Below are 1,153,433 nucleotides of genomic sequence, written 5' to 3'. Positions count from 1 at the left end.
CAGTTTTATTATTTATGGAAATTTTGCCAAGAATTTTATTAAATTTTTTTAAAATAATTGAATTTTAAAGAAGAATTTTGTTTTTTTATAAAAATACTTGAGTTTTTGACGAAATCTTTTTTTTTTAATTTTGAGAATAATTGAATTTTTGCGAAGAATTTTATTACTTTTTAAAATATTTGAATTTTCAAAATTCAATTATTTCTAAAAATGCATGCTTCAACGCTTTCAATATTCAATTATCTAAAATTTCAACTAAAATTAATTTTTAAATCAATTTTTATTAAAAAAATTCTACAAGAATTCAATTATTTAAATACAAAATTGAATAATTGACTGTTTCTCAAAATTAGATTCCCATAAAGAATTTTTTTTTTGACAAATAATTTTAAATAATTGAATTCTTGTGACGAATTTTAATAAATTTTTTATAAATAATTTCATAATTTAAGGAATTTTATTAAAATTGAATTAAAAATAATTGAAATTCTGCCAAGAATTTTATTCAAATTTTCTAAAAATAATTGAATTTGAAAAAAGAATTTTGTTTTTTATATAAATACTTGAGTTTTTGACGAGAATTTTTTAAATAATTTTGAGCATAATTATTGAATTTCTCCGAAGAGTTTTATTATTTTTGAAAATAATTGAATTTTCAAAATTCAATTATTTCTAAAAAAGTAAAAAATTCACGCTTTAATGCTTTTAATATTCAATTATCTAAAATTTTGACTGAAATTCATTTTTAAATTAAGTTTTATTAAAAAAATTCTATTAGAATTTAATTATTTAAATACAAAAATGAATAATTTATTGAATAATTGACTGTTTCTCAAAATTTTTAAATAATTATAAAAATTTTTAAATAATTGAATTCTCGCGACAAATTTTAATAAATTTTTTAGAAATTTTTCTATAGAATTTGATCATAAATTTTTTTAAATAATTGAATTTTTTGGAAAATTTTTGGAAAATTGTAGTAGATAGTAAAAAACATTGAATTGAGAAAATTTTTGAAAATAATTGAAATTTCGACAAGAATTTTATTAAAATTTTTTAAAATAATTAAATTTCGATAAAGAATTTTATCATTCATAAAGATAATTGACATTTTGATGAGAATTTAAAAAAAATTGTTGAACATAATTAAATTTCTGAGAAGAATTTTATTACTTTTGAAAATAATTTAATTTTTGCAATAATTTGTAACTTCTCCAAAAATAAATTTTGTTTACTGTTTATAACTAAAATCCTTCTATGAATCTATTATTTTAAGTAATTAATTAAATATAAATTAAAAAATTTAACTATAATTTTAGAAGAATTTGCATTATATTAAAATTTTCCAAAAATCTAAGCTCTTTACGATTTCTAATATTAAATTGATTGAAAATTGAAATTTTATAAAATTTTTAAAGTTCATCCATTTATGAAAATTGTAAACTCAACTCTCTTAAAATTGAATTAATTTCGAAATATTTAAGTAAAATTATTCATTAGATAATTTATTTATTTTATGATAGTTGTTCAAGATTTAAGTTATTTAAAAAAATTATTGTTAGAAATTGAAAAATTAAAGGTTCTGTATTAGAATTCGTGGTAATTTTATAGTTTGCAAGTCAAACAAAAAAGACACAAAAATTCAGAATTTTCTCATGAATTCTAAAAATTTTAAATTCCTTCCATTAGTTTTAATAAAAATCCCATTTTTCCTGATCCATGGCAACAATGTTCTGTAATAATATAATACAAGATGAATTTAAATCTAATATCTATAGTGCAATAATCAGTAGCATATGTTATTAAACCAACAGTATTTGTATTTGTATTGCGACAAACAAATATATCAATGATTCAATAGCATTTTTTTCAGTACACTGTAAACTTAACAGTATCAAATCGCAACGAATTGATAACAAAAATGCGGATCAAATAAAAAATTAATCCTAATTTTTGACATCAATTTGATCCACTTTAGTATCGATTTGATAATTTCAAGAAAACTGTGTGTATGTATGAGTATAATTGCACATCAATCATACTCAGTACATGCAATTAATAATTGTTGATTAATAAACGAACTGTCAAAAAAAAAAAAAACTCCAACTCATGAAATAGTGAAAAGAGTAGAGAAAAGCTGAAAGCAGTGAAAAAGCCGCATATTGATTCGTACAGTGGAATTTGTTCGATTGAAATAGAGAATGCTGATGAAACGTTCGTGAATTATTTATAGGATCATAAAGAGCAAAAGGCAATGAAGCATTTGCAAGAAGAGACTCCGCACCTGATGAACAGTAAACCGAAGTCTGGTTTAATCTCAAGGCAAAGTTCCCAACTTAAACCACCAGTAGTAGTAACAGAAGGAGAGGGACAACGCCCAAGAGACTTGAAATGAAACTCACATCAGTTTCGTCTCCAAGAGAGAGAGAGAGAGAGAACTCTTGGCGAATGGCGAAACTTGGGCCAAGGAAAATAGTTGTGCTCGCATTAGCCAGCGGGTAAAGTACGTACTTATATACTTAGGCACACATTGGACGCTTACATTTACGCAGACCACAATGCTGGACGCGAGCGCGTCCCAGTAGTCCAGTAAATCTCAACAGAGACAAAGTTCCGAAAATTTACGTCTAGTCGTCGTAGTCGTAGTCGTAGTCGTCGCGTGTACAAAGCGTTGAGAGCGTTGAGAGCCAGTCCCGGAAGAGGACATAAGGGAGTGGTGAGGATAGTGGACTCCCATAAGAGACGCATTAATCCCCGTTAAGTTGGAGCTAAAATAAGTGTCTACTATAGTAGGACATGTCGCCACCTGCCAGCTGTAACTAAAATGGAGCACAAAAGGAGAAGTTTCGATCATTTTAAAAAGGGAGATTCAGAAATGTTCAGAAAAGAAAATGGTTACCTCGTATAATCCTTGCGAAAATTAAACTACTTTTATCCAGCTTACAGCGGTACGGGGCGCGTCTAGTTAAAGTTAGATTACTCTTACCTACTTCACACTAAGTAGATTGCTGCAACATTTACCTGAGAGCTTCATTTTTTTATAGTTATCTAGATGGTTACACAAACTACTGTTGCTGGCTATTAATCTTCAAAGACCGTTTGAATTAAGCTTAAGCGCGCAACTTGAACATTTTTAAACGCCAATCCGTTGACTTAACGGCCTTATTAACTTTCCACTTATACCTTTTTTTTTCACTTCGTAAATTGCCCAACAATATTTCAGCTAAGAAAACTTTACCTTTTATATTATCCGAAAAATTAATATCAACAAAAAAGAAATTTATCACGTACTATCTTATTTGTACCATATTATTCATTTCAAAAATATAAAAAATTAAAATTAAATACAAAGTTGTGTCAAAAATCTTATTCTTTTCCCTGATTTTCAGACAAAATTTCGACTCTCTCCCTGACTCTAGAAAATATTCTGATTCACTCTACAATGCTCTCTAAATTTTAATTAGTAAAAATGTTTATTAATTTGAATTAGTGACTGACTTTTTGCTTTTGAATTAGTAAATTTGACTAATTAATAATCATTTCTTCTAATTTATTAGTAAAATTTACTAATTCAAAAGCAAAAAGTCAGTCACTAATTCAAATTAGTAAAAAATTTTACTAATTCGAATTTAGAGAGTGCGCAAACAATATATTTGAATCAAACATATTTATTTTTGTTATACAGTTAACTAAAAATTATTTTTAAATTAAACATAATAATTTTGATTCAATACATAATAAGTTTAATTCAATAAAAATAACGTTTAATTTAATTATAAAATATGTTTAATCCAAACATACTTTTTTTTTTGGTTGGCTACCTATTATTTGTACCTTCTCCAAAATTCAATTAATATCTAAAACATTAACTGAAATTAATTTTTAAATAAAGTTTTATTAGAAAATTCTACGAGAATTCAATTATTTAAATACAATTAAGTAAATAATTTATTGAATAATTGAATGTTTCTTAAAATTGAATTATTTCGACGAAATTTAATAAAAATTTGTACATTTTTCGAAAAATTCAATGAAAATTGTATTAAAAATAATTAAAATTCTACAATGAGTTTCATTATTTATGAAAATAATTGAATTCTTAAAAAGAATTTTATTAAACTAATTTTCGAATTTAATTTTTAAAAAATTATCATTTATAAAAATAAGTAAATGTTTACGTAGAATTTTATCAAAATTATTTTTAAGTAGGTAATTGAATTCACTGGTAAATTTTTTGAAAATAATTGAATTTCGAAGAATTTTATTACTTTTATCAATATAATTGAATTTTTAAAATTCAATTATTTCCAAAAATTCATGTTGAATTCTTTTAATATTCAATTATCTAAAATTTTAACTAAAATTAATTTTTAAATCAATTTTTAGTAAAAAAAAATTCAACGAGAATTCAATTATTTAAATACAAAAATAAATCATTTATCGAAAAATTGAATGTTTCATAAAATTGAATTCTTCTAGAAAATAATTGAATTCTTTCGACGGATTTTAATAGAATTTTTAAGAATAATTACATTTTTCGAAGAATTCAATTAAAATTGTATTAAAAATAATTGAAGTTCTCTATTAAGTTTTATTATTTATGAAAATAATTGAATTATTGCGAAGAAATTTATAAAAAATTTATAAATAAATTGAATTCCTCTGAATTTTTTATTATTTATGAAAATAATGAAATGTTTGCGTAGAATTTAATCAAAATTTCTTTTAAAAAATTCAATTTTTTTGGAAAATTTAATTAAAATCATAGATATTCAAAATCATGTAATTGAGGAAAATTTTTGAAAATAAATGAAATTTTGCCAAGAATTTTATTAAAATTTTTGAAAATAAATGAAATTTTGCCAAGAATTTTATTAAAATGTTTGAAAATAATTGAATTTTCAAAAAAAATTTTATTATTTATAAAGATAATTAACATTTTGACAAGAATTTAAAAAAATTTTTGAACATAATTGAATTTCTGCGAAATTTTTATTATTTATGAAAATAATTAAATGTTTGCGTAGAATTTTATATTTTTTTTTTAAATAATTGAATTTCTAAAAAAATTTTATAACATTTGAAAATAATTGAATTCCTAAGAATAATTTTATTATTTAATAATAAGTTTTTAGTAATAATTCAATTACTGTAAAATTTGCATTGTTTTATAGAAAATAATTGAATGATCGTGTAGAATTTTATCCAAATTTTTTTTCAAGTAATTGAATTCTTATGAAAAATTTTATTAAAATATTAAGATATGGAAAATCATCGAATTAAGAAAAATTTTTGAAAATAATTAAAATTCAGCGAAGAAGTTTATTAAAATTTTTGAAAATAATTGAATTTCGGCGAAGAATTTTGCTATTTATGAAGATAATTGAAATCTTGACGAGAATTTAAAAAAAAAATTTTAAGTATAACTGAATTTTTGCGAAGAATTATATGAATTTTAAAAATAATTTAATTCTTCTGATGAATATTGTTATTTATGAAAATAATTGAATTTTTTAATAAAGTGTATTAAAAGTCCTGAAAATACCTATAATTGAAACCTTGACGATAATTTTTTTTTCACAAATTTTTAAAAACCATTGAATTTTTGCGAAGAATTTTATTACTTCTAAAAATATTTGAATTCTTAGTAATTAATATTATTGTTTATGAAAATAATTGAATTTCAAATTATGATTTTTACTAAAATTCCTGAAAATAATTGAATTTCGGCGAAGAAATTTGCTATTTATAAAAAGAATCGAAATCTTGACGAGAATTTAAAAAAAAATTTTGAAAAATAATTGAATATCTGCGAAGAATTTTATACTTTTGATGGAAATAATTGCATTTTGTAATGAATTGTATTAAAAATCCTGAAAATAATTGAATTTCTTGGAAGAATTTTCATATTTATCAAGATACTTAATTGAATTCTTTCCAAGAATTGCGTTAAAATTCTTCAAATAGTTATTTGATAGTTCTTGAAGAATTAAGTTATTTAAAAAGAAATTATTGCCAGAATAATTAAAAAAGTTATTTAAAAAGAAATTATTGTCAGAATTAGAGAAAATTGAATTCTTTGCAATTTCATAGTTTATGCAGCAAACAAAAATACACCAAAATTCAGAATTTTTCGATGAATTCTAAATATTAAATATTTTTCCATTACTTTCATTAAAATTCCCTGACTTTTTCCTGACCTGTGGCAACCCTGCAATAATATTAAAAACTTTCTTTTTCTAAATAAGGAAGTATCAGATACCCCTTTCGATAAAATGTGAAGCTTATACGTTAAATCTTTACCACGGCACGTAAAGAGTTAAGAATTTATATTATGTTATAAAAAAGAATAGTCTTACAGTTCACAGCTCCCCTAAAAAACGCAAATGAGCCCTATAAAAAATCTTTAAAAAAGAGAGACTTGAAATTTTAAGTATCAAGATCCTTTTAATTCATCATAACAATAAGCTGCGCACCCTCTTATAAAAAAGAAAAACCATCATTTTACACGCAAATAAAATTTTCATACAATACCCCGCACTTTTCTCACTTGCTGGACATTGTGAATAAATGACTGATTTTTTTTCCAGGAAGCTTTTAAAAGTTTCCCAAAAAAAAAAGCAGAATTTTACAAAAGAGGATTATACATCGTATGTACTTACAAAAGTTACTGATATACATATACGATAGCAGGAGAGCAGGATTTTTGCTCGTCATGAAATACATTTTAAAAGACTGTTTTCCTAGCAGTTTTCCTCCCAAGATAACACAGTGTTTATATCGGATAAAAACACCCAATGGTATATAACAGTGAATTTCCTGGTGGATTACCGGGAATTTTAAATTTTCGTTCGTACAGTGAAGCAAACGTGCCCGTTGCTATACCATTAAAACGAAATAAATCTTTTTACGACGCCGAATACAGCGTTCCATTGTAGATAGATGTTCCGTTCCATTAAACTCGAATAGGTTCCTATTCGAATTCACCAGTCTTATGGAATTTCGTGTATTAGAGGAAAAACAAAGTCTCACGACCTGTGTCGATAGCTTTCTCAATATCCGCCCTAGTCAATTTCAAATTATCACTAACCCACTTCTTCCATTTCAAAATAAATGGACCAATTTCATTCCTTAGAGATTTTCAGATTTCTCGTCTCTTTCCTTTTTTTTTTTTTTTAATTTAATCTGAGAGTAGATTACATGCAGTAGTAATGGTGATATGTTTCTGGAACATTATTGCAAATTGGTTATCCAGACTGAAAATACTTTGTTGCTACAAACAAACTTAGTTTGTGGCACCTCTTTTAAGGTGGCATCAGCAGTTGTAAAATGAAAAGAAGAGTAAAAAGTTAATAAACCAAACAATTATAGAAAACATTTCTTTAATTTGATATCATAGCGACAAATGTTCTAAAAAAAAGTAAATTTTTATTAATCAGAAAAAGTCTTCTTTTTCTTATTTTCAATCATAAAAGTCTATTTCATTATTCACATTCTATTATATTAACAGTTAACACAATCTTATCAGCTTGATATAGTTTGCCTCGAGGCACATTGTACAGCAAATCGTTAACTTTGAATACAATGTCCCTCTAAATTTAGACAATAACATTCCTTCCATTCACACACTGCCTATGACATGTGGATGAAAATTGCCTAAATATTTACATATGAAGGGAATCTTACATCTTTGAACTTATTAGTTTCTCACAACCATTGTGCCTCAGAGAGCAATTTGATTACAAAATAAGAAATAATATTAAACTCTATACTATAATTCCCCTTCGCGAATGCTAACAAACGTTTTAGCACGTACACGTTGAATATAACTAATCTTAACAATAACCTGTTATCCTAAACTGCAAACTATAATAAACTAACTTAAGTGCAAAAATAAATTACCAAAATATTTAAATACTCCAGAAATTTATCATCGGTAACATAAAAGAATGTAACGAAAAAAATATTCTTGATCGAAGTGGATTCCTCTTATTTTTATGCATATTTTCCTCTAGAATATATAGATTGAAAAACGTTTTTTGTTTAACAAAAAAAGGGTACTAATAAATATCATAGTCTAGTGTACGAATTTAAAAAAAATTTAGATATTTGTGTCAATTTGTATTCGAAAAATTCACACAATATTGCTTTTAATATTCAATTATAATCTAAAATTTTAACTCATATTAATTTTTAAATCAATTTTGATTAGGAAATTCTACTAGAATTCAATTATTTAAATACAAAAACAAATAATTGTATGTTTCTTAAAATTTAATTCTCATAAAGAATTAATTCAATACATTTTTAAATAACTGAATTCTTTTGACGAATATTTAATAAAATTTTTAAGAATAATTACATTTTTCCAGGAATTTGATTAAAATTATATTAAAAATAATTTAAATTCTGCGATGAAATTTATTATTTCTTATTTGTGAAAATAATTGAATCCCTAAGAAGAATTATTATTATTTTCAATAATAATAATTAAAAATAATAATAATTTTTTATTATTATTATTTTTAAATATTATATTATTAATAATAATAATTAATAATTCAATTATCCTGATAACCAACAAAATTCTCCGCATAAAATCAATTATTTTAAGGATTTTTAATGAAATTCTTTTCCAAAATTCAATTATTTTGAAAAATATCAAAATTCTTCTCAAGAATTCAATTATTGTCAAAAAATTTAATTAAATTCTTGGCAAAATTTCAATTATTTAAACAAAATTTAATAAAATACTTGGAAAGAATTCAATTATGTCTATAAATTTTAATGAATATCTCGTCAAGAATTCAATTATTTTTATAAATAGAAAAATTTTTCGCCAAAAATTCAATTATTTTCAAAAGTTTTTCGCAATTCAATGTTTTTAAATATTTACTATTTTCATAAAATTTATCAACAAATTTAATTATAAAAAAACTTGTTGATACAATTCTACGAAAAGATTCAATTATTTTCATAAATAATAAAATTTCATTCACGAATTTAATTATTTTCATCATATAATTTCAAATATTTTTAATACAATTTTAAATAAATTCCTTGAAAAATGCAATTATTATTATTACAAATTTTATTAAAACTTGAGGAAAGAATTCAATTTTAAGAAACATTCAATTATTTAATAAAACAATAAAATTCGTTGCAATAATTCAAATATTTTTATAAATAACATTTAATTCGCCGCAGAAAATCAATTATTTTCAAAAAATTTTAAATAATTTTGCAAAAGAATTCAAATAGCTTGATAAGCAATAAAATTGCACAAATTCTTCCCATAAAATCAATTATTCTAAGGAATTTTAATAAAATTCTTTTCCAAAATTCAATTATTTTGATAAATATCAATATTCATCGCAAGAATTTAATTCTTCTGAAAATTAATAAAATACTTTGCAGAAATTAAATTATTTTCAAAATTTTTTGAAAATTCTCGTCAAGAATTGAATTATCTTTATAAATAGATAGGGAAAATCTTCTCAAGAATTAAATTATTGTCAAAAATTTTAATAAAATTCTTTTTATGAATTCAATTATTTTCAAAAATTATTATTTAAATTCTTCTTAGGAATTCAATTAATTTTAAAAAATTTAATAAAATTCTTCAAAAAGTTTTTAATTATTTTCAAAAATTGTTATAAAATTCTTTAATATAATAAATTTCATTAAAATTTTAATTAAATTCCTGAAAAGAAATTAAATATTTTCAATAGTTGTTAATACAATTCTTCGTAAAAATTAAATTTTAAGAAACATTCAATATTATTTATTTTTGTATTTAAATAATTGATTTCTCGTAAAATTAAATTATTGTTTTTCGTACTTTTGACTAACAATTCTGAAGAATTAATTGTTTTGAAAAAGTTTAATTGAATAATAATTGATGTTATTGATTTAAAGTAGAATTTTAGTTAAAAATTCTAGAAAATGTTAATTGAATTGAAATGATAGAAATAATTTTGAAGAAATTTTAGTAACAATTTATTCTTATAATAAAAAACTAATGATTTTGTCAGTCGGTCATCTTTAATTATTATAAAACATAAAGAAATGGAAATGCATTTCTTTATGCATTATAATAATATTCTTATGAGTTGTTCAGTTTGAAATTTTTGAAAATCTTAATTCCAATGAAAAAAAAGTTATTATTAAATATTTATTTTAAATAAAACTATTGATGTTCTCGAATAATTTTACTTTTGAAGAAATTTGTAAATAAATGTAATACAAAATTATTTTGAGTATCTAATAATTTTGAGAGTGAATCAGAATATTCTTTAGGATGAGGGAAAAAGTTAAAGTTGTGCTTGGAAATCAGGGAACAGTGAAGGAAAAATAAAATAAAATTTTTGTAGCAACCCTGTATAAATAAATTATATTTTTATCTTTATTTAACCAATTTTTATGGTCCCCTAAAAAGTCCCCTATTTCCCCTAAAATACTTTTTAGGGGCACTGTGAAGCCTGTTGAGGTCGCTAATTACGAATCTGACATCATGCACATTTCAAAAATTGAAAATGACTGTTCTATAAGGTGGATGAGTATTTTAAAAATTGACAAAACATGTTTAAAACTCCCTATACTCTGGGGTTTTTGGGTGCATTAAAGAGTTAAAGAAAACCTAAAACGAGATCCAAAGGAAGGACAATAAAGAAGAATGAAGTAAAAATTTTCTCCTCCTGCATAAATCTCGACAGTTTTTAAAGAGAGTAGCAAAGATCCCTTAAATCCAACACTATTTATGTTGTATGCCTCGAAGTCTAGAAGGAAAATTGTGGTTTAATGAATCTAAGGGAAGGGTATGAGTAGGAAAAGACATTAGTCTCCTGACATAAAACAACAGTAGGTACTCCATTTTAGTGCTCAGAGGTATAAACAAACGAGAATAAACAAGGTAGCAAACGTTATAATGCAGAATGGAGTTGGGGAAATAGAGACGTACAAGCAAGTTCGTTCAAGTTAGCATATGCGTCTGCTCTCCCTGTTCTAGTCCTAGATTCCAAAGTACATACAAAGATATAACGTTTCTACATCACACAAGCAATTCAAGTGCCTTAGTTCTGATACCAGTACAGTGACAATTTTCCTCTTAGTAACTTTGCAATTCCCCTAGCTTTTCTCTCATCAACCCTCTCTTTCTCTCTCAGCCTCCCTTAATATATACCAGCTCACAGACTTTTCTTTTTCAACTCAGACAGTATTAGTTTTTGCGGTACAGTGGCGAATGTGAAAGGGGAAAAAACCACCGAGTAAAGAAGTGGGCTGAATCGTGTCGACATTGCAGACAAATGAGGTAGAACTTTTTCTTGTACCGAACCAAAAAAAAAAACCCAACTCAACAAGCCTCGAAAAAAACTCCCTTTTCAATCACTAAAAACAGAATCGAATATTGTTATAACAATATCAAAAGTTTATCTAAACAAATCGTGTTATATCCGTAACGAATTTTGAATTCGAAGAAATTTAGTATCATTCCAGTCAAGCAGGGCTCAAACCAGTGAAAGTATTAAAAATACTGACATTATGGACCAAAAAAACATTTGTAAATAATTGAATTCCTGTGAAATTTTTATTATTTATGAAAATAATAAAAGGTTTGCGTAGAAATTTATCAAAAATTTCTTAAGTAATTGAATTCTTTTGGAAAATTTTATTAAAAAAATAAATATTGAAAATCATTTAATTGAGGAAAATTTTTGAAAATAATTGAAATTTAGCCAAGAATTGTATTAAAATTTTTGTAAATAATTGAATTTCTGCGAAGAATTTTATTACTTTTGAAAATAATTTAATTTCTGCAATCATTTGTAATTTTTTTTAAATTCTCCAAATGGACCTTTAAAGGATTTACGGATCTAGTTCGAGCTCTGCAGTCAAGTAATCAAATAAAGAAAAATAAACATTCGGGAATTGAAAAACTTCCACTGTCTAATTTAAACCAAACTTCTGATAATATTAACAATATTAATTTATTTCCCGGGGGGGAGGGATAAAAAATTGATTAATTTATGAGCCGAAAGATGAGATAGTCAGCCATGAATTATGCAACAAAATCAGGAATTGTATACGGATGAATTCACAACAGATTATCGGAAATTGAAAACTAATTTAAATTGGGTGTCGATCGATAGAAAATTGCCGTTACGGAATACCAAGAAAAACTTGTTCAGATATGAATTATTGGAATATTTCCATGCAACCACTGCACCTCAAAATCACAAGAATTTCAAACATATACAAACATTATGTATCCATTTGAACATAAAATAGAACATTTTTAGATTGCAAAAAAGGAATGAAATAGAAAATTGCATAAGATTTTTTTGTTAGGTATAAAATAACTTAATGTATAATTAATTGAATTGTGGAAAACGCCCTTGGAATAAATAATAAAATGAGAAAACGAAAAGGAAACGTTAGTGAAATGCAAGAAAGATTTTAATTATTACTATATAACACTTTGGCGACAGACGGTAACTCGAAAGCTAACAGCGGTCGTGCTCGGCGAAACGAAATAACCTACATCTGTGCCTTTTCCTTGTCTTCTTACTTCCTGCACGACCATTTGCCGGACCTTCCAAAACTTTGTTACCTTAACTCGTCAAGAAAAATGAGTTTACAGTAAACTGACTTTGCTCTCTAATTTTTAAATTTTATTTTTTGCCTCTCTCTCTCTCTCTCTCGTCCCTTGTTTCATATGTCTTCAGTAAAGAAGAAAGAAGCAAAAATCAATAGAAGTAGAACCTGTAGAAGAAGAAAAATTGCTATTCCTCCCTTTTTGTCGAATAAGATTTTCTGTGTCAATCGTTGCAATACGAACAATTATATATATAAGAAGATATTGAAGTGAAAATCCACAAATATATGCATGACCTTCCAACCTTACAAATCTGAAGTCAGATTTCAAAAATTCAAAATGTCGGAACCAATATGGCGGACAAATTTTTTAAAACTCAATGGATTTCCTTTAAACTTGTCACTCGAAGGCTTTAGGAGTCGCTGATTACGAATCTAATATCAAATTTTTAAAATTCAAAATAACCTCCAATTTTCTAACAATTCCAAAAGAATTGATAATCATCAAAACTTCTCTTATTACAATTTTTCTAGTAAAAAGCTCAAGTTAAAGATAAAATTCCCCAAGAATGTATCTGTAAAATTGAAACTATGCGAAACTGGAACGAAATTCGAGAAATGTAAATTGATCCAACGGATTGCATAAAGTGAATGTAATGCGGCTTTTCGAATCGAAAGTCAGAGAGAAAGAGAAGAGAAAGAGAGAAAAAGAGAAGGAATAAAAGAGAGAAAGCAATATTGGCCCTCGAGGTAATTATTCGACCAAAGTGTATACCTACTTGGTTCGTTGCCCCTTTCTCCTCTCTCTTTTGCTTTATCGTCTCAACGTCCAACCCCGGCTTTCACGAGAATGGTGTGAACCAGTGTGAACCAACCACCAATGACACCAACGCAACGCACAGCCCAAGGCAGTATCACAAGGGTGATACGAGAAACTTTTAAAATTACCTACCTTCCCAAGCGGCAGATAATATAACCTATTAAGGTTAGAAGGCAAAGCCTAAACTCAACTGGGAGTACAGGTAATTACCCTCTAGTGACGATAAAAAAAAACCCAAACAAAAAGTTAATTCAAATTTCCCTCGTTCCTAATAACTAATTCACTATCCACAGCACCCGGAAAGTACGATGCTATATTATTAATCGAAATTCATCAAAAAACCGAAGAAGAAAACTTTATCCGAAAGAAGATTAGAAAACTCAACTTTCACTAATTTTTACTATCCTTCATCAAATTTCCATCACACAATAAGGAGGGCTCGAAGCAGTGAAATTATTTGAATGTTTTCAGGATCAATCTTTTTTACTTAACACTAAATTAATAGTTCTTGGGGATTTTAATATTCCTCATTTTGTTGAATACTTAAAAAAATCTAACTCTACTGAATTTTACCATCGCAACATTAAGTCAGAATCACTTTTAAGTTTCGCTCGTACTTTTAACTTAGCACAATATAATAATGTCAAAAACAATTTTGGACAGATACTTGATTTTATTTTTTCTCCAATTGCTTTAAACATTACTTGAGCTATTTTTCCCATGGTCAATCCTGACAATTATCATCCACCCCTTTCTTTTTCTTTTCATGTGGTATCAAGCTCAAGTATGTTGTCTTTTCCTTCTAATAGTTTAAATTTTAGACGAGGAAACTATGAATCTCTTTATTTAGAATTTCTTTCATTTAATCAAAATGACATTTTTATTGAGACAAATATAGAGTCTCAATCACTGCGGCTTACTCAAATTTTCAAGGACTTAATACATAAACATGTCCCTATTTTCGATCCAAATTCAAAAACTCGTAAGAGACAATATCCTCCATGGTTCACAGGGGATATTATAAGTGATATAAAATTAAAACGGACTTTGTTAAGACGTTATCGTCAAAATCATTGTGACTATTTAAAATTGCAGTTACATTCTTTTAGTTTAAATTTAAAAAGTAAAATTCACACAGCTTTCATTAAGCATCAAACAACCCTTGAGAATCAAATATTCTCAAATCCTAAGCAATTTTGGAAACAAATAAAAAATAACAAACATAAATCTCGTATACCCGAGATAATGAAATTAAATGATAAAAATCTCAATGGTTTTCAAGAAGTTGTTGATGGTTTTGTTGATCTTTTTTCCTCTGTGTACCATTTGGATCTTGTTTCATGGTGGTGTAGCAAAAAGATCTACAGTTACAAATCTTATATCAATTACGCAATTTATTAATGACTCTTTTGAAAATAACAATCAAGTTGACGTTATCTACACTGACTTTTCTAAGGCGTTTGACAAAGTTGACCATTCTATTTTATTTGACAAATTATCTCGTCTGGAAATCCCTTCTAACTTAATCAAAACTCTAAAATCTTATTTAACTAATAGAACAAATTTCGTAAGTTGTGAGGGATTTTCATCTAAGCCGTTTCTCTCAACGTCGGGCGTGCCACAAGGGTCTGTTTTAGGTACAGTTTTATTTACAATTTATATTAATGATGTTGTGGACACTCTCGATGTTGGGAAATTGTTGTTTGTTGATGACTTTAAAGTCTTTGCTAGGATTTGTTCATTAAGTGATGTTGAACTTTTGCAAAAAAATCTTGACACTTTGTCAGATTGGTGCACATGCAATAAGATTTTAGTTAATCCACTTAAATGTTGTGTTATATCTTATTTTAAATCAAATTTATCACCAATAATTTCTGACTACACAATTCAAGGGACGACAATACCTCGCAAACAATCAATTCGAGACCTTGGGGTAATTTTCTCACATAATTTAAATTTTAATGATCATATTTTGAATGTTTACAGCTCTGCATCTAGGGCCTTAAGCAATCTTTTTAGAAACACTCGCAATTTCAAGAATATTAAAGTTTTGAATATTTTATTCAACCTTTTTGTTAGAAGTAAAATTGAATATGCTTGGCTCGTTTGGGAACCACATTTTAAAAAAGATTTGCTTCTCTTAGAAAAAATTCAAAAACGTTTTCTTAAATATTGTACTTTACTTAAAACTAATAATTATCCTCCTCAAGGCTCTGATTATCCTTTACTTTGTAAAGAACATAATGTTCTTACACTTGACCAACGTAGTAGTATCACTAAGTTCAAGTTTATAACTAATCTTATAAATAACTCTATTGACTGTCCAGAATTGTTATCTTTTTTAAACTTTAAAATTCCGAGATTTAATAGTAGACACTATCAACCTTTTCTTAATGTTCTACCTTCTTCGTATACAAGTTTTCATGCGCCTATGTATAATGTCACAGAGACTATTAACTTTTTTTATAGAAACTCTTCAATTGATATAAATATCTTCACATCTGCGATTTCAGTAATTGTTAATCAACTAACATGTTTACATTCGGACACACCATAATTTTACTGTATCTCAAACTTCGTACTTTTAAAAACTTTATTTTTGTTTCATTATTCAACATTATAATTGTGTTTTATAATTAATAGTTTATTATTTTGTTTGTATTGCCCATTAATGATCCTTGTGATTGAGGGCTTAGACTTAAATAAATAAATAAATACAGACTTTACGGACCAAAAATTAAAAATTACGGACCATTTACGGACCAACTGACAAAAATAGAATCAGGCCGAATCAAATAAGAGAACATTTTACTTAAAAATAAAATTCAATTTTTTATAATAGTTGATAATAATTATTAATAAAAATAATTTACAATAATTAAAATCATTATCAATTCAATTATTATTTTTAAGAATTTTTATATCTAAAATTCTTCTTTATATCGATTATATATATTTTTAATAATTTTCGAAAAAGTTCTTTGACAATTTTCAAATTCATTTCTTTACAATATTCAATTAAAATTCAATTCCCATAAAAAATCGTTGTCAACAAATTTTCAAATAATTGAATTCTATCAGAGAGAAACTGAGAGTACGCACGTAATGCAAATCGCTCTTTCCTTTGAAAGTCTGCCCCCTCGCGGCCAAAAGTCCCAAGCTTAGGTGGTTGGCTATATATATTGCCTAAATCGGTGTGCTTGCACACATATGTAAAACGCAATGGCTAAGCCGAAGTATAATCGGAAGCACTCGTGATCGCTCGGAAAATGCAAGGAACGCGAGGAATAGAACTACTCCGTGAATAGAACTGAACTAATCTGATAATAGGCCGAGAAATGATTTTGAGTCCCCAAAGTAAATCGCAATGCAGGACAGCGAAATGTCTGCTTCCTTCTCTTATTCATTCTTACTATTGTGATTTAAAAATTATTACACATTAATTACTATAAGTGATAAATTTAATAAATGAAATAACAATAAAAATTAATTTTTAAGAAATTTAATTTATAAATATTGAAATTAATTCAAGTAAAAATAAAAGGTACCTAAATTAAATTTAATAAAATTAATTACATTTTTTTTAAATTAATAATTAGTATAAACGTACCTAATAATTTTAAATAAAATTTAATTTTATTAAATTTGTATAGTTCATGTTGAATTAATTTCCAGGTATACGTAAAATTATTCAGGAAAGAAAATATCATTTTGGATGCCAATTTAATTATTAACTCTACGCCGTTAAACACTAAATAATTCTACACAAATAAATATCTATAGTTTTCAGAAAATCTATGACATTAAATTCTTTACACTATTACATTTTTTTCAATTTGAATTTCTCTTTAAATTAATTTTAGAAAATTAATCTCTACACACGAAAGTTTTACAAAAAATAAATTCTACACAATATAATTAAATATACTTAATTTAACTTAATTCTTAATTTTATATTATATATTTACTTTATTAAATTTATGGGGTAGAATTAATTTCTTAATATAATATTTTAATTTAATATTACTTATTTAAAAATGTTTGTGTAATTTGTAGTTTTTTTGTAATTTTAATTGTAATTTGTTTTTTGTAATTGTGTAATTTAATGTTAATAATTAAATTAAAGCATCCAAACTTATATTTTTTCTAATTTAGAATTTTACGGTGTGGAATATTGCGAAGAATTAAGCATATTTAATTAAATTAAATGTTTTCTAATACGAATAAGTGTACTCTAGCTATTTTTGAATTAGTAAAAATGTTTACTACTTTGAATCAGTGACTGATGACTTTTCGCATTTTAATTTGTAAATTTACTTTTTTAAATCAGGGTGGTTTCATAAGTATCAATTTTTCTGACAATTTACTGACTTTAAAATTGCTTTTCCTGACAAAATTCATTTTACAGGAAAATATGAATGTTTACGGAAAAACGAGTAAAATTTATGAATTTTAATAATTTCTAAAAATTACAATTATAACCCATCCTGAATTCAATTATTTTCTACAATTTTCAACTAAACTTTATCTCTGAATCAATTAATTTAAATAATTTTTCAAAAGTTCTTCTAGAATTTAATTATTTAAATACAAAAATCTTAATTTTTTATAATAATAAATTGTAACTCTCCATAGTTTTTTCTTAAAAATTACAGAGAAATTCTTACAATTAATTTTTTAAAAATATATTAAAATAATTTTTTTACATTGTTTGAAGCTTTTTGATAATTCAATTATTTTGAAAATTTGCAATTAAAATTCTTTAAAAGTTGATTTTCAAAAATTATAACAAAATACTTTAAAAAAATTAATTATTTTCAATAAAATTGTACAAAATTTCAATTATTATTCAAAAAGATTTTTCTTATAGATAAATTTGAAAAATTTAATTATCTTAAAAAATAATTCAAAAACATTTTTTGAAAGATTTGTTTATAGTTATTTTTCGCATTATAAAAATCAAAATAAATTGTACTTTTTTTAACTAAAAATTCTGATATTTTGTTGCAATGTTTGGAAGAAAAGTCGAAAAATTTGAAATTTTTGGTAAGTTTAGAAAAGTCTCAACTTTCTTTGACAAAAAATTGTTTCCTGACATTTCCCTGACATTACTGACATGTGGCCACCCTGTAAATCTAAAATCTTTGAAATAATTGTTTTATTTTTTCGGTTTTGTAAAAAAAATATTTTTCGATGCTCAACATAGACACTAACTTTAGACACTTTAGTAATTCAATTTGTAAAACTTTACTTTAATTTTATTTTTACTAATAAATAGTAATTTCTACTAATTTATTAGTAAAATGGACCAATTCAAAAGTAAAAAAGTCAGTCACTGATTTAAATTAGTAAATATTTTTACTAATTCGTATTTACTTTGTTCTTGTTTAATTTTGTTTTTTCCCTGATTTCCAAATAGAATTTTGACTTTTTCACATTTATTTGAGAATATTTTCAATTCCAAACTTTTATTTGAAACATTAATAATTTACAAAAATTATAAATATAAAACCTTCTAAAACTCAATTATTTATAAAAATTGCAATTGCAACTCTTCGAAAATTCAATCATTTTTCGACTTTTTAAGTAAAATTATTCCCTGAAAAATTTATAAATAATTTTATTATGAAAGTTTTTTAATTCAAGATTTAAATTATTTAAAATAAATTGCAATTATTGTCAAAAATGGAAAAAGTTCAAAGTTCTGTATGAAAATTAGTAATGATTTCAAAATTTAGAAAGTGAATTATAAGAAAAATTCCTAAACGTATTAATATTATCAAAGATTAATTTGCGGACACCGGAAAAACCAGAATTTTTTTCTCAATTTTGTAAATTTAATATTAATTTCTCCAGTACTTTTCATAAATTTCCCGAATTTTTCCCTAATTTATGCAATAGTAAGAGTTTATCACTCAGTATAAAAATACTGATGAATGTTAAGAATTAAAAATATTGTTGCAATATTTATTTGCTCTATATTTGAATTCCTTTTTTTAGAAGAATTTGTTCCTATAAATATGTAAATATATCAAAATAAATAGCCTTAATTAAAATTTTATACGCTCAAATCCCTAAAATAAAATTTTTGTGTAAATACAAAATTTTATAAGCATAAAAACCACAAAAAACTTTGCATAAACAATGTGTACAAATGTCAAAACATTGTCATAACCTCTTTTTAGTTCTATTCCTCGCGTTCACGTTCCTTGCATTTTACGAGTGATCACGAGTGCTTCCGATTATACTTCGGCTTAGCCATTGCGTTTTACATATGTGTGCAAGCACACCGATTTAGGCAATATATATAGCCAACCACCTAAGCTTGGGACTTTTGGCCGCGAGGGGGCAGACTTTCAAAGGAAAGAGCGATTTGCATTACGTGCGTACTCTCAGTTTCTCTCTGATTCTATCAACGAATTTTAATGAAATTTTTAAGAATAATTACATTTTTCGAGAAATTCGATTAAAATTATTGTAGGATTAAAAATAAATAAAATAATTGAAATTCTGCATTGAATTTTATTATTTATGAAAATAATTGAATTCTTGCGAAGAATTTTATTAAAATTTTCAAAAATAATTAAATTCTTGTGAAAAATTAACAGGAATTCAATTATTTTTAAAAAATAACAAAATTCTTAGCAGATCTTCAATTACATTCAGAAATTTTAATAAAATTTTTCTAAAGAATTTAAATATTTTCGTAAAATAATAAAAATCTTTGTAGAGATTCAATTATTTTCGCACAAGTCTTAATAAAATTCTTCGCAGGAATTTAATTATTTTCAAAAATATCAGAATTTTAACAAAAATTCAATCATTTTAAAAAGTTTTGATAAAACTTTTTTTGGTAGAAATTCAATTATTTTTAAAACAATTTTAAAAAAATGTCTCAATAAAATTCAAGTATTTTTCAAATTTTAATGAAATTCTTTGAAAGAATTCAATTTATTATAATCTAAGATTTTAACTGAAATCTATTTTTAAATCAATGTTTATGAGAAAATTCTACCAGAATTCAATTATTTAAATACAAATGAAATGCAAATAAATAATTTATTGAATAATTGAATGTTTATTGGAATTCAATTCCATTAAAAATTTTATCAACAAATTTTTAAATAATTAAATTCTTTGGACGAATTTTAATAAAATTTTCAAGAATTTTTTCGAGGAATTCGATAAAAATTCTATTGAAAATAATTATTTACGAAAATAATTGAATCCATGTAAAAATTTTATTATTTATGAAAATAGTTGAATGATTGCGAAGAAATTTTAAAAAAAAATTTTGTTATTAATGGAATTCTTGTGAAATTTTTATTATTTTTTGAAAGAAAAATTAAAAGTTTTTGTAGAAATTTTATTAAATTTTTTTTTAAATAATGAAATTCTTTTGGTAAATTTTATGAAAATAGTAGATATTGAACAGTATTTAATTTTTGCGAAGAATATTATTACTGTTGGAAATAATTGAAATTTTGCAATGGATTTTATTAAAATTTTTGAAAATAATTGAATTTTGTCGAAGAATTTTGTTATTTATTTATAAAGATAATTGAAATGTTGACAATGTTTTTTTTAGATTTTTTGTAAATAATTGAATTTCTGAATTTTAATATTTCTAAAGATAATAATTGAAATTTTGACAAGAATTGAAAAAAAATTTTGCAATCATTCGTAATTTCTGTAAAATTCTCAAAATTATATCGTACAATTTGGGAACTTTTCATCCTTTTTGAATAAAATTACGGACCTACTTCGAGCCCTGAATAAATAATAAATTAATACCAAAATTCTCGATTATAAACGATTATGTATTTCAAAATAATTCTCAATAACAAAATTATATTCCACTCATTGAAAAAGGAATTAAAAATTTATTACAATAGAACCAAGGAAAAATTGTCACCAGAAGCGGATTTTTATCGAAAAAGACGAGGAGAAGAAGAGAGGCAACCAAGAAAAAAAAGGGGGAAGGAAATATTTTCACACCCTCTCGAACTATATTCCGAAAATCGCGAATATCAGATGGAGAATAGAATTCAAGTTGTCGAATGGAAAACACGCTTCCTCGTATGTGGAATTTTTCTTTTATATATACATATATTGAACAGACGACTAGATCGTGCCTTGCCAACTAAGATGTGAGCTAAATATAAATATTTTACTTCTCATAAAAGAAAACACATATCCTGTATCCATCTAACAGAAAATATAAGGAGAAAATTCTTTTTCTATTCGCGATATTATTCTTTTTGATGACTATATCAAATTATCACAAAAACAAGTATAAAGTATTTCACTTTTCCCACTTTTCCTTTTTTTTCAAAAAAAATTAAACTGCATTATTATCGACTGAAGATAATAAATTATCGACCATCAGTAAATTTAGTATTTATTTCCCTAAGAAGTAACCGAGAAGAAAAGTCGCTTTAAAAATTACGCGATACCATCCGTTAAAATACAATAGAAAAAAAAATATAAACCGGTTTTAAAAGTTCAAAATGGCGGATCCATTATGGCGAACGTAAAAGTGGAAATTAATCGGATTCGATTAAAATTCGTTACTCGGAGGTTTTTGACAGACTTCGCACTCGATAATTAATTTTAAAAATGTAGCAAAAAGTAGCTTTCAAACTAAAAAAAAATAGTAAAAAAGTTGATATCGAAAAATTAAACTTGACGACCAAAAAAACTCGTTTTAGACACTTCACGACACTGACAAGAATTCCATTCCATATTTTTTATATTTCAGACTTTTTCCCAATTTTCATCAAAAATAGTTACTTCTTTCTTATCCTGCTAACAAATTGAATTCCTGCAACGAATTTTTATTATTCATCAAAGAATTTAAATATTTATAAAAATTATTTCATTCTTGCGACGAATTTTATAAAAAAAAAATTTAAATAATTGATTTCTTTCGAACAATTTTATTAAAATATTTGAAAATAATTGAATTCCTGCAAAAAATTCTAATATTTTTGTAAATAATTGAATTCTTCCAAAGAATTTTTTAAAAAATATTTTTTTAAATAATTGATTTTTTCGAGGAATCGAAACTAAATTTTTAAGAATAATAACATTTCTTGAGGAATTCCAGTAAAATTGTAAGATTAAAAATAATTGAAATTCTACTATGAATCTTATTTTTTCTGAAAATAATTGAATTTGCTAAGAATTTTATTAAAATTTTCACAAATAATTGAATTTTTGTAAAAAATTTTGTTAATTTTATAAATAATTGAATTCTTTATAGGAATTTTATAAACATTGTTTTAAATAATTAATTTTTTCGAAATATAATAAATATTATGAAAATGTTTATTTTAAATAATTGAATTCTTGTGGAAAACTTTATTTGTGGAAATAATTGAATTTTTCAATTAATTTATTTAATAAAATAGTATTAAAAATAATTGAAATTTTTTTATTGAGTTTTATTATTTATGAAAATAATTAAATTCGTGCTTAGAATTTTACCAAACATTTTTTTAAATAATTGAATTTTCATGAAAAATATTATTAGTGAAAGTAATTGAATTATTGTGAAGAATTGTATAAAAATTTTGTTAAATAATTGATTTTTTTGAAATTTTTTTTGAAAATTCTATTCTAAATTAATTGAATTCTCGTGGAAATTTTATTATTTATGAAAATAATTGAATTTTGGATAAATTTTATCAATTTTTTTTAAATAATTGAATTCTTTTCCGAAATTTGATGAAAATACTAGATATTGAAAATAATTGAATTTCGAATATTTTTTTAAAGCAATTTAATCGTTTTAAAGAATTTGATTATAATTTTTGAGAATAGTTTTTTGATTTCTATTATTAGAGAATTTAAAGTAGTGGAAATTCTCAAAAAAAAAAAAAAAAAAAACAGAAATAATTGCTTTTTGTGGCTGAAATCTAAAAAACGTAGCCAAATAGTAGCATAACGTAAAAAAAAGTAGTAAATAGTAGGTTTTAGTAGATGAGATAGCAAAGCCTGTTTCTCCGGTCATTGATTACGAATTTGTTGTCAGTGTTTCAAAATTCAAAATGGCGGATGCAATATGGCGAAGGATATATTTTAATTTTCCACTAAATTGTCATCTAGAGGTTTTTGAAATGTCTATAGTTCCTTGCAATTGTCTATGTCACATATACAGGTATATAATTGAATTTAAAGAATGGTGATGACTAAAATTAAAATTTTTCGAAAGAAAATAAAATAATTTGCAGCTTTTTTTTTTATCTGACAATGTAAATAGCAAGTAAATTAAACTTTGACTCATTCCACTGGATCTTGTTCTTGTGTGCATGATAATACAAGAACGTACGTTCTCTTTAAAGGCAAGAACACGTAAAACAAGTCAAGGTGCAGTCGAGCGATATCTGCGAGTAAGAAACCATTTCTACTTCGCGCCTTGTAATAGCAAGCAGAGATAGGAACGTTGACGTTGACGCATTATTACATTATTCATTAGTCGATAAAAGCTAGAATAATTCACTCTCAAACACCGCTAAAATTCCCTTTAATTATCTTTCAAATTAAATTATGTGACAATTCACTTTATTATGCATTTAAGCTTGCAATAAATAATACACATTGTTGCCTAACCACAATAATCCATTTAAATTTAATCAGAACCAAAATTTTCACTTTATTCCCCTAATTTTTGGTGCATTTCATTCTGAAATTCGGGTAATTGTTTCGAACTTATTCTTTTCAACAGGTTAAACTGAGAAAAAAACTATTCGTTCAATAGCGCCAATGCTATTGAATTCAATTTTTTTGAAACAATAATTTCTGTGATTTCTTCATGTTTTATAATAATTAAAGATGACCGAGTGATAAAATCATTATTTTATATTATAAGAATATTGTTACTGTAACTTCCTCAAAATTATTTTCATCATTTCAATTCAATTATTATTTTCTACAAATTTTAACTAAAATTCTACTTTAAATCAATTATTTTTAATAATTCTTGAAAAAGTTCTTTCAGAATTTTCAAATCCATTTGTTTACAATTCAATTTTACGAAATTTCGATTATTCCGAAATTCTGCAATTAAATATATATTAGAAAAATAAAACTTCAATTAATTTCAACAAAAATGCATTTATTTAACTTTTACAAAAAGTTTACATAATTTTGCAGAATCGTTAGTTAAAAGTATGAAAAACTCAGATTTTCAAAGATTATAATTTGAAACCTTTTTAAAATTCAATTATTTTTATAAATACATATTATAATGCTTTAATATTCTATTATTGTCTAAAACTTTAACTGAAATCATGAATAATTTATTAAATAATTGAATTTTTCTTAAAACTAAATTCTCATAAAGAATTGTAGGTATCAATAAATTTTTAAATAATTCAATTCTTTTGACGAATTGTAATAAAATTTTTAAGAATAAAAATAAAGAAATACTTTTAAATAAAGAAATAAAAAAATAAATTACTTAATTACATCTTTGCAGGAACTGGATTAAAATTGTATTAAAAATAATTGAAATTTAGCGATGAGTTTTAATTGTTTATGAAAATAATTGAATTCCTAAAAACAATTTTATTATTTATGAAAATAATTGAATCCTGGTAAAAAATTTGATTATTCATAAAAGTAATTGAATTACTGCAAAGACATTTTAAAAAAATTGTAAATAATTGAATTCCTGTAAATTTTTTTTTAAATAATTGAATTCTTTTGGAAACTTTTATTAAAATAGTTGATATTAAAAATTATTTAATTGAGGGAAATTTTTGAAAATAATTGAATTCCGGAAAAGTCTTTTATTATTTATAAATAAATAATTAAAATTTAGACAAGAAATTAAAAAAAATTTTTGAAAATAATTGAATTTCAGAGAAGAATTTTAATATTTATAAAGATAATTGACATTTTGACTTGAATTTTTTTGAAATTCTTGAACATAGTTGAATTTCTGCAATGAATTTTATTACTTTTGAAAATAGTTGAATTCCTGTAAAATTTTTATCATTTATAAAAATAATTAAATATTTGCGTTGAATTTTAATAAAATTTTTGAAAATAATTGAAATTTTGACAAAAATGTTATTAAAATTTTTGAAAGTAGGTTGGAATCTTACCAAAAATGTTATTAAAAGTTTTCAAAATAATTTAAAATTTGCTACAAGTTATATTAAAATTTTTAAAAATGATTGAATTCTTGTTATAACTCCTATACTTATGAAAATAATTGAATTTTGCAATAAATTTCATTTAAATTCCTGAAAATAATTGAATTTTGCTATTTATTTATAAAGATAATTGAAATATTGACAATTATTTTTAGATTTTTTGAAAATAATTGAATTTCTATGAAGTTTTTATTATTTATGAAAATAATTGACATTTTGACTTAAATTTTTTTGAAATTCTTGAACATAGTTGAATTTCTGCGAAAAATTTTATTACTTTTGAAAATAATTGAATTCCTGTAAAATTTTTGTCATTTATAAAAATAATTAAATGTTTGCGTTAAATTTTAATAAAATTTTTGAAAATAATTGAAATTTTGATAAAAATGTTATTAAAATTTTTGAAAGTAGGTTGTAATCTTACAAAAAATTTTACTAAAAATTTTCAAAATAATTTAAAATTTGCCATAAATTATATTAAAATTTTTTGAAAATAATTGAATTTTTGTGAAGAATTTTATTAATTTTGAAAATAATTGTATTCTTAGTAATTAATATTATTATTTATGAAAATAATTGAATTTCAAAATGATTTTTACTAAAATTCCTGAAAATAATTGAATTTCTGCGAAGAATTTTATTACTTTTGAAAATAATTGAATTCTTGTCAAATTTTTATCATTTATAAAAATAATTAAATGTTTGCGTTGAATTTTAATAAAATTTTTGAAAATAATTGAAATTTTGATAAAAATTTTATTAAAATTTTTGAAAGTAGATTGAAATCTTATCACAAATTTTATTTAAAGTTTTCAAAATAATTTAATTTCGGAGAAGAATTTTATTATTCACAAAGATAATTGACATTTTGACTAGAATTTTTATTAACATAATTAAATATTTCTGTGAAGAATTTTATTATTTTTGAACATAATTGAATTCCTGTTAAGAATTTTATTACTTTTGAAAATAATTGAATTCCTGTGAAATTTTTATTACTTATGAAAATAAATGTTTGCGTGGAATTTTAATAAAATTTTTTTAAATAATTGAATTATTTTGGAAATTTTTTGAAAATAATTGAATTCCGGAGAAGAATTTTATTATTTATAATAAAGTTAATTTAAATTTTGATAAAAAATTTTTTTAACTAATTAACTAATTTCAGAAGAATTTAAATTATTACAGGTTTAAAAAAATTAATGTTCTTTAAAATTTCTAATGAACATTTAATTAAAATTGAAATTTAAAAGATTTAAAATTGAAGTCTTTTGAAGACACTAAAATCCAGAATTTTTGTATGAATTCTAAAAATTTAATTTTTTCCATTCCTATTAGTAAAAATAACTATAAATATAACATTGATTCAATAGCATTGTTTTCTCAGTGTAATTAATTTTAAGGCATAAAATTATCAAAAAAATTAATAAACACAAAACTTTTGTTTTAATTATTAAGATTCTTCTTTTAAAAAAAAGGAACTTGATCATATTCCATGAATGGAAGTGCGGGCATAGAATTTTGCAAATGAGGGAAAAACTGATAAAATTGGTATTACTTTTCGCAATTATGGAAACACTTCTTTGATTATTCAGAGGAAGAATCTTCATTCCTTTGAGCGTCTGTTTATAAAGGAGTTTCTGAACTCTACTCTGAGCATTCTAAGCAATTTACCTCTTTTCAGTTACATCCCTTACAGACTTTCTGGGTTTCGAACTTTCCATGAACTCTTTTACTCTAGATCTCATCTTAAGGAAAAGTCTGGTAAGAGGAAAGAGGTCGTTAAGCTAACAAATCAGAAAAGGAAACCAGAAATCTAACCTAACCAAAACAAATTTTACCTTCAAAAAAAAAGAAAAAAAGAAAGAAGAAGGCACCGCAGAAAAAAAGCATCGGAGGAAAAAAAAGGAAGAGTCAAATTAAAGTTAAAGTTGAAAAATTTAAAAGAACATTCTCGTGAGCATTTCGTGCTGTGCGCAGGTAAACTCGAAACGACGGCGATGGAAATTTTATACACTGTGCGTTGAAATTCGTTAACGTCAATTTATATTAAACCAAGACTCTAGTAATATTCTTCAGTTAAAATAAATATTCATACGTTGTAATAATTCAGAGTAGTTGTGTTTTGAGATTCATTTGGGATTTTCAGAAATGAGATATTCTTTTTTTAAGAAGCCGAAGCGAGATAAAAAGTTATATTCCGCGTGGTTTTAATTCCCAAGATGAATTAAAATTTTCATTTTCAAGTTTAACGTTCACAGTGCCCTGAAATTTGTTTCCAAGAGGTTGGCACGTTTATTAACTTCAACTTGTACAACACAAGCCATTATGCATTTTTAATAAGTTTCTTTCGCAAAAATTTAGAAATATTATTATACTTTTTTAATTTCATTTCAATTTTAATGTAGAAGCGAGTTTGGACGCTCTTAATTTATTAATAATGCATTTTCATTAATGAAACAGATAACAAGAAGTATCTAAGTGTTGTTACTGTTTTCTTGATATCAATTTAATTAAAATCAGACATTTTAAAATTCAATTTCAGGAATGTCACTAAAATTTAATTTTGTTTTTCCCTAATTTCCAGACAAAATTTTGACGTATTCTCTGACCCTAAAGAATTTTTGGCGATTCACTTTAAAAATTATTTAATTCCTAAATAAATATTTAATCAGTACTATTTTTCCATGCGAACTAAGATTTTCAAAATTTCTAATTATAATAATTAAAAATGACCAAGTGATAAAATTATTATTTTATATTATAAAAATATTGTTTCTGCAACTTTTTCGAAATTATTTTCATCATTTCCATTCAATTATTATTTTCTACAATTTTTAATTAAAATTATTCTCTAAATCAATTATTATTAATAATTTTTGAAAAAGTTCTTTCAGAATTTGCAAATCCATTCGTTTACAACTGAAATTTTCGAAATTTCGATTATTCGGAAACTCTTCAATTAAATATATATATATTAGAAAATAAAAACTCGAAATACAAATAATTTAAAAACATTTCGATTAAGCTTTTTGAAAAAAATTAGTTCCATAGAATTTTTAATTAAAAGTATGAAAAATTCAAATTTTCAAAGATTTTAATTTGAAACCTTTCCAAAATTTAATTATTTCTAAAAATTGCAATTATTAGTAATTTCTCCAAAATTCAATTACTATCTAAAAGTATTTTTATTATTATCTATTAATTATTATCTATTAACTGAAATTAATTTTTAAATCAATTTTTATTAAAAAATTCTAGAAAAATTTAATTATTATTTAAATACAAAATAATTTTATAAACAAATTTTAAAATAATTACATTTTTCGAGGAATTTGATTAAAATTGTATTAAAATTAGTTGCAATTTAGAGATGAGTTTTAGTATTTATGAAAATAATGGAATTTTTTGTTCAGAAATTTATAAAAAAGTTTTAAATAATTGAATTGTTATAGAATTTTTATTATTTATGGAAATAATTAAATGTTTGCGAAGCATTTTTGCAAAAAAAATTTTAAATGATTGAATTCTTTTCGAATATTTTTGAAAATAATTGAAATTTTGACAAGAACTTTATAATTTATTAAAATAATTGAATTTTGGAGAAGAATTTTAATATTTATAAAAATAAAAATATTTGACATTTTGACTAGAATTTTTTTGTAATTTTTTAACATAATTAAATTTCTGCGAAGAATTTTATTCATTTTGAAAATAATTCAATTCCTGTAGAATTTCTATCACTTATGAATTTTATTTAAAATTTTAAAAATAATTGAAATTTTTCAAAATAGATTAAAATCTTGACAAAAATTTTATTAAAAGTTTTAAAAATAATTGAATTTCAGAGAAGAATTTTATTAATTATAAAGATAATTGACATTTTTACTAGAATTTTTTTATCATAATTAAATTTCTGTGAAGAATTTCATTACTTATGAAAATAATTGAATTCCTGTAAAATTTTTATTATTTATGAAAATAATTTACTGTTTACGTGGAATTTTAATAAGACTTTTGAAAATAATTGAAATTTTAACAATTTTGAAAATATATAAAATTTTGCAATGAATTTTTCAAAATTTTTGAAATAATTGAATTTAATTGAATTTTATTACTTTTGAAAATAATTGAATTCTTTTGATAAATATTATTATTTATCAAAATAATTGACTTCCTCCAAATGATTTTATTATTTATGAAAAGAATTTTAAAATTTAAGAAAATAATTGAAATACTGCGAAGAATTTAATGCCAAATTTTTAAAACATTTGATTTTCTCAAAAAAATGTATGCAAATTCTATTTTAAATAATTAAATGTTCATGTAAAATATTATCAAAATTTTTTTTTTAATAATTGAATTCTTTTGGGAAATTTTATTGAAACAGTAGAATATTGAAAATCATTGAAATAAGAAAAATTTTTGAAAATAATTGAATTTTTGCCATGAATTTTATTAAAATTTTTGAAAATAATTGAAATTCTGCGAAGAATTTTATTAATTTTGAAAATAATTGTATTCTTATGACTAATATTGTTCTTTATGAAAATAATTGAATTTTACAATAAATTTTATAAAAATTCCTGAATATAATTGAATTTCGGCGAAGAATTTTCTTATTTATAATTTATAAAGATAATTAAAATGTTAACGAGAATTTTTAATAAAATTTTTAAAAATAATTGAATTTCTGCCAGGAAGTTTAATATTTATTAAGATAGTTGAATTCTTTTAAAGAATTGCGTTAAAATTTTTAAAATCAAAACTTAATTCAAGAGAATTGAATTTAAAATTTTTAAAATTGAAACTAAATTCAACAGAATTGAATTTAAAATTTTTTAAATTTGAAACTAAATTCAACAGAATTAAATTTAAAATTTTTAAAATTGAAACTAAATTCAACAGAATTGAATTTAAAATTTTTTAAATTGAAACTAAATTCAACAGAATTGAATTTAAAATTTTTCAAAAAAAAAATACTTCATTAAATGATTTATAAGAAATAACTTTATGGCAGTTCTTCAATAGAATTAAGTTATTTAAAATAAATTCCTTGTCAGAAATGGAAATAATTTAAGGTTTTTTTGGAATTCCTGGTAATTTTATAATAGTTTATGAGGCAAACAAAGACACAAAAATTCAGAATTTTCTTATAATTTTAAAAAATTAAATTTTTTTCAGTACCATTTCTGCAATTGCCGGAAAAAAATCTCTGACATTTTTGAAGCGCGAAACCAAGCCATAGTTGCGAAAGACCATATTACAAAATCAGATACGAATGACGGGGGGTTAATTTCAACCAGTGGGTTCGTATAAAAATAACAGTGCTATTTTATGATCGCTGCAATTTTTCGGATGCTTTTATTTAAGAATTTTTAGTACAACTCATGTACCCTGGAATTTGTTTTCAAGAGACTAGAACGTATATACTAACTTCCACTTTTACAGCTCGAGCCATTGTATTTTTTTTTAATAGTTTGACTTCTCAGAAAATATGAGTGGCAGTCAAAGAGTATCTATGAATACGACGCATGTCGTAACGCATGTACTTTAAAGAATAAGCGGCTGGTTTATTCAGTGAATAAAAATTTTCATTGACGTTATAAAAGCCATCTTGTATCATCTCATATACCGAAAGTATAAAAGGCAGTGAAAAATATTCTAAGAGTGCCATTGGTCTTTGAAAATAATACACCTTACATTTATGTACATTATTCCAAATAGTTTTCCCAAGAAAAATTATTCCTGTTTTTTAATAAAAATATTATTATAATACACTTTACTAATAATAAGAATATTATAATTAAAACTTGCCACTTTGTTACTGTAACTTCTTCAAAAATTATTTTCATTATTACGATGAAATTTACTATTCATTTCTAGAATTTTCAACTAAAATTCTTCTTCAAGTCAATTTTTTAAAATAATTTTTGAAAAAGTACTTTTTTATAAATTTTCACATTCTTTTGTTTACAATTTAATTTTATGAAATTTCCAGGGCTCGAAGCAGTGAAAGTATTTAAAAATACGGACTTTACGGACCAAAAATTAAAAATTACGGACCAACTGACAAAAATAGAATCAGTTCGAATCAAATAAGAGAATATTTTACTTAAAACTATAAATTCAATTTTTCATAACTATAAAAAATGAAGAAATCGATAACTCCGAGTCTTCGACTCGAAGTCATCGGTTTCTTCATGTTTTATAATAGTTAATAATAATTATTAATAAAAATAATTTACAATAATTAAAATCATCATCAATTCAATTATTATTTTTAAGAATTTTTGTATCTAAAATTCTTCTTTATATCGATTATATATATTTTTAATAATTTTCGAAAAAGTTCTTTGACAATTTTCAAATTCATTTCTTTACAATATTCAATTTTACGAAATTTCAATTATTCGTAAATTCTTTAATTGAATAAATATTAGAAAGTAGAAACTAAAAAAAATATTTAAAAAAATCAATTAAACTTTTTCAAAAAAATTAATTACAAAATTCAATTATTTTTTAAAATTCACGCTCTATTGCATTTAATATTCAATTATTATCTAAAATTTTAAGTGAAATTCATTTTTATAAAATGAAAATCAATATTTATTAGAATATTCTACTGGAATTCAATTATTTAAATACAAATTTAAATGTAAAAATGCAAATAAATAATTTATTGAAGAATTGAACGTTTCTTAAAATTCAATTCCCATAAAAAATCGTTATCAACAAATTTTCAAATAATTGAATTCTATCGACGAATTTTAATGAAATTTTTAAGAATAATTACATTTTTCGAGAAATTCGATTAAAGTTATTGTAGGATTAAAAATAAATAAAATAATTGAAATTCTGCATTGAATTGTATTATTTATGAAAATAATTGAATTCTTGCGAAGAATTTTATTAAAATTTTCAAAAATAATTAAATTCTTGTAAAAAATTAACAGGAATTCAATTATTTTAAAAAATTTTTATAAAATTCTTAGCATAATTAAAAAATAACAAAATTCTTAGCAGATCTTCAATTACATTCAGAAATTTTTTATAAAATTTTTCTAAAGAATTTAAATATTTTCGTAAAATAATAAAAATCTTTGTAGAGATTCAATTATTTTCGCAAAAGTCTTAATAAAATTCTTCGCAGGAATTCAATTATTTTCAAAAATATCAGAATTTTAGCAGAAATTCAAACATTTTAAAAAGTTTTGATAAACCTTTTTTTGGTAGAAATTCAATTATTTTTAAGACAATTTTGAAAAAATGTCTCAATAAAATTCAATTATTTTTAAAATTTTAATGAAATTCTTCGAAAGAATTCAATTATTATAATCTAAGATTTTAAGTGAAATCTATTTTTAAATCAATGTTAATGAGAAAATTCTACCAGAATTCAATTATTTAAATACAAATGAAATGCAAATAAATAATTTATTGAATAATTGAATGTTTATTGGAATTCAATTCCATTAAAAATTTTATCAACAAATTTTTAAATAATTAAATTCTTTGGGCGAATTTTAATAAAATTTTCAAGAATTTTTTCGAGGAATTCGATAAAAATTCTATTAAAAATAATTATTTACGAAAATAATTGAATCCCCGTAAAAGTTTTATTATTTATGAAAATAGTTGAATGATTGCGAAAAAATTTATAAAAAAAATTTGTTATTAATGAAATTCTTGTGAAATTTTTATTATTTTTTGAAAGAAAAATTAAAAGTTTTTGTAGAATTTTATTAAATTTTTTTTTTAAATAATTAAATTCTTTTGGTAAATTTTATGAAAATAGTAGATATTGAACAGTATTTAATTTTTGCGAAGAATATTATTACTGTTGAAAATAATTGAAATTTTGCAATGGATTTTATTAAAATTTTTTAAAATAATTGAATTTTGTCGAAGAATTTTGTTATTTATTTATAAAGATAATTGAAATGTTGAGAATGTTTTTTTATATTTTTTGAAAATAATTGAATTTCTGAGAAGAATTTTAATATTTCTAAAGATAATAATTGAAATTTTGACGAGAATTTAAAAAAAATTTTGAACATAATTGAATTTTTGCGAAGAATTTTATTAAGGGAGACTGGGGCGAAAAGTTTAATTGTGAAAACAGTTAAAATTCATTATCTTTCGAACGGAAATAGTTAGAGCATTGCAATTTTAATTATAGAAGGGTGTTATCACCCTAAATAAATGTCCGGAGTTATGTGACATTCTGCTAATTTTTGTGGTGTCTATATTTAAATTTTTTTTCACCCTACTTTTGAAAATTTTTTCGTAAAAGAAAATATCAACTTTTAAGTATATTTTTTGCATTTATTCTCACCTAACTATTCTAAAGCTTCTGTTAAGTAAACAAAGATTTTTTATTAACTAAATTACTTGTTTACGTATACTTTAACTTATCTACTACTTAACACCTATCAGAAAATAGTTTTAGTAGGTTAAAAAAACAAAATTTTCAAAAAAGGACAAAACATGTATTGTATGCGAAAATATCAGAAACTTTTTTATTGAAAGTTGTAGGGGACAAATTGCCCTACAATATTGATGTATAAATATTTGCATCTAAGCGGATTATATTGTCTAAAAAAAATCATTTATGCAAAATTTAACTTTTCGCCCCAGTCTCCCCTACTTTTAAAAATAATTGAATTTCTGCAATCATTTGTAATTTCTCTAAAATTCTCAAAATTATATCGTACAATTTACGAACTTTTCATCCTTTTTGAATGAAATTACGGACTCGGGGGCTTTTGGGGTCGCTGATTACGATTCTGAAGTCCAATTTTCGAAATTCAAAATGGCGGATATAATATGGCGGCCAAATTTATAAAAACTCAACGGATTCGTTTGAAACTTATTACTTGGGGGTTTTTGGAGTCGCTGATTACGATTTTGAATTCAGATTTTAAAATTTCAAAATGGCGGATCCAATATGGCGGCCGAATTTATAAAAACTCAACGGATTCACTTGAAATTTGTTACTTAGGGGTGTTTGACGTTGCTGATAACGAATCTGATTTTAATCTCAAATTAATTTTTCAATTCAATGTAAAAATGAAGTAAATGTATTTTTATTCTTCCAATGTTTGATATTTAATATATAAATATAAATATTTATAATATTTAATATATAATTTCTTTTGTTGAAAGTGAATTTAATTTAAAATAAAATTTGAAGTTTCAAAGAATCTTAGATTACAATATAAAAAGGTTTTGAGACCCGAAAAAAAGTAACAAGACGTTCTAAACGCTTTCAAGTGTAAAAAGTGACCTGGATTTAAAGTTTGCAAATAACAAAGTTTTGAAACTTAAAAGCGTAAGAGGGAAGAAATTTCGAAAGGGTTTTATTTTGAAAAGCACTTTACTTCTTCCGAGAAATGAATGTAATATGCGAAATGTGAAACAATATTCTATACGTATATGTACTTTGAATAAATTGAAAACTAAGGCATTAGTCACATCAGACTTGTGAGACACCTCTGGAGTCTGGCTGGAGAGTGTCGAAATGTTTTTGTACTGTAACAAATCGGTTTGAACTTTCTTTTTGTGAAATATTTCCTTTCATTTTGCGGTGTAAAAAAAGAAAAAAAATTAATATTCTTTTCTGCTTCTAAAATTGAGAATTATTTTTTGCTTTAAAGTAATAATGAGTAATAATAAAATTATTTGCCGTGTATAACCAAAATTAATTTGAAATCCTTTTCTACTTTTATAACGGTAAGCACTGAGTACTTATCAACTTATGAAAACAGTTGTAACCAGAAAAATAGATATTAATGCAAACTGACGTCGAAAAAGTTTTTGTCGTGTGGTAGCTCTAAAAAGTTGGTTTTCATAGAACAATCTCTGCCTCGGAAAGTGATTCTCTAGCAGTACTAACATTGAAATTCGTAGTTGGATGATGTAACTTTTTCCTGTTTCTTTTTCTTTTTATGCAAACAGTAATTCACGTTTATTAAGCAAAGCTGAAAAACTGGATAAAGTCCTGTAAAAATTTTATTTGTTCCATTAAAATTTTAATTTGCGAATAAAAATCTTTTTTGGAAAATCAAATAAAAGTAATAATAACAGGGTTGCTACGCAACCTAGAAACCTGGAAATGTCAGGGAATTTTTATCGGAATCCTGGAAAATTGTTGCTTTTTAAAATTATTATGTTTATTCTTGAAATATAATTTCACTTAGATATTTTAAAATTAATTCAATTTTAAAAGAATTGCGTTTACAATTTTCATAAGTAGATGAACGTCAAAAGATTTTGTAAAATTTCAATTTTAAATGAATTTAATTAAAAATCTTAAAGAATGTAGATTTTTGAAAAATTAATATTTCAAATTCTTCTGAAATTAGTTAAATTTTTCAATACATATTTAATTGATTATTAAAAATAATGGAATTACAGAAGAATTTTAGTTAAAAACAATAAAAGAAATTGGATTTTTTAAGCAATTGAAAATGATTGCAGAAATTCAATTATTTTCAAAAAGAAGTAAAATTTTTCTCAGAAATTCAATTATTATTTAAAATAATTTTAATGAAATTCTTAGCAAAATTTCAATTATATTCAAAAATAATAAAATTCTTTTTTTGGAATACAATTATTTTTATAAATAATTGTAATTTCAATTACTTTTAATATAAATTCAATTAATTTCAAAAGTAATATAATTCTTCGCAGAAATTCAATTATATCTCGAAGAATGAAATTATTTTTAAAAATTTTATTAAAACTTGTCAAGATAATTCAATTATTTAAAATCTTGTGTATAAAATTCTTTATGATAATTCAATTTTAAGAAGCATTTAATTATTTAATCAAATATTTATTTTTGTATTTAAATAATTAAATTCTCGTAGATTTTTCCAATAAATATTGATTTAAAAATGAATTTTAGTTGAAATTTTAGATTATAATTGAATATTGAAAGCATTATAGCGTGGATATTTAGAAATGTAATTGAATTTACAAAAGGTTTCAAATTAAAATCTTTGAAAATTTAATCTTTTCATAATTTTAATAACAATTCTGTAGAAAAGTTATTTTTTTAAAGATTAATTAAATTTTACTTGAAACTATTTTTTTGAAATTTTTATTATTTATTTACTTATTTAGAAAGCATACGGGCATAAAGCCCTTTCGTAACATTTTTCTCTGAAATTCAATTATTTTCAAAACTTTTAATAAAATTATTGGCAGAATTTCAATTATTTTTAATACAATTTTCATTAAATTTATCGAAAAATGCAATTATTCTTAAAAATTTTATTAAAATTTGTCAAGAGATTTCACTTATTTAAAAATTTGTTGATAAAAATCTTTATTGTAATTCAATTTTAAGAAACATTCAATTATTAAATAAACTATCTACTTATCTTTGTATTTAAATGTATTTAAATATTTGAATTATCGTAGAATTTTCTAATAAATATTGATTTAAAAATGAATTTAAATTTAAAATCTTTGAAAATTTGAACTTTTCATACTTTTAATTAAGAATTCTATAGGTAGAATTAATTTTTTCAAAAAGTTTAATTGAATTTTTTTTTAATTATTTGAAGTTTTTTTTCTAATATATATGTAATTGAAGAATCTTGAAAATAATTGAAATTTCGTAAAATTTTATTGTAAACAAAAGAATTTGAAAATTCTCAAAAAAGTTTTTGAAAAATTATTTTTTAAAAATTGATTTTAAGAAGAAGTAGTTAAAAATTCTAGAAATAAATAATTGAATCGAAATGATGAAAATAATTTTTGAAGAAGTTACCGTAACAATATTCTTATAATATAAAATAAGGATTTTGTCAAGTTTTAATTATTATAAAACATGAAGAAAGCGATCATTGCGAGTCGAATAGACTCGGAGTGATCGATATCTTCATGTTTTATATAAAATAATATTCTTATATTTAATTGAATTTCAAATTTTTAAATATCTTAATTTCGAAAAAAAATGATTAAATATTTATTTAAAAATGAAGTTTTTGATGTTTTCGAATAATTTAACAATTAAATAAATCCGTTAAAGTTTTGTCTGGAAATCAGAGAGTTATTTAGTTTGGAAAAATGTAAATTTAAAACTGTTACATAATTTTAAACTGTCAAGTAATAAATTTTCCACTTCGAATGCATTAACTTTGAAATTTTTTTTTTTTAACTTTACTTTGAAATTAGTAAAATTCACTCGATGGAAATAATTGATTTCACACTCTGTTGATGTTATTCAAGCTAAAATATTGGTAATTTGTATACAAAGTATTGTTTTCTTTGTGCGACGGAATTAATTGATGGTTTCGTTAATTACAGATCTCTCGTTTTTAATTGAATTTGTATTAATTCGTCAATACGGTACGCATAAAAATTTTATCGGAAAATTCAAATTTTAAGCGCTTCTTATTAACCCTCAACGTGTGCTAACTTCTCGCTACTGTTATAACGCTTTATAATGAGTTTTCCATAGTCCCCACTGTAGACGTTAAACCTGACGCTTTTTGACGATAATGGTCATTAGCGAAAGCAAATGAATTATTCATTAAATCAAAATACATAATAGTAATAAAAACGCGGACTAAGAAAAAAAATAACGAAGAAATTTTTTCTCAAGTATCATTTTCAAATAATGCTTGATGTTTCGTAAATTATCGTAAATTAAAATTTACAATTAATTTTACAATTTACAATTAATTCTTGATTATGTTAGTTACTATAACTACATTTCTCTATGGTAAATATTTTCCTCTAATATTTTTCTCTAGAATTATATTAGATTAGAAAAAGATTAGACTTACAGGCTTCACAGTGCCCCTAAAAAGTATTTTAGGGGAAATAGGGGACTAAAAATTAAAAAATAGGGGACTTTTTAGGGGACCATAAAAATTGGTTAAATAAAGATAAAAATATCTTTTATTTATACAGGGTTGCCACCAAAATTTTATTTTATTTTTCCTTGACTGTTCCCTGATTTCCAAGCACGGGTTAGATTTTCTCAAGTGGACTTTAAATTTTCAAAAGTTGAAATTTATCAGTGTAAATGTGCAAAAAGATAGTTCTATTAGAGTTACGAATAACCTGTAAATTTTATTAAAAAATATTAAATTGTTTATTTTTTATAAACAATTGAAATTTTATGCATAACATTTATAAAAAAATGCATAACTTTGACAAAAATTGACGAAACTTGATGATTCTTTTTGCAAATTAACTATGAAATTACAAACTTTATAAAAATAATGTTTACTCCATCGAAGCTCTTAATTTGTTATAAAAAATAATTATTTATTATAAACAAATTAAAAATGAAACGTGTTCTGGATAACCATATTTAATTTTATAAATAAGAACTTTAAGAGAATTTATTAAGGATTGCATATCAAAAAGAAAAAATTGTTTCAAGCAAGTATTTTATTAATTATGAATTTTTTTCTAAGCGCGCGCAAGCTCCGAGATGTGGGCTCCCGCGTCTGACGAATGTCGTGTGCCCCGCTTTGCACGCTTTAACTTGTTTATTTTGGAAGGTTTTCTTTCATAATTTTTTTCAAATTTGGTTTGTATGTTTTGAACTAAAATTCGATTGGAATACTTGTTTATAATAAAATTAGTAATATATTATTTTATTTATATTTATTTATGTAATCTATTTTAAGTTTATTGTTTAATTGTTTTCAGTTGAATATTTCTTGCTTCCAGAAAAACAAGTTTTAACTAATTTTTTTGTATTATATAATTTAAAAATATTTTTAATTTACTTGTAAACTTCCGTACCTATTAAAATTAAAAAGTAGTAATACAATATATTTTACTACTAAACAGATTAAAATTTTTATGAGTGTTTTAATGCAATCTGCTCGGTAAGCTAATGTGGTAAAATTTTGTTCAAAATTACGTGAAGGTAAAAAAAATTTTACTCAAACTGAAAGGATTTTTATAAAATTTATTTCATAAAAAAATTATATTGTAATTTATATAGTATAAAATAAATTTTTTAAAAATCCTTTCAGTTTGAGGATTTTGTAAAATTTTATTTGTAAAAAGATAATATTGTAATATAAATTTTTTAAAAGTTCGTTCAGTTTGAGTAAATTTTTTTTTTACTTTCACGTAATTTTGAACAAAATTTTACCACATTATGCTTACCGAGGAAATTGCCTTAAAACCCTCATAAAAAATTGTAGTCTGTTTAGTAGTAAAATATATTGTATTACTACTTTTTATTTTTAATAGGTACGAAAGTTTACAAGTAAATATATAAAATTATAGAATTAAGAAAAATCAGTTAAAACATGTTTTTTTCGAAGCGAGAAATATTCAAGTGAAAACAATTAAATAACAAAAAAATAGTTTTGTTTTAAGCGGATTCCTTTTTTTTAATGCATATTTTCCTCTTGAATATGGCTCAAAAATAATCCTCTTATCTTAAGAGCAAAATACTCTTCCATTAAGTGTAATATTCTTGATTCAAGAGGAATTTTCCTCTCAAAAGAAGAATATTTTTTTTCAGTGAATAAACTTAAAATAGAAATTATAAATAAATAATATAAATAAAATAATATATTACTAATTTTATTATAAACAAGTATTCCAATCGAATTTTAGTTCAAAACATACAAACCAAATTTGAAAAAAATTATGAAAGAAAACCTTCCAAAATAAACAAGTTAAAGCGTGCAAAGCGGGGCACACGACATTCGTCAGACGCGGGAGCCCACATCACGGAGCTTGCGCGCGCTTACAAAAAAATTCATAATTAATAAAATATTTGCTTGAAACAATTTTTTCTTTTTGATATGCAATTCTTAATAAATTCTCTTAAAGTTCTTATTTATAAAATTGAATATGGTTATCCAGAACACGTTTTATTTTTAATTTGTTTATGATAAATAATTATTTTTTATAACAAATTAAGAGCTTCGATGGAGTAAACATTATTTTTATAAAGTTTGTAATTTCATAGTTAATTTGCAAAAAGAATCATCAAGTTTCGTCAATTTTTGTCAAAGTTATGCAGTTTTTAAAAATGTTATGCATAAAATTTCAATTGTTTATAAAAAATAAACAATTTAATATTTTTTAATAAAATTTACAGGTTATTCGTAACTCTAATAGAACTATCTTTTTGCACATTTACACTGATAAATTTCAACTTTTGAAAATTTAAGGTCCACTTAAGAAAATCTAACCCGCACAACTTTAACTTTTTCCCTGACCCTAAAGAATATTCTGATTCATTCTCAAAATTATTAGATACTCAAAAGAATTTTGTATTAAATTTATTTACAAATTTCTTCAAAAGTAAAATTATTCGAGAACATCAATAGTTTTATTTAAAAGAAATATTTAATAATAACTTTTTTTCATTGGATTAAGATGTTCAAAAATTTCAAACTGAACAACTTATAATAATTAAAGATGACCGACTGACAAAATCATTAGTTTTTTATTATAAGAATATATTGTTACTAAAATTTCTTCAAAATTATTTGTATCATTTCAATTCAATTAACATTTTCTAGAATTTTTAACTAAAATTCTACTTTAAATCAATAACATAAATTTATTATATTAAAGAATTTTATAACAATTTTTGAAAATAATTAAAAACTTTTTGAAGAATTTTATTAAATTTTTTAAAATTAATTGAATTCCTAAGAAGAATTTAAATAATAATTTTTGAAAATAATTGAATTCATAAAAAGAATTTTATCAAAATTTTTAAAAATAATTTAATTCTTGAGAAGATTTTCCCTATCTATTTATAAAGATAATTTAATTCTTGACGAGAATTTTCAAAAAATTTGGAAAATAATTTAATTTCTGCAAAGTATTTTATTACTTTTCAAAAGAATTGAATTCTTGCGATGAATATTGATATTTATCAAAATAATTGAATTTTGGAAAAGAATTTTATTAAAATTCCTTAGAATAATTGATTTTATGGGAAGAATTTGTGGAATTTTATTGTTTATCAAGCTATTTGAATTCTTTTGCAAAATTATTTAAAATTTTTTGAAAATAATTGATTTTCTGCGACGAATAGAAATGTTATTTATGAAAATATTTGAATTATTGCAACGAATTTTATTGTTTTATTGTAGAATTGAATGTTTCTTAAAATTGAATTCTTTCGTCAAGTTTTAATAAAATTTTTAATAACAACAGCATTTTTCAATGAATTTATTTAAAATTTTATTAAAAATATTTGAAATTATGCGATGAAAATAATTGAATTCGTAAATGAAATTTTATTATTTATGAAAATAATTGAATCTTTTCGTAGAATTGTATCAACAAATTTTTGTCTATAATTAAATTTGTTGATAAATTTTATGAAAATAGTAAATATTTAAATCATTGAATTGCGAAAAACTTTTGAAAATAATTGAAATTTTGCAAAGAATTTTATTAAAATTTTTGAAAATAATTGAATTTTTGGCGAAAAATTTTTCTATTTATAAAAAAAATTGAATTCTTGACGAGATATTCATTAAAATTTATAAAAATAATTGAATTCTTTCCAAGGATTTTATTAAATTTTGTTTAAATAATTGAAATTTTGCCAAGAATTTAATTAAAATTTTTGACAATAATTGAATTCTTGAGAAAAATTTTGATATTTATCAAAATAATTGAATTTTGGAAAAGAATTTTATTAAAAATCCTTAAAATAATTGATTTTATGCGGTGAATTTTGTTGGTTATCAAGATAATTGAATTCTTTTGCAGAATTACTTAAAAATTATTGAAAAAAAATTAATTTCCTGCGACGAAAAAAATAGGGTAAATTTAGGGGAAATTTTCAAAATATGGTACACGTTTAGGGGCCAAAATTGAAAAAAGGGACTTTTAGGGAAACAGGGGACAGACTGTGAAGCCTGGACTTAGGAAAGAATGGCAAATTTTTTTTTTTGGTCAATATTTGTATCATGGGAATATTATTCATGTGAATATTTCAGTAATTAGAAATACTGGCATTTCATTACAATATTTCATCTTTGTAATTTAAATTGCACAGATTGCAAGAGCATTGTGTTGGCTCATTTGGATCAAGCTCCAAAATTTAATTTGCTCTCTCGCAGGAAAGGCATTCTGGTGGTTAAACTTCTCGACGTTTCAACGCATTCGTGACAGAGTTAAAATGCAAACTGAAATTATAGAAAGGGGTATAGTTTGGAATTTGATATAACGTGTGCAAACTCCAAGAAGTGTCAATAAATTTGATTAATGCCTTAAGGGCCTGTCCACTTGTTTGCCTTCTCTTTGAAATTCGTTTCAATTATATTATTAATTGGACACACACGATTTGAATCAGATTTCTCGGTTTTTTAGTTTAAAAAAAAATTTTTTTGGGTTGACAGTGTGTGCAGACTAGTTTTAAAAAAAATTAGATGTAGAATGTTACGTCAAAGCTGAAATCTTTTTAAATGTTCCCTGTTTTCCGCGGTTTTCATTACTTTCAAATTAACCTGATTTGGGATGAGAATAAGGTTAATGAGTCTACTAAAGGTTTAATTTAAAGAAAGAATTTGAAATATAAATATTTTTGTTCAAATAAGTAACTTTTTATTTCTAATATTCTTGTTTGTAAATTTTTTCGAGGAAAAAATTTCATTTTTCATCCTATTTTTAGTAGCGAATGCAAGCATTTGGATTGTTCTTGTTTTGTTTTTTGTTAGTTTTCATGGAACAAGCCATTTCTCGTAGGAACTAAACCAAGAGAAGTAATATGAAGCTATAGTAGGAAACTGTTTCGACGAATACGTTTATTACTATTGCAGTTAGGACTCCCTGTTCATATATACTACAATAGTTGTAATGTTCATAGCATGTGTGGTGGTAAACCTAAATGATGCCTCCAGAGAAATGCTTCTCGATTTTCTCTCGTTTCAAATTTTTGTTTTCTGATATTTTTTCTTTTTTTTTCTCATTTGTGCATCAATTTTTCAATCATCTTTCTTATTAGTCTACAATTTTTTTTTATTGCTTTTAACAATTAATTTATTTTTCTCACTTTTTGTTATACTGCACGTTTTGTAAACTACATGCAAAAAAAAAATTTTTAATTTTGTTAACTGTTTGTATTTCGTAAACTGTATGAAAAATTTGGTAAACTAGATAAATTTTTTTTACGTAAACTTTATGAAATGGATTCTTTTTTGAAGAAGAGATTTGTAAATGATTAGTAAATAAATGGATAATATTCGTTTCATGCTGAATTGGGCGATTCGAAAAGTAATTGATTATTGTTAGTCTCTGTGTGAGGTAGTGGAATTTCTTTTTTATTCGTATCACAATCTACAATGATTTGATTGTTATCTCTAATAAGTGGTAAATCAGGAAAATTGATGGAATTATTCTTTTCTATTTTCATAGTAAAGTGGAGCATTTCATTATATAAGAAAATTGAAAGATATTATATAGCCGTACGCCACACGGTCGATTTAGCCTAGCACTTAGCGCTATAATCCTCCATCAGTTTGAAAGTATTTGGAATTTTCGTCTAATATTTTTAGAGGTTATTTTTGAATTATCGTAGTCTTTAAAAGAAAAACGATTTTTTACACTTGAGAAAGCAGAAAGTTTTTATAATACCTATTTAAAGCGTACATACTGTTATGTTCTGGTTTTATTTTCTTGGTTTAAATAGGGAAATATATCCTATAAGATTTTTGAAATTAGAAATTGCGAATCCAAAGTGGCTATAATTTTTATCAAATCTCTTCTATTGCTTAACAATTATTACTTAGGGGTTTCAAAGATTGCTCGTTACGAATTTGGCAATGGATTTTTAAAATTCAAAATGGACGATTCAATATGGTCAGTGATTTAGAATTCTGATTCGTAATCAGTGACCCCAAAAATCCATCCTCTTTCTATTATTTACCCCTAGTGTTTCATAATTACAGCTGTTGACGGTAGTCCACTAATTGGGACGTTTGGTTTAGTGCTGTGATTCTTAATGATGAATCTAATTATAATAAACTGTTTTTCCGAAATGGGTCATAAGATTAATAACCAACCAACCCATTAATAGAAAGAAAGATGAGTATCTATTTTCTTCTTATTAGTTAAGGCAAAACTAAATAAATTAAAAAAATCTTTAATCCTTTCAAATAGAACTAACTCGAGTTAGTTCTATTTAAAACTTTTGCTATATGTAGGTATGTTATGTGTTTATTGATTTCCACTTGTGGGTTTCGATTTCTGTAAATCTGTTTTAATCTACTTGATTAAAAGCGATGCTTTCAATAAACCTTTGTGTCAGTAAATATTTAATCCTCCAGTGATTTTGAAGTAATTAGTGTTTACCTAGATTATAGTGTGTTTAACCCCTTAACAGTCCATGGCCCATATATGGCCACGAAAAGTCGTGCCACCTTTGCGTCTGTGGACATATATGGCCATCTCAAAAAAAAATACTAAACATGATTTGATTTTAGTAGCGAAGTACATACTACTATTTTTGGGGTCGCTGAATCCGAATCTGAAGTCAGATTTAAAAAATTCAAAATGGCGGACCCAAAATGTCGACTTTAAAAAATAAAAAAATTTCAAATTCGCTTTAAACACGTTACTCGGGGGTTTTCGGAGTCTCTGATTACAAATATGATGTCAGATTTTCAAAATTCAAAATGGCGGATCCAATATGGCGGATAATTTCAAGATTGATGCGATTCCATTAAAATTCGTTTTTATCCCACATGCACAAAAACGGCGCTTTCTGATAGCAGCCGACAGGGAGGAAAGTCATTCATTTCTTCGACCGTATGAAAATGGCGGCCGTGTTCTCCCAAGGGCAAGAAAATTAGCTGTTCACATGCATTTTTCTTGCCCAAGGGAGAAATCGGCCGCCATTTTCATACAAATCGAACAAGTGAATGACTTTTATTCCCTGTCGTCTGCTATCTGAAATCGCCGCTTTTGTGCATTAGGAATAAAAAATATCGTAAGTAACACGAGAATAAAGGCAGCCAATTTCTTTACAATGATTTTTGTGACACGAGTGGAGGTCGAGGGGCGCCTACGGCGCCCTCGACCTCCACTCGTGTCACAAAAATCACCGTAAAGAAATGGCTGCCTTTCTCCTCTTGTTGCTTAATATACTATTCTCGGGGGTTTTTGGGGTCGCTGAATTTGAATTTGATGTTCGTTTTACAAAATTCAAAATGTCGGATCCAATATGGCGGATAATTTCAAAATTTATGCGTTTCGATCACAGAAAAAACTTGGTGTAATTTTTGTTGCGTGTGAAATTAGCCAATGTTAAACGACATAGAACGTGGCGCCGCCTACGAGGGTAAAATTTGTTGCGTGTTATTTTAACACCAAATTCGGTGTTAAAACAACACCCAGTTTTCCCTGTGATCGAAATTCGGTTCCCGGGGTTTTTTGGGGTCGCTGAATTCGAATTTGATGTTCGTTTTTCTAAATGCTAAATTGTGGAATCAATATGTCGATCAAATTTTTTGAATGTTGACAAATTTGTCTAAAATGTTTACTCAGGGGTTTTTGAGGCAACTTTATATTTTTTTCGCATCAATCTTGGAATCATCCGCCATATTGGATCCGCCGTTTTGAATTTTCAAAATCTGACATCATATTTGTAATCAGAGACCCCGAAAACCCCCGAGTAACGAGTTTTAAGCGAATCTGAAAAAAAAATTTTTTTTGAAGTCGACATTTTGGGTCCGCCATTTTGAATTTTTTAAATCTGACTTCAGATTTGGATTCAGCGACCTCGAAAATCCTCGAGAAATGAATTTCCCTTAAAACGCTTTAATTTTAAAATTATCCACCATATTTGGTCGCCATATTGGATCCGCCATTTTGAATTTTCAAAAACTAACCTCAAATTCGAATTCAGCGACCCCAAAAACCTTATATATGATGAAATCATATTTTTTTGTAAACTTTTTTTTCGGACCGTTTTTGGACCACAAGCGATTTTTAACTGGACTGCGAAGGGGTTAATGATGATGAGCGCTGCTTTGTCAGCCTATTCTTGGTTATTGTCACTTTTGGTGATTGTACTACATTTCTTCGCATTTTTCCCTTTTCAAGAGTTAAGTGCATGAAAAAATAAAAATTTTATATCTTTTTTTCATTAGTGAAACATACACTGAACAAGCTCTTGTCAAAATTGGCTTATATATGGTCGCAATCTTTTCCAAATTTCGGAGAAAACTCGTGTGTCATAGGAATTGAAGCTTGATTGCTTCTATCTTCAAAGCGCATTACATACAAAAATATAAATTTATTTTTTCCTCCTAACCTAAACGGGAAAAAAATTTAGATGCAATAAATTGAAGCAGCTTTTATGTATACAAAAAAGAAATGTTTTCTTCTTAATTCGATCGATTGGATCTGTTTAAGGTTTAAGCTTCACAAAAATAAAAATGGGAAATAATTTAACACGATATCGAATAATTGCTTTACATTTTTCCTTTTAATTTCACTACTTTCACCGCTTTTATTCGACTCATCCATTCTTTTTTGTGGTAGGAGGAGGGGTGGTGCTTTTTTGTTTCTTTTTTTTTACTGCAAGCCGTTTGAACGTTCTCTACATGCGGTTTCCAATTCATTCTTATACCGGTAGTTTCACCATCCACCTTTTCTCTTTAGAACGCTTTCACATGTTACTAAAACAAATACGTTGAATCAAGCAAACTAAAACCAACGTAATTACTTGCAGCTGAAGATTTAACACACATGCCTTACTTCGACTATAGAGAGAGAGAGAGTGAGACTTGATTTAGATTCTTTTACAAATTTCCATGAATGCCACTTGCTAATGAATTTGCTGTTTTCTGATATAACTATTTTGAAAAAGTAAACAGTTGGTTTAAAAATAAATGTGAAACCGTAATAATATGTTTCAATCGTTATATAAGTTGTATTTTTGATAAAAAAATTTATAGCCTCAATCATGGCAGGCAGATTGCAAATGAATAATTAAAACCAATAGACAAAAAATAGTCGCGCCAACAAAATATCCCTAAAGAAAAATCTGATATTTTTTATTTACCAAAAATGGAAAATTTGAAACACAAGATACATTTTGCAGTTGTGATTTCTGATGATGAAACAGGTACATCGATTAACTATGATGACGTATGTAATTAGAGTAAATGTTATTGGTTATAGACTGAATGTTAGTCGTCTGAAAGCTTGTGATCGAATTTTCGTCAGATCTTTGAATAACACAAAAGACATTCTATTATTTGATTACCTGTCCATTAGAACTAATTACCCGAGGGTGATAATTAATGACAGAACTATGATTCTACAAGACCTTAAATAGAAAAGCAATTTATGCTTCCACATTACTTTAGCTTTAATTAACCTACTCCTGAAGTAAATAAATCTACCTACACTAAATTTCAATCTCAGTATAAATTCAAAAGAACAAACTATTTGTTGCAGTTTAAAGCCTCTAAATACAGAAAGCATCAAACAATTCAATATATGTTTAATGTTTTTAAACAATTATATGTTTAATCTAATAATTGAAATTAAGTACATGTAATTTAACAAATTTAATTTATTTGATAAAGCAATTTTCTATAGCAGAGACGGAATTATTTATTTAACAGAACGAACAAAGCTACTCACACAATGTCGTTAAGAGCCAAAGCGGCAATATTACCCCCTTGTGGAAAAACTCTTCATTAATGCACTTGAAATGCCACTACTTTTGTTTACAGACTCTGTATCAAATTCTAAAAGTCAATTTGAAGATGCTGATTACTTAAAGCAAGTTGATGTATTTATTTGGGACGAAACTCCAATAGCACCACACTATGCTTTAGAATTAATTAACAGAATGCTGAGTGATTTCATGAACGTTCATTTACCATTTTGGAGAAAAGTAATCCTAGCGAGACTAGACAATTATTACCTGTAAAAATTTAATCTACCGGAAGTGAAATGTACAATTTCTTAATTAAATTCAGGAATGCTGAAAACATCTTTTCCTGGCATCCGTTGTCGAAAAATTTACAAATTGAAACATTTAAATAACAAATAGGAAATGCGCAATTTTTTATTTTCTGTAGATGGTAGAATTCCGAATGATGATTATAATTTGGTAACAGCAAAGAAGTGATTATTAGATTTTATTTCTAATAAGTCCTTAGAGTCGGGAAACAAGATTTAAAATCCGGGAAGTAACCGTTTTGTAGAAAACTAATTTTATGAATATTGATTTTTAAGTAACTGGGCGATAAGAAATGTAACTTCCTTAAGCAGTAGCGTTTCAATATTGTTAACACTTTTCTGTGGTGGTCAAAATAATTTGCAACCTCAAAATGATTTTCAAAGTTAAAACTGACGCTACTTCTCAAAATCGGAAGATAGGGGTAACATTGCATTAATTAAAAACTGAAATATCATTGAAGATGTTTACAATGAAACAAGAAGAAAGTTCTTTTGCAATATCTAGTAACAAATGCTTCGGATGAATTTAAACCCAGAGGAGGCTTTTTAATCAGCCTTGGCTTTGCCCTGAAAGCAATTTTACTCAAACAGGATATTAAAGCAATCTATCGATAATAATTCCAGTAACGATCTAAGCTAACAATAAGAAGGAGAGTTTCCAGGTCTCGTAGTCTTCAGTAGTGAGTACACGAACAATCCAAAGGAGCTATTGGCTTCTTGGATAACTCCCGATTGGGACGGTTACTTTCGTTGAGTCTGCACCAAGGGGAATATCGACCCTGTCAGCAAATATGTTTTATGGCAGAAGGCATCCTGCCGATGCAGAGCAGTGTATGTGAGACGAAGCGAGATGGGATGAATCCCCCTTCTCGATGGAAGAGAGGAGTCTCCGGGAAAGCCACGAAATACGTATATAGCACCCACGAGCGAGCCAAGGTGCAAGGTGGATAAATCTGGAGGATGGGTTAGGTATTGGATTTGTAATAGAGGCCATATATGGGCTATAGGCACACACCGACTCATCTATAGATATACATATACATATAAACCCACCACCCAATTCTCTCCTATCGAAATCGTTCGCCATTTTCAAGACAGGATAAGAAGGTTCTGATGGCCGGCGTAAAGTCTCCACTGCCATGCGAACGAATGCATTATTTTCACGACAGAGCAGAATCTTCTTTCTCCAAAGCTTCCCTCCTTCTCGGCCATCCCAACCATTCCCTTTTTTCCAATCGGTTACCCCGCATATTCCCCTCAATGAAAACGCATTTCTCACAACTCGCTATTATATCTTTACGAAAAATTAATCGCTTTTTAACATTTTCCTCCCTCTTCATAATCCTCTTTTATAACTTCATACCGGGATACAAAAAGTAATGACCACTTTTTCTTCAAATTCCAGCTTTCTATAAAAAATCGAAAACACAAAATTGATAATCTTTTTTATGGGCAGTGACAGAAAACTAATCCTAATGAGGGACATAAAAACTTGTGAATCATGGTTGTTTTTTGGTCAAAGAAGATTTAACAATTTTTTACAATCTAACATCTTGAATTCTTGTTCTCAAACTATCTGACAAATTGTAAATTACGTCCTTCCTTAATGGCACATCTGCGGTTCATATTCTCGAGTACGGTCATCATAACCATAACGGTTACAAAACCTCAAACTGTCAAGTAATAAAATGATCAATTCAAATGAATTATAATTCCGAAATTTAGGAGAAATCGTAAAACGTCACATCTAATGGTTACCTAATTCCAAACTGTCAAATGATTTAAATCAAATTGAAACTCCCAAAATTTGTAAATGTAGAAACTATCCCCTTTCGCCTCGTCGAAAAATCAAACGCTCTATTTTATGTTCCAAAAAGAAAAAAATTCAAAATTGTATTCTAATTAAAGTCGTAGTCGGAATTCCGTCAATACGGAGTAAAACTTTTTGTTTTTATATCCTCATTTATTTGTTTGTTCATCCTACATTGTAAAAAATTTAATCTATCAGGAAAGAACAAACTATCGCCTTCAAATGCTCTCTACGAGAGCCGTTAAGTACAGGTTATTTAAAACAATAGAAAACATTCAATCAACATTGATTTATCCCATAGTGGAAAAAAGTGAAGAGTAAATATTCCAGCCCGAAGAATAAAGAATAAAAACAGAGTACTTATTGTACTTACTGCTAAGGGAAACAAAGAAATTGGTACTTGGAAATAAGTAATAATGTTCTTCATCCTTTATAGTAAAAAAACATCAGTAGAGATCTGAATTCCATTCTTCAATGAAAAATATTTTCCTTTATGAATGTCAGTTTATAAAATCCTACAAAAAAAAACAAATATCACTATTTAGAATTTGTTATATTTTCAATTTCGATGCAAATACCCGAAGCTACTTTCAATTTGATTGATTTACTTTAGTGAAAACTTGTAACCCTTCTAAAGTAACCCTAGAGACTCTCTCTCTCTCTCTCTCTCACTCAGACTTGTGCATACAAACAAACTGTAATTACTTTCATGGTACTTTGAATTCAAGACGAAGAATTTAGCGCATACTACGACAGCTGTAGAAGATAAAGAAACAGAATGTGATTATTGTAAACGATCAACTCCTCTCTTCAGGTCAAGGAAGTAATTAAGAAAGTTGGGCAATGCACTACTGTCTACTCATTTTCATAATCACCGCAAAAATGGTATAAATTAACAGTTAACGTAAATCAAAGATGTTTTCAAGCGAAGCTCGAAAATGGGAGGTCGGTTATTTTACATCTAGCATGAGATATACTACCAGAACCATCGCACCGTATCGCGGGATGGTAACAGTTGGTAAGCAGAGCGAATCTTCTAGTAATCCAAGTTCTCACATTCCTTTTAATTTGCTTTCCTCCGCCGAAAAACAAACCGCCCAAACTAACCTTGTTATTGCCATTTTTGCTCTTTTACAACAATTTTGATATATTGCAATGTCTTCCGTGTCTCTACAAAGATATATTTTCAAAGGTACTATATAAGTAATTTAATTAAAGTTCAAATTTCAAACCGTATACTATATTCCCTTGGGTAGTTATTACTTGAGAATTTTTAAACTGTCTCCTAAAAAAGCGCATGAGGATGTTATTTATGAAACTGAGATATATAAAATGTGTTTTTCGGAAATAAAAATATTTGCTACAATTCGCTAGAGTTAATCTCATTGGAATCTGAAATCAGATATCAAAAAGTTAAAATGGAGATTCATTTTTCGAAGATGTTTCATTAAATTAACGAGGCGTTTCCTTACATGAACCTTAGTCTAAAAGCTAGCGACAGTTTTGGTCAAGGCTCATAATTGGAAGATCCCTTCTTCACTCCTCTTTGCAAAAATGTAAGTCTGGCAGCACACATGACCAGCGTTTCCACATATGAAACAATTTAAAATGCAAAAAATTTATTTTACACTTCTAAGGAACAGACTCATAATTAGAACTCAAATGTCGATAAATCGGTTGTAAGAAGAGGCTTTCTATAATTCTGTACCACCTACTGAATTGATTTTAACATAAAGTCAAATCCAATAAAACAAGAGTATAATAAATAAAAACCTAAAATTCTTTCTAGGTCAGCTTTAATCAAATCCCGACACCAGATTTGCAAAACTAAATTATTCAAGAGTGTCAGAAAGACGAATATATAACAATTGATCACCTGTCAAAGCAACGCGTGCAGTCATTTTAATTATAGCAGACGTTGTTGGGTGCTGTACATCGACACGCGGAATTCTTTTTTTATACTAATTACCGATGCTAGACAACGAATGATCTACAGTACTTGATAGAATTCCCGTGTAAATTAATTTTAGTTAAAAGAAGACTCATTGAGAAGAGAGGCGCGCACCGTTAAGTGATACATTTTCGCAACACGTTACAGCCATTATTCATTCATATTCCAGTGTCACTTGCAAAAACATTACGTGCATCAAAAATTTATTATTACTGTAGTGATTTAAATAAAACCTGTGCCAGTTTTTGCAGTAATTATTATACTTTTAGGTATGGCCAGAATTTAAAGTGGAAATTGATTTTTTTCACAAATAAAATGCAGTTACAACCAGATTAAATAGAAGTTTTTAAAATATGTTGTATAAAACAAATAATTACTAAACAATTACAGACGTGCCAGGCATTGTCAAAATTGCCGCAATTCTAAAAATTGATCAAAGGACATACTGATTATAGCTCACGCTGGGTATTTAGAACCCTATGGTTCACCCTATGGTTCGAGTCTAGATTAAAAAGTGTCGGTAAATGTCGGTGCAGGAATCTGCAAATAGAACCGGCCGTGCTTATTTACTTCTCCAGTAAGGTGTAAAATTAATATTGAAGTACCTAACCGTTCTCTAAAGATGGCCTAATTTCTTTTTCAATTTCAAACAAAGTACCCAGGCGATCAAATTAAAATTATATATCACCTGTCGTTTACCAAAAAAACTCCCGAATTCTCAGTTTTCTCGAAATTCGTGAATTTAAATATTTGTGTGGTACGGGTACCAAAGCAGCGGATCATATATTAATTGTCGTAAAATAAATAACGGACTACAAAAAAGTACATTTTATAAAAGATGGTATAGTCGCAAACAAAAGAAGAATCACTTTAATCAGCAATTTAAATTCCCAGGGAAATTTGAAAGTTGAAACAGATAACAGAATGTTGAATCAAGATCGAATGATATTTTAGTTATTGGCTCCGGGGCAATCACGAATGCACGTGAGTGCACAAGAGATCGAGTAATTTTGATTTTTACATTCCCACCCCGGGTTCTATGGTATTAGTCTATGGAGTGCAAAAAACTATATTCACGAAAAATTCATTGGAGGAAAACGCGCGCGCAAAACGACAATAAGAGAAAAGTGTAAAGTTGCACGAGATAGAAAAGCATTGCGCTATGCGAGACACGTAAATGTTGTTTATCGTAGAAAACGTTTTCCCTAGTCATCCTTGGAAGCTCGAGTCCGAATTGTTTCAAAAGGAAATGGGGAAGTTCACGCGCGCCCTGAGTGTGTCTCGAAAATAGGGAGTTCTCGGGTGGGGTTCTTCTATACTTGCCTGAGATGGAGAAACTCCTCACGCAAAAGGCAACCAAGAGCCCCCAACGCAAGGGGGTACGCGCGTTTGCGTTGTCTCGTAGATAGTAGACACCTAAACTGCATCTTTCGATTATGCGCAACACGTATTCTCAAATACAATTCAGCGACATTCGTGTACTGCTCTTGGATAGTATTCGAGTCTACGTCCGCGTGTAACTAGATTAATTAAGACTCCTACAAATGAGGAGATACCTTCCTAACAAAGGTGCATTAGCGCTAATCACGAATGCAGAGTTGGGTTTTGTTGTGAACACACAGAAACTCAAAAAATATATATATATATACATATACGACTACATATATATGTAGATACCAGATTCATTAGCATTTAGAAAATTCGTTGCCGCTTTCATCAAAGGCGACAGCAATATAGAAGCGATATTCAATTTCACGGAAGAAAGAAATTAATTGGATTCTCCAACAACGTTAATATATAAATAATCCAATACGATTTTAATGTCATTATTAATCCAATCATAGAGATGATTTAATTTATCATTCCAACAACCACAAACATTTTTTAAATTAAGGGAATATACGATTTTATTTATTTTCGACAAAAAAATCCATCAATCAGGCCCGAGATAAACTATCAAATTAATTAAAGTTTATTTACCACTCATTTTTCACGTCATCGCGACGTATTTTTTAAAATATTTTGTGAAGTTAAAATCTAAATCCTTATCTTTTTGTAATCAACGCAATATTTATCAGAAGTCTTTGTCTGAATAGCAGATGCCAAATATGATCATCTATTAATCTGTATTTTGTCATTTTTCTATTGGTTCCCTACCTACATGAAATACAAATTCTATTACATTGACCTGAAGTAGATAACATTGGGTGGTATGACGTAAGTTCCCTTTGCAAAAGGAAACTATAAAAGGTGACACCCTTACCGAATTAGTCACTCCAGGAAAGGCCTTCAGTTCGTCTAGAAGTCACCACCGAATCAACTTCGTGTCAGTCCAGGAATCGCCATCAAGTTAAATAGTTGTGTACTGTCATCAAGTTTGTTCTTCGACTACAGTCCAGAAAATCTCTTGAAGTACCAAGTGCCTTCAAGGAGATAATTTCTACTGCGAGGCACATTACTATTTTTCTAAGGACTGCATTACCTCGACACCAATGTCAAATCAATAATTCGGTCACTCCTAGGCTGAGGAATGTTTTATCTAATTTACATCGACACCTAAACTCCGGACCTTTCACTTTTGCCGACCCAAAAACATTTTTTATTTATTTTACTTTATTTAGAAGTTAACAGGCCGAAAAAAAGCTTTTAAATACAAATGAATACAATGAATAAAGAAATATGTTCGCAGACACTAGTTTTGTAATATTAGTGCTCGTCATTTAGTAATAAATTTTGTGCTCAAAGCTTCAAAGAAATCAATAGATGATACAGAATTAGCCTCACGAGATACTCTACTAACATAAGAATTAAAACCATAATTTGTCCTATGAATGCGTTCATAAAAAAGAAGAGTATTGCGAGTGCGCTTTATCGGAACATAAAAACAAAATTTTGACAATAACGCCGGACATTTTATTGAGCCATGTATCAATCTATATAAAAAATATACTGATTTGTATACAAATCAGTATACACTAATACAGATTCAATTTTCGGTAGGTTTAACTTTAATCGCAACTCATGATAATCATGATTAAACTGCTCATGAAATATACCCAACCTTCTGGCAGCAAAACGTAAAAATCTATTTTGGATCTATTTTGAGTGAAATCTACTGCATTGTCTGTTTCCGTTAGGAGGTATCGCTTGTTGGGTCTACGATTCTAAGAATAATTCTAAAAGGTAAGCATAACTAATACTTTTAAATTTTGTCCCCATTTCAATTGTCGATTGTTTCCACAAACTTCTAATTTTGATCCAGTGTCCCTGAAGACATGTGGATCTACTTTTTTTCTCTCATTCTAATTGTAAAGGATTCAAATAAAAACTTTAATTTCGTGAAATCTAAATTTGAATGATTTTGCGCATGATCAATTGTCAGCGTACGTCACATGATCAGGGATCCTTTCCTAGTCTCTTTTAGGCGCAGTTCCGTAGGGAAAAGGAAGAAGGGTTCCTCCAAAATTTACGAAGGGAAAACAAGGAAACTAATTGATAATTAGGAAACCTACCCAAGTTAATCAGCTAGATCGACACTTACATGCGGATCTCCAAGAAGTCGTGACGCAATTTGACGAGTGTCATTATCGAGATGTTTTGATTAATTTTGTAGTTTTTGTTAATTAATTCAAATTTTAGTTTTTATTAATAAATTGTTTTGTTAACTTTGTGTTTTAATGAGTTTTCAGTCATTAAGAACCGGAGGAGAGTAGAGTAATATTGGTAACGTCTCAACGGTCTTGTTTGAAAAGTTCATTTGGTTGTTCGTTGTTCAGTGGACCGTTTTGCATAACGGAATCGGTTTGTCAGAATTCCCCGATAAGATTGTGGATATTTGAGAAAATCGGTAGTTGCGAGTAATTGCGAAATTCTTGGACGGAATTTAATGCAACTTCATTAACTAATTTACAATCTGTTGATAATCTACTGAAAATCAATCAATAGATGTAATGACAAGTTAATAAAGAAGATAACTATTTATTGACTTGACAAGATACTTATAAAATCTATATCTGTATGCCTATAATATATCCAGCCATAAGTCGAAACTAAAACCTACATCTGATTATAATTAATTTCCCTAGTCTGTCCCCTTAGTTCAAAGCCGTGCTAAAGTCTGACACGCATAAACCTATAAACCCCGCATCATTTTCCGCGAAATCCCCCAAATGGTTAGTAGATTTAAAAAAACAAATACCCAAAATAAAAATTGCATCTTTCAATTTAGCAAACGCCGTTCAAAACCCACCGTCTATGTTATAAATAAATTCTCATTTATAAAATAAACTAACTGAAATATTAATGAAGAAACAGAATGTAAATAAATTTATTCATATTATGAATAATGCATCTTTCAGTGCTTTTTTTTGCAAGATAACTGGCAAAGAGAGACAATCTGAAAGGCAGGGAATAAAAGCGAGTTGAGCTTAAACCACAGTAAAAAATGGTTACTCTGGATTAAGAGGATTTGGCGTAGCCGTTATCAGGCAGAACGTTTTCTGTTGGGGGAGAGAAAAAGAAGATCGAGGCGATGCTAAAAGAAGGAAAGAAAACTGGGTTGTGTTCGGTTACGTAACTCCACAAAAGCATAAATCATTGAAGAGGTGTGAGGTGGATGAGAGAGGGATGAAGAGAGGGGGGGGAGTGTTTTGAGAGTAGAAAGTGGAGGTTTAACCAATATATCAGTTTCAGACAGTTCAAGAATAAAATAAACAACCCCGTCCCTTCTCTTTTAGCCCTTCTCACCAACTTTCTGCGTATATCCTATGCATGTTTGTATTCTAGCAACGCAATATTTCACCAAATCCGATTCCGCCCACCACTTGCCAAACTTCTCAACTGTCCAACTGTCGACGTATCACTAACTGTGAATGAATTTTCAAATTATACATTCACCATCTCCAGTTGCTTATTCAACAAAATTAAATGAAAAATCAATTTAATCATTGACTTTTATTTGCACGACCTATTCTTTAATTTATAGAAATTTATTGAATTTAATTATTGGCTTTCATTCGCACGACCTAATTTTTAGTGTGTTAATTTTATTAAAATTTTTGTTTTAATTATTGTTTTATTGAAGCGAATATTTCGTGTGAATCAGATGAATTCCCGTATACTCTGATCAGAGGGAGGGAGCATTTGGCATAATATAAAGGCAATTCGATTGATTATCAAGTCGAACGCAAAGCGGCTTTTGTTAAATTTAAGTTAAATTGTTTGTTAAATGGCTGAACCGTTTTTGGTGCTCGAAAAGAATAATTCTTTTTTTCAACTCTTCGCAAAACTTGATTCCCAACCAGCTATAAAATACTGGATTTAAAGCATAAAGCTTAAGAGAAACACAAAAAACAATAACAGGCTTCACAGTGCCCCTAAAAAGTATTTTAGGGAAAATAGGGGACTAAAAATTTAAAAATAGGGGACTTTTTAGGGGACCATAAAAATTGGTCAAATAAAGATAAAAATATAATTTATTTATACAGGGTTGCCACAAAAATTTTATTTTATTTTTCCCTGACTTTTCCCCGATTTCCAAGCACAACTTTAACTTTTTCCCTGATCCTAAAGAATATTCTGATTCACTCTCAAAATTATTAGATACTCAAAATAATTTTGTATTAAATTTATTTACAAATTTCTTAAAAGTAAAATTATTCTAGAACATCAATAGTTTTATTTAAAATAAATATTTAATAATAACTTTTCTTTTCATTGGAATTAAGATGTTCAAAAATTTCAAACTGAACAACTCATAAGAATATTATTATAAAATATAAAGAAATGGATCATTTCTTTATGTTTTATAATAATTAAAGATGACCGACTGACAAAATCATTAGTTTTTTATTATAAGAATATATTGTTACTAAAATTTCTTCAAAATTATTTGTATCATTTCAATTCAATTAACATTTTCTAGAAATTTTAACTAAAATTCTACTTTAAATCAATAACATCAATTATTATTCAATTAAACTTTTTCAAAAAAATTCATTCTTCAGAATTGTTAGTTAAAAGTACGAAAAACAATAATTTAATTTTACGAGAAATCAATTATTTAAATACAAAAATAAATAATATTCAATGATTCTTAAAATTTAATTTTTACGAAGAATTGTATTAACAACTTTTGAAAATATTTAATTTCTTTTGAGGAATTTAATTAAAATTTTAATGAAATTTATTATATTAAAGAATTTTATAACAATTTTTGAAAATAATTAAAAACTTTTTGAAGAATTTTATTTAATTTTTTAAAATTAATTGAATTCCTAAGAAGAATTTAAATAATAATTTTTGAAAATAATTGAATTCATAAAAAGAATTTTATTAAAATTTTTGACAATAATTTAATTCTTGAAAAGAATTTCCCTATCTATTTATAAAGAAAATTCAATTCTTGACGAGAATTTTCAAAAAAATTTGAAAATAATTTAATTTCTGCAAAGTATTTTATTACTTTTCAAAAGAACTGAATTCTTGCGATGGATATTGATATTTATCAAAATAATTGAATTTTGGAAAAGAATTTTATTAAAATTCCTTAGAATAATTGATTTTATGGGAAGAATTTGTGCAATTTTATTGTTTATCAAGCTATTTGAATTCTTTTGCAAAATTATTTAAAATTTTTTGAAAATATTTGATTTTCTGCGGCGAATTAAATGTTATTTATGAAAATATTTGAATTATTATTACAACGAATTTTATTATTTTATTGAATAATTGAATGTTCCTTAAAATTGAATTCTTTCCTTAAATTTTAATAAAATTTTTAATAATATTTGCATTTTTTCATGGAATTTATTTAAAATTGTATTAAAAATATTTGAAATTCTGCGATGATTCAATTAAAAATAATTGAATTCGTAAATGAAATTTTATTATTTATGAAAATAATTGAATCTTTTCGTAGAATTGTATCAACAAATTTTTGTCTATAATTAAATTTGTTGATAAATTTTATGAAAATAGTAAATATTTAAAAACATTGAATTGCGAAAAACTTTTGAAAATAATTGAAATTTTGCAAAGAATTTTATTAAAATTTTTGAAAATAATTGAATTTTTGGCGAAAATTTTTATATTTATAAAAATAATTGAATTCTTGACGAGATATTCATTAAAATTTATAAAAATAATTGAATTCTTTCCAAGTATTTTATTAAATTTTGTTTAAATAATTGAAATTTTGCCAAGAATTTAATTAAATTTTCTGACAATAATTGAATTCTTGAGAAGAATTTTGATATTTATCAAAATAATTGAATTTTGGAAAAGAATTTCATTAAAAATCCTTAGAATAATTGATTTTATGCGGAGAATTTTGTTGGTTATCAAGATAATTGAATTCTTTTGCAGAATTACTTAAAAATTATTGAAAAGAAATTAATTTCCTGCGACGAAAAAAATAGGGGAAATTTAGGGTAAATTTTCAAAATAGGGTACGTTTAGGGGCCAAAATTGAAAAAGGGGACTTTTAGGGAAATAGAGGACAGACTGTGAAGCCTGCAATAACTAAGGTTTTGTTCGTCATATTGAATTCTTAAATTCTGACTTTTGATTTGTAATCAAGAACCTAAAAAACCTGCCAAGCAACATTTTTGACTTAATTCGAGTGATTTTTTAAGAACGGAACATCCGCAAAAGCTTTCTTCATTTATCATTATGTTGTAACTTTGAGTCACTGTAGCTAAAAAACAGTACATTATTTTGAATTTTGGCATTAACATTTTTTGTTCATGAGGTCTTAAACTACAAAACAACCGAGTTTCAGAAGTTTTGACGGCGATAAATTAGAATTTCTGGATGTGGAAATACTTGGAAAAGTAACCTGTAATAAATTAAGAAGTTTAAAAGTAATAAAAGAGACTAACCTGTAGACTAGGATGACAGCCCAATTCAAGAAGAGTCCTCACAACACCAACGTGGCCCCGATTAACCGCGATATGAAGAGCTGTTTGTCGTCTTTTGTTTCGAACATTGAGATCTGCTCCAGCACCGGCAAGAAGAGCCATCACACCGGGCTCATCGCCAAAAGCAGCGTGATGAACCGCTCTATCGCCGTCTTTGTCCTGCAATCAGATTAAAACTTTTAAGTGTGACTGCCAACTATAATGTTCCATATCTTTCTAAAACAAAAAATCCTCCACTTTTGTCATTAACTTCTTATCTTTTAGAATTGTTATTCTTTTTAATCACAAACTTTATTATGAATATTACCCACTATTATTAACTTTTTTGTAAAAGAGTATAATGTTAGCTTGTATCAACTTTTTTTCCGATATCAAAATTTCTTTTACAAAAAAACACCGAAACAAATTATAGGACAGTACTAATTGATCAGTAAATCCCTTAATTGCCGAGGGTCAGTAATGTTATGTCATATCGTTAGTCTTTAGGATCTTATTAGGTCCTAATAATTAGATCATCATGGAAATGGCAAAATTCAGCGCCTCTACCACCAACATAACTAAATTTTACCAGTTATTCCTAACCAATAGTACGTATAATCTCCGAATGCTACATAATGTAGCATTCGGGATGGGCAGAATTAGATTAGAAATGATTTGGCTAATATTTGTTATTCACAGACCCTGCAAGAGACTTATGCTCTCCGAAGTCTTGGAACAAAGACTTTAGATCCACAAAGATTTTAGGCCATCGGATTTCGGCTAATGGAAAGTTAATATAACGCTTAGTTCACAGTATAGACTAGAACACTTCCTAGAGCAACGCAAGCTTAATCCAAAGTACCAGTTTGACTTTCAGAAGAACAGATCAGCATAATCAGCATAATGAAACGTAATCTAAAGAAAATATATTTCAACTCTAAATGCAGACATTAACAAGGGATTCACTATGTTAATCATGGAATGGTAAGGTCCATAACGTCGTAGGTGCAGACAGTGCATTGTACAGCGGCCCTCGAGGCCATCAAAGAAATCTAAAGCTCCATTAAGTTTTTGTAGAACAGAGCTACAAGAATTCTGCAATTTTTTTTTTAGAAATTTACCAATTTTGTTAAAAAAAAATTAATGGAATATCGAATTCGGACAATATTGAAAAAATTCACAAATCCAGACATACTTCGCGCATACATATGCTTTCTGCAACTAACTTCAAGTCACGTCTGTCAGCTTTGAAATACCTATTTTTTATCCAATGATGATTGACTCTGTTTGCTCACAATTAAAAAATAGAACATAGAAAAGTAGTAGAAAAGTAGCTAACAAAAAATTAAACTTGACGACCAAAAAAACTCGTTTTAAATACTTCACAAAACTGACAAAAATTCTAATTTTCAGCAAAAATATTTACTTCTTTCCTATCCTGGTGATAAATTGAATTCCTGCAATGAATTTTATTGCTCATGAAAGAATTTAAATACTTATTAAAATAATTTAATTCTTGCGAAGAATTTTATAAAAATTTTTAAATAATTGAATTCCTGAGAAATTTTTATTTTTGATAAAAAGAATTGAATTCTTACAAAGATTTTTACAAAAAATTTTTTAAATACTTGAATTCTGTTTGAAAATTTTATGAAAATGGTAGATATTAAAAATCATTGAATTTCGAAAAGTTTTTAAAAATAATTAAATTTCACAAAGAATTCTATTGAAATGTTTGAGAATAATTGAATTTCTGTGCGGCATTTTAATACAATTTTTTAAAAGTAATTGAATTCCTAAAAAGCATTTTATTATTCAGAAAATAATTGAATTTTTGCGAACGATTTTATTTGAATTTTTTAAAATAATTGAATTTCCATGCAGAAATTTATTACTTTTAAAAATAATTGAATTCTTGTGATGAATGTTGTTATTTATGAAAATAATTGAATTTTACAAAGAATTTTATTAAAATACCTCAAAATAAATGAATTTTCGGAAATAATTTTGTAATTTATCGACATAATTCAATTCTTTCGAATAATTTTATTAAAATATTTGAAAATAATTGAATTCCTGTGAAAAAATTTAAATGTTTTTGTAATTCATTGAATTCTTCCAAAGAATTATAAAAAAAAATTTTATAAAATAATAAATTTTTTTGAGGAATTGAAATAAAATTTTTAAGAATAATTACATTTTTTGAGCAATTCCTGTAAAATTATATTTAAAATAATTAAAATCCTGCGATAAATTTTATTATTTATGAAAATAATTGAATAGTTGCTAAGAATTTTATTAAAATTATCAATTTTTTACAAAGATTTTTACAAAATTTTTTTTAAATAATTGAATTCTATTTTGAAGTTTTATGAAAATACTAGATAATGAAAATCATTGAATTGCGAAATGTTTTTAAAAATAATTAAATTTTACAAAGAATTCTTTAAAAATTTTTGACAATAATTAAATGTCTGTGTGGCATTTTATTAAAAAATTTTGAAAATAATTGAATTCCTAAAAAGTTTTTTATTATTTATGAAAATAATTGAATTTCCAAGAAAAAATTTATTACTTTTAAAAATAATTAAAAAATTTTGTTATTTTTGAAAATAATTGAATTCTTCATAAGAATTTTATAAAAATTGTTTTAAAATTTAAATAAATAATTTTTCGATGAGTTTTATTATTTTTGACAATAATTGAATTCTTGCTTAGAATTTTATCAACAATTTTTTTAAAAAATTGAATTTCCATGGAAAATGTTATTATTAGTGAAAGTATTTGAATTATTGTGAAGAATTGTATAAAAGTTTTGTTAAATAATTGATTTTTCCGAAATTTTTTCTGAAAATGCTATTCTAAATTAATTGAATTCCTGTGGAAATTTTATTATTTATGAAGATATTTGAATTTTATCAATTTTTTTTTAAATAATTGAATTCTTTTGCGAAATTTCATGAAAATAGTAGATATTGAAATTAATTGAATAAGCAAATTTCCAAATTCAAAATGGCGAACGCAATATGGCGGATTGAAAAAGATCCCGTCACATATCAACACCAAATTTCACTTTTCAACCCAGAGACTATTTTAGCTAATCTTCGTCCCTCTTAATTTATTAATGACACCATAACCTACAGTCTACACGCAATTATACCTGAGGGGTTAACATCTAATATCCACTAATGACATTGTCTGCAAATTTCTCCCTAGTGATGAAATTTCAATTAAAATTGACTGAAGCTTCACTCGGGGTTTCCGACCAGGAATAGAAAAGAAACGACACAATTCAAAATTAATGGACAGAAATTGCGAACGATCAACAGTCAGTATAAATGGAAGACTTTTTGGGGGTTATGTTTTCAACTGGACAGGGAGAATTAGAATAAAACCCCTTGGTCCAATAGGGGAAGATCTTGACTCCACTACAATAGGTCCATTAAGACCGCAACAACGACTTTTTACCCTTCGCTGTAATTTGATTCCCGGTCTTTACAACCAGTTTGCCTTGGGTAACGTTCTTGTTGATTCTTTACGCTTTACATAGAGTCGACATAGCCATAAGATTGGCAATAAGTGAATGGCTGAATTTGCCAAGGAGTATAATACGCGAGAAAAAACACTGACTACACCTAAATTGGATATTCAGGGTGTTTACTATTTTAGTTCAACAATATTCAACAAGTTTCTTTCAACTTTTTGAAAATAATGTTTTTTTAAATAATTTTAATTAAAAATTTGGAAAATAATTGAATTAAATAAAGAATTTTTTCAATTTTTTAAAATAATCTTGTCTGTTCATAATTATAATTGAAAATTTGATTATTACTTTTGAAAATAATTAAATTGTTTTTTAGAATTTTATGAAAATTTATGAAAATAATTGAATTCTTAAGAAGCATTTTTTTTTAAAATAATATTCAAAAGAATTTAGTAAATCAGAAGAATTTTGCTATTTATGGAAATAATTGAATTCTTGAGAAAAATTTTTTTACAGTTTCTAGAAATAATTGAATTCTTTCGAGGATTTTGAATATATTGCGAAGAAATTTTTAAAAATAAAATTTTAATTACGGTGACTAACTTCCATTCTTTAAAAGAAGTTAATTATTTTTAATAGAATATAAATAAATTTCAATTATTTCAAAAATTTTCAATTAATTCAGTTTCTAAAAAGAATATTTAAGCAATTTAAAAATTAATCAATTTTTTCAAGAATCTTTTATTACAAATTTCGGAAATCATTGATTTTTTCAGAATTTTAAAAATAAGACTAGAAAAGTTGATTTTTAAAAAAATTTCTTTTTACTTATTTATAAAAATAATTGAATTTTAAAAAATAATTATGACAAATTTAAAGAATTAGTTTTTTAAAATTAAAGTAATGTAATTTTTCGAAAATAATTCATTTTAAAAAAAGAATATTTGAGCAATTTAATAATTACTTAAATTTTGCTTCAAGAATTTTTATTAAAAATTTTGAAAATGATTAATTTCCTTAAAATTTAAATAATTCTAAAATTTGTAATGTAATTATTTTTTGTTGACAGGTAAATTTTCGGATACATAGTTGAAAATATTAAAAATAATTGAATTTTAAAAAATTATAATGAAAAAAATTGTAATTATACTTTTTAAATAAATAATTTAACAAATCTTTTGAAGACAAATTTTCATTAATTGTCATTTTCAAATTTTCATTTGAAAATTTTTTGTTGAAATTTTTTGAAATTTCTATTATTTTCAAAATTTGCAATTGAAATTCTTCAAAATTTAATTTTCAAAATTTTTAATGAAATACTCAAGAAAATCAATTATTTTCAATTAAATTTTACAAAATTTCAATTATTCAAAATCTTTTTATTTGTATATTTCGAAAATTTAAATAGAAAAGTGATTCAAAAATAATTTTTGAAAAATTTGTTTATAGTTATTTTTCGCTCTATAAAAATCAAAATAAGTTACATTTAATACTAAAAAATATGATATTTTGTTGCAATATTTGGAAAGAAAATTCGAAAAAGTCGCAATTTTTAAAAATAAGTAGAAAAAATCCCAATTTTCTAAATCAGGGTTGCCACAAAAATTTAATTTTGTTTTTCCCTGACTTTTCCCTGATTTCCAGACAAAATTTTCACTTTTTCCCTGACCCTGAAGAATATTTTGATTCACTACAAAAAATATTAGATACTCAAAAAAATGTTCTATTACATTTATTTACAAATTTCTTTAATTGTAAAATTATTCGAAAACATTAATAACTTCTTTTTTAAATAAATATTAAATCATTTTTTTTATTTTTCTATAGGAATTAAGATTTTGAAATTCAATTTTCAGAATTATATGAAAAAATAATTGAATTTTCGCAACAAATTTAATTAAAATTTTTTTAAAGAATTGAATTCCTATGAAAAAATTTATTTGTGAAAATAATTGAATTCTGGAAAAGAATATTATTATTTATGAAAATAATTAATTTCTTCTGAAGAATTTTATTCAAATTTTTTAAAATAATTGAATTTCTCAGAATTTTTTAAAACTTTTTGAAAATAATTAAATTCCATCGAGAAAAATTTCATTAAAGAATTGAAAATAATTGAAACCTGAAGAAGAATTTAAAAAAATTTGTTTTTAAATAATTTAATTCCTTTAAAAATGTTTATTTTTGAAAGGAAATTGAATTCCTAGGAAGAATTTTATTAAAATAATCTTAAATAATTGATTTACTTCGAAGATTTTTACAAACATTTTTGACAATAATTGAATTCCTAGGAAGAATGTTATATTTTACGAAAATAATTGTATTCTATGATCAATTTTGTTATAATTTTTCAAATTTACAAAGCATTTTATCAAAATTTTTTTAAATAATTGAATTCTCGAGAAAAATTTTATTATCTATGAAACTGATTGATTTCTTGCGAAGTACTTTATTCCAATTTTTTAAATAATTGAATTCTTATGAAGAATTGTATTAAAAATAATTGAATTGTATAGGTAAATTTTATTAACTAAATCTTGTAAAGAATTTTGTCAACATTTTTTTAAATAATAGAATTTTTAAAAGAATTTTATTTTTAAATTTTTCGAAATAATTGAATTTCTCAGAACTATTTTTTTTTCAATTCTCTGAATATATTTGAATTATTTTGAGAAACTTCATTAAAAAGTTAAAATTAACGGAATTGGTTCGAAGAAATTTATAAAAAAAAATTGGTAAGTAATTGAATTTCTGTGAAACTTTTATTAAAATTTTGTTTGAGTAATTGAATTCTTTGGAAAATTATATTAAAATAGTAGATATTAAAAATAATTGAAATGAGGAAAATTTTTAGCAATAATTTAAATTCTGCGAAGAATTTTATTCAATTTTTTGAAAATAATTGAATTTCGAGGAAGAATTTTATTATTTATAAAGATAATTGAAATTTTGACGAGAATTTAAAAAAAATTTTGAACATAATTGAATTTATGCGAAGAAGTTTATAGCTTTTGAAAATAATTGAATTTCACTGACTTTTCCCTGAATTTCCTGACCTGTGGCAACCCTGTAAATTGCCCTGACAAAAAATTTTTCTCCTGACATTTCCCTGACTTTACTGACAAACCCAAATTTTGTTTTACTGACATTACTGACTTTACTGACATGTGGCCACCCTGGTTAATAACACTCTCAGGTAAAAGGGACTTTACATAGCAATAAAGCGACAGAGATAACAAAAAAAGTAGATAAAAAAATAAATTCGATGTAACAATGTAAAAAAATGTGATAAAATTGCAAGAACAAAAGCACTTACTTCAATTTCGACATCGGCTTTGTAGCGAAGTAGAATTTTAATCACTTCTAAATGACCATTTTGACTTGCAGCTTGCAGTGCCGTATGACCAGCAAATACACCATTAACATCAGCCTCTGGTCGTTTTAGGCACTCTTCACACTTTGTCGCATCGCCATTCGCTGCTGTTTTCACCAGCTCTTCATTTACATCTCCAGAAACGTGCGTTTCGAACAATTTTTTTAATAAGGCAGATAAACGTTCTGAAATTCAAATTTTGTTTCAATTATTTAAAATTATTATTATCAATTAAATACTATCAAAAATACACTACTACGTTTTGATTATGAAAATAATAAAAACAATTTTAAAAGTAAACAAACCTCCACTACTGTTTCCTGGTACACTACCATCGCTACTCGCGACTTTAGTCACAGCTTGAGGATTATAAGTCCAAGCTGTGCTACAAACATCAACTTTGAGATCGCCATCGTGATAAATTTGTTGTACTCTTCCAATTTTGCCAAGAGTCTGAAAAAGGAAAAATCGTCAAAATTAATAAATATGCGAAACACTGTAAAAAAGGATTTTCGAAACGAATGAATTACAGATTATGTTTAGTTTGTAATAGATATCAATCTATTACAAACATAATTTGTAATTCGTTCGCTTCGAAACATAGATTAGAGATTTATTAATCATTTTTAATTTGTATTTTATAAGAAAAAATCATTGTGTATATTAAAAAAGTTAATCCTTAACTAAGTAAATATTTAATTAACATTATTTTCCACTTCAGCAAAATAAATTTTCAGGTTTGCCACAAAAATTTGATTTTATTTTTCCCTGACTTTTCCCTGATTTCCAGACAAAATTTTGACTCTCTCCGCAACTCTAAAGAATATTCTGCTTCATTCTAAACATTATTAGATACTTAAAAGATGTTCTATTACATTTATTTACGAATTTCTTTAATTATAAAATTATTCAAAAACATAAATAGTTTTATTCAAAATAAAATATTATTTTATAAAATTATATATGAGAATATTGTCATTGCAACTTCTTCAAAATTAATTTCATCATTTGAAATAAATTATTATTTTCTAGAATTTTAAACTAAAATTCTTCTAAAATCTCGTCTAAAATCAATTATTTTTAGTAATTTTGGAAAAAGTTCTTTGAAAAATTTTCAAATCCATTTGTTTACAATTCAATTTTATAAAATTTCGATTATTCGAAAATTCTTCAATTAAATATATTTTAGAAAATAAAAAATTAAAAACGTCAAAAAATTTAAAAAGAATTGGAATTAAAATTTTTCAAAAAAAAAATTAGTTCTTACAGAATTGTTAATTAAAAGAATAAAAAATGCAGATTTTCAAATATATTAAGTTAAAACCTTTTCAAAATTCAATTCATTCTAAAAATTCAAGCTGTAATGCTTTTAATATTCAATTATTATCTAAAATTTTATCTAAAATTCATATTTAAAAATAAGTTTTTATTAGAAAATTCTACGAGAAAAAATAATTGTGTTGTTAAAAAGAATTATACTCTTTATGAAAATAATTCAATTTTTATAAAAAATTTTATCAATAAAATTTTTAAATAATTGATTTCTTTTGATAAATTTGAATACAATTTTTCAGAATAAATTCTTGTTTTGAGAAGGGCGATTAAAATTGTATTTAAAATAATTGAAATTCTGTGATGAGTTTTATTGTTGATGAAAAAAATTGAATTCCTATAAAGAATTTTATTATTTATTAAAATAATTGAATTATTGCTAAGAAATTTATGAAAAAATTTGTAAATAATTAAATTCCTGTAAAATTTTTATGATTTACATGTAAAAATAATTAAATGTTTGCGTAGAATTTTTTTTACATTTTTTTTAAACATATTGAATTCTTTTGAAAAATGTTATTAAAAATAATGGATATTAAAAATCATTGAATTCAGGAAAATTTGTGAAAACAATGGAAATTTTGACATGAATTTTATTAAAATTTATGAAAATAATTTAATTTCGGAGAAAAATTTTAATATTTATAAATAAAATTGAAATTTCGATGAAATTGTTTTTTAATTTTTGAGAAAAATTTTATTACTTTTGAACAAAATTCAATTTCTGCAAAGAGTTTTATTACTTTTGAAAATAATTGATTTTTTGCAATTTTTTGTAACTTCTCTACAATTTAATTTTTTTAATTCAAAGATTTCAATTTAAAAATTTTTCAAAATTCTATTATTTCTAAAAAATTCATGATATAATGCTTTTAATATTCAATTATTATCTCAAATTTTAACTGAAATTTATGTTTAATTCAATATTTATTAAAAAATTCTACGAAAATTCAATTATTTAAATACAAAAATAAATAATTCATGTATTGAATACTTGAATTTTTCTTAAAATTGAATTCTCACAAAGAATTTTCTCAAAACAAATTTTTAAATAATTGAATTCTTTCGACGAATTTTAATAGAATTTTTGAAAATAATTGAACTTTTGCCAAGAATTTTATTAAAATTTTTTAACATAATTGATTTTTGGAGAAGAATTTTATTATTTGTATTTGTAAAGATAATTGAAATTTATCTTCTTCAAAATTGCCAGTTAAAAATATAGAAAATTCAAATTATCAAATATTTTAATTTGAAACCTTTTCAAAATTATTAAATTATTTAAATACAAAAATAAATAATTTATTGAATAATTAAATGTTTTTTGAAACTTAATTCTTATAAAGAATTTATCAAAAAAATTTTAAATAATTGAATCCTTTTGTCGAATTTTAATCAAATTTTTAGTAGAATAATTACATTTTTCGAGGAATTTGATTAAAATTATATTAAAAATAATCTGAATTACTGCAATGAGTTTTATAATTTATTAAAATAATTGAATTCGTAAAGAAAATGTTATTATTTATGAAAATAATTGAATCCTTGTAAAAAATTTTATCATTTATGAAAATAATTTAATTATTGCCAAGAAATTTATTTTAAACAAAAGGGTAAATAATTGAATTCCTGTGAAATTTTTATTATTTATGCAAATAATTAACTGTTTGCGTAGAATTTTATGAAAATTTATTATAAATAATTGAATTCTTTGGAGAATTTTATTAAAACAGTAGATATTGAAAATCATTAAATTGAGGAAAATTTTTGAAAATATTTGAATTTTGGAAGAGAATTTTATTATTTATAAAGATAATTGAAATTTCTCCAAGAATTTTATTAAAATTCTTGTAAATAATTGAATTTTAGCGAAGAATTTTATTGCTTTTGAAAATTATTTAATTTACGAAATCATTTGTAACTTATCCAAAATTTAATTCTTTTTAGAGTTTTTAACTAAAATTCTTATACATATAAATCCATTATTTTTAATAATTAGTTAAGTATATATTAGAAAATTGAACTAATTTCAGAAGAATTTGAAATTTGAATTATTAAAATTTCGCAAAAATCTATGTTCTTTACAATTTCTAATTACAATTTGTAATTTCATTACAAATTGAAAATTTTCTAAAATTTAAAATTAAAACCTTTTCATCTATTTATGAAAATTGTAAACGCAACTAACTCTTTTAAAATTCAATTAATTTTTGAAATATTTAAGAAAAATTATTCATTAAATAATTTCTAAGTAATAATGTTTTCTTAATTCTTCAAGAATTATGTTACTATTTAAAAAGAAATTATTGTCAGAAATAGAACAAATTGAAGGCTTTGTATTAGAATTCGTGGTAATTTCATAGTTTATGATGCAAAGAAAAAAGAAACCAAAATTCATAATTTTCTTATGAATTCTAAAAATTAAATTTTTTCCAGTACTTTCAATAAAAATCCCTCACTTTTCCCTCAATATTCTGACCTGTGAAAACCCTTCTAATTATAAACCCATTTTAATTCTCCAACTTTTTGGAATTCGAACAAAAATCCTATTTATTCTCCTTTATTGAAAAAATCCCACCAGCCCCCCCTCATTAAAATATAATTATTGACAAAAGAATACAATTTTCATAGACTTACTGGAGCCATTGCCTCCGCCCATTCACCATGACCACGCTGTAGCAATTTAATTTTCTCTATATCATTGCAGATTTGAACTAAATCGCCAACAGCGAAAGTTTGATTATCGGTATTGGAACTGGTTACAGGCACTGGTATTTGAACTTTGGTTAACACGGCAGGATTAAACGTCCATCGATTACCACTAGGGTATGAAACAACAATATCATGATCCTCATCAATACCAACAACAGTCCCAGTGGTACCTAGGCACTCAAACATTCCATCTGTCCAACCGCCATGTCCGTGTTGCAGTGATTGAACAATTTCTAATTCTAAATCAACATTTACCTATGGACAAAAAATCCAATTTAAAAAAAACATTCTCCAATTCCAATAATTGCGTTTTTTATTTTAAAAAAAAAAAAAATTATTCGACACACTTCTCATGAGATTAAAGTTTAAATTTCAAAAAATTTTCTGCTTTTTCCAATATTTTTTTTATAAATAGTGATTAATGTGTTTGATCGTTTTTATAAAAATATTTATATAAAATATTTGTGAGTAAAATAAATCTATTAAATAGCAACAAATGTTGATGTTAAAGTAATACGAATAATAAATTTTTTTTGCTATAATTCAAAATTTTTAACGTCAGTTCTCTTTTACTTTATTTATTCGTTCTCTGATCGTGACAGAAAAATATAATCTACAAGTAGAAAATTTTACATATGAATTTAAATTTTAATTTAACGAAAAGAATTTTCATTTTTACAATTTTATTTCTTTTCGTTTTTAACAGAAACTGTCCGTCAACTTTTGCGCGAATTTTTATCATGGATTTTTTATATTCCAATTCAAAATTTTTAAATATAAACTTTTAATATTTACCTCTGGATGATAATTTCAAATATGCGATATAACATTTTAATGTCAAGAAACAAAATCAGAACAAAAGTTAAACTCTATAAATAAATAAATAAATAAGAGTTGCCTTTGAATAAAAATTTTCCATCAATAAAAAAAACATGAATTAAAATAAAAGAACGTTCTGTACGGAAAATTGTAATTTTTATTAAAATGTAACGTTTATTTAAAATAAAAAGTAAATAATTTACGCTTCGACTGGAACGAATTTCAAATTTTGTTTCCTTAACAAGTTTTAAACGTTCAAATAAAGGAAATATTTTTCAACAAAAATATTTTCTTAAATTACTGATTGTAATATAAATTAAAAACATTAATTTAAGATTTAGAAACTGTGATTAATTTTTTTATACAATACCCATAATTTTTGTAATACAATTATACTTTAGAAAAATTAATAAATTTCGATAATTTGAACGTTTTAGGCCTCTGATCGACTTTAACAATAAAAAAAGTCGCTTTAGTCGATTAAAAATAGAAAAAAAGTCGAAAAAGTCATTTATTTAATTTTGTGTTGTCACAAAAATTTTGTTTTGTATTTCTCTGATTCTTCACTGATTTCTGAATTCAATTAATCAAAACTTGTATAAATTTAATAAATAAATATTTCAATACTTCTTATTTCTTTTTTCACAGGAAATAAAATTTAGAAAATTTCAACTTCTGAAATTTAATAATTTCTAAAAATTAAAACTATAACCTTTTTAAAAATTCATTTTTTTTCTACAATTTTTAACTAAACTTCATCTCCAAATCAATTTTTAATAATTTTCCGAAAGTTCTTCGAGAATTCAATTATTTCAATACAAAAATTCATTTTTTTTATAATAATTGAAACCGACCATTTTTCTTTTTAAAGATATTAAGGTAGAATATTTTCAAAATCTTTAACAAAGAAATTCGTAAAATTAACTTTTTTTTAAAAATATTTCTAAATAATTTTTGAAAGACAATAGTTTTAAAATTACATAGAATTAAAAAATGTACAAAAACTTGAAATTTGGTACAATCTTTTAAAAAATAATTTAAATTAAGTAAAATCTTTGAGAACAAAGTAATTGAAATTTGATAATATATTTTTAAAATAATTAAGTTTTTAAAAAACAAAAAAATAATCAAATTTTAATTATAAATTTTAAATAATTTCTCAAAAACTCTAAAATAGTAAATTTTTAAAAATTTTAATTTACTTTGTTTAAAGGTAATTGAATCTTAAAAAATTATGATTAAACAATTCTAAGAATTAGCTTTTTATAAATATTGTGATGTAATTTTTCGAAAATAATTGAAGAATTTTTGTATAATTTAAAAAAAATAATTTCTTGAAGAATTTTAATTAAAAATTTTTAATATGATTATTTTTTCCAATTCTAAAAAATATTAATGTTATTATTTTGTGTACGTATTTGAATTTTCGGAAATATTGAAAATATTGAATAACGAAAATATTGAAAATAATTTTACTATTTTAATATTATTTTTAGAACCAAATTTTCATTAATTTTCATTTTCATTGTACAATTTTTTTATTTATTGGAAAATTTAATTGAAAACAAATCATTTTTCAAGTATTTTATTACAATTTTTGAAAATTAATTTTTAAAGAATTTTAATTGAAAATTTTGTAGATTTTATATACTTGAATTTTATACACTTGAAGATTATTCAGTAAAATTTTTGAGCATTCAAGTATTTACAAAATTTTCAATTAAAATTCTTTAGAAATTAATTTTCTAAAATTGTAATAAAATACTTGAAAAATGATTTGTTTTCAATTCGCAATTTTTTAAAATAAGTCGATAAAAGTCGCATTATTTGAAAATAGTCGAAAAAAGTCGAAAAAGTCATAATATCCGAGGACTGACGTTCAGAACTTAAAGAATAAACTTTATGTACGAAATAAATAAATAAATAAATACTAACTTGATCACCAATCTGCAAACCATGAGGACCCGTTCGTCCTGGACCTTGTTCTCCCAATAAAGGTAAATGATCCCTATATACAGTTTGTCCCTTTGCATCGCTTACGACTTTCAAGTCAGCCTATTTTTTTCAAAGAACATATGAAATTGTTATTTTCGTCTTTTCTTTAAATTTAAAAAAAATTACATTTAAATACCACGTACCATTCCTTCGAAGCCAACGCGATATAAATTTTTTGCACCATTGTCCCAAATTACATAGGCTGCTGAACGTGGACTGGCAGCAGACCAATCTTGAACTTCATTTACTTTACCGCGACGACCGTTTCCACCGTCCTGATCTTCCCATTGCCAGTCAACTCCCCTCACTACTCGAGCACTAGGAAATATCCCTCGAATGGCAATCTAAAAACAAATTTTATATTTTAATCCCAACAATTTACCTTTTCTTGAAAATTAAATTTTTTTCATGTTAAATTTCCATATTTGTTATTGATAATATTATTAAGCAAGCTGGGAACAAAAATTGTAATTTTTATTTATATTCCTATAAGTTTTATTAGATAAACAAAAGTTTACAATGATTGAGAAAAAAAAAATATTTTTCATGCTAAAAACATTAAAATGTTTATACAAATTTTTCTTTTGTTTAAAGAAGAAAAAGAAAAATTTGTAAAAACATGAAAAAACTAGCGCCAGCGCGCGGAACGTAGTATTCCATTTCTTATTATTTTCTAAATTAAAAAATTTTTTATTTTCAAGAATAAACATTAATTTTTGGATTATTACAGATTCAAAATTTAAAGAATTCACTTATTAAGTACATAATATTAAATCTTCTTGTTTATTATTTTAATTTTAAATTTTAATTAAATTTTTCCCAAGAATTTCAATATTCTCATAAATAATAAAATTTTTTAAAACAATTCAATTATTTATAATAAAATTTTTAAAGAATTTCTCGAAAGAATACAATTATTTTTAAAAATATTAATTAAATTCGATTATTTGCAAGAATTTTAATATAAATTCAATTATTTTCAACAATTTTAATGAAATTCTTTTTAAAAAATCATTATTTTCAAAAATTTTCATAAAATTCCTTCAAAAAATCCATTATTTTCAAAAATTCAGATAAAATTCTTGGAAACAATTCAATTACTTTTATAAAAAAAATTCTTCGCAAGAATTCAATTATTTTTATAAATAAGAAAATTCTTTGCAAGAATTAAAATATTTTCATAAATAATAAAATGTTTCGGAGGAATTCAATTATTTACAATATAATTTTAATAAAATTTCTCGAAAGAATACAATTATTTTTAAAAATATTATTTCAATTCAATTATTTTCAATAATTCTGATATACAATTCTTCGAATCAATTCAATTATTTTTATAAATTGTCAATTTCTTGGCAAGAATTCAATTAGTTTTGTAAATAATAAAATTCTTTTGAGAAATTAAATTATTTTAAATACAATTTTAATAAAATTTCTAGGTAAAAAATTCAAATATGATCAAGATAATTTCAATAAAATTTCTCTAACAGGTTTAATTATTTTTACAAATTGGAATGAAATTTTTCTAAACAATTCAATTGTTCTCAAAACTTTTTTAATAAAATTCTCTGTAAATTTCAATTATTTTCAAAATTTTCAATTAAAATTACTTTAAAAAATTTTAAGTTATATTATAAAGAATGTTATTATTTTATAAAAAATTACATTATTTTTACGAAATTTAATGAAATTCTTCAAAAAAAATTAAATTGTTTACAAAAACTCTAATATTTTATTTTATTAAAACTTTTTTAAATAATATTGAATTCCTGCGAAAAAATTTATTATTTCTACAAATAATTGAATTTTTGCAAAATTTAAAAAAATAAGTAAATTTTTGAGAAGAATAATTTTATAAAAATTGTATTCAAAATAATTGAATTCCAGTAGAAAATTTACTATTTATTGGTATTATTGAATTTTTTCGAAGAATTTAAAAAAAATGTTTAAAAATAATTTAATTTTTCCTGGAATTCAATTAAGATTGTATTTAAAATAATTGAATTCCAGCGAAAATTTCATTATTTTTATGAAAATAATTGAATTCTTGAATTGAATTTTATTAAAAGTTTTTTAAATAATTGAACTCCTGTGAAAATTTAATTATTTTTTTAAATAATTGAATTTTTTCGGATAAGTTTTACAAGATTTTTAAAAATAATTGAAATTTTTGAAGATATTAATTAAAATTGTATTGAAAATATGTGAAATCCTGATATGAATTTTATTATTTATATAAAAAATAATTGAATTTTGTACAAAGATTTTTATTATTTTTAAACTGACTAAAGAATTGTATTACAATTATTAAAAATAATTGAATTCTTTATAAAATTCAATTATTTTCAAATTTTTTTATAAATACTTTCCAAGAATGCAATTATTTCCAATTCAATTTTAATTAGATTTATCAAAAGAATTAAATTATTTTCAAAATTTTTGATAAATACTTGCAAGAATTCAATGAATTTCAGTAAATTAAATATTACTATTTAGATATTTTTCTCCCTTATGAGGAAGCTTTGTATTTCAAATTATAGAGAAAAAAAGTACAAAACTTTTATAAAAAAAATTAGAGTAGAAAAAAAAATTCTTCTAAATCGTTAATATTTCAAACGTTTTGAACTTTTCAACGTATAAAGAGAAAATATTAGATAAAAACGAAAGAAATATTTTACTATTATTTACCTTTTTACTCTTTCTTCGAGGTTCCAAAAGAACCCGTTCACTACCAGGAGTTGCGATTCGATAAAATCTATGCCTCAAATGATGTTTATCGCCATGATAGCAAATTGAACATAAATCATAATTTCCACATTCTGCACATTTCCAACGAATGCCAAAAATTGGCTGCTGACGACACGTGTCGCACATGGTGCCATCATGCTTCACACCAGTTGGAGCTGAGTCTAAAATTCTCAAATCATAAGCTCCCGAACAGCGATAATTTGCCGCTGTTCCATTGTCCCAAACTACGACAACTTCTTCTGGAGATTCAAAATTTCGCACTGTTCCCACATGGCCTTCGCCGCCATCCTAAGAAAAAAAAGAGCATCAAAATGTCAGAACATGTCAGAAAAAAGCTATAAAACACCAAAATGTATTTTTTTCGCCAATTTTTCCAATTTTCTGCATTTTTGTACACAAATTTTTTCAAAAACGAAAAATAAAAAAAACAATATTGAAAAGAAAATAAACTACAAAGAAATTATTGAAAACTATTTAAAATAAATGAAATAATGCAAAAATATACGTCAAATGATGTACAGCGAAAATTAAGGTTATAATTAGACGCTAGGTGTAAACAACTGATCATATCATTATTTTTAAAGTCAGAAACAAAAAATAGACATGCGATAAGGAATATTAACAATCTACAAAAAAAACAATTGAAAATAAACTAAAAAAAAATGCCAAACAATAAATTCTCATATCTATTTTCGCCTCATATTTCTCCAAACAACAACTATTTCTCAACACAATCAAGTGAAAAACAATACCAATTATTATTAAAATCAATCAAAATAGTTGTCATTCGAAAAAGAGGGACTAGTAATAAAGAAAAATATCATAAAACATTGTCTCATTTTTAAATAGATAACCTAAATGTTAACCTGTTTTCCCCATTTCCATTCTGGTCCTCGAATAACACGAGCACCAACACCTTCCATCATAAAACGCGTCGCACGAGTCCCGGTACTCGCACTCGCCTCCATTATTTAATGACAAAATTACCGCACACTATTAATATTAATGAAAAAAAAACCCGAAAACGCGAAAACTTTTAACCACACACATCCGCTTAAAAAAACACCGCCATATCGAACTAATGTCAAAATCATATAAAACTTTGACAAGGTTAGTTTTTCTCAAACACTACCGAATAATAACACCGAAAAACGAAAATAACGTTATAAAAATGGAAAACTATTATTACAATATCTAAATTATATTAATATTTGCATGTCATTAATAAATTGAACCTGTAAAGATTAAAAAAAACAAACATTTTCAATCATTCCGTAGAGCGTTTTTTCAGCGATAAACATGTGATAATCAACAATGGCGGACAAAATGGCGACTCGCGTCCATTCGGATGTGTTCGGAAATGTACGAAGTTTTACGAACGTGGCCGAAGCGAAATACGAACATAATCCTATTATATGGCGGTAAATTTAAATGTCATTTTGTGTTATTTGGAAAACTTGTCTTCTTTTTTTGAAAGAAAATCTGAAAAAATTTTATTAAAATATATAAATTATGATTAACTAAACGATTTTTATTCACAATTGGAATTTTTTTATTTTATTTTAGTCTCAAAGCTCAGTAAATATTTTTAAAAATTAAATTAATATTTAATTTTCATATTATGTAAATTGAAACCTATTTGTTAATTTAATTCAATAAATTAAAATTATTTTTGTTTTACTTTAAAAATTAAATTTTTATTATTAATTTTAATTTTTCAAATTCAAATTATATTTTTTATTATAATTTTGTTAATAAAAATTTTATTCTTTAGTATAATTTTGTTAATTCAAAGTTAATTCTTTAGTTGATTTTTAAAATTAAGATTTTATTTCTTAGTTAAATTTTCAAATAAAGATTTTAAAAGTTTTAGTTGATTTTAAAAATTAGAATTTCATTTTTTACTTTAATATCGTAATTAATTTTTTTTTTTGTTTAATTTTCTAAATTATACTCCTATTTTTCAGTTTCATTTCATAAACTATAATTTCATTTTAAAGTCAAATTTTACTACATACTTAAGATTTTAATTTTTAGTTTAATTTTGAAAATAAGATTTTAGTTTAATTTTTTTTAAATGTTATAAAAATATTTAATTGACTATTAGTCCGAAAGGATCATTTTTTTATTTATTATGTTATTATTCGCACTTAAAAGACACAAGTGAATATGAAAAAAATATAATTGCTGTAAAACAAAAACATTTATTTTAATTTTAAATGCAAAAGCGGTTTGTAAAATAATTTTAGATAAATTGTAAACGAAATTATTTTTATAAGAAATATTTGCTAATATTGAATTTAAAAAAAACGATTATTAACGAATTAACTATTTTATTTACACATTGTAACAAAGAGTAATTTTTTTTATTGGTGTTTCGATGTTAACAAATTAGAATTATTTTTAAAATTCATATCATCCGCAAATGAAGATATAAAAAAGTTGATTTAAAAAGTTTTAAAACAAAGATATATCTTTGATGAATAAAATCAAGAAACTGTGCATTAATTAATGTATTAATATATATTTTAAAAAGTAAAAATAAATATTGTTTTGAAGACGTTAAAATTGAGCTCTACAAATCTAAAATATTACGCTGAATTTAAATTTTCTATTAATCTAGTATTACACGGGAACAGTTAACACAATCTTTTCTTTTCTTTCTTTTTTTTTTGTTTTTTTTTTGTTTTTTTAAGGCAAATAGAAAAAAATGGATTTGCATTATTTAATGAAGTTGGAAGCAGCGGTATCAAGACGATCCGAATTCACTCATCCATTTTTCATATTTCTCCAAGTCTTCCTGCGAAACACTTTTATTGCAACGCTCCACCGCTTCGTCAAAGTCCTCCGCAGACACTGGCAAGTCCAATTCTTCCTTTGGCAACTGTCTTATTTGATCGGGTCTCAGACCCGCTATTTTCTTTCGCATCGACATCATAGACGCGTCTCTGAAAAATTTCAAATTTTTAGTTCGTTTCAAATATTTTATAATGTAATTTTTCTACAAGTATTATCAAATAATTACGAATCATTTGTTTTGTATTTTCCTGATTTTACCCTTTCACTGGTTTCTAGATTCAATTATTCGAAACTTGAATAGTTTTATTCAATAAATATTTAAATACTTCATATTGTTATTTTCGGAAATAAGTAATTAAAATATTAAAAATAATTGAATTTTAAAAAATTATAATTAAAAAAATTCTAAGAATTGATTTTTTCAAAGATAATTTTAATATAATTTTTAGAAGCTAATTTTCATTTTTAAATTTACACTTGAAGATTTTTCATTAAAAATTTTGAAAATAATTCAATTATTTTCAAAATTTGCAATTAAAATTCTTCAAAAGTTGAATTTAAAAAAATATAATAAAATATACTTGAAAAGAATAAATTATTTTTAATTAAATTTTATAAAATTTCAATTATTCAAAAAAATTTAGTTACAGTTATATTAGGAAAATTTAATTATCGAAAAAAATTATTCAAAAATAATTTTTTCACACTATGTATAAAAATTGAAAGAAGTTGCATTGTATACTTAAAAAATGCCGTATTTTGTTGCAATATATGAAAGAAAAGTCGAAAATGTCGCATTTTTTAAAAAATATTCTTAAAAATTCGAAAAAGTCATAATATCCGAAGTAAATGAGTGTAAACAATAAAATAAGAAGTATTAGAAAATAAATACGAATAGTAAATAAATGTAAATAATAGTACAATAAATATAATAAAATAAATTTGAATATTAAATAAAAAATGATAAATAAATGCAAACAATAATATGATGAATATAATCAAACTAATACAAACCTGCAAACATTTGTAATATCAGCTCCTGAATAGCCTTCGAGTTTCCTCGCGATTTCTTTAAGATTTACGGAAACGTCCACTTTCACTTCACGAAGATTAATTTTTAAAAGAGATTCTCTTCCTTCATCTAAGAACAAGACAAACAGTTACAGAAATTTAGTGAACAATTAATTAAAGAAAGATTAAAAAAGCAATTAGTAAATTATTAAATTAAAATTTAATTAAATATTAAATAAGTAAATAAAATATTAATTAGATGAATAAATATTAATTAAGTAAATAAATATATATTAATTAATAATTTTTACACGCTTCGGAATTAAAAATAACGTACCATTAGGTAATGGAATATATATTCGTTTCTCTAAACGTCTCCTAAGTGCCTCATCAATATCCCAGGGAAAATTTGTAGCTGCAAGGACCATAACCACTTTGCTTGGATCCTCACTAAAGAGAAAAATTTTCAAAAAATTATTTTATGCAAAATGTAGCGATTCACTCGGCGAGAAAAAAAATTTTAAAATAGGGAAATAACAGGGTGTCTACTGAAAATATGACTTAAAATTCCAGGATATTTTCAGGACATTCCAGCACATTCAGGCAAAAGTCAGGGATTTTTATTTAATTTTTAAAATTTATAGGAAAATTCTGAATTTTGGTGTCTTTTTTGTTTGCTGCATAAACTATGAAATTGCCAAGAATTCTAATACAAATCCTTCAATTTTGTCTATTTTTGACAATAATTTCTTTTTAAATAAATTTTAAATAACTTCGCATAAATTCAATTATGTTCAAAAATTTTTAAAAATTCTCGTCCAAATTTCAATTATCTTTATAAATAATAAAATTCTTCTCCGAAATTCAATTATTTTCGAAAAATTTAAATAAAATTCTTTTAATAATTCTATTATTTAAAAAAATGTTGACAAAATTCTTTACAAGATTTAGTTCATTAAATTGCAATTTGAATAAAATTTTCCTATACAATTCAATTGTTTTCAATACATTTCTTTAAATCAAATGACAAATTAAAATTATTTTTTGATGGATCAAAAAAATTATTTTTTTAAATTTTAGTAAAATTTTTAAATTATTGAATATTGAAAAGCAAAATATGGAAAATTCAAGGACAAAAGTTCAAAATCCAGGACATTTAAGGACATTTTTTCAAATTCCAGGACATTTCCAGGAATTCCAGGACTTCAAGGACCAGTAGACACCCTGGAAAAGCATTTCTAAAAACATATATTTACCTATTTGAACTAATACCATCCATTTGAACGAGTAGTTCAGACTTGACACGTCTCGAAGCTTCATGTTCCGATTCTGAACCTCGTCGAGAACACAAGGAGTCTATTTCATCGATGAAAATTGTACTCGGAGCGTAAAATCTGGCCTGTGAGAAAGAAATGGAAAATTATTTACATTTTGTTTATATTATATTAAATTATATACTTCTTCAGTCACTTACCATTTCGAACAATAGTCGCACCAGTTTTTCGGATTCGCCCCTGTATTTTGATGTCAAAGTGGAAGACGAAACGTTAAAGAATGTTGTTCCACATTCCGTTGCAACGGCTTTAGCTAACATTGTTTTTCCCGTACCAGGAGGGCCGACCATTAAAACCCCTTTCCAAGGCCTTCTGATTCCCTGGATAAAAATAAATTCATTAACATTTAATTAACGAAAATTAATTAGTTTCAAATAATCGATAATTTTCAATAATTTATGATTTAAATTTTAAATTTAAGGAGCAACTATTTTTTTTTAATTTTAAATAAAATTCAAAATACTTTCTCAATATGACGAAAATGTTTATAGAGGAATTATTTTTGAAATTATAATGTAAATTGAGAAAATAAAAGATTTAATTCTGTACTTTGAAAAAGTCTGGCATCCACATGGGAAGCACGACAGCTTCTTCTAACAGTCTTTTGGCTTCATGAAGATCGGCGATATCATCCCAGTGAATATTTGGATTTTTTTGAACAATATCTCTTTCTGTGAAAAAAGAAGTTATTAAATTTATTATTTTATTTATATCAGAATTTATTAAATTTCAAATTACTTCCAATTTAAATTGTTAGGTACATTTCTAATCGTTTAAAACTCACCTAATACATCTACAAGATCTTTATCCATTCCAGATGGTTCGAATTTCCTTTCTTCAACTTCTTCTGCTTTTTCAGTTTCCGTTTTATCCTAAAAGAAAAAAAACGTAAAATACGAGACTCAAAAAAAGATTATTACAAATAAAATACTTCAAAATGCTTGTAAAATGTTCAAAGTGAATAAAAATGATACTTATTCGTATTGAGCAGAAGAAAATACCTTATTGGAATCATCTTTTTTGACTGGCTTTTTGTCATCCTTTTTACCGGCAGTTTTTGCATCAGTCTTTTTTCCTGAATTAATTGCTGGTTTACGTAAACCTGAACGATTCTGCTGAAGTTTTGATTGATTCTTCTGAGGTTTGAAGTTCCTAGAATATAAATTTTTAGAAATCAATAAAACAATACCAATTCAAATCATTCTTTATATTTTTAATAATTTCAACTTTCAGAAGATTTGAAATTGTAATTTTAAATCATTTTAATTCTTGTGGAAAGATAAATAACGATAAGTAGATATTTAAAATAATTTAACAAATTCAATAAGAATTTAATTTAGAAATTCTGAAAAAGTTTGATTTGGAAAAATTCTAATTACAATTTGTTCGAGGTATTTGGATTCCCGAGAATAATTAAAAAACATTTTTTAACAATTGGAAATTTTGTCAAATTTTATTGAAATAAATTTTATATTTTAAAAAAATGTATTGAGATTTTTTAGAATAGTCTTGTTTTTTAAAGAAAAATATTCAAAAATTGGAACAATTATTTGAAAATAATTAAATTTTAATTGTCAAAGACTAGAAAGTAAAAACATTTGCAAAAATGACTAATTTCAAGAGTGGAGAGAATTAATTTATTAATACGACGAAGTAAATACGATGATTATTAAATTAAAATAAAATAAATTAAAATAATTTAAATTACAATTAGGGATTTTTGGTAATCATAACAATTAGATTAATAAAAAAAGAAAACATTTGGACTAGTGGTTTTAATAAATTTCGAGGTGAAAATAATTCTCTTCAAGAAATGAGGACAAATTCTGAACGTTCAGAACTTTAGAGACTATTCAGGGACAATACAAGATGATTTTTAAATATTTTGAAATTTTAAATTAATTCTTTAAAAATAAATGAATTTTTTTTATAAAAAGAAGTTTTTGGGTATTTTATACAATTCCGTAAATGTAACAAATAAATAATAGATAATAATTAATACTTTTGTTCTGCTGGTGTTAAAGGTGGCCAGACATCAGGATCCCGAGGAATATTCGATTGGCTCCAGGCACTTGAACTTCCTCCAGACCAGTAAGCAGGATCGCGAGTTGGCTCCTCATATGACAAACAAGAAGTTGCTGCAAAGATAAATTTCAAAATAAATTAGTTGAAAAACAGTTCAAACAAATAATAATTTGAAAACAATAATTTAATTAATTAAAAAAAAATTCTGTCTGTTTGGACAAAAATTCATTTCTTATTTATTTATAATCCATAAATTTTCCAGTTGCCGCAAAGAAATCAATTAATTTTCAAACTTGAACGTTTTAAACAAATTTTTTATTTTTTCAATTTGAGTAAAAATTTTAGCTTTAAACACAAAAATAAAATACAAGGTGGAATCTTTTAGCTCATTTTTGCTTAAGAATAAATATACTATTGTTTTAAAATAATTTATGATCCTTTTGAACGTTCAAATGAATAAAATATTTTTTATAAAAATTATTTCCAGAAATTACTGAATCAAAAAAAGCTACTAACTTAAATTTCACATTCAGAATCATGATAATTTATTTTTTTTACTCGTGACGCAAAATTATTCAGTGTTGCCACAGAAATTTAATTTTGTCTTTCCCTGACTTTTCATTGATTTCCATACAAAATATTGACTTTTACCCTGACCCTAAAGAATATTCTGATTCACTCTAAAAATGAACGAAGTTGAAGTACATTTAAGTATATTTAATTGTAAAATAATTATTATCAAAACATAAATATAAATCCTTTTTTTCTAAATATTTTTTTGTCAATATTGCTGCGTAATTTTTAATTAATTTACTTAGTGAACAATTTTTTTTCGTTGATCAACGTTGTGGACTTCAACTTGGTAAAAATGACTAGAAACTCAAAAAAATGTTCTATTACATTAATTTACGATATTCTTTAATTGTAAAATTATTCGAAAGCATTAATAATTTATTTTTTAAATAAACATTTCGTCATCATTATTTTTTCATAGGAACTAAGATTTTCAAAAGTTTCAAATTCAAACCTTTTTGAAATTCAACAACTTAAAAAAAATTGATATAAAACATGAAGAAATCGATCACTCCGAGTCTTTGACTCGGAGCAATCGATATTTATGTTTTATAATAATTAAAAGATGACCGAGTGATAAAATCATTATTTTATATTATAAGAATATTGTTACTGTAACTTCTTCAAAATTATTTTCATCATTTAAATTCAATTATTCTTTTATAGAATTTTTAATTAAAATTTTTGAAAAAGTTCTTTGAGAAATTTCAAATCTATTTTACCAAACTTCGATTATTTAGAAATTCTTAACAAATAAATATGTATTAGAAAAAAAAACTTTAAATAAATTCACAAAATATTCATTTAAACTTTTAAAAAAAAAATAATTCTATAGAATTAATACTTAAAAGTATGAAAAATTCAGATTTTTAAGGATTTTATTTTAAAACCATTTCAAAATTCAATTACATATTTCTAAAAATTCACGCTATAATGCTTTTAATATTCAATTATATTATCTAAAATTTTAATAATAATAAATAATTGAATCAAAATCAATTTTTATTAGAAAATTCTACCAGAATTCAATTATTTAAATAGAAAAATAAATAATTTATTGAATAATTGAATATTTCTCAAAATTAAATTCTTATAAAAATGAACAAAATTTTTAAAAAATTTAATTCTTTCAAACGAATTTTATAATAACATTTTTCGAGGAATTCGATTAAAATTGTACTAAAAACAATTTAAATTTTACGATGAGTTTTATTTTTTATGAAAATAATTGAATTATTGCGAAGAAATTTCTTAAAAGTTTGTAAATAATTGAATTCCTGTCAAATTTGTATTATTTATAAAAATAATTAAATGTTTGAGTAGAATTTTATTAAAATAGTAGATATTAAAAATCATTAAATTGAGGAAAATTTTTAAAAATATTTGAAAGTCAAGAGTTTTATTAAAATCTTTGAAAATAATTGAATCTCTAAGAAGAATTTTGTTATTTATAAAGATAATTGGAATTTTGACGAGAATTTGTTATACAATTTTGTAACATAATTGAAATTTTGATAAGAAGTTTATTAAAATTTTTGAAAATAATTTTATTAGAATTTATAAAGATAATTGAAATTTCCATGAAATTTTTTTTAAATTTTTGAACATAATTGAATTTTTGCGAAAAACTTTCTTACTTTTAAACATAATTGAATTTCTGCAAAGAGTTTTAATACTTTTGAAAATAATTGAATTTTTGCAATTATTTGTAACTTCTCTAAAATTAAATTTTTTTATATGCAAAGATTTTAATTTAAAACTTTTTCAAAATTCTATTATTTCTAAAAATTCATGATATGATGCTTTTAATATTCAATTATTATCTCAAATTTTAACTGAAATTTATGTTTCTATCAATATTTATTAGAAAATTCTACGAGAATTCAATTATTTAAATGCAAAAACAAATAATTTGTGTGTTGAATACTTGAATGTTTCTTAAAATTTTTTAAAAATTTTTAAATTATCATAAAGAATTTTCTTAACAAATTTTCAAATAATTGAATTCTTTCGACGAATTTAAATAAAATTTTTAAGAATAATAATACTTTTCGACAAATTTGATTAAAATTGTATTAAAAATAATCGGAATTACTGCAATGAGTTTTATTATTTATAAACATACAATTATTATCAAATCCTTGTAAAAAATATTATTTATGGAAATAATTTAATTATTGCTTATTTATTGCCAAAAAATATATAAAAAAATGGTAAATAATTGAATTCCTGTGAAATTTTTATTATTTATGCAAATAATTAACTTTTTGAGTAGAATATAATGAAAATTTATTTTAAATAATTGAATTCTTTTGAAAATTTCATTAAAATAGTAGATATTGAAAATCATTGAATTGAGGAGAATTTTTGAATTTTGGAGAAGAATTTTATGATTTATAAAAATAATTGAAATTTCGATGAGGAATTTTTTTTTAATTTTTGAACATAACTGAATTTCTGCAAAGAATTTTATTACTTTTAAAAATAATTGAATTTTTGCAATCATTTGTAACTTCTCCAAAATTCAATTTTTTTTAGTGTTTTTAACTAAAATTCTTATATAAATCCATTATTTTTAATAATTAGTTAAATATATTATATTAAAAAATGTAACTAATTTCAGAAGATTAATAATTCAGAAGATTTTGAATTATTAAAATTTTTCAAAAATGTAAGTTCTTTAAAATTTCTAATTTTATAAATTCATTGAAAATTGAAATTTTATAAATTTTCAAATTAAAACATTTTGAATTTCAGCTATTTATGAAAATTTTGAACGAAACTCTTTTAAAATTCAATCAATTTTAAATCATTTAAGTAAAATTATTCATTAAATAATTTATAAGTAATGATTTTATGATAGTTTCTTAAGAATTAATTTATTTAAAAAGAAATTATTGTCAGAAATATAGAAAAAAAATTTAATTTGAAGAAATAAATAAATTTTGTTCATTTGAACGTTCAGAACTTAGGAACATAATAATTTGGTTCTAATAATTTTATAAGACTAAATTTTTAATGTAAATGAAATAGTTTTTAATTATTCAGAGGAAAACTTTGCTCCTTTTCTGTTATTTTATCAATCTTGAAAAAAATAGAATTATTTTCAATATTAAAATATACAAACGATCTATTTACCCAGCAAACGTTCCGTTTGAGAATCAACTTTAAAAAGTTGCAAGGTATTCGAAGTTGCTTTAACTTTTTCAAATTCCTGTACAATTTGTTGTTGAACTTGTTGCCACTTTGCTTTTCGTGTTACATCCACAATACTGGCAAGTAGCCTGTGAATTTGTTGAACAACTCCTTGATAATAAACACCAGATGTATCGTAATTACCAGTCAGAGCCATTTCTCTCGCTAATTTTGTATTTTCACAAATTTCATTTATTGACACAGCCATTATCTACAATAAAAGGACACTTTTTATAAAAAAAAACTAGAATATTATTTATCTACAATAAAAAAAAACACTTTTTTGTTAAAAGAAAGAAATTTTGTATAAAGAATATAACGAATATAACCGAAAATCTTATAATGAAAAAATTTTTCTTAGACACATAATCAAAGAATGAAGATTGCAAAATGAAGAATAATTAAGAAAGAAACGAGTGATTTCATTGAAACATGTAAACTGTAATGTTGAAGTAGAATTACACATATACGAAATCGAGAATTCATTAAAATCAAGGTTATGTCTCTCAGAAAGGAGAAGATCGTATCGTATGAGTGTTGCTTTCACCTTCGAATTCAAACTGGATACAAAAATCGATCTCACTTAGTCACTACTTTAGTCTTTCATGAAAAAATTATAAAAAATTAATCTTAACATTTCAAAAAATTGAAAAGTTTACATTTATGAAAGTGACAGGTATACATATATCTGATAAGCAAACAAGCAAATCGTGAGAGACGATATATGTATACACATATAACATATGTACATATGACAACATATACATATATACACGTATGCAAGAATCTAGAGACTTTATTTTATTACTAGACAAACGAAATTACTAGACTTTTCAAAAACAAATTCTAATTTTCAGATCAGAAAGGACGAAAAAATCAATAGATTACCAATTTTTTCTCTCCTCGTTTATCTTTATAAATCTTTAAAAAATTGAATATTTATGAGAGAAAAGAAAATTATTTGTTATTCCATTTTATAGTTCAATTTTCAATGTTTAGCGTTTCTTTTAGTGAGAAACTGCGCATGTTCAAAAAAGTTGTCTGCTAGTACTGATAGATATCTGACATTTCAGAAGTAGCAAGATTTACTCCAGATTTACTCTATTTTGTATACAACAAAAAAACTTCTCAGAGAAAGAGAGAATTAGTATTTTTTTCCATTTTTCTATAAATTTTCGTGAGTCTAAAATTGTAAATCGAAGAAAGTGACAAATATAAATGAAAAAAATGATAAACTGATTACAAAAAAAGTCCTTCTTGTCAACGAAATCATATTGTTTTAATTGCATTTCTATCAACTTTGGAGGTTAAATTTTACTGTGATCACAATGACTTTCAACTTTCAGTTTGGTTTTAATATGTTCCCAGACAATCCTCGACCTTTTAATACTCAATATAAATGTTTTTCCGTGTCCATGTTACCTGGAAACGAAAGACAAGATGTAGAACGAGGTGGAAAAAGTGAGTATTCGAATAAACAATGGCCTTTGTCTCCAATTCATAATACATATACAATACGATTCATTCGATTCATTTCATCAGTTCCATATTTTCATTATTATTACTATTGTTATTATTTGATTACGAATAATATTATTATTTTGAGAATAAAATCATTTTTTTATCTTTATAATAGAATAATATTTCTATTTTGATAATAGAATAATTAATTATAATGATAATAATTGCAATAATATTGACATAAATAATGATGATAATATTGGAATTTTTTCTCCTATCGATAAAAAATAAAAAATTACGAAAATTTGTTTGAATTTAAACATAAAATTAAAATAATAATAATATAAAAATATTTTTGAATAAACTAATTCTCTAAATTTCTTCATTCTAATTTTTTAAAATTCAATTATTTTCAATATAAAATTCTCCAAAAATTAATTAATTTTTATTTATTTAGTATATAAACGGGCTTACATTATTGCTTTTAAATTATACAAAAATTCTTTTTAGAAATTCAATTATTTTCAAAAAATTACAATACAATTTTTATAAAAAAATTAATTCTTCTAATTGTTTTATTATAATTTTTTAAGATTCAATTACCTTTGAACAAAGTAAATTAAAATTTTTTTTAAATTTACTTTTTTCAACTTATTAAAATTTTGGAGAAATCATTTTTAATTAAAATTCTTCACAAATTTGATTATTTTTTTATATTTTTAAAAAACTTTTTACAAGATTTTATCAAATTTCAATTATTTTTTAAAGATTTTACCAAATTTCAATTATTTTTTAAAAGATTTGAACAAATTTTAATTTTTAGGAACATTTTTTTTAATTGTATGTAATTGTAAAAATATTGTCTTTCAAAAATTATTTAGAAATATTCTTAAAAATTTAATTTTAAGAATTTCTTTATTAAAATTTTTGAAAATATTCTTCCTTAATTTCTTTAAAAACAGAAATTAACCGTTTCAATTATTATAAAAAATTGAATTTTTGTATTGAAATAATTGAATTATCGAAGAACTTTCGGAAAATTATTAAAAATTAATGATTCCAATAATATTGTCAAATAATGATAATAATATTGTAATTTTTGCTGTATTCGATAAAAAATAGAAAATTACGAAAATAATAATAATATTAAAATATTTTTGAATAAACTAATTCTCAGAATTTTTTCATTCTAATTTTTTAAAATTCAATTATTTTCAATATAAAAATTAATTAGTTTTTCTTTTAAATTATAAAAAAATTCCTTTTAAAAATTCAATTATTTGCGAAAAAATTACAAAATTACAATTTTTTTAAATAACTAATTCTTCGAATTGTTTTATCATAATTTTGTAAGATTCAATCATCTTCGAACAAAGTAAATTAAAATTTTTTTAAATTTACTGTTTTAAAATTATTAAAATTTTGGAAAAATCATTTTTAATTAAAATTCCTCAAAAATTTGATTACTTTTTTAAAATATTTTTTTAAAAACTCAATTATTTTGAAAATATTTTACCAAATTTCAATTATTTTTCAAAGATTTTACCAGATTTCAATTATTTTTTAAAAGATTTGAACGAATTTCAATTTTTTGGACATTTTTTAATTGTATATAATCGTAAAAATATTGTCTTTCAAAAATTGCATACTGAGAAATATTTTTAAAAAATTAATTTTAAGAATTTCTTTACTAAAATTTTTGAAAATATTCTACCTTATGTTTAAAAAGAGAAATGGACAGTTTCAATTATTATAAAAAATTGAATTTTTGTATTGAAATAATTGAATTCTCGAAGAACTTTCGGAAAATTATTAAAAATTAATAATTCCATAATATTGTCAAATAATGATGATAATATTGGAATTTTTTGTCTATTCGATAAAAAATAGAAAATTACGAAAATTTGTTTAAATTCAAACTCAAAATTAAACTGAATTGTTTCCTTTTTTTCAAGGTCTGAAAAAACGGGTTTTATTTTATTCAAATGTATTGTATTTCTTTTTACGTCATAAATATTTAATTACAAATTGTTTTTCTACAGTTATAATGCCACCTTCAGCTCTGGACACATTGACAAGACTGAATATCGTCTATCCAATGCTTTTTAAACTAACAAATAAGAAAACCAACAGAATTACACACTGTGGAGTTTTAGAGTTTGTTGCCGACGAGGGAAAAGTTTATCTACCATATTGGGTATTATGAGAAACAATTTTTTCAAATTTCAATGAAAAAAAATAAAAATACATTTTCAGGGATTACAGACTGTCACCTTTTTTTTCAATTCTGTCACGTATTTCACACTTATTTTTATAATTTTACTTTTTTTATATATTTTCTATTTTTAATCATAAGTTGAATTTTTAAAAATTTATATTTTGTAATTTTAGTTGTAATTTTTATTTTAACAATCTGTGATTTTAACTTCATTCATTGATTAAATTTTTCCTTGACTCTTTATTTAATTCGTCACAATTTTTAATCATTAGAATTACAATTCCATTATTTTTTAAATTAATCTCAAATTCTGTTTTAAATTTTAAACGATTTAAAATTATAATTTTAATTCATCTCAAAGTTAAATTCAATTCAAACTTTTATTTATATATTTTTTTATCTATTTAAATTTTAGGAAAAAATGGCCTCGAATAGTATTTGACTTTTTCGACTTATTTTCAGAAAAATGCGACTTTTTTTTAAAATATTGTAACAAAATAACATTTTTTTGGTATAAAATGCAACTTATTTCGATTTTTCTAGCATATTTATTATTGTCGAGTAATTTTTTTTAATAAATTAAATTTACAAGTTATATGATTAAAAAGTTTTTCAATAATTAAAATATTGTAAAATTTTTTTGAGAATAATTGATTTTTTTAAGTATTTCATTAAAAATTTTGAAAATCAAATTTTGAAGAATTTCAATTGCAAATTTTGAAAATAATTGAAATTTCAATAAAAAATCTTCAAATGATAATTTGAAAATGAAATTTAATGAAAATTATCTGTTAAAGATTTGTTAAAATATTTATTTAAAAAGTAATTACAATTTTTTTCATTATAATATATAATTTTTTAAAATTGAATTATTTTTATAAACAAGTATAAGAAAATTTTAAAAAAAATCTACTTATCTAATCTTATTATTAAAATTCTGAAAAATCAATTACTTTCAAAATTTGTAATAAAAGATTCGTGAAAAAATTGATGAATTTTTAAATTGCTTAAATACTCGTTTTAGAAACTGAATTTTTTTGGAAAAGTTACATTACAATATTTTTAAAAAACTAATTCTTTGAACTTTTTATCATTATTTTTTAAAATTTAATTATTTTTATAAAAAATATAAGAAAATGTTTTAGAAAATCCACTTTTTTTCGTCTTATTATTAAAATTTCGGAGATACAATTTATTTTCATGATTGTATTTAAATTTATTCTAGAACTTAACTATTTTTAAACATTTTCTTAAATTTCTTTTAAAAAATCCAATTGTGTTAAAAAAATTGACTAAATTTTAATTATTTTGAATTTTTTTGAATTATAGATGTAATTGAAAAATTTTTTATTTGTCAAAAATTATTTGAAAATATTTTTAAAAATCTAATTTTAAGAATTTTTTTAATATAATTTTTTTAAAATCAATTATTTTGAATATTTTTGTTTACGTATATTTTCAATAATTTACTCGAATAACTTATAAAGAAAAACATAATGAAGAGTATAAACAACGAACTTTTACAATAATTTTTTTTTGTAAATAAATTTCGTTTTAGATGTTTAGAACTTTAGGGACGTAACTTGCTGTCCTTACTTCAAAAATATTCTAAATTTCAATTTGTCAAAATTTTATTTATTCCTAATTTTTATTTATAAAAAATTGTCAGTCCTATCAATAAATTTTAAACTTTTTATTCTTCAATTATGAAAAAAAAATTAAATCAGTCGAAATCTCAATAAATACAAATTTCTTACTTAACTTTACTTCATGATATTATTTTAGTCACCTATTTTTATAAAATAATTCACCTTTTCTTCTATTCTAAAGAAAAAAGGTACTGTGATCCCTGAATTTTTTTATAATTATATTTATTTAATAATAAGTCAAAAACGAAGACATTCAGATAAAGATTCTTTAATGTTTGAATGTCTTCGTTTTTATCTTATTATTAAAACCACACGGACGTTAAAGACTTTATTATATATTTTTATAATTCTTACCTTTTTAACCTTCTTACCTTTTATATTCTAGATGATGCACAATTTATTTTTGGACGAAGGTGAAATAATAAACGTGGAATTTGTTTCTCTACCTGTGGCGACATACGCTCGCTTTCAACCACAATCCGAAGACTTTCTAGATATTTCAAATCCAAAAGCTGTTCTTGAAAATGGACTGAGAAGTTTTGCTTGTCTAACAACTGGTGATATTGTTGCAATAAAATACAATCAGCGAATATATGAAATGTGCGTTCTAGAGACAAAACCAGGACCGGCTGTTAGTATTATCGAGTGTGACATGAATGTTGAATTTGCACCACCAGTTGGCTACAAGGAGCCAACAAAGCCTGTTGCAAAGGGAGAACACGATGTTAATCCCGATGATCTTATGCCTGAGCCTTTAGGTTTCGTTGCATTTAAGGGTCAAGGAAATAGACTCGATGGAAAGAAGAAGAAGAAAGAGGATTCAAGTCCTGCCGAGCAAACGAATGTTAAATCGACTTACGTTCGTGGTATTCCCGATTACGATTATCAAATAGGAACGCTCAAATTTCTGCGAAATTCCAAACCAATCAATAACAAAGAGGTATTCTTCAATTTACTGAATTTTTTATTTTAGTCTTTTAGTTTCAATTCATTTATTTATGTCCACAAGTTCTGAACGTTCGATTGAATGAAAATTTTTGCGAAATCTGTCTGCAATAAAAAGCAAGAACAAAATAAAGAACTAAATTTAAATTTAAAATTAAATAAATAAATAAAGCACTTAGAACCATATTCTTTTTACATTTGACACAGTATTATTGTAATAAAATTTAAATTTGAAGAAGAAATAAATTTCCTTCATTTAAACGTTTAGAACTTTAGGGAATGTTTTCATTAAATTAATAACTAAAGTTAATAAAAATTATATATAAAAGAGATTTAAGACAAATAGCAGTAAAAGTTCAAACGAATAATATCAGGGTTGCTACTAGAAAAATGTAATTTTGTTTTTCCCTGTCTTTTCCCTGATCTCCAGTCAAAATTTTGACTTTTTTCCAGACACTAAATAATATTCTGATTCAGTCTAAAAATTATTAGATACTCAAAAAAATATTCTATAACATTTATTTACGAATTTCTATCATTGTAAAATTATTCGAAAACATCAATAGTTTTATTTAAAATAATTATTTTTCCACAGGAATTAAGATTTTCAAAAATTTCAAATTCAAACCTTTTTTAAATTTAACAACTTATAAGAATATTGTTACTTTAACTTCTTCAAAATTATTTTCATCATTTCAATTCACTTACTATTTTCTGGAATTTTTAACTAAAATTCTTCTTTAAATCAATTATTTTTTAATAATTTTTGAAAAAGTTCTTTGAGAACCATTTATTTACAATCCATTTGTTTACAATTCAATTTTACGAAATTTCGATTATTCGCAAATTCTTCACTTAAATATATATTAAAAAATAAAAGCTTTAAATAATTTCAAAAAAAATTCCAATTGCAATTTTTCCAAAAAAATAGATTTTCAAAGTTATTTTCATCATTTCAATTCAATTATTATTTTTTACAAATTTTAACTAAAATTTTTCTTTAAATCAATTATTTTTAATAATTCTTGAAAAAGTTCTTTTTGATAATTTTCAAATCCATTCGTTTATAATTCAATTTTACAAAATTTCAATTATTCGGAAATTCTTCAATTAAATATAAATTTATATTAAAAAATAAGAGCTTGAAATAACTTCAGAAAAAAATAAATTAAACTTTTCAATATTCAATTAAAATCTAAAATGTTAACTGAAATTAATTTTTAAATCAATTTTTACGAGAAAATTCTACTAGAATTCAATTCTTTAAATGCAAAAACAAATCAAAATCAAATCTTCTAGAAAAATTAATTTTTTAAAAAACGTTTTTATCTAAATTTCATCTATAAATCCAATGTTCTTAATAATTTTTGAAAAAGTTCTTTGAGAATTTTCAAATTCATTTGTTTACAATTTACAAAATTTCAATTATTTGGAAATTCTTCAATCAAATATTATTAGAAAATAAAAATTAAAAAAAATAATTTCAAGTAAAATTCAATTAAACTTTTAAAAAAATTAATTCTTCTACCGAATAATTGTTAGTTAAAAGTATGAAAAATTCAGATTTTCAAAGATTATAATTTAAAACCTTTTCAAAATTGAAAATTGAATGTTTCTTAAAATTGAATTCCCATAAGGAATTTTATCAACAAATATTCAAGTAATAGATTTCTTTCGACGAATTTTAATAAAATTTTTAATTACGATTTTCGAGAAATTCGATTAAAATTTTATTGAAGATAATTGAAATTCTGAGATGAGTTTTATTATTTTTGAAAATAATTGAATTATTGTGAAGGAATTTATAAAAAATTTGTAAATTAATTGAATTTCTGTGAAATTTTTATTATTTGTGAAAAGAATTAAATTTTTTGGTAGAATTTTATTAAAAATTATTATTTAAATAATTGAATTCTTTTTGAAATTTTTTATTAAAATAATATTAAAATAGATATTGAAAATCATTGAATTGAGGGAAATTTTTGAAAATAATTGAAATTTTGTCAAGAATTTTATTTTAATTTTAAAAAAGGAAATTATTGTCAGAAATAGAAAAAATTGAAGGTTTCGTATTACAATTCGTGGTAATTTTATGGTTTATGAGTTAAAGAAAGAAGATACAAAAATTCAGAATTTTCTTATGAATTCTAAAAACGTAATTTTTTCAGTACTTTTTAAAAAAATTCCTGCCATTTCCCTGAATCCCCTGACTTATGTGATCTATGGCAATCCTGAACTTCAACTTTTTTGTATTTCAAATATAAAATAGTTCACAAAGTAAAAATCTGTAACAATAAAAATGGGTTGAAAGGATTTCATATTTTAATAGTTTTTAATTATTTTTTTGCTATTAAAATATATGAAAATACTTTTTAACTTCTTCTTTTATTTCTCTAAAGTTTTGAACGTTAAAATAAACGAAAATTTTTTTTCTGATTAAATATTTTCCAAAATTATTATATTAAAATTGAAAAATAGTGTAAATTAAACTTTACTTAGTTACAAAAATTAATTTTTTTAAGGAACAAAATAATTTTTTTAATAATAAGATACAAATTGAAAAAGAGTAAAAGAAAGTTCATTAACGTTCAAAACCTTAGAGACAAATTTTTTATCATGAAAATTTTCAAAATTAAATTAATATAAAATCTCTATTTGCATGAAAATTTTTTAATCGTAGAAAATTATATTTTAATACCGATTTTACTAGATTTAAATTCATGTTTGGAAAAATTTCATATTTTTTTGCATTTAAAAGTTGAAAATATATTTTTTTCTATAATTTCAATATTTTTTGCAGACTAAAGACCCGAATGAGTTTAAAGCCTTTGCAGGCGAAGGAAACCTTTTAAAAAGGTCAAAGAAGAGATAAGATACTATTGTGATTTTCAATTTAAATAAATTTTAGATATTTTGTCTAGTTGTAAGGCTCGATTAATTAAATCTACTTTATAATTTGAAAATTGAGTCTATTTTTTACGCAAATCCTATCACTCCTTTTTTTAATAATCTTCAATTTCCTACCTGCAATAATCGTTGTATTCCGGATGTTCGTCCGCAGTTTGAAATTAGTTGTTTTGTTCGCTTTTTTTCCAAGTTTTTGATAATATAAATAAATGTTATAAATAAATAAATACATTTTTCTTCTTAAAAGATTAGGTGTTTATTATTCTGAAATAGAGAAATTTTATTTTTTATTAAGAAAATCTGGAATTTATTTATTTTAATGCCTTGTTCTATGAAGAATTAAAAAAATTTATTTTATAAATATTTTAAATATTTAATTATTATTACTTTTTACATGAATTAAGATTTTTAAAAATTTCAAATTCAAATCTTTTTGAAATTAATCAACTTTAAAAATATTGTTATAAAACAGGAAGAAATCGGTAACTCCGAGTCTTCGACTCGGAGTAATCGATGTCTTCCTGTTTTTATAATAATTAAAGAGGATCGAGTGTTAAAATCATGATTTTATATTATAAGAAAATATTGTTACTGTAACTTCTTAAAAATTATTTTCATATTCTATTATTTTATCTAAAATTATATATAATAATCGTCGTGATTCCAGATTTACGGATCTCTGTCCACACTTGAAGTTAGTTATAGTTATTCTTTTGTTTTTTATACGTTTTGATAGAAAATAGAAATATACATATACATATACATAATTATAATAATCGTAAGTTTCCTTTCCGTTAGCAAATTATCTGCATTCATTTGTTTGTTTGGAAAATTTAATTTTGTGGGTTAAGTATTGGCATTTTTTATATATTTTTTAATGTCAAACTTTTTAATGTGGAAAATACTTAACTTATTAAATTGTCTCGACTCTTTGGTAAAAAATCTAAGATTATCGGAAATTATCAAAAATTCAAAAATCCGAATTTCTTAAAATTTAACATTCTTTTCTCTCTTTTATGGGATTTAGCTTCATTATTTTTGTGCTTTTGGAAAATACTTTACTTATTTAATACTCTCGACTCTTTGGTAAAAAATCTAAAATTATCAAAAATTCGAAAAAATTCAAAAATCCGATTTTCTTAAAATTCAAAATTTTTTCCTCTCTTTTATAGAATTTAGCTTCATTATTTTTGTGCTTTTGGAAAATACTTTACTTATTAAATTGTCTCGACTCTTTATTAAAAAATCTAAAATTAATGAAAATTATCAAAAATTCAAAAATCCGAATTTCTTAAAATTCAACATTTTTTCCTTTCTTTTATAGAATTTAGCTTCATTATTTTTGTGCTTTTGGAAAATACTATACTTACTTAATATTCTCGACTCTTTGGTAAAAAACCTAAAATTATAAAAAATTCGAAAAAATTCAAAAATCCGATTTTCTTAAAATTCAACATTTTTTCCTCTCTTTTATAGGATTTAGCTTCATTATTTTTGTGCTTTTGGAAAATACTTTACTTATTAAATTGTCTCGACTCTTTATTAAAAAATCTAAAATTAATGAAAATTATCAAAAATTCAAAAATCCGAATTTCTTAAAATTCAACATTTTTTCCTTTCTTTTATAGAATTAAGCTTCATTATTTTTGTGCTTTTGGAAAATACTATACTTACTTAATACTCTCGACTCTTTGGTAAAAAATCTAAAATTATCAAAAATTCGAAAAAATTCAAAAATCCGATTTTCTTAAAATTCAACATTTTTTCTTCTCTTTTATGGAATTTAGCTTCATTATTTTTGTGCTTTTAGAAAATACTTTACTTATTTAATAGTCTCGACTCTTTGGTAAAAAATCTAAAATTATCAAAAATTCGAAAAAATTCAAAAATCTGATTTTCTTAAAATTCAACATTTTTTCCTCTCTGTTATAGAATTTAGCTTCATTATTTTTGTGCTTTTGGAAAATATTTTACTTATTTAATAGTCTCGACTCTTTGGTAAAAAATCTAAAATTATCAAAAATTCGAAAAAATTCAAAAATCCGATTTTCTTAAAATTCAACATTTTTTCCTCTCTTTTATGGGATTTAGCTTCATTATTTTTGTGCTTTTAGAAAATACTTTACTTATTTAATAGTCTCGACTCTTTGGTAAAAAATCTAAAATTATCAAAAATTCGAAAAAATTCAAAAATCTGATTTTCTTAAAATTCAACATTTTTTCCTCTCTGTTATAGAATTTAGCTTCATTATTTTTGTGCTTTTGGAAAATACTTTACTTATTTAATAGTCTCGACTCTCTGGTAAAAAATCTAAAATTATCAAAAATTCGAAAAAATTCAAAAATCCGATTTTCTTAAAATTCAACATTTTTTCCTCTCTTTTATAGGATTTAGCTTCATTATTTTTGTGCTTTTGGAAAATACTTTACTTATTAAATTGTCTCGACTCTTTATTAAAAAATCTAAAATTAATGAAAATTATCAAAAATTCAAAAATCCGAATTTCTTAAAATTCAACATTTTTTCCTCTCTTTTATAGAATTTAGCTTCATTATTTTTGTGCTTTTGGAAAATACTTTACTTATTTAATAGTCTCGACTCTTTGGTAAAAAATCTAAAATTATCAAAAATTCGAAAAAATTCAAAAATCCGATTTTCTTAAAATTCAACATTTTTTCCTCTCTGTTATAGAATTTAGCTTCATTATTTTTGTGCTTTTGGAAAATACTTTACTTATTTAATAGTCTCGACTCTCTGGTAAAAAATCTAAAATTATCAAAAATTCGAAAAAATTCAAAAATCCGATTTTCTTAAAATTCAACATTTTTTCCTCTCTTTTATAGGATTTAGCTTCATTATTTTTGTGCTTTTGGAAAATACTTTACTTATTAAATTGTCTCGACTCTTCGGTAAAAAATCTAAAATTATCAAAAATTCGAAAAAATTCAAAAATCCGATTTTCTTAAAATTCAATATTTTTTCCTCTCTTTTATAGGATTTAGCTTCATTATTTTTGTGCTTTTGGAAAATACTTTACTTATTAAATTGTCTCGACTCTTTATTAAAAAATCTAAAATTAATGAAAATTATCAAAAATTCAAAAATCCGAATTTCTTAAAATTCAACATTTTTTCTTCTCTTTTATGGGATTTAGCTTCATTATTTTTGTGCTTTTGGAAAATACTTTACTTATTTAATACTCTCGACTCTTTGGTAAAAAATCTAAAATTATCAAAAATTCGAAAAAATTCAAAAATCCGATTTTCTTAAAATTTAACATTTTTTCTTCTCTTTTATGGGATTTAGCTTCATTATTTTTGTGCTTTTAGAAAATACTTTACTTATTTAATAGTCTCGACTCTTTGGTAAAAAATCTAAAATTATCAAAAATTCGAAAAAATTCAAAAATCTGATTTCCTAAAATTCAACATTTTTTCCTCTCTTTTATAAGATTTAGCTTCATTATTTTTGTGCTTTTGGAAAATACTTTACTTATTTAATAGTCTCGACTCTTTGGTAAAAAATCTAAAATTAATGAAAATTATCAAAAATTCAAAAATCCGAATTTCTTAAAATTCAACATTTTTTCCTCTCTTTTATAGAATTTAGCTTCATTATTTTTGTGCTTTTGGAAAATACTTTACTTATTTAATAGTCTCGACTCTTTAGTAAAAAATCTAAAATTATCAAAAATTCGACAAAATTCAAAAATCCGATTTTCTTAAAATTCAACATTTTTTCCTCTCTTTTATAGGATTTAGCTTCATTATTTTTGTGCTTTTGGAAAATACTTTACTTATTAAATTGTCTCGACTCTTTGGTAAAAAATCTAAAATTATCAAAAATTCGAAAAAATTCAAAAATCCGATATTCTTAAAATTCAACATTTTTTCCTCTCTTTTATAGGATTTAGCTTCATTATTTTCGTGCTTTTGGAAAATACTTTACTTATTAAATTGTCTCGACTCTTTGGTAAAAAATTTAAAATTATCAAAAATTCGAAAAAATTCAAAAATCCGATTTTCTTAAAATTCAATATTTTTTCCTCTCTTTTATAGGATTTAGCTTCATTATTTTTGTGCTTTTGGAAAATACTTTACTTATTAAATTGTCTCGACTCTTTATTAAAAAACCTAAAATTATAAAAAATTCGAAAAAATTCAAAAATCCGATTTTTTTAAAATTCAACATTTTTTCCTCTCTGTTATAGAATTTAGCTTCATTATTTTTGTGCTTTTGGAAAATACTTTACTTATTTAATAGTCTCGACTCTTTGGTAAAAAATCTAAAATTATCAAAAATTCGAAAAAATTCAAAAATCCGATTTTCTTTAAATTCAACATTTTTTCCTCTCTTTTATAGGATTTAGCTTCATTATTTTTGTGCTTTTGGAAAATACTTTACTTATTAAATTGTCTCGACTCTTTATTAAAAAATCTAAAATTAATGAAAATTATCAAAAATTCAAAAATCCGAATTTCTTAAAATTCAACATTTTTTCCTCTCTTTTATAGAATTTAGCTTCATTATTTTTGTGCTTTTGGAAAATACTTTACTTATTTAATAGTCTCGACTCTTTAGTAAAAAATCTAAAATTATCAAAAATTCGACAAAATTCAAAAATCTGATTTTCTTAAAATTCAACATTTTTTCCTCTCTGTTATAGAATTTAGCTTCATTATTTTTGTGCTTTTGGAAAATACTTTACTTATTTAATAGTCTCGACTCTTCGGTAAAAAATCTAAAATTATCAAAAATTCGAAAAAATTCAAAAATCCGATTTTCTTAAAATTCAACATTTTTTCCTCTCTTTTATAGGATTTAGCTTCATTATTTTTGTGCTTTTAATAAATACTTTACTTATTAAATTGTCTCGACTCTTTGGAAAAAAATAAAAAATTATTAAAAATTATCAAAAATCCGAAAAATTGAATTTCTTAAAATTCAACATTTTTTTTCTCTTTTATACCATTTAGCTTTATTATTATTTGTATTTTTATTCAAGAGAAAAAATGGAAAACTGAAAAAATTTAGAATTTTTTAAAAATTACAGGCCTTTTCCATGATTTCCCTGATTTCCAGAAGCCTTTTAAAAATTCCATACCATTTCCATGATTTCCATGATTTCCAGATTCTGTAGGAACCCTGCTTTTGTCTGACTTTCTTCTAAATTATCGAATTCAGTGATTTCTGGGGTGAATTTGGTTAAGTCGTAAAATGATTAATTTCTATTTTAATTCGTTTTTTTTAATTTAGAAAATCTGATGTTAATTTAATTCTTTTTTCGTTATGCACGGCAAAAAATATTTAGCTGGATGAACTACAGATTTCACTTTAGTAGCGAAATTATTCAGTGCTTCAATTAATACTTTCGTTATTCTAGAGAAACTTATCGCTATTTCAAGTAAAACTTTTTTCAGTGTGTAATAATTATTATTTCTTTAAAAAGTAGGGGAGTGTAGTCAAGGTTGGATCAGGTACTGACTGTTTTCTATAACTTCTCCTGTTTACCGAATTTGACGATTTCCTCTTATATTATTGGAAAGTTCTACCAAAATGCAATGTTTTTGCTAAACATTGTAAAAAAGTTGGTGTCACTATGTGATAAAACGAAATAAGCGCCATATTATCCAACCTTGACCACCTATTCAACCTTGACTACTCTCCCCTATTTAATTTAAAATGGCTTTATAAAATAAGCAATGCAAAAGATGACCCAGATACTAATTGTAATTGTTCTAGCCATAGTTTAAGTCTAGTATTGTAAATTCTATTTAAATTGAGACCATTGAGTGAAATTATTTGAATTTTAGTTAGATAAATCTCTTTGTTAGGTTATAATAATTATTTCTTTAAAATTTTTTAAATTGTTTAAAATAAGCAGCCCCATACAACATTCCCGCGCGCTTGCGCGCGGATAGTTTGGCTAGTTTAAAATAAAATTCATCTTCAAATCAATTTTTATTAGAAAATTCTACGAGAATTCAATTATTTAAATAAAAAAGTAAATTATTTATTGAATAATTAAATGTTTCTTCAAATTTAATTCTACTAAAGAATTTTATTAACAAGTTTTTAAATAATTGAATTCCTGTGAAGAATTTTATTTGTAAAAATAAATGAATTTCGGAGAAAAATATTATTTTCTATCATTTTATTTAAATTTTATAAAAAATAATTGAAATTCTGCGATAAGTTTTGTTATTTATGAAAATAATTTAATTCTTGTAACGAGTTTTATTAAAAAATTTTTTAAAGAATTAAATTTTTATGAAGAATTTTATTTGTGAAAATAATTGAATTCCAGAGAAAAATATTATTATATTTATGAAAAATAATTAATTTCTTGTGAAGTATTTTATTCATTTTTCTTTTAAAAAATTTAAATTCTCAGAATTTTGAAAATAATTAAATTCCGTAGAGAAATTTCATTGAAAAATTAAAAATAATTGAAATTTGACGAAAAATTTTATTAAATTTTTTTCAAAAAAAATGATTTCCTGTGAAAATTTAATTTAAAAATAAAAATGAAATTAATTTTTTAATCAATTTTTATTAGAAAATTCTACGAGAGTTCAATTATTTAAATAAAAAAATAAATTATTTATTGAATAATTGAATGTTTCTTCAAATTTAATTCTTCTAAAGAATTTTATTAACAAGTTTTTAAATAATTGAATTCTTTTGACGAATTTTAATAAAAATTTTTAGAAGAGTTTCATTTTTCGAGGAATTTGATTAAAATTGTATTAAAAATAATTAAAATTATGCGATGAGTTTTATTATTTCAGAAATTAATTGAATTATTAAGAAGAAACTTATAAAAAATTTGTAAATATTTGAAGTCCTGTGAAATTTTTATTATTTATGAAAATAATGAAATGTTTGCGTAGAAATTTATCAAAATTTTTTTAAAATAATTGAATTCTTTTGAAAAATTTTATTTAAATAGTTGATATTGAAAATCATTGAATTGGGGAAAATTTTTGAAAATAATTAAATTGTGAAAAAGAGTTTTTTTATTTATAAAGATAATAATTGGGATTTTGTCGAAATTTTTTTGTAAATTTTGAACATAATTGAATTTTGTGATATGAATTTTATTACTTTTGAAAATAATTGAATTTCAGTAATCATTTGTAACTTCTTCAAAATTCAATTTTTTTATTGTTTTGAATATAAATTCTTCTATAAATCCATTATTTTTAATAAGTAATTAAATAAATATTGACAAATTTAACTAATTTTCGAAGAATTTGAATTAATAAAATTTTTCAAAAATCTAAGTTCATTAGGACAATTGGTAGGGAATCTCATTAAAATTTCTAATTAAATTCATTCAACATTGAAATTTTATAAAATTTCAAAAAATTAAAACCGTTTGAAGTTCATTTATTTATGAAAATTGAAGAAATTGATGATTTTGTATTAGAATTTATCGTAATTTTATAGTTTATAAGTTAAGCAAAAAAGACACAAAAATTCAGAATTTTCTTATGAATTCTAAAAATTTAATTTCTTTCAGTACTTTTCACAAAAATTCCTGACTTTTCTCTGAATTCCCTATGTCAGAATATATAATAGTTATAATTATAATAATATTAAATTTAAAACTTTATATTTCAATTTATATTTTATTTTATATAATTTATATTTTAATTTATAATTTATATTAATATTTATTTTATCTAAAAAATAATAGAATTTATAGAATTTATATAAAACTCGTTCATAATTTTATTTTTTAACTGACTTTTCGCTTTTGAGTTTATTAAATTTTACTATTTAATATTTATATGTTAATAAATATTTTTTAAAATCTATTTATTTATTAATAAATCTTAACTATTTCAAACTCAAAATATTAGTCATTAATTCTAATTAGTTTTATTAATTTTTATGAATCCAGAGAATTAGAAAATATGTTTTCTGCTACTATTTTTGCAAGAAAAATTTAAAAATTGTTTTATTTTCTAAAGTAAATTATTTTTAATTTTAAAAGATAACGCTTGTTAAGAAAAATGTTATAATTCTTTAACTTTAAGAATAGAATATATTTTTCTGATTTTAATTATTTTGAATCTGAAATTATTCAGACATTGAAGTAGATATTTATAAAAATAAAAAAAAATTGAAATGTGCACAATAAATTGAATTCAGCGTTCAGCACCTAACATTTGGTTTTATTTGGTGATAATAAATTCGAAAAAAAGATGATTTTCAGTCGTTTATTTGAGTGTTTTGTATAAAAAAATCGCCTACAAATAACTTAGAACTACCTTACATAGCTAATGGACTACATTCGAAATCAGGTGTGGTATAATTATACGTAAATGTAAATATCACAATTTTTTTTCTTATATAAAAGAATGTAAATTTCTTCAGTCATCTAGTGGTCCCCAAAAATACTTGCTGGGTTTTGAATGATCATGAGATACGATAAATTCACGTCCATGTTTCACGAATTCTTTCAAGTTGATTTTTCCATCGTCGTCTTGGTCAATGTGACTGAAAGCTATTACAGCGTCCTGGAAATTAAAATTTTGAAATTGAAACCTATTTTTAATTTTCATTTTTTTTACAATTTAAAATTAATAAAAAATTTTTAGAATTAATATTTTTAAATATTTAGTATTTTATAATTTAATATTTTTAAATAATTTAATATTTTATAATTAATATATTTACAATTAATATTTTTAAATATTTAGTATTTAGTATTTTTAATTTACTGCTAGTTAATTTTTTGATTTTACGAATAAATTTACTGTTGATTACTTTAGTAAGTTTAACAATTAATTTACTGATGATTAATTTATTAATAATTTATAATTTTAAATAATTAATTGTTGTTAAGTAATTTACTAATTTTAATAATTGATTCACCGCTAATTCGTTAATTTTAATAATTAATTTACAATTAATATCTTCTAAATTGCTCATGTATTATTATTCAGACAGTTATTTATTCAAATTCAAACAATGCAACGAATAACAAAAGATAATTTGTTCTTACATCATGTGAGAGTCCAAGACACTCGAAGAATAATTGATATTCTTGTACTGATATTTCGCCATTGTTGTTTCTGTCAACAGCCTAAAACAAAATGTAAATTCAATATATTTATTTCATTCATTCAATCATTTAATTATTATTTCATTCATAAAATTGATATTGTTTAATAAAATTACTATTATTTAATTAAATTACCATTCTTTAATTAGTACGATTATTTAATTAAATTCTAAATTAAATTGATATTATTGAATGAATTTACTATTAGGTATTTAATTATACTCGTATTTTTTAAAAATACTTCATGTAGAGAAACTTTCATTTTAGAAATTAAAATTGATCCGTTTAATTGTAAAAATTATAATTTTTATTTTTACAATGAATTAAAATTTTTCGAAAAATTATTTGTACTTTAAATAATGTGGCTTACTTTAAAGAGGAAAGGAAGGAAGTTGTGACATTTCTTTTTCAAAGATTCATCCTCAAGAACGTGGTGCATTCTTTCGAGGTATTGTTCCACACCAATGAGATTATAAGGACTTATTTCTCCCCACTGTTCTTCCCATATTTCCTAAAACAAAATAAATGACAATTTAATACAATTATTTTTAAAAATCATTTCAACCAATATACAAAAATAATTAAAATGGCAGACCTCGGATATTATGATTTTTTTTACTTTTTTCGACAATTTTTAAAAAATGCGACTTTTTTCGATTTATTTTTAAAAATTGCGAATTTTTCAACTTTTCTTCCAAATATTGCAAGAAAATACCACATTTTTAGTAAAAAAAAATGCATTTTATTTCGGTTTTTATAAAGTGAAAAATAACTTTAGACAAATCTTTCAATAATTATTTTTGAATAATTTTTCTAATTAAATTTTCGAAATATACAATTAAAAAACTTTTGAATAATTGAAATTTTGTAAAATTTAATTGAAAATAATTGATTTGTTTCAAGTATTTTATTACAATTTTTGAAAATCGACTTTTGAAGAATTTTATTTTCCAAGTTTTGAAAATAATTGAATTCTCAAAAATTTTAATAAAAAATCTTTAAGTGTAAATTTTAAAAATGAAAATTAGCTTCTAAAAATTATAATTAAAAATTTTAAAAAAAAGTAACTTCCTTAGAATTTTTTTATATTTTTTTCATACTTATTTATTAAAATTCAATTATTTTCAATATTTTAAATTACATATTTCCGGAAATTCAAAATCATACCAAAAATAATAAGATTAACATTTTTAGAATTATTTTTAATATTTTAGAGAAATTATTCATGTTCAAAATTTTTAATATTCTTAAAAAAATTAATTAGTTTTCTTTTTTAATTTATTAAAAAATTCTTTTCAGAAATTCAATTATTTTCGAAAAATTACATTACAATATTTTTGAAAAGATATTTCTTAGACTTGTTCTATCATAATTTTTTATGATTCAATCATCTTCGAAGAAAGTAAATTAAAATTTACATTTTTAGACTTCTTACAGACTTAATTTTCATAAAAAATATTTCCTTCTTACTTATCCTGCTAATAAATTGAATTCCTGCAACGAATTTAGTTATTCATCAAAGAATTTTAATATTTATAAAAATAATTTAATTCTTGCGACGAATTTTATAAAAAATTTTAAATAATTGACTTCTGTTGACTAATTTTATGCAAATTCTATTTTAAATAATTGAATTCCTGAGAAATTTTTATTATTTATGAAAAGAATTAAATTCTTACAAAGATTTAATAAAAAACGTTTAAACACTTGAATTCTGTTTGGAAAAGTTTATGAAAATAGTAGATATTAAAAAACATTGAACTGCAAAAAGTTTTTAAAAATAATTAAATTTTACAAAAAATTTTATTAAAATTTTTGAGAACAATTGAATATCTGTGTGGAATTTTATTATTAAATCTTTTTGAAAATAATTGAATTCCTAAAAAGCATTTATTATTTAGGAAAATAATTGAATGCTTGCGAACGATTTTATAAAAATTTTTGAAAATAATTGAATTTCAAAAAAAAATTATTACTTGTGATGAATATTGTTATTTATAAAAATAATTGAATTCCTGTGAAAAATTTTAATGTTTTTGTAAATAATTGAATTCTTCCAAAGAATTTTAAAAAACATTTTTTTAAATAATTGATTTTTTCGAGAAATTGAAATTAAATTTGTAAGAATAATTGCATTTTTTGAGCAATTCCTGTAAAATTGTATTTAAAATAATTGAAATCCTGCGAGGAATTTTATTATTTATGAAAATAATAAAATAGTTTCAAAGAATTTAATTAAAATTTTCAAAAATAATTGAATTTATGCGATGAATTTTATTATTTATGAAAATAATTGAATATTTTCAAAGAATTTCATTAAAATTTTCAAAAATAATTGAATTCCTGGGAAGAAATTTATTATTTATGAAAATAATTGAATTATTGCGAAAAATTTTATTAATATGTTTTAAAAAAATTTAATTTCTGTGAAAAATTTTGTAAATTTATGAATAATTGAATTCTTGCTTAGAATTTTATCAAACATTTTTTTAAAAAATTGAATTTCCATGAAAAATGTTATTATTAGTGAAATTAATTGAATTATTGTAAAGAATAATAATAATAATATTTTTGTTAAATAATTGATTTTCTCGAAATTTTTTTGAAAATGTTATTCTAAATTAATTGAATTCCTGTAGAAATTTTATTATTTATGAAAATAATTGAATTTTTTGATAAATTTCATCAATTTTTTTTCAAATAATTGAACTCTTTTGCGAAATTTTTTGAAAATACTAGATATTGAATACAATTTTTACTTAGAAGAAAAGTGCTAAAATATAACATGAATTTAATGCTAAAATAAAATAAATTTTTTGAATTATTTTTTTGTTTTTGCTTTCAAAAACGTTACGGATTTCACTCCCATAAGAAATGTTTTTAAAATTTACAAAGTTCATAGTCAGCAATTTTAGAAGAAAAAATATTTTTCTATTAAAATTCTTATTTAGTTGAAAAATATTTTTTATATTTTTCAATTTTTATTGTATATAAAATATATAATTTCTTGATCAATAATTACTGCTCATGAAATTGATCAGATTAGGTATTTAATTTTATAATTTAGAAAAAGAAATTTCTAAGCAAGAAATCGAATTGTTTTCCGGAGAGAAATTATTTTTTCTTCTTTCAAACGTGTTTTAGACTGACGTCCAAAAAAGAAGAAATTTTTTTCCATTTACAAGAAGTGTAAAAAATCTTCTTACATTAAGAACATGTTGGAATTCCTTTTTCTCCTCATTCGTCAAATGTCCCAGATTCGCAAATCTTTCTCCAAGCAGCATAAAGTCGTCGTAACTAATAACGCCGTCTTTATTGACATCCAAGTGACTATGAAGCGTCCTCATCTTTCTTCTCCAGAAATTTGATTCAGTCTAGAAAGAAAAAAAAATAGTTAACATAATAAAATAAAATTTTCTTTTCCAACATTCCAAAAAAAACACATACATTTATCATTGTTATTTTTCGCCATTCACAAAAATTCAAAATATTTTCAAGTCAGCGTAAACATAATATTTATCGGTTAAACAAAATGTTCTGCAATATAAATTTAGCAGCCTTGACATGAAAAGATAATTGGAACGATTATCTAAGTTCTTATATTAGTCGCACACTTTACGAGTACAGGATTTTCTTCTTTACAATATTTAAGCACTGTGAATAATAAAAAAAAGTACAAAGTGCAAAATAAAACAATATGTTGATCCAAAAATGATTTACAACAATTAATACAAGACTTATTTTCACCGGAATTTATTTCTCATGATTTATTAAATAGTCTAACTGAAAATTTAAACTTCTATAAATATTTATCAACTTTTAATTTGAGAATAAATTATTTAAATAACTGAATAAATCATTTTTCGTTCTAATTTTTATATTATAATATTTATTTACTAAAAGACACATAACGGAACATAATATATTTAAATGAACGTTTTGCCAATTTATAATTAAAATCAGACAGACAGCTTTTATTTTGATAAAATCGAATTTCATTTATCTTATCATGCAATTTATAATTTAGTTCCTGAAAAATTAAGTAAGAAGATATTTTGTATTGTTATTATTTTTATCAGAATTTTTATTATTATTTGTATTATTATTAATATTATTTTATTTTTATATAAAAAATAAAAAGAATATTTAATAAATTTAATTATTAGAATTAATTTTATTAAATTAAAAATGTTAAAATATTAAAATAAATTAAAGAAAAATAATAAAATGTTGAAATGAATTGAATTGTTTAAAATCGAATATTTAAATTGAATATTTAAAATGAATTGACAATTGTTTCGTGAAAAATTCTGAAAAATTAAAATAAAACATTAAAAATTTTACACAAGAAAAATAAGTGATAATAAACAAATTCAATTTCAATTTTTATGAAAATTAAAGTTATAAATAGAAAAAAAATTACTTGAAATAAAAATTACGATTTGAAATTTGTTAGAAAAATAAACAAATAAATTTACGAATAAAAAAAATTTAATAACTCAATAGTATTTTTAGAATTTTTTGTTTAAAAACAATTTTTAAAAAACGCTTTCAAAATAATTATGAAAAATCAAATATTTCATTCGGAATTTTTTTTTTTTATATATGAAAACATATTTTCTACAAATAATTACACATGAATTTCAAATCAAAATCTATCAAATTTTAGAAAAATAAAAATTCAACAAGGGTCAAAATATTTCTGATCAATTTTAATTTATGCCCATTTACTTCTTCGAAACAAAAATTACGATAAAAATAATTCTATGGAATATTTAAAATATTTTCATGATAAAGTTAAAAGTATTCGTGTATCTTCCCCTTCAGAAATAATTTATAAAGTTCTAAAATTTTTAATATACGTTTCCGATTTTAAATACAGTCAGTAATTTTTGAAAAAATTTTTGTCGATAAAAATAATTTTTTAATAACATTTCGATTTAAAATTCATTTATTTTCAAAATTTTTAATAAAATTCTTTCAAAACATTCAATTATTTTCAAAAATTCTTCAAAACAATTCAATTATTCTCAAAAATAATAACATTCTTTGTAAGAATTCATTTATTTTCATAAAACGTAAAATTCCTCGGAGGAATTCAATTATTTTAAAAACAATTTTAATAAAATTTCTAGAAAAAATACAATTATTTTTAAAAATATTAATTGAATTCGATTATTTTCAACAGTTTTTATAAAATTCTTAAGAAAAATTAATTATTTTAATACATTTTAATAAAATTATTCGATTACCTATACTTTCAATTATTTTCAAAATTTTTAATAAAATTCTTCCAAAAAATTTAATTATTTTCAAAAATTCTGATCAATAATTTTCAACATTTTTAATAAAAATGATTAAAAAACATTATTTTTAAAAAAATTCACATAAATTCTTCAAAACAATTTAATTATTTTCAAAAATTTTAATTAAATTTTTGCTAAGAATTAAATTTTTCCAGTACAATTTTAATAAAATTCTTTGTGGGAGAATTCGATTCTTTTCATAAATAATAAAATTTTTTGCTTGAATTCAATTATTTTCAAAATTTTTGATGAATCATTGAAATGGATTATTATTTTTAAAAATTTTAATTAAATTCTTGCCAAGAATTAAATTTTTTTTGAGTACAATTTTAATAAAATTCTTTTGGAAGAATTCGATTCTTTTCATAAAGAAATAAAATTTTTTTCTGTAATTCAATTATTTTCAAAATTTTTGATAAATTATTGAAATGGATTTTACTTTTATTTAATTAATTGTAATAATGATGAATAAATAATATTTAAATAATATTAATCTTAAATTAATTAATTAATCAAATAATATTAATAATTATTAATAATAAATCGGAATTTACTTGTTTCTCAAAAATTTGAATTTGAAAAATAACTTTTTTGTTAGAAACACAAAAGAATGAGAAAAAAAAATATTTTTTTAAATAAATTTTCTCAGAAATTGTAATTATTGTTATCGTTAATTTTTGTGGACTAATCTTGACATTGTGACCTACCCTTTCTTGTTCATCATCACTATCGCTGTCACTGTCGGATTCTTCGTCCAATGATGCTGTAGCTCTGGAATGATGAACGTTCCTCTTGCTGCTCATGTAATGTTTTGCTACAGCAAACTGAAAAATAAAGATTTAAAATATTAATTTTTGTAAATTTGATAATTTATTTTTAGTAAAAAATTTTTTTTTCTCTTTAGAAAAATTTCTCTTTCAATAAAAAAATTTTGCACTGGAAAAATAAACAATTTAATAAATTAAATGTAAATTTATTTATTAAATTATTTATTTTTCTGGATAAATTTGATTTCTCATTTCTAGTAAAAAAATTTTCTCTCTTTAGTAAAATTTCTTTTTGAGTAAAAAAAAATGTTACAGCAGAAAAATAAATAATTTAATAAACTAATACTTAATTAAATTATATTTAAATATTTATTATGAGAACTAAAGTTGTAAATAGAAAAGAAATAATTGTTTTACTTTTTTACAAACGGTACAATGAATTTAATTCAAAGAGCAGTAAATTTTTATTTTTTGGGAAATTTCTTTGCATTTTTGGAGCAATTTTTTTTCCATTTTTTAAAGATTTTTATTTTTTTCTAGGAAATTCTACTTCTTTCGGAGTAAATTTTACTAAAATAAAAAATTTAAATTCGAGAAAAATTTTTACTTCTGTAAGAAATTTAAATTCGAGTAAAATTTACTTCTGTAAAAAATTTAAATTCGAGTAAACTTTACTTCTGTAAAAAATTGAAATTCGAGTAAAATTTACTTTTGTAAAAAAAGTAAATTTCAATTTTTTCGCAATAAATTTTACTATTTTATTATAAAGAACAATTTTTTAATCTGTTGATATTGTTGAATGAAAAAAAATGAAAATACAAATATTTACATAAATTTTCAATAAATTTTTAGAAATAATAGAATATCGGACTATGAGAGTAGTAAAATTTTCTTGTGTAAATTTTTTCCGCATATTAGATTTAAATGCTCTGACTTTGTCATATTTACGATAATAAAATTGCTTCATCTAGACTTAATCAGAAGCGATTTTTTCATTTTCGTTATGTGTCAGCATTTTTTACATAATTGTGAAAGTAAGACACACAGGTAGTTCAATGCAGTGCATTCACCCGATGTACTTGTTCCCGTCGAGCTTTTGCGACTTAACATATAACATAATCTCTCAACAGGGACAGTGCGTTAGCAGCTGTGTGTTAAAAAATCGATCCCTTCAAAAATTGCAAACATTCTTTTGTCCCTCTTCCAGTAGGGACCCTCGACTAAAAAGAAAACTACGCACCATATTTTTTTTTGTTTAAATTCAATTATTCTTCTACTCTTTCAATTGCGCATTAAAATTTCATTCATTTATATTTTTTTTAATTTTTATTTCTTTCTATTTTGGGTCTAATTTTTTCTAAATTATTTTTATTGTTATTTTTTAGGGTTGACACAAAAATTTAATTTTCTTTTTCTCTAATTTTTTCCTGATTTCCAGACAAAATTTTGACTTTTTTGCCCTGACCCTGAAAAATATTCTGATTTACTCCAAAAATAATTAGATACTCAAAAGGTTCTATGTTACATTAATAATTTACGAATTCCTTTAATTGTAAATTTATTCGAAAACATCAATAACTTCTTTTTTCAATAAATATTTAATCATTATTATTTTTCTATAAAAATTAAGATTTTCAAATTCAAACAAAACCTTCAAATAATTTGAAAAATCAAATTCAATTAAATTTTTTCATAAAAATTAAATCTACAAAATTGTTAGTTAAAAAAATGAAAAATCAGTTTTCCAATTATTTTAATTTGGAACCTTTTCAAAAATACAATTTTTTCTAAAAACTCACGTTATAGGCTTTTAATACTCAATTATAATTTAAAAATTGTAAAATTCATTTTTTAATTTCAATTTTTATTAGAAAATTTTTCGAGAATTCAATTATTTAAATACAAAAATAAATAATTTATTAACTATTTGGAATATTTCTTAAAATTGAATTTTTTTGAGAATTTGATCAAAATTTTTAAAAATAATAGATTTTTATCGGTGAATTTAAAAAAAATAAAAATAAATGTAATTTTCTATGATTTTTTTACAAATTGTATGAAAAATAATTGAAATTCTGCGATAAATTTTGCTATTTAAGAAAATAATTGAATTCTTGTAACGAATTTTATTAAAATTTTTTGTTAAAGAATTGAATTCCTGTGAAGAATTTTATTTGTGAAAATAATTGAATTCCGGAGAAAAATATTATTATTTCCTCTGAAAAATTTTATTCAAATTTTTTTAAATAATTGAATTTTTCAGAATTTATTGAAAACTTTTTGAAAATAATTACATTTCAACCAGAATATTAATTAAAAAATTTGAAAATAATTGAATTCTGACGAAGAATTTGATTAAATTTTTTCAAAAAAATGATTTACTGTGAAAATATAATTTAAAAATTTTAATGAAATTAATTTTTTAATCAATATTTTTCTTAGAAAATTATTCGAGAATTCAATTATTTAAATACAAAAACAAAAATAAATCGTTTATAAACTAATTGAATATTTCTTAAAATTGAATTTTTATAAAGAATTTTATCAAAATTTTAAAAAATAATAGATTTCTTCCTATTCGGCGAATTTAAAAAAAAATTTTAAGAAAAAATGCAATTTTTCATCATTTTATTTAAAATTGTATAAAAAATTATTGAAATTCTGCGATAAGTTTTGTTCTTTATGAAAATAATTGAATTCTCGCAACGAATTTTATTAAAAATGTTGTTAAAGAATTGAATTCCTGTAAAGAATTTTATTTGTGGAAATAATTGAATTCCGGAGAAAAATATTATTATTTAGGAAATTAATTAATTTCCTGTGAAGAATTTTATTCAAATTTTTTTAAATAATTGATTTTTTCAGAATTTTTAAGAATTTTTTGAAAATAATTAAATTCCATCGAGAAATTTCATTGAAAAAATGGAAAATAATTGAAAATGTTTATTTTTGAAAAGAATTGAATTCTGGGGAAGAATTTTATTAAAATTTCTTAAATAATTGAAATGCTTCGAAAAATTTTATTTTTTACGGAAATAATTGAATTGTTTCGAAGATTGTTACTAAAATGTTTGACAATAATAATTGTTTTCCTAGGAAGAATGTTATATTTTACGAAAATAATTGTATTCTATGAACAATTTTATTATAATTTTCCAAATTTATAAAGAATTTTATTAAATTTTTTAAAAATAATTGAATTTTTGAGTTTTTTTAAATTTTGGAGTTTATTAACTTTTTATTTAAAAAAATTCAAGAAATATTTTTTTCATTTTTTATTATAGTTTTATTATATACTCTATAACATAACAATAATAATATAAAATGAAAAAAACAATTTCTCGTTTTTCCCTATTTGAATTATATAAAATATGTTTTGTCCAGAGATAAGAATTTTGCAATTCGCTCGCCACTTAACAAATAAACACAATACAAGTGTGATGATACATTATCAAATTATAAACAGCTGCATCCCACTCTATACAAAACACTCGACTAAAAATCTGCAAGGAAATAAATGTGTCACGTTATTCACCTGTAATCAACCGATAGAGTCTTCATTGGTAAACATAACACAAAACTCGAGGCCAATGAACGAAACGGTACTTAGTGCGCCTACTTTTTTTTTTTCTTTTTTTTTTCTTTTTGCAGAGAAACGCAGAAAAAAGTCAATAAAATTATTTTAAATTACTTTTAAAAGTGAAAGAAAATAAATCAACAGCACACATTTTTTTCTGAGAAAAAATATTACAAGAACAAAGAAGAATTTTCTTTTCTTTTTTACCAGCAATAACTTTAAGTTTTAAATTTGCATTTTTTATGTTTTAATAATCATTTGCATTTTTATTGTTCATTTATTTCTTTTATTAGTTAATATTTTCATTATTTGTAAATTTATTTTTTTTACATATTTACTTCCATTTTCGTTATTTGTCTGTTTAGTTCCTAATTTGTTTATTTACCTACAATTTTTTTTATTTGTTTTTTTCTGTAAAGAATAAAGCGCAAAAAAACTATTTTTATTTTTTTTCTTTACGGAAATTTGAATTCAAAATTTAAATTTACAAAATTTTAGTAGGTAATTATTTACTTTTTTATTATTTATTTTTTTACTTCTTTATTTATTTATACAAGCAAACGTTACGCGCGGAACGAGATATTCAATTTATTATTGTCATGCAAATTATATAATTTTTTATTTACAAACATGAATTTTTAAATAATTTCATAATAAAAAAATTGAAAATTCACTCATTAAGTAAAAAATTAATTATTATTGTTTACATTTTCAAGAATTTTTATATAATTCTTTGCAAGAATTCAATTATTTTTATAAATAGTAAAATTCTTCGCCAAAATTCATTTATTTTCGACAAAATTTTAATACAATTTTACGAAAGAATTCAATTATTTTCAAAAATTTTAATAAATCCTTCGAAATAATTCAATTATTTTTTTAGATAGTAAAATATTTGCAAAAATTCAATTATTTTATTATTTTTTTTATTATTTACTTTTTTCTATGATTAAAGCGCAAAAAAAACAAATTTCTTTTTTTATCAAGTTCGAAATTCGAATTTACAAAATTAAATTTCAGTATTTATTTACTTTTTTATTCAGATTTTAATTATTTGTAAATTTATTTCTATTTTTTATTTCTATTTACATTTTCGTTATTTTTTTGTTTACTTCCTAATTTATTTATTTACCTACAATTTATATTATTTACTTTTTTCTATGATTAAAGCGCAAAAAAAAAACAAATTTCTTTTTTTATCAAGTTCGGAATTCGAATTTACAAAATTTCAGTATTTATTTACTTTTTTATTTAGTTACATTTTAATTATTTATTTATTTACTTTTTTATTTGTCTAAATTTTCATTAATTGTCTATTTATTTTTTTACTCATTTATTTACACTTTGGTTATTTGTTTATTCACTTTCTAATTCAATTATTTACCTAAAATTTTTATTATTTACTTTTTTCTATGAATAAGGAACAAAAAAATCAAATTTCTTTTCTTTTACCAGAAGTTAAGTTCAAAATTGAAATTTACAAAATTTCTGTATTTATTTACTTTTTTACTAGGTTTCTATAAATAAAGCGCAAAAAAATCAAATTTTACTTTTTTATCAAGTTGAGTTCGGAATTCGAATTTATAAACTTTATTTACTTTTTGTTTATTTAGTTACATTTCTATTATTTTTGTATATTTACTTCTTTATTTATTTGTTTATATTTTCATTAGTATTTTTATTTTTTCATTATGTATTTTAGTGTTCATTTTTTTAAATTTTCGTCATTTGTTTATTTACTTCTGAATTATTTTAATTTTAATTTTATTTACCTAAATTTTTATTATTTATTTAACTTATATTCGAATAAGTTTAAAATAAGTTTAAAAATTTGAATTTTAAACTCAATTTGGTAAAAAAAATGAAATAAATTCATTTTTTTACCAAATTAAGTTTATAAAATTCGAATTTACAAAATTTAAGTATTTATTTACATTTACATTTTATTTACTATTCTATTTACAACTCGCTTTTTTAATTAGTCACATTTTTTCGTTATTTTCCGTTTCATTGCAATTTTTCTTTCCCATTTTTTTAATTAATGAAAAAATTGACTTATTAATTTTTTTCTAGTTAGCCACAATTTTTTTCTTTCTTTTTCTTGCAAATTTTTCTTAAATAATTTCGTCAAACTAAGAATTTTACGTAATATTCGAGTCTGCAAGGGGAAGTAAAAAAATTGTTTTTTTTGCCTAAATTTCTAGGAAAAGGACTTTATGGCCTTGAATTAAAAATTCGAAAGGGCCCAAGAGGGACTTGATTGATAGCACAACATTATATAACGAGCAATATCCGACACGCGAAACTCTAGACGCTCTTTGTCTTTATTTTCCCATACAAAGGGAAAATATATATATATGTATATAGAACATTCCATGCCTGCAAGTTGGCACGTACACCCTTTCTGCACTTGAAATGGCGAAGTACTTTTTGCAATATTTTATTTTTTAATCTAATCTAGAAATTAAAGTTCTTCTCAGACAAGATGTTCGAGATTTTCACAATTGATCAATTATTCCTAATCAATTTTTGTTTTTTTTTTTAAAGATAACGGTATATTTTTTTGTTATTATTATTAATGCGGACCAAAACATTTCATTGTATTCGACTTTTTAAAAACTTGATTTTTGATTTTGTCCTAATTTGAAACCAGCTCGACCGGTTGCTACAGCCACTGTTGGACTTTGTGAACTATTTATCATTTTCGCTTCGCGTTATGAAAGAAGAAGAAGTCTAGCGGAACGTTCCAGTGATTTCGATTAGTTTGCAGATAAATACAGAAACTCTTTTTTAAAATTAATTAATTTTAATTAAAATTAAAATTAATTAATTCACTCGAAAAAATAATTCAGATTTTTGGAGTCAATGACACGAGATATTTATTTTCACAAATCGAATTTAGAAAAAAGATTCGAAAATTGATACATTGACGCGTAAATTCGAAATTTAAAGGACATTCGAACCAAAAGAAAAGAAAAAATTAAATTCTGAAACTGATTTTGCATTTAATTCTTCGAAAATTGCACTTGAAAAAAATAATTGCATTTGAATACATGGAATTTACAATTGACGGGCAAAAGTTGAACTTTGAAAGTCAGACAAGCCGGACAGGAATACATATTCATTAAATGATATATAATTTTAGTGCAAAAATAAATTAGGGATGCAATTTTCTATTTATATAACATGGGATCGTTGGCCTTTTGCTATCGTAGAAACTACAGTTGTTCGCCTTGAACTTCCCACGTAACAAAAACAGAAAATTCGCACAGATACATGAAAAAGTAATTTTTACATAAAGGAAGTATTTTAATTCTTAGAAAAACAAAATTCAAATTTCAAAGAAAAAAAATCGAATTGGAAAAAATTTCCATTTTGCAAATGTTTAAAAATTTCAATTGAATTGTTAATCCTCTTTATTCGAAGGTTTTTCTGCATTTCTCGTCTGCCTTGAATTTACTTTTTTTTTTAATACGGGTTGTTCAACAATTATTACAAGGACAAAAGTTCTTTTATATATCTAGATCCTTCGATGACAAATCAGGGCATATTCAGGAAGCAACTGGAGAGTTTCTTTTATTTATTTTTGCAGAACAAAATTTATGATTCTCCTTTCAATAGAAACTATTTAAAAAAATTTTTATTTATTCTTCTCCAAAATTTGTAACTTTAACAAAATTCGAATTATTTTCTAAAGAATAAAAATTTATTTCCTTCGATTATTTTCAGGCGAAAAGAATTTATTTTCAAAAATTGCTCTTTTAAATCTTTTGAATAAAAATTTATTTTCTTTTTACTTTTAAAAGGGATTTTTTTGCAAAAAAAAAATAAATTTTGTTGCAAAAAACATATTTTTTTTTAATCTTTCAAATTAAGTTTCCGCAAATTCAAAGAATACGCTACTTGTAAATTTAAAATTGTGTTTTAAATTTTGAAAAATAGGGAAAAAACGAAAACGTAACGAAAACGGATCCAAATTAAAAAAAGCGAAAAATGTACCGATTGAAAATTGCAAAACATCAACAAAAACTAGAGTTCAAATTCAAAATAAACGAACTAAAAAATTAATTATTTTTTTAATTTAATAATTACTTGTAATTTTTGTTCTTGTTGAACATGACGCCGCTCAGCATCAATGAGGGCGTTTCCAATTGCTGGAATAGATCTTTTTTCAAAAACACCTTTCGAGACTACTGTACGTAGTCCCATTCTCAGAAGTGCTGTTGCCATTTTCTTTTCGGCTAAAATTCCAAAAAAGAAAATAATTCTTTCTTCACGATAAAAATTCACTTTTTTCTTTGCAATACGTTCGTTAAGAGCGCTCGATTCAAACTAAACATAAACACACGAAGCCGGGTCCTTTTGTATGGTGAGCGCCTCACAACAGACGCTCTTTTTAGCGCAGGCGCTTAAGGTTTCATTTCTTGTTTTCATTTCCTTTTTTTATTATTTCTCGTTTATACATACACCCCATCGAGTAACGAGCTTCTTTGCACGTGTCCATTTCTGCGGTAAATAAGTCCCCAACATTGGCGTCGAATATTTTTTAATTTTTGTTTTGAAAAAAATACGATCTTTTTTTGCTGGGTCATCAACTGCGTCATTTTTTTGAAAAAGAACCGCTTCCGAAAGTGTTCATGAACAGTTCTGAAAAAAATAATATGATTTTTAGAATAAAAGAATACTAAAGAAGAAATATGATTTTTTTTTATCATATTTTACTATTTTTTGTTATAATTTTACAATATTTAAGAAACTTTTACTACGTTTGAAGTCAATTTTACTCATTTTGATAAAATTTACTTCACAAATAATTAAAAATGATAAAAGTATTAAAAATATAAAAATTGTATAAATTATAAAAAATTAGGATAAAATTTTTAAAATGATTAATTAATGTAAATTAAGAAAATTTTTTATTTTCAAATATTAATTTCAATTTTGCAATAATTTCAAATTCAAAATTTAAAAAATTAAATTTTAAACTAATTTAGTAATTAATTATAATTATTTATTGTCTTCAAATACTTTAATGAAATTCTTCACAGGAATTCAATTATTTGCAATAAAATTTCTCAAAAGAATTGAATTATTTTGAAAAATTTTGATTAAATACTTTGATATATTTTTAACAGAAATCGGAAAAATTCAATTATTTTCAAAAAAAATTTTTAAAAAGAATTGAATTATTTTCAAAAATTTTGATTAAATTCTTTACCTATGAGAATTGAAATATTTTCAATAGAATACGAAAAAATTCAATTATTTTCAAAAACTTTAATTAAAATTCTTAGCAAAATTTCAATTATTTTCAATAAAATTTTTAAAAAGAATTGAATTATTTTGAAACATTTTGATTAAATTCTTTACCTATGAGAATTAAAATATATTCAATAGAATACGAAAAAATTTAATTATTTTCAAAAACTTTAATTAAAATTCTTAGCAAAATTTCAATTATTTTCAATAAAATTTTCTAAAAGAATTGAATTATTTTGAAAAATTTTGATTAAATTCTTTACCTATGAGAATTGAAATATTTTCAATAGAATTCGAAAAAATTTAATTATTTTCAAAAACTTTAATTAAAATTCTTAGCAAAATTTCAATTATTTTCAATAAAAATTTTTAAAAAGAATTAAATTATTTTAAAAAATTTTGATTAAATTCTTTACCTATGAGAATTAAAATATTTTCAATAGAATTCGAAAAAATTTAATTATTTTCAAAAACTTTAATAAAAATTCTTAGCAAAATTTCAATTATTTTCAATAAAAATTTTTAAAAAGAATTAAATTATTTTGAAAAATTTTGATTAAATTCTTTACTTATGAGAATTGAAATATTTTCAATAGAATACGAAAAAATTCAATTATTTTAAAAAACTTTAATTAAAATTCTTAGCAAAATTTCAATTATTTTCAATAAAATTTATAAAAAGAATTGAATTATTTTGAAACATTTTGATTAAATTCTTTACCTATGAGAATTGAAATATTTTCAATAGAATACGAAAAAATTTAATTATTTTCAAAAACTTTAATTAAAATTCTTAGCAAAATTTCAATTATTTTCAATAAAATTAATAAAAAGAAGTGAATTATTTTGAAAAATTTTGATTAAATTCTTTACCTATGAGAATTGAAATATTTTCAATAGAATTCGAAAAAATTTAATTATTTTCAAAAACTTTAATTAAAATTCTTAGCAAAATTTCAATTATTTTCAATAAAATTTTCTAAAAGAATTGAATTATTTTGAAAAATTTTGATTAAATTCTTTACCTATGAGAATTGAAATATTTTCAATAGAATTCGAAAAAATTTAATTATTTTCAAAAACTTTAATTAAAATTCCTAGCAAAATTTCAATTATTTTCAATAAAATTTTTAAAAAGAATTGAATTATTTTGAAAAATTTTGATTAAATTCTTTACCTATGAGAATTGAAATATTTTCAATAGAATTCGAAAAAATTTAATTATTTTCAAAAACTTTAATTAAAATTCTTAGCAAAATTTCAATTATTTTCAATAAAATTTTCTAAAAGAATTGAATTATTTTGAAAAATTATGATTAAATTCTTTACCTATGAGAATTGAAATATTTTCAATAGAATTCAAAAAAATTTAATTATTTTCAAAAACTTTAATTAAAATTCTTAGCAAAATTTCAATTATTTTCAATAAAAATTTTTAAAAAGAATTAAATTATTTTGAAAAATTTTGATTAAATTCTTTACCTATGAGAATTGAAATATTTTCAATAGAATTCGAAAAAAATTAATTATTTTCAAAAACTTTAATTAAAATTCTTAGCAAAATTTCAATTATTTTCAATAAAAATTTTTAAAAAGAATTAAATTATTTTGAAAAATTTTGATTAAATTCTTTACCTATGAGAATTGAAATATTTTCAATAGAATTCAAAAAAATTTAATTATTTTCAAAAACTTTAATTAAAATTCTTAGCAAAATTTCAATTATTTTCAATAAAATTTTCTAAAAAAATTGAATTATTTTGAAAAATTTTGATTAAATTCTTTACCTATGAGAATTGAAATATTTTCAATAGAATTCGAAAAAATTTAATTATTTTCAAAAACTTTAATTAAAATTCTTAGCAAAATTTCAATTATTTTCAATAAAATTTTTAAAAAGAATTGAATTATTTTGAAAAATTTTGATTAAATTTTTTACCTATGAGAATTGAAATATTTTCAATAGAATTCGAAAAAATTTAATTATTTTCAAAAACTTTAATTAAAATTCTTAGCAAAATTTCAATTATTTTCAATAAAATTTATAAAAAGAATTGAATTATTTTGAAACATTTTGATTAAATTCTTTACCTATGAGAATTGAAATATTTTCAATAGAATACGAAAAAATTCAATTATTTTCAAAAACTTTAAAATTCTTAGCAAAATTTCAATTATTTTCAATAAAATTTTTAAAAAGAATTGAATTATTTTGAAAAATTTTGATTAAATTCTTTACCTATGAGAATTGAAATATTTTCAATAGAATTCGAAAAAATTTAATTATTTTCAAAAACTTTAATTAAAATTCTTAGCAAAATTTCAATTATTTTCAATAAAATTTTCTAAAAGAATTGAATTATTTTGAAAAATTTTGATTAAATTCTTTACCTATGAGAATTGAAATATTTTCAATAGAATACGAAAAAATTCAATTATTTTCAAAAACTTTAATTAAAATTCTTAGCAAAATTTCAATTATTTTCAATAAAATTTTTAAAAAGAATTGAATTATTTTGAAAAATTTTGATTAAATTCTTTACCTATGAGAATTGAAATATTTTCAATAGAATTCGAAAAAATTTAATTATTTTCAAAAACTTTAATTAAAATTCTTAGCAAAATTTCAATTATTTTCAATAAAAATTTTTAGAAAGAATTAAATTATTTTGAAAAATTTTGATTAAATTCTTTACTTATGAGAATTGAAATATTTTCAATAGAATACGAAAAAATTCTTTTTTTTTCAAAAACTTTAATTAAAATTCTTAGCAAAATTTCAATTATTTTCAATAAAATTTTCTAAAAGAATTGAATTATTTTGAAAAATTTTGATTAAATTCTTTACCTATGAGAATTGAAATATTTTCAATAGAATTCGAAAAAATTTAATTATTTTCAAAAACTTTAATTAAAATTCTTAGCAAAATTTCAATTATTTTCAATAAAATTTTTAAAAAGAATTGAATTATTTTGAAAAATTTTGATTAAATTCTTTACCTATGAGAATTGAAATATTTTCAATAGAATTCGAAAAAATTTAATTATTTTCAAAAACTTTAATTAAAATTCTTAGCAAAATTTCAATTATTTTCAATAAAAATTTTTAGAAAGAATTAAATTATTTTGAAAAATTTTGATTAAATTCTTTACTTATGAGAATTGAAATATTTTCAATAGAATACGAAAAAATTCTTTTTTTTTCAAAAACTTTAATTAAAATTCTTAGCAAAATTTCAATTATTTTCAATAAAATTTTCTAAAAGAATTGAATTATTTTGAAAAATTTTGATTAAATTCTTTACCTATGAGAATTGAAATATTTTCAATAGAATTCGAAAAAATTTAATTATTTTCAAAAACTTTAATTAAAATTCTTAGCAAAATTTCAATTATTTTCAATAAAATTTTTAAAAAGAATTGAATTATTTTGAAAAATTTTGATTAAATTCTTTACCTATGAGAATTGAAATATTTTCAATAGAATTCGAAAAAAATTCTTAGCAAAATTTCAATTATTTTCAATAAAATTTATAAAAAGAATTGAATTATTTTGAAACATTTTGATTAAATTCTTTACCTATGAGAATTGAAATATTTTCAATAGAATACGAAAAAATTCAATTATTTTCAAAAACTTTAAAATTCTTAGCAAAATTTCAATTATTTTCAATAAAATTTTTAAAAAGAATTGAATTATTTTGAAAAATTTTGATTAAATTCTTTACCTATGAGAATTGAAATATTTTCAATAGAATTCGAAAAAATTTAATTATTTTCAAAAACTTTAATTAAAATTCTTAGCAAAATTTCAATTATTTTCAATAAAATTTTCTAAAAGAATTGAATTATTTTGAAAAATTTTGATTAAATTCTTTACCTATGAGAATTGAAATATTTTCAATAGAATACGAAAAAATTCAATTATTTTCAAAAACTTTAATTAAAATTCTTAGCAAAATTTCAATTATTTTCAATAAAATTTTTAAAAAGAATTGAATTATTTTGAAAAATTTTGATTAAATTCTTTACCTATGAGAATTGAAATATTTTCAATAGAATTCGAAAAAATTTAATTATTTTCAAAAACTTTAATTAAAATTCTTAGCAAAATTTCAATTATTTTCAATAAAAATTTTTAGAAAGAATTAAATTATTTTGAAAAATTTTGATTAAATTCTTTACTTATGAGAATTGAAATATTTTCAATAGAATACGAAAAAATTCTTTTTTTTTCAAAAACTTTAATTAAAATTCTTAGCAAAATTTCAATTATTTTCAATAAAATTTTCTAAAAGAATTGAATTATTTTGAAAAATTTTGATTAAATTCTTTACCTATGAGAATTGAAATATTTTCAATAGAATTCGAAAAAATTTAATTATTTTCAAAAACTTTAATTAAAATTCTTAGCAAAATTTCAATTATTTTCAATAAAATTTTTAAAAAGAATTGAATTATTTTGAAAAATTTTGATTAAATTCTTTACCTATGAGAATTGAAATATTTTCAATAGAATTCGAAAAAATTTAATTATTTTCAAAAACTTTAATTAAAATTCTTAGCAAAATTTCAATTATTTTCAATAAAAATTTTTAGAAAGAATTAAATTATTTTGAAAAATTTTGATTAAATTCTTTACTTATGAGAATTGAAATATTTTCAATAGAATACGAAAAAATTTAATTATTTTCAAAAACTTTAATTAAAATTCTTAGCAAAATTTCAATTATTTTCAATAAAATTTATAAAAAGAATTGAATTATTTTGAAACATTTTGATTAAATTCTTTACCTATGAGAATTGAAATATTTTCAATAGAATACGAAAAAATTCAATTATTTTCAAAAACTTTAAAATTCTTAGCAAAATTTCAATTATTTTCAATAAAATTTTTAAAAAGAATTGAATTATTTTGAAAAATTTTGATTAAATTCTTTACCTATGAGAATTGAAATATTTTCAATAGAATTCGAAAAAATTTAATTATTTTCAAAAACTTTAATTAAAATTCTTAGCAAAATTTCAATTATTTTCAATAAAATTTTCTAAAAGAATTGAATTATTTTGAAAAATTTTGATTAAATTCTTTACCTATGAGAATTGAAATATTTTCAATAGAATACGAAAAAATTCAATTATTTTCAAAAACTTTAATTAAAATTCTTAGCAAAATTTCAATTATTTTCAATAAAATTTTTAAAAAGAATTGAATTATTTTGAAAAATTTTGATTAAATTCTTTACCTATGAGAATTGAAATATTTTCAATAGAATTCGAAAAAATTTAATTATTTTCAAAAACTTTAATTAAAATTCTTAGCAAAATTTCAATTATTTTCAATAAAAATTTTTAGAAAGAATTAAATTATTTTGAAAAATTTTGATTAAATTCTTTACTTATGAGAATTGAAATATTTTCAATAGAATACGAAAAAATTCTTTTTTTTTCAAAAACTTTAATTAAAATTCTTAGCAAAATTTCAATTATTTTCAATAAAATTTTCTAAAAGAATTGAATTATTTTGAAAAATTTTGATTAAATTCTTTACCTATGAGAATTGAAATATTTTCAATAGAATTCGAAAAAATTTAATTATTTTCAAAAACTTTAATTAAAATTCTTAGCAAAATTTCAATTATTTTCAATAAAATTTTTAAAAAGAATTGAATTATTTTGAAAAATTTTGATTAAATTCTTTACCTATGAGAATTGAAATATTTTCAATAGAATTCGAAAAAATTTAATTATTTTCAAAAACTTTAATTAAAATTCTTAGCAAAATTTCAATTATTTTCAATAAAATTTTCTAAAAGAATTGAATTATTTTGAAAAATTTTGATTAAATTCTTTACCTATGAGAATTGAAATATTTTCAATAGAATACGAAAAAATTCAATTATTTTCAAAAACTTTAATTAAAATTCTTAGCAAAATTTCAATTATTTTCAATAAAATTTTTAAAAAGAATTGAATTATTTTGAAAAATTTTGATTAAATTCTTTACCTATGAGAATTGAAATATTTTCAATAGAATTCGAAAAAATTTAATTATTTTCAAAAACTTTAATTAAAATTCTTAGCAAAATTTCAATTATTTTCAATAAAAATTTTTAGAAAGAATTAAATTATTTTGAAAAATTTTGATTAAATTCTTTACTTATGAGAATTGAAATATTTTCAATAGAATTCGAAAAAATTTAATTCTTTCAAAAAACTTTAATTAAAATTCGTAGCAAAATTTCAATTATTTTCAATAAAATTTTTAAAAAGAATTGAATTATTTTGAAAAATTTTGATTAAATTCTTTACCTATGAGAATTGAAATATTTTTAATAGAATACGAAACAATTCAATTATTTACAAAAATTTTTAATTAAATTTCTTCACATAGAGATTCAATTATTTTTAATAAAATTTCTCAAAAGAATTCAACTATTTTGAAAAATTTCGATTAAATTCTTTATGAGAATTGAAATATTTTCAATATAATTTCAATTAAATTTCTCAAAAAAATTCAATTATTTTCAAAAACGTTAATTAAATTCTTCGCAAAATTTCAATTATTTTCTTAAATAATAAAATACTTCGCAGGAATTCAATTATTTTCAATACAATTTCAATAAATTTTCTCAAAAGAATTCAATTAGTTTTAAAAATTTGATAAAATTCTTCACAAAAATTCAATTATTTTTAAAAATGTTGATTAAATTCCTTAATTATGAGAATCAAAATATTTTCAATACAATTTTTATTAAATTCCTCGAAAAAATTTAATTTTAATTATTTTAATTCATTTAAAATTATTTAATTACTTCATTTGGTATTTTAATTAAATTTTAATTAAATTCTTAGCAAAATTTTAATTCTTTTCATAATTTATTAAATTTTTTGCAGGAATTTAATTAGGTATTTTGAAGAATTTTAATAAAATTCTTTGCAAAAATTCAGTTATTTTGAAAAATTTTCATTTAATTTTGTATGAGAATCAAAATATTTAATTAAATTCCTCGAAAAAATTCAATTATTTTCAAAATCTTTAATTAAATTCTTCGAAAAATTTCAATTATTTATATAATTTATAAAAATTTTCAAAGGAATTTAATTATTTTCAATACAATTTCAATAAAATTTTGCAAACGAATCGAATTGTTTTTAAAAATTTAATAAAATTCTTCGCAAAAATTCAATTATTTTAAAAAAATGTTGATTAAATTTGTTATGAGAATTAAAATATTTTCAATAAAATTTGAATTAAAGTTTTCGAAAATATTCAATTATTTTCAAAACTTTAGTTAAATTCTTAGCAAATTTTGAATTATTTTCATAATTCATAAAATTTTTCAAAGCGAATTAAATTATTTTCAAGAATTTAAAATTTTAATAAAATTCTTCGCAGAAATTTGATTATTTTAAAAAATTTCAATGCAATTCTTTATAAAGAAAAAAGTTTAATAAAATACTTTGAAAAAATTTAATTCTTTTCCTAAATCATAAAACTCTTCGGAAAAATTCAATTATTTTGAAAAATTTGGGTAAAATTCTTCATAAGAATTTTACTTTATTTTTAATACAATTTTAATAAAATCCTTACAAAGATTTTAATTATTTTCAAATAGTTAATGACACTTCTGGAAAGAAGTTAATTATTTGTAAAAATTGAAATAATTCCCCCACAGAATTAAATTATTTAAAAAAAATGTTAATTACATATAAAATTCTTCACGGAAATTCAATTATTTTGAAACATTTTGATAAAACTCTTTAGAAGAATTTAAATATTTGAAATATTTTTTTAATTAAACTTCTCGTAAGAATTAACTTATTTTTAAAAATTTCCTTATCTACATTTTTCGCAGGAAATTTAGTAATTTTGATAAATTTGAATAAATTTCTTTATTAAAATTTAATTATTTCAGATTCAAAATTATAGTTAAGAAATAAATAAGAAATAATGTAAAAGGAATATTTTTAATTGAAAACAACTTTGCTTAACTGATTTTTTAGTCCTCAAAGCATTAAATTAAAATTTCAATATTTTTAAAATTCAAAAAAAAAAAAAAAAAAAAAATTACCCAACAACTTTAAATGCAACGATTTATTAATATAGATTAATTAAATTAAGAAATAATAAATAAATATTGTAATTTTTTTCCCATGAGTTGACAGAGTTTAATTACTACTTCCGCATGCAAGTGAAGTAAATTTAATTTTGTAACTTTGACTAAGTTTGAAGAAAATTTTACTCTTTCTATTCAAATTTGCAATTTTAATTTAAAAATTGAATTTTACTATTTTCTATAAATTTAATTTAATACTTTAATTTTTATTTAATTTACTTTAAACAAAATTTAATTTAAATTTAAAAACTTAGTTTTATCCAAGTAAATCCAAGAAAATCTGATTAGATTAAAATCTATATTTTGATTATTTAAATTTACTGTTTGAATTTAAATTTAATTTACTATTTTTAGTTCAATTTAATTAAAATTAAAATTCACAGTGAAGTTCCCATCGTTTATTAGTAACAATTTTGAAGAAAAAATATTTTTTTATTCAAATTTTTGTATAAAAAATTTTTTACAATATTTCTTAATAAACAATTTGAAAAAGAAAAAGTTGTAAACAAAGAATATTTTTATTTTTGGTGTAAGAAGTATTTTTTTCTCCAAATCGTTGATCATAAACGTTGCAAATTTTACCCATAAGTGTATATTTTACAAAATAGTAAAATTAGTCAATTTTACAAAGTTAACTCTTATTATATTCGAAGTAAATTTTACTAATTTCATTAAAATTTTCTTTGGAAATAGTAAAATTTACACTTCAATGAAGTTCATGTTATTCCCAACGTTTATGACTCAACGATTTGGTGAGAAAATAATTTTTTACACAAAAATCAATAATATTTTTTGTTCAGGTACAAATTTTTCTTTTTCAAATTGTTGATCAAGAATTATTGTAAACTTCGCCCAAGTGAAAATTTTACTATTCGCAGAATTTACTACTAGTAAAGTTTATTATTAATAAAATTTACTGTTTGTAAACTTTTACTCAATTATACTTTATTATTAATTAATAATCTCTGAAGTTAATAATAATGACACGAGTTAATAATAAAATAAGTAAAATTTTCTTCGAAAACACTAAAATTTGCTCTGGAAATAGTAAAAATTGTGAAAAAAATTCAAACAATTTGAATTCAACAACAAAAGAAGTAAAAATCTCTTTGTTCAGTTTCCTCCGTGAGGCAAACAAGTTCTTTTTTTAATCATTAATTTGTAAACTTTCTGATAGACTGATTTTATCGGTCGCATTTGTCATCTTCTTGAAAAAATTAAAACTCGTTAATTTCAAGGTGAATTGACGCCCTCCGTTCATAAGAAATGTTAACATAAGCATAATATAAAAAAAAGATGGTATGCATTTTTTTTTTTTAGAGCAAGTGTCAACATCTGCGTCCTCTCTCCCTCCCTGCGGAGAAAAAAAATAATTATAATAATTATAATTATTATAACATAATTGAAAAAATTGTTCAGTATGAAAATAACAATGAAAAATTTGTGCAAAATAATTCTTATTCTTCAATATTCAGTGCAAGATAATATGTATATCCAGTGAATTCATTTATGGTATTAAGTTGCGCGACACTTTGAGTAAGCACTATCTTGCATACTGAATATTGTAAAAGGAATTATCTTGCAAAAATTTTGTTTTTAACTTCTTAATGCAATTTTATTTTCAGTGCAAGAATTATGTTACGTTAATGTTTATGTTAGCATTTTTATTAACGGCTGATGCTGAATAAAACTTTTTTTTAATTAACTCCAACTGTTAAAGTAAATCATTGATTTAATTAATTAATTATTAACTATATTATTATTTTATTTATTAATTTTATTTATTAATTACTAATTACTATTAATTAGTTATTAACTATATTATTAATTATTTTGTTAATTATATTATTAATTAAATTGTCAATTATATTATTAATTAAATTGTTAATTAAATAATTGACTAATTAAATTATTTTTTAAGGGGAGGGTACATTAATATTTTTAACTATGTATCAAAAAAATATTTAAATTTTAAATATTTCATAAAATTATTTTTAAGGTAATTTTTTGTAATGAATTCAATAATCACAAAAAATTAAATAGGTCAGAAAATATCTTGATTCCTTTTGGTTTTCAATTTTTATTTTTCCTCAAAATTTATAAATTTTAAAATTCATGCGTAATTCTGCAGAAAATATGTTTTTTGTATCCACAAAAAAATTGCTGAATAAAAAATTTGATTTTTACTATTTCAAAAAATTTTTTAAAAATTGTTTTTTGTCCACGAATGCTAAAAAATACTATTGTTATTCAATGTTTAAATTTACAATCCATTTGTTTCTTTTTCTGACTAATTTCAAATCATGAATTTGAATTTTTTTTTTATTTTTTAATATAAAAAAATTATTATTTTCTTCGAAAGAAAAAATTTTTCAAAAAAAATTCTCCTAAAGTAGTAAAAATTCATGGTTTTTAAATATTTATTTATTTATTTATTTAACAAGTATACGGAACAAGCCCTTTCGTACATACATAGTACTCTTACAATCTAAAAGTTAAAATATAATATTATTTATTTTTTATATAGAAAAAGCCATGATTTAAAATTAGTTAGAAAAAAAACAAACTAATATTCAAATATAAAAAAATGAATATAAACAATATTTTCTTAAAGATATCGAACCGATAATTTATTATTTTATTTCGCTCAATTATCTGAAAATTACGTCGTTGAAGTTCATAACGTTTATAACCAACGATTGCATGAAAAAATTATTTTTCAAGCCGAAAACAATAAAACGTTTTGTTTACAAATTTTCTCTTTTTTAAATTATTGGTAAAAAAAACTGTGAAAAAAATTTTGTTTTTTTGCAAAAGTATTAAAAATTTTAAATAGAAAACTATTTTTTCTTAGAAATCGTTGAATATAAACGTGAAATTCACTGAAATTCACCAACTTTGAAAAATAGTAAATTGTATCAAATTTTCAAATGCGTTCTTCAATTATTATTATCGAATTATTATTTTTAAAAATATTAAAAGAATTTTAATTTCTATTTTGTTAGGCAATTTTTTTGGTTCCAATTAATTCAAAAATTAATATTAAAATCTTTATAAATAATAAAATTCTTCATCCAAAATTCAATTATTTTCAAAAAATTTTTGAAAATTCTTGACAAAATTTCAATTATTTTCAAAAATTTTCTTCATTTCAATTATTTTTTATATCTACTATTTTAATAAAAATTTAACAGGAATTCAATTACTTAACAATTTCTTTTACAAATTTCTTCGCATCAATTCAATTATTTTAAATTTTTTAATGAAGTTTCTCGAAAGAATTCAAATATATAAAGAAAATTGAAAAAAATAGTCTGAGAAATTCAATTATGTATTTCGAAAAATTTAAATATAATTCTTTTAATAATTCTATTATTTGAAAAAATGTTGACAAAATTCTTTACAAAATTTAGTTCATTAAATTGCAATTTTAATAATATTTTCCTATACAATTCAATTATTGTTTTCAATACATTTTTTCTTAAGAATTCAATTATTTTCACAAATAATACATTTTTTATGGGAATTCAATTATTTAAAGGAATTTGAATAAAATTCTTCGCTTGAAATTAATTATTTTCTTTCTTGAGAATTCAATTATTTTTAAAAATTTTGATAAAATACTTTATAAATTTGAAAAATTATAATAAAATCGGTCATAGAATACAATTATTTTCGTGAAATACAACAATTTTCTACAAATACAATTATTGTCAAAAATGTTTGTAAAACTTTTCGAAACAATTCAATTATTTTCGTAAAAAATAAAATTCTTCTAAGCAATTCAATTATTTAAGAAATTTTTAATAAAATTCTTCCCAAGAATTCAATTTCTTTGAAAAATAAACATTTCTACAGGAATTCAATTATATGAAAAAATTTTTTTTTAACTCTTTGTCAGATTTTAATTATTTTCAATTTTTTAATGAAATTTAATTATTTTTAAAAAGTTTTTAAACATTCTGAAATATTCAATTATTTAAAAAAATTTGAATAAAATTCTTCAAAAGAAATTAATTATTTTCATAAATAATAATATTTTTCTCTGGAATTCAATTATTTTTACAAATAAAATTCTTCACAGGAATTCAATTCATTAAAAAGATTTTTAATAAAATTCGTTGCAAGAATTTAATTATTTTTCATAAATAACAAAACTTATCGCAGAATTCTAATTATTTTTATAAAATTTTAAATAAAATGATAGAAAATTGCATTTATTCTTACAATTTTTTTTTTAATTCGACGAAAGAATTCAATTGTTATTAAAAATTTTGATAAAATTCTTCATAAAAATTCAATTTTAAAAAACATGCAATTACTGAAAAAATATTTATTTTATTATAAAAAGAGTTAAAAATCAATATTGTAGATACCAGTTTCTTTAATCAAATGACAAATTGAAATTATTTTTTGATGGATCAAAAAAATTATTTTTTTTAAATTTGAGTAAAATTTTTAAATTATTGAATATTGAAAAGTAAAATATGGAAAATTCAAGGACAAAAGTTCGAAATCCAGGACATTTTAGAACATTTTTTCAAATTCCAGGACATTTCCAGGAATTCCAGGACTTCAAGGACGAGTAAACACCCTGATTATAAGATTCCTTGACATTTCCAGGTTTTTCAGGTTTCCAGTTTGAATTCCTCTCAAAAAATTACCTTACAAATAATTTTTGTGGAACTTTTATTTAAAACTGTCGGTGTATCCTCCCTTTAATTTGGTGAAACTTCTGAAATTATTTGAAATTAATTATTACTGTGAAAATTGCTTACCTGTTATTAAAAATATCCTGAATATACTCGAAATTTAAAAAAAATGTCAATATTTGTCGTTCTTTGTAAATACCAAGTCATCCAAGTTTCCTGTCTTCGTTTTGGTGATTGTAACAATTCGTCGTCATTTCCGTATTTTTTATTCTTTAACGTCTCCGATTTTCCGTCAAGAAAACTGTAATTCCTGTAATTCTAAAAAATTATAACCCCTCTCTGATCGCCTTGAACGTCTAACTAATTAAAAATTATTCGTTAAAAAAGCGTTATTTGTTGAAATTCTATAATAAATTTTACGAAACATTTGTATACGATTTTTTGGCAAATATTTCGTAAAGTTTATTTTATGGTTTATTGTCAAGTTCAGTATTACAATAATTTTTTATTAATATTATTATTATTATTATTTTTACTACCTATTATTATTATTTAGTATTATTATTTTATATAATAAACTTTACGAAATATTTGACAAAAAATCGTATATAAGATCAACGTAAAATACGCGTTAATTCTTTTTTGTTTTGTTTAGGCGAACCAGTTTGCTTCCATCTTAAACCTCTTACCAAATTTGAACTAAATTTGTAATTCTAATTCTTCGTGCGTAGAACAGAAAACAATAATCCAGAATTAATTTTCTATTTAAAAGTTTGTAAACATAAACCTCATCTTAAAAAAAATACCAGAACACCTTGATTAGAGGTGTTGAATACTGATTATAATGTTGAACGTCTGTTTTGTTGACTATATTCTGTAATTTGCTTTAGAAAGTCAATTGCCATTTGTTTATTAGAATTTCAAATTCTATTTATTCAACAGACTATGCAGTATATTTAAATATAAATACCTACAAGTCGATATAAATACAAAGTCTCTTTCATTATATTCGAAATAAAAATTAATCTCATCTCTTCGCAATGAGAAGAGGTCAAAAATATGACGTTGCGCGGCAATAATTTTGTAACTGTATAAATGAAGCTGTACAAGAAGGAGAGATAATAGTTCTTATCAAGCGCGTAGGTGATTTGCGTGAATAGATAAAAAAAATACAGATATGCGGAAACTATAATTATACATTAATGTTAGATGTAAACAGTCGGACAAAATGCACGTCTACCAGTCACTTTAACCAGGTCATATTATGACTGTACGTGACCAACAGCATGGCTGGAAAATCGCAAGCGTGGAAACTCGTAAACAAAATACCAAGGATCGATATGCCTACAGCGAAAACTTGAAATGCAAATTCTATAAAGAATAAAAACTTAAAAAGGACGATGTCCTCGAGATCGATTATTTCATTTTCATGGGCTTTTGCGATATTATCTCCCATCGTGATACGAGTGAAAGGGAAACAAGAATCACGTTTATTTTCATTCCTATCGCGATGAAGTAACAGGAAAGAGACTTTAAAAATCTCATTATAAATTGTAATCCTCTTTTGTCTTCAATTTTATTCAACTTTTTTCTCACTTTGGCAAAAATTTGTTATTCTTTCCAAATTATTTTAGTTCCTCGACATTTTAGTCTAAATAAATATAATTATTAAAATAAATTATAATTATTATAATAATTATTATAATTATATAATAATTATTATAATTATATAATAATTATAATAATTATTATAATAAATAAAATTAATTATTAAAAAAATTAATTTAATTATTATTATATTTAATTTTAATTTTTCTACCTAAAATTTACTATTTTTCGTATATTACAATTTTTACGTAAAATAACGACTTTTTCCTTAAGTCTTACGATAAAAAAAGTTACTTACAAATAGATAAGAAAAAATAATAATTTATATTATAACATAAAGAGAAAAATAATTTTTTTTAAATATTTATTCAGGCCCCGGATCGACTTTAAAACGCAAAAAAGTCTCTTTGTTCAATTAAAAAATTAAAAATACAAAAAAAAAATCGAAAAAGTATTTTATTTAATTCAAAAATTTGTCACAAAAATTTCATTTTGTATTTCCCTGAATTTCCCTTCTCGCACTGATTTCTAAATTCAATTATTCAAAAATTGAATAATTTTGTTAAATAAATATATTTAAATACAATATTTTTTTCCATAATAAAATTTTTTAAATTTCGATTTAAAACTTTCTAAAATAAGAAATTTATATTTACTAATTTCAAAAAATTACAATTAATTACAACCTTTCCAAAATTCAATTACTTTTTACAATTTTCAACTAAACTTCATCTCAAAATCAATTATTTTTTTTAATTTTCTGAAAGTTCTTCAAAAATTCAATTATTTAAATTTCAAACACAAAAATTCAATTTTTTGCAATAATTGCAACCGTAACTTTCTTTCAAAAGTTATTAAGGTATAATATTTTAAAAAAAAAATTATAATAAAGAAATTTTTAAAATTAATTTTAAAATTATTTTTAAATAATTTTTAAAAGGCAATAGTTTTTCTATTACATAAAATTGAAAGATTCCCAAACAATTGAAGGTAAAATCTTTTTAAAATAATTAAAAATAATTTAAATAAAAAATTTCTTAAATAATAATTGATGTCAATATCTTCTTTTAGTAAAAAAATGGAATTCTTGAAAAATATTGAAAAAACAATCAAATTTTTGAAGAATTTTAATTATATTATAAACATGAGAATAATTTTTCCGAAATTTTAATAATATAAAAAAGTAAATTTTTGAAAAATTTCAATTTACATTGTTCGCAGATAATTGAATCTTAAACAATTATGATAAAAAACAATTCTAGGAATTATATTTTAAAAAATATTGTGAAAATAATGGAATTTATTAAAAGAATTTTTGTATAATTGAACAAAAAGTCATTAATTTTTGGAATAATTTCAATTAAAAAATTTTAAATGATTGTTTTCTTCAAGATATTAAAAAAAATTCAAAAAAATTTTAATGATATTTTTTGTATGTAGTTGAATTTTCGAAATGCCAAAATTCGTAAAAAAAATTAAACAATTATATTGAAAATAAAATTGAACTCTAAAAAATTAGAATGGAATAATTCTATAAGAATTATTTTTTTAAAAAATATTTTAACAATTTTAAGAAAACATTCTCATTAAAATTTTTGAGAATTCAATTATTTTCAAAATTTGCAATTTAAATTCTTCAAAAAGTTGATTTTCAAAAATTGTAATAAAATCCTTAAAAAAATCAATTATTTTCATTTAAATTTTACAAAATTTAAATTATTCAAAAAATAATTGAATCTTAAAAAAAGAAAATAGTTCTAAGAACTAGTTTTTTAAAAATATTGTAATGTAGTTTTTAAAAAGTAATTGAATTTCTTAAAAGAATTTATTTGTAACTTAAGAAAAAACTAATTAATTTTTCGAAGAATTTTAATTAAAAATTTTGAACATGATTGTTTTATTTAAAAATTTAAATTATAATATTTAAGTTTTAAATAAAAATCATTCTAAAAATTTTAATTTCATTATTTTTTGTACCGATTTATTTGAATTTTCGCAAATATGTAGGGGAGAGTCTCCAGTTGTGAGACGGGTTTCATTTTTGACCCGTAAATTGTAAACGGGTAAACGAAATTGTTAATAAAATACACCGTTCGAAAGGTAACAGAAATACGCAACTTTTATTAAAAGAAAGTATAGTGTTTCGATGAACTCAAAAAATTTTACGATACATTTTCCGAGCACATCGCTTTTTTCAAAAAAAAAAAATGTCTCCAGTTGTGAGACACTCATTAAAAATTGCTAAAATTTAATAAGTTTGACATAAAACGTTATGTTTAGTAGAAATAATTAAATATATTAATAATATATATTATTATATACTAAATAATAATATTTATTCGCCAAAATGTGACTATCAAATAAACACAATTTATGAGCTTGAACAAGAGCATTAAAATTGATTTCTTCTGAATCAATTGACTTTTTTCCACTTGACATGCCCAAAAATACTAGAAAAAAAATCAAAACAACATTTAAATAGTATGCCTGCAAAGTCGTATTTTTTATGCTGCCCAGATGGGTGTTGACACCGTCTCACAACTGGTGATATGCTGTGTCTCACACCCAGAAATTGGCGCTATTTTGAAAAAGGAAAATTAAATTATTTTCAACCGTAGATTGGAACAATGCAATATTGCATCACAAAATATAAGGAAAACACTAAAAGAAAATGCATTACATTTACCTTTTCCAATTAATTAACTTGGAAAAAAAGTACTTTGTATTTATTGAAAAAACGCTTTTTAGTCGATTATCACACACAGTGTTGGTATTTAACAAAAACAGTTTATATATCCGCTTCGGCGTACACGAAAAAGTTGGCTCATATAAAAAGAAATGTTTTTATATAAACCAATCGGCTTTTTAATATTGCATGTTAAAAAAAATTGACTGTCTCACAACTGGAGGTGTCTCACAACTGGAGACTCTCCCCTAATTGAAAATATAGTAGACAATTGAATTTTAAAAAATTAGAATGAAAAAATTCTGTGAATTATTTTTCTCAAAAATATTCTAATTATAATTTTTAGAAGCTAATTTTTATTAATTTTCATTTTTAAATTTAAACTTGAAGATTTTTTATTACAATTTTTCAGAATTCAATTATTTTCAAAATTTGCAATTAAAATTCTTCAAAAGTTGATTTTCAAAAATTTTAATAAGTAAATTACTTGAAAAAAATCAATTATTTTCAACTAAATTTTACAAAATTTCAATTATTCAAAAAATAATTGAATCTTACAAAGATATATATATTTTTTTAAGATTCAATTATTTTTTGAATAATTGAAATTTTATAAAATTTAATTGTAAATAATTGATTTTTTCAAAGGATTTTATTACAAATTTTGAAAATCAACTTTTTGAAGAATTTTAATTAAAAATATTGAAAATAATTGTTTTCTCCAAAATATTGAAAATAGTTCTAAAAAATTTCAAAATTATTTTTTGTATGTATTTGAATTTTCAAAAATTTATTTATTTAATTGAAAATATTGAAAATCATTGAATTTTAAAAGATTAGAATAAAAATATTACAATTTTTCAGAATTCAATTATTTTCAAAATTTGCAATTAAAAATCTTCAAAACTTTTGATTCTGAAAAATTGTAATAAAAAACTTGAAAATATCAATTATTTCGAATTAAATTTTACAACATTTCAATTATTAATAATATTTTTATTGCACATTTCGAAAACTTAATTAGAAAAATGATTCGAAAATAATTTTCGAAAGATTTGTCTGTAGTTATTTTTCACATCATAAAAATCGAAACAATTGCATTTTATACGAAATATATGATATTTTGTTGCAATATTTGGAAGAAAAGTTGAAAAAGTCGTAATTTTTGAAAATAAATCGAAAAAAGTAAAAAAAATCATAATTTACGAGGCCTGTTTATTCCTCATAGTTCATTTCTTTCGACTATAAAACAAGAATATTAATTTTAATAAAAAAAAAATAAAATTTATTTTGTTATCAACACTTTGAAAAATTGAAGTGTTTCTTCTAAAAATAGGAAAAACAATTTTTTTTCTGCACGCACCACAAGACAAAAAACAGATAAATTACATAACGTTTTATTTATTATCTTATCAATATTTATAATTTACGTTTGTTTACTAAATTTTATAGTATATCCATTCTTTAAGATAAAATAATTATTAAAGTTAAAAATCAATATAAATGATAAAATCTCATAATACCAATAATAATATATCTAAAAACTGAGATTATTCGATAAATAAATGTCCCTCTCAGATAGTTATTTTTTTTTACACCGACATATTTACATTATAGAAGCCGTAAGCCTCTCATTATGCGTCTTATAACGCAATTGTATAAATATTTGCGAAAATTTGTAAAAATCAATTCATATGCTAAAAAATTGCGAGAAAAAAAAATATACAATAAAGCAATATTCATTTATGTATATTAAAGAATTGAGAAAAAAAATTGCAGCAAAAAAAATATCACTTTTTTCCAATCTAAACTTAGCTCTTTTTGTATTCTATCCGTTCAACTTTAACTTCGTCACCAACCAATTGATAAACGTATGTAACGACTGTGGAACTCTGGATATCCATTAGAACGAATGATGGAATTACTGAGCTATAGAAAAAAATATTTTTCTTCAATTATTACTGTAAAAAACTACTTATCACCTGCTATAGTCTCTGTCGAAAAAAAATTCAAGAGAAATTTTGAAGATTTTATGACTTACGTACTAATTTGTTTCGCCAAACAAAGGAAACTTTTAATACAAATGAATTTCAATTGTATTTTAAACCAAAAATTTCACTTAATGAAACTTAACTTTTTTGCAATTATTTTTTTTTTATCTATTTTTAACGTAAAGTAAAAATAAATACAATTTTATTTCTTTGTTTACAAAAGTCTATAAAATTTTTTTTTAAATGATATAAACTTCGTGATCAATGAATTTTTAACTCTCATCGAAATTCATATTGTTGGCGAATATCTATTTCTGTTCGCTTTTTTACTATTTCTGCCATTTTTTTAAGATACAAAATTATTCTATTAATTTAAAAAAATTAAAATTAAAATTAATTTTTATAAAGTGTTTTTCTATCGTTTTAAAAAATTTTTTTAAAAAATTAAAATATTTAAAAATCCAAACGATTTATTATTCAGAACCATGGCAAAAGTATTTTTAAACATCGGCGATAAATAATGATAAACATTGTTAAAGAAGTGGAATTTTAAATTAAAAATTTAAAAGAAAAAAATTAACTGTTATTTTTATTTTGTTTTTAGAAATTGAAATGTTTAAAAAGAAAATTAAAATTTCCGACAATGCAGAACCAAATAATTTTAAGCCATATAATGAATTAAAATTATGAAAAAAGTCTTAAAAATTTTTACTTTAATACTTTTTACAAGATTTTGAACTATTAATTTGTAAAATTTAAAACTTCAACTTTTTCAAAAATTGTAATTTCTTGAAAAAACAAATTCTAAAAATTTGAAAAATTAGTTTTTAATATTACAAATTTGTTCAAAAATCGTATTTTCTTGAAAAGCAATTCTAAACATTTGAAATATTAATTGCTTTTAATTTTAACTAATGAAATTTTTTCCAAAGAGAGTATAACAATATTTTATTATTTGAACAGTTTTTTTAAAAATCACATTTTCTTGAAAAACAATTTTGAAAAATTAGTTGTTTATAATTTTTCCTAATGAAATAATTTCCGAAAAATGCAACAAAATTAAAACCTTTGTTTCAAAAATTGCAATATTTATGGAAAAACAATTCTAAACAAATTCAATTACAACCGATACTCGTAAATAAATAAGTAAAAAAAACTTTGAAAAATTAGTTAATTTTATTTTAATAATACTGAGTCACCTAATAAAAATTAATTTAGCTTTCAAAATGTTTAATTTACATTTTCGATTCTTCTTACAGTCAGTAATTTTTAAAAACATTTATATTTAAATAATATTTCCTTCATTTAATGATCCTAAGGTTCTGAACGTTCAAATGATCGAAATTGATTCATTGAAATTGAGTTTTTATTACAATTATTATTTTGCCCCTCATTGTCAAGAAAATTAATTATAAAGTTTCTACATGTAAAATTTAAGTCTTCAATTTTTATTGCAATTAGTAATTTATGAAAATGTTTTTAATAAAAAATATTTCGTTCACTTGAATGTTTAGAACTTGTGGTTCGTTTCATTTAAACGTTCAGAAATATTCGAATAATTATTTAAATAGATTTATTTTTAAATATATTTACTATGTTTCCTCTTTAGAGAAATTATTTTTATTAATTTTTATCTAATTTTTACTTTAATTAAAAATTGTATTACTGTATTTTAGTAAAAATTGTTCGACCTTAAAGCGTAGCCCTGACATGGAAGCCTTTCATGGGTCATTTGAGTTTTCTAACCTTGTTGCAGATTTTAAACTGCAATTACACTTTAATTATTTAATAAATTATTTAACACTATAATTATTTAATTAACACAATTAAACTTTAATGAATAAAAATACAGTATTCTAGTTAAAAGAAAATTAATAATTGGAGCATATTTTTAAAGGAACAGACTTTTACTAGTAAGAAATTAAATTTATTCAAATTTAAATAAAATTAAAAATTGGAGCTAATAAACTAATAAAATATATTTTTGATAATTTTAGAAATTTTATTTTCTAAAGAAAAATATGAAAATAAATTTTTAAAACGAAATCATGAAAAATGTATTGAAAAACAAAGAAAATTGGCGACGGGAAGCGATTAAAATTGTTGATGAAAGAAAACATTTTAAACGAAGCACGAGCAGTAAAATTTAAAGCAATGAACATTTTTCAGTGTAATTATTTTGCATTCTGCGAGAGGTATTTCATTAGAAAAAATTAAAAATAACTCATTTTTCAAATTTTTTTTCCATATGATTACGGGTATTGATTGCAAATTAAATTTTAGAGTTGTTTTTCAAATAATTGCAATTTTTTGAAAAATTGTTTAACTTTTAATTATAAAATTTTGTTTTTCATTCTTCGGAAAATATTTCATTAGAAAATTGTTAAAAAAATTGCGACTAAGTACTACTTTTATTAGTTTTATAGATAAAACATCCACATTTTAAAAATTTATTAATTCGTTTTAAGTCGAGAATACACTTTCAAATCTATTTTTAATTTTTTATTAAAAATTGGATTAATTTTCAAAAGAAAAAAAGATTTTAGCTAAAAAATTTTATTGTTTTATTAATTACGATTAAAATGCAAAAACAACGAAACTTCCACTCAAGAGAGCAACAAATTTATTCTTTATACTCAATGAAAAATTTAAAACTTAAAAAATTTTAGTTTTAAATATAAATTTCTAAATTTAATTGATATTTTTGCTTTCCAGGAAGACTGAGACTATTTCAGGTAAACAGCTTTGAAACTGATAAAAGAGGAAAAACTTACGTATCAAGTGGATTGTAAGCTCCAGTCGCTGAGCCAGGATTAATGTAAAATTTATTTTCATGCTCATAGGCTTCGAATTTATGTGTATGGCCAGATATCAAGATATCAACATCTAATTGCCTCTGAATTAAGGCCAGAGATTCTGGATCTCCCCATGGTACTACTTGATGGCCATGTGACAATCCAATTCTGAATTGTCCAACAGTCACTACTTTTTGCTCAGGATAATTTAAATTCTATCAAAAGGAAGAAATTTTTAATTTCTAAATCTTAACGTACTTATTTTGAAATTACTTTTATAAGAACTATTTACATTTACTTATTTATTGTTTATTTTTGTATTTTACTATTTTTTACAATTTTTAATTATTTTTTATATTTATTATTTTATTATTTATTTTACTATTTAAATTAAGGTTTTTAGAGAAAGCAGTGGAAAAAACTCATAAGTGTTTTCTTTGATTTTTTAATATTTTCTCTAAATTAAAGTTTTGAGTTTTTAATACAAAACCTTCATTTTTTCTATTTCTATATTTTTCTGAAATTAGTTAATTTTTTTAATTTTATATATTTAATTAATTATCAAAACTAATGGATTTACAGAAGAATTTTAGTTAAAAACACTAAACAAATTGAATTTTAGAGTTTTTACAAATGAATGCAGAATTACAATAACATTTTCAAAAGTAATACCTAATTACTTCTTCGCAGAAAAACAATTATGTTTAAAATTTTTTTTTTAAATTCTCTTAAAAATTTTAATTTAGGTTATAAATAATAAAATTCCTCTTCGACATTCAATTATTTTCAAATATTTTAATAAAATTTTTCGCAAAATTTCAATTATTTTCAAAAATTTTAATAAAATTTTTGGCAATATTTCAATTCTTTTCAAAAATATTTTATAATTTAATTATTTTCAATATCTACTGTCTTTCAATAAAATTTTTTAAATGAATTCAATTATTAAAAAAAAATTGAATTAAATTGAATTTACAAATTTTTTATAAATTTCTTCGCAATAATTCAATTATTTTCATAAATAATAAAATTCTTTTAAGGTCATGTTATTCAGTGGTCACGTGTTCCCATAGTAAACTATATGGAGCACGTGACCACTGAATAACATGACCTTAAGGCATTCAATTACTTTCATAAATGATAAAATTCTTCACAAGAATTCAATTATTTTTTATACAATTTTAATAAACTTTCTGCAAAAGGTTCAAGTATTTGCAAAAATGTTAATAAAATTTTTTGAAAGAATAAAAGTTTACTTAAAAAATTCAATAATTTATTTAAAGAATTCAATTATTTTCAGTACAATTTTCAAAAATTGTAAAAAATTCACTTATTTTCAAAAATTGTAAAAAATTCTGGGAAGAACTCAATTATTTTCAAAAAATTTTAATAAAATTTTTAATGACAATTAGTGACAAACACGTTTTTTTTAAATATGAAAAAAATTCTTCCTAAAATTCAATTACTTTCAAAATTTCTAAACAAAATTATTAGAAAAATTCATTATTTTCAAAATACTCAAAGAAATTTTTCAAATAAATGTAATTATTTATGAAACCTCTAATAAAATTCAATAATAAAAAATAAATTCCTTGTATTCAATTCAAGCAATATTTTTTATTCCAATGATTAAATAAATACATCTAAGAAATTCAATTTTTTTCAATATTTTAATAAAATTTTGAGAAGAATTTAATTATTTTTTAAAAAATTTAATAAAATTCAAGTATTTTAATGAAATAAATATTTAATTTAATATTTAATTGCAATTATTAATAAATTATTAAGAAGCCATTTTATTTTAAAAACGTGAAAGAAATTCGTAATAAAATTCAGTTACTTTAATCTTTTAATTAAAATTATTTAAAAAGAACTCCATTAATTTAAAAAAAAAATTCAAAGCAGGTCTTTAAAACAATTCTATTATGTACTTTCATAAATAATAAATTTTTTTGCGGAAATTTAGTTATTTTAAAAATTTTTAATAAAATTTTTTGTAAGAATAAAAATTAACTTACAAAATTTTGATAAAATGTTCTATAAGAATTCAATTATTTTTAGTACAATTTTTATAAACTTTCTCTAAAGTATTCACTTATTTTCAAAAATTGTAAAAAATTCTGAGAATTCAATTATTTTCAAAAAATTTTAATAAAATACAATAATAAAATTTTTAATAACAATTAGTAACAAACACGTTTTTTGAAAAAAATATGAAAGAAATTTTCCGTAAAATTCAATTACCTTGAAAATTTCCAAATAAAATTATTATATAAAAAATTTATTATTTACAAAATACTTAAATAAATTCTTTGAATAAATTTAATTATTCATAAAACCTCTAATAAAATTTAATAATAAAATTATTAATTACGATTATGTTAATTTTTTTATACATTCGTTTCAGTCAATATTTTATATTCAAAAAATTAAATAATGCATCTAAGAAATTCAATTACTTTCAATATTTTAATAAAATTTTGGGAAGAATTTAATTATTTTTCAAACATTTTAAATATTTTTAATAAAATTAAAGTATCAAATATTTAATTGCAATTATTAACAAATTATTAACAAGCATTATTATTTTAAAAACTTGAAAGAAATTCTTCATAAAATTTAGTTAATTTAATTTTCAATTAAAATTATTGAAAAAACTCCATTATTTTCATGAATAATAAAATTTTTCGCGTGAATTCAATTATTTTCTATACAATTTTAATAAAATTTCTCGAAAGAATTCAATTCTTAAAAATTTTAATACAATTCTTCGAAAGAATTCAATTATTCTTAAAAATTTTAATAAAATACTTCTAAAGAATTGAATTATATTAAAAAATTTTGATAAATTTGATAAATAAATAATTAAATTCTAGAATTTAATAATTTTTCAATGCATTATTTTTAAAATTCAAAGCATTTAAAAAGAAAAAATTACTACAAGAAGTTAATATAGAAGACAAATTAATATCAAGAATTATTTTTTGTTTAATTAATTTAATTAATTATTTTTCAAAAATTCTTGTTATTTGATAATTAAAATTATTTAATTCAGAATTAACGATTGAAGAAAAAAATAAATTCTTTTCACGCGGAAAATAATAATTTTTTGCAAATTTTTTATGTTGATTGATCAAGAAATTGTAAAATTTTGTTATTTGTTAATTAAAATTATTTAATTCACAATTAACGATTGAAGAAAAAAATCATTTCTTTTCAAGCGGAAAACGATAATTTTTTACAAATTGTTTTAATATCGATTAAAGAAAAGTAAATGTAAAATTATTTTCATCGAACAATTATAAAAATTCGCTTGGAAAAATAAATAGAAATTGAGAACAAAGTACAAAATATTTAAAAATACGTTTTTTTTTAATTGTTTACCTCATCAAATTCACCTCTCACAACATGAACATCACTGGCCAATGTTTTTAAATAATCGTAAGATTCCTTTGTACATAAATTTCCAGTACATAAAATGTGCTGTATTCTTCCAGGAACGAGAAGTTTTTTAAATTTACTCGGTAAACTACTACATCTATGTGGAATATGTAAATCACCCAAAACTAGTACCAACTGCAATTAAATCAAAATTATTCAAAACTGTTATAAAATTCATAATAATCATTAATAATAGTTATAACAATATTTAATTTATATTGTAAATTACAATTTCAATACAGATATAGACAAAAACAGCTTTTGAAAATAAAATACAATAAAATTTGAGGTTAGATTTTAAAAGGCTTCACCACAAAAATTTATAAAAGTCTCTGTAAAAAATTTCGACAATTCACCTACCATATTTGACTAATAAAACACAACTTTAGTAACAAGAATAAAAAGTAACTATTTAAAATAATGAGTATTTTCAGTTTTAAAATGTTATAAAGACCCAAGAAAACAGCAGTAAAAATGTCAAAACTCAAACAGGAAGTGGGAGTGACAGGTGAGTGACCTAACCTTAAATGATTATTTTTTTGTCCGGAAAGTATTTCAGCCAATCAAAAATGAGTAAATTAGTTTTTCTCTGGTTTTTCTTTCTCAATTTTTCTGTTCATTCGGTTTTTGCGGCGTTTGCGGGAAAATGTCAAGAGAAATGTTTAAATAAATAAAAGTTAGTGAAATGTTAAATATACTTACTAGAAATTCTCATAGATAACAAAAGTTTATTGAGAGGACAAATAGCTTTCATCATGAAGTGCATCATTTCTGGATCAAACATAAAAAGTAAGTTTAAATTCATAATTTCTTGTTTGTATAGGTTATGTTCAACATTCCGAAATTGATGTTTATTTTTATTTCATATAAAAAAATATATCTTATTTATAATCTAACAACAATTTAATTTGTATCATAATTAGAAAGATTGAAAAGTTCTATTAACCGTAAAGTTCAAATACTAGAATTTAGTTTTAATATTTTTAAAACAGTCCACTTTCTTTAAAGAGGGTCTTTTGCATAAACAATATTGTAAATTTTCTGCTATTTTTTAATTTGAAAATCCTAAACTATTCTTGTAATTTTGGTATATTTTTTTTGGCTATTTTTACAGTATTAGCAAAAGCGATTAATGCTCTTGGGAAAATCGGAGATGAAATGTATGTACAACCACAAGAAGATTCAATTTCCTTTCGAGCAGTTAGTATGTCAAATTCTGCTTATGTGAATTTTACAATGTTTAAAAATTATTTTTCGTATTACTCTTTTGGAGATCTCAAGGACGACGATGCATTAAAATGTAAAATTTCGATGAGGGTAAGTGAAAGTTTAAAATACTGAAATTAACAATTATTTTAATGTGAAATTTAATTTAAGGATTATAATTTAGTAGTATTCATTTATAATTAAATAAAATTTAATTGGTATAAGATTAATTAATCAATTTGGTAGTTTAAATTTATCATTTAATTGGAATAACATTAATTAATCAATTTGGTTGTATAAATTTATAATTAATTATACAAACACCATCAATTCTTTCTATTTCTATATTCTTCTGAAATTAGTTAATTTTTTAAATATATATTTAATTAATTATCAAAACTAATGGATTTATAGAAGAATTTTAGTTAAAAACACTAAAAAAAAGCATTTTTGAAGTTTTTAAAAATTATTGCAGAAATTCAATTCTTTTCAAAAGAAATAAACTTCTTTATAAAAATTTAATTATGTTCAAAAATTTTTAAATATTCTGTCATCAAAATTTCAATTATTTTTATAAATAATAAAATTCTTCTCCGAAATTCAATTATTTTCATAAATAATTAAATTCTTGGCAAAGTGTCAATTATTTTCAATATCTACGACTTCAATAAAGTTTTTCAAATGAATTAAATTATTTAAAAAAAATTGATTCAATTTTACGCAAACATTGAATTATTTTTATAAATAATAAAAATTTCACAGGAATTCAATTATTTAAAAAAACAAATTTTTTATAAATTTCTTAGCAATAATTCAATTATTTTCATAAATAATAAATTTCTTAGCAATAATTCAATTTTTTTCATAAATTATAAATTCTTTTACATGGATTCAATTATTTTCATAAATAATAAAATTTTTTGCAATAATTTAATTATTTACAAATTTTTAAAAAATTTCTTCCCATTAAATCAATTATTTTAATAAATAATAAAATATTTTTTTTAAATATAGTTAAATTTACAAAAATATTCCTTAATTCGATGAATTTTAATATCTACTATTTTAAAAAAATTTTTATTAAAAACACTAAAAAATAATTGAATTTTTGAGAAGTTACAAATTATTGCAGATAATTCAATTATTACTTTCAAAAGTAATAAAATTCTTCCTATAAATTCAATTATGTTGAAGAATTTAAAAAATTTATCGTCAAAATTTTAATTATTTTTAAAAATAATAAAATTCTTCTACGAAATTCAATTATTTTCATAAATAATCAAAATTTTCCCAGGAATTCAATTATTTATTAATTTTTTTATAAATTTCTTTGCAATAATTAAATTACAAAGATTTAATTACATATTTTCATAAATAATACAATTCATCGCACAATTTCAATTATTTTTAACACAATTTTGATCAAAATCTTCGAAAAATGCAATTATTCTCTGAAAAATTCTATTTAATTTCGTCAAAAGAATTCAATTATTTAAAAATTTATTGTTAAAATTATTTATCAGAAGTCAATTTTAAGAATTAATTTTTTTAATTATTTAATGAAATATTTGTTTTTGTACTTATTTAAATAATTGAATTCACATAAAAAATTTTTTGTTAAAAATTCATTAAAAAATGAATTTTAGTTAAAAATTTTAGATAATAATTGAATATTAAAAGCATTATTGCATGAATTTTTAGAAATAATTGAATTTTGAAAAAATTTCAAATAAAAATCATTGAAAATTTGAATTTTCCATACTTTGAACTAACAATAATTAATTTCTTTGAAAAATTTTAATTGAATTTCTTTTAAAATTAGTTCAAGTTTTTATTTTCTAATATAGTATTTAATTAAAGAATTTCCGTATAATCGAAATTTTGTAAAATTGAATTGTAAATAAATGGATTTCGAAATTCTTAAAGAACTTTTTCAAAAATTACTAAAAATAATTGATTTAATAAGAAGAATTTTAGTTAAAAATTATAGAAAAAAATAATTGAATTGAAATGAAAATAATTTTGAAAAAGTTACAGTAACAATTATTCTTATAATATAAAATAATTATTTTGACTCGGTCAACTTTAATTATTATAAGTTTTGTTAAATTTGAAAAATGTTTGAATTTGTAATTTTTGAAAACTATTTTAGAAATTAAAAAAATCCTATTGAAAAATAATAATGAATAAATATTTATTTTAAATAAAACTATTGATTGAAACTATCTAAAAAGATTTTTTATAAATAATTGAGTTTTATTTGGTTTTAAATTGAAATTTTTTAAAATCTTAATTCCTATGAAACAATAATAATGATTTTATATTTAATAATGATAATAATAATTAAATTAAATTAATTAAAATTAATTAAATTTTTGTTGCAATCCTGGTAAAACAAGTGATTGCAATAAAAATTAAAATCGTAAATTTTAGAAACTTTATAATTACCTTTTTTATAAGGCAAAATTTGTGTAATGACAATTTAATTTCAGAAGAAATAAATGAATTTCGTTCATTAGAACGTTCATAACTTTCGGCTCATTAATTATATTTATAATTAATTTAATTTTTAAAATAGAGACAAATTATTTATTTTCTTATTGCTTCTTACTTTTAGAAAACTGAAGTAAAAATTTTTTTCAGTGTGCCTTAGGTGTTTTCAAAGCACCTCATCTAATGGATAAAGTTCTAGAAACTTGCCATATAAAACTGGAACCAAATGCATCGAAAATATATTTTATTTTGAAGTATAAAAACAGCATTATTAAAACCCATCGACTGCCGATACTTGATTGTGAAACTATTAAGGTGAGATATTTTATTCACCTTTAAATATACTTTCTTCTCTCATTAATAAAAAAAAATCCATATTGAATTATCAAACTAAATATCAATAAAATCAATAAACTTTGTTATTTTATTTTTTTAGGCAGCGTACAAAAAGGATGGACTTCCAAATCAATTATTAGCACAGGCGAAAGTTCTTTTGGACGTTACTCAAAATTTTCCGCAAAACTTGATTGAAATAACGTTAGAAGTCACTCCACATAAAGTTTTGATAAGAAATTACGTAGATGAATCTTCTAGTAAGTATTTTGAATGTTTATCGTTAAAAATTAATAAGTAGTTAAACAGTAGTTAATAAGTAACCTCGAATAGTATTCTTTTTTAATTTTTTCAATTATTTTTGAGAAATGCGAATTTAACGACTAATTTTCATAAAATTCGATTTCTCTTCCACATATTTTTAGTATAAAATGCAAATAATCTCGATTTACATAGTGTAACAAATTATTGCGATAAGCGAAAAAGTTACAAATTTTTCTGAATATCAGAGAAAAGTCAGATAAATAGAAAATTAAATTTTTGTGACATTTCTGGATAAAAATAAACGGGTTTTTCGCTTTTTTTTCCTTTAAATCAACTAAAACGACTTTTTTTGCTCCTTAAACTTAAAGTTAATCCGAGACATGAAATAACAATTATTTTTATTGTATCCCAATAAATTTGTATAGTTTATTGTATTCTAAAAGTGTTTTACTATTAATTCCGTTTGCAGGTTTATCGCATGGTACCCGAACGCAAATTGCTCTTGCTGTTGGAGAATTCGAACAGTACACCATAGGTTCAAATGCGAATGTGACATTTTGTTTAAAAGAATTAAGAGCAATTTTAAGTTTCGCTGAAATAGTCAATTTACCAATAAGCATTAATTTCGAGGACGCCGGAAGGTAAAATAATTTTGTTACTTTTACTTCTTTGAATTTTAAATTTCTCCTTAAAGTTTTGAACGTTGAAATAAACAAAATTTTTATATTTTTTCTTCAAATTAAATTTTTTTTACAAAAATTTTGCGTCACTATAAAAAAATTTCTTATATAAAGTTTATGAACGTAAAATTTAAGATTTAAATTTGTATTGCAATTAGTGACTTATGGAAATATTTTTAATACAAAATATTTCGTTTATTTGAACGTTCAAAACTTAAGGATAATTTTTTTAAATTAAAATTGAACACGATTCTAAATTATTTAATTTTATTTTAAACTATACTTAAATTTTAAGCTAAAGCAGGGTTGCCACAGGTCAGGGGAAGTTAGGGAATGTAAAATTTGTCAGGGGACAAATTAAATAAAATTAAACAAAAATCCTTTACAGGAGTTCAATTATTTTCAATACCATTTCAATAAAATTTCTCAAAAGAATTCAATTATTTTTATAAATAATAAAATTCTTCTACAAAATTAAATTGTTTTCAAAAATAATAAAATTCTTGTCAAAATTTCAATTATTATCAAAAATTTTCCTTAATTCAATGATTTTCAATATTCACAGTTTTAAAAAAAAAATTTCCCAAAAAATTCAATTTAAAAAAAAAAATTTAATGAAATTCTACGCAAGCATTTAATTATTTTCATTAATAATAAAAATTTCACAAGAATTCAATTATTTAAATTTTTTTTAATAAATTTCTCCGCAATAATTCAATTATTTTCATAACTAATAAAATTCATCTCCGCAATTCAATTATTTTCAAAAATTTTAATAAAATTCTTTGCAAAATTTCAATTATTTTCCAAAATTGTTTTCAATTCTGTGATTTTCAATATCAACTATTTTATTTGAATCTTTTATTGACTATTTTATATTATTTCAAAAATTTTAAAACAATTCTTTGAAAGAATTCAATTATCTTGATAAATATCAAAATTGTTCCCAGAAATTCAATTGTTTTTAGGATTTTTAATAAATTTTTTTTGCGAAATTCAATAATTTTTAAAAATAACAATATTCATCACAAGAATTAAATAATTTTTTAAATTAATAAAATTTTTCCCACAGAAATCCAATTATTTTCAAAAATTGATAAGAAAATCCTCAAGATAAAATTTTTCGCCAAAATTCAATTATTTACAAAATTTGTCTCAATTCAATGACTTTCAATAACCATTATTTTAATAAAATTTTCCAAACGAATTCTAGAATTTAAAAAATATGTTGATAAAATTCTACGCAAACATTTAATTTTAATCGAATTTCTCGAAAAATATAATTATTCTTAAAATTTTCATTAAAATTCGTCAAAAGAATTCAATTATTTAAAAATTTGTTGATAAAATTCTTGGTATAAATTCAATTTTTAGAAACAATCCACTATTCAATAAATATTTATTTTTGTATTTAAATAATTAAATTCTCGTAGATTTTTAATAGAAATTGATATTAAGAAATGAATTTTAGTTAAAATCGTAGATAATAATTGAATATTAGCTTTTTAGCGTGAATTTTGAAAAAGTTTAAAAATAAAATCTTTGAAAATCTGTATTTTTCATACTTTTAACTAACAATTCTGTAGAATTAATTTGTTTGAAAAAGTTAAATTGAATTTTTGTTGAAATTATTTCAAGTTTTTATTTTCTAATATAAATTGAAGAATTTCCGACTAATCGAGATTTCGTAAAATTCAATTGTAAACAAATGGATTTAAAAATTCTCAAAGAAGAACTTTTTCAGAAATTATTAAAAATAATTGATTTAAAGAAGAATTTTAGTCAAAATTCTATCTGGAAATTAGGGGAAAAAATTTAAATTTTTGTGGCAACACTGTAAAGTAAAATTTTATTTCCTTATTTTTTAATTAATAATATCAATATTCTTTAACGTTATTAAATAATATTTGATAACTTTTCACTTTTTTAGACCCGTAGTGTTTGTTCTAAAAAATCCATCGTTTGAAGCGAATCTTGTTCTCTCGACTCTTCATCCCGACACCGAAAGTCAGTCGATTCCAACTCCAAAAGTGAATTCATCTGTTAAAAAGAAAGCACCAGCCAAAAAAGCGCCGAGCAAAACATCAAAGTCCGTTTCGAAAGTGTCGAAAACAAAGGCAATTAATGAAAAAAATTATCAAACTTCAAAGCGCACTAGTCAAAATAAAAATACAACCGAAGAGGATATAATGTCAATGAGCTCCGTCTCGATGATGTCTGAACCAGCAATATTAAACGAAAATCACTCGAATCGATTACCACAAAGAATTCCATCATCAGCATCATCAACACCATCGCCAACCTCAAGTACAGTATTGAAGAAAACGAACAGTGCATTGCAAACCCTCTTTCCACCGGTACCAAGAAGAAAATCCAATCCTGGTGGAAGTAATCAGAGGAATGATGATGAAATTATTCCATGCTCGCCACCACGACAGCCATCGAAGAAGGCGCGTTTAATTTTCCAAAAATGCTTTAAAGCAACTTTCGACCCGAGAATGTTACCTGGCCATGATAAAGTCCTAGCCGAAGATTCTGACGAGGAGACGTGAAATTGACCTGATAAATTTAAGGTTACTTCGTTTTCAAAAAAAATAAATAGATAAATAATTATCGTTATATTTAATTAGTTTTCGATTATTTAAAAAATAATGTTGAAAGAGTATGTTAAATGTCATTATTATACAAAGTGAACCAGAAACGCTTAAGAACTCATTTCACAAACGTTAAAGTCGATTTTAAATTGTATTTGCAGATGTATATTTTCATTAAATAGTTTTGTATTGTATTTATAAAATTTTTGTAACGTTTTCTATTATTTTTTTATTAAAACGTTTAACTTAATTCAAATGAATTAATAATTAAAATTTATGGAAATCATAATTTATTTATAATTTAAAGAATAATTGATTTTAATTAATTTTTCACTTAAGAAAAGATTTCTAAAATCTATTTTTCGAAAAATCATTTTGTTAAAAGTTTGTGTTGGCAATTGATTAAATTAAATAGTAGAAATATTTCTATATTTTTATAATTTTCTATAATTTTCTAAAAATATATAATTTTTTATAAATTTCTATAATTTCTATATTTTAATTTCTAGCTGTGAAGATGAATTGGTGCCAACTCGAAACGCAAGCGAAAATAAATAATAATTTAACTTCTGTAAAGAATTTTAATAATATTATTAAAATAATTGAAATCTTGTTAAGAGTTTTATTAAAATTTTCATAATTAATTGAAATTTTTCCAGGAATTCAGTGAAAATTGTATTGAAAATATTTCAATTCTCGTAATAAATTGAATAAAATTTTTCAAAATAATTGAATTTTTGAGAAATTTTTATGAAACTTTTAAAAATAATTGGATTTTTTTGAGAAATTTAATTGAAATTGTATTAAAAATAATTGAACTTCTGTAAAGAATTTTAATAATATTATTAAAATAATTGAAATCTTGTTAAGAGTTTTATTAAAATTTTCATAATTAATTGAAATTTTTCCAGGAATTCAGTGAAAATTGTATTGAAAATATTTCAATTCTCGTAATAAATTGAATAAAATTTTTCAAAATAATTGAATTTTTGAGAAATTTTTATGAAACTTTTAAAAATAATTGGATTTTTTTGAGAAATTTAATTGAAATTGTATTAAAAATAATTGAACTTCTGTAAAGAATTTTAATAATTATTATGAAAATATTTTAATTCTCGTAACGAATTTAATAAAAATTTTCAAAGTAATTGAATTTTTTCGAGGAATTTAGTTAAAATTGTATTGAAAAAATATCAATTCTCATAAAGAATTTAATCAAAATTTTTCAAAATAATTGGATTTTGGAGAAGAATTTTACCAAATTTTTAATAATTGGAAATAATTGAATTCAATTTAAATTTTCGAAAATAACTGAATTTTTTCGAGGAACTAATTGAAATTATATTGCAACAAATTTAAATTCTCATAAAGAATTTAAACAAAATGTTTGAGAATAATTGAATTTGTCAGAACAATTTTATCAAATTTTTAAAATAATTGAATTCTTTTGAGACATTTTATTCAAATTGAACTGAAAATAATTGAACTCTTGTTAGTGATTTAATAAAAATGTTTTTAAATAATTGATTTTTTTCAAGGAATATATATTTAAAATTGTATTGAAAAAATTTCGATTCTCATGAAGAATTTAATCAAAATTTTTTTTAAATAATTGAATTCTTTGGACAAATTTTTTTGAAATTGTATTAAAAATAATTGAACTTCTGTAAAGAATTTTAATAATTATTATAAAAATAATTGAAGTCTTGTTAAGGATTTAATTAAAATTTTCGAAAATAATTGAATTCCTTTGACAAATTTTTTTGAAAGTGTATTGAAAATAATTGAATTCTGTCAATTTTAATAATTATTATAATTAATTAATAATTATATATTTTTAATTTTTATTTGAATATGAAATAATAATAATAATAATAATAATAATAATAATAACAATAATAAATAGTAGAATTTGAAAATATATTTAATTTAATTGTAATTAAAATATGAAAAAAGTAAAAAAAAATTTAGAAGAAAAATCCCGAAAGAATTAATTTAATTGTTTATACAAAATCATTTTATTTTTTTTATACCAAGGAGAAAAAGAGATAAATGTTTGGAGAAAGGCCAAATTGTTTAGAAAAACTGCGTAGAAAATTCAAATACGTTTTAGAAAATATATTCAACTTCTATCTTTATTTTGCCACACGAATAAAACATTAAAATTAATAAAATAAATTATTTTAATTAAAAAAAATTGATCAACATTTTTGAAATTAAATCCCATGAGTCACGTGACTAGCAGACGATATTTTCTCATGACGTCATATTTGTCGTCTGCTACGTGTGTTGCGTTGTAAAGTGCACACGAGGTTGTTGTTTCTTTCTTATGCTAAACACAGTAGAAATTACGAAATTGATATAAATTTGTTGCTTTATATTTTAAGAAAAACAAAATATATAATGGTACGTGTGGGGAAAGTATTTTTGCAAATTGGTTCACTAACAGGAGTGGGGTTAGGAGGATGGTTTGCGGGAAAACATTTCGAAAGATTGAATGATGAAAAAGATGACAAAAGAGTTGGTGGATTGTTTTCGAATGTAAACATAAAGAATAAACCCTGTTTGCCGATTTTCGGCACAGTATCGGCAGCTACGCCGATAGTGCCAAATAATAATCAGGCAAATATGGGTGCTAAATTATCTGTACCAGGATCAAGAGTAACTGAAGTAAGTTTTTTACAGAGATTATATTCACATAACCTTATATTCTCTATTTATATCTGTCTTTATCGTTTTTCTCGTTTTTCTTAATTTTACAATTAAGATTTTCTTCTTTTTCTTTGCACCAATTCTACTTTGTTTTCTCATTGTGGATAAAATTAGTGTTATTATACTTTATACTCCAAAAAGCATATAAACTTGTTGCTGTAATATTGATGACAACTTTGCCACAATATTGTAATGTTCCAAAAATAATAATAATATTGTTGCAATTTTAAGTACAGTAGACAGGAGTTTAGAAAATAACGAGAAAATGTATTTTTCTTTATTTTGAAGCCACTTTTTGATTTTATGAATCAAAAATGAATTTCAATGATTTAAAAATATTTACAAAAACGAAAAAATGCCCTTACGTACTAAATAGTTCTGTAAAATTACTGTTACTGTTTATTAAATAATTAAAATGATAAATTTAATAAAAACTTATGTTTTAATTTAGATTATGAAGTATGGGTTTCCTAGTCTGGATAATGTCAGATCCTTTGAGGATTACGTTCTTTCTTATGATAGACGAAACAGAGTTGCTCATTGGGTCTTTGAACACTTAACAAAGGAGAAAATACATTTAAAAAATACTGTAGACCGTTCAAAATGCGAATTCACTATTGATAAAAGTATTCATCCATTTTTCAGGTATTTTATCATTTTATTTATTTACTCTTCAATTTTCTGATGTTGAATTACTTAATTGTTATTTTTTTATTTTATTAACAGAAATCACAGACTGTCACCTTTTTACCTTCATTCACTGATTTAAAATTTTTTTTCCTGTTTTGTAAATTTTTCAAAAATTTTTAATCAAAAATTTAGTTTATAAAAATTTTTAATTTTAATTTGTTAAAACTTTCTTCGATTAAAATCTTTGTTATCTCTGAATTTAATTCTTTAGAATTTTTAATTTTTGTCAAGTTCTATTTTTGGTGATTTAAATTTGAATTTATCCTTTTAAACAATTTAAAATTAAAATAAATTCTGATTCAAACGTCAATTTACGTATTTTTTATTTCTTTTTATTTTAATAACAGTTTTGCAAAATCTGATAAACTTTTTTTTTATATTCTTAAACATGTAATTATATATTTTATGCTTAAAATTCATATTTTAGAAAAAGAAAAGTAAAAAGAATATTATCAGTTTTTGTAAATTTGCTATTTTTCGAAAATTATTTTATTAATTATTAATATTGTTATTGTTATTAGGTCAGAAAATAGTGATTACAAAGGAAGTGGTTACGATCGAGGGCATTTAGCAGCTGCTGGAAATCACAAGGTTTGCCAAAAGCATATAGAAGAAACTTTTCTTTTATCAAATATGGCTCCTCAGGTGGGCCGAGGATTTAACAGAGACTCTTGGAATCGATTAGAAAAATATGTTAGATCTTTAACGAATGTTTATAAAGATGTTTACGTATGTACTGGACCTCTGTATCTTCCAAAGTAAGTATTTTATAACTTTTTTCGACTATTTTTAAAACATGCGACATTTTCGATATATTTTCAAAAATTGCGACTATTTTTCGACTTTTCTTTCGAATATTACAACAAAATACCATATTTTTTTTAGTATAAAATGCAGGCCTCGGATATTATAACATTTCCGACTTTTTTCGACTACTTTCAAAAAATGCGACTTCTTTCAAATTATTTTCAAATATTACGACTTTTTCGACTTTTCTTCCGAATATTGCAATAATTTTTAGTATAAAATGCAACTTATTTTCGAAATTTACAATTGAAAAGATTTCAATAAATAAGTATTTAAATTTTGTAAAATTTAATTGAAAATAATTGATTTTTTTTAAAGTGTTTTATACAAATTTTTGAAAATCAACATTTGAAGAATATTAATTGCAAATTTTGAAAATAATTGAAATTGAATTCCTCGAAAGAATTTAATTTTAAAAAAAATTTTTAATATATTTCGAATAAATTCAATTATTTTTATAAATGGCAAAATTCTTCGCAAGAATTCAATTATTTTTATAAACTAGCCAAACTATCCGCGCGCAAGCGCGCGGGAATGTTGTATGGGTCTGCTTATTTTAAACAATTTAAAAAATTTTAAAGAAATAATTATTATAACCTAACAAAGAGATTTAACTAACTAAAATTCAAAAAATTTCACTCAATGGTCTCAATTTAAATAGAATTTACATTACTAGACTTAAACTATGGCTAGAACAATTACAATTAGTATCTGGGTCATCTTTTGCATTGCTTATTTTATAAAGCCATTTTAAATTAAATACTTTTTAAAGAAATAATAATTATTACACACTGAAAAAAGTTTTACTTGAAATAGCGATAAGTTTCTCTAGAATAACGAAAGTATTAATTGAAGCACTGAAAAATTTCGCTACCAAATTGAAATCTGTAGTTCATCCAGCTAAATATTTTTTGCCGTGCATAACGAAAAAAGAATTAAATTAACATCAGATTTTCTACATTAAAAAAAAAACGAATTCAAATGGAAATTAATCATTTTACAACTTAACCAAATTCACCCCAGAAATCACTGCATTCGATAATTTAGAAGAAAGTCAGACAAAAGCAGGGTTCCTACAAAATCAGGAAATCATGGAAATCATGGAAATGGTATGGAATTTTTAAAAGGCTTCTGGAAATCAGGGAAATCATGGAAAAGGCCTGTAATTTTTAAAAAATTCTAAATTTTTTCAGTTTTCCATTTTTTTTCTTGAATAAAAATTCAAATAATAATAAAGCTAAATGGTATAAAAGAGAAAAAAAATGTTGAATTTTAAAAAATTAAATTTTTCGGATTTTTGATAATTTTTAATAATTTTTTATTTTTTACCAAAGAGTCGAGACTATTAAATATGTAAAGTATTTTTTGTCCTACATGCGCGATAAACTCGACTTTCCGTGCATGCATAGCGGGCGGAAAGTAAGCTTTTGCCGCCCGACTACCAACAGCGGGCGGAAAAACTACTTTTCCGCCCGCTTACTAACAGCGGGCGGAAAACCCACTTTTCCGCCCGCCTCCATGGCCTTAGCGGGCGGGAAAATGACTTTTCCGCCCGCTGCTTTAGCAGTATTAAATAAATACTACTAATTATTATATTATCACTTTCTATTACTTCAAATCAAAACGGAGTCCATTTTTAAGTAAAATTTATCAAAAATATTTGGACTCGCCTTAGGCTTAATAAAAATGTTTCATACACATTTAATAATTAGTGCATATTCATTTTTGAATTTACGGATGCGTCTTGTTTATCGCGCATTTGGACAAAAAATATCGTGTGCAACTCGGGCGGAAATGTCAATTCTGACCTCGTACGATTGCCGCCCTCGCTTCGCTCGTGCGGCAAATTTCGAACTCGGTCAGGAATTGACAACTTTCCGCCCTTGCCACACAATATACTATTCCAAAAGCACAAAAATAATAAAGCTAAATCCCATAAAAGAGAAAAAAAAATGTTGAATTTTAAGAAAATCGGATTTTTGAATTTTTTCGAATTTTTGATAATTTTAGATTTTTTACCAAAGAGTCGAGATAATTTAATAAGTAAAGTATTTTCCAAAAGCACAAAAATAATGAAGCTAAATCCTATAAAAGAGAGGAAAAAATGTTGAATTTTAAGAAATTTGGATTTTTGAATTTTTGATAATTTTCGATAATTTCACATTTTTTACCAAAGAGTCGAGATAATTTAATAAGTAAAGTATTTTCCAAAAGCACAAAAATAATAAATCTAAATCCCATAAAAGAGAAGAAAAAATGTTGAATTTTAAGAAAATCAAATTTTTGAATTTTTTCGAATTTTTGATAATTTTAGATTTTTTACCAAAGAGTCGAGAGTATTAAATAAGTAAAGTATTTTCCAAAAGCACAAAAATAATGAAGCTGAATCCTGTAAAAGAGAGGAAAAAATGTTTAATTTTAAGAAATTCGGATTTTTGAATATTTGATAATTTTTATTAATTTTAGATTTTTTACCAAAGAGTCGAGACAATTTAATAAGTAAAGTATTTTCCAAAAGCACAAAAATAATGAAGCTAAATCCCATAAAAGAGAAGAAAAAATGTTGAATTTTAAGAAAATCGGATTTTTGAATTTTTTCGAATTTTTGATAATTTTAGATTTTTTACCAGAGAGTCGAGACTATTAAATAAGTAAAGTATTTTCCAAAAGCACAAAAATAATAAATCTAAATCCCATAAAAGAGAAGAAAAAATGTTGAATTTTAAGAAAATCAAATTTTTGAATTTTTTCGAATTTTTGATAATTTTAGATTTTTTACCAAAGAGTCGAGAGTATTAAATAAGTAAAGTATTTTCCAAAAGCACAAAAATAATGAAGCTAAATCCTATAAAAGAGAGGAAAAAATGTTGAATTTTAAGAAATTCGGATTTTTGAATTTTTGATAATTTTCGATAATTTTAGATTTTTTACCAAAGAGTCGAGACAATTTAATAAGTAAAGTTTTTTTCAAAAGCACAAAAATAATGAAGCTAAATCCTATAAAAGAGAGGAAGAAATGTTGAATTTTAAGAAATTCGGATTTTTGAATTTTTGATAATTTTAGATAATTTTAGATTTTTTACCAAAGAGTCGAGACAATTTAATAAGTAAAGTATTTTCCAAAAGCACAAAAATAATGAAGCTAAATCCTATAAAAGAGAAGAAAAAATGTTGAATTTTAAGAAAATCAAATTTTTGAATTTTTGATAATTTTCGATAATTTTAGATTTTTTACCAAAGAGTCGAGACAATTTAATAAGTAAAGTATTTTCCACATTAAAAAGTTTGACATTAAAAAATATATAAAAAATGCCAATACTTAACCCACAAAATTAAATTTTCAAAACAAACAAATGAATGCAGATAATTTGCTAACTGAAAGGAAACTTACGATTATTATAATGTATGTATATGTATATGTATATTTCTATTTTCTATCAAAACGTATAAAAAACAAAAGAATAACTATAACTAACTTCAAGTGTGGACAGAGATCCGGAAATCTGGAATCACGACGATTATTATATATAATAATAATAGAAAAATTCTTTGCAGGAATTCAATTATTTTCAAAACATATTTAATTGAATTTCTCGAAAGAATTCAAATATTTTCAAATATTTCCTAAAATTCAATTATTTCCTAAAATTTTTTATAATTTCTTCGAAAAAATTCAACTATTTCTATAAATATTAAATACTAAATATATTTCCAAAATTTACAATAAAAAAGAGTTTCAATAATTGAAATTTTTTAAAATTAAATTGAAAATAATTGATTTTTTTCAAAGTGTTTGATAAAAATTTTTGAAAATAAATTTTAAAAGAATTTTAATTGTAAATTTTGAAAATTATTGACTTCTCAAAAATTTTAATGAAAAATCTTCAAGTGTAAATGTGAAAATGGTAATTAATGAAAATTAGCTTCAAAAAAATTATATTAAAATATTTTTGAAAAAAATAATTCTTAGAATTTTTTGCATTATAATTTTATAAAATTCAATTATTTTCAATATTTTCAAATAGAAATTTCAAAAAATTCAAATACATACAAAAAATAATAACATTACAATTTTTTACAATTAATTTTAACATTTTAACAACATGTGACTTTTTTAGATTTATTAAAATTTTGTAGAAATTGCGTTTATATTAATAATTAAAATTCTTTAAAAATTCAATTATTTTTTTAATAGAATTTTCCAAATTTCAATTGTTTGGAAATTTTTCAATTCTATATAATTGAAAAACTATTATCTTTCATAAATTATTTTTAAAATATTTTTGAAAACTTAATTTTAAAAATTTATTTATTATAATTTTTTGAAAATTAATTAATAACTTAAAAAACATGGACAGTTAGAATCATTATAAAGAACTGAATTTTTGTATTTAAATAATAAATCTGTTTATATTGTGGCCTTAAGGTCACAATATAAACATATTTATTTGACAAAAATTAAGGTCCTGAAAATATTCTAAGTTCTATTTAAATAATTGAATTCTTTAAGAACTTTCGGAAAATTATTAAAAATAATTGATTTCGAGAAGAGGTTTGATTAAAAATTGTAGAAAATAATTGAATTTTAAGAGAATTAAAGTTGTAATTTTTAGAAGTAATTAAATTTCAAAAGGTTTTAAATAGAAATTTTAAAAATTTTATTCCCGTATAAAAACAAACAAGAAGTATTTAAATATTTATTTAACGAAATTATTCAAGTTTTAAATAATTAAATTTATAAATCAGTGAAAGATTAGAAGAATACAAAATAACATTTTTGTGACGACACTGAATTAAATGAACGATTTTTTCGACTTTTTTTTCTATTTTACATCGACTAAAGCGACTTTTTTTGCACTTAAAATTCGATCCGAGGCCTGAAAATGCAACTTATTTCGATTTTTCTGGTGTGGAAAATAATTATAGACAAATTTTTCAAACATTTTTTAAAAGTATTTTATTACAATTTTTAAAAATCGCCTTTTGAAGAATTTTATTTTTAAATTATTAAAATAATAGGATTCTCAAAAATTTTAATGAAAAATTTTCAAGTTTGTGAGAATGATAACGTTTACGCGCATGTCTCTCTCCCTCTTTATTAATTGTGGGGGGCTAAGTCTTGACGAAGCAAGGGGGCAGTTGCTAATCGGGTGTGCGAGCGACAAGATTAAGATTGTACCTGACAAAAATATATTTATATGGTTAATTTATTTAAAGTCTATTTTTTTGGCCATCCTTCACAAGTTTAAATTTAAAAGTGAAAATTAATGAAAATTATCTTCTAAAAGTTATATTAAAATATTTTTGGAAAAAGTAATTCTTAGAATTTTTCCATTTTAATTTCTTAAAATTCAATTATTTGCAATATTTTCAATTACATATTTTAGAAAATTCAAATAAATATAAAACATAATAACATTAAAAATTTTTTAGAATTATTTTAAATATTTTAGATACAACAATCATATTCAAAATTGTTAATTAAAATTCTTGTAAAAATTAAATAGATTTTAGATTTTTTTAAATTATACAAATATTCTTTTAAGAAATACAATTATTTTCCAAAAACTACATTACAATATTTTTTAAAAATGAATTATATTTTCTTAAGATTCAATTATTTTTTGAATAATTGAAATTTTGTAAAATTTAATTGAAAATAATTGATTTTTTTTCAAGTATTTTATTACAATTTTTAAAAATCAGCTTTTAAAGAATTTTAATTGCAAATTTTAAATATAATTGAATTCTCAAAAATTTTAATGAAAATTTTTCAAGTATCTATAAATTTGAAAATGAAAATTAATTAGTTTCTAAAAATTATATCTATTAAAATATTTTTGAAAAAAGTAATTCGTACCTAGAATTACATTCGAAGAAAGTCAATTTGAATTTTTAAAAATTTACTTTTTTCGACTTCAAAAATTTGATTATTTTTTTATAATTTTTTAAAAATTAAATTATTTTTAAAAGGTTTTACCAAATTTCAATTGTTTGGAAATTTTCCATTCCATCTAATTGAAAAATTATAAATGTTAAGGATTTCTTTATTATAATTTTTTGAAAATATTACTTTAACAACCTTTTTAAAAAAAGTATGGACAGTTAGTTACAATTATTATTAAAAATTAAATTTTTGTATTTGAATAATTGAACTTACAAAGAACTTTCGGAAAATTATTAAAAATAATTGATTTAGGGATCAAGATGAGTTGAAAATTGTAGAAAATAATTGAATGGTAGAAGGGTTATGGTTGTAATTTTTAGAAATGATTAAATTTCAGAAGGTTTTAAATTGAAATTTTTAAAATTTTATTTTTCGTGGAAAAGCAAAGGAGAAGTATTTGAATATTTATTTAACAAAATTATTCAAGTCTTGAATAATTGAATTTAGAAATCAGTGTAAGGTCAACGAAATAAAAAATTTAATTTTTGCATCTTAATATTGTATTTATTGTATTATATAATTTCACGAAATATTTATTTTTGTTTTATTAAAAATTAAAAGAATAATAAATAAATTTTTGTTGCTGAAAGTGACGTTAAGAATAATTTTTCTTCACCTTTTTTTTTTATTTGAAAAGACACATTTTCATTTATTAATTTTGAAAAAAATTTAATTTCCCTTTTTCAAAATGAAATATACGTATAAGTGTGTGATGAAATTTTTTTTTTTAAACTAGTAAACTTAATTTTTGATTTTCAGGATGGAGGCAGATGGTAAAAAATACGTTAGATACGAAGTTATTGGCAACAATCATGTTGCAGTACCGACTCACTTTTATAAAGTGGTTGTTGGAGAAACATCCGACAATAAACTTGAAATGGAAGCTTTTGTCATGCCAAATTCACCAATTGACGATAAAGCGCCACTTAAGAATTTCCAGGTAATTACCTCTTTTAATTGCAATAGCAATAAATTCACTATGTACGTGCTCATTAAAATTAAATAAAAAATAATAATTACTCCACTTAACTTAATAATTAAAAAATTACAATTTAGAATTTTTAAAAATTTTAAAATTTTGAATTTGAATTTTAAATTTTAACTTTGAATTGAAAAGAATTATAATTATTACTTCCTCATACAGGAAGTATTTTTATTAACGTATTTTAAAGCTTTGAGTGTAATTAATTAACTCAATTACCATAATTAAATTTTTTACATTATCATCACAAGAGAGTAAATCTTATAAATTGTAAATAAGAAAATAAATACTCTTTTACTCTTTTTTCTAATAATTAATAAAAATACTACTTTAATAATTATTACTAACAATTTTATTCTTTATTTTAATGAAAGAAATTCTAATAATTCTTTATTCTTATAGGTACCGCCTGAGAGTATCGAACGAGCGGCAGGTCTTCTATTTTTTGACAGACTATCACGTGAAAAACTCCACAAAGTAAATGGAAAAAATTGGAAATGAAAAACGAGTATATAGGATATAAATTTTAGGAACAAATTTTAATCAGTCTCGAAAATTTTTATTTGAAAAAAATTTCAATATCGATGCGCATCTAAAGTGCAATATCGTTGACTATGTACATAGAATGTAAACATCTAGGAAAATTTAAGTTATACACATTTTCTTTTTAATTATCTACCAATGATTATGATTATTCAGAATTTTTTCTTTTCTAAAGATCGAGAAAAAAAATTTAACATCGTCTTAATTTCGAAACTGTTTTTAGTATTTATTTATTTTAATTGAAAAATGTAAATATCTGTAAATGAACTGTTTTATATATACATATATATTTTAATTCAAACAAATTGCATATCATTTAACGCTATAAATGTTACTTAAGAGTCAGATATGTATAACGACGAAGTCTTGAATGTTAAAATATATATATTTTATCCTTCATACATTCGAGCTTTTGATGAATTTTTATTTAAGAGCAATTTTTTCTTTTTTTTTTTAATTATCTGCTTATAGTCGAATAACAATCTCAAAAATTGAGTAAATTTCTAAATGACAAGCACACAGTGCTTTTTTAAAATTAACCACACATCCACATCTCTCAGTCTTGCGAAATCGCAGATGTACAAATAGATTTACTTCACATTATTTTCTATTAAAACAATATGAAATCAAATAGTTTATAATTTCAAAATATTTTTTGTATTTTAATAAGTTATATATTTTTGATATTAAATACAGAATGGAACTAAAAAAAACAGTTACATTACATTAAAAAAAACGTGTGTAAAACACTGTAACAATCTGCAATATTTTATTTTAAAATTTCGAAAATAAATTTTTCCATTCACGAATATTTTTTTTTTTTAAGTCGATAAATCGTTTTATTCCCACGATCAAAAAATACTTTGGTCGTAACGGTAAATATTCAATATATCAAATAATAATACGTTTATCGTTAAATACTATTCTCCATATAAAATATCGTTAAAATATAGTTTTAAATTTTATAACTTATTAACTATAGTATTTACAAAATTAACAATCTGAACGACACGATGAAATTTCATATAGTTAAAAATGAGCAATCTGCTTTTAAAAATTAAACAATTCTTTTTTTTTTAATTAAATTTTACGTTAATTTACAATAACAATTTTTTTTAGAAAAATAATTATTTTTCTAACTTTGAAAATTGAAATTTTTCCTAAAATTTCTAAGCTGAGCATTTAGTTTCAATTAAAACGTGTCGTTCAATATTTTTAGATTCAATTATAATAATAAAAATTGAGCGCATGATTATATTGTAAATTCTACACTTTTAGCCCATTGTTCAGAATTTAAAATCGAATAATTTATTTCTTCATCGATTTTTATATTTTCGCTTTTAAATATTTCTTTTTTTTTACTTTTTCTATTTTTCTATTTACAGACGAATGTAATTTAAGTTTATAAAAGTTTCAAAAATACTTAAATACATTTAAATTAAAAAATTATTAAATAAATTTAAAATAAAAAAATATTTAAATACATTTAAATTAAAGAAAATATTTAAATATATTTGAATTGAAAAATTTTCTTCATTGAACTTAAAAAAATATATTTATAATAGAATTTAAAATTTTAATAATTTAAACTTAAATTTAAATAATTTGAAAATGACATTAATCTCAATTTCTCTACAATTCGAATTTTCTTTCGCAATTGTATTGATTTTTACATTTTATGTTTCCAAATTTTATCACAATTCCGAATTTCTATTAAAAATTTCTATTTCTCAGTAGTCATCATTGTTTACCCTCTTTTTTGACAAAATTTATTTTTTCAAATTCCGTATTTCTTTAGAAATTAATTTAATTCAATTAAATTGGAATAAAAAAATTCACGAAATAAAAATGATACATATTTTAAAAATTTTGTTAATTTTAATTTTGTAAAATTAAAAAATGGTAAAATTGTAAAATTTCGGAGTAAATAGTTGTACATAGTAAAATAAAAAGTAAAAAGAAAAATTACAGATAAAAATGCAAAAAAAAACAATAATTGTTGTTATTTGCTTTTTTGTTTCCTAACATTTTAAATAATTTTTTCAAAAAATATGAAAATAATAGGATTTAATTTAATTCTTGTGATGAATTTTACTACTTATAAAAATAATTGAATTGTTTTGAAAAATGTATTAAAATTTTAGAAAATAATTGAATTTTTTCGAAAAATATTAAAATTTTTTTAAAAATAATTGAATTCTTTCATGAAATGTATTATTAAAATTATATTAAAAATAGTTGAATTGCTTCAAAGGATTTATTCAAATTTTAGAAAATAATTAATTCCTTTGAAAAATTTTTTAACGAACTAAGAAAGAAAATTGAATTCTTTCGTGAAATGTTATTGAAAGTAATAGAATTTTTGCAAATATTTTACTATTTAAAAAAATAATTGTTTTAGAAAATGATTTATTTCTTTATTTTATTTCACATATAATATTATTATTGAATTATTATTAAAATTTTTGAAAATATAAACAATGATAATAATAAATTAAATATCACATTTGCTAGTACAATGAAATAAAACTAGTTAGAAAAATAGAATAAAAACCAGAAAAATACAATAAAATAAAATTGTATTAAAAAAAGAAAATAAAGTACAGAAAAAATACAATAAAAAAAAATTGTAATCAGAAAAATAAAATAAAAACCAAAAAAGTACAATACAATAAAATTGTAATTAGAAAAATAAAAAAATCTAATTGACCGAAAAGGGTCACTAAAATATGGAAACATAAAATATAGAGTTAATAAAATTCGAACAGATGTGTAAAAAAAGTAGTTTTACACAATTAAAAATTTTTGCTTTCTTTAAAAAAGAAATTATTCCATTTTGTCAAGAATCTGAACACTAAAAAGAGATGAATTCCAAAATAAACATGAGTTCTGATAAAAGAACATTCGCTTCAAGTATGAGTGTATTTATATAACTTTTCTTTTATCTCGCAGCGAATTCATCTTTTAGTTCACAATTATGCTTTGGAGATCTTGTCTTAAGACACGTGATATTTCGGAATGTGATTATTGCATTAAGTTTCATTTGCCTATAAATTATTAAAAAAAAAAATTATGAATTGAGTACATTAGGCACTAAATGGACGGGTTTTGTTTCCGCTCTAGAGCTTCAATCTAACAATAAGATAAGAACACTTTAATAGTATTTTAAGTACACTTTAAACAGTTTTCGATACGAAAACCAAACGACCAAGAGGGTCGTGAGTCTTGTTTTCCATTTTGTTTTTTGTCTTCGCAAAGAAGACTTTCATTAAAGCTCCAAAATATCCTTTCAATTTAAAAATGAATCATTGATAAAAAAGAGCCTAGTTTAAAACTTTTTTTTTTGTTTTGTAAACTTGTAACATTGCTATTAGATAGAAATGAACAAAGTTTCGTGTGTAAAATCGTGAGACGAGGACTAGAAGGGCGAGAGAAACTTTGTCAAAGTTGATCACGGCTCATACAGAAATCTCTCGTGGAATTATTGAATTTACTATCGGATTTTTTGTTTCCAATTGAAAGTAAAAGGGAGTGGGGATTTTTTTTCGTCCCTTTGTTACCACTTTTTGGAATGAAATTAAATCAATCTTTCCTCTGGTGGTGGCTTCATCACATTGTCCATTTCAACTCGAGGATTACTGAATTCCTGAGCGCTGGGACTGTAGGTTCCGCGTGTGGCACGTTTCTTTCGTGCCATCATAAAGAATGCGATCAACGAACCTGCGGCAATGAGGAATAAAACGCCGACGATTGGTCCAACGATCAGTGCAATGTCCAGCGCTTGACTTCCAAGCAGATGATCTTCGTTTGATTCCTCGTCCTGTTTAGAGACAAAAAAAAAGATTGTTTACAATATAACAGAATTTACAATATGTATTGTAGAAAAAATGTTTAAAAATAGCTTTTGATTATAAAAAAAATCTATATTAATAATAATCGTTGTGTTCCGATAATCTATTCGCAGTTAAAAGTTATTTGTTGTTTCTTTTCTTTGTTTCCTAACTTTTGAAATAATTTTCCTTTTTAAATGTTTTCAATTTTAAAATTAATGTACTGAAAATCATTGAATTCTTGCAAAGTATTTATTAATTAAAATTTTAAAATTAATTGAATTCCTAAGAAGAATTTAAATAATAATTTTTGAAAATAATTGAATTCATAAAAAGAATTTTATTAAAATTTTTGACAATAATTTAATTCTTGAAAAGAATTTCCCTATCTATTTATAAAGATAATTTAATTCTTGACGAGAATTTTCAAAAAATTTTGAAAATAATTTAATTTCTGCAAAGTATTTTATTACTTTTCAAAAGAATTAAATTCTTGCGATGAATATTGATATTTATCAAAATAATTGAATTTTGGAAAAGAATTTTATTAAAATTCCTTAGAATAATTGATTTTATGGGAAGAATTAGTGCAATTTTATTGTTTATCAAGCTATTTAAATTCTTTTGCAAAATTATTTAAAATTTTTTGAAAATAATTGATTTTCTGCGACGAATTAAATGTTATTTATGAAAATATTTGAATTATTGCAACGAATTTTATTGTTTTATTAAATAATTGAATGTTTCTTAAAATTGAATTATTTCCTCAAGTTTTAATAAAATTTGTAATACAAATTGCATTTTTCAAGGAATTTATTTAAAATTGTATTAAAAATATTTGAAATTATACGATGAAAATAATTAAATACGTAAATGAAATTTTATTATTTATGAAAATAATTGAATCTTTTCGTAGAATTGTATCAACAAGTTTTTTTATAATTAAATTTGTTGATAAATTTTATGAAAATAGTAAATATTTAAAAACATTGAATTGCGAAAAACTTTTAAAAATAATTGAAATTTTGCAAAGAATTTTATTAACATTTTTGAAAATAATTGAATTTTTGGCGAAAAATTTTTCTATTTATAAAAATAATTGAATTCTTTACGAGATATTCATTAAAATTTATAAAAATAATTGAATTCTTGACGAGATATTCATTAAAATTTATAAAAATAATTGAATTCTTTCCAAGTATTTTATTAAATTTTGTTTAAATAATTGAAATTTTGCCAAGAATTTAATTAAAATTTTTGACAATAATTGAATTCTTGAGAAAAATTTTGATATTTATCAAAATAATTGAATTTTGGAAAAGAATTTCTTTAAAAATCCTTAGAATAATTGATTTTATGCAGAGAATTTTGTTGGTTATCAAGATAATTGAATTCTTTTGCAGAATTACTTAAAAATTATTGAAAAAAAATTAATTTCCTGCGACGAGAAAAATAGGGGAAATTTTCAAAATAGGGTACGTTTAGGGGCCAAAATTGAAAAAAGGGGACTTTTAGGGAAATAGGGGACAGACTGTGAAGCCTGAAATCGTGTAATCATATTAAAATTGTTCATAGAAAATTAAATTCTTTTAAACAATTTTATTAGAGTTTTTTATAAATAATTACATTTTTTTTAATTTAATTAAATTTCGTAAAAAGAATGTCATTTATAAAAATAATTTTAATTGAAAATTTTGAAAATAATTGAATTTCTCAGAAGAATTCTATACTTTACAAAAATAATTGAATTCTTGACAAAAATTTTACAATTTACAAAAATAATTGAATTGTTTCGAAGAATTTTTTCTGAATTTTTAAAAATAATTTAATTTTTTGAAGGCATTTTTTAAAAAATTTTTAAAATAATGTTTTTTTTAACAAATTTCATCAAAATTGTTAAAAATAATTGAATTTATATTAAAATTCTTGAAAATAATCGAATTTAATTAATATTTTTAAATATAATTGTATTCTTTCAAGAAATTTTTGTAAAATTTTTGAATAATAATAAACAAAAATATTAAATAATATTATGAACTTAATAAGTTAATTCTTTAAATTTTGAATCTTTAATCGTTCAAAAATTGATGTTTATTCTTAAAAATATTAAAATTTTTAATTGACAAAATAATAGGTAATAAATGGAATACCGAATTCTTGGAAATTTCAATTATTTTAAACATTTTTAATTACATGTTCATTAAAATTGAATAATATTTTTAAAAAATAGAATTGAAATATTTTAAAAATCTAATATTATTTTTAGAAAATTATTTATTTAAATTAAATTTAATTCATTATATTACAGAAATAGGAAAAATTAAGGCATTGTTTAAAAATTCATAGAGATTGAAAAGTTTACAAAGTTGAAAAAAAATTCAAGGAAATTTCAAGTTTTTAAAATTTTTCATAAATGAATGAAATTGGAAATTACCTCTTTGCATGGTTTTGTATTGAGACAGTCTATACCGCAATATCCTTCGTTACACTGGCAGCGGAATGTTCCATTCAAATTTATACAGACGCCATTGCCACAATTTGCTCCTAATTCACATTCATTTATATCTTCTGTACAATCTACACCTTCATATCCCGTGTTCGTGCAATTACAGAGGAAACCCTTCACTTGATCAATGCAGTAACCCTCATGTTTACAGGGAACATTGCCCTGATCATCGGGTGCACAGTCGTCAATATTATTCTCACAAAACTTTCCATTGAATCCAGGATGACAGGTGCATTCCGGAGGCTGTAACACAAAATTAAAAAAAAATTTACTAATCTATTTTATTTTTGTTTTAAAAATGGAAATAACAATTATCATTCTATCCAAGTCGTAATTGTTGGTTTCGTCTTTAATTTACACATCTCGGAGGGACAAATTCTTATAATTTATTTTCTATTTTCTATTTTAATAATTAGTTTCCAATGTAATAATAATTATTTGCTTTTCGTTAAAATTGTGAAACAAAAATAACCGTATTTAGGACTTTTTATTATAAAATAAGAAATAATTTCTAGCTTTGTAAATTGTAGATAATTAATAAAATGTAATTTACAAATACTATTTGACAAAAATTGAGGTCCCTCAATCAAACATAATCGAAACTAATTATTTTATGTAAAATATATTACTTATTTTCCTAATAATTATAATTTATAATATTATAATTATTTATATTATTATTAATAAGATATTTTGAATTTTTTCAGAATTTTTTCACAAAACAATTTTCACAAAAAAACAATCAGAGTTAGTCCCCCATTTTTTCGTAGTTTTAAATTTATTTTCAATTAGATTATAATTAATAAGAATATAATATTAAAAAAATATAGGTAAGACTTGAAATAAGACGAAATTAGTAACAATAGAATAAAAAAAGTGGAATAACTTACGTCAAAGGAAGTCATGCACGTTCCGTTATTTTCGCAATTTTTAATGAGACAATAGGGAAGGCAATTTCTTCCTTCATATCCCTTCATACAGTTACAGGTGTAATTATCCCCAGTTTCTGAATTGACGACATCAAGACAAGTTGATCCATTTTTGCAAGGATTATCTTTGCACGTAATTAATTTGACAGTTTCGCAGAGATCACCAATGAATTCATTTGGACATTCACAACTGAAAGAGCCAGGAAGATTGTTGCATGTTCCTCCATTTTGACAGGGATTCTTCGTTTCACATTCGTCCACATCTTCATTACAACTGTTGACAGTAAAACAAAAAAAGTTAGAAAATGAAATTGAATTCATTTAATTAATTACGAAATTGAATTACTTATTCATTATAAATGTTCTAAATTTAACATTAATTAAATTAAATGTATACGTGTACTTTAAAATACGAAACTTAAAAAATTACGAAATTAATCAAATTTAACACAATCAAACAGGGAAAATAATTAAACATTTTTCAAATTTAAAGAAATGACAAAATTAAATAAGTGGAAAAAAATTTAAAGAAAAAGAAAAAATTAAAGAATGGGTACAAATTAAAGAAATAAAAATTTTAAAGTAAAAAATATTGAAGAATCGGTAAAAATTAAAAAAATTAAAAAATAAAGAAGTGAAAAAAATTAGAGAAACGGTAAAAATTAAAAAATCAAAAATTTGAAGCCAAAAAAAAAATTAAAAAGTAAGGAAGTTAAAAAAATTAAAGAAACGGTAAAATTTAAAGTAGTAGAAAAAATTAAAAAGACGGGAAAAAATTAAAGAAACGGTAAAAATTAAAGAAATAAAAATTTGAAAGTCGAAATAAAATTAAAAAGCAAAGAAGTGAAAAAAATGTAAGGAACGGTAAAATTTAAAGAAGAGTGAAGAATTAAAAGGACAAAAAAATTAAAGAATCGGTAAATATTAAAGAAATAAAAATTTAAAAGTCGACAAAAAATAAAAAGTAAAGAAGTGTCAATTATTAAATAAATAAAGAAATTAAAGAAGTGAAAAAATTAAAGAATCGGTAAAAATAATAAAATTTAAAAATTAAAGAAACGCTAAAAGTTAAAAAAATAAAAATTTTAAAGTCAAAAAAATTTAAGAGACGGTAAAAATTAAAAAGTAAAGAAATAGAAAAAATTCAAGAAATAAAGAAATGAAAGAAGTGAAAAAATTAAAGAAGCGGTAAAAATAAAAAAATGAAAAAATTAAAGAAGTTGAAAAAATTAAAGAAATAAAAATTTTAAAGTCAAAAAAATTCAAGAAATGGTGAAAAATTAAAAAAATTAAAAAGTAAAGAAGTAGAAAAAATTGAGAAAATAAAGAAATTAAGGAAGTGAAAAAAATTAAAGAAGCTGTAAAAATAATGAAATAAAAAAATTAAAGAAGTTGTAAAAATTAAAGAAATGTTGAGAAAATAAAGAAATTAAAGAAGTGAAAAAAATTAAAGAAGCGGTAAAAATAATAAAATGAAGAAATTAAAGAAGTTGAAAAAAATTAAAGAAACGATAAAAAGTTAAAGAAATAAAAATTTTAAAGTCGAAAAATTCAAGAGACGATAAAAATTAAAAAGTAGAGAAGTATAAAAATTTCAAGAAATAAAGAAATTAAATAAATAAAAAAAAATTTAAGAAACTGTAAAAATAATGAAATGAAAAATTCAAGAAACGGTAAAAATTAAAGAAATAAAAATTTTAAAGTCGGAAAAATTCATGAAATGGTAGAAATTAAAAAGAAGAGAAGTATAAAAAATTCAAGAAATATAGAAATTAAAGAAAAGAAAAAAATTAAAGAAGCGGTAAAAATACTGAAATGAAAAAATTCAAGAGACGGTAAAAATTAAAAAGTAAAGATGTGAAAAAAATTAAAGAAATAAAGAAATTAAATAAATGGGAAAAATGTAAGGAGCGGTAAAAATAATGAAATGGAAAATTCAAGAAACGGTAAAAATTAAAGAAATAAAAATTTTTAAGTCGGAAAAATTCAAGAAACGGTAAAAATTAAAATGTTAAAGAAGGGGAATAAATTCAAGAAATAAAGAAATTAAAGAAGTGGAAAAAATTAAAGAAATGTGAAAATTAAAGAAATAAAAATTTTAAAGTCGAAAAAATTCAAGAAATGGTGAAAAACTAAGAAAATGAAAAAGTAAAGAAGTGGAAAAAATTAAAGAAACAAAAAAAATCGAAAAATCAGTTAAAATTAAAGAAATAAAAAAATTAAAGAAGTGGAAAAAATTAAAGAAACGGAATAAATCGAAGAAGAAAACAATATTAATATAGAAGAAATTAATTGTAAATCAAGACAGAAATTATTGTTACTTGATTAAATAGTTAAACAGTTAAATTACTTAAATTTAATTCATTGAATAATGAAAAACGAAAAAATGTAATAATCTTGGAAAAAATGAAATAAAGTGACTTACTGCTGGCCCTTCCAACCCTCTTTGCAGAGACACTCGTATTTTGCAATTTTATCAAAGCAAGTGGCATTATTTTGACATTCATTGCCTTCACACTCATTGATGTCCACTGAACAATCGTCCTCAGCAAATCCTGCGGGACACTCGCATATGTAACTGTTGAATTTATCTTTACAATGACCGTCATTTTTACAATCGTTTTCGAAACAGAGACTGCATCCTATATCTTCTCGACTGTACGTTCCTGTTGAGTTATCTCTTTTAAGATATAAATATTCAATTGGCGTAAAGGTAGCATTTTGATAAACCTCCTCCATTGTGAAGAAATGCAACAGCATTTTTCCGATTCTCACTTCTCCCAAACATCCTTTGAACGGTTCACCTAAAATTTAAAAGAAAAACATGATTCAATATTGGAATTTTAATAATTTTTTATTATTATTAGTCAAATTAAAAAAACATTTTATTCTGAAATATTAACTTCGATTTTTTAATAATTCGAAATTTAAAAATCCACTTATAAAATAATTAACTATTATAATTTATTATTCAATACAATTTAATAACACCAACTAGAAAGAAACAAATTATTTAAAAATTTTTTAATAAAATTCGTTGTAGAAATTAAATTTTCAAAAATTTTGATAAAATTCTTTATAACAATTTAATTATTTCAATACATACAATTTTAAATGAATTCTTTTCATTTTTCCAAAAATTTTAATAAATCTTTGTAAAAATTTAGTTTTCGAAATTTCGTAATTATAAATGTCGGAAATAATTAAATTTTAAAAAAATTATGAAAAAATTCTAAGAATTACTTTTTTTAAAAAATTATTTTAATATAAATTTTTGAAGCTAATTTTCATTAATTTTTATTTTCAAATTTTCATTTAAAATTTTTTCCATTACAAATTTTGAGAATTTAATTACTTTCAAAATTTGCAGTTACAGTTCCTTCAAAATTTTATTTACAAAAATTCTATTAATTTTTATTTTCAAATTTTCATTTACAATTTTCTCCATTAAAATTTTTGAGAATTTAATTACTTTTAAAATTTGCAGTTACAGTGCTTCAAAATTTGATTTACAAAAATTTTATTAAAATACTTTAAAAGTTAATTATTTTCAACAAAATTTTACAAAATTTAAATTAATTTAAAGACTTTCTGAAGATATATTTCAAAAACTTAATTATATTGAAAAAATTATTCAAAAATAATTGTTGAAAAATTTAGTAAAATTTAGAAAAATTAAATTAAATAGTATAAAAACAAAACAAGTTGAATTTTTATATAATATATAATTCCTTCGAACAATTTTTTCTATTTAGGAAAATAATTGAATTCTCGTGAAGAATTATGTTAAAATTTTTGATAATTTTAATTTCATTTTTGTTAAAGAATTTTTTTGAATTTCTTTTTTAATACCTAATGGAGTTTTTTTTTAAATTTTAAAATAATTGAAGTTTATGAACAATTCTTTCAAAACGTTTTAGGAAATAATTGAATTTTTGCAGAGAATTTTTACTATTTATAAATTTAATTGAATTTTGAAGACTTTTTCAATTTATTAAAATTTTAGAAAATAATTGAATTTTTTTGAAATTTTTTATAAAGAATTAAGAAAAAAATTGAATTTTTTAGAAAATTGAATTATTTTGAAAAACTTTATAGAATGAATTAAGAGAAAAATTGAATTCTTTCGTTAAATTATTGTAAAAACAATTGAATTTTTGTAAAGAATTTTACAAATTTAAAAAAAATAAGTGGATTGTTTCGAAGGATTCTATTGAAAATTTAGAAAATAATTGTATTTGTTCGTGAAAATGTTATATTCAAATTTTATTTAAAAATAATTGAATTTTTGCAAAAAATTTTACTATTTATAACAAATAATTTTAATTCTTACAAAGAATGTTATTATTTATGAATGAATTAATAAACAAGAATAATTATTTAGTAAATTAGTTAATAATTGAATTTTTTTAAAGTTTGAGTCTGAAATTATTCAAAAATTCGTATTTAAAAATAAAAAATTTTGTAATTTGCATAATAATACCTAATAATAAATTGAACGTCACAAAATTTATTTTTAATCAATTTTTCCCAGAAAATTTTTCGAGAATTCAATTATTTAAATACAAAAATAAATCATTTATTAAGTAGGTATATATTGAATATTTCTTAAAATTGAATTTTCATGATTAATTTTATTATCATTTTTAAAAATAATATATATATTTAATAATAATATATATTTCTTTCGACAAATTTTAAAAAAACTTTTAAGAATAAATGCAGTTTTCTAACATTTTATTTAAAATTGTATAAAAAATAATTTAAATTCTGCTATAAGTTTTGTTCTTTATGAAAATACCTAATTGAATTCTTGCAACGAATTTTAATAAAAAAATTTTTTTAAAGAATTGAATTACTGTGAATAATTTTATTTGTAAAAATAATTGAATTTCGGAGAAAAATATTATTTATTAAAATAATTAATTTTTTGTGAAGAATTTGATGCAAATTTTTTTTTAATAATTTATTATCTTAGAATTTTTTAAAACTTTTTGAAAATAATTAAATTTTATCGACAAATTTCATTAAAACATTGAAAATAATTGAAATCTGACGAAGAATTTTATTAAATTTTTTCCAAATAATTGAATTTCTGTGAAAATGTTTATTTTTGAAAAGAATTGAATTCTTGGGAAGAATTTTATTAAAATTTCTTAAATAATTGAATTGCTTCGAAGAATTTTTTTTTTTTCAAAATAATTAAATTGTTTCGAAGATTTTTACAAACATTAATTGTAGTCGAAAAATATCGCTTTTTTTAAAAGAACTGGAAAAAAATTTTTACTATTCGAGACTTAAAATTGAAATCAGTAGAAATGTACTCACCAGTCATCATACTGTGCGGAGGTAATGCAGTCGTCAATCTTTGATCACCAAAATCCACCGAATTCCCATTAATTCTGTCCCTACTCTCAATATGCCTCTCAGTTCCAATCATGTCGTACGTATGCTTTTCAGACAAAGTCGTTCCAAGTCCACCGAGAGTGACAGAACCATTAACAAGTAACTCGTACCAAAGTGAAAAATTAAAGTTCTGACTCGTATGCGGCACCGAGTCATCATTCATATTATTAAGAATACTCTCAATCGAATGATTGCTCAATTTCAATACAATCGACGTCCACTTGCCGTCGGGTTCGGTTTTTCCAAAAGTGAAAATTCCCGTGTCCTCGATACTCAATTTCCAAGAAACAGTCACCATGTCCTTGAAAACAAAAATAGTGAAGTAATGATCGCCGGATGGCGAGGCCATATGCATGAGAGTACCGCCAGTATTCGATCTGTAGGAAATTTTAATCGAATCAATAACCTCGTCCAATTCACTCATTTCAAAGTCCTCTCGATTATAGACATAGCTGAAGGACGTGTTAATTCCGTCGAATGTCGCATTAGCCAGACACTCGTAACCGTCGTCTAAATTCTGACACTTTGAGCCAATGGGACAGTCTTGAAGTTGACAGAACTCCATTTCCTGGCATGTCTTGCCGGTGTAGCCGCGAGGGCATTCGCACCAGAAATCGTTCCAAGTCACGTGGCATTTACCATCGTGATAACAAGGACTGCTAATGCAGACATTATCCGATCTCACGTTCTCGAGAACTTTCGTCTGATCAATGATTACTTCGCCAAAGTCTTTCAAACGTGGACTTATTGTCGCTTTCAGTGGGAAAAATTCCACGACCATTGTTTCGACGCCATTTGATATTTGCACGTCCTGAATGATACCCTTGAAATTGACTAGCGGTTCTGGCGCTTCCATTGATCTACTTTCGACTTGACGGATATTACGCGAAAAGTGGGGAGAACCACCTAAATACAATACTGTCACGTTGAGCAAACCAATCGCATTTATTGTTTTGCGGAAATATTCGGTACCGTTGATCTTCACCTGAACAATCGTCACGTTTCGTATTACTTGAATTAGATGATTATTTCCATCGTTCAGTTTAACGCCAACGACGGTGTACGATTCGGTTCCGTTAAATTGTATCGTTACACGAAGTTCTCCGCCCTTCAGTTGAGCGGCGATGTAGGTTTTATCCTGATTCTTGAGATCGAAGGGAGTATTTTGCTCTGAACCCAGATAGAAAATGTCCCCTCTCTCTTGTCTGGTGCGAATGAACATTGAAATGTCGATGATCGATCTCACTGCTCTTCTGGCGGCGTCGTGTACTTTTACGGTCACGAAACCGTCTGTTATGTTCTCGTAGCCGAAAGTCGCCGCTGTCATGTTGTACTGACAGGCGTTTCCCAAATAAGGCCTCTCACAGGCGCATTTATAACTTCGCCAAATATCCGTGCAGTGTCCTGAATTTTGACATGGATTCGGTTCACACTGATCGGTTCTCGAACAGCCCGACTCTACGTTCTCCATTAAAACTGTTTTTGACTCTGTTCCTGAATAAACCTGGAAACAAAATATCATTTTTATTATACGATGTCAAATATGAAGATAGAAAAAATGAAGAAAATTTCGAGAAAAGTTTTTAAAAACGTCCGTCTCATGTATTTCGACTGAGGTTGTGTCTCATTTTTTATTTCTCAACTTTTTAAATAATTCTTAAAAATAATTCAATTTTTCAAAGAATTTTATTAAAATTCCTGAAAACAATTGAATTTCTGGGGAAAATTTCTATATTCAGGCCTCGGATATTATAACATTTTCGCCTTTTTTCGACTAGGGGAGACTGGGGCTAAACCGGACGGATTTGGTCTTTGACCAGAAAACTCATAGAAAAATTTTTTTTTTGCTAAAGAGTAATATACCGTTTTAAAGCTTGTTCCTTCACCTACAAATCGCACTTGTTCGTTTTTAAAAAACTACAATAGCTTAGGAGATATATTGCTTTGAAGGTGACTACCTCATAAACGAAAATCCCAAAATTGGTGGGGCTAAACCGGACACCCCATGGGGCTAAATCGGACACGGCTAATTAATTAAAGAGAGAGAGACAAATTTTCGTTTTTTTTGTAGAAAAGTCAAAACAATTCTTTGTTTATTTATTTGTAGGTAGTTATGTGCAAAGAATATAATATAAAATGTAAAATTAACTTTATTAAAGTCTGTGGTTTTTCATTCTGTCCGTTCGCAGTATGAAGTTAGTTGTTAGTTATCATTTGCGAATTATTATCATGATTTTTTTGTTTGTTTATATTTTTCGTGATGTTTTGACATTTCCGATGTTATGTTATGCGGTAGTGCGGGTGTTTTTAAAAAACGTTAAATTGTGACAAGAATTATTGTGTTTGAAAAATCGTGGAAAAATATCTGGTATCAGGCGAGAGGTTACCGTTTTCAGTGGAAAAAAAACTGTAGATTGGTAAATTCTAATTATTAATTAAAATTTTCTTCTTAATTAAATCATTTATATTATTTCATTTTATTTTGTTAAATAAAAATCTCAAAATAACTTAAAAACAAATTTTATTCGTATATCTTATTATTATTATTATTATTTTTTTTTATTTATAATTATAATTGATAATATTTATTGTATTTTGATTTATTATTATTATTGAAAATTTTATGCATTTTTAAAATCTAAAAAAACTGAAATATCGAATTGTCAATAAAAGTTGTATTATTTTCAATTTTCAACGATTATTAATTTTAATTAAAAAATTCAATTTTCCTGAATCAATAAAAAATATCGTTCTAAATTTTATTACATTGGTCGTTTTCGTAAATTACTGTTCAATAATATTAATTATTCAAAATAATTAATTTTTTAATATTTAATTTTTCAAAAATTTAATTAATCTTCAATTATTAACTTATACAGTGCAGGATCTAGAGTCTAAATTTTTTGGGAAGAGCGATCCCTTTAGTGTGTGCTTTTTTTGATTGCTATTATGAGTGATAATAGCTCCTGGTTCTTTTATGTTTAAAAAATTGTTCGAAATAATTAATTTTTCAAAAATGAAAAAAAAAAATTCAATTGTTTCAAATTTTAATTAATTTTAAAAAAATGATTTTACACAAAAAATTTATTCATTTTTAAAAATAATTGCAATTCAAAATCTATTTGAATTTAGTATTTTAATAAATTACTTTTTTATTATGTTAAAAATAAATTGTTTTTTTTAAATATTTTATTAATTTTTTACAATATTTGAATTTTAAATAATTCAAAAGTCAATTATTAATTATTCAAAAATAAATCAAACAATTTTAATTAATTCAAAAATAAATTATTCTGTTTTTAATAAAAATTTAATTATTTTAAAATCATTGAAAAATGTAATTGTTCAAAATAATAATTAATTATTCAAATATCAAAAATACAATTAATTCAAAATTAAATTATTTCATTTTAAATAAAAAATTGAAATTAATTTATTGGCACTTACGTAAAAAATAAACGTATTTCTGTGTGTGTTTGTGTGTAGAATTAACTTATAAGTGCTTTCTTTTGCAAGAATTAAACTTATCGTTATCTTCTGTTCAAATAAAATATAAAATGTTAACGTTTTTTTTAACACAATATTATAGAAAATAGATTTTCTAAAAAGAAAAAAAAATAATGAACTTAAAAAAAATACTTTAGGCACCGCCTTTCATTTCAACTATTTAAATACTATATCAAGTCTTTTAAAGACTATATAAAGTCTTCAAATCATGAAAAATACATAATAAAAAATTGAGCTGCCGGATCAAAGAAGGGCACATAACCCATTTGAATTACATTGGTTATGTGCCCTTCTTTGATCCGGCAGCTCAATTGAATTATTCCGAAATAAAATTCAAAAATCAACAAAACAATCAATTTACAATTAGGGCCATTTGGGGTAATTGTAAACAAGGGATAAATGTAAACAATAGATGTTTCAACTAAATTTACAAATTTAAAAATTAGTTTTAAAAACTTGAAAAAAATTGTTCATAAATTTAAATTACTTTAAAAATATCCAATTAAAATTATTAAAGAAACACAATTATTAAACAAAAAATAAAAAATAATTCTTCAGAAAAATTTAATTAGGGTTTCCAAAATTGATTTAATGATTTTTAGCGAAAATTGAATTATTTTCATAAATAATGACATTTTTTGAAGAAATTCAATGATTCTCAAATTTTTTGCAAGAATTTAAATGAAATTCAATATATTAATTTTAATTAAAATTAAAAATATTGAAACATAAAATTATTAAAGAAGATAGGAAACAAAAAAGTAAATTACAACTAAATCAAAGAAGATAGAAGAAGAAGAAGATATTAATATAGAGAGAAGATATAAAGATAGAAGATGTTAATTGAATAATTTTATATTTCTAAAAAAAATGTATTTTTCATTCTTTCCAGCATTTCCATTTTTTAAATTTATTTAAAACATTATAACGTCATAATAATAATTAAAATACCCTTAAAAATAATAATAATCATTTTAAAGAATTGCTATTTTAATAGAAAAAATATATTTATATATATATTAAAACATAAAATTATTAAAATATTAAACAAAAAAAAAATATAAACTGCGAACAGTAAATAAAAATTTTAATTTATTTATATAAAAAAAGAAAATGCAAAAATATATTAATTAATAGAAGATGAAATAATTTCTTTAATGGCATTTGAACCATAATGACGTCACAATTTGTTCACAGCATTTGCTAAAAAATTGTGACATCATAATGGTTCAAATTCGCTGAAAAAATAAAGTTTTAATTATTTAAAATAAAACGTTGAAAAAAAAATGCACGCGCGCTCGCGCGCGTCAGTTTTTGCTAGTATGTAATTAATATAATATAAAATGAATTACAGTTTTCAGACTTGCTTGTTTTCAGCAACTTGCTTGCTAATTCGTGTTTTAAAATAAATTCTTTATTTATTTATTAATAAAGTGGTTCTATGCAAAGAATATAATATAAAATAGGTCATTAATATCAAATAAATTATAGTATTCGCAAATTTGATTGTTTTTTATCACGACGTCCGATTTAGCCCCACACCGTCATCTAATAATTAACCTGCAATAATTTTTTTCTTCTTAACGTTTTCCATTAAACTTTTTTTCCACTAAACTCAGTACACCTTCAGCTAATAAAAAAATTTCCATATGATATATGCACTTTAATAATAACGATAAAAACCCAAAAAAATGAGAAAAAAAAATTTTTACTTTTACCTCGAAAAATGACATTTTCACACATTAACGGCAACTATTATTACAAGAAAAATGACATGTCCCTAAAACCTCATGCAATATATGCTTCACGAAATAGCGCGTTCAAAGGTTATTAACATTATTTGAAATTCCTCATGGTTTCGGAAATATTTGACGTGTCCGGTTTAGCCCCAGTCTCCCCTATTTTCAAAAAATGCGACTTTTTTCGACATTTCTTCCAAATATTGCAATAATTTTTAGTATAAAATGCAACTTATTTCGATTTTGATATATAGTGTGAAAAATAATTATAGACAAATTTTTAAAAACTATTTTTTAATAATTTCTCTAATTAAATTTTTGAAATTTACAATTGAAAAGAGTTTCAATAAATAATATTGAAATTTTGTAAAATTTAATTGAAAATAATTGATTTTTTTAAAGTGTTTTTTATAAAAATTTTTGAAAATCAACTTTTGAAGAATTATAATTGCAAATTTTGAAAATAATTGAAATATTTCGATTAAATTCAGTTATTTTCTAAAATCTTAATAAATCGTTCGAAACAATTCAATTATTTTTATAAATAATAAAATTCTTTACAAGAATTCAATTATTTTCAAATCATTTTCAATTGAATTTCTCGGAAGAATTCAAATATTTACAAAAATATTTTCATAAAATCCAATTATTTCCTAAAATTTTAATAATTTCTTCGAAACAATTCAACTATTTTTATAAATATTAATTACTAACTAATTTTCAAAATTTACTATAAAACAGAGTTTCAATAATTGAAATTTTGTCAATTTAAATTGAAAATAATTGATTTTTTCAAAGTGTTTTATAAAAATTTTTGAAAATTAACTTTTGAAGAATTATAATTGCAAATTTTGAAAATAATTGAAATATTTCGAATAAATTCAGTTATTTTCTAAAATCTTATTAAACCCTTCGAAATAATTCATCTATTTTTATAAATACTAAATAAATTTTCAAAATTTACAATAAAAAAGAGTTTCAATAATTGAAATTTTGTAAAATTTAATTGAAAATAATTGATTTTTTTCAGAGTGTTTGATAAAAATTTTTGAAAATGAACTTTAAAAGAATTTTAATTGCAAATTTTGAAAATAATAGATTTCTCAGAAATTTTAATGGAAAATCTTCAAGTGTAAATTTAAAAATAATAATTAATGAAAATTAGCTTCAAAAAAATTATATTAAAATATTTTTGAAAGAAATAATTCTTAGAATTTTTTGCATTCTAATTTTTTAAAATTCAATTATTTTCAATATTTTAAAATACAAATTTCCAAAAATTCAAATATATACCTACAAAAAATAATAATCTTATGAAAAATTCAAATTTTCAATGATTTTAATTTGAAACCTTTTAAAAATTCTATTATTTTAAATAATCCATGCTATAATGCTTTTAATATTCAATTTAACGGATTTAATAAAATTTTAAAGAATAATTAAAAGCTAGCGTAGAGTTTTTTATCGAAAATTTAAAAAAAAATTTTAATTTTTAAATAATTTTTCTTTTTAAATATTTTTAATTTTAAAACTAATATTTTGAAAATCATTGAATTCTTTCAAAGAGTTTTATCAAAAAATTTGAAAATAATTGCATTTCTTCGAAGAATTTTATTATTTATGAAAATAATTGAATTCTTGCGAAGAATTTTATTAAAATTTTTAAAAATCCTAATTAAATTCTGTTAAAGAATTTCTTTAAATTTTTTTAAAATAATGAAGTTTCTTTAATAATTTTCATTGAAAATTTGAAAGTAATTGAACATCATGAACAATTTCTTATAAGTTTTTTAAAATATCATGTTTCTTAAGAATTAAAATTAAACATTTAATTATAGAATTTTATTAAAATTTTTAGAAACATGTTAAATTCTTCTCAGAATTTTATTACAATTTTCTAAAATAATTTAAATTCATTTAAGAAATTTTATTGAAATATAGAAAATAACTAAATTTCTTCGAAGAAAAAATATTTTCTTTAATTTATTGAATATAATCGATTTTATTAAGAATTTAAATTAATAATTTTACTACTAAAATTTTATTTAAATTATTGACAGAAAATTAAACTCTTATAAACAATTTTATTAGAGTTGAACAATTAAATTCTTTTCAAGAATTTCATTAAGTTTATTGAAAATAATATAACTTTTTAAAAATGTTGATTAGAAATTTTTAAAATAAATACATTAATCAAATAATTTTTCTCACGTTTTTAAAATAATCGTATCGGTCAATAATTATAATTAAACATTTGATTATTGAAGTTTATTAAAATTGTACTGAAAATAATTTAATTTCTTCATTGCAATTTAATCCTTGCAATGAATATTACTATTTATAAAAATAATTGAATTATTTCGAAAAATTTATTAAAATTTTAGAGAATAATTGAATTTTTGCAAAGATTTTACTATTTAAAAAATAATTGCATTGTTTAGAAGGATTAATGTATTAAAATTTCAGAAAATAATTGGATTCTTTCGACAAAATTTATTAAAAATAAAAAAATTGAATTGTTACGAATGATTTATTAAAATTTTAGAAAATAATTGAATTTTTGGAAAAAATTGTACCATTTATAAAAATAATTGAATTCTTTCGGAGAATGTTATTGTTTATGAAAATAATTGAATTCTTGCGAAAAATTATATTAACATTTTTGAAAATGTTAACAATAATAATTATCTGAAACTTTAATGATAGGTAAGAGAAAGTTGATCCTTCATAAATTTAAATTTACTTTTGAAGATATATATGTAATTGAAATTGTGAATTTTAAAAAATTCTTGTGATTAGTTTTTTAAAAATATTGTAAATTGTAATGTAATTTTTCGAAAATAAAAGAGTTTTGTAATATAATTTTTTGTAAATTTAAAAAACTATATTCAATTTTTTGAAGAATTTAAATAAAAAATTTTGAAAATGATTTATTTTTCCAAAAATTTTAGTTAATACCTATTTTAAAAAATTAAATATTTTTTACAAAAGTTTAATGTAATTAGGTACTTTATGTAGATATTTATATTTTCGAAAATATGTGTTTGAAAATATTTAAAATATTTTAATTTTAAAAAATTGAATGAAGAAAAAATGCTAAAAATACTTTTTTAAAAAATATTTAATATCATTTTATATAAAACAAATGTTTATTCATTTTCATGTTCAAATTTCCATTTATTGATTTTTCACTAAAATTTTTGAGAATTCAATTACTTTCAAAATTTCAGTTAAAAAATTCTTCGAAATTTTTTTTTTTTAATTTTTATGGAATATTTTTAAAAAATCAATTAATTTTTCTGAAATTTAAAAAAATTCCAATGATTTAAAATCTTTAATTTTTAAAAATTTGAATTGGAAATAAATAAAATTCTTCTCTAAATTAATTATTTAAAAAAAATTTCCTCTCAATTCTATGATTTTCAAGGTATCTACTAATTTAATAAAATCTTCCAAAAGAAATCGATTATTTAAAAATAATTTTGATAAAATTCGACATAAACAATTAATTATTATCATAAAATAATAAAAATTTCACAGGATTTCCCTGATCAGCGGCAACTTTGTTATTGTCAAAATTCATAAAAATTTAAAAACAATTGAGATTCAAAAATAAAATATAAATACAATAAATTTTAAAAAATATTTAAAATTAAATTTTTTAAATTTGTTTTGATAAAAAATAATAATTTCCCTTTTTAGCATTTTACGGAAAAGTTAGTTGTCAAATTAAAAAAAAGGAGTTTCGAATCTTATCAAGAAAATGGAAGACTTTCTGCAGGAAAAGATTTGATTTTAGTTATTTTTCACACTATAAAAAATAAAAATTGAAATAAGTTGAATTTTATACGAAAAAATGTGGTATTTTGTTGCAATTTTTGAAAGAAAATTTTGAAAATGTCGCATTTTATCAAAATAAGTCGATAAGAGTCGCATTTTTTTAATATAATTAAACAAAAGTCGAAAATTTCATACTATCAAAAACCGTAAGCTCGATGATTTTAATCGAAATGTAATGAACTGACCAAAAACGAAAAAAAAAGAAATACAGTAGAAATAAGAACATAAAAAAATTAAGATAATTCGCTTACCCATTCGCCGTTGATGACAACGTCTTCCGTGCAACCAACAAAGAATGGCGGTCCATGCGGAAGTTTTCGTAAATTCGTAATCGTACCGCCGACAAAAGTAGTTGGAAACGAAGTATGAGATGCATTCGAACCTTCGTTCAAATTAATGGGATATATCGTTTGCTCCTCATTCGCAGAGAGCACAACGTGCGTTGCATTAATAGCGACAAAGACCTTCTGCCAATTCGAGTCATTCAAGCCACTTCCAATGAAAACTCCTTCCCATTTATTCAAAAGACTCGAGTGTAGATTCAATTTTCCATTGACAAGTTCCAACATATAGTAGGTAAGACCCTTTCCCATTGCCAAAAGACCATTGGGCAGTGTTGTTCGAAATCGGAATTGAATATCGTAACCCTCGTCGCGAGTTGTATTCACCATCACATACGATTTTCCACTCAGCGACATTTTTGTTATCTACAAAAGAAAAACCAGAATATTATTTTTAGAATTTTCATTCATTGTGAGTTAATTTCATTACGCACCTGACTCTGTCTCAAGATTTTTTAAGGAGCATTGTGCAAGGATTAAATATTCAATTCAGTGCAATTTAAATAATTTTTTTTTTGTTAAAAACTCTTGGTCAAAAATATAATTATCATTTTTTTGGGGGAAAAAAAATTCCTGTACTTTTTTTATCAGAAGTAAAAATTTCTATCCTTTTTTTGGAACACATAAAAACTCGTATATTTATCATTTTCTTTCTAGGTAAAAATTCATATAATTGGAAAAATCGCATTGACTTTGACATCCCCTTAAAGGCAAAAATTCCTACACTTATCATTTTTTAGGGATAAAAATTCATATACTTATAATTTCTAAGAAAAAAAATTCGTATACTTGTGATTTTTAGAGAAAAAAAATTCGTAAACTTGTAATTTTTAGAGATTAAAATTCGAATGCTTATAATTTTTCAGGGTTGCCATAAAAATATAATTTTTTTCCCTAACTTTCCCTGATTTCGAGAGAAAATTTTAACTTTTTCCCTGACTCTAAAAAATATACTGATTCACTCTAAAGAAATGATTATATAAAAAAATGTTCTATTGGATTCACTTATGAATTTCTTTAAATGTAAAATTGTTCAAAAACATTTTAATTCAATTATTATTTTCTAGAATTTTCAACTAAAATTCTTCTTTAAATTAACTATTTTTAATAATTTTTTAAAAAGTTCTTTAAAAATTTTCAAATCCATTTGTTTACAATTCAATTCAACGAAATTTTGATTTTTCTGAAATTCTTTAATCAGATATTTATAATTTAATGTTTCTTAAAATTGAATTTTCATAAAGAACTTTTTGAACAAATTTTTTAATTTAATTGAATTCTTTCGACGAATTTTAATAAAATTTTTAAGAAAAATTACATTTTTCGAGGAATTAGATTAAAATTGAAGTAAAAATAATTGAAAATCTTAAATGAGTTTGATTATTTATAAAAATAATTTAATTCCTAAGAATAATTTTATTATTTATGAAAATAATTAAAAACCTCAAAATAATTTTAATATTTATGAAAATAATAAAATTATTGCGAAGAATTATACCTATAAACAATTTTTAAACAATTGATTTTTTTTATAAATGTATTTAAATTCTGTTTTTCAATAATAATTGAATTCGTGTGAAATTTTTATTATTTTGTGAAAATAATTAAAGGTTTTTATAGAATTTAATTAAAAAATTTTCAAAATAATTTAATTCATTTTTAGGAAATTTTATTAAAATATTAGATATTGCAAATCATTGATTTGAGGAAAATTTAGGAAAATAATTGAAATTTTACAATGAAAATTTTGAAAATAATTAAATTCTTGTGATGAATATTGTAGTTGATGAAAATCAATTGAATTTTGCAAAGAATTTTATTAAAATTCCTTAAAATAATTAAATTTCTGGGAAAAATTTCTATATTTATCAAGATAATTGAATTTTTTTGAAGAATTGCAGTAAATTTTTTGAAATAATATCAAATATTTAATAAAAGATTCAATGAAATTCTACAGAATTGAAATTAGACTTTTTCAGTAAAATTAATTCTACAGAATTGTTAATTAACAGTAAGAAAAATTTCGATTTTCCAAGATTTTAATTTGAAACTTTTTCAAAATTTAATTATTTCAAAAATTTTAACTAAAATTCATTTTTAAGTCAATTTTTATTAGAAAATTTCATGAGAATTCAATTATTTAAATACAAAAATAAATAATTTATTGAATAATTCAAAGTTTCTTATAATTGAATTCTCGTAAAGAATTTCATTAACAAATTTTTAAATAATTGAATTCTTTTGACGAATTTTAATACAATTTGTAAAAATAATTGTGACGCGACCCCAAGAAAGGTACCTAAGAAGTAAACGAATTATAGGTTGGGTTCGAGTTAGATTTATCTTGATTAAAAGTTCATTTTTAATTATTTGAATTTGAAACCAATATTCATTAAATATTTTGAATATAATAAAGACTTGAAGATCAACAATTTTTAATTATTAATTGATTCTCTTTCTGTATTTTTACTCAAAAAATTCAAAACATAACCTCAAATTTTTTCCTTCTTAGGTACCTTTCTTCGGGTCGCGTCACAATTTTACTTTTCAAGGAATTTAATTAAAATTGTCTTAAAAATCATTGAAATTCTGCGATTAGTTTTATTATTTATGAAAATAATGAAATTGCAAAGAAATTTTATAAATAATTGAATACCTGTGAAATTTTTATTATTTATGAAAATAATTAAATGCTTGGGTAGAATGTTAACAAAATTATTTTTAAATAATTGAATTCTTTTGGGAAATTTTATTGAAATAGAAGATATTGAAAATCATTGAACTGAGGAAAATTTTTGAAAATAAGTGAATTTTATCCAATGATTTTATTACATAAAATTTTTGAACATAATTGAATTTCTGTAAATAATTTTATTACTATTTGAAAATATAAGTGAATTTTTGCAATTATTTATAACTTCTCCAAAATTTAATTTTTCTATTATTTTTAACTAAAATTCTTCTATAAATCCATTATTATTTTTAATAATTGATAAAATATGTATTAAAAAAAATTAACAAATTTCAGAAGAATTCGAATTATTAAAATTTTTCAAAAATCTAAGTTCTTTAAAATTTGTAATTAAATTCATTCAAAATTGAATTTTTATAAAATTTCAAATTGGAATCTCTTGAAGTTCATCTATTTATGAGAATTCGAAACGCAACTCTTTTAAAATTTTATTTAATTTTAAATAGCTGTATTAAATAATTTTTTTTTAAAAAAGAGACCAAAATTCAGAATTGTTTACTAATTCAAAAAATTTAATCTTTTCCGGTACTATTAATGAATAAAACTGACTTTTCTCTAATTCCCTGGACAGTTTTACTTTTTCTGAATTTTCCCTGACTTTCCTGAATCATTTTCTTTTCTAGGTAAAACTCGGTATAATTTTTTTATTATACGTAAAAATGTCTTATTTTTTTAAAGCAATTTAATTAACTTATAATTTTTTTAAGGGGAGTCAAAATTAATGCAATTTTTAAAAATTCATATACTTATAATTTCTTGGAAGAAAAATTTATATACGAATAATTTCTAGGAATAAAAATTCATACACTTGTAATTTTTAGATAAAAGAATTCGTATACTTATAATCTTGATTAACGGGAAAATTTTATATTTGGTATCCCAAATATACTTTTTCCTAACAGGAAAAAAATATTGAAATGACCAAGAGATTTTAAAGAGGATATTGAGATTGATGAGCTTTACCTTATCGCATGTCTCGCCATGATATCCATTGGGACATGTGCAATTGAATAAGTGTTCCGTTTCGTTAACCAGATAAGGCCAGCAGGTACCATTATTACGACAAGCGTTCCCCTGACAACCAGTAAGTTTGACTGAGCAATTTTTACCACCGTATTCAGGTTCACAAGTGCAAAAGTAATCGGCCCGTCCGTCGATGCAAGTTCCATTAACACAGGGCGTGTAACGTTTACATTCGTCGATATCATGCTGACAGTGATCACCCTCAAAGCCTTCATTACATTCGCAGGTGTAGCCTCCAATTCGATCAGTGCACGTCCCCTCTTGACACGGATTACTTTCGCACTCGTTGATATTTATTTCGCAATTTTTACCCGTCACACCCTGGACACAAAGGCACTCGTACCTGCAAGAAAAATGGATTATTTTTTTTTAATATAGTCAATTTAAAAATTTATTTCTTTTCATGAATCACCTGTAATATTAGGTATAATTGGGTATAATAATCGATAACAGGACAAAAAATCCAAATTCAATAAATCCAGATCGGAAAGTCTAAGAAAAAAAGTCCAAAGTACAAAAAATCCAAAATAAAAATGTTCAAAGTCAAAAAATCAAAAATAAATAAAAACGTCCAAAATAAATAATGAAACATATGAAAAAGCCACGTTTTTACTTTTACGCTATAAAATTGGGAATATTTTAAACATTTTTGATAAAATTCTTTACACAAATTCATGTATTTTGAAACATAAAAAAATTCTTCCCAAAATTTCAATTATTTTCATAAATATAAAAATTTCTAAAAGAATTTCAATTATTCTATAAAATTTTTAAAACAATTATTTCAAGAAATACAATTATTTTCAACAATTTTGATAAAATTATTTACAAAAATTCAATTTCTTTGAAACATAAAAAAATTCTTTCCAAAATTTCAATTATTTTCATAAACAAAAAAATTTTTAGGAGACTTTAAATTATTCTATAACATTTTTAAAACAATTATTTCAAGAAATACATAATTATCTCCAACAATTTTGATGAAATTCTTTACAAAAATTCAATTTCTTCAAAATTAAAAAAATTGTTCCCAAAATTTCAATTATTTTCATAAATAAAAAAATTTCTAGAAGAATTTCAATTATTCTATAAAATTTTTAAAACAATTATTTCAAGAAACACAATTATTTCCAACAATTTTGATGACATTCTTTCTATAAATTCAATTACTTTCAAAAATAATAAAATTCTTCACAAAATATCAATTATTTTCAAAATTAAAAAATTTTCTAGAAGAATTTGAAATATTCTATAAAATTTTTAAAACAATTATTTCAAAGAAATACAATTATTTTCAACAATTTTAAAGAAATTCTTTACAAAAATTCAATTATTTACAAAAATAATAAAATTCTTTAGAGAATTTCAATTGTTTTCAAAAATAAAAAAATTTCTAGAAGAATTAAAATTATTCTATAAAATTTTTAAAACAATTATTCCAAAAAATACAATTATTTCCAACAATTTTGATCAATTCTTTACAAAAATTCAATTTTTTCAAAATAAAAAAAATTCTTCCCAAAATTTCAATTATTTTCATAAACAAAAAAAATTTCTAGAAGAATTTCAATTATTTAATAAAATATTTTAAAAAAAGGACAATTTCATTCAAGGTAATCATTTATATTTTTATATCTCAATTTTTTTATTGGATTTTTAATTTCTTTTTACTTTTTGACAAGGACAAAAATCCAAAAAAATAAATTTAAAGTGAAACTTTTTTTTTCCTTCTTGGATTTCATTTACTTTGGATTTTTTAATTTAGACTTTTTGTTTTGGACTTCTTGTCCGGATACTATAATAATCATGTAATATTAATTAAGAATCTTTTTAAATTCAATAACTTTTGAGAATATTTTTATAAAACATGAAGATAGCGATTGCTCCGAGTCGAAGACTCGGAGTGATTGACTTCTTTATGTTTTATAATAATTAAAAAGGTTGAACTGATAGAATCATTATTTTATATTATAAGAATATTATTACCGTAACTTTTTTAAAATTATTTTCATCATTTCAAATCAATTATTATTTTCTACCATTTTAAATTATTTTTTATGAAAATAATTAAATTATTTCGAAGAAATTAATAAAAAATTTGTAAATAATTGAATTCCTGAGAAATTTCTATTATTTATGAAAATAATTAAATGTTTGCGTACTATTTTTGGGAATTTAAAATTGATTTGAAAATAATTGATCTTTGGAGATGAATTTTGTTATTTATAAATATAATTGGAATTTTGATGAGATTTTTTTTTTAATTTGAAAGATAATTGAATTTTATGAGAAGAATTTTATCAGTCTTAAAAAAATTGAAATTCTGCAATTATTTGTAATTTTTCCAAAATTGAATTTTTTGAGAGTTTTCAACAAAAATTTGAATTACAAATTATTAAATTCTATTATTCTTAAAATTGCTAAAATTATTAAAAGTAATTTGATTTTTTTTTAATATTTTGCTAAAATATTTCAAAATAATTAAAATGTTTCGAAAAATTTAAAAAAAAATAGTAGACATTGAAAGTAATTAAATTCATGTGAATAATTTTATTAAAATTTTCAAAAATAATTGAATTTTTTATCAAATTTTCTGTAAATTATTAAATTCTTTCGAAGAAATTTAATAAAATTTTTAATAATAATTGGATATCTCGAGGAAGATAATTAAAATTGTATTGAAAATAATTAAATTCTTTGTAAATAATTGAATTTTATGGCGGAATTTTTATCAAAATTTGTTGAATTTTATAATTAAAATTAAATAAATAAAACAAATTTAAATAAATAAAAACAACAAAATTTCTGAAAATAATTGAATTTTTCATTTATTTCGCATATTTTTCTATTAACAGTTTTAAAAATATTTGACTTCTTTTGAGGAATTTAAATACAATTATTTGAAAAATAATTGTCTCCACATAAACAAATTTTTTGAAAATTATGAAAATTAATTGGACTTCTTTTGAAAGATTTTGCTAAAATGTTTCTAAAAAAATGTAATTTCTGCGAAGAATTCCATTATTTGTGAAAATAATTTAAATTTTTGCGAATAATTTTATTAAAATTTTTGAAAAATAATTACATTTTTTCCAAGAATTTTATTAAAATTTTCTAAAATAATTGAATTCTTTTTAAAAAAATGTCATCCAATTTTTTGAAAATAATTGATTAATTTCTAAAAATGTCATAAAAGTTGCATTTAAAATAATATAGAATTTCTGTAAAAATTGTATTATTTCTTAAAATAATTGAATTTCAGAAAAGAATTTTATTATTTGTGGAATTAATTGAATAAAATGTAACATAATTTATGATTATTTTAAAGAAAATGAATATTTATTTATTGACCGAATTTTTTCATTTTATTTACGTTGTTTTGTCAAAAATGTTGAACGTCAAAGATTAAATTTTCAAGAAATAGAGAGAAAGTAGCTTTTTAGTGACACAAATATTTATAAAAAGTATACAAATTGCAACAAATTTTTTTAAGAAAAGTAGTAAATAGTAGGTTTTAGCTTTTTATTGAAAATTATTACAAATATGAAAAGGGGTGGTTTTTGAAAAAATTGAAAAATATAAATATAAATAATTTTTTTATTTATTAATTTATTATTAAATAATTTATTAGAAATAATTTAGCTTTCCAATAAAATTGATGAAAACAAAATGAAAAAGTCCGGTAATTCTCAATATTAAATTTTTTTACTCCAATATTAATTTCATTTCATATACAATTATGTAAATGTAAAAGAAATATAAGAATTGTATGTCTAATATTGAGAGCAATCAGCTGTAAACACGCAACACACTTTTAATAATAATTGTCCATGATTAAAGGCCAATAACAAAAAATCTATAAGCAATACAATATTGTGCACTTAAGGTACCCTTCGGGTTTTTCGAGTAAATTGTTGGAAATCGTATTAACAAACACTTATCATGAAAGACACTTTAGAAATTAAGAGTTAATCATTTTGAACATGAATTTAATTTAATTCAATCTAATTTCATCTAATTCAATAAAAATAATCAACTAAAAACAGTATTTTCATTTTTTGTTTGGCACTCAAGCAGTCATTTTTTGTCAGTCATAGAAAGTGGTTGTCAAGAATGAAGTTAAGTGAAATATACTTTTTTATTTGTATTTTGTGGAAGGAAATTCTTGCAGAACGTCCAACAATTAGTTTAGAAAAACCTGCAAGAACAGATTACTTCGATGGATTGGTAAATTATCTGATCAACGAATCTAAATTGTATCGAGTTATGTTTATTCTTAAAGATCAATTTGAAAATACAGATCCAATGATGAATTCGCTAATAAAAAATGTCAATCAACATTTTCCATCTTTCAGCAGCAACTACGATGAAATTTCAATTTGGTATGAAAGGTATATAAGTTCAAAAATTATTTTGTTAATTTTGAGAAAAAAAACATCGTCTTTATATGATAAAATTGCAAAAGACTCTCTTTTTACATCAAAAATCATAAGATCAAATTAAGGTTTACAATTTTTCTAAGTAATTATAATTATTTTTTACTTCTTTCCTTTGTAGAATTCGGAAAACAGAAATATTTTATTGGGAACAGCATTACAGAAGATCGAATCTATTTGTTTTCCAAGCAAACAACAATAACACAATGGATTCAATTGCAAAAATCCTTATAAATATAAATTATTGGGACCCATTTGCATTACCGAGATGTTTAATTATGAATTCTTTTAATTCAACTCATGAGTATCTTAACAGTACTTTGTATTCCTTATGGGAATGGAAATATTTGGATATAACAATCATGACGTACAATGAAAAACACCAAGTTGAACCTTCTTTGAGTTATATAAATCCTTTTACGAAAACCTTCACTACTCAGGAGATAACATCTAACACTCAATGGTTTCCGGATAAATTCAATGATCTAAAAGGTCAGGAAATTGATTTTCATTTCGAAGCTGATACTTTTGATCTAAATCGTGAACAAAAACTGTGGATGGAAAAAAGAACTATAGAAATTTTTTCTCGAGCAATGAATTGTAAACTTATACGACCAAAACAATATTTTCCAGTACATTTGACAGCCCAACTCCAATACACCGATATAGTAGTTGATAGTTATAAACTTTTACTATTGCAAGAAATTGGTACTTCTAAAGCTATAATTCCAACAATGGAAAAGATCACAGAAGACATAGTTGTTTCACCAGAATTTTTACACATGACAATAGTAACACTTTGTACGATTGTCATCATTTTGCTGGTAGCATTTTTCTTGAATTTTGATAGGACTACATGGCAATTTTTAAACATCAGTCAAATTATAATTGGAATGCCTGCAAATCAAGAACCAAATAACGGGTTAGAAAGAATTGTATTCGGTTCTTTATTGATTGCATGCACTGTTTACACAGGTTTCATCTATTCAGTCATTTTGGACATTAATCTACGGACGGCACCTGAAATTTCGACTTTGGAAGAATTAGCTGATTCGTCTTTAATACCGTTAATGTATGCGGATATTTACGTTCAAATACAAAAATATAATAACGCTTCTTATGTTGAAAAGCTATTAGCTAAAACTTTACTTTTCGAAAATATTTTTGATAATGACTCGCCGTTTGCGAAAAACTGCTTAGAAAACTTGACAAGTTTTAAAAACGTAAGCTGTATTCTTCCTGATGCTGAAAACCAAGTTAGAGCATATACATCATCAAGAGGAGAAGAGTTAAATGTTAAAATATTGCCAGAAATTGTTACCTATCATTATTTCTACTGGACAACGACTGAAAGTGGACCTTTCACAGATTGGTACACAAAAATAATCCAAGGAGCCACAGATTTTGGATTGTTTGATCTAGTTTATTCGATAAATGAAAAAATATCACCGCCTGAAAAAATATCACCGCCAGAAGAGATTAAACAGGAAAAACTGTTTTTCATAATATCTTATGTATTAGGCATCGGATACTCCATTTCAATAATCATCTTTCTATTTGAAATATTGGCGGGAAATTTTAGTAACAGAGTGTATAACTTATATGCGAGATTCAGATTAGAAAATTAAAGAAACACATTTTTTGTGACATTACAGCTAAAATTGTCATGTCAAATTTTTGACAATTAATTTTTAAATAGAGTGACTAGTGTTTTAGTAAAATTAATTACGCTAGAATTTTCACAGAACAGTAAAGTACACTACCGGTCAAAATTGAGAGACTACCCATTTTCAGATGATTGAAAAACATTTAATCCTATGCCTACGCTGACTTATCCCCACTCTAGCGCTTTTGAATGTAATTCCCATAGTCAAGATCTTTTAGAAGTCATTTGGCCAATATTTAATTTAGATATTTTTAAAAAATCGTAATTTTCAATGTTTTACAAAAATTTGAATAATTTTTAAAATAATGAACGCTTTTTAATGATCTTAGGCTTATTTTAAAGGTCATTTGTTACACTATAAGAATTACTTGTAGGCATTAATGTGTAATTTTTTTCATAAAAAATGCAAGCCGTCAAACTTGGACCAAAAATATTCAAAAAATTTGGAACAATTTTTCTGTACTAAAAACTATTCTAGAAAATATATTAAACATCATATGGTGTAGATTTTTCAAGAAAATCTAATAAAAAAAATACGTTTGAATTTTAAAAATTATTTTTCTGTTAATAAGAATGTTACAAATTATTTGAATTTTTTTGGTACAAGTTTGACGGCTTGCATTTTTTAAAGAAAAAATTACACGTTAATTAATATCTAAATAAAATATTGGCCACATGACTTCTGAAATATCTTGTTCCTTTCAAAATTTTATCATCTTTCAAAAAATAAAAAGAAAAAAATTTTACTTGCCATACATTTTATGTTTTAAAATGTTTTTCAATCACCTTAAAATGAGTGGTCTCTCAATTTTGACCGGTAGTGTAAGACAATTTTATGCAAAGTATTAAAAAAGAATCAAATTATTAAAAATTAAGAGAATGATTAGTGTGGGGACTACTTAGATTAGGAAAGGCTCACAATTACAAACGTGGCACAATGTTTGCATTTTAATTGTCGGGAATTCGGGACACATTTTTAATTGTAACTAATTGTATAAAAGGAGTGAATAATACATTATTTTTTACCTATTTTTGTATTGAATTGTTTCGAAGGTTTTATTAAAATTTTAGAAAATAATTTTGTTCTTTGTATATTCGTATGGTTATAATAATAAATGTAATAATTATTAATTATTATAATAAATGTTACTGTTCCATTTATTATTTTGCAAATTTAAAAATTTTATATTTTCAAATATAAATATTAATTTTTGAATAATTTCAGATTCAAAAATTTTTAAAATTCACCTACTATCTACATAATTAACTATTCATGTTTATTATTTTCAAAAATTTTAATAACATTTTTCGCAAGAATTAAATTATTTTCAATAATTTTAATAACATTCTTTGGAAGAATTCGATTCTTTTTATAAATAATAATATTTTTTGCGCGAATTCAATATTATTTTCAATACAATTTTAATTAAATTTTTTTGAAAGAATTCAATTATTTGAAAATAATTTTGATAAGATTCGTTTAAAATGACTTTAATTATTTTCAAATTTTTGGATAAAAACTTTGCAAAAATTTAGTAATTTTCAGTAACATTAATTTTTAAAATTCAAAACATTGAAAAAGAAAATTGAATTCTCGGGAAATTTTGTAATAAAAATTGATTAAAAATGAATTTCACTTAAAATTTTAAATTATAATTGAATATTAAAAATATTATAGCGTGAATTTTAAGAAATAATTGAATTTTGAAAAGGGTTCAAACTAAAGTCTTTGAAAATTTGAATTTTTAGTTATAATATTCTTGTGAAATAAAATAATGATTTTATTACTTTGTCATCTTAAATTTATTATAAAACGTGAGAAAATCGATCAATCCGAGTCGAAGAGTGATCGATTTCTTCATGTTTTATTGTATAATATTCTCATAAGTTATTGAAATTTGAGAATCATAATTCCTATAGAAAATTAATAATGAATAAATATTTATTTAAAAAAGAAGTTATTAATGTTCTTCTGGGTCAGGGTAAAAGTGAAAATTTTGTCTGGAAATTAGGGAAAAGTCAGGGAAAAACAAAATTAAAATTTTGTGTCAACCCAGTGCAATATTATTTCATATTACGATTAACATAATTTAAATTAACCTACTTGAACAAAAATATTTATCTTATTATAAAAAGAGTTAAAAATCAATATTGTAGATACCAGTTTCCTTAATCAAATGAAAAATTGAAATTATTTTTTGATGGATGAAAAGAATTATTTTTTTAAATTTGAGTAAAATTTTTAAATTATTGAATATTGAAAAGCAAAATATGGAAAATTCAAGGACAAAAGTTCAAGATTCAGGACATTTATGGACATTTTTTCAAATTCCAGGACATTTCCAGGAATTCCAGGACTTCAAGGACCAGTAGTAGTAATAGTAGTAGTAAATTGAAACTCACCCGCTTGCATTGGAGTAGCTGAATTCCTTTTTAAATATCTCCGGTTTATTAATGGCATCGCTCTTGTAGTACATTTCATTTGATCTTTCCAGGCAAGTGCCGTTATACTGACACGGAGAACTTTCACACTCGTTGATATCAATTTCACAACGATTACCAGTGTAGCCTTGATAACATTGGCACTTGAATGATTTGACATCATCGATACAAGAGGCGCCATTCTCGCAGGGATTTGAAATGCAATCGTCGATATTATTCTCGCAATGTTCACCCTCAAAGCCAGTATTTGCACAGTCGCAGGTATACGAATTGAGACCGTCGATACATTTTCCTTGATTCAAGCACGGCTGTGATTCGCAGTCGTCGATATTTGTCTCGCAGTTGTAGCCAGTGAATCCTACTGAACAGATGCAATTGTAGACGGCAATTCCATCGATGCAAGTGGCGCCGTTTTTACATGGATCACTCTCGCACTCGTTTATATCAATTTCACATGTTTTGCCCGTGTAACCTGGTGAACAATCACACTCGAATGTATTCACTTTATCGATGCAGGTTGCATTATTTTTGCAGGGCCCGCATAGACACTCGTCAATGTCGATGTTGCAGTAATTTCCGGAATAACCTGGTTTGCAGTAACATTCAAAACCGCCTTTTTTGTTCACGCAGATTCCATTGTTGCAGAGAGTGTTGTTCTTCTGGGCGCATTCGTCTATGTCTTCGTCACAGAATTCACCTGAAACGTAAAATATTGTTGTAAGAAATTTAATTAAATAATTTATTATAATATAAGGCAAATAAAACGAAAACAGTCCGACAAATTAATAAAAATATATTTATTCCAACTTTTCGAAATCTAAATGATTTTCTCTTCAGGGAGTCTATCCAAAAAATATATACAAAATTAAAATAATAAATAATAATTTAACAATAAATAAAATAAAAATAATTAATAATTATCTTACAAAAAATTAATAAGTAAAATAAACGAAGACTTAAATTTTATGTCTTATTTTATAAAAGATCTCGGACGTTAAAAATTATTTAACCAATTTATTATAATTATTTTTTAATTCCAATAAAGTAAATTTTCAGTATCAATAGAAAATGTAAGCCTTGGATCGATTTTAAGGCGCAAAAAAGTCGCTTTTGTCGATTAAAGCTACAAAAAAGTCGAAAAAGTCGTCACTTATTTAATTTAGTGTTGTGACAAAAAATTCATTTTGTACTTCTTTGATCTTTCATTGATTTCAAAATTCAATTATTCCAAATTCAATAAATTTTGAATAATAAATATTTAAATAACATGTTATTTATTTTTTCACAAGAATTACAATTTTTTAAATTTAAATCTAAAACCTTCTGAAACTCAATTATTTCTAAAATTTTCAATTATATTCCTTCGAAAATTTAATAATTTTTCTTGAATTTTTAACTAATTTTTTTCTCTAAATCAACTATTCTTAATGATTTTCCGAATATTCTTCGAGAATTCAATTATTTAAATACAAAAATTCAATTTTTTCTCATAATTGTAACTGTGACTGCATATACGGTTTTTTTAAAGATTTAATATGAAACCCAAAGTATTGAGAATAATTTATTTTTTAAAAATTATAATAAAACAGTTTTAAACATTAGATTTTGAAAGTATTTTAAAATATTTTTTTGGAAGATATAAAAAAATTATTATTATAAATAATTGAAAAATTAATTATCTTCCAGTTTTTCAATGTTGTATAATTGAAAAATTCCCGAATAATTGAAATTTAATAGAAACAATTTACAAATAATTAAATTTTTTATAATAATTTTTCAAAAACAATAAAAAATAATTAAGTTGTAGAAAAATTTTTATTTTAAATTGTATGATTTCATTTATAATTTCTCCATGTCAATCATGATTGATTTCTCCCAAGTTTATACATATTTTAAAAAAAGTTATTTATTTCTTTTTACATAATTCTAACTTAAAAAATTATGATAAAAAATTATAAAAATTGATTTTTAGAAATTATTGTAATTTCATTTTTCAAAAATAATTAAATTTCTTTAAGGAATTTTTGTCAATTAAAAAAACTGTGTAATCAATTTTTTTTTGAAGAATTTATATTAAAAATTTCAGAAATGATTGATTTTTCCAAAATTTTAATAATAATTCTAAAAAAAGTGGATTTTCTAATAATATTAATCTATTTTATTTGAAGACAATTCTATTTTAAATAAATTCTAAAATTTAGATTTTAAAAAATATTGTCATTTTTCGAAAATAATTAAATTTCAATTTTAAAAAACTAATAAATTTTTTTCAAGAATAAACTATAAAGAATAAACTATAATTATAAAATTTGAATGAAATTATTTTTTCGAGATTCTTGAATTTTCGGAAATATGTAATTGAAAATAATTGAATTTTAAAAATTAAAATGAAAAAAATGTTAAGAATTACTGTTTTGAAAAATATTGAAATATAGTTTTAAGAGTCAAATATTGTCATTAATTTTATCTTTCAAAATTTCCATTTGAAGATTTTTCATTATAATTTTTGAGAATTTAATTACTTTCGAAATTTGCAATTAAAATTCTTCAAATTTTCATTTTTTTAAATTTTGAAGAAATACTTTTAAAAAATCAATTGTTTTCAATAAAATTATTACAATTATTCAATTTATTTTCAAAAATTTTTAATTATTGCAATCAGTCGCAACGTGTTTAAAAACGAATTCTAAAAATAATGAGACGATATTTTTTATTTTGTCTCCAAATTTTAATTATTTGTACCTATATGGGTGATTCTCCCGAAATACTCCTTTTTGTGAGTTACAAACAGAAAAGAAAAAAAATTATTATTTATGGATTAATGCAGTCAATTATATTGAGCTTTCAAAAATCTACCACCTCTATAGCATGATCATGCTAACTTTTAGCTTTTAAAGTATATATTTTAAATTAAAATTTACAAAAAAATTAAGAGGTTAAAATTTGGCGCCGGCGTTTTTTATTATATATATTTTTCTATTTACAAAAAATTATTTAAAAATTATAATTTATTAATATTATCTATAAATTTTATAGATTTTGAAATACTTACAGTTATCAAAAATCTCTTTAAACAATTGTCAAAAATTATTTTTCATACATTTTAGGTTCACTTTTCACTGGCAGTTTGTAAACAACCGACAATCATATCAATTTTTAATTTTTATTCAAAAAAGTGAGAGGAATGACGATTTCAACATTTTTTAATTTTATTTAATTGACAAATAATTTTCCTCCAGCTTAGAATGCCCTATCATGTTTATAAAGGATAACTTTATGTGAAAAAAATTTGCGATCAATTTATATATATTAATATTGTTTTTATTAGGGGTGAGAGGAATGACGCTTTAGGTTGTGAATCTCTACTTATGTCTCAATTTTAATTTTTTTAACGCAAAATAATGACATTTTTTAAAAAGTAACTTAAGAAATTAATATTAGAGATGTTAATTTAAATATTAATCACAATAATTAATCAATATCTCTACCCACAGCAAAAATATTTGATAATATTCAACGAGTGAGAGGAATGACGCGGTACTACATGACAAATTTCATTTTCTATATTTAAAAAAACTACACTACATATTTTATTTATATTTTTGAAAATTATTCTTAAATATCATAACTTTTAGAAAAAATTAATAAAGTACCAATTTTCATGTTTTAAATAATTGTTTTACCTATTGAAAAAATGAAAAGCACTTAGATGACAGGTTAGAAAATCGATTTTGAGGTGGTAAATATTTTAAAAATGTATTAAACAATAAAATTTTACAACTTTTTCTTGCAGAACATTTAGAAAAAGTGATAAAATAGGGAAATATGACTTGGTATTTTCCCAAATGATTATAATTATTTAGAAAATCTTGATTACATGCAAAATGAGGTTTTTTGGAGAATCACCCATATAGATAATAATTGTACTCTAAAAAAGCTTTTTAATTTCCGTTTTTAAAAACATTATGGACTTCAGTCTTATCAATATTTGAGGCATAGAATCTTAAAAGGGCACACGGTCTATTTTTCGACATAATTGTTGGTTTCAAATAGTAAAATTTTTTAATTATTTAATTCTAAATTTTACAGAGCTGGGCAAAAGGGTTTTTAAAATCTATTTAAAATGTCATTTTAAATAGTTTTTTTTTTCTATTTGAAATGACATTTTAAATTGGTTTTAAAAATCATTTTGCCCAGCTCTGAAATTTTATGTATAAAAATCGATTTTTCAAATTTGATATTAAACGATTTATAAATATTACCATCAAGGGATAATAATTAAGTGTGAAATTAGAGCATGTGCTCTTTTAAGATCCGACGCCTTATTTGGAAGAAAAGTTGAAAAACTCGCATTGATTGAATAAAACAAGGCGGAAAAAGTAACTTTTCTTGAAAATAGTCCAAAAAAAGGCAAAAAAGTCACATTTTAAACAAATAAAATAAATATTTAAATCCGGCGCCTAAAACTGAATAGAAATAAATTCTATGCCTTTTTTTGAGTATTTAATTTTCTGTATTTTTAAATATTAAATACCCGTGTATCCTTCGTGACAGTTGCACTTGAAGGTCTTGTTGCCGAGATCTTCGCAACTGCCATTATTGCACGGCCTCATGTAGCAGGGATCAATCAGTTCAGTGCAGTTTGGACCGGTGTAACCTTCTCTGCATCGGCACTCGTAACCATCGACAATATCGACGCACACTCTTCCTTCTGGACAATCAACTCCCACGCAGTCGTCGGTGTTGAACTGGCAGGTCTTTCCCTCGAATCCCTTTGGACACTTGCAGACAAAGTCCCGTCTGGATCGTGGCATTAGCGTACAAGTTCCATTGTTGGTACAAGGATTCACAGCACAGGCGTCGAATTCCAATTCACAATTGTCCCCCATATAGTCCCGGGTACAATTGCAAGAATACCCGTGAACCTTATCGATGCACTGCCCTCCATTCTGACACGGTTGAGACACGCAGACATCAAAGTTTATTTGACAATTTTTACCTGCAATTTATTTACAAACATTAGTCTCATGAAATTTATTTATTTATTTATTTAAATTGAAATAAATTGAAAATTCGAGAAAAAAAGGATTGAAAACTGAAGACACTAAATTTAGGGACATAAAATTTAATTCTCAATTTGACTTCTTCTTTCTAAAGAAGAATCTCTATTTTCATCATAAACATTTTTTCTAATTTCTGCTAATGATTTAAAATCGAAATTCACTGCAAAAAAATTATATATCTGTTGTTTTAGTTTTGATTTATAATTTTATAGAAATCTGCAAAAATTAAATTTTCAAAAGCAGTAAAATTGAAAATTGTTCTTGTAAATTTAATACTTTTGGAGTAGAATTTAAAATTTATAAATTTTTGTAAATTTACGCCTGACACCAATCCACATGCACTTTTAACCTTTAACTTTTCGTATTCATGCGTTAATAGTTTACCATCTGAACCCAAAAGTAAGCTCTATTAAAAGCTATAAATCAAAGACTTTATTAAGATTTGATTTCAAATACAGACCACGGATCGACTTTAAGACGCAAAAAAATTGTTTTAATCGATCCAAAGTACAGAAAAAAGAATATTGTATTCTCATTTCTAAAAAACATTTTTACTCTTATTTCCCTTATTTCGATAATAACTTCAATTCAAAGTTTTTATAAAATTCAATTAAATTTTACAAATTTTCAACTTTATTCGCATTTTTCTTCAAAGATACGATTATTCTCAAAATATTATAATAAAATTCTTCAAAATACAAAATTTATTTCAATAAAATTACAATAAATAATGAAATCAATTAATAAATTTGAAAATTTGTAAAAATCAATTAAATTTTACAAATTCGCATTTTTCTTAAAAAAATACGATTATTTTCAAAATATTATAATAAAATTCTTCAAAATATAAAATTTATTTCAATAAAATGAAATAAATAATGAAATCAATCAATATATTTGAAAATTTATTCGCATTTTTCTTCAAAAATACGATTATTCTCTAAATATTATAATAAAATACTTCGAAATATAAAATTTATTACAATAAAATTGAATTAAATAATGAAAGCAATCAATAAATTTAAAAATTTGTAAAATTCAATTAAGTTTTAAAAAATTTTCAATTTTTTTAAATTTTTCTTCAAAAATACGATTATTCTCAAAACATTATAATAAAATTCTTCAAAATATAGAATTTATTTCAATAAAATTGAAATAAATAATAAAATCAATCAATAAATTTAAATAATATTTGTAAAATTCAATTGAATTTTGTAAATTTTCAAATTTATTCACATTTTCTTCAAAAATACGATTATTCTCAAAACATTGTAATAAAATTCTTCAAAATATTTAAAATTTATTTCAATAAAATTGAACGAAATTTACAATTTTTTGACAATTTTTGCAACTTAATTACTTTACGGAATTTAATTATCTTAAAAAAATTGGATCTAAAATTTTTAAAATATCTAATATTTTTAGAATTTCTAAATTCATTTATTCAAACCTTCAATAATTGTTCTAAATTTTTTAAAATATACAATTTCTAACCTTCTAGAACTTTATTATTATTTTTAAAAATTACAACTGTAATTTTTTTCAATATTTAATTACTAGGATTCTTAACTAAAATTGTTTGGAAGTTTAAAAATTTTCAAAAATTTTTAAGTCGAAACCTTCTGAATATTAATTATTGTCAAAAATTGCTACTGTAACTTTATCGAAAGTAAATTATATTCTAGGATTTTAAACTGAAATTCTTTTTTAAAATAATTAGGTATTTTTTAATAATTTTGAAAGAATTCTTTAAGAACTCAATTATTCAAAAAAAAAAGAAAAATTTACTTAAAATAGATATAAAATTTTAATTTTTCTTTTTGTTTACTTTCTAAAAAAAATTTTTTATTTAAATGTTTTGAATTTAAAAATTAAAGTAAAGAAAATAATTGAATGCAAGTGTAGAATTTTATTATAAAATTTGAAAATAATTAAAATTCCTTGGAAGAATTTTCTTAAAACTTTTAAAAATAATTTAAATCTTTAGAGGAAATTTATTTAATTCTATGGAAAATAATTGAAATTCTCTAAAGAATATTATTATTCATGAAAATAATTGAATTCTTGCGAAGAATTTTATTATTTATGAAAATAATTGAATTTTTGTGAAGAACTTTATTAATTGAAAGTAATTGGATTCTTTTCAAGAATTTTCTTCAATTTTTTGAAAATAATGGAGTTATTGAATTTTATTAAAATTTTTCTCAGAATTTTTTTTACAATTTTTTTAAATAATTAAATTCATTCAAGGAATTTTATTAAAATATTGAAAAGTATTGAATTAAATCTAAAAGAAAAGAATTTCTTTAATTTTTTGAATAACATTGATTTTGTTAATAACTGTAATTATTCATTTTATTGTTAAATTTTATTAAAATTATTGATAGAAAATTAAATTCTATTGATCAATTTTATTAAATTTTTCGTAAGTAGTTAAATTCTTTTGGAGAACTTCTTTGAAGTTTTTTGAAAATAATATAGTTTTACATTCTCATTTTTTAATAATTTTATTTGAAAATTTAGAAAATAATTTAATTTCTGAGAAGAATTTCATAATTTACAAAAATAATAAATCCTTGAGAATAATTTTACTCTTTATAAAAAAATTGAGTTGTTCCGAAAATATTACTAAGATATGTTGGAAAATAATTAAATTCCTTTTTTCCTTTTTAATTAAAAAAAATTCAATTCTTTTGTGAAATTTATTTAAAAATTGTATTGAAAATAATTGAATTCCTCCGAAGAATTTTACTGTTTAAAAAAGTAATTGCATTCTTCCGAAGAATATTATTATTTATAAAAATAATTGAATTCTTGAGAAGAATTTTATTAATATTCTTGACAATAATGTACAATAATAATTAATTGTGTACTTAATAAAGTGAATTCTTAGATTTTTATTGAATGTAAAATTATTCAAAAATTAAAATTTATGTTTGAAAAAAAAATTTTTGTAATAAATAATAATAAATAAAATAAATAAAGTAATAATAAATTGAACAATGCTTTTCGTGCGTGTAGCATTTGCTAGTATTGTAAAATTATTTGTTCATTCGAAACAAAAATAATTTGTCATATTATTTTTGATTCGAATGAACAAACTAATAAATGTTTTAATGGCTAATTTCAAAAAAATCCTTCCGTCCACAAAACGTTTTAAATTTCTTCCTTGAATAAATGCAGGCCTGTGTAAAAAAAATAACGTGAAAAATGTTTTGCAAAAAATTAACAAAAAAAAGCGACAGATAATAAATTTGAATTGCGATTATGTAATAGCAAAAAAAAAGCGTGTTAAAATATTTCCAGAAAGCAGGACTTTCAATGAAAAATATTTTTTTTACCGGTAAAACCGGAGAGACACTGGCAATAATAATTATTCGTCTGGTCGATGCAAATTCCTCCATTACGACAAGGATCACTGAGGCATTCGTCGATTTCAATACTGCAATCTGCTCCAGTCCAGCCAGGCTCACAATTGCAGTAATAACCACCAGGCTGTTTGGTTTTTTTCAAGGGAAAAGAAAACGAATTTTTGCCAATAAAGACAGACACAAAAAGCACAGATATATAGATGTTTATATATATTATAAAAATAAAACACAATAAACACAATAATTTCTAGACACAAAAGGGAAAAACAAACTCACATAATCGCGACACATTGTCGCTTGATTGCAAGGCATGTCACGACAAGTGACTGGTTCTTTGCATTGTGCTCCCGTCCAAAATCTCGTACACTGACAAATTGTACCGTAAACTGTTTCGATGCATGTACCTCCATTGGCACAAAACGAACACCAATTTGAGACGGAAGTTAGACAAGTAGGTCCTAAGGATTGCGAACAATACGACAAACACAAAACACACAACAATTATAATATTAACAAATTAAATCACAAAAAGCAAATTAATCCTAGACAGTACAACTGCGGGGTAAAAAAGCAGGGTTTCTCTAATTAAATTCTTATTGAAGAATTTTTTTCATTTTTTTTTAAATAATGGAGTTTCTTTAATAATTTTAATTAAAATTTTTGAAAATAATTGAATTTTATAAACAATTTCTTTCAAGTTTTTAAAATCATCGTGTTTGTTAACAATTGAAAGTAAACATTTAATTATTGAATAGTATTAAAATTTTAGAAAGTAATTAAATTCTTTTGAAAAATTTTATAACGAATTAAGAAAAAAATTTAATTTTTTTGAAATTTACTGAATTTTTTGGAAAAATGTTATTAAATTTTTTTTAAAAAATTGAATTCTTTCATGAAATTTTATTAAAATTATATTAAAAATAATTGAATTCTTGAGATGAATTTTACTATTTACAAATATATAATTAGATTTTTTCGAAAAATTTATTTAAATTTTATAAAATAAATAAATTTTCCGAAAAATATTTTTAAAAATGTTAAAAAAATGTAATTCTTTCGTGAAATAGTTTTGAGTATAATTGAATTTTTTATAAGAATTTTGATATATATTTATAAATATAATTGAATTATTCCAAGGATTTAATAAAATTTTAAAAAATAATTGAATTCGTTCGTGAAATTTTATTAAAATTTTGTTTAAAAATAATTGAATTCTTTCAAAAAATTTTACTATTTATAAAAATAATTGAATTCCTACGAAGAATGTTATTATTTATGAAAATAATTGAATTCTTGTGAAGAATTTTATTAAAATTTTTGAAATTAATTTTCATTAATTTTTAAGAAATATAAAATGTCAAGAAAATTACCAATCCGAGTGATAAATTCTACAACTATTTAATTTTTAAGAAAGTTTCTTAAAAATTCAATTATTTATTTAAAGAAAAAAAGTTCACCTAAAATATTTATGAAATTCATTTATTTACAATTCAATCTCATAAAAACAAGAATATTCAATTTTGTTATTATTACAGAAATTACGAAATTTTTCATTTTCAAATATAAACTTCAATTGTTGAATAATTTTAGAATGAAAACTTAAAAAATTCACTTTGCTAATTGAATAATTATTTTTGTTTATTATTTTCAAAATATTTTCCGCGCAAGAATTCAATTATTTTCATAACAATTTCAAATAAAATTTCACGAAAAGATTCAATTAAAAAAAAAAATTTTAGTAACATTTTTCTAAAGAATTCAATTATTTTCTAAAATTTTCATAAATTCTTGGAAACAATTCAATTATTTTATAAACAGTAAAATTCTTCGCAAGAATTCAATTGTCTTTAAAAACATTCAAGTTCTTTTCCGGAATTCAATTATTTTCAATACAATTTTAATAAAATTGAATTATAGAAATTTTTAATTATAATTATAAACAAAAACGATTATTTCAAAAAATTGAAAAAAATTCTTTGGTTAATTCAATTATATTCAATTTTTTCAATTCAACTTATTAAAAGAACAAAATTATTTTCAAGAAACTTAAAGAAATTTTTTGAAAGAATTTAATTTCCTATCAATAATTTCCGTAAAATTTAATATTAAAATTATAAATTGCAATAATTATAACAAAGTCTATTTTATTAAAAAAAGTTCAAAGCAAATCTTTAAAAGAATTTAATTAGGATCTTTAAAAATTTTAATCAAATTATTTCTAAGAATTTAATTATTTTTGTAAATATTAAAATTCTTTGAAGAAATTCATTTTTTTCAATTTTTTTTAATAAAATTCTTTTCACGAAAGAATTTAATTATTTTCGAAAATTTTTTTAAATTCTTGAAAACAATTCAATTATTTTTATAAACAAGTAAAATTCTTTGCAATTATAAACAGAAACGATTATTTTAAAATATTGAAAAAATTCTTTGTTAAATTCAAATAATTTTAAAAATTTTCAATTAAAATTATTAAAGGAACTACATTATTTTCAAGAAACTGCAAAGAAATTCTTTCAAAGAATTTAATTATTATATACAAAAACTCTAGGTAATGAAATTAGAAGAAGAAGTTTAGAAGAATTGAATTTTTTTCAATTATTTTAATAAAATTTAATATTAAAATTATAAATTACAATTATTAACAAATATCGATTATATTAAAAAAATTCAAAGAAAATCTTTGAAAGAATTTAATTAGGATCTTTAAAAATTTTAATCAAATTATTCCCAAGAATTAAATTCTTTTTGTAAACATTAAAATTCTTCGAAGGAATCCATTTTTTTTCAAATTTTTTGATAAACTTTATAAAGTTTTCTAATATTAGTGCAAAAAAATTTAGAAATTAATTTATTTTCCATAATTTTGCGTGGAATTTTTTCTATTTTAAAAGATAAACGTTTTTGATAACTTTTTAATTTTTATAATAATACATTGAAATTTTTCCAAATAATTTAATTATTATGAAGAATTTTATGAAAATAATTAAATTCTTTTGAGGAATTTAATTAACATTTCTATTAAGAATAGTTGAATTTTCGTGAAGAATTTTATGAAAATTTTGTTAAATAATTGAATTCTATTAAAAAATACTATTAAAATTCTATTGACAACAATTGAATTCCTACGAAGAATTTTCTTATATATGTATGAAAATTGCAAATTTTTTAAATTGATTTAATTAAAATTGTATTGAAAACAATTGAATTTTATTGCGAAGAATTGTATTAAATTTTTTTTTAAATAATTGATTTCTATCGAGAAATTCTATTGAAATTATATAGAAAATAATTGTCAATTCCTGCGAAGAATTTTCTTTTATATATGAAAATAATCAAATTCTTGCAAATTTTTTAGACGAATTTAATTAAAATTTTAAAGAAAATAATTGAATTTCTTTGCGAAGAATTGTATTAAAATCTTTTTAAATAATTGAATTCTATCGAGAAATTCTATTAAAATTATATTGAAAATAATATTGAATTTCTTTGCGAAGAATTGTATTAATTTTTTTGAAAATGATTCCAAATTGTTTTGAAGAATTTGATTAAAGTTGAATTTTTTAAATTTTGAATCTGAAATTATTTAAAAATTGAAATTAATATTCGAAAATTAAAAAAATTTTGTAATTTACATAATTTCATAATAAATTATGTAAATACTACGTTTCGTTGATAGTTTTTCAGGAATTAAATTATTTGAAATAAATTCAATTTCAAACCTGTAAAATTTAATTATTTTTAGAAATAGAAAGAATTTATCGCAGTTTTCTTAAAAGTATCAAATTGATACTAAAGTGGATTAAATTGATGCTAAAAATCCGGATCAACTATTTATTTGATCCACATTTTTGTTATCATTTCGTTGCAATTTAATACATTTAAGTTAACAGTGGAAAAATTAAACATAGTTGTACTGTTCAGGGTTAACCAAAGTAAAAATCCCTTTTTTATTTTTGAAAAGAAACGAAAATACTGAAAGGATAGCATTAACAAATTAAGTCACACAAAGCAAATTAGAAACCAAAATAAAAACCCCTCGTTTCATTTTTGAAAAGAGACTAAAAAGGAAAAAAAATTGTAAGAGGTTTGCAATAAATAAGCAACAATACATTTTTAAATTTCTAAGAAAGAAAAATTACTTTCACTATATGCACACGAAAAAATCCAACCACACAATATCCCAGAAAAAAAACGAAACAACAAACAAATATATTCTGAATTCAGAAGAAAACTCTTACCTTTAAAACCTGGTAGGCAAGAGCAGGTAAATCCGTCCTTAGTATTGCGGCAGGTACCCTGATTTTCACAAGGATTACTGGTGCAATAATTGAACGAACAGTTCGGTGGAGTCCCGACAAATCCCGGTTTACAGACGTTCGGTGAAAATTTGTCATTTTCACCTCCAAAACGCGCTTGAATGGCAAGTGAATGTTCACAATTACGTCCAACAAAGCCATTAGGGCAATTGCAATGATAGGAGCCAACATCGTCGACGCACACTCCACCATTTTGACAGGGACCCGAGAGACATTCATTTACATTTTGCTCGCAATTTAAGCCGTCAAATCCCACGGGACATTGACAGGTGTAACCTCCGTAATGGTCGAAGCATTTTCCTTTGTTCAGACAGGGATTATCCTCGCACTCGTCGATGTTTATCTCGCAGAGAGGCCCTCGGTATCTAATTCAACAAAAAAATTACGATTATTAGACTAAGAGAGGAGTTTCTTATCTGAATTTGTTCGGTAATTAGCTACCTAATTTTATCTGATTGGGTAATAATAGAGGTATATGAAAAGAATATTCACACCATTTTCGTTTTTGCTACTTTTTTCAGATCTCTGAAGTTGGGTTTGAAATTTTTTTCCGCTTAATTCAGAAACCAGTATATCTAAACTTGCAGCAATATTATCAACATTGCAGCTCGTAATTTCGCAACAAGCCGCAAAATTGCTTCAAAAATTGAAATGATCCACCAATAAGAAATCGGTTGCCACAAAAATTTAATTTTTTTCCTCTGATTTTTCTCTGATTTCCAGAAAAAATTTTTACTTTTTCCCTGACCATAAAGAATATTCTGAATCACTCTAGAAATGATTAGATACTCAAAAAGAAATGTTCTATTACATTTATTTACGAATTATCTTTAATTGGAAAATTATTCGAAAACATCAATCACTTCATTTTTAAAAAAAATATCTACTAATTATTACTTTTCCATAGAAATTAAGATTTTTAAAAATATCAAATTCAAAACCTTTTTGAAATTAAACAACTTATAAAAAATTGTTATAAAACATGAGAAAATCGATCACTCCGAGTCTTCGACTCGGAGTAATCAATATATCTTCATGTTTTATAATAATTAAAGATGAGCTAGTAGTAAAATCATTAATTTACATTATAAGAATATGTTACCGAACTTCTTCAAAATTATTTTAATCATTTTATATTCAATCACTATTCTCTACAATTTTGAAACTAAAATTCTTCCTTAAATAAATTATTTTTAATTATTTTTAAAAAAATTTTTTGAGAATTTTCAAGAAAGTTTACAATTTAATTTTACGAAATTTCAATTATTCGGAAATTCTTCAATTAAATATAATATATTAGATAATAAAAACTTCAAATAATTTTTAAAAAAAACTTCTATATTGAACTTTTTCAAAAAAATTAATTTTATAGAATTGTTAGTGAAAAGTATGAAAAATTCAGATTATTGAATAATTATTAAATGTTTCTTAAAATTGAATTTTCATAAAGAATTTTATCATCAAATTTCCAAATAACTAAATTCTTTTGACGAATTTGATTAAATTTCTAAGAATAATTACATTTTTAGAGAAATTCGATTTAAATTGTATGTATAGTATTCAAAATAATTGAAATTCTGTGATGAGTTTTATTATGAAAATAATTGAATTATTGCAAAGAAATTTGTAAAATATTCGTAAATAATAAATTTTTTAGAATTTAAGAAAATAATTAAATGTTTCCGTAGAATTATATCAAATTTTTTTTTTTTTTAATTATAGAATTCTTTTGGAAAATTTTATTAAAATTCTAGATATATGTGTTTAATAATTATCAATTAATCTAAGTCAGTCAAAAAAAATAATAAAAACAATAAAATTTTCGATATTAAAAATCATTGAATTGAAGAAAATTTTTGAAAATAATTGAATTTTGTCAAGAATTATATTAAAATTTTTGAAAATAATTGAATTTCGAAAAAGAATAATTCTACTATTTATAAAAATAATTGAAATATCATTGAATTAGTGAAAATTTTTAAAAATAATTGTAATTTTGCCAAGAATTTTTTGAAAATTTTTAATAATAATTGAATTTCGGAGAAAAATTATATTATTTATAAAGATAATTGAAATTTTGATGAGAATTTTTTTTTTAATTTTTGAACATAATTGAATTTATTCGTAGAATTTTATTATTTTTGAAAATTGTAATTGGATTTCTGCAATCATTTATTGTAACTTCTCGAAATTTCAATATTTTTTTTAGTGTTTTCAACTAAAATTTTTCTATAAATCCATTATCTTTAATAAATTAAACATATTAAAAAAGGTAACTGATTTTAAAAAAATTTGAATTATTAAAATTTTTCAAAAATCGAAGTTCTTTAAAATTTCTAATTAAATTCATTAAAAATTAAAATTTTCTAAAATTTCAAATTGAAACCTTTTGAAGTTCTTCTATTTACGAAAATTGTAATCGCAACTTTTTTAAAATTCAATTAATTTTGAAATATTTATGTAAAATTGTTGATATAATAATTTATAAGTAATAATTTTCTGATAGTTCTTGAAGAATTGAGTTATTTAAAAATAAATTAATTAATTATTGTGAGAAATAGAAAAAAATTGAAGGTTTTGTATTAGAATTCATGGTAATTTTATAGTTTATGAGGTAAACAAAAAAGACACCAAAATTCAGAATTTTTTTATGAATTCTAAAAATTTAATTTTTTACAGTAAACAAAATTTAAAAAAATAAAAACAAAATTCCCGGGTTATTCCAGGTTTATCTTAATTTTTTCCGGGTTTTTTTCTCAGCAATTATTAAGATAATTTAAATTTTGAGAAGAATTTAAAACAAATTTTAAATATGTATAATTAAATTTTTGCGAAGAATTTTATTACTTTTGAAAATAATGGAATTATTTTTTAGAATTTCATGGAAATTTATGAAAATAATTGAATTCTTGTGAAGAATATCTTTGAAAAATAATATTCAAAAGAATTTAGTAAATCTGCAGAATTTTGCATTTATGGAAATAATTGAATTCTTGAGAAGATTTTTTTTCAGTTTCTAGAAATAATTGAATTCTTTCGACGAATTTTAATAAAAATTTTAAGAATAATTACATTTTTCGAGGAATTCGAATAAAATTGTATTAAAAATAATTGAAATTCTGCAATGAGTTTTACTATATTTATGAAATTAATTGAATATTTATTGCGAAAAATTTTTTAAAAATAAAATTATAATTACGGTGATTAACTTCCCTCGAAAATCGATTATTTTCGAAAAATTTAAATATAATTCTTTAAGGCAGTTAATTATTTTTAATAGAATATAAAGAAATTTCAATTATTTGTTTATAAAAATTTAATTATCTCGAAACAATAGAATTGAAAAATTTCAAAAATCTCATTTTTCAGAATTTTCAAAAAAATTTTGCTAAAATTCAATTTTATTAAAAAATTTTCAGTATCTTTTTTTAAATTAACTAATAAAAATTTTAATTAATAATCTTCGCACAAAGAAACATGAATACTGAAATTTGACTCTTTATAAAATTCAATTATTTATCAATTATTAATAAAAAATACTTTGAAAATTCGATTTGTTAAAAAGTTTTTAATGAAATTCTTTAACATATTTAATTATTTTCAATTGAATCTTAAAAAATTTTTATTAATTCGATAATTTTTTTAAAATTTATTTACTTACTATATTTGAATCAGTGACTGATTTTTTACTATCAAATTAATTATTTTTAACTAATTCAAATTTAGAGAACAGTATAAATATCTATAAAAATTGAAATAAAAAGCGATTTTTTAAAAACAAACTAAAATAATAAAACTTTTTTTACTATGGTGACCTGCGTCAACCCTGTGATAAGAATCTTATATTCTTATGTATTTAGTAGCTTTTGTCTTTCACTCACTCTGTAATATCCCGCAGTTTTTAGAATTATCGTAAAATTGCTCGTTTAAGAAAAGATGTTAGTGTGCATGATATTTTGCAAAAGCAAATAAGACAAAAAAGGAAAGAAACAACTCTCTTCTTCTCTATCTCAATTATAAAACATCTCTTGTACGAATCTTTTCCTGTCTTATTCTCGTAAACAGAATTACTTACTACAAAAAGTAATTTATCGCACGATTTTGCATTTTTGAAAATAAATAATTTCCAAACTCTGAAAATAAAAATAAATACATAATATAGAAAATGAATAGAATGACTAACCCAGTCTTTTCGCATTTACAGGTGTAATTATTGATTCCATCAATACAGGTTCCGGAGTTCTTGCATGGATTCGAGTGGCATTCGTTGAAGTTGACATCGCAGTTTTTTCCAGTCCAGCCCGGTTTGCACTCACACTTGTAATCGTTGTTTGACTCAATACAGATGGCATCATTCCTGCAGGGATTGTCTTTGCACAATCGTTCTCCCATCTTCGTTTCGCAATAAGTCCCAGTGTATCCAGGTAAACAGTTGCAACTATAATCGCCTCTTTGATCCTCGAAGCAGGTGCCACCACTGTGACAAGGATTCTTCAAACACGGAGAACCTGAATGAAAATCATTTAAATGTTAATCAAATGCTTCAACTTTTTTGATACATAGTAATTATTATTGCATGTTAGTCATAAACATAAGTGAAATCAAAAGCCCAAGAGTGTTGTTGTTGTTGTTGTTGTTTTCATGCAGCCTCGTGTAACCACAGATCTTATACTTTGATATCAGTTTTATCGTGAGAAACTTTTCCCACATCAACTTTTCAATGAGTTCATTAATTGATTAATTGAAAGTCGGTTATTTAAGGAAGATGGTGACTCGAACTTGACATCGAAAGTAAAACAATTTTTAACGTTAATAAAAATATATAATAACAGGGTTGTCACAAAAAATTAATTTTCTTTTTCCCTGATTTCCAGACATAATTTTTATTTTTTCTCTGACCCTCAAGAATATTCTGCGATTCACTCTAAAAATGATTAGATACTCAAAAAATGTTCTTTTACATTTAGTTACGAATTTCTTTAATTGTAAAATTATTTTTAAAAAGACATCAATAACATCATTTTTAAATAAATGTTGAATAATTATTTTTGCATAGAAATTAAGATTTTCTAAAATTTTAAATTCAAGCATTTTTCAAATGTAACAATTTATAAGAATTATTATTAAAAAACACTCGGAGTGATCGATTTCTTCTTGTTTTTTAATAATTAAAGATGACCGAGTGATAAAATCATTATTTTATATTATAAAAATATTGTTACAGTAACATCTTCAAGATTTTTTTCATAATTTCGATTTAATTATTATTTCTAGAAATTTTAACTAAATTTCTTCATTAAATCAATTATTTTTAAAAATTTTTGAAAACGTTTCTTGAGAATTTTAAAATTAATTTGTTTACAATTCAATTTTACGTAATTTCGATTATTCCAAAATTCTTCAATTAAATATAGAGTAGAAAATAAAAGCATCAAATAATTTAAGAAGAATATGAATTAATATTTTTAAAAAAAATTAAGTCTACAGAATTATTAATTAAAAGTATGAAATATTTAAATTTTCGAAAATTTTTATTTGAAACCTTTTGGAAATTCAATCATTTCATTATTATTTTTCCATAAGAATTAAGATTTTACAAAATTTCCAATTCAAACCTTTTGAAATTTATTGAATTATAAATAAAAATTGTTACTGTAAATTCCTCAAGATTTTTTTCATAATTTCAATTCAATTATTAATTTCTAGAATTTTTTACTAAAATTCTTCTTTAAATCAATTTTATTTTTAATTATTTTTGAAAATTTTCTTTGAGAATTTTCAAATTCATTTGTTTACAATTCAATTTTACGAAATTTCAATTATTCGGAAATTCTACAATTCAATATTCTTTAGAAAAAAAACCTCAAATAATTTTAAAAAAAAATCAATAACTTTTTGTTATATATTTGAAATATTATTCACTTTTAAGAAAAAAAAGTTAAATCTACACAACTTTCAGTTCAAAGTATATGAAAAATTCAAATTTTCAAAGATTTTAACTTGAAACCTTTTCAAAATTTAATTATTTCCAAAAATTCACGCTATTTTGCTTTTAATATTCAATTATTATCTAAAATTTTAACTGAAATTCATTTTTAAATCAATTTTTATTAAAAAATTCAAACAGAATTCAATTATTTAAATACAAAAATAAATAACTTGTAGAATAACCGATTATTTATTAAAATTGAATTTTCATAAAGAATTTTATCAACAACTTGTTAAATAATTGAAACATAATTGAATAATTGAATTGTTTCGACGAATTTTAATAAAATTTTTAAGAAAAATTATTTATTTCAAGGAATTTTATTAAAATTGTATTAATAATAATTGAAATTCTGCGATGAGTTTTATTATTTATGAAAATAATTGAATTAATTATTTATTTATTTAATTATTATTTATTAATTATTTATTATTAATTATTTATTATTAATTATTTATTATTAATTATTATTTATTAATTATTATTTATTTATTATTATTTATTTAATTTTATTAATTATTTATTAATTATTTATTAATTATTTATTTTCAATTAATAATTGAATTCAATCAATTCATTTATAAAAAATTTGCGAGCGATTGTTTATGATAATAATAATAATAATGATGAAAATTGCGGCCAACTAATTTTTGTAATTAATTCTGTCATACTTTTTATTATATTTAGTACACTGTACGAATGGGCACAGCCCGTATATATATCTAAATAAATAAATAAATAAATAAATAAATAAATTATTGAGTTGAAATTTATAAAAAATTTGTAAATAATTGAAGTTCCGTGAAATTTTTATTATTTATGAAATTAATTAAATATTTACGTAGAATTTTTATTAAATTTTTGCAATTATTTGTTACTTTTCTAAAATTCTATTTTTTTATTGTTTTTCACTAAAATTCTTCTATAAATCCATTATTTTTAATAATTAATTTAATATATATTAAAAAATGTAACTAATTTCAAAAAAATTATAATGAAAATTTGTCAAAATATTTAGTTCTGCAGAATTTTTAATTAAATTTATTCAAAATTGAATTATATTTAATAAATAAATAATTAATGATTAAATATTTATTCTAAAAAATTCAACTTATTCCAAAAGAATTATAATTAAAATTTTTCAAAATATTTAGTTCTACAAAATTTTTAATTAGAAAAAGAATAAATAATTCAGATTTTCAAAGAATTTAATGTGAAACCTTTTCGAACTGAAATTCATTTAACAATCAATTTTATTAGAACATTCTAAGGGAATTTAATAATTATTTGAAAACGAAAAAAAAATAATTTATTGAATAATCCGAAGAATTTTATAAAAAAATTTTAAAAATTGATTTTTTTCGAAAAAATTTATGCAAACTCTTTTTTATTTTTAAATAATTGAATTCCTGTGAAATTTTTATTATTTATGAAAATAATTAAATGTTTGAGTAGAATTTTATGAATTTTTTTTTAAATAATTGAATTCTTTTGGAAAATTTTTGAAAGTAATTGAAGTTTTGCCAAGAATTTTATTAAAATTTTTAAAAATAATTGAATTTTGGAGAAGAATTTTATTATTTATAAAAATAATTGGAATCCCTGAAGAGAATTTAAATATTTATGAAAATATGTAATTGAATTAGTCTGAAGAATTTTATTAAAAAATTTAAATAATTGATTTTTTTTCGAAAAAATTTATGCAAATATTATTTTAAATAATTGAATTCCTATAAAATTTTTATTATTTATGAAAATAATTAAATGTTTGAGTAGAATTTTATTAATTTTTTTTTTTTAATAATTGAATTCTTTTTGAAAATTTTTGAAAATAATTAAAATATTGCCAAGAATTTTATTAAAATTTTCCTAATTATATTCGTACAATGTACGGACTTTTTATACTTTTACAAAGAAATTGCGGACTTTACGGACGTTTTTTAAAAAAAATTACTTTTATGTCACTCAAAAAAATTTACCGACCTAGTTTGAGTCCTTACATATATCCTAGCAAAAATTCATTGTTTTTAATTCATGTGAATATTTTTATAAATCGGCTTTGTTTGCAAAAGAAAAATTGTTACGTAAAATCTTAAATAAATTTAATTTTTACTGTTTTGCTTTTTTTCGCTAAACATAAAAAGTACAAAAAAGTAAAAAACAGCAAAAAAAAATCAGATACAGAAAATATACATGAATTTTTTAAACACAATAAAACATTTCAATATTACTCATTTATATTGTAATAAAATATGCACCCTTGTTTTCCTGGAAATCGATTTTACTTCAGGTTCAAGGTTCAAGTAAATAGAAAAAAAGAAAACAAAATTAAATACAAAATAAGTTGCATAAAATTACCAGTGTTGAATATTATATTAATTTTCTTGTTTACAATTTTTAAAATCTGTTTTACTCATACTCATTATTATAAACAAAATTTTGTTAGTCATTAGATTTTAGAGTTACAATAATTATAATTAGACTTATAATAATTGTAATTTTAGAAACTAAAAACTAAAAAGGCATTTTTTTCAAACTAAAAGACCTGAAAGTGAAAGAAGTTTTTAAGAAAATTACAATAATTATTATTAGTGTGCATTTCGAATAATAAGTGGTATTTTAAAAGGAGAAATTTTCAAGCGTTAATGTTCTAATTCTACGGGAGGTTTTTTTCTATTCTTAAAGGATCTACATAATTGTATGCAAAGATCTATAAAAGTGCTTTGACCAACGTAAATTTTTTTGTTCGATAAGGCAATGCACGCAAACCTCTTTACATGCACGTAGAATAGTGTACGATTGTAAGACCGAAACCCAAGGAGGGTGGATCAATTCTTGCATGAACCTATAGTACAGTAAGTTAGTATATATAGTTTTATATAGTTCAATGCATGATTGAATCGATTAATTTACTCATATATGTATGGTACACCTGCCAGTGATCGTCTGCCACAATTTCCTCAATTATTAAAAAGCGCCTATTTCTTTTTATAACAGAATATCAAAATATATTTATATTATTTTATAGTGTCTATTTAATACACTTATATGTTTAGTAAATGTATTACTATTGAACAAATATTTATAGTATTTAAGAAAGTCAATATTTTATTATCAAATTTAATTTATTTCATTTATTTATTGAACTTAGAATTAAATTTTCAAATTATTATTATTCTGATATTATATTTTTAATCTTTAAAGTATATAAAAAAACTTTAACAAATTTTGATACTAATTTCAAATTTGACATCAGATTTTCAAAATTGAAAATAATTAAACTTTCTTGTACGAGGAAATTTGAATTGAATTTAATTAAATTTCGCAAAAATTGTTCTTTGATACCCAAATTAAAAATAATCTTCATAACGAAAATTTTAATTATTCTGAAGAAATTAGAAAAGGTAAAAAAATTATTATATATTCAACTTTCTGAACAAAGAATATAAATAATATTTTTTTTGAGAATTTCCACTATTTTAAATTCGCTAATTTTCAAAAAAATTTCGAAAAAAACAATTATTCAACAAAATTTTATGTAATTTATTTTTCACTATAATTCAATTGCAAACACTAATAATAAAATTTTTCATAAAAATTCAATTTTTTTTAAAAAAATTTTTGATTAAATTCTAAGCAAGAATTTAATTATTTTCATAAATAATAAAACTCATGGAATAATTTCAATTATTTTCATTACTATTTGAAATTAATAATCGAAAAATTCAGTTATTTTCAAAAATAAAGTTTTCCACAAGAATTCAATTATTTAAACTAATAAAATTTTCATAATATTTATTATATTTTGAAAAAATTAATTATTTAACAATGTTCATAAAATTCTTATGAAGAATTCAATTACTTTCAAAAATAATAAAATTTTCCACAGAAATTCAATTCTTTTAAAACATTTTAATAAAATTTTTCGCAAGAATTCAATTATTTTCATAAATAATAAAATTCATTGCAGGATTTCAATAATGTTTAATACAATTTAACAAGAATTTCTCAAAAAATGTAATTATTCTTAAAAACTTAATTTCTATTTCTCGAAAAAATCAATTATTTAAAAAAATGTTTTTTTAAATAACATTTGGAAGGATTGAATAATTATTTTCAAAAATGTAATAAAATTATTCTAAAGGAATAAATTGTTTTAAATGCAATTTTAATTAAATTTTTTTGAAACAATTCAATTAATTTTAAAAATTTTAATTAAATTTTTTCTGAGAATTCAATTATTTACACAAATAATTTTTCGAAAGAATTCAATTATGTCGATAAATAAGACAATTACTCCCGAAAATTCAATTATTTTAAGGTATTTTAATAAAATTCTTTTCAAAATTCAATTATTTTCATAAATAATAAAATGCTTTTTAGGAATTGAACTATTTTCAAAAAAATTTAATAAAATTTCCCACAGACTTTCAATTATTGCTAAATTTTTGAATAGAATACTTTGTAAAATTTAATTATCTTTAAAAACTTTCCGCAATTTAATGATTTATTCAATTCAATTCGGTATTTACTATTTTCATAAAATTTCCAAACAGAATTTAATTATTTAAAAAATGGTTTGTAAAAATTTTCGTTTATTTAACTAAAATAAAATATATTTGGTTTAAATAATATTTTACTCTATAAGTGTAATAAAATTATTGCAAAGAAATATTTAAGAAATTTGTAAATGCGTTTGAATTTCAATGAAATTTTTGTTATTTATGAAAAAAAATTAAATGTTTGCGTAAAATGTTCTTAAAATTTTTTGTAAATATTGAATTATTTCGGAAAATTTCATTAAAATTCTAGATAATATTAAAAAGCATTGAATTGAGGAAATTTTTTGAAAATAATTGAAATTTTATCAAGAATTTTATTAAAATTTCTAAAAATAATTGAATTTTGGAAAAGATTTCTATTATTTATAAAAGAGAATTGAAATTTTTATGAGAATTTAAAAAAAAATTTCTTAATATAATTAAATTTCTGTAAAGAATTTTTTTACTTTCGAAAATTGAATTCTTCTGGAGGATTTGATTAAAATAGTAGATATTGAAAATCATTGAATAGAAGAAAATTTTTAAAGATAATTAAATTCTTCTGCAGAAATTTTATTAAAATAGTAGATACTGAAAATCATTGAATAGAAGAAAATTTTTGGAATATAATTGAAATTTTGCCAAGAATTTTTTATTAAAATTTTTGAAAATAATTGAATTTCAAAGAAGAATTTTATTATTTATAAAGAGAATTGAAATTTTGACTAGAATTTCTTTAAATTTTTTTAATATAATTGAATTTTTGCGAAGAATTTTATTACTTTTGAAAATAATTTAATTTTTGCAATTATTTGAAACTTCTCTAAAATTCAAAATTTTTTTTTCGTTTTTTTAACTAAAATTTCCCGTTAATTTCTTTATTTTTAACAATTAATTAAATATAATGTATTAAAAAATTTAACTGATTTTAGAATAATTTAAATTTTGAAAATGTTTGCAAAAATTTAAGTTTTTTAGAATTTCTAATGAAATTCATTCAAAATTGAAATTTTGTAAAATTTGAAATTAAAATGTTTTAAAGTTCATCTATTTAAGAAAAGTGTTAACGAAACTATTTTAAAATTCAATTAATTTTGAAATGTATAAATAAAATTTTGCTTATTATTCATTAAATAATTTCTAAGTTATAATTTTATGATAGTTCTTCAAGAATTAAGTTAGTTAAAAAGAAATTATATATTGTCAGAAATGGAAAAAATTGAAGGTTTTGTATTAGAATTTTAGTTTTTCTAGAAAAAACTATTAATAATAATCTTTTAATTATTTGAATGTTAATTAATTATTTTTCCTTGTTTTTGATTAGAAAAAGGTGAAAAAGGGGACAAATCAGCAAAAAAAGGTGAAAAAGGTGATAAAATTGAAATAAGGGGACAAAAGGGGAAAAGAGGACCAACTGTGATGCCAGCATACACTGAAAAACTGTTCGTACAATGTGCGGAAGTTCTGCGTAAAAAAGAAATGCACAACTCAGTTTACTTTTGGGAGAGCAGCTTTCCTTTTTGATGAAGGCTCTGGATCGAGCTCTCCAACTTTTTTCAAGCAATCACTAACCAAACGGCAACAATCACCAATTTTTCGAAAAGCTCCTCCCCCAATTTTTATTCATCTGTGAGAGTAAACATCGACTAGCGCTGCACAACAGTTTTTCACTGCAATTCTATTAGTTGCCTCAATTATTTTAGTTTGCCTCAATTACTCCATTCCCTAAGTGTAGAAAACTATGGAATTCGCCAAAGATTATCTCTTTCGCACTCACAGACTATGACTGACATGAAACTCTTCCTAACTGTATAAAAACACTCGTGTTTTTTTTTGCACACTTCGATTTTTTTTCGTGCAGTTAATTCTTTCATTGTTTTATTCATCTGGCACTTTTGAGTAATTGTGGACTTCCTTGTTCCTGGGACTGGTAGTTGTTGTTATTGTTATTATTATTATTATTATTATTATTATTATTATTAAAAAGATTTAAAGAGCATTGACCGGGTGAAAAAGGATTTCTAAAATAAAAGCATTGTCCCCATGAATAGAAAGGTCATGCGAATTGGATCGTGAAGGATCAGTCGAGATCTACCATTGTCAATTTGGCAGTTGTTGCCGGAATATCGTTTGTAACAGTGGCACTCGTAACGGTTCTGCCTCGACACGCATTTTCCGTGCCTCAAGCATGGCTCGTGTTTGCAGTTGTCCATAGTTGATATTGGGGTGGAAACTTCGTCTCCCTTTCCGGAACCACCTGAAATTTTCATAAGTACTCTCTCTATCTAGTGCGGGGTTTTCTACAATCTACTTCTAAAAAAACATCTAATTTCTAAATCCAAACTGTTATTTCTCTTTTTTTTGCTTCAAAAGAAAACTCTATAATTTAATTATTTATTCAATCTTCTTTGTTTACGTTATTACGTACTTAATAACCATTTGCAAAAATGGTTGGAAAATTGAGAAAAAAAAATACCTCGTTGAAGATAATTAGACACTCAATTAGCTAGACATGCATTCTTAATCAAGCGATAATTCTTCAAACAGAAAAATAGTTTCACCTGTATGGTTTCATTTTCACAAGTATAGAAACTCTTCTCTTGCTTTTATGGATTGTGAATTTAGAAAAATTAAAAGATTCATAAATCAGGCTTGCCACCAAAAAAATTAATTTTGTTTTTCCCTGATTTCCAGACAAAATTTTTACTTTTTCCCTGACTCGAAAGTATATTCGGCAATTCACTATCAAAATTATTAAATACTCAAAAGAATGTTTTAAAAAAAAAGTTTTCTCAAAAACACCCAAACTTTTTTAAATACTATTCCAATGTTTCTCAAAAACATAAAAAAATTTTTACCTACTATTCCAATGTTTTAAAAAAAAAAATGAAAATTTCTTTAATTGTAAAATTATTTGAAAACATCGATAACTTTTGTTTTTAAATAAATATTTAATACTTTTTATTACTCAATAAAAATTAAGATTTACAAATTTCTATTAATTTAAATTTCCATAAAATTTTTCACAAAAAAAATTTAATTATTTACAAAATTTTTAATAAAATCCTTCGCAATAATTGAATTATTATTTTCATAAATAATAAAATTTTTCATAGGATTTCAATATTATTTTTAATAAAATTTTAAATGATTTCCTCGAAAAATGTAATTATTTTCAAAAATTTGTTGCAAGAATTCAATTACATTTTACAAATAATAAAACGCTTCACAGGATTTCAATTACTTTTAATACAATTTTAAGTAAATTCTTTAAAAAATGTAATTACTTTTACAAATTTTATTAAAATTCTTCGAAAAATGCAATTATTTTTAAAAATTAAAACTGAAATTCATTTTTAAATCAATTTTTCTTAGAAAATTCTACTATAATTTAATTATTTAAATACAAAAATAAGATATTATTGAATAAATAAATGTTTTTTTAAAATTGAATTCTTATAAAGAACTTTATCAACAAATTTTAAAAATAATTGAATTTTTTCAACGAATTTTAAGAAAATTTTCAAGAATAATTACATTTTTCTAGAAATTAGATTAAAAACTTTTGAATATAATTGAATTTTTGCGAAGAATTTTCTAACTTTTCAAAATAATTGAATTCTTGTGATGAAAATCGTTATTTATAAAAATAATTGAATTATAGCAAAGAAATTTATAAAAAAATTTGTAAATATTTGAATTCTTGTGTACTTTTTATTATTTCTGAAAATAATTAATTAATGTTTGCGTAGAATTTTATAAAATTTTTTTTTAAATAATTGAATTCTTTAGAAAAATTTTATTAAAATAGTAAATATTTAAAGTCAATGAATTGAATAAAACTTTTTTATATAATTGATCGGTATCTTTATGTTTTTTAATAATTTAAATTTCAATAAAACTTTTCAAAAAAAATTAAATTATTTACAAAGATTTTAATAAAATCCTTTGCAAAAAGTGAATTGCTTTTATAAATAATAAAATTTTTCATAGGATTTCAATTATTTTTAATACAATTACTTTAAATGATTTCCTCGAAAAATGTAATTATTTTCACAAATTTTTTGAAAGAATTCAATTGCATTTCACAAATAATGAAATTCTTCGCTGAAATTCAATTATTTTCAAAATCTACCATTTTAATAAAATTTATCAAAATAATTCAATTATTGAAATAAAAATGTAATAAAATTCTTTTCAAGAATTCAATTACTTTTATTAAATTATTTTTATTCAATTATTTAAAAGAAATGTAATAAAATTCATTACAAGAATTCAATTATTTTCATAGAAATAATAATATTCTTCGTAGAAATTCAATTATTTAAAAAAAAATTTTATAAAATTTCGTTGCAAGAATTCAATTATTTTTACAAATAATAATTAAAAATAAGAATAAAAATTAAATAATAATAAAAATTCTTCACAGGATTTCAATTATTTTTAATACAATTATAAATAAATTTTTCAAAAAATATAATTATTTAAAAAATTTGTATTAAAATTCTTCGAAAGAAATCAATTATCAATTATTGTTTTAATAAAATTTTCAAGAATAATTAAATTTTTTTAAGAATTTAATTAAAATTTTATTAAAAATAATTAAAATTTTGCAACCAGTTTTATTATTCATGAAAATAATTGAATCTCTGTAAAAAATTGTATAACTTGTATTCTTCGAAAGAAGAATTCCATTAACTAAAATTAATTTTTAAATAATTTTTAATTATAAAATTCTACGAGAATTCAATTATCATTTAAATATAAAAGTAAATAATTAAATGTCTCTTAAAATTAAAAACTCTCATAAAGTACTTTATCAACAAATTTTTAAATAATTGAGTTTTTTCGACGAGTTTCAATAAAATTTTCAAGAATAATTAAATTTTTCGAGGAATTCGATTAAAATTGTATTAAAAATAATTGAAATTCTACAACGAGTTTTATTTAATCTTTGTAAAAAAATTTATTATGTATGAAAATAATTGAATATTAAAATTTTTTAAAATAATTGAATTTCGGAGAAGAATTTTATTATTTCTAAAAAATAATTGAATTTCCCAGAAGAATTTTTTTCACTTTTAATAATAATTGAATTCTTGTGATAAAAATCGTTATTTTTGAAAATAATTTAATGTTTGTTTAGAATTTTATCAAAATTTTTTTTAAATAATTGAATTCTTTTGAAAAATTCTATTAAAGTAGAAAAATTTTTGAAAATAATTAAATTTCGGCGAAGAGTTTTATTACTTTTGAAAATAATTGAAGTTCTGCAATCATTTGTAACTTGTCCAAAATTCAATTTTTTCTTTCCATTAATAAAAAACCCTGATTTTTCTGACCTGCGGCAAGTCTGTAAATTTTCGAATCTTTTTTTTTCCAAATATTGAATATTCTCCGTAAAAGTAAAAGAATTTTCTCAATTGTTTACAAAAACAAACTCGTGATTTTAATTTCAAACAGTGCTGTGACAAAAAACTAGTGCTTTTCACTCTTATATGAAAAATACAAAACAGTTTGTTGTTCTGTTCTAAAATCTAAACTGAAGAATCTGAAAAGGGTTAACTTTCGAAAAAAGAAATCTTTTCGTGACTCACATGCTGTGAAGTTGGATGGACAGGATCCGAAGAATGCGCCTGTGTTGATCGAGTCATTGAAGAGTATTCCCGGTCCCTGGAGAATGCAACCTCGAAATTTGTCTCCAACTATTAGAGAACTATTTACACTATGATCCGGAAGTGTGAGAATTGCCGAGTTGTAGGTAGCATTCGCTATTATCTGCAAAAAATACAATTTATAAATTCTTACTTCATTTATCAATTAGTATTAGACAATCAGGGAAAAAATTACATTTTGGATTTTAATTTCAAAAAATTCGAATTTATCTCTATTGAGAACTTAGAGGAAGAATTTATTTTTGTAAACAAAATTACTATCAACCGAATTCACTATAAAAATTATTAAGTAACTCAAAAAATATTCTATTACATTTATTTGCGAGTTTCTTTAAATATAAAATTTTTTGAATGAAACAATACTTTTATTGAAAATAATTATTTAATCATTATTATTTTCCCATTGGAATTAAGATTTTCAAAAAAATTTAAATTCAAAATTATTTTCATTACTTTAATTCAATTATTCTTTTCCAGAATTTTTAACTAAAATTCTTCGTTAAAGCAATTATTTTTATTAATTGTTCAAAAAGTTCTTTGAGAATTTTCAAATTCATTTGTTTACAATATTAAATATATATTAGAAAATAAAAACCCCCAAAAATAATGTAAAAAATTCAATTAAACTTTTTCAAAAAAATTAATTCTAGGTAAAAGTATAATTATCAATGATTTTAAATTAAATCTTTTCAAAATTCAGTTATTTATAAAAATTCATTCAATTCATTTATTCTAATTCTTTTAGTAATATTCAAATTATTATCTAAAATTTTAACTATATTTAATTTTTAAAATGTCAATTTTTATTAGAAGAATTTACGAGAATTCAATTATAAAAATATAATTAAATAAATAATTTACTAAATAGATAAATGTTCCTTAAAATTGAATTTTCATGAAGATTATTTTCAAAAAATTTTTAAATAATTGAATTCTTTCGACAAATTTTAATAAAGTTTTTAGAATATTTTGAGAATAATTGTATTTTTCGAGAAATTCAATTAAATAGTATTCAAAATAATTGAAATTCTTTCATGAATAATAAAATTCATGAAAGTAATTGCATTTCTAAAAAAAATTTTATAATTCATAAAAATAATTGAATCTCTGAAAAGAATTAAAATATTTATGAAAATAATTGAATTATTCCGAAGAATTTTATTAAAAAATTTTAATAATTGATTTTTTACGGAAAAATTTAGATAAATTCTATTTTAAATAATTGAATTCTTTCGAACAAATTTTAATTTATTTGACAAATTTTAATAAAGTTTTAAGAATAATTCGAGAATAATTGAAGTTTTGCCAAGAATTTTATTAAAATTTTTAAAAATAATTGAATTTTGGAGAAGAATTTTATTATTTATAAAAATAATTGGTATCCCTGAAGAGAATTTAAATATTTATGAAAATAATTGAATTAGTCTGAAGAATTTTATTAAAAAATTTAAATAATTGATTTTTTTCGTAAAAATTTAAATAAATTCTACTTTTGTTTTTCAATAATTAAACTCCTGTGAAATTTTTATTATTTATGAAAATAATTAAATGTTTACGTATAGAATTTTATCAACAATTTTTTTTTAATTAATTGTGTTCTTTTGGAAATTTTATTAAAATAACAGTTATTGCAAATCATTGAAAAGAGAATATTTTTTGGAAAAAATTGATTTTTTGCAAAGAATTTTGTTATATATAAAAATAATTGATATCTTGACGCGAAATTAAAAAAATTTTTGTGAAAATAATTGGATTTTTGAGCGAAGAATTTTATTACTTTTGAAAATAATTGAATTTTTGTGATAAATATTGTTATATTTATGAAAATAATCGAATGTTAAATAGAATTCTATTAAAATTTCTGAAAATAATTGAATTTCTGTGAAAAATTTCTATATTTATCAAGATAATTGAATTCTTTCGAAGATTTGCGTTAAAATTTTTGAAATAATATCAAATATTTAATAAAAGATTCAACGAAATTCTACAGAATTGAAATTAAAATTTTTCATAAAAATTAGTTCCACAGAATTATTAATTAAAAGTTTTAAAACATTCACATTTTCCATTGATTTGAATTTGAAATCTTTTCAAAATTCAATTATTTCTAAAAATTACTATTATTTGTAACTTCTTCTAAATTCAATTTTTTTTTAGAGTTTTTAAGTAAAATTCTTCTAGAAATCCATTATTTTCAATAATCAAATAAATTTATATTTAAAACTTTTAACAAGTTTCAAAATTTGAAATATATAATTTTTTATGAAACTAAGTTTTTTTAAAGTTTCTCATTACATTCAAGGAAAATTAAACCTTTTTAAAATTGTAAATTAAATTAATTAGAAATTAAAATTTTCTAAAATTTCAAAATTGAAATCTGCTGAAATTCATTTTATTTATGAAAATTGTAAACGCAATTTTTACAAAATTGAATTATTTTTGGAATTATTAAATAATTACATTAAATAATTATATTAAATAATAATGATTATTGTTTTAATATTATTATTCAGTAAATAATTTACAAGTAATAATTTTATGAAAATTTTTCAAGAATTTAATTATTTAAAGTAACTTATTGTCGGAAATAGAAAAAAATTTAAGGACTGTTATTAAAATTGGTAGAAATTTCAAAATTCGTAAGGCAAACAAAAAAGAAAAATAAATTTGTTCGAATCAACAATAGAAGTTAAAAATTTACTAATAAAACCAACTTCGAAATGATTTCATAGAATAAAAATGAAAGTTTTAAATAAAATTTAGTAAAATTTGTCTTTGGTAATTACATACCTGATTGTGATTGGCGGCATTAAGCGTCAAGTTGCCAAGTTTGAAGAAAATATTAACATTGTGCCAGACATTATCCAATAGTTTAGCATTTAATTTGACTTCGTATCGTTTTTGATTAACAGTCGCAACAAAGAGAAGACCCTCTGAATTGACTTTGAGACTTATCGAATCACTTTTAAACCACTGAGTGAAAAGATTTCCAGGTTCGCATGTTCGGAAACTGAGACCACTATGCCTGTGAACTGAGACGAAGGAACTCAATATCAAATATCCCGAACCATTGAAATATGCTTCCCGAGGCGGTTCCTGCGATCTCGCATCCTGGGGAATCTGCTGCGTCGACGCCCAGAGAATTGAGAAAACTGAAAACAAACAAACAAACAAATAATTATTTATTAGTATTAAAATTAAGATCAACGTTTTACAAATATTAAAATGCCTCATTTGAAGCTTTAATGCATTTGCATTAAAGTTGCAATTATTAATAGCATAAGTTACTAGATTAGAATTTAGTGAACACGCGGGAAAAAGTCGAAGGTTAACTATGAATATGACACAAAAAATTTATTTGATGTCCGCTATTTAAAAAATTCCAGAAACAAGTTTATTTACGTGTTTCTTTTCTTTTTTTTTTTGTAAAGTAGGTATGGACGCTTGGTCGACAATTTTCGAAACGCTATTAAAATGAAATAAGGGACTAAGAATATACAATAAAATTTAAGATGCAAAAGACTCTTGAAAAGGAGATACAAGTATACTACAATTTCTTGTTGAAAGGATGTATATAATTAGTCAAATGTAAATTGCAGTAGTTGCATCCTGAAGTAGTCTAATTACAAGATACTCTTATCTTACGTTTCATATGCTGTTCCAGATTGTTTCCTTTTGTTGTATATTTTCATAAAATTATACTTACGTGTCTTCTTTTGCGAGCATTATGTGAATTTTAGAATTGCAAGAAAGGAAATTAAACTTTCAGTTTTCCTATTATTTTACTTTTTACTACAGATGTGAAATAAGTTTTGCGTTTTTCAACAAAACTGCATGTTAAATAAATGCTCAACAGTTTTAAGAATTTTTAAGAATTTTAAGAAGATTTGAATCTTTTTACTTGAATATTTCCACTTGAGCATTTTTATTGTTATATTAAAAAATCAGCTAAATCATTTGGAAAAAGTAAACTTGTTTCCATTCTTGCAATATGTTTGTTTCAATTTTTGTGTGCAATCATAAATTATGAGTTGTGGGTAAAAATTTTCTTTGCTCCACTTTTTTGAGGTGACGCATTCCTCACACATTCGATATGTTTGAGCTGTTGTAAGTACGACTACAATCAGATTAATGTTCGATCGTTTTACGAACTTGCAGTCTGGAAATCGGAACACGCGTCACATCAATTTTTTCTTTATCTAATCATTTTTAACGTTTTAACGCCTAGCAAAAGAAACTTGGTTACAAAATTAATAACATCAATCATCAATTACAGAATAATGTCAATATTATTTATCACTCGCTCCAATTTTTCCTTTTGGTATACATACTTTTAAATTATTTGAATATTTGCCATTAAATGAATATATATGTCATTGTGTCGAAATTCTTTATTGCCGAATTTAGTTACTTTTCCTTTTACTATTACTATTATTTTGCTAATATTAGGTAAATATTTGGTACTGTTAACCACTTTACTATTAACTATTAATAATATTAATATTACTATTAATAATAATTAATAATATTAATATTAATTATTACTATTCATTATTACTACTCAGGGTTGCCACGCTCATTTCAAATTCCCTGACTTTTCCAGGTTTTCCAGGTTAAAATTAAAAAACGTAATTTTTCCAGGTTTTTAAAACTACATTTATATTTAACAAAATTTTTAATTAAAACCTTTTTGAAATTAAACATCTTATAAAAAATTGTTATAAAACATGAAAATATCGATAACTCCGAGTCTTCGACTCGGAGTGATCGATATCTTTATGTTTTATAATAATTATTAATTAACAATAACCGACTGATAAAATCATTATTTTATATTATAAGAATATTGTTACTGTAACTTATTCAAAATTACTTTCATCATTTTAATTCAATTATTGTTTTCTAAAATTTTTAACTAAAATTCTTCTTTAAATTAATTATTATTAATTATTATTAATAATTTTTAAAAGATTTCTTTCAACATTTTTAAATCCATTTGTTTACAATTCAATTTTACGAAATTTCATCGTATTCGGAAATTCTTCAATCAAATATTAGAAAATAAAAACTTCAAATAACTTAAAAAAAATCATTTGAACTTTATCAAAAAAATTAAATCTACACAACTTTCAGTTAAAAGTATAGAAAATTCTCCTTTTGATAATTATTAAATTAAATTATTCAAATTTAAATTCAATTAATTAATTAATTCAAACGACAATTCAATTATTTAAAATTTAAATACAAAAATAAGTAATTTATTGAATAATTGAATGTTTTTTAAAATTCAATTCTCTTAAAGAATCGTTATCAACAAATTTTTAAATAATTAAATTCTATCAACGAATTTTAATAATATTTTTAAGAATGATTACATTTTTTAAGAAATTCAATTAAAATTGTATTAAAAATAATTGAAATTCAGCAATGAGTTTTATTATTTGTGAAAATAATTGAATACCAAAGAAGAATTTTATTACTTTTGAACAATATTTAATTTTTGCGAAGAATGTTATTACTCTTAAAATTAATTGAATTTTTGCAATAATTTGTAACTTTTACAAAATTGAATTTTGTTTCGTGTTTTTAACTAAACATCTTCCATAAATTTATTATTTTCAATAATTTTTGAAAAAGTTCTTTAATATTTATAAAAATAATTGAATTTCTGTGAAAATTAATTGAATATTTTTGAAAATAATGGAATTATTGCAAAGAAATTTATAAAAAATTTGAAAATAATTGAATTGCTGTGAAATATTTGTTATTTATAAAAATAATAAAAGGTTTGTTTAGAATTTTATCAAAAATTTTTTTAAATAATTCATTTCTTTTGGAAAATTTTATTAAAATAGCCGATATTGAAAATCATTAAATGGAGGAGAAATTTTGAACAAAATTGAATTTGTTAAAAAGAATTTCATTACAATTTTTGAAAATAATTGAATTTTGGAGAAAATTTAATATTTATAAAGATAATTGAAATTTTGACGATAATTTTTTCAAACTTTTGACGATAATTAAATTTTTGCGAAGAATTTTATTACTTTGGAAATTATTGAATTCTTCAGACGAATTTTTTAATAATATTTCTTTTTAAATACCTAATTGAATTCTTTTGTCAAATTTTATTGAAATAGTAGATATTGAAAATAATTGGAATTTTGACAAGATGAATTTTATTAAAAGTAATGTAAATAATTGAATTTTGGCGAAGAATGTTATTATTCATAAAAATAATTGAAATTTTTATGAGAATTTAAAAAAAATTTTTGAATATAATTGAATTTCAGTGAAAAATTTTTTTTAATTTTGAAAATAATTGAATTCTTGTGTTGAATATTGTTATTTATGAAAATAATTTTCCAAAGAAATTAATTCCTCAGAATTGTTAGTTAAAACAATAAATAATTCAGATTTTCAAGGATTTTAATTTGAAACATTTTCAAAATTCAATTATTTCTAAAAATGCACACTTTAATGCTTTTAATATTCAATTATAATCTAAAATTTTAACTGAAATTCATTTTTAAATAAATTTTTATTAGAAAATTCTACCAGAATTCAATTATTTAAATACACAAAAAATTTAATCAATGATTTCATATTTCTTAAAAGTGAATTCTCATAAAGAATTTTATCAATAAATTTTTAAATAATTGAATTCTTTTGACGAATTTTATTAAAAATTTTAAGAATAATTAAATTTTTCCAGGAATTTGATTAAAATTGTCTTAAAAATTATTGAAGTTATGCAATGAGTTTTATTATTTATGAAAATAATTAAATTCCTAAAAAGAATTTTATTATTTACGTAAATAATTGAATCCGTGCGTAAAAATTTTATTAGGAAAATAATTGAATGATTGCGAAGACATTTATAAAAAATTTGTAAATAATTGAATTGCTGTGAAATATTTGTTATTTATAAAAATAATAAAAGGTTTGCTTAGAATTTTATCAAAAAATTGTTAAAATAATTCATTTCTTTTGGAAAATTTTATTAAAATAGCCGATATTGAAAATCAATGAATGGAGGAGAATTTTTGAAAAAAAAATTGAATTTGTTAAAAAAAAAATTTCATTAAAATTTTCGAAAATAATTGAATTTTGAAGAAAAATTTTAATATTTATAAAGATAATTGAAATTTTGACGATAATTTTTTCAAACTTTTGACCATAATTAAATTTTTGCGAAAAATTTTATTACTTTTGAAAATAATTCAATTCTTCAGACGAATATTTTAATAATATTTCTTTTTAAATACCTAATTGAATTCTTTTGTGAAATTTTATTGAAATAGTAGGTATTGAAAATATAATTGAATTTTTAAAAATTATAGAAATTAATGAAATTTCTACGAAGAATTTTATTATAAAATTATTTTGAAAATAAATTGAATTGTTAAAAAGAATTTCATTAAAATGTTTGAAAATAATTGAATTCTTTCAAGTTAATTAAAAATGTATTGACAATAATATTTAAATTCTAATAAATAAATTAAGGAAGGCTTTTTAAAATAATTGAATTTCTTTGATGAATTTTAATAAAATTTTTACGAATAATTACATTTTTCGAAGAATTCAGTTAAAATTGTATTAAAAATAATTGAAATTCTGCGATGAGTTATATTATTTATGAAAATAATTGAAAAATTGTGAAGGCAGCTTTTTTAAAATTGAATTAAGAAAATTGAATTAAAGAGAAATTAGAATTCAAGAATAAGCACAATAACTTTAGAAAACAATATTTTTCCTGGATTCCAATCAAAATTCCCTGACTTTTGCAGGTTTTTTCAAGGTTTATAAAATTCCCTGACATTCCCTGACGTTTCCAGGTTGCGTGGTAACTCTGACTACTATAACTACTGCTCTTAATAAGATGAGGACTTAACAGTCCACTTTTGACTAAAACCGTTCACATTAACATCATTTTTGTCTAAATTGCAGCCTTAAGAGGTTATAATCCAAAGTTTATAGCCGCTAATTTTAATTTGACATAATTCACAAGTTACAGAAAATTAAAATTAAAATGCGCTAATTTTTAGTTTTCCGGTAGGTATAAGCATGATTCACCATAATTTCCTATTTATTCCTTTTTTAAATGTGCAAACAAATTCCATTTCTTCGAAATACTGCATTTAAACATACCATCATCCAAGCAACGAATTCTTCATTTGTTATGAGAAGAAAAGTAGAATATTGCGTGATCTTGTTTTTTTAAAAGGTCTTCTGAATACTGAAGAAAAATATATTATTTGCTAATTTTATATATTTTTAAGACAATTTTTTAAGAATCGATAAATAGATTTCAGATATGTTTTCGGTATGTTTCTTCTCTTATTATCTGTGTTAAAAGTGACAGTGCGAGTCATTTCGAGAACTAATCTTTTTCTGTATTTATAAATTGATTAGTTTTATTTAAAATTGTGTTATGTTAAATGTTGTCGTGTTATTAAAGTGAATGTTTGAATGTTATTCTGTTAAAAATTTGCTTCTATTGCTTAAATATTTGTTTTTAAATGTTTTCTTAAATGTTTAAATGTTATTTGTTGCTTTAAATGCTGTGTGGATGTTGTGTTGTTTACAAATTTTTATGCTTATCAATATACGAAACTAAAAAGAATTGTTTGTTATATGTCGATTATTATTTTTTGCTCCACATTTGCATTAAATTCTTTCAAGTTTGCCGTTAAATAATTTTAAAATATTGTCTAAGTAATTTGTTTTTGGGAATAGTAATAAATATATCCGAAAAAGGAAGGATCTCTTTAATTATGCGCTTGATTCTTTTTAAATAATATATTATATAACGAACATCATCTATTTTTGAATGAGAGTTCTTGGTTTGTTTGTGTTTCATAAGGAAAATCCTCTCAAATAAACTGGACACCCGAAGAATATTTTTTTTCTCGACGAACATTATAATTATACAGATATAGCTGTAAGGCATTTCAGTTTTGAATTCATAAAAAATTGTTTAAGTACTGCTGTTTTACAAAAAAATGAGGTTACAAATATGTAAATTTAATATAATATTCTTTAGTGCTTTTTCCTTGTGCCGAATGAAGGCTGAAGTCCCTGAAGTCCCTGAAGTTGACGTTGCAAAACCGAAAATAATCAAACCATTTTCTCAAATGAAGCTTAACTTCTTTCCTAACTTTTAAATACAATAAATATAATAGGGTTTTGGTTATGATTAATGGAAGTTGCAGCAATTTTTGATTTTTTGCTTGTAAAATTGTACATTCTTCAAATGACTAAGTTTTTATGTGTGCAAGATATGATGTTCTGGATAGACCCAAAATGTAGCTTAACTCTTTTCCTAACTTTCAACTGAAATTAGTGCCATTTTTATCTCTAGAAACCCCAGATAATAATAATAAAAAAGTTGACAAAATAAAAAAAATGGAAAATTCCCAAATTATTTTTCCCTTTCGACTCGTTTTCTGATGTAAAGAGATAAAATTATGACTCAGTTTTGCTTATTTACTCTCTCCTATACATAGAAAATGTATAAACATTATGCATTTTGCTAGAATATATAATCGCAATCTATGAAGCAAAAGCCTAGACTCCTCACTTGATGGCAAAGAAGAACTATACTATTTTCTAAATCCGCAGTCAAAAGGAAATCGCCGGCAACGATTCGCACGGAAGCCTCGCTCAGTTATACTTTACGAGCACTGATGATACCACGCGGCTCAAAAGGCAGCTTTCGTTATTGCAACACAACTTATACGACCATGCAAAATTTGCAGGAATTCAAGCTGTGAAGAACTCAAGGAAACGATTTTATTTCTCCAGCAAAAGCCCCTTTTTTTTATATTCCCAATGAAAACGGGATGCTGGAACCGATAATTCTCCGTTTACAACCAATCATTCTTTTACACGGACAAGGGAAATCCTTTCTGCCTTATTATATAGAACTAATGCTGTTTTTTTTTTTAATTTAACAATAAAAACTGTTCATTTTTCCCTGAAGGAAATTCGTGTTTGTAGAATAAATTCTTATATATAAACTTATAAAGACTCGAAGTTAGACAGCGACAGCACATGAATTTTAAAATTTCTTTTCAAATTCGATGTAACTGTTGAATAATCCGATGACAAGTTGACAGTCATCTAAGTATAATTTGTATAAAGTACTATCAATGTATAGATGTCTGAAATTCTTTACAAGGAATAATTTAAGAACGTACCATGTCAACCGTTCCAAAATTGTCAATAGAACATCTTTGTGGACAATACACTAATTTAAGTAGGTGATAAAGCAGACTCTTGTCACAGAAAGCAAACCCTTTTTAGAAAAGGATGACATATATTTAAACTGCATCACAAGAATTAAAATTCCCTTGTAAAATACATTTTTCTTATTGTGTTAAAATATACTCGTTCTAATACAAAAATTTACTATGTAGATTATTTTATTCTTGAATTATTCTCAAAAAAAAGTTTTTAAGCAGACCTGGTTTATTGAACTTATATGTACGACCTGAATTCTTTTTTTTCTTTTCTAATTAATATGTATGACACGTGTATTTTGAAATTAGATCCCTTTAGACTTTTTACAATGACTGCTTTGAGATTTCTTATCATTTATTTGCACAAAGCGCTACCGTACAATATAACACACACAAGATTGGAGGCTTCGCAAAAGGTTTATCAGCGATCCTGCGCAACTACAGTGAATAATGTGGGCGGACAAACGTCTTTCATGTTTTATACATCACAGAGGAGGACGGAGCGAGGCAATAATACTTTTTTTTTTTATTTCAAAATATATTCCCACTCACTTTTTTCACTATTGACTATAACTATCAATAATTTAATAATCAAAATATTCTTCTTTAAACAAAGTATTCTCTTTCTGTTATGACAATAAAAAATGCTCTCTTTATTCACTCAGAGTGGCTACATGTTAGTAAAGTGCGATTAAATTGAGGGAAATGTCAGAAAAAAAAAATTTTGTCAGGGAAATTTCGAAAATTGGGATTTTTTTCCACTTATTTTTAAAAATTGCAACTTTTTCGACTTTTATTTCATAAAATACTCAAAAAAAAAAATGTTCTATTACATTTATTTACAAATTTCTTTAATTGTAAAATTATTCAAAAACATCAATAACTTCTTTTTTAAATAAATATTTAATCATTATTATTTTTCTGTAGGAATTGAAATTCTTCAAAACATTCAAATTCAAATCATTTTTAAATTCAACAAATTATAAGAATATTATTACAAAATATGAAAAAGGCCTTTTTCATATTTTGCAATAATTCAAAATACCATAAAATTTTTCAAAAAAAAATTTAATTATTTACACAAATTCTAATCAAATCCTTCGCAAGAATTCAATTATTTTTAAAAGTAGTAAAATTTCTCAAAAAAATTCAATTATTTTTAAAAAATGTAATAAAATTCGTTGCAATAATTCAATTATTTTCATAAATAATAAATCGATTATTCGGTAATTAATTTTTAAATCAATTTTTATTAGAAAATTTTAGAAGAATTATTCAATTATTTAAATTAAAAAATAAATAATTTTTGAACAATTGAATGTTTGTTAAAATTGAATTCTCATAAAGAATTTTATCAAAAATTTTTTTAATAATTGAATTCTTTTGACAAATTTTAATAAAATTTTTAAGAATACTTTCATTTTTCAAGGAATTCGATTCAAATATTGTATAAAAACTAATTAAAATCCTGCGATGAGTTTTATTATTTATAAAAATAATTCAAATTCACACAAAAATTTTATTAAAATTTTTCTAAAATAATTGAATTGCGGAAAAGAATTTTATTATTTATAAAGATACTTAAAATTTTAACAACAATTTTTTTTTTAATTTTTGAACATAATTGAATTTCTGGGAAGAATTTAATTATTCATATAAATAATTGAATTCTTGCAACGAATTTTATTCAAGTTTATATAAAAATAATTGAATTCTTATAAAGAACTTTGTTAAATTTTTTTTTTTTTTTTTAAGTTTTTATAAAAATAACTGAATTTCTGTGAAAAATTTTATTATTTATATAAATAATTGAATTCTTGCAACGAATTTTATTCAAGTCATTAAAAATAATTAAATTTCGTTAAAGAATTTTATTATTTATAAAAATAATTAAATTCTTGCGACAAATTTTATAAAATTCTTTTTAAATAATTGATATTTTTCGAAAAATTTTATGAAATTTTGTACATTAAATAATTGAATTCCTGTGGAAATTTTATTATTTTATAAAAATAATTGAATTATTTCGAAGAAATTTATTAAAAATTTTGTAAATTTTTGAATTCCTGTGAAAGTTTGCCAAGAATTTTATTAAAAGTTTTAAAAATAATTGAATTTCAAAGAATAATATTTTATTATTTATATAAATAATTGAATTTTTGTTAAGAATTTTATTCAAGTTTATAAAAATAATTGAATTCTTGAAAAGAATTTAAATATTTATGAAAATACTTAAATTCCTAAAAAGAATATTATTTATTATATGGAATAATTGAATCCCCAAAGAGAATTTAAATATTTATGAAAATAATTGAATTATTGCTAAAAATTTTAGTAATAAAATTCAAATAATTGATTTTTTAGAAAAAATTTATGCTAATTCCATTAAATAATTGAATGTTTGCATAGAATCTTATCAACATTATTTTAAATAATTAAATTCTTTTGGGAAATTTTATTAAAATAATAGTTAATGCAAATCATAGAATTTAGAAAAGTTTTATAATTGAATTTTGTCGAACAATTTTCCTATTTTTAAAGATAATTGAAATTTTGACGAGGATTTTTCAAATATTTTAAAAATTGAATTCATTCAAAGAATTCCGTTAACATTTTTGAAATAATATCAAATATTTATTAAAAGATTCAATTAAAATTGAAAAATTACCATTTTTCAAAAAAATTAGTTCAAATTTTTGAAAATCATAATTCTTGTAAAAAAATGATTAAGGATTAAATATTTATTTTCAATAATTTATGTTTTCGAATAATTAAAGTTATTGGCAATTAAAAGTATTAGAACATTTTTTTGAGAGTGAATCAGAATATTTTTTAGAGTCTGGGAAAGCGTCAAAATTTTGTCAGGGAAAAGTAAAATTAATTTTTTGTGGCAACCCTGTGTACGTATACATCTTAAATTCAAACTGATTAAAAGTTTGTCTATTTTTAAGTTAAAAACAAGATAAATTATAGCTTGAAACTAGAAGTAAATTTTCAATTAATACCTAAAATTCCAGTGAAAAATGCGGTTCTAAACGTAAACTTCTTGTAAACTAGTTTATTGTTAAAAGTGGGCTGAAAGTAAGATTTATATTTAAGTATGCGTTCAAAGTTGATTTTAAAAGATGTCTTTAGTAAAAAAAAAACATGAAAGCAATGTATAAATTTATTTTATTGCAGGCTTCTAATAACTGTTACGTGTATAGCATTGAATAAATTTCGGTATTTGGTGACTCATTTTCCAGTTTAGAGTTCATTGGTATAAAAACCGGTTTCCCACAGCAAGATATAAAATTTTAAAATTGATTACTTCACTTAATCAATCAAGTTCTGAAATTTTTACGCGCATATATTATATCTATAGGTAAAATCCCGTTTGTAATGCGACGTATATAGAAAATTTTCCCTGTCATTATAAAGATGTTTACTTTTTTCTCCATATTCTTCACTTTCGAGATTTTATTTTCCAAACTCATGCTCACGGAATATGTTAACTAAATAACTCATTGTGTTTAGGTATGTACAGTTAAAATCTAGCTCTCATTTTTTAAATATCTATTCTGCTTTGTTCTTCAAAATATAATAACAATAAAAAAGTGCTTTTCCTATATAGAATATAGAGAAATGTCCTTCGTTAAAAATGAAAGTTTTCAGCAGCTCACCGTGAAAAAAAAATTATATATATTTTTGCATTTTCATCATCCGAGTGGAACGGAAATCATTTCTCCGTGTCTCTTCTTTCCTTCAGACGAAAATTATCTCTTTTTATGACACACTAAAGAGAATGCAAATTTTACTGTTACGCTGCGGATTCGACATGTTAACGAGACCTGAATCCCGTATACGTGATTTGAGTATGAAACACGAGAAGACACGACGTCTTTTAAAACGGAAAACCGGTATTTTGTTTTGGTACATACATTTTCAATTATTTATTAGGTATTTTTTTTATACAAATGAAATGAAGTTCTTAAAGATTTGTAAGTATTTCTTCTTTCATTATTATTTGGAACAAAAAAAATTATGGTTTCAGGGCACGAACCAGTGAAAGTATTTAAAAATGCGGACTTTACGGACCAAAAATTAAAAATTACGGACCAAGACAAAAATATAACCAGTCTGAGTCAAATAAAGGAACATTTTACTTAAAACAAATTAAATTTTTCCATAACTATAAAAAATGAAGAAATGGATCACTCCGAGTCGAAGACTCAGAGTGATAAATTTCTTTATATTTTTTATAATAAATAATTAAAAATGACCGAGGGTAAAATCATTATTTTATATTATAAAAATATTATTATTCTAACTTCCTCGACATTATTTTCATCATTTCAATTCAATTATTCTTTTCTACAATTTTCAACTAAAATTCTTCTCTAAATCAAATTATTTTTAATAATAATTTTCGAAAAAATTCTTTTTAAGAATTTTCAAATCCATTCGTTTATAATTCAATTTTACAAAATTTCGATTATTCGCAAATTCTTCGCAATTAATATATTAAAAAATAAAAGCTTCAAATAACTTCAGAAAAAATTCAATTAAACTTTTTCAACAAAAAATTAATTTTAAAATTCAATTATTTCGAAAAATTCACTCTATATTGCTTTTAATTTGTTGAATAATTGTATGTTTCTTAAAATGTAATTCTCATAAAGAATTTTATGAACAAATTTTTAAATAACTGAATTCTTTTGTCGAGTTTTAAGAAACTTTTTAAGAATAATTACATTTTTTGAGGAATTCGATTAAAATTTTATTTAAAATAATTGAAATTTTGCGATGAGATTTATTATTTGCGTAAATAATTGAATCCCTAAGAAGAATTTTATTATTTTTGAATATAATTAAATTTTTGCAAAGAATTTTATTACTTTTGAAAATAATTGAATTTCGGCAATAATTAGTAACTTTTCCAAAAATTAAATTTTTTTTTCGTGTTTTTAACTGAAATTCTTCTATAAATACAATATTCTTAACAAATTTTTAAAAAGTTTTTTAAGAATTTTCAAATTTATTTGTTTACATTTAAAATTCTATTATTTATCAATTATTTGGAAATTCTTCAATAAATTATATATATTAGAAAATAGAAATTCCAAAAAAATAATTCCAAGTAAACTTCAAAACTGAAAATAAAATTTTTAAAAATTAAGTTTCTTTAATAATTTTTAATTGAAAATTTTCAAAGTACTTGAACTTTATGAAGAATTTCTTTCAAGTTTTTAAAATAATCGTATTTTTTAATAATTGACATTCAACATTTAATTATTGAATTTAAAAATTTTTGAACATACTTGAATTTTTACGAAGAATATTATTACATTTGAAAATAATTGAATTTCTGCAATAATTTGTAACTTCTTCAAAATTTAATATTTTTTTAGTGTTTTTAACTAAAACTCTTTTATAAATCCATTATTAGGTATTAATAATTTTTGAAAAAGTTTTTTGAGAATTTTCAAATTCAATTTTACAAAATTTTAATTATTCGAAAATTCTTCAATTAAATACATATTAGAAAATAAAAACTGAAAATAATTTCAAAAAAATTTCAATTAAACTTTTTCGAAAAAAAATTAATTCTACAGAATTGTTAGTTAAAAGTATGAAAAATTCAAATTTTCAAAGATTTTAATTTGTAACCATTTCAAAATTCAATTATTTACAAAATTTTAACTGAAATTCAATTTTAAATCAATTTTTGAAAATAATCGAATTTTATTAAAATTCCTGAAAATAATTGAATTTCTGTAAAAAATTTCGAAAATATTCATAAAGATAATTGAATTCTTTCGAAGAATTGCGTTAAAGTTTTTGAAATAATACCAAAAATTTAATAAAAGATTCAATTATAATCTCAAAAGAGTTGAAATTAACATTTTTCAAAAAAATTCATTGAATTGAATAAAATTTTTGAAAATAATTGAAATCATCGAAATTTTGCCAAGAATTGTATTAAAATTTTTGGAAATAATTGAATTTCGAAGAAGAATTTTATTATTTATAAAGATAATTGAAATATTAATGAGAATTTAAAAAAAATTTTCAACATAATTGAATTTTCGTGACGAAAATTATTACTCTTAAAAATAATTGAATGTCTGCAATAAATTGTAACTTCTCCAAAACTCAATATTTTTTTTAGTGTTTTTAACTAAAATTTTTTTATGAATCCATTATTTTCAATAATTTTTGAAGTTTTAATTGAAATTCATTTTTAAATCAATTTTTCATAGAAAATTCTAAGAGAATTCAATTATTTAAATACAAAATTAAATAATTTATTGAATTGAATAATTGAATTTTTCTGAAAATTGAATTCTCAGAAAAATGTCATCAATAAATTTTAAAAGAATTCAATTCTTTGGACGAATTTTAATAAAATTTTTAAGAATAATTACATTTTTCGAAGAATTCGATTAAAATTTTGTTTAAAATAATTGAAATTGTGCAATAAGTTTTATTATTTATGAAAATAATTGAATTTCTTAAAAGATTTTTATTATTTATGAAAATAATTTAATACTTGAGAAGAATTTAAAAAATTTTGAAAATAATTTTACTTAAAATAATGTTGATAAGATTCTATGCAAGATTTAATTATTTAATGGAATTAGCATAAATTTTTTCTAAAAAATCAATTATTTAAATTTTATCAATAGAATTCCTTGCAGCAATTCAATTACTTTCATAAATATTTTAATTCTCCTTGGGGTATTCAATTATTCTATAAATAATATTATAATAATATTGAACAATTGAATCCCCAAAGAGAATTAAAATATTTATGAAAGTAATTGAATTGCTGCAAGGAATTCTATTGATAAAATTTAAATAATTGAGTTTTTAGAAAAATTGTATGTTAATTCTATTTTAATTTTAAATAATTGAATTTCTGTCAAACTTTTATTATTTATAAAAATAATTGAATGTTTATCAACATTATTTTGAATAATTTAATTTTTTTGGGAAATTTTATTAAAATAGTAATACTTAATGCAAATCATTGAATTTAGAATTTTTTTTGGAAATATTTGAATTTTGTCGAAAAATTTTGCTATTTTGAAAGATAATTGAAATTTTGACGAGGATTTTTATTTCTAATTTTAACATTTAAAAAAAAAAATTCATTGAATTGAGGAAAAGTTTTGAAAATAATTGAAATCATCGAAATTTTGCCAAGAATTTGATTAATTATTGAAAATAATTGGATTTCGGTGAAGAATTTTATTATTTCTAAAGATAACCGAAATTTTGACGAGAATTCTTTTAACTTTTTGAACATAATTGAATTTCTGCGAAGAATTTAATTACCTTTTAAAATAATTGAATTTTTGCAATCATTTGTAATTTCTCTAAAATTCTCCAAATTATATCGTATACAATTTACGAACTTTTTGACATTTACGGACCTTTACGGAATTTACGGACTTTGTTCGAGCACTGCGGTTGTATTCACTTGTTTGCAAACTATATTGAGAGATTAAAAAAAAGAGACTTCAATGCCAGGATGTCTGATCAAAATAAAATTTTTTCTTCATCGATGAATATTTATTTTCGGATGAGAGAATCGAAGCGAATACATCAATTTCGTTCCAGGTTTTTTTTTTTTTTTTGATAAACGATCGCGAGTATATGTATTCATATATATAAGAGATATAAAAGAGGTACTCGTCATTTCCGGTTTGCAAAGTTTGCCTTCAACTCCTTCGATATGCTAGTCGTGCCAAATCGTGAGTTCCTCTCTTGACCGTCTTTGGCTTCCAGGAAGTCATTCTTAGTCACGTGCAGAAATAATGAAGAGAAGGATACATTAGTCACAGGTCATATAAATTTGTAAAATACCTATTAGAACATTTTTTAAATTCTTCGGTCTGCTAGGAAGAGTCGAAAAAAGTTCAAAACCCTTTTTGTAACATTTTTCTTCTGTAAAAATGACCAACTTCTTTTTTTGTTTTGATAATCTGTTTGTTTACTGAATTGTGTCTTCCATACTCTTTGTGTAATAGTTTTTATTTTAAATACCGAATCATTTATACCGAAAACTAATTAAATTAACTAATGTATGTATTTATATACGAAAACTAAATTTAGAGTTGCAAAATTACGAGGAATTAAAATCCGGTTATATCATCGAGAATATGAAGAAAATTTCTTCTTTAACATTATTTTTTCAGTGTTACTAGAAATACTAGAATAAATTAAAATTCTTAATTTTTCCTAGAAGCTTCGATGAATAATTGTAAAGATGGTACGTTTTCATTCTGAATGTTTGTATAACATATGACACCATAGTTTTGTACGTCCTTTATCTCGTAATTTATTATATTCCAAATTATAAAATTTTTGTCAAAATTTCAATTATCATTATAAATAATAAAATTCTTTTTCGAAAAAATTACCATTGAGATAACTTAACAATGTCACATGCTGTTAAAGTTTAAAAATTGTCTGGTAATAACGACTGAAAAAAATGAAGTGCATTGTCCTTTCAATTCTGAAAGATAGAATGCCGTAGTCCGCACAAACTCAGGTATACTGTTTTAAATAGAAAAAGCCTGTCTATAGTAAGTACATTATAGATACTCCACACATATACAGCTCTCACAATCAACTAATAGTTTTACGAAGCATCGAAGTCTCCCGAACTCGTTTCAAGTCGCTATAGGCATTTCTTTGATCACATACCCGCACCTATCCTCTATACTGCGGTCGACATTTCTCGAAAGGAAAATTTATCTCATTTCATTTTCTACATCAAAATTCAAAATTCAACAATTTCGGTATTCTAAAAGTCACATCTGTAATTAAAATTCACATTCTTTTCTTTTCTCTTCTCATTCGAATGTTACTTCTGAGTACAATAATCAAATAAAAATGAAAAAAAAATAAAAATAAAACACACAAAGAAATTCCGATTTAAAATTTTAGATTTCAGTTCCAGCGAATTATTAGAATTCATTATTAATTCATTATTCATCTTCATTTTAAATCGCTATTAAATTTTCTGGAATGGTCCAATGTGGTTGAAGTTTGTACCTAAAATTTTTAAAAAAATGATAATGTGACGATTTATTCTATTTTGACATCAAATTCATATTATTATTTTTGATGAATTTTAAAAAACAAATTTTTAACATGGTTGCCACGAAAATTTTATTTTATTTTTCCCTCACTTTTCCCTGATTTCCAGAAAAAATTTTCATTTTTTCCCTGACCCTAAAGAATATTCTCTCTCACTCTAAAAATTATTAGAAACAAAGAAAATTTTCTATTACATTTATTTACGAATTTCTTCAAGTGTAAAATTAATCGAAAATATCAATAACTTCTTTTTTGAATAAATATATAATCATTATTATTTTTCTGTAGGAATTGAAATTCTTCAAAACACTCAAATTCAAACCTTTTTTAAATTCAACAACTTATAAGAATATTATTGGAAAACATGAAGAAGGCGATCACTTCGAGTCGAAGACTCGGAGTGATCGTCTTCTACATGTTTTGTAATAATTTAAATTACCATAAAATTTTTCAAAAAAAAGTTAATTATTTACAAAAATCTTAAAAAAATTTTTCGCAAGAATTCAATTATTGCTACAAATAGTAAAAATTATAAAAAAAATTCAATTATTTAAAAAAAAATGTAATAAAATTCGTTGCAATAATTCAATTATTTTCATAAAAAATAATAAATCGATTATTCGGTAATTCATTTTTAAATCAATTCTTATTAGAAAATTCCAGAAGAATTCAATTATTTAAATTTAAAAATTAATAATTTTTGTACAATTGAATGTTTGTTAAAATTGAATTCTCATAAAGAATTTTATCGAAAATTTTTTAAATAATTAAATTCTCTTGACAAATTTTAATAAAATTTTTAAGAATAACTTTCATTTTTCGAGGAATTTGATTCAAATATTGTATAAAAAATAATTAAAATCCTGCGATAAGTTTTATTATTTATGAAAATAATTAAAATTTTCCCAAAAATTTTATTAAAATTATTCTCAAATATTTGAAATTCGGAGAAGAATTTTATTATTTATATAAATAATTGAATTCTTGCAAAGAATTTTATTCAAGTTTATATAAAAGTAATTGAATTTCGGTGAAAAATTTTATTATTTATAAAAATAATTACATTTTCGAAAAGAAATTAATTAATAATTTTGTAAATAATTGAATTCCTGTGAAATTTTGCTAAGAATTTTATTAAAATTTACAAAAAAAAATTGAATTTTGATGAATAATTTTTTTTTATTTATAAAGATAATTGAAATTTAGCCGAGAATTTTTTTTTATTAATTTTTGAACAGAATTGAATTTCTACGAAGAATTTTATTACTTTTAAAAATAATCTCATTCTTTTAATGAATTTTATTCAAGTTTATAAAAATAACAGAATTTCTGTGAAGAATTTTATTAGGTATTTATATAAATAATTGAATTCTTGCAACGAATTTTATTCAAGTTTATAAAAATAATTAAATTTCGGTGAAGAATTTTAGTATTTATAAAAATAATTGAATTCTTAAAAAGAACTTTGTTAAATTTTTTTAAATAAAATTGAATTCTTGCAACGAATTTTATAAAAATCTTTTTAAATAGTAAAAGATGTTATTTGTTTTATGTTAATAAAAGATGTTATCTTTTTAAATAATTGATATTTTTCGAAAAATTTTATGAAATTTTGTATTTCAAATAATTTGAATTCCTGTGAAAATTTTATTACTTATAAAAAAAATTGAATTATTTCGAAGAAATTTATTAATAATTTTGTAAATAATTGAATTCCTGTGAAATTTTGCCTAGAATTATATTAAAATTTTTAAAAATAATTTAATTTTGATGAATAATTTTATTATTTATAAAGATAATTGAAATTTTGACGAGAATTTTTTTTTTTTAATTTTTGAACATAATTGAAATTTTGCGAAGAGTTTTATTATTTATGAAAATAATTAAAATTTTCCCAAGAATTTTATTACTTGTGAAAATAATTTAATTCTTTTAACGAATTTTATTATTTATATAAATAATTGAATTCTTGCAACGAATTTTATTCAAGTTTATATGAAAATAATTGGATTTCGGTGAAGAATTTTATTATTTATAAAAATAATTGAATTCCTGTGAAATTTTGCTAATCATTGTATTAAAACTTTTTAAAATAATTGAATTTCAATGAATAATTTTATTATTTATAAAGACAATTTAAATTTTGAAGAGAATTTTTTTTTAATTTTTGAACATAATTGAGTTTCTGCGAAGAATTTTTGTAACTCTTGAAAATAATTGAATTTTTGGAATCAATTTGTAAGTTTTCCAAAAGTAAATTTTTTTTTAGTATTTTTAACTAAAATTCTTCTATAAATTTAGTATTTATGAAAATTGTAATAATTATTGATTAAATAATTTATAAATCATAATTTTATAATAGTTCTTGGAAAATTAAGTTATTTATTAATTATTTATTAAAATTCGTGGTAATTTCATAGTTTACGAGGCAAACAAAAAAAAACATCAAAATTCAGAGTTTTCTCATGAATTTTAAAAATTAAATTTTTTCCAGTACTTTTACAATAAAAATCCCTGACTTTTCCCTGATTTTCCTGACCAATTTTACTTTCCCTGACTTTTCCCTGAATTCCCTGACCTGTGGCATCCCTTTTTAAATTCATAACTTTTTTTAAACTTTTTTAATTTTTCTAAATGAAAAATGCTAAGAAAGATGAAAAATCCATAGCTAATATTGATTGTAATAATTCTTGTAATAATTTTACAGTAGAAATTTTACTTTAATTTTCAAACAGTATAAAAAATCGCTCCTCGAAAATGAAGTAGTAAAAATAATAAGAAAACAGCAAAAAAGTAAGAGAAAAAGAAGTAAAAGAAGAAAAAAAGAATAAAAAAAAGAAGAACATAAACGGAAGCAAGGGAAGCAGAAATGAAAAAAGGCAAAACTCATCGGACAAGCAAGATCCATGGGTCGATTACCTTAAAGGTTCCCTTTTGCAAAAGAGAAGGAACAATAGCGTGAAATTCACGCGGAAGCAAATCTCACTGACGTAATTGAAAATTTTAAACAATTGACAATTTTTCTCGAGGGAATAACCAAGATCCGTATAAGATTCTTATCGTCAGATTATTGTTTTTTTTCATCCTTTGTCTCTCATCTGAGTATTTTTGTAAAAAGGCAGAAATTTATTGTCAATACATCAATAGTTGTTGCGCCTAAAGTCATTTGAGAAGAAGAAAAAAAAGAAGAAGAAGAAGAAGAAGATAATTAGAATCCAAATACGAATTGCATATAGAAACACAAACACGTGTAATTTAAATGTGTTAATTTTTCCATAGCTCATCATGATAAATCCCATACTTATATAAAATTGACTCAACACTTTCAATTTCAAAAAATCATTTTTCATTGTTTCCATCAATTATCAAAGTTTACGTAACGCCTTTCTTTCATTTTTTTCCGGAGGTCTCTATCTGTGTGCGTTTCGATATAATCTACACTTCTTTACTTCATATCCGATTTACAGGCCTCGGACCGACTTTAAAGCATACAAAAAAATTAAAAATACAAAAAAAGTCGAAAAAGGCATTTATTTAATTCAGTGTTATCAAAAAAATATTTCACTGATTTCAAAATTCAATTATTCAAAATTTGAATAATTTTATGTTAAATAAATATTTAATTGTTTTTACAAAGGAAATAAAATATTTATAACATTTTAATTTAACCCATCTGAAATTAAAAATTTAATAATTTCTAAAAATTACAATTAATTACAACCATTCCAAAATTCAATTATTTTCTATAATTTTGAAATAAACTTCATCTTTAAGGCAATTATTTTTAATCATTTTCCGAAAGTTCTTCGAGAATTCAATTATTCAAATTTTAAATACAAAAATTCAATTTTTCATAATAAAAATAATTGTAATTGTAACTGTAAAAGTTATTAAAAGGTATAATATTTTCGAAAAATTAATGAATAACGAAATTCTTAAAACTAATTTTTTCAAAATATTTAAAATCAATTTTTGACAGATAATATTTTTTCAATTATATACAATTAAGAAAGAATCTGACGGACAGTAAAAACAAAAGTTTAGTCCAATGTGATAGTTTCGTAATTTCAAAGAAATTAAATTTTAAATTTGTTTTGGAAGAAATGCGAAGAATTTAATTTTGAACATTATTTAAAATTAATTGAAAGTTGCAATTGAATCAAAATTACAATTTTCTGTCAATAAGAAACATTTGTTAAATTTTTGGTTATATTATACTTAAATCATTTATTATTGACAAAAAATTATAATTTTTATTCAAATATAACTTTAAATTGTTCAAAATTTATAGACAATTAAATTCCTTACGCTTTTATCAAAATAAACTCGAAAATAAATTAAATTTTTAATTTAATTTAGAAAAGGTCAAATTAAATTTTATTTTGACCTTTTCTTTTGACATTGAAATAACTTTTGTTCCTATTGTTTGTCGGATTCTTCCTTAAAAAAATTCCGAACAATTGACATTTATTATAAAGTCTTTTAAAAAATAATTGAATTTTTCAAAAATATAAAAAAAATAAAAGAATTTGTTAAGAATTTTATAAATATGAACATAATTTCTTCCAAATCTGAATAAGTCTAAAAACATTTTCTTAAATTTTAATTTCATTTGTTCGAAGATAAATTGAATGTTAAAAAATTATGATAAAATAATTGAAAGAATGGCTTTTTTTAAAAATATTCTAATGTAATCTTTCGAAAATAACTGAATTTATTAAAAGAATTCTTGTATAATTTAAAAAAAACTAATTAATTTTTTGAAGAATTTTAATTAAGAACGTTGATCAAGATTGTTTTCTCCAAAAAATTTAAACTAATAATTAATTAATTTAAATAAATAAATAAACTTTAAAAAAATTTAATATTATTTTTACAATAGATATATTTTAATTTTCCGAAATATTCTATTTGAAAATATTGAAAATTGAATTTTAAAAGAGATTATAATAAAAAATTCTGAGAATTACTTTTTTCAAAAATATTTAAATTTTTTAATATAATTTTTAGAAGCTAATTTTTACTAATTTTCATTCTCAAATTTACACTTGAAGATTTTCCATTAAAATTTTCGAGAATTCAATTATTTGCAAAATTTGCAATGAAAATTCTTGAAAAGTTGATTTTTAAAAATTATAATAAAATACATTTAAAAAATCAATTATATTCAATTAAATTTGCCAAAAATTCAATTATTCAAAATCTTTTGAATTTCGTTAGAAAAATTATTTGAAAGAAAAGCAAAATTTGAAAGAAAAGTTGAAAAAAAGTCACAATTTTTGAAAATATGTCGAAAAAAGTCGCATTTTCTGAAAAGAGTCGAAAAAACTCAAGAAAGTCTTTTCACGAAATTTAAAAGAATCAAACCATTTTTTCAAAGATTTCGATTAAAAAAAATCACCCTAGGCGAATAAAAGAAGTGAAATTAGTGCTATTTTCATCTCTAGAAACCTTGAATAATAATTTTTGACACGCTAACTTCAAGGACTAAAATAATTAAAAATAAATAAATAAAAATTCCACAATCACTTCTCCTATTTGACATAAAATCTAATCAAACGGTTTTTTTACAATAAAATCCCGTAATAAAAAAATGAAAATAAAAGTGTACAGCAATTACGGTTCATTTGCATTATCGCAAAGAAAAAAAAAACAGTGAATAAAAAATAATAAAAGATCGGTGAAATATATTCTTAATAAGGAAAAGTTACATAAGAGTAATTAATCTAAAGTTGGAGATTTCTTGGCGATTTCCGGTTTATTGTAACAGTAAATGATTTAATCTGGGTTTCATGAATATTCACTGATTAACACCTCTTACAACTCTTTTTCCTTTGATTTATTATTATTATTGCCTATTTGTGTACGAATATGAAAATTTCATCAAAAGGTGAAAATTAACTTGTATAGAAATACAAGTTTTATAATATGTGCGGGCAAGAAAAAAATGTGTACATAAACAGAAAACAAAATTATATTTTATATTTACGAAATATATTCTCGACTATTTTCTCACGCTTTCGTTTTTTCGTCGCTTTTATTTTATGCAAATAAAAAACACTTTACTTTACATTTCTTGCAACAGGGAATTTTCATCTTATACACAATTTAAAACGAAATGAATTCGCGGAGCACGATTTTCAAAGTTTCCTCTTCTATGTAAATGCAATAAAAACCAAAAGGAACATTGAGTATTTTTGTTTAACAAGTTTCCTTAGTTTCCTTAAATCCAATGGGATTTTGTATTCTAAAGATGGAGATTTAAAAATGCCATCTAGCGTTATTTTGAACTTTTTTAGGCTTTTCCATAAACTTTGGATTTATTCCTCATTAATTCACAGCAAAAGTCAAAATATATAAAATTCGTAAATTTAGATTGAAAAGTAACTTCGAATTTTGAACTTATTAAAAAAGTGGTAAACTACAAGAGTTGAAATTGGAAAATTTGGTCATTTCTAACTTTTCGGTAACAAAGTGAGCTGGGTATTTCTGTAAAATTGTATTAAAAATAATTGAAATCCTGTGATGAATTTTATTATTTATGAAAATAATTGAAAAGTTGCTAAGAAAGTTTATTAAAATTTTCAAAAATAATTGAATTCCTGAGAACAATTTTATTATTTATGAAAATAATTGAATTATTGCCAAAAATGTTATAAAAATGTTTAAAAAGAATTGAATTTCCGTGAAAAAATTTGTTATTTTTAAAAATAATTGAATTCTTCATAAGAATTTTAGAAACATTGTTTGAAGTAATTAATTTTTCCGGAGTATATTAAATATCATGGAATTTTTATTTTAAATAATCGAATTCTTGTAAAAAATTTTATTTGTGAAAATAATTGAATTTTTCGATTAATTAATTTAAAATAGGGGAGAGTGGGGCAAACCGGACATACTAACGGTTTTTTGACTCTTGTGACTAAACGAATCAACCGATTTCATTTGTCGATGGCTTGTTTGAAAGATCATTTAATTGCGCAACTTTTTCCCAGAGCCACCTATAATTTATCTTTTATTGTTTAGTTGCTGCGTTAACTTTAAAAATGTTATTATTATTGAAAGTAATTAAATTATTGTGATAAAATGTATAAAAATTTTGTTAAATAATTGATATTTTCGACATTTTTTTTTAAAATGATGTTCTAAATTAATTATATTCCTGTGAAAATTTTATTAATTATGAAAATAATTGAATTTCGAATTTTTTAAAAATATAATTAATGCGTTTTAAAGAATTTGATTATATAATTTTTTATAATAGTTTTTTGATTTCTACATAGTATTACCGAATTTAAAGTACAGGGTGGCCACCAAAACTCGTGTGAATAAAATTCACGTCTATTTTCCGGTTTTTTCAAGGTTTCTAGGAAATTTTCAAGGTTTTTTTGTTGGTTCAAATTTTACTATAGTAATACTTAAAAAATTCAACTACTTCCACATTTTTAATTATTTTTTATTTCAAATTTCAAAAAATTCAGGGTTGCCACAAAAATTTAATTTTATTATTCCCTGACTTTTCCCTGATTTCCAGAGAGACGAAATTTTCACTTTTTCCCTGACCATAAAGAATATTCTGATTCACTCTAAAAATTATTTGATGCTTAAAAAATGTTTTATTACATTTATTTACGAATTTCTTAAATTGTAAAATTATTCGCAAACATCAATAACTAAATTTTTAAATAAGTATTTAATACAGTTTTAAATAAATTTTTCGAAAAATAAAATTATCTTTAAAAATTTTTTGCAAGAATTTAATTAGGTACATTTCACAAATAATGGAATTCTTCGCTGAAATTCAAAAATTTTCAAAATTTACATTTTTAACACAAGTTTTCAAAAGAATATAATTATTTAAAAAAATGTAATAAAATTCGATGCAGGAATTCAATTATTTTCATAAATAATAAGATTCTTTACATTATTTCAATTATTTAAAACAAATTTGAAAAAATTCATTGCAAGAATTCAATTACTTTCAGAAAATAATAAAATTCTTCACATGATTTTAATTATTTTTAATACAATTTTAAGTAAATTCTTCGAAAAATGTCACTATTTTCAAAAATTTTGTTATATTATTTATAATGCTTTTAATATTCAATTATTATCTAAAATTTTAACTAATATTCATTTTCAAATAAATTTTTATTGGTAAATTCTACAAGAATTCAATTATTTAAGGGCATTTGAACCATGATGACGTCACAGCCTTAAAACACATGCTTTGCAGAACCTATGACGTCATAATGGTTCAAATGCCCTTAAATACAAAAATAAATAATTTATTGAATAAATGAGTGTTTTTCGAAACTAAATTATCATAAAGAATTTTATCAACAAAATTTGATTTTTTTCGAGAAATTGTATTAAAATTTTCAAGAATAATTAAATTTTTCGAGAAATTCAATTAAAATTGTATTAAAAATAATTGAAATTCTATGATGAAATTTATTATTCATGAAAATAATTGAATTTTTGTAAAAAATGTTATTATTTATGAAAATAATTGAATTTCTACAATCATTTTTAACTTCTCAAAAATTCAATTTTTTTCAATTACTTAAATAAAAATCCCTGATTTTTCTCTGACTTCCCTGACCAATAATTTTACTTTTTCTGACTTTTCCATTAATTCCTTGATTTCCTGATCAAAAAATAAAATTTTGAAAATGGTCAAAAAATTTTTTTTTTAGTTTTAATAATATATAATACTAAAATTCAAGGTTTTTTTAAAAAAAAATTCACGTTCCATTCACGGTTTTTTCAAGGTTTGACAAAATTCACGTCCATTTCAAGGTTTTCAAGGTTTCAAGGTTCGATGGCCACCCTGTAAATAGTGGAAATTAAAAAAACAGAAATACGTAGGTTTTGGCTGAAATATAAAAAAAAGTATCCAAATAGTAGTATAACGTAAAAAAAGTAGTAAATAGTAGGTTTTCATAGATAGGTGCAAAACCTGTAATCATAATTTTAATCATAATCATAATAATAATCATTATAAAAGTAGTTATAATATGATTGTTCGAAGCAATAGAAATTGTTCTGTAGTTTGAAGAAATTTATTGAAATAACTTATTTAAGGAATTGCCTTTCTCGAAATATTGTTTGCCAGTCCGACAAGTTTGGAGGCTTTTAATAGAAAGGTTATATGGCATTCCTTGTAATTCGGCATCCAGAGATATATGCAATTTCCTTACACTCAATTGAAACTTGCTTTGAAGAAAATCTTGCAATCGAGTTATGCCATTCATTCGAATACTTCTTCAGCAACTTCTCACGGTGCATAATGCCCCTCGGCGACTGTGTGTGGGAAACCAGACGCTTATTTGTATTACTAGACTAATGACCATTTTAGGATATAACATCTATTTTTCTTCTCTAGGCACATACAATCTAATAAAATGGAATTAAATTTTCGTATCATATTGAGTTATATACCTGAACTAGACCGTGACCGAGAAAAGTATTGACATTGATACATATAATGTACATGTATACATATATTTATACATATAATTTTTTTTAGTTTAATTTTAATTTTAAAATTATATTAAATCAAGTTTAGGTGATAAAATAATTTAATTAATAAAATTTTTGATTGTAATAATTATAGTACACTTAAAAATTATAAAACTGAGTTGGTTTATAAAACAATATAATCTTTATTAATAAATTTAATCTCGACAGTGGTTTTTACAAATTTATGTTCAGGGGAGTTTTTTAACCTAAAACTTTTGAAACTTTTTGTTTCAAATAGTTTCCTTCCATTATAATATTTATTTAAAGAAAAATATTATAAATTCGCAGACCTCGTATAATATATTACGACTTTTTTCTACTTATTTTCAAAAATTGTAAATTTTTCGACTTTTATTCCAAATTATACCAAATTATACTAAGCAAAATAACTAGACAAATTTTTAAAAAATTATTTTTGAATAATTTTTCTAATTAAATTTTCGAAATAAAGAATTAACATTTTTTTGAATAATTCCAATTTTGTACAATTTAATTGAAAATAATTTATTTTTTTCAAGTATTTTATTACAATTTAAAAAAATTAACTTTTGAAGAATTTTAATTGCATATTTTTGAAATAATTGAATATTCATAAATGTTAGTGAAAAAATTGTAAGTGTTCCAAACAGGATTCAATTATTTAGAAAATTTTTGTAAAAATCTTCATAAGAATTCAATTCTTTTCACGAATAAGAAAAATATCTCAGGAATTCAATTATTTAAATTAGAATTTGCATAAAATTAGTCGAAAGAAATCAATTATTTAAAATTTTTTATAAAATTCTTTGCAAGAATTAAATTATTTTTATAAACATTTAAAGTCTTTCATGAATAATAAAATTCATTGCAGGAATTCAATTTTTTTTAGCAGGAAAAGAAGGAAGTAAATATTTTTGATGAAAATTAGGAAAAAGTGTCAAGATAATAAAATATAGAATAGAATTTTTGTCAGTTTTTACTACTTTTTTTTAGTTTGAAAGTTACTTTTTGCTTCTTTTTTAAAATTAATCATCATCATCGTTCTTAATACACTTTTTTGAAACTTTCTTGCACTGATTTTTATTCCTTTTTTGATATATTTTTCATTTTTGATCCAAAATCAAAAACTCTTTGACTCTTTGGCTTAAAGGATTCGTTTCCGTTTCTAATACATATTTTTGATTTCAGATCCAAAATCAAAAACTCTTGGACCCTTTGGCTACAAGGATTCGTTTCCTTTTTGGATGTATTTTTTGATTTTTGATCCAAAATCAAAAATCGATTCAATTGGCTCTAAGCTTAGTTTCAATTGCTCGAAGCTTAGACATTGAAATTAAAAATTCGTTGTAGATGAATAATAATTTATCCCACGATTTACAATCCGATTTGGATTGACTTCGTTATTAAAAGAAGTCCATATCTACGGAGACAGAGAGTGAGAACCAGAACATTATCATTACATAAAGTAATAAACAGGTTTTCACATATAGATATATTTATAAAAATAAAAAATATAGAACTGTCGCTATGCATTCCCACGCAATCGATTTGTCCTAAAAAGCATTTTTCTCTTTTAAAAATGGCACAACTCGACTCCCTCAAGGTGATATCTGCGAAGGTATCGTAATATAACTTATAACGGTGACGGATACTCGCATGGTTGACTGATCATTGTAACCTTAAGTGTTTATACCCTGTGAAGCTGTACGTATTTTTAATAATATGTTTGCGAGAGCTCCAATTTTACAGATGAGAAAAATTAAATAGTCTACAAGTTTACTACAACTTTACAGAATACTTGTATGTATCTACAACTTTACAGAATACTTGTATGTATCTGCAAGTTTACAGAATTATTTGTAGGTATCTAAGAATTACTTGCAAATATCTACAAGTACAAAAGGTGCACTATTAAAAGACTTCGGTCTATTAAAAGTGTCAAGTTTCTCAGACACAATTAACATGATGCTGATTAATGCCTGCGCATACAAAACTATATTGCATACTTGCATCCTTAAGCATCTGGTAAAGAGCATTTATTTCCTAATATACGATTGAAAAGAGGAGTGTTTTCACATTATAATAATACCTACAGAAAGTGTAAAAAGTGTACTTTCGATTATAATTGATTTAATTACTATGATAAAAGTAATAAACTAAAAGGTTAAGTACGAATTTAACATTTCTTTTATTGTTGCACACAAACTATCTACTATTTAATGAACTGAAGTGTTATCTAATACTGAAGTAGAATTAGAATTTGTAAAACTATTAAAATTGTTAAGTATTTTCAACTCTATATCTCAAACAACAGATCTAAAGATCCGAAGATACAACTAATATTTAGAAATTATTTTAAACCCTCTCTGCTATTTCCAATGACCGTTATCGACAGAAATCGTCAGATCGAACACTACGGTGGGGACTATGGAATTTACGCTCTATTGCGATAGGATTTTCAATGGCAGAGGGCTAAAAAAAACTTAAAAAGTGTTACAGGTATTATTACCTTTTAGCACACAAAAAATAGAGGAAAATTACAGAAAATTGAGAAAACTAATTTTGTCCAATTAATCAATGCAAGAGTGTGAAAGTTAACAGCTCATAACGAGGAAAGCAATGATGTGAATCTTATCTGATAGAAGTAACAATTCCGAATTGATTTGGACCAATTAAAAAGCATAAAATAAAAATTTATTTTTTATTGCATTTTATCACAATAATTTATTAAAATAATAATAAAAATATTACTAAATAAAAATAATAAAAAGAAATAAATAGGTAAAAATGATAAAAAAAATAAATAAAAATGGTTATAGTAATAAAAAATAAAAAATATATCATTATTATAAGGAAATAAAGGGAAAAAATAGGAATATTATAAAAAATAAATAATAGCATTGTACAATAATAACTCCGTTAGGGAATAGCTATCTTAAAGATAGATTAAAAGATTGCAATGAGTTCATAGAATCATCAAGAACTTGTTTTCGTTCTTTATATAGTTATACGGAAGACATTATTAAAGTATATAAAATACCACACTAATTAGTTAATTGTAAATAAATTTTCAATTCATTATTTTAACGAACAAGATTTTCTTATTTATATCCACTTCTTATTTATATATCTAATATTATGCTTTAAACGAGAGAATTCATTTATTTTTATATAATGAAAGAATTTATTAAAATTAGAATAAGTAATCTTGAATTATTCATTATCCGAAAAAAGATTTAGTTTCGAAAAATTCACTTTTTTTAAATCTTATTTGTTTAACCGAAAGGATTATTTATTTGGTACAAAGAAAAACTTTTTTCTAAATGATGTTTGTAAATACAGATGCTGTTCATCATCCGAAAAACAGACTTCGTAGTCATATACTAAAATACCTACTATTTACTACTTTTTTTACGTTATGCTACTATTTAGGTACATACTTATTTTTCAGCTACTAAAAGCTGCTAATTCTGTTTTTTTAGAATTTCCAATACTTTAAATTCGCTAATAATAGGAATCAAAAAACTATTCTTAAAAATTATAATCAAATTTTTTAAAACGATTCAATTACTTTCAAAAAATATTCGAAATTCAATTATTTTCAATATCTAGTATTTTCATAAAATTTCGCAAAAGAATTCAAATATTTAAAAAAAATTAATAACATTCATTCAAAATTCAATTATTTTCAGAAATAATAAAATTTCCACAGGAATTCAATTAATTTAGAATATACAAAAAAATTTCGAAATAATCAATTATTCTTTAACAAAATTTTCATAGAATTCTTCACATTAATTCAATTATTTTCTATAACAATAACATTTTTCATGTAAATTCAATTATTTTTTTTTAAAAATTGTTAATGAAATTATAAGCAAGAATTCAATTATTGTCATAAATAATAAAACTCATTAAAGAATTTTAATTATTTTTAATAATATTTAAAATTAATTAATAAAACACTTCAATTATTTTCACAAATAAAGTTTTCCACAAGAATTCAATTATTTAAAATAAAATTTTCACAATATTTATTATATTTTTATAATATTTTATAATATTATTTATATTTTTATATTTTTAAACAGGATTAAATTATTTAAAATTTTTTTGTAAACTTCTTTGGAAGAATTCAATTATACTCACAAAAATATTAAAATTTTTTACAGGAATTCAAATATTTTAATAAAATTGATCGAAAGAAATCAATTATTTTAAATTTAAATAGTATTTTAATTAAATTTTTTTGAAATAATTTAATTATTCTTTTGGATTTTAATAAAACTCTTGCCAACAATTTATTTATTTACATAAATAATTCTTCGACAAAATTCAATTATGTCGATAAATAACAAAATTATTCCCAAAAATTCAATTATTTTCAAAAATAAAAACATTTTTCACATAAATTCAATTCTTTTTAAACATTTTAATAAAATTTTTCACAATAATAATAACATTCATCACAAAAATTCAATTATTTTTAAAAATTCTAATAAAATCCTTCTCAAGAATTCAATGATTGTCAAAAATTTTATAAGAATTCTCTGTAAAATTTAATTATTTTCAAAAATAAGTATTAGAAATTCAATTATTTTCAATATCTAGTATTTTCATAAAATTTTGCAAAAGAATTTAATTATTTTGAAAAAAAATTATTGATAAAATTCTAAGCAAGAATTCAATTATTTCCATAAATAATAAAACTCATCGAAGAATTTTCATTAGTTTTAATACTATTTTAAAGTAATTAATCGGAAAATTCAATTATTTTCACAAATAAAGTTTTCCACAAGAATTTAAAACAATGTTTATTAAATTCTAATGAAGAATTCAATTATTTTCAAAAATAGCAAAATTAAGAATTACATATTTTTAAAAAAAAATTTAGAAAATTCATCCAAAATTCAATTATTTTCATAAATAATAGAATTCTTCTCAGAAATTCAATTATTTTTGAAAATTTTAATAAAATTCTTCTCAAGAATTCAATTATTGCCATAAATAATAACATGATTTTTAGGAATTCAATTATTTTCAAAAAATTTTTATTAAATACCACACAGACATTCAATTATTGGCAAAAATTTTAATTGAATTCTTTGTAAAATTTAAATATTTTAAAAAAGTTTTTGCAATTCAATGATTTTTAATATCTACTATTTTCATAAAATTTCTAAACATAATTCAATTATTTCAATAAATGTTTGTAAAAATCTTCGTAAGAATTCAATTCTTTTCATGAATAATAAAAATTTCTCAGGAATTCAATTATTTAAATTAGAATTTGCATAAAATTAGTGGAAAGAAATGAATTATTTAAAAATGTTTATAAAATTCTTGACAAGAATTAAATTATTTTTGTAAATATTAAAATTCTTTGATGAAACAAGTAAATATTTTTTATGAAAATTAGGAAACAGTCAGGAAAGTAAAAAATATGGAATGGAATTTTTTGTCAGTTTTGTGAAGTGTCTAAAACGAGTTTTTTTTTGTCGTCAAGTTTAATTTTTCCCTAGCTACTTTTTTTAGTTTGAAAGCTACTTTTAAAAAATTAATTATCGAGTGCGAAGTCTGGTAACTAAGCTAAACTTTTTTCTCAAAACTAATTCACAAAAATCCGAGAAAATAAAAAGAAGAACTACTTAGGTTAGAAATTCTGATAACTGACAAGCATAGTACCCACCATGCAACTCGAATCTGCTAAGAATGTCGGTACATTTAAAACATACCATTCAAAAATGTTTGTCACTCGAATTTTGACCCATCAGGACATATTTTTATCAGCAGCAAAAAATGATCAAAAGTTTTTTCTGTATATAATATATTTATGGACTTAGTCTAGTAAAAATTCCAGGTTCCTGAAGTTGGCATCGATGCTCAGCATCGAAATATATTTTTACTTATTTTTATTGATAAAATTTTAACTAATTTCACTACTTTTATTGACCTGGGAAGAAAAAACAATTTTTAAAGTACTTTTCTAACTTTACACAATGGGAAAAATCGCGTAACTTTTTTCGGTTTAGTGCAAAAAATAATTTTCGATGCTGAGCATCGATGGCAACTTTAGGGACCTAAAATTTCGCTTTCCATGAAAGAAAGAAAATTGAAGAAAAGAGAAATTTGAAGAAAATTGAAATTTGATATAGGCAGAGTAAAGAGATATAGTATGCATGTAGTTACTAATAGTTGTATAGTTTAGTGAGTTTTACGAATTTTTCGCTATAGAGACTAACGGACCCATGTTTATCGCTTCTTACGGGAGTGCATTTTAAACAGCAGTAGAATGCAGTTATACGTCATTATCGTGCTATTGCATTGCGGTACTGGTTCGATCTATCCCAGAGATTCTCCAATAGGTTCATAGAGTGACGGGAAAATGGAGGAAGCTGGAAGATGAAAATATAGCAGAGACACGTGATTTACGATCCATTGAGGGTCACCATAGTCATCGTGAGAACCACTGCTGTAATGAATTAGACCCATTCACTACGATTCTGAGTTGCATCCATGAAACCGAACCGAACCCTCTGTACAGTTTCTGTAGGTACTTTAATTCAATTGCAATGCATTTTCTCGCGCGCGGCAGTTCGATCAGAATGTGACCCTAACGTGTTTCTTTATATCTTATTAGCAATCATCTAGTACAACTTTATTGTCGATGCATCTAATTAGGTTAATTCTTGTCAAACTTGAATTTAGTCAGTCGAACTTGAATATAAATGATTTCTTTCGAATAATTTTATTACATTATTTGAAAATAATTTAATTCATCTGAAAAATCTTAATATTTTTCATAATTGAATTCTTTCAAAGAATTAAAAAAAAACATTTTTTCAAATAATTGATTTTTTTGAGGAATTGAAATTAAATTTTTAAGAATAATTACATTTCTCGAGCAATTCCTGTAAAATTGTATTAAAAATAATTGAAATCCTGTGATGAATTTTATTATTTATGAAAATATTTGAATTGTTGCTAAGAATTTTATTAAAATTTTCAAAATTAATTGAATTCTTGAAAAGCATTTTATTAAATTTTTTTGAAAATAATTGAATTCCTATAAAGAGCATTTTATTATTTATGAAAATATTTGAATTCTTGCGAACGATTTTATTAACAATTGTAAAAATAATTGAATTTACAAGAAAACATTTATTACTTAAAAAAAAATTGAATTCTTGTGATGAATATTGTTATTTACGAAAATAATTCAATTTTGCAAAGCATTTTATTAAAATGCCTCAAAATAATTGAATTTTTGGGAATAATTTTATTATTTATCTTTAATAATTGAACTCTGTCGAAGAATTATTTATGTAAATAAATAAATTGTCGGCAAGAATTTTATTAAAATATAAAAGAATAATTGAATTATTTCAAAAAAATATTTAATTAAAATTGTATTTAAAATAATTGATTTCTTTCGAACAATTTCATTAAAATATTTGAAAATAAATGAATTCCTGTGCAAAATTCTAATATTTTTGTAAATAATTGAATTCTTTCAAAGAATTTTAAAAAACCATTTTTTAAATAATTGATTTTTTGAAGGAACTGAAATTAAATTTTTAAGAATAATTACATTGTTTGAGCAATTCCTGTGAAATTAATTAATTGTATTATATAATCAATTGTATTAAAAATATAATTGAAATCCCGCGATGAATTTTATTATTTTACTATTTATTTAAATTAAAATGTTTAAAAAGAATTGAATTTTTGTGAAGAATTTTGTTATTTTTGAAAATAAATGAATTCTTACGAACGATTTTAGTAGAATATATTAATAGTGAAAATTTCCTTCCGAAAGTTTTTAATGAATTACAAAAATTTGATCCATGGAAGGTAAAAATAACATAAATAAAATAAATTTATGTCATATTTTTTGTTTATTTAAAAATATGACATAAATTTATTTTATTTATGTTATTTTTACCTTCCATGGATCAAATTTTTGTAATTCATTAAAGATTTTGGTAGAATTTTTTAAAATAATTGAATTTTCTAGAAGAATTTATTACTTTTAAAAATAATAAAATTCTTGTGATAAATATTGTTATTTATGAAAATAATTGAATTTTGCAAAGAATTTTTTTCAAATGTCTCAAAGTAATTGAATTTTTTGGGAATAATTTTGTTATTTATCTTTAATAATTGAATTCTGTCGAAGAATTATTTATGTAACTAAATAAATTGTTGGCAAGAATTTTATTACAATCTAAAAGAATAATTAAATTATTTCAAAAAAATTTAATTAAAATTCTATTTAAATTTAAAATAATTGATTTTCTTCGATCAATTATTATAAATAATTTAATCCTGTTTGGAAATTTTATAAAAATAGTAGACATTGAAAATCATTGAATAGCAAAAAATTTTTAAAAATAACTAAATTCTACAAAGAATTCTATTAAAATTTTTGACAATAATTCAATTCTTGAGAACGATTTGATTATAATTTTTTTTAAATAATTGAATTTCCAAGATGAAATTTATTACTTTTAAAAATAATTGCATTCTTGTGATGAATATTGTTATTTATGAAAATAATTGAATTTTTGAGAATAATTTGTTATTTATGAAAATAATTGAATTATTGCGAAAAATTTTATTAAAATGTTTAAAAAGAATTGAATTTTTGTGAAAAATTTCGATATTTTTGAAAATAATTGAATTCTTTATAATGATTTTATAGACATTGCTTTAAATAATTAAATTTTTCGAAATATAATAAATATTGTGAAAATTTTATTTTAAATAATTGAATTCTTGTGGAAAACTTTATTTGTGAAAATAATTGAATTTTTCTATTAATTAATGAAAAATATCAAAAATAATTAAAATTCTTTAATGAGTTTTATTATTTATGACAAAAATTGAATTCTTGCTTAGAATTTCATCAACAATTTTTTTAAAAAATTGAATTTACATGAAAAATGTTATTGTTATTGAAAATAATTGAATTATTGTGAAGAATTCTATAAAAATTTTGTTAAATAATTGATTATTTCGAAATTTTTTTGAACATGCTATTCTAAATTAATTTAATTCCTGAGGAAATTTAATTATTTATGAAAATAATTGAATTTTGGATGAATGTAATCAATTTTTTTTCAATAATTGAATTATTTTGCGTTTGAAAATAGTAGATATTGATAATAATTGAATTTCGAATATTTTTTGAAAATAATTGAATCGTTTTAAAGAATTTGATTATAATTTTTGAGAATTGTTTTTTGATTGCTAATATTAACGAATTTAAAGTAGTGTAAATTCTAAAAAAAACAGAAATAGTAACTTTTAAGTACACTTCAATTTTGAATTGAAAATGAAATCGATAAGTTAATTTTGAAGCTTTTTAGGTCTCTGAAGTTAGTGTCGATGCAAGATAAAAAAAAATTAAGCAAAGAACGTAAAAAAAGGAGATTCAGTTTAAAGAAGCGGATTTTTCTAATTAAGTATAAAACATTTGTACTATATCGTAAGCAGTTAAGAATTATGGAAACAAAATTATAATGACAATCTAAATTAGAATATGCATCACTTATTATAATATAACATTACAAATATTTACTTACGAAATGAATGCGAAATAAAGCATGTTTAACTCACCTGAAACAGAAGGAAAATAATTTATATTAGAATTATTATAAAAAAAATAAAAATGAAGATAATAATTATTAACTTATGAAATATAAGTAGGAATATGCCTTAATTTTTGAATATAAATGGAATACTAAAATCTTTAAAGACATTTAAAAATCCTTCCGTAAACTATTTACGGATATTTTTACCTATACACTTGATTTGAGATTTTCTATTTCTATAACATAACAGTTCAGTTTTCTTTCTTGCAACAGTAAACGTTAATGTTTACAAACAACGAATTTCTGAAATTTTGGGTATAGTACGAAAAAAGCGGACTTAAGTAATGTTTTATAAATGAAGAAAAGTGAATGTCTTGTTGCACTATCGAAAATACACGAAGAAAGTTTAATGTAGACTATATTCCTGTTGGTACACAGAATGTCTTTCGTAACGGTTTCTTACAGCATGGAAGTCTCACGCAGGATCATCATCGTGGATCACTGACCGTCCAAAGCCAAACACTTTGTTGGCCCGTGAATAATTGATCGCACCCTACTAAGAAGCAATTTTCCTTCAACTATATACACGAGATCAATCAGAAATACCAATTTCTCCTTTCACAACAAAGCTATTATCAGTACATAATAATGGACATTACAACCATTGTAATATTATTAGTAGAACCCGCAAATCATGCGTGAGAAACTACTCCATTTCTACAAATAAAAGTACCTACACATTTTTTAGCGTGGAAAAAAAATCAGTTCAATTCAATAATTTTTATTAGAAAATTCTACTAGAATTCAATTATTTAAATACTAAACTAAATAATACAATATTGAATAATTGACATTTTCTCAAAATTTAATTCTTATAAAGAATTTATCAATCTTTAAAAAAAATAATTGAATTTCTGACAAGAATTTTAATATTTATGAAAATAATTGAATTCTTGCGAAGAATTAAATTAATTTCTTTTTTTTAAATAATTGAATTCTCGTGAAAAATGTTATTATTTGGGAAAATAATTAAATAATTGCGAAGAAATAAAAAAAAAAATTTATCAAATTTTTTAAAAAATAATTTAATTTCTGACAAGAATTTTTTTTTTAAATAATTGAATTTAGGTGAAAAATTTTATTATTTGGGAAAATAAGTGAATAATTGTGAAGAAATAAAGAAAGAATTTATCAATTTTTTTTTAAATAATTGAATTTTTGACAAGAATTGTATTATTTGGGAAAATAATTGAATAATTGTAAAGAATTAAAAAAAGAATTTATCAATTTTTTAAAAAAATTGAATTTTATCAACAAATTTTTAAATAATTGAATTCTTTCGACGAATTTTAATAACATTTTTAAGAATAATTGAATTCATTTGAAGAATTCAATTAAAATTGTATTAAAAATAATTGAAATTCTGCGATGAGTTTCATTATTTGTGAAAATAATTGAATCCTTAAGAAGAATTTTATTATTTTTTAACAATATTTAATAAAAAATAATAAATAAAATAATTGAATAAAATAATTGAAAATAATTGAATTTCTGACGAAGTTGAAGTCCACAACGTTGATCAACGGAAAAAATGTATTTAATGCATTCAAGTATTTTTTTTAATTTAATATTTAATTGTACAATAATTATTATCAAAACATAAACATCAATCTTTTTTTTCTAAATATATTTGTGGCAATATTGCTGCGTAATCTTTAATTAATTTACTTAGTGAACAATTTTTTTTCGTTGATCAACGTTGTGGACTTCAATTTGGTAATTTCTGTAATAATTTGTAACTTTTTTAATAATTTTTGAAAAAGTTCTTTGAGAATTTTCAAATTCACTTGTTTACAATATTAAATTTTACAAAATTTCAATTATTCGTAATTTCTTCAATTAAATATATAATTATATTAAAAAATAAAAACTTGAAATAATTTTTAAAAAAATTTGGAATTAAACTTTCTCAAAAAAATTATTTCCACAGAATTGTTTGTTAAAAATATGAAAAATTCAGATTTTCAAAAATTTTAAATTTGAAACCTTTTTAAAATTCAATTATTTCTAAAAATTTATACGCCATAATTAATTAAATATAATAAACCATAATTCATAGAATAATTGATTATTTTTGTAATTGAATTGTCATAAAGAATTTTATTAAAAATTTTAAAAATACTTGAATTTATTCGAGGAATTTTGATAAAATTTTGAATAATAATTGGATATCTCGAGGAAGGCAATTAAAATTTTATCGAAAATAATTGAAATCTAACGAAGAATTTTATTACTTATAAAAATAATTGAATAACTTTGATTTTTTTAAAAATAATTAAATTCACTGCGAAAAAAATTAATGTTTGTGAAAATAATTGAATTCAAGTGAAGAATTTTATTAAAATTTTTAAAAATAATTTAATTTTTTCGCAGAATTTCTTATTGCACTTAAAAAAATTAAATTCTTTTAAAAATGAAAAATTCATATTTTCAAAGATCTTAATTTGAAACCTTTTGAAAATTCAATTATTTCTAAAAACTCACGCTCTAATGCTTTTAATATTCAATTTTGTTTTAAAATTTTAACTGAAATTTATTTATACATCAATTTTTATTAAAAAATTCGACTATAAAATCCAATTATTTTATTTAAAATTAAATACGAAAAACAATTTATTCAATAATTGCATGTTTCTTAAAAAAGAATTCTCATAAAGAATTTTATCAATAAATTTTTAATCTAATTGAATTTTGTCGACAAAGTTTAATAACATTTTTTTAAAAACTTTTAAGAAATTCTGCAATGAGTTTTATTATTTATGAAAATCATTGAATTCCTAAAAAGAATTTTATTATTTACGAAAATAATTGAATCCGTGTAAAAATTGTATTATTTATGAAAATAATTGAATGATTGCAAAGAAATTTATAAAAAAATTTGTATACAATTGAATTCTTTTGGAAAATTTAATTAAAATATAGTAGATATTAAAAATCATTGAATTGAGGAAAATTTATGAAAATAATTGAAATTTTGCCAAGAATTTTATTAAAATTTTTGAAAATAATTGAATTTCGGAGAAGACTTTTTTTATTTATAAAGATAATTGAAATTTTGACGAGAATTTTTTTAATTCTTGTACATAATTGAATTTCTACGAATGATTTTATTACTTTTGAAGTAAGGAAAGAATATAGTTTAAAAGAAAATTAAAAATCTTTAACTACGAAGCTCGTCGTGTTCAAATGCAGAAGCAAAATTTTAACAATACTCTTGGTACTGTTTGTCAACAATTGCGCTTATGACATTTAGAACGATTAAGAATTTTATTTTAACAATACTCCTATTGTTGCTTATTAATAGTTACTTTTTGGCCTTTTGGTTATAAAAACAGACAACAGTACTTATGTTATTAAAAAAAAGTTCCCAATTGTTCTAAAGTTACAGTACTACTTAAATCTGAAAGTAAAAATTAGAAGGAAAGAAAATTATACAAATGATAATGTTAAAGACTTTCGTTTCGCATGACTGCTATTGTTTTAATTGAGATTTAGAATGTGCTCAGAATGAACTTGAGTGGCTGACACTTTGACAATGAAAGTGCGTAGGATCTATTCATCTACAGACACAAATACACAGTCACCAAAACTTTCTTACACTCAAGCATGATTCATGGTAGTAAACCGCTTGCGAAATTAAACCCCTGATCGATCATGTATCTCCCGTAAAACAATATCCTTTCTGACACTCCAAGTTTTCAATTTCTCTTCCAGTTGAACTTCTTTTCATTTCCGTCCAAAAACATATTGTCTTTTTTTGTTTCAAGATGATAGTCATTAAAATACCACTTAAAACACTTTTTGCCAAAAAGATTTTTTCATATGTGCGAGTATTTCCTTAAATTCAAGCAAAGACAGGATTGCCACACTTTTGTTCATTTTAAATTCCCTGACTTTTCCAGGTTTTCCAGGTTCAAAAATGGAATTTTTCCAGGTTCAGGCTTCACAGTGCCCCTAAAAAGAATTTTAGGGGAAATAGGGGACTAAAAATTAAAAAATAGGGGACTTTTTAGGGGACCATAAAAATTGGTTAAATAAAGATAAAAATATAATTTATTTATACAGGGTTGCCACAAAAATTTTATTTTATTTTTCCTTCACTGTTCCCTGATTTCCAAGCACAACTTTAACTTTTTCCCTGATCCTAAAGAATATTCTGATTCGCTCTAAAAATTATTAGATACTCAAAATAATTTTGTATTAAATTTATTTACAAATTTCTTCAAAAGTAAAATTATTCAAAAACATCAATAGTTTTATTTAAAATAAATATTTAATAATAACTTTTTTTTCATTGAAATTAAGATGTTCAAAAATTTCAAACTGAACAACTCATAAGAATATTATTATAAAGCATAAAGAAATGGTTCCATTTCTTTATGTTTTATAATAATTAAAGATGACCGACTGACAAAGTCATTAGTTTTTTATTATAAGAATATATTGTTATTAAAATTTCTTCAAAATTATTTCTATCATTTCAATTCAATTAACATTTTCTAGAATTTTTAACTAAAATTCTACTTTAAATCAATAACATCAATTATTATTCAATTAAACTTTTTCAAAAAAAATTAATTCTTCAGAATTGTTAGTCAAAAGTACGAAAAACAATAATTTAATTTTACGAAAAATCAATTATTTAAATACAAAAATAAATAATATTGAATGATTCTTAAAATTTAATGTTTACGAAGAATTGTATTAACAACTATTGAAAATATTTAATTTCTTTTCAGGAATGTAATTAAAATTTTAATTAAATTTATTCAGGGTGTCTAGCGAATCGTCAATTTAAAATTCCCGGGTTTTTCCCGGTTTTTTCCCGGGTTCTTGAATAATTTTCCCGGATATTCACAAAGGATTTAAAAACATATTTAAATGTTTATCAATAACATTATTTACGTAATTAAATATTGTTTTTATTAAATTACAATGATTAAAGTTATACAATAATTTCTAAAAACTTGACATAGAATATCAAAATTTCACTTATAAAAATTTCTCAACTTTATAATATAATTGTCAATTCAGGGGAATTTAAGAAAAACTTTTTTTGAAAAAAAAAATTCCGCTCGGTACATACATTATACCCTTTGAAATACTTGTAAAATTTAATTAATTTCTCAAACCATGAATTGCACATTATAATGTTTACATAGAATTAAACTAGAATATTTAAGCTTTATTTTTACATAAGTTTCAAGAAAATCGGATGCGACGTGTTTTGAGATATTCAAAAAGGTTATCTTTCAAACTTAACTTTTTCATAAATTCTATTATTTAAAAAAAAAATTTCTACCATTATAAAGTTGAGAAATTTTTGTTTTAAAACCACTAATAGTAAATAAAGTTTGGCTTCAATAAATATAAGAAATAATGATTTAAAAATTGCCTTACAATGTCAATTGTTTATAAGGAGGATCGTTTTGAAATGGAATGCCCCATATTTAGTTTTAAAAAGTAAAATCTTTGCCTTTCCTATATCACAGAAGATTCTTAATTTCTTCTTATAAAATTTGTTACGTATTGTATACCTATAAATTGTTATATAAAAATAATAATAGTACAAATCCTTTAACTTTTATAATATAACGTATACTAAAGTTAGTTTTAAATAAAATTTAAGTTATTATTTTTACTACTGCTTCATACTATCAATTTACCCTTGACGATTTTGAAAAAAATTATAATTTTTTATATACATAATTCAAAAAATACCCTATAAATAGAAAATTCCCGGGTTTTTCCCGGTTTTTTGAGGTCGAACCAAATTCCCGGGTTTTTCCCGGTTTTTCCCGATTTCCCGGTTCGCTAGACACCCTGTTATTATATTAAAGAATTTTATAACAATTTTTGAAAATAATTAAAAACTTTTTGAAGAATTTTATTAAATTTTTTAAAATTAATTGATTTTATAAGAAGAATTTAAATAATAATTTTTAAAAATAATTGAATTCATAAAAAGAATTTTATTAAAATTTTTGACAATAATTTAATTCTTGAGAAGATTTTCCCAATCTATTTATAAAGATAATTTAATTCTTGACGAGAATTTTCAAAAAATTTTGAAAATAATTTAATTTCTGCAAAGTATTTTATTACTTTTCAAAAGAATTAAATTCTTGCGATGAATATTGATATTTAACAAAATAATTGAATTTTTGGAAAAGAATTTTATTAAAATTCCTTAGAATAATTGATTTTATGGGAAGAATTTGTGCAATTTTATTGTTTATCAAGCTATTTGATTTCTTTTGCAAAATTATTAAAAATTTTTCTGAAAATAATTGATTTTCTGCGGCGAATTAAAATGTTATTTATAAAAATATTTGAATTCTTACAACGAATTTTATTGTTTTATTAAATAATTGAATGTTTCTTAAAATTGAATTCTTTCCTCAAGTTTTAATAAAATTTTTAATAATAATTGCATTTTTCATGGAATTTATTTAAAATTGTATTAAAAATATTTGCAATTCTGCGATGAAAATAATTGAATTCGTAAATGAAATTTTATTATTTATGAAAATAATTAAATATTTTCGTAGAATTGTATCAACAAGTTTTTTTATAATTAAATTTGTTGATAAATTTTACGAAAATAGTAAATATTTAAAAACATTGAACTGCGAAAAACTTTTGAAAATAATCGAAATTTTGCAAAGAATTTTATTATTGAAAATAATTGAATTTTTGACGAAAAATTTTTCTATTTATAAAAATAATTGAATTCTTGACGAGATATTCATTAAAATTTATAAAAATAATTGAATTCTTTCCAAGTATTTTATTAAATTTTGTTTAAATAATTGAAATTTTGCCAAGAATTTAATTAAAATTTTTGAAAATAATTGAATTCTTGAGAAAAATTTTGATATTTATCAAAATAATTGAATTTTGGAAAAGAATTTCATTAAAAATCCTTAAAATGATTGATTTTATGCGGAGAATTTTGTTGGTTATCAAGATAATTGAATTCTTTTGCAGAATTACTTAAAAATTATTGAAAAAAAATAAATTTCCTGCGACGAAAAAAATAGGGGAAATTTAGGGGAAATTTTCAAAATAGGGTACGTTTAGGGGCCAAAATTGAAAAAGGGGAATTTTAGGGAAATAGGGACAGACTGTGAAGCCTGAAATATGTATATATGAATATATACAATATATTGTATATATTATATAAATAATATTCACTGCAACTACCGGATAATTTTCAAGAAACTACGCGGTCAACGAGCACCATTTTTTTTTTCTCCATTGTGTGTTCTATTTGTGACAGTAAACACAATTTTTTCCCCCCAAATCCCCATTAACAGAACGAAGCGACATAATATATATTCCAACTTCCCGTTTTAAAAGCGAGTTATTCTTTATTCATGAACTGGAATTTTCGTGTGCTGAAGTGTCTATATGCACATTACATGAGTCGAGTGAACCGTAACGGAAATAGTACACCAAATTCACGCTGGATGGTCTCGGTAACGTTAGAATGGTGTCGATTACACTCTGGTGTATGTCACGATTCCGTGCATAATTTTTTTTCATTTATTTCTGATATCACAAAATAATATACAGCACACAACCATCGATTCGAGAGGAGGAATTAAAAATAAAAAGATTCTGTATTTTTTATTTTTTTTTTAAATGAAATCAGTTCAATCGTGCGCTCATCATTTTGTTTATCTGCTATATATCGTTAACATGCACTCGATGGCAATTAGCGACATGTTTGACTTCTATATATCCCTCTCTCTATATATCAATTGTTCTGTGTAAAGTTATATGCTCACTTCAGCATGAAAAACCAATTATATTTCGCATCTATATATCATCTGGACTGTGCAAATTCATTATAACGTGCCAATTATTCCACCGAAAGTTTTTGCCCTTTTTTTCATTTCAAAAAGCGTATCAAGTTTCTGTATACATTAAAAATATATAAAACAAAAACTCAAACAAAAACAAAAATTATAAATTAAAAATATATGTTTTTTTTTAATTCAATAAAATCTCTTTCTAAACCAAAGAAAATTATTCGAAAACATCAATAACTTCATTTTTAAATAAATATTTAATCATTATTTTTTTTTATATAGAAATTAAAAACTTTAAATAATTAAAAAAAATCCCATGAAACTTTTTGAGAAAAATTAATTCTACAGAATTCTTAATTAAAAGTATGAAAAGTTCAATATTTCAAAGATTTTAATTTGAAATTCATTTTTAAATCAATATTTATTATAGAAAATTCAACGAGAATTCAATTATTTATAACTATAAAAATAAATATTTTATTAAACAATAATTAAATGTGTTTTAAAATTGAATTTTATCAACTAATTTTTACAAGGTTGCCACAAATATTTAATTTTATTTTTCCCTGATTTCCAGACAAAATTTTCACTTTTATCCTGATTCTAAAGAATATTCTGATTCACTCTAAAAATTATTAGATACTCAAAAAAATTTTCTCGAATTTTCTATTACATTTATTTACAAATTTCTTTAATTGTAAAATTATTCAAAAACATTAAAAACTTCTTTCTTAAATAAATATTTAATCATTATTATTTTTCTGTAGGAATTGAAATTCTTCAAAACATTCAAATTTAAACCTTTTTGAAATTCAACAACTTATAAGAATATTATTACAAAAGAAAACTTAATTATTTACAAAAATCCTAAAAAAAATAAAAATAAAATCCTAACAAAAATAAAATCCTTCCCAAGAATTCAATTATTTTTACAAGTAGTAAAATTTCTCAAAAAAATTCAATTATTTAAAAAAAATGTAAGAAAATTTGTTGCAATAATTCAATTATTTTTATAAATAATTGTAATAAAATTCGCCTCAAGAATTCAATTGTTTTCAAAAGATTTAATAAAATTTGCAACAAGAATGAATTATTTTCCCAAATAATAAAATTCTTCAGTAAAATTGAATTTTTTTCAAAAATTTACTTAAAATTGTTTATAAAAATTCAAAAATTTTCATAAAGGATAAAATTTTTCTAAAAAATTCAATTCATTTCAATAAAATTTCTTCATAGAAATAAATTTTTATCAAAAATATTTTTAGAAAATCTTGACAAGATTACAATTATTTTCATAAATAATAAAATTCTTCCTATACGAATTCATTTTTTTAAAATACAATTTTAGTAAAATAAATATCTCAAAATATTTGTATTGTTAAGAGATCAGTTATGAATAAAAAGCTGAATTGAAATAAAATAATTAATTTCTAGCGCAGGGAATTTTATTAAAAATTTTTTATTTATAAAAATAATTGAATTCTTGATAAAAATTTCATAATTCATAAAAATAATTGAATTGTTTCGAAGAATTTTATCTGAATTTTTGAAAATAATTGAATTTTTTGAAAGAATTTTATTTTAAATTTTGAAAATAATTATTTTTTGAACAGAATTTTTACTGAAAATTTTGAAAATAATTAAATTTTAAGGAGAATTTATTTCAAGTTTTTAAAAAATTGTGTTTATCATAAATTATAAAATTCTTCATTAAAATTTCAATTCTTATCATAAATTATAAAATTCTTCAGAAAAATTCAATTATTTACAAAAATTTTAATAAAATTCGCAGCAAAAATTCAATTATTTTCATAAATAATCAATCGATTATTCTGCAATTCATTTTTAAATCAATTTTTATTAGAAAATTCTAGAAGAATATTCAATTATTTAAATTTAAAAAAATAATTTATTAATTAATTTAATTTTTGTTAAAATTGAATTCTTATAAAGAATTTTATCAACAAATTTTTAAATAATTGAATTCTTTTGACAAATTTTAATAAAATTTTTAAGAATAATTACATTCTTCGAGGAGTTTGATTTAAATATTGTATAAAAAATAATTAAAATCCTGTGATAAGTTTTATTATTTATGAAAATAAAATTTAAAATTTTCTCAAGAATTTTATTAAAATTTTTCTAAAATAATTGAATTCTTGAAAAGAACTTTGTTAAATTTTTTTTTTAAATAATTGAATTCTTACGACGAATGTTATAAAAATCTTTTTAAATAATTGATATTTTTCGCAAAAATTTTATGAAATTTTGTATTTTAAGTAATAATTCCTGTGAAAATTTTATAACTTATGAAAATAATTGAATTATTTCGAAGAAATTTATTAAAAATTTTGTAAATAATTGAATTCCTGTGAAATTTTGCCAAGAATTTTATTAAACAAACTTTAATAAAATTTTTAAGAATAATTTCATTTTTCGAGATATTTGATGAAAATTGTATTAAAAATAATTGAAATTCTGACAAGAATAATTATATTAAAATTTCTGAAAATAATTGAATTTCGAAAAAAAATTTATTATTTACAAAAATAATTTAAATTTGAACGAAAATTTAAAAAAATTTAAAAATAGTTTAATGAAACAAAGGCTACAAATTAATTTAAATTTTATAAAAAGAATGATCTAAAAATAAATTTATAAATTAATAAAACAAGTATACATCCTCTGTAAATAATAAGGAAGTAATGAATTAGGCAAATTATTATATTTTGCAGAATTAGAATTGAAATATTATGCAATTTATTGGAAGCTTATAATATTAATAATTATTTAATAATAGATGTCGAAACTTCTATTTTTATATTTGAAAGAAATCGAACTATGCGTTGCGCAATAGTTGGTTGCCGGAAGCCCTAAAATTGCACTTTTCGTTGTGCCCATAACACAGCTTTGTCAGCGATACGTCTGAGTAATAAAATTAAAAGTCAGTAACTCATGCCATTTACCTTTCTATTATTTCTATCTTATTAATTTTAATTTTAAAAGATGCTTTTATTTACTAAATGATTATTATGAAAAACGTCTTTTAAAATTGCGATTTAATTATAAATTAATTTTAAGAAAAATTTCTTTTAAGTCTTTTTTAAATAATCCGGTTTATTATTAATTTGTAATTAAGGATTTTCCTTTTAAATTATATTAAAATTATTCATAGAAAATTTATTTTTTTTAAACGATTTTATTAGAGTTTTTGTACATAATTAACATTCTTTTTGAAGAAATTTATATTAAATTTCGTAAAAAATTATGTAATTTTTTAAAGTAAATTTTAAAGTAAATTTCAAATAATTGAAATTTACAAAGAATTTTGATTAAAAACTTTTGAGAAATTGAATTGTTTAGAAAAATTTTATTATACAATTCTTGCGAAGAATTTTCTTATTTATGAAAATAATTAAATTCTTGCGGAGTATTTTACAATTATAATAATAATTGAATTGTTTCGAAGAATTTTATCTGAATTTTTGAGAATAATTTAATTTTTTGAAAGAATTTTATTAAAAATTTGGAAAGTAATAAATTTAAAAAAAAAATGTCATTAAAATTGTTAAAAATAATTGAATTTATACATTGAAACTCTAGAAAATAATCGAATTTAATTAATATTTTTAAAAATAATTGTATTCTTTCGAAGAGTTTTTTTTATTTAAAAAAATAATTAAATTCCCGTGAAGAATTATGTTAAAAATTTTAATAATTCTAATTAAATTCTTTTTGAAGAATTTCTTTGAATTTTAACATTGAGTTTTAAAAAAATTTTTTTTAAATATAATTGAATTTTATGAACAATTTCTTTCAAATTTTTTAAATAATCGAGTTTGTTAATAATTGAAATTAAACATTTGATTATTGAATTTTATTAAAATTTTAAAAAATAATAATAAAATTATTATTAAAAAAAAATTTTATAACAAATTAAGAAAAAAATTGAATTCTTTAGTGAAATTTATTTGAAAATAATTGAATTTTTGCAAAGAATTTTAACATTTATAAATATAATTGAATTGTTTCGAAGAATTCATTAAGATTTTAGAAAATAATAATTGAAATCTTTTAAAAAATTTTATAACGATTTTAGAAAAAAAATGAATTTTTTCGTAAAATTTTTTTGAAAATAATTGAATTTTTACAAAGAATTTTAGGTACTGTTTATAAATATAATTGAATTGTTGCGAAGAATTTATTAAAATTTTAGAAAATAATTGAATTCTTTTGAAAAATTTTATAACGAATTAAGAAAAAAATTGAATTCTTTCTTGAAATTTTTTTGAAAATAATTGAATTTTTGCAAAGAATTTTACCATTTTAAAAAATAATTGTATTTTCGTTCGTGAAGTGTTATTAAAATTTTATTTAAAAATAATTGAATTTCTGCAAAAAAATTTACTATTTGTAAAAAATTATTTGAATTCTTACGAAGAATTTTATTATTTATGAAAGTAATTGAATACCGTTAGTATTGAAATAAAAAGTTTATTATTAATATTTTGCCAAAGTGATACTTTCAATCTTTACTAAAAACTTTTATATTATATAAAAATATTTTACTTCGCTTATATTTTAATTATTTCTGTTGTTATTCTCAACATTCATTTGCAAATATATCAATGTCAGAAGCGTTATTAAGAGAGAAAATATTATATGCATATTTATGGTGTGGCTTGTCTATAAATTTGTGTAACAAACAAGAAAATAAATTCAATAATAAAAATAAAACAAGGAAATTTAAAGTTGTCTTTATTTTCAGACAATCTTTTGCATTTTTCTTTATAATTATTATTGAAAAATAACAAACGGTAAATAGTAATTAATTAATTATAAAGAAATCACACCTTTAAGATAAAGATCACGATTAAATAAAGTTTTTATATAAATAAATACAAGAAAAACAGACAAATAATAAGAAAATTAAAAGCTACCATCACTCCTGACATTGTAAATGAGAATATTTTAATAACACATTACTGATAAAAAAAAATAATTGCCTTCAATCAGAATTTGTAAAAGTTGAGCCACTATATGTTGTTATTTTCTTTTTTCAGTATCAAACTGAAATTACTAACGTTTTTGTCGTCGCAAAAAGAGAATTTTTGTTTTAATGCCAAGAAGCAAATAATTTTTGATAACATAATCATTATTCTCGCATTGCATCCTAAATCCTTCAATTTGATCAGAACTTGAAGAAAATAATTTTCCATGTAGAAAATACAACCTTCTTTTATTTAATTTTATCCATCACGTAAACTTTGATAACTTGGCAGTTTTATTTTTTATAGTACAGAATTTTTTTCCTAGTGTAAAAATATATCCAGAACATGCAGATTTTGAACATAAATAAGTACCCAAAGTTCTAAAAAGATACACTGCACAACAATTAAGTTTTATTACACATAGTAAAGTTGCTATTAAAAGGAAAAAGATTAACGTTTAGTATGTGATAGAATTATATTGAATTTGAAACATTGTAATATCACATTTTATGCGCCTAAAACTCAACATCAAGTGTCGAACATGTAGCTCTTCCGTTTTGCAAGAGATAAAAGGCGTTTTCCTAATCGCGCCGGTGCAATAGCTTCAAAAGTTATTGCGACTCTTTTATATTATAGTTTGAAATTTTTAAGCATAAGAGACACACAGCCTTCGTTTTTCAACGATTATATCTTTCATGTGCAATAATATAATTTTATAGCGCTTCACGCTTCTTAGCGTTGTGAAAAAATGATTAATGGACACATTATATCTATGTGCATGAAGCAATGAGAAACTTTTCCTCTCTTTATTTATTTTTTTTGCTTTTGTATTTATTGCTATTTATTTTTATTGTCAAAGTCCTTTTGTGGTTTATCAAACACAATTTTGCGGTTTATGAAGAAAGTGCAAAAATAACTTTTGCTCTGATTCTTTTTTTCTTTTGTTTTCTTATCGTGTGCATTCTTGATTTTAATATGTGTAAATATAGGTTAAATTTTCTACTGTTTTCTACATAGAAGACATATTTTCTTCAAGTTCTGATCAAATTGAAGGATTTAGGATGCAATGAGAGTAATGATTATGTTTCTTATCAAAAATTATTTGCTTCTTGGCATTAAAACAAAAATTCTCTTTTTGCGACGACAAAAACGTTGGTAACTTCAGTTTGATACAAAAAAAAAGAGAATGAAAACAGTTTCTTAGGATATTAAATTCAGACTTCGCACTCGATAATTAATTTTAAAAAAGTAGCAATTAAATTTTTTCCTAATTTCCATAAAAAATATTTACTTCCTTCTTTCTTACTTCTTTTTAAATAAATTTAATTCCTAGAACGAATTTTATTATTCATCAAAGAATTTAAATATTTATAAAAATAATTTAATTCTTGCAAAGGATTTTATAAAATTTTTTAAATAATTCAATTCTTTCGACTAATTTTATGCAAATTCTAATTTAATCATTGAATTGCGAAAAGTTTTTAAAAATATTACAAAGAATTTAATTAAAACTTTTGACAATAATTGAATTCTTGCTAAAGATTTTATTAGAATTTTTTTAAATAATTGGATTTCCAAGAATATATAAATTTAAGGTCTGTGAAGCTGGCCGAACCACTTTCATAAAAATGAATTTAAATTATACCATTAATTAGTGCTCAATTAGTGCTATTTTTGTACCATATTGCCGAATTTAGTGCTCAATGTTTATTTAAAAAAAACAATGGTTCTGCTGAGTGAACGTTCCGCTGGCCGGACCATAACGAAAAACGCTTTAAAAACGCCAACAGAATATTTATAAATAGCCTATTATTTAGTGCTCAATTAGTGCTCAAAAATTAACACAATTAAAAATTTGTTTATTAATTATTTATTCAAAAAACTAACTCATTTGTCTGACTGAGCGATCCGCTGGCCGGACATAACGAAAAACACGCTAAAAACGCCAACAGAATATTTACAATTAGCCTATTATTTAGTGCTCAATTAGTGCTGAAAGATCAACACAATACAAAATTTATTTATTAATTATTTATTTAAAAAACTAACTTATTCGTCTGACTGAGCGATCCGCTGGCCGGACATAACGAAAAACACGCTAAAAACGCCAACAGAATATTTACAATTAGCCTATTATTTAGTGCTCAATTAGTGCTGAAAGATCAACACAATACAAAATTTATTTATTAATTATTTATTTAAAAAACTAACTTATTCGTCTGACTGAGCGATCCGCTGGCCGGACATAACGAAAAACACGCTAAAAACGCCAACAGAATATTTACAATTAGCCTATTATTTAGTGCTCAATTAGTGCTCAAAGATTAACAAAATAAAAAATTGTTTATTAATTATTCATTTAAAAAAAACATTTCTTCAATAGTTCTAGAGTTCCTGATAGTTTTTAGAAATAGTTCCGGCGATTAAATAGTAAAAAATAAGTTTTTCCATAATAGGGGGCCAACTTCACGCAGTCCCCCACTATTGAAAAAGTGGATTTATAATTAGAGTTTTGAGTGGTTTTAATAGGGTTCTAGAGTTCCCTACATTTTATTCGAAAAGTTCTGATAATCCGAAGTCATAAAAAAATAATTGAAAACACGAGAATTTTTCAAAAAATCTAAAATGTTACGTTACAAGAGTTCTGATTAGAGTTCCGTTAGCCCCCCATCTAGATCGATAAAAAACTCTTATAACAATTTTTTCAAAACCTAAAAACTACAAAACTACAAGACTTTCATGTTTTAAAAGAAATTTTTCTTTTCAATTGAAAGTTCTATGAGTTCTAATCAGATTTTTGTGAGCCCCCAATACTGTTCGATAAAATAACTATAATAACAATTTTCTTAAGACCCAAAAACTACTGAATTACAAGACTTTAAAGTTTAAAAAAAATTCATTTTTTTGTTAAATTTAGAGTTCTAAGAGTTTTGATGAGAGTTCTGCGAGCCCCCAATAGTGTTCGATAAAAAACCCTGAAATCAATTTTTTCAAAACCTACACCCAGAGAAAAAAGTTATTTATTTTAACTAAAAGTGTATATTTAAGAAAAATTTATTTGTTGCAAATAAATATTTTATTTAAAATAAATAAACTAATATTTATTTCAAATAAATGCACTAATTAATCTAAAATAAAGAAATATATTTGCAATTTATGAAATAGTATATTTGTAGCAAATAAAAAATATATTTGATTCAAATAAATGTTTGTTTGACTTATAAGTAGACGCCTGCGCATATTGCATTGCTATAGTAAAACAATAAGATGTTTTGCTTTTAACAGTTTAACGCGTACAATTATAAGAGGTTTATTCATCATGAATAGTTAACAAATTTAATTGATTTAAGTACAGAATTTTTCTTTTTAAGTGAAAATTTTAATTAGTACAAAGTAACAGATTTGTATGTGATTTCATTTACATTTTAGTGTCTTATTTGAGATTTTGTGAGAAAAATGTGACAGTGGACTTTTACATATGAAGTGAAAAAGTAAAGTAAAATGACTAACAATAAAAAAACCTGACTTTATTTAACAAATATTCTTATAAAAATAAACATTTATTTTAATGAATATTAAAAGTTCCATTAGTGATTGTGATTGTTAAATTTATTTGAAGGTTATAAGTGAATTTTAATATTTTAGAATGCTTACAGGATTTATTAAAATGAAAAGTGTTTTTTATTTGTTCTAAATATAAAATATATTTAAAGAAAATATAAAATTTTTTTCATTTAAATAAAAATGGATATTTAAACGAAATATATTAATTCAAATAAAAAATATTATTTGAGCTAAATAAAAGTTTAGTTGGTTCTGTGACAAATATCCTTTTTTATTTGTTTGAAATAAATTTTATTTAATTCAAATAAATCATTTCTCTAGGTGTACACGGAGAAAAAGGAATTGTTAAATCTACTAATTAATGTTAATATAGAACTAGCAAATCGATTTGTTGTTGAAACAGTTTTTTTGTTCTCCTAACAAATCAAAATTGTTGTGATAACAATTAATTTGTTTGTAGAACAAAAAAAATTGTTGCAACAACAAATCAGATTTGCTAGTTCTATATTAACAATTAATTAGTAGATTTAACAATTCCTTTTTCTCCATGTAAAAACTATTAAACTACAAGACTTTTATGTTTCAAAAGAAATTAGTTTTTTTAAATTGAAAGTTCTATGAGTTCTGATCAGAGTTTTGTGAACCCCAAATTTTCAGACAACTACCAATTGCTTGGTCAATAAGCTTTGTTTTCCATATATAATTACGCACCATTATGTATATCAACCTAAAAAGAACAATCATACACTTTTTTAAAATTTGCAATGGCATTAACAGGATTTTACCGTGCCGTATTATCTCTAACTATCCTTGCCCCTTGAGCCAATATTTCAGTTTTTTCTAAATTTTAAGGAACGAAATTCCACTCCGGAAAACACTTATGTAAATAAATATTCTAAAATTCTAATATAGAAAACAATATGATAAACATAACGTTGACATTTTAGCAAAATAGACTTTTCTCAAAAATAAACTCCTAACTTCGCAAATGGTGACAGACTTCCAATTTTTACTATCATCTTTTGGTGTTAAAATGCGAATATACCATGAATTACTCGATTTTTGAGCAAGCAAAAACTTACTATCCTTGCCCCATCCTCCCCTGTATAAAAATATAAAAGTAAAAAAATATATAAAAGTTTTAATAAACTATAAAAATTAAATTCACCAGCTAATGTCAGGGTATTTAACGACATTTGATTTTACCAAAAATTATCATACTGATGTCAGATTAACCAGTTTCAAACAAATTCAATAAATTTTAAAATATTTTCCGCCATATTGAATCAGATATTTTGAATTTTGAAAAACTGATTTCAGATTCATACACTGAGAAAACTGGAGAGTCAAATTCAGAGGTTCAAAAAGTGTATGTTTCCTTTGCTTATGAAGAGAGTTGAATAGTCCTTCTAAAATAAATTTTGAATTGATAATGGGAATCTACTTGTGTATTCTCTCCCATTATATCTGAGGGTCAAAAGTTGCGCAGAAAATGTGTACGATCTGATGCGCGCGAAATTATTTTTCTGACATTTTATGTATTTAATTTAGGGGTTAGGTTGCCATATTTATTCATTTCGCGCCGGATAAGGAAGGGATTTCTCAAGATGGTTAATTTGTCACTCTGTTATAAACTCATTTTCCCTCCAAGAGAAATGGCACGAATATCTGTCAATGGTGTATTTGAACATTTGGATTGTTATCCAATAGCTAACTCTCAAATATGAACGATTTGTCCCTCCAGATGTTTAGTCCAATACTCCAGTTTTCTCAGTGTAATCAGCGACTCTGAAAATCCCCAAGTATTCAGTTTCAAGTCAATCTGATCAATTTTTTATTTAGTTGTCCGCCATATTGGATCCGCCATTTTGAATTTTAGAAAACTAATGTCAGATTCGTTAATAGCGATCCTGAAAACCCTCAAGTAACCATTTTCAAACGAATTTGACCAATTAAAAAAATTTTCCGACATATTGGATCCGCCATTTTGAATTTTAAAAAACTAATTTCAGAATCGTAATCAGTGACCCTTAAAACCCCCGAGTAACCAGTTTCAAGCAAATTCGATGAATTTTGAAAAAATTCCGCCATCTTGGATCCGTCGTTTTGAATTTCGAAAAACTGATCTCAGATTTGTAATCAGCGACCCTAGAAACCTTAAGGTACCAAGTTTCATAAAAATCCATTAAAAATTTTTTCAACACACTTTTGTCCCGAACAGTGGAAATCTCGTTAACAGCCAAGGGGTTAATTTGTTAATAACTTTCGAAATTTTGAAGAACTCTTGTTCTTTTGGTAGAGAACTGTAGAACTCTTTATTCTCTTTCAGAATATGAGGACAAAACTCTTTTTTGCATAAATAATAGTTCTATGCAAAGTTAACACCAAGTTTTTTCATTGTCGCTTTTTTTGTCAATCATCAGAACTATTTAAATAATAATAGTTATAGAACTCGAGAACTATTGCTAAAGTGCCCAGAACTCTTGTTAAAATTTTGATTTTTTTAAAAAGTAGTGCCAACTTTACATGACTGAGTGTTTGAACTTATTCAATTATTCAAAAACAAATTCATTTCAAACCTTAAAGTCTTGTAATTCAGTAGTTTTTGGGTTTTGAGAAAATTGTTATTAGGGTTTTTTCTCGAACTCCATGGGTGGCTCACAGAACTCTGATCAGAACTACAAGAAATCTTAATTTAAAAAAAACAAATTTTTTTGAATCTTCAATGTCTTGTAGTTCAGTAGTTTTTAGGTTTTGAAAAAATTCTTATTAGGGTTTTTTATCAAACACTATTGGGGGTTAACAAAACTCTGATTAGAACTCATAGAACTTTCAATTTAAAAAAAACAAATTTCTTTAGAAACATAAAAGTCTTGTAGTTTAATAGATAGTTTTTATAGGTTTTGAAAAAATTGATTTCAGGGTTTTTTATCGAACACTATTGGGGGCTCGCAGAACTCTCATCAAAACTCTTAGAACTCTAAATTTAACAAAAAAATGAATTTTTTTTAAACTTTAAAGTCTTGTAATTCAGTAGTTTTTGGGTCTTAAGAAAATTGTTATTATAGTTATTTTATCGAACAGTATTGGGGGCTCACAAAAATCTGATTAGAACTCATAGAACTTTCAATTGAAAAGAAAAATTTCTTTTAAAACATGAAAGTCTTGTAGTTTTGTAGTTTTTAGGTTTTGAAAAAATTGTTATAAGAGTTTTTTATCGATCTAGATGGGGGGCTAACGGAACTCTAATCAGAACTCTTGTAACGTAACATTTTAGATTTTTTGAAAAATTCTCGTGTTTTCAATTATTTTTTTATGACTTCGGATTATCAGAACTTTTCGAATAAAATGTAGGGAACTCTAGAACCCTATTAAAACCACTCAAAACTCTAATTATAAATCCACTTTTTCAATAGTGGGGGACTGCGTGAAGTTGGCCCCCTATTATGGAAAAACTTATTTTTTACTATTTAATCGCCGGAACTATTTCTAAAAACTATCAGGAACTCTAGAACTATTGAAGAAATGTTTTTTTTAAATGAATAATTAATAAACAATTTTTTATTTTGTTAATCTTTGAGCACTAATTGAGCACTAAATAATAGGCTAATTGTAAATATTCTGTTGGCGTTTTTAGCGTGTTTTTCGTTATGTCCGGCCAGCGGATCGCTCAGTCAGACGAATAAGTTAGTTTTTTAAATAAATAATTAATAAATAAATTTTGTATTGTGTTGATCTTTCAGCACTAATTGAGCACTAAATAATAGGCTAATTGTAAATATTCTGTTGGCGTTTTTAGCGTGTTTTTCGTTATGTCCGGCCAGCGGATCGCTCAGTCAGACAAATGAGTTAGTTTTTTGAATAAATAATTAATAAACAAATTTTTAATTGTGTTAATTTTTGAGCACTAATTGAGCACTAAATAATAGGATAATTGTAAATATTCTGTTGGCGTTTTTAGCGTGTTTTTCGTTATGTCCGGCCAGCGGATCGCTCAGTCAGACGAATAAGTTAGTTTTTTAAATAAATAATTAATAAATAAATTTTGTATTGTGTTGATCTTTCAGCACTAATTGAGCACTAAATAATATGCTATTCATAACTATTTTGTTGGCGTTTTTAATGTGTTTTTCGTAATGGTGCGGATAGCGGTTCGCTCACTCATTTGAATAAGTTTTTCTTTTAAATAAATAATTAATAAAAAAAATTTTTTATTTTGTTAATCTGCGCGAACACTATTTGAGCACTAAATTATAGGCTAAGAAAACGAATTATAAAACGAATTTAAAACATTTTTAAGGTGTTCACTCTTTCGAAGAAATGTTTTTTATAAATAAATAATTAATAAACAATTTTTTATTGTGTTAATATTTAAGCACTAATTGAGCACTAAATTTTAGGCTATTGATAAATATTTTGTTGTTGGTTTTGACGTGTTTCTTTCGAATGGTGCGGTTGGCGAATTACTCACTCAATCGAAAAAAAATTTTTTTTTAAATAAATAATTAATTAAAAAATTTTTTATTTTGTTAATCTTTGAGCACTAATTGAGCACTAAATAATAGGCTACCGATAAATATTTTGTTGGTGTTTTTAGTGCGTTTTTCGTTATGGTCTGGCTAGCGGATTACTCACTCATTCGAAAATTTTTTTTTTTAAATAAATAATTAATAAAAAAATTTTTTATTTTGTTAATCTTTGAGCACTAATTGAGCACTAAATAATAGGCTATTTATAAATATTCTGTTGGCGTTTTTAAAGCGTTTTTCGTTATGGTCCGGCCAGCGGAACGTTCACTCAGCAGAACCATTGTTTTTTTTAAATAAACATTGAGCACTAAATTCGGCAATATGGTACAAAAATAGCACTAATTGAGCACTAATTAATGGTATAATTTAAATTCATTTTTATGAAAGTGGTTCGGCCAGCTTCACAGACCTATAAATTTATTGCTTTTAGTAATAATTGAATTTTTGTGATGAATATTGTTATTTCTGAAAATAATTGAACTTTGCAAAAGAATTTTATTACAATGTCTCAAAATTGAATTTTCGTGAATAATTTTATTATATTCGACACACGGAAAGAAAAAGTCCGTCAACCATTAATGGATTAGTATATTACTTTGAGACGGGACTCTTTTTCCGTTGATGGTTGCTTAACTTTACTTAACGATTGAAAACGAGTCATGGATTGATTAGAATGCCAGTATGTGACCAATTGTTTTAGATTTAATGCTGAATTGTTATCAATGGCTGTTTGAATGTTTACGAATCATTAGTGAAAGTTTGTGAAACGTTAGTTGACTCGTATTCTAAATCGGCGCTCTTCACTAGCGCATTGTTGCGCAGTGTACCGATGCGCATTTCTTCCGGTTTCTCTATAGTCCATGTGTTTTTGCTGTCTGCTATACATATCCCTATATACTATTATGTGTAATGTGAATATTTAACTTAACTAACAATTTGCAGTTGAATTGCGTCTAGAAATTGACCTCGATGAAAATATATTTTCTTTTATATTTCTCGCTAATTAAAAAGTAGTTATTAGTGCAAAATCATTTCTCACAAGTTGTGAAAAATTTTGTTATTTGGTATATAAGAACAGTTTGCTTCTAAACTTAAAGTGTTATAAGTGTGCGTTTCTACGTGTAGTTATTATAAGTGCGAAAATGTGTTGGAAAATGTGTTGGTCTAAAGCGTCTAAGAGTGTAAATAAAATATCGGAACTGTGCAACGAAAAAAATGTGTTCATTCTGTACCAAATAGTGTCTAAAATTAGGGATAATTCTGAAAGAAGTTGAATTTTTTGAATGCTTTTGATAGTCATAGAAAATTTAATAGACAGTTTTCTAAATTTTAGTGAACGAGTTTTATATATTGATGACAGTTTTCTAAATTTTGGCAAGCAACTCGTCACTGATTGTGACTCAAAGTATGTTATCCATTGAATGATTTTGTGTCCCGTCTCAAAGTAATATACTAGTCTATTAATGATTGACGGACTTTTTCTTTCCGTGCATAATTAAATTCTTTCGAAGAATTATTTATGGAAATAATTGAATTCTTGGAAAGAATTTTATTAAAATATTTGAAAATAATTGAATTTCTGTGAAAAATTTTAATATTTTTGTAAATAATTGAATTCTTCCAAAGAATTTAAGAAAATATTTTTTTAAATAATTGATTTTTTTGAGGAATCGAAATTAAGTTTTTAAGAATAATTACATTTTTTAGCAATTCCTGTAAAATTGTATTAAAAATAATTGAAATCCTGCTAAGAATTTTATTATTTATGAAAATAATTGAATAGTTGCTAAGAATTTTATTAAAATTTCTAAAAATAATTGAATACTTGAGAAGAATTTTATTATTTATGAAAATAATTAAATTATTGCGAAAAATTTTATTAAAATGTTTAAAAAGAATTGAAATTCTGTGAAAAATTTTGTTATTTTTGAAAATATTTAAATGTTTCGTAAGAATTTCATTAACACATTGTTTTAAATAATTAATTTTTCGAAATATAATAAATATTATGAAAATTTTATTTGAAATAATTGAATTATTGTGAAAAACTTTATTTGTGAAAATAATTCAATTTTTCTTTTAATTAATTTAAAATAATATTAAAAATTATTGAAATTTTTCGATGAGTTAAAACTCATTATAATGAAAAAAATTGAATTCTTCCATAGAATTTTATCAAAAAGTAATTGAATTTATACGAAGAATTTGATTACTTTTGAAAATAATTGAATTCTTCTGATGAATATTGTTATTTATGAAAATAATCGAATATTGTAATGAATTTTATTAAAATTTAGGAAAATAATTGAATTTTTGGGAAGAATTTTATTAAAATCTAAAAGAACAATTGAATTATTTAAAAAAATTAATTAAAATTTTATTTAAAATATAATTGAATTTTTTTTCAAAAAATTTTATTAAAATATTTGAAAATAATTGAATTCCTGTGGAAAATCCTAATATTTTTGTAAATAATTGAATTCTTACAAAGAACTAAGAAAAATATTATTTTAAATAATTGATTTTTTGAAGGAATTGAAATTAAATTTTTAAGAATAATTACATTTTTTGAGCAATTCCTGTAAAATTGTACTAAAAATAATTTAAATCCTGCTAAGAATTTTATTATTTATTAAAATAATTGAATAGTTGCAAAGAATTTTATTATTTGTGAAAATAATTGAATAGTAGCTAAGAGTTTTATAAAAATTTCCAAAAATAATTGAATTTTTCAGAAGAATTTTATTATTTATGAAAATAATTGAATTATTGCGAAAAGTTTTATTAAAATGTATAAAAAGAATTGAATTTCTGTAAAAAATGTTGTTATTTTTGAAAATAATTGAATTCTTCATAAGAATTTTAAAAACATTGTTTTAAATAATTATTTTTTTCTAAATATAATAAATATTGTGAAAATTTTATTTTAAATAATTGAATTCTTGTGGAAAACTTTATTTGTGAAAATAATTAAATTCTTGCTTAGAATTTTATCAAAAAATTTTTTAAAAAATTCAATTTCCATGAAAAATATTATTATTAGTGACAGTAATTGAATTATTGTGAAGAATTGTATGAAAATTTTGTTAAATAATTAATTATTTTGAACTTTTTTTGAAAATGCTATTCTAAATTAATTAAATCCCTGTAGAAATTTGATTATTTATGAAAATAATTGAATTTTATCAATTTTTTTCTAAATAATTGAATTGTTTTGGGAAATTTGATGAAAATACTAGATATTGAAAATAATTGAATTTTGAATATTTTTTGAAAATAATTGAATCGTTTTAAAGAATTTGATTATAATTTTTGAGAATAATTTTTTGATTTCTAGCGAATTTTTTGATTAGCGAATTTAAAGTAGTGGAAATTCCCAAAAAAACAGAAATAGTAGCTTTTAGTGGTTGAAATCTAAAAAAAGTTGCCAAATGGTAGCACAACTTGAAAAAAGTACTAAATAGTAGGTTTTAGTAGATGAATTTGCGAAGCCTGAAAATTGCAACGAATATGATACCAAAAATGTGGTTCAAATAAAAAATTGATCTAAATTTTTGTTTTTGGATAAAAAGTTAGATTTACATTCAAAATCAGTCTAAAAAGTAGAAAAAATTCAACTCTCAGCAAACTTTTTAGCTTATTATAAAATTATACCTCGTTAGCAATTATTATTATTCAGCTGTGGTTGCAAGTTACTTCAATGCGCAAATTTATTTCTAGAATAACATAAAAGAGAAGCATCACAATTAACTCCGCTAGTGTAAATACATAATTAACTTTATTTCTAAACAGTAAATTTTCCAACAACTATATTCTTTTTTCGAGGATAATCTATTTTTTTCAATCCTCAATCGCAAGAATATTTCTTCTTGATATGTTGGCCTTGATTTTTTCAGATAACCTGCACTTATAATTCAAGGCTTTTAAAACTATTACCAGCTATTGCTGGTAACTCATTAAAAGTCATCCAAGTAGTCGCATTTCAAACCTTTTTTTCCCCCCTAGGAACTTAGTTCCTTTTAAAGTGTCATCGCACTTTAACTATATCTTAAAGAAAGATTCTTGAATAGTTACAATATCCTCAACGGATTTTTCAAGTTAAAGGAAGCATTTTCAAGTTACAGCACAGGTGGAAGACTCTCGAACGCGGTGAATTAATGAGTCTCTCCTCTTCACGCTTTGGTGCGTAACTTCAGTGCCTTCGTCTATATATACACAATTTACTTTCGTGTGCGCAAATATTGCTTTATTTTGAAAGAAAAAAAATTTTTGCAAAATAGCGTCTGTATAGAGAATAGAGAGTGCTTAGAGTGAAGGATAACAAACAAGTATTATATATATGAAAAAAAGAAGCAACTCGTGTGTATATTTGAAAATGAAATTAGAGTCTCTACAGAAGGTAATGAAGAAAAATTGTTTTTGAAATGAAATAACGAAAGGAAATCGTCCTTAATTAATAATTCATTGAAATGTAAATAACATTACATAAATCTAGATTCTAGAAGTTCATTATTTTTCTTGATAATTGTTTTAAAATTCTTTTTATAATTCTCTATAATAATTAGTTATGTTAATTTATGCATAAAGAAAACAATTTTTTTCCCTCATTTTTAATATTTATAAGTATTTATTTAAATTAATTTAACAATATTTTTCTTACGTAATCAAATTCAAGGAGAAAAATGGATTTTTAGGGTTAATATCCAGAATCTGGGTTGCCACAAAAATTCAATTTTGTTTTTTCCTGATTTCCAGTAAAAATTTTGACTTTTTCCCTGGCTCTAAAAAATATTATGATTTCACTCTAAAAATTATTAGATACTCAAAAAAAATGTTCTATTACATTTATTTACGAATTTCTTTAATTGAAAAATTATTAGAAAACATCATCCATAGGAATTATGATTAATTTCAAAAATTTCAAATTCAACAACTTTATAAGAATATTATTATATAAAACATGAAGATAACCGAGTGATAAAATAAATATTTTATATTTTAAAAATATTGTTACTGTAACTTCTTCAAAATTATTTTTATCATTTCAATTCAATTATATTTACAAAAATTCAATTACTTAAATATAAAAATAAATAATTGAATTCTTTCGTTAAATTTTAATAGAATTTTTAAAAAATTATTTTCATCAATTCAATTCAAATATTTACATAAATTCCATTACTTAAATACAAAAATAAATAATGTTTTAAATAATTGAATTGTTTCGAGAAATTTTAATAGAATATTTAAAAATTAATTTCATCATTTCAATTCAAATATTTCCTTAAATTCAATTACTTAAATAAAAAAATAAATAATTTATTAAAGGTAATTGAATTCTTTTAATAATTTTCAAGAATTATTATCATCATTTCAATTCAATTATTACTTTCAAGAATTTTGAACTTAACTTCTTCTTTAAATTAATTATTATAATAATTTTTGACAAAGTTCTTTTTAAGAATTTTTAAATTCATTTTGTCAAATTCCGATTATTCGGATATTCTTCAATTAAATAGATATTTGAAAATAAAAACTTGAAATAATTTCAAAAAATTACAATTTTTAATTGGCTTCAAATCAAATCAAATTCAAATGAAGTTTTCAAAGATTTTTATTTAAATACAAAAATAAAAAATTTATTGAATAATTTAATGTTTAAATTAAATTCTTATAAAAAATTTTATCAACAAATTTTTAAATAAGTGAATTCTTTCGACGAATTTTAATAGAATTTTTAAGATTAACTGAATTTTTTTTAGAGAAATCCAATTAAAATTGTATTAAAAATAATTGAAATTCTACAATGAGTTTTGTTATTTATGAAAATAATTGAATTCCTAAAAAAGAATTCTATTACTTATAAAAACAATTGAATCCGTGAAAAGAATTTTAATATTTATAAAAATAATTAAATTATTGGGAAGAATTTTATAAAAAATTGTTGAACAATTGATTTTTTTCGACAAAATTTATGCATATTCTATTTTAAAGAATTGAATTCCTGTGACATTTTTATTACCTATTTTAAAAAATAACTGAATGTTTGTGTAGAATTTCATCAAAAATTTTTTTAAATAATCCCAGTAAACGAAAACTAATTGAAATGAATTAAAAAGAATTCACAAAGAGCTTTCGTGAATCCCGCTTTGTGACAAATACGAATTGGAGCCATGATGCAATTTTCCTGAATTCGTGAAACTGTATTGAACTTCCGAACCTTCTATCCGTACCAATTCACTGGACAAGTTTTGAGCCTTTAATTTTTTTTCAATTCGTTAGCACGAATTCAATGCATTCCTTGGCCATTTCTTTCGAATGCGAATTCGTTTGGACAAATTGGTACATATTGAATTAAATTCAATTGAATATACAAAGAGCTTGAGTGAATCCCGCTTTGTGACAAATACGAATTGGAGCCTACCAAAAATGTTAATTCGTTTCAATTCATTTGAATTAGTTTTTTTTTACTGGGATTAAATTCTTTGGGAAATTTTATTAAAATAGTAAATATTGAAAATCATTGAATTTTTGCGAAGAAATTTATAATAAAAAATTTAAAAATAATTGAATTCCCGTGAAATTTTTATTTTTGAAAATAATTAAATGTTTACGTAGAATTTTATTAAAAGTTTTAAAAATAATTAAATTTTTGTGGAAGATTTTATTAAAACAGTAGATATCAAAAATCATTAAATTGAGAAAAATTTTATAAAATAATTGAAATTTTGACAAGCACTTTATTAAATTTTTTGAAAATAATTGAATTTTAGAGAAGAATAAATTTTATTATTTATAAAGATAATTGAAATTTTGACGAGAATTTTTTTTAAATTGTTGTACATAATTGACTTTCTGCGAACTTTTTTTTACTTAAAAGATAATTGAAAGTTAGACTAAAATTTTTGAACATAATTGAAATTGAGAAGAATTTTTAAAAATAATTGAATTTTAGAGAAGAATTTTGTTATTTATAAAGATAATTGAAATTTTGACGTGAATTTTAAAAAATTTTTGAACTGTAATTGTTACGTCGTAACAATTATTATATTTTTGTCAATTGTCTTTAATGAAGTATTTTGACTACCTTCTAGTTCGGTTTTTCCGAGTAGTAAACTATGCTTGTTTATTTAGGACTATAATGGTTTAACAAATCGATGAAAAGATGTTTTTTGGAAATTCCTTAAATTGCTTTATGACGGTTGCAGGATTAAAATAACCATTCTCGACCTTATTTTATGGTTATAGCTTAAGGAATCATTACTGCTGTGTCCTTCTATAAAATTACCCTAATAAACTGTTTTCCCAAAAGGACTCTCTGTACCCCAAAAAAGGGTGTGTCAATGTTTCTCACCTCATCTGGAAGGAACCAATCACCTTAGGTTTAACTCCCACTATTTTTTGTAACAACCCCCAAAACTGAAAATTGCAATGTAAGGAAATTTGTTATTCAGACACAAATCCACCGCGAACACGAAAAGTTGTACTTGAAGTTTCGCAGCAGTTAAAATTTACTTTATCTTTTTCACTTGACTCTTTCTTTCGAAGTGTATTGAATTGATTATTAAATATATATGTTAATGTAAAATGAGTTCCTTGTGTTTCATTTTTAAATGCAAACCCGATATTTATTTTAATTGATTCTTTACAAATTATTTATGTTCCCGCTAAACATAATTTGGTCCTTCGAGCCGGATACAGTGCCAAGCGAGAAACATTTCGCGGGCGCAATAAACAGCTTTCGTAAGAAAGACATTGTGATTTTTTAAGTGTGTTCATCGTGCAAACATCAAGGTGTTCACTATTTAATTACAAAAACCATTCATCGTGAGAAAGAGTGTAAAAAGAGACAGTGTTAAACTGCACATAGATGCAAGCAATTTCATAATCATTGAAATTATACATTGGGATTATCGTGAATCAAGTCCATCGATCTTTTTAATTCTACAACATCGAAGGACTAGAAGTCAACCACTGCAGCCATCACAATCAATTCATCACGCACCATCGTCTTGAGTGAGTAAGCATTGAATCACCATACTTCCATACATTAAATCCATTTAATTTTGATTCCTGAAAATTTGCTTCTGTTTCAAAATCACATGTACAATCTATTAAAATGGCTGAACAAATATCAATTTTAACAAGAAAACGTAGTGTTCTCAAAACGCGTTTAACTAAATTAGAGAAAGTAATAAATGAATTTGAATCAGATCCTTTGGCAGAATTCGATCTTTTTGATTTTGAAGGTAGACTAGCAAAACACACACCATTGTTAGATGAAGCAGAGAATATTCACAGTGAATTAGAATTGTTAAGTACCGATGAAGACTTCTTAAAGAACTGCGATGCGGAATTCACATCCATTGAGAATCGTTATTATACAATTAATGGTCGAATCAAAAGACTTATCAAAAAACATACAATTACACAAACTACAACACGTATAGATCAAACAAGTTACCAAAGCATGCTTGAAGAATCTAATAATTCCAATCAAGGTTCATTTATTCCTCTAACAACACCATTAAATACAAATTCTAATAATGTCAACAATGAAGTCCTTGCTATACATACAGATAGTGCGAATCAGGTAAATTCCGTAAATCAAACTATGTCAAATCATACCGCAAACAGCATGGTTTTAAATTCAAATCTTCCTAAGCTTTCATTGCCAAGTTTTTCAGGCAATTTTGACACATGGTTAGGATTCAGAGACTCTTTTAATTCTATGGTACATGACAATCCACAAGTTCCGAACATTTTTAAATTTCATTATTTAAAATCATGTGTCAAAGATGAAGCAGCGGAAGTGATAGCTTCGCTCGAAGCATCTAACGAAAACTATGCAGTGGCGTGGAATTTATTAACAAAACGTTACGATAATCAAAGATTTATCATAGAAAATCATATTGACGCAATTTTTAATTTACCGTCAATATCAAAAGAATTTTCGATTCGTCTTTTATTAGACTCAATTCAAAAACATTTAAGAGCTTTACGTGCATTAAAAATAAAGATCGATGATTGGGATTTACTGATCATCAACTTGATTAAAAGAAAATTAAATAATTATAATCGCGAAAAATGGGAAGAGTGTATAGGAACAACAGATATTCCGAACTTAGATAAAATGTTTTCATTTCTGGAGCGTCGGGCTCAAATTGAAAACACAAGATCTAATTTAAATTCAATAAATGCAACGCGATCTTCGGCCAAACCGAGTTCGTCTTCTAATCACGGATCAAATTCCTCTAAATCATTCATTGCTTCACTATCTAACGATGAATCTAAAAAACAATCAGATTTCTCTCAAAAAGCACGAAATTGTCCTATTTGTAAATCTGATCATGCAATTTATGCATGTAAAAGATTTCTTCATTTATCACCTAAAGAACGACAAGGAGAAGCTAAGAAGGCTTCACTTTGTTTCAATTGTTTACGTACTGGTCACCGCATTGACGAATGTCGTTTAACTTCGTGTCGTAAATGTAAGGGACGACACAATACACTTCTTCACTTCGAAACAATGTCTGAAGAGTCTCAACAATCAAATTCTAATCAAAATTCATCTTCAAATACACTTGAAAAAGAAGTTAGTATCAATTGCCATGTTCGTAGTCCCTCACAAGTTTATTTAGCAACAGCTATCGTCGATGTTTTAGACAGTCAAGGAAGATATCAACCTTGTCGTGTCATGCTTGATGGAGGGGCTCAATCTTGTACCATAACGAGCAATTGTGTATCTCGTTTAGGTTTAAAACAAACTCCATTTGAAATTCCATTATTATCAATCGATGACATGAGCACAAATGTCAAATTTAAAACTTCCACCACAATTCGCTCTCGTTTAAATAAACAAAAATTTGACGTACAATTTTTAGTAGTTAAAAAAATTGTTGATTCAATGCCCGCAGTGCCTTTAAATAGAAATGAATTAGACATTCCAAAAAATCTTTTCTTAGCTGATCCAAAATTCAATGAACCATCTCCAATCGATATAATTATAGGAGCAGAATATACATACAATTTCTTAGGTTCTGGTAAATTGAGTATCAAGGGACATTCTGCTGTTTTACAAAACACGACACTAGGTTGGATATTAGCAGGTAGAATTTTCGACGTCAAACAAAGACACAATACAAATTCACAAGCGTCAATTTGCAACTTTTTACACAATACAAGTTTACCTCTCTTGTGGGAGCTTGATCAAGTTCAACCCACCTGTACGCGTTCCAAAGAAGAAGAAGAGTGCGAGACACATTACAAAGAAAACACATTTCGCGATGATTCGGGTTCTTACGTAGTTAAATTACCCTTTAATGAGAAGGTAAAAATGTTAGGCGAATCAAAAAGGATGGCCTTTCAAAGATTCTATTCACTTGAGAAAAGATTTGAAAGGGATCCATTGACTAAAAAATCATACTTAGAATGTGTGAACAATTATTTAGATGAGGGACACATGAAAGAAGTAACTGATAAGGCATCTTTAGATAGTGGATACTACCTTCCTCACCATGCAGTCAAAAAAGAAGGTAGTCTTACGACTGAAACTCGAGTAGTATTTGACGGTTCCACCAAAACTGATACAGACCTCTCTTTAAATGACTGTCTTAAAGTCGGTCCCACAATTCAAAATGATATTTTTTCAATATTCACGAGATTCCGTTCTCACCCAGTCGCATTGACAGCTGACATCAAACAAATGTACAGACAAGTAAAAGTACACCCTTCCGATAGTATATATCAAAGAATTTTATGGAGAAACAATCCTAATGAGCCAATTAAAATCTATGAATTAAATAGGGTAACCTTTGGCACAGCATGTGCACCTTTTCTTGCAACTCGCACTCTGCTACAATTAGCAGAAGACGAGAGGGAGTCGTTTCCAGTAGCTTCACACACTCTTAAAAGGGACTTTTATGTTGATGATCTTGTCACTGGTGCTGAATCATATGAAAAAGCACTTTCACTCAGAAATAATTTAATGGAACTGTTAAAAAAGGGCGGTTTCAATCTTAGAAAATGGGGCTCAAACGATAGTAGATTAACACGTGACTTTCCGGGCAATCCAACAATCACACACATGTCATTAGATCCATCAGACACTATAAAAACATTAGGCGTTTATTGGGATTCAAAAACTGACTCAATTACGTACACAGTTAATATTCCTAAGGTCAATGAGAAAATAACAAAACGTTCAATTTTGTCACAAGTAGCAAAATTATTTGATCCCTTAGGATTGTTAGGTCCGATTATAGTTAAAGCTAAAATTTTGATACAACTCCTGTGGAAAGCAAAACTTGAATGGGATGAACCCGTTCCTCACAAGTTACAAACTTCTTGGTTAGAATATAAAAATGAATTAGAACTCATCAATGATGTACGATTCGAGAGATTTATTGTTATTCCAAATGCAAAAGAAACACAAATCCATGGTTTTTGTGACGCAAGCACAAAGGCATATGGAGCTTGTGTGTACTTGCGCTCAACAGACGATCAGGGAAATATTCAATGCTCTCTTATAGCTGCAAAATCTCGCGTTGCGCCTTTAAAATGCGTAACATTGCCAAAATTAGAATTGTGTTCAGCTTTAGTATTGACAAAGTTGTATACATCAATCGCTCAATCGATTCCAATGTCCTTTAATAAAATATTTTTTTGGTCAGACTCGACCATTGCTCTTAATTGGATCAAGACACAGCCATACAATTTACCCACATTCGAAGCAAACAGAGTAGCAGAAATTCAAAAGGTCACTCCAGACCAATGGTTTCATGTTCCGACTGAATGCAATCCAGCAGATCTCATATCCAGAGGTCAAGGTCCAAGGGAGTTTGTACAAACAACCATTTGGCGAAATGGTCCAGTTTGGCTCTCTCAACCTCCCGAAAAATGGCCAAAATCAAGATGCATGGTTTCAGACCAAGCAAAAAAGGTGGTCACAGAACCTGTCACAACACTGACCTTGACTAACTTTGTTGAGGATCAAAGTTATGACCACTGTATAAACATCTTCTCTAAACACAGTAATTTAAAGTCGTTAAAGAGAATCTTTGCTTATTGTCTCAGATTCATTCACAACATAAAGATAAAAAATGCTTCACAAAAGGTTAAGGGTCCTTTATCAATTCAAGAACTTGATGAAGCATTGTTAGGTTTAATCAAATTAACACAAGTCAAAGAGTTTTCGGCAGAAATTAAAACTCTCTCTCAGGGTAAATCACTCGATAACAAGAGTAAATTATTAAGCTTAAACCCGTTCCTCGATAACGGACTAATTAGGGTGGGGGGTAGGCTTGAACTAGCAGATATACCATACAAAAAGAAACATCCGATTGTTTTACCGCGGAATAATTTTTTAACAAAACTCATCATTCGCGAAGAGCATGTTAACAAAAAACATGCCGGAGTTCAAGCAACCTTGTATGGCGTTCGAGAATCCTTTTGGCCTATTGACGGTCGCAATGTTACGCGACATGTATTACATCAATGCGTTAAATGTTTTCGAGCGAAACCCCGCGGAGTTGACCACATTATGGGCAATTTACCTGAAAAGCGCTTAAGTTTTGAACGATCCTTTCTCAATGTAGGTGTCGATTACTGTGGGCCTTTTTATGTAAAACAAAGGCGTCACAGAAATCGAGGCAAAGATAAGGTTCACATTGCAGTTTTTATTTGCTTCGCTACAAAAGCTGTTCACTTTGAAGTCGTTAGCGATGAAACTACAGATGCCTTTCTTGGCTGCTTGAAACGTTTTTTCTCACGCAGAGGAAAAGCAAAAACAATTCACTCTGACAATGGTCGAAATTTTGTTGGTGCTAATAATGAATTGAATAGACTTTATGAATTTGTAGAAACTGAAATTAAAAGCGATGCAGTACGACAATTCTTATTAGAAAACAAGGTTAAGTGGTTTTTTAATCCTCCCAGTTCACCTCACTTTGGCGGTTTGTGGGAGGCCTCAGTAAAATCTTTGAAATATCATTTAACTCGAACAATAGAGAACACACTGCTTACTTATGAGCAGTTAGAAACATGTGTTGTTGAAATAGAAGCAATTTTAAACTCTCGTCCTCTTACACCTATGTCCTCTGACCCAAATGATATGCTTCCCTTGACTCCCGGTCATTTCTTAATTGGTGATTCTTTGACGAGCTTTCCTCAAAGGGTTCATGAAGGAATCAACATCAATCGTCTGTCAGATTGGCAAAGGGTGGAGCAACTTAGACAACATTTCTGGTCCAGATGGTACAAGGAGTACCTAAATGAGATGCTATCTCGCAACAAATGGAAGGGGATGTCTAAGCAAGACAAAATCAAAATTGGTACAATGGTAATACTTTCAGAATCCAATGTACCTCCTATGTGCTGGAAATTGGGTCGCATCACGCAAATATTTCCTGGAAAGGATGGAGTTATTCGTGTAGTGTCAGTGCGCACCAAGTTCGGCGAATATACGCGCAGTGTCCACAAAGTGTATCCACTTCCAATCTACGAGCAAGAATGAATTGCAAAATAATGCATATTGAACTATATTGATTATATCAGTAAAAGACTATGAACTCTTTTTAATTTTGTATTCAAAATAAAATCACTCTTATTTTTTCTTATTGAACTCAATCGTTCAAAGTCGGCAGGATGTTACGTCGTAACAATTATTATATTTTTGTCAATTGTCTTTAATGAAGTATTTTGACTACCTTCTAGTTCGGTTTTTCCGAGTAGTAAACTATGCTTGTTTATTTAGGACTATAATGGTTTAACAAATCGATGAAAAGATGTTTTTTGGAAATTCCTTAAATTGCTTTATGACGGTTGCAGGATTAAAATAACCATTCTCGACCTTATTTTATGGTTATAGCTTAAGGAATCATTACTGCTGTGTCCTTCTATAAAATTACCCTAATAAACTGTTTTCCCAAAAGGACTCTCTGTACCCCAAAAAAGGGTGTGTCAATGTTTCTCACCTCATCTGGAAGGAACCAATCACCTTAGGTTTAACTCCCACTATTTTTTGTAACAACCCCCAAAACTGAAAATTGCAATGTAAGGAAATTTGTTATTCAGACACAAATCCACCGCGAACACGAAAAGTTGTACTTGAAGTTTCGCAGCAGTTAAAATTTACTTTATCTTTTTCACTTGACTCTTTCTTTCGAAGTGTATTGAATTGATTATTAAATATATATGTTAATGTAAAATGAGTTCCTTGTGTTTCATTTTTAAATGCAAACCCGATATTTATTTTAATTGATTCTTTACAAATTATTTATGTTCCCGCTAAACAGTAATTAAATTTTTCCGCGAAGAATTCTTTTACTTTTGAAAATAATTAAATTTCTGCAATCATTTGTAACTTTTCCAAAATTCAATTTTTTTAGTGCTTTTTAACCAAAATTCCTCCATAAATCCATTATTTTAATAATTAATTCAATATACAATATTAAAAAATTTAACTATAATTTCAGAATAATTTGAATTATTAAAATTTTTCGAAAATCTAAGTTCCTACTGTTAAAAAAATCAGTCACGAATTCTTAATAAACATTTTTACTAATTCAAATATAGGGAGAATAAAAGCTAATAATAATAATATAATAAATAATAACAATAATAATATTAATAATAAAGTAGGCGAAACAAAACACTTTAAATAACAGACCTAGAACATCCGAATGAAAATATAATGTAAAGCGTTTTATATTTAAATTATTCGAGAGCCGATAGAAAAGGCAACAGTGTGACATAATTATACGGAATACGAAATGAACTTTAATCTAGATCATATCAGACTTTTCAATGGCAGTGAATCTCCCGTGGAGTGGGCAGAAATGGAAGTTAGGTAACACGTGAATGGTAATTTGATTCTCGAATATGATGGGAACTTTGTTGGGTTCCTGATCAAGTGAACAATCTGTTTTACGTCTCCTCTATATATAGACAATCATTCACAAAAATTCAAATATACACCTATAATTCATCAACTAAAGTAGGGACTAAATGTCATGAAAAATTGTGACAGTTTTTTTTAATATTATAGTCAAATGTATATAAAAACTTTTACTTTTTGCAAAACCCCCAAAAAAATTAAACAATTTTGTTTCAATTCGATTTTGAGTTCAAACCGTTAAATGAAAAGATTCAGATTTCAAAGTGAGAAAATAGTAAAATTAGTGCTATTTTTATGACTAAATACAAAAAATAATTTTTGACGCTTAGCGTCGACGCCAATGTGCAAGTAAAAATTTAATTTTTCGATTTGAATTTAATTTAAAAAGCATTAAATATTATATTGAGAACGTCAAGCAGATTTAAGTAGTAATTAATCATGATTTGTAATTTTTTTTTTAAACACCATAATCCTCATCCGCGCAAAACATGAAACAGTATTTGTTCATTTTGTAATAACTTTAGCAACTGTCATTTTGCAATGCACAATATTCAACACACCGTGGATATATAATAATGGCAATGTACATATTTACTTTACATATCTCCTTCTTTTCTTTTTTCTTTCTAAAAAGAAGAAAATAACATTTAATCATTCTCACATTGTTTAAATAACAAATGCATTTTTGTCAAGAGTAATAAATTGAAAGGAAATTTGTTTAGGACCTGTATGTACTAAGAAGAAGAAGAGGCGTATATAATCAGAGAGAGGAAAAAAAGAATTTTTTTTTCCGTTCAAATTCATGGAACCGTCAGAGTTCTGGTTTTCAAATGAAAAATACGTGACAGGTGAGATCTCTCCATGGGTTTCAAAGTGCACCTGATCTTCTACCTGCGATTATAATGCTCCATAGGAGAGTGGGAAAAATTTTCTCCTAAAATACTCATGAAAAGCACCCCGAACAACAACTATTTCTCTGCGAGAGAAACGAAGGAAAAATTTATTTATTGCGTGGGAAACATTTCTAGAAATAATGGAAATTTTATTCTATTTTAATTGCAAAATTATTTAATTTGAATATATATTGTTTTATCCGTGATAAGAGAAAATAGGTGTATTATTTTTATGATAAAAGTTTATCGGAAGTTATAAAGATTTATGTTGATTCAATATTGATTTCTAGAAGTTTAATATTTTTTCAGAAAATGAAAATAATACAATTATTTTAGTAATAAAATAAAATGAAAAGTTATTAAATAAATATTTTAATTTTTAAGCTAATGACAAACTTGTATTTTTTTCAGAAGATATAAATAGAAAAAGAAAATAACAAGAATAAAAATTCACAATGTAATTAAACCACGATTACCATCGAAAATTGTTTTGCGTAAATTAGTTATAAATTGCAGTAAAGAAATTTCAAGAAAAATTTGTCAGAACCTAATGAATTTGCCTCATTATATTGCCTTATAATGACCGAATTCTCCACAATAATTAGTTCTTCAATGCTGAACATAAAAAACCTTAATTGCTCTCAAAGTTTGTTTATTTTATTTAATATTTTGTATATTCAAAAGAAAAAAATACTAATATTTCAATATTATGCAATTAATGTATGATTATTATGCATTTAGTTCGAAGGGTTATTCAAATTTGATCATTATTGGCTGCGAATGGTATTCTAAATATTCAACAAATTTTACTGACAAAACGGAGAAATGTCATTTAGAAATAATTAGAAATTCCTTAAACTAAAGTATAAGGAATTTATTAATGATGTATTTCCGCCATTATAATGGAATTGTGGGGAACTTTCTAGTTAATTTAGGTTGCAAAGTAAATCGTATTATTATCAAAAAAAGACAAAAAATAAAAAAATATAGTTTACTATAGATTTGCTTCAAAAAAAATAATTACCGATCTTTTCTAACTTTTTGCTTCATGCGAAAAATTAAGTTTTTTCTATTTTTTCAAAAAAAATACAAACTTGGTATTTATTATGTTCTAAAATTTATTTGCAAATAAACAAAAGAAAATGTCAGTAATAAACAAAGTAACAATTTTTATTGTAACTTGTCATTAATGACTAAAAAAAACTAACCTATAAAAATGTCAACAATATTATAATTTATAGTTTTATGTATTCAACTGGCGAAAGAATATTTCAGTTAATACAAACTAGCATTTTTCATATTTTGAATAAAACTAGAAAATAAAAAATTCTCAGTGTGAATTTACAGCATTTACACAATATTACAGGTATGATGGAGAACGCGCGAGTTGTCAAGAAGAATCGAGAGGGGGTCATAAAGGGGGGAGTGCTCACCTGTGACAACGTAAAGCGTCCGCATTTCTCCGGCCGGACTTCTACTGGAAATCCGTGGGAAATTTAATTAAAAAAAAAAGAACCAAAGGGAAGAAACAACTTCCTCTCACTCCACTCACTTCCAACACATTATTTGCGAACAACACCTTGTATCCAATTAAAACATTTAAAATTCACTTGGGTTTTTATTTAAAGGCGCGTTTGTACCTTTTGATTTTAAACTTCAACATCCACCCGCACTCACTGCACAAACATACCGAACTACTGTCCTGGAGAACGCTTCAGCGTGGCCCCTGGTCCCCCACCTGACCCCAGTCATCGCCATCGGTTTCCAGTGCCCCTTCCCGCGGCAAAACTCCACGCCACCAGGTGCGTATCAACCAACTTCATCTCCCTACCACCCACTGAATTCCTAACTGACTTAGTCACCTGTGATCCCTGTGATGATGATGATGATACGTAGAAAATTCCACTCTTTTAGTCATTGAAAGTCATTTCCTTTCCTCCGCGAATAGAAATATTAATTTCTAATGACACAAATTTTAACCGATACTTTCGGTTCACTGTTTAATTAATTTAAATACCATAAAATATATAAAATCAAATTACTATCAAAATTTTTTATCGAAAAAAATTAATTCTCCTAAATTGAAAAATGACTTTTTAATTTTCACCATTTTCACATAGTGAAAAAGAAAATAAAAAAAATATTGTGAAAAATTCAAAAATTCTTAGAAAAAAAAAGAAATTTCTTTAGTAAAAAAAATTAAAATTTCGTTTTTCGGGGTTAATTAATTTATAATAAATAAAAAAAAGGAAAAAAAAATACCTCAACCGTGACAATGTCATCTAAGACATTGCCGTGACCAGGATTCGAACCTGGGTTACTACGGCCACAACGTAGGGTCCTAACCACTAGACGATCACGGCTAACTGAGGACTTGTGTATTAGTTTGAAATGTTTCCTACTAACTGTATCGAGTAACACATATTTTAAAATCATCCAATTTATTCATTTTTTTCGAAAAATATCCTTTCCGGCCTAAAGTGTATTATTAATTTACCATTCGAAGTATTATAACTGCTTTCAGTAAGCTGATTATTTGATTATTGTATCACTCGGAAAGTCGGAATCTGACGTTTTTCAAACCCCTATCGCCATCTGTCGGTAAACTTGTATATGAAGAAAAAATCTACCTTACCGACCTTATTGAAAAAGTAATTTCAAATACGATTTTTATTTTCCACGTTCGCATTTACAATCCAATAAAACTTAAAATCATTAAAATATTGATAAATTGTCAAAAAATGATAGGTAGGAATAAATTATAATGTGAAAGAAAAAAAAAAGAATTTCTAAAATTTATGAAATTTATAGATTACTTTGAGGTTAGAAAATTGTTCCAGTAGGTGGCAAACGATCAATCTTTGCTTTGGAGTACTTTTACTGTAAAAGGGAAACAATTGTTACTAATGGATTTGCCGTCATGAGTTGAAGTATAACTTTAAAAGTGTTTTCAGTTGGAAAATGGACGGTCTGAAGAGGCCTGCCATTCTCTTTGAATTCAACTTCTTCTTCCTCCTCCCCTCTTCGTATTTTCCAAGTTTCCGGTTCCGCCACTGCTTTGACAAGAAAAAAACTCTGTATTTATAGATTCGTTCAATCGTTCAGTGTCTGGTGTTTATCGTTCTTTTTTTTAATAATTTTTAAATTCATCAACAAAAATAAGTGCTTGAATGTTAAACGGAGGCGTAACTCGGTGTAAAAAACATTTTCAATATCTACTACTGTGTCTTTGGTGTGGAATGAAAATGCCAGAACGCTGGTGAATCATTCTCTGATTCTGCTTTTTCGCCTTTATTCAGTTCGCAGGCCAAACAAAAGTTCGTTGATCTCGTGTGCTGTCTGCCAGGTAAGTTACAATTTTAATTTTTGTTTATACGAGTGTGTTTAGTTTTGTGATTAGATGAAAAGTGGGTTTTTTTCAATTTGTTAAATGTTCAAGTATATATACATATTGGAGCAAATTTCGATGGTATTCGATAGGTTAGGATCACCGGTTATATTCTGCGAATATACAATATAATTATATAGTATTTTACTGAAATAAAAAAAATTTAACTCTTGCATTTATTTTCCAATTGTTTTTTAAATGGTGGTATGCAGGTTAAATTAATTAACATTCAACAATCTCTTTTTAGACATAAAATCTCCAATTTCTTGCACGAAAGCAACTTTCCTTTTACGGATTTAATTATTTCTCAATTTTCATAGAACTATACTTTCTATACACGGTTCAGGTTTTTCTTTCAAATTCGGATGTTTCGAAATTTTTATTCTTTTCTCAATTTGCTGATCAGTTGTCATAAATTTTTATAAGTAATTTGTTTAGTGTATATGATATTACTATATATATAACTAGCATCATGAATTTTTATGTAAAAAGTTGAAAGGTGCATTTGATTTGCAAATTGGACTTTCAATAATAAATCAATTATAATAATTAGAACAATTAAAATAATTATAATAATACAATAATTATAATAATTATAATAATTATAATAATTATAATAATTACAAACTCCAATAAATTGAAAGTAAAAACGTGAATTTAAAATTTAGAAAATTAATGGTAATTTATATAAATGAAATTTGAAATATGTAAAATTAAAATTAACAAAATAAATATAATAAATAATAAAAATGAAGTTTATAAATAAAATAAAATTGAATAAATTTACATCGAATTTATTAATATCAATATAATATTTCAATTTTACGCATTATATAGCTTTATTTTATTACAATATTATTTATTACTTAAAAATTATTAATTCTGTATTTTAGAAATTATTTCCATTTGACGTTTAATCATTAAGTTTCATTTTCTTTTTCTTTTTTTTAATTTTTTGACAATCAGCAAATTGAGAAAAGAATAAAAATTTCGAAACATCTCAATTTAAAACGAAATTCTATTAATTATAATTTTTCATTAAAAATCAATTTGTATAAATTAATAACCAAATAATATTTATTCTACAAACAAATATTTTTAATTATAAAAAATTTCTAATTTTTAATTTTATGGTAACACTTTTTATTATAATAAAGCTCTTCGGGAATTGTAATTCGTATTAATAATTTGTATCCTAAGTGACTAATTAACAACTATTGTTTAGAGAAATCGGTTATTAATTAAAACTTCTGTCATTATTATAATAGAAAGTGTACTATTTGTTTGGAGTATTATTGTTTAAAACTGACAGTAATTGACGTTTTTATTGTTTTATTTACGCAAGCTTATATATTGTTAAATATTATAATTACTTGGTACTTAATTAATTGATTTTTTAATGACATTCGTTTAGTTTATTCAAAACATAAAACTGTTTTCTTTTTAAATTTGCTTTCGAATTAATTTTAAATCGTAGATATTTTTTAATAAGTTAAATTTATAAAATAATTATTAATTATTAATACAATAAAGAAATAAAATTAATAAAATATTTATTAAGTAATTATAATAATTACAATTACATTATATATTTATTTTGGCATTTAATTATTTTTTATAGTTTATTTATAAATTATTTATTTAATTATATAATTATAATTATGTTGTATTATAAATTATTTATTAAAAAAATAGTAATTAAAATTTTACAGTCTTTGTATTTATTCGTAACACAGTCCTGCGCGGTTGAGTATCAAGAATGGGCGGATATGAATCTTGTAAATTTTTTTACACTGAATAAAAGTTTTGACCTTGAAAATACTACAATACTTCATTTTTTTGTCAATTCAAGCTGAGATAAGCGAAAAAATTGCTACTTTAGGGAATTTTTTTTTCTTTTTTAGGGAACAATATAATTATTATTTGAAAATGCAAATGAGAGAAAAAGACGAAAAAAAGGAGATAATAAAGAAAATGAATAGATAATAAAAAATTAATAAAGCCAAAACTATCATGAATGAAGTCTGTTTTTTTGCAATTCAATAATTTTCAATATTTACTATTTTCATAAAATTTATCAACAGATTTAATTATAGAAAAAACTTATTGATACAATTCTACGAAAAGATTTAATTATTTTCATAAATAATAAAATTTCATTTACGAATTCAATTATTTTCATCGCAGAATTTCAAATATTTTTAATATAATTTTAAATAAATTCCTTGAAAAATGCAATTATTATTAAAAATTTTATTAAAACTTGAGGAAAGAATTCAATTTTAAGAAACATTCAATTATTCAATAAAGCAATAAAATTTGTTGCAATAATTCAAATATTTTTATAAATAACATTTAATTCGCCGCAGAAAATCAATTATTTTCAAAAAATTTTAAATAATTTTGCAAAAGAATTCAAATAGCTTGATAAACAACGAAATCGCAAAAGTTGTTCCCATAAAATCAATTATTCTAAGGAATTTTAATAAAATTCTTTTCCAAAATTCAATTATTTTGATAAATATCAAAATTCATCTCAAGAATTCAATTCTTTTGAAAAAGTAATAAAATACTTTGCAGAAATTAAATTATTTTCAAAACTTTTTAAAAATTCTCGTCAAGAATTAAATTATCTTTATAAATAAATAAATTACTGTCAAAAATTTTTTAAAAATTCTTCTCAACAAGTCAATTATTTTCAAAAATTTAAAAAAAATTCTTCTCATGAATTCAAATGTTTTCAAAAATTATTATTTAAATTCTTCTCAGGAATCCAATTATTTTTAAAAAAATTAATAAAATTCTTCAAAAAGTTTTCATTTATTTTCAAAAACTACTGTAATAAAATTCTTTAAAAAAAATTTCATTAAAATTTTAATTAAATTCCTTAAAAGAAATTAAATATTTTTAAAAGTTGTTAATACAATTCTTCGTAAAAATTAAATTTTGAGAAACATTCAATATTATTTATTTTTGTATTTAAATAATTGATTTCTCGTAGAATTAAATTATTATTTTTCGTACTTTTAACTAACAATTCTGTAGAATTAATTTTTTTTTGAAAAAGTTTAATTGAATAATAATTGATTATTTTCAATATCTACTATTTCAATAAAATTGGACAAAAGAATTCAATTAGGTATTTAAAAATAAAATATTATTAAAAAATTCGTCTGAAGAATTCAATTATTTTCAAAAGTAATAAAATTCTTCGCAAAAATTTAATTATGATCAAAAGTTTGAAAAAATTATAGTCAAAATTTCAATTATCTTTATAAATATTAAAATTTTTCTCCAAAATTCAATTATTTTCAAAAATTGTAATTGTCCAAAACAAATGAATAATTAAAAAAATTTTTTTGATAATATTCTAAGCAAACCTTTTATTATTTTTATAAATAACAAATATTTTACAGCAATTGAATTATTTACAAATTTTTTATAAATTTCTTTGCAATATTAATTCCATTATTTTCAAAAATATTCAATTTATTTTCACAGAGATTCAATTATTTTTATAAATATTAAAGAACTTTTTCAAAAATTATTAAAAATAATAAATGTATGGAAGATATTTAGTTAAAAACACGAAAAAAATTTAATTTTGTAAAAGTTAGAAATTATTGCAAAAATTCAATTATTTTCAAGAGTAATAATATTCTTCGCAAAAATTAAATATTGTTCAAAAATAATAAAATTCTTCTTAGGGATTCAATTATTTTCAACAAATAATAAAACTCATTGCTGAATTTCAATTATTTTTAATACAATTTTAATCGAATTTCTTGAAAAATGTAATTATTCTTAAAAATATTATTAAAATTCGTTGATAGAATTGAATTATTTGAAAATTTGTTGATAACGATTCTTTATGGGAATTGAATTTTAAGAAACATTCAATTATTCAATAAATTACTTATTTTTGTATTTAAATAATTGAATTGTCGTATAATTTTCTGATTATAATTGATTCAAATATGAATTTCAGTTAAAATTGTAGATAATTGAATTTTTCATACTTTTAACTGAAAGTTGTTGTGTAGATTTAATTTTTTTGAAAAAGTTCAATTGAATTTTTTTTTAAGTTATTTGAAGTTTTTATTTTCTAATATTTGATTGAAGAATTTCCGAATAATGGATGAAATTTCGTAAAATTGAATTGTAAACAAAAGGATTTGAAAATGTTGAAAGAAATGTTTTAAAAATTATTAATAATAGGTAATTAATAACAATTAATTTAAAGAAGAATTTTAGTTAAAAATTCCGGAAAGGAATAATTGAATTAAATTTTGAATTTTGAATAAGTTACAGTAACAATATTCTTATAATATAAAATAATGATTTTATCAGAGTTGAAGATTCGGAGTTATCGATATTTTCATGTTTTATAACAATTTTTTATAAGATATTTAATTTCAAAAAGGTTTAAATTAATAATTTTGTTAAATATAAATCTAGTTTTAAAAACCTGGAAAAATTCCGTTTTTTAACCTGGAGAACCTTGAAAAGTCAGGGAATTTGAAATGAGCAAAACCGTGGCAACCCTGTAAAACTATTGATGTTTTCGAATAATTTTACTTTTGAAGAAATTTGTAGGTAAATAAATTTAATAGAACTTTTTTTTTTGAGTATCTAATAATTTTTCGAGTGAATCAGAATATTCTTTAGGGTCAGGAAAAAAGTGAAGGTTGTGTTTGAAAATCAGGAAAAAGTCAGGGAAAAATAGAGTTAAATTTTTGTGGCAACCCTGTATAAATAAATTAATTTTTATCTTTATTTAACTAATTTTTATGGTCCCCTATTTTTAAATTTTCAGTCCCCTATTTCCCCTAAAAATACTTTTTAGGGGCACTTTGAAGCTTGTTGTCTGGAAATCAGGCAAGAAAAATTAAATTTTTGTGGCAACCTTGAAGTATAGAAAATCAGTGTGCATGTGTTTATTTTTATAATAATTTAAATCGAGAACTAATTCGAATTTTTAAAATTCAGGATGACGGAGGAGCCAATCAGACGATGTACCTCACCATCAGGAGACAGCAATCTCTCTGGAAGTGGCGAACTTCACGCATCGTCGATCGTCGCCTCCCTCGAGGAGAGATTAATGGACATCACATCTCGTCACTCGCTCAATTCACTGCGAACACCACCAACGAAAAAAGCGAAGCGCGTTCGCTTTTTTCGCAATGGCGACAAATTCTACACGGGTGTTGTGATGGCCGTGACACCGGAGAGATACAGAAGTTTTGACAGTCTGGCATCAGATTTGACGCGAGCCCTCGTCTCGAGTGTCACTCTGCCGAGTGGAGTGCGAGCAATTTACACAATGGACGGAAGAAAAGTGTCGACTGTCGGCGATCTTGAGGACGGAAAATGCTACGTGGTGTCCGGCCAGGGTGAGTTATTCAAGAAAGTCGAGTACTCGTCGTCGAAGGTGAGAAGAGGCAGTTCCCTATCTGGTTTACCGCAGTCACCGGCTGGTACCGGCAGACAAATAAGTGCAATACCTGCCTGCGTTAAGGCGAAAATTATCACCTTGATTCGGAATGGCACCAAGCCAAGGAGGGTCGTGAGACTCTTGTTGAACAAAAGGAATGCACCGAGTCTTGAGCATGTCCTCGAGGCGATCACGGACGCTGTGAAATTGGACTCGGGCGCTGTGAGAAAAGTTTATTCACTGTCGGGCCAGCAGATTAGTTCTTTGGATCAATTTTTTGATGACGAGGAGATATTCGTGGCGTATGGCACGGAAAAGGCTAGTCAAGAGGACTTCGAGCTCGATTTCGAGGAATCTAAATGCGTTCAGAGCTTTAGACGAGGCGCTTGGCCTGTTAAGAAACAAAGTGGACCAATGCCAAAAATGCCTCGCAAGTCGGGAAAGAAGTCATTGACTGCACCTCAAGTTAGGACTCCAAGTCCTGCGTCACTTATTTTGCCACAACCGCTCAGACTGCATTACACTGTTGGCCATGTTATTGGAGACGGTAACTTTGCAGTTGTACGGCAATGCGTCCATAAGTAAGTCTGATATTTTTTTTTTTTTTGCTTTTTTTCGTAGCAATGCTTTTCTGAGTCGAAAGTGTTTTCCCACGATTCAAATGACAATATCTGACAAAAAAAAAATTTCACCTAAGCAAATTTATTATATCTTTGGAATAGATCTGGTTCATCATGATTCTCAATTAAAATAATGCTCACTCAGCATACTTTTTTTATGTTCCTATAACTTTTCGAATATTCAAATGAACGATGATATTTTTTTTACTTCTTTCTGGCTTTGCACTTATCTTCGAAAACTTACTATTTACTACCTTTTTTACGATCCGCTACTATTTGGATAATTTTTTTAGATTTATGATTTTAAACAGCTACTTTTTCAGAATTTCCACTACTTTAAATTCGCTAATAGTTGAAACAAAAAAATAAATATTAATTTTCTTCAAAATAATATTAAATTCTGCAATTTTTTATTTAATTATTTTCAAAAATAATAAAATTCGTTACCGAAATTCAATTATTTTCAAAAATAATAAAATTCTTTGCTGAAATTCAATTATTTTCAATATTTATCATTTTAATAAAATTTCTCAAAAGAATTCAATTATTTAAACAAATTTTTAAAAACTTTTCCCCAAAAATGCAATTATTTTCATAGATTATAAAATTTTCATAGGAATTCAATTAGTTTAAATATAATTTTCATTAAATTTTTTAAAAGTAATCAATTATTTAAAATATTTTTAAAAGAATTCAATTATTTTTAGTGAATTCCTCGAAAGAATTTTTATTATTTCCATAAATAATAAAATTTATCGTAAGAATTCAATAATCTTTAAAAATTTTAATGAAGTTCTTGGGAAAAAATTCAATTGTTTTCAATAATAATAAAATCCTTTGATGTAATTCAATTATTTAAACAAATTTTTAAAAAAGTTTCCTAAAAAATTCTATTATTTTCATAAATAGTAAAATTTTCATAAGAATTTAATTATTTTAAATATAATTGTCATGAGATGTTTCAAAAGAACAATTATTTAAAATATTTTTGAAAGAATTCAATTATTTTAAGTGCAATTTTTATAGAATTCCTTCAACGAACTTAATTATTTCCATAAATAATAAAATTTATCTTTAATAATTCAATCATTTTTAAAAATTTTAATAAAGTTCTTGGAAAAAATTCAATTTTCAAAAATAATAAAATTCTTTGCTGAAATTCAATTATTTTCAATATTTACGATTTAAATAAAATTTCTCAAAATATAATTCAATTTTTTAACAAATTTTCCGAAAAATTCAATTATTTTCATGAATAATAAAATTGGCATAGGAAATCAATTATTTTAAATATAATTTTCATGAAATTTTTGGGAAGAAATCAATTATTTAAAATATTTTTAAAAGAATTCAATTATTTTAAGTTTAATTTTTATTAAATTCCTCGAAAGCACTTAATTATTTCCATAAATAATAAAATTTATCGCAAGAATGCAATAATTTTTTTAAATTTTAATAAAATTCTTTGGAAAAAATTCAATTATTTTCACAAATTCTTTGAAGAAATTTAATTATTTTCAATATCTACTATTTTATTAAAGTTTTTTGAAACAATTTTATTTAATAAATAGGAAAAATTTTAAGAAAATCTACCAAAAGAAATTCAATTACTATTACAATATTTTAAATATAATTGTAATTAAATTCCTCAAAAGAATTCAATTATTTTCAAAATTTTCAATAGGAAATTCTGCCAAAAAATTCAATTATTTTCAAAAATTTTAATAAACTCTTCACAAGAATTCAATAAATTATTCTCAAAAATACTAAATTTTTTCGCAGGAATTTAATTACTTTTAAAAAATAATATTCAATTATTTTTATAAATAATAAAATTCTTCGATAAATTTCAATTATTTTCGATACAATTTTAATTGTCTTCCTCGAAATATCCAATTATTATTATTATATAAAAATTTTTATTAGAATTCTTCGAATAAATTTAAGTATTTTTTAAAATTGTAATAAAATTCCTTATGATAATTCAATTATAAAAATAATCAAATATTCTATCAATTATTTATTTTTAAATTTAAATAATTTGAATTCTCGAAGAATTTTCTAATAAGGATTGATTGAAAAAGATATTGAATATTAGAAGCCATGTAAGTAGTAGAAATTTTTAGAAATAATTCAATTTCTGAAGGTTTTTTGAATTGAAAGTTTTGAAAATTTCAATTCCTGTAAAATTGTAATAATAATATTTATTTTAAACAAATGATTAATTTATTAATTGGCTAAAATAATTATTAAAGTTTTGCATAACTTAATTTTGAAATTCTGAAAAATGTGGTTTTTCAAAAATTGTAATATTGTAAATTAGTAAATAGTAAAAATTTTAACAAAAAATATGAAAAATTTTTGAATTTTAAAAAAATTTAGAATTGAAATTAGTACCAGGATTAGAAAAAAAGTTAATATTTCTTATGGAAATCAGGAAAACTTTAGGGCAATAAATTTTTAATTTCGACGAAACTTGATAAATCTAATTCCAATAACAGTGAATTTTACAGCACTTTTTATTTACTTTTCAATGACAAAAACTTTTTTAAAAATAAAATTTTTAAACCGCTCTTTCTTCAAAAATAAATCTTATTTATCAATTTTTACAAAACTACCACTTTTTCATTTTTTTCAAATCACTTTCATTGAAAAAAAAACTTTCATCAAAAAAATATAAAAAGAGAGGTTTAAAAATTTTGTTTGAAAAAAATGTTTGGTATTGAAAAGTACACAAAAAGTGCTTTAAAATTCACTCTGTAAATTTTTTGTCGAGGATATGAATTTAAATACAATAATGTCTCTAAAATATAATATTTTCTATTTGGCATAATTATCATTCGACATAAATGTTTATTATCATAATTATCATTTGACATACTTGTTATTTGTCATAAATTTCATAGTTATGAATTTTACAAATATAAATTATATATATTTATCATAAAGTTTAATTGATGCAAATAAAATATTTATAAATTTAACATAATTTGATAATTTAAAAATTATATGCAAATAATATTGCATATAATAATGCAAATAATATTAATGTTACTTCTACTGCCTACATTGAATTAAATTGAAACGTAAAGAATAAAAGAAATTACAAGAATTAAATTATTTTACAAATCACGGAATATAAATAACATTGAGCAAACAGACATGACACCAAACATCTGCTACTAAAAACGAAAATCAATAGTTCTGGATACATGTGCAAAAGTCAGAAAATGACAAAATATTTCACCCATAGAAGCGGAGTAAAATAAGAAATCGCTAAAAAAATATTTCTATTTTTACTACAATCAATATTGTGTAATTACAGAGAAAATCAAACTTTTCAAAATTTAAAAACAAGTCTTTTAAAAAAATTCCAAAATTAAGTATTCAATTTTACTACTTCTCATACGTAGATAATAGTTAAATTAAATAATTCATAATAATTAAAACTATTTCCTTAAACTCAATTATCTTTTACTGGAGTATACATTTTTTTATTTACAAAAATTTTTATTACTTAATAATAGAGAGAAAGTTAAAACAATTTAAACTCTCAAAACTTATTTTTGTTTGTTCGTATTTTTCTAACTTTCTTCTTCAGTGATTTAAAAGTTGATGTATTTTTAAATTTTTTATCACACCGTAAAATAATACCAAATAATAACAATATATCAATAAAAATAGCAATGATATTATTAATATTTTTATGGTTGAGCAATTCCACGTGAACTGATCAAATCAAAAAATTAGATGTTAAGGGACATTATTATATTCAAATTGACATAACTTCTACAAAAATTAAGTAATATAAATTTTGTATATATTCAATTTCTTGCCATTTTAAAGCACTTTTTGTTTTTACATTTCAATTCCGAAAGTCTTTTTTAAAAAAAAAATTATTTAACCTCTATTTTTTCAATAATAAACCTCATTTTTTAATTTTTACAAAAGCTATCTTTTTTTATCATTTTGAAAAGCTGAAATTTTTTCCAATAAATTATGTAAAGTTTGAAAATGGGACAACAATAAATTTTCAATAAAATAAACAAAAGTATTTTAAAAGTTAGTTTTTTTTATATTTTTCTATTTTTTTATATTTCCTATTTTTAAACTTTACATAATTGATTAGAAAAAAAATCTCAACTTTCAAATGAAAATGGTACAAAATTAAAAAATGAGGTAGTCTAATATAGAATAAAAATTCACCAGAGAAATAAAATTTCCAGAAAATAAAAATTTTTACTTGTTTTTATTTGAATCATTTTTCTTTTTAAATGTTTTGAATTTTAAAATCAATACATTGAAAATCATTGAATTTTACCAAATTTGTTTGAAAATAATTGAATTTTTTCCAGGAATTTTATTAAAGTATTGAAATTAGTTGAATTTTTTCAAAGAATTTAAAAAAATTTTTTTATATACCTAATTGATTTTGTTAATAATTGTAATTGATAATTTAGTATTAAATTTTATTAAAATTATTGATAGAAAATTAAATTCTATTGAACCATTTTATTAAAGTTTTCGTAAATATTTAAATTCTTTTGAAGAATTTCTTTAAGTTTTTTAAAAATAATAGTTTTTTTAAAAAATAATTTCCATTGAAAATTATGAAAACTTTTTAATTTTTTTTTACTTGCAACTTTTTTGAAAATTTTTTTAATTGTTGCAATTAAAAATTTGATTATTGAATTTTATGTAAATTTTTGAAAAATAATTGAATTTTTTCCAGAATTCTATTACAATTTTTGAAAACAATTGAATTCTTATTAAAACTGTTGTCTTTTGAGAATAATATTATTTTAAATACAATATTAATACAATTTCTCGAAAGAATACAATTATTTTAAAGAAGAATAATTAAATTAGATTCTTTTCAACAATTTTGATAAAATTCTATGAATGAATTCAATTATTTTTATAAATAGTAAAATTCCTCAGAGGAATTAAATTATTTTTCTAAATAATAAAATTCTTCAAAGGAATTAAATTATTTTAAATAAAATTTCTCAAAAGAATACAATTATTTTTTAAAATATTAATAAAATTCGATTATTTAATATTTTTAAACGTTTTAATAAAATTTTTACCTTGAATTCAATTATTTACCAAATTTTTAATAAAATTCTTTCAAAAAATTCAATTATTTTCAAAAATTCTGATAAAATTCTTCGAAACAATTCAATTATTTTCAAAAATAATAACATTCTTTGAAAGAATTTCAAGTATTTTTATAAATAGTAAAATTCCTCGGATAATTAATTATAAATTTTTTCAAGAATTTCTTTAAATTTCGTGAAAATAAAGTAGATTTATTTTAATAATTTTAATTGAAAATTTTGAAAATAATTGATATTTACAACGAATTTTAAGAAAAACTTTTGGGAAGAATTGAATTTTTTAGAAAAATTTGATTACAATTTATAATTTTGAAAATAATTGGATTCATGGTAAAAATTTTATTAAAACGTTTAAAAATATGAAATAATTGAATTTAAGTAATATTTTTAAAAATAATTATTGTATTCTTTCGAAAAATGTTATTAAAATTGTATTAAAAATAATTGAATTCCTTTGAACAATTTTATTATTTAGAGAAATAATTTAACTCCTCCGAGAAATTTTACTATTTATAAAAATAATTGAATTCTTTCAAAAATGTTATTATTTTTGAGATTGTTGAAAATAATTGAATGTTTTGAAAGAATTTTATTAAAATTTTGAAAATAATTGAATTCATGGTAAAAATTTTATTAAAACGTTTAAAAATATGAAATAATTGAATTTTATTAATATTTTTAAAAATAATTGTATTCTTTCGAAAAATTTTTTTAAAATTATATTGAAAATAATTGAATTCCTTTGAAGAATTTTATTATAATTAGAAAAATAATTCAATTTTTCCTAGGAATTTTACTATTTATAAAAATAATTGAATTTCTCCGAAGAATTTTATTGTTTAAGGGCATTTGAACCATGATGACGTCACAGCCTTAAAACACATGCTTTGCAGAACCTATGACGTCATAATGGTTCAAATGCCCTTAAGAAAATAATTGAATTCCTCCATAGAATTTTATCAAAATTGTTGAAAAGAATCTAATTTAATTATTCTTTTTAAAAATAATTGTATTCTATCGAGAAATTGTATTAATATTGTATTTAAAATAATTGAAGTCTTCAAAAGAATTATTTATGAGAATTATTTATGAGAATAATTAATTTATTACAAAAAATTTTAATAAAATTTTTTAAAATTATCAAGAACATTTAATTATGTACTACTTAATAAGTAAATTTTAAAAATTTTGAATCTGAAATTATTAAAAAATTGACTAAATAAGTATTTTTTGTTACACAGAGCAACAGGAGCCGAATATGCGATTAAAATAGTGGACAAATACAAATGTCAAGGGAAAGAAACAATGTTGGCGAGTGAAGTGGCAATTTTGCGACAAGTTTGTCATCCGAATATTATTAGTTTAATTGCTGAACAAGAAACAACGGATCAATTGTTTTTAGTTATGGAACTAGTGAAGGTAAAGTTGAAAACTATATTACTAAAAATTGTTTTTATCACAAATTTCTTGTTATTTGTAATTTTTGTCAGTATTTAAAATATTTAAAATATAAAGTGTAATATCTTTCTCTTCTATTTCCGGGTTAGGTAGAAAGGCTGAAGTTGTAATAAATTCTCTGTTTATTCATTCAGGGCGGAGACTTATTTGACGCCATAGCAGCGGCGACAAAATTTTCAGAAACCGAAGCGAGCATTATGATAGGACACTTGACATCAGCTCTAGCTTATTTGCACTCTCATCATATTGTGCATCGAGACGTGAAACCAGAAAATCTTTTAGTTGAAATGGATGGAAGTAGAGTCCGATGTCTGAAATTAGCTGACTTCGGACTTGCTCAAGTTGTTGTTGAACCATTATTCACAGTGTGCGGCACTCCAACTTATGTTGCTCCTGAAATTCTAGCCGAAATGGGATACGGCCTAAAGGTAATGAAAAAGATGTGAAAAATTATTTTTTTCTATATTTCCAAGCCTTGGATATTATAACATTTTCGACTTTTTTCGACTATTTTCAAAAAATGCGACTTTTTTCGACTTATTTTCAAAAATTACGACTTTTTCGACTTTTCTTTCGAACATTGCAATAATTTTTAGTATAAAATGCAACTTATTTTCGAAATTTACAATTGAAAAGAGTTTCAATAAATATTTGAAATTTTGTAAAATTTAATTAAAAATAATTGATTTTTTTAAAGTGTTTTTTAAAAATTTTTGAAAATCAACATTTAAAGAACTTTAATTGCAAATTTTGAAAATAATTGAAATTCAATTCCTCGGAAGAATTTAATTTTTAAATCAATTTTTAATATATATTTCGAATAAATTCAATTATTTTCTAAAATCTTAATAAATCCTTCGAAACAATTCAATTATTTTTATAAATGGTAAAATTCTTCGCAAGAATTCAATTATTTTTATAAATAGTAAAATTCTTTGCAGGAATTAAATTATTTTCAAAACATATTTAATGGAATTTCTCGAAAGAATTCAAATATTTCCATAAAATTCAATTATTTCCTAAAATTTTAATAATTTCTTCGAAACAATTCAACTATTTTTATAAATATTAAATACTAAATAAATTTTTAAAATTTACAATAAAAAAAGAGTTTCAATAATTGAAATTTTGTAAAATTTAATTGAAAATATTTGATTTTTTTTAAAGTGTTTTATAAAAATTTTTGAAAATCAACTTTTGTAGAATTTGAATTGCAAATTTTGAAAATAATTGAAATTGAATTCCTCGGAAGAATTTAATTTTTAAAAAAATTTAATATATTTCGAATAAATTCAATTATTTTTATAAAATAGTAAAATTCTTTGCAGAAATTCAATTATTTTCAAAATATCTTATTTTAATTTCTCGGAAGAATTCAAATATTTCTATAAAATTCAATTATTTCCTAAAGTTTTAATAATTTCTTCGAAACAATTCAACTATTTTTATAAATTACTAAATTTTCAAAATTTACAATAAAAAAAAGTTTCAATAATTGAAATTTTGTAAAATTTAATTGAAAATAATTGATTTTTTTCAAAGTGTCTGATAAAAATTTTTGAAAATAAACTTTAAAAGAATTTTAATTGGAAATTTTGGAAATAATTAAATTCTCAAAAATTTTAATGAAAAATCTTCAAGTGTAAATTTAAAAATGGTAATTAATGAAAATTAGGTACAAAAAAATTATATTAAAGTATTTTGGATAAAAATAATTCTAGGAATTTTTGCATTCTAATTTTTAAAATTCAATATTTTCAGTATTCTCAATTACATTTTTCCAAAAATTCAAATACATAAAAAAATAATAACATTTTAGAATTATTTTTAACATTTTGAAGAAAAAAATCATGTTCAAAATTTTTAATTAAAATTCTTCAAAAAATTAATTACTTTTTTTTTAAATTATACAAAAAATTTTTTTAGAATTTCAATTATTTTTTAAAAGATTTTATCAAATTTCAATATTTTTGACATTTTTTAATTGTTATAAAAAATTGAATTTTCGTATTGAATCAATTGAATTCTCGAAGAACTTTTGGAAAATTATTAAAAATTAATATAGATAATTGATTTGGAGATGAAGTTTAGTTCAAAATTGTAGAAAATAATTGAACTTTAGAAGGATTATTGTTGTAATTTATAGAAATTAATAAATTCCAGAACTTGAAATTTAAAAAAATTTATTTTTCGTGAAAAAAGAGGTAAGAAGTATTTAAATATTTATTTGGCAAAATTATTTAAGTTTTGATTAATTGAATTTATAAATCAGTGATAAATCAAGGAAATACAAAATAACATTTTTTGTGACAACACTGAAGTAAATAAACACCTTTTTCGACATTTTTTTCTATTTTTAATCGACTAAAGCGACTTTTTTGGTTCCTTAAAGTTCCTTAAAGTCGATCCGAGGCGTTCGATATTTTTAAATAAAAAATCGAATTTACTGCAAGGGAAAGAAAAAAAATATAAACCTAAATTTGATTATTATAGATTGACGTGTGGGCAGCTGGAGTTATATTATACATTCTACTCTGTGGATTTCCGCCTTTCGTCTCACCTGACAACGAGCAAGAAGAATTATTCGAAAGAATATTAAGTGGACAATACGAATTTACGTCTCCTTATTGGGACAATATTTCCGATTCGGCGAAAATGTTAATTTCAAATATGCTACAAGCACAACCCGAATTGAGATTCAGCGCTGAAGATGTTCTCGATCATCCGTGGCTTATGGTAACTTTCTTTTCTTGCTATCATAATAATAATAATAATATTTATAAAATAGAAAACCCTCTCTTATCTATTCGCATGTTCCAACTTGGTACGGAGAATGAATTAAAAAAAAGGCAAATTTTATGCGGCTGATTAATTCAAATTAAATCTCTGAGCTTTCTCTTTTCCTAGAGGAATTTTCAGAGTTATTTCTAGGGAAAGGATTCATAATAATTAGAATTTTAGTTAATCACTGAGAGAGTACTCTCTAAATGAATAATCATAGTGATTTAAATTATTCTCTAAATAGTTCATTATAGTCGGTGATGTTTCATCTTTTCTCTCAATTAATAATTAGATATAGTGATTTGAATTTTTCTTTAAAATTAATTACTGCGGTCAAGATTTCTAGTCTATTTTGATTATTATTATTACTTTATTATTATTATTATTTATTATATTATTTATTATTATCATTATTTTTATTATTATATTAGTATTATATTTATTATTAACATTATTATTTATTACTATTATTATTTATTATATCATTTATTATTATCACTATTTTTATTATTATTATATTTATTATTACGATTATTATTTTTTTAAAACATTGGTTAGATTCACAACGTTTATAATCAACGATTCAAAAGAAAAAATATTTTTCCATTACAATTTTTATATATTTTTGAATAAAAAATGTTTTTACATAATTTTTTGATCAATAATTTCAAAAAGAAAAATTCGTAAACAAAACATTTTGTTGTTTTCGTCAAGAAAAATATTTTTTTCATTAGATCATTGATTATAAACGTCTTAAATTTCACCGACGTTTTTTTAAATGTTTGCAATTTTAGAAAGCATTGTTTATGAAATTAGTTTTGTGTTTGTGTCTTCAGTATTTTTGTCACTCAATATTTTTCGAAAATTTAAAAAATAGACTAAAATTCTAAATCGTAGTAATTCTCAGTTACTGATTAAAATGCTCTTTAAATATTTTTTTTTTCTAAATTTTAAAAACTTTAGGAAAAATTTAGTAATTGTTTCAATATTTAATTTCTTTTTCAAGTGTATAGTGAATTTCCACAAATTTCTGAAATAATTGTAATTATATCATTTTTATACTTTCGTTGTTTTAAACACTCTTTAAATAGTTCTTTAGCATTGCTTTAAGTAAACTAAAAATAATGTTCTTTTTTTTTACTAAATATAAAGCTTAAGGTTGTGGGCTATTTATATTAATTATATTATCATTTTTTAGGCTTTTTTCTAAAGATAAAATTTATGTACATTTATAATAATCATTTGTCTTTAAATTCAAGGCAATCAAGGACTTTTAAAGAAAAAATTTTATTCTGTTTAGATAAAATTTTTACTTTACTATTAATTAAAAAAGAGATTAATAATTATTTTTAGCTTATTATATATAATTTTTATTTGATTTTTGATTATTTAGAAAGGAATTTTATTATGGTTTTAGCAAACTGGAGTCCCGGAATTATTAGTTCATTTTCTTGGATGCCTTTGAAATTCTTTAAAAGTTTCTTTAAATCATTGACAATGATGTAAGTTAAGGGCATTTTATTTTATTTAAATGGTTAAACGAACGATTTTAGAAGGAGAAAAAAGATGTAAAATTTATTTGATTTTATAATTCGTACAAATTTTTAATTTCATAATTTAGATTTTCGCCTCATTTTAATGAAATCATAAATAATATTTTTATTTATTTGGGTTATAAAAAGTGAATAAAGTTACTAATTATTATTAACTAGCAAATGTTACGCGTAGATCGAAATATTTAATTTAATATTATTAGTATTATTATAAAAATTATAAAACTTTTTATTTTCAAATATGAATTTTTAAATAATTTCATAATACAAATTTTTTAAATTCACTTATTAATTGCAGAATTAATTATTATTGTTTATATTTTTAAAAATAGTAATATAATTTTTTGCAAGAATTCAATTATTTTTATAAATAGTAAAATTTTTTGCTAAAATTCAATTATTTTCAACAAAATTTTTAATGAAATTTTTAAAAAAATTTCATGAAAGAATTCAATTATTTTTAATAAAATTTTACGAAAGAATTCAATTATTTTCTCAAAATTTTAAAAAATCCATCAAACAATTCAATTATTTTTATAAATAGTAAACTTCTTTTCAAAAATGGAATTATTTTGTTATAAATCTTCACGAAAGAATTCAATTCTTTTTTAAAATTTCAATAAATCCTTCGAAACAATTCAATTATTTTTTTACATAGTAAAATCTTTGCAAAAATTCAATTATTTTCAATAAAATTTCACGAAAGAATTCAATTATTTTCTCAAAATTTGAATAAATCCTTCAAAACAATTCTATTATTTTTATAAATAGAAAAGTTTTTTGCAAAAAATCAATTATTTTTTAATGAAATTATAAAAACAAATTCCTGAAAGAATTTAATTTTTTTAATAAAATTTCACGAAAGAATTGATTTATTTTCTCAAAATTTTAATAAATCCATCAAAATAATTCAATTATTTTGATAAATAATAAAGTTCTTTGCAAAAATTCAATTATTTTTTAATATAATTTTTTAAAAATTTCATGAAATAAATCAATTTTTTTTAAAACTTTCAATAAAAGTTCACGAACCAATTCAATTATTTTAAAAAATTTTAATAAATCTTTCGAAACAATTCAATTATTTTTTTACATAGTAAAATCTTTGCAAAAATTCAATTATTTATAATAAAATTTCACAAAAAAATTCAATTATTTTAAAATAATTTAAAAAAAAATTCTTGGCTAAAATTGAATTATTTCCATAAATAATAAAATTCTTTGGAGGAATTTTCAAATTCACAAATTTTTTGATAAATATTTCTGTAAAAATTCAATGATTTTAAATACGTTAATTTTAATATTGAAAATATTTTAAAGGAAAAATTATTTAAAAAGTTAAGAAACAAAAAAGCAAACAACTAACTTCAAACTGCGAACTTTATTATGGGGCGAAAAATTTTTATTATTGAAAAGAAAACTTTCTTTATGTTATTAAAATTAACGAATTTTACATCTTTCGTAATATGGTTATATGTTATATTAATTAATCAGTAAATATTATCCTAAAGTCTTGATTGTCAGCTAAAGAAAGAATCTCAAGTCCCTTTTCTTACTATGTTTCAATTTTTGAAAAATTCTCTTTTATTAATTTATTTTTCATTCTTTATTCGCATTATCCATTTTACTATTCTTTATTCATTTGTTTTCATTATAATTCATTATTCATTTTTGTTTTCATTATAATTTATTATTTATAATTATGATTTATAATTAAAATTCTTTCACTACTTAGATTTTAGAATATGTTTTGAAAATTTTTTCTTATGTTCTTTTTTTCAGAATTGTTAATGTCCTAAACAATCAAGAGCTTTTACAATTACACTATTAACTTGTGGGATTAATGAGAAATCTGTGTAGTCCTCCTTGGTATTATTTCTTTCACACTTTCTTTTCACTATTCTTTCTGGGGGAAAAAAAATATGTCAATCTAACGCTATTCTATCACACAGTTTTATTAATTCTTTGAGAAATATTAATTAATAATTTGCTTGTGAACACGCACTGAGCTTGAATCCTGATTCTTTATAATTGTATCCTTGGGTTCACGTACTGAGTTCTGGCACATGACTCAAGCAAACAGACAGAAAATTAATGTTAAAAATTGGTTGGAGATTATTTATTAATTTAGGTCACCCTGACACAGCAAGAGCTTCAGTAGTGGTTTGTCTTATCTGTAGCAAAGCTTTTCTTTTCTTTTTTTCTGCCTCTCTACACCAGCAGAGCTTTCTAGGAGGCGAACAGACGGCAGCAGCAACCAATCTCGAATCACCGCAGCAACACCGGAATCAGCAGCGTCAGCCGATAAGAGTCGCTACGTTCGAATTCGACTACAAGAAGCAGAGGCATCGCCAGACCAAGGACGAGTCGGACAATGTTCAACGAACCAGATGGACGAAAATTGAGCCCATTAAGCACAAGAGCGCGGAAATAGAACGCGAAATCGAGAACGATATTGTGTCCGCTGGACGTGATGAATGTGATTTCTCCAATGGCAATTGCAGAGACACAACGCTTCCCTTCAGCAACGATTGTCTAAAAGATCTCACTCGTTCTCTGCAGGATTTAATACTCGAAAAACAACAACAACAATCCAGTGAGGAAAAGGAAATCTCCTATCGAAAAGACTTTCCAAAACCATCGCAAAGTATCTCCTCCTCCCTAAACAGCATTCCCGAAAATCTAAATTCCCCCGAGGATCCCCCACCTTTCCTAATAACCCCCGACAAAAATTCTTCGTTATCCAAACGAAACGGAATCACCCCATCAAGTATACATTCCACTCCAAAAATGTCCATCGACAATTACCTCGATACACCAAAATCTGCCAAATCCACTGCCAATCGCGCAAGAATAACCCGAAAAAATTTATACAAACTCACCAAAACAAACGGTTTCTCCTCAATTCACTGTTCAGACAATGAAACCGAACACGAGTCAATTAGAAAATACCACCAATCAACAAAAAATAACGAAAATACTGTTTTCCCCAAACAATCCTCAGAGAAAGATAAAAATCGAAAGGAACCACCAACAACGATTCTCCCCCGACAAACGAGATCCCAAACATCAAAATCACAAATTCCGGTCCAACAACGCATCATATCATCAACATCATCATCAACAGTCAACCGCGTTCTCGAAAATTCCAAAAACGATCAAAATGAAGCTGTCAAACGACGAATAAAGGTCAATAATCATCCGGACAATTGGTCAAAGCGATACAGTTGTGCGCCACAGTATACAACAAAAAAGTCGGATTCGAACGATAATGGAAGATCAAAGTCCTCGACAAGAAAGTACAATTCGTCTGATGAATTACGTGACGATAAACAAACGGCGAATGTTCTAGCGAAAGCAAAACGTTTAAGTTTATATCATACACCACAACCGACGAGAAAGGCCTATGAGGAGACGAAACAAAAAAATATAACGGGAAAAAATTTAGTGAAGAAAAGAGAGGACGTGTCAACAACAACGAGTTGTGAGAAAAAGGAAATTAAAATTCGTAAATCTGTTGTTGAAACAACAACGGCAGCGAGTAGAAATAAAGTGAATAGACAGAGTGTTAATCGTTCAAACGCAATAAATTCAGCGAGAACAAAGTGATTTTGGAAAAAGTTTTTTTTTATTCAAGTGAAGTGAAAAAAAAAAAAAATTTTTTTTGAAGCGAGTGTGACGAACTATTTTTTTTTTTGGGAGTGATAGAGTGGGTAAAACGATAATTAATTTATTGATTTCTCGAGATGAAATTTAAAATTCACAAGGACTTTCCCATGGAAAGTTTATCATCGAGGCACGCCAAATGCATTTTTTTTAAATTGACTTGTTTTTGTATGCGTACGAAAAACGAATTAAGCCGATTGTAAGATGATAATAAGGATATTGTATCTAACTTGGGTTGTATTTGTGTAATTTCAGTTTGACTTTTACTGGGAATTTCTCTTCCAGTTTGATTTTTATTTTCTTTTGACTATTAGTGTGTCAACGTCAAAGAGTAATTTCAACTTTGAATTTCTTTTTTATATTGATTTTTATTTTATTTTTACTATTAGTAGGTCAAAGTCAAAAGTTAATTTTAACTTTGATTTTTATTTTCTTTTCACTTTTAGTAGGTCAAAGTCAAAAGTTCATTTTAACTTTTACATTCTCCTTCACTTTGACTTTTATTTTGTTTTCACTTTGTCAAAAGTTCATTTTAACATCGAAATTCTCTTCGATGTTAAATTTTGACTTTTCGACGTTTATTTTGATTTTTAGTTTTTACTTTCACTTTCATGACATTTATGATCAAGGATTGAAAGAAAATAGTATTTTTCATACCGAAAACAATAAAATATTTTGTTTACAAATTTTTTTTTTTAAATTATTGATCGAAAAACTATGCAAAACGTTTTTTATACAGAAATATATAAAAATTTAAATAGAAAAATATTTTTTTTTTAAATAAATCGTTGGTTGTAAACGTTGTGAACTTTACTAACGGTATTATTAAGTAAAAGGCATTTTTGACTTCGAATTTCCCTTTCACTTTGACATTTATTTTGAATTTTATTTTACTTTTTCTTTGCTTTCACTTTTGACAAGACAAAGTCAAAGTGAAAGTTAAAGTCGGAGACAAAGTAAAAATCAAAAGCAAAGTTAGAGTCAAATTAGAGTAAAAGTAAAAGTAAAAGGAATGTTTTTGACGTTCCTTTTACTTTGATTTTACTTTAACTTTGTTTTTGCTTTTGATCTTTATTCAAAGTTAAAGTAAAGTTAAAGTCAAAGTAAAGTCGAAGTAAAAATTGAAGTAAAAGTCAAAGACTTTTACTCAAAGTTAAAGTAAAATTAAAGTAAGTCTTTGACTTTGTCTTTGTTTTTGACTTTTACTCAAAGTTAAAGATAAAGTGAAAGTAAAATTAAAGTAAAAGTGGAAGTTAAAATTGAAGTAAAAGTCTGACTTTTTCTTTGTTTTTGACTTTTACTCAGAGTTAAAGTAAAATTGAAAGTAAAATTAAAGTAAAAGTCGAAGTCAAAGTAATTGAAGTGAAAGTCTTTGACTTTGTCTTTGCTTTTGATTTTTATTCAAAGTTAAAGTAAAGTTAAAGTCAAAGTAAAGTAGAAGTAAAAATTGAAGTAAAAGTAAAAGTCAGTCAAAGTAAAGTCGAAGTAAAAATTTAAGTAAAAGTCTTTGACTTTTACTTAAAGTTAAAGTTAAAATAAAGTTAAAGTTGAAGTAAAGTTAAAATAAAAGTGAAAGTCTAAGTCAAAGTAAAGTTAAAGTAAAGTTAGAGTTAAAATCAAAGTGAAAGTAAAAGTAAAAATCAAAGTCAAAGTAAAAATCGGAGTAAAAGTTAAAGTAAAAATCAAAGTAAAGTTAAAATAAAATTTGAAGTGAAAGTCAAAGTAAAAATCGAAGTGAAAGTCAAAGTAAAGGTAAAATAAAAGTTAAAGTCAAAGTCAAACTAAAAATCAAAGTGAAAGTCAAAGTAAAAGTGAAAATGGAAAACAAATTCAAAGTTAAAAGTCAAAATAAAATTACACAATGAAAACCCCCAGGCGCATGATTATTTACTAAATTGAATCTTTTTCTCACTTTCTAATTAGAATAAACAATTTTTGTAGCATTTTTCCCTTTTTTTCTATTTCTTTTCAAAAGTAACATAATTTGTCGAATTTAATCTTTCTGAAATTTTACTAGTCAATTTTTTTTTATTTTTTTTCGGTTACATATTTACTTATTTCCATTTTTGGTCTTTAATGAAATGAAATTATTTACAAATAATAATTGGGATTCTCTGGTATTATAAATGTAAGATTAGAAATAATGAGAATTCGAAAGAATGTACCTAATGTTTCGAAGACATTCAAATGAATAAAATTTTGTTTATTTCTTCAGTAAATTTAAAAAAAAAATTAGAGAGACAATCAAATCGAAAGTTAATTCAACTCCATATTTTTTATTTTTGAATTAAATTTTCTGTATTTTAAATTCAAATTTTAAATGCATTTTGGTAAAAAGAGTAAAGAATTAAATTTTTATCATTTACGAGAATTATTGCATTTGAATGCACCAAAATGCGTATAAAATTAAAATTTCCTTTTTTAAAAGTAGAAAATATGAAATTGAACTAATTTTTGCTCCGATTCATCTTTGAATTTTATTGTTACTGCGTGAAATTAATTGAAAAATAATTTATAAACTCTTCTAATTTTAATTTACATTTTCACTCTCAATTACAGTTTTTAATGTTTCGAAATATTTTCAAAAAATTAATTTAATTAAATGCATTTCATTAATTTAACTAATTTAATTGATTTCATTTCAATTAATTGTAAAGAAAACAAAATTCGTTCATTTGAACCTTCATAACTTAAGAATCACTTCGAAACGGTAAAAATTAAAATTAATAATTATAAAAAGAAATTATATAATGGAAATGAGTACAAATATAAAAAATACGTATTAAGTAAACTTTAGAAAAAGTAAAAAATTAAATGTAAAAAAAATTTCGAAAAGACAAAAATTAGTGGTAAATTAAGTAAAGAAAGTAAAAATAAAAATCGAAAAAATAGAAATTAGGGATTTTAAAAAGAAAATGTAAAATTGTTATTCATTTTTCATAAAATAAGGAAAATTTTAATATTTATATAAATCGAAGAAAATTCGAAAAAGATTTTGCATTTTTTTCCTTTTTTTGTTGAATTTCTAAACTTAAAGACTAGGATAGAAAATGGAAAACTAAATTATTATAAATTAATTTTAATATTATATTAGTAATATTATTTATAAGTAACAAAGAAATAATAATATAAATTTTTCCATTCCAAAACAGTATTTTTTCGTTCTTAGTAAATATAAATTTTAAGTAAGTTTCGCATTTAATTTATCTGCTTTTTAAAAAACTAAAAATGAAGCAAATGCAATCGGGGATTAAAAATTGGAAAAAAGAATTTTTTTATTATAAAAAATATGCATTTGACTACATATACATTTTGCTAAATGTTAGAAATTTTATTAAATTATATTATAAATTTATCAAACATTTGCTAAATAAAATTATAACAATTTTAAGCACTAAAAATAATTTTGAAATTGAGAAAAAGAACAAATATTTTCATCGAATAATCATGAGCCACTTTAGTAATTAATTGAATTAATTAGGCGCGTAGCGCAAAACTAGAGATTATAATAAATATTGGACGCTGGATTATTTTGTTGAGTCACGGAGGACAATGGAATAAAAAGAAAAACAAGAATAGTACAGAGTTTAAAAAAAAGAGATTGTTGTATGTTTGCTCAAAAAAAAAAAAAAAAAGAGAATTCAGAGTTAATAGAAAGAGAACATATTTTTATACAAAGTTATAGGAGCAATATTAAAAATAGAGCATTATTAAAACAGAAAAAAGAGAGAAAGAGAAAGTGAGGGAGAGACATAATCAAACTAATATGAAAAATGAAGCCTTAAGAAAGTTGAATATTGTTCAAGAAAGAATGAAAGAGAAAAAAAAGAAATACAGTCGAGTGTACAATGTAGTATATTTGAGAAATTTATTTTTGTAGAAGATTTCACTTATTGCGATTTTTATATAGAAAAAAATTTCCATTTTCCTCCGCCACTCGTATTCCGTCTCAAGATAATTTAATGCGCGCCATTTCTTGTATTTTCTAAGAGAAATACTATTAAAATTCTTAAATGTTGTAAATAAATATTAAATAACGAGACAGGTCTTAAAAATATTTCTAAGATTGTTAGACACTTTTTCGTTATAAAATCCAAAATGTAAATGAACACGTGTTTTGAATTGTAAATTAATCACAAATTGTATAAAAAAAAGTTTATTAATATCCGTTTTTAAGGATTTGTTTTTCACGTTATTACACTTTTTTTTAAAAAAGTATATATAGTATTTTTGTTACCGGCGAATAAAGAAAAATTTAAATTGAAAAAAAAAAATTGCTGCGATGTAGCGCGACCTGGACTTGGGGTGCTTTGTACCACTGGAAAATTATTGCGTAGAAAGATTAATTTGGCGATAGTTTTTCAAACAGTATTTGATTATCAGGTAAAATATCGATCCTTTTTTTAATATATTGAAAATTATCGATGTTTTTTTTTTTGCAAGTACACGGCATTATGTAGATTGTAAGTTTTAAAAAAGTGATTGACGCCAAATATTAAACTATGTATTAAGGTTCATTATGATATATTTGTATTATATTATTATTATTACTTTATTATATTTATATACAAAATTTATGTATTTTTTCCCGGTTTTTCGACATTGATCCTTATTTGGGACTTTCGATTTTTTGTCTTTCAATATTTTTTTTTTTAAATGTCTAAAAATTGTAATTAGATTTTCATTAAAAAAAAGCGTACTTATTCGAGTTTAATAGTTCTGCAACGTTTTTAAATGTAGAACAAAAATTCAAGAACGAATTGTATTCTCTATAAGATATTAAAATCGTAATTAAAAGTTAAAGTACTATTAAAATTAAAATGTGTTTTCTTTTTGTAACATTTTCCTGAATATTGTTCCTATTCTGTAAAATTATAATAACAGTTTCCTGATTTCCAGATAGAATTATGACTTTTTCCCTGACTCTAAAAAATAATATGAATTCATGGTTGACACAGGTCAGGGAAAAGTCAGGAATAGCAGAATTAGTCAGGGAGTTTTATTAAAAGTATTGGAAAAAATTAAATGTTTAGAATTTAAAAGAAAATTCTGAAATTTTGTGTCTTTTTGTTTGCCTCATAAACTATGACAATTACCAAGAATTAAAAAAAACCTTAAATTTTTTCTATTTCTGACAATAATTTATTTTAAATTACTTATATTAATTCTATTGAAGAACTAACTGCTTTAAAGTTATTACTTATAAATCATTTAATGAAGTATTTTTTTGAAAAATTTTAATTTCAATTCTATTGAAATTAGTTTCAATTTAAAAAATTTTAACGCAATTCTTTGAAAGAATTCAACTAACTTAATAAATATTAAAATTCTTTCCAAAAATTCAATTATTTCACAAAAAATTTTAAAAAACTCTTGTCAATATTTCAATTATTTTTATAAATAGCAAATTTATTCGCCGAAATTTAATTATATTCAAGAATTTTTATAAAATTCATTGTAAAATTTTAATTATTTTCAAGAATTTTCCTCAATTTAATGATTCTTATCTACCAGTTTAATTCAATTTTCCAAAAGAATTCAATTATTTAAAAATAATTTTAATAAAATTCTACGCAAACATTTAATTATTTTTATAAATAATAAATATTTCACCGGAATTCAATTATTTACAAATTTTTTATAAATTTCTTCGCAATAATTCAATTATTTTCATAAAGTTAAGAAAATTTTTTACAGGCATTAAATTATTTTCATAAATTATAAAACTCATCAACGAATTTCAATTATTTTTTTTAATACAATTTTAATCGAATTCCTCGAAAAATGTAATTATTCTTAAAAATGTTAATAAAATTCGTCGAAAAAATTCAATTATTTTAAAATTTGTTGATAAAATTCTCTAAATACCTTTAATTGTAAAATTATTCGAAATATGTAAAAATTGTTTTTAGATAAATATTTAATCATTTTTATTATTTCTTCATAGAAATTAAAATTTTCAAAAGCTTCAAATTTGAAACCATTTTAAAATTCGATAATTCATAAAAATTGCTATACTGTAATTCTCCAAAATTATTCCCGAGATTTAATTTCGATTATTTTCTAGAATTTTTAAATAAAATCCTTCATTTATTTTAAATAATTTTTGAGAAAGTTCTTGAAAAATTATATTATTCGATGTAAAAAAAAAGTTCTTCTAAAATTCTCCTAAAAAATTTGTCCCTTGTGACGTAAAACATTCTATTACTTTATTTTCTTAATTATACAAAAGTCTTAATTTTTTTCCCTTTATCATTTTATTATAAGTACTGAGAAGAAAGTTTTGGGAAAAGATAGTTTTTCTTTGTATAATGAACTTACGGAATTTGTATAAACTCTCGCAGGAAATAATGAGAGGGTTCTCGAATTCCTGTTTCTCCGCAAGTTCGTGCAAGACAGACTTTTCCCTAGAGAGAAGGGTTGTAGTTTCAGATCTCATTGGATTACGATTTTTTGCTACAAAATTTATGACCTTAAAGCTGCAGTAAACGGATTCTTTAAACGTAACTATATAGGCATTTTGTTAAATAGTAGTGTTGAGATTTAAATTTTAAATTTATGTTGATTATTTTTTGGCTTTCGTAAATTTTCTAAATAATTATTTTTTGATGACGAGAAGGGTTTTTGTATGTGAAAAATAATTTTAAACTGCAAAAAATAAAACTCACTTTCAGCTCATTTTTTAAACATTTTTAACATTAGAATAATTTTTACTTAAATTCCTGACCGGTTCGAACTTGAACTATTCGAAAATTTCGAATCAATATAGTACTTGAAATTCAATTCGAGCATTAAAAATATTTTATTTTAAGAGAATCTCAAATTAGTTAAATTTTTTAATTATACATTTAATTAATTATTAAAATAATGGATTTGTAGAAGAATTTTAGTTATAAAAATACTAAAAAGAACAATATTAATTTGGAGAAGTTACAAATGATTGCAAAAATTTAATTATTTTCAAAAGTAATAAAATTCTTCGCAGAAATTCAATTATGTTCAAAAATTTTTTTAAATTCTTGCTAAAATTTCAATTATTTATAGAAATAATAAAATTCATCTCCGAAATTCAATTATAAAAATTATAATAAAATTCTTGGCTAAATTTCAATTATGTACGTTCAAAAATTTTTTTAAATTCTCGTCAAAATTTCAATTATTTTTTAAAGAAAAAAAGTTCTCCGAAATTTAATTATTTTCAAAAATTTTAATAAAACTCTTCGCAAAATTTTAATTATTTTCAAAAATTTTTGCAAAAGAATTCAATTATTTAAAAATAATTTTGATAAAATTCTACGCAAACATTAAATAATTTTCATAAATATTAACATAAGAATTCAATTATTTACAAATTTTTTATAAATTTCTTCGCAACCTAATTCAATTATTTTCATAAAGTTCAGAAAATTTTGTACAAGGATTTAATTATTTTCATAAATAATAAAACTGATTGCAAATTTTCAATTATTTTTAATAGGTACAATATTTTAATCGAATTCGTCGAAAAATGTTATTATTCTTAAAAATTCATTAAAATTAGTCAAAAGAATTCAATTATTTAAACATTTGTTTATGAAATTTTTTTATTCGAGAATTCAAATTTTAAAAAAATTCAATTATTCAATAAATTATTTATTTTTCTGTTTAAATAATTTAATTCTCGTAGAAGTCTCTATAATAATAATTGATTCAAAAATGAATAAACTTCTTCATAGAAATTCAATTATGTTCAAGAATTAAAAAAAATCCTAGTCAAAATTTCAATTATTTTTATAAATAATAAAACTCATCTCCGAAATTCAATTATTTTCAAAAATTTTAATAAAATTCTGTACTAAATTTGAATTATGTTCAAAAATTCTTTTAAATTCTCGTTAAAATTTCAATATTATCTTTTAGGTACAAGTAAAAAAGTTCAATTATTTAAAAAAATTTAAATAAAATTTTTGGTAAAATTTCAATTATTAAAAAAATTTTCCTTAATTCAATGATTTTTAATATCTAATATTTTAATAAAATTATAATCCAGACGAATTTGCAATTATTTAAAAAAAAATGTTGATAAAATTTTACGCAAACATTTAATTATTTTCATAAACCATAAAAATTTCACAAAAATTCAATTATTTATAAATTTTTTATAAATTTCTTAGCAATAATTCCATTATTTTTATAAATAATAAATTTTTTTACAGGGATTAAATTATTTTCATAAATAAAAAATTCTTTTTAGGAATTCAATTATTTTCACAAATAATAAAACTCATCGCAGAATTTCAATTATTTTTAATACAATTTTTAACGAATTTCTCGAGAAATGTAATTATTTTTAAAAATTTTTATTAAAATTCGTCAAAAGTATTCAATAGTTTAAAAATTTGTTGATAAAATTCTTTATAAAAATTCAATTTTAAGAAACATTTCAAGACATCAATTAAAAATTCTGTATAGAACTAATTTTTTGAAAAATTTTAATTTTCAATTTTGATGATATTAGTTGAATTTTTTAATTATCTTAATTATTCAATTATCTATATAAATATCAAAATTTTTTACAGAAATTTAATTATTTTCAGGAATTTTAAAAAATTCTTTTCAAATATCAATTATTCTTATGAATAACAATATTCATGACAAGAATTCAATTATTTTTAAAAATAATAAAATCCTTCGGAAAAATTCAATTATGTGCAAAAGTTTAATAAAATTCTAGTGACAAAATTTCAATTATTTTCAAAACGTTTTCTCAATTTAATAATAATTATCTATTTTAATAAAATTTCCAAAAAGAATTAAATTATTTAAAAAATTTTTTAATAAAATTCTACACAATCATTCAATTATTCTCATAAATGATCAAAATTTCACTGGAATTCAATTAATTACTTAAATAAAATAGAATTGGCATACATTTTTTTTTCTGAAAAAATTAGTTATTTAAAATTTTTTATAAAATTCAATTATTTTCATAAATAATAAAACTCTTTTCTGAATTTCAAAAATATTTTTAATACAATTTTAAATAAATTTCTCGAAAAATGTAATTATTCTTAAACAATTTATTCAAATTCGTCAAAAGAATTCAATTATCTTGATAAATATCAAAATCGAAAAAATTTAATTATTTTTAAAAATTTGTTGATAAAATTCTTTATAATAATTCAATTTTAAGAAACATTCAATTATTCAATAAATTATTTAGTTTTATTTCAATAAATTGAATTCTAGTAGAATTTTCTAATAAAAATTGATTTAAAAATTAATTTCAGTTATAATTTTAGATTGTAATTGAATATTAAAAGCAATATAGCGTAAATTTATCAAAATAATTGAATTTCAAAATTAATTTTTTTTTGAAAAAGTTTAAATTTGGTGTTAAAATAACACTATAGTGTGTTAAATTGACACCAATTTTGCATTGGGTGTTATAGTAATACCAGAATTGTGTTAAAATAACACCATCTGAAAAATACACGCAACAAATTTAACACATTTTTTTTCTGTGTAATTATAAAAATTATTACTTAATAATTAATAAAATTTTTTTATTTATTTCTTTTAAAATAAAAATATTTTAAGAAATTTTAAATTAAGGCGCAAATTTCTGCTTCCAATCAGATGATGTTGCACATGGCTAGTGTGCGCAGAGCCTAAATTCATTTCTGGCGCAGTTCATTTTACGCCATCCTTGCGTTCATGATATGATTGAAATCCATAGAGAGAGTTGAAATCTGTTGTTATTCAGATCGTTTTCACCCTTTTTAATTTCTATTGGCATAATAATAAAAACAAACAGAGAAAAGTTGAGAATATCGTAAGTACTATATTACTACAAACGTTTGTTTTTATCACAAGTAATACATGTAGCATTCCAATGATAAAAGAGATCTTAGCTCCTAAAATTTTAGGTTATGTTTATGGTAGTTTTTGGTTTTATGAAAAATTTATTTTTTATTTAACATCAAAAACATTTTTCTTGTATATATTGCATGTAGTAAGGAATTAAACATTTATAGTTTCTTCCGACAATTAATAAACTTTAATTATTTTCACTGCAAATTTTATTTCTGTCAAAAACAACTTGAACATTTTGCGTAAAATAGAAATGAAAGGGAAAAAAAATGTACTGTCGGGTATTAGTTATTTATTCGCTGTGTTATATATTAGTCAATCGCACTTAATGTATATTCTATTTAACGAAATGAAATTTTAATGAAATATTTTTTTAAGAAACCAAAATGATGTCAAACATCGACTGCCGAGGCGTTAAACGCGGAAGCTGCTCTTGTGGCGAATGCGATGAATATGTCTTACAAGCGGGTGTTGCTTCTACAATGACTTGTGCCTATTGTGGTTGCTACCCAACAAAGCACAGAAAATTAGGTAATTTTAATGTGTTATCTATAAAATGTTTTCAGGGTCCCGATCAAAGAACCGGTTATAATTTTTTGAGACTCAAAATTCTCCCCTTCTAAATTAAAAAGAAATTTAAGACTTTTATTTCTTGTCAGCATTTCGTATTAGATAGTAAGAAAAATACGGAACAGTTCCACCAAAAATGATAATTTAATTTAATTAATTTTTAATTAATTAAAAATTTAAAAAAATTTTTTTATTTATTCATTTGACAATTTCAGGGCTCGAACCAGTGAGAGTATTTAAAAATACGGACTTTACGGGAAAATTACTAACAAAAATATAATCAGTCCGAGTCAAATAAGAGAACATAAAAAACTATAAATTAAATTTTCCATAACTATAAAACATGAAGATATCGATAACTCCGAGTCAAAGACTCGGAGTGATCGATTTCTTCATGTTTTACAATAAAAAAAAATTAAAGACGACCGAGTGATAAAATCATTATCAATTCAATTATTATTTTCAACAATTTTTAACTAAACTTCTTCTTTAAATCCATTATTTTTAATTTAATTATACGAAAATTCAATTACTAAAAGTAAAAATACAAAAATAAATAATTTATTGAACAATTAAATGTTTCTTAAAATTCAATTCCCAAGAAGAATTTTATCAACAATAAATAATTGAATTCCTGTTAAAATTTTTATTATTTATGAAAATAATTAAATGTTTGCGTAGAATTTTATCAAACATTTTTTTTAAATAATTAAATTCGTCTGAGAAAATTTTATTAAAATATTAGACATTAAAAATCATTGAAATAAAAAAATTTTTTTTAAATAATTAAAATTTTGACAATTGTATTAAAATTTTTTAAAATAATTGAACTTTTTTACTTACCTAAAAGATAATTTAAAAAAATTTTTGAACATAATTGAAATTTAGCCAAGAATTTTATTAAATTTTTTGAAAATAATTGAATTTTGGAGATGAATTTTATTACTTATTAAGATAATTGAAATTTTAACGAGAATTTTTTTAAATTCTTGAACATAATTGAATTTCTGCAAAGAAGTTTATTCATTTTTAAATCAATTATTATTATACAGAAACTTCTACGAGAATTAAATTATTTAAATAGAAAAATAAATAATTTATTGAATAATTGAATTTTTCTTAAATTTGAATTCTCGAATAAAAAATTTCATGATCAAATTTTTAAATAATTGAATTCTTTTGACGAATTTTAATAAATTTTTTTAAGAATAATTACATTTTTCGACGAATTTGATTAAAATTGTATTAAAAATAATTGAAAATTTGCAATGAATTTTATTATTTATGAAAATAATTGAATTCTTAAAAAGAATTTTATTACTTATGAAAATAATTGAATCCCTGTAAAAAATTTCCTTAACTTTATGAAAATAATTGAATTATTGCAAAGAACATTTATAAAAAATTTGTAAATAATTGAATTCCTGTGAAATTTTTATTATTTATGAAAATTATAAGATAGTTTGCGTATAGAATTTTATCAAAATTATTTTTACACAATTGGATTATTTTGGAAAATTTTTGAAAACAATTGAAATTTAGCCAAAAATTTTACTAAAATTTTTGAAAATATTTTTTGAATTTCGGAAATTAATTTTATTATTTATAAAGATGATTAAAATTTTGACTTCTCCAAAATTCAATTGTCTTTAATGTTTTTAACTAAAATTCTTCTATAAATGCATAATGCATTTCTAATAATTTTTAAAATAGTTTTTTGCGAATTTTAAAATCCACTTGCTTAAAATTCAATTATACAAAATTTAAATTATTCGTAAATGCTTTAATATTAAATATATATTAGAAGATAAAAACTTAAAATAATTAAATTTTTTATAATAATAATTGCATGTTTCTTAAAATTAAATTCATATTCAATTTTATTATTTATTGAAAAAATTGAATTTCTGTGAAGAATTTTGTTTTTTATAAATGATAATTCAATTGTTGGGAATCATTTTGTTAACATTTTTGAAAATAATTGAATTTCTGCAAAGAATTTTATTATTTATGAAAATAATTCAATTTTTTTGAAGAATTTTACTATTTATAAAAGTAATTGAGAATTTTATTAAAATGTTTGGAAATAATTTAAATAAAAAAAAAATTTTATAAAAAAAATAAAAATAAATAATTAATTAATTAATAATTAATTAATTTTTATTTTATTTTATTTTATTACAATAAATTTTATTTTTACAAAGATAATTTCATTTTTGTCAATAATTTGTTTAAAGTTTTTTGAAAATAATTGAATTTCAGATAAGAATTTTATTATTCATGAAAATAATTGAATTCCTGGAAAGAATTTTATAAAATTTTTTTGGAAATAATTCAATTTCTGTGAAGAATTTTGTTTCTTATACAGATAATTGAATTCTCAGGAAAAATTTTTAGAAATAATTGAATTTCTGCATAGAATTTTATTATGTTATGAAAATAATTGAATTCTTTTAACCTTCGCGCTATCGGCTGGCCAAGTAATTGTATATATGCTCGACTTTTATTGTATCAATCAAATCGCCATTTTAACTCACTCAACAAAATTTTATCTACTTTCGAAAAATACAAAAATAAATTTTTTTTCACATTTCTTCTTGTTTATTTATAACAATTAAAAAAGTATGTACGAGAATACTGAAAATTGACCGGGTGTTTTTTTTTGTATATTGCAAAAAAATAAAAATTAAATCATTAAACTTATACAGTAAAATTGTTTTATATTAATAAATACAATATATTTTGATGTTACAATACATTTTTTATTTGTTTAAACAAATTATTGTTGTTATTTACAAACTTTTTCCAGAATGCACCTAGAAAATTGCAGTGTTTTTCTAAATTTGCAATTTACTAAATCTTATTCGATTACAGATAAAGAATAAAAATTGAACTATTGTTTAAACAATTTTTAAACAAATTATTGTTGTTACTTACCAACTTTTTTCAGAATGCGCCTAGAAAGTTGCAGTTTTTTCCTAATTTTGCAATTTACTAAACTCTATATGACTACAGGTAAAGAATAAAAATTTGATTATTATTTAAACAATTTTTAAACAAATTGTTATTTACAATATTCTCACTGTAATTTTATAAATTAATACAGTGTTTTCAAATTTTTCAAATGTATTACACATGATCAAGTTGCGCACAGTACAACTGTGAGGTTTGTAATATTATACATGAAGAACAAATTTATTAATTTGAAATAATTTAACTTTAAATTTTTACTAATACAGGAGAACCAGTTGCAAACACTTCCACGGGATCTGAAACTTATGAAATCGAAGAGCGAGATAAAACAGGCCGCATCACAAACAAGGGCAAGTGCTATGTGTGTATCACGCAGAAGAGAAGAAGGAGTACGCGGAATATTTGCATAAAGTGCAAGAAACCTATTTGTGCAGTACACAGTATTAAACTTTACCAAACTACGTGTGAAAATTGTTAAACTAAAGTGACCTAAGTAAAAAATGAGAAATATTTATTTGTTAAAAAAACAAAATTGTTTAAATGCTCTTTAATATAAGTATAAAAAATAAAAGATATTTTTTTAACAAACTACGAAAATTTGTAAATTAGGAAAAAAATGCAACCTTGTCAGGTCATTCTGTAAAAAGTTGGTAAGTAACAACAATAATTTGTTTGAAAATTGTTTAAACAATAGTTTAATTTTTATTCTTTATCTGTAATCATATAAAAAAAAATTTAGTAAATTGCAAAATTAGGAAAAAACTGTAACTTTCTAGGAGCATTCTGTAAAAAGTTGGTAAGTAACAACAATAATTTGTTTAAAAATTGTTTAAACAATAGTTCAATTTTTATTCTTTATCTGTAATCATATAAGATTTAGTAAATTGCAAAATTAGGGAAAAACTGCAACTTTCTAGGTGTATTCTGGAAAAAATAGGGGCCGTTTAAAAAATACGTAACGCTATTTTTCGGAAATTTGGACCCCCCCCCCCTCCCCAATGTAACGCAATGTAGTATACATTAGCGCCATTTTTTCTGCTGACCGTAACAAATAGCTTGACCCCCCTCCCCCCTAAAGCGTTATGTATTTTTTGAACGGCCCCATAGGTAAATAACAACAATAATTTGTTTAAATAATTTTTTAATAATACTTATAACTCGTTTCAGTAAATGTTGCAATATTCATAAAACATTATTAAAATACAGTATTTGTATTAACACATAATTATATCCAAAGAGTTTGATGAATTTTAATCGTTTTGGGAACATTAAAATAAAATAGCGTTTGGCCAGCCGGTAGTCCGCGTATACAAAAATCTTTGGTAGCGCTAAGGTTAATTTTAAAAAAATTTTTTGAAATAATTGATTTTTTCCATAGAATTTTATTATTTATGAAAATAATTGAATTCTTTTACAGGATTTTTTAAAAAATTTTAGAAATAATAATAATTTTATTTTTAAAAGATAAATTCACGCTATATTGCTTTTAATATTCAGTTATAATCTAACATTTTAACTGAAATTCATTTTTATGAAATGAAAATCAATTTTTATTAGAAAATTCTGCAAGAATTTAATTATTTAAATGCAATTAAACATATATTGAATAATAAAAACTTGAAATAATTTCAATAAAAATCCTATTAAACTTTTAAAAAGAATTAATTCTACAGAATTGTTTGTCAAAAATATGAAAAATTAAGAATTTCAATGATTTTAATTTGAAACTTTTTCAAAATTTAATTATTTCTAAAAATCCACGTTATAATGCTTTTAATATTTAATTATAATCTAAAGTTTTAACTGAAATTCATTTTTAAAACCATTTTTATTTAGTAAATTCAACGAGAATTCAATTATTTAAATTCAAAAATAAATAATTTATTAATTCTTGAAATTAATTCTTGAAATTGTTTCTTGAAATTGAATTCTCATAAAAAATGTTATCAACAAATTTTTTAAATCATTAAATTCTTTGGACGAATTTTAATAAAATTTTTAAGAATAATTACATTTTTCGACGAATTCGATTAAAATTGCATTAAAAATAATTTAAATTATGCAATGAGTTTTATTATTTATGAAAATAATTGAATTTCTAAAAGAATTTTATTATTTATAAAAATAATTGAATCCCTGCAAAAATGTTATTATTTATGTAAATAATTGAATTATTGCGAAGAAATTTATAAAAAAATTTGTAAATAATTGAATTCCTTTAAAAAATTTTATTACATATTTATAAAAATAATTGAATGTTTGCGTAGAATTTTATTCAAATTTTTTTTAATAATGGAATTCTTTTGGAAAATTTTATTGAAATAGTAGATATTGAAAATCATTGAATTTTAGTAAACTTTTAAAAATAATTGAAATTTTGACAAGAATTTGATTAAAATTTTGTAAAATAATTGAATATCAGAGAAGAATTTTATTATTTATAAAGAGAATTGAAATTTTGACGAAAATTTTTGAACACAATTGAATTTAGTAATTATGTTACTAAGTTAGTTTGTAAGTTAGTAACTAACTTTCTAACTGGCTATTCTCCCTGGAGAAGCTAAATTCGTTGAATTTTTACAAATCGTTGACTTTGGTGTTTTATTTAAAGTAAAATTTCGTTCATAGTTAAAAATAACACCAAAATAGATTATTATAATCCTTTCTGGTGTTAATTTAATCCTAGAGGGATTAAACTGTTGCAGATTATTTTAATCCATCATGGTGTTATTCTAACACCTCTCGTTTTACTGTGAATTGAATTTCTGACAAGAATTTTATTATTTATGAAAATAATTGAATGATTTCCAAGGATTGTATTAAAATTTTTGAAAATAATTGAATTTTGGTGAAGAATTTAATTATTTCTAAAGATAATTGAAATTTTAACGAGAATTTAAAAAAAGTTTTTAAACATAATTGAATTTCTGCGAAAAATTTTATTACTTTTGAAAATAATTGAATTTCTGCAATCATTTGTAATTTCTCTAAAATTCTCCAAATTATATCGTACAATTTACGAACTTTTCGTGTTCTCTCAATCAAATTACAGACTTTACGGACCTTTTTTTCGAAGAAACTGATTTTTACGGATTTCAAGCAAAAGAGACTTTTACGGGATTTACGGATCTAGTTCGAGCCCTGAGATTTTTAGCTTGAAAAAATTATAACCGTTTCTCTGATCGGGACCTTTAATTGCAATAGAAAAATTTTAATTTCTATTTAATAAAAATAAATCGCCAATTAAAAAAGTAAACATAATTTTTAGAAGATCAGAACACTTCCAATGATAATTCTCGTTCAAATTTGGACATCTCTGCCAAAGATATTCGACAGGCGGAAGTGGAAATAATTTTTTTCGAAGATTCAAAAGAAGGAGAAGAAAGAACTAATGAAAAAAAAGATGAGAGCACAGCAGCTGATACTCAAAATGAATATCAATCAAACTCGTCAATAAAATCCGAAGAAGGTAATGTACAAGTTTACTCATCTTTTCGAAAATTTTAAAATTGATTCTTTGTAAACAATTTATTAACATGTAATTTTTTTGTTTGCTATTAATAGAATTAAATTGTTTTCTCCTTATTATAGAATATTATGAGAACGATCATTCCAGTTTTCCAGAAGAAATCCCACGTCAAATGGTAAATCAATTTAAATTATATATGTTAATTTTTAAAAGTTTACAGTGATTTTAAATTTACCCTTGGGGTGACAATTTTAAGTAAAAAAAATTGTTTAAAAGTACTTTGTTTCTTTTTTATTTGTAATATTAATTGTAAAACTAGATAAACTTTTCAAAAAAATAGAAGTGTTTTTAAATTTCGTATAAATTTATATAATTATTGTATGTCTAATATTTTATTTATAAATACCGAGTTCACGTGTTAGAAAGAAGTATTATGTTTGTAAGTGAAAATATTGTTATTTTTTATTAACAGATAAGCATTGAGGATATAATTCCTTACAATTTGAATGACGATTATCATGATGACATAATGGGAGAAGCATTCCAAAGCAGAGAAATCGAAAAGGTTAAATATTGTAGAATTGTTAGACTAATCGCTAACAAATTAATTGATGCTAGAAGAACCACTTCATGTGACATTCTACAAGCAGCAATTATCGCAAGCAATAGATTTCCGGGCCTTCAAGGAAAAAACGGAATACCTCACGTAAGTTTCGACTTTTTTTTCCAAATATTGCAACAAAATACCACATTTTTAGCATAAAATGCAATTTATTTCGATTTTTATACTGTGAAAAATAACTATAGTCAAATCTTTCAAAAATTATTTTTGAATAATTTTACTAATTAAATTTTCAAAATATACAATTCAAAAGATTTTGAATAATTGAAATTTCGTAAAATTTAATTGAAAATAAATCATTTTTTCAAGTATTTTATTACAATTTTTTTAAAATTAATTTTTAAAAAATTTTAATTGAAAATTTTGGAAATAATTGAATTCTCGAAAATTTTAATGAAGAATTTTCAAGTGTATATTTCAAAATGAAAATATAATGAAAATTAGCTTCTAAAAATTATATTAAAATATTTTTTAAAAAAGTTAATCACTGAATTTTTTTCATTCTAATTTTTTAAAAATCAATTATTTTCAATATTTTTAATTGAATATTTTTGAAAATTCTAATACAAAAAATTATATTGAATTTTTTAAAAATTATCTTCAATATGAATAGTATTTCGAAAATCTGTTTACAGTTTGAAATTAGTTGTTGTTTGCTTTTTTGTTTTATAACCTTTTTTAAAAAAATTTTTCTTTTCAAATATTTTCAATTTGAAAATTAATGTATTTGAAATCATTGAATTCTTGCAAAGAATATTATGAAAAAATTTGAAAATAATTGAATTTCTTCGAAGAATTTATAATTTACGAAAATAATTGAAAGTTTGGAAAGAATTTTATTAAAATTTTTAAAAACCCTAATTAAATTCTTTTGAAGATTTTCTTTCAATTTTGTTTAAAGACATAATGAACTTTTTTAAATAATTTTAATTGAACAATTTAAAAGTAGATAATTGAATTTTATGAAGAATTTCATTCATGTTTTTAAAATAATCGTGTTTTTTAATAATTGAAATTAAACATTTCTTTATTGAATTTTATTAAAATTTTTAGAAAATAATTAAATTCTTCTCAGAATGTTATTACAATTTTCTCAAATTATTTAATTCATTCAAGGAATTTTATTAAAACACAAAATAATTTGATTCTTTAGACAACTTTAATTAAAATTTTTTTAAAAATTGAATGGTTTCGAAGAATTATTTCAATTTTTTAAAATAATTGAATTTCTTCGAGAAATAATATTAGAAATTTTTTAAAAATTGAATTCTTTCATGAAATTTTTATTAAAAATTACCGAATTCGTATGATGAGTTTTATTATTTATAAAACATTACATAATTCAATTCTTTGATGAAATTTTATTAAAATTGTATTAAAAATGATTGAATTCGTATGATGAGTTTCATTATTTATAAAACATAATTCAATTCTTGTAAAGAATTTTTTAAAATTATTTAAAAATAATTGAATTCTTTTAAAAAAGGTTATGACAAATTAAGAAAAAAATGAAATTCTCTCGTGAAGTTTTATTGAAAATAATTGAATTTTTGCAAAGACTTTACTATTTAAAAAATAAATTTAATTGTTTCGAATTATTTATTAAAATTTTTTTAAATAATTGAATTCTTTCGTAAAATGTTATTAAAATTTTGTTGAAAATAATTGAATTTTGGAAAAAAATTTACTATATTCATAAAAATAATTGAATTCTTTCGAAGAATGTTTTTATTCGTTTTTATAACGAATTAAGAAAAAATTAAAGAAATTAATCCATTCCATTTTATTTCGAATGAAAAATCAAATATATTAGTTTAAATATTGAGATATTTAGTAAAATTATTTAAGTTTTGAAAAATTGAATTTAGAAATCAGTGAAATGTCAGGGAAATTGTAAATAAAATTTTTGTGACAACACTGAATTAAATAAACAACTTTTTTGTATTTTTAAGCTAATCTTTTTTCTATCCGAGGCCTGAACTTGAATAAATGTACATCTTTAGAATAAAAATTCATTTGATAAAACTGGGTATTAATAAATATTTTCTAAATTTATTTTCAGAGAAGATTAGAAATGCGCTTAAAAAATTTTTTTAAGAATAAGAGGAGACGAACAAAATCAGGAACTAATGTAAATGAGGGTAAAAATATGAATGAAGATTCGAGCGACTTTGAGGAGCAAACTTTAGAAATGATTTTGGAGATATTAGCTAAAGAATCCGGAAAAACTCCTATTGATGTCAGTAAAATGAAGAAGTTACTTGAAAAAACTCGAAAACAAAGAGCGCGTGAGGCCAAAGCTGAAACGGTAAAGCAAATGCTGAAAAAGTATCCAATTCTAATGGAAACTGAAATTGTGAGTAAAACAATTAAATAATAGTTTATGTTTCATAGTCGTTGATTTTTTATCTAAAAAGAAACTTTTTTTCCATAGCTTCTTTGGGAATTCGGCCAAATAGTCAACTTGTCAGAAACTTTAATGAAACAAAATTTAGTAAATGCTCTGCCAAAATTGTTAGCAATCCTTCCAAAAGATAATGACGATTCTAGTAACGGTATCAAGTTTTTGAAAAAAATTGATTGCTTCTTTGCAGCTGGGAAAAAAAAATCTACCCGGAGGAAAATCGTTGAAATCCTTAAGGTATGTAAAATAAAAATAAAGCGTACTAAAAAAATCTAACTTCTATTATAATTTGATCAGAAAAAACTTATTTATCTATATTTTTAATATCAAGTTATTTTTAATATCAAAACAGGCTTCTCGTACACTCGATTATTAATTTTAAAAAAGTAGCTTAAAGACAGAAAAAGTAGTAAAAAAGTTGCTGTCGAGAAATTAAACTTCACTCAATTTTTTTTATATAATTTTTTATATAAATACATTTTTAATTACATTCAAAAATAGAATAATTTTTCAAAATAAATAATTAAATACCTAGGATTTATTTTGTCTATAGGAATTAAAATATTTCAAATGATTTCAATGTAACACATTTTTTAAATTTAACTATCTCTAAAAATTACAAATGTAATTCTTTCAAAACTAAATCATTTTTTTCTTGAAATTTATAAATAAAACTAGCAAATGTTACGCGCGGAACGTGATATTCTAATTATTATTATGCAAAATTACAAAATTTTTTATTTTTGAATAATACAAAATCAAACTTTAAAAGATTCAATTATTAACTAATTAATAACTAATTATTATTAACTAATTATTCTCGTTTATTAATTTCAAAAATGTTAATAAAATTCTTCGCAAGAATTCAATTATTTTTATAAATAATAACGTTCTTCGTAAGAATTCAATTATTTTTATAAATAATAAAATTTTTTGCAAAAATTCAATTATTTTTAAACAAAGTTTTAATAAAATTTCACGAACGAATACAATTATTTTTTAAAATTTTAATAAATCCTTCGAAACAATTCAATTATTTTTTTAAATAGTAAAATCTTTGCAAAATTTCAATTACTTTAAAAAAAAATTTCACGAAAGAATTCAATTTTTTTCTTAATTCGTTATAAAATATTTCAAAAGTATTCAATTATTTTCTAAAACTTTATTAAATCTTTCGAAAAAATTCAATTATATTCAAAACAATTTCACGAAAAAATCTAATTGTTTTCTTACTAATTCGTTATAAAATCTTTACAAAAATTCATTTATTTTCAAAAAAATTTCACGAAAGAATTACATTTTTTTTAATTAATTAATAAAATTTTGGAGTGTATCTAAATTATTTAAAAGAATTCAATTATTTACTAAAATTTTAATAAAATTCAATAATTAAATGTTTAATTCCATTTATTACAAACACGATCATTTTAAAAGTTTGAAAGAAATTGTTCATAAAATTCAATTATTTTAAAATTTTTTTAAAGAAACTCCATTATTGAAAAAAAAATTTAAAGAAATTCATCAAAATGAATTTAATTAGAATTTTCTAAACTTCTAATAAAATTCAATAATTAAATGTTTAATTTCAATTATTAACAAACACGATCATTTTAAAAACTTGAAAAGAAATTCTTCATAAAATTCAATATTTTAAAATTTTTTAAAGAAACTCCATTATTGAAAAAAATGTTTAAGAAATTCATCAAAACGAATTTAATTAGAATTTTCAAAAAATTTAACAAAATTCTTCATGAGAATTCAATTATTTTTCGAATTTCTATTATTAACAAACACAACCATTTTAAAAACTTGAAAGAAATTGTTCATAAAATTCAATTATTTTAAAAAATTTTTTAAGGAAACTCCATTATTAAAAAAAAATTCCAAGAAACTCATCAAAACGAATTTAATTAGAATTTTCTAAAAATTTAACAATATTCTTCATGAGAATTCAATTATTTCCCTAAATAAGAAAATTCTTCGAAGGAATTCTATTATTATAAAACTTTTTAATAAAATTCTTTACAACTATTCGATATTTTTAATACATTAATTTTAAAATTGAAAATATTTAAAAATAAAAATTATTAAAAATCTTAAGTAACAAAAAAGCAAACAACAAATTTTTTTAATAATTGAATTTTTTCGAAGAATTTTATTCAAATGTTTAAGAATAATTGCTGTTTTAGCGGGATTAATTTAAAATTATATTAAAAATAATTGAAATCCTGCTATGAGTTTTATTATTTATGAAAATAATTGAATTGTTGTCGCCGAACTTTAATAAACTTTTTTGAATAATTGCATTTTTGAGAAGAATTAAAAAAAATTTTTTTTAAAGAAATGATTTCTCTCAAAAAATATTATAAAAATTATATTGAAAACAATTCAATTCTTAGGTATAAAGAATTTCATTAAAATTTTTTTAAAAATAATTCAATTTTTTTAAAGCGAGTTTTATTAAAATTTTTAAGAATAGTTCCATTTTTCGAGGAATTAATTTAAAATTGTATTAAAAATAATTGAAATCCTGCGATGAGTTTCAATATTTATAAAAATAATTGAATTCTTGCAACGTACGATTATTATTAAAATTTTAAAAAATAATTGAATTCCTGAGTAGAATTTTATAAAAATCTATTATTAAAAAATTGATTTTTTTCGAAAAATATTAGGAAAATTCTGTTTTGAATAATTGAATTCATGTAAAAATTTTTTTATTTATGAAAATAATCAGGGTGTCTAACAAGGATTGAGAAAAAAATTCCCTGACTTTTCCCTGACTTTTTTCTAATTTTATTTTTGCTTTCTTGGGCCAAAAATATGGTAACTGACATATTTAACAATAAATTAGTATCTAATGATAGAAATAAATGGTAATAAAATTTTTTGAAGCTTTGTTAGAGTAAAAAAATTTTTAATTATCAAAAAATTTTGATTTTTTTATAAATTTATAGAAAATTCCCTGACTTTGAATGAAATTCTCTGACATTCCCTGACTTTTCCCTGACCAAAAAAATTCCCTGACTTTTCCATGACTTCCCTGACCGTTAGACACCCTGATAATTGAATGTTTGCGAAGAATTTTATTAACATTTTTTTTTAAATTATTCAATTCTTTTGGAAATTTTTTTATTAAAATAGTAGAAATTAAAAATCATTGAATCACAAAAAATTTGTAAAAATAATTGAATCGTTTTAAAGAATTTTATTAAAATTTTTTGAATTTGTTTCCATTGACTTTATTAAAATTTTTTTAAATAAATTTTTTATTTTAACTGTTAACAAATTTAATGTGTAGTGTTAATTTTCAAATATGGAAAAAAGTAGTTTTTAGTGTAACGAATATAAAAAAGTATTCAAATAGTAGCAAATCGTAAAAAAAGTAGTTATTAGTAAGTTTTAGTAGATGAGTGCTAAACCTGTGAAAATTAAAATATAAAAATTATTATTTCAACTTGTGCTGAATTTAAATTTTGAATAATTTTCTTTTTAACTTTTTTTTTAGGAATCTGATAAGCAGAGTATTTCCGCTGATCCAAAAACAAGTAAAGCTCCTTACATTGTCATCTTCGAGGACAATACTGAGACTATAAGATGTTATGTCGATGATGAGCCTCTTTTTGTCGAGAAACCTACAGATATTATTCTATTACTATTAGCAACATACTGGGTTTTCAATATAGAGTTCGACAAAGATTTTCGTCACCAGTTAATATTGTTATGCGTAATTGTTTTTGGCAAACATGCGCAACGCATTCTGGGAGTACAGGGAATCGAATCCATAACCGTAAACAATATTTTAACAAAAGCTGGCTTATAAAAAGACTACTACTGTATTTTCATGCTTTTCTTACCGAATATTTTCATATTTTTTACAAGTTTAGAACTTAGAAGTTTTAACAGAAAATAAAGACAAAATCTCTTTATGTTTCATGACTTTTTTTATTTTAAGTTGACAAAGTTTTGTGTTGCTTTAAAAATATGATTTAAAAATTTTTCAAAAATATGTATCTTCTTGAATAGTGTACAATATTATGTTATTGTATAAGAGAATTGAAATTTTGTTTACCAAAAATGTGTCTTCAATATCCAGCATCATATATGTCATAATAAACAGTATTATTATTTTTTAAAAATAAAATTTGTGTAAAATGTGATTTGATGGCTAAGAGTAGATTTTCTTATATGTCCTAACCCCTCAGTTGTTAACTTTAAAAATTACATTTTATAAAATTATATTTTAAATTTTTAATTTAATTAAATCAGATTTTTTTCGGAAAACAATTTCAGGGTTCGGTTGTCACAAAAATTTAATTTTTTTCCCCCTGATTTTGAGACAAAATTTTAACTCTTTCCCTGACCTTAAAGAATAAATTCTAATTCACTCTCAAAATGATTAAATACTAATAAATTCAATTCAATTACGATTTTCTAGAAATTTTAATTAAAATTCTTCTTTAAATTAAATAATTTTTTGAAAATTTTCAAATCCATTTGTTTATTATTCAATTTTACGAAATTGCAATTATTCGGAAATTCTTTAACAAAATATATATTATTAGAAAATAAAAACTTTAAATAATTTTGAAAAAAATGCAAATAAACTTTTTTAAAAAAAATTAATTCTACAGAATTGTTAGTTAAAAAATTCAAATTTACAATCATTTTAAAAATTTAAAACCTTTTAAATTTGTATAAAACCTTTAAATTACAAACCTTTTAAAAATTCAATTATTAACTAAAATTCATTTTCAAATCAATTTTTATTAGAAACTTCTACAAGAATTCAATTATTTGAATACAAAAAAAAAAAATTATTGAATAATTCGATGTTTTTTAAAATTTAATTATAAAGAATTTTATCAACAAATTTTTAAATAATACATTATAATAATCGTAAGTTTCCTTTCCGTTAGCAAATTATCTCCATTCATTTGTTTGTTTTGAAAATTAAATTTTGTGGGTTGAGTATTGGCATTTTTTATATATTTTTTAATGTCAAACTTTTTAATGTGAAAAATACTTTACTTATTAAATTGTCTCGACTCTTTGGTAAAAAATCTAAAATTATCAAAAATTCGAAAAATTTCAAAAATCCGTTTTTCTTAAAATTCAACATTTTTTCCTCTTTTTTATGGGATTTAGCTTCATTATTTTTGTGCTTTTAGAAAATACTTTACTTATTAAATTGTCTCGACTCTTTGGCAAAAAATTTAAAATTATCGAAAATTATCAAAAATTCAAAAATCCGATTTTCTTAAAATTCAACATTTTTTCCTCTTTTTTATGGGATTTAGCTTCATTATTTTTGTGCTTTTGGAAAATACTTTACTTATTAAATTGTCTCGACTCTTTGGTAAAAAATCTAAAATTATCAAAAATTCGAAAAATTTCAAAAATCCGTTTTTCTTAAAATTCAACATTTTTTCCTCTTTTTTATGGGATTTAGCTTCATTATTTTTGTGCTTTTGGAAAATACTTTACTTATTAAATTGTCTCGACTCTTTGGTAAAAAATCTAAAATTATCAAAAATTCGAAAAATTTCAAAAATCCGTTTTTCTTAAAATTCAACATTTTTTCTTCTCTTTTATGGGATTTAGCTTCATTATTTTTGTGCTTTTGGAAAATACTTTACTTATTAAATTGTCTCGACTCTTTGGTAAAAAATCAAAAATTATTAAAAATTATCAAAAATCCGAAAAATCGAATTTCTTAAAATTCAACATTTTTTTTTCTCTTTTATGCCATTTAGCTTTATTATTATTTGAATTTCTATTCAAGAGAAAAAATGGAAAACTGAAAAATTTAGAAACTTTTAATTTCCGGCCTTTTCCAGGATTTCCATGATTTCCAGATTCTGTAGGAACCCTGCTTTTGTCTGACTTTCTTCTAAATTATCGAATTCAGGGATTTCTGGGGTGATTTTGGTTAAGTTGTAAAATGATTAATTTCTATTTGAATTCGTTTTTTTTGAATGTAGAAAATCTGATGTTAATTTAATTCTTTTTTCGTTATGCACGGCAAAAAATATTTAGCTGGATGAACTACAGATTTTACTTTAGTAGCGAAATTTTTCAGTGCTTCAATTAATACTTTCGTTATTCTAGAGAAACTTATCGCTATTTCAAGTAAAACTTTTTTCAGTGTGTAATAATTATTATTTCTTTAAAAAGTATTTAATTTAAAATGGCTTTATAAAATAAGCAATGCAAAAAATGACCCAGATACTACTTGTAATTGTTCTAGCCATAGTTTAAGTCTAGTAATGTAAATTCTATTTAAATTGAGACCATTGAGTGAAATTATTTGAATTTTAGTTAGTTAAATCTCTTTGTTAGGTTATAATAATTATTTCTTTAAAATTTTTTAAATTGTTTAAAATAAGCAGCCCTATACAACATTCCCGCGCGCTTGCGCGCGGATAGTTTGGCTAGTTAATGAAAATAATTGAATTCTTGTGAAGAATTTAAAAAAAAAATAATATTCAAAAGAATTTAGTAAATCTGAAGAATTTTGCTATTTATGGAAATAATTGAATTCTTGGGTAAGAATTTTTTTACAGTTTCTAGAAATAATTGAATTCTCTCGACGAATTTTAATGAAATTTTTAAGAATAATTACATTTTTCGAAGAATTTGATTATGAAATTATATTTAAAATAATTGAAATTCTGCAATAAGTTTTACTATTTATGAAAATAATTGAATATATTGCGAAGAAATTTTTAAAAATAAAATTATAATTACAGTGACTAACTTCCCTGGATTATTTTCGAAAAATTTAAATAAAATTCTTTAAAAGAATTTAATTATTTTTAATAGAATGTAAAGAAATTTCAATTATTTAAAAAATTTTCAATTATTTGTTTATAAAAATTCCATTATCTTGAAATAATAGAATCGAAAAATTTCGAAAATCTTATTTTTCAGAAATTTCCAAAAAAAAACTTTGCGAAAATTCAATTTTATTAAAAAACTTTCAGTATCTATTTTTAAATTAACTAATAAAAATCTGAATTATTAATCTTCGCACTAAGAAACATGAATACATTAGAATGTGACTCTTTAATAAAATTCAATTATTTATCAATTATTAAATTAAAATACTTTGAAAATTCGATTTGTTAAAAAGTTTTTAATGAAATTCTTTAACAAATTTAATTATTTTCAATTGAATTTTACAAAATTTTTATTAATTCGATAATTTTTTAAAAATTTATTTACTTACTATATTTGAATCAGTGACTGATTTTTTACTGTCAAATTAATTATTTTTAACTATATAATTCAAATTTAGAAAATAGTATAAATATCTATAAAAATTAAAATAAAAAGCGATTTTTTAAAAACAAATTAAGTAAATAAAACTTTTTTTAATTTGGTCAAAAATTCCCGATTTAGAATAAAATTCATGGCTTATTCCCGGTTTTTCCCGAATTTTCCGGTTAGTAGACACTCTGGATTTTACTATTTATAAAAATATTAAATCCCTGAAAGAAATTTAAAAATTTATGAAAATACAAAATGAATTACTGCGAAGAATTTACTGCCAAATTTTTAAACATTTGATTTTTTTTTTGAAAAAATTTATGCAAATTCTATTTTAAATAATTGAATTCATGTGAAATTTTTTATTTTTTTAGAAAATAATTTAATGTTTGTGTAGAATTTTATCAAAATTTTTGTTTAATAATTTGATTCTTTTGGAAAATTTTATTAATTTATTTTTCCTATTTATTTAAAATAATTTATTTTCTGGAAAGAATTTTGATATATTTAAATTTTTTCAAAGAATTTTGCGTTAAAACTTTTAAAATTGAAACTAATTTCAACATAATTGAAATTAAAATGTTTCAAAAAAATACTTCATTAAATAATTTATTAGTAATAACTTTATGACAGTTCAACAATGGAATTAAGTTATTTAATAAATTATTGTCGGAAGTAGAAAAAATTGAAGGTTTTTTTGAAGCAAGCAATAAAGACACAAAAATTAAGAATTTTTTTATAAATTGTAAATATTTAATTTTTTCCAGTACTTTTAATAAAAATCCCTGCGACTATCCCCTGATTTCCTTGACCAATTCTACTTTCCCTAAATTCCCTGACCTGTGGCAACTTTAAAGTAAAAAAAAGTGTAATTATTAGCAATACTATTTATAAACTAATTTTTCCAATTATTCAGGTACTCTTTGATGAATTCATATTATATTTATATGGAAAAGGGAGGATAAGAAAAAGTAATCAGTAAAATTCAATTTCACTTTTAAACTTATTGCATTCACTGAAATCGAAAGTGTCCGAGGATTAAAAATTATCCTACAGTACTTTGCAATAATTGATTTATCAAAGCAAAGTAGAATTTCATTTTACATAATTGAATAATAAAGAACCGATAATTTGTTCCATTGAGAGAAGAATAAATTATGAAAGGGACTTACCCAGTGAAACTGTCCGGAAACATCGTCACTGCAATAATTGCATTATTTGATTTTAACTTCGCTTCAAGCCACAAGTGTATTGAGCAGTGGGACTGTAAACCGGGTCCTGTATTTTCTTCTTGGATGGACGATTGTCTGCACTTGTCTGCACTTGTCTAAAGCTCGGTCCCACTCGGTCCTCGCTTGGTGGCCAAAAGGCTAAATTTCCATGTTGCTAAACCACGCACAGCAAAACTGTTTTACCGACTGAGTGTTTCGAACCTAACCTTTTACTGTGTAAAATTTTAATTTAGCGAAATGGCAATTTAGTCTTTTGGCCACCAAGCCCTCGTCCTCGGTGTTGTTTTCGCAGCGACATATCTTCTTGGTGTGTAAATTTTGAATTAAATTATACTTATCGACCGTTGATAATTTTCTTCAGGCGTCGGTAATGTAGAGTTTCATATTTATCGCAGCAAAATGGCCGCCGATGTGACAAGTGCAAAAGAGATGTTCCTGGTTGCTGATGTTTTTGGATAAATGTAATAAATCACACTCGAATATTTATATAGGAAGCAAACCGTAAATTAACAGGAAGCAAATTGACGATGGTTCCGGTGACACTCTACAGAATGGCCAGAGTTTTTCAAAGGTATTTATATCTACAATTAAAAAAAAAATCTATTGCATGCAATTTGGTGAATCGACATTGAAAATATTCACGCACATCAATTTTAGAACTTTTACTCATTATTTTTTGGAAATATATTCTTTTGCAAAGAAATACAGTAGACTTTGCGAAAATCGTGTTTTATTCAAAAACAGAAGCATTTTTAATAAAAAAGTTTGTATAGTAAAATTACACTTCATTCCGTGCGTGTTTGAATACGTTAAAAATAAATAATTTTCCAATTTTAAAACGCATGTGCTAATTTGTAATCAAATGAAATAAACTACTTTATTGAATAAAATTTAGTGAATTTTAACTTTCTAAGAAATTTTATATGTGACATCTAAAGGGGAATGCAGGCAAAGATAAATAAAAAAAGCAGAATAAGCAGCATAAAATTGTAGGTTATGTTTATCCTTTTTAATAAGTGGAGATTCCTTTTTAATTTATTAAAATAAAAAATATTTCTTATTAGGTAAATGAGAGAAAAGTAAATTAAAAGGGATTCTTTAAGGAGGAGGGGGACGAGGTGATTCTAACATAACCTCAAAAATAGAAAATGTATTTTGATGCAAATACATTTTTTACGTATATAATGAAAATTAATTTCCTAGAATTTTGAAAAATCTGATTATAAATTATTATTCAGAAGACAGAATGTTTAGACTCAAAATATTTTATTAAATATGTGATGATTTTTTAACAATTGTTTTCTTTCAGCTTATATAGACAAAAATCGAATTTTATATTCATTCTTAATGAATAACTATAATTATATAGTTATTTAGCAAAGTAACGCGCAGAACGTGTTGTTCAATTTATTTTATTATTATTATTTAAATCACAAAAAAATTTTAAAAAATCACTTATTAAGTACATAATTAATTAATATTGATTACATCTTTAAAAATTTTAATATAATTTTTTAATTATATAGAGAATTTAATTATTTCCAATATAATAGGTATAATATTCTTCAAAAGAATTGAATTATTTTTATGAATTTAGTAAAAAATTTTTCAAAAATTCAATTATTTTTAATAATTTTAAATTTTTAATAAAATTGTTCTCAAAAATTCAATTATTTCTAATAAATAATAAAATTTTTTACACGAATTCAATTATTTTCAAAAATTTCAATAAAAATGCATCGAAGCAAATCGTAATTAATTTCAAAAGTTTTAATAACATTCTTCGCAAGAATTATTATTCTTGAAATCTTTCTTTAATTCAATTTTCTTAATTCAAATTTTTTAATTCAATTTTAAAAGAGTTGCCTTTACAATTTTTCTTCGCAATAATTCAATTATTTTCATCAATAATCAAATTTTTTTTACAGCGATTCAATTATTTTCATAAATAATAAAAAACTTTATAGATTTACAATTATTTTCATAAATAATATAACTCATCACAGAATTTCAATTTTAATGGAATTTCTCGAAAAATGTTATTATTTGTAAAAATTTTATGAAAATTCATCAAAGAAATTCAAATATTTTAAAAAGCCTTCCTATAATTTATTTATTAGAATTTAAGTATTATTTTCAATACATTTTTAATTAAATTTCTTGAAAAAATTCAATTATTTTCAAAAATCTTAATGAAATTCTTTTTAACAATTCAATTTATTTTCAAAATAATTTTAATAAAATTCTTCGTAGAAATTTTATTAATTTCTATAATTTATAAAAATTCAATTATTTTCAATATCTACTAGGGTAAATGCACTAGTAGTCGGACACTTAAGGATACAATCTTAAATTATGCTTTTTTTCTTGAAATAGCAAATATCTACTGTGTTTATAAGCACATTATTAATTAAAGGAGTTCTTCATGATTAAAAATCATATAAATTTGTTACAAATAGTTGAGTATTTAATAAAATATAAACATTTTAATAAAAAATTACGAATGCTTTAGTAGTCGGACACTTTTTCCCCTTGTTTCTATAGTCGGACATCTGTCAGATATTTTGAATTTATAAAAAGAAAAAGATAATTTTTTAATTGCTATCTGCTGGAAAATTGAATTAAAGCATATTAGAAGTTATTAATATAATATTTAAACCCTATAAGTTTTAATATTTATGATTAATTGTCAACAAAACTTTGTGCCACTCATCGCGCTACTCGAAAATGGCTGTATCTATAGTCGGACACCATGATTTCTAAAACATTAAATAAAATATTTCTTGTTTAATTATTTTCGAAAATAACACTATTTTAATAAAATATAAACTTCACACATTCGTCTAGTATACTTTTTAAAGCAATTATCACAATGCATTATTATTTATTTGTCAAAAAACACGAAAGTGTCCGACTACTAGTACTGTCCGACTATACCCGCACTTACCCTATTTCAATAAAATTTCACAAAAGAATTCAATTAGGTATTTAAAAAAAAATATTATTAAAAAATTCGTCTAAATTCAATTATTTTTAAAAGATAATAAAATTCTTCGCAAAAATTTAATTATGGTCAAAAGTTTGAAAAAATTATCGTCAAAATTTCAATTATCCTTATAAATATTAAAATTTTTCTCCAAAATTCAATTATTTTCAAAAATTTTAATGAAATTCTTTTTAACAAATTCAATTTTTTTTCAAAAATTCTCCTCCATTCAATGATTTTCACTATCTACTATTTTAATAAAATTTTCCAAAAGAAATTAATTATTTAAAAATTTTTTTGATAAAATTCTAAGCAAACCTTTTATTATTTTTATAAATAACAAATATTTCACAGCAATTCAATTATTTACAAATTTTTTATAAATTTCTTTGCAATAATTCCATTATTTTCAAAAATATTCAATTTATTTTCACAGAGATTCAATTCTTTTTATAAATATGAAAGAACTTTTTCAAAAATTATTAAAAATAATAAATTTATGGAAGATGTTTAGTTAAAAACACGAAAAAAAATTCAATTTTGTAAAAGTTAGAAATTATTGGAAAAATTCAATTATTTTCAAGAGTAATAATATTCTTCGTAAAAATTAAATATTGTTCAAAAGTAATAAAATAATTATTTTCACAAATAATAAAACTCATTGCTGAATTTTAATTATTTTTAATACAATTTTAATCGAATTTCTCGAAAAATGTAATTATTCTTAAAAATTTTATTAAAATTCGTTGATAGAATTGAATTATTTGAAAATTTGTTGATAACGATTCTTTAAGGGAATTGAATTTTAAGAAACATTCAATTATTCAATAAATTACTTATTTTTGTATTTAAATAATTGAATTGTCGTAGAATTTTCCAATTATAATTGATTCAAATATGAATTTCAGTTGAAATTGTTGCAACGGATAATACCAGTCAGGTAGAAGAGAAAGGCCAAAAATTTTATTCAAATTTTTTTAAATAATAAATTGAATGTCTGAGAATTTTTTAAAACTTTTTTAAAATAACTAAATTCCATTGAGAAATTTTATTAAAAAATTGAAAATAATGTAAATCTGACGAAGAATTTTATTACTTTTTTTTTAAATAATTGAATTCCTGTAAAAAGTTGTATTTTCGAAAAGAGTTGAATTCTTGGGAAGAAAAAATTTCGAAAAAATCAATTATTTTACAAAATTTTTATACAAATATTCACAATAATTCAATTATTTTCAATAATAATAAGTAACATTTTTCATGACAATTCAATTATTTAAAAAAATGTTTGATAAAATTCTAAGCAAGAATTCAATTATTTTCCAATAATTTAACTAAATTTCTATTCAAAATTTCAATAATTTTCCAAAATTTTATGAATATCTTCGCAATTATAATTATAATTAATCAACTTCTTTGAAAAATGTTATTATCCTTAAAAACTTTATTAAAATTCTACGAAAGAATTCAATTATTTAAAAATTTGTTGATGAAATTCTTTATGAGAATTCAATTTTCAGAAACATTTAATTAGTCAATAAAATATTAAATTTTTGTTTTTAAATAATTTAATTCTCGTAGAATTTTCTAAATAAAATTGATTTAAAAATTAATTTTAGTTAAAATGTGCAAAAGAAATGTTTTAAAAATTATTAATAATAATTAATAATATTTAAATGATGAAAGTAATTTTGAATAAGTTGCAGTAACAATATTCTTATAATATAAAATAATGATTTTATCAGTCTTCGACTCGGAGTGATCGATATCTTCATGTTTTATAACAATTTTTTATAAGATGTTTATTTTAAAAAAGGGAATTTTGTTAAAGGGTCAAAATTCGTGAAGTGGGCAACTAATTTTCAGTTGGTCAATAAGTTTTCATAAAATTTATGTTTTTCTGTTTGAAATAATAAATAAAAAATAAAAGTTGAACAGTTTTGCAAAATTCGTTTTTTTGTTGTACATATTGTTAAACAAACTTTTTTGCATGAATTTAGAAAAGTTTTTTTTTTAAATAAAGTAATAGGTAAAATTTAATGATTTTTGGTATGGTTATATAAAAATAACACGATTTTTGATTAACATTTTTCATTTTAAAATTTAACGTAATTTGATAAAATTATAAACAATTTATTTAAACAAATGAAAATAAATGCAACTTCTCGATCTGTTATTTTATTTTTCAAAATTGAATATTGTTCCTTATTTAATGCCCAAGTATTGCCAAAAATAAAAATTGGTATTTTACATTTGTTCAAAAGACATAAATAATTATGTTAATAACAATAAGCATTAAAAAATCTTAAAATCTTAAAAATATTTTTTTTAGCTTCATTAATTAACAAAATTAATTAAAAAAACCTATTAAAATAATGTTTGAGTGTTTCTGATGTATGAAAAAAAGTATAACAATTTATTAAATTGTTTAAACAATTAATTGTTGTTATTTTTTTAAATCTGCACTTAGGGCTAAAAATTTCTAGTTTTTTCTCAATAATTGTGCAATTTGTCAAGAGTAAAACATCTGGTAATGATAAAAAATAAAGAATAAATTAATTAAACATTGTTTAAACAATTAATTGTTATTTTTCTCATAAAGTGTACTTGGGATTAGAAATTTCTAGTTTTTTCTGTATTGTGCATTTTCTTGTAACTACCACATTTAAGTATCAAAGAAAAGCAAAAAATTAAATATTTAAACATTGTTTAAACAATTTATTCTATTAATTTTTCAATTTACTGTACTTAAAACTATAAATTCCTAGTTTTTTCTTAATTGTAACATTTTTTATATAACTTAAACACTTAAGTGTAATAGAAAAACTAAAAATTTATTATTTAACCATTGTTTAAACAATTTATTAACATTTATTTTATTATTTTTTTAAATTTAATTTTTTTAGTTGATTGAATTTAGAAAAAACTAGATATTTCTAGCTCTAAGTACACGTTATGAGAAAAATAACAATTAATTGTTTAAACAATGTTTAATTAATTTATTTTTAATTTTTTATCATTACAAGATGTTTTACTCTTGACAAATTGCACAATTATTGAGAAAAAACTAGAAATTTCCAGCCCTAAGTGCAGATTTAAAAAATAACAATTAATTGTTTAAACAATTTAATAAATTGTTATACTTTTTTCATACATCAGAAACACTCAAACATTATTTTAATAGGTTTTTTTAATTAATGAAGCTAAAAAAAATATTTTTAAGATTTTATGATTTTTTAATGCTTATTATTATTAACATAATTATTTATTTCTTTTGAACAAATGTAAAATACCAATTTTTTCTTTTTGGTAATACTTGGGCATTAAATAAGGAACAATATTCAATTTTGAAAAATAAAATAACAGATCGAGAAGTTGCATTTATTTTCATTTGTTTAAATAAATTGTTTATAATTTTATCAAATTACGTTAAATTTTAAGGGTATGTGGAATCAGCCAACTTCAATTAATACATGTATTAATATTCCCACCGGTTTTCTAAAAAAATATTTAATAAATCTTGACAAAATATAAGAAAAATAATATTTTATTTATTGAGGCATGGATCTCTAGTCCAATTAATACAAAAATTTGCTTTTAAATATTATTTTTCATTTAATAAAAAGTTTGATATTTTTTGAGAAAAAAAGACAATCAAATACAAATTAATATTGAAAAAGATGAATAAATTTATATTTTTCTATGTTAACATTCATTTTTTTCAATGGCAATTTGTATTCGATTGTCTTTTTTTCTCGAAAATTGTCAAAAAAATGAAAGTTTGAATAGAAAAATATAAATTTATTCATTTTTTTTAATATTAATTTGTATTTGATTGTCTTTTTTTCTCAGAAAATATCAAACTTTTTATTAAATGAAAAGTAATATTTAAAAGCAAATTTTTGTATTAATTGGATTAGAGATCCATGCCTCAATAAATAAAATATTATTTTTTTTATATTTTGTCAAGATTTATTAAATATTTTTTTAGAAAACTGGTGGGAATATTAATACATGTATTAATTGAAGTTGGCTGATTCCACATACCCTTAAAATGAAAAATGTTAATCAAAAATCGTGTTATTTTTATATAACCATACCAAAAATCATTAAATTTTACCTATTACTTTATTTAAAAAAAAAAAACTTTTCTAAATTCATGCAAAAAAGTTTGTTTAACAATATGTACAACAAAAAAACGAATTTTGCAAAACTGTTCAACTTGTATTTTTTATTTATTATTTCAAACAGAAAAACATAAATTTTATGAAAACTTATTGACCAACTGAAAATTAGTTGCCCACTTCACGAATTTTGACCCTAAATATAAATGTAGTTTTAAAAACCTGGAAAAATTCCGTTTTTTAACTTGGAAAATCTGGAAAAGTCAGGGAATTTGAAATGAGCAAAAGCGTGGCAACCCTGCGACTACACTGAGAGAAGTCCGGGAACTAATACGTCCCGTGCGAGCCTTGAGTTGTACTTTTGAATGTTTTTATGTGAACCCTCGAATCGGGATGTCTCAAGCCCCGATGCGAAACGTGGAACGTCCTGAAGCGAGATTACACAGAACTTTCAGTGTTTGCCACCAGTTGTTTTCTCACATGCGAGAACAATGTTTGACTGGATCGGGGAGTCTCAGCACCCGATTCGGAACCTTCGGAACAACTCAAACACGACAAGCAGAGTAGCTCATAGCGACGTCTAGCGGGAACTATTACGTCTCGGTCTTCTCTCAGTGTATATACTTTCGATTCGCGCAGTCATCGAAATGAGGACAATTTCATTCAAGGCAACCATGGAAATTTTTATTTTTCAATTTTTTTCATCAGATTTTTAATTTTTTTGGACTTTTTGACCAGGACAAAAAATCCAGAAAATAAGTCCAAAGTGAAACTATTGTTTTTACTTTTTTATATTTCGTTTACTTTGGATTTTTTGGTTTCGACTTCTTGTCCGGATACCTTAATTTAATATTACGTAGTACTAAAGAAAGTTAATTGTTTTATAGAAATTTGTTGATTTAAAGTTTTATTTGTAAATGCTATAAATAATAATCAGTAAAAATTGTTTAAACAAATGAAAAATTTATCGTATTATTAATAAATTAGGTTACTAGGCAACATAAAACAATTATAGTACCTAAAAAATTTTCATGACTCCAAGGTTTGCTTAATATGCAAATAGAAAATCATTACAGGGTAATAAATACCTTGCCTTACGCTCGGTGTTACAGAATTAAACCTTACGCTTATGTAAGTTGAACCTTACCGGGTTAATAAATTAAAAGTTTTTTTTAGCAATTAGTATAGAAAACTACCGTAAACTGGGGCTATTAGGAACAGATTTCAACTTTAAAAGTCTTGCAACTTTTTTGTGTATTGAAATATTGCCTTAATTTTTGGTTTCTTTTCTTGATCTTGGCGAGCACATTGAAGGGTTAAATAATTGCCTTGATCAAAGCTGGAATTTTGAGCAAAAAAGACGAAAAAGACGCATTTTTTCGAAATTATAAAATGGGGCTATTATAGGAACAAGGCGGTAAAAACCATTGGAAAACGTATTTAAAGTTAAAGAAGTTATTTTTTATTGCCGGAAAGTAAACACAGAATATAAAACAAATTTAAAAACAAAACTAAAAGAGCGAATGTGTGTTTTAAACGTTGTTGGTATCATCAGTTGAGGTCGATGATGGAATCACTGGTCGTTTTTTGCGACTTGTCGGTACCAACACTCTTTTACAATTTCAAACTATCTTTGAACACTAAGAACCAAATTAGGTGATAAAAAATAAAAGAAATTACGAAAAACTTACGTTTTGACAACACACTTTAACAATTCGAAAGAAATAATTGTGTTCCTTATATACCCGCCGTTTGTGAATTTTGGTTTTTGTTTCTAAAATCCTACTGTAAATACAAAATAAACGTATTTATTACTTAGTGAACTCAATAAAGTTTCCCATTAGAAATCCTATTTATAAAAAACAATCACTTTGAGAAGTTAAAAATGAAACAACTTTCCTCAGCAATCAAATGTTTTCCACGTTTGAAACTTCACTAAAACACATTAAGTCACTTACAAGCTATAATTGTTCACAAAATAATTAATAATCACAATTATTGCATTGAAAAGTGTTGCCAGTTACCGCAGCAATAATTTTTCAAAAGCAAGTAACACAATTTATCGATAAACGGCGCCGATAGCATCAACTCCACCCGAAACAGAATTTTGTTCCTAATAGCCCCAGTTTACGGTACTAAAAATTAGTCAAAAGTTACTAATTCAATTGGTAAACAAGTCCGCACTATTTTATAAGTAGAACACTACTAATTAAGATTTAAAGAGCAAATATAACTGTCAATGAGCTTATAAAAATAATTTAAAATATGAAATTTAAGAAAGACATATCGTATGCACCCCAACGATTAGTTTTGAAAACAGGAAAGTTCTAAATACGTATAGTGTATAGGTTATATTTTTATTGTCAGAAATGTAATTCGATACTGAGTATTTGATATTGACACCGGTTTCATGGGAAGGAAGTAGTGCAAGCTATACGCACACGCGAGTCCTGCAAAGAACGGACGATTGAGTTGGTAGACTTCAGTACTAGGCTCGCGCGCGTGCCGCAAAGGTGGTTGCTGGTTCGCAGCACACCAACCATAAAAATAGTGTTTAGTTGTAAATAGTCCCCCTCCACATGACTCGCATGCAGCGTGTCTAGTGCGGTGGAGATGTTTAATATTATATCAAGTTAATCGCGACATATCATTATGTGACAAGTGTATGTGCCTCCTTTAACCATATCAAATGTTCCTCATCGGATGATAGTTTTTGGACCTCGTGGTCCCTCTTCAGGAAGTGTCACTCTTCCTGGTGAGTCAAATTTCTTTTTTATTTTTACGAAACTTTTTTTTTTTTTTTGGTTAGTGTTTACATAATGTTTACTTGTTTTGAAAGTTTGTATTCTTTCAATTGTTATTTTGCTTTTAATTGTTAAATGAAACCCTTTGAAAAGATCTTTATTTTAAGATTTTTGTCATAAATTTAAACTTGTGCTAATCTTCATCAAAAATGGAGATAAAAATTTGGCTAGTTTAGAAAACTTTAATTGATAACAAATTACAAATTTTGATAAGAAATCAAAGCTAAATTTTAGCTTCTTGCTTTTTTTTACTAATTCAAAGAGAGTAAATTAATACTTCCTTTTTGCTTTAAAACAATCAATGTTATTTGCTCTGTAATTTTTCCGTTTTTCGCAAATTTTGAATAAGTTTTTTAATTTTTCTGTAATTTTTCTTTAACAGTTCCACTTTATGTATCTAATTCTGAATTATGAAAATATCCCTTAAATTAATAAAACATGCTTTAAATCAGTCATTTTTTCACTGTGACAATCCGTTATTTTTAACTGATTCAGAAGCAAAAAGTTAGTCAATGATTGCGTCAGTTAAAACTATGATTTTTAATTGATTCAAATTTAGAGAAAAAACTAATTCAAATTAGAAACGTTTTTAAAAAAGAAAAATCAGAAAAAACTTTTTTGTTAAAAAATAATTTCTAATTTTTATGTTCGTTAGTGTTTAAAAAATTATTATTTAATAATTTTTACTTAAAAGAAAAATAGTAGAATATAACATAAATTTGCGGAACTAAAATAAAATAAAAAGTCGCATTATTTTTGAGTTTTAGTTTTTAAAAACTTTGCGGACTTCAGCCTCATAAAAAGTTAGAAAATACAAAGTCACAAGTTTTTTTAATTCATTTCCTTTTTATATTATGGGGCATTCCATTTCAAAACGAACCACCTTATAAACAATTGACATTGTAAGGCAATTTTTAAATAATTATTTCTCCTATTTATTGTAGTCAAACTTTATTTACTATTAGTGATTTTAAAAGAAAATTTTCTCAACTTTATGATGGTATAAAATTTAAAAAAAAAAAATAGAATTTATGAAAAAAATTAAGTTTGAAAGTTAACCTTTTGAATATCTCAAAACATGTCGCGTCCGATTTTCTTGAAACTTATATCAAAATGAAGCTTAAAAATTGTAGTTTTATTTTCTGTAAACATTATAATGGGCAATTCGGTTGAAATTGAGAAATTAATTAAATTTTACAAGAATTTCGAAGGTTATAATGTATATATCGAGCGGAATTTGTTTTTTTCATATTTATACACAGTTTAACCTCTGACATTTTTGTGAAATTTAATTAATTTCTTAATTTTAACTGAATTGCCCATTATAATGTTTACAGTAAATAAAACTAGAATTTTTAAGCTTCATTTTGACATAAATTACAAGAAAATCGGACGCGACATGTTTTGAGATATTCAAAAGGTTAACTTTTAAACTTAATTTTTTTCATAAATTCTATTATTTTAAAAAAAAATTTTTTTACCATCATAAAGTTGAGAAAATTTTCTTTTAAAATCCCTAATAGTAAATAAAGTTTCGCTTCAATAAATAGGAGAAATAATTATTTAAAAATTGACTTACAATGTCAATTGTTTATAAGGTGGTTCGTTTTGAAATAGAATGCCCCATATATAATATTTTTTCATATACATTCACTTTTTTCGATTATTAATCAAACTTTTTTTCAAATAAAAATATAAAAATTTTTAAGTTTTAATTTTCAAGATATTCTTTGAATATTAAATAGAAAAAAAAATTTATTCATTTATTGACGTTTTCCTTAATGTATGGGAGATATTGTCACGTGCACATCTTGGTTCTTGTATTATATAGGTATATGTAAGGGGTGTTGGTTGTTTGAATTTTGATTTGAGTCACGTATTGAGAAAATGACAAGGAAGAAGTTTCTCATTTTGTTCATTTTTTTTTTAGATAGATGAGTATCACAAGGGAGGTTTAATGATGAATTCTGAAAAAAAATCTTAAGCCTCATAATATAGGTAAAAAAAATTATTACATTTCTTTTTCTGTCATTATATCTGTTAATCCAAGAATGAAGTGATCGATTTAAAGAGAGCATGGCTCTAATTCTGATTTAGGAGTGCGATTTTATCTATCATCCACTTTTTTGTAAAGTATCAGAAAAAAATTTTCTAAAAAAAAGATTTTCGATCGACTCCCAAATTTGTTTTTAAAAATAGTTTGAAATTTGGAATCCGTGATCCCTTTTTTGGAAATACTAACCCCCCCCCCCCCTCCTCTCCCTCCACTATATTGCATTCTTTAGCGTTATTTTTTCTGATGGTTCTATTAAATAGTCAAAATTAAAAATATCCAAAATGGAGAATCCAAAATGGCGGAAGAATAAAAAAGTATATTGTTCGGATTTGCTTGAAACTCGTTTCTATATGAGATTTTTTTGAAAGCTAATTATAATTTTAGCAGATTTCGTACTCGATAATTAATTTTAAAAAAGTAGCTACCGAAAAATTAAACTTGACGACCAAAAAAAACTCGTTTTAGACCCTTCACAAAACTGACAAAAATTCCTTTACATATTTTTTATTTTCTGGACTTTTTCCTAATTTTTATCAAAAATATTTACTTCTTTCTTATCCTGCTAATAAATTGAATTCCTTCAACGAATTTTATTATTCATGAAAGACTTGAAATATTTATAAAAATAATTTAATTATTGGGAAGAATTTTATAAAAATTTTTAAATAATTGATTTCTTTCGACTAATTTTATGCAAATTCTGATTTAAATAATATTGAATTCCTGCGAAATTTTTATTTATTAATAAAAAAATTGAATTCCTACGGAGATTTTAAAAAAAAAATTTTTCAAATAATTGAATTCTGTTTGGAAATTTTATGAAAATATAGCAAAATATTGAAAATCATTTGATTGCGAAAATTTAAAAAAAAATTAAATTTGACAAAGAATTCTATTACAATTTTTAAAATAATTGAATATATGCGTGGTATTTTATTAAATTTTTTTTTTTAAATAATTGAACTCTTAAAAAGCATTTTATTATTTGTGAAAATAATTGAATTCTTGCGAACGATTTTATTAGAATTTTTTAAATAATTGAATTTCCAAGAAGAAATTTATTAGTTTTAAAAATAATTAAATTTCGAAGAAGAAATTTATTACTTTTAAAAATAATTGAATTTTTCAAAGAAGTTTATTAAAATGACTCAAAATAATTGAATTCTCGGGAGTAAATTTCTTTACCAATTGAAATAATTGAATTCCTTCGAAGAATTATTTATGTAAAGAATTGAATTCTTGGGAAGAATTTGATTAATATCTAAAAGAATAATTAAATTATTTGAAAAAATTTAATTAAAATTGTATTTAAAATAATTGATTTCTATCGAACAATTTTACTAAAATATATGAAAGTAATTGAATTCCTGTGAAAAATTTTAATATTTTTGTAAATAATGGAATTCTTCGAAAGAATTTGAAAAAAACATTTTTTTTACTTGATTTTTTCGTGGAATTGAAATTAAATTTTTAAGAATAATTACATTTTTTGAGCAATTCCTGTAAAATTGTATTAAAAATAAATATAATTGAAAACCTGCAATGAATTTAATTGCTTATCACAATAATCGAACAGAATAGTTGCTAAGAATTTTATTAAAATTTTCAAAAATAATTGAATTCCTGAGAAGAATTTTGATATTTATAAAAAGAATTGAATTATTGCAAAAAATTTCATTAAAATGTTTAAAAGAATTTAATTTCTGTAAAAAATTTTGTTATTTTTGAAAATAATTGAATTCTTTACAAGAATTTTATAAACATTGTTTTAAATAATTAATTTTTTCGAAGTATAATAAATATTATGAAAATTTTATTTTAAATAATTTAATTCTTATGGGAAACTTTATTTGCGAAAATAATTGAATTTTTCAATTAATTAATTTAAAATAGTATTAAAAATAATTGAAATTCTTCGAAGAGTTTTATTATTTATGAAAATAATTAAATTCTTGCTTAGAATTTCATTAAAAATTTTTTGAAAAAATTGAATTTTGATAAAAAATGTTATTTTTGACGAGAATTTAAAAAAAATTTTTGGAATATTATTGAATTTCTGTGAAGAATTTTATTATTTTTGAATATAATTTAATTTCTGCAATCATTTGTTACTTCTCCCAAATTCAATTTTTTTCAGTACTTTAATAAAATTTCCTGACTTTTCCCTGATTTTCCTGATCTGCGGCAATCCTGAAGTAATGTTGTTGAAAAGTATAATTGTTTATAAAAATCGTTCCTCACTTAATTTGACTTTTTTATATTTTGCTCTTGTTTCTTTTTGTATTTTCGTATATTTGCATATTAATATTGCCAAATATTGCTGCAAATATTATATAAATTTTGTTTAAATCAAATTTTGTTCAGCACTTTTAAAAAGTGAGTACTAACTTTGTCAGTGTTGACGAAAATCTGCCTGAAAAATGGGTTTAGGCTGTGAGATAGTTCTGTTTTTACTATAACAAATTTTTGGGCGAAAAATTCGTAACCAGAACTTTATTTTCTGTAGGGGAGAATGGGGTAACCCCGAACACTAAAGCTTTTTGGTTTTTAAGTTTTTTAAAAATAGGAATTAAAAAAAGTGTGTCAATATTTCAAAAATAAAAGTTAATCTGTATTAAGTATCATTTATAATAATTTATTTAAATAGTAAAAACACATTATTATATTAGAAATTAAGAGTTAAATTTTAAATCGAATTTCAAACCAATAAAATGTATATTCTTTTGTAAGGAGAAAAATAAAGAAGATAGTAAAAAAAAACTCAGCACTTTCGAAAAAAGAAATGTAGAAATAAGTCTAATTTGTCATTATTTTAGAAACAGATGTTAGATGGACATAGTAAGGGTCAATGTTTGTTTACACTCATCGACTAATAAAAGCAAACTCAACTACCCACGTTGAGAGCAGATTGCCTTCTTTTTCTTCTTTTTCTTCTCCAACTTCTCCTTTTTCTTTCAGTTCCCATTCGTGCATTTCGCATACATATTCAAATTTGCATTGGGCTGCAATGCAGTCTCCATAACACATCCTGGTTCGTCGTGTTGTAGATATCAGTTACGAAAGCATGAATGTTGCACGGGCTGATTTCCAATTGCCAAATTTGGTATCATCTGGTACCGCTTTTAAATGATAAAGATGTCTCGAGTCCGAATATTATCGAGACAAGGACACGTTACGCGATTTCGAGGCCCCCAATGCAAAAAGAAAACAAACCCACCACTCTCAAGAATCCAGATGCCGATCTTTCTTTTCAATGTAGCATAGCAGCTCTCGTCAGTGAAATTTGTCTGGGGAACGTGCTTCTATACACGAATAATAATCACATTGGCATGCGTAATCTCAAGATCATTAACTTTTTGCACATGTTCTTAACATATTTTATAGTCGCAAATCCGTTTTGATAAAAAGAAAATAAAACAGGAACCTAAAAGTTCCCTTTTTGTAATAAATTAAATTGAAACGCGTGACAAACATGATGATATTTATACGCAAAAAAAGAATTATATTTAAGATATGCGAAAATATTCAACCAAATAGAAGTTATTGAACCAAGGATATTTTTGATAAATTTCGAACTATTCACCTCACTGATGAATAATAATTACCTACTATTAAGTTTTAATGTCTCTTCCGCTTGTTTCATTTACTTAATTATTTCAACAGAGGGACATTTTCCTTGGTTACTTTCGTATATAATTAAATTCGAATGAATGACTCCAATTATATTCGAGCTGGAAATGGTCCTACTTTCATATTATTTACTTTGAATTTATACAAAATTAAATTTCTGACAAAGGATATTTGTCTTCTCTCTTGATACTCGTTACCATTTTTTACGAAAATTTAATCAAAATATATCAGTATTTTCTTTTAGTTTGTTTCTTTTTAACTTTTTGATTTCGAATGGAATCTCAAAATGAAGAAAATCAAAATGGAGAATCTTTTAGGAACTTTTCAGATAATTTTTTCAGGGAACTTTTGGTACTGCACTGTATGGATTACATTTTTAATTTTAAATTCTTATTCTAAATTACAGGCGTTTTGGCAATTTCCACTACTTTAAATTCGCTAATATAATACTAGAAATTAAAAAACTATTCTCAAAAATTATAATATTGAAAATTATTTTCAATATCTCGTATTTTCATAAAATTTCGCAAAAGAATTCAAATGTTAAAAAAAAATAATAAAATTCATCCAAAATTCAATTATTTTCATAAATAATAAAATTTTCACTGGAATTCAATTAATTTAGAATAGCAATTTCAAAAAAATTTCGAAAAAATCAATTATTTAACAAAAATTTTATACAATATTCTTCACAATAATTCAATTACTTTCACTAATAATTCAATGATCTTTATAAATCTTTATAAATCCCAGAAAAACAATTATTTTCAAAAACTTTAACAAAATTCTTGTCAAAATTTAAATTGTTTTCGAAAATTTTCTAAAAGATTTTAATTATTTAAAACAAATTTTAATAAAATTCTACTCAAACATTTATTTCAAAAATGATAACAATTTCACTAGAATTCAATTATTTACAAATTTTTTTGCAATAATTAAATTATTTTCATTAATAATACAATTTTTTACGGATATTCAATTATTTTCTTGAATAATAAAACTCACCATAGAATTTCAATTATTTTTAATACAATTTTAATCGAATTCCACTTAAAAATTTTATTAAAAATTAAAATTCATCGAAAGAATTCAATTAAATTTGTTGATAAAATTCTTTATGAGAATTCAATTTTCAGAAAACATTTAATATTATTCAATAAAATATTTAATTTTTTTTATTTAAATAATTGAAATCTGGTAGAATTTTCTAATTAAGATTGATTTAAAAATGAATTTTAGTTAAAATGTTAAATAATAATTGACTTTTAAAAGCTTTAAACAATGCATTTTTATAGAAATAATTGAATTTTAAAAAGTTTCAAATTAAAATCTTTGAAAAATGTGAATTTTTCATACTTTAAACTGACAATTCTGTAGAATTAATTATTTTTTTAAAGTTTAAAAACACTTTACTTATTTAATAGTCTCCACTCTTTGGTAAAAAATAAAAAATTATTAAAAATTCGAAAACCGAATTTCTTAAAATTCAACATTTTTTCTTCTGTTTTATGGCATTTAGCTTCATTATTTTTGGGCTCTTCAAAACTACTTTACTTATTTAATAGTCTCCATTTTTGATAAAAAATCAAAAATTTATTAAAAATTATCAAAAATTCGAAAAACCGAATTTTTAAAAATTCAACATTTTTTCTTCTGTTTTATTGGATTTAGCTTCATTATTTTTGTGCTCTTTAAAAACACTTTACTTTTTAATAGTGTCCATCCTTTGGTAAAAAATCTTAAAAATTATTAAAAATTATCAAAAATTCGAAAAACCGAATTTCTTAAAATTCAACATTTTTTCTTCTCATTTACTGCATTTAGCTTCAATATTTTTTAAATTTTAGATTTAAAATTTCTAATTTTTTCTATTTTTATGATAAAATTGAAATTAGAATTACCAAAAATACAAATAAATTTATTAATCAGAAAATATCAATACCAACTTGATGCAAGAATTAATTAATATTTAACCCTTTGAGGATCAGTGATACATTCAATTCATATGAACATTTTTTTGTTAACTCGTGCATAACTTTGTTGATTTTAAAAACTGAATATTGAAACAATATTTTTGTCTAATGCAGCAAATTTCTTATTTTACATATTGGTCTTTTAATAAAAAACTTTTATAACTTTAAATGAAAAGCTTGCTTAAAAATTAAGAATCACTATTTTTTTAAAAAAAAGTTGATATAAAAAAACGAAAAAAAATTTCAAAATCCGTCTTTTTTAAAAATTTTATTGTAGAAATGGGTTGTATTTATCTGAAAAAGTTAGCTAAGGATAGTTTTGCATTCATTTTATAAAAAATAAAAAATTTGCATTTTTTTGATTTTTCGAATTTTTTGGAAAAATGTCATAACTTTCGTTCAAGTTAAAATTTTTTAATCGGATAAGGCTATGATTTTAAGTTACTTTAATACCTAATAGACTGCCAAATTTCACTTTAATTGGTTAAAAACCGTTTTAAATTTACGCGCGAACAAAGTTTTGCATACAGACAGACAGACAGAAATTTTTTTTTTACATTTTTCGAATTCTAATGTCTTAAAACGAAAAAATATATAAAAATTTTCAAGTTCGGAGCAATGTACAGACAGAAGTCTAATTTTATTAATAATTTAATTAATATAGATTGAAAAATTTCCGAATAATCGAAATTTTGTAAAATTGAAATGTAAACAAATGGATTTAAAAATTCTCAAGGAACTTTTGCAAAAATTATTAAATAAATAATTAATAATTGAATTCTTTCGAAGAATTTTAATAAAATTTTTGAAAATAATGACATTTTTCGAAAAATTTACTTAAAATTGTATTAAAAATAATTGAAATTTTATTATGAGTTATACTATTCATGAAAGTAATTGAATATCTGTAAAGAATTTAATATTTATGAAAATAATTGAATAATTGCGAAGAAATTTATAAAATTATTGAAAATAATTGAAATTTTGAATAGAATTTAGTTAAAGTATTTGAAAAAATAGAATTTCTGTGAAAAATTCGAATGCTTTTGTAAATAATTGAATGCTTGCAACGAATTTTATTATATTTTTTTTAAATAATTGTATTCTTTTGAGAAATTTTATTAAAATAGTAGATTTCAAAAATATTTAAATTTCAGCTAAAAATGTAATTATTTGTGAAATTTAATTTGATTCTTGCAAAAATTTTTGAAACTAATTACATTTTTCGAGGAATTTATTAAAAATTCTATTAAAAATAATTGAAATTTTATGAAAAATTTTATTATTTATGAAAATAATTGAATTTTTCATTGTGAGTTGTATAATAAAATAAAATTATACAACTCATCATAATTTTTTCTATTGAATACTAAATCTTCCCTTCGTAAAACTATATTTACTAATTTTTTTTTAATGCGCAGCTTTTATTAATGATTTATGTTCAATTACTGTGGATTGGAACTTTATGACTCTTTCCGCAAAAAAAAGTGTTTCTTCCACACCTTCCTCTACCTCTTGACTCTAAGAATCAAGACGGTTATTAATTATCCGTTTAGAGCCTTCTCTCAATTTTTCTTCCCGGGTTTGTCTGCCTTAAGCAATATTTTCCCAGAAGCGTGAATCAATCCATCATGAAACGCAATATACTTTTTGACTCGATTTGCTGTCTTTTGGAAAAATATTCTTCTTCCCTGACTCTTGACATTATCTTTCACATTATCTTTAAAAAAATACTTACAAAAGAGTAAAGTGGAAATTTATTTTTTAAAAACAAATTAAATTATAAAAAAATTAAAAACTTAAGTTTTATAAATCTTATAACCTTTATAAGATTCATTTATAATTTTTAATTTGCAATTAAAGATTCGAAATAAAGGAATTCTAGATACGTTTATAGGAAAAGTACTTAAAAAGCTCGCTTAAAAGTTAAATTGGAGTTTAATTAAATTAATACAAATCGTTTGCAATTAAATTTTATGGGAATTAATGATCGTTAGTTGCGCGAGGGAATTTAACGCTTGGTATATCAGTCTTTATACTGAAAAGTATATAACCTTCTCTGTTTTTCGTTTCATCTCACTTCAATATACGTCTATTGAAACGCTTAACGCATCCGTGTTAATTTGTTAGCTCTCGACTGTTTAACTGATGTGAGTTCGGCTCTCGTGTATTTTACCAACATTTAACTGAATTCGCACCACACATTTATTTTAAAATTCCAACCTTCCTTTTTCATGAAAAATTTATTTTTGAATTGAATGGAATTCAGCAGTTGGCGAAAATTATCGTAGTTTATTTTTATAGACCGGTAGTTAGAGATTCATTGATCTTCTGTAATCAATTATACCAATAGTTCTAGTTTATGCGAGGGTGTAAAATTTTATCGTATATGCAGGCTTCGCACTTCTACTAAAACCTACTAATTACTATTTGTTTTTACGTGATGCTACTATTTGGATACTTTTTTTTAGATTTCACCCACTAAAAGCAAGTTTAAACTATTAAATGTAATGAAAATTACTATAAACCATAACGTTGTGTGGAAATATATAAAGTAATATGATAATAGTCATAATTTTTAACCTATTTCAGTAGTTAGAGCAGTTAAATTAAAAAATAAACATTCCTTAATATTTCTATTAATTTTCCCTGTGCAAAATCTTCTGATATAATCTTCCGCAGCCTTCCAACGCATCTATACTGTTCAAATCGTTTCAACAGAAGCTAAACAAGGCAAATTGGCTAAAAATAGTTTTTCTATTTTTAGAGAATTCGCCTTGTTTCAGAGATCAGTGTTTCCGATTATGATAGAAGATTATGATTATGATTATGATTACAAAATTAGGTCACATCGGATGTGTAAAGAGATGCAGGAAGAATTCTTTCTACCCCATTTCGGATGTATTTGTATATAGATGGCTTTATCGCTTTATGAGAGCCATAAAGTGCTGCTGCTTTTACCTTCGACCTACCGCAGGATTCAGATGGAAGGTAGAGACTAAGGATACAATGGAGAAAAGGGAGGCAGTTGGCCCTTGTTTATGCGTCTCATTATGTATATAACGTCGTCACTGATATCCATTTTAAGTGCGGGTAGGTCGACAAGATAAGGACAAAGGTAGAGGAAAAGACTACTATCCTCGATAAGAAATAGTCATAGCATGAAATACACACTAATACAAATAGAATACATATACATATACAAATGCACACTAATGCAAATAGAATACTTATATACAAATGCACACTAATGTTAATGGAATATACACACAAATGCACATTAATGTAAATAGAATATACACACTAATGCAAATAGAATACTTATATATTCAAATACATTAATGTATACATACACCCAAATATACCAAAATAGTAATAAAACACAGAATTCACCAAGAGACACTTACAGACTTCGCATTCAATAATTAATTTAAAAAAAGTAGCAAAAAGTAGCTTTTACAGGGTGTTTACTGGTCCTTGAAATCCTGGAATTTGAAAAAATGTCCTTAAATGTCCTGGATTTTAAACTTTTGTCCTTGAATTTTCCGTATTTTGCTTTTCAATATTCAATAATTTAAAAATTTTACTCAAATTTAAAAAAATAATTTTTTTGACCCATAAAAAAATAATTTTAATTTGTCATTTGATTAAAGAAACTGGTATCTACAATATTGATTTTTAACTCTTTTTATAATAAAATAAATATTTTTGTTCAAGTAGGTTAATTTCAATTATGTTAATCGTAATATGAAATAATATTACACAGGGTTGCCACAAAATTTTAATTTTCTTTTTCCCTGACTTTTCCCTGATTTTCAGACAAAATTTTCACTTGTCCCCTGACCCTGAAGAACATTAATAACTTCTTTTTTAAAAAAATACTTAATCATTATTATTTTTCTATAGGAATTAAGATTCTCAAATTCAATAACTAAGATGACAAAGTAATAAAATCATTATTTTATTTCATAAGAATATTGTAACTAAAAATCCAAATTTTCAAAGATTTTAATTTGAAACCCTTTTCAAAATTCAATTATTCCTAAAAATTTACGCTGTAATGTTTTTAATATTTAATTATATTTTAAAATTTTAAGTAAAATTCATTTTTTAATCAATTTTTATTAGAAAATTCTACGAGAATTCAATTATTTTTACAAGTAATAAAATTTTTCACATGAATTCAATTATTTAAAAAAAATGTTTCATAGGGTTTCAATTACTTTCAATTATTTCAATTATTTTTAATATTTTCAATGAATTCCTCGAAAAATGTCATTATTTTCAAAAGAATTTTGTTAGAATTCAATTACATTTCACAAATAATGAAATTCTTCGCTGAAATTCAAATATTTTCAAAATCGACTATTTTAATAAAATATCTCAAAAGAATTCAATTATTTAAAAAATGTAAAAAAATTCGTTGCAAGAATTCAATTTTCAAAGATTTTAATTTGAACCCTTTTCAAAATTCAATTAATTCTAAAAATTCACGATATAATGTTTTTAATATTCAATTAAAATTTAATATTTTAAGTGAAATTCATTTTTAATCAATTTTTATTGGAAAATTTACCGAGAATTCAATTATTTAAATACAAAAATAGATAATTTGTTCAGTAATTGCATGTTTTTTTAAATTGAATTTTTATGAAGAATTTTATCAAAATTTTTAATAACATTTGAATTCTTTCGGCGAATTTAAAAAAAAATTTTAAGAATAAATGCAATTTTCTATCATTTTATTTAAAATTTTGTAAAATTAATTGAAATTCAGCGATAAGTTTTGTTATTTATGAAAATAATTGAATTCTTGCAACGAATTTTATTAAGAATCTTTATAAAGAATTGAATTCCCGTAAAGAATTTTATTTGTAAAAATAATTGAATTCCAGAGAAAACTATTATTATTTATGAAAATAATTAATTTCTTGCGAAGAATTTTATTCAAATTTTTTTAAATAACTGAATTTTTCAAAATTTTTAAAAACTTTTTAAAAATAATTAAATTTTATTAAAAAATTGAAAATAATTGAAATCTGATAAAGAATTAAAAGAAATTTTTTTTTGAATAATTAAATTCCTGTGAAAATGTTTATTTTTGAAAAAAATTGAATTCTTGGGAAGAATTCTATTAAAATTTCTTAAATAATTGAATTGCTTAGAAGAATTTTATTTTTTACGAATATAATTGAATTGTTTCAAAGAGTTTTACAAATATTTTTGACAATAATTGTATTTGTAGAAAAATGTTGTATTTTACGAAAATAATTGTATTCTAAGACAGATTTTATTATAATTTTTCAAATGTATAAAGCATTTTGTCAAATTTTTTAAAAATAATTTAATTCTCAAGAAAGAAAATAATTGATTTCCAGCGAAGAATTTTATTCAAATTCCTTTAAATAATTGAATTCCCATAAAAAATGTATTATTTGTGAAAATAATTGAATTCTTAAGAAGAAATGTATTGAAAACAATTGAATTGTATAGGAAATTTTTCTTAAAATTGCAATTAAATAAACTAAATCTTGTAAAGAATTTTGTCAACATTTTTTTAAATAATAGAATTATTAAAAGAATTTTATTTAAATTTTTCGAAATAATTGAATTTCTCAGACTATTTTTTTTAATTTTCTTTACATATTTGAATTCTTTCGAGAAATTTCATTAAAAAATTAAAAATAATTGAATTGATGGGAAGAAATTTATAAAAAAAATTGGTAAGTTATTTAATTTCCTGGTAAATTTTTATTAAAATTTTGTTTAAATAATAGAATTCTTTTGGAAAATTTTATTAAAATAGTAGATATCAAAAATAATGGAAATGAGGAAAATTTTTGAAAATAATTGAAATTTTGCCAAGAATTTTATTGAAATTTTTGAATATAATTGAATTTTGAAAAAGAATTTTATTATTTATAAAAATAATTGAAATTTAGACGGATATTTTTAAAAAATTTTGAACATAATTGAATTTATGTGAAGTTATTTAAAAGTTATTTAAAAATAATCTTTGATAATTTGAATTTATAGTTACAATATTCTTTTGATAAAAAATAATTATTTTATCCCTCTGCCATCTTAAATTTATTACAAGTTATTGAATTTCAGAATATGTTTGAATTTGAAAATCTTAATTCCTATAGAAAAAAAATAATGATTAAATATTTATTTAAAGAAGAAATTATTGATGTTTTCGAATAATTTAAAACTTAAAGAAATTCGTAAATAAATGTAATAGAACATTTTTTTGAGTATCTAATAATTTTTGGAGTAAATCAGAATATTCTTCAGGGTCGGGGAAAAGTCAGGGAAAAACAAAATGAAATTTTTTGTGGTAACTCTGTAATAATTTTTGACAAAATGGCGCCTTCTAAAAGCGGAGGTATCAATTTTTGACCGAAAATTCACGACTTAAATTGTTTATAAAATAAAAAATATTTATTTTAAAAAAAAACCTTCGAAAAAAGAGATAGACGCTCCGACAATGTTTACAAACTTGAGTGTAAATTGGGGAATATTCAACGGATTGCTCTGAAATCCTAAGTGGATGTAACCCCTTAAGAAATCACGTTTATTACATTTTTGATTGTTTACTTTACTTAAATGTGTATTTGTGTAATGATATTTAGTGTGTTTTTAGGTTACAAATATTGTTTTAATTCAGCAGCTTACATATAATGTTAATTAAAATTTTCCCATATTTTCCAAAAGTTACAAGAAATATTTTTTTGAACTTTCCTACTTTCCTATTTTGAACTACTTTCCTTAACAAAAAGTAGCAGTAAGATTACGAATCGCAATAGGTTAATAATAGGGAATTATTTACGTGGCCAAAAGAAATGAAGAAAAGATTGAATAAAACTATTGAAACTCCCGTTAAAGCGGAACAGATTGAAGTTTTATGAGATCGTAAAATTAGTAATCCCGATGCTATAAATGGGAAAGATTAATTTATTCCTTGATTACGATGTCTTCGAGCTTGTTTAGCCTGTTAACAATATGTCTGTGTGTGGATTACACGATTGTTTGGACAGTTACTGTTGCTGTTAATTTATATGAGCTACATTTCAAGGTTTATGCCATGAGAACGTTATCCAAGATTTACAACGTCTCGACAAGGGTTTTCAAGCGTTAAGGGTTCACTGGAGTTTGTATATACACTGGAGAGTGGTAGTTTATCTGTTGAGTGTAGTGTGTGTATATACTGGCGCATTGAGTAGAGTGATAATGGTATCGGTCACTTCACAATGTGAATTTTAATAGGGAAAGGAAGGTCTTCAGGCACCCAGGATATCGCATGTCGCTAGAAATAAACGTAGAAAGCAGGTCGAAATACGAAAACAGAGAGAGCGAGAGAGAGAGAAGGGGTTGCTGTTAGGGATGTCTCTAATTCACTTACCGTAGAGTAGCTTAATCGATGTACTTAACTCCTTTGGTGTGAGGACCAACATAATATGGAATATAGCAGTGCATTATGGGAAATACTCATCCTATTGTTTCGTTATTCTATACTATTTCTAACATTTCATTCATATCCCTTTCATTGTAACTTTAGAACAAATTTTATTTCATTGATTTATTTAACTTTAGAAAGAAAATACAGGCTTCGCACTCATCTACTAAATACTACTATTTACAACATTTTTTAACGATTTAATACTATTTCGATACTATTTTGCTTTCTCGTGAAGGAAGTATAGTAATATTAAACTTTTTCAAGTTCGATTTTTTGACATATCTTTATGTTAATTTGACCTCAGGAGTCAATAAAATTTTAAAAAAATGTCATTCTGTATACGTGTGTCTGTTTGTCAGCATTACATTTAAAAATTTTTCATAAATATCTCAAGATTATGAATAGCTTTAGGGAAGGATTTTTTTAAATAATTGTATAGGTCTCACGTGCGGAGATGAAATGAGAGTACTTTGAGATATATTAATAAAATTTAACTATATTTTCTTTAGATTTTTAATATTGGGAAAAAACGATTTTTGACCATAACTTTAAAAAAATGTTAGGACACCTATAAATGTTTTTCCATAATTTTGTAGAGTTTTTTCAGACGCATCTTTTGAGCCCTAATTGAACATTTTTGTCCATATTAACCAGAAATATTAAACTTTTAAAAATCTAAAATTTTGGAAAATAAGACTTTTTTGAAAATTTTGTTGAAAAATTAAACTATTATAACTATCTAATAGGGTATTTAAAAAATTGGAAGAGAAGCAGGCGCAAAACGCCTACATCTAGGGTTTTGTGGCATTTAAAAAGAAAAAAAAATTTAAAAAGAAAAACTATGGATGTTTAATTAATGTACAATTAATTTCTATAAATTGATTCTCCACCAATTAACAAGTTGATTAAATCCATGGTTAAAAAAAATGGTAAAAACACACTACCATAGATAATATATTTGTGACAAATAGAGAAAAAAAAGCAGGCATTTACGAATCCTGTTTTGGTTATCATAAACCATTGTGGTTAAGACTGACTGACTGACTAACTGATTTGGGATCTATAGTGCCCCAAATTACGACGGACAGACGGACGGACGGACGCCAAAGTGAAATTATAAGGCTTTCGGCCATGGGCCACGAAACCCTAAAAATACATTGATTGACCCAAGATTTAATCACCTTTACCATATTTATAAAAAGTTATTCATATATTTCTATTATTATAATCTCTATGAGGAAGCAAAGTGTTCATGAAATGAGCACCAAAATTATAACAAAAATACACAACTTAGCAGCGGTTTTTTAAATTTGTACTATTTTAAATCTGCTAAAACAAATAAATCTGTTAAAATAAAAACACTATTCTTAAAAATTTTGATATAAATCTTCTTAGAAAAATTAAAAATTTTATTATAAAATTCTTTGAAACAATTCAATTCTTCGCTCAAATTTACATATTTTCAATATCTATACTATTTGAATAAAATTTCTCAAAAGAATTCATTTATTTTTGAAAAAAAGTAAAATCCAACGCAAAAATTCAAATAATATCATGAATAATAAAATTTTTACAAGTATTTCATTATTTAAAATACAATTTTCAAGAAAAAGTTTTCGAAATAAATGAATTATTTAAAATATTCTACTAAAATTCTTTGAAAGAAATTAATTATTTTCTAAAGTTTTGATAACATTTGTTATTAAAACAATTTGTCATTTCTTATAAGAATTCAATTATTTTCATAAAATGATTAAAAAAAATTTAATTATTTCCAAAAATTTTAATAAAATCTTTCTAAAGAATTTAATTATTTAAAAAATTCAATGAAATTCTTTGGAAGAATTCAATTATTTTCATAAATAATAAAATTCAGCACAGGTACTCAATTATTTTTAACACAATTTTAAATAGCTTATTCTAAACAACTGAATTATTCTTTGAAATTCTCATAAAATGATTCAAAAACATTCAATTAATATTTACAAAAATTAATTGCTTTCACAAGAAATAATATTTTTCACAATAATTCAATTATTTAAAAAAATTCAATAAAATTCGTTGGAAGAATTCAATTATATTTGATACAATTTTAAATTAATTCTTTGAAAAATTCAATTATTTTCACAAATAACAGTATTCATCACAAGAATTCAATTATTTTTAAAAGGAATACATTTCTTCTTGGAAATTCAATTATTTTAGCAAATTCTAATAAAATCGTTCGCAAGAATTCAATTATTTTCATGAATAATAAAATTCTTCTTAGGAATTCAATTATTTTTGAAAATTTTAAGAAAATTCTTAGCAACTATTCAATTATTTTCATAAATAATAAAATTCAGCACAGGAACTCAATTATTTTTAACACAATTTTAAATAGATTATTCTAAATAATTGAATTCTTTTTTGAAATTTTTTTAAAAATGATTTAAAAACATTCAATTATTTACAAAAATTTTAATAAAATCCTACGCAAGAATTCAATTACTTTCACAAGAGATCAAATTTTTCATTGTAATTCAATTATTTAAAAAAATTCAATGAAATCCGTTAGAAGAATTCAATTATTTGTAATACAATTTTAAACGAATTATTTTAAATAATTCAATTATTCTTCTAAATTTTCATAAAATGATTCAAAAAAATTCAATTATTTAAAAAATGCAATGAAATTGAGGTTGTAAGAATTCAATTATTTCCATAAATAATAAAATTCTTTACAGGATTTCAATTATTTTTAATACAATTTTAAATGAATTCCACGAAAAATGTAATTATTTGCAAAAGTGTTATTGAAATACTTCGAAAAAAATCAATTATTTTCAAAATTTTTGATAAAATTTCTTGTAAGTATTCAATTTTAATAAATAATCTATTATTTTATCAACTATTTATTTTTGTATTTAAATAATTGAATTCTCGTCGAACTTTCTATTAAAAATTGATTTAAAAATGAATTTCAGTTGAAATTTTAAATTATAATTGAATATTAAATGCGTTATAATATGAATTTTTAGCAATAGTTAAGTTTCAAGTACTGTGAAAAAAATTAATTTTTAAAAAAATTGTAATTAAAATTTTTTTAATATAGTTCAAATCTCGTAAAAATTACATATATATATATTTAAATTTTCATTTAATTGGAATTTTTTCTAATTTAATTGAAATAAATTTTATATTTAAAATAAATTTATTTTTTCATTTTAAAAAATTATTTTTAAATTTAATTGCATTTTGGAAGAATTCTAACTAAAAGCTTGGAAAATAATTGAATTTCATAAAAATTTAGAATTGAAATTTCAATTCTAATTTTATTTTCTTACATTTTTTACAGAAATCAGAAAAATATCAGAGAAATGGAGAACAAAATTTTTGTGTTTATTGTTAATCGACTATAATCGATTATAATTGAGTCGACAAAAAAGGCAATCGAAAAATTAAATTTGTTGAATAAAAAAGTCGTTAAAAAGTCTTAAAATTTAATTTACTGATTACTACTTTTTTAGTCTCAAAGCTACTTTTTGCTATTTTTTTAAGCTTAATTTTTCAGTACGAAGTTTGAAAATACTGTTTTTTTACTCCTAACGGAAAATTGGGGTGGTTCGGCACCCCGGATTTAAAGCTTTTCTGAAAGGTTTCTGTTTTACTGAAAGAGGTTTTGGATACTGATTTTCTTTCGTTTTTCAGTAAGAAAGTTAAAATAACAAATTAAATATCAGATTCATTTACATTTAGTTTGATAAAAACCACAGAAAGGGTAGAGAACGGTTCTATGGCCTTTGCACATTAGGTTTTTGTTTTGAATTGCAGTGATGGTTTGGTAGTGTCCAGGCATCTTCTGTAAAAATGATACAAGATCTTAATTTTTAAGTAAAATTTACAATGGTTGTTGGTAAAACCAGTGGTTTTGCACCCCAGACGACTATTAACACCACACCAATCAAAATTAAAGTAGTGAATGAGTTGTTTATTTATATTAGTTTGCAAATTCAGTAATGACAAGAGATGTAAAATGAGATGCTTACGTCACATGGTATTTATTTTAACGTCAATTACTTTTTTGACTATTTTTCAATTATAGAAATAAATTAGATATGAAATGAATATGAAAAAGTAATTTGGACATTTCCATTACACACCTCCAGTGGATGAAATTGATAAAGGAAGAAAGGAGTAAAAGAGAGAAAGTTGAGGGAAGAGATGGAATTCGTTAGGACCCTGTGTCCAGAGTGTCAAATCGAATTTCCGCCTTTTCCACCCGAGGAATCACGTCCGGCCTGGGGAATCACAGACCTTTCTAGGAGGTCAACTTTATACACTCGTTTTTTTTACTGGAGTTCCCTTTCGTTGAACAGGCAGCACCTTCTTTCTTAAAGGCTTCAAAAAGCCTCGGGTTAAATAAACTCCTTTTAGAAAGGAGTTTATTCTACTCTCTGAGAGGGCAAAGGGAGAGAAGACTTCGGAGGTAGATAAATGATGTGCTCTCCTGAACTTCTCTTGATAGAGATATTAATCTTTCTCGCAGCATCTTTCTTCAATTGTGTACGTTCGTCTCTGTCATTAGTTTCCATCTTCGTTCTTCTTTAGATTTACAATTGCTCTCGTACTCCTTCTCGATTCACCCTCCATTGACCATTGAGTTGCGAGGCATCCTTCTTTCTCATGTTTACTTGTACGCACTGTCCTCTTTCTACGTTCCCTCTGGGTAACTGTCTCACTCTGAAAAGTGGACTACCATATGTCCATGTCAGAGGGGAAGTTTGTAGCGCCCTCAGTCCTCTCGAAGTTGAAATCTTGAAAAAAATTATTATTGGTCACCATAAATTTTCTTAATTGTATTTTAGAAGGTACATTAGTTTTTGGGGATCAATTATCTTTTTTTCCTGTAAGTAAAATGTACGAGTTAATTCGTGTTCTTAAAGAATAAATTCTCTTGATCGCCTGAATTGTGAGCCTGTTATTAAATTTACTAAAAGACTGTTGATTTTACTAGATTGTCAAAAATTTTAAAAACCATATAATTTTCATACTATTCCTATGGTTGATAAACGGTCAAGACCTATATTAAAATTAGGAAAGGATTTAGAAAAATGGAAAGAAACAAATATTGTTTACAAATTTAATTGTAATAATTGTTCTGCGAGTTATATTAGCGGATGAAAGCGATAATTAAGAACACGTATTAGCGAACACAAAAATAATAAGAATAAAACAAAAACTGTAGTTGGAATACATCAAACTAAACTCAATCATGAATTTGATTGGGATAATGCTACCATTATTCTTAATCGTCTAAAACACAAACCCTATTTTCCGCAAAAGTAATAATAATTGATAATATCCTACCTTATTATTAAAACCTGAAAACACGTTTTAATTCGTCATAAATTAAAAAGGAAGACATTCTTCTACACCGTCTCAGTGTCAACTAAAATGAAATTTTTGCTGATATAAGAAAGTCAAAATGATAGAAACGAGAAAAGTCAATGTTAAGCATGAATTTATTTATTACTTAATGAAACATTAAATAATTAAATTATTTCAACCCGTAGTGAACGTCAATGCTCTAAGGAAACAAATAATTTATTTAAAGGTAGTGGATTCCTTTTACATCTTGATTATTATTTCAATCAATCGGGTCAGAGTCCGTATTTTGGAAAGGAATATGGTATTATGAATTTATTAATAGGATAATCTAATTTCAAATCAACTGAGTAGTTTAATAATTTTTAATGGCACAATTTTATTATATATTAAAAACAATCATTTATAATAATGAATCGTGTATGTGTTTTTTTATGTTTGTGTTATTTTCTCAATACTCACTTTAACTGTATTGTAGAGTCTGGAATCTTCTATTAGGATTTATTTTAGTTTTATTATTATCTTTTTTAACTTTCTTAATAATATTCTTCACAATATAAAAAAATACCATGTCAATTATTCTTTTATTATATTGCTCAATGAAATACTGAAATTATGAGTTTAATATATTAACTTGAACGTAAATTCTCTAAACAAATATTCTGGAGTCTCTTCTTGAGACTAAAGGCAATTACTGCCTACTTAGGCTACTACGGCCAATATACTTTGTTTTGCCAAGATTCACGGGTAACTGCCTTGATTTCCCTTTGTCGATTCTTTTTATTGAACGATTTTTTGGTGGGAAGGACCTGCTTATTGTGATATTAAGTTATTACTTAATGATTATCTGCTACCTTGCAGATTTGTTTGAGTGTCATCATCCAAGTTCTGTTGTTTGGATAAACCACTTTTTACATTGAAAAATATCGTAAATAAATTGTACTTACTCTTAATGAATATTTGACACAGTTTTGCATATAATAAAGTATCACAATCCTCATTTCATTATTTAGATCTTAATAAAAAATTCCTCTCTGAATGTTGTAATATGTCATCATGTGTTAAAAGCGAAAATCTGAAAAATAATTGATGAGTCTATCCCATGAAGTCGGCTTTTGATACCAATTTGTAATAATTTTATTGTTATCTCTAAAAAGCTTTAAATCGAGAAATTAATTGAATTTTGCTTTTATTTTTCTACGGTAAATTGTAGTTTTTAATTATCAGAGTCAAAGATATCAATAACCAAATTAACATGTTTTTTAAGAGCTAAAATTGTGTCATCCAGATACCTAAAATAGAACAGCGGGACACAATTATGCTTTTCTTTTAATTCTTTTAAACATTCAGTTTCCAAATCATCCATGACAATATCTGAGATTGGAGAACCCATTGGTGTGCCGTAAACTTATCTGTAGAATTTTCCATCGAACGAAAAATACGTGTTGTTAAATACAAATTTAGTAAAGTCAATAATATCAGAGAAAGAGATTTTACATTTCTGGTTTATAAGGTTAATTCGTTGATCTAAACTCTAAATGACCAATTCTTCTTCTTCTTTTCTTGTTAGTGGCCTATTGCAGAGCATATAGCCATATCTGTGAATGACCAATTCACAAGACACATTAGTAAACACAGAACTTACGTCAAGTGAGATAAAAGTATAACTATCGTCCATACTAACATTGTTTAATTTCCTTTTAAGTTCTAAACTATTGGTAATATGTGACCGAGGTAAAGTAATACAATTTTTCAAGGAATTATACAGTATTTTTGCAGAAGGGAAAATGAAATATTCATTGGAAATTGAAAGCCCGAGTAGAAAATTGAGAACAACGACTTTATTTTCTAAAATGTGTTTACAACTCGTTGGTGGTAAAGCAGATAAAAAGCCATATAAAAACTTTTGACTTGGCTGAAAGTACGGTTGATGATGAGGGGGTGGATGATGTGGTACGTGATGCAATGGGATCGTGGCAAGCAGGTGTGAGAAGGTGTGTGTGTGTGTGTGTGTGTGTATAAAAACAAATTCACAAACACACATATATATCGGAGTAAACCCACTATAAGGATATGTGGAAGTGAGTACAAATGCGGTTAGACTAGGGTATACACAAAAACATAAATATATATACACGTACACGTGTACGGGCCAGCTAACGGGAACAATATACAGTTCCATGGGGTGCTACGTTGCGCATTATAACTATGGTGGTGGGGGATTGCAGGGGGTATCGATCGATAGCATAAGGGGCCTCCAGACCTTATGGTGCCTCCGCCCTCTTGAACCCCTTTTACTTGCTTCCTCTTTCCTGTGTTCCACCACCTTAGGTATACGGAATTAATTCATGCTTTGCATCCATGGTGTTTCCGTCGCGTGCACTTTTGTCATACTGGGAATTAATCGTGATCTAAACTTTTACAAATCTGCTAAATCTTGAATAATTCTTATGCTAAACTGAACAATTTTTCGTTTAATTTATCACGATTTTTCGCCTTTTAGAGATTTTAAAATGTATTTCTCGCATATATTGTTGGATAAAAGAAACACAATGTTGGTGACATTGGCAAATTTATAATTGGCACGAAAAGTTGGTAATAAATATAAAACGTATAAACATGTTTTATTTGTTGACATCAGATTTTGAGTGTGATGATTTATTAAGCAGTATATCTTAAGAATGATGACATCATTAGGTAGAATTTAAATTGAATGAGAAATCCAGTAATGCACAGCCATCTTTCAATTGAAAAAAATAATTTTCATCTCATGAATTAAAAGATAGTGTTCCATGATGACATTGAATCAGGAAATAAGAATAGTAGTTTACATACATACAAAAAATTTTAATTCGTTGTCTATTGGTGACACTAAAGAATGTACATCCCAAAAAATAACTGGACGTTGAATATTAAATATTTAAAAATTGCTTGGAGCATATTGTCATGTATATGTGTTTGAAAATGTTTCTCTCTGCAACAATCCGATGTTAGTACGAGCAGAAATATTAATCCATTATTCCGCACCCACTTTGTGACTAATCCTCAATTACCTAACAGCAATTCAGATTTAGTTGGGTCAAGAATTTGAATCTGAAATGAGCCCGAAATAATCCGGAATCAGTTTTGTATGATATCCGCAGATAGACCACAGGAATGCGTATTTAGTCCGGTCAAACATTTGTATTCAGAGAGTTGTTTGGAATTTATTTAGCAATCAGTTCGCAATTGGTGTACAACAATCTAGATTCAGTCCTCCCATAAATCCTAAAGTGTTTACAACCAACGAAGACAGAAATTTCCCTGGTTTAACAGTTTTTTTTAGTGTTGCATTCGAAAGACACGAACGTGCAACGATTTTGTTTTTCGGTTTTGAACTAAATTTTTATAAATCAGTTTGCACTATTTTTTAACTTATTAAATTGTTGGATCCTTAATTCATGCTTTTATTAATTCAAACTAAAATCTCGCAAAGTTTGCAACAGATTTTGCAACAAATTTTTGAATCCATTAGATTGTCCAGATTTCATTGGAAAATTGTTTTTTACGAGAATAATCAATCTCTTTAACAGATGCACTATTAGTGTGCGACTGATTTCCATAGGTTGCAGTGTTTTAAGAAATGTTGATCACATTTAATGGCGTGCTGAGTGTATACTGTTCGGATATAGTGATTAAAGCGATACTTCCGGTGTCCGTTATCGAGCCGCGAAGATAGCATCGTAACTCTCAATCACTGTCAAAACTCTCTCGAACCCTCTGCACTGTATATAGTAGAATCCCTGTTCCATCTACTAAAGCAGTGTAAAAGGGCTACAACTCGTTATTAATTGCTCAAATACCCGGCAATTAAAGAACCAAATCTTTCTTAATTCCCTCGCTATTTAGCTCTTTTGTCGTTTTATTCCTGTAATTAATTTTACACCCTCTAAAACTTCCCGATACTTTTACAGTTTTAAATTCTTTCACATGTACCGAACAGTTTATTTCGAATTGGTTTAATTAAAAAAAGTCTTCTGCCGATGCGATGTTCGATTGTCACAAATATATTGAAGCCTAAAATTTGATATTTAATTATGAGATCGGTTATCAGAAATTTGATACCTACCTTCATCAAAGAGTCTATTAGTGATTGTACCTCGAAAAATATTCAAATACTTGAAATTCAATTTTTCCTTCTGTTCCCTTAAATATTAATACTAGTTCAAATTGAAAGAGAAAAGAAGAACAGTTGGGGTGTTTAAAATTTATGTGTGTTTATTTAAGAACGACGTATTTCATTCTAATGAACCAATGGGAAGCATAATGTCGATTTAGACATTTTTAGCATCGTAAATAGAATATATGTATGTGGACTCAGGACATGTTCCATGGCTAATCGACGGGACGCCATTAATCTATTTATGAGGTTATAGTACACGTGACTTGTATAGTTCAGGCGTGAGAGTATATGCCGAGTGCATTAAACGAGACCGTATATATATACTATTAACAGTCCGAGCCCGCGACCTTTATTGTAGTTGGAGGGTGGCTGAGCCTCATTAGACAACAAGGGACCCCATATATTGAACTTGAACTGCCATGGGACTGAATGAGAGTGCACACGCTGAACCGGAAACTAACCATGTTACCTCCATTTTCAAACTCTTCGGAAGCAACTCGCCGGGTGCTAACCTTTATCACAAGTGATCTCAACTACGATAGAATTTTATTAATCGCTACGGAGAAACACTTTAACCAACACACTTGCTTTTATTTAAATTGTGCTAAAAGCGAGGCTAAAAGACATCAACCAGTTTCATTTTGCTTCCCCATTGGGAACTTTGGGTATTTGCTTATTTTATTATACATTCTAGAAAGGAATTATACACTCTAAATCTTTATTTAAAAATTTAGTGATATTTAAGTTGTCTCTATTAATATCTGTGACAAAAATTTATTCTGTAATGCTGATTTCGACCCAAAACTTTTAGAAGAAACCAAAGAATTACCCTAAAAAATGAACCTTTTTGCAGATGTTCACATGGAGGATATTGAGAACTTTTGTAGTGTTAGGCCATCTTTCGAATCTTTATTTTTCTACAGATACGTTGATGATATGATCACTTGCATACCAAAAGATAAAATTGAGAGATTAGCCTTTGCTAAAATATTTAGAATTGATCTTAATTGAGAATCGTTACTAAACTTTTTGGGATAGAGAACTATTTAATATTTCTTCCTACGATAATATAAACCATTAAAATTGTTTCATACTCAGTCCGAAATCTGAATTTTCATTTTTCTCCGTGTTTAAAACTGTTTAGTATGTTTCAAGGAAAAAATAATCGGCTTAATTTAGTGATTCCCTGATGGGTAATTAGGGGATAATAAAATTGGCAATTAGGTGTGACTCCAAAAGAATAAAATACCGTGTAGTGAAATTGAAATAGGCGGATTTTGTAAAAAAAATGTACTCTTGGGGTCTTTGTAAACAACTCGAATATTCATTACACTTAAAATGGATTTTTACATTCTCATTTTTACAACGAGTAGTTTGCTTCTCGGTAACTACTTTGGTTATATGACCTATTATTCAGAAATTATGACTGCCTTTAAACCATTATTACTCATTTTTAACTGACGTATATAATGTGACTACGAGAGGTCTGCGGTGCTGAAAAATTGAGTTTCAAAGTAATTTATCTCGAGTAAATTAATCCTTGGCGAAATTTATCCATAGTAAATTTGTTTATCCAAATTTATTTATCTACAAACAAGGAAAATTACGAACAGTTGTTTTACACTTACTGTTTTTAGTTCATAATTACCAAAAACTAATTCGTTAAGTTAGCATTCGTTTTAGAATTACACTAATATGACGGTTTTCAACACTTTTAATACCTATCTTGCTCACAATTCAGGCGATCAAGAGAATTTATTCTTTAAGAACACGAATTTACTTGTACTGTTAGAAATTGCAAGACTTATAATTTTGTCAAAGATTTAGCAGAGTTTCGAACTGACGTGAACAGCAATTGTTATTTTCTAAAGTTTATTCTTGAAATCTAAGTTTACATAAATATTTCAAAATTAATTAAATTTTAAAAAAGTTGCGTTTACAATTTTCATCAGTACAGATGAATTTCAAAAGATTTTAATTTGAAATTTTGTAAAATTTCAATTTTCAATGAATTTAATTAGAAATCGTCTTAAAGAATGTAGATTTTTGAAAAATTTTAATTATTCAAATTCTTCTGAAATCAGTTAAATTTTTTAATATATATTTTTAATTGATTATTAAAAATAATGGATTTATAGAAGAATTTTAATTAAAAACACTAAAAAAATTGAATTTTGAAGCAATTACAAATGATTGCAGAAATTCAATTATTTTCAAAAGTAGTAAAATTCTTCTTAGAAATTCAATTATTTAATAAAATATTTATTTTTGTATTTAAATAATTGAATTCTTATGGATTTTTTTAAATATTAATTTAAAAATGAATTTCAGTTAAAATTTTAGATTATTATTGAATATTGAAAGGAATATAGCGTAAATTTTTAAAAATAATTGAATTTCCAGAAGGTTTCAAATTAAAATCTTTGAAAATTTGAACTTTTCATACTTTTAATAATTAATAATTCTGTAGAATTTATTTTTTGAAAATGTTGGATTTTTCTTTAATTCTTTAAGTTTTTATTTTCTAATATATATTTAATTGAAGAATGTCAGAATAATCGAAATTACGTAAAAAATTAATATTGAAAATAATTGAATATTTACGAAGAATTTTATCATTTTTGAAAAAAATTGAATTCTTGCGGAGAATTTTATCAATTTTGAAAGTAATTGAATTCTTGCGAAGAATTTTGTCAATTTAAAAAAAAAAATTAAATTATTTCGAAAAATTTTATTCAAAATTTTTGAGAATAATTGAATTTCTGCGAATAATTTTATTATCTATAAAAATAATCAAATTCTTGACAAAATTTTTAAGGAAATTTAGAATAATTAATTTTTCTCAAAAAGTTTAATGGAATTTTTTTTAATTATTTGAAGTTTTTAATTTCTAAATATATGAAGAATTTTAGAATAATCGAAATTTTAGGTAAAATTATTGAATTGTAAACAAATGGATTTAAAAATTCTCAAAAAAGAACTTTTTCAAAAATTTTATTTTTAAAAAATTGATTTAAAGAAGAATTTTAGTTTAAAATTCTAGAAATGAAGAATTTAATTGAAATGAAAATAATTTTGAAAATAATTTTGAATAATTTTAATTATTTTGTAAAATAATTTTTACATTAATATTATTTTTATAATATAAAATAATGATAGTATCAATTATTTAAAAAAAAAATTTTTCATTCTTTGTCAGATTTCAATTATTTTCAAATTTTTAATAAAATTTAATTATTTTTAAAAAGTTTTTAAAAATTTTGAAAAATTCAATTATTTAAAAAATTTGAATAATATTCTTCGCGAGAAATTAATTATTTTCATAAATAATAATATTTTTCTCTGGAATTCAATTATTTTAACAAATTCTTTACAGGAAATTCAAATTTCAATTTCTTTACAGAAATTCTTTACAGGAATTCAAATCTTTAAAAAGATTTTTATTATAATTCGTAGCAAGAATTCAATTATTTTCATAAATAACAAAACTTATCGCAGAATTTTAATTATTTTTAGAAAATTTTAAATAAAATGATAGAAAATTGCATTTACTCTTACAATTTTTTTTTAAATTCGCCGAAAGAATTCAATTGGAATTAAAAATTTTGAAAAAATTCTTCATAAAAACTGAATTTTAAAAAACATGGAATTACTGAATAAATTATTTATTTTTGTATTTAAATAATTGAATTCTCGGGAAAGTTTGAAGTTTCTAATAAAAATTGATTAAAAAATGAAGTTCACTTAAAATTTAAAATTATAATTGAATATTAAAAACATTATAGCGTGAATTTTTAGAAATAATTGAATTTTGAAAAGGGTTAAAATTAAAATCTTTGGAAATTTGAATTTTTCGTTATACAATATTCTTATGAAATGAAATAATGATTTTATTACTTTGTCATCTTAAATTTATTATAAAACATGTGGAAATCGATCATTCCGAGTCTTCGACTCGGAGTGATCGATTTCCTCATGTTTTATAATAATATTCTTATATTTTATTGAATTTAAAATTTTTGAATGAAAGAAATTCGTAAGTAAATGCAATAGAACAGGAAAGAAGTCGTTTTGTCTGGAAATCAGGGAGTTTGGTAAAATTAAAAATAAAATTTTTGGTAAAATATAAATGTAGTTTTAAAAACCTGGAAAAGTCAGGAAATTTGAAATGAGAAAAAGCGCGGCAACCCTGTGTTTGCATAGAATGCTGCATTATTTGTAACAAACAAATAAATTAAATTGTAGTAGAAAAAATATTTTGATTAAAGTAAACAACCGTGTTTAGATTCGCAAAACATTTGCAAATACTACACTCGCTATATATTCGTCGCATGTTAGCGACGTTTATGTTTAAAGCCACTGGGGACAACTAGCTATGTCGTTAATCACGACAAATTCGTTGTGATTAATTATGCTTTTCGCTCGATTAGTTTTCCTCTCTTGCATTCGAAGAGAGATGGAGAGAATGCTAGCTTTCACTCATTCTCTCTTGTCCACTTGCACGCCGCTATGCAATCAACGAGCAATTTATCGTCCACAATATCGGCAGTCATCGATTTAGTTTTTTTTAACTCAATTAACCTCTTTTACACTCTAATTTATAATTCTTTCCACTCTTTATTTTAAAATCACAATCGTTGGCACATCTGGAATTATTTTAAATTTAGATTATTTTTATGTAAATTAATAAAAGTAAAGTAAATTTTGTTTTGCAGATTGAGAATATTTTTTTATTCCTCAGAACGAAAACAGCGTTGATGAAAGTGGCAGACTTGCAAAGCATGAGGTTGGCTGAATTCAGAGTTTTCCCTTTTCCCCATTGCCGAATATGTCATTTGGTACCTGAGTCACGTACCTCTTCGTATTGACAGGCCAACCAGCCAACCACCCCCCTCTATACACCCTATACTGTCACTCTCTCCCTATTTTCCTCTCACTCGACTGCTTACTTTTACATCCACCTCTGTCTCTCCTTTCGACTCTTGTTCCAGGGTCAGCTCATCCATGGAATAGCTAAGGTTCCACAGATGAGAATTTTTTTTTCGCTTTCTTTTTCCCGTTTTCTTCCTCTTTTCGGCGCTCCCATTTTCTCAGGATCTCCTTTTTATTTCACCCCTGGGAAGATATGGAGGAATGGTGTTACACCCAGAACGAGCCTTTCATGAAAATTCAACCAAACTCATACCGATTGATTTTTCCTTGCTGATTTCTCCTTCTCGTGTTTTCCTTTCCAAACAAACCGCATACTACAATTTTGTACATAAGTTTAGGGAAAATATAACTGTGATTATTTCAACTTTTGTATTTTTCTTTTAACTTTCAGCTTATTTTAATATTTTCAGGCCTTGGATATTATGATTTTTTCGACTTTTTTCCACTATTTTCAAATAATGCGACTTTTATCGACTTATATTAAAAAATTGCGACTTTTTCGACTTTTCTTCCAAATTTTGCGACAAAATGAAAATACCATATTTTTAGTATAAAATGCTGCAACTTTTTTCGATTCTTACGCGCAGTATAAAAAATAGCTGTAGATAAATCTTTCGAAAATTATTTTTGAAAATTTTTTTTTAATCAATTTTTGCAATATACAATTAAAAAAGATTTTGAATAATTAAAATTTAGTAAAATTAATTGAAAATAAATCCTTTTTTTCAAGTATTTTATTATTAATTTTCGAAAATTAACTATTATAGAATTTTTATTGAAAATTTTGGAAATAATTGAATTTTTAAAAATTTTAATGAACAATCTTCAAGTGTAAATTTGATAAAAAATGAAAATATTAAAATAATTTTGAAAAAAGTAATTCTCTGACAAAATAATTATTTAAAATTTTTTTAAATTTACTATTTTCGAATTTTTGAGAAATTATTTATAATTAAAATTCAACAAAAATTTGATTATTTTTTAAATATTTTTTAAAAACTCAATTATTTATTTGTTTAATAATTTTTTTTTTGAAAAATTTAATTATTTTAAGGAATTTTATTCAAATTCGTTGCAAAATTCAATTATTTTCATAAATTTTATTAAAATTTTGGTCTAAATCCAATTTTCAGGAAGTTTTAAAAAATGTATTGCAAAATTCAATTATTTTCAGGAATTTTAATAAAAATTTTTGTTTAAATTCAATTTTTAGGATTTTTTTTTAATTTATTAAAAAATTCAATTATTTTCATGAATTTTAATAAAACTCATTGCAAAATTAAATTTTTTCTGGAATTTTATTAAATTCTAATTCATCTATAATTTTAATAAAAATCCTTGCAAAATTGATTTATTTTTAGAAATTTTAATAAAATTTTAATCTAAATTCAATTTTCAGAAATTTTATTAAAATTTGTTGCAAAATTCAATTATTTTCATGAATTTTAATGTCTAAATCCAATTTTCAGGAATTTTTAAAAAACTATTGCAAAATTCAATTATTTTCATGAATTTTAATAAAATTTTTTTGTAAATCCAATTTTTATGGAATTTTTAAAAAGTTTATTGCAAAATTCAATTATTTTCATGAATTTTAATAAAATTTTTGTGTAAATCCAATTTTTAGGAATTTTTAAAAAATTTATTGCAAAATTCAATTATCTTCAGGAATTTTAATAAAATTTGTGTCTAAATTCAATTTTCAGGAATTTTTAAAAAATTTATTGAAAATTTCAATTATGTTCATGAATTTTAATAAAATTTTTGTCTAAATCTAATTTTCAGGAATTTTAATAAAACTCATTGCAAAATTCAATTATTTTTATGAATTTTAATAAAATTTTTGTGTAAATCCAATTTTCAGGAATTTTAAAAAAACTATTGCAAAATTCAATTATTTTCATGAATTTTAATAAATTTTTTTGTAAATTCAATTTTTATGGAATTTTTAAAAAATTTATTGCAAAATTCAATTATTTTCAGGAAATTTAATAAAAATTTTTGTCTAAATTCAATTTTTAGGATTTTTTTTAAATTTATTAAAAAATTCAATTATTTTCATGAATTTTAATAAAACTCATTGCAAAATTAAATTTTTTCTGGAATTTTATTAAATTCTAATTCATCTATAATTTTAATAAAAATCCTTGCAAAATTGATTTATTTTCAAAAATTTTAATAAAATTTTTGTCTAAATTCAATTTTTAGGAATTTTATTAGAATTTGTTGCAAAATTCAATTATTTTCATGAATTTTAATGTCTAAATCCAATTTTCAGGAATTTTGAAAAAATGTATTGCAAAATTCAATTATTTTCATGAATTTTAATAAAATTTTTGTCGAAATCCAATTTTCAGGAATTTTTATAAAACTCATTGCAAAATTCAATTTTTTTTTGGAATTTTATTAAATTCTAATTCATCTATAATTTTAATAAAACTCTTTGCAAAATTGAATTATTTTCAGAAATTTTAATAAAATTTTTGTCTAAATTCAATTTTCAAGAATTTTATTAAAATTTGTTGCAAAATTCAATTATTTTTATGAATTTTAATGTCTAAATCCAATTTTCAGGAATTTTTAAAAAACTATTGCAAAATTCAATTATTTTCATGAATTTTAATAAAATTTTTTTGTAAATCCAATTTTTATGGAATTTTTAAAAAGTTTATTGCAAAATTCAATTATTTTCATGAATTTTAATAAAATTTTTGTGTAAATCCAATTTTTAGGAATTTTTAAAAAATTTATTGCAAAATTCAATTATCTTCAGGAATTTTAATAAAATTTGTGTCTAAATTCAATTTTCAGGAATTTTTAAAAAATTTATTGAAAATTTCAATTATGTTCATGAATTTTAATAAAATTTTTGTCTAAATCTAATTTTCAGGAATTTTAATAAAACTCATTGCAAAATTCAATTTTTTCTGAAATTTTATTAAATTCTAATTCATCTATAATTTTAATAAAAATCCTTGCAAAATTGATTTATTTTTAGAAATTTTAATAAAATTTTAATCTAAATTCAATTTTCAGAAATTTTATTAAAATTTGTTGCAAAATTCAATTATTTTCATGAATTTTAATGTCTAAATCCAATTTTCAGGAATTTTAAAAAAACTATTGCAAAATTAAATTATTTTCATGAATTTTAATAACATTTTTGTGTAAATCCAATTTTTATGGAATTTTTAAAAAATTTATTGCAAAATTCAATTATTTTTATGAATTTTAATAAAATTTTTGTGTAAATCCAATTTTCAGGAATTTTAAAAAAACTATTGCAAAATTCAATTATTTTCATGAATTTTAATAAAATTTTTTTGTAAATTCAATTTTTATGGAATTTTTAAAAAGTTTATTGCAAAATTTAATTATTTTCATGAATTTTAATAAAATTTTTGTGTAAATCCAATTTTTAGGAATTTTTAAAAAATTTATTGCAAAATTCAATTAGTTTCAGGAATTTTAATAAAATTTTTGTCTAAATTCAATTTTCAGGAATTTTTAAAAAAATTATTGAAAAGTTCAATTATGTTCATGAATTTTAATAAAACTCTTTTGCTAAATTCATTTTTTTTCTGGAATTTTATTAAAATTCTAATTCATCTATAATTTTAATAAAACTCTTTGCAAAATTCAATTATTTTCAGTAATTTTATTAAAACTTTTTCCAAATTTAATTATTTTAAGGTATTTAATTAAAATTCATTGTAAATTTTAATTATTTTTCAAAGATATTTTACTAAATTTTAAATTATTATTTAAAAAATTTTTACCAAATTTCAATTTTTTAAGGAAAATTTTTAATTATTATGTAATTGTTAAACTATTGCGTCTTTCAAAAATTATTTAGAAATATTTTGTAAAAAGTTAATTTTACGAATTTGTTTATTTAAATTTTTGAATTTATTTTACGTTAATATCTTTAAAAAGAAAAATGAACGGTTTCAAATATTATAAAAAATTCAATTTTTGTATTTAAATATAATTGAATTCTTGAAGAAATTTCGGAAAAATAAAAAAAAAATATAGGGGAACATAGTCTAGGTCGGCCACCTTTTTGACTTTTGTTTATAACTTTTTTTTAAAAATGAATTTGGACAATTGAAGTATATGGTTGGAAAGTCCTGTTTAATAGGAACATTTTTTCTGTACAAAGTAAATTGACAGGTTTAAAAATGAAAAAGTTATAAAAATTTTAAAAAAAAAAAATTTGTAGTCCAGGTTGGCCATTACAGTCAAGGTCGGCCATGTTTAAAATTCAAAGGGCATTAATCTTTAAAAAATAAAATAACATGTTTGGAGTAACGGAAAATTGATTCTTTATTGTTTACAGTTTGTAACTTAATGAAATAACAAAATAATAAAAATAAACAATATAAAAAAATAAATATAAATAAAAAAAAAATTTTGCACTAAAATATTAATAAAATTAAATAAAAATATTAATAAGATGATCAATTATATTATGAGTTATACAGAATTGCAGTTTTTGCAAATGAAGTAGCTCGTCCTCATCTTTGCGCATTTTAAACACATAGTGGCCGACCTTGACAGTAAGTAACATTACCGAATTGTTGTAACCATAAAGAAATACGTTTCGGGATTCGATTTTTTACTTTGTTTTCCTTTCAACCATGAGTCCCACAAATTTTCTGCATACTTGCCTTGACGATTCAATTTGTTTTTTATCTCTTATTAATGGTTTTTCACATTATGCACAAAACTTTTTTTGAGCTTTTTTTGTACCGACGTCACAGAAAACACAATTTTTGATTTTCCGAAAATGTAATTGAACAAAAAGTTAGGTTTCACTAAGACAAGCTTCGACAAATATGCGCGTAGGTGGCGCTAGTGAACTTGACAAAAAAATGCGAGTGGCCTACCTAGACAGTAGACCAACCTTGACTACATTCCCCTAGATAATTGATTTAGAAATGATGTTTAGTTAAAAATTGTAGAAAATAATTGAATTTTTGTAAGGGTTATAGTTTTAATTTTAAGAAATTATTAAATTTCAGAATTTGAAATTTTTTAAATTTTATTTCCTTGTGAAAAAAGAAATAAGAAGTATTTAAATATTTTATTTAGCAAAATTATACAAGTTTTGATTAATTGAATTTAGAAATCAATGAAGAATCAGGCAAATAGAAAATAAAATATTTGTGACAACACTAAATTAAATAAACGACTTTTTCGACTTTTTTTCTATTTTTAATCGACTAAAGCGACTTTTTTTGTTCGTTAAAGTCGATCAGAGGCCTGTATTTTATAGTTCATATTTTTAGTTTAACTTTAGGCTTCTGTTTTTTAAATTTTTATTTTAATTTTATGCTTTTTAGTATAACTTTTAGCTTCACTGTTACCTTGAAAGTATCAAATTGCAACGAATTGCAACAAATTGATACCAAAAAAGTGGATAAAATAAAAAATTTATCCAAATTTTTTTGCATCAATTTGATACACTCAAAGCATTCAAAGAAACTGTGTTATTTAACATTTTGGTTTAACTTTTGACTTATTTAGTTTAAGTTACATTCATATTTTTCTATTATAGTATACAAAACGTATTTTTGTTTTTTTTTGCAGGATAATTATTTCCTTTCCATGGCAGCTATGTTGTAACGATGAGCCAGCAGGCTCCTGTCCAAACCCAACGCCCTGCGAGGTATTCGCCTCAGGAAACGGTAAAGGTAAATTTTTTAATTACACACAACAAAATATATAATAACGGCTTTGGTATGATTTATGTTTATAGCGTCTACTTTTAAATAACTTTTTCACAGGACATTTTACTATCGGTTACATTTATTAATGATAGACAAGATTGCAGCAAAAATTGATTATTTTGTACATTTTTTACAGTAACTGTAAGTTAAAAATTTATATTCGTTTCCTTGATGATTATAATATAAAATAATGATTTTATCAATTTGCCATCTTTAATTATTAGAAAACATGACTTCATGTTTTAACACTTTATTACTCAAATAATTTCTGGACTTGAAATCAAACTTTATTCTTTGATAATTGGAGGAATAAGAGACAGTATCAAAGACACACAGATTTTTCTTATATTCTTGAAAAGTTTATTTATAAAATTTCCTATTTATAAGAATTGATACTTCTTTATAATAGTGTTTTTATGAAATTTGTTTTTTCTAGACATTTCCGAATTAAAAAAAAGGGTTCAATTATCTTCCTCCTCTGAGACACGAGTATAATTAGCGACACTACACTTCCTTCCCTTCGTCTATACATCTATCTGTAAATTACGTCACGATAGCAGCTACAATTTACCCCTTGTCGAGATTAATCCTGGCAGGACGTGTCTGACTGTACTCGACCTTGTATCACTTTTCACCCTATCAGGTGGATTTGTAATTTCGCGTATACCCTGCGGGACATCGCTAACATATATATAGTTACAGAGATAATACAGATAATTTCGTTAATAGATATTCTCAGTATTCGCTTGTTTGATTCTTTCGATAACTCATCTGATTAATCCTCTATGTGGAGTAAACATGGCTTTGGAGTGATTTATACAAGAAACTTTGTCAGTTCCGTATCTCCGGCCCTTCTCGATGTCACTTTGACATTTCTTCCCCTGTTGTTTAACTTTCTTGCCGTTGATCAGAACTCTCGACAATCACAATTTGGAAATTATTTATATATGTAATTCTTATAATATAATATAATAATCGAACGAATCAATCAAACAGTCGAATCGATTTAATATAATAATAATTCATAAATATGATAATTTATGCAAATTTTAAGGATTTTTTGTAAAATTTAACTTGGTTGGAAATATTTCCTCTTTAACATCAAAGCAAGCAACTTTTTAAATTAGTAAACTTGAAAGTACAATTTGTTAGTGGTTTTTCGTGGAAAAGCCGCACGTTGGCTAAGTTTTCGTCTGGAATGAATATATAATTTCTCGTTTGGAGTCTTCTCGTGGTTTGAAAAAGTCAATCTGCCGGGTACTTGTCGAATTAGGCTCATTCTCTTTTATCTCCGACAAACTGCGATTGACTTCCGGTTCCACGAGATTGCACGAGTATTTTTCCAGTAGGTTGAGCATTTTTCGCCTTTCTCTCAAATTTTTTTCCTCTTTACAGATTGAAAATGTTTTGTGAGCTTTAGCATGCAAAAAAGATATCGATCCACAAAGAAGAATGAAATCCGTATTGTTTTATTTTGCATTTCATTAGGCTAACCATAAAAGTAATTATTTAAAACAATTCACAATTTTTAGTGTGTGTAACATGTTGCTTTTTCAATTTTACTTTTTAATTTTCAATAGTTCTTTTTAATAACCGTGATGTATAAATATTTATTTTTATTTGTCTTGTAAAGATATTATTAATCTGTAAGGTTAATTTTGTGAGAAACTGTTATCACAGTTAAACGTGAGGTGTTAGAATAACACCAGAATGGATTAAAATAATCTGCAACAGTTTAATCCCTCTAGGATTAAATTAACACCAGAAAGAATTAAAATAATCTGTTTTGTTGTTATTTTTAACTATGAATGAAATTTTACTTTAAATAAAACACCAAAGTCAACGATTTGTAAAAATTCAACGAATTTAGCTTCTCTAGGGAGAATAGTAAGTTAGTAAGTTAGTTACTAACTTAGTAACATATTTACTAAATTCAATTGTCTTCAAAAATTTTTAAAAATTCTCGTCAAACTTTCAATTCTCTTCATAAGTAATAATAAAAAATAAATAAATAAATAAATAACAAAATTTCAATAAAAATTTAACAGGTATTCAATTACTTACCAATTTCTTTTATAAATTTCTTCGCATTCTGAAAAATTCAATTATTTCGAAAAATTTTAAATAAAATTCTTTTAATAATTCTATTATTTAAAAAAATGTTGACAAAATTCTTTACAAGATTTAGTTCATTAAATTGCAGGTTTAATAAAATTTTCCTATACAATTCAATTGTTTTCAATACATTTCTTCATAAGAATTCAATTATTTTCACAAATAATACATTTTTTATGGGAATTCAATTATTTAAAGGAATTTGAATAAAATTCTTCGCTCGAAATCAATTATTTTCTTTCTTAAGAATTCAATTATTTTAAAAAATTTTGATGAAATAGTTTATAAATTTGAAAAGTTATAATAAAATCGGTCACAGAATAAAATTATTTTCGTAAAATACAACATTTTTCTACAAATACAATTATTGTCAAAAATGTTTGTAAAACTCTTCGAAACAATTCAATTATTTTCGTAAAAACTAAAATTCTTCTAAGCACTTTAATTATTTAAGAAATTTTTATAAAATTCTTCCTAAGAATTCAATTATTTTCATAAATAACAAAACTTATCGCATAATTTCAATTATTTTTATAAAATTTTAAATAAAATGATAGAAAATTACATTTATTCTTACAATTTTTTATTAAATTCGTCGAAAGAATTCAATTGTTATTAAAAATTATGATAAAATTCTTCATAAAAATTCAATTATTTACAAATTTTATTATAAATTTTTTCGCAATAATTCAATTATTTTTTTTATAAATAATAACATTTTTGCAGAAATTCAATTATTATTATAAATAATAAAATTCTTTTAGGAATTCAATTATTTTCATAAATAATAAAACTCATTGCAGAATTTCAATTATTTTTAATGCAATTTTAACCGAATTCCTCGAAAAATGTAATTATTCTTAAAAATTTTATTAAAACTCGTCCAAAGAATTTAATGATTTAAAAAATTTGTTGATAACATTTTTTATGAGAATTTAATTTCAAGAAACATGAAATTAATAAATTATTTCTTTTTGTATTTAAATAATTGATTTCTTGTAGAATTTACTAAATAAAAATGGTTTTAAAAATGAATTTCAGTTAAAATTTTAGATTATAACTAAATATTAAAAGCATTATAACGTGGATTTTTAGAAATAATTATATTTTGAAAAAGTTTCAAATTAAAATCATTGAAATTCTTAATTTTTCATATTTTTGACAAACGATTCTGTAGAATTAATTCTTTTTAAAAGTTTAATAGGATTTTTATTGAAATTATTTCAAGTTCTTATTTTTCAAAATATATTTAATTAAAGAATTTCCGAATAAATGAAATTTTGTAAAATTGAATTGTAAACGAATGAATTTGAAAATTCTCAAAGATCTGTTTTAAAAATTATTAAAAATAATGGATTTATTGAAGAATTTTAGTTAAAAACACTAGAAAAAAATTTAATTTTAGAGAAGTTACAAATTATTGCAGAAATTTAATTATTTTAAGAGTAATAAAATTCTTCTTAAGGATTCAATTATTTTTACTAATAATAAAGCTCATCGCAGCGTTTCAATTATTTTTCATACAATTATAATTAAATTCCTTGAAAAAAGTAATTATGTTCATGCAAGTTTTAATAAACCACGACAAAAGAATTTAATTATTTAAAAATTTGTTACTAAAATTCTTTATGAGAATTGAATTTTGAGAAACATTCAATTATTCAATAAATTATTTACTTTTGCATTTGAATAATTAAATTCTTGCAGAATTTTCTAATAAAAATTGATTTTCATTTCATAAAAATGAATTTCAATTAAAATTTTACATTAAAACTGAATATTAAAAGCAATATAGCGTGAATTTTTAGAAATAATTGAATTTTAATTTTAATTTTTTTTTTCTAATATGCATTTAATTAAAGAATTTAGGAATAAGGGGCCGTCCATAAACTACGTCACGCCTTAGAGGGGGGGGGGGTGGAATTCATTTTTTGTGACGTTCTGTAGAAAAAATGTCGCTAAAGCATGTAAAATTTGTGACGTGGAACTTTTTCGAAAATTATTAAAAATAATTGATATAAAGTAAAATTGTAGTTAAAAATTGTTGAAAATAATAATTGAATTGGTGTTAATTTAATCTGCAACACTTTTTAATACCTCATGATTTACTGTGTTCTGAATTCCTTTTTTGTTCGCTAGATTTCAATACTTCTATTAAGGAAAAATCATCTGTATCAAAAATATTAATATCTTTTATTTTGTTTATAAAATCATAACTATTACGTATATAGGATTTCGGTTTCTCAACAGAATCATTAAGTAATTCTAATAGTTGTTTAGATAAAGAATAAGTTGGTAAACCAATTACCTAAACTTAGAAAAATCTTAAAGAATTGAGGAACATACCTGACGAATTTTACAATACACTTGCAGGAGAACGTTTCGTGTTTTATGATTTATTTGATGAGATCTTCAATATAATTTAATGTGTGGCAGGATAATTGTGTTCTCAACTCGAGAAAATATTAGAAACTTTATGAAGAGTAAAACTTGGTTTATGGACTGCACATTAAAAACAGTTTTAACGCTAGTTTTCCGAGAATGAGCTATTTGGGATTCATTCTAGAAGAAGCTGCTTACTGACGAGAGAACCAACAAATGTTTAGATGTTACTGAAAATTTGGAAAGTGAGTTTTTTTTTTACGAGAGTCATGTCTCAATAATCAAGTTCCCTTTTTGATTAATTTTCTTGACGGAACCATCTTTGAGATAGTCATACTTTATTGCTATTAATGCGACAATTAAATAATAAAATTTACGACAACTAAATAAATGAATTGTTGTTATGATCAAGAAAGACGTGCTAGAGGAAAAAGAAAAGCAGCACCTGTGCTTTAAGAACAACTTTTGAAACCAATACGATTCTGTACGTCAAAAGTTTGTACGCACAAATAATTTATTGCGAGGGCTGGCAAAATTGCTTTCAAACTATTGTTGACAAATGTCATCCTAAACTAAAGAACTTTATAAGATATGTACAAAAAGAGCAGACAGATGCTTCTAACATCAGAAATTAGATGAGATACTCCAAGCTACGTTCCCAAAAAGAACTGCTTGCATTACTTGTCCCACCAAGCAAAACATTATCTACTTTCACTGACGTCGAGGAAATATTTTTGGGGGAGTGCTTCCAGACAGGAAAAAATATCACGCGATGAGAAATATTACGTCATTTAGACACATTATGCCAAAAAATTATTTACCTCAACAAATACTATCGAAACTCAAATGATTATGAACTTCCTCTTTTCAAAATAAATAACTAACCTAAGAATGTTTTCTTTTACCTAATTTGCATATCTCTTTTCATAAAAGGATATTACGTTTTAATAATTATAAACTGTTATACCAGTTATAATAATTTATTTATAACAATAATTATTGTATTAATTCTAATAATCATTGGTATAGTACAAATGACTAATTTAAATAAACTCATTTTTTAGCATAAAATCTAGGTCTTAATTCACGTCCCAAGTCTTAAAATTATTTTCAAAACTGGTAGTCAATTAATGTAACTAAATGATTTACTTCCGAAATATAATTCATATTTTCCTCCCCAAAATGAGTTCATAAATCACGTGAAATAGCATTTGGTAAAAATTTACGCAGAAAAACGACTTTCTCTTTTGCTGGGAAACTAAAGTTTCTTCTGATTTATAAAAACAGATGTTTCGAGAGGATCTTAAAAAAAAGAGAGTGAGAGAGAGAGAGAGGGAGAGAAAGTTAAAGAGTGAAGGAGATAGTTGTACCCTATCATTGTGCCTCCTTATTATTTCTACGGTAATATCGAAAGTTTCCTGCAACTTCCATTCTGGGGTTTTCCTGATAACGGAGGAAGAAGAGGATAAGAGGAGAGATGAAGACGTGCTTCTCGGGTTAAAATGAGAGAGAGATACCCGTGACCTCTCGCAGGCTCGGCACGCACAGAGTTCCCCTCTTGAAATTACCATTTTGACGGACGCAAAGGAAAAGCGAGATAGAGAAGTTCCAAGTTTCTAGCAGGATCCTCATGTGCTGAATATATTTCCTGTTATACATGATAATTTGATACCCATAGAACCACAAACCTACTCACTACCTACAATAAATATAGTCTTATCCAATTACGAAACTTGTATCGGTGAATTTGTTTTCAAGCTTTTGGAAATATAACTAATAACCATAGATGACTTATCGTCATTCCCGATATTTAAAGTATATTTTTATTCTTAGGAACAAAAGTAAACCCATTAATATTCCAATGTAGGAGATTTTTCATTGGATTTTTTTAACGGCACATCGTTCGATCAACTTTAGAATTTGTAGTAGGAGCCAAAGCAGGGTTAGTCTCGCGTGTAGTTACAGCTGCCGTCACATAAATATCCTGAAACTCCTGAATTTCGGAAACCACCCTCTCGAAGTAACAGTCTTCGGAGTAAAGTTAGAGAAACACCGATTCTCGATATCGATTCTCAATTCTTATCGAAAGTGCGACAGAAATTGAACGACAAAAAGCTTTTGCAAAAAGGAAGGTAGGAGGGCGACTTAGGCAACAAACCGCATTAGCGAAAGTGAAAAAAATCTACCACATGTCGCTATTTTTTCCTGTATTTCTTTCTATTAGAGAATATGTCATTAAAAGGTATAATATACAAAGGCCAAGGTTTATTATATCAGGCTCAATACCAATGTCATGTTGTTAAGACGACCTCTCGTACTTTGCTTTCAACCCTTCAGTTCTTACACGACAATCAACCCTTAATTTGCGCCAAAACGTGCACCCAAATTACTGGTTTTACTCACCCTTATAAGATTGATAATTCTATTTGCTAATCGAGCTGTAACGCTATGTGTATACACACCACTCAGTTGACTCATAAAACAGCGAATGTAATTGACATGAATTGCCGCGGTCCTAAATTGGAGTAATACTAATTGCATCTGAAAATCGTTAAGCCTATAGTTTCAAGGAATCCGCGAAAGCATTGCAGGGGATTTTCTTTTAGTAAACTATAATTAATTTAATATTAAAATTTATCGTGTATGTTATGCAAGTGATTTTAAGGACGAGGACTATAGTAATAATAATTCAATGTCGCAGTGTATCTCTAGAAATTATTTTCAGTTTGCTTTTCTGATTTATAATGAATGGCAAAAGAAGCTAAATAAGGGAATTTATGGCCATGCCACGGCACTCGCTGCATAAGGCACTAAATCGGCGCTAATTAAATCTGAGGGTGAAAATCGAAATTACAGTGATGATAGAATAAAATTCCGTGTAACCTAGCAGGCACAGGGACGTCTATACGTCTGGTCCAAAAGATATCTAAAGTTATAAATGAACCCTTATCAGTTATTTAATACATTTTTTAATGAAAAGAAAGGTTTTTCCATTTCCTACCCGACAATATTAGGTTGCCTTAGAAAACGTTGGTTAGCCATTATTCATTATTGTTGAGACCTCAACAGATTTGAAGATTTTATCTTATTTTTTATGTTTATTATTACTCAGATGAATTGTAGTTTTCCTCCAAACGTGACTACTCAGAAAAAATTTGAAGATTAAGTTTTATTACTTTGCAAAAACAGTCAATTGTATTTTTAAAATCCATCTAACAACTTAATTTTTTACCACTTCAAGATCATTATAATTATTATCGTTCTATATCTAGGATTTGCAGGCTTCAAAGTGCCCCTAAAAAGTATTTTAGGGGAAATAGGGGACTGAAAATTTAAAAATAGGGGATTTTTGGGGGACCATAAAAATTGGTTAAATAAAGATAAAAATATAATTTATTTATACAGGGTTGCCACAAAAATTTTATTTTATTTTTCCTTCACTGTTTCCTGATTTCCAAGCACAACTTTAACTTTTTCCCTGACCCTAAAGAATATTCTGATTCACTCTCAAAATTATTAGATACTGAAAAAAATGTTTTATTAAATTTATTTACAAATTTCTTTAAAGGTAAAATTATTCGAAAACATCAATAGTTTTATTTAAAATAAATATTTAATAATAACTTTTTTTTCATTGGAATTAAGATGTTCAAAAATTTTAAATTCAAACCTTTTCAAATTGAATAACTCATAAGAATATTATTATAAAACATAAAGAAATGGTTAACTCCGAGTCAAAGACTCGGAGTGATCGATTTCTTTATGTTTTTATAATAATTAAAGATGACCGATTGACAAAATCATTAATTTATTATTATAAGAATATTGTTACTGTAATTTCTTCAAAATTATTTGTATCATTTCAATTCAATTAACATTTTCTAGAATTTTTAACTAAAATTCTACTTTAAATCAATAAAATCAATTATTATTCAATTAAACTTTTTCAAAAAAAATTAATTCTACAGAATTATTAATTAAAAGGGGCTGTTCATAAATTACGTAAGACATTTTTTTTTTGAAAACTTGACCCCCCCTCCCCCCTCGTAAGATATTTTACATACATTAACGCCATTTTTTCTATTGTTCGTAAGATCTTGCTGACCCCCCCCCCCTCCCTCCTAAATGTCTTACGTAATTTATGGACGACCCCTTAAAGTACGAAAAACAATAATTAAATTCTACGAAAAATCAATTATTTCAATACAAAAATAAATAATATTGAATGTTTCTTAAAATTTAATTTTTACAAAGAAAAAATTTTTTTTTTTTCTAAGAAATTTAATTAAAATTTTAATAAAGTTTATTATATTAAAGAATTTTATAACAATTTTTGAAAATAATTGAAAACTTTTTGAAATAAAATTATTTATATAAAAATTTATGCTGTAAAGCTTTTTAAAAATCAATTATTGTTTAGCATTTTAACTAAAATTTATTTTTAAATCAATTTTAATTAGAAAATTCTACGAGAATTCAATTATTTAAAAACAAAAATTAAATATTTTATTAAATAATTAAATGTTTCTGAAAATTGAATTTTCATAAAGAATTTCATCAACAAATTTTTAAATAATTGAATTTTAATAAAAAATTTTAAGAATAATTACATTTTTTAAGGAATTTGATTAAAATTGTATTAAAAATAATTGAATAATTGCGAAGAAATTTATAAAATTTTTGAAAATAATTGAAATTTTTAATAGAATTTAGTTAAAATATTTGAATTCCTGTGAAAAATTCTAATGCTTTTGTAAATAATTGAATACTTCCAAATAATGTATAATAAACATTTTTTTTAAATAATTGATTTTCTCATGGAATTGAAATAAAATTTTTAAGAATAATTATATTTTTTGAGCAATTATTGAATAGTTGCTAAAGATTATATTAAAATTTTCAAAAATAATTGACTTCCTGAGAAGAATTATTTATTAATGAAAATAATTGAATTGTTGAGAAAAATTTTATTAAAATGTTTAAAAAAATTTTGTTATTTTTGAAAATAATTGAATTCTTGCTAATGATTTTATTAGAATTTTTTTAAATAATTTTATTTTCCCAAAGTATTTCATTACTTTTCAAAAGAATTGAATTCTTGTGATGAATATTGATATTTATCAAAATAACTGAATTTTGTAAAAGAATTTTATTAAAATTCTTTGAAATAATTGATTTTATGGGGAGAATTTATGCAATTTTGATATTTGTCAAGCTAATTGAATTCTTTTGCAAAATTATTTAAAATTTTTTGAAAATAATTGATTTTCTGCGGCGAATTAAATGTTATTTATGAAAATATTTGAATTATTGCAACGAATTTTATTGTTTTATTGAATAACTGAATGTTTCTTAAAATTGAATTCTTTCCTCAATAATAAAATTTTCAATAATAATTGCATTTTTCATGGAATTTATTTAAAATTGGATTAAAAATATTTGAAATTCTGCGATGAAAATAATTGAATTCGTAAATGAAATTTTATTATTTATGAAAATAATTGAATCTTTTCGTAGAATTGTATCAACAAGTTTTTTCTATAATTAAATCTGTTGATAAATTTTATGAAAATAGTAATTATTTTAAAACATTGAATTGCGATAAACTTTTAAAAATAATTGAAATGTTGCAAAGAATTTTATTTAAATTTTTGAAAATAATTAAATTTTTGGCGAAAAATTTTGCTATTTATAAAAATAATTGAATTCTTGACGAGATATTCATTTAAACTTATAAAAATAATTGAATTCGTGCAAAGTATTTTATTAAATTTTGCCAAGAATTTAATTAAAATTTTTGAAAATAATTGAATTCTTGAGAAGAATTTTAATATTTATCAAAATAATTGAATTTTGGAAAAGAATTTCATTAAAAATCCTTAAAATAATTGATTTTATGGGGAGAATTTTGTTGGTTATTAAGATAATTGAATTCTTTTGCAGAATTACTTAAAAATTATTGAAAATAATTGATTTCCTGCGACGAAATAAATAGGGGAAATTTTCAAAATAGATTACGTTTAGGGGCCAAAATTAAAAAAAGGGGACTTTTAGGGAAAAACTTTGAAAGAATAGCTAGGTCCGTAAAGTCTGTATTTTTAAATACTTTCACTGGTTCGAGCCGTGCAATATGTCATTCCCGAAAAATGTAACAATATAAAAATGTTAGGAAGTCATACGTAACAGAAGCTTCTACTAGAGCGAAAAATAAAGCTTCATCTCTTGACTAATACAATCTCTAAAATATTCCCATTCTCCCACCATAGGTAAGTTGTCTTTAAATTCTCCATTGCTTCTGTTTATGTATATTTAGTTAGCCCATCAACGTTAGTGCGAATTGATTGCGGTTTTAAGCCGCATTAATCACTGTTTTATGTCTATTTGCTTTTGGCCTGAAATCGAGAGAATGATATAGAGAAAGAGAGGCGAAAGATAGTGACGGTAGGGATTTGGACCACGCCCCGACTATAAGGACGAGATGATACCATTGCCCTGCGAAAGTCCCTTTTTCCGACCCCCCACAGAGCTTGGAAAACCTTCCTCGCAGCATCCATAGATAATTAAAGATACAACGCCTACGCATCTCTCGCTTCCAGCGTAGATCGCGCGGGGGAGTTCAATTCTAGAACGTAGGGGAAAGCGAGACAGAGAGGAATTCTCGCACTAAATTGGCTTACGCTTGCAGAATCTTACTCCTCTTTCTCTCTCTCTCTCTCCCTTGCTCCCTCACAAATTTTCCTGCTCCCTCGGCAAATTTACCGGAAAACATGTATCCGTTCCCGAAACACACACTATAATCCCCATGATACTATACACAGAAGTGAGATCTTCAGTCCAACATCTTAGCGAGTTCCTTCAGAAATGTTTGTGCGAGGTTCCCAGTTAAACACACGATGATAATTAATTGCTAGGTTGGAATCTTTGGAAAGTTTCAGTCCCAAAATTCACGCTCCTGTGAATTAGTGGCAAATTGAATCAAACTGTTTTTGGTGTGCTTATTCAACCGAAAGAGATACTTGATTATGAATGTTTGCGCTCAAGTAGTTCAATTTAATTACATCTAAATTTCCCTTTTTCTTCACTATACTGTGAGTGAGAAAGAGATAATAGTATGGCTAGAATTTCGCCAATCTTGGATAATTTCTTTTCGGGAGAAAAATAATGGGACAGACATTAAAGTCTGAAAGCCTGAAAGGGGGAGAATATCAGACTTAATCTGCTATTTCGAAATAGCTTCGATATCTTTGAATGACTATCCCCTAGAATTGTCTGAATTCTAGCATATTGCATATAACATATATCGTATTATCTGGATTAAAACTTTTTTTTCCCCTGATGCCAGCACAATTCAGAATTTAACTCACATAATTATCTCTCAGACAATAGAAAATTTTCTTCTATATTCCGAAATATTTTTCTATGAGATTTGAAAAATATGTGATACAAATTCAACGATAAAAGTTGTGTCCTTTTATTCAGCTACCTGAATGCGTCATGAATTAAAGATAGCCTATTGGAAACAACCGATTTTCTCCCGCTATCTTTACTCTCTTCTTCCTTTTCCCCTTTTTTATTTACCGACAAAACTCCTCGTCGTTGGTGCTTCACGAGATCGGATAAGCCTCTCCTTTAAATCTTGAAGCTCTTTTTTCCTCCTTTCTCTTTCTCCTTTTTTCAGATGCGCGTATTATTCTAGTTACGGGTTTTACCTGAAGGGGAGGAAAAATGGTTGTGTGAAAGTCAAATCGCCTGAGATAAGGTTGAATTTTTCGCGCGACCGAATTTTCCGCGCCCCTGGGCTTAAAAGGGCTCTTACCACACGATAAGACCTTAATCGAAGATTAATACAACCAGGGCCATTTCATTCGAATCCGCTGTCACGCATCACGATTATATTAGTAGGGTTGTAAGCTTTTCGTGACACGATCAAATTGTCCGCCCCCTTCATTTAATGCTGTCCCGTTGTTATCGAAAAAAAAATCCCTTTTCAAGAGATTATATGATATTTATCGAAATTGCTCTGTTGAAAATAATTTACCTAAAATAAGTATAAAGTCGAGAGATTCTGAATTTTGTGTTAAGCCATTAACCTAGAGATTTTTTTATGGACCGTCCTATCAGTTTAAGGGACGGAATTTCTTTTTTATTTCAGTTCACCTATAAACAATTTTCCTGTTCAATGACTTTGATCTAATCGTTCTATAAAATTAGATTTGATTTATTGTTATCCCAATCTGACACTTTTTCAAATGATATTTGGAGAAATTTTTTTCTGTTTTGTGTGCAAATTGGTTATTTCCTTTTCAAACTTTTCACTTCATTGATAAAGGAATAATTGTTCAATATTTCTCTCTGCTAGAAAAGAGTATTTGAACTAAATAGTATAAGATCCGGTATTAGAAATTTGTTATTTCGTAATTAAATATATCATAAACACAGTAAATCGTGAGGTATTAAAAAGTGTTGCAGATTAAATTAACACCAAAAAAGATAAAAATAATCAATTTTGGTGTTATTTTTTACAATGAATGAAATTTTAGTTTATTAAATTTTTTTATAACTATAAAACATGAAGATATAGATAACTCCGAGTTCGGAGTGATTCGACTCGGAGTGATCGATTTCTTCATGTTTCATAATAATTAAAAATAACTAAGAGATAAAATCATTATTTTATATTATAAGAATATTATACTTCTTCAAAATTATTTTCATTAATTCAATTCAATTATTATTTTCAAAAAATTTTAACTTCAATTTTACTTTATATCAATTATTTTTAATAATTTTCGAAAAAGTTCTTTGTCAATTTTCAAATCCATTTGTTTACAATATTTAATTTCACGAAATTTCAAATATTCCTAAATTCTTTAAAATGCATATTAGAAAATAAAAACCTCGCAAATAATATAAAAGAAAATTCACTTAAACTTTTTCAAAAAAATTAATTTCAAAATTCAATTATTTCTAAAAATTCACGCTATATTCCTTTTAATACTCGATTATAATCTAAAATTTTAATTGAAATTCATTTTTATGAAATGAAAATCAATTTTTATTAGAAAATTCTACAAGAAATTAATTATTTAAATGCAAAAGTAAATAATTTATTGAATAATTGAATGTTTCTCAAAATTCAATTCTCATAAAGAATTTTAGTAAAAAATTTTTAAATAATTGAATTCTTTTGTCGTGGTTTATTAAAACTTGCATGAACATAATTACTTTTTTCAAGGAATTTAATTATAATTGTATGAAAAATAATTGAAACGCTGCGATGAGTTTTATTATTAGTAAAAATAATTGAATCCTTAAGAAGAATTTTATTACTCTTGAAAATGATTGAATTTCTGCAATAATTTCTAACTTCTCTAAAATTACATTTTTTTCTACTGTTTTTAACTAAAATTCTTCAATAAATCCATTATTTTCAATAATTTTTAAAAAAGTTCTTTGAGAATTTTCAAATTCATTCGTTTACAATTCAATTTTACAAAATTTTAATTTTTCGGAAATTCTGCTATTAAATATATATACATATTGAAAAATAAGAACTTGAAATAATTTCAATAAAAATCTTATTAAACTTTTAAAAAGAATTAATTCTAGAGAATTGTTTGTCAAAAATATTAAAAATTAAGAATTTCAATGATTTTAATTTGAAACTTTTTCAAAATTTAATTATTTCTAAAAATCCACGTTATAATGCTTTTAATATTTAATTATAATCTAAAAGTCTAACTGAAATTCATTTTTAAAACCATTATTATTTAGTAAATTCTACGAGAATTCAATTATTTAAATACAAAAAAAAATAATTTATTAATTTCATGTTTCTTGAAATTAAATTCTCATAAAAAATGTTATCAACAAATTTTTTAAATTATTAAATTCTTTGGACGAGTTTTAAGAAACTTTTTAAGAATAATTACATTTTTCGAGGAATTCGATTAAAATTGCATTAAAAATAATTGAAATTCTGCAATGAGTTTTATTATTTATGAAAATAATTAAATTCCTAAAAGAATTTTATTATTTATAAAAATAATTGAATTTCTGCAAAAATGTTATTATTTATAAAAAAAATAATTGAATTATTGCGAAGAAATTTATAATAAAATTTGTAAATAATTGAATTTTTATGAAGAATTTTATCATAATTTTTAATAACAATTGAATTCTTTCGACGAATTTAATAAAAAAATTGTAAGAATAAATGTAATTTTCTATCATTTTATTTAAAATTTTATAAAAATAATTGAAATTATGCGATAAGTTTTGTTATTTATGAAAATAATTGAATTCTTGGGAAGAATTTTATTAAAATTTCTTAAATAATTAAAGTGCTTAGAAGAATTTTAGTTTTTACGAAAATAATTGAATTGTTTCGAAGAGTTTTACAAAAATTTTTGACAATAATTGTATTTGTAGAAAAATGTTGTATTTTACGAAAATAATTGTATTCTATGACAGATTTTATTATAATTTTTCAAATTTATAAAGTATTTTATCAACATTCTTAAAAATAATTGAATTCTCAAGAAAGAAAATAATTGATTTCTAACGAAGAATTTTATTTTAAATTCCTTTAAATAATTGAATTCCCATAAAAAATGTATTATTTGTGAAAATAATTAAATTCTTAAGGAAGAAATGTATTGAAAACCATTGAACTGTATAGTAAAATTTTATTATAATTGCAATTTAATGAACTAAATCTTGTAAAGAATTTTGTCAACATTTTTTCAAATAATAGAATTATTAAAAGAATTTTATTTAAATTTTTCGAAATAATTGAATTTCTCAGACTATTTTTTTCAATTTTCTTTATATATTTGAATTCTTTTGAGAAACTTCATTAAAAAATTTAAAATAATTGAATTGATGCGAAGAAATTTATAAAAGAAATTGGTAAGCAATTGAATTCCTGTTAAATTTCTATTGAAATTTTGTTTAAATAATATAATTCTTTTAGAAAATTTTATTAAAATAGTAGATATTGAATATCATTCAATTTTAGAAAACTTTTGAAAATAATTGAAATGTTGACAAAAATTTGATTCAAATTTTGTAAAATAATTGAATATCAGAGAAGAATTTTATTATTTATGAAGAGAATTGAAATTTTGACGAGAATTTTTTTAAATTCTTGAAGACAATTGAATTTAGTAAATATGTTACTAAGTTAGTTAGTAAGTTAGTAACTAACTTACTAACTTACTATTCTCCCTGAAGAAGCTAAATTCGTTGAATTTTTACAAATCGTTGACTTTGGTATTTTATTTAAAGTAAAATTTCATTCATAGTTAAAAATAACACCAAAATAGATTATTTTAATCCTTTCTGGTGTTATTTTAACACCTCGCACGTTTTAATGTAGTGTTTAAAATTTTCGTCTTTCTATTGATGATGAAATAATTTCTAATACCTTTCTATTCAAGCTTTCTTAACGGGAATGAATTAAAGTTGAAAATTAACAATAAATTGTAACAAAAATAACTTAAGAAATTTTAATAGTTTCTGAACCATAAAAACAGTATATTAGAAAGTACAACAGGATCCATAGGCAATTTAATGAATTAATTTGATGTTTTTTTATTTTGACCTAACACTGGTCTAAAAAGTGTCGGTAATATGTCGGTGCAGGAATCTTTATCCAGAACTCTTCCTGTATATCTACTCTCTATAATAATAGAAAACTTTTACAATTGTTTCAAATCTGGGTTGTTAAACCACCTAAACTTTCTGTTAGAGGGTGACAAAGATTATATTTCCGTTCTAGAGTTTAAACATTCGGGGCTCCTACCTTAAATAAGATCCAATCGTGACTACGTTTCTTGACTATTTTTTATTTTGAGGAATCCTAATAAATAGTAGATTATGGAATTGAAAATCTTTGACAGAGAGACATACTGGGTTTTAATTCGCATATTATTTTCACACAATAAATCACTAAACTGTCATTCGTTTAACGAATGGTTTCGCAAAAAATGGTCTGCATGCGATCCTCGAAAAAGAACAGAATTCAGTCGAAAGAAGATAGGAAAAGGTTTTATAAAAGTGACTTATCGCAGTCGGGACGTGCGTGATGTTATGTGACATAAGAGCAAAGAAATTGAAAACAGACATCGAGGAAATGGAGATGGTTTTATATTTTTCTTCAATCATTTTCTCCCCGCTTTCTGTCATATAAAACAAAAGATGACATCTGGATAATATGAAAAAGACACTAATTAAATTCTAACATCGATTTTCTTTTTTATAACATTTAATAAAGATTTGAGGAAAAAAACACTGTTTGGTTTAAATGATGAAAAACTGTGTACTAAAGTAAACTGTATTAAAGTAAACTACGTTAAAGTAAACTATGTTATTTTTCTTGCTCTAAATTGTCTTGCTTGAAACTAAATGTCGAACTTTCCCCTATTTTAATAAATTGTCGAAAATGTATATTATGGCGAAAGTTGAAGGGGTGGTTTTGAAGTGAAAAAAGATTAAGTGCCGAGAAGCAACTCATAAACTAGAAAACGTAATTTCGTGTTGATGTTGACCGAGAAAGAGAATGAGTGCGGTGTTGAATCATCCCCTTGAAAGTTTAAAGTCAACTTTCCCTTTTCCACCACTACCACCACCACCACCACCGGAGAGAGGATTCCCATTTTGCTCTTTTTCGCCCTTGGAACTCCTCCCAATATTCCACCTGGAGTCAAGGTAATGCTCGGGGTGCAATAAACGCGTTCCATTCAGACAATACTTTCTCCGTTTGGTGAAATGCGCATGATCTAACGGCCACGTGGGAAAATCCACCCCGGCATTAGGAGATCTTCTCTCACATCGTGCAGACTGCACCGTTTCTCTTTTTCTTTCACTTCTCTTTTTCCACCAATTTTCCTTTCTCCCGGTATTTTATTGTCACGAAACTGTAGAATACTCGAGAATTATGGTGTCATTTTTATTTCTTCTATTCTCGCGGCGAAAACACAATTTTCGGTAAATACGTTTAGATACTTTATTTTCTCTTTTATAAAAAAGAAATTGATATTTATATTTGAAAATAATAGAGGAAACTTTTTATCATTAGAGAGAGAAAAATTTTTTTTTCTAAGGTAACTAGAATGGAGTGTGGAAAATATACTTGTAGAGTGGAGAGAATTTCCTGAAAGCTAAAATTAACTCGTAGTGCCAACTACGGAATCTGACACCTTGGCTCGCGAATTTCGTGAAGTTTTTTGTATTTATTTAAATTACGAATGGATTTCTCTCTCGCTTGGATATAATCTTGCTTTTCAATATTCGTGTAAAATTGATTGTTATTTTTTAGAATAAACTTATTTAAGTAGGTACTTAAAAGAAAGAGTTTAAATTTAATTCGGTTGAGTTTTGAAACGTTTAGTTTACTTAAACATTTGTTATGTAATTTTCGTAAATTTTTACAAAAATTATAAATTTTAGAAAATCCAGCAAACCATTGCCAACGGGAAAACTGGCAGGGCTCGGATTGTACGACTTTTTCGACTTCTCTAAGGAAATGTGACTTTTTTGTGAAAAAATGCGACTAATCGACTTTTTCAAAATTTCTTTTTAGTAAAATGTGACTAAAATTAAAATTTTTTTTTTTAAATTTAAAGGAAAAAGTTTGAGTGAAAAAAATGTTCTATTACATTTGTTTACAAATTTCTTTCAAATTTTTCGAAAACATCAATAACTTCTTTTTTAAATAAATATTTAATTATTATTTTTCCATAGGAGTTAAAATTTTTCAAAAGATTCAAATTCAAACCTTTTTGAAATTAAACAACTTATAAAAAATTGTTATAAAAAATGAAGAAATCGATCACTCCGAGTCTTCGACTCGGAGCAATCGATGTCTTCATGTTTTATAATAATTAAAGAGGATCGAGTGTTAAAATCATTATTTTATATTATAAGACTTTATAATATACAATTTTTAATTATTTTTTATGAAAATAATTGAATTATTGGGAAGAAATTTATAAAAAATTAGTAAGTAATTGAATTTTGCAGAAGAATTTTGATATTTACAAATATAATTGAAATTTTGAACAGATTTTTTTAAAAATGTTTAAAAGTAATTGAATTGTACACGGAGAGAAAAATCTGCCTTTTATTAGCAGAAGAATTTTAATATTTATAAACATAATTGAAATTTTGAGAAGAATTTAAAAAAAAAATTTTTGAAATTAATTTAATTTCTGACAAGAATTTTCTTACTTCTGAAGATATTTGAATTTTGCAAAGAATTTTGGAAGAACTTTTGAAAATAATTAAATTTCCATGATATGATGAATTTCATTATTTATGAAAATAATTAAAATTTTGACGAGAAATTTAAAGAAAATTTTGAAAATAATTGAATTTCTGCGAAGAATTTTATTAACTTTTGAAAATAATTGAATTTTTAGAATGAATTTTATTATTTATAAAGATAATTGAAATTTTGACAAGAATTTTATTAAAATTCTTTGCAAATAATTGAAATTTAGAGAAGAATTTTATTATTCACAAAGATAATTTAAATTTTGAACAGATTTTTTGTTAAAGTAATTGCATTTTGCAGAAGAATTTTGATATTTATAAACATAATTGAATTTTCGTACCTTTGAAGATAATTGAATTTTGCAAAGAATTTTATCAGAACTTTTGAAAATAATTAAATTTTTATGATGAATTTTATTATTTGTAAAATTTTGACGAAAAATTGAAAAAAAATTTTTAATATAATTGAATTTCAGAGAAGAATTTTATTAAAATTTTTTCTAAATAATTGAATTTCGGAGAAGAATTTTATTATTTATAAAAGTAATTGACATTTTAAAAAGAGTTTTTTAAAAAATTGTTAAAAACACCTAATTAAAATTTTGCTATGAATTTTATTAAATTTTTTTAACGTAGAGTGTTTTTAGGACCTTAAGTCATTAAAATTAAATTAAAATTAAATTAAATTAAAATTAAATTTTTTTAAATTTTATTCCGGATTTTTTGATATTAATGTATCTGTTGTCGAGAAATGTGTTTTTTTTACAATTTTGTGTTTTCTTTTTGTCGTTTTTTTCTAAGATTTCATGCGACTTTTTTCGACTTTTTCGGAAATTTTATGCGACTTTTCGTGACTTTTGTTGTAAATTTATGCGACTAAATCGACTTTTTTTGAGTCTTAAAGACGATCCGAGCCCTGAACTAGTTTAAATTTAAAAATTGTGACTTGCTCTTAATCTCGTATTTAAGCCACTTATACAAAATAATTGTAATTTACTAAATTATATTATAAATTAATTGATTTTCACAGGAATTCAATTATTTACAAACTTTTTATAAACTTCTTAGCAATAATTCAATTATTTTGCTAAGTAATAAAACATTTCACAGGGATTCAATTATTTTCATAAATAATAAAATGCTTTTTAGGAATTCAATTATTCTTATAAATACTTAAACTCATCGCAGAATTTCAATTATTATTAAAATAATTTTAATATAGAATTCACGAAAAATGTAATTATTTAAAAAAAATTTATGAAAATTCGTCAAAAAATTCAATTATTTAAAACTTTTTTGATAAAATTTCCCTCAATTCAATTATTATTATTATTATTATAAATTTTCACAAGAATTCAATTATTTACAAATTTTTTATAAACTTCTTAGCAATAATTCAATTATTTTGCTAAGTAATAAAACATTTCACAGGGATTCAATTATTTTCATAAATAATAAAATGCTTTTTAGGAATTCAATTATTCTTATGAATAATTAAACTCATTCTAGAATTTCAATTATTTTTAAAACAATTTGAATTAAATTCCTCGAAAAATGTAATTTTATTTTTATAAATTTAATTTTATTAAAATTCGTCAAAAATTCAATTATTTAAAAATTTGTTAATAAAATGCTGTATGAAAATTGAATTTTAAGAAATATTGAATTATTCAATAAATTATTTATTTTTGTATTTGAATAATTGAATTATCGCAGAATTTTCTTATAAAAATTGATTTAAAAATGAATTTTAGTTAAAATTTTATATAATAATATTGAATATTAAGAGGCTTATAACATGAATTTTTTTAAAAAATTAAATTTTAAAAAGGTTTCAAATTAAAATGTTTGAAAAATTTTAATTTCTAATACTTTTAACTATAACAATTCAGTAAAACAAATTTTTTTGAAAAAGTTTTATTGAATTTTTTAAAATAATTATTTGAAGTTTTCATTTTCTAATAATGTATATTTTATTGGTGAATTTCATAAAATTGAATTATAAACAAAATATTGGTTAAAATAATTGATTTAAAAAAGAATTTTTGTTAAAAATATTAGGAAATAATAATAATTGGATTGAAATGCTGAAATTAATTTTGTAGAAGTTATAGTAACAATGTTCTTATGATATAAAATAATGATTTTATCACTCGGTCATCGTTAATTTTATTATAAAACATGAAGAAATTGATCACTGCGAGTCGAAGACTCGGAGTTATCGATATCTTTATGTTTTATAACAACATATTCTTATAAGTTATTTAATTTTAAAAGGTTTTAATTTGAAATTTTTGAAAATCTTAATTCCTGTGGAAAAATTTTGTAAATTTTGATAGAACATTTTTTGGAGTATCTAATTGTTGCGAGTGAATTAGAATATTCTTTAGGGTCATGAAAAAAGTCAAAATATTGTGTATGCTATGTTGTACCCCAGGTGGAAAAATTAACGTTAGCTAATGTTACTAACGTTAACTAACGTTAACTAACGTTAGACTAACATTAGACTATCATTAGACTAACATTAGGCTAACAATAGATTAACGTTAGACTAACATTAGACTAACATTAGACTAACATTAGGCTAACAATAGACTAACGTTAGACTAACATTAGACTAACATTAGACTAACATTAAACTAACATTAGACTAACGTCCCAGGTGGAAAAGTTAATGTTAGTTAACGTTAGCTGATGCTGCTAACGTTAGATTAACGTGACTAACGTTAGACTAACGTTAGACTAATGTTAACTAACGTTATAATCTGACATTAGTGATCAAAAAATGTCGTTAGATTAACGTTAGCCTAACATTAGTTAACGTTAGTCTAACGTTAGTTAACGTTAGTCTAACGTTAGTTAATGTTAGTCTAACATTAGTAGCATTAGCTAACGTTAACTAACATTAACTTTTCCACCTGGGGTTAGACTAACTTTAGAATAACATTAGACTAACATTAGACCAACATTAGACTAACATTAGACTAACATTAGACTAACGTTATAATCTGATATTAGTGATCAAAAAATGTCGTTAGACTAACGTTAGCCTAATGTTAGTCTAACGTTAGTAGCATTAGCTAACGTTAACTTTTCTACCTGGGACTGTCTAGGTTCAGTAGTTAATTTCAAGTTAATAAGAATTTAGAATTGAAGGTGACAAATTCCGAAGGTGGCAGTGAGAGTTAATTTAATTTTCAGTCAACTATAGTCATTCTCAGCAGACGCTATTATTCCTTTTTCAATTAGATAAATGTAAGTCTCCGTTTTCTTCTACCCTCGCATCTTTACCTCAATTTTCTTCCTTCTCCTCCTTTTTTTGGGTAAAAAAAAACGGAAAACATACTTTAAATTTTCCAAGTAATTTAAAATTAACGCAGTGAATTTGATTGAAAGTAAAATTATATGAAATGGACGAGAAGGACGTTAAAAGTAATCGTCAGGAAGAAGCATATTTCGTATTCCCGGTGGATACCTATCTCGCGTGCAGGAGATTCCTTCGCGTGCTACTCTTAGAGAGTTAGTTCTCTGTCCTTTTCTCTGGTCTTTTCTTCTTTTCGCAAGTAGACCGCAGAAAGGTATAGTCTTTGATCGTAAGAAGGGTGCGCGCGTTCTGGACAAAACTTTTCCAACTCTTGGAATTAATGGCAAATCCATAGTGCGCGATGGGCGCGCGAAAAATCCTCAAAATATGTTCCGCACGCACTTTGGAACTTTCAAAAGCTCCATCTCTCGCACCCTCAAACACATACACCATTAAGAGGCAAAGCACCCTCGCAAGCCTGTTTCCTGGCTTTTATCAACTGAGATTCCAAGCGCTGTCGGTAACTGCAACTCTAATGATAATTATCCATTTATCAAGTAGTACTTATGTTGTACCGTATATTTTTTGATAAATGAAATTTATTTTTATTTTTATTTATTATAATTTTGGTTTGCCACAAAAAATTTGTCTAGAGATCAGGGAAAAGTCAAATGATTTTGTTTAAGAAATTTTTTTTTAATGAAATAATTTTGTTTTCACTCCTGATTTTTCCCTGATCTCGAGACAAAATTTTAGGGCTCGAACTAGGTCCGTAAATCCATAAAAGATCTGTAAATTTGCTTCCAGTACGTAAAAGTCCGTTTTTTTTAAAAACGTCCGTAAAGTCCGTAATTTGATTGAGAAAAGACGAAAAGTTCGTAAATTGTACGATATACATTGGAGAATTTTAAAGAAATTATAAATGATTGCAAAAATTCAATTATTTTCCAAAATAATCAAATTCTTCGCAGAAATTCAATTATGTTCAAAATTTTTTTAAAATTTTCTTCGAAATTTCAATTATCTTTGTAGAAGTAATTAAATTCATCTCTGAATGAAATTCAATTATTTTCAAAAATTTTCATAAAAATTCTTGTCAAGATTTAAATATTATTTTCAAAAATTTTTCTCAATTTCATAATTTTTAATATCTACTATTTTAATAAAATTTTCCGACAGAATTCAATTATTTCAAAGAATTTAATAAAATTCTACGCAAACCATTAATTATTTTCATAAAATAATAAAAATTTCACAGAAATTCAATTATGTTCAAAAACTTTAAACAAATTATTAACGAAAATGTAATTTATCTTTGTAAAAATAAAATTCATGGCAAAATTTGAATTATTTCCGAAAATTTTAAGAAAATCTTTTAAAAGACTTCAATTATTTTTATAAATAATAAAATTCTACGCAGAAATTCAATTATTTCCAATAATTGTAACAAAATTGTTTCTGAGAATTTAATTATCTTTATAAAAAACAAAATTTTTTACTGAGATTGAATTATTGACAAAAAATTTTAATAAAATTCTTTCCAGAAATTCAATTATTTTCACAAATAATGAAACTCTTAACCGAAATTCAATTATTTTTAAAAACTTTGCAATAATTAACTTCATCGCAGAAATTGAATTATTTCTAAAATTTTTAATAAAATTCTGAATTACTTTTATAAATAGTAAAATTCTTCGAAAGAATTCAATTATTTTCATAAATAATAAAAATTCTTTGCAGGAATTCAATTATTTTCAAAAATTCTAACAAAATTATTCCCAAGAATTCAATTATCATTTATAAAAAACAAAATTCTTACCAGAAATTAAATTTTTCAATAAATAATAAAATTCTTATCAAAATTCAATTATTTTTAAAATCTTTAAACAAATCATTAGCGATAATGAAATTATCTTTGTAAAAATAAAATTTTTTACAGAAATTGAATTATTTCCAAAAAATTTTTAATAAAATGCTTCCCAGAAATTCGATTATTTTCATAAATATAATGAAATTTTTATCCGAAATTCAATTATTTTCAAAAACTTTAAACAAATCATTAACAAAAATAAAATTATCTTTGTAAAAATAAACTTCATCGCAGTAATTAAATTATTTCTAAAAATTGTAATAAAATTCTCTTAAAAATTAAGATTTTAATTTAATAATAAAATTTTTCGCGAGAATTCAATTATTTTTAGAAATAGTAAAATTCGTCAAAAGAATTCAATTATTAAAAAATTTATTAATAAAATTCTTTATAAGATTTCAATTTTAAGAAACATGCAATCATTCAATAAATTGTTTTTTGTATTTAAAAAATTGTATTCTAGTAGAATTTTTAAATAAAAATTAATTTAAAAATAGATTTTAGTTAAAATTTTTTATTTTAATTGAATATTAAAAGCATTAAAGCGTAATTTTTTTTTTTTGGAAATAATTGAATTTTGAAAAGATTTCAAATTATAAAATCTTTGAAAATCTGATGTTTTCATATTTTTAACTAACAATACTGTGGAAATTATTTTTTGTGAAAGTTTAATTGCGGATTTTTTTTTGTTTTGAAATTATTTGAAGCTTTTATGTTCTAATATATATTTAATTGAAGAATTTACGAATAATTGAAATTTTGTAAAATAGAATTGCATGCAAATGAATTTTTGAAAATTTTCAAAGTACTTTTTCAAAAATTATTAAATTATTAAAATTAATTTTAATTATTTTTTATTATTAAAATTATTAAAATTAATGGATGATTTAAAAAAGAATTTTAGTTAGAAACACGAAGAAAAATTTAATTTTGGAAAAGTTACAAATTATTGCAGAAATTCAATTATTTTCAAGAGTAATAATATTCTTCGCAAAAATTAAATATTGTTAAAAAATAATAAAATTCTTTTTAAAAATTCAATTATTTTCACAAATAATAAAACTCATCGCAGAATTTCAATTATTTTTAATACAATTTTAATCCAATTTCTCGAAAAATGTATTTATTCTTAAAAATTGGTTGAAAGAATTCAATTATTTAAAAATTTGTTGATCAAATTCTTAATGGGAATTGAATTTTAAGAAACATTCATTTATTCAATAAATTATTTACTTTTGCATTTAAATAATTAAATTCTTGCAGAATTTTCTAATAAAAATTGATTTTCATTTCATAAAAATAAATTTCAATTAAAATTTTAGATAATAATTGAATATTAAAAGCAATGTAGCGTGAAATTTTAGAAATAATTGAATTTTGAAATTAATTTTTTTGAAAAAGTTTAATTAAATTTTTTTCATATTATTTTAAGTTTTTATTTGAAGAATAAAAGAATTTAAGAATTTACGAATAATTGAAATTTCGTAAAATTGAATATTGTAAAGAAATGGATTTGAAAATTGTCAAAAAACTTTTTCGAAAATTATTAAAAATAATCGATTTTAAGAAGAATTTTAGTTAAAAATTCTTGAAAATAATAATGAATCGATAAAGATTTTATCACTCTGTCATCTTAAATTATTATAAAACATGAAGAAATCAATCACTTCGAGTCGAAGACTCGGAGGGATCTATTTCTTCATGTTTTATATTTATAGTTATGAAAAATTTAATTTATAGTTTTAAGTAAAATATTCTTTTATTTGACTCTCGGACTGATTATATTTTTGTTAGTAATTGGTCCGTAAATAATAAGTAATTTTTCAATTTTGGTCCGTAAAGTCCGTATTTTTAAATACTTTCCACTGGTTCGTGCCCTGAGATTAAAGGGTTTTCCAAATTCTTTTTCAAGTAGCGGGAATACTTTTTTACTTTAATTTCTTACTCGTTGTTTTGTTTGATCATAAATGATTTAAAATTTATTGCTAATTTCATCCATCGGAAAAAGAATTAAAAATGAAGATATTCCTTCTCTTCAGTATATTAAGATGTTCACCCTCACAGAATTTATTTGTGAAGAGCAACAGTTGACTGCGGTATTTTTGGAAACGTATGATGGAGTAGTGCATTATGGACATTGAACTGTCGCCGAGACAAGGAAGTCTTCCTGGTATTTTTCTCTCGACACAAAAAAAATATGTCCATATAACCGCACGTACCCATGGGCTGACTTAATAGAAAAAAGGGGCGAGGATAAGAGTGCCGTCGATCGAGTGCCGACGCTCAACTGGTTTAATAATAGACGAGACGAGTGCGCAGTAAGTAGTTGCTGACAAGTATGATTCCCGACACGCTCAAGGGTAGACGCCAAAAAAAGACAAGCGTGAAGATCATGAAACTTTTTCACTTTACAAGCGCACAGCAAGTTCCCAATGGGTAGTATCTATAATGTTTAGTGTCAAAATTGATGGTCGATTCAGTAACAAAATGTATGGTACCGAGAATTTTATGCTAACAGTTTGCAGTAAATTTACTTTTGGGTAGTAGGGGATTTTTTTTTTGCTGGTACTTGCTGTCAAATCTTCATCGCAGATATGATGGGACTTTAAAAATTTTCATTGGAGATCTAACAGTCAGATGCGATGCTGTTAAATAAAATATATCTCGGATAAGCTAAACTCTTCAAAATGTATTTCCAGAACAAAAATAAAGCACAGCATGTAAGGGAAACTTGTTTAAAAAATATAATTCAAACTTTCTTTTATTCTTTATTGCAGTGCCACACGCAATAATAAAAAGTCCATGTCGATTACATTTTACTTTCTAAATCGACAAAAAAAACTTTAACCATCATGAGAGACAAAACTGTATGAATCATAGGTGCTAGACGCAAACTTTAGTCGTACTCTAGGGAGGTATCAATCGACCCTCCTTTTTTTTATCTCTCTCTTTCTGTCTCTCGAATCATCAAATAATAAATTTTCTTCTCTTACATTTTAACGAGACTCGAAACGAATGAAAACTTAACATGTCTTTCACTTCGCAATATGCATGTAGATTGTACAAAAAATATTTTTAAATTAATACGAAACAAATATTTTTATTAAACAAAATAACTAGAATCCCTCGTTTGTGATGAAAGAGAATTCTTTTCATGCAGGGGCTTTCTAGGTACATATCTGCCTTGGAAATAGAACATCAAAGGGTTATGCAGATTTTTCCACTTCCCTCGCGGAAACAAAAAATTGTTGAATATCAAATAAAATAACTTGGACAATTAATTTTAATTCAAAGAAAATTTGCGGGAAGCCACAGCGTCATAAAAATAAAGAAGTACTGATAATTTTTTACCAATTTTCTATACTTGTAAACTGAATGTTTTGAGTCGATAAATAGAAATCTTGGATATTGGTTTCATAAATTAAGATTTTTCGTAGACATGGTAAAATTTTAGTTTCTAGTAAATAAAAAATGTATGAACTGAATTGGATTTGAGATTATGGGTGTAATTTTCCTTTCTCTACACACGAGACAGGTTTCATTTTCTTGAATCAATAAAAGCATATATATAGAAATAAAAGCAATATTGTCCGGATGAAAGTGAGTCCTGGGTGAGGACTAAATGACGCGTACACTCGGGTGCGACTTAAGCCGATCGGAGGGTAGTAAAATGGAAGTACAAGCATGTATATGTAATATATGAGCTGGGGTAGAAGTGCGCAATGCACATTTTGGGGGGTTGCAGCTTTAATCTTCCTACGACTCGACTGTTGAGCGGCTAACCTATAACGGGATCCGAGGATTATAAGTTGTAAGCTCCACGCCACAAATCCGATTCACCGTTTCTATGCGCTACTCGTCTATGCCCGTGTTTTACTCTAATAACGCGCTTGTGGCTACCCGCTAAAGTAGATTTGGCATTATTCGGTCTCTTTTACAAAATGCCACTAGAGTTGTTAACTCATTTCACGTTTCACTTTATCCTAAATTTACACACATACAAAAACATTGTATCTGTAATATTTTAAACGTTGGTCCTACCGTTAAAGATTATTTGCTACTTCTAATACTTGTAATCTTGTTAAGATATCGATTTTAGATAAATTTTAATATTTACGTTCCACAATTATTACATTATCAGGGTGTCTACTGGACCTTGAAGTCGTGGAATTTCTGGAAATGTCCTGGAATTTGAAAAAATGTCCTGGATTTTGAACATTTTTCCTTGAATTTTCCACAGTTTGCTTTTCAATATTCAAGAATTTAAAAATTTTACTCAAATTTAAAAAAATAATTTTTTTGATCCATCAAAAAATAATTTCAATTTGTCATTTGATTAAAGAAACTGGTATCTACAATATTGATTTTTAACTTTTTTATAATAAAATAAATATTTTTGTTCAAGTAGGTTAATTTAAATTATGTTAATCGCAATATGAAATAATATTACACAGGGTTGCAACAAAATTTTAATTTTATTTTTCCCTGACTTTTCCCTGATTTCCAGATGAAATTTTCACTTTTTCCCTGACCCTGAACAACATTAATAACTTCTTTTATAAATAAATATTTAATCATTATTATTTTTCAATAGGAATTAAGATTTTCAAATTCAATAACTTATGAAAATATTACACTGAAAGAAAAATTTATTTTATTCAAATAACCGATTAATTGTCTATTATCCATTAAATATTTACTTAAATCAAATAATATAATTTATTGGAGTCAATTAAATGGTATTTGTACCAATAATTTCAGTACTTGAAGCAAATATGAACTAAACCATTTAATTGAATCTAATAAGTATTATTTGATTTAATTAAATATTTAATTGATAATAGTCAATTAATTGGTTATTTAAATCAAATAAATTTTTTTCAGTGTATAATAAAACATGAGGAAATCGATCACTCCGAGTCTTCGACTCGGAGTGATCGATTTCCTCATGTTTTATAATAAATTTAAGATGATAAAGTAATAAAATCATTATTTTATTTCATAAGAATATTGTAACTAAAAATTCAGATTTTCCAAAGATTTTAATTTTAACCCTTTTCAAAATTCAATTATTTCTAAAAATTCACGCTATAATGTTTTTAATATTCAATTATAATTTTAATTTCTAAGTCAAATTCATTTTTTAATCAATTTTTATTAGAAACTTCAAACTTTCCCGAGAATTCAATTATTTAAATACAAAAATATATAATTTTTCAGTAATTGCATGTTTTTTAAAATTGAATTTTTATGAAGAATTTTATAAAAATTTTTAATAACAATTGAATTCTTTCGGCGAATTTAAAATAAAAATTGTAAGAATTAATGCAATTTTCTATCATTTTATTGAAAATTTTATAAAAATAATTGAAATTCTGCGATAAGTTTTGTTATTTATGAAAAATAATTGAATTCTTGCAACGAATTTTATTAAAAATCTTTTTAAAGAATTGAATTCCAGTGAAGAATTATATTTGTAAAAATAATTGAATTCCAGAGAAAAATATTATTATTTATAAAAATAATTAATTTCTTGTGAAGAATTTTATTCTTTTTTTAAATAATTGAATTTTTCAGAATTTATAAAAACTTTTAAAAAATAATTAAATTTGGGAAGAATTTTATTAAAATTTCTTAAATAATTGAAATTGCTTAGAAGAATTTTATTTTTTACAAAAATAATTGAATTGTTTCGAAAAGTTTTACAAATATTTTTGACAATAATTGTATTTGTAGAAAAATGTTGTATTTCACGAAAATAATTGTATTCTATGACCGATTTTATTATAATTTTTCAAATTTATAAAGCATTTTATCAGAATTTTTGAAAATAATTGAATTCTCAAGAAAGAAAATTATTGATTTCTAGCAAAGAATTTTATTCAAATTCTTTTAAATAATTCAATTCCCATAAAAAATGTGCAATTTAATGAACTAAATGTTGTAAAGAATTTTCAACATTTTTTTAAATAATAGAATTATTAAAAGAATTTTATTTAAATTTTTCGAAATAATTGAATTTCGCAGACTATTTTTTTCAATTTTCTTTATATATTTGAATTCATTCGAGAAATTTCATTAAAAAATTAAAAATAATTGAATTGATGCGAAGAAATTGATGCATGTTTTTTAAAATTGAATTTTTATGAAGAATTGTATCAAAATTTTTAATAACAATTGAATTTTTTTGGCGAATTTAAAAAAAAGTTGTAAGAATAAATGCAATTTTCTATCATTTTATTTAAAATTTTATAAAAATAATTGAAATTCTGCGATAAGTTTTGTTATTTATGAATATAATTGAATTCTTGCAACGAATTTTATTAAAATTTTTTTTAAAGAATTGAATACTAGTGAAGAATTTTATTTGTAAAAATAATTGAATTCCAGAGAAAAATATTATTATTTATGAAAATAATTAATTTCTTGTGAAGAATTTTATTCAAATTTTTCTAAATAATTGAATTTTTCATAATTTTTAAAAATTTTTTAAAAATAATTAAATTTTATTTAAAAATTGAAAATAATTGAAATCTGACAGAGAATTAAAAAAAATTTTTTTAAATAATTGAATTCCTGTGAAAATGTTAATTTTTGAAAAAAAATTGAATTCTTGGGAAGAATTTTATTAAAATTCTTTTAAATAATTGAATTTCTTAGAAGAATTTTATTTTTTACGAAAATAATTGAATTGTTTCGAAGAGTTTTACAAACATTTTTGACAATAATTGTATTTGTAGAAGAATGTTGTATTTCACGAAAATAATTGTATTCTATGACCGATTTTATTATAATTTCTCAAATTTATAAAGCATTTTATCAGAATTTTTGAAAATAATTGAATTCTCAAGAAAGAAAATGATTGATTTCTAGCGAAGAATTTCATTCAAATTCTTTTAAATAATTCAATTCCCATAAAAAATGTGCAATTTAATGAACTAAATGTTGTAAAGAATTTTCAACATTTTTTTTAAATAATAGAATTATTAAAAGAATTTTATTTAAATTTTTCGAAATAATTGAATTTCTCAGACTATTTTTTTCAATTTTCCTTATATATTTGAATTCTTTCAAGAAACTTTATTAAAAAATTTAAAATAATTGAATTGATGCGAAGAAATTTATAAAAGAAATTGGTAAGTAATTGAAATCCTGTTAAATTTTTATTAAAATTTTGGTTGAATAATAGAATTTTTTTTGGAAATTTTATTAAAATAGTAGAATTCAAAAATAATGGAAAAAAGGGAAAATTTTTGAAAATAATTGAAATTTTGACAGGAATTTTATTAAATTTTTGGATGAGTGTTTTTAAAAATTTTTGAACATAATTGAATTTATGCGAAGTTAATTAAAAGTTATTAAAAAAGAAATTATTGTCAAAAATAGAAAAAATTGAAGGGTTTGTATTAGAATTCTTGTCAATTTCATAGTTTATAAGGCAAACAAAAAAGAAACAAAAATTCAGAATTTTCCTATAAATTCTAAAAATTTAATTTTTTCCAGCACTTTTAGTAAAAATCCTCGACTTTTCCCTGAATTCCTTGACTTCCCTGACTTGTGGCAACCCTGTTGCACATATAAATGTCCTGGAAAAATAAGAAATCTGCTCTGGAATGTCCTGAAAATGTCCTGGAATTTTAAGTTATATTTTCAGTAAATTAGTAGGCACCCTAATTATTAATAGGACAAATTGGGAGAAAAATATTATCAGTTTTTGATGCTTTTAGGAATACATCAATAAGAAAATTATATTCTTATATTATTGTCACTAATAATAAACAATAATGTTGTAAAATAATTCTACTAATAATCTTTAATTTTGGATAGCTATACTTATTCTGTATTCCAGTTTTTAAGATTACGCAGTATTTATGGTAGAGCGTGCAACGAACTTATGGGTCGTTCCAGAATGAGCCAAAACGCAACGAAGACGCGACGCGTCTCCATTTGATTAGCATTGGGACGCGTCGCGTCTTCGTTGCGTTTTAGCTCATTCTGGAACGACCCTATGGAGTAACACGTCAAGACGCGTCACACGGATCAACGCGACCGAACTCACAAAAAATTCATAGTTAATAAATTATTTCGATCTACCAACTTTTTTTTTAGATTCTTTCAGAGAATGTTTGTCTCCCTATCAGTACTTTATTTTTATAAAGTTTATTACCGAAATTGCAAACCTTGGAAAATTTGAAACCTTTCTTCTTCATACGAAATCTGTTATTTTCAGAAACTTAACAAGATTTATTATTAACTATCAAAATTCCGTTTGTCAGGTTAAGACTTTAATTGAAAGTACATTCTAAAAATTTGAATTTAGTAAAAATAATATTCGTAACGCGTAAGAAAATATAATTCCACTGAATGGAGTGTGCATGTAAACAATCCCGGTTATTAAAACAGCGAGCTTGTATGCTCTCTCGTTAGTTAATAATCAGCTGAAAGGAAAATCATTCAGCAAAAGTTGAGGGTAGATTTGAATGTCGATCCCCAGTGAAATCGGTGTCAAAATATTTTCAAACGCAAATAAGCTCACAAAATCGCCTGTAGCGTACTTGTGTATATCGTGTGCTGGTTTCAACGCAACGCTATTGTTTTTGTTGTCTGTATACGTGAAATACAGACATTTCTATTCCCATATGTGTTGAGTTTTGTATCAACACCCGTTCATTTTCGTTTCATAGGATCATTGGAAAGGGTGCGTGGTATGAGGGAAGACGCGTGTCCCAATGAAGGTTTGAAAACAGAGTATACAAAAAAGGGTCCATTCCATCCCACAGCATAACACACACACACAACGCCTAAACTGATGAGATTTTATCCAAATAGTATTCATGAGGATATACGTTTTTCTTGTTGACGGGGTGCTTTTCTTGATTCTAGACCAAGATATTGCCAGTTGGAAGTTTCTATTATATCGTTATGGGAGAATTTTCGGAAAGAGTATCATGATACGTTTAAGATCAAGTCTTTTGCATAATTTCTTCATTTTCTGCTTTCTTATTTTTTTAGATAGAAGTTTTGGAACTATTCTTTATCCTTTTTAATTAGCGATAAGAGTCGTTAAATCTTGCTTAGATAATTTTTTAGATTAAAATAAAGTTTAATGATCTTAATGATGTACTTTCAATGAAATCAATATTTACAATAGAGGTTCATTGGTCAGAGAAGTCAGGGAAAAGTCAGGGATTTTATGTAAAAGTACTGAAAAAAATCGAATTTTAAAAATTCATGAAAAAACTCTAATTTTTGATGTTTTTTTTCTTTGCCTCGTAAACTATGAAATCACCACGAATTTTAATAGAAATCCTTGAATTTTTTCTATTTCAAACAATAATTTCCTTTTTAAATAACTTAATTTTACAAGAACTATCATAAAATTATGACTTATAAATTATGTAATGAATCATTTTTACCATTTTCATAAATACTAGATTGATAAAAGAATTTTAGTTGAAAATAGTAAAAAAATTGAATTTTGGAAAAGTTACAAATAATTCCAGAAATTCAATTATTTTCAAAAGTAATAAAATTTTTCGCAGAAATTCAATTATATTCAAAAATTAAAAAAAATTCTGGTCATTTCAATTATATCTTTAAAAATAATAAAATTCTTCTGCAAAATTCAATTATGTTCAAAAATTATTTAAAAATTCTCATCAAAATTTCAATTATCTTTATAAATATAATACAATTCTTCTTCGAAATTCAATTATTTTTAAAAACTTTAATAAAATTCTTGGCAAAATTTCACAGGAATTCAATAATTTACAAGATTTATAATAAATTTCTTCGAAATAAATCAATTATTTTCATAAATAATAAAATTTTCACAGGAATTCAATTATTTAATATAAACAATTTCAAAAATTTTTTCGAAAAATATCAATTATTTAAAAAGAATTTTATAAAATTCGTCGCAGGAATTCCATTAAAATTTGTCAAAATAATTGAATTATTTGAAAAGTTGTTGATAAAATTCTTTATGAGAATTCAATTTTAACAAACATTCAATTATTCAATAAATTATTTATTTTTTAATTTAAATAATTGAATTCTTCTAGTATTTTCTAATAAAAATTGTATTAAAAATGAATTACCGAATAATCAATTTATTATTAATGAAAATAAAATAAATAAATAAATAATTGAATTATTCCAACGAATTTTATTACAATTTTTTCAAATAATTAGATTTTTTTGAGAAAATTTACTACTTTTCAAAAATAATTCAATTCTTGCGAAGGATTTTATTAGGATTTTTGTAAATAATAATTTTTTTTTTGAAAAATTTGATGGTAATTTAAATTATAACAAAACATGAAGAAAGCGATCACTTCGAGGCGAAGACTCAGAGTGATCGCCTTCTTTATGTTTTGTAATAATATTCTTATAAATTGTTGAATTTCAAAAAGGTTTGAATTTGAATGTATTGAAGAATTTGAATTTCTACGGAAAAATAATAATTATTAAATATTTATTTAAAAAAGAAATTATTGATGTTTTTGAATAATTTTACAATTAATGAAATTTGTAAATAAATGTAATAGAACATTTTTTTGGATATCTAATAATTTTTAGAGTGAATCAGAATATTTTTTAGGGTCAGGGAAAAAGTGGGAATTTTGTTTGGAAATCAGGGAAAAGTCAGGGAAAAATAGAATTAAATATTTGTGGCAACCCTGAAAAAATGTTATTCTATTTCCTTTTCTAAAAAAATTAAAATTTATATCTATTCAATTAATAACAATTTTTTTTCTAGAGTATATCAAGTGCGTGATCTTGGTATTATTTTATCTTATGACTTAACAGCATGTGATTGTTACAGAATTCAATGTTAATTTTTTCGACCACTTTTCTCTTAAAATATTAAATAAATTAAGCTAGTTTTTTGTGAATAACTCTAAAATATCATAAAGAAGGGCAGTGATGTGAAAAAGTTTTAATATTTTGAAAATTATTTATTAGAAAATAACTTTAAAATTATCAGTTCTCAAAATCACTTTTAATCAATTTCTCGTCTTTTCCGATTTCAAAGTATTTTTTTATAATTTATTTTAGAATTATTAAAACTTTTGCACATCACTGCTCTTCTTTATTATATTTTAGAGTTATTCACAAAAAACTAGCTTAATTTTCTTTCTTTTAATAAAAGTTGCGTATTTCTGTTACCTTTCAAACGGTGTATTTTATTTACAATTTCGTTTATCCGTTTACAATTTACGGGTCAAAAATAAAACCCGTCTCACAACTGGAGACTCTCCCCTAGATAATAAAATTCTTCATCAATTTCAGACCAAGGACAATTAATTAATTTAATTTTTGAGTTCAGTATTCCGAACATTCCGAATTGTGTTCATCAACAATTCAAAAATTGCTACCCTTTTTCTCCATCATATTTACTTTTAATCTTGTAGTTTCCGAAAAGAACAGCTGTGTCATTGCATTCCGAAAAGAATAAGTAGAAGGGAAAATAAATATTTACATTGCCCCAAAAGTGATCCACATTTTTACCCAGGAAATAAAAATTCTCTAACAAAACGATTTCATAAAAAAAGAAAAAAATTTATCGGATTAGTTAATTAGACGAAAAGGCGCCATACGGAAATAAAAATTCTTCAAAATAGTTTGATAAAAAAGAAATGCATTTATCGGATTAGTTAATTCGATGAAAAGGTGACATACTGTGTAGTAGGGAACATAAAATCCATTCCTCCTTTCACGTGGACAATTTCGGCAAGAGTACCTTCTAGTATAGTACAAGTCTAAGTACAGCTTTGGGGTGAATAAATATTTGATGGAATCGTAAAAAGTGTACTTAGTTCGTTCACCATGCGTTAAAATGGATAATATGTCACTGTCCGTATATCGATATGTGTGGGTATATATATGCGCGTATAGGAATTCATAAGACCGCATGGGTATGTTGCAAGTGTTACTCTTTGCAATATGGTGTGTGCGGGGAGAGAAAAATAGAGAGGAATACATAAGCATTGAGCATCGTCCGCCCCATCGCACCGAATGTAATTAGTTTTTAGCCCCGTGGCTATGATATGGGGTGGCCTAGACGCCTTACGCCTAGGGTATACCCTTCGCTTTTCCTGCGGGGATGACGATTTTCACAAACCTCGCACTCCCATGGACCCAAGCACGAGGGGTGCCGGTTTTTGCCCAAGGGTAGTTTCAGTTTACTGGGGGCACTCCTCGCAAGTGCATCTGTATTGTCTGAATGCAGGAAACCCGAAAATACGTTTATAGATCTTGTTATCTTGTTGTTCTCCGTTTCCTCTAGGATCTTGTTTTTTTGTTCTAAGTTTCCGGGGTTTTCTTGTGTTGCTGTTTTGCATATCGTTCGTTAGTGATTATTAGTTAATCATTCAGTGTTTTGTTATTGTGATGAAAAGTTTGTTTGTGTTATTAAGTGATTAGTTCTTCGATGATTTTTGAAATCTGCTTCTTCTAAATGTTTGTTTTTTTACTATTAGTTTTCACTGTTGGAATTTACTAATAGTTTTGATAAATGCTACTAAACACTAAGGATCAGCATCATATCAGTTTTCACTGTTGGAATTTGATAGTATTTTTGATAATTACTATCTAACATTAAGGAGCATCATATCTTTTGTAATTGTGGTTGTGATAATTTGTACTTCCAATTAACATATCAACATATGGATTAAGTGCAATATCGAACCCTGATTGTGATTTGTCTGCAATATTGACAGCACGTGTGTGGATGATGTGCAACAATCTTCTGATTATTAAATTTGAGGGAAATCAAATATTTTAACAAAACATTTTTAATTTATGTAAATAAATTTTTTGTAAACAAAAATTGATGAAAGAATTGAATAATGTCGAAGAGAAGAACATTTCATGTGGATTGGGACTCGCCGAGCGATGCGACCGGCACTGTGAGAAGACGGCACACGACGCCGGTGACAATATCAAAAGAATTCTTCGCGAAGAAAAGTCCGGAAACTTCTGATGGTAGAAGAAGATTGTCTGGCTCGTATAGTGGAAAAATTTCACAAATCGATAACTGTGGTTCATGTGGCTGGAAGGTAATGCAAGGTGCGCCAATTGAAGATAATGGAAGTAGTTTAAAGCGACCGCCACCTCAGGGCGCTCGTAAAAAGGATCCGTTTTACAAGCACGAGACTCTTGAAAAATTCAGAAACGAACATCCTCCTGAAGGAAGATCAGAAATAAGTGATTTAAAGAACCAACCCACCTCACCCAAGGATGTTACATTCACTAAACGGAAATCGAAAGAGTTTTCAGAAAAAGTTTCCGCTATCGAGTCACCAATTTTAGAAAAGCCATGCGAGAAATTGAAAAATAAATTACATGAAGCAACGAGTGAAACAAAAATTTCAAAGTTCGCTATAAGAAGGGAATTTGGATTGAAGTTGACAAAAAATCAACTCGAATGGAAATCGAAGACTAAAAGTTTCAGAAGGACGAAGAACTTTTTGAATAGTAGTTCCACAACGACGACAACGACTGGTGAAATATCATCCAATTCGGATAGTGGAAGATTGAGTAGCGGTATTCCAAGACCGAAAATTGTGAGGTCGACCTCGAAACCACGTGGATTGGTCAATTCAAGTTCGGAGAGTTCTGGAATTGGTTCTCCCTTGTCTCCACTTTCGCCTCAAAAGGACACCAATTTAAATGGAGAAAGTGAACTGAATGGACAAGAAATTAGGACCAGTGAGAGCAAGAGTTCCGGTTTAGGGTCTCCAGTTAGTCCCGATTCACCGCTATCTCCGGATAGTCAACAATATGCCGCTTTTTATCTGATTCAGCAACAACTGGAGAAATTGCATAATTGCCCCTGCGAGAGGAGACAAGCCCAGGTATCTTATACAATTACTGAGAGATAAAGAAACGTAACTTTTTAGAAATAAAAAAAGAATTTTAGTCGAAAAAGATACGAATCCACTAATTTTATACATTTTAGGGTTCGAATGCTTTGTTAATCAAGATTCGCGGTAGAGAATCGCTAAGTAAGTAAAAAGTAAAAACCGCGAATATATATTCTCAAAATATCGACTGTTTATAGATAAAATCCAATAACTCAAGTAAATCTTAACCGACTTTGATCAATTCTTTTTTCTTGGATAAAGAATGATAAATGAAAAAATTCTTTTAAGTTTATACAATATTTTCAAAACTTTTATAGAATTTAAGCAAAGAAAACTGAAAAATAGCGAATTTTTGACATTTAGAAAATAACCTAGAGCCTAAACTAATAAATGGGTTTGCAAGATACGCTGGAATATTATTATATGAATTAAAATCTCTATAAATATTTCAGGAAACTACAATAAAATAAGTAATTTTTGAAATATTTTAATTTAAAAAAAAAAATTGGATTTTTTTATATTTAGACAAACGTAGATACTAAAATACTTAACGGATTTGTCAAATATTCAGGAATATTATTAATTGGGTTAAAATCTCTATATATATTTTTGGAAATTTCAATAAATAAACTATTTTTCCGAAAAATCATTTTTACGAATTGTCATTCTTACGAATCGTTATTGTTCCAAAATGTCATTTTTTCTAATTGTCATTTTTACGAAATGTCACTTTTGTGAATCGCAATTTTTACGAATTGCCACTTTTGCGAAAAGTTATTTTTTCGAATTGTCATTTATGCGAACTGTCATTTTTTCGAATTGTCATTTTTGCGAAAATTGCTATAGTAAACTTGTATGCATATATAGATTTACTATAGCAATTTTCGCAAAAATGACAATTCGCAACAGTGACATTTCGTAAAAATTACAATTCGAAAAAATGACAATTCACATAAATGACAATTCGCAAAAGTGACAATTCGTAAAAATGGCGATTCGCAAAAATGATAGTTCGTAGAATTGACAATCCGAATAAAAATGTCAGTTTGCATAATTGAAAATTCGCAAAAATGACTATCCGCAAAAGTGACAATTCGTAAAAATGTCGATTCACAAAAGTGACATTTCGTAAAAATGACAATGCGAGAAAATGACAATTCGAGAAAATGACATTTCGGAATAATAACGATTCTTAAAAATGACAATTCGTAAAAATGATATTTCGCAAAAATGACTTTTCGCAAAAGTGGCAATTCGTAAAAATGTCGATTCGCAAAAGTGACATTTCGTTAAAATAACAGTTCGAATAAATGCAATTCGGTAAAATGACAGTTCGGTCAAATGACATTTTGGGAATAATCATGCGCCTCAAAACTACTAAATGGATTTGCAAGATACTCTGGAATATTATAAAGTGGGTTAAAATCTCGATATATGTATATTTCATGAAATTTCAGTACATTTCGTATTTTTTTTAAATTTTTGAGTTTTTCTCTAAAAAATTGGATTTTTTGACTTTTAGATAAACGTAGAGCCTGCAGTACTAAACAGTTACTTAAATTCCCCTAGAATATTATTAATGATGCAAAAAGTATTTCAATACCAACAATAACATCTTTGATGCAAAATGTTCCGCCAAGTAAAAGTTTTTGCAAATTTCCAAACAATTCATTAAATTAAATGTTATATTTGTTACAATTCAATACGAAAACTTTAGTTATAAATTTTACTTGGTAAACTTTTATTTTCCTAATTGTTTGGACATTTGCAAAAATTTTTACTAGGCGGAACTTTTTGCATCAAAGATGTTTTTGTTGGGTTTATCATATTTACTGCAAAATTCTCCATATTGAAAATTATAGCTACATATTTGGACCCTTATGCAAAGTGTTGAATTTTAAGATTGGATCAATATTTCAAACCTAAAAATATAATTTTCAGAAAAGAAATTTTCCATTAATAAATGTCATTATCGTTTTATTAATATTAATATTATTATTATTACTATTATTAACTATACAATTTTTTACAATAATTAAAAAATGCTCGTTTATAACATTCTCGATAAAATACTCTGCTTCGTTACATCCCGTTTATGAGAGAGTTTTCATGCCATCTGGACGGCAAGTTCTTGAGTTAAAATGGCGGGAAATTTAAATTTCAAAAAAATCGAACTAAAATTCATTCATATTCAAATTGGTCAAATATTTAAATTCGAAACTTAGCTTTCTAAATTGGTCAAATTTTACAGATGTTAATAAAAATATGGTTTCATAATATAATTTCATAATATAAATTAAATAGTAAAATATAAATTTTTACCATACAAGTAATTATAATATAAAATTTTAAAACTTAAACCTATCATATAAAACTATAATAATCATAGTAATACCTAATAATAATTTTTATTATTTTTTTTAAAATTGTTAAATTGTTTTATTAAAAACTATTATTAAAAATTGTACTTTTATTATTATAACATAAAAATACTTTTAAATATTTTAATTAATGTTGATTAATAAATTTACTATCAAATGTTATGTTTGGGTTTAAAAAATTGGAAAAAAAGGAAAAACGAACATATGAGCAGTTTTAAAGTCGAGAGAGTGCTTTCACTTGAAATTAATTATCGATTGAAAAAGTGGAATCTGTGTACATATAGAAATCGTAACACGACATGTGGTCGGAATCTCTCTCGTGGAAAAAGGCTGATCGCATGATTTTGAATTCGAATAGAAATCGTAGTTGGGAAGATTGGCATGTCTAGCGCGATCGGAAAACCCATAAATCTTGTGAGTCACATTTTAGGGTCGAAATACCCTTCACCCTCCCCCCTCGTTGCGTTGGTGCGCGCGCCCACGTGGTGCTAAGAAATTACGAGCTTCCTTGCCTTGATCATACATTTCTCTGACTGTGCTTTGCAGTGTAGGCATGCGCTCTAAACTTCTACCGGTTAAACTCTGTCATTCATAAATAGTCTTCAATCTGAAACTCTGCACGATTTTTTTTACACATGTTACTATTTTTGGCATTAATTAATTTTAGTTTTTTGGAAAAAAAATTTTGTAACTTTATTTTTAATACGCAGGACTCTCTAGAAATTTGAAAACGATATTTTTTAAAGTAGACGAAATTTTAAGCTCAAGGAATTTTATTTAAAGCACTGGAAAAAATTAAATATTTAGAATTCATAAGAAAATTTTGAATTTATGTTTCTTTTTTGTTCAATTTTTTCTATTAATTTTAAATGAATTCCATTTAAGATTTTAAAGAAGTTAGATTTTAAAAAAAATGTAATAAATTAAATTCTTCTGGAATTAGTTACATTTCATAATATTGTATATTTAATTAATTATTGAAAATAATGAATTTATAGAAGAATTTTAGTTAAAAATACTAAAAAATTGAATTTTGAAGTTAAAATGATTGCAGAAATTCAATTATCTTTATAAATTATAAAATTATTTTCAAATATTTTCCTCAAATGATTTTCAATTTTTAATATTTTAATAAAATTTTCCAAAATAATTCAATTATCTTTATAAATAATAAAAATTTTACATGAATTTAATTATTTACAAATTTTTTATAAATTTTGTCAAAATAATTCAATTATTTATATAAATAATAAAACGATTTACAGGGATTTAATTATTTTCATAAATAATAAAATTTTTGGCAAAAATTCAATAATGTTCAAAGTTTAAAAAAAAATTCTCGTCCAAATTTCAATTCATTGTCTTTAAAAATAATAAAATTCTTCTCCAAAATTCAATTATTTTCAAAAATTTTAATGAAATTCTTGACAAAATTTTAATTATTTTCAAAAATTTTCCTCAATTCATTAATGATTTTTAATATCTACTATTTTTTAATGAAATTTTCCAAAAGAATTCAATTATTTAAAATACAATAATTATGTAAAATTAATCACAAAAATTTCAATTATTTTCATAAATATTAAAAATTTCATATAGGAATTTAATTATTTACAAAAATTTTAATAAAATTCTTGACAAAATTTCAATTACATTCAAAATTTTTCCTTAATTCAATGATATTAAATATACATTTTAATAAAAATTTCCAAAAGAATTCAATTATTTAAAATACAAATATGTAAAATTAATCGCAAAAATTCAATTATTTTCATAAATAATAAAAATTTCACAGGAATTCAATTATTTACAATTTTTTTTTATAAATTTATTCACAATCATTCAATTATTTTGATAAATAATAAAAATTTTTACAAAAATTCAATTATGTTCAAAAAGTTAGAAAAATTCTTCTCAAAAATTCAATTATTTTCAAAAATTTTAATAAAATTCTTGTCAGAATTTCAATTCTTTTCAAAAATTTTCCTCAATTCAATGATTTTCAACATCTACTATTTAAATAAAATTTTCCAAAAGAATTCAATTATATTTAAAATACAATTTTTTTAAAACTATTCACAAAGATTCAATTATTTTCATAAATAATAAAAATTTCACAGGTATTCAATTATTTTCACATTTTTATAAATTTCTTTATAATAATTCAATTATTTTGATAAATAATAAAATTTTTTACAGAAGTTCAATTATTTTCATAAATTGCAGAAATTCAATTATGTTCAAAAATTTATAAAAATTTTTGTAATAAAATTTTTAATTTTCATTTTCAAATCATCAATTCAATGATTTTTAATTTTAATATCTACTATTTTAATAAAATTTTCCAAAAGAATTCCAATTATTTAAATACAATTTTTCTAAAACTATTCGCAAAGATTCAATTATTTTCATAAATAATAAACATTTCACTGTAATTGAATTATTTACAAATTTTTTATAGATTTTTTCACAATAATTTAATTATTTTAAAAAATAATAAATTTTTTTATAGGGATTCAATTATTAATAAAATTTACAGAGAAATTTAAGGCATTCAATTATTTTCATAAACAAAAAAATTCATCGCAGAGTTTCAAATATTTTTAATCCATTTTTTATGAAATTCTTCGATAAATGTATAATTATTCTTAAAAATTTTAATAAAATTCGTTAAAACAATTGAATTATTTAAAAATTTATTGTTAATATTCTTCATGATAATTCAATTTTAAGAAGCATTGAATTATTCAATAAATTATTTATTTTTGTATGTATTTAAATAATTGAATTCTCACAGAAGTTTCTAATAAAAATTGATTTAAAATTGAATTTTAGTTAAAATTTTATATACTTATTGAATTTTAAAAAGTTTAAGATATTATGAATTATTAGAAATACTTGAATTTTGACTTTTTGAGGAAGAGGTTTCAAATTAAAATTTTTGAAAATTTGAATTTTTCATACTTTTAACTAACAATTCTGTAGATTTAATTTTTTTGAAAAAGTTTAAATTAATTTTTATTTGGAAATTATTTGAAGTTTTTATTTTCTAATATATATTCAATTGAAGAATTTCCAAATAATCCGAGGAATAATTGAAATTTCGTAAGATTGAATTGCAAACAAATGGATTTGAAAATTCTAAAATAACTTTTTCTAAATGTTTAAAAAAAAATTGATTTAAAGAAGAATTTTAACTAAGAATTCTAGAAAATAATAAATTTTTGATAATTTAAAAAAGAAATCATCAATAAATAAATAAATTTTTTTAATGTCTTCAATTTAACATCGAATGAAAATTTGCCCCTTAAAAGTAACTTTGAAACTTTCACAAGAATAACAGTTTCATTTTTTTGGCGGGAAGAGAATGTACTTAGATAAATATATAGATTTTCGAAAAAATTGTACCGAACATTAACTTTTTTCTAAAGTTACTGAAACTTTAAAGTACCCTTCAATTTTAAAAGTATTTTTAAAACTTTTTTTCAATATCATTTGTATAGTATCAATATATACAGGAATCAATATTCTTCGGAAAGAAATAGAATTGGTAGATTATATTGAAAGCTCTTGAGTCAAGACTTGTAGCAAGTTCCATCAGATGGCGACTCTTATCTTGATTTTATTTCATTTGGAACTTGTAGAAACCTATCATTTTTTCCTTTCTTAGAACTTTCCTTTTCTAATTAAAGATTTTGAATTATTAAAATTTTTCAAAAATCTAAGTTTATTAAATTCATTCAAAATTGAAATTTTATAAAATTTCAAATTGAATTGAAGTTTATTTATTTATGAAAATTGTAAACGCAACTCTTTTAAAATTGAATTAATTTTGAAATATTTAAGTAAAATTATTCATTAAATAATTTTTTTATTTTATAATAGTTGTTCAAGAATTAAGTTATTTAAAAAGAAATTTTTGTCAGAAATTGAAAAAATTGAAGGTTTTCTATTAGAATTCGTGGTAATTTTATAGTTTATGAGTCAAACAAAAAAGACACAAAAATTCAGAATTTTTTTAAGAATTCTAAAAATTTAATATTTTTCAGTACAATTTCAACAAGAATTTAAAATTCTCTAAAAATAATTCAATTATTCTCAAAATATTTTTAAAAAATTTGATATAAAAATTAAATTACATTCAATGCAGTTTTTAAATATATTCTTCAAAAAATTGAAAGAATTCAATGATTTTCAAAAAAAAAAAAATAAAATTCTTGTGATGAATTCAATTATTTTGAATATCCATAATTTTAATAAAATTCTTTAAAGAAATTCCATTATTTTCGAAACAACTTTAATTGAATTGCTCGGAAATATTTCGTTATTTTAAAATATTTCTATAAAATTCTTCATAACAATTTAATTATTTCTTAAAATTTTTAAAAATTCTCGCGAAACATTTTAATTATTTTTATAAATAGTAATATCCTTTTAAACAATTTAATTATTTTTTTTCAATAGTAAAATCTTTACAAAAATCCAATGATTTTCAAGACAATTTTAATTGAATTCCTCGTATGAATTGAAATATTTTTCAATATTTCCATAAATTTCAATTATGTCCAAAAATTTTAATATATTCTTCGAAACAATTTTTATAAATAGTAAAATTCTCCGCAAGAATTCAATTATTTTCAATTCACTTTTAATAAAATTCTTCTTCATAAAATGCAAATGCTTTTGAAATTTTCAATTAAAATTATTAAAGAAACTTCATTAGTTTTAAAAAAAAAAAATTCAAAGAAATTCTTCAAAAGAATTTAATTAGGATTTTTTAAAATTTTAATAAAATTCTTTGCGAGAATTTAGTTATTTTCCTAAATAATAAAATTCTTTGAAGGAATTCTATTACTCTCTAAATCTGAATCAGCGAAATTTCATTGATTCTCAGCGATAAGTATGCCACTATTTTAAAACAGCGTATATGCGCTAATTAATCAGTGAAGTTTCACTGATTATTTAGTGAAATTTCACTAATTCACAGCGCATATACGCTAATTGAAATAGTGGCATACTTATCGCTGATTCAGATTTAGAGAGTATCATCAAATTTTTTTGATAAAATTCTTTGCAACAATTCGATGATTTTCAATATATTAATTTTAAAATTGAAAATATTTGAAAAGAAAAATTATAAAAAAGTTAATAATAATGCAATTTATTTTGCATTATTTTTGTTTATGAAATCACAATTTTTTTAACAAAATTATTATTTTGTTTTAGAAAAAGAAGAAAAATATTTGCAAAATTCCTTTTTTTTTAAATCTTATTTTAGGAACAGGATTTTCCACAGGAATTAAGAAATTCAAAAATTTCAAATTCAAACCTTTTTTAAATTAAACAACTTATAAAAGTATTGTTATAAAATATGAAGATATCGATTGCTCCGAGTCGAAGACTCGGAGTGATCGATTTCTTCATATTTTATAATAATTAAAGATTACCAAGTAATAAAATCATTATTTTATATTATTATAAGAATATTGTTACTGTAACTTCATCAAAATTATTTTCATCATTTTAATTCAATTATTATTTTCTAGAATTTTCAATTTTTTTTTATGAAAATAATTGAATTCCTTAAAAAAAATTTATTATTTATAAAAATAATAATTGAATTCCTGTGAAATATTTATTATTTATGAATATAATTAAATGTTTGCTTTGCATACAATTTTATTAAAATTTTTTTTTAATAATTAAATTTTTTTGGAAATTTTATTAAAATAGTAGATATTGAAAATAATTGAAATTAGAAAAATGCATTTTATTTTTGAAAATAATTGAAATTAGGACAAGAATTTTTTTTTACATTTAGGAAAAGTCAGGGAAAGTAAAATTGGTCAGGGAAGTCAGGGAAAAGTCAGGGATTTTTACTAAAAGTACTGGAAAAAATTGAATTTTTAAAATTCTTGAGAAAACTCTGAATTTTTTTCCTTTTTGCCTCGTAAACTATGAAATTACCTCGAATTTTAATACAAAACCTTCAATTTTTTCAATTTCTGACAATAATTTCTTTTTAAATAACTTAATTTTTCAAAAACTATCATAAAATTATGACTTATAAATTATTTTATGAATAATTTTTACCATTTTCATAAATGCTAGATTGATAGAAGAATTTCAGTTAAAAATACTAAAAAAAATTGGATTTTGGAAAAGTTACAAATAATTCCAGAAATTCAATTATTTTCAAAAGTTACAAAAATTCTTCGCGAAATTTCAATTACACGGAAAGAAAAAGTCCGTCAATCATTAATAGACTAGTATATTACTTTGAGACAGGACACAAAATCATTGAATGCATAACATACTTTGAGTCACAATCAGTGACGAGTTGCTTGCTAAAATTTAGAAAACTGTCATCAATATATAAAACTCGTTCACTAAAATTTAGAAAACTGTCTATTAAATTTTCTATGACTATCAAAAGCATTCAAAAAATTCAACTTCTTTCAGAATTATCCCTAATTTTAGACACTATTTGGTACAGAATGAACACATTTTTTTCGTTGCACAGTTCCGATATTTTATTTACACTCTTAGACGCTTTAGACCAACACATTTTCCAACACATTTTCGCACTTATAATAACTACACGTAGAAACGCACACTTATAACACTTTAAGTTTAGAAGCGAACTGTTCTTATATACCAAATAACAAAATTTTTCACAACTTGTGAGAAATGATTTTGCACTAATAACTACTTTTTAATTGGCGAGAAATATAAAAGAAAATATATTTTCATCGAGGTCAATTTCTAGACGCAATTCAACTGCAAATTATTAGTTAAGTTAAATATTCACATTACACATAATAGTATATAGGGATATGTATAGCAGACAGCAAAAACACATGGACTATAGAGAAACCGGAAGAAATGCGCATCGGTACACTGCGCAACAATGCGCTAGTGAAGAGCGCCGATTTAGAATACGAGTCAACTAACGTTTCACAAACTTTCACTAATGATTCGTAAACATTCAAACAGCCATTGATAACAATTCAGCATTAAATCTAAAACAATTGGTCACATACTGGCATTCTAATCAATCCATGACTCGTTTTCAATCGTTAAGTAAAGTTAAGTAACCATCAACGGAAAAAGAGTCCCGTCTCAAAGTAATATACTAATCCATTAATGGTTGACGGACTTTTTCTTTCCGTGTATGTTCAAAAATTAAAAAAAAAAATTCTCGTCAAAATTTCAATTATCTTTATAAATAATAAAATTCTTCATCGAAATTCAATTATTTTTAAAAATTTTAATAAAATTCTTGTCAAAATTCCACAGGAATTCAATTATTCAATATTTAATAAATTTCTTTGAAATAATTCAATTATTTTCATAAGTAATAAAATTTTCACAGGAATTCAATTATTTAAAATAGAAAATTTCATAAAATTTTTCGAAAAATATCAATTATATAAAAAGATTTTTATAAAATATTTTCATGAATTCAATTATTTTTTATAAATAATAAAATTCTTCACCGAAATTCAATTACTTTTATAAACTTGAATAAAATTCGTTGTAAGAATTCAGTTATTTATATATAAACTTGAATAAAATTCGTTGGAAGAATTAAATTATTTTCAAAATAATAAAATTCTTCGCCGAAATTGAATTATATTCAAAAATTAAAAAAGAAATATTGTCAAAATTTCAATTATCTTTATAAATAATAAAATTCTTCATCGAAATTCAATTATATTTAAGAATTTTAATAAAATTCTTGTCAAAACTTCGTAGGAATTCAATTATTCAATTTTTAATAAATTTCTTTGAAATAATTCAATTATTTTCATGAGTAATAAAATTTTTACAGGAATGCAATTAGTTAAAATACAAAATTTCATAAATTTTTTCGAAAATTATCAATTATTTAAAAATATTTGAATAAAATTCGTCGCAAGAATTTAATTATTTAAAAAAATTTAACATAGTTCTTTTTAAGAATTCAATTATTTTTATAAATAATAAAATTTTTCACCGAAATTCAATTATTTTTATAAACTTGAATAAAATTCGTTGTAAGAATTCAATTGTTTATATAAATAATAAAATTTTTCTCCGACATTCAATTATTTTATGGAAATTTTAATTATTTATTTAATTATTATTTTTATGAATTATTTTTTATACAATATTTTAATCAAATTTCTCGATAAATGTAATTATTCTTAAAAATTTTATTAAAATTTGTCAAACGAATTCAATTATTTAAAATTTTATTGATGAAGTACTTCATAAGAATTCAATTTTAACAAACATTCAATTATTCAATAAATTATTTTTTTTTAAATTTAAATAATTGAATTTTTTTAGAATTTTCTAATAAAAGGTCAAAATAAGTGAAACCGGCCACTTGAAAAATTTTTATCTCCAATTTTCAAGTTAAGTATGATTTTTAGTAGATATATGAGTACACTTTTTCCCCCTAAAATATTTTTCAAAAAAAAATTTTATTTTTGAAGTAATCAGGTATTGAAGTTTTAGGTCATTTTATTTTCATTTTATTATTACTTTGAAACAAATAAAGATAATTAAGTAATTTTTTTTTAAATTAAAGCTTAAAGTCTATACTTTAAAGATGAAATAAAGCGATTGCTAAAAAATGAAAATTTATAATTGTTATTAACAATTCTTTTAAACAATTGCAAATTGAAGAATGTTCTCAATGTTTTTGAAAGATTAAATTACGATATATTGATGCGCAAAACTATAAGGATTCATTTAAAAAAAAGAAAAATGAGTAATCTCCAATATTATAGAAATTGTGTAGATTTTTCTGCCAAAATGCAGGCCAAAATCGATTTTTAATCTTAAAAATCCGCTTGAAAGCGTGAAGTTTCTAACAAAACAAAAGAAGATCTTATTTATTCGTTTGCAATTTTATCTTTTTCCAGGAACTTGAGTCAATTTTTGCTTGCATTTTGTCAGCAAAATTTACATAATTTCTACACGGAGAAAAAAATGCTGTTGAATCAATGACATATGGGTTTGATTCATTGAATAGTGTCATAACGGGCTGCCTAACGTATATGCTGTTGTTTTGAAAGCACCGATTCTAATGATTCGATAGTATCACTTTCTTTGAAAGAAAAGCATATTTCTCAAATTGACAGTATACTATGTTAATTCGAAGGTATTCCTTTTGAATCAATAAACAAAATTTTTTAATTTAACAGTATATGCTTTTGAGTCAATGGCTATAACTTTTAAATTTAAAAGCATCATTTTTATGGTTCAAAACTTTGTACTTTTAATTTTTTTAGTTGTTGCTATCGATTGAATAACACCATACTGTTAATTCAATTCTTTTATGTGGTTAAATATATTCCAACGATAAATTGAAAAAAGGAAATTTTTGTTCACATGTTTTTTATATACTATAATTAATTCTCACACCTTTAACACAACACTTCTTATACACATCTTTTTTTCAATTTTACACACAAACATACACATTTTTATTATTTTTTTCATTTTTTCCAACGGCTAAACACACACACATACACATTCAAACACACTTATCTTTTTTAGTCAGAAAAATACGGCTATTCCCAAGCAGTCACCACCCATCCATTTAGTAACCGCGACCAACGACGCTTAACTTCCGTGATAGACGAGAACCGCCGCGCTGCAATGTAATACATCCGCTTCTCAACGTTGGGCACTTACTTTGTGGTTAAATACCGTGCTCGAGATTTTTCGCGTATATAAGGAAATTTATATAGGGAATTTATATTTAACAAGTCATTAATTAATTAAAAGAATTTAAATAATACTTTTTTATATTGGAATCTCAAAAACGACAGATTTAATAAACATATAAATATATGTGGGTTAGTATTTCAATAAATTTAGTACCTGTCAATGTCTCAAATACATAGTGTTCTTATTTTTATAGCATATGCTATAGGCAGTCCGCAATAGCACCACTCATTGAAACGAAAGCATATGCTTTCGTTTTCAGAGCGCGCTTCTTTGGAGCAAACAATTTTTCATTTGATTTAAATTTACATGCATTTTCTTCAAATTTATCTATTAGATGCTTTAAATGAATAATGTCAAAGAAGCAATAAATTATTCTGTTTCTATATATAGATGAACTATAGAAACAATTTGCACAATATCATTAATTCTACAGTACCGTACTTTTAATTTAAACAGTTTCATTTTTTCGTTTTAAGCAATATACTTTTCGATTAATAAATGTGTCATTAAATCAATGACGGGAAATTCAATAGCATGGAGCTATTTGATTCAACAGCACTTTTTTTTCAGTGTATAATATTGGAAGTTACTCATTTTTCTTTTTTTTAAATGAATCCTTATAGTTTTGCGCATTAATATATCGTAATTTAATCTTTCAAAAACATTGAGAACATTCTTCAATTTGCAATTGTTTAAAAGAATTGTTAATAACAATTATAAATTTTCATTTTTTAGCAATCGCTTTATTTCATCTTTAAAGTATAGACTTTCAGCTTTAATTTAAAAAAAAAAATTACTTAATTATCTTTATTTGTTTCAAAGTAATAATAAAGTGAAAATAAAATGACCTAAAACTTCAATACCTAATTACTTCAAAAATAAAATTTTTTTTTGAAAAATATTTTAGGGGGAAAAAGTGTACTCATATATCTACTAAAAATCATAGATAACTTGAAAATTGGAGATAAAAATTTTTCAAGTGGCCGGTTTCACTTATTTTAACCCAAAAGTTGATTTAAAAATGAATAAACAAATAATCGATTTATTATTATTTATAAAAATAATTGAATTGTTGCAACGAATTTTATTACACTTTTTTTAAATAATTGAATTTTTTGTGAAATTGTACTTCTTGTAAAAATAATTGAATTCTTGCGAAGGATTTTTTTTAGGATTTTTGTAAATAATTGACTTATTTTAAAAAATTTTATGGCAATTTAAATGATTAAAAAACATGAAGAAGACGATCACTCCGGAGTGATCGTCTTCTTCATGTTTTGTAATAATATTCTTATAAGTTGTTGAATTTCAAAAAGGTTTAAATTTGAATATTTTGAAGAATTTTAATTCCTGCAGAAAAATAATAATGATTAAATATTTATTTAAGAAAGAAGTTATTGATGTTTTTAAATAATTTTACAATTAAAGAAGTTTGTAAATAAATGTAATAGAACTTTTTTTTTGAGTATCTATAATAATTTTGAGAGTGAATCAGAATATTCTTTAGGGTCAGGGAAAAAGTGAAATTTTATTCTGGAAAGCAGGGAAAAGTCAGGGAAAAATAAAATTAAATATTTGTGGCAACCCTGTTTCAACAAAAATTTAAATTAGAAAGTTTTCAAATTCTATTATTTTTAAAATTGCTAATTTTATTAAAAAAAAGGTAGTAAGAAGTTAGCCGCGCGCTTTAACACGCGAATTGTTGCTAGTTTTTATTATTATATAATAATTTAATATATTATTATTGTAATAATAAAAATAATAATGGCAATAATAATAATAATATATTTAATTTGAATAATGATAATGATAATTATAAATTTCTGCTTGAGGTTTTAATTAAAAAGAAAAATTTGTGATTCATGTGAAGTACAAGAAAAGGCACGTGCCTGATGCGTGTGCATACGTGTAATGAAATTTAATGAAACTCAAGACATCAAACGGTAGATATTCGACCTCATATATGAGGATTATTTTTATACCGAGAAAAGCATTTACTGTATCTTTTTTTTTATTTTTTTAAATTTTTTTTTCCTTCTAAAAGCCCTCTTAGGTGAAATCTAAGCGACCAAGCAAGTCTGAGCGCACTCATTCCACGTGACTTCTCGCCCCTGTGTGCGATACTCTGTTTGTTTTTTGGCGAAAGAGCGAACGAGACAACAGTCAACTCTAATGCTTGGCGCTTTCAAATGCAGATAAAACCACCCCATTAGGAGAATCCATCTCGTTCTTTTGACTTGAAATCGCGGTCGAGTCTGGCTTTTAGCTTGCACTCAAATTGAATTTCAACCCCTTCAAGTCCCTTTCTCATTATCATTCCATATTAAGGTGAAGTAAATTTTTTCTCTTCTTTTTCTTCTTCTTTTTTTGCTTTTTGCTTAATTCCAATTTGTTTTCTTTGAGTTATTGAGTGTTTGTGTATGTGATCTTTTTGATCTAATACTGTTTTGATAAAAGTTTTCAAAAAAAAAATCGAAAAAAAATTAAAAAAAATTTTTTTTTTAATTCTTTGCAAAAATTTAATTATTTATTTATTTTTCAAAATTATAAAATGCTTTACAGAAATTCAATTATTTTTATAAATAATAAAATTCTTCTCTGTAAAATTCAATTATTTTTAATAATTGCAAAAATTCCATTATTTTCATAACTAATAAAAATCATCCGAGGATTTCAATTATTTTTAATATAATTAAAATTGTATTTTAAATAAATTCCACGAAAAATGTAATTATTCTCAAAAAATTTTATTAACATTCTTCAAATGAAATTAATTATTTAAAAAATTTTGATGTTATTTGTTTATTAGAATTTCAGAAATTTGTCAAAATTCAATTATTTTAAATAATTACTTTTTCAATAAAAATTCCCAAATGAATTCAATTATTTGAAAAAACATAATTTTATTAAAATTCGTCGCAATAATTGTTTTTATAAATTATAAAATTCTTCCGAAAAAATCAATTGTTCTTAAAAATTTAAATAATAGAATTTAAAAAAAAATTTTTAAACAATTCAAAATTTTCGAAATTTTTTCAAAGGATTCAATTATTTTCAAAAATTTTTAGAAAAGCAATTATATTTTACTATTTTAGTGAAAAATTCAATTGTTTAAAGAAAAGCTTTTATGAAATTCTTTGTAAAAATTCAATTATTTTGATAAATATTATATTATTTTCACAAGAGTTCAATTATTTAAAACACCATTTTCATAAAATTTTTCGAAAAATATCCAACATTTAAAGATATTTTTTTTAAATTCTTCGCAAATATTCAATTAATTTTATAAATTATAAAATTCTTCATAGAAATTTAATTATTTTTATAAATAATAAAATTTTTCTCTGTAATTCAATTATTTTTAATAATTTTAATAAAATAATTAAAAAAATAAAATTTTAAATAAAATTCGTCGAAAAGTGCAATTATTCTTTAAAATTTTATCAATAAATGTTTATTTATAATTTAATCATTTTTAAAATGAAAGCAATTATTTGAAAATTTTTTTAAAATTATTTTGTTTATTAGAAATTCAAAAATTTGTTGAAATTCAATTATTTTTAATATTTACTTTTTTAATAAAAATTCCCAAAAAGAATTTAATTATTTGAAAAACAAAAATTTTAATAAAATTCGTCGCAATAATTTTTTTCATAAATTATAAAATTCTTCCGAAAAATTTAATTATTTTTGAAAATTTTAATAAAATTCTTAAAATTTGAATATAATATAATATTAATCGTATTTTAGTAAAATAAGGTGTTTCTAAATTAAAAATTGTCAATTAAAGTTTAATATTTATTTAATTCTTGACAGAAATATTTCCAATATTTTAGAATTGTGCGAGAATTGTATTTCTGTTCATTTTGTTACCATAGCTACTACTTTACTATTGTATGTTAATTAATTAAAAAGACTTTTGTAATGTTTGATCGCCGCGATAAGATCAACCCCGAATTCGGCGTAACGGAAACGGGAACTAGAGAGGGCCGTTACAATATTGCTCACTTAGGGACAAACGCCAAGTTGTTCCAATTAATTAGAACTTTCGAGTTATCTGACTGAATTAGATATATAGATATGGATACCTTACAAGGTATAAATTACATTTTTCTACCATTTTTTTTGTGCTTTTTCTTTATTGCGAGAAATATTTTTATTCAAATTCATGCAAAATAGATAAATCATAATGTGAAATTTTATAAAAAATGTGATCGAACGTTTGAAATGAAATTTATTTCACGAAAAGCAAAAATTACTGAATATTTTTTTTTCAAATATAGCAAAAGTAATGATAACATCTTTTTAAAAGATTAAATTAAATTCTTTTTATTAATTAAATTTTTAAATAATTTATGTTTAGTCGCAGAATTTTATGACTTTTCTCTTTTAAAATAACAAAAATACCACAAAATTTTCGAGGAATTTGATTAAAATTGTATTAAAAATAATTGAAACTCTACGATGAGTTTTATTATCTATTAATTGAATTCCTAAAAAGAATTTTATTATTTAAGAAAATAATTAAATTATTTCGAAGAAATTTATAAAAAATTTGTAAATAATTGAAATACTATGAAATTTTTATTATATATGGAAATAATTAAATGTTTGTGTAAAATATTAAAAAAATTTTTAAATGATTTTAATTCTTTTGGATAATTTTATTAAAGTAGAAGATATTGAAAATCTTTGAATAGAAGAAAATTCTTGAACATAATTGAATTTCAGAAAATTTTTATTATTTTTAAAGAGAATTGAAATTTTTACGAGAATTAAAAAAAAATTTTGAATATATAATTGAGTTTGAAACCTATTTAAAATTCAATTATTTCTAAGAAAAATCTCCAAGTATATTTATCGAACATTTTATGAATGATTGAAAATTTTCGAGAAATTTTATTGGAAATAAAATAATAATTGAATTTATGCAAAGAATGTAAAATAGTTGAAATTCTGCAAAGATATTTATCAACATTTTTAAAAATAATTGAATTTAGATATTTTTTTAAATTGTATCGCGAAGTTATTGATTTCTTGCAAAGAATTTTGAAATAATGAAAATTACGACAAAAAATATATAAAATTTTTTTAAATAATTGAATTCTTTTCAAAAATTTTATTAAAAATAATTAAAATTCTTACTAAAAAATTTATCAAAATTTTTATGAATTTTGAATTCTTTCAATAAAATTTCTAATTAAATTCATTCAAAATTTAAATTTTTTAAAATTTTAAATAAAAACTTTTTGAAATTAATTTATTTAGGATTAAAATTGTAAATGCAACTAATAAAATTCAATTATTTTTGAAATTTTGAAGTATAATTATTCATTAAATAATTTATATTATAATTTATATAATTGAATAAATTCGACAAATTTGAATTAAAATTTTTAAAAATAATTGAAATTCAGTGATAAGTTTTATTATTTATGAAGAAAATAGTCGAATTCCTAAGAAAAATTCTATTATTTATGAAAATAATTGACTGTCTGTAAAAAATTGTATTGTTTATTAAAATAACGAATTGTTTCTAAGAAATTTAAAAAAAAAATTGTAAATAATTAATAATAATTAAATGTTTATGTAGAATTTTATTAAATTTTTTTTTAAATTATTTAATTTTTTTGAGAAATTTTATTAAATTAGTAAATATTTAAAATTTTTTGAAAATAATTAAAATTTTGCCAAGAATGTTAATAAAATTTTTGAAAGCAATCGAATTTCAGAGAAGAATTTTATTATTTATAAAGACAATTGAAATTTTGACGAAAATTAAAAAAAATTTTTGAACTTTAATATTGAATTTCTCCGAAGAATTTTATTACTTTTGAAAATAATTAAATTCCTGTAAATCGTTTTATTTATTTATTAAAATAATTCAATTATTTTGATAAAATTTAAACAAAATTTTTAAATAATTGAATTCCTGTAAAATTTTTATTATTTATGAAAATAATTGAATCTTTGCGAATAATTTTAGCAAAATTGTATTTTAAATTTTTAAATAATTGAATTCTTTTGTAAAATTTTATTGAAATAGTAGATATTGAAAATCATCGAAGGAAAATTTTTGAAAATAATTTAAAATTTGTCAAGAATAATTATTAAAATTTTTGCAAATAATTGAATTTCAGCAATCATTTTAACTTCTAAATTCAATTTTTTTAATTGTTTTTAACTAAAATTTTCCTATAAATCCATTATTTTCAATAATTATAATTAAACAAACATATATTAAAAAATTTAACTAATTTCAGAAGAAATTGAATTATTAAAATTTTCTAAAAATTTCTAATGAAATTAATTGAAAATGAATTTTATAAAATTTCAAATTAAAACCTTCTGAAGTTCATCTATTTATGAAAATTATTTTTAAAAATAAGTCTTTGTGTTCTTTTCACCCAAATAATTAACACAGTGTTTGTTAGATCACGTGATAGTGTCAATATTAATTTTTCTGACCCTTTCTTAAAAAAAAAAAATGTTTGGACAGGGTTGAAGTGTTATTAAAAAAAATCGAATCTATCAAAAGGGAGCTGGGTGTGATTGTACAAAATTATTTAAATACCCTGAATTTATTATAAAATAATTAAGAATATGCAAAAATATTTAAATATTGTGAATTATTATCGAACAGTTGAAATTTTGCGTAAATTTTTTTTTTTTTTTTTGGGTAAAAAAACTAGTCTTCCGAACATTGATTTTATTAGTGTTCTTTTTTTTCTGTTACATTTTGAGCATACGAGAATTGAAACGTTATTATAGCCGGCGGGTAACATCAGCTTCTTATCGAGGCGCGCATTTTGATAAAAGGAATCTCACAAAGTTTTTTCGTCTCCGAGGCCAAAGGGAGGTTCACTTTCATGTGGAAAAAATGATTCGCAATAATCTCAAAGCCAGTGACATGGCAATAACGCTCTCCATAAGCTACCCTCTCCGGAACACGATATTCGAAGGGATTCTCCAATTTCTATAGAGAACACGTATCTCCGTTTGTGTTACTCGACCGCTGAACACTCTTCGCTCTCCCTGACTAAAAAGGGCGCTCTATAAATGTTTTTTTTATTTTTCGTGTTTGCTACAAGTAATCGTTTTTTCACAAAAAAGACAAATATTTTTCAAAAGATTTTATTAAGCAAAGAAATTTTTATGCCAATTCATATACGTTGCGGGAAAAAAAAAGATTTTTTGTTTGCACATTCTGAAATGTAAATTTACTTATAATGTGGAAAATTTTTTATTCGCTTTTTCATATATTTGGGAAAAAATTATTGGGAAGTAGGTGAGAATTTTTTTTTATTTCTGAAAACTTGCGGTGAGTTTACATTCTGTAGAATTTTTTTAAGACATTTCTAAAGTTTCCAAGCTTGCTGCAAGTTTTCTGCAAGCTTCCAAAATTTTTTTAGTATTCATCAACTTTCTTGCAAGCTTGGAATAATTTTTTAAGCTTCACGCACTTTTTCAAGCTTGATGTAAATCTTACGAAAACTTACAACATATTTTTAAGCTTGCTGCAAGTTTTTTGCAATCTTACACTAATTTTTCAATCTTACTGCAAGATTTCTGCAAGCTTACATAAACTTTCCAAGCTTGTGTCAAGTTTCCTGCAATCTTATATCAACTTTTCAAATTTTCTGCAAGTTTATTTCAAACTTAAATAAAATTTTGAAGCTATTGCAAGTTTTCTGCAAGCTTACAGAAACTTTAAAAGTTTTTGCAGGTTTCCTTCGAGCTGAAATCAATTTTTTAAGCGTTCTGCAAGTTTACAATGACTATTCAAACTTACTACAAGTTTCTTTAAAGTTTAAACCAAATTTTTAGGCTTGCTGCAAGCTTTTTTAAAGTTTAAACTAAATTTTCAAGCTTTCTGCAAGTTTTCTGTAAGCTTACATAAACATCAATCTGAATTAAAGGTTTAAATAAAATTTTCAAGCTTCCTGTAAGTTTCTTGAAAGCTTACATTAAATTTTCAAGCTTGTTGCAGGTATCCTGCAAGCTTGCATAATTTTCCAAGCTTGTGTCAAGTTTCCTGCAATCATACTTTAACTTTTTAAACTTTCTGCAAGTTTATTTCAAACTTAAATAAAATTTTAAAGCTATTGCAAGTTTTCTGCAAGCTTACAGAAACTTTAAAAGTTTTTGCAGGTTTCCTTCAAGCTTAAATCAATTTTTCAATCTTTCTGCAAGTTTCAAATAACTATTCAAACTTACTACAAGTTTCTTTAAAGTTTAAACCAAATTTTTAGGCTTGCTGCAAGCTTTTTTAAAGTTTAAGTTAAATTTTTAAGCTTTCTGCAAGTTTTCTGCAAGCTTACATAAACTTCAATCTAATTTAAAGTCTAAATAAAATGTTCAAGGTTACCGTAAGTTTCATGCAAGCTTTCATAACTTTCCAAGCTTGTTGCTAGTATCCTGCAAGCTTGCATAATTTTCCAAGCTTGTTGCAAGTATCCTGCAAGCTTTTAAAACTTTCCATGCTTGTTGCAAGATTTCTGAAAGCTCACATAGACTTTTCAAGATTTCAGGGCTCGAACTAGGTCCGTAAATCCCGTAAAAGTCCGTAACTTTGCTTAAAGTCCGTAAAAGTCCGTTTTTTTGAAAAAAGGTCCGTAAAGTCCGTAATTCGATTGAAAAAGGTCCGTAAAGTACGTAAATTATACGATATAATTTGGATAATTTTAGAGAAATTACAAATGATTGAAGGAATTCAATTATTTTCAAAAGTAATAAAATTCTTCGCAAAAATTCAATTATGTTCAAAATTTTTTAAAAATTCTCGTCAAAATTTCAATTATCTTTAGAAATAATTAAATTCTTCTCCGAAATATCAATTATTTTCAAAAATTTTAATAAAATTCTTAGAAAAATTTCAATTATTTTCAAAATTTTTCCTCAATTCAATGATTTTTAATAAATATTATTTTAATAAAATTTTCGAAAAGAATTCAATTATTTAAAAAAAATCTACTAAAATTCTACACAAACCTTTAATTAGTTTCAAAAAATAATAAAAATTGTACAGGAATTTCATTATTTACAAATTTTTTTTATAAATTTCTTCGCAATATTCAATTATTTTCATAAATAATAAAATTTTTACAGGTATTTAATTTTTTTGGCAAATAATAAAATTCTTATTAGGAATTCAATTATTTTAATAAATAATAAAGCTAATTGCAGAATTTCAATTATTTTTAATACAATTTTAATCGAATTCCTCGAAAAATGTAATTATTCTTAAAAATTTTATTAAAATTTATCAAAGAAATTTAATTATTTTAATAACCTTTGCTACAATTTATTTATTACAATTTAAATATTATTTTTAATAAATTTTTAATTAAATTTCTTTAAAGAATAATATTATTGCATTCAGAATTTTTAATGCAATTCTTTGCGTAAATTATTAATTATCTTTATAAATAATAAAATTCTTCTCTAAAATTGAATTATTTTCAAAACATTTAATAAATTTCTTGGCAAAATTTTAATTATTTTCAAAAATTTTCCCTAATTTAATTATTTTTAATATCTACTATTTTAATAAAATTTTGCAAAAGAATTCAAATTATTTGAAAATTGATTGATACAATTCTTTAAAAGAATTCAATTTTAAGAAACATATGTAATTATTCAATAAATTGTTTTTTTTTGTATTTAAATAATGAAATTCTCGTAGAATTTTCTGATAAAAATTGATTTAAAAATAATTAAATTTTGAAAAGGTTTCAGATTCAAATCTTTGAAAATTTGAATTTTTCATATTTTTAACTAACAATTCTGTGGAATTAATTTTTTTGAGAAATTTTAATTGCGGATTTTTTTTATATTATTTGAAGTTTTTATTTTTTAATACATATTTAATTGAAGAATTTAAAAATAATTGAAATTTCGTAAGATTGAATATTGTAAAGAAATGGATTTGAAAATTGTCAAAGAACTTTTTCGAAAATTATTAAAAATAATCGATTTTAAGAAGAATTTTAGTTAAAAATTCTTGAAAATAATAATTGAATTGATAATAATTTTATCACTCTATCTTTAATTATTATAAAACATGAAGTAATCGATCGCTTCGAGTCGAAGACTCGGAGTTATCGATATCTTCATGTTTTTTAGTTATGAAAAAATCTAATTTATAGTTTTAAGTAAAATGTTCTCCTATATATTTTTGTCAGTAATTGGTCCGTAAATGGTCCGTAATTTTTCATTTTTGGTCCGTAAAGTCCGTATTTTTAAATACTTTCACTGGTTCGAGCCCTGAGATTTATACAAGTTTCTTTAAAGTTTAAAACAAAATTCTAATCTTACTGCAAGATTTCTGCAACCTTACGTAAACTTCAATCTAAATCAAAGTTTAAATTAAAAATTTGTAAAGCTTGTTGCAAGTTTCCTGTAAGCTTTCATAACTTTCAAAGCTTGTTGCAAGTGTCCTGCAAGCTTTCATAAACTTCAATCTAATTTAAAGTTTAAATTCAATTTTCAAGGTTACAGTTAATTTCATGCAAGCCTTAATAACTTCCCAAGCTTGCTGCAAGTATCCTGCAAGCTTGCATAACTTTTCAAACTTTCTACAAGTTTTTTTTAAAGTTTAAATCAAATTTTAAAATTTTCTGCAAGTTTATATGAATTTTTTAATCTTACTGCAAAATTAAACATTCTTTTCAAGCTTGTCGAAGGTTTCCTGCGAGCTTACAGAAACTTTAAAAGCTTTTTGCAAGTTTTCTTCGAGCTTAAATAGTTTTTTATAGTTGCAGTAAGTTTCCTGTAAGCTTACATCAACTTTTAAATCTTTCTGCAAGTTTCTTTATTGTTTAAAACAATTTTCCAATCATTTTGCAAGTTTCATGAAAGTTTATATAATTTCTTCAAATATTCAAATTGTCTGCAAGTTTCTTGAAAGTTTTGAACAAATTTTTAAGCTTTCTGGATATTTCTTTAAAGTTTAAATAAAATATTCAAGCTTAGTTCGACTTTGAATTAACTTTTTCAACTTGCTGCAAGTTTCCTTAAAGCTTACATAAATTTTTCAATCTTTTTGCAAGTTTTCTGCAAGGTTGCAGGTACTTTTAACGTTTTAACGCTTGTTGCATTTTTGTTCAAGCTCTCAGAAATTTTTCAATCTTGCTCTAAATCTTATGGAACCTTACAGCATATTTTCAAGCTTGCTGCAAGTTTCCTGCAAGTATAAAAATCGACATTCGGCTTTTAATTGTTTTGAATATCCTCTTTCAGAATTATTAAAAAAAAAAAATTCAATTTCGATTTAATTATAAATATTTATATTTGTTTTAACAAAAAAAAGAAGATTTTTTGTGTGTATTCTGAAATAAAAATATCTTGTTAAATCAAAATCGGTTTAGAAAAATCCAGAACATTAGAATATTGCTTGCTGCAAGCTTAAAAAATTAATTTCACTCGAAGAAAACTTACAAAAAGCTAGAAAAAATTAATGTAAGGTTGTAGGAAACATGCGACCAGCTTGAAAAGTTTATGTAAGCTTGCAAAAATCTTGCAGTGTAAGATTAAAAAGTTGATTAAAACTCAAGAAACTTACAAAACCTTTAAAACTTTGTGTAAGCTTGCAGAAAATTTGCAACAAGCTTAAAAATTGATTTTAGCTCAAAGGAAACTTGCGGAAAGCTTGAAAAGTTGATATAGACTTATAGGAAACTTGCAGAAATCTTGAAAAGTTCCTGCAAGCTTGTAGGAAACTTTTTTTAAGATTAAAAACTTTATGAAAGCTTGCAGGAAACTTGCAATAGCTTTAAAAATTTATGAAAGTTTGAAAGAAAGTTGCAAAAGGCTTGAAAAATTTATTAAAAAGTTTAAGCTTTTAGAAAAGTTGCTTCAAGCTTAAAAAGTTGATTTAAAATCGAAGGAAACTTACAAAAAGCTTTAAAAGTTTCAGTAAGCTTGCAGGAAACTTTCGACAAGCTTGAAAGGTTTATGTAAACTAACAGAAATGTTGTAGTAAGATTAAAAAATTTATTTAAGCTCCAACGAACTATTAGCAAGCTTGGAACTTTGTTTTGAACTTTAAAGAAACTTGCAGTAAGCTTAAAAACTTGAAAAAATTATTTAGACTTTCAGGAAACTTGCCGAAAGTTGAAGCTTGAATAGTTTATGTAAACTTGCAGAAATCTTGTAGTAAGATTAAAAAGTTGATTTAAGCTAAAAAAAAACTGACGAACAACTTGAGAAATTGATATAAACTATCAAGAAACTTTCAGAAAACTTGAAAATTTTATGAAAGCTTGCAGGCAACTTGCAATAACTTGCCAATTTGTATTTAAATGTGAATAAAGCTTGCAGAAAGCTTGAGAAGTTGATATAGGCTTACAGGAAACTTGCAGCAATATTGAAAAGTTCATGTAAACTTGTAGGAAACTTCTAGCAAGCTTGAAAATTTTATGAAAGCTTGCAGAAAACTTGAGAAGTTGATGTAGGCTTATAGAAAACTTGCAGCAATCTTCAAAAGTTTCTGCAAGCTTGTAGAAAACTTTTAGCAAGCTTGAAAATTTTATGAAAGCTTGCAGGAAACTTGCAAAAAGCTTTTAAAATTTATGTAAGCTTTCAGAAAAGTTGCAGCAAGCTTAAAAAGTTGATTTTAAATTGAAGGTAACTTACAAAAAGTTTAAAAAGTTCATGTAAGCTTGCAGGAAACTTTTCGGCAAACTTGAAAAATTAATGTAAGCTTCTGCATAGAAAACATGCTGCAAGCTTGATAAGTTTTCTCTAATTCAGAACATTTTTCGTATTGAAAACAGATAATTCATTCACTGCATTAATTTTCTTCTCTGCCACTCGCTTTGTGTCAAATTAGAAAAGGAGCTTTGTTAATTAGAAAGGATTAAACCGTGAAATGTAGGGGACAAAAATGCGTAAACAGATTTCGTTAATTGAAATAATGGAATCGAGAAATAATAACTAATAAAAAAAGGTAATTAATTATTTTTTCTCTTTTTTTTGTCGAAATTGGAAGAGAATTTGTCACTTTCGCGTTAGTGTCAAAAGGATAAGTCAAGAGACAGAATGTGCGGCGCATTATTATTATATTGAATTCAAGGATACGGAAAACTAAGTCGACCGCGAATGACAGTCGACGAAATGAGAAATCGAATATATAGGGTTAAAGCGTCCCTTTCCCTGAGGGCTTCGCATTGTAGGTTTATTAATTATGATGGCGAACCTCATATATAGCGCACCACTTTCATACTCTAGACGCAGACAATTCGGAAAAGGGACCGTATTGATTTGACCTTTGTGCAAAGGAGACATTTCCTTTTGTTAATTTGATAACTGATCGTTATTGTAACAGACGAGACGACCAAAAATTCCATGTTGCAGCAGACATTGTAATTAATCTAATCATCTAATGATATACATCTTGCTTTTTTTATTCCTTTTTTGCATATTTCTATTTTTACTTCCTTTTTTTTTACAAATAATTGAAAATTTAATTCAATCCTGTTAAATTATTCACGGAAAATTAATACTAAAATAAATAGGGGAGACTGGGGTAAACCCGCTCACTTTTTTTCAGATCGGCTAAAATCTAGGAAATTATTCTCTAAATCCAAGTTAATTTATATCATTTGAAAGCTTATGATTTCTACTGAAAAAATAAAAAGGAGTTTTTGATTTATCTTTTTTAGTTTTACTTAGAGAAACTTTTTAATAAACATATACCAAATTTCGAAATCACAATTTTCCAGGGTAAACCCGCTCACTTTATCTTTTCAAGACGGAACAGTTTTATTTTTTAAATATTAAAGTTATTGTTGAAATATAATACGTGGAATTATTTTATTATAAATTTTAAATTTAAAACTAAGTGAGCAGCTTTACCCCGACTTCACGTGAGCGACTTTACCCCGAGTGTATTTCTCACATTTCAGAATAAATTTAATTAAATCTTTTTAAAATAAGACAAAACTATATATGTACTTCGAAGAAGGACATCCAATAGCAACAAAAAAAATTTGCCAGATAAATTAAGACTCAAAAATAATGATCGAAAAACTTAAGAATCGAAAATACGTTTTTTTTCTGACACCTCTAAAAACATTTGATCGCCTCTGATTCTATGTTGAATTCATGAAACTAAACGAAAGTTCGTTAATATAAGTTGAATGTTAAGTACTATTCACAGTACCAATATCTCCATCTTAAGTTGAGTTTATAGCGTAAAATCGCTAGTGAGCGGGTTTACCCTGTGAGCAGGTTTACCCCAGTCTCCCCTACTATAAAATAAATACTCAAAAAAATTTTAATTATAATTTTTACTAACGAAAAATTCTAAAATTTGTACGATATAATTTTGGAGATTTTAAAAAAGTTAGAAATTATTGCAGAAATTCAATTATTTTCAAAAATAATAAAACTATTCGCGGAAATTCAATTTTGTTTAAAATTTTGTTTAAATTCTCGTCAAAGATTTTATTTTCTTTAGCAATAATTAAATTCTTCTCCGAAATTCAATTACTTTCAAAAATTTTAATAAAATTCATGGCAAAATTAAAAAAAAATTTTAATAAAATTCTACGTAAACATTTAATTATTTTCATAAACAATAAAAATTTTACAGAAATCAAATTATTTTTAAATATTTGTTATAAAATTCTTCGCAGAAATTCAATTATTTTTAATAATAACAAATTTTTTGGGTAGAAATTCAATTATTTTCAAAAATAACAAAATTTTTAGCAGAAATTCAATTATTTTCAAAAATTGTCATAAAATTCTTCGCAGAAATTCTACTACTTTTGTAAATTTATTACTTTTATAGTGATAAACAACTCCACCAAATATTTTTAAAATTTTGAAAATTACCAAAAATATGTCATTTTCAAAATTTTTGTCTTTTTTTTAAAAAAGTACTATAACTTTGGTTCTAATTAACCGATTTTGGATTTTAAAAAAAGGATTTCTTATCTTTGGTTTTAAGTATATTTTAAGTTAAAATTAATATTAAAAAAAAATTCAAAAAAAATTTTTTTTTGAAATTTTGAAAAATTAAAAATCCGTTTTTGAAAAAACATCATCTTTGATTTTTTTCAAAATTTTACTAAATGTTAGGGCAAATGTGCTTTACATGTCCTGTAAGTTTCATCTTGGGATCTCAAAGGGATTCGGAGTAAAAAAATAAAACGTAACCACAAATTACGAACATATGGGGCAAAATTCCTCAACTGCCCAGGTAAAAAAATGAATTTTCTCTAAACTTTACTAAAATGTTACTATTATTAGTAGAAGTGTAAATATAAATTTTTTTTGAATTTGATAAAATATTTTTTAAGTTATGGAGTTTCAAAATTTTGATTTTTTTGAAAATATCTTTTTTTCGATTCAATATATTTATAAGTAAAATTAATGAAATTTAAAGTATGAATAGTGATTTTTAAAGGGGTTTTCACGGGCTATAAGCTGGTGATGAAAAAAAAGTTGTTTTCTGTCAATTTTACCTTGAAATTCAAGGTATCAATGTAATTTATCCCAACAAGTCATGAAAATAAGTGTGTTGAACTGACATGGAATCCACCAAAGAACAAAATTCTTAGTAGGAATTAAATTATTTAAAAATTTTTTTTTACAAAATTTTTCAAAGAAATTAATATATTTTTAAAAATTGTAATATATTTCTTGTCAAGAATTCAATTATTATTATTAAAAATATCAAAATTCTTCCCAGAAATTCAATTATTTTCAAAACTTTGAAATAAAGTTCTTGGAAACAATTTAATCATCTTTTAGCAGGAATTAAATTATTTTAAAAAATTTTCATAAAATTCTTCAGAGAAATTCAATTATTTTCAGAAATTTTAAAAAACTTCGTTGAATTCTCGTAGAGTTTTCTATTAAAAATTGATTTAAAAATGAATTTCAGTTCAAATTTAGGATAATAATTGAATAATATTAAAAGTATTATAGCGTGAATTTTCAGCAATAATTTAATTTTGAAAAGTTTGCAAATTAAAGTTTTAGGAAAATTTGAATTTTTCATACTTTTAACCAACAATTCTGTAGAATTATTATTTTTTTTTAAAGTTTAATTGAATTTTTTTAAAATTATTTGAATTTTTTATATTTCTACAATACATTTAATTGAATAATTTCCGAATTATCGAAATTGCACGTTTTGTATTGTTAAGAAATGGATTTCAAAATTCTCAAAAAGAACTTTTTCGAAAATTATTAAATTTAGGGAAGAACTTTTGTTAAATCTGCAATTCTTCTAGAATTCAATAATTTTTTGGTTGAATTTTGTAGATAAAATTAGTATTCAAAAGTTTTATTATTTTTTAAGAAAATGATAAATTAATAATTTTTTCAAAATAAAAATTTAAATATTACAGATTTACAACAATTGAAATTTTCAAAACATTCAATTTATAAATCTTTTGATATTTAATTATTTCTATAAATCTCTACTATGACGCTTCTAATATTATATTATGATATCTAAGATTTTTACTGAAATTAATTTTTAAATCAATTTTTATCAGAAATTTTTACGAGAATTAAATTTTATTTAAATAAAAAAATAAATAATTTATTGAATATTTCTTAAAATTGCATTCTTTTGAAGAATTTTAATAAAATTTTTAATAATTGCAGTTTAAAAATGTGAAAAAGGAGTCCTTATTCTGGAAAAAATTTCAATAATATGCGCAGGTGTACATATGAGCATGGCATAAAAAATATATAAAATATTTATATTTATTACGTTTTTTTTGTTGTATACAGAGATATAACGATTTCATAAATTCTTGAAGAATGAAATGCTTTGACTTTCAAAAAATCGAAATATTGAAAAATATTATTTTATTGCAAATTAATTTTTTTTTTAGTAGCAAATATTAAATGCTGCAAATAGAAAGATGTAGAACAATATTGTTTTTAAATTTTTAAATTTGTGCTTCTCTTTATTTATTGAACATTTTTTAATTTATTTTATGCACATTTACTGCTTGAAAATTTTAACTCTATGGAAAATATATAAAAGCTGCTAATCAGAGATCCAAAAAAATCTGATGTAATAATAATAATAATAATAATAATAATGAATTAAAATATTAGGTACTAATAATAGAAAATATATTTTTCTTGCAATTCTTTATTGACAAGATTATTTATACAACAATATTTAATATTGAGGACATCGATTAGTAATAATAATTTCTGATCATTTTAATTAATAAAAACAGTTTTAAAGAGAAACAAATTCATAAAAAAGGAATAATTATTTTGGAAATTATTAAATAATGAATCTGGTTTGGAAAGTTTGCTCTTTTAAGGTAATTCTTGCTTTGTAAAATAGCTACCTTTTCTGCCAAATCTTTTTGCCTGAAATGAAAATGAATTTTTAAATTATTAATTTTTATTCAAAAAAATATTTGGCGTCTATTTTCCCTTGCGAACTTAAATTTGTCTTTTTAATATAATAGATATTCAAAATATTCGAAAATTTCAGTTTTTTTAAACTTAACTAATTTATGTCCCTGAAGTTAGCGTCGCTGCTGAGCGTTGAAAAATATTTTTTTCATGAAACCGTAAAGGATAAAACAATTTTTTAAAAAAATATAATTTAGAGAAGTTTTTAATTCTCTATAGGCAAAAATGTAAGATTGCTGATATTTTGAACTTTATCTAAAAGGGCTGAAAAATAATTTTCGATACTGATTATCGACGCTAACTTCAGAGAAATGCTAATTAAATTAAAGATTAAAGTTTTACCCTTAATTCTGCCAGATCTTCAACAGCAACACTAGAGTGTCGTCTGATTGAGGCAGCTAAATTTCTTTCTAACGAATCCTCATCCTCAGAATCCTGTTGGTAAAATGGCAAATCAGAAATAAGATGATTTACTGTTAATTAATACTTTTGTTATGTGAAATTATGAAATCATTTTTTTTCTGCTACAAGCTTGCAAATTTTGCGCTTTTTAGTTAGCAAAACTTGGGGGATAAAGTAATTCATTTATCTAACCGTATGAAATTCCAAAGAATCAGTAGAAACAGCACCACCCCAAGCACCTTGCTCGTCTTCCGCTGAGTTTGAAACATTTGGTTCAGTTCTCTAAAGAAAAAGAAAATATAACTGCAAATTACGAATCATTTTTTAAAATTGAATTTTTATGAAGAATTTCATCAAAATTTTTAATAACAATTGAATTCTTTCGGATAATTTAAAAAAAAAATTATAAGAATAAATACAATTTTCTATCATTTTATTTCAAATTTTATAAAAATAATTGAAATTCTGCGATAAGTTTTGTTATTTATAAAAATAATTGAATTCTTGCAACAAGTTTGATTAAAAATCTTTTTAAAGAATTGAATTCCTGTGAAGAATTTTATTTGTCAAAATAATTGAATTCCAGAGAAAAATATTATTATTTATGAAAATAACTAATTTCTTGTGAAGAATTTTATTCAAATTTTTTTAAATAATTGAATTTTTCAGAATTTTTAAAAACTTTTTAAAAATAATTAAATTTTATTAAAAAATTGAAAATAATTGAAATCTGACAAAGAATTAAACAAATTTTTTTTAAATAATTGCATTCCTGTGAAAATGTTTATTTTTGAAAAAAATTGAATTCTTGGGAAGAATTTTATTAAAATTTCTTAAATAATTGAATTGCTTAGAAGAATTTTATTTTTTACAAAAATAATTGAATTGTTTCGAAGAGTTTTACAGACATTTTTAACAATAATTGTATTTGTAGAAAAATGTTGTATTTTACGATAATAATTGTATTCTATGACCGATTTTATTATAATTTTTCAAATTTATAAATTATTTTATCAAAATTTTTAGAAATAATTGAATTCTCAAGAAAGAAAATAATTGATTTTTAGCGAAGAATTTGATTCAAATTCATTTAAATAATTGAATTCCCATAAGAAATGTATTATTTGTGGAAATAATTGAATTCTTAAGAAGAAATGTATTGAAAACAATTGAATTGTATAGGAAAATTTTATTAAAATTGCAATTTAATGAAATAAATCTTTTAAAGAATTTTGTTAACATTTTTTTAAATAATAGAATTATTAAAAGAATTTTATTTAAATTTTTTGAAATAATTGAATTTCTCAGACTATTTTTTTCAATTTTCTTTATATGTTTGAATTTTTTCGAGAAACTTCATTAAAAAATTTAAAATAATTGAATTGATGAGAAGAAATTTATAAAACAAATTCATAAGTAATTGAATTCCTGATAAATTTTTATTAATATTTTGTTCAAATAATAGAATTCTTTTGGAAAATTTTATTAAAATAGTAGATATGAAAAATAATTGAAATAAGGAAAATTTTTGAAAATAATTGAAATTTGGCCAAGAATTTTATTAAATTTTTTGAAAATAATTGAATTTTGGAGAAGAATTTTATTATTTATAAAGATAATTGAAATTTGGACGAGAATTTAAAAAAATTTTTGAACATAATTGAATATATGCGAAGTTATTTAAAAGTTATTTAAAAAGAAATTATTGTCAAAAATAGAAATAATTGAAGGGTTTGTATTATAATTCTTGTCAATTTCATAGTTTATAAGGCAAACAAAAAAGACACCAAAATTCAGAATTTTCCTATTTATGTAAGCGCTTCTTAAAATTAGATTATCGTTTTCTCTGTAAATGGAAATTTAAATTACTTTATCTATACTTACAGTCGTTTCATAATTTATCAATTCCTTCCAAAAACTTGATGAAATTTCCAAAAGTCTCTCAATGATCTACAATAGAAATGAAAGAAAAAAAACTATTGTCATTTAATTTTAAAATTAAAAATTTATAATGATTTATAAATTTTGAAATTAAACAAGTATCTGCCTTCGTTTTTTGGGAATTTAAAGCAAGTTCTGCCATTTGATCATCAAGCTTAAAGTCCATCAAAGTTGGTCCAAAGACTATACCAATGTTCCCAGCAGTCATTCTGTTGATCTCGTGATGTTTCACTACTTTTTGCAAATGTACTATTAAATAAGCAAGAGTATCACGAATATTTTGAGGAAGATCTGTTATTATTTCTTTCATTTTCATTTCCGATTCTTCGACGTCCTCTATATTCATGGCACTTGAAAGTTGATTGAACGTTGCTTCATCGATAAGTGAAGTTCTCAAATCACTAAAAATGGAATTTTATTGTAATTTTGTTTTTATTGTATTTTAGTGAATGCAGGGCTCGAACTAGATAGTAAAAAATTTTAGATCCCTTTACAGTACCAAAATTAAGATATTTTGATTTAAATTTTGAACTATGTATGTGATTATTTCTTTGTTCGTATAGTGTCTGTATTTTCAAATACTTTCACTGGTTCGAGCTCTGTGAATGTTATGAATAAAAATTTACCGGAAAAGTGATTTCAGATATGATGTAATTACATTTAAATTATATTCCGATATATCCGAGTCCAAAGAAAAACAATTTTGTGCCAACTTTTGTACTTCAGTTTTACTACCAGATAAGCGATATAATCCTTCTTGTTGCATTCCAGATTTTTCCACTTCTTCTACCAATTTTATTATAAGTGGATGTACCGTTAATCTATTAACGGGACGTCCATTTCTACCCTAAATGTAATCAGTTTTTGTAAATTTCGTTAAACTCACATAAGAAACCCTTGTAAAAATAGGTTGGTTATCTCAAGGCTAAAAACTAGCCTAAGACTTAACAAAACTTAACTTAAACTAAAACTTTACCTATGACTTAAGATGTCTTGAGCTTTAAGTATAAGTCTTGAGCTACTTTTAAATTTGTAGCTAAAATTTTTTGTTACATAATTCTTATTTTCATTTTCATCTTTTAAAAACTTTGCTAACTTCATTTGTATACCTAAAATTATTCAAAAACATCAATAACTTCTTTTTTAAATAAATATTTAATTATTATTACTATTTTTCCACAGAAATTAAGATTTTCAAAAATTTCAAATTCAAACCTTTTTGAAATTAAACAGCTTATAAAAGTATTATTATTATTATTATTTTATATTAAGAATATTGTTTCTGTAACTTCTTTAAAATTATTTTCATCATTTCAATTCAATTATTATTTTCTAGAGTTTTTAACTAAAATTCTTCTCTAAATCAACTGTTTTTAATAATTTTTGAAAAAGTTCATTGAGAATTTGCAAATACATTTGATTAAAATTCAATTTTACAAAAATTCGATTATTCGGAAATACTTCAATTAAATACACTGTAAAAAAAATTTTGGAAATTTTCCCAAAAAAATTTAGGAAGCAAATTTTACTAATTATTTTAAAAAATTTACTAACATAAATAAGGGAATTTTTCTAAAAAAAATTATCGAAAACTTCCTATGAATTTAGAAACATTCTCATGAAATAGCGTAGAAAAAATCCCAAAAGTTTGGAAAAATTCTCTTAAACGTTTAGGAAAATTTCCTTATATAAAAATATGGGGGAAATTTCTGAGAATTTGGAAAAATAACCATATTTGGAAAAATTTTCATGTAACTTCAAATTATTTTTAAAAAAAATTAAATTAAACTTTTTCAAAAAAATGAATTCTTCAAAATTGTCACTTAAAAGTATAGAAAATTCAAATTTTCAATGATTTTCATTTGAAACCTTTTCAAAATTATTCAATTATTTAAATACAAAAGTAAATAATTTATTCAATAATTAAATGTTTTTTAAAGTTTAATTCTTATAAAGAATTTTATTAACAAATTTTTAAATAATTGAATTCTTTTGACGAATTTTAATCAAACTTTTAAGAATAATTACATTTTTCGAAAAATTCGATTAAAATTCTACTAAAAATTATTAAAATTCTGCGATGAGCTTTATTATTTCTGAAAATAATTTAATTCATAAAATTTTTTATTTATGAAATTAATTGAATTATTGCGAAGAAATTTATAAAAAAAATTTTAATTAATGAATTTCTATGCAATTTTTACTATTTATGAAAAAATTAAATGTTTAAATACAATTTCATTAAATTTTTTTTTTAAATAATTGAATCCTTTTAGGAAATTTATTAAAATAGTTGATATTAAAAATCATTGAAATGAGAAAAATTTTTGAAAATTATTGACTTTTGGAGAAGAATTTTGTTATTTATAAAGATAATTGTGATTTTGACTAGAATTTTTCTTTAAATTTAAATTTTTGAAAAACTCCTTCATTTGGTTAATTTTTTTTTATGGTGATAGTATATACCACAAAAAAAGTTTTTTGCTGAGGATTTTTAGTAATTTTTTTTTTTTTGAAAATGAATGTCTTTTATAGCCTTTACTGGAGGCATTTGTTTATTGACCTAAAAAGAATTTAAATTGTAATTCTTGTGATAATATCGTTTTCGGGAAATTTAATTTACGGATTATTGTCTTTTAGGTTTTCGGATTTGAGTTCGCAATGTTTTTAAATGATGAAAAATGATAAATTTTAGCTACAAATTTAAATTATAATATTTATATAGTATAGTATTATATGATTTGTAATTTTTGTTTTTTGATAAAAAAAAAACAAAAAATTTTGATTTTTTTTACAAAAAAGCAAAGTATTATATAATATTTATATAGTAAAGTAAATCATAAAATAGTAATTTAGTTAAACTTACTTTTCCCCTCGAATGTGGCGTTCCAATTACTAGATCGGTGGTAAAGAAAACAAGAAATAGAAAATGTTTTAAAGAAATCATTTCTCCAAGAATTAAATAATAATATTTTCACTGATGATATATTTTAAGATGTAATATTATCTTGGAAAGATTGAGTTAAATTTCAGTTATTAAGTATTAGTACTTTTTTTTAATAAAATAGTTTACTAAAGAAAAATACTTGAAAATTTGCAGTAAAGTGCAAAAATGGTTGCTACTTGATCGTCTTTCAAAGGCGTGCGGCTTTTATAAAAAAAAAGCAATAACGTACTTATCAAATTTATTGTTAGTATACTTCTTTTCTGCATTAAAGTGATAATAATATTAGAAATTTTCTGAAAATACATGACTTTGAATTCGAAAAATTGAAAATTTTACTTTTTACTGCTTTAAAATTTTTATTAAAAAAATTGACTCTTCTGGATATTTTGCATAATTTTTATAAATATGTAATTTTTGTCCGCCATATTGGACCCGCCATTTTGTATTTCGTGAAACTGACATCGGCTTCGTAATCAATGAACTTAAAAATCCTTTAACATCAAATTTTTACAAAAATCACATTACTTTAAAAAATTTAGTCTTTTAAAGTATTAAATCAGGATAAACAAATCTTACAAAAATTATTTTTGAATCATAGTCACATTTATAATTAAAATTCTTTAAAAATTCGATTATTTTTATATATATTTTTCAAAAATTCAATTATTTTTAAAGGATTTTACAAAATTTCAATTTAAAAAACTATTATCTTTAAAAAATTATTCAAAAATATTTTTAAAAAATTAATTGTAAGAATTTTTTTAATATAATTTTTTGAAAATATTATATCTTAATAATTTAAAAAAAAGAACTTATTAAAAATTTTTTAATTTATTTCATGCACATTTTTACTGCTTTAAAATTTTGACTCGAAGAAAAATTTATTTTATATTTAAAAATACATAGCTCATAATCAGAGACCCTGAAAACTCTGATGCAATAATGCGTAAAAATATTAGGTACTAATAAAAGAAAATATATTTTTCTTACAATTCTTTATTGACAAGAATAATAATACAATATTTTATATATTGGAGACATCAATTATTAATATAAATTTTATAATAATTTTCTTACGGTAATAATTACATTTCATTCTGTATTTTATTTCCCTGAATTTTTCCTAATTATTATCAAAAATATTTTCTTTTTTCTTATCCTGATAATAACTTCAATTTAAGTTTTTGCAACATTTAATTACTTTTTCCAAACTTTAATTTAAAATTCTTAAAAAAAATTACATTTAAAAAAAAATGAATAAAATTTTATAACGTAAAATTTATTTCAATTCATAATATTTTCAATTATATTGAAAATTTAATTTTAATCATATATTTTAAATTATTTACGGGAAATTAACTATCAAAAACAATTTTAATTATAATTTTTCAAAATTAATTTTTTTCATAATTTGTAAATTTAATTATATTCAAAACTGAAATAATATTTGTTAAATATTTATTTAAATACTTATTAATTTTTCCACTTATTTTTTTCAAATATTTCAAATGATTTCATTTTGAGGCCTTTTTGAAATTTAACTATTTCTAAAAATAAAAAAATGTAATTCTTCCAAAATGCAATAACTTTTTTGGTTGAATTTTGAAATAAAATTTTGTATTCAAAACTTTTATTGTTTCTTAAGGAAATCATAAATTAATAATTTTTCAAAATAAAAATTTATATATTACAGATTGACAACAATTAAAATTTTCAAAAAATTCAATTTAAAAATCTTTTGAAATTTAATTATTTCTATAGATCTCTACTATGATGCTTCTAATATTAAATTATTATCTAAAACTCTAACTAAAATTCATTATTAAAATCATTTCTTATTAAACAGTTTTACGAGAATTAAATTATTTAATTAAAAAAATAAATAATGTATTGAATATTTGTCAAAATTAAATTCTTTCAAAGAATTTTAATAAAATCTTTTTTTTTTGAAAAATTTTCAATACTTACGCAAGTGTACATATGAGCATGGCCAGAGAGAAACTGAGAGTACGCACGTAATGCAAATCGCTCTTTCCTTTGAAAGTCTGCCCCCTCGCGGCCAAAAGTCCCAAGCTTAGGTGGTTGGCTATATATATTGCCTAAATCGGTGAGCTTGCACACATATGTAAAACGCAATGGCTAAGCCGAAGTACAATCGGAAGCACTCGTGATCGCTCGGAAAATGCAAGGAACGCGAACGCGAGGAATAGAACTAAAAAGAGGTTATGACAATGTTTTGACATTTGTACACATCATTTATGCAAAGTTTTTTGTGGTTTTTATGCTGATAAAATTTTGCATTTACACCAAAATTTGCAATAGTTTAATGTGATAGATAACAATAAATTAATTTCCAGTTTAAATCCGGCACTTTTGCCTATTTAAAATTTCTAGTTTCAGAACTATACAAATTATGATACATATACACAAAATTTCAGAAGCATTAATTCCCGAAAGACTTTTACAGTACATATTTATACACTTTTTTAAGTGAAATATATAAAAATTATTTCATCAGGAATTTGAGCGTATAACATTTTAATTAAGGCTTTTTATTTTGACATATATTTGATTAAATATTTATAGGAAAAAATTCTTCTTTAGAAAAAGAGGAATTAAAATTGGCAAATAAATATTGTGTCGTCAATAATTCTAATTATCAACATTTATCAGTATTTTTAATTTTTATACTAAGCGATTTAAATCTTTCTATTACATAAATAAGGGTAAATTCGGGAATTTTATCAAAAGCACTGGAGAAAATATTAAATTTCCAAAATTGAGAAAAAAATTCTCATTTTTGCCATGTCCAGCAATCTTTGACAATATTGAAAGCATTTAGGAATTTTTATTAATTCGCTTTCTAAATTTTGGAATCATTCCTAATTTTTATACAAAACTTTTGACTTTTTCCATTTCTGACAATAACGGAAATTTACGTTATGTTAATGTTTCAAATAAAAGTTTACAATTGGAAATATTCACAAGTCAAATAAATGTCAAAAAGTCAAAATTCTATCTGGAATACAGGAAAAATCGAACAAGAATAAACTATAAGTATACGAATTAGTAAAAATATTTACTAATTTAAATCAGTGACTAACTTTTTGCTTTTGAATTACTACATTTTAATAATAAATTAGTAAAATTTAAAAATTACTATTTATTAGTAAATTAGTAAATTAATGAAAATTAGCTTCTAGTTTTTTAAAATTCAATATTTTCAGCATTTTCTATTACATTTCCGAAAATTCAATTGCATACAAAAAATAATAACATTTCAGAATTATTTTTAACATTCTTAAGAAAAAAAATCATGTTCAAAATTTTTAATTGAAATTCATAAAAAAATTAATTAATATTTTAAATTATACACAAATCCTTTTGATAAATTCAATTATCTTCGAAAAATTACATAAAAATGTTTTTAAAAACTAATTTTTACAATTATTTTTAATAATATTTTAAGATTGAATTCAACAATGTAAATTCAAACAATGTATATAAAAATTATTTAAAAATATTTTTAAATAATTAATTGTAAGAATTTCTATGTCATTTTTTAATAACTTAAGAAAAAACTGTAGAGCGTTACAATTATTATTAAAAAAGTGAGTTTTTATTTTAATAATTGAATTTTAGAAGAACTTTTGAAAAATTATTTAAATTAATTGATTCAGAAAATAAGTTTAGTTTAAAATTGTATAAAATATTTGAATTCAGGATGGGTTATAATTGTAATTTTTATAAATTATTAGAATTCATAAATTTTACTCATTTTCCGTAAACATTCATATTTTCCTGTAAAAAGAATTTTGTCAGGGAAAATAATTTTAATGTCAGTAAATTGTCAGGGAAATTGATAAACTGAAACTTGTGACCACCCTGATTTAAAAAAATAAAATTTACAAATTAAAAAGCGAAAAGTCAGACACTGATTGAAATTAGTAAACATTTTTACTAATTCAAAAGTAGAGAGTACTTATACTAATAAATATCTATACACACATTATGATTAGAAAAAATTTAATTTAATTAAATTTGCTTAATTCTTCGCAATTAATTCCACACCGAAAAATTCTAACCTACAAAAAAAATAATTTTGGATGCTTTAATTTAATTAATTATTAACCTTAAATTAAACATTATTCAAATCTACACAAATCAATACATTTTTAAATAAATAATAATCAATTTTTAAAAAAATAAATTAAAATATTAAGAAATTAATTCCATCTCCCTAAAGTAAATGTATATAAAAAATTAAGAATTAAATTAAATTATATTTAATTATATTGTGTAGAATTTTTTTTGTAAAACTTTTGTGGGTATAGAGATAATTTTCTAAAATTAATTTGAAGAGAAATTCAAATTCAAAAAATCTATAAGTCAAAAGAATTTAATGATTTTCTGAAAACTGCATTATTTATTTGTGTAGAATTATTTAGTGTTTAACGGCGTAGACTCAATTATATAAAATTATATAAAAATTAATTCAAGATGAACTATACAAATTTAATAAAATGAAATTTTATTTAAAATCAATTTTAACAAAAATTAATTAATTTTTTCTCTTAGGTATGTTTACACTAATTATTATTTTTAAAAAAATTAATTAATTTTATTAAATTAAATTTTTATTTTTACTTGAATTAATTTTAATTAATTAATTAAATTTCTTAAAAATTAATTTTTATTCTTTTCACTTGATTTATTAATTATATTACTTATTGTGTAATAATTTTCAAATCGCAATAGTAAGATTGAATAAAAGAAGCACGCACATATTTCGCTGTCCTTCTCTTTTTCTTTCTCAGCATTGCGATATTACTTTCGGGTTTCGGGACTCAAAATCATTTTTCGGCCTATTATCAGATTAGTTCAGTTCTATTCTTCGCGTTCCTTGCATTTTACGAGCGAACACGAGTGCTTCCGATTGTACTTCGGCTTAGCCATTGCATTTTACATATGTGTGCAAGCTCACCGATTTAGGCAATATATATAGCCAACCACCTAAGCTTGGGACTTTTGGCCGCGAGGGGGCAGACTTTCAAAGGAAAGAGCGATTTGCATTACGTGCGTACTCTCAGTTTCTCTCTGGCATGGCATAAAAAATGAATAAAATATTTATTGTTATTTTATTTCTTTTTGTTGTATACAGAGATAATTACATTGATTTCGTAAATTCTTGAAGAATTAATTTATTGCTTTGACTTTCAAAAATTCGAAACATTGAAAAATGTTATTTTATTGTAAATTTATATTTTTTGTTAGCAAATATTAAATGCGGCAAATAGAAAGATGTAGAACAATATTGCTTTTAAATTTTTAAATTTGTGCTTCTCTTTATTCATTAAACATTTTTTAAATTTATTTTATGCACATTTACTGATTGAAAATTTTAACTCTATGGAAAATATATAAAAGCTGATAATCAAAGATCCAGAAAACTTTGGTGTACACGGAGAGAGAATATATATTAAATTTTGTAAAAATATTTTCAAATTGGGGAAAAAGTGCAACAAAGCGAAATTTTGATATAGAAAATACTAAACTTTAAAAAAAGTTTTGCGAAATTTACTAAAGTTATATTAGAATTTAATTAATATTCTTGATATTTGATATAATATTATACTAAATTTCACATAAATTTTTTTAAAGTTTAGTATTTTTTATATCAAAATTTCGCTTTGTCGCACTTTTTCCCCAATTTGAAAATATTTTTACAAAATTTAATATATATTCTCTCTCCGTGTAATAATGAGTTAAAATATTAGGTACTAATAATAGAAAATAGATTTTGCTTGCAATTCTTTATTGACAAGATTAATAATACAATATTTTATATATTGGGGACATCAATTATTAATATATTCTCCCATAATTTTAATCAACGAAGACAGTTTTAAAGAGAAAAACATTCACAGAAAAAACAATAATCTAATTTCAAGACGAGCCTACTTAAATAGGAGCCAAGAATATTCTCCACTTAAATTAAGTGAGAAATATTCTTACAATAAGATTGATATTCTAATTGTAAGAATATTTCTCACTTAATTTAAGTGGGGCCACTTAATTTAAATAGAGAATATTCTTGGCTCCTATTTAACTAGGTTCTTCTTAAAATTAGATTATCGTTTTTTCTGTGTTCACAAAAAACACTAATTTATTTTAGAATGTATTATATTGTATTGTTGCCTGAAATGAGAATGAATTATAAAAATTAAATTTTCCATTCAGCGTAGCCGTATGTGTCATAAACTGTAACTTAAATTTATCTTCCTAATATAATAGATAAGCATTTAAAATACTTGAAAATTTAATTATTAAGATTAATTTATTCAACAGTTTTAAAGTTTAAAATTTTACCTTCTTTTTTGACGATCTGCCTGAATCAGACAGTCTATTGATTGCTTCGTCTGTATTTAAATTTAAAAGATCTTCTGGAGCCTGTTTATAAAATAAGAAATAAGATAATTTACTTTCTGTCAACTGAAAATATTAAATAATTTTTTATGCGGCGTCTGCTTTAACTATACTTACAGTCGATTCATAATTTATGAATGCTTTCCAATAACTTGAAGGAATTCTCAAAAATATTCTAATGATCTATAATAGAAATAAAAGAAAAACTATTGTTATTGAACTTGAAATGAAAATTTTGTGATTAAGATTAATAAATTTAAAAGTATTAAAATATATCCCTGCCTTTTCTCTGTCGGTATGAACTAACAAGCTTTCTTCACCTGGATAACGCATCAGAATAAGTGAAAAAATGGAAGCAATTTTCTCCTCAGTCATTTTATTTATCTCCTGCAGTTTCACTACTTTTTTTAAATGTATAATTAAATAAGCAAGAGTATTTCGAATATCTTGAGGAAGTTTAGATAATATTTTTGAGATTTCATATTCCCATTGACTTAATTTTTGAAAGTTTAAAAGAACTTTTAATTTGCTAAACGTTGCTCTATCGATAAGTGATGGTTCCATACGCCTAAAAATGAAATTTTTCTTGTAATTTTGCTTTTAATTATAATATTAGTAAACGTTATGAATATAAAAATTGCCTTAGTTCTCTTTGGAGACATAATGTCATTACACGAACATCATATTGCGATATATCCGTTGTTGGATCAAGACAATCTGTTGGCAAATTTATCCTTTTAATTGATTTATCATCGTCAGAATATAATCCTTTTTGTTTCATTCCAGTCTCTTCCACTGCTTCTATCAATCTCTTCAAATTTGTATATTGTGTCATAGATGGTTGCTAGATGGTAATTTAATTTTTTTAATTAAATTCATTGAAAAACACATTTTTGGTTGGTAACATTTTTGAATATTTCATGAACGTTTTGTAAAGTATTTTAATTTTTTAAACTTTATTTTGAATCGGATTATAATTGCAGTAGAATGATTACTGATCATTCACTTTTTGTGGCACTTCGGAGTCAAAATGAATCATGGAATACACTAGACTGAACAGCCTTCAGATATTACCTCATTTGAAGCTGAAAATTCTTCACGAGGAGCACCACCCCAGGCACCTTCTTCTTCCCCTAAATTTGTAGATTCATTGTTCTAAACAAGAAGAAAATAACGTTATAAATTAAAATTACTTTCCACTTAATGATAATCACCAGCAAGTGATACATAAAAAAGTATTAAATATTTATTAGGTTTTAGTAAATTAGAGCGGCGTCTGCATTATCTATACTTACAGTCGATTCATAATTTATCAATGTCTTCCAATAACTTGAAGGAATTCTCAAAAATATTCTAATGATCTATAATAGAAATGAAAGAAAAACTATTGTTATTAAACTTGAAACTAAAATTTTGTGATTAGGATTAATAAATAAAAAAATTTATAAATGTATCCCTGCCTTCTCTCTGTCGGCATCAGCTAACAACCTTTCTTCACCTGCATAATGCATCAGAATAAGTGAAAAAATGGAAGCAATTTTCTTCTCAGTCATTTTGTTTACCGCGTGCAGTTTCACTACTTTTTTTAAATGTATAATTAAATAAGCAAGAGTATTTCGAATATCTTGCGGAAGTTCAGATAATATTTTTGACATTTCATTTTCCAATTCTTTTAAATTTTTTAATCTTGCAGCAACTAGTAATTTTTTAAACGTTGCTCTATCGATAAGTGATGGGTTCAAACGCCTAAAAATTAAATTTTTCGTAATTTTGCTTTTAATTGCAATATTAGTAGACGTCAGGGCTATAAAATTCACCTTAATTCTCTTTGGAGACATAATGCCATTGCACGAACATCATATTGCGATATATCTGTGTTAGAAACAAGACAATCTTTTGGCAACGTTGCCATTTCATTTGACTCATCGTCGTCAGAATATAATCCTTTTTGTTTAATTCCAATCTTTTCCACTGCTTCTATCAATCTCTTCAAATTTGTATATTTTGTCATACCTGATGGCTAAATGGTTATTCAATTTTTTAAATGAAATTTATTGAAAAACACATTTTGGGTGCTAACATTTTTGTATATTTCATGAACGTTTTGTAAAGATTTTTAATTTTTTAAACTTTGTTTTAAGTCGGATTATAATTGCAGCAGATTGATTATTACTAATTGATCAAAATGGGTCATCCGTAAAACATGTGATATTTTATGGGGTGATGAACATGTTACTTCTTAGCAATTAACTCTTAAGTAATAACTAATTAAAAATTTTAAAACTGGAAAATAAGAGATAAATTTGTTTTGAAAAAAATAGTTCCAAAGAATAGAAATGAAAAACTATTGTTATTCAATTTTGAAATTAAAAAATTATAGTTTTTAATTTTGTTATCTCTTATTAAAAATTGCTAATTGTTTCTAAGGGGTCATCTGTAAAATATGTAATTACCTCATTTGAATCCAAAGGACCAGCAGTAACCGAAGCGCCTTCTTGTTCTTCATCTGAGATTTCACTAGCGGATTCAATATCCTCAGGAGCAAGAAAATAAAACTGCAAATAAAATATAATTACAATCCACTAAAACAGATTCATTAGGAAGTGATTCTTATAACGATACCTTCGAAATATACATAAAATTTCCTTTGGATTTTCAGAGGAAATGTGAATTACTTCATTTATACTTACGACCGATTCAGGATTCTTCAATTCCTTATAAAAACTTGATGGAATTTCCAAAAGTTTCTTAATAATCTAAAATAGAAATGAAAGAAAAACTATTATAGTTTAAGTTTTAAATTAAAAATTGTAATTAAAATTTATGAATTTAAATATTAAAAAATATTTATCTGCCTTAATTTTTTTTGGATCAATGTCACGCATTCTTTGTTCATCAGGTTTAAAATGCATTAAAGATAACCTAAAGGCATTAGCAATTATCTTCGGTGTCATTCCGTTTATCTCCTGTAGTTTCACTACTTTTTTCAAATGTCTCATTAAATAAGCAAGAGTGTAACGAATTTCTTGCGGAAGGTCATATAATATTTCTTTCATTTTATCTTTTAATTCTTCCGAATTTTCAATTTCCAAGGCATCTGAGAGTTGATTGAATGTTGCTTCATCGATAAGTGATGGCTGCAAATTCCTAAAAATTAAACTTTTTTGTAATTTTGCTTTTATTCGAATATTAATAAATATCATAAATATAAATTTACCCTATTACTGCTTTGAGACAGAATGTCATTACGTGAATATCATATGGCGATATATCCTTGAATGGATTAAGAGATTCTTTGGCCAATTTTTTCATTTCAAGTACATCACCATCAATAGTGTATAATCCTCTTTCTCTCATTCCAGATTTTTCCACTTCTTGTATTACTCTTTTCATAATTACATTTACCTTTAACCGTTGCTAAATGGAATTTAATTTTTTTTAATTAAATTACTTTAAAAACATTTATTTCGGGTGCGTAAAATTATTTTATTCATTTCGTGAAAACTTTTTCAAGATTTATAGTATTTATAAACTTTCTTTTATCTCAGAAAATAAATGCAACAGAGATTGAATATTGATTGATTTTATTAATATGACTAATTACATTTCCGAATGGAGTCAATGTTTCACGTTATATTTTGAATTGTAACAAATATGAAATTTAATTTATTGATTAACATGAGCAACTAATGAAATCCAATTATAGTCTTGATAGAAATTTTCTATTTTAAATTTTGGCGTCAATAAAGAAACAGGAAGTTTTGATTCTATGTTTTCATACAATTGTTCTTTTCTTTACATAAAAAAATTTCATTTATAGTTCGAGCCCTGTGTGGTAAAGTTAAATCTCATAAAATAGTAATTTTGTTAAACTTACTTCTTTGGTAAAAGGTGGTACACCGATTACTAGATCAATGGTAAAGAAAAGTAGAAGTAAAAGATATTTTAAAGACGTCATTTTTCTGAAAATTGAATTTAATATTTTCACTGATGTTGTGTTTTAAGCTATAATGTTATGTTGAACAAATTGTGTTAAATATTAGAGTTTACTACTCAATTATATTTCAACAAAAATACTCAACAAACGCCTGCAGTGAAGTCTTTTAAAGGCATGTGCTATTAAGAAAAAAAATAATAACTTACTAATAAAAAGTTTATATTTGGTATGCATATTTATTTCTTTTCTGCATTACAGTGATAATACTATTAGAAATTTACTAAAAATTCATGACTTTGAATTCGAAAAATTGAAAATTTTACTTTTTACTGCTTTAAAATTTTGTTTAAAAAATTAAATCTTCTGGGTATTTTGTATAATTTTTATAATTAATTTTCGAAAAAATTGTTTTTTCGATTGTTTTTTTTTAATGTAATTAGGGAAAATGGGCAAATGCCCATTCGAGTTATGAATTTTCGTAGTTTTTGCTTTTAAAATTAAACCCATTCTTGAAGCCATATAATTCTAAATAATTGTATCTAATTATAATTGAAGCAAAGAAAACTGAAAAATAGCGACTTTTTGACATTTAGACAAACGTAAAGCCTTAACTACTAAATAGATTTGTAAAATACTGTGAAATATTATTAATTGCGTTAAAATATCGAGATATAACATATTTCACGAAAGTTCAATACACTTTATAATTTTTTGAAATATTAAATAAATTTTTCTGCAAAAAATTGAATTTTTTGAAAATTAATCAAACGTAGAACCTAAAATACTACACTCTAAATCTGAATCAGTAAAAATTTCACTGATTTCAATTCAGTGGCCCAGTTTTCTTTAATTCATCAGTGGGATTTCACTGAGAATCAGTAAAAACCACTGATTGTCAGTGAAATTCCACTGATGACTATTAAATAACTTTTGCTTTTAATCTTTCGAAGAAATTAACGTTTTTTATAACGTTCATAGAATCTTTTTAATTTTATTTTTTTGTGGAATTGATATTTCTTACAAGAATTAAGGAAAAAAAATATGTTTACAGATTTTAATTCGAATTTTATAATTAATTAAAATAATGAATGCCAAAGTAAGAAATTTACTACTGAAATGGAATCGAGGAAAAATTTTGTTGAAATGTTTAAAGGTACTAATATCATTTTTTTAAAAAAATTTTTTACGCATAAAGCAGTTTTTTTGTTTAATTAAAGTAAAATATTATTAATGTAATAATAAAAATAAAAGTTCATTTTCACTCGAATAGCAAATAAAAATGTAAAACATTATTTATTTCATATCGTATTTTCTAAATATTCAAATAAAAATGTTCCTTATGATTTTAACCTTATTAACTAAGTCAAAGAGTAGCGTAGCCCACGAGCAACTTGCAAGCGAATTTTGAAAAATATTATAAACTCCTTAAACTCAAATTGGCCCATCTTGGGACTCTTAGGAAAATTTTCTGTATATAATCAGATATAAATAAATAAAGAAAAAATTTAAATTAATTATATCCAAATTTTTTAAAAATTAATTTGTTTATAAAAAAAACTTTTTAAATTACTTAAAAGTTGAAAAAAACCAAAATTTTCTTTCATTGATAACTTTTTTTATAAACTCAATACTTTCAAAGTTATAAGCTACTGAAAGTAGGTCTATACTTTTAAAAATCATAAATTTTGAAAATTCATAACTCGAAAATTTGGTCAATTATACAAAAGTGAAAAAATACGTATTTAATATTTTTCTATAAAGAACGAGGAAAAAAAAATATGTTTAACCGATTTTAAAATGTCATAGAAAAATTTCACGTGGAATTCTATATAATATTCCATATAATATTTATAGTTATTTCATTTCTTTTCGTTGTATACAGAGATATAACGATTTTAAAAATTCTTCATTTTGCTTTGACTTTCAAACATTCGGAACATTGAAAAATATTATTTTATTGCAAATTTTTGTTTTTTTAGTAGCAAGCATTGAATGCGGCAAATAGAAAGATATAGAATAATATTTGTTTTTAAACTTAAAAATTCCTTCTTATCTTCATTTATTAAAAATTTTTCAAATTTATTTTATGTACACATTTACTGCTTTAAAACTTTGACTCTAAAAAAGAAGACAGAAAACCCTAGTGTAATAATGGGTTAAAATATTACTTAAAAAATATTTTTTAAGAATTGCAGAAAAAATTTCAAATTTATATAGGTGTCATCCTTCAAGTCTCATTATTAATTTGAAAAAGGAGTCTTTATTCTTAAAAAAATTTCAATATTTACGCAGGTGTACATATGAGCATGACATAAAAAAGTATATAAAATATTAATAGTTGTTGTATACAGAGATATAACAATTTCATAAATTCTTCAAGAATTAATTGTTTTGACTTTCAAAAATTCGAAACATTGAAAAGTACTACTTTATTGTAAATTTATATTTTTTTATTAGAAAATATTAAATGCGACAAATAGAAAGATATAGAACAATACTTGTTTTTAAACTCTAAAATTTGTGCTTCTCTGTATTTATTAAAAAAATTTCATTTTATTTCATGCACATTTGTTGCTTTAAAGTTTTGACTTTAAGAAAAATATATAAAGCAGATAATCAGAGACCCTGAAAACTCTGATATAATAATGCGTTAAAAATTTAAAATATTAGGAATTAATAATAGAAAATATATTTTGCTTGCAATTCTTTATTTACAATATTAATAATACAATATTTTATATTGGGATATCAATTATTAATTTATTTCCCATAATTTTAATTAACCAAGACAGTTTTAATAAGAAAAACATTTATAAAAAAGAGTAATTTATTTTATAATTTATTATATATTACTTTTTACTGAAATGAGAGTGAATTATAAAAACCCAATTTTTACACTCAACGTAGTTGTATGTGGGAATGCAAAATAAGGTTCATTAAGGTCATGAATAATCTAAAGGGCCTTAATAGTATCTAAATAAGCTTTTACAAAATTACTTTACTTGGTTGAATTATTAATTAATACAAAAAAGCGTCCTTGGCAGTCGCTCGATTTGTCTCACGGGTATCAATGTACTTGTAGATTGTAACTTAGATTTATCTACCTAATATAATAGATAGGTAATTAAAATTCTGGAAAATATAGTTATTAAGTTTAACTTATTCAACAGTTTTAAAGTTTAAAATTTTATCTCCTTTTTTGTTGATTTATCTGCAGTAGACAGTCTTTCCATGTCGTCATCTTTATTTGCTTTTAAGGAATCTTCAAAAGCCTGTTGTCAAAATAGGAAATCAGAAATAAATATAATTTACTCATACTTTAATTAGAAAATTATTTTACTTCATTAAATTACAAAGATAAAATGTGATTCAAAAATTTTATAGATGTCACAGTATTTTTAGAATGCTGATCATGGATCTTTATTTGTAAATGAGATAAAGAATCTTGCAGTAAATTCTTCTCAAAGGTAATCAGAATTACAGTAATGGTTTTTTAGCTACTACTATCCTTTGAATGATGTAAATTCACATTTTTTTGAGACGATCAAATTAAGACAAAAAACGTATCAGAATTGTTGCGATGCAACGTTTTGTTGCTATAATGGTTTTAATTTCAGAATCTTCTTGAAAAACTGTGAAATATTTTTAGATTGAACCCTAAACAGAGCTGCGTTTGTATCATTAAGGAAGTAATGTCTTGATCCGCAAGTCTAGACTACTAGGAATCAGTATAACGTTTAAATACACAATTCTTAAAATCAATTATTTACTTTAAATTTTAAAATTACTTTAACACTATGTATTTTTGAAATTTCGATTTTTCTGATGTGAGAAATTCAACAATAAAAGATCTTCATTAGTCGATCAGTTTCCTCAAGGGTATCAAAGTACTCATAGATTGTAACTTAAATGTATCTTCTTCATATAACAGATAGGTATTCAACATATTATAAATTTTTTTTTCAAGTTTAATTTTTAAAGATTGAAACTTTACCTTTGATTTTGACGATATACCTCGATTAAAAAGTCTATTGATTGCTTCATCTATATTCGAATTCAAGAGATTTTCAGGAACCTGTTCGTAAAATGAGAAATAAGATAGTTTACTTTCTGTTACGTGATATAATAATTAATAATTATGCTGATAAAATAATTTTTTATACTACAAGCACAAACGTAGGGCTTGTAGATAGCGGAAGGTAGAGAATGAAGTCATGCAATAAAGCATAAAAATGGCGACAATGTTTTCCTGATAATAAGAAGGAAACATTTTTACCATAGACACCCTTTTTGTTCACTTCTGTTACAAGAATCACTGTCTTAAGCTGTTATTGTCTAATATACATACACTCGAGATGCTATAAACTTTAGAGATCCGCTGTGAGTCGCAAGTGATTTCTTTTTGACCCTAGATTGACTCATGATGACTCCCAAGTAATTCCTGCAATCTTCCTCCATGAATTTCTTCGAATCACACTCACTCACTTCTTCTGTTACTTCGGAGTCAAAATGAGTCATATGGAATACACTAAAAAGTGAACAGCCTCTCGTTATTACCTCATTTGAAGCTGAAGATTCTTGACGAGGAGCACCACCCCAGGCACCTTCTTCTTCCCCTGAATTTGTAGATTCATTGATCTGAAGAAGAAGAAAATAAAGTTATAAATTTAAATTACTATCCACTAAATGAGAATCGCCAGCAAATTAATTAATTCTAATCTCCTTTATCTATACTTACAGTCGATTCATAATTAACTAATGACTCCCAATAACTTGATGGAATATTTAAAAGTATCAGAACAATCTAAAACAGAAATGAATGAAAAGCTATTGTTATTGAATTTCAAAAGTAAAAAATTGTTTAAAATATTTATCTACATTTATTTTTGTTGGATCTGAAACCATTTCTTCCATAGTATCATAACCAAGATGCATCAAAATCGGTCCAAAGACTGCAGCAATCACCACATCAGTCATTGTATTTATCTCATATTGTTTCACTACGCTTTGCAAATGTATCATTAAATAAGCAAGAGTATTTCGAGTATCTTGTGGAAGATCGAATAATATTTCCGACATTTTATTTTTTGATTCTTGGAAATTTTTCATTTTCATGACAGCTTGCAGTTTTAAGAAAGTTTCTTTATCTATAAGTGATGGTCTCAAATCTCTAAAAATCAAATTCTTTGAAATTTTGGTTTTATACTGTAACATTACAAAATGTTATGAATATAAATTTACCGTAAAAGTGATTTGAGATATGATGTAATTACATGAACACCATATTGCAATATTTTCATGTTTGGATCAAGACAATCTCTTGCCAACTCTAGCACATCAGCTGAATTAGCTTTGACATAATATAATCCTTCTTGTCGTAATCCAAACTTTTCCACTGCTTCTATCAATCGCTTTGTAATTGGATGTACCGTAAACTTATTGTTTCTGGCAAGGTGAGCGAATGTATCCTAATTGTTGTCAGTTTTTGTAAAATTTGTTAATTTCGCATAGAAAATAAAAAAACGCTGCTAAATGGTTCGTTAATTTTTTTTTTAACTTAAATTAATCAAATACATTTATTTTAGATATGCAACCATGCTTTTCTCAATTGTGACCATAGTCAAAATATAGAAATTTTTATACTTAAACTAGTTTTCTCGTTGGTCATGTTTTGATAGATTTTCGGACATGGTTAAAATATGAATATTTTGTTAAAATATGAATATTGTTGGGGTTTAAAATATACTTACGGTTGATTCAAAATTTATCAATGCCTTCAAGTAACTTGTTGGAATTTTTAAAAGTATCTCAATAATCTATAATAGAAATGAAAGAAAAACTATTGTTGTTCAACTTAAAATTCTGTGCTTAAGATTAATAAATTTAAAAATAGTTAAATATAACACTACCTTCTCTTTGTCGGTATCAGCTATCAACCCTTCTTCACCTTCATAATGCATTAGAATAAGTGAAAAAATTGAAGCAATTTTCTCCTCTGTCATTTCGTTTATCTCGTGCAGTTCCACTACTTTTTCCAAATGTATAATTAAATAAGCAACAATATTTAGAATATCCTGCGGAAGTTGAGATAATATTTTTAACATTTTATTTTCGGATTCTTTCAAACTTTTTAATTTTGTAGCATCTAGTAATTTTCTGTACGTTGCTTCATCGATAAGTGATGGTTCCATACCCCTAAAAATTAAACATTTTGTAATTATGCTTTTATTAGAATATTAATAAATATAAATAATAAAAACTTACCCTATTACTGTTTTGAGACAGTATGTAATTACGTAAATACTATATGTCGATATATTCGAGTTTGGATTGAGACATTCATTGACCAAATTTTGCATTTCATCTTCATCAGCATTAATAGAATATAATTCTCTGTTTTGCATTCCAGATATTTCCACTTCTTCTATTAGTCTTTTAATAATTGTATTTTCCTTTGACCGATGCTAAATGGTTATTGAATTTTCTTTTTCATTAAATTAATTGAAACACAAACAGGTGCTAACCTTCTTTTATTTATTTCATAAACATTTAATCTAATGTAAACTTTTTTTTATTTTACTTTGACTGACTTATGAATTGAATTCGATATAACTAATATTATAAAAAACAGGAAAATTAGATATCAATTTATCTTAAAAAAAGTCGTTCTAAAGGAAATGTGAATTACTTTATCTGTACCTACACTATATTATTTATTTACCTTCAAGTAACTTGATAGAGTATTTGGAATTTTTTCTTCGATCTAAAATAGAAAAAAATTAAGATTTGTAACTTTTACAACTTTTATTTAACTCGTATTTGAAATTGCTAATATTGGTCATAAGAGGTAATTTGTAAAACATGTAAATACCTTATTTGAAGCCAAAGAATCACCTTCTTTTTGTACATTTGAGTTTTCAATATTGGATTCACTATTCTAAGGAAGAAGAAAATAAGACTTTAAATTATAATAATTACTACCGACTACAACAAATTATAAAATCTGTTTTATTATTTAAAATCACTGTACTGATACCAACGAAATATCCATACAATTTTTAACGGAATCTCAAGGAAATGTAAATTACTTTATTCATACTTACAGTCAATTCATAATTTATCAATTTCTCCCAAAATATTGATGGAATTTCCAAAAGTTTCATAATGATCTACAATAGAAATGAAAGAAACTATTGTATTTTAATTTAAAAGTGAATAATTGTAATTAAAATTTATAAAATTAGATACTAAAAAAAGATTACATACCTCCTCTTTTTTGGAATTAATTTTCCGTTGTCCTTGTTCAACATGATCAAATTTCATCAATGGAGATCTAAAGGCTTTAGCAATTATCTTCGGAGTCATTCCGTTTATCTCCTGTAGTTTCACTACTTTTTTCAAATGTTTCATTAAATAAGCAAGAGTGTAACGAATTTCTTGCGGAAGGTCGGATAATATTTCTTTCATTTTATCTTTTAATTCTTCCGAATTTTCAATTTTCAAGGCATCTGAGAGTTGATTGAATGTTTCTTCATCGATAAGTGGTGGTTCCAAATTCCTAAAAATTAAACTTTTTTGTAATTTTGCTTTTATTCGAATATTAATAAATATCATAAATATAAATTTACCCTATTACTGCTTTGAGACAGAATGTCATTACGTGAATATCATATGGCGATATATTCGAGTTTGGATTGAGACATTCATTGGCCAACTTTCTCATTTCAGCTTTATCACTATCAATAGAGTATAATCCTTCTTTTTGCATTCCAGATTTTTCCACTTCCTCTATCACTCTTTTAATAATTGTATTCACCTTCGACTGTTTCTAAATGGTTATTTAATTTTCTTTTTAATTAAATTAATTCAAAAACAATCATTCTGAGTGCTAACATTCTTGTATTTATTTCATGAACGTTTTATAAAATGTTTCAGATATTACTTTTATTTGAATATCTACGCTAGATTATGTATTTACCTTCAAGTTACTTGATAGATTATTTGGAATTTTCTCTTTGCTCTACAATAGAAATGAAGGGAAAACTATTTTTATTCAATTTTAAAATTAAAACATTATGATTTTTAATTTTTTGAAGTTTTGTTCAACTCGTATTTGAAATTGCTAATATTGTCCATAAGATGTCATGTGTAAAACATGTAATTACCTTACTTGATGCCAAAGAATCACTTTCTCCTGCTTCATCTGAGTTTTCAACACTGGATTCACTATTCTAAGGAAGAAGAAAATAAAACTATAAATTATAATAAAATTAATTACAATCAAATAAAACAAATTCACTAGAAAAAAAATCCTAGTGAAATCGACAAAAGATGCATAAAATTCTCACGGAATTCCAAAGGCATGAATTACTTTATTTATACTTATAGTCGATTCATAATTTATCAATGTCTTCCAAAAACTTGATGGAATTTCCAAAAGATACTTAATGATCTACAAAAGAAGTGAAAAGAAACTATTGTTATTTAATTTTAAAACGAAAAATTGTAATTGAAATTTATAAACATAGATATTAAAAAATATTTAATAACCTCCTCTATTTTGAAATTAATTTCCCGTTGTTTTTGCCCATCTAGTTCAATTTTCATCAAAGGAAATCTGAACGCTTTAGCAATCATCTTCGGTGTCATTCCGTTTATCTCCTGTAGTTTCACTACTTTTCTCAAATGTCTCATTAAATAAGCAAGAGTGTAACGAATTTCTTGCGGAAGGTCGAATAATATTTCTTTCATTTTATCTTTCAATTCTTCCGAATTTTCAATTTCCAAGGCATGTGAAAGTTGATCGAATGTTCCTTTATCGATAAGTGGTGGTTCCAAATTCCTAAAAATTAAACTTTTTGAAATTTTACTTTTATTCGAAATTTCGAATATTAATAAATATAAATATAAATTTACCCTATCATTGTTTTGAGACAGTATGTCATTACGTGAATATCATATGGCGATATATTCGAGTTTGGATTGAGACATTCATTGGCTAACTTTCTCATTTCTGCTTTATCACCAGGAATAGAATATAATGCTATTTTTTGCATTCCAGATTGTTCCACTTCTTCTATCAATCTTTTAATAATTGTATTTATCTTTGACCGTTTCTAAATCGGATTTAATTTTTTTTATTGAAATTAATTTAGAAACATTTATTTTGGGTGCGTAACATTATCTTCATTTCGTTCATAAAGTACTACAGTAAATCATAAAATAGTAATTTGTAAACTTACTTCTTTGGTAGTAGGTGGGATACCGATTATTAGATCAATGGTGAAGAAAAGTAGAAGTAAAAGATATTTTAAAGAGGTCATTTTTCTGAAAATTGAATTCAATATTTTCACTTATGTTGTGTTTTGAGGTATAATATTATTTTTAACAAATTGGGTGAAATTTTAGAGTTTACTACTCGATCGTATTTTAACAAAAATACTAAAAAAATGCCTACAGTGGATTTAGACATGCGCTTTCACAAGAAGGAAATAACTTACTTATCAAAAATTTATGGTTGGTGTGTACACTTCTTTTCTGCATTACAGTGATAATACTATTAGAAATTTTCAGAAAATTCATGACTTTGAATTTTGAAGAATTTAATATTTTACTTTTTACTGCTTTAAAATTTGTCTTTAAAGAATTGACTCTACTGGGTATTTTGCATAATTTTTATAAATAATTGAAAAAATTGATTAAGCATGACGTTTTCACGTCATTTTTCATAAAAAACATTTCTGAGAAAAGTCTTTTACTAATTGTAAGAGTAGGTTCAATATCTAACACTTCAAATTCATCCCATTTTATAAAATGTGAAATAGAATCATTTTTGAAATTTGTTAAGTGATTACAACATTATCAATTGGAACATTAGTGAATAAAGAGGATATGTATCGAGAGACATCATCTCATAATCCTAAGGAATTTTTAAATTTGAAATTGATTCTTTAAAAGTAAATGAATTTTTTATATAAGAAGAAAGTTTTGATAAAGATTTAGCTAAAATTTCGGTGAACGTTTTTGACATAAAATAAGTAGGAGATTTTATAGTCGAAACAACTGGTCTGAGTGGACAATTTTCTTTATGAATTTTAGATAAACCATAAAATCTTGCAATATTAGTGTTGGAAGTAATTATATCTATTAGACAAATAATATTTTTCTATTGTTGTTGTAATTAATTCCCAAGTGACAAGGAGTTTGGATCGTTTTGTGAGTGAGTTGCTTCTTCATTAAGTGAGATAATCGAATGACATATTTGTTGTGAATTCGAGGGAGACTAAATCCTCTTCAACGCAAATAACAAATCTGCACGTAGAAGTGACGTGACATGAGTGCACGGAGAATTCTCATCGGTAAGTTTCCATAACGAACGCCCTATCAGCGGGTTGAGATCAAATTATAAAGTCGGATATATATATGTACACATCCACGCGTACGTGCACTCTGCAATGCTGAGTAACAGGTCCACCCTACTTCACTATTATAAGTGACATGTGCGTGTCTTAACGATGATGGATTTTATTTTTGCTTTCTCCAACTTTCAGCGCACCCTTCTTTTATTAAGAATCTATAAACTTCTCTGGGAAAAATTAGTTGTAAATCGTTTCTTTTTATTGCAATAATCAAATTTTAACTAAATCAGGGCTTTAAACAGTGGAACTAGTATTTAAAACTGTACGGATGTTACGGACGAAAAATGAAAAATTACGAACCATTTATGGACCAATTACTGACAGAAATATAACCAAATTTTGAACTTTTAACAAAATCACATGTATAGTTGAAAATTTAAATCCAAATTTCTTTTAGAACCCTTTAATACTGTAAAGGGTTCTAAAATTTCTACCGGGCAGAAGGTCTGCATAAAGGAATATTTAAAATTTCAAGAATATTTTATCAAAATCGATTTTTTCAAGCACAAAAGCTTACTTTTATACGTGAAAAAATCGATTTTGATAAAATATTAATAACAAACTTTGACAACAAAATTTTGATAAAATATCATAAAAAATAATTAAATTAATTTAGATTTTTTTCGGGAAACAGTTTCAGGGTTGTCACAAAAATTTAATTTTGTTTTTCTCTCACTTTTCCCTGATTTTTAGACAAAATTTTGACTTTTTCCTCGAGACTAAAGAATATTCTAATTCACTCCCAAAATTATTGGATACTCCAAAAAAATGTTATTTTACATTTATTTAAAAATTTGTCTAATTGATTATAATTAAATTTAAAAGCCAAATCTTTTTGAAATTCAAAAACAATATAAGAATACTATTATAAAGATGAAAAAACTTATAAACTCTGAGTTGAAGACTCGGAGTGATCAATTTCTTCATTTTTTCAAATAATTAAAGATAACCGAGTGATAAAATTATTATTTTATAATTTATATTTATAAAAAGAATTTTGTAACTGTAACTCCTTCAAAATTATTTTCATCACTTCAATTTAAATACAAAAATAAATAACTTATTCAATAATTAAATATTTCTTAAAATTGAATTCTCATAAAGTACTTTATAATAACAAATTTATAAATAATTAAATTCTTTTGACGTATTTTAATAAAATTTTCAAGAATAATTATATTTTTCAAGGAATTCGAATAAAATTGTATTAAAAATAATTTAAATTCTGCAATGAGTTTTATTATTTATAAAAATAATTGAATTCCTAAAAAGAAATTTATTATTTATGAAAATAATTGAATTGTTGTGAAGAAAATTAAAAATTTGTAAATAATTGAATTCCTGATAAAGTAACTTTTACTACTTTTGTAGTAAAAAATTTCCGTTAAAGCATTTCTGGTAATTTTTATACTACTTCTGGAGTAAATTTTGCTACGTTCGAAGTAAATATTTGTAGAAATTAGTAATATTTACTTCGAAAGTAGCAAAATTTACTCCAAAAGTAGTAAAAATTACCAGAAATGCTTTACCGGAAATTTTTTACTATAAAAGTAGTAAAAGTTACCTTATATTTTTCTCCGTGTGGCAAATTTTTATTATTTATGAAAATAATTAAATTTTTTATTAGAATTTTATTAAAAAATTTTTAAATAAATGAATTCTTTTCAAAAACTTTATTAAAATAATAGATATTGAAAACCATTCAATTAAGGAACATTTTTTTAAATAATTGAATTTTGGAGAAAGAATTTTATTTCTTTATAAAGAAAATTTAAATTTTTACGAGAATTTTATTATATTTTTGAATTATTTATATTATATATTTAGAATATTATAATTATTAAAACTTGATACTATCATTATTTTACATTATAAAAATATTATTACTGTAATTTCTTCAAAATTATTTTCATTTCAATTGAATTCTTCATTTATAGAATCTTAAACTAAAATTCTTCTTTAAATCAATTTTTTTTAATAATAATTTTTGAAAAAGTTGTTTTTTGAGAATTTTTAAATCCATTTGTTTGCAATTCAATTTTACCTAAAATTTCAATTATTCTGACATTCTTCATATATTAGAAATTAAAAACTTTAAATAATTAAAAAAAATTCCATTAAACTTTTTGAGAAAAATTAATTCTAAATTTCCTTAAAAATTTTGACAAGAATTTGATTATTTTTATAGATAATAAAATTATTCACAGGAATTCAATTATTCTCAAAAATTTTGAATAAAATTTTTTGAAATAATTCAATTATTTTTAAAATTGACAAAATTCTTCGCAAGAATTCAATTACTTTCAAAATTGATAAAATTCTCCGCAAGAATTTAATTTTTTTCAAAAGTGATAAACTTCTTCGTAAATATTAAATTATTTTCAATATGTATTAATTTTTTACGTAATTTCGATTATTCTGAAATTCTTCAATTAAATATATATTAGAAAATAAAAACTTGAAGAATTAAAAAAAAATGTAATTAAACTTTTTTAAAAAATAAATTCTTCAGATTTGTTAATTAAAAGTATGAAAAGTTCAAATTTTCAAAGATTTTAATTTGAAACCTTTTGGAAATTCAATTATTTCTAAAAATTTACTCTATATTGCTTTCAATATTCAATAATAGTCTAAAATTTAAACTGTAATTAATTTTTAAATTAATATTTACTAAAAAAAATCCATGAGAATTCAATTATTTAAATACAAAATTAAATATTTTATTAAATAATTTAATGTTTCTTGAAATTGAATTTTCATCAAAGAATTGTATCAACAAATTTTTAAATAATTGAATTCTCGTGACAAATTTTAATAAAATTTTTAAGAATAATTTTATTTTTTGGAAATTTGATGAAAATTTTAATTAAAAATAATTGAATTTCTCCAAAGAATTTTTTAAGACTTTTTGAAAATAATTTTAATTTTGACAAGAATTTTATTAAAATTTTTGAAAATAATTGAATTCCGGAGAAAAATTTTTAAAGATTATTGAAATTTTGACGAGAATTTTTGTAAATTGTTGTACACAATTAAATTTCTGCGAAGAATTATATTACTTTTGAAAATAATTGAATTCTTGAGACAAATTTTATTAAAATGGCTTTTTAAATAATTGAATTCATTTATGAAATTTTATTGAAATAGTAGACATTGAAAATAATTTAATTTTTGAAATTTTTAAAAATTTCTGTGAAGAATTTTATTAAAATTATTTTGAAAAAAAATTGAATTATTACAAAGAATTTTATTAAAATTTTTGAAAATAATTTAATTTTTTAAAGAAATTTAATTAAAACTTTATATAGAAAATAATACTTAAATTCTAATAAATAAATTGTAGCAAAAGTTTTTAAAATAATTGAATTTCTTTGATGAATTTTAATAAAATTTTTAAGAATAATTTCATTTTTCGAGGAATAATTGAAATTTTGCCATGAATTTTATTAAAATTGTTGGAAATAATTGAATTTCTAAGAAGAATTTTACTACTTTTGAAAATAATTGAATTTCTGCAATCATTTGTAATTGCTTCAAAATTCAATTTTTTTAGTGTTTTTAATTAAAATTCTTCTATAAATCCATTATTTTTAATAATCAATTAAAAATATATATTAAAAAATTTAACTGATTTCAGAAGAATTTGAATAATTAAAATTTTTCAAAAATCTCCATTCTTTAAGACAATTTCTAATTAAATTCATTGAAAATTGAAATTTTACAAAATTTAAAATTAAAATCTTTTGAAATTCATCTGTACTGATGAAAATTGTAAGCGCAACTTTTTTAAAATTTAATTAATTTTGAAATATTTATATTAAATTAGATTTCAAGAATAAACTTTAGAAAATAACAATTTTCCAGGATTTCGTTCAAAATTCCCTGACTTTTCCAGGTTTTTTCAAGGTTTATAAAATTCCCTGACATTTCCTGGTTTTCCAGGTTTCCAGGTTGCGTGGCAACCCTGCTAACACATCAATGTTAATTATAATATTGAAACAAGATAACTAATAATATTAGTAGGTAAATTTGTAAAAAACAAATTGACTGCAGAAGAAAATATTTTATTTACCATAAGTAAATACCTTGAAGTCAGAATATGATAGCTATTTAGGAGAAAATAGTGAGTTAAATTATTACTTTTATGGAATATTATTAATGAAATATTATTAATGGAATATTATTAATGAAGAATTGTTAATAGAATATTATTAATGAAACATGATTAACGAGATACTATTTGTTAGAGAAAGAATGCTAATATTAGGGAGAGAATATAATTCGATTATACATAAAATTTCTTCTTGAAAACTAATAAGTTGCCTTTGGTAAAATTGAAGTTTATAAAGAGTGACAGAATTTTGCATATATATTTCTTGAATATACGACTTTCTTTCCTCCCGGAATTGTTCGCTGTGAATACATTTGGAAAACATCATTGATATTGACGGGCAGGCGGAGGGTGAGACCCTTTGAACGTACACACACACACAAACACACAATATAACGACTACTTTTCAGTCAGTCACTCAGTTAGTTAGCATCGCTCCAACACTCAAATTCCGGGGTCATTTGGCATGCATCCGAAATCTTCTGGAGCGCTGAGCAATTCACCATAAATATGTAAATTTGCCTCGAGGTGACGGGTATAATAGTAGTAGTAGTAGGAGTAGCAGTAGCAGCATTGGTTGCTGCTTTTGAGTAGAGTATAATGTACAGGGTACTGCTTTTTCGAACGAGGGAAAGAAGGGGAGCACTATTACTCGGTTCCTTTTGGTTTGATGCTTTTCCATTGCTGGTACCACACCACTACTGGTCCACCCAAATGCTTTTATAATATTCACCCTGTGTGCCATGGCCATGGGGTGCCGACATATAACGTATATGTGTATATATAGGGACGTGATGTCGATTTTACGCCACTTGGTGCCAAAAATTCCTCGCTCTTGACCTTCATTCCTATTCCAGTTTTGCATTTTCTTCCCTTTGTTTTTTGTTTTTTCTGAAATAAAGAAACGAAAGCATCAGACTTTTCTTTTCCTCAAGGGGAATGTAAATAAGGTTTAATATTTTTTAAATTTCTCTATGCATTATGCTACTTTTTTTCTACTTTTAGAAAGTGTTTTTCAAACACAATAATATTGTATCGTTTCCCCAAAGAAAAAAACGAACAAAGAAAAGTGGAAAAGAATATTTTATTGCAAAAGAGAAAAAATTAAAAATTAAATTAAAAATTCCGTAAATATATAAAAGCCAAGGATATTTCCTTGGCTTTTATATATTTACGGAATGTTTAATTTAATTTTTAATTTTTAACATAAAGACAAGTGGTCAACGAAATCAGGAAAATGTTAGGGGATTTTATCACAAGTACAGGAAAAATATTAAATTTTTAGAAATACATACTACGAAAATTATATATTTTGATGTCGAAAAACATTTTTGAAATACTTAACAGCATATATGACTGTTAGATCTTTGATTATTTATAAAAATAATTAGATTTATTTTTAAAATAATTAAATGATATAGAATAATTATTTTAAAGTTACAAATTATAATTAAAAATTAATTAAAAAAAATAAAAAATAAAAAAAATTTTGTTGATAAATTTCTACGCAAACATTCAATTATTTTCATGAATATAATAAAAGTCGTCGAAGATTTTCAATTATTTCTAAATAAATTTTTATCAAATTCCTTGAAAAATATAATTATTCTTAAAGATTTTATTAAAATTCGTCAAAAGAATTCAATTATTTAAAATTATTTATTTCATAAATTTTTTTGATAAAATTCTACGCAAACATTCAATTTTTTTAAGAATTTAAAAAAAAAATCTTATCAAAATCCAATTACTTTCATGAATAATAATATTAATCACAAGAATTCAATTCTTTTAAAAAGTTTAATAAATAAAATTCTTTGCAAAATCTTAATTATTTTCAACAATTTTTCGTACTTCAATGATTTTCAATATTTACTATTTTTATAAAATTTGTCAAAAAAATTAATAATAAAATTTTATTTAGGAATTCAATTATTTTTATCGCAAAATTTCAAATATTTTTAATACAATTTTAAATAAATTCCTCGAAAACTTGACGAAAGAATTCAATTATTTAGAAATTTGTTAATAAAATTTATTATGAAAATTACAAATTATTGCAGAAATTCAATTATTTTCAAAAGTAGTAAAATTCTTCTTAGAAATTCAATTATTTCCAACAATTTTAATAAAATTCATTGCAAAATTTCAATTATTTTCGAAAACATTCCTCAATTCAATGATTCTTAATAAATCTACTACTTTAATAAAATTTTCCAAAAGAATTCAATTATTTAAAAAAAATTTTAAAAAAAATTTTACTCAAAAAATGAAATTATTCTTAAAAATTTTATTAAAATTCATCAAAGAAATTCAATTATTTTAAAAACCTTTGCTACAATTTATTTATTAGAATTTAAGTATTATTTTCTATATAAAGTTTTAATTAAATTTCTTAAAAAAATTAAATTATTTTCAAAAATTTCAATGAAATTCTTTGTAAATAATTCAATTTCTTTTCAAAATAATTTTAATAAAATTCTTCGCAGAAATTTTTAAAAATTTCAAAAATTTGGCAAAATTAAATTATTTTCAATGTCTACTATTTCAATAAAATTTCATAAAAGAATTCAATTATTTAAAAAGACATTTTAATAAAATTTGTCTCAAGAATTCAATTATTTTCAAAAGTAATATAATTCTTCGCAGAAATTTAATTGTGTTCAACAATTTACAAAAATTCTCGTCAAAATTTCAATAATCTTTATAAAGTTTTCTCCGGAATTCAATTATTTTCAAAAATTTTAATAAAATTCTTGGCAAAATTTAAATTATTTTAAAAAACTCTTAAAAAATTCTTTGGAGAAATTCAATTATTTTTAATTAAAATTTTCATCAAATTTCCGAAAAATGAAATTATTCGTACAGATTTTATTAAAATTTGTCAAGAGAATTCAATTATTTAAAAATTTGTTAATAAAATTCTTTATTAAAATTCAATTTCAAGAAACATTCAATTACTTAATAAAATATTTAATTTTGTATTTAAATAATTGAATTCTCATGGATTTTTTTTTGGTAAATATTAATTTAAAAAATGAATTTCAGTTAAAATTTTAGATTATTATTGAATATTGAAAGCAATATAGCGTAAATTTTTAGAAATAATTGAATTTCCAAAAGGTTTTAAATTAAAATCTTTGAAAATTTGAACTTTTCATACTTTTAATTAACAAAAGTAAAATTTATTTTTTAAAAAAGTTTAATTGAATTTTTCTTTAATTCTTCAATTTTTTATTTTCTAATATATATTTAATTGAAGAATGTCAGAATAATCGAAATTACTTAAAAAATTAATATTGAAAATAATTGAATATTTACGAAGAATTTTATCATTTTTGAAAAAAAATTGAATACTTGCGGAGAATTTGATCAATTTTGAAAGTAATTGAATTCTTGCGAAGAATTTTGTCAATTTTAAAAATAATTGAATTATTTCGAAAAATTTTATTTAAAATTTTTGAGAATAATTTGAATTTCTGCGAATAATTTTATTAACTATAAAATTAATCAAATTCTTGACAAAATTTTTAAGGAAATTTAGAATTAATTTTTCTCAAAAAGTTTAATTGAATTTTTTTTTAATTATTTGAAGTTTTTAATTTCTAATATATGAAGAATGTCAGAATAATCGAAATTTTAGGTAAAATTGAATTGTAAACAAATGGATTTTAAAATTCTCAAAAAAGTACTTTTTCAAAAATTATTTTAAAAAATTGATTTAAAGAAGAATTTTTTAGTTTAAAATTCTAGAAATGAAGAATTTAATTGAAATGAAAATAATTTTGAAGAAATTAGAGGTATAATATTTTTATAATATAAAATAATGATTGTATCAAATTTTAATGGTTATAAAACTGGAAGAAAGCGATTACTCTGAGTCGAAGACTCGGAGTGATCGATATCTTCATGTTTTATAATAATATTCTTATATGTTATTGAATTAAAAATTTTTGAAAATTGTAATTTCTGTAGAAAAATAATAATGATTACCTAAATATTCATTTTAAAACGAAGTTATTGACGTTTTTGAGTAATTTTACAATTAAAGAAATTCATACAAAATAAATGTAGTAGAACAGGAAAGAAGTCGTTTTGTCTGGAAATCAGGGAGTTTGGTAAAATTAAAAATAAAATTAAAAATTAAATTAAAATTAAAAATAAAATTTGGTAAAATATAAATGTAGTTTTAAAAACCTGGAAAAATTTCGGAAAACCTGGAAAAGTCAGGGAATTTGAAATGGGAAAAAGCGTGGTAATCCTGAATTGATATATGCCCTGCAATTAACACAATTTCCCGAAAAAAGCTAACGCTTTCTTTTTTTCTAATCTTTGATCATTTTATGCGCCGGAAGGGGTTGATTTAAAAAAAAAAAAAAACCTAAAGTGGTCTTTCTTTTGCGGTCACTAATTTGGAGGTGGGCCGAAAAAGAGTGGGGAAAAGGAAAGATCAATCGGAAAAGTGAAAAGCATGTCCTTTAATTTACTGATAAATGAAAGTGTTAAAGTGCGCGCGCGCATACTGCAGTAGCTCGACATCCTGCGGAGCAACTGTTCGCTTTGAAACGTTTTCAGTACTATCGAGGATCCTTACAAGGGTACTTGCGTTATCACCCACACGCTCCTCGATATTCGCGCCTTAAATCTCCTCTCTCCCTTAAAATCAAACATATCACGTGTTTAACATAAATCAGGGTACCGTAAACATAATCAAAAATGTGCTAAAAATTATTTTCTATAATTAAATGAAAGAAAAATAATTTTCCTAAAAATTATTTTCTACAATTAAATTAGTGTTTTATAATATTTGCAAATAAAAAAATAATAATTTTCCTAGTTCAAATTACAATAATCTGGTGCCAAATTTTAAATTGCAATATTTCGATTTTCAAACTGTACTATTTTTGTAAATATTGAATTGAAAATTATATTCGATTGCAAATTATTTCTCGGAAAATTGTACTGGACTGTAAATTATTTTTTGTGAAAATGATACTGAATTGTAAACATTATTTTTGTGAAAATTGTACTGTATTAAAAATTATTTTTGTGAAAGTTGTACTGGATTAAAAATTATTTTTGAGAAAATTGTATACTAGATTAAAAATTAGTTTTGTCAAACAACAAAATTATATTGGAGTGGAAATTATATGCTATTTTTGTGACAATTATACCGAATTAAGTGCGTGTGATATAATTGATGTGCGATCAAGTTTGCAAGTTGTTGATAAATGTTTGGTGCCAAACAAGTGGTTTCGATTTAAGACGATGAAAAGTTCTTTGGGAATTGTGAGGTTGTAATTAAAGACCTCAGCTGTGAAGAAGGGGTTCGAGAAGTAATCCCATCTTTTACTGATGTTCCTAAAGACCCAAGCGCTAATTCGAGGAAGCGTACTCGATCGACAGTTAGCTCCTTGATATCTTAACTTGATGCTATCGTTTTCATTCATATCAGCTCTTTCAATAACTATTCAATTAGGATTCAATAACTATTCAATAACTGTTCGATAACTATTTAATAACTATTTGATTATTCGATAACTATTCGATAACTATTTTACAGCTTTTTAATAACTTTTCAATAACTAATACTCAACAACTTTTTAATAACTATTCATAAACAATTAAAAAATTATTCAACAACTATTTAAAACTATTCAAAACATTTTCAACAACTATTTAAAAATTATTCAACAACTATTTAAAAACTATTCAAAAAATATTCAACAACTATGTAAAAACTATTCAAAAAATATTCAACAACTATTTAAAAACTATTTAAAAATTATTCAACAAATATTTAAAAACTATTCAACAACTATGTAAAAACTATTCAAAAAATATTCAACAACTATTTAAAAACTATTTAAAAACTATTCAACAACTATTTAAAAACTGTTCTACAACTATTTAAAAAATATTCATCAACTATTTTAAAACTATTCAAAAAATATTCAACAACTATTTAAAACTATTCAAAACATTTTCAACAACTATTTAAAAATTATTCAACAACTATTTAAAAACTATTCAAAAAATATTCAACAACTATGTAAAAACTATTCAAAAAATATTCAACAACTATTTAAAAACTATTCAACAAATATTTAAAACTATTCAAAACATTTTCAACAACTATTTAAAAATTATTCAACAACTATTTAAAAACTATTCAAAAAATATTCAACAACTATGTAAAAACTATTCAAAAAATATTCAACAACTATTTAAAAACTATTCAACAAATATTTAAAAACTATTCAACAACTATGTAAAAACTATTCAAAAAATATTCAACAACTATTTAAAAACTATTCAACAAATATTTAAAAACTATTCAACAACTATGTAAAAACTATTCAAAAAATATTCAACAACTATTTAAAAACTATTCAAAAAATATTTAACAACTATTTAAAAACTATTCAAAAACTATTTATGACTTTCTCAATTTTTTTCGACTAATTTCGATAAAATTAAACCTTTTCGACTTTTCTTCGAGATATTTCAACAAAATACTTATTTACAACGTGGAAATGAAAAACTTAAAAAACTTGAATTCTCCTTCAACTTCTCTTTACATTACATTTATAAATAATTAAAATTTTTTTTTATTTTTTAAATAACTAAATTCTAGAATAAAATTCTTAAAATTAATAATTTTTATTAATTTAAAAAATATTTAAAAAAAAAGATGCAATTTTCAAAAGTCATTGAATTTCAGAGTTTTAAAGTAAAATTTTTGAAAATTTGAATTTCTGTGAAAAAAAATTAAAAAGAAAAAAGTACAAAAATAAAAAAAAATTAATAATTTTCTCAAAAATTCTAAAAAAATTAGGTTCCTGAATTTTGAAGAGGTTACAGTAGAAAAACTATTTGAATTAATAATTATTTTTGTGAAAAGAAAAAAAAATTATTTTTTACATCAAATCTTCATTTTAGTTAAAAACAGTAAAAAAAATTGAATTTTGGAGAAGTTACAAATAATTGTGAAAATTCAATTATTTTCAAAAGTAATAAAATTCTTAGCAGAAATTCAATTATGTTAAAAAACTTTTTAAAAATTTTGTTAAAATTTCAATTATCTTTAAAAATGATAAAATTCTTTTTCAAGATTCAATTATTTTCGAAAAAATTTTAATAAAATTCTTGGCAAAATTTCAATTATTTTCCAAAAAATTTCCTCAATTGAATGATTTTCAATAACTACCTAAAATTTTCCAAAAGAATTCAATTATTGCAAAAAAAAAGTTATAATAAAATTCTAGGCAAACATTTAATTATTTTTATAAATAATAAACATTTCACAGGATTTCAATTATTTTTCAAATTTTTTATAAATTTTTTTTTGCAATAATTCAATTATTTCAATAGATAGTAAAATTTTTTACAGGAATTCAATTATTTTTTTTAAAAATAATAAATTTTTTTGTAGAAATTCAATTATTTTCATAAATAATAAAACTCATTGCAGAATTTCAATTATTTTTAATACAATTTTAATTGAATTTCACGAAAAATTGTAATAATTATTCTTTAAAATTTTATTAACTTCTGTCAAAAGAATTTAATTATTTAAAAATTTGTTCATAAAATTCTTTATGAGAATTCCATTTTTAAGAAACATTTAATTATTCAATAAATTATTTATTTATATATTGAAATAATTGAATTCTCATAGAATTTTCAAGTAAATATTGATTTAAAAATGAATTTCAGTTAAAAATTTAAAATAATAATTAAATATCAAAAGCATTATTGCGAGAATTTTTAGGAATAATCGAATTTTGAAAAATTTTGAAAAAAAACTTTAAAAATTTGTAGAATTCATTTTTTTTGAAAAAGTTCAATTGAATTTTTTTGAAAGTATTTGAAGTTTTTATATTCTAATATATATTTTATTGAAGAATTTTCGAATACTTTTAAAAGAACTTTTTCAAAAATAATGAAAAATAATTTATTTAAAGAAGAAGTTTAGAAAAAAATTCTAAAAAATTATAATTGAATTGAAACGATGAAAATAATGTTGAAGAATAATTAACCACTAACAATAATGTTGTAATTTAAAATAATTATTTTTTTACTGTGTCAATAAATTAATAGAAGTTGTTAAATTTCTAAAAGGTTTGAATTTGAAATTTTTGAAAATCTTAATTCCTATGGAAAAATAATTATGATTAAATATTTATTAAAAAATAAGTTATTGATGTTTTCGAATAATTTTATAATAATTAAAGTAATTCCGAAATAAGTGCAAAAAAAGATTTTTTCTAATCATTTCTAGAGTGAAATGCAGATTAATCTTTAGTGTTTAGAAGAAAGTCAAAATTTTGTCTGGAAATAAAAAAAAAGTCAGGGAAAAACAAAATTAAATTTTTGTGTCAAAATAATAATAAATTAATAATTAATTTTTATGACATTAGGAAAGCATATCATTATAGTATAAATTAAATTATAGTAAAAAGAACAATGTCGATAAATTCGGTCAGAACACTTTTTTAATTACCATCATCACCAACCGGACTTGACAAACAACAAAAATCTAATTCGTGAAAAAATGATCCCACAATGTCTGGTTCATCAGGACTCAAACCACCAAGTATCTTCACAAGGAGCACTGGAGCGAAACCAAAATCAAAAACATCAAAATTAACACCCCCAAGATCATTGCGATCATCACCAGTGGCACTAAAAAAGCATGAAGTTCACTTTGAATCGCCATTAATCAATGAGGCAAAAAATCATTCCGACCCATCGAGAAGATATGCATCACAAATATTGGAATGCTCGCCAAAAAAGTCGCCAAGACGTTTCTTAAATTCTGAAGAGCGACTTCAGAATAATTCACCGAAACGTGGAACGAGAAACATATCATCCATCGAGGACGAAATGGGTTTGTCACAATTGACAATATCGACAGCTGCCAATTCCGAGGACTCTGTAATGTCCTTCGTTGAATTTGAATCGTTGTACACACTCGAGAAGGAATTAATGCAATCAAAGTCCGATGTCTTATCACAACTTGATGAGAAATGCATCTTCGGCGGTTGGTTTGGTCCGGGTCGTTATAATGATTCGCCGGATTCTATTCGAAATTCGGAGGGAATTAATTTACAAGCTATTGCCGCTGATCCATTTACATCGCAGACTTCATTGGAGGGCTTTAGTTTTGCTCCCGGTTGGGCTCTCAACGCTGAGCACTTCTATCAATGGCAGCAGCGTGGAAAGACCACGCAGCAGGTAAACTAGTTTCTAAAGTTGAAATTTATGCTTGGAAATTTACCAAGTGTTTTACTAATTTGAATTTAAAAATTTGTTTTATTGTCAATTTTGTTGAAATACAGCAAAATGGGGTTATTTTTATATTTACATTTACTTTCATTGTAACAAGTTTTCGTTTTCATTTTCAAAATTTCGTTTTATTTTAAATTTAAACAAATTTTTATTCTCACTTTCATTTTCACTTTTATTTTAATTTACGAATTCACTTCTATTTCCATTCTTACTTTCACTTCTATTTTCATTTTTATTTCTATTTTCATTTTCATTTCCACTTTCATTTTCACTTTTACTTTCATTATCATTTTCATTTTCACTTTTACTTTCCTGTTCACTTCAACTTTAATTTACAAATTTACTTTCATTTCCATTCTTACTTTCACTTCTATTTTCATTTTCATTTCTATTTTCATTTTTATTTCTATTTTCATTTTCATTTTCATTTTCATTTTCATTTTCACTTTTACTTTCACTTCTATTTTAATTTTCATTTCTATTTTCATTTTCATTTTTACTTTCATTTTCACTTCTACTTTTATTTACGAATTTACTTTCATTTCCATTCTTAGTTTCACTTCTATTTTAATTTTCACTTCTACTTTCATTTTCACTTGGACTTTCATTATCATTTTCACTTTTACTTTCCTGTTCACTTTAACTTAAATTTACGAATTTACTTTCATTTCCATTCTTACTTTCACTGCTATTTTCATTTCTATTTTCATTTTCATTTCTAATTTCTTTTCCACTATTACCTTCATTATCATTATCATTTTTACTTTTATTTCCCTTTTTCTTTCACATCTACTTTAATTTACGAATTCACTTTCATTTCTATTCTTACTCTTACTTATATTTTCAATTTCTAATTTTTACTTTCATTTTCACTTATACCTTTATTATTATTTTCACTTTCATTTTCACCTTTACTTTAATTATCATTTTCATTTTCACTTTTACTTTCCTGTTCACAATAACTTTAATTTACGAATTTACTTATACTTCTATTTTCATTTCTACTTTCATTTTCACTTTTACCATCATTATCATTTTCAGTTTCATTTTCACTTTTATTTTCCTTTTACTTTCTCTTCTACTTTAATTAACGAATTTACTTTCATTTCTATTCTTACTCTTACTTCTACTTTAATTTACGAATTTACTTTTATTTCTATTCTTACTCTTACTTCTATTTTCATTTTTATTTTTACTTTCATTTTCACTTTTACTTTCACTTCTATTTTCATTTTCATTTCTACTTTAATTTTCTACTTTAATTTTCGAATTTACGCAATGTTGTATACATTAGAGCCATTTTTTCTGCTGACCGTAACTAATAGCTTTACCCCCCCCCCTCCCCCCTAAAGCGTTACGTATTTTTTGAACGGCCCCTGTTCACAATAACTTTAATTTACTTTTACTTCTATTTTCATTTCTACTTTCATTTTCACTTCTACCTTCATTATCATTTTCAGTTTCATTTTCACTTTTATTTTAATTTTATTTTTTCTTCTACTTTTAATTTACGAATTTACTTTCATTTATATTCTTACTCTTACTTCTACTTTAATTTACGAATTTACTTTTATTTCTATTCTTACTCTTACTTCTATTTTCATTTTCATTTTTACTTTCATTTTCACTTTCGTTTTCATTTTTACTTTCACTTCTATTTTCATTTTTATTTCTACTTTAATTTTCAAATTTACTTTCATTTCCATTATTAGTTTCACTTCTATTTTAATTTTAATTTCAACTTTAATTTACAAATTTACTTTCATTTTCATTCTTAGTTTCACTTCTATTTTAATTTTCATTTCTACATTCATTTTCACTTTTACTTTCCTTTTACTTTTACTTCTACTTTAATTTAAGAATTTACTTTCATTTCCATTCTTACTTTCACTTTTATTTTCATTTTCATTTTCACTTTTACTTTCATTATCATTTTCACTTTTACTTTCCTTTTACTTTTACTTCTACTTTAATTTAAGAATTTACTTTCATTTCCATTCTTACTTACACTTCTATTTTTATTTTCATTTCGACTTTAATTTTCACCTTTACTCTCATTATCATTTCCACTTTTACTTTCCTGTTCACTTCTACTTTAATAATTTACGAATTTACTTTCATTTCCATTCTTACTGTCACTTCTATATTCATTTTCATTTCTACTTTTATTTTCAGTTTTACTTTCATTTTCGTTTATTCTCCCATTTTTTGAGTGAATGTGAAAGTTACGTGAACCTGGGGTGCGTTGTTCGTCAAAATATTTTCTGTAAAATTGAAAATTAGTTTGCAAAATGAAATTAACAATCTTTTAGAAATGAAAATTCTTAGGATGAAATTGTGAGTAAAAATTTTTTCTCATAAAGTGAAAGTATTTTGAGTGAAACTGAAAGTGAAAAATTATTAATTAACAGTACAAGTAAATATTTTTCTGGTGAAAATGAAAACATTTTGGTTGAATTGAAAATTGTTTGATTCATAGTGAGAATTTTTTAAATAGACGTGAAAATTTTCTGAGGGAAAGTGAAAATTGTTTGGATGAATTTTGAAAGTGAAAATTTTTTGAGTGAAAGTGAAAGTTACGTGAAAATGAAAATATTTTACTCAAAGTGAAAGTGAAAATTATTTGAGTGAAAGTGAGAATTTTTTATAGACAAAGTGAAATTTTTTTTAATAAAACTGAAATTTTTAGTTAATGTGAGAATTTTTTAATAGATGAGATAATTTTTGGCAAGAAATTGAAATTAAGAATTTTATAATGAAAGTGATATTTTTTAGTGAAAGTAAAAATTTATGGAGTGAAAATCAAAATTTTTGTAGTGAAAGTGAGAATTTTTTTGATGAAAGTGATAATATTTTGTGTGAAAGTGAAAGGTATAATGTTTTCAGTGAAAATGAAAGTAAGAATTTTTTAGGGAATTTTGAGTGAATTTCAAAATTATTTAGTGAATGTGAGAATTTTTTTAATGAAAGTAAAAATTTTTTAAGTGAAAGTGAAAGGAACAATCTTTTTTTAGTAAAACTGAAATTAATAATTTTTTAAGGAATTTTTAGTGAAAGTGAAAGTTTTGTAGTGATATTCAAAATTATTTATTGAATAAATAATAAAATAACTTTCATTTGAATATATTTTTATTTTTAACTTTATTTCCACTTTTATAAATTTTAATTTTTTACATTCATTTTTAATTTTATTTTCATTTTCACTTTGTTAAATTTTTATTTTCACTTTCATTCACACTTTCATAGATTTTTACTCACACTTTCACTTTGGTAATTTTTTATTTTCACTTTCTATCAATGTTGTGCAATAGAATTGAAATTAAAAATGGAATTGAAATTGAAAATGAAATTCAGTGAAAGGCTGCAATATTAAAAGTGAAAATGAGTAAATGTTGGAGTGAAAGTGAAAATGAAATTAAATTTAAAATTGAAAATTAGTTAAAACTGAAAATGAAAATAAAGTGAAAATTCACTATTGACCTCTTGAATTTTGTTTCGACAATTTTAATTTTTGATTCTTTTTGAATTGTACCCTAAAAGAGAACTCTTTTTACCACAGGATAATAAATAAGATAAACGTATGAAAAGCTGTGAATGCGAAAAATTCGCACGTGTCATGAATTCCTCACGGGAATTACAAAAGTCCGAAATGACCTGTCACTCGCATTCGCTACTTTTTATCCTCACAAAGCAAAAAAAAAAAAAAAATATATATAAAAAAACCGACAAAATCGCCCCAGGTTCGAGTCTCGAATTAATTGAAAAACTGAAGCAATTTCATTCACTAGTCGTTGGCAATTTTTTTCCACCCCCTCCCCTCCCCCCTCGTTTTTTTCATACCGTTTACGATGAGAATAATTCTGCCTAGATTACCATCAATAACTTTTCGTTCTATAATAAATCCCCTCATCGAAAAAGTATATATCTAACAGAAAATATGAAATTAAAAATTGTAATTTCAAATTTTTTTCCTGTAAAGTATTATTTAAGACGTATTTTTGATATAAATACCTAATTTCTAATATTAGAAATAGATGAATAGAGAAATAATATTTGTTGAAAATTTGCTTTTAAAATTTTGTTTTGCATCCTTGAGTGATTTATGTTGGTAAGAAGAAATGACTCCCGGTTTGAGGAATCTCTGAGGCAGAAGTGAAATTGGGAGGATATCAAATATGCTGCCTGAGGGTGTGAAGATACTTTGATCAACCCTGAGAGAAGGCCATACTTCCAATTCGCCCTCTCTTCTTAGAATGTTTACTTTAAGGGATGCCATCGACTACCAGCATCTTTTCTTTGCCGAATTGCACCATCTCTCGCTCTCCTCTCGTCTTATGTATATTGCAAGCAAACGGGAATTTGAACAAAACGGAACCTCTTAAGCTTACTCAGTCGAATGAAGTGTACGCGTCTCTACATCATGCATTTCAAGTGAAATCTTTCGAAATAAATCCCGATTAAGTCCCGTTTCCATGCAGATGCAACATTTCAAAAAAAGCAACTCCTAAATTTCATGTAGAACGTATTTTTACAAATCGGTTTCAGATTTATTTTGCAACGGAATTTAAGTAAGATAATTCACCTAATCTATTTAAGATATCTATAAACTATGTCATTTGTTGACAATTGTACATTTTTCCCAACATTTAACATACTGGGGGTCGATTTTGTAAGTTCACTTTCACATCACTCTCACATTACTTTTAACTCCCTTTACTTCACTTTCACTTCACATTCACTTCACTCTCTCTTTACTTTTGATTTTCTTTACTTCACTTTCACTTCACTCTCACCTTACTTTTAACTCCCTTTACTTCACTAACACTTCACTCTCTTTTTACTTTCAATTATCTTTACTTCACTTTCACTCCACTCTCACATTACTTTTAACTCCCTTCACTTTCACTTCACTCACTTTTTACTTTTAATTTTCTTTCCTTCACTTTCACTTCACTTTCAATCCACTCTCACATTACTTTTAACTCCCTTTACTTCACTTTCACTTCACATTCACTTCACTCTCTGTACTTTTAATTTTCTTTACGCCACTTTCACTTCACATTCACTTTATGTACACTTCACTTTCACTTTATTTTTATTGAATTTAACTTTATTTACATTCCAAATTTTCTTAAAATTTTTTAAGTAAGTTAAATTCAATAAAAATGGAGTTAAAGTAAAGTAACAGAATCGCCTTTCACTATACTCTCACTTTACATTCACATTACTCTCACTTCACTTTTAATTCACTCTAACTTCACTTCACTTATACTTCACTCAAAATTCATTTTCATTCTACTCTAACTTCACTCTCACTTTACTTTTACTTCACTCTCACTTCACTCTCTCTTTACTTTTAATTTTCTTTACTTCACTTTCCCTTTACACTCACTTTACTCTCACTTTACGTTTAATTCTCTTTACTTCACTTTCAATTCACATTCACTTCATTCTCACTTCACTTTCACTTTATTTTTATTGAATTTAACTTTATTTACATTCCAAATTTTCTTAAAATTTTGAAGATAAGTCAAATTCAATAAAAATGAAATTGAAGTGAAGTTACAGATTCGCTTTCACTTTACTCTCACTATACTTTCACTTTAGTCTCACTTCACTAACACTTTACACTTATTTCACTTTTAATTCACTTTTATTTCACTTTCACTTTACTCTCACTTCACTTTTTATTCACTCTAACTTTACTTTACTCTAACTTCACTTTCACTTCACTCTCACTTTAACTTTAATTTCACTTCACTCTCACTTCTCTTTCAATTAACTTTCACTTTTCTTTGAATTTACTCTCACTTTTCTATCACTTTACTTTCACTTTACTTTTAATTCACTTTTACTTCACATTTACTTCACTTTTACTTTATTTTTATTGAATTTAACTTATCTTCACAATTTTAAAAAAATTTCTTCGCTTTTAAATTTAAAAAAAATGTGTAATGTAAATAAAGTTGAATTCAATAAAAATAAAGTGACAGTAGAATTGAAGTAAGAATGAAGTGAAAGTGAAGTGAGGGTGCAGTGAAAGTGCTTTCACTTAAAAAATTTTCATCTCCACTTTAAAAATTCTCACTTTCAATTTCGCCAAAAAAAATTTCACTTTGAATTTAAAAAATTTTTGGTGCAATTATAAGTGGAAATTTTTTTACAGAAAGTGAAATTTAAAATATTTTAAGTAAAAGTGAAAATATTTTCAGTGAAATTAAAAGTAAAAAGTTTTTGATTGAAAGTGAAAATATTTTTTGTGAAATTAAATGTCAAAATATTTTGGGTGAAATTTTGAAAGTGAAAATTTGTTGGCGAAACTGAAATTAAAACTCTTTTTGAAGAGAGGAAAAATTTTTTTTTGGATGAAATTATTAGTGAAAATTTTTTAATTGACCGTTAAAGTAAAAATGTTTTTGATGAAAGTGAAAATATTTTGGGTGAAATTGAAAATTTTATTCCTGAAAGTAAGAATTTTTTGATTTGAGGTGACAATTTTTTTTTCTTTATATTGGAAATTTTTTTTAGTGAAAGTGGAAATTTTTGCACGAAAGTGAAAATTTTTTTAATGAAATTGAAACATTGAAAATTTTTTAAATGAAAGTGATAGTTTCGTGAACGCACCCCAGAAGTAAAGAAAAATTTATTTTGTTAAAACTAAAGTGACATTGTAAATGAAAAAAGTTATTTTTAATTTTGGTGGAAGTGAGAGTTAATGTGGAAAAAAAATAATTTCAGTTTTGTTAGAATTGAAAGTAAGAGTAAAAAAGTAAAAGTGAGAGTTCAAGAGAGAAAAAATGAATTTTAGTTTTGGCGAAAGTGAAAGTGACAGTGAAAACAAGTATAAATTCTATTTTGAAGAAAGTAAAGGTGAGAGTTTAAATGACAAAAAATTAATTTTTGTGAAGGAGAAAGTGACAGTGGAACCTAACGAATTAATTTTAGTTTTTGTGAAAGTGAAAGTGATAGTGTAAATGAAAACATTTTAGAAATGATCAAAGTGAGATTATATTGAAAAAAATTAATGTTGGTTTCGATGAAAGTGACAGTGAAAGTGAATACATTAATTTTAGTTTTGGTGAAAGTGATAGTGTAAGTGGAAATTAATTTAATTTTCGTGAAAGTGAAAGTGTGAGTGTAAATAAAAAAAATTAGAAATTATGAAAGTGAAATTATATATAAAAAAAATTAAATAGTTGTGCTGAAAGTGACAAAAGTACAAAATTACGTGCGGAAAAAATTGGAAGAAAAGAAATTGAATCGAAAGTATGTAATTAATTATTACTAAATCAGATGGGGGCTGTTTTCTATTCAAAGAAAGAAAGCCATTGACAGGTGGAAGTGTCATTAATCTTTTGTGGTAACTGCCAAACATTATAAATCATTTAAGAAAAACTTGATTTATCACCTTTTTATTCTCTTTTGTACCTGAAAATAAATACTGTTAAAAAAGATAAAAATTTCTCCATTAATCATAAATTAATTTATAGAAACTTTAGACTTAGATTTTTGTCTCTAGTACACATTACAAACTTTATATATATATTATTGAACTTTACTATAATAAAAATTAGTTATAGTAGTTTTAATAAAAATTAGTTTTAGCAGTCTCAATAAGTAAACTTATTCTTTATGAACAAATTGATTCTAAACTATGGAAAACGGACTGAAAACATAAAAAAGTTGAAAGTTGAGGCAAAGTTGGTTTCTGCAACGAAATTGCGAGAAGAGAACTGGTTTCCTAAATTTATCACTCTCCTTCTTCTCGGGAGAAGTTAAAATTTCAGAATGGAGCGAATTAAGTTTTGCATTTCGTTCTTCATAAGGAAGTTTTGCAAGAAATATGTATATACAATACTTACGTGTATATATATATAAAAGGCACTATATGTATACACTGGCAAAATTCGTAGAAAGTCGAGACAAACTCGGGATGTATTTCAAATTCCGTCTGTGCGGTACCTGGCTCGAAATTGCAATAATTCTTTCGACTCACGTACCAAGCAAGTTCCGAAGGAGGCGCGCGCTAACTTACTATACGAAACCCCTAACGAGCTCTGACATTTGTTGGGGTGTATTCGAAGGGATCGTGTATGTGTCTAGTCCTTGTCGTTTCCGCTTTAACCCCGGGGGGTCTGCCGATTCTCCCTTTACCTATATACGTGATCGACTTCAAATCATGTAACTGGTGCAAGTGCTTCACATGTCAAGGGCCGTGGCGTTAATTTGTCCTTTTTTTAACGGAAAGAAATTTTCTTTCTTTCTTCGGGAGGGTCGATTCTCTGGACCTTCTCACTTTTCATCACAATGCAAACATTTATTTGTATTATTTTCATTTTGATTTAGAACTGGCGTCAAATTTTTTGCTTGATTGACAAAGAAAAGCTTATTAATTTATCCGAACTGATGTTCAGATCTATCTTCCACTTTAAATTGAAATCGAAAATTGAAATATCTTCGAAATTCCTATAGTCAAATTGGAAGACAAAGCGAAAATGAAATTGCAGACAAGTTTTCATCTTTCGACAATAAATTAGAATCGAAGGTATTTTCTTGACTTTGTCAGATATTTACTTTCGTTTTCTAAATTAAATTCCAATGTCGAAACTTTGTCGCAGAACTTTCCGTTCACTAAATTCGCAAAATAAAAAGCACACTTGAGAAATCAGTGGACCGTACATCAGCAGGTCATTGGACAAGTCGATCGTAAATTCTATTCTACAAAAGGAATTTCTGATTGACTAAAAAGAATGTGTGTGTCTTGAGTTTATTCAACAAATTTTAAATTGAGTTCGCAGCTTCCTTTTTCAAGAAACTTTTTTCTTTTTCTTCAAAGCGATATCAGTTTTTCTCTCTAATCAGATTACACATCCTGCGGATTATTAACTTTTCCTTCCTATCATCTGAAAAAAGTCAAAAGAATTCTTTTTCCAAATTCCTTTTTTAATTCCAGACAAATTTTTTTGAAATCCGAATCATGGAAAATTATATGAAAAGCAATAAATTCTGTTGCAATATAAAGGGTGTCTACTGGTCCTTGAAGTCCTGGAATTCCTGGAAGTGTCCTGGAATTTTAAAAAATGTCCTTAAATGTCCTGGATTTTGAACATTTGTCCTTGAATTTTTCATATTTTGCTTTTTAATATTCAATAATTTAAAAATTTTACTCAAATTTAAAAAAATAATTTTTTTGATTCATCAAAAAATAATTAAAAAAAAAATAATAATATAATATATATAATATATATATATATTTTTTTTTAATTTTTTTTTTATTTTTTTTATTTTATTTTTTTTTTTATTTTTTTTTTTTATTTTTTTTTTATTTATTTATTTATTTTTTATTTTATTTATTATTTTATTTTATTGAAAACAATTGAATTGTATAGGAAAATTTTATTAAAATTGCAATTTAATGAACTAAATCTTGTAATGAATTTTGTCAACATTTTTTTAAATAATAGAATTATTAAAAGAATTTTATTTAAATTTTTCGAAATAATTGAATTTCTTAGACTATTTTTTTAATTTTCTTGATATATATTTGAATTATTTCGAGAAACTTCATTAAAAAATTTAAAATAATTGAATTGATGCGAAGATATTTATAAAAGAAATTAGTAAGTAATTGAATTTCTGTAAAATTTTTATTAAAATTTTGTTTAAATAATTGAATTCTTTTGGAAAATTTTATTAAAATAGTAGATATCAAAAATAATTGAAATGATGAGAATTTTTGAAAATAATGGAAATTTTGCCAAGAATTTTATTAAATTTTTTGAAAATAATTGAATTTTGGAGAAGAATTTTATTATTTATAAAGATAATTGAAATTTGGACGAGAATTAAAAAAAAATTTTGAACATAATTGAATTTATGCGAAGTTATTTAAAAGTTATTTAAAAAGAAATGATTGTGAAAAATATAAAAAATTGAAGGGTTTGTATTAGAATTCTTGGCAATTTCATAGTTTATGCAGCAAACAAAAAAGACACCAAAATTCAGAATTTTCCTATAAATTCTAAAAATTAAATTTTTTCCAGTACTTTTAATAAAAATGCCCTGATATAGAATATTTTACGACCGTCGAGAGCAGCAAAAATATCACAAATAAAGCAGTGAAAAAAATGCTTCAAAATTCCAGAGTTGAGATGAAATAATTTAACAGGGAATAAACAAATGTTTTCCATATGATTTTGTTCCGACGAGTGACAATCGACAGAATAACAAAAGTTACCTGAATATAAAGCAATATTTGAATACAATATAAACTCTAAAAATGCAATTCACGAACGTTGAGAGCACAAAATATTTTTTTTTCCAGGATAAATTATTTTAATTCAACTGGAAAATTACGCGAATAACGGATCGAATGGTCCTTCTGGTCGAGTACCCGGAGCAATATTCCAGACCTCGCGTATTAATTTAACCCTCACAGCTGGAACAACAACATGGCGCCGAAATAATCGAGCGTATATTATATATACAATATACGATTGGTATCTGTATATATTGTCAATTTTATGTACTGCAATGCAGTCGAGAGACAGAATGAGTGACTCATCTCGCATGTGGATTCGATTAAGGATCTATTTTCCGGAATAAGATATAAAATGAAGCGTGTGCGGGCAGTGATATTCCCTTCCCAATATTCGCCTTGGGGTAGGTTCCAATCCAACCCCGAAAAGTGTTCAACGCGATATAATTCTCCGCCGACCTAAATCAGTTACTTCTCAATTGGCAATTTACAGCCAAGAGAGAAATCGCACCCTAACGCAACTTGCGGTCGTCTTTCCTTCCGCGCTTCCTTTCCTTTTACTCGAACTCAACTCTCATCCTGGCATGGCGAAGGAGATATTTTTAAATAATGAACATACGAACAGCTGTGCGCTGCAACGAAAATCAATGAAAAACCCATTGTCAGAATATTATAAAACTAATTGGGGATATATTAAAAAGGGGAAATTGGAAATTTAGAAAATTTGTGTAATAGAAAATATATTGTATCAGAGGCGCATGATTTTTGCGAAAAGTCATTTTTGCGAAATATCATTTTTACGAATTGTTATTTTTGCGAATTGTCATTTTTTCGAATTGTCATTTTTACGAAATGTCACTGTTGCGAACTGACATCTTTTCGGATTATTATTTTTGCGAAATGTCACTGCTGCGAATTGTCACTTTTGCGAATTGTCATTTTTGCGAAATGTCATTTTTGCGAATCGACATTTTTACGAATTGTCATTTTTGCGAAAATTGCTACAGTAAACTTGTATATATATAGATTTACTATAGAAATTTTCGTAAAAATGACAATTCGCAACAATGACATTTCGCAAAAATAATAATTCGAAAAAAAGGCAGTTCGCATAAATGTCAATTCGCAACAGTGACATTTCGTAAGAATGACAATTCGAAAAAATGTCAGTTCGTATAAATGACAATTCGCAAAAATGACAATTCGAAAAAATAACTTTTTGCAAAAGTGACAATTCGTAAAAATGTTGATTCACAAAAATGACATTTCGTAAAAATGACAATTCGAAAAAATGACATTTCGGAACAATAACGATTCGTAAAAATGACAATTCGTGAAAATGGTATTTCGCAAAAACGTGTATTTAACTAATTATTAAAAATAATGAATTTATAGAAGAATTTTAGTTAAAAGCAGTAAATAAATTTAATTTTAGAAAAATTGCAAATAATTGCAGAAATTCAATTGTTCAAAAGTCATAAAATAATATTCTTCTCACAAAATTCACTTGTGTTCAAAATTTTTTAAAAATTTTTGTCAAACTTCTACTTATCTTTAAAAAAAAATAGAAATTTAATTATTTTCAAAAATTTTAATAAAATTCTTGGCAAAATTTCAATTATTTTCACGAATAATACAATTTTCCAAGAAAATACAATTATTTAAAAGAATTTAAATACAATTCTTATAGCAAAAATTCAATTATTTTCTTAAATAATAAAATTCTTCTCAGCAATTCAATTATTTTCATAAATTTTAATAAAATTTTTGTCAAAAATTCAATTATTTTCACAAATAACACAATTTTTTAAGGAAATTCAATTATTTAAAAGCATTTAAGTGCAATTCTTATTAAAAATTCAATTATTTTCTTAAATAATAAAATTCTTCTTAGCAATTGAATTATTTAAAAAATTTAAATAAATTTTTTGTCAAGAATTCAATTATTTTCACAAATAATATAATTTTTCAAGGAAATTCAATTATTTATAAGAATTTTAATAAAATTATTCGCAAAAATTCAATTTTTTTGTAAATAATAATTTTGTTGCAAAAATTAAATTATTTTCAAAAATTTTAAATAAAATTCTTGGCAAATTTTCAATTATTTTCACAAATAATACAATTTTTCAAGGAAATTCAATTATTTAAAAGAATTTAAATACAATTCTTAGCAAAAATTCAATTATTTTCTTAATTAATAAAATTCTTCTTAGCAATTCAATTATTTAAAAAATTTAAATAAATTTTTTGTCAAGAATTCAATTATTTTCACAAATAATATAATTTTTCAAGGAAATTCAATTATTTAAAAGCATTTAAGTGCAATTCTTATTAAAAATTCAATTATTTTGTTAAATAATAAAATTTTTCTCAGCAATTGAATTATTTAAAAAATTTTAATAAAATTTTTGTCAAGAATTCAATTATTTTCACAAATAATATAATTTTTCAAGGAAATTCAATTATTTATAAGAAGTTTAATAAAATTATTCGCAAAAATTCAATTTTTTTGTAAATAATAAAATTTGTTGTAAAAATGTAATTATTTTCAAAAAGTTTAATAAAATTCTTGTCAAAATTTCAATTATTTTTACGAATAATACAATTTTCCAAGAAAATTCAATTATTTTCACAAATAATACAATTCTTCAAGGAAATTTAATTATTTTTAAGAATTTTAATAAAATTATTCGCAAAAATTAAATTTTTTTTTGTAAATAATAAAGTTTGTTGCAAGAATTTAATTATTTTCAAAAATTTTAATAAAATTCTATTTATTTCAAAAATTTTTCTTAATTTAATGTTTTTCAGTATCGCAGAATTTCAATTATTTTTAATACAATTTTAATAGAATTCCTGAAAAAATGTAATTATTCTTTAAAATTCGTCAAAAGAATTTAATTATTTAAAAATTTTGATGATAAAATTCTTTGTAAGAATTAAATTGTAAGAAGCATTCAATTATTCAATAAATTATTTATTTTTGCATTTAAATAATTGAATTGTTGTGGAATTTTTTAATAAAATTGATTCAATAATGAATTTCAGTTAAAATTTTAGATTATAATTGAATATAAAAATATTCTATATGCATGAATTTTTAGAAATAATTTAATTTTGAAAAGGTTTCAATTGAAAATCTTTGAAAATTGTAATTTCTCATACTATCAACTGACAATTGTTAGTTAATAATTGTTACTAACAATTGAAATTGTTTATCATGCAAATTAAAAAAAATTCTGTAGAATTAATTTTTTTGAAAAAGTTTAATTGAATTTTTGTTGAAATTATTTTAAGTTTTGATTTTCTAATGTAGGAATATTTAATTGAAGTATTCCCGAATAATCGAAATTCGTAAAATTAAGTAGTAAACAAATAGATTTAAAAATTGTCAAAGAACTTTTTCAAAAATTTATTAAAAGCAATTGATTTAGAAAAGAAGTTTAGTTAAAAATTCTAGAATATAATATTTAAATATTTATTTTAAATAAAACTATTGATGTTTTCAAATAATTTGACAATTAAAGAAATTCGTATAAATAAATGTAACAGTACATGTTTTCAGTAAAATTTTTCCCTTCATTTTCTAAAAATTCAAAAATTTTCAATTTCATTTTCAATTAAAATTTGTAATTGACAAATATAAACATTTTTTTTCTTTATTTTTAAAAAAAACTTTAAATTTTATTAAAACAATTGTAATTAAGAAATTGAAATGATGCAAATTGTTTTCTTATGAAAATTGAGAATTTTCTAGAAAAATATTAAAAAACGGGAATATCTAATGTTTCGTTTCCCAAACGAAAAGAATAAAGTGAACAATATTATTATTGAAAAATCAAAAGTATACATTAAAAAATTGATTTCAACTGATTCTCAAAATTGTTAAAAAAATTTTTCGGATCAAGCAGAAAAAGGATGAATTTACTGCGAATAAAACTTGCAATCATTTATTAAAATCTTTTTGAAAATTACTCTTTTAATATTACAAGGGAGTTTATTTCGAGAAGAATTTTTTAATTATATAAAACCATATGTCTTCATTTCTAATAAAACTTTTTTATTTTTGTTCCAGGTGAGTCTAAGTTACACATATATATATTTCATAAGGATGCTAGCATGAGGTCTGTGGAGAGAAAAAAAAAGGAGGAGGAGAGAAAAAAAGGTTACAGTTTTAAATTGAGTCTAACTTATAGTGTGTTCGTGTCAAACTTGTCTTACTTTGTTAACATCTTGAAACAAGTTCAATACTTGAAGTTTAAAACTTTAAAGTCGCTTTTACTTGGGTGAGTACTTGTTTATGTATTCTATTCTCATTAGCATTTTAGAATTTATTTACATTTACAAAATAGTAATAACTGTTTAATTTATTTTCGTATTAAATTTTCCTGAAATATGTTAAATTCATGGTGTTTTGAATTTAACGCAGCATCAGAGATAATTTGCAGCTAATTATACTCTGAAGTTTATCAAGAAGATAGAGTGAATTTTAATTAGGCATTAATTAGAAAATTGCCTGTAACTCCAGTGTGAGGGGGATATCGATAATTTTTTATAATAATTCTCAGGGAAATTTGTTGATTTCTAGTTTTATTTTCAAATGCAAATATTTACTTTAGAGAATTTTTTTTATGTAGGACACTATGTGCTATGCAAAAACCTTTCAATTTTTTCTACATTTAAACCATAGGTAAAATATGGCAAAGCATGGAAGAAAAAAGAAGATTTTTTTATATCAGGCTTCGCACTCATCTACTAAAACCTACTATTTACTACTATTTTTACGTTGTGCTACTATTTGGGTACTTTTTTTAGATTTCAGCCACAAAAAGCAATTATTTCTGTTTTTTTTAGAATTTCCACTACTTTAAATTCGCTAATACTAGAAATCAAAAAACTATTCTCAAAAATTATAATCAAATTCTTTAAAACGATTCAATTATTTTCAAAAAATATTCGAAATTCAATTATTTTCAATATCTCGTATTTTCATCAAATTTCGCCACAGAATTCAATTATTTAAAAAAAAATGATAAAATTCATCCAAAATTCAATTATTTTCATAAATATTAAAATTTCGGCAGGATTTCAATTAATTTAAAATAGTATTTTCAAAAAAATTTCGAAAAAATCAATTATTTAACAAAATTTCTATACAATTATTCACAATAATTCAATTACTTTCACAAATAATAACATTTTTCATTGAAATTCAATTTTTTAAAAAATTTTTGATAAAATTCTAAGCTAGAATTCAATTAGTTTCATAAATAATAAAACTCATCGAAGAATTTCAATTCTTTTTAATACTATTTTAAATTAATTAATCGAAAAATTCAACTATTTTCACAAATATAGTTTCCCACAAGAATTCAATTATTTAAAATCAAAATTTTTGTAATAATTATTATATTTCGAAAAAATTAATTATTTAAAATAATATTTATAAAATTCTTATGAAGAATTCAATTATTTTCAAAAATAACAACATTTTTACAGAAATTTAATTCTTTTTATACATTTTAATAAAACTTTTCGCAATAATTCAATTATTTTCATAAATATTAAAATTCTTCTCAGGAATTCAATTATTTTTAAAAATTTAAATAAAATTCTTTACAACTATTCCATTATTTTCATAAATAATAAAATTCATCTCAAGATTTCAATTATTTTTAATACAATTTTAAGGGAATTGCTCAAAAAATGTAATTAATCTTAAAAATTTAATTTCAATTTCTCGAATAAATCAATTATTTAAAAAAAAGGTTTTTTTTTTAATTTTTTGGAAAAATTCAATTATTTACAAAAATATTAAAATTTTTCACTGGAATTCAACTATTTTCAAATATTTTAATAAAATTGTTCGAAAGAAATTAATTAATTTTAAATACAATTTTAATTAAACTTTTTTGAGATACTTCAATTATTCTTTTAGATTTTAATAAAATTCTTCCCAAGAATTCCATTATGTCGATGAATAAAAAAATTAATACCAAAAATTCAATTATTTTGAGGCATTTTAATAAAATTCTCTGCAAAATCCATTTTTTAAAAAAAGGAACAAAATTTTTTACAGAAATTCAATTCTTTTTAAACATTTTAATAAAATTTATCGCAATAATTCAATTATTTTCATAAATATTCCATTCTTTTAGGAAAATTTTAATAAAATTCTTTGTAACTATTCAATTATTTTGATAAATAATAAAATTCATCACAGGATTTCAATTATTTTTAATATAATTTTAGAGTAATTGCTCAACAAATGTAATTATTCTTAAAAATTTAATTTCAATTCCTTGAAGAAATAAATTATTTATAAAAATGTTTTTTTTTAAATTCTTTGGAAGAATTCAATTATTTACAGAAATATTAGAATTTTTGCACAGAAATTCAATTATTTTTAAATATTGTAATAAAATTGTTCGAAAGAAATGAATTATTTTAAATACAATAATTATTTTAATTAAATTTCCTGGAAATAATTCAATTATTCTTTTAGATTTTAATAAAATTCTTCCCAAGAATTTAAATATTTATATGAATAATTCTTCAAAAGAATTTAATTATTAAAGATAAATAACTAAATTATTTCCGAAAATTCAATTATTTTGAGACATTTTAATAGAATTCTTTGCAAAATTCAATTATTTTCATAGATAACAATATTCATCACATGAATTCAATTATTTTTAAAAGTAATAAATTTCTTCTTGGAAATTTAATTATTTTTAAAAATTCCAATAAAATCTTTCGCAGGAATTCAATTATTTTTATAAATAATACAATACTTTTTAGGAATTCAATTATTTTCAAAAAAATTTAATAAATTATCATACTGACATGTAATTATTTTTACATATAAAATTTTCCACAAGAATTCAATTATTTAAACTAAAATTTTCATGATGTTTATTATATTTAAAGAAAATAATTATTTAAAACAATGTTTATAAAATTCATATGAAGAATTCAATTATTTTTATAAATAACAAAATTCTTCCTAAGAATTCAATTATTTACATAAATAATTTTTCGAAGAAATTCAATTATTTCGATAAATAACAAAATTATTCCCGAAAATTCAATAATTTTCATAAATAACAATATTCTTCACAAGAATTCAATTATTTTTAAAAAGTAATAAAGGGGCCGTTCAAAAAATACGTAACGCTATTTTTCGGAAATTTGGACCCCCCCCCCTCCCCCCATGTAACGCAATGTTGTATACATAAGCGCCATTTTTTCTGCTGACCGTAACAAATAGCTTGACCCCCCCCTCCCCCCTAAAGCGTTACGTATTTTTTGAACGGCCCCAAATTTCTTCTTGGGAATTCAATTATTTTCCAAAGAATTTAATAAAATACCACATAAACATTCAATTATTCCCAAAATTTTAATAAAATTCTTTGTTAAATTTAATTATTTTTAAAAACTTTTCGCAATTCAATGATTTTCAATATTCTGCTATTTTCATAAAATTTCCAAACAGAATTCAATTATTTAAAAAAATTTTTGTAAAAATCTTCGTAAGAATTCAATTCTTTTCATGAATAATAAAAATTTTTGAGGAATTTAATTATTTAAAATTTAAATTATAATTTGCATAAAATTAGTCGAAAGAAATGAATTATTTAAAAAAAATTATAAAATGCTTCTCAAGAATTAAATTATTTTTTTAAGTATTTAAATTCTTTCATGAATAATAAAATTCGTTGCAGGTCAATTGAATTTATTAGCAGGATAAGAAAGAAGTAAATATTTTTGATGAAAATTAGGAAAAAGTCAGGAAAATAAAATATATAGAATGTAATTTTTGTCAGTTTTGTGAAGTGTCTAAAACGTATTTTTTTGGTCGTCAAGTTTAATTTTCTTCTTTTTTTAATTTGGAAGAAACTTTTTGATACTTTTTAAAAATTATTTATCGAGTGAAAAGTATACAAATAATAGTTTTTTTTCTTCTCATAGTTCACCATACTTTGCCCGTAGTTTGAAATAATAATAGAAACATTTATTTTCTTCCCATGGTTCGGCATTACTTTGCCCATAATAGTTTCCCATACTTTGCACGGAGAAAAATGTAAAGTAACTTTTACCACTTTCACAGTAAAACCTAAAATGTCAGAAACTTCTGCGCAATTCTGGTAACTTCTACTATACATTCGGAGTAAATTTTGCTACGTTCAAAGTAAATTTTACTAATTTTTTACAAATATGTTCTGTAAAGGTAGTCAAATTTACTGTACACAGCAAAATTTACTCCGAAATTAGTAAAAGTTACCAGAAATTCGCAGAAGTTTCTGACAGTTTAGGTTTTCTGAAAGTATAGTAAAAGTTACTTTACATTTTTCTCCGTGTGCCGTCTTTTACCCGTACTTCTATTTCCACTCGGGCATCAGCAAATGGCGTCAGCAAAAATAAATAATAAATAAAAACATTAGATTCAAAAAGTCCCTGAAGATAAGAATTAATAATAATAAAATAAAGTTTAAAAGATATTCAAAATTTAAAAAATTTTTTTTTTGCAGAGTTGGAGGAAAGTTACCTAGACAAAAGCATTGAGCTTCAGTGAAACGCCTCCTCCAAACAGAAGCATGTAAAATTACTAAAGTACCCACACTCCGTTATCTCGAAATTCGTTTCACCTACCGAGTGAAAGTGCGAATCAATTTAAATCATAATTTTTCATAGATTATAGAGTGAGTAGTTTTTTTTCTCGTCACGTGACGTACTTGAAGATTATTATCGAGACTATGGAAGATAGTGTGTGCACGTCACAAGGCCCACACTTTGAGCCCACGCTTTATCTTAACCTGCGTACCGTCAGTTCACTTTGCGACTGAAAAAGTTACAAAGCAGGGCTGGGCCCTGTTGTGTATACAACTCTTCCATTTGTTTGTGTTCTTGTATTGTATCTACTTTTAGTCTTGTAATGGCGTGTAGGTGTAACTCATTCATAAAACATACCCACGTGGCGCCTAACTTTATGCCGACTGCTGTTGAGAGCGCCCCTCATGTATACTCTATAAAGGCATGCATAAAACAACAGAAAATATAACGCTTACATTCTTAAAACAAGCACTAAAATTCTCTTTTTTTCATTTATCCTGTGTTGGAGTAATTAATTCTCTTTGTAGCATTATTTTTTTTTTGAACTGTTCGCGGTTCTAATGTCGAGCGCACAATCCGGAGTGTAGGCGCTAATAACTGATTGTTCCATAAATTAAATCGTAAGTGTGCCTTCTAAGAATGGATCTTAAAAAATAGTTTTTAATTTTATGGTAGTTTCTGAAAAGAATACTACTAACAGCGTGGAAGTACCCCCCCCCGAAAATTCCATGGAATTTCCATGGAAATTCTGTAAATTTTTTATTTTAAAAATAATTTAACATTTCCAGGTTTGTCATGGGAAAGGAAAATCAGGGAAAAGTCAAGGATTTTCATTAAAGTACAGGAAAAAATTGAATTTACAAGAAGTTTCAAATCATTGCAAAAATTCAATTATGTTCAAAAATTTTTAAAAATGTCACGTCAAAATTTTAATTATCTTTATAAATAATAAAATTCTTCTCCAAAATTCAATGATTTTCATAAAATTTTAATAAAATTATTCGCAAAAAATTCAATTTTTTTTTTGGTAAATAAAAAAATTCGTTGCAAGGATTTAATTATTTTCAAAAATTTTAATAAAATTCTTGGCAAAATTTGAATTATTTTTACGAATAATACAATTTTCCAAGGGAATTCGATTATTATTTAAAAGAATTTAAATACAATTATTCTTAGCAAAAATTCAATTATTTCCTTAAATAATAAAATTCTTCTTAGCAATTCAATTATTTAAAAAACTTTTATCAAAAATTCAATTATTTTCACAAATAAGACAATTTTGCAAGGAAATACAATAGAATTTTAATAAATAATTATTCGCAAAAATTCAATTGTTTTGTAAATAATAATTTTGTTGCAAAAATTAAATTATTTTCAAAAATTTTAAATAAAATTCTTGGCAAATTTTCAATTATTTTTACGAATAATACAATTTTTCAAGGAAATTTAATTATTTAAAAGAATTTGTAAATACAATTCTTAGCAAAAATTCAATTATTTTCTTCTTCTCAGCAATTCAATTATTTAAAAAATTTTTGTCAAGAATTCAATTATTTTCACAAATAATACAATTTTTCAAGGAAATTCAATTATTTAAAAAAATTTTAATAAAATTATTCACAAAAATTCAATTTTTTTTGTAAATAATAAAATTTGTTGCAAGAATTTAATTATTTTCAAAAATTTTCATAAAATTCTTGGCAAAATTTCAATTATTTTTACGAATAAAACAATTTTCCAAGGAAATTCAATTATTTATAAGAATTTAAATATAATTCTTAGCAAAAATCCAAATTTTTTTTGTAAATAATAAAATTCTTCTCCAAAATTCAATTATTTAAAATATTTTAATAAAATTTTCGTCAAGAATTCAATTATTTTCACAAATAATAGAATTTTTCAATGAAATTCAATTATTTTCTTAAATAATAAAATTCTTTTCAGCATTTTAATTATTTAAATAAATAAAATGTTTGTCAAGAATTCAATTATTTTCACAAATAATACAATTTTCCAAGGAAATTTAATTATTTAAAACAATTTTTAAATACAATTCTTAGCAAAAATTCAATTATTTTCTTAAATAATAAAATTCTTCTCAGCAATTCAATTATTTAATAAAATTTTTGGCATGAATTCAATTATTTTCACAAATAATACAATTTTTTAAGGAAATTCAATTATTTAAAATATTTTTAATAAAATTATTCGCAAAAATTCAATTTTTTTTGTAAATAATAAAATTCGTTGCAAGAATTTAATTATTTTTAAAAATTGTAATAAAATTCTTGGCAAATTTTCAATTATTTTTATGAATAATACAATTTTCCAAGGAAATTCAATTATTTAAAAGAATTTAAATACAATTCTTAGCAAAATTTAAATTTTTTTGTAAATAATAAAATTCTTCTCCAAAATTCAATTATTTAAAAAATTTTAATAAAATTTTTGTCAAGAATTCAATTATTTTCACAAATAATAAAACTCATTATAGAATTTCAATTATTTTTAATACAATTTTAATCGAATTTCTCGAAAAATGAAATTATTCTTGAAGATTTTATCAAAATTCGTCGAAAAAATTAAATTATTTAAAAATTTGTTGATAAAATTCTTTATAAGGATTCAATTTTAAAAAGCATTTATTTATTCGATAAATTATTTATTTTTGTATTAAAATAATTGAATTCTCGTAGAATTGTCTACGAGGGAAAATAAAAATTGATAATAAAAATTGATTTAAAAATGAATTTCAATTAAACTTTTAGATAATAATTGAATATTAAAAGCATTAAAGTATGAATTTTGAAAATGTTTCAAATTCAAATCTTGGAAAATTTGAATTAGTTATAATTTTAACAAACAATTTTCAAAAATAAATGATTTTTTAATTATTTTTGAAAATAATTACATTTTTCGAAGAATTTACTTAAAATTGTATTAAAAATAATTCAAATCCTGTGAAGAATTTTATTATTTAGAAAAATAATTGAATTCTTGTTAAGAATTTTTATTACATTTTTTTAAAAATAATTGAATTCATTTAAGAAATTTTATTAAAATAGTAGATTTTTAAAGTATTTGAATTTCAGCGAAGAATTTCATTATTTTTTGAAATGTAATTGAATTCTTGAAAAAAAAATGAATTCTTGTAAAGAATTTTTATTACATTTTTCTTTAAATAATTGAATTTATTTAAGAAATTTTATTAAAGTAGTAGATTTTTGAAAAAAATTTGAATTTCATCGAAGAATTTCATTATTTGTGAAATGCAATTGAATTCTTGCAAAAAATGTTTGAAAATCATTAAATTTTTTGGGGAATTTATTTAAAATTGTAATTAAAAATAATTGAAATCCTATGAAAAATTTCATTATTTATGAAAATAATTTAATTCATGTGAAAAATTTTGTTAATCGTAAAAATAATTGAATTCTTGGAAAGGATTTTATTAAAAGTTTTGTAAATAGTTAAATTTTTTTTGGAAAAATTTTATTGAAATTTAAATTATTACAAAACATGAAGATATCAATAACTCCGAGTCTTCGACTCGGAGTGATCGATATCTTCATGTTTTATAATAATATTCTTATAATTTGTTGAATTTCATAAAGGTTTGTATTTGAAATTTATTGAAAATCTTAATTCCTATGGAATAATAATAATGATTAAATATTTATTTAAGAAAAAATTTATTGGTGTTTTGGAATAATTTTACAATTAAAAAAATTTGTAATTGAATGCAATAGAACAGTTTTTTGAGTATCTAATAATTTTTAGAGTGAATCATAGAATATTCTTTAGGGTCAGGGAAAAATTCAAAATTTTGTCCGAAAATCAGGAAAGAGTCAACGAAATTATTATAAGTTTTTTATTTTAATAATATTTCAACATTTGTATTATGATTATCATAATAAAAATGTTAAAATAATATTAAAATATAAAACTGGCAGAATTTTCAGGGGGTACTTCTATGGAATTTTTCGATGTGGATTACATTGTAAAAAGAAAAGTACTAATTTGGTACGAATTTTGGTACTAAATTGTAATTTTGTTCTATTTTAATACCAAAAATTAGCTTTGGTTTTAATACCAAAATTAGCTCTAATTTAGAATATTTTTTTATAGCGTACCTTAGAGGTTGTACTGTAGCTGAATGTGGCACCCAGTTATCAGCACCCACTAATTTTTAAATTGAGATTAACAATCACTCCGAGTTAAAATTAAACATAAAATTTTGATTGAAAAGTTAAGTTGGTGCAAGTTTCAGTTTCATCAAAAAAATATTTAAAGTTAAAATTTACTTTCCAAAATTAAGTGGATGCTAATAGCCAGGTATCACATTTGTGGTAGGTTGTAATTGTTTGTGTTAGGTTGCAAATACTTGTGTTAGGTTTTGAGATCTAATATTCCACAAAAAAAAGGAAGACAGTTGAAAAAGTTAGGTCCGCTCGTAAAAAGGTTGGGCTATCCTCTAAAAGTGTAAAAGTTGTACCAAGGAGTGTTGCGTTACATTTCACTTAAACAAGATTCCGAAATGTATTTCGTACTTTTATGTCTGTATACGTTCCTTGAGAAGTATATCGTCTTCGTTTGTAATCGTATTCTCCCTTTCTATCTCTTCCTTCCAGCTTTAGAGACATGTGTCCCTTACCGAATCTTTTATGGAAATGTCTTGCGCATGAGTGACGTACTTGTGACTACGAATGTTAAGGATCATGTTCGAATGTCTCCAAGTGGACATATCATTTTAAAATTTAAGTACTACTATTCATCATAATATCACATATTATTCTAGTTTCAATCCACACCTAATCACAGTTTGTACATTTTATGCAACAGTTTAAACACAAACAAACAAAACACATTTAAAAAATTTTTTAATTCAAAAAAATATCACAAGGACTGTCTGAAATGTTGTTTGGGGAATGTTTTATGAATATTACACAAAATGCGATTCCTTTTGAATTCACAATTTTCCATATGCTATTATATCCACTGTTCTCGTTGGTGCAGTGCCTAGTTCTATTTGATCCTCCGTACATTATTATGCTTCTAAATTTGCCTCAGGTTCGGAAAGTTTACTAACATAAGTTGCTTTAGGCATTCCACTCTATTCTGGACAAATTATCCATTTGGGAGTTTAATAGTAGTTAATTTAGCTGTTGGGTCTTTAGCAAAAACCTCATGGTGGCTTGATGCTCTTGTGGTACTTATTCGATTCCCTCACAAAAACTCCTCCTTTGCTATTGATTTTTTTCTACCTCTTATAGAAATTTCGAGCAGTATGTTACAACTTCCATTCCTTCCTTTATTAAAAATCTTCCTTTACTGTAAGTTTGCCTATGCCTTCTCCACCATAACACCATTTGATCCCCTTGCTAGTGTCGTTCCACCTATAAAGTGTAAAAAATATCTTTTGCAAAATTACAAAAATAATATAATAAAATAAAAATAATAAATATAGGGGAGTGTGTCCAGTTGTGAGACACTTGTAAGAAGAATAAGAATTTTAATTAAAAACATTAAAAGAAGTTGAATTTTGAAGCAATTACAAATCATTGCAGAAATTAAATTATTTTCAAAAGTATAGTAAAATTCTTCTTAGAAATTCAATTATTTACAACAATTTTAAGAAAATTCATGGCAAAATTTTAATTATTTTCAAAAACTCTTTTCTCAATTCAATGATTTTTAATGAATCTGCTACTTTAGTAAAATTTTCCAAAAGAATTCAATTATTTAAAAAAAATTTTTAAATTCTACGCAAACAATTTCATTATTTTCATAAACAATAAAACTCATCTCAGACTTAATCAATTATTTTAAATACAATTTTAATCGAATTCCGCGAAAAATGAAATTATGTTTAAAAATTTTATTAAATTCAATTATTTTAAAAACCTTTGCTACAATTTATTTATTAGAATTTAAATACTATTTTCTCTATAAAATTTTAATTAAATTTCTTAAAAAAATTAAATTATTTTCAAAAATTTTAATGATATTCTTTGTAACAATTCAATTTTTTTTTCAAATTAATTTTAATAAAATTCTTCGCAGAAAATTGTAATAATTTCAAAAATTTGGCAAAATTAAATTATTTTCAATGTCTACTATTTCAATCAAATTTCATAAAAGAATTTAATTATTTAAAAAGACATTTTAATAAAATTCGTCTCAAGAATTCAATTATTTTCAAAAGTAATATAATTTTTCGCAGAAATTTAATTGTGTTCAACAATTTACAAAAATTCTCGTCAAAATTTCAGTAATCTTTATAAATTTTTCTCCGGAATTCAATCATTTTCAAAAATTTTAATAAAATTCTTGGCAAAATTTTAATTATTTTAAAAAACTCTTCAAAAATTCTTCTGGAGAAATTCAATTATTTTTAATTAAAATTTTAATCAAATTTCCGAAAAATGAAATTATTCTTAAAAATTTTATTAAAGTTTGTCAAGAGAATTCAATTATTTAAAAATTTGTTGATAAAATTCTTTATGAAAATTCAATTTCAAGAAACATTCAATTACTTAATAAAATATTTACTTTTGTATTCAAATAATTGAATTCTTATGGATTTTTTTTTTTGGTAAATATTAATGTAAAAAATGAATTTCAGTTAAAATTTTAGATTATTATTGAATATTGAAAGCAATATAGCGTAAATTTTCATAAATAATGGAATTTCCAAAAGGTTTCAAATTAAAATTTTTGAAAATTTGAACTTTGCATACTTTTAATTTTTTAATTCTGTAGAATTCATTTTTTAAAAAAGTTTAATTGAATTTTTCTTTAATTCTTCAAGTTTTTATTTTCTAATATATATTTAATTGAAGAATGTCAGAATAATCGAAATTACTTTAAAAAATTAATATTGAAAATAATTGAATATTTACGAAGAATTTTATCATTTTTGCAAAAAATTGAATTCTTGCGGAGAATTTTATCAATTTTAAAAGTAATTGAATTCTTGCGAAGAATTTTGTCAATTTTAAAAATAATTGAATTATTTCGAAAAATTTTATTCAAAATTTTTGAGAATAATTGAATTCCTGTGAATAATTTTATTATCTATAAAAATAATCAAATTCTTGACAAAATTTTTAAGGAAATTTAAAATAATTAATTTTTCTCAAAAAGTTTAATGGAATTTTTTTTAACTATTTGAAGTTTTTAATTTCTAATATATGAAGAATGTGAGAATAAACGAAATTCACTCGGAGTGATCGATATCTTCATGTTTTATAATAATATTCTTATATGTTATTGAATTAAAAATTTTTGAAAATCTTAATTTCTATAAAAAAATTATAATGATTAAATATTCATTTTAAAACGAAGTTATTGAGGTTTTTGAGTTATTTTACAATTAAAGAAATACGTAAATAAATGTAATAGAACAGGAAAGAAGTCGTTTTGTCTGGAAATCAAGGAGTTTGGTAAAATTAAAAATAAAATTAAAAATAAAATTAAAAATAAAATTAAAATTAAACTAAAATTAATAATAAAATTTTGCTAAAATATAAATGTAGTTTTAAAAACCTGGAAAAATTTTGTTTTTTAACCTGGAAAACCTTGTAAAAGTCAGGGAATGTTGTAAATTTATTCATTTGTCAAACTTACAAATTTGTTGCAAATTTGGAATCATTTATTGTTCCGCAGGGAATTAGGTGCAAAAATCTCTTCTGTTTTTCAAAAAAAGAAAATCTCGTGAGATAGTTTTACAAATATTTTATATATGAAATATTAATGCATCAAAGTGGATCGTCGTTTATCATTCGACAAAGAGAGTCGAGAATGGAATTATTTGTGAAATATTTAGTAGAGAAGACTGATCGAATTGTTCAGTGGAGAATATAATAATTGTTATTCTTTTCATTTCATCGTAGGGCGGGACAATTGATTCAGTAGACATATATGTTATAACTCGGGAGACAGCTTTTGTCTATTCCATCAAGACAATCGATCGCAAACGAGAGATAAATATTTACGTTTATACGACCCATTATATTGAAATTTGGCTGCTTTTCAACCCGCGCACAATTTTTGTTCTCGTTTTTTTAACATGTGTTTCTACTTGTTGTCCTCAAATAATTTACATTCGAATGTTTATTAAATCCATATATGGTGGATTTTTCTAAAAGTGTTACTTTTGAACTTCAATTTATTATTATTTTTTTTTGAAATTATACACTGAGAAAAAAATGCTACTATTGAATCAATGATTTATTTGTCTGACGCAATAAACGGCATATTTAATAAATTTAAATAATGAAGATTTGAATTTCCTTATATACGAAAATAATGAAATTAACACCGCTTGTGAGAAAAGAAATTAATATTTCAAGTACAGGATTGTCACAAAAATTAAGTTTTGTTTTTCCCTAATTTCCAGACAAAATTTTAACTTTTTGCCTGACCCTAAAGAATATTCTGATTCACTCAAAAAATTATTAGATACTGAAAAAAATGTTCCATTACATTTATTTATTATTTTCCTTAATTGTAAAATTATTAAAAACACCGATAACTTCACTTTTAAATAAATATTTAATCATTATTATTTTTTACACAGGAGTTAAGATTTTCAAAAATTTCAAATGCAAACCTTCTTGAAATTCAACAATTTGTATAGATATTTTTATAAAACATGTTACTGTAATTTCTTTGAAATTATAGGGGAGGATGGGGCAAGGATAGTTAGGTAAGACCTTTTCGGATCTAGCGGCCAAACTTGATTATGTATCTGCAAATGAAAAGTAATTTTGGAAAGCCTGGTTATTTGGCTATAATTTTGCTGTACATTATTTTACTGTAGACTCAAATCCCTACGAGATACGAATGAAAAAGTAAACAAAAATTTTTAACTATCCTTGCCCCAGTACCGGGGCAAGGATAGTTAAAAGAATTCGAATGCCAAAAATGTTATAGAAAATCAGTAAATTTTTGTTTTTTTTATTTTACTGGATTTAGACTATTCAATATTGATATCCCAAGTATTAAAAATATGTATGGAACATTTTCTGAATTGCAATTATTATATTAAAATTCATCTGAACTAGAATCAGAAGTTTAACCAATTTTTTTCAGACGACCACCTATTTCTTGGTCATAAGCTTCGTTTTCCGTATATAATTACGCAACATTATGTATATCAACCTAAAAAGAACAATTAAACAGTTTTTTAAAATTTTCAATGGTATTAACATGATTTTACCGTGCCGTATTATCTCTAACTATCCTTGCCCCATGAGCCCATATTTCAGTTTATTCCAAATTTTAAGGAACGACGTGAATTAATTTGAAAATAAATGGGCGAATCCACGGAACCGTGCGATTTAAACATAAAAATATAAATATTTTTAAATTACAAGCACACTTTTTATTTTTAGATATATATGTTCGAAATTTATTCAAGAACAAAATTTTCTGTGCGTGAATCATTTTTATTTACTGCTGAAAGCATTGTAATTAAAAAAGTATATTGAAATTTTGATTGGCAAGATGTCATTTTTGAACTGAAAAAACAAATGAAGACAACTGAAATATGTTTAATAATCAATTATATTCTAGTCGATTTTTCTAAGTAGAAAGTTTTTACTACAAATGTTTTTACCTATTTTTATTTATTTCTTATAATTTACTTCAATAGGAATGATTGTTTATTTGTATATTTATTTTATATTTCTTTTACAAGTTTTAAAGTGCAAACAATAAAATTATAACTTATTTAACCATTCAAAATCTTTATTTTCATAAAATATTCTTAACATTTTACTTTTTAAAACTTTTTTAAATTGAAAATCAAAAGATTATTTGCTTACCATTGTGAAAAATATTTTCTAACCCGTATTTCTAGAAATTGACATTTCTGAATATAAACAAACATATTGACCTTCCAATAATTGAAAACTGATATATTCACACTTATGAGATCGAGTCTTTTAAAGATGAAAATTCCACAACATTTTTATATTTAATATTTTTAAAATGTTTTAATTGGAATACATATTTAGCATTTAGAATCATGAATATTTATAATAATATCTACCGTTCACACAAAGTTTCAACTGATTATTTTTTAAGCTATAAGTGTGCCATTAAAAAAAGGATAAATTTATAATCATTCACGTTTGAAGGTGTAGACATAATTATTGTTTTATTATCTTTATTTTTAAAGGCACACGGTTAAGTAAGGTCTAAATTTATTAATTTTTTCATAAGGAATAAGCTCTTTCAAAAAAATTAGAATTGCATTACCGCTGAAAGCACAAAATGAAGAAAACCTTGGACTTCCTGTTACTGAAAAATGGGAGTAACATTGCTTGAATTGCTGCCATTTAGTTTTAATAAAGGAGCACATATTTCTTTTGATATGGAATAGATTTTAAAATATTAGAAGAATTATTTACAACTTTTCTTGGACGATTTTAATTTACGCTGAAAAAGTTATACACGTTTAAGTCGAAGAGAAGCCCAAAGTAACAAATCAAATTTAATTTTTTAAGTACACAGATGACTATTTATTTTACATGAAGATTATACAAATTATGGTTTTATTTGACTATTTTGTTTTATATGTTATCTAAGAGACATTGACATTAAAAAAAATTATATAATGTTAAAAAAAATTGTTTAAATGAGGAGTAACATGAAATCACACGGTTCCGTGGATTTGCCCAAATACGATATTCGTGTTCAGCAGGAAATTCCACTCCGGAAAACATTTTACATAAAAAATATTCTGAAATTCTAATGTAGAAAACAATATGATAAACATTACGTTGACATTTTAGCAAAACAGACTTTTTTCAAAAATAATCTCCCAACTTCGCAAATGGTGACAGATTGACTTGCAATTTTTACAATCATCTTTTGGTGTTAAAACGCGAATATACTATGAATTACGCGATTTTTGAGCAAGCCGTCTAAGCATAACAGCAACTAACTATCCTTGCCCCTTAACTATCCTTGCCCCATCCTCCCCTAATAATTTAATCATATCAATTCAATTATTATTTTCTAGAATTTTTAACTAAAATTATTCTTTACATTAATTATTTTTAATAATTTTTGATAAAGTTCTTTGAAGAATTTTCAAATTCATCTGTTTATAATTCTATTTTACGAAATTTCGATTATTTGAAAATTCTTTAATTAAATAGATAATATATAATTTAGAAAATAAAAATTTCAAAACAAAATTAAATTACCTAAACTTTTTCAAAACAATTAATTCTACAGAATTGTTAGTTAAAGGTATGAAAATTTCAGAATTTCCAAAAATTTTAATTTGAAACCTTTTCAAAATTCATTTATTTCTAAAAAAGTTATGCTATAATACTTTTAATATTCAATTATTATCTAAAATTTTACATGAAAATCATTTTTAAATTAATTTTTAATAGAAAATTCTACGAAAATTCAATTATTCACATACAAAAAAAAAATGATTCATTAAATAATTGAATGTTTCTGAAAATTCAATTCTCATAAAGAATTTTATGAACAAATTTTTAAATAATTGAATTCTTTGACGAATTTTAATTAAATTTTTAAGAATAATTACATTTTTCGAGAAATTTGATTAAAATTGTATTAAAAATAATTGAAATTCAACGATGAGTTTTATTATTTATGAAAATAATTGAATTCCTAAAAAGAATTTTATTATTTATGAAAATAATTGAATTCCTATAAACATTTTATTTTTTTTTCGAAAATAATTGAATTATTGCGAAGCAATTTATAAAATATTTGTAAATAATTGAATTCCTGTGAAATTTTTAATATTTGTGAAAATAATTCTATGTTTGCGTGGAATTTTATTACAATTTTTTTTAAATGATTGAATTCTTTTGGGAAATTTTATTAAAATTTTTGAAAGTAATTGAATTTTAAAAAAGAATTTTAATTAAATTTTTGAAAATAATTGAATTTTGAAAAAGATTTTTATTAAATTTTTTGAAAATAATTGAATTTTGAAGAAGAATTTTAATATTTATAAAAATAATATTAAATGTTGACGAGAAATTTAAAAAACGTTTGAATATAATTGACTTGACACCTATTTAAAATTCAATTATTTCTAAAAATAAAATTTCAATTAAATTTGGCGAAAACATTTTACGAATAATAATTGAATTTTTTTGAGAACTAAATTGTATTGAAAATAATTGATTTCTTGATAAAAAAAATATTCTAAATTATTGAATTCTTTTGAGAAGTTTCATTGAAAATAATTGAAATTTTGCTAAGAAATTTATCACAACTTTAAGAATTATTGAATTATTTCAATACTAATTAAATTTATTAAAAATTTGTAAATGCAACTCTTATATAAAATTTAATTATTTTACAAATTTTTAAGTAAAAAATTATTCTGTAAATAATTTTTATTATAATTTTATGATTTAATTATTTCGATGAATTTGAATAAAATATTTAAGAATAATTACATTTTTCGAGGAATTCGATTAAAATATTGTATTAAAAATATTTGAAATTCCGTGATGAGTTTTATTATTTATAAAAATAATTGAATACCTGTAAAAATTTTTATCGGTTATCAAAATTATTGAATTATTCAGAAGAAATTTACAAAAAAAAATTTGTAAATAATTAATAACAATTAACCCCTTCACAGTCGAGTGAAAATAAAGTTTTTGTGCCATAAGTGTTCAAAACAATTTTTTTTTTAAAAAATCATTATATTGTCATATTTTATGTTTTTGAGGTCACTGATTCAAAATCCGTGGTCGAAAAGTCAAAATTCAAAATGGCGGCTTCAAAATATCGACCAAAAAAATTAAAAAGTTAACGAATTCGTTAATTTAAAAATTTTTTTTTGTCGCCTTTTTAAAGTTGCAATTCAAAATTTTGAATTTTTGACCACGGATTTGGAATCAGCGACCTCGAAAACCCCCGAGTAGGAATTTTAAGGCATTTTAAAAAAAATTCGTAAACTTAAAAATTTTTTTAAGCGCCATTTTGAAGCCGCCATTTTGAATTTTGAATTTTTGACAACGGATTTGGATTCAACGACCCCGAAAACCCCCGAGTAAGGATTTTTAGCCAGATTCGTTAACATTTAAATGTCTTTTTTTCCGATGGCCCTATAGAGCCCATGGACATACAGGGCACGACATTTTTATGGCTCTATAGAGCCCACTGACAGTGAAGGGGTTAAATGTTTACGTAGAATTTTAATTAAATTTTTTTCTAAATAACTGAATTATTTCGGAAAATTTTATTGAAGTAGTAGATATTAAAAATCATTAAATTGAGGAAATTTTTAAAAATAATTGAAATTTCGACTAGAATTTTATTATAATTTTTGAAAATAATTGAATTGCGGAGAAGAATTTTATTATTTATACAGATAATTGAAATTTAGACGAGAATTTAAAAAATTTTTTGAACATAATTGAATTTCTGCGAAGAATAAATCCCAGGCGCGAAAGACCAGTGCTGACGATGGGTTGAAACTTGACTGAGTCTTGAACGCCCAGCGTGGGTAACCCAGAGTTGAAGCAGTCTTTATATCATTGTCACTCAATATTGGTTCAGCATGGGACACCAATGTTCGTCCCATGCTCGATTCAAGACTCGGTCAATCTTCGTGAGTGGAGCTTCAACATCCAGTCTTTATTCAATCTTGAATCAATCTTGATAGTTTATTTATTACCGTGTGCACTTACCAATATTAGATATAAATTAGATATAAATATTTATAAATTATTTAATATTAAAATATTATTTCTGATATTTTTTAGTAATTTTTTATACTATTTAAAAATTATTATTCTTACACGGAGAAACTTTTAATACCACTAATTCTTAAAACTGGTGAGACATTTTAGTATGTTAGGTTAGATTCAAGGGAAAAACGACATAGGTTATAGAAATTGCTATTGAGACTATCAAAAACACTCATTCAGTATATATTTTACAGTTCTTCATAAGGAAACTAACGAAAATTAGTATGTTGTTTTAGAAAGAAAACAATAATTTTTGCAAAGTTGGGAAAGCCATGAATTAAAAAGAAACACAACAAATTAATTGTCTATAGATACTCATAGAGACGATAGTGATACTTGGATCTGATGGTAGATGGCATTAGTGTATGTCACTGTAACTGTAGGTAAATATATTTAACACGACGTAAGAACCTAACCTATATTATTAACGCACACACGCACACGCAAGTAAAGACACGACGATTGGTCACGGAAACCGAAAGATCGCACGATTCGTTAGAAGTACACAGCTGAATCGTCCTTATATATTAAACGAGTGGAAAAATATGTGCCTTCGAGAGAGAGCATTTTTTAAAATAACTTACTAATCAAATTATGTAAATAAGTAAAAGTCGTGAAAAAAATTATGTTATATTGAGGAACAGTTCTTGAATTTAATTTGGCATGAGGAGACATTCACGTTTATTAATAAAAGGTTTTTTCTTTCATACACGTGTGAATTTCAACTTCTTCTTCTTTAGAATTTCAACTTCGAAAACATTAGGGTTAGTTCGCGACGTCAGGTGATGGACTCGGTGATGCTCGGGTGAAATCGGTTAAGTCCGCCCGCAGTCCTTCCAAAATTGGTATGTTACGTTAGAATGTCTCTTATATATTCTATCTATATGTGTAAAAAAGGTTAGAATTACCGTATTATTTCACAAACAAAAAATGGCATCTTATTCTTTTCTAAAGAAAAATAAGACTATTTCTAATGCAGATAGTAATTTTTGTACACCGAAGGTTGCTTAATATATAACGAACTTATCATATTTTCGTATTAATGTTGAAATTATTAGCACAACGCACGAAAAATCCTCACATTCTAACGTACTTTTAGAATAAACATAACCAAATATATTTAATATTATAAGAAAAAGTTTCTCCGTGTATTATTAATTATTATTAAATAATATAATAAGTATTATTATTATTGTTATTAAGATATCAATTGGTAAATAAATATTAATATTTATTTAGTGTATAATATTTATATTAATTATATAAGATTCATATCAATAAAGTTAAATTATTATATATTATTTTTTTTTCTTGCACAGTGTCAAATTATTATTTCAAAGTTCAAGAGTTTCGTTTATCTGAAAAATTTTCAGTGAAAAAAATGTTCATTAGGTAGTAATAAATATTTATGCCTAGTAGTTTTACACTAGGTTTAACTGTTTACTGAATATTATCAAAAATATATTTTTCGTCAAACGCGCGCGACTAAACACAAATACCACCATCCCATCTACTCAATGCTTTCCCCGCCTGTGACGTCATGAGGGGAAAGCATTGAGTAGATGGGATGGTGGGAGCACGACAATCGCAACGTCGCGCTGTAAAGTCTCAAGGTTTTTTGTGTTTAGAAGGAGTTTACACCGTAAGCCTTAAATATAAGCCTCCGCGCGCATAAACGGATATGCCTCCATGAGGATATATTTGCGCCTGCGCGAACACGTGGTCAAGGCAAACTCTTTCACAACACAGCTGCAGGTAAACACTTTGCGCAGACGCAAGTATATCCTCATGGAGGCATATCCGTTTATGCTCGCGGAGGCTTATATTTAAGGCTTACGGTGTAAACTCCTTCTTAGTCGCGCGCGTTTGACGAAAAATATATTTTTGATAATATTCAGTAAACAGTTAAACCTAGTGTAAAACTACTAGGCATAAATATTTATTACTACCTAATGAACATTTTTTTCACTGAAAATTTTTCAGATAAACGAAACTCTTGAATTTGAAAATAATAATTTGACACTGTGCGAAAAAAAAATAATATATAATTTAACTTATAAAATTATCAGAAAAAATATTTTAATATTAAATAATTTATAAATATTTATATTTAATATTGTACAGTGCACACGGCAATAAAGGAACTGAATATTGTAACAAGATTGACCGAGTCTTGAATCGAGCATGGGACGAACATTGGTGTCCCATACTGAGTGACGGCACTGGCATTGATATAGTAGATTAGGCGAGAAGCCTTCCAGCCTTCTGTGGCCGAGCGGTTTAAATGCGTGCGTTGAGAACTTCCGGTATGCGTTAGGGGCGGGGTGCGTGAGTTTCGATCCCACATGCGAGCGAATATTTTTCATTCTTTGTTATAAGCGTTTATATAAAATAATAAAATTGTGTGTTGTGTTGTGAATAAAAAATGTGAATATGTTTATAAATAATGTTAAAAGTCTGTTAAAAATCAAGAAAAAAATGTAACAATTAACAGAAAAATTGTCTTTTTTTACTAAAATTATTTTTTTAAAATTACTATTCAAATGATATTTATTATTAGTAATATATTCTTATTTATATGAAAATAATATAATTATTACAAATAATAACTTATTGTCATTAAATATATATGTATATATACGCACATGAATTAAAATAATAACAATAATATTTATTATTATTATTAATAATTCATATATTCACATTATATTGAATAAACGTGAGAAACGAGTAAATTTGGGAACAGTGGAAGCAGTCTTGTTTCAGTCCTGCGTTAGGCGTCCGCAGCATTGATTGAGCATTGATGTCCAATGCTGAATCAAGGCTCGCGCTGCAGTCTGGAATCGGTGTTACATTAAAGCTTCGATCATTCCTGCTCTCGCTGATTCACTCATGCTCAATCAATGTTGACCAATGCTCGGCCAATCTTTATAAAGCCTGAACTCGGCGTCACTTCGCGCCTGGGATTCTATTACTTTTAAAAATAATTGAATTTCTGCAAAGAATTTGTAACTCCTCCAAAATTCAATTTTCTTAGTGTTTTTAACTAAAATTTTTCTATAAATTAATTATTTTTAATAAATTAATTAAATATATATTAAAAAAATTAACTAACCCTAAAGTAGGTTTAGCAAATATTCCTGTATTTCAATGTTTACTGTGAAACCAAACTGAACATTGTATAAAAGTTCAAAATTTTTTACATTTATGTATTTTTTTTTTATTTATTTATTTTTTTTTTATTTTTTTTTTTTTAAGTGAAGGTTTGTGTTAAACTTTGAAAAACAATTGACATTTAAAGAATTTCTTTAAGTTCCATGAGCTACGCAATTAAAAATCCCAAAGGTGACAGTCAAGTTAATTTCAACTTTTAGGAAACTTTCGGTGTTGTGTGGGTATCAGTCAAAATCAAAGTTGTTACGAATGAACATTTTTTCATAAAACATTTAATTAATTTTTTAATTTCTTTTTTTCTTTGACTTGACGACACTTTCGGTTTTTGAGGAATAAAAAAATAAAACATTTAATTAATTTTTTAAATTTCTTTTTTCCTTCAACTTGATGACACTTTCGGTTTTTGAGAAATAAAAAAATAAAACATTTAATTAATTTTTTAACTTTCTTTTTTCCTTTGACTTGATGACACTTTTGGATTTTCAGGAATAAAAAAATAAAACAATTTAAAAATTTTTTTTTCCTTTTGACTTGAAGACACTTTTGGATTTTCAGGAATAAAAGAAAACATAAAACATTTAATTAATTTTTCGTATTTCTTTTCTCCTTTGACATTATGACACTTTCGGATTTTCAGGCATTATAACGCTTTTTCCATGTGTCCCAATTTGGATGAAGTTAATTTCTCTAATTAACCGTAATGCGTCAAAAATGTTGAAAAAGGCATTAACAGTGATCAAAGCGTGTATGTCGTGAGAGAAAATGAGTCGTTACTTTGGGAACCCCTGTAACTGAGTTAACGTCCCCCAAGAACATGCCCAGGAGTGAGATTGCACCCTCTTCATCCCTCAGATCGAGTATATAGTGTATACGTGTCCTACAGAAAAGAGAGAGAATTTTCGTGTACCTAACCTACAACTATATACAGCAGTAGTAGTAGTACCTGCTAGTAGTGGTACTTCCACTCTCCGAGATTCGAGGAAATGCGTCTCCATGACTACCATCCAAGATATTTTTACGCGCGAAACGCGTCTTTCCTTTTTGATGAAAAGCATTTCCCTTTTCTCTCTTTTCGTACTTCCGATCTGTTTCTCCCAAAAAGAAAAGAAAGAAAAGAAAGAAAGAAAAAGGTAAAGATTCTCCATTGTCGCTTATTTCAAAGAACACGGCATGGGGTTCCTTTAATAACCTATTACGTTCAACAATTTCCTCACGGAGAAAAATTGATATTTAGGGATAATATTTCAATTTTTTTGGAACGTACAGATAGCTAGTCAATGACGGTGAATATCCTGTTTTTTTAAAGTGGTTACTTTTATTTTTTTCCTTCTAAAGCAACAACCGATGTCCAATTCTTTTAGAAAATTACGTTTTTGATTGGAAATTAGTTTTTGAGTGCAACCCCACAATTCAAAAATTATAACCCGGCGAGCGTAAGGTCGATTATGTAATTTCACTCCATTCTCACTTTGACTTAAATTTCACTTCACATTCACTCCAATTTCACTTTATCTTAAATTTTATTTTCACTCCATTTTCACTTCACTTTCACCTTCACTCCAATTGTACTTTTACTCAAATTTTACTTTCGCTCCATTGTCACTTTTACTCAAATTTTATTTTCATTACACTATCACTTCACTTTCACTTCAATTTCACTTTTACTCAATTTTTATTTTCACTCTACTTTCACTTCACTCAATATTTGTTTTTACTCCACTTTCACATCACTTTTACTCTAATTTCACTTTTACTCAATTTTTATTTTCACTCTACTTTCACTTTACTCAAATTTTATTTTCACTCCACTTCCACTTTACTTTCATTTTACCTCAATTTTTATTTTCAATCCACATTCACTTTCCCTCAAATTTTATTTTCACTCCACTTTCATTTTAACTTAAATTTTATTCTTCTTCTTTCGCTCCATTGTCACTTTTACTCAAATTTTATTTTCATTACACTTTCACATCAATTTCACTCTAATTTCACTTTTACTCAATTTTTATTTTCTTTCTACTTTCACATTACGAAAATTTTATTTTCACTCCACTTTCACTCCAATTTCACTTTTACTCAATTTTTATTTTTACTCTACTTTCACTTCACTCAATATTTGTTTTTACTCCACTTTCACATCAATTTCACTCCAATTTCACTTTTACTCAATTTTTATTTTCTCTCTACTTTCATATTACGAAAATTTTATTTTCACTCCACTTTCACTCCAATTTCACTTCACTCAATATTTGTTTTTACTCCACTTTCACATCAATTTCACTCTAATTTCACTTTTACTCAATTTTTATTTTCTCTCTACTTTCGTATTACGAAAATTTTATTTTCACTCTACTTTCACTTTACTCAAATTTTATTTTCATTACACTTTCACTTCACTTTCACTACAATTTCACTTTTACTCAATTTTTATTATCACTCTACTTTCACTTTTCCTAAAATTTTATTTCACTTCACTTTTAATCTAATTTCACTTCATACAAAATTTGTTGTTACTCCACTTTCACATCACTTTCACTCTAATTTCACTTTTACTTAATTTTTATTTTCACTTCACTTTCACTTTACTCAAATTTTATTTTCATTACACTTTCACTTCACTTTCACTCTAATTTCACTTTTACTCAATTTTTATATTCACTCTACTTTCACTTTCCCTCAAATTTTATTTCACTCCACTTTCACTCCAATTTCACTTCATTCAATATTTGTTGTTACTCCACTTTCACATCACTTTCACTCTAATTTCACTTTTACTCAATTTTTATTTTCACTCTACTTTCACATTACGAAAATTTTATTTTCACCCCACTTTCACTCCAATTTCACTTTTACTCAATTTTTATTTTCACTCTAATTTCACTTCACTCAATATTTGTTTTTACTCCACTTTCACATCAATTTCACTCTAATTTCACTTTTACTCAATTTTTATTTTCACTCTACTTTCACTTTACTCAAATTTTATTTTCATTACACTTTCACTTCACTTTCACTACAATTTCACTTTTACTCAATTTTTATTTTCCCTCTACTTTCACTTTTCTTCAAATTTTATTTCACTCCAATTTCACTTCATTCAAAATTTGTTGTTACTCCACTTTCACATCACTTTCACTCTAATTTCACTTTTACTCAATTTTTATTTTCACTCTACCTTCATATTACGAAAATTTTATTTTCACTCCACTTTCACTCCAATTTCACTTTTACTCAATTTTTATTTTCCCTCTACTTTCACTTCACTCAATATTTGTTTTTACTCCACTTTCACATCAATTTCACTCTAATTTCACTTTTACTCAATTTTTATTTTCACTCTACGTTCACTTTACTCAAATTTTATTTTCATTACACTTTCACTTCACTTTCACTACAATTTCACTTTTACTCAATTTTTATTTTCCCTCTACTTTCACTTTTCTTCAAATTTTATTTCACTCCAATTTCACTTCATTCAAAATTTGTTGTTACTCCACTTTCACATCACTTTCACTCTAATTTCACTTTTACTCAATTTTTATTTTCACTCTACTTTCACATTACGAAAATTTTATTTTCACTCCACTTTCACTCCAATTTCACTTATACTCAGTTTTTATTCTCAATCCACTTTCACTTTACTCAAATTTTATTTTTATTACACTTTCACTTCACTTTCACTCCAATTTCACTTCTACTCAATTTTTATTTTTACTCTACTTTCACTTTCCCTCAAATTTTATTTTTACTCCACATTCACTTTCCCTCAAATTTTAATTTCAATCCACTTTCATTTTTAATTAAATTTTATTTTTCTTCCACTTTCACTCAAAATTTATTTTAACTTTACTTTACTTCACTTTTACTTAAATTTTATTTTCACCCCACTTCACTTTCACTTTTACTTAAATTTTATTTTCACTCCACTTTCACTTTCACTTTTTCTCAAATTTTATTTTAACTACACTTTCACTCAACATTTATTTCCACTCCTCTTTAACTTTCATTCAAATTTTGAGTAAAATTCAACATTTCTCTATAGCAAAGGTCAAAATTTTTTTTAGTAAAAGTGAGAATTTTTTTCATATCTGTGAAAATTTGTTGAGTGAAAGTGACAACTTTTTGAGTGAAAGTGAAAATAAGAATTTTTTTATTGAAAGTCAAAATTTTTTTAATGAACGTAGCAATTTTTTTAATAAAAGCGAAAAAACTTGTCACTTTTAATAAAAAAAAAAATTTGACTACACTAAAAAAAATTGTCTCTTTCACATCAACTCAAAAAATGTTCACATTCCTTACAAAAATTTTCACCTTCACTAAAAAAATTTTGACTTCACTTATAAAATTTTTACTTTCCTTAAAAAATATTCACCTTCACCCAACTAATTTTCATTTTTACTCACAAAATTTTCACTTTCACTTTGACTACAAATATTTTCACTCAAAAAAATTCTCACTATCACTCAAAGAATGTTTTCCTTTGACTCAAATTATTTCCACTTTCACTTCAAAATTCGAAAATTTCCAAGTCAAAGTGAACATTTTTTTAAGTGACTGAATATTTTTGGGTTGAAAATTAAACAAAGTAAAAAGTAAAAAAAAGTAAAAATAATTAAAGTAAAAATATTTTTTAATGAACATACAAAATTTTAAGGAAAATTAAAAGTGAAAATTTGTTAGTGAAAGTGAAAATTACATGAACGCATCCCTGGTCAAAAAGTCTAATGAAATTAAAAATCTAATAAAAAAAATTGAGATTTAAAAACTTAAATGGTTGCCTTGAATGAAATTGTCATTTTTATGACTGTGAATCGAAAGTATGTAAACTTAACATTTTAAAATTCTGAAAATAATTAAATTAATCGAGTGTAATTTAATTGGAATTATATTGAAAAAAATTGAATTTTTGTAACGAATTTTATCAAAATTGTTAAAAATAATTGTATTTCTTGGAATAATTGTTTTAAAAGTTTTATAGAAAAATTGAAATTTTTCTATAAATTTTTTTTATTTATGAAAATATTTCAATTTTTGTGAAGAATTTTATTATTTATGAAAATAATTGAATTTTTGTGTACAATTTTATTATTTATGTAAATAATTAAAGTCCTGCGATTTTCACATTGACATTTTAAATTCCGATTTTATAGCGTAAAAAGTAAAAACTTGGCTTTTTCACATGTTTAATTATTTATTTTTGATTTTTTGGAGTTTGGCCATTTTTATTTTGGATTTTTTTAACTTTGGACTTTTTTCCATGGATTTTTCGTTCTGGATATTTTGAATTGGATTTTTTGTCCTGTAATCTAAATTAATAATCCAAATAAGAAATTTAGTTAAACTGCTTACAACTATTTTGCATAAAATTGTTTAAATAAACAATTGTTGTTATTTTTTAACATTTTTCCCATTGCACCATAAAAAAATTTTGATTTGACATTTAACATTATTATCGGTTATTATAAGTAGGTCCGAAATTGCAAAATATGACAAAAACTACATCTTTCTATGTGCAATGGGTTAGAAGTTAATATGTAACAACAATTAATTGTTTAAACAATGTTAAATAATAACTAGCAGATTTAATTTAATATTTTATTTAAGTTATTGATTTAACATTAAATAATAACAATTATAAAAGCTGACAAATTTATAGAAATTTGCTTTTCTCTATTTTGTTTTGGAAATTGTTATAAATAATCAATAATAAATTGTTTAATCAAATGAAAAGTTCATTGTAATATTAGTAAAATATATTGTTTATCCTTAGTAACCATTAGTAGTGAAATACCTTCATAATTCCAACTTTTCTTTACATTATGCAAAAAACAATAATCCGGGTGTTTTATAGTCAGCATACATGTATAAATAATATTTATAAATTAAATAAACAATAAGAAGTGTAAAAAAAATTGTTTCTTTATTCTTTTTTGGTTTTTTTACCGTATCCAGAGCAGCTATTAAAAATTAATATTAAAAAATTTTTTTTTTTTAAATTAGTTATCGAGGAATGAATATTACACAGGGTAAGTTTTATCCTACCTTAAGGTGAAGGTTAAGCTCGCCGGGTTAAGATTATTAATTTTTAGTTTTGAAGAAAGAATTTTTCAAGGTTTCTCTATATTTGACAGTTTTTGGCTATATTTCTAAAAGTTCTAAATTTCGAAATTTATTTTTCAAAACCAGTTATAAACAAAGTTTAAAAAGTTGTCCAACCCTGACTATATTCCCCTAATTAATATTCATAATTTCCGCTTTTTGGCACAGATGTCGATATTCCCTTAATTAGCCAATATTGGTCGCTAAATATGTATCTAGATAACATGTCAGTTAATAATCCTCTAATCATGCGTGTATATGAATTTATGAATCTTGATGATGTCTCTATATATCTATCCCTTGGTGTATATTTAACAGATCTATGTATGCAAAAGACGAAATGTGCTACGGTAATTTAGTTGACCCTTTTTTTTTGACTTTTTCCAAGTAAATAAAAATGCAGTAACCCTCTCACGTACTCTTGTGTAAAAAGGTTTTTTTTAAATATACATAAAAGAAAATGGTGTATATTTCCTGAGAATGTGGGGGTTGGGAAAAAGGTCAACCAACGGCAAACAGAACTGAAAAGATATTCCATTTTATCGCATTTACATCATATATGAACTCTAAAAGTTTAATGCTCACAAACACCCGAATAATGTTGTTTCTCTATTTTCATATATTCTCAAAGTTTATTATATTCACGGAATAATATTTAGGTCGCATGAGACATCTCAATTTAATTATATACTCTGCTATGGCCGGAAACTCTAAAACTGTTTACTACAAGATTTTTAATGTTTCAATTTGTACGTTCTTTCGAATTATGATAAAAAAAGTGACAATTTCGTAAATAAGGTTCAATTTGCAACTTTTTTTTAACTAAAAATGAAAATTTTACTTTCAGGCCTCGGATATTATAACATTTACGACTTTTTTTTTACTATTTTCAAAAAATGCGACTTCTTTCGACTTTTTTTTGAAAAATTACGACTTTTTCGACTTTTTTCCCAAATATTGCAATAATTTTTAGTATAAAATGAAACTTATTTCGATTTTTATATATAGTGTGAAAAATAACTATAGAAAAATCTTCAAAAATGATTTTTTAATAATTTCTCTATTTAAATTTTCGAAATTTACAATTTGAAAAGAGTTTCAATAAATATTGCAATTATTTGTAAAATTTAATTGAAAATAATTGATTTTTTAAAAAGTGTTTTTTAAAAATTTTTGAAATTCAACTTTGGTAGAATTTTAATTGCAAATTTTGAAAATAATTGAAATTTAATATAATTTAAAAAAAAAATTTATATATTTCGAATAAATTCAATTATTTTTTAAAATCTTAATAAATCCTTCGAAACAATTCAATTATTTTTATAAATGGCAAAATTATTCGCAAGAATTCAATTATTTTTATAAATAGTAAAATTCTTTGCAGGAATTCAATTATTTTCAAAACATCTTTAATTGAATTTCTCGGAAGAATTCAAATATTTTCAAATATTTCTAAACAAATTCAATTATTTCCTAAAATTTTAATAATTTTTTCGAAACAATTCAACTATTTTTATAAATATTAAATACTAAATAAATTTTTAAAACTTACAATAAAAAAAGAGTTTCAATAATTGAAATTTTGTGAAATTTAATTGAAAATATTTGATTTTTTTTAAAGTGTTTTATAAAAATTTTTGAAAATCAACTTTTGTAGAATTTGAATTGCAAATTTTGAAAATAATTGAAATTGAATTCCTCGGAAGAATTTAATTTTTAAAAAAATTTAATATATTTCGAATAAATTCAATTATTTTCTAAAATCTTAATAAATCCTTCGAAACAATTCAATTATTTCTATAAATGGCAAAATTATTCGCAAGAATTCAATTATTTTTATAAAATAGTAAAATTCTTTGCAGAAATTCAATTATTTTCAAAATATCTTATTTTAATTTCTCGGAAGAATTAAAATATTTTCAAATATTTCCATAAAATTCAATTATTTCCTAAAATTTTAATAATTTCTTCGAAACAATTCAACTATTTTTATAAATATTAAATACTAAATAAATTTTTAAAATTTACAATAAAAAAAGAGTTTTAAAAATTGAAATTTTGTAAAATTTAATTGAAAATAATTGATTTTTTTCAAAGTGTTTTGTAAAAATTTTTGAAAATCAACTTTTGACGTCTTTAATTGAATTTCTCGGAAGAATTCAAATATTTCTATAAAATTCAATTATTTCCTAAAATTTTAATAATTTTTTCGAGAAAATACAACTATTTTTATAAATATTAAATACTTAATAAATTTTTCAAATTTACAATAAAAAGAGAGTTTCAATAATTGAAATTTTGTAAAATTTAATTGAAAATAATTGATTTTTTTCAAAGTCTTTTATAAAAATTTTTGAAAATCAACTTTTGAAGATTTTTAATTGCGAATTTTGAAAATAATTGATTTCTCAAAAATTTTAATGAAAAATCTTTTAAGTGTAAATTTAAAAATGGTAATTAATGAAAATTAACTTCAAAAAAATTATATCATAATATTTTTGAAAAAAATAATTCTTAGAATTTTTTGCATTCTAATTTTGTAAAATTCAATTATTTTCAATATTTTCAACTACAAATTTCCAAAAAATTCAAATACATACAAAAAATAATAAAATTAAAATTTTTTTCAATTATTTTTAACATTTTAACAACATATGACTTTTTTAGATTTATTAAAATTTTGAAGAAATTGCGTTTATATTAATAATTAAAATTCTTTAAAAATTCAATTATTTTTGAAATATAAATTACCAAATTGCAATTGTTTGGAAATTTTTCAATTCTTTATCATTGAAACACTATTATCTTTCATAAATTATTTTTAAAATATTTTTGAAAAATTAATTTTAAGAACTTCTTTATTATAATTTTTTGAAAATTAATTAATAACTTAAAAAGCATGGACAGTTAGAATCATTATAAAGAACTAAAAACAAACAAGAAGTATTTAAATATTTATTGAACGAAATACATACATAACATAAATTGTTATTTAATAATAAGATATCTAATATTCCATTGTTAAAAATCATTTAAGTTTACTGATTTTAATTTAATTTAAAAATTACAATCCACTGGAACTTCTTTAATCGTTGACAAAATTATAAGCGGACAAAATATTTTCATTACAAATCCGCAAGTCGTCATAATAATAGAAATAATATACACGGAAAAAAATATTCTATTTATCCTACAACGCAACTTTTGTTGAATACACAAAATCAGTTTGCAGATGGTGAAAGAAATATACTGTGGATAACACAGTAATTTTTTTCCGTATATTAAAAATAATATTAATTGTAATGCTAATTGTAATAAAATAATATTAATATGAATAGTATTAGCAAAATAATATTTTTAATAAAATATTTAATAATGTTAATGTAATAAATTCAAATTAATGTTTGCAAACACAAATATCCCAAACTTGGAGTAAGTGAATATAGCAAATTTTATATTGCTAATAACAACAATTATTCATTTTCATGACGCCTATTGAGAGACCTCTCTCTCTGTCTAGCTGCTCGTTGTGCTAATTTTAATGAAAGTTCATCCATTAGACTATCCTTAGGTTCTAATTTATGAACACGACGTGCTCTATATGAAATCGGCTTCAGCTTAGTTGCTTGAATGTCAGCCAAAAGTTGGCCTCTCTGTTGAAAAAAATTAAACAAATTTAGCGTAAAAAATACGTACAACATTATTTTAAATACAAAACTATTCTTATGCACTGAGAAAAAATGCCATCGAATCAATGACAGGATTTAAATTATTTTTAATAAGATTTTTGAGTAATTACTTCGAAAAAATGTAAATGTTTTCAAAAGTTTTATTGGAATTCTTCAAAAGAAATCAATTGTCAATTATTTTTAATAATTTTTTTTGCAGAAGTTTCTTGAGAATTTTTGAATTGCCATTTATTTAAAATACTATTTTCAGAAATTTCGATTATTCGGAAATTTTTCATTTAAATATTATATTGGAAACTAAAAACTTGATATAATTTCAAGAAAAAAAAATTCTATTAAACTTTTTCAAAAAAATTAATTCTAAAGAATTGTTTGTTAAAATTATAACTAATTTAGATTTTCAAAAATTTTAATTCGAAATCTTTTCAGAATTCATGCTTTAATGCTTTTAATATTCAATTATTATTTAAAAGTTTAATTAAAATTCATTTTTAAATCAATTTTTATAAGAAAATTTCACGAGAATTCAATTATTTAAATAAAAAAAATTAATAATACATTGAATAATCCAATGTTTAGCAAAATTAAATTGTCATAAAGAATTTTATTAACAAATTTTTAAATAATTGAATTTTTTCGGCGAATATTAATAACTTCGTTCTTAAATAAATATTTAATCATTACCTATTATTATTTTTCTACAGAAATTACAATTTTCAAAAATTTTTAATTCAATAACATATAAGAATATTATTATAAAACATGAAAATATCGATCACTCCGAGTCTTCGACTCGGAGTAATCGTTTTCTTCATGTTTTATAATTATTAAAACTGGATACTACCATTATTTTATATTATAAAAATATTATTACTGTAATTTCTTCAAAATTATTTTCATTTCAATTGAATTCTTCATTTCTAGAATTTTAAACTAAAATTCTTCTTTAAATCAATTTTTTAAAATAATTTTTGAAAAAGTTCTTTTTTTGAGAATTTTTGAATCCATTTGTTTACAATTCAATTTTACCTAAAATTTCGATTATTCTGACATTCTTCATATATTAGAAATTAAAAACTTCAAATAATTAAAAAAAATTCCATTAAACTTTTTGAGAAAAATTAATTCTAAATTTCCTTAAAAATTTTGTCAAGAATTTGATTATTTTTATAGATAATAAAATTATTCACAGGAATTCAATTATTCTCAAAAATTTTGAATAAAATTTTTCGAAATAATTCAATTATTTTTAAAATTGACAAAATTCTTCGCAAGAATTCAATTACTTTCAAAATTGATAAAATTCTCCGCAAGAATTCAATTTTTTGCAAAAATGATAAAATTCTTCGTAAATATTAAATTATTTTCAATATGTATTAATTTTTTACGTAATTTCGATTATTCTGAAATTCTTCAATTAAATATATATTAGAAAATAAGAACATGAAGAATTAAAGAAAAATTCAATTAAACTTTTTTAAAAAATAAATTCTACAGAATTGTTAATTAAAAGTATGAAAAGTTCAAATTTTCAAAGATTTTAATTTGAAACCTTTTGGAAATTCAATTATTTCTAAAAATTTACGTTATATTGCTTTCAATATTCAATAATAATCTAAAATTTTAACTGAAATTCATTTTTAAATTAATATTTACTAAAAAAAATCCATGAAAATTCAATTATTTAAATACGAAAATTAATATTTTATTAAATAATTGAATGTTTCTTGAAATTGAATTCTCATAAAGAATTGTATCAACAAATTTTTAAATAATTGAATTCTCTTGACAAATTTTAATAAAATTTTTAAAAATAATTTCATTTTTCGGAAATTTGATTAAAATTTTTATTAAAAATAATTGCATTTCTCCAAAGAATTTTTTAAGAGTTTTTGAAAATAATTAAAATTTTGCCAAGAATTTTATTAAAATTTTTGAAAATAATTGAATTTCGGAGAAAAATTTATAAAGATTATTGAAATTTTGACAAGAATTTTTGTAAATTGTTGAACACAATTAAATTTCTGCGAAGAATTATATTACTTTTGAAAATAATTGAATTCTTGAGACGAATTATATTAAAATGTCTTTTTAAATAATTGAATTCTTTTATGAAATTTTATTGAAATAGTAGACATTGAAAATAATTTAATTTTGACAAATTTTTGAAATTTTTAAAATTTTCTGCGAAGAATTTTATTAAAACTTTTTTGAAAAAAAAATTAAATTGCTACAAAGAATTTCATTAAAATTTTCGAAAATAATCTAATTTTTTCAAGAAATTTAATTAAAACTTTATAGAAAATAATACTTAAATTCTAATAAATAAATTGTAGCAAAGGTTTTTAAAATAATTGAATTTCTTTGATGAATTTTAAAAAAGTTTTAAGAATAATTTCATTTTTCGAGGAATTCAATTAAAATTGTATTAAAAATAATTCAAAGTCTTCGATGAGTTTTATTATTTATAAAAATAATGAAATGTTAACGTAAAATTTTATTAAAATTTTTTTTAAATAATTGAATTCTTTTGGAGAATTTTATTAATGTAGTAGATTTATTAAAAATCATTGAATTGAGGAAATTTTTTGAAAATAATTGAAATTTTACCATGAATTTTATTAAAATTGTTGGAAATAATTGAATTTCTAAGAAGAATTTTACTACTTTTGCAAAATAATTGAATTTCTGCAATCATTTGTAATTGCTTCAAAAATCAATTTCTTTTAGTGTTTTTAATTAAAATTCTTCTATAAATCCATTTTTTTTAATAATCAATAAAAATTATATATATTAACAAAAACTAATTTCAGAAGAATTTGAATAATTAAAATTTTTCAAAAATCTACGTTCTTTAAGACGATTTCTAATTAAATTTTACAAAATTTTAAATTAAAATCTTTTGAAATTCATCTATACTGATGAAAATTGTAAACGTAACTTTTTTATAATTTATAATTAATTTTGAAATATTTATGTAAAATTAGATTTCAAGAATAAACTTTAGAAAAGAACAATTTTCCAGGATTTCGATCAAAATTCTCTGACTTTTTCAGGTTTTCCAGGTTTCTAGGTTGCGTGGCAACCCTGAATTTAAATAATAATTAATTTTTTTGAGGAATTGAAATTAAATTTTTAAGAATAATTACATTTTTTGCGCAATTCCTGTAAAATTGTATTTAAAATAATTGAAGTCCTGTGATGAATTTTATTGTCTATGAAAAAATTTTTTTTTAATAATTGAATTCATTTGCAAAATTTTTAATAAAAAAGTAGATTTTGAAAAACATTGACTTTAGGAAACTTTTTGAAATTAATTGAAATTTTGTAAAGAATTTTATTAAATTTTTTGAAAATAATTGAATTTCGGGAAAGAATTTTATTAAATTTTTTGAAAATAATTGAATTTCGGAGAAGATTATTGTTTATAAGGATAATTGAAGTTTTGAAGAGAATTTTAAAATTTTTTTTAACAAAATTGAATTTCTGCGAAGAATTTTATTAGTTTTGAAAATAATTGAATCTCTGCAATCATTTTTAACTTTTCCGAAATTCAATTTTTTTTACAACAAAACGTTTTGGTACCCGTGGAGTCAGCCTAGCTCCTTGAATTTGAGACAAAAGATGGCTCCTTGGCTGAACTCTCTGTTGACAAAAATTATACATAATTATAGAAAACATTACATATTCTTTTGAATGGAAAACTATTTTTAAGGTAATTCTCGATTTTTTAGTCCTACTTTTTGAAAATTTTGGATTTTCTAATATGTGCAGAACATTATTGTCTGACTGTTACCTTATAACCTTACCTCATCTAAAGCCGAAGAATCAGCAGAAGAAGCACCACCCCAAGCACCTTCTTTCTCTTCCTGAAAATTTAAAGCTTTTGATGAACATTTCTATAATAGGAAAAGAAGAAGAAAATAAAACTATTTTTTAAAAACTAAAATTGGAATTTTTTCACAAATTTATATTTCAATTGCCCTGTAGAAAATGTAAACATTAATTTTTGAATGATTTCAATAAATCTATTAGGGTAGACAAAAATTTAAAAATTTGAAATCCTCTTTTCAATCTCTAAACATTGGAGTACGAATTTTTCCGAATTTTTCCGTTTTCAGGTTCAATAGAGTTTTAAAAAGAGGGGATCATATAGGATCTAAATTTTAACTCGAAAATGCAATTACACATTTTATTTTAACTACAAATTCAAATTATTATTTAAGGGTGACTGCCTCCTAAGAATAAGTGAATTTCTTAAAAATTTGTACACAATAAAAATTGGAGATAAAATAGAAAAGTAAATTACAAAATGTTAATTTAGTTAAACTTACGTTTCTAATCGATGATCCTCGCATTCCGATTGCTAGATCGGTGGCAAAGAAAATTAGTAGTAAAACACATTTTAAAGAGATCATTTTTTAAAAATTTTTTGGGCAGATTACTACTGAAATATTACTTAGATATGTAAGAAAAGTAATTGAAAATTTTCAGTAATGTGAATAAGTGTTTGTTGCTCGATCGTATTTATACTCAACAAGTGCCTGCAGTGTAATCCTTAGAAGGCATGCGCTGTCATAAAAGAGAAATAATTTACTTATCAAATTTATAGACATTACATTTTTCTTTTTGCATTCCAGTGATAATACTCTTAGAAATTTTTAGAAAATACATGACTTTGAATTTGAAAAATTTTACTTTTTACTGCTTTAAAATTTTGCTTTAAAAAATTGACTCTTCTCGGTATTTTGTTTAATTTTTATAAATAATTGTTAAAACATGGTTTAAGGCTCAAAATTTATGAAGTATGCCACTAATTTTTCGATGGAGATATTTTTATATGTCTTAACATTTAGAATTTTCATGACTTTGACTTCAAAAAAATGAAAATTTAACTTTTTACTGCTTTGAAATTTTTCTTTGAAAACTTGACTCTTCTTGGAATTTTTTATAAATTTGGTAAATAATTTTTGTAAAAAATGGTATAATCATGAGATTTTTAGGTTTTAAAGTTGGATATAACAATTCGTAGGTTAACAGCAGTCGCCATTAGCTTGAGTCACTTAGGCAAAAGCTATGATTAATAGAATTAAAATTAACTTGAATTTCTACTTTATCAGAATTTTTATTTAGTTAAATTATCATTTTTCAAAATATCCAGCTAATTCATAAAAATAAAAAAAAACGATATTTTCTTTTTTCTAACAAAAAACGAAATATTAGCAATTAATTTTTAAATTAGCATTGTGTCTTATAAATTTGATCAAAAATGTACAAATATAGTATTTTTTAAGACTTACAGTAAAGCTATGTTTCATAAAAAAAATTCTAACAATTTTAAAAGAATGTCAAAAATTTTAATTATTTTCATAATTTTCCTCAATTCATTGTTTTTTATTTACTATTTTAATAAAATTTTTCAAAAAATTCAATTATTTAAAAAAAAAATTTGATAAAATTCTACACAAACATTCAATTATTTTCTAAAATATAAAAATTTCACAGTATTTCAATTAGTTGAAAATTAAACTAAAATTTATTTACATTTTTTAAAAATTGTTTGTAAAATTCTTAGCAAGAATTCGATTATTTTTAAAATGTCTTTTGTTTATAAGAAATTAATTATTTTCATTAATAATAAAATTCATCGGAAGAATACAATTATTTTTAATACTATTTTTAATAAATTATTATTCGAAATAATTAAATTATTCTTTCAAATTTTCATAAAATAATTTAAAAAAGTCAATCATTTCAAAAAATTTTAATCAAATTTTTTATTCAATTGTTCCATTCAATATAATTCAATTATTTTTACAAATAATAAAATATTTCATAGGAATTCAATTACTTTCAGGAATTTTATTAAAATTCATTGCAAAAATTCAATTATTTTGAAAAGAAATAAAATTTTCCTTTAAAGAAATTCAATTATTTTCAAAAATTTAAAAATAATTCTAGTCAAGATTTCAATTATCTTTATGAAAAGCAAAATTCTTAGCCGAAATTCAATTATAATTTTTTTTTTTAAATTGGTCAGCCATATTGGATCCGCCATTTTGAATTTTTGAGGTGAAATTCGTTTTTGGCAACCCCAAAAACCCCCGAGTAACAAGTTTCAGGCGAATCGGGTGAATTTAGAAAAAAATCGACGCCATATTGGATCGGCCATCTTAAATTTTGAATTTTTATCTAAATCTTGTTTACAGTCAGTTTTTTTCGAATTTTATTAATTTGTGAAGAAACTTGACGTGATGGCGGAAAACTGAGTTCGGATTCGAATTCAGCGACCCAAAAAACATATAATCTTTAATTTTAATAAATAATCATTTTTAAAAAAATGGTTTAAGGCTCAAAATTTCTGAAGTATGCCACTAATTTTTAGATGGAGAGTTTTTTTATATTGCATAATATTTGACCCCAAAGTTAATTTTGCAAAATTAAAAATTTTTCAATAGTTATTGTTTAAACAATTTTTACGCATTACATTATTGAAAAATTTTTTCCTACCATTTTATTTGATGAATTTTAATAAAATTTGGTATGAGTAACATACAATAATCATAATTTCGAACAAAAAATATTTGTTAGATTTTGTTTATAATTTGTTTAAAGTAGCAACAATTATTATAAACAAATAGAAATAAAATAAACTTCTCCTAATTTCGTATTTTTTCTGGTCAATTATGAATTATGATTCCCTATTTTATCACAAGTATTTCAAAAAAAAGAAAAGTTAGTACCTTGCATTAGGTCAAAAGTTATTAATATTTTTGTGACCGCGCTCGCAGCGCTCCACAGTGGGATAAAAAGATAAAATTTGGTTCAAATGAACTTTTAGATCACAAGTTTTAACCAAATTAAAAAATTAATTTTTTCCTCGCACTTAGAACTAAATTCTAAAAAAATCTGTGAAAGTCGATTTTTTAAATTTTGTTTCATAAATTTTTAATGTTAATGTAAAGTGTAAAAAATAATTTTATAAACTTTTTAATATATTTTTTCAAAATTTTTTTTCCATACTCAATATTGCATACATTTTATGTTTTTAATTTCCAATTGTTTAACAACAATTGTTTAAACAAATTAATAAAAAATTTTAAATACTTGAAAACTGTTGAAGCTAATCGACTCTATTTGAAAAAATAAGAAAATTTTGTATGTGTCATTTTTTACTCAAAGTCGTAGTTTGTTTATAAAATTGTTATAAACAAATTATGCTGGATAAAAGTTGTTTTTTCCCAAGAATAAACAAATAAATTTTAAGTAAAACTGACAATTGGATTCATAGGCAAATGGAAAAAAAGGTATACCTGTTTTTTTGTTTTTAATTTCCAATTGTTTAAACAAATTAATAAAAATTTAAAATTTTTTGAAAACTGTTAACGCCAATCGATTCTACGGGGAAAAATAAGATTGTTTTGTAATAAGTATATCTTTTTTTTCAATTTGCCTATGAATCCAATTGTCAGTTTTACTTAAAATCTATTTGTTTATGCTTAAGATGAAACACCCTTTACCAAGCATAATTTGTTTATAACAATTTTATAAACAAAATACGACTTGGAGAAAAAAATGACTCATACAAAACATTCTTATTTTTCCACGTAAAATCGATTAGCGTTAAGTTTTCAAAAAAGATTTTATTTTTATTAATTTGTTTAAACAATTGTTGTTAAACAACAAAAAAAAAAAAAAAAAAAAAACTGGTAAATCTTTTTTTTAGTTTTTTAATACAATGGCTGGTTTCTTCATGGGACTTAATGGGAATAGAATTAAAATTAACTTAAATTTCTACTTTATCAGAATTTTTTATTAATAAAAATTTTTTAAATTAAAAATTTTTTATAATTTTTTATTTTTATTTACACAAATTTTAATTTTTAAGAATTTGTTTTCTGTTTTGGTTTTTGTAACTTTTGACCATATTTTCCATCTCATCAGAAGAAAAAAAAAACGCTATTTTCTTCCTTGTAACAAAAAACGAAATATGTATTTGTGAATAAATTAACATGGTGTCTTATAGAGTTAATCAAAAACCTACAAATATAATATTTTTGAAGACATACAACAGTGGAATCTTTTGAATGCATGCGCTGTCATAAAAAAGAAATAATTTACTTATCAAAATTTTAAACATTACATTTCTTTTTTTCAATCCATTGATAATAATACTGGAAATTTTCAGAAAACACGTGTATTGAATTTGAGAAATTGAATAATATTTTACTTTTAACTGCTTTAAAATTTTTCTTTAAAAAATTAACTCTTTTCTGTACTTTTGTATAATTTTAATGAATAATAATTATTGGAAAAAATTGTTTAAACATGTCTTTTTCACGGTTTTGATGTTAGATAATAATTGTTAGGTTAGCAGCATTTCCTCATTAGCATTTATTAGACAAAAGATATTTTCAATTAAATCGAAATTAAATTAAAATTAACTTGAATTTCTACTTAACAGAATTTCTAATTACTCAAATTGCAAATCAATCAAAATTTTTTTAAAGTATAAAATTTATTTTAAAAAATTATATGACAAAAGTTATTTTGTATATATATATAAAATTGGATCAGTGAATTTTCAATTAATGTTTACTCATATTTTCTTCAAAAATAACTTAAAATAAAAAAACAAAGAAATCCAGAAATAAAACACAAACGAAAAATCAAAGTTAGCATCGAAAACCAGTGTTTAAAAATTTAAATTATAAATATTTCGTTTTAATACTGGAGAACTTCAGTGTATATTATTAATTAGGCGCAGAAAAAAATTTTTGCAATGTGATTCGTACGAAAATAAAAAGAATATTAAAAACATGTTTTATACGGATTTTTGTTGAATCTAGTAAAAGATTTGAAAAAACTTGAAATTTTCATTTCTTCAAAGTTAAAATTTTTTTTATTCTTTCCCAAGACGTGGTACCCCGATAAATTTTTATGGAAAATGACTATTTTACATTTAGAAGCTATTCAAAAAATTAAGAGAAAAAAACGTTCAGGTTTTTGAGGAAATTAGATTTTAATTTTTTAAGAAAATTCGCAGTCATTTTGTTAAATTTCAACATTTTTCAATTTAGGTAACTCATGGGTTTTAAAAGAGCATATAAGCTACAATTAAGGATAAAAAGAATGATTTCATTATAGATAAAAGGAAAAAGATAGAACCAGTAGAATCTTTTAAAAATATTTTTAAGTCATTTTCTTACAATCGTACTTTTTAGTTTAAATTCTTGAGGAATTAATTGCTTTGACTTTCAAAAGTTTGAAACATTGAAAAATATTATTTTATTGTAAAAGTATGTTTTTTAGTAGCAAGCAATAAATGCAGCAAATAGAAAGATATAGAACAATACTGGTTTTTAATCTCTAAAAATTTGTGCTGCTCTTTATTTATTAGAAAATTTTTCATTTTATTTCATGCACATTATTTACTGCTTTAAAATTTTGACTTTAAAAAAATATATATAAAGCTGATAATCAGAGACCCTGGAAACTCTGGTGTAATAATGCGTAAAAATATTATTAATAAAAGAAAATATATTTTGTTTACAATTTTTTATTGACAATATTAATTAAATGTCTCATTAATGCCAAATACCTCTACTGCTCGCAATTCGTAATCGATTAAAATTTTTATTTTTTAATAAGCATTAAATTCTAAAGAAACTTGCTAGTCGTTATAATAAGAATAATAAAATTATCGCTAATAGCTTAAATAGTAACAATATCGGCAGCCGGCCATCTTCTATGCAGAAACAGGAATTAATAAATGATCGACACAACCCTTAATTTTCTTATATTAAAAATTTCTTTATTTGCATTGACTTCTCACTACAAAACTATAAGTTCTCTATACAGTCTATACACAAAAAGAAACGAGCAAAAAAGATTATTTTAATCCTAGAATGATTTAAACATTGCATCTTATTTTAATCCATTTTGTTGTTAAAATAACACCTTAAAATCTAGTGGAAGCCAAATCGTCCTCTTCATTAGAATTAGGAGAAGTATTCTCTTTCTCTCTATCTAATAGTTTCGATAAATCTCATGATTCTTCATCCATTAGATCATCTTCAGGTTTCGATAAAACAATACGACGTGGCACCTGTGAAATCGGCTTCAGCTTAGCTCCTTGAATTTGAGACCAAAGATGGCCCCTTGGATGAACTCTCTGTTGACAAAAATTATACATAATTATAGTAAACATTACATATTCTTTTGAATGAAAAACTATATTTAAGGTAATTCAGAACGTATTATGTACCTTTGAAATCGGCTGCAGCTTAACTCCGTGAATTTGAGACCAAAGCTGGCTCTTTGAATGAACTCTCTTTTGACAAAAATTATACAAATTTGTAGTAAAAATGTAAAAGATACTCATTTATTAACCATGATTTTAGTTCTGTGAAAGCATTGTTATCATCGAAAATGTCATTCTTTTTTAAATACCAATGCTTTAAATGCATTATTCAATTCATTTGTTTTATCAAAATTTGATTACTGTTCATTTGTCAGGCATACTGACATACAATATCTTATTGATAGTTTGGAAGCATGTCATAAAAAGTTTATAAAATTTATTAATTGGAACGTCAATGGATTTTACCCTTTAGATTCGGATTATTCTGAACTATGTATATTAGATTTAAAACTCATTGTATTCGGGACAGGAATGATATTCTCCAGTTTCTTTACCTTTGAAATCGGCTTCAGCCTAGCTTCTTGAATTTGAGACCAAAGATGGCTCCTTGGATGAACTATCTGTTGACAAAAATTATAAAAATTTATAGTAAACATTACATACTCTTTTGAATGAAAAACTATTTTTAAGGTGATTCTGAATTGACAGGAAGTAATTGATGACCCTACAAACACCCATTTTGTTGATTATATGTGTATCATTACCTCATCTGAAGCAGAAGCATCAGCAGAAGCAGCACCACCCCAAGCACCTTCTTTGTCTTCCTTTGAGATTGAAACATTGGATTCAGTTTTCTAAAGAAGGAGAAAAAATATAACTGTAAATTATGAAGTACTATTACGAGATTCACCGGAAAGTGATCACCATTATTACTTACAGTCGATTCATAATTTATCAATTCCTTCCAGAAACTTGATGGAAGTTCCAAAAGTTTCTCAATGATCTACAATAGAAAGAAAAGAAAAAAAACTATTGTCATTTAATTCTAAAATTAAAAACTTAATGATTTGCAAATTTTGAAATTAAACAATTATCTGCCTTCGTTTGTTGGTTATTTAAAGCAGCGGCTGCCATTAGGTCATCATACTGAGAATTCATCAAAGTTGGTCCAAAGACTATACCAATGTTCTTAGGATTCATTCTATTTATCTCCTTCTTTTCTACTACTTTTTGCAAGTGTACCATTAAGTAAGCAAGAGTATCTCGAATATCTTGTGGAAGTTTAATTATTATATCTGTAATTTTATTTTTCAAGTCTTCCGAATTTTCCATTTTCAAGGCATCTGAGAGTTGATTGAATGTTGTTTCATCGATAAGTGATGGTCTCAAATTCCTAAAAAATTTTATTTTTCGTAATTTCTCTCTCATTACATTATAGTAAATGTTTTGTGAATAAAAATTTACCGGAAAAGTTCTTTGAGATATGATGTAATTGCAGTTACATCATATTGCGATATATCCGTGTCTAAAAATTGACAATCTTTTTCCAACTTTTGTACTTCAGTTTTACTACCAGATAAGCGATACAATCCTTCATGTTCCAGTCCAGATCTTTCCACTTCTTCTACCAATTTTTTTATAAGTGGATGTACCAATAACCTATTAATGCGACGATCAATTCTACCCTAAATGTAATCAGTTTTTGTAAATTTCTTTAAATTCACAAAGAAACCCGCGTAACAAAATGTTGACTATCTCAAGGCTCAATTAAAGCTCAAGATTTGCTTGAAGCTGAAACTTTGTCTATTACTTCCCAGTGTGCACATTTCGGAACAATTCCGGAACCGTTCTGTAACTGTTCTTTATTTTCATTAACTGTTACAGAACAGTTCCAGAACGTGCACACTGGGTTAAGATTGGCCTAACACAAGTTTTGAGCTTTAAGTTAGCCTTTAGCCTTGAGAGGGTTTTTTCCAAATAATGGAAAGAGTCAGGCAAAGTATGGGCAATGGCTAGATACAATTTTTTACTTTTCTATCAAATTTTATGTGCCCATTTTACAAAAATTTAAAGAAATTTGTTACAAAAACTTATAAATTTTTTAAAAACTAATATGATTGGCAATATCATAATTTTCAAGATTTTGACTTTACCTTAAAGAATGGAAATTGCACAAAAATTGTTTCTAGCCATTGGTACACAGTTTTCTGGAAAGTATCATTTTATTTGGCAACGTTTTGATACTGTATAATGTATCAAGTTGATACGAATATAACTATCTTTTTTAAGAATGATAGTCAATACAGTATCATTTTTTGATACGTGTATTTGTATCAATGTAATACTGTCATGGCCGGTTCGCATTAACTTGAAATTTAAGTAATCAATTTATTTAGTTTTATATACTCTTATGTATTAAAAATTGTTTTATTTTACATATTAACAGTGACAAATGTGAGAAATTATATAAAATGAGCACATTATTTAGAAAAAACTTGTATTGAAATACACTAACCTCAATTCACGTTGTTGTGACATTTCGATTAAAGGTAACTTTACAATTTCTGGAGATTTTTGGCTCAAGGTATAGGGAAATATTTAAGGGTGCGTTCATTCCGTTCTTAATAGTATGTATTTAAAATTTGATTATTACTATTGCTGATGAATTCGATGTTATTTAATATCAAATGGTAAATAATTATAATTTATGTTATATATATATAATAATAGTGGTTTTCGTTATTTGATGTTTAATAATTTTTTATATATTTAACTGTGTAGGTCGATATTTTTAGAAAAAATATCAGTATAAAAGTGACAAAATGTAGTTTCCAGTGAATATAGGGTGTTTTAAATAGAATATTTAGTGAATAAAAAAAGGAAAAATTAGAAAAACTTATTATATTTGACAAAAGTAATCATTAAAGCATTTATTTATTACATATTTAGAGCAGATTAATGTTTACTTATTGAATAATTAATGTTTAAAGTTGGAGATGTCAGTTCTACCGTGAGATGTATGCGTGTGTGTGTAAAGCGATAATAATATACTACTGATATATCGCCGCGCATTTGTCACGACAGATGGCGGGACTGACATTCGAACTGCTTTCTGTTTTATCACATTCAAAACAAGAAATAGGAAAACCAACTTTTCAAGATGAATTTTATTTAAATCAATTCTAGAAATTGATATTGAAATTAACCTTTTTTTAATTTAATTGCTTACAAAGACAATTATTAGTATATTTAATAAAATATGAAAAATAAAAACGCAGAAATAAATAAATAATTATACTAAGAAAGATAAAATAGGCAATTTTTTCCCGTTTTCTTAAAGTTATTAGAAAATCTAATTTTTCAAAATGCAATTTTTTATTTGTTAGTTGAGTTAAATATAACTGAAAATCAATTAAAATAAAATTGAAACTTCTTCTTTTTAAAGAAAACTATTTTTTTTGTGGCTTCAATAGAACAAAATGGAGAAAATATTAATATTTAAAAATATAAAATTTAGTCCCAACCCCCAAAAGATAAAATAGATGTTTAAGACCAATTAAAGTAACATTTAAACTCCTCCCTCTTAATAAAAGCTTTTTTTATTAGTTTGTTCAATAGAACAAAATGGAGAAAATATTAATATTTTAAAATATAAAATTTAGTCCCAACCCCCAAAAGATAAAATGGATGTTTAAGACCAATTAAATTAACATTTAAACTCCTCCTTCTTAATAAAAGCATTTTTTTATCAGTGGGTTCAATAGAACAAAATGGAGAAAATATTAAACTTCAAAAAATATAAAATTTAGTCTCCACCCCTCACAAAAAAATTGACTGCTATTAGCCAATAAAAAAAGATTTAAACTCCTCCTATTTTCAAAATCAACTTTTCTATTTGTTGGTTAAGTTAAACAAAATAGAGAAAAGATTAATATTTGAAAAATAAAACGTATAATTCCAACCCCCAAAAGAAAAAATAAAGTCTAGTAAACAATAAAAAATTAAATTAAAACTCCTCCTATTTTTTCGGAAAGGTTTGTGGTTAAATTTTATATTTTTAAAAAAAAAAGTTGAAAATAAAAAAAAAATAAAAAATAAAAAAGTTGAAAATAGGAGGAGTTTAAATGATAATTTAATTGGTCTTAAACATGCATTTTATCTTTTGGGGGTGGGGACTAAATTTTATATTTATAAATTTTAATATTTTCTCCATTTTGTTCTATATTGAAGCAACAAATCAAAAAAAGGTTTCTTTAAGAAGGAGGAGTTTAAGTTTTATTTTAATTGGTCTAAATCATCCATTTTTCCTTTTGGGGATTGGAATAATATGATTTATTTTTTAAATATTAATTTTTTCTCCATTTTGTTTAACTCAACCAACAAATAGAAAAATTGATTTTGAAAATGGGAGGAGTTTGTTTATAATTCTTATTGGTCTAAATCATTCATTTTTTCTTTGGGGATTGGTATTATAGATTTTACTTTTCAAATATTAATTATTTTTTCCATTTTGTTTAAGTCAACTATAACAAATAAAAAATTGCATTTTGAAAATAGGAGGAGTTTATTTTTATTGGCCAGAAGTCTTTTTTTCTTAATGGGTCAAGAATAAATGTAACTTTTTAAAAATTAAATATTCACTCCCTTTTTGTAAAGTTGAACCAACGAATAAAAAAAATTGCTTTCTTAAAGTAGGAGGAGTTAGAATCTCATTTTAATTGGTCTAAAAATTAGATTTTCTAATAACTTTAAGAAAACGGGAAAAAATTGCCTATTTTATCTTTCTTAGTATAATTATTTATTTATTTCTGCGTTTTTATTTTTCATATTTTATTAAATATACTAATAATTGTCTTTGTAAGCAATTAAATTAAAAAAAGGTTAATTTCAATATCAATTTCTAGAATTGATTTAAATAAAATTCATCTTGAAAAGTTGGTTTTCCTATTTCTTGTTTTGAATGTGATAAAACAGAAAGCAGTTCGAATGTCAGTCCCGCCATCTGTCGTGACAAATGCGCGGCGATATATCAGTAGTATATTATTATCGCTTTACACACACACGCATACATCTCACGGTAGAACTGACATCTCCAACTTTAAACATTAATTATTCAATAAGTAAACATTAATCTGCTCTAAATATGTAATAAATAAATGCTTTAATGATTACTTTTGTCAAATATAATAAGTTTTTCTAATTTTTCCTTTTTTTATTCACTAAATATTCTATTTAAAACACCCTATATTCACTGGAAACTACATTTTGTCACTTTTATACTGATATTTTTTCTAAAAATATCGACCTACACAGTTAAATATATAAAAAATTATTAAACATCAAATAACGAAAACCACTATTATTATATATATATAACATAAATTATAATTATTTACCATTTGATATTAAATAACATCGAATTCATCAGCAATAGTAATAATCAAATTTTAAATACATACTATTAAGAACGGAATGAACGCACCCTTAAATATTTCCCTATACCTTGAGCCAAAAATCTCCAGAAATTGTAAAGTTACCTTTAATCGAAATGTCACAACAACGTGAATTGAGGTTAGTGTATTTCAATACAAGTTTTTTCTAAATAATGTGCTCATTTTATATAATTTCTCACATTTGTCACTGTTAATATGTAAAATAAAACAATTTTTAATACATAAGAGTATATAAAACTAAATAAATTGATTACTTAAATTTCAAGTTAATGCGAACCGGCCATGACAGTATTACATTGATACAAATACACGTATCAAAAAATGATACTGTATTGACTATCATTCTTAAAAAAGATAGTTATATTCGTATCAACTTGATACATTATACAGTATCAAAACGTTGCCACAACTTGATCTGCAATATACTATCAATTTGATACTTTTCATAAAACTGTGTAGAATCAATATTGCTAATGAGCGAAACCAATGGTTTAAGAATAGAGACAACAAAATTTAATTTTTCATTTAATCAACTGATATAAACACAAAACCTAGGCTAAATGAAATCCTGCGCATAATTTGCGCCAATGTTGCGATTATTAGGTTCCGGAACCAGAAATTTTTTTTTACTTATACATGTTACTTCAAACGACAAATGAAGAAATTTCCAACAGTTTTTGGGTGGGACAATATAACAGGGCGCTAGATAGGCATATTGAAAATCTATTATGTTGTATAAAACGAACTCCGGAACATGAAAAATGTTAAAACTCCAGTATTTAAATTAAAATGGAAACTAATTCTAATTCCAATAATTTTGAGATCCCTGGTAAAATTTTCAGACTAATTCCGGATTAAATACGGACAGATTAGTACGGATTAGTCCGAAAATTGTACGAAAAAGGTCTGAAAATGATCCGCGCTAGTTTGATATCAATCCGAATGAAAACCTGAATCCGAAAACACTCCGGAGTAATCCTGAATGTCTACGAATTCAGTCCGTAATTAGTTCGCAACAATCCAAATTTATGACTGGTGAAGAATTCTTCTAAAATAAGAACGGAATCATCGGAAATCAATATGTAAAGAATACGGAATCAGTCCGCAACAATCCGAGCTTAATCTAGTTAAAAAAAACTTAATCCGCAAAATGTCCGGAGCAATCCGAACTCTGTAAGCAAGAAATCCAGTATTAGTCCGCAACAATTTGGAATTAAGTGTATCAAAATCCTATTCTGAAACAAGTACGGAACAATCCGAAATATGTATGCTAAGAATCCGAAAATTGTCTGCAACAATCCGGATTTAATCCAACTAAAAGGTATAATCCGAAACAAATACGAAATAATCCGAAATCTGTACACAAAGAATCCGACATTAGTCCGCTTCAATTCGGAATTAGTGTGGTAAAATGATATTCGGAAACAAATACGAAACAATCCGAAATATGTATGCTAAGAATCCGGTAATAGACGGCCACCCGAATCATATTATATTCCTGATAAAAATTTCGGACTAATCCGGATTAAATCCGGGTATATTAGTGTGGATTAGTCCGATAATTGTACGAAAATTATCCGCGTTAATCTAGCATCAATCCGAGTGAAATTGTGAATCCTAAATCAATCTGGAGTAACCTTAAATGTCTATGAATTAAGTCCGTAATCGGGCTAATTCCGGATTCACTGGTTAAACCAACCGGATTACTTCTGCATTTACTAGTCGTATATGATCTGACTAACTGCAGACTAAACCGGACTAATTACGGATTCAATAGTTATAAAAAACGGTATTGATTTCAAACTTAATTCATGGTAAAAAAAACTCCACAATAAACCGTAGTGTTGCGGACAAATTCCGGATTAATCCGAAATCGGTCCCACTTTTTATTCAGGGTATTTACTTATGGTAAATAAAATATTTAATTCTGCAGTCAATTTGTTTTTCCAAATTTACTAGTATTATTAGTTATCTTGTTTCAATATTAAAATTAACACTGATGTGCTAGTTTCTTGTCATTTCTTTTCGTGGTACTTGATAAATTCTATTATGAATTTGAACTCCCATGCGAGCGTGGTATAGTGGTTAGTGTATTCGATTTCGGTGCGATATAATGTTATATAGGTGTAGGTTCGAATCACCAAGCGTTAGAAATTTTAAGTTAATGTAAATAAAATTGCGATAGGTAAATCGAAAAAATATGTTGAATGTACCATAAAGTAATAATAATTAATATGTGTAACTTGTATAATTATTTTTCTATTAACATTAACTAAATTGTCTGGACTAATTTTTGACTGTTTCGGACTAATTCCGGATTCACTAGTTAAAATTAACTGATTAATTTCTGACTTCATCGGACCAACTCCGGTTTCACTAGTTGTTCACAAACCGTATAGAGTTCGGATTTTTCCGGATTAATTTCGGGTGACAAAAACCTGACCATAAACCGCATTGTTTCGGACAAATTTCGGATTAGTCCGAAATATGTCCGGTTTTTTAACCAGGGATGGGACAACATACGTTAGATAGGCAAAGTCAAGGTTAAAGTCAGGTTAAAACTCCAGTATGCTAATTCATATGGTGTGACGAAGTGGTTTCGTCATGATATGTTCATTATTTGCTTTCTTTCATTATTTATTTTCTTTTTATTATTATAATTTCAATTAATAATTATTTGATTTTGGATTTAGCGCGTTAGTCCTTTTGCCTTCAAGGCGCAGAAAGAAATGTAAATTCCCCTTTTTGACAAGTGTATACCGGCGTTTCGCGAAAAATGTAGCAGACGACGAAAGCACATTTTTGAGTTAGTTGGATTTTGGATGTTGAATAGAGAAGACGTATTTTAGACTAGGATTATAGATATTTTATAATTATAATTTGTGATCTCGTAGAATAGACATGGGTTGTAGGGGAGTGGAAGATTGTATTTAAAAGAGAGTTTATTTAGTTTGAATAAAAGTGTTATTTTTGAAAGTGTATTTCTGTTGTGTTTTCTTTAAAGAAGATTCATTTGTCTAAATTCCTGACTATAGCAGAAGGATAAATTGATAAGAAAATAGTCAGTAAAATTATTGGTTAAAAGTCGTGTTTCAAAAAGGTTATACTTTCCCTTCTTAACTTTTCTCAGCGGAATCTCCTTTGACATTATTTTGACTTATAGAGAAGTGTTGTTTTATTTTTTTTATCATTATTGAATTATTGTTTTTGTTAGTTTTTCAACAATTAAATTAACTGGCGTCTGACAGCCATGTTTGGTGTGAATTTTGATTTTTGACGAATAAGGGAAAATGATTTATTGAATTTTACATAACTTTTAATTTATTATTAAAAGAACCGTCATAATGGAAACTCATTCTTATTCCACTAGTTTTTAGACAGGACAACATAACAGGGCTCTAGAGAGGCGAAGTCAAAACTGCTATTTTAAATAAAACAAACTCCGAAACATCTAAAAACCATTGGAATAAGAATGAGTTTCATTTGAATTAAAATACTGGAGAATTAACATTTTTCATGTGCCGGAGTTTGTTTTATTCAAAATAACTGTCCACGACTTTGCCTATCTAGCGTATGTTGTCCCATCTAAAAATTATTGGAATTAGAATTAGTTTCCATTTTAAATATTTTATTTTAAATTTTTATATTGGAGTTTTAACATTAGTTTTTATTTTAATTAACATACTGGAGTTTTAACATTTTTCATGTTCCGGAGTTTGTTTTATTTAAAATAACAGTCTTTAAATTTGCCTATCTAGCGCCCTGTTATGTTGTCCCACCCAAAAACTTTTGGAAATTTCTTCATTTGTCATTTGAAGTAACACATTTCTGGTACTGGAACCTAATAATCGCAACATTGGCGCAAATTATGCGCATGATTTCAACTAGCCAAACCTATCAATTTTTGACCACACCATGCAAAGGATATCAAAACATGATGACCTGGAACAAAAAACCAAGAAATTTCATATGCTATATACTAGGGTCAAAATTCGTGAAGTGGGCAACTAATTTTCAGTTAGTCTAGATTTTTTCATGAAATTTATGATTTTCTGTTTAATATAATAAATAAAAAATATAAGTTGACCAGTTTTGCAAAATTCGATTTTTTGTTTTAGTTATTGTTAAATAAACTTTTTTGCATGATTTTAGAAAAGTTTTTTTTTCTAATAAGGTAATAGGTAAAATTTAATGATTTTTTGTATGATTATATAAAAATAACACGGTTTTTGATTGACATTTTTCATTTTAAACTTTAACGTAATTTGATAAAATTATAAACAATTTATTTAAACAAATGAAAATAAATTCAACTTCTCGATATGCTTGTTTATTTTTCAAAATTGAATATTGTTCCTTATTTAATGCCCAAGTATTACCAAAAAGAAAAAATTGGTATCTTACATTTGTTCAAAAGATATAATTATAATTATGTTAATAACAATAAGCATTAAAAAATCATAAAATCTTAAAAATGTTTTTTTTAGCTTTATTAATTAAGAAAATTAATCAAAAAACTTATTAAAAGAATGTTTGAGTGTTTTTGATGTATGAAAAAAGTATGACAATTTATTAAATTATTTAAACAATTAATTGTTGTTATTTTTTTTAATCTGTACTTAGGGCTAGAAATTTCTATTTTTTTCTCAATAATTGTGCAATTTGTCAAGAGTAAAACATCTGGTAATGATAAAAAATAAAAAAATAAATTAATTAAACATTGTTTAAACAATTAATTGTTATTTTTCTCATAAAGTCTACTTAGGGCCAGAGATATCTAGTTTTTTCTAAATACAAACAACTGAAAAATTAAATAAAAAAATAATAAAATAAATTTTAATAAATTGTTTAAACAATGGCTAAATAATAAATTTTTAGTTTTTCTATTATACTTAAGTGTTTAAGTTATATAAAAAATGTCACAATTAAGAAAATACTAGGAATTTATAGTTTTAAGTACAGTAAATTGAAAAATTAATAGAATAAATTGTTTAAACAATGTTTAAATATTTTAATTTTTTGTTTTTCTTTGATACTTAAATGTGGTAGTTACAAGAAAATGCACAATACAGAAAAAACTAGAAATTTCTAATCCCAAGTACAATTTATGAAAAATGTAAAAACAATTAATTGTTTAGACAATGTTCAATTAATTTCTTTTTTTATTATTAGCAGATGTTTTACTTCATGACAAATTGCACAATTGTTGTGAAAAAAGTAGAAATTTCTAGCCCTAAGTGCAGATTTAAAAAAATAACAACAATTAATTGTTTAAACAATTTAATAAATTGTTATACTTTTTTTCATACATCAGAAACACTCAAACATTATTTTAATAGGTTTTTTTAATTAATTTTGTTAATTAATGAAGCTAAAAAAAATATTTTTAAGATTTTAAGATTTTTTAATGCTTATTGTTATTAACATAATTATTTATGTCTTTTGAACAAATGTAAAATACCAATTTTTATTTTTGGCAATACTTGGGCATTAAATAAGGAACAATATTCAATTTTGAAAAATAAAGTAACAGATCGAGAAGTTGCATTTATTTTCATTTGTTTAAATAAATTGTTTATAATTTTATCAAATTACTTTTAAGTTTAAAATGAAAAATGATAATAAAAAATCGTGTTATTTTTATATTCTAATAATCATACCAAAAATCATTAAATTTTACCTATTACTTTATTAAAAAAAAAAAAACTTTTCTAAATTTATGCAAAAAAGTTTGTTTAACAATATGTACAACAAAAAATCGAATTTTGCAAAACTGTTTAACTTGTCTTTTTTATTTATTATTTCAAACAGAAAAACAAAAATTTAATGAAAAAATCTTGACCAACTGAAAATTAGTTGCCCACTTTACGAATTTTGTCCCACTATTACTTTTAGAAGTACGTATGATTTTTTTTAAATTTTTGTAGAAATGGTGCTCTTTTTGAGTAAATTCTAATTTTTTGTCAAAAAATAAGCAGTAAATTGTTTATAAAAATAAGAGTTTACATTCAATTAAAAAATCCATACGTACTTCCAAAGGTACTGGTATATGGAGCAAGGTCCCACTTTGATTTTTACATGGCTCATGGGAAAAAGGTAAGCTTTCTATTGGCATATATATATGTTATGAAATTTCTTGGTATTTTTTTCGAGGTCTTATGCTTTTCAAGAAAACAGTCAGGAGACAGAATAAATTATTATTAATTACTTTGGATCCTGCATTTTGAATTTTAAATTTAAATTCAAAATGGAAAATAATGTCTAAACTCGTAATTGATGACCCTACAAACACCCATTTTGTTGATTATATGTGTATCATTACCTCATCTGAAGCAGAAGCATCAGCAGAAGCAGCACCACCCCAAGCACCTTCTTTGTCTTCCTTTGAGATTGAAACATTGGATTCAGTTTTCTAAAGAAGGAGAAAAAATATAACTGTAAATTATGAAGTACTATTACGAGATTCACCGGAAAGTGATCACCATTATTACTTACAGTCGATTCATAATTTATCAATTCCTTCCAGAAACTTGATGGAAGTTCCAAAAGTTTCTCAATGATCTACAATAGAAAGAAAAGAAAAAAAACTATTGTCATTTAATTCTAAAATTAAAAACTTAATGATTTGCAAATTTTGAAATTAAACAATTATCTGCCTTCGTTTGTTGGTTATTTAAAGCAGCGGCTGCCATTAGGTCATCATACTGAGAATTCATCAAAGTTGGTCCAAAGACTATACCAATGTTCTTAGGATTCATTCTATTTATCTCCTTCTTTTCTACTACTTTTTGCAAGTGTACCATTAAGTAAGCAAGAGTATCTCGAATATCTTGTGGAAGTTTAATTATTATATCTGTAATTTTATTTTTCAAGTCTTCCGAATTTTCCATTTTCAAGGCATCTGAGAGTTGATTGAATGTTGTTTCATCGATAAGTGATGGTCTCAAATTCCTAAAAAATTTTATTTTTCGTAATTTCTCTCTCATTACATTATAGTAAATGTTTTGTGAATAAAAATTTACCGGAAAAGTTCTTTGAGATATGATGTAATTGCAGTTACATCATATTGCGATATATCCGTGTCTAAAAATTGACAATCTTTTTCCAACTTTTGTACTTCAGTTTTACTACCAGATAAGCGATACAATCCTTCATGTTCCAGTCCAGATCTTTCCACTTCTTCTACCAATTTTTTTATAAGTGGATGTACCAATAACCTATTAATGCGACGATCAATTCTACCCTAAATGTAATCAGTTTTTGTAAATTTCTTTAAATTCACAAAGAAACCCGCGTAACAAAATGTTGACTATCTCAAGGCTCAATTAAAGCTCAAGATTTGCTTGAAGCTGAAACTTTGTCTATTACTTTAGATTGGCCTAAAACAATGTTTGAGCGTTAAGGTAGCCTTAAAAGGCAAAGTATGACAAACCATGGGAAGAAGAATAACTATTTTTTTTGCATTTTTAAACTATGAAGAAAATTTTTGTTTCCTTTCTTCGACATTTTTTGCCCATAGTTTGAAAATATAAAAAAAATAGTTTTTCTTCATCTCATCGTTAACCACACTTTGCCCATAGTTTGAAAATATGAAAAAAATTGTTTTTTCCTTCATTTATGGTTCGTCACAATTTGCCCCTAGTTTATAAACATTGAAAAATAGTTTTGCTTCTTACCATGGTTAATACTAAAGTTTCACAAAAAAATTGAAGATAAAATAGAAAAGTGAATGATAAAATGTTAATTTGGTTAAACTTACTTCTCCGCTCGAATATCGCACTCCAATTACTAAATCAGTAGTAAAGAAAAGAAATAGTAAAATACATTTTAAAGGGGCCATTTTTTTAAATGTTGAATAGATTACTACTCAATATTATTAATATTTCCACTGATTTGATGTTGTCTTTTAAGCTATAATATTGTTTTAAACAAATTGGATTCAATCTTAGATATTTAGTATTAGCACTTTTTTCTCATTAATAAAATGGTTTATTTAATAAAAATAAAATGTAAGAAATGCAATTAAAAATTCGCAGTAATGTGAATAATTGTTTGTTACTCGATTGTATTTATACTCAACAAATGCCTGCAGTTTAATCCTTTGAAGGCATACGCTGTCATAAAAAAGAAATAATTTACTTATCAAATTTATAGACAATACATTTTTCTTTTTGCATTCCAGTGATAATATTCTTGGAAATTTTTAGAAAATACATGACTTTGAATTTGAAAAATTTTACTTTTTACTGCTTTAAAATTTTGCTTTAAAAAATTGACTCTTCTCGGTATTTTGTTTAATTTTTATAAATAATTGTTAAAACATGGTTTAAGGCTCAAAATTTATGAAGTATGCCACTAATTTTTCGATGGAGATATTTTTATATGTCATAACATTTAGAATTTTCATGACTTTGACTTCAAAAAAATGAAAATTTAACTTTTTACTGCTTTGAAATTTTTCTTTAAAAACTTGACTCTTCTTGGAATTTTTTATAAATTTGGTAAATAATTTTTGTAAAAAATGGTATAATCATGAGATTTTTAGGTTTTAAAGTTGGATATAACAATTCGTAGGTTAACAGCAGTCGCCATTAGCTTGAGTCACTTAGGCAAAAGCTATGATTAATAGAATTAAAATTAACTTGAATTTCTACTTTATCAGAATTTTTATTTAGTTAAATTATCATTTTTCAAAATATCCAGTTAATTCATAAAAATAAAAAAAAACGATATTTTCTTTTTTCTAACAAAAAACGAAATATTATCAATTAAATTAGCATTGTGTCTTATAAATTTGATCAAAAATTTACAAATATAGTGCTTTTAAAGACTTACAGTAAAGCTATGTTTCATAAAAAAACTCTAACAACTTTAAAAGAATGTCAAAAATTTTTTAAATGATTGACCTTCACTTCTGTGACAAGAATCACCGTCTTAAAGTGCAATGGACATACGCTTAAAAAAAAACTTATCAAATTATACAGTGACAGGCCTCGGATCGACTTTTGTAGTTGAAAAAAGTCGAAAAAGTCGATTTTAATATTTTGAATATTTCCAATTCAAATAACAAAACAATGTACTCTAGGAACATAGTAGGGCTTATTATTCCAATTGAATATCAAAATTTTGACATAAAAAGTTATCTAATATTTTATAAAAAATGTTAGAAAATAAAAAAACTACATACTTATGTGTTTAGAAACTTTGCAATGACAATAGTTGAACAAATAAGAACTAATACTTACAATGCCGCGATTAAAATTTCTGCTCGGGCCTTACGTTTGTTCGGAATTTAATGCAGAGTATTAGAAAAAAATTTTAATCAATTAAGAATTGTGAGCAGTATTTATCATTAATGAGACATGTAATTAATATTGTCAATAAAAAATTGTAAACAAAATATATTTTTAAATTCTAAAATTTGTGCCACTCTGTATTTATTAAAAAAAATTTTCATTTTATTTCATGCACATTTACTGCTTTAAAATTTTGAATTTAAAGAAAATATATAAAGCTGATAATCAAAGACCCAGAAAACTCTGGTGTAATAATGCGTAAAAATATTATTAATAAACAAAAATAAATATTGTTCTATACCTTTCTATTTACTGCATTTAATACTTGCAACTAAAAAATATATATGTACATTTACAATAAAAAACAATTTTGACACGTATCACAAAATTTCTGTTTAAATTGTCTTATCTTTTTCCCTTTTATCTATAATAAAATAATTCTTTTTTGTTCTTAATCGTAGCTTATATGATCTTGTAAAACTCATAAGTCAAATTAAAATATGTTGAAATTTAACAAAATGGCGGCGATTTTTCTGAAAAAATAAAAATCTAATTTTCTCAAAAACCCCAGCGTCTTTTTTTCTTTCAATTTTTTTCTGGCTTCTAAATGTAAAATGATCATATTCCATAAAAAATTATCAGGGTCCCACGTATTGGGAGAGAATAAAAAAAATTTTAATTTTTAAGAAATGGAAATTTCAAGTTTTTTCAAAGCCTTTACTAGATTCAAAAAAAATCCAAAAAGAAAACATGTTTCTCGTTTTTAATATTCTTTCTATTTTTATACGAATCACATTGCAAAAATTTTTTTCTGCGCCCAATTAATAATAATATACAATGAAGTTCTCCAATATTAAAATTAAAACGAAATTTTTATTATTTAAATTTTTAAACACTAGTTCGATGATAGCTTTGTTATTTCGTTAAAGTTTTTTTCTGGATTTCTTTGCTTTTTTATTAAATTTCCGATGAAAATATGAGAAAACATTAATTGAAAATTCACTGATCATATTTTATATACAAAATAAATTTTGTCATAATTTTTAAAAATTAATTTTATACTTTAAAAATATTTTGATTGATTTTAAATTTGAGTAAATAGAAATTCTGTCAAGTAGAAATTCAAGTTAATTTTAATTTAATTTCAATTTTAATTTAATTGGACATATCTTCTGTCTAAGTGCTAATGAGAAAATACTGCTATAACCTAACAATTATTTTCAAACACCAAAACCGTGGAAAAGACATGTTTAAAAAATTTTTTGAATGATTATTAATTAAAATTATAAAAAAATATCGAAAAGAGTTAATTTTTTAAAGAAAAATTTTAAAGCAGTTAAAAGTAAAATATTATTCAATTTCTCAAAATCAATACACGTGTTTTCTGAAAATTTCCAATATTATTATCACTGGAATGAAAAAAAGAAATGTAATGTTTAAAATTTTGATAAGTAAATTATTTCTTTTTTATGACAGCGCTTGCATTCAAAAGATTCCACTGTTGTATGTCTTCAAAAATATTATATTTGTAGGTTTTTGATTAACTCTATAAGACACCATTTTAATTTATTTACAAATATTACGTTTTTTGTTATAAAGAAGAAAATAGCGTTTTTTTATTTTGATGAGATGGAAAATATGGTCAAAAGTTCCAAAAATTAAAACAGAAAACACAAAATTTGCGAAAAATTATATATTTAGCATTCTTTTTTATTCTTTTTCTGCAATCATAAAGAATTTAGTAAATTGCAAAATTAGGGAAAAACTGAAACTTTCTAGGTGCACTCAGTAAAAAGTTAGTAAATAACATCAATAATTTGTTTAAAAATTGGTTAAATAATAATTCAATTTTTATCTACAATTTTCATGAATTAACTGGATATTTTGAAAAATGACAATATTTGATTAAATAAAAATTCTGATAAAGTAGAAATTCAGACGGGCATAAAAAGCCCTTTACAAATAAAGCTAAATAATGCAGACTAAAATTTTGTCTTTTTTAAAACAATTATTTATTAAAATTATACAAAACTCCAAGAAGAGTCAAGTTTTTGAAGAAAAATTTTAAAGTAGTAAAAAGTTAAATTTTCTATTTTTTGAAGTTAAAGTCATTAAAATTCTAAAAGTTTATAATATTATTATCACTGGAACGCAAAAAAAAAAAATGAAATGTCTATAAATTTGATAAGTAAATTTATAGCTCTGGTGAAGCTAAATTCGTCGAATTTTGACAAATCGTTGACTTGGTGTTTGATTTAAAGAAAAATTTTAGTTTTAAACAAAAATAACACTAAAATGGCTTATTTTAATCCTTTGTGGTGTCAATTTAATCCTAGAAGGATTAAATTGTTGCCGATTCAGGGTGTCTACTGAAAATATGACTTAAAATTCCAGGACATTTTCAGGACATTCCAGGACAGATTTCTTATTTTTCCAAGACATTTATATGTGTAGTTGCCACAAGTCAGGGAAAAGTCAGGGATTTTTACTAAAAGTACTGGAAAATATTAAATTTTTAGAATTTGTAGGAAAATTCTGAATTTTGGTGTCTTTTTTGTTTGCTGCATAAACTATGAAATTGCCAAGAATTCTAACACAAACCCTTCAATTTTTTCTATTTTTCACAATAATTTCTTTTTAAATAACTTCGCATAAATTCAATTATGTTCAAAATTTTTTTTAAATTCTCGTCAAAATTTCAATTATCTTTATAAATAATAAAATTTTTCTCCAAAATTCAATTATTACTTACCAATTTCTTTTAAAAATTTCTTCGCATCAATAATTCAATTATTTAAAATTTTTTAATGAAGTTTCTCGAAAAAATTCAAATATATAAAGACAATTGAAAATAATAGTCTGAGAAATTCAATTATTTCGAAAAATTTAAATCAAATTCTTTTAATAATTCTATTATTTAAAAAAATGTTGACAAAATTCTTTACAAGATTTAGTTCATTAAATTGCAATTTTAATAAAATTTTCCTATACAATTCAATTATTTTCACAAATAATACATTTTTTATGGGAATTCAATTATTTAAAAAAATTTGAATAAAATTCTTCGCTAGAAATCAATTATTTTCTTTCTTCAGAATTCAATTATTTTTAAAAATTTTGATAAAATACTTTATAAATTTGAAAAATTATAATAAAGTCGGTCGTAGAATAAAATTATTTTCGTAAAATACAACATTTTTCTACAAATACAATTATTGTCAAAAATGTTTGTAAAACTCTTCGAAACAATTCAATTATTTTCGTAAAAAATAAAGTTCTTCTAAGCAATTCAATTATTTATGAAATTTAAATAAAATTCTTTCCAAGAATTCGATTTTTTTCAAAAATAAACATTTTCACAGGAATTCAATTATTTAAAAAATTTTTTTTAAATTCTTTGTCAGATTTCAATTATTTTCAATTTTTTAATAAAATTTAATTATTTTTAAAAAGTTTTTAAAAATTCTGAAAAATTTAATTATTTAGAAAAATTTGAATAAAATTCTTCACAAGAAATTAATTATTTTCATAAATAATAATATTTTTCTCTAAAATTCAATTATTTTTACAAATAAAATTCTTCACAGGAATTCAATTCTTTAAAAAGATTTTTAATAAAATTTGTTACAAGAATTCAATTATTTTCATTAATAACAAAACTTATCGCAGAATTTCAATTATTTTTATGAAATTTTAAATAAAGTGATAGAAAATAGCATTTATTCTTACAATTTTTTTTTTAAATTCGCCGAAAGAATTCAATTGTTATTAAAAATTTTGATAAAATTCTTCATAAAAATTCAATTTTAAAAAACCATGCAGTTACTGAATAAATTATTTATTTTTGTATTTAAATAATTAAATTCTCGGGAAATTTTCTAATAAAAATTGATTAAAAATGAATTTCACTTAAAATTTTAAATTATAATTGAATATTAAAAACATTATAGCGTGAATTTTGAAAAGGATTAAAATTAAAATCTTTGAAAATTTGAATTTTTAGTTACAATATTCTTATGAAATAAAATAATGATTTTATTACTTTGTCATCTTAAATTTATTATAAAACAAGAGGAAATCGAGTCGAAGACTCGGAGTGATCGATTTCTTCATGTTTTATTATAATATTCTCATAAGTTATTGAATTTGAGAATCTTAATTCCTGAAGAAAAATAATAATGATTAAATATTTATTTAAAAAAGAAGTTATTAATGTTCCTCAGAGTCAGGGGAAAAGTGAAAATTTTGTCTGGAAATCAGGGAAAAGTCAGGGAAGAACAAAATTAAAATTTTGTGGCAACCCTGTGTAATATTATTTCATATTACGATTAACATAATTTAAATTAACCTACTTGAACAAAAATATTTATTTTTTTATAAAAAGAGTTAAAAATCAATATTGTAGATACCAGTTTCTTTAATCAAATGACAAATTGAAATTATTTTTTGATGGATCAAAAAAATTATTTTTTAAAATTTGGGTAAAATTTTTAAATTATTGAATATTGAAAAGCAAAATATGGAAAATTCAAGGACAAAAGTTCAAAATCCAGGACATTTAAGGACATTTTTTCAAATTCCAGGACATTTCCAGGACTTCAAGGACCAGTAGACACCCTGTAGATTATTTTAATCCATTCTGGTGTTATTTTAACACCTCACGATTTACCATGTACGTAAAATGATTTCTAAGAGAAGGACCGTAATAAGAAAGGAAAAAATTCGCATCCTTTCGAAAATTACCCTCTTCTTTTTCTCGGTTCTATTTTGTATATACGTACGTATTCATATCAATTTTCAGTTTTCTCTCTTGGTGGAATAATGAAATTGTCTCGAGCTCGAATTGTAACAACACCTTTTTGTAACAGGTACGTTATATTGTCGCAGGAATACAATAATAGAGAGAAAGAGAAAATTACCTTTCTAACGTGTTTCAAAAGCGGAAGTTAGAGGGAAAGGGTATAGAGGGAAAATGAGAATAAAAGGAGGAAGGGCTCGATGAGGGAGATAAGGGACAAGAGGGATGGGGGTTGTGATATAGCGTCAGAGGAAAAGAGGGACGCGTGCCTTTGTCGTCCGATTAGGAAGGGGGGCTACTTCGGTGGGCAGGCCTCCAGAAAGGGCGGCTGGAATTAAGTTTGCTTTGCCACGATATCGAAAAAGCAGCGTGCGAAGAGGAGAATCCTCCAAATCTCGTCCGAAGCTGAAAACGATGACTGACTCTTCGGATTGGGATATGCTTTGTATTTCTTCGACTTCCAACGACAAAAATCCCTTCTGACATTTATTTATATATACGTGTGTGATGTGAAGGGCGAAAAGTTGGAAAGTAATATTCCCAAAGCATTTTGTTTCTTGAAGGAAATGCACTTTTATAAATTGGAAGAAACCAGGAGTTCAATTATGTAACTTCACTTCCTTCTTTTTCAGTTTTTCTAAGGATATCAAATTGAGACAAAAAACGAAAACTATTGGCCCAATAGCACCAATGCTATTGAATTTAATTTCTTTGAAGCAATAATAATTTCTGTATTGAATGAAGAAAATATATATTAAAATATAATTCATAATTTAGAACTAAAAGCGAATTCTAATACAAAACCATCTTGTAATATATAAGATGAAAGTGAACTTATTTATCTAGTTGAGAAAAAAAGTTTATTCGGAAATTGCAGTGAAAAGTTTTTGAAAAAGTAGATATACCTAGTTATAAGTTGAAAGCCTTACTCACTCCATTCATTTCCTCTCGTCAGAAGATGTAAGCAAATATTTTCTCGACAGTCAATGACTTTAAAAGTTTCATATTTGACGTCTCTCATGTTTACCCGTATATTCATATTTCATAGCACATCATCATGCATGTGTATTTTCCCTTCGAAATAAGCTGCTATTTTAGAAATGCCCACGATGACAAACTGCAGCATCAGCTTAAATGCAGGTGCCATGTATTGCGTCAATTTCCAAACACGCACAGTATTTTCTCTCTCTCTCTCTCTCTCTCTCTCTCTCTCTCTCTCTCTCTCTCTCTCTCTCTCTCTCTCTACATCAAATACTTATCGAAATTGATTTAAGTTACTTCTGGGAAATATTGCAAACACTTTTTTTTTTTGCTTTGTGTGGAATATTTTTATTATAGAGCCAATGTTATTGCATTTAATGTTTTTGAAGCAAAGTTGGTAGTTTTAAGGAGGAATGGTATAGTAATGGAAAATGTTCAGAATTTATTGATATTTTGGAAAATGATTTACTTTTATATAATAAAATTACCCACCAAATTTCAGAGTTTTTCACTAAATAGTTTACAAGTTAAAAATTTTTTAATTCAACATTACCATCTTATGTAGAAACCACGAATTTACATGTTTATCATTAAAAATGTAATATTTACAACGTTCAGAATTTTTTGTAAAAATTGTATTTTGAAAGTCAAGATTTGAGCTTTATTAATCACGAAGGTTCTTTTTTATTCACTAAGTAGTTTAAAAGTAATTAATTAATTCCTGGAAAAAAACTAATTTTATAACAGACAGACAGAGAAAACGTGACAACACTGTACCTATGTAAATAAAACAGGGTGTCTACTGGTCCTTGAAGTCCTGGAATTTGAAAAAATGTCCTGAAATGTCCTAGATTTTGAACTTTTGTCCTTGAATTTTCCATATTTTGCTTTTCAATATTATATTTAATAATTCTAAAATTTTACTCAAATTTAAAAAAATAATTTCAATTTGTCATTTGATTAAAGAAACTGGTATCTACAATATAGATTTTTCACTCTTTTTATAATAAAATAAATATTTTTGTTCAAGTAGGTTAATTTAAATTATGTTAATCGTAATATGAAATAATATTACACAGGGTTGCCACAAAATTCTAATTTTCTTTTTCCCTGACTTTTCCCTGATTTCCAGAAAAAATTTTCATTTTTTCTCTAACCCTGAGAAACATTAATAACTTCTTTTTTAAATAAATATTTAATCATATTTTTCTATAGGAATTAAGATTCTCAAATTCAATAACTTATGAGAATATTATAATAAAACATGAAGGAATTTAAGATGACAAAGTAATAAAATCATTATTTTATTTCATAAGAATATTGTAACTAAAAATTCAAATTTTCAAAGATTTTAATTTTAACCCTTTTCAAAATTCAATTATTTCTAAAAATTCACGCTATAATGTTTTTAATATTCAATTATAATTTTAAATTTTAAGTGAAATTCATTTTTTAATCAATTTTTATTAGAAAATTTTCCAAGAATTCAATTATTTAAATACAAAAATAAATAATTTATTCAGTAATTGCATGTTTTTTAAAATTGAATTTTTATGAAGAATTTTATCAAAATTTTTAATAACAATAAATTGAATGCTTTCGGCGAATTTAAAAAAAAATTGTAAGAATAAATGCAATTTTCTATCATTTTATTTAAAATTTTTTAAAAATAATTGAAATTCTGCGATAAGTTTTGTTATTTATGAAAATAATTGAATTCTTGCAGCGAATTTTATTAAAAATCTTTTTATAGAATTGAATTCCTGTAAAGAATTTTATTTGTTAAAATATATGAATTCCAGAGAAAAATATTATTATTTATGAAAATAATTAATTTCTTGTGCAGAATTTTATTCAAATTTTTTTAAATAATTGAATTTTTCAGAATTTTTAAAAAACTTTTTAAAAATAATTAAATTTCATTAAAAAATTGAAAATAATTGAAATCTGACAAAGTAAAAAAATTTTTTTAAATAATTGAATTCCTGTGAAAATGTTTATTTTTGAAAATAATTGAATTCTTGGGAAGAATTTTATTAAAATTTCTTAAATAATTGAATTGTTTAGAAGAATTTTATTTTTTACGAAAATAATTAAATTGTTTCGAAGAGTTTTACAAACATTTTTGACAAAAATATTATATTTGTAGAAAAATGTTGTATTTTACGGAAATTATTGTTCTCTATGACTGATTTTATTATAATTTTTCAAATTTAGAAAGCATTTTATCAAAATTTTTAAAAATAAATTGAAATCTCAAAAAAGAAAATAATTGATTTCTAGCGAAGAATTTTATTCAAATTCCTTTAAATAATTTGATTCCCATAAAAAATGTATTATTTGTAAAAATAATTGAATTCTTTCGGCGAATTTAAAAAAAAATTGTAAAAATAAATGCAATTTTCTATCATTTTATTTAAAATTTTATAAAAATAATTGAAATTCTGCGATAAGTTTTGTTATTTATGAAAATAATTGAATTCTTGCAACGAATTTTATTAAAAATCTTTTTAAAGAATTGAATTCCTGTGAAGAATTTTATTTGTAAAAATAATTGAATTGCAGAGAAAAATATTATTATTTATGAAAATAATTAATTTCTTGTGAAGAATTTTATTCAAATTTTTTTAAATAATTGAATTTTTCAGATTTTTTAAAAAACTTTTTAAAAGTAATTAAATTTCATTAAAAAATTGAAAATAATTGAAATCTGACAAAGTAAAAAATTTTTTTTTAAATAATTGAATTGCTGTGAAAATGTTTATTTTTGAAAAAAATTGAATTCTTGGGAAGAATTTTATAAAAATTTCTTAAATAATTGAATTACTTAGAAGAATTTTTTATTTTTTACGAAAATAATTGAATTGTTTCGAAGAGTTTTACAAACATTTTTGACAATAATTGTATTTGTAGAAAAATGTTGTATTTCACGAAAATAATTGTATTTTATGACCGATTTTATAATAATTTTTCAAATTTATAAAGTATTTTATCAAAATTTTTAAAAATAATTGAATTCTCAAGAAAGAAAATAATTGATTTCCAGCGAAGAATTTTATTCAAATTCCTTTAAATAATTGAATTCCTATAAAAAATGTATTATTTGTGAAAATAATTGAATTCTTAAGAAGAAATGTATTGGAAACAATTGAATTGTATAGGAAAATTTTATTAAAATTGCAATTTAATGAACTAAATCTTGTAAAGAATTTTGTCAACATTTTTTTAAATAATAAAATTATTAAAAGAATTTGATTTAAATTTTTCGAAATAATTGAATTTCTGAGACTATTTTTTTCAATTTTCTTTATACATTTGAATTTTTTCGAAAAACTTCATTAAAAAATTCAAAATAATTGAATTGATGCGAAGAAATTTATAAAAGAAATTGGTAAGTAATTGAATTCCTGTTAAATTTTTATTAAAATTTTGTTTAAATAATAGAATTTTTTTAGAAAATTTTATTAAAATAGTAGATATCAAAAATAATTGAAATGAGGAAAATTTTTGAAAATAATTGAAATTTTCCCAAGACTTTTATTAAATTTTTTGAAAATAATTGAATTTTGGAGAAGAATTTTATTATTTATAAAGATAATTGAAATTTGGACGAGAATTTAAAAAAATTTTTGAACATAATTGAATTTATGCGAAGTTATTTAAAACTTATTTAAAAAGAAATTATTTGAAATAATTTGAAATTTTTGAAATTGGACATAGGTATAAAAAGGCCTTTATTACAAAAGAGAATTATGAATTATATAATATATAAATTATGTCATAAATAAATGAATATAAAATTCATAAATTTGTACTAATATTTTGTACCATATACGCGGCGAAAAAAGTATCATTTAATAATGACAAATACGTTCCATTCTTTTTCATCAATGAAAACTGGTATCAATAAAAAACTGGTATCGATTCCAACAACAATGAATTATAATTACCTACAATTTGAATTTATCAACCATCAACGGTTTATTCCCTGTGATAATGTGTTTGTTATAGTCGTTAATTGCGGTACCATATCAATAATTTGAACCATTTATAAAAAAACAAATTTATACCATACGTATAATTAAGTGGCCTCAATTGAATTTAAAGAGCCGTGATGATGACGCTAGAGAATAATCCAAGTTTTATAATTTCATCCATTAAATTCTTAATATTCCTATTAATCTTTCCAATACTTGATAGATTTAATAAATAAATATAAAAGCAAGTTATGTAGTTGTTGTTCTATAAAAAATTAGTTTCATTGCTTGTAAAAAATACGTATTTGGACATTTTTTCTTCATGGGGTAAATAGTCCATTTTGTACCGAAGAAAAAGAAATATTTCCGGAAGAATACCGAAAGTTTTTCCATGTAAATTTTCACCAACTGCTTTCAAAAGTCTTTCAGAAAGTAGTTTCGTAAATATTCCATTATCAGGGTTACCGCAGGTTAGGCAATTCAGGGTAAAATCAGGAATTTTTATTAAAGTACTAAGAAAAATTGAATTTTTGAAAAGTTACAAATGATTGCAGAAATTTCAATTATGTTAAAAAAATTTAAAAAATACTTATCAAAATTTCAATCTTTAAAAATAATCAAATACTTTTCTAAAATTCAATTATTTTCAAAAAATTTCCTCAATTCAATGATTAATGCCAACACTAAATCTTTCTTCTCACAAGCAGTGAATATTTTTCATTAACCAAAAAACTTTCCTTTCAAAAATAGAAAACCACTAAATCTGAATTTAAACCCTATTTTGACATGGAAAATTTGATACGAAGAATTGCCAGAAATCCCGGCACGTGAGAGGACAGTGCAGAAATCATTTTGTTTGGACCTCCGTCCGTATGCGGAATCCCAAAGGGCACGAGGAACCGTATATAACAAAAGGTTTGGAGGGGGATTTAAAAAAAAATACAGTATACGTCAAAGCATACAAGGGACATGAACATTCCCAACAGGTGCCATGCCGTATACTATTGATTGCTATTCCGAGCTGTTCGCATACGAGCGGCGTCATTAAGTTTTCAAAAAAGATTTTATTTTTATTAATTTGTTTAAACAATTGTTGTTAAACAACAAAAAAAAAAAAAAAAAAAACTGGTAAATCTTTTTTTTAGTTTTTTAATACAATGGCTGGTTTCTTCATGGGACTTAATGGGAATAGAATTAAAATTAACTTAAATTTCTACTTTATCAGAATTTTTTATTAATAAAAATTTTTTAAATTAAAAATTTTTTATAATTTTTTATTTTTATTTACACAAATTTTAATTTTTAAGAATTTGTTTTCTGTTTTGGTTTTTGTAACTTTTGACCATATTTTCCATCTCATCAGAAGAAAAAAAAACGCTATTTTCTTCCTTGTAACAAAAAACGAAATATGTATTTGTGAATAAATTAACATGGTGTCTTATAGAGTTAATCAAAAACCTACAAATATAATATTTTTGAAGACATACAACAGTGGAATCTTTTGAATGCATGCGCTGTCATAAAAAAGAAATAATTTACTTATCAAAATTTTAAACATTACATTTCTTTTTTTCAATCCATTGATAATAATACTGGAAATTTTCAGAAAACACGTGTATTGAATTTGAGAAATTGAATAATATTTTACTTTTAACTGCTTTAAAATTTTTCTTTAAAAAATTAACTCTTTTCTGTACTTTTGTATAATTTTAATGAATAATAATTATTGGAAAAAATTGTTTAAACATGTCTTTTTCACGGTTTTGATGTTAGATAATAATTGTTAGGTTAGCAGCATTTCCTCATTAGCATTTATTAGACAAAAGATATTTTCAATTAAATCGAAATTAAATTAAAATTAACTTGAATTTCTACTTAACAGAATTTCTAATTACTCAAATTGCAAATCAATCAAAATTTTTTTAAAGTATAAAATTTATTTTAAAAAATTATATGACAAAAGTTATTTTGTATATATATATAAAATTGGATCAGTGAATTTTCAATTAATGTTTACTCATATTTTCTTCAAAAATAACTTAAAATAAAAAAACAAAGAAATCCAGAAATAAAACACAAACGAAAAATCAAAGTTAGCATCGAAAACCAGTGTTTAAAAATTTAAATTATAAATATTTCGTTTTAATACTGGAGAACTTCAGTGTATATTATTAATTAGGCGCAGAAAAAAATTTTTGCAATGTGATTCGTACGAAAATAAAAAGAATATTAAAAACATGTTTTATACGGATTTTTGTTGAATCTAGTAAAAGATTTGAAAAAACTTGAAATTTTCATTTCTTCAAAGTTAAAATTTTTTTTATTCTTTCCCAAGACGTGGTACCCCGATAAATTTTTATGGAAAATGACTATTTTACATTTAGAAGCTATTCAAAAAATTAAGAGAAAAAAACGTTCAGGTTTTTGAGGAAATTAGATTTTAATTTTTTAAGAAAATTCGCAGTCATTTTGTTAAATTTCAACATTTTTCAATTTAGGTAACTCATGGGTTTTAAAAGAGCATATAAGCTACAATTAAGGATAAAAAGAATGATTTCATTATAGATAAAAGGAAAAAGATAGAACCAGTAGAATCTTTTAAAAATATTTTTAAGTCATTTTCTTACAATCGTACTTTTTAGTTTAAATTCTTGAGGAATTAATTGCTTTGACTTTCAAAAGTTTGAAACATTGAAAAATATTATTTTATTGTAAAAGTATGTTTTTTAGTAGCAAGCAATAAATGCAGCAAATAGAAAGATATAGAACAATACTGGTTTTTAATCTCTAAAAATTTGTGCTGCTCTTTATTTATTAGAAAATTTTTCATTTTATTTCATGCACATTATTTACTGCTTTAAAATTTTGACTTTAAAAAAATATATATAAAGCTGATAATCAGAGACCCTGGAAACTCTGGTGTAATAATGCGTAAAAATATTATTAATAAAAGAAAATATATTTTGTTTACAATTTTTTATTGACAATATTAATTAAATGTCTCATTAATGCCAAATACCTCTACTGCTCGCAATTCGTAATCGATTAAAATTTTTATTTTTTAATAAGCATTAAATTCTAAAGAAACTTGCTAGTCGTTATAATAAGAATAATAAAATTATCGCTAATAGCTTAAATAGTAACAATATCGGCAGCCGGCCATCTTCTATGCAGAAACAGGAATTAATAAATGATCGACACAACCCTTAATTTTCTTATATTAAAAATTTCTTTATTTGCATTGACTTCTCACTACAAAACTATAAGTTCTCTATACAGTCTATACACAAAAAGAAACGAGCAAAAAAGATTATTTTAATCCTAGAATGATTTAAACATTGCATCTTATTTTAATCCATTTTGTTGTTAAAATAACACCTTAAAATCTAGTGGAAGCCAAATCGTCCTCTTCATTAGAATTAGGAGAAGTATTCTCTTTCTCTCTATCTAATAGTTTCGATAAATCTCATGATTCTTCATCCATTAGATCATCTTCAGGTTTCGATAAAACAATACGACGTGGCACCTGTGAAATCGGCTTCAGCTTAGCTCCTTGAATTTGAGACCAAAGATGGCCCCTTGGATGAACTCTCTGTTGACAAAAATTATACATAATTATAGTAAACATTACATATTCTTTTGAATGAAAAACTATATTTAAGGTAATTCAGAACGTATTATGTACCTTTGAAATCGGCTGCAGCTTAACTCCGTGAATTTGAGACCAAAGCTGGCTCTTTGAATGAACTCTCTTTTGACAAAAATTATACAAATTTGTAGTAAAAATGTAAAAGATACTCATTTATTAACCATGATTTTAGTTCTGTGAAAGCATTGTTATCATCGAAAATGTCATTCTTTTTTAAATACCAATGCTTTAAATGCATTATTCAATTCATTTGTTTTATCAAAATTTGATTACTGTTCATTTGTCAGGCATACTGACATACAATATCTTATTGATAGTTTGGAAGCATGTCATAAAAAGTTTATAAAATTTATTAATTGGAACGTCAATGGATTTTACCCTTTAGATTCGGATTATTCTGAACTATGTATATTAGATTTAAAACTCATTGTATTCGGGACAGGAATGATATTCTCCAGTTTCTTTACCTTTGAAATCGGCTTCAGCCTAGCTTCTTGAATTTGAGACCAAAGATGGCTCCTTGGATGAACTATCTGTTGACAAAAATTATAAAAATTTATAGTAAACATTACATACTCTTTTGAATGAAAAACTATTTTTAAGGTGATTCTGAATTGACAGGAAGTAATTGATGACCCTACAAACACCCATTTTGTTGATTATATGTGTATCATTACCTCATCTGAAGCAGAAGCAGCACCACCCCAAGCACCTTCTTTGTCTTCCTTTGAGATTGAAACATTGGATTCAGTTTTCTAAAGAAGGAGAAAAAATATAACTGTAAATTATGAAGTACTATTACGAGATTCACCGGAAAGTGATCACCATTATTACTTACAGTCGATTCATAATTTATCAATTCCTTCCAGAAACTTGATGGAAGTTCCAAAAGTTTCTCAATGATCTACAATAGAAAGAAAAGAAAAAAAACTATTGTCATTTAATTCTAAAATTAAAAACTTAATGATTTGCAAATTTTGAAATTAAACAATTATCTGCCTTCGTTTGTTGGTTATTTAAAGCAGCGGCTGCCATTAGGTCATCATACTGAGAATTCATCAAAGTTGGTCCAAAGACTATACCAATGTTCTTAGGATTCATTCTATTTATCTCCTTCTTTTCTACTACTTTTTGCAAGTGTACCATTAAGTAAGCAAGAGTATCTCGAATATCTTGTGGAAGTTTAATTATTATATCTGTAATTTTATTTTTCAAGTCTTCCGAATTTTCCATTTTCAAGGCATCTGAGAGTTGATTGAATGTTGTTTCATCGATAAGTGATGGTCTCAAATTCCTAAAAAATTTTATTTTTCGTAATTTCTCTCTCATTACATTATAGTAAATGTTTTGTGAATAAAAATTTACCGGAAAAGTTCTTTGAGATATGATGTAATTGCAGTTACATCATATTGCGATATATCCGTGTCTAAAAATTGACAATCTTTTTCCAACTTTTGTACTTCAGTTTTACTACCAGATAAGCGATACAATCCTTCATGTTCCAGTCCAGATCTTTCCACTTCTTCTACCAATTTTTTTATAAGTGGATGTACCAATAACCTATTAATGCGACGATCAATTCTACCCTAAATGTAATCAGTTTTTGTAAATTTCTTTAAATTCACAAAGAAACCCGCGTAACAAAATGTTGACTATCTCAAGGCTCAATTAAAGCTCAAGATTTGCTTGAAGCTGAAACTTTGTCTATTACTTCCCAGTGTGCACATTTCGGAACAATTCCGGAACCGTTCTGTAACTGTTCTTTATTTTCATTAACTGTTACAGAACAGTTCCAGAACGTGCACACTGGGTTAAGATTGGCCTAACACAAGTTTTGAGCTTTAAGTTAGCCTTTAGCCTTGAGAGGGTTTTTTCCAAATAATGGAAAGAGTCAGGCAAAGTATGGGCAATGGCTAGATACAATTTTTTACTTTTCTATCAAATTTTATGTGCCCATTTTACAAAAATTTAAAGAAATTTGTTACAAAAACTTATAAATTTTTTAAAAACTAATATGATTGGCAATATCATAATTTTCAAGATTTTGACTTTACCTTAAAGAATGGAAATTGCACAAAAATTGTTTCTAGCCATTGGTACACAGTTTTCTGGAAAGTATCATTTTATTTGGCAACGTTTTGATACTGTATAATGTATCAAGTTGATACGAATATAACTATCTTTTTTAAGAATGATAGTCAATACAGTATCATTTTTTGATACGTGTATTTGTATCAATGTAATACTGTCATGGCCGGTTCGCATTAACTTGAAATTTAAGTAATCAATTTATTTAGTTTTATATACTCTTATGTATTAAAAATTGTTTTATTTTACATATTAACAGTGACAAATGTGAGAAATTATATAAAATGAGCACATTATTTAGAAAAAACTTGTATTGAAATACACTAACCTCAATTCACGTTGTTGTGACATTTCGATTAAAGGTAACTTTACAATTTCTGGAGATTTTTGGCTCAAGGTATAGGGAAATATTTAAGGGTGCGTTCATTCCGTTCTTAATAGTATGTATTTAAAATTTGATTATTACTATTGCTGATGAATTCGATGTTATTTAATATCAAATGGTAAATAATTATAATTTATGTTATATATATATAATAATAGTGGTTTTCGTTATTTGATGTTTAATAATTTTTTATATATTTAACTGTGTAGGTCGATATTTTTAGAAAAAATATCAGTATAAAAGTGACAAAATGTAGTTTCCAGTGAATATAGGGTGTTTTAAATAGAATATTTAGTGAATAAAAAAAGGAAAAATTAGAAAAACTTATTATATTTGACAAAAGTAATCATTAAAGCATTTATTTATTACATATTTAGAGCAGATTAATGTTTACTTATTGAATAATTAATGTTTAAAGTTGGAGATGTCAGTTCTACCGTGAGATGTATGCGTGTGTGTGTAAAGCGATAATAATATACTACTGATATATCGCCGCGCATTTGTCACGACAGATGGCGGGACTGACATTCGAACTGCTTTCTGTTTTATCACATTCAAAACAAGAAATAGGAAAACCAACTTTTCAAGATGAATTTTATTTAAATCAATTCTAGAAATTGATATTGAAATTAACCTTTTTTTAATTTAATTGCTTACAAAGACAATTATTAGTATATTTAATAAAATATGAAAAATAAAAACGCAGAAATAAATAAATAATTATACTAAGAAAGATAAAATAGGCAATTTTTTCCCGTTTTCTTAAAGTTATTAGAAAATCTAATTTTTCAAAATGCAATTTTTTATTTGTTAGTTGAGTTAAATATAACTGAAAATCAATTAAAATAAAATTGAAACTTCTTCTTTTTAAAGAAAACTATTTTTTTTGTGGCTTCAATAGAACAAAATGGAGAAAATATTAATATTTAAAAATATAAAATTTAGTCCCAACCCCCAAAAGATAAAATAGATGTTTAAGACCAATTAAAGTAACATTTAAACTCCTCCCTCTTAATAAAAGCTTTTTTTATTAGTTTGTTCAATAGAACAAAATGGAGAAAATATTAATATTTTAAAATATAAAATTTAGTCCCAACCCCCAAAAGATAAAATGGATGTTTAAGACCAATTAAATTAACATTTAAACTCCTCCTTCTTAATAAAAGCATTTTTTTATCAGTGGGTTCAATAGAACAAAATGGAGAAAATATTAAACTTCAAAAAATATAAAATTTAGTCTCCACCCCTCACAAAAAAATTGACTGCTATTAGCCAATAAAAAAAGATTTAAACTCCTCCTATTTTCAAAATCAACTTTTCTATTTGTTGGTTAAGTTAAACAAAATAGAGAAAAGATTAATATTTGAAAAATAAAACGTATAATTCCAACCCCCAAAAGAAAAAATAAAGTCTAGTAAACAATAAAAAATTAAATTAAAACTCCTCCTATTTTTTCGGAAAGGTTTGTGGTTAAATTTTATATTTTTAAAAAAAAAAGTTGAAAATAAAAAAAAAATAAAAAATAAAAAAGTTGAAAATAGGAGGAGTTTAAATGATAATTTAATTGGTCTTAAACATGCATTTTATCTTTTGGGGGTGGGGACTAAATTTTATATTTATAAATTTTAATATTTTCTCCATTTTGTTCTATATTGAAGCAACAAATCAAAAAAAGGTTTCTTTAAGAAGGAGGAGTTTAAGTTTTATTTTAATTGGTCTAAATCATCCATTTTTCCTTTTGGGGATTGGAATAATATGATTTATTTTTTAAATATTAATTTTTTCTCCATTTTGTTTAACTCAACCAACAAATAGAAAAATTGATTTTGAAAATGGGAGGAGTTTGTTTATAATTCTTATTGGTCTAAATCATTCATTTTTTCTTTGGGGATTGGTATTATAGATTTTACTTTTCAAATATTAATTATTTTTTCCATTTTGTTTAAGTCAACTATAACAAATAAAAAATTGCATTTTGAAAATAGGAGGAGTTTATTTTTATTGGCCAGAAGTCTTTTTTTCTTAATGGGTCAAGAATAAATGTAACTTTTTAAAAATTAAATATTCACTCCCTTTTTGTAAAGTTGAACCAACGAATAAAAAAAATTGCTTTCTTAAAGTAGGAGGAGTTAGAATCTCATTTTAATTGGTCTAAAAATTAGATTTTCTAATAACTTTAAGAAAACGGGAAAAAATTGCCTATTTTATCTTTCTTAGTATAATTATTTATTTATTTCTGCGTTTTTATTTTTCATATTTTATTAAATATACTAATAATTGTCTTTGTAAGCAATTAAATTAAAAAAAGGTTAATTTCAATATCAATTTCTAGAATTGATTTAAATAAAATTCATCTTGAAAAGTTGGTTTTCCTATTTCTTGTTTTGAATGTGATAAAACAGAAAGCAGTTCGAATGTCAGTCCCGCCATCTGTCGTGACAAATGCGCGGCGATATATCAGTAGTATATTATTATCGCTTTACACACACACGCATACATCTCACGGTAGAACTGACATCTCCAACTTTAAACATTAATTATTCAATAAGTAAACATTAATCTGCTCTAAATATGTAATAAATAAATGCTTTAATGATTACTTTTGTCAAATATAATAAGTTTTTCTAATTTTTCCTTTTTTTATTCACTAAATATTCTATTTAAAACACCCTATATTCACTGGAAACTACATTTTGTCACTTTTATACTGATATTTTTTCTAAAAATATCGACCTACACAGTTAAATATATAAAAAATTATTAAACATCAAATAACGAAAACCACTATTATTATATATATATAACATAAATTATAATTATTTACCATTTGATATTAAATAACATCGAATTCATCAGCAATAGTAATAATCAAATTTTAAATACATACTATTAAGAACGGAATGAACGCACCCTTAAATATTTCCCTATACCTTGAGCCAAAAATCTCCAGAAATTGTAAAGTTACCTTTAATCGAAATGTCACAACAACGTGAATTGAGGTTAGTGTATTTCAATACAAGTTTTTTCTAAATAATGTGCTCATTTTATATAATTTCTCACATTTGTCACTGTTAATATGTAAAATAAAACAATTTTTAATACATAAGAGTATATAAAACTAAATAAATTGATTACTTAAATTTCAAGTTAATGCGAACCGGCCATGACAGTATTACATTGATACAAATACACGTATCAAAAAATGATACTGTATTGACTATCATTCTTAAAAAAGATAGTTATATTCGTATCAACTTGATACATTATACAGTATCAAAACGTTGCCACAACTTGATCTGCAATATACTATCAATTTGATACTTTTCATAAAACTGTGTAGAATCAATATTGCTAATGAGCGAAACCAATGGTTTAAGAATAGAGACAACAAAATTTAATTTTTCATTTAATCAACTGATATAAACACAAAACCTAGGCTAAATGAAATCCTGCGCATAATTTGCGCCAATGTTGCGATTATTAGGTTCCGGAACCAGAAATTTTTTTTTACTTATACATGTTACTTCAAACGACAAATGAAGAAATTTCCAACAGTTTTTGGGTGGGACAATATAACAGGGCGCTAGATAGGCATATTGAAAATCTATTATGTTGTATAAAACGAACTCCGGAACATGAAAAATGTTAAAACTCCAGTATTTAAATTAAAATGGAAACTAATTCTAATTCCAATAATTTTGAGATCCCTGGTAAAATTTTCAGACTAATTCCGGATTAAATACGGACATATTAGTACGGATTAGTCCGAAAATTGTACGAAAAAGGTCTGAAAATGATCCGCGCTAGTTTGATATCAATCCGAATGAAAACCTGAATCCGAAAACACTCCGGAGTAATCCTGAATGTCTACGAATTCAGTCCGTAATTAGTTCGCAACAATCCAAATTTATGACTGGTGAAGAATTCTTCTAAAATAAGAACGGAATCATCGGAAATCAATATGTAAAGAATACGGAATCAGTCCGCAACAATCCGAGCTTAATCTAGTTAAAAAAAACTTAATCCGCAAAATGTCCGGAGCAATCCGAACTCTGTAAGCAAGAAATCCAGTATTAGTCCGCAACAATTTGGAATTAAGTGTATCAAAATCCTATTCTGAAACAAGTACGGAACAATCCGAAATATGTATGCTAAGAATCCGAAAATTGTCTGCAACAATCCGGATTTAATCCAACTAAAAGGTATAATCCGAAACAAATACGAAATAATCCGAAATCTGTACACAAAGAATCCGACATTAGTCCGCTTCAATTCGGAATTAGTGTGGTAAAATGATATTCGGAAACAAATACGAAACAATCCGAAATATGTATGCTAAGAATCCGGTAATAGACGGCCACCCGAATCATATTATATTCCTGATAAAAATTTCGGACTAATCCGGATTAAATCCGGGTATATTAGTGTGGATTAGTCCGATAATTGTACGAAAATTATCCGCGTTAATCTAGCATCAATCCGAGTGAAATTGTGAATCCTAAATCAATCTGGAGTAACCTTAAATGTCTATGAATTAAGTCCGTAATCGGGCTAATTCCGGATTCACTGGTTAAACCAACCGGATTACTTCTGCATTTACTAGTCGTATATGATCTGACTAACTGCAGACTAAACCGGACTAATTACGGATTCAATAGTTATAAAAAACGGTATTGATTTCAAACTTAATTCATGGTAAAAAAAACTCCACAATAAACCGTAGTGTTGCGGACAAATTCCGGATTAATCCGAAATCGGTCCCACTTTTTATTCAGGGTATTTACTTATGGTAAATAAAATATTTAATTCTGCAGTCAATTTGTTTTTCCAAATTTACTAGTATTATTAGTTATCTTGTTTCAATATTAAAATTAACACTGATGTGCTAGTTTCTTGTCATTTCTTTTCGTGGTACTTGATAAATTCTATTATGAATTTGAACTCCCATGCGAGCGTGGTATAGTGGTTAGTGTATTCGATTTCGGTGCGATATAATGTTATATAGGTGTAGGTTCGAATCACCAAGCGTTAGAAATTTTAAGTTAATGTAAATAAAATTGCGATAGGTAAATCGAAAAAATATGTTGAATGTACCATAAAGTAATAATAATTAATATGTGTAACTTGTATAATTATTTTTCTATTAACATTAACTAAATTGTCTGGACTAATTTTTGACTGTTTCGGACTAATTCCGGATTCACTAGTTAAAATTAACTGATTAATTTCTGACTTCATCGGACCAACTCCGGTTTCACTAGTTGTTCACAAACCGTATAGAGTTCGGATTTTTCCGGATTAATTTCGGGTGACAAAAACCTGACCATAAACCGCATTGTTTCGGACAAATTTCGGATTAGTCCGAAATATGTCCGGTTTTTTAACCAGGGATGGGACAACATACGTTAGATAGGCAAAGTCAAGGTTAAAGTCAGGTTAAAACTCCAGTATGCTAATTCATATGGTGTGACGAAGTGGTTTCGTCATGATATGTTCATTATTTGCTTTCTTTCATTATTTATTTTCTTTTTATTATTATAATTTCAATTAATAATTATTTGATTTTGGATTTAGCGCGTTAGTCCTTTTGCCTTCAAGGCGCAGAAAGAAATGTAAATTCCCCTTTTTGACAAGTGTATACCGGCGTTTCGCGAAAAATGTAGCAGACGACGAAAGCACATTTTTGAGTTAGTTGGATTTTGGATGTTGAATAGAGAAGACGTATTTTAGACTAGGATTATAGATATTTTATAATTATAATTTGTGATCTCGTAGAATAGACATGGGTTGTAGGGGAGTGGAAGATTGTATTTAAAAGAGAGTTTATTTAGTTTGAATAAAAGTGTTATTTTTGAAAGTGTATTTCTGTTGTGTTTTCTTTAAAGAAGATTCATTTGTCTAAATTCCTGACTATAGCAGAAGGATAAATTGATAAGAAAATAGTCAGTAAAATTATTGGTTAAAAGTCGTGTTTCAAAAAGGTTATACTTTCCCTTCTTAACTTTTCTCAGCGGAATCTCCTTTGACATTATTTTGACTTATAGAGAAGTGTTGTTTTATTTTTTTTATCATTATTGAATTATTGTTTTTGTTAGTTTTTCAACAATTAAATTAACTGGCGTCTGACAGCCATGTTTGGTGTGAATTTTGATTTTTGACGAATAAGGGAAAATGATTTATTGAATTTTACATAACTTTTAATTTATTATTAAAAGAACCGTCATAATGGAAACTCATTCTTATTCCACTAGTTTTTAGACAGGACAACATAACAGGGCTCTAGAGAGGCGAAGTCAAAACTGCTATTTTAAATAAAACAAACTCCGAAACATCTAAAAACCATTGGAATAAGAATGAGTTTCATTTGAATTAAAATACTGGAGAATTAACATTTTTCATGTGCCGGAGTTTGTTTTATTCAAAATAACTGTCCACGACTTTGCCTATCTAGCGTATGTTGTCCCATCTAAAAATTATTGGAATTAGAATTAGTTTCCATTTTAAATATTTTATTTTAAATTTTTATATTGGAGTTTTAACATTAGTTTTTATTTTAATTAACATACTGGAGTTTTAACATTTTTCATGTTCCGGAGTTTGTTTTATTTAAAATAACAGTCTTTAAATTTGCCTATCTAGCGCCCTGTTATGTTGTCCCACCCAAAAACTTTTGGAAATTTCTTCATTTGTCATTTGAAGTAACACATTTCTGGTACTGGAACCTAATAATCGCAACATTGGCGCAAATTATGCGCATGATTTCAACTAGCCAAACCTATCAATTTTTGACCACACCATGCAAAGGATATCAAAACATGATGACCTGGAACAAAAAACCAAGAAATTTCATATGCTATATACTAGGGTCAAAATTCGTGAAGTGGGCAACTAATTTTCAGTTAGTCTAGATTTTTTCATGAAATTTATGATTTTCTGTTTAATATAATAAATAAAAAATATAAGTTGACCAGTTTTGCAAAATTCGATTTTTTGTTTTAGTTATTGTTAAATAAACTTTTTTGCATGATTTTAGAAAAGTTTTTTTTTCTAATAAGGTAATAGGTAAAATTTAATGATTTTTTGTATGATTATATAAAAATAACACGGTTTTTGATTGACATTTTTCATTTTAAACTTTAACGTAATTTGATAAAATTATAAACAATTTATTTAAACAAATGAAAATAAATTCAACTTCTCGATATGCTTGTTTATTTTTCAAAATTGAATATTGTTCCTTATTTAATGCCCAAGTATTACCAAAAAGAAAAAATTGGTATCTTACATTTGTTCAAAAGATATAATTATAATTATGTTAATAACAATAAGCATTAAAAAATCATAAAATCTTAAAAATGTTTTTTTTAGCTTTATTAATTAAGAAAATTAATCAAAAAACTTATTAAAAGAATGTTTGAGTGTTTTTGATGTATGAAAAAAGTATGACAATTTATTAAATTATTTAAACAATTAATTGTTGTTATTTTTTTTAATCTGTACTTAGGGCTAGAAATTTCTATTTTTTTCTCAATAATTGTGCAATTTGTCAAGAGTAAAACATCTGGTAATGATAAAAAATAAAAAAATAAATTAATTAAACATTGTTTAAACAATTAATTGTTATTTTTCTCATAAAGTCTACTTAGGGCCAGAGATATCTAGTTTTTTCTAAATACAAACAACTGAAAAATTAAATAAAAAAATAATAAAATAAATTTTAATAAATTGTTTAAACAATGGCTAAATAATAAATTTTTAGTTTTTCTATTATACTTAAGTGTTTAAGTTATATAAAAAATGTCACAATTAAGAAAATACTAGGAATTTATAGTTTTAAGTACAGTAAATTGAAAAATTAATAGAATAAATTGTTTAAACAATGTTTAAATATTTTAATTTTTTGTTTTTCTTTGATACTTAAATGTGGTAGTTACAAGAAAATGCACAATACAGAAAAAACTAGAAATTTCTAATCCCAAGTACAATTTATGAAAAATGTAAAAACAATTAATTGTTTAGACAATGTTCAATTAATTTCTTTTTTTATTATTAGCAGATGTTTTACTTCATGACAAATTGCACAATTGTTGTGAAAAAAGTAGAAATTTCTAGCCCTAAGTGCAGATTTAAAAAAATAACAACAATTAATTGTTTAAACAATTTAATAAATTGTTATACTTTTTTTCATACATCAGAAACACTCAAACATTATTTTAATAGGTTTTTTTAATTAATTTTGTTAATTAATGAAGCTAAAAAAAATATTTTTAAGATTTTAAGATTTTTTAATGCTTATTGTTATTAACATAATTATTTATGTCTTTTGAACAAATGTAAAATACCAATTTTTATTTTTGGCAATACTTGGGCATTAAATAAGGAACAATATTCAATTTTGAAAAATAAAGTAACAGATCGAGAAGTTGCATTTATTTTCATTTGTTTAAATAAATTGTTTATAATTTTATCAAATTACTTTTAAGTTTAAAATGAAAAATGATAATAAAAAATCGTGTTATTTTTATATTCTAATAATCATACCAAAAATCATTAAATTTTACCTATTACTTTATTAAAAAAAAAAAAAACTTTTCTAAATTTATGCAAAAAAGTTTGTTTAACAATATGTACAACAAAAAATCGAATTTTGCAAAACTGTTTAACTTGTCTTTTTTATTTATTATTTCAAACAGAAAAACAAAAATTTAATGAAAAAATCTTGACCAACTGAAAATTAGTTGCCCACTTTACGAATTTTGTCCCACTATTACTTTTAGAAGTACGTATGATTTTTTTTAAATTTTTGTAGAAATGGTGCTCTTTTTGAGTAAATTCTAATTTTTTGTCAAAAAATAAGCAGTAAATTGTTTATAAAAATAAGAGTTTACATTCAATTAAAAAATCCATACGTACTTCCAAAGGTACTGGTATATGGAGCAAGGTCCCACTTTGATTTTTACATGGCTCATGGGAAAAAGGTAAGCTTTCTATTGGCATATATATATGTTATGAAATTTCTTGGTATTTTTTTCGAGGTCTTATGCTTTTCAAGAAAACAGTCAGGAGACAGAATAAATTATTATTAATTACTTTGGATCCTGCATTTTGAATTTTAAATTTAAATTCAAAATGGAAAATAATGTCTAAACTCGTAATTGATGACCCTACAAACACCCATTTTGTTGATTATATGTGTATCATTACCTCATCTGAAGCAGAAGCATCAGCAGAAGCAGCACCACCCCAAGCACCTTCTTTGTCTTCCTTTGAGATTGAAACATTGGATTCAGTTTTCTAAAGAAGGAGAAAAAATATAACTGTAAATTATGAAGTACTATTACGAGATTCACCGGAAAGTGATCACCATTATTACTTACAGTCGATTCATAATTTATCAATTCCTTCCAGAAACTTGATGGAAGTTCCAAAAGTTTCTCAATGATCTACAATAGAAAGAAAAGAAAAAAAACTATTGTCATTTAATTCTAAAATTAAAAACTTAATGATTTGCAAATTTTGAAATTAAACAATTATCTGCCTTCGTTTGTTGGTTATTTAAAGCAGCGGCTGCCATTAGGTCATCATACTGAGAATTCATCAAAGTTGGTCCAAAGACTATACCAATGTTCTTAGGATTCATTCTATTTATCTCCTTCTTTTCTACTACTTTTTGCAAGTGTACCATTAAGTAAGCAAGAGTATCTCGAATATCTTGTGGAAGTTTAATTATTATATCTGTAATTTTATTTTTCAAGTCTTCCGAATTTTCCATTTTCAAGGCATCTGAGAGTTGATTGAATGTTGTTTCATCGATAAGTGATGGTCTCAAATTCCTAAAAAATTTTATTTTTCGTAATTTCTCTCTCATTACATTATAGTAAATGTTTTGTGAATAAAAATTTACCGGAAAAGTTCTTTGAGATATGATGTAATTGCAGTTACATCATATTGCGATATATCCGTGTCTAAAAATTGACAATCTTTTTCCAACTTTTGTACTTCAGTTTTACTACCAGATAAGCGATACAATCCTTCATGTTCCAGTCCAGATCTTTCCACTTCTTCTACCAATTTTTTTATAAGTGGATGTACCAATAACCTATTAATGCGACGATCAATTCTACCCTAAATGTAATCAGTTTTTGTAAATTTCTTTAAATTCACAAAGAAACCCGCGTAACAAAATGTTGACTATCTCAAGGCTCAATTAAAGCTCAAGATTTGCTTGAAGCTGAAACTTTGTCTATTACTTTAGATTGGCCTAAAACAATGTTTGAGCGTTAAGGTAGCCTTAAAAGGCAAAGTATGACAAACCATGGGAAGAAGAATAACTATTTTTTTTGCATTTTTAAACTATGAAGAAAATTTTTGTTTCCTTTCTTCGACATTTTTTGCCCATAGTTTGAAAATATAAAAAAAATAGTTTTTCTTCATCTCATCGTTAACCACACTTTGCCCATAGTTTGAAAATATGAAAAAAATTGTTTTTTCCTTCATTTATGGTTCGTCACAATTTGCCCCTAGTTTATAAACATTGAAAAATAGTTTTGCTTCTTACCATGGTTAATACTAAAGTTTCACAAAAAAATTGAAGATAAAATAGAAAAGTGAATGATAAAATGTTAATTTGGTTAAACTTACTTCTCCGCTCGAATATCGCACTCCAATTACTAAATCAGTAGTAAAGAAAAGAAATAGTAAAATACATTTTAAAGGGGCCATTTTTTTAAATGTTGAATAGATTACTACTCAATATTATTAATATTTCCACTGATTTGATGTTGTCTTTTAAGCTATAATATTGTTTTAAACAAATTGGATTCAATCTTAGATATTTAGTATTAGCACTTTTTTCTCATTAATAAAATGGTTTATTTAATAAAAATAAAATGTAAGAAATGCAATTAAAAATTCGCAGTAATGTGAATAATTGTTTGTTACTCGATTGTATTTATACTCAACAAATGCCTGCAGTTTAATCCTTTGAAGGCATACGCTGTCATAAAAAAGAAATAATTTACTTATCAAATTTATAGACAATACATTTTTCTTTTTGCATTCCAGTGATAATATTCTTGGAAATTTTTAGAAAATACATGACTTTGAATTTGAAAAATTTTACTTTTTACTGCTTTAAAATTTTGCTTTAAAAAATTGACTCTTCTCGGTATTTTGTTTAATTTTTATAAATAATTGTTAAAACATGGTTTAAGGCTCAAAATTTATGAAGTATGCCACTAATTTTTCGATGGAGATATTTTTATATGTCATAACATTTAGAATTTTCATGACTTTGACTTCAAAAAAATGAAAATTTAACTTTTTACTGCTTTGAAATTTTTCTTTAAAAACTTGACTCTTCTTGGAATTTTTTATAAATTTGGTAAATAATTTTTGTAAAAAATGGTATAATCATGAGATTTTTAGGTTTTAAAGTTGGATATAACAATTCGTAGGTTAACAGCAGTCGCCATTAGCTTGAGTCACTTAGGCAAAAGCTATGATTAATAGAATTAAAATTAACTTGAATTTCTACTTTATCAGAATTTTTATTTAGTTAAATTATCATTTTTCAAAATATCCAGTTAATTCATAAAAATAAAAAAAAAACGATATTTTCTTTTTTCTAACAAAAAACGAAATATTATCAATTAAATTAGCATTGTGTCTTATAAATTTGATCAAAAATTTACAAATATAGTGCTTTTAAAGACTTACAGTAAAGCTATGTTTCATAAAAAAACTCTAACAACTTTAAAAGAATGTCAAAAATTTTTTAAATGATTGACCTTCACTTCTGTGACAAGAATCACCGTCTTAAAGTGCAATGGACATACGCTTAAAAAAAAACTTATCAAATTATACAGTGACAGGCCTCGGATCGACTTTTGTAGTTGAAAAAAGTCGAAAAAGTCGATTTTAATATTTTGAATATTTCCAATTCAAATAACAAAACAATGTACTCTAGGAACATAGTAGGGCTTATTATTCCAATTGAATATCAAAATTTTGACATAAAAAGTTATCTAATATTTTATAAAAAATGTTAGAAAATAAAAAAACTACATACTTATGTGTTTAGAAACTTTGCAATGACAATAGTTGAACAAATAAGAACTAATACTTACAATGCCGCGATTAAAATTTCTGCTCGGGCCTTACGTTTGTTCGGAATTTAATGCAGAGTATTAGAAAAAAATTTTAATCAATTAAGAATTGTGAGCAGTATTTATCATTAATGAGACATGTAATTAATATTGTCAATAAAAAATTGTAAACAAAATATATTTTTAAATTCTAAAATTTGTGCCACTCTGTATTTATTAAAAAAAATTTTCATTTTATTTCATGCACATTTACTGCTTTAAAATTTTGAATTTAAAGAAAATATATAAAGCTGATAATCAAAGACCCAGAAAACTCTGGTGTAATAATGCGTAAAAATATTATTAATAAACAAAAATAAATATTGTTCTATACCTTTCTATTTACTGCATTTAATACTTGCAACTAAAAAATATATATGTACATTTACAATAAAAAACAATTTTGACACGTATCACAAAATTTCTGTTTAAATTGTCTTATCTTTTTCCCTTTTATCTATAATAAAATAATTCTTTTTTGTTCTTAATCGTAGCTTATATGATCTTGTAAAACTCATAAGTCAAATTAAAATATGTTGAAATTTAACAAAATGGCGGCGATTTTTCTGAAAAAATAAAAATCTAATTTTCTCAAAAACCCCAGCGTCTTTTTTTCTTTCAATTTTTTTCTGGCTTCTAAATGTAAAATGATCATATTCCATAAAAAATTATCAGGGTCCCACGTATTGGGAGAGAATAAAAAAAATTTTAATTTTTAAGAAATGGAAATTTCAAGTTTTTTCAAAGCCTTTACTAGATTCAAAAAAAATCCAAAAAGAAAACATGTTTCTCGTTTTTAATATTCTTTCTATTTTTATACGAATCACATTGCAAAAATTTTTTTCTGCGCCCAATTAATAATAATATACAATGAAGTTCTCCAATATTAAAATTAAAACGAAATTTTTATTATTTAAATTTTTAAACACTAGTTCGATGATAGCTTTGTTATTTCGTTAAAGTTTTTTTCTGGATTTCTTTGCTTTTTTATTAAATTTCCGATGAAAATATGAGAAAACATTAATTGAAAATTCACTGATCATATTTTATATACAAAATAAATTTTGTCATAATTTTTAAAAATTAATTTTATACTTTAAAAATATTTTGATTGATTTTAAATTTGAGTAAATAGAAATTCTGTCAAGTAGAAATTCAAGTTAATTTTAATTTAATTTCAATTTTAATTTAATTGGACATATCTTCTGTCTAAGTGCTAATGAGAAAATACTGCTATAACCTAACAATTATTTTCAAACACCAAAACCGTGGAAAAGACATGTTTAAAAAATTTTTTGAATGATTATTAATTAAAATTATAAAAAAATATCGAAAAGAGTTAATTTTTTAAAGAAAAATTTTAAAGCAGTTAAAAGTAAAATATTATTCAATTTCTCAAAATCAATACACGTGTTTTCTGAAAATTTCCAATATTATTATCACTGGAATGAAAAAAAGAAATGTAATGTTTAAAATTTTGATAAGTAAATTATTTCTTTTTTATGACAGCGCTTGCATTCAAAAGATTCCACTGTTGTATGTCTTCAAAAATATTATATTTGTAGGTTTTTGATTAACTCTATAAGACACCATTTTAATTTATTTACAAATATTACGTTTTTTGTTATAAAGAAGAAAATAGCGTTTTTTTATTTTGATGAGATGGAAAATATGGTCAAAAGTTCCAAAAATTAAAACAGAAAACACAAAATTTGCGAAAAATTATATATTTAGCATTCTTTTTTATTCTTTTTCTGCAATCATAAAGAATTTAGTAAATTGCAAAATTAGGGAAAAACTGAAACTTTCTAGGTGCACTCAGTAAAAAGTTAGTAAATAACATCAATAATTTGTTTAAAAATTGGTTAAATAATAATTCAATTTTTATCTACAATTTTCATGAATTAACTGGATATTTTGAAAAATGACAATATTTGATTAAATAAAAATTCTGATAAAGTAGAAATTCAGACGGGCATAAAAAGCCCTTTACAAATAAAGCTAAATAATGCAGACTAAAATTTTGTCTTTTTTAAAACAATTATTTATTAAAATTATACAAAACTCCAAGAAGAGTCAAGTTTTTGAAGAAAAATTTTAAAGTAGTAAAAAGTTAAATTTTCTATTTTTTGAAGTTAAAGTCATTAAAATTCTAAAAGTTTATAATATTATTATCACTGGAACGCAAAAAAAAAAAATGAAATGTCTATAAATTTGATAAGTAAATTTATAGCTCTGGTGAAGCTAAATTCGTCGAATTTTGACAAATCGTTGACTTGGTGTTTGATTTAAAGAAAAATTTTAGTTTTAAACAAAAATAACACTAAAATGGCTTATTTTAATCCTTTGTGGTGTCAATTTAATCCTAGAAGGATTAAATTGTTGCCGATTCAGGGTGTCTACTGAAAATATGACTTAAAATTCCAGGACATTTTCAGGACATTCCAGGACAGATTTCTTATTTTTCCAAGACATTTATATGTGTAGTTGCCACAAGTCAGGGAAAAGTCAGGGATTTTTACTAAAAGTACTGGAAAATATTAAATTTTTAGAATTTGTAGGAAAATTCTGAATTTTGGTGTCTTTTTTGTTTGCTGCATAAACTATGAAATTGCCAAGAATTCTAACACAAACCCTTCAATTTTTTCTATTTTTCACAATAATTTCTTTTTAAATAACTTCGCATAAATTCAATTATGTTCAAAATTTTTTTTAAATTCTCGTCAAAATTTCAATTATCTTTATAAATAATAAAATTTTTCTCCAAAATTCAATTATTACTTACCAATTTCTTTTAAAAATTTCTTCGCATCAATAATTCAATTATTTAAAATTTTTTAATGAAGTTTCTCGAAAAAATTCAAATATATAAAGACAATTGAAAATAATAGTCTGAGAAATTCAATTATTTCGAAAAATTTAAATCAAATTCTTTTAATAATTCTATTATTTAAAAAAATGTTGACAAAATTCTTTACAAGATTTAGTTCATTAAATTGCAATTTTAATAAAATTTTCCTATACAATTCAATTATTTTCACAAATAATACATTTTTTATGGGAATTCAATTATTTAAAAAAATTTGAATAAAATTCTTCGCTAGAAATCAATTATTTTCTTTCTTCAGAATTCAATTATTTTTAAAAATTTTGATAAAATACTTTATAAATTTGAAAAATTATAATAAAGTCGGTCGTAGAATAAAATTATTTTCGTAAAATACAACATTTTTCTACAAATACAATTATTGTCAAAAATGTTTGTAAAACTCTTCGAAACAATTCAATTATTTTCGTAAAAAATAAAGTTCTTCTAAGCAATTCAATTATTTATGAAATTTAAATAAAATTCTTTCCAAGAATTCGATTTTTTTCAAAAATAAACATTTTCACAGGAATTCAATTATTTAAAAAATTTTTTTTAAATTCTTTGTCAGATTTCAATTATTTTCAATTTTTTAATAAAATTTAATTATTTTTAAAAAGTTTTTAAAAATTCTGAAAAATTTAATTATTTAGAAAAATTTGAATAAAATTCTTCACAAGAAATTAATTATTTTCATAAATAATAATATTTTTCTCTAAAATTCAATTATTTTTACAAATAAAATTCTTCACAGGAATTCAATTCTTTAAAAAGATTTTTAATAAAATTTGTTACAAGAATTCAATTATTTTCATTAATAACAAAACTTATCGCAGAATTTCAATTATTTTTATGAAATTTTAAATAAAGTGATAGAAAATAGCATTTATTCTTACAATTTTTTTTTTAAATTCGCCGAAAGAATTCAATTGTTATTAAAAATTTTGATAAAATTCTTCATAAAAATTCAATTTTAAAAAACCATGCAGTTACTGAATAAATTATTTATTTTTGTATTTAAATAATTAAATTCTCGGGAAATTTTCTAATAAAAATTGATTAAAAATGAATTTCACTTAAAATTTTAAATTATAATTGAATATTAAAAACATTATAGCGTGAATTTTGAAAAGGATTAAAATTAAAATCTTTGAAAATTTGAATTTTTAGTTACAATATTCTTATGAAATAAAATAATGATTTTATTACTTTGTCATCTTAAATTTATTATAAAACAAGAGGAAATCGAGTCGAAGACTCGGAGTGATCGATTTCTTCATGTTTTATTATAATATTCTCATAAGTTATTGAATTTGAGAATCTTAATTCCTGAAGAAAAATAATAATGATTAAATATTTATTTAAAAAAGAAGTTATTAATGTTCCTCAGAGTCAGGGGAAAAGTGAAAATTTTGTCTGGAAATCAGGGAAAAGTCAGGGAAGAACAAAATTAAAATTTTGTGGCAACCCTGTGTAATATTATTTCATATTACGATTAACATAATTTAAATTAACCTACTTGAACAAAAATATTTATTTTTTTATAAAAAGAGTTAAAAATCAATATTGTAGATACCAGTTTCTTTAATCAAATGACAAATTGAAATTATTTTTTGATGGATCAAAAAAATTATTTTTTAAAATTTGGGTAAAATTTTTAAATTATTGAATATTGAAAAGCAAAATATGGAAAATTCAAGGACAAAAGTTCAAAATCCAGGACATTTAAGGACATTTTTTCAAATTCCAGGACATTTCCAGGACTTCAAGGACCAGTAGACACCCTGTAGATTATTTTAATCCATTCTGGTGTTATTTTAACACCTCACGATTTACCATGTACGTAAAATGATTTCTAAGAGAAGGACCGTAATAAGAAAGGAAAAAATTCGCATCCTTTCGAAAATTACCCTCTTCTTTTTCTCGGTTCTATTTTGTATATACGTACGTATTCATATCAATTTTCAGTTTTCTCTCTTGGTGGAATAATGAAATTGTCTCGAGCTCGAATTGTAACAACACCTTTTTGTAACAGGTACGTTATATTGTCGCAGGAATACAATAATAGAGAGAAAGAGAAAATTACCTTTCTAACGTGTTTCAAAAGCGGAAGTTAGAGGGAAAGGGTATAGAGGGAAAATGAGAATAAAAGGAGGAAGGGCTCGATGAGGGAGATAAGGGACAAGAGGGATGGGGGTTGTGATATAGCGTCAGAGGAAAAGAGGGACGCGTGCCTTTGTCGTCCGATTAGGAAGGGGGGCTACTTCGGTGGGCAGGCCTCCAGAAAGGGCGGCTGGAATTAAGTTTGCTTTGCCACGATATCGAAAAAGCAGCGTGCGAAGAGGAGAATCCTCCAAATCTCGTCCGAAGCTGAAAACGATGACTGACTCTTCGGATTGGGATATGCTTTGTATTTCTTCGACTTCCAACGACAAAAATCCCTTCTGACATTTATTTATATATACGTGTGTGATGTGAAGGGCGAAAAGTTGGAAAGTAATATTCCCAAAGCATTTTGTTTCTTGAAGGAAATGCACTTTTATAAATTGGAAGAAACCAGGAGTTCAATTATGTAACTTCACTTCCTTCTTTTTCAGTTTTTCTAAGGATATCAAATTGAGACAAAAAACGAAAACTATTGGCCCAATAGCACCAATGCTATTGAATTTAATTTCTTTGAAGCAATAATAATTTCTGTATTGAATGAAGAAAATATATATTAAAATATAATTCATAATTTAGAACTAAAAGCGAATTCTAATACAAAACCATCTTGTAATATATAAGATGAAAGTGAACTTATTTATCTAGTTGAGAAAAAAAGTTTATTCGGAAATTGCAGTGAAAAGTTTTTGAAAAAGTAGATATACCTAGTTATAAGTTGAAAGCCTTACTCACTCCATTCATTTCCTCTCGTCAGAAGATGTAAGCAAATATTTTCTCGACAGTCAATGACTTTAAAAGTTTCATATTTGACGTCTCTCATGTTTACCCGTATATTCATATTTCATAGCACATCATCATGCATGTGTATTTTCCCTTCGAAATAAGCTGCTATTTTAGAAATGCCCACGATGACAAACTGCAGCATCAGCTTAAATGCAGGTGCCATGTATTGCGTCAATTTCCAAACACGCACAGTATTTTCTCTCTCTCTCTCTCTCTCTCTCTCTCTCTCTCTCTCTCTCTCTCTCTCTCTCTCTCTCTCTCTCTCTCTACATCAAATACTTATCGAAATTGATTTAAGTTACTTCTGGGAAATATTGCAAACACTTTTTTTTTTTGCTTTGTGTGGAATATTTTTATTATAGAGCCAATGTTATTGCATTTAATGTTTTTGAAGCAAAGTTGGTAGTTTTAAGGAGGAATGGTATAGTAATGGAAAATGTTCAGAATTTATTGATATTTTGGAAAATGATTTACTTTTATATAATAAAATTACCCACCAAATTTCAGAGTTTTTCACTAAATAGTTTACAAGTTAAAAATTTTTTAATTCAACATTACCATCTTATGTAGAAACCACGAATTTACATGTTTATCATTAAAAATGTAATATTTACAACGTTCAGAATTTTTTGTAAAAATTGTATTTTGAAAGTCAAGATTTGAGCTTTATTAATCACGAAGGTTCTTTTTTATTCACTAAGTAGTTTAAAAGTAATTAATTAATTCCTGGAAAAAAACTAATTTTATAACAGACAGACAGAGAAAACGTGACAACACTGTACCTATGTAAATAAAACAGGGTGTCTACTGGTCCTTGAAGTCCTGGAATTTGAAAAAATGTCCTGAAATGTCCTAGATTTTGAACTTTTGTCCTTGAATTTTCCATATTTTGCTTTTCAATATTATATTTAATAATTCTAAAATTTTACTCAAATTTAAAAAAATAATTTCAATTTGTCATTTGATTAAAGAAACTGGTATCTACAATATAGATTTTTCACTCTTTTTATAATAAAATAAATATTTTTGTTCAAGTAGGTTAATTTAAATTATGTTAATCGTAATATGAAATAATATTACACAGGGTTGCCACAAAATTCTAATTTTCTTTTTCCCTGACTTTTCCCTGATTTCCAGAAAAAATTTTCATTTTTTCTCTAACCCTGAGAAACATTAATAACTTCTTTTTTAAATAAATATTTAATCATATTTTTCTATAGGAATTAAGATTCTCAAATTCAATAACTTATGAGAATATTATAATAAAACATGAAGGAATTTAAGATGACAAAGTAATAAAATCATTATTTTATTTCATAAGAATATTGTAACTAAAAATTCAAATTTTCAAAGATTTTAATTTTAACCCTTTTCAAAATTCAATTATTTCTAAAAATTCACGCTATAATGTTTTTAATATTCAATTATAATTTTAAATTTTAAGTGAAATTCATTTTTTAATCAATTTTTATTAGAAAATTTTCCAAGAATTCAATTATTTAAATACAAAAATAAATAATTTATTCAGTAATTGCATGTTTTTTAAAATTGAATTTTTATGAAGAATTTTATCAAAATTTTTAATAACAATAAATTGAATGCTTTCGGCGAATTTAAAAAAAAATTGTAAGAATAAATGCAATTTTCTATCATTTTATTTAAAATTTTTTAAAAATAATTGAAATTCTGCGATAAGTTTTGTTATTTATGAAAATAATTGAATTCTTGCAGCGAATTTTATTAAAAATCTTTTTATAGAATTGAATTCCTGTAAAGAATTTTATTTGTTAAAATATATGAATTCCAGAGAAAAATATTATTATTTATGAAAATAATTAATTTCTTGTGCAGAATTTTATTCAAATTTTTTTAAATAATTGAATTTTTCAGAATTTTTAAAAAACTTTTTAAAAATAATTAAATTTCATTAAAAAATTGAAAATAATTGAAATCTGACAAAGTAAAAAAATTTTTTTAAATAATTGAATTCCTGTGAAAATGTTTATTTTTGAAAATAATTGAATTCTTGGGAAGAATTTTATTAAAATTTCTTAAATAATTGAATTGTTTAGAAGAATTTTATTTTTTACGAAAATAATTAAATTGTTTCGAAGAGTTTTACAAACATTTTTGACAAAAATATTATATTTGTAGAAAAATGTTGTATTTTACGGAAATTATTGTTCTCTATGACTGATTTTATTATAATTTTTCAAATTTAGAAAGCATTTTATCAAAATTTTTAAAAATAAATTGAAATCTCAAAAAAGAAAATAATTGATTTCTAGCGAAGAATTTTATTCAAATTCCTTTAAATAATTTGATTCCCATAAAAAATGTATTATTTGTAAAAATAATTGAATTCTTTCGGCGAATTTAAAAAAAAATTGTAAAAATAAATGCAATTTTCTATCATTTTATTTAAAATTTTATAAAAATAATTGAAATTCTGCGATAAGTTTTGTTATTTATGAAAATAATTGAATTCTTGCAACGAATTTTATTAAAAATCTTTTTAAAGAATTGAATTCCTGTGAAGAATTTTATTTGTAAAAATAATTGAATTGCAGAGAAAAATATTATTATTTATGAAAATAATTAATTTCTTGTGAAGAATTTTATTCAAATTTTTTTAAATAATTGAATTTTTCAGATTTTTTAAAAAACTTTTTAAAAGTAATTAAATTTCATTAAAAAATTGAAAATAATTGAAATCTGACAAAGTAAAAAATTTTTTTTTAAATAATTGAATTGCTGTGAAAATGTTTATTTTTGAAAAAAATTGAATTCTTGGGAAGAATTTTATAAAAATTTCTTAAATAATTGAATTACTTAGAAGAATTTTTTATTTTTTACGAAAATAATTGAATTGTTTCGAAGAGTTTTACAAACATTTTTGACAATAATTGTATTTGTAGAAAAATGTTGTATTTCACGAAAATAATTGTATTTTATGACCGATTTTATAATAATTTTTCAAATTTATAAAGTATTTTATCAAAATTTTTAAAAATAATTGAATTCTCAAGAAAGAAAATAATTGATTTCCAGCGAAGAATTTTATTCAAATTCCTTTAAATAATTGAATTCCTATAAAAAATGTATTATTTGTGAAAATAATTGAATTCTTAAGAAGAAATGTATTGGAAACAATTGAATTGTATAGGAAAATTTTATTAAAATTGCAATTTAATGAACTAAATCTTGTAAAGAATTTTGTCAACATTTTTTTAAATAATAAAATTATTAAAAGAATTTGATTTAAATTTTTCGAAATAATTGAATTTCTGAGACTATTTTTTTCAATTTTCTTTATACATTTGAATTTTTTCGAAAAACTTCATTAAAAAATTCAAAATAATTGAATTGATGCGAAGAAATTTATAAAAGAAATTGGTAAGTAATTGAATTCCTGTTAAATTTTTATTAAAATTTTGTTTAAATAATAGAATTTTTTTAGAAAATTTTATTAAAATAGTAGATATCAAAAATAATTGAAATGAGGAAAATTTTTGAAAATAATTGAAATTTTCCCAAGACTTTTATTAAATTTTTTGAAAATAATTGAATTTTGGAGAAGAATTTTATTATTTATAAAGATAATTGAAATTTGGACGAGAATTTAAAAAAATTTTTGAACATAATTGAATTTATGCGAAGTTATTTAAAACTTATTTAAAAAGAAATTATTTGAAATAATTTGAAATTTTTGAAATTGGACATAGGTATAAAAAGGCCTTTATTACAAAAGAGAATTATGAATTATATAATATATAAATTATGTCATAAATAAATGAATATAAAATTCATAAATTTGTACTAATATTTTGTACCATATACGCGGCGAAAAAAGTATCATTTAATAATGACAAATACGTTCCATTCTTTTTCATCAATGAAAACTGGTATCAATAAAAAACTGGTATCGATTCCAACAACAATGAATTATAATTACCTACAATTTGAATTTATCAACCATCAACGGTTTATTCCCTGTGATAATGTGTTTGTTATAGTCGTTAATTGCGGTACCATATCAATAATTTGAACCATTTATAAAAAAACAAATTTATACCATACGTATAATTAAGTGGCCTCAATTGAATTTAAAGAGCCGTGATGATGACGCTAGAGAATAATCCAAGTTTTATAATTTCATCCATTAAATTCTTAATATTCCTATTAATCTTTCCAATACTTGATAGATTTAATAAATAAATATAAAAGCAAGTTATGTAGTTGTTGTTCTATAAAAAATTAGTTTCATTGCTTGTAAAAAATACGTATTTGGACATTTTTTCTTCATGGGGTAAATAGTCCATTTTGTACCGAAGAAAAAGAAATATTTCCGGAAGAATACCGAAAGTTTTTCCATGTAAATTTTCACCAACTGCTTTCAAAAGTCTTTCAGAAAGTAGTTTCGTAAATATTCCATTATCAGGGTTACCGCAGGTTAGGCAATTCAGGGTAAAATCAGGAATTTTTATTAAAGTACTAAGAAAAATTGAATTTTTGAAAAGTTACAAATGATTGCAGAAATTTCAATTATGTTAAAAAAATTTAAAAAATACTTATCAAAATTTCAATCTTTAAAAATAATCAAATACTTTTCTAAAATTCAATTATTTTCAAAAAATTTCCTCAATTCAATGATTAATGCCAACACTAAATCTTTCTTCTCACAAGCAGTGAATATTTTTCATTAACCAAAAAACTTTCCTTTCAAAAATAGAAAACCACTAAATCTGAATTTAAACCCTATTTTGACATGGAAAATTTGATACGAAGAATTGCCAGAAATCCCGGCACGTGAGAGGACAGTGCAGAAATCATTTTGTTTGGACCTCCGTCCGTATGCGGAATCCCAAAGGGCACGAGGAACCGTATATAACAAAAGGTTTGGAGGGGGATTTAAAAAAAAATACAGTATACGTCAAAGCATACAAGGGACATGAACATTCCCAACAGGTGCCATGCCGTATACTATTGATTGCTATTCCGAGCTGTTCGCATACGAGCGGCGTCATTAATTGTAATGCCGCCCATCAGGTACACGAGCTTTAGGAAGTGAGTGCGATAATCAACTTGAAGCCGAATATCGATCAGAAACACCGTTCGGTGACGGTAACTATACACCTCAAACCACAATATATCTTTTCCCTGTTTGATACGTGAGCGCATATAAAATTATAAATGACGCCAACAATACCGCACTCAAAAACTCGTCAATTTTTCAAAAATCCTTCGCGCGGATTATGCCTATGTATATGTACTTTATAGGAAAAATCTCTAATCTGCGCTTGTGGGTACCGTATTGGAAATTTTTAACTGATTATCAAACGACGTTATTTGTGAGATAAATAAAAATAAATTCTCAATGACTGTGTGATACCTAAAAATAGCAATTTGTCAAGTACAAATAGTCGACCATCAAGTTAATTTGTGACGCGCTCCGAAGAAAAGTATCTAAGAAGCAAAAAATTGTAGGTTATGTTTATGTCTTAACACCACTTGTGAGAGACAAAATTAATTTTTCAAGTGAAAATATTTACTAGAAATAATTACGAAAAATTGCAATAAAACTTTTTGAAAAAATTAATTCCACAGAATTTTTAATTAAAAGTATGGAAAATTCAGATTTTCAGTAATTTTAATTTCAAAAAACTTTTCAAAATTCAATTATTTCTAAAAATAGCCAATAATTATAAATTCAAATTTTTCCATTCTCTTTTTCACATGATTGATTTTTTTCTTTCTGTTTTCACATTCACTTTAATAGAAAGAGAAAGAAAATCTATCAAAGTGAAAACAAAAGTGCAAATAAAATACTGCAAAGTGAAAATGTGCATGGAAAAAGAAAAAAATAAGGTTCCATAAAAGTGAAAGTGAAAATAAAATTCTATCAAAATGGAACTGAAATTAAAAGTAGGTAAAGAATGGAAATGAAAATGAAGATGAGAGTTGAAATAAAAGTGAAAATAATATTCTCGTCAAAGTAAAAAGGAAAGTGAAAGTAGAAATAAAATTTCTTAATCGACCCCCTGTTAATAACTAAAAATTTTTAATTTTTGTAAAATCTAATTATTTTCAAAATATTTATTTAAATTTTTTTTTGTATATATTTTTTAAAAAACATAATTATTTTAATAAAAATTGTGATAAAATTCTCCAAAATATAAAATTTAACAAAAATTATACAAGTGTTGCGGCAATTTTTCAATTACTCTTGAAAATTTAATTATCTTCAGAAGAATTTTAATTAGAATTTTTTTCTAAATCAATTATTCTTAATAATTTTCAGAAAATCCTTTGAGAATTGAATTATTAAAAAAAAATAAGAAAAGAAAGTTCACTTAAAATTCAATTATTTTCAATTCAATATTTTTCAAAGTTATAAATTTTTTATAAAAATTTCAATTGTTATCCTTCGTGGTTTTTTCAAAGTTTTTACGACGAAAAGTTTAATTTAAGAATAGTTTGTTTTCAATATTTTCAAAATTCACCAAAAAGTAGAAGTTTTTATAAAACAATGTAGGAAATTTTGATTGAAGAAATTTGACTGTAGTTAATTTTTCACATTTTGAAAATTAATCCTACAGTGGAACCTCATCCGAACTAATTCAGGGTTGCCACGTTTTTGCTCATTTCAAATTCCCTGAATTTTCCAGGTTTTCCAGGTTAAAAAACGGAATTTTTACAGGTTTTTAAAACTACATTTATATTTAACAAAATTTTCAATTCAAACCTTTTTCAACTTAAACATCTTATAAAAAAATTGTTATAAAACATGAAAATATCGATAACTCCGAGTGATCGATATCTTTATGTTTTATAATAAAATTCAAAATGACCGATTGATAAAATCATTATCTTATATTTTATTAAGAATATTGTTACTGTAACTTATTCAAAATTACTTTCATCATTTTAATTCAATTATTGTTTTCCAAAATTTTTAACTAAAATTCTTCTTTAAATTAATTGTTATTAATTACCTATTATTAATAATTTTTAAAACATTTCTTTCAACATTTTCAAATCCTTTTGTTTACAATTCAATTTTATTAAATTTCATCCATTATTCGGAAATTCTTCAATCAAATATTAGAAAATAAAAACTTCAAATAAATTTAAAAATATTCAATTGAACTTTTTCAAAAAAATTAAATCTACACAACTTTCAGTTAAAAGTGTGAAAAATTCAAACATTCGAAGATAGAAATTCAATTATGTACCATTTTAACTGAAATTCATATTTAAATCAATTGTAATTAGAAAATTCTACGACGATTCAATTATTTAAATACAAAAATAAGTAATTTATTGAATAATTGAATGTTTCTTAAAATTCAATTCCCATAATGAATCGTTATCAACAAATTTTCAAATAATTGAATTCTATCAAGGAATTTTAATAATATTTTTAAGAATAATTACATTTTTCGAGAAATTCGATTAAAATTGTATTAAAAATAATTGAAATTATGAGTTTTATTATTTGTGAAAATAATTGAATCCATAAAAAGAATTTTATTACTTTTAAACAACATTTAATTTTTGAGAAAAATATTATTACTCTTGAAAATAATTGAATTTTTGCAATAATTTCTAACTTTTACAAAATTAAATTTTTTTCGTGTTTTTAACTAAACATCTTCCATACATTTATTATTTTTAATAATTTTTGAAAAAGTTCTTTAATATTTATAAAAATAATTGAATCTCTGTAAAAATAAATTAAATATTTTTGAAAATAATGGAATTATTGCAAAGAAATTTATAAAAAATTTGTGAATAATTGAATTGCTGTGAAATATTAATTATTTATAAAAATAATAAAAGGTTTGCTTAGAATTTTATCAAAAAATTTTTAAAATAATTCATTTCTTTTGGAAAATTTTATTAAAATAATAGATATTGAAAATCATTGAATGGAGGAGAATTTTTGAAAAAAAATTGAATTTGTTAAAAAGAATTTTATTAAAATTTTTGCAAATAATTGAATTTTAGAGAAAATTTTTAATATTTATAAAGATAATTGAAATTTTGACGATAATTTTTTCAAACTTTTGACCATAATTAAATTTTTGCGAAGAATTTTATTACTTTTGAAAATAATTGAATTCTTCAGATGAATTTTTTAATAATATTTCTTTTTAAATACCAAATTGAATTCTTTTGTGAAATTTTATTGAAATAGTAGATATTGAAAATAATTGAATTTTTATAAATTATAGAAATTAATGGAATTTCTACGAAGAATTTTATTAAAATTATTTTGAAAATAAATTGAATTGTTAAAAAGAATTTCATTAAAATTTTTGAAAATAATTTAATTCTTTCAAGAAATTTAATTAAAAATGTATTGACAATAATACTTAAATTCTAATAAATAAATTATTGGAAGGCTTTTTAAAATAATTGAATTTCTTTGATGAATTTTAATAAAATTTTTACGAATAATTACATTTTTCGAGAAATTCCATTAAAATTGTATTAAAAATAATAATTGAAATTCTGCGATGAATTATATTATTTATGAAAATAATTGTAAATCTATAAAGTTTTTTATTATTTATGAAAATAATTGAATCTCTGTAAAAAACATTTGATTATTTACGAAAATAATTGCATTATTGCGAAGAAAAATTGTGAAGGCAACTCTTTTAAAATTGAATTAAGAAAATTCAATTAAAGAAAAATTAGATTTCAAGAATAAGCAGAATAACTTTAGAAAACAATAATTTTTTAGGATTCCAATAAAAGTTCCCTGACTTTTCCAGGTTTTTTTAAGGTTTATAAAATTCCCTGACATTTCCAGGTTTTCCAGGTTTCCAAGTTGCGTGGCAACCCTGTTAATTTCAGCAGGACCTGGTTTGGATAATCGACAATTCGGATAATAAAAGTTAAAATTATTTTCCTTTATATTTTTGAAGAAAAGATTGTTTTGATAGTATTTTGCACTGTTAAATCGCAATAATCTCTTCTTTTTGGTATTTACATGTAAATGCATTAAAAATTTAATTTTTAATGTAAATACCAAAAATAGTGGTAAATTAATCAATTTTTTTTTGTTTTTATGAGAATTTTATACCATTAAAATTGTCAAAATTTAAAGTTTGTGCTTAAGATGACAAAAAAGTTTAGGTAATAGAAGAAGTTCGGATAACAGCGGTTCGTATAATCGAGGTTCAACTGTAGTATCAAATTATTTATAGTTAACTTAAACATAATTATTTAGTTATTTGAAGCAAACATTTACACCAAAAAAATTAACAAGAAATATTCTAAAAAATAAATTGTTTATCACAACCAAACAATTTGTTCGATTAAATATCAATTTTACAATTTAAATACCAAAATGTGGTTACGCCAACCGAATTTTGTTTGTTTGTATATAACAAACTAAAGATTTTCTTCAGCGATTCTTTAGAATGAATTTGCTATCCTTATGGTTGTGAAAATCATAGTATCAGTAAGTTTTGAATCTTAAAATTGAATTAGCATAATATGTCAAAAGTTGCAAAAGGCTTTCTTGATCACATACGTCAAAGAAAGAATACATCATGCATTCAAGGGGTATAAAAGCCTTTCTAGGGGTAAAAGTGTCCCTCTCAAGTCCCTAGAGAGTAATGTGACTTAGTTTAAGGGTCACAGAAGTAAAACTGTAAAAATAGCTCAAAATTGAAAAAAAAATTTGTTTTTAAATTTTCAAAAGAATGTAAAATGTGTAGAATATTTATGATTCGTTTAATTTTGTATAATTTGAGACAATTTTGTATAATTTCAGAAAATATAGTAAAAATTTAGAAAAACTATTCTTATATAGTAAATGTATATACAATGCAAATGTGGCTAAAAGAATCAGTAGATGTATTATCATCAGCATCACTTGGAGCATCTTTTTTTTCGAGATGTTATTTTAAAGCAGTTGTATAGGTCTACGTCGTTGAATTTTAAAAAACTATTATTGCTATTTATACGAATTTTGACTGTATCTTCTCATCCGCTTCTGTTCTTCGCACTTGGTGTTATTTTTGCGCACACGAAGACGAACTTTCTTGGAAGACAGTTTAAATGACTGTTCATTTCAATTTTATTATATTTTCTTCTTCCGTTGGAAATTTTTCATTCAATATTTTTCTTTTAATATTTTATTATACCATCATCGTCGGGTCCACATTGCTTTCCGCATTATTCCATTATCTCATTGCATATTATTCTCTCCTCCCTATTCTCTTATTGTTTGCACTGAAAAATGATGTTATTGAAAGTATGATTGAGATTTAAAATTCTTATTAATTCGAAAAACGGAATAAAAAAATAGTAGAAGAAATTTTTATTTGGTATGAATTACTGAAATTTTTTTGTTAATTTTTTAAAAATTTAATATTACTATGAAAACTATAAAAATAAGTACAAATTTTAAAAATAAAACTCATAAAAATTCATACAATATTAGCACATAAAAATTGACAAAGTTTTTCCTACTTCTTCGTATTTTGAAACTCATAGAGATCTATGAAACTCATAAATCGTAACTCATAAATTAAAATTAAGTATATGTGCTAGTTAATTTTACTTTATGAGTTACCGAGTATTACAAAGTATTTCCTACTTATTCGTATTTTTAAACTCATAAATCTTTAGTAACTCATAAAATAAAATTAATTGGTATATTTACTAGTATATATACTTAATTTTACATTATGAGTTACGAAAGATTTATGAGTTTTAAAATACGAAAGAGGTAAAATAATTTAGTATATTGACTTAATTTTATTTTATGAGTTACGACAGATTTATGAGTTTCAAAATACGAAGAAGTAAGAAATACTTTGCAATACTCCGTAACTCATAAAGTAAAATTAACTAGTATAAATACTTAATTTTACTTTATGAGTTTCAAAATACGAAGAAATGGGAAATACTTTGTCAAATAATAAATTCTAAATTTTAAACTCATAAACTAATTAATAACGTTAAAAGTTATAAAATCTTATTATATCCGAATTTCCAAATACTAAAAAACTCATAAAAACTTTAAGAGTTCTCCATGAAACTCATGAACACATTATTCTGCAACGAGTAACATAGAGATTTTGTAAATTTATGACCCATAACAACTATTAAATATTTAAAATTTTTCATATCATTCTTTAAAGTTATGTAACTCATAAATTTTTATATAAACATCATGAAATAGATGTTAAGTAAATTAGAATAATTAATCATGAAGTAAAAATTGATGCCTCATACAACTAATAAATTTCATATTATTGATAAACTCATAGAAATTTATTATTTTTTTGATTATTTCTATACTTTTGAATTTTTATATTTATTTACTATTATAATAGTATTTAATTTTTTATGAATTTATGTGTGTTACTCATACTCAGTAACTCTTAAACTCCTACAAATATAATTAGTAACTCACAAAGTCTTATAAACTAATTAATAATTAATTTTTACAACTACTTAATCTCAAATACGTGAAAAACTCATAAAAATATCAGTAACTCATAAAAACTTATAACTCATAAAATTTCATGAAATGACTCATAAAATTTAGTACATTTAACATTTTTATAAGTTCTCGAAAGATAAACTTTGGAAATTGAAAACTCACTAAAGAAGAGATTTTATGAGTTTTTAAAAAATGGTTTTTCTCTATAACTTTGAAAACTCATAGAAAACTTATTAATTTATAAAATTACTAACATAACTTATGAATCTTAAATATCATACTATTCATGAATCAAATAGCTGAGAAACTTACAGAAATACTAATAACTCATAAAAACTTCTAACTCATGAAATTACATATAAAATAACTCATAAAATTTTATATATCTAAAAATTTTTATACGTTTTTAAAAAATAGATTTTGAAAATTAAAAACTCACTCTTAGAAATACTAATAACTCATAAAAACTTGTAACTTATGAAATTTCATAAAATAACTCATAAACTTTGATATATTTTAATAATGTCATAAGTTCTCGAATAATAAACTTTTGAAATTAAAAAGTCATTAAAGAAGGAGTTTTATGAGTTTTTTAAAACAAATCTATTTCATATAACATAGTAAAAACTCATTCACTGATAGAACCTCATAAATGCATAAAATTACTCATATAACTTATAAATCTTATATCATATTGTTCATGAATCAAACAACTAATAAGCTCTTAGAAATACTGTAAACTCATAAATACTCATAACTCATAAAATGTCATAAACTCTTGAAATTTTATTTATTTATAAAATTAAAGACTCTTAAATCTCACTAATAAAAATATCAGTAATTTATAAAATCTATTAAACTCTCAGAAAATGAACTCTCAGAAAACACTGGTAACTTCTAAATACTCGAAACTCATAAAATTTAATAAACTCATGAAATTGAGTATATTTATAAATTTTCATATTCTCTTAAAATTTGATAAAGTAATAAAATTAAGAACTCATAACATCTCGTTTATATTTAATTCTAAAAGCTCATTAACTCATAGAACCTCATAAATTCAAAAAAATTTACTCCTGAAATTAAATCAGTTCCAATTTATCATTTTTTACAGTTATAAATATAAACTCATAAAATTACTCATATAATTTCTAAATCTTATGAAACTGATGAATTCATAGAAATGTTCATAACTCATAAATATTTATTATCTCATATAACGGATAAATAGTGTGTAATTCGTAAACTTATTAGTTGTCTATGAGTTATAGAAGCTTAAACTCATAAGTTACCTATGAGTTATAAAACCTATAAACTCATAAGTAATCTATGATGTATAAAACTTATAAACGCATATGTTATTTATGAGTTATGAAACTCATAAGTTATCTGTGAGTTATGGAACTTATAAACTCATAAGTAATCTAGGATTTATATAACTTATAAACTCATATTATTTATGAGTTATGAAACTCATAAGTTATATAAGAGTTATGAAACGCATGAGTTGTATAAGAGTTATAAAACTCATGAGTTATCTATGAGTTATAAAACTCGTGACTTATCTATGAGTTATAAAACTCGTGAGTTATCTATGAGTTATGAAACTTATAAACTTATAAGTAATCTAGGATTTATAATACTTATAAACTCATGTTATTTATGAGTTATGAACTTCATAAGTTATATAAGAATTATGAAATTCATGAGTTATGAAACTCATAATCTCATAAGTTACCTATGAGTTATAAGACTTATGAACTCATAAGTAATCTATGATTTGAAAAACTTACAAACTCATATGTTATTTATGAGTTATGAAACTCATAAGTTTTATATATATTATGAAACTTTAAGTTATCTACGAGTTATGAAACTCATAATCTTATAAGTTTTTAGATGAGTTATAAAACTCATAAACACCTAAATTTATTTATTTTGAAAAATGAAAAATCGAAGAAAAAAAATAATAGAAAACAAGAATGATAATATTACACTTTGCTCTAATTTTGAATTTAGAAAGAGAGAAAGAGAGAGAGTGAGAGAAAGATTATTTGTCGTAATTTTCAGTAACTCCTCTCTTTCTTCTTATGCACCACGAGAATAAGAGAGCATTATAAATGTGTCGCGTAAATGAGAGATAGAACGATAGTCACGTACATCATGCGTTGGAAAGTACCTATTCGTAGGAAGACAAGAACCGCGGATTCAGTTACGTCCGGTGCGTCGAGTCGTCGAGACGCCTCACAACATATTATTCAGTGTAAAAATACAGCTGAATCGTGAAACGCATCGTCGCGTGTCAATGTTGTGTTTCTCTCACTACTTATATGATCCCAAACACAAATCAACGTCTCAATCACGAACAAGTGTCGCGAGAACAATATCAAAATTCCCATCTCGAACCCTCGATCATCTTCACATAGTGACGAGAGAGAGAGTGAGAGTGAGAGAGAGAGTGATTGTTAATATATTGGAATAATTGAATGATTGAACAAACTCGATCATTCAACTATCTTGTGTCGTGAGATCTTTTAAGGGTGAATGAAATTGCAGTTGACATTCAAAGAAATTAATTTCATTTTATGTCCATCAATAAAATTAATTTGTGTCTTCATTTAAATATTAAATATTGTTTTTTATCATTTCAAATTATTTCACTTCGAGGACAAGAATTTTTTACTAACACGAAATTAATTTATTGTAAATATTTCATTACTAAAAAAGTGGTAAAAAATAACATTTTTTTAATAACATTTTTTTAAAATTGTTTAAAAATTAATATGCCCATTAATTTTTAACTAGAATTTTAATTTTATTTATTTAATTCTTTAACGGGAGATAATTTTTTCCTCAAGAATTTGAGATTTATATTTGGATTCAATTGATTTAATATTAATAATAATAATTCATTAATATATAATAATAATAATAATCAATAATTATTATAATAATATTAATAAGTTAATATTAATAATATTGAATATTATTATTAATAAATCATTATTAATTTATTAATATAATATTAATATAATTATTGTTTACAATATTTTTTAAAAATTATTTAAAAAATAAATAAAAAAATAAATTATTAGGTAAATAAATAAATTTTTTAATAATTTTGATGAAAATATTTACTTTATCACTCGATCATTTTTAATAATCAATGGCTTTTTAATACAACTATTAATCAGCATATTAATAATTATAATTTTAATAACAATAATAAAATTTTATTATTAACTTATTATTTTTTAATAATAATAATATAATTATTATTGTTTACAACGATTTTAAATTTTATTTAACAAATAAATAAAAAAGTAAATTAATAAATAACTCAAATAAAAAAAAAACTCAAAAAAAATATTATTGTTTACAATATTTTTTTATTTTATTAAACAAATAAGTAAAAAGTAAATTAATAAATAACTCCAATTTACAATAATTTTAGTAAGAATAATGAATTTGTCCCTCAATCGTCTTTAATAATCAAATAATTTTTTTTATTTAAAAAATAATATCCATATTAATTAACAAATAATTTCGCTAAAGTTTTGAACGTTGAAATTTAATGAACGAACTTTATTTGTTTTTTTAACTACAATTTTATTATAATAATATTGTATTCACCTCGGTATTCACTTATTTAAAAATAATAAAGAAATTTTCAAAATGTTTAATTTCGTTTTTTTTTTTTTTTTAATTTTAATGTATTTAAAAGTTTATTTTTAATAATTTTAATTTAATTACTTAATTAAGCTTCAGTTCCAAAATTTTTAATTTTTCATTTATCAAAACTTCAGAAAACGTTCAAATGAACAAAATATTTTTTTCAATATTTTTATTCTGAAAAATTACTATAAAAATAAAAAAAATAAATATGTAAATAAAAATAAAAAAAATCGAAAAAGTATATTAAACAATTTGAAACTGTATTTTATTTTGTTAATAAGTATCACATTATTTATAGTAAAATTTGAATTTGGAAAAAAATTCTTTTTGAAAATTCGAAATTGGAAAGTTCAAAACTTTTGAGGCATAAATTTTTTAAAATCGATTTTGCATAAAGTGATTGAAAGAACAAACAGAAGATTAATTATGATGATTATTATTATTGTAATTACTTGTTGGAAATTAAATTTTTATATTAGGAGTTGATTTTCTACCGGTTGACCCACTTGTCCTCGAATCAATTCTATAAATCTTGTTCTCGACAAATAATAATTTATTTTCAAGAGACAAAAAGGATTGAAGATTAAATACTTTGATATCGACATCAGTTGTGATGGCATTCGTTTCAAAATTGAGAGTCGCAATCTGTAAATTTAATTCTACTTCTATATTGAAATATTGAATTGCATTTGTAGTAAACTAAATTTTGACTCGCATATAGAATTTTTATATATTTACCGAAACGAAATATTTATGAAAACGTAGACGTAGTTTTTTTTTTAGAAAAAATTTTGAGAAAAAAATTTAAAAATACAAAAATAAGGAATAAAAATTTATTCCATTGTGAATCGAATATTCCTTTTTGGAAAGAAAAGAGGAAAACATTCGTTTCTTTAGAAAATAGAAAATAAAGTAAAAATCAAATTTAAATATCATTCGTTTCATGAATACATAAAAAAAACTTATATTTATTAATGTGCAATAAATAATAATAATTTATACAAAATTATTAATAATAATTTAATGTTTTAAAACATTTTTTAATTTTAAAAATTTTTATTTTTAAAAGACAGGCGAATAAATATTTATATAATAATATTTATAATAATATTTATTTATAAATAAAAGTGTATAATATTATTTATATAAAATAGTAAATGAAAAAATAAAAGAAGTGAAAAAATAATAAATATAAATAATGAGTGATAGTGAAATAAATTTAAATAACATAAATTATATTTTTTAGGAAAGAAACAAGAAAACAAAAATAATAAATAAATTCAAACATAAAAAGAGTGACTAAAAATAAATTAAGGAGGAAAAAAGACTAAGAGAACAATGACTAATTTTAATGGGAACAAATATAGCGAACGGATCAAGAACAAGAAGTGTCGGAAGATTAAAATTTATTGACAAATATTTTTACAAGTGAAAGGAGACTTCGTGTGGCACGCGAGACTTATATTGTGGTTGTGATAAAAATCTTGCATCCCTTGTCTATATGTTATCTATAGGCAAGTCGTGATCAAGTGATGAGCGAATTTTCATTTTTTAAAACGACATTTTTTTTTTAAAAAAGTTTTCTTAATCGCAGTTTCTTTATTAAAAATAAAGAAGTGCTGACTATATGAATAAAAAAAAGTGTCAATTTTGTTTTTATTTTACCATAAAATACATTATTATAAAAAAAAAGAAATAAATAAAAGAAATAAATAAAAAAATAATGGTAAATTTTGTTATTATTTACCATAAAATACAGTGACGTGAAAATATTTGGTAAAACTGACAAAAAGAGAAAGAGAGAAAAAAAGAAAGAAGAAAAAAAAATTGGCAACAGTGACGGGTGGAATTGTTTCCTCGGATGAAGTTTGTGTTGAATTTAGATTGTTTCACTGATCCACGTGGACAGTTCGAGTCGCAACCATGGCCTGCATCAAGGCTCCAAGATCAATCAGAGGCTCTTGCGATGATATGAAGACAGATTCGACTCGTAATATTATTCAGGTATTGGAAAATTTGCATCAAATTTTCGGTACTTTTGCTCTAAAGTGGAAATAATTTTTTTTCGCAGAAAAATTCAGGTTTTTATTATTATTCAGTTAGTGAGATTTACTGATTCAATTGTTTCATATATTTCTTTAAATAAATAAATAAATTAATTAATAGTAATATTAATATTAATTAATTATTACTATTGATATTAATTAATTATTACTAATAATATTAATTAATTATTACTATTAATATTAATTAATTATTAAAAATTTAATTTCTGGAATTCATAAGAAAATTATAAATTTTGGTGTTTTTTTGTTTGCCTCATAAAATATGAAATTACCATGAATTCTAATACAAAACTTCAGTTTTTTCTATTTCTTACTTATTTTTCTTATTTTTCTTTTTTTTCTTTTTTTTCTTTTTTCTTTTTTTTCTTAGATTTAACTTCTTTTATAATTTAATTAGAAATTTTAAACAACTTAGATTTTTGATAAATTTTAATAATTCCAACTCTTCCAAAATTAGTTAAATTTTTCAATATTAGAAAAATTACAAAAAATGATTACAGAAATTCAATTATATTTTGAATAGCAATAAAATAATTCTTCTCACAAAATTCAATTATATATGTTCAACATTTTTTTTTATTCTCGTCAAAATACCAATTATCTTTATAAATAATAAAATTCTTTTCCGAAATTCAATTATTTTACCAAAAATTTTAATAAATTTCTTGGCAAAATTTCAATTATTTTCACGAGTAATACAATTTTCCAAGGCAATTCAATTATTTAAACGAATCACAAATAATACAATTTTTCAAGGGAAATAAATTATTTAAAAGAATTTTAATAAAAATCTTTGCAAAAGTTCAATTATTTTCATAAATAATAAAATTCTTCTCAGGAATTCAATTCAATTCAATTATTTTAATAAAATTTGTCAAAGTAATTCCATTATTTAAAATAAATTTAATAAAATTCTTAACGAAAATTTAATTATTCTCATAAATTATAAAAGTCTTCTCACGAATTTAATTATTTTCACAAATAATACAATTTTTCAAGGAAATTCAATTTTTTAAAAGAATTTTACTAACATTCTTTACATAAATTCAATTTTTTGTAAATTAGTAAAATTTATTGCAAGAATTTAATTATTTTCAAAAATTTTAATAAAACTCGTTTCAAAAATTCAATTATTTTAAAAAAAAATAATACAATTTTTCAAGAAAATTCTATTATTTTAAAGAATTTTAGTAGAAATCATCGTAAAAATTCAATTATGTTCATAAATAATAACATTCTTTCTTAAGAATTCAATTAATTAAAAAAGTTTTAATAAAATTCTTCGCAAAAATTCTATTCTTCACATATGAATAATAAAATTCTTCTCATGAATTCAATTATTTAAAAGAATTTTAATAAAATTGTTATTAAAAATTCAATTACTTTCATAAAAAAATTTTTTTGAAAAAATTCTTAAAAATTCAATAATTTTCAAAAATAATAAAAATTTCACAGAAATTCAATTATTAAAATTTTTTTTATGAATTTCTTTGCACTATACAACTATTTTCTTAAATAATAAAATTATTTACAGGTATTCAATTATTTTCATAAATAAAATTTTTTTTCAGGAATTCAATTATTTTCATAAATAATTTAAATTTATCGCAAAATTTCAATTCTTTATAATAAAATTTTAATAGAATTCCTGGAAATATGAAATTATTTTTTAAAATTCGTCAAAAGAATTCAATTAGTTCAAAATTTGCTGATAAAATTCTTTATAAGATTTAAATTTTAAGAACCATTCAATTATTCCATAATTTATTTACTTTTGAATTTAAATAATTGAATTCTCGAAGAATTTTCTAATAAAAACTGATTAAAAAATTAATTTTAGTTAAAATTTTAGATAGTAATTGAATATTAAAATCATTGTAGCGTGCAATTTTAGAAATAATTGAATTTTGAAAAAGTTTCATGTTAAAATATTTGGAAATTGGAATTTTTCATATATTTAACTGACAATTCTCTAGAATTAATTTTGTTGAAAAAGTTTTAATTGAATTTTTGAAAAATTATTTGAATTTGAAAATTGTCAAAGAACTTTTTCAAAAATTATTAAAAACACTTTATTTAGAAAAGAATTTCAGTTAAAAATTCTAGAAAATAATAATTGAATTGAAATGATGAAAATAATTTTTTAAAAAGTTTTAGTAACAATATTCTTATAATACCTATAAAATAATGATTTTATATCACTCGGTCGTATTTAATTATTATTATAAAACATAAAAATATGATCGATCGATTTTTCATGTTTTATAACCATTTTTTTATAATTTGTTTAATTTCAAAAAGGTTTGAATTAAAAATTTTTGAAAATCTTAATTCCTATTGAAAAAAAATAATAATAATAAAATATTTATTTAAAAAAGAAGTTATTGATGTTTTCGAATAATTTTACAATATTAAAGAAATTCGTAAATAAATGTAACAAAACAATTTTTTGAGTATTTTTTCCTTTATTTTCTAAAAATTCAAAAATTTTCAGTTTCATTTTCAATTAAATATTCTAATTGACAAATATAGTTTATAAACACTTTTTTTCTTTATTTTTAAAAAACTTTGAATTTTATTAAAACAATTATAATTAAGAATAAATAGAAATTATTTCTTTATAAAAATTGGGAATTTTCTACAAAAATAATGAGAAACGGGAATATGTAATGTTTTTTTTGTGACTTTGTGAACAATATTGTTATTGAGAAATAAAAATGAATATATAAATTATAAATTTAAACTATATTGGCATATTTCTGCTTTACGCTATAAAAAATAATAGAAATGACAGTAAATTAACCTATTGTAGAAGGTAAATAAAAAACTATAGAAATTTAAATGAAGTTTGTCATTCTATTTTCAACTATAGACTTAATACTCCCATATTTACACAGACACATTTAAAGGGGATCAAGAGTAGGGGCTATTTTTGAAAGAGACAAAAAGAGGAAGCAAACTGACTTCCTTCATAATTTTAGGTCGTCGTCGGTGTCGTCGTTGTCGTCACTACTTTCCTCCTAATTAATCTCATTTTCTTTTCTAAAAACAATTACAAACAATATTATTTCTCGAAAATAATTTTTCTTCTTCGTTTACTTCCAACTTCTTTTATTTTTTATTACTTTTTATTACCTATGTACCTATTTATTTTATTTATTATTATTTATTCATTTTTTTATTATTTATTTATTATTAATATCTATTCAGTGTTTTATTTTATAAATGATTTTTTATTTACTTTTAAAAAAATAATTAAATATCCTAATAAATAATAATCTTCAGGAATTACTGGATAATCATTTTTATTTGAAAATTCGTCACAAATTTATTTATTTATTTACAAAAATCTGTTATTAATTATAAATTATTATAAATGTAATGGAAATAAATATAATAAAATAATTTTCATTTATTTCTTTAATTAAAAATAAATTTTACAAAATATGGATTTTTATACTTATTATTATTATTAATATTCTATTATTATTTTTTGCTGTCATTCGCAAGATCATTAATTTAAATGACAAATGTTGTTAATATGTTAAAAAGTTAAAATATCTATAAAATTAGTTAAAGTGAAAATATAAATTTCAAATTTAAAAAAATCAAAAATCATAAAGAACTGAAGGAGAGAAATATTTCTATTGGAAAATAAAAATATTCTTTTCTGTGATCTTTCTATAAGAGACTTTCTATTATTGCTCGTAAATCATTTCTTTATTTTTTGTATTTCCTAGGGGAGAAAATTAAAATTTTTTTTTATATTGAAAATAAATTTTCAATATATTAGGAAGTTGTAAAAAATGAAAAATAAAAATTTTTTATTGACAGAGTGTGATAATAAATAAATTTTGATGGAAGTCGAGCAAATGGTCTCGATAGGAATGAATTTTTGGAAGCAGCAGGAGAGTTTAAAATAAATTTTAATTACTTTCAATCGAAAACCGGAAAGAGGTCTTTGAAGGTGATATTTAGAAAAGTGGTCGGACATATTGCTTCCTGTCTGATCGTTTTTGAAAGGTTCTTTAACTCCTTCTCATTCTCAAGTGAAGTGCATCGACTTTATTTTTGAGATGAATTTTCTCTGTTTGTATTGCATTAGCAGGAATACAAGCCAACGTTTGGAGAAATAAAAAATACGCGTGTAAAGTTTCAAGAAATTTATTTTCGATTTGTTTGTATTATTTATTAATATTATTTATTAATTATTATTATTTATTAATTTTTTATTAATTATTTTTTACTCTATAAATTACCATAAATTACTTAATTGTAAATCATATTTTTACATTTACAATATTTATATTTACTTATAATATTTATTTATATCTGTAATGTTTCATAACTTTTTTGAATTAATAAATTTTATTATTTTTTTAAGAATCAGTTTATGATTAACAATTATTTCTTCAAAAATAGTTTCCATTCTTTTTTTTCAACTGTTATATTATATACTTAAAATTTACATTTAATTGTTTAATCTGTGCTGCCATAAAAACTTCCTTTTGCCTATTTCTGACTTTTTGATTATTTCCAAACAGAATTTTGACATTTTTCCTGATTTCTTTAAATAAAAAAAAAAAATTCAAAAAGATTCAATTCATTATTTTTAATAGAATTTCAGAAAATTTCAATTATTTCAAACATTTTCAATTACTTTTATTTATAGTTCAATTATCTAAAACAATAGAATAATTGAAATATTTTGAAAAAAATAAATTTTTCAGAAATAAAAATAAATTTTTTTGAAACTTTAATTTCACGAATAAATTCTAAATTCTAAATTAAATTAATTAATATTATAAGAATTTTAGTTAAAATTATAAGCAAAAGGAAAAAATTGAATTTTGAAAAAGTTACAAATTAATTGCGGAAATTCAATTATTTATACAATTCTTCGCAAAATTTCAATTATGTACAAAATTTTTTAAAAATTCTCATCCTTTCAATCAGTTTTGCAAATAATAAAATTACACTCCAAAATTCAATTATTTCCAAAAATTTTAATAAAATTGTCCAAAAGAATTCAATTGTATAAAATTTTTTTTATAAAATTCAACGCAAAAATTTAATTATTTTCATAAATAATAAAATTTTTCTCAAAAATTCAATTATTTTTAAAAATTTTAATAAAATTCGTTTTAGAAATTTAATTATTTTCACGAATAATACAATTTTTCAAGAGAATTCAATTATTTAATAAATTTTAATAATATTTTTCTCTGGCATTCAATTATTTTCACGAATAATAAAATTTTTCAAAGGAATTCAATTATTTAAAAAAAAATTTAATAAATTTCTTCTCAGAAATTCAATTATTTAAAAAATTTTAATAATATTTTTGTCAAGATTTCAATTATTTTCATGAATAATACAATTTTTCAAAGGAATTCAATTATTTAAAAAAAATTTAATAAAATTCTTCGCAAAAATTCAATTATTTTCATGAATTATAAAATTCTTTTCAGGAATTCAATTATTTTCACAAATAATACAATTTTTGAAGGGAATTCAATTATTAAAAAAAATTGTAATAAAATTCTCCGCAATAATTCAATTATTTTCTTAAATAATAAAATTCTTCTCAGCAATTCAATTATTTGAAAAATTTTAATAAATTAATTTGTTTTAAAAATTCAATTATTTTCACGAATAATACAATTTTTCAAGGGTAAGCAATTATTTAAAAGAATTTTAATAAATTTCTCCAAAAATTGAATTATTTTCATAAATAATACAATTTTTTAAGAGAATTCAATTATTTTTTAAAAAATTAATCAAATTCATTACAAGAATTTAATTATTTTCATAAATAGGAAAATTGTTCTCAGGAATTTAATTATATATTTAAAATTTTTAATAAAATTCGTTACAAAAATTAAATTTTTTTCATAAATAATAAAATTCTTCTCCGAAATTTAATTATTTTCGAAAATTTTAATGAAATTCTTTGCAAAATTTTAAGTATTTTCAAAAATGTTCCTCAAATCAATGATTTTTTAATGTCTACTATTTTAATACAATTTTCCGAAAGAGTTCCATTATTTAAACTTTAATTAAATTCCACTCACAAAATTAGTTATTATAGTTTTATAAATAATAATAATTTCACAGGAATTCAAATATTTACAAATTTTTTTTGTAAATTTCTTTGCAATAATTTAATTTTTTTCATAAATAATAAAATTTGTTAACAATAACTTCAAGTAAAAAAATCGTTCTTTTCTTCTGTAGAGGGAATAAACCTTTATTGGTAAAAAATTGTTGCTTGTTACTTTAATACAAAATTCGGAAAATAAAAATTATTATTATATTATTACACTTTTTATTTTGTTTTTTTTAGTCAAAAAACCAAGCCTCACTATTTTTCAACTTCAATTTTGTTGTCAATTTTTGATTAGTTTATAAAATTGTTTATAAAACTTTTAAATAATATAAATATAAAATCCAAATTCCTTTTTTAATTTCGAAGAAAAAGAAGAAGAGACTTCATATTTTCTCTACATACCTACATGAAAGGAAAGTAATGATTAAATAATTTGTCTTTTTCGGGGTCATAAATTATTTTATCTCAGAAAAATAATCAGTCGACGCTTCAAATGTCTTAAAGAACTAAAAAGAAATCTAATTATTGTCTTACAGAATGAAATTGCATGTCTTGATAAAAGAGTATATAATATGAAATACGAGAACGTCAATGGACTCGTCAAAAGAATCTTCAGCGGATTCTTCTCTTTCATTATGACCTCAGCATTTTCTCCTTTGCACAATCCTATATTCCACTGCTTAATATGCAGAAGATCGTATTTTAAGGTCGATCGATAAGTTTACAGTTGTTTTTCAATACTTTCCAGCATAGTAGCCACTAATCAAGAAAATTACCTTTTTCTTTACGAAAAAAAAAATTCATTATGTAAATATTGAAATATAAAAATCGAGAAATAATGAAAAACGTAGAAATAGTGAAATAGAGAAATTAACTATAATAATCTTCGTATTTTCTTTCATTCTTTTATTTTTCTGTCTGTCCACAATTTGAAGTCAATTTTTATGAATGCTTTTGTTTTTTTTAAATATTGTTTGTCAAATCGAAAAAAGCAGTTATTTTTTCAGGATTTATAATAAAAAATATGATTTATATAATATTTGAAATTATAATTTCAAATTAAAATTATAAAAAAAAAAAAAAAAAAAAAAAAAAAAAAAAAAATTGAAATTATAATTTTTTCTATAGAAAACTTAAAAAAAATTATAATTAACTAATAAAAAATATACCCATTTTATGCATAATTTTTATTTCTCAATAACAATATTGTTTACAAACTCATTTTTTTCTTTTGGGAAGAAAAACATTACTCTCTAAATCTGAATATGTGAAAATTCACTTATTTGTACGTTATAAGTCGTCTTCTCGATCAATAAGTGCATATACACTTATAATAAGTGAAATTTCACTCAGAATAAGTGAAAAATTCACTTATTTATAAGTGTATATGCACTTATTGATCGAGAGGACGACTTATAACGTACAATAAGTGAAATTTCACATATTCAGATTTAGAGAGTAGATACTTTCCGTTTCTTAATATTTTTGTAAAAAATTCTCAATTTTCATAAGGAAATAATTTACATCAATTCTATTTCTTAATTTCAATTGTTTTAATAAAATTCAAAATTTTTAAAAATAAAGGAAAAAAATGTTTATAAATTATATTTGTCAATTACAAATCTTAATTGAAAATGAAATTGAAAATTTTTAGAAAATAAAGGATTACTTTTTAAGATTATTTTTTTAGAAAATAAAGGAAAGATTACTCCAAAAAATGTTTTGTTACACTTATTTACGAATTTCGTTAATTGTAGAATTATTCGAAAATATCAATAACTTCTTTTTTAACAAAATATTTAATTATTATTATTTTTCCATACGAATTAAGATTTTCAAAAGATTCAATTATTTCTAAAAATTCACACTAAAATGCTTTTAATATTCAATTGTTATCAAAAATTTTAAATAAAACTTAATTTTAAATCAATTTTTATTAGAAAATGCTAGGAGAATTGAAATTTTTTAAATACAAAAATAAATAGTTTACTCAATAATTGAATAATTTTCAAAATTGAATTATCAAAAAGAATATTATCAACAAAATTTTTAAATAATTGAATTCTTTTGACAAATTTAAAAAAAATTTTTAAGAATAATCATAATTTTTTAGGTAGTTATTGAAAATTATTGTATTGAGGAAAATTCTTGAAAATAATCGAAATTTTTTCAATGAAATTAAAAAATTTTTTAAAAATAATTAAATTCGTGAGAAGAATTTTATTATTTATGAAAATAATAGAATTTTTGTGAAGATTTTTATTAACATTCTTCATTAAATAATTAAATTTCCTTGAAAAATTGTATTATTTGTAAAAATAATTGAATTCTTTTATGATTTATGAAAATAATTGAATTTGTAAAAAGAATTTTACTATTTCTTAAAATAAAAATAAGTGAATTTTTTTGAATAATTTGATTAAAATTTGTTTAAATATTTGAATTCCTGAGAAGAAGTTTTATTATTTAGGAAAATAATTCACTTTTTTCAAAGATTTTTTTTTTTTTTTTTTTTTTTTTTTTTTTTTTTTTTTTTTTAATCACAATTCTTTTAAATGACTTGAAATCTCTTGGAAAATTGTATTATTCACATGAAAATGATCAATATTTTGCTAAGAATTTTATAAAGATCTTTGAAACTAATTGCGGATTTTGGAGAAAAATTTTTTTCTTTAGAAGGATAATAATTGAATTATTTTGACGAGAATTGTTAAAAAAAATTTTGAAAATAATTGAATTTGTGAGAAGAATTTTACTATTTATGAAATTAAGTGATTTTTCTTTTTAAATAATTTTATTAAATTTTTTTTAATTAATTGAATTCCTGAGAAGAACTTTATTATTTTTGAAAATAATTGTATTTTTTCCAAGAATTTGGATGAAAATTTAAAAAAAAAATTACAATTTTCTAGGTATTTATTGAATATTATTGTATTGAGGAAAATTCTTAAAAATAATTGAAATTTTTTTTATGAAATTAAAAAAATTTTTGAAATTAATTGAATTCGTGAGAAAAATTTTATAATTTAAGAAAATAATTGATTTTTTGATAAAAATGTTATTAAAATTTTTGAAAATAATTGAATTTGTTAAAAAAATTTTATTACATATGAAAATAATTAAATTCTTTCGAAGATTTTTATTAAAATTCTTTAAAATGACAGAATTCTCTTTTTAAATAATTGAATTTCCTTGAAAAATTGTATTATTCCTGAAAATAATTGAATTCTTGACAAACATATTAAAATTTTTTAACTAATTGAATTGCTCAGAAGAATTTTATTATTTATGAAAATAATTAAATTAATGCGAAGAATTTTATAAATTTCTATTTAAATAATTGAATTCCTTTGAAAAATTGTATTATTCGTGCAAATAATTGAATTCTTGACAAAAATATTATTAAAATTTTTTAAATAATTGAATTCTCTTGAAAAATTGTATTATTTGTGTAAATAATTTGAATTTTTTAAACAAATTTTATTAAAATTTTTAAAAATAATTGAATTTCTGAGAAAAATTTTATTATTTATTAAAATAATTGAATTTTGCAAAGAATTTTATAAAATGTATTTAAATAATTGAATTCCTTTGAAAAATTGTATTATTTCTGAATATAATTGAATTCCTGAAAGGAATTTTATTTTTTATGAAAATAATTGAATTTTTGAGAATTTTATTAAAATTCTTTTAAATAATTGCATACCCGTAGAAAATTGTATTAATCGTGAAAATAATTGATTTCTTGCAAAAAATTTTATCAACAATTTTTTTAAATAATTGAATTCCTGAGAAGAAATTTATTATTTAAGAAAATAATTAAGTTATTGTGAAGATTTTTATTAAAAAAAAATTGTATTATTTGTGAAAATAAATGGAATTCTTGCAAAGAATTTTATTAAAATTCTCTGAAATAATTGAATTCTTTTGAAAAATTGTATTATTCGTGAAAATAATTTAATTTTTAAAACGAATTTTATTAAAATTTTAGAAAATGATTAAATTTTGGAGAAGAATTTTATTATTTACAAAGAGAATTGAAATTTGGACAAGTGTTTTTTTTTTAATTTTTGAATGTAATTGAAATTTTGCTAAGAATTTTATTACTTTTGAAATTAATCGAATTTCTACAATTATTTCTAACTTCTCCTAAATTCAATTTTTTTCCTGCTTTTAACTAAAATTCTCCATTATTTTCAATAAGTAATTAAATATAATTATATATAAAATGTAACTAATTTCAGAAAAATGTGAATTATTAAAATTTTTTAAAAATTCCCTGTGTCAGAATATATGATTATTATAGTTATAATAATATTAAAACTATATTCCTATTCATATTTTATTTTCATGAAAAAAAAATTTTTACATTCTATTATTTTTAATTAATTAATTATTAATTAATTAATTATTAATTATTAATTTTATTTAAAAGTGTAAGATGTTGACCGCGCGAGAACGAGAAGTGTTGTTAGTGCCTATAGAAATATAGAAATAAAGTAATATTATGAAAAATATTTATTACAAAAAATCTTTATTGTACAGGAAAATTTGTATTCCTTGGAGAGTTGAGATTTCTCTTTAACTATAGGTATATATATTGGAAATAATACTCTTCAATGGCTAGCAAACTACTTTTCCTTCTTGAAATTGAAAATTAGTATTTTTTCTCCCAAGTAGAAAAAGAAAATAATTGTCACATCGGCTCGTATTGAAATTGGCTTTATCTATAATATTTCAATTTACCAGACTTTATTGACGTGCGTGTGTCTAATATCAAATAGTTTTGAGAGAATAGTTTATTGAGAAATGAAATTTGAGATTGCCTGTATCGATAAGAGGAAGAATGCTGTAAATTTGAAAATAACATGAATCTTGCTGTCGAGTGGATTGAGGTAGGCGCCAGTAGACACCTTAAACATGGACGAATGGAAGTTGCTGTCCAATAAGCAAGTAGCCACCCGCAACGAATTCAAAAGCCTGAATAAAGATAAGACGATAGCAACGAATTTGGTTTAAAAGGTCCATTAACCGGTCATTATCAGCGAGTGCGTCTTTTATACTTTAAAGGCCTCAGAAAAACTTCAATCTCGACAAGACTTTGTCCTCAGATGTATAAATATAAATTTATATGTACATGTGAGTGAGAGACAGTCAACTAATATCGATCTAAGCGCCACGTCATTTTTAGACAATGTCATCCTTCCCTTTTGCACTCTACTTTTCTGGACCTGTGCATCAATGCACATGCAACTCTCCCTTTCATCTTCTAAGTGCACTCCACTTTTTTTTTTTTTTTTTTTTTTTTTATGGCAATCGACCAACTCGGAAATCCAAAAAGATTTCTCAATCGTGCGTGATGTTCTTCTTCTTGAAATCCAGCAACAAAACTCTTTCCTTTTTTCAAAATTTCATTCATTTTACGGAATTAATTGAATTTGAAAATCACAAACAATTTTCACTTTCACTTAAATTAAAGAGACTTTTAATTTTACTTTTATTTCTCTGTGATAGATTTCAGGGTTTTCTCGCTTTTGCTCATTTCAAATTCCCTGACTTTTCCAGATTAAAAAAAAACAGAATTTTTCCAGGTCTTTAAAACTACATCTATATTTTACACAAATTAAATAACTCCCTAATTTTAGAAAATTTTCGATTATTCGGAAATTCTTCAAATTAAAAACTTAAAAAAAAAAAAAAAAAAAAAAAAAAAAAAAAAAATTCATTAAACATTTTGAAAAAATCAATTCATTAGAATTCTTAATTATAAGTATTAGAAAATTCTACGAGAATTCAATTATTTAAATACAAAAATAAATATATTATTAAATAATTAAATGTTTCTTAAAATTTAATTTTCAAAAAAAAATTTATCAACAAATTTTTAAATAATCAAATTCTTTAGACGAATTTTAAAAAAACTTTGAAGAATTATTACATTTTTCGAGAAATTCGATTCAAATTGTACTAAAAATAATTAAAATTCTACGATGACTTTTATTAATTATGAAAATAATAATTGAATTCTTAAAATGAATTTGATTATTTATGAAAATAATTGAATTCTTCTTGAAAAAAATTTTATTTAAATCCTTTTAAACAATTGAATTCCTTTGAAAAATTGTATTATTAATTCTTTTTCACTAATAATACAATTCTTGATAATAATTTTTATAAAATTCTTTTTAAATAATTTAATACCCTTGGAAAATTGTATTATTCATAAAAATAATTGAATTCTTGACAAAAATTTTATAATTTATGAAAATAATTGAATTTTTTAGAATTTTATTACAATTTTTTTTGAACAATTTGAATTCCCTTGAAAAATTGTAGTATTTGTAAAAATAATGGAATTCCTGCATCGAATTTTATAAGATTCTTTTTAAATAATTGAATTCCCTTAAAAAATTGTATTATTCGCAAAAATAATTGAATTCTTGACTACAATTTTATTAACATTTTTTAAATAATTGAATTGCTGAGAAGAATAATTATTTTATTTAAGAAAATAATTGAATTTTTTTGTAATTTTATTAAAATTCTTTTAAATAATTGAATTCCCTTAAAAAAATTGTATTATTTATGAAAATAATGGAATTCTTGAGTTTAATTTTAAAAAAATCGTTTTTAAATAATTTAATTCCATTGAAAAATTGTATTAATCGTGAAAATAATTGAATTCTTGAAAATAATTTAATTAAAATTCTTAGAAATAATTGAATTTCCATGAAAAATTGTATTATTTATAAAAATAATGGAATTCTCGCGACGAATTTTATGAGATTCTTTTTAAATAATTGAATTCCTTCAAAAAATTGTTTTATTCGTGAAAATAATTGAATTCTTGACAACAATTTCATTAAAAGTTTTTAAATAATTGAATTGCTGAGAAGAATTATTTTATTTAAGAAAATAATTGAATTTTTCAGAATTTTATTAAAATTCTTTTAAATAATTGAGTTCCTTTAAAAAAATGTATTATTTACGAATATAATGGAATTCTTAATAATAATTTTAAAAAATTGCTTTTAAATAATTGAATTTCATTGGCAAATTGTATTATTCGTGAAAATAATTCAATTCTTGACAAAAGTATTGTTAAAATTTTTTTAAATAATTGAATTGCTAAGAAGAATTTTATTATTTAAGAAAATAATTGAATTATTGCGAAGAATTTTATTACAATTTTTTTTAAGAATTGAATTCCCTTTAAAAATTGTTATTATATTTGTGAAAATAATTGAATTCCTGCATCGAATTTTATAGAATTCTTTTTATATAATTGAATATCCTTGATAAATTGTATTAATCGTGAAAATAATTGAATTCTCAACAAAAAGTTTATTACAATTTTTTAAATATTGATTTGCTCAGAAGAATTTTATATTATTTAAAAAAATAATTGAATTATTGCGAAGAATTTTATAAAATTCAATTTAAATAATGGATTTTTTCAAAAAATGTTATGATAATTGTGTTTTAAATACTTGACTTCCTGTAAAGATCTTTATTTATATTTTTCTTGAAAATAATTTAATTACACAGAAGAATTTTTATTATTTACGAAAATAATTGGAATTCTGCGAGAATTTTATTAAATTTTTTGAAAATAATTGAATTTCGGAGAAAATTTTTATTATTTATAAACATAATTGAAATTTTTGACGAGAATTATTGTAAATTTTTGAACGTAATGAAATATTACTTTTAAAAAAAAATTGAATTCTTGGGAAATTAAATTAAATTTCTACGCAGAATTTTATTAAAATTATTTTCAATAAAAATGGAATTGTTACAAAAAATTTCATTAAAATTTTCGAAAATAAAATTTAATTCTTTCAAGAAATTTAATTAAAAACATATTGAAAATAATAGTTAAATTCTAATAAATAAATTGTAACAAAGGTTATTAAAATAGTTGAATTTCTTTGATAAATTTTAATAAATTTTTTAAGAATAATTACATTTTTCGAGGAATTCCATTAAAATTGTAATGAAAATAATTGAAAGTCTGCGATGAGTTTTATTACCTATTTATGAAAATACTTGAATCACTATAAAAAATTATTATTATTTATAAAAATAATTTTAAAATAATTAAATTCCAGTGGAATTTTTATTATTTATGAAAATAATGGAATGTTTCCGTTAAATTTTATTAACATTTTTTTTAACTAATTGAATTCTTTTGGGAATTTTTATTAAAGTAGTAGACACTTGGGGTTCATTATTTTATTTTATTAAGTATTTTATTTCTACATTCACTTTCCTTTTCACTTTAACAGATAAAAATCTGTCAGTGACGGTAAAAATAAAAGGAAAAAAAAATTCAAAAATGGCGGACTAATTTCTTAAAGTTCACTGGATTCATTTGAAAATTATTACTTGGGGGTTTTTGGAGTCGCTGATTACGAATCTAACGTTGGTTTGTAAAAATTCAAAATGGCGGATCCAATATGGCGGTTAATTTTTTAAAGTTCGTTGAATTCACCCCAAACTTGTTACTCGGGGGTTTTTATGGTCACTGATGACAAATCCGATGTCTGTTTTCAAAAATTCGAATTTTGCGATCAACTTAAAAAAAACCATCAGTAATAGTGAAATAGTTTTTCTTTAAATTGTATAAAATTTGTATAAATTGTATAAAAATTAGAAACAATAGGACAAATTGCTTTATTGGGAAAGTTTATCAAATTTGTAATTAATTTTAAAGCATAACAGTTAAAAAAGAAATATAAGAAATGTAATATATTTGAAAAACTGTGGAATTTAAAAAATGTTTAACCTTTTTTTGTCTTTTATAAATGACGTAATATTTGAGTTATATATTTTTTTTTCTTTAATCTTTCTCTATATGAGGAAGAAAAGAAAAGTTACATCATTTATGAAACTGCAAATTGAGTGATAAGTGGCTCTTGTCTAATTTATTGGTTCTACTTTTTTGTTTAGATCTACACCGATTGGGCGAATCATTATCTGGAACGAGGCGGTTGCAAGAGGCGAGTTACAGACCTCCAGGCTGATCTCTGCGACGGAGTTCTTCTTGCCGACCTTATCGAGGCCGTCAGTAAGTCTATTTTTCACTATTTCTTATTGTAAAGTGAAATTCAAAAATAACGCAAAAGTCTAATTAAGGAAATAAAAAAAAATAACTCAAAATAAATAAAAATCAAATTCAGGAAATGAATAGAAAATAAATAAAAATTTAATTAAAAAAAAATAAAACAAATTAAAATTTAATTAAAAATACAAAAATCAAATTAAGGAGAAATATAAGAATCGAATTCTTTAAAAAAAAAACAAAAATTAAATTAAGAAAAAAAAATCAAATTCAAAATAATGAATGGGAAGTAAATAAGAATCTTTAAGAAAATAAAGTGTAAAATTTTAAATTTGAATGAAGTCTTCAATCAAATGGATTCGGACTCTATAAATTATGAAATTAGTCAAAAAGCAATTAATTCGATAAGAAATAATATTAAATTAATAATTAAAGAAATTTATTTTTTAATAAATTTTCTATTTATTTCATATAAAAACTCAATTTTTTTTTTGTAAAAAGCAAAAATATACATTTTTTTTTCTCTTTTTAAATTATGTAATTTTCTATAGGAATAAAAGTTCTTTCTCTCGTCTTCTGTCTGCGTGAAATTAAAAAAATTATATCTCAGAAATATTAACACTCCGCTTGTACTTCTATTGTGAGTTTACTTCCATTGTGAGTCAAGTCCTAACCCGGAAGAGCGAAATAAACGGTATGAAATTTCGAGACGGGTTACGTGTCACACCAACGATTATCCACTGACAGTATACATATATATTTTCATTTCAAAGTATTTCAAAGCTTTTATGGCAATGGACAGTTAAATATAAGAATAAGTAACATATTAGATTTAAAGAACCATGTTTCACATACCACACAATACAATTGCATTAAACTAAAAATAGAAAATTAAAAGTATATTAATCCCTTTCTAGGATATTTTTTTTTTGTGAGAATGAGACAAAAAAATGCGCTGCGGAAAAAGAATATAAGAAAAACCAAAAAGAATATAATATAGAATATTAACTAGATTGTATTAAATTCTTTTTATTTAGATTATTTATAATTATAAATAAAAAATAATAAAAAAAATCTCAAGAAATAAATTATTTTCATAAAGAATAAAAATTCTTCGCAGAAATTCAACTATTTTTAAAAGTTTTAATAAACTTCGTAGCAATAATTTAACAATTTTCACGAATAATACAATTTTTCAAGGAAATTCAATTATTTAAAAAACTTTACATAAAATTCTTCACAAAAATTCAATTTTTTCATAAATAATAAAAATATTATGGAAATTCATTTATTTTCACAAAAAATACAATTTTTCAAGAGAATTCAATTATTTAAAGGAATTATAATAAAGTCCTTCGCAATAATTCAATTATTTTTCAAATAATAAAATTCCTTCTCAAGAATTCAATTATTTTCAAAAATTTTTTCAAGGAAATTCAATTATTAAAAAGAATTATAATAAAATTCTGCGCAAAAATTCAATTATTTTCGTAAATAATAAAATTCTTCTGTGCAATTAAATTATTTTCAAGAATAATATAAGTAAAATCTTTACAGGAAGTCAAGTAATTAAAACATAACATTTTTCGAAAAAAATCAATTATTTAAATAGAATTTTAAAAAATTCTTCGCATTAATTCAATTATTTTCTGAAATAATAAAATTCTTCACAAGAATTCAATTATTTTCAAAAATTTTAATAAAATTCAATGCAGGATTTCCATTATTTTTACAATAACACAATTTTTCAAGGAAATTCAAGTATTTAAAAAACTTTTTATAAAATTCTTCAGGATAAGTCAATTATTTTTTTAAATAGTAAAATTTTTCTCAAGAATTCAATTATTTTCAAAAATTTTAATAAAATTCGATGCAGGAATTCCAGTATTTTTACAAATAATATAATTTTTTAAGGAAATTCCATTATTGTCACAAATAATAGAATTTTTGAAGGGAATTCAATTATTTTTACAACTAATACAATTTTTCAAGGAAATTCAATTATTTGAACAAGTTTCCATAAAATTCTTAAGAATAATTCAATTATTTTTTTAAATAGTAAAATTTGTCTCAAGAATTCAATTATTTTTAAAAATTTTAATAAAATTCGATGCATAATTTCCATTATTTTTACAAATAATATAATTTTTCAAGGGAATTGAATTATTTTCACAAATAATATACAATTTTTCAAGAAAATTCAATTATTTAAAAAAATTTTTATAAAATTCTTCAGAATAAATTAATTATTTTCTGAAATAATAAAATTCTTCTCAGGAATTCAAATATTTGAAAACTTTAATAAAATTTTTGTCAAGAATTCAATTATTTTTATGAATCATACAATTTTTCAAAAGTATTCAATTATTTAAAAAGAAATTTATAAAATTATTACCAAAAATTCCATTATTTACAAAAATAATAACATTTTTCAAGGGAATTCAATTATTTAAAAGAATTTTAATAAAATTCTCAAAAATTCAATTATTTTCATAAATAATAAAATATTTGTGAAGAATTCAATTGTTTTCACAAATAATTCAATTTTTAAAGGGAATTCAATTATTAAAAAAAATTGTAATAATATACTTTGCATTATTTTAATTATTTTCTTAAATAATAAAATTCTTCTCAGCAATTCAAGAATTTTAATTTTTTTTAGTACAATTTTAATCGAATTCCTCGAAAAATGTAATAATTCTTAAAAGATTTTTTTTAAAATTCGTCCAAAGAATTCAATTATTTAAAAATTTGTTTAAAAAAATTAATTTTGAGAATTCCATTTTGGTAACATTTAATTATTCAATAAATTATTTATTTTAGTATTTAAATATTTGAATTCTGGTAGAATTTTTTTTTTATTTTTTTTTTAATACAAATTGATTTTAAAAATGAATTTCAGTTATAATTATAATTTTAGATAATAATTTAATTAATATTTAGTTTTTAGAAATACTTGAATTTTGAAAAGGTTTAAAATTAAAATCTTTAAAAATTTAAATTTTTCATACTTTGAACTGACAATTCTGTATAGAATCAATTTTTTGAAAAAGTCTAATTGAATTTTTTTAAAAATTATTTGAAGTTTTTATTTTCTAATATTCAAATGGATTTGAAAATTCTTAAAGAACTTTTTTTAAAAATCATTAAAAAATATTAATTGATTTAAAAATGAATTTTAGTTAAAAATTCTAGAAAATAATAGTTGAATTGAAATGATGAAAATAATTTTTAAGAAGTTGCAGTAACAATATTCTTATAATATAAAATATTGATTTTATCACTCGGTCGTCATCTTTAATTATTATAATTATAAAACATGAAGTACAATATAAAATCAAGTTAAAAAAATTTGTTTATAAATCATATTTTTTTTAGAAAAAAATTTATTAGTAAAGTGATTTCATTATGAAATCGCTATTTTAGAATTAGTTTTTCTAAAAAATATTAGAAAATATTAGAAAATATAAGAAAATATTAGAAAAATATTTTTTTGAAAATATTTTTTAGAAAAAGTAATCAACTAAATACATAGAAATTGCCAATATAAAAATTTACAGAAAGAGGAAAATGGAAAAACTAAAAAGTCCAACAAAAAAAAGAAAAATAATGCGACAATTTATTTTATTTTGACTTCAAATCAATGTTATTTTTTAGCAATTGTCTTTTAAGTAACAATTTTGTTAGGTTAAGTTCAGTTAAGTAACAATAAACAAAAATAAAGTAACAAAAACAGAAAGCAAAAATTTATAAAAAATTTATGAACAAGAAAATTAGAGATAAATTTAACTTAAAAAATTTTTTGTCTCATTTTTCTTTCTCTAAAATTCTATACGGAACATAATTTTTGTTTTCAGCAAATCAAAAAGTGATCGACGTCAATCGAAAGCCAAAGAGTGCCCAGCAAATGGTGAGTTTAACAAAAAAAAAAAATTTCACAAAACTATTTTCTTTCTTTTTTCTGTCCGAATATTAAAAAAGTGCTTTTCAAGTCTTGAGACTTGAGTCTCGTTATTTAGAAATATCTTCTGAACTCTAAAGTTCCCTTGGTGGAAATTAGCGCGCGACACAGAATTCCGTGCGCTCATTATAAAAGTAAAAATTCGAAAAAAGTTTTCTAATTAGAGAAGACACTTGGAGGGAAATCATCTTCCTTACGGAGATAATACTTTTAAGACCGTTCTCCTCTTAAGTCGATTATAAATAGTAGAGTGTTTATGCGTATATATTCCTCTGGTAATTACGTATCAGATGTAAAGAGACGCGGCACGCGCTCATGCAGCTGCAACGAACAAAAAACTAACATAGATCAGTGAAAAAAAATATCTCTCTTTCTCTTTCTCCCTCTTTTTTTTCTCTCACGCGCCTTTTAAAGCTCATTGGAATTTTACGAGCCATGACTTTTTATTGCGCGACTCGAAAAAATTAGTGAAAATGGTTAGACAGACGATCCAATGGTACTTGAAGAACATTAACGTCGATGAAGGAACGTTAAAACGTAATGTAATCCTTAATAACGACCCAAAGCTCTTACGAAACGAGGAAGGATTAAATTTCAAATTCTCATTGCATTCGCACGATATGAAACGTCGAAAAGCAAAATTTAACATGTGAAAATAAATAAATTGGACTCAGGTTAAGTGCCAAATCTAGATCTATTTCTGCTCTTCTTTCTTTTTTTTCTCCTTCATCGGAAATAAAAGTGTAACATATTTTTAATACAAGAGTGAAAGAGTGTAAAAATTTTGAATTAATAATGTTTGTATCGAAAGAAAAACATATTTATTTCAAAGGTTGACAACCTCTTTGAGAATTATTTTTTGCAAAAGAGTGCAGACAGAGGTTGATTTTGCATTTTTATTTCTACTTTGACTTTCATTTTCACTTTTACGTTAAAAGACTTTATTTTCACTTTCAATTTTACTTTCATTTGGACAGATTTTTACTTTCACTTTTATAAATTTTTACTGTTGCGCTTTTGCTTTTATTTTGATATATTTTTAGCATCATTTTTACTTTGACATTTTTTATTTTCTTTTCATTTTTATTTTCACTTTCACTTTGATGGATTTTTAGTTTCATTTTCATTTTCACTTTCACTTTGATGGACTTTTAGTTTCATTTTCATTTTCATTTTCATTTTTACTTTCATTTTCATTTTCATTTTCATTTTCATTTTCATTTTCATTTTCATTTTCATTTTCATTTTCATTTTCATTTTCATTTTCATTTTCATTTTCATTTTTATTTTCATTTTCATTTTCATTTTCATTTTCATTTTCATTTTCATTTTCATTTTCATTTTCATTTTCATTTTCATTTTCATTTTCATTTTCATTTTCATTTTCATTTTCATTTTCATTTTCATTTTCATTTTCATTTTCATTTTCATTTTCATTTTCATTTTCATTTTCATTTTTACTTTTACTTTTATTTTGTTAGATTTTTAGTTTCACTTTCGCTTTTACTTTCATTTTCATTTTTTACTTACATTTTAATTTTTACATTAATTTTTAAATAAAATTATTAAACAATTAATATCCGTTGCAAAATTGTATTATTATTAACAATAATTGGATTTCTGGGAAGAATTTTATTATTTAAAAAATAATTTAATTTTTGAAAAGAATTTTATTAAAATAATTTTAAATAATAGAATTCTTTTGAAAAATTGTATTATTCTTGACAAGAACTAAATTCCTGCATCGAATTATATTAAATTTTTTTTAAAATAATTAAATTCCTGAGAAGAATTTTATTATTTATGAAAATAATTGAATTTTTGGGCAGACTTTTATTATAATTATTCTTAAATAATTGAATTCCCTCGAAAAATTGTATTATTTTTGACAATAATTGAATTCCTGCATTGAATTTGATTGAAAGTTATAAAAATAACTGAATTTTCTTGAGAAATTTTATTATTTTTAAAAATAATTGAATTCCTGCATCAAATTTCATTAAAATTTATAAAAATAATTGAAAAATTGTATTATTTTTGAAAATAATTGAATTCCTGCATCGAATTTTATTAAAATTTTTAAAAATAATTGAATTCCTGAGTAGAATTTTGTTATTTATAAAATAATAGTATTCTTGCAAAGAATTTTATTAATATTCTTTTTAATTATTAAATTCACTTGAAAAATTGCATTTTTTGTGAAAATAATTGAATTCCCGTGATATTGTTATTATTTATGAAAAAATTGAATTTTTGTGAAGAATTTTATTAAATTTTTTTTAAATAATTAAATTCCCTTGAAAAATTGTATTATTTTTGAAAATAATTGAATTCCTGCATCGAATTTTATTAAAATTTTTAAAAATAATTGAATTCCTGAGTAGAATTTTGTTATTTATAAAATAATAGTATTCTTGCAAAGAATTTTATTAATATTCTTTTTAATTATTAAATTCACTTGAAAAATTGCATTTTTTGTGAAAATAATTGAATTCCCGTGATATTGTTATTATTTATGAAAAAATTGAATTTTTGTGAAGAATTTTATTAAATTTTTTTTAAATAATTAAATTCCCTTGAAAAATTGTATTATTTTTGAAAATAATTAAATTCCTGCATCGAATTTTATTAAAATTTATAAAAATAATTGAATTTCTGTAAAGAATTTTATTATTTAAAAAATAATTGGATTTCTGAGAAGAATTTTATTATTAAAAAAATAATTGAATTGTTGCGGAGGATTTTATTAAAATCCTTTTAAATATTTGAATTCCCTTGAAAAATTGTATTTTTTGTGAAAATAATTAAATTCCCGTGATATTTTTATTATTTATGAAAAAATTGAATTCTTACGAATAACTTTATTAAATTTTTTTTAAATAACTGAATTCCTGAGAAGAATTTCATTATTTATGAATATAATTGAATTTTTCCAAAGAATATTATAAAGTATTAATTTTTGTAAAAATTTCTTATTCGTAAAAACTTCAATGAATTTTAAATTCAATTCATTCGTCAAAGGTATTTTTTTCTTTTCCAGAAAGTAAAAAAAAAATATTTAAAAAATAAAAATATAAAAAATGTAAGTTTTAAAGGAATGACATAGTAATAAATTGTTATCTACACTTACTTTATATTAATATTGGTATAAATAAAAACAGTGAAATTAGAATTTTTAAAATTTCTTAATTACCCAATAAAATAAATTTTCAACCCTGAGCATTTGCCATATGGTGTCTGAAAAACGCATATATATATTTGAAGTTTCCTTATACTTCTAATAAAAAATTTCTCTGTCGAATACTTTTTTCTTTACTATGAAATAAATTTATTCATGAATTTTAATTCTTCCTGACTTCCGCACATCAAACATGTTGGATTAAATCTACAAGAGTCGCACTTATATAATAAAGTATATAAATATATTTCACAGAATCAATAACAATATTTCGCACTTATTTTCCTTTCTTTTTCTCTATATAAAAATGATTCTATATACACAATATCTTGGTGGGAGGTTTCGGCTCTCGATTGATCTTGAATTTACCTCCGGGAAAGATGCCACGTCACATCCTGACTCCACATATCAAGAAACATAACTTTTTGACTGTTTTTCTCTATATTTGATTACCTAAAAATGCTCATTTCTTTCCAATATGTGACAAATTACCATAATATATGCATTAGAATTCAATATTGAGGGAATGTAAATTATTGAAGGATCGAATCAAATAAAGAAATTAATTCAAAAGGTGTTATGTATCGTTTAAATAATAGTTAGGAATTCAGTCCAATAATTTTTTTCTAATTACCTATATTTTATGTGTTTATAAAGTTGTAACTATTTTAGAAGCAGAAAACTTTTTAGAATCGTCGTACCCAATTCCGCGGAACTTGTAATTTTGAACAAAGTTTTTGTTATTCGCGAAAATAAAAATTTTTATTATTTGAAATTATTATTTAATCAATAATCTCTTAATTAAAGCTGATGTTTTAGTTACAAATTGACTTTACCCGCGGAATCAATAATCTCTTAATTTAAGCATGTCTAATTTATAGAGTGTTCACAAGTCCAACAAGTTTGCACATGTCCAATATATAAAAAGAGGTTTTAAAATTCAAATTATAGAGAGTGTTCACAAGTTTTACTGTTCACTGATTAATATTATTATTTTTTGTCCCCCTTTATCTTACATATAATTATTTAAAAAAAAAACTAATTCCGCGGAAACAGTCACATGGATTATAAAATGTCAAATAAGTATATATAAAAGATAAAGGGAATACATATCGGTATCTGCATCAGCGAATACCGCGAACCACTCAACAAAACTGAAACTGAATGGCAAAGCAATCACTGCTGACTGTTTCCGCGGACATATCGGTATCCACATCAACCGACTGTAGCAGTGACTTTGATTTCGGATTTTTTTCATGGAACGAATCGAACAATGAAAAAGATGAGGAGTTTGAAAATTTGGTGTTTTTAACTTCCGCGGAAAAGAAGGATTTTATAAAAAGTATATTCGCCATTGATGAAGAAAAAATATTCGAACCTTGTCCAACTGAATTATATGCGCCATCACTATTAATAAAAAAATCGTACACTGGATTCATTTAGAAATAATTATACGTGATCGCTAACGAAAATATTAATTAATGTTTATAGCATATCATTCAGCGATATTTTACATTTCTTTTACTGGTAATCCAGTATACCAGTTTTACTGGTATCCAGTGTTTTCTACCTGAAAATTGAAATTAAATTACCGGTATCGCGGAGATTTTCCAAGATTATGTCCCTGTGCGAATATTCTGTGCAGTTTATTGAGACAAAGTGTTAATTTTTTGGTCATACCTTTTTCGCGGAGCCAATTTTTTTCTAAGTCCAACCTCCGACTTTTCCCGCTGATCCAGTGTTTCCTACCTGAAAATTGAAATTAAATAACCGGTATAGCGGAGATTTCCCAAGATTATGTCACTATAATATATGTTTTTATATGTTACAAATGTAACTCTTAGAATTAGGGAGTACGTAATGTACGAAAGGGCATGTCCCGTTATGTTATTAAATAAATAAATAAGGACCTATCTTTTAAAATAGCATCATACTGTTTAGAAAATAGGTCCTTATAATTGCGCACAGTGACTCCTGACATTTTAGTTATGTTCGACTTTTTGCGCGGAGATTTCCTGTGCAGTACTGCATTTGAATCTTGCCGCCAAAAGTTGAGCGTCCATCTTAGTTTCAAAAAATTCCGCACACAGATGGCGCGCCTTTCACCGCGTCCTTACGCTAAGAGTGCATAGTCATCATTCGTTCCGCGGCCTTGATACATGGTGCATTTTTCGAAATTTTAGATACAGGTGTGTGGTCAATTTACGAAATCGCAATTTACGGAATGAAAAGACGATCGCTATTTAGCACAGAAGATCAGCAACTTCATATAAATCCTCATTTGTTTTTTAATGTTAATTTTTTTCCCGTAAATTGACAACCAACCACAGTCATCATGCCAGTCGTTCCTTATGATAAACAGTATTTCGAGAGGCATATTGAGAGTTTGTGAAACTTGTATACATTCCTAAATGGATGTCATCGTAATTTCCAACTTCATGACACCGGGGGATTGTTTGATATTACGCCGGGAAGGACTTCGCTTCGATTCATATGCCCCATCGATATTACTATTGACCCTCGGGCAATTCATTGAAGATGTTGGCGGAGTAAGAACGTTCAGAGAAGGATTTCCGAATCAACTTAATCCAACTGTATGTGGAATACATTGTTCAAGGCAGTAAGTACTCATCAGCTTATTAAGACAAAGTGTTAGTTTTTTTGGTTATATAACCTCCGACTTTTTTCGTGGATCCAGTGTTGTTTCCTACCTGAAAATTGAAATTAAATTACCGGTATCGCAGAGATTTCCCAATATTATGTCCCTGTGCGAATATTCTGTGCAGTTTATTGAGACAAAGTGTTAATTTTTTGGTTATACTTTTTTCGCGGATAAACTATAGTCTTATGTTTTTTCAGAACGTATTCAATGTTTCATTTGGATGTCAAATCAATTGGAGCAATTTGCGTGAATGCGGCTGCTGTTCTTGGGGCCTTGGTTTTCCATAAAAGCATTGAAAACCATGATATTCTTATCTACATCAGATCGTCAGTTCGCCGCAGGGGAAGAGTTCTCGTCGCGGCGTTGAATGCTCTTAATAAAATAGAAGAGAATGAGGAGACGGCGGCCATGGCAAGGCGAACTTTTCGGGAACATATGTAGGTATAATATACATTATTCCATTTGCAGTGACTCTTTCCGCGGAATACAGGAAAGTTTTTTTTCAGTACCGTCAGGTGTTCAGAAGTTTATAAGCAAAAAAAAAAGCAATGAAGAAAAGAAAATATGAGGATAGCGACGAAATATCTTCATTTGCAGAACTATCGGATGCTTTTATTAATCAATATTGTGACAAAAATATTTCATTTTCCGAAATTTACTATCTTTCTTCTTCGCCGTCCGTTTCCGCGGATAGAAAAGTGGTTAAACAGAAGCTGAAAAAATCAAGTGCGAAGGATGAATCCGCGGAAAGTTCATTGGTCGTTGAGGAATTAGAAGATACCCAAACCCAGAAGAAACATGCAAGTGCAAATAATAAATCAAGTGCGACGGATAAATTCGCGGAATCGAAAAAGGATAAGGAAAGAGACAGGACTGAAATTAAAATGAAGAAGGAGGAGGATAAGCAGAACCGTTATCATCACTCTCGAAACCAGAAACCTTCAAGTAATCAATCAAGTGCGAAGGACAAATCCGCGGAAAAGTCATCTCTCGCTGTGGAAACAGAAGAGACCCAGAAAGAACCTAGAAGTAATAATTCGAGTTCGGTAGACGAATCCGCGGAAGATATAATCCGCTTTGATACAAATTTTTAAATTTTTTAAATAATTAATCAAAATTGTTTTGCTTCCGTTGGGTGTTGTATTATGGATTTCTTCGGCGTTAAAATGATCGAATGGCCATATTTTATTTGATTGGATGGAGTAAGTCTTATTTTCTGTGAATATGGTTTTTTCAAAAAATTTTACTCTGGATTTTTTTTCACTCTTCCCTTGTATTGTAGTATACCAGGACGTTTTCCTCGAATCCGCGGAAGATATAATCCGCTTTGATATAAATTTTTAAATTTTTAAAATAATTAATCAAAATTGTTTTGCTTCCGTTGGGTGTTGTATTATGGATTTCATCGGCGTTAAAATGATCGAATGGCCATATTTTATTTGATTGGATGGAGTAAGTCTTATTTTCTGTGAATATGGTTTTTTCAAAAAATTTTACTCTGGATTTTTTTTCACTCTTCCCTTGTATTGTAGTATACCAGGACGTTTTCCGCGAATCCGCTGAAGATATAATCCGGTTTAATATAAATTTTTTAAATAATTAATCAAAATTGTTTTGCTTCCGTTGGGTGTTGTATTATGGATTTCTTCGGCGTTAAAATAATCGAATGGACATATTTTATTTGATTGGATGGAGTAAGTCTTATTTTCTGTGAATATGGGTTTTTCAAAAAAATTTACTTCGGATTTTTTTTCACTCCTTCCTTCTATTGTAATATACCAGGGCGTTTTGGTAGGTTGCTATAGACTGCTCATACAAGATCATTGGCTTTAATTTTTTTATATAGAGTTTTTCTCCTTCTGCTTCTTATTGGTGCAGGTGATTGTAACCGCGAGCGTTATCGAGGACGTGATTGTGACCGAGAGCCAGAACGTGAGCGTGATTGTGATCGAGTGCCAGAATGTGATTGTGACCGAGAGCCAGAGTGTGAGCGTGATTGAGAGCCAGAATGTGATTGTGACCGAGAGCCAGAGTGTGAGCGTGATTGTGAGCCAGAATGTGATTGTGATCGAGAGCTTGATGATGAACTTGATTCTGAATCTTGGTTTAATTCAATCATTGGTTCCCCACGCTTGGACGACGTCGTTATATATTCTTGTTTCAGAAAACGAATATAAATTCTTCTCATAGCGGCTTTGGTTCTCTGATTTATTTCGCCCATTTCATTAAGGACTTCTGTCTTTAAAGGATTTACTTCATTCGTTTTGTTTATAGACGAACGTGTTGTTAAAGTGAGTGACCCATTTCCCCCCAAATTAAACAACCACATGCTGAAGTTCCTAGCCAGTTCGTACGATATGGTTGAAATATTCTGTGAATCTCGATTTGTTTCTTCGTAAAAACTAAAACAAGTTGTTCATTTCATGACCATTTAGCTTCCTCAATATATAATATAACTTTCACTAAAAAAATTTTTACTTTAACGCAAAAATTTTTACTTTCACTAAAGAAATTTTTTACTTTAACGCAAAAAATTTTCACGTTAACTCACAAAAATGTCACCTCCACTTAAAAAATTCTTACTTTCAATGAAAACATTTTCAATTTCACCCAAAATACTTTCATTTTACATGAAAATATTTTCTCTTAGAATTATACCCCAGGAATTTTCACTTCCAAAAAATTCTTAATTTCATTTTTGCCAACAAATTTTCAATTTCACCCAAAATATTTTCATTTTCACAAAAAAAAATTTCAATTTTACTATTAATTTAAAATTTATTACTTTCAATTTCACTAAAAATACTTTCATTTTCCATGACAAAATTTTCACTTAGAATTTCACCCAAAGAATTTTTACTTCGACAAGATTGTTAATTTCATTTTTGCCAACAAATTTTCAGTTTCAATTTCACCCAAAATATTTTCATTTTCAATTTCACAAAAAATATTTTCACTTTCAATCAAAAAATTTTCAATTTCACCTAAAATATTTTCACTTTCACTCAAAAAATTTTCAAATTTGAATTTCACACAAAATATTTTCACTTTCACTCAACTTTTTAATTTAATTTCACGCAAATTATTTGCACTTTAACTAAAAATATTTTAATTTTTACTTTCTATAAAAAAATTTCACACAAAATTTGTTTTGGTATTGAAAGTGAAATGTTTTTTGAAGAAATTAAAAGTGAAACTTTTTTTAATGGAGGTCAATATTTTTTAAGTGAAATTGAAAATCTTTTGTTTAAAAATGAAAATATTTTAGATGTAATTTAAAGTAAAAGTTTTTTGGATTAAAGTGAAATTTTTTTTTTGGTGAAATTGAAAGTAAATACGTTTTTGGTTAAATCGAGTGACAATTTTTTTGGGTGAAATTAAAAGTTAAAAATTTTTGGCGTGAAAGTGAAAATTTTTTAAGTAAAAGTGAAAGTTACGTGAACGCACGTTTCAATCAAAACATTTTCAATTTCACCCAAAATATTTTCACTTTCACCAACAAAATTTTTACTTTTACTGTGAATTAAAAATTTTTCACTTTCATTTTCACCCAAATTACTTTCACTTTCTATAAACAAATTTCCACTTAGAACTTAACTCAAAGAATTTTTAATTCTAAAAGATTCTTAACTTTAATTTTGACAACAAATTTTCATTTTCAATTTCGCTTAAAATATTTTAACTTTCAATTTCACAAAAAAATATTTTCACTTTCACTCAAAAAGTTTTTTCACTTTGAATTTAATGCAAAATATTTTCACTTTAACTCCAAATATTTTAACTTTCACTTTCAGAGAAATTTTTTTTATTGAAATTGAAAGGTTCTTTGGCGAAATTGAAAGTGAGAATTTTTTTAGTGTAAATGAAAATTTTTTGTTTAAACTGTAAGATATTGTATATATAGGTGTGTGTGTGTGTGTGTATGTTATGTATTTGTGTGTGCGTGCTTAGACTTATGAGTAAGTGGGGACTGCGATTAAAAGAACGAATGATTAGACGAACAGTTCCTAATTAGACACGAAATATATCATACTCGTAATACATTAATAAATTGTTCCAATTATTTTTGTTTAAAATATAATTACGTTGCTTTGTGAATCATATTGTTTTATTTGTTGGCCCTAAAAGTACCTTACAGAATGTAAAAATATTTTAAGTGTAATTTGTTTCAAAAGTAATAAAAATCCTTTTTTTCATTCAGGAATTTTTTTCTAAATACAGAAACATATTTTCTACAAAATTACGGATTGATTTTAAAATTAGTGAATTTTTAAGAAAAATAAAAATCCAAAAGGGGTCGGAATATTTTTTCAGGGATTTTATTTTCTAATTATTGATTTCCTCTCTAAAAGTTATTATAAAAATAATTTTATGGAAGATTTTAAGAAAATAAAATAAAAACATAAGTAAAAGTGAAAATCAAAATGAAAGTCGAAACCAAAATCAAAATAAAATACTCTGTCAAAATCGAATCGAAAGTCAAAGTTAAAATTACAAACTCGCACTTAAAATTTATAAAATAGAAAGACTTTCGTAAATTAAAAATTTCCACCAGTAAAATTACTTGGAATTTCCATATAATTTAGTTTCCATTTTAAAAAATAGTAAAAAATAAAAATTCCTTTATTTTCTCCTTATCACGTTGCTATTTCACGTAAAGAAGAAATTCACACCGAAATGAGAATGATAATTTGAAAATAGTTGGTTATTTTTACAAACTATATAGAATTGTTTGCATCGCGATTGTTTGCGTCGAAAGAAAGTAAGAGAGGAAATCAAGGGTTTAAAGAAAAAAAAAAAAAAAAAAAAAAATCATGTGGTAAGTGACTTTTGCGTGCTTTCTCGGTGAGCTTTCCAATTTCATGTTGACGAGGGTGGACTAAGAAATTCACAGTCTATAATTAAACGAAAGGCGAATCACGTGTTTTGCTGTACACTGACTGAAGCGCGACACGCAACTTAGTCCCCGCGCCCGCGTTTCTGTCGCCCTGCCCTTGTGACCCAAGATTCTCTCAGTTTCCCAGCAGCAGAAAAGTTCCTTGGATTCCATCTAATGATATAGAATTTATGCAATTACCCTTTTTTCTAAACGTTCCATTTTTTATTTCTGTCCTAGAAGTAGAATGTGGAGAAACCTGGATAGAGAATATACTATTAGACCATGTTTCTCCTCTTAATTTGTCGTTTACATTTTTCTCTCTTTCTCTCTCTCTCTCTCTCTCTCTCTCTTCTTCTTTTAAAAAATAAATTTTACTTTCAGACAACTTTTGGCAAAAACCGTTTACATTAAAAACATTTTTGACTGAATCTTAGCATTAAAAGTATTATTTTAAGTCCTAAAGTTAACCATACCTCTCTAAATTTAAATTAGTAAAAATGTTTACTAATTTGAATTATTGACTTTTGCTTTTGAATTAGTAAATTTTACTAATAAATTAGTAAAAATTACTATTACTATTTATTTTTACTAATTCAAATTTAGAGAGATGGTTTTAAATTTAAAAAGTAGGAGGCTTCGTACGCGATAATTAATTTTAATAAGAAAGCAGCAAAAAGCAGTTCTAAGACTGAAAAAAGTAGTAAAAATATCCAAAAATTAAATTTGATGACTAAAAAAATTTGTTTTCTTTAGATAATACCTACCTTCAATTTTACTTTTTTGGAAAATTCAATTATCTTCCGAATTTTAATTTGGAATTCTTGAATTCAATCAAAAACTTCTTCAAAAATATCATTATATTTACAAATAATGTATAAAAGTACAGGGTGGCCGCTGGACCGGGAAACCGGGAAATGACAGTGAATTTTGATCTTGACCGGGATTTTGGAATTTTTTTTTAAAAACACACATTACTTTGTGAGAAAAAATAGAAATATTTATTTTAAGACTTAAGTATTAACTATATTTCATTAAAAAAGATTGAATGATCTTCTATAAAATCTATTTATATATTTTGTCAGAGAATTTTATAAAAAGTACTACTATAAAAATATTCAATTTCTAGAATTTATAAGAAAATTATGAATTTTGTTGTCCAACATAACAGACTTAGAAAAAGAAAATATTAAATTTAATTTTTAATTCTTTCTATTTCTAACAATAATTAAACAAAATATAATTTTAATTAAATTTGTCAAAAAAATTTCAAAGAGAAAAAATTTCACATCCTATAAAATAATGAAAAATAAATCAATTTAAAAATTTTTTTGCAATTATTATTATAACAAAACAAATAAGAATTATTAAAAATTTAAACTAATTAGAACAAAAGTGATACGAAATTTATAAAAATGAATTTTTGAATAATAAATAAAGTAAATAAAAATAAATAAAATTTCTTTTCTTAGAAAATAAATTTTAAAAAACCGTATTTTTCATTAATATGAATTAGTTTTTTTTACAATTATTCATAAGCAAATTTTTCGATTTTTTAGAATGTTAAATTAATATTACTAATATTATTATAGACTGAATTTTAAAAAATTTCAAATTGAAGTTTTAGAAAAGTTGAATTTTAAAAGATTTTAATTAAAAATTCTGAATAATTTAGTCTTTAAAAATATTTTTATTTACATTTTTCAAATTAGTTATGTTTTTAAATATGTAATATTTAATTGAAAAATTTTCAAATTATTCAAAATTTCATGAAGTTGTCTTGTAAACAAGTGGATTTTAGAAATATTTTAGTTATTTCTAGAATATAATTGAATTGAAATTTTGAAAATAATTTTTAATAAGTTGCAGTAGCAATTCTTAAAAATTATTCAAATTTAAAGGATTTGAAATTTGAATTTTTTTTTTAAATTTGAGTACCTACTATATGGAAAAATAATGGATAATAATTAAATATTTATTTCAAAAAATCTATTTAAATTCAAAATTATTTTTAGAGTAAAGTAAAATATTTTTAGGGTTTGGGAAAAAGTCAAAGTTTCGTCTAAAAATCAGGAAATTCTTTCAATCTTTCATTGAATAATTTATTTTTAGAGTTATTATTTCTGACCGGGGAAAAATAATTTATGACCGGGAATGGACCGGGAAATGACCGTGAATTTTTTTTACAAGAAAAGTGGCCACCCTGTAAGTAAAAAAACGATATTCTTTAAAATACATAAAAATTATTTTAATTGACAAAATTTGCAAATAATTGAAAATTTAATTTTATCATTTTAAATTATTTATGGAAATTTAACTATAAACAATTTTTAATTATAATTTTTCAAGACTATTTTATTTATGATTCCTAAATTAAATTACATTTATTTACTTTTTCACAGGAATTAAAATATTTTAAATAATTTCAATGTAAAATCTTTTTGAAATTTATCTATTTGTAAAAGTAACAACTGTAATAATTCTTCAAAAAATTATACATTTTTTACATGCTTTTTAAACAAAATTATTCAAAACTTTAATCATTTTGTAAAGAAATAATAGATGTAGGATAATTTTTCAAAATAAAAATTACAATACTACAGTTTCAATTTCAAAATCTTTTGAAATTTAATTATTTCTAAAAATTTCTACTATATAAAAGCTTCTAATATTAAATTATATTATCTAAAATTTCAACGGAATTTCATTTTTAAATCAATTTCTATAAAAATCTTCTATGAGAATTCAATTATTTTAATAAAAAAATTAATAATTTATTAAATTTTAATAATATTTTTTTCAGAATAATTGAATTTTTCGAGAAATTCATTAAAAATTTTATTAAAATCCTACGATAAATTTTATTATTTGTGAAAATAATTTATTTCTTGCAAATTTTGTTTTAAATTCTTAAGAATAATTGAATTTGTGAGAAGAATTTTATGATTTTTAAAAATAGTTGAATTCCTGAGAAGAATATTATTATTTATAAAAATAATTGAATTCTTGCAAAGAATTTTATTATTTATAAAAATAATTGAATTTTTGCAAAGAATTTTATTATTTTTAAAAATAATTGAATTTTTGCGAAAAATTTTATGAAAATTCTTTTAAATAATTGAATTCCCTTGAAAAAATGTATTTTTTGTCAAAATAATTGATTTCTTGCAACGAATTTTATTAAAATTCTTTTAAATAATTGAATTCCCTTAAGAAATTGTAGTTTTTTTTTGTAAAAATAATTGTTTTCTTATAACAATTTTTATTTAACTTTTAAAAAATAATTGAATTCCCTTGAAGAATTTTATTATCTATTTATAAAAATAATTGAATTTTTGCTAATAATTTTATTAAAATTCTTTTATATAATTGAATTCCTTAAAAAATTGTAATATTTGTAAAAATAATTTAATTCTCCCGAAGAATTGTATTAAAATTCTTTTGAATAATTGAATTTTCTAAAAAAAAATTGTATTCTTTGTGAAAATAATTGAATTCTTGCTGAGAATTTGGTAAAAAAAAATTTTAAGTAATTGAATCTTTGCGAATAATATGATTAAAATTTTATTTTAACTAATTTAATGCTTGTGCAAAATTTTATTAAAATAGTAATCAATAGTGAATATAATTAAATTTAGAATACTTTTTGAAAATAATTGAATTGTTTTAAAAAATTTTCTTAAAATTTTTTGAATTGTTCCTAAGAATCTTATGAAAATTTTTGAAATTGATTTTTTTTATTTCAAGTATTAGCGAATTTAAATTATTGCAAATTCTCAAAAAAAAAAAGAAAAAAGTAGTTTTTAGTCACAATTTTTCTAAGGATGTCAAATTGAGCCAAAAAAAAGAATGAACAATGTTTGAAAAGCATTCAAATAGTAGCAAATCGTAAAATAAAATTTTTTTAATCATTTTGGTTTTAAGATGTAAATGGTTTCAGAATTTGTTTTTCCTATGTTAGTTTCTGTTGTATTTGTTAAGCACAAAAAGTATTATTTCTATCTTTTGCTTTTATTTTGTGTGGAAAAGATTTTTGAAAAATCGCACAACAAACAAAAAAAAGAGACAAATTTGTTAAATTAGGAACAAATTAATGTCAACTACTCTATTTTATCCCGGCTTTATCCAAAATGATACATGCAGTTTATTTTCAGATCCCAAGTGGTCCATTGGGGTCTATTTCTATTTTGTGAGAGTTCATTTTGGTCGTTAGATGACTCAGTCTTATTAGTCAACTGCGAACAGTGGATGTTAACGACTTTCTTATATACAAAATTTACAAATTATGTTATAATTATAATTCTATTTTTTTTCTTTATTTTTAAATTTGCAACTTGTTTCATTAACATTAGGTCAAGTTGTGAGCTTGTATCTCAAATTATGTATGTTGTGTGTTAAAGCACAAAAAAGGTATTAAAGAGTTTTGATTTATTCGGAATCTATAATGGATGTTAGAAAAACTTTTGCCGCAGAGGTTATCAGAATAGTGGAATTTAGATCTACATAAATTTGAAATGATGAAAATTGAAAAGCCCATAATGCTGAATTATGTTTGTGATAAGTTTTTCCAAAGTCCACTGTATGTATATTTAAGTGAATTGAAAGAAAACTTGTTTGAATATCATCACAGTGGTTTATAATACAAAGTTATAGTGTTTACGACGAAGCATAAAAGCTGATAGTATATAAGCAATAATCGAATGCTTCTTGTGTTCTTAAATGAAACAGTTTATTGAGCGTGTTTGTAACACTGTATTTAAATGGCAATCGAATGGCTACATTTAAGGACCAAAGTACTCTTTTATAGTAGAGGCATGTTACATCTAATCGATAATACTTTCTTTCAATTCTATTACCTCTAAAACAAATTCAGTTTATATTTATTACACTTCGAAGTAACCAATCGATACTGAATTTATGATCACAAGAAGGTGAATTCCGAATTTTTATTTTACTAAACAAAATGTTAAAGTCGAATTAAATAAATATTTATTTTGGTTAAATATTTAGAATTACCTAGAAATAAGTTTTATACAACAACAATAGAGTATTTCTTAATGAAATATAAATTTTTTGTGAGTGTACTTATATTTTGAACGAATTAAACAAATTAATGCCTTCCTACGGAGCGCCTTACATATTATAAATTCATCAATTTTACTTACTTCAATTATTTTTAATATCTACTATTTTAATAAAATTTTCTAAAAAAATTCAATTATTTTAAAAAATTTCCATAAAATTCTACGCAAACATTTAAACATTTCCAAAAATAATGTAAATTTAACAGAAATTTAATTATTTTCACAAAAAATACAATTTGTCAAAGGAATTCAATTATATTAACAAAAAATACAATTTTTCCATCAGGGAATTCAATTATTTAAAAGAATTTTAATAAAATCCTTCGCAAAATTCAATTATTTTTTAAATAATAAAATTCTTCTTAGAAATTCAATTATTTTCACAAATAATACCATTATTCAAAGGAATTTATTTATTCAAAGAAAAGTTTTAATAAAATCTTTCGCAAAAATTCAATTATTTTTTAAATACTACAATTCTTCTTAAGAATTCAATTATTTTCACAAAAAATACAATTTTTCCATCAGGGAATTCAATTATTTAAAAGCATTTTAATAAAATCCTTCGCAAGAATTAAATTATTTTTTAAATAAAAAAATTCTTCTCAGGAATTCAATTATGTTAACGAAAAATACAATTTTTGCAGGGAATTCAATTATTTAAAAGAATTTTAATAAAATCCTTCGCAAATATTCAATTATTTTTTAGATAATAAAACACTGCTCAGAAATTTAATTATTTTCACAAATAATACCATTATACAAGGGAATACATTTATTTAAAAGAATTTTAATAAAATCCTTCACAAAATATTGAATTATTTTTTTTTTTTAAATTCTTCTCAGGAATTTAATTTCTTTCAAAAATAATAAAAATCGTGGCAAGAATTCAATTATTTTTATGAATAATACAATTTTTTAAGGAAATTCAAGCTTAAGAATTTAAATAAAAATCTTCCTAAAAATTGAATTATTTCCGCAAACAATGAAATTCTTTCTAAAAATTTAATTATTTACAGAAATAAAATAATTCTTCTTAAAAAATCAATTATTTTCGTAAATAATTCTATTTTTCAAAGAAATTCAATTATTTAAAAGAATTTTATTAAAAATATTCGCTAAAATTCAATTATTTTTATAAATAATAAAATTCTTCTCGGGAATTCAATTATTTTAAAAACTTTTCATAAAATTCGTTGCAAGAATTCAATTATTTCCATAAATAATATAATTTTGCAAAGGAATTCACTTATTTAAAAGAATTTTAATAAAATTCTGCTCAAAAATTCAATTATTTTCATAAATAATAAAATTCTTCGCAGGAATTCAATTATTTTCACAAAAAATACAATTTTTCCAGGGAATTCAATTATTTAAAAGAATTTTAAGAAAATTCTTCTCTGGAATTCAATTATTTTCCCAAAAAAATACAATTTTTCAAGGAAATTGAATTATTTAAAAGAATTTTAATAAAATTATTCGCAAAAATTCAATTTTTTTGTAAATAATAAAATTCGTTGCAAAAATTTAATTATTTTCAAGAATAATACAATTTTTCAAGGGAATTCAATTATTTTTGTAAAATAATAAAATTCTTCTCGGGAATTCAATTATTTTAAAAACTTTTCATAAAATTCGTTGTAAGATTTCAATTATTTCCATAAATAATACAATTTTTTAAGGAAATTCAATCATTTAAAAGAATTATTAGAAAATTTTTTGCAAAAATTAAATTATTTTCATAAATAAAATCAAATTCTTTCTATACACTGAGAAAACTGGAGAGTCAAATTTAGAGGATCAAAAAGTGTATGTTTCCTTTGCTTATGAAGAGAGTTAAATAGTCATTCTAAAATAAATTTTGAATTGATAATGGAAATCTACTTGTATATTCTCTCCCATTATATCTGAGGGTTAAAAGTTGCGCAGAAAATGTGTACGATCTGATGCGCGCGAAATTATTTTTCTGACATTTTATGTATTTAATTTAGGGGTTAGGTTGCCATATTTATTCATTTCGCGCCGGATAAGGAAGGGATTTCTCAAGATGGTTAATTTGTCCCTCTGTTATAAACTCATTTTCCCTCCAAGAGAAATGGCACGAATATCTGTCAATGGTGTATTTGAACATTTAGATTGTTATCCAATAGCTAACTCTCAAATATCAACGATTTGTCCCTCCAGATGTTTAGTCCAATACTCCAGTTTTCTCAGTGTAGGAATTGAATTTCGTAAATTTCATAAATTTCGTAAGTAATAAAACTCATCGCAGAATTTCAATTTTTTTGTTAAAGAATTTTTATCGAATTCCTCGTAAAATGTAATTATTCTTAAAAATTTCTTCAAAATTCCTCTCTGGAATTTAATTATTTAAAAAGTTGTTCAAATCCATTATGAAAATTAAATTTCACGAAAAAATCAATTATTCTTTAAATTATTTATTTTTGTATTTAAATAATTGAATTCTCGTAGAGAATTATTTTCTCATAAAAATGTATTTAAAAATTAATTTCTGTTAAAATTGTAGATAATAATTGAATATTAAAAGCATTATAAAGATGAATTTTTATTAATAATTGAATTTTTAAATGATTTTAAATTAAATTCTTTAAAAATCTGAATTTTTCATTTTCTTAACTAACAATTTTGTACAATTAATTTTTTGAAAAAGTTGATTTGAATTGTTGTGTTTATTATTTGAAGTTTTGATTTTCTAATATATATATATATATATATATATATATATATTTAATTGAAGAATTTCCGAATAATCGAAATTTCGTAAAATGAAATTGTAAACAAATGGATTTGAAAATTGCCAAAGAACTGTTTCGAAAATTATTAAAAATAATTTATTTAAGGAAGAATTTTAGTTAAATTTAGTTAAAAATTCTGGAATTTTTAAATTGACTTGAAATGATGAAAGTAATTTTGATGAAGCCATGGTAACAATATTCTTATAATATAAAATAATGATTTTATCACTCGGACATTTTTTAAATTATTATAGAAGACTCTTTTTGATACAATTTTTTTGTTACTGGATTCAGTCTGAGATCTGAAAAAAAATTGAATTAATTATTAAAAGCAATTTGAAATTATAGTAATTCTAAGTGCGTGCAATTGTCCATAAAAATTTCCGTCTCTCTCGTGTCTTTTCTTGCTGAACCCCGTTGACCTTATCTCAACACTATAACCTGCACATTGCCTTCTAATTGGAAATTTTAATTCAAAGTCAGATTCACCGATCGAAGTATTTACAATCGTTGTTGATGCTCAGTTATTTGCCGCGTTTAAGGAAAAGAAGGAATTTTCAATTTCTATACTAGAAACGTCGTAAAACAATGAATGGACTAAACTTCCGCAACCGTGCGAAATGAAATTACGAAAATGGTAATCAGAAAGCAAAAAGATGGAAAGACGAGAAATTAATTTACTTATTTCACCGTAAATAATTTGCATATACGAATTCTTAATGAAATTTATATATTATTATTAGATTGTTGTCTTGACATTTTCTGGAAAATTGCGTTAATATTGTACATGACAGATTTTTGCCCAACTTTATAAAATCTTGTCTTTTTTTTTTTTTCTTTATTTTCAAAACCAATTTCTATATTATATTTTTGTACTAAATCCTTGATGAAAAATTAAAAGGATGTAGAAGCTTTGTGATTTTGCTCTTTTTGAACCTGTATAAGTATAACTATAAGAGGATCAGGGAAATGAGATATAAACTGCTGACCGATCCTGACTGGAGAATTTCCATCCAATTTGCTGAGCTATTGTGTAGTTTTCAAACTCGTCTTCTTTTGATTCTTTCTTAGGAGAAAGAGATTTTCATGTTCATATACTTGTCATAATATTAAAAATCCAAACCGTTATTAATTTTTTTTCTCTTTATTATTCAAAGATAATTATTTATTTTTGCACTTTTTTTCAAAGGAGAAATGAAGAAAATTTATTTTTTAATATCTAACGCTATTAAAATTACAGCGATAATTACTTTTTAGGAATTTTATTTTTTTACAAAATTTTTTTCGACTTCAGTTAACAATCGAGAATTGCTTTGACTAATCCCCCCCCTCCCCTACTTAAGGAGTCACTATAAACTTTCTTTCCAACAATACAGATTTCTCAAATTAAAAAAAATTTTAAAATTTTTAAAAAAAATAAAATAAAATAAAAAATAAATGAAAATATAAAATTAGTATAGAGATAAAATCAATAATGAATAAATAAATAATGTCAATAAAAAATAAGTAAATAATGTAAAATAAAAAATAAATGAAAAAATAAAATTAATAAAGAGATAAAATCAATATAATGAATAAATAAATAAAATCAATAAAAAATAAGTAAATAATGTTAAATAAAAAATAAATACAAAAATTAAATTAATAAAGAAATAAAATAAAAAATGAATAATAAATAATAAATAATAAATAAATAAAATCAATAAAAAGCAAATAAAAAGCAAATAAATAAAAAATAAAAAGCAAGTAATGTAAAATAAAAATAAAATAATAAATAAAAATAGAATAATGAAAATTATTTCTACAATTTTCGTTGAAAGAAATAATTTATTTTATTGTATACACTTAGATACCTATTCCGAAGAAATGAAACTAATTTTAAATTATTTTTTCGGTAACTGAATAAAAAAAAAAAACTCGTGAATGGCATTTCTCTAAATTAGAAAAATATCTCGAGAAAATATCCGTATAGTATGTTTATGTCCAGTTTCACACGTATTTCTATGAAGTAAAATAGAAAAAAAAATGGCAATTCATGCATCGTCTCGATCAGGCTTACATGACTTGCAAAGTTTATACACTGGTTTAGAGGGAATTTCCTGGATAAGGTTTCTCCACTTTTAACGATTCACACATAAATAATATCAAAAAATCGCTCTTTAAATACTAGCCTCTTAGTGAAATTGCGAGGAAATTTACTAATTGGCATGGGATATTCGTATTAATAGTTTCTTCGTGTAGATTTTAAGTATGAATAATTAGATCAATAAAAAATTATTTATCGAGAGTAAAAAGAAAAAGAATTCGCTTAATTCCATAATATAGAATTCAATTATTTTCATAAATATTAAAAATCATTGCAAGAATTTCAATTGTATTTATTATTAGAAAGTTTCTAAAAACTTAGATTTTTAAAAAAATATTTTCATAAAATAATAAAATTCTTCTGAGGAATTCAATTATTTAAAATCATTTTAATAAAATTCTTTTCACAAATTAAATTATTTTCAGGAATTCAATTATTTTTGCAAAAAATTCAATTTTTCAAGGGAATTCAATTATTTAAAAGAATTTTAATAAAATTCTGCGCGAAAATTCTATTATTTTCATAAATAATAAAATTCTTCTCAGGAATTCAATTATTTTCAGAGATAACACAATTTTTCAAGGAAATTCAATTATTTAGAAGAATTTTAATAAAATTCTTGGCAAAAATTCAATTATTTTTTAAATGATAAAATTCTTCTCAGAAATCCAATTATTTTTATAAATTTTAATAAAATTCTTCTCAGGAATTCAATTATTTTCAGAGATAACACAATTTTTCAAGGAAATTCAATTATTTAAAAAAATTATAATAAAATCCATCGCAAAAATTCAATTATTTTTTAAATAATAAAATTCTTCTCAGAAATTCAATTATTTTTATAAATTTTAATAAAATTCGATGCAGGAATTCAATTATTTTCAAGAATAATACAATTTTTCAAGGGAATTCAATTATTTAAAAGAATTTTAATAAAATCCTTCGCAATGGAATCAAATTTTTTTTTAAATAATAAAATTCTTTTCGGGAATACAATTATTTTTAAACATTTTTTAATAAAATTCGATACAGAAATGTAATTATTTTCAAGAATAATACAATTTTTCAAGGGAATTCAATTATTTAAAAGGATTTTAATAAAATTCCTGATGAAAATTTAATTATTTTTATAAGTAATATAATTCTTGAAGGGAATTCAATTATTTTTACAAATTGTAGTAACATTTGTCTAAAAAATTCAATATAAAAGAATTATAGTAAAATTTATCACAAAAATTAAATTACTTTTTTAAATTAAAAAATTGTTTTTTGATTCTTAACTTTTTCCTTTAATATAATATTTTTTTTAATTTTTACCAAATAATTCAATTATTTTCATAAATAATAAAATTGTTTTTAGAAATTCAATTATTTTTATAAATAATAAAACTCAGTGGAGGATTTCAATTATTTGTAATACAATTTCAAATAAATTCTTCGAAAAATGTAATTATTCTTAAAAATTTTATTAAAATTGTTCGAATGAATTCAATTATTTAAAACAATTTTGATGTAATTTGTTTATTAGAATTTATTAATTGTTTTCAATACATTTTTAATTATAAATTTCTTGAATGAATTTAATTTTTGTTTTTAAATATTGATAAAGTTTTTCGTAACAATTCAATTATTTTAAAACATTTTGAGAAAGTTCCTTTTTCTTTATAAGAATTCAATTTTAAGAAATATTTAATTATTCAATAAATTTATTTATTTTTTTATTTATATAATTGAATTCTCGTAGAAATTTTTAATAAATATAGATTTAAAAATTAATTTAGACTACAAGTTTATATAGTAATTTATTATTATTGGATAAGCGTTATAGCGTGAATTTTTAGAAATAATTTTTCAATAGATTTTTAAATCGAAATTTTTGAAAATTTTAAGGGTTGTAAAAAGGTAATATTTAAGTTTTTATTTTAAAATAAAATGATTAAAAGTTATAAATAATGTTTTTTTTGCTAATTTCAACAAAAAAATGGTTGAATTTTGAAAGAATTACAGTTAGTAATTTTTAGAAATTCTTAAACTTCAAAAAGGCTTTTTATTAAAATTATTTAAATAAAATTATATTAATTCCGATGGAAAATTAAATAGGTATTTAAATGTTTATGTTAAAAAAATTCTTCTATTTTTGAATGCAATTTAATTTAGAAATTATGAAAAAAATGAGTCGTCAAATTTAATTTTTCGATAGCAGCATTTTTACAAAAATTGGCATTTTTTATAAAAAAAAAATTGTAGTGTTTCAAAAAATTGATGAATTTAAAAATTAAAAAAAATTTAAAATTGATGAATTCTGGTGGATTTGAAAGTTTTTGAAAGTAAAATAGGTGCACTTTAGAAAAAAATTATTTAAATTTGATTTATTTAAAAAATATAATTATTTGAAATTCGAATAGATGGTATAAGTGACTAAAATTGAAAAAATGATGCTGAGGGAAAATAACAAAAATCAACTTGAAAATAGATTTTAGTGAGGTAATCTTTATTGAAAAGTCGTTAAAATTATAGAAAGTTAGAATAACAATTTAAATGTCAAATTCATTTGATTTTAGTCTGCCATGCGACAGCAAAAGCTGAGAATGGCTTTACCTTTACACACTGGGTTTTTGTTTTGAATTATAGTGACGCTCCGGGTTTGGTACCGTCCAGGCAGTTTCTGTAAAAATGATATAAGATCTTAATTTTTAAGCAAAATCTTCAATCTATTTTAAAAAAATACTTTTTCTCAAGCAAAAACATTAGGTTTATGCTTTTTTTGATCAGTTGAATCATTTTTAGAAAAAGAATTCACTTTTTATTACCTAAACAAAAATCTGGAGTAGTTTGGCACCCCAGACGACGTTTAACACCAAACCAATCAAAATGAGTCCCAGACACACCCTTATCAATATTTATATTTTTGAGAAAGTCCCATTTTTAAATAACTGAAGAAGGTTTTCCAAATCATACCAAAATCTGTTAGTTTTAAGAGGGATGACTTTGAAACTAAATAAAAACAAAAAAATACTTTACTTTTGGTGCAGGAATCAAAACTAAAAGGTCCCTGAATTTAATTTTGTTGCGCTATTCAAAACTAAAACGAAACTAAAGTTTCGAAGCCATCTTTAATCAGAAAACAAAAATTACTTTTCCCTCGAAAAGTTATTTCCCAGTAGAAAAATTTCCAAGCACTTAAATCTATTAAAACTTTGGAATTATTGTCGCGGAATGAAATGCCAGTGCAAACTTTAACGAAATCCGAATAAAAGAATGATACCTTGAATAATAATCAAGAGTCCTCTCAATTGAATGATAAAAAGAGTAAAGTGTGGAAGGAAGGATTTTGAAGGTGATATAAAGATTTAGAGCGTGTTCTGTGAACGTGACGAAATGAGAGGATTGAGTTTTATCTTGCTTTAAGAGTTTTTTGTTTTTTCGCGTTTTGTATTCGTGTGCTTAACTCCTGTAAAGCCAAGTAAATGCCTCGAGGTGGGACCACCTGTGGTACGTCACGTTGTCCAAGAGGTGGAGTCTCCTTGACCCTCAAGTCACGGTTTGCAGATAGGTAAATAGTCCACACACGTATATGTGACTCTGCTAGAGATATTGCTAGCCTGGATTCCAAAAAGAGAACTCGAGTACGTACAGAATGTGCAACTCGAGTCGAGAAGAAAAAAAAAAGAGAGAGAGAGAGAGACTCGAGGACATCTTTTGACACAGGTCACGTAAATATGTAAAATATTCTCCTCTAATGGAGAATACTTCATGGGCTTCTATTTTAATTGAACAAATGCGGAAATGCCACTGAATGCCACTGTACTATACTGAAACGGTGCATTGTAGTTTTACGAACACTTCTCTTAATGTTTTTTAAAAATATTATTATTCACAAGGAAATTATTTTTAGTCGAGGAAAATTTGTTTACTTCATAGAACGTTAACCCTCTGCCGCAGTTGACCGTTATCGACCAAAAAGACAACAAATCCCGAAGTCAGAATATTTAGATATGAAGTTCATCCTTCTCATTTTGTATTTTTAAAGACAAGTGGCAAAAATATTTTTAATTTATCATCAAAAACGTAAAACAGACTTTCGCGTAATTAAATTCATAATATTTAATAATAACAATATTATAATAATAATATTTAATAATATTTTGCCTTATTATTAACTTGTAATGAAGGTTCAAAAGTTTGAAATGTAAATTAAAAGTTGGGTTCCGCGATATCTTTATACAGCCCTGGCGCGTCACGTTTACAGCGCACGCGCCTCCCCACCAGTGACTGGTAACTTGAGAAGGGAGGCTCCGCCCCATTCATCGAGTATAAAAGCCGAGCGCACAACTGAGAAGGGGAACTATTCACGAACGGCCTTACCGTGAGGATTCTACTCGAACTATTAATAAAAATTAAAACTATATGAATTATATTAAAATAATTAATATTTTTAGTTGAATGAAATAAATCTAATAAATAAGAATTAATTTCAATGAGTAGAGAGAAAATAAAAATTTAAATTCACGCCCGTTGAGACCGAAAAAATTATGTTTACAACAGGGTTGCCAGAAAAATTCAATTTTCTTTTTCCCTGAATTCCAGAGACAACATTTTGAGATTTCCCTGAACCTTAAAGAATATTTTGATCCACTCTAAAAGTATTGTATACTCAAAAAATGTTCTATTATATTTATTTACTAATTTCTTTAATTGTAAAATTATTCGGAAACTTCAATAGTTTTATTTAAAATAAATAATTTTAATCATTATTATTTTTCCCCATGGAATTAAGATTTTCAAAAATAATAATAAAAATTAAATATTATCAAAAATAATTATAAAAATGAAAGATTTTCAAAAAAGAAAAAGTTTAAAATCTTTTTAAAAGTTAAAGATTTTGAAAAATAATAATAAAAGTTAAAGATGAACAAGTGATAAAATCATCATTTTATTTTCTAAGAATATTGTTGCTGTAATTTCTTTAAAATTATTTTCATCATTTCAATTCAATCATTATTTTCTAAAATATTTAATTAAGACTCTTCTTTTAATTAATTATTTTTAATAATTTTTTAAAAAGTTCTTTGAGAATTTTCAAATTCATTTGTTTACAATTCGATTTTACAAAATTTAGATTGTTTAGAAATTTATCAATTAAATATATATATATGAGAAAATAAAAACTTCAAATAATTTCAAAGGAAAAATTCAATTAAACTTTTTGAAAAAAATAAATTCTTAAGAATTTTAGTTAAAAGTATGAAAAATTCTAATTTTCCAAAATTTTATTTTGAAACATTTCCAAAATTCAATTATTTTTAAAAACTCATGCTGTAATGCTTTTAAGATTCAATTATTATTTAATTTTTAACTGAAATTCATTTGTAAATCCATTTTTATTAGCAAAATTCTACGTGAATTCAATTATTTAAATGCAAAAATAAATAATTTATTGAATAATTCAATGTTTCTTAAAATTCAATTCCCATAAAGAATTTTATCAACAAATTTTTAAATAATTGAATTCTTTCGACAAATTTTAATAAAAATTTTAAGAATAATTGCATTTTTCGAGAAATTTGATTAAAATTTTATTAAAAATGATTGAAATTCTGCGATGATTTTTATCATTTACGAAAGCAATTGAATTTCACAAAAGAATTTTATTATTAAAGAAAAAAATGTAATTCCTATAAAAAATTTCAGTATTTATGAAGCTCTCTGAATTATTGCTAAGAATTTTATAAAAAATTTGTAAATAATTGAAGTTCTGTTAAATTTTTATTATCTTATTAAATTTTCTTAAAAATGTTACTAAAATTTTTCTAAATAATTGAATTCCTTTGGAAAATTTTATTAAAATAGTAGATATTAAAAATCATGAAATTGAGGAAAATTTTTGAAAATAATTGAAATTTTGTCAAGAATTTTATTAAGATTTTTGATAAAATAATTGAATTTTGGAAAAGAATTTCATTAAATTTTTTGAAAATAATTTATTTCTTTCAAGCAAATTAATTCAAAATGCCTATTGAAAATAATGATTAACTTCCAATAAACAAATTATATCAAAGTTTTTTAAAAGAATTGAATTGTTTTAAAGAATTTTAATAAAATCTTGAAGAATAATTGCATTCCTCGAGGAATTTATTTACAATTATTGTATTAAAAATAATTGAAATCTTGAGATGTGTTTTATTAGCTATGAAAATAATTGAATTTTTGGAACGAATTTTATTAAGATTTTTTAAAATAATTGAATTTTTGAAAAGAATGTTATTATTTACAAAAATAATTGAATTATTTCTTTGAAAATTTGTAGTTTTTGTGAAAATAATTAATTTATTGTGAAGAAATTTATAAAAAAAATTTGTAAATAATTGAATTTCTGTGAAATTTTTATTATTTTTGGACAAAATTAAATATTTGCGTATAAAATTTAATCTAAATTTTTTTTATAAATAGTTGAATTCCTTTGGAAAATTTGATTAAATTATGTTGTAGATTATAAAAATCATTGAATTGAGGAAAATTTTTGAAAATAATTGAATTTTTGGAACGAATTTTATTAAAATTTTTAAAATAATGGAATTCTTGAAAAGAATTTTATTACTTATAAAAGTAATTGAATTTTTCCTTTGAAAAATTGTAGTTTTTGTGAAAGAATTGAATTATTGTGAAGAAATCATTATAAAAATTTTTGTAAATAATTGAATTTCTGTGAAATTTTTATTATTTACGAAAATAATTAAATTTTTGCGTACAATTTTATTAAAATTGTTTTTAAATAATTGAATTCTTTTGGAAAATTTTGTTAAAAGATATTGAAAATCATTGAATTGAGGAAATTTTTTGAAAATTATTGATATTTTGTCAAGAATTTTATTAAAATTTTTAAAAATAATTGAATTTCGGAGATGAATTTTATTTTTTATAAAGTTCTTTAAAAATTCTAATTAAATTCATTCAAAATTTGAATTTTCTAAAATTTTAAATTGAAATCTTTCGAAGTTCATTTATTTATGAATATTGTAAACGCACCTTTTTTTAAATTAAATTAATTTTGAAATATTTAAGTAAAATTATTCATTAAATAATTTATTTATTTTCTGATAGTTGTTCAAGATTTAAGTTATTTGTAAAGAAATTATTGTCAAAAATAAAATAAATTGAAGGTTTTATATTCGAATTCGTGATAATTTCATAGTTTATGCGGCAAACAAAAAAAGACACCAAAATTCAAAAATTTCTTATGAATTCTAAAAATTTATTTTTTTCGAATACATTTAATAAAAATCCCTGATTTTCCTGACCTTTGGCAACCCTGTTATAGATATTGAGTTCTTCGTAGGTGGGACATAAATATCCTAAGGGGGTTAAAGGGTTAAAAATAATAATAAAAAATTTTACAATATTAAAATTTAAAAATATATTTTTTTTTAAATATTAAAAGTATATATATTGTTTTTAAAATTTTGAAAATATTTCAAATTACTTAAAAATATACGAGAAAAGTATATAACATTTATTTATAGAAAATAAAAAAAAATATAAGAAAAAGAAAACTATTTAACACCTTTTTCCTAACTGACAACTTTGAAAAAGAAATACGATCGAAAAATAAAGGAAGACCATTGTTTAGTGGTGGATCCTCGAGAGGTTGACGTTAGTGTTATTATTTATGCTTGTAACTGGTTCACTATGGCATGGCTTGGGGTGAACCCCACCCGTAGTCAGAAAAAGCACGTGGTTGCTCGACCACCAGGTTGTGAGTCTTGTACACAAGCAGTCATCGCACGGCTACTGATACTGTAGTCTCCCACTACTCGGGAATTTTACTCTGGAACACATTCTCTTCGGACTACCAATTGCAAAGTGGCTCACCTCTACGGCGGTTTAGTGTCTCATGAGTGGTCCCATAGTGTGGATGCTGTGGTTCATCTCCTCTGGAATTCCCTTATCGTGACTCGCGTCCACGTGTTTTACATTTAGAAAAATTTCGACAATTTTAACGACGGAAGAAGTTTTTTTTTTAAAAAAAGTGTTTCTATTTCAAGTGTCAGTGAATTTTTACTATAAAAAGGATAAAATATAAATATTTTAAAAAAAGTATTATTAAAAATATTCTGAAAGTATTTTAAAAATACTATGAAAATATAAAAGTATTTTTAAAATACTATAAAAATATTCTACAAGTATTTTAATAATACTATAAAAATATTCGAAAAGTACTTTAAAAAGTACTATAAAAATATTCTAAAACTAAAAGTATTTTTAAAATACTATAAAAATATTTTTAAAGTATTCTGAAAATACTATAAAAATATTCTAAAAGTATTCTAAAACTAAAAGTATTTTTAAAATATTATTAAAATATTCTAAAAGTATTCTAAAACTAAAATTATATTCTAAAAGTATTTTTAAAATACTATCAAAATATTTTAAAAGTATTTTTAAAATACTATAAAAATATTCTAAACGTATTTTAAAAATACTATAAAAATATTCTAAAACTAAAAGTATTTGAAAAATATTATTAAAATATTCTAAAAGTATTCTAAAACTAAAAGTATTTTAAAAATACTATAAAAATATACTAAAAGTATTTTTAAAATACTATCAAAATATTTTTAAAGTATTTTTAAAATACTATAAAAATATTCTAAACGTATTTTAAAAATACTATAAAAATATTCTAAAACTAAAAGTATTTTTAAAATATTATAAAAATATTCTAAAAGTATTCTAAAACTAAAAGTATTTAAAAAATACTTATAAAAATATTCTAAAAGTATTTTAAAAATACTATAAAAATATTCTAAAAGTATTTTTAAATTACTATAAAAATATTTTAAAAGTATTCTGAAAATACTAAAAGTATTTATTCTTTTATTCTATTTTACTTTTATTCTAAAAGTATTCTAAAACTAAAAGTATTTTAAAAATACTATAAAAATATTTTTAAAGTATTCTGAAAACACTATAAAAATATTCTAAAAGTATTTTTAAAATATTTAAATCTATAGTCTATATAAAAATATAAATTTAAAATTATTAAAAGAAAATTAATTTATTTATTTTTTATTTATCAAAATACACATTAATTTAATATTTAATTTTAAATATAGATTCACTTTATTATTATTTTTTTTATATAATTTTTATATAACAAAAATTGTTATTAATATTTTTATTTACAAAGTATTTTTAAAATCTATTTTTGTTAAAACTTTATTTAATTTACGTAAATTAGAAATTTCGTTTCATTTCAAAATCTCTTGTTCCAAAAATAGTTTTTTCCTTTTCTATAATTAATTTCTTTTCCGTTTGTCAATTATTATTTTGCTTCAAAAATAGAGTTCGACTTTTGAATGAAAATAGATTTTGTTCTATATTTGTGTACAAGGTGCAATGGTGTGTTAACTTTTTACGAGGACTTTTTTTTAGTGAAGTTTTCTTTTTTTTTCCAAAATATTTGTGTTTTTCGATGAAAGTGAAACAATATTGTGTTGCGAATATTTTGAATTACCCAAAAGGATTTACATTTATTTTCATGGATAAATAATATTGAGCTGATAATCTAGGTAATATTTGTTTTGTTATTAAAATTTCTCTATTATTAGTATATTTATGTGTTCATTAAGTATATAATGAAAATGGGACATGTGTGTATTATTGAAATATAAAAGGAAAATATTTTAATTAAGAAATTTCCGACTTAGATATATCGTTTAAAAGTTATTATACTGCTTCTTGTTTGTTTCATAATTCATTATCATAATGGAACATTATAATTTAATTATTCACTTTTATCATTCATTATAACGATCCATTTTTATTTTTATGTTATATTAAACTATGTTTAATGGTTTTTTTGTTAAAAAACAGAAAAAAAATAAATAAAAAAACAGTTTAGAATTTCTATTACTTAAATTAAATTTAAATTTTATTTAATTTTAGCAACATTTATTATTAACTAATTATTCATTTATTTATAACAGTATATAATTACATATAAATATTATTTTATTTATATTTTTAAAAAATTTTTTTTATTTACAATATGGTAAAAAGTATATTATTTTTTTTAGAAAATTAAAACTATTAAAAAATAGGGGAGCCAACTCTGCAGGGGATAGAAATATAGGGCTTATCAATTTTTTTATTTTTACTTTTTTTTATTTTAAATCGTTAAAATAATTTAATTTTACTTAAACTTTAATTAACTTTATACAAAATTTTTTTTATTCTTTAATTAATAATTATCCGTGTATTCTTGAATAAATAAATTACAATTTTTTATTTTCACTATAAAAAAAAAAGAAAATTTTATTTTTAAATAATATTATTAATAAAAATATAGATTTTTGTTTTTAATAAATATTATTAATATTATTAATAAAAACATAGATTTTCGGTTTTAATGAATATAATAATTATTTTCAATTCATACGATTAATAAAAATTTATATTTTTATTAACTGAATAAATAATTTTAAGTTTAACATCCGTTTGTTAATTTATTTTATTTAACAATTTAAATAAATAAATTACAATTTTTGTTTTTCACTATAACAAAAAAATAGAAAAATTTTTTTTAAATATTAATAAAAATAGAGTTTTGTTTTTAATAAATATTATTATTATTTTTAATTAATATTATTAACAGAAACATAGATTTTTGTTTTTAATCAACAAAAATAATTAATTTTAATTAATAATTAATACAATTATAATGAATATTTTTACTAACTAAATAAATAAAACTCTTTCAAAAATAAAATTTAAAAAATAGCATGAAAAATCGCGGAAAAAATTTCGTTTAAAGATGTCAATAAATTGACAGTAAATTATATTTTACGGGTCGTGTAAAATAATTTTATTCTCCGGCGCTACCGGTGTTCAATTCATTTTATATAACTACCTCATAATTCATGTAATACAAAATTTTGTGCCTCAGAGAGCATTTACCTTTTGTTAAATGGGAAGTATCGAGAAAAGTTGTTCCTCATTTTTTTTTTTTTTTTTTTAATTTTTACAAAGGCTAAATTAAATTAGTCGTATTTTTCACTTTGTGCGAGGGGGAATATATACTTACTCCGAAATGAAAGTCGATGCACTCGAAGCGATACGGCGCCCGCGATTAATCGTCCTCGAGTGTATATCGACGAGATCTTAACTTTCCCCTCGACCCCTCTCGGTCCTTAGCGAGAAGAACCTTCTTTTAATTCGACGGTTCCTGTAACCGGAGAAGGAGGACTCAAGGACTTGATAATGCCGAGTTTATTTTAGCAAAAGCGAGGCGAAAAAAAATATATATATAAATAAATTTCACTTTCTTCACGTTTGAGGAGATAAAGTTATTGAAATTCAATCGGGAGTAAAAAAAATAATGAATTTAAAAAAAACGTTTTTGGTGCGATTATGCAATTTTATTTTGGTTTTTCAGTTTTTATTTTTACTTTCATTTTTAGCTTTCATTTTCACTTTCATTTTCACTTTCATTTTCACTTTCATTTTCACGTTCATTTTCACTTTCATTTTTACGTTCATTTTCACTTTCATTTTTAAGTTCATTTTCACATGAAAATGGACTTAAAAATGAAAGTGAAAATAAAAGTGCCCCTTTATTTTCAGTTTTAACTTCAGTTTTATTTTCAGTCTTATTTTTACTTTTATTTACACTTTCATTTTCATTTTTACTTAAAAAAATTTATTTTCCAATTCCACATTCACTGTTAGTAGTGAAAATAAAAAATTGTAAAGTAAAAGTAAAAATGAAAAACTGTGAAAGTGAAAACAAAAAAATGCCAAAGTAAAAGTGTAAATGAAAATCTGAAGTAAAAGTGAAAATGAAAATAGAATATTCTCTCTAAATTTCAATTAGTAAAAATATTTACTAATTTAAATTCGTGACTGATTTTTTACTTTGGAATTAATAAAATTTATATTTAAATAGTAATTTCCGATAATTTATTAGTAAAATTTACTAATTCTAAGTAAAATTTAATAATTACTAAACTAATAATGAATAATAAATAAAAAAAAGTAAATTTAGTAAATTTTACTTTTAAATAGTAATTTTTGATATTTTATTAGTAAAATTTACTAATTCAAAAGCAAAAGGTCAGTAAATTAATAATTATTAGTCAATAAATTAATAAAAATTACTATTCATTTGTAAAATTTACTAATTCAAAAGTAAACAGTCAGTCACTACTTTAAATTAGTAAACAGTTTTTCTAATTCAAATTTAGACACCTAAATTAAAGTAAAAATGAAACTTAAACTACAGAAGAAAGTTAAAATTAAAATGAAAATAAGAAATTTTCAAAGTTAAAGTAAAAATCAATATATATATTTGAAAGTTAAAATGAAAATGAAAAATTGTCAAAATTATCAAAAAAAGAACAAAAAAAGTATAAGTTAGTAAAGAATAAAAAAATTAGTAAAATAAATAAAAAAAACTTTTTTTTAAATAAAAAGAGCGTAATTGGAAGTCAAAATGAAAGTCAAAATAAAAGTCAAAATGAAAGAGAAAATAAAAATGAAAATGAAAGTGGAATTAGAAGAAAAATGAAAGTGGAAATGAAAATAAAAAACTGTCAATTTTAAAGTAAAAGTGAAAATGAAAAACAGTCAAAAGAAACAAAACGAAAGTAAATGTGAAAATTAAAAAAAAAAATTTGTTAAATGTAAAATTAGAAGTGAAAAATAAAAAAATTAGTAAAAGAAAGAAAAAATATTTTTTTTCAATAAAAAGAGCGTAAATGAAAGTCAAAGTGAAAGAGAAAATAAAAATGAAAATGAAAGTGGAATTGGAAGAAAAATGAAAGTGGAAATGAAAATAAACTGTCAATTTTAAAGTAAAAGTAAAAATGAAAAACAGTCAAAAGAAATAAAACGACAGTAAATGTGAAAATTAAAAAAAAAATTTTTTTGTTAAATTTAAAAGTAAAAGTAGAAGTGAAAAATAAAAAAATTTGTAAAAGAAATAAAAAAATAATTTTTTTTAAATAAAAAGAGTGTAAATGAAAGTCAAAATGAAAGAGAAAATAAAAATGAAAGTGGAAATGAAAATAAAAAACTATCAATTTTATAGTAAAAGTGAAAATGAAAAACATTCGAAACAACTGAATGAAAGTAAATGTGTAAAAATGAAAAAAAAAATGAAAAGAAAAGAAAAGTAAAAATAGAAGCCAAAAATAAAAAAAATAAATAAAAAAAATTTTTTAAATAAGAAAGCATAAATGAAAGTCAAAATTAAAGTCAAAGTGAAAGTAATAATGAAAGTGCAAATAAAAATGAAAGTGGAATTGAAAATAAAAATGAAAGAAAAATGGAAAGTGAAAATAAAAATTAAATTTGAAGTAGAAGTGACAATGAAATTATATACTGAAGATAAAAATCCTATGAAATCAGGTGTGAATTGCACAATAATAGAAATAAAAATTTTGCAACTTGTGAAATTGAATCGAGAGAGTGATAAAAATTTTCTTTGACCTGGGGATATATATATATATATATATATATATATATATATATATATATGTATATATGTATAACAAGAACAAGTCTTGGCAATACTCCTTTGTGACATTATAGGCGAGATAAGAATAAACTCCTAGCTCTCTGAATGGACACAAATCTACTACATACTTTATACATTCAGTTGCCATGTTAAATTGAACTTTGACCTCCATTAATGCATTTCTTTCTTCTACTTTGTAATTATGAAAAGTGCGAATAATAAGCGTAAATTGTTTTATCATTCTTTATGAGAGATGAGAAATACTCATCTGCTTCTCTAAAGCAGAGAAATGATAAATTTATACACGTAAGAATGATGTTAATTGAAATAAGCGATGAAAATTATTCTAAAGGAACGTTCTTCATTTTTCTACTTTATTATAATATTAAACAAATTCATAATAATAATAATAAAGTAATTTTTTACCTTTATCACTCGGCTAGTCTTAATTAATAATAATAAAAATACTAATAATGTAATTTCTTAATTTTATCCCTCAGTAGTCTTAATTGCTATAAATAATAATAAAAAATAGAATATTAAATTCGATAAATAAAAAATATTTTATTATAATATTTACTCATTCTATATTATATTGAATTTATGAAACTTGCGGCAATAAATTTTTATTGAAGAAAAAAATACTTTTGCATATAAATTATGATATAAAATTGTAACAGAAAGTGATAATTTCTAATTTGGTGACATAATTTTTTTTTGTAGAAATATTAAAATATATATAAATAAATAAATTATTTATAAATTATTTATAATAAATAAATTATTTATAAATTATTTATAATAAATAAATTATATTTACTTTTTTTTTAAACAAAATCGACAAGAAATCCATAAACGTAAAAGAAAGAAAAGAAAGAAAAGAACTTAAAGAAAAGTTGGAAAAGAAAGATTAACAGTTAAATTTTAATGCGTTTTTTTATATAATTTCCCATTACCATCGAAATATTATGTTAATTATAATTATTCTTTGCTTTTATTTGATATTATAAAATGAATAACTTTTGAGAGTTGTAAGAAAATTTATTTTTCATTTTTTAACTTTTCTTTCAATGTTCCTAAAGTTTCAAAAATTTTAATTAACGATAATTTTTTTTTAATTTTTTTTAATTAATTTATTTATTTCAATCCTAATTTAAAAAAAAAATTTATTTTATTTCAAAAAAATAATGTATTATTCTTAATATAATATAATTTATTTATTAATGTAATATAATCAATCTATTGTTATAATAGAATAATAATAAATAATAATTTATTATGATTATTAATAAATATAAATAATAGTGATAAATTCCACACATGAAAAAATAAATAATAGTTGTTTTTAAATAACAAATCATATAAAAAAACATTAAAAATACAAAAATATATTTTTTTCTAAAATTTCCTGTTTTTTACATTTTTTTTTTTTTAATTTGTTTAAAAAATAAAATCTAGCTAAGTATTGTATTTCTTTGGCTATTATGTAGCCTTTGTCTTAATTCACATGAGGTGTGATTCTGGATTCCTTCTTCTTTATTACATATAAAAAAACGATTGTTAGAAGTGTTGCTTTCTTTTCTTGAAAATTTTAATGAAAAAAAAGGAGAAAAGAGAATTTACAAGAAAAAAAAATGTTTGTTACGTGATACAAAAGAATAAAAAAAATATAAAGTCATCATGTGCATCAAAAAATATCATTGTCAAAAATTGTAATTCGTGAAACATGACTCGACTATTTCAACAAGAATTCTTCTCCTGTTTTGCCATTCATTCGAAGGCTATTTAAGCTTTGAGTCTGGTTTCTCTCATGGATAAAGAAACTGCATTATAAACAGTGCGTAGACTACATATGTATCTATAAATATTGTTATATTATATATTACATTGTATTATATTTTTATATTATATTATTTATTATCCTTTTCTATATTATTACTATTATTATTATTTTTTTTTATTTTTTATTTATTACACATAGTTCATTTCTTTCGGGTTTGAACGAGATTATTATTATTATTATTATTATTATTATTATTATTATTATTATTATTATTATTATTATTATTATACTATATTATATTATATCACATATTATTATATTTATTTATTATATTATTTGTTTATTAATCATAATAATACCAAAAGAAAAAACGCAAATGAAATTCAGCCTCGGACTGAATTTAGAAATAAAAAATAGTATCGAGAGTGTGATAAAATGTTCGTAATAGTCGCAAATAGTAGCAAATTATTTATTTACAGATAATGAGTACGTTTTGTGTTTAAATAAAAAGCGTTATAAATGAGTTATTAAAAACAGAATTTAAATTATTCTCACAATAATATTTTTACATTCTACGATTGTACCGTTGATGTCCCAGTTTCCGTCCACTTTTATTTTAACAATAACAATTATAAAAAAATTATTTGCTTAAATCTGTTTAGATGAACTAATAATTATACTCCAAGACAATAAATATTTAACTATTTTGAAAAATTGATTTAAATTACTATAAAAGAAATCTTTAAAAATAGACAAAAACTGGGACATCCACACTGTACAAAATTTTTGGGGGAAATTCTCCATAATCTTGGTAACGTAATTTTAACCAAAAATAGTAAATTTACACTAAGAAAACTTAAGGAATTTTCCCTTAGTAATTATCTTGGGGAATTTTTCCCAATAACTCGAAGAAATTTCCCTTTAAAATTCCACAAAATCTTAGTTACATTTATTTTGCTTTTTATTTTGTGTAAAATTTCATAAAATTGAAAAAAGTTTCTTCAACTTTCTGGAAGTTTTCACTAATTTTTGGGAAAATTGCACAAAATTGTATAGTGAAAAATTTTTTCCCCTCCACTTTGTGGAAAATTGCCTAATTTTTATTTCACTTTTCCTGAAGTTTTGTAAAAAATTTCACTAATTTGTATTGTAGAAAATTGGACAAAATCGTAGTAAAAATACTTTTCCTCATAAATTTGTAGAATATTCCCTAGAAAACCGCAGGGAAAATTCCCCAAATTTTTTACAGTGTATCGTATGTAATTATATAAAAATGTTTTTGAGAAATAAAATGGTGACTTAATTGCTCCACTTGAGAACGCCAAGGTCGCCACCAGGTGTCGAGGAAGCTGATTTTATCGACTGAATTGACATCTAGCGGTGACCTTGGCGTTCGCAGGTAGAGACTAGCTTCGCCATATTGAATCTCAAAGATATTTGAATAATTAATCGTAATTCTGTAATTATTTACAAAATTAAGTTCTTTACTAAATAAATTGATATTTAAAATCTCGCTTTAAGAAATAGAACTATTTATTTTTTTTTACTTTTTTCTTTTTCGAACGAAAAAAGTGTCATTGGTAACTAAAAAATAGTAGCTAATAAAAAAAATAGTTGCTGTAGACGGTGAAAAATGTGTCAAAAAGTATCAATAGTCACGTGAGTCTAAAAAATAATAAATTAATAATGAATAAATATTCATTATTAATTTATTTTTTTTTAATTTATTATTTTAATTTATTTTATTGTTCATTATGATAATTATGACAAACACTTTCAATTAAAGTAGGACAAAAATATTATAAAGCAAATTTAAAAAAAATTTTGTATCAACAAAAAAATTTTTGTATATTGAATTTAACTTATTGTTTGTGTTATAAAAAGAAGTATTTTTTAGTAAAAAGTAGCATTTGACTTAAAGAAATCTTTCAAGTGAAGTAAAAATATTAAAAGACAGTTAACTGTTCCTCGCTTTTTTTTTAGGAAAAAAATTTGTTGTCTATTAAAAGAGTTATTACTGGAGAACAATAGAAAAAGAGAGGTTTTTGTTACTCAAGGTTGTACTATTACGACAATCTGATAGTTTGTCACTTCCTCACAGCCTTGTGGTATAAAATCGACACAGTAATTATATATTTTTCTTTTATCGTTAAAATGTAAGTGGAAGTTTTCAAGAATTTGTTTAATGAATACCTTCCCAAGTGTATTTTACTTTGCTTCTATAATAATTGTTTATAGTAATTTTTATTATTTCTCATTAAAATTAAAATTATAGTACATTTGAAAGTCGAATTAAATTTCAAACTTTTTAAATTTTTTAAATTTTTAATAATTATTAAAAATTTAGGTGGAATATAAAAAACAATTTTTTTGGTTCAAAAAACAGGTTCCTGTTAAAATCCCTGAATATAAAAAAAAACAATGAAAAAATATAAATAGAAAAAATTAAATAAAAATAGAAAAAAGTGAATAATATAAGTAAAAAAACTAACTAAATTAAAAAAGTAAAAATAAAAAATAAATAGGAAGGTAAAGAAAAATAAAATTGATAAACTAAAAATAAGAAGTATAAAAATATAACACTGAATGTAGATGTAGACCTAAACTGATAATAAAAATAGTAAACAAAATAAAAATAAAATTGCAAACTAAATATTAAAAGAAGTAACTTTCAATATACAAATAACTATTTAGTTATTATTATATATTTTCTTTGAGAGAACAATATATTTGAATCAAACATAATAAATAACAAAAATAAATTATAATAATAAATATAAATAATAATAATAAATTAATAATAAAAAAATAATAATTTAAAAATAATAAAATAATAATTAATAATACAAAAATAAATTATAATAATAAATATAAATAATAATAATAAATTAATAATAAATATGAATAATAATAATAATAAATTTAAATAAATCTTTGTTATACAGTCAACAAAAATTATTTTTGAATTAAACATAATAATTTTGATTCAATGAAAATTGCGTTTAATTTAATTATAAAATATATTTAATTCAAAAGTATTTTTTTTAGCTACATATTTTTGGATTTAAAAAATGTTTCGCATTATTAAATTAATTAATAAATATTAATAATTTTTAATTTAATAATATTGAATTAATTAATGTAATTTTATTAATTATTAAAAAAGAATAATAAAATATTAATTATTAATTGCTCAATAATTTAAAAATAGTATTTTTCAATATTATAATATGTTTAATTATAAAATATTGAAATATGAATTCAGTATGAAACATAAAATTATGTAACTTTCTCGTAACCGACAGACACTTAAATAATAATGCAGTAAATATTACTCTCATTGTCCTTGACTTTTATCAATTGCGAAGAAATTCCCAACATTTCCGGTGATTGGCCTAAACGCCTACGCCATTGGGTTGGACCAATGAGTCTTCTGACATACCAAAGTCGTTAACATCACTATATTTAATTTTCAGGAAAATATATAAAATTTAATTGCTTTAACACTTTAATGTGCTTGCAATTCTTTTCTCTTATCTTAAAACAAATATTTTTTTTAATTTTCAAAAGAAAGACGAAATGATACAAAAAAATTTCCTTTTTGTTCAAATATTACCTCTGTTTATTATTATTATTCTTATGCCAATTATTATTATAATATATAAAAAAGAAAAAAACCGGAAAAAGGAGAATTTTTTCTGTACTGTATATATATTAGTACGTACATAAAAATTTCTCCCTTTTTCTGGATTTTTCTTTTAGGGTAGAATTCGTGGTGACTCGACACTGTTTAAAAACCGCGGTCACGTACAACTGAATTGGCTCAATTGTTCGTTACTTGTATTATTGTAAATCGTCACTCGTATTGTCGGGGCTCAAAAGAAAGTTTATACAATTCGAGAAAGTACGAAATACTGTAATTAATCACAAAATTGGAAAAATAATTTATAGACGTACAGTGAAAGAGGGGGAATTTATTTATTTTAATCAAAATAATCGATTACTTGACTAATACTAAATAAATATTATTAAAAGTATTAATTACTTATATTATTACTAACTAGCATTTATTAATATTATGCAAATTACATTTTCTATTTTCAAATATGAATTTTTATATAATTTCAGATTTGAACGTCAAAAAAATTCAATCATTAACTAATTTACTAATTAATTATTCTTTATTAATTTAAAAAATTTTAATAAAATTCTTCGCATGAATTGAATTATTTTCATAAACATTCTGCGTAAGAATTCAATTATTTTTATAAATAGTACAATTTTTTGAAAAAATTCAATTATTTTTAAACAAAATTTTAATAAAATTTTTCACGAACGAATTCAATTATTTTCTAACATTTTAATAAATCCTTCGAAACAATTTAATTTTGTTTTCAATTAGTAAAATCTTTGCAAAAATTCAACAATTTTCAAAAAAATTTCACTAGACAATTCAATTTTTTTTCCTAATTGGTTATAAAATGTTTCGAAAAAATTCAATTATATTATTTATAAATATTAAAATTCTTTGCATCAATTCAATTATTTTTAATAAAATTTTAATAACATTTCATGAAAGAATTAAACTTTTTATTTAATTTCTAATAATGTTCTTCGAAAAAATTCAATTATTTTCTAAAATTTTAATAAATTCTTGAAAATAATTTAATTTTGGGATACAGCCAAATTTTGTTTTCAAGTAGTAAAATCTTTCCAAAAATTAAATTATTTTCAAAAAAATTTCACGAGACAATTGCAATTTTTTTCCTAATTCATTATAAAATGTTTTGAAAAAATTCAATTATTTTCTAAAATTTTAATAAATCCTTGGAAGCAATTCAATTATATTTTTAAAAAACGTAAATTTTTTTGCAAAAAATATATTAATATTCAAAACAGTTTTACGAAAGAATTCAATTTTTTATTAATTCATTATAAAAAATTTTAATAGAATTCAATTATTTTCTAAAATTTTAATAAATGCTTCGAAAAAATTCAATTATATTTATAATTTTTGTAAAATTCATTGCAAAAATTCAATTGTATTAAAAAAAAATTGCACGAAAGAATTCAATATTTCTCTTAATTATAGATATAAAATTTTTCAAAAGAATTTAATTATTTTCTAAAATTTTAATAAAATTCAATAATTAAATGTTCAATTTCATTTATTAACAAACATGTTTTTTTTAAAAACTTGAAAAAAATTGTTCATAAAATTCAATTATTTTCAAAATTTTTATTTAAAATTATTAAAGAAACTCCATTACTTAAAAAAAAAATTCAAAGTAATTCTTCAAACAGAATTTTATTAGAATTTTAAAAAATTTTAACAAAATTCTTCGCGAGAATTCAATTATTTTTCTAAATAATGAAATTCTTCGAAGGAATTCTATTATTATCAAATTTTTTGATAAAATTCTTCGCAACAATTCGATGCATTAATTTTAAAATTGAAAATATTTAAAAAGAAAAATTATTAAAAATGTTAAGAAACAAAAAAAATTTTATTTATTTATTAACAAGCTTCATTCCTTAGTCATAAGGGATTTTACTAAATGAAAATTGTTATTTAGTTAATTATTTATTTATTAATTTATTTATTGACGTCAGAAGACTTTTCATAATTAATTATTAATTAATTATCAAAATTATTGCTAAATTAAAATAATTTTGCCATTTTTGATTTTAAATATTCATTTATTTGTTTATTATTTTAGGTATTAAATTTTAAATTGTAATAAATATTAATAAATATTTAAATATATTGACAGTTCTTTACCTTTTGGATGGAAAAAAAAATATGTTTTAATTTAATACACGTTTATAAAGTGACGGACGTTGATAAATTATGCGTACCATATTATTATAAATTAAAATTTTTTCTCGAAGTGGTTTAGAATTTTTTTTTTCTGAAAAAACACTTTTCTTTCTACATAACAGCAAACATTGACCATAATTGTAATCAATATAATTGTGCAGACACTTATTATAAAACAATTAACGAGTTTGAGTGATTAATGATAATACATAATATATTTTATCTCAGACTCGTATTTACAGAGTGATGAAATTAATTATTTTCTATATCTAAATAACTGAGAGTATATTTACTTTTACATCATTGATCTTTGAGAAAACTCTCGCAGTGCTGTCAATTTCTGAGAAGAAAATTTATATATACAAATATATAGGTTTTTTTACCTGAATAACAATTATTTATAAAAAAATATTTCTTAAAATTAATGAATTAATAGTTAAATTAGTTGAAGATAATTAATTATCAATAAAATCTTGGCTGACTGTTTGCTTCATCAATTAGTAGAAAATAACTAAATATTAGTTAAAAATAAGTAATTGTTAGTAAAGACTTTTTATTTCATCAATTAGTAAAAAAAATAACTAATTATCAGAAGAAAATAACTATAATTATTTTTTTTCATGAAAATAATTATTTTCCTTAAACAAATTTTATTATTTATAAAAATAATTGAATTCCTGTGAAATTTTTATTATTTATGAAAAGAATTAAATGTTTGCATTTTATTAAAATTTTTTTTAAATAATTGAATTCTCTTTTTGAAATTTTATTAAAATAGTAGATATTGAGAATAATTGAAATTAGTATACAAGAATTCTTTTGACATTTATGAAAATAAATTGAACTTTGGAGAAGAATTTTGTTATTTATAAAGATAATAGGAATTTTTTCGAGAAATTTTTTTCAAATTTATTTCATCAAAATTATTTTCATCATTTTAATTCAATTATTATTTTCTAGAATTTTAAATTATTTTTTATGAAAATAATTGATTTTCTTAAAAAATTTTATTATTTATAAAAATAATTGAAATTAGAACAAGAATTTTTTTTGACATTTATGAAAATAATTGAACTTTGAAGAAGAATTTTGTTATTTATAAAGATAATTGGGATTTCCACGAGAATTTTTTTAAAAATTTATTTCATTTCTAAATTTTTACTATGCGATTGAGTGAATTGATTTGTATCATCAAATAAATTGATTTGAATTAGTAAGTGACTTTTTGCTTCTGAATTAGTAAATTTTTCCAATAATTAATTGTAAATTACTATTTATTAGTAAAATTTACTAATTCAAATGCTAAAAGTCAGTCACTGATTCAAATTAGTAAATATTTAATAAAAAGAGAAAATAAATGAAGCACTAAATATTTTTCTTCAAAATTCCGTACAATGTTTGTTAACAATAGTTTCAGCGAAATTAATTTTTCGAAACTAAATATTTCCAAAATAAAAAAAAAATTTTTTATTTACTTAAAATGTAGACTTTTTCTTAGTAAACTTTTTCCCGATAAACAGGAATAATTGATTTTATTTTATTTTTTTTAAGTTTATTACTAAAGTGATGAGTTTAAATATGTAAATGATATGTATAATAGACTTAAAAGTAAAGACATAAACTTTAATTAGTTTATTTTTGTTAGCATAGTGAATGTTTTATTACTTGAATTAACATCTTTTACATTAGCTTCTCAAAGTCACTTTACATTACAAAAAAGTTGATATTCAATTTCTTCATAAATTTTAATTGGTCCATAATTATTATTTTAAATATGATTTTTTATTCAGAATATTTATTAATTATTATTTTAGAATTGAATTGAAAGGAGAAGTTTTAAGTATTTTTGCTCTTATTTTTACTTCTTATTGACAAAAAAAAAGACAGAATTTATATAACTTATAACTTTCTAATAATTATTTTGAAAAATTTGTTTTTTTCTAGGATTTAAATTATTTTTAATAAAATTTTAGATGAATTCCTCGAAAAATGTAATTATTTTCAAACATTTTTTACAAGAATTCAATTACATTTCATAAATAATGAAATTCTTTAATTACTTTTAATAAAATTTAAAGTAAATTCTTCGAAAAACATAATCAATTTCAAAAATTTTATTAAAATTCTTCGAAAGAAATAAATGAACAATTATCAAATATTTTTAATAACTTTTGCAAAAGTTCCTAGAGAATTTTCAAATCCATTTGTTTACAATTCAATTTTACATTTTAATTATTTATATAAATTCTTCAATTAAATATTTAAAATATTTAATTTAAATTAAAATATTTAAAATATTTAAAATATTTAATTTAAGTTAAAATATTTAAAATATTTAAAATTAAGTAATTTCAAAAAAAAATTTATTAAACCTTCTGAAAATTCAATTATTTCTAAAAAAAATTCATGCTATGATTTTTTTAATAATCAATTATTTTCTAAAATTTTAACTAAAATTCAATTCTTATATCAATTTTTATTAAAAATTACTACGAGAATTCAATTATTTAAATTTAAAAATGAAATATTGTATTGAATTATTGACTATTTATTAAATTTGAATTCTAATAAAGAATTTTTTAAACAAATTTTTAAATAATTATATTCTTTCGACGAATTTTAATAAAATTTTTTTAAATAATTACATTTTTCGAGAAACTTAATACGTTTATTTTCCTAAAATTTTTAAATTAAAAAATGTATTGATTTTTAAAAATGTTAAAAAATTTTTAAATATTAGGATATTTTTAATATAAACAAATAAATCTAGACACTTGGGAGAAAACAAAACATTTGATCGGTATAACTAAAAATTAGCTTCAGAGTTGATAAAATTTTTTTTTTTTATCAAAAAATGTATTAAACAGAACCAAATGTTTATTTAGATTAATTTTAATAAATTAATTTTTTAATATCAATAATATTTTACCCTAGATTTCCTAACTGGGGTATTTTGGTACCCATGTCAAAATTAAAACAAAGTCATTTTTTAAAATTTTACTAAAATTGAAAAAAGCGTCTGCCATTTTGGATCCGCCATTTTAAATTTTGAAAATCTGATTTCATATTCGTAATCATTATAAAAATTAATATCCATTCGCTGGGTTTACCTGAGACATTAAAGGGTTAATAATTTAATTTAAGAAAGTAATAAATATTTATTTATAAGAAATAAAAAAAAACTGATTTATATTCAAAAAAACTTGGGTCAAAATAATCTACAACTTAGGTTTATACAAAAAAAAAAAAATCCAAGACCTTCTCTTTTGTTATAAGAATGTAATAAAGATAATAAAAGTGCCAAAAAAGATTTCTAACTCCCAAAGTGAAGAAAAAAAATTTGAATTAGTAAAATTTTCATTAGGAAAAACTCAAAAATAATTTTTAATTAATTAATTAAATTAATTTAGTTAAATAAAAAATAAATAAAAAAAATTAATTTTTTTTTTTTTATTTAATTAAATTAATTTTTCGGCGCTAAATTCAGAAACATAATTTTCCCCTATGAGTGGATAGGAAATTAAAAACAAAAGCATAAAAAAAATAAATTTATCATTTTCAAGAGAATTTGCAAATAGATTGATAGTTAAACCATAAACGTAATTAAGATAAGTTAATTATTTAATTAGGATAATTTCTATGCATTTGGTTTATAGAAACTCCGCTCATTATAATATGCGTAAAGAGGGAGAGTAAATAAATAAAATCCTATTAAAAAAAAAAAAAAAAAAAAAAAAAAAATTAGTGAATTAATAATAAATCAGTGAGGGTAAAAAAAACAAGTTATCTCGCTATATATACAGCACTTAAGTAATAACTTTAAAGGCAAAAGTAAGTATAAATTGTTTGAGAACTAGGTTAAGCTATCTATATAACGCGAATATAACATATCAACATTATTGGCATATTGACTTGATCACTCATTTAATATTTGTCCCCGAGGCATGTGGACTTTCTGTGCGCGCGAGAGAGTTTTAAAACCCGTATTAGTAGAAAAAGTTGTTTCTGGTCAGCCAATTGCCCGCAGAAAATATTTATTTTATATACAAATATATGTATACATACAAACGCAGGCCAGGGTTGTAATTTCAAGACCTCGTTAATGTTTCTTTATCACTGCTCATAATTTCAGTAATTATTATTTTACCAGTAGCTTTGCAATTTACATAACGTGCCAATCGTGAAAAAAAGTATTCCTTACATATATGACTGGTATTTAAATCAAAAAACAAACACATATTTCCTGATATCAATATTATAAATTATTTGCCACTTCTCGGTATACTATTATTTCGATAAACTTTCCCCGGGTGGTTAAATGCACGAATTTCCAATTTGTTATTTGGAGAATTATTGTTTATTAAAATTTTTGTTTTTTTAATTAGACAGATTGTTGTAAGTTGAATATTAATTATTATACCTACTAATATTTTATTATTTATTTATGTTTGACTTGAATTAAAATTTTATTATTGAGTAACTTTAGATATTTGTATTTTAATTAGTACTAGCATTCTTCTTACTGTCATTTTAAAAATAAAATTAGCAATTTACAAAATAATAGAATTTAAACATTTTTCTTACTGCCTTTTTTAAAAAAAATTAGCAATTTAAAAAAAAAATAGAATTAAAAAATTTTCTAATTTACATTTTTGTTGAAAACACTAAAAAAAATTCGATTTTGGAGAAATTACAAATAATTGCAGAACTTCAATTGTTTTAAAAAAAAAAAAAAAAATTCTTATAAAATTCAACTATGTTTGAAATTTTCAAAAAAAAATTCTCCTAAAAATCCCAATTATCTTTATAAATAACAAAAATTCTTCTCCAAAGTTCAATTATTTTCATAAATGTCAAAAAAATTCTTGTCCTAATTTCCATTATTTTCAATATATCTACTATTGTAATAAAATTTCAAAAAGAGAATTCAGTTATTTTAAAACAATTTTAATAAAATGCAAACATTTAATTATATTCATAAATAATAAAAATGTCACAGGAATTACAGGGCTCGGATTGTGCGACTTTTTCCGACTTTTCTAAGAAAATGCGACTTTTTTTGACTTTTTTGTGAAAAAATGCGACTAATCGACTTTTTTGACTTTTTTGACTTTTTTTTTAGTAAAATGCGAATTAAATTAAAAATTTTTTTTAAATTTAAAGGAAAAAGTTTGAGTCAAAAAAATGTTCTGTTACATTTATTTACAAATTTTTTTAAAATATCAATAACTTTTTTTTAAAATAAATATTTAATTATTATTTTTCCATAGGAATTAAAATTCTTCAAAAGATTCAAATTCAAACCTTTTTCAAATTAATCAACTTTAAAAAAATATTGTTATTAAACAAGAAGAAATCGATCACTCCGAGTTTTCGACTCGGAGCAATCGATGTCTTCATGTTTTATAATAATTAAAGATGACCGAGTGATAAAATCATTAATTTATATTAAAAGACTTCATAAAAAAAATTTTTTAAATTATTTTTTATGCAAATAATTGAATTATTGGGAAGAAATTTATAAAACATTAGTAAATAATTGAATTTTGCAGAAGAGTGTTAATATTTACAAAAATAATTGAAATTTTGAAGAGAATTAAAAAAATTTTTTGAAAATAATTGAATTTCTGTGAAGAATTTTTTTACTATTGAAGATAATTGAATTTTGCAAAAAATTTTATCAGAACTTTTGAAAATAATTAAATTTCCAGGATGAATTTTATTATTTATGAAGATAATAAAAATTTTAACGAGAAATTTAAAAAAAAAAAATTTGAAAATAATTTAATTTCTGCGAAGAATTTTATTACTTTTGAAAATAATTGAATTTATAGGATAAATCATATTATTTAAAAAGATAATTGAAAATTTGACAAGAATTTTATTAAAATTCTTTGCAAATAATTGAATTTCAGAAAAGAATTTTATTACTTTTGAAAATAATTGAATTCATGTGATTAATTTTATTAATTTTGGCAAATAATTGAATTTCTGTGGAGAATTTTATTAAAAGTTATGAAAATAATTGAATTCTTGCAAAGATTTTTATTAATATTTGAAAAAAAACTTATTTCCCGTAAAAAATTCAATTGAATTTTGAAAATAATTGAATTTTTGCGAAAAATTTTATTAAAATTCCTTAAAATAATTCAACTTTCGAGAAAAAAATTTTGTATTAAAAACAATTCAATTATTATCATTAATTTAATTAAAATTTTTCAAAATAATTGAATTTGTTGAGAAGAATTTTAGTAATAATTGAAAATAATTGAATTCTTACGATAAATTTGATGAATTTTCGAAAATAATTGATGTCATGCGAAGAGTTCAATTATTTTTGGAAAATAATTCAATTCCTGTGAAGAATTTTATTAATTTATAAAAAAAAATTACTGTCAAGAATTTAAAAGTTTTTAAAAATAATTGAATTCTTGTCAAGAATTTTATTAATTTAAAAAAATAATTGAATTCCTGTGAATAATTTTATTAATTTTGGCAGATAATTGAATTTCTGCCTAAAATTTTTTTAAACGTTTTGAAAATAATTGAATTATTACAAATATTTTTATTAATATTTGAAAATAATTGAATTATTACAAATATTTTTATTAATATTTGAAAATAATTGAATTCATAAGAAGAATTTTATTTCAAATTTGTGAAAATAATTGAATTTTTGCGAAGAATTTTATTACTTTTGAGAATAATTGAATTTCTGCGAAGAATTTTATTACTTTTGAAAATAATTCAATTTTATAGAAGAATTTTATTATTTATAATGATGATTGAAACTTTGACAAGAAATTCATTAAAATTTTTGTTAAATAATTGAATTTCGGAGATGAATTTTATTATTTATAAAAATAATTGACATTTTAAAGAGAATTTTTAAAAAAAATGTTAAAAATACCTAATTAAAATTTTGCTATGAATTTTATTTAATTTTTAAAAATTTTATTGCTCTTTATTTATTTTTATAAATAAAAAAATTCTTTTAAGGAATTCAATTATTTTCATAAAAAATAATGCAGAAATTCAATTATTTTCAAAAAAAAAGAAAATTCTTATAAAATTCAACTATGTTCAAAATTTTGAAAAAAATTCTCGTAAAAATTCTAATTATCTTTATAAATAACAAAAATTCTTCTCCAAAATTCAATTATTTTTTATGTCAAAAAAATTCTTGTCCTAATTTCAATTATTTTCAAAAAATTTTTTAATTTCGATTATTTTCAATATATCTACTATTTTAATCAAATTTTCCAAAAAGAATTCAATTCAAATTCTAGAAAATAATAATTGAATTAAAATCATGAAAATAATTTTAATGAAATAAAAATATACGCTTTTTATTTTTAATTATTTAATTTTTTTTTTTTTAATATTTTATTTATTTATTTTTTTTATTTTTTTAAAATTTTGGTTCTAATAATTTATTTTGTTTCTTTAGTAACAGTTTCTAAATAATATGAGATTTCTGACGATTTTTGACAATAAGGGTCATTTAACAACAGCAGATGGTTAAATGAATGTAATAAATTCAAAAATTCACATAAAACATTCCACCACTCTTTTTTTTGTAAAGGAGGCAATTAAATAAATAATAGAAAAGGAAATTCAAAAAAATACGAATTTAAGATGAAGGAAAGAAGAAACCAATGTGAATCATGAACAAAGTGTGCCCGATTACACAACTCGGGCAAATGCATTATGCATTACAAAGTGTATGACTGTATGTGTTTGTGTGTGCACATTGTCGTGGTTTTTCCTAACTTTATAATGTGTAATGTAAGTCGACAATACCTGGCAAAGAAATAAACCACTTGAGTATTGTTCCCTCTGTACAACATGTTATAAGTATGTTAAACACAAGAATAGTGCACGACTAATGCATTACGTGCTCATGCCCTCCATTTTTGGTTCTCGAGTTATGTTCCGCTGCGTATAATGCTGTTGACAATTCACGCGCAACAAACTAAAGAGAGTGCTGCGTTTATAATAGAAATTCATAAATGTATTTCTTTAAAAAAAAAAGAAAAAATTCTAAAAATTACTTTGCCTTTGCCGGGCTTCCATTCTCTGTATATGGGCATTTCATTATTGTAAAAGCAATTTCTCACTGAGAAAAAAAGACCTAAAGGTTTATAGAATATTGAGTCCCGTGTACTGTACACACTATTCGAAGCTTGGATGATTTATTTTTCATGTCGTTCGTCATCCAGCGTGTGCTTGTGTTTGTGCGAAGTTTACAGAACAAATTCTGTTACATGTTATGGAGTATTTACATTAATTACTTTTTTTACTCTATTTTATTTTTATTTTTATTTTTTTTTTTGCACTATTCGTATCATTCTCTCTAAATTTGAATCAGTAAAAATTAAATTAATCTCCAATTTTCAAAAATTCCAAATTCAAACCTTTTTGAAATAAGTTTAAAAAATTGTTATAAAACATAAAGATAACGATTACTTTGAGTAACAATAAAGTTTCTTCAAGAAGCAAAAAAATGTAAGAAGCAAAAAAATTCTGCTACTCGAAAAACAAAATCCAGACACCGCATGAACATGTTTTCTTAATTATTATCAAACACAAGAAAAAAAGAATCTTGTAACTAAAAAGAAATGAAAAAAAAACGGGGCAAAAATAAGACAATCGTAAGAAATAACGGTCCTGAAAATTGATGATCGCTGATTGCTACATGGGATAAAAAAAAACACGTGATTGCGCGAAATTCTTCCTTGTACGTGCAACGTTTAGTTAACCGCTTTTGTCCGACTTTTATATTACTTATCAGCCAACATATTATACTGCTGAAAAAAATAATTAAAACACAGAACACACATATAATGAAATTACTGTAACGAGAATTATTAATTGAATTATTCAACTAATTAGCATTCAACTTTCATTTACTGAATTACTATAACCTTTATATTATTAATTATTAGTATTGCAAAAAAAAATCTATTTCACAATTTTTAAATAATGGAAAATTTTTCTCTTTAACTTCAATTTTATCAACACTTCTCAAGGGAAAACAAATGTTTGCATAAAAAAAATTCTCCAGCCATTTTTTTTTTTTTTTTAGAAAAATATTTAAATGTTATGGAAAATTCTTCTCTGAAGAGTAAAATTATTTAAATAGGGAAAAAAGCTGCAAAATTGTTCGCGTGAAAACTAACAATTTAATGGTAATTAAACCTTTGCCGTGCCGACATTATTATTGCTGCAAAATATAGTTTATGGCCAGTGAGCTGATAAAAATTGCTCGCATAGTGAATGCTTTATGCCAAACTAGTCATCAACTATTGTGCAATTTTGCTTGTAATTATAGATTGTGAATTGTATTCTCGCAGTTTTTTTTAATTAACCGACTTTTCTATTTATTATTTTCCCAAAGTGGAAGTGATTTTGCCTTTTAGAAAATTAAGTTCAATTAAAATAAAGTATTTTAATTCAAAATTCTAGGTTATGAATTATACAGTAAAAAAGTTTATTTTATTCAAATAACCGATTAATTGACTATTAACCATTAAATATTTACTTGAATCAAATAATATTTATTGGAGTCAATTAAATTGTATTTGAACCAATAATTTCAGTATTTCAAGCAAATATGAACTAAACCATTTAATTGACTCTAATAATTATTATTTGATTTAATTAAATATTTAATTGATAATAGTCAATTAATTGGTTATTTGAATCAAATAAATTTTTTTTTCAGTGTATAATAAAAGATGAAGAAATCGATCACTCCGAGTCTTCGGCTCGGAGTGATCAATTTCCTCATGTTTTATAATAAGTTTAAAATGACAAAGTAATAAAATCATTATTATATTTCATAAGAATATTGTAACTAAAAATTCAAATTTTCAAACATATTTTAATTTTAACCCTTTTCAAAATTCAATTATTTCTAAAAATTCACGCTATAATGTTTTTAATATTCAATTATAATTTAAAATTTTAAGTGAAATTCATTTTTTAATCAACTTTTATTAGAAACTTCAAACTTTCCCGAGAATTAAATTATTTAAATACAAAAATAAATAATTTATTCAGTAATTGAATTCCAGAGAAAAATATTATTATCTATGAAAATAAATAATTTCTTGTGAAGAATTTTATTCAAATTTTTTTAAATAATTGAATTTTTCTCGAAAAAATTCAAATATATATAAAGAAAATTTTAAAAAAATGTCTGAGAAATTCAATTATTTCGAAAAATTTAAATAAAATTCTTTTAATAATTCTATTACTTAAAAAAATGTTGACAAAATTCTTTACAAGATTTAGTTGATAAAATTACAGGTTTAATAAAATTTTCCTTTACAATTCAATTGTTTTCAATACATTTCTTCTTAAGAATTCAATTATTTTCACAAATAATACATTTTTTATGGGAATTCAATTATTTAAAGGAATTTGAATAAAATTCTTTGCTGGAAATCAATTATTTTCTTTCTTTAGAATTCAATTATTTTTAAAAATTTTGATAAAATACTTTATAAATTTAAAAAATTACAATAAAATCGGTCATACAATACAATTTTATTTTCGTAAAATGCAACATTTTTCTACAAATACAATTATTGTCAAAAATGTTTGTAAAACTCTTCAAAACAATTCAATTATTTTCGTAAAAAATAAAATTCTTCTAAGCAATTCAATTATTTAAGAAATTTTAACAAAATTTTTCCCAAGAATTCAATTTTTTTCAAAAATAAAAATTTTCACACGAATTCAATTATTTAAAAAAATTTTTTTAGTTCTTTGTCAGATTTCAATTATTTTCAATTTTTTAATGAAATTTAATTATTTTTAAAAAGTGTTTAAAAATTCTGAAAAATTCAACTATTTAAATACAAAAATAAATAATTTATTCAGTAATTACATGTTTTTTAGAATTGAATTTTTATGAAGAATTTTATCAAAAGTTTTAATAACATTTGAATTCTTTCGGCGAATTTAAAAAAACATTGTAAGAATAAATGCAATTTTCTATCATTTTATTTAAAATTTTATAAAAATAATTAAAATTCTGCGATAAGTTTTGTTATTTATGAAAATAATTGAATTCTTGAAACGATTTTATTAAAAATCTTTTTAAAGAATTAGAATTCCTGTGAAGAATTTTATTTGTAAAAATAATTGAATTCCAGAGAAAAATATTATTATTTATGAAATTAATTAATTTCTTGTAAAGAATTTCTTTCAAATTTTTTTAAATAATTAAATTTTTATAAATTTTTAAAAATTTTTTAAAAATAATTAAATTTCATTAAAAAATTGAAAATAATTGAAATCTGATAAAGAACTAAAAAAATTTTTTTTTAATAATTGAATTCCTGTGAAAACGTTTATTTTTTAAAAAAAATTGAATTCTTGGGAAGAGTTTTATTAAAATTTCTTAAATAATTGAATTGCTTAGAAGAATTTTATTTTTTACGAAAATAATTGAATTTTTTTGAAGAGTTTTACAGACATTTTTGACAATAATTGTATTTGTAGAAAAATGTTGTATTCCACGAAAAAATTGTATTTTATGACCGATTTTATTATAATTTTTCAAATTTACAAAGTATTTTATCAAAATTTTTAAAAATAATTGAATTCTCAAGAAAGAAAATAATTGATTTCTAGCGAAGAATTTTATTCAAATTCCTTTAAATAATTGAATTCCCATAAAAAATGTATTATACACTCGATTCTTGTTATAACGAATCTCGTTACAACGTTCTCTCGTTATAACGAATATTAAAACTCTCGATACAACGACAAAAAAAACACGAACGAATTTAAGAATTTAATTTAACCAAAATTTTGGTTAACTCAAAAAAAAACGACAAAATTAATCAACCCTTAACTTTATTTAACCTAAAGAATCTAGTGATCCGATTATTATCAAAACTACTTACTTTTTCTTTAAACTGATTCCATATTTCAGAACTTTTAATATAAATAAACATACTTTACGAAAAATTTTGCACGTATTTGACGTTTTGTACTGTTAATCACGGATAAATTCATGCGTTTGAATAGAACGTGAAGTAGGATCCTCTCCTTCCGTCGTAATATCGAGATTTTGAAGTCCCGAGTTCGTCGTTATAACGAGAATCGAGTGTATGTGAAAATAATTCAATTCTCAAGAAGAAATGTATGGAAAATAATTGAATTGTTTAGGAAAATTTTATTAAAATTGCAATTTAATGAACTAAATCTTGTAAAGAATTTTGTTAACATTTTTTTAAATAATAAAATTATTAAAAGAATTTTATTTAAATTTTTCGAAATAATTGAATTTCTCAGACTATTTTTTTCCATTTTCTTTATATTTTTGATTTTTTTCGAGAAACTTCATTAAAAAATTTAAAACAATTGAATTGATGCGAAGAAATTTATAAAAGAAATTGGTAAGTAATTGAATTTCTGTTAAATTTTTATTAAAATTTTGTTTTAATAATAGAATTCTTTTGGAAAATTTTATTAAAATAGATATGAAAAATAATTGAAATGAGGAAAATTTTTGAAAATAATTGAAGTTTTGCCAAGAATATTATTAAATTTGTTGAAAATAATTGAATTTAGGAGAAGAATTTTATTATTTATAAAGATAATTGAAATTTGGACGAGAATTTAAAAAAATTTTTGAACATAATTGAATTTATGCGAAGTTATTTAAAAAGAAATTATTGTGAAAAATAGAAAAAATTGAAGGGTTTGTGTTAGAATTCTTGGCAATTTCATAGTTTATGCAGCAAACAAAAAAGACACCAAAATTCATAATTTTCCTATAAATTCTAAAAATTAAATATTTTCCAGTACTTTTAGTAAAAATCCCTGACTTTTCCCTGAATTCCTTGACTTCCCTGACTTGTGGCAACCCTGTTACACATATAAATGTCCTGGAAATATAAGAAATTTGTCCAGGAATGTCCTGAAAATGTCATGGAATTTTAAGTCATATTTTCAGTAGACTTCCTGTAATAGTAGCATTTTTTCAAAGTTTGCAATGGAATACTCGATAAATCAGAAAATAATTTTTAGAGAATTTCAGTAACTTTTATTTTCTTAGGTTTTAAATTCGTACAGACAGTAACAAAAATGATTTTCTGCTTTTATAAAAAAATGTACCTAATTTAATAAATTTATTATATTTTCCCTTTTTAATTTATAAACTTTTTAATATTTATTGATGTCTACTTTAATGATTTCAATAATAGAAACTGCTGTATGTAGCTTAAATAAAAAAATTACAAATTCCACTAAATGTCACAAACTTTTGACCAGGTTAGGTATACTATTCCTCTTTAAATATTTAATTAATAATAGTCAAGTACTCGGTTATTTGAACCAAATAAATTTTTTTTCATTGTAATAAACAATTTTTTGTAAGAAATAAAAATTGTTTGGTGATGTTGGTAATGTTTGGTGTAATGTATACGTAAGGTGTAAAAATAAAAATAAAAAGATAAAGAATTAAAAAAAATGAAATTAGTGATAATTACAGGAGTGGCATTTTTTCCAAACACGTCTCTGATGATTCGGTTCTTTTTTTGCACCGCGGATTACACGCTCACCGTTACATTCCGCGAATCGTCGGTCCTTTACCTCTTTCTGGGCGCATTTACCCTTCCTCAGTACAGACAAAGTTCGAAAATACCTCCTTAAGCCATTTTAATGTCTATGGTGACGTACACGTCACTGCACGACATTGGCATGCAACCTTCGCAGTTTTAAATTACCCGAACTTGAAACTCAAGAGTGTTATGAACATAAAGTAATTACCGCATTTCTCCACTTGAATTGACCTTTCTGCAAGTTTCACGTAATTTCTTTCTGTTGCTGGCGTGGCGCGTCTTCATCGTCTACATCGTCGTCGTCGTCGTCGTCTAAAAGATCCAAACGAGGAAACTGAGATTCTTTAATATACTTATAAAGTCTTTACGGCATAAATTTATTTTACTTCTTCTTCTTGTTTTTCGCAATTCTACTTTTTAAACGTTAACAGGGGTAATTGTGTCATACACTGAAAAAAAATTATTTGCTTCAAATAACCGATTACTTGACTGTTATTAATTAAATATTTAATTGAATCTATAATAATATTTATTGGAGTTAATTAAATGGTTTAATTCATATTTGCTTTAAATACTGAAATTATTGGTTCAAATGCCATTTAATTGACTCCAATTTGGAGAATTAGAAATGACAAATGATTGCAGAAATTCCAATTATTTTCAAAAGATAAAATTCTTTGCAGAAATTCAATTATGTTCCAAAAGTTCAAAAAAAATTCTCGTAAAAATTTCAATTATCTTTAGAAATAATAAAATTCTTCTTCGAAATTCAATTATTTTTAAAAATTGTAATAAAATTCTTGGCAAAATTTCAATTATTTTCAAAAATTTTCCTCAATTCAATGTTTTGAATTTAATATATTTACTATTTTAATAAAATTTTCTAAAGAATTCAATTATTTAAAAAAATTTTAATAAAATTCTAAGCAAACATTTAAATATTTTCATAAAATAATAAAATTTCACGTGAATTCAATTATTTACAAATTTTTTAAATAAATTTCTTCGCAATAATTCAATCATTTTCATAAATAATCAAATTTCTTACAGAGATTCAATTATTTTCATAAATAATACAATTATTTATGTAGGTTTTCAATTATTATCATAAATAATAAAACTCATTGCAGAATTTCAATTATTTTGAATACAATTTTAATGGAATTCCTCGAAAAATGTAATTATTCTTAAAAATTTTATTAAAATTCATGAAAGAAATTAAATTATTTTAAAAAGCCTTCCTATAATTCATTTATTAGAATTTAAGTCTTATTGTAAATACATTTTCAATTAAATTTCTTGAAAGAATTAAATTATTTTCAAAAATTTGAATGATATTCTTTTTAACAGTTCAATCTTTTTCAAAATAATTTTAATAAATTTCTTTGTAGAAATTTAATTAATTTCAATAATTCATCAAAATTCAATCATTTTCAATACCTATCTACTATTTCAATAAAATTTCACAAAGGAATTCAATTATCTAAAAAGAAATATTAAAATTCGTCTCAAGAATTCAATTATTTTCAAAAGTAATAAAATTCATCGCAGAAATTCAATTATAATCAAGACTTGAAAAAAATTCTCTTCAAAATTTCAATTATCTTTATGAATAATAAAATTTTTCTCCAAAATTCAATTATTTTCAAAATTTTTAATAAAATTCTTAATAAAAATTCAATTATTTTTATAATTATAATAAAACTCATTGCAAAAATTCAATTATTTAAAAATTTTTTTTTAAATTCTCATGAAAATTTAAATTATCTTTTTAGAAATAATAAAATTTTTCTCCGAAATACAATTATTTTCAAAAATTTTCTTTAATTGAATGATTTTCAATATTTACGATTTTAATAAAATTTTTCAAAGAATTCACTTATTTAAAAACATTTGAATAAAATTCTGCGCAAACTTTTAATTATTTTCACATAAAATAATATAAATTTCACATGAATTCAATTATTTACAAATTTTTTATAAATTTCTTCGCAATAATTCAATTATTGTCATAAATAATAAAATTTTTACAGGGATTCAATTATTGTCGAACATAATAAAATTCTTTTTAGGAACTCAATTATTTTCATAAACAAATAAAACTCATTGCAAAATTTCAATTATTTTTAATACAATTTTAATTAAATTCTTCGAAAAATGTAAGAATTCTTAAAAATTTTATTAAAATTTGTCAAAAGAATTCAATTATTTATAAATTTGTTAATAAAATTTTTTATGAGAATTTAATTTTAGGAAACATGAAATTAATAAATTATATCTTTTTGTATTTAGATAATTGAATTCTTGTAGAATTTACTAAATAAAAATTAATTTAAAAATGAATTTTAGTTGAAAACAAAATAATAAATTTGAAAATTCTCTGAAAATGTTTTCAAAAATTATTTAAAATAATGGATTTATCGTACAAAAATTTTAGTTAAAAACACTAAAAAAAATTTAATTTTGGAGACGTTAGAAATTATTGCAGAAATTCAATTTTTTTAAGAGTAATAAAATTTTTCTTAAAAATTTAATTATTTTTTTTATAAATCTTTACGATTTATGACAGAATTCAATTATTTAAAAATTTATTAATAAAATTCTTTATATGAATTCAATTTTAAGAAATGTTGAATTATTCAATAAATTATTTATTTTTGTATTTAAATAATTAAAAATTAAATTCTAACAGAATTTTCTGATAAAAATTGATTTTTATTTTATAAATATGAATTTTAGTTAAAATTTTAGATTATAATTGAATTTTAAAATTAAAAGCAATATGGTGTGTATTTTCAGAAAATAATTAAATTTTGAAATTAATTTTTTTGAAAAAGTTTAATTAAATTTTTTTTTATATTGTTTGAAGTTTTTATTTTCTAATATATATATAGGTATTCAATTGAAGAATTTACGAATAATTGAAATTCATAAAATTGAATATTGTAAACAAATGTATTTGAAAATTGTCAGAGAACTTTTTCGAAAATTAATTGATTTAAAGAAGAATTTTAGTTGAAAATTCTTGAAAATAATAATTGAATTGAAAGGATGAAAGTTATTTTAAAGAAGTACAATATTCTTGCAATGTAAAATAATAATTTTATGAATTTTCTATCTTTAATTATTATAAAACATGAAAAAAATGATTTAATACAAAACAAAATAAACTAAAAATTAAAATAAGAATACTAATAGATTTTTCAAGAAAAACTTGAGTAAAATTATGATTTTTCTGCTTAAAATATGTGTATATGAAATGCAAAAGATAATAAAGTGAGAAAGCTGGCGATAAATAATTAAAATGTTTGGAGAATTTTTGGAAAATATGAAATGGCGCGTAACATGTTCTATAATGCGAGGAGAAATGTTAAATGTGAGACTTAATAAACGCCATGGTCCACCTGGTACGTCTAAATTCGTGTCTCGGGCAGCATTGCACGTCTAGTTCAGGAATTTCTCTAATCAGAGTTTCTAGAGGAGATCTTGTGTCTTGGAAGCTTCGTGGAAGCTCCCATTGAATTGCCGAGTGGTCGGCATTACTTCTAACATTCGTCTCTTGAATCTTCATTAAATCCTATTCTCCCACAGTCCCACTGAGGACATTCAAATTTTCCCTCTATTTATAAACTTCCTCTTTTTTAAACTGTTCAAAGGAAAATTTTTTTTAATTTTTAATCACTAGCACCTTCTCTAAAAAAAAATTGTCCAAACGATCGCCAACAAGCTTATCATTCTTTACGATTTTTTATTTTCTTATTCAAGAAATTGAGGAAATTTTAACAAACCTCTAATTCACTTTAAACTTGGAACAAAAATTGGAACTAAGCAAAATTAGAAAAAGGTTTTTTAAATTAATTTTTAAACCAATTAAGTTTTTAAACCAACCTTTTCAACTTGTAGTCAGTACAAAGTGGGTTAGCTCAGTGGTAACACCATTGGACTAACGTCCGCAAGGACCAGGGTTCGATTCTTCGCTCAAATCGAATTTTTTTCCATCTAAAATTTCCATTTTCAAAGCTTTATATTGTAATATACCTAAAAATTACAACTATTCTACCATTGTGATAAAAAAATTCTATTATCTAGAAATTGAGTGGTAAAAATAGAAAATTTCTCCAAATTTTTCACATTTCGATTGATATACAATATTTTTTTTCCTTCCCTCTTATTTGTGTATGTAAAATAATTGCTGGAAGAATCCAAGCATAACGGATCGATTTTGCCGCTTATAAGCACAGTCCTTTAATTAACTGGTGTTAATTAAAGCCGTTAAAACGCTACGCGGAATGCAGTAATAGAAGTTCCCTGTTTACATAAAAGAGAGTTGAGTATCTAAAGCTGTGTCAATTCACTTCAATTATTTCAATGAGGTTTTAAACATTGATGTTTTCCTGATTTTAAGCTAATTGAAAAGTCACTGTCCAACTCAGTGAATATATACTGTAAAGTATATTAAATCTGTGAAAAAGAATACATTTCGTTTTTATCGAATTAATTGTGAATAATTTCAATCATCAAGTAATTGGTTGCTTACACTGAGAAAAAAATATTCGAACCAGTGAAAGTAATTAAAAATACGAGTCTTTGACTCGGAGTCATCGATTTCTTCATGTTTTATAATAATTAAAGATGTCAAATTGATAAAATCATTATTTTATATTAAAAGAATATTGTACTTTTTAAAAATTATTTTTATCATTTATTAATTCAATTATTATTTTCAAAAATTCTTAACTAAAATTCATCTTTAAATTAATTAATTTTCGAAAAAGTTCTCTGCCAATTTTCAAATCCATTTGTTTACAATATTCAATTTTACGAATTTCAATTATTCGTAAATTATTCAATTAAATATATATTAGAAAATAAAAACTTTAAATAATGTAAAAAAAAAAAAAAAATTCAATTAAACTTTTTCAAAAAAATTATTTTCAAAATTTAATTATTTCTAAAAATTCACGCTATATTGCTTTCGATATTCAATTATTATCTAAAATTTTAACTAAAATTCATTTTTAGTCAATTATTATTAGAAAATTCTACTAGAATTCAATTATTTAAATAAAAAAATTAAATAATTTATAGAATAATTCAATGTTTCTTAAAATTAAATTCTCCTAAAGAATTTTATTAATAAATTTTTAAATTATTGAATTCTTCCATAAATCATTAAGATTTTTGAAAAAATAATTAAATTAAGAAGAATTTTATTACTCTTAAAAAACATTGAATTTCTGCAGTAATTTGTAACGTTTGCAAAATTGAATTTTTTTAGTGTTTTTAACTAAAATTTTTGTATAATAAATCCATTATTTTAAATAATTTTTGAAAAAGTATTTTGAAAATTTTCAAATTTATTTTATTTGAACTAAAATTCATTTTTAAATTAATTCACGCTATAATGTTTTTAATATTCAATTATAATTTAAAATTTTAAGTGAAATTCATTTTTTAATCAATTTTTATTAGAAACTTTGCCGAGAATTCAATTATTTAAATACAAAAATAAATAATTTATTCAGTAATTGCATGTTTTTTGAAATTAAATTTTTATGAAGAATCTTATTAAAATTTTTAATAACAATTGAATTCTTTCGGCGAATTTAAAAAAAAATTGTAAGAATAAATGCAATTTTCTATCATTTTATTTAAAATTTTATAAAAATAATTAAAATTCTGCGATAAGTTTTCTTATTCATGAAAATAATTGAATTCTTGTAACGAATTTTATTAAAAATCTTTTTAAAGAATTGAATTTCTGTGAGGAATTTTATTTATAAAAATAATTAAATTCCAGAGAAAAATATTATTATTTATGAAAATAATTAATTTCTTGTGAAGAATTTTATTCAAATTTTTTTAAATAATTGAATTTTTCAGAATTTTAAAATTTTTAAAAATAATTAAATTTCATTAAAAAATTGAAAATAATTAAAATCTGACAAAGAATAAAAAAAAAATTTTTTAAATAATTGAATTCCTGAAAAAATGTTTGTTTTTGAAAAAAATTGAATTCTTAATAAATAAATAAATAATTAATTATTTAATTAATTAATTAATTATTTAATTAATTAATTAATTAATAATCTTCAGTGTATAATAAAACATGAAGAAATTTAAGATGACAAACTAATAAAATCATTATTTTAATTCATAAGAATATTGTAACTAAAAATTCAAAATTTCAAAGATTTTAATTTTAACCCTTTATTTTAAAATTCAATTATTTCTAAAAATTCACGTTATAATGTTTTTAATATTCAATTATAATTTTAAATTTTAAGTGAAATTCATTTTTTAATCAATTTTTATTAGAAAATTTTCCAAGAATTCAATTATTTAAATACAAAAATAAATAATTTATTCAGTAATTGCATGTTTTTTAAAATTGAATTTTTATGAAGAATCTTATCAAAATTTTTAATAACAATTGAATTCTTTCGGCGAATTTAAAAAAAAATTGTAAGAATAAATGCAATTTTCTATCATATTATTTAAAATTTTATAAAAATAATTGAAATTCTGCGATAATTTTTATTATTTATGAAAATAATTAAATTCTTGCAACGAATATTATTAAAAATATCTTTTTAAAGAATTGAATTCCTGTGAAGAATTTTTTTTTTTTGTAAAAATAATTGAATTCCAGAGAAAAATATTATTATTTATGAAAATAATTAATTTCTTGTGAAGAATTTTATTCAAATTTTTTTAAACAATTGAATTTTTCAGAATTTTTAAAACTTTCTTAAAAATAATTAAATTTCATTAAAAGATTGAAAATAATTGAAATCTGACAAAGAACTAAAAAAATTTTTTTTAGATAATTGAATTCCTGTGGAAATATTTCTTTTTGAAAAAAATTGAGTTCTTGGGAAGAATTTTATTAAAATTTCTTAAATAATTGAATTGCTTAGAAGAATTTTATTTTTTACGAAAATAATTGAATTTTTTTGAAGAGTTTTACAGACATTTTTGACAATAATTGTATTTGTAGAAAAATGTTGTATTTCATGAAAATAAAATTGTATTCTATAACCGATTTTATTAGAATTTTTCAAATTTATAAAGTATTTTATCAAAATTTTTAAAAATAATTGAATTCTCAAGAAAGAAAATAATTGATTTCTAGCGAAGAATTTTATTCAAATTCCTTTAAATAATTGAATTCCCATAAAAAATGTATTATTTGTGAAAATAATTGAATTCTTAAGGAAGAAATGTATTTAAAACCATTGAACTGTATAGTAAAATTTTATTAAAATTGCAATTTAATGAACTAAATCTTGTAAAGAATTTTGTCAACATTTTTTTAATCAATAGAATTATTAAAAGAATTTTATTTAAATTTTTCGAAATAATTGAATTTCTCAGTCTATTATTTTCAATTGTCTTTATATATTTGAATTCTTTAGAGAAACTTCATTAAAAAATTTAAAATAATTGAATTGATGCGAAGAAATTTATAAAAGAAATTGGTAAGTAATTGAATTCCCGTTAAATTTTTATTAAAATTTTGTTTAAATAATAGAATTCTTTTGGAAAATTTTATTAAAATAGATATCAAAAATAATTGAAATGAGGAAAATTTTTGAAAATAATTGAAATTTTGCCAAGAATTTTATTAAATTTTTGAAAATAATTGAATTTTGGAGAAAAATTTTATTATTTATAAAGATAATTGAAATTTTGCGGAGAATTTTTAAAAAATTTTGAACATAATCCCGTGTAGAAATTTCCCCATTTGTCCCTATCTCTAGTAGGGACCTCGCTAGATTCTGACTAGAATCTCTAGTCTAGAAAAACTAGTCGGGCTTCAATCAAATTCTAGTTAGATAATTCAGACTGGAAAAAACTCACTAGGACCTTATCGATTTCAAACTAGACAAACTAGTGTACAAGTATGACATACATAAATTATCTTTCTATAGATATAAATAATTCAGATTAATAGATAGAAAAACTTACTAGCATTATTTATTAAAAAATTTTGCATATTATTTAATTATTTAATTTTTTAACATTTTTTAAACAAAATTTTAAATATTGTAGAATATTTTTACAAAAAATTCCAATAAAGCAATTTTATTAAATAAAAATCTTTTATTTAATATGTAAATTAAAAGAATAAAACATAAATAAATATTAATTATGTGGGTATAACTAATTTTTATTACCTAAATATTGTAATATTATTCGTAAAAATAATTTTTTTTTAAAAAGATATGTATGTGCAATTATACTTTAAAATGTTTTTCACAATTAATGCAAGTATTTAATAATAATTAAAAAGATGCTATAATATTATAATTACAATAATAAATTGAATAATATAATTATAATAATTATAGTAAATATAAAAAGCACTGCAATTAGTAATGTTTAATTTTTCAATAATGTCATAATTAATTATTATTAACTATCATTAGGAATGCAGAGTTAAATAAGAGTGATGAATAATAACTCCCTAAAATTCAAAATATTATGAATTAATTATATCTATAACGTTATTGAAAAATTAAACATAACTAATTTATTACATTACTTTTTATATTTTTATATTTACTATAATTGTTTTAATAAATAATAATAATAATAAATAATATAATAATAAATAATATATTACAATATTTAGTTAATAAAAATTAATTATATCCACATAATTAATATTTATTTATGGTTTATTCTTTTTTAATTTACTTAATAAATAAAAGATTTTGTTTAAATAATTAAAAAATTAAGTAATCAAATAATATGCAAACTTTTTTAATAAATAATGCTTGTAAGAATCATCTAACTAGAATTAGATTGGAACCCGACTAGTTTTTCTCGACTAGAGATTCTAGTCAGAATCTAGCGAGAGCCCTACTAGAGATAGGGACAAATGGCGGAATTTCCAAACGGGATGTACTTTAAGCGGAAGTCCATCCAACCTATCATGGCCGAGAGGTATGTGTATCCGTCTGGTGTCCCCAAGGTCCAAGGTTCGAACCCTCATAGGCACGAGATTTTTCGTGTGCAACAATCATTAATAATGTTAATATGAATGGAGAATTCAATTATAAATAAGTTAAGTTGAAAAATAATAATTTTTAAAACCGGTAGAAGTGAACTAGAACTTCTAGTCGGGGCCCTATCAACTAGAGCGTGACAAAATCGACTAGAACCCCACCAGTTTCTCTAGTTGGAGCCCTTTTTCAAATGGGGTAAACTGGTGAGGTCCCCACTAGAACCCGACCACCATTTCTACACGGGATTGAATTTATGCGAAGTCATTTAAAAGTTATTTAAAAAGAAATTATTGTGAAAAATAGAAAAAATTGAAGGGTTTGTATTAGAATTGTTGGCAATTTAATAGTTTATGCAGCAAACAAAAAAGACACCAAAATTCAGAATTTTCCTATAAATTCTAAAAATTAAATTTTTTCCCGTACTTTTAGTAAAAATCCCTGACTTTTCCCTGAATTCCTTGACTTCCCTGACTTGTGGAAACCCTGTTACACATATAAATGTCCTGGAAATATAAGAAATCTGTTCTGGAGTGTCCTAAAAATGTCCTGGAATTTTAAGTCACATTTTCAGTAGACACCGTGAAATTGGCCAAGGTTTCACAAAGTATGGCTCAGAGTTTGTTTACTCTGTCTAAAAGTCTTTGACCCTAGTTAGCTAGAGTTTGTCATTTTTTCGTTTCCACACGAGATTGAGAAGAAGAACGGATGTAAAATATATTGTTAACAAGTATTTATAAATACAATCCGATCTTGTTATGATTATAATTTTGTTCGTCGTCTTTTGTAGTTCTGTTTGATGAATATTTCTCTGGTACGCGACTAATTCATGTTTTTAGAGAAGCGGAATTTTGTTTTTCACTGCTTGCAATGCAATGTTGTTATTTTCCGTACTTCCTTTGGCGGTTCCGTTTGTGAGTTCCTTGCCTTCTCTCTATTTGCAAAGTAAAGGTCTCGGGCACATGACCGTAACTCGCTGTGTAGCAGTGATTTCCTTTTGGTTGATGGTTTCAATTTGAACCGTGTGTCTAAGAAGTGCATTACCGAACATATATTTAGATAGGGATAAAACCGCGTTGTTGAATTTTACATGTGTACTTACATACTAGCCATACAGAGTGAGAGAGAGAGAGAGAAAGATCTTTTACTCCGAATGTAAAATGCGGTCGCCTCTTATATAGAATATAGTTACTCAGCGCACTTAACTCGAGTCTCGATAAATCCAGTTCCGCTCGAATGCGAAAGAAAAACGTAAAGGCACGAGACAAACTAAAAATAATCCCATCTCCCTTCTTCTTCTTCTTCTTCTTCCCCACCCTCTTTCTTGCGTTGCAGGTTTACAACGAGAGAGGGTTTCGGAAGCAAAACAGTCGTGAGGAGACTTTAACCTTATATATATCTATATATTGCGTCACGAAAGAACCTCCTCCTTTTTTTTATTCTTCTTTTTCTCTCAATTTTTTTTTTTTTGCTTTAGGAAAAAAGAAATGGTTAAAAATATTTGGAGACACTGTCAAAACTGATCTCGGCCTCCTCTTGATCCGTTTTTTTTCTACAGCTTTGAAAGCTTTCTTTCTTATACAGTTTAAGATATCTTTACGGCCATATACATAAATATTGCTCGTTGACAGACTTTTTTTTTTATTTTAATTTAAAGCAGAATTTACACGGGAGGAATAGATAAACATTTTTTTTTTTTTGTTACCACAGTCGACAACTTTGTAGGGATTGGGATTAAAAAAGTGAAAAGACTGTAATTCATGGGAATTTAAAATTTTATTGTATTAAAGACATTCGGCCCTTTTACATAACCTTAATATTAACATTTGAAGCTTGCAGCACTTTTGCGGTAAAATTGTAGTCGAATATATTTTGCTATTTGAGATGATAATAATAGTAGCAATAATATAGTAATAATAATTATTTACCAAAAATTTAATCATTTACTAAATTATTAAATAATAATAAATAGAATATTATATATAATAATAAATATGAGAAATGTCGGAATAAAAACAGGGGGAAAAATACGATTCCGATAAGTCAGTCAGGCTTAATCCGGAGAGTCGATTTTTCTCTTGTTTTTCGTGAGGAATATATGTCTTTGCGAATAAAACTTGTAAAAAGATAAAGCGGCTTATGATTTTTTTATCAGCTGTTGATTACATTCTTTATGTGCTTTTTGCTTCCCAGAAAAATGATTTAAAAGCATGTATATATATATATATATGTGTGTGTGAATGGGGGGGGACAAGAAGGGTGTATCATATAAGAATAATCTTTCGAACACCACCCAATCGCCCAAGGCAAACTTTTTTAGAGGCCCTTCATGTTTTGCAGTTCGTTTTTCTCTTTTTCAACATATATATAACGCTCTCTCTTTCGGAAAGAAAGAACAAGAAATTTACACGTGTCATGTCCCCCCTTTTACATGTTGAGAATTACATAAAATTCATTGTAAAAATAAAGTTTTCGAAAAATAAATTTATTCTCTTGTATGAATTGAATACAAGTTTCAAATGTTCCACTAAAAGAAAGCAGATCAAACACAAAATGACAAAATTGAATAAAATTTCTTTAAAATGTATTTTTGTATAAAAGAATATTTCAGGAACAAAACTGAAAGTTAATTAAATAATCGAAATCATAACACCAATTACAATTTTGATGATTTATGAAAATTTGAACTGAAACGAATGTTTTCCTCTGGAAGACTGCCAACAGGAGAGGAAGATCAAAATGTTTTTTTTTTTTATATTCTCTTTGCCATGGATTTGGCTTTCTTCATTTTGTCATCTGCTACATTGAAGTTGCTATGATGAGCCGCAAATGTTGATATTTCTTTTCCTTAAAATAGTACACTTATTGCAAAAACTGTTTTATTTGCTCAATTTTCCAGTATAGTGTCGTCGAATGAAAACTTTGTACTTTATTATTACAAATTAGAAATATTTAAATCTGAATTAATAAAAATTGTTAGTAATTAATTATAAAATTTAGTAATAATTGTTAGTAAAATTTTAACTGACATTTTGTTTCGCAGCATTTAGTATAGAAAATAACTAATATTGCAAGAAGAAAATAATTAAATATTATAGTAAATAAATAACTATGAAAATAGTCAAATTTCACTAATTGAATTATAGGAACATGGAGTAAAATATAGAATAACTTTTAATATTTACAATGTAAAATCAAAAATGTCTGGAACTTCTGTGTATTTCTGTCAACTTTTACTATTTTCAAAATAAATTTTGCTACTAATTTTTATAATAATTTGCTTCGATCGTAGCAATTTTTACTTCAAAAATAGAAAAAATTGTCAAAAATGTGCAAATGTCTCTGAAGCTTTACTATGAAAATAGTAAAAGTTGCTTTATTCTTTATCTCCGTGTACCAAAAATTTTAGTTATTTTTACATTAACTAGAAATTACAAATAATAGCAGAAATTCAATTATTTTTAAAAGTAATAAAATTCTTCTTCGCAGAAATTTAATTATGATACAAATTTTTTTTAAATTCTCGTCAAAATTTCAATTATCTTTAGAAATAATAAAATTCTTCTCTGAAATTCAATTATTTTCAAAAATTTTAATAAAATTCTTGGCAAAATTTCAATTATTTTCAAAAATTTTCCTCATTTCAATTATTTTTGATATCTACTATTTTAATAAAATTTTCCAAAAGAATTCTATTATTTAAACAAAATTTTAATAAAAATTCTACGCAAACATTTAACTATTTTCATAAAATAATAAAAAATTCACAGAAATTCAATTATTTACAAATTTTTTTTATAAATTTCTTCGCAATAATTCAATTATTTTCATAAGTAATAAAATTCTTTATATAGGTTTTTTAATTATTTTTTTGAAAATAATTGAAAATTAAAAAAAAAATTTTTATTAAAATTCATCAAAGAAATTTAATTATTTTAAAAAGCCTTCCTATAATTTATTTATTAGAATTTAAGTCTTATTGTAAATACATTTTTTAATTAAATTTCTTGAAAGAATTAAATTATTGTCAAAAATTTTAATGAAATTCTTTTAAACAATTCTTTAAACAAAGTAATAAAATTCGTCTCAAGAATTCAATTATTTCCAAAAGTAATAAAATTCTAAGCAAAAATTAAATTATGATCAAAAGTTTTGAGGAAATTTTGTTCAAAATTTCAATTATCTTTGTAAGTATAATAAACATTTTCTACAAAATTTCAATTATCTTTATAAGTAATGAAATTTTTCTCCAAAATTCAATTATTTTCAAAAATTTTAATAAAATTCTTGGCAAAATTTCAATTATTTTTGTAAATAATAATATTCTTCAAGGGAATTCAATTATTTTTATAAATTGTAGTAACATTTGTCTAAAAAGTTCAATTATTTAAAAGAATTATATTAAAATTTATCACAAAAATTCAATTATTTTCATAAATAATAAAATTGTTTTTAGAAATTCAATTATTTTCATAAATAATAAAACTAATTGCAGGATTTCAATTATTTGTCATATACAATATTCAATAAATTCCTTGAAAAGTGTAATTATTCTTAAAAAATTTAACAAAATTCGTCAAAAGAATTCAATTATTATTCAATTAATTCTACAAATACAATTATTGTAAAAAATGTTTGTAAAGCATTGTAAAACAACTCTTCGAAACAATTTAATTTTTTTCTTAAAAAATAAAATTCTTCTAAGCAATTCAATTATTTAAGAAATTTTAATAAAATTCTTTCCAAGAATTCAATTTTTTTCAAAAAGAAACATTTCCAAAGGAATTCAATTATTTAAAACAAATTTTTTTAATTCTTTGTCAGATTTCAATTATTTTCAATTTTTTAATGAAATTTAATTATTTTTCAAAAGTTTTTAAAAATTCTAAAAAATTTAATTTTTTTAAAAAATTTGAATAAAATTCTTCACAAGAAATTAATTATTTTCATAAATAATAATATTTTTCTCTGGGATTCAATTATTTTTAAAAATAAAATTCTTCACAGGAATTTGTAACCAATTTATTATTTAACAAAATTAGTTACTATTTAAATTTCACAATATAAACGAAAAAACAATTGAATCAAATATAAAATGACATGAATGATAAATTAATAGAGAAAATAAACGAAATCAAATTTAATCTGGCGCATATAATCTTTAATTAGAGATCAAATAATTGCAAATTAAGTGTATAATATAGCGAACTGCAGTTCATTTACAAAAATTATTTGAATCATAGCAATTAATAAAATCTTTAACAATATCGAGTCTATCACAAATAGTCAAATATGAATACAAATAAATATATACACACACAAACATAAAATACACATACATACACAAATTTAGAGAAATAAATTGATATAAATATAATAATCAGATTGTAAATAAAATATATAGATATAAATCAGAATAAAAGAAATCGTCACGTGCAACAAAATACTTATCGGAAAAAACAGCGGGTTTGAAAGCAAATCGTTGAAACTCTCGAATCCAAGAAGTCAAATTGGCAAAGAAACTCCTCAGGACAATTTGATTAATAATCCACGATAATTAGTTTCTGGATTCTCTCGTCTTTTTTCCTTGGAGGAATTTTTGGGTTGCGAATCTTGGTGGATGAGAATTTGCTCGATGCTTTATTATATAATCTGCCCACTATTTAATCGCCACACTATCAAATACGATAACAAAAAAAAATAATATATATAACACCGATAAAGAAAAATAAATCAAAACATATAACTTTAAAATGTAAAATAAAATATGAATTCCTACCTATCAGTGTCCGCGGCTGGCACGTGAGAATGTGGCACAGACCCTGCTGTCCGAAATGAGGCACGATGACGAAGTGAGAAACACAAAATCATCGTCCTGAGAACCGACAGCGGTTTTCCAGAATTTCTCCCTACTTCCCACATTTCACGACAGACCAAAGACACCGATAGGCAGTTTAAAATACGTCATTAAAATTCGCGCATTTTCCACCAAAATTCACAACCCGGCAACCCAAGTTACATCTCAGTAATAGATATACATATATACTTAATTATCGCTTCAAATTCAATTCTTTAAAAAGATTTTTAATAAAATTCGTTGCAAGAATTCGATTTTATTCATAAATAACAAGACTTATCGCTAAAGTTTAATTACTTTTATCAAATTTTAAATAAAATGATAGAAAATTGCATTTATTCTTACAATTTTGTTTTAAATTCGTCGAAAGAATTCAATTATTATTAAAAATTTTGATAAAATTTTTCATAAAAATTCAATTTTAAAAAACATGCAATTACTGAATAAATTATTTATTTTTGTATTTAAATAATTGAGTTCTCGGTAAATTTTCTAATAAAATTGATTAAAAATGAATTTCACTTAAAATTTCAAATTATAATTGAATATTAAAAACATTATAGCGTGAATTTCTTAGAAATAATTGAATTTTAATAAAATTCTTCCCAAGAAGTCAATTTTTTCAAAAATAAACATTTTCACAGTAATTCAATTATTTAAAAAAGAATTCTTCAATTCTTTGTCAGATTTTAATTTTTTTCAATTTTATAATAAAATTTAATTATTTTTCAAAAGTTTTTAAAAATTCTGAAAAATTCAATTATTTAATAAAATTTGAATAAAATTCTTCACAAGAAATTAATTATTTTCCTAAATAATAATATTTTTCTCTGGAATTCAATTATTTTTACAAATGAAATTCTTCACAGGAATTCAATTCTTTGAAAAGATTTTTAATAAAATTCGTTGTAAGAATTCAATTATTTTCATAAATAATAAAACTTATCGCAGAATTTCAATTATTTTTATAAAATTTTTAATAAAATGATAGAAAATTGCATTTATTCTTACAATTCTTTTTTAAAATCGCCGAAAGAATTCAATTGTCATTAAAAATTTTGATGAAATTCTTCATAAAAATTCAATTTTTAAAAACATGAAATTACTGAATAAATTATTTATTTCTCTATTTAAATAATTAAATTCTTGTAGAATTTAAAAAAAATTAATTAATTAATTAATTAATTTAATTTTAATAAAAATTCTTTTTCATTTCATAAAATTGAATTTCAGTTAAAATTTTAGATAATAATTGAATAATAAAGGCATTATAGAGCGTGAATTTTTAGAAATAATTAAATTCAGAAATTAATTTTTTTGAAAAAGTTTAATTGAATTTTTTAATATTATTTGAAGTTTTTATTTTCCAATAGATATTTAATTGAAGCATTTACGAATAATTGAAATTCGTAAAATTGAATATTGTAAAGAAATGGATTTGAAAATTGGCATAAGAAAAAAAATTACCATATGAATCAGTAATTGACTTTTTATTATTAAATTAGTTATTTCTAGCTAATTCCAATTTAGAGTGAAAGAATTTCTAACAGTGACGTTTAATCATCATGATAATCTCCATTTCTTTGAAAAAATGAAAAAAAAAAGAGTAAGCAATGAAAAGAAGGAAGCTCTTTTCATTTTTGAATTACAACAACACAGTTGAATGGAAAGAAGATGATGCAGTTTAACAGTAAATACTTTCTGCTCTATTATTATTTGAAACACTTTGGTTGATTTCTTTCTTTAAAAAAAAAAAAACAAAAAATGATCCAGAGGCACCTTTTCTTTTCATGTAAAGGCAATAATTTGCATGAAAGGTTGTTTTATGTTTTTCGTTTCAAGGTGAAGGTTATACTTGAAATTCTTGCATTGCAAAGTACACTGTTAAAGTACAACATCCTCTTGTATGCTTCCTCTCAAAGACGGCGACGTAGTTTTCGTTTTCTTTTCTTTTTTTTCTTTTTCTTCATCCTCCTCTTATTGGCGGAACATGTGTACCTCTATTTAATGCCTCTACTTTCTTCTAGTCGTAATGTAAAGCTCTTCACATACCACAGACTTTTCCTTTTCTTCCTTTTTCAAAGATAATACCTGTTGTTATAATAATTTTTGTTGTTTCCTTTCAACAAAATAAGGAATTACACCGCGAAATGTTTATATTTTCATCCAGGAAGTTTTATTTGTCCAAATATTGCTCTATTTGGAACAGCAAATTTTAAAAAAAGTGTCAAAAAGTAGCTTCAAGCCTGATTCTATTTGATTAGATAATGCATTGGAGGAAAAAAAAATGATTTAAACCAGTTATTGTAAATAAGTAAAATAGTTTTATAATTTAATCATACTGACAAATATTTAAGATTTAAGTCCGACTACAGTGACTGATTTTCTCAAAATTGTGTCAACTGCAGCAATGTCACTTCTACTATAATTAAATATGAAATTCATAACTGATTAGTAATTAGGATATCTAAAATAAAACGAGGTTTTACGGATCAGAATGATGAAGCGTTTCTACACAGAGAGAGAGAGAGTATAACAGAGAGACTGTATCAATCGACAATAAATCATTCGAGCGACTCATGTCCGATAACCAACTTAATATACCACATAACTCAAAATAAACATTCAAGACAAGATCAAGATTCTACAAATGGTTCAATTTTTAAGATTACGAAACCGACCTAGAAACCTTGAAACCAATATAATGAATAATACAATTTAAATATCATATACTGATTAAGAAACCCCTTTTCATATTCTGATAATAGAGACATCTCTCCATCTCTTGATCTCTCGAGATATAAAAGAATAACCTCTACCTGCTGCTTTATAGACATCCGAATAAAACGCTTCTATTAATTGAACATATTTGCGGCGCATAAAAGGCAATTATCGAAATTCTCATCTCTTTTTGTCTTTCATTTGATATACAATAGCTTTAGCTGTGCTTCGTTATATATAACGAATGGTATGAGATAATGGCATATAACGAATGACAAAAGTATTTTCAACAAGTTATGAGTATGAAGAGATGGAATTGATTGTACAAGAAGTTGAGATGAGACCATATAAGTATCAACTGTAAGGTACATAATACATTATTTGTTAAGTCGGTGTCATTGAAGACGGTTCGATCCCTATTGTAAACCGAATTCCAAAACGGTTATGAAGAACGAAAAAAACCATTCTTCCTTGGATGGTGTGGCCGTTTGAGGTTCTCTCTCTTTTTTTTTTGTAGTTTGAATGTCATCGTTACACGTAACCCGTTCGATATAATGACGCAGAGCACGCACTACTCTTATTCATCAATAAAAACCTGTCCTGGTGGGGAAAAAAAACCTTTGAACCTAGTATACTAATTTTAAGATGAAACTCTCTCTCTCTCTCTCTCTATGAGAACTGAAAGATGGTTTCGACTCTACACTGTTGGAAAAGAATCTGCACAACTAGCCTCGCTGATTAGGAATCTAAAGCGAGTTTTTAAGAAATAAAAGTGTCGGGAAAATGACTTTTAATCTCTAACTCAATTCGTTTAAAATAAGTTACTTGGGTCCCGCTGATTGCAAATCTGAATTTAAGTTTTAAATTTCTAAAACTTTTAATCAAAAAGAGTTATGAGTTTGAGAATAATTGTTTCATTTTCATGAAAGTTTGTCATACAGGGGGTCTACTGGTCCTTATTGAAGTCCTGGAATTCCTGGAAATGTCCTGGAATTTGAAAAAAATGTCCTGAAATGTCCTGGATTTTGAACTTTTGTCCTTGAATTTTCCATATTTTGCTTTTTAATATTCAATAATTTAAAAATTTTACTCAAATTTAAAATAAATAATTTTTTTGATCCATCAAAAAATAATTTCAATTTGTCATTTGATTAAAGAAACTGGTATCTACAATATTGATTTTTAACTCTTTTTATAATAAAATAAATATTTTTGTTCAAGTAGGTTAATTTAAATTATGTTAATCGTAATATGAAATAATATTACACAGGGTTGCCACAAAATTTTAATTTTCTTTTTCCCTGACTTTTCCCTAATTTCCAGACAAGATTTTCACTTTTTCCCTGACCCTGAAGAACATTAATAACTTCTTTTTTAAATAAATATTTAATTATTATTATTTTTCTCTAGGAATTATGATTCTCAAATTCAATAACTTATGAGAATATTTATAAAAAAACATTTAAGATGACAAAGTAATAAAATCAATATTTTATTTCATAAGAATATTGTAACTAAAAATTCTAATTTTCAAAGATTTTTATTTTAACCCTTTTCAAAATTCAATTACTTCTAAAAAATTAGAATTAAAAAAAAAAATTGTAAGAATAAATGCAATTTTCTATCATTTTATTTAAAATTTTATAAAAATAATTGAAATTCTGCGATAAGTCTTGTTATTTATGAATAAAATCGAATTCTTGCAACGAATTTTATTAAAAATCTTTTTAAAGAATTGAATTCCTATGAAGAATTTTATTTGTAAAAATAATTGAATTCCAAAGAAAAATATTATTATTTATGAAAATAATTAATTTCTTGTGAAGAATTTTATTCAAATTTTTAAAAAAAATTAAATTTTTCAGAATTTTTAAAAACTTTTTAAAAATAATTAAATTTTATTAAAAGATTGAATATAATTGAAATCTGACAAATAATTAAAAAACTTTTTTTTTAAATAATTAAATTCCTGTGAAAATGTTTATTTTTGAAAAAAATTGGATTCTTGGGAAGAATTTTATTTAAATTTCTTAAATAATTGAATTGCTTAGAAGAACTTTATTTTTTACGAAATTAATTGAATTGTTTCGAAGAGTTTCATTTTGTCAACATTTTTTTAAATAATAGAATTATTAAAAGAATTTTATTTAAATTTTTCGAAATTGAATTTCTCAGACTATTTTTTTCAATTTTCTTTATAATATTTGAATTATTTCGAGAAACTTCATTAAAAAATTTAAAATGATTGAATTGAAGCGAAGAAATTTATAAAAGAAATTGGTAAGTAATTGAATTCCTGTTAAATTTTTATTAAAATTTTGTTTAAATAATAAAATTCGTTTGGAAAATTTTATGAAAATAGTAGATATCAAAAATAATTGAAATGATGAAAATTTTTGAAAATAATTAAAATTTTGCCAAGAATTTTATTAAATTTTTTGAAAATAATTGAATTTTGGAGAAGAATTTTATTATTTATAAAGATAATTGAAATTTTGACGAGAATTTAAAAAAATTTTTGAACATAATTGAATTTATGCGAAGTTATTTAAAAGTTATTTGAAAAGAAATTATTGTCAAAAATAGAAAAAATTGAAGGGTTTATATTAGAATTCTTGGCAATTTCATAGTTTATGCAGCAAACAAAAAAGACACGAAAATTCAGAATTTTTCTATAAATTCTAAAAATTTAATTTTTCCCAGTACTTTTCGAACGGTATACTTTATTTACAATTTCGATTACTCATTTACAATTTACGGGTCAAAAACGAAACCCGTCTCATACCTAGATACACTCCCCTAATTCTCTTACTACAAAAAAAAAAAAAAAAAAAAAAAAAATTCCTGGTAGTCAATCGACTTACTTTCTGCAATTTACAAGCGCCTATCTGCGGACAATTTCACTCGACATTGTGTGTAGTGTAAATCTTCCGAAACTCCGAATATAGTTGAGTGGATCATAAAACATGGTCGGGGCACATTTTGCAATTTCAGTATCGCAAAAGTGAGTTCCTTTGCAGCAAGTGAGTGCGGTGATAAACTACTATGTACCTGAAAGTTCGGAAGCAATATTCTTTATTTTCCGTCTACTTACGGATCAAGAAGAAGAAAAATAAAAAGAAAAAGAAAAAGAAGAAGAAGAAGAAGAAGAACACTTGTGCATCAGTTGTATGTACATGTATATTTCATGGTCCCTATAGACCACACGAAGGGAAAAGCCAAAGCGAGAACGTGAGCAAGCAGAATCGGCTGCCTGCTTCGAGTATGGTCAGAGATGTCCTCTTATGGTATCGTCTTCGCCGTCTTGGCTCCTCCCTGTCTCCAGAATGAAAAAAGACCGCATGTGTATTTCTGTACACGACGAGTACTCTCTCAACAAAAATAACTTTCAATTTTCACCAATATATTTTACAGTACAATCTACAAATGCCTTTTTGCCCCTCAAGTTGCTTCGAAATAATAAAATGTACAAATTTCTTTTTGCCTTCAAGTTCCTAAATAATAAAATTGCTGACTCTATTGTTTAGAATCAGCTTCAAGCACAAGGCATTTGTATATATTTTGTTAATGTTATAACCGTAATATTTTTTAATAACATTAAGGTAAACAATAATTTACTATATTTTGACAATAAAACATTATTTAAATAAGTCATATTTGCTTTAAAAATTAATGTATATCTTCTTATCGTAAGAAAAAGATTTAAAAAAACATAAAAGACATTTTTTCATCTATTAAGTGTAGTATAAATTTAAGCAGTTCACAAATTGGGACATTTACCTTAAATAAGAATTTCACAATAATTATAATAAAAAATTCAGAAACTTATTTTTAAGGAATGAGGATTCTTTAATTTTAATATCGACATTATAAATTATTATTAATTTACTAAATTCAAAATTAGAATCTCATTCTCAAAAAACGTTAAATTTAAAATGATATAAATCGAGAAAATTTTCAATTAATTGCAAATTTAATTTAATCCGTTTTAAATTATTTACAGGAATTTAACAATCTTTAATAAATTTTAATTACAATTTTTCAAAAAAATAATTTCTTTTCATAATTTTTAAATTAAATTTAATTAAAAACTTGAATAATTTTGGTTAAAAATAAATATTTAAATATTTATTTTTCCACAAAAATTGAAAATTTAAACAATTTCTATGTAAAATCATTGGGAAACAAAATTATGTACAACCTTTAAAATTCTATTACTTTTTTGAAATTTCTAAATAAAATTATTCAAAAGTTTAATAATTTTTTAGAAAAATAATAAATTATACAATCTAAATGTTACTACTGTTTTACAACAATTAAAATAATTTTCGCAGACAATTTAAAATTTTTTCAAATTTAATTATTTTTAAAAATTCATACTAAATAAGCACTTCTAATATTCAATTATTAAGAATTATGAAAATAATTTATAGTAATTTTTTGAGAGAAATTCATTGATCTTAATGTAAAATTGTTCAATAAGCATTATGGACTTTTTTAAATTTTTATTTTTCCGAAAAATTAGTAGATTTTTTAACAAAAAAATGTCAGAATAAAAAAATTTATCTTGACTATTTTTAAAGTACTTTATTGAAAAAATTTTTTAGACTGAAAATCCTAAAAAAATAACATTATTATTCAATTTTCTTATTTGAAAATTCATTTGTTTATTTTTCTCACTAACTTCAAATCATAATTTTATCAATAAATTCTTCCAATTCAATTTAATTCAATTCATGCAATAAATTTTATTAAAATTTTTTTAAATAATTGAATTTCTGAGAACAGTTTTATTAATTATGAAAATAATTGAATTTCTGACAAAAATGTTATTATTTATGAAAATGAATTAGATTCTTGCAACGAATTTTATTTAAATTTTTTAAAATAATTGAATTTATGAGAAAAATTTTATTATTTTTAGAAAATAATTGAATTTTTTTGTAAAATTTTATAAAAATAGTAAATATTAAATATAATTGAAATTCAGCGAAGAATTATATTATTTGTGAAAATAATTAAATTCTTGCGAACGATTTTATTAAAATTTTTAAAAATAATTGAATATCTAGGAAAAATTTTATTACTTAAGAAAAAATAATTTAATTTTTGGGAAGAATATTATTAAAATTGTTTTTAAATAATTGAATTCCTTTGTGGAAATATGTATTGAAAATAATAGAATTTTATCGAAGAATTTCTTTATTTGTTTAAATAATTGAATTCTTGTAAATAATTTTCTTAAAATTTTTGAAATTAATTTCAATAATTGAAAATAATTTTGAAAATACTTTCAAAAAATTGTATTAAAGTTTTTGAGAATAACGGTTTTTATTTTAACTATTAGTGCAAATTTTCAAAAAAGTAGTAGCTTTTAATATCTTCAATATAATAAAAATTTTACCAATACAAAACCAACAGTACTTTTTCTATAATTTCCTAAAACGAGAAAAAAAGAACAAAATTTGTCTTTATTAATCCACTTCTTCTCACCGATTCGTTCCAGAAATGAAAAGTGTTTGTCAAAGTTATAAGGGGAAGCTAAAAATAATTCTTATAAACGGAAAGATAATGAGTGAGGAGGACGACTTTTGAGCAACGAGAGCAGAAAAGAAAAAAGGAACTGCGACGAAGGCACGCGGCGAAAAAGATCATTGTCCTTTTATAGAGACCTTCAATCCGTGGAACTTGTGATGGTATTTGAAGAATGTTTCCCTCCACAATTAATGCATTCAAATATATATATGTATATACACTTGCAGGAAAGAGTGCATTTAGAAAAGAAAATTGACAATTATGCAACTCTTGCTGAACTAAGAGCAGCTAATTATTTATCAATGGCCTATTGAATTTTCAACTCGCAAGTGTATATATTTAGAAAACAATATAACGTTTATCCCTTTCGTTTATTGGCAAACGTCACTTTTACGAGAGTTTAATGCTCCTTCAGGCGCGGTAAATTTATGATTTTCTTTTTCTTCCTCTTAAGATTCTATTGTTGGATAAATGGAAGGTGGAGTACGTGACAAAAAATTGGGTGATTTATTGAATAGTATATTTAATCTTTGTACTTCCTTAATGCTGATGTAATCAAAGTGTCACATGTGGCAATGGAGGAAATTTACGAAATTGTTTATTGGTGCTTTAAATATATTATGGTAGGGACAATTTTTTTAAGGATTTTCTTAAAGACATGTTTGTGCAAATTAATATTGTCTTCTTGTTTATATGTTGTCACTTTTATTTTGTTCTTTTGGTAGCTCTTTCAGGCTATTGTGACCGAATTGACATTTATCCAAACTGCCATTTGACCTAATTGACGTTTATCCAAACTGATATTTGCCCAAATGTCATTTATCCAAACTTCCTTTTGACCAAAAATTGGCACTTGACACAATTGACATTAGTTCATAATCACACTTATCCGAACTGACATTTGACCTAATTGACATTTATTTAAAATGCTTTTTGACCAAATTGCCCATTGACAGAATTTTTATTTGACCAAATTTGCATTTGATCTAATTGACATTTATCCAAACTGCCATTTGCCCTAATTGGCACTTGATACAATTGATATTTAAACAAAATATTATTTGATCAAATTGACATTTACCAAAACAAATATTTCATCCTATTGACATTTATCCAAACTGCCATTTGAGCAAATTGACTTTTACAAAAACTTCCATTTGATTAAATTGGCACTTGACACAATTGTAATTTATCCAAACTACCACTTGACCAAATTTACATTTATCCAAACTGCTTTTTGACCAAATTGATACTTTATAAAATTTTTATTTGACAAAATTAGCATTTGACCTAATTGACATTTATCCAAACTGCCATCTGCCCTAATTGGTCATTGACAGTTGTTTTTAATGACAATGTAGTTAGATGACAATTTTATCAAGTTTTAATTGGGAAAATTGAATTTTTATTAAATGGCAGTTTAAATAAATGTCAATTGAGTCAAACGCCAATTGTTAAATATGCTATTTATTCAATTGACAATTGTTTTTAATGACAATTCAGTTAGATGACAATTTTATCAAGTTGTAATTGGGAAAATTGAAATTCGGTCAAATGGCAGTTTAGTTTAATGACAGTTTGAATAAATTTCAATTGGTTTAAATGCCAATTGTCAAATGTGCCACATTGGTTAATTAGAAATTTGCTTAAATGACAGTTCGGACGAATGAATATTTGTTGAAATGGCAATTAGACTGTATGTCACTTGGGTCAAATGCCAATTTCCTCAAACAAAAATTGTGTCAAGTGGCAAATTGATTAAATGACAGTTTTGATAATTGTCTGTCAGATTCAATGATACTTTTATAAAATAACTGTTCGATCAAGTAACAATTTAGTTAAATGACAATTTTGCTAAATGGAAATTTGGTTAAATGACGGATTGTTTAAATGAGAATTTTCTTAAATGACAATTTGGTTAAATGACAGATTGTGTAATGACAATTTGGTTAAATGACAGATTGTGTAATGAAAATTTGGTTAAATGACGAATTGTTTAAATGACAATTTTGTTAAATGACAATTTGGTTAAATAACAGATTGTTTAAATGACAATTTGGTTAAATGACAGATTGTTCAAATGACAATTTGGTTAAATGACGGATTGTTTAAATAACAATTTTGTTAAATGACAATTTGGTCAAATAACAGATTGTTTAAATAACAGATTGTTTTAACCACAATTTTGCTAAATGACAATTTGGTTAAATGACTGATTGTACAATTGGCAATTTTGCTAAATGACAGATTGTTCAAATGACAGATTGTTTTAATGACAATTTTGCTAAATGACGGATTGTATAAATGCCAATTTTGCTAAATGACGGATTGTTTAAATGACAATTTTGCTAAAGGACAGATTGTTTTAACGACAATTTTGCTAAATGACAATTTGGTTAAATGACGGATTGTATAAATGGCAATTTCGCTAAATGACAGATTGTTCAAATGACAGTTTGGTTAAATGACAGAAAATTTAAATGACAATTTGGTTAAATTACAATTTGGTTAAATAACAGATTATTTAAATGACAGATTGTTTTAACCACAATTTTGCTAAATGACAATTTGGTTAAATGACTGATTGTACAAATGGCAATTTTGCTAAATGACAGATTGTTCAAATGACAGATTGTTTTAATGACAGATTGTTTTAATGACAATTTTGCTAAATGACGGATTGTATAAATGCCAATTTTGCTAAATGACGGATTGTTTAAATGACAATTTTGCTAAAGGACAGATTGTTTTAACGACAATTTTGCTAAATGACAATTTGGTTAAATGACGGATTGTATAAATGGCAATTTTGCTAAATGACAGATTGTTCAAATGACAGTTTGGTTAAATGACAGAAAGTTTAAATGACAATTTTGCTAAATGACAATTTGGTTAAATAACAGATTGTTTAAATGACAGATTGTTTTAACCACAATTTTTCTAAATGACAATTTGGTTAAATGACTGATTGTACAAATGGCAATTTTTCTAAATGACAGATTGTTCAAATGACAGATTGTTTTAATGACAGATTGTTTTAATGACAATTTTGCTAAATGACGGATTGTATAAATGCCAATTTTGCTAAATGACGGATTGTTTAAATGACAATTTTGCTAAAGGACAGATTGTTTTAACGACAATTTTGCTAAATGACAATTTGGTTAAATGACGGATTGTATAAGTGTCAATTTTGCTAAATGACAGATTGTTTAAATCACAGTTTTGCTAAATAACAGATTGTTTTAATGACAATTTTGCTAAATGACAATTTGGTTAAATGACGGATTGTATAAATGGCAATTTTGCTAAATGGCAGATTGTTTGAATGACAATTTTGCTAAATGACAGATTGTTTAAATGACAGTTTGGTTAAATGACAGATTGTTTAAGTGACAATATCGCTAAATGCCAATTTGCTCAAATGGCAATGCGGTTAAATGACAATTCGGTTTAATGACACTTTGACCAAATAATCGCAAAAGTCAAAACCCACCTAATTCCAAATTAAAAATAAACATGAAAACAAAAACAATTTTAGTTCTCTTTCTATATGTATTTCTTCCTTTTGAGTAATTTGCGAAATGATTGATATTCCAAATGAAAAAGGAAATAACGTGTAAGAAAGAAGCGTAGCAATCACTTTTCCAAGTGTAAAAAGCGTCATCTTTATAGTGAATTGCACCCCATTTGTGGTAATGGTGGCGATGTTGGTTTACCTATATGACGACGGCATGGCACTCGTTCACGTGGGTTGGAAAGAATTGTCAGATGAGTCATCATCAAGTTCTCTTCGCCACCCCGTGCGCACCGTTTGTTTTATGAACTGCTGATAGAGAGAATGAAGGTGTTGAAGAGGGAGGGAAGAAACTCACTACGCGAGAAAAAGAGATTCACTATGAAAAGAACAATGGAAACAAAAGGAGCTATATGCACGCGTGCTAGAAAGGCGTACAGCTATCGTCACAGTCCTCATGTTTCCCTATAGGAACATCTTTAGTTGCAGACCAAATGAGAATAACAAAAAAATTCTAATCTCGCAACAGTGACATTATCTTTTTATATCTTAAACTTAATTAATGAGAATTAATGACAATTAGAGTTAATTGATTGATTGTTAATTTATTATGTTAATTATAATTTACAATAAGATAATTATAACCAATTATAACGTTCATTTCATGATCATTGAGCTTCTTTAAGGAAACAAATTATAAATATAAACAAAATTTCTTCTTAAGAAAGCAAAAAATGTTCATTATATTTAAATATCAATTTTCAAATTGTTTTACGAATTTTTGGTGAAATTTCAACCTTAAATATTCCAATTGTTTAATTTTGTTTATAGCGGAATTTAAACTATTTTTTCCTTTGTCCATGGTTCGCTATATTTTGGACTTAGCTAAAAATTAACTAAATAAATATCATAAAAAAACTTTTGGGAAGAAACAAGTAAGAAAAAATTTTTTTTCTATATAAATAATAAAAAAATGATAAATTAAACAAATTTTTTCGCAATTTAAAAAATTTTACACTGCATTGATTATTATAAGTTTCACTTTTATACATATATTATTCGTTCCTGTATCTTTATCACGATTAAAATTAACGAACCGGAAATAAAAAACATGTTCATCCTAACAATGAGAATTTGAATTCCGTAACCGAAAAGACTGTCAACTAATAAGGAAGAGGTTAAAAAATTTGTCCTGATGCGGCGAATTGCAAATCACAATTCGTGTTAAATGTTTTGATGAGGACATTTTATCATCAGAATACATTTTTAAATTTAAATTTATAACACAAATGCATTCAAAAAAGAATATTTGTTCGACAAGAATTGTTATTGTTAACAACATATTATTATTGCCAAATGATGTAAATTCAAGCTTTATTCTTAGTGAAGAATTAAATTAAATAATTTAATTACCTGTACAAGTAAAATATATAAAATATACATATATAAATAAATAATTATATAAATTAAAGTAGTAGTAGTAAAATTACCGATATACATCATTTTTATATAATAATTATTACTACAATTTTGGTGAAATTAATTCAAATGAATTGAATAACCTATATAAAGTTCATATTTTACTTAAAGCTATTGATTAAATTTTTTTTTATAATTTTTGAAAAACATCGTTTTCGTATTATTTGAAATAAAAAAATTTACATATAATAATTAATAGCTATTCTTATATTTAACAAAGAATTAAAATTAAAATAGTAGACTTCGAACTCGATAATTAATTTTAAAAATATATCTTTCTAACTGACTTTTTCCTAATTTTTATCAAAAATATTTACTTCATTCTTATCTTGCTAATAAATTGAATTCCTGCGAAATTACTTTTATTATTAATAAAAAGAATTGAATTCTTAAAAAGATTTTTATAAAAAATTTATTAAACAATTGAATTCTGTTTGGAAATTTTATGAAAATAAAAGATATTGAAAATCATTGAATTGTGAAAAGTTTAAAAAAAATATATAGTTGTATTTTATTACAATTTATTAGAATTTTTTAAAATAATATAATTTCCAAGAATTGCAAAGAAGAAATTTATTACTTTTAAAATTAATTGAATTCTTGTGATGAATATTGTTATTTATGAAAGTAATTGAATTTTTCAAAGAATTTTATTAAAATGCCTCAAAACAATTGAATTTTCAGGAATAATTTTGTTAATTATCAACATAATTGAATTCTTTTGAATAATTATTTATGAAAATAATTGAATTCTTGGAACGAATTTTATTAAAATCTAAAAGAATAATTGAATTATTTCAAAGAAATTTAATTAAAATAGTACTTAAAATAATTGATTTCTTTCGAACAATTTTATTAAAATATTTAAAAATAATTGAATTCCTGTGAAAAATTTTAATATTTTTGTAAATAAATGAATTCATGTAAAGAATTGAAATTAAAACCTTTTTTTTTAAATAAATGATTTCTTCGAGAAATTGAAATTAAATTTTTAAGAATAATAACATTTTTTGAGCAATTTCTGTTAAAAATAATTCAAATCCTGCGATGAATTTTATTAATTGTGAAAATAATTGAAAAGTTTCAAAGAATTTTAATAAAATACTTAAAAATAATTGAATTCCTGAGAAGGATTTTATTATTTATAAAAAAAATTGAATTATTGCAAACGATTTTATTAGAATTTTTTAAAATAATTGAATTTTCAAGAATTTCAAAAAAGAAATTTTTTTCGTATAAAAATAATTGAATTCTTGTGATGAATATTGTTATTTATGAAAATTATTGAATTTTGCATAGGATTTTATTAAAATGCCTAAAAATAATTGAATTTTCAGAAATAATTTTGTTACGTATCTTTAATAATTGAATTCATTGGAAGAATTAATTATGTAAATAATTGATTTCTAGGGAAGTATTTTATTAAAATCTAAAAGAATAATTGAATTATTTCAATAAAATTTAATTAAAGTTGTATTTAAAATAATTGAAAACCTGCGATGAATTTTATTATTATTTTATGAAAATAATTGAATTGATGCAAAGAATTATATTAAGATTTTCAAAAATAATTTAATTCCTGAAAAAAAATTTATTATTTATGAAAATAATTAAATTATTGCGAAAAATGTTATTGAAATGTTTAAAAAGAATTGAATTTCTATGAAAAATATTGTTATTTTTGAAAATAATTGAATTCTTCATAAGAATGAAGTTATAAACATTGTTTTAAATAATTAATATTTTTGAATGTATATTATGAAAATTTTATTTTAAATAAATGAATTCTTGTGGGTAATTTTATTTGTGAAAATAATTGAATTTTTCTATTAATTAGTTAAAAATATTTTTAAAAATAATTGAAATTCTTCCATGAGTTTTATTAAAATTTACAAAAAGTAATTGAATTCTTGCTTAGAATGTTATCAAAATTTTCTTTAATTAATTGAATTTTCATGAAAAATATTATTAGTGAAAGCAATTGAAGTATTGTGAAGAATTGTATAAAAATGAACTGTTAAATAATTGATTTTTTCGAAATTTATTTATAAAAATGCTATTCTAAATTCATTGAATTCCTGTAGAAATTTAATTATTTATGAAAATAATTGAATTTTTGATGAATTTTTTCAATTTCTTTTTAAATAATTGAATTCTTTTGCGAAATCTTATGAAAATTGGTACTAGATATATTGAAAATAGAATTTCGAATATTTTTTGAAAATAATTGAATCGTTTTAAAGAATTTGATTATAATTTTTGAATATAGTTTATTATTTATTTACTTAAATTATAGATTTTCAATAGATTATATCGCATAGTTTTTTAGGTGAGAACTGCAAAGTTACTTAAAAGCAGATTTATTGAATTGCTAAAGGCAAAGGATTAGCGACATAAATTATAATTAATAATCCCGGGAATAATTAGTAATTAGGAGACAAAATGCTCTGAGAGCTCGTAAATTAAATTTGTGCGCCAACATTTATCAAGGCTCAATTTCTACTTTAATTCCCTTGTGTAAAGTCCATGTACACACTGTAAGGGCGCGTGGAAACGATGCATTTTCGCGTAAAGCGTGAATGAAATAGGTTTTTTTTGTTGTTGGTTTAATATAACCGCGGGGTCAACTGAAAAGCAATTTTTTTCGTCTGCCTCTCCCCTCTGCTTTTGTTTGTATCCGTATCATTGTTTCACAAACGTATATATGTATATATATGTATATATTATGTTTCCAGGTTGAAAACGTGAGTCTATGCGTGGGTGCCCTGCGGGCACTTGGTGCAGATGTTGGGGCTGTGAATCCCGGCGAATTAACAGCAGGATCAACCCTTCGACCCGTCCTCGCCCTTCTCTTTGCCCTCTCGAGGCACAAGCAGAGAGCAAAACAGCTTCAGGATATGCCTCGGTAAGTCTCCATTTTCCCTCTTATAGAGTCTCTTTTGAAAATTAATTTCCGTTTACTTTCGAAAAATGTTTATCCGAAGTAGTTTGTGGTTATCCCACAGTCGGTAAGGTAGGATTTTTTTTTGTATTTATCGACGGTTGGTAATTTACCTTCGAACGGTTCTGTTATCGTCTGATGGTAATTCTGTTTTATCCTGCGATGATAGTACTCGACTGGTAACTGACAAAATTCCCCAAAGGCAGATATTCGACTCTTTGATACTTGAACTCTGTGATAATATTGAACTCTTCTGGATTACAGGTTCAATTCTTGTACCTACTGCTGATTTTTTTTCTTCAATTTTCATTAATTTTATATAAATACTTTCAATATTGAATTATCAAAAGAATTTATTGTCAATTTTAGACATTTTAGTCAGACTTCATTTCCAATTTTTCCTATTTTTTCAAAATAAGTAGTAAAGACAAGTTTTAGTCAGACATAATTTCATATTTTTCCAAGTTAAATAGTAAAAATAAGTTTTTAGACAGACGGTATTTTACTTTTTGTTTTTTTCCAATCCATTCGTTTTCAATTCAATTTTACGTAAAATTTCGATTATTCGGAAATTTTTTAATTAAATATACATTCGAAAATAAAAATTTAATGTAATTTATTTATTTATTTATTTATTTATTCAAAAATTTTTTTAAAAAATTCCATTTAACTTTTTGAAGAAAATTAGTTTCCATAGAATTTTTAATTAAAAGTATGAAAAATTCTGATTTCTCAGAAATTTTAATTTGAAACTTTTACAAAATTCAAATAAATCTAAAAATTGGAATTATTAGTAACTTCTTTAAAATTCAATTATTATCTAAAAATTTAACTGAAATTAATTTCTAAATCGATTTTTATTAAAAAATTCTACGAGAATTCAATTATTTGAATAAAAAAAATAAATAATATATGAAATAATTGAATGTTCTTTAAAATTGAATTATAAAGAATTTTTGTTTAAAAATTTTTAAATAATTAAATTTTTTTGACGAATTTTAATAGAATTTTCAAGAATTATACTGAAAATAATTGAAATTCTCTGATGTGGTTTATTATTTATGAAAATAATTGAATTCCTAAGAATCATTTTAATATTTATGAAAATAATTATATGCCTGAAAATAATTTTAATATTTATAAAAATAATTGAAATTATTAAGAAGAATTTTATAAAAAATTTGTAAACAATTGATTTTTTTCGAAAAGTTGAAACCTTTTTAAAATTCAATTATTTCCAAAAATTCACACTATAGTGCTTTTAATATTCAATTATTGCGAAGAAATTTATAAAAAAAAATTAGTTAATTGAATTCCTGTGAAATTTTTATTATTTTTGAAATATATTAAATTTTTTCCGTAGAATTTTATTAAAATATTGTTAAATAATTGAATTCTGGAAAATAGTTCATTATTATTAAATTATTGAAATATTAAATGTTGAAAATCATTGAATTGAGAAAAATTTTTGGAAATAATTGAAATGTTGACAAGAATTGTATTAAAATTTTTGGAAATAATTGAATTTCATAGAAGAATTTTATTATTTAGAAAATTAATTGAAATTTTGAAGGGAACCAATAGTTTTATTACTTTTGAAGAATTTTATTAAAAATTTTTAAATAATTGAATTTCATAGAAGAATTTTATTATTGATAAAGATAATTGTAATTTTGACAAAAAAATTTTTATTATTTTCCGAAAATAATTACATGCTTGCGTAGAATTTTATAAAAAATTTTTTTATAATTAAATTCTTTGGAAAATTTTATTAAAATAGTAGATATTGAAAATCATTGAATTGAATAAAATTTTGGAAAATAATTGCTATTTTTTGCCAAGAATTTTATTAAAATTTTGAAAAATAATTGAATTTCATAGAAGAATTTTATTATTTAGAAAAGTAATTGAAATGTTGACAAGAATTTTTTTTTAATTTTTGAAAATAATTGAATTTCTTTCAAGAATTTTATTAATTTTAAAAATAATTGAATTCTTGTGATGAATATTGTTATTTATGAAAATAATTGAATTTTGTAATGAGTTTTATTAAAATTTTTGAAATAATTGAATTTCATAGAAGAATTTTATTGTTGATAAAGATAATTATAATTTTGACGAGAATTTTAAAAAAAATTTTGAACATAATTGAATTTCTGCGAAGAATTTTTTTTAAATTTTCAAAAATAATTGAATTCCTAAAAAGCATTTTATTCATTATGAAAATAATTGAATTCTAGCGAATGATTTTATTAGAATTTTTAAAAAAAATTGAATTTCCAAGAATTTTCAAGAATAAATTTATTGCTTTTAAAAATAATTGAACTCCTGTGATGAATATTGATATCTATGAAAATAATTGAATTTTGTAATGAATTTGATTAAAATGACCGACTCAAAATAATTAAATTTTCGAGAATAATTTTGTTACTTATCTTTAATAATTGAATTCTTTCGAAAAATTATTCATGTAAATAATTGAATTTTTAGGTAAGAATTTTATTAAAATCTAAAAGAATAATTGAATTATTTCAAAAAAATTTAATTAAAGTTGCATTTAAAATAATTGATTTCTTTCGAACAATTTTATAAAAATATTTGAAAATAATTGAATTCCTTTTAAAAACTCTAATATTTTTGTAAATAATTGAATTCGTCCAAAGAATTGAAAAAAATATTTTCTTAAATAATTGATTTTTTCAAGAAATGAAATTAAAATTTTAAGTATAATTACATTTTTGAATTACTTTCAAATTTTTATTATTTTTGAAAATAATTAAATGTTTGCGTACAATTTTATTAAAATTGTTTTTTAATAATTGAATTCCTTTGGGTAATTTTATTAAAATAGTCGATATTGAAAATCATTAAAATGAGGAGATTCTTTGAAAATACATCATTTAAATTTTTCCAAGAATTTTACTACAATTTTTAAAAATAATTGAATTTTGAGAAAGAATTTATTTATAAAGAGAATAATTGGAATTTTATCGAGATTTTTTGGTAAATTTGGAAAATAATTGAATTTTTGTGACAAGAATTTTATTACTTTGGAAAATAATTGAATTTCTGCAATTATTTGTAACTTTTTCAAAATTCAATGTTTTTAGTGTTTTTAACTAAATTCCTTCCACAGATCTATTATTTTTGATAATTAATTAAATACATATTAAAAAAATGTAACTAATTTCAAACGAACTTTAATTATTAAAATTCCGAATTTTTTGACGAATTCCAGTATTTTTCCAGTGCTTTAAAAAAAAATCCCTGACATTTCCCTGAATTCTCTGTCTCAAAATATATATTATAATTTTTATAGTTGTAATAGTATTAAAACTATATATTCCAATTCATATTTTGTTTTAATGAAAAAAATTTAAAATATAATTTTTTAAATTTACTTCAATAAAATAAATTAAATTCAATTTTATTTTATTATTTTTAAAATAATAATTTTTAAAAAAGCAAGTAAGAAGTTATCCGCGCACGAATTGTTGCTAGTTACTAAATCATTTGGTAGAAAATTTTTTAATCATTATTCATTAGTATAACTTTCTATACTAATTCTGATTTAGAGAGTATAAACTATAAAGATAATAAAAGATAAAAAATATTTCTGAAAATTTGTATGTTTGCTTTCTGTTGAGATAATCTTGTTTCCCTTTTTTGGTTAAACGTATATTATATGTATAATAAATGCTCAGATGCACTTTCAATAATAATTCATGACGCCTTTAACTTATGTATATACTCTTATCATTTGAATCAGAAATAGATCGCAAAATAAAACCACCGAGTACAAAATCCGAAGCAACGAACGCTTTATTCCTGTCTGGAATATCAATCTGTCATGTTGGTATATTTTGCACGTGTAAAAGCGTCACATAGATATATTCACCATTCACCTGGGTGTTTGTTTAGCATTTACGTGAAAATACTTTACTATACAAATTTACCTTAAATCAACAGAACATCACTTCAGACACGAGAGAGTTGACAATATATTCTGTCATTTGTTACCGTCCGTTAATTTTATTACCATTTACAATTCAACTTTGCGATTTAAAAGCTTTTTTTTTACACGAAAAATTTATACATATTCTGTTTTGACTTCTATTTTGTTTCGACATTAAATTTTAACTAAAATTTTAACAGAATTTTAACAGAATTTTAACAGAATTTTAATAGTATTTTAACAGAATTTTAACAGAATTTTAACAGAATTTTAACAAGTATTTTTAATACAACTTTTAACAAAACTTTTAATAAAACTATTAACTAAAAAATATTCTTATTCACTCTAAAAATAATTAGATACTCAAAAAAATGTTTTATTACATTTATTTATTATTTATAATTATAATTTATTTTATAGTTATTTTTATTTTTTATTTTTTTTAAGAATTAAAATTCTTCAAAAGATTGAAATTCAAACCTTATTGAAATTCAATGACAGATAAAAATATTATTGTAAAACATGAAGAAATGGATCACTCAATTAATCAATTTCTTCATGTTTCATAATAATTAAAAATTGATCGAGTGATAAAATCATTATTTTATATTATAAAAATATTATCACTGCAACTCCTTTAAAATTATTTTTATCAGTTCAATTATTATTTTCTATAATTTTAAAATAAAATTCTTCTTCAAATCAATTACTTTTTATAATTTAAAAAGAAATTCATATCCTATTTTTCTTATTTTTCTAAATTAAGTAGTAAAAATAAATTTTAGTCAGACTTCATATCCTATTTTTCGTATTTTTCAAAAACAAGTAGTAAAGACATGCTTTGGTCAGACGTCATATACTATTTTTAATATTTTTCTAAATTAAGTAGAAAAAATAAATTTTAGTCAAACTTCATTACCAATTTTTCGTATTTTTTCCCAAATAAGTAGTAAAGACAAGTTTTAGTCAGACATAATTTCATATTTTTCTAAGTTAAATAGTAAAAACAAGTTTTTAGTCAGACGGTATCTTACTTTTTGTATTTTTCAAATCCATTCCTTTTCAATTCAATTTTACGTGAAATCTCGATTATTCGGAAATTCTTTAATTAAATATACATTAGAAAAAAAAAATTTCATGTAAATTTAAAAAAAAAAAATTCCAATTAAATTTTTGAAGAAAATTAGTTCCCATAGAATTTTTAATTAAAAGTATGAAAAATTCTGATTTCTCAAAAATTTTAATTTGAAACTTTTGCAAAATTCAAATAATTCTAAAAATTGCAATTATTAGTAACTTCTTTGAAATTCAATTATTATCTAAAACCTTAAACTGAAATTAATTTATAAATCAATTTTTATTACAAAATTTTACGAGAATTCAATTATTCAAATACAAAAATAAGTATAATTTATTGACTAATTTAATGTTTGTTAAAATTAAATTTTCGCAAAAGAATTTTATCAACAAAACTTTTAAATATAATTGAATTCTTTCGACGAATTTTAATAACATTTTTAAGAATATTTCCATTTTCCGAGCAATTCGATTAAAATTGTATTAAAAATAAGTGAAATTCTACAATGAGTTTTATTATTAATAAAAATATTTAAATCCCTGAAAGGAATTTTTAAATTTATTGAAATAATTCAATGACTGCGAAGACTTTAAAGTTAAATTTTTTAAATATTTTATTTTTTCCAAAAAAAATTTATGCAAATTCTATTTTAAATTATTGAATTCCTGTGAAAATTTTATTTTCTTGGAAAATAATTGAATGTTCGTGTAGAATTTTGTCAAAAATTGTTTTTAAATAATTGGATTCTTGTGATCAATATTATTATTTATGAAAATAATTGAATTTTGCAATGGATTTTATTAAAATTCCTGAAAATAATTGAATTTTTTCGAAGAATTTTGCAATTCTTTTATAAAAATATTTGAAGTGTTGACAATTGTTTTTAGATTTTTTGAAAATAATTAAATTTTTTCCAAGAGTTTTCTGAATTTTGAAAATAATTGAATTCTTATGATAAAATGAAATTGTTATTTATGAAAATAATTTAATTTTGTAATGAATTTTATAAAAGTTCCAGAATATAATTGATTTTCAGCGAAGAATTTTGCGAATTATTGAGATAATTGAAATGTTGACGAGAATTTTTTTTTAATTTTTGAATATAATTGAATTTTTCGAAGAATTTTATTAATTTTGAAAATAATTGAATTTTGGCAAAGAATTTTGCGATTTATAAAGAGAATTGAAATGTTGACGAGAACTTTATTTAATTTTTAAAAATAATGTAATTTTTTTCAAGAATTTTATTAATATTGAAAATAATTGAATTTCGGCGAAAAATTTTGCTATTTATAAGGATAATTGAATTGTTGAGAAGTTTTTAAAAATTTGTTTAAGGGCATTTGAACCATGATGACGTCACAGATTTAAAACTAATGCTTTGCACAAACTGTGACGTCATCAAGTTTCAAATCCCCTTAAAATAATTGAATTTTATTCAAGAATTTTATTAATTTTGAACATAATTGAGTTTCTTCCAAGAATTTTATTAATTTTGAAAGTAATTGAATTCTTATGGTGAATATTGTTATGTATGAAAAATAATTTAATCTAACAATGAATTTTATACAAATTTCTGAATATAATTAAATTTCGGCAAAGAATTTTACAATTTATAAATATAATTAAAATGTTGACGAGATTTTATTTAATTTTTGAAAATAATTGAATTTCCTCCAAGAATTTTGTTAATTTTGAAAATAATTGAATTCTTATGATGAGTAAAATTGTTTTTTATGAAAATAATTGAATTTCTTCCAAGAATTTTATTAATTTAAAAATAATTGAATTTTGGCAAAGAATTTTGCGATTTATAAAAATAATTAAAATGTTGACAAGAATTTTTTTAAATTTTTGAATATAATTGAATTTTTCGAAGAATTTTATTAATTTTGAAAATAATTGAATTTCAACAATTAGTGACATCTATTAGATGTCACTTATTGCTGATATAGTCGAAATCTTCCTTAATTAAAAATTCTTAATCAGCAAATAATTTCCTACATTATTTGAATTTCATTCAAGAATTTTATTAATTTTGAAAATAATTGAATTTCTTTCAAGAATTTTATTAATTTTGAAAATAATTGAATTTTACAATGAATTTTATACAAATTTCTGAATATAATTAAATTTCGGCGAAGAATTTTACAATTTACAAATATAATTAAAATGTTGACGAGAATTTTTTTAATTTTTGAAAATAATTGAATTCTTATATATGATGAATAAAATTGTTTTTTATAAAAATAATTGAATTTCTACCAAGAATTTTTTTTAATTTTTGAAAATAATTGCATTTCTTCCAAGAATTTTATTAATTTTGAAAATAATTGAATTTTACAATGAATTTTATACAAATTTCTGAATATAATTAAATTTCGGCGAAGAATTTTACAATTTACAAATATAATTAAAATGTTGACGAGAATTTTTTTAATTTTTGAAAATAATTGAATTCTTATATATGATGAATAAAATTGTTTTTTATAAAAATAATTGAATTTCTACCAAGAATTTTTTTTAATTTTTGAAAATAATTGCATTTCTTCCAAGAATTTTATTAATTTTGAAAATAATTGAATTTTACAATGAATTTTATACAAATTTCTGAATATAATTAAATTTCGGCGAAGAATTTTACAATTTACAAATATAATTAAAATGTTGACGAGAATTTTTTTAATTTTTGAAAATAATTGAATTCTTATATATGATGAATAAAATTGTTTTTTATAAAAATAATTGAATTTCTACCAAGAATTATTTTTAATTTTTGAAAATAATTGCATTTCTTCCAAGAATTTTATTAATTTTGAAAATAATTGAATTTTACAATGAATTTTATACAAATTTCTGAATATAATTAAATTTCGGCGAAGAATTTTACCATTTACAAATATAATTAAAATGTTGACGAGAATTTTTTTTAATTTTTAAAAATAATTGAATTTCTGGAAAGAATTATGTTAATTTTGAAAAAATTGAATTCTTGTAATGAATAAAATTGTTATTTATGAAAATAATTGAATTTCTTCCAAGAATTTTATTAATTTGAAAATAATTGAATTTTGGCAAAGAATTTTGCGATTTATAAAAATAATTGAAATGTTGACGAGAATTTTTTTAATTTTTGAAAATAATTGAATTCTTATGATTAATAAAATTTTTTTTTATAAAAATAATTGAATTTCTTCCAAGAATTTTTTTTAATTTTTGAAAATAATTGCATTTCTTCCAAGAATTTTATTAATTTGAAAATAATTGAATTTTGACAAAGAATCATATAATTTATAAAGGTAATTGAAATGATGACGAGGATTTTTTTTAATTTTTTAAAATAATTGAATTTCTGGAAAGAATTTTGAAATTTGTTAAGATATTTGAATTTTGTCAAAGAATTGTGTTAAAATGTTCAAAATTGAATATAATTTCAACAGAATTGGAAATAAGATTTTTCAAAAAAATTCTTAATTAAATGATTTATAAGTAATAACTTTATGGTATTGTTCTCCAATAGAATGAAGTTATTTAAAATAAATTATTGTCAGAAATTTAAAAAATTGAAGGTTCTGTATTATAATTTGTGGTAATTTCTTAGTTTATGAGGCAAACAAGAAAGACACAAAACTCAGAATTTTCTTATGAATTCTAAACATTCAATTTTTTCCAGTACTTTTAGTAAAAATCCCTGACTTTTTCCTGATTTTCGTGACCTGTTGCAATTATGTATATTTTAATATATATTTTTTTAAATTTAATATACAGAAATTATTTTTTTCTCCGTGTAACGTTAAAAAATGTATAAAATCGATTGTAAATCACGATTCGATTACAAAAATGTGAAAAAAAGAAGATTTCGAAAAATGTTGATTACGCCTATGGATCGACGGGAAAACGAATATCGCAGTAGAGAGTAGAGAATATAGGGGGGAAAATGTAATCGGTGTTAGTACTCCCGCAGGATAATATTGAAACGCGCACACTTGTCCATTATATACATATGGGTTACTGCAATATTGCACAGGACGTATAGCTTGATTAACGGAGACGTTAATGAGCGCGTTGCCTGTTGGCTCGTTCGTCAGCTGGCTTGTCGTTATCAATTCGACAACGCCGCGCCGGGAGAGAATATAAAGAGTCGCGAATACCCGCGTTCATCCGTAAAAATTCTCATCCTGTTCCCTGAATCTACACTATCATAAAGTCAACTCGAAACACACCAACATGCTTTTTACGCTTCAACTTCAACATATTTTTTTTACGCTGCAAAGCACTCATTTCCATTTTACAAAAACGTACAACAAATTTACCAAAAAAAAAGAAAAAAGAAGAAAGTGAAACAAAAGACAAAAAAACAGTTTCTCAACTGTATCGCACTCTGAGGGTACTGCAACTTTAATTAAATTAATTCTTTCACTATAATGCATAATGCTACTAATGCTACGCAATTTTTATCACGAGAAGAAAAATAAAATTAATTATTAAACTTTATACAGCCAATAAAAAAACAACAGTACATTTTATTTCATAAGTACAGGCTTTGTACTCATCTACTAAAACCTACTATTTAATAGGTACTTTAATCATTTAATACTTATTATTATTATTATTTATTATTATTATTTATTATTTTTATTTTTATTATTTATTTATTATTTATTTATTTATTTATTTATTTTTTTATTAATTTATTTTTTATTTTAATACTTTTTTACGATTTGCTACTATATACTTTTTTTTTAGATTTTATACACTAATAGCTACTTTTTTCTATTTTTAAAAATTTCCCTTTACTTTAAATTCGCTAATATAATTGGAATAAAAAAAAATTATTCTCTAAAAGTTTAATAAAATACCAAGAAACAATTAAAAAATATCAAAAAAAAAATTTTTCAAACAATTCGATTATTTTCAAAAATTTTTCGAAAATTAAATATTTTCAGTATCTACAAATATTGAAATTTCCAAAAGATTTCAGTTATTTAAAAAATATTTTATGAAAAAATTTACAAACATTCAATTATTTTGATAAGCAATAAAATTTTCACAGGAATTCAATTATTTAATATTAATTCAAAAAAAAAAAAAAAAATTAATAAAATTTTTCGAAAAAATTAATTATTTTGAAAAGAATTCAATTATTTTTATAAATCATAAAAAACTTGTCAGGAATTCAATTATGTTTTAAAGAATTTTAATAAAATTTGTTGCCAAAATTCAATTATTTCCAAAAATAATAAAACTCACCGAAGAATTTCAATGATTTTTAATACAATTTTAATTGAATTCCTCGAAAAATGCAATTATTCTTGAAATTTTTATTAAAATTATTCTTCGAAAGAATATTTAATTATTTTCATAAATAATACAATTTTTGAAGGGAATTCAATTATAATTAAAAAATTCTTATAAAATTCTTTGGAAAATTTCAATTTTTCCATAAATAATAAAGTTTTCTCAGGAATTCAATTATTTAAAACCACCATTTCCATACAATTTTTCAAAAATATCAATTATAAAAAGATTTCTATAAAATTCTTCGATTGAATGCATTTATTTTGACAAATTGTAAAATTTTTCTTAGGCATTCAATTACTTTTTTATAAATAATAAAGTTTTTTTTAGTAATTCAATTAGATTTAAAAATTTCCATAAAATTTTTACGCAAGAATTCAATTACTTTTACAAATTATAAAATTCATCTTTAAAAAATTCAATTATTTTATAAAATTTTAATAAACTTCGTTGCTAAATTCAATTATTTAAATTTTTTTTTAAAAATTCGTTACTAAATTCAATTATTTTTATAAATCATAAAATTTTTCTCAGGAATTCAATTATTTTAAATAATTTTTATAAAATTCTTGGCAAAATTCACTTATTTTTAAAAATTGAAAATTTTGAGTTTTGTAAAACTGTAATAATATTTAAATTTTTATTTTTAAATAAAATGATTAAAGTTTTGTATAATTTTATTTAGAAATTTCAACAAGAAAATGATTGAATTTTGGAAAAAAATACAACAGCATATTTTAGAAATAGTTAAATTAAAAATTTTTTTAATTATTTGAAGTTTTACCATGAACTTTATTAAACTTTTTGAAAATAATTAAAATTTTTTATATTTTAAATTTTCCTATTTATAAAGATAATTGAAATTTGGAAGACAAATATTTTTTAATTTTTTAAAATAATTGAGTTTTTGAGAAGAATTTTGCTGTTTATAAAGATAATTGAAATTTTGACAACAATTATTTTTTTTATTTTTGAAAATAATTGAATTTTGGAGAAGAATTTTTCTATTTATAAAGATAATTGAAAGAATGCCATAAATTTAATTAAAATTTTTCAAAATAATTCATTTTCGGCTAAAAATTTTATTACTTTTGAAAATATAATTGAATTCTTGTCATGAATATTGGAATTTACAAAAATAATTGAAGTTTTCAATAAATTTTATTACAAAAATTTTTTTTAAAAATAATTGAATTTTTGGAAAAAATTTTGATATTTATCATAATAATAATTGAATTTTTTCGAAGAATATTGCTTTAGAATTTTTGAAATAATTTTAAATATTTATTAAAAAATTCAACTAATTTCAATAGAATTGAAATTCGAAGACAATTATTTTTTAATTTTTGAAAATAATTGAATTTTGGAGAAGAATTTTCCTATTTATAAAGGTAATATATTGAAATCCTGCTGTGAATTTTATTAAAATTTTCGAAAATAATTAAATTTCGGCGAAGAATTTTATTACTTTTGAAAATAATAATTGAATTCTTGTCATGAATATTAAAATTTATAAAAATAATTGAATTTTTCAATAAATTTTATTAAAAAAATTTCTTCAAAAATAATTGAATTTTTCAAAAGAATTTTGAAATTTATCAAAATAAAAATTGAATTCTTTCGAATAATTGCTTTAGAATTTTTAGAAATAATATTAAATAAATATTTAAAAAAAATTCAACAAATTTTAATAGTATTGAAATTAAAATTTAAAAAAAATTGCTTTATTAAATCATTTATAAGTAATAATTTTATGTTATAGTTTTTTAAGAATTAAGTTATTTAAAATTGATTATTGTAAGTAATAGAAAAAATTTAATTTTTCCCTGCTTTCCCTGACTATGCCCTGAATTCCCTGATTTTCCTGACCTGTAGCATCCCTGGATTATAATGAACATTTTTTTTTATTTATTACCTATTTTTTATTAATTTTTAGACAATGAATAAAATATTTATTTACTCCAACGGTTCGAAATCTAAATGATTTCGAAACGTTGGAGTAAATAAATATTTTATTCATTGTCCGAACGTTTTCGCTTTATTTGCCTTAATTTATAAAGGATTTTGGACATTAAAGATTATTTAACTAATTAATTTTCATATTTAATGATTGAAGCTATTATTAATTGATTTTCACTTTTAAAGTGAAAAAAGCATCTGTCAAAATGAAAGTGAAAATAGAAATTTATCGCAGTGAAAGTGAATGAGAAAATGATGGATAAAATACATAATCTTTTAGCGTATCCGAGTCACAAATTTCAAAATGGCGTATCCAATATGTCGGACTTAAATTCTTAAAATTGCAGCAAAGTTTTGTTATATTGTTTCGAATTATTTATTTATGTTTGTAGTTCATAATTTTTTTTAAGAAACTGAAAAAAATTATAAAAACCTCAAAAACTACAATATTAATAAAATTATAAATCGCATTTTATTCTCGATGTTTCCTAACAGAATATAAAATGATGCCTTTGTTTAATGAAGCCTAAATGTTAATATCAGACTCCACACGAGTGTAAATGCGTGTGAAAAGTGTAAATTAGAATCTGAATAGTAAATTAGTCTGGAAGTAGTAAAATTTCATAGTTAAACATGTTTCGCGGAATATGTCAATGTTTGCGAACGGTGTAGGTATACAGAAGATGTAATATCAATGTGGGTGGTAATAAGCGCGTACCTATACACTCTTGCTCAAAGTTTCATGTGCTAAGCTAAAGTTAGTCGTTGCTAGGCTGAAACTTGAAATATTTTAATTACTCCTTCCACGGTTATAATTGCAACTAGTGGACCGAGTCAGGTTCGGTTGCAACGTCTTGACACTCCTTTTCATTTTACTTTAAATACATTCTCTTCACACTCCACGTCTCTCACATTTATTTCTATAATACAAGAAATCCTGTATTTCCCATAAAAGAAACAAACAAACGACTTTAACGACTGTCAAGGTCGACATTTTTATCAACGATTTATTAATAATCGTCAAGACGTTTTACTCACGGTCGAAATAATCCTATGTTGATAATTTCTTACAATACGAGAGAAAATATTTTAAAAGCCCCCCCTTCATAAGATTAAAAGAAACAATTTTTCTTAAACAACTTCATATGAAGAAGAAGTCTATTGCTGAGAATGTAAATTCGTATCTCGAGACTTTATTTTCAATCCTGTAAAGTGTAGAAACAAGTTTGGATTATAAAAATTATTTCAATAAAAATTATTCTAAATATTATGCATCACCGTTTCATTTACCTTTTTTTTACCGCAGTTTTAAATGTTTTCACTTAATCTCTAAATTTTATTTAGTAAAAACTAAAAATGTTCACTAATGTGAAATAGTGAAAGACTTTTTGCTTTTGAATTAGTAAATTTTACTAATAAATTAGTAGAAATTACTATTTATTAGTAAATTTTACTAATAATGATTAAATTAGCAAATTTTACTAATAATTATTAAATTAGTAAATTCTACTAATAAATAGTAATTTCTACTAATTTATTAGTAAAATTTATTAATTCAAAAGCAAAAAGTTAGTCACTAATTCAAATTAGTAAACATTTTTAATAATTGAAATTTAGAGAGTATATTTATTTCGTTAATTTTCACCTATTTCAACCATTTTGCTATAATCAAATATATTCTCCATTGAAAGTTTTAATCAAGGGTTAAAATTTATTAGAAATTAATAAACTAAGAATAAACTAATCAAATTTTTTTAGAAAAAATTAGTAGATTTATGAAGGAGTTTACACCGTAAGCCTTAAATATAAGCCTCCGCGAGCATAAACGGATATGCCTCCATGAGGATATACTTGCGTCTGCGCAAAGTGTTTGCCTGCAGCTGTGTTGTAAAAGAGTTTGCCTTGACCACGTGTTCGCGCAGGCGCAAATATATGCTCCTGGAGGTATATCCGTTTATGCGCGCGGAGGCTTATATTTAAGGCTTACGGTGTAAACTCCTTCTATGTCTGTCAAATAATTTAGAAATAGTTTTTTCACAAATATTTAGTCAAATTTTACTGTTTGAATTAGTTGTTTTCTACTAATATTTACAAAATTGACATATAAAATTAATATTTTTTTCCCTGACTTTCCCCTGATTTTCCAGACAAAATTTCGACTTTTTTACTGACCTTAAAAAATATCTCTCGGTCATCTCTAATTTTATTTTAAAACATGAAGTTATCGATCACTCCGAGTGTTCGACTATAATTAATAATTTAAATATCCATAAAATTTTCCATAAAAATTCAAATTATTTACAAAATTTTTGATAAAATTCTTCGCAAGAATTTCCCATAAAAAATCAAATTATTTAGAAAAAAAATAAAGTTTTTCACATGAATACAATAATTTAAAAAAATGAAATCAAATTCGTTGTATGTTCTATTATTTTCATAAATATAATACAAATTTTTAAAGAATTTCAATTATTTTTAATACGATTTTAAATGAATTCCTCGAAAAATGTAATTAATTTCAAACGATTTTTGCATGAATTATTGAATTCAATTATTTTCATAAATAATAATATTCTTTACAGGATTTCAATTATTTTACAAAAAGGTAATAGAAATTCGTTGCAAGAATTCCATTATTTTCATAAATAAAAATATTCATCACAGGATTTCAATTATTTAAAAGAAAATTAATAAAAATTTATTACAAAAATACAATTATTTTCATAAATAATAAAATGTTTCACTAGAATTCAATTATTAAAAAAAATTAATAAAAATTCGTTCCAAGAATTCAATTATTTTCACAAATAATAAAAATATGTTTCAATAAAATTCAATTATTTCAAAAAAAAAATAATAAAAATTCATTACAAGAATTCAATTATTTTCATAAATAATAATATACTTCACAGGATTTCAATTATTTTTAAAAATGTAATAAAAGTTCTTCTAAAGAATTCAATTATTCTCATAAATAATAATATTCTTTAAAGGATTTCAATTATTTTAAAAACATGTAATAGAAATTCGTTGCAAGAATTCAATTATTTTCAAAAATAATAAAAGAATCCTAAAAAAACTAAAATTCAATTATTTAAAAACAATTTAATTAAAATTCGTTGCAAGAATTCAATTATTTTCACAAATAATAAAATGTTTCACTAGAATTCAATTATTTTCACAAATAATAAAATGTTTCACTAGAATTCAATTATTTAAAAAAAAAATTAATAAAAATTCGTTGCAAGAATTCAATTATTTTCACAAATAATAAAATATTTCACTAAAATTGAATTATTTAGAAAAAATTTAATAAAAATTCAATCAAGAATTTAATTATTTTCATAAATAATAGTAGGTATTCATCACAAGATTTCAATTATGTTAAACAAATGTAATAAAAATTTGTTCCAAGACTTCAATTATTCTCCATAATGCTTTTAATATTCAATTATAATCAAAAATTTTAACTCAAATTCATTTTAAAATCAATTATTTTTAGACAATTCTACGAAAATTTAATTATTTAAATACAAAAATAAATAATATATTGAATAATTGAATGTTTTTAAAAATATAAAATTTTATTAACAAATGTTTAAATAATTGAAGCTCTTCGATGAATATTAATTAAATTTTTAAGAATAATCTTCATATTTCGAGGAATTCGATTAAAATTGTATTAAAAATAATATTGAAATTTTACGATGTTTTATGTATGTGAGTTATAAAAATAATTAAATTCTTTAAAAAATGTTATTATTTACGATAAAATAAAAATTTTGTAAAATAGTAAAAAAGTAAAAATTAAGTAAAAAATAAAAAATAAAAAAAGTAAAAATTTTATTTATTTATTTATTTATAAATGAGAAAAGTTTATTTTACTATTTATAAAAATAATTGAATTATTGCGAAGAAATTTATAAACAATTTGTGAATTATTGAATTCCTGTGAATTTTTTATTATTTATCGAAATAATTAATTGTTTGCTTAGAATTCCATTAAAATGTTTTTTAAATAATTGAATTCTTTTAAAAAATTTTATTAAATTAGTAGATATTAAAAATCATTAAATTGAGGGAAATTTTCAAATTTTTGAAAATAATTGAAATTTTGACAAGAAATTTATTAAAATTTTTGAAAATAATTAAATTTTGTTGAAGAAAAATAAAAAACCTTTTAAAATTCATCTTCTTATAAAAATTGTAAACGCAACTCTTTTAAAATTTAATTAAATTTGAAATATTTAAGAAAAATTATTCAATTATTCAATTGATAATAATGAGTTATAATTTTATGATAGTTCTTTTCAAGCATTAAGTTATTGAAAAAGAAATTATTGTCAAAAATTGGAGAAAAACAATTCTACTTCCCCTGACTTTTCACTAAATTTCCTGATTTCCCTAACCTGTGGCAATTCTGATTTTGTTATTTTTTACTAACTTTTAACTTTAAATTAGTTAATTTTTAATAATTTACTAATTTCACTGTTTTACTTTTACTGTTAATTAGTATTTTTCTATTTATTCAGAAATTAAGAGTAACCTACGAAAAAAGTACTATTGCCATAGGTAAAGTATATCTTTCAGTTTCAGTAGATAAAGTTGACTTGTCAAGACGACTTTTCCACTTTTAAGTAGAAAAAGCGTGTTTCGAAGGCAGAATTTATTTTCAAGTAGCCAACAACTTTCAAGTTCAGACAACTTTATGCTTCCATGTAAAAGATGCAAATTTTCCAAACAAAGTTTATTTTTAAGTTTATGCCCTCTTAACATAATTACTAAAATTAAAGTTTTAAGAAAAAAAAACATATTTTTACTATTAAAATTTTTCTGCAAATTAAAAATACTAAAGTATTGTTTTCTTTAAAATTCTTTTAAGAATTATTTTCAGTACAGAAAAATGATAAGACCTAATATTAATATTTCGTAAATACTACAAATATTATTCACAAAATACTAAAAATTATTCTCAATTAAAATTGCATAAAAAACAATAATTTTTTTTAGTTTTTTTTTTTGTTTAAAAATTGTTTTTATATAAAAACCACATACACACCAATTTTCTCCATTATTTTCGTAATCAGCGCATCAAATTACGTAAGTATAGGTAAGTATCAACGAAATTGGCGCGTTGGGCTTTTCAGAAGTACACCCACCTGATTTCCCAACGGCTCAATTGACTTTCCTCATCAGCAAACCGGCTGCTCGTGATATTTCCCGATTTCCTTATACTACCAGAGTCAGGCTCCACTGTCTAATTACATTATCAATTTTTTAAATATTAATGACATTAATTGTGATGCAACACCACACCTCAATTTTAGAAATTAATGCTGATTGCTAATTTTCCACTACTGCAATATTCAACCGATTATATTAGGTGAGACCGGGGCAATTTGACGCAGGGGTAAATTGTCACACTTCACTTTTTATTCAAAGTTGTTAAGTTTTGAATTTAAATTTCGACGTAATTTAAAATTTGCGTTAATCGAAAATTCAACTTAATAGAAATTCGAAGTTAAATTAAAATTCGACTTAATAATTCTAGTTCAGGGTTGAGCCAAAAAATTTAATTTTGTTTTCTCCCTGACTTTTCCCTGATTTCCAGACAATATTTTAACTGTTTCCCTGACTTTAAAGAATATTCTGATTCACTCTAAAAATGATTAGATATTAAAAAAAAATTTCTATTACATTTATTTACTAATTTCTATAATTGTAAAATTATTCGAAAACATCAAATTTTCGGCATTTTACAAATATTTTATAAATAAATATTTAATCATTACTATTTTTATATAGGAATTAAGATTTTAAATATCAATCCTTCTGAAATTCAATAAATTTAATAACTGTAATTCAGTAATTGAATTTCTCAGAATTTTTTTAAAACTTTTCTAGAATAATTAAATTCTATCGAGAAATTTCATTAAAAAATTGAAAATAATTAAAATCTAACAAAGAATATTATGAAATTTTTTTTTTAAATAATTGAATTTATGTGAAAAATTTTATTCTTGGAAAGAATTGTATTAAAATTTTTTAAATAATTGAATTGCTATTCGAAGAATTATATTTTTTACAAAAAATAATTAAATTGTTTCGAAGATTTTTATATAAACACTTTTGACAATAATTGTATACCTAAGTAAGAATTTTATATTTTATAAAAATAATTGTATTTTATGATCAATTTTATTATAATTTTTCAAATTTATAAAGCATTTAATTAAAATTCTTTTAAATAATTGAATTCTCGAGAAAAAATGTATTACTCATGAAAATAATTCATTTCTTGGATGGAATTTTATTCAAATTTTTTTAAATAATTGTATTCCCATTAAAAAACTGTGTTATTATTTTTTGTGAAAATAATAGAATTTCAGAGAAGAATTTTATTATTTGTTTCTAGAATTTTTAACCTAAATTTACAATTACAATTCAATTTTAGGAAATTTCGATTATTCGGAAATTATTCAATTAAATAATGTATATTATAAAAAAAACTTTCAAATAATTTAAAAAAAAAATTAAATTATACTTTTTCAAAAAAATTAATTCTTTAAAAATTGTTAATTAAAAGCATGAAGAATTCCAATTTACAAGGATTTTAATTTAAAACTTTTTAAAATTTTAACTGAAATTAATTTTTAAATCAATTTTTCTTTTAAATTCTACGAGAATTCAATTATTTAAAATTTAAATACAAAAATAAAAATTTATTGAATAATTGAATGCTTTTTAAAATTGAATTCACAGAAAGAATTTTATCAACAAATTTTTAAATAATTAAATTCTTGCAACCAATTTTTTTTACATTTTTTTTAAATAATTGAAATTTTGTGAAGAATATTATTATTTATGAAAATAATTGAATTCGTGCAATGAATTTTATTACATTTTTTTTAAATAATTGATTTTCTGTGAAATTTTTATTATTTTAGATAATAATTGAATGTTCTTCTAAAACTTAATAACATTTTTTCTTAAATAATTGAATGTTCGTCTAAAATTTAATAACATTTTCTTTAAATAATTGAATTCTTTTGGTAAATTTAATTAAAATAGTAGGATATTGAAAATCATTGAATTTAGAAATAAAATTTTAAAATTAATTTAAATTCTGATGAGAATTTTTTTTAATTTTTAAAAATAATTGAATTTATTCGAAGAATTTTATTAATTTTGAAAATAATTGAATTTCGGTGAAGAATTTAATTATTTCTAAAGATAATTGAAATTTTGACGAGGATTTTTTTTAGTTTTTGAAAATAATTGAATTTTAGTGAAGAATTTAATTATTTCTAAAGATAATTAAAATTTTGACGAGAATTTTTTTTAAATTTTGAAAATAATTGATTTTTTCGAAGAATTTTATTAATTTTGAAAATACCCAATGGGAAATTAACAACTGGCGTAGTACTGCGCCAGCACTGGCAGCACTGGCGGCAAGGCTGAGAGCCAGCACTGGCATGGCACTGGGATGATAACGCCGTCTGGCGCTGCCGAAGTACTGTCTGTCAGTGCTGCCAGACAGCACTGGACCAGTGCTGGCTGAGAATATTGCCGCAATAAATGCCGTATTGTTATTAATTAGTCGTAAATTCATAATTATAAATAATTTAACAACAAAATGGTAAATAATATTAATAAATAGTTATTATTCATAAAATATTTCTCTTCTTAAAGAAATTGTATTAAAGATGGAGACTAACAATGGATATAGTAAATGAAGTAGAAAAAAATTGTTTATAACATTTAAAAATTAAATAATAAACAATTACAGTAAGTGTGCATTAGATTTTCATATTTTAGTACCTAACGATTGGAATTTAGAAATATCGCAAACCTATGAAAATAAACAAAATTGCTGACGAGGGGAATCGAACCTACGACCTACGGACTAACAGACTAACGCTCTAACCACTATGCTAACGACACATGTGTACAGTAAAGTATTAATATCATTCAGACATACAATTATTGAGTCAAAGATGAGAAAAAAATAGGGATACGTTAGAAATAATAAATTGAAATCAAATAAATTAAACTAAATTTTTAATAATTAAATTAAATTACTTTACTTATTGCATTTAACATTTTACGTAATTCTTAAATTACGTGGTAATTTATTAATAATTTTTTATTCATAGTAAGAAGTATAATAGTATTTTAATAGGAACCAAATTATTATTGAGATTAAAGTTTAAATTTTGTTTATAATTTTAATTTGTTTAAATAATTTATTATTTACAAAATTAGACAATTGTGTTAAATTGTTATTATTAAATTTAATAAGAATAAAAAATGAACAACTGAAAAGTAAAATATTAATTTTTTCCAATAAATTTATATTTATAAACATTTATAAACTTTTTTTATAATTTTTTTCAAGTTTATGTCAAAAAAGCAATGTTGGCAAAGAGCGTTGTGAACAATTTTTCTATACTCAGCCAGCACTTGCCGCCGTGGCTTGTCCAAGCTTTGGCGAAACAAAAATTCTGTACTGCGCCAGCACTAATTGTCGAGGCTCGGCTAGACTACGCCGAACAATCGTCTGAGTACTAAGCCAGTGGTGAACATCGGCACTACACTGGCATTTCCCATTGGGTAATTGAATTTCGGTAAATAATTTAATTATTTCTAAAGATAATTGAAATTTTGACGACAATTTTCTTTTAATTTTTGAAAATAATTGAATTTTAGTGAAGACTTTAATTATTTCTAAAGATAATTGCAATTTTGACGAGAATTTTTTTTTAATTTTTGAAAATAATTAAATTTCGGTAAAGAATTTAATTATTTCTAAAGATAATTGAAATTTTGACGAGAATTTTTTTTAATTTTTGAAAATAATTGAATTTCGGTAAAGAATTTAATTATTTCTAAAGATAATTGAAATTTTGACGAGAATTTTTTTTTAATTTTTGAAAATAATTGAATTTCGGTAAAGAATTTAATTATTTCTAAAGATAATTGAAATTTTGACGAGAATTTTTTTTTAATTTTTGAAAATAATTGAATTTCGGTAAAGAATTTAATTATTTCTAAAGATAATTGAAATTTTGACGAGAATTTTTTTTAATTTTTGAAAATAATTGAATTTTAGTGAAGAATTTTATTATTTCTAAAGATAATTGAAATTTTGACGAGAATTTTTTTTAATTTTTGAAAATAATTGATTTTTTTCGAAAAATGTTATTAATTTTGAAAATAATTGAATTTCGGTGAAGAATTTAAATATTTCTAAAGATAATTGAAATTTTGACGAGAATTTTTTTTTAATTTTTGAAAATAATTGAATTTTAGTAAAGAATTTAATTATTTCTAAAAATAATTGAAATTTTGACGAGAATTTTTTTTAATTTTTGAAAATAATTGATTTTTTTCGAAGAATTTTATTAATTTTGAAAATAATTGAATTTCGGTGAAGAATTTAATTATTTCTAAAGATAATTGAAATTTTGACGAGAATTTTTTTTTAATTTTTAAAATAATTGAATTTCTGCAATCAATTTTTGCAATACAATTAACCGTGTTTAGCAAAAGTGTTCCTACTACACAGGACTTTCAACAATAAACTTTAGTTAAGACAAAATTCATTTTAAAAAGGAATTATAGACCAAAGTCAAAAGGTGGTTCAACCTTGACTATGTGCTCCTACTTTCAGTCCACTTTTGACTAAAACTGTTTACATTGGAATTATTTTTGACTGAATCTTAGTCTTTTGATTATTATTTTAAGTCCTAACGTTATAACTTATAGTTGTAAGCTTAAAAAATTAAATGTACACAAATTTTTAATTTTATTGTGTAAAATAGACCTTGATTACAATTTTCAAATCGTTTATTATTTAAATTTGTAAAACATGAATACTTTCATTATTGTTTAAAACAAGAAATAAAGAAAAATTACGAACATTTTTTTACCTTATAAATAATTTTATCATCGAGAGAAATTGAAGTTAAAAGCTGAATCATAATCTTTTTTCCCTTTCAACTAGTTTTAAATAAGAATTCGGTTTTTGTTTTGTTTGTTCCTTTTTGAAGACAAAATATATACGGAGAGAAGAAAGGAAACAGAAATAACAAAAAAAAAAAAAAAATAAAGAAAAAAAGATATGGAGCATGCAGAGCGAGTGTTAGAAAAGGGAGAAAAAGACTTGAGCATTCATTACCTAATGAGTCGTGTGATGATGACTTTCAAGAGATATGAAGTTGGGTCGAGAATATAAGAATAAGAAATAAGAGTTGGTTTTAGGGTTTTAGGTCTCAGCTTTTCGAGGTAGCATTAACATATTAACAATGGTCCATTATGCCACAGAAGAGGAGTGTGAAAGCATAACTGACGTTACTGTGCCTATAGTTATTTCAGAGAGTTTACGAATTTACGATCACGTTACAAAATCCATATTGCGCCTCTCCTCTCGTCAAATATATACACTGCACTTAACGAAACTATCATTTTCCTCTATGATGTTTATACCGAAACTAAATCAGGAATTATTAAAGTTCATTCTGTGTAATGTCAGCTTTATAATATATCTTTATGGAACCCTGACAATCTTGTTCTCAATTCCTCAATTTAGAGTCATTTTCTGAAAGGTCATGAATACCAAAAATTTTTTTGCCTATTCCCTTAAAATGTTCAATTAGCAAAATACTAAACAATTTTCTTTCTAGGTAAATTATCCGTTTATCTAAAATATTATTTGTCAGAATCACTAATTGATTTTACAAAATTTTATGATTTTATTATTAATTTTTTTTATATTTAAAATTCGAAAATACATTCTTAAGATGATAAATATATCTGATTAGAGATTTTCAGTATGTATATATCGATATAGAAAAATAAAATAGAAATTAATGTTTAAGAAGACGCAGTGTAATCAATTATTGTTGCGCTTACAAGATTCATCCCGTAAAAGGTGTGAAATAAAATGTAGAGGTAAAGCTTACAATCATTTATACTTTATAAGATATAACGATTTTTCTTTTCCTTATCTTTTCTTTTCCATGCATGCGTATATCCTTTTTTTTGTGCTTTTTATTTTCAATCTTTCATTTCGTCTTTTAACCCACGTATGGAAATTTGTCAAATTTCTCTTTGTTTTTCATTCTCCCATGGAATTTATTGATTGAAAAATTTAAAGAAAAACTTTTCGAATATTGTGTTTCTAAATTTTTGAACGTTTAATAAATAAACGAATATTGTTCATTTTTAATATTTATAAATTCTGTCGCATTAGAATATTGCTTTGTCTTTAAAAGAATACTTTCTTTTCTACTTTCTTTCTTTTATTCCTAATTATTTGTTAACTACAAATATTATTTTCATTAAATAATATTAAATAATATTTTTATTAAATTAGATATTAAATGTTTATTAAAATATTCTTTAGTTTTCATTTCAGTGAAAGTTATTAAAATTTTAGTTTATTAATAATTAGTTATATTTTTAAGGAAGAAGAAAGTTTGTTCATTCAAATATTTAAAAACACGGAATAATTTAAAAATATATTTTTTTTGCAAATAAAATAAAAGTTCAAATACTCAAAAGAACAGAGGTATTTATATTTTTAATTCTTCGGTTTTGAAAATATTTATAAAATGTTGCGCATAAAGAAACTAAAAGCGTTTTTGCACAGCGCGTTTAAACGTTTAAAGCTTCTGACAAGAAACTTCCAAGAATCGGAAGAACGTCAGTGCCGGAGTGGGGATAATGAGAGCGAGAGAGAAGTTTCGGAGTTTCTCTCTCGCTCTCATTGCCCCCACTCTGACGCTTTCGCTCCGCTTCTTAGAATTCACGAGTTCTAAAATCCTGGCGCCGGAGTGGGGATAATAGGAGCGAGAGAGAAGCTACGGAGTTTCTCTCTCGCTCTCATTGACACCTCTCCTACTCTTACGCGTCGTTTCTTAGAATTTAATCTGTTTTTACATTCTCTAGATTAAAAATTCTACTAATTATATATAATTAAAAATTATATAATTCCAAAATTACAGAAGTAGTGGAATGCAAGCGCAAAAGCTAGAATTCAAAAAAAAAAATGTAAATCTATAAAAACAGAAATAAATTGTCACATATAGTGAAGAAGAATGTGTGTATATATGTTGTCAAAATATAAAGAAAAAAAAATCCACAGGTGCGCTTTAATTTTCATAAATGTCCATATTTTTTACTCGAGTCAAAATACTTTGGGAATAATTCAAAGGATGTAAATATAATAGTAGAGACTGGTAGAGACTTAGAGAGAGAGTGAGAGAGAGATTATTTACAGGCTCTTCTCCTGTGCATTTGTATTATTCATTCGTGTTCAGCATCTCTCATTTTTAATATTGACTCTTGCAGCCCGGTGCTTACCGAAACTTATATATCTGATTAGCATAAAAATGGTTTTAAAAATCCAATGTTGAATTGCTGATCGAAGTCTGATTGGTGGCCTTTATGTAGGTGTCCCCACCATTGGTTGGACACGACTAGAATCAAAGGGAGGCTGCTCGAAGAGAAATGAGAGGAGGGTGGAACGAGAGAATCAGAGAGAGAGAGAGAGAGAGAGAGAGAGAGAAGTGAAGAGAATAGCGTGCGTTGAGAGACGGAGGGTGACGGAAAGAGATGGGAGCGGTTCAATCTACATGGCCAGTTTCAGAACTGACTGAGATAGTTATATGTATTCAGTTCGTGAATTTGTATTTGTATAAAGCACCGTGAGTGAGTGTCAGGACCAAAACCAGGGTCGGTTCTAAAGGGGGGTTTTTCGCAGCGAAAAAAAAAATTATTTTGTCCCTTTAAATAATATTTATTACATTGTTATTGAATAAAGTAGATTAATTTAATTTCGGTCACACGCCAAGGAACAAGATTTTATTCTTATAAAACAACTTCTTCTCTATTATTAACTTTTTCAGTTTTATTAATTTTTTCAGATTTATTCATTTTCTATCTTTTATTAATTTTTTATTTTTTATACGTCACAATTTAATAACTAAAAATAATTCAGAAAATCTTGAGTTTAATTAAAAATTTTATTAATTTTTCTCTTTTTATAAATTTTTATTCTTTTATTAATTTCAAATTTTTTAAACGTCTCCATTCAATAAATAAGAATAATCTAGAAAATCTTGAGTTTAATTAAAAATTTTATTAATTTTTCTCTTTTTATAAATTTTTATTCTTTTATTAATTTCAAATTTTTTAAACGTCTCCATTCAATAAATAAGAATAATCTAGAAAATCTTGAGTTTAATTAAAAATTTTATTAATTTTTCTCTTTTTATAAATTTTTATTCTTTTATTAATTTCAAATTTTTTAAACGTCTCCATTCAATAAATAAGAATAATCTAGAAAATCTTGAGTTTAATTAAAAATTTTATTAATTTTTCTCTTTTTATAAATTTTTATTCTTTTATTAATTTCAAATTTTTTAAACGTCTCCATTTAATAAATAAGAATAATCAAGAAAATTTTGAGTTTAATTAAAAATTTTATTAATTTTTCTCTTTTTAAAATCAGTAAATGTCTCAAAATTTTTTGAAAAATCCTCGTCAAAATTTCAATTATCTTTATAAATAATAAAATTTATTCTTCGCCGAAATTTAATTATTTTCCAAAATTTTAATAAAATTCTTGGCAAAATTTGAATTAGGTATTTAAAAAAAGTTTAATGAAATTCTACGCAAACATTTAATTATTTTCATAAATATAATAAAAATTTCACAGGATTTCAATTATTTACAAATTTTTTTTTATAAATTTCTTCTCAATAATTCCATTATTTTCATAAACAATACAATTTTTTACAGAGATTCAATTATTTACATTAAGAACAAAATTTTTTTAAGAAATTCAATTATTTTCAATTATAAATACTAAAAGTCATTGCAAAATTTCAAATAATTTCAATTATTTTGAATACAATTTTAATTGAATTTCACAAAAAAATGTAATTTTTCTTACAAAAATTTATTAAAATTTCAATATTTTTAAAATAATAAAATTCTTTAAAAATTCAATTATTTTCAACAATTTTAATAAAATTCTTGATAAAATTCTTATACCAGTAAATTTAAAATTCTTTTTTTATAAATCAGTAAAAAATTATTTTATTGCTACGAAAAATTTTTTTATTTAAACTCTCTAATTTTTAGTCAGTTATAGATAAAATCTAGAAATCAAATTGAATGAAAAATAGAGTAAAGTAAAATTTACAATACTTTTATAGTAGAAATTTATCCAATTAGAATTTTTGTGCTTTTTTATTGATTTTCACCATTTATTGAATAAATTATACTTACAAAACAGAAATAAAGTTTATTAACATTTCTTTAATTTAAAGAAGCAAAGTTAAATTTACTATAATGTCAAAGTCAATCTAAAAATTGTTAAGCAATACTAATTGTAATGTAATTTTTTAAATACTTTTATAGTAAAAATCAAATAAACTGCCTTTTTTACACATTTTTAGGAGTCTATTTTTTAATTTCATTTTCGTTTTGATTTTTATTTTCACTTTCATTTTTACTTTTATAAATTTTCATTTTTACTTTCATATATTTATTTTTATATTCATTTTTATTTTCACTTTTAGCTAGAAAAATTTCTATTTTCACTTTCACTTTGATAGAAGGCGAAAATAAAAATTTGTCAAAGTAAAAGTGAATGTGTAAATAAGAATTTATCAAAGTGAAAATAAAAGTGAAAATGAAAATTTAACAATATAAAAATAAAAATATAATAAAGTGAAAATGAGAGTGAAAATAAAATCCCATAATTAAATTATTGTGAAAATGAAAGTGAAAGTAGAAAATAAAAGTCAAAGTGAAAGTCAAATTTAAAGTAAAAATAATAATCGTTCAAAGTAAAAGTTAAAGTGAAAATAAAATCAATGAATGTGAAAATGAAAGTAAAAATAATTAAACAATCAAAGTGAAAGTGAAAGTAAAATTAAAAATCAATGTGAAAGTGACATTGAAAGTAAAAATTTAAATCTATTAAAATGAAAGTGAAAATGAAAGTGGAAAGTAAGAGATGAATGAAAGTGAAAGTAGAAATAAAATTACTGTTATTTTTACAAATACTAATTAATGAAATTAATATAATTTCATTTCTACGTTTACTTTCAATTTCACTTTCATTTTCACTATTAGTATGATAGATTTTTACTTTCACATTCACTTTGATATATTTTTATTTTCAGTTTCCCTTTCACTTTCACTTTGACATTTTTTTTTTTTTATTTTGACAGATTTTTATTTGAAAGCGTAAATAAAAATTCTGTTTAGTTATTTATTTGAAAAATCCTCTTTTGTAAACTTCTTGTCTTTTTCATTTTCACTTTCACTTTGAAGGATTTTTATTTTAACTTACATTTCTATTTTTACTCTGATAAGATTTTTATGCGAAAGAGAAAATAAAAGTGAAAATTAAAATCTATTAAAGTGAAAGTGAAAAAGAAAGTGAAAATAAAAATCATTTAAAGTCAAAGAAAAAGTATTTCTATCAACTTTTACTATATTTTCGGAGTAAAAGTTGCTATTGATGAGAAGTACATTTTCGTAAAAATTCGTAAAATTTACTTGGAACGTATAGCAAAATTTACTTCGAAAATAGTTTAGAACGCAAATCTTTCTAAATTTGAATCAGTCACTTTCCACTGAAGAAATAATGGAAATTTAGAAACTGAAGTATACTTCAGGAAGACTTCGACTAAAATTCACTGAAATAGGACTGAATTTTAGTAAAAATAAATTTTCCTTATTTCTTCAGTGGAAAGTCACTGACTTTAATTTAAAAATACAAAAGTTCAAGACAATTTTTTTTCGCTATATTTCTTCAGTGAAAAGTCACTGAATTTTATTTAAAAAACAAAAGTCTCAATTTTAGTAAAAATAAATTTTCCCTATTTCTTCAGTGGAAAAGTCACTGAATTTAATTTAAAAATACAGAAGTTCCAGACAATTTTTTTTCGCTATATTTCTTCAGTAGAAAGTTATTGAATTTTATTTAAAAAACAGAAATTCCAGGCAGTTTTTGCTTTTTTGCTATTTCTTCAGCGGAAAGTTACTGAATTTTATTTAAAAAACAGAAGTTTCAGACAGTTTTTGTTTCTTTCTCGTTATTTCTTCAGTGAAAAGTTATACTGAATTTAGTGACTGAATTTAGTTATACTTCATTAGGATTTCGACTGAAATATAATTAAATTTCAGTCATAATAAATTTTCGCTATTTCTTCAGTGAAAAGTCACTGATTTTAATTTAAAAAATTGAAGTTCCAGATAATTTACGTTTTTTTACTATTTCTTCAGTGGAAAGTTACTGATTTTAATTCAAAAAACAAAAGATCCAGATAGTTTTTGTTTTTCGCTTTCTTCAGTGGAAAGTCACTGAATTTAATTTAAAAAGCAGAAGCTCCAAACATCTTTTTTTTGTTTCGTTATTTCTTCAGTAAAAAGTCACTGAATTTAGAGACTGAAGCATACTTCAGTAAAACGTCGACTGAAATATGACTAAATTTCAATAAAAATAAATTGTCGCTATTTCTTCAGTTGGAAGTCACTGATTTTAATTTAAAAAACAGAAGTTCCAGACAATTTTTGTTTTTTTTACTATTTCTTCAGTATGGAAATTCACTGAATTCAATTTAAAAAACAGAAGCATCAGACAGTTTTTGCTTTACTTTGTGAATAGTAAGTTATTCTACGTATTTATATATGACACGCAGTGAAGAAAGGTATACCTAAGAAGTAAAAACATTTTAGGTTATGTTTGCAATTTCTGGAATGAAAATACACTCTAAAATATAAATTGTGTTTTCTTGCAAATAAAATACTTAATTAAAAACTGATTTTTGCTTTCAATTAGACACAAAAACGTTTAATAATTGTTTGAATTTATCACTTAGTCATTTTGGTTAATATATAAAACATTGAGTTTTATATTTAAAAATCTACATTTTTTCATATTTTATTTTTTATATTTCATTATATGTTTTACATATTTATAAAAAAACTTTCAATTTAAATTAAAAATTAAGTCAAATTAAGTGAAACATAACCTAAAAATGCTAAGTTTACATTAAGCAAATGTTTTACATATTTAAAAAAACTTTCAATTAAATTAAAAATTAAGATAAAATTAAGTGAAACATAACCTAAAAAATGCTTCTTAGGTATATACACATTTCTTCAGAGTCATTCGGAGCGTGTCATATATTATATTTATTACCTCGAAATAATCCATAAAGCTGACTTAAATCATCCATTATAATCCTCGATTAAAGAAATATACCGTGTGTGCATCGTGTGGCATCGAATGTCTTTTGTTGTCGAAAAAGGAATGAAAAAATGCTCGTAAATAATATATAATGTAAAGGAAAGAAAGAAAAGTGAGCTTCCAGGTGCTGAAATGATATTTCAAGTGCAAACAAACCTAGAGCCGATCCTGGTTTGTGAAAGGGGGGGATACAAGAGAGAAAGAAAGAGAGGATAAGCTGACACGAGGGTGAAACATAGAATGAGATGGAGAGAGAGGAGCCACGTGCTATGGGAACGGGAATGGTAATGGTTCTCTCTTCTCGGGCCTTCAGTTTGAAACGGGCCATCAGCGATGCCTACGCACCATGGACACACCATGATCGCGACATGGCTTAACCACGAGGTGCCATCTACTCTCATATCGAAATCATTCTTATAACTTTTATATCCTATAATTATTATATTTTATATCTTCACTTAAAAAGTTAAAAATCCCAAAAAAAATTAAAATACAAAAAAATACAGTCACTCGAAGAAATGAAACATTAATTTTAAAAATGTGTTCTTTGTGAAATTTTGTGCTCGCGAGTGCTTTTTGTCTTGTCTCGAAAAAAATTTTTACAATATCACTTAATTTATTGGAATCAAATTCGACATCAAAAACAAAAAAAGTGATTAAAATTACTATAATAAAAAAAAATAAATATAAAATATAAATTAAAACATAATTCTTCATTTAAGTGTCAAATCGAATTTAATAATAAGTAAACAAACCGTAATTTGTCAATATTCTAAATAGTCAAATATTTATTTTAGAACGTGATAATAATTATAAATATAAATAAATTAATTAAGTGTTGAAGTTAACGATCACTCAATTATCAATTATAAATAAAAAATAATAGTAAAAAAAAATTGAAACAGAAACAATTGCAAATATAAATAAATATAAATAATAATAATAATTAAAAAATTTAATAATTATAAATGTAATAATTATAAATATTATAATTACGAATATAATAACTACGAACGTAATAATTAAAAATATAATTAGAAATTGAATTCGGAAACAATAGTAAACACAATAGTGAAAAAAAAATTGAAACATAAACAATTGCAAACATAATAGTGAAAGCAATTGAAACAAAAACAATTGCAAAAATAGTAAAACATAATAGTAAAAAAAAATTGAAACAAAAACAATTGCAAACATAATAGTAAAAAAATTGAAACAGAAACAGTTGCAAATAGTAATAAATTGAAACAATTTATTTGTCACCTTCTTATTTAAAAACACATTAAATAAAAAAAATGTAAAACAAAAATATTTGGTATCCAAAATATTTTTTATTTTAAAATAACATTTAATAAAATAATCCATAAAAAAATATTTCTGATTTAAAAAAACACACTAAATAAAAAAAATAAAGTAAACATATTTTTTGTTTAAAAAAACATTAAATAAAAAAAATAAAAGTAAACATATTTTTCATTAAAAAAACGTTACAACAACAAAAATATTAAAATAAGAAATATTGAGTACTGTACAAATAAGTGATATTTATCAATCATAATTGATAGACAAAAAAATCATTTAGAAAAAAAAATCATTAAGAACATTTTTTTGGAAGTAAATTTTTCCATTAATTAATTGAATAGCGAATAAAGAGAACTGAGATGATAGTGATAAACGAGACATATTTTTAACTTCACATATCGATATTTATTAAAAATATTTAAAATAATTTATTGAAGGGAACTTTTTTTTAACTTCTTTTTATTGAAGAGAAAAATGATTTAAAGAAGGTGGAATTTCTACATATTCTGACAAGGGTGTTGCAGTGTGATGATTTTGTGATATTAAATCGTGTATTGTGTGTACGTGCTTTTGTTGAACGATTTTGATTTTGACAAAGGATTACTCAATTATGGGAAATAACGGAAGTAGCGGAAATTCGAGCAGGAAAGTCAGGAGTTTACCTAATTCGCCGGAAGTTCACAGGTAAATACAAAACAGCCGGGTAATTAACATAAAAGACAAATGGGAATTATATTTAAAATTTTAAATAATTATTCAAGTCTTTGACGTCTTCGTTTGTCTTATTATTAAAATATATATAGAATATATTTTTGTATAATATTATATTATAAAATAAAAAACGTTTATTTGCTCACTATTTGCAAATTTCGTTTTAACATTTCAATCAAGAAAATAAAAACATCAATAAATTGAGAATATAAAAAAAAAGTACGCACATAAATATTTATGCGATCCGCATCAGTTCGTTTGACATTTAATATATAAATGAAAAGTGTTTCAAAATAAATTCTTCAAAAGTGCGTATGTATAACATGTGAAATTGGAATTTTCCTTCGCTTGTAAAAAAGAAAAATAGTTGACAGAAAGGTGTTTAATTACATCCGCGACATATTTTTCCTTTTTTTGCGAACTTGTATATTTTATACAGAGAGGAACTTGCATAAAGTTTCAAGTAGCCTCAATTAGATGCTCGGTGTATATATATGTATATATAAGGGTAATGACACTCATAATACTGGATTTAAATACACAATTTGTTACAATTATATTGATTGAAATATGTATCCTCTGTGTGACAATATTGTAAATTGTAATGCTTTCCAAGCACCATAATCCAAACAGTTTTATTAGAAACATCAAAGACTGTGAAGCGTAACATTATTTGCTGAATAAACTTCAACGTATATATTTTACCGCACAACTGTTTTAGGCATTATTCCAAAAAAATTAGGCGCACGCTATCACAACAGCAGTGTTCTATGTTGGATTATTATTTTTTTTTAGTGCTTCTCTTTTTTCGCAAATTATACAGTTAGTAATAAATTTACAGTTCAATTCTTTTTTAATTAATATCCCTTTATTTATTTTAGCTCCAAATTTATTTTTTTTCTACTTTTTTAAACTTCATTTCTTTTCTACTTTTTTTTTATTTATTTAGCTTTACTAAAACAATTCTTTTAGTGTCAAAACTAAATTTGTATTTTTTGTTTGCCTTATAAACTATGAAATTGCTAAGAATTCTAATACAAACCCTTCAATTTTTTCTATTTTTGATAAAAATTTCTTTTTAAATAACTTCGCATAAATTCAATTATGTTCAAAAATTTTTTTAAATTCTTGTCAAAATTTCAATTATTTTTATAAATAATAGAATTCTTCTCCAAAATTCAATTATTTTCAAAAAATTTAATAAAATTCTTGGCAAAATTTCAATTATTTTCAAAAATTTTCCTCATTTCAATTATTTTTCATATCTACTCTTTTAATAAACTTTTCCAAAAGAATTCTGTTATTTAAACAAAATTTTAACAGGAATTCAATTACTTATCAATTTCTTTTATAAATTTCTTCGCATCAATTCAATTATTTTAAATTTTTCAATGAAGTTTCTCGAAAGAATTTAAATATTATAAAGAAAATTGAAAAAAATAGTCTGAGAAATTCAATTTCGAAAAATTTAAATAAAATTCTTTTAATAATTCTATTATTTAAAAAAATGTTGACAAAATTCTTTACAAGATTTAGTTCATTAAATTGCAATTTTAATAAAATTTTTCTATTCAATTCAATTGTTTTCAATACATTTCTTCTTAAGAATTCAATTATTTTCACAAATAATAATATTTTTCTCTGGAATTCAATTATTTAAAGAAATTTGCATAAAATTCTTCGCTAGAAATCAATTATTTTCTTTCTTGAGAATTCCATTATTTTTATAAATTTTGATAAAATACTTTATAAATTTAAAAAATTATAATAAAATCGGTTATAGAATACAATTATTTTAGTGAAATACAACAATTTTCTACAAATACAATATTATTGTGAAAAATGTTTGTAAAACTCTTCGAAACAATTCAATTATTTTCGTAAAAAATAAAATTCCTCTAAGCAATTTAATTATTTAAGAAATTTTAATAAAATAATAAATAATAATAATTAATAATAATAATAATAATAATAATAATAATAATAATAATAATAATAATAATAAAATTAATTATATTATTAATAATAATAAAAATATTAATAATTTAAATTATAAATAATAAATTTTTAATAAAATTCTTTCCAAGAGTTCAATTTTTTTCACAAATAAACATTTTCACAGGAATTCAATTATTTAAAAAAAAGTTTTTTTAATTCTCTGTCAGATTTCAATTATTTTCAATTTTTTAATAAAATTTAATTATTTTTAAAAAGTTTTTAAAAATTCTGAAAAATTCAATTATTTAATAAAATTTGAATAAAATTCTTCACAAGAAATTAATTATTTTCATAAATAATTCAATTATTTTTACAAATGAAATTCTGCACAGGAATTCAATTCTTTGAAAAGATTTTTAATAAAATTCGTTGTAAGAATTCAATTATTTTCATAAATAATAAAACTTATCGCAGAATTTCAATTATTTTTATAAAATTTTTAATAAAATGATAGAAAATTGCATTTATTCTTACAATTCTTTTTTAAATTCGCCGAAAGAATTCAATTGTCATTAAAAATTTTGATGAAATTCTTCATAAAAATTCAATTATTTTAAAAAATTAAAAAATAATTGTGTTCAGAATAAATATTTAATTTTATTTTAAAAATTCTAAAGCAATTCTTCGAAACAAATTAATTATTATTTTCGTTAAATATAAAATTCTTCTAAGCAATTCAATTATTTATGAAATTTTTAATAAAATTCTTTCCAAGAATTCAATTTTTTTTACAAATAAACATTTTCACAGGAATTCAATTATTTAAAAAAAAGTTTTTTTAATTCTTTGTCAGATTTCAATTATTTTCAATTTTTTAATAAAATTTAATTATTTTTAAAAAGTTTTTAAAAATTCTGAAAAATTCAATTATTTAAAAAAATTTGAATAAAATTCTTCACAAGAAATTAATTATATTTTCATAAATAACAAAACTTATCGCAGAATTTCAATTATTTTTATAAAATTTTAAATAAAATGATAGAAAATTAAAATTGCATTCATTCTTACAATTTTTTTGAATTCGCCGAAAGTATTCAATTGTTATTAAAAATTTTGATAAAATTCTTCATAAAAATTGAATTTTTAAAAAAATGCAATTACTAAATAAATTATTTATTTTTGTATTTAAATAATTGAATTCTCGGAAAATTTTCCAATAAAAATTGATTAAAAATGAATTTCAACTTAAAATTTTTAAATTATAATTGAATATTAAAAACATTATAGAGTGAATTTTTAGAAATAATTGAATTTTAAAAAGGGCTTTAAATTAAAATCTTTGAAAATTTGGATTTTTAGTTACAATAAAAATAAAATAAAATAATGATTTTATTACTTTGTCATTTTAGTTATTAAATTTGAGAATCATAATTCCTATAGAAAAATAATAATGATTAAATATTTATTTAAAAAAGAAGTTATTAATGTTCTTCAGGGTTAGGGAAAAAGTGAAAATTTTGTCTGGAAATCAGGGAAAAGTCAGGGAAAAACAAAATTAAAATTTTGTGGCAATCCTGTGTAATATTATTTCATATTACGATTAACATAATTTAAATTAACATACTTGAACAAAAATATTTATTTTATTATGAAAAGAATTAAAATCAATATTGTAGATACCAGTTTCTTTAATCAAATGACAAATTGAAATTATTTTTTGATGAATCAAAAAAATTATTTTTTTAAATTTGAGTAAAATTTTTGAATTATTGAATATTAAAAAGTAAAATATGAAAAATTAAAGGACAAAAGTTCAAAATCCAGGACATTTTAAGACATTTTTTCAAATTCCAGGAATTCCAGGACTTCAAGGACCAGTAGACTCCCTGAGTCAGTTTTACTAATTTTTTGTTTAGATAGTTACTTATTACTGCAGTGTAAAAAATCTTACTTTCATGAAGTTTTAGTTTAAAATATTTTCTGAGAAACTTCTAAGAATCGGAAGAACGTCAGCGCCGGAGTGGGGATAACGAGAGCGAGAGAGACGTTTCGGAGTTTCTCTCTCGCTCTCATTGCCCCCACTCTGACGCTTTCGCTCCGCTTCTTATAATTCACGAGTTCTAAAATCCTGACGCCGGAGTGGGGATAATAGGAGCGAGAGAGAAGCTACGGAGTTTCTCTCTCGCTCTCATTGACCCCACTCCTACTCTTACACGTCGTTTCTTAGAATTCACAAGCTTTTAAACTCTAGGCGCCAGAGTGGGGTTAATGAGAGCAAGAGATGAGCTTACAGATTTCCTTCTTTCAACCGAATATAAGAAAGAAGAAACAGGTCAATATTTAGAGCAGAAAGACTCGGAGAAAATCAAGAGATTTAATGACTGTAGTTTGTCGCTCACTAGAACTATTTCAACACTCGCGCAGAATTCATAGCTTAGCCACATAATTAAATCCCTTGTTGTATGTTAGTGTAAAAGTGAATCCAAAGCTAACTCTGTGTAAGATAATGTTAAAAATTTTCAAACCAGATCCGAACCTCATTGCCACGGGCCCTCCAAGACCGGTTGGATCTCTCAAGACTCTTAACACCTTCCACATTGAAAATACTTTCAATGTCCGATTGTTGGAAGGAACTTATCGTCATTATTTATTTAGAATGTAAATATACTGAAGCGAAATTCGAAGAAAATTCAAAAAAATATTAAAATACACAAATTTAGAGTTAAAATTGAATGAGTGTGGCATTAAATTGAAAGATAGGAGCAGAGAGAACCTTTTAGTTGTGTATATACCTCTCACTTTGATAGAAGAAAGATTTGCGAAATTCCTTTATAAATGCAATCGGACTTGGTCAGTGGGAGGACCGGTCTCTTTAACATGAGAGGCGTTTTACATTTATATGTGTAAAATTTATCGTTTTTTTTCAACTAAAATACGTATTTACTGAATCCATTGAATTTCGCGTTTATTGTAACTGTATTGTGGAGACTATTAATCGTTGTTATAAAGGAAGATGAGTCTCCTAGCGTCCACTCACCTTTTGTTCTTATGAATATAATAGAAGGCTCGATTTTAATCTCCCCTGGATAACAAACCGTTTTATGGAGAGCTTGATGCTTATAAATTTTAACAATTACAATTACAATGTTAACTTTTACTTCTCTGTTGAAAGAGTGAGGCACTCATTTTTTGACACGTTATTGACACACTGGGTCAATTTGACCCAAACTTTACAATTCATGACATTTAGTAAAGTTTCTTTCGATCTTTTGATTAATGTTTAATATAGAAATGCTTATCAATATCTGAGTGTTAAGATTTTTTTCTAAATATCCAGTTTTCTTCGCTGCAACCATATAGAGAAAAATTTACTTCTTTCCCCTTTTTTTGACCTTCTAGACAAATGGGAATAAATTTGAATTCTAAATTTTTGAAATTAAAAAAAAGTACCTACAATTTCTAATCAATTTATCGTTTTGCTACTTTCGAGTATGTGGGAAGCAGTATTTCCTGAATCGTCGCAACGATTGCTATCGACTCGAATAACCCAACTCTTTAAGTGGTTCAAAGACCAACCTATAAATTCCCATTCGGAGAAAAGTGGATCGAAGAAGGAGAGAGAGGAAGAAAGGAGTTAAACGACAATTTTTGAAGAAAAGCTGATGAATAATGAAGAAATAAATGGAAGAAACTTGTAGTTTGTTGGTAACTTTTCGTAAATCGTCGAGAGTGAAGTCATGCTTATATGAGAAAAAATCTCTTATCCTCTCTTATCCTTCGTATTTTATCATCTCGACAGTCAGGTTCAATTTTTATGTTTTATCGTTTTTGTCACTCCGTCTCAGGTGGATAGTGTCTCTAATACTTTGAAGTCTGAATTATTTGCAGTGGTTCAATTTTTTCCCTCTTTTTGGTATATCTAAAAATTTGTCAAGGCTTAGGAATGAAATTGGACAGAATGAATGAAACATTAGATTTCAATACGCCGAGACTATATGGCAATAAATCGAATAATGCGAATAACAGAGAGAAGTTGATTCGTAAAAATGAAAATTTGCCTGCATGCGCATGCACTAATGTTTTGAACGTGCCAGAGCGTGTTATTGCTCCTTCGATTATATTTAAAGAGTAAACAAGAGGAATCGTGGGTGGAGAGAGAAAGAGAAAGAGAGAAGGAGTGCATTCGACAATCTCGCACATGTACATTTGCTTTAAAAATGGAAGGAGTAACTCACACGCACGTGAGATTTATTCCGAAACGTGCAGCGCCTGTGTACATACGTTTCGCGAACCAAGCACGAGGTTCTATTTTGGTGACCATTCACATTGAAAAACATTGACTCACGTTTCGTGGCTTGTATACGTGGTCACGAGGATGCTTTGAACTCGTTCCCCAAAATAAAGAGGAGAAGAGGACCAAAGAAAGGAGTTAAGAGTTTCTTTCAAAAAGAAAGAAACCAAAAAAAAAAGTGGTAAGTAACAAAAGCGTCAAGTTGGTGTGAAATAATCACACAAGCTGGTCGAGATCGTTAATTAGAAAAGGATAAATAGCAACTGAAATTAATGTAGTCAAAAATTCTACCATCTGAATTTTAAGACAGTATCTTGATTTAATAATGCTACCAATACCATCTGATCTGATCTTTTACATCTTAAAACCAAAATGATTGAAAAATAGCCCATATTTTTCATCTTAAAACTAGATTAAAAGTTAATTTTTAGAATCTAAAAATGTAATTTCAAGGTTCAAATTGGGTCAAAAACGGTTCTAACAATAAGATAAAAGTGGACGCGGAAAGTAAAATTCATTCTTTAGAGTGTACACTTTATTTTAAAAAAAAATGTCTTCTAGAAAAGTTTAGCTAAATATTCAATTTAGCAATTATTCTTACTACTTTACCCACGATCTGTTTCCAAGAAGGTCAAATCGGGACACGATAGGGCGTGACCTGTGTGACTTTTCCTAACCGAAGAAACTGAAAACTATATTCGTTAAGCAACAATCTTCAAGTAGAGATCTAATTGGTCGAACTGACACGGTCTCGTTTGGTCTTGATGATATTTTTTTATTTCCTCGTTTCTCAAACTGATCGCTTATATAGAAAATATATCAGATGGTGCTTGCAAAGCAATTAAAAAGGAATGTCTTTGGCTGCTGTTGAAAAAGATTGCCATCTCCACTCAATCCACTCAATTGGCATAAGGAAAACTTTGAATACGGCCAAAGAGACGTTCAAGTCTTATTGAAACTTTGGGCCCTTTTCTCCTCATAAGTCATAGAGAGGTAATTTAAAATCCGATCTTGTGAAAGTACTTGAAACTTGGTATACTCGAGTGTAGTTTATGAATCTTTCATATAGTCATTTAAGTGGGGCTAATTTAATCCGACAATTCGAACCCAATTAGATTTCTATGAAATGGATTTCTTGTTGTGGTGTATTTTGTCTTTTGTCTTTTGTATTAGAAATGGAGTTTTTTTTTAATTTTGAATCCAAAAACTTGGGTGAATAGAATAAAACTGGTTCTTAAATTTCGTATCTAGTTTTTAATTTTAAATAAAAAATTTGAATGCTGTATTGAAAAATAAAAACTCAAATGAGATTGAAATCTCAGGGTGTCCAGCTACCTTGAAAACCTTAAAAACCTTGAAAAGTATACTTGAATTTTTTTTTGCTCCTTGAAAACCTTGAAAACACCTTAAATTTTATTACAAAACCTTGAAAAATTAAAATTCTAAAAAATGAGATTTATTTCCATGATGTTTTAAGTGAAATTCTCATCAAAGTTTCAATTTTATCTTTATAAATATAAAAATTCTCTTCGAAATTCAATTATATTCAGAAACTTTAATAAAATTTATTGTAAAATACAATTATTTTCATAAATAACAATATTCATCACAAGAATTCAATTATTTTAGAAATAAATAAAATTTTTGTCAGAAATTCAATTATTTAAAAAAATTTTTTTAAATTTTTGTCAACAATTCAATTATCTTTATAAATAAATAACAATAATCTTCGAGAAAGTTCAATTATTTTGAGTAATTTAAATAAAATTAATTGCAAAAATTCCATTATTTATTTATTTTCGTAAATAATAGTATTCATCAGAAGAATTCAAATATTTTCAAAAATTTTAATAAAAATTATGGCAAAATTTCAATTATTTATCAAAAAAATTTTCTTACTTCAATGGTTTTCAATATTATTGAGTGATAAGAGTTAAATATTTTTCAATATTCAATATTCTATTTTAATATAATTGCCCGAAAAAATTTAATTATATTAAACAAAAGTTTTTAAAAAATTCTACACAAACTTTCAATTATTTAAAAAAATACTTTACATATTATATTTAAAATAGAATTTGCATAATCTTTTTTGCAAAAATCGTAATTTGTTTTGAAAAAGTACGAAAAGTTCGTAAATTTTAAGCGATATAATTTAGAGAATTTTTGAGAAGTTACAAATGATTGTAGAAATTCAATTATTTTCAAAAATTTTTAAACATTTTCGGCAAAATTTCAATTATTTTTATAAATAATATAATTTTTTTTCAAAATCCAATTATTTTCAAAAATTTGACTCATTACGATGATTTTCAATTTCTATTATTTTAATAAAATTTTCCAAGAGAATGCAATTATTCCGGTGATTTTCCCGAATCGAATCGTTTATGAGTTTATACATTTTTAAAAGATTAATTATTTAAATTCCATGAGTTTATTATTTCTGAGTTTAAGTTATGAATTTTTTTTAAGTTGACGATTTAAACGATTTTTAAGTTACACAATATATTCGAGTTAAAAAAGAGAAACATTATGAGTAATTATTTGTGTTTATGAGTTTATACAATTTTTTTAAATAATTGTCATAACTTTATGAGTAAGGAAACAAAATTTTTGAATTTATCAATACTTTTGAGTTATGTGTTTATAGTTTGATTCGTTAGATTTTTTAATCAAAATTTATGAGTTTTGTACATAATATTTTTTATTTACAAGAAGCTAGTTAGTTTCATGAGAAATTTTCCGAATATTTTTAGCTGTTTATGAGTTTAAAAAATTTTATAAAATAATTGCTGTAATTTTATTATTAAAAAGTTTTTTAATTCTTTATTAATCATTTTAAGTCATATATTTACGAATAAAAGTTTATAAGTTTATGAGTTACAGAATATTTTTAAGTTGCAAAAAGTAAGTTTCATAAAAAAAAAATTAAAAAAAATTTTTTTAATTGAAATTTAAAAATATTTTTGAGTATTTGCATGAGTATTTAGATTTTGTATTGCATTCTATTTTATGTACATAAATTTAAATATTATGCATTTTCTGAGTATTTTTTAAGAGTTCAGAAAATTTTAAAAAATAATTGTTCAATTCTATGAGTTAAGAAAACAGAATTTTTGGTCTTCTTATCAAGAATTTTGGGTTACGTGTTTGTGAGTTTATACATAACTTCAACTTATGAGTTTTTGGAATTCAATATTGAACTATATTATTTATTATTTACACTGTATTTATAGATTAAAAAACTATTTATGAGTTATGTGAGAAAAATTAACATGTGTTTATAATTTATGAGTTCATGAGTCAGGTGAAAAATTTTATGAGTTATAAAGTTACAAAATTGTTATGAAATACTCGAAATAATTATAGAAATTCATTTATACGATATTTATGAGTTTTTGTATATTTTTTATATAGTTTAATTTTATGAGTTTTTTTATATAAAAGAAACTTTACAAGTATTTGTTTATTTAAGAATGTATAAGTTTGTATGATTTTTTAGTTGTGAATTTAAGATTTTATGAGCTATACAAGAGATTACGGGTTATATCTAAACTTTATGATGCATATAGAAGATTCTTGACGAGTATTACGAGTGTATTTACCTACGTTTATGAGTTATGAATTTCTGTGCTCTTTATGAGTTATTTCGGCTCAAACTTTAAGAGTTATATTATTATTTACTAACTCTGTGTATGACGCTTCTGCCTTTTATACTTTCCGCTCATAAATATTTTTTGCACACAATTTTATGAAATGTATGAAATGTATGAGTTGTATGAGTTATATAATAAAAACATAGAATTACGCCAGAAATATGCGAATTTTATTTTCTAAAATCAAAATTAAGTAACGAAATATTCTATTTAATGAATTTCATTCAAATAAGTGAATAATAAGATTAAAAAGCGAAAAGAATTTTCGCTTTGACAGTCTGTGAATTTATTAGCGATGAAAATTGCTTTTTGAGAATTAATGAAATGCGTATGATATGGGAAAAGAGTCGCTCGATGTATTTTAATCTGAGCAGGTGCAGTTGTAGAATCGTGCAAACGCACAATGTTGGAATTTCTGCTAGGTCGAATTCTAACGACATGAACAAGAGAGGAGGCTGCTTGCTGATTCTCTACTACTATGTGCGGGGGAAACATTTGATATATATTCGGCTTGAAATTTACAGAGAGAAACGAAGGGAAGTCGCTTGGCAATTAAAATGGAATTAGACAAAAACATTTTCTCCAAAATTGTCAGCGCTCTTGAAAATAATTCCAAAGAAAGAAAAGCAAAAGAAAAAGAAAAAGGAACGAAAGAGAAAAAAAATGCCTTTTTGCATATTCTGATGAATGTAAAAATTACCATAAAATTTACGAGATTTTGCTTTCTACGAAATTCTTATTGTTAAATAACTCAGCTGTGATTAAAATTAATAATTATTAATTAACTATATTAATCTCCGTATTCTTTCATTTATTCTGTTCGCAGTTTGAAGTTAGTTTCTGTGTATGCTTTTGTTTTTTTTTCTTTAAAAAATATTATTTATAAATTATATTTGTCAATTAGAAAATTTAATTGTAAAATGAAACTGAAAATTTTTGAATTTTTAGAAAATAAAGGAAAAAATTTTATTGAAAAATAAGTTTTGTTAAATTTATTTACGAATATCTTTAATTGTAAAATTTTTCGAAAACGTAAATTTTTATTAGAAACTTCTACGAGAATTCAATTAATTAAATACAAAACTAAATTATTTATTGAATAATTGAATGTTTTTTAAAATTTAATTCTTATAAAGAATTTTATTAACAAATTTTTAAATAATTTAATTCTTTTGACGAATTTTAATAAAAATTTTCTAGAATAGTTTGGTACATTTTTCAAGGAATATGATTAGAATTGTATTAAAAATTTTAATTAGAAAAAAAATTTAATTTTAATTAGAAAATTCTATTTTAATAAAATTTTGCAAAAATAATTCAATTATATATAAAAAACTGTTCATAAAATTCTAAGTAAACATTACATTATTTTCATTAATAATAAAATTTTTTACAGAGATTCAATTATTTTCATGAATAATAAAACTCATAACAGAATTTCAATTATTTTTTAATACAATTTCAATTGAATTCCTCAAAAAATGTAATTATTTTTAAAAATTTTATTAAAATTCATCGAAAAATTCAATTATTTAAAAATTTGTTGATAAAATTCTTTATAAGAATTCAATTTTGAGAAACATTCATTTATTCAATAAATTTATTTTTGGATTTAAATAATTGAATTCTCGTAGAATTTTCTAATAAAAGTGGATTTAAAAATGAATTTCAGTTGAAATTTTAGATAATAATTGAATATTAAAAGCATTATAGCGTGAATTTTTAGAAATAATTGAATTTTGAAAAGGTTTCAAATTAAAATCTTTGAAAATTTGAATTTTTAATGCTTTTAACTGCCAATTATTTTATAGATTTAATTTTTTTAAAAAAGTTTAATTGAATTTTTTTTTTGAAATTATTTGAATTTTTTATTTTCTAATATGTATTTAATTGAAGAATTTCCAAATAATCAAAATTTCGTAAAATTCAATTATTTATTTATTTATTTATTTACAAAAACAGTTCCCGCAGTCCAAAAGGACCATAAATGGGTAACTAAAATTTGATACAAAGAAATAACATAATTAGATAAATACTAACAATAATTTTAGATTGTAAAGAGAATATGGCCAACTGAATTATAATAATAAAAGTTAACTCACATTATAAATTTTAAATTATAAAGAATCGATGTAAGCATTAAGAGTAGATGTGAAAACTTTTGCTGATGAAAAAAACAAATCTAATTCCGGAGCCATTCGTGTAAATAATTGGTTAATATGGTTGCATGCGAAAAAAATAGGTGCAGTTGTACCAATTGATTTCTTTGGAGTGTCAAGGTAAAATGGTTCGAAATTACGCGATGAGAGTCGGGGAATTCTTAAATTAATCAAAAATAAAATTTCGGGAAATCTATTGTAAACAAATAGATTTGAAAATTCTCAAGGAACTTTTGCAAAAATTATTAAAAATAATTAATAATTGAATTCTTTCGAAAAATTTTAATAATAAATTTTGAAAATTATTACATTTTTCGCAGAATTTACTTAAAATTTTCTTAAAAAATAATTGAAATCCTGTGAAAATATTTTATTATTTAGGAGAATAATTGAATTCTTTCAACGAATTTTGATTACATTCTTTTTTTTAATAATTGAAATCGTGTGAAATTTTTATTATTTATATGAAAATAATTAAATGTTTGCGTAAAATTTTATTAAAATTGTTTTTAAATAATTGAATTCTTTTGGGTAATTTTATTAAAATAGTAGATATTGAAAATTATTGAAATGAGAAAAATTTTTGAAAATAATTGAAATTTTGACAAGAATTTTATTGAATTTTTTGAAAATCATTGAATTTTAAAGAATTTTTTTATTTATAAAGATAATAATTGGGATTTTGTCGAAATTTTTTTTGTAAATTTTGAACATAATTGAATTTTGTGATAAGAATTATTTTATTACTTTTGAAAATAATTGAAATTCTGCAATCATTTGTAACTTCTTCAAAATTCAATTTTTTAGTGTCGTTAACTAAAATTCTTCTATAAATCCATTACGTTTAATAATTAATTAAATAGAAATTGACAAATTTAACTAATTTTAGAAGATTTTGAATTAAAATTTCATTAATTTGAATTTTGATTTAATTTGAATTGAAAGTTCATTAAAATTTCTGATTAAATTCATTCAACATTGAAATTTTATAAAATTTCAAATTGAAATCGTTTGAAGTTAATTTATTTATGAAAATTGTAAACGCAACTCTTTTAAAATTGAATTAATTTTGAAATATTTAAGTAAAATTATTCATTTAAATAATTTTTTTGTTTTATGATAGTTGTTCAAGATTTAATAGTTTTTTAAAAAGAAATTTTTGTCAGAAATTGAAAACATTGAAGGTTTTGTATTGGAATTCGTGGTAATTTTATAGTTTATGAGTCAAACAAAAAAGAATCAAAAATTCAGAATTTTCTTATGAATTCTAAAAATTTAATTTTTTTCAGTACTTTTAATAAAAATTCCTGACTTTTCCCTGAATTCCCTATGTCAAAATATATGATTATTATAATTATAATAATATTAAAACTATATATTCTAATTTCTATTTTATTTTTATAAGAAAAATTTGAATTACAAATTTTTACGTTCTATTATTTTTAAAATTGCTAATTTTATTTAAAAAAGTGAGTGAGTAGTCAGCCGCGCGTGTAAGCGCTCGAATTGTTGCTATAGTATTAATTAATAATAATTTCATTTACATTATAATTCTAATTTTTCGATAGCTACTTTTTTTACTACTTTTTCCAGAGCTACTTTTTTCTACTTTTTTCAAATTAATTGGTCTTCTAATCACTATTTTTTTATTTAATCTGAGGTGCGTTTTTATAATTTAACCTTGACGTTCACTTTGATCTTTACTTTGACTTTGATTTTAACATTATCTTTAACCTTTATTTTAACATTCACTTTGATTTTCATTTTGTCTATTAGGTTGACTTTCAATTTAACTTTCAACTTGACATTGAATTTGTATTTAAAAGTTAAAGTTAAAGTTAAAGTTAAAGTTAAAGTTAAAGTTAAAGTTAAAGTTAAAGTTAAAGTTAAAGTTAAAGTTAAAGTTAAAGTTAAGTTAAAGTTAAAGTTAAAGTTACAGTTAAAGTTAAGTTAAAGTTAAAGTTAAAGTTTAAAGTTAAAGTTACGTTAAAGTTAAAAGTTAACGTTAAAGTTAAAGTTAAAGTTAAAGTTAAAGTTAAAGTTAAAGTTAAAGTTAAAGTTAAAGTTAAAGTTAAAGTTAAAGTTAAAGTTAAAGTTAAAGTTAAAGTTAAAGTTAAAGTTAAAGTTAAAGTTAAAGGTTAAAGTTAAAGTTAAAGTTAAAGTTAAAGTTAAAGTTAAAGTTAAAGTTAAAGTTAAAGTTAAAGTTAAGTTAAAGTAAAGTTAAAGTTAAGTTAAAGTTAAAGTTAAAGTTAAAGTTAAAGTTAAAGTTAAGTAAAGTTAAGTTAAAGTTAAGTTAAAGTTAAAGTTAAAGTTAAAGTTAAAGTTAAAGTTAAAGTTAAAGTTAAAGTTAAAGTTAAAGTTAAAGTTAAAGTTAAAGTTAAAGTTGAAGTCAAAGTCAAAGTCAATATCTTAATATGAAAATGAAAATCTTATCGAAAGTTAAAGTAATTTACTATATTTTTTTCTAAAGGATCGTTTTATGTAGATAGTAGTTTAGTAGTAGCAGCAGATGTACAGCAGGGAAAAAATTCCTGATTATAAAACCCCATGAATAGTTTGAAGAGGATAATTTTTCAGGATAGTTGAATAGGATTGTTAAATAAGTGAAAATTGTATAAACTAGTCAGTGAAGGGTGGTTGATGAAGTAGTAGGCATATAGAAGGTAAATTATATATATATATATGTATAGATGGTACTATAGAATGGAGGAAACAAATGGAATTCAAGGCATGTGAGTATCATCGACGTCCTGCAATTGAGGCAGGAGCGCACATGCGGATAATTAGTGAAATCCTCATCCCCTAGTTTGCACCAATAACCATTGCTAACCACACACCTACATCTATTGTCATTAACGCCCCTGTACTTTCGCTCTGCTGCTTTAATACAATCAGAACCTGTTCTCACCTTGTTTAACCAATGCGCACATATACATAGCGGAAGGAAATGTGTAATGCGATATAGTTTCCCTACCAATGTTATGATTTATCTTATCTTATTTATAATCTTTATAGTCACTGGTTTTAAACACAAAAAAGTGCCTACGATGAAATTTTCAAATTTCAAACATGCTTTTTTTATGTGCGGTGCTCTTTTCAAACAAGTAGCTGTAAAACGACTTTTTAGAGATAGTGAGTCTGGTTCTGGGTACAATAGGAACTACATACCACCTACAAAGCATAAGGTTAATGATTCTGATAGGTAGGAAGCAGATGTGTTCTTTTAGGGTCGGAATCAATTCGGTGCATGGAAAAGTAAAAACCGATATAGTAATTTTTAAGGAATTCTTATGTACTAAGAATTCTTACTTGTTCAAATATTTTACTACTTTTTTATATATTGTTGCGTGGTAAAATTGTTTTTTTTATTGATGCAGGCTTCGTACTCAATAACTAATTTTAAAAAAGTAGCAAAACGTAGTTTTAAGACTGAAAAAAAGTAGGAATAGTTGCGGAGCTACTTCTTCCTTTCACGTACCTTGATAGTTACTTATTAAAGTTACATTAAAGTTCTTCCTCTTGTCAAATTTTAGAGTTAAAAAGAACAAACAGAACAATTAAATCATAGCTGATGTTTACTTTAACACTTACAATGTTAGTAAACAAAGTAGTATAGTAAAAGATAATATTCACTTCTAGCTATCAATTTTTATTATCTCCATAATTAATTCAGATTTGGAGTTAGTTTTCCTTCAGCTGCTGATAAGAGCACAACATCTAAGCTCAGTAAATGGAAGCGCAGATGTACAAAGAGATTATACAACAAGTTTCAAGTCGTCGTCGAGGGATTTTAATATTTTATAACCTGTACAATAATTATCACGATCTTCTGCACTTTGAAGATATAATCTGAATTTTGAGAGTAAAATACTGTAACAACTTTCGCACCAAAAGGGAAAACTACCTCTGCAGTTATTTCGCGAACATTGAAACATCAAAAATCTTCTTTTTTGGGAAATTTAAACTCTGTCCGCATTCACAGACTTCACTCATCTACTTTTCAATAAACAATAACGAAGTAAGTTTGTTAATTCTTCCAAATTAAAGGATGAATATAAATTCTGTAGAGAAGACACTTTTTCTTGAATGTAATAATAATTCTTGTGGAAGTTCCTAGGAAATAATTCTTGAAGAAATTCCTAGGAGATAATTCTTGGAGAAATTTCTAGGAGATAATTCTTGGAGCAAATCCAAGGAGGAAATCCTATGAGGAAATCCTAGGAGATAATCCTGGCAGATAATTCTAGTTGATAATTCTAGTAGATAATTCTTCTAGAAGACAATTCTTCCTGGAGATAATTCTTATCAAGAACAGTGTAGTCTCTTGACCTCTCAGGAGTATATTACATTATTCTTGAATACTGTACTTATTAAAGCCTTTTATACCCGGCACATTGAAGGCGTGCTCTCCTCCAACATCCTACATCTTTTTCTCGATCTTCCCCATGGGATCAAACTTTCCAAGTTGGCGTAATAATACTGCTCCCGTGAGTGGAGGTTGCATATAATTTAACACCATTGGAGATTCATTTTAACCGAGGTTGACACGATTAATTCCCTTCATAAATGATCGTGTAGACATCGCATAAACATCTCCCTTGGATCCTATTAGCGTAATCGTAGTCGCAAAACCGGATCAACCAACTATAACATCAGGTACTCGACAAACTGTATATACTTGATGGAATCAAAGCAGTAGGAGGTTCAATCTTTTGCTACAAAATCGTTCTTCACTTATCATGATCCAAATGATGCTTACCCGCACTACATGTTTCTATTTCTACAGCATTTATTTTCAACTTCTGATACTAATTTTTTTTTTCTTCATAAAAATTGATTCAACTTTGCGAGACTAAGTCGTCAGCTTACACTTGACACTTAACACAAAAACTAATTGGACGAAATTTTCAAGAGCAAAAAATCGATGATTCGATATCTGTGGTGAGATCCAAAGATGCGAATTATTAATCCTAAAACGTCTTTGTCCCTGGAGAAGAAAAGGATTAATCCAAATTAAAACCAATTGATTCAAATTCACCTATTCGTATGTTCGTAAATTTTTAAATCGCTGGTAAAATCCAATTGTAGATTCATCTAACAGGGTGTCTACTGGTCCTTGAAGTCCTGGAATTTGAAAAAATGTCCTTAAATGTCCTGGATTTTGAACTTTAGTCCTTGAATTTTCCATATTTTGCTTTTCAATATTCAAGAATTTAAAAATTTTACTCAAATTTAAAAAAATAATTTTTTTGATCCATCAAAAAATAATTTTAATTTGTCATTTGATTAAAGAAACTGGTATCTACAATACTGATTTTTAACTCTTTTTATAATAAAATAAATATTTTTTGTTCAAGTAGGTTAATTTCAATTATGTTAATCGTAATATGAAATAATATTACACAGGGTTGCCACAAAATTTTAATTTTCTTTTTCCCTGACTTTTCCCTGATTTCCAGACAAAATTTTCACTTTTTCCCTGACCCTGAAGAACATTAATAACTTCTTTTTTAAATAAATATTTAATCATTATTGTTTTTCTATAGGAATTATGATTCTCAAATTCAATAACATATGAGAATATTATAATAAAACATGAAGAAATCGATCATTATTTTATTTCATAAGAATATTGTAACTAAAAATTCAAATTTTCAAAGATTTTAATTTTAACCCTTATCAAAATTCAATTATTTCTAAAAATTCACGCTATAATGTTTTTAAAATTCAATTATAATTTAAAATTTTAAGTGAAATTCATTTTTTAATCAATTTTTATTGGAAAATTTCCCGAGAATTCAATTATTTAAATACAAAAATAAATAATTTATTCAGTAATTCCATGTTTTTTAAAATTGAATTTTTATGAAGAATTTTATTAAAATTTTTAATAACAATTGAATTCTTTCGTCGAATTAAAAAAAAATTGTAAGAATAATTGCAATTTTCTATCATTTTATTTAAAATTTTATAAAAATAATTGAAATTCTGCGATAAGTTTTGTTATTTATGAAAATAATTGAATTCTTGCAGCGAATTTTATTAAAAATCTTTTTAAAGAATTGAATTCTTGTGAAGAATTTTATTTGTAAAAATAATTGAATTTCAGTGAAAAATATTATTATTTATGAAAATAATTAATTTCTTGTGAAGAATTTTATTCAAATTTTTTTAAATAATTGAATTTTTCAGAATTTTTAAAAACTTTTTAAAAATAATTAAATTTCATTAAAAAATTGAAAATAATTGAAATCTGACAAAGAATTAAAAAAAAAAAATTTTAAATAATTGAATTCGTGTGGAAATTTTTATTTTTGAAAAAAAATTGAATTCTTGGGAAGAATTTTATTAAAATTTCTTAAATAATTGAATTGCTTAGAAGAATTTTATTTTTTACGAAAACAATTGAATTGTTTCGAAGAGTTTTACAAACATTTTTGACAATAATTGTATTTGTAGAAAAATGTTGTATTTCACGATAATAATTGTATTCTATGACCGATTTTATTATAATTTTTCAAATTTGTAAAGCATTTTATCAAAATTTTTTGAAAAATAATTGAATTCTCAAGAAAGAAAATAATTGATTTCTAGCGAAGAATTTTATGCAAATTCCTTTAAATAATTGAATTCCCATAAAAAATGTATTATTTGTGAAAATAATTCAATTCTCAAGAAGAAATATATGGAAAATAATTGAATTGTATAGGAAAATTTTATTAAACCTGCAATTTAATGAAATAAATCTTGTAATGAATTTTGTCAACAATTTTTTTAATAATAGAATTATTAAAAGAATTTTATTTAAATTTTTCGAAATTGAATTTCTTAGACTATTTTTTTCAATTTTCTTTATAATATTTGAATTCTTCCGAGAAAGTTCATTAAAAAATTTAAAATAATTGAATTGATGCGAAGAAATTCATAGAAGAAATTGGTAAGTAATTGAATTCCTGTTAAATTTTTATTAAAATTTTGTTTAAATAATAGAATTCTTTTGGAAAATTTTATTAAAATAGATATCAAAAATAATTGAAATGAGGAAAATGCATTTTATTTTTGAAAATTATTGAAATTTTGCCAAGAATTGTATTAAATTTTTTGAAAATAATTGAATTTTGGAGAAGAATTTTATTATTTATAAAGATAATTGAAATTTTGACGAGAATTTAAAAAAAATTTTGAACATAATTGAATTTATGCGAAGTTATTTAAAAGTTATTTAAAAAGAAATTATTGTCAAAAATAGAAAAAATTGAAGGGTTTGTATTAGAATTCTTGGCAATTTCATAGTTTATGCAGCAAACAAAAAATACACCAAAATTCAGAATTTTCCTATAAATTCTAAAAATTAAATTTTTTCCCGTACTTTTAGTAAAAATCCCTGACTTTTCCCTGAATTCCTTGACTTCCCTGACTTGTGGCAACCCTGTTACACATATAAATGTCCTGGAAAAATAAGAAATCTGTCCTGAAAATGTCCTGGAATCATGTTCTTTTTTAGCAATTTTTTATTAAGTAACAATTATTAATTTCCAATTCAATAAGGAAACAAATTTCGATATTTATTTATTTATTAATAATATACATTCCCGCAGTCCAATATTGGACCATAAATGGGTATCTAGATAAACATAAAACAATTAAGTAACAAAATTATTAATAGTGTGAAAAGTTTTACAATTTTGTAACAAAATCTTTTTGTAAACTTAATTAGTTTTAAGATAAAAGTATTTTATGGTTGCTCACGCAGAGCGATTACATAATTTTTTGCACATTCATATGAAACAAAATGTTTTCAAAAATTTCGTCGTTGATATGAAGAGTATAATGAAAAGAATTTATTTATTATCACTTTAAAGGAATTCCTTTTTTTAAGAATAGAATTTTTTTATTTACAGCATCATTTAAAAATTTTTCCGTTCTTTGAAACAGTTTTTTCCCCCCTTAAAATCTGTCATAATATTATTGTTACTAAGCTTTTCATTTTATAGGAGATATATTTAGCTGTCAGAATTTTTTTCTTCCTTAGTAAACTCTTCGATGAAACATAATGCCATACCGCTTATATATATATACATGAGAAAAAGAATTTTTTAGGTGTGTCCTGCTGTTGCACTGCCAGTTCTCCTTATTCACGTGGGCGCATAAAATCTTTTGATAATACAAAAATATATTGCTGGCAATAAGAAATCAACATTCGTAAAAATAATAATGTTTAATTAACACAATTAAATAGGTCTCTGTGTATTAAAAGTAGTTTTAGAATTTAAATTTCAATCCATGAAAATATAACTGTTGTTACAATTAGATGAGACAATTATTACTTTCTACTATGTGAATTATTATTACATGCTTCGTACTCGTACTCGATAATTAATTATAAAAAAACTTTTAAATAAGTATCAAAAAGTAGCTATAAGACTGTATTTCTGTAAAACTTACATTGTGTTACAAAAAAAAAATTCTATGCAAATTGTGTTTTAAATTATCGAATTCTTTTGGGAAACTTTTTATTGAAATATTGAAAATAATTGAATTTTTTTGAAAAAATTTTATTAAAATTTTTGAGAATAATTTGTCACAAATATGAAAAAAAAACATCATAAATATTGAAGATAACAAAAATAGCAAAAATTCCAAATTCCCAAAAAGCAACATTGTGGTTTTAGATGAATTAATAAAATTCTGATATAAACGACACGTGAATCAATTTGGCTGTATTTTGGTATACAGAAACTCTCTATACTACTAGTTTTCAAGAAGAAGGAGCAGAAAAAGAAGGAAGAGCTCAAGAACTGTCAAGTGTGGGTGGCAATAGACCTCAGAACTGTAATGATGTTATTTATGGGGTGCGTTAAAAAGACATTTCATCCCACGCTGACCACTTATTCTTTACATGACGTTAACTTCAAAACCGTAATTACCATCGAAATCTCAAATTCATCTGTTTAAGCCGCTGTTGCCTCAAATTTAAAATTTACATCAATGCTTACGAATTTTTTTATCTTTTTTAATAAAACCCCTTTCTTGTGGGTTTCATTTTGTTTTCTAATATATTGTTTCTCTTTAATCCGAGTTCTCTATTATCCCAACAGTAAATTATTTTCACCAGCGAAAAAAGGGATAAAGTAACTTTTACTATACTTTTTTGAAGTTTGAACCAACTTTGTATTTCACAAAAACAATAATTAAAGGATCTCATTCATTATAGAAATTTTTATTAAAAGTACTGAACAAAATTAATTTTTTTAGAATTTATAAGAAAATTCTGAATTTTTGTGTCTTTTTTGTTTGACTAAAAAACTATAAAATTAACATGAATTCTAATACAAAAGCTTCAATTTTTTCAATTTATGACAAAAATTTCTTTTTAAACAATTTAAATCTTGAACAACTATCATAAAATAAATAAATTATTTAATGAATAATTTTACTTAAATATTTCAAAATTAATTCAATTTTAAAAGAGTTGCGTTTACAATTTTCATAAATAAATGAACTTCAAACGATTTCAATTTAAAATTTTATAAAATTTTAATTTTAATGTAATTTGAATGAATATAATTATAAATTTTAATGAACTTCGATTTTTAAAAAATTTTAATAATTCAAATTCTTCTGAACTTCGTTAAATTTTTATTATATATTTAATTAATTATTAAAAAAAATAGATTTATAGAAGAATTTTAGTTAATAACATTAAAAAATTTGAATTTTGGAGAAGTTACAAATGAATGCAGAAATTCAATTATTTTTAAAAGTATTAAAATTCTTATCACAAAATTCAATTATGTTCAAACTTTACAAAAAAATTTCGACAAAATCCCAATTACTATCTTTACAAATAAAAAAATTCTTCTTTAAAATTCAATTATTTTCAAAAATTTTAATAAAATTACCCAAAAGAATTCCATTATTTAAAAACAATTTTAATAAAATTGTACGCAAACATTTAATTATTTTCATATAAATAATAAAAATTTCACACGATTTCAATTATTTAAAAAAAATGTAGGTAATCAAAATTCGTTGAATTTATAATTATAATTTCAATTATTTTTAATACAACTTTACAGGAATTGCTCAAAAAATGTAATTATTCTTAAAAAATTTAAATTATTTACAAAAATATTAGAATTTTTTACAGGAATTCAATTATTTTCAAAAAATTCAATAAAATTCTTGTCAAAATTTCAATAATTTTCAATATCTACTATTTTAATAAAATTACCCAAAAGAATTCCATTATTTAAAAACAATTTTAATAAAATTGTACGCAAACATTTAATTATTTTCATATAAATAATAAAAATTTCACACGATTTCAATTATTTAAAAAAAATGTAGGTAATCAAAATTCGTTGAATTTATAATTATAATTTCAATTATTTTTAATACAACTTTACAGGAATTGCTCAAAAAATGTAATTATTCTTAAAAAATTTAAATTATTTACAAAAATATTAGAATTTTTTACAGGAATTCAATTATTTTCAAAAAATTCAATAAAATTCTTGTCAAAATTTCAATAATTTTCAATATCTACTATTTTAATAAAATTACCCAAAAGAATTCAATTATTTAACAACAATTTTAATAAAATTGTACGCAAACATTTAATTATTTTTATAAATAATAAAAATTTCACACGATTTCAATTATTTAAAAAAAAATGTAGGTAATCAAAATTCGTTGAATTTATAATTATAATTTCAATTATTTTTAATACAACTTTACAGGAATTGCTCAAAAAATGTAATTATTCTTAAAAAATTTAAATTATTTACAAAAATATTAGAATTTTTTACAGGAATTCAATTATTTTCAAAAAATTCAATAAAATTCTTGTCAAAATTTCAATAATTTTCAATATCTACTATTTTAATAAAATTACCCAAAAGAATTCAATTATTTAACAACAATTTTAATAAAATTGTACGCAAACATTTAATTATTTTTATAAATAATAAAAATTTCACACGATTTCAATTATTTAAAAAAAAATGTAGGTAATCAAAATTCGTTGAAAGAATTCAATTATTTTAAAAAATTCTAATACAATCTTTCGCAAGAATTTAATTATTTTCATAAATAATAAAAATTTCACAAGAATTCAATTATTTACAAATTTTTTATAAGTTTCTTCTCAATAATTGAATTATTTTCATTTACAGAAATTCAATTTTTTTCATAAATAATGAAACTCATCGCAGATTTTCAATTATTTTTTATACAATTTTAATCAAATTCCTCGCAAAATGCAATTTATCATAAAAATTTTCTTCAAATTCTTCAAAAGAATTCATTTATTTTCATAAATTTGTCATAATTTAAAATAATTCAATTATTTAAAAAGATTTTTATAAAATTTTCCACAATAATTCAATTATTTTTATAAATAATAAAATTCTTCTCAGGTATTTAATTATTTTTTAAAAATTTTAATATAATTCGTTGCAAAAATTTAATTATTTTTATAAATAATAAAACACATTGTAGAATTTTAATTATTTTTAATAGAATTTTAATCGAATTTCTCGAAAAATTTAACTATTCTAAAAAATGTTATTAAAATTCGTCAAAAGAATTCAATTATTTTTTAATTTGTTAATAAAATTCTTTATAAGAATTAAATTTTAAGAATAACAATAAAAATTGATTTGATAATGAATTTTAGTTTAAATTTGCATAATAATAGAATATGAAAATAATTTTTAAAAAGTTACAGTATAAAAATATTCTTATAATATAAAATAATGATTTTAACACTCAATTCTCTTTAATTATTATAAAACATGAAGAAATCGATCACCCAAAGTCTTCGATTCGGAGTAATCGTTATCTTTATGTTTTATAACAATATTTTTAAAGTTGATTAATTTTAAAAAGGTTTGAATTTGAATGTTTTAAAGAATTTTAATTCCTACGGAAAAATAATAATAATTAAATATTTAAAATAAAAAAGAAATTATTGTTTTCGAATATATTTTACAATTCAAGATATTCGTAAATAAATTTAACAGAACTTTTCTTTCAATACAATTTTTTCCATTGTTTTCTAAAAATTCAAAAATTTTCAGTTTCATTTTCAATTAAATTTTCTAATTGACAAATATAATTAATAAAAATTTTTTTCTGTATTTTTAAAAGGCTGAATTTTATTAAAACAATAAATTGAAATTAAGAAATAGAATTGATGCAAATTATTTTCTTATAAAAATTGAGAATTTTCTAGAAAAATATTAAGAAACAAGAATATCTAATGTTTTTCTTCCCAAAAGAAAAAAAAATAGTTTATAAACAATATTGTTATTGAGAAATAAAAATTATGCATAAAATGGGTATACTTCCTACTTGTTAATAAAAAATTTTTTTACAATTAACAATTTTCTAGTATTTTTTATAAATAAAAAGGAGAATAATTTGGCATTATAATTTAGATCAGTCAAACGAAATTTGTTACTGAAAAAAGCATATAACAAACAAAATGAGTATATTTTTTATTTGTTAATCATAATTTTTTTTTAAATTTTCTAATTTCCAATATTATTTTATTATAAATCTTGGAAAAATACCTGCAAATACATACTCTACTGTGAAGTTTTATTTTATATCGATGCAAAATATTCGGAAACTAAAATACGTACAAAAAAGTGACAGAAAAAACGTGTGTCGTCTCTAATAAAAAAATCACGTCACGTTGAATTTAAAAGCGAATTCAGTTATTTTTAAACCGCGCAAGTAAATGAAATTTCAAATTCTTAAGTCGTTTGCATGAAACACCTTCCATGTCAAGACAAGATTTTCTGTGTATTTTTTTCTCCTCTCCCTTCATTTCCTTTGTCAACGTCTTCTCTTCTCCTTTTTCTTTTCATCAGCAACATCTTTATGGCGGTACATTCAAATCGTACGAATCAGAGAGCACAAAGCCTCGTTATTCTACTCACTCTTTTGAGAACTTGGAATGGGGTATAAAAGTAGTGAAGAAGAAGAAGAAGAAAAAGGAGGAGGAGGAGTGGAGAAAATTGAGAACGATCTCGTCAAACTTGCTTTACCAACCTAGAAGGAAACACTCTTTTCTTCCTCTACTTCTTCAATTCTTCTTTTCCCCTACAGCAATGCAATCAATGGACACAAGAAGGAGACTTCCCTTTTCTTCTGATTAGTTTTTTTTAACAAAATTGAAAAGCAGAAAACTTCGTTTTCAACTATAAATTGTATAAGATTGTTAGGTTTAATTTCTGTTCGATTTGGAAACAAATTTTATCATCGTTATAAATCAGTTAAAAATAGATTTTTTTTCCTTTTCTCTTCACTTTTTCTTTTGGATTCGTTGAAATTTTCCGTTTTCTTCATTGTGTATATTTTAAATCACATTTTTCCTTTAAGTCGAACAAATATTATAAGTTATTAACTCTCCTTTTAAATTTGGCGCCATGATTTTTACTTTCGTCAACAGTTGCGCCACTGATTCTTTCTTTTCACTTTACAAGCTTGGTACTAAAATACTTGTGCAAATTTACAACTTTCTAACCTAAAAATATTACTGTTTCGAATTTAGAGGCTTAAATACACAAAAAACAACAAATTTTGAAATTATTCTCATCTTGAAAGCAAAATAATTGAAAAATAACCTATTTCCTCAAAAACTGCGACTTTTCTCGACTATTTTCTAAAAATGCGCGACTTTTTTCGACTTATTTTCAAAAAATTGAGACTTTTTCGACTTTTCTTCCAAATATTGCAACGAACTACCACATTTTTAGTATAAAATGCAAATTATTTCGATTTCGAGAGTAAGATTTATTTTTTATAGTGCATATTAAACTTTACTTTACTTTCGCTAAGTACAACGTGAATAAAATTGAATTTTGATTAATTTTTAGTTGGGACAATATATATATAAAGTGTCGTCGTATATTGATAAAATGACGGAAAGGTTCTTCTACAAATTTTACGGAAAATTAAGCTGCATGAATAATGATGGAGTTTCTGTATAGTAAGCATCATACGTGATCCCATTAATTCTCCAAGGCATATCAGTATTCATGAAGACGATACTGCTAATTAATATTCATCAACACAAGACATACTCCGAACATTTGATTTCATTAGTTGTTTATAATTTATATATAAATTGTCAATTATCTCCGTGAGAATTGGTTCCATCAAATCTGTCTAGACAATAGTTGTATATTTATATTTTTATAAATTATAATATTTAAATATTATATATATGTATATAAATAATTATAAGGTAAGGGGCCCCAAGGTGGCCACCCATCTTTTGAACGACTTTAATTCCTAAACGGTATTATTTAACATAATTAATAATATATCCCCTGAAACTGTATCCCCTTTCGCTAACTTTTTAGCAAAAAAGCTTTTTTATTTTACTATATGGAAAATAAAACTTAGGTGACTTTGAAAAAAACAGTCAGAAACTTTGCTTTAAAACAAAGTGGCCCCAATGTGGCAACCATTCAAAAATTCAACGGAAAAATTAAAAAAAAATATTTGCAAAAATGAATTTGAGGTAATTTTATTTGAAATGTATTGTTTTAGGCTTATAATCACAGAATCAATAGTTGCAAACTCTATTTTTTGCTTATAAGAAGCCTTTTTCAAATATTGTTAATAACAAACAAAATTTTCACTTTTTTCCTGACCCTAAGAATTTAAAAAATTTTTTAATTTTACATTTTAAATTATTGAAATTTAAAAATACTGATTCACTCTCAAAATTATTAGATAGTCAAAAAAATGTTCTATTACATTTATTAACAAATTTCTTTAATTGTAAAATTGTTCAAAAACATCAATAACTTCTTTTTTAAATAAATATTTAATCATTATTATTTTTTCGTAGAAATTAAAATTCTTCAAACATTCAAATTCAAACCTTTTTTGAAATTCAACAACTTATAAGAATATTATTAACATTATATTATATTATATAACATTATATTATATTATTAATAAACATTTGCATAAACAACAACAAAACATTTGCATATATGTATAACATATACATTATATTAATATTATTAACATTAAGAAGTTGATAACTCCGAGTCTTCGACTCGGAGTGATCGCCTTCTTCATGTTTTGTAATAATTAAAATTACCATATAACTTTTCAAAAAAAAGTTAATTATTTACAAAAATTCTAATAAAATCCTTCGTAAGAATTCAATTATTTTTACAAGTAGTAAAATTTCTCAAAAAAATTCAATTAATTAAAAAAAATTTAATAAAATTCTTCGCAAGAATTGAATTATTTTCATAAATAATTTTATATTATATGGTATTTCGTTTTTAAATCAACTTTTATTTAAAAATTCTAGAAGAATTCTATTATTTAAATTAAACAATAAATAATTTATTGAATAATTAAATTTTTCTTAAAATTGAATTCTCATAAAGAATTTTATTAAGAAATTTTTAAATAATTGAATTCGTTTGACAAATTTTAATAAAATTTTAAAGAATAATTACATTTTTTGAGGAATTCGATTAAAATTGTATCAAAAATAATTAAAATCCTAAGATGAATTTTATTATTTATGAAAATAATTTAAAAATTTCCAAAAAATGTTATTAAAATTTTTCTAAAATAATTGAATTTTGGAGAATAATTTTATTATTTATAAAGATACTTAAAATTTTGACAAGAATTTTTTTTTTTAATTTTTGAAAAAATAATTGAATTTCTGCGAAGAATTTTATTACTTTTGAAAATAATTAAATTTCGAAGAAGAATTTTATTATTTATAAATATAATTGAAATTTTGACAAGATTTTTTTTTTAATTTTTCAACATAATTGAATTTCTGCGAAGAATTTTATTACTTTTGAAAATAATTTAATTCTTGCAACGAATTTTATTTAAGTTTATAAAAATAATTGAATTTCAGAGAAGAATTTTATTATTTATAAAGATAATTGAAATTTTGACGAGATTATTTTTTAAAGATACTTGAAATTTTGATCCGGATTTTTTTTTAATTTTTGAATACAATTGAATTTTGGTGAAGAATTCTATTATTTATAAAAATAATTGAATTCTTGCGACGAATTTTTTTCAAGTTTATAAAAATAATTGAATTTCGGTGAAAAATTTCATTATTTTTATATAAATAATTGCATTCTTGCAACGAATTTTATTAAATTTTTTAAAAATAATTGAATTTTAAAGAAGAATTTTATTATTTATAAAGATAATTGAAATTTTGACGAGAATTTTTAAAAAAATTTTGAACATAATTGAAATTCTGCGAAGAATTTTTATAACTTTTGAAAATAATTGAATTTCGGGAATCATTTGTAACTTTTCCAAAATTCAATTTTTTTTGGTATTTTTAACTAAAATTCTTCTATCAATCTAGTATTTATGAAAATTATAAAAATTATTCATTAAGTAATTTATAATTAATAATTTTATGATATTTCTTGAAAAATTAAGTTATTTGAAAAGAAATTATTGTAAGTTATAGAAAAAATTGAAGGTTTTGTATTAAAATTCGTGGTAATTTTATAGTTTACGAGGCAAACAAAAAAAAAACATCGAATTTCAGAGTTTTCTCATAAATTTTAAAAATTCCGTTTTTTCCAGTACTTTTAGTAAAAATCCCTGACTTTTCCCTGATTTTCCTGACCAATTTTACTTTTTCTGACTTTTCTCTGACTTGTGATCACTTTGTAAATTATTTTATTATTTTTCAAAAAATTTTCCAAATCGATAAAATTTACATTTTCCATATAATATATTCAAATCGTAAAAAAATTCAAAAGTGATTTTACATAAAAACGCATGGTGGCCACCTTAGGGCCCAGGACGACATTTTTTTAAAGTTATCAAAAAATTGTTTAACACACAATTTTATCGATATTAATTTATAATATTATTCTATCATATGTATGTAAACAAAATAATAATAATAATAATAAGAAAGAAAATAATATAATGAAAATAAAAATACCCGAAGGAGATGAATTCCAATCGGTAATTCAGATGAAATATAAATGATATAAGAAATCGTTTAAGAGAAAATTGTCGTATAATTGGAAAGTAGAGAATATAATTTTATAAATGCGTTTACAATATTGTACATCTGGAAGGAGGGGGATTAATAATTGTGAAATGTTCCTTTGTTTTAGACTACCGTCACCCTATAACAAGCAGGCGACAGTCGTTGCTGCGGGAAGTACTCCGGGTGGTACGAGTATCCCCCTACCTGCAACTGTCGCGGCGACAAGAAGATGCCCTCCGGACAAAGTCAGGCCAGCACCATCCCCTGGCCATCAAACGCAGCTGGGTAAGTATTTTATTCTTGATCGAAATACAAACTTTCCGGAAGAGAAAAAATACCATTTACTGCCTCTCTCTCTCTCTCCTCACCCCCCTCAAAATTATATTCCCTCTGGGCCATTGTTAAAGGTGAAAATCGATTTTTCATCAGCCTTTTATTCATTATGGAAAATTTCACGCTCTAGCTTACGCAGAACAAAGAATTACATTGAGAATTAGCTTTGTTACGTTGTCCACGATTTTTAGTCTGGAGAAAAATTTCGGGGTCGAAGTCATTTTTACTTTTAATTCTTTAAACTGGGACAAAATTTGTGAAGTGGGCAACTAATTTTCAGTTGGTCAAGATTTTTTCATGAAATTTATGTTTTTCTGTTTGAAATAATAAATAAAAAATACAAGTTAAACAGTTTTGCAAAATTCGATTTTTTTGTTCTAGTTATTATTAAATAAACTTTTTTTCATGAATTTAGAAAAGTTTTTTTTTCTAATAAAGTAATAGGTAAAATTTAATGATTTTTGGTATGATTATATAAAAATAACACGGTTTTTTATTGACATTTTTCATTTTAAAATTTAACGTAATTTAATAAAATTATAAACAATTTATTTAAACAAATGAAAATAAATTTAACTTCTCGATCTGCTTGTTTATTTTTCAAAATTGAATATTGTTCCTTATTTAATGCCCAAGTATTACCAAAAAGAAAAATTCGGTATTTTACATTTGTTCAAAAGACATAAATAATTATGTTAATAACAATAAGCATTAAAAAATCTTAAAATCTTAAAAATATTTTTTTAGCTTCATTAATTAACAAAATTAATTAAAAAAACCTATTAAAATAATGTTTGAGTGTTTCTGATGTATGAAAAAAAGTATAACAATTTATTAAATTGTTTAAACAATTAATTGTTGTTATTTTTTTAAATCTGCACTTAGGGCTAGAAATTTCTACTTTTTTCACAATAATTGTGCAATTTGTCATGAGTAAAACATCTGCTAATAATAAAAAAAAAATTAATTAAACATTGTCTAAACAATTAATTGTTGTTACATTTTTCATAAATTGTACTTGGGGTTAGAAATTTCTAGTTTTTTCTGTATTGTGCATTTTCTTGTAACTACCACATTTAAGTATCAAAGAAAACCAAAAAATTAAATATTTAAACATTGTTTAAACAATTTATTCTATTAATTTTTCAATTTACTGTACTTCAAACTATAAATTCCTAGTATTTTCTTAATTGTGACATTTTTTATATAACTTAAACACTTAAGTATAATAGAAAAACTAAAAATTTATTATTTAACCATTGTTTAAACAATTTATTAACATTTATTTTATTATTTTTTTTATTTAATTTTTCAGTTGTTAGTATTTAGAAAAAACTAGATATTTCTAGCCCTAAGTAGACTTTATGAGAAAAATAACAATTAATTGTTTAAACAATGTTTAATTAATTTATTTTTTATTTTTTATCATTACCAGATGTTTTACTCTTGACAAATTGCACAATTATTGAGAAAAAAATAGAAATTTCTAGCCCTAAGTACAGATTAAAAAAAATAACAACAATTAATTGTTTAAATAATTTAATAAATTGTCATACCTTTTTCATACATCAAAAACACTCAAACATTCTTTTAATAAGTTTTTTGATTAATTTCCTTAATTAATAAAACTAAAAAAAACATTTTTAAGATTTTATGATTTTTTAATGCTTATTGTTATTAACATAATTATAATTATATCTTTTGAACAAATGTAAAATACCAATTTTTTATTTTTGGAAATACTTGGGCATTAAACAAGGAACAACATTCAATTTTGAAAAATAAACAAGCAGATCGAGAAGTTGAATTTATTTTCATTTGTTTAAATAAATTGTTTATAATTTTATCAAATTACGTTAAAGTTTAAAATAAAAAATGTCAATCAAAAACCGTGTTATTTTTATATAATCATATCAAAAATCATTAAATTTTACCTATTACTTTATTAGAAAAAAAACTTCTAAATTCATGCAAAAAAGTTTGTTTAACAATATGTACAACAAAAAATCGAATTTTGCAAAACTGTTTAACTTGTATTTTTTATTTATTAATTATTTCAAACAGAAAAGCATAAATTTCATGAAAAAATCTAGACTAACTGAAAATTAGTTACCCACTTCACGAATTTTGACCCAGTTATTAGTATTTATTTACTAACAGTATTTATTTACTAGTAGTATTTATTTACTTACTATTTATTTACTAGTAGTATTTATTTGTTTAGTATTTATTTACTAGTAGTATTTATTTTATAGTGTTTATTTACTAGACGTATTTATTTACAAGCAGTGTATGTTTGCTAGTAGTATGCGTGTTTACTAGTAGCATTTACTTATTCATCGCAGAACGAGTTTGGCACATAACAAGATTTTGCAGAACAAAGAAATTAACAAAGTCGCGTTTTTTGAAAAAAAAAAGAAAATTCTCATATAGTCTTTGAAGGAAGATTTTTATTGTCGACACTTTCTTTTCACCGCAATAAGTAAACAACCGAGGAAATTGCAAAAGTAAAAGATCTATGGACTGGCAGTGCGCGCGCGGTGGTGGCGGCGGTCCGAGTCCTTAATTATAATTTCTTTCAGACGAAATAAGAGAAAAGGGAAAAGTTGGGAAAAGTCTTTTGTGAGGTTGAAAAAGCAAAGAAAAATATGCAGAAGAGGGATCTTTGCTTTGGTAGTTGGTCAGCCACTTGGCGAAATGTTAGGAAATAAATGAGAAACGAACGTTTAATTCGAGAGTAGCGTCAGTTTGGAGGGAGAATTTTCAAGGCGTCGGGAACTTAAATCCCGAATTTAATTGAAGTCTCAAGTTGTAAGAGAGACTAAAAAAGGGAGTTTTTTTCTTTTTTTTTTACAAAACTTTGCCTTGTGTACGATAGAGATCGTTTTTATCGAAGCTCGTTAGTGAAACGAGTCGATATATCGTAAATTCATGATTCATTAGATAGACTAATATCTATTTTTTTCTTGAATTAATTTATTTGAAGACTGCATTTAAGTTTAAAAAGAAATTTTATTGGGGAAATTTACACAAAACTTCTAAAAGAAAAAAATACCTTCCTTCTTCCTTTTGTTCTAAATGGCCTCATTTTTCTTTTCAAATTTTGTGATTTTAATTGCAAAATTGATAAAGGTTTAATTTCAATTAGTTTAATAAATTCAATTAAATTAAATAAAACTTTAGTAAATTTTGTAATTCCCAATAAAAAGAACTAATTTTACAGTTGAGAATTGTTTGTATTATTTTCTAATAATTTATTATTTTATTTATTATAATTTATTTATTTACTTAATTATTATAACGATTTAAATTAGCGCGGTTTTTCCTACCAAGAAATGACGAAAGATGGTTGTCGGCAACTCTGTGATAAACATTGGGGAATCACAGAAAACTATACTAACACCACCGTTTTTATAATTTGAAACTAAATTTTAGCGCCAATTTCAAAAATTGCGCCAAATTTAAAAATAAATTTAAAAATTTAAGAAATAAACTTGAAAAAAAAGGAAAAATTAATAGTTTTTGCCAGTGAGTATTTAAATATGGTGGCAAAATTTTTAAAAAATTGTTTATGAACTTAAAAATTATTGTCAATTCGAATTTTTCGGTCTCAGTGATTACAAATCTGATAATTTCGTAAACACTTGAATCGTTTAAAGAATTTGATTATAATTTTTGAAAATAGTTTTTTGATTTCTAGTATTAGCGAATTTAAAGTAGTGGAAATTCGAAAAATAAAACAGAAATAGTAGCTTTTAGTGGCTGAAATCTAAAAAAGTACCCAAATAGTAGCATAACGTAAAAAAAGTAGTAAATAGTAGGTTTTAGTATAGATGAGTGCAAAGCCTGTAAGAATAATAATCTTTCAAGCTTTGAAAAATGAATTTTCCCTCTTATCTCTCAAAGCGTGAAAATTTGGAAAATTTAGACCCTGCTGCACGGAGAAAAAAATCAGGGCTTTTTAGCATGGAGTGGTCTGTACCTTTAGCGCATGGGCGCTTCCTTACGGCGAAAGAACGAATTTGTACGATTGCAGCAAGAGCTCGCCCTATTTTAGTAAGGAGCCTTGCTGCAATCGTACGAGTTCGTTCTTTCGCCGCAAGGAAGCGCCCATGCGCTAAAGGTACAGACCACTCCATGCTACAAAGCCCTGATTTTTTTCTCCGTGTGTAGAGATAAAATATCGAATTATATTTTGCAATGTGCTCCTTAAGTGATACAGTTATTAATATATCTTGAGATCAAATCTTCCCTGCCTTAAATTGGAAGCTCTTCTTAATGGCGTCTAATGGATTGTATCTGTAGGGAAATCCCAGCAGGACACTCCATTTTGAACATCATCAAGGAAAATATGTATCTACTTGAAGGTTCGCTTTTAGCGCGATGGTCCCCCGAGGCTCAATGCATTTTCATAATGTTACTTATTTATTAATGTACATAGCATCACACTCTCCCGCTCCGATATGCGTTACATAAGAAATTCACAAAAGAGAAAAAATGAAAAATAGATTGTCTCTTCATTTTCAACTTCAACACAGTGTACGTGTTATATGAAATATGTTTCAACATCCTTTCCTTTTCCTTTCTATCTTTTCTTCTAAATTTTCCTCTAAATCATAAATTTCCCAAAATGATTTTTTTTAATATTACAATTTTTACCAAATTTTTATAATTTAAAGGCGAAATTATAAACTTTTTCAAGTTGAACCAAATTATTTTTTGAAGAATTTACACCTAATTTAAAAAATCAAATGTTAGGTTTGTGACCCGGAAAACCCTCGAATTTAATTATATTTAAGCAACGTTCAATAAAGTGTTCATTATTGCCCTAGGGAAATAATGAGTTGTTTATTGACCTGTATAAGCATTTAAACAGGGTGTCTACTGAAAATATGACTTAAAATTCCAGGACATTTTCAGCACATTCCAGGACAGATTTCTTATTTTTCCAGGACATTTATATGTGTAACAGGGTTGCCACAAGTCAGGGAAGTCAAGGAATTCAGGGAAAAGTCAGGGATTTTTTACTAAAAGTACGGGAAAAAATTAAATTTTTAGAATTTATAGGAAAATTATGAATTTTGGTGTATTTTTTGTTTGCTGCATAAACTATGAAATTGACAAAATTCTAATACAAACCCTTCAATTTTTTATATTTTTTACAATAATTGAGCTCCCGCGTCCAATAACTCGATCTGCGCTTGAACTGAAAAATTCAAGCCAGTCAAGCCGTCAGAAAATGGAAAAAAATAAAAGTCGGAATTTTTAATTTTGAAACATACTACCGTATAGAGCATAAAAATGCCCAACTTTTTTGTCTTTGAAATTTTTTTGTAAGACTTTTATTTTTAATAATAATGGACAAAAACTGAATTTTTTTTATTCTTCAATTTCATTGAATTTCAAAACATAAATCGACTTTTCTCAAACAAATCTTAATGAAATTAATTAAAAATTGATATACTTACTTATCAGGGTCTACCGAAGACAATGAAATGATTGAAACATTAAAAAATGTTTATTGCAAAATTATTTGTTAATATAAATACAGACCTGTCGGTAAATACGTTTTCTCAACTTTGACGAGAAAAAGTGTGCGGTGAACTTTCGAGTTGACACAACTTCCAGTGAGACATTTGTTTATTAACATGTGAAGAAGCTTTTTGGGAATTTTTATTTAAATCGGATGAAAAATAAAGAAGATACATAATGTTTAAAAAAAATATGCGTCGTGCGGCGTTTTGACATTTTGACGCAAGAGGAGAAAACTATTGGAAACTATTGCTATTTTCTGTTGATTTATTTAAAAATAAGTTTATTCATGTATTATATTTAAAATAAAAACAATTCTATACTTTTATAATATGATAGGCAGTAAAAGATTTATTTAGATTTACAACGACAGGAAGAAAAATAGGAAAAAGTTAAACAAATGCGCGATACATAAAATTACCACCAGAGGGCAGCACCTAATGGGCACATCTAATTTTCTCATTTTACTTCCTGACGTCGTGTATTATATTGGATTTTCAATTCCTTGTGCACAAATGAAAGAACAAAATTTCAGTATAACTAGTATTTTTCCCTATTTTGCAATAATTGTCCAAATTGGGAGAAAAATCCTTTTGAAATTTCGTTTACGTTCAAGCAGCCATTTTTAAAAGGCGACCACTGTTTGAAATTGCGCAACACCGTTAATGTAAACAAAGCAGGTCCTTGTATTTTTTTGACGAAAATACAGTTTACTTTATTACTGCTGTTAAGTTTTTTAATAAACCACGTGTTTTAAAATTAAAAATTAATAGTAAAGTAATAATAAAAAATTTAATAATATTAAAATATAAAGTATAGAAATTGTACAATTGTATAGTATAGTTAGTTATAGTATAAATTAATAACAATTCTAAAGTATAGAATTGTTTTTATTTTAAATATAATACATGAATAAACTTATTTTTAAATAAATCAACAGAAAATAGCAATAGTTTCCAATAGTTTTCTCCTCTTGCGTCAAAATGTCAAAACGTCGCACGACGCATATTTTTTTAAACACTATGTATCTTCTTTATTTTTCATCCGATTTAAATAAAAATTTCCAAAAAACTTCTTCACATGTTAATAAACAAATGTCTCACTGGAAGTTGTGTCAACTCGAAAGTTCACCGCACACTTTTTCTCGTCAAAGTTGAGAAAACGTATTTACCGACAGGTCTGTATTTATATTAACAAATAATTTTGCAATAAACATTTTTTAATGTTTCAATCATTTCATCGTCTTCGGTAGACCCTGATAAGTAAGTATATCAATTTTTAATTAATTTCATTAAGATTTGTTTGAGAAAAGTCGATTTATGTTTTGAAATTCAATGAAATTGAAGAATAAAAAAAATTCAGTTTTTGTCCATTATTATTAAAAATAAAAGTCCTACAAAAAAATTTCAAAGACAAAAAAGTTGGGCATTTTTATGCTCTATACGGTAGTATGTTTCAAAATTAAAAATTCCGACTTTTATTTTTTTCCATTTTCTGACGGCTTGACTGGCTTGAATTTTTCAGTTCAAGCGCAGATCGAGTTATTGGACGCGGGAGCTCAATTTCTTTTTAAATAACTTTTAAATAACTTCGCATAAATTCAATCATGTTAAAAAATTTTTTTAAATTGTCGTCAAAATTTCAATTATCTTTATAAATAATAAAATTCTTCTCCAAAATTCAATTATTTTCAAAAAATTTAGTAAAAGTCTTGGCAAAATTTCAATTATTTTCAAAAATTTTTCTCATTTCAATTATTTTTGATATCTACTATTTTAATAAAATTTCCCAAAAGAATTCTATTATTTAAACAAAATTTTAATCAAAGTTTAACAGAAATTCAATTACTCACCAATTTCTCTTATAAATTTCTTCGCATCAATTCAATTATTTTAAATTTTTTAATGAAGTTTCTCGAAGGAATTTAAATATTATAAAGAAAATTGAAAAAAATATTCTGAGAAATTCAATTGCGAAAAATTTAAATAAAATTCTTTTAATAATTCTATTATTTAAAAAAATGTTGACAAAATTCTTTACAAGATTTAGTTCATTAAATTGCAATTTTAATAAAATTTTCCTACACAATTCAATTATTGTTTTCAATACATTTCTTCATGAGAATTCAATTATTTTCACAAATAATACATTTTTTATGGGAATTCAATTTTTTAAAGGAATTTGAATAAAATTCTTCGCTAGAAATCAATTATTTTCTTTCTTGAGAATTCAATTATTTTTAAAAATTTTGATAAAATGCTTTATAAATTTGAAAAATTATAATTAAATCGATCATAGAATACAATTATTTTCGTGAAATACAACATTTTTCTACAAATACAATTATTGTCAAAAATGTTTGTAAAACTCTTCGAAACAATTCAATTATTTTTGTAAAAAATAAAATTCTTCTAAGCAATTCAATTATTTAAGAAATTTTAATAAAATTCTTCCCAAGAATTCAATTTTTTTTCAAAAATAAACATTTTCACAGGAATTTAATTATTTAAAAAAAAATTTTTTTAATTCTTTGTCAGATTTCAAATATTTTCAATTTTTTAATGAAATTTAATTATTTTAAAAAATTTTTTTTAAATTCTAAAAAATTCAATTATTTAAAAAAATTTGAATAAAATTCTTTACAAGAAATTAATTATTTTTATAAATAAGAATATTTTTCACTGGAAAATCAATTATTTTTACAAATAAAATTCTTCGTTAGAAATCAATTTTTTCCTTTCTTGACAATTCCATTATTTTAAAAAATTTTGATAAAATACTTTATAAATTTGAAAAATTATAATAAAATCAGTCATAGAATACAATTATTTTCGTGAAATACAACATTTTTCTACAAATACAATTATTGATAAAAATGTTTGTAAAACTTTTCGAAACAATTCAATTATTTTCGTAAAAAATTAAATTCTTCTAAGCAATTCATTATTTATGAAATTTTAAAAAAATTCTTCCCCAGAATTCAATTTTTTTTCAAAAATAAAAAAAAAATTATCACAGGCACTTAATTATTTAAAAAAATTTTTTTTAATTATTTGTCAGATTTCAATTATTTTAAATTTTTTAATAAAATTTAATTATTTTTAAAAAGTTTTTAAAAATTCTGAAAAATTCAATTATTTAAAAAATATGAAGAAAGTTCTTCACAGGAGACTAATTATTTTCATAAATAATAATATTTTTTACTGAAATTCAATTATTTTTACAAATAAAATTCTTCACAGGAATTCAATTCTATAAAAAGATTTTTAATAAAAATCGTTTCAAGAATTTAATTATTTTCATAAATAACAAAACTTATCGCTGAATTTCAATTATTTTTACAAAATTTTAAATAAAATGATAGAAAATTGCATTTATTCTTACAATTTTTTTTAAATTCGCCGAAAGAATTCAATTGTTATTAAAAATTTTGATACAATTCTTCATAAAAATTCAATTTTAAAAAACATGCAATTACTAAATAAATTATTTATTTTTGTATTTAAATAATTGAATTCTCGGGAAATTTTCTAATAAAAATTGATTAAAAATGAATTTCACTTGGAATTTAAAATTATAATTGAATATTAAAAACATTATAGCGTGAATTTTTAGAAATAATTGAATTTTGAAGAGGGTTAAAATTAAAATCTTTGGAAAATTTGAATTTTTAGTTACAATATTCTTATGAAATAAAATAATGATTTTATTACTTTGTCATCTTAAATTTATTATAAAACATGAGGAAATCGATCACTCCGAGTCGAAGACTCGAAGTGATCGATTTCTTTATGTTTTATTATAAATATTCTCATAAGTTATTGAATTTGAGAATCATAATTCCTATAGAAAAATAATAATGATTAAATATTTATTTATAAAGGAAGTTATTAATGTTCTTCATGGTCAGGGAAAAAGTGAAAATTTTTTCTGGAAATCAGGGAAAAGTCAGGGAAAAAGAAAATTAAAATTTTGTGGCAATCCTGTGTAATATTATTTCATATTACGATTAACATAATTTAAATTAACCTACTTGAACAAAAATATTTATTTTATTATAAAGAGAGTGAAAAATCTATATTGTAGATACCAATTTCTTTAATCAAATGACAAATTAAAATTATTTTTTGATGGATCAAAAAAATAAATTTTTTAAATTTGAGTAAAATTTTTAAATTATTGAATATTGAAAAGCAAAATATGGAAAATTCAAGGACAAAAGTTCAAAATCCAGGACATTTCCAGGAATTCCAGGACTTCAAGGACCAGTAGACACGCTGATTAAATAAGGCGCCATTATTGCCCAAGGGTAATAATGAGTACTTTATTGGCCTGTGAGCAGTGTTTAATAAAATAATAATAATAATATAATCGACAATAACATTAATGAATTTTACCAAGCTACAATTTTAATTTTATTTCCCAAAAAGCACAACTGGAGAGAAATGAGGAAATTTCGCAAAACACAAAGGAAAGTTAATTGCGAGAAAAGGGAAGAAAATAATTGTGCGAACGTAAAGAAAAATGAAAGTCACTGGTACTTTGGGTGAGCACATCTGGCCGTAGGCGGTGGAAAACGTGGGAGTTTGAGAGTAAAATATATAAACTATGGGGTGCTGCACCCCATCACTATTAGGCCACCCTGTACATTGTATGTGGACGTATAGTAGGTAATATCAAATGGGCACCAGGCACACATGTTACGTATTCTCGCAAAACTTATACACCAAAACCTATACGGCTTCTAAATGCTTAAACTTATCAGGAGAATGTCACACAGCCCCAAAAGTAGCAGATTTCCACTTGGTGATGAAGTTCTATTTCCTCCCTCTCTCTCTCTCTCTCTCTCTATTTCTGGATTTTCATCTCCATACCTCTCAATTTCAGTTTCTATGTTATACAGCCCTTAAATGCGCAAAGGGTTGCTAAAAGCCATCGACGAGACTAATGGTTAATTGGGTTCCTCTTTTACAGTACAAAATCCTCTAAAGAAACTCGGGGGAATTTTTAACCTCCTCCCCCTCCACCCCCCTTGCACTTATACTGTTGCATAGAGTAGAAACTGCAAAAAAATCAACTCTCCCCTCCCCCCTCTCTTCTCTACAATAAGCGAGAGAAATTTATAGGGTCTTTGAACTCTATGCGAATGCAATTTAAATGTCAAGTGAAAAATTCTAAAGAAATGGGCTTCTATTACCCGCAGTAACTAACTGATTTTTTTGAAATAAATTTTATGGAATTATTGAGAAAAAAAAAATTTCCATTAAAAATCCTTTTAGAAGCAGGGATTGATATAAAATTAAAATTATTATGACTCTTCTGGCTTTTTGATGGGATTATAAATCATTAAAAAAATATTAATAATATTACTATTACTTGTCACTCGGGGGTTTTTTTGGGTCGGTGATTACAAAGTGTCCAAATTTTAAAAGTTTTAATTTCAAATGTGATTGAAGTGTGTTTTTTTTTATAGAAGTTTAACAACTTTTTAAAAATTTGTTATTGAATCCGACATTTTGAATTTTTTAGATCTGACAACAGGTTTGTAATCAGTGACCCCAAAATCCACTAGAAACTAAGTTTCATAGAAATTCAACAATTTTTTTAAAAATTCATTCGCCATTTTGACGATCACGATTTTCAACATAACCTGAAGGTTATGTTTGCTTGAAAATCGTGATCGTAAATTTCCTCGTGTCTATATAAATTCGCGCCCCCTGGAAATATTGAAATAAGAAACATAATAAATAATAATTTGTAGCGCCCATTTGTTTTCCCTTATTGTCTCGAAATAGAAAAATAATGACTGAATTCACTTTATTGAAAAATGATTGAGCGAATGTTCTTTTACGTATAATATGAGAACCCCTGTTAGATTTGGGGGATTCGGCCCATGTAGCTCGGGGTTCGTATAATAAAGTACGCGTGTCTGCTAACGCACAGTATATATGTCGTCTCTTGGAAATAGACTCGCCATGTTGCAGATATATATTTGTCCGTAAACATGTACACAGACAGTTTTCACCGCACGGCAAGAATTTCTCAATAGAACTTCCTATGATTTTCCCTCTTCCTTTTTTTTCCACATCACTTTCTATGTATGTATGTATGTATTCTATCCTTCTTCATTCCTCCCTACCCAGCAATCGATGATACCGAGTGTAGCCCCATGTTTCGTCTAGGTCAAGGTTGTCGTCTCAAATCTTAATCTCGATGGTACGGATTTTTTTTTGTATTTAATTTTCCAAAATAAAAAATTTAGGATAATTTTTCAAATGCGGATCATTGCGGTCAAGAATTCAAAATGGCGACCGTAAAAGTTTAAAAGTTTTCGAATCTAGCCATTTTGAAACCGCTATTTTTAATTTTTTAATTCACTTCATTTTAATTCAGCTTAAAAGTATCAAATTGCAACGAATTGATTCTAAAAATGTGGATCAAATCAAAAATTGATTCAACTTTTTGGTATCAAATTGATGTACACTTTAGTATCAATTTGATACTTTCAAGAAAACTGTATTTTGATCAGATTTAGATTCAGCGACCCAAAAAAAAAACCCCCCGAGTAAGTATTTTCAGACAATTTCCGCAAACTTTTCAATTTCTCGGTCGCCATTTTAAAGCCGCCATTTTGAATTTTTGAATTTTCACCAAAGTTTCAAATCTTAGAGTGAGGATAAAAAAATTCAAAAGCAAATAAACATGAAATATGAGAATATTATGTTTAAAAAAAAGAAAAAAAAATTTAGAAGACTATATTTTGACAACACTGTTAAAGGGGTTAATTTATTCATATAATAAACCAGGAAAAACATTGTAAAAATGTAAAATAACTATTACTGTTTATAAAAAATTATTTATCTCTTCTTTACGAAATTTCTGCACATTTTTGTCAATATTTACTATTTTTAAAGAAAATTGAAAAAACATAGTAAATTTCAGTAAAAATTAGTAAAATAAATTAATAAATAAATTTTAGTGAATGTCATGTCAGCAATATTATTATTAAATTTAACCCTTTTTATTTTATTATTATTATTATTTAGAGATGATTAGTAATTTTTAATAAACACTATAGTTAATTCCAGAAAAAAATTGATAAATTTCAGTAAATTTTAGTAAAAATTAAAAAAAATAATTTTAATCAAAAGCAGAAAATTTAAATTAGAAATAACTAATTTTTTATAAAAATCTTCTTCAATTTGAATAACGCTGGATATTCTTAGGTTTCTGGGGTCTTTAATTTTGAATCTGTTCTAAAATTTGAAAAATTCAAAATGGCGAATCCAAAATGGCGACCAAGAATTGTAAAAATTATTATCCAGATTTGATTAAAAATCGTTATTCGGAACTTAGAAGGTTATACAAAAGCTAAATGAAGATTTATTGTCAATTAGAAAAATAAAAAATAATTAGAATTAATAAACTGCGTTCAAAATTATAGTAGAAATGACTCTGAAAATAGTAAAAAATACCGCAAAAGTAAAACAATAAAATTCTCCTTAGAAATTCATTTTATTAAATAGAAGATAGTAGGTCTTAGTAGATTAGTACAAAGCCTGTTATTCTTTTTTGTATTTTCGTATAATTTTCTTATTTCTTTAACCTAAAAAAATAAGTATACTATATTCCTAGTTTTAAAATAAATTTTTTCTAGTTATTTTTTTTACATTTTTTCCACAAATATTATTCTATAGTTTAAAATTTTCACATTTCGCTGTCATAGGAAAAAATGTCCAATCACAAATTTCATTTGAATAAAAACGTTTATTGCAAAACGAATTTTTTTTTATATATTTCTAACGGAAAAGCGATTTAGAAACTTTAAATAAACATTCAAATAAGAAATCGTTTCAATCGAAGAAGAAAAAGTTTGGAAATTTTTCATTCGAGATTTGGGAGTTGTATCTATAGAGGGAAATTTTTACGATCACCTTGTACGGTGAGATAGTATTTTTAAAGCTTAAAGTTAGAAATCCTCTTTCACATTTGACATTTCGAATTCCGTATTTGGTGACTTTTTTTATATCCTAAAACGATGTTAGAATTGCTGATCCATCACGAAAATGGCCATTGATTTTTAAATGTTATTTCCGCGACCTCACTGTATAAAGTGTCCTTTGTTCTAGTTTTATCGGGAAAAACGCAAACTCTGCGCGATCTCTTCTTTGAATCAGAAAATCTCACTAAATTTTTATGGACAAAAAGGAAAAGAATTGAATTTAACTTTAAAAGAGATTCAATAAAGAAAGAGAAATAGAATTTATAATTTACTGATTATAATAGTTATTATAAAAAAAAAATTTTAATTCTTCGCAAAAATTCAATTATTTTTCAAAATTTTAATGAAATTCTTTATAAAAATTCAATTATTTTCATAAATCTAATAAAATTCTTTGTAGAAAGTTTATTGAATTTCAAAAAAGTCGAAATTCAATTATTTTCATAAATTATGAAATTCTTTGGAAAAATTCAATTATTATTTTCAAATTTCAATACAATTTAAATAAAATTTCTTGATGTAATTAAATTATTTTTAAAAGTTTAAAAAAATTTATTGATAGTATTTTTGAAATTTTTTTTAAATTGTTCTAAACTCTTTAATAGAATTCAATTATTTTTATTACAATTATTTATGAAATTACTCGTACGAACTTCAATTTTCTTCGAAGCAATTATTGAATTATTAGTATTTTTACGAATTTTATTTATTTTCGTATTTAAAAATCATTGAATTCTTGTATAAAACTTTGTAATAAAAATTACTTTAAAATTGAATTTCAGTGAAAATTTTAGATAATAATTGAAAATTAAAAGCGTTCTAGTGTGAACTATTAGAAATAATTAAATTTCAAAAGATTTTTAAATTGAAATCTCAGATAATTTTAATTGTTGTAAAACTGTAATACCTAATGTTTAAATTTTTATTTTTAAGTAAAATTTTTAAAGTTTGAATCTGTTTAAATAATTTTATTTAAAAATTTCAACAATAAATTAATTCAGTGTTGCCACAGATCAGGGAAATCAGAGAAAAGTTAGGGAAAGTAAAATTGGTCAGGGAAATCAGGAAAAAGTCAGGGATTTTTATTAAAGTAACTTTAAAAAAATTAAATTTTGAAATTCGATTATTTTCAAAAATTTTAATAAAATTCTTTGCAAAATTTCAATTATTTTCGAAAATTTTTTCTCAATTCAATGATTTTCAATATTTACTCTTATAACAAAATTTTTCAATAAAAATTCAATTATTTAAAAAAAATGTTGATAAAATTCTAAGCAAACTTTGCAATTATTCAATTATTTTCAGTAAATAATAACATTTTTTACAAAAATTCAATTATTTTTGTGAATAATAAAACTCATCATAGAATTTCAATTATTTTTAATACAATTTTAATTGAATTCCTCAAAAAATTTTATTTTTCTTGAAAATTTTATTAAAATTGTTTGAAAAAATTTTTAATTTATTGATAAAATTATAAAGAATTTTAATCATAAAGATAATTCAATTTCGAGAAACATTCATTTATTCAATAAATTATTTATTTTTGTATTTAAATAATTGAATTCTCGTAGAATTTTATTAATTTATGAAAGTGATTGAATTCTTGCAATGAATTTTTTCAAATTTTTTTTAAATAATTGATAAATAATGTAAAGAATCTTATTATTTATGAAAATAATTGAATTTTATTACATTTTTTTTTAATTATTGAATTCTTTTGAGAACTTTTATTCAAATAGTAGATTTTGAAAATATTTGAATTTCAACGAAGAATTTCAATATATTCGTGAAATTTAATTAAATTCTTAAAAAAAATTTAAGAAAATAATTCCATTTTTCTAGGAATTTACTTTAAATTGTTTTATAAATAATTGAAATCCTCAGAAAAATTTTATAGTTTATAAAAATAATAGAATTCTTATAACGAATTTTATCAATTTTTTAAAAATAATTCAATTCATGTGAAAAATTTTATTACTTGTAAAAATAATTGAATTTCTACAACGAATTTTATTACATTTTATTTAAATAATTAAATTCTTTTGAAAACTTTTATTAAAATTGTAAATTTTGAAAATTTTTGAATTGCAGCGAATAATTATGAAATTTCATTATTTGTAAAATGTACCCTAATTTAATTCTTGCAAAAAAATTTTTTGAAGATAATTTCATTTTTCGAGAAATTTATTTAAAATTGTATTAAAAATAATTGAACCCCTTTGAAGAATTTTATTATTTATGAAAATCATTGAATTCTTGCAACGAATTTTATTAGAATTTTTGTAAATAGGTAATTTAACTTTTTTTTTTTAAATTTTATGGAAATTAAAATTTTTATAAAACATGAAGATATTCTTATAAGTTGATGAATTTTAAAAATGTTTGAATTTGAATGTTTAGAAGAATTTTAATTCCTATGGAAAAATAATTATTAAATACTCATTTAAAAATTTTATTATTGATGTTTGCGAATAATTTTACAATTTAAGAAATTTGTAAGTAAATGTAATATAGAATGTTTTTTTGAGTGTAATAATTTTTAGAGTGAATCAGAGAATATTCTTTAGGGTTAGGGAAAAAGTGAAAATTTTGTCTGGAAATCAGGGAAAATTCCGGGGAAAAACAAAATTAATTTTTTGTGGCAACCCCGTAATTGAAATTTGGTAGAATTACAGTTTTAATTTTTGGAAATAGTTACATTTTTTAATATATATTTAATTAATTATTAAAAATAATAGATTTATACAGTACCGTCCGCAATTGTCAGTCCACCCATTTTTAAAGGAATGACAAAAATTTTTTAACATAAAATTCATGAAAACTAAAATTTTTTTTGGTTTATATTTTGAAAGACGATAAAATTTTGAAAAGAATAAGACCTTACAGAAGTCATTTGGCCAAAATTTGTAGAAGATATTCCTAAAAATCGTCATTTTCAATGTTTTACAAAAATTTAAATAACTTCTAAAATAATGAACGCTTTTTAATAATCTTAGGCTTATTTTAAAGGTCTTTTTCTACGGAAAAAGAATTACTTATAGGCATTAACCTGTCATTTTTAACCTGGAATAAGCATGACGTCAAAATTGGACAAAAAAATTGGAAAAATTTGAAATCAATTTTTTGTACTAAAAACTATTCTAGAACATATATAAAACATGATATGGTGTAGATTTTTCAAGAAAATTTAATAAAAATATATGTTTGAATTTCAAAAATTATTTTTCTTTTAATAATATTATTTCAAATTTTTTGAATTTTTTTGTCAAACTTTGACGTCATGCTTATGCCAAGTTAAAAATTACAGGTTAATGACTATAAGTAATTCTTATTCTGTAGAAAATGGTCTTTAAAATAAGCCTAAGATTATTAAAAAGCGTTCATTATTTTAGAAGTTATTCAAATTTTTGTAAAACATTGAAAATGACGATTTTTAAGAATATCTTTTACAAATTTTGGCCAAATGACTTCTGTAAGGTCTTATTCTTTTCAAAATTTTATTGTCTTTCAAAATATAAACCAAAAAAAATTTTACTTTTCATGAATTTTATGTTAAAAAAATTTTGTCATTCCTTTGAGAATGGGTGGACTGACAATTTCGGACGGTACTGTAGAAGAATTTTAGTTAAAAACACTTTAAAAATTGCATTTTTGAGAAGCAATAAATAATTGCAGAAATTCAATTATTTTCATAAATAATAAAATTTTTTTATGGAGATTCAATAATTTTCAGAAATTATAAAATTCCTTTTAAGAATTTAATTATTTACATAAATAATAACATTCATTGCAGAGTTCCAATAAATTCAATAAAATTATGCTAAGAATAACACAAACATAACCTTAAAATTCTTTACTCCTAAGGTTATCTTTTGGTCGCTTTTGCTTCCTCGGAGCGTGTCACATGTATTCGGAGCACAATGAAATAAAAAAAAAAAAAAAACGGTTGAAAACAATTTTTAAAAAAAGTGGCGAAATATGGAAAATAAACACTTTCCCCTTTTAATTTACATTTTTTCCGGTTTCCTTTCAAAAGAGAGGAAAAGAATCGTTTTCGTAATATTAAAGCGACCATTAACGGAATTTTATTGTGAGCACCCTGTAGATAAGATTTCGGGTCGAGATGTATATATATACGAAAACCCATGAAATTTATCGAGTTTATGGAAGTTAAGCCGTTACACCTCGACTCGAGTCAGAGAGAGGGAGAGAGTGAGAGAGAGATCGCGGAGCGGAGGGAGAAGTCTTTTCGGGAAAGCGGTGAATTCAGAGGAATAAGATTTCCCCGAGGAGCCGTGGCCCAGATGAATGTCGACTTGTCGACTGTAATGCAAAAGGAGTCTTACTGTGGGCTCTTTCGAATCGCTCTATAAAGTGCTTTCCACGACGAGAGATGCAATTGCGACAAATTTGTCCTCTCCTAGCTCGCGCGCGACCGAGCGAGCGAGCGAGCGAGCGATTCACCTCTCCGAAATAGAGTCACTTTGTTGAGAGGAGATTTCACCGACTTAACCCTTGATCTGCTAAATCTAAACAGTAAATATAACGTTGACTTTTCAATTTCAATGAAATACTGTTTCACTTTTATTGAAATAAGAACAATTTGTCAGCGAAAAAATTTTACAATTTTTTTTTTCTTTTTCGAATCAATTTTTATATATTCATTTTGGTAAAATTTACACGCGCTTTTTGTTTTATTTATATAAAAATGTATTTATAAACTATAAATAATATAAATAATGTAATATAAATTACATTATTATAATTAAATTTTTAATTAAAATTCACGTTGACGTAAATTAATTGACGTTAATTATTATATTAAATAATATAATAAATAAACTATAAATGTAAATATTTATAAATCTAGTAAGTGACGTGGCTCCGTGGTTTACGTACTGGACTCACAAGAGCAGCAAGGAGCGGTGTTCGATTCCTCGCGCCTACCAATTTCTTTCGTCTCGAGAAAAATAATTATAAACTTGGAATAAATAATTTTTAATACGATAAACATTTTTCGCGATAAATAATTAATTTTATAAAAAGAATTTACTTTAATTAATAATTACAAAAAAATTTTGAACAATTTCCAAAACGAAGCAAAACAATAGCTTTACTTTTATGCAAAAAAATACTAAAACCTTAAAAAAAATATCAATAATATAAATAATATAAATAATTTTTAACATGATGAAAATTTTTCGCGACTGATAATCAATCCTATAAAAAGAATTTATTTTATTTTAATTAATAATTAAAAAATTAAAAAAAATGTTAAACAATTTCCAAAACGATGCAAAAGAATAGATTTACTTTTATGTAAAAAATACTAAAAACTTAAAAAGATTCGGATTTAAAATAAAAAAAAATATAAAACTAAATACTAATTTAGTAATTAATTAAATTATTATTTAAATATGTATTTGAAAATTAGTTCAATCATTAAAAATCGCAAATTTGATATTTTTTGCTTTGAAATTTTTTGAAAATTTAAACGTGTCTCGGGTAATATAATTCTTTCGACTAAAAATGATACTTTTTCGACTTATTTTTAATAAAAATGGATTTTTTCGATTTCCAAATATTGCAATAAAATATTCTAATTTCTTGATATAAAATGCTATTTACATTTTGAGCAGTTTTAAATTGAAATTTTTGAACATTTTTTAATTCATAATTAACTATAATAAAAACAAAAGGACAAATAAATTTGAATAAACACTTGTGAATTTCGAGAAAAATTAGTAATTTTCAGAGGAAAATTTATAAAATAAACTAAAATTTTGAGTTTAATTCAATTTTTTTTTAATATTATAGTGGACTGAAGTAAAATTTTGTTATTTTAAGTGAAAATTCGTAAATTTCAGTAAATTTTAGTATGAATTTCAAAAAAATAATTTTAATCAAATGCAAAAAATTTTATTAGAAATAAGTAATTTTTAGTAAAAATCCACTTCGATTTGAATATCACTGAATATTCTTAGGTTTCTGGGTCTCTAATTTCGAATCTGACGTTAGATTTGTAAAATTCAAAATGGCGGATCCAGTATGGCGACCAAAAATTGTAAAAATTATCCAGATTTCCTTAAAAATTATCGTTATTCAGGAGGTTTTGAAAGTGTTAAATTCAAATTTATTCTCAACTAAAAAAATAAAAATAATTGTTTCAATATGGCGAATAAAAAATAAATTTTAGTAAAATATACAGATTTTAGAAAACATTAGTAAATTTTACTACAAACGTTTAATTAGTACAAAAAAAATATTTTATTATTTCTTGATATTTTATTAATCTAATTTATAACTAATTAACTAAAATAAAAACAAACGGACTAATAAATTTTAATAAACACTGGTAAATTTCAGAAAAAGTTAGTAATTTTTAGAGAAAAACTTATAAAATAAATTAAAATTTTAATTTCAACAGAAATTTTTTAAAAATCAGTGAACTGCAGTAAAAATTTGGTGAATAATTATAAATCCTCCAAAATTGATATTAATTAGTAAATTTTTTTAGAAATAAGTAAATTTTTTTGAAAAATTTAAAAAATTGTATTTAAAATTTAATTAATTGCTATGTAAAGATAGTCAATATTAGTAAAAAGCCTAAAAATATGCAAATTTCGGTAAAAACTAATAAATTGTAAAAATTTCTAAACTTTATTACAAATGTTTCTATAATTTTAATACAAATTTTTTGGTTTGTACAAAAATATCAATTATTGATATCTTTTTTAAAAATATTTTAATTTAAAAAATAGAAAATTTATTTTAAAAGAATTAAGAATTTAATTTTAAAAATTTCAAAAATATTGAAAAATTTAAATTAAAAATTTTGAAAAACTGTTTTTTGAATTATTAAGATTAAAAAATTTTTCAGAAATTTCGTTGCATTGCGCTTCCTTCTAGAAAAATTATTTTTGAATATGAAAAATATATAATTATTCAAAAATACTTATAAAATAATTAATTGAAAAATTGTCGAATAATAGAAATATTATAAAATTTTATTGAAAAAAAATTGAATTTTAGACGAATTTGAAATTAATTTTCCTTCTTTTAAATAATTGAATTCTAAAAAAATTTCTTAAAATTACGAAAAAAATTGATTTAGAGAAGAATTTTTATTTGAAAACTCTAGAGAATAATTGAATTTTGAAAATTTGAAAAAATTCTTGCAATTTTAGATGTAATTAAATTTTAATAGATTTCAAATTGTAATTTTTGGAAATTTTAATTCTCGTGTAAAAATAAATAACAATACCTAAGTATTTAAAATAATTTAATAAAATTACTGAAGCATTCAATTTTCGAAAACAATTCATGGAAAAATTTCAAATAATTGGAAGTTTCATCAAATTTTATTTGTAGTAAATTTGATATTTTTAAAAAACTTACTACAATTTTTCAAAAAAAGGTTTTTTCTTTCAAAGAAAAAAATATTAAAATTGTTTATTTTATTTTTATGCGCGGATTACACAAACGATACTGAAAATTGGCTCAAATTTGACTATTTTGGTAAAAACCCTAAAAATAATATCAAAATTTATAATTTAGCAATTTTTGATATTTATCTCATAAAATATTGAAAATTTGATGATGATGATGATTAAAAAAACTGTCATGGTAAAAACCCTAAAAAAATATCGAAATTTAGCAATTTTTGCTATTTATCTCATAAAATATCCAAAATTTGATGATGATGATTAAAAAAATCGTTTTCTCAATGACAATATTATTAACGGAATTACTTTTTTCTTCCCCTTATTAAAAAATATTTCCCGCGTACGAATAAAACTATAGCGACGAATGATGTTTAAAAGTTTGAGAGGGAAATAAATTTCCTTGTTTTTTTTTTCTTGAAAATCAGGTTAAATATTATCTTTCGTTTTTACTGTGTAAAGGGGACACAATGAGGCAAATGTGAGGACTCGTTGCACACATGAGAGACTTCGTGTACGGTCTTTAACCCCAGAATAGCGAGTGGAACAGTGGTACTCAAATTTTGGTTTTAAAAAAAAAATATTTCCATCCTAAATATATCTTTAATATAATTTAGATAAAAGATAAAAAAGAAAAGACAAAAAAAAATAATAATTCTTCACCTTCAAGAAAAATGTGAATTTTCCACGTGGATAATTTCATTTCCAGACTGTTGAATCGTCAAACAATAAAAATTCTGTATCGCAGCATATAATTTAAGATGAAGCATTTTTATAACCGACGATTCAATTACTTTTTTTACGAGAAGCTCTATAAAGTATATTAAAATGCAAATAATGACTATACCGATACTTTAGTTTTTATGCATGAAGAATTTTTTCCCCTTTTTTTTTGTATAATTAATATAAAAATATCGATAAGCAAAAAAACGAGGCTTTTTACCATAAAACGTACTTTTTCAATTTTTATACAGTTTTCTTGAAATTGGATCAAATTGCTGGGGAAAATTTTTTAATTTTTGATTTGATCCACATTTGGTATTATTTGATATCAATTCGTTTCAATTTGATACTTTTAAGTTAACAGTGATGTAAAAAATAAATTATTCAAAAATAGATTTGGTTTAATTTTCAAGAAATTGTTTATTTATAAACAAAATTTTTTTTAATAGAAAAATATTTTTAATTTCTTTTTAAAAATATTAATACTATAATATTCGCTAATTGTTTACAAACAATGGGTAAGAAAAACAGAAAATAAATAAATAAAAACAATTTTTAAAAATTTATGTTTATACTTCTTTAAGAACTTAACGATTTTTAGAAAAAAAAAGAATGTTTACATTGAATAATTTAAAGGAGCGAAAAGCTACAATCGTAAAGTCTGTAACCCTTTGATCGTTTGTTATTTCTTCCTTCTTCTTCTTCTGCTTCGTTTTTTTTTTACTTTTAGTTTCTCGAGTTAAAAATATTACTGTGAACTCGACCGTGAGGTTTCGGTACAATGACATTACTACACTAATGGCTGCGTTAAAAAAAACGCCCAGCAAATAATCAACACGTGCCGAAATTAAGCCTCACTAATGCAATCAATTTGTACACGTTTCTTAAATGTGAAAAATTTATCATCCCTTAATTAAACCCTAAATTCTCTTTTAATTCAAACAAAGAAAAATACTTCTTTAACATTTTTAACTTTTAACGAAGTTTTATGGGAGAAGACTAGATATATAAATTTTTTATTTCTTAATATTTTATTATGTGTCTAAAGTAATATAATTAATATTACTATTTTTTCTATTAATAATTAATTAATAGAAAAAATAGTAACGATATTATTTATTTAATTAATTATTAATTATTTATTTACTATTAATTATTTTAATTAATTTATTCGATAATTAGTAGACTAAGGTCAATATTTAAATATAGTAATATAACACTGAATTTTTACGAAATTAGTAAAATTTTACTTTACTAGGTAAATGTACTTTTTCAAATTTTGTTTTTCGAAAAGAAAATTCTTATACAATACATTTATTTTGAAATTGACTTTAAAAAGAAATAAATTTTGATTCTGAATATAATAAGGATACATATTCGAATTTTGCAATATTTTCTATTTTTCGATTTCAAATATATTTCTGAATATCTTTTGAAGATTCCTGAGGGATTACCGACCTCGAAGATAGCTTACAAATGTGGAAAAAGAAACTAAAAACAGTTTTACGAAAAGCACGAATCGCTTCCCTTGCTTTTCAGTCGGGTTCTCTTTTTCCACTATATAACTTCCGCTGATTTCAGAAAACTGACAGACTAGATTTGAGGTTTTTAAAAAAATATGTATTTCGATATTCAAAGTCATTTATGCGTCTAAATTTAAGTTTAAGAAATTTTAAAGAGTTTGGCTAAAATATGACAGATTTTTAAGTGAATGGACAAATTAGTGTTGACAAGTACAAAATGTGGAGTGGAAAAAGTTTGTTTTTTTAAATTATGATCTAATCGAAACAGTGTTTTTCTTATTAAATAATTTTTTTTTTTAATATTTTTTTTATTTATACTTTTAATAATCACCGTATTTATTTCGCCATTTATTCATTCTGCTTACAACTGAAATTTTAAAGAAGTCAAATTTTTGAAAAGTTGTAATAAATTCAAATTTTTCTGAATTTAGTTAAATTTTTTAATTTAATTATTGAAAATAATGAATTTATAGAAGAATTTTACTTGAAAACACTAGAAAAAAATTAAATTTTGGAACAGTTACAAACGATTGAGGAAATTCAATTAATTTCAAAAAAATTCTTCGAAAAAAATTCAATTGTCATCAAAAATTTTTAAAAACTCTCGTCAAAATTTCAATTATTTTTGTAAATAATAAAATTCTTCACAGGAAATTCAATTATTTGCAAAAATTAAAACAAATTTCGGCAAAATTTTAATTATTTGCAAAAATTAAAAAAAAAAATTTCGGCAAAATTTCAATTATTTTCAAAAATTAAAAAAAAAAATTTCGGCCAAATTTCAATTATTTGCACAAATTTTCCTTAGTTTAATGACTTGCAATATTTACTATTTTAATAAAATTTACAAAAGAATTCAAATTGTTTTAAAAAAAATTATTGATAAAATTCTACAAGAACATTCAATTAATTTTCTAAAATAATTAAAATATCCCAGGAATTTAATTATTTACAAATTTTTTCTAAATTTCTTTGCAATAATTCAATTATTTTGATAAATAATGAATTTTTTCACAAGGATTCAATTATTCTCAAAAATAATAAAATTAGTTTTAGGAATTCAATTATTTTCATAAATAATAAAACTCAACGCAAAATTTTAATTATTTTTAATACAATTGTAATCGAATTCTTTGAAAAATGCAATTATTCTTGAAAACTTTATTAAAATTCGTCGAAACAATTCAATTATTTAAAAATTTGTTGATAAAATTCTGCATGAGAATTCAATTTCGAGAAACATTCAATTATTCAATAACTTATTTAATTTTGAATTTAAATAATTGAATTCTCGTAGAATTCTCAAAAATTTTAATAAAATTCTTTGCAACATTTCAATTATTACATTATCAAAAAATTTTCTCAATTCAATGTTTTTCAATATCTACTTTCATGATATCTATTTTTCAAAAAATTGAATTAAAAAAAAAAATTTATTAAAATTCTAAGCAAACATTTAATTTTTTGATAAATAATAAAAATTTCACAGGAATTCAATTACTTAAAAAAGAGTTGTCATCAATTTTTTGAAAAAAAGTCAGTTATTTAAAAAATTTTTATAAATTTTTTAGCAATAATTTAATTATTTTCATAAATAATAAACTTTTTACAAGGATTCAATTATTTTTAAAAAATAATAAAATTATTTTCATAAATAATAAAACTCAACGCAGAATTTCAATTATTTTTAATACAATTGTAATCGAATTCTTTGAAAAATGCAATTATTCTTGAAAACTTTATTAAAATTCCTCTAAAAAAGTAATTATTTTTAAAAATTTTATTAAAATTCATCGAAAGAATTCAATTTTATTCAATTATTTACAAAATTGTTGATAAAATTCTTTATGAAAATATTGAAAATTCAATTTTAAGAAACATTTAATTATTCAAAAAATTATTTATTTTTATAGGTATTTAAAATTTTAAATAATTGAATTCTGGAAATATTTTTTAATAAAAGTAGATTTAAATATGAATTTTTGTTAAATTTTTAAGTAATAATTCAATATCAGCAGCATTATAACATGATTTTTTTAGTAATAATTGAATTTTGAAAAGGTAAATATTTAAATATCTGAAAATTTGACTTTTTAATAATTCTGTAGAATTAATTTTTTCGAAAAAGTCTAATTGATTTTTTTTTTTTTTGAAATTATTTGAAGTTTTTATTTTCTAATATAATATTTAATTGAAGAATTTCCGATGAATCGAAATTTCATGTAAAATTGAATTATTAACATATGGATTTGAAAATTCTTAAAGAATTTTGCAGAAAAATTATTAAAAATAATTGATTTGAAGAAGAACTTTAGAAAAAAATTCTAGAAAATATTAATTGAATTGAAATGATAAAAATAATTTTGAAGACCTTGGGGCCCTCTACCCAAAATATTTATTTTAAATCGTGTTCGTCTTTTTGAATAATTTTACAATTATTTTGAAAGTGAATCACAAATATTCTTTAGGGTTAAGGAAATAGTCAAAATTTAGGTATTTAGGTTATTGAACATTTTTTGCTACTCAATATACCTATTTGAAAAATTAATTTTCTCTCTCACAAGCGGTATTAATTTCATTATTTTTGTATATTATAGCATTTTCTATTAACATTACAACTTCTGTAATAATTTACAAGATGAATTTAAATCTAGTACAATAATCAATAGCACATGTTATTGAACCAACAGTATTTGTATTCGAACTATATTGAATAAGCCGTTTATTGCGACAAACAAATTTTTTTGTTTGACATATTAATGTCATTGATTCGATAGCATTTTTTTTTCATTGTACTTCCTTTATTCAATGTTTTCCGCCTCTGTTTATTGGTTGCGACAACAATTGTGATTTTCAATCCTCGATGGTTATTGGAACACCCAAAAGTGCCACTTTCTAGTCTTGAGACTTTTAAAACCCGCACTTTAACAACTCTTGACAACTTCTTGTCTCCAGCACTTGCTGGAGTTTTATATTACTTCATTCGGGGTAATAAAATACAATCGAAGTCGTGGATCTTAAATCCTGTCAGATAATCCACCCACCGCAAAGGTTACTTATCCACATGCCTCATGCAGCATTGGGCAACGTTTGCGGTGAGAACCTCTTTGCTGCGGGTCCTTCTTATTTTAAGAAAGCTTTTTAAGACTTAGTAGGACTTGGTAGCTTTAGTAGGTCTTGAAAGCTAGGTTTTACTCATGTTTTTTTAGCATTATGATTAAATATTACTTTTGCGATTTTAGTCATAATGCTGTAGCATTAGGAGTAAAACCTAGGTTTCTGCAAAAAATGATTACTTAAGTCTTAGTCGAATCTTTAATTTTAGACTTGTTTTTAGCTTCAAACAAGTCTCGAGCCTAAAGTGCCTTGAGCCTTAACCGAACTTTGTGCCTTAGTTCAGTCTTAAATACATTTCAGTCTTAGTTAAGTCTTGGACGAGTTTTTAGCTTCAAACAAGTCTTGAGCCTAAAGAGAACCTTTCTTGTTTTTAAAAGGAAACATAATTTTTAGGTCAAAGGAGCTGATCCATAATAATGGTAACAGTCGATTCTAGTTTTGCACTTCGGTTAGGGTCAGTACTTGCTAGTCGTTCTAATATTAAGGAAGCTTCTAATTTTATGTCTTATTGTCTTTAGCATCTAAAGAAGATGCTAAAGCAAATACTTCCATCTTAAGGAAGCAATACTTGGAAGAAACGTTGAAATCTTCTACCGCAACAGGAAAAGTAACTTGAGTTCCTTGAGACGTTCTTTCGTTTTACTCCGAGAGACCTTTTCGATTGCAGTAGTCTTTCGACATGCAACTTTGGACAGTCACGCGACAAAAATGAGATCCAACTGCACCAAAACTCTTATAGTTGCACTGCAGTCATTGCACAAAGTTCCGTATTTCTTTATAGTTTCTTATGCAGACCAAAAGGTTCCTCAGTAGACTGACTGCAGTAGAGAATAAATAACAAAATAAAAAAATAATTCCACTCCATTATGACAATAACCAACTTTTCCTTTTTTTTCCCCTACAGATTGCAATATCAAGCATGACTTCCGCTGTTCTTTCATCGATTTCCATTCCTCGATAATACCAAATCTCTCTTTCTCGTTCCCTCTCTTTCTCCTTTCCTCTCGTTCTCCTTTCCTCTCGTTGGGTTCCCTCTCGTTCGGTTCCCTCTCTCATTCTGTGTGTATATATCGAGGGATTGAAGAAATAAAGAAAGGTTGGAAAAAAGATTTTTAGCCGAGGTTCACGTATCGACGATGCATTCAGTGCCAAGTCTCTCGACTGCATTTGCATGTACCTCTTGCGCAAGGATATCCAATACATTTCTGTAAGATACTCCAGTATATATATATACAGATATGTGCGCATACATATATATATTCGTCGAGTCGTCAACACGTGGGTGATTTCGAACAAGACGACAGGGGGTCAGGTAGCGCGAACTCTTGCATCTAACCGCGCAGTAAAGGATGTGTATATGTCGACGTTAAAATTCAGTTCCGTCGCGAATGCTGAAGCGCTACGTGGGGTTTGAAGCATTGCTCTTATCATCATTCGATAATGGATCCCGAACCACCTGCATTCCCTTCATCTCTGATTTCAAAATTCAAAAAATTGGAGAATTTTTACCATACTCCAAGGAATCTAACTTTGGATTTTTAGTGGTAGGGCTACAACTTCAACTTGTTTCCCAATCTTTTAATTATACTTTATTACTTACACCCCTTTATAGTTTTCTTTAAATTTATCAAATTCGTACTAAAGTGGATCAAATTAATACTAAATTGAATCAAATTGATGCCAAAAAAACCTTGATCAAATCATCTAATCATCAACTAATACAAATTTTTCTTATCAATTTAATCCACTCGAGTATCAATTTGATGCTTTCTGGAAAATTGTGATAACTTCCAACCAAAATCATAATTACAGTTAAAGAGAACTTTATAATCTATAACTACAATAGTAAATTGTTATACATTGAACTAATATATTTTATAACACAATTATTTAAATAACTTTCGAAAAATCAATGTGCAAATTCAAAAAATTTACGTTCAAATATTTTTACGTGGAAAACAAATTTTTTTAAGGGGATAATATATGAAGATCTAGGGCCAGGACTCGAACCAGTGAAAGTATTTAAAAATACGGACTTTACGGACAAAAAATGAAAAATTACGGACCAAGACATTTATTCAAACTGTTATTTTAACGAAATGTCACTTTTGCGAATCGCCATTTTTACGAATTGCCACATTTGAGAAATATCATTTTTACGAGTCGTTATTGTTCCGAAACGTCATTTTTTCGAATTGTCATTTTTACGAAATATCATTTTTGCGAATTGACATTTTTACGAATTGTCACTTTTGCGGAAAGTCATTTTTGCGAATTGTCATTTATGCGAACTGACATTTTTTCGAATTGTCATTTTTACAAATTGTCATTTATGCGAACTGTCATTTTTTCGAATTGTCATTTTTACGAAATGTCACTGTTACGAATTGACATTTTTGCGAAAATTGCTATATAGTAAATCTATATATGCATATTTTCGAAAAAATGTCAGTTCGCAAAAGTGACAATTCGTAAAAATGTCAATTCGCAAAAATGACATTTCGTAAAAATGACAATTTGAAAAAATGAAATTTCAGAACAATAACTAATCGTAAAAATGACAATTCGTAAAAACGATATTTCGCAAAAATGACTTTTCGCAAAAGTGACAATTCGTAAAAATGTCGATTCACAAAAGTGACATTTCTCAAAAGTGACAATTCGTAAAAATGACAATTTGAAAAAATGTCAGTTAGCATAAATGACAATTCGTAAAAATGATATTTCGTAAAAATGACTTTTCGCAAAAGTGACAATTCGGAAAAAATTCGATTCGCAAAAGTGAGATTTCGTTAAAACAACAGTTCGGATAAATGCAATTCGGTAAAATGACAGTTCGGTCAAATGACATTTGGGAAATAATCATGCGCCTCATAAAATTATTATCAATTCAATTATTATTTTCAAGAATTTTTGACGAAAATTCTTCTTAAAATCGATTATTTTTAATAATTTTCGAAAAAGTTCTATTTTCAAATCCATTTGTTTACAATATTCAATTTTACTCGAAAGTTCAATTATTCGTAAATTCTTCAATTAAATATATATCATAGAAAAAAAAACTTCAAATAATATAAAAAAAACCGCAATTAAACTTTCTCAACACAAAAAATTAATTCCACAGAATTGTTAATTAAAAATATGAAAAATTCAAATTTTCCAAGATTTTAATCTGAAACCTTTTAAAAATTCAATTATTTCTTAAAATTCAATTCTCATAAAGAATTCTATTAATAAATTTTTAAATACTTGAATTCTTTTGACGAATTTTACTAAAATTTTTAAGAATAATTACATTTTTTCGAGGAATTCGATTAAAATTGTATTAAAAATAATTGAAATTCTACAATGAGTTTTATTATTTATCAAAATAATTGAATTCCTAATAAGAATTTTATTATTTACTAAAATAATTGAATTCCTGTAAAAAATTTTATTATTTATGAAAATAATTGAATGATTGAGAAGAAATTTATAAAAAAAATTTGTAAATAATGAAATTCCTTTGAAATTTTTATTATTTTTTAAAAATAATTAAAAGTTTGTGTTGAATTTTATTAAAATTGTTTTTTAAATAATTGAATTCTTTTAGATAATTTTATTAAAATAATAGATGCTTAAACATTGAATTGAGGAAAATTTTTGAAAATAATTGAAATTTTGACAAGAATTTTATTAAAATTTTTGAAAATAATACTTGAATGCATGAGAAGAATTTAAATAATAATTTATGAAAATAATTTCATTCATGCGAAGAATTTCATTAAAGTTTGTTTAAATAATTGAAATTTTGCCAAGAATTTTATTGGAATTTTTGAACATAATTGACTTCATTAGTTTTAATAAAATTTTTAAGAATAATTGCATTTTTCAAGGAATTTATTTAAAATTCTATTAAAAATATTTTTAAAATTCTGCGATGAAAATAATTGAATTCCTAAAAGAAATTTTATTATTATAAAAATAATTAAATGTTTTCGTAAAATTGTATCAAAAAATGTTTTCAATAATTAAATGTTGTGATAAATTTTATGAAAATAGTAAATACAATTGAAAATCATTGGATTGTGAAAAATTTTTGAAAAGAATTGAAATTTTATTTCAATTTTTGAAAATAAATAATTGAATTTTTGCTGACAAATTTTGCAATTTATAAAGAAAATTGAATTCCTGACGAAATATTCGTCAAAATCATTGAAAATAATTGAATTTCTACAAAGAATAAATTTTATTACTTTTGAAAATAATTGAATTCTTGTGATGACATTGTTATTTATGAAAATAATTGAATTTTACAAAGAATTTTATTAAAATTTCCAAAAATATTTAAATTTTTGTAATGAATTTTATTATTAATGATGATAATTAAAGTCTTCTAAAAATGTTATCAAAATTTTAGAAAATAATCGAATTATTGGAAGGAATTTTATAAAAAATTTTGAAAAAATTAATTTTTTTCGAAGAAATTTATGCAAATTCTATTTAAAATAATTGAATTTCTGTAAAATTTTTATTATTTTAGATAATAATTGAATGTTCGTCAAAAATTTAATAAAATTTTTTTTTAAAATAATTTAATTCTTTTGGTAAATTTAATAAAAAAGAAAGATATTCAAAATCATTGAATTTAGAAAACATTTTTGAAATTAATTGAAATTTTGTCATAAATTTTTGAAAATAATTGAATTTCTACGAAGAATTTTATTACTTTTTAAAAATAATTGAATTCTTGTGATGAATATTGTTATTTATGAAAATAATTGAATTTTGCAAAGAATTTTATTAAAATGCCTCAAAATAATTGAATTTTCCGGAATAATTTTGTTAATTATCTTTAATAATAATTGAATTCCTTCGAAGAATTATTTATGCCTTAATAATTGAATTCTTCGAAAGAATTTTATTAAAATCCTGAAAATAATTAAATTTCAGAGAAGAATTTTGTGTAAATTATGATAAAGATAATTGCGTGAAAACTGTTGAAATAATTAAATAATATTAAAAAATTTATTTTTTGTCAAAAATGGAAAAAATTTGAAGGTTTTTTATTAGAATTTGTGGTAACTTTATAGTTTATGAGGCAAATAAAAAAGATACCAAAATTTAGAATTTTCTTAAGAATTGTAGAAATTTAATTTTTTTTTGAGTACTTTTAATCTGTTATTTGAAGATCAGTTTTTGAAAAAAAATTGGGGATTTAATTAATTATTTTCTCAAGAGGGAGTGACTGGTGAATTTTTGTGGATGGTCGATTTGTAAGGCAATTCTTCAGCTTTACAATGACACTGGTAACCACGTGAAAAGCAAGAGTTCCTTACAAGAAGAGATATATACGTGTACGAATCGCCAAGTACGTGACCAGAAGATTAATGGATAAGGCTGATGTTAGTGCATCAGCGCATTCATGTCCTCGCGTCCGACACTTGAATACGTTCTTCCACGTAAAATTATTGGTTTCACATCCTGACGTCAAAACTTTAACCGGAAGAAATTAATTTAACGTCTCCGAGTATGTCTGCGAATAAACGAAAAAGCACTTATTTCATCGAAAAAGGACATGTTTCGAAATTTCTTTTTAGATTTAAGAAAATTCTATGATCCTATGGATTTTTTAGTCTTTTACTTTAGAATTTTAGTTTTTTTTTCAATAAAAGAAAAAGGAACCATTTTTTTACAGCGAATCATGAAATAATTCATGCTAAGTTATGTCCCTCAACTTATTTTCATTTCCCAAATACACATCACTTTTCACTTTTAGATTTTTAAAAGATGTTTTATTTTTCGGATATTTTTCCGCATGCGGCACATGACATTACGTGTTTTTCTGGCAAAAAAAAAAAATAAAGGGGTGGAAAATGTTAGACTTATATGTGGAAAGAACTGCAACGAGACGAGGCGAGGGAGAGAAGCAGAACTCTTTGAACCCTCTCATAGCACTCTGCATCCTTTTTCTCTGTCATTCCTCCCTAATTCATTTTTTTTTCTTTGCTTTCTCGCTTCATTTTTTTTTTTTTTTTTTGCACTCTCGTCTGTTTTTTTCACGAAGCCTGGTTTTACAACCACCACTGTGTGACGCATTTCCATTATCAAATTCACGGTAGCAGTCGCTAACAGCAAGTCGTCTAGCTAAGTTGCTTATTCATCTTCTCAATTCCATGAGGAATAATTCGCTTATAAATTCATTAATTCAAATAATACTTAAACATCCTTCCTTCCTTCCTTCATCGGCGTGAAGTATGTTTTGCGTGAAAATTGTACGCGAAAATAATTTAGAGACATACAATAATTATGTTGGTGGTAAGAGAAAATCATTATTAATCCATATTTTATTATTTATCAAAAAATCCAAGAAATTATTACTACACTGAGAAAAAAAAATGCTATTGAATGACATCGTTTATAATAACAAAAGCATATTCCATCGTCTAAAATATACATCTATACAAACTGTAAATACTATTTATTCATTTAACAAAATTTTATTTAAAATAATGGCAACACTTATTATTTCAAACTAACTAATATTTTTTTAATAAAATTGTATCAACCCTACATTTCAACCATTTTACATATTTCATTAGATTAACATTATGCTTCTAGTTCTAAATTATGAATTATTAACTATATTAATCTTCGTATTCTTTCAGTCATTCTGTCCACAGTTTGAAGTTAGTTTCTGTGTATGCTTTTGTTTTTTTTTCTTTAAAAAAAGATTGTTTGACAAATCGAAAATATTCCGATATTTTTTCATGATTTATAATAAAATAATATTAGAAATCAGAAAAGTTTAAAAAAATTATGATTAACATATAAAAAATGAACCCATTTTGTTTGTTATATGCTTTTTTCTATAACAAATTTCGTTTGACTGATCTAAATTATTATGCAAATTATTCTCCTTTTTATTTATAAAAAATACTAGAAAATTGTTAATTGTTAAAAAATTTTCATTAACACGTAGGAAATATACCCATTTTATGCATAATTTTTATTTCTCAATAACAATATTGTTTACAAACTCATTTTTTTTCTTTTGGGAAGAAAAACATTAGATATTCTCGTTTCTTAATATTTTTCTAGAAAATTCTCAATTTTCATAAGGAAATAATTTGCATCAATTCTATTCCTTAATTTCATTGTTTTAATAAAATTCAAAGTATTTTTAAAAATAAAGGAAAAAAATGTTTATAAATTATATTTGTCAATTAGAAAATTTAATTGAAAATTAAACTGAAAATTTTTGAATTTTTAGAAAATAAATGAAAAATTTTTATTGAAAAAAATGTTCTGTTAAATTTATTTATCAATATCTTTAATTGTAAAATTATTCGAGAACAATAATTTCTTTTTCAAATATTTTTAATATTTAATTATTATTATTTTTCCACAGGAATTAAGATTTTCAAAAATTGCAAATTCAAACCTTTTATTATTTATAAAAATAATTTAATTCTTGTGAAAAATTTTATGAAAATCTATTTAAATAATTGAATTCTTTTGAAGAATTTTAAGAGAATTTTTAAGATAAACTGCATTTTGCAAGGAATTTGATTAAAATTGTATAGAATTCAATTGAAAATCTAAGAAGAATTTTATTATTTACAAAAATAATTGAATTCTTGAGAAATATTTTATAAAATTCTATTTAAATAATTGAATTATGAAAAATTTTTGAAAATAATTGAATTCTTTTGAAGAATTTTAAGAAATTTTTTATGATAAATTGCATTTTGCGAGGAATTTGACTAAAATTGTATAAAAAATAATTGAAAATCTGCGATGAGTTTTATTATTTATGAATATAATTGAATTTCTAAAAAAAATTTTATTTTTTTTTAAAATAATTGAATTCCAGTGAAGAATTTTATTAGTTATAAGAATAATTGAATTCTTGTAAAAAATTTTATAAAAATTTTTTTAAATAATTGAATTCTTTTAAAGAATTTTAAGAAAATATTTAAAATAAATTGAATTTTGCGAGGAATTTGATTAAAATTATATAAAAAATAATTGAATTCATGTAAACAAAATTTTATTACTTATGAAAACAATTGAATTATTAAGAAGAAACTTATCAAAAATTTGTAAATATTTGTATTATTTATGAAAATAATTAAATGTTTGCGAACAATTTTATTAAAATTGTTTTTAAATAATTGAATTTTGAAAAAGAATTTTTTTATTTATAAAGATAATAATTGGGATTTTGTCGAGATTTTTTTGTAAATTTTGAACATAATTGAATTTTGTGATTAGAATTTTATTACTTTTGAAAATAATTGAATATCTGTAATCATTTGTAACTTTTCTTCAAAATTCAATTTTTTTAGTGTTTCTAACTAAAATTCTACTATAAATCAATTATTTTTAATAAAATTAATTAAACATATATTGACAAATTTAACTAATTTTAGAAGATTTTGAATTATTAAAATTTTTTAAAAATCTAACAATAAGTTCATTAAAATTTCTAATTAAATTCATTCAACATTGAAATTTTATAAAATTTCAAATTAAAACCGATTAAAGTTAATTTATTTATGAAAATTGTAGACGCAACTCTTTTAAAATTGAATTAATTTTCAAAAATTTAACATTTAAGTTAAATTATTCATTAAATAATTTATTTATTTTATGATAGTTGTTCAAGATTTAAGTTATTTAAAAAGAAATTTTTATCAGAAATTGAAAAAATTGAAGGTTTACGTGTCAAACAAAAAAGATACGAAAATTCAGAGTTTTCTTATGAATTCTAAAAATTTAACTTTTTTCAATAGTTTTAACAAAAATTCCTGACTTTTTCCTGATTCCCTATGTCAGAATATATATGATTACTATAATTATAATAATGAAACTATAAATTTATAATTATTATTATTTTTTTTGTTATTTTTGTTTTTTTATTGTTACCACAATTAAATTATCGGAAGATATCAAATAAAATAGAAATATTTTATGAAAATGTTACTTTAATCGAAAGAAAACAATAATTATCGTTTTCTTTCGATTAAAGTAACATTTTCGAAAAATATTTTTCTCCATTGCGTACAAGACAAATATATTTGAAGTGATCTTAAATCTTAAGAAAATTACATTCTGTTGCAATGATAAATTGTTTTCCCATCGTCTGGAAGTTTAATAAACAAATAGAACTTTTTTTGCGCGCCACTTTTGAAGGGAAAATCTCCTCGAGTGTTGTTGAAGTGACTCGAATGCGCGGAGACTCAACGAAAATAAATGATAGACTTTCTCGATTCTACTCTGATAAAGTGAGTTTCAAAAAATGAAAAAGAAAACGTAGAAAAATTCAACTTATGCGAAGAAAACTTTTGCCAATGGGCGCGCGCGCGAGAAAGAGAGAGAGTTAAGGACGAAAAGAGGAGAGAAAGAAAGTTTTCACGTGAAATCGAGGAAAAAAAATTCTTTGAAACAAAAGAGTAAAAACTGAACGAATCAAAAAAAAAAAAGAAGAAGAAAGAGAAAAAGAAGGGCAGAAACTTTTATCAAGTGTCGATTCAGCAACAAAATTCTCTATATAGATTCTCCCAAAGGTCCAGGATGAAACAATTTTATTAGGAGAAAAAAAACTGCAGGGATGAAGAATTAAGACAGTTTATGAGATTTTAGTGCAAAAAGAAATATTTTTATTTTGTGAGTTTTGATTAACAATTTAAAATTCTTTTTGTAATCCCCAGGTAAAAATGAGCTTCAAATAAAACAAAAACTTTTCTAAACATAATCTATAATTCTTTAAATTTGAAAATACAAGTAGAGATATTAATAAAAATTACATTTTTCTATCAAAACAACTTTCATTAAAAAAAAGAAATGTAATTACATTCTCATCATGTAGATAAATTTTTATTGTTCTTGTCGGAAAAGAAAAGAAAAGAAAATAAGGACTTTCCTCCAGAAGCAGGTGTTAAAGAGGGAAAGGACGATATTAATATAAAATATATGTATACGAATCCAGATGTTTCTAAGTAGATTATTATCGATCGAAAAACTTGGATTGGAGGGGGGGGGTTAAGGGGGGGGGGACTTGGAAACAGGATATTAATTTAAACGTACAGTGGTTCATTGAACTCTCAGAATATCAGAATCTGTCGTATTTTTGCAGGTAAATGCAGCCGCGTGAAATAAAAGAGGAATACACACATATATTATCATCATTTACATAAAACGACTAAACTTTATTTTCCGTCGTCCCCCTTTTTACTGTCAATCGTCTGTACATTCTTTTTTTCCTCTTTTTTTTCTATCTATTCGGCCCTTTTCCGGCACGCGTTTTTTTTCTTCTATGTTTCTCTCTCTCTCTCTCTCTCTCTCTCTCTCTCTTTTATCTCTCGAAGCTTTTCGCAGGTACTTGCTTCTTTTGTCTCGTCAAATGCGTTTCAGTCACGCACAAGAATCATGGAAATGATTTTTCCTGTTTTTATGTGAAAAACCGAGAGATAGAGATAATGGTGAATTAACTCTTTTTTTTGATAAAACAAAATACACGATAGCACTTTGAAAACACAAAAGAATAGAAAAAGGGTAATCGTAGTAATCGACATTGAGAAAAAAACTATTGGCATAATAGCACCAATGCTATTGAATTTAATTTCTTTGAAACAATAATTTCTGTATTGAATTAAGAAAATATATATTAAAATACAACTAGTAAAAATTCGCGCGCGGCTAACTTTTTACTCACTTTTTTTTTAAATAAAATAGGCAATTTTAAAAATAATAGAACGTAAAAATTTTTAATTCAAATTTATTTTCATGAAAATAAAATATAAATTGGAATATACTTTTAAGATTATTATAACTATTAATAATCATATTATAGTCTGACACAGGGAATTCAGTGAAAAGTCAGGGATTTTTACCAAAAGTACTCGAAAATATTTAATTTTTAGAATTCTTAAGAAAATTCTGAATTTTTGTGTCTTTTTTGTTTGACTTATAAACTATAAAATTACCACGAATTCTAACACAAAACCTTCAATTTTTTCAATAATTTCTGACAAAAATTAAATAAATAAATTATTTATTGAATAATTTTACATAAATATTTCAAAATTAATTCAATTTTAAAAGAGATAGATTTACAATTTTTATAAATAGATGAACTTCAAACGGTTTCAATTTGAAATTTTGTAAAATTTCAATGTTGAATGAATTTAATTAGAAATTTTAATGAACTTAGATTTTTGAAAAATTTTAATAATTTAAAATCTTCTAAAATTAGTTAAATTTGTCAATATATATTTAATTAGTTATTGAAAATAATGGATTTATAGAAGAATTTTAGTTAAAAGTATTAAAAAAAATTGAATTTTAAAGAAGTTACAAATGATTGCAGAAATTCAATTATTTTCAAAAGTAATAAAATTCATATCCCAAAATTCAATTATGTTCAAAATTTGCAAAAAAATCTTGACAAAATCACAATTATTATCTTTATAAATAAAAAAATTCTTCAAAATTCAATTATTTTCAAAAATTTTAATAAAATTCTTGTCAAAATTTTAATTATTTTCAAAAAATTTTTCCTCATTTCAATGATTTTCAATATCTACTATTTTAATAAAATTACCCAAAAGAATTCAATTATTTAAAAACAATTGAGCAATTCCATGTGAAATGATCGACGATTTTTGGACATTGTTAGTAATTTTCTTGAAACTTTTTTTTCTTGTAGCTATAAGGATAAGATATGATAAAGTGAAGGCGATTTTGAAAATTTCGAAAAAATTTTGAAAATATTCAAATTTAAAAATTTATGTACTAATTTTTTAAAATTAAGATAACTCCAGTTGTTTTCAATATTTTTTCAAAATTTTTTTTTTCAATTTCTCAGTATAACTAGTACTTTTTAAATAAATTTTTTAGAAAGAAAAATTTTTAGAAATTATTAAAAATTTTTCAAAAAAAAATTTTTTTTTAAATTTTTTGAAAAACACCCCCCCTCCGATTTTTTTTATTTTTTTTATAATGATAGCCAAAAGTAATAAGAAAATTTTCGTAAAAGTTTTATAATGGGATCGCGATAACTTTTCGAGAAATCAACGAAAAAGTCTATGGCGCCCTGTTGACGCTGACGCGCTCACGTACGTATGTCCAAGAAGTTGGCAACGCCATTTCATTTTTTCTCATCAAAATTTTGATAAAACTAAAAAACGAAAATTGTGCTACACTTAGAAAACGATAACAAATATTGTGCTGGAAAAAAATTAAAATATTTTTTAAGAATTAAAAAAAATTTCTTATTATACTTCAATTTTTTTGAACATTTTTCAAAAATCAAAATTTTGAAAAAATAAAATTTGTGCTGAATTGTTCTCAGCGAGGACAATAAAAAAGTCTAAGAACAATTGTACAAGTTAATAATTATTTAAAAAAATCACACTTTTTGAACCTTTTTGAAAAATCAAAAGTTTGGAAAAATAAAATTTGTCCCGAATTGTGCTCGTGAGCACAATAATGCAGTCTCAAAACAATGTTTCAAAAAGTTAAAGAATTGTTTGAGAATAATCATAGAGGAAATTGGGGAATTGTGGGTCACCTCCATTATTTAACAATTTTTAAAAATTTTTGATCATCCAATTTTTTTATTTTCTTTTGTTTGTCAAAAGTAAATTTTTCATTAGCATTTTATAACTTTACAGTATTTCCCAATTACCTATAAGTCATAAACAACAACCAACTGAAAATTGCAATAAAATATTTATTTTGGGCGTTCAAGTTTTTACAAGAATTTAGAAGAATTGCCTAGTTAAAAAAAATTTTAATATATATTGTTTCTTTTTCTTTTACTTCGACTCCAAAAAAAATTTGCATGAAATTTAAATAAAAAAATAATACAAAGCTTTTTGTAAAATGAAGCATTCAGGGAATTGTGGGCTACTATTTTTTTAGAAGTATGCAGGTACATAATATTAAAATCACATATAGCTAAAATAGTAATTTAATTAAAACAATTCTATTCATTGCAATGAATGAGATAGAGCTGTTGTAAAATTGTTTTTTAGACTTTTTTATTGTGCTCGCCGAGCACAATTCAGCACAAAATTTATTTTTTCAAAATTATGATTTTTGAAAAATATTCAAAAAATTTTAGACTCAAAAAATATGATTTTCTTGAATAATTATTAACTTTTTCAAAAACTGTTATACACTTTTTTTATTGTCCTCGCTGAGAACAATTCAGCACAAAATTTATTTTTTCAAAATTTTGATTTTTGGAAAAATGTACAAAAAAATTGAAGTATAATAAGAAATTTTTTTTAATTTTTAAAAAATATTTTAATTTTTTTTCAGCACAATATTTGTTATCGTTTTCTAAGTGTAGCACAATTTTCGTTTTTTAGTTTTATCAAAATTTTGTTGAGAAAAAATGAAATGGCGTTGCCAACTTCTTGGACATACGTACGTGAGCGCGTCAGTCTCAACGGGGCGCCATAGACTTTTTCGTTGATTTCTCGAAAAGTTATCGCGATCCCATTATAAAACTTTTACGAAAATTTTCTTATTACTTTTGGCTATCATTATAAAAAAAATAAAAAAAATCGGAGGGGGGGTGTTTTTCAAAAAATTAAAAAAAAAAATTTTTTTTGAAAAATTTTTAATAATTTCTAAAAATTTTTGTTTCTAAAAAATTTATTTAAAAAGTACTAGTTATACTGAGAAATTGAAAAAAAAAATTTTGAAAAAATATTGAAAACAACTGGAGTTATCTTAATTTTAAAAAATTAGTACATAAATTTTTAAATTTGAATATTTTCAAAATTTTTTCGAAATTTTCAAAATCGCCTTCACTTTATCATATCTTATCCTTATAGCTACAAGAAAAAAAAGTTTCAAGAAAATTGCTAACAATGTCCAAAAATCGTCGATCACTTCACATGGAATTGCTCAATTTTACTAAAATTGAACGCAAACAATTCATTACCTATTTTCATAAATAATAAAAATTCTACATAAATTCAAATATTTACAAATTTGTTATAAGTTTCTTCTCAATAATTCAATTATTTTCATAAATAATAAAATTTTTTACAGTAATTCAATTATTTTCGAAAAAAATAAAATTATTTTTAGGAATTCAATTATTTTCATAAATAATAAAATCCATTGCAGAATTTCAATTACTTTTAATACAATTTTAATCAAATTCCTCGCAAAATGCAGTTTTTCTTAAAAATTTTCTTCAAATTATTCAAAATAATTCAATTATTTTCAAAAATGTTTCACATTTCAAAATAATACAATTATTTAAAAAGATTTTTATAAAATTTTTCATAAGAATTCGTTAATTTTTATAAATAATAAAATTCTTCTCAGGAATTCAATTATTTTTTAAAAAAATAAAATTCTTTTTAGGAATTCAATTATTTTCATATAAATAATAAAACTCATTGCGGATTTTCAATTATTTTCTATACAATTTTAATCGAATTTCACGCAAAATGCAATTTATCTTAAAAATTTGCTTAAAATTCTTCAAAAGAATATAATTATTATTTTCAAAAATTTTCCATAATTCAAAATAATTGAATTATTTAAAAAGATTTTTTTTTTAATTCTTCACAAGAATTTAATTATTTTCATAAGTAATAAAATTCTGCTTAGGAATTCAAATAATTATTTTTTTAAAATTTTAATGAAATCCGTTGCAAAAATTTAATTATTTGTAAAGGAACAAAATAAAAAGGAACCACTTAAAATTACTAGTCTTTATTTTATCGATATAAAAATGTGTCACGGTCGAAGGCTCGTCGCAGACTGATCTTAATCGGAAAAGGGCCGAGTAATGACGATTGAGGATCGTGTATTACATCGTTTGTGTTTACATGTGTTTGTGTGTATTTTCCTCACAACTCGGTCGTCCTGACTAATAGTTCGCCCCGAACTAATAATAATTAAATAGTTTCACATTTTAATCACAGTTTCACGTCTCATAAATAATTATAACATTTTTATTCTCAAACAATTCATTCATAATTCTCGTCAGTTTTACAATTCGGAAAATGTTCTGGGTAATTATCGCACAACATCGCCACAAAATCACGTTGCCACGGTTTCATATTGCTTGCTTCCCACGTGCCTATATACGGCCTTTGCGTCACCTGGAAATTTTCGATGTCTTGGATTACATATCTATCGTTTCGCAGTACTTTGACAACCTTGTACGGGCCTTTAAATTTTGGTATCAATTTTTTCGCCACCCCCACTGTACTCTCAAAATTTTTTACCATTGCAAAATCGCCGATTTCGTATTTGTGAGAGTCTTTCTTTTTTGAATCGAAATATTTTTTATTATAGTTTTGACTCTGTATAATTTTATCGCTCGCCTTGGACCTTAATCTGCAGAGATCTCTTTCTTCGTTGCTTTGAGTCACCTCCTCTAAATAATCGGCCACATGATCAACAGCCCTACCCCTTTGGTTTACTCCAAATAGTAATTTGCTGGGGGCAACACCGGTGGTACTGTGAGCCACGTTATTCAGGGAGAACTCGACATCGGCAAGCATTTTATGCCAGTATTTCCCCGTTTTTGGATCTGAAATTTTAGCTAAAATCGGTCCCAAAACCCTGTTCACCCGCTCAACTTGACCATTGGCCTTCGGAGATGCTGTAGCGATTAGGACATGGTTTACATTATTTTCTTCCGCGAAATTTTTAAATTCTTGCGACGTAAAACAAGAGCCGCGGTCGGAAACAATGGTCTTGGGTCGACTATAATTGCGAAAATACTCGCACAAACAATTTATGCTCTCCGCAGATTCGGTCGTTTTAACTGCATAGAGTTTAGTGAATTTTGTGAATCCGTCGATGATCAACAAGATATGTCTCTTCGACGTTATCGCCTTATCAATTGGGCCGAAATGGTCAATATGAATTGTGACAAAGGGTAATTCTCCTTTCGGTATTGGATTTAAATACCCCTCTTTTTTCCCGGTTGTTGGTGAGAAAGCTAAACACTTTAAGCAATTTGCAATATATAGTTTAATCTTGTTGGTCATGTCGGGAAACCAATAATTTTTAAGAATCGCGTCACAAGTTTTTTCGGAGCCGAAATGGCCTAATTCGTCATGATATTTCTTTATAATGTTATTTTCCATATTTTTAGGAACGTAAAATAAAATTTCTCCGTTTCTTTTTCTGTAAACCAACCCGTTGCGCATTTCATACAGTTTGTCTTCGCTTTGTTGGAGTTTTTCACATATTTTTTTTACATTTTCGTCGAGATTTTGACTAATCGCTAAGTTTGACTCGAGCGTGTTATCCTCGATAACCATAACATTCACTGCCCGGCTAAATGCGTCTACGTGCTGCATCTTTTCTCCGTTTCGGTGCTCGAAAACCTTATCAAAGTTTTCGATCTCCAAAACCCATCTGCCAATTCGTGGATTTATTTCCCGCTTATCAAAAGTTAATTTTAATGCATTGCAATCGGTAACTATTTTAAAGCGAATACCTTGTAAGTAGATTCGGAAACGTCTAAGTGCGTACACGATCGCCAGAGTCTCGAGCTCGAAACTGTGGTACCTCGACTCGACGTCGGTCGTGCGTTTTGAAAAATAGAATATTGGGTGAAACCCATTATCCCGTTTTCTCTGCATCACGACCGCACCGAATCCGAGTTTACTCGCGTCACAATGTAACTCGGTCTCGTCTCTGGGATCGTATATTGCCAAAACTGGATATTCTATTAATTTTGACTTTAATGTTTCAAACGCATAAAATTCTTTTTCGCCAAACACGAATTCCGCTTTTTTTCTTAGTAAGTCATAAAGAGGTTTAGCAATGATGGAAAACCCAGCCACGAATTTGCGAAAATAAGCACAAAGACCCAAGAAGCACTGTATCTCTCGAATATTTTTGGGTATCGGATAATTTATTACTGCTTCAACACCGCGATTTGTCGGACGAATACCGTCGGACGCAACATTATACCCCAGATATTCAATTTCATTTTGTAAAAATAAACATTTATCTAATCGCAACTCGAGGTTATTTTCATTTAATTTTATAAAAACTTCTTTTAAAATTTCCAAGTGACGTTCAGTTGTCTCAGTCGCAATTAAAATATCATCTAGATAGATAGTAACGTCACTCGACCTGATAAGATCTGAAAATACTTTATTAATATACCTTTGAAAATTCGCGGGTGCCGTTTTAAGTCCAAATGGCATTTTCAAAAATTCGAAATGACCCAAAGGTGTAATAAAGGCAGTGTATTTGATAGAATCCTCGGCAACTTTAATATGATAAAATCCATCCTTCAAGTCGAGTAACGTAAAGATTCTTTTTCCCCTTAATTTATCTAACAAGTCCTCGATTAAAGGCAATGGATAATTTTCTCGCAAAATAATTTTATTAAGAAATCGATAATCGACACAAAGTCTTATTTCGTTATTTTTCTTTCTTGTCAAAACAATCGGGAATGCATAGCAAGAATTACTCTCTCGGATAACACGTTTCGCCACCAAGATATCCAAGATTCTTTGCAATTTATCTTTTTCTTCGAAAGATAACCTTCTTGGTCCGAAAAAAATAGGGTGATCTTTAGTCAATCGTAATGTCAACTCGACTTCTACTTTAGGGGATGAGGGTTTTTCTTTATTATGGTATTCGTCCAAAAATAAATTTTTTACTTTTAAACTAATATCAGCATTAACGTTTGGGTTTATTTCTAAAAAATCCGTAATGTTATCTTTTCCCGTGCTAATTGCAAAAATTTCTCGGATAGCTTCGGCTTCGGATTTCGGTAGAGCTATTAACCCCAAATTAAAATGTTTTAAAACGTCGCGCCCTAAAATAACAGATGTTTGCATTGTATTATCCGGCACAATATACAAAGATATCTCTTTCTCGATATTATTTAAATTTAATTTTACAGAAATTGTACCCAATATTTGCAAAGCACTATTATTAATTCCGCAATACTCACGAGACGAATCCAGTGTACTAGACCTTACGCTGTTTTCCGGTACCAGTCCATCTTTCACCAAACTTATTGGGCTCCCGGTATTCAAAAGTGTATCCAGTCGTTTGTTTTTGTTGCCACCCTCGATGAGGAAATTATACGGTAGCCACTTGAAACATTGATTTTCCAATGTATCGTCGTCCTCTATACTCGATTGACTTGACTCTGGAACTGAAGTTTGTATCGGTGCGTCTGTGTGATGGATTTGCAAGATTTCCGACACGTTTCCCACTTGACTCCTTGTTCCCTGGTGCGAATTCTTTTTTGGGCAGTCTTTGGACTGATGTCCGGTTTCAAAACATTTGTAACAAGCTCCAAATGGTCGTTTTGGTAGTCTGCACTCGGCTGCAATGTGTGCGCCCTTGCCGCAATTGAAACAGCGTAAAGTTGTTTTCTTTGGTTCCTTCTCCTGTAGAGTGTTTTCTTGATTTGTGGCTTTTGGTGCTTGCGTTTTTTTATCGGTCAAATTTTTGTTTCCCTCGTTTAGAAAAATCTTTTCAAAAGCATCTAGGAGATCGGATTTCTGTTTAAATCGTTGAATTCGAGCTTGGTTCCTCAGTGATGTGTCTGGAATCCCATCGACCAAATAATCTATCAACTCGTCTTCGGCGACAGGGACAGAGTTTGCCAAAATAAGTTTCTCGTGGAAGTATTCCTTAAATGATTCGTTATTTTTCCAACAACGATCCTCAAACTTTTTCCGAAGTGTCATCCTGTCTTGTCGATGGTCGAACATATTTTTCAACTCTACTAATAACTGATTTACAGGCATCCCTATGTACTCCGTTTTGGAGTGAAACCAACGGAGTGCTTTTCCTTTTAGTTTCGATCCCACTAGCAGTCGACTATACTCGTCACTTAGTCCATAGGTTGTCCTCAGCATCTCAAATTGGTCCTTCCACTTTCGAAAGTCCTCACCTTCTCCCCCGAATTCACCTAACAAATCCTTTAAAACGTGAATATTTACTTGAAGAGGATTAGAAGATTGCTGTATCGTAATAGGGCTCTCGATTTGCCCCCCACTTGAAGTTGAACTCCTGCGTGCGAATTCCAGTTCTCTTTTCGTAAGTTCTAATTCTCGCCGCATTAGTTCGTGTTCCCTACGCAAAATGTGAAGTTCTCTTTCGTTGTTCATTGACGAAGAAGATTGAGAATGATTGCCGGGGTCTGTCCCGGCCCCTGCCGAGTTTTCTGTAAGTTGACCTTCGGTATTTTCCACTCGTCTTGTTCCATCGCCCTGATTTCCAGAGGTTGGATGTTCGGTTAGTTCCTTCCGCCAATCTTCCTGTGGATCTACTTCCTGAATCTTTTTTATTAACTCCGCCTTGCTACCTGTGGTAGCCACTCCTCGGCGAGTACATATTTCTTTCAAGCTGATAACGGTCAGTGCGTTGAGATCCATGTGAATTGCTCCGTTACTACGACACGAGTAATGATGTAAGACCTCCCGACAGTTGAACTAGGATAGATCCCCACTCTTAAAGTTTGTCTCGTTTCGTGAATCACGTGGCAAGTGAATAATCACTGTCTTGGCGATTTCCCACAGCGCCGCGTAACGTTCTTTATTGCGAATTAATTGATAGCACGCACCTACGAATTTGATTTTCCGCGTCGCTTCAATCCGCCATTAGAGAACGAATGAAAACTTCACCTTTGAACTCACACAGCACTGTTCCAAATTACGTTAAAGACACAGAAAAAAATTCTTCAGGAAGCTCACAGCACATAAATTCACTTATGATTAATCCAGGGCTACACAAGTCTCACCAAACACTAAAACGTAAATCCTTGTCCTGACCGACACGTGGTTCGCGACAAAATCAAAAATGAGTTCTACGACGAAAATTTTAACTTATATGCCTTCCGACCGGTTAAATTTGATGCGAGCATTAAAACGGTTAAAATCCCACTTCTGATTTGTAAAGGAACAAAATAAAAAGGAACCACTTAAAATTACTAGTCTTTATTTTATCGATATAAAAATGTGTCACGGTCGAAGGCTCGTCGCAGACTGATCTTAATCGGAAAAGGGCCGAGTAATGACGATTGAGGATCGTGTATTACATCGTTTGTGTTTACATGTGTTTGTGTGTATTTTCCTCACATATTTTTATAAATAATTAAACACATTGTAGAATTTCAATTATTTTTAATACAATTTTAATAGAATTTCTAGAAAAATGTAACTATTCTAAAAAATGTTTTTAAAATTCGTCAAAAGAATCCAATTATTTAAAAATTTGTTAATAGATTATAAGAATTAAATTTTAAAAATAACAATAAAAATTGATTTGAAAAAGAATTTTAGTTTAAATTTGAGATAATAATAGAATATGAAAATAATTTTTGAAGAAGTTACAGTAAAAATATTCTTATAATATAAAATAATGATTTTAACACTCGATCCTCTTTAATTATTATAAAACATGAAGAAATCGATCACTCCGTGTCGAAGACTTGGCGTAATCGTTGTCTTCATGTTTTATAACAATATTTTTAAAGTTGATTAATTTTAAAAAGGTTTAAATTTGAATGTTTTGAAGAATTTTAATTCCTACGAAAAAATAATAATAATTAAATATTTAAAATATTTAAAAAAGAAATTATTGATTTCGAATAATTTTACAATAAAAGATATTCGTAAATAAATTTAACAGAACATTTTTTTTGAATAAAGTGTATTCCTTTATTTTCTAGAAATTCAAAAATTTTCAGTTTCATTTTCAATTAAATTTTCTAAATAACAAATATAATTTATAAATATTTTTTTCTTTTATTTTTAAAGAACTTTGAATTTTATTAAAACAATTGAAATTAAGAAATAGAATTGATGCAAATTATTTCCTTATTAAAATTGAGAATTTTCTATAAAAATATTAAGGAACGAGAATATCTAATGTTTTTCTTCCCAAAGTAAAAAAAAATGAGTTTGTAAACAATATTGTTATTGAGAAATAAAAATTATGCATAAAATGGGTATATTTCCTACTTCCTTATTAAAATTTTTTAACAATTAACAATTTTCTAGTATTTTTTATACATAAAAAAGAGAATAATTTGAATAATAATTTAGATCAGTCAAACGAAATTTGTTATAGAAAAAAACATATAACAAAAAAAATTAGTATATTTTTTTATTGAGTTTGTTAGGGAAAAATTTGTAAGAGAAATTTACGAAAATGTAAAAACACTTGTATCGCCAAGTATGTAAGGCTGAAGACAGGTGTATAAACCAATAAATTAATTAAATCTTGTAAAAATACCTACATACTTTCAATTTGTCAAAAAATAAATTTTTAAAGAAAAAAAAAGCAAAAGCATACACACAGAAACTAAAATCAAACTGCGAACATAATGAATGAAATAATACGGAGATTAATATAGTTAATTAATAATTATTTAATTAATTAAAAATTAATCGAAATAGAAGAAATTTACAAATTGGGAAACTTATAACTAGAAAATTTTAACACACAACCGTTCAAATTTTTAAACCACTGGAAGAAGAAAAACTATTTTATTCATAATTCATAAAACTATGAGCAAACTATGACAAACCATGGGAAGAAGAAAAAACTATTTTTTTTATATTTACAAACTATGGCGAACTATGGGAAGAAAAAAAACTATTTTTTTATCAAAAATTTTGTTATCTTCCAAAAGAAGATTAATTTCCGTAATATCAGCATATTTCATCGAGATTTCAAGTAGAAAACGTGTAGCCTAATTTTGTCCGTCCCTTGTCGCATTAATTAAGGTAGATGTCTCGAAATATATATAAACCCTTTTAGTGTCTCGTTGAAATCGTGTTTTTAGGGGTTGAAGGGACAAAATAAAAATAATAATAATGGAACGGGTAATAGGATGCGTTATGACTTGAAGTAAAATCTTGGTCTCTGATAATAACTGTAAATCATTTGAGAAATGTCAAGTTTCACGCGCGCGAAGGGTGCCACGTAAAATTTATCGTCAGACGAAAACCAATGCGGAACACAAGTCTCAACGATACATTGAGAGTGTCAAACACGAAAAACCTGGCAATCTGCCTATTCGTCTATATACACCGCACTCCTCTTCAACTTTGTTTTTTATTTTCTCCATCACTATAAAAATCAAAAAAAAAAGAGGAGGAAAAATTTTCTTATTTCTCTTGAAAGAAATAAGAGGGTGTGTGAGAAAGTGAGAGATCTAAAGCCATCAGAAAAGAAGTTGGTGTTTCTCAAGTGCTATCTTATCAAAAATTCAATCCTCGTTCTGCGACTCAAAGTAACTTCTTATTGATACTGGAAAATGTGTTATAATGGAAAAGAAGGGAAGGGGGAGGGGGGTTTATTAAAGAAACAAAAGTAGTGGACTCGTACATTTCCGGAATGGTTAGTATCCAGTACACAAGTTCCCCTAAAATCTGACTCACCCTTCAAATGAATGGGGTGGTCCATATTACTGGTCCGCAACTTCCCTTCGCCCATTTCACGAGAGTTCTCAAGTAATAGGTCTATTAGGCTTCCAATATACGCTATCGTGGCTTTTGTTCCTTTAGGTAAATAATTTTTTTCTCTTTTTTTATTGTTTCACTTGTAAAGTTTTGGATAATTACACTTTAGAAAAAGAATCTTATTTTCAGCCCACTTTTGGCTAAAATTGCTTACAAAAAGAACGATTAGGTCACTTTGACTGAATTTTACCCTTGAGTATGATTTTCAGACCTAAAATTAAATTTATTGGGTTTTAAGTTTTAAATTTAAAAATAGGCCTAAAATTAACTTAATTGGGTTTTAAGTTTTAAATTTAAAAATAGGCCTAAAATTAACATAATTAGGTTTTTAGTTTTAAATTTAAAAATAGGCCTAAAATTAACTCAATTAGGTTTTAAGTTTTAAATTTAAAAATAGACTATTTTTCAATCATTTTGGTTGTAAGATGTAAACATTTGGTTTCTGATTTTGTTTGTTCTATATGTACGCAAGCAACTTAAACAAAACTTAAGTTTTCGGCTCGTACAGTTCACAATATTTTTGAATTAAAAAAAATTAGTTTAACAGAAACTGTTTAGAAAAATATTTGTTTGAAAGATCCATAACAGATTTTAATTTCCTTTTCTGAAACGTTTTTTATAACTATTTTTTCCAGAAATTAAAAAATTTTAAAGTTTCAATTTTTTAAAGAAGTTTAAAAATTTACATACCTTCATAAAATTAATTTTTACATACTTTAAAAATAATATACAAGTTAAAATAATAGTATTCATTAAATATTTTTAAATAAAATTTATTGAAATAATATTCACAATTTCTATTTTTTCTTTTCTACTCTGAAAATAAATTTTCAAGCCTGTGACTGATACACTAGCTTGTAAAATATTTTTGGATAGTGTAAATATTTTTTTAAGCTTCTTGATCACCCTCTTAAATGAATGATATGTATGTAATTCAACTTTCTAATTTGTTAAATTTGACATCAATTTATTGCAGTTTCTCAAAACGTACTAAATATCACAGTCGCTATTAGTAAATTTTCTATTTAAATTTCCTGAAAATTTTCTTCTTAGAAAAATTTTTAAAAAAGTTTTAAAAATATTTATTGAATCATTTTCAATATCTACTATTTTAATAAAATTTTCCAAAAGAATATTATTAAAAAAATTTTTAATAAAATTGTACGCAAATATTTAATCATTTTCATATAAATAATATAAAAATTTCACAGGAATTCAATTATTAACAAATTTTTTTTATAAATTTCTTCGCAATAATTCAACTGTTTTCATAAGTAATAAAATTTTTTTTACAGGGATTCAATTATTTTCCAAAAAAAAATTATTTTTAGAAATTCAATTATTTCCAATGCAATCATAATGAAATTCATTGCAAATTTCAATTGTTTTTAATACAATTTTAAATAAATTCCTCGAAAAATTCAATTATTCTTAAAAATTTTATTAAAACTGAACGAAAGAATTCAATTTGAAAAAAAATTTAATTATACAATAAAATAATAAAATTCCTTGCAATAATTCAATTACTTTCATAAATAACTTTTAATTCGTCGCAGAAAATCAATTATTTTCAAAAATTGATATAAATAATTCTGCAAAATAATTCAATTATCTATTGGTAAACAACAAAATTCTTCCCATAAAATCATTATTATTTTAAGGAATTTTAATAAAATTCTTTTCCAAATTCAATTATTTTATTAAAATTATCAAAATTTATCATAAAGAATTCAATTCTTTTGAAAAGCAATAAAATACTTTGCAGATTCAATTATTTTTGGAAATTTTTAATAAAATTCTTTGCAAAATTCAATTATTTTTACAAATAACAATATTCATCACAAGAATTCAATTATTTTTAAAAGTAATAAATTTCTTCTTAAAAATTAAATTATTTTCAAAAACTTTAATCAATATCTCGTCAAGAATTCAATTTTCTTTATAATATTGCAAAATTTGTCACCAAAAATTCAATTATTTTCAAAAATTTAAATAAAATTCTTTACGAAATTTCAATTATTTTCAAAAGTTTTTCACAATTCAATTATTTTCAATATTTACTATTTTCATTGAATTTATCATAAAATTTTATTATTGAAAAAAATTTTTTGACACAAATTCTACAAAAACATTCAATTATTTTCATAATCATAAAATTTCTTTTAGTAATTCAATTTTTTTTAATTGCACAATTTCTAAAATTTTTAGTACAATTTCAAATGAATTCCTCGAAAAATGCAATTATTCTTAAAAATTTTATTAAAATTCTTCAAAATTTTAATTATTTAAAAAATTTCTTAATAAAATTCGACGCAAACATTTTATTATTTTTATAAATATAATGAAACTCATTGTAGAATTTAAATATTATTTTTAATACAATTTTAATCGAATGCCTCGAAAAATTTAATTATTCTTAAAAATTTCATTAAAGTTTGTCGATAGAGTTCAATTATTTAAAAAGACATTTTAATAAAGTTCATTTCAAGAATTCAATTTTTAGTTACATTGAATTATTCAATAAATTATTCATTTTTGTATTTTAATAATTGAATTCCCGTAGAATTTTTTAATAAAAATTGATTTAAAATTAAATTTTAATTAAAATATTGCGTATAATAATTGAATATTAAAAGCAAATTATTAATTTTTTTAAAATAATTGAATTTTTAGAAGGTAAAAAAATTTATTTTTATTTATTTTTAAATAAAAATTATTTATTTAGTTTTATTTTTTTAAATTAAAATCTTTGAAAATTTGAATTCTTCATACTTATAACTAATGATTCTGTAGGATTAATTTTTTTGGAAAAGTTTAATGGAATTTTTCAAGAAATTATTTCAAGATTTTATTTTCTAATATATATATTACAATGAGAAATTAAATTATAAGTATATAATTAATTTTATTAAAATATGCCTCAAAATAATTGAATTTTCGGGAATAATTTTGTTATATTGTTTAATTTATTTATGATGAAGATAATTGCGTGAAAACTGTTAAAATAATGAAATAATATTAGAAAATTCATTCTTGTCAAAAATAGAAAAAATTTGAAGGTTTTTATTAGAATTCGTGTGGTAAATTTACAGTTTATCAGGCAAACAAAAAAGACACCAAAATTCAGAATTTCCTTAAGAATTCTAGAAATTTAATTTTTTTTTCAGTTCTTTTAATAAAAATCCCTGACTTTTCCCTGACCAATTCTACTTTCCCTGATTTTTCCCTGAATTCCCTGATCTGTGTCAACCCTGATAATTTCAATTATTTTCAAAATTATTTTTCTCAAGAAGTTTTAATAATTTTCCCTGAAATGCTTGAAAAATCAAAAATCGCGATTTTTTAAGAAAAAATTTTGTCCTCAAGTAGTTAACTAATATTTAAATTTAGGGAGTAACTAATAGCGTCAATTATACACAGAGGGAGTAAAAACTAAAAAGAAGTAAAAAACCGAAAATTTCTTTTATCAGATATAAATTTACAAAGTTAACACTGAAAGAAAGTAAATTTTAAAAAAGCGTACGAAACGAATACCAACAATTCAACGAAAAGAAGTACAAGCGTTTTTTTTTTTTTGTTGAAATAAAGAAAATAAAGAGATAATAAATTGGATCTGCGAGAAAAGCACGAAAAGGGCTCTCATTTATTGCGTTTATGGGGACCCAGCATCTGTTGTTGACATTAACCTTCGTTTTTTCTTGAAAAATTTCTGCTCGATCACGTGGCTCGCACTAATCGGTTTTGTTATGATTATACTCCTCTTCTCTTCACTCTGCTCGTCATTTTCAGATTTTCGCGTGAAAGAATCAAAAAAGAAGATGATTGATTTTATTTTAAGGGGCTTTTTCCTTTCAATACTATATTTATATATAAATAATAGTGAGTGAGAGAAAGAAATGCTACGAGAATTCTAAGCAGTTGCTCTGCCAAAACAAAATCAATGCGATTTGGAGAAAATAAGTTTCGTTTGCAGAGGGAGGTTGAAAGTTCATTATATTTTTCATATCAAAGAAACTTAACGGCATTTGTAAAAGTTCATTTAGGTGGGAAATTCAACTTCTGACAGGTTGCATGCACAATAATTAACGTTCTTTTCTCACAATACCGATAAATCATTCTTTCAACATTAACCATAAATACGATATTATTAAAGTTTTCAATTAAAATTCTATATACGGATAGGGATTTCGTGCTTTTCTTCTAGATAATTTTTGCTTTCAAAAGAAAATTTCTGGTAAATAGATAAAATAAAATTATTTTTCTGTTGATATTAATTAATGTACCTACATATTATTAATATTTATATTGAATTTTTCTGCTTTTCGACAAAAATTAAATTTTTTCATTTTTGAATTTCGCGCCAATATAGTTCATTAAATTGCCGCCTAGATGGCATGAAAATTCTCTCATTAACGAAATGAAGTGAATAGAACGAAGAAAAATACATGAATTATGTTTTAAAAAGTTTTTAATTCAAACCTTTTTGAAATTCAAAAACTTATAACAATATTAATTATAAAACATGAAGATATTGTTATTACAACTTCTTCAAAATTATTTTCATCATTTCGAATTCAATTATTATTTACTACAATTTCTAACTAAAATTCTTCTTTATAAACTTTATATCAATTATTTATAATAATTTTTGACAAAATTCTTTAAATTTTTTCAAATCCTAATAGTTCTTTAATATTCAATTTTACGAAATGTCGATTATTCGGAAATAATTTCAAACAAATTTGAATTGAATTTTTTCAAAAAAATTACTTTTGCCAAATTTTTAATTAAAATTTAAAAGTATGATAAATTCAGATTTTCAAAATTCAATTATTTCTAAAAATTCTCTCTATAATACTTTAAATATTCAATTATTATTATCTAAAATTTTAATCGAAATTAATTTTTAAATCAATTTTTCATAGAAAACACTTCTAGAATTCAATTATTTAAATACATATAAAAATAAATAATTTTTTCAATAATTGAATGTTTCTGAAAATTGAATTTTCATAAAGAATTTTATCGATAATTTTGTAAATAAATTCATTGTGAATTCATTCATTCTTTCGATGAATTTAAAAAAAAATTTTTTTAAATAATTACAAATTTCAAAGAATTATTTTTGAGAATTATTGAATCCTTGTAAAAAAAATCATTATTTTTATGAAATTAATTGAATTACTGCGAAGAAATTTATAAAAAATTTGCAAATAATTGAAGTCCTGGGAATTTTTCACTATTTTAGAAAATAATTAATTGAATAATTGAATGTTTCTTAAAATTGGATTTCTCATGAAAAATTTTATCAATAAATTTTTAAATAATTAAATTCTTTGGACGAATTTTGTGAAATTAAAATTTTTAAAAAATCCAATTCAATAATGTATTACAAATAATTGAAATTCAGGAATGAGTTTTACTATTTATAAAAATAATTAAAACGCTAAAGAGAATTTTATTATTTATGAAAATAATTTAATTTTTACGTAGAATTTTATCAAAATTTTTTTTAAATAATTAAATTCTTTTGTTTTGTTAAAATTTTTTTTTTAAAATTGAATTTCAGACAATTTTTTAAACAGAATTCTTCTATAAATCTATTTTTATTAGAAAATTCTACGAGAATTTCATTAATTAACAACAAAAATAAAAAATTTGTAAAATGACACATTATTTCCTGAAATTGAATTTTCATTAAGAATTTTATCAAAAATTTTCTAAATAATTGCCATATAATTGAATAATTGAATTCTTTTGACGTATTTTAATCAAATTTTAAGAATAATGGCATTTTTCGAGGAATTCGATTCTTTATGAAAATAATTTAATTTTCAAGTAGAAGTTTATCAAAATATTTTTTAAATAATTAAATACTTTTGGAAATTTTTTTGAAAATAATTGAAATTTTGTCAAGAATTTTGTTAAAAATTTTTTAAAAAATTGAATTTCGCCAAATATTTTTATTATTTATGAAGATAATTGAAATTTTGTCGAGAAATTTTACAAATTTTTAAACAAAATTGAAATTTTGTGAATTAGTATATTATTTTTGAAAATAATTGAAATCATTTCTAACTTCTCTAAAATTCAATATTTCTTTTAGTTTTTTCAACCAGAATTCTTCTGTAAATCAATTTTCATTAGAAAATTCTACGAGAATTTAATTATTTAAAAACAAAAATAAAAAATTTGTAGAATAATACATTTTTTCTTAGAATTGAATTTTCATAAAGAACTTTATCAAAAAAATTTCTAAATAATTGACATATAATAAAATAATTGAATTCTTTTGACGAATTTTAATAACATTTTTTAGAACAGTTAACATTTTTCTATGAATTCTATTAAAATTGTATTAAAAATAATTGAAATTCTCCTGAGAGTTTTATTCTTTACGAAATTGATTGAATTCCTAAAAAGAATTTTATTATTTATGAAAAAAATTGAATTATTGCTAAGAAATTTCTAATAAATAAATTGAAATTCATTCAATTCAAATTTTTGAAATTAATTGAATTTTTTAGTCGAATTTTATTATTTCTAAAAATAATTGAAATTTTGACTAGAATTTTCACAAATTTTTGAACAAAATTAAATTTCTGCGAAGAATTTAATTATTTCTACAAATAATTGAAATTTTGACAAGAATTTAAAAATTTTTTTTTTGAACATTATTGAATTTCTGCAAAGAATTTTATTAAATTTTGAAAATAATTAAATTTCTGCATTCATTTGTAATTTTTCCAAAATTCAATTTTTTTTAAGTGTTTTAACTCAAATTCTTCTATAAATCCATTTTTCAAAATTCTAAGTTCTTTAAAATTTTTAACAAAATTCATTAAAAATTGAAATTTCATAAAATTTTAAATTAAAACTTTTTAAAATTTTTTCATATCATTTCAAATATTTTAAAAATAAAATTATAAATATTAAGTCATAATTTTTCTTTAGAAAAATAATTTTAATTATATAAAATTTATTCTCGTAAATAAAAAAAAAGAGAGTTGAGGGAATGTTCCTAGATAATATTAAATATGTTGAAAATACCATTGAAAATCGTTTTTACTAAAGAAAGAAGATAAAGAGAAAGAAAGTCAAATTTTTTCAAAGTATGAAATTTTGGAATATTTTCAGGGAATATTCTCTTAATATTCATTCAACATTACCTTGGAATATTCCATTAATATGACGGTGGAACATTGCCTCAACATCATCCTGGAATATTACTTCGAAATTACCGTGGAACATTCCCTCAATGTTATTTTTGGAATATTTCTGTGGGGCGGACATTTTAATATAACTTTAAGATCCCTAGAATATTCCGAATATGAAATGTAATATTCCCTTCATTTTAAGGTTATATTCCGTGCTGCTTGGGTATAAGCAAAACCAAAATTTCGTCGGTTCATAGAGCCATGGAACGCCCCATATAGCATTTTAAGATGATTCACATTGTGAACAAGTTAAAACCTACGATATTGGCTGGTTTTAATAAAAAATTTAGGGGAAAATGGGTCAAAAGTACTAAAAGATGGGAAAATATTATTTTTGAAATATCTTTTTTATTTTTTGTGCAGGGGAGCGTGGGGTAATGTGAGCTTTTAAATTTCACGTACTTAAAAGCCTTAAAATTCGCTGCAATGTCTAGAAAATCTTCTACAACCTTTGTTTATATCATTCCAAAACAAACGATTACATTCTTGACAAATTTTTAGTAAAGACAAGGGAAAATGTATTTTTTTAGTTTTCGTTGTAAAATGCAAAATATTTCTAAACATCACCATAAGTAGTTAAAATCGTATTATTTAGTTATGCTTTTTCATTATATTATAGGTGAATATGTGTAGATATGTATACTTGTATAAAAATCGAGATAATAATAAAATTTGTTAATATTTTTATTTTTTTATTCAAATTTTGGCCTGTAACAATTCTGTGGAGTAATGGGAGAATTAGTGTCAGCCCAAAGAATCTTCGTTACTATGTTAGGGCTTTCGTTATTTCTTTCAAAATTGTAAAAGATATGAATATTTCCAGGGAATATTCTGGGAATATTCCCTTAATATTCATTCAACATTACCTTGGAATATTCCATTAATATTACGGTGGAATATTGCCTCAACATCATCCTGGAATATTACTTCGAAATTACCGTGGAACATTCCCTCAATGCTATTTTGGAATATTCCTGTGGGGCGGACATTTTAATATTACTTTAAGATCCTGGAACATTCCACTAGAATATTCCGAATATGAAATGTAATATTCCCTTCATTCCGATGGGTTAGTCGAAAAAAAGGACACCTCGAATTTTGGTTGAAAAAGAGGACACCTCGCATTTTAGTTGAAAAAAAGGACACGTCGAAAATATTCATTTTACATCAACTTTCGTTTGGCGATACTAGTAGTGATGCATTACGAGCGAATATCGAGAATCTCGCGAAAAATACAATGAAAACAATTGAATGTTACAGTTTCATCTCTTTCCTTTTATGAAAGGACAAAGTCTCGTTATGCATCACTAGGCGATACTATGTGTAATGTAATTGTTTTTTGTAATAGAAGATTTAAGAACATATTATCTTCATAGTTTTTTGAGCACAAAATATCATAAGTCAATTACTTTACACATATCGTTCACTCCAAGTGGAATGTACGTATGTTTAAAGAACATTTTAGAAGTTACGTATCTTCCACGTTCAGTGAAGAAACCACGTATCCTTCTGTTCCGTGCAAAAACTACGTATCTCTGTCAGTCACTTTAGAAGATCTACATTTTATTATTATTATTATTATTTTTATTATTATTATTATTTTGAAGTTAATATTTTGTTATGAAGTAATAATTTTTTCAAAAGTTGATGCAATAAAATATATATTTTTTAAAATAATTTAATTTTTTTTCTTAAAAATATTAGAATATTATTAGAAGTTTTTAAAGCGACTGACAGAGATACGTAGTTTTTGCACGGAACAGAAAGATACGTGGTTTCTTCACTGAACCTGGAAGATACGTAACTTCTAAAATGTTCTTTAAACATACGTACATTCCACTTGGAGAAAACGATATTATCGTCAAACAAAAATGCATTTAAAATTAATATTTTCGAGGTGTCCTTTTCTTCAACTAAAAAGCGAGGTGTCCTCTTTTTGAACCAAAATTCGATGTGTCCTTTTTGTCCACTAACCCAGCGATAAAATTATTCCATTTAATTGACTTAAGTAATTTGTATTTGGTTCAAATAATTATTTATTTGATACCATAAATTAAAATATTTGCGTCCAGTAAATATTTACTTAGTTCAAATAAATAAAAATAAATAAGTAAAAACAAATAAGTTTAAATACAACCGAACGAGCGTTAGCGAGTGAGGTATATGTCGCTAGTTATAATGAATTCAATGCAGTTGGTTGTTGGAGCTCATGATTCGATGTCATTACTTTGGCGCATAATCAATGAGCACTGACCACTGTTACGTTTAACATGTTGCGGCATGCTGTGTGTGTAATTTATAATCACTTTCCGTTACCTCAGGGATTCTCTTGGTCAACGGTGAATCTATCCTGAGACTTCAACTGCAATGCAATTAAGTCGCATAAAATTACGACTACACTACTTTCTTTTCAATAAAAAGCTTTCAATTTTACGTTCCACACCTAATGCAAAAAATTTTTTTTTTCTGAAAAATGTTCTTTCTGAAAAACACGAAACTACACTAAAGCGAAAATGTTCCTAAAATTTTGTTTTTAAGGAAATAAAAATTTTATACTTTTTCCTTAAAAAAAAAAATGTTGCGAAAGAAATTTGTTGACCTGATTTTGAAAAGTAGACAAAAAGAGCATTTCCTTTTCGGATGTAGTGCACTAGTTGTGAATTTGAAACATCAGAAATATTCAAACTTGAAAACTTGTGTTCTGAAATATATAATTTTTGTCTTTTTGTAGTTGGGAATACTCTTGTCTTTGAGAGATCAGGTTTTCTTTTTATGTTCACCCCTTTTGATACAATGATGCTTTTCAGTATCCAAGAGAAGTCGGCCATCATATTTACATCCCATCTTCCTTGATGACGATCCTCCATTATTTTAAGGGATTTGATGCATTCGTTCTCTTCGTATAATAAGTCTTCGAAAATTATTAGAAAAATTGGTGTATTTCAGATGGGAAGTGAAAGAAATGCAAATTAAACCTCATCAACAGTTCTCAATTTACCAAAGTGCTTAATCATGTCAATTATATTTTTAAAATATAATTGAATTTTAAATATAATTTTAAAATATAATTTATATAAATAGAAATTCATATAATAAATAAAATAATATAATATAAAATAATAAATATAATATAAAAACCACCATTTATTTATAATATATTTATAAATATAATTTAATTCTTGCGAAGAATTTTATAAAAATTTTTAAAGAATTAATTTCTTTCGACTAATTTTATGGAAATTCTAATTTAAATAATTGAATTCCTAAGAAATTTTTATTATTCCTTAAAAATAATTGAATTCTTACGAAGATTTTTACCAAATTTTTTTTAAATAATTGAATTCTGTTTGGAAATTTTATGAAAATAGTAGATATTAAAAGTCATTGAATTGCGAAAAGATTTTACAAAGAATTAAATTTTGCAAAGAATTCAATTAAAATTTTTAACAATAATTGAATATCTGTGCGGTATTTAATTAAATTTTTTTTTAAAAATAATTGAATTCCTAAAAAGCATTTTTTTATTTATGACAATAATTGAATTTTTCCGAACGACTTTATTAAAATTTTTAAAAATAATTGTAATTTCCAAGAAGAAATTTATTACTTTTAAAAATAATTGAATTTTACAAAGAATGATATTAACATGCCATTGAATTTTCGGGAATAATTTTGTTATTTATCGAACAATCCTCTATATTATATTAAGTTAATGTACGACCGACCGACCGACCGACCGACCGACTCACACCTCTTTCTATTCTGTCTAAGTATCTTTGAAAATACTTCACTCACACATGTCCAAAAAACACATACCCATGAATGTTACACATATACACAAAACACATACATGTCATGTCACGCATGCGCAGTAGTATTCAATGAATGTCACGCATGCGCAGTAGTGTTCTATCAATGTTACGCATGCGCAGTAGTGTTATATCAATGTCACGTATGCGCAGTAGTTTTCTATCAATGTCACGTATGCGCAGTAGTTTTCTATCAATGTCACGCATGCGCAGTAGTGTTCTATCAATGTTACGCATGCGTAGTAGTTTTCTATGAATATCAAGCATGCGCAGTAGTGTTCTATCAATGTTACGCATGCGCAGTAGTTTCCTATCAATGTCACGCATGCGCAGTAGTGTTCTATCAATGTAACGCATGCGCAGTAGTGTTCTATGAATATCAGGGATGCGCAGTAGTATTTTATCAATGTAACGCATGCGCAGTAGTGTTCTATGAATATCAGGCATGCGCAGTAGTTTTCTATCAATGTCACGCATGCGCAGTAGTTTTCTATCAATGTCACGCATGCGCAGTAGTGTTCTATCAATGTCAGACATGCGCAGTAGTGTTCTATGAATATCAGGCATGCGCAGTAGTGTTCTATCAATGTCAGGAATGCGCAGTAGTTTTCTATCAATGTCACGCATGCGCAGTAGTGTTCTATCAATGTCAGACATGCGCAGTAGTGTTCTATGAATATCAGGCATGCGCAGTAGTGTTCTATCAATGTCAGGAATGCGCAGCAGTGTTCTATGAATATCAGGCATGCGCATTAGTGTTCTATGAATATCAAGCATGCGCGCAAAACACCCATACATGTATACTCACACATGTACATAAATTATATACACATGTATACTGACTCATGTACAGATATAAACTGCTACATATACACAAATCACATATATAGATTTAATAAACGATTGATAATATAAATTGTTGAATTTTTTAAGGTTCGTTGATGCACGTAGTGTCTGTTGAAATTTTTTTAAATATACGTAAGTACCTCACTCGCTAATGCTGCGCTGTGTGTGTTGTAAGGGAAATTATTTATTTACTTGTGTATTTACTTATTCCCAAGTGCGAAATTAAAAACGGCCTAAAACTGGCCCAGTGACGGCATAGTCAGTGCCTACTCTTGGCAGACAATAGTGGCCCGACTGTCGGAAGGTTAACCGCGGTAGGCCGTCGGCAGCCAATCATCGGCCGATTCTCGGTAAACATTAATGGCCCATTATTGGCTGCCATTACTCCCCAGTGTTGAAAAAATTAAAAAAAAATATATTTTTTATTTAATTAACTAATTAATTCATAATATTTATACAGTTTATTTCCCTGAATTAATCGCAAACTTACAAATATTTGAAAAATTCTTACTGCTCGCGGGGATCGATACCTGAACCTGACGCACCACAGCCTAACACTCTGACCACTCTGCTACTCTGACGTGAAGTCGAGGAAGCAAAAGGGTTCTTATAAGCTACACTACACTGGCCGATACTGTGCCATTATTGGGCCGAGCTACGTCCCAATATTGGCAATTATAATTTACCATCATAGATACAAAATGATAGACATTAATATGGCATTCCTGAGCCAAGGTTCGTCCCAATTCTGGCAATTATAATTTGCCACAAAATGTTTTCCATTAAAGTGCCACTAATGTGCCATTAATAGGCCGATCTTCGTCACATCACTGGCAATTGAATATTGCCATTAAAGATTGATCAACTTTGCCATGAATGTGCCATTATTGAGCCAAGCTACGCCCCAATACTGGTAATCATAATTTGCCTTCAAAGATACAAAATTTTTGCCATTAAAGTGCCACTAATGTGCCTTTAATGGGCCGATCTTTGTCACATCATTGGCAATTGTCTTTTGCCATTAAAGATTGATCAACTTTGCCAATATTGTGCCATTATTGAGCCAAGCTACGCCCGAATTCTGGCAATTACAATTTGTCATCAAAGATACAAAATGTTTGCCATTAAAGTGCCACTAATGTATCATTAATGGGCTGATCTTCGTCACATCACTGGCAATTGAATTTTTCCTTTAAAGATTTATCTACTTTGCCAATAATGTGCCGTTATTGGGCCAAGCTACGCCCCAATTCTGCCAATTATAATTTGCCATCAAAGATACAAAATTTTTGCCATTAAAGTGCCATTAATGGGCCGATGGTCGGCACATCACTGGCAATTGCTTTTTGCCATTAAAGATTGATCAACTTTGCCATGAATGTGCCACTATTGGGCCGAGAGCACAATGATTTTAAATAAAATAATTTATATTTTTATAAATATTAATAATTTTTTACATTTTCTAACCACTATAAGGTTTTAATTTTGTAAATGTTCAAGCTCTAGTTTAGAAAGAAAAATTTATATTATTATATAACAATATTGTCTAGACTTGCAAAAACCCAAAGTCTAGACAAATTTGTCGTAACAATATTGTTACAATATATATTGTAACAATATTGGTGACGGTGACGTGCGTAAGAATAGTGCAGTAAAAATTTCAAAAAAACATTTCTCAAAAAAATTAATAAAATAGCATTTTTATATAGTTTACGAGATAAAAATTCCTGAAAAAAAGTGTTGAAATTATTTGATTGAAGAGCGTTCACAAATGATGTCACGCAATTTTTCGGGATTTTATAACCCCCCCCCTCCCCCTGTCAAGCAAATTTCATGCAATTTCACATGTAAAAATAAATTGTGCCACGTTTAGTAGAGACCCTCCACCCTCCCCCAAAAAACGTGACATCATTTATGAACGCACCCTTGCAAATATCTTGCAAAATATTAAAAATTTTGTAAAACTTTTTGGCACACTTATTTAGGACCCTAAACACTATCAAATTACAAAGTACCCAAGTATCACGGAATATAACCTTAAATTTAAGGGAATATTGCATTTCATATTCGGAATATTCCAGTGGAACGTTCCAGAGATCTTAAACCCCAGTAGCACGTAATATTGGGAACATTCCAGCAATATGCCACGACATTGAAGCAATATTGGTAATGTTAAGGCAATGTTCTGAATGCGCTGTAATATTACGTGCTACTGGGGAAGTAATATTAAAATGTCCGCTGCACAGGAATATTCCAAGATAACATTTAGGGAATGTTCCACGATTATATCGAAGTAATATTCCAGGATGATGTTGAAGGAATGTTCCACCGTAATATTAATGGAATATTCCAGGGTGATGTTGAGGGAATGTTCCTAGATAATATTAAATATGTTGAAAATACCATTGAAAATCGTTTTTACTAAAGAAAGAAGATAAAGAGAAAGAAAGTCAAATTTTTTCAAAGTATGAAATTTTGGAATATTTTCAGGGAATATTCCCTTAATATTCATTCAACATTACCTTGGAATATTCCATTAATATGACGGTGGAACATTGCCTCAACATCATCCTGGAATATTACTTCGAAATTACCGTGGAACATTCCCTCAATGTTATTTTTGGAATATTTCTGTGGGGCGGACATTTTAATATAACTTTAAGATCCCTAGAATATTCCGAATATGAAATGTAATATTTCCTTCATTTTAAGGTTATATTCCGTGCTGCTTGAGTATAAGCAAAACCAAAATTTCGTCGGTTCATAGAGCCATGGAACGCCCCATATAGCATTTTAAGATGATTCACATTGTGAACAAGTTAAAACCTACGATATTGGCTGGTTTTAATAAAAAATTTAGGGGAAAATGGGTCAAAAGTACTAAAAGATGGGAAAATATTATTTTTGAAATATCTTTTTTATTTTTTGTGCAGGGGAGCGTGGGGTAATGTGAGCTTTTAAATTTCACGTACTTAAAAGCCTTAAAATTCGCTGCAATGTCTAGAAAATCTTCTACAACCTTTGTTTATATCATTCCAAAACAAACGATTACATTCTTGACAAATTTTTAGTAAAGACAAGGGAAAATATATTTTTTTAGATTTCGTTGTAAAATGCAAAATATTTCTAAACATCACCATAAGTAGTTAAAATCGTATTATTTAGTTATGCTTTTTCATTATATTATAGGTGAATATGTGTAGATATGTATACTTGTATAAAAATCGAGATAATAATAAAATTTGTTAATATTTTTATTTTTTTATTCAAATTTTGGCCTGTAACAATTCTGTGGAGTAATGGGAGAATTAGTGTCAGCCCAAAGAATCTTCGTTACTATGTTAGGGCTTTCGTTATTTCTTTCAAAATTGTAAAAGATATGAATATTTCCAGGGAATATTCTGGGAATATTCCCTTAATATTCATTCAACATTACCTTGGAATATTCCATTAATATTACGGTGGAATATTGCCTCAACATCATCCTGGAATATTACTTCGAAATTACCGTGGAACATTCCCTCAATGTTATTTTGGAATATTCCTGTGGGGCGGACATTTTAATATTACTTTAAGATCCTGGAACATTCCACTAGAATATTCCGAATATGAAATGTAATATTCCCTTCATTCCGATGGGTTAGTCGAAAAAAGGACACCTCGAATTTTGGTTGAAAAAGAGGACACCTCGCATTTTAGTTGAAAAAAAGGACACGTCGAAAATATTCATTTTACATCAACTTTCGTTTGGCGATACTAGTAGTGATGCATTACGAGCGAATATCGAGAATCTCGCGAAAAATACAATGAAAACAATTAAATGTTACAGTTTCATCTCTTTCCTTTTATGAAAGGACAAAGTCTCGTTATGCATCACTAGGCGATACTATGTGTAATGTAATTGTTTTTTGTAATAGAAGATTTAAGAACATATTATCTTCATAGTTTTTTGAGCACAAAATATCATAAGTCAATTACTTTACACATATCGTTCACTCCAAGTGGAATGTACGTATGTTTAAAGAACATTTTAGAAGTTACGTATCTTCCACGTTCAGTGAAGAAACCACGTATCCTTCTGTTCCGTGCAAAAACTACGTATCTCTGTCAGTCACTTTAGAAGATCTACATTTTATTATTATTATTATTATTTTTATTATTATTATTATTTTGAAGTTAATATTTTGTTATGAAGTAATAATTTTTTCAAAAGTTGATGCAATAAAATATATATTTTTTAAAATAATTTAATTTTTTTTCTTAAAAATATTAGAATATTATTAGAAGTTTTTAAAGCGACTGACAGAGATACGTAGTTTTTGCACGGAACAGAAAGATACGTGGTTTCTTCACTGAACCTGGAAGATACGTAACTTCTAAAATGTTCTTTAAACATACGTACATTCCACTTGGAGAAAACGATATTTTCGTCAAACAAAAATGCATTTAAAATTAACATTTTCAAGGTGTCCTTTTCTTCAACTAAAAAGCGAGGTGTCCTCTTTTTGAACCAAAATTCGAGGTGTCCTTTTTGTCCACTAACCCAGCGATAAAATTATTCCATTTAATTGACTTAAGTAATTTGTATTTGGTTCAAATAATTATTTATTTGATACCATAAATTAAAATATTTGCGTCCAGTAAATATTTACTTAGTTCAAATAAATAAAAATAAATAAGTAAAAACAAATAAGTTTAAATACAACCGAACGAGCGTTAGCGAGTGAGGTATATGTCGCTAGTTTTAATAAAATATTTGAAAATAATTGAATTCCTGTTTTTTCGAGAAATTGAAATTAAATTTTTAAGAATTTTATTACATTATTTGAACAATTCCTGTAAAATTGTATTAAAAATAATTGAAATCCTGCGATAAATATTTCATTATTTATGAAAATAATTGAATAGTTGCTAAAAATTTTATTAAAATTTTCAAAAATAATTGAATTCATAAAAAGCATTTTATTATTTGTAAAAATAATAATTGAATGCTTGCAAACTATTTCAGTAGAATTTTTAAAAATAATTGAATTTCGAAGAAGAAAATTATTATTTTTAAAAATAATTGAATTTTACAAAGAATTTTATTAAAATGCCTCAATATAATTGAATTTTTGGGAATAACTTTGTTTTTTATTCACATAATTGAATTCTTTCGAAGAATTATTTATATGTAAATAATTGAATTCTTGGGAAGAATTTTATTAAAATCTAAAAGAATAATTGAATTATTTCAATCAAGTTTAATTAAATTTTTATTTGAAACAATTGATTTCTTTCGAACAATTTTATTAAAATATTTGAAAATAATTGAAATCCTGCCATGAATTTTATTATTAATAATATAATTATTATAATAATATAATTGAATTGTTACGAAAAATTGTCTTAAATTTTCAAAAATAATTGAATTCCTGAAAAGCATTTGATTCATTATGAAAATAATTGAATTCGTGCGAAAATTTTTATTAAAATGTTTATAAAGAATTGAAGTTCTCCGAAAAGTTTTGTTATTTTTTAAAAAATTTGAATTCTTCATAAGAATTTTATAAACATTGTTTTAAATAATTAATTTTTTGTAAATATAATAAATATTGTAAAAATTTCATTTTAAATAATTGAATTATTGTGAAAAACTTTATTTGTGAAGATAGTTAAATTTTTTGATTAATTAATTTAAAATAGTATTAAAAATAATTGAAATTTTTCGATTAGATTTATTATTTATGAAAATAATTGAATTTTGCAAAGAATTTTATTAAAATCCCTCAAAATTCCTCAAAATAATTGAGTTTTCAGGAATAATTTTGTTATTTATCCACCAAATTGAATTCTTTCTAAGAGTTATTTATGTAAATAATTCAATTCATGGGAAGAAATTTATTAAAATCCAAAAGAATAATTGAATTCTTTGAAAGAATTTAAAAAAATATTTTTTTAATTAATTGATTTTTTCGAGGAATTGAAATTAAATTTTTAAGAATAATTCCATTTTTTGTACAATTCCTGTAAAAATTAAAAATAATTGAAATCCTGCGATAAATTTTATTATTTATGAAAATAATTGAATAGTTGCTAAGAATTTTATTAAAATTTTTAAAATTAATTGAATTTCTGAGAAGAATTTTATTATTTATGAAAATAATTGAATTTATGCTAAAGATTTTATCAAAATGTTTAAAAAGAATTAAATTTCTATGAAAAGTTTTGTATTAAAAAGAATTGAAATTCTTCGATGAGTTTTATCATTTATGCGAAAATAATTAAAATCTTGCTTAGAATTTTATGAAAAATTTTATGAAATAATTTAATTTCGATGAAAAATTTTATTATTAGTGAAAGTATTTGAATTATTGTGAAGAATTGTATAAAAATTTTGTTAAATAATTGATTTTTTAATAAATTATTTAGAAAATGCTTTTCTATATTAATTTAATTCCTGTGGAAATTTTGTTATTTATGAAAATAATTGAATTTTGGATGAATTTTATCAATTTTTTTTTAAGTAATTGGATTCTTTTGCGAAATTTTATGAAAATACTAGATATTGTAAGTAATTGAATTTCGAATATTTTTCGAAGATAATTGAATCTTTTTAAAGAATTTGATTATAATTTTTAAAAATAGTTTTGTGATTTGTATTATTAGCAAATTTAAAGTAGTGGAAATTCTAAAAAAACACAGAAATAGAAGCTTTTAGTGGCTGAAATTAATAGAAAGTACCCAAATAGTAGCATAACGTAAAAAAAGTAGTTGATAGTAGGTTTTAGTAGATGAGTGCAAAGCCTGCTTATCATTTAGTGAAAAATAACTAATTGCTAGTTAAAAATAGCCGATGGTAATATTTTAAGAAAAAAAATAAAGTTTTTTTACTAAAACAGCTTCTTAATGACGAAGCATTTCAAAATTATTCTGGAAATTATTTTGAAAATTAATTTGAAAATTATTTTTAAAATTATTTTGGAAATTACTTTAAAAATAGTTTTAAAAATATTTCAAAATTGCAAAGTCTGAATTAATTAATTTTTATGCCTATTCGGTCAAGTTTAGACAAATTGTTTACTATTTACAATGCACGAAGAAGAACAAATCTAATGTTATGCACTGTACTGGGAAAATGAAGAAAAAGTAAAAGTTTCTTTTTTCCCTTCCTTTTTTGTTCCTTCGGAGCACTTAATCTGCGTTCCATTAGAATGTAAGCATCTCTCTTGTCTCACATGGCAAAAATTTTCGCTGTTGTAATGCATAACTTGCCTTTGATATCCGACACAGAAAAGCTTTGGGGTTTAATCGTACAATATCATTTGCGCATAAGTTGCATGTCTACATGTACATATACGCAAAGGAAGAATGAATTTGCATTCAGTGAGATCCTTTGTTCGGTGCAGAGGAGAAATATAACTCTCGTGTAGTATTAGGTTGTTTCTAAAATAAAGGAGGATTATGCCAACAAACAAAAACTGTTTAAATAACGAACCTTATCACTGCAAAAATAGGTGCTTTTCTTTGCGGTACCGTATATAATAACGTCATGTAAGATGGAAAAATGGTATCTAAAAATGTAGAATAACATGTTTTGTATAGCATACTTATTGATGTCTCAAATGTTTTATGCGTTTAATCAGGAATAAAAAAATTTTTTCCATTTTAAAATTTACTTTTGACAAAGAAAAGAACTCTTCGCTTCATTTCGTTCACACGGAGAAAAAGGAATTGTTAAATCCACTAATTAATTGTTAATATAGAACTAGCAAATCTGATTTGTTGTTGCAACAATTTTTCTTGTTCTACAAACAAATTAATTGTTATCACAACAATTTTGATTTGTTAGGAGAACAAAAAAACTGTTTCAACAACAAATCAGATTTGCTAGTTTTATATTAACAATATTAATTAGTAGATTTAACAATTCCTTTTTCTCCGTGCATAAGCGAATTTTTATGCCATCTATTAGGCGGAAATTTAATGAGCAAGAAATTCAAAAAAGAATTTAATTAATAATACATTAATATGAATAATGTACATATAATTAAGCAATATCTATAAAAAATAACTGTTTAAATTTCTAACCAATATTTATCAGAATTAATGCAAAAATTCTATAGAATTTTTTCTTAACACTGGAATATGTCAAACAAGTTAAAAGCAACTACCAAAACATCTTAATCAAACAGGCTTCTTTTTGCAGTGATTGCATTAGGCTTGTGTGTTTCAGAATTTAATCTTTAATAACTTTTAAATTACAGTAATGAAACCAATTTACACTTTATTACTCAATCGCAGAACTGTCAATCAAACTGAGTAACAAAAAAAAAGCCGAACTGGCAACTTGAATTGGGTTATTAATTCTAAAAAAAAAATTAAATTGCTTTAGTAGCAATTTAACATTTTTAAGCATTTTTGTAAGATTTTAAAATGTTAATTTCTCGAATGTTGAAATATTTTTAATATTTAAATTTTAAAATAATTTAATTTATATTATTTTAATATAAATAAATAAATAAATAATTGTTTTATTTCTTCTGTTTTAGGTAAGTTCGTTTCCGGTCCTATTTCAACTGGTGGTAAGAGAGACTTTTTTAAAATAGTAAACGAAATTTGTAGCAATATTTAATTTAATGGACGCAATTAGTTAATAAAAAAGTTGTATCAATATAAATATTAAATTATTAACAATAAAAAAAATGATTTTGATTAACAAATAAAAAATATACCCATTTTGTTTGTTGTATGCTTTTTTCTATAACAAATTCCGTTTGACTGATGTAAATTATTATATGCAAATTATTCTCCTTTTTATTTATAAAAAATACTAGAAAATTGTTAATTGTTAAAAAATTTTGATTAAGAAGTAGGAAATGTATACATTTCATGTATAATTTTTATTTCTTAATAACAATATTGTTTACAAACTAAATTTTTTCTTTTGGGAAGAAAAACATTAGATATTCCCGTTTCTTAATATTTTTCTAGAAAATTCTCAATTTTCATAAGGAAATAATTTGCATCAATTCTATTCCTTTATTTCATTGTTTTAATAAAATTCAAAGTATTTTTAAAAATAAAGGAAAAAAATGTTTATAAATTATATTTGTCAATTAGAAAATTTAATTAAAAATTAAACTGAAAATTTTTGAATTTTTAGAAAATAAGGGAAAAAATTTTATTGAAAAAAATGTTCTGTTAAATTTATTTACGAATTTCTTTAATTGTAAAATTATTCGAAATCAATAATTTCTTTTTTAAATATTTTAAATATTTAGTTATTATTATTCCATGGGAATTAAGATTTTCAAAAATTACAAATTCAAACCTTTTTGAAATTAAACAACTTTAAAAATATTGTTATAAAACATGAAGAAAGTGATTACTCCGAGTCTTTGACTCGGAGTGATCGATTTTTTCATGTTTTGTAATAATTAAAGAGGATCGAGTGTTATAATCATTATTTTATATTATAAGAATATTTTTACTGTAACTTCTTCAAAAATTATTTTCATATTCTATTATTATCTAAAATTTAATCTAAAATTCATTATCAAATCAATTTTTATTGTTATTCTTAAAATTTAATTCTTATAAAGAATTTTATTAACAAATTTTTAAATAATTGGATTCTTTTGACGAATTTTAAAAACATTTTTTAGAATAGTTACATTTTTCTAGAAATTCTATTAAAATTGTATTAAAAATAATTGAAATTCTGCAACAAGTTTTATTTTATTTATGAAAATAATTAAATTTTTGCAACGAATTTCATTAAATTTAAAAAAAAATAATTTAATTTCTGAGAAGAATTTTATTATTTATAAAAATAATTGAATTCCTGAATAAAGAATTTTATTATTTATAAAATTAATTGAATTCTTGTGAAAAATTTTATAAAAATCTTTTCAAATAATTCAATTATTTTGAATTATGAAAAATTTTTGAAAATAATTTAATTCTTTTGAACAATATTAAGAAACTTTTTAAGATAAAATTGCATTTTGCGGGGAATTTGATTAAATTTGTATAAAAAATAATTGAAAATCTGCAATGAGTTTAATTATATAAGAAAATAATTGAATTCCTAAAAAATAATTTTATTTTTTTTGAAAGTAATTGAATTTCTAAAAAGCATTTTATTATTTATGAAATAATTAAATTCTTGTGAACGATTTTTATAAAATTTTTTTAAATAATTGAATTTCCAGGAAGAAATTTATTATTTTTAGAAATAATTAAAATCTTGTGGTGAATATTGATATTTACGAAAATAATTGAATTTTACAAACAATTTTATTAAAATCCTTCAAAAAATTGAATTTTCGGAAATAATTTTGTTATTTATCTTTAGTAATTGAATTCTTTCGAAGAATTATTTATGTAAATAATTGAATTCTTGGGAAGAATTTTATTAAAATCTAAAAGAATAATTGAATAATTGAATTTTTTTATTTATAATGATAATAATTGGGATTTTGTCGAGATTTTTTTGTAAATTTTAAATATAATTGAGTTTTGTGATAAGAATTTGTATTACTTTTGAAAATAATTGAATTTCTGCAATCATTTGTAACTTCAAAATTTCATTTTTTTAAAATGTTTTTAACTAAAATTCTTCTAAAAATCCATTATTTTTAATAATTAATTAAATATATAATATTGACAAATTTAACTAATTTTAGAAGATTTTGAATTATTAAAATTTTTCAAAAATCTAAGTTCATTAAAATTTCTAATTAAATTCATTCAACATTGAAGTTTTCTAAAATTTTAAATTGAAACCATTTGAAGTTCATTTATGTATGAAAATTGTAAACGCAATACTTTTAAAATTAAATTAATTTTGAAATATCTAAGTAATATTATTCATTAAATAATTTTTTTTTATGTTGTTAAAGATTTAAATTATTTAAAAAGAAATTTTTGTCAGAAATGGAAAAAATTGAAGGTTATGTATTAGAATTCGTGCGGTAATTTTATAGTTTAGGAGCCAAACAAGAAAGACAGAAAAATTCAAAATAATTAAATATTAATCTCTTTAGGAAAGAGATCAATTTTCGAATATGTTGACATTCGTATACAAAAACCAAAGATAAATAAAGTATGTATATTGAAAAAGTAAAGTAGATTATCATTTATATTTTAGAGATTTAGAAGATTACTTTAAAAGATTAGAAATTCTGGTTTTCAATTTCCTAGACATTCATCAGTAACTTAGGTATATACACAGCATTTGCATTTTTTTTCCTATCTTGAAAGCGCATTTAGAATGAACGTTCGTTCTTCATCCTGGGAGAAAATTCGATTACAGACGATCCAATAATTTTTCTCTATTCGGTTCACATAAAATTATTCAGAATGTTTGCTTTTGGTCTCTGGAAAGCGACGTCAGATGGTATCCCCCAAAGACGCTTGTTAAAACGAGATGGAGGAGCTTAGGGTGGCACACACGTCAGGGATTTGAATCTGTATATCCAGCAGCGATCTACAAATGATATTCAATCAGTCCAGTGAGAGAGAGAGAGAGAGAGAGAGAGAGAGAGAGAGAGAGAGCATAGTGGAAAATCATAAAAACCGAGTGACACTTAAAGAGGAGAGATGAGAATGAATAAAATTGTCGTCTGTTTTGAAAAGGGGAAAAACAAGGATTGATTGAAGTGATTAGGAGGAATTGTGTACTTATGTACTACAAATAGATGTTCTGTAAATAGTACAGTACTATAAGCGTTAATACTATAAATAGTAGGGATATAAACAGTAATACTATAAATAGTATAGTGGTATAAATAGTAATACTATAAATAGTAATTCCGTGTGAAAACGAAAAAAAGGCAAATTCTAGCTAACATGGTCAAAGACTTTAGACAAAGTAAACAAGTTCTGAGCCATACTCAAAAAGTGTGGCTAAAATCATTTAAAATCTTTAAATTATTATATTTGAGGCTCCGGATTTTAAAAGAGCACTTGCAGCATTAAATTTAAATTTTAAATGGTAAAAGTGTCCTTTTAAGATCCGGAGCCTTATTTTTACTATGGTCAAAATCTAGTGCACCTTGTCCAACAACAAAAATATTTTGAACCCTAAAAATAACCATATTTTGCCCTATTATCGATAATTTTAAAAATTTTCAAAATAATATAACCCTTGGAGCTGTTTTCTCTCGTATAATAATAACAAACCCCGCTCTTGATAATTACTCCACTTGACGATATTATTTATTATAATTTCTTTTCAATTAATCCTTACACTTGATGCAATCAAAAAAAAAAAAAAAAAAAAAAATTGTATACCAACAATCAAAAAAGTTTCGCTATGAAAGAACTCTAGTTTTCAAACGTTGGTGATGAATGGTGATTCAGTCACCCTGTTATACTTCGAAAAGCCATCAGAATCTATGGAAGGCGGGACCGTATATACGCTTTGTCCATTCACCCCTGCATGTCAGGTTGTGTTAATTCGAATTGGCAGACGCACGTGCGTTATTTATTCCCAAAAAGAAAGCAGTCCACGTACGAAATTATTAAAGAGTCTCTTCCGGTACTTCACGCGTCGTTTCGAACCTCGTAAGGCCATAAAAAGCAAAGCAAGATTTATTTCCAAATACCTCCCACTCACAAATCAACTATTTTCGATATTTTTTTTTTATTTTTTTTAAAGGAGAAAAATGCCTTTTTCAGGAAAACAAATGTCTTGAGGGTGTGGCCTTATTTTTCCTCTAATGATAAATAATTTTTTTTTTCGAATTGGAAATAAATTTTTGCCTTTATTGATAGAAGTGCGGTTTGTAGTATTTTGAATTCGAAAATTTAGTAATTATTACAGAACAGTTATGGGAGTTGTTATAAGACATTTCTGTAATGATTACAAAATACTATAATATATAATTAAAATAATAATATAACAATGTTATATCGCAGTTACATGACAGTGGCGAAATATTTAAATATTTATTTATAATGAATTATTAATTATAACTATATTACTCTCCGTATTCTTTCATTCATTCTGTCCGTTCTATCCGCAGTTTAAAGTTAGTTCCTGTGTATGCTTTTCCTTTTCTTCTTTAACAAACATTGTTTGACCAAAAAATAAAAAAGAAATGCAAGTATTTTTTTAAGATTTATAATAAAATAATATTAGAAATTAAAAGTTTAAAAAAAATTATGAATAACATATAAAAAATATACTCATTTTGTTTGTTATATCCTTTTTTCCATAACAAATTTCCTTTGACTGATCTAAATTATTATGCAAATTATTCTCCTTTTTATTTATAAAAAATACTAGAAAATTGTTAATTGTTAAAAAATTTTGATTAAAAAGTAGGAAATATACCCATTTTATGCATAATTTTTATTTCTCAACTAGCTGTCGTACCCGTCTTCGACGGGTTTTAGTTTCTACCAATACATTTAAGTTTCTACCAATCTGGAAAATCAGGAAATAGCTAGGGAATTTAATTTGACCGGAAAAAAATAATAATTAGTTACCATTATAGCTATTTTAGTAGGAAAATATTACTATTTGAATCAGTGATTGACTTTTTGTTATCAAATTAGTTATTTTAACCAATTCAAATACAGAGAACAATATTTATCAATTTGTAGTACTTTAATTAATGTATTAAAAAAATTAAATTTTCCATACAGTTTTTGGAGTTATAGTAGAGTCTAATTGGAACTAATTGTATCGCAAGTAGACCCTACGTTACGACTGCTAAAACCTAACATAAGACCTAAATTTTAGGCTGAAAGTAGGGCTTAAATTTTGACTCGGGTCTGTTTTCATAAATATTATACATCAATAAAAATTGAAGTAAAAAGCAATTTTTTAAAAGCGAATTAATATAATGAAACTTTTTCTTAATTTGATAGGAAAATTCCCGGTTCGGCATATTCCCAGCTTTTTACAGTTTTTCCCGTTTGGTAGATACCCAGTTAAATGTATTAGTATAAACAGAAAACTGTACGACAGCAAGTAATACAATCTATATTTATATGAACTTAAGAAACAGTATTTTCATAAAATAAGTAAATTTTTATAGCCATTTGTAGATTTATTTATGGATAAAATCAAGTAAATTTAAATTTGACAAAAAAGAGATAAACCGTGAAAAGTTTGGACAAAGCAGGGAATTTTGTTAAACAAAAATAGACACCGTGTTAACTTTTGTCTTTACATTGCTCAAAACATCTCTTAAAGTTAAATCTAGAGTTAAAATGAAAAAACGTTTTAACATGTAAGTTTTTGCCTAGTGGCATAATATGCTTGTATTGTATCACAGGTGACTTACAATTCTTGACATCCTGCGAAATCATTTTAATCATAAAAAATTTCCATTTTCAATATTTCTGAACTTCTTGAAAATATTAGATTGATTTGATAAATAATTTTGAATTGCACTATTTTGACATCAAAATATTAATCAGAGACTCCAAAAATACTACTGAATTATACTTCATATAGTAATTAGTATCGATTTTTTGATATATTGAAAATTTTTTTATATTTCTTGTAGGATAGTATTTTTTGCAAAATTATGATAAAATCTGACTAAATAACATATAATATTCATTTTTAGAAAGTTTAAAAGCTATCCATTAAAAATTGTGAAATTTGGAAATTTTCCATTTTTCAAGTTTTTGAAAATATTTTTATATTTACATCTTAGTTGTAGAATAGTATTTTTTGAAAAATTATGCTAAAATGTGACCAAATAACATGTAATACTTAAATATAGAAAGTTTAAAAGCAATCCATAAAAAAATGTAAAATTTTGAAATTTTCGATTTTTTGAAAACATTTTTATACTTACATATTAGTTATAGGACTTTATTTTTTGCAAAGTTATGCTATAATGTGACTAAATAACATATAATACTCAAGTATATAAACTTCAAAAGCAATCCATGAAAAATAAAAAATTTTGAAATTTTCGATTTTTTGAATTTTTTGAAAAAATTGAATATCTCCCGTTCTAATTAATATTTTTTAAATCTGTAAATTTATAAACCTTCCTTGGGTCAATACCTAATAACCTACCAAGTTGGACTTAAATCGATTCACATGTTTTTGTGTGATTGGGGTACAAAGTTTTTGTGACAGACAAACATACATACATACATACATACATACATACATACATTAAATTTTTTAAGAACATTTTTGGAATCTCTGATGTCCATAATAACTAATCATGTTAACATTTTGAAGTTTTAAGCAATGTACAGACAGACATCTGATTTTATTAATAAGGATCTCTGATGTCCATAATAACTAATCATGTTAACATTTTGAAGTTTTAAGCAATGTACAGACAGACATCTGATTTTATTAATAAGGATAACAATATTGTTTACAAACTCATTTTTTTTCTTTTGGGTAGAAAAACTTTAGATATTCCCGATTCCTAATGTTTTTGTAGAAAATTCTCAATTTTCATAAGGAAATGATTTGCATCAATTCTATTTCTTAATTTCAATTTATTGTTTTAATAAAATTCAGCCTTTTAAAAATACAGAAAAAAATTTTTATTAATTATATTTGTCAATTAGAATATTTAATTGAAAATGAAACTGAAAATTTTTGAATTTTTAGAAAATAAAGAAAAAAATTTTATTCAAAAAAATGTTCTGTTAAATTTATTTACGAATATCTTTAATTGTAAAATTATTCGAGAATTCAATAATTTAAATACAAAAGTAAAGTATGTATTGAATAATTGAATGTTTCTTAAAAATTAATTCTTATTAAGAATTTTATTAACAAATTTTTAAATAATTGAATTCTTTTGACAAATTGTAAGAAAATTTGTTAGAATAGTTACATTGTTCAAGGAATTCGATTAAAATTGTATTAAAAATAATTGAAATTCTACAATATGTGTTTTATTATTTATAAAAATAATTAAATTTTTGCAACGAATTTCATTGAAATTTTTAAAAAATAATTGAATTCCTAAAAATAATTTTATTATTAACCTCTTCTCAGATTTTCAATTACTTTTTATACAATTTTAATCAAATTTCTCGCAAAATGCCATTTATCATAGAAATTTTCTTAAAATTGTTCAAAAAAATTCAATTTTGTTTTAAAAAAATTTTCATAATTGAAAATAATTTAATTATTTAAATAGATTTTTATAAAATGTTTTAAAAGAATTCAATTATTTTTATAAATAATAAAATTCTTCTCAGGAATTCAATTTTATTTTTGAAAAAAAATACAATTATTTTTAGAAATTCAATTATTTTCATAAATAATAAAACTCTTGTTCTTTTTTAATTCAATGATTTTTAATGTCTACTACTTTAATAAAATTTTCAAACAGAATTCAATTATTTAAAAACATTTTTGTAAAAATCTTAGTAAGAATTCAATATTTTTTTCATGAATAATAAAAATTTTACAGGAATTCATTTATTTTTAAATATTTTAAGAAAATTTTTCGAAAGAAATTAATTATTTTAAATACAATTTTAATTAATTTTTTTAAAAATAATTCAATTATTCCTTTAGATTTAAATAAAATTCTTCCCAAGAATTCAATTATTTACATACATATAAATAATTCTTCGAAAGAATAAATTAAAAGAATAAATTATTTATTTTTATTAAGAATAAAAATAAATAAATTTATCGACATAATTCAATTATTAAAGATAAATAACAAAATTATTCCCGAAAATTCAATTATTTTGAGGCATTTTAATAAAATTATTTGCAAAATTCAATTATTTTTATAAATATCAATAGTCACCATAAGAATTCAATTATTTTTAAAAGTAATACATTATTTTTCTTGGAAATTCAATTATTTTAAAAAATTCTAATAAAATCGTTCGCAAGAATTTAATTATTGTCAAAAATAATTGTAATTGAATTCTTTGTAAAATTTAAATATTTTTAAAAATTATTCACTATTCAATGATTTTCAATATCTACTATTTTCATAAAATTTCCAAAGAGAATTCAATTATTTAAAAAAAATTTTTTACAAATCTTCGTAAGAATTTAATTATCTTTATGAATAATAAAAATTTCTCAGGAATTCAATTTTTTTAAATTAGATTTTGCATTTAATTAGTCGAAAGAAATTAATTAATTGAAAAATTTTATAAAATTCTTCGCTAGAATTAAATTATTTTGATAAATATTTAAATTTCTTTATGAATAATAAAATTCGTTGCAGGAATTCAATTTGTTAGCAGGATAAGAAAGAAGTAAATATTTTTGATGGAAATTAGGAAAATAAAATATAAAGAATGGAATTTTTGTCAGTTTTGTAAAGTGTCTAAAATGAGTTTTTTTGGTCGTTAAGTTTATTTTTTCGATAGCTACTTTTTTGTACTACTTATTTGTAGTCTTAAAGATACTTTTTGACAGTTTCAAAAAATAAAATAATGAAAAACAGTAATAATAACAAAAAATAATAACATAATTTTTAAAATTAATCATCGAGTGCGAAGTCTGCGCTATTGTTTGTAAGAACGTGGGGAGGTGGGGGTGTAAAATTGAAAAAAAGCGTCACGTAAAAAGTATTGCTCCTTATATTGTTATTATAGTTTTTTTAGTATTATTCATTTTTTGATATATTAGACATTTTCGCGGGTGGTTTTGAAGAATTTATTCCAAAGCACGCACCTTGCCGAACTAATGTTGATATTGTCAAAGTTAATTAGATTTGGATTTGTTGGTGGGATGAAAGAGAGAGGCTTTAGACAGAAGACAAGAGCCGATCCGATATGAGAGGACGACAGTTTCGGATAAAGGTCGTCTGCTGTTGCTTTTTTTTTTGTCGTATGTGAAGTAACACGTGTGCTTATAGACGAAGAGAGTAAGAGAGAGAGTGAGAGAGTGAGAGAGTGAGAGAGAGAGAGAGAGAGAGAGAGAGAGAGAGAGAGAGAGAGAGAGAGAGAGAGAGAGAGAGAGAGAGAGAGAGAGAGACCTGTAGAAGCTCACATCAGATCAGAGTGACAGGCTCACCGATAATAAGCTTTTCCCGAGAAAGGAATAGGAAGCTTAGTCACCCCACACTGTGACTGTAGAAGTGGGAGTCTTATTTGTGAGACCACAGAACACTTGCTGGAGGAGGAGAATTGAGAGGAGTCCCCGAGAAGGCGTACAAAAACCCTCTACACCAAAAAAGAAAGGAAAAAAAAATTTTTTTTTATAAGGGCTCTTCTAAAACTAATTTCTCAGAGGTCTAATAGGATAGTTTCACTAACGATGTAACTGATACTTGATTCTTGACATTTGCCTCCTACCGCACTCGTCCATTATTTTCACGCATTTCCCTTGTCCCACAATTAGATTTATGCTTTCGAGGGTTCGCAAATTCAATTTTTCCCCGACGCGATCCCACTTATATTTGTCCAGTCGTTTTCCAATGAATCTTTGTTTATTCTCGGGGTAGCGTCTCCGGAAGTGAGATATTACCCAAGTTTTGATACATTTTCGCAAACTGAGGAAAAACGGCTTTTGCTTTTTTTAGAATTGAACTTTTTCGGGAAAACATGCTCTTTGCCTTTTCATCAACTTTATCTATTTAGTTAATTCAATACAGAAATTATTGCTTCAAAAAAAATTCCGGCTGACTTCTAACTCACTTTTTTAAATAAAAATAACAATTTTAAAATTAATAGAACGTAAAAATTTTTAATTCAAATTATTTTTTATAAAAATAAAATATGAATTGGAATATATAGTTTTAAATTTTAATATTATTATAATTATAATAATCATATATTCTGACATATAGGGAATTCAGGAAAAAGTCAGGAATATTTATTAAAAGTACGGAAAAAAATTTAAATTTTAGAATTCATAAGAAAATTCTGAATTTTTGTGTCTTTTTTGTTTGACTTATAAACTATAAAATTACCATGAATTCTAATACAAAACATTCAATTTTTTCTATTTCTGACAAAAAGTTTCTTTTTAATTCTAACTTAAATCTTAAACAACTGTCATAAAATAAATAAATTATTTAATGAATAATTTTACTTAAATATTTCAAAATAAGTTCAATTTTAAAAGAGTTGCGTTTACAATTTCCATAAATAAATGAACTTCAAAAGGTTTCAATGTGAAATTTTTTAAAATTTTAATGTTGAATGAATTTAATTAGAAATTTTAATGAACTTAGATTTTTAAAAAATTTTATTAACTCAAAATCTTCTAAAATTAGTTACATTTGTCAATATATATTTAAATAATTATTAAAAATAATGAATATATAGAAGAATTTTAGTTACAAAAACTCAAAAAAAAAAAAATTGAATTTTGAAGAAGTTACAAATGATTGCAGAATTTCAATTATTTTCAAAAGTAATAAAATAATTCTTATCACAAAATTCAATTAAATTCAAAATTTACAAAAAAAAACATCCACAAATTCCCAATTATTATTTTCATAAATAAAAAAATTCTTCTAGAAAATTCAATTATTTTCAAAAAATTTAATAAAATTTTTGTCAAAATTTCAATTATTTCCAATAATTTTCTTCATTTCAATGATTTTCCATATCTACTATTTTAATAAACTTACCGAAAAGAATTCAATTATTTAAAAACAATTTTAATAAAATTGTACGCAAACATTTAATTATTTTCATAAATAATAAAAAGTTCACAGAAATCCAAATATTTACAAATTTTTTTATAATTTTCTTCTCAATAATTCAATTATTTTCGTAAGTAATAAAATTTTTTTACAGGAATTCAATTATTTTTTATATTATTTTTTATCAAATCCCTCGCAAAATTCAATTTATTTTAAATATTTTCTTAAAATTCTTCAAAAGAATTCAATTATTTTCCAAAAATTTTCATAATTTAAAATAATTCAATTATTTAAAAAAAAATAAAATTCTTTTTAGGAATTCAATTATTTTCATAAATAATAAAACTCATTGCAGATTTTCAATTATTTTTATGCAATTTTAATCAAATTCCTCGTAAAATGCAATTTATCTTAAAAATTTTCTTAATATTCTTCAAAAGAATTCAATTATTTTCAAAAATTTTTCATAATTCAAAATAATTCAATTATTTAAATAGATTTTTATAAAATATTTCACAAGAGTTCCATTATTTTTATTTTTCAATTATTTTATTATTTCAATTATTTTCAATTATTTTCAATTATTTTTAATTATTTTTTATTTCAATTATTATTTCAATTATTTTATTATTTTTTTAATAATAAAATTCTTCTCAGGAATTCAATTATTTTTTAAAAATTTCAATGAAATTCGTGACAAAAATTTAATTATTTTTATAAATAAATAAAGCACATTGTAGAATTTCAATAATTTGTAATACAATTTAATCGAATTCCTTGAAAAATGTAATTATTCTAACAAATTTTCTTACAATTCGTCATAAGAATTAAATTATTTAAAAAGTTAATAAAATTTTGTATAAGAATTAAATTTTAAGAAACATTCAATTATTCAATAATTACTATTGTATTTAAATAATTAAATTCTCTTAGAATTTTTTAATAAAAATAGATTTGAATTTTGCAAAGAATTTTATTAAAATGTCTCAAAATAAATGAATTTTCAGGAATAATTTTGTTATTTATCTTTAATAATTGAATTCTTTTAAAGAATTATTTATGTAAATCATTAAATTCTTGGGAAGAGTTTTATTAAAATCTAAAAGAATAATTGAATTATTTCAAAAGAATTTAATTAAAGTTGTATTTTATATAATTGATTTCTTTTAAATAATTATATTAAAATATTTGAAAATAAATGAATTCCTGTCAGAAATTCTAATATTTTTGTAAATAATTGAATTCTTTTTTATTATTTATTAAAATAATTGAATTTTGGATGAATTTTGTCAATTTTTTAAAAATAATTTAATTCTTTTGCGAAATTTTATGAACATACAAGATAATGAAAATAATTGAATTTCGAATTTTTTTGAAAATATAATTGAATTTCGAATATTTTTCGAAAATAATTGAATTTCGAATATTTTTTCAAAACAATTGAATCATTTTAAAAAATTTGATTAAAATTTTTGAGAATAGTTTTTTGATTTCTAATATTAGTGAATTTAAAGTAGTGGAAATTCTAAAAAAAAACAGAAATAACGGAAAAACACTATGACACTAAATTTTTACTATATTCTTAGTGTTTTTATTTTTAACATTTTTCATATTAAATTTTATTTCCGATTTTTTTTTTGCTGTTCTTATTATTAATATTTTTGTTATAAATTTTATTTTTCATATTTTCTGTTTCAAATTCTGTTTTTGATTTTTTTTGCCACAATAAATTTTATTTTTCATATTTTCTGTTTCAAATTCTGTTTTTGATTCTTTGTCATAATAAATTTTATTTTCGATATTTTTGTTCTAAATATTATTTTAATTACTTTTTGTTGTAAATTTTATTTTTTTATTTGTTTTGTTGCAATAATTTTCATTTTCACAAATTTTATTGTTGATATCTTTTTCCTTATATTCTTTTTGATCCATTTTTTTTTTTTTACTTTCAATTATTCTTGCGACTTTTTTGGAAAATAAATAATTTCTTTGCTTCATTAGACGGTGATTAATATTTTAATGGTTCTTGTTTATAAGCTTCATTAAATATCCCTGAAGGCGCAATATATGAAAGGTTATAAACTGTCATTTTTGCAATATTCCCAAGTAAAATACGAGTCTCTTTAATTTTAGTGATTTTCGGGTTTGATGGTACCAAAGTATAGTAATCGATGAACGTTTTAAATTCCATACCTTTCGGGATCATACTTGCGGAAAGTTATGATCCCACGGTAGTACCGTAAGTTATGAGCACACAATCACTTATCAGTGGTTCTCAATATATGTCTTATCATTTTGCCTTATTTTATCATTTACGGCTAAAATTTTTTAACAACTTCTACATAATTGATAATAATTTGCCGTAAACAAACTTTTTTTTCACATTTTGTAATTTTAGTTCCCGTTTCGAACATCGTAAGTCATAGTAAGAAAATTATTTCTAGGTACAAACTGCTAATATCTCATTTTCTACTGTCATTTATACCAATTTAGTCTAATTTTCTCGAGAAACCTTGCGTTTCTTTCTTCAACGAATTTTCACGCTTGGGGAATTTTTTTTTTGCGGAAAAAAATATAACACGAAACATGGAAAAATATAAAAAATAGGAATTAAAAAAATACTCTTTCTGCTTTAAATTATCTTAAAATGATAATTATTTTCATATTTACTCCTTTACGATGCAATAAAAAAAATAACAATTGGCTTAATTTTAATAATTTATATCTAGGTCTGAGAAAGGTCCTATATTCATATATATGCGCAGTGAAATTTCTATTATTATGATTCATTGAGAAATTCAATTTAAAATTCTTATTGCCCTACTTGAGTTCTCTAAATTCTCGAGATTTTAATGATACCGACTTTATTATATGAAAAGTCAATGAAAGTGATAGAAAACTTTAATTTCTTTTCTCATCAATCATAGTGTGATTTAGTAACTATAAAAATGGTCTATTAGGAGAATTAATTAATGCTCTAAGTGTTATAGCAGCTGAATAGGGATTTTTACTTTCTAAAATGTTGTAAAACTGGGTTTTTTATGGTTTAAGAGCTCGAAAATTTTTTACTACAATTTCCTCAATTTGAATGAAAGTAGGAAATGGCGTATTAAATTCTGTAACGTAGTTTAGTTACCTTCAGTGATAGTAACTAACATAACATGTTATGTTACAATTTTATAACAATTAAGTAACACTTTTTTTGTTATTGAATACTCGTGTAACATTTATAAAACAACCCGGAAACTTTTACAAAACTATTAATTCGAAATTCAATTTTATTTTCAATATCTAAGTATTTTCATAAAATTTCGCAAAAGAATTCAATTTTTAAAAAAATTGATAAAATTCATCCAAAATTCAATTATTTTCATAAATAATATTTCCATAGAAATTCAATTAATTTAGAATAGCATTTTCAAAAAATTTTCAAAAAAACCAATTATTTAACAAAATTTTTATACAATTCTTAACAACAATTCAAATACTTTCACTAATAATAACATTTTTCATGGAAGTTCAATTTAAAAAAAAATGTTTGACAAAATTCTAAGCAAAAATTCATTTATTTTCATAAATGATAAAACTCATCGAAGAATTTCAATTATTTTTCCTAATACTATTTCAATTTTCAAATTAATTAATCGAAAAATTCAATTATTTTCACAAATAAAGTTTTTCACAAGAATTCAATTATTTGAAATAAAAGCAATATTTAGAAAATTATTATGAAGAATTTAATTGTTCTCAAAAATAACAAAATTTTTCAGAGAAATTCAATTCTTTTCAAATATTTTAATAAAATTTTTCGCCATAAATTAAATTATTTTCATAAATAACAAAATTTATCGTAGGTTTTCAATTATTTTTAATACAATTTTACAGGAATTGCTAAAAAAATGTAATTATTTTTTTTATTTTTTTTTTCACTAAAATATCTATTATTTAAACCCCTTTTTTTAAATTCTTTGGAAGAATTCAATTATTTACAAAAGTATTAGGTTTTTTTCACAGGAATTCATTTATTTTAAAATATTTTAATAAAATTGTTCAAAAGAAATCAATTATTTCAATTATTTAAATAAATAATTTTTCGAAAGAATTCAATTATGTCAATAAATAACAAAATTATTCTTAAAAATTCTTTTCAAAATTAAATTATTCTCTTAAATATCAAAATTCATCCAAAATTCAATTATCTTCATAAATAATAAAATTTCCACAAGAATTCAATTAATTTAGAGTAGAATTTATTAAAAAATTTCGAAAAAATCAATTTTTTAACAAAATTTTATACAATTCTTCAGAATAATTCAGTTGCTTTCACTAAATAACATTTTTCATGGCAATTCAATTTTTTAAAAAAGTTTTTGATAACATTCTAAGCCATAATTCAATTATGAATCGAAGAATTTCAATTATTTTGAATACTATTTTCAATTAATTAATCGAAACATTCAATTTTTTTCGCAAATTAAGTTTTCAACAAGAATTCAATTCTTTAAAATAAAATTTTCATAATATTTATTATATTTCGAAAAAATTAATTATTTAAAATAATGCTTATAAAATTCTTTTGAAGAATTCAATTATTCTCAAAAATTACAAAATTTTTCAAAGAAATTCAATTATTTTTAAACAGTTTAAGGGGACTTTCTGGTTTAGAATTGACAAAAAAGGAAGGTTTTAAAACTTTTATTGTAAGAACAGTATTAAAGAAATTGTAAAAACTATTTTTGGACATTGTAGCACATTGCGTAGAGAAAATTTAAAAAATATGTTTGAGTGTATTTAGTTCAATTTCATAGCTGTAGGTGGCGTCTTCCAAAAGATACCTTTTTTTGGTACGTTAGATTCCGGGCAACCTGTAATACATAAATTTAAGTTCCAAACGGGAATCTCTTCATAAGGATTTATTCTTGTGCCTAAACCTCAAAAACGATTTTTTTTAAAGGTTTTTTTATTTTATATGTACATTTTTCTCAAAAACTCGCAAAAACGCCGTGTTTTTGGGTCAATTTACCTCCATATAAAAACACAGGCGGTAGAAATATGAGTTTTTAGAGGTTTAGGCACCAGTTTTTTAAATAAAGAATCGAAAAATTTTTGGTATTTCAAAATCGGTTCGGTAGATTTCGAGAAAAGCTCTGTACCACTTTGAAAAATGAGTTTTCGAGAAAAACGCGTTTAAAGTTTTCATAACATAATTCATTGAGTCATGAATATCAAACAACTTTTTATTACAACAGAACTTCGTATCCCGCTGTTTTTGGGGTCGCTGATTACGAATTTGATGTCCGTTTTGGAAAATCCAAAATGGCGGATCCAATATGGCGGACGAAAAAATAAAAATTCAACCGGATTTGCTTAAAACTTGATACTCGGGGGTTTTTGGGGTCGCTGATTACGAATTTGATGTTAGTTTTTGAAAATACAAAATGGCGGATCCAATATGGCGGACGAAAAAATAAAAATTCAACCGGATTTGCTTAAAACTAGAGCGTTAATGTTTTGTGCCTATATTCATAACTAGCAATCTCAAAAGGCCACAAGTAACCATTTTCAACTAAATTTAATTAATTTCTTAATCTTTGTCCGCCATATTAGATCCGCCATTTTGTATTTTCAAAAACTGACATCAAATTCGTAATCAGCGACCCCAAAAACCCCCGAGTAACAAGTTTTAAGCAAATCCGGTTGAATTTTTATTTTTTCGTCCGCCATATTGGATCCGCCATTTTGTATTTTCAAAAACTGACATCAAATTCGTAATCAGCGACCCCAAAAACCCTCGAGTAACATGTTTCAAGCTAATATCAATAAAAGAGGAACACCAAATATGTAAATAAGATAACTGTAGATTGTTGTTGAAATACATACCGTCATAAATATTGTTATAACTTTTGTTTTTGTACATATTTTTTAAAAATCGTTTTGGGACAGTAATTCTATGATACTAAGGAACATTTTTAAGCAAAAAAAAAAATCGATTTTTTTGAAATTCTAAACCAGAAAGTCCCCTTAATAAAATGTTTAGCAAAAATTCAATTATTTTCAGAAATAATAAAATTCTTCTCAGGAATTCAATTATTTTTGAAAATATTAATAAAATTCTTAGCAACTATTCAATTATTTTCATAAATAATAAAATTTATCACAGGATTTCAATTATTTTTAATACAATTTTATAGAAATAGTTCAAAAAATGTAATTATTCTTAAAAATTTAATTTCAATTCCTCGAAAAAATCAATTATTTAAAAAAATATTTTTTTTAATTCTTTGAAAAATTCAATTATTTACAAAAATATCAGAATTATCCACAGGAATTCAATTATTTTCAAATATTTTAATAAAATTGTTCGAAAGAAATCAATTATTTTAAATACATTTTTTAATACATTTTTTAAAAATAATTCTATTAATCTTTTAGATTTTATTAAAATTCTGTCCAAAAGTTCAATTGTTTACATAAATAATTCTTCAAAGGAATTCAATTATGACAATAAATAACAAAATTATTCTCGAAAAATAAATTATTTTAAGGCATATTAATAAAATTCTTTGCAAAATTCAATTATTTTTAATAACAATATTTATTACAAGAATTCAATTACTTAAAAAAGTTATAAATTTCTTCTTGAAAATTCAATTATTTTTAAAAATTCTAATAAAATCGTTCGCAAAAATTTAATTCATTAATAATAAGATGTTTTTTATGAATTCAATTATTTAAAAAAAAAATGTAATAAAATACTGCACAGACATTCAATTATTGTCAAAATTCTTAATAGAATTCTTTTTAAAATTTAATTATTTTTAAAAACTATTCGCAATTCAATGATTTTTAATATCTGCTATTTTCATAAAATTTCCAAACAGGATTCAATTATTTAAAAATTTGTTTGTAAAAATATTGTAAATATGTTTGATGAAAATTAGGAAAAAGTCAGGAAAATAAAATATTGAATGGAATTTTTGTCAGTTTTGTAAAGTGTCTAAATAGAGTTTTTTTGGTCGTCAAGTGTAATTTTTCGATAGCTACTTTTTTTACTAATTTTTTTAGTTTGAAAGCTACTTTTTGCTACTTTTTTAAAATTAATTATCGAGTTCGAAGTCTGAGATTAGAGTGACGGTTCAATTTTAGACTCTTCAAGTGCCATTTTGTCATTTTAGCGTTACTTTTATGTCGTAGAGTAAATGTTACGTCATTTTAACATAATTGCATAATTTTAATATTGAAAATAAAATTCGAAATAAAAAATATTAAAAATAAAAATAGCAAATAATGTAAAAAATTTATTTTTGCAAAAAAAATTCAGTTTCGACAAAATTTTTATTGTAACTTTCCTTTTTTATTTCTTTGCGTCTTAAATTGGCAAATATGTTACGATTCTCTGGTAGAGTTCAAGAGATTTCTTAACCAGCTAAAGTTCTTAATTAAGAATTGCATTATTAAAACCATTAAATTTTGCCTAACGTACTCTTAATTTAAAGCTCTTTTGCTTCCCTAGACAAAAACTGTAATAATTTCCGGTGGAAAAACTTTATCTTTAAGAAGCTGTGGATCAGTGAAGGTTTCAATTAAAGAAACAGAAGGAGGATAAAATTTCCTGGAGCATAAAAGTCGTATATTTCAAAGAAGTTAAAGGTATTTGAAGGGAAGACGTGAGAATAATTAAGAAAATAATTAACGTCACGTACATACATTGACTAATTGCAATAAAAAAAAGTCATAATTCCTTTAAAATTTATTAACTTTGAAAGTCAAAGTGTAATATACTTTCACCAAGTATATAATATTTGTAAAAGCTTTTTGATATTTTTGGAATAATGAAATTTCCTTGTTTTGTCAAACAATAGAACTGTTGGCACTTTTAGTGTCATTAGTTTTATTTTAGTGTCGTTTTATGGGCATTTTAGTGCCATAGTGACATTTTAGGTTGATTTTAGTGTTTTGGCCTTATTTTAGCGATATTTTAGAGTCACAGTGTCATGTTAGCAATATTTTAGAGTTATAGTGTCATTTTAGCGATAATAATTCTTTAAAACTAGATGTTTAGTAGAAACTAGATGTTTTCATCATCTTGGTTAAATTTTCAATTTTTACTTTTGAGAATGTTAATTTTCAGTTGCGTAAACGCTTGTAGATAATTTCTTCTTTTTTTGTTCAGGCGGAATGTAACAATCATCTTCATCATCAATGCTTATATCGTCACTTACATCATCAAGTTTAATTTCATCTATTCAACTTTCATTTTCCATGTTTGTGTTAGAAAAAGATAGTAACATTTTTCCAGCATCTTTTCTGTACAGAATTTCTCTATTATGTATATTTGGAGGAGTTTTTAAATTTTGAGATAATTTTACTTCATTTTTAAGTTTAAAAAAATTTTTTTTTGGGTTTTTTGTTTTTTTTTAAGTTTTACCTGGAACAGCGATAAGTTTTTTCTAAAATAGCAAAAAAGTTGTAACTGCAACAACCAAAAATTTGGCTAATCTAGTGAAATTTGTAGCTGCTCCAGATGAATATTTTTGTAACATAACTTAAACTTTTTTACCCCCAAGAATTTTTTTTTCATTAAACGTCAAATATAAAATACTTTTTAGTCTCATTATCGTTATTCAAATTAACTGTCAGTTGTAACTAGCGTCGATTCCTATTACTACAAGAAACAAACATCGTTTCTTACTTTCGGGTACAAATACAGATGATTATAGTTTCCAACTACAGTATAACTATTAGAATCAAAATTTACCGCAGCTCAGCGTTGTTTGAAGTTTCTCCTAGAAATTTGAGTACCATTCGCATTTAAGGAAATCTTGTGCATCCCTAAAATACAAAGTTGTGAATCCTAATTAAAACTTCTGCGCGAAAATAAAAATGATACTAATTAAAATTATTCAGAATTATTTTTAAACCTGATCGTAAAACAAATTTTTTATTTTCAAAAATTGTTTCATTTTTAATTGTTGTAATAAATTATACATCAGATTGTAAAAATTATAAATTGTTTTATATCACAGTTTTTTAAGGATAGCATATTGAGTCAAAAAACGTATTAAAATTGTTGCGATTCAACGTTTTTTTGTCTCAATTTGACATCCTTAGAAAAATTGTGATAAATAAATTGTTTCGTATAAATTATAAATTGTTTTGAATGGATTGTGAATTGTATTGTATAAATTATAAATTATTAATTATACTGAACCTTAGATAGATGTTCCCAAGTAATACTAATGGGTTCAAATGAAAGACACACATTTAAAGTTTAAAGAGTAAACACATACATTTAAAGAGTAAAAAAAATTGGGAATTATCTACTGTACCATCCAACCTTGATCCAATTATAAAACTACAGTTAAGAAGCGCGCGTAAAAAAAAGTTGTGCCGTACTAATTGATTTATGCTTTTTTCAAATTGTGCCGTTTTGTAATTAAGTGTACATTCTCTCTAGAACGTCATCAGACTTGTTCTACGCTCTACAATCGATCGAGAAACTATAATTTCTTCAGATGTCTGAATTTAGCATCGACGCTCAGTTTAAATTTTTTGCAAAACAACTTTTATTCTTTTCAGTGGTAAAAAGAAATTTTTTCTTTCTTTAGACGACACGAACTTTAAAATAAAACTCTGGTTATGAATTGTTAATCAATAAAATTATTGGCACTTCTAGTATAATTAGTTTCCTTTTTTAGTGTCATTTTTTCGTCACCCTATTGCCATAGTGCAATTTTTAGCAACATTTTAAAATAATAGTGCCATTTTATCGTTATTTTAGTACAATAGTGATATTTAAGCTCTGTTTCAGTGCCATAGTCTCATTTTAGCGTTATTTTGCAGTCATAGTATCATAGTAGCGACATTTTAGTTATGGTACTAATTTAGCATCGTTTTCGCAAAGTTTTGTATTCATTGTGACATTCTACAGTTATAGAGTCATTTCAAAGACAGATTAGAGTCATGGTGCCATTTTAGTCTTGTTTAAAAGAATATAAAATAATTTTTGTGTCAGTTTGGCAAACATTTTATCGTCCATTTGCCATTTTAGTGTCATTTTAGAAACAATTTAATGCAGTAGTAAAAAATGGCACCATGGCTCTAAAATGTCGCTTAGTTGACACAAGAATAACAATTCTTGTGATTTTAGTGCCTTTGGGTAATTTTAGCGACCTATTAGAATCATAGTGCCATTTAAGCGTCGTTTTAGTAACATTTTTATGCTATATTGACATTTTTGCGTCAATTAACCGACATTTTAGAGTCATCGTGCCATTTTAGTGTCATTTTAACACTAATTTAGTACCATAGAGTTATTTAAGCGTTTTTTTTGGCACAGTGACATTTTATCAATATCTCAGAGTTATACTGCAATTTAAATTTTTTTTAGTGCCTTTGGGTAATTTTAGCGACCTATTAAATCATAGTGACATTTCAGCGTCGTTTTAGTAATAACTTAGGGACATAGTGTTATTCTTGTGTAAGTTAAATGACATTTTAAAGCCATAGTGCCATTTTTTCATCAGTTTGGCGACAATTTTAAGCAACAGTGTCATCTAAAAGAATTTATAGTTATAATGACATTTTAATGTCATTTAATGTAATTTTTGCGTCCGTTTAGTGACAATCTTCGGTCTTAATGCCATTTTTAGTGCAATAGGGTTATTTCAGCAATTTTTTAGATTCTCGGTGATATTTTATCGGTATCTTAGAGTTATAGTACAATTTTAACATAATTTTATTTGCCGTGGACTCTTTTTAGTGACATATTAGAATTCCTGTGCCATTTAAGCATCGTTTTAGTAACATTTTAGCGTCATAGTGCCATTTTAGTGGTATTCTAGTGGTATTCTAGTGCCATAGTTATTTTAGCGATTTTTTACTGTCACAGTGCCATTTTATCGATATTTTAGAGTAATGTGACAATTTTAACGTCTATTTAGCGCCAAGGGATCATTTTAGCGACATATTACAATCATAGTGTCATTAAGGCGTAGATTTAGTAACATTTTAGTGACATATTGAAATTTTTGCGTCAATTTACCGTTATTTTCGAGTCATAGTGCCATTTTAGTGTCATTTTAGCGGTATTTCAGTACCATAGTTATTTCAGCGGTTTTTTTAAAGTCACAGTGACATTTTATCGATATCTTAGAGTTATACTACAATTTTATCATCGTTTTAGTACCATCGTGTCATTTTAGCGACATATTAGAATCGATTCCCGCTCAAATTAGAATCTTAGTGCTATATCAGCATCACTTTTATAACATAGTGTTATTTTATAGTCATTATAGTTAAAGCCACATATTAGCGTCGTTTTAGTGACATTTTACTGCTATAGTGTTATTTTAGAACCATAGTATCATTTTTTCGCTAGTTTACAGTCATAGTGTCATTTTAGCGTCGTTTTTTTATCCATAATATCATTTTTTCGTCAGTAGTAACAATTTCGACAGTTCAAAGTCATGGTGCCATTTTAGTCTTGTTTAAGTGCCATATTGTCATTTTAGAGACATAGAACAATTTTTGTGTCAGTTTAGCAAACATTTTAGAGTCAATTTGCCATTTTAGTGACGTTTTAGAAACAATTTAGTGACGTAATGGTATTCTTGCGTCAGCTAATTCATATTTTAGAGCCATGGTGCCATTTTTGCGGCATTTAAGCGACATTTTTGGGGTCATAGTGTGATCAAAAAGACCTTTTATAGTTATAGTGCCAATTTAACGTCATCTAGTGGAATTTTTGCCTAATTTTTATGTCACAGTGTAATGTTTGCGTCCGTTTAGTGACAATTTAGGATCTTAGTGCTATTTTAGTGTTAATTTAGCCATATTTTAGTACCGTAGAGATATTTTAGCTTTTTTTGGAGTCACAGTGAAATTTTATCGATATCTTAGAGCTATAGTACAATTAAAAGTCATAGTGCCATTTTAGATACAATTTAGTGCCACAGGGTTATTTCGTCCATTTTTTAGAGTCTCGGTGCCATTTTATCGGTATCTTAGAATTATAGTACAATTTTAACGTCATTGTAGTGCCTTTAATTAATTTTAGCGACCTATTAGAATCATAGTGCCATTTAAGCGTCATTTTAGTAACGTTTTTGTAACATATTGTCATTTTTGCGTCAATCGACTGCCATTTTAGAGTCATAGTGCCATTTTAGTGTAATTTTAGTGGAATTCTAGTATCATAATTATTTCAGCGATTTTTTAAAGTCACAGTGACATTTTATCGATATTTTAGAGTAATTCTGCAATTTTAACGTCATTTTAGGGCCAACGGGTCATTTTAGCAACATATTACAAACATAGTGCCATTTAAGCGTGAGTTTAGTAACATTTGAGTGCTTTTTTTGCATTTTTGCGTCAATTTCCCGACATTTTAGAATCATAGTGCCATTTTAGCGGTATTTTAGTGCCGTAGAGTTTTTTCAGCGTTATTTTTTACATTCACAGTGCCATTTTATCAATATTTTAGAGTTTTACTATTTTAACATTATTTTAGTGCCATGTGGTCATTATAGCGATAAATTAGAATCATAGTACCATTTAAGCATCACTTTGATAAAATAGCGTTATTTTTTCGTCATTATAGTTAAAGTGACATATTTGCGTCCTTTTTGGCGACATTTTAGTGCCATGGTGTTATTTTAGAACAATAGTATCATTTTTACGCCATTTTAGAGCCATAGAGACATTTTAGTGCCATAGTGTTATTTTAGAATCATAGTATCATTTTTACGACATTTTAGAGCCATAAAGACATTTTAGAGTCGTCAGTTTTTGAGCCATAATATAATTTTTGCGTCAGTAGTAAAATTTTCGAATCATAATGCCATTTTAGTGTCATACAATTTTTTACGACAGGTATATACAATTTTCTTAAAAAGGTACATCAAAGAATTGAATTCTGAAATCGGCTCTTCTAATCATTAAACAAAAGATACGGATATACTTGAGTCTCTGTGCGTAATGTATCGGATGCGTAAACGTACTTGAAAGAGATAACAATGCCTTTGTCTTCGTTCCGTAAATGTATATACATATATATTCAGTGGCGCAATAAAATTTCTATCTGGATTTAATTTAATGGGGATCTAGTTGTGACAGTTTGGCAAGCTTCCCTGGGATCTTTGGCGAGGCCGACTACCACTGAAGTTAATCGCCTTGGCCCGTCAATCGTCAAGTTTGCACTTATACACAGATGCAGAAAATGCTTGAGTGAACGCATTGCCCTTATGGGATCGAGCAATGAGCACTGAATGCAATTTCGCATCGTACATCTGCGATAGTGCACACAACCACCACCACCACCATTACCACCATCACCACTCTCTTTCTCTTCTTGCCATGATTCAAACCAATACATTCTCCTTATCTCGTTAATGTATACACTCGCTTTGGCCTATACGCGAGGAGTGGAGGGCAGAGAAGAGGGTCCAGCTCGGGAGAGAAAGACCTGGGCTGTATGTAATATACACTATAGAGTTTATATATGTTGGTAAAGTAAGTACTATAATACATACAACTCTTTCCGTTGAGTCAATGCGAGGTTCAAGAAGGCATTACTCGCCAGTGGCACAACGTGCTCGTAATCGTACACGTGTGTTGTTCATTGTGATCAAAAACCATAAGCTGTGCTGTAACTCTCGGTATTATAACTTCCGTTTACTCCAGATTCGGGACTGTGATTTGCAAATCAGTTGCTCTACTTCCCAGACCTTCGATCTCTTATAATTCTTCTTCTTCTTATCTTCTTCAGACTAATGCTGTTGAATAACACTTGACCTCCCAGTTTCCAGATATCCAGGTACACCCGGGAAATAATTCACTTTATTAATCTTCTATATTGTACAATATAAATCTTAACACGCCCCTGTCGATGAACTGTTTATTCGAATGCCAGTGCAGTAACGTGTTAACTAAAAATTTGTGAGCCATTTAATTCTGTTTAATTTATTCTTCAAGTTGGTGTTCAAGTTGATTTCTAAAAAATTGTGAATTCATCTATTCCGTCAACTTCGGTTAATAGGATACTTATTCAAATAATTCTAAGGGGTAAGTGCATCAATTACTGCTGGTGATTCACCTACTGTGCTCTTGTGAAAAGTGAACGTATAAAAAATTGTATCAGATTCAATATTTTTTTAAATTAAAAAAATATTGAACCATATCTGATACAATTTTTTATACTTACATTTACATTTAAAGATTTAGTTCTGTACGGTTTCTATATTTTTTATATCGAACTAATATGAAATGTATTTGTACCCACTGAACACGATTTCCTAGATCCCAAAATTGTCTAATACGTTAGAACTTTATGAGAAAAGTGGGGATAAAGTCCCTAAAACAGGTTCTTGCGTTTTTTATTACTTCAAATTTTTTTCTATTTAATCTGACGTGTTAGAAGCCTCAATAAGATTTTAAATATAAAGTTCAAAACGATTGTAGGTGAAAAGTTTCAAATAAAAAGTTCCAAACAAAATGTTCCAATCGGAAAGTTCCAAAATGAAAATGTTCCAAAATACAGAAGGTTCAAAATAAAAATGTACCAAAAGACATAAGGTTTAAGGTTCAAAATAAAAAAGTGAAAAAATACCAAAGTACCAATATAATTTTCAACACAGCACCGAAACTTTCCTAAAAAATTATTAAAGATTTACTTGCAAGTGGAACGTTTAAATCTTTACACAATTTTCACTAAACTTTGCAAATAAATACTTCGAAGGTTGCAAGTAAATCTTTAATAAATTTTTAGAAAAGTTTCGATGCTATGTGGTTGTAAGAAGTTCAAAATTTTTTTAAAAATATTAAAATAGTGAAAAGTTGACTTGAAAATAGTAATTTTTATTCAAACGCAACGTGTAATTGTTTAAAATGTGAAAAATTAAATTCCTTACCCTTCCATCCAAACGAATTAAAAATTTAATTTATCATCTTCACTTCAAAATTCGAAATAATGGAATTGGACGATAACTTTTGTTTCGATTATTTGACGGATTCTTTACTAATATACTTTGACAGTCACTTTTATGTTGCTACGCATTGACCCTGTCTAAATGAGTAAAATTTACTATACTACATTTTAATAAATATTCGTTTTTCATATATACAATATAATATTGTGTTTTAATTTAAAATCGAGATTTAATATTTTTCTTGTGCATTCTAAAAAGAGAAAGGTTCGGAATTTTATCTCTCTTTCTTCTCGATTTAGTTTTGTAATTAGAGACCTTGATATCTTTTATCTCGTTTCGATAAGTGGTCGAATTGTTTAGTTTATAAAACTTTTTGTTTTTATTTGTTCATATCGCTCTCAATGCCTTCCGGACATTTTTAGTAGTTTCTTTTTACAAAATAAGAAAATTAGAAGTGAATTCTATATTTTATAATTTTTAAAATTTAAATCCTGGTACAAGAGAAAAAAATCGACTACAAAATTTCAAAAAACCAGTAAATTCTCCTCTTATTATTATTTTGTTGACATAAATGTTATGTAACTTTAGTTATAATTTAGAATTTTGTAATTTGTGTCCCATAAGTTAGCGTCTAATATAATTTTTTTCTTGAAGTCAAAAATAGGCTTCGCACTCATCAACTAAAACCTACTATTTACTACAATTTTTTACGTTACGCTACTATTTGCGTACATTTTTTTAGATTTCAGACACAAAAAAGCTACTGTTTTTGATTTTTTTGGAATTTACACAACTTTAAATTCGCTAATACTAAAAATCAAAAAACTATTCTTAAAAATTATAATCAAATTCTTTAAACCGAATCAATATTATTTTCAAAAAATTTTTGAAATTCAATTATTTTTAATATCTAGTATTTTCATAAATTTTCGCAAAAAAATTCAATTATTTACAAAAAAATTGAAAAAATTTATCAAAAACTCAATTATTTTCATAAATAAAAAAATTTCCACAGAAATTCAATTAATTTAGAATAACATTTTCAAAATAATATCTAAAACATTAATTATCGAACAAATTTTTATACAATTCTTCACAATAATTCAAATACTTTCACTAATAATAAAATTTTTAAAGGAAATGCAATTTTTTAAAAAAAATTTTGATAAAATTCTAAGTAAAAATTCAATTATTTTCATAAATAATAAATCTCATCGAAAAATTTCAATTATTTTTAATATTATTTTCAATTACTTAATCGAAAAATTAAATCATTTTCACAAATAAAGTTTCCCACAAGAATTCAATTATTTAAAATAAAATTTTCATAATATTTATTATATTTCGAAAAATGTAATTATTTAAAATAATGCTTAAAAAATTCTTTTGAAAAATTCAATTATTTTCAAAAATCACAAAATTTTTCAAAGAATTTCAATTATTTTTAAACAGTTTAATAAAATTTTTAGCAAAAATTCAATTATTTTCAGAAATAATAAAATTCTTCTCAGGAATTCAATTATTTTTGAAAATATTAATAAAATTCTTAGCAACTATTTAATTATTTTCATAAATAATAAAACTCATCTCAGGATTTCAATTATTTTTAATACAATTTTATAGGAATAGTTCAAAAAATGTAATTATTCTTAAAAATTTAATTTCAATTCCTCGAAAAAATCAATTATTTAAAAAAATATTTTTTTTTAATTCTTTGAAAAATTCAATTATTTACAAAAACATCAGAATTTTCTACAGGAATTTAATTATTTTCAAATATTTTAATAAAATTGTTCGAAAGAAATCAATTATTTTAAATAAAATTTTAATGAAGTTTTTTTTTTGTAATAATTGAATTATTCATTTAGATTTTAATAAATTTCTTCCCAAGAATTCAATTATTTATATAAATAATTCTTCAAAAGAATTGAATTATGTGGATAAATAACAAAATTATTCCCAAAAATTTAATTATTCTGAAGTATTTTAATAAAATTCTTTGAAAAATTCTATTATTTTCGTATATGACAATATTCATCACAAGAATTCAATTATTTTTAAAAGTAATAAATTTTTTCTTATGGAAATTCAATTATTTAAAAAAATTCTAATAAAATCGTTCGCAATTGATTCAATTATTTTTAAAGATAATAAAATGTTTTTTAGGAATTCAATTATTGTCAACAAAATTTATAAAATACCACAAAAACATTCAATTATTGTTAAAATTTTTAATAGAATTCTTTGTAAGATTTAATTATTTTTAAAAACTTTTCGCAATTCAATGATTTTAAATACCTACTATTTTCATAAAATTTGATTTCCAAACAAAATTCAATTATTTAAAAATGTTTTATAAAAATCTTCGTAAAAATTCAATTCTTTTCATGAATAATAAAAATTTTTCAGGAATTCAATTATTTAAAGTTAAATTTGCATAAAATTAGTCGAAAGCAATCAATTATTTAAAAATTTTTATAGAACCTTTAAAAATAATTTTCGACGTTTAGCGTCAACGTTAATTTTATAATTCTGTAGAATTCAATAATTAATAACTTAATTTTATTTAATGAGTAATTATTTAAAGTATTTACAAATAGTGAATTCCAGTCATCTGGAAAGATTGACGGAAAACTTCCGGAAATGGTTTTTCTGGAAGAAGCAGTAAATTTTATGAAGAATGTTCAAAAATCACTCTTGAAATTTTAGACTTAAGACTAGAAACATTCCCCTAATTTAATTATAGAAAAAAACTATATTCGTTTTTATTAGTTAAATATTTAAAATTTTATCATTTTTCCAAGTAAAATCTTAAAAATTTAATACTTTTGAAGTAGAACCAATTATTTATTTATTCAACACTTTAATTTTTCTTCTCACTGAATTAATGACCAACGCAAAACCCTTCCACCACTTTTTCCCTCTCGAGAGAAAGAGATTTGAAACTAAACTCTAAAAAATAAAAAAAAAAACTTTTGTCCAAATAAACGAAGAGATATAAAAAGCGGAAGGCATGAGTTTATTTTAAAAGAGAGAAAATAAAAAGTGGAGGATGAGAAAAGAAGTGAGAGAGATAGGAGGATAGGTTTGGGAATAAATCTGTCTATTCGTCATTTAAATGAAGGGAAGCGATAGCAGGGGACCTCTCGAATCGTTTTATAGAAGACGAAGATTCTTATGTATATAACCAACTCTACCAACTATCATTCCCAAGGGTTATAAGAAATGAAACAAATTCGATTTCTCTGAGAGGAGAGTTCTCTCTCGCGGCTAACCAGACTTTGCTTCTGCTAGGCATCGATAACAAAAGGATCGAGGTCTTAAAACGTGACCAGGCATTAGACTGCGAATCTATGTCACGGGGGATGATTCATTGTGAGTCGTGGCACACGAACGTTTGGCCTCACGCGAAATTAATAAGTTTCTCGCGTCCTGAATTTACGATTAAGCACATCTCGAGTTTTTGCCCTCGTGTCTTCTTCCCCTACTCCTTTTTCCCCTCCTCCTCCTCCTCCTTCTTCTTCTTTTTCCTCTTCTTCTTGTTCTCCTTCTCCTTCTTCTTGTTTTCCTTCTTTTCCTCATTCTTTTTCTTCCTTCTTTTTTTTCTTCTTTTACTACTACAACTTTTGTACCGTTTCGCGCGTACTCGCAGAATCACCTGCGGGATGAGTTTTCAGAGAAATTATTTTTATCACGACTCTGCCTGGCGTCAGGTGCATGTCCTGCTATCATCGACAGGTGCACGTTTGCAACTAAAGAGTCTTAGTTTCTAGTTTGCACTTGATTCCAAAGTTGCTATCTATTAGAACTTAGCAGCAAAAGTTCGAATTAGAGGTTTCGTTGTTATGGACGGAATCGCCTTTACTTTCCTTCACGAAGCAGATGTGAAAAAATTCTTTTAATACTTAACGAAAAATGGAATTTCAAGATAAAACTCTTGTTTACTATTTTTATCTTCTATAACACTATCTATTAACTATTTTTTGGGAGCAAAAATTTTTATTGAACGCCTCTTATCCGAATGTATTATATTTTCCTGTACAATTTTAATATGTAATTGAGGGGACGGATTCTAAAAGGGGATACGCGTGGATTCACGCGTTTAAGTTTTGTCCACTAGGTCAATTTTTGAAACTATTACAAATTGCAATTTAAATTACTGAAGTTTGTAGAGAATGAAAATGCGCATCTTTTTTCTTTAAGAAATAAATTTATATATTTTTTAGTTTATGAAATAATGAGAAAAAACTAAATTTTTGAAAACCAAAAAATTTAAATGTTTTGCGTCTTTAACTCGTGCTGGCGTTTTTGATTTTTCATATTTTGTAATCAAACAAAAACGAACTTACAGATTAAGACTTCCTGAAACCAACTATACTTTTAAAACTACAAAATCTTAATTAATAAAAAGTTTATTAATTTTTTCGAAAGACGTTGCAAAAAATGTGTTTTTCCAACTTTCAACGCTTCGTTTATCGAGGAAATTTTAAGGTACAAAAAACTTCCAGTGACAAAGTTTTTCATTACTATACGGACAAGTTTTCTGTAAAATTTTATTAACATGATATGAATGCTTACAAAGTTATTAATGTTTAAAGCGTATGGTGCGTCAGATTTCTCGCGCCTCGAACACATTGAGTCCCAAGGTGTTCGTTTGTAACAGATTAAGACTATTTTAGTTTATTCATTTGTTTACTTAAAAAAAATACAATTTTTAATGAAGTCACAGATAACTTTTGGAATCGCAGTTTAGTTAAAAACGATTATTTATTATTAAAAAGTAACTAATAATAATTAGCCAAAATCGTCTGAAGATAGTTAAAATTGACTGACATACAAATAATTAATGCATAGTTATTTTGACATAAATTTAATGTTAATTAAACTAATAATTGTTGATTAAGAATAGTAAAAATATTATAATTTTAGTTATTGACTAGTTTTTTGCTATCAAAGTAATTATTTTTAAATAATATTTAACTATGAGATTATGACGATTTGGCTAACTTTATATATAAAAGTAGCATCAGTTTATTTATTTTAACATGTATTCTAAGTAAAAAACATAATATAAGAAATATTTTTTTAAAAAATATTGCAGAATTATTTGCAAAATAATTTGTACAATAATTCTATATTTTCTATATTCTATATTGTCGTTAAAACATATTGCTCTCTCATAGAGGAAGTATTTTTATTTTATTTATATCTGTATTTTGTCAGACATTTTCATAAAATAGAATTTTTTTGGTTATCATGTGCACTTTTCGAGGAAGTAACCCTTTTTTAAATGCTATTTTCCTCAAACTTGTGATTTGTTTTCATTCTAAGTAAAATATGGTATCCAGATGGGTCGCGGCTGTCGCGACCGTTGACTGCAAAAAAAGGGTTCGGAAAAACCCAATACAATTTTCCCAGGATTTCGAGATTTTTTTATCACAATTGAGAAAACATTATGGCCATCTTGGTCAAGAACCGGACCAAGAAGTAATAATCCCGAAAAATGTTAAAATCAGTGAAAGCTACGCAATTCAGTATTTACCAGAATCAAGTATAAATACTTTTGAAAACTATAGATTACAAAATCCTTCCGCTTTCAAAATTGAATCAAAATGAATGATGTAAAAAGTTAAGTACGATATCTTTCTCCAAACGGACAGGAGTTTTTTAATAATTATTTTAAAAACATGAAATGTAGTAAATGAGATCATTTTGACAAAGAGTGGAAGCCTTAAACTAAATAAAACAAGAAAGTTAAATACAAGAAATATTATTGTAGTTAAGTTTTTTATATATAACAAAATAAAACATTTATGTTAAAAATAAATTTTATTAAATTTTATTTACTGTGAATATTAATTAATAATATTAATATTCAATATTAATTGACAAACACATTTTCAACGCGTTGCAAACGAACACCTTGGGACTCAATGTGTTCGAGGCGCGAGAAATCTGACGCACCATACGCTTTAAACATTAATAACTTTGTAAGCATTCATATCATGTTAATAAAATTTTACAGAAAACTTGTCCGTATAGTAATGAAAAACTTTGTCACTGGAAGTTTTTTGTACCTTAAAATTTCCTCGATAAACGAAGCGTTGAAAGTTGGAAAAACACATTTTTTGCAACGTCTTTCGAAAAAATTAATAAACTTTTTATTAATTAAGATTTTGTAGTTTTAAAAGTATAGTTGGTTTCAGGAAGTCTTAATCTGTAAGTTCGTTTTTGTTTGATTACAAAATATGAAAAATCAAAAACGCCAGCACGAGTTAAAGACGCAAAACATTTAAATTTTTTGGTTTTCAAAAATTTAGTTTTTTCTTATTATTTCATAAACTAAAAAAGATATAAATTTATTTCTTAAAGAAAAAAGATGCGCATTTTCATTGTGTATAAATTTGTGTCATTAAATTTGAAAATTGAAAATGTTTGAAAATCGCACTATTGGTCAATAGTTATACGTGACAATCCACGCGTATCCCCTTTTAGAATCCGTCCCCTCAATTAATTATTAATTCGAACGTTAAAAATTAATTTAATACTAACAAAAGAATTTAAAAATTTTCTAATTTAAATTTTTGTTGAAAACACAAAAAAAATTCAATTTTTGGAGAAATTACAAATAATTGAAGAAATTCAATTATTCTCAAAGAAAATAAAATTCAACAATGTTCAAAATTTGAAAAAAAATTTCATAAATGTGAAAAAAAATTCTTGTCCTAATTTCAATTATTATCAAAAAATTTTCTAATTTCAGTGATTTTCAATATCTACTATTTTAATTAGTTAAATAATCTTTAACGTCCGAGATCCTTTATAAATTAAGGCAATTTAAACGAAAACATTCGGACAATGAATAAAATATTTATTTACTCCAACGTTTCGAAATCTAAATAATTTCCTCTTCAGAGAGTCAAAAAATAATAATTAAATAAATATTTTATTCATTGTCCGAATGTTTTCGTTTAATTTGCCTTATAATTTACTATTTTAATAAAGTTTCCCAAAAAGAATTCAATTATTTAAAAAAAATTTTAATAAAATTGTAAGCAAACATTTAATTATATTCATAAATAATGAAATTTTTTTAAGGAATTCAATTATTTTCATAAAAAATAATTTTAAATTCTAGAAAATAATAATTGAATTAAAATGATGAAAATAATTTTTATAAAGTTGCAAAAAAAAAGTTAAAAAAAAGTAACAATATTCTTATGATACCTATAAAAATTCAATTATTTTCAAGAATATTCTTTGCAAAATTTTAATTATTTTCATAAATAATAAAATTCTGCGCAGAAATTCAATATTATGTTAAAAAATAATAAAATATATTTAAATTATTTTAAAGGGAATTCATTTCCTTGAAAATTTTTATCAAAAGTCTTCGCGAGAATTCAATTATTTTCATAAAATTTTAAATAATAAAATAATAATAAATAATAATAAATAAATAATAATAATAATAATAAATAATAAAACTCATTGCAGTGTTTCAATTATTTTTAAAGCAATTTTAAATTAATTCATCGAAAAATACAATTATTCATAAAAATTTATTGAAATTCTTCAGAAGAATTCAAGTATATTGATAAATATTAAAAATTTTTCCCAGAAATTCAATTATTTTTATAAAATTGAATAATATTTTTTACAAAATTCAATTATTTTCATAAATATTAACATTCATCACAAGAATTCGATTCTTTACAAAAGTAATAAAATTTTTCGAAGAATCCAATTATATGGATAAATATTAATCTCAATTCCATGATAATCCACTATTTTAATAAAATTTCACAAAAGAATTCAATTATTTTTAAAAAATATTTGATAATATTCTGCACAAACTTTTAATTATTTTCATAAAATAATAAAAATTTCATAGAAATTCAATTATATAAAAAATTTTATTAAAATGTTTCACGAAAATTCAATTAAATTTTATAAATGCGATTCTTTTAAAGGATTAAATTATATTCATAAATTATAAAATTCTTCTTCAAAATTCAATTATTTAAAAAAAAAAATTTTCATAAAATTTATTATATTACAAAAAAATTAATTATTGAAAACTAGGTTTATAAAATTTTTGTCATTTTCAAAAATAACAAAATTTAAACATTTTAATAACATTTTTCGCAATAATTCAATTACTTTCATAAATAACAAAATTTATTCCCGAAAATTCAATTATTTTGAGGCATTTTAATAAAATTTTTAGCAAAATTCAATTATTTTCATAAATAATTCTTTGAAAGAATTCAATTATGTTGGTGAATAACAAAATTATTCCCGAAAATTTAATTATTTTGAAGAATTTTAATAAAATTCTTTGCAAAATTCAATTATTTTCATAAATATTAAAACTCTTTGCCGAATTTCAATTATTTTTTAAACAATTTTAAATTAATTTATCGAAAAATGTTGTTATTCTTAAAAATTTTATTGAAATTCTTCGAAAGAATTCAATTATATTGATAAATTAAATATAGAAATTTTTCCCAGAAATTCAATTATTTTCATAAAATTTAATAATATTCTTTGCAAAATTAAATTATTTTTATAAATAAAAAAATTTTTTAAATGGACTTCAATAAACAAATAATACTAAAATTTTTCACGACAATTTAATTATTTTAACCTTCGCGCTACCGGATGGCCACCCAGGGTGGCCAAGCAATAAATAATGTTGTAAATCTGCTCGATTTTTGCATCAATCGAATCGCAATTTTAAGTCACTGAACAAAATTTTATCTACTTTCGAAAAATAAAAAAAATAAAATTTTTTTTACATTTCTTCTTGTTTATTTATAACAATTAAAAAACTATGTTCAACACTACTGAAAAACGTTCGGATGTTATTTTGTATATTGCAAAAAAATAAAAATGAAATCATGAAAGTTTCACAATAAAATTGTTTTATGTCAATAAATACAACATATTTTGATGTTACAATGAATTTTCTATTTGTTTAAACAAATTATTGTTGTTATTTACCAACTTTTTACAGAATGCACTTAGAAAGTTGCAGTTTTTTTCTAATTTTGCAATTTATTAATCTTATATGATCACAAATAAAGAGTAAAAATTGAATTATTATTTAAACAATTTTAAAACAAATTATTGTTGCTATTTACCAACTTTTTACAGAATACACCTAGAAAGTTGCAGTTTTTTCCTAATTTTGCAATTTACTAAACCTTATATGATTATAAATAAAAAAATCAAAATTGAATTGTTATTTAAACCATTTTTAAACAAATTAATAATTCGTTTATAAATTGTAATATGTAATAATATAAGGTTTAGTAAATTGCAAAATTAGGAAAAAACTGCAACTTTCTAGGTGTATTCTGTAAAAAGTTGGTAAATAGCAACAATAATTTGTTTTAAAATTGTTTAAATATTAATTCAATTTTTACTCTTTATTTGTGATCATATAAGGTTTAGTAAATTGCAAAATTAGGAAAAAACTGCAACTTTCTAGGTGTATTCTGTAAAAAGTTGGTAAATAACAACAATAATTTGTTTAAATAATTTTTTACTAATATTTATGATTCATTTCAATAAATATTTTCTTTAATTTATTGATTTAATACTAAGTAACGTTAAAAAAAGAAAAGTTTTCAAAAATTTTCTAATCTCTTTGTTTATTTGAAAATTATATGTTTTTGCAATAACAAATTTTTTAAACAATTGCAATATGCATAAAACCTTTATTAAAATACAGCAATTGTATTAACACATAGTTATTTACAAAAAGTTTGATGAATTTTAATCGTTTTTGGAATATAAAAGTAAAAAAGCGTTTGGCCACCCCGGGTGGCCATCCGGTAGCCCGCGTATACAAAAATCTTTGGTAGCGCGAAGGTTAATATAAAAATTAAAATTCTTTTGAAGGATTCAATTATATTTATAAATAATACAATTTTTTGTATGGAATTCAATTATTTTCATAAAAATTAAAGCTCATTGTACAATTTCGGTTATGTTTAATTTTAATACAATTTAAAACAAATTCCTCCAAAAATGCAATTATTCTGGAAAAAATTCTGGAAAATTTTATTAAAATTCACCAAAAAATTCAATATTATTTAAAAAAAATTTTTTTAAATTCTGTATATGAATTTAATTTTAAGAAATATTCAATTATTTAATAAATTATTTCTTTTTGTATTTAAAAAATTGAATTCTCGTAGAGTTGTCTAACAAAAATTTATTTAAAAATAAATTTCAGTTAAAGTTTTAGATAATTGTTTTCTCATTTTTATTTCGTGAGTGAATTTGTTTTATTAAAGCCAAATGAATAAAATACCAATGAAATTCCATTTAGGTAATCATTTACAAAAATAATTATTTTCTAATTCCACAATAAAATACCAAAGAAATACCATTGAGGTAATCATTTATAAATATATGATTATTTTCTAATTCTACAATTTCTTCAATATCAAAATTTTGATAACTATTCACAAGCGGCAGAGTAATTGAATAATAATAATAACAAGAAAAATAATAATGATAACGGTAAAAAGTAAACGGTAAAAAAGGAGTAAATATAAAAATTTTCAGCGATTCGTGAGAGATTTGAAAATATGAAAAAAGAGAAAAGTATTGTAATGGAAAAAATGGAATTTTCTCTTTGGCGTGAATAGACCGCTTGAATGATGAATCTGTATGGGCCTTTGAATTAGGTTCATCATTACCGAGAATCCGCTGCAAAGCGTCAATGAATGCTTTTTGAATGATAAACGTCAAACGTGACGAGAAAACGAAGCAGAGAGAGAGAGAGAGAGAGAAACGTCGTTTACAACCAAAGCAATAATTACTATACTAGGTCCTTCAATTTTTATTATTTTTTATTTTTCTACTATTTGTTATACAGTTATTTATTATTTATAAGTCCTTCCTTTCCCAAAATAATCCCCCTCTATAAATTACAGAAAATATTCGAGGGCTATATTTTTATTACATTTAATTAAAACTAACAAGTACTTCCTGATTTAACGATCCTCAAGGTCTCAAAAATACGTTTTTCGAAACTCGATGTCATTTGCAATCTTTTTTTTCGTTTTTTTTTTATTATAACTCCAGAATCATTCAAAGAGGAAAATTTTTTCTTCGAACCTATCAGTGTCGAAATATTTACGAACAAATATTTACAAACAATTTGAATGCAAAAACATATCGTGAATGTATTATATGAAAAAACGATAATCCAATGTGGAAAAATTTGTCAACGGGAATATTTTGATTAGACTTATCTCAATCGTCATATTTATATGGAGATTAATTCCAATAGAGGACTAATACTTGAACACTAAGCAGATGCAGCAGTTTCGGTTTATTTTATTCGGCTAACGGTGAATTTAAAGCGAGAGCGAGAAAGAACGTGCGATTATAATGTGATTAATGAAGCAGTCAATCATCCGTTTATTGAGCAGTGACCAATATCGTCCAACACGCGAGAAAATAATAGCAGTTTGCGTGTAGGAGGAAAAGAACGATCACAATAATAGACTTATCGTGCAATTTTTTAATTAAAATGCCTTTCGTGTTAATAGTGCGATGCGATTTCAATTAGTTTTTTTTTTTTTTTTTTTTTTTTTTTTTTGTAAATTTTTTCAAATCTTGTACTTTTTAGAATTTTAAGCATTATGTTTTTCTTCTTATGCAACAAATTTTATTAAATTGCAAACTTTTTCCGTCTCGCAAGAAGCGAACTAGGTTCGTAAATCCCGTAAAGGTCCGTCAATTTGCTCCGTCAATTGAAATTCAATTATTTTCAAAAGTAATAAAATTCTTCACAGAAATTCAATTATGTTAAAAAAATTTTTTAAAGTCTCGTCAAAATTTCAATCTTCTTTATGAATAAGAAAATTGTTCTCCGAAATTCAGTTATTTTCTAAAATTTCAATAAAATTCTTGTCAAAAATTCAATTATTTTCAAAAATTTCAATAAAATTCTTGGCATAATTTCAATTATTTTCAAAATTTTTCCTTAATTCAATTTCAATATCTACTATTTTAATAAAATTTTCGAAAAAAATAAATTTATTTTTAATACCATTGCGTTAAATGCAATTTTACAGATTTTTGGGACCCCTTCCCTAAATTGGTAACGTAGTTTATGGATGGCCCCTTATTCTTAAAAATTTTTAAATTCTTCGAAAGATTTCAATTATTTTAATAAATATTAAAATTCTTCACAGAAATTCAATTATTTTCATAAATACATATTACAATTTTTTTAAGAGATTTAATTATGTTTATAAATAATAAAATTCTTCCTGGAAATTCAATTTTCAGGAATTTTAATAAAATTCTTCGCAAAATTATGTTCATAAATAATAAAATTCTTCCTACAAATTTAATTTTCAGGAATTTTAATAAAATTCTTTGCAAAATTCAATTATTTTCATGATTAACAATATTCATCACAAGAATTCTATTATTTTTAAAAGCAATAAAAGTTTTAGCTGAAATTCAATTATTTTCAAAAATTTTAATCAAATTCTTTTCAAAATTTCAATTATTTTCAAAAAATTTTCTCAATGCAATGACTATCTACTATTTTAATAAAATTTCCTAAAAGAATTTAATTATTCTTAAAATTTTTATTAAAATTCATTGAAAGGATTCAATTATTTTCAAAAATAATATAATTCTTCGCAGAAATTGAATTATGTTAAAAAATTTACAAAAATTCTCGTTAAAATTTCAATTATTTTTATAAATAATAAAATTTTTCAAGAATTCAATTATTTAAAATTTTTTCCACAAAAATCTTTATAGGAATTCAATTTTAAAAAAACAATCAATTATTTAATTAATAATTAAGTTTTGAATTCAATTATTTTCAATAATTTTTCTCAATTTAATGATTATTTACTATTTTAAAAAAATTTCTATTTTCATAAATAATAAAACTCAAGGCAGAATTTCAATTATTTTTAAAACAATTTTAATTAAATTCCTCGAAAAATGTAATTATTTTTAAAAAATTTATTAAAATTCGTCGAAAGAATTCAATTATTTAAAAATTTGTATATAAAATTCTTCATAAGAAATCAATTTTAAAAAACATTTAATAAATTATTTGTTTTTGTCTTTAAATAATTGAATTCTCATAGAATTTTCTAATGAAAATTGATTTAAAAACGAATTTTACCTAAAATTTTATATAATAATTGATTATTAAAAGCATTATAGCATGAATTTTTTTTAGAAATAATTGAATTTTGAAAAGTTTTCAAATTAATATATGTTTTATGAAAATAGATTTTTTCTAAGTATAAAAGTGAGATAAATACCTTATAAAGATACAAGAAGTTTTGATTCTGTGTTTACAACTTTACAATACAATTTTTCTTTTCCTTACATGAAGAAACTTAATTCAGAGTTTTAAGTAAAATTTTTTCTTAGTTGACTCGGAATGGTTATAATTATTTTTGTCAGTATACCGCAATTAAATTTTAATTTTTGGTCCGTAAAAGTCCGTATTTTTAAATACTTTCACAGATTCAAGCCCTGGTCTCTGAAGTTAGCGTCGACACTCATCGGTGTCGAAAACTGTTATTTAAAATAATAAATTTTTATTTTTAGAGCCAAAAATGTCGCTAAACTTCTATTATTCACCTTGGGAGTTAAAAAAACGTTCGGAACTCCAAAAACCAAAGAAATAATTCTATTCCTTATTTTGATTTCGGAAAAGAAAATTTCGACCGATTTCGACACTGAGAGTCATGGACCTAAACACTTCAAGGACCTAAACTTTTTAGTATTTCGACCTTTATATTTATTCGATCTAGAAACAATAATAATACTTAAAATAAAACAAATTGGAGACTAATTATAATGCTAACTCTAATGTTAAATCTAATAACAAGTTTTGTGATAATATTTAGATGAAAATAGTCGCACAAATTAGTCTTCATTATTTACTCATGAAGTCAACATTTGAGAGAGAACTGTCAATATTTCTCCACGCAAAATTAGTCAATATTATCGAATGAATGTCAAACAATATTTCCCTTCGAAAATTACAGTCAATATTCAACAATAAGAGCAAATTTGATATTCTCGATGTAGAGAATGTCATTAGATAGAGTATAATTGATGTTATAGGCATGGCAGACGAAAAAAGATTCCGGTGAAATTTCTTGTTGCAATTTAAGTCTCTCTTTTGCATTTTTGACCTTTGGTGCTTAAGTACTTTTGCCACAATTTACAAGTCTCTGTCTGATGTTGGTACACACTCGCCAGAGACTAGAGACTAGAGACTACTTTATGAGGTAAATGTTGCCTCTCTCGTAAACACCAAAGTCACGATGAAATCTTTGCTTGTTACAGGAGGCTTGAAGCACGGAAACGGGGGTATTGGCAGTGCGAGCAGTTCGAGAAGTACAAGTCCAAGTCAACAGCAACCACCACAAAGCGTACTTTCCTTTATTCCACAGCCAAGAAGTCAAAACTCAACCAACAGACAACCAGCAGCCACTACCCCGAGGTAAGAACAATATTTATCTAGTGCTCTCACTGTGACTGATTGTCAGCTCCCCTCTCTCGATCCTTGTATAAACCTATAAATCCATCAACCCGCACCTTCCAAATATACTTTGAGACACTTTTCCCCGACTTGCTTTATTCACCACCAGTGCTTCAAAAATCGAAGTAGCGAAAAAGCGTCTTGCAAGAATAACGATTCAACTCTGATCCACTCTAGTTGAAAATAGAGTAATGTTGAAAATTTTTTTTTAACTTTAGTTGGATGAAAATAAATTAAAAATAATAATTACCTTACAGTTTTTAAATTTTATACTAACGGAAATGTAATTTTTCAGCCCTCGGACATCGACAGTGGGCCGTCCAATTGGCTTACGAGCCCCGCAGCAATCGCCTTACGCAACGCCAACACCTCCAGTTCAACAGAACAAAAATTCAGTTCTCGATAAATTCAAACTCTTCAACAACAAGGACAAAAATCAAGATCGCTCGAAACAAACGTCCTCAGGCGTCTCGAAACGAACCTCCAGCTCCTCAGGCTTCTCATCGGCACGTTCGGAGCACTCGGACAGCTCAACGTCACTCTGCGATCAAACTAAAGCACAATTAGAAGCGCCAAAATCAAAAAATCTCAAATCAAAACTCCAGGCAAAACCCTCGAAGCAAGTGAGTCCAAAATCGGCTCGCAAGGAACAAGCCAAGGCCCAGACGAAAATCGGCCGAACGAAAGCCTCCGAAAAACTCCTCTACAATCCCCCCATCGAGGATGTCAAGACGAACAGCAAAATTGCCAATATCGGCGCCAAACTCAGTGGCGAGAAACGTGTCTCTATCGATCTTCTAAAGCAACCTTCGTCACTCACCCAAAAAGCATCCCTCCCACCACCAAAGCAAATACCTCAGGAAACAAAGTGCCAACCAGCCGCTAAAATCGAACCAAAATCCATTCAAAAACCGAAAATGGAATTCCCCGCCAAAATGCATCTCAAATCACCAATTAACGGTTTAAACAAGGACATTATCATGCAAAAGGATCTCGTCACAAATTCAGATGCTATCAAAGACGAACGCGAATTGAAAGAGAAGGCGATGAATCAGACAAATCAGAGTTTATCCGCGGAGAAAGAGATGACAAAAGACAAACCAATTTCAAACCAAACTAACGATCTGATAATAGAGAAGAATGAATTGAAATCAACAATGGAAAATAAAAGTAATTCCGAATACAAAGCAATCAATCCAGACGAGATGCCTGTTCAAATTCAAATTCCCAATAGTCCATTGAATAAACACGTTCTAAACAGCCCTCCACCTTCTACTCATCCTTCGAGTACGAATTTAGCGCCGGGAATTAGTCCAGGCTCGAGCATACCAAAACCCACGGCACTAGTGAAAGGAACCTCGAAACCGCCGAAGGAGAATAATGTGCCGAACATTCCAACGCCGACAAAACACAAAAGCGATACGCTACACCGGAAACTCGATCCAAATACGGTAGCAATGGTCTCGCCAATGCCCAGCATCTCTGATCTTATGTCGGAAAGTTCGCACAGCAATTCCAATAGTACTGGGCAAAGTAATTCGAGTGATGGGAGCGTTATTTACAGACCTAGCAGCGAGAGTGGAAGTGAAATTAAAACCATTCCGAATAGAAAGATTGAGACGACCTTTGAGCAAATGGAGAAGGTCAGTGACACTGTCAAGAGCGGTGTAATGTTTTTGTTATGGCGATTTTACTTCTTTTTTTCTTTTTTTTATTAGAGCTATCGATCTTATTTGTAATTATATAGTTGAGGCAAAAGGTGTAATTAGATGAAGAGGGAGGATCTCTCATGCGCGTCTCAGTCGCGTGTTGATTTTGCGCTTCCTATACAGTTTGTCTCGAACGATTAATTAGATGATATAGGAAAACTGTAATTAGTTTATCAATTTACACATCATAATCTTTCACGTTGGATTTCAAGCTTCATTTTTTTTCAAGACTTGCAAAAATTTATTATTTTAGGCTTCGCACTCATCTACTAAAACCTATTATTTACTACCTTTTTTTAAAATTTGCTACAATTTGGATACTTTTTTAGATTTATGACACAAAAAGCTACTTTTTTTCTATGTTTGAGAATTTACACTACTTTAAATTCGTTAACGAAAAAAAAAGCTTATTCTCAAAAATTTTAATAATATTCTTAAATAAATATTAAATTTTATAAAAGTAGGTTTTTACAATTTGGAAAGAAAATGTGATAAAGAAGAATTTTGTTACTAAAAATACTAAAATTTAGAAAAAAAGTTGTCAAATTTAGTATAATTATAAATTATAACAAATATCAAAAAACATAATCAAGTTTTACTATAATTTTACTAAATTTACAAAAAGTTTTTTCAAGTCTTAGTATTTTTCATATAAAAACTTCGGTTTTTCATTTTATCATATATGTTTTTTTAAAAAGCCACTAAAAACTGCGAAAAATTAAAAAAGGACAGTACGAAAAATACTAATAAAATAATAATTTTAATTATTATTATAGTAATAATACTAAATAATATTTATAAATAAACATTCTATAATTTATATGACATTTTGTTAATATATATTGTTAATAATAACCACGAAGAAAATACAAAATAAAAACAAAAGTAAAATTCAAATTTTTAATTTATTCCAAGTTATTTTCTATAATTGTAATTTATGGAATTATGAATGTTTACTATTATTATTAATTATTATTAATTACTATTATTATTATTTAATAACAATAACAATAATTAAATTAGTCTTATAATTGTTATAAATAATTATAAAAATAATAAAATAATAATAATAAATTGTTCAAAACAAAACAAAATATTTTGAAAGATTAGTAATTATTCAAAATTTATTTATTTATAACAATATCAGTGACTAACATCGGAAAAATTAAAAAAAAATAAATTTTATATATTTTTCTGCTTTTTGTACTATTGTCAATTTTTAAAATATTGAAATAGTAAAAAAAAAGAAAATAGAAAATAATAAATACTAACAATAATTATTAAATATATGTAGGTAATGAATTGTAATTTACATTTCTTAGTGGTTCCTATATTTATTTTCGGTTATTATTCAAAATCTAAAATTAAGAAATTTTTTTAGACAGTAAATTAAAGTATTACATATACCTAGAATTATACTAAATTTCACATAAGTTTTTTTAAAGTTTAGTATTTTTTAATAAAAATTACGCATTTTTTCTCCCAAATTATAAAATACTTTTAGGTACATAATTTAATAAATATTCTCTCTCCGTGTAAGTTTTGTATACTTGTAAAAAATTATAGACAGAAAAATAATTTATTTGATTCAAATAACCGATTACTTGTCTATCATTAAATATTCATTTACTTAAATTAAATAATTTTTTATTCAAATCAATTAAATCGTATTTGTTTTAAATACTAAAATTATTGATTCAAATCCAATTTACACAAGGAAAGAAAATAAATAAATTTTTAAAAATTATTTCCCAATTTGGGAAGAAAAATCCCAAAGAAAAAGTTTTTATATCAAAAATACTGAAATTGAGAAAATTTTTTGTGAAATTTAGTATAATTTTACTAAATTTCCCACAAGTTTTTTGAAATTTTAATATTTTTCACAATAAAAATTTTGGCTTGTATTTTCTTCTCAAAGCAAATTGTAAAAGAATTTTTTTAAAATATAATATTTATTTTCTTTTCATATACAGTCGACTCTCGATAAAATTGAATCTTATATAATATAAGAAATAGAAAAAAAATTGAAATCATCGAGGTTTTTATTTATTGAATATTTTAAGTATCAAAAATTTCTTAATGAGCCAAAAAAACAAATTCAATTTATTGAAAAATTCTATTTATCAAAACTTTAACTTTCGAAAATTGGCTATACTTGATTCAAATAAAAATTATTTGATTTAAATAAACATTTATTTAGATATGTAGACAAGTAATCGATTATTTAAGTCAAAAAAAATTTATTTTTTATTGTAAATTAAAATTGGATATTTGGCTTATTTTCAAAAATAATAATTTAAATAATAAATAATCGTCAAAACACAATTCAAATCTGTAATACACCGGAAAAGTTTTTAACGAGTAATCGAAAAACTTAGGTTTCAATTTTTATTTTTCATTTTATTATAAATTTCTTAAAAGTACCTAAATAATTAATAATTATTATTTTAAATTATTTTTAAGCAATTGAATTGTCATTAGTGCAAAAGATAGTTTTAAATAGTTAAAAAAAAATTTTTTTTTAATATTGAATTTTGCTTTCACATATAGAGCAAGGATTGATCTGTTTTTTGTAAAAGAAAAAATGATATGATTTTTGCACAATTGTCTGGTCTGTATGAAATTATTAAAAATTTAATTAATCTATTTGAAGAATCGTGATATTAAAAGACTCAGAATATATATTTAAATCGCAAAAATATGTAAATTTCTTCTTTGAATTATTAATCCTTGAACAAAACATGATATAATACAGGGTTAATAAATAATAGTCGGGTTAAATTTTCGTTTTCACTTTAATATGCTTTTAAATTCAAATTAACATTAATACTAATTTAACTGTTTTATTTAAAATTAAATTAATTTAAAATTCGATTAATTTTTAATGATAAAAATTTAATTTATTAAAAAGTAGATAAATTTTAAATCAGATATTATTTTTTAATTTACTTTAAATTAATCCTTTAAATGTTTAAATTAATAACTCAAATCTGTGTTAAATAAGAAACTTTTCTTAAGATGACAAATTTACTTTTCTATTTCAAAAGAAGCGAATAAAAGCAACCGAAAATGTAATTAATCCGTCTCAATATAAGTAGATAATTATTTCGATTTAACTTAAATGAGGGTAATTAAATTCAATTGCTTAATTTCTCCAGTTAAAAAATAGTCTCACTAAATTAATATCCGTTTTGTTCAACTGGAAAAATGAAGTTCATTAATTGTCTTCTAATTAATTTTCAAGAAAAAAAATAGCTCATTTCAAAGATAACATGAAAGATTTATTAAGTGCACATATGTAATACTTTTATTTAGTTTTTCCTGCGATGAAAGTAAAAAAAAATATAATAAAATAAAAATAAATGAAATTTATACAAATAAAATTATTTTGCAATAATAAAAATAAAAAATTGTAAAATTTTTTTAGGTAAAAAATAAAAATTAATGGATAAAATTATTCTGCAGTGTTCAAATTTTTGTAACGAAAAAAATTGATGTAATTGAAAGATTTTGATGTGTAATTTTAGCAAGAACTAATTTTAACAACATTATCTTATTTACTAAAAAAATTTCGATATTTTTGGCTCAAATTGAAGCTCAAACAAACGACAAGAATCATTTGTTTTCTTTTAGCAAAATTATAAACAATTTTTAAACTAAGAAACATAAACGTAGAAGAAATTCGTTTTCTTAGACAATTGAGATTCTTTACAGAAAAAGGATCAAGAAGATTTAAAATTTCGTTCGACATTAATTGAATAATATTCAACAATATTATAAACAATTTTCAAATTGTTTATAACTAAAAAAAATTACGATCGAGGAAAAGTTTTGTATTTTCTAAATTCATTTTGAATATACAAAAATCCATTTGGCGAAGGAAGAAAGAATTTTTCCCACAATTGTGTTATTTCGTTTGCAAATTGTTAATAAAAATTGTTTAATACAACATTGTTGAACATTTTTTAATTAATGTTATGGATAAAACTTTGTATCTTCTCAATCCAGTTTGAGTTAAGAAATAAAATCTAAAGTTTTTTTAGGGATAAAAAAATGAATTTTTGCTACGTTTATGTAAAATCCGTACAATGAGTGGCCCCTTAAGAAAATGTTTGGTTTATCTCATTGCCAAATTAGCAGCCAAACATTTATTTATAAAGCACAAAGTAAAAGCAATTTTATTTTATTTTTAAAGTTAAGAATGAGACAAAAGTAGAAAATTGTAAATAAAAAACATTTAAATAAAAGAATTATATTGTAGAAAAATATAATGATTGGCCCTAAAGACACAATTATTGGCCTCTAAAATATTTCATACACAGTTTCGAAACGCGGAAATGTATAATTAAATTAAAATTAATGATGAAAGGCAACACAATACTGATTGTAAAAATCTCTGATTAATTGTGTCAAGTTTAATAACTACGGTTGATAAAATCATTTGATATAAATTATTTCTCATTATACTTATTTTCTAACTAGACGGACAATCTTTGTACAGAGACCAACCATCGTACGAATTATATATTTTTTAGTTTGAAAATAGTTAATAACGTCGATTAGTAGGTTTAATTTTGTTTGCTTTCCAAACAGTCAGCAATTTTTATATGTATACTACTTACAGTAGCAAAACGTTTCTTTCATTTAAACGTTCAGAACTGGATCATACAGTTACCTGAACGCACCATTTATCATCTGCATTCAAGAAAAATGCACTTTGCGGAAAAGAATTAAGACATCCCCCCGGGGAATTAATGATCTTGCTAAGTTATCATACACAGAAGATCCTAATCTTTAAATTCAACTTCGAAGAACTATATAATTACGAAACTTTTCCCACCTAGGCGTTGCGATAAATCAAAAATTAATCTGACTGTCCTTTCCACACAGGTATTATCAGAGAGTTCGACCTGCGGCGGTACGATCGCAGACGACGAGGCGGAGATGACCGTGAAACCAATGCAACCTCTTCTGCGAGGCTACACGCCGGGTACCCGAGGTCTCCAGACCCTGCCAAGCAGAGCAACAACTCGACAATATACAATTCTCCACTCGACGTCCCATCATCACGTTGGACACGACTACGCGGACATTGACATCGCCTCAGGTTACCTAAGCGACGGGGAAGTTCTTCGCGGTGGAATGAACGTTACCAACAGGACACTCTCCGATCTTTGCGATGGCTACATGTCCGAGAGCGGCGCCTCTCTTTATGCCCGTCGGATAAATCCATCCTATGGACACGATCACGAGAGGTAAGTGCACGACATTTGTCGAGAGTTGAAATAGTCTGCGAAATTCGTCCCGGCACGAATTCAGATAACATCAATATAGCGTGCTATGACTAATTCCCAACTCTCTCTCTCTCTTTTTTTTAACTCCCTCTTAAAGTGGGACGAAAAGTATATGCGCTAAATGAAAAATATTTTCTTAAGCAGATAATTCCAGGCAAGTGGAGAATCATGCCAAGTGTTGATAATCACGAATCCCTTTGTTCTCCCAAACAAGGGTCGATAATAGCCGCTTTCGATGTAATCACCATGCGTAGAGTCTCGGATTAAAATAACAGATCTTGTATCTTCAGTCTTAGGAAACCCCCAAACGAAAATATTCTGCAAATTAAAAAGTTTGCAAAACCTCGATACACTATTACTTTGCACTTTTTTTTACTTATCTTTCACGCAACATATTTATGATCTTTTCAATGACTATCCTTGATGCTATATACTGACCCAGTCTAGAGCATTTGATAAAAAATGGGTTAATTCGTTCGGTTTTGTAATATTAATCATTTAACTTTTCGTAATTTGCGGAATTATATCGAATTACCCCAAAAATCCAGTCATACGTTGTCATGCGTGTATTAATTTACCCTTCAGTCTTCGTCTTGAAGCAGTACTGAAATCATGTAGATTCGCACGTGCCGAATTGTTCGAAATTCATTAGGTATAAAATTGTGTTTAATTATTAAATCGAAAGGAGAATTCCTTTTCAAATATGTATGATAATAAATTCGATCAATAGGAAGGTATAAAACATAAAAAGTTTATGTCATATTTTAACGTTTCGACGTTCCAATTGTGTGGTTTACCATCCTCTTCAGGCAGAATATTACAATTTAGATTACATTGCAACTAGTCAAAATTAAAACAAATTTCAATTATTTTTTATACCTACTATTTTAATAAAATTTTCCAAAAGAATTCTATTATTTAAACAAAATTTTAATAAAAATTTAACAGAAATTCAATTACATACTTATCAATTTTTTATAAATTTCTACGAACTAATTCAATTATTTTTAATTTTTTGATGAATTTTCTCGAAAGAATTCAAATATTATAAAGAAAATTGAAAAAAATAGTCTGAGAAATTCAATTATTTCGAAAAATTTAAATAAAATTCTTTTAATAATTCTATTACTTAAAAAAAAGTTGACAAAATTCTTTACAAGATTTAGTTCATTAAATTGCAGGTTTAATAAAATTTTCCTTTACAATTCAATTGTTTTCAATACATTTCTTCTTAAGAATTCAATTATTTTCACAAATAATACATTTTTTATGTGAATTCAATTATTTAAAGGAATTTGAATAAAATTCTTCGCCAGAAATCAATTATTTTCTTTCTTGAGAATTCAATTGTTTTTAAAAATTTTAATAAAATATACTTTATAAATTTGAAAAATTATAATAAAATATACTTTATAAATTTGAAAAATTATAATAAAGTCGGTCATAGAATAAAATTATTTTCGTGAAATACAACATTTTTCTACAAATACAATTATTGTCAAAAATGTTTGTAAAACTCTTCGAAACAATGCAATTATTTTCGTAAAAAATAAAATTCTTCTAAGCAATTCAATGATTTAAGAAATTTTAATAAAATTCTTTCCAAGAATTCAATTTTTTTTCAAAAATAAACATTTTCACAGGAATTCAATTATTTAAAAAAAAATTTATTTTAATTCTTTGTCAGATTTCAATTATTTTCAATTTTTTAATGAAATTTAATTATTTTTAAAAAGTTTTTTAAAAATTCTGAAAAATTCAATTATTTAAAAAAATTTGAATAAAATTGTTCACAGGAGATTAATTATTTTCATAAATAATAATATTTTTCTCTGGAATTCAATTATTTTTACAAATAAAATTCTTCACAGGAATTCAATTCTTTAAAAAGATTTTTAATAAAATTCGTTGCAAGAATTCAATTATTTTCGTAAAAAATAAAATTCTTCTAAGCAATTCAATTATTTAAGAAATGTTAATAAAATTCTTTCCAAGAATTCAATTTTCTTTTCAAAAATAAACATTTTCACAGGAATTCAATTATTTAAAAAAAAATTTATTTTAATTCTTTGTCAGATTTCAATTATTTTCAATTTTTTAATGAAATTTAATTATTTTTAAAAAGTTTTTAAAAATTCTGAAAAATTCAATTATTTAAAAAAATTTGAATAAAATTGTTCACAGGAGATTAATTATTTTCATAAATAATAGTATTTTTCTCTGGAATTCAATTATTTTTACAAATAAAATTCTTCACAGGAATTCAATTCTTTAAAAAGATTTTTAACAAAATTCGTTGCAAGAATTCAATTATTTTCATAAATAACAAAACTTATCGCAGAATTTCAATTATTTTTATAAAATTTTAAATAAAATGATAGAAAATTGCATTTAGTCATACAATTTTTTTTTAAATTCGCCAAAAGAATTTAATTGTTATTAAATATTTTGATAAAATTCTTCATAAAAATTCAATTTTAAAAAACCATGCAATCACTGAATAAATTATTTATTTTTGTATTTAAATAATTGAATTCTCGGGAAAATTTCTAATAAAAATTGATTAAAAATCAATTTCAGTTAAAATTTTAAATTTTAATTGAATATTAAAAACATTATAGTGTGAATTTTTAGAAATAATTGAATTTTGAAAAGAGTTAAAATTAAAATCTTTTGAAAATTTGAATTTTTGGTAACAATATTCTTATGAAATAAAAAATAAAAAAAAAAAATAAAATAAAAAAACTCGGAGTGATCGATTTCTTCATGTTTTATTATAATATTCTCATAAGTTATTGAATTTGAGAATCTTAATTCCTATAGAAAAATATGATTAAATATTTATTTAAAAAAGAAGTTATTTATGTTCTTCAGGGTCAAGGAAAAAGTTAAAATTTTGTGTGGAAATCATGGAAAAGTCAGGGAAAAACAAAATTAAAATTTTGTGGCAACCCTGTGTAATATTATTGCATATTATAATTAACATAATTTAAATTAATCTACTTGAACAAAAATATTTATTTTATTATAAAAAGAGTTAAAAATCAATATTGTAGATACCAGTTTCTTTAATCAAATGACAAATTGAAATTATTTTTTGATGGATCAAAAAAATTATTTTTCTAAATTTGAGTAAAATTTTTAAATTATTGTATATTGAAAAGCAAAATATGGAAAATTGAAGGACAAAAGTTCAAAATCCAAGACATTTAAGGACATTTTTTCAAATTCCAGGACTTCAAAGACCAGTAGACACCCTGTTTACCTTATAAACTAATTGAATTAATTGCTTCTTATTAATCGACAATAGCTACAATTGTCAATTGCATCCGAATACTATTTAAAAAGTGGAGACTAAATATCATAAGCATATCAAAATTTTGATATAGCAAATGCTTGACAGAACTACTTTTCTTTTTATCACCAAGAAGAGCCAAAAGTCTAATGAGGTTGTAAACTTTTTTTTTGATACTTTCAAGCTTCATTGAAACTTCCAGCTTTTTTCCCCTTTTTCTTGCTTATTTTCTCATGTATATAGTTCGCTGTCTTGTAGGTGAGATTAATTTTGAATATTCGTTCGTTGGCAATGGACCGGATACGACACTAGACAGTTTACGGGGTTCGGAATGAAAATTGATCGCGATTCTCTTTGGACCAGCGAAATGTAGGATGTTACTCTTGTTGTATACGCAAGCGGTCTTTAATTAGACGAAATTTGTGAGGCTGATTCCTCCACGTATGTCGAGAGAGAGACTCACATCGTATGCGCACGTCCAATTAATCAAACCTGTCAGCTAACTTTGGTTGTGATGGCCCGTTGAATTAATTCGTTCGTATTAACTAAATCCTCCCTGGGAGCGCTTAATTAACTTAGAAGTACGTGACATCTTAGTTGAACCACGTAAAGCTACTGATTTTGTTTTAGTTTTTTTTTCAAATATTAATCTTGTTACTGTCACAGCAGTAATTAGATTAATTACATCCACGAAAGCGGAACACGCAATTATTTTACTTTTCTTGATAGTTTATTTAAAGTAGCGAGGAAAATTGATTCTATGTTAGTAATATTTACTTTACATTTACTTATTTTTTAAATAATTGTTTTTCACTGAATTTGAGATTCGTTCGTCTGCAATCAGTTTGAACGTGATATTCCGTTGGATGTGAAATATAACGAATAAAATCATATATGGAACGGTATATAAAATACAATAACTCTGATTATTGATACTTCCTTCTTCTCTTTAATCAAACTTGGAGGGATTTTGAAGAAGAGGATTGATATGAAAGAAAGTCACTGACGGGAAATAGAGGAAATAAGAATTTCCGAGTGGGTCATGCAAGATAATCCTGATTAGATCAGCAAAAGGATTCGAAATCTTTCCTCTTCCGTTTTCTGAATGAGAAGAGAAGTCTTCCCTCTATCGTATGGCAAAGGCAACACCACCACATCATCCCTTCGGCAGAGGGAGTTCTTTTTTTTGATATTTGACGTCACTTGGTGCCTGGAAGCGTTGTTTTCGCTGAGCTTGAAAACTCCCCTTTTACGGTTGCGTCCTAACTCGATCGGAGAAAAGCAAGCCGCGTATCATCCGCTTGAAACCCGACGCGCTTTTTGGAAATTCAATATACTCGCTCACACACAGGCTTTCTCTGCCCTCTTTTCTAACCCCTCTCTAACTCCTCTTTTCTTGTCACCCTAACTTCCAAGAGTTTCCTTCCAAGAGTCCTTGCATTAAATGCGAGCACACAATAAAGACAAGGCCGAGCATATTTGAGCTATTACGTATCATTGTGGGTGGAAACGCATTAACGAAAGCAAAAAGAAAAAAAAGGGATTCTTAAATTCCACTTGACTCGAGAGCAATCAGATGGTTCTGAATTTCAACTCCATTTAATTTTATTGTTAGTTCATTTAATTGGAATTCAGTCGGTCGATCGAGTATTGGGTTTTGAATATTATATTATTATTAGCCTATGCTAATAAACGAAAGTTTCAAAAATACTTGATTAATATAAATAAAGGATAATATTGATAAATAATATTAATATAAAGAACGAGTTTCATCTCTTACGAAATGCTAAGAAAATTTACATTTTTCTGTACTAATAATTAGTCTATTTTTACTAATTAAAATTTAGAGAGAAGATTCCAGGAAAATATGGTGCTATGAGGGTCATAAAGACCACATGGGAAAAGTCCTCGCAAAAAATACTTTTCCTTCCGCGTCTTATTTGAGTATTAAATCTTAAATGAATTGAGATATCGAGCTGGAATTTCTCGTAATGTTTATAAAAAAGACAGCAAATTTATGAAAAGTCTTCTCCTTATTTACAAGTAATTTCTAGAAAGTAAATAACTATTAAAAAAAAATTAGTTTTAAAAGTTTCATTTTTGGCAAAAGTGCCAGAAGATAAGGTGGTGAGCACACAGGCACTGAATTTATTTTTCAGTAGTCCGGGAAGTGGCGCCCCTTCGGGATTATGTCGAACTAACAAAAGTACTCAAATGGTCCACATTATGACTTTATTCAAAATTATTTTCTCACTAAATAATTATGGTAAAAATTAAGAACCAACTGTATACTCCTATTATTTTTAAATTAAAATTAATTAATAAATATTTGTCGCAAAATAAATAAAATATTTTGATACTTTTTTTTAGATATTTGAAACTAAAAGCTACTTTTTTCTATTTTTTTGAAAATTTGCAATGCTTTAAATTCCATAATAGTTGGAATAAAAAAATTATTTTCAAAAGTTTTAATAAAATTCTTAAGAAATAATTCAAAAATATTTAAAAAATGTTTTGGGACCGTTCAAAAAATACGTAACGCTATTTTTCGGAAATTTGGACCCCCCCCCTCGAGTCCCCCATGTAACGCAATGTTGTATACATTAGCGCCATTTTTTCTGCTGACCGTAACAAATAGCTTGACCCCCCCTCCCCCCTAAAGCGTTACGTATTTTTTGAACGGCCCCTAAATATAAATTAAATATAAATTATATTTATAAAACTAATAAATTTCTCGAAAAATGCAATTATTTTCAAGCTTTTATTAAAATTGTACAAAAGAATTTCAATTATTTTTAAAAATTTGAATATAATTTGTTTATTAGAATTTAATCATTATTGTCTATACATTATTATCAACTAAGTTTCTTAAAAGAATTATTTATATATTTTCAAAAATGTTAATGCAATTCTTCGTAACAATTCAATTATTTTCAAACAATTCCAATAAAATTCTTGGTTGAAATTTATTTAATTCCGAAAATTTTATTGAAATTCAATTATTTTCAATAAAAATTAACGAAATTAATTTATAGATTTCACTCATCTTTAAAAATTGTAATACCTGAACTCTTTATTTTTTTTGAAAAAATTGAATTTGTATTTTTACAAATTTTATTTTTTTTTTTAATAAATCGTATTCATTATTTTCATAAATAAGAAAATTTTCATAGAGATACAATTATATTTAATTAACCTAATTTAATTTAATTTCTATAATTTTTATTACAATTTTAAGTAAATTCTTCGAAAAATCTAATTGTTCTTAAAAATTTTATTAAAATTCGTCGTAAAAGTTCAATTATTTAAAAATTTGTTGATAAAATTCTTAGAAAGAATTAAATTTTAAGAAATATTCAAATTCAATAAATTATTTTCCTTGTGTATTTAAATAATTGAATTCTCCTAGAACTTCTTAATATAAGAATTGAATTAAAATTGAATTTCAGTTCAAATTTTAGATATAATAATTGAATATTAGAAACTTTATAGAGTGATTTCTTAGAAATAATTAAATTTTAAGAGATTTTTAAATTGAAATCTTTGAAAATTTTAATTGTTGTAAAACTGTAATAATATTAAAAATATTTATTTTGAAATAAAAATGATCAAAGTTTTGAAGAATTTTATTTAAAAATTTCAACAACAAAAATTATTGAATTTTGTAAGAAATCATTTGAAATTTTTAAAAATTTCAAAATGGCTTTACATTAAACATTAAAAATATTTTAATTCCTGTAGGAAAATAATTTAAGGTATTTAAATATTTATTTTAAAAAAATTATCCTATTTGTTAAAATAGGATTATTAAATGGATTATTTAATTATTTAATGATTATTAATTGATTATTAATTGATTATTTAATGGAATATTAAATGCCTCATTTAGAGAATTATACCTAATTTTAACTCAATTAAATTAACGAAGTTAATTAATTAAATATTTAATTTTAATTAAATAAATAGAATGTATGTAATTTAATTTGGAAATTATGAAAAAATTGAGTCGTCAAATTTAAATTTTCGATAGTAACATTTTTACTACTTTCTACTTTTTTGCTACTTTTTGTAAAATTAATCATCGAGTTCGAATCCTGTTTCAATTCAACTAAACTAAAGTCTAAACGTGCGTAACGATGCAATTTTATCATTTTGGAAAAACATTTGTACCTGCTTTGAAAACTTGGGGCAAAGGGCTAATTACACACTTTCACGGTAATGACACTCGGCGCTCGTGTCATTATTTTCATACGGTCAGATCTACACCTTCTTTGTGGTTTTAAGGACCTAGGTATTCAGTTTGAGACCTCGTCTTCCATCGTATACAGTTGTACTTGTTGTAACGTTTAACATCATCAAATACGTTTCTTTGGGAACCGACAAAATTATACACAATTTTACTATAAATTACATTAATTGGAATTTTAAACAACCGTTTCCACTATAAAGTCATCAATGGCAAGTTTCTTGCAAGAAAGGTAAAAATCTACATTCACTATAAATCATTATGACTTCATAGTTTTAGAACACGTGCTTTGCACCAACTGTGACGTCATAATGATACAAATGCTCTTTGTTTGTTTTGTTACATTTTATTTTATAAATAATAAAAGTTATTTTATCCATTTTCATAATTGTATTAAAAATTTATAATTTTCAATTTCAAAATGAAGTTTGAACCTTAAGAGGAATAATATTAGATTCTTGAATTTGGCGTCGACTCTCGGGGTCTTAGGGAATCAAAATGTTACTAAATTTAGTAACATTTTGATTCCGTGACTTATAAGTCACGGTTTTCCTTTATCTATAGTATTCTATAACTTTGTAGGATATTTTTCACAGTTTACAGCAAGAAATTAAACAAAATTAAAAATATTTAACTTAATTTAATATGTAAATTACTTCTGACATGAGTGAAAACAAAAAACCAATCAGGGGAATTATGAAACAAAACATGCAACTTTTTAACATTTTTCTCCGTCAAACCGTTAAATTGTCTATAAAAATTTTATTAGACTTTCTAAAGTTTTTTTTCTATTCTCAGCGTCAATGCCAAATTCACGAATCTTAATTTTTAAATTGCACGGAGTTATAAAACTTTTATCTTTTAATCGAAAAATAAAGAAACACTTTTGGAAAATTTCAAAAATTTTTAAAGAAAAACTGAATATTCAGGGCTCGAATTCGTTAAGATATTTTTCATTTTAATTAATTATAAAAATAATGAATTTATAGAAGAATTTTAGTTTAAAAAAAATAATTGAATTTCAGAGAATTTACAAATTATTACATAAATTTAATTATTTTCAAAAGTAATAAAATTCTTCGCAAAAATTCAATTATTAAAGAAAATTTTAAAAAAATTTTACGCAAACATTTAATTATTTTCATAAAGAATTTGAATTATTTTTTATACAATTTTAATCAAGTTCCTAGAAAAATGAAACTATTCTTAAAAATTTTATTAAAATTCGCAAAACAATACAATTATTTAAAAAAATTTGATACAATTCTACGAAAAATTCAATTATTTTCATAAATAATGATTATTAAATATCAATTCAATTATATTCATAAATATTGGAATTTTTTACCAAGATTAAAATATTTTCATAAATTATAATTTTATAGTGAAACTCATCGCAGAATTTAAATTATTTTTAATACAATTGTAATCGAATTTATCAAAAAATGTAATTATTCTTAAAAATTTTATTAAAATTCGCCAAAAAAATCAATTATTTAAAATTTTGTTCATAAAATTCTTTATGAGAATTCAATTTTTAGAAACATTTAATTATTCAATGATTTATTTATTTTTGTACTTAATTAAATACTTAATTTAATTGAATGCTTCTAGAATTTTCTATTAAAAATAAATTTAAATTTAAATTTTATTTAAAATTTTAGATAATCATTGAAAATTAAAAGCATTATAGCGTGAATTTTTAGAATTAATTGTATTTCGAAAAGGTTTCAAATTAAAATCCTTTGGAAATTTGAATTTTTTATACTTTTAACTGACAATTTTTTAGAACTAATTTTTTTGAAAAAAATTAATTGAATTTCTTTTAAAATTACTTGGAATTAAAAATTTTTTAAAATATATTTAATTGAAGGATTTGCTGAATAATCGAAGTTTGGTAAAATTGAATTGTAAACAAATGAATTTGAAAATTCTCTACAAACTTTTGCAAAAATTATTTCTTTCGAAGAATTTTAATAAAATTTTTGAAATTAATTACATTATGCGAAGAATTTATTCAAAATTTTTTATTAAAAACAACTGAAATCGTGTACAAAATTTTATTAATTAGGAAAATAATTGAAGTCTTGTAACGTATTTTTATTACAATTTTTTTTTAATAATTGATATCCTGTGATGAATTGTATTATTTACTAAAATAATTGAATTCTTTCAATGAATTTTATTACATTTTTTAAAAAAAATAATTGAATTTTTTTGAGAATATTCATTAAAATAGTATATTTTGAAAATATTTTAATTTCAGCGAAGAATTTTATTATATTTTTGAAATGTAATTGAATTCTTGCAAAAAATGTTTGAAAATAATTACATTTTTTGTGAAATTCATTTAAAATTGCTTTAAAAATAATTGAAATCTTATGAAAAATTTTATTATTTATAATTTTTTTTATTTTTTTTATTATTTATGAAAATAATTGAATTGATGTGAAAAATTGTATTATTTCAAAAATAATTGAATTCTTGCGAAAGATTTTATTAAAATTTTTGTAAATTTATTTTTTTTTTGTAAAATTTTATGGAAATGTAAATTATTTTAAAACATGAAGATAGCGATCACTCCGAGTCTTCGACTCGGAGTGATCGTTATCTTCATGTTGTATAACAATTTTTTATAAGTTATTAAATTTCAGAAGGTTTAAATTTGAATTTTTTAAAAATCTTAATTCCTTTGGAAAAATAATAATAATGATTAAAAATATTTATTTAAAAAAGAAGTTATTGGTGTTTTTGAATAATTTTACAATTTATTGGAGAAATTCGTAAGTAAATGTAATGGAACATTTTTTTGAGTATCCAATTTGAGAGTGAATCGCAGAATATTCTTTTGGGGTCAGGGAAAAATTGATGAAAATTTCGTCTGGAAATCAGGGAAAAGTGAATTAAAAACAACTCTCTTTTGAATCAGTTGAAAATCATAGTTTTAACTATAACAATCAGTGACTGACTTTTTGCTTCTAAATCAATTAAAAATAACCGATTGTTGTTTTCTTTACATGACAAAATATAATTTCTAGTTTTGAAGTAGGTTCTCTTATTTGACTCCGTCTGGTTATATTTTTGTTGGCATTTGGTCCGTATTTGTTAATTTTTGGTCCTTAAAACACCGTACTATGGTTCGAGCCCTGAACTTCTAAGTCTAGAAAAATTCAGTAAACTATAGAAATATTTTTTCCCCTTTCAGAGTTAATACCTATTCAATCATAGACTCATCATCAAAAAATGATTTTGTGAATCGTTTCGAAAAAGAAATGGAAATAAAATCAAGACACAATGTCGAATGCCTGTTTGGGAGTACAAAAATTTCAACATTCAAGCCACACATGAAAATCCCCATTTCAACAGTCTATTTAATCGACATATGTAAGGCACTAATAACCGAACTTAGGGATAATTGCAACGTTTCAATCGAAGTCACCGATTTGAGTACATTAGTCGTGGTAACCGTTCTTCAAATAGAAGCAAAAGTGAGATTAGCGACGAAATCCAGTGTTTTTGGTACAGCCGACGATGAACTTGACTCTCGAGTTGAACGCACAAAGGACACCCTCCTAGTGTCCATGTTTCCTCTATCATTCTACGTCGATCAAATTGGTAAAATTAACATTCAAGGTCAAACGATTCTACCCGAAGTCACTGATCTCAAATACGAAAATCTCTCGGATTATGCAGAGAATTTGGGATTAAGGACCTCGCCTCTCAATGTTATTCCACTAGCGGTGGGAAATCCTCTAACTGGTGTCAAACAATCGTTGCGCATCGTTGACGAAGCGGGTGCAATCAAGAAAGGAATTATTAGGCCAAACGACAAGGACTTTTCGTTAACGACCGAGTTTCTCGAGAATCCGAATAATTTCGACTGGACCAGTTGTTTAAAAATCGAACAAACTCTGGATGTTATTTCTAATTTCGATGAACTCAACAAGCAGTACTTTAATTTTATCGATAGGATCAATGAGAGATTTCTGAATGTTTTCGTTGAAGTGGATTATGAGGAGGCGTGGGGCACTGCAGCGCAATTGGTTACCTCAAAATTGCCCGATTTCGAGCAAAATATTACTATTTATAAGGTATGGTGTACACGATATGTGAATGATCATTATCTTGAAGTTGGAGGTTTACTTCGTTTTGGATTTGATCTTGAAGCGGCTCATGTGTCTCGATCAAGAGAATTTAGATGTTGTGAATCATTCATCGAAGCACAGTCACCATTGAGGGAGTTTGTTAAGAATATTTCGAAATACTTGCGTAAAAATTTTAGAAAAAATAATTCAGAATGAATTTATGTAGTGGAACACAGAAAAAACGATTATCTAATTTTTAAGAAGAACCTACTTAAATAGGAGCCAAGAATATTAAATTAAGTGGGGCCACTTAATTTAAGTAGGGAATATTCTTGGCTCCTATTTAAGTAGGTTCTTCTTAAAATTAGATTATCGTTGTTTTTTCTGTGAATTGTAGAATTTTGACGTGTTAGCAAAATTTTGTTAAATTGAATAAATACATTTTTATTATTACAAACGTTACGATTTTTATTTCTCTTTCAAGTGTTAATTTGGGTTTTTGTCTGTAGCTATGCAGAAGTTGGGGAAACTAACAAAGTTGTCCTAGAACAGGTTTTCTGTTTTTTAAGAAACGCAAAAATTAAAGAGACTTTTCAAAAGTTTTTAAAAGTCTCAAAAAGTGTTAGAATTCTAGATGAAGGAAATTAGTAATTTTAGTGTCGTTTTGGTATCCAAATTCTCCGAAAATTAATATCCGATATTGAGTATCTTCGCGGTCTTCGCTAACTTGAGAACCCTACACAGAATTAGAGGTTAGTTCCAAAGTATTCCGTTAAAATATGCCGAGTAAAAAATATTTTGGCTAAAGTATATTGTTAACAGAAAAAAATAATCTTGTAACCAAAAAGTCTAATGAAACAGAAATTCATAGTGAAAAAATATTTTTTTAACTTAATTTATTAATTAATTAATAATTAGTATTTATTAATTTTTTTGTTATTACAGCTTACAGGCTTCGTACTCGATAATTATTTTTAAAAAAGTAGCAAAAAGTAGCTTTAAGACTGAAAAAAGTGGTAAAACTATTGCTGTCGAAAAATTAAGTTTGACCACTCAATATTTTCATAATATTTCTAAATTAAATTACATTCAAAAATAAAATAACTTTCTTATGATAAATATTCAAGTACCTATTTATTGTTCCACAAGAATTAAAATATTTTAATTGATTTCAATGTAAATCCATTTTGAAATTTAAGTATTTCTAAAAATTTCAACTGTAATTCCTCCAAAATTCAATCATTTTTCTGTTCAAATTTTAAAATAAAATTCTTCAAAACTTTAATCTCTTTATTTCAAAATAAAAATTTTAATATTATTACAGTTTTACAACAATTACAATTTTCAGAGATTTTCGTTTAAAAATCTTATGAAATTTAATTATTTCTAAAAATTCTCAGTAAAAAACTCTTTTTCAATATTTAATTATTATCTAAAATTTCAACTGAAATTCAATTTTAAATCAATTCTCATTATAGAAAGTTCTACGAGAATTCAATTATTTAATTTAAATACAATAATAAATAATTTATTGAATATTCCTTCTTTAATTCTTATAAAGAACTTCATATTTTTTTTTAAATAATTGAATTCTTTCGAAGAATTTTGATAAAGTCTTCAAAAATAATTGTATTTTTCAAAGAATTCATATTTAAAATTGTACTAAAAAGTGTAAAAAGTAAACTAAATTAAATTAATTAAATAATTGGAACTCTGTGAAAATTTTATAATTTATGGAAATAATGAATTAGAAACATAAAAAAAATTTACAAATTCAATTGTTTTGAAGAAAATATAATTTTGTATGAGGAATTTAATTAAAACTCTATACTGAAAATAATTGAATTCGTCTAAAATGTTTATCGCAATTTTTATAAATAAAAGAATTTCATTAACTAATTTTGTTAAACATTTTAAAAATACCTAATTAAATTCTATCACGAAATTTTTTTTTAAATTGTATTGAAAATGATTGAATATTTCCGAAGAATTTTATAACTCATGAAAATAATTGAATACTTGCGACCAATATTATTTAAAAAATTTTGTTAAATAATTGAATTCTTTTTTCGGAAAGTTTTATTGAAATAGTATTAAAAATAATTGAATTTCGAAAAAATTTGGAAATTAATTAAATTTCAACGAAGAATTTTATTTAAATTTTTGGAAAATACTTGACTTCTTACAAAGAATTTCATAAAATTTTTTAAAACAAATTATTTCCAAATTTTTAAATAATTGAATTGTTTTGACGAATATTAATAAAATTTTAATGATTAATTGCATTTTTCGATGACTTCATTTAAAATTGAATGAAAAATAATTGAAATCCAGCGATGAGTTTTACAACTTATAAAAATAATTGAATTTTTTCAAAGTATTTTATTAAAATTTACAAGAGTAATTGAATGTATGAGAAGAATTTTATAGCTTATAAAAAAAACTTGAATTCTTGCAACGAATTTTATTAAAATTTTTAAAAAGTAATTGAATTTTAGAGAAGTATTTTATTATTGTTTAATATAATTAAATTCTTGCGAAGAATTTTTTAAAAATCTTTTTAAATAATTGAATGTTTACAAAGAATTTTGCAAACATTTTTTTTAATTCAGAATTGAATTCTTTTGGGAAACTTTTTATTCAAATAGTAAATATAGAAAATAATTGAATTTCGAAAAATTTTTGAAAATATTTTAATCGTTTGAAAGAATTTTATTAATTTTTTTGAATTATTTCTAAGCATTTTATTAAACTTTTTTAGAATAATTTTTTCATTTTAACTATATTAGCGAATTAAAAGTATAGTAGCAAATCGTAAAAAAAAGTAGAAAGTAGTAGGTTTTAGTAGATGAGTACGAAGTAACTCAACTGTAATTAAAAGAAAAAAATGTTTATACGAAGATTTATAAAAAAAAATTACTAGGCTTATGAAATTTGCCTAAAAGCTTCCTTAGAGCAGGCATTTCTAACTTCCTGAAAATATTCTAAAAAGCTTCCAGAAATTTTTCATATTTTTAGTGATTAGCTTAATCTAGATCAAAATTATTTTCATCTTTCAAAAATAAAAAACAAATAATCCTTCTTTGTATAATACGTCAATTTTTGAAATAATACCCCGAGCCAGTGAATAAGCAACAATAATAGAAACATTTCTCAAATTTCTGAATAAAATTGTGGAAACATGGAGAAATGATAAGCAAGGTCTTTTGTCATGAGCGATATATACATATTGTGTCGTGAATCCTTGAAGCTCGTGAAATCGCTTTTGTATAAAAGGTTACAAAATATATATAACTTCCCGAATAATAGTTCTCGTTGGCAACAAAAAAAAAAAAAAATGAAAAAAAACGAGAATCCAACTTTATCGAACGGATGTGCATCTTTGAGTCTAGACGTCTTGGCACCAAAAAGTGATAACTGCGAGAAATAAAGTCTATTTAGTGGCAATTGGTAACGCTCAATGATAGAATACTGGAAAGTCTGCTATTTTTCTCCCTTCATTTGAAATTGATTTTCCAATATCGAGTAAATGGAATTTCAACATTGTGAATATATATTTTTACTTTTTTAAATTGCTGAATCGAATGTCTAATTCAACAAAGCGTAAAATTTACTATCGAGGCAAGTTCATATTTTCTCTAAAATTTATTATAAATTATATATATATATATATATATATATATAATTTTGATAATAAATAATTAATATTATTTCATTATACCATCGGCTAAATTGATGCAATAAATATTTACATAAACAATATAATATTATGGAAGAGAACAACAAAACGTTCATTATTATTTTAATTTTAATAAACATGTTTCTGCCTCAGGAATAATTTATATAGTCATAATTAAATATTTTTTAATAATAATAGTTATTAAAGAGATTAAATATTATTATTAATAATAAAATTTATTATTAAATATTAATAAATTAAAATTTTTAATTAAAATTTATTATTTAAATAAATATTATTGATAATAAATAATAATATTTATTAAAGGGATTAACTATTATTATTAAAATATATCTTACTAAATAATATTAAAGGATTAAAATCTTTTTTATTTTGTTATTAAACTTTCTTTTTTTGAATTCAATTGTGTTTAATTTTCAAAGTGAAAAAGTCGATAATATTATGCGTTTCGTGTCAACGTAATAACAAGAGAAGGTGTCAGATGGAGCCAGTTCCAGGAAGGAATCGAGAATTATACATATATAGAAGGTGAATGATCCGCAGGTTTCCTTTCAGGGACGTGAAAAGAATCCTCTCAAAAATTTACATTAATTAAAGTCTTGCATTTAATTTTTTTACACAAGTTTTTTCAGCTTCAAAATATTGCATTTAAGTATTCAAATCCTTTAGAAATTCTCTTCCTGTACTTAATGTTTTTTTTGCGTTTGCATAATTCTCTTCCATTTTTGCTTTGTTTTCATTTTCAATTTTTCAAGTTTAAATAATTGTTTCTTATTATATTATTATTTATTTTAATTATATTATTTATTTTTATAATAATTTATTTTTATAATATTATTATTATTTATTTTTATTATTATAATTAATTGTGACTCAGTACACAGAAATCTAGGAAGCAAACACTTATAGGTTATATGTTTATGATGCTTTTACCTTGAATAATGGATTTCTTTGAAGGCTTTGAAGTTATTTAACTTTTGAACGGCGATATTTTTTTTTACTTCTTATAAGGGGAGGTTTTGTCTACATTTTTAAATATATCAAGAAAATGACTTAAATCTTCCATAAAATTATTTTTATAATAATTTTTCTTAAGAAGAATTCAATGGTCATAAAATAAAAACGGGTCAGAAATTTTTTTGACCCTTTCTGAATTTTTATTCTTCTTAAAAATTGATAGATTTTTAAATTCATTCGTAATTTTGCAAAAAATATTTTTGTAACAAAAAAAATGCCGAATAAAAAAATTGATTTTTACTATTTTTGAAGCATTTAAAAAAACGGTTAAAAATACCATTGTTATTCAATATTTTTATTTGGAAATTCATGTGTTTATTTTGCTAATTAATTTCAAATCATAATTTTATCATAATTTTTTCATAAATTTTATTTTAAAAACATGATTTAAAATTATTTAGAAAAATAAACAAATGGATTTCCATATAAAAAAATTATTAACAATAATATTTTTCATTTTTTTCAACCTAAAACCAAATATTTTGAAAGAAATGCTAAAAAAATAATAGAAATTCCTGTGAAAATTTTATTATTTATAAAAATAATGGATTAAAATAGTAATAACAAAATTTTTTTAAATACAAATTCAATTCACTGAAAAAAAAATTTATTTGATTCAAATAAATTATCAATTAAATATATTTGAATCAATGACTTCAGTATTTGAGTCAAAACCATTTAATTGACTCAAATACAAAAATAATTATTTCATTCAAGTAAATATTTAATTAATAATAGTCAAGTAAACGGTTATTTGAATTAAATAATTTTTTTTCAGTGTTTCGAAAAAAAAGTTCGCACGAGTAATTTTATTAAAATTTACTGAAAATAATTAAATTCTTCTAAATCTAACGAGTTTATCACAATTTAAAAAATAATTTTGTAAATACTATCAACAAATTTTGTTAAACTTTTAAAAAATAATTAAATTTCATCAACAAATTTTATTCAAATTATATTAAAACTAATTTAATTTTTCCAAAGAATTTCGTATTTTATGAAAAAAATTGAACTCTTGCTATAAATTTTGTTAAAAATTTTTTGTATTAATTAAATTCTTTGAGGAAATTTTTTATTAAAAGAATGAATATAAAAATAATTAAAATTGGGCAAATTTTTTAAATTACCATTTAAATTTCTACGAAGCATTTTATTAAAATTTTTTTGAAATAATTGAATTGTTACGAAGAATCACATTACAGCTTTTGAAAATAATTATTAAATTAAACTAATTATATCAAAATTTTTTAAATAATTGAATTCTTTTGTAGAATTTTAATTGAATTTTTAAGAATAATTGTATTTTCCAGTAATTTATTTAAAATTGTATTAAAAAAATTGAAATTTTGGGAAGAATTTTATAAAAATGTTTTTTAATTATTTGTTTTTTTCGATAAGTTTTATGTAAAGGGTGTTTTAAATAATTGAATTCTTTTCGAAAATTTTTTATTTGAATAATAGATATTGAAAATGATTATTTTTCAAAAATTTATTTAAAATAATTGAATTGTTTGAAAGAATTGTATTTTGTAATTTTTTAAATTGATTATTATAAAGAGTACGTTTTAGTAGAGTACGAAGCCTGATTGTAAGATTTGGAAAATTCAAAATGGCAACTACAATATGGCGGACAAATTAAAAAATCTAGAATTCTTGTCTTCTTCTAAATTCCAAATCTAGTTTATCTTTTTTAAAACTTCGTGAACGACTTTTCCCCTTTTCAATTAGTATAAAATATTAATTGTTAGTAAAATTTTACTAAAGTTTTAGTAGAATTTCAATAATTAAATGTAACTTATTTTACTAAATGAATTAGTGAAACTGTTTTATCGACTATTGATAAAACAGTTCTACCAACAGTTAGTAAAATTTCACTAATTCCTAGTAAAATTTATACTAAATCATTTGGCAGATGACAGTTCTACCATAAGTTAGTAAAATTTAACTAATTCTTAGTAAAATTTTTACTAAATCATTTGTCAGATGACTTTTCGTCATTTCAAGAGTAACATTTAATTTTAACTAATTCAGATTTAAAGAGTAGTCATCTATTTCACTAAATGAATTTGTGAAACTGTTTTATCGACTGTTAATAAAACAGTTCTACGAATTCTTCGTAGAATTTTACTTATCAATTAGTAAGGCTAAAAAAGTGTATTTATCCCATTAGAAAAATTCTCATCATATCAGCGAAATAAAAAATAATTCTCCCGAATAAAAAAAATATTAAGACATCAGCAGAAAGAAAAAAATTTATAGCGGGTGCAAATTTTCCTTTTCTTTTTTTTCATCAAAGAAAATGAAATTCTTTATGTCACCCTAATACCGGGTGACCTAAAGAACTGAATTAACAACCCTCAACGTTTGGTGTAGGAATATCGCTACGATCCTGAGGGGGTGTTTTTTTTCGGGAGTCTTGCCTGCTCAACTTTCGAGGCCTGCGTGTTGCAGGCGAACGTGACGTCATTTGGGATCGATCCACCGGCACTGGGAGTGCTGCGACCTGCTGGCGACATCCGGCAAAATAGGAAGGGTGCTTTTTAAAGGCATCGTAGTTTGTAGAGGGGTGGCGATAGTAGAATGTGCCGGGCAAGGGATGCTCGCTCTTTCTAGAGTTGCTTTTGGGGCGGGGGTGGTGTCTCGTCGAACGAGAACCAAAACCTTACGGAAAGTCGTGTTTGCCGATAGTTGTTCTCTCCGCGGGGTGAACCGTCGGTTTCCCAGTTAAACATTATTATTGCAGGTCAATTAAACCATGACGGCTCTCAATTTTTTTATACAATTTTTTTATCGCGACGTGTATAGTGTATAAAGGAAAAAGGGCTTGTCTTTTTAAAAAAAAAATATTTCCTTCTGTGACGAGAGTGCCAGTGCGTGAAAATTTTAGGGATTTGTAATTTATAAATATTGTGATTTGTGACAAAATATCGAAGAAAGGTGAACTCTAGACTCTGACAAGAATATATAAAGGGTAAATTTAACTTGATATTCTATATTTGATTTCCGGTGCAAAACACAAAAGCTGTATCTTCTCAACCCTAAAAGCTTTTACCCTTTTAGATTATTTGGATAACCGGGAGTATTTGCTTTCCATTCTCAAGTCAGGAATTAATTGTTTATGAAGAATAATATAATTATGGATAATTTTGAATTTTCATGTAATTTTATATGTAATTTTTAAATTTTATTTTAAATATTACATGAACAGAAAAAAATTATTCTTTTTAAATATTTAAATCTGTAGGTAAAGACATAAAGATTTAAATATTTAGAGAATAATTTTAAATTTAATTTAAAGAATAATTTTTTGTTAATTTTTTTTTCATGTCTGTGAGGTTAAGTTTTGATTAAATTTCAAATTGGATATTAATTTTTGGGGTAAAGATTTAAAAATTCCAAACGCAGCGATTTGGAGAAAAATCTATTTTTTCGATAATGTTTTTTCAAGTTATTGAGTTCTTTAAGAGAAATTTTTAATTACCTACTTTTTAATGAAGAAATTTTGTATCAATTGTAATCGATTGTATCAATCGATTAAGTAAAAAAATTAATAAAAAAATCGACTATTAATATGAATTTTTAATTTTTCAAATCCCTCTGCTTTGCTAAAGGTTTCAAACTGATACCAAATTGGATCAAACTGACAACAAAATTGAATCAAATTGATACTAAAATTTAAGTAAATTTATGATTTGTTAAAAATTGAAATGGTATCAATTCGTTGCAATTTGATATTTTAAATTTTTTATATGCTACCAATACTTTTTTTAAAGAGAATATTATGATAATAATTTTTCCTGTTATATTTTTTTTATTTGTTATTGTAATACTAAAGAGTTAAAATTTATTTCATTTGAAATAATCGATTACTTGATTTTTATCAAATATTTCCTTGAATGAAATAAATTTTATTTGAGTCAATTACATGGTATTTGTCTTAAATGCTTTAATATTTACTGAAATTATTGATTCAAATATAATTCAATTGACTCAAATAGAAATTATTAGACGCAAGTAATCGTTTATTTGAATCAAATAAATTTTTTTCAGTGTAAAAGTAAAAAAAACCCCTACCCCCCTTCCTCTTTTGACAAATTTGCAATGCAAGCTTCGTAAACAACAGATTGATATACGTGGGAGGTTTCGCAACCTCTTCAGGAGAAAACCAAAATGGTTCAGATTTATTAAATTTCAAAATTTCCCCTGGGATCAAAACAAGAGAAGTATAACATAATAGAAATTTTGATAAAAATAAGAAATATTTTACCATAAGCACAATTTATTTATTTATTAATTTTTTGTTTTATTTAAAAATGTCTAATATTAGATATAAATTTATTTTTTATGTTATTATCATTATTAATATTTTTATTATTATTATTATTATTATTATTATTATTATTATTATTGTTATTATTATTATTTTTATTATTATTTTTACTATTATTTTTGTTATTATTTTTATAATTTTTTTTTTATTTGAATTCTAAATACACTAAAAAAAATTTATTAGATTTAAATAACTGATTACTTGACTATTATCATTTAAATATTTACTTGAATCAAATAATGTTTATTTGAGTCAATTAAATGGTTCAATTCATAATTGCTTCAAATAGTGAAACTATTGATTCAAATACCATTTAATTGATTTAAATAAAAGTTATATAATTCAAGTAAATATTTATTTGGCAATAGACAAGTACTCGGTTATTTGAATCAAATAATTTTTTTAATGTATTATAATAAATAATTAAATAATTTATTATTATTATTATTATTATTATTATTACACTGAGAAAACAATCTATTTAAATTTAGAAGAATCTTTTCATCCTAAACGGATTTTCCTTCTATTATTTATTTAAAAGGATTTCCGCTTAGAAGAAAAGAAAGTCTTTTAAACATATATTCTTTACTTATTAAAAGAATTCAATTTACTATTAAAAGGACACATTTTTGAAATAGATTATTAATATTTTTTCAACTATTTATTGATAATACTAATAAATAATTAATTAATTACTAGTATTATTTATTAATTTAAACAAAATAAATTAAATACTTTAAGTTATTTAAAATTATTAACAATATGTTATTTGTTTATTGAACTATAATCAATTATTATTACTTTTTGAAGGAAGTGAATTTATCATTCGGTGATTAAATATTAAATTTGAAAGAAGTTAACAGTGTAGCTTAGTGGTCAGAGCAGTCTACCGGCAATATAAAGGTCGTGGGCTCGTATCCCACCATGCTACCGTTTTTTTCAGAGTTCTTTGACAATTTTGAAATTATTAATTAATTTTGAAAATATTTTTCAAATTAAGCAGGTTTCTGTATTAGGGCAGCTGTGCTGTCGATACATTGAAGCCCATGAGCTTATCGAGATTTATTAAAGATATTTAATTTATTTGTGTAGATTGATTCGGGAAAATTGTTAACTTCTTTCAAATTTAATATTATTACTTTTATTTATTATTATCTTTGTTATTTTTCAAAAAAAAAAATTATATACTTTTTACTTTAATTTAAAAAATCAATCATATAAATCGAATGAATTTTTTATGCTCAAAACTAATCCTTTTGTCATAATAGAATTTCAGTTGAAAAACAAAAGAAATCTTTAATTCTTTAAACTTTTTTCATTTTTTCAATAAAAAAGTGGTGAAATAGTAAAGGAAATTGATAATTTATTATCTTTTTGATAAATAAATTTTATTTTCAAACATTTTTAAATTAAAAAGATTCCTTTTACAATAAAATTAATTATTTTAACAATTAAAGGTCTTGTTTTAAAAGAAAATTAGTTTTATATTTAATAGATATATAAATATTTCTAATAAAGAAAATCAAACTTCACAGATGGTTGAAAATTTATTTTCAAGAATGTTTTTTTTATTCTTTGTATTGATACGAAAAATGATTTTACACTTCTTTTATCAAAGTTAAAGTTTGATTAGGGGAAATGAAATTGCATAAAACGTAGCCATTTTGATTGAAGCTTTTTACAAGAAACTGAATGGTAAACCCCTGTTCGATTTATTTTCTGTGTAAGATAGATGACTCAGTATGTCAATCGCGGGTGATGAATAGGCGAACAAATGACACTAATGGATTCAAGGCAGTGAAATTTCTCTTTTACATAAATAATGAAAAAAAAGAGTTTTCTTTTAGCTCTTTTCACAAAAAAAAGGTTTTATTTCACTCTCACCCCTTAATTCGGTCCATTTTTTTTATAAAATTTATAAATTAACACGAACTACAAGTTCTGAACGTTCAAGTGAACAAAATATTTTTTATTAAAAACATTTTCATAGATTACTAATTGCAATAAAAATTAAAGACTTAAATTTTACATTTAGAAAGTTTATAATTAATTTTCTTGACAGTGAGGGGCAAAATAATAATTGTAATAAAAATACAATTTATTTTTTATTACAATTTATTTTTTATTTATTTCAAGAAGAAATAAATAAATTTCGATCATTTGAACGTTCAGAAACTTAGGATTATAAATAATATTAACAAATATATTTATTTAATTGTATTTATAAATATAAAAAATAAAAATATTTGTTCCACTTTAGTATCAGTTTGATAATTTCAAAAAAACTGTGTTTGAATTATTAAACTAATTAATTAAATTTTAATTATCAATTAATTTATACAAATTATATTTAATTAAATATTTTCCCTTTAGTACTTTATTTAAATACACCAAAAATGTGGATCAAATAAAAAATTGATCCAAATTTTTGGCATCAATTTCATCCACTTCCGTATCAATTTTATAATTTAAAGAAACTTGTAAATTAAAAAAAATACTAGGAAATAAACATTAGTATAAACGTAAATTTATAACAATAATTTTATGACTTTTAAATTACATAATTTTATTCCTGCGTCAACTGACCCTGACCCTGGGCTAGTTGGCAAAATTGAACTTCTTCAAAAGAAAAAAAAATATAGAAAAAAATACACTAGTGATAATAAAACGATATTTTCTCAAATAAAAGCAAGATATTATAGATTATTAATTTCGAAAGTTGAATTAATAATTTTTTTTAATAGATATTAATGGCATTAAAATTTTTCTCACAGGTGTGAACAATTTTATTCTATTAAAAAAATGAAAGATTAATATTGAAGTTATAATTGAATGATGAATGTTTATTTCACGCTGTGACACACGTAATTTTAAAGAACCCCACATATTATTGTCAGTCGCAATCGATTCGTCAAAACTAATTTCCGCGTCTACTCGCTTTCAATAAAATGCAACTGTTTATCAGACCCGCTTACTTTTATTTAATCGGTTCGATGCTGGTCTGGATAAATGGAGATGAATTTATTCCGATCCTCATTTAGCTTTCATTTGATTAACATCGAGAGTTTGTCACTTTGTGTTTTTTTTTCTTTTTTGCACTCAAATTCTATAATTATAGTAATCACTGCTCTCTATTTAAGAGAGCGAATAAATCTCTAAAGAGAGAGAGAGAGAGAGAGAATAAAAAAATTCCTGAATGAAATATTTATTAGCAAAATTAAAAATTTATTCAGAGAAAGAAAAAATTATGAGACTAAAGTTCGCAAGGTTTTTAAAAACCTCAAAAAAATAATGCGACACTTTATATTATTGTTGTATCAATTTGATATTATTTTTCAGTCTTTTAAGACTGAAAAATTAATTTTCATTGTCTTTAACAATTATTAAGCGAAAATTTCTCAAAAATTTACAGACAAGAAAATTAGAGACAATTTGAAGAAAATTCTATTTTTATTTTCAGCTTTTGAAAACGTAACAGATTTCAGCTTCAATAAAAATTAATATTTCTCGGAATGGTCGAATTTTTATCTTTCTAGTTATTTTGATATTAAATTAGTAGAATGAATAAATTCTAAATTGTGGTAGTAATGCTGTACCAAAATATTAAAAATTGAAAAATAAATTAAAAAGTCCGGAGATGGAATTGATTAAAAAAAATCAGAAATAAAAATATTAAATTAAAAATTTGGGACAAAATTCCAAGATTAGTAGGAAATTGAATTAAATTCGATAAGATATGAAGGGGAAGGGTCAACGAAATTTCGAAGGGAAACAAATAAATATAAAATAAATTTTACGATGTTGAATAATTGGCAAAGGTCAAAAGACATTTGGGGAGATTCACATATAAAAGTCAGTAGGGAACTTAATTAAAACGTGTCAGTGAATAGCCAAATTATCTAATGAAATTTAAGAAAATTCCGCAATGGGAACCAACGAAAAGAATCTAAATACTTTAATTAAATTATAATTACAATATTTGAATTATTAAATTAATTAATTATATTTTAATTATCAATTAATTAAATGTATCAAACTATTCGATTAGGGGGTTACCACAAAAGTTTATTTGTTTTGTATATTAGAATTCGTGGCTTATGAGGTAAATGGATGACACAAAAATTCAGAATTTTCGTATGAATTCTAAAAATTTAATTTTTTTCAGTTTGATAAAAATCCCTGACTTTTCAATGGATGAACCTGTGGCAACCCTGAATTAGAATAAGAATTTTTTTCAAACATTTTTGAATTTCCACAAGTAGAAAATAATTTAAAAACAAAGGAAAAAATTTATAAAAAAATGTATACAAATATAAACATCCATATTGAATATAAAGTTTTGAAAATTGCAAGAAAAAAAAATCAGTACATTTTGTTATGTTTATGAAATGCAGACTGGGTTAATGATCTAATTTGGCTAATAGAGCAATCTCTAAACCATAATCTTCTACCCTCAGCATTTTAACACCCTCGGGGAAGTTTGCTTTTGAATTAACACAGGCAATGGTTCACTTTACAATGAAGGTCTTTAACCAATTTTCTTCTACTCTTGGCCCCTAGCTTTTCTCATTTTTTTTCTTTTGTTTCATCAAACTATTTTTCAAACTATTCTCTCCACTTTTCAAAGAATATAAAACTCAATTCATTGTTTCCATTCTTATTTCCTCTATATAACTGCGAGTTTAAAACTTTATTCCCTTCTTTGCATTTCTCATCTCTTCTATATCATATTTTTTTTATTTTTCTCTTTTCTAACCAAAGTGTATGTTTATAAATGATTCATAATATATTCATAAGGCTTTGATCAGTAGGAAACGTGAGCAAATACATGTTAATATATAATGAGAGCCATGGAGAGGTTGGTCTACTTTCAAAGAATGAATTTCTCATGAAGTGAAGCTTCAATTCCCTTCTGGGAATGATAGTCCTCGAATTATTATTATTTTTTTTATAAAGTAAAAATAACTAAACTCATGAGATCGATGCTTTAAAAAGGAGTAAAATGAAGCGCATAAAGAAGATTTTGCGCTAAAGCGTTTCTTATAATAAAGTTTCTTGAATGTGGCAAACTCTCCTTCAACCCTATGGTTATTAGGTGTCTGGCTGGAGGCAACGGAATTATTAAAGCTCCGGTTTCAGTGACGTATGAGATCGTAACAATGGCCAGAATGCCATTAAAGTCACCGGCTTTCCAAAATTGCAATTTTCTTTTGACAGTGTTACCTTCTCATTAAACCAAAGAACCTTTCAAAAATATTCTGAATAATCAACGCATTGGACATTTTTTATTATAATTGAGTTTCTTAGTTCATAAATATGTTTTTTTATACGTACGGAAAAAATCATTTACCGATTGTTAATTCTGTACATTTTAAATTTTAATTTTAGGACCTAATTTCAGGATTTTATTTTAGGACCGAATTCTTAAGTGTTTTAACTATAAGATTGTTCTAGTTACGAGAGGACCCAACTAAAGAATAATCCATAAAATATTTGCCCTGAGCCATCCGAAAAATGGTTCAAGTTTAAAATTTTATTACTCAAATTTGTTCTTATTTTTTTTATGGGTTTGATTAATTTCAATTGAATTTATGTTAAAAATAGCTTACTCTTTAGCATAAAGCAAGTACATTAACAATATTCATCACAAGCATTCAATTATTTTCTAAATTAATAAAATTCTTCGCAAAAATTTAATTATTTTCAAAAAATCTAAAAAAAATTGTAAACATTTCAATTATCTTTAAAAATGAATATTAAAATTCATAGAAAAAATTTAATTATTTTCAGGATTTTGAATAAAATTCATTGCAAAATCCAATTATTTTCATAAATAATAGTATTCATCACAAGAATTGAATAATTATTTTCAAAAGTAATAAAATTCAATTATTTCCAAAAATTTTAATAAAATTCATGGCAAAATTTTCCAAAATTTTCCTTAATTCAATGATTTTTAATCTTCTACTATTTTAATAAAATTTCTCATAAGAATTCAATTTAATTTAATTAAAAACAATTTTTACAAAATTCTACACGAATATTCAATTATTTTTTAAAATATAATAATGAAATTCTCACTGGAATTGAATTATTTATCATAGAATTTACATACATTTTTTCGAAAAAAGACAATTGCTTAAAAATTATTTATAAAATTCTCCGCAATGATTCAATTACTTTCATAAATAATAAAATTCATTGCAGAATTTTAATTATTTTCAATGCAATTTTAATCAAATTACTCGAAAAATGTAATATTTTTCGACGAATTTAAATAAAAAAAATTTTAATTAAATTAATTAAATTAATTGAGGAGCTGGATCGAAGAACCGGCTCTTCGCTCGAACTCACGCAGAAGATAGTCCCTTTGTCAGTTATGTCATGAAAATTTAAAACTCAAAAAAAAAAAAATTTTTAAATTATGACGTTGTAGAGGAGAAAAAAATACATCTTTTTTCTATTTACAATTTTTTTCTAGAATGCAAGTTATTAATACTAAAAAATAAAAACTAAAAAATTTTTTTCTGAAAAATTAATTACCTTTTGATAAATATATCGTCATTTCTCAGTCAAATATTAATGAAATGAACCGATTTTTTTTAGGCTTGCACAATATACCTTACCGAAGCCCACAGGCCAAAGTAAAGTCCAAAAAAACAAATTGTTTATTAATTATTAATTTTGAAAGATGTTATTTACAACAACAGGAATTTCAATTTTCAACGAGAAAAAGTATGCGACGAAATTTCACATTATGAAAACTTCTCGCGAGAAAGTTTTTCCTTTATTATTCAGGAAGTTTTTCCAAAAAGAATTAAACCGATTCGATGAGAAATAAAGAAAATAAAAGAAAAATAGCGAAACAGTATTTTCGTTCGCAGCGAAAACCCTGTTCGGCAGCCATGTTTATCATATGACTCGTAGCTTACGCACGCTCACACACTCACGCTGCTGTGTAAAATATAAATGTGTGCGTGCGTACGTTACAAGTCATATGACAAACATGGCTGCCGAACAGGGTTTTCGCTGCGAACGAAAATACTGTTTCGCTATTTTTCTTTTATTTTCTTTATTTCTCATCGAATCGGTTTAATTCTTTTTGGAAAAACTTCCTGAATAATAAAGGAAAAACTTTCTCGCGAGAAGTTTTCATAATGTGAAATTTCGTCGCATACTTTTTCTCGTTGAAAATTGAAATTCCTGTTGTTGTAAATAACATCTTTCAAAATTAATAATTAATAAACAATTTGTTTTTTTGGACTTTACTTTGGTCTGTGGGCTTCGGTAAGGTATATTGTGCAAGCCTAAAAAAAATCGGTTCATTTCATTAATATTTGACTGAGAAATGACGATATATTTATCAAAAGGTAATTAATTTTTCAGAAAAAAATTTTTTAGTTTTTATTTTTTAGTATTAATAACTTGCATTCTAGAAAAAAATTGTAAATAGAAAAAAGATGTATTTTTTTCTCCTCTACAACGTCATAATTTTTAAATATTTTTTTTTTGAGTTTTAAATTTTCATGACATAACTGACGAAGGGACTATCTTCTGCGTGAGTTCGAGCGAAGAGCCGGTTCTTCGATCCAGCTCCTCAATTTAGTTATTTTAATTTAATTAATTTTAATTTTAAATTAATTTTTAAATTCTTAAAAATTTTATTAAAATTTGTCGAAAGAATTCAATTATTTAAAAATTAATTGATAAAATAAAATGTTATTCTTTATGAGAATTCAATTTTAAGAAACATTCAATTATTCAGTTAAAATTTTTGATAATAATTAAATTTCGGAGAAGTTACTAATAAGTGCAATTTTTAGAAATAATTAAATTTTGTAAAGGTTTCAAATTAAAATCTTTAAAAATTTGAATTTCTCATGCTTTAAATTAAAAATTTTATGGAACTATTTTTTTAAACAGCTCCATTGGAATTTTTTAAAATTATTGCAAGATTTTTATTTTCTAATGTATATTTAATTGGAAAATTTCTGAATTATCGAAATTTCACGAAAAATTGAATTGTACACAAATTTTAATTTTTAGATAGAATTAGGATTAATTAAAAATTAATAAAATTAATAATAATTTAATAATAAAATAAAAAGATCATTTTTAGAGTGAATCAGAATATTCTTCAGGGTCAGAGAAAAAAGTCAAAATTTTGTCTGTAAATCAGGGAAAAACAAAATTAAATGTTTGTGGCAACTCTGTAGAAAGTTTAAATGACTCTTTTTTATAATTAAGAAATACATGAATTTTCATAAATTAGATTAATAAATATAAATTAAGTTTCAGAATTTTAATTCTTTGTAGTCTTCTAAGTTCAAATCTAAACATAACATAATAATGCGGCCAGTTAGCTTTTAGTTATTAATTTAAGTACAGTCTTTAGTTATTTTAGTATTTTGTACGAAAGGGTTTTACCCGTCAACTTCTTGAATAAATAAATAAATAAATAACGTACAAAGCTAAAATTAAAAAAAAATAATATGATAAAAAAGGTTTATAAAGTATTTAATAGATCAACTTTGCAACTCTACTTAATGTCATAAAAAAATTTGAAAATGGCCTTTAGTGTTATTTGTCACTAGGATTTTTGAAACTCCACCCTAACAGCATCCGGATATTCAGGATATCCTATGGAGGTCCTAAGGATATCAGGAAATTATGATACCCATAGAATGTTCCAGAGGCATCCTGAGATATTTTAATGACATCTTAAAAAATATCCTAAATTCTGGATATGATTAGGAAGTTCCTAGAATATCTTAAAATATCCATTGCTGTTAGGGCAGCGAATCGTTTATTATTCATCATCTAGCATGAGGAAATTTAGTAAAATTTCCAAAATTTCTCTTCACTTTCAATCGTTTGTTGAAGTGGGTAAAAATCTATCGATGTCCACAAGTTGTATAATACTTGCTGTTAGGGCATCAAATCGTATATTATTCATCATCTAGCATGAGGAAATTTAGTAAAATTTCCAAAATTTCTCTTCACTTTCAATCGTTTGTTGAAGTGGGTAAAAATCCATCGATGTCCACAAATTGAATAATACTCACGTGAGAAGATTCCTTTGTCCTTTGACTCCACAGACCGCTGTATTCTGAAACAAAAAATTAAAATTTGATCAACCATTTAAAAAAATTAATATTACCTATTACGCTTTCTTTATTTTTTTGGAATTCCACGGGAAATTAATTTCTTACGCAACAAAATGACTATATTCTCTACTATTTTTATGAAGCTGAAATTTTCACCCAGCTATCATTTTTATTGTTTTTTAATAAAAAAGTGAATAGTTTTTAATGTAATTGAAATTGAAAATGTTACAGATTCGTGAGTGGCTCAAGGCGAGAATTGACAGGTGTGAAGGAAATTGTTACCTCGAGGAGAGTTCAAAAGAGGCCAACTGCGGGAATTAGATCTGATGAAGGATCTGGACATCAGAGTGGTTTGCTAGGAGGTTGCAGTGGAGGAAGTGACGCCCTGGCGGAACTCACTATCGAGGACCTGGCCTCTATTCCAGCCAGCAATCATACCAGCGCTAATCACACTGGACACTCCTCTCACCACAAGGTACTGCACTTTTCATTATCAAAAACTTTTTATACACGAAGAGAGTGTCTGGTCTAGTAGGGCACTAAACTGTTCTCTAACCACAAGATAATTTTTAAAATTAGCCGAGAGTATATGAAATACCAAAGATTTTATAAAATACCAAACGATATAAGATGGCAAAGATTTTATATATTATACGAAACAATATAATAGTTTTAAGTAAAATGTTCTCTTATTTGATTCAAACTTATATTCTTATCAGCAAGTGGTCCATAAATGGTCTAGAGTAATTTTTACTATTTGGCCCATAAAATCCACAGTTGGGAATTACTTGCAAGCAGAGCAATTTCTAACAAATTATCAAAACAAATTGGCTCTAATCCTCAACCGTTAATTTACGTTCTTCGATAAAGTTTCGTGTGTAATTAATAGGGAAAGTTCACGATCCTTTTTTTTATCGTTGATTAATCTCTGGGATTAACTAAACAGATGCAGTGCAATCATGTGCAGGAAACAAATACCTATATGGCTGATAGACACAAGCTCAGTGCGCTCGTCGCATCAGCGAGTAACGACCCTTGAAAGTTCGCTCCGATAGTTGGGTACATTTTATGCTTGTTGATAAAGTCTCGATAAATTATAACGGTAATTAAACCCGTTCAAACGTTCGCTCGACACGCAATTGGTGTGCAGATGTTGACAATTATACTATTTTGGATCAAAAAAAAAAAAAACGTGTAGCTGTAGTGCAAAATCAAAATAAGTCACGTGTCAGCTGCGTTAAATGGCAACTGTCGACAGTATGTATTCTCTTTTCATTTCCCACACGAGAGGGATGGTGAGAAGGGAGTTTATAATTGTACCAGGTGCCATTGGTCAGATATAGTCTCTTTTAATCAAAGCCGAGTGTGTCGATTCAGCTTCTCTTTGAAATCGATACTTTTCTATTGAACTGGACCAATCCATTAAAATTTTCCTTTCAGTCCTCCACGAGTCCTTTCACTTCAATTGATTGTCATTCACTTTGTGACTTCTGCACCTGATCTCACAGTTTATTAAATATTTCATATTTTTTTTGGGGGGATGTATAAAATTTTATCTTCTCGTTTCGTCCTATTTTCTCTTAATTTATTTTTTCAAATACAAAAACTAACAATTTATTGAATAATTTAAAAAAATTGAATTGAATTGAATTAAATGAAGAATTTCATCAATAAATTTTTAAATAATTGAATTCTTTAGACGAATTTTAATTCAATTAAACTTTTTCAACAAAATTAATTCTACAGAACTGTTAGTTATGAAAACTTCAAATTTTCAAAGATTTTAATTTGGAATTTTTTCAAAATTCAATTCTTTCCAAAAATACACGCTATAATGCTTTTAATATTCAATTATTATCTAAAATTTTAAATGAAATTCACTTTTAACTCAATTTTCATTAGAATATTCTACGAGAATTCAATTATTTAAATAGAAAAATAAAAAATTTATAAAATAATTGAATCTTTCTTAAAATTGAATTCACATAAAGAACTTTATCAACAAAGTTTAAAATAATTTAAAAATAATTAAATAATTAAAAAATTTTCGAAAAATAATAAAATAATAATAATTAATAATAATAATATTAATAGTAATAATTCGAAAAATTAAAATTGTATAATAATTGAAATTTTGAAGAGAATTTAAAAAAATTTTGAACATAATTGAATTTCTGCGAAGAGTTTTATGTATTACTTTGGAAAATAATTAAATTTTTGGAATCACTTGTAACTTTTCCAAAATTCAATTTTCTTTTATTGCTTTTAAAACTAAAATTCTTCTAAAAATCCATTATTTTTAATAATTAAATAATTAATAGGTAATAAAATAAAAAATATGTATTAAAAAAAATTAACCAATTTCAAAAAATTATACTTAATTAAAATTTTTCAAAAAAATTAGTTCTACAGAATTTTTAATTAAAAAGTATGAAAAAATCTGATTTGCAAATATTTAATTTTAAACCTTTTTTAAATTCAATTATTTTTTAAAATTTACTTTAGAATGCTTTTAATATTCAATTATTTGCTGAAATTTGAACTAAAATTCCTTTTTAAATCCATTTTTATTAAAAAATTCAACGAGAATTCAATTATTTAAATACAAAAAAACCGCTGCCAAGTTGTACATTTTTATAATTTTGGTGTTCATTTCATGAACACTTTGCTTCCTCATAAAAATAATAATAATTGAAATATAAGAATTACTTTTTATAAAAGGGTTAAAAATCATTAAATCTTGGTCCAAAAAATGTGTTTTTATATATTCTATAAGATAATAATAATAGTTTAATAATTACTCATAAGTTAATAAACAAGAATGTTGAAAAAATGATATTTTCCACAATTCTTGATTTTTCAACTACCAATAATTTCATAATTTCTGCCCGAATCAGGTTAAAAAATAGGTCAATCGAAGCGTTTTTTAATGCTCTTCAAGTTGGTAATAATTTTTTGAAGTTACTTTTACATCATTTAAAAAAATTTTTATAAAAGACTTATTTTTCAAAATTTTAGATTTTTAAAAGTTTAATATCTTTGGTTAATATGGACGAAAAATGTTCAATTGGGGCTCAAAAGATGCGTCTGAAAAAACTCTACAAAACTAAATACAAAACAAAACTAAACTTCTACATTTTTCAACAAAATTTTCAAAAAAGTCTTATTTTCTAAAATTTTTGATTTTTTAAAGTTTAATATTTCCGGTTAATATGAACGAAAAATATTCAATTAGGGCTCAAAAGATGCGCGTGAAAAAACTCTACAAAACTAAAGAAAAACATTTATAAGTGTCCTAACATTTTTTTAAGTTACGTCCAAAAAACGTTTTTTTACAAAATGAAAAATGCAAAAAAAAAATAGTTAAACTTCATGAATCGGGCTGAAAATACTCTCATTTTATGTCCCCCGGGGAGACCTACAATTTAAAAAAAAATTGAGGCCTTTAGCTCTTTCTCGTTCTGAGATATTGAGGCAAATGTAATGTTAGTACACACACACACACACATCGGGACAAATTTTTAAAATCCGTTTTTTGGACTTCGGAGTTCAAAATACGTCGAAATTTTTTTTAATTTATTTAGAACATTTATACGGGGAGTTCCTGTGCATATATAAAGTACTAAAGTATTAGGCATAATAAAAAAAAATTTATAAATATGTCAAAAAATGACAATCCAAAATTTTGCTAATACAAAGCTTCCTTTATGAGGAAGCAATAAATAATTTAGGGAATAATATTGAATGTTTCTTAAAATTGAATTCTCATAAAGAATCGAATTTTATTTTATTAATTAATTTTTAAATAATTTAATTCTTTCGTCAAATTTTAATAACATTTTTAAGAATTTAAAAATTTTAATTTTAATTTAATTTTTTTTATTAAAATTCGTCGAAAAATGCAATTACATTTTTCGATGAATCTTATTAATAGTGCATTAAAAATAATTGAAATTCTACTATGAGTTTCATTATTTATAAAAGTAATTGAATTGCTAAAAAGAATTTAATTAAAATTTGATTTTATTAAAATATTAGATATTGAAAATCATTGAATTGAGGAAAATTTTTGAAAATAATTGAATCCTAGAGAAGAATTTTATTATTTATAAAGTTAATTGAAAACTTTTACGAGAATTTTAAAAAATTTTTGTACATAATTGAATTTTTGTGAAGAATCTTCTTATTTATAAAGTTAATTGAAACTTTTTACAAGAATTTAAAAAAATTTTTGTACATAATTGAATTTCTGTGAAGAATTTTATTATTTATAAAGTTAATTGAAACTTTTTACAAGAATTTAAAAAAATTTTTGTACATAATTGAATTTCTGCAAAGAACTGTTTTACTTTTGAAAATAATTGAATTTCTGCAATCATTTACAAAAATGAAAATAATAAAATTCTTTCGACAAATTGTAATAAAATTTTTAAGAATAATCACAATTTTTCGAGGAATTCGTTAAAATTGTATTAAAAATAATTGAAATTATGTTTTTTTAAACAAATTTCAGACTTTACGGATGTTTTTTCAAAAAACTGACTTTTACAGACTTTAATCAAATTTCAATCGAAAGTTCGTGCCCTGTTAGTGTTAAAGTCAAATTAATAATAAATTATAAAAATGTTTTTTTAAATTGTTAATTGACTACCTCAAAAATGTAATTTTATAATTAACGCGTCCTACGAACAATGATTTGTTCCAGTGTTTGAATCCACAAAAAGATCCCATTTTGCAAGAATTTTTATTTAAAGTTGATCCAATCTCACCATTCGACATTTTGATTAAAAACATTTACAACAGCCCTTGATTTTTAAGTTTCAATAAAATTTTCTGCTTTTATTTTTACAGAAATGTTGTCCTCTTCTCCTTTTAATTTCAAGTGATCAAAATGAAATCTTGATTGGATTTTGGAAAAATTCCTGACTTTGTTTATTTGTATCCAACTTTGATGGATGTTTAATTAAAATTCGGTTTTACAAACAAGTACAAACAGAAAAAAAAGTTCGATGCCAAACAGAAATGTTTGGTTTGGTTTATTGTCATTATTAAAAATTCTGTACGAACTCTGTTAATTCTGTTAATGCGGCATTCATTATAGTGAATTATGTATACATGCGCTTCTGTATTGATTTAACATTTTGAAAGGGAATGTCTTTTTTTTTGAGGGATGACTTTTTTTGTTTTTACATTTATATTTTTTTCCTCTTGATATTTCGTGTGTATGGGGTTCTCTCTCATTGGTAAGCCTTGAAACTTAACAGATACTGTTCCTTTTCAACGCAGAGCAGAGCACACGTATAAAAATCCACATATACAAAGTTTTGTTTAAGGGGTTCCTTTCTTCATTCCTTTCCTCGTGTTCATTCTCTCTGCATTTCAATATACCCTCTTCAGGCCTGATGGTCTCTCCTAATTTTCTTCCCTTTTGTTTTCAGAGAAATAATACGACCTCCAGATTGCGTCTGCTGCCAGTGTCCATTTTACTCATCTCTCTCTCTCTTCTCTCTTTCTCTCTTCTTCTTTCTCCTTTTTCCATAGCCTCATCAATTTTTCCTGCTTCCCTATTTTTTTCTCTCCTCCTGACTCGGAATATCACCATCTCTCTGCTTTTTATGCTATTAATAAAAACTGCAGATCTCGTTTTATGCAGAGCTTACTTTATTATCTCGCTGCAAATAAAAATTCTGAACTATGCTGAAAAAATGTTCCTTTTGAAATATGGAAAATTTTACTTTTGTAAAGTGGTACAATATACGATTGAATCAATAGTACTGAATTTCATTTCTTTTGCGAATGGAATAAAATATGTGATCTAATTGAGGCCTTGGATCCAATAACTCGCCCGACGCTCGGAGGAACGCGCAACTGCCAGTCAGTGAGCAGTGAGCGCCTCTGGGCCACTCACTGCTACCCGACTGGTATTAGCGCGTGCCTTCGAGCGTCGGGCGAGTTATTGGATCCAAGGCCTCAATTGATATCGATGGGTTGCCACAGGTCAGAGAATTAAGGGAAAAGTCAGGGACTTTTATTAAAAGTACTGAGAAAAAAATTAAATATTTAGAATTCATAAGAAAATTCTGAATTTTTGGGTCTTTTTTGTTTGCCTCATAAACTATGAAATTAACACGAATTCTATTTAAAAAACATTCAATTTTTTTCTATTTCTGACAATAATTTCTTTTTAAATACGTAACTTCATTCTTGAAGAACTATCATAAAATTATTACTTACATGTTATTTAATAAATAATTTTACTTATTTCAAAATAAATTTTATAAGAGTTGCGTTTACAATTTTCACAAATAAATGAACTTCAAAAACTTTATAACATTTCAATTTTGAATGAATTAAAAATTTTACAGAACTTAGATTTTTGAAAAATTTTAATAATACAAATTCCTTTAAAGTCAGTTAAATTTTTTAATATATATTTAATTAATTATTAAAAAATAATGGATTTATACAAGAAAATTATTTAAAAACTCTAAAAAAATTTTTTTTGATAAAGTTACAAATAGTTGCAATCTAATTATAATTATAAATAATTGAATTTTGAAAAAGTTTCAAATTTTAACCTTCGGGGAACACATGGGGTCTTTTTGACCCCACGCTTTTTTACGAAAAGCTTTTTATCTTTTTTAAATATTTTTAATATTGACTTTCAAGTATACAGACTTACTCTACAGAGTTTGAACTATAATTAAAAAAATTCTTTAGCTTGATTAGATGATCAGTTTAAAATTGGTTGATCTTTGAAAAATAGTCTAAAAAGAGGTGTGTTCTCCGAAGGTTACAGCTTTGGAAAATCCAAATTTTTCATAATTTCAATTAACAATTCTGTAGAACTAATTTTTTTGAAAAATTTTAATTTCAATTCTGATGAATTTAGTTGAATTTTTTTATATAAATTTAATGTCATATCAAAAATTTTAACGCAATTCTACGAAAGAATTCAATTATCTTGATAAATATCAAACTTCTTTCTAGAAATTCAATTATTTTCAGGAATTTCAAATTAAATTCTTCGCAAAATTCAATTTTTTCTATAAATAATCAAAACTCATCACAATAATTCAATTATTTTCAAAAGTAATAGAATTCTTTGCAGAAATTCAATTATTTTTATAAATAACAATATTCATCACAAGAATTCAATTATTTTTAAAAATACCTAATAATATTCTTTGCAAAAATTCAATTATTTTCAAAAATTTTTTTGAATTCAATGATTATCTACTATTGTAATAAAATTTTCCAAAAGAATTCAATTATTTTCATAAACAATAAAACTCATCTCAGAATTTCAATTATTTTTAAAACAATTTTTATTGGCTTTTTTGAAAAATGTAATTATTCTTAAAAATTTTATTACAATTCGTCAAAAGAAATTAATTATTTTCATTTGTAAATAATTGCAGAAATTCAATTATTTTCAAAGGTAATAAAATTCTTCTCAAAAATTCAATTATGTACAAAAATTTTTAAAAATTCTCGTTAAAATTTTCAATTATCTTTATCAATTATAAAATTCATTTCCGAAATTCAACTATTCTCAAAAATTTTCCCCAATTCAATGATTTTCAATATCTAGGATTTTAATAAAATTTTCCAAAAACGAACATTTAAATATTTTCATAATAATAAAAATTTCCCAGAAATTCAATTAAATACAAATTTTCTTATAAATTTCTTCCCAATAGTTCCATTATTTTTCATAAATAATCAAATTTCTTAAAACGATTCAATTATTTGCATAAGTAAGAAAACTCTTTGCATAATTTCAATTATTTTTAATACCATATTCTAATAAAATTCCTCGAAAAATGTGATTATTCTCAAAAAATTTTATTAAAATGCGTCGAAAGAATTTAATTATTTTCATTTTTGTACATGATTGCAGAAATTCAATTATTTTCAAAAATAATAAAATTCTTCGCAGAAATTCAATTTTCAATTTTTTTTTAAAATACTTGTAAAAACCCAATGGGAAAAAAACCATTGGCGCATTAATGGCCCAATAATGGGAGCCACTATTCCATTATTGTCCCATTATTGGCACCCAATAATGGACTACTCATGGTAAAATCGTGGGATGTCCACGCCGATGCCAATAATTGGCAAACCATTATTGGCACATTATTGGCTGCCATTAAAAAACCAATAATAAAAAAAAAATTTTTATTAAATTTTATTAAATAATAAATTTATTTATTTAATAATTATTTCATTTATTATTATTATAATTATTATTATTGTTTATTATTATTAAAAATATTAATTTTTTTAATTAATTATTTTATAGAAATGGTTATTATTTTGTATCACATCGAAATGTGAATAACCCTTTCGTTCAGAGTCTAAAAATTATTTACCTCACATCCATCAGTGCAAAAATAGGAGAGGACGGGCAGAATAAAATTCTACAAATATTCGTGAGAATGCTGCCTCCTTATATACTTTTCAAGTTTCATGTTAGTTGCGAGAGAGTTTGAAACAACACCTCCTGCGGAGCGTTGAGCGAACTACATACAATTACTTACCGACGCTGCAGAAATTATCATGCCGTAAGTATGTAGTTCGCTCAACGCTCCGTAGGAGGTGTTGTTTCAAACTCTCTCGCAACAAACATGAAACTTGAAAAGTATATAAGGAGGCAGCATTCTCACGAATATTTGTAGAATTTTATTCTGCACGTCCTCTCCTATTTTTGCACTGATGGATGTGAGGTAAATAATTTTTAGACTCTGAACGAAAGGGTTATTCACATTTCGATGTGATAGAAAATAATAACCATTTCTGTAAAATAATTAATTAAAAAAATTAATATTTTTAATAATAATAAATAATAATAATAATTATAATAATAATAAATGAAATAATTATTAAATAAATAAATTTATTATTTAATAAAATTTAATAAAAATTTTTTTTTTATTATTGGTTTTTTAATGGCAGCCAATAATGTGCCAATAATGATTGCCAATTATTGGCATCGGCGTGGACATCCCAAGATTTTACCATTAGTGGTCCATTATTGGGTGCCAATAATAAACCTAGAGAAAACCAATGGCTTCCAATATTGGACCATTAATGCACCAATGGTAGACTAATGGCCATTTCCCATTGGGAAGTTTCAATTAACTTAATAAATAATAAAAATTTTAGCAAAAATTTAATTATGTACAAAATTTTTTAGAAATTCTCGTTAAAATTTTCAATTTAACTTTATAAATAATTAAATTCTTCTCCGAAATTCAATTATTTTCAAAAATTTTCCTCAATTCAATGATTTTTAATATCCACTAGAACAAACTCTGCGCGCTACGCGCGCCCATTCAAATTTTTTTAACTATAAACTTCTATGCAACAAATTAAATTTTATACCAATACCACAACATAATTTCAAATTTTAAACATTTTTTCAGGTATTTGATTATTTTTATAAAATATAATAAACTCATTCAGAGTAATTCAACTATTTTCAAGAATATCAATATTCGTCACAAGAATTCTTTTTTTTCAAAAGTAATAAAATTTTTTAAAGAAATTCAATTATTCTTAAAAAATGTTATTCTTAAAAAATTATTATTATTTATTATATAATTATTATTATTAAGAGTCTAGTCTCTTTCAGTATAATCAAGTTATATCTTTTGGTGTTGTTAGCAGAGAGAAATATTTGTATTTTTTAAAATTTACACTGATCTTTCCCTTCAATGTAATGTTTCACATTTGAAATCCCAAAGGAATTCAACATAACAAAATAAACTAAATTAAGAAAAGTCCAAAATTTCTCTATAAACATAATTTTTTATATATATATTACTTCTATTTTCTCCTAAAAATATTTTTACGGAATCAAATGATTTTACTCTTGATAATGCAACATACATCTGACCATGATTAAAAACATCTCGTCTTAAATCAATGAATATTTTATTAAATGTTTGACCTTGAGATTTATTAATGGTCATTGCGAAAGCCAATTTTATAGGAAACTGTCGTCTTTTAAAAGTAAATGGATATAAGTTTTCACAATATAAAGTTACTCGATGTAAAAAAACAATATTTTCACTCTTATCTCCGGTTAATATTTTACATTTAATAACATTATGTGATAAATCTAAAACAATTAACCTTGTTCCGTTACATAATCCTTCATTAATACTAAGATTTCTAATAAGCATTACAACAGAATTAATTCTTAAATGTAATTCATGTGGTGGTAAAGAAGGTGGAGAGAGAGTGTTTAAATATTCTGGTAATAAAACTTCAGAAAATTTTCCATTATCACAACTTTCAGTTGAATCAATACTTTTATATATTTTTTCACCTTTACTGTCTAAGAGATTTACCACCCTCTTATTAATATCATCAACGTCAACATTTCTTGGTGCTAAAATTGCACACATTGACAAATCTTTAAATTTTTTCTGTTGTATCAAATGACTATACATTTCTTCAGCAATATCTATATTTCCTTGTTGAATAATATGTTCTGGTAATTCGATGTTATCATCTATATCATTTAATTCGCCATTACCAACTTTAAGTAGAAATTCTACAAATTCTGTTTCCTCTGGTAAAGCTCTCATATTTTCTGTTAATGTGTATTTTGTGAAATGTTGCCATAAATGACTATTTTTTATTGATAAATTTATTATTTCTGATCTAGTACCTCGTTCTTTTATCGGTAAAATTTGTCGAAAATCTCCTCCTAGAATTACAATTTTTCCACCAAAAACTTCATTTGATTTCATTATATCTCTTAATAACTTATCCATAATTTCTAAGGCATATTTTGGAGCCATTGGTGCTTCATCCCAAATAAAATGGGATCAATATTTTTTAAAAATTGTCCTTCTTTTGACTGAACTTTAATATTTGAAGATGAATCATTGTACAATGGAACAGGTAAGCCTAAGACTTTATGTACAGTTTTCCCATTAGGAAGCAGTGTGGCAGCTATGCCTGTAAATGCCATGTTGCAAACATTTATTCCTTTACTTTTTAATAAATGCCATAAGGTAGTATATAAAAAAGTTTTTCCAGATCCTCCACAACCATTAATATATAAGCATTTAGAACTATTAGAAGAAGAATCTTTTATTACTTCAAGTATATAATCAACTATATTTTTTTGTTTAACATTTAATTTAGTATAATTCTGCTCTCCTATTTTTATATGTTCAAAAATATTTATATCATCAACCTGCGCAGGAAAATTTTCATCTATATCTAATAAACCCTGAAAATCGGTTAAACAATATCCTTCATTCAATAACATTGATTTTATATTTCTATAAGCTATTTTTTCAGCTTCAATATTGTCAATTTTTGAATAGTCTTCTGACATTTGACCTTTAAATTTCTCCCAAAGTTTTTCCGGATGTACAGGATGACAATGAATTAGAATTCTTACAAATAATTGTCGAAGTGAATGAGGCATCATCCATAAAGTAGCTTCTTCCATTGTCCTAATCCACTCACTATCATCTTCTATAAGTCCTAATGCCAAACAAGCAGATGTAAAAGATTCATGAATAACTCCATTAACTGTTCTTAAACTTTGGAAAGAAGTTACTCCTTTTACTGTAAGTAACAATAATCTAAGGTGAAATAATTCCAATTGGCGTGGATTAACTGAATACATTCTTCCCAATACTTTTTCTTTACGACTCCTTTTTTGCCATTCAAGAGTTTTTTTTATCCACGTATAATGTTCTGGTATTTGTGTATAATAATACTGACGAGCAGTACTATCACGCTCATTAAGTTTAAAAAAATCGAGCAATTTTGTATTTTTCTGTAAATCAAAAGAAACATTGTTATTATCTTTCCTTTCGCGAATAATAACATTCTGTTCATTTGGTAAATGTATGGGTAAACGATTTATACTATGGCTCTTTTTCCCTAAAGGTTTACTTAAAATTCTCCAAACAGCCTCAACAGGACCTACATACCTATTTTCTTCATAATGATTAATTTCATTGTGATTAACAGTTACCTCACCATTCGCATTTGTAATAATAATGGATGCAGCATCATGACCCTTGAAAATATATTTATATAGATATTTAACAGATTTAATACTTGAAACTATTTCCACATTTATATGGCAATTAAATATTTCCGAAAGTGTAGGGCAATATGGAACCACATTAGAATTGTCAACAACAAATCCATTTGGTCGCTCATACGTTTTATTATTATTTCTTCGACGACAACGAACATAACAGTTTTCTTCAATTGTAGTTTCTTCTTGGTAACTTTTTGGAAAATTTTTTGAACCTTTACCATCAATTAAACACCAATCTCCACAAGGTCCGTGAATGTTATTTTGCATTATTATGTTATGCAAGGAAGGATTGATATTTTCATCAGGAATTTCTGCAGAAATATAACGATCAACACTTTCAACTGTTAATATTTTAGAATTTTCTTTTAATATAACTAACAAATGAATATGTGGTAATCCTCGCTTTTGAAATTCAATAACATAAACATAAGACTTAACCTCTCCAAATAATTTGTTGTCAACAATAACATTTAAAAGTTGTTTCACCTTCAATGCAAAAACTCTAGTTACTATATCAGGTCTATCAGAAGCAGTTTGATGAGGTAATAAATTTTCTTGTATCTCTTTCCAATTTGGATTACACGTCATTGTAATAAATAAATCTGGTCTACCATGACGACCAACAATAGCCATGGCATCCTGATATTGTTGCATCATATTACGAGGTGATCCTATAAAAGTGGAAGGCAATATAAGCATTTTTCCAACATGTACATCATTTTCTAACTCATTATTTTGTAAATAATCGATTAATCCTTGATATGTTTCACTTCTCAATTGAGCTTGATTGTTTGCACAAAATTGCAATCTATCTTTCTCTATTTTTACATAATTGTCAACTACCCATTGTTGAAACAATCTTCCCCCATATAAAAATTGATTAAATTCCTTATCTCTTATAGCAATTTTGTATTTACAATAGGCAGACCTAGAAATATTATGTTTTTTACTTCTAAAATCACTATCACTACGAAGCATATTAATATTATAACCTTTATTTCCAAGTGGATAAAATATGGGATAGATCCATGGTTCAACATTCGGATCTAAATTACTAACTGATTTCAGTTCCTTTGTAGACTTATTATAAACTGTTACATAAGATTCTGGTATTTCTCCTTCTGAGTTTGTATTGAAAATAGCAGCAACTTCATTGTAACTTTGATAATTATATCTTTTTTTATCAAAACCTTTTTTCAACGTGAACAATAGTTGTAACTCTGGAACATCTTCATTATTTTGTCTTGCTAATTCAGTTTCTATTTTAATTACTTCTGACATCATCATGTAAGATTTTGTGTATGCGTTTGAAGTTCTCATAATATTTTCTATATTTTGTAAAAGTTCTTTTTCAAATTTTCGTTACTTTTTAATCTGTATCTGATTGATTCGTCAGGGTCATAAATAAATAATTGACCAAAACATGGATCCTCACCTTTATCCGGATATAAAGCACTATTAATTTGATAGTAAATTTGACCTTGAATTTTATAACAAAATGGCCCTCTTCTTCTGTTATTAAAATTAATTACATTAGCATTTAAAGATGCAAAAGAAAAAGAATTATTGTACAGCCTTATATTCTTTTTAAAATGACCAGATTTTTCATGAAGCCCTTTTAGCAAAAGCTTTAATTCATCTGGATATTGTATGGAAGTTAAAACAACACCTCCATGACTACAACAATCATTAAAACTAACTTTTCTACCAGCAACTTGTTCATCTTTAAAATGTTTAGCTTGACAATGTGTGCAATAATAATTCATTGGACCTAGATAATTTTCAACATTATTTGACTTAAATGTTTCATTATCATCTAAATCTATATTTAATATTTTCTTTGGAACAGAAATATTCAAATTTGAATTTATACTATTATTTACCAGTTTCAACTCATTTTGAATTTGATGATTTAATACTCTTTCACAATAATTTCTTGGACATAGAGTATTTTTTGTTTTTGACAAAGTACTTCTATCACTGTTTATATTTTTTAATTTAAGGTTTTGAGCATATTCTATTTTAGATTCAACTTGAAGTTTTTTCTTAGTTGAAGTGTGCACTTCACCTGAATAATTTACATTATCACTTTTACATTTCAGTTTTTGCCTTTCGCGATAATTTCTTTGAATTTCAGCCTTACTTTGTTTAGGTGTTGTTGATGATTCAACATTTCCTTCATTTATTTTATTTATTGCTCTCGGAAAAGAAAGGGAAGTGTTTGCTTCCTCTGAATAATTTGGATTATCAACTTTACGCTTCAACTTTTGCCTTTCGCGATAATTTCTTTGAATTTCAGCCTTACTCTGTTTAAGTGTTGTTGATGATTCAACATTTCCTTCATTTATTTTATTTATTGCTCTCGGAAAAGAAAGGGAAGTGTTTGCTTCCTCTGAATGATTTGGATTATCAACTTTACGCTTCAATTTTTGCCTTTCGCGATAATTTCTTTGAATTTCAGCCTTACTCTGTTTAGGTGTTGTTGATGATTCAACATTTCCTTCATTTATTTTATTTATTGCTCTCGGAAAAGAAAGGGAAGTGTTTGCTTCCTCTGAATAATTTGGATTATCAACTTTACGCTTCAATTTTTGCCTTTCGCGATAATTTCTTTGAATTTCAGCCTTACTCTGTTTAGGTGTTGTTGATGATTCAACATTTCCTTCATTTATTTTATTTATTGCTCTCGGAAAAGAAAGGGAAGTGTTTGCTTCCTCTGAATAATTTGGATTATCAACTTTACGCTTCAATTTTTGCCTTTCCCGATAATTTCTTTGAATTTCAGCCCTACTTTGTTTAACTGTTGTTGATGCAATACTCCCTTTATTTATTTTATTTATTATTCTCGGGAAAGAAATTTCTTTCTTCATAGAGTTTTTAGAAAAGTTTGATTCTCCATACTTAAGTTGAATATCTTTTTCATTTAAAAGGCAATTCCAGTCATTCACAACTATGCAAGATCTACTATTAGAAAGTTGTTCAGAGGGAAATTCACTTAAACTATTGTTTTTGAACATTAACATTAAATGATTTCTCATATTACAATAATAGTAATTGACAGAATCAGGCATAATATTAAAAAATAACGATGTTGCGAATGCTATTGCATATATTCCACAAGCAAGACTGTTTAATGGTTGTTGATCAACAGTTGTGAAAACTACTGGTGGTTCAAAAGGATATAATCTAATTAAGTAAGCCCTTTGATCGTCATTTAAATATTTTTTATTAAGACTATCAAAAATGTAAAGGCTTTTTCCATCATAATAAGTACAAATCCAATGACCAGACTTATAATATCCACTAAAAAGTATTTGAATGTGCTGCTTATTTTTCTCGATTGGAACTATCAAATCAAGTGTTTGTAAACACAAAGTATTTTGCATATTATAAAAAAAATTTGATTGTCTTCCCAATAGCTTTTGAAATTCATACATATGATCATTATTTAGCATTGCTCCTTCAGTGACAACAATACTTAAATCATCAGTAGTCAAATTAACAGTTTTTCCTTTGTTAGACATCCCAGTGGGCACACTTGTTCAAAAGACGTCCTAAGGATGTCTTTTTGCGGACGTCTTTTGGACTTGTACAAAAAGACGTCTTTAAGACGTCTTAAAGACGTCCTATTCATGTTCTATGTCTTGGCCATTAGATGTCTTTAAAGTGTCTAAAAGACGTCTTTTTCATTCAACATTTGAAAATAGAAAAATTTTTATAAATAGAAAATATTATTTACTAAGTTCAACTTGGACTTAGAAATTTATGAATGTGAAATTCATTGGAATTTTTCTAAGTGAAATTCATTTCATTGACAAGTGAGATCGTTAACTTTGTAGAGGTTCATATCTGTCTTGAACGGCTGAGGTGCTTAAGGCGCAGTGTTTCAAGCCCAAGGTATCCGAGTTCGATCCCAGCTTCGTAGGAATTTTTTCATTATTTCTCCACATTTTAGAAAAAATAAAATTAAACTTAAAATAAATTTAATACAATGTTACTGAATTTCAACTTAGAAAATGTTATAAAAGAAATGTTTATTTAAGATCTGAAGGAATGTAAAAAGGACGTCCAAAAGACGTCTTAAAGACGTCTTTTAGACGTCCCTTTTATGTCTTTTAGACGTCCAAAAGACGTCTTTTAGACGTACTTTAGACGTCCTTTCTTATGTCTTTTAGACGTCTTTTGGACCAGACATAGGACGTCTTTTAGACGTCTTTTAGTTGTCTTTTTGATGACTCAGAGACATTGCCCTCATTGTCCCCGAATCGTCCGCGGACAAAAAGGGACGTCTTTAAGACGTCTTTTAGACGTCCCTGTGCCCACTGGGATTGTTCTTTTATTTTATAAAATTTACTTATATCAAGGAATTAAAAATTTAAAAATAGCAATATTACAGTAGCATTTTAAGATCAAGTTTTATACATTTAATTATAAATATTATAATTTCCTTTTATTCAATGATATTACCAAATTTTGCCTCCTATAGAAAATACAAACAAATTTCCAATTTTGTCTCGTATCCAATATATAACCAATTTACTATTTTTCCTTTAATCCAATTTAACCAATTTCTAGCTTTCTTTTTATCCAATATAATTAATTTCCAATTTTGCTTTTTATCCAATATAACCAATTTTGCCTTTTATCCAATATAACCAATTTACTATTTTTCCTTTAATCCAATTTAATTAATTTCCAGCATTCTTTTTATCCAATATAATTCATTTCCAATTTTGCTTTTTATCCAATATAACCAATTTTGCCTTTTATCCAATATAACCAATTTCCAGCTTTTATCCAATATAACCAATTTCTAATTTTTTATTTTATCCAATATTCCTGTTATACAATTCAACCAATTTCCAGCTTTTTATCCAATATAACCAATTTTGCCTTTTATCCAATAAAACCAATTTAACCAATTTCCAGCTTTTTATCCAATATAACCAATTTTGCCTTTTATCCAATATAACCAATATTTATCCAATATAACCAATTTTGCCTTTTATCCAATATAACCAATTTTGTCTTTTATCCAATAAAACCAATATAACCAATTTTGCCTTTTATCCAATAAAACCAATGTAACCAATTTTGCCTTTTATCCAATATAATCAATTTTGTCTTTTATCCAATAAAACCAATATAACCAATTTTGCCTTTTATCCAATAAAACCAATGTAACCAATTTTGCCTTTTATCCAATATAACCAATTTTGTCTTTTATCCAATAAAACCAATATAACCAATTTTGCCTTTTATCCAATAAAACCAATTTAACCAATTTCCAGCTTTTTATCCAATATAACCAATTTTGCCTTTTATCCAATATAACCAATATTTATCCAATATAACCAATTTTGCCTTTTATCCAATATAACCAATTTTGTCTTTTATCCAATAAAACCAATATAACCAATTTTGCCTTTTATCCAATAAAACCAATGTAACCAATTTTGCCTTTTATCCAATATAACCAATTTAACCAATTTTGCCTTTTATCCAATATAACCAACTTCTAATTTTGCCTTTGGATTCCAATTACATACGATTTCCAAATTATAACAAATTTTTTAATTTATTAATAAACATAAAAAAAAATTTTTTAACTTTATTAATTAACTTCGAAAACTGAACACAACTCAAATACATAATTATTTAAATGATTGAAAAAAATTAGAAAAAAGTATTTTAATGTATTTTTATTATTATTTAATATTCACTTATTTAATTATATTCACTAATACTTACTATTCACTAAATCACTATTTACTAATTCACGAAGTATTCACTGATAATTCACTTATTTAACTTTTTTATTCACTCACCTATAGTGAGTGAATTCCCAAAAAAATTGTTATACTTCAATTTCGTTGAAGACACGTAGAACGTGCTCCAAGGAAAATAATCGACGATATGATTTTTAAATTAAATTTTCGTTCTTATATTTAGGTGGTAGGCCCTAAACGTGAGTGTCCTCTTCGCACTCATAGATATATATATATATATATATATATATATATATATATATATATAGGCCTGTATTCGACCCTAAGAAGGATTACGAACCCTTAAACAATAGCCTTTGTAATGGGGATTACCTCGGAGAACCCAGGTAATATTTTCTTTCTTCCTTCATCGCAAGGGAAATATAAAGAAAAGTCTATTATATGTATATATATATAATATATATAGTAATAGAAACTCCAAAGGTAACGGTCTCGATAACGTCTGGATAACGGCGCCGATAACGCTTTCTCTGGTAACGGCTACCTTTCTTTCTTTCTCTAAAGGCAATGTCAATAAGAATGTCTCTCTTTACCTAATTTGCATATCTGCTGATTTCATATAAGGAACTATTTTCATAATAATTTCCCAAAAAATTTGATAAAATTCTATGCAAACATTAAATTATTTGCATAAATAACAAAATTTCACAGGAATTCAATTATTTAAAAAAGAATTGTCATGATGCATTATTATTTGGAAAAAATCAATTATTTAAAACTTTTTTTACAAGCTTCTTCGCAATAATTCAATTATTTTCATAAATGTTGGAATTTTTTTACAGGGATTCAATTATTTTCATAAATTATAAAATTCTATTTAGGAATTCAATTATTTTCATATAATTTTAATTGAATTTCTCGAAAAATGTAATTATTCTTAAATATTTTATTAAAATTCGTCGAAAAATTCAATTATTTGTAAATTATTAAAAATAATTGATTTAAAGAAGAATTTCCGTTAGAAATTGTGAAAAATACCTAATTATTAAATTTAAAATGAAAAAATAATTCTGAAGAAGTTACAAGTAACATTCTTTTTATTAAAAACTGAAGTTTAAAAGGTTTGAATTCAAAATTTTTGGAAATCTTAATTCTTATGGGAAAAATAATAACGATTAAATATTTATTTTAAAATAATTCTCTAAATCTGAATTAGTAGAAAGTTACTAATAGAATGAGGAAAAGTAGTTCATTAAATGATTTAGTAATAATTTTATTAAAGACTATTGAAATTTTACTAATTATTAGTAGGATTTTACTAACAATTAGTAGAATTTTTTTATTAATAGTGAATAAAATAGATTCACTAACTCATTTAGTGAAATAAGTGACTAGCATTTAGTGAAATTCGCTGGTAATTGAAAAGGGGAAAAGTCGTCAATGAAAACTGCTTAAAAATGAGTAAAGTTTTACTATTTGGCAGTAGAATTCTTTAAATTCAGATTTAGAGAGAAATTTAAAATTAAAAAAAAAATTTTAAAGAAAAACACAAATTAAATTTTAAATTTGTTTCGGTGGAAAGGCGAAGAATTTAATTTTGAATATTTAAAACAATTGAAAGTTGCATTTGAATAAAAATTACAATTTTCTGTCAATGAGAATCATTTGTTAAATTTTAGGTTATGTTACTTAAATCATTTATTATTATTACTGACAAAAAATTATAATTTTTATTCAAACATAAATTCTTCTACCAAAAAGAATTTAAAAATTTTGTTTTCCCTTTTCTTTAAATACGAAATTATGACATTGAACTAACTTTTGTTCCGATTGTTTGTCGAATTCTTCCTTAAAGAAATTCGCAAATGAATGTACTAGAATATTTTTTTGAATATCTAATAATTTTTAGCATGAATCGCAGAATATTCTTTAGGGTCAGGGAAAAAGTTAAAATTCCGCCTGAAAATGAGGAAAAAGTCAGGGTGAAACAAAAATTAAACAAAAATTAATTTTCGTGGCAACCCTGTATATTGATTGCTTGTGGACACTATTTTTCAAGAATGTGGAAAAAAATGTCGATTTTTCTTACAATCGTGATGACAATATCAGTTAATCGTCCATTCTTTGGTCTCTTTTTATAAATTCTTTCCATCATCAGAGATAAGTCGAGTTGGATAATGCAGCTATATACATTTGACCTCTTTCAGTATATAACTGACTATTCAGTTGCAGCCTTAAGCAGGAGGATAGATGTGTACTTGTGCTTTTAAGTCCAGAGGTTGATCGTTCGTAATCGTAAAAGCTTCGTTCAGTGCCTCGAGATGAAGCTCAAGAATCCTCGACTCTCTTTAAAAGATACGTCCACCAAGACGACCCTATATCGAGTAACCGAGAAAGTCCAATGACGACGGTTATTGTCGTTCAATTCCTCTCTCTCTCTCGCTTATAGTCTCCTTGCTTTTTACGTTCGGAGTTCCTGGCAATTTATATATTGTATTTCCTCGTCGCTGCTGAAATAGGAAAGGGAAAATAAAATAGCGGAATTGGACGAACGGTCAGGCATCTTGTCAAGGGTCCATTAGTTTTTATATCTCTTATAACAACCGCCTTAAAGGTCTCGGGGGCCGTCATTTTTAACTTTATATACTTTTTTTCTAATTTAAAGCCCAGTTGGGTTTTACTACTTTTCTGATTTTTTTTTACTTTTTTCGAAAAAAAGAGAAAATTTCCCAGCTATAACTAAATTTCGTTTTTAAGAGAATCATAATTGAGTCTGTACACCAGGTGGTAAGAAAAGGATACCTAAGGATCCAAAGATACCTAAAGATATATATACCTAAAGATACCTAAACAATTACTATCCATAGTTTTTGATTCATGAAGCACCCTTTTTTTTGAAATTTACCATCTCTACCCAGACCCAACTTGCAGCAATATTCATAACTCTAAATTTGGTTCGATTTTAATACCAAAATCAGTTTTAATTCAGCACTTTTCTTCTACAATGTTAAAACGAGCAACTGAAGCAAAAACAGGTTTGCCACAGGTCAGGGAAGTCAGGAAATTCAGGGAAAAGTCAGGAAAAGTAAAATTTGTTAAGAAAGTCAGGGAAAAGTTAGGGATTTTTATTAAAAGTACTAGAAAAAATTAAATACTAGGAATTTATAAGAGAATTCTAAATTTTTGTTTCTTTTTCGTTTACCTCATAAACTATGAATTTACCAAGAGTTCTAAAAAAAACCTTAAACTTTATATTTTTGACAATAATTTCTTTTTAAATAACTTCATTCTATTGGAGAACTACCATGGAGTTGTTACTTATAAATCATTTAATGAAGTATTTTTTTGAAAAATTTTAGTTTGAATTCTGTTGAGATTTGTTTCGATTTTAAACATTTTAACGCAATTCTTTGAAAGAATTCAATTATCTTAATAAATAAAATCAAAATTCTTTCCAGAAATTCAATTATTTTCAAAAATTAAAAAAAAAGTTCAGGTCAACATTTTAATTATTTTTAAAAATCGCAACATTCTTCGCCAAAATTCAATTATATTCAGGAATTTTTATAAAATCCATTGTAAAATTGAATTATTTTTTTTATAAATAACAATATTCTTCGAAAGAATTCAATTATTTTTAAAAATAATAAAATTCTTCGCAGAAATTCAATTATTTTCGAAAAATCTAAAAAAAAAATTGTCAACTTTTCAATTATCTTTACAAATAAATAGCAAAATTCTTTGGCAAAATTCAATTATTTTCAGGGATTTAAATAAAATTCATTGTAAAATTCAATTATTTTCATAAATAATACTGTTCATTAAAAGAATTCAATTATTTTCAAAAGTAAGAAAATTCAATTATTTTCAAAAAATTCAATAAAATCTCAATTATTTGCTAAAAAATTTTTTTAATTCAATGATTTTCAATATCTACTATTTTAATCTACTATTTTAATAAAGTTTTCCAGAAGAATTCAATTATTAAACAAAAATTTTTAATAAAATTCTACATAAATATTCAATTATTTTTCAAAAAAATAAAAATTTCACATGAATTCAATTATTTAAAATACAATTTGCATTAATTTTATTGAAAAAAAAACAATTATTTGAAACTTTTTTATAAAATTCATTGTAAAATTCAATTATTTACATAAATAACAATAATCATCACAAGAATTCAATTATTTTCGAAAAATCTAACAAAAAATTATTCTCTACATTTCAATTATCTTTATAAATTGAATAGCAAAATTCTTCCAGAAAATTCAATTATTTTCAGGAATTTTAATGAAATTCATTGCGAAATTCAATTATTTTCATAAATAATAGTATTCATCAGAGGAATTCAATTATTTTCAAAAGTAATGAAATTCAATTATTTTCAAAAGTAATGAAATTCAATTATTTTCAAAATTAATAAATTTCTTCGCAAAAATTTAATTATTTTCAAAAAATCTAAAAAAGAATTATTCTCAGCATTTCAATTATCTTTGTAAATGAGGAGCAAAATTCCTAGACAAAATTCAATTATATTCAGGAATTTTAATAAAATTCATTGCAAAATTCAATTATTTTCATAAATAATAGAATTCATCACAAGAATTCAATTATTTTCAAAAAATTTCATTAATTCAATGATTCTCAATAGTTTACTATTTTAATAAAATTTCCCAAAAGTATTCAATTATTATTAAGTAAAAATTTGATAATATTCTACACAAACATTCAATTATTTTCCAAAAAAATAAAAATTTCCCAAAAGAATTCAATTATTTGAAAACAATTTTGACAAAATTCTACACGAATATTCAATTATTTTCTAAAATAATAAAAATTTTACAAGAATTCAATTATTTAAAATAGAGTTGGCAGAATTTCAATTATTATTAATACAATTTTAATAGAATTCTTTGAAAAATGTAATTATTCTTAAAAATTTAATTAAAAATCATCGAAAGAATTCAATTATTTAAAAATTTGTTGATAAAATTATGTATAAAAGAATTTAATTTTAAAAAAGATTCATTTATTCAAAAATTATTTATTTTTGTATTTAAATAATGGAATTCTCGTAGAATTTTCTAATACAAATTAATTAAAAAATGAATTTTAGTTAAAATTTTGGTATTAATTGAAAATTGAATATTAAAAGCATTATAGTGTGAGTTTTCTAAAAATAATTGAATTTTGAAACTGTTTTAAATTAAATTTTTTTTATACTTTCAACTAACAATTCTGAAAAATTAATTTTTTTGAAAAAGTTTAATTGAATTTTAATTGAAATTATTTGAAGCTTTTATTATCTAATATATATTTAATTGCAGAAATTCCGAATAATCAAAATCAGAATATTCTTTAGGATAAGGGAGAAAGTCTGGAAATCAGAGAAAAGTCAGGGAAAAACAAAATTAAATTTTTGTGGCTGAAAAAGAAACTGCAAAGAAAAAGAAAACAAAAACAAGAAACTGTGGAACTATAACAAGATCTGTAGAAACTAAAAATAGACTATGTAAATAAGAGGAAAAAAAACCCTCTTACGCTAATCCTTCATCAAAATGTTTATCCACCAGAGTGCATTGTTTCTCTATTTTGAAAACAACGTGACAAACAAAAGTTGTTTAAAAAAAAAAAAAAAAAGTAGAACTTGAAAAAAATATACAATAGAAGAGAATGTCGCTTATCTTTTCGGATCAAAGATTTGGAATATATCCCACTCGTGATAGTGATTACGAATTTGCAAGCCAGTTGTTGTAGAAAGTATGTGCAGTATAGATCCGCGTTTAGCTGAAGGATTACCAACGAGCGGATTACGGAGCACGATAGGGTAATGTAATGGCACTCTGAAAAGCAAAGCCGCTCAAGTTCTGTCTTGTGTGTTTGAATATATATAGAGAGATTCACGTTTGTAGTTTTGCAGTAACTGTACGCACACCGTTATTATTTTACCGTGATATTGATTCCATTGGACGACCTGCCGTGACCCGATGTTATAACTCAAGACAACCGCGTTTCTAATCTTTAACTTCTTCACTCTTCCAGACTCTACACTTTAACTTGAATGATATAGATATATGGGGGCGGCAAAGAATGAGGAGATTCCGGGGACGTCGTTTGTCGGCGTCTCCTGAAGCAACTTAATCCTTGGATCAAGATCAGAATCAGGAAAATTCGGAAGCGAGCGAGTTTTCTTTGTTTTGCTCATTTTTTACACGTTGCTTCAGAGAGTCGAATTCGGTTGGGAAAAATTATGGTCGTTATAGAGAACGTGAAAAGTATTCTTTCCAGATAGTATGTCTTTTTGGATTTTTGAAATCTTATTTCCTCTCATTTTAAGAGGAAGACTATCAAGTATAGAACAATCTTATTAAAATAAGAGGTTTGACTTTGACTTTAACTTTGACTTATACTTTGACCTTAACTTTGATTTTGACTTTCACAGTAAAAATTAAAGTGAAAGTCAGAATGAAAATGAAAGTCAAAGTCAAAATGAAAATGGATGTCAAAGTCAATGTCAAAGTCAAAATGAAAATGAATGTCAAAGTCAATATGAAAATGAATGTTAAACTCTAAGTCAAAATGAAAATGAATGTCAAAGTCAGAGTCAAAGTAAAAAATGAAAGTTAAAGTCAAAGTCAAAATGAAAATGAATGTTAAACTCAAAGTCAAAGTAAAAAATGAAAGTTAAAGTCAAAGTCAAAATGAAAATGAATGTTAAACTCAAAGTCAAAATGAAAATGAATGTCAAAGTCAATATGAAAATGAATGTTAAACTCTAAGTCAAAATGAAAATGAATGTCAAAGTCAGAGTCAAAGTAAAAAATGAAAGTTAAAGTCAAAGTCAAAATGAAAATGAATGTCAAAGTCAAAGTCAAGGTAAAGTTAAAGTTAGAGTCAGAATCAGAGTCAAAGTCAGAGTAAAAATAAAAGTCAGAGTCAGAGTCAAAGTAAAAATGAAAGTTAAAGTCAAAGTCAAAATGAAAATGAATGTCAAAGTCAAAGTTAAAGTTAAAGTTAGAGTCAGAGTCAAAGTCAGAGTAAAAATAAAAGTCAGAGTCAGAGTCAAAGTAAAAATGAAAGCCAAAGTCAAGGTCAAAATGAAAATGAATGTCAAAGTCAAAGTCATAATCAAAGTCAGAGTCAGAGTAAAAATTAAAGTCAAAGTCAGTGTTACAGTCAAAATTGATTAGAAAGTCAAATTACAGAATCACATCCTCAGGCTTCGCACTCGAAAGTAGCAAAATTTTTATTTTTTAAACTGAAAAAAGTAATAAGAAAGTATCTTTCAAAAAAATGAATTTTACGAAAAAAAAATCAGTTTAGTTGATTCAAAACATCACAAGAATTTGATTCTGCATTTTCCTGAATTTTTCTTGATTTTCGTAAAATAAAATACACTTTTTTTCTTGTCCTGGTAATAACTTAAATTTTAAAATTATGAACAATTCAATTATTTTCCAAATTTTTTATTAATAATTTTCAAAAATACATTTAAATTTAAAAATAAAAAAAAAATAAAATTATATAAAATATAAAATTTACTTCAATTAGGTAAATTTGACAAAATTACATTTAACTGGAATTTATTTATTTATTTCTTTTTATTTGAAAATTTATTTTATTTTTATTTTATTTAAATATTGAATTATTTAAATTCAATATTTTGAAATTTTTTTTCTTCAAAAAAATGTTTCATATAGTTCCTAAATTAAATTATTCAAAACTTGAATCATTTTTGTTAAATTATAAAAATTCTTTCAAAGAAGTTTCATAAGAATTTTTTTGAACAATTGAATTGTAATAAAAAATTTTATTATTTATGAAAATAATTCAATTCCTGACTAAAATTTTATTAAAATTATTGAAAATAATTGAATTTTTTGATGAATGGTTCATAAAAAATTATGAAAATATAATTAGATTCTTTTGGGGAATTCAATTACAATTGAAAACAATGGAATTACTCTTATAGGCAAATTTTATCAAAATTATTAAAATAATTATATTTTTTCGGGAAATCTACTTACAACTAAAAATAATTGAATTACTTTTGTAAACAAATTTTTTCAAAATTATTAAATCAATTGATTTCATTAAGGGAATTTTATTAATTTTTTTAAATAATTGAATACGTGCGAAGAATTCTATTATTTGTGAAAATAATTCAATTTTTTTGAAAAATCTTATTAAAATTTTTGAAAATAATTGAATTTTATTATTTTTTAAAATAATTTAATTCTTGTGATGAATACTATTATTTATGAAAATAATTGACTTTTGTTTAAATTTTTTAAAGATAATTGAAATGTTGACAATTTTACTTATAGATTTTTTGAAAATAATTAAATTTCTGCGAAGAATTTTATTAGGATTTTTAAAAATAATTTAATTTTTGTCATGAATACTATTATTTATGAAAATAATTGAAGTTTTGTAAGGATTTTTATAAAAATTCCTGAATATAATTGAATTTCGGCGAAGAATTTTGCTTTTTATAAAGATAATTGAAATATTAACGAGAATTTCATTTAATTTTTGAAAATAATTGAATTTCTGCGAAGAATTTTATTAAAATTTTTGAAAATAATTGAATTCTTGTGATTTTCTATTATTTATGAAAATAATTGAATTTTATAATAATTCCTGAATATAATTGAATTTTGGCGAAGAATTTTACGATTTTTAAAGATAAAAATTAAAATGTTGACGAGAACTGTTTTTTTAATTTTTGAAAATAATTAAGTTTCTGGAAAGAATTTTGATGTTATTTATTAAGATAGTTGAATTCTAGCAAAGAATTGTATTAATTATGAAAATAATTATAAATTTTATCAAACTTAATGAAAAGAATTGATTTTAAGAAAAACTTATAATTTTTTTTAACTACCTAATTGAATTATTTCGAGAACTTTTGTCAAAATAGAAGATACTAAAAATAATTGAATCCCAACGAAGAATTTGATTCGTTAGATATGCTAAATTGTTGTTTAAATTGTTTAATTATTTAAATTGTTTAATTGTTTAAATTATTTAAATTGTTTATATTGTTTAAATTGTTTAACTGTTTAAATTGTACAAATTGTTCAAATTGTTTAAATTGTTTGAAATTGTTTAAATTTTGTAATTTGTTTAAAATTATTTTAATTGTTTAAAATTGTTTAAATAGTCGAGCAAATCCAAAAATGTCAAGTACGGCTGATTTTAAGGATTTAAATTCTGCAATTCGAGGATTTAAATTAAATCAAGAATACAACCGCAACAAGATAACATTTAACAGTCAACAATATAAACACAAATTATGCCCCATCGCTCCGAAGGATAACTTTTGTTACGTAACAAGTGTGACCATTTTCGTTTAACGCAGTAAAGATGGGCAATTTGAATTTTTTAGCCGGCTGATATGAAAAAGGAAGATGGGAAATATCGCTTACGAATGAGGATCGTAAAAAGCGCTTGAGACTATAGAAGTAGAAGGGATGTTAAATGGGGGGGTCGTAAAACGTTCTTTTTTTATGACACTCGGTATAGATAGGCGTATTCGGCGGTTGTTGTGGTGGTGAAGGTGGGGCATATCATGAGCAACGAGCAATGGATCGCCTACTAACACCGGCAGTTTGTGTTTCACATTCGAGCATTGCGTATATACTCACAAAACATACGCACCCTGGACAACCTGGGGGTTCCTGGGGTTTGTTACCCCTTATACACATTGTTGACCGCTCCGAATTACCTTTCCCTTCAATTTTTTAACTCCCGGCTCACCCCCGTGAAAAAAGTGACCCATATATTTCATACACTCATTTCACATTCACGCATCTTTTATTTTTTCCGGTAGGAGAAATAAGCCGGTTGGAAGCGGGAGGCTTTATTATTATGAAGCACAAGAAGTGTGTGTATGACAAGTAGTGTGTTCTTTGTTACAAGTATTGTGTTCTTTATTACAAGTATTGTATTCTTTATTACAAGTAGTGTGTTCCTTATTCACTGTAAAAAGAAATTTACTAATTTGGTACCACTTTTGGTACTAAATCATAATTTGGTTCTGTTTTAATACCAAAATCAGCTCTAATTTAGAACATTCTTCTAACAATGATTATAAGTAGCGTGTTGTTCATTATAATGTGGATGCATCAACGAATTCTTGGAATTGTTAACTTGGTAGTACAAAAAGTGTAGTGGAACAAATCATAATTTGATCCGAATTTTTGGCATTAATTTGATGCATCAAAGAATTCTCGGAATTGTTAACTTGGAAATACAAAAAGTGTAGTGGAAAAAATCATAATTTTGATCCAAAATTTTGGCATTAATTTGATGCATCAACTAATTCTCTGAATTGTTAACTTGGAAGTACAAAAAGTGTAGTCGAAAAAATCATAATTTGATAAAAAATTTTGGCATTGATTTGATACATCAACGAAAAGTGTGAAGTTTATCCCCAAAATATTAAAACATTCTTTAAAATACTTTAAATGACAATCAGTAATTTTTAACTATATTCATCAGTAGAAATATTACTACATATTTGAATTAGTGACTGACTTTTTGCTTCTAAATCAGTTTTTGACTGATTTCGATTTAAAGAGTAAAATACAAAATAATTTAACTAATTTTTATTTATAAGTAGTTCCGTTTTTTAGTCTAAAATTTTTACCTTTATACTCAATAGTGACAATTTTTAAATAAAAAAAATATCAAATTTCAACAAATTGATGCAGGATTGACACAAAAAATTAATTTTCTTTATCCCTGATTTTCAGACAAAATTTTGACTTTCTCCCAGACCTTAAAGAATATTCTGATTCACTCTAAAAATTATTAGATACTCAAATGTTTTATCACATTTTTTTACAAATTTCTCTAATTGTAAAATTATTTAAAAGATTTAAAACATTTTTCCGTTATGACGTTGAATATGAATTTATTTTTTCCTAATTAAGGAAGAATTTAACGGACAGTCAATAACAAAAGTTTTCTTTTTGTATAATTTGGTATCGAAGGAAACCAAAATTTTTATAAAATTTCATAAAAGAATTTAGTTTTTTTTAATTTTTAATTAAATTTCACGAAATAATTCAATTATTTTCTAAAATTTCAATAAATCTTTTGAAGCGATTTAATTCTTTTTTGAAATAGTAAAATCTTTGCAAAAATTCAATAATTCTCAATAAAATTGCATGAAATAATTCAATTATTTTTATTAATTCGTTTTAAAATTTTTCATTTTTTAATGCAAAAATTCAATTATTTTCAACAAAATTTTAATAAAATTTCAGGAAAGAATTCAATTATTTTCTAAAATTTTAATAAAACCTTCGAAACAATTCAATTATTTTTATGAATTGTAAAATTCTTGGCAACAATTCAATAATTTTTTTTAACAAAATTTCCATAAAATTATTCAAATAAAGGTTATTTCTCGAAAAATGGAATTATTTTCAAACATTTGTTTGCAAGAATTAAATTATATTTCACAAATAATTGAATTCTTTGTTAAAATTCAAATATCTAAAAAATCTACAATTTTATTAAAATTTCTCAGAGGAATTTCAATTATTTAAAAAAAAGGTAATAAAAATTCGTTGCAAGAATTCAATTATTTCAATAATTTCAAGAAGAAATTCGATTAAACTTTTTCAAAATTCAATTATTTCCAAAAATTCATGCAATAATGCTTTTAATATTCAATTATCATCTAAAATTTTAAATAAAATTCATTTTTCAATCAATTTTTATTTGAAAATTCTACGAGAATTAAATTATTTGAATACAAATAAAATTGAAATAAATAATTCAGTGAATAATTGAATGTTTTTCAAAATTAAATTCTCATAAAAATTGTATTAACAAATTTTTAAATAATTGAATTTTTTCGACGAATTTCAATAAAATTTTCATAAATAATTACATTTCTCGAGGAATTCGTTTAAAATTGTATTAAAAATAATTGAAATTCTATCATGAATTTTATTATTCATGAAAATAATTAAATTCCTAAATAAAATTTTATTATTTACGAAAATAATTTAATTATTGCGGGTGAATTTATAAATAGTTGAATTCCTGGGAAATTTTCATTATTTATGAAAATATTAAATAATTCAATGTTCGCTTAGAAATTTTATAAAATTTCACATTAAAACTTTTTGAAGTTCATTTATTTATGAAAATTGTAAATGCAACTCTTTTAAAACTCAATTAATTTTGAAATAGATAAGTAAAATTATTTATTAAATTATTTACAATTTTCAAAAATAATTAAATTCCTGTGGAAAATTCGCAGAAATTCAATTATTTTCAAAATTTGTTTAATATAATTTATGACAAACAAAAAATTTTATTCAAATTTTTTTTATATATATATATACAATTCATTTATTTATGAAAATTATAAACATAAATCTTTTAAAATTCAATTAATAGTTTATGAGTAAAAAAAAGACAAAAAATGAGAATTTTTTTATGAATTTTAAAAATTAAATTTTTACCAGTAAATCAATTATTTTTAACTGATACAAATTTAAAGAGTAAAATACGAAATAATTGAACTAATTTTTGTTCCGATTGTTTCGCTTTTAAATATGAAATTTGTACCTTTATAGATTCAATAGTCAAATTTTTAACTCAAAAATATCAAATTGCAACGAATTGATACCAAAAATGTGGATCAAATTAAAAATTACTGTAAATTTCTAGTTGTGGTGTCAAAATATCACCTACTTTCTTCAGTGCAGCATCATACTTAAAATTTACTTTATAAAAATTAAAGTGAAAACTTTTTAGAATCAATTTTTAAGTGAATTTCATTATTAAAATTAAAGTACGCCTCGGAAGTGATAAAAGTGATTTCATTATTTATTTTCTAGATAAAAGTATAAAAATAATGGATTGAAAAAAGAAAAGTGCCTTTTTTGTGTGCTATTTTGTGCGTGCTTGAAGACATACAGAGGATAATAATTCGATAAAGTTCTCACCCAGCTTCGAATTGAATGAATCTAAACAAGTTTCACAAATTTAGAATCGAATCAAATATAAGAGATTCGATTCTATATAGAAAAGGCAGGGATTTTTCTCGGCTTAAAAAATTCAGTGCCTCGTGCTCTTGGCACTCCTGGGCAAGGTCGACTTCCTTCATTCCACTTGAATTTTCATCGAGAGGAATACTTTTGACACGCGAGACACGTTCAAATGGTCAATAAACCAAGAATATCTAGGGCCTATAAAAGATTGATACTTGAATTACGAGATATATCTTCAAAAACAGATCACTTTCAACGCGAATAAATTTTTTACGTACATCCCACCTCCCCTTACTTTGCTCTTTTGGAGAAAAATAAGAAAAAGTGCAATGAAACACAGTAAATAAAGCTGAACTTATTTTATGGGAACGAAAACGTGGCATTTTAAATGGTGAGTTTATATGAATATAAAAATACAAAATTTTATGAAAGTGGATTAAACTTGCAATAGTTTCGATATAACATGTTCTGTGGAAATTTTAAATTTTTGATTTTGGTAGGAAAATTTTAATTTATTATTAAAATATTAATAAATAATTTTAAAATAATAAAAATATTAATTTATTCACTTTTTAAGCGAGTAGCAGGTAAAATTATTTCTATAATAATAAAAATCGAGACTTCTGTATTATTTTCTAAATGGAATTTATTACATTCTCAAAAGATTTAAAAAAATTTTCCGTTATGAGGTGGAATATGAATTTATTTTTTCCTAATTAAGGAAGAATCTAACGGACAGTCAATTACAAAAGTTTTCTTTTTGTTTTTTGGAATTGAAAGAAAACAAAATTTTTTTAATTACACAATTAATTATTATTATTGTTTATATTTTTAAAAATTTTAATACAATTCTTCGCAAAAATTCAATTATTTTCAAAAATAATAACATTCTTCGGCAGAATTAAACTATTTTTATAAATAGTTAAATTCTGAAATGCAAAAATTCAATTATTTTATTCAACAAAATTATAATAAAATTTGATTAAAGAATTTAGTTTTTTTTTAATTTTTAATAAAATTTCACGAAAGAATTCAATTATTTTCTAAAATTTTAATAAATCTTTCAAAACAATTCAATTCTTTTTTTAAATAGTTCAATTCTTTGCCAAAATTCAATAATTCTCAATAAAATTGCATGAAAGAATTCAATTATTTTCTAAAATTTTAATAACTTTTTTGAAACAATTCAATTATTTTTATGAATAGTAAAATTCGTGGCAAAAATTAAATTCTTATTTCACAAAAGAATTCAATTATTATTTTCTAAAACTTTAATAAATCCTATGAAACAATACAATTATTTTTAAAAATAGTAAAATTCTTTCTAAAAATTCAATTATTTTCAACAAAATTTTAATAAAATTTCACGAAAGAATTAAATAATTTTCTAAAATTTCAATAAATCTTTCGAAACGATTCAATTCTTTTTTGAAATTGTAGTAAAATCTTTGCAAAAATTCAATTATTTTTAATAAAATTTCACGAAAGAATTCAATTTTTTCTCTTAATTCCTTATAAAATTTTTCATTTTATTTGCAAAAATACAATTATTTTCAGCAAAGTTTTAATAAAATGTCAAGAAAATATTGAATTATTTTCTAAAATTTTAATATAATTTCATAAAATATCCAGTTTTTTTTAAAAATTTTAATAATATTTTTCGAAATAATTCAATTATTTTCTAAAATTCTAATAAATCCTTCAATTCAATTTAATTTTTTTAAATTTTTTAATAAAATTTTTCTAAATTCAATGATTTTCTAAAATTTTAATAATTTCTTCGAAACAATTCAATTATTCCTTATAAATTAATATAAAATTCTATTCTGGAATTCGATTTTTTTCAATAGACTTTTAGTAAACTTCAAAAATCAAGTATTTAATTAAAATTATTAACAGACACGATTATTTTAAAAATTTGAAAAAAATTCTTTGTTTAATTGAATTATTTCAAAAATTTATATTTAAAATTATCCAAAAATCTACATTATTTTCAAAAAAACTTAGAGAAATTCTTCAAAAGAATTCAATTATTTACAAAAACTGTAATAAAATTGTTCAGAAGAGTTTTATTTTCAATCAATAATTTAAAAAAAAAACTTTAATAGTAAAATTATTAATGACAATGATTAACAAAATCGATTATATTCAATAAATTAAATAAATTTTTGAAAATAATTTAATTATTTTTAAAATTTTCATATAAAATTATTAAAGAAACATTATTTTAAAAAAATTCAATGAAATTCTTCAAAAGAATTTAATTATTAGGGATTTCAAAAATTTTAATAAAATTCTTTGCGAGAATTCAATTATTTTTATAGATAATAAAATCCTTCGAAGGAATTAAATTATTTTGAAATGTTTTGATAAAATTCTTTGAAGGAATTCAATAATTTTTAATACATTAATTTTTAAATTATATAATAATTGAAAATATTGGAAAATACAACGATTATTAATGTTTTAAATGAACAATTTTCTAATTTGAGATTAATTAATAATTAATTGAACTTCAACATTTAATTCTTTTATTTTAATTAATATATGAAAAGTAGGGAAAAGTTGGACTAACTTATTTATGTTTCAAATAAATTTTATTTGACATATATTTTTTATCTGTTTCGAATAAATTTGATTTTACAAACATTTTATCTGTTTCAAATAAATGCTTCTCAGTCTCTTAATTTAAATAAAAATTTTATTTTTCCAAAAAACCATTTTATTTGTACCCAATAAATTTTTTATTCGAGACAATAAATAAATAAGTTAGGTATAAATAATTTTGTTTTACGAAATAAATTTTATTGAATGCATGTGTATAAAAACAATTTTGAGGATGTAGTAAAATTTACTCCAATAAATAGTAAAAGTTGCAACAGCAGAAATTCGCATATCCGTCTTTTTAGATTTTACGCTACAAACAATAAAAGTTTATTCGTGTTTTCCATCAGTGTAAAAGAAAGAAAATTTTAAAAAAAATCAAAAATAGTTTCTCAAGGGTTTTATATATATAGATAGCCTAGAAGGAAAATAAATGGCTGCAAAGTTTATACAATAGATTCCACAACGCCCAAGATTCAAAAGAGTTAATTTTTCGTCTGTTTGTTGGGGGTTGAAGTTTATTGTTCCTCGCAGGAGTTCGCTCAGGAGCTTTGAACTTATCGTAAAGATGTTTGGTTGAGTCCGAAACATGTTTTTGGTTGTATATGTAGATAGTAGAAGAGAGAGAGAGAGAGAGAAAAGTGAAAGGTCGCCCCATGGGGAGTCTTTGTTTTAGTCTCTATTGCTATGAGGAAAATTTTACGACAGGAGTTAAAAGCTGAACGGACATGAGGTGGTAGCTTCCTATTTCTACCCCCATGAATCACTCTTAGCTGCGAGGCACAAGCTAGAAGCGGGAGTTTACACATGGCAGTAGAATGTAGATATATACATATGGGAAAAGTGAGGGAGATAGATAAGCATGATAGACAAGAAAAGGTATAGGGAAGTGGAATTACCACACCCACCCCTCCCTTATAAACGAAATACCGTGCGCACCCTCTGAATCATGCCGTGTGGGGCTCCTGGCGTGTTGCTACATCTCCCGCAAGTATAAAATTCGAGAATCGATATTGTCGAGTTGACCTCTCCAAAAGTCCTTGACCGAGGTCACCAGACACTAATTAATGCGAAGGCTCGAAAATTTCAAAACTTTTACTCGCCAAATAATTCGTCTCTTCTCGTCATACACCTATAGATGCCTCAACTACTTAAACAAGGGTCGTTCAAATTCATTAGATGAATAACGAGCTCTCGATAACTGAGTTTACCTTATTATTGAGGGATTTTTTTTAATTAGCCATTAAAGTTACTCTTCTTTTTAACATTCCTCCCCAAGTAGAATGTATGCGATCTTTTAGAAAACAAAATAAACCTTATAATCAAAAAAAATTTAATATTGATTGATTAGGAAAAATTGTTAAATTCTTTCCACCTTTAATATTAATTACCAAATGATAAATTCACTTTCTTTAATTAAAAAAATTTAAACCTTAAAATTAAAGTTAAACTTAAAAATTTTTAAATACCGATTATGGGCAAAATCTAGTCAATCATAGACAACGATAAAAATGTTTCAAAACCTCAAAATATATTCATATTATTTTGACCATGCCCAAAAATATTACAGACTATGGCCAACGCTTAAACAATTTTAAATCAGAAAATTCCTATATTTTTACTATGTTCACAATTTAGAAAATCATGGCGAACGACAAAAATATTTGAAAGCCTTAAAAATTACATAATTTACACATGGCTAAATTTCAAGTGCTATGACTAAGAAGAAAAATTTTAAAAAAACTTAAAATTTATATATTTTAATCGTGCGATTAAAATCTGGCGAACCACAGACTTCGCACTCAATAAATAAATTGAAAAAAGCAGGAAAAAGTACTTTTCAAACTAAAAATAGTAGTAAAAATGTAGCTATCGAAAAATTAAACTTGACGATCAAAAAAACTCTTATTAGACATTTCACAAAACTTAAAAAAAATTTCATTCTATATTTCATTTTCCTGACTTTTTCCTAATTTTCGTCTGAAATATTTACTTCTTTTCTTATCCTGCTAATAAATTGAATTCCTTCAACGAATTTTATTATTTATGAAAGAATTAAAATTTGTATGAAAATAATTTAATTCTTGCGAAGAATTTTACAAAATTTTTTAAATAATCCATTTCTTTCGACTAATTTTAAGCAAATTCTATTTTAAATAATTGAATTCCTCAGCAATTTTTATTATTCATGAAAAAATTGAATTCTTACGAAGAATTTTGGAAAGAATTTTTTAAATAATTGAATTGAAAATTTTATGAAAATAGTAGATATTAAAAATCATTAAATTAAGAAAAGTTTTTAAAAATAATTCAATTTTACAAGCAATTCTATTAAAACTTTTTAAGGAATAATAATTGAATGCCTGTGTGTCATTTTATTAAAAATAATTGAATTCTTGCGAATGATGTTATTAGAATTTTTCTAAATAATTGAATTTCCTAGAAAAAATTTACTACTTTCAGAAATAATTGAATTCTTCTGATGAATACTGTTATTTATGAAAATAATTGAATTTTACAAATTTATTAAAATGCCTCAAAATAATTGAATATTCGGGAATAATTTTGTTATTTATCAACATAATTGAATTTTGTCGAAGAATTATTTATGTAAATAATTGAATTCTTGGGAAGAATTTTATTAAAATTTAAAAGAAAAATTGAATTATTACAGAAAAATTTAATTATTACAGAAAAATTTAATTAAAATTGTATTTAAGATAATTGATTTCTTTCGAACAATGTTATTAAAATATTTGAAAATAATTGAATTCCTGTGAAAAATTCTAATATTTTTGTAAATAATTGAATTCTTCCAAAGAATTTCTCGAGCAATAGTAAAATTGTATTAAAAATAATTGAAATTCTGCTATGAACTTTATATGAAAATAATTGAATAGTTGCTAAAAATGTTATTAAAATTTTTTTAAATAATTGAATTCCTGAAAAGAATTTATTCCTATTATTTATGAAAATAATTGAATTATTGCAAAAATTTGTATTAAGATATTTAAAAGAAATTGAATTTCCATGGAAAATTTTGTTATTTTTGAAAATAATTGAATTTTCAAGAAAAAATTGATTACCTTTAAAAATAATTTAATTCTTGTAACAAATATTGTTATTTATGAAAATATGTGAATTTTGCAAAGAATTTTATTAAAATGCCTCAAAATAATTAAATTTTCGGGAATAATTTGGTTATTTATCTTTAATAATTGAATTTTGTCGAAGAATTATTTATGTAAATAATTGAATTATTGTAAAGAATTTTATTAAAATCTAAAAAAATAATTCAATTATTTCAAGAAAATTTTATTAAAATGGTATTTAAATTTAAAATAATTGATTTGTTTCGAACAATGTTATTAAAATATTTAAAAAGAATTGAATTCTTGGAAAAAATTCTAATATTTTTGTAAATAATTTAATTTTTCCAAAGAATTATAAAAAAAACATTTTTTTTTAAAATTGATTTTTTCGAGGAATTAAAATTAAATTTTTAAAAATAATTAAATTTTTTGTTGATGCAAAAGTTTATTTATATTTTGTCAATTTCATATAAAATACAAAATTATGACATTGGACATTTTTCGCAAAGATTTTTACAAAACTCCAGCGAATTGTATAAATTTATTCATCATCTAGCATGAGGAAATTTAGTAAAATTTCCAAAATTTCTCTACACTTTCATCCCCTTGCTGAAAGTGGGTATTCACAGCTTCCTGTTAAAAAAAAGTTGCATGTAAAATTAAAATTTTTTTGTTATATAATTCATTTAATTAGAAATAGGTATAGACAAAATATCGTAAAATTTTTAAAACTACTTTTATTCTTTACAGAGTATAAAATAAATTACAAAGAAATAATAAAATATAATTACGTTTTACAATAAATAAATAAAACACCCCGCACTAAACACACTGAAAATGGCTTTCGGTTATTTATTTCTTGACCTTCGCTTAATTATTTTTTTTAAACAGAAAACCTGTAACTAAAATTTTTGAAAATATTAAGAATTTTAACCGAAAGCCATTTTTAGTGTATTTAGTGCGGTTTCTTTTAATATTTCTCTTGAATGAATGATGGATCTGAAATTAAAAATATTATTTTGAAAATAGTCTTTTTTACATTTTTTAAACTCTTCCTTAAGATGCTAAAAGTCAATATGGTCCATTGGTTCAGACTCCGGACTTCAAAGGTCGAAGTTCGGAGTTCAATTCTCCACTTGAAAAAATTTTTCTTCCTTAAGAAAAAAAATGTAGCTCAAAATAAATTTACTTCGAACATAACTCAAAAGTCACAAAATAATGTAAAAAACATAAAAATTAATGTTAAAATAACAAAAAATTTATTCTTAAAATTTATTCCTAAATTAATATGTAAAGAAACTGAAGAAAAGAAAATAAGAAGTTTATTATCGAAAATTTAAATATTTAAAAAAAATTCATTTTATAATTACCAGTAATAATTGAAAAAATATCTAAATGGATCAGGAGCAAAGAAAAAGTTTATAAACCTAATAATTAAAAATATTATCGCAAATATTTTTTAAATATTTCCATTTTAAATATTAATAAACATAAATTTGCATACATTGTTGCAAAGTAACAAGAGCTATTTAACGCGAATGTAAATCAGTTTGAGATAGTCAAATGCATACCTCTGCAACTTATACGTCATGATTTACGTGGTAATAAAATATTCAGCAGTTCAGACATCAGTTAAGACTCTTTGAGAAATCGATATTAAATTTAATATGCAGTTACATTTATTGCAAATAAAACTTTGCGAGAGAAATAGTTATGGGGCATTTTTAATCATTTTTTTAAGAAAAAAAAATTGTGAGAAAATTTTTGGTTTCAGTAATAATAGAAGGGAATTGAAAGAGAATTTAATTATTATAAATAATTAAAAAAAAGAATAGAAATTATTATTTATTTTTCATTCAATAACAATTGCTATCGTATAAAATGCATTTATATCAAGCGTGGTTTAGAACTTCCAACACCTGTTGACACAGGAAACATACATGGAAAAACAGCTGACAATAATATTATATAATACTAGCTGTCGTACCCGTCTTCGACGCGGGTTTTAGTTTCTACCAATACATTTAGCACTGTTTCTACTAATCTGGAAAATCAGAAAATAGCCATGAAATTTAATATGACCGGAAGAAAAATTATAATTAGTTACCATTAGCTATTTCGGTAGGAAAATATTACTATTTGAATAGTCTCCACTCTTTAGCAAAAAATAAAAAATTATTAAAAATTATCAAAAATTCGAAAAACCGAATTTCTTAAAATTCAACATTTTTTCTTTTCTTTTGTAACATTTAGCTTTATTATTTTTGGGCTCTTCAAAAATACTTTACTTATTTAATAGTCTCTACCCTTTGGTAAAAAATTTAAAATTTTTAAAAATTATCAAAAATTTGTAAAACCAAATTTCTTAAAATTCAACATTTTTTCTTCTGTTTTAAGACAATTAGCATTATTATTTTTGGGCTCTTCAAAAACACTTTACTAATTTAATAATCTCCACTCTTTGGTCAAAAATAAAAAATTTTTCAAAATTATCAAAAATTTGAAAAACCGAATTTCTTAAAATTCAACATTTTTTTTCTTTTGTGGCATTTAGCTTTATTATTTTTGGGCTCTTCAAAAACACTTTACTAATTTAATAGTCTCCACTCTTTGGTAAAAAATTTAAAACTATTAAAAATTATCAAAAATTCGAAAAACCGAATTTCTTAAAATTCAACATTTTTTCTTCTGTTTTAAGACAATTAGCATTATTATTTTTGGGCTCTTCAAAAACACTTTACTAATTTAATAGTCTCCACTCTTTGGTAAAAAATTTAAAACTATTAAAAATTATCAAAAATTTGAAAAACCGAATTTCTTAAAATTCAACATTTTTTCTTTTCTTTTGTGGCATTTAGCTTTATTATTTTTGTGCTCTTCAAAAATACTTTACTTATTTAATAGTCTCTACCCTTTGGTAAAAAATTTAAAATTTTTAAAAATTATCAAAAATTTGTAAAACCAAATTTCTTAAAATTCAACATTTTTTCTTCTGTTTTAAGACAATTAGCATTATTATTTTTGGGCTCTTCAAAAACACTTTACTAATTTAATAATCTCCACTCTTTGGTCAAAAATAAAAAATTTTTCAAAATTATCAAAAATTTGAAAAACCGAATTTCTTAAAATTCAACATTTTTTTTCTTTTGTGGCATTTAGCTTTATTATTTTTGGGCTCTTCAAAAACACTTTACTAATTTAATAGTCTCCACTCTTTGGTAAAAAATTTAAAACTATTAAAAATTATCAAAAATTTGAAAAACCGAATTTCTTAAAATTCAACATTTTTTCTTTTCTTTTGTGGCATTTAGCTTTATTATTTTTGTGCTCTTCAAAAATACTTTACTTATTTAATAGTCTCTACCCTTTGGTAAAAAATTTAAAATTTTTTTAAATTTTCAAAAATTTGAATATAACCGAATTTCTTAAAATTCAACATTTTTTCTTCTGTTTTATGGCATTTAGCTTCATTAATGCCCTTTGAATTTTAAACATGGCCGACCTTGACTGTAAGGACCAACCTGGACTACAAATTTTTTTTTTTTTAAATCTTTATAACTTTTTCATTTTTAAAAAAAAATTATAAACAAAAGTCAAAAAGTGGGCCGACCTCGACTATGTTCCCCTACATTATTCGAGAATTTCAATGGAAATTGTATTAAAAATAATGAAAAATCTGCGATGAGTTTTATTAGTTATAAAAATAATTAAATTTTTGCAACGAATTATATTAATAATTTTGTAATAATAATTGAATTCCAGTAAAATTTTCACTATTTATAATAATAATTGAACGTTTGTGTAGAATTTTTCCAAAATTATTTTTAAACAATTGAATTTATTTATTTATTAAAATAGTAGATTTTAAAAATCATTGAATTGAAGAAAATTTTTTGAAAATAATAGCGAAATGTCACCAAGAATTTTTTAAAATTTTCTCTCAACAATTGAATTCTTTAAGGAAATTTTATTAAATTAGCAAATATTGGAAATAATTGAAATTCGACAAATTTTTGAAATTAAATAAATTTCTACGAAGAATTTATTAAATGTTTGCGTAGAATTTTATAAAAAATTTTTTAAATAAATTGAATTCTTTTGGAAAATTTTATTAAAATAGTAGATTTTAAAAATCATTGAATTGGGGGAAAATTTTTGAAAATAATTGTAATTTTGCCAAGAATTTTATTAAAAAATTTTTGAAAATAATTGAATTTCGTAGAAGAATCTTATTATTTATAAAGATAATGAAAACTTTGACTAGAATGTTTTTAAATTTTTGAACATAATTGAATTTTTGAGAATAATTTTATTACTTTTGAAAATAATTGAATTTCTGCAATCATTTCTAACTTTTTCAAAATTTCCGAAATTATATCGTACAATTTACGAACTTTTCATTCTTTTTCAATTAAATTACGGACTTTACGGACCTTTTTTCCAAAAAAAAAACTAACTTTTACTGACTTCAAGCAAATTTACAGACTTTTACGTGATTTACGGACCTAGTTCGAGCCCTGGGGTTATTGATTACGAAGTTAATGTCAGTTTTTTAAAATTCAAAATGGCGGATCCAATGTGGCGGACAAATTTTTCGAAAATTAACTGAATTCGCTTGAAACTTGTTACTCAGGGGTTTTTAGGGTCGCTGATTACGAATCTGACATTACTTTTATTTAAATATCGTTATTTTCTTAAATAAAAGTAACTTTAGATTCGTAATCAGCGATCTCGAAAACTCCTGAGTATTTAAGTTAAGTAATTAAAGTTTCTGAAAATTTTCGATTCGGTTTTTGGTTCCTATTTTAAAAAAAGTGTATAAAAAAATTAATAATTCGAACTTTAAAACCATAAAAATAATAAATTAAAAAGTTTCGATACTTCAAATGCGTTAAACTAAATAAAACTGAAATTTTAGAAAAAAAATTTTTTAAATTTAAAAAAAAGTTGAATTAATAAATTTATAGTATTATAAATTATAGTCAAGATTCGAAATTGAAGATTTGAATAAAGAGTCGTAAATTATATACGCTCGGTAATCTTATATATATATAATTGTGCGTGGGAGTTTTGTTTTTATTTATAATACTTGACATATTTATTTGTGTTACAGAGGGTGCCAGGAGGTGGTAGCGTGGTCGTGGGGGGTGGCAGTGGCTTGGCCACCCCCCAAGGGGTACAACAGGGTAACAACCTCGTCTATAGGGTGGTAAGTTCACGGCACCCTGGTAGCAGTCATCATTCCCACGTCAAGAAGTCAGATAGTTCTCAACAAACTGAAAACTCTGCATTCAAGCAACAGCAGCATCAACAACAGCAGCAGCAACAACAACAGCAACAACAACAACAGCAACAACAGCAGCAACAACAACAAAATAATTCCAACAGTATTTCCAACAGTCAACAATGGAAAAAGTATATCGAGGCAGGTGCAGCCAGAGACAGAGACAAGGAGGGTGCTCCCCCAAGTCCTAGTCCCTCCAGACGATCACAAGTATGTTATTTTTTATTTCATTTAAAAACAAATTTATTTTTAAATTTTTAATCCTTTTGTTTTTTTTTCACTCAATTTTTTCTTTTTCTTTATTTTTTCCCTTTTCTTCAGTATATTCCTCTTCTTCCTTATTTTCCTTTTCTTTATTCTTTTCCTTTTCTTCATTATTTTCCTTTTCTTTATTCTTTTTTTCTTCTTTATTTTTTCCCTTTTCTTTATTCTGTTCCTTTTTTTTTATTTTTTTCTTATTGTTTATTATTTCCCCTTTCTTCATTATTTTCCTTTTCTTTATTCTTTTTTTTCTTTATTTTTTTCCTTTTCTTTATTCTGTTCCTTTTCTTTATTTTTTTCTTATTGTTTATTATTTCCCTTTTCTTTATTATTTTCTTTTTCTGTATTTTTTCTTATTGTTTATTATTTCCCTTTTCTTTATTATTTTCCTTTTCTTTATTATTTTCTTTTTCTCTATTTTTTTATTGTTTATAATTTCCCTTTTCTTTCTTATTTTCTTTTTCTTTATTCTTTTCCTTTTCTTTATTTTTTTATTAATTATTATTTCCCTTTTCTTTGTTATTTTTTTTCTTTATTTTTTTATTCTTTATAATTTCCCTTTTCTTTATTCTTTCCCTTTTCTTCCTTATTTTTCTTTTCTTTATTATTTTCTTTTTCTTTATTTTTTATTGTTTATAATTTCCCTTTTCTTTATTCTTTTCCTTTTCTTTATTTTTTTATTAATTATTATTACACTTTTCTTCATTATTTTCCTTTTCTTTCTTATTTTCCGTTTCTTTATTTTTCTTTATTTTTTTATTGTTTATTATTACCTTTTTCTTTGTTCATTTCATTTTCTTAATTTTTTTATTGATTATTATTTCCCTTTTCTTCATTATTTTCCTTATCCTTATTCTCTTCTTTTTATTTATACTCTTCTTTATCTGCATTCTTTTTCATTTCTTTATTTTTTCTTAAGGTTAAAGTCGTAACTGAAAAATTACAATTTTTTTAGGTACCAAATTTTTTTTTTTTATTTTTAATTTAATTTCGAATTTTAAGTTGAATGTTTAATTTTAGGAAAAACATCGCAAGCAGACAATGGCCGAATACGCGAATGGAGAAAAACCTCAAAAAGTGTCATCGGGAACTTCAACCGGAAGTAGTAAAGTAAGAGGAGTGCCGCAAAGTTTTGGTTACGTTAAAAGACACAGCGCTGGTACGAGTCCGAGTCCAAATGGAGTTCAAAATGGTTCAAAAGACGCGACACGCACCGCACAAGTCAGCGCAGTACCAAGGACAAAGGTAATCGAACATTTGTTAAATAATTAAAATTCCCTAAACTTCTATTAACATTAATTAAATTTTCACAAAAATGTTATTAAAGAATCATTAAATTATTAGAAATTTTGTAAAATTGAATTGATAATTTTTATTAAAGATACGAAAATAGAGCGCAAAATTTTTAAAAATCTATAATATTCAGAATTTTGAATGCAATTTTTCGAGACTTCAGATTTAAAATTTTTTAATTTCAATTTTTTTACAAGTAACTAATAAATAAAAATTTTAGGTAATTAGTTTCGAAATTAAATTATTTTAAATGCAATTTGTAAAAATTTTCACCTTTAGGACTTTAAATAAAAAATTTTGCTTCTGAAAATTATCTTTTTTTTATAATTGAACGTAATTTGATTTATTGACATAAAATCCAATTAACGCTTTGAATATTCAATTATTATTTAAAATTTCAACTGAAATTTAATTCTAAATCAATTCTTAATAAAAATTTCTACGAGAATTCAATTACTTAAACACAGAAATAAATAATTAATTAAATAATTGAATATTTCTTGAAATTGAATTATTATAAGAATTTAATTAAAAATTTTTTTCAAATATTTGGATTCTTTCGAACAATTTTAATAAAATTTTCAAGAAAAATTGAATTTTTCCAAAGAATTTTATAACTCATAAAAATGATTATTGCGACAAATTTTATGAAATTTTTATTTTTTTTTTTAATAACTGAATTCTTTTGGGAAATTTTATTTAAATAGTAGATAATTAAAAATAATTAAATCGTTGAAATTAGATAAATTTCTCCGAAGAATTTAATTACAATTTTTTTGAAAATAATTGAATATTATATTTCGAAGAATTTCATCAAAATTTTTGAAAATATTTAAATTCTTTCAAGAAATTTAATTAAAAATGTTTTGAAAATAATGATTCAATTCATAATTAATAAAATTTATATTTATCAAAACTTTTTAAAATAGATAATTAAATTCTGTTGAAAAATTTTAATGAAAGTTTTAAGAATAATTACATTTTTCCAGAAATTAATTTAAAATTGTATTAAAAATAATAGAATGCCTGCGATGAGTTTTATTAATTATGAAAAATGATTAAATTTTTGTAACGAATTTTATTAAAATTTTTAAAAATAATTGAATTTCTGAGAAGAATTAGATTTCTAAATATAATTGAATTCATGAGAAGAATTTTATAATTTGTATAAATTATTATTGAATTCTTACGAAGAATTAGAAAAGAAATCTTTTTAAATAATTGAATCCCTGTGAAAAATTCTAATATTTTTGTAAATAATTGAATTCTTCCAAAGAATTTAAAAAAAACATTTTTTTAAATAATTGATTTTTTAGAGAAATTGAAATAAAATATTCTAAGAATAATTACATTTGTTGAGCAATTCCTTTAAAATTATATTAAAAATAATTGAAATCCGGCGATGAATTTAATTATTTATGAAAACAATTGAATAGTTGCAAAGAATTGTATTAAAATTTTCTAAAAGAATTGAATTCCTGAGAAGAATTTTTATTATTTATGAAAATAATTGAATTATTGCGACGAATTTTATAGAAATGTTTTCAAATAATTGAATTCCTGTGAAAAATTCTAATATTTTTGAAAATAATTGAATTCTTCCAAAGAATTTTAAAACATCATCTTTTTAAATAATTAAGTTTTTTGAGGAACTGAAATTAAATTTTTAACAATAATTACATTTTTGGACTAATTCCTCTCAAATTGTAATAAAAATAATTCAAATTTTGAGATGAACATTATTATTTACAAAATTAATGAATTCCCAAGAAAAAATTAATTACTTTAAAAAATAATTGAATTCTTGCGATGAATATTGTTATTAATTAAAATAATTGAATTTTGCAAAGAATTTTAATAAATTCCCTCAAAAGAATTGAATTTTCGTGAATAATTTTGTTATTTATTGACATTTAATTAAATTTTGTTGAAGAATTATTAATGTAAATAATAATTGAATTTTCGGAAAGAATTTTTATTATTATCTTAAAGAATAATTGAATTATTTTATAAAAATTTAATTAACATTCTATTTAAAATAATTGAATTATTTCGAACAATAATTGTACTAAAATAATTGAAAATAATTGAATTACTGTGAAAAATTCTAATATTTTTGTTAATAATTGAATTCTTTTAAAGAATTTTAGAAAAACATTTTTTAAAAAATTGATTTTTCGAGGAATTGAAATTAGATTTTTAAGAATAATTACATGTTTTGAACAATTCCTTTAAAATTGTATTAAAAATAATTAAAATCCTGCGATGAATTTTATTATTTATGAAAATAATTGAATAGTTGCTACGAATTGTATTAAAACTTTCTAAAAGAATGGAATTCCTGAGAAGAATTATATTTATAAAATATAAATATAATTAAATTACTTCGAAGAATTTTATAATTTGTAAAAATAATTGAATTCTTACAAAGAATTTTATAAAAATCTTTTTAAAGAATTGAATTCTTGTGAAAATTTTATTATTTTTGAAAATTAATTGAATGTTCGCAAAGAATTGTATAAAATTTTTTCCTAAATAATTGATTTTTTTTTTTTTTTTGAAAGTTTTTACTAAAATCCATTTGAACTCCTCTTTGTTTTTTTTTTGTAGTGATCAGGGGGAAAATGTCAAAATTCGGTGGGGAAAATTTAGAAAAAAGCAAAATCAATTTTTTGTGGCAATTGACACAAAAAAATTGATTAGGTTTAAATCTGATTATTTTTGAGTAATAGGCATTTCTATTTTTATATTTAACTCCACATTTCCCTAAATGAATAAACACTAACGTTAAAAATTGCTTTCAGGTCAAAGTATCCGGTGGCACGCAAACCTGCACAACCGAATTACAGGCGAATTCCTCGAGTTCAAATCAAGGTCATCATTACAAGAGTTACAGTCTGACTGGAGCAAGTGCCAGTCAACTGTCGCAATCGGTTCGCGATCGTCTAATGCTGGGCTCGCAAAGTCTTCCGAAACCTGGAAGTCCAGAATTCACGGCCTTCTTCGCGGCGGCCCATCATCGGGAGCGCGGCAGCGGCGGTGGTCCCACTTCGTCGTCGTTCTCGCCGCGTGTCCTGAAGCCATCGGACGGCAGTCTCAGCGACACGTGCAGCACTTACGCGGCGCCCGATCTCCAAGGCTACTATGGAAGTCCCAGCAGTCCCTACGCCACTTCCTGGATGAGGCACAGCAACACCTACACGCCGAGTGGTCGATCTCAAGGTAAGAAAAGAAAGGTCGTCAGACTTTACTTTTGTGATGACGTGACGCAAATTAGAGGTTACGGTTTCAAAGTGGAGATTCTCAAGTTTTCCTTTAGATTGTTAGACTTGGACGGCAGACTACAGACTACAGACTAGAATTACTTACGTCACTTTCGATTTTCAATTTCAACCTTCAAGGTCTTCGCGTGCGTGATTGATCTGTTTATAGGGGGTTGGCGAGCTTCTCGGCAAATACATGTATATTTCGCTTCGATGCAAGTGTTGACAACTTGAACAAATTGGATTTGTTCGAAAATTACGATAGGCGATTATTTTCATTACACAATTTGTATAGTTAATAAATTCGAGCAAAATTCGTTTCTATAAAAAATTTAAAATTCAGGTCTCTGATCGACTTTAACGAACCAAAAAAGTCGCTTTAGTCTAGAAATAGAAAAAAAGTTGAAAAAGTCATTCATTTAATTTAGTGTTGTCACAAAAAATTTTATTTTCTATTTCCTTGATTCTTCACTGATTTCTAAACTCGAAGAATCTTTCTAAATAAATATTTAAATTCCTACTTCTTATTTCTATTTTTCACGAGAAATAAAATTTTAAAAATTCCAACTTCTTCAACTTTAAATTTTTAAAAATTACGACTATACAACCATTCCAAAATTATCATTAAATTTTGGAAGGGTTATATAGTTGTAATTTTCTAAAATTTTCAACTAAAGTTCATCTCTAAATCAATTATTATTATCTATATTAATTTTTAATAATTTTAAGAAAGTTCTTCGAGAATTTAATACAAAAACTCAATTTTTTATAATTGAAACTGTCTATTTTTTTAATATTAAGGTAGAATATTTTCAAAAATTTTAATAAAGCAATTGAAGGGCTACATAAAATAAGAGGACGAACTCGCGGTTGAAAGGGATAATATTAGTCAGGTAGCAGCGAGCGGCTCAAGGCTTGTCACTGCTACCCGACTGGTAGTATCCCTTCCAAGCCTCACGTTCGCCCCCTTATTTTATGTAGCCCTTCAATTTTTAAAATTAATTTTTGAAAAATATTTCTAAAATAATTTTTGAAAGACAATATCTTTGAAACTACACACAATTAAAAAATGTTCAAAAAATTAAAATTTGGTAAAATCTTTTCTTTGGAAAATAATTTCAATAAGTCGATAAAAGTCGCATTATTCGAAAATAGTAAAGAAGGCCTGAAAATTGTAAAAATTACATTTATAGAAATCGATTTTAATTTCTCGACTGCACTGAAAGAAATTTTTTTTTTTTTTTTTTTTTTTATTTATATTTTTTTTAATATGTATCCAACAAAAAAAATTGTATGTTTTAATTAAACATATTTTTTAATTGAATTAAAACTAATTTTTATTGAATCAAACTTATTATTATGTTTGATTCAAATATATTGTTTTCTTTCTCAGTGTGGAATTTTGTACTATAAATAGTTGAAAAAATTTCTACGTTCTTAAAGATTGCTTCGTTTCTAATTCTATCTTATATAGTTTTTAATTTAGTTCTAATCTTCTAATTTCGTTATTTGTATCGTATACTATTTTATTATTTTAAAAAATATTTTAACTGATTTTAATGTAAAGCCTTTTTGAAATTTAATTATTTCTAAAAATTCAACCTAAAACGCTTCTAATATTCAATTATCCTTTTTTAAAAAAGACATGGAGTGGAAAGGTCGAATGTATCGAAAAGTGTAAAGAATGGGCAATGAGAATGTAAAATCTTAATAGAAGGGTGTTTTTAAAATTGTTTGTACATGTGAAGGTGGCGCTGCAGTCGTATGTTATTTAAAAAGAGCGCGAATATATAAATTTTATTTTTTTTAAGAGAAAGTACTTATAATAAATCTTATTTTGCATTGTCAAAGAAAACGTCAACATTTCAAATATAAATAAGCAAATTATTAACTGAAAAAATTTGAATATTACTATTAATGAAATAATGGACTTGGACAATGGACATATAAAAACTAGCACCGTAGACGGCCGCTTGCGGCCGTCGGAGGAGCTAGTTATCTAAAATTCAATTTTAAATCAATTCTTAATTTCTTATTACAAAGTTTTACGAGAATTCAATTATTTAAATACAAAAGTAAATAATTTATTCAACCTAATTGAATATTTCTTAAAATTTAATTCTTATAATAACTTTATCAAAATATTTTTAAATAATTGGATTCTTTTGAAAAATTTCTATAAAATTATCAAAAATAATTTAATTTTTCCTAAGAATTTTCTAACTTTAAAAAGTAATAAATTACGAAATTTTTTCTATGAAATTTTTTTTTTAAATAATTGAATTGTTACGAAGAATTTCATCAAAATTTTTAATAATAATTGTATTCTTTTGACGAATTTTAATCAAATTTTAAGAATAATTGCATTTTTCGAGAAATTCATTTAAAATTGTATTAAAAATAATTCAAATCTTGCGATGAGTTTAATCTATTATGAAAACAATTGAATAGGCTACAAAAACTTTATAATTTAAGAAAATAATTGAATCTACAAAAAATTCCAACATTTATGAAAATAATTGAATTATTGCAGAGAATTTTATAAAGATTTTGTAAATAATTTATTATTTTAAAAAAAAATTTATGCCAATTCTTTCTTAAATAACTGAATTCCTGTGAAATTTCTTTTATTTGTGAAAATAATTGAATGTTTGCGTAGAATTTTATCGAAATTTTATTAAAATAATAGATAATAATCATTGAATTGAGAAAATTTTTTGTAAATAATTGAAATTTTACGACTTTTACTAAAACTTTTGAAAATAATTAAATTTCTGTGAAGAATAATAATTTAAGAAATAATTGAATTCTTGTGATGAATATTGTTATTTATGAAAATAATTGAATTCTTTCGACGAATTTTTATACAATTTTCTCAAATAATTACATTTTTTGGGAATTTAAATTCAAATTGTATTAAAAATAATTAAAATTCTGCGATGAGTTTTATTATTTATGAAAATAATTGAATTATTGACAAAAATTTTTTTAGAAACTTTGAAAATAATTGAATTCTTGTGGAATTTTTATTATTTATGATAATAATTAAACGTTTACGTAGAATTTTATCAAAAATGTTTTTAAATATAATTGAAATTATTTTGGGAATTTTGATTAAAATAGTAGATATTGAAAATCATTGAATTTGAAGAAAATTTTTGAAAATAATTGAATTCGTTTAGGAAATTTTATTAAATTAGTTGGTATTGAAAATAATTGAATTTTGACAAATTTTTGATATTAAATAAAATCCTAAGAAAAATTTTATCATTTATAAAAATAATTGAATTCTTGCTAAGAATTTTATAAAAATCTTTTTAAATATTTGATTTTTTCACAAAATTTTATAAAAATGGTGTTTTAAATAATTGAATTCCAGTAAAAGTTTTCTTATTTGTCAGAATAATTCAATGTTTTCAAAGTATTTCATAAAATTTGTTTTAATTAATTGAATTCTTTTGGGACATTTTTTATTAAAATAGTAGATAATGAAAATAAATGATTTTCGAAGTAAAATGGGTACAAATTTAAAGTTGTGAAAAAATATCATCGTAATCATCGTAATAAAATTTTTCGCAAAAATCCAATTATGTTCAAAATTTTTTTTTATTTTAAATATTAAAATTCTTCTCAGAAATTCAATTATTTTCAAAAAATCTAAAAAACATTGTCAACATTTCAATTATCTTTATAAATAAATAGCAAAATTCTACGACAAAATTCAATTACTTTCAAAAATTTTATTAAAATCCATTGCAAAATTTCAATTATTTTAAAAGTAATAATATTCTTTGCAAAAATTATATATTGTTCAATATCTACTATTTTCATAAAATTTACCAAAAGAATGTAATTATTTAAAAAAAAAATTTAATAAAATTCTACAAAAACTTTTAATTATTTTCAAAAAATAATAAAAATTTCACAAGAATTTAATTAATAACAAATTTTTTTATAAATTCCTTCGCAATCATTCAACTATTTTCATAAATAATAAAATTTTTACGGGGATTCAATTATTTTCGTAAATAATAAAATTCGTTTTAGGAATTCAATTATTTTCAATAGAATTTTAATCGAATTCCGCGAAAAAATTCTTAAAAATTTTATTAAAATTCGTCCAAAGAATTTAATTAATTAAAAATTTGTTGATAAAATTTTTAATGGGAATTAAATTCCAAGAAACATTCAATTATTCAATATATTATTTATTTTTCTATTTAAATAATTTAATTCTTATAGAATTTTCTCGTAAACATTGATTTAAAAATAGATTTCAGTTAAAATCTTAGATTATAATAATATTGAATTCTTTCGGAAATTTCATTAAAATTTTAAAAATAATTGAATTTTATCGAGACATTTTTTTAAAATTGTCTTAAAAATAATTGAATTTCTACCAAAAAAAAGTTTTATCAAAACTTTTTTAAATGTTTGAATTTCAGCTGAAATTCTGATATTTTTGAAAATAATTGAATTCTTGCGAAGAATTTTATTAAGACTTTTGAAAATAATTGAATCTCTGCAAAGATTTTTATTAATTTACGAAAATATTTAAATTCTTGAGAAAAATTTTATTAAAATTTCTGAATGTAATTGAAGATCTGCTAAGAATTTTGTTATTTTTAATTTATACCAAGAATTTTATTAAAATTTTTTTAAATAATTTAAATTCCTGTTAATTTTTTTACAAGAATTTAATTATTTTTGAAAATTTTAATAAAATTCTTCGCAAGAATTCAATTATTTTCATAAATAATTAAATTCAATGCAGAATTTCAATTATTTTATTTATTTTTAATACAATTTTAATCGAATTTTGTCGAAAAATGTAATTATTCTTAAAAATTTCATTAAAATTCGTTGATAGAATTCAATTATTTAAAAATTTGTTAATAAAATTCTTTATGGGAATTGAATTTTAAGAATCATTCAATTATTCAATAAATAATTTATTTGCATCTTTACATTTAAATTTGTATTTAAATAATTGAATTCTAGTAGAATTTTCTAATAAAAATTGATTCTTATTTCATAAAAATGAATTTCAGTTTAAATTTTAGATAATAATAATTGAATATTAAATGCAATAGAGCGTGAATTTTAAAAAATAATTGTTGTAATTAATTTTTTTGAAAAAGTTTAATTGATTTTTTTAAATATTATTTTTAGTTTCTATTTTCTAATATTTATTTAATTAAAGAATTTACGAATAATTGAAATTTCGTAAAATTGAATATTGTAAAGAAATGAATTTGAAAATTGTCAAAGAACTTTTTCGAAAATTGAAAAAAATAATCGATATAAAGAAGAATTTAATTTTTGGTAACTGTATTGACTGTATAACAAAGATTTGATTTATTATTTGATTCAAATATTATAATTATTGTTTTCGCAGTGCACTTTGAATATAAAAATGATTTTTCTGTAAATTTCTTTTAGGAATGGGACTCTGCGAAGCTGACAGTGTTGAATCATTAGGATCTCACAGAGCAAGTTTAACACACGCCCGACTTTTGATGCACCAAAGAGATTCAACGGGTTCTCCAGCTCCGCCACGACTCAATAGAAGTAATTCCATCAGGTGAGTTAGCGCGCTTCTAACTTTTCTGAAAATTCCCCAGCATGCATATACGTACAGTCTGTAAATATGAATTGAAAGCATCAGCACATTAATGTAATTCAAACTTGTTAGACACTCGACAAGTCAGCAACTGTAATTATCCCATGTAGTTAGTTGGGAGTAGTATCTCTTCCGGATGAATCAATTATGAAACACACTTTGACTCTCCGGAAACATTCTGCACTAAACTTGATCCATATTCACTTGAAAATTTCAAGTTAATATTATTTATTGTCCAATGGACTTGTTGGAACGAATTGAGGCACGAAGTAGAGCAAGAGTCTCTTGACTGCACTGTGATAAGTCGATATTTGATATCGCATCACTCATGAATGGAAACAAGAAACAAAAGCTTTTGATAGAAAGTAGATTAAAAATTGTGTTCATTTGCTAATGGAATATGGAGCGTACAAAGTGCTTTACTTTAAACTACTAACTATTTCAGCAGAGAGATATCAAACTTTTTAATTGAATTCAAGTTGAAATTTGAAAATGCAGATAGTTTTGGATTCTGCATTTCTGAATATGCGTTCAAATTTTCAAATCTGAATTTCTGCAAAACGGGAAAAATTAGTATTACTAATTTACTAGAATTAGTAAAAATTGACATTAAAAAATTTTCTCTCTCAATTTTAATATTTCAATTTTTTTCTCAAAAGATTTACTAATAAACTATAGCAAATGTTACGCGCGCGAAACGTGATATTCACTTTATTATTGTTATGCAAATAACAAAATTTTTTATTTTCAAATATAAATTTTTAAATAATTTCATAATCAAAATTTAAAAAATTATAAATTTATATTAAAATTTATAATTATAAAAAATAAATTAATTATTATTGTTTATATTTTCAAAAACTTTAATCTAATTCTTCGCAAGAGTTAAATTATTTTTATATTTAAATAATAACATTCTTCGAAAGAGTCCAATTATATTTTTGAAAATTGTAAAATTTTTTGTAAAAATTCAATTATTTTAAACAAAATTTTAATCCAATTTCATGAAAGAATTTAATTATTTTCTTCAATTTTAGTAAATTCATCGCAAGAATTCAATTATTTTTTATAAATAATAAAATTCTTGTCAAGAATTCAAATAATTTTATAAATAGTAATTTTTTCAATAATTCAATTATTTTTAACGAAATTTTAATAAAATTTTACTAAAGAATTCAATTCTTTTCTAATATTTTGAAAAATTCTTTACAAAAAATTCAATTATTTTTTTAATTATTGAATATTTTTCTTTTCAAAATTTCAATGATTTTCAATAAAATTTCACGAAACAATTCAATTATTTTCTAAAATTTTAGTAAATTTATCGCAAGAATTAAATTATTTTTTATAAATAATAAAATTCTTGTCAAGAATTCAAATTATTTTTTACAAATAATAAAATTCTTGTCAAGAATTCAATTACTTTTATAAATAGTAATTTTTTTCAATAATTCAATTATTTTTAACAAAATTTTAATAAACTTTCACTAAAGAATTCAATTCTTTTCTAATATTTTGAAAAATTCTTTTAAAAAAATTCAATTATTTTTTTAATAATTGAATATTTTTCTTTTCAAAATTTCAATGATTTTCAATAAAATTTCACGAAACAATTCAATTATTTTCTAAAATTTTAGTAAATTCATCGCAAGAATTATTTTAATTTTTTTTTAAATAATAAAATTCTTGTCAAGAATTCAATTATTTTTATAAATAGTAATTTTCTTCAAAAATTCAATTATTTTTAACAAAATTTTAATAAAATTTAAAAAAATTCAATATTGTTTTCAATAAAATTTCACGAAAGAATTTAATTTTTTTCTTAATTCGTTATAAAATTTTTCTAAAGAATTAAATTATTTTCTAAAATTTTAATAAATCCTTCGAAACAATTCAATTATTTTTATAAATAGTAAAATTCTTCGCAAGAATTCAATTTTTTTTATAAATAGTAAAATTCTTCGCAAGAATTCAATTTTTTTTATAAATAGTAAAATTCTTTGCAAGAATTCAATTATTTTTATAAATAGTAAAATTCTTTTCTGGAATTCAATTATTTTCAAAAACAATTTCAATTGAATTCATCGGAAGATCTCAATTTAAAAAGAAATTTTTAATACATTTCGAATTAATTCAATTATTTTCTAAAATCTTAATAAATCCTTCGAAACAAATTCAATTATTCTTATAAATAATAAAATTAAATTAAAATTCTCTGAAAATAATTGAATTATTCTCAAAATATTTTTCAAAAATTCTATATGAAAATTAAATTACTTTCAATGCAATTTTTATATTTGTTTATATTCATAGCAAAATTGAAAGAATTCAATTATTTTTAAAAAAATAATAAAATTCTTCTGATGAATTCAATTATTTTGAATATACTTAATCATTGAATTGAGAAAAATTTTTTGAAAATAATTGAATTTTTGTCAAGAATTTTTAAATGATTTTAGAAAATAATTGAATTCTTGTGATGAATTTTGGTTATTTATGAAAATAATATTGAATTTTGCAAAGCATTTTATTAAAATTCCTGAAAATAATTGCATTTCTGGAGCGTTAAAATTTTTAAAATAAAATTAAATATATATTAAAAAATTCAACTAATATCAACAGAATTGAAATTAAAATTTTCTAAATAAATTACAGTTCTACTGAATTATTAATAAAATGTATGAAAAATTCAGATTCTCAATGATTTTAAATTCTGAATCTTATAAAAATTTAATTATTATATAAAACTTTAACTAAAATCCAATTTTTAATCAATTCTTATTAGAAAGTTCTACGACAATTCAATTATTTAAATACAATAATAAATAATGAATTGAATAATTAAATTTTTGCAAGAATTTTATTAAAAAATTTTTTTTAAATAATTGAATTTCTGTGAAGAATTTTATAAAAATCTTTTTAAATAATTGATTTTTTGGAAAAATTTTTATGAAAATAGTGTTTTAAAGAATTAAATTAATTATTGTATTAAAAATAATTGAAATCCTGCGAGATAAGTTTTATTACTTATAAGAATAATTGAATTTTTGCAACAAATTTTATTAAAATTTTTAAAAATAAAAAGTATTCCTGTAAAATTTTGACTATTTATAAAAATAATTGAATTCCTGTGAAGAATTTTACAATTTATATGAATAATTGAATTGTTGAGAAGAAGTTTATTATTTATCAAAAGAATATTGAACTCCTGAGAAGAATTTTATGAAAATCTTTTTAAATAATTGATATTTTCATAAATTTTTTATGAAAATGATGTTTTAAATAATTGAATTCCTGTAAAAATTTTTTTATTTGGGAGAATAATTTAATGTTTGCAAAGAATTTAAAAAAAAATTGTTTTTAAATAATTGAATTATTTTGTGAAATTTTTTATTAAAATAAATTTTATGAATTTTGACAATAATAAAATTGCAACATATAAAAAAAATCAAAGAAGTTACGGAATTTTATGAAATTTTTAACACAATAAAAAAACATTAATTTTCTATTAAAAATGCAACAAAAATTATAATTTTTGGTTTTCTATAAAAATATTGAAACATTATCTTTGATTCTTTTTACCTTATAAGAAAGAATGCAACTAAAAATCAGAAAAAAATTCACAACTCTGAATAGGTAAAATAAATTACATTTTTAGACTTTTTTCTACTTTGATAGTTTGATTCGACGAAAACTATGCTTTTTTGCTTCTTAAAATCAATCCGAGTCCTATTAAACTTAAATTAATTATTATTTGCAATTTTGAATTATTTTTAAGTTATAGAAATGATAAATGAATGATTATATAATACGAGTTTGAAAAATAGTAAAAAGTTTTTAATAAAATTGAAAAAAAGTAGTGAAGGATTGAAGCAACACGTTCCCATTGAAATCGTATTTATCCATTTCATTGGCAAAGGACCATTCATTTCGTTAGACGAGTCAATAAAAATGGATGAACATTTGAAAAAAAAAAAAAAAAGTTGCAATGGCTTGTTGCCAGTGTATGCAACCTGAATAGGAATTCTTTTAACGAACCGTTTTGTTCGATAATGAAAAATTTTTAAGTTCTAAAGAATGTTTATTAAATTCTTGCTGCACTGCCAATTGCAATCAATTTAAAATTTTTTAATATCATTTTAGAGAATGTCATTCTATCAGTTTGAAATAATCGTTGAAAATATTACCTTTTTTTATTATTTTTCCAAATTGATTTATTTCTTTGCTTTAAAATACTCTTTTTAATCCTTCTTTATTTTTTTGCCTTTTCTTTCTATTCTCTTTTTAATATAATTAATTAATTTAATGTAATTTATTTATTAATAAATGAAAATACCGAAATTTATTAATTTAATTAATTTTTTTTATTATTTATATTTTGTTTCATTATTTTCCGACAAATTTATTACTTTCTATTTACTTTTAGCAATTTCTTGAAAAGTGTAAAAAAATATTTACCAAAAAAAAATTATTATTTTGTCTAATTTTGTTTCTTCATGAAACAAAATTTTCTCCTTGAAAATTCTTTTTTTAGTTTTAGTTATTTTTTGTTTTGGTTAATAAATAAAAAATTGGACCTTTTTGAAAGTTTCCTTTTTAGTTTTAGTTCTTTTTTTTTTTTTTTTTTTTTTTTTTTTATTTAGTTTGTAAAGTGAGTGAGTCAATAAATTTTGTAAGATACGAAAATGTTTTGTTTGACAGATCGACAAAGAGCGAGAAAATGTATCCTTCAATGTTGGCTCGAGGAAGTGGCACATCATCGTCAGTGGGTGAGGAAGTGGGCATTGGAATGGGTGTCAGTGTTGAACCTTATTACAGCGTTCCCGTTGGCACTGCTGGGTGTCCAGGTCAACACTGGTCACAGCCAACATCCCCCACACCGGCTCATGCTTCCCGACAACCACCAAATCTCTATCAACACGTTCACAAGGATGACGAAAGTAATTCAACTTTTTTTGTACCTACAAATTTATTCTCTCCTTGTAGCTATTTAAACAATATTTTTCTAAAACTCCAAACGTTCATATTTTTCCCCTTTTTTTTACTATTTGCATTGAATATGAATTTTTAATCATTTTGAAAAAAAAATTTATTTGATTCAAATAACCGATTAATTGACTATTATCAATTAAATATTAAATTAAATCAAATAATATTTATTCGAGTCAATTAAATGGTTTAGTTCATATTTGCTTCAAATACTGAAATTATTGGTTCAAATACCATTTAATTGACTCCAATAAATATTATTTGATTCAAGTAAATATTTAATTGATAATAGTCAATTAATCGTTTATTTGAATTAAATAAAAGGAAAATAAAAATAAGAGGAACAATAACAATAATATTTTTTTCGGTGCATTTGAATCGTTTGAAAATTGTTACAAGTTACAACAATAATTAAAATTATGAAGAAAAAATAGAAAATAGAGAAACAAATAATATTCATTAGTGTACAGTCGAATCTGTTCAAAATTCGAATGTAACCCGATTTTTAATTTTTTTTTGCATTTATATAAAGAGAATTATTATTTTCGTTTAGTTTCAGAATAATGTAAAAATAAAAATTATTCTCACATTTTTATATTCAAGGCTTCGCACTGAATAATTAATTTTCAAAAAGAAGTGAAAAGTAGCTTCAAGACTGAAAAAAAGTATAGTAAAAAAGTAGCAATAGAAAAATTAAATTTGAAGAATTAATTTTTTCATAATTTCCAAAATTTAATTACATTCAAAAATAGAATAATTTTTTTTTAAATAAATATTTAAATACCAATTTATTTTCCATAGGAATGAAAATATTTTTTGTTGTTGAAATTTTGAAATAAAATTAATCAAAAATTTTAAAATGTTATATCAATATAAAAATTTAAATATTATTACAGTTTTATAACAATTTAAATTTTCCAATATTTTAATAAAAAAATCTTTTGAAATTTAATTAAATTTCTAAAAATTCTCTCTATAATACCTTGAATATTCAATTTTTATCTAAAATTTTAAGATATAAAATTCAATTTTAAATCAATTCTTAATTTTATTAGAAAGTTCTACGAGAATTTTATTAATTAAATACAAGGATTAGTAATTAAATTAATCATTAAATATTTCTTAAAATTGAATTCTTTTAAGAACTTTATCAAAATTTTTTAAAATAATTGGATTTTTTGTACAATTTTTATAAAATTTTCAAAAATAATTGCATTTTTCGAAGAATTAATTTAAAATAGTTGAAATCGAATGGAATTCCTGTGAAAAGTTTATTATTTATGAAAATAATAGATTGGAATATTAAAAAAAAATTCAAATTTGTAAAAATTCAAATTCAGTTGTTTCGAAGAAAATTCAAATTCGTTCGAGGAATTCAATTAAAATTGTACAGAAAACAATTGTATTCTTAAGAGTTTGTCACATTTTATTCGAATTGTATATTGAAAACAATTGAATTTTTCCAAAGAATTTTATTAAATTTTTTTTAAATAATTGAATTAAAAAATAATAATAATAGAATAAAAAAATAATAGAATTACTACAAAGTATTGCAAAGAATTTTATAAAAACTCTTTTTAAAATTTGAAATAATTTATTTTTATCGAAAATTCTTATGAAAATGGCTTTCTACAGAACTGAATTCCTGCAAAAATTTTATTTTTATTTAATTAATTGAAAATAATTAAATTTCAACAAATTTTTGAAATTCAATTAATTTCTACGAAGAATTTTATTAAAAATTCTTGAAAATAATTGAATTTTCACAACGAATTTAATTAAAATTTTTGAAAATAATAGAATTCCTGAAAAGAATTTTATTATTTATCGAAATAATTAAATTACTGAGAAAAATTTTATAATTTTTGAAAATAATTGAAATTTTCCAAGAGTTTTATAAAAAAATACCTTTTTTAAATAATTGATTTTTTAAAAAAATTTTACTAAAATGGTGTTTTAAAAAATTGAATTCCTTTAAGAATTTTAATATTTATGAAAATATTTGAATAATTGCAAAGAATTTTATGAACTTCTTTTAGATAATTGAATTATTTTGGGAAATTTTTTATAAAAATTTTAGATATTGGAAATAATTGATATTTCAAATATTTTTGAAAATAATGGAATCTTTTGAACTTTGAAACACAATTTTTGAAATTTGTTGACATTTTTGGACTTTGAGAGAATTTTATTTTGAAATTTTTTATAAGAATTTTATTTAAATTTTTGATAATAATTTTTTTATTCCAATTATTAGCGAATTTTAATATTTATGAAAATAATTGAATAATTGCAAAAAATTTTATAATTGAATTCTTTTGAAAATTTTTTTTTTAAAATTGTAGATATTTAAAATAATTGATATTTGAAATATTTTTGAAAATAATTAAATTTTTTGAATTTTGAAAGAATTTTATTTTGAAATTTTTTGAATTATTTATAAAAATTTTATGAATTTTTTTTAAATAATTGAATTCTTTTGGGAAATTTTTTTATAAAAATTGTAGATGTTGAAAATAATTGATATTTGAAATATTTTTGAAAATAATTGAATCTTTTGAAGTTTAAAAAAATTTTATGTTAAAATTTTTTGAATTATTTATAAAAATTTTATGAATTTTTTTTAAATAATTGAATTCTTTTGGGAAATTTTTTTATAAAAATTGTAGATATTGAAAATAATTGATATTTGAAATATTTTTGAAAATAATTGAATCTTTTGAACTTTGAAAGAATTTTATTTTGAAATTTTTTGAATTGTTTATAAGAATTTTATTTAAATCTTTGATAATAATTTTTTTGTTAAAATTATTAGCGAATTTAAAGTAGAGCAAATTAATGAATTAATTTTGAATTGTTTTGAATTGTTTATAAGAATTTTTTTTAAATCTTTGATAAGAATAATTTTTTTGTTAAAATTATTTGCGAATTTAAAGTAGAGGAAATTAATTTCTCCACTTGAGAACGTCAAGGTCGTCACTAGGTGGCGTGGAATTTGATTTTATCAATCGAACTGTCATCTAGCGGTGACCTTGGCGTTCTCAGGTGGATAAGTTGCATCTCCCTATTGAATCTCAAAATATTCGTCAATATTCGTAATTCTCTAATTATTGATTACCAATAGAAATTATAATAAATTAAAATAAATTAATTGAATCTAAAGAGTTTAATAACTAATATAAATTAATTTTAATTTTTAATTTCCGATAATTTTACGTTCTACAAATTTTTAGTGCCTTGGAATTATTAATGTTTCCAGTAAATAAATTGATATTTAATAGTTCGGTTTAAGAAATAGTTCCATTAGTGCTTTTTTGTAACTAAAATAAATGTAATTAGTAACTTGTTTATTAAAATATTAGATAAATATTTCTATATGGTAAAAAAAGTGTCAAAAACTACTAAACTAGTCTCGTTATAGTCGCGTTATTCCGAGTGATCTGGTAATATAATAAAACAAAAATAAAATTGAGACAAAATTATTTTATTATTATTATTAATTACTTCTTCTTTATTACAGTTCATGGATCTTCAGTTTCGCTTGTATCAACAGCAAGCAGCCTCTACAGTTCAGCTGAGGAAAAACAAGCACACGAATTGAGAAAACTACGCCGTGAATTGCTGGATGCCCAGGAAAAAGTTCATTCGCTGACAAGCCAACTCTCAACGAACGTGAGTACCTACTTGCAGCAAATTTTTTTTTTCCTCTTTTATTTTTACTATACTATAAACTCTTCAAACAGAACTTCGTCGAGTATTTGAAATACCGGTTTTTGCAAAATAGTGAAATTTTATAATTGTGAAATCACAAACAGACAAAAAAAAATAAAATTCAAGATTCTGTATTTCATTATTTGAAATTTGTAGCGATAAATCAATTTGGTTGAGTTTTGTGTTTAAACTCAATTGAGGCAGAAAAAAAATTGAGCGTTTCACGCATGAGTTTGAAAAGTCATTGAGATGGTGGAGGAGGGGGTGCTGGGTTAAACGATTTACAATAGTCTGCAATACATCCGGCATAAAAGGTCGATTCGATGAAAAATGATAAGCTGCAGACGCGACACAACGTGGGCGAATCCAAGTATTGAGAATTGGCTTCTTGTATTTGTGTGATTTTTGTTTTTTTTTTGTTTTTTTTTTTTTAGTGGAAGAGTATCATGTTTGTCTATTGTTAACTAGTTTACATTGTAATCGAGTCGCGTGTGATCAGGAAACATTGAGAGTTTCTGCAGTCTCTACATGCATAAACTGATTTTTTTTCTACTATTCCTACCAAAAAAAAAATTTTGCGCTTTTGGGATATTGTTTATTTACAAAATTCAGATTCTTTAATTAGCGGGTGTTTTCTTTCCACAGACATTTCTATTCGGTTTTTTTTAAACTTCTGAAACTTCCTCTAGAAAGTTTTCAGACATTTTTCTCTATATAAACTTTCTTATAAGAGTTTGGATTTAGTATAAACTGGAAAATTTTTGTTATTTAAAAAGCAAGTTCATAGTGTATTTTATACGTTCTGAAAGTGTTCTTGAAATTTTCTAAATCTACTTAATCTACTAATATTGCAATTATTTCCAAATCTAGAACATATTTTGTTCGCAAATTATAGTCAATTACAGGCTTCGCACTCATCTATTAAAAATACTATTTTAGTTTAGTAAATTTTAATAAATTAAATTATTTATTATAATTTGCTATTATTTGGAAATGTTTTTAGATTTATGACACAAAAAGTTACTTTTTTCTTTATTTTTGGAATAAATTTGCATCACTTCAAGTTCAAATTCGCCAAAAGTTGAAATAAAGAAAAATTATAAAAATTGTAATAAAATTCTTTAAAACGATTCAATTATTCTCAAACAAAAACTTTTCGAAAATCAATGATTTTAAATATCTATATATACAATTTTAATAAAATTCCATAAAAGATTTTTGATAAAATTCTTCGCAAACATTCAATTTTTTTATAAGTAATAAAATTTACACAGGAATTAAATTATTTAAAATATTTCGTAAAGTTTTTCGAAAAATATTAATTATTTAAAAAAAGTTTGATAAAAATTCTTCGTAAGAATGCAATTATTGTCATAAATATTAAAACTCTTGTCAGAAATTCAATTATTTTTTAAAAAATTCCTAAATTCTTTCTTTAATTCTATTTACAATTATTCAATTATTTTCCCAAATAATACAATTTTTCAGGAAAATTGAATTATTTAAAAAAAATTAAATTAAATTCTTTGCAAGAATTTAATTATTTTTCCAAATAATAGATTTTTTTCACAAGAATTCAATTATTATTCATAAATAATAAAATTCTTGTCAGAAATTCAATTATATTATAAAAAATTGATCAATTCTTGAATTCTTTCTTTAATTTTTCACAATTATTTAAATCTTTTCCCAAATAATAAAACTTTTCAAAAAAATTCAATTATTTAAAAAAAAAATTAATAAAATTCTTGTTAGAAATTCAATTATATTCAAAAATAATAAAATTCTTGTCAGAAATTCAATTATTTTATAAAAAATTGATCAATTTTTAAATTATTTCTTTGATTCTTCACAATTATTCAAGTCTTTTCATAAATAATAAAATTTTTCACAAAAATTCAATTATTTAAAAAAAAATTAATAAAATTCTTGTTAGAAATTCAATTATTTTCAAAAATAATAAAATTCTTCGTACAAATTCAATTATTTTCATAAATAATGAAATTCTTGTGAGAAATTCAATTATTTTTAAAGAAATTGATAAATTCTTTTTTCAATTCTTCACAATTATTCAATTATTTTTCCAAATAAAATAATTTTTCATGAAAATTCAATTATTTAAAAAAAAGAATTAAATCAAATTTCTTCTGAAGAATTCAATTATTTTATAAAAAATTGATCAATTCTTGAATTCTTTCTTATTTCTTCACAATATTATTCAAATCTTTTCCCAAATAATAAAATTTTCCAAAAAAATTCAATTATTTAAAAAAAAATTAATAAAATTCTTGTTAGAAATTCAATTATTTTCATAAATAATGAAATTCTTGTGAGAAATTCAATTATTTTTTTAAAAAAATTGATAAATTCTTTTTTCAATTCTTCACAATTATTCAATTATTTTCCCAAATAAAATAATTTTTCATGAGAATTCAATTATTTAAAAAAAAGAATTAAATCAAATTTCTTCTCAAGAATTCAATTATTTTCTTAAATAATAGATTTTTTCCCGAGAATTCAATTATTTTTCATAAATAATAAAATTCTTTTCAGAAATTCAATTATTTTATAAAAAAATCGAACAATTCTTGAATTCTTTCTTTTAATTCTTCACAATTATTCAATTCTTTTCCTAAATAATAAATTTTTTCACAAAAATTCAATTATTTAAAAAAAAATTAAATACATTTCTTCGCAAGAATTCAATTACTTTCCCAAATAATAAATTTTTTTTCACTAGAATTCAATTATTATTCATAAATAATTAAATTCTTGACAGAAATTCAATTATTTTTTAAAAAATTCATAAATTCTTTCTTTAATTTTTTTTAATTATTCAATTCTTTTCCTAAATAATACAATTTTTCAGGAAAATTGAATTATTTAAAAAAAATTCTTCGCAGGAATTCAATTATTTTTATAGATATATTAAAATTCTTGTCAGATATTCAATTATTTTTTAAAAAATTCATAAATTCTTTATTAGAATTAAATTCTGAGAAATATTCAATTATTCAATATTGTATTTTTTATTTTTGTATTTAAATAATTGAATTTCAGTTGACATTTTTAATAATTGAATATTAAATGCACTAATAATAGGATTTTTTTAGAAATAAATAAATTTTAAATGATTATTAAATTGAAATCGTTGAAAATTTTAATTATTGTTGTAAAACTGTAATAACATTAAAATTTTCTTTTGAAAAATTATTAATTTATTTTCTTAATTCCTGTGAACAATTTAAGACTTAGGGAAATATTGAATTAAATTTTTGTGAATCGACTAGAACATATAGTTTTATTAATTCGTTAAAATTAATTTTCGATTTCTACTTTTTTTTACTACTTTTCTCAGTATTGAAACTATTTTTTGTTACTTTTTTAAAATTAATTATTGAGTGTGAAGCCTGCAAATGGGGCAATTAGTAACAATGGGGTAGTAAGTAGGAATAAGACTTTAAATTTTGCGATTCTAATTTTAAAAATTTACGTTTTTTGTCCGATCGTTGTAATAGACAAAGTTTTCGTACACTGTAAAAAATGTATAGGGAATTGACGGTCACAACTCCAAAAGGGAGTTAATTATTAAAATTAACTCCCTTTTGGAGTTGATTCTTATTTTTACTGTGTAAATTTTAACTCCCTTCGCTTTAACTCCGAAATGCACAGAAAAAAATAAATGTTAAGTGTGTTGCGTGTAGTTTTGAGTAGGTGTTGTTTTAACACAATTTTGGTGTTATTTTAACTCCATTTGAAATGGATATTAATTTAACACCCTCTAGTGTTAATTTAACACCCTCTAGTGTTAATTTAACACACTCTATTGTTATTTTAACACCAATGTAGTGTTAAAATCATACAGTATCGGTTAAAAATGTTGCGTGTAGTTTTAACACTACTTTTAGTGTTAAAATAACACTTCTTTTTTCCTGTGTGGGTGCACTGAAAAAAAATATTCTTAATTTAAGAATATATACACTATAAAAAAGGTGGAATTTATAATATAATTAATATAATTAATTTATATTAATAAATTAAGTGAAAATATTCTTACAATGAGAATATATTCTTATAGTAAGAATATTTCCCAATTAATTTAAATGGAGAATATCCTGGGAACCTTTTATTAGTATATATTCTTAAATAAAGAATATTTTTTTTCGGTGCAATCGTAACAGTGGGGTAAAGTGGTAAAGATATCTATTTCGGTGAAATTTAAATATTCCGCGCCATTAAAAAGATCAGTCGAAGATACACGATCCCGGTGATTCGTTGGCGCTCGTTGAGCGCTCTTTAGCATCGCACCAATCGCCTCTATATAGCGGGTCATTGTGCCCAGGCCAGCATTTCAACCAATAGACGTTCTTTTCCACATCTTTTCCACTGTACACGATGTCCGGATGGGGATTACTATAGCGATCGTCAACACTGCAGTCTGCGCCGAGACGTGATCCGCGTTTCATATACTGTACATGCGTATAATGCTCAGTTTGACAGGGAGCGAAAAAAAAACACTAACAAAAATCTCGTTTTTCGGCCCGCGAAATATTCGAATCCGCGAAATTCATATTCGAAACACGCCTGCGTATTACTTCCTTATTTTAAATCGTGAGTGATTTTTTTTACTTTCGAAAATAAACACACATTTTCACACTTTTGGATATTGTTGTGAAACTGTCAAAAGAGTTCCTCTGATCTACTTCAGTGAATTGTGCTATATATATATATATTTTCGAATATATATATTTTTCCTATTTGTGTAGTTTTACTAAATATTTTTAAATATTATCGCTAAATATTTTTGTATATTGTCACGAAATATTTTTGTATATTGTCACTTAATATTTTTGTTTATTGTCACTAAACATTTTTAAATATTATCAATAAATATTTTTCTATTATCACTAAATATTTTTGTATATTGTCACTAAATATTTTTATATTTTGGTGCGAAAAGTTGAATAGTTGTTCGCGTGTGAATTATTTGTTTATAAAATGAATGACCTTTTGGAGAGATATTGCAGATGAAGAGGAAAAATAAAATAAGTGTTGGAAAGAGAAATTTTATAAGGAATTGTCGGCAACATTTTGGACTACTACAAGGAGAAACGTAATTATTTTTTTCCTACTTTGAGGTTTGAAAATTTGTTTTTATTCTCCTAAGATTCGATGACCCGGATCGAGACCTTTTGATTCGACTTTATCTCATGCGTAGTTTTGCCAATGTTTGCAATGCCTGACCTTTAAACATTTAATTTAAAGAATTTTTCACATACAATTAGAAAAAAAGTGAATAGAAATTTTATTCAGAAACATTAAATTAATACTATAAATATTTAAGCACTAAAATATTTTTTTCGAATTCGAAAATTGTTTTTTGTTTCGTATGTTTAATCTGACGAGGAAAAATTTCACAAGCAACTGATAGGCGCAGGAAATGCTAGTGATATTACAGAATGGAAATAATAATTTTCAGTTAATGATAGGTATACTAATTAGAGTATTTTCTAATTTTTTTTTGAAAAAAATGCCTCTTGGGTAATTTTTGGAATACTTGAAATTATTCTCTTATCAATGAAAACTAATTTACTTGGTGAATTTGGATATAGTCCGCTTTTTAATATCCACAAATAGTTTCAAATATATAATAATAATTAGAAATATTTAATTATAATTTTTAATTATAATTTTGATTATGATTCATAATTATAAATGTTAATTATAATTCGGGCACTGCTAAAACATTGCCCGTTTATAAATATAAATAAATAAAAAATAATTGAACATTAAATTATATTATCTAAAGTTATAAAATAATTAAATGACATTTTATATAAACCTAAATGAACTGAAATTTAAAATTAGAGAAACGCAGAGTTCAAAGAGCATGAAATTGCTGACTAATTGCAAAAGAATTCTATCATGGATTGTAGTGATGTTTTAAAATAAAATAAAACGGAAGTACGTAATGCGAGACTCCGCATATAAAAAGGACAATAACTATCGTTCAATTATCATCGACTGTGAATAGTAGAATTTCGATTCAGAAAAAAGTTGAAAAAAAAGATGAAAAAAATAAAAGAGAGAGAAAGATGAAAAAACAAGCACTTTTGGTTTTGCTAGACGACTCATTTGAATACGACCTTTATGAAGTCACTCTCGAGCCTCGCATTAATTAATCGAAAACATATTTCGAAGCTCAAATAAAAAAAACACCTGTCAATAAACATTTAGTTTCTCAAAATGTCACACGTATTATTATTGAAGTGAGAAAAAATTTTACACCTTCAATCAATTTTCAATTCTATTCAATTTATTCAACTGTGCTTTTTTTATTTTTTTATCTTTCTTTTCTATCTTTGTAATTAAAAAAAAATGGGTCGTAAATTAAAACTTTCTTTAAAAATCTTTTCAAGACTGAATTAGTGAATAAAAGAGTAATAATTTATTTTCTGAAACGAAAATTATAGTTAAAACAAATTAATTACTTGTCTAGGTCAAATTAAAACTTTTTTTTTATTTTTTTAACCTAGTAAAAACTGGGTTAAATTTTTTTAGTAACACAGTTTTCTTGAATAAGTGTCAAATTGATACCAAATTAAATCAAATTAATACCATATTTTTTTGTATCAATTCGTTGTAATTTGATACTTTCAAGTTAGCAGTTAAAAAAACACTAATTATTAGTAAAAGACTAATTTTTAAAAATTAAATTAAACCAACTTTTAGTAAAAAAACTAATTATTAGTTTAAACTAATTTTTAGTAAAGAAAACCTAATTATTAGTTTATTAGTAAAAAAACTAATTAAAATTAGTTTAAAAATAACTAATTTTTAATAAAAAAAACTAATTATTAGTTTAAACTAATTTTTAGTAAAAAAAACTAATTAAAATTAGTTTAAAAATAACTAATTTTTAGTAAAAAAAACTAATTATTAGTTTAAACTAATTTTTAGTAAAGAAAACCTAATTATTAGTTTATTAGTAAAAAAACTAATTATAATTAGTTTAAAAATAAATAATTTTTAGTTAAAAAAACTAATTATTAGTTAAAAAATAATTAATTTTTAATAAAAAGAACTTTGGTTTTGGCTTTTAAATTATAGTAAATTTCACTAATAACTTAGTAGAAATTATTTTTTTATGTTACATATTCGTAAAATTTACAAATTCAAAAGCATGTCAGTAAAGTCAGGGAAACAAAATTTTTGTTAGTAAAAAAAAGGAAATGTCAGGAAGAAAAATTTTGTCAGGGAAATTGAGAAAATTGAGACTTTTTCAACTTATTTTCAAAAATTGAGACATTTTCGACTTTTCTTTTAAACATTGCATCAAAATACAACAATTTTTAGAAAAGCAGTGCAACTTATTTTGATTTTTATAATGGGGGAAAAAACTATTTAAACAAATCTTTCAAAAAATTGTTTTTGAATAGTTAAAATTTTGTAAAATTTAATTGAAAATAATTAATTTATTTTAAGTATTTATATTTATAATTTTTAAAAATGAATTTTTAAAGAATTTTAATTACAAATTTTGAAAATCATTGAAATATCAAAAATTTTGATGAAAAATCTTTAGAAATTTAAAAATTATAGATTAATGAAAATTAGTTTCTAATTTTTTAAAATTCAATGTTTTCAGTATTTTGGAAATTCAAATAATTTCAAAAATATTTTTGAAAATTCAAATACATAGAAAAATAATAACATTTTAGAATTATTTTTAACAATTTTGGAGAAAACAATCATGTTCGAAATTTTTAATTAAAATTCATCAAAAAATCAATATTAGTTTTTTAAAATTATATACAAAAGTTCTTTTAAGAAATTCAATTATTTTCGAAAAATTACATTAAAATATTTTTAAAAACTAATTATTATAATTGTTTTATAATATTTTTTTAAGATTTAATTATCTTCGAACAATGTAAATAAAAAATTTTTGAAAATTTACTTTTTGGACTTATTGAAATTTTTAAGAAATCTTGGAACTGTTTATAAGAAAAATTCTTTAAAAATTTGACCACTTTTATTTATATTTTCCAAAAATTCAATTATTTTTAAAAGATTTTACCAAATTTTAATTGTTTAGAAATTTTTCAAAATTTGAAAACAATCTTTCAAAAATTATTTTAAAATAATTTAAGAAAAAACCATGGAGAGTTACAATTTATTATAAAAATTTGAGTTTTTGTATTTAAAAAACTGAATTCTAGAATAACTTTTGGAAAAATATTTAAATTAATTGATTCAGAGATGAAGTTTAGTGGAAAATTTTAAAAAATAATTGAATTCAAGTAGGGTTATAATTGTAACTTTTAAAAATTACAATTAATATTAATATTTTTAATACAATTTTAATCGAATTTCTCGAAAAATGTAATTATTCTTAAAAATTTTATTAAAATTCGTCGAAAGAATTCAATTATTTTTAAAGACTGTAAACAAAAATTCTTCTCAAGAATTCAATTATTTTCATAAATAGCAAAATTCCTCAGATTTACTAAATTCTTTTGAATATTATTTTTAAAAAAAATTAAATAAAAAAATTCTTCACCAGAACTCTATTTTCATAAATTTTCATAAAATTCTAAAAAGCAATTCAATTATTTTCAAAAGTAATAAAATTCTTCGCAAAAATTCAATTATGTTTAAACAATTTTTTAAATTCTCCTTAAAATTATTCAATTTTATCTTTAGAAATAATTAAATTGCTCTCCACAATTCAATTATTTTTAGAAAAATATTATTTTCAAAAAATTTAAAGAAACTCGTCAAAAGAATTTAATTATTCATAAAAATTGTAATAAAAATTTTTGAAGCCATTTGTAGATTTATTTATTTTTGAAATCAAATAAATTTAAATTTAATGAGAAAAAAAACCGGGAGAAATTAGGAAAAAGTCGGGAATTTTGTTGAACGAAAATAGTAGACACTCTGAATTTAAATTAGTAAATATTTTATAAAGGATGTTCAGAAACATTTCATTTAGTAAATATTTAGTAAATATTTAGTAAATATTTAATAAATTTACTAAATTTACCAAATTAATTTATTTTAGTAAATATTTTGACTAATTCAAATTTCGAGAGTTTGTGTAAATTTGTTGTTCTCCAGATTTTAAAATATAGTAAATTTTGTAAAACGACCTTTATATTTTGATTCACCCTTGAAAATGAAATATCGAAGAAGGCCTCTCTTGTTTTTTTTCTTCCTTTTTAGAAAGTAGAATTTCGATACACACACACACGCGTATAATATTGAAATATCTGCGCGCATATATAAACGGAAGCAGAAAACGATGGAGGCGTGAATTTCAGGATTGATTTTAGATCGTGATGAAGTGGCCGATTGATCTTGACGTACAGTTGCTCCAGATCATCTCACATATATCATTTTACTTGAACGTGATTTCTGCGAAGCGTAAATGATGAGATACGTATAAATATATATATGTGGAGAGAAATATAGTGCATAAGGGTTCGTGATTCTGTATTGTAAGATATTTTACTGCGCGGATATGTATCGAATATATCAGAGGGATTCAACCAAAACGAATCACATATATATCTCGAAGGAGAGGTATTAAGCCATAACGTATTATGTTAAAAGATCTTTCACAAGCCAAGACCTTAACTCCTTCGCTTTTCTTTCTCTTTTCTTTCTCTTTTCTCTTCCGCGAGATCTAACAGATGTGATTGGCTGATCTGCGACTTCTTCTGTATATCGGTAGACGTCTTCGATACATATAAGGAGATAAGGCTCGTTTCTTCTTCTCGTTATAACCGGGAAAAACAATCCGTTTGCAACAGTATTTTCAAAAAAAGAAAAAACAATGTTTGATCTCCAATGAATTTTCAGTTTTTGAAAAGTTTAAAATTTTTATTGCAGGCACTGAAAGCAAAAATTTATTTTATTCAAATAACCGATTACAGGGTTGCCCCAGGTCAGAAAAGTCAGGGAAAGTAGAATTCGCCAAGAAATTTAGGGAAAAGTTAGGGATTTTATTAAAAGTACTGGAAAAAAATTAAATTTTTAGAATTCGTAAGAAAATTCTGAATCTTTGTGTCTTTTTTTTTTTGCTTCAAACTATGTGAAGTTGCTACGATTTCTAATGCAAAACCTTCAATTTTTTCTATTTCAGACGATAATTTCTTTTTAAATAACTTACTTCTTAAAGAACTGTCATAAAAATTATTACTTATTATTACTTAAAATTTATTACATATAATTATTATTATTTCAAAATTAAAAAAAAAAAAAATAGAAATGGAAATTTTTCAAAATTTAAAATTGAAACCTTTGATGTTCATCTTTTATGAAAATTGTAAAAGCAACTCCTTTAGAATCTTAAATATTTCAAAATTAATTGAATTCCAAAAAGAGTAGCGTTTACAATTTTCATAAATATAGATAAACATCAAAGGTTTCAATTTTAAATTTTATAAAATTTAAATACAAATTTTGAATTGAATTAAAATAACAGCAATTTTAAAGATCTTAGATTTTTGGAAAATTTTAATAATTCAAATTCTTGTGAAATTATAGTTGCATTTTTTAATATACATTTAATTAAATATTACAAATAATGGATTTGTAGAAGAATTTTAGTTCAAAACAATAAAAAAAAAATTGAATTTTGGAAAAATTACAAATAATTGCAAGAAATTCAATTCTTTTCAAAAGTACCTAATAAAATTCTTTGCAGAAATTCAATTATGTTAAAAAATTAAGTAAAATTCTTGTCAATATTTCAATTATCTTTATAAATAACAAAAATCTTCTTCGAAATTCAATTATTTTCAATGTTAATTTAAATAAAATTTTCCAAGAGAATTCAATTATTTTCAAAAATTTTTGATAAAATTCTTGGCAAAATTTTAATTGCGTTTTCAAAAATTTTCTTCAATTTAATTCGAGATTCAATTATTTTCAAATATTTGTTTGACTCATAAAAATGATGAAATTATCACGAATTCTAATACAAAACCTTCAATTTTTTCTATTTATGCGACAATAATTTCCTTCAAAAAAAAGGCTAAATTCTTGAACTATCATAAAATTATTATTTATAAATTATTTAATGAAATAATTTTTTTGACAACATTTTAATTTCAATTCTGTTGAAATTAATTGAATTTTTTAGAATAAATATTTAATATTATTTCAAAAATTTTAAGGCAATTCTACGAAAGAATTCAATTATCTTGATAAATATCAAACTTTTTCCTAGAAATTCAATTGTTTTCAGGAAGTTCAATTAACTTCATTGCAAAATTCAATTATTTTCATAAATAACAATTTTCATCACAAAAATTCAATTATTTGAAAAAGTAATAAAATTTTTAGCAAAAATTCAATTATTTTAAAAAAATTTTTTAATTCTTGTCAAGATTTCAATTATTTTTATAAATAGCAAAATTCTTCGCAGAAATTCAATTATTTTCAAAATAATTTTCTAAAATTCTTCGTAATAATTCAATTATCTTGATAAATATCAAACTTTTTCCTAAAAATTCAATTATTTTCAGGAATTTTAATTAACTTCATTGCAAAATTCAATTATTTTCATAAATAACATTTTTCATCACAAGAATTTAATTATTTGAAAAAGTAATAAAATTCTTCGCAGAAATTCAATTATTTTCAAATATTTTTTTTTAAATCTGGTCAAAATTTCAATTATCTTTATAAATAGCAGAATTTTTCGCAGAAATTCAATTATTTTCATTTTTCTAAAATTCTTCGTAATAATTCAAGATCTTGATAAATACCAAACTTTTTCCTAAAAATTTAATTATTTTCAGGAATTTTAATTAACTTCATTGCAAAATTCAATTATTTTCATAAATAACATTTTTCATCACAAGAATTTAATTATTTGAAAAAGTAATAAAATTCTTCGCAGAAATTCAATTATTTTCAAAAATTTTTTTTAAAATTCTGGTCAAAATTTCAATTATCTTTATAAATAGCAAAATTTTTCGCAGAAATTCAATTATTTTCATTTTTCTAAAATTCTTCGTAATAATTCAATTATCTTGATAAATATAAAACTTTTTTCTAGAAATTAAATTATTTTCAGGAATTTTAATGAAATTCATTGTAAAATTTAATTATTTTCATAAAGAACAATATTTATCATAAAAATTCAATTATTTAAAAAGTAATAAAATTCTTCACCGAAATTCAATTATTTTTAATAATTTAAAAAAAAAGTCTCGTCAAAATTTTAATTATCTTTAAGAATAGCAAAATTCTTTGGCGAAAGAAAATTATTTTCAAAAATTTTAATAATATTCTTGGTATAATTTCAATTATTTTCAAAATTTTTGACTAAGAAAAATAAAAATTCCATAGGAATTCAATTATTTTACAATATTTATTATAAATTTCTTCGCAATAATTCCATTATTTTCATAAATAATAAAATTTTTTATAGGGATTCAATTATTTTTTATAAATAATAACACTTATAGCAGAATTTCACTTACTGCGTAAAGTTTTATTCAAATTCCTTGAAAAGTGTAATTTATTCTTAAAAATTTTAATAAAATTCGTCAAAAGAATTCAAGTATAATAATTTAAAAATTTCATAATTTAAAATAAAAAAAAAAAAAAAAATTATTTTTCATAATTTTCATAATTTAAAAATTTGTTGATAAATTACTTTATGAGGATTCAATTTTAATAAACATTCCATAAATGAATTATTAATTTTTTGTTAATTATTACATAAAACATGAAGATATCGGTCACTCCGAGTCTTCGACTTGGAGTGATCCATATCTTTATGTTTTATAATAATATTCTTATAAATTATTAAATTTCAAAAGGTTTGAATTTGAAATGTTAGAAAATCTCAATTCCTATGGAAAAATAATAATGATTTTATTTATATTTTATTCTTTGCAGTAAAAGGAAAAGTAAAAATTTCGTTTGGAAATCAGGGAAAAAACAAAATTAGGTTTCAGGTTTAGCATGCCTCAGGTTTTAATTTTTTCTTTAGGTTTAAAAACAGTTGATTCCATCAAAATGTTGCTTCAAATAATTTTTTTGAGTATTAGTATATATAATAAAAAAAGGTTTTCTATAAGAAAAATAATATGGGGAAGTAAAAAATTTCCAAATTTAAAGTTTGAACCTGAAAGTTCGAGCGATAAGCTCGGGGCATAGAACTCTTGTAACATTTAGCATTCTTCGAACGTTCGTTTTACTCAGTGACTATATAATTTTTTTTCCCTTTGTTTTTCCCGTTTCTGCTTTTATGGGTTTCTGAGCTGCCATTGACTTTTCAGAAGTCATTATAAAAAGAATACTCTTTGATTCTTTTGTGGCACGAAACTATCGCAACAATCGAAAACGAAAACAAGTGAAATTCAATTGAAGCGATAAATTAAAATATAAAAAAGTTCAAATCAATAGTTAAAATCTAAAGTGGAAAATTTTAGTTCCATTTTTGGGTAATGGTTGTATTTTTGTAGGAAAAATAAATAAAAGTTCTACAATGTAAAAATAAATGAAATTTTTTTACTATAATATGAAAATTTTAACAGAATTTGTTGATAATAAAAGTATATATAGCGAGAAAATTATAAAATTTATATAGAGGAAAAAAATGTTCACGACCAATTGAAGTCAATTGAAAAAAAAAAGTGTTTTGTATTTAAAAGCGACAAATCGCGTTATTGAATTGAATGAGTTTCATCATTGTCGGGAAGATCTTGAAGAAATTCCACCCAGTTAAGGACCATAATGATCTTTATTAATCGATCTCGTCGAAGCATAGCAGTAATATGCGCGCGAGAGGACATAAATTGAAGTTGTGGATGAATTCCCCCCACAGCGAACTAATTAAAATGATCGTTCAAAAGGAATTGCTCAATTAAAATCATGTTCAAAAATTATTTTCCATATACATTTTATCGCCAATCATTATTAAATGAACTATAATAATCCAAACTAGAAATAAATAATAATATATTTCTTCTCCGACAACAACAAAAAAAAACTCCAAATTGTCACAATTATTTTAATAGCCAGAGACTTATTTTTATGTTTAGTGATCATAAAATCGACACTTGGAAGAGAGGCCGCTTTTTATTTGGATGATAAATGCATATTGCGATCTTAGATCCCTAAAGCTATCGAAAAAATAAACTTGACCAAAAAAACTCGTTTTAGACACTTCACAAAACTGACAAAAATTCCATTCTGTATTTTATCTTCCTGACTTTTTCCTAATTTTAATAGAAAATATTTACTTCTTTCTTATCCTATTACTAATAAATAATTGAATGTCTACAACAAATTTTATTATTCATGAAAGAATTTAAATATTTATAAAAATAATTTAATTCTAGCGAAGAATTTTATAAAAAAAATTTAAATAATTCATTTCTTTCGACTATTTTTATGCAAATTCTAATTTAAATAATTGAATTCCTGCGAGAAATTTTTATTATTCATAAAAAGAATTAAATTTCTACGAAGATTTTTACAACAAATTTTTTAAAATATAATTGAATTCTGTTTGGAAATTTTATGAAAATAATAGACATTGAAAATCATTGAATTGCGAAAAATTTTTAAACATAATTCAATTTTACAAAGAATTCTATTAAAGTTTTAATAATAATTGAATGTCTGTGTAGTATTTTATTAAATTTTTTGTAAAATAATTGAATTCCTGAACAGCATTTTTTAATTTATGAAAATAATTGAATTCTTGTGAACGATTTTATTAGAATTTTTAAAAATAATTGAATTTCCAAGAAGAAATTTATTACTTTTAAAAATAATTGAATTCTTTTAGTGACTATTGATATTTATTAAAATAATTGAATTTTCCAAAAAATTTTATTAAAATCCCTCAAAATAATTGAATTCTCGTAAAAAATTTTGTTATTTTTTGATATAATTGAATTCTTTCGAAGAATTATTTATATAAATAATTGAATTCTTGGGAAGAAGTTTATTGAAATCTAAAAGAATAATTATTGAATTATTTCAAAAAAATTTAATTAAAATTGTATTTAAAATAATTGATTTTATTCGAACAATTTTTTAAAAATATTTGAAAATAATTGAATTCTTGTGCAAAATTCAAATATTTTTGTAAATAATTTAATTCTTCCACAGAATTTTAAAAAAACATTTTTTTTAACAATATATTTTTTCGATGGAATTGAAATTAAATTTTTAAGAATAATTACATTTTTAGAGCAATTCTTGTAAAATTGTATTAAAAGTAATTGCAATCTTAGAATGAATTTTAACATTTATGAAAACACTTGAAAAGTTGCAAAGAATTTTATTACAATTTTCAATAATAATTGAATTCCTGACAAGAATTTTCTAATTTTATGAAAATAATTGAATTATTCCGAAAAAATTTATTAAATTTTTTAAAAAGAATTGAATTTTTGTGAAAAATTTTGTTATTTTTGAGAATAATTGAATTTTACAAAGAACTTTATTTGAAATGTCTCAAAATAATTGAATTTTCGGGAATAATTTTGCTATTTTTCGATATAATTGAATTTTTTCGAAGAATTATTTATGTAAATAATTGAATTCTTTGGAAGAATTTTATTAAAATCTTAAAAAAATAATTCATAATTATTTCAAGAAAATTTCATTAAAATTGTATTTAAAGTAATAAATTTCTTTCGAACAATTTTATTAAAATATTTCAAAATAATTGAATTCTTGTGATGAATATTGTTATTTATAAAAAATAATCGAATTTTGCAAATCATTTTATTAAAATGCTTCAAAATAATTGAATTTCCAGGAATAATTTTGTTATTTTTCTTTAATAATTCAATTCTTTCGAAGAATTATTTATGTAAATAATTGAATTCTTGGGAAGAATTTTATTAAAATCTAAAAGAATAATTGAATTATTTAAAAAAAATGAAATTAAAATTGTATTTAAAATAATTGATTTCCTTCGAATAATTTTATTAAATTTTTTGAAAATAATTAAATTTCTGTAATAAAATTCTAATATTTTTGTAAATAATTGAATTCCTTTAAAGAATTTAAGAAAAAATATTTTTTTAAATAATTAACTTTTTCGAGGAATTGAAATTAAATTTTTAAAAATAATTTCATTTCTCGAATAATTACTGTAAAATTTTGTTAAAAATAAATGAAATCCAGCGATGAATTTTATTATTTATGAAAATAATTGAATATTTCGGAAGAATTTTATTACCTATTATTTTCGCAAAAATAATTGAATTTCTTGAGAAGATTTGTATTATTTATGAAAATAATTGATTTATTGTGGAAAATTTTATTTTAATTTTTTTAAAAAAGAATTGAATTTCTGTGAAAAATTTTGTTATTTTTGAAAATAATTGAATTATTGCGAGAAAATTTTATTAAAATGTTCAAAAAGAATTTTAATTTCGGTGAAAAATTTTTTATCTTTTAATATAATTGAATATTCTTCATAATAATTTTAATTTTTTTAAATAATTAATTTTATAATAAATATTATGAAAATTTTATTTTAAATAATATTAAGAATTCTTGTGGAAAATTTTATTTGTAAAAATAATTGAATTTTTCGATTAAATTAATTTAAAATTGTATTAAAAATAATTGAAATTCTTCTTTGAGTTTTATTATTTATGAAAATAGAATTTTGGATGAATTTTATCAACTTTTTTCTTTAAATAATTGAATTCTTTTGCGAAATTTTACGAAAATAGTGGATATTGAAAATAATTTAATTGTCTTAAGGGCATTTGAACCATTATGACGTCACGGTTTGTGCAAAGCATGTGTTCTAAAACTGTGACGTCATAATGTTTCAAATGACCTTAACGAATTTGATTAGAATTTTTGAGAAAAATTTTTTAAATTTCCCACTAAAATTTTTGTGGAAAATTAAAAGATTTTAATAATGTTTCTTTCCAAGAGAAATGCCTAAGAGAAGAAAATGTTCGAAGAAAAATGTTGAAAAGTTTAAGGGGGAGTACTTTAATGCTCCCTCTTAAATGCTTTGGAAAAATTGGATTAGCCTAAAAATCAAGATGTAGTGTCGAATCTTGTTTTTTATTTTAATGAGGTCTGCTTTTAAAGGCCATGACTTCCTTCCGCTTGTTTCTATTTTTTTTCTCCTCCTTGTTCTTCTTGTTGAAAAGTCGTGGTTCTTTTGGACCCTTGAAGTCGTTAAGACCTAGGAGCGAGGGTCCAACACACCCTATGGGAGAAACAAACTGAATAATAATAGCACGCTAAGGCTATCTTTGAGAGAGAGAGAGAAAGAGAGAAAACGTGGCAGGCATTTGTAAATACTTAGTTCAGTAAGGTTCAGGTCCCAATCGCACAATGCTATCGTCGGGGGACAATGACTTGCGCGAGAGTAGTTTTCTGAAGGTCCCAGACTCCATTTATACAAAGATCCAACTTTGAATTTACGGATTTTAGTTTCAAGCTTCACAACTCGAGAGTTACTCTCCCTCCCCCTCTCTCTTTCTCTCTCTTCTTTCCCCCTTACAAGAAAAAGAGCTTGAAAATTATTTCCCCATAAATCATCGTTTTATTTCTAAGCATAAAAATAAAGTCACAGGTGACAAAGACAATTTTGCTGCTGTTTTTTTTTCTTTTCTTTGCGTTTTTTTTTACTCGTTTATTGAATTTTAAATTTGTTTATTGCATTCAGGTGATGATTTATTTTTCCTCTTTAGCGAAATAAAATTGTTGTCTGAACTTGTTAAAAATTCTAGAAATCTTAAAAGTAATAAGGAAGAAGTTACTGATAGAAATCAGTTAAAATCAGATTCAACGGATTCAAAAACAAAAATTTGGCCTCTGATCAAAATTAGTTAAAATTTTATCTGATTCAAGTTATTTTACAAGAAGGGCAATATCTGAAATTTTCTCCAAATACGCTTGCAGAGGGTGTTTTATTTTTAGATTCAGAAAATTTATTTCTTACACCACAAGCGGACAAATTAGGGGACTCCCAATTTTTCTAAAGTTTAAACGTCAACTGTTAGCTGTCATGTTTTATGGTGTTAGAATAATTTAAATGCGTGTTTTTTCCATTTGGAGAGATTCTTCAATTCCCTCGGCATTCATATCTTTACGATGGAAAAAGCTGGCCGAGATCCTTTTCTTCATGTAATCCCTTCCTTTTTTATTTTCCGCTTGAATGTCTGCTTTTCAATTTTCAAACGAGAGCCCCTTCAGACCTGTCAGAATATGGTTTGTGTGCGAAAAATTTTTTCTCGATTCAAAATCTTCCTTTTCGAAAGAAAAGAAATTACATTTTTCAATAAAGGGATCTGAAATCATCAGGATGTCGGGAATAAAAATTGTCGACTGTAAAACTAGGTCAAATTTACTGCGTCGTTCACGCAGCTTATTTTTTCAGATCAAAAATTAAATTCAAAAATATAATTATTTACCGACAACCATATCGGAATAATTATCTTAAGAATAACACCTGACTCTAAACCAAAGAGTTCAATTGACGTCTAATAGATGTCACTAATTGCTGATATAGTCGAAATCTTCCTTAATTAAAATTCTTCATCAGCAAATAATTTCCTACATTAACTATACAGCTCTTCGACTAGTGTATGGGCTTGATCTGAGATTATAAGAAACGTGAACGTCCAGGCTGTGTTGGCATGGTGCATTGGTAGGCGTTAGTCCCGCGAAAGGCAGCTATTAACTGGGGTTCGAGTCCTCACAGATGCACAGTGCAGTCGTTCACGCAGCTTATTTTTTCAGATCAAAAATTAAATTCAAAAATATAATTATTTACCGACAACCATATCGGAATAATTATCTTAAGAATAACACCTGACTCTAAACCAAAGAGTTCAATTGACGTCTAATAGATGTCACTAATTGCTGATATAGTCGAAATCTTCCTTAATTTAAATTCTTCATCAGCAAATAATTTCCTACATTAACTATACAGCTCTTCGACTAGTGTATGGGCTTGATCTGAGATTATAAGAAACGTGAACGTCCAGGCTGTGTTGGCATGGTGCATTGGTAGGCGTTAGTCCCGCGAAAGGCAGCTATTAACTGGGGTTCGAGTCCTCACAGATGCACAGTGCAGTCGTTCACGCAGCTTATTTTTTCAGATCAAAAATTAAATTCAAAAATATAATTATTTACCGACAACCATATCGGAATAATTATCTTAAGAATAACACCTGACTCTAAACCAAAGAGTTCAATTGACGTCTAATAGATGTCACTAATTGCTGATATAGTCGAAATCTTCCTTAATTAAAATTCTTCATCAGCAAATAATTTCCTACATTAACTATACAGCTCTTCGACTAGTGTATGGGCTTGATCTGAGATTATAAGAAACGTGAACGTCCAGGCTGTGTTGGCATGGTGCATTGGTAGGCGTTAGTCCCGCGAAAGGCAGCTATTAACTGGGGTTCGAGTCCTCACAGATGCACAGTGCAGTCGTTCACGCAGCTTATTTTTTCAGATCAAAAATTAAATTCAAAAATATAATTATTTACCGACAACCATATCGGAATAATTATCTTAAGAATAACACCTGACTCTAAACCAAAGAGTTCAATTGACGTCTAATAGATGTCACTAATTGCTGATATAGTCGAAATCTTCCTTAATTAAAATTCTTCATCAGCAAATAATTTCCTACATCAAATTTTAATATTTGGCATTATTTTTTTTTGAAGTAAAGAATATGTTAGGAAGTAAGTTATTTAGCTACAAAATACTAACTTTATTTTTTTATTTAAGAAAAAATTGGGTGAGAAAAGTGGGCGACAAAATTAACGTTGATAATATGTCACAACCTTGTTAAAATCCAATTGCAAAGCCGTAATAATTTTATGTCACTCACTAGTCACTACTTTATTTTTCGATTATTTTTCTCCCCCTGCTTTTCAATTGTTGCAAAATTCAAAGACATAATTCATAAATAAATTGAAAAGTTTCTTTATAAGTGGGATTTATCATAATTAGTTGAAACTGAAGTCGTTGCTTTCGGTATATTGAAAATAATTATTGAATGTGTGTGTGTGTGTTGAGAGAGTAATAAATAATAATAAATGAATTTTTTGTCTTATGGGGAAGTGGTTTAATATGACACTCTTGGTGTTTGTCATTGCAATAACGAGAGTGAATGATTGGCCCAGTTTTCTGAATCGCAACAGTATTTACGTCGTTGTATTAGCAATTCTATAGACCAAGATTTTTTTTCTTTCTTCAAAAGTCTCTCTCGCCTCCGATATTATGCTCTCTCGCAGAATAATTAATCATGCTCTCTCTGACTTCGTGTCGCCTTTACATTCACATTGGGGGTACTCCGTATATCTTTCTGCCCTTTATTCCTCGTAAATTTCAACACCTTTTATAAACAAGGTTCGCAATTTTTATCGAATTGATTTTTTATTATTCTGCAACTTTATGGAACTAATTTTTATTATTCTACAACTTTAAGAAATTAATTTTTATTATTCTGCAACTTTATGGAATTAATTTTTACTATTCTAGAACTTTACGAAATTAATTTTTATTATTCTGCAACTTTATGGAATTAATTTTTTTTATTATTCTAGAACTTTACGGAATTAATTTTTATTATTCTGCAACTTTACGGAATTTATTATTTTTTTTACGTTAAGCTACTATTTGGGTACTTTTTTTTAATTTCAGCCACTAAAAGCTTCTATTTCTGTGTTTTTTTTAGAATTTCCACTACTTTAAATTTGCTAATAATAGAAATCAAAAAACTATTTTTAAAAATTATAATCAAATTCTTTAAAACTATTTGATTATTTTCAAAAAATATTCGAAATTCAATTCTTTTCAATGTCTAGTAGTTTCATAAAATTTCGCAAAAGAATTTAATTATTTAAAAAAAAATTTATAAACTTCATCCAAAATTCAATTATTTTCATAAATAAGATTATTTACAAAAATATTAGAACTTTTCACAGAAATTAAATTATTCTTAAAAATTTTAATAAAATTCAATAAAAAAATTCAATTATTTTTTTAAATAATAAACTTCTTCTCAGAAATTCAATTACTTAAAAAGTTTTTATGAAAATCTTCTCAAGAATTCAATTATTTTTGAAAAATTTTAATAAAATTCTTTGCAACTATTCAATTATTTTCATAAATAATAAAATTCATTGCAGGATTTCAATTATTTTTAATACAATTTTACAGAAATTGCTCAAAAAATATAATTATTCTTAAAAATCGAATTTCAATTCTTCGGAAAAATCAATTATTTAAAAAAATGTTTTTTTAAAATTCTTTGAAAGAATTAAATTATTCACAATAATATTAGAATTTTTCACAGGAATTCAATTATTTTCAAATATTTTAATAAAATTGTTCGAAAAAAATCAATTATTTTAAATACAATTTTAATGAAATTTTTTGAAAAATAATTCAATTATTCTTTTAAATTTTAATAAAATTCTTCCGAAGAATTCAAATATTTTCATAAATAATTATTGAAAAGAATTCAATTATGTTGATAATTAACAAAATTATTCCCGAAAATTCAATTGTTTTGAGGCATCTTAATAAAATTCTTTGCAAAATTCAATTATTTTCATAAATAACAATATTCATCACAAAAATTCAATTATTTTAAAAAGTAACAAATTTCTTCTTGGAAATTCAATTATTTAAAAAAATTTTATAAAATCGTTCACAGAAATTCAATTATTCTTAAAAATTTTAATAAAATTCAATACAAAAATTCAATTATTTTTAAATTTTAATAAAATTAGTTGCAAAAATTCAATTATTTTTTAAATGATAAAATTCTTCTCAGGAATTCAATTATTTAAAAAGTTTTTATGAAAATCTTCTCAAAAATTCAATTATTTTTACTATTTATAAAAAAGTTCTCTGGAATTCAATTATTTTTTAAAAGTTTAATAAAATTCTTTGCAACGATTCAATTATTTTCGTAAATAATAAAATTCATTGCAGGATTTCAACAATTTTTAATACAATTTTACAGGAATTGCTCAAAAAATTTAATTATTCTTTAAAATTTAATTTCAATTCCTCGAAAAAATCAATTATTTAAAATTTTTTTTCAAATTCTTTGGAAGAATTTAATTATTTACAATAATATTAGAATTTTTTACAGGAATTCAATTATTTTTAAATATTTTAATGAAATTGTTCGAAAAAATTCAATTATTTGAAATGCAATTTTAATTAAATAAGTTTTAAAACAATTTAATTATTCTTTTAGATTTTAATAAAATTCTTCTTAAGAATTGAATTTTGTACATAAATAATTCTTCGAAAGAATTCATTTATTAAAAATAAAGGAATAAACAATAAAAAAAAGATAATAATAAAAAGATAAATGGTAATTCAATTATTTTGAGGCATTTCAATAAAATTCTTTGCAAAATTCAATTATTTTCATAAGTAACAATGTTTATTAAAAGAATTCAATTATTTTTAAAAGTGTAATAAATTTCTTCTTGGAAATTCAATTATTTTTAACAATTCTAATAAAATCGTTCGCAAGAATTCAATTATTTTTAACAATTCTAATAAAATCGTTCGCAAGAATTCAATTATTTTCATAAATAATAAAATCCTTTTTAGGAATTTAATTGTTTTCAAAAAAATTTAATAAAATACCTTTTAGACATTTAATTATTGCCAAAAATTGAAATAGAATTCTTTGTAAATTTTAATGTATTTTAAAAAACTTTTCTACTATATTATATATTTTCATAAAATTTCCAAACAGAATTCAATTATTTGAAAATTTTTGTTTAATAAATCTTTGTTAGAATTCCATTTTTTTACATGAATAATACTTGTTCGTCAAGTTTAATTTTTCGATAGCTACTTTTTTTAGTTTGAAAGCTACTTTTTGCTACTTTTTTTAAAAATTAATTATTGGTTATGACGTCTGAGTATAGCAATGCATTTATTCAGTGTTGTTTCAGACAAGTGTAGAGTGTAGAGAAGAAAATTTCCCCAGTGATTCGAGTATAAATGTCGGGAATGGAAAAAAAAGATATTTCAGAATAAGATAATCCGATGAGTTAATGTAAAAGGTTTAAATTTAAATAAGCATACAAGCACCGTTAGTGACTGATTTCTCAACTTAGCAGAGAATTGAGGAAAATTGAAATGAAAAGTCGGTCAGAGAGATAGATTTCTTGGGTGGAAGGAATTTTTGCCAAGTTTTAAATTTAAAATCATTCTTGAAAGGCCAAAATTCAGTTGAAAATGCGCGGTTCTAAAGTAAACATAAAAAAAATTTTTGAAGCCATGTGTTTACATCTAAAACACAAAATTTGTGAAAATTAGGCTATTTTTAAATTTTGAAACCATAAATGAAGTCAAGTTTAGGATCTTAAATCATAATAATAAAAAATTAAGTCCTAAAGTAAACGAATAGGACATATTTTTATATAGGAATAGAAGATTGAATTTGAAATTCAATTCAATGAGATTTTTGTATCAGTAGAATAGAGAATTTCTGTGCGAATATAAAATAATTTCGTTAAAATATCAATGTCACGTTCTTGTGTCTATCCGGAAACATAGTGAAGGACCGTAATTAACAAACAATGAGCCGCTGTATATATAAATACACGAGAGCCCTTGCTTTTTCTTTGAAGCTTAATGGGCCGGTTTATTAATATTCCGTTGAAAGGTGATTGGCATATAGTCCTGTTGAATGTGTAGACATGCCTCGTGTACAAGCATTTGACTGCCCCTCGATTAGAATTTATAAACCACGGTAACGCCACAATTACGTGGGAGTACCGTTGTTAATACTTTCCATAAACAGCTACAGTAAAAATCATTTTTTCTTTTCTTTTCTTTTCTTTTTCATTTATTTCACCAAGCAAGGTTCTATTATTCACTATTATTTCCTAGTTCATAAATTCTTTCCTCATCAAAGATTCAAAACAATTTTCCGTAAAGAATTAAACTAATACTAGAAATCAAAAAACTATTTTCAAAAATACTAATAATATTCTTTAAAATGATTCAATTATTTTCAGAAAATGTTAGAAATTCAATTATTTTCAATATCTAGTATTTTCACAATAATTCGCAAAACAAATTCAATTATATAAAAAAAAATTGATAAAATTTATTTAAAATTCAATTATTTTCATAAATAATAAAATTTCCACAGGAATTCAATTAATCATTTTCAAAAAAATTTCGAAAAAATCAATTATTTAACAAAATTTTTATACAATTCTTCACAATAAATCAAATACTTTCACTAATAATAACATATTTCCTGGAAATTCAATTATTTAAAAAAAAATTTTGATAAAACTCTCAGCAAGAATTCAATTATTTTTATAGATAATAAAATTCATCGAAGAATTTCAATTATTTTTAATACTATTTTAAATTAATTAATCGAAAAATTCAATTATTCTTACAAATAAAATTTTCATTATATTTATTATATTTCGAAAAAATTAATTATTTAAAACAATGTTTATAAAATTCTTATGAAGAATAAAAAATTTTGTTATTTTTGAAAATAACAAAATTTTTCACGGAAATTCAATTCTTTTTAAACGTTTAAATAAAATTTATCGCAATAAATCAATTATTTATACATAAAAAATAATAAAATTCTTCTCAGGAATTCAATTATTTTTTAAAAGTATAAGAAAATTCTTAGCAACTATTCAATTATTTTCATAAATAATAAAATTCTCTGGAAGAATTCAATTATTTACAAAAATAATAAACTTTTTTACAGGAATTCAATTATTTTAAATATATAGGTATTATAATTAAATTTGTTTTTGAAATAATTCAATTATTTTTTTTAGATTTTAATTAAATTCTTCCTAAGAATTCAATTATTTACATAAATACTAAATTCTTCAAAATAATTCAATTATGTCGATAAATAACAAAATTATTTCCGAAAATTCAATTATATTTTCAGGCATTTTAATAAAATTCAGCTTGCAAAATTCAATTATTTTCATAAATAACAATATTCATCACAAGAATTCAATTATTTTTAAAAGTAATTAATTTTTTCTTGAAAATTCAATTATTTTTGAAAAATTCTAATGAAATCGTTCGCAATAAATTAATTATTTCCATAAATAATAAAAATCTTCTCAGGAATTCAATTATTTTTAAAAATTATAATGAATCTTTTATGTCAACTATTCAATTATTTTCGTAAATAATAAAATTCATCGCAGAATTTTAATTATTTTTAATACAATTTTGCAGAAATTACTTGAGAAATGTAATTTTATTGTTCTTAAAAATTTGATTTCAATTCTTCGAAAAAATGTTTAATTATTTTGAGGTATTTTTATAAAATTCCTTGCAAAATTCAATTATTTTCATCAATTATTTTTTTCAGTTCATTACACGAATTCAATTGTTTTTAAAGGTAATAAATTTCTTCTTGGAAATTTAATTTTTCTTACGAATTCAATTATTTAAAAAAATTCTAATAAAATCGTTCGCAAGAATTCAATTATCTTCAAAAATAATAAAATGCTTTTTAGAAATTCAATTATTTTCAAATCAATTTCATAAAATTGCCACACAGACATTCAATTATTGACAAAAATTTTAATAAAATTCCTTGTAAAATTGAATTATTCTTGAAAACTTTTCGGCAATTCAATGATTTTCAATATCTACTATTTTCATAAAATTTCTAAACAGAATTCAATTACTTAAAAAATTTTTTGTAAAAATCTTCGTAGGAATTCAATTTTTTTTATGAATAATACAAATTTCTCAGAAATTCAATTATTTAAATTAAAATTTGCATAAAAATAAGTCGAAGGAAATGAGTTATTTAAAATTAATTATAAACTTCTTCGCAAGAATTAAATTATTTTTATAAATATTTAAATTCTTTCATGAATATTAAAATTCGTTGCAGTTTGTCAATTTATTAGCAGGTTAAGAAAGAAGTAAATATTTTTTATGAAAATTAGAAAAAAGTCAGGAAAATAAAATATATTTAGTTTGAAAGATACTTTTTTAAAATTAATTATCGAGTGCGATGTCTGCGAAAGTTCAATTAGCACAATTTTTGAAAAGAACGAAAGAAAAAACGTTTTCCAAAAAAATAAACGATAGTTTAAGAAAAGTATTTTTCAAAAAAAAAAGGAAAGATAGTTAAAAAAAAGGATTTTTCTATTTATTAGAAATTAAACATTTGTTCAAGCAAAAAATTGACGGAGATTTACAAAAAAGCATCACATTTTTTCCAAGGATACCAAATTGAGACAAAAAAAAAATACGAATCAAAAGTGTTGGGAAGCAACATTTTTGATTCGTTTTTTTTGTCTCAATTTAACATCTTTAGGAAAGCTGCGATAGTCACAAACACGTAGGTGTTTTTAGCAGTTCGAGCATTTCAGAAAACTAAGAAAAATTGTTGCGCGCAAAATATCGATGTTCAAAATCGGTGTGATTTCTTTTTTTTTTGGTGCTGGGTTCGTATCTTTAATATTATTTTATCTTTCACAAACGTTTACGAGGTATCGCCTCGAGGCGTGGGAGAAGGAGATGAAAGAAAAGGGAAGGCAAAAAAAAATCCAGGCTACTATATATACAGCGGAAGAAAAACATCGATACACAAACGTGTTGCTCTCAATAAAAGAGAACCTGCAGGATCCGGGCCAGGCCCTCAAAGTCCGCTCAAAAGACCTGCACTTGCGGAATACTCCTCCTTTGTACAAGAATTCTCGCATTTTACGAAATTCCAACTCAATGCGAGAGTTTAGTTTCGTTTTTCTACTAAAAACTTTCAATATTATTTCTTTGTATACAATCGAGAGAAAATAATAGTTTATGTAAAATTAAACGACAAAAAGATAAAACTAATATTGTAAGAGATTAGAAAAATTATAAAAATAAAACTAAGAGATTGGAAGAATTATAAAAATAAAACTAAGAGATTGGAAATAATGACAAAAATGAAAGATTTTTTTTAGGTCACGAAACATAACTTAGTTAAAAGTGTCATGAAGATAACCTACAACTTTTTGCTTCTGTCTCGAAGAGTCTATTTCTAAATAAATGTGTGACAATTTTTTAAATCAAATTCATCAATAATCTATAAAATTCTAAATCGTTCGGTTTATTGATTAATTAATTTACTTTAACGTACCAATTAAAAGAAGTCAGGGAAAAATTAAATTTTTCTAACAACTTTGTTATATTTAATGAAATAATCTCATCGAATCATCTACAATGATGAAAATGATCATAAATTTATATTTCAAGCATATATACTGAAACGGTTTTAAAAGCTCGATGAAAATTGCCTCTTTACGTCTGTATTTATGAAAGGTGGAAAAAAATTACCGCGCGGGGATCATAAAAAAAGCGCAATGGCAAGGCTTGAGGTCAATGATAACTATTTGTAGGAGTTACGATAATCATCTCTAACTTGACTGTTCGTTCTGTCGAGAAAACAGGTAGTAAAGTTATTTGTAGAAGAGCCATTTCCTCGTTTCTATTAGTGCCACAAGAATTTTCATAACATCTTTTTCTTTTTCTTTTTGTATCTGCGAATGCAAACCACGTTCTCTCTCTCTTTAATATCAGACAATAATGTATGATATGTTGCTCTTTTGGAGTTCATATTTACACATTCGTGTGTATATTTATATATTATTTAGAGAATTTTTAAAGCCGCAAAATGCATAAAGGTGTGTCCTAATGACTTTGGGATCAAGTCGGATATTCCTTTGGCTCGTTCCAGTTTTATTCCAACAACAATTTCTTTTTACATTTCGCAATTTTCTCGCATTTTTCGAAATTTCGATGTTCGATGTTCGTTCATAATCCTAAGATTGTTGACGATCGAATATTCGAATTAAGTACGATCGAATAATTTTAAGGTACTTTTACAATAATAACTGTTTTCATCTTCTTTTCGGTCAGTTTTGCAGCTAACTTCGGATAGTTAACAATGTAGCTATTTTGCTAATTTTAAGGTACTTTTACAATAACATTTTTATCTTCTCCTTGGGTAAGGTTGCGGAACTAATATCAAGTCGTTAACAATTTTGAATATTGGGCTACTTTTAAGGTACTTTTACAATAACTTTTTGAACTTCTCTTTGGTTAGCGTTGGACTTGACATCAGATGGTTAACAATTTTACATATTGGGCTATTTTTAAGGCACTTTTCAAATAACTCTTTTAATCTTCTTTTGGGTTAGCATCGGAGCTATATAAATTTTTTATCGATGCGAGAAAACGTTGAAAGCGATGCGAAACAATTTTCGGTCAACGTATAGAAATCTGAAATTAATAACGTCACGAACTAAATTGAAGATTTAAAATTTGGCATCCGCATTGTATTTTATTTATATTTTACAATGGAAAATATATTTTCTATTGTAAAATACAAACCGACTTTGCACTCGATAATTAATTTTAGAAAAGTATCAAAAAGTAGCTTTCAAACTAAAAAAAAATAGTAAAAAAAAGTAGCTATCGAAAAATTAAACTCGACGACCAAAAAAACTCGTTTTAGAAACTTCACAAAACTGACGAAAATTCCATTCTATATATTTTATATTCCTGACGTTTTCCTAATTTTCATCAAAAATATTTACTTCTTTCTTATCCTGATAATAAATTAAATGATTTCATTATTTATAAAATTTTTTAAATAATTGATTTCTTTCGACTTATTTTTATGGAAATTCTAATTTAAATAATTGAATTCTGTTTGGAAATTTTATGAAAATAGTAGATATTGAAAATCATTGAAATGCGTAAAATAAATTCTATTAAAATTTTTGAGAATAATTGAATGTCTGTGTGGCATTTTATTCAATTCTTTTTTTTTTTTAAATAATTGAATTCCTAAAAAGAATTTTATTATTTCGAAAATAATTGAATTCTGTGAACTATTTTATAAGAATTTTTTTTAATAATTGAATTTTCAAGAAGAAATTTATTACTTTTAAAAATAATTGAATTCTTGTAATTAATATTGTTATTTATGAAAATAATTGAATTTTGCAAAGAATTTTTTAAAAATGCCTCAAAATAATTGAATTTTCGTAAATAATTTTGTTAATTATCTTTAATAATTAAATTCTTTCGAAGAATTTTATTATTTATATAAATAATTGAATTCTTGTGAAGAATTTTATTAAAATCTAAAAGAATAATTGAATTATTTCAAAAAAATGAAAAAAAAAAAATTGTATTTAAAATAATTGATTTCTTTCGAACAAATTTTATTAAAATATTTGAAAATAATTCAATTCCTGTAATAAAATTCTAATATTTTTGTAAATAATTGAAATCCTGCGATGAATTTTATTATTTAGAAAAATAATTGAATTCTTTGGATAAATTTTAAAAAACTTTTAAATTAATTCAATTTCTTTGAAAATTTTATTATTTATAAAAATAATTGAATAGTTGCTAAGAATTTAATTATAATTTTTAAAAATAATTGAATTCTAAAGAAGAATTTCATTATTTATGAGAATAATTGAATTATTGCGAAAATTTTTATTTAAATTATCAAAAAAATCGAATTCCAGAAAATAATTTTATTACTTAGGAAAATAGTTGAATTATTGATTAAATTTTTTATTAAAATGGTTAAAAAGAATTAAATGTCTGAGATTAATTTTATTCAAATTTTTCAAAATAATTTAATTCCTGTGAAAATTTTATTACATTTTTAAAAATAATTGAGTTTCTTAGAGGAATTTTATTCAAATTTTCTAAAATAATTGAATTTCTGAGAAGAATTTTATTATTTATAGAAATAAAAATAATTGAATTCCAGTGAAAATTTTATTATTTAATGAAAATAATTGATTTTTTCGGGGAATTGAAATTAAACTCTTAACGAGTAATTACATCTTCTGAGAAATTCCTGTAAAATTGTATTAAAAATAATATTGAAATCCAGCTATGAATTTTATTATTTATGAAAATAATTAAATAGTTGCAAATAATTTTTGTAAAATTTTCAAAAATAATTGAATTCCAGAGAAGAATTATATTATTTTTGAAAATAATTGAATAGTTGCAAAGGATTTTATTACAATTTTCAAAAATAATTGAATTTCTGAAAAGAATTTGATTATTTATGAAATAAATTATTGCAAAAATTTTTATTAAAATGTTAAAAAAGAATTGAATCTTTGTGAAAATTTTTGTTATTTTTGAAAATAATTGAATTTTTGCAACGAATTTTATTAAAAGTTTTAAAAATAATTGAATTCCTGTGGAAATTTTATTATTTATGAAAATAATTGAATTTTGCAAATAATTTTATTAAAATGTTTTAAAAGAATTGAATTTCTGTGAAAAATTTTGTTATTTTTGAAAATAATTGAATTTTTCAATAAGAATTTTAAAAACATTGTTTTAAATAATTGATTTTTTCGAAATATAATGAAGATTATGAAAATTTTATTTTAAATAATTGAATTCTTGTGAAAAACCTTATTTTTGAAAATAATTGAATTTCTGAGAAGAATTTTATTATTTATGAAAATAATTGAATTCTTCATAAGAATTTTAGAAACATTGTTTAAAATCATTAATTTTTTCGAAATATATAATAAATATTATGAAAATTTTATTTTAAATAATTGAATTCTTGTAGAAAATTTTATTTGTGAAAATAATTGAATTTTTCGATTCACAATGAAAAACAACTTGGAAACCAAATTTGCTACTTTCCATTGGAAAATATTGTTCGTGGTCGCATTTTGAGTAAACACTGACTGAGTTATTTGAGAGTTACATGTTGGAAAAGTAAAGAGCACTTGGAAGAAAGAAGAAGTAACTCTTTACTCTTTTGTTGAATTACAAACCTGGTTCCATCGGTTTCCTGTGCGCGCAGGGCCAATTACATCAACGAGAACAGAGAGAGAGAGAGAGAGGATTATCCAAGTCTCGTTGAGTCGTTGACCAAGAAATCGTCTCTGTCCTTGGAAAGGTAACCTTCTCCTATCCTTGTTTCAGCTTCTGGGATAAGGACCGGCTTTTTGCCGCTTATATTTTTATTAGTTTCTTCACATTACTGCGGGTATAAAGTATCGACAAGCTCCAATTTTTTTCCTCCTCCTTCTCCACGAGGTTGCTTACTGTAATAAGATACTTTGGATCTCCTTTCTCAATATACAACCACAAAAGTTTCGATAATCACAATATCGTCATTATTTATCTCAACTTGTAATCTCTCCCTCTCTCTCCCTCTCTTTCTCTCTCTCTCTCTATCTCTCTCTCTTGGTAAACTCTCGGATTTATTCTCCGCTGCTTCTGTTATAATTATTTTTTTTTCTTCACTTTTCTCAATTTTCAGTATGGGGTTGATTACACCGCATGCTTTAAAGTTTAAAATAAACAGTCCTTGGATAGTTTGCCTATTTGGGCTTTTTTTAATTATTTGTAGAAAAATTCACCAAAAGCGACTTTTTCGACTCATTTTCAAAAAAATGCGACTTTTTCGATTTTTCTTACAAACATTGTAACAAATACCACTTTTTTTTTATATAAAATGCAAATTATTTCAATTTTTATTTATAAAAATAACATGTCAAATATTCTCTCTACAGGGTTGCCACGCTTTTGCTCTTTTCAAATTCCCTGACTTTTCCAGGTTAAAAAATGGAATTTTTCCAAGTTTTCAAAACGAAAATTATTCGAAAACATCAATAACTTCATTTTTAAATAATTATATTAAATCATTATTTTTTTTTATAGAAATTAAGAAATTCAAAAATTTGAAATTCAATAACATATAATAATTAAAACTTGCTACTTTGTTACTGTAACTTTTTCAAAAATTATTTTCATCATTACGATGTTCATTATTAATTTCTAGAATTTTCAACTAAAATTCTTCAATTTTTTTTTTGAATAATTTTTGATAAAGTTCTTTGTGAATTTTCAAATTCTTTTATTTGCAATTCAATTTTACGAAATTTCGATTATTCTGAAATTTAAACTTCAAAATATAAAAAAAAGAAGGAAAAAATAAATTTAAAACTTCAAATAATTAAAAAAATTCCATTAAACTTATTGAAAAAAATTAATTCTGTATAGAATTCTTTAATTAAAAGTATGAAAAGTACAAATTTTCAAAGATTTTAATTTGAAATTCATTTTAAAATCAATATTTATTAGAAAATTCTACGAGAATTCAATTATTTAGTTATAAAAATAAATATTTTATTCAACAATTAAATGTTTCTCAAAATTGAATTTTCATACAGAATTTAATCAACAAATTTTTAAATAATTGAATTCTCTTAATAAATTTTAATAAAATTTTTTTAAATAATTGCATTTTTTGAGAAATTTGATGAAAATTGTATATATTTTAAAATAATTGAAATTCCACTAAGAATTTTGTTAAAAGTTTTGCAAATAATTGAATTTCGGAGAAAAATTTTATTATTTATAAAGATATAATTGAAATTTTGAAGAGAATTTTTGTAAATTTTTAAACATAATAATTGGATTTCTACGGAGAATTTTATTGGAATTAATTTGAAAAAAAGGTTACTCAAAGAATTGCATTAAAATTTTTGAAAATAATTTTATTCTTTAAAGAAATTTAATTAAAAATTTATTGAAAATGATACTTCAATTCTAATAAATAAATTGTAGCAAAGGTTATTAGAATAACTAAACTTCTTTGTTTAATTGTAATAAAATGTTTAAGAAAAAATAACTTTTTTCGAGGAATTCCAATAAAATTTTATTTTAAAATAATTGAAATTCAACATTGAGTTTTATTATTTATGAAAATAATTAAATCCCTGTAAAAAAAATGTTATTATTTATGAAAATAAATGAATTTTTGTGAAAAAATCTATTAATATTTGAAAATAATTGAATTTCTGTTAAGAATTTTACTAATTTTTTTTGAAAATAATTGAATTTATGCTAATAATTTTAACAATTTTTAAATTAATTGAATTTCTGTTATGAATTTTACTAATTTTTTAAAAATAATTTAATTTTTGCTAATAATTTTAACAATTTTTAAAATAATTGAATTTCTGTGAAAATTTTTACTAATTTTGAAAAGTAATTAAATTCTTGAGTATAGAATTTTATTTAAAGTTTATGAAAATAATTGAATTTCTGTGAAAAAATCTATTAATTTTAGAAAAGAATTAAATTTCTGAGAAGAATTTTATTACTTTTGAAAAAGAATTGAATTTCTGCAATCATTTGTAATTATACTTTAAAATTCAATTTGTTTTAGTGTTTTTAACTAAAATTCTTCTATAAATCCATTATTTTTAATAATCAATTAAATAAAAATATTAAAAAATTTAACTAATTTCAGAAAAGTTTTATAGACAATTTTTTTTAAATCTAATTTTTTTTTATTTCTAATTAATTTTATTTAAAATTGAAATTTTACAAAATTTTAATTCAAAAAATCTCTTGAAGTTGATCTACTTATGGTTATGAAACTTGTAAGCGCAATTCTTTTAAAATTGAATTAATTTCGAAATATTTAAGTGAAATTAGATTTCAAGAATAAGCAGTACAATAACTTTAGAAAACAATAATTTTCCAGGATTTCGATCAAAATTCCCCGAGTTTTCCAGGTTTTTTCAAGGTTTATAAAATTCCCTGACATTTTCAGGTTGCGTAGCAACCCTGCTCTAAATTGTAATTAGTAAAAATCGTTTTTATTTATCTTTTCATTTTACGATTATTTACGAAGTGAGGAAAAAAATTTAAACGTCAAGAACAATGTTTATAAAAATAAAATGTTTCAACTTGTAACTAAAAAACCGCCGCAAAAATTGCGAGTTCGCTTATAGAGAAATATTATTCACGAATCGTAAATTTTTAGATAAAAGACTCTTTCACGAGCGTTTTTCCCACGAAGAACCGCAAACTTGAGTGCGACAGTTGAGCAAAATTTCAAGTTTCCTTATCTTTTACTCCCGCACACAGTTCGAGAGCAATTTTTATTTCTTATTTTCAAGAGGTTGTTTAGGAAAAAGAAGAGAGAGAGAGAGAGATGTATATTTGTCAGGAGACTTGGATAGATTAAAAGCAGAGACAAAAGGACAAAACAACAGCGACATGAGTTTTAATAAATCAAGCAAGCACGAGGATTGGTCAGAGAATTGGTTTCAATCAAGAAAGCCGGGGTTCATCTTGGAGCATGTGTGCGCGCTCCAAAGAGTTTAGGAGAATTAAACTTCACGACCACGAATTGTCATCATGAGGATGGTTATTTTTTTATTGTCATGATTACGACTTTATATATGCATCTTCATAACTTATATACTTGTCTCTCGTAATGGCATTTGCCACTGAAATATTAATGTTGAGTTCAATGAGACGACGAGAATCACTGTGTGTAACTCTTGATATATTCCTGTAGCTGTACTGTCATTTATTTCAAGAATATAACTAACCATGATGATTCCTTATGCAATCATATTTACAATTTTATTTTATATATTGAACGAGGTCGAATGTTTCATTTTACAATTTACAGTTATCGATATTTGTAGAAAATGATCGTTTGACCTTAGATTCATGTTTCGTTATAGACGATTCATGTTCTTCGTCGTTGTTTCTTCTATTTTTAGGATGAATCTTAAATGCATTGGGTCTTAAATACATTTGATTTTTAAAGTATTTAAAAATTTGAATACATTAATGAAAAAAACTTTTTTACATTATTATTATTCTTCTAAAACATTTTTAATAAATGTGACACGCGCTCTAAAGAAAGGGACACAAAAATTGTATTCTATCATTTAACTCTGATTAATTCTTATACTCTCAAAATTTGAATTAGTAAAAATTTTTACTAATTCGAATTACTGATCGACTTCTAGCTTTTGAATTTGTAAATTTTATTACTGTTTATTAGTTATTTTACAAATAAATTAGTAGAAATTACTGTTTATTAGTTATTTTACTAATAAAATAGTAGAAATTACTGTTTATTAGTTATTTTACTAATAAATTAGTAGAAATTAGTATCAGACTTCGCACTCGATAATTAATTTTAAAAAAGTAGCAAAAAGTAGCTTTCAAACTAAAAAAAGTAGTAAAAAAAATAGCTATCAAAAAATTAAACTTGACGACCAAAAAAACTCATTTCAGATACTTCAGAAAACTAAAAAAAATTCCATTCTTGCGAACGATTTTATTAGAATTTTTTTAAATAATTGATTTCGCAAGAAAAACTCTAATACTTTTAAAAATAATTGAATTCTTGTGATGAATATTGTTATTGATGAAAATAATTGAATTTTACAAAGAATTTTATTAAAATGTCAAAAAATAATTAAATTTTCAGCAATAATTTTGATATTTATCTTTAATAATTGAATTCTTTCGAAAAATTATTTATGTAAATAATTGAATTCTTAGGAAGAATTTAATAAAAATCTAAAAAAATAATTGAATTATTTCAAAAAAATTTTATTAAAATATTGGAAAATAATTGAATTCCTGTGAAAAATTCTAATATTTTTGTAAATAATTGAATTCTTTCAAAGAATTTTTAAAAAAACATGTTTTTGAATAATTGATTTTTTCATGATCCTAAACTTCTGAACGTTCAAATGAACGAAATTTATTTATTTCTTCTTTAATTTAAATATTTATTAGAATAATTTTTTGTCGATATAAAAAAATGAATTATAAACTTTTAAAGTGTAAAATTTAAGTTTTTAATTTTTATTGCGAACAGTAATTTATAAAAATATTTCTAATAAAAAGTGTTTCGTTCATTTGAACGTTCAAAACTTGTGGATCATATTTTTTCTAGGAATTGAAATTAAAATTTTAACACTATAATTACATTTTTTGAGCAATTCCAGTAAAATTATAAATTGTATAAATAATTGAAATCCTGCGATGAATTTGATTATTTATGAAAATAATTGAATAGTTGCAAAGAATTTTATTAAAATTTTCCAAAATAATTGAATTTATGAGAAGGCATTTACAATTTATTAAAATAATTGAATAATTTCGAAAAATTTTATTAAAATGTCTCAAAAATAATTGAAATTTTGGGAATTCTTTCAAAGAATTATTTATGTAAATATTTGAATTCTTGGAAAGAATTTTATTCAAATCTAAAAGAAAAATTGAATTATTTCAAAAAAAATTTAATTCAAATTAAATTTAAAATTAATTTATTTTTTTCGAACAATTTAAAAGAAGTAATTGATTTTTTCGACGAATTAAAATTAGATTGTTAAGAATATTTACATTTTTTTGAGTATTTCTGTAAAATTGTATTAAAAATAATTGAAATTCTGCGATGAATTTTATTATTTATAAAAATAATTGAAAAGTTGCAATAAATTTTAATAAAATTTTCAAAATAATTGAATTACTGAGATGAATTTTATTATTTATGAAAATAATTGAATTATTGCGAAAAATTTTATTTAAATGTTTCAAAAGAATTTAATTTCTGTAAAAAATTTTGTTATTTTTTGAAATAATTGAATTTTGCAAAGAATTTTATTAAAATGCCTCAAAATAATTGAATTTCCGGGAATAATTTTGTTATTTTTAATAATTGAATTCTTTCGAAGAATTATTTATGTAAATGATTGAATTCTTGAGAAGAATTTTATTAGAATCTAAAAGAATAATATTGAATTATTTTTAATTCAAATTGAATTTAAAATAATTTATTTCTTTAGAACAATTTTTTAAAATATTTGAAAATAATTAAAAAAGTTATTTTATTCGCTTTTTCCCTATTGAATAAAATAATAACCCTTCTTGAACCCTTCTTGAAAAAATTTAAAAGAAAGATATTCATTGGAATAAAGAAGGACTTGTTTAAAAAATAAATTAGAAGATCAGAAAAATCAGTTTTTATTCAGAAGAAGATGATTCAAGTATTTGTTAAATTACAAGCAAGAAAAATATTTGAATGAAACGTTTATGAAAATTTAAAGTCATCGATACTCGATTGACTATGAGCATATCGAGAGTTAAAATGGAAAAGAAAAGAAAAACGTGAATTATAATTTATAAGAATTGATGAAGTCATTGAGAACGGGTTTCCTTTCGCAGACAGTCTTAAAATCATATTCTTTTTTTCTTTTGAATCTGAAATAAAAATCGTGTTGTAATATCGTGTTCATTTTAAGCAAAAAAAAAAAAAAAAAAAATGTTACGTATATTTCAGTATATAAAGTATATAAAAATAATTATCGAGTGGAGTAAATTATTATTTACTCCCTAAAAATAATTATCGATTGCAGAGTTTCTTTCATGAAATTAATTTTCTTTTAAACGAATTATGCGAATTTTTTTTTGTAGAATTTAATTTACAAAAAACGTGTCTCTAAGTTTGTAACGTTCAAGTAAAAACATTTATTTCTTTTTTAATTTCAAATTTTAAGAGAATTTCAATAATCTCTTATTATATTAAATTGAAATTTTTAAATTTTCTGAAATTTAATTTTTTCTAATAATTTACGCTATAACGCTTCTAATATTGCATTATTATCTAAAATTTTAACAGAAATTCATTTTAAAGTCAATTCTTATTACAAAGTTCAACGAGAATTGAATTATTATTTTTAAATACAAAAATAAATAATTAATGGAATAATTGAACATTTCTAAAAAATTGAATTCTTGGGATAAATTTTTAAAAACTTTTTAATTAATTAAATTCCTTTGAAAATTTTATTATTTATAAAAATAATTGAATTTTTGCAACGAATTTTATTAAAATTTTCTAAAATAATTGAATTTCTGAAGAAGAATTTTATTATTTATAAAAAATAATTGAATTTTTGCAACAAATTTTATGAAAATTTTTTATAATAATAGAATTCCTGTGAGAATTTTATTATTTATGAGAATAATTGATTTTTTCGAGAAATAAAAATTAAATTTTTATAAATAATTACATTTTTTGAGCAATTCTTGTAAAATTGTATTAAAAGTAATTAAAATCTTGCGGCGAATTTTATTATTTATAAAAATAATTAAATAGTTGCTAAGAATTGTATTTAAAAAAAATAGCAAAAATAATTGAATTGCTGAGAATAATTCTACTATTTATGAAAATAATTGAATTTTTGCATCAAATTTTATAAAAAATTTTTTAAAATAATTGAATTTCTGAGAATAAGTTTATTAAAAACTTTTTAAATAATTGAATTTATTCATAAGAATTTTTCAAACATTGTTTTAAATAGTTTAATTTTTACAAAATGTAATAAATATTACCTAAAAATTTTATTTTTGCAACGAATTTATTAAAACTTTCAAAAATAGTTGAATTTCTGAAAATAATTTGATTATTTATGAAAATAATTGATTTATTGTGAAAAATTTTATTAAAATGTTTTAAAAAAATTGAAAATACTAGATATTGAAAATAATTCAGTTTCGAATATTTTTTTGAAAATAATTGAATCGTTTTAAAGAATTTGATTATAATTTTTGAGAATATTTTTTTGATTTCTATTATTAGCGAATTTAGTAGTAGAAATTCTTTAAAAAAAACATAAAAAAGTAGTAAATAGTAGGTTTTAGTAGGTGAGTGCGAAGCCGGAAATTTAAAAGAAATGTTCGAAATTTGAAATAAATATGTTTAAAATTTAAAAAAGAATTCCACATTCAAAGAAGAGTTTAAAATTTAAAGAATCTTTCTTAAAAATTAACGGAAACTTTTTTTCTTATAATTTTTGAAAAAAAATAATGCTAATTTAACAAATTCGAATTGTCCATATCCAATAAATATTTCGTTTCTTTGGCTTTCGAGATAAATTCAGGAAGTGAAAAAAAATGCTTCAAATCTAGTTACTAGTTTAGTCGTTGATAGATAAATTCTTATGGTGGGTAGAGTAGACTCTATAGAAGATAAATTTAGAATAGAGCATTAAACTACTTTCCAGCAGGAGTTATTCTAAAGATTCAATTTTTTTGCACTTCCATTTTTCTTGTCTAGTCAAATTCAAAAAGTATATATTCTCCCAACGAGTTTCATTCTATAGAGTTGCGCGAATGTCTTTCTTGAAAGAAGGCATTCAAACAAAAATTGGCGAGAGAAATACGAACACATGAAGAAAGAGGGTTAGGTAAAAAAAACCATTCGGATCTTTTTTTGCTATACTTGACGTTTTTCAAAGTAATAAAAGGAAGAAGCACTTTTTTAACTTAAATATTTTAAAAATCTTTTTTGAGATTTTTCAGCAGTTTCGAAAAAACACTTTTCGACGTTTAGTGTCAAAAAGAAAAATACTTTTTAGAAAAAAAGGTTAAATCTTTATTCAGGATCTAAGAGAAAAAAATTTTAGTGACGATACAATGTAAAGAAATTCGAAAATAAAAGTCGAAACGAGAATATTTATTTTACTACAAATTATCTGATTTAAATATATTTTTCGCAGTCTTCTTATAATGAAATTTGTATTCTAAATAGTCTTTGGCGATTTGTTGTATTTCTCCTTCTTAAATGTATAAAATGAAGAAAAAAAAGAAGAAAAAATACGAGAAATAAACAGGATTATATATTTCACAGTTGGGATGAGTATTGATATTATTAATATCAAAGAGAGGTCTCTCGATAGAATGTAGTGTCAGTTTCGACAGGTCTTTAATCTCCAGTGTCTTGAACTGATATTCGAGGACCTGTTCCTCCTACGGATCAAGTAATCGCTACGTGTTGCGAAACAACTTGAATCGCGATGGTGCACAATCTTTCGACCCGGTCCATAATGTCACTTTCGATATGAAATGGCCTCTTGGCTCTCGAGTCGTCAAAACAGGGGAAAAAAGTGTTTTTTTTTTATACAAAATATCTCGTGACTACTTTGAAACGATTAAACCCGAGGCATTTAATATTATTTGTCAATTTTTCTCTCCACGATCATTATTTTTTTTCTTTTTCTTTTTTTTTAATTTTTATCTTTATCTTTTTCTATTTTATCATCAATGTGACTGTATTTTATGTCAGGCGACACTATCCTGAATCATTAACGCTCGTTCGGATGTCATTATCTTTATTGTGCAGCTCTTTTAATTGCGTACTCTCTTTATTATTTTGTAATTGAATTTTTCTTAATTGTATTTTAAAATTTTGTTAATACAGGCTTCGTACTCGCATCTACTGTTTACTACTTTTTTTTACGATTTGCTAGTATTTAGAAACTTTTTTTTTAATTTGTGACACTAAAAGCTACTTTTTTCTATTTTCAAACTATTTTCACTATACTTTAAATTTGCTAAAATAGTTGAAATAAAAAATTTACTCTTAAAAGTTATAATAAATGAAAAATTGCTTTCGATATTTTAAAACGATTCAATTATTTTTTTAAAAAATTGACAATTCAATTATTTTTAATATCTATAGTATTTTCAAAAAATGCAAAAGAATTCAATTATTTAAAAAAAAAAAATAAAAAATTCATCAAAACATGGATTTTTCATGGAAATTCAATTTTTAAAAAAAAATTTTTGATGAAATTCTCAACAAGAATTCAATGATTTTCAAAATATAATAAAACTCATCGAAGAATTTCAATTATTTTTAAATACTATTTTAAATTAAATAATCGAAAAATTCAATTATTTTTAAAAATATAATTTTCCACAAGAATTCAATTATTTAAAATAAAATTTTCATAATCTTCATTATATTTCGAAAAAATCAATTATTCAAAACAATGTTTTGAAAATTCTTATGAAAAATTCAATTATTTTCAAAAAAAACAAAATTTTTAACAGAAATTCAATTCTTTTAAAACATTTTAATAAAATTATTTGCAAAATTCAATTATTTTCATAAATAATAAAATTTCCACAGGAATTCAATTATTTTTGAAAATTATAATTAAATTCTTAGCAACAATTGAATTATTTTTATAAATAGTAAAATTCATCGCAGGATTTTTATTATTTTTAATAAAATTTTACAGGAATTGCTCAGAAGATGTAATTACTCTCAAGAGTTTAATTTCAATTCTCTGAAAAAATAAATTATTTTCATAAATAACAAAATTTTCACAGGAATTCAATTACTTTTGTTTATAAATAATAAAATTCTTCTCACAAATTCAATTATTTATATAAATAATTTTTCGAAAGAAATCAATTATTTTAAATACAATTTTAATTGAATTTTTTTGAAATAATTCAATTATTCTTTTAGATTTTAATAAAATTCTTCCCAAGAATTCAATTATTTATATAAATAATTTTTCGAAAGAATTCAATTATTAAAGATAAATAACAAAATTATTCTCGAAAATACAATTATTTTGAGGCATTTTAATAAAATTATTTGCAAAATTCGAATATTTTCATAAATAACAATATTCATCACAAGAATTCAATTATCTAAAAAAAATTTTAATAAAATCGTTCGCAAGAATTAAATTATTTTGAAAAAAAATTTATTAAAATACCACACAAAAATTTAATTATTATTAAAAGCAATGAAATTTTTTGCAGAAATTCAATTATTTTCAAAAATTTTTTTTCAATTCGTTGCAAAAATTTAATTATTTTCATAAATAATAAAATTTCCATAGGAATTCAATTATTTGAAAATATTTTGATAAGATTCTTCACAAGAATTCAATTATTTTAAATTATTTTTTAAAATACCTAATACATTTCTTTTCAGGAATTCTATTATTTAAAAAAATTTTAATAAAATTCGTTGTAAAAATGTAATTTTTTCCAAAAATTCTAATTACATTCTTCGTTGAAATTTATTTAATTTCAAAACTTTGCGCTTTGTCGTAATTCAATTATTTTCAATATCTACTATATTTCAATAAAATTATACAAAAGAATTCAATTATTTAAAAAAATATAATAAAATTCGTCGTAACAATTCGATTATTTAAAATAATTATAATAAAATTCTCGTCAAAATTTCAATTGTTTTTATAAATTATATAAAATTCTTCGTAGGAATTCAATTATTTTGAAAATTTCAATAAAATTCTTAGCAACTATTCAATTATTTTCATAAATAATCAAATTCATCGTAGGAATTTAGTTACTTTTAATACAATTTTACAGGAATTGCATTTTAATAAAATGATTTGCAAAATTCGAATATTTTCATAAATAACAATATTCATCACAAGAATTTAATTATCTAAAAAAATTCTAATAAAATCGTTCATAAGAATTGGATTATTTTGAAAAAAAATTTATGAAAATACCATACAAAAATTTAATTATTATTAAAAGTAATAAAATTCTTTGTAGAAATTCAATTATTTTCAAAAATTTTTTCAAAAATTCGTTCCGAAAATACAATTATTTTCATAAATAAAATCGTTTGCAAGAATTGAATTATTTTGAAAAAAAATTTATTAAAATACCACACGAAAATTTAATTATTGTCAAAAATTTTAATAGAATTCTTTCTAAAATTTAATTTTTTTCAAAAACTTTTCGCAATTCAATGGAATTTTAGTCTGTTTTGTAAAGTGTCTAAAACGAGTTTTTTTGATAGTCAAGTTTAATTTTTCGATATCTTTTTTTTTGTTTGAAAGCTACTTTTTTAAAATTAATTATCGAGTGCGATGTTGTCAGTAATGTCGAAAAATTGGTTCCGATACTCAGTGTCGACGTTAGCGTTGATGCTGAGTATTGAAAGCAATTTTTTTTGCCCAACTCGAAAGAATCAGTTTTCAGGTCAAAAAGTTATTTTTTTCTGGTTACTTTATGTAACTTCTTCAAAGAAACTGACTGAATTCAATTAATTCACTGCGCCGAAATTCCTTAAAAGTCATCAGTAATTTTTTTCTTACCTGTAATTATAATTTTAGCGACGAAATAAAAAGCGGAAAATAGAAAATGGATGTAAATTATATTGTTTCCCATTTATACGCATTCCAGGCATGCGCATCAGTATGTTTATCCTCTTTGGGCATGCGCAGTAAGAGTTACAGTACTGCGGACATGCGCAATAGCGTTCGTCCACTACGGACATGCGCAGAAGTCTCAAGCTTCTTCTGCTTCTGCGTAAACAAAAGAAAAAGTCTTTCAACACTATTGGCTATGAAATCACACCAAAAAAAAACATAATTTGATATAATTTTTCCATTTTTACTTCACTATGAATATAACAGAATAGAACAGTTATAAAAAAAAATTTCCAACATCATTAAAAACGATTAAAATACAAAATTCACTCGAGCTGAAACTTTGAAAGCAAGCTGAAGCAACCCATCAAATTCGAGAATTTCACAGTGTAGAGAAGTGAAGAGATATCGATCAGAAAAACACGTGAGGGTTCATATATGTATATACATACAAAAGCGGAAGTGTGGTGCCCTGCAGGTTACTATTTTTTTCCACGGAGTAAACATCGCTTGAAGATATCTCTTTATTTATGAAGATGCATTTGCTTGATGCAGGTGCATTCAAGAAACGAAGGGGGAGAGCGCGCATGTATCTTCTGCTGGATGACTCATAAATATTTAACATCCACTGTTAACTCTTCCGAATATGTTCGGATTTGCCAATTTTCAATTCCTTCTGTCGTTTCCTCGCACTTTATATATATAAAACTGGTACAATTATCACGAAACTAAAAAAAAAAAAAACTTGCCAACTACATGTTTTAGTGAAGATATATTATCGTCAATGCGAGATAAGAGAAAAAAAATATGTGCAGCGCGTGCCAAAGTCGACAAACAACTATACCAATAATAGTGAACATAAAATTCAAATAGGTCGAAAAATTTGGAATAGTGTACAAACATATATTATTGGAAAATGAAAACTAATAATACAACAGGAAATTACTCAAACTGAAATATTGGCATAGTTCCGATAAGTCCGGTACTGTATCATAACCGAAACGGATGTTTGACAAACATGCGAAAAAAGGGAAAAAATAAATTGCCAGGAGTCTATGTATATACTGTGAAAGAACCAATGTGATAAAACTAAAATTCTAAAATATTCGTCAGACATGAAAAATTGGCAACGTCCTAAAAAATAATTCTAATTACCCATTTGGTATTAATTTTTTAAAATTAAAATGGAGAATTCAATATGTCGGACCAAAAAATTTTAAGGGTTGCCACGCAACTTGGAATTGTCAGGGAATTTTATTAACCTTGAAAAAACCTGGAAAAGTCAGAGAATTTTGATCGGAATCCTGGAAAATTATTATTTTCTAAAGTTATTGTCCTTATTCTTGAAATCTAATTTTTCTTAAATATATTTCAAAATTAATTCAATTTTGAGTTGCGTTTACAATTTTCATAAATAGATGAACTTAAAAGGTTTTAATTTGAAATTTTGTAAAATTTTTATTTTTGAAAGAATTAATTAAATAATAAAAATTTCCCAAGAATTTCATTATTTACAAATTCTTTATAAATTTCTTCGTAATAATCCAATTATTTTCATAAATAATCAAATTTTTTACAGAGATTTTAATTTTATAATTATAATAAAAAACTTTATAGGGTTTTAATTATTTTCATAAATAATATAAAAATCATCGCAAAATTCCAACTATTTTTAATATTATTTTAATAAAATTTCTCTAAAAATGTCATTATTTTTAAAGATTTTATTAAAATTCATCAAAGAAATTCAATTATTTTAAAAACCCTTTCAATAATTTATTTATTAGAATTCAAGTATATTATTGTCAATACATTTTTATTTAAATTTCTTAAAAGAATTTAATTATTTTCAAAAATTTTAATGAAATTCTTTTTAACAATTCATTTTTTTTTCAAAATAATTTTTAAAAAATTCTTCGTAGAAATTTAATTAATTTCAATAATTTATCAAAATTCAATTATTTTTGATATCTAGGTATTTCAATTAAATTTCACAAAAGAATTCAATTATTTAAACAGAAATATTATTAAAATTCGTCTCAAGAATTCAATTATTTTTAAAAGTAATAAAACTCTTCGCAGAAATTCAATTATGGTGGAAAGTTTACAAAAAAAATTCTTGTAATAATTTCAATTATCTTTATAAATAATAAAATTTGTCTTCAAAATTCAATTATTTACAAAAACTTTTCTCAATTTAATGAATTTAATTTAACAGAGATTAAATTATTTTTAATACAATTTTAATCTAATTACTCGAAAAATGAAATTATTCTTAAAAATTTTATTAAAAAAATTAAAGTAAAAATTTTTATTCTCTCTATAAATAATCAAATTTTTCTTTAAAATTCAATTATTTTTAAAAATTTTAATAAAATTCTTGGCAAAATTTCAATTATTTTCAAAAACTTTTCTCAATTCAATCAAATTTTTTACAGAGAGATTCAATTATTTGTAATACAATTTTAATCTAATTACTCGAAAAATGAAATTATTCTTAAAAATTTTATTTAAAAAATTATAAAAAAAATTTTTATTTTCTCTATAAATAATCAAATTTTTCTTTAAAATTCAATTATTTTCAAAAATTTTAATAAAATTCTTGGCAAAATTTCAATTATTTTCAAAAACTTTTCTCAATTCAATCAAATTTTTTACAGAGAGATTTAATTATTTTTAATACAATTTTAATCTAATTACTCGAAAAATGAAATTATTCTTAAAAATTTTATTTAAAAAATTATAAAAAAAATTTTTATTTTCTCTATAAATAATCAAATTTTTCTTTAAAATTCAATTATTTTCAAAAATTTTAATAAAATTCTTGGCAAAATTTCAATTATTTTCAAAAACTTTTCTTAATTTAATTTTACAGGGATTAAATTATTTTTAATACATTTTTAATCTAATTACTCGAAAAATGAAATTATTCTTAAAAATGCTATAAAAAAAATTATAGTAAAAATTTTTATTTTTTCTATAAATAATCAAATTTTTCTTTAAAATTCAATTATTTTCAAAAATTTTAATAAAATTCTTGGCAAAATTTCAATTATTATTCAAAAACTTTTCTCAATTCAATCAAATTTTTTACAGAGAGATTTAATTATTTCCAATACAATTTTAATCTAATTTCTCGAAAAATGAAATTATTCTTAAAAATTTTATTTAAAAAAAATTATAATGAAAATTTCAATTTTCCTTATAAATAATAAAGTTTTTCTCCAAAATTCAATTATTTTCAAAAATTTGTTGATAAAATTCTTTAAATGAGAATTCAATTTTAAAAAACATTCAATAAATTATTTGTTTTTGTATTTAAATATTTGAATTCTCGTAGAATTTTCTAATAAAAATTGATTTACATATGAATTTCAGTTAAAATTTTAGATAATAATTGCGAATATTAAACTCTCTAAATTTGAATTAGTAAAAATGTTTTCTAATTATAAATATTTTTTTCCCTTGTAATCTAGAGTATAACTCGTAAAACTTGTAATAAATAAATAAGCGAATAAATAAATAAATTTGAATAAGTGACTGACTTTTTTCTTTTGAATTTGCAGATTTTACTGTTAAACAGTCGTTTCTATTAATTTAATAGTAAAATTTACTAATTCAAAAGCAAAAAGTCAGTCACTAATTCCAATTAGTAAACATTTTTACTAATTCAAAATTTAGAAAGAAAATATTATAGAGTGAATTTTTAGAAATAATTGAATCTTGAAAAGGTTCGAATCTTTGAATTTTTCATATTTTTAATTAAAAATTTTGTAGATTTAATTTCTTTTCAAAAAGTTTATTTTTATCTGTATTTTGTTTATTTTTTGAAATTTTTTTTTTAATTTAAAGAAGAATTTCAGTTAAAAATTTTAGAAAATAATTGAATTGAAATGAAAATAATTTTTACTGAGTTACAGCAATAATATTCTTATAATATAAAATAATAATTTTATCACTGGGACATTTGTAATTATTATAAAACATGAAGATATCTATGAAGATTTCTTCATGTTTTTTATAACAATTTTTTGCAAGTTGTTTAATTTCAAAAAAGTTTGAATTTGAATCTTTTGAAGAATTTTAATTCCTATGAAAAAAATAATAATTAAATATTTATTTAAAAAAGATAAATAAATGCAACCATGAATTTGAAAATTAGTTGAATTTTTACAAAACTTGGAATCCAGGGGTTCTTGTAGTCGCTAATTTCGAATATGGCGTCAGATTTTCAAAATGGCGGCCAACTGCTTTCTAATCCCATCGTCCGCCATATTGGATCCGCCATTTTGAATTTTGAAAATCTGACTTCAGATTCGTAATTAATTTATAGAAAGAAAGGGGAGAGAGGGTAAAAAATGGTTCAAAGTAAAATTTGAAAAATTATTTCTCATTTTATAATGAAAATAATATTGAGAAAATGAAGAATTTTTGCGAAATTAAATACTAAAGAGGCATGTGTTTGCACTGAAGTAAATAAAAGTCGTGCGCGCGGCATTTGTGTGGTACGAATTCTTAACGATGAAGAACTTGACGTTATGTTCCATCCACTTTTTCTCTGACTCCTCGTCATTCCTTGCGAGATCAGAGTCACTATACTCGGGAGTACATTTCTCTCCGTTTCCTCTTGTTCAACCTTCAAGTGATTCTTAAAAGAAAAAGTGAGACGAACCTTCCTTGCCTGGAATATCTCTCTGCAGTTGACGCTAGAAAATTCTAAGGTGCAAATCACTGTCAGGAGACGAATTTTTTTTTTTTTTTTTTTGCTTTTTTAACTTTGGAGATAATGAACTCGAAGAAATAGATGATTACAATCTTGATTGAAGTTAACAAGGTTTAAAGAGAAGCTTTGAAAATTTAAAGAAGAGTGTTGGAAATTCAAGGGTTTTGAATTTAGAAAATAATTCTTAATATTTTCAGAAGGTGTTTGAAATTTAAAAAAAAAATTTCATTTTAAAGAAGTGTATATGCTGATCTAAAAGAAATGTTTAAAATTTCAAACTTCGCACTCGATAAAATTAATTTTTAAAAAAAGCTACTTTTTGAAATTAATTAAATGTCTGTGTAGTATTTTATTAAATTTTTTTTGAAAATAATTGAATTCATGCAAACGATTTTATTAGAATTTTTTAAAATAATTGAATTTCCAAGAAGAAATTTATTACTTTTAAAAATAATTGAAATCTTAAGATAAATATTGTTATTTATGAAAAAAATTGAATTATGCAAAGAATTTCATTAAAATGCCTCAAAATGATAAAATTTTCAGGAATAATTTTTTATTTATCGACATAATTGAATTCTTTCGAAGAATTATTTGTGTAAATAATTAAATTCTTTTAAAGAATTATTTGTGTAAATAAATAAATACTTGGGAAGAATTTTATTAAAATCTAAAAGAATAATTGCATTTTTTCCAAAAAATTTATTTAAAATTGTATTTAAAATAAATGATTTTGTTCGAACAATTTTAGTAAAATTTTCAAAAATAATTGAATTCCAGAGAAGAATTATATTAATTTTGAAAATAATTGAATAGTTGGTAAGAATTTTTTTTAAGTTTTCAAAAATAATTGCATTTCTCAGAAGAATTTTATTATTTATGAAAATAATTGAATTATTGCGAAAATGGTTATTAAAATATTAAAAAATAATTGAATTCCTATGAAAAATTCTAATACTTTTATAAATAATTGAGTTTTTCCAAAGAATTAGAAAAAACTTTTTTTTAAATAATTGATTTTTTCAGAGAATTGAAATTAAATTTTTTAGAGTAATTATATTTTTTGAACAATTCCTGTAAAACTGTATTAAAAATAATTGAAATCCTGCGATGAAGTTTATTATTTATCAAAATAATTAAATAGTTGCTAAGAATTTAATTATAATTTTCAAAAATAATTTCATTATTTTTGAAAATAATTGAATAGTTGCATTGGATTTTATTAAAATTTTTAAAAATAATTGAATTTCTAAAAAGAATTTAATTATTTATGAAAATATTTGAATTATTGCAAAAATTCTTATTAAAATGTTTAAAAAGAATTGAATTTTTGTGAAAAATTTTGTTATTTTTGAAAATAATTGAATAGTTGCAAAGGATTTTATTAAAATTTTTAAAAATAATTGAATTTCTAAAAAGAATTTGATTATTTATGAAAATATTTGAATTATTGCAAAAATTTTTATTAAAATGTTTAAAAAGAATTAAATTTTTGTAAAAAATTTTGTTATTTTTGAAAATAATTGAATTTTTGCCCACAGTTTTATTGGAACTTTTTAAAATAATTGAATTTCCAAGAAAATTACTTTTAAATGTAATTGAATTTGAGCAATTCCTGTAAAATTGTATTAAAAATAATTGTTTTTTTCGAACAATTTTATTAAAATATTTGAAAATAATTGAAATCCTATGAAAAATTCTAATACTTCAATAAATAATTGAATTTTTCCAAAGAATTAGAAAAAACTTTTTTTTAAATAATTGATTTTTTCAGAGAATTGAAATTAAATTTTTTAGAGTAATTATATTTTTTGAACAATTCCTGTAAAACTGTATTGAAAATAATTGAAATCCTGCGATGAAGTTTATTATATATGAAAATAATTGTATAGTTGCTAAGAATTTTATTAAAAAAAAGTGTCAAAAATAATTGAATTCCAGAGAAGAATTATATTATTTTTGAAAATAATTCAATACTTGCAAAAAATTTTATTAAAATTTTCAAAAATAATTGAATTTCTAAAAAGAATTTGATTATTTATGAAATAAATTATTGCAAAAATTTTTATTAAAATGTTTAAAAAGAATGGAATTTTAGTAAAAATTTTTGTTATTTTTGAAAATAATTGAATTTTTGCAACGAATTTTATTAAAAGTTTTAAAAATAATTGAATTCCTGTGGAAATTTTATTATTTATGAAAATAATTGAATTTTGCAAATAATTTTATTAAAATGTTTTAAAAGAATTGAATTTCTGTGAAAAATTTTGTTATTTTTGAAAATAATTAAATTTTTCAATAAGAATTTTAAAAACATTGTTTTAAATAAATTGATTTTTTCGAAATATAATGAAGATTATGAAAATTTTATTTTAAATAATTGAATTCTTGTGAAAAACCTTATTTTTGAAAATAATTGAATTCTCCGATTAATTAATTTAAAATAGTTTTTGAAAATAATTGAAATTCTTCGATGAGTTTTATTATTTATGAAAATAATTGAATTCTTGATGAGAATTTCATCAAAAATTTTTTTTTTAAATTGAATTTCCATAAAAAATCCATGTTTGGATGAATTTTATCATTTTTTTAAATAATTGAATTCTTTTGCATAATTTTAGAAAAAATACTAGATAATTGAAAATAATTGAATTTCGAATATTTTTTTGAAAATAATTGAATTTCGAATATTTTTTGAAAATAATTGAATTTCAAATATTTTTTGAAAATAATTGAATCGTTTTAAAATATCGAAAGCAATTTTTCATTTACATAAACAAACAAAATTTTCGGAACGTCAAAAAAAAAAAAAGACAATGAAAAGTCTCGCGTGAGGGAAGAAAGATTTTTAAGGAAGCTGTTAGTGAAGAAAAAAACGGATCGCGTAGTACTGAGCTTCAGAGCCTTTCTCTCTCGTAACAAAGTCTTGGCCAATAATTAACAGCAATAGTACTCTCTCGTTTCTCTTTATTTTTATAGTTTCTTATTTTATGCTTGATTTTATTGCTTCACCAATGCCAGATTATAACGCGACTGCTTTTTCTCATCTCTATCTGTTCCATTTCCGTATTCGGTAAACTTTGCGGTCATGCGCATCTTTTTCTTCCTGCTTTGGACATGCGCAATTATTTTTTATGACATTCCAGTCATGCGCGTTAGTTGTAATCGGCATTCTGGACATGCGCAATCAATTTTATAGAATTCCAGACATGCGCAATTGATTGTTTAGTATTCTAGTCATGCGCATTAGTGGTGATCGCATTATGGACATGCGCAGTGAGTCGTATAGCGTTCCAGACATGCGCATTAGTGTTTATCACACTCTGGACATGCGCAGTGAGTCGTATGGCATTCCTGACATGCGCAGTGAGTTATTTAGCATTCTAGACATGCGCAGTGAGTCGTATAGTATTCCAGACATGCGCAGTGAGTTATTTAGCACTCAAGACATGCGCATTAGTGTTTTTTACACTCTGGACATGCGCAGTAAGTCATACAGCCTTCCAGACATGCGCAGTGGCGTTTTTTTCTTGAAACTTCCAAAAAAGACGAATATAGATGTAAAATAATAAAATTTTACCTAGTAAACCCAATAAAATTTTAAAAATGAGGGAAGAACATCTTTTGATGTTCTAAAATTAGAAAAGTATATTCTACCAACACAGGAAGAATTCATTTCTCTTGCGAAGTGGGTAAAAAGAAAGAAACAAATGACAAGGACAGTGCTAGTAATAAATCCAGCGAAAAAAAAAATTCTCCTCGCTAGTTTTCAATCTCCCTTTCTCTGCCTTATTCTGTCTTTTCACAGACAAGAGAACAAAATGAAGTGAAAGAAATAAATTCACAGCATAGGGAATAGCTGTCGGTTGCCCACTGGAAACTGAATTATTATCACAACTCTCTTGAATGAATCCTCAAGTGCCAGGAAACGAAGTACGAATAAGCTTGAAAAATGTAAAATACTGTTGAATGCCTTTGATTTCTCACTTTGCATATATAAGTGTCGATACGTGATTTTTCCGGGGGCAGTTTGAATAATGTTTCATTAAGAGAAGCATCATCAAAGTGAATTGCAATTGATGAGTGTTGATTAGCTAATCGTTAAATATAGACGTCCTCATGACGTCCTACGAGACATATAATAAATTCCTTTCCACTTTTTTTTCTAATTTTTTTCCCCCTTTTTCTTGAGTCTTTCTTGCAAAATGCTCAAATACGCCTCGAGCCTTCCCAGATGCTGTAAATACTGAATTACTACTTTGGCGTGCGCATTTTCCGCGTCACGTATTTTGAATCGATTGTCAGATAATTGGTTAAGCGATCGTGAATTCATTATAATAATAGATTATTCCGAGAAATCGAGATACTCCCGGTCAGGTGGAAAATCTTTACATACTTTTCTCAATACGCTATTCTTATAAGTGACTATAAACACTGAATGGATTTCTCTACAAGAAAAAAACGAGGCTAATTTATTTTTATGAATAACAAAGTTGAATAATTTATTTTTATAAGCTTTACAAAACTGAATAATTCAATTTTTTTTTCTACAAAAAAAAAGGGGGAAAAACAAGGTCTACTTTAACAGTGTTTTTCTTTCTGACAAATTTGAAACACGTTTATTTTTTGAAGATACAAAAATTTGTTTTTACTTTCTAGAGAGTTTGTCCGCTTTGTATGAAAAATTGGTTTTCAAATATATTCTTGTTTATTCAGTCAATTAGTTATTGACATTTCGTTTATCATTGTGAGGAAATTAAGTCAATGGGTCTTTGAAGTGTGGACTCAAAGTCGAAGAAGGAATCGCAATATTTTCAAGGATATTCCCAACTTGAAAACGTCATCATTTTTATTTTGAACAACTTCGAGAAGATTTATTCGAATTTATTCTTTTTGAAATTGAAATAATAAGGTTTTTATTATCAATAAAAATAAATTTATTTAAATCTAGTTTTTATATTTGTATATTAACAATAAAAAATAATAGAATAATAAATAATATTAAATAATATTTACTATTTTCTTATGAATTAAAATTATTTTCATAAATAATAAATAATTAATTTCATAAATAAAATTCTTAGAAACAAATTTAAAAAATTTCAAAATAAATTTCTTTTAAACGATTCAATTATTTTAAAAACATTTTCAAAAATCAATTATTTTTAATATCTACTATTATAATGAAAAATTTCCAAAAAAAATCAATTATTTAAAAAAAATGTTATACAATTTTTTGTAAACACACAATTATTTTCATAAATAATACATTTTTCACAAAAATTCGATTATTTAAAAGACGATTTTCATAAAATTTTTCAACAAAAAATCAATTATTTAAAGAGATTTTAAAAAATTAATCCCAAGAATTCTTATAAATTCAATAATTTTTAAATATTTTAACAAAATTCAATGCAAAATTCAATTATTTTTATAAATAATATAATTCTTTCTCTGAAATTCAATTATTTAAAAAAATGTTAATAAAATTCGTTGCAAAAATTCAATTATTCTAATAAATAATAAAATTTCCAAAAGAATTCAATTATTTTTACTATTTATAAAAATCTTCTCAGAAATTCAATTATTTTAAAAAAATTTTATAAAATTTTTCTCAGAAATTCAATTAGTTTTAAAAAGTTTAAAAAAAATTGTTGCAAAAACTTAATTATTTTTGTAAATAATAAAATTTTCAAACGATTTCAATTATTTTTAAAAATAATAAAACTCTTTTTCGGAATTCTATTATTTTTAAAAGTTATAATAAAATTCGTTGCAAGAATTTAATTATTTTCATAAATCGTAAATTTTTCACGAGAATTCAATTTTTTTATAAACAATAAAATTCTTCTCTGAAATTCAATTACTTTTTAAAAATTTCATAAAACTCGTTGCAAAAATTTAATTATTATCATAAACAATAAAAGTCTTCTCATAAATTCAATTACTTTTTATAAATAATATAATTCTTCTCAGAAATTCAATTATTTTAAAAAATTTTAATGAAATTCGTTGCAAAAATTCAATTATTTTTGTAAATAATCGAATTTCCAAAGGAATTCAATTATTTGAAAAGTTCTTACAAAAATCTTCTCAAGAATTCAATTATCTTTACTATTTATAAAATCTTCTCAGGAATTCAATTATTTTAAAAAATTTTAATATAATTTTTCTCAGAAATTAAATTTTTTTTAAAAAGTTTTAATAAAATTTGTTGCAAAAATTCAATTATTTTTATAAATACTAAAATTCTTTTCAGAAATTCAATTAATTTAAAAAGTTTTCATAAAAATATTCTCAAGAATTTAATTATTTTTGCAAATTATAACAATCTTCTCAGAAATTCAATTATTCTGACAAAATTTAATAAAATTCTTTTCAGAAATTCAATTATTTAAAAGAATTTAATAAAATTCTTCAAAGAAATTCAATTATTTTCATAAATAATTAAATTTTCACATGAATTCAATTATTTTGAAAAAATTTTGATAAAATTCGTTTCACAAATTCAATTATTTTGATTAATAATAAAATTGTCAAAGGAATTCATTTATTTGAAAAGTCTTTATAAAAATCTTCTCAAGAATTCAATTATTTTTATTATTTATAAAAATCTTCTCAAGAATTCAATTATTTTTATTATTTATAAAAATCTTTTCAAAAATTCAATTATTTTTAAAAATTTTGATAAAATTTAATGCAAAAATTCAATTATTTTCATAAATAATGAAATATCATAGAAATTTAATTATTTTAAAAATTTTTGACAAAATTCGTTGCAAAAATTCAATTATTTTTATAAATAATAAAACTCATCATAGAATTTCAATTATTTAAAAAGTTTTTATAAAAATCTTCTCTAGAATTTAATTGAATTGAATTATATTGAAAAATTTTAATAAATTTCTATGCAAAAATTCAATTATGTTAATAAATAATAACATTTTCACAGGAATTCAATTATTTTCATTAATAATGAAATTTTTAAAAGAATTCAATTATTTAAAAAGAAGTTGATATAATTTATTTATTAGAATTTAATCATTTATACAACTTTGTAATAAGAATTGATTTAAAATTGAATTTTAATCAAAGTTAGTAAATTTTTAGCAATAATTTCGTTAAATTTTTCTTCGAAATCTAGTAAATTTTAGTAGAAATGCACAAAAGAGTTTAAAAATTAGTTTTTACTAGGAAAGTATAGCAAAAGTTACTTTACACTTTTTCCTTCTCTAAATAAAATAAATAAAATAAATAAATTATAATAAAAAACGAACTTTAGAATTAAACAAATTAGTAAAATTAAAATTAAATTAATGTAAAATAAAAAAAGAAAAATTAACAGAAGAAGAGAAAAAGAGTTTAAAATTTGGAAACAAAAGAAGAAAAAAAGGAAAAGTAAACAGAAAAAGAGACAAAAGTCCTTTTATTATTATTTGTCATTTTTTTTCCCTTTTTAATTTATTTAAATTAAAAAGGAAAAAAAATTATAAAATAAATAAATTAATTAATTATTAATTATAATAATTTATTATTCTTATTACTATTAAGGAATTGAAAAAAATTATAAAAAATAGTAAAAGGAGAAAAAAGAAAATGAATTATGGAATAGTTCGATAAATTCCAGAGGCAAAAGACGAGGAATTATAAAAATATTTGAAAATACAATATTGATAAGAGTCGATTCAACGATATGATATAACGATAAGTTATTGCATCTCCATTCAATAACGTAATTAAAGAACTAAATCCGTTAAACTTCCACCGTTCCACATTTTTCCTTCATTATTAAATTCAATGTTTGGTGCAATAATAAATTTCATGTATAACAATGGAGTCGAAATAAAAGAGACTAAATAGAGTGTGATATATGATCGCACGAAGCGTGGTAATTGAATGTTTTTCTTGTCGTCAAGTAATAATAATCATCGATTCAAATAGAAGGGGTTAAAAAATTAATATTTATCGTGAATTGATTGTCGAGCATTGGCAACTGACTTTATTGAGATAAAAGATAATTAATATCGGTTCATGAATCGCGGCACTTTAAGTGCCTACTTTGAAGTTTGAATTAGTTTTCTTATCAGGCATTGCAAATAGGAATATTTTATACATATAAATTTATATACATTTATGTATTTATATTATTGTGTCGATAAAGAGTGTATTTTTATTTTTTTATTGAATCCAAAGTCGTTCGAATGATCTGGGTCATCAGCAATCGCTTGAGAATAATATTGAGAGGAGACTCGTGAAATCTTGTGCGTGTCTACCTGGGAGGCGATTTGTGAGAAATTACCTTGCCATTATCAGTCGCAAATCGTTTGCATACCTAATGTCCCTCGATCAGAAGGGGATTTTTTTCAGAACTTCAAAGATGTAAGGAAATTTTGAATGGAACGTAAAATTTACTTTGATTTCTGCAAAATTGGAAATTTTTATTCCAATTGATTAAATAAATTTGGAGATTTGAATTTTATTTTATCTCGAGGGGGTTTTTATGTTTTATTTTTGTTTTTTTTTTATTCTCAATAAAGTTTCGTGGGAATTTATTTCAATTGGGATTTATAAATTGAGGGTCGATTGTGTTTTTTTTTATTTCTACTTCAACTTTTATTTTCCCTCTAATTTCCACTTTGATGGACTTTATTTTCACTTTAAAGAATTTTTACTTTCACTTCCGTTTTCACTTTGACGGATTTTTATTTTTACTTTAATTTTCACTAGGAAGAATTTTTATTTTTTACTTTTAATTTCGCTTTTTCTTTTAATTTATTAGATTTTTATTTCCACTTTTATTTTTATTTTTACTTTCAAATTTTACGTTTAATTTGATTTTTAGTTTCACTTTGACTGAATTTTAACTTTACTTTCACTTTGATAACCACTTTTATTTTCATTTTCACTTTGATAAATTTCTATTTTTACTTTCGCTTGTTTCAATTTCAATTATTCTTAAAAAATTTATTAAAATTCTTCAAAAAAATTCAATTATTTAAAAGAAATTTGATATAATTTGTTTATTTGCAAACAATTTTAAAAAAAATTCTTCGTAGAAATTTATTTAATTTTGAAAATTTGTCAAAATTCAATTGTTTACAAAGTCTATTTAATAGAAAATTTCCCAAAAGAATTGAATTATTATTAAAATATTTAATAAAATTCGTTGCAAAAATTCAATTATTTTCATAAATAATAAAATTCTTCTTAGAAATTCAATTATTTTCAAAAATTTTAATAAAAATCGACGCAAAAATTCATTTATTTTCATAAATAATAAAAATTTCAAAGGAATTATATTAATATAAAAATAATCAAATATCACAGGAATTCAATTATTTTGAAAAGTTTTTAAAAAATTCTTTGCAAAAATTCAATTATTTTTATAAATAATAATATTATTAAAGAAATTCAATTATTTAAAAAGTTTTTATAAAAATCTTATCAAGAATTCAATTATTTTTACAAATTACAAAAATCTTCTTAGAAATTCAATTATTTTTAAAAAACTAAATAAAATTTCTTAAAAAAATTCAATTATTTTCACAACTATTAAAATTTTTAAAGAAATTTAATTATTTTGAAAAATTTTAATAAATTTCGATGCAAAAATTCAATTATTTTCATAATCAATAAAATTTTCACTGGAATATAATTATTTTACAAAGTTTTAATAAAATTTGTTGAAAAAATTCAATTATTTTTACTATTTTTAAAAATCTTCTTAGAAATTCAATTATTTTCATTGTAACTATCAAAATTTTTGCAGGAATTGAATTATTTTGCAAAATTTTAATAAATTTCGATGCAAAAATCCAATTATTTTCATGGCTAATAAAATTTTCTCAGAAATTCAATTATTTTAAAAATTTGTAATAAAATTTTTTGTAAATATTCAATTATTTTTACTATTTATAAAAATCTTCTCAGAAATTCAATTATTTTAAAAAATATTATTAAAATTCATCTCAAAAATTCAAGTATTATTAAAAATTTGATTAAAATTCTTCTTAAAAATTCAATTATTCTTAAAGATTTTAATAAAATTAGATACAAAAATTCAATTATTTTTTGAAATTATAAACTTTCTTTCAGAAATTTAATTATTTTTAAAAGTTTTAATAAATTCGTTGCAGAAATTCAATTATTTTTTATAAATTTTAAAATTTCCAAAGGAATTCAATTATTTAAAAAGTTTCTATCAAAATATTCTCAAGAATTCAATTATTTTTACAAATTATAACAATCTTCTCAGAAATTCAATTATTTTTACGAATTATGAAAATCTTTTTAAAAATTCAATTATTTTTAAAATTTTTATTAAAAGACTTCTGAGAAATTCAATTATTTTTAAAAATTTTATTAAAATTCTTTTTAGAAATTTAATTATTCTTAAAAATGTTAATAGAATTCTTCTCAAAAATTCAATCATTTTCAAAGATAATAAAATTTTTAAAGGAATTCAATTATTTAAAAAGTTTTTGTCAAAGTCATAATGAAAATGAAAGAGAAATGAAAAATTGTCAAAGTGAAGTAAAAAATTAAAGATAAAACAAATCTGTTGAAGTAAAAATGAAAATTGAAAGGAATCTGAAAATAAAATTTAAACAAAGTGATAATAAAAATTTATCAAATTAAACTTAAAAATTAAAGTGAAGACAAACATTTAAAGTGCAAATAAAATTAAAAAGAAAAATTTGCTAAAGTGAAAATAAAACGAGAAATAAAATTTTTTTCGTAGGAAAGTAAAAATAAAAATCTATCAAAGTGAAAGTGAAAATGAAAGACAAAGTAGAATTAAAACAAAATAATCAACCCTTAGATTTTGTAAACAAAACGAAATTTATAAACTGATTTCAAAAAGAAAACCGATTTGTCACTTTTCTGTGAAAGAACTTTAAACAAAAATAAATTTTAGATTATGTTTAGGAAAGTTTTTGTTTCTTTTAAGATTCAGTTTTAATTACAAGTAGTCAAAAACATTTTTTTATCATTTTTTGAGAGTCATCCAGTAATATTACATTTTTAATTAATTATTTACTGTATAAAATAGTTAATAAAAATTGATTTTTTACGTTAGATAATCAAAAATTTACTTTTAAATAAACAAAAACTTTTCTAAACATAACCTGTAATTTGTAACCTTTTATTATTTTTTACAAGCAAGTCTTTTTATAATTTTTAACTGCAGAGCGTAATTTTTGATTGACTGATAAGGAATCTAAAAGACACACACAAGATATTCTCGAGGAATGTCCCCACAAGAAGGTATCCAACAAATAATTTGTTTTCAGGAAGTCTCATTACTTGGAACAAGAAGAAGAAGAAGAAGAAAAAAAATGCGACGTGAATCCTCATACGGTGTAGAAAACAACATTTCGCATGAATTTCGCAAGCTTGAATGAGATCATGATCATCTAAAACAAAAAAAAAAGAAAAGAAAATTGACAAAAAATGATGAAACTGACAATGATAATATGAAGATGAATTATGTCAGCGACTCAATGACATTTCAGTGAAATCGAACATGGATCTGAATGTATGTTCCCGAAGAGTGCACGATGGATACGCGACAATAAGATCCCGTGGTCGTAGTCGACCGCGAGCTGTTTACAGATCAGATTCCGAGGAATTGCTGAAAGACGCCGATGGACCGTACTCACTGCCTCGTGTCTCGAATCTACCAATTGTTCCCGATCAGATTCAATCGGTGCCCAGATGGTCGGACGTAGGAAGAGACAACAAACTCCTCGAGAATTACGGGACACTCCGCAAGACGCCAAAAAAGGAAGTCGAACCACCACGTCAGGAGGTAATCACTTTGAACACCTTCGCTTGTAAAAACTGGCCGAAGCAAGATCAACTCATTCCTAATGGTGACACCATAAAAGACGCGGATCCAGTTTCAAGCGACGATCGTCTTTATGACACGGTACCCCTCGAGGAGACACTCCTCACTCTCAACACTTTTTTGATGAAAAAAAGCATCGAACCACTTCCGGATCAGGGGAATGTTAATGGAAATCTCTACGAGCCTACTGACGCCTTTCGCATTGTCGAGCAACGATGTCGAATTGTTGCCACAGCCGAGGACGATCGTTTCGCCGAATCTAGAGGCGAAGCGAAAATCTCGAAATCGTGCGATAATAAGATCGTCGATAATAAGTCGAACAGTGTCAGGCAGCCGATATACGCGATTCCGAATGTTGCTACTTTGAAGAACGATCAGCGATCGGCGGATGGTAATTACGTGCCTAGTGGCGATCTTTATCGAACCACTGCCAAGTACATCGAGGACATTAACAGAAACATTGCCGAGATCGACAAGAGCTACGAGGAGCTGAGGTCCAACTCGAACAATTCCGCCTACGGAGTGATAAATAAAATTGCGAAAAGAAAACGAGACATGGCACCAATGCTGCCGATCACGTCCCATTTCGCCGACGACGATAGAACGTCTCTTATTTCCGTCGAACATCTCCCAAGAATCTTCAAGTCGCGACCAAATTCCTACGGGAAATTACCACCGAAAGTACTGCCTCGATCCTCATCAATCGATAGTTCGTGTCGTCATTCGACAGGTTCGACATCAACCACCACCGAATCGACAGATTCTCTCTACGCCATCAGTGAATCTCTCACCGAACTGACTATTGACAGAGTCATCGAAAAAGTCCTCGACAAAAAGGATCAAAGAAGACTCCAATTAGTTTACCAGAAAACCAAAGAAGCTTCTTCAAGTGATGAGGAACAATTAAATCGTCCACTGCTCACCGGTACGATTCGGAGAAATCGTTCCAGAGTCGACGCAGTGGATGTCGCATTTCCGCCGAGAAAAGCCTATCGCAAGAGCAACATTCAATTGTTTCGTCGAGCATCAGAGAGGATTTTCGATTCGTCAAGAAGGAGAGAGGAGAATCGGAGTATCGGCGATGATCGACGATACGGTACTTTGCCATGCAGACGAAGCAAAACCGTTCGACCACTGCACAAGTCGAGCGAGGATGTCCTTGAGGGGGAAAGGGTTCCGGATAGTCTTCAGAGGTCGTGCATGAGTACAATCGACGTGAGTCGTAATGACGAGGCGATTTTCAACAATCCTGATGTTTGTCTCCCGCTGTACCTGATGGACGCGACGGACATTATTCGCAAGGGTCAATTGAAGAGGGCGCAGAGTCGACAGGAGAATCTAATCTCCCAGGAACAAGGGCAGAAGAGAGCGGACTTTAGTGGAACACTAGGGAAGCGAAATTCCCGAACGAGGCACAATTCCCTGGAATCGGAAGAGGACGTAGCTTCCGATTGTCAGGGTTTTGCTGCTACCCTTCCGAGAAGGGGGAACGTTTCCAAAGATCGGTTATTGAATGAAGCGCCTAGAAGATTGTCCGGTACTGTTCCGATTTTGGAACCGCTTTACGAACACGCTGTTAGTCATTCGGTTAGGCCGAGGAATCCTCAGAGTGTCATTCCTTGGTACGAACTCGCCACGAGGAAATACAGACACAGAAGTTGTCCCTCCTTACAGGTAATGTTTGATTTCTCGAAATTTAATTATCTATTCACAGGATTTGCAGTCAATAATTTAAGAAAAGGAGGAAAAAAAGTAGCTCACAAAAAAAATAAATTTTAAGCTGATTTTGGAGTAAAAATTCCCTGTAACAAATTTTCTCCTAAGTGAGTGCGTCACTGTTTATTGTGAATTAGTATTAGTTAAAATAACCTACAACAAAATTTATACCACCTTTTTTTCTGTGCTTTAAAACTAAACGAAAGTAGTAAAAAGTAGATATAGAAAATTAAGCTTAACGACTAATAAAAAATTTTAAAATGATGATTAAAATGATGATTCGTACCATCATCATTTTTAAAATTTTTAGTCCATTAAAAAAAAAATTGATTCAGTAGTTTCCTTTTCTCAAAATCTTCATTTTCTTCAGTGAAAATCCACTAAATATCTATTTTTGCGATTTACATCCGTAAAATTTCACTAAAATCTGTTAAAATTGACTAAAATATCAATGAAAAATGACATTTCAATAATTTTTAACTGATCTTCAGTGAAATTTCACTAATTGAAATTACGATAATATAGAATCACTGAAAAATAGTCAAATTTCACTGATTCAGTTTTAGATAGTGACTTTTCGTGATTTTCATAAAAAATAAATTTTTTTTTATCCTCGTATAATGACTTTAATTCTAAATTCTTTAAAAATTCAATTATTTTCCAAATTTTTAGTTAGAATTCTTCAAAAATGCAATATTTAAAAATCATTTTTACAAGTAAAAAAATAAAATTCATTAAAATATAAAAATTATTTTCATTAAATTTATCAAAATTTCCAATTATGAAAATTTAAGTAACTATTTTAATTTTTTTTTACATAATTTCTAAATCAAATAATTCAAAAATTAAATAATCTTTGTTAAATATATATTTAAAATTTTAAATATTTATTTTTCCACAGCAAAAATAAATAAATTTTAAATAAATTCAATGTAAAAACTGTTTTGAATTTCGACTGTTTAAAAAAATTTAAATCTCATCTGTAATTCTTCCAAAATTCAATAAATATTTTACAATTTCTAAATAAAATTATTCAGCACTTTAATCATTTTTCTGAAAAATATTAAAGAATTAATTATTTGTAATAAATATTTAAATATTATTAGTTTTACAAATAATTAAAATTTTTCAAGACAGACAATTTAAAATTTATTGAAAACTATTTTAAAAAATTCATAATCTAACGCTTCGTATACCAATTCAATGAAAATCTCAAATTTTGTCTGAAATTAATTTTCAAATCAATTCTTGCTCGAAAATTCTAATAAAATTTCAAAGAATAATTCTATTTTTTTTAGCAATTCCTGTAAAATTGTATTAAAAATAATTTAAATCCTACAAAAAAATTTATTATTTATGAGTAGAACTTAATTCTTGCAACGAATTTTTTATTCACATTTTTTTAAATAACTGAATACCTGTGAAAATTTTATTAAATTTTTCTTAAATGATTGAATTCCTGAAAAAAAATTTATAATTTGAAAAAACAATAAAATTCCCGAGAATAATTTCATTATTTTATAAAAATAATTTAATTCCACAGAAGAATTTCCATAATTTATAAAAATAATTGAATTCTTATAGAAGAATTTTATAAAAAAACTTTTTAAATAATTGAATTTCTGAGAAAAATTTATTATTTACAAAAATAATTGAATGATTGTAAAGAATTTTATTATTTTTTTTAAACAATTGAATTCTATTAGAAAATATTTTATTAGATATATTGAAAATAGGTGAATTTTAACAAAATTTTGAAATTAAGAAAATTTCTACGAAGAATTTTATTAAAATTTTTTGAAAATAATTGAATTGTTAAATGTTAAGAAGAATTTCTATAAAATTTTCGAAAATAGTTAAATTTTTTCAAAAGAATTGTATAGAACTTTATTAACATTTTTTTAAATAATTAAATTTTTTTTTGAAGAAGTTTTTATTAAAAATTTTGAAAATAATTAAATTCTTTTGAGGAAAATAAATATTACAATTCTATTGAAAATAGATGAATTCTATAAACAAATTTTATCAAAATTATATTAAAAATAATTAATTTCTTGGGGAGAAATTCATAAAAAATTTTTTGAATAATTAATTTTTTTGCAAAAAATCGTATAAAAATTATATTTCAATTATAATTGAATTTCTGTGAAAATTATATTAATTTATGGAAATAGTTATTAAATTTTTCCAAAGAATTTTATTGTAATTTCTTTTAAATAATTCAATAATTCTGATGTGAAATTTTATTAAAATAGTAGATATTGAAAATAATTGAATTTCAGCAAATAATTGAATTGGAAAGTAATAATTGAATTCTGACGAAAAATTTTTCTAATTTTTTTTGAAAAAAATTGAATAGTTTCAAAGTAATTTTATTTAAATTTTGTATATTGGAATTTCTGTCAAAATTTTATTATTTTTGAAAATAATTGAATTTTTGGAAAAAATTGTTTCTTTATTTATTTGAATATTAACGGGACTTGTCCCTTTTATAATTGTATTCAATTTTTTTTTTTTTAATAAATGAATTTTCTTGGGAAATTTTTTACTAAAATAGTAGATATTGAAAATAATTGAATTTCAGCAAAGAATTGAATTGGAAAATAATAATTGAATTCTGGCGAAAAATTTTCTTAATGTTTTTGAAAAGAATTGAATAGTCTCAAAGGAATTTTATTTAAATTTTTTATAATATTTGAATTTCTGTCAAAATTTTATAATTTTTGAAAATAATTGAATTTTTGGAAAGAATTGTTTATTTATTTATGTGATGAATATTAACGGGACTTGTCCCTTTTATAATTGTATTCAATTTTTTTTTTAATAATTGAATTTTCTTGGGAAATTTTTTATTAAAATAATAGATATTGAGAATAATTGAATTTCAGCAGAGAATTGAATTGAAAAATAATTGAATCGTTTGTAAGAATTTTATTTTGAAATTGTTTGAATATTGTTTCTATGAATTTTATTTAAATTTTTTGAGAATAATTTTTATATTCCAATTATTAGGGAATTTAAAGTAGTACAAATTTTCAAAAATAGAAAAAAGTAGGTTTTACTGTTACAAAAAGTAGTAAATAGTAGTAAATAGTATTAAATAGTAGGAATAGTAGTAAATAGTAGTAAATAGTGGTAAATAGTAGTAAATATTATTAAATAGTATTAATTAGTATTAAATAGTATTAAATAGTATTAAATAGTAGTAAATAGTTGTAAATAGTAGTAAATAGTAATAAATAGTAAAAATTCAGTAAAAATTTAGTAGTTTCGTGCGAAGTAATACAGAGCGAACCTAGGACATGCGCAGTAGTTCGAGTGCAGTTCAGACATGCGCAGTAATATTAACCGTACTTTGAACATGCGCAATAGTCCGAGTGCAGTTCAGACATGCGCAATAGTTACAAATCGTTGAAAATAAGTCCATAAAAACCTAATGCCGAAGAAAAATTTCAATGCTGCACGAACCGAAGAGAAATAAAGAATATTTTGCCTACTTTCTAAAAAAAAAAGAATTGTAACAATTTGCAAATAAGGCAACAAAATTAAATTTCCCCCTCAGAGAATATTACAAACCGATAAAGAAAATTACAAATTTTCATCGTGGCGAACTTTCATTCGAGAGTTCAATAATGACTTTCCAGCGAAAATAAAAAAATATTATACATTGAAAAAAAAAATGTAAAATACAAGAAAGTAAGTATCTTGTCACAAACATCACGAATATCGTGACACGGTATATATAGAGGGACTCGGGATTGTTCTGACCTTTTTTTTCCCGGGCTTGGAATAAATTTGAATGCGGGCATATTCAATTGTACTTTCGCCATCTCTCTCTCTCTCTCTCTGGCTATAAACCACACCAATCTCAATTTAGAGAGAGAGAGTTTCTTTTTTAGTGGGTGGATCCGATGACATATCATTCTCAATCAAAACTTATTTTCAAGTACAAATGTACATAAGAATCAACACACGAAACATTATCACGCATGAATTTATTAAGCTGAGCTCATAACCACTTGATGCTGTGGGTACAAATAAAAATAATAATCATAATAATGTCATGAAATGGAGGCGGTTGGTATTCACTTATTGAATAATTGGGAGGCTACATACTTCAAGAAACATCTTTCGGTTCATTTGCATATTGTCAATGGGGGTAAATATATGGAACACGGAAGTCTGTTTGTTTTTTATTTTTTATTCAGAATTGACTACAAAAAAATTAATTTTGTTTTTTCCTCACTTTTCCCTGATTTTCAGACAAAATTTTGATTTTTTCTCTGACCCTAAAGAATATTCTGCAATTCACTCTAAAAATTACTAGATTATTATTCATTATTATTAATTAATCATATAATGAATTAATTTTTAATAATTATTTGTCTATGAATTTTTTTAATTGTAAAATTATTCGAAAACATTGATAAATTCTTTTTTAAATAAATATTTAATTAATATTATTCCACAGGAATTAGGATTTTCAAAAAATTTCAAATTCAAACCTTTATAAAATTCAACACTTTATAAGAAAGTCTTTCGCAGGAATTCAATTATTTTCATAAATAATAAAATTCTTCTCACAAATTCAATTATTTTTAAAAGTTTTATTAAAATTCGTTGCAAAAATTCAATTATTTTTATAAATAATAAAATTGTCATAGGAATTCAATTATTTACAAAAGTTTTTATAAAAATCTTCTCAAGAATTCAATTATTTTATTATTTATACAAATCTTTTCAGAAATTTAATTATTTAAACAAGTTTTAATAAAATTCTTCAAAGAAATTGAATTATTTTTTAAAATTTTGCTAAAATTCGATGCAAAAATTCAATTATTGTCATAAATATTTAAATTTTCACATGAATTCAATTATTTTGAAAAAAAATTTTGATGAAATTTGTTCCAAAAATTCAATTATTTTCATTAATAATCAAATTTTCAGAGGAATTTAATTATTTGAAGTCTTTATAAAAATCTTCTCAAAAATTCAATTATTTGTATAGGTATTATTATTTATAAAAACCTTTCCAGAAATTCAATTATTTAATTGTATTTTAATAAAATTCTTCAAAGAAATTCAATTATTTTTAAAAATTTTGATAAAATTCGATGCAAAAATTCAATTATTTTCAAAAATAATTAAATTTACACCGGAATTGAATTATTTTCAAAGCTTTAATAAAATTCGTTGCAAAAATTCAATTATTTTTATAAATAATAAAATTTTCATAGGAATTCAATTATTTACAAAAGTTTTTATAAAAATCTTCTCAAGAATTCAATTATTTTATTATTTATACAAATCTTTTCAGAAATTCAATTATTTAAAAAAAATTTTAATAAAATTCTTCAAAGAAATTTAATTATTTTTTAAAATTTTTGATAAAATTCTATGCAAAAATTCAATTATTGTCATAAATATTTAAAATTTCACATGAATTCAATTATTATGAAAAAAAATTTTGATAAAATTCGTTCCAAAATTCAATTATTTTCAAAGGAATTCAATTATTTGAAAAGTCTTTATAAAAATCTTCTCAAAAATTCAAGTATTTGTATTATTTATAAAATCTTTTCAGGAATTCAATTATTTAATTGTTTTTTAATAAAATTCTTCAAAGAAATCCAATTATTTTTAAAATTTTTTGATAAAATTCGATGCAAAAATGCAATTATTTTCATAAATATTTAAATATTCACATGAATTGAATTATTTTAAAAGTTTTAATAAAATTTGTTGTAAAAATTCAATTATTTTCATATAAATGAGGAAATTTTTAAAGGAATCCAATTATTTAAAAAGTTTCTATCAAAGTCATAATGAAAATTAATGAGAAATAAAAAATTGTCAAAAGTGAAATAAAGAATTAAAGTGAAAACAAATCTGTTGACGTAAAAAATGAAAATTAAGAGGAATTTGAAAATAAAATCTATCAAAAGTTAAAGTAAAATTGAAAGAAAAATTATTTTCCTAAATAATAAAGTTTTTCAAAGGATTTAAATTATTTTTAATACAATTTTAAATGAGATTCTAATATTTTAAATACAATTTCAAATGAGACTTCAATAATTTATAAAAAGAAAAATTATTAAAATTCTTCTCATGAATTCAATTATTTTCAAAAGTATAAAAATTCTTTGTAAAATTCAATTATGATCAAAAGTTTAGAAAAATTCTCCTTCATATTTCAATTAGTTTTAAATTAGTTTTAGAAATAATAAAATTCTTCTTCAAAATTTAATTATTTTCAGAAATTTTAATAAAATAATTGGCAAAATTTCAATTATTTTCAAAAATTTTCTTAATTCAATCAAATTTTTTAACAGAGGTTCAATAATTTTTAATTTAATTTTAATCTAATTTCTCGAAAAATGAAATTAGATTAAAAATTTTATTAAAATTCATCAAAAGAATTTTAATTTTTTAAAAATTTGTTGATAATATTCTTCATGAGGGTTCAATTTTCAGAAACATTCAATTAATCCATAAATTATTTATTTTTGTATTCAAATAATTGAATTTTCGTAGAATTTTCTAATAAAAATTTATTTAAATATGAATTTCAGTCAAAATTTTAGATAATAATTGCGATTATAAAATCTCTAAATTTGAATTAGTGAAAATGATTTATTTAATTGTAAATAAAAGTTTTGAAAATTCTCAAAGAAATTTTTTTAAAAATTGTTAAAAATAATTAATTTACAGAAGAATTTTAGTGAAAGTTTTTCGAAAATAATTTAATTGAAATGTTTTAAATATTTATGAAGTTACAGTAACTATATTCTTTTAATATAAAATAATGATTTTATCACTCTGTCATCTTTAATTATTATTATTATAAGTTATTGAATTTCAAAAGATTTTTGAAAAAAATTTTTTTTTTTTTGAAAATCTTAATTTTTAGGGAAAAATAACAATGATTAAATATTTATTTAAAAAAGAAGTAATAGAACATTTTTCTGAGTAATAATTTTTAAACTAAATCAAATTATACTTTAAAGTCAAGAAAAAGTAAGAATTTTGTCTCTGTTTATTTTTTTAATTATTTTCTTCCTTTTGAAATTATTACATTAAATTCTATATTTCGTATCTTATTTTTCACACTCGATAAACTAGTTTCGAAATGATTTTCAAAAATTTTTTCCAAATGTTTTATTTATTTATTTACTTATCTTTATATATATATATATTTATTTTAAATGTTTTATTCAAGAAGAAAAATTACATAAAGATGAATAAATGCTTCATAAATAATTCAAAAATTTTTCAACTCTTAATTGTCCCTTGAATTATTACACAACTCGAAGATTTTTTAAATCGAAATCTTTAATGGATTATTGGCATTACGAGGATGATCGTTACCGTAGTAACAAAAAGAAATCTTTTTAATTTATATTTCTGCTTTTTTCGAGAGAGGTTAAAAAAATTTTCCCACTTATTTTAATTTTGAAAAATAATTCTAAAAAAATGAAGTATTTTATCAAAATTAAAATTGAATACACTCACTTTTCATTCTGTGATTTAATTTAGAAGAGAATATTTCCAAATTTGTTTTCCTGTAGAAAAATTATATTCAACTTTATTAAGAGAATATTTGCATTGGAAAAATTTGTCACTTTTTGGAGCAAAAAAAAAAAAAAAAAAAAAAATTGTAGCAAAATACAAAAAAGAAACCTTGGTAAAAATAATAATACAAAAAGAAGAATACATATAATAGAGAAGTGAGAACTGGTTGCAGGTATAATTTAAGAAAAATAGAAATGTGTAATCTTCTAAAGTCAAAAACACGTTTTCAAGTTTAGATTAGGTATCTAGGAAAAAAGGTGAAGTTACAAAGCCATTAGTAAAAATTGTTGAATGTTTGACCACGTCCCGTAGATTTGGTTTCATTAAGATTTTACATTTCAGAGGCACGTCTCTGTTAAAGCGTAGAGAATCTTTCTTTGTCCCCTCCCTCCCTCCCCCCACTCATAGGTGTAAAATTTATGTCTCTACAAATTTACTACCGAAACTTTAAAACGAAATAATCTCATGAATACAATAATCGTGAATTATTACAAATATCCAATAATAAAAAGAAGAGAGAGAAAAGTCTCGCGTTCGTGTTCAAAATTTGCCAGATTAGAATTAATGTAATCCTTCAAAAATGGATTTTAGTTCTAGTATTATAACCACTTTAGTAAAAGAATTAGAAAACGGAGACTTTAAAATAAGTACTTTAAATTCTATGTATAAAATTTTCAATAGGTAGTAAATAAAAAAAAATATTAAATTTAAAAATTGTATTAAAAAACGTAGAAAAAATTTGATTTTTAATTTTTTCGTTGTTCGTGACAATCTATTAAGATTTTAGTTTGTAGGCAAAATATAAAATTCTTTTTTATAACAAAAGCAATTTTCTTTTGTAACAAAAACAATATTGAAACAATTTTCAATTACGTAAAAAATATTCCATAATTACCCCTGATGTTCTATATACTTGACCAACTATGTTCAATAATTGACGGTAATTATCATTAGAAACTCCAAGTTTAGTTTACGAAATTTTTTTCGTTCGTTACACGGAGAAACTTTTAATACCACTAATTCTTAAAACTGGTGAGACATTTTAGTATGTTAGGTTAGATTCAAGGGAAAAACGACATAGGTTATAGAAATTGCTATTGAGACTATCAAAAACACTCATTCAGTATATATTTTACAGTTCTTCATAAGGAAACTAACGAAAATTAGTATGTTGTTTTAGAAAGAAAATAATAATTTTTGCAAAGTTGGGAAAGCCATGAATTAAAAAGAAACACAACAAATTAATTGTCTATAGATACTCATAGAGACGATAGTGATACTTGGATCTGATGGTAGATGGCATTAGTGTATGTCACTGTAACTGTAGGTAAATATATTTAACACGACGTAAGAACCTAACCTATATTAATAACGCACACACGCACACGCAAGTAAAGACACGACGATTGGTCACGGAAACCGAAAGATCGCACGATTCGTTAGAAGTACACAGCTGAATCGTCCTTATATATTAAACGAGTGGAAAAATATGTACCTTCGAGAGAGAGCATTTTTTTAAATAACTTTCTAATCAAATTATGTAAATAAGTAAATGTCGTGAAAAAAATTATGTTATATTGAGGAACAGTTCTTGAATTTAATTTGGCATGAGGAGACATTCACGTTTATTAATAAAAGGTTTTTTTCTTTCATACACGTGTGAATTTCAACTTCGAAAACATTAGGGTTAGTTCGCGACGTCAGGTGATGGACTCGGTGATGCTCGGGTGAAATCGGTTAAGTCCGCCCGCAGTCCTTCCAAAATTGGTATGTTACGTTAGAATGTCTCTTATATATTCTATCTATATGTGTAAAAAAGGTTAGAATTACCGTATTATTTCACAAACAAAAACTAGCATTTTATTCTTTTCTAAAGAAAAATAAGACTATTTCTAATGCAGATAGTAATTTTTGTACACCGAAGGTTGCTTAATATATAACGAACTTATCATATTTTCGTATTAATGTTGAAATTATTAGCACAACGCACGAAAAATCCTCACATTCTAACGTACTTTTAGAATAAACATAACCAAATATATTTAATATTATAAGAAAAAGTTTCTCCGTGTAAACATTAAAAATATTCGAGTTTTATTTATTATTTTATTTAGTATATAAACAGGTTTTAAAAACCATTTTTACTAATTTAAATTTAGGGAGTTTAATATTTGCAATTATTATCTAAAAATTTAACTGAAATTCATATTTATATCAATTTTTATTTAAAAATTCTACGAGAATTCAATTATTCAAATAAAAGAATGAATAATTTATGGAATAATTGAATGTTTCTTAAAATTGAACACTCATAAAGAATTACATTTCACAAATAATGAAATTTTTCGTTAAAATTCAAATATTTTCAAAATATACGCTATTTTAATAAAATTTCTCAAAAGAATTCAATTATTTAAAAAAAATTCAATGAAATTTGTTGCAAGAATTCAATTATTTTCACAAATAATAAAATTATTGCTTTTAATATTCAATTATTATCTTAAATTTTAACTAAAATTCATTTTTTTACAAATTTTTAATAAAAAATTCTACGAGAATTCAATTATTTAAATACAAAAATAAATAATTTAGTGAATAATTGAATATTTGCTAAAAATTTAATTCTTATAGAGAAATTCATCAAAATTTTTACAATAATTAAATTTTTTCGACAAATTTTAATGAAATTTCTAAAAATAATTTCATTTCTCGAGAAATTAGATTAAAATTGTATTAAAAATAATTGAATTGACGAGAAATTTTTTAAACTTTTGATCATAATTGAATTTATGCGAAAAATTTTAATAAAATTTTTAAGAATAATTACATTTATCGAGAAATTTCATTAAAATATTGTATTAAAAATAATTGAATTTCTGTAAAAAATTTGATTATTTATGAAAATAATTGAATTTCTGTAAAAAAAATTTGATTATTTTTGAAAATAATTGAATTTTTGTAAAAAAAAATTTAATTATTTCTAAAAATAATTGAATTTCTGTAAAAAAATTTAATTATTTCTAAAAATAATTGAATTTCTGTAAAAAAATTTAATTATTTATAAAAAATAATTGAATTTCTGTAAAAAAATTTGATTATTTTTTAAAATAATTGAATTTCTGTAAAATAATTTAATAATTTTTGAAAATAATTGAATTTTTGTAAAAAATGTGATTATTCATGAAAATAATCAAATTTCTGTAAAAAATTTGATTATTTTTGAAAATAATTGAATTTCTGTAAAAAAAATTTAATAATTTTTGAAAATAATTTAATTTCTGTAAAAAAAATTTTATTATTTATGAAAATAATTGAATTTCTGTAAAAAAAATTTGATTACTTTGAAAATAATTGAATTCCTGTAAAAAAAAATTTGAATATTTTTGAAAATAATTGAATTTTTGTAAAAAAATTTAATTATTTATGAAAATAATTGAATTTCTGATAAAAAAAAATTGTTATTCTTCCTAAAATAATTTAATTATTGCGTAGAAATTTATAAAAAAAAAATTTGTAAATAATAGATTTCTTGTGAAATTTTTATTATTTAATCCATTCATGCAAAATTGAAATTTTCTAAAATTTCAAATTAAAACCTTTAAGGTTCATCTATTTATGAAAATTGTAAACGCAACTCTATTAAAATTCAATTAATTTTGAAATATTTAAAAAAAATTAGATTTCAAGAAAAAGCACAATAACTTTAGAAAATAATAATTTTCCGGGATTCCGATCAAAATTCCCTGATTTTCCCAAATTTTTTTCAAGGTTTAAAAAATCCCCTGACTCCTTATTATTATTTTATTATTCAATTAAATTAAATTAGTGAATTATTTTAATAATAATTTTAATATAATTTTAATTTATATACATTTTATATAAAATTAATTTTAACTGAATAATTAAATTAATTTTAATTAAAATAAAAATAATTAATTATTAATTATTAATTAATAATTAAATTAAAAATTAAATAACATTTTCAGTCAGGTGATAATTTTTTATATTCAGAATTCAGTAAAAAAATGTAGTTTTAATATAGAATGGTTTTAGTTAAAAGATATATTTTTTACAGCGTATGAAAATGGAAAAAGTTACTCTACTTCTTTTTTCCATATGAACCGAAAAAATCCCGAGAAAATGGAAAAGAAAATAAAAAAAAATCTAATATAGAAATTTTCATTGAAACGAGGAACGAGAGTAAAGGATAAAATATCAATTTTTTATCTTGATCCCGTTTCTAAGTATATACTATAAACGAGAGAGTCTTAATAATACGGTTCTTCATTTTCATTATCATTACACTATGGCTGCGCGATAAGAACACGAGATCGTTTCTTCTATGTACAAAAAAATTTAATATGACTCTTGAAACTTTTTATAAAGATCTCTTCTCTCTTTCTCTCGTTCTCTGCATATTATTGTGCCTGGAAATAGAGGTGCCTTACATAATAGTATTTTGAAAAAGGTCTCAAACCTAGCATTCTCTTTGTCACCTATTTTAGTATTCTACTCGTGATCTCATTTGCTCCGTTGTGCTTTGCATACGCATGTCTACAATGAAGAATGTTTTCAAGTTTTCAACGAAGAATGAAACGTTCTCAAGTAACAGAAACACGACTATAGAATAATCAAGTGTGAGAAATACTGTTTCATCAAAAAATGAAATTTTTATCCGTTGGAACACTCCTTATGACTGTGATTCTTTTCTTTCAATTATAAAAAATTTCGTGAATGAAAAAATTCTTTCTTTAAACTCTCGACTTTCAAAAAGCAGAATAAGTAGTTAATCTATATTGCCCTAGGGTAATAATGCTCACTTTTTTGACCTGTTGGACTATTTGAAGAATCTTCATGTCCCAAGTGTATTTTTCAAATCGGGAACAGTTAAAATTTTAACTATTGTAAATTGTTGACTGAAAAAAGTAGAAAATTTTAACTGAATCGAAAGAAAAGTTTTGTTTTAATTTAGGTACATGTTTCTGCTTTAACAGAAGAGGAATTATGTAACAATTACATTACGTTACGCAACAGATTCATTAGTGTTGTATATATTGCAGTTAAAGAAGAAGCTTGCACATGTTTAAAGGACAGGGAATCTCCAGGGGGCAACTTCTGTGTAATATCTTTTGAATTTGAAGAAGGGAGGGAAATTTATGAAATTTTGTACACTCCAATAATAGACTTGAAAATTAATTTGACCTTTTTTTCTGCGCGCATTCTCGGTCAATTTTCTGTGGCAACAGCACCACATGTGTTTGCTAGACATTCTGGAGGCTCCCAGAGAGTCATAGATCATTGACGACGACCTTCTTTGAGGAACGCCCTGTATATTTGTGTTGGCAATGATGCATCATGCATGACGCGTACGTACATATGTTTCTCCACTGTATTTTTTGAGCTCTTACACTTATGTTTTAGAAAAATCCCCCACCAACAACTATACAGACCATCGACATCGTCTGTCCACAAGAATATCAATTTACAAACTTGACTTCTTCTTCTTCTTCTTCTTTTACTTTTCCATCTTTTTCGTATTCTTCTTCTTTTTAATCATCTTCTTCTTTATTCTTTTTCTTATTTCTTTTACCGAAAAACATTTTGTGCTTCTAAATATAGACATCCAATCAAATATAGATCCGAAACAGAATAAAAAATACAAAGTACAACTTGAATATAATAATTATGTTTCTCAGGAGATAATTTATGGGTAGGTTTTTGGATAAAAAAGAAAATGGTACGGACAAAACAGTTTTCCCATGATTGTCGAGAATGTGCTTGAAAAAGAAAACAAACAGTTATAATCGTTAACTAATACCCAATACTGTCTTAATAATTTTCTGCCAACTTGCGGCTTTTAGATACATAAAATTGATCCAAACGTCAAATAGACTCGTACTTTAATTTTACATAACTGAACTTTCTCTCGCGACTTATTTTCAGACAGATGAATCTATTTGAATTTAATTGCACAGTATTTTTCTGGGTGTGGCAAAACGTGGAGAGCGTATATATATTTTATATATATAGAGAGATAAAAATAAAAATCAAAAAAAAGAAAAGAAAAAAAAATAGTCGAGGAAGTGCTTGCAGATGTCCGAGAAAATTTTACACTTCACTTGTAATGTGCCGCGCGCACTGAAACTGAATGCAGTTAGAAGTCTTGAATTAATTTGACTAATAAGTGATATCATTCGCTTGGCTGACTAGGCTTATACCTTTAACATGAATCAAAGGCGCAGATTATCAATGTTTCGAGAAGAATATCTATCCATTTAACAGCAATTAGATTATTCAATTTTCTCTTATTCATTAAAACGAAAGCGTAAGGTGAATGTCCCAATTAGTAGACTTTTACGATTTGGATTATTTTTTTCTCCATTTGTGACACTAAAAACTACTTTTTTCTAATTTTTGAAAATTCAAGTTCGCTAAAAGTTGAAATAAAGAAATTATTATCAGAAATTTAAATAAAATTCTTAGAAAAACAATTCAAAAAATTTCTAAATAATATATTCTTTCAAAGTTTAAACGATTCAATTATTTTCAAAACTATTTCAAAAATCAATTATTTTCTGTACCTAATGTATTTGAATAAAAAATTTCCCAAAAGAATTCAATTATTTAGGAAAAATTTTGGATAGGGTCATTTGGGGTAAATGTAAACAGTAGATGTTTCAGCTAAATTTACAAATTTAAAAATAAGTACGACGTCAATATTTTTACCTCAGCTCACCTACAAGATGTTCTGAGTATTGCCAATATTTTATTTTGACAATTGGCAATGCCATAGTGTAAGTTATTTTTTAATGCAAAAAAGATTGAAAATCAAAATTTTACTGTTTCAGTATTTTGTCTCGCATTTGCATAAAAATGAATTTAAAAATCAAACAAAAATATGTAATTCTTCCTTATTAATGCCCTAACAAAAATTGACTTTGATTTTTGATTTTCGTCAATTTACTTAGTAAATAATTAAGTGTTTACATTTACCCCGAGAATTCGAAAACTCGGGGTAAATGTAAACAGAACTTGAACTACATTTTAAAAGAAAATAATTGAATAAATTTGCTTCTATTTCACAATTTCAATAATTTGGCAATGTAAAATTACATAGAAAAGGAAATTAGGTCCTCTTTAAAAAAAAAATTTGATAAAAAAAAAATTTTTTTTTTGAAAATTTGATCAATTTTTAAAAATATTTTTAGGTTCATCCGCCATTTTGAAAATTTAAAATTTGACTTCAAATTCGTATTCAGCGACCACAAAAACCCCCGAGTAGCCAGATTCAAACAATTTGATCAATTTTTAAAAATATTATTTTTAGGTTCATCCGCCATATTGGATCCACCATTTTAAAATTTAAAAATTCGATTTTAGATTCTTATTCAGCAACCTTAAAAACTTCTTTTTACCAAGTTGAATGAAAATCTATTAAAATTTGTTCAAGTTATTCAAGTTTTTACATTACTAATTTTGTAATGGTTGATTGTTTATTTATATGATACATTATCAGTCAACTGGTTGATTTACTATACATCTACGAAGAATTTTTTTTCAGTTTTTCCATCCCTTAAAACAGTAGTATACTTGAAATAACTTGTTTCTTAAACCTCGCTTAACTACAGTGGTGTTTACATTTACCCCGAATTTTAGGAAAATTTCAAAATCTCGGGGTAAATGTAAGCAGTCAGTTTTAGGCGATTCAGGTGCATCAATATTTCTTTGTACCTCATAAAATTTTTCTAGGGAACACTAGCAACAAGTTCATGCAAAAGAAATCCGTCCGTTTTACATTTTAACAAAAAAAACTAATGTTTTTGGTGAAACATAGATATTCCGTTTACATTTACCCCAATTGACCCTATATATTATATAAAATATTTGTTATTTTTGAAAATAATTTCGTCATGTTTAAATATTCTCTTCACGTTTAAATATTTTTTCCAATGTTTAAAAAATAGTTTCTGACTTTTAAAAATTATTTTCCAATTTTTAAAAATTAGTTACTTCTTGAAAATGATTTAACAATTTTAAAAAATGATTTTTTATTAAATTTGCTACTTTGTAAAAAGTAATATTCTAATATTTTAATGATTGCCAACAATAAACGATTGTTCGTAATTGTATAGTAATTGTAATAGTAATTGTATAGTAAAGTTTACAAACATCACCTAATGGACTAAAGCAAAAAAAAAAAAAAAAAAATAGCAAAAAGTTTCGCAATAGATTTTTAATACCAGATCCATTAGTAAATGACACAATGAACCTAAATGATAAACTCCTCATATACACGCCCATCATTAATTTCCTTAGGCAAAATTCAAAAGGATAAATCTGTCGAAATTCACATAATTCACAGACAGGACAGACAGAGAGCCATATGGTGACTGGAAGATAAAGAAGCGAATAAAGAAAGACTCCCTCGAAGGGCAGGGAGGGATTCACCTATATGTTACGTTTAGTACATTTAATAAAGTCGAAAGTAAACGGGAGGTGAATTTTCGGAGTGAGATGCATATAATAATGTTCGGAGCGTTACGGGCCGAGTTAACTGGGGTAACAGTTCCCAGGCATGCAATGGAACTATGGAAGGCTCCATGCTTCGTGAAACATTATATTAAACTCGCCAGGCAATGCGACGACCATGCATGACCTGAGGAGTGTAAGAGGGGCCTTAAGGTCTCCTGAGCTCTCCCACTGTTCTCACACGTGTACCCAACTGCTCACCGATTGCGATCGTAAACCACGCACACACTACGCTTCGTCACAAATAATCAGTATACGAGAGTTAAGTCTGTTTCACAAATGTTTGGCAAAGCCTTTCCCAGCGTATTATAGAGGACGAGAAAACTGATACTACTTGAAAATAGACTATGCCAATTAGAGAAGAAAATCATTCGATATTATCCTATAATCAATCTAATAATAGAGAAATTAGACTTCTTTGGGGTGAGTGTACCAATTACTGCGCCCTTCCAGTCGAAACACCTTTTCGATATAGAAATAAACGGAAATATGACGAAATAAATTTGCAATTACCAGGTTTGCCACAAAAATTTAATTCTGTTTTCCCTGATTTCTAGAAAAAATTTTGATATTCAAATTTAACGGATTTCACTGATGCATTTTCGAAAAAATTATATTGAAATATAAACAGAAGGTACATTCAGTTTGAAGCAATAAAAAAAAAATTAACGACCTGAAAAAACAAAAGACTGCAATAGCTTCCTCGATATTATGCAACGTTGGTGACATCTGCAGTTATTGTTTTAACATTTGCTAAAAGAAACTTACAGAATATTTAATAGTTAAAAAACTTTTTTTTACTTTTGAATATTTTCTAAGAGTTTCTTTTAGAAATTGTTAAAATGTGACTAAATAGTATAGTAAATAGTACTAAATAGTCAAAAATTGAAACAAAAAAATCTCAGTTCGGTATTTAAAGATTTGCACTATCGCTGTTTTTGTTCTCACATCTCGTGAGACATTGAACTTTGAAAATTGAGTCTAATTTTCACTTCTCCCGTAATAGTGTAATCTTAAAGTTTATTGTCAGCTGTAAACTCGGAAACTTGCCCATAAAGTCGGTTCGAAATACAATGTTTCACATTATCTCAGTTAAAAACTTATTAAACTTTAAAGACAGGAAAAAATTTTATCAGTTAATTAGTTCTGGAAAATAATTTCCTCTTTATAAAATCTATAATACACTGTTAAGTTACACCCACTCGCAATATATATATTTCTTATTTTATGTACTTTCAATTTAAATCTGAATTGGCAAATACAATAATGAAGAAGTCATTATTTTTTCCTTTATATTATTTCCATTCTAAATAAATATTCAATTAATAATGCATTACACAGTCAAATTTTTAAACAATTAAAATACCAATTTTCACAAATTACAATGCGACTCAACTTCACAAAATTGACTATATAATATAATTAGTCGGATAATTTTAATTAGGATTATTTTTAATTTTAAGGCTAAAAATTTTTTTAAATAAAATCCTTTTAAAATATTAACAAATATTTTTTGAATTGAAAAATGAATTTAAAAATTTAAAAACTATTTTTAAAAGTTGGAAATTTTTTTGAAAAGTCAAGAGAACTGAAAAATAAACTTTAAAAATGAGAAAATCGTTTATAAAAATTGGAAAATATTTTTTAAAAATTAGAAAATTATTTTCCAAAAACTAAAAAATATTTTCATTGGGGAATAATTTTGAGAAATAAATTAATGCTTAAATCAAAATTTCTATTGACCTTTTAAAATTTTGCATTATTTTTTATGGTTTTGAAATCATTTTGTTTTAAAATTTTAGAAAATTATTTGTTTAACTCAAAATTCAAAATTTTGTCATTTCACAAAGTTCGTTGAAAATAATACTTTAAAAATACAAAAAATTAAAAACTTTTTCTTTCTATTTCGCATTTTTAGTTTATAAAAAAATGAAAATATCCGATGATGTTTTGTCAATATCCATCAGATTTCCAGAGAATATTGCATGTCGCGCATTATATGAAACATGAATTTTGTCAATTGGGAGAGGAATATGATATGCAGCTGTATTTTTTTTTTGCATGATGACTGGTGCGGGTACGTTGATATGCAGGTGAATATTTAATTTAATTTTTTTTTTTTTTTTTTTTTTTTTTGCGAATGATGACATTCAAAAACCACAAATGAAAACCACCGAGACTCTTCGTGCGAAAACCACAGAGATATTCACAAGATATTACGTCGTGAGGCTTGTAAACATATCGCGTGCGTTTATCGATTGAAGAGTCTTTTCCGCGTTTCACCTCATGATGATGGTGATGATAATGATTATAATGATGATCAAAACTTCAGTCTTAGAATTATGCTGAGATGAAACTTTTAAAGTCAAAATCATTTTTCATTTCAGGTTTTTAATAAATTTAATTTGTAAAAAAAAATTTCGATCCTTACGGTTATTGGCAGTTTTAAAATAAAAATCGATTTTTTTCAACGTAAAAATAAATTTTTATTTTTTTTACAATGTTATTTTATATTTTAATTTTTTACTATAATTTTATGGTAAAATTTAAACTGTCTGCCTTTATGCTACTAGGCAAAATTTTTTATTTTAAATTACTATTTCCTTAGTAACTTTTAATAATTTCTTTAAATTTATTTTATTTTTATTTCACTAATTACAAAGTAGTTTAAAATTTGTTTTCGAGATAATAAAATTTATCGATTTTACCAAAATTTACTATGGCAACAGTAAAATGTACTGTTTATTGTTTTTTTCCCAAAAAAATAAAGAATTAGTATTCAAATAATTAACGTAATGACCTTTTTAATTTTTTAATTGATTAACAAACGAGCTTCAAATTTAAAATACAGTAAACAAAGGAATTTAAAAAGTAACAAATGGTATTTAAACCTTAAATATCTTAATTATTGATATATAATTGTTAGTAAATAGTTTTTAATTTCTAACTCAATTGATTCAAAAAGTAATTTAAACTTTTAAAGAAACTAAATTAGAACACAAATTACTTATTTGACCGCATTTTATATATTAATATATTGTTATCAGTATTGTAATTAAAGAAGCTTTAATTATTTACGTATAAAATACATATTGGCAACTGAAAAAAAATAAAAAAATTTTTTTTTGTTTTATTTATAATAATTAATAAAATAATAATAAACTTTTTTAATAATAATAATAATAATAACAACAACTTTAATAATAAACTTTTTGTTAATAAACTCGAATAATTTTTTGTAAAATTTCTCGAGAATCATTTCAGCAATTTTTATATTTACATATTTATTAAAAAAAAAAATATATAAATTATTGAACTATTATTATAATTTTTATTAGATATTTACTGCAATTTTTTTCGTTTCAAAAAACAATGTAAAAATTCACTTAAAAGAAAACAGAAAGTAAAACATTAGAATCATAACTTCGAATATATTTATGAACTTTTTTTTAAAAAACACTTTTTCTCTCTAGTTGACAGTTTTGAGTAATAATTATAAAATTATTTTTTTTTGTTTTGTTTTAAATTCATTTCTTCACAGTTGGTTCACTTTTACAAAATAATAATTGTTGTTCTTGACAAAACATTAAATCCGCTCTATTTGCACTAAGAAAAATAATAATGTTTACAAGACTCGTCCTTGTTTCAAAGTCAGCAATAAAACGAGGAATCTTTATAAAAAAAGTACCCAAGAAGTATTTGCGTACATTAAAATGCTGACACAGAAACTGAATTCTGAAAATTGTGTTGAAACAGTTCAAGTTACAGAAATGGAAATGATACACGACTGGATTCAACAATTTTTTTTTTTAAGAAAATTTGCAACATGCAAAAAGTTGTTTTTTTGAATACATAAATTTTTTATTTATTCTTATAATTTAATAATATAAATTATAAAAATTAAAAAAATAAATAAAAAATTTTTATGAAATAAAGTAAAAAAGACTGAATAAATAAAAACAAAAAATGAAACGTATATAGTAACTTTTACTATGCTAACAAAGTAAAATCTAAACTTTCTCGTATTTTTCAAAAAGTAATGGTAATTATATTATTTTCAAGGTAAATTTTAGTAAAATTAGTAATTTTACTATTTCCAAAGAAAATTTTAGTTCAATTATCAATTTTACTATTTCCAGAGTAAATTATCTAGTAAAATTAACAATTTTACCATTTCCAGAGTGAAATATAGTAAAATTGGTAATTTTACTATTTCGAAGGAAAATTTTAGTAAAATTGACAATTTTACTATTTTCAAGGTAAAATTTAATAAAATTATTAATTATTTTTTCTATTTTCAACGTAAACTTTAGTAAAATTAATAATTTTACTACTTCGAAAGAAAATTTTAGTAAAATTGACAATTTTACTATTTCCATTCCAGAGTAAAATTTATTTACTATTTAAAATATAGTAAAATTGGTAATTTAACTATTTTCAAAGTAAAGTTTAGTAAAATTATTGGTAATTTTACTATTTTCAAAGTAAACTTTAGTAAAATTAGTAATTTTACTATTTGGATAGAAAATTTTAGTACAATTGACAATTTTACTATTTCCAGAGTAAAATATAGTAAAATTGGTAATTTTACTATTTTCAAAGTAAACATTATGAAAATTAGTAATTTTACTATTTCGAAAGAAAATTTTAGTGAAATTGTCAATTTTACTATTTCCAGAGTAAAATATAGTAAAATTGGCAATTTCACTATTTCCAGAGTGAAATATAGTAAAATTGGTAATTTTACTATTTGAAAAGTAAACTTTAGTAAAATTAGTAATTTTACTATTTGGAAAGTAAATTTTAGTAAAATTGCCAATTTTACTATTTCCAGAGTAAAATATAGTAAAATTGGTAATTTAACTATTTCCAGACTAAAATATAGTAAAATTGGTAATTTTACTATTTTCAAAGTAAAATTTAGTAAAATTAGTCATTTTACTATTTCGAAAGAAAATTTTAGTAAAATTGCCAATTTTACTATTTCCAGAGTAAAATATAGTAAAATTGGTAATTTAACTATTTCCAGACTAAAATATAGTAAAATTGGTAATTTAACTATTTCCAGACTAAAATATAGTAAAATTGGTAATTTCACTATTTTCAAAGTAAAGTTTAGTAAAATATTGGTATTTTTACTATTTTCAAAGTAAACTTTAGTAAAATTAGTAATTTTACTATTTCGAAAGAAAATTTTAGTAAAATTGCCAATTTTTACTATTTCCAGACTAAAATATAGTAAAATTGGTAATTGTACTATTTCCAAGGTTAATGTTAGTAAAATAATTCACTAATTTTTTCATCGATAATTTTTTTCTCAGTTTAATCGAAAAGTAAATCGTATACAAAACAGAAACGTATTTTTTCAAAAAATAGAATTGTTTTTGAAAATGAAATAATAAAATTTGAAACATTCTCGAAAAGTATAAAATTCTTCATATAAGGTTTGTAAAAAGAGAAAAAATAATAATAACTAAAAAATAGAACATGAAAGCTTATAAAAAAATAAGAGAAGTAGAATTTAAATAGTAGAAATTGCAAAATTAACATAACTGCATGTCAAAAAAAAAGAAACTATAAAAAATTATAAATTATTAAAATAAAAAAAAATTGAATCAGTTTCTTTTTTTTCCATCATCTTCCGTCCTACTTGTTCTCTAAAACGAAACAATTCACTTTCGAAATGAAAAATAGGTGCGATAAAATTGTACATATAATTTTTTAGAAAGCACACAATAAAATGCGTTTTGGAATCAAAATTTTTTTTTTTTATAAAATATTCTCTCTGATGACCTTGGCACACGGGCCGATTTTATATATACCGGGGATGCGATTGGTTGAATAAGTAAAATATGAGCAATTAAATTTTTTTCTCATGCATAACCACAACTAAATCCGAAAGCATTCATTATAAATAATAATAATAATATTTAAACGTGTATTTTGTTCGGTGTCATGCAAAACTTTTGAATGAAACGTTTTCGTCTAAAGGAATGATAATGTTCCTCGGTATGCATATATAGTGCAGTAATTTGCACCCATGAGTCATTATGCCGCAATATTTTATAGCGAAAAGGAGCGAATTATCTTTATTTTTTTTCTTCTCTTATGGCAAAGAATAATTTAATATTATGTTATTTAATGGCAATTTCAACACGTTAACAACTAACCTACTGAACATTTATATTAATTATGACGTATATACTTCGAAAAAGTATCAAAGTTGTCTGTAAATAATTTCATTTTTTTGTTTACTTATATTTACTGTTTATTTATTATTTATTTACTAGACGATTATTTTGTATTTTTTCGGGTATTTACAATTTATTTAGTATTCATTTTTTTTGTTATTTATTCATTTACTTATTTATTTTCCAAATCATTATTAATTTTCTATATATTTATTCGTTACTATTTATTGAACCTATTTACTATTTATTGATACTATTTACTATTTATTGTTACTATTCATTATTTCTTTATTATAAATTTTAATTTTTTTCAAAACAGTTAATAATAAGTAGTAAATATTAAAATATCCGTTAAAGTAAATTTTACTAAAATTACAAAAATCCTTTTGTTTCCAAAGTAAATTTAATAATTTAAATATATTTATTTTAACTCTAATAATTTTAATAAGTTTTTTTAAAATAATTGTATTTTTCGGAGAGGTTATTAAAATTTTGATTAAAAATAATTGAATTCCTACTGCGATGAGTTTTATTAATATTATGAAAATACCCAGGTGCGAAAAGTTGGTCGGGCCATGGTCGCGGCGACCAAGTGGATAGTCGTGCCGACCTTGGCAACCAAAGGTCGGCCGAACTAGCGAATTGTAACACCCGCCGTCCAGTGGCTGACATGGTCGGGCCGACTATGGCTACCAAAGTCGGACCGACCAGGGGTGCCAAAGTTTTGCCAACCATGTGAAAGAATGTCGGCTTGACTTTGGCAACCATGGTCGTGCCGACCTTGGCAGCCAAAGGTCGGCCGAACTAGCGAATTGTAACACCCGCCGTCCAGTGGCTGACATGGTCGTGCCGACTATGGTTGCCAAAGTCGGGCCGACCAGGGGTGCCAAAGCTTTGCCGACCATGAGAAAGAAGGTCGGATTCACTTTGGCAACCTTGGTCGTGCCGACCTTGGCAGCCAAAAGTCGGCCGACCGATTGCAAAAAATTATTAATTATTTATTATTATTATTAATTATTATTATTCATTATTTATTTGTTTATTGTATACATCTTAACACTAAACGCAATCTTACACATAAATACAAATTAAAATTTCTAACGCTCGCAGGAATCGAACTCGCAACCTAACGCACCGAAGTCTAACACGCTAACCATTACGCTACGCTTACATGAAAGCCTAAGAACAAAAATGATTTTATAAGCTGCAACTTCAAACTGACCATCGGCCCGACTCTGGCCAAAGTCGGCCCGACCAAGTGAAATTAGGTTTTTTGCACTCTGGCTGCCATAGTTTTACCGACCGTCGGCCCGACTCAGGCCAGAGTCGGCCCGACCAATTGAAATTAGGTTTTTTAAACTCTGGCTGCCATAGTTTAACCCACCATCGGCCCGACTCAGGCCAGAGTCGGCCCGACCAATTGAAATTAGGTTTTTTAAACTCTGGCTGCCATAGTTTAACCCACCATCGGCCCGACTCAGGCCAAAGTCGGCCCGACCAAGTGAAATTAGGTTTTTTGCACTCTGGCTGCCATAGTTTTACCGACCGTCGGCCCGACTCAGGCCAGAGTCGGCCCGACCAATTGAAATTAGGTTTTTTAAACTCTGGCTGCCATAGTTTAACCCACCATCGGCCCGACTCAGGCCAGAGTCGGCCCGACCAATTGAAATTAGGTTTTTTAAACTCTGGCTGCCATAGTTTAACCCACCATCGGCCCGACTCAGGCCAGAGTCGGCCCGACCAATTGAAATTAACCTTTTTAAACTCTGGCTGCCATAGTTTAACCCACCATCGGCCCGACTCAGGCCAAAGTCGGCCCGACCAAGTGAAATTAGGTTTTTTGCACTCTGGCTGCCATAGTTTTACCGACCGTCGGCCCGACTCAGGCCAGAGTCGGCCCGACCAATTGAAATTAGGTTTTTTAAACTCTGGCTGCCATAGTTTAACCCACCATCGGCCCGACTCAGGCCAAAGTCGGCCCGACCAACAGAAATTAACCTTTTTAAACTCTGGCTGCCATAGTTTTACCGACCGTCGGCCCGACTCAGGCCATAGTTTTACCGACCGTCGGCCCGACTCAGGCCAAAGTCGGCCCGACCAACAGAAATTAACCTTTTTAAACTCTGGCTGCCATAGTTTAACCCACCATCGGCCCGACTCAGGCCAAAGTCGGCCCGACCAACAGAAATTAACCTTTTTAAACTCTGGCTGCCATAGTTTAACCCACCATCGGCCCGACTCAGGCCAAAGTCGGCCCGACCAACAGAAATTAACCTTTTTAAACTCTGGTTGCCATAGTTTTACCGACCGTCGGCCCGACTCAGGCCAGAGTCGGCCCGACCAAGTGAAATTAGGTTTTTTGCACTCTGGCTGCCATAGTTTTACCGACCGTCGGCCCGACTCAGGCCAGAGTCGGCCCGACCAATTGAAATTAGGTTTTTTAAACTCTGGCTGCCATAGTTTAACCCACCATCGGCCCGACTCAGGCCAAAGTCGGCCCGACCAACAGAAATTAACCTTTTTAAACTCTGGCTGCCATAGTTTTACCGACCATCGGCCCGACTCAGGCCAAAGTCGGCCCGACCAACTAAAATTAGGTTCTCTAAACTCTGGCTGCCATAGTTTTACCGACCATCGGCCCGACTCAGGCCAGAGTCGGCCCGACCAAGTGAAATTAGGTTTTTTGCACTCTGGCTGCCATAGTTTTACCGACCGTCGGCCCGACTCAGGCCAGAGTCGGCCCGACCAACAGAAATTAACCTTTTTAAACTCTGGCTGCCATACTTTAGCCGACCATCGGCCCGACTCAGGCCAGAGTCGGCCCGACCAACTAAAATTAGGTTCTCTAAACTCTGGCTGCCATAGTTTTACCGACCATCGGCCCGACTGAGGCCAGAGTCGGCCCGACCAACTAAAATTAGGTTCTCTAAACTTTGGCACCCATAGTCGGCCCAAACTTGGGTGGAAACAGTAACCAAAGTCGGCCCGACTTTGGCTGCCGACCTATTGGCAGCCATAGATGGGCCGACCTGCGCCCGACCTTCCAACTCTGGCGGCCGACCAAAATTCGCACCTGGGTAATTGAATTTTTGCAACGAATTTTATTAAAATTTTTAAAAATAATTGAATTTCTGTACGAAATGTATTATTTATGAAAACAATTAACTATTTGCATAAATAATAAAGAAAATGTTATAAAATTCTTTGAAAACATTCAATTATTTTCATAAATATAATAAAATTCTCACAGGAATTCAATTTTTTGAAAACACTCCTATTTTCATAAAATATTTCGAAAAAAATGTTATAAATAATTGAATTTTTTTTGGGAAATTTCTTACTAAATAAATAGTAAATATAGAAAATAATTGAATTTTGACAAATTTTTAAACGAATTTTACGAATTTTTTTTGAAAATAATTGAATTGTTACGAAAAATTTTATTACAACCTTTGAAAATAATAATCAAATTCTTTATTAGTTATGAACTTAATTGAATTTTTACAACGAATGTTATTAAAATTCTTTTTAATAACTGATTTTATCAGAAGAATTTTATTATTTAGAAAAATAATTGTATTCCGAAGAAGAATTGTAAAATTTATAAAAATAATAATAAAATTTCTGTGAAAAAATCATTATTTCTGAAAATAATTGAATTTCTTTGAAAATTTTATTATTTATGAAAATAATAAAATAATTTCTGTGAAAAAATCATTATTTCTGGAAATAATTGAATTTCTTTGAAAATTTTATTATTTATAAAAATAATTGAATTCCGGAGAAGAATTTTTGAATTTATAAAAATAATTCATTTCTTACGAAGAATTTTATAAAAATCTATTTAAATAAAATTGACTTTTTTTGAAAAATTTCAAGCAAATGATTTTTTAAATAATTTAATTTCTGTGCAAGTTTTATTATTTATGAAAATAATTGAATGTTTGCGAAGAAATTTATAATTTTTTTTTTTAACAATTAAATTCTTATGCGAAATTCTAATGAAATAGTAAATATGGCGGAAATAATTGATTTTCGACTTTTTGAAATTAAATTTTTTTATAAAATTTGAATATATTTGACAGAAATTTTACTTTCGTGGTAGTAAAAATTACCAGAATTTATGAAAGCTTATAATTTATATTCTACTGTGACAGTATAGTAAAAGCTACTTTATTCGGTTTTTAATTCAAAATTAATTTTTAATTTTGAAATTATTTCAAATAATTAATTTAATATTCTATTTATTTACTTATTTTAACATTAAATTACTTAGGAAATAGTATAATTTACTAAAATTTAGTCATGTCATTATAAATTTTACTGTAAATTACTTGGAATTTTGGGATTTTTTTTTTTTTTTTTTTTTTGGGAATTTTTTTTGATTAAAAGTTACAAATTCTACTAAAACTTTGAAAATAGTAAAAACCGACAATTGAGAAAAAATTTTCTTTAAAAATTGTAAAACATGCGCAAAAATTCCAAAAATACTTTTTTCTACATTAAAAAATATACTTTTTGGCTCTAAGGAAGTGACTCAAGTATTTTTTTTTTATTTAAATTACCGTCAGTTAATTTTTTTTCCATCGTCCTTGACTTTTTAGAGAGTCTTATTATTTTTATTCTTATTTTTTGTGCGTTTATATTTGAATAGTTTTTTTTTTAAATCTGTTTACCGCTTGTTTGGTGCATACATAAAAATTTGTTTTTTTACACTCTTCGAATTGAAAAATAATTATTTCTTATGTTTTATTTTGTCATGGCCACGAATTCAATTATGTATGCTTATAACGCTACTGCTCGGGAGTAAAAACAAGACCGGAAAGCAATGGCAAAAACTCCAGAAGTTCGTAACGTGAAACGCATTTGCATTGAAGTGCATATAGTGAAGTGTCTGTTCTCTTCAGAAATGGAACAGACTTTTCCCTTTCCGACATAAATTAACTTCCCTTCAAACATTGCGAGGGCTTTCTGAATCGATCCGCGTTTGCGATTACATACATTTATTATTTATATCCATTTCGAGAAATTTATATTTCTTCAATTCATTTTTCTTTCTCTACGAATTATATTTCTATTCGTTTGCTTAAAGAATTTTCAATGTTTTTCATTTTTTTTTTCAATTTTTTTCATTTTCATTTTCATTTTTTTTTTTTTTTTTTTTTTTTTTGGTTTTGGTTTGAGTATTTATTTCTTGAATTCTACCATTTATTTTAATTTTTCATTCCTTTTTAAAGATTTTTCGGTATTGGTGTTTTTATGTCAAAAAGAATATTGTTTTGCCATAAATGTAATGTTAAAAAAAAAAAAAAAAAAAAAAAAAAAAAAAAATCAACAATGGGGTAGAAGAAAAAATTACCTCGTCTAGTATAATGGCCCCAAAGTCAAAATAATGTCAATAGAATATTGTTTTGCCATAAATGTCATGTTAAAAAAAAAAAAAAAAAAAAAAAAAAAAAAAAATCAACAATGGGGTAGAAGAAAAAATTGCCTCGTTTGGTATAATGGCCCCAAAGTAGTAAATTTAAATATTTTTGCTTTTCCCGTAAAGAAGGAGAAAAAAAAAGTTGTTTTCCTTTTCCCATTAGCGTATAGTCCATTTTAACTAAGGTTAGATCAAACGTCGATGAAAGTCTCCGTAGCACGTTAACCCGATTTATTACCGTTACTCTCTGGATATACAGTGGCGATATTGCTTCTGATTCCAAAGAGAGACTCACAAAAGCAACCTGTTTTAGACAATCTTTAAGACAATATAAAAAACACTATATAAATGTAATAAGTTGTATTTCACTCTGCATCTGATAAGCTTATAAATTAAGTCGGTATTCTAATCCAAGATCTTTGGAGAAAAAAGATTTCACTAACGATACCAATCTTCCGATGAAATAATTTATGTCTACCAATTTATATATTATAGCCAGTATTACTATATATGCACTTGCTTTATTTTCCATGTTTGCTTCCTTTAATTTATTACATATTTTGTAAAATTAATCTAGTTTCTATTTTTTTTTCAATTTCGATTCTAATTCTTTTAGTTTCGATTACAATTCAAAATTATTTTCATGATTTTGAATTCTAAACCATTATTTTCAAGAATTTTTAACTAAAATTCTTTCTTTCAAAGTTTTAATCAATTTTTTTTTAATTTTTGAAAAAATTCTTTGACAATTTTCAAATCCATTTGTTTACAATATATTTAATTTTAGGAAATTTTAATTATTCGTAAATTCTTGAATTAAATATAAAAAAAAAATAAATAAAAAAAAAACTTAATTTCAAAATTCAATTATTTTTTAAAATTCACGTTAGATTGCCTTTCAATATTCAATTATTATCTAAAATATTACTGAAATTCATTTTTAAATAAATTATTAGAAAATTCTACTAGAATTCAATTATTTAAATACAAATAAAATGCAAATAAATAATTTATTAAATAATTAAATTTTTCTTAAAATTGAATTCTCATAAAGAATTTTATAGACAAATTTTTAAATAATTAAATTCTTTGGACAAATTATAACAAAATTTCTAAGAATAATTAAGAAACAATTATTTTCAAAAAAAAAAAAAAAATGAAAATTTCCCAAAAATTCAATTATTTAAAATAGAATTTGCATAAATTTTTTCGAAAAAATCAAATGTTTTAAAATTTGTCATTAAATTCTTCGCAGTAATTCATTTATTTTCATAAATTTTAAAATTCTTTTTAGGGATTTAATTAGTTTCATAAATAATAAAATCATTCGGAGGATGTAAATTATTTTCATAAATAACAATATTCATGACAAGAATTCAATTATTTTTAAAAATTTTAATAAAATTTATTGCAAGATTTCAATTATTTTCAAATTTTTTTAATTCAATAATTTTGACAAAGTTCTACACGAATATTCAACTATTTTCTAAAATAATGAAAATTCCACAGGAATTCAATTTTTAAAAAATTAAAAATAAAATTTAAATAAATTTTTTCCACAAAAATTAATTTTTTGAAATTTTAAAAAAAAATTCTTCGCAATAATTCAATTATTTTTTTTTAATATTGATAAATTCTTCTTTTCATTCTTTACAATTATTCAATTATTTATTTATTTTTCACAAGAAATGAATTATTTAAAATATTTTATAAAAATTTTCAAAAAAAAAATTAATTAAAAAACTTTTTATAAAATTCTTAATTATTTTCATAAATAAGAAAATTCTACTGGGAAATTCAATTATTATTTTTAAAATTGATAAATTCTTTTTTTAATTCTTTACAATTATTCAATTATTTATTTATTTATTTTCCACAAGAATTGAATTATTTAAAATATTTCATAAAAATTTTCAAAAAAAAAAATCAATTTAAAAACTTTTTATAAAATTCTATCACAAGAATTCAATTATTTTCACAAGCAATAACATTTTTCACGAGAATTCAATTATTTAAAAAGAATTGAATAAAATTCTTAACAAGGATTCAATTATTTTCATAAATAATAAAATTCTTCTGAGAAATTCAATTATTTTTGAAAAAATTGATAAATTTTTGAATTTTTTTTTAATTCCTCACAATTGTTCAATTATTTTTCAAAATAATAAAATTTTTCACAAGAATTCAATTACTTACAAAAAATTCAATAAAATTCTTCGAAAAAAATAAATTATTTTTCCAAATAATAAAATTCTTTCCCGAGAATTCAATTATTTAAAAAGAATTGAATAAAATTCTTCGCAAGAATTCAATTATTTTCATGAATAATAAAACTAACTAACAGAATTTCAATTATTTTTAATACAATTTTAATGGATTTCCTTGAAAAATGTAATTATTCTTGAATATTTTATTGAAATTCGTCGAAAAAATTCAATTATGTTGATAAAATTCTTTATGATAATTTAATTTTGAAATACATTCGTTTATTCAATAAATTATTTATTTTTATATTGAAATAATTGAATTCTCGTAGAATTTTCTAATAAAAATTGATTTAAAAATGAATTGCAGTTAAGATTTTAGATAATAATTGAATTCCCGCAATATTGAATCTTTGTCATAATTTTATTATTTATGAAAAAAATTGAATTATTGCGAAGAAATTTATCAAAAAATTTGGAAATAATTGAATTCCTGTGAAATTTGTATTTTTTTTTTTTTAAAATAATTAAAGATTTGCGTGGAATTTTATCAATTTTTATTTAAAAAATTGATTTATTCTGGAAAAAAATTATTAAAATAATAAATATTAAAAATCATTTAATGGAGGGAAATTTTTGAAAAAAATTGAATTTCAGAGAAGAATTTAATGATTTCTATAGAATAATTGAAATTATGACGAGAATTGAAAAAAATTTTTGAACAATAATTGAATTTCTACGAAGAATTTTATTATTTTATGAAAATAATGAAATGTTTGCGTAGAATTTTATTAAGTTTTTTTCGGAATTTTTTCAAATTCCTGAATTTTTGTTAATTGTGGCCTTAGGTCCAAATAATAACAAAAATTTGTTTCTTATTAATAGAATTACTTTTCTATAAAACTTTCTTTTTCTCTACTTTTTTAATTATAAAATTAAATTTCTTTTTTAAAGAATTGAATTTTTTCTCGAAAACATTGATCAAATTAATAAATATTGAAAATCATATTTAATGGAGTAAAAATTTTGAAAATAATTGAAATTTTCAATTTTGTCAAAGGATTTTATTAAAATTTTTGGAAATAATTGAATTTCAGAGAAGAATATTTAATTATTTCTATAATTGAAATTTTGACGAGAATTTAAAAAAATTTTTTGAACATAATTGAATTTCTAATTTTCTACGAAGAATTTTATTACTTAAATTGACTTTTGAAAATAATTGAATTTCGATTCTAATTTTTGGAAGAGAACATTTTTTTTTTCATTTTTGGAAAGTAAAGACGAGCTCTTTCTAAAAATAACATTTACCCTTGCTTCATTTACACACTCCAAGTTTGAAACGAATTTTGAAATTTCCCATAAATTTATTTAGTACCTAAACTAATATTTTAGTTTAGGGGAAACATAGATAACTTTTTACTTTCATCAACGTTGGAAGAAGAGAGTTTTCCATGTAATAGATAAATATACTTTTTATCCTCATTATGCATACACTTTCTCAACAACTCAATAATTATTTTATAACAAAAATAAATTTTCCTCTGAGAAAATTTCTCTCGAAATTTGTCTTTTAAAGGGAAAATAAATGAAAAATACGTTGTAAAAATTAATTGAATTTTTCAAGTATCGATAATGAGACGATCGGCTTCTCTTCTACCTTGAAGATACTTGGGAATATGGACTTTCTAAAATAATTTGTCACACAGCAAGTTAACAGTAGCCAAGTTAACAAACAGAGGACGAAGTAACTTTCCATTACATAGATTGAGTCTTAGTTAAAGTTTGCCGGCCTTAATGGAGAGCTCACGAAGTTAATTGACGATCGAATCGTCGATAGGCAACGGCAAAAAGGGGTTATAAATATAAATCGCTTCGAGCATTCGGTTGGTCATGATATTAGAACTTAGAAGCTTCGTAGAAAATAGAAGGTCCACAAATTTATTATCAAGACCCTATCTAATGCAAAAACCCTCTTTTAGCCTCGTGCGATGAATTCAAACCACTTATATGCCCTTTATTTTAAACTCCCGTCCAAATTAATGGGGTATCTCGTTCTCGTACAAAAATAAACTTTCTTCTAAATGTATTGGGATATATAAGTTACTAGGACAAGAAGCAATTAACTTTTTTTATAGCTCATTGAGAACTTTCTGAAACTTCTTTTTTTTAAAAAAAGTCAAAATTGATAGAATCTCTTTGCTTTTAGTATGAAATATAAATTAAAAATAATTAGTAGTAAAAGCGACCACACACATTAAGGCAAACGTTACATTCGGCACGAATTTAAAAATCGGTCAATTAGTCATTATCAAAAATTATTATCAAGAAAATATTGAATTTACATTCACTATTTTCCTATTTTATTATTATTATTTTATCATTATTATTTATTATTATTATTTATTATTTATTTATTATTTCATTTTTTTTATTTTTATTTTATTATTTTTTTCCTATTTTTGTTTTTTATTTTTATTTTTTTTTTCCTATTTTTTTTTTTTATTTTTTTTTAAGCAAATGTCGAAATTACTATCGACATTTGCTTAAATATTTCCAAATCCGAACCAAATTTAATTTTTACAGGCTTCACGTTCAACAATTAATTTTAAAAAATTAGAAAGTATAGCTTTAATACTTAAAAAAGTAGTAAAAAAGTAATTATCGAAAATTAATTTTAACGAATAAATAAAAATTCTTTTAGTCGATTTACAAAAATTTAATTCAGTATTTCCCTGACTGTTTCGTGATTTCAATCAAAAATATTTTTTTTTTTTGTATTTTTTATATTTTGTAAAAGTAAACAAATAAAATTAAATTTAAATTTTGCACAGGAATTAAGAAAATAAATAAATAACTTTTCAAAGTAAAAATTTAAATGCTATTACAGTTTTACAACACTTAAAATTTTCAACGATTTCAAATTTAATAATCTTTAAAAATTTAGTTATTTCTTTAAAAAATCGTACTTATAACGCTTTTAATATTCAATTATTAGGTATCTAAAATTTCAACTAAAATTCGTTTTCAAATCGATTTAAAACATAAATCTTATCTTATAAAGAATTTATCAATTTTTAAAAAATAATTCAATTTCTGAGAAGAATTTTAATATTTATGAAAATAATTGAATTCTTGCAAAGAATTTTATTTAGTTTTTTTTTAATAATTGAATTCTCTTAAAAAATGTTATTATTTGAAAAAATAATTGAATAATTGTAAAGAATTAAAAGAAGAATTCAAGAATTTATTAATTTATAAAAACATAATTGAATTTCTCACAATCACTAGAATTTTATTATTTATAAAAATAATTGAATCCTTGCGAAGAATTTTATTCAATTCTTTTTACATAACTGAATTCTCGTAAAAAATGTTATTATTTGAGAAAATATTTGATTTTTTGCGAAGAATTTTATTCAATTCTTTTTAAATAATTGAATTCTCGGGAAAAATTTTATTATTTGGGAAAATAATTGATTTTTTGCGAAGAATTTTATTCAATTTTTTTTAAGGAATTGAATTTTTGTAAAAAATTTTATTATTTAGAAAAATAATTAAATAATTGTAAAGAATTAAAAGAAAAATTCAAGAATATATCAATTTCTAAGAAAATAATTCAATCCTTGCAAAGAATTTTATTCAATTCTTTTTAAATAATTGAATTCTCCTGAAAATTTCAATTATTTAGAAAAATAATTTATTTTTTGCTAAGAATTTTATTGAATTTTTTTTTTAAATAATTGAATTCTCGTGAAAAATTTTATTATTTAGAAAAATAATTGAATAATTGTTAAGAATTTACCAAATTTTTCAAAAATAATTGAATTTCTGAGAAGAGTTTTCTTATTTATCAAAATAATTGAATTCTTGCGAAGAATTTTATTCAATTCTTTTTAAATAATTAAATTCTCGGGAAAAATGTTATTGTTTTTGAAAATAATTGATTTCTTGTGAAGAATTTTATTCAATTATTTTTAAGTAATTGAATTCTCGTGAAAAACTTTATTATTTAGGAAAATAATTAAATAGTTGTGAAGAATTAAAGCAAGAATTTAAGAATTTGTCGATTTTTTGAAAAGTAATTGAATTTCTGAGAAGAATTTGTGAAAAATAATTTAACTATTGTAAAGAATTAAAGAAAGAATTCAAGAATTTATCAATTTTTGAAAAAATAATTGAATTTCTCAGTAGAATTTTATTTTTTTTTTAAATAATTGAATCTTTGCAAAGAGTTTTATTCAATTCTTTTTAAATAATTAAAATCTCCTGGAAATTTTAATTATTTGGGAAAATAATTGATTTTTTGCGAAGAATTTTATTCAATTTTTTTTTAAATAATTGAATTCTCGTGAAAAACTTTATTATTTAGGAAAATAATTGAATAGTTGTGAAGAATTAAAGCAAGAATTCAAGAATTTGTCGATTTTTTGAAAAATAATTGAATTTCAGAGAAGAATTTTATTATTTATGAAAATAATTGAATTTTTGTGAAAAATTTTATTATTTGGGATAAGAATTGAACAATTGTAAATAATTAAAAGAAGAATTTCAAAATTTATCAATTTTGAAGGAAGTAATTGAATTTCTCAGTGGAATTTTATTATTTATGAAAATAATTGAATTCTTGCGAAGGATTTTATTTTATTTCTTTTTAATAATTAAATTCTCGTGAAAAATGTTATTGCTTGTGAAAATAATTGAATGCTTGCTGTAGAATTTTATAAAAAGTTTTTAAATTCATTTTTCTCGAAAATTTTTATGAAATCTTTTAAATAATTCAATTCTTGTGAAAATTTTATTACTTATAAGAAAATTGAATATTTGCTAAGAATTTTATCAAAAATCTTTTGTTTAATTTTATTAAAGTTGTATAGATATTGATAATAATTTTAAGTCAAGATTTACTCATGACCTTCGAATTTATATTAACCAAAATAATTAATTTAATTAATTGCGAAGTTCACACAGCATTTAGCATTAAACATTTTTTTTATATTTTCTATTATAAAGGGTGTAAATTGTAAACCCGTGTATTGAATAAATAAATAAATAAAAATAAATAAAATCATTGATTTTTGAAAAGTTTTTGAGAATAATTGAATCGTTTTAAAGAATTTTATTACAACTTTTAGAATATTTTTTTTATTTCATCTATTAGCGAATTGAAAGAGCAGGGTGATGCAAATTTCCCCTAAAAGTAATGAGAAAAGTAGCTTTTTGTGTCATAAATCTAAAAAAGGGTAGGGGGACACTTTTCCCAAAACAAGTTTCCCAACGATTTCTTTTCCCAAAAATATTTTTTCCCAAAAAAACTTTTCCCAAAAAATATGACTTTCCCAAAACCTTTTCCCAAACAAATAAAAATTGTCTCATAGAAATTATTCATATTCGGAAACATGAAATTCAAATTTTGTTTCATTATTTGTTTGTCAGTTATCTTTTTTGAAAGATTGTCAAAATTCGTATAGTATTTTATAAATTGAAATTTTTATTAAATATGGACAAAGCTTGGTCAACGTACACTACCGTTCTTGGTCTTGTTTCAATCTCTATTCAATGTAGAATCTAAATTAATTAATGGTATTGTGATATAAATTTTTCCAAAAAAATTTGAAACTGTAAAAGTCGGATAAAAAATTTTGAAAAACAGATTGACACTTTTTCAAAAAAAAATTTTTTTTTAAATTAAATAATTAAGTAATTAAAAAGCTTTTTTAAATTTTAGTATATCTATTAAATAAACATATTTTACATTGACCTTTTTGACACTTTAATATTCATGATAATTTTTTGAATTTTTTTAATCATACTTTTACGGTTTCAAATTTTTTTGGAAAAATTTATTTCAAAAATAAGTAATTAAATTATTAAAACTTTTTGGGAAAATTGTCTTTGGGAAAAGTTTTTTTGGGAAAAAAGATTTTTGAGAAAAGAAATCGTTGGGAAACTTGTTTTGGGAAAAGTGTCCTACAATCCTAAAAAAGTATCCAAATAGTAGCAAATTTAAAAAAAAGTGATAAATAATAGGTTTTCGTAGATGAGTTTTTACGTTTTTTAGATAGATTTTTAGATTTCGCCTGTTTTTAGATAGGTATTAATTTGATGTAAGGAATAAATTTAAGAAAACCATTTTGAATCATGAAGAAAACTTCATGATTCAAAATTTTTGATATCAATTTGATACCAATTTGTTACCAATTTGATATCAATTCATGCAATTTGGTATTAATTCCCTGCGAGGAATCAATTTCAGAAAAGCAACGATTTTCAACATTAATTGAATCTTGATACAGGGAATTATAACAAATTATCGCGCATATCCACATAACAGCCGTAAAGATATATTAGATGATAAGTGAAATCACTTGGAAATTATAATTCTCAATCGCAGACCGGGAATAAATTAGAACATTTGCATTCACAAGCAACAGGTATAAATATGAAAAGAGTTGAAAACATGGCAGTTTACTAGAGTCGATTTGTAAAGAACTAAAAAAAAGTAGACGCAGAATTTCCCTGGAATGAAGGAGAAGAGTTACAATTTACAACTGCCCACGTGGCTCCTTACACATTAGATATATATTTACACACGGGGAGGAAAGCTGTATAAAATGTATAAATGAATGGCGTAGGTGGTCCATTGCTACAGTGTGCCTATAGAAACGATGTTATTACTGTCGAGAGAGGACATTAACGCGTGCTGAGAGCATGTACAAGGTGATCAGATTTATAGAGTGCATGTAGGATGATGTCTTCGTTTTCGTTTTCATTTTCATTATAAAACTTGTCACTACGTCATAATTACCCAGCAGTTCACAAGCATTTCACAGCAGTTGAAACAAGTTCCTCTCATGTCGAGTTTTTGCAAATTCATTAAAATTGATATCTAATAAAAAAAAACAGAGGGGAAATTTTTCCATCTTCCTCGCACCTAATTTGTTTCAATTTATTGGAAATTTTACTAACAACCGTGTAAACGTGTCGCCATTGAGATATTGAGATCTAATCTTATCTGTATAATAAAATTAGAATTTCATCTTTTTGAAAGCGTCTGTTATAAAAATAAATTACAATTTTATGGTGTAGCATAAAATTGAGATTGAAAATAATATTCTTCGAGGCAGTACGCAACTTGTATATTACAAAAAAAATGAAATTATTAATTACTTTTCTGTTTGTTGGGGAAAATATCTTTATTCATTATCTAGTTATCGGAAATGATTTTCTCATTTTTTTTTTTCAAGAGTAGATTTTATAAATTATAGTGTTATTTTCCACTCGCCTGTGGCAATTCGTTTCTTTTCTATTTGTCGCTTGTAAATTATTTTCTTACTTTCTAAAAAGATTTTCTTCATCTAGATAAAGTTGAATTTTGCAATATTTACATAACGATGAAATTATTTTTACAAGAAAAAAAAAGGATTTTTCAAAAAAAGAAAAGAAGCAATGACTCAGGGTGACCACATGTCAGTAAAGTCAGTAAAGTTAGGGAAATGCCAGGAAAACAAAATTCTTCTCAGAAAAGTCAGGAAAATGACAGGAAAAAAAAATTTTATCAGGAAAATTAAAAAAACTATGATACTTACTTATTTTCAAAAATTGAGACTTTTTTTTGACTTTTTATCCAAATATTGAAACAAAATTTTACTACTTTTTTTTACGATTTACTACTATTTGGATACTTTTTTCTATGTTTGAGAATTTACACTACTTTAAATTTATTAACAGTTGAAATAAAAAAATAATTTTAAAAAATTTTTAATAAAGCTATTAAAAACAATTCAAAAAATTTTAATATAATTCTTCCAAACGATTCAATTTATTTTAACAAATTTTTTTATAATTCAATGTTTTTTAATATCTATTATTTTAATAAAAAAAATTTTCCAAAAGAGTTGAATAATTTAAAAAAAATGTTTATAAAATTCTACACAAACATTTAATTATTTTTATAAATAAAACATTTTTCACAGGAATTCAATTATTTAAAACAGAATTTTCATTTCCTAATATTTTTCGAAAAAAATCAATTATTTTAAATAGATTTTTATAAAATTCTTCACCTAGAATTCAATTATTTTTATAAATAATAAAAATCTTCTCAGGATTTCAATTATTTTCTAAAATTTCAATAATAATCGTTGAAAGAATTCAATTGTTTTTAAAAATATTAAAACTCATCGTAGGATTTCAATTATTGTTTTTAAAAGTTATAAATTTATTCTTAAAAATTCAATTATTTTTAAACAATTAAAAAATTTTTTTTTGCATAATTCAATTATTTTCATAAATAATAAAATTCTTCCCAGGAATTCAATTATTTTTGAAAATTTTAATTAAATTCTTTACAATTATTATTCAATTCTTTCCATAAATAATAAAATTCATCGCAGGATTTCAATTATTTTTAATACAGTTTTAAAATATTTTCAAAGAAATTATTTAAAATACAATTTTCATAAAATTTTTTTAAAAAAGTTATTTCATTAAAAAGATTTTATTTAAATTCTTCTCAAGAATATAATTATTTTAAAAAACTTTATTAAAGTTCAATTATTTTCATAAATATAGTAAAACTCATTTAATTATTACCAAAAATTGTAATGCAATTCTTCGTAAAAATTCAATTATTTTGAAAAATGTTGATAAAGTTCTTCAAAAGAATTGAAATTTAAGAAATATTCGCAATTATTCAATACATTTAGTTTTGTATTTAAAATTTAAATAATTGAATTCTCGTAGAACTTTCTAATAAGAATTTATTTAGAATTGAATAAAATAAGAGGATTAAAGTTTTGAATAATTTTATTTATAAATTTTAAGAAAAAAAAATGTGATTGAATTTTGAAAGAATTACTTTTTTTTTAAATAGTTTTTTTTTTTTTTTTTTTTTTCTAAAATACTTAATTTTCAAAAATGCTTTACATTGTAATCATTTGAAATATTTAAATTCCCGTAGACAAAATAAATAGGTATTTAAATATAATTATTTGAAAAAATTATTCTATTTTTGAATGTAGTGCAAAAATTGTAAAAATAAAAAAAAATTGTAAAATAAAGAAATTGTAAAATAAATTGAGTCAAGTTTCATTTTTCGGTAGCTACTTTTTTACTACTTTTTTCTGTCTTTAGGCTACTTTTTGCGACTTCTTTTTTGAAATTAATTATTATCGAGTTCAAAGCCTGCAATTATTATAAAAAATTGAGTATTCTTGTATTTAAAATTTAAATAGTTGAATATTCTAAAAGAACTTTCGGAAAATTAGTTAAAATAATTGATTTACAGATGAAGATTATATTTGAAAATTGTAGAAAATAATTGAATTCAGAAAGGATTGTAATTGTAATTTTTAGAAATTTTTTAAAATTCATCAATTTTACTCATTTTCTGTAAACTTTCATATTTTCCTGTAAATAGTTATTATCGTATCAAGGGCGCAAAATAGGTGATTGCGGCGATGGCGAGATGAAGGGACCGAGGTGACATTTTCGCGCCCGAGGCGAAGCCGAGGGTGCGAAAGTGTCCCCGAGGTCCCGAAATCTCGCCAAAGTCGTAATCACCTTTGCGCCCATGTTGCGAACATAATTTTTTGTCCTACCTGCACGGAAAGTATGTCATTTCGGGCACTTAAGGCGGGCGCAAAGTAACACATTACGCCCGGGAGTGGGGGAAGCGGGCGGAAAAGTATTTTGCGCCCGCTTGTATGACGTCAGCGGGCGGTAAAGTATTTTCCGCCCGCTTCGCCTACCTCCGAGCGGGCGGAAAATACTTTACCGCCCGCTTGTTAATTATTCGATTTTCTTCATTAAAATGCGACATTTTCGACTTTCTTTTTGTGTTGACTATAAAACTGCAAACATTTTCAACTTGTTTTATTTTGTCTATAAAAATTTGCAATTTTTTTTTATTTTCTCTAAAAAAATAATGAGACATTTGGTTTTGTTCCCATTTCGTTTATCAAAATTGTCAATTTTAAAAGTTCTTGTTTCAGTTTTGTTTAATTATTAATTACTACGTTCTAAATAAATACTATGTTTCCAGAATACATTGTTTTTTATTTCTATTTTAAAACTTCTATCATTATAGACTTCATTCGATATATTGTTTATATAGAGCTTAATTTTTAACTAATATGAGCGTTTAATCGTGCGTGCCCTCTATGCCATACTTTCCATGCAGTTAGGATAAAAAATTATGTTCGCATCATGGGCGCAAAGGTGATTACGACTTTGGCGAAATTTCGGGACCTCGGGGACACTTTCGCTCCCTCGGCTTCGCCTCGGGCGCGAAATTGTGTCCCCTCGCTCCCTTCATTTCGCCATCGTCGCAATCACCTATTTTGCGCCCTTGTTACGAAAATAACTATTTTGTCCTAACTGCATGAAAAGTATGGCATTGAGGGCACGAGCGAAGCGGGCGCTAAAGTACAGCAAGCGGGCGTAAAAGTACTTTTGCGCCCGCTCGGGCTAGATGAAGCGGGCGCAAAAGTACTTTTGCGCCCGCTTGTGTGACGTCAGCGGGAGTAAAAGAACTTTTGCGCCCGCTTCCCCGGCCCCGGGCGAGAATCAGTTACTTTGCGCTCACTTTAAGTGCCCGAAATGACATACTTTTCGTGCAGCTAGGACAAAAAAGAATTTTTGCTTCAAATGTATTTTTTATTTGTCTTTTCCAGAGCAATTTGCTTATAAAATTATTCAAATTTACTATCAAATGGTATCAATTCTTGGCAATTTTATTTCTATAGTTATAACTTTCGAGTTAACATAACAATCCAAATAGTACAAAATCTGATAACAAGATTATGTCAATATTACCCGTCAATGTCGAGACAATATATTGTCTTGAGACCAAAAAATCCGTTTGCTAAAATACCGACCAAATTTTGATTGCTCGAACTAAACAATTTTCTCAGTACGGACGTAATCTTTTAATAATGTATATTGTTTTCATTCCCAATGATTACGATTTCAAATAATGAACATTATTTAGTTTCACAATTCACAAATTCGTGGAATTGTTTTCCAATTACTTTAACATGGTATGATGCAATTAGATATAGTAGCAGGAGGGGGGGGAGGGTCAAAATGCAAAGAATGTAGAGAACGCAGTAAACAGCTCATAACAGATATTACATTCTTGAGATATGAATTTCAATCTGACGGGGAAAAAATTTCCTTTAGGAATTTCTAAATTTCGGTTCGAGAAAAGATGCTCTCTTTCTTCAGACAATAAGAACTTTGTGAAATAGAAACTATTTTTTTACAATCAAAAATAAGAAAATAGTATTTCTTTTTTCTTGTTTGATAATTGATAAAAAAAAAAATCATTTTCTGACCTACGAGACGAAATTTTACTGTATCCACTTTTATTTGTGTTTTTTTTAAACTCTCAAGACTTTGTTTTGGTAATGAGATTGTTATTTTTAGAGGATTTTAATCTGAGAGGTGAATGAACGTTTAACTCACGAGCGGCTTCCCAAATTTAGAATATTATTATCGACAGTAAAAAAAGAACCTCACCTTGAGGCGTGAATAATCCTACCGCAGAGTACAATAATAATTAGTGGCGGGGACGTAAATGTGGTGAAAAAAAAAAATTTATTTGAAAGGGAGAGACCCACTGAAGTCGTTAATGGGAGCGGTAACGCCAGTCATTTTCCCTAATGTCCTCTCGCCCCTTTTTTTTTGCAACCTTATATTTTCCCTTGGGTGCCACACCCCTATTCTTCTTCTTTTTTTTTTAATCTATATCTTCAAATTTCCCACCTTCTTTGTTTCGAAAAACGGGTTCTAATGACTTTTCAAATATCTTGTATCTTTAAATAATCTTTGAAACGGAGGAAAGATCCCTTAAATTAGATTAAGTGTTTTTTTGCTTTTGTTCGAGATTATAGAAATCGACTTTGAAATTATAGTTTTTAGTTTTCACTCAGACAAAAGTTTTTAGTAAAACTTTTTCTACTTATTTCTAAATCTGAATTAGAAAATTAATAATTTATAGTAAAATCCTGACTGAGTTTTTGCTTCAGTATAGTTAGTAAAAAATAATTTATTACTAGTAAATAAATGAGTAAGAAAATAGTAAAAAAAAGGAACTTTAAAAAAATATTGCGTAGCTGATATTTTTCGTTAAAAAAACGAATTTGAATTTTTAAACTATTCCTTTGATAATAATATTTTACTTATAATATATAATTATATATTATATATAGTTCAATGTATATTTACTTACGAAATAAACTTGACAGGAAACATGTTGTTTAACTCGCCTGAAACAAAAAGAAAACGAAAAACTAGAATTAATGTCAAAAAAATAAAAATTGCAGACAAATAATAATTTATAAAGCTATTTGCAAATTTTATAAAAATAATTATAATTTCAGATATTTCAGTAATTTTACGTAAAAAAAGGGAAATTAATTAGTAAAATAATCTTTAAATAATCTTTAAATAATTTTCTGACACCATCGTCAGGGTATAAAATTTAAGTCTTCATCTATTTTAAATAATTATTAATTTTTTGTAAGATAATTATTCGCATCAATTTTTATTCTATTTACTGTGAAATTATTTTTTATTATATTTTAATTTTGTAATATATTTTTTGGATAGACTCCCTGAAGAGGAAATAATTTTATATATCGAAACCTTGGAGTAAATAAATATTTTTATTCACTGTTCGAATGTTTTCGTTTTATTTTCCTTATTTTAGGGAAATTATAATTTAAACTAAAAATTTTTTTAATTAATTTAAAAAGGGGATTTAAATTTTAAAAAAAAATTTCGAATTAAGTAACGTTTACAGTTCATTCTAAAGATTTCTCACTTTTTTTTCTTAATTCCAGTTTTTTTTAAATCATTCAAAATATAAAGTTTGGTAAAAAATAAAAATTAGTAAAATATAACTCAGGCTTAATTTCCTCTAAAAATAGTAAATTCAATTCCATTTTATATTAACTATCAACAACTTTAAGTTCCGCAACTCGACAGAAGGAAATTAATTTTTTTTTTTTTTTTTTTTTGAAAAAAATGCGGTTAATTTTTTAAATTAGGAAAATTGAACTCTCGCCCACGTTGAAAATATTGTAATAGTCTCGCTCCGACTGTTTTCTTGTATTCGATGACTTATGCCTTTCTCTCTCAACGGTAGTTTATAATCCGTCATCCATCACATCAGCTGTCAGAATTAGAAATGTTTTATTTGTCATGCCTCTAATTTTGTCTCCTCGCTGACTCTAATCTCTATTTTCAAAATCACTGTGTCAATCAAGCGCAGAGTCAATGAGAAAACGAGTGCGAGAGAAAAAAAGAAAATCTTGCAACATAATATATGCCGAAGACAATTGATACTTGACATTGGACTCGAATTTGCATTTTTATTCCTCCAAACATTAAGTCTATTCATTTACAAACCTGTAATTATTAATGTGACATAAACGTATGTTTACTCCATCCTTGGCAAGTTATTGTTTAAGTCGCACATTGTAATTAAACTGATTTATCGATAAGTCAAGGAACGGGTTTTCACGACTTTTTTTCATTACACGCACTGTTGAATAAAATTAACCGGATAATATGTCAATTATTGTCGTTGGATTGTTGTGTTCAGAATTTTATTTAATTTAACTTCCTAATTTCTCCTGTTGCAATTTTCTCAAGGGTTCGAGAGACTTTGACACTGACTTTCAAACGTACAAAAAAAAAAAAAAAAAGTAAAAAAAAAATTAATTTTCTTTTTCCCTGATTTCCGAACAAAATTTTCCCATTCTCCCTGACCCTAGAGAATATTCAGATTCACTCTAAAAATTTTATTAGAAACTCAAAAAAAAAATTTTCCATTACATTATATTTACGAATTTCTCCAAATTGTAAAATTATTCGAAAACATAAATAACTTCTTCAATAATTGAACAATAAATAACTTCTTTTTAAAATAAATATTTAATCCTTATTATTTTTCCAATATGAATTAAGAATTTAAAAAAAAATTCAAATATTTTAAATCTTTTGATATTCAATAAATTAAAAGAAAATTGTTATAAAACATGAAGATATCGATCACTTCGAGTCGAAGACTCGAAGTGATCGCTATCTTCATGTTTTATAATAATTTAAATTTCAATAAAATTTTTCAAAAAAAAAAAAAAATTAAATTAAATTATAATTAAAAATTTTTTTTTTAAATCCTTCGCCAGAATTCAATTATTTTTATAATTATTTTTGTATTTTCACATCAAATTATTTTTAAAAAAATGTAATAAAATTCGTTGTAAAAATTCAATTTTTTTCATAAATAATAAAATTTTTCATAGGAATATTTTTAACGGAATTCTGAAATAAATTTCTCAAAAAAATGTAATTATTTTCAAACTTTTTTTTTTTTTTGCAAGAATTCAATTACATTTCAAAAATAATAAAATTCTTCGCTGAAATTCAAATATTTTCAAAATCTACAATTTCAATAAAATTTCTCAAAAGAATTCAATTATTTCAACAAAAAAAAAAAAAATGTAATAAAATTCTTTGCAAGAATTCAATTATTTTAGTAAATAATAAAATTATCTTCACAGGATTTCAATTATTTAAAAAAAATGTAATTAAAATTCGTTGTAAAATTCAATTATTTTCATCAATGAGAATATTCATCATAAGAATTCAATTGTTTTTAAAAGTAATTAATTTTTTTCATTGGAAATTCAATTATTCAATTATCAATTACTTTTAATAATTTTTGAAAAAGTTTTTAGAGAATTTTCAAATCCATTTATTTACAATTCAATTTTACAAACTTTTTAATATTCAAAAATTCTTCAATGAAATATTTAGAAAATAAAAACATGAAATAATTTTAACAAATTTTTAAAAAATTAAATATTTTCGACGAATTTAAACACTTTTTGAAACTATAGTTGATTTTTGGAGAAGAATTTAAGTATTTTTAAAAATAAGTGAAATTTTGATAAAATTTTTTTCAATAATTGAATTCTTTCAAGAAATTTAATTTGAAATGTATTGAAAATAGTGATTAAATTCTAATAAACAAATTATATCAAAAGTTTATTGAAATTATTGAATTATTTTGAAGAATATTAATAAAATTTTTAAATTTCATTTTTCCAAGAAATCATTTAAAATTTTGTAAAATGTAATTGAAATCCTGCGATGAGTTTTATTATTTATATAAATAATTGAATTTTTGCAACGAATTTTTGTTAAAATCTATAAAAAATAATTGAATTCTTGCGAAGAATTACATGAAAATTTGATTAAATAATTGAATTCATTGAAAAGATTTTAATAAGAGTTTTATGAATAATTGAATTTTTCGAGGAATTCATTTAAAATTTGATTAAAAATAATTGAAATCCTGCTATTGATTTTATTAGTTATAAAAATAATAATTGAATTTCTGAGAAAAATTTTATAATTTATAAAAATAATTGAATATCTAAAAAGAATTTTATAATTTATCAAAATAATTTAACTCTTGCGAAGAATTTGATAAAAATCTTTTTAAATAATAGATTTTTTTCGACAAATTTTCATGAAAATTGTGTTGTAAAGAATTGAAATTCCTGTGGGAATTTTATTATTTATGAAAATAATTGAATGTTTGCAAAAAATTTCATAAAAAATTTTTTTAAATAATTGAATTCTTTTGGGAAGTTTTGTACCTATTAAATTAGTAGAAATTAAAAATAATTGATTTTCGAAAAATTTTTGAAGATAATTGAATTCTTTCAAGAAATTTAATTAAAATTGTACTGAAAATAGTGATTAAGTTGAAATAAAGAAATTAAATCAAAATTTTTAAAAATAATTGAAAAAAGAATTTTAATAAAATTTTGAAGGATTATTTCATTTTTCAAAGAATTTATTAAAAAGTGTATTAAAAATAATTGAATATTTGCAAAAAATTTTATTACTTTTGAAAATAATTGAATTTCTGATAAGATTTGTAATTTCTCTAGAATTCAACTTTTTTTTAGTGTTTTTAACTAAAATACTTCAATAAATCCATGTTTTTTTTAATAATTGCCTAATTAAAAATATATTAAAAAATTAAATAAAACTAATTATAGAAGAATTTGGATTATTAGAATATTTCAAAAATCTAAGTTCTATTATTTGACTAAATTCATTGAAAATTGAATTTTTCTAAAATTAAATTAATTTGAAAATTGTCAAGTAAAATTAATAAATTATTCATTAAATTATTTTTTAAATAGTAACTTCATAATAGTTGTTCAGAAATTAAGTTATCCAAAAAGGAAATTATTGTGTCAGAAATAGAAAAAATTTTTAATTTCAATGACTTTTCACTGATTTTTAATTTTGATTTTGTCTTTGAATTTCGGATCGATTTTGATTTTCACTCTGATTTTGGCTTTGACTTCGATTTTTGACTTTGAATATGACTTTGCTTTTGAGTTTTAATTCAATTATAATTTTGACTTTAATTTTCACTCCGACTTTGAATTTGACCTTAGATTTTGATTTTGGATGCGATTCTAACTTTAATTTTAATTTTAACTTTAATTTTGACTTTCACTCTGTCTTTGAATTTGACCTTCGATTTTGACTTTGAATTCGACTATATCTTTGACTTTTAATTCAATTTTAATTTTGACTTTAATTTTAACTCTGACTTTGAAATGGACTTTTGATTTTTATTTGCCATTGACCTTCGATTCTGACTTTGACTTTGTCTTTGTCTTTGACTTTCGATTCGATTTTAACATTAACTTTTATTTTCACTCTGTCTTTCAATTTGACCTTCGATTTTGCCTTTGAATTCGATTTTGTTTTTGACTTTGAATTGAATTTTAATTTTGACTTTAATTTTCACTTTGACTTTGAATCTGACTTTCGATTTTGACTGTGAAAAAATTTTTAATTTCCCTGACTTTTCACTGATTTTTAATTTTGATTTTGTCTTTGACTTTCGGATCGATTTTGATTTTCACTCTGATTTTGCCTTTGACTTCGATTTTTGACTTTGAATATGACTTTGTCTTTGAGTTTTAATTCAATTTTAATTTTGACTTTAATTTTCACTCCGCCTTTGAATTTGACCTTAGATTTTGACTTTGAATGCGATTTTAACTTTAATTTTGATTTTCACTCTGTCTTTGAATTTGACCTTCGATTTTGACTTTGAATTCGACTATATCTTTGACTTTTAATTCAATTTTAATTTTGACTTTAATTTTCACTCTGACTTTTAAATTGACTTTCGATTTTTATTTGTCTTTGACCTTCAATTCTGACTTTGACTTTGATTTTGTCTTTGACTTTCGATTCGATTTTAACATTAACTTTTATTTTCACTCTATCTTTCAATTTGACCTTCGATTTTGCCTTTGAATTCGATTTCGTCTTTGACTTTGAATTCAATTTTAATTTTGACTTTAATTTTCACTTTGACTTTGAATTTGACTTTCGATTTTGACTGTCATTTTCACTCTGATATTAATATAAAATACAAATTATAATATAAAAATACAACAAAAATTAAAAATTGGAAGAAATAGTAAAGTTTATCTTGAAGATTCCTTGACGGCGGAAATAATAATAAGAAAAAAAGAAACAACAACGAGAGTGATATAAAATCCTTGCGTGAATATTTATCTATTGAGAATATAACGTCTTACGTCAGAGAGCGTTTTTCTCTTTGATGTTAAACGCGGACATAGTTGTTTATAGCCTCGATTTGCGACAGGTGTTTTCCACTTGAAAGGGCAGTTTCTTTTGATGGTTTGCAGCATGAATGCCCGGTTCATTCTCAACATTATGAGATCACCCCGCATAAAATTTAAAATAAAAGGCTCCAGAGGATTAGCATTGCAGATAGCTCAGGGCGATTTCTGACAGCGATATAGAGATGTACTTTTCGCTTCAAAGACCTTGCACTTTTATTCATATATCTATACTATATTCCACTGCAATATTCAGGGTCACTATCCGCACAAAAGATCCGGCTGCACTTTCGAGTAAATTACTTTCAAATTTTGCACAAATAATTCGCAAATATATACTTTTTTCAGTCGCTTGAAAATTCACCTTCAACTAAAATTTTCCGATTTGAAAATCATTATTTAAAACATTTTTTTAAAGCAGAGTTTAAATCTCGTTTACTTTCTGAAAATTATTATCAAATTTAAGTATTTTTAATTCTAGGGAAAAAATCGAACTCTCACTAATTTTTTCAGAAATTTCCAGTAAATTTACATTGATAAGATTTGTAAAATTAACCACGAAATATTTTATTTTTAATCTTTTTTTTTATTAATCAAAAATCGTCGACAGCGCCAAAAATTATCAAAAAGCACTAAAGTTCATTCGCCCATAAACTATAAAAGACCAGACGTCTTTCGTAAATTCGTATCACGTTTAAATTATTCGTCGAATTATTATTGCTTTCCTCAAGTTTGGGGAATATTGTGAAATTCCATTTGTAACATTATCGAAGTTAAAATTTTGAAATTGTTGACACTTGATCCGACATTTTTCCCTCTCGATTAATGAATTTATAAACGTTCCCGGAAATCGACTTCTTTTATTTTATATTACTCTTCTTCAAAAATAAACCTAGTTTGAAACATTTTTGCTAAATTGCTGCCAAGAACGATTAATATTTAAGAATTTTTGATAAATTGTTGAAAAGAAAATTAAAATATTTAAAATTATATTCAAATTTTATTCAAAATATGTTGAAAATAATTTAATTTTTCAGAAGAATTTTATAACTTATAAAAATAATTTAATTCTTGTGACGAATTTTATTAAAAAAATTTTTTTTAATTAACTGAATTCTTTTAAAAAATTTTATTGAAATAATAGATAATGAAAATAATTGAATTACAACAAATTTTTAAAAAAAAATTCAATTGTTATGAAGAATTTTTATTAAAATTTTTGAAAATAATTGAATTCTTTCAAGAAATTTAATTTTAAATATATTGAAAATAGTAATTAAATTGTAATAAACAAATTATATCAAAAATTGTTTGAAATTATTGAATTATTTTGAAGCATATTAATAAAATTTTTAAGAACAATTTCATTTATTGAGGAGATTGTTAAAAATTGTATAAAAAATTAATTGAAATCCTGCGATGAGTTTTATGATTTCTAATAAATAATTAAATTTTTGCAACGAATTTCATTAAAATTTTTAAAAATAATTGAATTCTTGCGAAGAATTACATCAAAATTTTATTAATAAACAATTAATTTCTTTAGAATAATTTTAATAAAAGTTTTAATAATAATTGAATTTTTCGAAGAATTCATTTAAAATTGTATTAAAAATAATTGAAATTCTGTTATAGATTTTATTCGTTACAAAAATAATTTAATTCCTGAGAATTTTGTTATTTATCAAAATAATTGAATTCCTCAGAAATTTATTATCTATAAAAATAATTAAATTCCTGAGAATTTTATTATCTATAAAAATAATTAAATTCCTGAGAATTTTATTATTTATAAAAATAATTGAATTCAAGAGAAGAATTTTTCAATTTATAAAAATAATTGAATTCCTGTGGAGATTTTTTTAATTTATAAAAATAATTGAATTACTGCGAAGAATTTTTCAATTTATAAAAATAATTGTATTGATGCGAGGAATTTTATTTGAATTTTTGAAAATAATTGAATTTTTTTAAAGAATTTTATCAAATTGGTGAAAATAATTGAATTCAATTAATATTCTTTCGAGAAATTTCATTAAAATTAGTTGAAATCCTCTGAAAAATATTATTATTTATAAAAATAATTGAATTTCTGAGAAGAATTTTTCAATTTATAAAAATAATTATATTCCTGCGAATAATTTTTTAATTTACAAAAATAATTGTATTAATGTGAATAATATTATTTGAATTTTTGAAAATAATTGAATTTTTTTAAAGAATTTCATCAAATTGGTGATAATAATTGAATCTTTATTAAAATTCTTAAAAAATAATTGAATTTAATTAATATTCTTTCGAGAAATTTTAAATTAATTGAAATCCTCCGAAAAATTTTATTATTTATAAAAATAATTGAATTCATGAGAAAAATTTTACAATTTACAAAAATAATTGCATTCTTGAGAAGAATTTTGTAAAAATCTTTTTTAATAATTGAATTTTTTCGAAAAATCTTATAAAAATGGTGATTTCAAAAATTTAATTCCTGTGAAAATTTTATTATTTTTCAAAATAATTGAATATTTGCAAAGAATTTCATAAAATTTTTTTTAATAATTCAATTCTTTTGGGAAGTTTTTCATTAAATTAGTAGATATTGAAAAAAATTGATTTTCGAAAATTTTTTGAAGATAATTGAATCGTTTAAAAGAATTAAATTCATTTGAAGAATTTGAATAAAAGTTTTAAGAATAATTGCATTTTTCAAGGAATTCATTTAAAATTATTTTTAAAATACTTGAAATCCTGCGATGATTTTATTATCTTTATTGTCTTCATTATAAAAGTGCTTTTAAATAATTGAATTTTTCCAACCAATTTTTATTTAAAATTTTGAAAATAATTGAATTTCCGAGAAAAGTTTTTCTGCTTATTAAAATAATTGAATTTCTGAGAGAATTTTTATTGTTTATCAAAATAATTGAATTTCTGAGAGAAGTTTTATTTTTTATCAAAATAATTGAATTTCTGAGAGGAGTTTTATTGTTTATCAAAATAATTGAATTTCTAAGACAAGTTTTATTGTTTATCAAAATAATTGAATTTCTGAGAGAAGTTTTATTATTTATCAAAATAATTGAATTTCTAAGACAAGTTTTATTGTTTATCAAAATAGTTAAATTTCTAAGAGAAGTTTTATTTTTTATCAAAATAATTGAATTTCTAAGACAAGTTTTATTGTTTAGCAAAATAGTTGAATTTCTGAGAAGATTTTTTTAATTTATAAAAATAATTGTATTCGCACGAAAAATTTTATGAAAGATTTTATCATACCGGAAATCAGTTTCCATACTTTCCCACTAGAACCGCCACCTTTGTCTATTCCAATTTTTCGAACTCAGGTTATTCCAATACTTCACTTTTAAACCAGAATAATTTTTCGCATTATTGTTTTTCCTATAAATTACAGAAATATTGAGACATTTATTTGCAAATTACATAATACAGAAACAAAGTTGCAAAAATATCATTAGAGGGGATTGTGGGTTGAGGGTACAGTGTGGGCTTTTGCTGACCAAAAAAAAAAAATTAGAGGTTATGTAAATCATAATTAACGTTACACTATAAAGTCGCTTAAATCAATCAATCAAAATGAAAACGGTAAATATTTTTTTTTATGCATTTCAAATCGAAATAAACCGTTATCGTGGATGGAAAAACAATATTTTTTTATAGTCTTTCTCTCTTTCTCTTTCTATCTGTGTCTCTTTTGAAGAAAAAAAGACAAAAAAAAAGACAAAATGAACAATTTTACGACCCAATGCCCTGCAAACAAAGAAGATTTAAGACGGGAGGAGTATATATTACCTTTGAATAATCCAGGACACGATTGTACATAGTACCGGACACATATCCAAGTAACATCTACCGGAGAAGAAAAAAATGTAACGACCCACGTGTGGATCGCTATTGTGGGTCATGTCGCCTACGTTTTGCATGAGTTCAAGTCGTCTCATTCCATCTTCGAACAACGGTTGTCGCCTATAAAATACACTCATATGCAAATCGTTTATTTATTTGACAAGATAATGCGATTGCAATAAACCTCTCAAATTACCAGCCGATTATTACTTTTAAATAATCCATTGTCACTGTATTTGAAAATATTTCAAATCCCATTTCACTTTAGGTGATATTTTTTATCTATAACTTTTTATTTTTTTTAAGGACAGCAAATTGAGACAAAAAACGAATCAAAATTGTTGCTTCACAACATTTTTGATTCGTTTTTTGTCTCAATTTGATATTTCTGTTTTTTTAGAATTTACACTACATTAAATTCGCTAAAACCAGAAATCAAAAAACTATTCTCAAAAATTATTATAATCTTAATTTATATTATAATTATAATCCAAAATTATAATTTAAAAGCGATTCAATTATTTTCAAAAAATATTCGAAATTCAATTATTTTCAATATCTAGTATTTTCATAAAAATTCGCAAAAGAATTCAATTATTTAAAAGAAAATTGACAAAATTCATCAAAAATTCACTTATTTTCATAAATAATTAAATTTTAACAGGAATTCAATTCAAATTTAGAATAGCATTTTCAAAAAAAAATTCAATAGGATCAATTATTTAATAAAAATTTGTATATCATTCTTCACAATAATTCAATTACTTTCACGAATAATAACATTATTTATGGAAATTCAATTTTAAAAAAATATTGTTAAAATTCTAGGCAAGAATTCAATTATTTTTATAAAGAATAAAACTTATCGAAGAATTTCAATTATTTTTAATACTATTTTACATTAATTAATCGAAAAAATTCAATTATTTTCATAAATAAAGTTTTCAACAGAATTCAATTATTTTCATAAATAATAAAATTTCCACAGGAATTCAATTAATTTAGAATAGCAATTTCAAACAAATTTCGAAAAAATCAATTATTTAACAAAATTTTTAGACAATTCTTCACAATAATTCAATTATTTTCACTAATAATAACATTATTCATGGAAATTCAATTTTCTAAAAAAATTTCTGATGAAATTCTCAGCAAGAATTCAATTATTTTCATAAATAATAAAACTCATCGAAGAATTTCAATTATTTTTTATACTATTTTAAATTAATTAATCGAAAAATTCAATTATTTTCATAAATAAAGATTTCAACAAAATTCAATTATTTTCATAAATAATAAAATTTCCACAGGAATTCAATTAATTTAGAATAGCAATTTCAAACAAATTTCGAAAAAATCAATTATTTAACAAAATTTTTAGACAATTCTTCACAATAATTCAATTATTTTCACTAATAATAACATTATTCATGGAAATTCAATTTTCTAAAAAAATTTCTGATGAAATTCTCAGCAAGAATTCAATTATTTTCATAAATAATAAAACTCATCGAAGAATTTCAATTATTTTTTATACTATTTTAAATTAATTAATCAAAAATTCAATTATTTTCACAAATAAAGTTTTTCACAAAAATTCAATTTTTTAAAATAAAATTTTCCTAATATTTATTATATTTCCAAAAAAATCAATTTTTTTAAATAATGTTTATAAAATTCTTGTAAAGAATTCAATTATTTTCAAAAATAACAAAATTTTTCAAAGAAATTCAATTCTTTTTAAACATTTTAATAAAATTTTTCACCAAAAATTCAATTATTTTTATAAAAAATAAAATTCTTCTCAGGAATTCAATTATTTTAGAAAATTTTAATAAAATTCTTTGCAACTATTCAATTATTTGCAAAAATATTAGAATATTTCACAGGAATTCAAGTATTTTCAAATACTTTAATATTAACATTTTTCATGGAAATTCAATTTTCTAAAAAAATTTCTGATGAAATTCTCAGCAAGAATTCAATTATTTTCATAAACAATTGTCGTTACATTTTTTTTCGAACAATTGTTCGAAAAAAATCAACAGTTTTAAATACAATTTGAATTGAATTTTTTTTAAAGTAATTCAATTATTCTTTTAAATTTGAATAAAATTCTTTACAAAAATCTGATTATTTTTAAAAGTAATTAATTTTTTCATGGAAATTCAATTATTTTAAAAAAATAACAAAATTTTTCATAGAAATTCAATTCTTTTTAAACATTTTAATAAAACTTTTCGCAATAATTCAATAAATTTCATAAATAATAAAATTCTTCTCAGGAATCTAATAATTTTTGAATATTCTAATAACATTCTTTTTATATCGATAAATAACAAAATTATTCCCGAAAATTCAATTATTTTCAAAAATGACAATATTCATTACAAAAATTCAATTATATTTAAAAGTAATTAATTTTTTCTTGAAAATTAAATTATTTTCAAAAATATCAAAATTTTTCAGAGAAATTCAATTCTTTTTAAACATAATTTTAATAAAATTTTTCGAAAGAATTCAATCATTTTCCTAAATAATAAAATTCTTCTCAGGAATTCAATTATTTTTAACATAATTTTACAGGAATTGCTCAAAAAATTTAATTATTCTTAAAAATTTAATTCCAATTCTTCAAAAAAAAAATGAATTATTTGAAAAAATGTCTTTTAAAATCCTTTTTAAGAATTCAATAATTTACAAAAATATTAGAATTTTTAAGAGGAATTTAATTATTTTTCGATACAATTTTAATTGAATTTTTTAAAAATAATTAAATTATTCTTTTAGATTTTAATAAAATTATTCCCAAGAATTCAATTATTTACATATAAATAATTCTTCGAATGAATTCAATTATTAAAGATAAATAACAAAATTATTCCCGAAAATTCAATTATTTTAAGGCATTTTAATAAAATTCTTTGCAAAATTCAATTATTTTCATAAATAACAATATATATCTTAAGAATTCAATTATTTTTAAAAGTAATAAATTTTTTCTTGGAAATTCAATTATTTAAAAAAATTCTAATACAATCGTTTGCAAGAATTCAATTATTTTCATAAATAATAAAATGCTTTTTTTGGAATTCAATTATTTTCAAAAAAATTTAATAAAATACCACACATACATTCAATTATTGTCAAAAATTTTTATATTTTCATAATATTTTCAAACAGAATTCAATTATTTAAAAATTTTTTTGTAATGAATCTTCTTAAGAATTCAATTTTTTTATGAATAATAAAAATTCCTCTGCAATTCAATTATTTAAATTAGAATTTGTATAAAATTAGTCGAAAGAAATAAATTATTTAAAAATTTTTAGAAACTTGTTCGCAAGAATTAAATTATTTTTATAAATATTTAAATTCTTTTATGAATAAAAAAATTCGTTGCAAGAATTCAATTTATTATAGCATTAGGATAAGAAGGAAGTAAATATTTTCGATGAAAATTAGGAAAAAGTCAGAAAAATAGAATATAGAATGGAATTTACTATATAAAATTTTTACTATATTTCTACTTTTGGAATAAAATTTGAAATATTTAGTTTTTGCTTTTACTATAAAAATTTTTACTGCATAATTTTTACTATATTTCTACATTTGTAAAGAATTTAAAATATTTTTCTTTTACTATTACTATAAAACCTTTATAATATCTTTTTCCTATAACTATAAAAAAAGCTCATCAATTTTTTGCTATAGTCAAAAGTTTCTGGATAGTAAAAATCTAGAAACTTTTGACTATAATTTGTACTATAATTCTACATGTGGAATAAATATATAAAGTATGTAACTTTTATCATTATTATAAAACTTTTGCTAACTTTTGCTAGGTTTTGCTAAATTTGTACTATGGATTTTACTATAGAAATACTATAACTATAGAAACTTTTTTGGTTTTACTATACAGTTTGTGTCATGACTATACATTTGGATTAAAAATATCGAACTTTTACTATTATTTTTTTTTATTATTACTTTTTACTTTTCACTGTTAGAATTGTTCCCATTACAGCCGAATCAGGTAAACCGAATGTCTACCGAATTCGGCTGACTGCGGTTGACATTCAGTTTAATGTGAAAAATCTCAAGAAAAACACTTAAATACCTACTAAAAAACTATTTTTTTTTACTATAAAAAAGAACATACTTATTTGAAATAAATCTGAATTTTTTTGATTACCATTTTAGAAATTTTATTTTATCAACAAATACATTATGAAACAATATTTCTTCCGCACTTAAATTTGAGTTATTATAGACATAATACATATTTTAAGAATCCTATATAGTTTTTAGTGGGTCACGTGTGTCATTGAAGAAACAAGGTCTAGTGATTTTCTATTTTTATCTATTTATACAAAACATTATCATTTAGGCATAGCAGTAAATGATGGTCGTTTGAGAAAATATATTGTCCCGGTTATATCATTTAAAAAAAATAAGGGAGTTGGAGCTTTAGATAGGAACGGTTGTACATCATTGTCAGAATCATCTTCTCGGCAAATAAAGCTTTCAGATAAGAATTCTCAGTTCGCCGATAAGAATTTTAATTCAAATCGATTTTCGATTTAAATTTATTTATCGAGAATGGCTTTTATATTCAATATAATGCGAAGAAATTTCTAATAGAAAATAATAATAATACTTAATAATAATAGTAATGAAAGACAAAAATCACAAAATAGTAATGAAGAATAACAAAAAAAAGCAATAAAGAATAAAAAAAAAAAAAACAATAAAGAATAAAACTATAAACTATAAATTTAAATTTATAATAAATTTTCTAAAAGGAAAATTATTTTTTTTATAATAACAAAATATTTATTTTTTTGTTTCAGGCTCATGTCGTATCAGCTTTTGAACAATCTTTGTCCAACATGACTCAAAGGCTGCAACAGCTCACGGCCACAGCTGAGAAAAAAGTAAGTCATTATTATTATTAATAACCATCTCGTAATTCTATCATTATAGTGTAAATTATTATTTTCACAATATTGTTTAAAATTTTATGTACGAAAATTTAATGCTTCTGTTTCATTGTCAAAATGAAATGTTTCGATATCCATATAAGTTGATTTTAACCTGTTTTTAATTTTTCAAAAATTGCGTTTGTTTTCTGTATGGTAAAAATTAATTTTCCTTTATTTCCTTTCTCACAGAGAAAGTAGTTTTGGTAACCGTCGAAAATTGTCGGGTATAACAGATTTTATTATTACAAGTTTAATTTATAAAACTTGGGATATAAAAAAAGTTTTAGAATTTTAGAGACGTAAAATCTTGTGCATTTGCTCTTTTTTTTGCATAAGAAGATTATATTTCTATATCATTTATTACACTTTAAGTAGACCCAATAGGAAACTTTTGAAATTCCTGTGAAATTGGCCTCTCTAATGATGCCAGTATTTTTTTTATGGTTATTACGTCTATTTAATTTTAAAATCCCATAAAGTTTACATCGAAAATACGAAGTTATTGCAATTTTACAGTCTTTAAAATAAATTATTAAAATTTTTTTTACTAGTTTTTTTTAATCCTGTAATGAGTATTTTTTAATGCTAATTTATTTTTTTATTAAGTATTTTTTCACAGTAAAGTATTTTTTAGTTACAATTTGTTTCCAGTATAATTAAATAATAAATTTGTAAATTAATATTTTCGAATTTTCAAAATAAAAAATTAATAATTTAAACTAAAAATATTAACTGCACAGAAAAATTGTATTACACTGGATATTTCTAAACAATAGAATTTTGAATTCTTAAAAATTTTAAAAAGTCTTTGAAAAATCGATTCTTTTTAATAAAATGTTAGGAAACTTCAATTAATTCAAAAAGTCAATTACATGTTCAAATGTTATCTTTAAAAAAAATAGAATTAAAATCTATTAAAAATCAAATTTTTCCGAATTTTTTACTTTCATTTTTAAAGAAAATTTTTAATTTCAATATTTTCAAAATAATTTATACGAATATTGTAAATAATAAATAATCATATAAATTCATACGTTTTTACTTATCAAATTAAAATTCTTTGAAAATTCAATTTTTGTAGAATATCTCCAAAGAAAGTCTTTAATAAATAAATTAAAATTATTATTAACAATTAATAAATTAAAATAAATCTCAAAATTTCAATTAATTTGCAATAGTCAATTATTTACCAATTAGTAGATTAAAATTCATTGAAAAATTAAATTCTTTTAAAATAGTCTCTAAAAAAATTCTCTAACAAATTTTATAATTTTCAATTCGATTTTATAAAATTTCAATTAATTTATAAATATAAATTATTTACTAATTATTAAATTAAAATTCTTTAAAAATTTATTTTTTTGAAAACCTGTAATAAAATTCTTCAACAAATTTAATTATTTTCAATTCAATTTCACAAAATGTCTATTAATTTGTAAAATTCTATTATTTACCAATTAATAAATTAAAATTGTCCAAGAATTCTTTAATCAATTAAATTATTTTCAATTTGATTCGGCAAAATTTCACTTAATTTGTAAAATTCAATTATTTACCAATTTTTAATTTAAAATTCTTTGAAATCATAATTTATTTAAAAATCTCTGAAGAAATTCTTTAAAAAATTTTATTATTTTAAATTCGACATCATAAAATTTTAAATAATTAGTAAAATTCAATTATTCAATTATAAAATTTGAATTATGTTGTCAAAATCAATTATTTAACAATACTTCTTAATATAAAATTCTTTAAAAATTCAATTTTCTTTAAATTTGTAAAAAAATTCGCCAAAAAGTTTAATTATTTTCAATTCGATTCGATAAAATTTCAATTAATTTGTAAAATTCAATTATTCACCAATTTTTAATTTAAAATTCTTCGAAATCTTAATTTATTTAGAAAACTCTGAAGAAATAGTTTAACAAAATTTTTTTTTTATTCGTCGTCATAAAATTTCAAATAATTGGTAAAATTCAATTATACAATCATTCAATTATAAAATTACAATTATGTTGTCAAAATCAATTATTTAACAATACTTCTTAATATAAAATTCTTTAAAAATTCAATTTTCTTTAAATTTGTAAGAAAATTCGTCAACGAATTGAATTATTTTCAATTTTATTGCACAAAATGTCTATTAATTTGTAAAATTCAATTATTTACCAATTTTTAATTTTAAATTCTTTGGAAATTTAATTTTCCTAAAACTCTCTGAAGAAAATTTTTAAAAATTTTTATTTTTTTCAATTCGACATTACAAACTTTTAATTAAATAGTCAAATTCAATTATTTACCAATTATTAATTTAAAATTCTTTAAAAATTCAATTTTTTAAATTTTTCAAGAAAAATGATTAAATTCTATTTCATAAAAATTCGATTCGTTTGTAAAATTCAATTATTCAATTATAAAATTCTAATTATTTTGTAAAAATCAATTATTTAACAATTCTTAAATTAAAATTCATTAAAAATTCAATTTTTAACGGATTTTTTTTCTGGAATAAAATTTTTTATCAAATTTAATTATTTTCAATTTGATTTCACGAAATATCTATTAAATTCTAAAATTCAATTACTTTCCAATTATGAAATTAAAATTATTCGAAAATTTAATTGTTTTAAAAATCTCTGAAGAAAGTCTTTAACAAATTTTATTTTTTTCAAAATAAATTTCTAAAGCAATTCTTTAACAAATTTTATTATTTTCAACTCGACATCACAAAATTTCAATTAATTAGTAAAATTCAATAATTTATCAATTATTAATTTAAAATTCTTTGAAAATTCAATTTTTTAAATTTTTGAATAAAATTCTTCAAGAAAAATTATTTTTAATTCGACATCAGAAAAATTCAATTCGTTTGTAAAATTCAATTATTCAATTATAAATTTTCAATTATTTTGTAAAAATCAATTTATTATTTAACAATTCTTGAATTAAAATTCATTAAAAAAAAATTTTTTTAATAAAATAATAACGTCAAATAATAATTTTTCAACAAATTTAATTATTTTCAATTCGATTTCACAAAATGTCTATTAATTTGTAAAATTTAATTATTTATCAATTATTAAGTTAAATATAATTTATAACAGAATAACTTCAAGAATGTTATTCTGGAATTTAATTATTTAAAAAATTCAAATTATTTACAGAAAAAGGGAAAAATTAAGGTTCTTTTTTAAAAAATAATTTTGATTATGAAAAGTGTTAAATCTCAGAAAAAATTCGAGGATAATTCCAAATTTTTTGTTAAAAATAATAAAATTCAATAATTTTTGTAGATTTACAAAAGTTTTCTTCAAGTCATGAATTTTAAATTTAAATACGTAAATTAGAGTTTTGTGTAAAAATACATATTAGAAAATATCACCTGAAATAAGGCAGGAAAACAAAAGAGTTTTGTCACATTTTTGAAATAGAACCTAAGAAAGTATTCTTATTTATTTTCGCAAAATGTCAAAATTTCATTCCTAATCAAAATTCTTCGCTCAAAAAAAAAATAAATAAATAAATAAACCTAAAAATGGAAAACATAAAAATATCCAATTCTTAGAAATAAGAATGATGACTTTCGAAATAATTTAAAAATGCATAGAACGGAATCCGAAATCCAGATGATGAAAGTGTGTATTAAAATCCAGTACGTATTAAAATGTTCCACTTCTATTTTATTGCAAATTTTTTAACACCAGAAATTAATAATATTTATTGTAAAATTTATATTCTTTTAATTCTTTTTTTTCTTTTTTAAATTCTTTCCTTTTTTTTCTTTTTTAAATTCTTTCCTTTTTTTCTTCTTTAAATTTTTTTCTTTTTTAATTCTATTTTTTTTTTATTTAAAATACTGTAGAAGTGTTTTATATAATTTTTTTTTTAGATGACACACTAAAAACCAAAATGGACAATAAAAAACATCCAACAAAATCGAAAAGTCGAAAATTACCCCGTCCAAGCGATGTAAAATCATCTCTAAATAATTTCCTACCAGGCATAGAAAATATTTCGGTAAATTCCAAATTTCCTGTTCTCATTCCAATTCCGCCGAAAGATGCAAAAGCCCTTGGCCTTAAAATTCCCGAAGCAAGTTCATCGTTGAAAAAAAAGTTGTCCTCAAAAAGTAATAATACTTCTAAAAGTGGTGGTAGTGGTGGCAGTTGTTGCAGCAGCAACAGTAGTGGTGTTGGTGGTAGTTGTTCAAAAGAAGACCCCAAGACCTTAATTGGTAAGAACTATTTGAAAGAGTTAGAGAATTATAAAGACTCGAGGAATTCTAAGGATTCCACGAAAAAGATACAGAAGACAATTGTGAAAAATCCCAGAAGTCTTGAGGACACTGGAAGGAGGAGTTTGAAAAATTTGTCGAGCAGAAATACACGCAGCATTCATTTGGCGCCGAATAAAAATTTCACCAATGCAATTGTCAGAAATATTGTGGGCGTTGGAAGAATGAAACAAGCGAAGCAGGGAAATTTTAATGAACCCGATACTTCGGATAGACATTCAAGGGAGCCAAATTCTGATTCGATGAGGCAACTTTATAGTATCTCCGATTCCTGGAGTAGTGATTCTGTGGCTAGTGAATCTGACAATTGCACCTGTTGTCACGCTTCTAATCCTTGTCCCGTGCATGGAAAACTATAAAATAGAAAAATTTTTCTAACTACTGGAAATTTTTTCTTTTTTTTTTTACTGGAACTTTTTTTCCCCTTAATATTGTCAAAGGAATAATAAAATTCATAATACTGAAAACAAAATATTCTCATTATTAATTATATTAAATTAGTATCTTATTTCGAAAAATATTTATTTTATCTTCAGATTGTATAATTATATAATATTATTTATTATATAAATTTACGATTATATTTTTTTGTTTACTTTATAAATTGTAATTTATAATTTTCCAATTTTATAGTTTTATTTTTTTATTTTTTAAACTTTTCCAAGAATTCCAAACTTAAATTAAAATTAATGCCCTTAGAATTTTTAATATTCAAATGAACGAAAATTTTTTTTCTCACTATTATATATTTTACTAAAAAATATTTTGTTTATAAAAAAAAATAGTTATTTAAAATAATTTTTTCAAGAGTTAATTCTTAAATAAGTAAATAATATTGAAATTAGATTATCTTTCAATTTAGTATAGTAATTTTTGGAAACATTGAAACAAAAAAATTCCCAGCATTTAAACCTTCGAAAATTTAGTAAAATTAAATTTTAGATCATTTTCCAAATTTTGAATTTAAAATTGGAATAATTTAAAATTTCAAAAAGTACCTATAAATTGTTTGTTTATTTTAATTTTAATTTTTTTAAATTCAATTATTTTTAAATTTACAATAAATAAAAATTTTTAAAAATTGAAAATATAATAAAAATTTCAAAACTGAAAATGTTTTTTTAATTTTAATACAAAATTTTTTTAATTTAATAGGTATTTTTAAATTTACAATAATTAAAAATTTTTAAATTTAAAATAATAAAATTTTCAAAAATACAAATGGTTTTTTAATTTTAATCCAAAAATTTTTTAAATTAACTATTTTAAAATATTTACAATTCAAAAAAAATAATAAAAAATTATAAATATTTTCAAAATCACTAGCTAATAAAAATTGATAATAACAAATAATTATAAAAAATCATTCGATTCTGATTTTTCGTAAAATTCAATTATTTATCATCTATTAATTAAAAATTTTTTGAAAATTCAATTTTTTTAGAACCTCTAATGAAATTCTTTAACAAAATTAATTATTTTCAATTAAATTTTAAAAAATTTTAATTAATTTTGTAAAATTCAATAATTATTTATCATTTATTAAAAAAAAATTCATGAAAATTCAATTTTTTATAATTTCTAATAAAATTCTGCAACCGAAAATTATTTTAAATTCGATTTCACAAAAATCCAATTCATTTATAAAATTCAATTAAATTGATCAATTATTATATTAAAAATCTTTGAAAATATAATTTCCTAAAAATATGTAATGAAAATAATTAACAATTATAATTATATTCAATTCGATTTTATAAGATTTCAATTAATTTGTAAAAATCAATTATCTACCAATTGTAAAACTAAAATTCTTTGAGAATTAAATTTTGTTAAAAAATATGTAATAACATCGTTCAACATTTTAATTATTTTTAATTCGATTTCACAAAATGTTTATTAATTTGTAAAGTTTAATTATTTATCGATTAAATTAAAATCCTTTAATAATTTAATTTTTTATAAATCTCTAACTTTTTTTTTAACAAAATTAATTATTTCAATTCGATTTCAAATAATTTTAATTCATTTTGTAAAATTCAATTATTTACTAATTATTAAGTAAAAATTCTTTGAAAATTCAATTTTTGTAGACACTCTAATGAAATTCTTTAACAAAATTAATTATTTCAATTTGATTTAAAGAAATTTAAATTAATTTTGTAAAAATCCAATTATTTACTAAATATTAAATAAGAATTCTTTAAAAGTTTAATTTTTATAGAAACTCTAATTAAATACTTTAACACATTTAATTATTTTTAATACTATTTCACAAAAAAATGTTTAAATTTAATTTAATTTGTAAGTTTACAATAATTGAAAAATTTTAAAAGTGCAAATTACTTTTTAATTTTAATCCAAAAGTTTTTTAATATCAATATTTTGATTTACAATAAATAAAAATATCGAAACTGACTTTTAATTTTTAATTTTAAAATTTTAACCATTTCAATAATGGTTTAAAAATTTTAACATTTTATACAATCAGAATGTCAAAAAAAATTTAATTTTAAGAAAATTCAAATCAAATTTTTAAATTCAATAATATACTCAGTTTCGCATAATTTGTTTTTCCAAAAAGAAAACAACGTTTCAAGAAAAGAAAATAATTAGGAAGATTTTTATTTATGAAAATTGTATTAATAGCAGGATAATTTTTGCTTAAAGAAATTATGCAAAAAAGCATCTGATAATAATTATTAGAGGCGAAGTCAAATATGAAATTCTCAAGAAAAATAAAAAGAGCAAAATTCTAATTAACTAAATTTAAATTAAATAATTATAAAAGCAATGTGGCGTGAAATAGTTATAATATCTTTCTAAATCACTTTATGAAACTATCAGTCAATTTGCCCTCTGCTAATTAAATAGAAAGTTATAATTACCACATTAATTTTCATAAGCCTTATAAAAAATCCAATTCAATATTGTTACATTTCCGCAATTTACTTTTCACAATTAGAAAACAAATGAGTACATTTAATATATTAATCTGTCAAATTTTCTCCTCTGAAATAAATAATTTTCAAGGTTCCAGAGATAAAAATCGTTTTCCTGAAATAGATTTATGGAAAACAAACACAGAAGTTTCATTTAGAAATTATCTATTAAAAAAAAAACGAAAACTATGCAACTATTCAGCTATAATAATAATGCAGCAATTTTAATTGTTTTGGTAATTTTTAAAAGAATTTTTAATTATATACTCAGTAATTAGGTAAAAAACCGAGAAATATTCAAATTAAATCAAGAATTAATTTCAATAAAAATATTCTTCATAAATTAAAAAAAAATTTAATCCTATTAAAATATTATTATTACTATTATTATTATTATTATTATTATTATTATTATTATTATTATTATTATTATTATTATTTTTTAAATTTCAAAAATTTATTTATAATTAATTTATAATTAATTTTATTATAATTAGTTTATAAATTGTAAGCAATAAAAAATTGTGAAGCCTCGCGAAAACAGGGACCTGAAGGGACCCAAGAAGCAAAAAATTATAGGTTATGTTTGTTATCTTTTAATCTCGAATAAATGATTCTTTTTTAATTTTCTAAAATGAAAAATAATTGTTATTGAAGATTTTAATTGTAGTTAAGAATTAAACGCAATTAGTTTGAATTAAGAGTTAACCCACTTTATGTATTTTCACTTAAAACAATTACAAGCATAACCTAAAAAATTTGATATTTATACAAATTTTATTTTTTATAATTTATAAATAATAAAAATAAGTAACTGTCATTACAAAGAATATTTATTTTTTATAAATTTGATTTAAACATTTCTTTAAAATTGTATATCATATTAATAATAGTAATAATAATAATGATTTAATAATTATAATAGTAATATTAATAATAATAATAATAATTCTAATAATTTTAATAATAATAATAATTCTAATAATTTTAATAATAATAATAATTCTAATAATTTTAATAATTATAATAATAATAATAATAATAATAATAATAATAATAATAATAATAATAATAATAATAATAATAATAATAATAATAATAATAATAATAATAATAATAATAATTCTAACAATTTTAATAATAATAATAATCCTAATAATTTTATAAATACCAATAATAATAATAATTGTAAATTATAATTATGCTTTCAGGACACAGAATTGCAGGAATTGAGGGATACAATCGAGAGGCTTAGAAAGCAGAGTGCGGAGGCCACTTTGAATAACAATATTCGAAGACACACTCTGGGCGATTCAGATTCTGGAACAACCGGATGCACCGGAAACAGTAATCATCAAGGATCGTCAATCGCGAGACAATTGTCAGCAGACAGCGTAACATCACTAAACTCTTTGAGTAGCGCTTGTTCCATCAGCAGTCATCACAAGAAGAAAGGCTGGCTTCGAAGTTCCTTCTCGAAAGCTTTCTCTAGGTAAACCAGTTCAACACAAATTGCCATCGAAATCTTCTTTTTATTTCCACTCGACAAATTCTCTTTCAATTTTTTCCAAATTTATTTCTTTCAGATTTTTCTAATTTAGTTTTTCGGGTTCCGTACACGAAGTGCACCGTACGGAATCCTATTTTCAGACTTCGCACTCGATAATTAATTTTAAAACTAAAAAAAAAAATTAGTGAAAAAGTAGTTATCGAAAAATTAAACTTGACGACCAAAAAAACTAGTTTTAGACACTTTTCAAAACTGACTAAAATTCCATTCAAAATTTTTATTTTCCTGACTTTTTCCTAATTTTCATAAAAAATATTTATTTCTCTCTTATCCTGATAAATAATTAATTGAATTTCTGCAACGAATTTTATTATTCATCAAAGAATTAAAATATTTATAAAAATAATTTAATTCTTGCGAAGAATTTTATAGAAATTTTTAAATAATTTACTTCATTCGACTAATTTTATGCAAATTCTAATTTAAACAATTTAATTCCTGACAAATTTTTATCATTCATGAAAAGAATTGAATTTCTTCGAAGATTTTTACAAAAAATTTTTTAAATAATTGAATTATGTTTGGAAATTTTATTGAAAATAGCAGATATTGAAAATCATTGAATTGCGAATAATTTTTAAAAATAATTAAATTTTACAAAGAATTCTATTAAAATTTTTGAAAATAATTGAATGTCAATGTGGCATTTTATTAAATTTCTTTGAAAATAATTGAATTCCTAAAAAGCATTTTATTATTTAGAGAAAATAATTCAATTCTTGTGAACGATTTCATTAGAATTTTTTAAATAATTGAATTTCCAAGAAAACTTAATTATATTAAAAAATAATTGAATTCTTCTGATGAATATTGTCATTTATGAAAATAATTGAATTCTTCTGATGAATATTGTTATTTATGAAAATAATTGAATTTTGCAAAGAATTTTATTAAAATATTTCATAATTTTTCATAATATTTATTATATTTAAAAGAAATTAATTAGATATTTAAAACAATGATTATAAAATTCTTATGAAGAATTCAATTATTTTCAAAAATAACAAATTTTTTCACAGAATTCAATTATTTTTAAACATTTTAATAAAATTTTACGCGATAATTCAATAACTTTCATAAATAACAAAATTCTTTTCAAGAATTCAATTATTTTTGAAAATTTTAATAAAATTCTTAGCAACTATTCAATTATTTTCATAAATAATAAATTATTGAATTCTTCCAAAAAATTTTAAAAAACATTTTTTAAAATAATTAATTTTTTCGAGGAATTGAAATTTAATTTTTATGAATAATTACATTTTTTGAGCAGCTCCTGTAAAACTGTATTAAAAATAATTGAAATCTTGCGCTGAATTTTCTTATTTATGAAAATAATTGAACAGTTGCAAAGAATTTCATTAGAATTTTTTAAATAATTGAATTTTTCAGAAGAATTTTATAATTTGTGGAAATAATTGAATTACTGAGAAAAATTTTATTAAAATGTTTTAAAAGAACCGAATTTTCAAGAAAAAATTAATAACTTTGAAAAATAATTGAAATCTTAAGATGAATATTGTTATTTATGAAAATAATTGAATTTTGCATTGAATTTAATTAAAATGCCTCAAAATAATTGAATTTTCGGGAATAATTTTTTTAATTTATCTTTAATAATTGAATTTTTTTGAAGAATTATTTATGTAAACAATTGCATTCTTGGGAAGAATTTTATTAAAATCTAAAACAATAATTTAATAATTTTCAAAAAAAAAAAAATGTATTACATTTGTATTTTAATAATTGATTTGATTCGAACAATTTTTCTAAAATATTTGAAAATAATTGAATTCTTGTGCAAAATTCTAATATTTTTGCAAATAATTGAATTCTTCCGAAGAATAAAAAAAAAACTTTTTTTTTAAATAAATTGATTTTTTCGAAGAATTAAAATTAAATTTTTAAGAATAATTACATTTTTTGAGTAATTCCTCTAAAATTGTATTAAAAATAATTGAAATCCTGATATGAATTTTATTATTCATAAAAATAATTAAACACTTGCAATAAAGAATTTTATGAAAATCTTCTAAAACAATTGAATTTCTGAGAAGAATTTTATTATTTATCAAAATAATTGAATTATTGCGAAAAATTTTATTAAAATGTTTAAAAAGAATTGAATTTTTGTGAAAAATTTTGTTATTTTTAAAAATAATTGAATTCCTGAGAAGAATTTTATTATTTAAGAAAATAATGGAATAATTCCAAAAATTTTTATTAAAATGTTTAAAAAGAATTTAATTTTTGTGAACAATTTTTTTTTTAAATAATTGAATTTCTGAGAAGAATTTTTTATTTATGAAAATAATTGAATTATTGCAAAAATATTTATTAAAATGTTTAAAAAGAATTTAATTTTTGTGAAATTTTTTTTAAATAATTGAATTTCTGAGAAGAATTTTATTATTTATGAAAATAATTGAATTATTGCAAAAATTTTTGTAAAAATGTTTAAAAGGAATTGAATTTCTGTAAAAACTTTGTTATTTTTGAAAATAATTGAATTCTTCATAAAAATTTTAAAAAAATTGTTTTAAATAATTAATTTTTTCGAAATACAATAAATAGTACGAAAATTTTATTTTAAATAATTGAATTCTTCTGGGAAACTTTATTTATTGAAAATAATTGAATTTTTCGATTAATTAATTTAAAATAGTATTAAAAATAATTGAAATTCTTCGATGAGTTTTATTATTTATGAAAATAATTTAATTCTTGTTGAGAATTTTATAAAAAATTTGCAAAAAAATTGAATTTCCATGAAAAATGTTCTTATTAGTGAAAGTAATTGAATTTTTGTGAAAAATTGTATAAAAATTTTGTTAAATAATTGATTTTTTCGAAATTTTCTTGAAAATGCTATTTTAAATTAATTGAATTCTTATGTAAATTTTATTATTTATGAAAATAATTGAATTTTTGAATGACTTTATTATCAATTCTTTTTAAACAATTGAATTCTTGCAACGAATTTTAAAAAAATTTTTAAATAATTGAATTCTTTACAGAAATTCTATTAAAATTGTATTGAAAATAATTGAATTCTTGCAACGACGTTTATTAAACTTTTTAAAAATAATTCGAATTTCTTCGCAGAATTTTATTACTATAGCAATAATTGAATTCTTGACAAGAACTTCATAAAATTTTTTTTTAAATAATTGAATTTTTGCGAAGAATTTTATAGAAATCTTTTTAAAAAATTAATTTCTTTCGAAAATTTTTTTGAAAATTGTGTTTTAAATAATTAATTCCTGTGTAAATTTTATTATTCATGAAAATAATTGAATGTTTGCAAAGAATATAAAAAATTTTTTTTTTTAAATTATTGAAATCTTTACGAAAATTTTTTATTTTGAAATAGTAAATAGATATGAAAAATAATTGATTTTCGAAAATTTTTTTTGGAAGAATTGAATCATTTGAAAGAATTTTATTAACAGTTGTTTAATTATTTCTAACAATTTTTTTTTTATTTTTTCTAACAATTTTATCAAAAGTTTTGAAAATAAATTTTTATTTGAAGTATTAGCAAATTTAAAGTAGTGGAAATTCTAAAAAAAACAGAAATAGTAGCTTTTCGAGGATGAAATCTAAAAAAAGTACCGAAATAGTACCATAACGTAAAAAAGTAGTAAATAGTGGATTTTAGTAGATGAGTGCGAAGCCTGTATTTTATTTAGGGCACTAAAGTTAAAAAATTTTTGATACCAGTAAGTATTGGTACCAATATTTCTGATACCAAAAAATTGCTGGGACCAATATTTACTGGTATCAAAAATATTGGTACCGATATTTTTTGGTATCGGAAATATTGGTACCAATAATTATTGGTATAAAAAATATTAGTACCGATATTTACTGGTATAAAAAATATTGGTACCGATATTTTTTGGTATCAGAAATATTGGTACCAATATTTATTGGTATCAAAAGAAATTGGTACCAATATTTATTGGTATCAAAAGAAATTGGTACCAATATTTACTGCTATCAAAAATTTAATTTTTAAGGCACTAGAGTTTCGATTTTTGATACCAATAAATATTAGTCCCAGCAATTTCCGTCGTTGTCGTCTTGGAAAATTTTTGTGTGACTGCAGACTTTAGTCCGGGCGAGCAGCGAACCCGCTGCTCGTCCTGCCTAAAGTCTACAGTCTCCCAAAAATTTTTCAAGTGTACACCTGAAAGATACTTATCATAATTATTTTCCTACATCACCTGAATGTACTTTTTTAAATTATCTTTTAATTTTCTCCATATTTTTCTTCAGTAGAACTCGTAAACACCGACAAGGCTCCATATCGGACGCCGAGGATTGCAAGGAAGGCGTCGGAGATTTGAGTGTACCAAACAGTCCACGACTACCAATTGCCGCCAAACACGAGAGGGTGGGTCAGGATCAAAATCAAACACCAAAAAGCAACGGTCAAAAATCGCCCGAAAGTAACAATGCGATACCTGGAAGCAAGAGCAGTTCCGCTCTCTATAAGCAGGAGGACGAGGACGACGAGGATGTCGACGAGTTGAAGAAACAATTGCGAGAGAAAGACATGGTCCTAACAGACATCAGACTCGAGGCCCTTTCATCCGCTCATCAACTGGAATCCCTCAAGGACACAGTCATTAAAATGAGGGTACGTTCATCAAAAAATTCTCCCAACTTTCTTTTTGTGTCAATTCAAGCGCAAGGGATCATCCTTTCGATGATTCACGCGCCTCCTATTTGCCATCTGTTTATAAATCTCGTTTCGCAAAAAAAAAGCTATCAATTAACTAAAAATCCACACCGAACATCTGCTTCTCGACTCATCTAGTCGCAATGATTTTTTTTTTTTGCTAAAAACAATTAGGATTATTTTCCTTTTTGTAAATTCCCTTCTAGAGTTATTGCGCGGTGAATGAAAATTATTGAGATAATGATAACAGTTTTGGCAATTAATAATTTATTGTTAAAATGTAGCTACTATCGAAAAATTAAATTTGCCAACTGAAAAATCGTTTTGACGATTCCCAAAAATTCTAAAAAATGTCATTCTATATTTTTCTGATTTCTATAAAAAATCTATTTTTTTCCTGATAAGCAATAACTTCAATTCTAAATTCTATTCTATTCTATGTGAAATACATTTTTTTAATCAATTTTTTCCCAAAGATTATTTAAATATTTTTATAAAATTCTTTAAAAAAATTGATTATTTTATAAAATTTGTTTATAAGTAAATTGTTTTAGTTTTAACATTGTTTTAGTAAATAATAAAATCCATCACAAGAATTAAATTATTTTTAAATACAAGTTTAATTAATTTATTCGAAAGAATTGAATTATTCTTTTAAATTTTATAAAATAAAAAAGAAATCATTTATTTAAAAAAATTTAATAAAAATTAGATGCAGGAATTCAATTATTTCTTAAAAATCATAAAATTCGTTGCAAGAATTTAATTATTTTCATAAATAATAAAATTCGTTGCAGGAAATTAATTACTTTTATAAATAATTAAATTATTTATAAGATTTCAATTATTTCTAATGCAGTCTTTTGAAAAATGTTTTTCAATGTAAAAGATTTAAAAATTATTTTGAAATTATAATCGAATTTTTGAAGAATTCTAAAATTTCTAAAATTTCTAACTAAAAGTTTAGAAAATTGGATTTTTTAAAACAATTTTATCAATATTGTTGAAAATATTTAAATTTTTTAATAAAATTCTTGAAAATAATCAAATTTAATTAACATTAAAAGAATTTTATCAAAATCATTAAAATTAATTGAATTCTTATTCAAATTCTTAAAAATAATCGAATTTAATTAATATTATGAAAAATAATTGTATTCTTTCGAGAAAATTAAAATTGTATTAAAAATAATTGAATTCGTCCAAAAAATTTTAATATCTATAAAAAGAATTGAATTCCTTTAAATAATGTTATTTATGAAAATAATTGAATTCCTCCGAAGACTTTGAAAATTTATGAAAATAATTGGATTTTTGAGAAAAATTTTATTATTAATAAAAATAATTGAATTCCTGATTAAGATTTTGTTGTTTTTGAAAATAGTTGAATTTCTGCGAAGAATTTTATGAAATTTTTTAAAATAATTGAATTCGTGTCTAAAATTTTGTTGATCTTGAAAATAATTGAATTTCGGGAAAAAATTTTTATATTTATTATGATAATTCTATTTTTGACAAGAATTTTATTAAAATTTTTTAAAAATAATTATATTTATTCCAAGAATTTTGTAAAAATTTTTTAAAAATATTTTAATTCCTGACTAAAATTTTTTTATTTTTGAAAATAATTGAATTTTCGGAAAAACTTCTGTTATTTATAAAAAGAATTCAATTCTTTGAAATTTAAAAGTTTTTAACATAATTTTAATTCAGCGAAGAATTTTATATAGTCTTTAAAAATAAATGAATTTATTCTGAAAATTTTATTATTTTTGAAAATAATTGAATTTTTATGAAGAATTTGATAAAATTATTGAAAATAATTGAATTTTTAATTAAAATTTTGTTGGTTTAAACAAAATTTAATTTATGGAAAGAATTTTTATATTTATAATGATTATTGAATTCTTGACAAAAATTGTATTAAAATTTTCAAAAATAATTAAATTTCTTCCAAGAATTTTGTAAAAAATTTTTGAAAATAATTGAATTTGTGGGAAAAATTATTTTTTTTAAGAAAATAATTACATTGTTGTAATTTGAAAATTTTGAACAGAGTAGAAAGTCAGTGAAAAATTTGATAAAGTCTTTAAAAATAATTGAATTTATTTTGAAAATTTTATTATTTTTGAAAATAATTGAATTTCTGCGAAGAATTTTACAAAATTTATTGAAAATAATTGAATTCCTGACGAAAATTTTGTTGTCTTTAAAAATAATTGAATTTCTGGAAAGAATTTTCATACTTATAATGATAATTGAATTCTTGGCAAGAATTCAATTAAAATTTTCAAAAATAATTAAATTTATTCCAACAATTTTGTAAAAAATTTTTGAAAATATTTGAATTCCTGACTAAAATTTTTGTTATTTTTGAAAATAATTGAATTTGTAGAAATAAAATCTTTTATTTAAGAAAATAATTACATTTTTGTAATTTGAAAGTTTTGAGCAGAATTGAAATTCAGCGAAGAATTTTATAAAGTCTTTAAAAATAATTGAATTTATTTAAAAAATTTTATTATTTTTGAAAAGAATTGAATTTTTACGAGGAATTTCATAAAATTATTGAAAATAATTGAATTTCTGATTAAAATTTTGTTGTGTTTTAAAATAATTGAATTTTTAGAGAAAATTTTTATGTTTGTAATGATAATTGAATTCTTGACAAGAATTGTATTATTATTTTCAAAAATAATTCAATTCCTTCAAAGAATTTTGCAAAAAAATTGAATTCCTGATTAAAATTTTATTATTTTTGTAAATAATTGAATTTGTGGAAAATATTCTGTTATGGATGAAAATAATTCAATTCTTTGAAATTTGAAAGATTTGAACAACATTGAATTTCTGTCAAGAATTTTATAAAATAGTTGAAAATAATTGAATTTATTAAAAAAAATTTAATTTTTTTTGAAAATAATTGAATTTCTGCGAAGAATTTTATAAAATTGTGGAAAATAATTTAATTTATTTTAAAAATTTTATAAAATTATTGAAAATAATTGAATTTATTTTAAAAAGTTTATTATTTTTGAAAATAATTGAATTTTTGCGAAGAATTTTATTACAATTTTCAAAAATAATTGAATTTCTAAGAAAAATTTTGTTGTTTCTAAATAATTGAATTTCTGGAAAGAATTTTTATATTTATAATGATAATTGAATTCTTGACAAGAATTGACTTGTATTATGTTTTTGTTGTGTGAAGCGTCACATGTGTTAAATTTGAACAGAATAAAAATATTATTCAGTTAATTATGATTAATAAATCAATGCTAATTGATAATAAACCCTGGAGTTTAGAACAATTTAGAAGAGAGTTATAAAAAATGTTGAATTAATTTTCAGAACGAGATGCTAAATCTGAAGCAGAACAATGAGCGCTTGCAGCGATTGGTGACCTCGAAATCTTTGACATCGTCACAATCTTCGCTGCCCAGCGACCCGGAACGACGCTTCAGCATGACCGAAGTTGCATCTACCGTTGCGGCACTGTCGAACGGTGACCACGGCTCGACATCAAATCAATTGGAGGACTTGAATATTCCCGAGCAACCGGTGGTGCCGTCAGCGACATCGACATCAACGGAGCCAGCGATCGAGCAAGATACCGATGGCAAGCGAATTAACGTCGCTGTTTATCTCGGCAGTGAAAAAAGTTTCAATTTTAATCTCGGCAACTCGACCGAAGGCGGTGCCAGCGATCCACCTCACTGCATCATTGCCAGCGTTTGCATCTCCAATAAAACCACCTGGGACAGTCTCGATACCACTGTCAGAAGATGCTTCAAGGATTACGTCACGCGAGTCGATCCTGTCACCAATCTTGGACTTGGAGTCGAATGCATCGCCGCTTATCATCTCGGCGAGGCCTCAAGGTACTTGTTTCAAATATTATTGTAGCAAAATTCGTGAATTTTATTTTTTTATTTTTCTTCTAAACTCTTTTATTTTGGTTACAATTTGCAGCAGTGAAACCTGTAGCTACAGCTGAACCTAAAGCTTAAGCTGAAGAAGAACCTAAAGCTTAAGATTAAGCTGAACGTAAAGCTGAACCCAAAGCTAAACCTAAACCTAAAGCTAAAGCTAAAGCTGAACCTAAAACTAAAGCTTAAGATTAAACTGAATCTAAAGCTAAAGCTTAAGCTAAGCTTAAAGCTGAACCTAAAGCAAAAGCATAAAATTAGGCTGAACCTAAAGCTAAAGCTTAAAGATTAAGCTAAACCTGAAACTAAAGATTAAGCTGAATCTAAAGCTAAAGCTTAAGCTGAACTTAAAGCTGAACCTAAAGCAAAAGCTTAAAATTAAGCTGAACCTAAAGCTAAAGCTTAAGATTAAGCTGAACCTAAAGCTTAAGATTAAGCTAAATCTAAAGCTTAAGCTGAACCTAAAGCAAAAGCATAAAATTAAGCTGAACCTAAAGCTAAAGCTTAAAGATTAAGCTGAACCTAAAGCTGAAGCTTAAAATTAATCTATTAATTAATTAAATTAATAAAGCTAAAGCTTAAGATTAAGCTGAATCTAAAGCTAAAGCTTAAGCTTTAGCTGAACTTAAAGCTGAACCTAAAGCTGAATCTAAAGCTGAACCTAAAGCTAAAGCTTAAGATTAAGCTGAACCTAAAGCTTAAGATTAAGCTAAATCTAAAGCTTAAGCTGAACCTAAAGCAAAAGCATAAAATTAAGCTAAACCTAAAGCTGAATCTAAAGCTAAACCTAAAGCTTAAGCTGTACCTAAAGCTAAAGCAGGGCTCGAACCAGTGCGAGTATTTAGAAATACGGACTTTACGGACGAAAAATTAAAAATTACAGATCGATTACAGACAAAAATATAACCAGTCCGATAAAATTTTACTTAAAATTATAAATAAAATATAAATATATAAAATAAATAAAATAAAATATATAAAATAAATAAAATAAAATATATAAAATAAATAAAATAAAATATAAATAAAATAAAACGACCGAATGATACAATCATTATTTTATATTATAAGAATATTGTTACTGTAACTTCTTCAAAATTATTTTCATAATTTAAATTCAATTATTATTTTCTAGAATTTTTAACTTAAATTCTTCTCTAAATCAATTATCTTCTATATTAATAATCGTTGTATTCCGGTAATCTGTTCGCAGGTTGCTTTTTTGTTTCTCAACTGTTTTTAATAATTTTTCTTTTTAAATATTTTCAATTTTAAAATTACTGTATTGAAAATCATCGAATCGTGTTTGTTAAAAATTGACACTAAACATTTATTTAATTATTGAATTCTATTAAAATTTTAGAAAGTAATTGAATTCTTTTGAAAAATTTTTTATAACGAATTAAGAAAAAAATTGAATTCTTTCGTCGAATTTTTTTTTAAATAATTCAATTTTTGCAAAGAATTTAATTAAATTGTTTCGAAGAATTTATTAAAAGTTTAGAAAATAATTCGTCGAATTTTTTTTTAATAATTCAATTTTTGCAAAGAATATAATTGAATTGTTTCGAAGAATTTATTAAAAGTTTAGGAAATATTTGAATTTTTTTGAAAAATAATATTAAAAAATAAAAAAAAATTGAAATCTTTCATGAAATGTTATTAAAATTGTATAAAAAATAATTGAATTTTTGCAAAGAATTTTAATATTATATAAATAAAATTGAATTTCTTTTAAGAATTTATTAAAATTTTATAAAACAATTGAATTTTTGCAGAAAATTTTAATATATTTATAAAAATAATTGAATTCTTCTGAAGAATGTTATTATTTAGGAAAATAATTGAATTCTTGTGAATTCAATTATTTTATTAAAATTTTTGAAATTAATAAATAAGAATAATTAATTAGTAAATTAGTTAATAAATTCTCCAATTAAATATATATATTGTAGAGAATAAAAACTTCAAAAAATAATTTTAAAAAAAAATCAATATTAAACTTTTTCAAAAAAAAAATTAATTTTACAAAATTTTTAGCTAAAAGAATGAGAAATTCAGATTTTCTAAGATTATAATTCGAAAAAATTTTCAAAATTCAATTATTCCAAAAAATTCATCATTTTATAATGCTTTTAATATTTAATTATCTAAAATTTTTAAGACTGAAATTCATTTTCAAATCAATTTTTCATAGAAAATTCTACAAGAATCAATTATTAAAATACAAAAATTAATAATTTATTGATTAATTAAATGTTTGTTTATATTGAATTCTTATAAAGAAATATATGAACAAATATTTAAATAATTGAAAAATAATTAAATTTCTGCAAAGAATTCTTCAAAGAAATTCAATTATTTTTATAAATATTAAAATTCTTCGGTGAAATTCAATTACTTTTAAAACAATTTTAATAAAATTTCTTAAAAGAATAAAGTTTTTTATAAAAATTTTAAATAAATTCCTATTTTCAAGAATTTTAATGAAAATTCAATTAATTTTAATAATTTTTATAAAAATCTTTAAATGAATTGATTTATTTTCAAAAATTCTAATAAAATTCTTCAAAACAATTCAATTATTTTTAAAAATTGGAAAATTATTGTCAAAAAATTTTAATAATTGAAAAATAATTGAATTTCTGCGAAAAAGTTTGTAAAAATTCAATTCCTGATTAAAATTTTGTTATTTTTGAAAATAATTAAATTTGTGGGAAAAATCCTGTTATTTATGAAGATAATTCAATTCCTGTTAATCGAAAGTTTTAAAAAGAATTAAATTTCTACTAAGAATTTTATGAAGTCTTTGAAAATAATTGAATTCATGGTAAAAATGTTGTTATTTTTGAAAATAATTGAATTTTTGCGAAGAATTTAAAAAAATTATTAAAAATACTTGAATTCTTGATTAAAATTTTGTTGTTTTTGAAAATAATTGAATTTCTAGGAAGAATTTTCATATTTATAATGATAATTGAATTCTTGACAAGAATTGTATTACAATTTTCAAAAATAATTGAATTTCTTCAAAGAATTTTTTACAAAATTTATTGAAAATATTTGAATTTCTGAATAAAATTTTTGTTATTATTGAAAATAATTGAATTTGTAGAAAAAATCTTTTATTTAAGAAAATAATTACATTTTTGTAATTTGAAAGTTTTTAACAGAATTGAAAATCAGCGAAGAATTTTATAAAGTCTTTAAAAATAATTGAATTTATATTTAAAAATTTTATTATTTTTGAAAATAATTGAATTTTTGCGAAGAATTTTAAAAAATTATTCAAAATACTTGAATTCTTGATTAAAATTTTGTTATTTTTGAAAATAATTAAATTTCTAGGAAGAATTTTTATATTTATAATGATAATTGAATTCTTGACAAGAATTGTATTACAATTTTCAAAAATAATTGAATTTCTTCAAAGAATTTTGTAAAAACATGAATTCTTGATTAAAATTTTGTTATTTTTGAAAATAATCGAATTTGTGGGGAAAATTTTGTCATTTTGGAAAATAATTGAATTTCGGCGAAGAATTTTGATATTTATAATTATAATTGAATTCTTCTGAAAAATTTTCTTATTTATAAAGATAAAATTGAGTTCAAAATTAAATTCAATTGCTTTCAAGAATTTTAATAAGAATTTAATTATTTTCGAAAATCTTCATAAAATTTCTTTTATAAAAATTCAATTATTTTCAAAAATCCAAATAAAATTCTTCAAAATAAATAAATTATTTTTGCAAATTGTAGAATTCTTCAGAAGAATTCAATTATTTTTATAAATAATAAATTTCTTCTCAGAAATTCAATAATTTTTGTAAATACATCAAAAGCTTTTGAGAATAATTAAATTTTTAAGAATAATTTTATTACAATTTTTAAAAATAATTAAATCCATTTGGAAAATTTTATTAAAATTAATTTGATTATAACTGAATTTTTATCATAATTTTTGAAAATAATTTAATGTCGTAGAAGAATTTTATTATTTATTTAATTGAAATTTTTGACGAGAATTTAAAAAAATTTTTCATCATAATTGAATTTTCGCGAAGAATTTTATTATTTTTGAAAATAATTGAATTTCTGCAATCATTTGTAATTTTTTGAAAATCTTCCAAATTATTTCGTACACTTTACGAAATTATTTCCATATTTTCCTACTTTTTCAAATAAATTACGGTCTTTACGGACGTTTTTTACAAAAAAAAGTAACTATTACAGACTTGAAGGAAATTTTCGGATCTTCACGAGATTTACGACCCTAATTCGTAAATCGCTGAAGCAAAATCGAAAAATAAAGCAAAAGATAAAGCTAAATACGAAAGATAATTAATTGAACCGGCAAATTATTAAAATCGAATATTTTTTGTTTAGGTGCATCACTGAATCCCAACATCCGGAACTGCTTCCCTGTGGATACATGGTAGGCCACGTGAAATCAATTTACTTGGTCCTCTCGGGATACTCGTGGCTGGCCGTCGATACACTGATTCCGAGATCGATAGTTCAGAGGCAGGTGAATCATCTCATGGAACATCGACGAGTAATTTTGTGCGGTCCAAGTGGCACGGGCAAGAGTTACCTGGCAGGAAAGCTTGCGCACGCTCTTGTGGACGCCGACACGGAGAATAAGGACGCGGCTGCTGTGGCGACCTACAACGTCGATCACAAGTCCAGCAAGGAGCTCAGACAATATTTAACTCACATTGCCGAAAGATGCGATTCAAACGCTGCCGATGAACTGCCTCGTGTTATTATTCTGGAGAATCTCCAACACGCCGCCTCACTTAGCGAATTATTTAGCGGACTTCTGGGCACCCGACATTCCACGTGTCCCGCGATTATTGGCACCATGAGTCAAGCCACGTGCAGTACTACTAATCTTCAGCTGCACCATAATTTCCGGTATGGATTTCGAGAATGATAATTCAATTCCAGAATTGAGTTTGCAATCGAGAATCTCTGATTTTTTTTTAATGAAAGGAAAGATTCCCGAATGAAACACTATTCGGGAATGCAGTTTAATACTAAATTACAGTAGCATAAAGGGGAGCATGAATATCCAATCAAAATTATTAGTTAAAATATTTATTTGATAAAATTTTGATGCAAAATTTATTTTCAAATTTAATATTCTGGAAAAATTCAAATATTTTTATAAATATTAAAATTCCTCTCAAGAATTCAATTATTTTGGCAACTAACAAAATTCTTCCAAACAATTCAATTATTTTTATAAATATTAAAATTCTTCAGAGAAATTGAATTATTTTATATAAAATTTTAATTAAATTTCTCTAAAGAATACAATTATTTTTAAACATATTCATTAAATTCGACTATTTTCAAGAATTTTAGTGTAAATTACATTTTTTTCAACCATTTTGATAAAATTCTTTAGAAAAATCCAATTATTTTCACAAAATCAGATAAAATTGTTCGAAACAATTCAATTATTTTCAAAAATTGGAAAATTGTTCGAAACTATTCAATAATTTTCAAAAATTGTAAAATTCTTCGAAAAATTACAATTATTTTAATAAATAATCATATTTTTCAAAAGAATTCAATTATTTTCATAAATATTAAAATTTTTCAGAGAAATTCAATTATTTTTAATACAATTTTAATTAAATTTCTCGAAAAAATACAATTATTTTTAAACATATTCATTAAATTTGACTATTTTCAAGAATTTTAATGTAAATTCCATTTTTTTTCAACCATTTTGATAAAATTCTTTAGAAAAATCCAATTATTTTCACAAAATCAGATAAAATTGTTCGAAACAATTCAATTATTTTCAAAAATTGGAAAATTGTTCGAAACTATTCAATTATTTTCAAAAATTGTAAAATTCTTCGAAAAATTACAATTATTTTTATAAATAATCATATTTTTCAAAAGAATTCAATTATTTTCATAAATATTCAATTTCTTCACAGGAATTCAATTATTTTCATAACTAATATCATTCTTCAAAAGAATTCAATTATTTTTAAAAATATTAATTAAATTTGATGAATTTCAAGAAATTTAATGCATATTTCATTATATTCAACGATTTTGATAAAATTCATTAAATAAATTCAATTATTTCTAAACGTTTTAATCAAATTTTTCAATTGAATTTTTAAAATTTAAAAAATATTCATTAAATTCGATTATTTTCAAGAATTTCAATAAAAATTCAATTTAATTCAATAATTTTGATAACAATTTTTAGAAAAATCTAATTACTTACAAAAATTCAGATAAAATTATTCGAAGCAATTCAAAATAATTGTTTAACATAATTATTTAATAATAATTCAAAATTATTTTTATAAATTGTAAAATTCTTTCCAAAATTCTAATTATTTTTATAAATAATAAAATTCTTCTCAGGAATTTAATTATTTTCTTAAATATTAAAATTCTTCTTAGGAATTCAATTATTTTCATAAATAATAATATTCTTCAAACGAATTCAATTATTTTCATAAATATTAAAATTCATCGAAGGAATTCAATTTTCTAGAATTCTATTTTTAAGAATTTTAAGAAAAATTCATTTTATTTCAATTGTTTGGTAAAATTCTATTGAAAAATTAATTATTTTTAAATGTTTAAAATTTAAATCAATTTTTCAATTCTATTCAATTATTTTCAAAATCTTTCATGTAAAATTCTTTCAAAAAATTTAATTATTTTCAAAAATTTTTTAGAGGAATTCAATTATTTTCCAAAACTTGTATGAAAGTCTTGTCAATAATATTAAATTAAATAGTTGATTTTTAATAAAATTTCTCGAAAGAAGACAATTATTTTTAAAATTATTAATTAAATTCTATTATTTTCAAGAATTTTAATAAAAATTTAATTATTTTCAATAATTTTGATAACATTCTTAAAAAAAATTCAATTATTTTAAAAAATTTAGATATTTTTAAGAATTTTAAGAAAAATTCATTTTATTTCAATTATTTGGTAAAATTCTATTGAAAAATAAATTATTTTTAAATGTTTAAAATTTAAATCAATTTTTCAATTCTATTCAATTATTTTCAAAATCTTTCATGTAAAATTCTTTCAAAAAATTCAATTATTTTCATAAATAATTGCAAAATTCTTGGCAAGAATTCAATTATTTCTATAAATAATAAAATTATTCTTCTTAGTAATTCTATTATTTTCAATACAATTTTTAAAAAATTACCAAGAAAAAATTCAATTCTTTTCAAGTAAATTTTAATAAAATTTCTCTAGAAGATTGAATTGTTTTTAAAAATTGTAATAAAATTTTTCTAAAAAATTCAATTATTCTTAACAGTTCTTGATAACATTTTTTCTATAGATTTCAATTATTTTCAAAGTTTTCAATAAAAATTATGAAAAACAATATTAGATTATTTTTTTCGAATTTTAATGAAATTCTTCGAAAAAAATGTAATTATTTACTAACAACTCTAATGAAATTGTTTAAAAAAATTTAATTTTTAATTAATATTTTGAATATAATTTAATAGAAAAATTATTAATTACAATTAATAATAAACACGATTATTTTGGTAACTTAAAAAAAATTCTTTATAAAATTCACATACTTTCGAAATTTTTTGACAGAAATTATTTAAAAAAAACTCCACTATTTTCAAAAAATTTGAAATAAATTCTTTTAAACAATTTAATTATTTTGAAACTAATTTGGGGTCACAACCTCAGAAAAGGAAATTAAAGAAATAATTTTTATGGGATATACATGTGCTCATTAATAAATTAAATTTTTTTCTAAATTGACTAAATTCAACTACATTGGAAAAAATTTTTGCTTCAAATCACCGATAACTTGTATATTAATACAAGTTACTAGTAATTACAATTAATTTATTATTATTAATTATTATTAATTATTAATTATTATTAATTTATTATTAAATATTTACTTGAATCAAATAGTTTTTATCTAAATCAAGTAAATTGTTTTTGAACTAATAATTTCTGCATTTGAAGCAAATAACACTTAATTGATTCAAATAAAAAATTTTTGATTCAAAAATTATTTGCTAATAGACAAATAATCGTTTATTTGAATAAAATCAATTTTTTCTTTCAGTGTTTAATAATTTGAAAATGTAAAAGGAAAATTTTCCATTTAATTTGAAATTGTAAAATTGTTTTATTAGATGGGTTCTGTGTGCGAATCATATGGAGCCAGTGAAGGGTTTTCTGGGAAGATATTTACGACGGAAATTGCTGGAACACGAATTACGCGAAACCGGAGGAGCTAGAAATGCAGAAATGGCTGCCGTCGTTGAATGGTTACCGAGAGTTTGGCTTCATCTCAATAAATTCCTGGAGACCCACAGCAGCTCCGATGTAACAATAGGTACATTTTTTTCACTACTTTTCTACTTGGAGTCATCCTCCGGAATCATTTTTTTCTTTTCAATCTTTTCCAGGGACCGATTCTGAAACGAAACTAAATTAAAAATTTACGTTCAATTTAGTTTTGTGTCGACCCGAAACTAAATTAATAAAATTAATTTAGTTGTCGACACGAAATTAAACTCAGTTTGTTAATTTAGTTTTGTGTCAAAACTTAGAAACTAAACTTTCGTATCGGTCCCTGGTTTTTTCAGTTAAAAAATCATAACTACCGTAACTTTCAATATTTGGGCGTGTAAATATTATAATCCTAACAAAAATAATTATAAGACTAAAAATTTAATCTTCTCTTCAGGTCCACGACTCTTCCTGTCTTGTCCGATGGAAGTATCCGGATCTCAAGTTTGGTTCACAGACTTGTGGAATTATTCTGTGATTCCGTACCTGGTGGAGGCTGTCAGAGAAGGTCTGGCACTTTACGGACGAAGGACGAGCGGAAGCGGAAATGGAGACTCAGTTTGGGAAGATCCTGCGCAATTTATCATTACAAGTTATCCCTGGATCTCGACTCACGCCGTTCATGGCGGAAGTGACGCTCTCCTACGACTCAGGCCCGAAGATGTCGGCTACGACGTTGTCACTTCCGGTCATTCTTCGGGAGTCGGAGCTTCCAGTGTCAAGAGTCTCGGTAGTACTCACAGCGACACAGACGGAGATCCTTTGGTAATTTTTTATTCATTTTTCATGTTAATAAAAATTCATGTTTGAATTTTCATAATTTTGAAATCATAACAAACAATTTTTAACTATTTTTCAATATTTAAAAATTGTTTGTTATCTAAAAGTTTTTCCATTATATTCCCCAGTTATCGGCACCCATTTAATTTCAAAACATAATTTATTATTTATTTAATTTTAAAACTTGAAAAACTATCATACAATTGTTACTTATAAATTTTTTAATGAATAATTTTACTAAAATAGGTTCTAAAATTATTTGAATTTTGAAAGAGTTACGTTTACAATTTTCAAATAGATGAATTTCAAAACATGTTAATTTGAAATTTTATAAACTTTCAATTTTTAATGAATTTAATTAGAAATTTTAAAGAACTTTTACCTTCTTGAAAAATTATAATATAATAGTTCAAATTCTTCTGAAATTAGTTCAATTTTTTAATATAGGTATATTTAAACAATTATTAAAAATAATGGATTTTTAGAAGAATTTTAGTTACAAACTTTAAAAAAATAATTAAATTTTAGAGAAATGACAAGTAATAGCAATTTTTAGAAATAATTGAATTTTAAAAAGGTTTCACATTCAAATCCTTGGAAAATTTGAATTTTTCATAATATTAATTAATAATTCTGTAGAACTAATATATTTAGAAAATTTGAATTTCTATTCAGTTGAAATTACTTGAATATTTAAATACATATTTAAAATTGTTACAAAAATTTTAATACAATTCTTCGAAAAATTTCAATTATCTTGATAAATATCAAAATTCGTCCCAGAAATTCAATTATTTTCAGGAATTTTAATAAAATTCTTTGCAAAATATCAATTATTTTTATAAATAACCAAAATTCATCACAAAAATTCAATTATTTTCAAAAGTAATAGAATTCTTTGCAGAAATTCAATTATTTTCAAAAATCGTTCAAACTTATTTTTTTTGCAAAAATTCAATTATTTAAAATAAATTTTGATAAAATTCTACGCAAACATTAAATTATTTTCATAAATAAAAAAAATTCACTGGAATTCAATTATTTAAAATAGAATTTGCATATTTTTTTTGAAAAATATAAATTATTCAAAATTTTTTTTATAAAATTCGGCCCAATAATTCAATTTTTTTCGTAAATAATAAAACTCTTCGCAGAAATTCAATTATTTTTCATTATCTTTTTAACTTAATTTCTCGAGTAATGCAATTATTTTTATAACGTTTATAATAAAATTGTTCGAAAGAATTCAATTTTTAGAAACATTCAATTATTCAAGAAATTATTTATTTTCGTATTAAAATAATATAATTCTCGTAGAACTTTATAATAATTGAATTGATTTAAAATTAAATTTCAGTAAAAGTTTTAGATAATAATTGAATTTTAGAAGCATTAAATTATTTTTTTATTAGAAGAAGAATAACTTTTTAGAAATAATTGAATTTTGAAAAGATCTGATTTTTTCATACTTTTAATTAATAATTCAGTAGAACTAATTTATTAGGAAAATTTTCATTCCATTTCTGTTGAAATTACTTCAGTTTTTAAATAAGTATTTATAATATTGCTTAAAAAATTTTTACGCCCCAGAAATTCAATTATTTTTAGGAATTTTAATAAAATTCTTTCCAAAATTCAATTATTTTTATAAATAACCAAAATTTAATTATTTTCAAAAATAATAGAATTCTTCTTAGAAATTCAATTATTTTCAAAAATAATAGAATTCTTCTCAGAAATTTAATTATTTTCAAAAATCTGTTAAGAATTTTTCGCTAAAATTAAATTATTTTCAAAAATTTTCCTCTATTCAATGATTTTCAATATCTGTTATTGTATAATAAAATTTCCCAAACTAATTCAATTATTTAAAATTAATTTGAATAAAATTCTATGACAAAAATTTAATTATTTTCATAAATAATAAAAATTCCTCAGATATTCAATTATTTTCATAAATATTAGAATTCTTTTGAGGAGTTTCATTATTTTCATGTAAATATTAAAATTCATTGTAAGAATTCAATTATTTTTAATGCAAATTTAATTTAATTTCCTAAATAATCTAAATATTCTAAAAAATTTTATTAAAATTCGTCAAAAGAATTCAATTATTTAAAAATTTGTTGATAAAATTCTTTACGAGAATTAAATTTATTAAATATTCAATTATTTTTCAATTATTTTTATTATTTTCAATAATTATTCAATTATTTAATAAATTATTTATTTTCCTACGTATTTAAATAATTTAATTCTCGTAGAACTTTCTATAAATAATTAATTTAAAATTGAATTTTAGTTAAAATTTTATATAATTGAATATCAAAAGAATTATTCGTCAATTTTTAGAAATAATTGAATTTTGAAAAGGTTTCAAATTAAATTCTTTAGAAATTTGGATTTTTCATAATTTTATATTTAACTGACAATTCTGTGAAATTTAATATTTTTAAAAAGTTTATTTGAATTTTTTTTGGAAATTATTTCAAGTTTTTATTTTCTACAATATAATTGATTGAAGAATTTTCGAATAATCGTAATTTTACGTACAATTGTATTGTAAACAAATGGATTTGAAAATATTCAAAAAGATCTTTTTCGAAAATTATAAAAATCAATTGAATTAAAGAAGAATTTTAGTTAAAAATTCCAGAAAATAATAATTGTTTAGAAATTATAAAAATAATGTTGAAGAAGTTACTGTAACAATATTCTTTTAAGTTATTGAATTTTAAAAAGATTTGAATTTGGAATTTTTGAAAATCCTAATTCCTATGGAAAAATAATATTAATTAAATATTTATTTAAAAAAGAAGTTATTGATGTTTTTGAATAATTTTACAATTAAAGAAATTCGCAAATAAATATATTAGAACCTTTTTTTTGCGTTTTATCATTTTTAGAGTGAATCAGAATTTTTTTTAGGGGCCAGTCAAAATTTTTACTTTTTGTCAATTTTGTCAAAATTTTTACTTTTTGTCAATTTTGTCAAAATATTTACTTTTTGTCAAACATTTGACTTTTTGTCAACATTTTTACAGTCTAGTTAAAAAATTTGTCTGGAAATCAGGGGAAAGTCCTCAATCAGGAAAAAGCAAAATTAAATTTTTGAAGCAATCCTGACATATTTATTTTTAAAAATTAAATTTTTTTCTTTACAACCAACGTAATAAAATTTTCGAAAATTAACTGGGTGCCGATAACTAGATGCAAATTTCAGTTTCATTAAAAAAAAATTTAAAAGAATAGTACAGTATTTAAACAAAATTCGATGATAATCAAACGAATTTCATTGAATAATAAATAAATTTTCTCCTTTCAGTTAAACATGCTGTTGAGACTTCAAGAGGCAGCCAATTTTTCGAGTCCACTTAGCAACGATAGCGATTCGAATTCATTGGATTCTTCTCACACTCGCCACTCGGAGGATTTAAGTTCCTCGACATCGTCTTCAAGAGGTGTCGAGTCCGCTCTTTAGATTACGTCACTGCTCGTAAGACGACAATAGACGTAGTGAAAAATCTATTTGCAATTATAACCTCTCGCATTTGTTGAGTAGGGGAAAAAATGAAATCATCAATTTACATCGAGTCGAAAAAAATTTCTTAAAGAAAACAAATAAGAAAGAAAAAAAACCTCGAGTAAACTAGAAGCATGCTAGAAGACAGCGCTTTTTCAAAGCCACAATTATTTTTTGTACATAAGCCAACAGAATATCGTGTATTTCAAATATTTCATTGAAGTAAAATGTGAAAATTTGAAGAGGAGCGAGAGAAGAAAAAAGTTCGTTGACGAATTTCGAACGCGAAGAAATCTAATTTTTTCACGCAAGTCCATTTTTTAAGAGGAAGAGAAAAGGCCTATTGCAATTTTTACAGGCTTTAAATGTCAGAAAACAATTTTTCCACTTTCCCCGAATGTAATTAATGCTCGAAACAATTTTACAAGTTCGAAAGCGTTTCAAAATGCGAAGCGTTTTATTTTTACACTCTCGGAAACGGTACTAACGATTTTTAAAGGGCGTTTTTTAAACAGTTTGAAACAGTTTATAACAGTTTGAAAATCCCGACATAATTTTGAAAAAAAATTTTAACTATTTAAAATCATTCAATTTTTGTAAAAATGATTTTATTTATTTTAGTTTTATAAATAAATAAATAAATTTTAACAAATATTTTTCTTTTCATATGACAATATGTTTTGAATGTTTCCAAAATATTTGTAATTTCGATTTTTCAAACAGTTTGAGAAAAGTGAAAAGGAATTTTAAGGAATTCGCAACTATTTTATAAAATTTCAAAAAAAAAAATTAAATAGTTTGTCGACATTTTTAAATAGTTCGCAAATTTTTTAAACGTATTTTAAAAAAAAAACTATTTTCTTATCGATTCAAGAAATTTCTTAAAATTCGAGAAAAAATAATTTTCAAACAGTTTGAAGAAAAGGTGAAAATAATTTCTAAAACTAAAATTTTATTTTTATTTCTAAAAATAGAAAATTTGAAAAGAAAACTAAGAAATTAAGAGAAAAACGTTTCAAAAGATTTGAAGAACGATTTTTAAAAAATGAAAACAAGTTTGTGAAATAGATTTTCACGGGTCCTAAGGAAATTTTTTTACAACATAATTCAATTTTACAATTATAAGCGAGCCTAATAAGCGAAACCATTGCCTATCATGCGACATAGACATAATCAATAAACAATAAGGCACAACAATGCTGCTGTGACAAAAAAAAAATGATTGTATTTTTTGAAAAAAAACTCATTTTTTACTTTTTGAGCCTCAATGATGCAACGCAGTGCAAATGAATGCAAAACTTATTCTTTTTTGTTTCTCAAGAAAATTCTTGACGAAAGACACAGTATTAGAGGACGAAAAGAGAATGCTAAAACTTCTCGTCCATATTTTGACCAATAGCCACGCTAATTGTGGAGCAAGCTAAATGCTGCTGCTCTCGGCTAAGAAAAGAAAAATCTCGAATCAAAAATTTTTCCAATTTTTTCTTTCTTCAAAAAAAAAAAAAAGAAAATATTGGATAAATTTTTCTCACGTCCATTCGAGAAAAGAAAGAAAGCTCTGTGCGTGCGAAAATATAGTCTATTTATACATGTAATAATTTACTAAGAAAACTTTATTTAATGAACAAAAAAAAATGTTAATATAATATTAATATATATTATATGTATACAAAAAAAAACAAAAAAAAAACAACGGCGCTGAATTTTATATGTAAATGTATGTGAGCAAGTAAAAAATTTATATTGATTAGTCATTAAGACATGTGAGTAAATCTGGTCATAATTGATATTGTAAATATATTATAATCGAAGGAAAATTCAGGCGCCGAGAAAGAGAGAAAGAAAAAGAGATCGAGAGGGAAAATTAAGTTGACACGAGTAAACACATGTCGGAAAGATGTTTTTTTTCACGAGATTGCAATTG

General features: G+C 23.3%; 17 protein-coding genes, 1 long non-coding RNA gene and 1 other non-coding gene across 28 annotated transcripts in view; 7 read left to right on the top strand and 12 right to left on the bottom strand.

The window, feature by feature from the left end:
• Positions 1 to 77,951, bottom strand: part of LOC122503376 (E3 ubiquitin-protein ligase MIB1) — a 744,700-nt gene extending 666,749 nt beyond the window's left edge. For all 3 annotated transcript variants that reach the window (XM_043613883.1, XM_043613884.1, XM_043613885.1), the window contains exons 1-8: positions 77,511 to 77,951; positions 76,585 to 76,932; positions 74,040 to 74,240; positions 73,837 to 73,956; positions 71,008 to 71,337; positions 67,344 to 67,491; positions 66,982 to 67,223; positions 60,164 to 60,361 (exon numbers count right to left, since the gene is read on the bottom strand). In XM_043613883.1, the coding sequence (XP_043469818.1) occupies positions 60,164 to 60,361; positions 66,982 to 67,223; positions 67,344 to 67,491; positions 71,008 to 71,337; positions 73,837 to 73,956; positions 74,040 to 74,240; positions 76,585 to 76,932; positions 77,511 to 77,612 (1,689 nt within the window). In that variant the 5' untranslated portion in view covers positions 77,613 to 77,951. The remainder of the gene's footprint in view (positions 1 to 60,163; positions 60,362 to 66,981; positions 67,224 to 67,343; positions 67,492 to 71,007; positions 71,338 to 73,836; positions 73,957 to 74,039; positions 74,241 to 76,584; positions 76,933 to 77,510) is intronic.
• Positions 77,952 to 79,011: 1,060 nt separating this feature from the next.
• Positions 79,012 to 88,317, bottom strand: LOC122503330 (katanin p60 ATPase-containing subunit A-like 1). Of its 2 annotated transcripts, none has more exons than XM_043613828.1 (11): positions 88,129 to 88,317; positions 87,525 to 87,792; positions 83,791 to 83,926; positions 82,790 to 82,940; positions 82,573 to 82,660; positions 82,338 to 82,459; positions 81,929 to 82,108; positions 81,711 to 81,853; positions 80,792 to 80,904; positions 80,458 to 80,584; positions 79,012 to 79,592 (listed from the first exon to the last, which is right to left on the bottom strand). In XM_043613828.1, exons 2-11 carry the CDS (start codon positions 87,787 to 87,789, stop codon positions 79,394 to 79,396), a joined length of 1,524 nt encoding a protein of 507 aa, XP_043469763.1. In that variant the 5' UTR covers positions 87,790 to 87,792; positions 88,129 to 88,317; the 3' UTR covers positions 79,012 to 79,393. The 2 variants fall into 2 exon arrangements, with proteins under 2 accessions (XP_043469763.1, XP_043469762.1); XM_043613827.1 differs by having other exon boundaries at positions 88,044 to 88,134.
• A 305-nt stretch (positions 88,318 to 88,622) lies between these two features.
• On the top strand, positions 88,623 to 96,817 carry LOC122503335 (ubiquitin recognition factor in ER-associated degradation protein 1). Its single transcript, XM_043613837.1, has 4 exons — positions 88,623 to 89,042; positions 91,085 to 91,239; positions 93,295 to 93,849; positions 96,655 to 96,817. Exons 1-4 carry the CDS (start codon positions 88,910 to 88,912, stop codon positions 96,724 to 96,726), a joined length of 915 nt encoding a protein of 304 aa, XP_043469772.1. The 5' UTR covers positions 88,623 to 88,909; the 3' UTR covers positions 96,727 to 96,817.
• Positions 96,818 to 104,976: 8,159 nt separating this feature from the next.
• On the bottom strand, positions 104,977 to 119,840 carry LOC122503387 (sarcoplasmic calcium-binding protein). The gene is made up of 6 exons (XM_043613897.1): positions 119,581 to 119,840; positions 111,852 to 111,968; positions 109,045 to 109,212; positions 106,209 to 106,349; positions 105,779 to 105,859; positions 104,977 to 105,290 (listed from the first exon to the last, which is right to left on the bottom strand). Exons 1-6 carry the CDS (start codon positions 119,716 to 119,718, stop codon positions 105,144 to 105,146), a joined length of 792 nt encoding a protein of 263 aa, XP_043469832.1. The 5' UTR covers positions 119,719 to 119,840; the 3' UTR covers positions 104,977 to 105,143.
• A 19,706-nt stretch (positions 119,841 to 139,546) lies between these two features.
• On the bottom strand, positions 139,547 to 146,561 carry LOC122503371 (vacuolar protein sorting-associated protein 29). The gene is made up of 4 exons (XM_043613878.1): positions 146,401 to 146,561; positions 145,984 to 146,175; positions 142,579 to 142,814; positions 139,547 to 139,742 (listed from the first exon to the last, which is right to left on the bottom strand). The coding sequence occupies exons 1-4, from the start codon at positions 146,401 to 146,403 to the stop codon at positions 139,625 to 139,627; spliced, it is 549 nt and encodes a 182-aa protein (XP_043469813.1). The 5' UTR covers positions 146,404 to 146,561; the 3' UTR covers positions 139,547 to 139,624.
• Positions 146,562 to 146,645: 84 nt separating this feature from the next.
• LOC122503350 lies at positions 146,646 to 165,694 on the top strand. The gene is made up of 11 exons (XM_043613854.1): positions 146,646 to 146,829; positions 147,155 to 147,357; positions 149,890 to 150,054; positions 150,176 to 150,332; positions 150,806 to 150,977; positions 152,947 to 153,565; positions 155,882 to 156,280; positions 156,774 to 156,967; positions 157,534 to 157,770; positions 164,526 to 164,706; positions 165,151 to 165,694. Exons 1-11 carry the CDS (start codon positions 146,796 to 146,798, stop codon positions 165,247 to 165,249), a joined length of 2,460 nt encoding a protein of 819 aa, XP_043469789.1. The 5' UTR covers positions 146,646 to 146,795; the 3' UTR covers positions 165,250 to 165,694.
• Positions 165,695 to 167,897: 2,203 nt separating this feature from the next.
• Positions 167,898 to 305,835, bottom strand: LOC122503334 (protein crumbs). 3 transcript variants are annotated; one of them, XM_043613834.1, is made up of 17 exons: positions 305,284 to 305,835; positions 231,457 to 231,818; positions 228,589 to 228,769; positions 225,087 to 225,248; positions 216,645 to 216,969; positions 212,384 to 212,826; positions 208,419 to 208,600; positions 208,113 to 208,266; positions 204,243 to 204,707; positions 199,670 to 200,405; positions 191,105 to 191,507; positions 187,300 to 187,755; positions 177,885 to 179,466; positions 174,982 to 175,360; positions 172,518 to 172,830; positions 171,556 to 171,870; positions 167,898 to 169,111 (listed from the first exon to the last, which is right to left on the bottom strand). In XM_043613834.1, exons 1-17 carry the CDS (start codon positions 305,306 to 305,308, stop codon positions 168,869 to 168,871), a joined length of 6,726 nt encoding a protein of 2,241 aa, XP_043469769.1. In that variant the 5' UTR covers positions 305,309 to 305,835; the 3' UTR covers positions 167,898 to 168,868. The 3 variants fall into 3 exon arrangements, with proteins under 3 accessions (XP_043469769.1, XP_043469770.1, XP_043469771.1); XM_043613835.1 differs by lacking the exon at positions 225,087 to 225,248; XM_043613836.1 differs by lacking the exons at positions 208,113 to 208,266; positions 208,419 to 208,600 and having other exon boundaries at positions 305,284 to 305,833.
• Positions 305,836 to 306,141: 306 nt separating this feature from the next.
• Positions 306,142 to 306,213, bottom strand: Trnah-gug. The gene has a single exon. It is a non-coding gene; the product is annotated as a tRNA-His (tRNA).
• A 470-nt stretch (positions 306,214 to 306,683) lies between these two features.
• On the top strand, positions 306,684 to 329,403 carry LOC122503332 (serine/threonine-protein kinase GA29083). Of its 2 annotated transcripts, none has more exons than XM_043613832.1 (6): positions 306,684 to 307,196; positions 312,228 to 313,253; positions 319,654 to 319,831; positions 320,005 to 320,298; positions 322,364 to 322,606; positions 326,428 to 329,403. In XM_043613832.1, the coding sequence occupies exons 2-6, from the start codon at positions 312,229 to 312,231 to the stop codon at positions 327,811 to 327,813; spliced, it is 3,126 nt and encodes a 1,041-aa protein (XP_043469767.1). In that variant the 5' UTR covers positions 306,684 to 307,196; position 312,228; the 3' UTR covers positions 327,814 to 329,403. The 2 variants fall into 2 exon arrangements, with proteins under 2 accessions (XP_043469767.1, XP_043469766.1); XM_043613831.1 differs by having other exon boundaries at positions 326,425 to 329,403.
• Positions 329,404 to 337,545: 8,142 nt separating this feature from the next.
• On the top strand, positions 337,546 to 351,920 carry LOC122503331. Of its 2 annotated transcripts, none has more exons than XM_043613830.1 (8): positions 337,546 to 337,684; positions 338,101 to 338,253; positions 344,537 to 344,734; positions 344,857 to 344,909; positions 345,207 to 345,440; positions 347,419 to 347,712; positions 347,791 to 347,997; positions 351,269 to 351,920. In XM_043613830.1, the coding sequence occupies exons 2-8, from the start codon at positions 338,109 to 338,111 to the stop codon at positions 351,581 to 351,583; spliced, it is 1,446 nt and encodes a 481-aa protein (XP_043469765.1). In that variant the 5' UTR covers positions 337,546 to 337,684; positions 338,101 to 338,108; the 3' UTR covers positions 351,584 to 351,920. The 2 variants fall into 2 exon arrangements, with proteins under 2 accessions (XP_043469765.1, XP_043469764.1); XM_043613829.1 differs by having other exon boundaries at positions 344,534 to 344,734.
• A 116,597-nt stretch (positions 351,921 to 468,517) lies between these two features.
• On the bottom strand, positions 468,518 to 474,297 carry LOC122503306 (beta-chimaerin-like). The gene is made up of 7 exons (XM_043613792.1): positions 474,028 to 474,297; positions 471,788 to 472,008; positions 471,268 to 471,562; positions 471,105 to 471,170; positions 469,413 to 469,502; positions 469,161 to 469,253; positions 468,518 to 468,770 (listed from the first exon to the last, which is right to left on the bottom strand). Exons 1-7 carry the CDS (start codon positions 474,106 to 474,108, stop codon positions 468,717 to 468,719), a joined length of 900 nt encoding a protein of 299 aa, XP_043469727.1. The 5' UTR covers positions 474,109 to 474,297; the 3' UTR covers positions 468,518 to 468,716.
• Positions 474,298 to 479,906: 5,609 nt separating this feature from the next.
• On the bottom strand, positions 479,907 to 484,653 carry LOC122503304. The gene is made up of 15 exons (XM_043613790.1): positions 484,412 to 484,653; positions 483,752 to 483,951; positions 483,390 to 483,681; positions 483,225 to 483,290; positions 482,988 to 483,089; positions 482,352 to 482,554; positions 481,995 to 482,280; positions 481,830 to 481,895; positions 481,609 to 481,689; positions 481,176 to 481,378; positions 480,817 to 481,102; positions 480,652 to 480,717; positions 480,478 to 480,558; positions 480,275 to 480,306; positions 479,907 to 480,048 (listed from the first exon to the last, which is right to left on the bottom strand). The coding sequence occupies exons 1-14, from the start codon at positions 484,490 to 484,492 to the stop codon at positions 480,280 to 480,282; spliced, it is 2,040 nt and encodes a 679-aa protein (XP_043469725.1). The 5' UTR covers positions 484,493 to 484,653; the 3' UTR covers positions 479,907 to 480,048; positions 480,275 to 480,279.
• Positions 484,654 to 487,220: 2,567 nt separating this feature from the next.
• LOC122503303 lies at positions 487,221 to 493,950 on the bottom strand. The gene is made up of 20 exons (XM_043613789.1): positions 493,714 to 493,950; positions 493,388 to 493,587; positions 493,022 to 493,313; positions 492,843 to 492,923; positions 492,637 to 492,702; positions 492,450 to 492,491; positions 492,100 to 492,299; positions 491,738 to 492,029; positions 491,575 to 491,640; positions 491,343 to 491,408; positions 491,193 to 491,234; positions 490,736 to 490,935; positions 490,381 to 490,666; positions 490,222 to 490,287; positions 489,713 to 489,939; positions 489,350 to 489,641; positions 489,210 to 489,275; positions 489,029 to 489,109; positions 488,466 to 488,546; positions 487,221 to 487,743 (listed from the first exon to the last, which is right to left on the bottom strand). Exons 1-20 carry the CDS (start codon positions 493,792 to 493,794, stop codon positions 487,651 to 487,653), a joined length of 2,820 nt encoding a protein of 939 aa, XP_043469724.1. The 5' UTR covers positions 493,795 to 493,950; the 3' UTR covers positions 487,221 to 487,650.
• A 59,200-nt stretch (positions 493,951 to 553,150) lies between these two features.
• LOC122503308 lies at positions 553,151 to 558,403 on the bottom strand. Its single transcript, XM_043613794.1, has 4 exons — positions 558,228 to 558,403; positions 557,703 to 557,762; positions 557,479 to 557,538; positions 553,151 to 553,857 (listed from the first exon to the last, which is right to left on the bottom strand). The coding sequence occupies exons 1-4, from the start codon at positions 558,309 to 558,311 to the stop codon at positions 553,678 to 553,680; spliced, it is 384 nt and encodes a 127-aa protein (XP_043469729.1). The 5' UTR covers positions 558,312 to 558,403; the 3' UTR covers positions 553,151 to 553,677.
• A 5,278-nt stretch (positions 558,404 to 563,681) lies between these two features.
• On the bottom strand, positions 563,682 to 605,599 carry LOC122503302. The gene is made up of 20 exons (XM_043613787.1): positions 605,306 to 605,599; positions 604,569 to 604,789; positions 604,203 to 604,497; positions 604,042 to 604,107; positions 603,869 to 603,958; positions 593,557 to 593,777; positions 593,191 to 593,485; positions 593,030 to 593,095; positions 592,869 to 592,946; positions 576,513 to 576,733; positions 576,147 to 576,441; positions 575,986 to 576,051; positions 575,813 to 575,902; positions 565,502 to 565,722; positions 565,136 to 565,430; positions 564,975 to 565,040; positions 564,802 to 564,891; positions 564,592 to 564,657; positions 564,161 to 564,226; positions 563,682 to 564,067 (listed from the first exon to the last, which is right to left on the bottom strand). The coding sequence occupies exons 1-20, from the start codon at positions 605,384 to 605,386 to the stop codon at positions 563,942 to 563,944; spliced, it is 3,015 nt and encodes a 1,004-aa protein (XP_043469722.1). The 5' UTR covers positions 605,387 to 605,599; the 3' UTR covers positions 563,682 to 563,941.
• Positions 605,600 to 629,465: 23,866 nt separating this feature from the next.
• Positions 629,466 to 1,151,732, top strand: LOC122503301 (protein sickie). Of its 3 annotated transcripts, none has more exons than XM_043613785.1 (23): positions 629,466 to 629,774; positions 644,898 to 645,015; positions 648,867 to 648,919; positions 735,171 to 735,340; positions 796,161 to 796,318; positions 905,900 to 906,056; positions 906,391 to 907,738; positions 912,695 to 913,059; positions 943,110 to 943,353; positions 984,521 to 984,901; positions 985,973 to 986,197; positions 989,050 to 989,467; positions 994,951 to 995,092; positions 999,833 to 1,000,071; positions 1,003,641 to 1,003,792; positions 1,121,313 to 1,121,396; positions 1,129,892 to 1,130,172; positions 1,134,535 to 1,134,895; positions 1,138,289 to 1,138,818; positions 1,143,256 to 1,143,786; positions 1,147,047 to 1,147,249; positions 1,147,604 to 1,147,971; positions 1,151,312 to 1,151,732. In XM_043613785.1, the coding sequence occupies exons 1-23, from the start codon at positions 629,694 to 629,696 to the stop codon at positions 1,151,465 to 1,151,467; spliced, it is 6,765 nt and encodes a 2,254-aa protein (XP_043469720.1). In that variant the 5' UTR covers positions 629,466 to 629,693; the 3' UTR covers positions 1,151,468 to 1,151,732. The 3 variants fall into 3 exon arrangements, with proteins under 3 accessions (XP_043469720.1, XP_043469719.1, XP_043469721.1); XM_043613784.1 differs by having other exon boundaries at positions 629,467 to 629,774; positions 1,134,532 to 1,134,895; XM_043613786.1 differs by lacking the exons at positions 629,466 to 629,774; positions 644,898 to 645,015; positions 648,867 to 648,919; positions 735,171 to 735,340 and adding an exon at positions 766,541 to 766,927 and having other exon boundaries at positions 1,134,532 to 1,134,895.
• LOC122503307 lies at positions 654,151 to 655,458 on the top strand. The gene is made up of 3 exons (XM_043613793.1): positions 654,151 to 654,768; positions 655,008 to 655,247; positions 655,317 to 655,458. The coding sequence occupies exons 1-3, from the start codon at positions 654,560 to 654,562 to the stop codon at positions 655,360 to 655,362; spliced, it is 495 nt and encodes a 164-aa protein (XP_043469728.1). The 5' UTR covers positions 654,151 to 654,559; the 3' UTR covers positions 655,363 to 655,458.
• On the bottom strand, positions 718,947 to 719,379 carry LOC122503309. Its single transcript, XR_006301726.1, has 2 exons — positions 719,106 to 719,379; positions 718,947 to 719,001 (listed from the first exon to the last, which is right to left on the bottom strand). It is a non-coding gene; the product is annotated as an uncharacterized LOC122503309 (long non-coding RNA).
• On the top strand, positions 920,578 to 925,006 carry LOC122503305. Its single transcript, XM_043613791.1, has 2 exons — positions 920,578 to 920,871; positions 923,845 to 925,006. The coding sequence occupies exons 1-2, from the start codon at positions 920,849 to 920,851 to the stop codon at positions 924,938 to 924,940; spliced, it is 1,119 nt and encodes a 372-aa protein (XP_043469726.1). The 5' UTR covers positions 920,578 to 920,848; the 3' UTR covers positions 924,941 to 925,006.
• Positions 1,151,733 to 1,153,433: the final 1,701 nt, after the last annotated feature.

Source organism: Leptopilina heterotoma, unplaced genomic scaffold, assembly GCF_015476425.1.
Source record: "Leptopilina heterotoma isolate Lh14 unplaced genomic scaffold, ASM1547642v1 Lhet_26, whole genome shotgun sequence".
Lineage (NCBI taxonomy): Eukaryota > Metazoa > Arthropoda > Insecta > Hymenoptera > Figitidae > Leptopilina > Leptopilina heterotoma.
The sequence above is the reverse complement of the archived record's forward strand: the minus strand, read 5'-3'. Positions and strand labels throughout refer to the sequence as shown.

Bases quoted from the DNA above. Each gene is read 5' to 3' on its own strand.
- LOC122503330 (XM_043613827.1), bottom strand. From the start codon at position 88,067: ATGAATTCTCGATTTCGTATATGT. The intron at 87,793-88,043 runs GTAATTCTACTT...CTTTTATTGTAG, and splicing joins ATTCTCGATTTCGTATATGT to ATAATGGCTGTGTCAATAAA. The intron at 82,109-82,337 runs GTACAGAATTAA...ATTTTTATCCAG, and splicing joins GGATGCCAGACTTTTTCAAA to GGAATCAGAAGGCCTTGGAA.
- LOC122503335 (XM_043613837.1), top strand. From the start codon at position 88,910: ATGACTTTCAACTTTCAGTTTGGTTTTAATATGTTCCCAGACAATCCT. The intron at 89,043-91,084 runs GTGAGTATTCGA...GTTTTTCTACAG, and splicing joins TGTAGAACGAGGTGGAAAAA to TTATAATGCCACCTTCAGCT. The intron at 93,850-96,654 runs GTATTCTTCAAT...TATTTTTTGCAG, and splicing joins AACCAATCAATAACAAAGAG to ACTAAAGACCCGAATGAGTT.
- LOC122503387 (XM_043613897.1), bottom strand. From the start codon at position 119,718: ATGGCAACAGCACTTCTGAGAATGGGACTACGTACAGTAGTCTCGAAA. The intron at 111,969-119,580 runs GTAATTATTAAA...TTTATTTTTCAG, and splicing joins AACAAGAACAAAAATTACAA to TTTGCTGTAGCAAAACATTA. The intron at 109,213-111,851 runs GTAGGTCACAAT...TTTTCTTTCTAG, and splicing joins GTGATGATGAACAAGAAAGG to ACTGAATCAAATTTCTGGAG.
- LOC122503371 (XM_043613878.1), bottom strand. The intron at 142,815-145,983 runs GTAAACAATTAA...TCCTTTTGATAG, and splicing joins TGAGAGGTGAATTTGATGAG to AATTTAAATTATCCTGAGCA. The intron at 139,743-142,578 runs GTAAGTTTTTCC...TTTTTTCTATAG, and splicing joins GCTTACAATCCACTTGATAC to CTCAGTAATTCCATCATTCG.
- LOC122503350 (XM_043613854.1), top strand. From the start codon at position 146,796: ATGAAGTGCATCATTTCTGGATCAAACATAAAAA. The intron at 147,358-149,889 runs GTAAGTGAAAGT...AATTTTTTTCAG, and splicing joins AATGTAAAATTTCGATGAGG to TGTGCCTTAGGTGTTTTCAA. The intron at 164,707-165,150 runs GTAATTACCTCT...TTATTCTTATAG, and splicing joins CGCCACTTAAGAATTTCCAG to GTACCGCCTGAGAGTATCGA.
- LOC122503334 (XM_043613834.1), bottom strand. From the start codon at position 305,308: ATGCGGACGCTTTACGTTGTCACAG. The intron at 228,770-231,456 runs GTATGTAATTAC...TATTTTTTGCAG, and splicing joins ATGCCGCCAATCACAATCAG to ATAATAGCGAATGCTACCTA. The intron at 169,112-171,555 runs GTAATTTCCAAT...GTCTCTAAACAG, and splicing joins ATACAAAACCATGCAAAGAG to GACGAGGAATCAAACGAAGA.
- LOC122503332 (XM_043613831.1), top strand. From the start codon at position 312,229: ATGACGGAGGAGCCAATCAGACGATGTACCTCACCATCAGGAGACAGC. The intron at 320,299-322,363 runs GTAATGAAAAAG...TGATTATTATAG, and splicing joins AAATGGGATACGGCCTAAAG to ATTGACGTGTGGGCAGCTGG. The intron at 322,607-326,424 runs GTAACTTTCTTT...TCTCTACACCAG, and splicing joins TCGATCATCCGTGGCTTATG to CAGAGCTTTCTAGGAGGCGA.
- LOC122503331 (XM_043613829.1), top strand. From the start codon at position 338,109: ATGATGTCAAACATCGACTGCCGAGGCGTTAAACGCGGAAGCTGCTCT. The intron at 344,735-344,856 runs GTAATGTACAAG...TCCTTATTATAG, and splicing joins GTCAATAAAATCCGAAGAAG to AATATTATGAGAACGATCAT. The intron at 344,910-345,206 runs GTAAATCAATTT...TTTTATTAACAG, and splicing joins AAGAAATCCCACGTCAAATG to ATAAGCATTGAGGATATAAT.
- LOC122503306 (XM_043613792.1), bottom strand. From the start codon at position 474,108: ATGATTTCTTTAAAACATTTTCTATTTCTTGTTTTCTTTACCACCGAT. The intron at 472,009-474,027 runs GTAAGTTTAACT...GATTACATTTAG, and splicing joins CGCCACATTCGAGGGGAAAA to GGTAGAAATGGACGTCCCGT. The intron at 468,771-469,160 runs GTAAAACTTTAA...TTTTCATTTCAG, and splicing joins AAGATCTGGCAGAATTAAGG to GCAAAAAGATTTGGCAGAAA.
- LOC122503304 (XM_043613790.1), bottom strand. From the start codon at position 484,492: ATGACGTCTTTAAAATATCTTTTACTTCTACTTTTCTTTACCATTGAT. The intron at 483,952-484,411 runs GTAAGTTTAACA...AATTCCATTTAG, and splicing joins TACCACCTTTTACCAAAGAA to CAACGGTTAAAGGTAAATGT. The intron at 481,690-481,829 runs GTAAGTATAGAT...CTTCTTGTTTAG, and splicing joins TGATAAATTATGAATCGACT to AACAATGAATCTACAAATTT.
- LOC122503303 (XM_043613789.1), bottom strand. From the start codon at position 493,794: ATGACCTCTTTAAAATATCTTTTACTTCTACTTTTCTTCACCATTGAT. The intron at 491,409-491,574 runs GTAAGTATGAAT...CTTCTTCCTTAG, and splicing joins TGATAAATTATGAATTGACT to AATAGTGAATCCAATATTGA. The intron at 488,547-489,028 runs GTAATAACGAGA...TTTTACGAACAG, and splicing joins AATCTTCAGCTTCAAATGAG to GTTCCTGAAAATCTCTTGAA.
- LOC122503308 (XM_043613794.1), bottom strand. From the start codon at position 558,311: ATGATCTCTTTAAAATGTGTTTTACTACTAATTTTCTTTGCCACCGAT. The intron at 557,763-558,227 runs GTAAGTTTAACT...TTAAATTTTCAG, and splicing joins GAGGATCATCGATTAGAAAC to GAAGAGAAAGAAGGTGCTTG. The intron at 557,539-557,702 runs GTAAGGTTATAA...TTTTGTCAACAG, and splicing joins ATTCTTCGGCTTTAGATGAG to AGAGTTCAGCCAAGGAGCCA.
- LOC122503302 (XM_043613787.1), bottom strand. From the start codon at position 605,386: ATGGCCCCTTTAAAATGTATTTTACTATTTCTTTTCTTTACTACTGAT. The intron at 576,052-576,146 runs GCAGATAATTGT...TTTCTATTGTAG, and splicing joins TAAATAACCAACAAACGAAG to ATCATTGAGAAACTTTTGGA. The intron at 564,658-564,801 runs GTAATGATACAC...TTTTGTCAACAG, and splicing joins ATGCTTCTGCTTCAGATGAG to ATAGTTCATCCAAGGAGCCA.
- LOC122503301 (XM_043613784.1), top strand. From the start codon at position 629,694: ATGGCCTGCATCAAGGCTCCAAGATCAATCAGAGGCTCTTGCGATGAT. The intron at 913,060-943,109 runs GTAAGTGCACGA...AAAATGTTACAG, and splicing joins TATGGACACGATCACGAGAG to ATTCGTGAGTGGCTCAAGGC. The intron at 1,130,173-1,134,531 runs GTAAACCAGTTC...ATTTTTCTTCAG, and splicing joins TTCTCGAAAGCTTTCTCTAG to TAGAACTCGTAAACACCGAC.
- LOC122503307 (XM_043613793.1), top strand. From the start codon at position 654,560: ATGGATGTCATCGTAATTTCCAACTTCATGACACCGGGGGATTGTTTG. The intron at 654,769-655,007 runs GTAAGTACTCAT...ATGTTTTTTCAG, and splicing joins GGAATACATTGTTCAAGGCA to AACGTATTCAATGTTTCATT. The intron at 655,248-655,316 runs GTAGGTATAATA...GTTTTTTTTCAG, and splicing joins CGAACTTTTCGGGAACATAT to TACCGTCAGGTGTTCAGAAG.
- LOC122503305 (XM_043613791.1), top strand. From the start codon at position 920,849: ATGGCAAGTTTCTTGCAAGAAAG. The intron at 920,872-923,844 runs GTAAAAATCTAC...TTCCCCTTTCAG, and splicing joins GCAAGTTTCTTGCAAGAAAG to AGTTAATACCTATTCAATCA.